We start from the raw sequence: 1,153,433 nt of genomic DNA, 5'->3' as shown, positions 1-1,153,433 counted from the left end.
TCTGGGCTTTCTATCCTGTTCCATTGATCTATATTTCTGGTTTGGGGCCAGTACCATACTGTCTTAATTACTGTAGATTTGTAGTATAGTCTGAAGTCAGGGAGCCTGATTCCTCCAGCTCCATTTTTTGTTCTCAAGATTGCTTTGGCTATTCGGGGTCTTTTGTGTTTCCAAACAAATTGTGAAATTTTTTGTGCTAGTTCTGTGAAAAATGCCAGTGGTAGTTTGATAGGGATTGCATTGAATCTGTAGATTGCTTTGGGTAGTAGAGTCATTTTCACAATGTTGATTCTTCCAATCCAAGAATATGGTATATCTCTCCATCTATTTATATCATCTTTAATTTCTTTCATCAGTGTCTTATAATTTTCTGCATACAGGTCTTTAGTCTCCTTAGGTAGGTTTATTCCTAGATATTTTATTCTTTTTGTTGCATTGGTAAATGGGAGTGTTTTCTTAATTTCACTTTCAGATTTTTCATCATTAGTGTATAAGAATGCCAGATATTTCTGGGCATTAATTTTGTATCCTGCTACTTTACCAAATTCATTGATTAGCTCTGGTAGTTTTCTGGTAGCATCTTTAGGATTCTCTATGTATAGTATCATGTCATCTTAAACAGTGACAGCTTTACTTCTTCTTTTCCGATTTGGATTCCTTTCATTTCTTTTTCTTCTCTGATTGCTGTGGCTAAAACTTCCAAAACTATGTTGAATAAGAGTGGTGAGAGTGGGCAACCTTGTCTTGTTCCTGATCTTAGTGGAAATGGTTTCAGTTTTTCACCATTGAGGACGATGTTGGCTGTGGATTTCTCATATATGGCCTTTTTTATGTCGAGGAAAGTTCCCTCTATGCCTACTTTCTGCAGGGTTTTTTATCATAAATGGTGTTGAATTTTGTCGAAAGCTTTCTCTGCATCTATTGAGATGATCATATGGTTCTTCTCCTCAATTTGTTAATATGGTGTATCAAGTTGAATGATATGCATATATTGAAGAATTCTTGCATTCCTGGAATAAACCCCACTTGATCATGGTGTACGATCCTTTTAATGTGCTGTTGGATTCTGTTTGCTAGTATTTTGTTGAGGATTTTTGCATCTATGTTCATCAGTGATATTGACCTGTAGTTTTCTTTCTTTGTGACATCTCTGTCTGGTTTTGGTTTCAGGGTGATGGTGGCCTCATAGAATGAGTTTGGGAGTGTTCCTCCCTCTGCTATATTTTGGAAGAGTTTGAGAAGGATAGGTGTTAGCTCTTCTCTAAATGTTTGATAGAATTCGCCTGTGAAGCCATCTGGTCCTGGGCTTTTGTTTCTTGGAAGATTTTAAATCACAGTTTCAATTTCTGTGCTTGTGATTGGTCTGTTCATATTCTCTATTTCTTCCTGGTTCAGTCTGGGCAGGTTGTGCATTTCTAAGAAATTGTCCATTTCTTCCAGGCTGTCCATTTTATTGGCATAGAGTTGCTTGTAGTAATCTCTCATGATCCTTTGTATTTGTGCAGTGTCAGTTGTTACTTCTCCTTTTTCATTTCTAATTATATTGATTTGTGTCTTCTCCCTTTTTTTCTTGATGAGTCTGGCTAATGGTTTATCAATTTTATTTATGTTCTCAAAGATCCAGCTTTTAGTTTTATTGATCTTTGCTATTGTTTCCTTCATTTCTTTTTCATTTATTTCTGATCTGATCTTTATGATTTCTTTCCTTTTTCTAACTTTCGGGGTTTTTTGTTCTTCTTTCTCTAATTGCTTTAGGTGCAAGGTTAGGTTGTTTATTTGAGGTGTTTTCTGTTTCTTAAGTTAGGATTGTATTGCTATAAACTTCCCTCTTAGATCTGCTTTTGCTGCATCCCATAGGTTTGGGGTCATCATGTCTCCATTGCCATTTGTTTCTAGGTATTTTTTGATTTCCTCTTTGATTTCTTCAGTGATCACTTCATTATTAAGTAGTGTATTGTTTAGCCTCCATGTGTTTGTATTTTGTACAGATCTTTTCCTGTAATTGATATCTAGTCTCATAGCGTTGTGGTCGGAAAAGATACTTGATACAATTTCAATTTTCTTAAATTTACCAAAGCTTGATTTGTGACCCAAGATATGACCTATCCTGGAGAATGTTCCATGAGCACTTGAGAAAAATGTGTATTCTGTTGTTTTTGGATGGAATGTCCTATAAATATCAATTAGGTCCATCTTGTTTAATGTATCATTTAAAGCTTGTGTTTCCTTATTTATTTTCATTTTGGATGATCTGTCCATTGGTGAAAGTGGGGTGTTAAAGTCACCTACTATCATTGTGTTACTGTCGATTTCCCCTTTAATGGCTGTTAGCATTTGCCTTATGTATTGAGGTGCTCCTATGTTGGGTGCATAAATATTTACAATTGTTATATCTTCTTCTTGGATAGATCCCTTGATCATTATGTAGTGTCCTTCTTTGTCTCTTGTAATAGTCTTTATTTTAAAGTCTATTTTCTCTGATATGAGAATTGCTACTCCAGCTTTCTTTTGGTTTCCATTTGCATGGAATATCTTTTTCCATCCGCTCACTTTCAGTCTGTATGTATCCCCAGGTCTGAAGTGGGTCTCTTGTAGACAGGATATATATGGGTCTTCTTTTTGTATCCATTCAGCCAGTCTGTGTCTTTTGGTGGGAGAATTTAATTCATTTACATTTCAGGTAATTATCGATATGTATCTTCCTATTCCCATTTACTTAATTGTTTTGGGTTAGGTATTGTAGGTCTTTTCCTTCTCTTGTGTTTCTTGTCTAGAGAAGTTCCAAGCATTTTTGTAAAGCTGGTTTGGTGGTGCTGAACTCTCTCAGCTTTTGCTTGTCTGTTAAGGTTTTAATTTCTCCATCAAATCTGAGTGACATCCTTGCTGGGTAGAGTAATCTTGGTTGTAGGTTTTTCTCCTTCATCACTTTAAATATGTCCTGCCACTCCCTTCTGACTTGCAGAGTTTCTGGTGAAATAACAGATGTTAACCTTATGGGGATTCCCTTGTGTGTTATTTGTTGTTTTTCCCTTGCTGCTTTTAATATGTTTTCTTTGTATTTAATTTTTGATAGTTTGATTAATATGTGTCTTGGTGTGTTTCTCCTTGGACTTATCCTGTATGGGACTCTCTGTGCTTCCAGGACTTGATTAACTATTTCCTTTCCCATATTAGGGAAGTTTTCAACTATAATCTCTTCAAATATTTTCTCAGTCCCTTTCTTTCTCTCTTCTTCTGGGACCCCTATAATTTGAATGTTGGTGCATTTAATGTTTTCCCAGAGGTCTCTGAGACTGTCCTCAATTCTTTTCATTCTTTTTTTTTTATTCTGCTCTGCAGTAGTTATTTCCATTATTTTATCTTCCAGGTCACTTATCCATTTCTCTGCCTCAGTTATTCTGCTATTGATCCCTTCTAGAGAACTTTTAGTTTCATTTATCGTGTTGTTCATCACTGTTTGTTTGCTCTTTAGTTCTTCTAGGTCCTTGTTAAACTTTTCTTGTATTTTCTCCATTGTATTTCCAGGATTTTGGATCATCTTTACTATCATTATTCTGAATTCTTTTTCAGGTAGACTGCCTATTTCCTCTTCATTTGTTAGGTCTGGTGGATTTTTCCTTACTCCTTCATCTGCTGTGTGTTTTCCTGTCTTCTCAATTTGCTTATCTTACTGTGTTTGGGGTCTCCTTTTTGCAGGCTGCAGGTTCACAGTTCCCATTGTTTCTGGTGTCTGTCCCCAGTGGCTAAGGTTGGTACAGTGGGTTGTGTAGGTTTCCTGGTGTAGGGGACTAGTGCCTGTGTTCTGGTGGATGAAGCTGGATCTTGTGTTTCTGGTGGGCAGGTCCACATCTGTTGGTGTGTTTTGGGGTGTCTGTGGCCTTATTATGATTTTAGGCAGCCTCTCTGCTAATGGGTGGGGTTTTGTTCCTGTCTTGCTAGTTGTTTGGCATAGGGTGTCCCGCAGTGTAGCTTGCTGGTCGTTGAGTGAAGCTGGGTCTTGGTGTTGAGATGGAGATCTCTGGGAGATTTTCGCCATTTGATATAATGTGTAGCTGGGAGGTCTCTTGCAGACCAGTGTCCTGAATTTGGCTCTCCCACCTCATAGGTACAGCACTGACTCCTGGCTGGAGCACCAAGAGCCTTTCATCCACACAGCTCCTCAATTTGGGATGATTCATTGTCTATTCATGTATTCCACAGTTGCAAGGTACATCAAGTTGATTGTACAGATTTAATCCGCTGTTCCTGAGGCTGCTGGGAGAGATTTCCCTTTCTCTTCTTTGTTCGCACAGCTCCTGGGATTCAGCTTTGGATTTGGCCCCGCCTCTGTGTATAGGTCACCTGAGGGCGTCTGTTCTTCGCTCAGACAGGACCGGGTTAAAGGAGCAGCTGATTCGGGGACTCTGCTTCACTCAGGCCGTGGGGAGGGAGGGGTACGGGGCGAGCCTGCGGCAGCAGAGGCAGGCATGACATTGCACCAGCCTGAGGCATGCCATGCGTTCTCCCAGGGAAGTTGTCCCTAGATCTCAGGACCCTGGCAGTGGCGCGCTGCACAGGCTCCCGGGAGGGGAGGTGTGGATAGTGACCTGTGCTCGCACACAGGCTTCTTGGTGGTGGCATCAATGGCCTTAGTGTCTCATGCCCGTCTCTGGGGTCCGCGCTGATAGCCACAGCTCGCGCCCGTCTCTGGAGCTCCTTTAAGCAGCGCTCTTAATCCCCTCTCCTCACGCACCAGGAAACAAAAGGGGAAGAAAAAGTGTCTTGCCTCTTCGATGGGTCCAGACTTTTTCCCGGACTCCCTCCCGGCTAGCCGTGGTGCACTAACCCTCTGCAGGCTGTGTTCACGCCGCCAGCCCCAGCCCTCTCCCTGCGCTCCGACGGAAGCCCGAGCCTCAGCTCCCAGCCCCGCCCGCCCCGGCGGGTGAGCAGACAAGCCTCTCAGGCTGGTGAGTGCCGGTCGGCACCGATCCTCTGTGCGGCAATCTCTTCACTTAGCCGTCCGCACCCCTGTTGCTGCGCTCTCCTCTGCGGCTCCAACGCTTCCCCCCTCCGCCACCCGCAGTCTCCCCCCATGAAGGGGATTTCTAGTGTGTGGAAACCTTTCCTCCTTCACAACTCCCTCCCACTGGTGCAGGTAGCGTCCCTATTCTTTTGTCTCTGTTTATTCATTTTTCTTTTGCCCTACCCAGGTACGTGGGGAGTTTCTTGCCTTTTGGGAGGTCTGAGGTCTTCTGCCAGCATTCAGTAGGTGTTCTGTAGGAGTTGTTCCACGTGTAGATGTATTTCTGATGTATCTGTGGGGAGGAAGGTGATCTCCGCGTCTTACTCTTCCGCCATCTTCCTCAACCCCACCATCTTTGGAATGTTTGTTTTCTTTGGAAATTGTCTATTCAGGTCCTCTGCTCATTTTTCCATTGGATTGTTTGTTTTTTGTATTGAGTTGTATGAATTCTTTACGTATTTTGAGTGTTAACCCCTGATCAGGTATAACATTTGCAAATATATTCTCCCACTCAGTAGGCTGCCTTTTCATTTTTTTGATGATTTCCTTTGCTATGCAGAAGCTTTTTACTTTCATGTAGTCTGACTTATTTTTGCTTTTGTTGCCTTTGCTTTTGGAGTCAGATCCAAAAGTCATCACCGAGACCAATGTCAAGGAACTTATTGCCTATGTTTTTTTGTTTTATAGTTCCAGGTCTTACATTCAGGTCTTTAACCCATTTGGAGTTAATTTTTGTGTACGGTGTAAGATAGTAGTCTAGTTTCATTCTTTGGCATGTCACTATCAGTCTTTTCCAAAACCACTTATTAAATTCATTTACTGGTTCTTTATAGTTACAGTGAGATAAAAATAGTACCTACCCTTAGGCTTGTTATGAGAATCAAATGAGACAATGCAGGGAAGCATTTCACGCAGTCCTAGTATATGGCAAGTGCTTGATAAACAGGAGCAATGGTTTTCCTTATTGTCTCATTCATACTCTATTATCCTTTCCCTTCCACTCAGACAGAGTCACCATTTCCTGAGTATACATGTTAGCAAATGAGAGCAGTCGGCAGGATAACATTTGGCCACCCAGGAGGGAGAAACCAGATGGCCTAGGTTACATTTACAGACCCACATCAGGAAAAGCTGGGCTACTGTGGGTGAAATAGTTTGAAAATGCACTAAATCAGGAACCAGAGAACAGGCTTACTACCTACTGCCAGTTGTTGGGTTAACTGAGGGGGCATAGTTGGAAATCAGATCCAAACTGGACTCAATCTTGATTCCTAAGGCTTCTTAAAACTAATCTAGAAATAAGAGAACAACCCCTTCCTTTCTGGCAGACCAATTCAAGTTCAGATCCACGACCCCAAAGTGCATCATCTGTAAATTCTCCTGGAAACATGTCTTTGAATAGAGCCTTCCCATCCTCTCCTGACCCATCCCCTACTTCTTTTTTTCATGGTTCAGAGTTCCACTGTGACCTGGGATGTAGAAACTAGAGACAATATCCCTGCTAACAACAACAAAAGCTGAATAAATTACAAAATCATAACTTTCCTTGTACTCTTCAGATTACTGAGGTTATAGGGCAAAAAAATATCATGAAATCCAAGGAAAGAGAGGCTTCTCCAAGGAAATGTTGGAGAAGAGCTTTGGCTCACTTACAGCAGAAGATGAAATGAAGAACCTTGGTATCACCCATGCAGGTATAAAGAATTCAGCTAAAATTCTAAACAAATTGCTAAAGACTGAGTAAGGGCAATCATGACAGCACAGGACCTATGGGATACTGAGACATTTGAGGAATTTCCCCTTGCTCACAAGGTTTTCTCCATGGCTACTCCACCAAGTGCTCATGAGAAAGCCTAGAGAAGGTGAACAGCTGCTGCTGGAGAAAAGAAAAGAACCCCGTCTGTATCCTTCTACCCTACAAAATGTAATCCTTAAGATGTTAGAGGAGAGGCAGCAAACCCTGTCAGCTCAATGGCACAGGTGAAAATTCATTGCATCTAGGGAAGAAAGAAAATAAGAAGAAAACCCTTCATCCCTGGGGAAGAGCCGGAAATCATTTGGGGTCCAAGATCCTACACAAATAATATTAAAGGTCTTCTATTGTTGAGAGGGGGGCACAAGATTGGCAAAGATACCAGCCAGTGTGACTGGCATGGGCAGGAGGTGCAGGATCTCTGACGATGCCCCCCATACAAGGCTCAGATACCCAGGATCACTGGGGCCGAGGCTAGAGCAGAAGAGTAGGGGCCACTCCTGCCCCCACCCAGAGCCAGCAGGCACTGAGGGACTGTCTCAGAGAGAGACCTCGCTATGGAGCAGGATGCCAGGGAAGGCTGAAAGCTGGGAGGGTGGGCAGGCACAAGGCATTAAGAAAAACCTTCCAATCTCTTCACCACCACCCCAAACATAAGACAATGCTAGAGCAATTTGAAGCCAGTGGTGTACAGAAGGTGACCATAGCAATGAAAAAACCCAGACTCAGCTCAAGTCTGATAGATTCAACTCCCACATTAATGGCCAAGAACCCAAAAATGGCCTATTTGCAGGAATAAATAACATTACTTCAGTCCCTTTTGTCCTACTCACAATGTCTGTAATTCAATAAAAAGTGATGAGATATACAAAAAATTAAGAAAAACCAAGAAACAAAGCAATTAGCAGAAACAAACCTAGACATGACCCAGTTGTTGGAACTATCAGGTTGGGAATTTAAAATAACTATCATATATATGTTAAAATTTCCAGTGAGAAAGAGGGACAGCATTCATAAATAGACAGGGAATTTCAGTAGAGGAATAGAGACTGTAAGGAAGAGTCAAAGGGAAATGCTAGAAATAAAATCATGAAAAGAGAGGTGAAGAATGCCTTTGATAGGCTCAGTAGCAGATATGATAGAGCCAAGAAAATAAACAGTGAACAAGAAAAGAGAGCAACAGAAATTACCAAAACTGAAACACAAAAGAGGAAAAAGAGTGAGGAAAAAAGAACAGTACATTTGAGAACTGTGAGACAAGGTCAAACATTCTAACATACAAGTAATTAGTATGAAGAAGAAGAGAGCTCAAGACAAAAAAAAAAAGTTGAAAAGATAGTAGACACATTTTTTTAAAAAATAATGAAAGTTATAAACCACAGATCCAAGGATATCAAAGAACCGCAAGCTGGATCACCACCCCCCACTCATACACACAGACTATAGTCTGTATGATTCCATTTATACAACATGAAAAGAGCAAAGACATTGAGATAGAAAATAAATCAGTGATTTCTTGAGGGCTGGGAATGTGGAGAGTGTTATTTGACTTAGTTACAGTTTGGAAGAACAATGAAAATATCCCTTATAAACATATGTGTACATTTTTTTTCTGTTTATGGGGGCTATGAGTTATAAGCCAAGAGTGCATTTTGCTTTATAAGAAAGTGCCTACATGTGGCATGAGGGAATTTTGGGGGTGATGGACATATGCTGTACATTGACAGTGATTGCAGTTACATGACTGTGTTTGTCAAAACTTCTAGGACTTCCCTGGTGGCACAGTGGTTAAGAATCCACCTGCAAATGCAGGGGACACGGGTTCGAGCTCTGGTTGGGGAAGACCCCACATGCTGCAGAGCAACTAAGCCCATGCGCCACAACTACTGAGCCTGCACTCTAGAACCTGCAAGCCACAACCGCTAAGCCCATACGCCACAACTACTGAAGCCCATGCGCCTAGAGCCTGTGCTCTGCAATAAGAGAAGCCACCACAATGAGAAGCCCACGCACCGCAGCAAAGAGAAAGCCCGCACACAGCAATGAAGAGAAAGCCCGCGCACAGCAACACAGCCAAACATAAATAAATAAAATAAATAAATAAATAAACTTCTAGAAATATACATTTAAAAGGATGAATTTTACTTTATATAAATAATACCTGACTTTAAAAAAAACTTAAACTTAGATGACCATGCTAGGTCAGTCCACCATCTCCAAAAAATTAATCTTCAGTTTGAACTCCATACTCCTATGTTACTCAGTGGGTTAGATATAAAAATTGGCCCAAGACAACACCAGATTTAATGATCTCACTTCCTTATGATGGAGATGGAGACAGACCACTCTTCATGATGGAATAACAATATAGTATCAACAAGCTCTGAATAGTGGGGATCGAATGAGATGTTGGGTCTTAAAATCTGGTCTTAGATGATGAGCCCCCACGAGACAAAAGTTGGACAAAACCAACTGCATCAAAATTTTGCCTGTGTTGGCCCTTTTGAGCACACTTTATAAAATCATAAAATGGGGCTTCCCTGGTGGCGCAGTGGTTGAGAGTCCGCCTGCTGGTGAAGGGGACACAGGTTCGTGCCCCAGTCCGGGAAGATCCCACATGCCACGGTGCGGCTAGGCCCGTGAGCCATGGCTGCTGAGCCTGCACATCCGTAGCCTGTGTTCCGCAATGGGAGAGGCCACAACAGTGAGAGGCCTGCGAATCTCCAAAAAAAAAAAAAAAAAAAACCATAAAATGCATTAATGGAAATGGCTGGTTTCATAGGGTATCCCCCAGCAATAAAACTTCAATTTATGTTATTGGAACATTTTTCTCATAGTTGGTTTCTTCACACCAGTCTAGGCAGGAAATCCCTTGCGGTAAGAGTTCTAAATTTACATTAGGTCAGAAAGTTTGGTGATTTATTTGCTGGAGAATTTCTGAACTGAGGCTTCCTTATTATGCAATAATATTTTATTTTGTCTCATTTCTATAAGTAAGCTTCTTTCAAAGTTCTATGTATCTTATATTTATTTTTCTTATTAGTCTTCAAAATGCCTGCTTCAAATTAGGGGGGGAAATGGATACATCACCATTTACCACATGTAAAAGTTAAACCAGTAAGAAGTGTTGGTTCTCAATTGTTTCTCAAACCCAATTAAAGAAAATGACTCCATTTAGAAGAAAAGATGATGGAGGCTTGAATTTTGTTGAAAACCCTCTAGTAAAGGTCAGCATCCAGATAGGAGTCAACAGAGCACAACCCTTTCCCACCAGAAGCCATTTGTCTGTGAACAGCTTCATTATTTTTATCTTCTGAAAAGAACTTGGCCATCACATTTATATCAAATACCAGGAGGCTGTCCTTTGGTTTTGAAAGGTGTCTGAGTCACTTAAGAATCACAGAATTTTGTGCTTGAGGAAGACTCTCTTTGGTGTTGAAAGATGTCTGAGTCACTTAGGATATGTAGAAGGATGGCTCCCTCCCAGCTCGTGGGTTATCTAACATCTGAGCAGCCCAAAGTTCATGTTGGCTGTTTGCATTAATCACCGTAATTTGACTAACAAGCTTGAAGTGACAGCTCAGCCTCAGGATGGCATTAAGGCCACAAACTGAACAAAGACAAGAAGAAAAAGGGAGAGTGGTAAGGCAGAAATCCCCTGTTGCCTTCCATGGTAGCTGTGAATTTCCAAAGTGTCAGTAAAGACATCAACAATTCAAGCCAAAGGGGATCATGAAGGGATGCCCAGATGGGAGGGCGGCCAGACCAGCTTCCTGCTCTCCTAGGCATGTTTTCTTCTTTCTACAGATCTTAGCCAGCTTCCCTCTGACTTTGGCTGTGGCTCTGTGTGTGGTACCACCATGCCTGGACTTCAGAGTATCTTGGCCTCCTTTGCTGTGTTGATCAAAAATTCAACCTGGGCACTTTTGACTTCAAATAGTCAGATTTTGTCATTTTCTGTTCAAAAAATGTAATCCTTCTACTTCCGAAGACTAGGTAAGGATAGACTTTTTTAGGATTTTGGCAAAATAAGAATGAACAATTACTTTACAAGGAAACTGAAGTAGAGCTGCCCCCTCACCACCAGCACCTCCTGTGCACATTCATCCAAAGGCATAAAAGACATGACCTCTCTGAGCACAGATGACTGATTTCTTAAGGACCTAAAGTCAAGCAATTGATGACCCTGCTTCCTAGGCAGAACTCTTAACTCGCCCATCGTTTTCAACTCAATCTTGTCTCTTGCATTCTGCTTGAAGTACACTATCTGGCCAAGTATTACAGCTATACTTTTAATAAAGCTCTCTACTTCTTTATAGTAAGCAACTCAACCTACTGGTTAAGTCACCACACACCTCTCTGCAATTAAGTACTTTTCCAAAACTTCTCTTCCATTTCCTGAACTGAGTTCTACATAATACTACTTTCTGAGAATCCTTTTTCAGTGAACTTAAACAACGAAGCAGGTCTCCTCCGAACCTCTAGTATGTTTGTGCATCTTGAGAATCTCCACAAGCAAATGTGCATGGTTTCCCAAACTTATTTGACAAAAGAGCCCTTTTAATGCTCTCACTCACAACACCTGTTGTTCCATATAACACAGTGTGGGAATTTCTGTCAACCTCATAAATTAATTTCCCTTCCCGGTAACAGTAGATGCTACTTCTTGTTTGAAAAACCTAACACCATATTTCACATTCTCTGGTCAGAATCTGACCTCCAGCTCTGAGATTATTTGCTGAAAAGGCAACACTGACACAGCCTGAGTCCAATTCCTCTTGCCTAAGTTTGCCATCACCTGAATTTCCCCAGGTGCTAAAAAAGATTCCTCTCTTTACAGAACAGTGGACTTTCAGAATTGGATTCATTACAGTTATACTTTATGATTACTTCACACATATAACACCAAGAAGAGGGCCCTCTCACATTCCTCCACATTCATTCATAGTCCAGGACGTACTATGTTATTTCCCCCACCCCAGCCCCCACCCAGAGTCAGCTTGCTTCCTTCCGCTTCACCTTAATCCACTATAATTTTTAAATCTGTGCCTTAGAGAGTAGCCATAACACACACTTCATGAATGATTCTGGACGTTTAATAAGAGAGAAATAGATATGACCATGTGTTTCTTTCAAGCCATGGTAGGTCTTCTTGTTCACAAATCAAAGCCTGATGCAAAAGAAAAACAGGTTCTCTTCACAATTATAAATCTGCCTAATTATATCCTAACATTTGATTTCTGAAAATAAGGAAATACAGTGACCATACTCCTCTTTCAATTGTTAATTGAACTTTATTTCAGGTTTTTTAAAGCACAAATGAAGCAGATTTGGAGAAATATTTGTTTTGATTAAGTCAGAAGATTTTATACATAGTTTGCCCCCCCTTTTTTTCTTAAAGTGTGGGTTCTTAGCATTTGGAAGAAAACAAAGATCGCTGAGGGTGGGAAGAGATGTCTCATGTTTTCATAGAGATTTCAAAGCTTGAGTCATCCTTGTCATTTTCAGACCCAACTGCCCAAAGCTGACTCAAAAGGGTGGGGTAAAGTGGGGGTTAAGCTGAGTTTTGAAATCAATCCAACAACCTGTGACATCACCATGGAGGCCACTTCATTCATTGCTACCTCATACATCTGGTGCCTTCCCATGGCTCCCCAGATAAAAATAAGTTAGACTCTGTTCATTTCCCAAGAATGTCCTCGCCTCTTAGAGATAATGTGGTGACTAGCAGAACAACTCCAAATATTTTAGACTTGTATAGGTTAAGCCTCAAATATTCTGAAGTTCCCAGCACAAACAATCCCTGACTTATGATGGCTTGACTTATGATTTTTCAACTTTACAAAGATGTGAGAGTGACACTCATTCAGTAGAAACTGTAGTTTGAATTTGAATTGTGATCTTTTCCCAAGCTAGAGATATGAGATAGGACACTCCTGTGATGCAGGGCAGCCACAGCCCCCAGGCAGCTATGTGATAATGGGGGCAAACAATCAACACACTTACAACCGTTTTGTACCCAGACAACCATTCTGTTTTTCACTTTCAGTATAGTAATCAATAAATTGCATGAGATATTCAACACTTTATTATAAAATGGGCTTTGTGATAGATGACTTTGCCCAACTGTAGGCTTATGCAAGTGTTCTGAGCACATTTAAGGTGGGCAAGGCTAAGCTACGATGGTTGGGTGTATTAAATGCATTTTTGACTCAGAATATTTTCAGCTTATAATGGGTTTAACAGGACATAACCCCATCATAAGTCAAGAAAGTTCTGTATAGAACAGTAGTCACCTTATTAAAAGATTGACCATTCTTTATTCTTAGACCTCTTAGAGTCATTGTGAGGAATAAGTGAGCTAGTATACTTACTAAGCACAGAGGAAGTGCTCCTACTCACCGAATGTAAGTAATAATGTCAGCTGTCACTACTATTTTTTTCCATGATTGTTCATAGCAGCTTTATTTGTAACATTCAAAAACTAGAAGAAATCCAAATATCCATCAATGGGAGAATGGACAAATTGTGGCATATCCATACAATGGAACACCAGTCAGCAACAGAAAGGAATGAAGTACTGACACACGCAACACATGGATGAATCGCAATATAATGATGTTGAATGAAAGAAGCCAGACAAAATAAAGAGGGCACACAGCATGATTCCATGTACATAAAATTCTAGAAAATGCAAACTAACCTATAGTGACAGGAGGCAGTTTGGTGGCCTGCAGTGGGGGAGGGAGTAGAGGGAGGGATGACAAGCGGGCAGGAGGGAACATTTTGTCGTGATGAGTGTACTCACTCCTGATTGTGCTGATGGCTTCATGTGTGTGTACAGATGTCAAAACCTTAATTTTGTGCTCACTACTACTACTATTACTACTTCTAGTACCTCTTCTACTACTGCTGCTATCAGTGTTTCATTCAGTCTCAGAGTATTTCCTTGAAAATTACACTTCAGGATAAGCAAAGTGTTTTAGATCCTTGTTTCTCAAAGTGTGGTCCATGTGGTCTGCAGACCAGCAGCAACAGCAGCAGGGAGCCTGTTAGAAATGCAGATTCTCAGGCCCCTCCCAGACCTACACAATTTCAGCAAGACTGACAGTTGATTCTGATGCACATTGATGTTTGAGAAGCACTCAACAAACAGAATATTTTGGTCCATGGGATTTGTCACATACGCCACATCTTTTCAAAGATTTCAACCTAGAATCTAACAAGAAAAACTTGCTCTTTTAAATTGTTAGGGACAAACCAGAGACAACAAAGTTCTGCTTCATGTTCTGTATTCTCAGGACACTAAGAAAGGAGAACTCAGAGAAGGAAGGCACAAGTGCCACCAGTGCCTTCTACCTATTGGACATTTCATCTTGTGTATTTCTTCTGCACCTCATATGTCATGTTCAAAGCCAAACTTAAGGGCTCTGTCTTAAATTGGATTCCCCAGACGCAGACACTGAGATAAGGATTCCTGTTGGAGTTATTTATTGAGAAGGGTTCTCAGAAAAGTCTAGTGGGGGAGAGGAGAATCTGGACCAGGAAGAGAGGGAAGCTAAGCAAGGAAGCAATGTCAAGAAAGAGAATGGGTAAATTTGTTTCAATCCCTCAGGGGACTCTGAAGACAGTGGTAACTCCTTGCAACGCAAGGTGTGGTCCACGGACCAGCAGAATCAGTCACTAGTACCGTGTTAGAAATGCAGAATCTCAGACCCCACACCAGCCCTACTGAATCAGAATCTGCATTTCACAAGGTCTCTCAAGTGATTCATAAGCAAACTAAAATTTAAGAAACACGGATGTAGGTCATACATCAAAGTTCTCCCAATTAGATACAAGGATGGAGAAATACCTGTTTCCCTGCTATAACAGCCTTTGGGTAAGGGCTGGTCTTGGGCTCCTTAATCCTCTTAGTAATTTCCCAGCTGTTTCCTCTTTCTGTAAATGCAGATGAAGGCGTTTCAGCAGGCTGAGGTTGGCTGCTGGCAAAGAGATACAGGTTCGGGCTGCTCCCAAGTGTTGGCTGAGAGTGAAAATCCACCAGGAGCTGGTAAAGAAGTCCCGGGGGTTGTGGGCAGAGAAGTAGCCACGCCACCTCAGCCTTCATTTACCTGCTCCCTCTGTCTGCCCTTTCTCTTGTCTTCTTAGTGCATTAATGGAGAACCATACGCAGAACTCTGAGGTCAATTTCCCTCACTTGTCAAGACTAAGTAGGTATCCCATGCTCTCAGGTCCACCTCTGCAAAGGTTCTCAGATCTGTTCTTCATTCTCCATCGCCTTGCCATAGTCCAAGTTCAGAGTCGTACCATTCCTTACTCCTGGCTCCCCACTCTCAGCTCACAATCCAAGCCCTGTCTGCACCTGTATGCATCATTCCAGGTACTACAGGAAAATCTCTGCTCCTCCACACCTCTTCTAATCCTTCCAGGCAGAAATGGCCATCTGCCTTCTGTTCCCACAGCAGCAGTTCTATTCAGTTTTTGAGGGAGACATTTGTCTGTTTATGGTAGCGTTAGTCATTTATGGACCCATCTATACAGATAGACTCTGAGCCACTTGAAGATAAAGATTCTTTGCACCTCCTGTGCTTAGCACATATTAGATACTCGACAAATATTTATTAAATAAGGAAATCATCGACTCTAAGGTACTTTTCAAGTACTTTAGCATATGCAGAGGTGTAATAAATTTACACGCAAGGATGAAAACACTAGACTAAATGAAAAAAGAGAAGGGTAAGAGAAATTATACACGAACCTTCCATGCTTTCCAATGATGAAAACTCATTCATTCACTACTTGGCAGATTCTCTTAGCTGCTTTGGAAGAATTTATTTGGAATCTTGAGCGCAAATAATCCCCTCAAGAATTAGTCACACACATTTGATAAAACACAAAACAGCTAAGGCCAATCACCATTTCTTATTTCAGCTATTAATCACCAATGTTCATATTCACTACAGACTTGAAACTGTATTTCTCAAATACAAGCATTGAGAAGAGATGCTATTTGCTTTTACTAGTATTGCAGAACAAGTGCAACATTTGTAACTTAAGTAATTAGCATCTGGTCTGTTCTTTCTAAAATGTATCTCCCTCTCTACAGCTAGTTCTCTCTGTCTCTCTCTTTGTTTCTCTCTCTGTCTTTCTCTCTCTTTCTCTGGTTTAATTAATGCTAATTCATACTGCCCTACAAGAATTTGCAAGCTGTACTGAGAAATAATGCAGTGTTAGTTTTGTAATTTAGTGCACAGAGCACATTTGTGCAAAAGCTCTGTAAACTGGGCCCATGGTCAAAGGAGCAATTAGCACTTTGTTAGTATGCAATGATGTACTAATCTGTGCAGTCCCCAAAAGCAGTTGTCTGTTCCATTTTGCCCTCATGTGCAAATTCTTTCCAGTGTATATAGCACTGCTCCAAAAATAATACACTGCATGCCTACTGCTATAAATTGGGTTCACGATGATGAAGAAATATCAATTGCAAAATATTTGTTGGGGAGAAATACACATGAGTACAATTTCCAGCAACACAGGGAAGAGGGTCCAACAGACTTTAAGGGGAGCTCGTGTTCTTATTCTTCCCTCAGATTTCCTAGCAGAGTTGTCTTCATCTTTGGAGAAAGACTAGGGGAAGGACACTTGATGGAAAAATAAAACCTCACACCAGAATAGTTAACCCAAAATCACACTGATACCAATTTCACTAACACTGTAGACTGATTTGCATTTAAACAGACACCATCCGTTCCTTTATTTAAATAGCACATAGGAACCATGTAACAATTTGTGCGTTCTTTGGACTTCTCAAATTCTTAGTGAAGAACATGACCGGGTCAGGTTCATGATAAAAGTAAAATTTTGTCTCACATTTTTACAGTGATTTGCAGATACATGGGCTCATTGAGTCTCACCACACATCTGTGTGTCAGTAGACACACAATTACCACTTTGCTGATGTGCAAATGTGTGTTCAGAGATGTTGGGTGATTTGTCTGAAGGCACACAGAAGGCACTACTTTGTAGTGATTCAAAACATGGGCTCTGAGGCCACATTGCCTGCAGGCAAATTTTCACTCTGCTTCTGTATGCCCATGTGGTCTTGGCTTTACCTTTCTGTGTTCCATTTTTCCCATTTAGAAAAGGGGAATGATAATTATGGTACCTGTCACAGGGGGTTATTGTGAGGATTATATGTAAAGCACTTAGAACCGTGCCTGATTACAAATAGTGCTATATAAGTGTTAGCTGCTGCTGCTGTTATTATTGTTTAGCATATGTGAGTGCCCAAGATAGGGTTTATTCTCAGATGTGGTGAACCTTCAAGGGATTCAAAGGTACCTAGTTAATCTCTCCTTCTCAAGGATCAATTTCTCAGGTTATATTTTGTACAATATATCAAACATTTTTGAAGATAAAAGAGAACTGAAGGGAAAATTAATGCTATTAACTTGAGGAAAAGCTATTGTATGGAGGATAGTGACTATTGCCATCAAAGAAGAATATAGCAAACTGGTAATAAGCTGAAGCATGATTTTGATTTGATATGGAGAACTAGTCTTGATAGAAGAGAGAAGGGGTTCTTAAGGCAGATCACAGAAATAACCACAATCCAGCACCTTTCCTGGTATCAGTGTCCCTTGTGAGGTAACTTTGCAACTCCTGTTATCAAGAGGTGGAGACTATTTCCCTTCTAGTGACTCTAGGGTGGCCTTGTGACTTTCTGTGGCAAATAAAAAGTACAGTCACACACACCCCCGCCCCCTTTATTTGCTGGGAATATGCTCCAAGACCCAAGTGGAAGCCTGAAACCACAGATAGTACTGAGCCCTACATACACTATGTTTTTTTCCCATACATACACACCTATGGCAAAGTTTAACTTACAAATTAGGCACAGTAAGAGACTAACAACAATAACTAGTAATAAAATAGAACAATTATAACAACATACTGTAAAAAGTCATGTGAATGTGGTCTCTCTCTTTCTCTCTCAAAATATCTTATTGTACCATACTCACCCTTCTTGTGATGATGTGAGATGATAAAATGCCCACATGATGAGATGGAGAAGGTAGATGACATAGGTGTTGTGACGTAGCTATAGGCTACTATTGACCTTCTGATGATACATCAGAAGGAGGACCATCTGCTTCCTGGATCATGGAGGCATGACCATGTTGATGGTTGGGGATCCCTGGAAGGATGGAGTGGGACGGTGTGAGCTTTAATCATGTTACTCAAAATGGTGTGTGATTTAAACTTATGAATTGTTTATTTCTGGAATTTTCCAGTAAATATTTTTGGACCACAGTGGGTAAATGAAAGTGAAACCATGGATAAGGGGGTCTACTGTGATGGCAGTGACGATGTGCCAGTTCTGAGACCAGGCCACGAGACACTTTACAACTTCTGCCCTTGCTCTTGGAAAGCTGCCCAGTTGGGCTAAGCTAGCCCATTGGAGGGTGGGAGAGGCCATCTCCCTTACCCAGGGGCATCCAGCACACTCAGGAGGCAGCCATCTCACTCACTGGCACCTGAGTCCAGAAGAATTACCCAGCTGAGCCCAGGCCAAACTGCTAACCCATAGAAATATTAACTAAATCAATATTATTATTTCAAGCTGCCAGGCTTGGGGTGGTCTGTTGCGCATGAAGCTGATTGACCCTGGGAGACCATGGCACCTCTGCCCTTAAAAATCCTGGAAGACAGTATAGGTACCTCCCATTGAGAACTATTTAGAAAAAAACTATATGGGATAAAAGGATGAAATAGGAGACTTTAGAGATTTTGTTCCAACACATGTCTTTCTGAGTTTGTTAAATGGGATTTAAGCTCCAACTAAAGGATTATTTTCTGCTCATAAGCAAACAGCATAATCTTTTAATCATTCAAGAAACCTTACTGAGCCCCTACTATGTGCTCAATGCTAAGAGAATGAAGTGATTTCTTCCCCAGCAAAAATAAAAAATTGTGACAAGTGTAATTTTGACTACATTTGGTTCATTAGATGATATTCAAAATCATGTTTTTAAAAATTAATAGATTACATTTCCATAGTAGTCAGGGCAGCTTAATGACAACATTACATAAAAAAACAAATGAGTTAAAAACATGTTTTAAGAGCACATACAAGTCATTTATGTATCGTAAGTGTAATAATACCTACTTGCAAACAGTTGAAAATCTAGAATCAGGCATTTAAGCAGAGGTCAGGCCATCATTTGATCTTCCCCAATACAATTTGGTAGAGCAGGTCTGTGCCCTCACACTCAACTTTTGCCAAAAAATGTATGTACCAATCAACATATTCTATCACACGAATCTGACACATGAAGTCTGGGCAACCTCATTCTCTTTCTTCTCTCTGACATTTCGTAACATATTGGTAATTTTATTACAATCCTCATTCTCAAGAAGTTCTTCCTCCTTTACGCTTGTCCTCCCTATACCTGTCAGCTGTGGTGGGGCTACTGCCCTCTTGCCTCTGCTCTCGAAAATGATACCCTTTCCAGCATGACCCCGCACTGGTTCAGGGACCAAGCTTCTCGCATTGGAGCAGAGGACAGCGTGAAGCCCTCGGGTTTCTCCCCATTGGTTCCCCGTGGGCAGCGTGGGGTCTTTCATGGTTGCAGGACACTTTCTGAGACTTTCTAATTTCCTGGAGCAGACCACATAATTTATCCTTCTCTTATTCATTCATTCATTCATTCCTTTGTTCATTCACTCAACAAATGACTTATCCAGGCAATACGCTAGGCATAGAAAATACAAATGTGAGCCAAATATTAACTTGACCCCTGTCCTCATGGAGCTCAGAGTCCAAGTGAGAGAGACAGGTCTTTGTCAGATAATCACAAAAACAAATGTAAGATTTCCCCCATGATTAGTGCCACCTGGTATATGAGTACTTTATAAAGCTGACGTCAGAAAGAGCTTTCGTGAGTAAAGTTCACTTGAGTGAAATGTGAAGCCTGTGTAGACATCAACCGGGAGGAATAAGAGGTAAAGTGGAACAGGCAGTGGAACCTGCAAGTGCAAAGGCCCCGTGGCAGGCAGAGGCACAGAGAGGACGTGGGAGGAAGGGAAATCAACATGAGGTCAGGTTGAAAATGTGGATGGGATGAAGGACCACACTGGGCAGGCCTTGGTGAGTTTACCTTGATCCCAAATGCAGAGGAAATCAACAAAGGACTTAGCAAGGTATTGACATGGGCAGTGTGGCATTTTTTTAAAATTTTGTTTTGTTTTTCTTTTTAATTTTATTGAAGTATAGTTGATTTGCAATATTGTGTTAATTTCTTCTGTACAGCAAAGTGACTCAGTTATACATATATTTTTTTCATATTTCTGCCATTATGATTTATCACAGGATATTGAATAGTTCTCTGTGCTATACAGTAGGACCTTGTTGTTTATCCATTCTGTATATAATAGTTTGCATGTGCTAACCCCAAACTCCCTATCCATACCTCCCCCACCCCTCCCCCTTGGCAACCACAGTCTGTTCTCTATGTCTGTGAGTCTGTTTTTGTTTCATAGATATGTTGATTTGCATAGTATTTTAGATTCCAGTGTGGCATATTGTAAAGATCACTTTAGCTGCAGTGGAGGTAAGACTGCACTGACCTTCTGTTCCATAAGCTATATCCCAAAAAAGACAACTCCAGGCCACAGCTGAGTCTTTAGACCAAGGAATGAGAAGGAGGGGCAGATGGAAGACGGGCTAAGGAGACAAAAGCCAGGGTTGGACTAGAAAAGAGAGTACTCAGTACTCTGCCTGCCAGAACCCCCATCAGTACATTCTGGCTGGTTTGTTGAAATGTAGATTTCAAGGCCCTCTTCCACAACTTCTGAGTTGGCATCTCATGAATCTGCCTCGCTCTTCTGAGCCATCCAAGACTAAAAATTATACTGTGAAAGGCAGAAAAGTAAGTTGGAAAATGAGGCTGAAACTAGTCAGAATCCCATCAACTCCTCAGCATGAGCCCTGAGCAAAGAGAAAGAGGAAAGAACGCATCTAATGAAAGAGCACAGAAGCGATTTCTCCTGCAGGCTGAGCCAGGGCGTGTCCCTGTGCCCGGAGCTCATCTGGACCACGCAGCCAGAGACCTTCCAGCAATGAATATTTAATTCCAAGCTGCACTTCTGTGTTGCTGTCTAGTCTCCAGACTCGTTTTGATAGCAGGCATTTTACCTTCATTTCTCTCTGATCGCTCATAATACTTTAAATCAAGTGTTGGTAAACCCTTGTGCCAAATCCAGCCATCCCTTGATTTCATATGGCCCAGAAGCTAAAAAATCATAAGATTATTGTGTAACATAATAATATCATATGGAATTCAAATTTAGTGTCCACAGATGAAGTGTTATTGGAACACAGAACCACGAGTATTCATTTATTTATTATCCATGGCTGATTTTGCTCCACATACACTCCAACCAAGGCAATGCTGAATAGCTGTGATAGAGACCATATGGCCCACAAAACCCTAAAATACTTACTTTTTTTTTTAAAGAAAACGTTTCTGACTCATGCCTTCAGTTAACCTCTTAGCCTATTTTGTCAAATTACTAATAAATTACCAAGCTCTTGTAGGCAAATAATTAACCTGTAATGCAAATAATTGCCCCATAATTTAAATCCATCATAAGCTTGACTTTTATATTGAATTTTCTTAAAGCTAGACATACCCTTACCCTATGTACCATGACTAATTTACTGCTATTAAGTTGATTCAGAAAATGTATGATTTCACAAAGGATCTAACAGTGTTATCTGTTCATTGTATTGCACGTGCTTCTCTAGAAGTAATTAGACAAAACCAGCATACAGTCTCTACTCCAATTCTAACTGATTTATCCAAAACAGAATTAATTACTTTTGGCTTAAAATGCACTCTGGGTTAATATGGTACATTTGAATAATAACATTTTATGAATATGCAAAATGCCTTTGAAAACAGTAAAAATCAGATAATTCACACCAATGACAAGGAGGCCCAGTACAGACAGATTAGCACATTTCTTGGGAGGGAGGATTAATTGAAAAAAAAATGATGTAAGCTTACTGAATCACCCTGTAAACTGTGCCCAGAGAGACACACACTGTTGACAAGACTCTTTCAGTAAAGATACCATAACATGTTCGGTAAACATGATGGGAGTTACACTTGTAGGAGACCTCATTACAGCTCTTGGCTATGAAATCTTGGTGGAAAATTGGGGTGAGACTGCTGGGTTTTCTGTGAGAAGTATTGAGTTTGCAGATTATTAAGGAGGTGAGAATCAGTAAACAAGTGGGGTTAGCCTGCACAGCACTTTTCAAATTTCATTCTGTCTTTGACACTTATACTGCTGGAGACATTCATTCCCAGATTAAAATAAGGCCAAGAAATGATCGTTTAAAATACAGTTATTATCTTGTTTGGTTTGGTTTGGTTTTGATTTTTCTGTACCAGGTGCCACTCCTACAGCAGTAAAATATTTTAAAAGAGAGGAATTAGACTTAGTAGAGAAAACACTGGCTGCTAGTAAACAGTCTTGGATGTCACCTTCCCAAGCTTTCCCAACACTTAATAGGCCCATGAGATAACAGAAAAATTTAAAACCCAGTGAGTAAGGAAATTAAAATTACTTCCTCTACCATGGGCCAGACCTGAACAACCTAATAAAGAAAGCAAAATGTTTTTTCCTACCTCCACTCCTCAACCTATACCTTCTTTTTCTAATCAATTATTGGTTTGCTCCTTGATCATTAATTCAACAAGTATTTACTGAACACCTGAGAGGCACCCATTTAAATTTCTGGAAGTTCTACACAAAGCTGTAAGTAGTGCCTACTGTATTACTCAGGGTGGGAGAGATGCTGTAACAAAGAATGCCAGTATCTCACTGAATTAACATAATAAAGATCAGCCCAGTTACTCACCTGGTGACACGTAACTGTAATAAGAAATGGGAGGAGAAGGCGGAAGATGGCGGAAGAGTAAGACGCGGAGATCACCTTCCTCCCCACAGATACACCAGAAATACATCTACACGTGGAACAACTCCTACAGAACACCTACTGAAGGCTGGCAGAAGACCTCAGACCTCCCAAAAGGCAAGAAACTCCCCACGTACCTGGGTAGGGCAAAAGAAAAAAAGAAAAAACAGAGACAAAAGAATAGGGACGGCACCTGCACCAGTGGGAGGGAGCTGTGAAGGAGGAAAGGTTTCTACACACTAGGAAGCCCCTTCGCGGGCGGAGACTGCGGGAGGCGGAGGGGGTAGCTTCGAAGCCGCGGAGGAGTGCACAGCAACGGGTGCGAAGGGCAAAGCGGGGAGATTCCCGCACAGAGAATCGGTGCCGACCGGCACTCACCAGCCCGAGAGGCTTGTCTGCTCACCCGCCGGGGCGGGCGGGGCTGCGAGCTGAGGCTCTGAGGCTCGGGTTTCGGTTTCGGACGGAGCGCAGGGAGAGGACTGGGGTTGGCGGCTTGAACATAGCCTGAAGGGGTTGGTGCACCACAGCTAGCCGGGAGGGAGTCCGGGGAAAAGTCTGCACCTGCCGAAGAGGCAAGGAGACTTTTTCTTCCCTCTTTGTTTCCTGGGGCGTGAGGAGAGGGGTTTAAGAACGCTGCTTAAAGGAACTCCAGAGACGGGCGCGAGCCGCGGCTGAAAGCGCGGACCCCAGAGACGGGCGCGAGCCGCGGCTGAAAGCGCGGAATCCAGAGACGGGCGCGAGCCGCGGCTGAAAGCGCGGAATCCAGAGACGGGCGCAAACCGCGGCTAAAAGTGCGGACCCCAGAGGCGGGCGGGAGACGTTAAGGCTGCTGCTGCCGCCACCAAGGGGCCTGTGTGCGAGCACAGGTCACTCTCCACACCCCTCTTCCGCGGAGCCTGTGCAGCCCGCCACTGCCAGGTTCCCGGGAGAACGCACAGCGCGCCTCAGGCTGGTGCAAAGTCACACCGGCCTTTGCCACCGCAGGCCCGCCCCGCACTCCGTGCCCCTCCCTCCCCGCCGGCCTGAGTGCGCCAGAGCCCCCGAATCAGCGGCTCTTTTAACCCCATCCTGTCTGAGCAAAAAACAGACGCCCTCCAGCGACCTACACACAGTAGCAGGGCCAAATCCAAAGCTGAGCCCTGGGAGCTGTGAGAACAAAGAAGAGAAAGGGAAATCTCTCCCAGCAGCCTCAGAAGCAGCGGATTAAAGCTCCACAATCAACTTGATATACCCTGCATCTGTGGAATACCTGAATAGACAACCAATCATCCCAAATTAAGGAGGTGGACTTTAGGAGCAAGATCTATGATTTTTTTCCCTTTTCCTCTTTTTGTGAATGTGTATGTGTATGCTTCTGTGTGAGATCTTGTCTGTATAGTCTTGCTTCCACCATTTGTCCCAGGGTTCTATCCGTCCATGTTTTCTTTTTTTAAATTTTTTTTCTTAATAATTAATTTTAATAACGTTATTATACTTTACCTTCTTTCTTTCTTTCTTTCTTTCCTTCCTTCCTTCCCTCCTTTAGACAACGAATCATCCCAAATTGAGGAGGTGGTCTCTGACAGCAAGATTTATGATTTTTCCCCATTTACCTCTTTTAGTGAGGGTGTATGTGTATGCTTCTGTGTAAGATTTTGTCTGTATAGCTTTGCTTCCAACATTTGTCCTAAGGTTCTATCCGTCCCCTTTTTTTTTTTCCTAAATAAGAATTTTTTAATTCAATAACTTTATTATACTTTATTTTATTTTTACTGTATCTTCTTTCTTTCTTTTTTCCTTCTTTCCCTCCTTCCTTCCTTCCTCCCTCCGTCCCTCCTTTCTTTCCTTCTTGCCTTCTTTCCTTCTTTGCTTCTTTCTTTCTTTCTTCCTTCCTTCCTACCCTCCTTTCCTTCTTTCTTTCCTCATACTTCTACTAATTCCCTCTACTTTTTCTCCCTTTTATCCTGAGCCGTGTGGATGAAAAGCTCTTGGTGCTCCAGCCAAGAGGCAGGGCTCTGCCTCTGAGGTAGGAGAGCCAACTTCAGGACACTGGTCAACAAGAGACCTCCCAGCTCCACATAATATCAAATGGCGAAAATCTCCCAGAGACCTCCATCTTAACACCAGCACCCAGCTTCACTCAACGACCAGCAAGCCACAGTGCTGGAAAACCTATGCCAAACAACTAGCAAAACAGGAACACAACCCCACCCATTAGCAGAGAGGCTGCCTAAAATCATAATAAGGCCACAGACACCCCAAAACACACCACCAGACGTGAACCTGCCCACTAGAGAGACAAGATCCAGCCTCATCCACCACAACACAGGCACTAGTCCCCTCCACCAGGAAGCCTACACAACCCACTGAACCAACCTTAGCCACTGGAGACAGACATCAAAAACAGGAGGAACTACGAACCTGCAGCCTGCAAAAAGGAGACCCCAAACACAGTGAGATAAGCAAAATGAGAAGACAGAAAAACACACAGCAGAGATGAAGGAGCAAGATAAAAATGCGCCAGACCTAACAAATGAAGAGGAAATAGGCAGTCTACCTGAAAAAGAATTCAGAATAATGATAGTAAGGTTGATCCGAAATCTTGGAGATAGAATGGACAATAGAATGGACAAAATGCAAGAATCAGTTAACAAGGACCTAGAAGAACTAAAGATGAAACAAGCAACGATGAACAACACAATAAATGAAATTAAAAGTACTCTAGATGGGATCAATAGCAGAATAACTGAGGCAGAAGAACGGATAAGTGACCTGGAAGATAAAATAGTGGAAATAACTACTGCAGAGCAGAATAAAGAAAAAAGAATGAAAAGAACTGAGGACAGTCTCAGAGACCTCTGGGACAACATTAAACGCACCAACATTCGAATTATAGGGGTTCCAGAAGAAGAAGAGAAAAAGAAAGGGACTGAGAAAATATTTGAAGAGATTATAGTTGAAAACTTCCCTAATATGGGAAAGGAAATAGTTAATCAAGTCCAGGAAGCACAGAGAGTCCCATACAGGATAAATACAAGGAGAAATACGCCAAGACACATATTAATCAAACTGTCAAAAATTAAATACAAAGAAAGCATATTAAAAGCAGCAAGGGAAAAACAACAAATAACACATAAGGGAATCCCCATAAGGTTAACAGCTGATCTCTCAGCAGAAACCCTACAAGCCAGAAGGGAGTGGCAGGACATACTGAGAGTGATGAAGGAGAAAAACCTGCAGCCAAGACTACTCAACCCAGCAAGGATCTCATTCAGATTTGATGGAGAAATTAAAACCTTTACAGACAAGCAAAAGCTGAGAGAGTTCAGCACCACCAAACCAGCTTTACAACAAATGCTAAAGGATCTTCTCTAGGCAAGAAACACAAGAGAAGGAAAAGACCTATAATAACGAATCCAAAACAATTTAGAAAATGGGAATAGGAACATACATATCGATAATTACCTTAAATGTAAATGGACTAAATGCTCCCACCAAAAGACACAGATTAGCTGAATGGATACAAAAACAAGACCCTTATATATGCTGTCTACAAGAGACCCACTTCAGACCTAGAGACACATACAGACTGAAAGTAAGGGGATGGAAAAACATATTCCATGCAAATGGAAACCAAAAGAAAGCTGGAGTAGCAATTCTCATATCAGACAAAATAGACTTTAAAATAAGGACTATTAAAAGAGACAAAGAAGGACACTATATAATGATCAAGGGATCGATCCAAGAAGAAGATATAACAATTGTAAATATTTATGCACCCAACATAGGAGCACCTCAATACATAAGGCAAATACTAACAGCCATAAAAGGGGAAATCGACAGTAACACATTCATAGTAGGGGGCTTAAACACCCCACTTTCACCCATGGACAGATCATCCAAAATGAAAATAAATAAGGAAACACAAGCTTTAAATGATACATTAAACAAGATGGACTTAATTGATATTTATAGGACACTCCATCCAAAAACAACAGAATACACATTTTTCTCAAGTGCTCATGGAACATTCTCCAGGACAGATCATATCTTAGGTCACAAATCAAGCCTTGGTAAATTTAAGAAAATTGAAATTGTATCAAGTATCTTTTCTGACCACAACGCCATGAGACTAGATATCAATTACAGGAAAAGATCTGTAAAAAATACAAACACATGGAGGCTAAACAATACACTACTTAATAATGAAGTGATCACTGAAGAAACCAAAGAGGAAATCAAAAAATACCTAGAAACAAATGACAATGGAGACACAACGACCCAAAACCTCTGGGATGCAGCAAAAGCAGTTCTAAGGGGGAAGTTTATAGCAATACAAGCCCACCTTAAGAAGCAGGAAACATCTCGAATAAACAACCTAACCTTGCACCTCAAGCAATTAGAGAAAGAAGAACAAAAAAACCCCAAAGCTAGCAGAAGGAAAGAAATCATAAAAATCAGATCAGAAATAAATGAAAAAGAAATGAAGGGGGCTTCCCTGGTGGCGCAGTGGTTGAGAGTCCGCCTGCTGATGCAGGGGACGCGGGTTCGTGCCCCGGTCTGGGAAGATCCCACATGCCGCGGAGCGGCTGGGCCCGTGAGCCATGGCCGCTGAGCCTGCGCGTCCGGAGCCTGTGCTCTGCAACGGGAGAGGCCACAACAGTGAGAGGCCCGCTTACCGCAAAAATTAAAAAAAAAAAAAAAAAAAGAAATGAAGGAAACAATAGCAAAGATCAATAAAACTAAAAGCTGGTTCTTTGAGAAGATAAACAAAACAGATAAACCACTAGCCAGACTCATCAAGAAAAAAAGGGAGAAGACTCAAATCAATAGAATTAGAAATGAAAAAGGAGAGGTAACAACTGACACTGCAGAAATACAAAAGATCATGAGAGATTACTACAAGCAACTCTATGCCAATAAAATAGACAATCTGCAAGAAATGGACAAATTCTTAGAAATGCACAACCTGCCAAGACTGAACCAGGAAGAAATAGAAAATATGAACAGACCAATCACAAGCACTGAAATTGAAACTGTGATTAAAAATCTTCCAACAAAGAAAAGCCCAGGACCAGATGGCTTCACAGGCGAATTCTATCAAACATTTAGAGAAGAGCTAACACCTAACCTTCTCAAACTCTTCCAAAATATAGCAGAGGGAGGAACACTCCCAAACTCCTTCTACGAGGCCACCATCACCTTGATACCAAAACCAGACAAGGATGTCACAAAGAAAGAAAACTACAGGCCAATATCACTGATGAACATAGATGCAAAAATCCTCAACAAAATACTAGCAAACAGAATCCAACAGCACATTCAAAGGATCATACACCATGATCAAGTGGGGTTTATTCCAGGAATGCAAGGATTCTTCAATATACGCAAATCTATCAATGTGATAAACCATATTAACAAATTGAAGGAGAAAAACCATATGATCATCTCAATAGATGCAGAGAAAGCTTTTGACAAAATTCAACACCCATTTATGATAGAAGCCCTGCAGAAAGTAGGCATAGAGGGAACTTTCCTCAACATAATAAAGGCCATATATGATAAGCCCACAGCAAACATCATCCTCAATGGTGAAAAACTGAAAGCATTTCCACTAAGATCAGGAACAAGACAAGGTTGCCCACTCTCACCACTCTTATTCAACATAGTTTTGGAAGTTTTAGCCACAGCAATCAGAGAAGAAAAGGAAATAAAAGGAATCCAAATCGGAAAAGAAGAAGTAAAGCTGTCACTGTTTGCAGATGACATGATCCTATACATAGAGAACCCTAAAGATGCTACCAGAAAACTACTAGAGCTAATCAATGAATTTGGTAAAGTGGCAGGATACAAAATTAATGCACAGAAATCTCTGGCATTCCTATATACTAATGATGAAAAATCTGAAAGTGAAATCAAGAAAACACTCCCATTTACCATTGCAACAAAAAGAATAAAATATCTAGGAATAAACCTACCTAAGGAGACAAAAGACCTGTATGCAGAAAATTATAAGACACTGATGAAAGAAATGAAAGATGATACAAATAGATGGAGAGATATACCATGTTCTTGGATTGGAAGAATCAACATTGTGAAAATGATTCTACTACCCAAAGCAATCTATAGATTCAGTGCAATCCCTATCAAACTACCACTGGCATTTTTCACAGAACTAGAACAAAAAATTTCACAATTTGTATGGAAACATAAAAGACCCCGAATACCCAAAGCAATCTTGAGAACGAAAGAAGGAACTGGAGGAATCAGGCTCCCTGACTTCAGACTATACTACAAAGCTACAGTTATCAAGACGGTATGGTACTGGCACAAAAACAGAAAGATAGATCAATGGAACAGGAGAGAAAGCCCAGAGATAAACCCATGCACATATGGACACCTTATCTTTGATAAAGGTGGCAGTAATGTACAGTGGGAAAGGACAGCCTCTTCAATAAGTGGTGCTGGGAAAACTGGACAGGTACATGTAAAAGTATGAGATTAGATCACTCCCTAACACCATACACAAAAATAAGCTCAAAATGGATTAAAGACCTAAATGTAAGGCCAGAAACTATCAAACTCTTAGAGGAAAACATAGGCAGAACACTCTATGACATAAATCACAGCAAGATCCTTTCTGACCCACCTCCTAGAGTAATGGAAATAAAAACAAAAATAAACAAATGGGACCTAATGAAACTTCAAAGCTTTTGCACAGCAAAGGAAACCAGAAACAAGACCAAAAGACAACCCTCAGAATGGGAGAAAATATTTGCAAATGAAGCAACCGACAAAGGATTAATCTCCAAAATTTACAAGCAGCTCATGCAGCTCAATAACAAGAAAACAAACAACCCAATCCAAAAATGGGCAGAAGACCTAAATAGATATTTCTCCAAAGAAGATATACAGACTGCCAACAAACACATGAAAGAATGCTCAACATCATTAATCATTAGAGAAATGCAAATCAAAACTACAATGAGATATCATCTCACACCAGTCAGAATGGCCATCATCAAAAAATCTAGAAACAATAAATGCTGGAGAGGGTGTGGAGAAAAGGGAACACTCTTGCACTGCTGGTGGGAATGTGAATTGGTTCAGCCACTATGGAGAACAGTATGGAGGTTCCTTAAAAAACTACAAATAGAACTACCATATGATCCAGCAATCCCACTACTGGGCATATACCCTGAGAAAACCAAAATTCAAAAAGAGTCATGTACCAAAATGTTCATTGCAGCTCTATTTACAATAGCCCGGAGATGGAAACAACTTAAGTGCCCATCATCGGATGAATGGATAAAGAAGATGTGGCACATATATACAATGGAATACTACTCAGCCATAAAAAGAAACGAAATTGAGCTATTTGTAATGAGGTGGATAGACCTAGAGTCTGTCATACAGAGTGAAGTAAGTCAGAAAGAGAAAGACAAATACCGTATGCTAACACATATATATGGAATTTAAGGGAAAAAATGTCATGAAGAACTTAGGTGTAAAGCAGGAATAAAGACGCAGACCTCCTAGAGAACGGACTTGAGGTTATGGGGAGGGGGAAGGGTGAGCTGTGACAGGGCGAGAGAGAGTCATGGGCATATACACACTAACAAACGTAGTAAGGTAGATAGCTAGTGGGAAGCAGCCGCATGGCACAGGGATATTGGCTCGGTGCTTTGTGACAGCCTGGAGGGGTGGGATAGGGAGGGTGGGAGGGAGGGAGACGCAAGAGGGAAGACATATGGGAACATATGTTTATGTATGACTGATTCACTTTGTTATAAAGCAGAAACTAACACACCATTGTAAAGCAATTGTACCCCAATAAAGATGTTAAAAAAAAAAAAAGAAATGGGAGAAGTGTGGTCTAACTCTCTTCCCAGGGGATGAATGAAGTGGGTTTGGGAAAGAGATAGCCAGGCTTGGCCACTTCTGCCTTCAGAAAGCTTATTTTCTCCCACATGTCAGCCCAAAGTGCCATCGTGGACTGACACCCCAGGGCCTGAAATCTTTCAACCTCTGGGCCACTGGAGGCAGGGATAGGAAATGTTAACTTGATTGAGATATAAGATTAATTGTGAAACCCCTCTCTGCTATCATCTTAATCTTATTAAAATAAGTTAGTAAAGTATTTAAATCTTGTTCAGTCTTCTCAACCACTTTGAAATGAGGTCTTATCATCAACACTTTTATAACGACAAACTGAGATTCATGGAGGTTAAAATCCTTCTAGAGTGACTGGGATTCAATCTCAGAGTCCCTGGACCCCCAGTCTGGTGCCCTTTTGCTGCACTGCTGGTCCCCAAACTTGAGCCTTTGGGGCCCCACCCTCACGCTTCTTACTGTACTAACATACTTACATTACTGTTTAAAAGATCCACTCATTAAAACTTAGTCTCCAATATCCTATGATAAACCATAATGGAAAAGAATATTAAAAAAAAAGAATATATATATGTATATATATATATATATATATATATATATAACTGAATCACTTTGCTGTACAGCAATAATTACACAACATTGTAAATCAACTGTACTTCAATTAAAGAAAAATAGTCTCAGCCAAAGCAATGCTCTCTGTGAGATGAGATGCGGGTACCATATTTTCTAGTACATATTTCATCAGTAGTCAACACCGTACACCTTGGCAATCACTTTATTTCCTTTATCCTCATTATTTGTCATTTAAGACAATAACCTGATAAATAATCCTGAGCAAAGACAAAAATAAGGGTTGGTGTTTCTATGAATCTTTCTCTCTGGTCTTTGCCTTTTTAAAAAGATATGCTGGGTTCAACCCAGAGGAAAGTGTCTCTAAAATGACATCCTTCAAATTATAACCACCATGATTTATCATTTTAGAGCCACTGGAATGACTGAAATTAAAAAGACAAATTTAAAATGCAACCATGGATTGAACCAATCATGGATCAAAAATATTTGAAAAAAAATTCCAGAAAGTTCCAAAAAGCAAAACTAGAATTAGCCACAGGCCAGCAACTATTTCAATAGCATTTACATTGTATTTACAACTATTTACATGGCATTTACTCTGTATTATGAATTATAAGTAATCTAGAGATGATTTAAAGTATACAAGAGGATATGCGTAGGTTATATGCAAATACTATGCATTTTCTATAAGGGACTTGAGCATCCATGGATTTTGGTGTCCATGGGGGTCTTGAATCCAACTGCCCTGGATGCTGAGGAATGACTATGTACCTCTGGTTTCACCCTGACTCAATCACTTAGAGACTTGCCTTCCACATCCCCCATAATTTGAAAAGCTACATTCACCCCAATGTTCATTGCAGCACTATTTACAATAGCCAAGACATGGAAGCAACCTAAGTGTCCATCAGCTGAGGAATGGATAAAAAATATGTGGTACATATATACAAAGGAATACTACTCAGCCAAAAAAAGAATGAAATAATGCCATTTGCAACAACATGGATGGACCTAATGATTATCATACTAAGTGAAGTCAGACAGCCAAAGACAAATATTATGATATCACTTATATGTGGAATCTAAAAACATGATACAAATGAACTTATTTACAAAACAGAAACAGATTCACAGACTTCAAAAATAAATTTATGGTTACCAAAGGGGAAAGGTGTGGAGAGGGATAAATTAGGAGTTCGGGATTAACATACACACACTACTTTACATAAAATAGATAACCAACAAGGATCTACTGTATAGCACAGAAGACTCTACTCAACCCTCTGTAATAACCAATATGAGAAAATAATCTGAAAAAGAATGGATATATGTATGTGCATAATTGAATCACTTTGCTGTATACCTGAAACTAACACAACATTATAAATCAGCTATACTGTAATATAAAATAAAAAGTAAATTAAAGTAAATAAATAAATAATGTGTGCAGGAAGGTATATCCTGCAGGACAGTTGATGTCACTAGATTACAGTTGGAGGCTGAAGACCAAAGTACAGAACACACTTGATCTGGTGTCCAAAAATGGTTCCCAGGGACCCCCACTTTCTAGCCTTCCTGCCCGTGTGTAGTCTACTTGGAGGCTGGACCTGGCCTGGGCCTGTGACTCCCTTCAACTGCTAGGACAGGGAAGGTGACACGGGACAGTTTCAAGGCCTGGCAGCTTGAGCCACAATGTAAGAGGTCCAGCTACTTTTCTGGAGAGACCAGGTGAAGACACCCCATGTAAAGGCCAATGTAAGGAGAGAAAGAGAAGGATCAACCTTCTACTCGGCCCCCAACAGCCGAGCCCAGGCTTGGGCATCCTTGCCGAGGTGCCCGTCAGACTTGTGAGTGAAGGATTCTGGATGCCCCAGCACCATCCTAACCTGAGCGCAGCTGCCGGGAGATCCCAGTGAGGCCCGCAGAAGAGCATCTAACGAGGCCTGTTTAACAGGAGAAACAGCATCAAGTGTCAGGTCAGTGCTGGGGAGGCTGAATCTGGCTCCAGTCATTTAAATGTCCACTCTTCAGAGTGCCAGCCCGCAGAATGCAAAAAATAAGGAGACGCCTGTCAGTTTAAGCCACTAAACACTGGAGTGGTTTCTATGTAACCAGAACACAGTGTAAGGCAGAAATTTGGGGGGAAGTTGAGGACTCTCACACCCACACAGTGACTTCTTTCCAGGGCTGAGTTTTCTGTTTTGTTCAATGGAGCAGAGCCTCTGCCGCTTCGTTACACTAAGATACTTAAATGATTTCATGGGAAGGATTTTAGGGCCCTCCTGACTCCCAGGGATTTAAGAGTGTTTGTTTTTGCTGTTGTTGTTGTTTTTCATTTAAACAGGAGCTTCCTTGAGGCCCACTAGAGCCTATAGCAAAGAATGCAGATAAAAGCAGTCTTCTGAGCTGAACTCCCCACACATCTGCCTCTGCCCCCAAAAGCATGGAAACTTGTGCATTTCTCAAAAACACGAGGCTCCCTGAATTAGGCCTTTAGTCCAGTGAAGTGTCTGGAAGAGGAAAATAACGTGGGCTCACACAGGCTCATGAAATCCTAATCATGATATCCCTAACCCTAACCCTGGACTCCTTTTCCTTCTCTTGTTTTTTCAGCTGTGAAGCAGCACCTGCCATGAGCTGTGGTGGTGCCTATTTTCATATTGTCTGACAGTAGCAGTTGGATCAGGCTTGAGCCAGTGTGACTGAGAGGCAGGCTCCCTGCTTCCACAAAGCTGAATTTAATAAGATGAGAACAGCATGCCAAGATGGGGACCTCCCTCCCAATCACTTATCCTGACACCAGCCCCTCAGCGGGGCCGTATTGCCGAGGTAATCTGGGTGAGGCCGACAGAGCATCCTGCTTACAAGTTCAATATAATGGAACAGCAGGGGCCGAAGGGCTGGCAGAAAAGCTTAGCAAACTTAAAGCCTATTACTCTATGCTTGAGGAAAAATGAGTCACAAAATATTACACCCAGAGCAAGACTTGAACCTGCCAAAGGCAGCAGCAACACACGCTCGGCCTGGTCCATAATGGTGCATTCAGGATTCTGTGGTCCAGGGTGATGTGGATTTCAATGTCCTGAACCCTAATGGAAATGTATATGCAAATTTCCCCTGAAGCCCATCCCTCCCTACCAAATCTAACAGGCAAGGTGACTGCACACTGCATATGTCAAAGAACATGATGCCTTTTTAATCTGCCTTTTGTGGCAAGAAGAAGGCAAGAAACTGGACAGAAATCTTTCAGCTGCCTATGTGGCCTTTGTTGTTTTTTTGTGCCTCTTGTGATGTTGAATTTAAAACTAATGGGTGAAATAACAAGCAAATGGTCTCTGAGTTAATTTGAATATCAACTCTTCAATATAAGTGAGTTCTGACACAAACTCTTCAACATTAGTGAATCAAATCAAACTCTTTGACTTGGAATGGACTTGCCTCATGCCTTCGGTCAATCACTGCTCTAGACCCAACCTAGTCTCCATCTAACTAAAAGACTAAGGTTTTTTGAAAGAATGACAATAGAACTAAGACTTGTGATGTTTTTCTGCTCCCCTTAGGCCACCTACTACAGGTTCTTATAACAGTGGCCAGTCCGATCAAGTGAGGTGTATGCATGTCATTCTATAATGTATAATGTCAAATCTCATAGAACGGCAATGCCAAGAGCAAACCCTCAGGTAAATTATGAACTTTGAATGATAATGATGTGTCAATATATGTTCATCAGTAATAGCGGAGGTACACTGTGGGGGGTGTTAATAGCAGAGGAGGCTGTGCTTGAGTGGGGACAGGGGATATAGGGGAAACCTCTGTATTTTCCCTTTAATTTTCCTATGAACCTAAAACTGTTCTAAAAAAATAAAATCTATTAAAAATTTTTCATAGAACCATACACACACAAAAAAGTCAAATTTACTATATGTAAGTTTTAAACATAAACAGGAAAGAAGGAAAGAAGGAAGGAAGGAAGGAACGAAGGAAGGAAGGAAGGAAGGAAGGGAGGAAGGGAGGGAGGAAGGAAGGAGGAAGTTAGCTTTGAGATTAAAAGATGAACAATAAGTTGTTTGATCCAGGCAGTACTTGCCCTCTTCTCTGACGGAATCAGCCTCCCAACAGAACCATGAAAATCAAAGATTACAAAACAGCATACGATTTAAAGGGGAGACAATCATTCTTTGATTTAATTGTTTTAAATCATTATCTCTGCAACATTTACAAGTCCTTCCAGGTAGACACTTATTGCCCTCATTGTATAGACAAAGAGCCCATGGAACAAAGGTTGCATGACTAAACTCTGTTGGTACGTGTTGAATCTGTGAATTGACTCCCAGTCTATGTGGTCCCAAAGTTTAGGTTCTGATCACAAAACACTAACACAAATGTTCAAGGCCAGCTATTGATAACTCAAGAAACTGAGCAATACTGTATCTGGAAAGAATCCTCCAAGGTGGAAAGTGGAGGAGGGGAAATGAAGGAGGAAAGGAGAAGGAGGTAGGAATCAAGGACAGCAATCAAATTACCAGCTTCACTGAATGAGTTGGGAGGTTTGTTTGCTATGTTTTTTTTTAACTTCTAGTAAAGGAGTGGTTAAGTTTATTCCAAAGACTGATGAGAGCACAGATATTAAATTTCTACTTCCACTGGTCCTGCCAAAATGCTGAATAATTAGGACATTTGTTCTGCATTCATTCCAAAGAAAAGCATTTGTTTTCCCAACCAAAGTATGATGGAACACCACTTATTTGCTGTTGCTTCAAGCAAAGCTTCTGGATCCTGGCTATGGACTATTTAATTCCAAATGACATTAATATTAAATGTCAGGTTAAATCCTGACATTTTGGAGACTTGTAATTTTCCTAAAAATTATTTTGTGGACTTTGTGAGCTTTCATCTTTTACCCCTTGATCTGAAAAACAAACAAACATACAAAAAAAAAAAAAAACGTTACAGTACTCTTTCTCGTTCAGTGAAAGCCATGCCTACAAATGGAGAATCATCTGGTTGGGTGTTAATATCACAGGAAATTCATTATTTTGGAAGAACAGGAATAGCTTTTAAACAAAAATTTAATTAATATGCTTGATCAAACTGAAGCAGTTGCAAGAGGAATTTAAAAGTGATTGGGGGACTTCCCTGGTGGCGCAGTGGTTAAGAATCTGCCTGCCAGTGCAGGGGACACAGGTTCGAGCCCTGGTTCTGGAAGATCCCACATGCCACGGAGCAACTAAGCCTGTGTGCCACAACTACTGAGCCCATGCACCTAGAGCCCGTGCTCTGCAACAAGAGAAGCCACCACAATGAGAAGCCCACGCACCTCAGTGAAGAGTAGCCCCCGCTCGCTGCAACTAGAGAAAGCCCGCGCACAGCAAAGACCCAACACAGCCAATAATAAATAAATAAATAAAAGTGATTGGATTTGTTATAAATCAAAGTAATATTCCAGCCACCTCAGGGGAACACTTTCTTTATCTCTGGGCTTTTGAATACACAGGCCTCTGTCTCTCTCTGGAACATTCTGCCAGCTCACCTCCCAGCATCCTATTCTTCAGAGTCATCCTTTAGGTATCACTTTACGTGTAACTTCTTCCAGGGATCCTTCTCCCATTCTGCTATCCCACCTTCCAATTCCCAAGAAGGTACTTTTGCTCACAGCACAAAGGACTTTACCTCCATAGAATGCAGCCATCTATGCAATAGAGGCCAGCTTCTTTTCTGAAGCCCACTCACTCATAAGCTCATGAAGACAAGGACCACTTCTGGACAGATGTAGCTGGACACCTAGCCTATATTACATGCTCACAATGGTTGCAGAATGAGTGAATGACACATCTGTTTATTCCCTGTGAAGCCTAGCCTAGATTAGGAGACAGCACATGGATCAGAAAGGCTGTAATGGAATCCTGATTTACCAGCTCTGTGACAGCTGGCAAATTGCCTAACCGCCATAATCTGTTTCCTCATTTGTGTTATGGGAACATTAATATTTACTTGTCAAGGATGTTATGCCAACAAGTGAGATTTTGTGAGTCGATTGCTTGGCATTTCACCTAGGAAAGAGTAAGCACTCAATAGCTGGTAAGTGGGTTCTGCTACTACTTCTAAACAGAGGCTGCTGGGAGCCATGTTAATATCCATCGTGTATTTACCCAGACCATCACGCCACTCTGAGATGCTGAATATATAAAGCAGTGGCTCTCACGTCTTAGTGTGCAAGCTCAGGTGGACAGCTCACCAGGGCACGGATTGCCGGGCCAGCTCTAATTTCTGATTCAGCCAGTCTAGGGCAGGGTCCAAAAACACATTTCTAACAATTTCCTGGGTGAGCTGATGCTTCTGGCCCTGGGACCACACTTTGAGAACTGACTCTCACGTTCCTCTCCTGCCTTCTCAGCCCAGGCAGCTGCACAATGGAATCACACAAGAAGCTTTCAAAACTCCTGATTCCTGGCTCCTCTACCATGGACTTCTGATTTACAAATAGGTTTAGGGTAAGATCTGACTATTGGGATTTTTTTTAAGCTTTCCAGATGATTCTGAGGAGAAAAGGCTGAAGACCAGGGACCCCAAGCCTTTGCCTCTGGAAGTGTGGTCCTGAGTGTCAGCATCCGCTGCTTGTTAGAAACGCACAGACTTAGGCCCCGCCCTGACCTAACCAAGAAGCATCTACGTTTTTTTTTTTGTTTTTTTTTGGGTTTTTTTTGCGGTACGCGGGCCTCTCACCGCTGCGGCCTCTCCCGCTGCGGAGCACAGGCTCCGGACGCGCAGGCTCAGTGGCCATGGCTCACAGGCCCAGCCGCTCCGCGGCATGTGGGATCCTCCCGGACCGGGGCACGAACCCGTGTCCCCTGCATCGGCAGGCGGACTCTCAACCACTGCGCCACCAGGGAAGCCCAGCATCTACGTTTGTAATGAAGTCCTCAGAGGATTCCTGTGCATATTAAAGTGTGAGAAGCCCTAAAACGCGATGTCTCCTGCCCAATTCACATCAGAGGAAGCACCTCCAGGTCTTACCTTGGCCCCACTTGAGCGAGGAATGTACCAACTCTGCCCTTTCCCCAAAGAGAGGGGTCCTTACCTCCTACTCTGCAGGCACGACCCCGAGGAGTCTGCTCTCTCTGGCCCATCCCTCTCCCCTCTCTGTCTCCACAGATTCAGTCTCATCTGCAGACACAGCCTTCGCTGCACCTACGATCAAGGCCAAGTCTTCCTACTAGGCTTTCAATGAAGACAGGAAGCAGGATTGATGTCTCAGAGGGATTCAGAAAAATAAAACTTTTCTTTAAAAAAAATAAGTTAACACCTGTCTTCTCCCCAAATTATCCTAACACACAAATGTGTTGAGATGGTATTAAAATAGAATCTTTATCCACTACAGGCTGGAAAGTGAAAAGTAACATGGAAGAGATGTCTAATGATTTAGAAAAAGAAAAAGATCCAACTGCATTAGTGAAGAAATTATGAGGCGTCTACATCCAGAGAGACCTGGAAGTGCTAATTGAATGCCCTCATGCCATTATCAGCAAAGCCCCTCCAGAGCGAGCAGCACAAGCACATCTGAGCAGAAACCTGAGCTAGCAGCAAAAAGAACCGTCCTGATGGGCTAAGGAGGGTTCTGTGTGCATGAGTCAGCCATCCAGGGTCCTTGCATAGGTGGGTTCATCAGGAATCCTCCATAGACAAGAGGAAGATCTCCTCTGGTTGAGTGTGCCATGCCAGGTTGAAACCCAGAGAGAAGACAAGTTTGGCTTTTAGACCTAATATAGCTGTTTTTACATAACAGCTATATTAAGAATATGCACATACACACATGCACTCAGATACGCGTACACACACACTCCAAACCACAACTCTTGCTACTGGAAATGTGTTCCATGGACCGGCAGCATCAGCATCGTCTGGCCCCAGCCCCACACCTACTATTTAAAAGTCTGCATTCCTTTTTATTATTTTTTAAATTGAAGTACAGTCGATTTACAATGTTGTGTTAATTTCTGCTGTACAGCAAAATGACCCAGTTGTACATGTATATACATTCTTTTTTATATTCTTTTCCATTATGGTTTATCATAGGATATTGAATATAGTTCCCTGTGGTATATTTTAACAAGAACTCCAGGTCATCTGTATGCACATTACAGTTTGAGAAGAATTGCTCTAAACCAGTGGCTCACAATTTTGGCTGCAAACTGGAGTCACTTGAAGATTTCAATGTGCAGGCAATTTTAGGAACCAGGGATCTAAAATAAAACATAAAAATATGCCCCTTCTTTTCCCCTCAGATTGAGCCCTTTGACTAGTTTAAAAACAGGACATTGACGTGTAAGACAAACACTTTAAGACAGCTATCGGAAGACCTGGCTTATAACTCTTTTAAAGACTAATCTTATTCTGTTCTGGTAATGAATTATCTCTCTAGCTATATGCTCCCTGAGACCAGGGGCCAAACTTATTCTGTATTACATTAGACTTCAGGCCAACGAACCAAAGGGCTTGGGCTGGGGTAAGTGGTGAACTAATGTGTGTAAATTAATGATAAATCAATGATAATAAATGAAAGATCAAATTCTGGCTTCTCTGTGGTATTCATTCTTTTCTTTGTACATTTCAATTGTTGAAAGCATTATTAGGATTATATCTCCCCATCAAGACTACAAGAAGGAACATGTTTAAAGTTTTCTACTCCTCTTTCCATCCAAATATGCAACATATTAATGAACACAGAGGATATATTCAGTACTGGTAAATTTCATTGAATAACCTCAAGTTTTTATGTAACTTAGAGATATAACTTTTCATGAGGAACAGTTGAATCTGTGTCATCATGAACTATGCTTTACTGGGAATTTACTGTATTTTACATGAGAAATCTAGATTAATGGGCCAAAATAATCTTCAGAAAAAAAGAACAAAGCTGGGGTTGTCAAGTTCTCTGACTTCAGACTATACTACAAAGCTATGGTAGTCAAAACAGTATGGTTCTGGCACAAAAACAGACACATAGATCAATGGAACAAGATAGAGAGTCCAGAAATAAACCCACCCACTCACATGTGGTCAATTAATCTTCAACAAAGGAGGCAAGAATACATGTGGAGAAAAGACAGTCTCTTCAATAAGTGGTGCTGGGAAACCTGGACAGCTACATGTAAAACAATGAGATTAGAACATTCTCTAATACCACATACAAAAATAAACTCAAAATGGATTAAAGACCTAAATGTAAGAACTGAAACCATAAAACTCATAGAAGAGAACATACACAGAAGACTCTTTGACATAAATCATAGCAATATATATATTGTTTGGATCTATCTCCTAAGGCAAAGAAAACAAGAGCAAAAATAAACAAATGGGACCTAACTAGATTTAAAAGCTTTTGCACAGGGCTTCCCTGGTGGTGCAGTGGTTGAGAGTCCACCTGCCAATGCAGGGGACACGGGTTCGTGCCCCGGTCCAGGAAGATCCCACATGCCACGGAGCGGCTGGGCCCGTGAGCCATGGCTGCTGGGCCTGCACGTCCGGAGCCTGTGCTCCGCAGTGGGAGAGGCCACAATAGTGAGAGGCCCATGTTCTGCAAAAAAAAAAAAAAAAAAAAAAAAAGCTTTTGCACAGCAAAGGAAACCATCAACAAGATGAGAAGACAAGCTACTGAATGGGAGAAAATATTTGCAAATGATATGACTATAAGGGGTTAATATCTAAGATATATAAACAGCTCATACAACTCAATATCAACAACAGAAAAAAAATTTTTTAAATGGGCAGAAGACCTGAATAGACTTTTTTCCAAAGAAGACATAAAGATGGCCAACAGGCACATGAAAAGATGCTCAACATTGCTAATAATCAGGAAAATGCATATCAAAACCACAATGAGATATTGCCTCACACCTATCAGAATGGCTATCATAAAAATGTCTACAAATAACAAATGTTGGAGAGGATATGGAGAAAGGGGAACAACTCTACACTGTTGGTGGGAAAGTAAATTGTTGCAGTCACTATGGAAAACAGTATGGAGGTTCTTCAAAAAACTAAAAATAGAACTACCACATGATCCAGCAACTCCACACCTGGGTATATATTCAAAGAAAACAAAAACACTAATTTGAAAAAATACATGCATCCTAATGTCCATAGCAGCACTATTTACAATAGCCAAGATATGGAAGCAACATAAGTGTCCATCTATAGATGAATGGAGAAAGAAGATGATATATATATACACACATAATGGAATATTACTCAGCCATAAAAAGGATGAAATTCTGCCATTTGCAACAACGTAGATGGACCTAGAGGTTATTATGCTCAGTGAAATGTCAGACAAAGACAAATATTCTATGTTATATGTGGAATCTAAAAAACAAAACAAACAAATGTATATAACAAAACAGAAACAGACTCACAGATAGAACAACCTAGTGGTTACCAGTTGGGAGAGGAAAGAGGGGAAAGGCAAGGTAAGAATAGGCAATTAAGAAGTACAAACTACTGTGTATAAAATAAATAAGCAACAAGGATATATTGTACAGCACAGGGAAATATAGCCATTATTTTGTAATAACTTTAAATGGAGTATAATCTATAAAAATATTGAATCACTGTGTTGTACACCTAAAAATAACATTGTAAATCAACTATACATCAATGAAAGAAAGAAAGAAAGAAAGAAAGAGAGAGAAAGAAAGAAATCTTGATTACTGTGAATTCAGCAAGCAAGGAAAAATAAAAGCTAATGTCAGGAATAAATTTCCTTAAACCTAAGTATCTCTAAGTTATGGTCTAGGTTTAGAATATATTCAACAGAATATGCCACACTTTACTTTCTATAAATCTGTCCAATGACTATCAGTGTTTAGAATGATTATACTAGACAAGGGGTCAGCAGATTTTTTCTGTAAAGGACCAGATGATAAATATTTTTGGCTTTACATGCCATGAAGTCTCTGTAGGAACCACTTAACTCTTAAGTTGTAGTGCAAGAAACAGTCACAGACCGTGAGTAAGCAAATGGTTGTACTTGTGATCTAATAAAACTCTATTTATAAAAATAGGTGAATTTGGCTCTGGGGCTGTAGTTTTCCACTCCTACAATACAAGACTGTAAGAAATTTACTATTTAAAAGTAAAATGGGATAAACTGTACTTACAAAGGCAAAATAAGTTCATTTTGGAAAAAATAGGATACAAATAACTGCACAAAAATGCATATGCACATACTTAGATAATATTTTCACATAGAAAGGTGACTGCTTGACCAAAATTTTTATAGGCAGTGTTGGTGAGGGGAGGCAGCAGGAAGATGCTCTGTTAACTTGTAAGTTAATAGAATATGTAATTAACCAGGGTGTGATATTCCTCAAATAGTCAAGTTATTCACAATTATCTTTTAAAGCTTGTAGCATCCAGGATAATTTTTTTTTCATGGGAAGAACTATGTGAAGTCTTGAGCAGGTGAACCAGGACCAGAACCCACTTTAGTTTTCCAGAGGAATTAGGAAAATGGGAAAGCCAGCCAGGGGACGATGGAAACATAGACAATCAAAATAATATCTATTCTACAATAAGGGCTCTTTGCCTTTTGATGTATGAAGTGGTGTAAGATCACTTCAAGGTTGAGTTGGTGTCCTAAGTGGACAGGCAAAGAGCATCACCTTCCTGGTCCTTTCAGGATTCTTTCCCTCAGATGAACGGAAGCCATAACAACTAGCTCAGGAGGAAACTCAGCCGAGCCTAGGATCCCTTGGCAAGTTCTAACTCACTGGTCTTCACCACCCATGCCCAAATAAGAATGTGCCCACATATGAATATGTTTCTCTAGCAAATCAAATACATTTAAATATTGGCTTTGTCTAAGGCAGATGGTCCTCTAAGTTTGATCTGGTTTGATAATTTTAGAAGATACAGATTTAAGCTTGGTGAGAATTGATAATTAGAGTGAACTCTGGGGTAAATATTCTGGATTTGAAAAAGAAATTTAGTTTTGCTCTGCATTCAGCAACCTAGTGTGATGTTTTGTTGTGGTGGTGGTGGTGGTGGTGGCGGCAGTGGCTTTCTTTGGGGTTTGGCTTAAGACTCGGTTATTAAGTTCTTTGCCAGCTCCTACCTTCTCCCCCATCCTAGAAGTATCCCTCCTCCAACGCAGTAGGTGTTTAATTGATGCTTGCTAATTAACTAGAAAGGAGCATCTCCCAATTCAATGTTGGGAAAACAGGATTGGCACATTTCAGCCTGAGAGTTGTACTTTGTTTTAGAAGAGATGAAATATCTCTAAGTCTCTTAGGTTTAAGCCTCTCTTAGGACCCTGGGCTTGTGTACAGTATGCTAAAGCTCCCCTTCCGTGGCACTGTATGGAAATTGGTCATCAGGGTACTTCTGTAGAGGGTCATTTACAAAACAGGGTGGTGTGAACACATGTTCTGATTTAACTGAGATAACTTCACTAAGTTTGTGCTGCCAGGGTAAGCCTGCTATCCCAACAAAATTATTATGTCCAGTGCCAGACTGCACAACCAATTATATGAATTATATAGTCACTCTAATGAGAGCTGACCCTAATTGACCACTGACGTCAGCTAGGCACTCTAAGAACTTCAATGCAAATTATTTCAGTAAATCCTCACAACATCCCTCAGAGATTCTACCATTATTATTTTCACTTTACAGATGAGAAAACTTGAGGATAAGAGAGCTGAAGTTACATAGATAGTACAGAGCAAAACCTAGATGTTCACCCATGAGAATGATTCTAAAAGTCAGAATGCTTGACCACAAACATCACAGTAGAGCAAGGTGCCAGGGAACTGTCCTTTTCTGGATGGGAAAAACTGTATTTGGAAAAAGATAAGAGACAAAGATAAAAAGAAAGGTGGAAGCTGCATGAAGATAATTTTAAAAGCAACATTAAAGTTTCTACATCTTTTTCTTCCTTAGCTGGCTTAGTCTACACTATGACATGAGGTTAAAATGTACATTTCTACAGGAGGTTGTGTGTGTGTGTGTGTGTGTGTATATATATATATATATATATATATATATATATATATATATATATATATATATACACACATACACACATCCAGAACTGTGGCTGGAGAAAAAGTCACAAAAAACTCTAACAAGAGACGAGGTGGCATTTGCCACAACGTCTATAATGAGGGTTAGAGTATGTTCCAATCTTCACCTGTTGTCGATTAAATACTGTCCTTTAACTATTTTAGTGCCTCTTTCCCCTTTCAATCTCAAAGATTCCCCAGCTTGGACAACAAATTGTATGGCAGTCTTATCTATAATAAAATATTCATATAAATTCATTTCTGTTTACGGACTTTCAATGTTTAACTGATCTCGTAATGTATATCTTTTCATATCTCTTGGGATATTTCATTTAGAGGGTGACAAATTTGGTGTTTTATTTAAACATTTACTGAAAGCACTAAACCAAGCCCTGGAAGGTGGGAGTGAACCCACGGAAGAAAACAGCAGCCTGTAAACTAGAGAAAATTATGAGACTGTTGTAATAAAGTCTTATAACGGGGGTAGGTAAAAGCTATTTCTGGAAAGGAGGCTTTTTCAATAAGGGAGATTTATTCTGGATATGAAATAAATACACAAATTTGGTGGTCTGTGTAGCAAAGGAATATTCCAGAAGTGTATAAGCCGTCTGCAAATTAAAGGCTAATGGAGGAAGAGTAAAGGGCCAGCTCCTTCTGCCTCCAAGCTCAGGTAACGAGGACAGAGAGGGAGAAACATGAGAATTCTTATCTCACCTTATCTGGTGAGATAAGTTCTCTTCTTTGGAATTTTGGGTACCTTACTAACCACCACTGCCATTGCCACCACCACAGGACTCCCTGGGAGCTGGGGCCAAATGGATGTAAAGAAAGAATAAAAAAAGGGATTTTCCTCCCTCTCAGACCCCAAGGGCTCTGTTTCTCCTTCTTCAGACCAAAATTCAAGGACTTTTCCTGGAGCTCTGACTGTAACACCTGGTGCATGGTTCCAGGTTTCCTGCTACCTTTGGGTCTAGAGCAGGAGATGACCGGTGGGAAAAACGGTACATTCAGCACGGGTTCAGTGGTACTTAGAGTTCTGGTTTCCTCCCCCATCTGCCTGCCACCATTTACTGTTCAGGCTCCTCAGAGAGTTTAAGATCCAGGATGTTTCTCTGCATTCACTGAAAGAGACAGGATGGAGTATACTTAGTCTCTCTGGAGTAGACCTGGGCCCAGAAAGAACATCTTAATCTCTGTAAAGAGACCAGCTTAATGACTAAAAGTGCGCAGAAAACTTCTTACCTTAAGTCTGAAAAAGTCATGAGACCTGTTAGATTTCACCCAAGGACTGAGGAAGAGAAGAATAAAGCTGTTTTATGAATGGTCTTTCAACCTTCTGGTTACATAGGGTTAAATCTTCATGAAGAATATTTACAGGTATTTCACCTTCAGTAATCCATTCTACAGAGCTGGCAGGAAGAAAAGGACAATCTGAAAGCACTTGAAATGCTTCATTATTTTTCAGAGTAGAGTACGAAAGAAAAACCTCCAGCTTCTAACACTGGCTGTCCGCTTCACTGAATCACCAAACTACAGGGAAGTCTTGAATCACGGCTTCAGATTGAGACAAGGTGGGAACTTCATCATGCCTATGTTATTGTGGGGGATGGATTCAAAAATAAAAGACCTAAGTTTCAGCTGGTCCCAAACTATGGAGAATTTTACTCACACAAAGCCCCCATTTGCCAATGCAACTCTGGTAATTGGACACTTAATTACCCTATTTGCACACATATATAAGGGGTGTGCCTGCAAGAAATCAGAGCCCACTCTTAACACTTTGCCCCCAAGCAATGAAACCACATGCTTTTGTCAACAACTAAATTGATTAGAATCCTGTTTATTTCTGCTCGTGTTAGTCCACACGTATTTTCACTGGAGCCTGATGTCTATTGAGTTAAAAGCTTAGTGAAAAAACCTATGTTATGCAGAAAACCTAGAGAGTAATTGCCAACTATGTGCCAAGAATCTTTTCATTTTATAGAGAATGCAAGGTCTGAATCAAAAGAAATACTCTTTGCAACCTCATATGCTCAGGCAGACTCAGCAGCCTTATAGTCATAATAAAGACAGAAGGGCCTTTTAAAAGAATATTTTAAGCAAAATTTCCAGCGTGGATTATTCTCTAGGGTAAATGGCTCGGGCATTGAATTTTCCCATTTCCCTGGGGCAGGTAAAGGAGTGAATTTTCTCTAAATATCTTCTAGCTGGACAGTGTCCTAACAATGTCCTTGGGGAAATGTTCTCTGATTTAGAAGCATGTATTGTGTGTTGGGCCATCTGGGCTGCCTCCCCATGAATAAAATCACCAAGATGTGGCTGTTTCTTGATCTCTGATTACATATAGACCTGGGTTCCAGCTGTGGCTCTAACTTACACTAGTCATATACTACTGGGGACAGATTCAGTTCCTTATAATTTTTGAATAATGGTGAAGAGAAATGAGAAAGCTTGCCATGGGAGTCCGTTTAAGGTGTCAAAAGTGAGGGGGCAATGAATGTTCACAGCAGCCTTACTTACAATAGCCAAGACATGGAAGCAACTCAAGTGCCCATCAACAGAAGAATGCATAAAAAAGGTGTGATGTATATATACAATGGAATATTACTCAGCCATAAAAAATGAAATACTGCCATTTGCAGCATTTGGGCCTAGAGAATATTATGCTTAGTGAGATAAGTCAGACAGAGAAAGACGAGTACTGTATGATATCACTTATATGGAGAATCTAAAAATAATACAAATGAATGTATATGCAAAACAGAAACAGACTCACATAGAGAAAACTAACTTGTGGTTACCAAAGGGAAAGGGAGGGGGAGGCGCAAATTAGGGATAGGAATTAACAGATACAAACCATTATACATAAAATAGGCAACAAGGATTTACTGTATAGCACGGGGAATTATAGCCATTACCTTATAATAACTCATGGTAGAATATAACTGGAAAAAATACTGAATTACTATGCTATACACCTGAAACTAATATAACATTGTAAATCCACTATACTTCAATTAAATAAAAGGCAAGGAGGGACAAGCAGGAAGGAATGATCAGTAGATTTGGTAGTTTGAACGTCGAGAGTATGCTATCTTTGTTTTGGTCACCAGACATTCAGTAAATACTTGTTAAGTGACTTAATTGTCAGCACCATTTATTGAGCCTACTTTGTACAGAGAGCACTACATGAGGAGTCAGAAGTAACCAGAAAAAGAAAACGGAAGCCTGCCTACAAGACTATTGATGAGTACTCCTTGAAGAGTAAAAACTCACCAAGGTGAAACAATATTGAACCAGACCAAGTTGAAAGACTCAAGGTGAGGATGAGGGGTCAAGATGACCTTTGAATTCTTATATAGCAATATGATGCCTACTGGTATTCCATAGAGGGATTCCCCTCCTGGCCTGGGCCCCGAAGGCACAAGCTGTGGAATGGCTGGAGCTGGCTGGCCACCACCACTGCTGTGATGTCCTTAGGTTCAGCAGATTCCAACCAATGCAGAGGAGCTTGTACCAGGGTCTGTCCCATCTTAGCGCAGTGAGAACAGAGGACCTGGAGTCAGGCCAGGTGGGATGTTTAACTTCATCACTTCTTTGGTCTCTGGATTGTGGGACATCTGGTCACTCTTGCTTGGGCTTGGATTTCTTCTGTTATCACTCATATAGAGTGATATATGAGTGATATATCACTCATATAGAGTGATATAGCTATCATCTCTTTCTCTATATGTATATATTTATATATCATATATAGCTACATCATATCTCTCTCCATCTCTATCATCTCTCTATATATCATATATATCTATATTTATATATATCATATCTCTAGCTATCTATCATCTGTCACCTATCTATCTTTCATCTATCTGTATCTCAGATATGAGAGGAAATATTTATATTCTCCTTTCATATCTAAAACAATACAAATACATCACTACTCAGAAAACTATGCTTCTTTTATCCAAGTCTAATTTTTTTAAAAAAACTGTTCTTCTAATAGGAAGAGTTATGCATGACAATTCGTAGATTGAGAGCAGAAGCAGAAGGACAGGCTCTGTCAGTCATGTTCACCACCCCTTGCTCAAGTGCCATAGACTCTTGCTTTCCTTTCTTAGTTGTAGTAGATTTTCTTGAGTAAATGTTTCCTCATTTGCTGAATGACCTAAGTACAATTTCCACAGTAAATTGTTGCTTCCTTTTTAAATATGTTTGTTATGTTTATTTCTCTGAGGAATGAGCCCACAGAGGTCCTCACACTGCAATTCCAGAAGTGGAATCCACAATGGGGATTTTAACCTATAGTTTGGTGGAAAGAAAGAGGACAGAGCTATATCTCACATAACACAACAAATTTTTCTTAAAAGCCTCTTGAAGATCTTTCTTGTTCTCAACAGTTTTCCATTCCTAGTGTTGTCTGCCAGGGTCCCCTTTCTTCTTCTTTCTCTGTGTCTTGTCTCACTGCAGCCTCCTTTGCCACCTCCCCTCATCTCTGTGGCCTCTCCCACTGCGTCCCCCACCCCCAGTCTGATCAGCATCTTTGTCTTATGTTAAGTGGATGCAGTCTTCTCTATGCTTTCCCTTTCTTGACACATCCAACATCCCAGGCAGTAAAACAAAGACTCTGTTTGGTACATAACCTCCTTCGTAGCCTTAAGAATGGGAAGAGGGGAAAGGCAATGTAACATTTTTTCCAATCATGCTACTTTATATTTAACTTGAGGTCTTTCAATTTCATAAATGCCATTTTCACTAGTTATGGTTGATAGGATATCATAACCAAGGAGACTGTTAATACCTGGAAGGAACTGGTAAATGAGGCTTACGTTTTCCCAGTCAGCATCCATTTAAACAAATAAACATTTATTGAGGGCTTTAAACCCAAGTGTCATCCTAGACGAGCAGCAGAAACAGTACCTGGAAACTTGTTAGAAATTCAAAATTGTGGGCCTCATCCCAGACCGAAGGAAGCCGAAAACTTCACTATTAAAATCTGAATTTTAACATGCCCTTCCAGTGATTCTAATGCTTGCTAAAGTTTGAGAGTCACTGCTTTACTCCATGAAGAGGGATCATGATAAAAGCTTAGGAATGCAGCCTTGAGCACGACTCAGCTCCTTTAGAAATACTCATGGTCTGTCAGGCAAGATAAGCATGTACACAGACAATTAAAATATGGTGTAATATATGCCATGTTAGAATTACATACAAGGCACAGAATTGCAGAGAGAAAAGAACGTTAACTTTGTCAGTGAGGGAATTGCTGAGAAGATTTTACCACTGACTAGGTTATACTTAGGACTTAGTTAGTCAGTTACCTCTCTCAGCCTTAATTTCCCCATCTGTAGGTTGGAAATAATAACACCTATTCTGATGAGTTATACCGATTAAATAAAATCATGGAAAGTGAAAGTGTCCAGCATAGACTCCTTGCTCAATTAGTGGTAGTTTACCCTTAGCCCTTCTTATCCAAACTTCCTCAGTACATAGAAGATTAAATGAATATGTAATAATATTTCAGAATGTGGAATCCCAAGCTTTACAGAAATAACCATTTTCTCCCCAAATCTATCTTACTGGCTGATAACGAATACCAATTATAATTTAACTCCTCATTTCTGCTTTCCAGATTCATTGGCTATCAGGAAAGTTCCAGGATAGATTTTGTTCAACATTTGCCCATATCAGATTGACAGTCAAATTTTCCTGGGAAAACAAAGCTTTACCATTAGCAGTCACTGCCGTGTTCCACCTCCAGCACTTATCAAAATTGTATCTGCCCACAAAACGAAAAAATACAATGCTAATCATTTACTGAACAATTACTGAGTACCTACTATGTTCCAGGGAAAGAAAGATGCTGGACATAAGGGAATAGAAAAGACAAACCTCGCTCTATCCTCATGAAGCTTATATTGCAACAGAGACTGGGGGTCAGGCTATTTTGGAATTACAAAACTGAACTGCTTACAAAACTGAAATTTTTCTCTAGAGATCAAACTTGTGTTTGTGTGGTGGTATCCTCCCAGTCCTAAACAACGCTTGTAAGATATATGGGGACTGGCCCACAGCATTTGAAAAGTAAAGTACTTTTACTTCAATTGAGGTCTCAAATTTTCTTAAGATTCACAGATGAGTAACACGTACTCTGTCTCTCCAGGAGATTTGTAGTCAGTGGGTAGACAGGCAAATAACACACAAAACATGCCTAGCAGCGCCTGGCACAAAGTAAAATGTTCAATAATGGAGACAAATGTTAGTATTACTGCTTACTTAGTACAGAAAGGTGCTTGAGGAATCCATTGTCAGGCCTGCTGGGTGCTCAGGCCACGTGGGATACCACCAAACATTGTCCCGGGCCCAAAGGAAACAAGATTCCTCTAGATATGGGTTCGGTGGGACCTTGGGGCAAAGATAAAACTACCTGCCTTCAAGGTGGTTGTGCTGATGGAAAGTAGTCAGGATAGAGGACTCAGACACAGACCAATTGGATTTTAGTTCCACTCTAGTCAGCAGTGAGTCTACTAGTCCTACCACCATTAAGACTTTAACTGCTCTGAGCCTCTGTATCCTTTTAACTGTAAAATTAGAGTAAAAATTCCTTCCACCCAGAGCTGTTGTGAGCATTAAGTGCAAAAATGGATTTTAAAGTAGTGAAAAAATATGGTATGCAAATGTGAGGGTTACTGTTGTCATCCTGCAGGAGAAATGCTGAGATCCTTTTATAGCCATTGGGCCATCTCCCAAGACCTGGACTCCGCCTGCTCACGGGATGGACAGGAGTTTCCTCATTGAATGTGCCTTCCCTTCTTCCTCAGTCCCCAACTGAAACAGGCTGGGACCTGGGACCCTTTGCTGCAGTGCTGCAATGTTTGCACCTGGACACACCTGTCCTCCAGCAACAAAATACAAAGAAACTATAAAGGACTAAAAATAATTGCGTGCATGCACAGTTGGGGCAAATTATGGACAAAAGATACAAAAAGACCAAAAAAAAACCCTCCAGCTGCCACTCCTGAAGAGCCAGGAGCAAAAGCAGGGTACTGAGCATGCCCCCCTGCACACACCACCACCAAGGGGGTGGGCAGACCACCTAAGCCACACCTTGGCCCAACCCCTGGACACACCCCTACCCTCACCCCATGTAAGGAACCTGCTCGCCACCCCCTCTCTCAGGGAGCGAGCAAGGGAACTTGTTGTTTGTTCTCACTCCCCCGTCCTCCAGCAGGGACCCCAATAAAGCCTTGCCTGAATTTCTTGTCTGGCCTCTGATCAATTTCTATTGCTTAAGGAGGCCAAGAGCCCTGGTAGGTATCACAACCAAGGTAATGCCAACATTGATTATGTGGCTGAATGGAGTCTAAATGCAGTGCATTTTCCCCATTTGGAAACTTGAGCCTGAGCGTGGCTAGCTCTGTACTCACCCCACACTCCCCAGTTCCCAGCCCCTCCACCCCCTCACCCATTTGGTTTATCCTTCATGTGTTAAAGTCACACCCCACCAAATTATCTGCTCCCTAAAGAGTCCCTTTCTGTTACTCTTACCTATTTATCTCCCAGGGTGCATAGCAGACTGACTTACATTGAATTCGTGCTCAATATTACTTTTAACAAAGAAAAAGAAAATTTTGTTTTAGCTGTTGATGTAAGGTTATTTCCAACATTCTTTGGTGCAAGTTTCCCATGCTTTCTGGGCTTTCCCAACTAGTATCCAACATTATCCAGAGAGATAATTCATTGGTTCTAATAATATTTGTTGAGTCCAGACTGCATAAATGTTGGAAACACAGGTTAAGCAAAGAGTTGTTTCTGTTGTCATAGAGCTTAAGGGCTGTTTGCTATTAATTGTAAATGAGGACACTGTAAATTACAAATGAAGACCAAAAAACGCTGAAGTTTTGGCATTCCATGGGCACACACAAGTACAGCTCTGCATATGGTCAGGATCCATTCCGGTCAGTGTTTAGGCCGTAATTTTTAGAAATGAATTTTTAATATCACTTCTGACCAAATATAGACTCTTTAATTCAAAATATCTACTGCAAAATAGATAAAAACAACACCACTCCTGAAGTCACCTGCAAAGAGAGTGTTTTTAGTATTTTGATTTCTATTATTAGATATAAGCTGAATGGGCCGTGTCAGCCATTTCTGACCACAAGCCGCAGTGCAGATGCAGACCCATGTCCACCGTAAATGCACCCACACAGAAAACATCCTTGGCAGGGACAAAGCCCCAGGCTCTGCTGCCTGGTCTAAGAGTCTCACTCTGTTTCCTGAGGTATGTACTTCGCAAACTAGCCTCAAGAAATACGTTTCAAAGAGAGCTCCCAGACCAAAACTGAAGAAAAGCTTCATACGTCAGAGAGCACAAAAAGTCCTGAGAAGTCCTGCAATTAAAAAAAAAAAAATCGATTCGGTGTGTAACCCAGGCCTCCCCACATTCATTTCACTATAGGGCCATTTTCCCAAAAGACATGTATAAGTATCCTGAAAAAATAATATTCCAGGGAAGATATTTTTGGAATGCTTTAGTTTAACTTATTCAGATCCTACTCTGATAGGTGGTTTTTTTGCTTTGCTTTTTTGATTGTCATCATAAGAACTTTTTAAATGTATAGAGTTGTCCTAAGTCCATTCTGAACAATTACATCATCTGCTGAGTGGACAACCAAAATTCTATTTTGTCATTTAATAGAGAAGGCAATGCAGATGAGAGGTAACAGTGGCTCTTTACCATCTGAAGAGCCACAGAATGACTACCTGGGCGTGTATGAGGCCTGCAAAGGACTCAGCCCGCAAGCTGACACACAATTCATTGTTCTACCTTCATTTCATATTTATTTTCCTGGTGTTTGTCTTTGCTTTGGCAACCTTAGTTAAATTTCTAATTTTCCAAGATTGCCTGCAGTGAAGTTCTATCCCCGGAGATTGGTTTTTATTAGTCTCTTAAGCAAGTTATACAATTCAAATCACCTCTCTTAGTCCACCCATCTGCTTGTTTTTGCTTTTCTTCCTCTCTGCTGGATTCGGTGTAGAAATCCTCCAGGCCTCCTCTCGCCCCTCCCTGTCCACTACCCTAAACTCTCCCCCACCGTTCTGTCTATCCTCTCTGTCAGGGACCAGGGGCCCCTTCTGTTCAGATGGCTCCGGGCCCACCTGTACCGGCCCCATCTGTCAGCAACGCAGCCCCAGCATCCCGCAAACCTGGTGGAGGAAATTCTCCTCCGAAGAATTGACGTCACTAGGTGTTCTCCTGAGAGTTGTGCCCTGAAAATTTAGCTACATTGAGGAAGAATAAAGGGCATTTCAGTGTGGAGTAGAGGCGTTCACCACGTTGGCATTGATAAAATGCTTCTCCCACACAGCATGCATTTCACCGTTAGCAACATCACCCAGAAAAAATAAAGGAAAGGAGGAATTGAAAAAGGTAAGATCTTTAGGCTAACTAGAAATGGTAAAATGTTTATATCTTAATGCATAAGAAGATCCAGTGGATAAAATCTATATTCTAAACCTAGCCTGAGCAAACATATTAGCAAGGTTATCCCCTCTTGTCTTCCAATTCAAGCAGTGCAGCAATCTTTTTTGGAAGACATCATTTCATTTTAGTTCCTTGGCCCTATTTGTAAAGATGTCAAGGACTCATAACCCAGAGGAAGCATTTCCTTGAAAGGAAAGTCTATTTCTAATATTTAAAATCTCCAGTCTCCTATAAAATATATATAGTGGAAAAAAAAAAAAAAGGTCTACAATTGAAGACTACAGTGAGGCTTGGCTACTTTTTCTTGCCTGAAATTTGATTCACATTCAACTCAGATATATGTGTTGATTTAGAGCCTGAAGTGCCAAGAGGAGAACAGAATGGGCGCAGCCAGCCACTGTGGAGTGCATTTTGTGCCAGGACTGAACAAGCTCTAAAATATGTTGATGGCCCCTGAAATTCATACGTTAGAGCTCCTGATGTCCACGCGGCCTCTAGTTCTGATGTTGCCTTGCCTGCTGCCTGAGCGCAAAGCACTGCAGCGACCCTGTTTATCTGGCCCCCGCACAACGTTGTCAAGACACATTTCCATTTTCCAAGTGACTGCTGCCACTGGGCCACAGTCTGTGCTCATTTCTCGAGTAGCTAAACCCTTTGACACTGTGGTTTTTAATTAAAATTACATTAAAGTTAATCAACCAGAAAGAGGCCGCTGTAGAAGGCAGGTTTGATTGCAACCTGCGAAGGGCACAGAGGCTGCCAACTTGCTAAAGATGTGCCTGCAGATGCCAATCTGCCGGCGTGAGCCCCACAGTTACAGAGCCGCTGCCGAGGGGTCAGGTCTGCTGGCGTTTTCCCTGGGACTGTCAAACAGCCCTGCGACAGCAGCAGCTCGGCAAAGAGTGAAAAAGCAGACAAGCCTCTGCAAAGTGCACCATCCCCACACCTCTGCTGCTGCCCCGACCACTGATGTGAAACTCACATCCCAATTGTTTCATCTCCAGACATAGCTGGGCTCCACAAGGAGCCATAGGTTTGTTGTCTGGGGAGGCTCCTCAACATTCCGTCTTCTACAGGCTGGGTTTCTGGCATATGGGGCTGTGTTTGGTTTGCTCTGTTTTGAAAGGGACAGAGGAGATACTTGAATGCTCCAGGATGCCTTGTTTCTCTCCAGGCTCTTTGCAAAAGGGCTTCATTGGAAAATGACAACCCAGCATTACCTTAATAAGCTGAACCAAGAGACTACGAAATAAAACTTCACATCTAGGATTTGTTATTTCACACCTACTGAATGTGGCAGTGGCGTTGAGCTGCAAATTTAAATTTTATTTTTGTTCCATTCTTCTAGGATTAATTTACATCATATACCCAGGCCTTACCAAAGTACCTGACACTTGGTAAGAGTTTGGTTAGTTTTCAATAAATGAATGAATGAGTGAAGAAAAGAGTGCATTGTTTATCACAATTACCTACGCTTTTTTCTAAAGCTATAAAACCGACATTAGTACAAAAAGCCAGGTATCATTTTATCTTGAGTGCCCACTCTGATCTCTTGGAAATTGCTGCCTAAGTCACTGTGTTGAGAAAGATTCTGAGGCAGTATCCTGGTAATCGAGTGGAGAGTGAGCTCAGTCAAAGCTCTGAACAAGATATCCTTGTTCTAAGGCATGGGGAGCAATATCAAGATTATGTCAGAATTCTGTGGTTGCTTCGAAGTAAACTGACAAAGCCTCTTGGGATGATTTACAAGGAAAGAATGAACTTCAAAGAGGAAAAGTAACTAACTTTACTGAGCCTCAAGCTCTCATCAAAAGCTGGCAAAAAAATTTATGTTATAGATCCCTGAGTGGACTCCTGAGTCCAGCAGCTGGTTCTGACCCAGACCTTGGTCCTGTAATCACCACCCATGTCCTGCACAGGGTCTGCCCGAGTGCTTTGCTCAGCAGCAAGTGTCTTGAGGCAGCTGAGCCCCAGGTGCCATATACATCCTAACTGTGAACATTAATGACTGACAAAGTTTCTCCCTATAAAAAGCTATTTATAAAAATAGCTGTTTTCTCTTCTCTAACAGAAGGAGAAATAACCCTGCAATGAGCTCTTTTTCTGCTTCTCTGACCAGCTTACTTAAGATTTCCTTTCTTTGTTTTGTTATTTTTTAACATCTTTATTGGAGTATAATTGCTTTACAATCTTGTGTTAATTTCTGCTCTATAACAAAGTGAATCAGCTATATGTATACATATATCCCCATATCCCCTCCCTCTTGTGTCTCCCTCCCTGCCTCCCTATCCTACCCCTCTAGGTGGTCACAAAGCACCAAGCTGATCTCCCGGCGCTATGCAGCTGCTTCCCACTAGCTATCTATTTTACATTTGGTAGTGTACATATATCAGTGCTACTCTTTCACTTTGTTCCAGCTTACCCTTCCCCCTCCCCGTGTCCTCAAGTCCATTCGCTACCTCTGCATCTTTATTCCTGTCCAGCCCCTAGGTTCATCAGAACCATTTTTTTTTTTTAGATTCCATATATATGTGTTAGAATACAGTGTTAGAATACAGTATTTGTTTTTCTCTTCCTGACTTATTTCACTCTCTATGACAGACTCTAAGTCCATCCACCTCACTACAAATAGTTCAATTTCGTTTTTTTTTAATATCTTTATTGGAGTATAATTGCTTTACAATGGTGTGTTAGTTTCTGCTTTATAACAAAGTGAATCAGTTATACATATACATATGTTCCCATATCTCTTGCCTCTTGCGTCTCGCTCCCTCCCACCCTTCCTATCCCACCCCTCTAGGTGGTCACAAACCACCTCGCTGATCTCCCTGTGCTATGCGGCTACTTCCCACTAGCTATCTATTTTATGTTTGGTAGTGTATATATGTCCATGCCACTCTCTCACTTTGTCACAGCTTACCCTTCCCCCTCCCCATATCCTCAAGTCCATGCTCTAGTAGGTCTGTATCTTTATTCCCGTCTTACCCCTAGGTTCTTCATGACATTTTTTTTTTCTTAGATTCCATATATATGTGTTAGCATATGGTATTTGTCTTTCTCTTTCTGACTTACTTCACTCTGTATGACAGACTCTGGGTCCATCCACCTCACTACAAATAACTCAATTTCATTTCTTCTTATGGCTGAGTAATATTCCATTGTATGTATGTGCCATATCTTCTTTATCCATTCATCTGTTGATGGACACTTAGGTTGTTACCACCTCCTGGCTATTGTAAATAGAGCTGCAATGAACATTTTTGTACATGACTCTTTTTGAATTATGGTTTTCTCAGGGTATATGCCCAGTAGTGAGATTGCTGAGTCGTATGGTAGTTCTATTTTTGGTTTTTTAAGGAACATCCATACTTCTCCATAGTGGCTGTATCAATTTACATTCCCACCAACAGTGCAAGAGAGTTCCCTTTTCTCCACACCCTCTCCAGCATTTATTGTTTGTAGACTTTTTTTTTTTGTGGTACATGGGCCTGTCACTGCTGTGGCCTCTCCCGCTGCGGAACACAGGCTCTGGACGTGCAGGCCCAGCGGCCCTGGCCCACAGGCCCAGCCACTCCGCGTCATGTGGGATCCTCCCAGACCGGCGCACGAACCCGTGTCCCCTGCATTGGCAGGCGGACTCTCAACCACTGTACCACCAGGGAAGCCCTATTGTTTGTAGACTTTTTGATGATGGCTATTCTGACTTGCGTGAGGTGATACCACATTGTAGTGTTAATTTGCATTTCTCTAATAATTAGTGATGTTGAGCATCCTTTCATGTGTTTGATGGCAATCTGTATATCTTCGTTGGAGAAATGTCTATTTAGACCTTCTGCCCGTTTTTGGATTGGAATGTTTGTTTTTTTTGATATTGAGCTGCTTGTATATTTTGGCGATTAATCTTTTGTCAGTTACATCGTTTGCAAATATTTTCTCCCATTCTGGGGGTTGTCTTTTTTGTCTTGTTTATGGTTTCCTTTGCTGTGCAAAAGCATTTAAGTTTCATTAGGTCCCATTTGTTTATTTTTGTTTTTATTTCCATTTCTCCAGGAGGTAGGTCAAAAAAGATCTTGCTGTGATTATGTCATAGAGTGTTCTGCCTATGTTTTCCTCTAAGAGTTTTATAGTGTCTGGCCTTACATTTAGGTCTTTAATTCATTTTGAGTTTATTTTTGTGTATGGTGTTAGGAAGTGTTCTAATTTCATTCTTTTACATGTAGCTGTCCAGTTTTCCTAGCACCACTTATTGAAGAGGCTGTCTTTTCTCCACTGTATACTCTTGCTTCCTTTATCAAAGATAAGGTGACCATATGTGCATGGGTTTATCTCTGGGCTTTCTATCCTGTTCCATTGAACTATATTTCTGCTTTTAGGCCAGTACCATACTGCCTTGATTACTGTAGCTTTGTAGTATAGTCTGAAGTCCAGAAGCCTGATCCCTCCAGCTCCGTTTTTCCTTCTCAAGATTGCTTTAGGCTCCAGGAGAAGATGGCAGAAGACTAAGACGTGGAGATCACATTCCTCCCCACAGATACATCAGTAATACATCTACACGTGGAACTGCTCCTATAGAACAGCCACTGATCTCTGGCAGAAGACCTCAGACGTCCCAAAAGGCAAGAAACTCCCCACGTACCTGGGAAGGGCAAAAGAAAAAACAGAAACGAAAGAATAGGGAGGGGACCTGCACCAGTGGGAGGGAGCTGTGAAGGAGGAAAGGTTTCCACACACTAGAAGCCCCTTCACAGTCACAGACTGTGGGTGGCAGAGGGGGAAGTTTCAGAGCCACGGAGGACAGTGCAGCAACAGGGGTGCAGAGGGCAAACTTGAGAGATTCCCGAACAGAGGATCAGTGCCGACCAGCACTCACCAGCCCGAGAGGCTTGTCTGCTCACCTGCCGGTATGGGCAGGGGCCGCGAGCTGAGTCTCGGACATCGGTCAGATGCCGGGAGAGGACGGGGGTTGGCGGCGTGAACACAGCCTGAAGGGGTTAGTGCACCACAGCTAGACGGGAGGGAGTCTGGGAGAAGTCTGGAGCTGCCGAAGAGACAAGAGACTTTTTCTTGCCTCTTTGTTTACAGGTGCGAGAGGAGAGGGGATTAAGAGCGCTGCTTAAAGGAGCTCCAGTGACGGGCGTGAGCCGCGGCTATCAATGCGGACCCCAGAGACGGGCATGAGACGCTAAGGCTGCTGCTGCAGCCACCAAGAAGCCCGTGTGCAAGCACAGGTCACTCTCCACGCCACCCTACCCGGGAGCCTGTGCAGCCCACCACTGCCAGGGTCCCGTAACCTAGGGACAACTTCCCCGGAAGAACGCTCGGCGTGCCTCAGTTGGTGCAACATCAGGTTGGCCTCTGCTGCCACAGGCTCTCCCAACATCCGCACCCTTCCCTCCCCACAGCCTGAGTGGCCCAGAGCCCCCAAATCAGCGGCTCCTTTAGGCCGTCCTGTCTGAGCAAAGAACAGACGTCCTCAGGTGACCTACAAGCAGAGGCGGGTCCAAATCCAAAGTTGAACCCCAGGAGCTGTGCAAAAAAAGAAGAGAAAGGGAAATCTCTCCCAGCAGCCTCAGGAGAAGAGGATTAACCTCCACAATCAACTTGATGTACCCTGCAACTGTGGAATATATGAATAGACAACAAATCATCCCAAATTGAGGAGGTGGACTTTGGGAGAAAGACAGATTACTTTTCCCCTTTCCACTTTTTGTGAATGTGTATGTGTATGCTTCTGTGTGAGATTTTGTCTGTATCACTTTGCTTTCACTATTTGTCCTAGGGTTCTGACCGTCCAGTTTCTTTTTCTTTTTTTTTTTTTTGTGGTACGTGGGCCTCTCACTGTTGTGGCCTCTCCCGTTGCGGAGCACAGGCTCCGGACGCACAGGCTCAGCAGCCATGGCTCACGGGCCCAGCCGTTCTGTGGCATGTGGGATCTTCCCTGATCAGGGCACAAACCCGTGTCCCCGGCACCGACAGGCGGACTCTCAACCACTGCGCCACCAGGGAAGCCCTTATTTTTTAATTCTTAAAATTTTTTTCTTAATAATTATTCTTTATTTTAATTATTTTATTTTATCTTATTTTATTTTATCCTCTTTCTTTCTTTCTATTTTTTCTCCCTTTTATTCTGAGCCATGTGGAGGACAGGCTGTTGGGCTCCAGCCAGGCTTCAGGGCTGTGCCACTGAGGTGGGAGACCCAAATTCAGGACATTGGTCCACAAGAGACCTCCCAGCTCCACGTAATATCAAATGGCAAAAATCTCTCAGAGATCTCCATCTCAACACCAAGACCCAGCTTCACTCACTGACCAGCAAGCTACAGTGCTGGACACCCTATGCCAAACAACTAGCAAGACAGGAACACAGCCCCATCCATTAGCAGAGAGGCTGCCTAAAATCATAATAAGGCCACAGACACCCCAAAACACACCACCAGATGTGGACCTGCCCACCAGAAACACAAGATCCAGCCTCATCCACCAGAACACAGGCACGAGTCCCCTACAGCAGGAAACCTACACAACCCACTGAACCAACTTTAGCCACTGGAGACAGACACCAAAAACAACAGGAACTATGAACCTGCAGCCTGCGAAAAGGAGACCCAAAACACAGTAAGATAAGCAAAATGAGAAGACAGAAAAACACACAGCAGATGAGGAGCAAGTTAAAAACCCACCAGACCTAACAAATGAAGAGGAAATAGGCAGTCTACCTGAAAAAAAAATCAGAATAATGATAGTAAACATGATCCAAAATCTTCGAAATAGAATGGAGAAAATCCAAGAAACGTTTAACAAGGACCTAGAAGAACTAAAGAGCAAACAAACAGTGATGAACAACACAATAAATGAAATTGAAAATTCTCTAGAAGGGATCAATAGCAGAATAACTGAGGCAGAAGAACAGATAAGAGACCTGGAAGATAAAATAGTGGAAATAGTTACTGCAGAGCAGAATAAAGAAAAAAGAATGAAAAGAACTGAGGACAGTCTCAGAGACCTCTGGGAAAACATTAAATGCACCAACATTCGAATTATAAGGGTTCCAGAAGAAGAAGAGAAACAGAAAGGGACTGAGAAAATATTTGAAGAGATTATAGTTGAAAACTTCCCTAATATGGGAAAGGAAATAGTTAATCAAGTCCTGGAAGCACAGAGAGTCCCATACAGGATAAATCCAAGGAGAAACACGCCAAGACACATATTAATCAAACTATCAAAAATTAAATACAAAGAAAACATATTAAAAGCAGCAAGGGAAAAACAACAAATAACACACAAAGGAATCCTCATTATGTTAACAGCTTATCTTTCAGTAGAAACTCTGCAAGCCAGAAGGGACTGGCAGGACATATTTAAAGTGATGAAGGAGAAAAACCTACAACCAAGACTACTCTACTCAGCAAGAATCTCATTCAGATTTGAAGGAGAAATTAAAACCTTTACAGACAAGCAAAAGCTGAGAGAGTTCAGCACCACCAAACCAGCTTTACAACAAATGCCAAAGTAACTTCTCTAGGCAAGAAACAAAAGAGAAAGAAAAGACTTACAATAACAAACCCAAAACAATAAAGTAAATGGGAATGGGAACATATTATCAATAATTCCCTTAAATGTAAATGGATTAAATTCTCTCACCAAAAGACACAGACTAGCTGAATGGATACAAAAACAAGACCCGTATATATCTGTCTACAAGAGACCCACTTCAGACCTAGGGACACATACAGACTGAAAGTGAGGGGATGGAAAAAGATATTCCATGCAAATGGAAATCAAAGGAAAGCTGGAGTAGCAATTCTCATATCAGAAAAGATAGACTTTAAAATAAAGACTATTACAACAGACAAAGAAGGACACTACATAATGATCAATCCAAGAAGATATAACAATTGTAAATATTTATGCACCCAACATAGGAGCACCTCAATACATAAGGCAAATACTAACAGCCATAAAAGGGGAAATGGACAGTAACACAATCATAGTAGGTGATTTTAACACACGATTTTCACCAACGGACAGATCATCCACAATGAAAATAAATAAGGAAACATAAGCTTTAAATAATACATTAAACAAGATGGACTTAATTGATATTTATAGGACATTCCATCCAAAAAACACAATACATATTTCTCAAAGGTGCTCATGGAACATTTTCCAGGAGAGATCATATATTGGGTCACAAATTTAGCCTTGGTAAATTTAAGAAAACTGAAATTGTATCAAGTATCTTTTCTGACTACAATGCTATGAGACTAAATATCAATTACAGGAAAAGATCTGTAAAAAATACAAACACATGGAGGTTAAACAATACACTACTTAATAACGAAGTGATCACTGAACAAATCAAAGAGGAAATCAAAAAATACTTAGAAACAAATGACAATGGAGACACGACGACCCAAAACCTATGGGATGCAGAAAAATCAGTTCTAAGAGGGAAGTTTATAGCAATACAATCCTAACTTAAGAAACACAAAACATCTCAAATAGACAACTTAACCTTGCAACTACAGCAATTAGAGAAAAAAGAACAAAAAAACCCCCAAAGTTAGCAGAAGGAAAGAACTCATAAAGATCAGATCAGAAATAAATGAAAAAGAAATGAAGGAAACGATCGCAGAGATCAATAAAACGAAAAGCTGGTTCTTTGAGAAGGTAAACACAATTGATAAACCATTAGCCAGACTCATCAAGAAAAAAAGGGAGAAGACTCAGTTCAATAGAATTAGAAATGAAAAAGGAGCAGTAACAACTGACACTGCAGAAATACAAAAGATCATGAGAGATACTACAAGCAACTCTATGTCAATAAAATGGAGAACCTGGAAGAAATATGACAAATTCTTAGAAATGTACAACCTGCCGATACAGAACCAGGAAGAAATAGAAAATATGAACAGACCAATCACAAGCACTGAAATGGAAACTGTGATTAAAAATCTTCCAACAAACAAAAGCCCAGGACCAGATGGCTTCACAGGCGAATTCTATCAAACATTTAGAGAAGAGCTAACACCTATCCTTCTCAAACTCTTCCAAAATATAGCAGAGGGAGGAACACTCCCAAACTCTTTCTATGAGGCCACCATCACCCTGATACCAAAACCAGACAAGGATGTCACAAAGAAAGAAAACTACAGGCCAATATCACTGATGAATACAGATGCAAAAATCCTCAACAAAATACTAGCAAACAGAATCCAACAGCACATTAAAAGGATCATACACCATGATCAAGTGGGGTTTATTCCAGGAATGCAAGGATTCTTTAATATATGCAAATCTATCAACGTGATACACCATATTAACAAATTGAAGGAGAAAAACCATATGATCATCTCAATAGATGCAGAGAAAGCTTTTGACAAAATTCAACACCCATTTATGATAACAACCCTGCAGAAAGTAGGCATAGAGGGAACTTTCCTCAACATAATAATGGCCATATATGACAAACCCACAGCCAACATCGTCCTCAATGGTGAAAAACTGAAACCATTTCCACTAAGATCAGGAAAAGACAGGTTGCCCACTCTCACCACTCTTATTCAACATAGTTTTGGAAGTTTTAGCCACAGCAATCAGAGAAGAAAAGGAAATAAAAGGAATCCAAATTGGAAAAGAAGAAGTAAAGCTGTCACTGTTTGCAGATGACATGATCCTATACATAGAGAATCCTAAAGATGGTACCAGAAAACTGCTAGAGCTAATCAATGAATTTGGTAAAGTAGCAGGATACAAAATTAATGCACAGAAATCTATGGAATTCTTATATACTAATGATGAAAAATCTGAACGTGAAACTAAAAAAACACTCCCATTTACCATTGCAACAAAAAGAATAAAATACCTAGGAACAAACCTACCAAAGGAAATTAAAAACCTGTATGCAGAAAATTATAAGACACTGATGAAAGTAGTTAAAGATGATACAAATAGATGGAGATATACACCAAGTTCTTGGATTGGAAGAATCAATATTGTGAAAATGACTCTACTACCCAAATCAATCTACAGATTCAATGCAATGCCTAAGAAATTAACACTGGCATTTTTCACAGAACTAGCACAAAAAATTTCACAATTTGTATGGAAACATAAAAGACCCCAAATAGCCAAAACAATCTTGAGAACAAAAAATGGAGCTGGAGGAATCAGGCTCCCTGACTTCAGACTATACTACAAAGCTACAGTAATCAAGACAGTATGGTACTGCCCTAAAAACAGAAATATAGATCAATGGAACAGGATAGAAAGCCCAGAGGTAAACCCATGCACATATGGTCAACCTTATCTTTGATAAAGGAGACAAGAATATACAGTGGAGAAAAGACAGCCTCTTCAATAAGTGTTGCTGGGAAAACTGGACAGGTACATATAAAAGTACGAAATTAGAACACTCCTTAACAAAATACAAAAAAATAAACTCAAAATGGAGTAAAGACCTAAATGTAAGGCCAGACACTATAAAACTCTTAGAGGAAAACATAGGCAGAACACTCTATGACATAAATCACAGCAATATCCTTTTTGACCCACCTCCTAGAGAAATGGAAATAAAAATAAACAAATAGGACCTAATGAAACTTAAAAGCTTTTGCACAGCAAAGAAAACTATAAACAAGACCAAAAGACAGCCCTCAGAATGGGAGAAAATATTTGCAAATGAAGCAACTGACAAAGGATTAATCTCCAATATTTACAAGCAGCTCATGCAGCTCAATAACAAAAAATCAAACACCCAATCCAAAAATGGGCAGAAGACTTAAATAGACAACTCTGCAAAGAAGATATACAGATTGCCAACAAACACATGAAAGAATGCTCAACCTCATTAATCATTAGAGAAATGTAAATCAAAACTACAATGAGATATCATCTCACACTGGTCAGAATGGCCATCATCTAAAAATCTAGAAACAATAAATGCTGGAGAGGGTGTGGAGAAAAGGGAACCATCTTGCACTGTTGGAGGGAATGTAAATTGATAAAGCCACTATAGAGAACAGTATGGAGGTTCCTTAAAAAACTCAAAATAGAACTACCATATGACCCAGCAATCCCACTACAGGGCATATACCCTAGAAAACCATAATTCAAAAAGAGTCATGTACCAAAATCTTCATTGCAGCTCTATTTACAATAGCCAGGACATGGAAGCAACCTAAATATCCATCAACAGATGAATGGATAAAGAAGATTTGGCACATATATACAATGGAATATTACTCAGCCATAAAAAGAAATGAAATTGAATTATTTACAGTGAGGTGGATAGACCTAGAGTCTGTCATACAGAGTGAAGTAAGTCAGAAGGAGAAAAACTAATACCGTATGCTAACACATATATATGGATTCTAAGAGAAAAAAAATGTCATGAAGAACCTGGGGTAAGACGGGGATAAAGGCATAGACCTACTAGAGCATGAACTTGAGGATATGGGGAGGGGGAAGGGTAAGCTGTGACAAAGTGAGAAAGTGCCACGGACATATATACACTACCAAATGTAAAACAGATAGCTAGTGGGAAGCAGCCGCATAGCACAGGGAGATCAGCTAGGTGGTTTGTGACCACCTAGAGGGATAGGATAGGGAGGGTGGCAGGGAGGGAGATGCAAGAGGGAAGAGATATGGGAACATATGTATATGTATAACTGATTCTCTTTGTTATAAAGCAGAAACTAACACACCGTTGTAAAGCAATTATACTCCAATAAAGATGTTTAACAAAAAAAAAGATTGCTTTGGCTATTCAGGGTTTATTGTGTTCCATACAAATTGTGAAATTTTTTGTTCTAGTTCTGCGAAAAATGCCATTGGTAGTTTGATAGGGATTGCATTGAATCTGTAGATTGCTTTGGATAGTACAGTCATTTTCACAATGTTGATTCTTTCAATCCAAAAACATGGTATCTGTTTGTATCATCTTTAATTTCTTTCATCAGCATCTTATAATTTTCTGCATACAGGTCTTTTACCTCCTTAGGTAGGTTTATTCCTAGGTATTTTATTCATTTTGTTGCAGTGGTAAATGGGAGTGTTTCCTTAATTTCTCTTTCAGATTTTTCGTTGTTAGTGTATAGGAATGCAAGAGACTTCTGTGCATTAATTTTGTATCCTGCTACTTTACCAAATTCATTGATTAGCTCTAGTAGTTTTCTAGTAGCATCTTTAGGGTTTTCTATGTATAGTATCATGTCATCTGCAAAGAATGACAGCTTTACTTCTTCTTTTCCAATTTGGATTCCTTTTATTTCTTTTTCTTCTCTGATTGCTGTGGCTAAAACTTCCAAAACTATGTTGAATAATAGTGGTGAGAGTGGGCAATCTTGTCTTACTCCTCATCTGAGAGGAAATGTTTTCAGTTTTTCACCATTGGGAACGTTGTTGGCTGTGGGTTTGTCATATATGGCCTTTATTATGTTAAGATAGGTTCCCTCTATGGCTACTTTCTGGAGAGTTTTTATCATAAATGGGTGTTGAATTTTGTCAAAAACCTTTTCTGCATCTATTGATATTATCATATAGTTTTATCATTTAGTTTGTTAATATGGTGTATCGTATTGACTGACCTGCATATATTGAAGAATCCTTGCATTCTTGGGATAAAACCCACTTGATCACGGTGTATGATCCATTTACTATGCTGCTGGATTCTGTTTACTAGTATTTTGTTGAGGATTTTTGCATCTATGTTCATCAGTGACATTGGCCTGTAATTTTCTTTTTTTGTGACATCTTTGTCTAGTTTTGGTATCAGGGTGATGGTGGCCTCATAGAATGAGTTTGGGAGTGCTCCTCCCTCTGCTGTACTTTGGAAGAGTTTGAGAAGGATAGGTGTTAGCTCTTCTCTAAATGTTTGATAGAATTCGCCTGTGAAGCCATCTGGTCCTGGGCTTTTGTTTGTTGGAAGATTTTTAATCACACTTTCAGTGCTTGTGATTGGTCTGTTTATATTTTCTATTTCTTCCCGGTTCAGTCTTGGAAGGTTGTGCTTTCCTAAGAATTTGTCCATTTCTTTCAGGTTGTCTATCTTATTGACATATAGTTGCTTGTAGTAATATTTTATTGGCATTTTATTGGCATATAGTTGCTTGTAGTAATCTCTCATGATCCTTTGTATTTCTGCAGTGTCAGTTGTAAATTCTCCTTTTTCATTTCTAATTCTATTGATTTGAGTCTTCTCCCTTTTTTTCTTGATGAGTCTGGCTAATGGTTTATCAATTTTGTTTATTCTCTCAAAGAACCAGCTTTTTGTTTTATTCATCTTTGCTACTGTTTCCTTCATTTCTTTTTCATTTATTTCTGATCTGATCTTTATGACTTCTTTCATTCTGCTAACATTGGGGGGGTTTTGTTCTTCTTTCTCTAACTGCTTTAGGTTAGGTTGTTTATTTGAGATTTTCCTTGTTTCTTGATGTAGGATTGTATTGCTATAAACTTCCCTCTTAGAACTACTTTTGCTGCATCCCACAGGTTTTGGGTCATTGTGTTTTCATTGTCATTTGTTTCTAGGTATTTTTTGATTTCCTCTTTGAGTTCTTCAGTTATCTCTTGATTATTTAGTAGCATATTGTTTAGCTTCCATGTGTTTGTATTTTTTACATTTTTTTCCTGTAATTGATATCTAGTCTCATAGCATTGTAGTCAGAACAGATACTTGATGAGATTTCAGTTTTCTTAAATTTATCAAGGCTTGATTTGTGATCCAAGATATGATCTGTCCTGGAGAATGTTCCCTGAGCACTTGAGAATAAAGTGTATTCTGTTTTTTTGGATGGAATGTCCTGTAAATATCAATTAAGTCCATCTTGTTTAATGTATCATTTAAATTTTAAATTTATTTATTTATTTTATTTTTGGCTGCACTGGGTCTTTGTTGCTGCATGTGGGCTTTTCTCTAGTTGAGGTGAACAGGGGCTACTCTTCGTTGCAGTGCACGGGCTTCTCATTTTGGTGGCTTCCTTTGTTGCAGATCATGGGCTCTATGCATGTGGGCTCAGTAGTTGTGGCTCGTGGCCTCCAGAGCGCAGGCTTGGTAGTTGAGTGCACGGGCTTAGTCGCTCTGTGGCATGTGCGATCTTCCCAGACTAGAGCTTGAACCCTGCATTGGCAGGCAGACTCTTAACCACTGCACCACCAGGGATGCCCTAATGTATCATTTAAAGCTTGTGTTTCCTTATTTATTTTCATTTGGATGATCTGTCCATTGGTGAAAGTGGGGTGTTAAAGTCCCCTACTATGGTTGTGTTATTGTCAATTTCCCTTTTTATGGCTGTTAGCATTTGCCTTATGTATTGAGGTGCTCCTATGTTGGGTGCATAAATATTTACAATTGTTATATCTTCTTGGATTGATCATTATGTAGTGTCCTTCTTTGTCTGTTGTAATAGTCTTTATTTTAAAGTCTATCTTTTCTGATATGAGAATTGCTACTCCAGCTTTCTTTTGATTTCCATTTGCATGGAATATCTTTTTCCATCCCCTCACTTTCAGTTTGTATGTGTCCCTAGGTCTGAAGTGGGTCTCTTGTAGACAGCATATATATGGGTCTTATTTTTGTATCGATTCAGCCAGTCTATGTCTTTTGGTTGGACCATTTAATCCATTTACATTTAAGGTAATTTTCGATATGTATGTTCCTATTACCATTTTCTTAATTGTTTGGGGTTTGTCATTGTAGGTCTTTTCCTTCTCTTGTGTTTCCTGCCTAGAGAAGTTCCTTTAGCATTTGTTGTAAAGCTGATTTGGTGGTGCTGAATTCTCTTAACTTTTGCTTGTCTGTAAAGGTTTTAATTTCTCTGTCAAATCTGAATGAGATCCTTGCTGGGTAGAGTAATATTGGTTGTAGGTGTTTCCCTTTCATCACTTTAAATATGTCCTGCCACTCCCTTTTGGCTTGCAGAGTTTCTGCTGAAAGATCAGCTGTTAACCTTATGGGGATTCCCTTGTATGTTATTTTTTGCTTTTCCCTTGCTGCTTTTAATATTTTTTCTTTGTATTTAATTTTTGATAGTTTGATTAATATGTGTCTTGGCATGTTTCTCCTTGGATTTATCCTGTATGGGACTCTTTGTGCTTCCTGGACTTGATTGACTATTTCCCTTCCCCTGTTAGGGAAGTTTTCAATTATAATCTCTTCAAATATTTTTTCATATCCTTTCTTTTTCTCTTCTTCTTCTGGCCCTATAATTCGAATGTTGGTACATTTAATGTTGTCCTAGAGGTCTATGAGACTGTCCTCAATTCTTTGTTTTTTTTTTTTTTTCTTTATTCTGCCCTGCAGTAGCTATTTCCACTATTTTATCTTCCAGGTCACCTATCCATTCTTCTGCCTCAGTTATTCTGCTATTGATTTCCTCTAGAGTATTTTTAATTTCATTTATTGTGTTTTTCATCATTGTTTGTTTGCTCTTTATTTCTTCTAGGTCCTTGTTAAATGTTTCTTGTATTTTCTCCATTCTATTTCCAAGATGTTGGATCATCTTTACTATCATTACTCTGAATTCTTTTTCAGGTAGACTGTCTATTTCCTCTTCATTTGTTTGGTCTGGTAGGTTTTTACCTTGCTTCCTCATGTGCTGTGTATTTCTCTGTCTTCTCATGTTGTTTAACTTACTTTGTTTGGGGTCTCCTTTTCACATGCTGCAGGTTTGTAGTTCCCATTGTTTTTGGTGTCTGCCCCCAGTGAGTGAGGTTGGTTCAGTGGGTTGTGTAGGCTTCCTGGTGGTGGGGACTCATGTCTATGTTCCGGTGGATGAGGCTGGATCTTGTCTTTCTGGTGGGCAAGGCCACATCCAGCAGTGTGTTTTCGTGTGTCTGTGAACTTATTGTGATTTTAGGCAGCCTCTCACCTAATGGGTGGGGTTGTGTTCCTGTCTTGCTAGTTGTTTGGTATGGCGCATCCAGCACTGGAGCTTGATGGCCATTGGGTGGAGCGGGGTCTTAGCGTTGAGACAGAGATCTATGGGAGATCTCTCGCCAACTGATATTACGTGGGACCAGGAGGTCTCTGGTGGTCCAGTGTCCTGATCTCAGCTCTTCCACCTCAGAGGCTCAGGCCTGACACCAGGCCAGAGCACCAAGACCCTGTCAGCCACATGGCCAGGTACATGGGGATTTTCTTGTCTTTTGGGAAGTCTGTGGTCTTCTGCCAGCGTTCAGTATGTGTTCTGTAGGAGTTGTTCCACACGTATATGTATTTTTGATGTATTTGTGGGGTGGAAGGTGATCTCTACGTCTTACTCCTCTGCCATCTTGAAGGTCCCCCTGCAGCAGGAGACTCCACTGAAGATGCCAAGCTCTACAAGAGCTAGAGGTGCAGAGGCATATTTTTCGGAGTGTTTGCAGCTTGCTTTTTTTATCCTTTTCCTTTGTGCTTTGTCTAGTTTTACTTGTTCACAGGGTGCTTCATGCAGTGGCATCGCACCCGGCACTTCAGATCAGAGTGTCTAGTGAGAAATTATGAGGTGAGAGCTTGAGATTCAGTGTAGAACCAGACAGATCTGTCCCTCATTTCATGGAGCACACTTTGTCTAAATCAGTCTGCTGGAATTTTCCTCAAACTTCATTTCCTTTGGAGGAAAATGTCCAGGTAATTCATGCAAAAAGTAGCTCTTCTTTTGTGCTTGGTTTGGTTTCACTTGCCTTTAGGGAGCCTGTGCAGAGGCCTTGCACCTTACACGTTGGATTAGGGTTCCCAGCACAGAGCCACTGCGCCTGATGCCTCGGCTTGGTGGGTCTGCATGGATACTGCAATTCAAGATGGCAGCCATGGGTTGTGTGCCTATTTCCTTTCTTTGAATGTAACCATGATGACTGGAGCTACAGTAGCTATCTTGTGACCATGAGGCACAAGCACCAAGACCAAACTAAAAAGAAATTCTGAGACTGAGATGCAGAAGGATGGAAAAGAATTTGGAGCTTTAAAGACATTTTTTAAACTGTTGCCCTAAAACTGGAATCTCTAGATTCCTTGCTATGTGAAATAACTAAATGTCATAGTGCTTAAGCCACTGTTAGTTGAGGAATCTTTTACTTGCAGCTAAAAGCTTTCTAATTGATATAGAGGCCTTGTATTCCACCACAGAGAATAAAACCTCCCAATTTCATTCCTTCCACTTTAACATTTTAATCATGTGACATCTTTGTGTTTGCAGTATATCAAAAATGTGTCTGTTCCTTGTAGAAGTCCTTAATAGGGAAACATATCAAAGGTTAGCTTTTCTTGCCTGGTCAGATTTTTGGAGTAATATCTCTCCTTTGGCCTCTGTGAGACCTCTACAAAAATTTCCCCAGTCAATATTTCGGTGTTTTCTCCTCTAGCTTTAAATCAAGCAGGAGTTCTCTTGTCCACTAGAATGCAGTTTTCCCATGAGAAAGTGAACACTTGTTTGGTGTTTGTCCATGGATGAACCAATCAGATCATTCCCTGATGTTTGGGAAAAGACAATAAAGAGGCTGAGGACATAGGCTGATTAGGTGGACAGGCTGAGGTCCATGATGAAAAAAGAAAGATGAGGCTGAGGCTGCCACCAGCAACCTCTGCCAGCCCCATTAGTGCTCCTGGAAAGATCTTGAGTCCCTACTACTCACATATGCCAGCCATAGAATTGTCTGCAAAGGTGGCCAATTCTGCCACTTACACTGACAGACTGCATATAAAAATACCCACCTACATGCTTTTCACAAGCGATATTTCTAGGGAATAAAGACACAGAAAAATTGAAAACGAAAGAATGTAAAGAGATAGATCACACAAATACTAAGCATAAGAAAGTGGAAGTCACTGTAGGAGACAGGATGTTAAATTATAAATTCAGCTGGGGTGCTCAGATATGGTAAGTCTGAGCACTCCAGCTGAATACTCTGTAAGTGTCCAGGAGGTGCCTGCACTTGCTCCAACGACTGGAGCAAAGGGCAGTGTGTGCTCTGGGACGACCCTTCCCCGGCCTTGGCCCTGGAGGAGGTTGACGCTCCATCAGCCAGTTGAGAAGGAAGCAGAGAAGCAGCCATTCTTTCCTCCCTAAAGATAGCTGGCCTGTCTGCTACTGTCCTAGCTGTCGGTTGAGAGGGTGAGGGAACAAGGAAAACTCTTGTTTTTGATGAAAATTGAGAGGAAGTTTAAAGTATTGATTAATACTATAAAATAAAATACAACACAATAACACAAAAATCCACCAGGTCACTATAAATAGACCCCCAAACATTCAATGGTGTCAAATATAAAGTTGCATCACCGGAATGTTAATAATATGGTGAGAGTGAGTCTGCACAGCTAAACTGTTGACAGTTCCGTGGGCTTGTGTCACTCCTGAATTTGTGCTACTGCGTGGTATTCGTTGGGTGTCACGGTTGGGATTCTTTAGAACAGCAGATGCTAAGGTGGAATGTGGGGTACAAGGTATTTATTAGAGTCATGATAAACACATACCAAAAGGAGGGGGAGGAAACAGGATTGGGCAGAGAGAGAGATGGCAAACTGGGAAGCAGGCCTGACAGAGCCTCACCAACCTCCTGGGTCTCTGGCTGTCAGCACTGTCCAGTGTTGGGCTGGGATGCTGAGGCCTGCACAGCCTTGCCTGGAGCAGTCCCTGGGTGCGGTTGGCCCCAGAGGGTGTGACCTCAGTCAGGGCAGCTCTCTGCAGCTGAAGCCTGCCCTAGGCAAATCTGTCAGTGTAAACTCTTCTTGACTGTGTTGTCTGGCCACACTTCTAGCACACTGAAAGCTATATGATAAACAAATGTTGAAGATTCCATCAACAATATATCCAAGAACCAGAATTCTAGAGAATCAATCTGTACATTTAAAACAGCAAATTTTAATTAATTAATTAGTTCATTCAAAGTTTCTGATAAGGAAAACTTCTGTTTAGAGGAGCAAACTAAAACATCTTTATTTTTACAGCAATAAAAGAACATCATGAAATTTTGTTTGGATTCTTGCACTTTTGTTGCAACTTTACCCCACTCCACATCTATATGAAATAAAAGTTACCAAATAAGAGTTATAAAAAGAGAAATGCTTATCTGACTCTTTTCTTGTTTCTGAAACAGTATTATTGACAGAATCAGCAACTTAATTAAAAAGTCTGTCAATGCTGGTGTTAATAAACCTGGCATATTTTCAGTTTAGATTGACACTATTCAAACCAATTCTTCTGGGTAATAAGATATGTCACAGAATCTGGGAACATTGGCTATCTAAATTAAGCATGTATTACTTGAAAATATTGGAAGCTATTATAGATGTTCTGTAATCAAATTATATTTTTTCATAAAAAATATCCTCCTTAGGAAGCCAAGATGAATCATGGGTTGTGTGCTATTTACCCTCTGGCTACAGAAAAATACATAATTATCCATGATATTAAAGTTTCAAATAAATAAACAAATTTCCTTTTTTAAGGATGGGTATGTGTAATGTTTGGATTTCAAATTTGAATGATTTGTTACTTTCACTCCATTAGCAAGTACTTATTGATTTCCTGTTATGTGCCAGGCACTTCCCTAGGAGCTGAGAAGTATGGAACAAGACAAAGATGCTCTTTTGTTTAGTTTACATCCTAGTGATTTTATTACCAGAATTTAATGTCTTATTAAACAGTAGTGACACAATGGCTTCTTGAAAACTATGATGACCTAAAATTAAAATTTTAATAAAGGTTCAAGTATGTCTAAAGTGCTACATCAGAGGAAACCATAGTGTCTCCTTGTCCCTCCAAAATGAAACCATAATGTCTTCAGCCCTCACCAGTCCCTTTTTTTCAGAAGTCCAAATTAGCATCTAAGTTGTCTAGCGTGGTGTAAGCAGATGATGGCTTATACTCTCAAAACCGGCACAACTTTCAGGCCCCTGGGTTCTGGAAGTTTCTTCTGTTCCACTCATTTCACTACACAGAACTTAGTCCTTTCTTATCTTCCATAACAATCATGCACATCATTTCCTAAAACTCTCCTTGTTTCTCACAGGTCTCAAAGCACACGAGGCTATTTTATATTAAACATGACGAGCTGACTTCTTCCTCAAAGACATTTACACCTGCTGTTCCCTCTGCCTGGAACACTGTCCTTCCAGACTTCATTCTCACTTCATTCAGGAATGAATGTCACCTCCTCCATGCCCCACCTAAAATAACACACTACCTCAATACCCCTGCTTTAATGTTTTTCATAATATTTGAGAGTTTGAGAGTTTGTTGACATGTTGTGCATTTATTAATCTGTTTATTGTCTGTCTACCCAAGTAGAATGTAAGCTCCAAGAGATCATGGACTCAGACATGTTCACTACTGTAACTTCAAAGCCCGGAATATACTGAGAACATAAAAGTTTCTCAATTAAAATTTGTTGAATGAATGGATGAATACATGAACACGTGAAAAACACGAATGAACATGAGTTTAACAGACTTCACTGAAGAGTTTTGGGTGAAGATAAAAGAGGGGCTCAAACTATAGCAATATAAATAATCTTAAGAGGAATCATAAGCATTCACCTCCTCAAGAATGTCCTGTAGCCACTCACATCCCTTTCCCTCTGAGATGAAAACAACGAACTCCTGCTCTTATTTCAGGTAGAGGAACGCCCTTCTTCAGGCATTCTGTATCAACTCACACTCACTCTTGGAGGACTCACATTCTGACCCAGTACTTCCCAATGTATTTTTCCAAAAGCAGTTCTTTCCTTTAGAGAAAATTACTTAGTATATACTTTTCAAAGGTAAAAATTTCTCCACTTCATTAGATCATTAATTAAAAGTGGTATAAAATCAAAATCTTGAATTAGAAAACTTAATTCTTAATTCTTCTATCCCGGATAGATAGAAGCTATTTATTTAGTAACAGATATAAGTCAAAGACTACCCTAACCTCAACAAGTAGGAGCTTCCTTTATTTTTACTGAAGTATAGTTAACTTACAATATTAGTTCCAGGTATACAATATTCGGTATTTTTAGGGATTACACTCCATACAAAGTTATTATAAAATATTGGCTACATTCCCTGTACTGTATTTTATACTTACTAGTTTGTATCTCTTAATTCCCTTCACTTACTTTTCCCCTCCCCTGACCTCTCTCCTTACTGGTAACCACTAGTTTTTTCTCTGTATCTGTGAGTCTGTTTCTGTTTTATTATATTTGTTTGTTTTATTTTTAGATTTCACATATAAGTGAAAACATATAGTATTTGTCTTTCTCTTTCTGACTTATTTCTTTAAGCCTAATACCCTCCAGCTCCATCCATGTTGTCACAAATGGCAGAATTTCACTCTTTTTTATGGCTGAGTAATATTCCATTGTATATATATGTACTACATCTTCTTTATCCATTCATCTGTTGATGGACACTTAGGTTGTTTCCTTATCTTGGCTATTGTGAACAGTGCTGCTATGAACATTGGGGTGCAATGTTCACCCCAGGGCTGGGGTGCCCAATGTGGGGCTTGAATACCTCACTCCCCAGGGAAGATTCCTGAGCTCATGATATCCCCCTTCCTCTTCTGGGTCACTTGTCAGGAGTGTGGGTCCCAACTAGATGGTTTCTCCCCCACTCCTACCAGACTCCATGTGGTTCTTTCTTAGTAAGAAGAAGAACCATTGGAAGAGCCATTCTGCTAGTCTTCAGGTCTTTCTCAGAAAGAAAAAGACCAATGTTTTACAGAGAGGTCTCAGCCCACCTTTCTGGGAGTATGATGACTATGACAACGTGGGCTCACAAACATCTTGTGATACTGTGCAATGAAATGGGATGCTTCATTTTTGTTAATTCTAAGTTAGGAAATTGTCACCTGTAAACTAGAAATGCATCAGGAATAAGAGAAAGAAAGAGATTGTGGTAGAAAAGAATTGAAAGAAAGGAGGAAAAAAATCAACCAGTGAATTCAAGTAAGTTCTATAGTTGAGTTCATAGTTGGTACCAATGTCAATTTCCTGGTTTAGACAAATACAGTGTTGATAAGATATTCTCTTTGGGTGAAGCAGGGTGAAGGATACATGGGAACTAATTGTACAAATTCTTGTGAGTCTTAAACAATTTCAAAAATATTTAAATATTCTTTTTAAAAAGGCATCAGAAAGCAGAAGAACCGAAAATACAGGGCAGATCCTCACACATACAGATTAATATGATGAAAAAAGCTTTATACACTGCCCTTAGCTGCACATAGGCAGTAGCTTTAAAGCAGATTTTATAGTAATAATAACAACTATTGTCATTTACTGAACTCCTATTATGTGCCAAACACTATGCTAAATGCTTTGTACATATCATCTTGTTTAATCTCCTCCAAGGGGCTGTTATTGTCATCTTTGTTTGACCAGTGAGGAATCCAAGAGTCAGACAAGTTAATTTTCCAAAACCATAAAGCCAATAAGTGATGGGGGTAGGAATTGGAGTCAGTCTCTTTGATTTTAAACTCAATGAGTTTCATGGCACAAATGACCATGCTTTCTTATACCTGTGCTGTAGCACAGATAAAGTACATTTGGTTTCCATGGGGGGTAGGTAGATTTACTCAGATAGGCACTAGCCAATCTTCATTTCCCCTGACAGGTCTGAGTGAGGGGGAAAGGAATGTCCCCTTTCAAGAAAGTGACACGAGTTGTTCTACTCTCATAGGTTTCTTTTCTTTGCGTTCTATGATCCACTGGCCATAACCTGAATTCATGCTATAACATGGAATACCATCTCTGCTATGAATTTATAGTTGGGTTGATTCTGATATACATCAAACTGGAATCCTAAGCTTGACATGGGGAGTCCAGCTGCCTTTGAGATGCACTGGACTCCACCCAATGGCATTGCTCAATATTAGATGCTGACTAAGTAACCCAACCAAACCTTCCTCTGAAAAATTTTGAAGACAAGATACACAAGGAGAAACAGATATAGTAGAGGAAATCAGCAGTAGAAAAAAGCTAAGTCCTGAGAATAGCAATAGCATAATCTTTAGGCAAGAGACTAGTGGTCACCAGCTGCTAAGGGGAAGTAAAGAGAGCTGGATTTCCAGAGATGCTTTTTTTTTTTTTTTTGAATCATTAATTGCAATGATTGATATTCCAGGCTCCCAAAGGCTTGATTGTGTCAGTATTTCTAGTGTCCTTTGTTTACTATACAGTCTCATCTATCTTGTTTTTGTAATTAGGGGTTTCTCTACAATTGGAGAATACATATACAGATAAGTTTCTTGCAGGTAAGAAGTATAAACCAAAAGGAGAACAGACTTCTAAGATAGTATTTAAAAAAGATTTTTCATATTCAAAAACAACAATAAATGTCCAAGATCATAGACTCATATTTTTTTATGCAGAGCAAGAGTTGAATTTTTTAAAATAATTTCAAACTTAAAAGAAAAATTGCAAGAGTAGTACAACGAGTTCTCATGAACCCTTTATCTAGATTCACCCACTGTTAACACTTTGCCACACTACTCTTACCATTCTTGCTGTAATTGAATATATATGTGTACTATTTTTTCTGAACCATGAGAGTAAGTTACCTACATCATCCCCTATTACTCCTTAGCACCAATTATATATTTATTAAACAATGATATTCTCCTCACATAACCACAGTGCATTACCATATTTGTGAAATTTAACACTGATACAATATGATTGTCTAATCCACAGTCAACACCCCAGTTTCAACAGTTGTCCCAATAATGCCCTTACGGTGAATTGTTCTGGTTCAGTATCCAATCCATTTAAATACCACATAGCATTTAAATGTTATGTCTCTTAGGGCTCCTTTGATCTGTAATAGTTCCTCGGCCTTTCTTTTTCCTCCATGACATGGACATTTTTAAGATTACATGCCATTTCTTTTGTAAAATATACTCAATTTTGGCTTGTCTTATTTCTTTCATGATCAGATTCAAGTTATACATTTTGGGTAGGAACACCACATATGTGATGTTTTGTCATTCCTAATGCATTACATAAAGGACACATGATGTGAGTTTGAAAATCATCACTTTTGGAGCTCATCGTAGTAATAACTGACCCAGGCAACAATTATCAACAGAGACTAAGTTAGTGAATAAAAGCTTGATGAGGAACAAAATATTTACATCGTCTTGAAGCATCTCCATATAAATACTGATTAATTTAAAAAGGATAAATAGCAGCTTTACAGTGGAGAAAGCTGGTGAATACCACCTTAATAAAGTGATCAGAATCATGTATTCTTAAAGATAATTGAGTACATAGGGGATTCCTTGAATGTGTTTCTTGTTTTACTTTCTAGAATCTACATAGAAAACTACATACAAAAATGAAAACTAACAAGAAGGGGTAGTGAGACAAAATACAGCAGCAAAGAAATAACACCTTCCTTTCACTTAAATTCTAAGTAAATGGATCTCATAAGGTGAGATATTTCTACACTGAGTTTCTGGACTAACTAAAAAATCAGTACCCAGAAGCCTGCCTAATAGATTTATCAACAAGAAATAGTATGAATATGACTCCTGAATTATTCACATATAATAATTCTAGCCACAGTGGGGGTGTGGGGGAGAGGGGAAGATAAGACGTGACAGTAAGAAACTATTAGGTTTCTGAGCAAAGGACTTAAGGAGAAAAAGAAAAATTGAATTATTATCTGATCCAGCAATTCCACTCCTAGGCATATATCCAGACAAAACCATAATTCAAAAAGATGCATACACCCCTATGTTCATAGCAGCACTATCACAATAGCCAAGACATGGAAACAAACTAAATGTCCATCAACAGATGAGGAAGATGTGGGGCATCTATATATAGAGTGGAATACCACTCAGCCATAAAAAGGAAGGAAATAATGCCATTTGCAGCAACATGGATGCAACTAGAGATTTTCATACAAATTTTTCAGACAAAGATTTCATACAAAGATTTTCAGACAAATACCATATAATATCACTTATATGCGGAATCTAAAATATGACATGAATGAACATATCTATGAAACAGAAACTGAATCACAGGCATAGAGAACAGACTGGTGGTTTCCAAGGGGGAGGGGGTTGGCAGAGGGATGGAGTGAGATGTTGGGGTTAGCAGATGTAAGCTTTTATATATCAGATGGATAAACAGCAAGGTCCTACTGTATAGCACAGGGAGCTATATTCAATATCCTATGATAAGCCATAACGGAAAAGAATTTTTTTTTTTTTTTTTTTTTTGCGCTACGTGGGCCTCTCACTAGTGTGGCCTCTCCCATTGTGGAGCACAGGCTCCAGACACGCAGGTTCAGCGGCCATGGCTCACGGGCCCAGGCGCTCCGCAGCATGTGAGATCTTCCCGGACCGGGGCACGAACCCGTATCCCCTGCATTGGCAGGCGGAGTCTCAACCACTGCGCCACCAGGGAAGCCCGGAAAAGAATATTTTTTAAAAGAATGTATATATATATATATATATATATATATATGCATATATATAACTGAATCACTTTGCTGTACAGCAGACATTAACACATTGTAAATCAACTATACTTCAATAAAAAAGTATTAAAACTGAAAACAAGTAGAACAAAAACCTCCAGAAGACCTGTAAGTAAAGGCTACAGCTACAAAACCTAATGACTTGAAAGGAACAGGAGGGCTTCCCTGGTGGCGCAGTGGTTGAGAGGCCGCCTGCCGATGCAGGGGACACGGGTTCGTGCCCCAGTCCGGGAAGATCCCACATGCCGCGGAGCGGCTGGGCCCGTGAGCCATGGCCGCTGAGCCTGCGCGTCCGGAGCCTGTGCTCCGCAACGGGAGAGGCCACAACAGTGAGAGGCCCGCGTACCGCAAAAAAAGAAAAGAACATGGAAAGATCTGCTGGTAGTATTCCATTTGTATCCATAAATGCAGAAACAGCATACCACTGTTCATCAAATATTTATTAAGTGCTTTTTATGTGACAGACAATGGGATGGCCTTAGGAATCCAAATATGGGTAAAACATAAACCTGCCTTTTGGATTTTACTCTGCAGTGAGGAGAGTGGACTGTAAGCACTTTTTTTTAAGATAATATTTTATTATAGGCTCTGTAATGAGAAAAAGTAGCGCCCAAGATAACAGAGTATCCAAGAAGTCCTCAGGGAGTTGATTATGGCTCATCTAGCCTATTGGATAAATTGATAGTTTGATGTGGCTAGTGAATTACTCTTCTCATGACTCCCCTTGAGCGACTATTTTGAGCCATTGTCTTGATCAATTAACATGTATTAACACCTATAATTCTCATAGCAACCTAGGTGGCAGATACTATTATTACCACTATTTTGCCAGTGAAAGTGCTAGAGGCAGAAGACAGGATAAAATGAGTATTGTGCATAAAGTTTTTATCAGAAGCCAAATTACAGGAAGATCCATGTTCCATGCTAAGAAGCTGACATTTATCCTGCAGTCTGTGAGGTACTGTAGATTTTTCAGAAGTGTCATGTTGAGAGTTGCATTTTAGAAGTTTATTCTGGCAGCTATGTGAGTGGCAGAGTGGAGTTGGATAAGACTGGGGAGAGAGGAGGCAATCGGGAGGGAAAGGGGCCAGTGAGGAGACAATACAGCAGGTCTAGCAGGGCAGGGAGAGGACATGGACCATGCAGGAGAGCGCTGGAGAGGGCAGTCTGGTCCAAGTGTGTCAACGGGATTGGTGATTGACTGGGTATGGGTTAGGGTTAGGGTTAGGTGGCAGGCACGATTGCTCCCAGTGTCTGGCTGAATCTAATAGATGGTTTCTAGCTCAGCTGATTGCAGTAGTTGGTTCAGTGCCCACATGTGGCCATTAGCTTGGATTCCTCTCTGACCACCAACCACATTACTAAACCAGACTTCAATTTCAAGGGGCAATAGGTGAGAATCTAAACCCTTCTAGACAAATCACTGTCTCTGATAGGAAGGAACACTCAAAACACATATTAAAAGAGGGTGTGCACCTAAAACTAACACAACACTGTAAGTCAACTATACTCCAATATAAAATTTCAAAATAAAATAAAAATAAATTAAAGAGTGGTGTGGATTTGTCAGATCAGTCAGATTATCTTATTATAGGGAGTACAGCATATATCAGAAACTTGAAGGAAAGATGAGGAGATGGTTCTCCTTGGGTCACATGTTTCTGCATGCCTTATAAGATTTTCTCCCAGAATATTCTTTCGAAGATGTTTCTATAGTGAAAATCCTTGAAAGATAGAGATAATGCCTCCCTCCAGAGCAAGAGTAGATGTGCTTACAGCCTTGAGGCTAATTTTCCTCAGAGGAAAGGCCTGATCTGTTTATCGGCCACTGTAAAAGATGTGAGTTTCCTAAGCTGAATTAAGTCTGATCTCCTGCAACGCAGTCTCCTGCACCACCCAGGTCCTCCTGTGTTGCCCTGTGGAACTTAGGGACAAGGATAACTGACACACATACATGTGCTCACTCCCTGCTGCTCACTGTGTCGTGTAACAAAGCCTCCATCTCTGACCCAGGAGTCTTCAGCTTTCCACCAGCACCCATGAAATCGTGACAGACTTCTTAGCATATAAGTGGGATAAAATCCCAGACGGTCCTTCACAGTTCTTGACAGAAAGTTATAGAGATTCCTAATTGTGGTGTGCTCAATACAAAAGAATAACCAAATTGAGCAGTTTTGCGTTAATTGTAATTTTTTGACCTCCTCTAAGAGTCTCAGCCCAGAATCTTGCCTAAGATTTTTTAAAAATTTTATTTATTTAATTAATTTATTTTTGGCTCTGTTAGGTCTTCGTTGCTGTGCGTGGGCCCTCCCCAGTTGTGGCAAGTGGGGGCCACTCTCTGCCGAGGTGCGCAGGCCTCCCGCTGCGGAGCACGGGCTCCAGGAACACAGGCTTCAGTAGTTGTGGTGCGCAGGCTTCAGTAGTTGTGGCGTGCAGGCTCAGTAGTTGTGGCACAAGGGCTCTAGAGTGCAGGCTCAGTAGATTCAGAGCACGGGCTTAGTTGCTCCACGGCACATGGGATCTTACCAGACCAGGGATCGAACCCGTGTCCCCTGCATTGGCAGGCAGATTCCCAACCACTGCACCATCAGGGAAACCCTTGCCTAAGATTTAAATAAACTCACTCTCTTAGTGATTGACTTGCATTTTCATAATTTTTGAAGAGAACTGTTAATGATGAGTGAGCTGGACTTGCTAGAAATCCTCACAGAAGAGAGGAAATGGTGGCAGCGCTCAGATGTCTATTTCAGTACTCACTGGGGGGGACTTTTTCCTTTTCTAAAGGAGTAAACCCCGGGAGGTCTGAGGATGACTTGAAAAGTGCAAAAATAGCTTACTTTGAGATTAAATGTACAGTGGCTGCCATCTGAGATGAAATTCCTCTGAATTTCAGCTAATATAAATAGTTACTGAGCTTAGAGACCCATTCTTGGATTTCTTAACCGTGTTACAGGTGCAACAAGGTGATGGTGACTGAGATGGGCCTTATGAATGTCTGAAACTTTAGTGAGCTGATTCTGTAAAAACTGTTGTTTAGAAGTTTTGTCTTTTATCAGCTAAGGGCTACAATTTATTTTTAAATCCAACTGACCTTTTGTTTGGGGTAAACCACACTGATAGGCTTTTAATTGTACACATGAGAGAAAGATTTCTGAAATCCAGACATTTGAGAAGGGTAGATCTAAGGACCTACACTTTTCTGAGAAATAATGTGAAACCTTACTTTTATAGTGGTCAGAGTATATCTCTGTAGTTTGAATTTTTAAATAATTAATACAATTTATTTTTTAGAGCAGTTTTACGTTCATATAAAAATTGAGGGGCTTCCCTGGTGGCGCAGTGGTTGAGAGTCCGCCTGCCGATGCAGGGGACGCGGGTTCGTGCCCCGGTCCGGGAGGATCCCACGTGCCGCGGGGCGGCTGGGCCCGTGGGCCATGGCCGCTGGGCCTGCGCATCCGGAGCCTGCGTGTCCGGAGCCTGTGCTCTGCAATGAGAGAGGCCGCAGCGGTGAGAGGCCCGCGTACCGCAAAAAAAAAAAAAAAAAAATTGAGAAGAAAGTACAGAGTTCTCATATAACCCCTCAACCCTCCACACACAGTTTCCCCTATTATTAATATCTCACATTAGTGTGGCACATGTGTTACAATTGATGAGCAAACATTGGTACATTATTAACTAAAGTCCACAGTTTACATTAGGTTCACTCTTCCTGTTGTACATTCTAGGGGTTTTGACAAATATGTAAACATGTTTCTACCATCACAGTGTCATAGAGAGTAGTTTAACTACCCTCAATATCCCCTGTGCCCTATTTGTCCCTCAGTCTTTTCCTTCAAACTCTTGGGAGTTTGATCTGATCTTTTTACCATCTCCATATTTTTGCCTTTTCCAGAATGTCATATAGTTGGTATCATACACTAAGTAGCTTTTTCAGATTAGCTTTTTTCACTCATCAATATGCATTTAAATTTCCTCTGTATCTTTAATTTTTTTCTTAATAACACTTTTTTTATCACTGAATACTACTCCATCGTCTGCATGTTCCATAGTTTGTTTACTCATGCACCTACTGAAGGATGTCTCAGTTACTTCCAAGTTTTGGCAGTTCTGAATAAGGTTACAAGTTTGTGTGTGGTCATAAGTTTTCAACTCATTTGGGTAAATATCAAGGAGCATGATTACTGAAGCATATGGTAAAAGTATGCTTAGTTTTGAAAGAAATTGCTACATTATCTTCCAAGGTGGCTGAACATTTTGCATTCCCACCATATAGATTTTTTTTTCAGGTATTGTCTTGAGTCTGTAGTTTATTGCTTTTCCTTAGTGTGTGTGTGTATGTGTATTCAAACAGTTGTTTCAGAGGATTAGGAGCAGAGACTCTAAGCCAGTTAAAGAGGTATTGTGGTAGGCAGAATAATGCCCCCCCAAAGTGTCTGTGCCAGAATCTGGGAATGGTAAGGAGGAACTAAGGTTGCTAATCAGCTGACTTTAAAATAAGAAGATTATCCTAAATTATCCAGGTGGGCCCAGCATAACCACAGGAGACCTCTAAATGAGGAAGGAGGCAGAAGAGACAGAGTCACCGTGACGTAGTGTGAGAAAGACTGCTGGCTTTGCAAACAGAAGAGGACCAAGAGCAAGGACTGCAGGCAGCTTGTAGAAGCCAGAAAAGGAAACTGCCAACACCTAGAGTTCAGCCCAAGGATCCAATTAGATGTCTGACCTGAGAACTTTAAGATGATAAATTTGTGTTGTTTTAAGCCCAAAGTCTGGTCATTTGTTACAGCAGTTACAGGAAACTACTACAGATGTGTAACTTCACCATCTCAGAGCAGAAGAAAGATTCTGAAAAAGGACAAGGCTGTCTGTGGTCCACATGTAATTCCAAGATTGAATGACCCAGAATTGAAAACATATGTCTATACAAAAACTTGTACATAGACATTCACAGCAGCATCATTCTTGATAGCTGAAGAGTAGAAACAACCTAAATGTCCATTATCTGTTTTGCTTAATGAATAAATAAACAAAATATGGTACATCTATACAATAGAATATTATTCATCCACAAAAAGGAAGTACTGATACCTGGTACAACATGGATGAACCCAAAGACATTATGTTAAAGAGGCCAGCTACAAAAGACCACATAGTGTGGAATCTCATTCATATGAAATGTCCAGAATAGGCAAGTCTGTAGAGACAACTAGAAAGTAGATTAGTTGTTACCAGATGCTGAGGGAAGAGGACAGAAATGGGGAATAACTGCTAATGGGAACAGGATTTCTTTGGAGGAGAGTAAAAATGTTCTAAAATTAGTGACAATAGTTGCACAACTCTGTGAATATACTAAAACCCACTAAATTATATATGTTAAAAGAGTGAATGTTATGGTATGTGAATTACATCCAATTCTATCTCAATAAAGCTGTCAATAAAAATATGGAATGACCCATATTTTGGGAAATGTACTGATAATCAGTTATTGAGTTTTGATGTGAGTTTTGTAGATATAGTTTTCCCTGGGAGAAATGAACAATGGAATTCCCTTCTTTCAATCATTTGGGAGGCAAGATTTAGACTTTTCCTGGTGAAAGGAAAACTGTCTTCTTTCACTGGACTTGAGGTTGGTGGGAACTTAGATTCTGGGTGTATCAGTCAAGATTGGTAAAGTTATGATGCTAGGTAAATTTAGGTTTAAAGACCCAAATATAAGACGTGATACTATAAAACCCCTAGAAGAGAACATACAGCAAAATATTTTCTGCTATTTTATTTTCTACAATAAATTGTAGCAATATTTTCTTAGGTCAGTCTCCCAAGGCAAAAGAAAAAAAGCAAAATTAAACAAATGCGACCCAATCAAACTTAAAAGCTTTTGCACAGCAAAGGAAACCATCAACGAAATGAAAAGACAACTTACAGAATGGGAGAAAATATTTGCAAATGCTGAAACCAACAAGGGGTTAATATCCAAAATACACAAACAGTTCATACAACTCAATATTAAAAAAACAAACAACTCAATCAAAACAATGGGCAGAAGACCTAAATAGACAATTCTCTAAAGAAGACATACAAATGGCCAACAGGTACATGAAAAGATACTTAACATTGTTAATTATTAGAGAAATGAAAATCAAAACCAAAATGAGGTATCACCTCACACAGGTCAGATGGCCATCATCAAAAAGTCTACAAAGAATAAATATTGGAGAGAGTGTGGAGAAAAGAGAACACTCCTACATTTACATTCCATGGTGGGAATGTAAATTGGTGCGGCCACTATGGAAAACAGTATGTAGGTTCCTCAAAAAAACTAAAAATAGAGTTACCATATGATCCTGTAATCCTGTTACCAAAAGTTGGGTCTGGCTGCTCACTGCTCAAAAGCCAACAAAAAGGCAAGGTTTGTGGAAAGGAAAGTTTCCTTTATTATGGAGGCCGGCAACCCAGGTTGAGGGGTGTTGAGGGAGTAGGGCAGACTCCTGTCCAAAGGCCTACTCCCCCGCACTTACAATCAGTGGGAAAGAGCTTTTATAGACGGAGGGAGTGGGCTACATGCAGAAACAGCACACTCAGCTCTGACAGTCATCTTGAAACTGGTCATGCGAGGTCTGATCAGCATCATCTTGATGGTTTTAAGTACAGTTAGTCTTTAGTTCCTGGGTCAGTTTGTTCCCATTTCTTTGAGACCAATTCTCAGAATTGTGGTAGCTTATGTCATGGCTACAGTCTGGTCATCATGTAGTTAACTTCTTCCACCTGGTGAGGGTTTCAGTATCTATAAGACAGCTCACAGGATATGGCTCAGAATATTATCTACAGCCCTTGAGGAGGAACTAAAGTTCCTTGACTATGCATAGTGACTAAACTATTATTATTTAGTCTTGTTGGATTGTTTTTCTTTGCTTCTGCATTTTCTCACTTCTTGATTAAACTTATTCTTTGGACAAAGTTTTTCCACAGACAAAAAGGCAGGCTGAGAACGTGGAGTGGGCGTGGGGGGGACCATAGGGTCCTGCTCCATTTCAATCTCCCCTTTTCTTTGATACTCTTCAATCTTGAGGAGAGACAGTTACAGAACAAAATAGGGAATAAAGTTTGGGATAGAGAGGTTAATCATAGACTTGGCAGAGGAATTTTTTTTTAGTTTACATTTCTGTTCCAATTTTCCCCAACTCTTTGAGGGATTCGGGCGACAACTGCTCTTGGCTACTTCCTGCTAAAGTGGGGTGTAGTCCTGCCTAGTTTGGGGAATGGACAGAGAATTGGAAGTAATCTCAAGTTCCAAGCTTAGCATCAATATTTTGTATTATGAAAACATTATAGCATCAATATTTTGTATTATGAAAACATTATCTCTCTTTTTGATTACTTTGTCATAGTACCTGGACAAACATTTGAAAATTAGTAGATGTATTACAATGAGGATAATAATCAAAATGCAACTTTGTATTATTCTCTAAATGTGTTCTTTTTTTCCTTAATGGGTAAAGTGGATGTACAGTGTATGCTTAAGAGGCCACAAACAGGCTGTTTTGGTTAGCTTAAAGATTAAATCATGTATAAGCCAGAATGACTTCCCCATACCTCAATATGTGAAAATTTCTTCCATCATTTTTCAGTTTTAATTGTAAATCTTTCCATAGAAAGCACTTAAAAATCAATATATTTTTCCAACATTGCCAGAGTGGCTCAGTTACCTGCTCTGGGTGCATTCATGTCCCTCAGTGCTAGGCCAACTTTTTGTTTATATATTTGTCTAGTCATCCACATTGGGGGACAACTAATTACACATAACAAACAACTACAGAAAGGTATGTTGATGGGGAAATATTTTATAGGCTATACATCACTTATACCCAATTGTCACACAAGCATTGTACATGTACTTTTAGTGTTAAACTTAAAGCCAGCAATGATACACATAATAAGTAGTTATACTCTGTGTTAACTTCACTAGACAATTTGTTCCATCCTGAACACTGGGGTCAAAAATATGGTTTGAAGCAAAACAATAGCTTTCCATTAGAATTCTTTAAATTTCTTACCCAGTTCAGCAGTATGATCTGAAAGTTATCAAATGTTTTCAATATAATTTAACATACCAAATAACCCTAGTTACTTTAATATTTCTTCTGAGATGCCTAGAGGCCCCTTTGGAATACTCAAAGTTAGCTAGAGAAAGAAACTTACCATCTGTTATCAAAAGCAGCTCAATATTCCATGAAAATTTTGTTCTCTTAACAGGGAGAAAGAAAACCAGATTCCAGCCTTGTACCAGCTTACTATTAATAACAAAATTCATTTATCTAATTAAATTCAATCTAATCTTAATCAATCCTGACAACATACAAAATTGTTTTCTCCAAGTTCCTTTTTCATAAACCTTTTATCACTTTCTGGATCCATATTGTGTCCCTATTTTCCCCATACATAAATAACCAGCTCTAGGACAAAATTATTTTCCTTTTATTCCTCAAGAAAAATATCTCCACTCTTTGTACCTTCTCTCACCGACAACGCATATCTTACTTGGCTTTACATACTGAAATGCTTCCCTTATCATTTTTACATATTAAAATTTTTAACCCTTAAAATTCTTAACAAAACCAAGAAACAAGTAATTGAACAGTTATACCAGCATTTACAGATTGACAAACTTAAGAACATATTCCATAACTTCTAAAAACTTACATTTTTCTCATAGTATAATTTCTCTTTAATGTAGTATAAGATGTGTGTTTAGTAAACCTATCTTTTGAAGTTCTACTAATTAACACAAGGCTGAAGTCTCAGGCAAAGTGGGCTGTTTTTGTATTTCAAGGACATGATAAGAGTTAATTTCAAGCTTTCTCCTAGGCGTATTTTTGTTCTCTCAGGGTCGGAATTCTGAAAACAGTATTTTATCAAGCTTTCTCTAACCGCATATGCAAAAAGAACCAGTTTGTGAGTTTCAAAAGAGTTTTATCTTAACCAGGTTTCTCTGGAGTCTGAAGAATGCTGTTGCCATACATTGTTAAAAAAAATTATCTTTCTCTTTAGTCATAATCTCATAGCTAAAATTTTTCTAATGAATTGAACCTGAATTTCCCATTTTACAAAAGACAACAAAGATACCAATCGCACAAGTGGAATGTACTTTCACACACAAGAAGACAGAACTGTCACAAATCCTCCAAGAAGGACGACCCGTATGGAGTGCCAAACAAACACTCCTCAACACAAACAGTCCTCAATATCAGACACACATCAGAACCAATTGGCAAAATGCCCAAATAGCATTTTGTACTCAAAAGAGAAGTTTGCTGGGTGCACACCGGTGGACTTACTTGGTCTTGGAGCTCATCAGCTCATCCAGAGGTATCTTTCTCTTCTACCAAGGAAAAGCATAATTTGGCAGCCAGTGAAGAGCAGAGGAGAAATAGGGAGGAACCCTGAAACAACTGGTTTCGGCAGCTGCTAGGAATGTCCTCCCAAATCCCCTCTCGGTGGCCAGCAAGCCACAAGCAGTGGACTCCTTGCAGCCAACCCGGCGTGGTGTCACGGAGGCTGCTCTGCTTGGGAAAATCCCGGGAGCCAGATATCGCGAGAGGGCAGCCTTATGTTGGGAGCCAAACACTTAACCTAAATTGGGTCCAGCTGCTTCCTGCTCAAAAACAAGTAAAGAAGCAAGGTTGGTTGAAAGGAAATTTTGCTTTATTTCAGAGACCAGAAACCTGGCGGGGTGGGGGTTGGGGGTGGACTCTTGTCCAAAGGCCGACTCCCCCCCGCCCAATCAGTGGGCAAGAGCTTTTATAGACGGAGGGAGGGGGCTACATGCAGAAACAGCACAGTCAGCTCTGGCAGTCATCTTGAAACTGGTCATGTGGGGGTCTGATCAGCATCTTCTTGATTGTTTTAAGTACAGTTAGTCTTCAGTTCCAGTGTCAGTTTGTTCTCATTTCTTTGAGGCCAATTCTCAGAATTGTGGCAGCTTATGTCATGGCTACAGTCTGGCTATCATGTAGTTAACTTCTTCCACCTGGTGGGGATTTCAGTATCTATAATATAGATAGTTCACAGGATATGGCTCAGAATATTATCTCTAGCACTTGAGGAGGGACTAAAGGTCCTTGACTTTGCTTAATGACTAAACTATTATTATTTGGTCTCGTTTGACTCTTTTCCTTTGTGTCTGCGTTTTCTCACTTCTCTGATTAAACTTATTGTTTGACTAAAGTTTTTTCACAGACAAAAGGCAGGCTGAGGACATGGGGGTCAAGGACCACAAGGTCCTGCTCCGTTTCACTTATATGTTAGTTAGGTAAAAACTCTTACGGAGTAGAGTTATTTATTGACCTAAAGGTAAATGCCTTTCAGACTGAGTGACCCACAGAAGAAGGATTGAAACTTTCTCTTCTTAACTCTGGAGATACTTTCAGTTACAATATAGGACATTTTACAGTGATACTGTGACACTACAAATTGTAATTGACTTTCAGAGAACAGACTTCAGCTTTTTAATGCCCCCCAGGTATGTGATCTTACACTAATACACACTTTGTTGACTCTGATTGCTTAATTAGGACCCAGAGGTCTATGATAGATGGAACTTTCTAGATTTTTTCCCTGGCAAAAACTTCATAATACAACATGAGCCAGATAATTTCATGATGAACGGTTCAGAACTGTGAATGTCATTAATGCATTTTTTATGGTTGCTGTTAACTATAATTAAATACCATGACAGATGCTCATCAAGTAAATTTCCAACAAAGATTGATTGATTGATTGATTGATGCAGCCTCTGAGATTATAGTAGCAAATTCGAGAAGAAAAACATTTGAGAAAACAATGGAATGATCTAATAAAAGTGGTAAAATAAAGTTACACTGAAAAAGAAAAAACCTCTGCATTAATTTTTGTTTTGTGTGTATCTATCTTTTACTGCTTTTGGTGTGAAAGCACCCTATGGGTTTCATTCAGAGAGTCTGATACAGCTTACTAAAATTTCCCAGTAAGCCCTTTTGTGGCGAAAAATGTGAACTTCTATTCCCCTCTTAGCAATTCCCCTCTTAGGATTTCAGAACTGGAATCCTGCTCAAATATTTACATGTAATTGTTAATGGTGTCTCACTTTTATAGGAAAGGGTGGCAGCATGGTCAGCTGGCAAAAGTTTATGCTCCCCTTTAACAACGTAGAATTGTTGCAAGGAAGGGGTTTCTAGCCATTGACAACCATTGCTTAGCATGTCCTGCATCTATGTGGGACCTCACGACTGAGTTATGGCCAAAGAAAGGTGCATGGAATTGAGGTGTATCTCTTCCAGACTTGACCCATCCTCCATGCTCTCTTAGCCCTCATCTGCTAACTCAGGACATTTTAGAAGCCGTGGACAGAAGACAGCAGAGCCTCCAGCATCCCAGTCCCTGAATCACTCTATGGAGCAGAGTGTCCTCTCCCTCTTTCTGCATAGTGGACCTTACAGAGGCCAGAAATACATATTTGTTGGCTTAACCCACTGAGATTTGGAGTTTATCATTATAGCAGCAAGTATTCCCTTAAGAAGTACTAAGGTTCACTACTGTGCTTTCAAGTCCGAGAACATCTAGCACAAGGGAGGCCCTGAATGAACAAATAAAAGCACACTCCCTCTAGAAGGGCAAAGAAAAATGCCATGTAAGCACAATTTCTTTGTCTTCTGGGCAAGTCATTGTCAAACACGCCAGATCAGAAATGGTCTTACATGAAGAGTAGGAAAGACTGTGGAGCAGGTAATGCTACCTGCTTGTCTAATCCCACAGGGCCAGGATTTTCTTATGTGACTTTGGGATCAGGGGAGAATCTGATAGTAATTCCAGGTCATCAAAGGTCCCCATATAAACATGTATATGTACTTTTACTGTCAGAAAAAGTACTATTATTTATGGAGAGCTTATTCTGCCAATATCCATGATGATGACAAAATCCTTGGTGGTAGATTGCAGTGTCCCATTCAGCCTAGCCAAGGATACATTTATTTGATTATGCCAGATAATTTTATACACATTTTCTTATTTAAGCATTTATACATGATTGCCCCCCATCTCATATGTGGGGTGATGGAGGCCCATGGTTTTTGGTGAACTCATTGCCAAGGGCACCCATGTGTCTGCTCCTTGTATCCTGTGTCCCTGGGTCTCATACTCTACTCCAACCGTGGCTCTGAGCACCAACCTTCATATCACCCAGAAGCCACTTGTTTAACACAAAAAACAAACTCTCAGATAATTAATTCAGGAGCACACACCCAGCTGTGATGTGGGTTTAGAACCATTTCCTTTGGATACTTGCTTCGCGAGTTCACACAAACCGCCAACAGAGCATTCCCGTTGGTACTGCTGTTTCTCTAGTAATAGACGATTTTCCTTCAGGCTTTTATCTTGACCTTGTGACACTACACCTTTTTATTGGGAGGTTCCCTGCACATTGCCAAAAGTCCATTGTGTAGCTCAAACTGTGTTACCTGGAGAAGTCTTTCCTCTCAATTAGCCAGAACTCAAATCCTTCCTACATCATCCCCTAAAAAAAACCAATCTTTTATACCAGGAGTCCTCAAACATTTTCTGTAAAGGGCAGATAGTAAATAGTTTAGGTGTGTGGGCCACACAGTCTCTGTCACAGCTATTCAACTCTGTCCTTGTAACACAAAAGGGTCATAAACAGTACGTGAATGAATGAGTGTGGCTGGGTTCCAATAAAACATCATTTTCAAAGACAGTCTGTAGGCTGGATTTGGCCCATGGCTGCAGTGCACCAAGACTGATTTTATACATTCATCGTTTTCTATGATTAGGCTGAACTTTTCCCCAAACATTTGTTTATTCTTCAATTTCCCTATTTTAGAGCCCTGATATGGGTATGTAAGGACAATGTAAGGAGTTTATGCATATGCTAAAAAAAATTGGTGTAAGGGAATTTTGGATTTAGGAAATGTTTTCTAAAAGGAAAGGAAAGAAAAAATGATTCTTGACATAGAGTGGAGGATGCACTAATATAAGGAGAAAACAAAGTTAATATTGGCTGATTAATAGGGAATAAAACAAAGAGACTTGCTGCATTCATTCATTCACTGAAAATATTTGTTTTCTCTCTTTGCTGCAGGCCTTGGGATTACAATGTGAAAAAGACAAATGTGGAGAAATACATCTGCACATGGAACAACTCCTACAGAACACTTACTGAACGCTGGCAGAAGACCTCAGACCTCCCAAAAGGCAAGAAACTCCCCACGTACCTGGGTAGGGCAAAAGAAAAAAGAATAAACAGAGACAAAAAATTAGGGACGGGACCTGCACTAGTGGGAGGGAGCTGTGAAGGAGGAAAAGTTTCCACGCACTAGGAAGCCCCTTCGCGGGCGGAGACTGTGGGTGGCGGAGGGGGAAGCTTCGGAACCGCGGAGGAGAGCACGGCGGAAGGGGTGCGAAGGGCAAAGCAGAGAGATTCCCACACAGAGGATCGGTGCCAACCGGCACTCACCAGCCCGAGAGGCTTGTCTGCTCACCGGCTGGGGCGGGTGGGGCTGGGAGCTGAGGCTTGGGTTTCGGTCAGTGCACAGGGAGAGGACTGGGGTTGGCGGCGTGAACACAGCCTACAGGGGGTTAGTGCACCACGGCTAGCCGGGAGTGAGTCCGGGAAAAGTCTGGACCTGCCGAAGAGGCAAGAGGCTTTTTCTTCCCTCTTTGTTTCCTGGTGCACGAGGAGAGGGGATTAAGAACGCTGCTTAAAGGAGCTCCAGAGACGGGCGTGAGCCGCGGATAACAACGTGGACCCCAGAGACGGGCTGCCGCCACCAAGAAGCCTGTGTGCGAGCACAGGTCACTATCCACACCTCCCTTCTGGGGAGCCTGTGCAGCCCGCCACTGCCAGGGTCCCAGGATCCAGGGACAACTTTCCCGGTAGAATGCACAGCACGCCTCAGGCTGGTGCAACGTCACACCGGCCTCTGCCACCGCAGGCTCGCCCCACATCCGCACCCCTCCCTCCCCCCGGCCTGAGTGGGCCAAGGTCCCCGAAACAGCTGCTGCTTTAACCCCCTCCTGTCTGAGCGAAGAACAGACGCCCTCCGGCGACCTACACGCAGAAGCAGGGCCAAATCCAAAGCTGAGCCCCTGTGAGCTGTGCAAACAAAGAAAAGAAAGGGAAATCTCTCCCAGCAGCCTCAGAAGCAGCGGATTAAAGCTCCACAATCAACTTCATGTACCCTGCATCTGTGGAATACAGGAATAGACAACGAATCATCCCAAATTAAGGAGGTGGACTTTGAGAACAAGATTTATTATTTTTTCCCCTTTTCCTCTTTTTGTGAGTGTGTATGCATATGCTTCTGTGTGAGATTTTGTCTGTATAGCTTTGCTGTCACCATTTGTCCTAGGGTTCTATCTGTCCGTTTTTTTTTTTCTTTTTTAAAAAATTTTTTTCTTCATAATTATTTTTTATTTTAATAACTTTATTTTATCTTACTTTATTTTATTTTATCCTCTTTCTTTCTTTTCTTCCTTCCTTCCTTCCTTTCTTTCTTTCTAATTTTTCTCCCTTTTATTCTGAGCCATGTGGATGAAAGGCTCTTGGTGCTGCAGCCAGGAGTCAGTGCTGTGCCTCAGGTGGGAGAGCCAACTTCAGGACACTGGTCCACAAGAGACCTCCCAGCTCCACGTAATATCAAATGGTGAAAATCTCCCAGAGATCTCCATCTCAACACCAAGACCCAGCTTAGCTCAACGACCAGCAAGCTACACTGCTGGACACCCTATGCCAAACAACTAGCAAGACAGGAACACAGCCCCATCCATTAGCAGAGAGGCTGCCTAAAATTATAATAAGGCTACAGACACCCCAAAACACACCACCAGATGTGGACCTGCCCATCAGAAAGACAAGATCCAGCCTCATCCACCAGAACACAGACACTAGTACCCTCCACCAGGAAACCTACACAACCCACTGAACTAACCTTAGCCACTGGGGACAGACACCAAAAACAACAGGAACTATGACCCGGCAGCCTGCGAAAAGGAGACCCCAAACACAGTAAGATAAGCAAAATGAAAAGACAGAAAAACACACAGCAGATGAAGGAGCAAGGTAAAAACCCACCAGACCTAAGAAATGAAGAGGAAACAGGCAGTCTACCTGAAAAAGAATTCAGAATAATGATAGTAAAGATGATCCAAAATCTTGGAAATAGAATATAGAATGTGCAAGAAACATTTAACAAGGACCTAGAAGAACTAAAGATGAAAGAAGCAACTATGAACAACACAATAAATGAAATTAAAAATACTCTAGATGGGATCAATAGCAGAATAACTGAGGCAGAAGAACAGATAAGTGACCTTGAAGATAAAAATAGTGGAAATAACTACTGCAGAGCAAAATAAAGAAAAAAGAATGAAAATAACTGAGGACAGTCTCAGAGACTTCTGGGAGAACATTAAATGCCCCAACATTCGAATTATAGGGTTTCCAGAAGAAGAAGAGAAAAAGAAAGAGACTGAGAAAATATTTGAAGAGACTATAGTTGAAAACTACACTAATATGGGAAAGGAAATAGTTAATCAAGTCCAGGAAGAACAGAGAGTCCCATACAGGATAAATCCAAGGAGAAACACGCCAAGACACATATTAATCAAACTGTCAAAAATTAAATACAGGGCTTCCCTGGTGGCGCAGTGGTTGAGAGTTCGCCTGCCGATGCGGGGGACAAGGGTTCATGCCCCGGTCCAGGAAGATCCCACGTGCTGCGGAGCGGTTGGGCCCGTGAGCCATGGCCGCTGAGCCTGCACGTCCGGAGGCTGTGCTCTGCAGCGGAAGAGGCCACAACAGTGAGAGGCCCGTGTACCGCAAAAAAAAATAATAATAATAATTACCAAGAAAACATATTAAAAGCAGCAAAGGAAAACAACAAATAACACACAAGGGAATCCCCATAAGGTTAAAAGCTGATCTTTCAGCAGAAACTCTGCAAGCCAGAAGGGACGGGCAGGACATATTTAAAGTGATGAAGGAGAAAAACCTACAACCAAGATTACTCTACCCAGCAAGGATCTCATTCAGATTTGATGGGGAAATTAAAAACCTTACAGACAAGCAAAAGTAGAGAGAGTTCAGCACCACCAAACCAGCTTTACAACAAATGCTAAAGGACCTTCTCTAGGCAAGAAACACAAGAGAAGGAAAAGACCTACAATAACAAACCCAAAACAATTAAGAAAATGGGAGTAGGAACATACATATCAATAATTACCTTAAATGTAAATGGATTAAATGCTCCCACCAAAAGACACAGACTGGCTGAATGGATACAGAAAAAAACCCCATATATATGCTGTCTACAAGAGACCCACTTCAGACCTAGAGACACATACAGACTGAAAGTGAGGAGATGGAAAAAGATATTCCATGCAAATGGAAACCAAAAGAAAGCTGGAGTAGCAATTCTCATATCAGACAAAATAGATTTTAAAATAAGGACTATTAGAAGAGACAAAGAAGGACACTACATAATGACCAAGGGATCAATCCAAGAAGAAGATATAACAATTGTAAATATTTTTGCACCCAACATAGAAGCACCTCAATACATAAGGCAAATACTAACAGCCATAAAAGGGGAAATTGACAGTAACACATTCATAGTAGGGGACTTTAACACCCCACTTTCACCAATGGACAGATCATCCAAAATGAAAATATACAAGGAAACACAAGCTTTAAAACATACATTAAACAAGATGGACTTAATTGATATTTATAGGACATTCCATCCAAAAACAACAGAATACACATTTTTCTCAAGTGCTCATGGAACGTTCTACAGGATAGATCATATCTTGGGCCATAAATCAAGACTTGATAAGCTTAAGACAATTGAAATTGTATCAAATATCTTTTCCGACCACAACGCTATGAGACTAGATATCAATTACAGGAAAAGATCAGTAAAAAATGCAAACACATGGAGGCTAAACAATACACTACTTAATAATGAAGTGATCACTGAAGAAATCAAAGAGGAAATCAAAAAATACCTAGAAACAAATGACAATGGAGACATGATGACCCAAAGCCTATGGGATGCAGCAAAAGCAGTTGTAAGAGGGAAGTTTATAGTAATACAATCCTACCTTAAGAAAAAGGAAACGTCTCGAATAAAAAACCTAAACTTGCACCTAGAGCAATTAGAGAAAGAGGAACCAAAATAAACCAAAGTTAGCAGAAGGAAAGAAATCATAAATATCAGATCAGAAATAAATGAAAAAGAAATGAAGGAAATGATAGCAAAGATCAATAAAACTAAAAACTGGTTCTTTGAGAAGATAAACAAAATTGATAAACCATTAGCCAGACTCATCAAGAAAAAAAGGGAGAACACCCAAATCAATAGAATTAGAAATGAAAAAGGAGAAGTAACAACTGACACTGCAGAAATACAAAAGATCATGAGAGATTACTACAAGCAACTCTATGCCAATAAAATGGACAACCTGGAAGAAATGGACAAATTCTTAGAAAAGCAGAACCTGCCAAGACTGAATCAGGAAGAAATAGAAAATATGAACAGACCAATCACAAGCACTGAAATGGAAACTGTGGTTAACAATCTTCCAACAAACAAAAGCCCAGGACCAGATGGCTTCACAGGCAAATTCTATCAAATAGTTAGAGAAGAGCTAACACCTATCTTTCTCAAACTCTTCCAAAATATAGCAGAGGGAGGAACACTTCCAAACTCATTCTACAGGCCATCATCACCCTGATAACAAAACCAGACAAGGATGTCACAAAGAAAGAAAACTACAGGCCAATATCACTGATGAACATAGATGCAAAAATCCTCAACAAATACTAGCAAACAGAATCCAACAGCACATTCAAAGGATCATACATCATGATCAAGTGGGGTTTATTCCAGGAATGCAAGGATTCTTTAATATACGCAAATCAATCAACGTGATACACCACATTAACAAATTAAAGGAGAAAAACGATATGATCATCTCAATAGATACAGAGAAAGCTTTCGACAAAATTCAACACCCATTTATGATAAAAACCCTGCAGAAAGTAGGCATAGAGGTAACTTTCCTCAACATAATAAAGGCCATATATGACAAACCCACAGCCAACATCGTCCTCAATGGTGAAAAACTGAAAGCATTTCCACTAAGATCAGGAACAAGACAAGGTTGCCCACTCTCACAACTCTTATTTAACATAGTTTTGGAAGTTTTAGCCACAGCAATCAGAGAAGAAAAGGAAATAAAAGGAATCCAAATCGGAAAAGAAGAAGTAAAACTGTCGTTGTTTGCAGATGACATGATACTATACATAGAGAATCCTAAAGATGGTACCAGAAAACTACTAGAGCTAATCAATGAATTTGGTAAAGTAGCAGGATACAAAATTAATGCACAGAAATCTCTGGTATTCCTATACACTTATGATGAAAAATCTGAAAATGAAATCAAGAAAACACTCCCATTTACCACTGCAACAAAAAGAATAAAATATCTAGGAATAAACCTACCTAAGGAGACAAAAGACCTGTATGCAGAAAATTATAAGACACTGATGAAAGAAATGAAAGATGATACAAATAGATGGAGAGATATACCATGTTCTTGGATTGGAAGAATCAACATTGTGAAAATGACTCTACTATCCAAAGCAATCTACAGATTCAATGTAATCCCTATCAAACTACCACTGGTATTTTTCACAGAACTAGAACAAAAAATTTCACAATTTGTATGGAAACACAAAAGACCCCGAATAGCCAAAGCAATCTTGAGAACAAAAAACGGAGTGGGAGGAATCAGGCTCCCTGACTTCAGACTATAATACAAAGCTACAGTAATCAAGACGGTATGGTACTTGCACAAAATCAGAAATATAGATCAGTGGAACAGGATAGAAAGCCCCTCTGGGCTTTCTGTCTGGGCTTAAACCCACGCACATATGGCCACCTTATCTTTGATAAAGGAGGCAAGAATATACAGTGGAGAAGGACAGCCTCTTCAATGAGTGTTGCTGGGAAAACTGGACAGGTACATGTAAAAGTATGAGATTAGATCACTCCCTAACACCATACACAAAACTAAGCTCAAAATGGATTAAAGAGCTAAATGTAAGGCCAGACACTATAAATCTCTTAGAGGAAAACATAGGCAGAACACTCTATGACATAAATCACAGCAAGATCCTTTTTGACCCACCTCCCAAAGAAATGGAAATAAAAACCAAAATAAACAAATGGGGCCTAATGAAACTTCAAAGCTTTTGCACAACAAAGGAAACCATAAACAAGACCAGAAGACAACCCTCAGAATGGGAGAAAATATTTGCAAATGAAGCAACTGACAAAGGATTAATCTCCAAAATTTACAAGCAGCTCATGCAGCTCAATACAAAAAAATCAAACAACCCAATCCAAAAATGGGCAGAAGACTAAATAGACATTTCTCCAAAGAAGATATACGGACTGCCAACAAACACATGAAAGAATGCTCAACATCATTAATCATTAGAGAAATGCAAATCAAAAGTACAATGAGATATCATCTCACACCAGTCAGAATGGCTATCATCAAAAAATCTAGAAACAATAATTGCTGGAGAGGGTGTGGAGAAAAGGGAACACTCTTGAACTGCTGGTGGGAATGTGAATTGGTACAACCACTATGGAGAACAGTATGGAGGTTCCTTCAGAAACTACAAATAGAACTACCATATGACCCAGCAATCCCACTACTGGGCATATACCCTGAGAAAACCATAATTCAAAGAGTCATGTACCAGAATGTTCATTGCAGCTCTATTTACAATAGCCAGGAGATGGAAACAACCTAAGTGTCCATCATCGGATGAATGGTTAAAGAAGATGTTGCACATATATCCAATGGAATATTACTCAGCCATAAAAAGAAACGAAATTGAGCTATTTGTAGTGAGGTGGATGTACCTAGAGTCTGTCATACAAAGTGAAGTAAGTCAGAAAGAGAAAGACAAATACTGTATGCTAACACATATATATGGAATTTAAGGGAAAAAAATGTCATGAAGAACCTAGGGGTAAGACAGGAATAAAGACACAGACCTACTAGAGAACGGACTTGAGGATATGGGGAGGGGGAAGGGTAAGCTGTGACAAAGTGAGAGAGAGGCATGGACATATATACACTACCAAATGTAAAATAGATAGCTAGTGGGAAGCAGCCGCATAGCACAGGGAGATCAGCTTGGTGCTTTGTGACCACCTAGAGGGGTGGGATAGGGAGGGTGGGAAGGAGGGAGATGTAAGAAGGAAGACATATGGGAACATATGTATATGTATAACTGATTCACTTTGTTATAAAGCAGAAACTAGCACACCATTGTAAAGCAATTATACTCCAATAAAGATGTAAAAAAAAAAAAAAGAAAGAAAAAGACAAATGTGGTTGCTGCCATACAAAATTCTTGGTTTAGTTGGGGAGATACACATTTAACAAGTAATTTTATCACAAAGGGTGAAGAATGTAGGGACCTGGTGGGTACAGGGTAAAAAACGTGAGCCTGACTAGGAAGAAGGAAAGTGGGGGAGTGAAAGGATGTAGGAAAGTGATGTAAGTGGGAGGAAACTGACAAATTGCTTTGGAATCTGGAGGAGACAGTTGAATGCATATGTATATGACTTTGAAAGTCCAATGGCGGACATTGAGGTAGGGAATGACAATCAAAGGATTGGGAGTTTTTTAAAATATTTTAAATGTTTTAATGACCTTTCAGGTTAACTGCACTGGTGTAGTGATGAGGTGGGGGGTGGGGGTGGAGGGCAGTAAAGGGTGGAAGTTGGCTGTAACTAGGTGGCAATTTTAAATGAGGAGTTTTGTTGTGTTAAGGAAACAATAAGGAATTACTTTGCCTGGGGCACAGAATGTTGGAGAGAGTGGCCAGAGCCAGGGCCAGAAACAAAGCTTGGAGCCAGATGGCGGCAGGCTTTGAATGCCAGGATCAGGGGCAAGATCAACTTAAGCAGACTGTGGGGTCCTGAGCAGCCAGAGCAGGATCTGAACCGACAAGTTTTAGGAAACTAAGGATTATAGAGGGAAAGCCTGGAGGCAAGGAAAACAGGTAAGAGACTCTAAGAAGATTCCAGGTAATAAAGGGCAGGAGATGAGATGAATGGGGTTACATTGTTTTGTGAAATTGCTTCCCTTCTCTATAAACTCCTTTGAGTTAAATGCAGCATCTGTTCAGCTGCCTGTGGCACAGTTTTTTACCAGATGAAAAACAGCACTGTATTCAGGAGCTGCTGACAATGTCTCTCCTTGTGCTCTGCTATGTTTTAATTATGTTTGACATTCATCGCACACTATTATCCAGTGGCAGCAAAATGAAGAAATGCTGCTTCATTGGAAGTCAAACAAAAGTAAGGACACATGTAATTATGTAGTATTAATAATAGATTATTCCTTAAAAGCCAGATTTTTAGGTTTAATATACCGGTGGCTTCCCACCTACCACCCACTCTGCATATCTTGTTTTGATTCAATTGTAAGAAGCCTCAGCCCACAATTTAATTACAGACATCCACCATAAAACAGTAACAGTGTGAAAAGAACAAAGAATCCAAAAACTACATTAGGAATCAGGAGAAGGTGGTACCTTTTTATTTTGGAAATTTTCAAGCATATACCAAAGTGGAGAGACTAGTGTAATCAACCCATGAATACATCACTCAGTTTCTACAATTATCAGCACATTGTGTAACTTGTTTCACTTATAGCCCCACCTACTTTAACCCTTCATCCCCAATCTGGATTATTTTAAAGCAAATCTTAAGCATCCTTTTATTTTACCTGTAGATACTTCAAAATGTATTTTTAAAAGAAATTTTTAAAAAATACAGACATATTACCATTATAATGCCTAAAATAGAAACAACAATTATTCTTCAATATAATCAAATATGTAATCATGGCTTAAATTTCTCCAGTTGTCTTATAATTTTTATTTGATATTCTTTCTTTGTTGTTCAAATGAAGATACAACAAGAGACACATGTGGCATAGGTCCATATATCTCTTAAGTCTCATTTAATTTATAGAATCTCCACTTTTTTTGTTTGCTATTTATTAAAGAAACCAGGTCATTTGTCATGTTCAATTTCCCACTTTCTGGATTTACTGATTAGTCATATGTATCATTAATCTAGTCCCTGGTTTTTCAATAAACTGATAATTAGACCCAGAGGCTTGATCAGATTTGGTTTTACTTTTTTTGTAAGAATATTTCATGGGTGATCCTGAATTCTTCCATATCAGATCAGAAGGCATTTAATGTATTGTCTCTTCATTTGGTGCTATTAAAAGAAATAAATGGGTTAATGTGTTTTCAACATGATCCAACTATTATAAAGTTCTTTACTAGTTACCCTGAAGCAAAAGTTTTTATGAAATAAAAATAGAAGAAATACTTGATGGTTTTTAAAAAATTGCCTATTATTAGGAACTCATGGATTTTTTAAAAAAGTTTGATGTGTTTTAATACATTAAAATCATATATTTTGAATGGAAAAATTATTTCACCTTTCCCAAAGTCAGACCCCTCAAGTTGTCTTCTCTTTCCTTTAGTTTCTTTGATAGCTTCCTTGATTTTTGGCAGAAGAGGCTCTTTTTGTACTTACCCGAGTCTGGATTCAGCCATTTCTCCAACAACTCTGTTTCCTTTTAGTGGGAAATGGTATTTAGAAACCACAGTCTGAGCATAAGGGTGCTTATTGCCACAGGGTTGGTCATTGTTTCCAGGCCTTTCAAAAGACAGAACTAGGAACTTTTTTTTTTAAGAAAAAATATTTCATGAGTATGAACTAATATTAGAATAACTTTACAATTTTTATTTAACTTATTTGCTTTTATAGTTGTATCTCCTTTCTCATATGCTGAGAATTTTGGTTTCTAATGATATTCAATTAATATAATTATGTCTTTGCTTGATCCTAACAATATACAATTTCAAAATAATTATTATGAACAATATTATTATTAAACATAGCTTGCTTTCCTTGTACTTCTTTTTGTCTTTGAGGTATATCCCACTAATTCTGCATAATTGTATATATATATATATATATATATAAAATAAAGTTATGTATCTGGTTAAGCCCACAATTATGTTTCATTTTGCTTTTATTTTTTAGGGATTTAAAAATTTGGATGTATTCATCAGGATTCTCCAGAGAAACAAAGCCATTAAGATATATATAGATACATATAAGAGGAGATTTATTATAGGAATTGGTTCACATGGTTAGGGAGGGTGAGAAGTTCCATGATTTGTCATCTGCAAGCTGGAGACCCTAGGGTGTAGTTCAGTCTGAGTCCAAAGGCCTGAAGGTAGAGAGACAGATGGTGAAAATCCCAATCTGAGTCTGAAGGTCTGTGAACCAGGATCACTGTTTGAGGGCAGAAGAAGATGAATGTCCAGCTCAGACTGAGAGAGCAAATTCACACTTCCTCCACATTTTTGTTCTCTCCAGGCCCTCAGTGCCCACCTGCATGGGGTGGGGCTGCAGGGGGGATCTGGTTTATTCAGGTCACCAATTCAAATGCTAATCTCTTCCACAAACACCCTCACAGACACACCCAGAAATAATGTTTTACTATCTATCTGGCCATCACTTAGCCCAGACAAATTGACACATAAAATTAGCTATCGTTTTTGGGTTAATTTTTTTTTAAATAAAACATTTACATGGAAACAAAGACAAAACTATGAAACTAATTACATTCAGAGAAGTGTGGCTTCCATTTCTTTCATCTCCACCTTGTGCCTTCCTTCCCTTTATAGATAGCCATTTATATTTATTTTTAGTTTATTGTTCCATTAAAAAAATCACATGGACTTTTATATACCTTCTCTTTTAAAAAGGTAGCATAGTATACACACTATTATAAAGAGGATTGCTTAGAAGGCTATAGAAGAAAGTTCTACAGGTCTTAAGTTACAACTCTTATGAAAATAATTTGTTATGTTTATCATCAAAATTCAGTATATTTGTTATAAAATCACTGTGTCAACATGGACCTAGAAAAAAGATAGCATCAAAATGGACAATTGCTAGGCTTGAACTCTGGTAATCTGAAGAGAAACACTTTGTTCAGTTAATGATTATATATTCAGCACTTGTTATGTGCCAAGCACTGTCTTATTTAATCCTCATGACAATGTTATGAGGTAAGTATTATTCTTAACCTCATTTTGGAAATAGAGAAACTAAGGCAAGAGAGGTTAAGAAACTTTCCTGAAATCTCCAGCTATTAACCAGCAGAACTGGGCTCTGAACTAACATTCTGGCCATCCCACAAGGCCAAACATTTACCTTGTGTCCTTCTGTTTCCTATTATAAGCAACTTTGCAGTGAACATCCTAAAGATTAATTTTAGTTCTCATCAATTAATATTTCCTTACAAGGATCATTTATCTAAATGAATTTGTGAGTTGAGAGGTAAGCATATTTTGAATTAAGTGTTTGGGAATTTTTGATTATCTTTAGCTCAAAAAATTGAGACAGAATCCTTTTGAGTAAACTAACAATGTGTCAACATGAGGTTTTTTTTTTTATTCAACTCTATTGAATTTGAATACAATAAAATGTATCCAATTTAATTGTATGGTTCAATGTTTTGAAAAATGTATACACCCATGTAACCACAACCACAAACCACAGTCAAGAAATAGAACATATCCAGCAACACCAAAAGTTTCCTTGTGCCCACTTGCACATCCCACAAGCTTTGAGAACTGATTCCTTTTACTTGTAGTGCTCTTCTTAGAGAGATAAATAAACTTTTCGGTTATAGGCCATCTCATTCCCAAATGAACTATCTCCAGGCAGAAATTAATTTTTGTACTTCTCTGTTTTCTTTTCTACTAGAATCCATGTCAGAAAGCGTGGACTTGAAGCTACCAATATTAAAACTTCTTTCACTATGTGAGCTGAAAGCAGGCATCCACTTGGCTCTTGACACCAAGCCTAAAATTCCCATGTCCCATGGACCACTCCCACCAGCCAGCCCTGACTTTTTGGATATTTGACTTTCATTTGGATAAAGAAACATTTAAATAGCTATAATGCCTACTTCCCTGAGGGAGTGTTATACATCTGTCCAAAAGATGGGAAATTTCAGTTGCTGAATGATCAGGAAATTTCACTTTTAATCCCAAGTATAAAAGTAAGTTCTATAGACATGACCAACTATACTAGCATGTAATAATGGAATGTTATAATTTTTAAATGGCCATCTATGTACAAGAAAACTAACTGCCAAAAGGGTGAAATGGTTGGTACAAGGTCACACCATTTAAGATACACTTGGGATACTCCTGGGCATATATCTGGGAAAAAAACATAATTCAAAAAGATACATGCACCCCAGTGTTCCCTGCAGCACTATTTACAATAGCCAAGAAGACATGGAAGCAACCTAAATGTCCATCAACAGAGGAATTGATAAAGAAGACGTATATACAATGGAATATTACTCAGCCATAAAAAAAGAATGAAATAATGCCATTTGCAGTAACATGGATGGACCTAGAGATTATCATACTAAGTGAAGAAAGTCAGACAAAGAAAGACAAATATCATATGATATCACTCATATGTGAAATCTAATTTTAAAATTATATAAATTAACTTATTTACAAAACAGAAACAGATTCACAGATTTCGAAAACAAACTTATGGTTACCAAAGGGGAAACATTGTGGGGGAGAGATAAATCAGGAGCTTGGGATTCACATACACACACTACTATATATGAGAGAGAGAACCAAAAATGACCTACCGTATAGCATACATATATACTCAATATTCTGTGATAACCTATATGAGAAAAGAATCTGAAAAAGAATGGATATATGTATATGTATAACTGAATCACTTTGCTGTACACTTGAAACTAACACAACATTGTAAATCAACTATACTCCAATAAAATTTTTTTAAAAAAAGATTCAGTTGGGATAAAAAAACTTTTCTAATGGGATAAACCACCTCTTCTTCCCAAATCTCAGCCTGCTAGCTCAATCTCATGTTCTTTTCACAGTATTATGCTGCCATTCCATATTGGTGTCCCTTAGGCATGACTGTTCCCAGACAGAAATAACAGATATTGTATTCACTGCACCATGAGAAAATTCTCATGGCCCTCATTTTGCAGTATCATTCAGATATCACTTGCAAATCAACCTTATTATACCCATCCTCATACTGAGTTGGTGTAACACAGACACAAGATTACCTGGTTACCATCTAGGATCTGCCAATTATCAGTCATGTGACCTTGAGTAAGTTAATATTCCTGTGCCTCAGTTTCCTCATCTCTAACATAGTGATAATTTTAGTGCTTGCTTCCTAGGGTTGTTGCTAGAAGGAAATGGATTAATATATGTATTTAGTAGAGAACTTGACACATTACCATCACAATATCATCATGACTATAAAATACTTTAACCAGTGTAGATTCACTGAATGTCCCTCTTGCTCACTGTCTCTCTCTCCAGTTCCAATCTGCTCTGCAGGGATAACTCACATTAGACACATAGCAAAGACCCTGAACATCCCAGTGATCTCTAAGGATAAATTTATGAGAGCTTTCTGGCTTCCACTAGAGTTAAGAGGATTAAGAGAAGGCAGCACTTTGGGCATTCTGAAGAAGCTTTCTGAATGGAGTGGACCTGGGGAGGGGCAGGAATTGTTGGGCCGGAGCTAAATGGTTTCCCTTATTGTGGAGAAAGTGACTGACTGTGAAACAGCCCTGCTTATTTTGCAAGTTTAGATCAGAAGAAGCAAATGGTCTAGGTGTTGCCCTGGCCAGTCTTGACCAGTGTGGTTGGGTACCACAGTCTTTACATGTTCCGACCATGGCCTGTAAAGTTTACACCTTTACCTGCATGATTAGGGACAGTTAGATCTGACTCCATGTGTCTTCCATTTCAGAGATTTTGTCCTCTGAAACCCACCCTCAAGTATCTTCCATCCTTGTTTCTCACGTCGTGTTGTATTATTTGTCATTCTCCCTGACCATAGGCTAGTTTCCTCCTCATGGCTGGAGACGTCACTACTGACAGCTCACAGCTTCTCAACTTGTGCTTCTCATCACCATTGGAGAAGGAAGACCTCTTTTTTCTTAGTTCAAATTCTAGGCAAAATGGGTCTGCACTGGGTCAGGTGCTAAGGTGAGGGAGGTTGGGATCCTATAAAAACATGACAGCCCTTGCTGGAAGCACATGCTGGGAACGGTGGGAGAGCATTTCCCCAGAGAGGGGGTTGGAGCGGGTGGGGCTGCTGCTCTCGCAGTGATGGTGGGGGTAACCACCTCCACCATGACCCTTTCTTAATTTCCTTCTGCTTTCTGCCTTGCGTCCCCTCACTTTCATTACTCAGCAGCATGCTGTGGGTGTGACTTTTGCTCTTGTGTGCCATTGGTGCCATCTGCTCCTGCCTTGTCTCCTTTGATGTCATGATACAGATGGCAAGGACACAATGGGAAGTGGCACTTAGTTCAATATGGTAGCTCTGGCTACATCCAGCCTGCCCTTGAATCAGTGCTGCTTATAAGTAATTCTAGCTCATATGAAAGTCTAATAACACAATCATTATTACATTATGGTTTAGCCTCTGAAATCCCATTATAAATTATTGAAACTAGATGCACCCTTTCCAAAATATGCATTTTTTACAATAGAGGAGCTAATATCTAGGATTGCTTTAAAGGTAATCTGATCGATTTTTAAAAAATGATGACAACTTGCCATTAACAAGCTACCAAAGTTCAGGAGTATTGTTGCTATTATACACAATGGAAAATATCTTCCAAATATGCTTGTTAATTTGACCATGTAGGTGTCAGAGCTAATCAGTCAACAGCTATAGCTAATGCAGGAAAGAAGAAAAATTAATATTCATTAGACTCTTGTTTACACTTCTGTTGTCAAGGTTAATCAGTTTGCTTTAAGCACAACATTTCACTCTTATTAAAGTCATTAGTACCCTTCAGTACACGGAGAACACTGGGGTTCACAAGTGTTGGATTTATACATCACACACATTGCACAGGGACCCATGCTTAAGCCATATTTTGCTGGAATTTAGACATAAACCTTTATTGAGACCAACCAATTAATCTTCTTCACAGTAGAATGATAGGTAAAAAATGTAACCCAAATTTAGGTGTTTAGTCATATTCTCAATTGCAGAAACTAACAAGTATTCAGCCTTTCAGCTTTAACACAAACATTACATAGACTCATACCAAAACAGTCCCTACTGGGCACTGGCAATGCAAAAAGGAATTTTGGCATTTTGTTTACCTTTGTGTCAAAATTATCATTATAAACAACTGAACTGTGATCGAAAATTTTCTACCGAAGAATAGTTAATGTATCTAGCTAGTCCATGACTGTAATCTTATCAGAGGATTCGCTTTTCCTATTACAAATAGGAAATGACTCTTTTAGTAATTTTTCACCCCCCTCCAAGTGTGGAGCTGGCAATTTGATGGAAATTCCAGCCTGACATTATTCTAGTTTACTCCTCAACAACAGTTTACACAGGGAAGTGAGCCTGGGAACGGTTCTCTCCCCATCACTCTTCATCTCACGAAGAAAGCTGATAGACATCATGTAACGTGGATCTCAGCTTTCACCTGAGTTTCCTTGGTGTTTAGTTCCAGAAACAGGAATTATGATGGGTTACTCAGCAAAGACTCATCCTGACACCCAGTTACTACAACATCTGAAGCCTGCTCCAGACACACCAGTACGAGTCTCAGACTCCACAGAAACAGTCTGTTTCTTCGAGCTGCAATGGAGCTGTGTTGTTTTTCCTTCTTTTCATCCTGTGACCCAATGACCAGGATGCTCTGGATAAATGCCCCTTGGCTATAACAAATAGAACAAACAATATTCCTTCTGTATGCAAGTTACATGTTTTTGTGACGGTGAATATGGAGGGGCCTCAGAGGACAAAGATTTTTTTCAATAACTGCCATAAGAGGACTGAATATTAATTATTTTCAAACTAAAATGTTATTTTTAGCAAATTTCTTCTAAAACTTAATTAACACATAGCTAATACATTCATACAGTAGGAGATTTCATTTGTACTTTGGTGGAGCTATTTGTAATTGATTCTGCTAATTGTTTTCCTGAAAGCTCTTAAAAATAATTGGACATTCCATTGGAGTACTCTTGACATTTACTGTAGATAGATGACATATAGAACTTTCAGCAAAAAATAATCTCCACAATACCATAAAAATATAGAATATAGTATTTGGGAATTGCATTAATTATTTATGAGTGAGAAAGGACTAAATCTACTGCCATATTGGAAATGGCCGTCTATCTGGCCTGGAGTCTTAGTTTGGCTCCTCAAGTTTTTTACCATGTAAAATTGCACTGTCCAATACAATAGCCACTAGCCACTTGGAGACATTAAAATTTAAATTAATTTAAACTAAACAAAATGAAAAATTCAGTTCCTCAGCCACATTTCAGTATTCAGTATCCACGTGAGCTGGTAATCGCCCTATTGAATGGTGCCAGAAGAGAATATTCCTGGTCATCTCAAAAACTTTTATTGGACAGTGTTAATATAAAATTTATGCAGTCCTCGCCAATCACAAAAATGATCTATTCTTCAATCACTTTCCAGGAGATTTTCATTTCAAGGTTAACCTAATAAAGATGTATTTTGACCTCTTGTCTCCAAAGATCATTCCCATACAATAACAGCAACAAGACACAAAAAACCAAATTCCACTGCCAATGAGACTGGAAGATGTTTAATTCAAATAAAATGTACATACAGAAAATGATGGACAAATCATAAATGATGTAGAAGGTAGAAGGAAGGTCCTATCTAAGCAACTGAGTGTGTGTGTGTGAAGAGTGGCCACAGAAGCAAGCAGATGTGTCTACAGAACCTGCAAAAGGCTCAGAAATGGGAGGTCAGTTCTAGAGATGGGGACTTCTACTTCTCACTTCTGTTCTGCACTGTCAGAGTGCTTCTTTTACTCTAGTAAGAAACTACATGTTTTATCCTCTATATTAACCACAGGTTCAGGACTAGGGATACCAGGTACAAGGACAGACAGTAGAAGGGGTGGCGCACTGAAAACAATGTCACCCAGTGAATACCGACACCCTGACTGCTGAGAAACCTTCTGTCTTCTTTCCCCATCCAGTTCCAGAGCACCCATCAGCTGGGTTTTTTATCTTCCTCTGTCATCACCTCACCTTCTAAACAGGAGATTGGAAACTCCTTCTGTGGAGAAAACAAACAACTCTAGAGGGAAGACACTAGTATTGATAAGAGGGGTCCCTTTAAAAAGCCAGAGGGCCTCTCTATTGCCTGCAATGCAGCCACCAGCCCACACCCCCTCCCCTTGCACAAACAGATGTCAGGCAATTTTTCAGTGCCTCACTCTTCAACATAAAAGAACAGCCAATGATAACCATGTATTTGAGGATTATCTCCAACAAGAAATAGAGAGGCTGAAATAAGCAAAGTGGAAAAGCAGAAACAGGAAAAAAAAGGGAAAATGCAAGAAGAGGAAAACGTTGCAGAAAACATTAGAGAGATAAGGGAATATTACACAAATAAAACAAGAACAGCATACCACTAAAGGAAATAGAAAGGCAATTTAAAATATGTGAGTAAATATATAAACTCTGTGGAAACTTTGGAAGACAAAGGTGAGGAACTCTACCAAAACTGAACAAGGAAAAAGACATGATGATAGAAGAAGAGAAAATTAAAGTTCCAATATTCTAAGTTCCAGGGGAAAAAGAAGAATAGAGAAAATGATGCAGAAGAAATACAAGAATATTTCCCCAAACTGAATAATATGAGTGCCAGCACAATGCATGAAAAAGAACCTACAGTCTGGCACAGGACTGCGAAATGTCCAAACAATAGGGACAAAACAGACCTTAAGAAAAATGGGTCATATCAAAAAGAATGAGAATTAAAATGACAATGATTTGGGCAACAGTGATTTTGTCTAGTTCTTAGCCAGAATCAAGAGAAAAAGGCTGTATACATTATATTAAAATTCTGATGTAAATGTCAGAGGAGACAACAAAAAAAGTTGAAAATGATTTACTCTGGGCCCCATTGTGAGGAACTGTGAAAGAGGAATCAAGAGACTGGTGGATTTTTGTTCTGCTGAACAAAAAAATCTTTGATAACTAAAATTATTTGTAGGTACTATGGGATAAAAATAAATTTAAAACAAAACAAAACCCTATCCAAGAAAATAATTGCAAATTATTTAACATCCAATTCTTACCAAAATCCTAGTTTAAAGAATAAACAAGCAAACATACAAACAATTAAACTTTTGCATTCAAATCTGGGAAATATCAGATTATAAACTGTATGAAGTGAATGAAGTAGTAAATAAGTATATGGGCCCCTTTTTATGTGAGGATTTGAAGACATAAAATACGTAGACATCATAGATACAACACAACAGCACCTTGTTAAAAAAAACTTCTAACCACACTTCTAATCTTACCCTCAATTCACAATAAGGATTCCTGAAATCATTAATAAGCACAGAAAATAACCTAACTGACTGACAAAGAATACTTTTTCATGTTCAGTTTGTCAAAAATACTAGTTATCCTAACATCTTGACCACGACATTTATTGTGTCAATGATTATATAAAAATCCTAAGAGCACTCTTTTTCAGGATGACTTTTCTGGAAACTGAAATTTGCTAAGAAGGACTACAAAATCCCAAATACATTATCATGAAACCCTGAAACTCCTGTTTCCCACCAGGTCATCCATCGGAGCATTGGTGATGCCTCCAGACTTTAACAGCACAGAAGACGTTATTAATGAGGGCAGATTTAAAAAGGAAGTCTGTGAATGTGATTTGATGTGTATTTTACAAACTCCTACATATCAGTGTAGTACAATGGATATCTGTCAATTGCCTGCTTAAGTATCTCTAGTGGCTACCTTCAGCCTAGTATGTAAAACTCCTTAATCTTTTATTCAATAACCTACATCAATTTTCTGTCCTTTCCTCATGCTTCTAAATACTTTCTCAGCTCAAGCCAGATGAATCTGCTTGCTTCTTCCAAGTCTGGGTTTTCTGTCCAGAAAACGTATTGTGCCTTCATGCATATTGTCTGTCTGCCTTGAATGTCCTCACTTCCCCTCTACCAAACCTTATTTTTGTCCATCTTAAAGCTTTGGTTCAAAGCTCTGCTCCAAGAGGCCCTTCCTGACTGATACTAACTGTGGTTGTTGCTGTTGTTTGGTTGGTTGCTTACTTGGTTTTTATGACTCTGGGCCCTCATAAGAATTACTAGTAACTTTATCAATATTTCAGTTTTCATCATGGACTTACAGCAAATTACTGACCAACTTGTCACTGTTGACAGTGGGCAAGCTTTCTTCTACTTACTGGGACTTCAACTCTACATATCCTATGTCAGATTTCTGTGGATTTCAGTCTCACTTTAAAGTATGGATCCATTGATCCATAAATCTGCCTCACACACGCAGTGTGTGTTTCTATAGTGACTGCACTCCTCAAGTGTCTATGCATTTCGGGCTATGAAGGCTGTTCCCCTGGGGGTTTGGCAACACGCTGGCATTGTGCGGGGTGTAGGTCACATCATGGCTAGTACCCTTTCTGGTGAATTTAGGCAGAGGGGAGGGAGGAGCCCCAGAGCACAGCCCTCCAGGCATCACCACTGACCCCAATGGGTCTGGGGCTGTAACCCACTGGTCTGCTGCTTTGGAGCAGGAGAAAATGGTGAGTCCACACTCTGGTTCTGAGTCCATCCACACTTCAGCAATTTTTTGATACCTTGGCATTAGGGCCAAGCCAGCCATCTGGGCTTCTTTTGTGGCTGCTAATCTCAAAATGGCCCTCAGGCTTGCAATGACTCTTCCGAGGCTGTGTGGTGAGAAGTAGGAGCAGTGATGACACGCCTCTCCCAAGGCTGAACTGCAGGTCACCCTCCACCTGGTCCCCATTCGCATGTCCTTTCAGTGCCCCGGTTTCCTCCAGGGTTTTTTGGGGGGTGGAGGAGGAAGGAAGGAGAGACCTATGTCAGTCACACATCTTTCAGGAAATGCCCATCACTCTAGACTTTCTTAATCTTTCTGTCCCCTCGAACTTTTGGAAATCTGGTCAAGCCTGTAGACTTCTCAGAATAACACTTCTAAAGGAATAAAATAAAGGCATAAAAAGAAAATATTTATATTAACATACAGTTAACCAAATGTTATTAAAATACAATTTATGGTAGTTATCTATGTTTATTAGCACACAAATAACAAGATCTAGTATCTAATTTAATAACAACTCTAATTTCTAATGCTGTTGAACTTCGCAATTTCCAGGTAGCTGAAACAACTGTGATATAATAAGAAATGGGATTTCCATTGATGATAAAAGTCACAGATACTGTGAATATAGCAATGCATCCATTTTAAAAATTAATTTTTAAAATTAGCAATACATAAACATGTTAAAAATCTAAACTCTTGTGTGGTAGGATGAAATTCTTCCTCCTTGCCCTGTTCCCCACCCTCTCAGTTTCCCTTTCTAGAAGCACTGTCATCTGTCTGTGTGTCACCTTCCAGAGAAATTCAATGTAAATATATACCAGGAAGGGGGAGAAAGTTATGTATTTTATTTGTTCACTTAAAACATCTTGAAGATTGTTTCATTGCAGCTCACACTTTTTAAGGATAGATAGCCTTCCACTGTGTGAATGTACCATAATTGAGTGAACCTCCACTGACATATTTATACTGCTTTCAATCTGTTCTTATGAATGTCATACACAATTTTGAAAACATGTGGATTATATATGTTGCACAGACTACTAAAAATGAAATTCTCAAAGGCAATTGTCCTCCAAAGAAGTTGCATCAATTTCCACTCCATTCAAGAATACATAAGAGTTGTATCTGGCAAATGTACAGGTTTTCCCTGGAACTTGGCACTATTTGGAAGAGGACTGGGAGTGAATTCACAGTACTGTTACCAATACTTTCCTCACCTTTTATTCTCTAATGCCTCGTGCTAAAATTTAGTAGAACTTGGTCATTCTTCCTACTCACTGGCAATTGTTTTCACTTTTGTGGCAATGCCTGATTTTGATTTTATATTCTTGGGGTGGCACAGAGTCCTGGCAGCCTAGATCAAGATGTTAGAGATTGTTTTAATAAATAATGTCCAGCAAATAGTTTCATCTGAGTGCCTATCGGAAGGAAGTGGGTGGTGGGTCTTGTGACAAGTCTCTTCAACTATGGCCCATTGGAAACTGAACACCAACTTCAAAGAATGTAACACTTGTCTTTTCTAAGAGGTTTAACTCATAAAATTTGTTAAGATAAATGATGCCAGTAATATTCTAACAATGATGGGCTATCATTTTGTTTCCATAGTTACCTGTGTTTCTATTAGCTTAAGGCTTCAGATGAGTAGCTTCAAACTCTGGTTTCTTCTTCAACTAGGTCAATAGTAACCATTTTTCCTTCTACTGGGGAGGCAAACTAAGTTGTAAATCTCATTAATGAAGAAGACATTTCTACAATGTCCAAATTCTACAGTGCTCAATTAGATTAAATTCAGAGCAATAAAACATTTCTGAATATGTTCTCAGAGAAACTCATATCATAGTTTTCCTTATTTGACATCATCTTTACCAGTTAAGAGAACACACTTCAGATAATAGTAACGCTCTTTACAAAGCATAATTTCCGAATCTCTTCCTGGTTTTAGCTATGACAAGTTCTTTTGGTAACGCTGAACTCTAGACATGCTTATCTCAGACTTGTTTAGAATTTTAGGCTAAAGGGCTTTTCTAATCTTGCAGTGAGTGAGCCAAAATCTAGAATAGGCTCTTCATGGGAGAAGAAGTAGGATAATTAAACACAAGTCATTAGAGTTGATTAAAGTGATGATAAAGAGCAAATGGATTCACACTTACAGGTTCTGAAATCCAATGTAAAGAATTGACCCCATAGCTAATCTCAGGGCAATTAGGTACTCATGAAGACCTAGTGAAATTCTTTAAGTTTAGATTTTAAAAAGTAATGTGTTATCAGGGGAAACAGAAAATCCAGACCTTAGAGACTAATTTTGATTCCTATGAAAATAGTAGGAATCAGGATAACATATTAAAGAGAACTCAGTATTGGGAAAAACCTAAAAGATGTGGCTAGAAATATATCCTTCTATGCTCTCCTCCTGTGAAAGGAGGAAAGACTGAGTGATCAAAGGAAATTGTAACTGCAACAGATCTTGGCTTTACTCCTTCCTTCCTTCTGCTTGGTCACTGGCTCCAACATAGCTCTCAATTCTAACCCGTGTGACATATTCATATGTCATATGTGTTCTGGGCATATCAGCAGTTAAGGGTCCAAAAATAACTGGTTAGACGGAGTGTCATGGTAAATAGTGCATTTTTGACTTACTATATTTTAAACTTATGATGGGTTTATTGGGACATAACCCGACTGTAAGTCAAGGGAGATCTGTATATATAATGGAATATTATTCAGACATAAAAGAGAAGGAAATCTTGCCTTTTGTGACAACATGGATAAACCTTGAGGGCACTGTGCTAAGTGAAAAAAGTCAGACAGAGAAAGACAGATACTAAATATTCTCATTTATATGTGGAAACTGAAAAACTTGGATCATGCAGGGAACTCTACTCAATATTCTGTAATAACCTATATGGGAAAAAAATCTGAAAAAGAGTGGAGATATATATATATATATATATATAACTGAATCACTTTGCTGTACACCTGAAAGTAACACAACATTGTAAATCAACTATACATTGATATAAAATAAAAATGAAATTTAAAAACTCTTTTAAAAAAGCTGAATCATAGAAAAAAAGAGCAGAATGTTGGTTGCCAGGGGTTGAGTGTGGGGGAAATGGGAGATGCTGGTCAAATGGTGTACACTTCCAGCTATAAGATGAATGAGTTTTGGGCACCTAATGTACTGCCTGACGGCTATAGTTCATACTGTATTATATACTTCAAATTTGCTTAGAGCATAATCTTAAATGCTCTCACTTCGAAAAAGAAACAGTAATTATGTGAGGTGATGGAGGTGTTAACAACCCTTATTGCTGTAATCATTTTGCATTATATATGTGTATGAAACCTATACAATGTTATATGTCAACTGTATCTCAATAAAGCTGGAAAAAAAAGAATTCTACATTAGCCCGTGTGTATGTATGAAGGCAAATGATGAAAGGAGATGCTTCTTACACGACTCCTTTTAATTCTCTAAAATTATTTCCATTATATAGATATTGGAAGGTCAGAGGGAAGTTGCAGAAATAATAAACCTTAACATGAATCAGTATGAGGGTGAGTAGAAGCTTGTGAAATTCCAGCCCATGTTTATGGGCATGTTCCAAATGTGATGGCTGGCGTCTACACTAGTCACATTATGGAGGGACTCTGCCTGCTCCAAGAATTTCAAAGGACAAATAAGGAATTTTTTTTCTTTTTTTGGCCGCGCTGCAGGGCATGTGGGATCTTAGCTCCCCGACCAGGGATTGAACCTGTGCCCCCTGCAGTGGAAGTACAGAGTCTTAACCACTGAACCGCCAGGAAATTCCCAAGAATCTCAAAGGAGAGATACAGTACTGAGAGAACAAATTATGACAGTATGAGGCTGCATAAAGCAGGACCTGAAAATTTTGATTCAGGGAACTGGAGGAGATGATGTTTTTGTTCTGAGTCTATGTGATTGAGTCAGGGTTCTGCACTCTGCCCTCGGGGCAGCCTCAGAATATTCATCTTCCTGTGTGTTTCAAGTCATTTGTGAAATGAGGATATTAACCCTGCCCACTGAATCAGTCAGGGTGAAAGTGGCTTCAGGTGACTGAAGAGCAAGCTAACCTTGGCTCAGTCCATAAAGGCATGAGCAGTTCTCGGGCTGCCCCAGCAGCTTCCTGATGGGAGGCTTGCAGGTCCTCTGTGCCTTCCTTGATTTTCCTACCCCTGTTGAAATGGCAGCAGTGCCTCAGACAGCTCATTCTCACACTTTCAAGTCCAAGTTTCAAGTTGGAAGCAGTGAGAGCGGGCAGGGGAATGAGGAAGAGAAACACCCCCCAAAATAACCCTCTCCCTTCAAGAAAGAGGAAATGTCTTCCCAGGATCCCCTTGGCAGATTTTCCTCTGTGTCTCCTTGACCAAAACAATTCTCTCGCTGCAAGAGAGGTTATGAGAAAGAGCATTTGATTTGCTATCGTCTGCGGCAGGAGGGCAGGCAAGAGAGATGAAGACAGATAGAGCTGGCCACAACCACCTCAGGCCAGAACTGTGAATGTTAAATGGGATAAAACATGTAAAACAATTTGCACAGGCACACATTGTAAATATTCAACAAGAAGGTAACACTTATTTGCTATTGTTATTTGCCTTGAAGAGAGAATATTTTAATGGAGAGACTTTGTCATGTGCTTTAAATATTTGAGTGTTGTGATACCTGTGATGAGAATAGAGTTGAAATCATAGTAATTTTCTGTGAGATCTGTTTCAAAATGATATTGGCTCTGATGGTAAGCACACCATCGACACAATTTTCAAGCAGGATTTGAAAGACCCCTGTTATTTAGGTGGACACTTTCATTAAGGGTAAATTTGGGATTCCTTCTAGTGGAAGCTTCTATGATTCTACACTATAATCATCAGAGGCTCAAGACACAAGATCCCTCCCTTAGCTTAAAATGGACTCAATTTGTGTTTGGGGCTAAATTGCGATGTTCTGGCTGGATCCAGAATTTCTAAAATGAGGACATAAAAGACTATTACAACTCTGCAATTGCAATGAGATATGCAACTCCTTCATGATTAACAGAGAAGAGAATTGTTGCTTAGATACTGACAAGTACAAAATAATAGTAATTTTTTTTCCTGTGTAGAGGTACAGAATTCATTTTAGTTTTAGATATTGAAATTCTAAATACTGATATCTCCTCAAATTAAAAATGAACATTGGGGTCAGTAACTTACCCACAACTTCCTTATTGGATCATCTATTCTTAAAATGACTGTATATTTCCCATGTTATGACCTTCCCTGTCACATGTGCATTCTCCATCCCTTTGTTAGGATTTTGTGAACATGCTATGAACATGTTAGAATGGTATAAATGATATTTGCTGTGTATGATTTGTTTCCCATCCCCAATCCTGCCAGGGGGAGGGAGGTGTTATATCTCAAGAGACTCTCTTACCAAGTCCAAGTTTTAAATCAATTAAACTTGTACAGACTCCAACATACCATCTTGATATGACCTTGAGCCCTGAAGTACATGGACGAGTGGAATGACCACAGCCAAGTTGGAAAACTGTCTCTGAAAAGAGTAGTTGGTTGACAAACATCAGTAGTGACTCAACCAAGGGAAGGGGTGACTTCCTCAAATTGAAAGGGGCCCTGAAAGTAAGACAAACGCTGAAACCATATTCCCCAAATTCATATTTTCATGCTGCTTTAAGCTATCCAAGGAACTCACAGCAGAGATGCAGAGCTACTTACTGAGAAGCTCAGGTACTCCCTTTTTATACCATCAGCACTTTCTTCTCCTCACACTTTCTCTTCAACCTCTTTCCAACTGTCTTCCACTCCACCAGTCACCAAAACTGTTCTGTTCAGGTCACCAAGGACCCACACTAGGTGATGCCCTACGGCTGTTTTTCATCCTCACCTTCCTTGTCTTCTGAGTATCATTCAACAGTGTGACGACGTCTTCTCCCTGTGTGGCTTTGGTGACATTACACTCTCCCTGTGCTCTTTCTTCCTGTCCAGCTGTTCCTCCTCAGGACTTTTTCCTGGTTCCTCTTGCTTTACTCCAACTCCTATTATTGGAGGATCACTGACCTTCAGTTGGGTTCCTCCTCTTTTCTGTCTACACTCTGACTAAGGCTTGAAGTTCCAACTTTAGCCAGTGCTGATCTGTCTCCAGTGAGGAGCTTCTCCTCCGAATCCCATTTCAGTGCATGGCTAATAGGTTTCAAACTGGACATGCACAGAAGGAGTCAGGCCTTCCCTTCTCCCACTCACCACCACATGACCTCATTCATCCCCTGCCTTCCCATACCATCGCCCACTCAGTTAATAATGCCTGAAACCTGGGAATCATCCTTGAATACTACTTCTCCAGTGCCTTCACCACCAGCCAACCAGCAATTCCTGTCAATTCATCCTCCAAACGTGTTTCACGCACATCCACCCACTTTCTCCACCTCCACCACCGCACCTGGTCTAACTACCAGCATCCCTCACCTCGTGTGCGGCAGTGGCCTCCTAGCAGTGTTCTCAGCTTCTTTCCTTGGCTCCCCTATGATTCATTCTTGCCCAGTGGTCAAAACTACAATCATACTACAACACCCCCTACTCAAAACTCTTAAAAGGGTTCTTACCACTGCTTAACTAACACCCAGACTCCTTACTGTGGTCTAGAGGTGTTTCACATTGCAACCCCTGGCAATGTTTTTAACATCACAGCCATTCTCGTTCTTTCTGACTGAGCCTCTGTCACACTGACCTAACACACCAGCCTCTTTCTTGCTGCAGGCCCTTTGCACTTGCTGTTTCTTCTCTTAGAATTTTCTTTGCCTGGCTCTTTGCATAGCTCACCCCTCCTGCTTCAGTCTCACCACCTGATCAGTGATGCTGTGCTCACTACATTACCTAAGGTTTTATTTGTTTGTTTGTTTACTTATTTATTTAGACTGGTAGGAAGACAGTTCTTTCCTCTGGGATTTCAGGCACATTTAGAATAAAACATGGACGGAATATGAGAAGGAGAAGCAACACCAGTATTTGGGAGACAAACTAGATTATGATGAGAAGGACCCCATTTGATCACCTCTCCTTGATCTTTTAATTTTCTATCAAGAATGATAAATTCTAAAGCCATTGGGGTCTTGCAGGTCACTGAAATGAATGTGATGGGCTATGAGTAGGGCAGTCAGGAGTGGTACAGCAGTCAGCACACGTCTATGTGAAGGTATTCAAGGGGCAAATTTTAAAATGCTGAACATGAGAAGCTAAGCCTGGCTGAGGGCTGAATTTGGCCTATGAGCCACCAGTTTAAGATCCATACCTAGATGTCTCTCATTTGTTGAGTAAGTCAGATCATTCCTAGTTCTATAAGCATCAACTTTATGTGCTTCTATATGTACATTACTAAAAAAAATAATATGTAGTCATAAATAAAACAGTCTAGAACCACATATTCTTTACTTGCCCTTTAGACATTTTCCTCTTTTTCTATCTATGCTTTTGAAGTACTACAAATTATAATATTATATAAGTATATTTACCTAACTTAGTTTCCAGTCAAAGCACGTGGAGGTGACCCTGAAGGGCACCATGGAAACATGTGAAGCATGGGGGAGGTCATTTTGTGTTTTAGATCAGCACATCTGTGTTTTGCAAAAATCACTCCAGAACAGTGTGGAGTAGGATAAGAAGTAGAGGAAGTAGGGACAGTGGTTAGTAACTATTGCGGTAATTTAGATGAGAACTGATAATGGCAAAGACAGTGAGTTTGGAGAGATGGAGAAGAAATAATCAAACTAGAAAATCCAGGTTAAGAAAAGCTACAGCAGACGTGTATTAAAGTTTTAAGTTTCCTAACGGTCATGGAAAAACAGGAAATGAAAGATGTTATTCCATAATAATCACATAGTAAAATACTGTATACCAGTCACGACCAAAATTTTCTTGAACTCCAAGAGGAACACATCAAGAATACAACCCTGCAAAGAATACTGTGCATGAATATGGCTGTATCTTATCTCAGCCTTTGATGAAAGACAAGGGTAAAATATTAATTCATAATTCAATTTTAGCATCTCTATAAGGAGTTAAAATAATATCACATAGACGTTATTTTCTTATGACCACTACCATGGAGAGAGAACTTTAAAAATCTAGGAGATAAATTGACAGCATGTCTCTCTTTTTTTTTAATATTTTAATTTTATTGGAGTATAGTTGATTTATAGTGTTGTGTTAGTAAAGGTGTACAGCAAAGTGATTCAGTTATATATATACATATATTCATTCTTTTTTAGATTCTTTTCTCATATAGGTCATCACAGAATATTGAGTAGAGTTCCCTGTGCTATATAGCAGGTCCTTGTTGGTTATCTATCTTATATATAGTAGTGTGTGTGTATGTGAATCCCAAGCTCCTGATTTATCCCTCCCCATAACGTTTCCCCTTTGGTAACCATAAGTTTGTTTTTGATATCTATAAGTCTGCTTCTGTTTGTAAATAAGTTCATTTGTATCTTTTTTTAAATTAGATTCCACATATGAGTGATATCATATATTTGTCTTTCTCTGTCTGCCTTACTTCACTTAAGTATGATAATTTCTAGGTCCATCCATGTTGCTGCAAATGGCATTATTTCATTCTTTTTTATGGCTGAGTAATATTCCGTTGTATATATGTACCACATCGTCATTATCCATTCAACTGTCTATGGACATTTAGGTTGCTTCCATGTCTTGGCTATTGTAAATAGTTAACAGGATGTCTCTTAAACCATGTTTTTCAAACTTCAGATTATGACCTACTAAGGACTGTGAAATCAGTACACTAGGTCAGAAACAGCACTTTTAAAAATGAAACAATAAATTTGAATACAAAATAGGATATTTTTACTTAGCAAGGGCAAGTGCTAGAACACAAAACTTGTGTGCGTGTGAGTTTGTGTGTACATGTGGCCCAATACATTCTGTACTGCAGGTCATGGTACAAACAGGTTGGAAAAGCTCTTCTTTACACAACCCTCCTGTATTGACTCATCTCAGTTGTGATTCTGAGATCACTGTAGGGTGGAGAAGGGAGGAAGATGTCTGGGCTGTTAGATAAAAGCAGAGTTGCAATCAGTCATCCTTTGGTATGTGATAGGAAACTGATGTCCTCCTGATTCTACCTGAAGTTAACCCAGGTAGTGCCAGCCTCTCTTCACAAAATGCTACCAAGGACATAAGGCTGCCAAACCCCCAATCTGTCTGAAGCTGAACCACGCCCTGGTGGAAGCTGCTGCGTTCTGTCCCTTAAAGACTCAATTTGTCTAAGTCACAAAGCTTGAGTTTGAGCAGGCATGCATCTTGGGCAACACACCAGAGGGTAGAGAGCTGTGTGCTGTCTGGTACGGTCAGGACACATCCTCTATTGTTTCTTTCACTATACTCTCAGAACACTCTAATTACAGAATACTTCACTCTGGTCAACAGATGTGTGGGGACCTGGTGAACTGGAGGGTGTGTGACTTTCTAAAGGGGGTTACCCAGACCCAGTTATCTGTGGGAATGGGATCCCAGTGTTTTCAGACCTCCCCAGTTGTCAAGAGATCCAGATTTTTGTGTAAAATGACTTGTCTTTAAATATTGGCAACATGGTTTTAAAAATTTAATGACGGGCCAAAAAACTCCATGGGCAAGATCTGCTCTCATGGCTCCTGGTTTGCCTCTTTCCACCTAGATCAGGCTTTTGTGTTTGTTTTTCATTCTTTTTTGTTTTTTGGTCAAGAAATGGGAAAAGAATTTGAAAAAGAATGGATACATATATGCGTATAACTGAATCACTTTGCTGTACACCTGAAACTAAGACAACATTGTAAATCAACTATACTCCAATATAAAATAAGAATTTAAAAAGAAATCCTTTTCTTTAATTGAATTTTATGTAGAAGTCCAATAAATAAAACCACCACCAATGAAAGTGCTGCTCTTTGAGGGGTGGGCTGGAGCTGTTTCCATTTGCCTCAGTCTTTCTAGCTCTGCTCTCATGAGCCCCCGGCTCTAGAAAACAGGGAAACCACAGATCTAAATGCTAAAATATTGTCTTTTTTGAGACAGAATTCTTTTTTCTTTTTACTTAAATTGGGAATTTGCCAGCAGGTGTCATTACTCTTGAGGCCATTCTTATATTGTAATACTAAGATTATATCATTAACATGTGGAAGGATGTTTGTCTTTTTTTAATTTTTATATACGTTGGGGCAGAAGGGAATACATAGATCATTTAAGTGAGCAGGATTAAATTATTTAGGTACAAGCTATAAATGAAGATTTCTAGACACAATCCTGTTTTAAGCCATTTTAAATCAGAGCTGACACTTTCAAAATCCATTCTGATATTGCTGTATAGATTCAGAAAAACATTTAAAATCTGAAAGCTATATCAAAGTCCTATAAGCTGGCCCATAGAGCAACTTGGGATTTCTGTTGGAATAAGGTGAGGTATAAATAAAAGTTCCAGAGATAGCACCTGACTATGCGATCAGAAGCTGTTAATAGAACACTTGATATTGAGAAAAGTAGAATTTTTCATAATTAAGTTCCCATTAAAGTGAAGGGAACAGGATGCTGTGCCCCATAGTTATAGGACACTCTGAAAATATTGTTACTTGGCTGTGAGGTAGGGCTGGAATCCAGCCTTTTCTATTCTGAGGCTGTGTTTTGGATTTTTCCCCTCCACTATGCAAATAACACAAGATTTAAAAGGTATTCATAAAAAACATTTTCTGGTGTCTGATTTAAGATAGCTTTGACAAAAGCAATATTTGCTACACATATTTTGCTACTAAACATTTTTTGTGTTAAACAGATTTTACATATAACTTTTGTATAAAATCAGTTGACAGCCTTTGATAGAGGCAGACCAGACTGCTGGATATAAGTGTAGTAAAGAAAGCATCCTGAAATGTGGGTTATTTATTTACTGAATTTCAAATGCTTAACCTCCTTACCATCCACTCAGTAGGGTGGCAGGAGTAGAAATCAACATACATAGAAATATTATTTGTGTTCATTCTCCTACTGTATATTACACCCTACTTATTGCAGAACTATCTTTTATCTACCTTCCTGAGCACAAACTCCCTCGAAAAGAAAGCAGCTTTTGAACCAAGGTAATCTATCCATATTTTCTCTTTGTTTTCTTGCCCTCTGCCTCCCATTCCTTTTTTTTCTTTTTGCTAACTTCTATTGAACTCCTGACCTTGGGTAAAGATGCAGCTTTGCATGAATATTTGAAAGCGACTTTTGGTGATTTAGCTGCTAAATGTGTATGATAGAAGTCCAGCTAAACTTGGAGGCTCTGGGGGGTTTTTAACTCACCGGTGCCAGAAAGCAGACCAGTCTGGGGAAATCCAGCTAATGTCTCCCAGCTGTGCAGGGAAAGTGTGAACAGCTCTGTCACAAGCGCTGCCTTTCTCTTCTTTTCCAGACAGTACCTTCTACTCAAACCATCACTTCTCATTTGCCATTTGGACATCGGTGATGGAACTTGCTGCTTTATTGCCCACGGAGAAGCCAAGTGAGGAGTGTGGGGCTGATCTGGAAGTTTCCCTGGTACAAAAGAAGTTTCAGGCTCAGGCCTGGTCCTGGAGCAGACACACAGAAGGCTGACAGATTTGGCCTAAAGGTGGCTGGTGGACCAATAGATAATACAAGGAGAAATGGCCTTTTCTAGAGTCGTTCTTTCCAGATGAGAAAGTGACATGCCATCTCTCGGCCCTGGGAGCAAGCTAGCATTTCTTGGCCAGTTTCCAAAGCAGGTTTGTCAGAAGGCTGGGGCTGTTGTACAATCAAGAAAGAAGTGACAGAAACACAGGCAGCAAAAGCCTCAGAAACAAATAGTAAATTTTAGCTGTGAGGCAAATATTCCCAACCTTAATATTTTATCAGAAAGCAGGCTGATACTCAGCACAATTTGCAGCAAACACTTGACTGCCCTCCAGCAGCCATTCCCTCCACCACTTAGAATTACTTAAGAAGATCTTGTCCACCTTTCCTACTTTAAAGACAGGGAAACTGAGACTCTGATGATTCCTGTGAGCCTCAGCTCCTTTGTTAGTATAATGAGGCATTGTGCTGCATGTTTTTCCAAGCTTTATAAGGACTATGATTTTAAAATTTCAGTTTGTTTTCGTGTCACACTTCCTTTAAATGCCAAATCACAGTAGTTTGAGTCTCACTCTGTTTGATCTCAGGAAATCCAGATACTGACTCTATTTCTTTCCCCCAGGAACCTGAGAAGTGCTCAGACCTTCCTAGATCTTCCCTGGTTGTCATTTGCCATTTCAGCCCCCAACTTGCTCTGGACCACAGACCAAGGACTATTCATTGCTGTGCTCTTCTTGCCAATTTTGAGCCAGCTTCTTGCAGGCATCTGTGCTCCCCGGGACCACGGTATTTTTAACAAAGTCAGCATTGTAACTTTTAATGAGAATTTTCTAAGGTCTTGAAGATAGTGCAGTGCAAACCCAGTGCAGAATGTCTTCGTGATTCTCTCAGTCCTGTGAGTCCCCAGGTCCAGTCTCTCCCTTGGTGCCTCTTTGTTTAGAAGATTAGCATCTTTGCTTGGCTTTCATGTAGTCATAGTCATGTGACTATGCAAAACGGACCAGTTTAGTTGTCCCAAAGTGAGAACCTGAAACACATTTACCATAATTAATATGTTAGTTTTACTTGTTTCCCACAGCTGCTGTAACAAATTACTACAAACTTCGTGGTGCAGGACAACAGGAATTTATTCCCTCACGTTCTGGAGGCCAGAAGTCCAAAATCAGTATCACTGGGCAGAAATCAAGGCATCAACGTGGCAGTGCTCCCTCTGGAGGCTCAAGGGGAGAATTGCTTCTGGCGGCTGCCTGCATCCTTGGCTTGTGGCCTCATCCCTCCACTCTCTGCCTCCAAGGTCACATTGACACCTCCTCTTCTGTGTGCGTCAAATCTCCCTCAGCCTCTAAGATTTCCACACCAATTCCAACATGTGTGTTTTTATTCCACACCACCAAGTACCTCTCTAATACCAGGGTGTCCTACAATTCAACTCACCTCTAACACAATCTACCTGGAGGGAGTGTCAGATCCCACAAGTCAAGGGCTCAGTCCTGCAGGACGGCCATCCTTACCCTTCCCCCAACATCAGACACTAAAAGCAAGTCCAGGCCCCGCCCATCCTTGGGTCTGATTAATTTTTTAGAGCAGCTCAGAAAACTCAGAGAAACATCTTACTAGGTCATCCGTTTATTGTGAAAAGATACAACTCAGGAACAGCCAGATGGAAGAGACACACAGGCAAAGTCTGTGGGAAGGAGCTCGGAGCTTCCCTGCCCTCTGCGAGTGCACCACCCTCCCCAGACCCCCACATGTTCACAAATAGGGAAGCTCTCTTGGTTTTTTATGGAGGCCTCAATACACAGGTACAACTGATTAAATTATTGGCCACAGGTAATGATTCACCCGTGATTAAATCACCTCCAGCTCCTCTCCCCTCCCCAGAGCTCGGGGGTGGGACTGAAAGCTCCAAACCTCTCATCACTGCGTTGGCTCCACCAGCAACCATCTCCCATCCTTAGGTGGGAGGGCTTTCCAAAAGTCACTCGTTAACATAGCAAAAGACACCTTTAAAGCTCTCATCACAGGAAATTCCAAGAATTTTATTTAGGAGCTCTGTGCCAGGGAGGGGACTAAAGTGAAATATATATTTCCTTTAATAAATTACAATATCACAACCTCTCTATCTTAAATGAACACCTGTTGTTAATTTTAAGAATTAAAAAATAAGGGCTTACCTGGTGGCGCAGTGGTTGAGAGTCCGCCTACCGATGCAGCGGACACGGGTTCGTGCCCCGGTACGGGAAGATCCCACATGCCGCGGAGCAGCTAGGCCCGTGAGCCATGGCCGCTGAGCCTGCGCGTCCGGAGCCTGTGCTCTGCAACGGGAGAAGCCACAACAGTGAGAGGCCCGCGTACCGCAAAAAAAAAAAAAAAAAGAGAAATGCAGAAACAAAGGAAAACAGTCCAATAAAACTAAATAATAATAGTTTAGTCATTAAGCAAAGTGAAGGACTTTAGTTCCTTTTCAAGGGCTATAGATAATATTCTGAGCTGTGAGCTCAGATAGAGACTGTGAGCTGTCTTATAGAGACTAAAACCAGGTGGAAGAAGTTAACTACATCATGACCATGACATAAGCTGCCACAATTCCAAAAGCTGGCCTCAAAGAAACGGGAACAAACCAACACTGGAACTAAAGACTAACTGTACTTAAAGCAATCAAGATGATGGTAGTCTGACCATTGGTGGATGACCAATTTCAAGATGAGCGTCAGAGCTGACTGCTGTTTCTGCATGTAGCCCCCTCCCTCCGCCTATAAAAGCTCTTGCCCACTGATTGTCAGTGGGGGGAGTCGGCCTTTGGACAGGAGTCTGCCCCCCCACCCTCATTTGCCGACCTCCAAAATAAAGCAAACTTTCCTTTCCACCAACCTTGCCTCTTTATTGGCTTTTGAGCAGGAGCAGCTGGATCCACTTTCACTAACAGCTTTTGGCGCCAAAAGTGAGGCTGGGATCTCGCGATATCTGGCTCCCAGGTTTTCCCAAGCAGAGCGGCCGCCATGATGATGTGGCAGGAAGGCGGTGAGGAGTCCTCGGCTCATGGCTCACTGGCCCTGCCCTGAGAGGGGTTAGGTGGGGACATTCCTAGCAGCTGCTGAAACCATTTGTTTCAGGGTTCCTCCCTGTTTCTCCCCTGCTCGGCACTGGCTGCCAACGTACGCTTTTCCTTGGTGGAACGGAAAGATGCCTCTGGACGAGCTGACGAGCTCCAAGACTGAGTAAGTGCACTGGTGTGCGTCTGGAAAACTTCTCTTTTGAGCATGAGGTGCTATTTGGGCATTTTGCCAATTGGTCTGACGTGTTTCTGATGTTGAGGACCCTTTGCGAGCACTGAGTGTCATTTGGGTGTATTCCTAATTGGTTCTGACTTGTGTCTGACGTCAAGGCCCATTTGTGTTGGGAAGTGTTTGTCTGGGACTCTGTATCAGTCATCCTCTGGAGGGTTTGTGACAGTTCTGTCTTCGGGTGTGTGAGTGTGTATTGCATTTGTGTGACTGGTATTCTTGTTGCCTTTTGTAAAATGGGAAATTCAGGTTCAATTCATTAAGAAAAATTTTAGCTATAAAACTATGACTAAAGGAAAAGATTTTTTTTTTTTTTTTTAACCAATGTATGGCAACAGTACTCTTTAGACTCTGGAGAAAATTGGTTAAGATGAAACTCTTTTGAAACTCCAAAACTGGTTCTTTTTGCATATGCAGTTAGAGAAAGCTAGCTTGATAAAATACTGTTTTCAGAATTCTGACCCTGAGAGAACAAAAATATGCCTAGGATAAAGCTTGAAGTTAACTTTTATCGTGTCTTTAAAATACAAACACAGCCCACTTTGCCTGAGACTTCAGCCTTGGGTAAATTAGTAAAACTTCAAGCCAAGAAAAAAGAAAAAAGAGAGAGGAAAGAGGGCTTAGGTTTATTAAACAAACATCTTGTACCATTAAAGAGAAATTGTGCTATGAAAAAAATATATGTTTTTAGAGGCTATGAAATATGTTCTTAAGTTTGCCAATCAAAAAATGCTGGTATAACAGTTCAATTACTTGTTTCTTGGTTTTGTTAAGGTTTTCAAGGTTAAAAACTGTAATATGTAAAAATGGTAAGGGAAGCATTTCAGTATATAAAGCAAGTACGATATGTGTTGTCAGCAAGAGAAGGTATAAAGGTGAGATATTTTTGTTGGGAAAAGAGAATAATTTTGTCGTAGGGCTGGTGGCTTCTGTATGGGAAAACAAGGGAAAAATTAATATGGATCCAGAAAGTGCTAAAAGGTTTGTGAAAAAGGAACTTTGAAAAAAGAATTTTGTACATTGTCAGGATTAAAATTAGATTGAGTTTAATTAGGTAAATGAATTTTGTTATTAACAGTAAACTGATGCAAGACTGAATTTGGTTTTCTCTCTGTGTTAAGAGAACAAAGTTCTCCTGGAATATTGAGCTGTTTTTGATAACAGATTGTAAGTTTCTTTCTCTAGCTAACTTTGAGTTGTCCAGAGCACCCCTGAGACATCTCAGATAGAAATATTAGTAAAAAGAAAATTTTTTTTTAATCTAATGGAAAGCTATTATTTTACTTCTAACCATACTTTTGACTCCAGTGTTCATGATGGAAGAGAATTGTCTAATGAAGTTGTCACAGAGTATAACTACTTATGAGGTGTATCACTGCTGGCTTGAAGTACATGTCAGAGCTGACTGTGCTGTTTCTGCATGTAGCCCCCTCCCTCCGTCTATAAACGCTCTACCCACTGATTGTCAGTCGAGGGAGTTGGCCTTTGGACAGGAGTCTGCCCTCCCCTCCCCCAGTTGCTGGCCTCTGAAATAAAGCAAACTTTCCTTTCCACTAACCCTGCCTCTTTATTGGCTTTTGAGTGGTGAGCAGCCGGACCCACTCTCGGTAACACAAGTGTGTAGTTATTTCTTGGATGTCCTGTCTTAGGTTGCATTACACTCAGTTATGTTACTTGTCAGCTATAATGATGAAAGCTAAAATGATGAAAAAATAACTTTGTTTTTCATATTAACACCAAGTATATTTAGCACAATTTTTAGATTCACCGACTTTTCCAGAAATCTAACTATCATGTAAATCCATGGAAGATTGTCCTTTGTTTTATTCAGAATGTTACAGAGAGATGTTTACTATTTTGAAATATCATGCTCCTAACTGCAGTGTTGGTTCTGGTATTTCAATACCAGACAGTCTGCTTCGTAGCTTTCCAACTGGTGGGGATTCTGATTTAGGTAAACATGTGACTCTTTCATTATACTACTTTCTTTTTCTCTCTCTTTTATTTATAGGTAGGGTTTTTTGGTTGCTTTTTGGGGGGTGGGGGTTGTAGCCTATGAATATCTGGAGGCTGATATTCATCTTTGTGGCACTGAGTCTGGAAGGGTTGTGAACCACACTGTTTAGCACAGTGCAGGTTCTCAGCATAGCAATGAGATCATAAGTATAATGATAGTTACCATTTACTGATTGTTTTCCATGCACCAAAGCAGTGCGATAATCACTTTACAAATATCTTCTCATTTGATTCTCACAATAAATCTTTCAGATAGGCATATTTTTTTATCTCCATCTTTACAAGTGAGACAAGTTTGGCCAATACAGTTAGTACGTGTAGTTGGCACTCCATACCCACGAATGCAGAATCCGGGGGTGCAGAATGCATGGATATGGAGAGCCGACTTCACTAAGCCATTTTATATAAGGGACTTGAGCAGCCCCAGATCTTGGTTTCCGCAGGGGTCCTGGAACCACTCCCCTGTGGACACAGAGGGAGGACTGTAATAGAGCATCATTTGAATCCAAATCTGCTTGACCTCAGAGCCAGGGTGTTTACCTGCCCAGTTAAACCACCAGTCTAGAAAAGATTGCTGCACCAGCTGAGGAAACAACCAAAAGCAGGCAGGTCGTAACTCTATGTCTGAACCATCATTGCTTCCAGTACAGCAATACCAGTCTCCTAGTTTCAGAACAGGAGGCAAGGCTCAAACGTATCAGGAAAGACAGAAAGAAGAGCTATATAGAGTTAACAAACTTCAAATATATCTGCTACTTCTTCCATTTGAAAAGTGAAAATGCCACAGTAGTCTCCAAGGTCAGAATCTCCTCTTTTCAGTTTTTCTTCATGAACAACTTCATATGTTCATGCAAAACCTTTGACCTCTAAGAAGCCGGCAGCATTGATAATTATCTCAAAAACAACCCTTTATGTGGTACCCACTCTATAATGGATTCAGAGACATGAATAAAACATCTTAATTTTCAAGTATTTCTTTTTAAATTAATATTTGAAAGAAAAATATCTTGTAAAGAAAGGAGATTTCTGTAAGGCGTGTAACTCTTGCATAGAGGGATAGAGTTTTCATGGCCTGTCTTGTTAAAACTGTTCTAGTACCCATCTGATGCACACTTATTTATGGATTTTAGACTAAAAGCTCTTTTTTGTCAGTTTTCTTCACAACCACTTATCTCGACATCCTCATTAGGTGATTTTTCTCTTTTCTTTTTGTTGAGGCCTAGCCATGCCCTTGGTACTCTCTTTTGTTCCTTGCTGCAAAAGGAATGGTTTTAAAGCCTCCCTTTCCACCAGTCCCACCTTTTTTTTTCTTTGTAATTAGCCTTATTTGAGGACCAGAGAAGCAAAAGATTGGAAGGAAATACAAAAACTGTTGAACAAAAGATGATGTTCTTTACCCCAACCATACGCTGTATAGCTCGTGTGCAACCTGGGTCAGATGACTCGCATATATGCCTTTAAAATGAAAAGAGAATGAAAAAAGAAAGAACAAGAAAAAGCACTGACTTTCACAGCAGCTGCATTGGTATAAACAGGCTGGGAGTAAATGTCACAGCAAAGGAGAATAATACATCTTGCCTTCATTGCAAAAGTAACTCACTTTAAAACCAAAGAACATGATGAAACTGCATACCTGGTCACAATGCTTTTAGATAGTCATTTGAAATACCTTAATATTAATTTTCTTTAATTGGAAGGAGAGAAACACTTTTCTTTTTTAAAACTCTAAGCGTGTTTTCTCATTTGAGCCTCACGAAAATGGAATTGTTCAGCTATTTCCTTTAAAATCAGTTCATTAAAACAGTTTCGATGCAGTGGTGATTAATGAAATGCTTTTTTCTGCCTCTTATTTCATTAGTTAAGAGGACCAATGGATTTATGCTTTCCTTGTCTCTAGAAATAAAACTTTAGCTTTCAAAATATTAAAATTCATGAATACTGACTGGCTGTTGGGCCTGGAATAATGTTGTTTCTTAAAAAAAAAAGTTTTTTGTACCAATACATTTCATGAGAATAACCATCAAAGGCAGTTTTTTGTTTTTTGTGGTTTTTTTTGCGGTACGCGGGCCTCTCACTGTTGTGGCCTCTCCCGTTGCGGAGCACAGGCTCCAGATGTGCAGGCTCAGTGGCCATGGCTCACGGGCCTAGCCACTCCGCGGCATGTGGGATCTTCCCGGACCGGGGCATGAACCCGTGTCCCCTGCATCGGCAGGCGGACCCTCAACCACTGTGCCACCAGGGAAGCCCCAAAGGCAGTTTTAATGGGGCAAATATTACAAAGTATGAAGACTCAGGTTTCCAAAGATAGAGCTGCCAAAAACCAACTTGTCTTTCTCCCCACTCTACCCCCTGAAATAAACATTTTAAGTTTATCAGAATATAGGCTTTGTTTGCTGTTTTCCATTTTGATTGGGCAAGTATCAATGACCCAACAGGAAATGCAGAGAACACTCCACCTGGCAATTTAAGGAGAGTTCAGTAAACAGACTACAGTTGACCCTCCAACACAGGGGTTGGGGCGCTGACCCACCACACAGTCAAAATCGGAGTATAACTCACGCTTCATGGTTCCTCGGTATCCGCGGTTCCAAATCCTCAGAGTCAACCCACTGCAGACCCCTAACACTGTAGTATTTACTATAGAAAACAATCTATGTTTAAGTGGGCCCATGCAGTTCAAACTATGTTATGTGTTATTCAAGGGTTAACAGTGTTTGTAAAGGTGTGAAAGGGGTTTAGGAAAAACATCAATATGCAGTGTTGGTAGCCCCTGTCATCCACAGGCCTGAAGTGGCAAAAGGAAGGAACCATTATCAAAATCTATGAAACAAACTCTGGTTTCTTGCAGCCAACCCGCAATGACTGGCAATGCAGAAGTTAGAGGAACACACACCCCACCCTGCTCACTTCCTGCCCTTGATTTTTTGTTAGCTAAGCCAGCTGGGAACCAAAGGGCAAAGGAAGCTGTTGGTGCCATCCTGGCACAGAGCAAGGGGACAAGGAAGCAGGAGGGGTACGGGGAATCAATCTGAAGTTTTAGAGACCCAGATAAATACCTCTTTCTCTCTCCACTTTTTGGTACAAGATACAGGCATCTCTTTCCCTTAAGCTTTCTTTTCCCTTTACATAAAATCAGTTTCATGGAACTCTTTTAAGGAAACAATTCTAAACAGCAAAACTTGGCCCTCTTAATTCTGTTAACAGACCTCAAAGAGCTCAAAATACCTGAAGAAAGGTTACTGCCCCCTCTTCACCTGCTACTGGGTGGAAAGTAATTAAAGGATGTGGTCATTTCACTCAGCAAATATTTGAGTACTGAGCAAGTGCACACCAAGGCACCATCTAAGAATCATGGAGGACCCAAGGGTGAGTCAGATGAGGACCTGGTCACCAGCATGTCTCTGGATTCCCAGCATCCATTTCTGATTTCTTCTCCTGCACGTACTCAGGCCTAAGACAGTGCTCACAACCCAGGCCGGTCACTCAACACATTCCTGTCTTCTACCTGGTGTGACAGGCTTACAGTTACCTAAGATAGACCAAAAAGAGTCTTGTTTGGGAGGCTTCCCTGGTGGCTCAGTGGTTAAGAATCCGCCTGCCAATGCAGGGGACTTGGGTTCGAGCCCTGATCCGAGAAGATCCCACATGCCGTGGAGCAACTAAGTCCATGTGCCACAATTACTGAGCCTGCGTTCTAGAGCCCGTGAGCCACAACTGCTGAGCCCACGTGCCACAACTACTGAAGCCCATGTGCCTAGATCCCATGCTCCGTCCGCAACAAGAGAAGCCACCGCAAGGAGAAGCATGCACACTGCAACCAAGAGTAGCCCCCACTCGCCGCAACTAGAGAAAGCCCCCGTGCAGCAACGAAGACCCAACGCAGCCAAAAATAAATAAATTAATTAATTAAAAAAAAAAAAGTCCTATTTGGAACTGTTTTGCCAGATTTATGAGCAAAGAGGTGCTCTTTCAAAAGGAATTGTTCAGTGAAAATGATGTGAAAAAAAGCCTGTGAGAAGGATGAGGCCAAGGTGAGAAAAGCAAAGTTCAGGAGGGAGCAAGATGGAGGCTCTGGACCAGCCACGCCTGAAGCCTGTTGGACTCAGTGTCCTGAGTTAATACATTATCTTGTTTTGCTTAAGCTGTGATTTTATCTCTTACAACAGGATGAATCTTGACTCATATATTATCCTCAAGAAGTTTGTGTGTAGCAGGGAAGATCAGTGTGTAAACAAAACACAAAATATAAAGTTAGAAATAGCATTTTTAAAAGATAGATATAAAGACTTCAGGGAGCCTAGGTTTACTTACAGAAGTAATTATCTGAACAATCAAGGAAATTAAGATGCCATTTGAACTGGGCCCTGAGTCACAGATAAAATGTGACGTGTTGATTTTTAGGGGTGAGCACACAGAGAGACAGAGACAGACAGAGAGATATAAAAGGATATATTCGAATATCCATGGTAATTTCTGGGAATTAGGATTGTAATGGAAAAGGGTTTTTTTTTAAATTGTTGTTTTGTTTAGGCTACAATTTTTATTCTGTTATATTCTTTAAATTTGTTACAACTAGTATGGGTTACTTCTGTAGTTTTCTTAAAAAGAAAAAGTATTCAGAAACCTCCTTTAGTTCAGACCTCCTTTTGTACAGACCTATAAGCAGTTGCAGTAAACCACGAGTTGATGATGATCTGCCAAAATAGTGTGTGGAGGAAGGGTGACAGGTAAGCAAAAATAGAACACGGACATGAATTATAGCAGGACAATTTATTGTAATGACTTTTTAAACAGCTTTAAAATGTGAAGAGGTACTTTCATCATTTCTTCCTCCACCGAATGTAATTTGTCCTAGGCCAAATACAGGTGTGATGTTGGTAGTAATTAAAATTTAATTTGTTTTGCCACAAAAAAGATCTACCAGATGGATGTTTCTCTGCTTTTGTTGACTGGGTAGAGACTAGAATGTAATGATGATGATGAAGAAGAGGAGTTGGATGATATAAGCCGTAGTACAGGGGAAGCACATCACATATACAGCAGCCCTATAAATTGTTTACTCCTATAATCTGCACTTTGCAATCGAGGAAACTGACACTTACCCTGGGCCACATAACAAGCATGTGGGGACTGAGATCTGACCTCATGAAGTCCTGGTCCAGGGCTCCTATTATACGGCGTCTCCACAGGAACGATGATGGATGGTCTCTGTGCATATACAAACATCCTTAAAGAATTAGAAGCCCTATCTTTAATACAAATAAGAAAGAGTGATGACAGAGTTTTCACTGTTTCACATGCATCCTCCACTATCATTTGGTGTACAGCTAGCTGAGGTTAAGGGTACATTAATGCCCATAATCTTGATTTCAGCATCTTACTAATTCAGAGGTAGTTGGGGCATCTAACTTGCTTCTGGAACCACATATCTGCTGCCCTGTGCCAAGCAGAATGTGATCTACCAGTATTCTAATGCTGAAATTAGACAGCTCAAACAACAGCTGATTGCACACCATGAGATCCACTAAAATCTGACAGCAGGTGTACTCACCAATTTTGACCATAATGATGGCAATAAGGAGACTTTCTGTTAAAGGGACAAGAGAGCAGATATTTGGCACCAGGCAATGGAAAAAAGCAAGACAGTTTTAAACAAGTACCACATGTGGTGACTCATTAGATGTTGAGAGCTAATAAGAGGCTGAAGATTTTTAGCTTAGCACTGATGCTGTGGGCAGCAGGATCTCCTAACATCTAGAAATTGAGGATGAATCAGGAGGTGGTGATAAATCTGGTGCTGATGCCTGGAGTGTGGAACTGTTATATTTTTAGGATAAAGGCAAAGATGTAAAAGTCTAAGAGAGTGCCAGAGTGAAGCAGATATGTTGAGAGATCTGCATGTTTTTGTATTCATTCATTCAGTAAGCAAGTACAATGCCATGGACAACACCCCAGATTTCAGAATACAGAAAATGACCCCTTCTGGGTGGAGCTGATAGTCTAACAGAGAAGAGACAATTAACCAGATAAAGATTATAAAGTGCAATGGCTGTTGGGATAATAGAAATGTAGGATACCATGAGGGCATGGTCTAGAGAAGTGAAGAAATTCCAGTGGAGGTGCAGGCCCAGGACAAGAAGAAGAAATAATGAAAGAGGGAGGAAAGTCCCTCCAGGCGGGATTGTAAGAAGGCCAGAGCTGGCAGGAGCTAGGTGGTTAGCGAGGATGGAGAGGTGGACAGGCCCAGATCCTTATGCTCTATACAAAAGCATCTCTACTCTTACAGACAGGAAAGATATCTTAATAGCTGCCATTCTTTTAAAGGCAGCCAGATAACCAACATGTGTATTTTGAGAAACTGCTACATTCTGTGCAGTGAACAAGATGAAGTCCCCGCCCTGGAGAAGCTTGTCTGTTGGTGGAGGGATTCAGACAATGAATCTGCAGAGGAATACACGTGCTGAGTGCTAGGAAGAAGATGAAAGAGGCTGCGATGGGAGAGAATGAGTGGGGGGCAGGGACATGGAACCCTGGTTGCGCACGGTGACCACTCTTGTGGAGGAAATATTTGAATTGAGGTCTCAACAGTGAGATAGGAGGAGGCCTGTGAGTGTCTGGGGAAAGCATTCCAAGCAGAAGGACAGCCAACTCCTTGAGACAGAAACAAGCAGTCTTGTGTTCACCACCCAGAAATTGGGCCCGTGCAGCCAAGACGGGGGATGCAGGGAGGTTTAAGGGCCACGAAGTGGGAGAGGTGAGGACAGAACAGGTAGAACTTGAGGGAAAATGACCAGACGTTCAGGTTGGCCCCAAGTAACCCCAGTTACCACTCTTTAGCCCAATTTAATTATTAATAACGCCCTCCCTCCTTCTCTAAGGCTCATGGAATAGGGCAAGGAGACTAGATTTTGCAGTTCAGGTGAAAGCCATGGGGGACTTTTAAGTAAGGGAACCACGTGATCCCCGGATTCATGCCTTAGAAAAGTTGCTCTGGCTGCAATTGGCAGGCGTTCTGTAAGGGGAAGGACTTCCATTCATTCTGTTTAAGGCCCTGATACCCAAAGAATTTCTTAGGTTTCTCACAGTACTGCAGAATCTTGGAATTTGGAAAGAATCTAGAGCTTACTTTGTTTATAGTCCTACACCATGTAAGAATGCCTCCTACCATAATTGGTGCTTACAACTGGCTTTAATGAAACTCAAATAAAAGACTATGATCAAATAAAGAGGCGGGAGACTTAGAATAAGAACAGAGTCTTTGGAGCAAGACAGAGCCAGATATGAGTCCTTGACCCTGTATGAGCTTTGTGATCTCAGGCAAATTACTTAACCTCTCTAAGCCTTTGATTTGCCACCTGCAAAACAGAAACAATAATAACCACCTGAGTGCCTTTAAAGTATTAAAAATAAGCTATGTAAAGCACTGGCTGGTGCAGAGTATTTCAATATTATAAAAATAAAATAAACAATAAAGATTCTTTAATGTAATTTCAAAAAGCCAATCCTACTTGACAAAGTGATTTTTCAAATTATTGTCGACATCACTTTTTATAGTTTGCTTTGAACCTCTGCTGAAAACAATGCATTCTCTATCCAGAGTAATGCACTTGATATGCACATGAAATTTTGCAAAAACATTTATTGAATGGCAGCTTGGAATAATGTTTGCAAAACTGTTGAAGGGCTCCTTTTAAAACAGAAACTGAGCTGAATCACAGAGTTGTAATTCCATCTACCGCACTCCCCATTCAGTATCCCAGTTTTCCCAACAAGGTGACTAAGTCTTTCCCCTCTGTCACTCACACCCCTTCTCTAACCCTAGTCTAACTGACCTCACTAAACAAACAGGTTATAAGTGACTATCAGACACACAAAGGAAAGGGTTATACGGCTTTACAATACAAAATTATTGAAGAAAATTATTGAAAGTCTCCAGCAATCACTACAGCAATTTTTTTTTTTTTTTTTTTTTTTGCGGTATGCGAGCCTCTCACTGTTGTGGCCTCTCCCGTTGCGGAGCACAGGCTCCAGACACGCAGGCTCAGCGGCCATGGCTCACAGGCCTAGCCGCTCCGCGGCATGTGGGATCTTCCCGGACTGGGGCACGAACCCGTGTCCCCTGCATCGGCAGGCGGACTCTCAACCACTGGCGCCACCAGGGAAGCCCACTACAGCAGTTTTTTCCTGTAGTGATTTTTGTCCTGAAAAATCTGGATAAGTCTGACTAATTCCTGAAATATACATTTACATGGTCTCCTTCATGCCTGCAACTAGGATGAGGTGACCCAAATCTTTGTGATTTACCACTGGTGCTAAGAGACCAGGACCACAAACATTCATTCACATCTAACAGAACAACCTTTCTCAGAAATCTTGAGTAGCAATTACACTCGCTCTTAAAGGAAATCATCGTAAACATTTCACAGTTATTGTATTACTTTTCTAGGCCTACCATAACAAAGCGCTCTAAATAACAGAAGTGTATTGTCTCACAGTTCTGGAGGCTAGAAGTTCAAGATCAAGGTATGGGCAGGTTGGTTCTTTCTGAAGGCTCTGAGGGAGAATTTGCTTCCTGCCTCTCTCCTGGCTCCTGGCAGTTTGCTGGCATTTCTTGGCTTATAGATGCAGGCTTAACTCCTGCATCGTTGTCTTCACGTTTACATGGCCTTCTCGCTGTGTGTGTCTGTCCCTTCACACATATATTCATTTTATAAGGACATTTATTCTTTTTATAAGGTCACCAGTCATACTGGAGTAGGAGCTCACCCATTCATTCCAGAATGACCTCATTTTACCCTACCAAATCACACCTGCAACAGCCCTATTTCCAAATGAGGGTACACTCTGAGGTACTAAGGTTAGGACACCAACATGAATTTGGGGTGGACACAATTCAGTCCATCACAATACTGAAATGAATCCTCTTTATTTCACATTTATTTATGCCTTCCCCACAGAGACATTCCATTTGAACTTTTCTAGTTTAAAAAAATGCAAAAGGATAGCTTCCTCAACTCGATAAAGAATATCTATAAACACTCTATAGCTAATACTTAATCCATAACTATATTTCATGGTGAAAAACTCTAAGTTTTCCCACTAAGATCTGGTACAAGGCAAGGATGTTTCCTCTCACCACTCCTTTTCAACATTATACTAGATGTTCTAACCAATGCAATAAGACAATAAAAGGAAATATATATATATATATATACACACACACATATAGAGAGAGAAGGAAAAAATAAAACTGTTTGCAGATGATATGATTGTCAGTGTAAAAAATCCAAAAGAATCAACAAAAACCTATTGGAACTAATAAGTGATAATAGCAAGGTTGAAGGATACAAGATTAATATACAAAAGCCAATCACTTTCCTATATACCAGCAATAAACAAGTGGAATTTGAAATTAAAAACACAACACCATTACACTAGCACCCCCCAAAATGAAATACTTTGGTATAAATCTAACAAAATATGTACATGAGCTATATGAGAAAAACTATAAAACTCTGATGAACAAAATCAAGGAAAAACTAAATAAATGGAGAGATATTCCATGTTTATGGGTAAGAAGATTCAATATTGTCAAGAAGTCACTTCTTTCCAACTTGATCTATACATTCAGTGCAATCCTGGTCAAAATCCCAGCATGTTTTTTTGTGGATATTGACAAATTGGTTCTAAAGTTTATATTGAGAGGCAAAAGATCCAGAATAACCAACATAATATTGAAAGAGGACAAAGTTGGAACATCAAACCCACCCAACTTCAAGTCTTACTTTAAAGCTACAGTGGTAAAAACAGTGTGGTATTGAGCAAAGAGTAGACAACTAGATCAATGGAACAGAGTAGAGAGCCCAGAAATACACCCACATAAATGTAGTCAACTGATGTTTGACAAAGGAGCAAAGGCAATACAATGGAGTAAAGATAGTCTTTCAACAAATGGTGGTGGAACAACAAGACATACAAAAAAAAAAAAAAGGATCTAAACACAGACCTTACACCCTTCACAAAAATTAATTCAAAACTGATTGTAGGCCTAAATGTAAAATGCAAAACTGTAAAACTCTAGAAGATAATAGAAGAGAAAACCTAGATGACCTTGGGTATGAAAATGACTTTTTAGATATAACAGCAAAGGTACAATCCAGAAAGAAAGAATTGATAAGTTAGACTTCATTAAAATTAAAAACTTTTGCTCTGTGAAAGATGTTGTCAAGAGAATAAGAAAACAAGCCACAGACTGGGAGAATACATCTGCAAAAGTCACATCTGATAAAGGACTGTTATCCAAAATATACAAACAACCCTTAAACATCAACAATAAGAAACAAACTGATTTTAAAAATGGACCCATAGACCTTAACAGTCCCCTCACCAAAGAAGATATATAGATGACAAATTAGCATATGAGAAGATGCTCCATATCATATGTTATCAGGGAAATGCTAGTTAAAACTATGAGCTACCACTATACAGCTATTAGAATAGCAAAATCCAGACTACTGACAACACCAAATGCTGGTGAAGACGTGGAGCAACAGGAACTCTCATTCACAGCTGGTGGCATGAAAAATGGAACAGCCACTTTAGAAGACACTTGGACAGTTTCTTACAAGAATAAGTATACTCTGAAAGAATTAAGCAATCATGCTTCTTGGTATTTACCCAAAGGAGCTGAAATAAAAACCTGTACGTGGATATTTATAGTAGCTTAATTCATAATTGTTAAAAATGGGAAGCAACCAAGATGTCCTTCAGGAGGTGAATGGATAAATAAACTGTGGTTCATCCATACAATGGAACATCATTCAGGAGTAAAAAGGAATGAGCTACCAAGCCATGAAAAGGCCATAGAGGAACCATAAATGCATATTACTAAGTGAAAGAAATTTGAGAAGGATATATATTATATGATTCCAACTGTATGGCATTGTGGAAAAGGCAAAGCTATGGAAATAGTCAAAAGATCAGTGGTTGCCAGGGGTTAGCTAGGGGTAAGGAGGTGAACAGAGCAGTAAAAATACTCTGTGTACCATAATGATGGATACATCATTGTCCAAACCCATAGAATGTATAACACCAAGAGTAAGTGGTAATGTGAACTATGGACTTGGGGTGACTATGATGTGTCAGTGTAAGTCATCAATTGTGACAAATGTACCACTCGGTGTGGGGGGCTTCTTAATGGGAGAGGCTATGTATGCGTGGGGTCAGAGGTATGTGGGAAATCTCTACCTTCCCCTAAATTTTGCTGTGAACCTTAAACTGCTCTAACAATATCGTCTTAATTTTTTAAAAGTGATTCTTTTAAAAAGTTCTTAGAGCTACTTGTCATTCCTGTTTAAAAAGATATTTCCTTTGAAAACGTTATGCCTTGTTAAAAAATATACAGCGTTATAAAAAAGAATTAAAAATGAAAAAGCATCTGATGCAGGCCTCCCCACAGGCCCACCCCTGCCACCACTTGTTCTCGAAGTTGACATCTGAGTCTCAAGGGTAATCAGGAACACAGAATTCATTCCAAAAATCTCTGCGGCTCAGTTGGAACAACTGTTCATGTTTATAAGGCACATGGTTTGATGAAGATTGCATTTATTTTAGATTAGTCTGGGGGCTGGCCCTGTTGTTCTAAAAGTCTAAGGATGAAATTACAAATTTAAACAGTTGGTGTCGGTGGCAAACCCTGCTGTTTGCTGGAGCAGATGCTGTCAGCGCTCCTACCACATCCTGTAGGCACTTTTTTTACTGGAAGCACCTACAGCTCCCTGCCAGAGGGCTTTCTTTAAGCCTCATGGGGCACAGACAGGAGGTGCCGGGTGTAAGTACCCCTGGAGGAAACCCCAGCACAACCTGGTGGGGTAACTCTGAGAAATAGCCACACTGACCCCAGCCTGATGAATTTCACTGACCATTCTTGTAACTTGATCTACAGTGTGCCCTCCCTTCTTTCTCTCACTTCCCTTCTTCCCTGGTGTTTCCTGGTTTCATCTCCTAAATAAACTAGTTACACATTGTTTTAGGATCTGCTTCTGGGGTAACCAAAACTAAGACGCTTCTCTCCCAATACTTATTCCTTTCTTCCTTGTTAACGTGACTTCAATTTTCTTGGAGTTCCCAGCTTCAAGTTCAGGTTCATGGGCTTCCCTCACCCCAGGAAAGAGGTGCTGATTGGTCTAGACCCAGCACAGGGTTCGGGTTCTTCTACATGAGCAGGTGGCTCCGTTATGACCAGTGAAGACACTGGGAGGAAAGAGCCAACATGGAGGAGGCAGAACCATGAGAACCGCAAGAGCAGAGGCAGAGCCCTAATCAGATCACACCCGGAGCTGCTCTGCCTCTGGAATTCTTGTTACATGAGATATTGGCCATTCCTGTTGTTTAAAGCAATTGAGCCAGGGTTTGTTGTTACTCCAGGCAAAAAGCATCTAATTAATGCATTTTTATGTCTAGAGAAAAAAACCCCACAATCCTTAGAGTGTCAAGAGACAGTATATGGCCACTAGAGCAGGAATCAAGAGCCAGAAGGGGACAAACAGACGTCAGGACAAGCAAGGGGAAGCGGACAGGGGATGGAATTATATTCACTGAATAATAATGGCAAAGGAATCCAGAATGTCCAAACCAGAGAAACAGGGCACCAAGAGTGGATAATCAGCTAGCCAACCTTTCTTCTTTCCTTCCTTCCTCTCTCCCTCCCTCTCTCCCTCCCTCCCTCCCTCCCTCCCTCCCTCTCTCCCTCTCTCCCTCCCTCCCTCCCTCCCTCCCTCCCTCCCTCCCTCTCTTCCTTCCTTCTGTCCTTCCTCTGTCATTCATGAGCACACTATTCCAGGCACTTCCAGGAACTGAGCATTCAGTGGTGAGCATGACTGACATGGCCATAGCCTTTGGGAAGCTTGCACCCAAGAGAATCACTAGCAAGTTGAAGCCCAGGAGTGCATTGTAGAGCAAGAAGCAGGAAGGTGGACCCATGTATGGGCCCAGATAAACCTGTGTCGCCGCAGCTGGGTGCTCTTTCTGCTGCTCTCTCCCCCGACAGGTGGACATCTTGACTCTGGGCCTCAGTGGAGCCAGGAATGACTCCTGACATCAGGCAGTGTCAGTAACTAAACTAACCCCAAATAAAGAAAACTTTTCCGAAGACCTCACTGGAACCCTGTGAACTGGGCAATGTTTGGTAAAATGGCCGTCTAGAAGAGAAAAGTCACTTTTATTAAAAAATATATATATATGGCAATGAGATGGAGGCTGCTATTTGGCAAATGAGATTTTTTCTGAAGTAAGAAATGACCTAAGTTGAAGATGTCAGGTAAGCTCAGCCAAAGAGCTACCTGGAAATCTGTATTGATAAGTCCATGCTCAGTAGGGGAAAAAGTACTGTGATGTCTTCCAAGGCACAGAAAGGATGTTAGCCACTCAGATACCCATTTGCTATAGCCAGGAAAACTTGAAAGAAGGGAAGTCTTGATGTCTCGCTATCCCTTTGGAAGAAATTATTTTATAACTAAAAAGAGAACAGAGACAAAATATAAAATTATACTTGTTTCTCTTGGAATTCATGCCATAAAAACTGAATCTTGAAGATGGCAGGTACCCATTTCTGAGTGCCAAGCTATAAATTGACCCAAACATCTCTTAAATATAACGTACAATATTACTTGTACAATTTAAATGTACCTTATGCTTTATTATTAACATGTTTTACTGAAAATGTTTATCATTTGTACATTTCGTCTGGTAACACTTTTTTTTGCACTGACCTGCAGATGTCTGTGTCACCTTCTATTCTGCTTTGTATATATTCTGCTTTGCATATTATTTTCAAACATATCAAAAATATCCACACATACATGTTTATGCTCTCTTTTCAAGCTAATATGGCTGATAATTATGTTATAAAAATGTATGAGTATTGCTAAAAATGTGTGGTTTTGTGCATGTTATGGAAGCTTAAAGGCTATTTTTGATTCATTTATTCATTCATTCAACAAATATTTGTGGAATGCCTGTGACAAGCTAGATGCTAGAATCTTGAGCTAGAAGCTAGATTTGTCGCTATAAGTCTCTGTAGAAACTACTTTTCTACTGTTGCCTTATAGTTAACCGTGAGTTATTAATACCAAGATCCAAATAATGAATCAATATGAGATGGCAAAAAAAAGTCAAAAAACAGAAGAACAGGAGCAAGGTCAGATTCAGATACAAAGATTCATAGAATGGAATATACAAGATAAAAATAATCAAGAGAGAGTGTGAAGACCATGAGAAAATCTGTGAGACTGATACCCACAGAAGTTTACAAATAACAAGGAAAGCACCATCTAGTCAGTGCTTGGTTGGTATCAGCAAGTTCTCATTGACAGAGAGCTGTGGTGAAAGGTTTGAGCCCCATTCTTTGGTCCTAGTTGATCCTCTAGGCCTACAAAGCACTATTTTCAACCATCTGAGTCTTCATCACTTCATCACAGAGAGCCAATCAGTCCCTCTACAATCTCTGCTTTATGTTTCTTTTCCACCAAGTTCCAGTTGCTCTCTAATTCTGAAAGCAGAAGTCCAACATTGTATCATAAGAGGCAAGATTTGGATTCATTCTGGCACATCACCTGTGGTGCACCATCTTTGGTTCATGACAGAGCAGTCACTTATGCCACCTGAATATCCTTCTCTTCTAAGATGCAGAGAACAGAACATCACGTCATCAAAGTCAACAAGTTAGAAAAAAGAGAGACTTAAGACAGCAAGGTACAAACTAAGATAAGCCACCATATGTGTGCAAACCTTCATGGGAGAGGGAGGAAGTTGGCAGGCCAATACTGAGAGCCCTGAGACCTAAAGGGAAAACTCTGATCAGTGGTGTAGATTCAGAAATTCTGCCTCATCATTTATCTCAGAACAAATCAGGCCCTGTACACTGACTTAAATCAACTATCTATGAGGAGACAGAAATATATATCAGTAGGTCAATTATTTATGTGTGGTCAAAATCCCTCTAACCTTTCCCAATCTCAAGGGACTTATAAAAGCTATCAGGAATTTTCTTGAAGACCATGGACTAAAAATAACTGAGAACTATACTCAGTATCCTATGATAAACCATAATGGAAAAGAATATTTAAAAAATATATATATATACACACACACATATATAACTGAATCACTTTGCTGTACAGCAGAAATTAATACAACATTGTAAATCAACCATACTTCCATTCAAAAAATGAAAAAAAATTAACCGAAGTGGAAGAGTCTTGAAAGGTTTTTAATACAGACAGGGGCAAAGCCTGGTCGTCTGACTTTATCCCATGTCATCCAAGTGTTCATGCTGGGCAGATGGAGCTGTGGGGTCTGAATAAGATATTTTTTTCCAGGACCTGCAGTTCTGACTCAGAACAAGCACTAGAGTGGATCAGAGCTGGCCCAGAGCCAAGCTGTATGAAGTGAGGAGGGAGATAAGGATGGGAGTTACTCAAGACCCAAAGAGTCAAAAGGAAGTCTGACTTTTGTGACTACATCCACCAAGCTGATGGCTTCTCTCCTGGCTTCCACTTTCGTTCATCCAATGGGAACCACCCTCAGGACAGCAGAAAGTGGAGGAAGGATGGGATTTTGGCAACGGGCCTCAAACATTTTGGTCTTAGGACTCACTGAAACTCTTAAAAGATAAAAATTATATCTATTGATATTAGAAATTAACACAAAAATTGTATCTATTGATTTTACCATATTAGATATAAAAACTGAAAAACTTGTATCTGTTGACATAGGTATATGATAAAATAGATTGATATAGAAAATGATATAGAGAAAAATTACATCTGTTGGAAATTTTTACATTAACTTATTAATGTAGTTGAAAAATAACAATAATTCCATAGTACATTAAAGTAATTAAAATGTTTTATGAAAAATATATTTTTCCAAACAAACAATAATTAGTGATAAAACTGACAGGTTTACATTTTTGCAAATCTCCTTAATATCTGGCTTAATAGAGGGCAGCTGGATTCTCATATCTGCTTCTGCATTCAGTCTGTTGCCATATCACATCATGTAGTCCCTGAAAAATTCTACTGTATACTCAAGAGAAAATTAGAGAAAACAACACAAATATCTCAGTATTTTTATAAAAATACTTTTGAAAATAGCTATGAAAGGGCTTGGGGACACCAAGGAATCCCCACACCACTCTTTGAAAATTGCTGGTTGGACTATATATGCCCCTGCCCTCTCCTTTCTAGGCTACAAGTTGGCAGTGGTTGTGCCCCCTGGTCAGAGCTGCACCCGCTGTTGGGCATCCAGCCCTCTCTGTCCATTGTATTCCCAGCCCCTAGCCCTCCCCTGAGCCTGGGAGTAATAAAGTCTACCTGGTATTGGTAGCCCTGGAGTGCTTCAGATCCCCTGTTGCCAACTCTTAATCTTGCCCATACCTTTCTTGGTAAATAGACCCTTCATTAAACTCTAATCAATCATCTTTTTTCATGTGTCCGTGCAGTGGGAAGACTCTAAGGTGGCCCCCCACAATCCCCCCTCCTGGTGTTCTTGCCTGTGTGCAATCTTCTCCTCTTGAGAATGTGGCAAAAGTGTTGGGATGTCACTCCTGTGGTTGCATTATGTTGTGTAAGACTCTTCTCGCTAAAACAGGTGCATTCTAGAGCCTCTCCTTGATGAAGGAAGTGGCCACGTAGGAGAAGTGACCATGTGACCAGAACTGCAAGCAGCCTGTAGGTGTGCACACAGCCTCCAGCTAACAACCAGCAAGAGCTAAACCCCAACCCCACAGCCATGGGGAAATGAACTCTGAGCTTCAAAGGAATTCTCACCAGTTGAGTCCCCAAATGAAAACACAGCCCAGTCCACACCTTGATTCCAGCCCTGTGAGACCCTAAGCAGAGGATCTAAGGTTTGGCAAAATTCCTGATCCATAGAAACTGAAATAATACAGGCATGTTATCTTAAGCTGCTAAGTGTTTGGTAACTTGTTACACAGTAATAGGTAACTAAAACAGTGCCATTTTCCTCCCCAAACCCTGACTTATAAACGATCTGCACACTAACTATAAAAAAAAATTTTTTTACCACTGCTGTCCCATTTTTAAATGCCTTCCCTGTATTCATTTCCAAGTCCCATGATAGCTACAAAGGAAGTAACAACTAATACGTGAAGAAGTGTTTCGTGATATTGGGTTTTTGTTGTTTAAAACTCACCAGTTGACTTTTCTCTGGGTTAGAAGGATGCAGTATTAACGTTACGGAAGATGTTACAGAAAAACCCGAACAAACGTTTTGGCTAACCCAATATATAAGGGTTATACATGCAAGACTCTTTTGCTTTTAATTCCATAGAAGTTGATACTAGTACAATGTACAAAAAATATTTGCATGTGGCACACTATACAATATGTGTATAGTTTAAAAAATTATAATATCATGAGGATCTGCCACCCAGCTCAAAAAACTGAATATTACAAAAACCTTTGATGTTAACTCCCTGGGTGTTCATCTAAAAGCCTATTTTCTTGCCTCCCCAACCAGGTAACCAGTATCCAGTATTTTGTGTTGTTCACTCTCTTACCTTTTGTTATCAGTTATCAACTATATCTGTTGATATATATATATATCGTTTAGTTTTTAAGTGCCTTTGCACTTTACTCACATATACTTCATGTATATATGTATGTGTGTATATATATAAATTCATCTGCAACTTGCTTTTGTTTGTCAGTATTATTTTGAGATTCATCAATGTTGCAGATATAGCTGGAATTCATTCATGTTCTATTGTACTTGAACTTGGTTATCCACTCTCCTATCTATGTATATTTAGCTTGTCTTCAGTTTTTGTTATGAGCAACTTGCTGTACACAAGAGCAGGAATTTCTCAACTCCAGGTGTATACCTAGGAGTGAAATTGTTGGACTGTAGGATGTGTTAATTTACACCTTCACCAGATAATGTCTAGTGATTTTCCAAAGTGGCTCTGCCATTCGATGCTCTTGGAAACTGTGTGCAAGTCTTCTGCTCCATGTTTTGCCAATGAGCCTAATGTACCTTTAATTAATTTGAAAGGATGTTGACTTTTACTCTAAGTGATACCAGAGGTTATTGGAAGATGTTGAGCAGAAATGTGACCTGACTCCACATGCATTTTAAGTAGACCACTGTCTTTCAGGTTGCAGATAGACTACAGGAGACCTGAGAAGGGGGTGTAATATTTGGAAATGCAGGCAATAGTTCAGGTAGTAGATGGGTCTGAACTTGGGTAATAGCATAAAGGTAAGGAGATTTCAAGACTGAGCCATAGAGCTTGCTGATGGGCTGGCTATGGGCTGGGAGAGTTGCCAAGGATGACTCCAACTTTTTCTGCTTGAGCAATTCTAAAGGTAGAGATGCCTTTAATTGAACTGGGGAAGGATGCATTGGTCAGAGCTGAGTCTTGGAGCTGTTAAGTTTGAGATGTTGGTTAGACATCCCATGGGCACCTTAAATGGCTGTCGTATGAATGAAAATGGAGCAGGTCCTCTCCATCAGCACTGTGGATCTCTGAGTCTGGATTACTCTTTGTTGTGGGGCGTCCTGTGCATTGTTAGATGTTTAGCAGCATCCCTGTCCTCTACCCACTGGGTGCAAGTAGCACCCATCCCCCCAGTGGTGACAACCAAAAACGTCTGCAGTCATTGCTAAATATCTTTCAAAGTGGGAGTGGGGGGCATAACCATCCTGAGGTAAGAACTACTTGAACGGAAACGAGTTATGAAGGCAATCCTGAGCTGATAAATTTGGGAGTCATTAGCATAAAGATGGTATTTGAAGTCATTAAACCAATAAATATCACCAAAGAGTAGATGGAAAAGAGAAGATGTCAAAGGGCTGAGATTAAGGGTGGGGATGCACCAGTATTTTGAAGTCAGAGAGATAAGGAGGAACCAGCAAAGTTTCAGCAAAAGAAACAAGTCAGGTGGGAGGAACCAAGAGAATGTGATGTCCAAGTGGAAAAAAATTTTATCAAAAAAGAGAGAATATAAAACTGTGTCAAACAAGCCTAGTAAAATAGGATTGAGAATTGATCGTTTGGTTTGCTGTCATGAAAGGTACTGATGACCTTGACTTATCTATCTATAAGTTGCTAAATACAGTATAAACTTAACAGCAAGAGACTGATTTTATGTGTATTACCAGCACCATTACTTTCTCTGTTAAAACAACCAAAACTAAACAAACCAAATACAATGTTACTTATTTTTTGTTGATTTTCACAGGTGATCTTTTGAAAATCTATTTTTGGGGCAAAAAAGTTTCTAATTGATTCCAGAAGTAAAGGAAAATAATTATAGACATAGAGTACAAAAATTTTTTTCAATGAGATTTCTGCAAATGGAAAGAGAGGAATCTGGCATCAACTAGAGGGAGAAGGGGATCATGATGGAAAAATGGCAGGGCATGTTTTTATAATTATGCAAAACCATATCCAGCTGAGAGGGAAATTTTGATGATGCAGAGGAGAGAGGAGAAAATTGTTAGAGTGATATCCATGGGTAGGCAAGAGAGGTCTGAGTCATGCTGGGTACATTTCAATATATTTCATAGATGCCAAGAATGTTAAGTTTGAGATCCACACAGCAGGGGCCGTATCCTCTTGGCACTTTCTGTCCGGTAGGTAGGTTCTTACAGCTTCTACCTCAAGCACAGCAGGAGGCCTTTCTCGGACTGGAAGAGAAGGTTTGGCCCCCAAATGTTGGCCTCCCCTCCCCCAAGCAGTCCTCAGCCAACAACAGATGGGAGTGTACGTACCCTGGGGAGAGAGCAGCCCTAAGGAGGTTTCTGTGCCATGCTGAGAGCTCCAGGGGGCTGGGTCCCAGTGCCCACAGCAGAAATCTGCTCTTTAGCTCCCCCACCCCCACCCCCATCCCCAACCCCATACTGGCTGGTTTCCCTTCCCTGCCTCACTTCAGTTCCTGGGATCTCCTCGCAAATAAGCTACTTACACTCAAATCCTTGTCCCAATGTCTGTTCTGGGGAAACCCAACCCAAGACAGTATAAAGTCAAACAACATTAAGCCCTACCTACTAGTCAGCAGTACAGTACTTCTTACAAGTTGTGTAGAAAATTTGTCATTCTGGACTAACTTAAAAACAATGTCTGTATGCCTTAGCAGATTTCAACCCAGAATATACTACAACACAGAGGAATATTTATCTTGACTAAAATGGCCCCGTGTCTGTGCTTGAGTGCCACTCTCTGTCACATCAGTGTGACAGCACTAAGTGTCTAGCTTGAATAAGTGGTCCCTGTCCTTTGATAATACACTGTGGGTCCAGCATTCTGCTCACTACAATTTTCAACTCCATCAGGGGAAGCCTAAGACGTCTCAGAATTCCCAGAGATTTTCAAACTGTGCTTCATTTGTTCTATTATGCACTCAGTCTGTCTTGTCCCTTTGAACTGGATTCACCAGGGACACAATTAGATAGCCACTTTATTTGGGTTTTTTGTTGTTGTTTCATACTCCCTAGCTTGCCATTTCTTTTTCAGTCTGAATTGTGTTGCTTCCTCATCCTCCACCCACCCCAACTCACTCATCTTTCATTTAAAAATCCCACAAAGACAGGTAACTATAATATAGATCCTTATAGATCCATAAGACTTCATTTTGCATAGTTAGGGAATAATTGCTAATATTAATATAGTGCTGCTTATGTGCCCGACACTGTTATAAATGCTTTACATGAGGTTCTTTTTCTGTCTTCACATCAACTCTGTGTTGCAGATACTAATATTATCTGCATTTTACAAGATTGAATTATTATGAATTTTAATTGGTACATTTTGGATTCCACAGCACTTCAGGGCTAGAAACAGTCTTGAAAGTGCATTTAGCTGATCTCTTCTTGGTAAACAGAGATATTTCCAAGTGTTCTAGGATAATCATAGACCCAAACCTTTGAAGTAGTTTACAGATGCTATGAAGGGAATTGGGTCCCTCCCAGAATTCATATGTTGAAGCCCTAACCCCTGGTGTGATGGTATTTAGAGGTGATTAGGTTTAGGTGAGCTCGTGAGGGTGGGACCCTCATGGTGGGATTAGTGTCACTATAGGAAGAGACCAGAGAGCTTGCTCTTGTTCTCTCTACCACATGAGGACACAGAAAGAAGATAGTCATCTGGGAAAGCCAGGAAGAGGCCTCACCATGAACCAAATAGGGCAGCACCTTGATCTTGACTCCCCACCTCCAGGACTGTGAGAAATAACTGTCTGTGGTTTAAGCCACCTAGTCCATGGCATTTTGTTACAGCAGCCTGAGCTGGCTAAGGTGCCAAGTTTCTGCAGGACCCAGCCTGGCATCTCTTTCCAGGCCAATCTCAGATCAGTGTCCCCCCCTCACTGTGACACTCTGGTCACAGTACTTCATTCTGTTTCTGCAATGAGACAAGCTCCCTATACTTCTGGGTTTTCATAAATGCTGTTCCCTCTGTCTCACACACTCTGGTAGACAAAATAATGGCCCCCAACGATGTCCATGTCATAATCCCCTAAACCTATTGATATGTTACTTGATAGGACAAAGGGGACTTTATAAGTGTAACTAAGTTCAGGATCCTGAGATGGGAAGATTATCTGGATTATCCAGATGGCCCAATGTGATCACAGGGTCATTATAAGAGGAAGGCAGGAGGTTCTGAGTCAACACCACAAAAGCAGAGCGGTAGAGGGCCAGGAGCCAAGGCACATGGTGGGCACTAGAACCTGGAAAAGGCAATCCTTCCCTTAAACAGGTTCTGCCCTGAAGCCTCCAGAAGGAATGAAGCCTTGCTGACCCCATTTTAGAGTTCTGAACCCCAGAACTGTAAGATAATAAATTATGTTCGTGTATGTCACTGTTTGGGGTAATTTGTTACAGCAGCCATAAGAAACTAATACTCTCTTCCCACTTACTTCTCTCTTTATTTTCATTCTTATTGATCCTTCATATTTCCATTCAAATATCACTTCCTCAGGGAAAGGAATGTTATTTGTCTTACCACTTCAACCACTAACTCATCAAAGAAATGCCCCTGTTACATTTTCACAGCATCCCATGCTTTTCCTTCAAAGCTCTTAAAACTGTTAGATTAAAAAAAAAAACAAAAAACAAAAAAACAAACAAAAAAAAAACTGTTAGATTATTTGATTAACTTCTGAGTAACCCCCCAGATTCCAGCTTCTGTGAGAGCAGAGTCTATGCTGTTTTTTTCTCACCATTATATTCCCAACATCTCATACCAGAATATCATAAACATTCAATAAATAGTTGTTTAATGAATAAATAAATGAATGAAGTAACTAATTCATATAGGATATGAAAATGATTTGATAGCTCTAAAAGAGACATATAAACATTATTGTTATAATTTAAATTGGTTAGGCCTCCAAATAAAAATTAATGCTATAGGGACTTCCCCGTTGGCACAGTGGTTAAGAATCCGCCTGCCAGTGCCTGGGACACGGGTTTGATCCCTGGTCCCGGAAGACCCCACGTGCCGTGGAGCAACTAAGCCCGTGTGCCACAACTGCTGAAACCTGCATGCCTAGTGCCTGTGCTCTGCAACAAGAGAAACCACTGCAATGAGAAGCCCCTGCTCGCTGCAACTAGAGAAAGCCCGTGTGCAGCAACGAAGGCCCAACACAGCCAAATATAAATAAAATAATTTACTAAAAAATAAATAAAAATTCTATTAAAAAATTAATGTTATATATAAAAGGCTTCCTAATAGTCTGTGAGCCTTATTCCCATATTAAAAAGCATCAGAAACAGTTGCTGGTTAATAGGAAACTGGAGGCTCATTTTTATCTCATTTTCATTCTTCTGTTTCTAAGTCATGTCGTCGTCTTGTTTCTACCAGTTCAAATACATGAAAAGTACCTTGGAAAGGAAGTTAGCTTTCAAGTTGATTTTATAACTTTATTAGTCAAGATAATCCTTGCTGTGGTGTCGTAACAAACCCCCAAATCTCAATGGCTTTAGACACATAAAATTTTTTCTTGTTCTTGCAAAGTCTGAAGAGGGTCAGCAGTGTTGTCTTCCATTTATTGATTCAAGAATTCAGGCTCCCTTCATTCTGTGATGCCGCCACTTCAGCCTCTGGCCTCCAGGCTTTGTGCAGGACAGAGAAGTCACAGCCCTTGACTACCTTGGTCCAGAGGTTACACACATCAATTCATAAGCCATTGGTCTAAACTTGTCACATGGGTCTGACCCAATGGCAAGGGAGTCTGGGAAACGTGAGGAGCATGGGGAATATTTGGTGAGTATTGTCCACAAGGGCTATCAATGTTTTTGGCAGTGATTCATTACTTATATGCTATAAGTAAATTGAAATATTGTTCCCCCAATAATATTTAAATGTACTTAAAAGTTCCAGCTCTTCAAAGAAGCAATACAGTGACTCATTTTTTAGAGTCTTTTGTGAGTAATCACTTCAGATGTGTCTCTTTCAAATTAAGACAGGCGTGTTTATGTTGACTTTTCCTGAAGTGGTGTCCTCCTTGGCGTGCTGGGCCAGCTCGCCCCTGTACGTCTCTACCCAACTCCCAAGTTCATGTCAGGTAACCTTGCAATGGTAGCTTGAATTTGGCCACAGTGGGATCACCTACACCATAGCATTTAGCAAATCCTACAAATTAGGACTTCTTTTGTCTTCAGAGAAGCAGGTGTTAAACATTTGCTAGCATACTACTGTATACACTGGTGGTTAAAATGATTGTTTGGTTCTAGAAATCAGCTTGTAACATAGTTTTTAAATTAATGAGTTATACAATTTTAAGACCAAATAATCTTTTTGCGCGCAGTGGGTCTGTACACACGTGGCCACACACGTGCTTGGGGCTGGCAATGCAGTACAGCAAAAAGCTCCAGAAGGGTCAGGAATCCAAAGTCTGTTCTAGGTTCTGCCACTAATCCCTATGAGTCCTTAGCCAGGTCACTCAGTCTCTCTCAGGCACAGTTTGTCAAGTGTAAAATAAGAAAATGGTGCCTGCTGATCCCCCATCCTCTCCTGTCCTGATACTTACAATGCAGATCCCACACTGAATCAAGCCACAGTGCTCATACTTTGCACTAGACTGACAGTACCAAAAACACCTAATTGTTTCAAGGGCAGACATTGGAATTTATTTCTAGATGATTCCGTTAGGGTTTGTGTTTGCTCTGTGAGAAGTCTGTGGTTATACGGATCAGGAGTTCAGGCACATGGGATCAAAAGGGATGCTGGGTGATGTTCAAGGTTGCTAAACATATCTGGAAGCTCCAAGATGGCTTTACTTATGTCCTAGTGCCTTGGCAAGAGCAGCGGGAGGGCTGGGCTCACCTTGGCTCCTCTCTTGCTAACCCAAGGTCGTCATGGCGACTGAGGGTGCCCAGAAACCAAAGCGGAAGCTGCCAGTAGTCCTCTGAAAAGGTTGGTCCAGACGTGGCCGGGTGTCACTAGTGGCAGTCTCTGCTTATGAAAGCAGTCACAGGCCAGTCCACATTCAATGGGAACAGTGTCAGATAATTTGTGGCCACTTGTAATCTTGCATAAAATCAAGAAATATCTTAAATACCACTAGACCCTCTGTAATCCTGCTCTTCCCCAAATACACCATTGCCACCACCAACAGCAGAGAGATCAAATCTCTCTCTTAAACTCCCATGACATTACACCTTGCCCCTGTATGTAAATCTTGCGACCTTTAGCACAGTCTTGGTATAGAATGGTTATACCGAAATATGTTAATTTTATCAGTAGGTTAAAAAAGTCTGTCTACAAAATATGTAATTTGTATATGTAAACCTCTTCATTTATTCTCCAAAGAATGAATCTCTTCCCTGATAAATCTTCCAATATTTATATATAAATTATATATATTATATATTATATTTATATATACTGTTGTTATATATATAACATATAAAATTATATATATTAAAATTTTGTTTTATATATTATAGTTTTTTTTTTGTGTGTGTGTGTGAGTATATATATATATATATATATATAAAGAGAGAGAGAGAGAGAGGTTAATTACAATATATTGGCTCATGCAATTATGGATGCTGAGAAGCCCCACTATCTGCTGTCTGCAAGCTGGAGGCCCAGGAAAGCTGGTGATGTAGCTCAAAGACTTGAGAGTCAGAGAGCTAATGGTGTAGACTCCAATCCGGGTCTGAAGACCTGGAAACAGGAGCACCAATGGCAAGAGAGATTGATGTTGCAGCCCAAGCAGTCAAGCCCAGTTAATTGAATCTTCTTCCACATTTTTGTGCTATTCAGGCTCATAGTGGATTGGATGATGCCCACCCATATTGGGAAGGGCTTTCTGCTTTACTCAGTTCACCAATTCAACTGCTAATCTCTTCCAAAAACACCCTCACAGACACACCCAGAGATAATGTTTAACCAGCTATCTGGGCATGTCATGGCACAGTCAAGTTCACAAATAAAATTACCCATCAAAGCTAGTAACCCTGATACTTTATTTAAGTGCTAGTAAAGAAAATTTAGAAGAATATGCCCACAACCTTGCCAATAAATTTGACAATATCAAAATTTAAATAAATCTCTTACAAAATACCATGAACAAAGTTCAAAGAGAAGTGACAAATTTGGAAAAAGATATTTGTATCATATGTAAATACAACATGGATCAATATCCAAATTATACAAAGTATTTCTACAAATCAATAAAGTTAAAACACATGAGAGCAAAATAGATAAGAGATATAAACAAGTCATTTACAGAAATAAAAACACAAATGACTAGGAAAAGATGCTAAACCTCACTAATAATCAGGGCATTGCAAATTACAGTCCATTCTTTACCTATCAGATTGATAAAAATTTTAAAACCTGACAATATCAAGTGTTAGTGATAGTGTGAAGGAAGGGGAACTGAAATTGGTACAGACAGTTCTGAGGCCAATTCAGTGGTATTTATTGAAACAAACAAAAATACATACCTCTGTGACCCAGTAATTCCACTTCACACTAACTTCCTTCGTTCCTGTGCAAAAGGAAGCATTTTGATATTGTCAAAATTATTGACAAAGTCACATATTTTACTGCATTTTTTATTATCAGTTAAATAAAATTTATTAGTTAAATAAAATTAAATATTATCAGTTAAATAAAATTATTATCAGTTAAATAAAATTTTACCAGTTAAATAAAATTCTAGTCATAAACTACAAATTTTGGTAGGTGGGTATTGCTTTTAATGCATTAATAAATGTATATGTTTTGTATAATTATGATATAAGGAACTACATTTAACTACATTTTACTCAGTTGCTGAGTAAAAAATAAAACAAGGTAGAACATTACATACAGTGGAAAACTATTTAAGTTAAACACATATACAAAACACTACTATAAATTGTTATGAATTTGTAAATAATGGTATGTAAATGCGAAGAATAAGGTCTGGAAGGACATTTACAAAGCTGCTCACAGTGGTGACCCAGAGAGTGTTGAGGGTGGGACAGAAATCAAAGAAGGGATTCAAAGGAACTTCAGCCCCATCTGTAATATTTTAATTTCTATCAAGACAATATATTATTTGTAAAAAGTAAGAATAATTTTAAAAATTAACCACAAAATTTTTTATTTCAAAATGTTTGAAGAGATAAATTGCTGTTAGTAAGAAGATGAGATATCCACATTATATTTTTAAGTGAACAAACTAAATTTTGAGTCATTCTGTCTAGTACAACTTCACTTAGGTAAAGAGAGAGAAAAAAACAGTTACATAGATACATGAGGTATTTAAGTGGAAATGCATGGAAAGGGAAAGATCTCTGCAGACTGGTGATGACGGTTACTTTGTGGGGAAGGGAGTGAAGGTGGGAGGCAGAGGGCAGGGGAGACTTTTACTTTTTTAGAAAATATGCTTCTGCACAGTTTCAATGGTCATAATAAGCCCGTACTAACCTTATGATTGAAAGCCTAATTTAAAAAGTTAATCCAAGGTTGGCCTACATGGTTAGTTATGAAACATCCTGAATTTCACACCTAAACCATGGCCTATTTCCAGTATCACTTTTGTTTAGAAGATGGAAGCCTATTATCTAAGAGATTGGCTTGAAGTTCATGCACTGAGTCAGCAGAGGACAGCCTCCATTCATGAGGAATGAAGGAAATAGGAACACACAATTACTCTTCTCTAAGGGTTAGGGAAAATGCCCCGAAAGGGACACATTACATTTTATTATCATTATTGGTTTGTAACTCTTCAGGCAAAGGGTGTTGAGCTAAATAATCTAGACCAAATCTTAGGCAAGAATTTGTTGATCCAGACCAAATTACATAGCGAGAACAGGAAGAGACTGTACTAATTGTACAATCACTTTTTTATTATTAACATAGGCACAAAGGGATAAGTGTATAAACTGATGCTATTACTGTCCCACTCCTTTGTGCCCAAACAAAAGAAAAAGATTTTACAAACAGTGTCTGTTTGATGGTATCAAACATGGTAGGAAGAGCCTCTTCCTTCAGTCATTTCCTGTTTGTCAGTTTTCTATCTAGGTGTCAGGTTTAAATTTGGAACATGCAAGAAGCAGTGAATTTATCTCAAGCAAAGGAATAAAAAAGGGAAGAACAAAACCAGATTACCCATCATAAAACAAAATATAAGTTCATATGCAAAGTAGTGTTCCTTCTCCTAGTTATAAAAACTATCGGGGAGGTGATTTGCACAATACCAATGAGAGTTATGAACAAATACTGCTCTAATGGCTTATGAATTGTTAGCCTGTGATTTGAAGACTGATTTAGGAACTACTGACATTGAAAGACATTAAATTAAAGTGATGATGAAAAGTAATGGATTCCAATATCGGTATAAGTCAAAAGTGAAATACCAAGGGCAAAATTAATGCAAGAACCTCCAAAGAGAATGATTCAAAATGAAAGAATATTCTAACAGAAAACAAGAAGTACAATAGCAGTGATTAAATCATAATTGGTATAAGAATTCACTGATACTAAAATTTAGTTCCTTCTCAGCTAATATTTGGAGAAAAGGAAGAAAGGGATGCCCTATTAAACCCTACTAATGACTGACCCAGAGAGCAGTGCAGTGCTAAGAAAATTCTCTCGGTGCATGTGTGTTTACTACATCTGGATCTCCCAGGACAATGCCAATTTACTTAGTTTTAATTGTGATATAATTGACACAGTAAAAATGCACAAACCTTAATTGTATAGCACAATTAATTTCACATATGTATCCAGCCATGTAGCCATCACCCAGACCAAGCTTTGCAATATTCCATCACCTTAGAAGATTTCCTTATGACATTTTCCAGTCAGTTCCTCTTCCCCGAGAGGTAGCCAGCCTCTCCTGCAACTCTTATCATCATAGCTTAATTCATATGTTCTTGAGCTTAATATAAACAGGATCATACAATATGTAGTCTTTTGTGTCTGGCTTCTTTCATTGTTGAATGATATTTGCATTGTTTCAATTTTGAGATCATAATGATTGAAGCTACTGTGAGCATTCTTTAGAAGGGTCCATATATTTTCATCTGTTCATATGTTTTATATGTCATCAAGTTCCTGTTGATCATAAGACCTGTGAATTAAACAGAAATGTTTCTCAACCCAAAATGGTGAGAGATTGGATTACCATAACAGACGGTCTCCTCCAAAAAGAGAAGGAACAGAAGGTACAGAGCAGTCATAGGTCTGTAGCAAATCTGAAATCCACCAGGCTTATGCCACCTCCCCTTGATTGAAGCCCAATTCTCACCCTGCAAGTGCGTTATTCTTGGCTCTTGGCTTTGACCTGTGGGCTCTTGGCTCCTACTTCTGAATCATGATTTCTCTTCCATAAAAAAAGTCTGTGTTTGCAGCAAGGTAGCTTTCTTAGCCTGCTTCCTGCATATAGAAATTAATTTTTTATACTATCTCTGTCCCTTTCATTCCAAGCTGTTTTGATTCCCTTACCAATTTTGTGGTTTTCTTGTATTAATTTATAATATCCTCAATAAACAAAGCCACACCCACATTTCTTTCAGAGACAAGTCCTTCCATATCTGGGCCACATGTATGGATGCTATGGGACAAAACCCTTAAAATTCTTAAAAGCCTCATTGTTACTGAGAGAGTTTATAAAAGTCTGCCCGTAAATCTTTCTGAGATCCTAACAAAGTATCTTACAACTGCATACTTGAGATATTTACCTTAAAGTCATGTTCCAGTGATAGTTCTGGATTTGGTCTTGCCATTTATTATTTTGAAAATCTTTTACTGGGAGACACTGGGGATGGAAAACAGTTTTATTTTCAAGCCCAATGAATCCTGAATATATTGTGATTCCTCTAAATTTGACTGAAAAAGTTAACAGTTCCTTCCTTATTTCATCCCTCTTTCTTCTTGTAAGTTATTATAATCAGTAGAAGAAGCCAGTTGGCACTTTCTGCATTCTGCCTGGAAATCTCCACAGTCAAGCCCATAAGTATTTCAAGTACCCATTCTATTTTCCAAGTCTCCATAGTCAACAAAATTGCCAAACTGTGTGCAGGTTCATGACAAGGATTCCTGCTTCCCCATCTTCAAATAACACTTCCTTCACTGTCATATGAGTCCTCATCAATGGCCTCTTGAGGTGTTTGAATTTACACCCACCCACTGCCCATCCCAAAGCCACTGTCACATGTTTAAGATTTGGGTTATGGAGCACCCTCTTTCCAGGTACCATATACACCAAAATGTAATGGCTTCAACAATAGCCATGTAATTATACTCATTATTTTGTGGGTTAGGTATCTGGCAGGGATCTCCAGAGTGATTCTTCTGCTCCCTGTGACACTGACTGAGGTCACTTAGTGGTATTCAGCTGTGGCATGTGGGTTGGTTTGGAGGGTCCAAGACAACCTCGCTGCATGTCTGAAGCACTCTGGTGGGATGGCTGGAAGTCTGGGCTTAACTGCAGTGCCCACACATTGCTTCTCTAGCATGATGGTCTTAGGATATCAAACTCTGAGAAAGCATATCAGCAGTCCCAGAGAGTGTGTTCCATGGGACCAAAGCAGAAGATACTAAGCTTCTTCTGACCTAATCTTGGAAGCCACACAATGTGCCACTTCTACCACATTCTAATAGCTCTGAGTAAGTCACAGGTCATGGGAGGGAGCCAAGAGGTGTGGTTCACTGCAGGATCATCTTTGGAGACTTGATAGCATATATGGAACAAAAGTAGGATGTCACTTGAAGACTAAGAAGAATCATTGTAATGTCACTGTTCCTTATCCAGCTAGCAAATAAGCATGCTCTACTTTTTAGCTATTACGAATCTTCTCTGTGTTTGTAGTCTTAAGTACATTATTTAACATTTCTGTATTTTATTTGCCTTATTTGTTATACTTTGTAAATTTGTTGTGATGATTTAATTGAGATCATAAAGTGCTTAGCTGAGGGTCTAGCACATAGTAAATATTAGGCATAATAATATAAATATTTAATATTTTTAGTTCCTATAATAATTCTATTGCAAAGGAATTATTTGTAACAACTAATAAAGAAAAAAACAAACACACAGAAAGTACTATGACCTGTTAATTGAAATGATTTTATTTTATTGTTGAACCTTAGATATCTATAAAACTTATTTCTAAATGCCAAGCAGAAAACTGGAAGGGCATTGACAGATGTCAATACTGACATACTCCTAAATCTCTTTGTGACTCTGGTATGTCTCAAGATGATTCTGGAGCATGTCCCCAAAGCCAGGAATGATGAGGAGTTTATTGTCATCCACAAGACCCTCTCTGGCTTAGACTACTCCAAAGAATGGGGAAGGTCACCTGCTTCACATCCCAGAGAATCATTCTGTTTCAGAACCAACTCTGAATTCAAGAGAAACTTCAGTTATTTTATTTTTTGCCCCAAATTAGAGGGCATATAGACAATAAGGCTGGCCAATGTATGGCTCTAATGAGCACATTTGGAGCTGGTCAAAACATTCAAAATCTTAAACCTTAAGATCTGAGGTTTCCCACATCCCAAACTCCCTTCTCTTTCAACCCACTGTGTCTTCTCTCTGTTAGGTCGGTCTGCAGATGGGCAAAAGCAGTAAGGTTGGAATACGCCCCTGAGGGCATAGCGCTCTCCTTCTTTGGAAGGCATGCCCAATGAAGATGAAGCTTACTATTCTGGAATCTCATTTACAAGAACAAGTCTCCGGCCTTGGTCACATGTCACTTTCTTCTTTTCTACCAGTTTTCTCCCAAATGTTACTGTTGGAAGGTTGCCAAATTGTCAGTGATGCTGCCAGGGCTAAGCTTTCTCAGGTGTTGCCTGGTTAACTTAGGCCTTCCAGAAGGTCAAAATAAGTCTGAGAACAAAAGTGTTCTAAATCTAAGTGGGGCCATGGTGATAAATGATGGCCATTCTGATTCACTCAGTGGAAAGTACATTAGTGTAGAGCTGGGACTTTATTAAGGAAGAGGAACTAAATATGAATTGACCACCCCACTTGCAGTGATGCAACATGGTATGATGCTATTCGACTGGTTAGAAATATTGGAATATTATGCTACTTTGTCCAAAACAAACCAATGTTATTTGGTTTTTAACTCATTTTCCTGCTACCCAAAACCCTAATGGTTTGGCATTTCCTTGCTTGCTGTTATAAACAAACCAAGAAAGAAGAAGCAATTTGGAACTGTGTATTTAAGCTGGAGGCACTTAAAGAACAAGGTTGCTGCTCTGAGGTCTGCAGTTTTGTCTGAATGTCCACACAGAACAGGCCTGGGAGCTGGTTTCACCCACACTTTGGAAGAAAGAAGACAGCATATGAGATGGAAGAGACATCTTCTGAATGAGGAAAGTAAATTCGTGTTCATTTTCAGTACTTGGGTTCCAGCCTAAAGAAGGCTATTAGGATATTAATGATCAATTGTACCACTTTAGTGTAGGGCCAAAGCTAATATTGCTTTAGTACTGAGGGAGTATGATCTCTCATAATGGGTTAAAATTTGAACATATATTTACTTCCAAAAAGAAGGGGGCTACAGATAAACTTCTGTCCCTTAGTCCCTCTTCTCAGTCATGATATCTACACATCAAAACTAATGAGTCACAGAGATAGAAAAATCAAGACCCTAAAGAGATGGGGAACCAGACTCTAAATTAACAGATCTCATCATTAGGGTCAGAGAGCAGCGGCAAAATCGACTATTATAATTATAATCATAGTTATTGTTATTGTTTTGAGTTACCAGAGGGCTCAGAAGGCTCAATTTCAGAGGACACGTTTAAACTTTCTAGTTTTGTCTTACTGAAGTTACAACCATTGTTAAATCTGATAAAGAGTTCTGTTCCCTTATCTAATTCCATGAAAGACTAATTCATGTATAAAAAGCCTCTACTTCATTCACTCCGTTGTAAAGGAAGAGATGCATCAATCCACTCAGGAAACAAATCTTGTTACACGTGGGAGATCAGTTGTTTTATGAAATAAAATTAAAAGTGTAAATGCGGTTAACATTTTAAAGATATGGCAATTGAAAGTACACCTTGAACTCATTTGAGTTCATATTTTTTTTCCATTTTTTGAAATCACACCTGTATTGACATGCACTCTCTTCCTCTATCTGGTAAGCACAAGGTGTGGGAACTTGTGCAATAGATAATTAATCTCTATTGCTATCTATAGTTTCATAGTTAACACTGTCTTAGCAGACGTGTGAAAACACATTCACACCTTTGAAAATGGATGATTAACTAATCAAATGACAATATGAATGTTAGACAGAATTACAGAAATGACTGCAAGGCAGAGCTATTTATGATTACAACATTCTATTTCATTTTAAAGGGTAGATTGTTCAGTATAATCTGTGCTCCTCAAACATCTAAGCAGATTCTCAACTTTTTAATTGCATGACTCCTCAAAAAAGAAGGAAGAAAATTTCAGATCCTTCCCTAATTAAGCATTTTTCCAGTTTTATGAATAATTGACATACATCACTTTAGACATACAGCAGAATGGTTTGATTTACATATATTGTGATTACCACAATAGGCTCATTTAACATCCATCCATATAGATACAATAAAAGAAAAGAAAGGAAAAAAAATTCTCCTTGTGATGTGAATTCTTAGGATTTACTCTCTAAACAGTTTTCCTATATGTCATACAGCAGTATAGCTATAGTCATCATGTTATACATTACATCCCTAGTACTTATTCATCTTATAACTGGAGGTTTGCTCCTTTTGACTACCTTCCTCCAATTCTCTTTCCTCTCACCCTCCACCTATGATAACCACAAGTCTGATTCCTTTTTCTATAATTTTGTTTTCTTGTTTTTTTTTAGATTCCTCATATAAGTGAGATCATACAGTACTTGTCTTTCTCTGAGTTATTTCACTTAGCATGATGCCTTCAAAGTCCATCCATGTTGTTGTGAATGGTAAGATTTCTTCATTTTTTATGGCTGAATAATATTCCATTGCAAACATATGCCACGACTTCTTTTTTTTTGAAGAAAAAAATGTTTATTAAGACCAACGTGCAGCGTGTGGCAAACACAAAGTTGATCCCTATCTACTGTCATTTTACAGCCTAGAGGGGCGGATAAGATACAAAATATGTCTCAGAGATGTTTAAACTTAAGACATATCATTATATAGTTATCAGTGGAGTTTGTATCTTTTTTTTAACATCTTTATTGGAGTATAATTGCTTTACAATGGTGTGTTAGTTTCTGCTTTATAACAAAGTGAATCAGTTATACATATACATATGTTCCCATATCTCTTCCTTCTTGCATCTCCCTCCCTCCCACCCTCCCTATCCCACCCCTCTAGGTGGTCACAAAGCACCAAGCTGATCTCCCTGTGCTATGTGGCTGCTTCCCACTAGCTATCTATTTTACGTTTGGTAGTGTGTATATGTCCATGCCACTCTCTCACTTTGTCACAGCTTACCCTTCCCCCTCCCCATATCCTCAAGTCCATTCTCTAGTAGGTCTGTGTCTTTATTCCCATCTTACCCCTAGGTTCTTCATGACCTTTTTTTTTTTCTTAGATTCCATATATATGTGTTAGGATATGGTATTTGTTTTTCTCTTTCTGATTTACTTCACTCTGTCTGACAGACTCTAGGTCCATCCACCTCACTACAAATATCTCAATTTCATTTCTTTTTATGGCTGAGTAATATTCCATTGTATGCCACAACTGCTTTATCTATTCATCCATCGATGAACACTTGGGTTGCTTCCATGTCTTGGCTATTGTAAATAATGCTGCTATGAACATGGGGATGCAGATATCTTTTTGAGTTAGTGCTTTCTTTTCTTTTGGTTATATTCCCAAAATGGAATTGCTGGATCATATGGTAGTTCTATTTTTAATTTTTAACAACTAATGGAACAAAGAAGAAATTAAAGGAGAAATTAAAAATTTCTGACATAAATGAAAATGGAAACACAACATACCAGAACTTGTAGGATGCAGCAAAAGCAGTTCTAAGAGGGAAGTTCACAGCAATAAACACTTACATTAAGAAGCAAGAAATATCCCTGACAAACAACCTAACACTATGCCTTAAGGAGCTAAAAAAAGAAGAGTCCAAAGTTACCAGAAGAAAGGAAATGATAAAGATTAGAGCAGAAATAAATGAAATAGAGAACAGAAAAACAATAGAAAAGGTTAACCAAACTAAGAGTTGGTTCTCTGAAAAGATGGATGAAATTGACAAATACTTAGCTAGACTAACCGAGGGAAAAAGAAAAAGAACCCAAATCAATCAAATTATAAAGGAAAAAGGAGACATTACAATGGATACCATAGAAATTCAAAGGATCATAAGAGGCTATTATGATCAACTGTATGCTAACAAACAAGACAACCTAAAAGAAATGAAAAATTCTTAGAAACATACAACTTAACCAAGACTGAATCTGGAAGAAATAGAAAATCTGAATAGACTAATTACTAGGAGTTGAACTGGTAATCAAAAATCTCCCAACAAAGAAAAGCCCAGGACCAGATGGCTTCACTGGTGAATTTTACCAAACATTTAAAGAAGAATTAATACCAATCCTTCTCAAGGACTGAAAAAATGAAAGAGGAGGAACACTCCGAAACTCATTTTACAAGACTAGCATTATTCTGATACCAAAACTAGAAACAAATACTACTAGAAAAGAAAGCTACAGGACAATGTTCCTGATAAGCAAAGATACAAAAAACTCAGTAAAATGCTAGCAAACAAAATTCAGCAGCACATTAAAAAGGTCATTTACCATAATCAAGTGGGATTTATCCTTGCAATGCATGGATTATTCAACATATACAAATCAAACACTGGGATACATCACATTAACAGAATGAGAGAAAAGAATCCTATAATCATCTCAATAGATGCAGGAAAAGCATTTGACAAAATTCAACATCCATTCAAGATAAAAATGTGTTAAGAAATTAGACATAGAAGGAACATATCTCAGCATCATAAAGGCCATATATGACAGGCCCACAGCTAATATCATACTCAATGGTGACACGTTGAAACCTCTTCCTTTAAAATCAGGAACAAGACAAGGATGCTCACTCTCACCACTCCTATTCAACGTAGTAGTAGAAGTCCTAGCTAGAGCAGTCAGGCAAGAAAGAGAAATAAAAGGTATCAGAATTGGAAAGGAAAAAGTGAAGTTGTCTTTATTTGCAGATGACATGATTTTATATATAGAAATTCTAACAACTCAGCCAAAAAACTGTTAGATCAATGAATTTAGTAAAGTTGCTGTAAACAAAAAAATTTAGTGAAGTTGCTGTATACAAAAAATGATTTTTAACATGCAAAAATCAGTAACATTTTTATACACTAACAACAAATTTTCTGAAAGCGAAATAATCAATCCCATTTACAACAGCATCAAAAACAATAAAAAACTTAGGAATAAACTCAACCAAGGAAGTGAAAGATCTCTACTCTGAAAACTACAAGACATTGATGAGAGAAATTGAAGACACAAATAAATGGAAAGGTATCCTGTGTTCATGGATTGGAAGAATTAATATTGTTAAAATGTCAACACTACCAAAAGCCATCTATAGATTCAGTCCAATCCCTATCAAGATTCCAAAGGCAATTTTTTAAAGAAGTAGAAAAAACACTCCTAAAATTTATATGGAACCACAAAAGACCCCAAATAGACAAATCCTGAGAAAGAAGAGCAGAGCAGGAGGCATCACACTTCCTGATTTCAAGCTATCCTATGAAGATAATAGTCTTTGAAACAGTATGGTACTGGCATAAAAACAGACAAATAGACCAATGGGACAGAATCGAGAGTTCAGAAATAAACCCAAGCATATACAGTCAACTAGTATTTGACAAGGGACCCAAGAATACTCAATGGAGAAAAGATAATCTTTTCAGTAAATGATACTGGGGATATTTGAAAAAGTCCATGTAAAAGAATAAAACTAGATCCATATCTTACACCACTCACAAAAATTAGCTTGAAATGGATTAAAGACTTGAATGTAAGACCTGAAACCATAAAATTCCTAGAAGAAAACATAAGAATAAAGCCCCTTGACTTAGGTCTTAGCTATGATTTTTGGATATGACACCTAAAGCACAATCAACAAAATCAAAAATAAAGAAGTGCGACTACATCAAAGTAAAAAGCTTCTGTACAGCGAAAGAAACTATCAACAAAGTGAAAAGACAACCTATGGAATGGGAAAAAATGTTTGCAAACCATATATCTGATAAAGGGTTAATATCCAAAATATTTAAAGATGCATACAACTCAATAGCAAAAAAAACAAATGACCCAGTTTAGAATATGGGCAAAGAACCTGAACAGCCATTTCTCCAAAGAAGATACACAGAAGGTCATCAGGTACATGAAAAGATGTTTAACATCACTAGTCATCAGAGAAAAGCAAATTAAAACCATAATGAGATATTACCTCATACCTATAAGAATGGCCATCATCAAAAAGAAAAGTGATAACAAATGCTGATGTGAATGTGGAGAAAACCTAGTGCACTGTTGGTGGGAATGTAAATTGGTACAGCCAATTTGGAAAACAGTATGGAGGAGCCTCAAAAAATTAAAAGTAGAGCTGCCATAAGCATTTTTAAATACATGAGGTTAAAAAGGGAAAGAGAGGTATAGTTCAGGACCATAAACTGGGAAGAACCAAGAAAAGAGAATCATATTTGAGTGAATAGTCAGTTATTTTTTTCCTCTGGACTTTGTCATTTCCATTTAAAATGCAGACTAATCTGAATAGGCAATTAAACATCTATCACAGCAAGTTCTTTTTTGATAGATGCATAAAAACCAAATTGAGAGATAAGCTTCATCTTCATTGTTTTGTTAATTTTCTAAGTGTATCTGTGTGTTCTCTTTAAGAAATAATAATTGGGAAAAGGCAGTGATACTTTAGGAGGAATGTAGATCTAATAATTGGAGGTTTAAGACCAGTATTCCATGTTCATTGTAGTAAAGTCTTTAGATAAAAATATTTATCTATATTTATATTTTAAAGCCAAAGTGCATATTTGTGGCACTATCACTTGTTGCCTCATAGTGTGGCATTTGAAAGACATATTAACCCTCCTGTTAATGCCTTGAAATCCAGCTACATAGCTAATTCATTACCCCATCCCAAATTAGCCCAGTGCTTTATACTAAGTATACATCCTTTTCTACAGAATCAGTGCTAAACAGTAAATGATGAGACAAGCAGGGCTGAATAAGGCAGCCCTCCTGTGCACATACAACCCAGTCCCCATAAGGCCTCACTACTTCTCGAGATCATTATGATCATTAAAAACTTACTTGTAGACATAAGCCTCTTGAGGGCCACAAGCACTGTTTTATTCACCACTGAATCAACACCTATGTCAATGCCCAGGATATTAATGAGAGATTCAACAGTGGACATAGCTATTCAACAGACCTGAGAGAATTTACACAGTCAAATAAATCCTGACCTTTAACAGTGGTTACTTTAGCCAACATAGGCTTATAATACTGTTGCTGAAAACAGGAATGCCTCAACATGAAACATTACACAAACCAGGTTTAATGATCCCAGGTATGCCTGTCAGGAAAGCTGGGTTCTAGACTGGACGTTTTTTCCATTGGGCAATCATTTAAGATCTACTGATCCCTCTCCTTGAAGTCCTGTAGCTTCTTCCCATTGCTTTGCTTCAATGAATACAGTGGCCAGACTGATCTGTGGACCATGAACAGAGACTGAGATGCCTCACTTTTACAATGAGGGACTTTAGTGGGCAACATAGTTCTCCATTTGTAAATAATTCAGTGATCTTATTTCTCTTTCCATTTTTTAAAATTTCAATTTGAGTCCTTGACTATGTTATCAAAATGGCAAGAAAAGTTGATACATCTTCATCAATTCTTTTGCTACTAGCTTGGGTAAAAAGTTTGGTGTTTAAGAGAAAGTGGATCGTAAAATGAAATTAAAGCTTTTAGATTACTGTGGATTTCATGAAAATTAGGCTTTGTTATTATTCTCTTTTAAAACAAGTAACTATCAATGTCATCTCTATAAGAAACTTGATTAAATTTGAGGTGAAAAATTGTATCTTGGAATTCTCTGATTTTCATCAGTATGTCACATTAGTATGTTTCTGTGTTTTTTTAAAAACACCCACATGTTCAATAAATGATTAAATTCATTTTTTAAAGCATGTAAATAAGACAATTAAGAATTAAAAGTACAAAAACCTGTTAAAAAAGAGGAGAATAACAGATGTATCAGGGACCTGGGATGAGTTAATTTATGAAACTTAGCAATTAAAATGCTGCAAGTTTCCTGGTAGCTAAGACATGATGGGAAACTCACTGGATAACTTAGTTCTGAGTCTAATAAAAGAATACCTACAGATTTGTTCTTTCCTAGACGGACTCTTTTTCCATTCCCATCAAGCCATAGACAACATTTAACACAAACATTACAGAAATTTCACTATATTTTGTATCTTCTGGGTCATTGCCACAGTATTAATTTATAGAGCTTCAGGTAAACTAGAAGTTTGGGTCACAGGACTCATTCTTGTGATCCCTGAGACACTGCCAAAGAAATCAATGCAAGTTTATTTGCTTCTTAATCAACAGATTAAAATTATAATATCCAATCATTAATAGCTGTCAATGAGCAAACATTCACTAGTAGAATGTACCAAAGTGAAAAACATTTTCTAAAGTGACCTGCAGTAAATATGTCGTTTGACCTTTCCCATCTAATAAATCTGGTGATGGTACAGGACTACCTATTATACTTTTTACTTAAAATATTTTATAATAAAAATAAACCTAAAGTGATGAAAATACAAACATTGAAGCCTCTATTTCTTTTTATGATCTTTGTATGAATGAAGAAAAAACTTGGGAAAATTACATGTTCTCAATGTTCGGATTATAAGGGGAGTGTCAAAAGGTGCTTATTGGGGTGACTTCTAGAACACTAGTGCTACTTTGAATTTGTGGAATCAAAGTGGATCTCTAAAGAATGGGTTTGTAATCATAAGGAGGTGTCCTGGACAGAATACAAAGTATCTCAGAAAGGTTTTAGGGCTCTGTTTCACCCTTTCTTTAAAGAGTAACTGCGTTTCTGAAACTTACTATAAATGGAATGAACTGGGGCTCCAGATTGATGGAGATAAGGGGGAAGGAGTGGGATTATAAACTCAAATCAGGCCAGAGGTAGGCCTGGTAATTTGGAAATTAGCCTGTGGAAAATCTGGGGTCATTAAAGGGCTTGCAGGAAACAATGACATGAGATAGAAGATGGTTTTACAAGGCATCATGTAGTTGTGCACAGAATGAATGGGAGAGAAGAAAACCTGCAGGTCTGAAGCAGTTGGGAGGCTACAGAAATAGTCTGGCTAGGAAAGGGGTATGGGTCTGCACAGATACACTGACTGTGAGGAAAGAAAGATGCATGGTTTTACAGGAAGTTACACAACATAGTTTGGATTTAGGGAGTGAAATACAGAACTTCCCATTCAAAGATGACTCAGATGTTAAGTACTAGCTGAGCTCTGACAATATTGATTGAAATAGGGATGACAGAAGGTAAGTCTTTCCTAATGTGCCGAGTTTGAGGTTATCAGTAAGACATCAGAACTATTCAGTGGAGAGCTGGGGATGCAAGCCTGTAACTTGAGAAATTAGAACTCAAGTAACATTTGGGAACCCTCCACATAGAATGCAACAGTTGCATCCCTGAGAATGGATCACTTTTCTAAGAGAAAGGCCACAGAGAAGGCCAGAGCTCTCAAAATTGAACGTAATGGGAAAGCCAGAAATTTTTAAATGAAAGAGGGTTAGTCAAAGAACAAAAAAAAGAGCTGAATTCGTGGGAGAAGTAGGTGAGTATAGTATCAATCTTATTGAGATAAAAGGTTTTCTAAAAGGACAGATGGGGGTAGGCAACAGTGTTGGATGTCTCAGAGGAGCTGAGAATGCTTCTGCACCCATTTATGGAAGCAGCACCTTTAATGATTTCCTACTTCTGTCATCCCTTGACAGTAAACGTCCTCTTAGAGAATGTGATTCTATTCTGCATAGTGGAAAATGTACCTCCCCCAAGGAGCAGAGCTACTCCTTCTCTCCTCCAATAGCCTTTCTAGAACACCAGGTGTCTAATTGGGTACTCATGTGTTTCAACAGTCTTCTCAGGACCACTACAAGAGCAACTCACTCTCTTGACCAGAAAATGTGATCGCTTATGGCCATTTGTATTTCCTAAGGGTAAGCTCATCGATATGCCTAAGGTATTTCTGGGATTCACAGATTGCATAAGTACTACTATAGGACATCTAACATTTATTGACTACCAATTGCATGTCATACATTGGCTAGCATTTCCAACATTGCTTCTTTATTTAATATTGACAGTATTGCACACTGGACATAATTGGGAATTATTGTTCCCCATTTTTTGGAGTGGCCTCTCAAGGTGGTTTTATTTGCCTTGTAGTGGAAGGGAATATCTCTATACTTTCGAAACTGAGAAAACGGGCCACTCTTGGACCAAGAGATCAAAGAATCAAAATCAGAAAAGCGTCAGCACTAGAGAATAATGCTTATCAGGCCATACATCGCCCATTGTTCTTGTTTGTTACCAATAATAATTTGAAATTACAAATTATAGGGAATTTCATCTAGTTGTGACAAAATTGAGCTTTTTATATAATACCATAATTTCTGTAAGGATTTTTTGCTGTCAATTTCTTTGTCCCAGTTAAAACTTTTCATTTTAAATTTGACATAGTGGCTTAGCTGTTATCTCTTGTATCTGGTTTAGAGAAGTTGACAGTTTCTTCTTTGTTTTTAACCTATTTAGTTTATGGGAGAAATATACTATCATTTATACTTAAACCCAACCTACAAAGCAAAACCAATCTACAAATTCAGGAAGGTGTTTTTTACCCTGAAAGTAAACAGGGCATGCAATTTTTCATGGTTAATACTTTTTATAATTGGGATACTATATACTTCCAGTATAATTAACTAAGAGTTGGGTTATTCATACCTTCTGAAAATGCAGCTTATGTTGCCCTCTTAATGGTAAATTGAAGAGGCTGTCATTAGCAGTATTTCACAGGTGGCCCCTTTTGCGTTACCTATCCAGAGCTTGAGTCAGTTGAAAAATGAAAAGACTGTGACAGTAACAGCAGTCACAGAAATAGGCAGAGAAATGGACAGGATGAATAGCCTAGAAATAGATCCTAGATAAGATAGAGCTGAAAAGGAAAAGAGAGGTTATTCAGTAACTACTTCTGGGAAAATAGTGTTAGGAAAGTGGGTTTGTTATTTGGAAAAAGTGGTCAAGTTAGATATTCAATTCCTACTGTAATAAGAAGAAATAAAGAGGAAGAAAAGAAATAGATGTAAAATAGAAATCTATTATTTAACCAACAGAAAACAGAAGAAACATAGAGGAGAGAATGAGTTATCTCTCGCTAAGAATTAAATAATGGGATAAACAACACAGAAAAATACTCCATATGTAAGTCTGTCAAATTAAGTAAAAGGAAAACAACAATTACAATAAATAAATGCCACAAACAGGACAGAAAAAGGCTTTATATAGAAAGATAATGTATAAATCAGTAAGGAAAATAGTGACAGCCTAATTTTAAATGGGAAATAATATGCACAATTCATAGGAGGACAATAAAAGCATGCAAAATATTTATCACTGCTAATGAGACTCAATAAGCTTTAACAACATGCCTGTTTGTATCAATTTAGCCAATATATTTAAATGACTTTACCTATTGTTGACAATTTATCCACAGTAATTGGCACAGTAATTCTACTTCTAGGAATTATCCTTCAGAGATAAACAGAGCTAGAGATGAAAGCTTTATTTTTAGAATATTTATCTCAGTGTTAATTTTAAACGAAAAATGAGAAACAACCTAAAACTTCAACACTAAACAGTGAAATAAAGTGTGGAATGTAGACTCAGGTCACAATAGGAAAAGAGCAGGCAAATAGTGGGCTGGGGACAGTAGTCTGTTCTTTTGTGCCTGGATTTTTATGTATTTCCAATGGCATTTTGCATAGTTAGAATTTGATGGTTGCGGAAAGGGTGACAGACATTCACACGGCAGCAGAGAAGTCAAGAATGTAAACTCGGGGGCTTCCCTGGTGGCGCAGTGGTTGGGAGTCCGCCTGCCGATGCAGGGAACACGGGTTCGTGCCCCGGTCTGGAAGGATCCCGCGTGCCGCGGAGCAGCTGGGCCCCTGAGCCGTGGCCGCTGGGCCTGCGCGTCTGGAGCCTGTGCTCCGCAACGGGAGAGGCCACAGCAGTGAGAGGCCCGCGACGCAAAAAAAAAAAAAAAGAATGTAAATTCTGGGTCGGATTTCCACGGATTCCCATTCTGTTCTGCTGCTTTATGATCTTATTCTGTGGGCAGTGAGGGAACCATTGCAGGTGTTTGTATTTATTAGGACAACCAATTTGAATTAGCTTAAACGAAAAGTGGTTTTGTAGCCTAGATCAAGTGCTTTTGTAGCCTAGATCATGTACAAGTGGATTGTCTTGGAGTACAATCCCAGGAGCAGGAGTGAGAGGGAAGAATGAATCAGGGGAGGAGGGAAGGATAATAACGTGGACCCATGTTACAGGTCACTGGGGCTGGATACCACGGGGCCTTCGAGGTGTCGTATAAAGTGTGCTTCAGAACTGTCTGCCCAGGGAATAGAAAGCAGGACATATTTATCCACTGGATCCCACCCACCTTGATCAAGGTGGGCCCCTGGGCACTAACTCCCTCTGCAAGTCGTTGTGTGTATGACAGCTGAGAGAGCCCGTGGATGCTCCACTCCAAGGTGTCAGAGGAGCGAGTGAGACACACGAGGTGCCGCCAGGTTGCACCTGACGATGGTTGAAACCTACAAAGCGCTGGTGGCCACAGCAAGAGCTGGGGCTGAGAGGGTGTACCAGACATGTCCCATACACAAGTCTTTGTGGCTCAAAGAAGAGTGAAGACGCAGAAAGGCAGGAATAGAGCTGAACCTCAGTGAAAATAACCAGAGGTTCCAGTTCATCTGGATTTTCTCAGTCTCAAATGTCTGTATCTCTTTGGCTGAAAAGAGGCATCACCTTTTCTTTACATGATAGAAAACTTGTCTCTTAATGGCTTCTACATTTTGCATCTTACAATTTCATCCTCAGGAAATAAACTGATGTAATTAGACCCGTATCTAATTTGTCCTGAGGCAAAGCTTCATTGACTTATTTAAGGTCAGGCACCTTAAAGAGAGGTGTCATGTCAGGACATGAGGACACTGGTATTCAAGTATAAGCATTTATATAAAGTCCTTGGTATTCAAATTAATTTCTCCCTCCTCCAGGCTACCACATCACCTTCTCTCATGTTGGGCTGTAATTATTTGTTGATGTGTTTGTCTCTCTCCCTCTAGACTCTGAGTTCCTTGAGGGTAGGGACTTCATCTTACTTCTCTTTGTTTCCCCAGGACTAGCATGGTGCATGGTACATAGTAGGTTCTCCAGTTTGGAGGAGAAATAGATAATGAATTCAGCAAGTTTGTCCTTGTCAGGTTAACAATGCAGAGCTAGTTGGTGTATGTCACTAAAGTTCTCACTGCTTATTCCCTCTAAATAAGCAAAAGAACCTTGAGATGTTTTCAGTGCAGCTAACTAGGATGTCACTGATATTTCAGACTCAGTGTACAACAAAAAGCACTACTGTTGTTTGTCAAGTTTGTCAGCTCCTGTAAAAAAGTTTCCAAAGATCATAGCATCTGCAGGAGACCACCGTAAGAGATATCCAGTGTAAGTCATGTTGTATATTATCATGATCTTTATTATTATAAGAGTCTCTGACCCCAGAGAAAATTGTGGTCTCTCTCATAGGAGGCCACCCCAAAAACGATACACAGTAAAAATAAAACATAAAACACAGAAAGCCTTCTGCAGAGGTGAGAGGTGATTTTTTCACACTTTTCTTTTCTCACCTGATAAGTGATAGGGCACACTGTTAAATCTCCTTTGAAGGGTGCTTCACATAATCTTGATTTAAACATGTTGTTACCTAGATTTCAGTCCTGAAGGCAAAGTAGCTCTGAACTACTCTGTTAAAAAAACAAGAACAAAAACAAAAAAACTGAATATAGTGCAATAATAGTTCAAAAGATCCATTTTCTAAAAGTAAAAGATACTCATCACAGTAACAATAGCTAGAATTCAGGAACAGCCTGCTTTGTGGCAGAAAGCATCAGTAAGATTTGATATAGGTCATCTAACGCTCACATCAGTCATGCAGGGATAGTCTTATTGAGAAAACTGAGGCTCAGGTGGAGAATGACTTATCAAATGGAAATTAGACGTACGAGAGGAGATGGGTAGGTCCATTCAACATGTGAATGAGTCTCTTAGCTTTCAAGTTGAACAAGAGCCAGATATGAAAGACTGCACACTGTATTATTACATTTATTAAAGTTCAAAAGCAGGCAAAACTAATAAATCCTCATAGAAGTCAAGAGAGTAGTTACTTTTGTGGGGTGGGGTTTGGATATGATGGGGTATCAGGGAACCTTCTAGATGATGAGAAATGTTTTATATCTTGACATGGATGGTGGTTCAAAAGTATGGACATATGTTAAAAACTCAGCTGCACAAATATTTGTGCCCTTTTCTGTATATAAGTTATATCTCAATAAAAAAAGTTAAAAAGAAGGGGAAATGGAATTAGAATTCAGCTCTGTTTAGTTCTAAAGGCCCTCTCCTTCCACTACATACTCTTTCTGCAATGTTTCAAATGTTTATGTTCAACACAGAATCTGACCCATTTTCCTGGGATAGTTCACAGAATAGTCTCACAGATACTTTAATAAACAATTGCAAATAAGTTTATATAGCAGAAATTGCAGAGTACAGGAATGATTATGAAAGAATGATATAGTAGCTGGGACTAGTTTATAAAGAGTTTTGTGAGCTCGTTAAAGGAAATGGTTTTATTTGCACAGGGAACCACTGAAGGATTTGATATGACAAGTTTTATGATCATATTTGACTTTGAGGGTGAAATGGATTAGAGAGGATGGATGGGTGGGTGGAGGAAAGGCCTGAGGACAGAAAGCGAGGTAGAAAGCTGTTGTCATCATCTCTGCAAATGTGATCTTGGACTAAGAGTGATGACAGTGTGGTTGTAGAAGAAATAAAGGTTGAGTGGAAGTTGTGATCAGTTGGATATGGGCAATGAGGGGCGGACAGGAGCTCTGAAGTGGCTCAGAGGGCTGATCCTGAGTGAAAGGGGTCCTATTTAACCACCAGCGAAACAGGGACAAAGTATATTCCTCTGGGGAGAGGCTAACACTAGGTCAGGTTGTCAGGGCTCCAGCCAAGTAATTTGGGATTCAGGGAAGAGCTGTTATGGGTTGAATTGTATCCCCACCAAATTAATATGTTGAATTCCTGAGTCCCAGTACCTCAGAATGTGACTTTATTTGGAGATATGGTCTTTCAAGAGGTAATTAAGTTAAAGGAAGTTCATTAGGGTGGGCCCTAATCCAATACGACTGGTCTCCTGATGAGAAAAGGAAATTTGGACACAGACATAGATTGAGGGAAGACCATGTGAAGACACAGGGAGAAGATAGCATCTACAGCCAGGAAGAGAGGCCTCAGCAGAAGCCAACCCTGCCAGCACCTTGATCTTGGGCTTCTAGCCTCCAACTGTAAGAATATAAATGTCTGTTGTTTAAGCCACCCAGCCTGTGGTACTTTGTAATGGCAGCCCTAGTGAATAGTACAAGTACCAACCTGGACTTCAGGCCATTCAAATCGGAGAGGGCACAGGCTGTGGTGTTCTGGGAGCTAAATCACAGCTCAGAAAGCAGACAGGGCCACCAGCGACCCTCAGATAGAGATCCTCTAACCAAGAACTAGTTCCAAAGTCTGTCTACTGGTAGGAACAGGGCTTCTAATATTCTTCCAAATTTAATTCTCAATGGCTCAAAGATCGGGCAGAGCAGAGCTATAGGTGGATTAAAAAGTATGGTCTTTCATGGAAACAACCTAAATGTCCATCAACAGATTAATGGATAAAGAAGATGTGGTACATATATACAATGGAATACCACTCAGCCATAAAAAAGGAAATAATGCCATTTGCAGCAACATAGATGAAACTAGAGATTGTCATACTAAGTGAAGTAAGTCAGAAAGAGAAAGACAAATACCGTATGATACCACTTATATGTAGGATCTAAAATATGACACAAATGAACCTACGTGCAAAACAGAAACAGAATCACAGACATAGAGAACAGACTGGTGGTTGCCAATGGGGAGTGTGTTGGGGGAGGGATGGAGTAGGAGTTTGGGGTTAGCAGATGTATGCTACTATATATGGAATGGATAAACAACAAGGTCCTACTGATAGCACAGAGAACTGTATTCAGTATCCTATGATAAACCATAATGGAGAAGAATATTAAAAGAGAATGTATAACTGAATCACTTTGCTGTATAGCAGAAATTAAAACAATGTTGTAAATCAACTGTACTTCAATTAAAAAAAATCACACACACAAAAAGGTATCGTCTTTGATTCAGAAGCTAGGCGGAGTTAGAAGCAAGCCAGGGCTGACTAACCATTTCAATTTCAAAACAATAACTGGATTTCAACTTAGAGCAAAAAGGAATGCTAGGGCTTCCCTGGTGGCGCAGTGGTTGAGAGTCCGCCTGCCGATGCAGGGGATGCGGGTTCGTGCCCAGGTCCGGGAAGACCCCACATGCCACGGAGCGGCTGGGCCCGTGAGCCATGGCCGCTGAGCCTGCGCGTCTGGAGCCTGTGGTCCACAACGGGAGAGGCCACAACAGTGAGAGGCCCGCGTACCGGGGGGGGGGAAAAAAAAAAAAAGGAATGCTAGATCCAGTCAGAATTGACTTGATAAACAAGATATTTGTTTGTACTTGCACATTCCTTGGCTATTAGACTAAAAAATAAATATATATGTATACATAAATATATGCACGTACACAGACGTTTAGTCTACACACCTCACATGCTCTGCCATGGTTCAGCTGCTGTCCTCGCTCCCTTGTGTCCTGCATCTTCTCCCTGACTTCCCCTTGGTCTCAGTATTGCTCCCCAGTAATGAGGGTCAAGGGCAGATTGACCCTCAGGAATAAATCACCATGACTTTCTCATTGGTCTGTACACATTTGTCAAGGAATGGAATCACCTGGAAATCCTTCTCGACTCCTTTTCTACTAAGTACAATTAGGAAGTATAGATTCTCCCTTTGCAATTACTCTCACACTCACCCTTTCTTTGTACATTTCACACACCTCAGTTCAGGTTATCATCTGATTCTGCCTCAACGACTGCAATAGGCTCCTTACTGTTCTGCTCAACTCCTATCTCTCTCCGCACCCCTGAAATCTGTCCTACAGAAAAATCTTTGAAAAACATCACTTTGACTACAATGCCATTTTTCTACTTGTTAGCGTTCAGCTGCTTATAACAACACATTCAAATCCTCTGCAACCTAATGTTTAAGGCTTTGGGAATCTGGGTTTTCTAATATTTTCAGTCTTATTTATAACCATCCTCGCTTCCCCATGTTCATCAATATGGTTTCGGGCGTCGCCCACCCCTGAGCCGCAGCGCAGCCTTGAGCTCCCCCTGCGCTCCTGCTCCTGTGTCCTTCTCTCTCTTCCCTCCCTCCTTTTCCACGCCCCTTCAAGAACAGCTCGAACCCCAGACACTTCTGCTCATTCTTCTAGCATGGCAAGCCTTCTTCTCTGCCTACCCTTGCCACCCATCTTTCAAGGCCAACCTTAATTTCTCCTTATCTTTGACGTCTTTTCTAACCGTCCTGGCACTCAATCTTCTGTGACAGCAACTGTGGGGCCATTAGGGTCTCAATGCCTGAATCCCAGGATTGTGGCTGGATAACAATTGCTGCTCATTCCCAGGACTACGGACCCTCCTCCCTCTTCTGCTCCTATGGCAGTAAGCACCCCCAAATTGTCTATTCATAGTGTGATCCCTTAGGAAATTTCTTCTGTTTTGAATTGCCAATTGCCTTTTTATGATTTAACTTAAAAGAAAATGACTTCTCTTTCCCATGCAGATTGTAAAGACTGCCCCCACACGACCTAGTTTCATATGAGGGAGGAGAGGAATGCGCTATTGTGTACCAGGCAGTGATGTGCTGTTTTTGCCAGTGCTCCTAGTGTGATGGTCTAGCAGTCTGTTGCAGGAAGAGCTTCAAGACCCAAGAAAGGAGTCTGCCTGGAGTCGGCAACAGAGACATCAATGGTTTAATGGATGAGAGAGCTTACGTGTCTGAAGCAAGGTACTGGACCAACATCCCACCGTGTATGGCAGACAGTGGGCAGGACCTGGGGCCTGGGGCAAGTACATAGGAAGGTCAGTCATATGAGTAGGGTGTAGGTGAGGCAGGCACTGGCTGGGCAGGGGATGTACAGAGAGCAAGAGAACAGCCATTCTGAGTGGCCTGACCATACACTGATTTATGGGGCACACACCACCCATGATTTTACAGATATTCTTGCTTAGGATAAGGCTAAAGTAGAGAGTATTCATTTAGGTTTTTTCTTTTTTTAAGTGAGTTGATTTAAATAAAAAAAAATAATAATGGTTCAAGTGATACTCAGTGATGGCAAAAACTGTGGAAGTGGTCCTTGAATGACTGAAAGAGTGTTAATGGTATTACATTTACTTCTCACAACAACCTTGCAAATTAGAAACTAAAGTCAAGAGAAGCGTTGGGACTTAGCCAACCTAGAAAGCTAACGGGTCATGAAGCAGGATTCAGGTGGAGGCATTTAGGTCTCTGATGCTTTCCAAGGATCCGCCTTTACCATGACACCCGTTTGTATAAGGAAGATTTTGTTTAACTACTTAAGTGTGTCTGACTTGTGTTTTTATACCTCACCTCATCTCCTCAAAAAGAGTTACTTTCTACATTAAATTCTTCACCTCCAGAATGAATTTGGTGTGCTTCTAAACACATTTATAAACATACCCAGTTTCCTGCCTGGCTGAGTGAAACATTAATTCTCCAGTTTGGCACCTCATTCTACAGCTGTAATAAGGGCCGTTATGCCCAAATAGGCCCTTAAACGGAAGACCTGCTGAGCAGAGACCCACTTTCCCAGCCCTGCTCCACCTCGTCAGCTTCTCTGCCAACTGACCAGGCGGAAGCAGCAGCAGGGGAGAAGGGCCTGCATGTAGGTGGGGAGGGGATCGTTTTGAAAGCTTTAAATCCCTCACAGGGAAGCAGCTGCTCCTTGTTTTTCTAACATCTGTCCCATCTGTCCCCATCCGCATCTGTCCCCATCCGCACCTCACCCTTCACCTCACCCTTCGGGGGCTGGAGCTAGCTACACCTAGATACGACAAGGGAGCCTTTCTGAAGGCTGGTTGGTGAGTGGGTATGAGCATCATTGCTACTCAGAGTTTCTTCTACTGAGAAGGGGACAGTTGGGGTTCTTGAGGACGATGGCTATCACCTTCCTTCATTTTTTTCTCACAAACATGCAGCTTTAATTGCCAGAGTGGGGATTTGTAGCATCACCCAAGTCGGTCTGTGCGCCCTGAGGGTATCATTTCACGAGACAGAGGTACCCCTAACGCCCACTTCCTAATTGTAACCTCCAGGGGTGGCACAGGCTTCCGATCGGGGGGGGGGGCGCGGAATCAGGGTGCTACACACAGTGCAAGGATGCTGCACCACCTTTAAGTGCCGCTCGCCGCATTTAGCAGCGTGCTGCCCATACCCGGGTTCCCCGCCAACACTGTGCGCCTCGGGACTTAAGGACCTTATTTTTATCCAGTTATTTCCCTCTAGTATTCAGAACCGTGGCTGAAACCTAGCAGGCATGAAATAGACACTTATGAATGAATGAACGTTAACGAAGAAAAAACAAAGGAGCAGTCTGTTTCCTTTGGTTCGAAGGCGGGAGTGCAGGGAGAGGCTTGGACTTGAACCGACTCGCCCCGGGACGCGCATCCCCCGGGCACGCTACTTACAGGATGGGCCAGCAGGCACTCCCTTTGGTCCCCAGCGCGCCTGCGCGGTCCAGGCGGCCCCCCGACCCCGGGCGCGCAGCGACGCGCCCTCCCCGGCCCTTCCCTCCAACAAGTCCTCTCTCACTCGGGTCGGGGTTGAGCGCGGGGTTAGGTGTGCGCAGGCGCAGTGGGCGGCGGAAGTCGCGACCAGGAAATCAGAGGAGTAGGGGCCGCCCAGTTTTGCGTAGGGCCCCGCGCTCCTCCTCCTGATCCCGCGTGCCGCCCACCGCATCTCACGTGGGGCCCAGCCCCGCCCCACCTGTGCGGGCGGCCACGCGGCTGCCACCTCCCGCGCGCGGACATGGCCCTCGACCCCACAGGTACGGGGCGGGAGGCGGGGGTTACGGATCCTCGGGGGCGTGCGGCGGGCGTGGGGCAGGGGGCGGGCTGGAGGTGGCGCGGCGCAGAGGCCGCCCCGCCCTCCCGCGTCCCCGGCGCCCGGCCCGCCGGCCGTCGGCGGGAGGTTTCGGGGATGGTGGTCCGACTGTGGCTTGCAGACGTTTCCCCTCTAGCGCCTGCTTCCTTGTCATCATGCTCTTTGCACAGTTTGGGGCACAGGCTCCTTTAAATATCTGTGGTCCGACTTGAACACACCGGTCAGGACGAGGGCCCGTTTCTCTGGAAAGTGTCCCCGGACTCCCGGTCCCGTCCCCTTGACTTCGGCGCGCCCTCCTGGTGCTGCGCGGCGTCAGTGCCCGCCTCCGACGCCGTCCTCAGGGGTCCCCTGCGGTATCCGGCGCGAAGGATGCTCGCAGAGTTGCGGGTCTGGGGAGAGTGCTGATTGGCTTTAGGACATTCCCTTCGTTTTATGGATGTGAAAACTCAAGGCGGTGGGAGGAGGAATGGCTTCCGACCTTTGGAGAGCAAGAAGTGAAACAGCCCCTTTGGTGACTCAGGGACAAGGAAATAGACGTGTAGCTGACAAGTCTTGTGGCTGGGGGAGCCGAGTCCGGGTGGGACTCAGAATCCCACGTCCAGCCCGGGCTGCAGGCCGTGCTGCCGGCCGTGCCGCCGTTTGAGTCCTTATGGAGTAAGCAGATACTTGTTGCCACCTCACTGTGTGTCGTGTCATGTTCTAGGCCTTAGGATACTAGTGTATAGGACAGAAAGTCCCTGCTCTGTCTAGATCTTGTGTTCTAGTGGTGGAAGAAAGAAGGCAGCAGCCCTCTCTCCCCGTTACACACTTTTACAGATTGTGGTAAACGTGAAGAAAATAAGCGGTGACAGAGGTAGATGGTAAAGCGAGGACCACTTTAGGTGGAAGGGTCAGTGAAGAGCACTAGGAGGAAGTGTCATGTGAATTGGCATCTGAAGGACCAGAGAAAGCAGTCCTGTAAAGAGGTAAGGAACCAGTATGCTAAGGCGCTCCAAGGTGCAAGTGCTTAAATGATTTGATTGCAGTGAGGGCCAGAGTGTGGAGGAGATCTGTCAGGAAAGATGCTGGGAAGGTAGGCAGAACCTGGATGCTGCAGGGCTTGAGCGGTGATAAGAAAGCATTTGGACTTTTCCTGATGTTATCAAAAACGTGTGGAAGGTTTTAAAGAGGGCAGTGACATAATATGATACTTTATGCCTTTACTACCCTGATAGCAGTGGTAGCATTGTAGAGGGGCCCTGAGAGGAAGGTTAAGATGTTAGCAGCAGTCCAGGCCAGATATGTTGGTATGTATGGGCCTGGGCTGGTATTAGGAAGACATGGAAAGAAAGACAAAGCTTCGGAAGATGTTTTGGAGGAGAAATTGACAGGACTTGCTGTTGAATAGAATAAGAGTGGTGAGCGAAAGGGAGGCATGAAGAGTAATTCCTAGGCTCTTGACTTCAGCTGGGTGGCTGGTGATGGTCCAGTCTAACAACATGATGCTCATTGGAAATTCAGATGAAAGCAGACATGGAAACAAAACTGGAATGGAAAGTAAGAAAGTGGACTCAGCAAGTAGGACGATTTTTTAAATATTTCTTTGTTTAAATATCAGGATACAAATGTATTGAAGTCAGCTTTTTTCTTTTTAAACTTAATTTTTGTTTAGTTCATAGGTTGAAACATAGGTTCATATTTTGATATTCCTCTTGCTTCTTACAGTACACAGTGGTATGTTTCTGAGATGAGTAGATGTGCCAAATGAAGCTTATATAGCAAAATCTGTTTTCTCATTGGTTTATGTTAGGTTTTAAAAAATCTTCATACAAGTTTGATTTTCATTTGGCAGCGGCTTTTAACTAACTGCCATTTTAACAAACTGTCCATTTTTCTCAAGAAATTCTGAACCCAACAATGAAATGCAGGTTGCATACTTATATGTAGTTTTATTTAAGCAATTTTCCTTTCTGTGAATGTAGAGGCAATACCAGCAGTCTTTGGAAGCTTATCAGCCATAATTACGTTCCCTATTTTCTCTTACTATTTGAGTGCAAAGAAGAAAAGCTGGAGGAGAGTCCAAAACACCCAGGGAAAGTGTGACAGAGAGAAATTTAAAAAAAATACTAGTTGCTGTTTGCACTTGCAGATGTTCAGAATTACTTTGCCCAAGCCTCTGGCGGTTTAAAATAGTCCATGGGCAGTTCTAACATGCAGAGGAGAAACACAGCTCTGAAATCTCCCAGGTTTATTGACTTGATCTTCAGCTTTGTTTTCTTATCAGCCTAATCTCCCTGCTCCTAGGGAAGTTCTCCCTACATCTGTAGCTGTAAACAGGACCTTTGATCACATAGTAATGATTCAAGAAATATACAGTATAGTTCATTCTCCTATAAAAGGACTTAAGCAGTTAGTCTTATTCCAAGTTATAACTTTACCAATTTATAACTCTTTCTGCAAGTATTGTATTTATTTTAAAACTCCAGTCAAGCTTAGGTGATTGAAATTTTAGAGGTTGTTTATTGATCACCTATAGAAAGGGTGTTACAAGTGGTACTTGTTGAAGCAGAATTTCCAGAAAGGTAGAATGATTACTTATGCTAATACAAAGTGAATATGTGTTGAAGATTTTCTTCAACTCAGTAATTAGTAAGGGAACCAGTAAAATGTAAAAAACACTCCAGAAAGCATTGAGAAGGTAGATGCTAGAATATGTCATAGATTGTTGGCTTAGATAAAAGCTGGTTAATTTAAATAGGACCATAAACTGTCATTTTGGGCATTATCTTTCCCACTGGTCAGATATTATTTCTATCTCTGTTGGATAAAGTTCTAGAATTTAACCTCTGCCCCTAACGAGTTGTAAAATAGCCCAGTCATGGGAAGTCCAGCCCAGTGCTGTCCTGAAAGGACACCCAGTTAAGCCTTTGCTGCTTCCAGAGTCCAGAGAAATCATCTGACATGATTATATTCCCAGATGACAACTCACAGGAACCTGGGCCTGAGAAGTTTGATTTCTTACTTTTTCTAACAACTGGAAGAGATTCCCTTCTCCTCTGTTTTTCTTCTACCTTTTCCTCTTTGAGCAGGGTAGGAAGTTTCCCTGCCCCGTCTATTAGGGTGGATTCACAGTGGGGGCAGCAGGAGAGAATTTCCCTTAAGTGTGTGCGTGTGTCTCCCTTCATGGGTGTTTTCTTCCAGAAGTCTAATAAGGGGAAGAACGTGGGGAAGAATAAGGGGAATCCGTGAGTAAGATGTGTGTATCTTGGGAGGATGGCATTATGGCGGCTCTTGGAATACTTAGGTTGCATGGGTTCTTTTAGTGGTTCCCAAGGAGATGGAGGTAGATGAGCTTTAGGTATACCAGCACACTCAGTCACTGGAAGATTCTGCTTTTCAAGTTAGACATCTAAACGGTTGGGAGAATCTTTTTTTTTTCTTTTTCTGAGCATTGTGTGATTAATATGGAAAAATACTATAATGTAGTTGATTAGAAAATTTTTTATTTTATTGCTTCTGTGTTTTCACAGTATCTGGTTACACACAAATTATATTCAAGTTGAGAGCTAAAAATCTGACTCCCACGTTTTATGTATTGCTAAGCTCAAATCATGTTTGCACTAGAAAATATATTGCTTTTGTCTCATTAGATTAACAACCTGAAACTGTTCTCTGAAATTTATTTATTTCGGCACGTGGGATCTTCGTTGCGGCATGCGGGATCTTTCATTGCGGCGAGCAGGCTCTAGAGCACATGGGCTCAGTAGTTGTGGCCCACGAGCTTAGTTGCCTGACCAGGGATCTAACCCAAGTCCCCTGCATTGGAAGGCGGATTCTTAACCACTGGACTGCCAGGGAAGTCCTCTGTTCTCCGAAATTTAAAAACGCTGGCATTAGCAGAGAGCACAGGAAAGAGAGAAGCATTGAAGTCAAAGAGGGATGTTTTTGGAGGCCCTGTGGGGTTTGGACTGTGATCATGCAATGTCTCCTAAACCCATTGGTGGAGTTTGAATTTTATCCAAGAATAACAGGAAGACACTGCAAGTGCAAGAGTGACAGGTAGAACTTTCCTTCATTGTGTGTTGATCTGACTTTTATTCAGAGCCCAAGCGAGATCTCAGCTGAACCATCTGCATTGGGGCATCACACCTGGAGGCATGGGAGGTCCGTCCCTCGTGGGTGGTTGTAATTTTGACCACCCGGCCAAGGTCTTGTCCCATTTCTTTGCTATGTTTTTTCCTCTCTTGTAATTAATAAGTAATTGAGCCTCCATTGATTTTTGCCTGATTCAGTCTTTCCTATGATGGTTACAGAATGATGGTTTTCTACCTCCAGTGCTCTCTCCACGTTTATTAGATGGTTGTTGACATTTTGCTGTAGACAAGAAACTTACAGATTTGTTACTGGTGTGGACTCATGAATTTCTATCTTCTCCATGGTTCATCATTTGTTACCATGTGTAATTATTTTGGTACTCACGTTTTCTCAGATTTGGCCAGTGAGGGTTCGTTCAAACCAGCTTCTGGGTCCTTGGGATGTGCTCCCATCATTTTTTGAGCATTTCCTTTTTTTTTTCTCACACAAGATATCTCTGGCTTCTGTAGGGCCTCCCCTGGCCCAGCCATAGAATTACTCATTTCTCAGACAAGCTGTGGTTCCTTTACTTGGGCACGGTATTGAGGAACGAGATTCGGGCACTTGGGCACCACTTGGGTGTTTTATGTGCAGATCATTTATTCATGGAGTGTTCTTAGGAAAAACCTGCCAGGGAGGGAGGGGAACAGGAGCAGGAGGGGAGGAGGCTGAGTAAGGGTGTGCTGCAGGGCTTGTCCTGCTTTGGAGGCAAGGGAACTGGGCTTTGTGATGCCTGTCAGCCCAGGCCTGCTGCAGGGGTAGGGGGAGGGGACCCCGAGAAGGAAAGTGCTCCCATGCCCCAGGGCGGTGCTGGGAAGGTTGCAGGTGTGATGCTTCAGGTTCTCTCCTTCAGGAGGCACCTGTGTTCCCCGCCACGGGAGGGACACCAGCTCCATCCTAAAAATAACTTATGTGAGTGTTAGGAACCTTAGTTTGGGTAGTGAGAGCTTGGATCAGGTAGGCAGGTCCGGTAGGAAGGGATACCCTTGCACACATACATAAATACACATAGATGTGTGTACTGCGTCCAGGTGTAAAGTGTCTCGGGGTTGTGGTAAAAAAGTTTAAATATACCTAACATGCCAAATTGTTTTTGTTTTTCGTCTAGGCCATTTGACATGCTGTTCCTTCTTTTTGGAATTTTTCCCTTTCTGCCCCACCCCCACACTTATCTAAGTCTTGTTCATTTTTTAAAAAAATTAATTTCAGAGGATGCTTTCCCTGATGGTCACCACCCTCCAGTGTTTTGCAAATTTTTTTTTAATATTTGGAATTTTAAAAACCACCAAAATATCAAATAACCTGGGTATGGAGTTTCTTTCATTCTAATCTAGAGTTTTTTCCTTGAGAAATGGAATGAAACCTATAGACGGGGTATGTCTATATGTATCACATAACTTGAGAGATGAAGAAAAATCTGATGTGAAAATGGGAATATTTCCTTGCGTGGTGACCAGTAAATGTCTTTCATATGGTTCCATACCTTTATATTAGCGAAAGGATGATTAGAAAGGATAGGCCAGTTAATTACACCTAGACTGCAAGACATTCTCCACCAGCCCCAGGAGGCACTGTACTGTTACGCATTTAGCACCGAATTGAATTTGGGAATGAGTAGGACTGACTTGTTTCAGACTTTGCCAGTAACCTCAGGTCCTTTAAGAATTCTGAATGGCATAATCTGAGATTTGAGGATGAGGGGCAGGGAGAGTAAGATGTATCAGAAGTTGAGGCTGCTTCAAGCCTTAAACTTGTATGTTTTTAAATACTTCCAGCTGGTCTCAAGGGGTTCTTGACTCAGCACGGAAAGTTCATGTTTCATTGACTTGATTAGTATGGTTATTTATCTCTAGGGGTGTTAATGCTATATTTTTAGGAAAGTCTAGGTGTATAGATGTCAAAAACGCAAGTACCTTAGACTTGATAGAAGTGGGCCACACAAAATGTGCCCAAATTTGATTCCCAAATTAACCTTCTCCCCCCACCAGCCCCCATTATACTTTTACATTCGTAAGTAAAGAGATTGAGGGAAAACATTTTTAAGAACGTGGTGTTTACTATCCTGCATTGTGATTTTGCTAAAGAACTGTTACTGGGAGGTTTTACCAGATTAAAGGATTTGTTAATTAACTAAATATGATTAATTGAAAGACAGAGTTTTAAATGTTTATGCTGCAGAATAAGGTACATCAGTGTATAAACAGTCCTTAGCATGTTGCTTGGTACATAGTAGGTGCCTGATAAGTGTTTAACAGAATGAATATCAAATGAATGAATATATTTTTTCAACTATTTGTTAGTATAATGATTATCAAATATAGAAAATTTAAATACATGTGTCATTTATTAAATAGTTTTATTGCATGTTTACTATATGCTAGGAGTTGGAGTTATGGAGGTTAATGAGACATGGTCTCTGACCTCATTATACTTAAGTTTCGTGCAGTGTTTTTTTTAAATTTTTTTAATGTCTTCCAGTCACTTAGGCTGGACAGCCAGGTGAGGGAAGGGGTCTTGGGCTATGCCCCTTAACCCTTGGGTGTCTGGCATGATACGCCTGTTTTCTTTCTTTTTAAAAATGTATTTATTTTATTTATTTTTAAAATTTTTGGCTGCGTTGGGTCTTCATTGCTGCGCGCGGGCCTTTGCTAGTTGTGGTGAGCGGGGGCTACTCTTTGTTGCGGTGCGGTGGCTTCTAGAGCACGGGCTCTAGGCGCACGGGCTCAGTAGTGGTGGCTCGCAGGCTCTAGAGTGCAGCCTCAGTAGTTGTGGTGCATGGGCTTAGTTGCTCCGTGGCATGTGGGATCTTCCCAGACCAGGGCTCGAACCCACGTCCCCTGAATTGGCAGGTGGATTCCCAACCACTGTGCTACCAGGGAAGTCCCGTGCAGTGGTTCTTAATCTAGCATCTGATATTGGAATTATTTGGGGAGCTTTTAAAAATACCAATGCCTGGGTGTTACCCCAGCATCTCTGTTTTAACTGGTCTAGGGTGGGACCCAGACATCACAATTTTTAAAAGCCCTCTCAGGTGTGGTTGTTAGATGCAGCCAGAATCAAAAACTTCTGGTACCAAACCCTGTCTTAGTCTGCTTGAGCTGCCATAATAACATTCCATAGACTTGGTGGCTTAAACAGTGAACATTTATTTTCTCGCAGTTTGGGAGGCTGGGAGTTCGAAGTCAAGGTGCAGACCGATTTGGCTACTGGTTCTTCCCCTTCTTTACAAGGCCACCTATCAGATTAGGGCTATACCCATATGAGCTCATTTAACTTTAATCGCCTCTCCAGCTACAGTCATTTTGGGTTTAGGGCTTCGACATGAAAATGGTGGTGGTGGGGACACAGTTCAGTCTGTAGCAACCATTGATCTAGCAGGAGAAGATTTCGTAGGTAGTGTGCTGTGCTGTGTTCTAAGTCCACGTGTGATTAGAGCCATAGCATTTGTGCATGAAACACTGTGGGGTTAGAGGGTGGAGAATTCGCTTTCAGGTGCTGGGGTCAGGGAGCACTTTGGGTAGAACAAGAGTTGAGTGTGATGTTAAATAAGTAAACTTTGATAAGGAAATAAGATGTAGGAGATGGAAAATAAAGACAGAAGATTGAGCTTGAGTTTGACTTGACTAGTGATTTGCTGGGTGATGATGCAAGATTGCTTTGAGCTTTGTAAGCCTCAGGTTCATAACGCCTGCTCCTGCCTGTGATGGCGTTTGTAAAATGATCCCTTCTGCCACCACTTTTTCCTTTCTTCTGAAAATATTTATTGTGCTTTTTCTGTGTACTATATAAATCTAAGCTGGCTTTTTTTTTTAAGCTAAGAAGGAGAATATAACCACTGGGGTGGCAGAATAAAGATTTAAACTATACATTTTTTTTTTTTTTTTTTTTGCCGTACGCGGGCCTTTCACTGTTGTGGCCTCTCCCGTTGCTGAGCACAGGATCCGAACGCGCAGGCTCAGCGGCCATGGCTCACGGGCCCAGCCGCTCTGTGGCATGTGGAATCTTCCCGGACTGGGGCACCAACCCGTGTCCCCTGCATCGGCAGGTGGACTCTCAACCACTGCGCCACCAGGGAAGCCCTAAACTATAGAAATTTTAAGTTGAAATTCTGATGCTGGTGGGACTTGGGAATTACTAACAGGTACTTGAAAATGTGGGCCGAGTAGATTTGGAGATGTAGCAAGCACTGAGAGCACAGCATAAAAAGTACCATTTTTAAGGTGGAGCCTTGTGGGATTGCTGCGGGAGGAGTAGGAGCAGAGCTTACCTAGGGAGTGTTTATACTTTTTTCAGTGTTACCATAGTTCAGAATATTTTTGAGACTCCTTTAGAGTTTGCTTTCAGCCTCTACAGTACACATATCTTAATTATTTATCTTAATATCCTCATTTTGATAAATTTTTGTTCTGAAGGTGAACTTGAATTTCAGCCAAGGTTAGCCAGAGGCAGTCTGGTGAAGGTGGTAGGAAGAAAGTTGTATTGTGGAACTGGTTTTAACTCAGAACTCAGACTGGCTCTGTAGGCTATCCTGAGAAAGATGTGAGTGATTTAAGCAAGGATTGAATCTTTGAAATAAGTAAATAAGGTCTCAATATAAAAATAATTCCCTTTGCTGTGTTATCAAAGTGGTCCATGTGTTTTGTTAAATTTTATGAACTATTACAAGGTGGAGGGGAAGAACTGGTAGAGCTAGTGTGGACAGAGGCATTGAGGAGCATTCGTAAGGATGCAAGTAGCCCACTGTGTTCCAGACGGACACCGGAGGGAAAATAAATCAGGGGTGTGTTGCTGGGAGGCCCAGGCATGCTGTCATTTATTCCTTCTGTTTCCTGTAATAACACGGCTGATTTTCTATTAGGTATCAATGGGAGATTGTGCTTGTAGCAAAAGACAGTCTTGAAGTTTTACCAAATAAAGTAAATGTGAAGCCTTTTCATTTAAGACATTACGGCCACAATGGAGATTGCAGTGCTTTTCTAAAATTGGCATGTCTTCTTGCATAAGTCGATTTCCTGCTTTGGTATACTTTTAGTCTTGTCCCTTTCTGGCCTCATCTTGGTTAAAGTAATGTGGGTGGAAGAGGAAGTTTTCACACCTAGCAATCTGCAGAATCTGAGGTCCAAGAAATAGGTGCTTTGGGGAAATGGGCACATGTGGTGTGAACGAGGTGGTTACTACCAGTGGAAGCTGATAGGACAGAGGAGTACAAATGTAGCACAATGATTGTGGGAAGTCCGTGGTGTGTGACCCAGAAGCAGAGCAGAAATAGGCACATCTGCTTCATTGATGTGCTTTCTGGGTTTTGTAAGTTTGAGCTTATAAAAAGATTCTGTTGTTACTGACTGACCTGATATTTGATGTTTATTCTCTGTGAAGGTACTTTTCAGCCAACTGACAAATCAGTCCTTTTGCTTTTTTTTTTTTTTTTAAAATAATTTTCTCTATGGTCAGAATCATTTAGCTTTACTTTCTGATCAAGAAATGTGAAGTTTTGAATTTTGCTTGTTCAAAACGATGCTTCTGAAACCAACAATCTTCTTGTCCAAGGGTTCTTTCAGGCTTCACCGTGACTTTGGAAGCTCACGGGACCTTGTTTGCTGAAGTCCTCTGAAATAGGCCACTGCCCCAGGTGAGGGGTCGGGTTGTAGAAGAAGATTTGGGGCCTGCCCTTTTATCAGAGGCCTGGGTTATATCCCCTCTGTGAGTCTCCATTTTATGTGCAAAACAGAATCCAGATACTTAACCTGAGGGGCCTTTAAGAAGACTAAAGGGTGTTCCTGGCCTTCATCTTGAGGTTTCATAGCCAGAGGCTGCTGGACTGTTAGGGGGAAAATCTTTCCTGCTATGGATTTTCTTTGTTTTGTCAATTCAAGTGTGGCTTGAAGGGAAGACGGTGGGAAAGGGACACTGATCTTCCCTGTTTTTGTTTTCCCAGTCTCCATACCCCTGCCCACCCACCCCTTTTTCATATTACACTGTCGCTGTAGAAGTGGGTATGACCGAGCTGGCAGACACAGGGAAGTCTGGTTGGGGCATCAGTGTCTTTGAGCACTGAGACCGGAGTCCTCCCGGGCTCCTGGTGTGAAGCACGCAGTGCAAAGCTACCAGTGGAGAGCTCTGGTCCTGCTGTATTGTACACAACGCTATCTGCCTGGGCCCTTCATTTGGAGACTCTTGGTAGCTGGTATAGAAGAGGGACTTAAAGTAGAAACCATTGCTAATAAGAACAGTTTTGCACATTTACTACAAACATTTTTCTTATTTTTCCTCCAGTAAACAGTAGCATGGAAATGTCTGCGGGAACAAGTAAGTGCAGCTAGGAGGTTCCAAAAAAGACAAAAAAAGTGGCATTATCTAAATAACAATTAAATTAATTGAATTAGAACATTTTCAGTGTTGAAAAGGCATTCCTTGCCCTTCCGGTGGTGTCACTTCTTCCCAGTGGAAGATTCTGTGATGCTCTGAGTTGCGTCACTGTTATTTTTGTGGATTCATGACAAGTGCTGCTGTCATTTGCCTTGTAATTGAGGATGGCATGTTGCAGGAACACGTGAGCCCCAGAGCAAAGTCTGAACTAACAATGTCAGCTAGTGAAAAAGGTGAAAATTGACTTTCAGATGATGATAGAATGTTGAGAAGTTAGAGCTTTGGAAATTTTCCCTGGTGGTATTATCCTGATTCTTCATCTCAGTATAAATTCATGTGACTATAGAGTAGCAAATTCTCAAAATTTGATTTTTTTGTAGGCTTTGGTGCAAATGTATAACATATGCATCATATTGACATTGAGGGAATCACCCTGTAATTTTGTGAATAAAAAGTGCCATATCTATAATATTTGTAGTGTTGAGGGAAACTTTGAAATATGTATAAAATCATAATTAATTAAAAATTGACATTTAATGATAAGTGTGCTACCAAGTGGTATCAGAATTAATTATATATTTTTAAGTCTGTTTTTTTTGGGGGGAGGGGGCGCTGCATGGCATGCAGGATCTTAGTTCTTTGATCAGGGATAGAACCTGTGCCCCCTGCAGTGGAAGCGCAGAGTCCTAACCACTGGACCTCCAGGGAACTCTCAAGTCTGTTATTTCTGATTTAACACCAAGAGTATAGAAAATCTAAAGCAATATTTATATGATTCTAGAATTTTCTTTGCCATATGTTTTAGAAGAATGATCAGAAGGAGTTCTTGCAAGCCATTTAAAAAATGTTTCTGGAGGAATATTATAACCTAGAATTTATAATATAGGTAAATTTAGGTAATCAGTATTATAATTTACTTATGGAAAAAATGGTTCAGTATCACAAAGCTATGTCTTTATTCAGGGAGCTAATTTAAAAAATTAGTGCTTTATCTAAGACCACTGCAAGATGTGTAGAGAAAGAGTGGGTTCATCAGGACACATTATAGGTGAGTTGTATAGATTAAAACTGTATGAGTGAAAGGAAGAGATCACATTCTGAAATTGATTATATACAGTAGATCAGCATATCACAGTATTTCTTCTAATCTGTTCAGTAATAATACTGTCAATTACTGATGCCTAAATATGGTTTTCACTGTAGACAAGGAGAAAAGAAGTGTGTGGAGACTGCCCCAGTTTTATTGTCTTCCCTCCAAATAGATACCAGCTTTCCACTCACAGGATGTGTCACAGGCTCTTCAAATTCAGCTTGTCTACCCTGAACCACCTGGGGTTTCTTTTGTCTCCCTGTCTCAGTGAGTGGTCACATTTCATTTGGAGCCAGAAAACTGGGAAGCTTGCCTTGACTCATTCTGGTTCCTTAGTCCCCTCAGGTCCCACCACTCCTCCAGAGCCTCCCTCTCGATCTGTCCTTTTCTCTCCACCCATACTTGCAGTTCCTTCTGTATGCTAGTGTTCTTTTTCTCATCTTATAGCAGCTCTGGCAAAGCTAAGGAAAAGGAGAAGGCATAAATCAATAATGTAGGCCAGAGTTCAGCAATCTATACCCTGGGCAGAATCTGGTAAGGCCTGTAGGCTGTGAATGGTTAGTAACATTTTCAAAGGGTTGTTAAAAATAAATAAATAAATAAAAGGAGTATACATGACTGAGGTGGTTTGTAGCCTACAAAGCTTGAAGTATTTACACTCTGGTCCTTAACAGAAAAAGTTTGTTGACCCCCTGGCATAGGCAGTGAAAATTGGGATACAGTTATAGGTGTAGTAAAGAGCAAGAAGTCATGTGAACGTCTTCATATCATTATTTTGAAATTTTAGATGAAATGGATAGTTTCCTTGAGAAATACAAACTTACTAAAAACTGCAACTGACTCAAGAATAAATAGAAAGCCCTTAGAAAATTGTATCAGTAGTTAAAACTCTCTTTGCGTCTATCTCCCACACACATACATACTCCCAAACCCTGACTAAACCAGGTACACACACACATGTACACATATACGTGGCAGGATATTGGCTTATGTGATTGACTGTTGGGCAGGTCTGAAATGTGTAGGGCAGGGTGTCAGGAAGGGCAGCTCTGGAACTCTTGGTCATGAGCCAAAGCTATGGTCTGCAGGTGGAATTCTTTAGGAGAATCTCAAGTGCGCTCTGAAGGCTTTTCAACTGATTGAATCAGGCCTACTCAGATTTTCTAGGATGATCTTCCTAAAGTCAACTGATTAAAGATGTTGATCACATCTGCAAAATACCCTCCCAGCAACAGTTTGTGTGAATACCTGGGGACTAGCACCTCACCAAATTGACCCATAAAGCTGACCATCACAGGTGGTTTCTACCAAACTTTCAAAGGACTGGTAATAATCTTGATTTTTATACAAAGGGGTCCAGAGAATACAAAAAGAAGTCCCTAATGTATTGTTTAAATAATGTGACTTTGATACCAAAACAACACAAAGATAGAGTAAAGTCACAGGCAGATCTCAACATGAGGATAACTTCAAAAATTCTAAGCAGAATTTGAGCACTCAAGACAGGTGCTGCTGGTTACTACTCACTGTTCTTCTAAAAGACATAGACAGAATTGAAAAAGAAAGGTACAGAGCTTTCCTGATGATTGTCTATATAGAAATTGGAGGACTTCCCTGGTGGCGCAGTGGTTAAGAATCCGCCTGCCAATGCAGGGGAAACAGGTTTGAGCCCTGGTCCGGGAAGATCCCACATGCTGCAGAGCAACTAAGCCCGTGCACCACAACTACTGAGCCTATGTGCCACAACTGCTGAAGCTTGTGTGCCTAGAAACCACGCACCACAACGAAGAGTAGCCCCTGCTTGCCGCAACTAGATAAAGCCCGTGCGCAGCAATGAAGACCCAACGCAGCCAAAAATAAATAAATACATTTATTTAAAAAAAAAGAAATTGGAAGAGAATCTATTGGCAGAGTATTACAATTAATGAGAATTAAGTAAGGTTGTATTGGTTACAAGGGCAATATAAAAAATTTTGTTGAACCTACCTACCAGCAATAAATAATTACATATTATTTATGAAAAGATACCTTTCCTGATAGAAATAAATCTAATAAAAGATGAATAGTCTCTCGAAGGAGAAAGTTATAAAACTTCTTGTCTACTTAATTATTTAATTTCTGATAGTTAACTTGTTAAAATCACCCACTGTGAGTATAGATTCGTATCATGTTTTAATGTTAACATATTGTCAGTTGAAGTTATATATATATATATATATATATATATACAGTGAAATTTACAGATTGTGAGTTTTTTTTTAAATTTATTTATGGCTGCTTTGGGTCTTCATTGCTGCATGAGGGCTTTCTCTAATTGCGGTGAGTGGGGCTACTCTTCATTGCGGTGCGCAGGCTTCTCGCTGTGGTGGAGCACGGGCTCTAGGCACGCGGGCTTCAGTAGTTGCGCACGTGGGCTTAGTTGCTGCGCGGCAGGTGGGATCTTCCCGGACCAGGGCTTGAACCCAAGTCCCCTGGGTTAGCAGGCAGATTCTTAACCACTGCGCCACCAGGGAAGCCCAGATTGTGAGTTTTGATAAATGCATATACCCCAAACAGGACATCCCTCAGAGAATATCCGTCTCAATGCCCATGGATAACTACTGTTCTGATTTTTATCATTGTAGATTAGTTTTGCATGTTCTTTTTTTTTTTTCCCAACTAACTTTTGGTGTGTTTTTTAAAATTTTTATTTATTTATTTATTTATTTTGCGGTACATGGGCCTCTCACTGTTGTGCCTCTCCCGTTGCGGAGCACAGGCTCCAGACGTGCAGGCTCAGCGGCCATGGCTCACGGGCCCAGCCGCTCCACGGCATGTGGGATCCTCCCGGACCAGGGCACGAACCCGTGTCCCCTGCATCGGCAGGCGGACTCCCAACCACTACGCCACCAGGGAAGCCCAGTTTTGCATGTTCTTGAATCCTATGGTATGTACTCTTGTGCCTGGCTTCTTTTTCTCAACATAATTTTTGAGATTCACCCAAGTTGAGTAAACCAGTAGTTCATCCTTTTGTAGTGCTAAATAGTATTCAGTGGACATTTAGGTTGTTTCCAGTTTGGGGCTATCATGAATAATGCTTCTATAAACTGATTTGTACAGGTTGTTTTCTGGACATATATTTTAGTTTATCTTGGGTAAATGAACACCTAGGGAGTGGAAAATAGGCTGGGTGTATATTTAACTTTATAACTTAACAAGCAGGTTTCCAAAGAAGTTTATCATCTCACACTCCCGCCTGCATGTATGAAAGTTCCAGTTGCTCCATGTTTCTTCCTTACATTTGGTGTCATTACTGTTTTTCATTTTAGTCATTCTGGTGGGTGTGAAATGACATCATATGTTTCATTTGCATTTTCTTAATGACTAATGATTTTGAGCACCTTTTCACGTATATATTTACAGTTTTGTGTATCTTCTTTTTGAAGTGTCCACTATAGCCTTTTGCCTCTTTTTTATTGGGTTGTTTCTATTTTTGTTATTGATAATTAGGAGTTTTTTAATATATTCTAGAGTCAAGTCCTTTGTTAGATACATATATTTTGCCCGTTTCTAATTGAATTGTTTTCTTATGGTCGAGGGTAAGCAAGTCTAAATATTCTGCAAATACATAAAGATCTTCTCCTGTGATTTCTTCTAGCAGTTTTTTTCCCTTAACTTTTTATTTTGAAATAATTACAGACTCACAGAAGTTATAAAAAATACTAATGTGTAGAGTCTCTTGTGCCCTTCACCTTGCTTCCTCCAACAGTGAAATCTTACGTAACTGTAGTACAAATATCAAAAGCAGGAAACTTGACGTTGGTACAATACTGTTAACTAGACAGTAGACCTTTTCGGTTTTCACCAGTTTTTATATACATGCATATGTTTGTGTGTATGGTTCTATGCAGTTTTACTCCATGTTCCTGTTCTTAAAGGGAAAGCATTCAGTCTTTTACCATTAAGTATAATGTTAGCTATAGATTATTTGCAGATTCTTTGTTAGATTGAAGAAGTTCCTTTCTAGTCCTAGTTTACTGAGTTTTGTTTGTTCATTTTTAATGAATAGCGTTGAATTTTATGTTTTTTTCTGCGTCAATTGATGTGATCTTATGGCTTTCCTTTTTTACACTGTTAATATGATAGATCACATTGGTTGTTTTTCAAATAGTGAACCAACCTTGCATCCTTGGAATAAAGCTCACTTGGTGTGGTGTATTTTTCTTTTTATACATTGCCAGATTTGATTTGCTAATATTTTGTTGAGGAGTTTTGCATCTGTATTCATGAAGGATATTAGGGCTTTTTTTAAAAAAAATATTGATTTGCTTTTGGTATCTGAGTAATGCTGTCCTAATAAAATGTGGTGGATTCAACCAACTGCCATTGTGTAATATTGTAGTACCCATGTATTGGAAAAAGTCTGCGTATAAGTGGACCCTCACAGTTCAAACCCGTATTGTTCAAGGGTCAACTGTATTGGTTTGAGACTTTAAATATGAGCATTTATTGCTATAAATTTCCCTGTAAGCACTGCTTCAGCTTTGTCTTACAAATTTTGATATGTTATGCTTTCATTTTTATTCAGGTCAGTGTATTCTTTTACTTTCTCTTTCGACTTATGAATTATTTAGAAGTGTGTCATTTAATTTCCAGGTGTCAGGAGGTTTTCCTGCTATCTTTCTGTTACTACTGTCTGGTTAACTCCATTCCACTTGATTTATCTGTATGGTTTCTGAATTTATTTCTTAGTTTTTTTAAGTGGTTGTTCTAAAGATTACATTATGCATACATAGCTTATCACAGTCTACTAGCATCAACATTTTATATTTCAAATAAAATGTAGATATCTTACTACCACCGAAGTTGCTTTATCCTCTTTCCTTTATCCGGAAGTCATCTTTAATATTATCTCTATATACATTGAGAATGCTATAATTTTTGCTTCTGTCAAAAATAATTTTTAAAATTCGAGAAAAGAATAGTTTATTACATTTATTCTTTGTGTTGTCCTATCTTCATTCCTGTTGTTCTGCGTTTCCTTTTGTTAATATTTCCTTCCTGTCTGAATAACTTCCTCTAGCCATTCTTTTACAACAGGTCTGCTGGCAAGAAATTACCTTAGCTTCCTTTCCTCTGAGTTATCTTTATTCTGTCTTCAATCCTGAAAAACATTTTTTCTGGTTATAGAATTTTTGATTGCCAGGTCTTTTCTTTTAGTACTCAAAAATACTGTGACACTTCCTTCTGGCCTCTGGTTTCTGAAGAGAAAGCCTTTGTCTTTTGAATTTTTGTTCTGCTATATTTCTCTCTGATGCCTTGAAGATTTTTTTTTTGAATTTTATTTTTTTATACAGCAGTTTCTTATTAGTCATCAATTTTATACACATCAGTGTATAAATGTCAGTCCCAATCGTCCAATTCAGCACACCACCATCCCCTCCCCACCGTGGCTTTCCTCCCTTGGTGTCCATACCTTTGTTCTCTACATCTGTGTCTCAACTTCTGCCCTGCACCTTGAAGATTTTTCTTTCTCATTTTCTGAAGTATGATTATGATTTGTCTGGGTGTGTATTTCTTTAGGTTTTTAACTGTTTTCTTGAATTAATAGGTTTTTGTCTTTTGACTAGTTCGTAGAAGTGTCAGTCATTTCTTCAAATATTTTTTCAGCCCTGCATTCTTTTTACCTCTTTTTCTGAGACTGTGGTAAAATCAATGTTAGATCTTTTCTTCTTGTCTTGCAGGTTCCTGAGCCCCAGTTCATTTTTTAAAAAGCCATTTTCTATTTTATAGATTGGAAGGTTATTATTGAATTATTTTCTAGTCCTCTGACTTTTTATTATGTCATTTCCATTTGATTTTTGTATATTAATCTTGTATCTGGAAGCCTTGCTGAACTCATATACTAGTTCTAGTAACTCTTTGTAGATTCTATTGGATTTTCTATATAGACAATTATATGATCTTTGAGTAACTATGGTTTTATTTTTTCCTTTTCAATCTGGAAGCCTTTTATTTTTCTTGCCTTATTGCACTGGCTAGAACATCCAGTATAATGCTGAATAGAAATGGTAAGAGCAGACTTCTTTATCTTTTGTTCCCTGTTTTAGGAGGAAAACATTCAGTGTTTCACCATTAAATATGATATCAGCAGTGGGTTTTTCTTTAGATGCCGTTTATCTTGTTGAGGAAGTTTCCTTCTGTTCCTACTTTACTGAGGGTTTTAATTAGGAATGGATATTAGGTTTTTGTCAAATGTATTTTCTGTGGCTTGTCATAACCACGTGTCTTACCTTCTTTAGTTTTTTAATATGATGAATTACATTTCTTGACTTTTGAATATTAAGTGAAGCTTGCAATCCTGGGATAGACCCCACCTAGTCATGAGATATTATCCTTTTTTGTATTGCTGAATTCAATTTGCTCATCTTTTGTAAAGAGTTTTACATCTGTATTCATGATGGGATATTGGACTGTAGTTTTCTTTTCTTGTAATGTCTTATCAGGTTTTGGTATCAGGGTAATGCTGGCTTCAGAGCAGTTTTCTGAAAGAGTTCGTATGGAATTGATATTATTTCTTTCTTAAATGTTTGGCCACATTCACCAGTGAGGCTCTCTGGGTCTGGAATTTTTTTGTGAGAAAGCTTTTAACTACAGATTCAATTTTCTTAATAGATACAGGGCTCTGCTGGTTATATGTCCTTTTGAGTTAGGTTTGGTTATTTGTGTTTTTCAAGGAATTTGTCCACTTCATCTTCGTTGTCAAATTTATTGACCTACATTTAAAGATCACTTAAATACATTATTATTATATAAAAATGTGTATCATTTCTGATCTTTGTGACCTCCCTTTTTTTACTGGCAAGGTGGTTTATCAGTTTTAATAATGTTTTCAAAGAACCAGTTTTGGTTTCATTGCTTTTCTTTATCATTTTGCTTGTTTATTTTGGTTTCTATTTCATTGATTTATGCTTAGGTTTTATTATTTCTTTCCTTTGCTTTGTGTTTCTTTATTCTTTTTCTAATTTCTCAAGGTGGAAGATTAAGTCATTGATTTAAGACTATCCGTTTTTTCCAATGTAAACTTTTAGTGCTATAAATTTTTCTATCAGTACTGTTTTAGCTGCCTCATACAAATTTTGATATATTTTCTTTCATTTCAAAATACTTTCTAATTTCCCTTTTCATTTCTTCCTAGACCCATGGGTTATTTTAAAGTGTGTTATTTAGTGTCCAAATGTTTGAAGATTATCAAGAGATCCTTTTGTTACTGATTTCTACTTTAAATACACCGGTGTCAGGGAACATACTTTGTATGATTTGAATTCTTTTACACTTATTAAGATTTGTTTCCTAGCCCAGACTATAGTTTATCTTGGTAAATATTCAGCTGTTATTGAGTGGAGTATTCTATAAACGTTAGGTCAAGTTAGTTGATGATGTTGTTCAAGTACTCTACAGTTTTAACATGTAAATTTAAATGTATGTTTTCTAATATGCCTTATATATTTACACTTGTACATCATGGATTCATTTTATTTGATCAGAATACATTCTCTATTACTTCTTGTGGCAGATTTTATTTTACAAAGAAGGTTACAACAGTATCTTCCCTCTCTCAGGCTCTGTGTGATGTGGCCCTCCCTCCACTGGAGTGTAGGCTGAGCCCAGTGACTTGAAATCAACATATAAGGTAGCAGGAACAAGGCTGCATGGCTTCCACAACAGGCTCAGAAAAGGCCACCTACCCACTGTACCCTGTGTAGGTGATTTGGCCTTTCCAGTCCACACATCAGATAAATATGTGAAGAAAGAAGTCTTCTTGGCAGTAAATCCTCCAGCCCCAGCTTTTGTGGCTATTGAAGTCAGGGCCTGTGGCTGGAGTCTTCCCAGATGAGCCCCAGACACAGAAGCAGAGAAGAGTCACTTCTGCTCTACCTGCCTGAACTCCTGCCCATGGGCGCCCTGTGCATACAGAAGGATTCTTGTTTTCCATCACCACATTGGATTAGTGGCTTGGTTTGTCACACTATGATAAAGATCATTTCTTTTTCGGTGGGGTTGAAAGAGAGAAACTTTTCAGTTCTTACATATCTGAAAATATCTTTAATTTCACTCTTAATTGGCTCTGGAATTCTTGGATATAAAGTAATTCTTTCTGAGAACTTTGATGTTATTTCATCATTATCTTCTTGCATCCACATCTTGCCTGTGAAACACGATGTAAATCTGGTCCTGTTCCTCTGTGTGGTGATTTTTTTTTTCCCTTTAGAAGCTTTTAGGATTTTTGAGCTTCAGATATTTCATCAAAGTGCATTTAGGTGACCTATGATTTGTTTCTTTCTGAGAACTCATGTCTTTTTATTTGCTTCAGTATATTATATTTATTTGAAAATCTTATTTTCTTTACTCTTTTCACCCTCTTAGGAGTTGTTTACTTCTTGATTAATTACAGTTGGGTTCTCCTTTTCACTGTGTTGTCCTTCAACAAATTTAGGTGATTCTTGGCTGTTTGGTTGTTGCTGATTTTGTTTGCTTTTTGAGATGCCCTCTTACCCTCTCTACAAATACTGTATCACTTCATAGCTGCATCCAGAGGATGTTGGGAACCAGGAAAAGTTTAGGGGTTCCTGGTCTTAAGTGTCACTAGATAGATACTGAGAGACTTTCTGATCTTATGGAGATAAGTGCCTGTATTTACTTATTTTACCTGTGGTCTGAAGGCAGCAGAAGAGTGACCTCCTTTGGCTCCTGCTGTGGTATTTCGACCACTAATGCTTTGGTTTCCTCTAGGGATGTCTCCTTCTCCCCGTTTCTGCTGCTTCAGAGCGTGGAGCATGCTTCCTACCTTTTTTTTTTTTATGCGTTACGCGGGCCTCTCACTGCTGTGGCCTCTCCTGTTGCGGAGCACAGGCTCCGGACGCGCAGGCTTAGCGGCCATGGCTTACGGGCCCAGCCACTCCGTGGCATGTGGGATCTTCCCGGACCGGGGCACGAACCCGTGTCCCCTGCATCGGCAGGCGGACTCTCAAGCATTGCGCCGTCAGGGAAGCCCGCTTCCTACTTTTGGTATCAGTTTTTTCCTGGGAAAAAACTCTGGGGATAAGATTGCCTCCTTTAATCTGATCTCATCTGCCTTTTGCCTTTCAGAATTCCTGATCATTTGGAGGATACTTACCCCTTTGGATTTCAGGGTTCTCTAGGAATTTGAGGAGCAGGTGGGAGTTTGGAGCAGGTGCTTCGGCTGCTGTGTTAGTCTAACTGAGGTAGTTCTATTTAAAGTGCACAGAAACCTCCTGTAGTTTGTTTTTCTATGCACACGAGTTCCACTTTTTCTTCTTCTGCCAGCTCTTTCTTAAGCTACCCTTGTTACTGGGTGGAGAAACTACTCACATGTCTCTTAATCTTGGATCTCTTCATCTATCCTTGGATCTCAGTACTGTATTGCTAAAAATCCTCTTTTTGTGGATTATATGAATTAAAAAATTATAACACTTTATGACTTTAATTTTGCCAAGACTACATGGAATGTGTTATCAAATAAGTGTTGCAACATAGTTTGCAGAATGTTTTAGAAAGATGTTGCCTACACCCTCACATTTTTTCTTTTATATATAAAACAATATTTAGAATGATTTTCAGCGACTAAAGAGTCACAATTTCATGAGGTCATAGAAGAGTCACTTTTTAATATATTTGCCTAGGCTTTTATTTTAAGTAGACCAGAGTGCTTATTTTTCCCCTAAACTGGTGATTTACCTGAGACTTTACTATATTAAAGGAAGATCTTTTTTTTTTTTTTTCAGAGCAGCATCTCAGACATGTTGAAAAAGATGTTTTGATCCCCAAAATAATGAGAGAAAAGGCCCGAGAGAGATGTTCTGAACAAGTTCAAGGTAAGATTCAAATATTCATATGAAGATCAAATACGTTTTTTATAACATGATCTGAATTTAATCCTTAGCCTTGGAATCAAGTAGTCTATGAATTAATATGTATGAATTGCTTCTTACCCTTTCACTCAGATACCAGTATTTCAGCTTTCAGAACTTCCAGGCAGTGTTCAATTCATTTACAATTTAAAAATATTCTCCCAGATTCCTAGTAAAAAGCATTTTTTCCCAGATGTACAGTTATATAGAGAGAAAAACTTGTATTCATATTTTGGAGAAACAAGTTATTCTGGTGATTCTGATAGGGAAAGAAGAAACATCAAATGTAATGTGTGCCTGTTTTTCCTCTATCAACATATTCATATAGGAATATAGTCTAAGATGATTTTCTTTGGCGTTGTTGTCTATTATTGAATTGTTAATGGAATCTCAGTAGTACTTACAAGTCTTTTAAAAAACCTTTCTATATTCTACATTTCTGAGCAGAAGATATTTATGTAAATGCATGCACTAGACACCCACATATGCATGTATTCTTTGAAAAATGTTTTAATATAAAATATGCCTGTATTCTATAAATCTAGAGATATGTTGATTAATATGTAATATTATAGTGAAAAATACAAAGGCGTAGAAGATGAAAAATGAGGCCATAAATGGTGGGTAATTAGAAAAGCAGATAGCAGTATTATTGTAGAAATGTTTTTTTAATAAAAATCTTCCTCTTGGGGGCTTCCCTGGTGGCGCAGTGGTTGAGAATCTGCCTGCTAATGCAGGGGACACGGGTTCGAGCCCTGGGCTGGGAAGATCCCACATGCCGCGGAGCAACTAGGCCCGTGAGCCACAACTACTGAGCCTGCGCATCTGGAGCCTGTGCTCCGCAACAAGAGAGGCCGCGATAGTGAGAGGCCCGCGCATCGCGATGAAGAGTGGCCCCCGCTTGCCACAACTAGAGAAAGCCCTCGCACAGAAATGAAGACTCAACACAGCCAAAAATAAATAAGTAAATAAATAAATTAAAAAAAAAATCTTCCTCTTGGAATGTCCATGGCAAAGAAACAGTGGTAAAATTGTGCTGACGTGGACTGTTTTCCCAGCATCCCTTGTAGCCTTCGTTGAGGGACCACAGTAATGTTTAGTGGGGCTGATGGGCTGCAGTGCCCGGCAAGTTTCTCTGCGGGAAGCCAGGCTGTGTCAGCTGTAGTTTGGGGACTGTGTCAATAACATTTGGGTGCTAGGCACATTTCTGTCCCTTAGATGCTATCTCCTTAGAGAATGACCTCTGGGACTGATGGACAAAGGCAATAAAAGAATAGTTCCTCAGAATTGACATTGTGTGATGGTCATTTCTTTTTCTTAAATGATTTATCATGAGCTATTCCCATTTTAAATCCACCTATAAATCAGGTTTGAATTAAATCCATCTGTAAATAAATTTATTAACAAGTTATCAGTAATTTATTAGTATCATTTGATGGTCTTGGTTTCATTATGAATTAGTTGTATAATCAGAGCACCTTCCTTTCCCCCACCCCCAGATGGCAGGAGAAGTTACTCCGTTGGCACCTGCGGGTAGGGTTCAGTGCACACCTGGCGTCAGCGGGTGTCATGCTGATGGTCTCAAGAGGTAACCCTCCACCTGCCTCATAGGACTTTAAAAAAATATCCGGATTCAGGTGAGGGAGGATAAAACTTAAAAATGGATAATAAAATTATAGGGTTTTGTAACATGTTATTCTGATATCTAGAATGAAAGAAAGCTAGATAACTCAATTACAGATTTCTTACATGATTCAGATGAAAATGTGAAATGGTCGAGTTTGGGTTTCAGAACTACCTTTGCTTTGCTCTTAGGCAATGAAACTTTGGTCTTTGAAATGAAAGAAATAGCGTATAACTTTAAAATATTTGTGTTACACACCTATTACTTTGTAATGGTACAGAAAAGAAAATGTTTAGTTTTTGCTTCTTTATCAAAACTTAAGTTGCTTAGGATGTTGATCTTTTTTTTTTTTTTAACCATATTTAAAATCTTCTGAAGACTGAAAGCATCTTAAAATTTGAGATCCATTTGAGTTATTTCAATGCATTTGTCCCTACTAGAACACGTTATAACAAATGATCTTTGAGTATTTGAATTTTTATAGATATCATATATCGATTTTTTGTCAGGCCATATGGTCCAAAACAGTGTTTTAGAATCTAAAATTGATTATTTTATAAAAGAATGATCTTCCTGTTTAACCATGTGAACTAGGAGAGAACATAAACTGGCATTGCTCAAGTGGGAGCAGAACAGCTACGTTTAAACTGAACAATAAGACGGAATTTAGAATCAGAACACTTCCATTGTGGTTTATTTACTGTTTATAGCCTTTGTTTTATTAAATAATTACAGGATTTTACATAAAAGCATTATGCATCCTAATTGTACAGTTCTTGAGTAAAGATATAGGAATTCTAATAAGTGATCTGATTTTCTGTTAAATTCCTGAAACATGATTATGTAGGAAAGCTTTTCTGTTTGATTTTATTTTATTTTTTCATGTCATTTCAACCTGGCTGATCATAAGAATTGGGTCAGGCTGCCAGCAACTTAGGTTTGTGAAGGGAATGGAACAGCTTTTCCAGTGACAAAGAGAAATGAAATCACTTTCAATGAAAAAAAGGATGCCTCATTATAGTCACCAACAGCAGTTATTGACAGCTACACTTCCTATTAACAAGGAGCATTTAACTAAGAGTTTGGCTGTTGGATCTTTGGACTTGATCTAATTTGCTAGCATTAATTAGTTTCTTTTGAGCACAGACACTTGGTGCTCACAGCTATAGATTTGGAGGGCTAATTAGGATAGAAAATTGAACAGAATGGGGTAAGGCATTAACCTTCAGCCATTACCAGCTGGGACACTGATAAAGACCACAGCATCCAAATGCTCCCTATTGATGTGAGAGTACCCTAATGAATATCAATTTCAGCCAGGTTGCTATATTCTTACTAGTTCTCTCTTCATTATAAGTTTTAACCAGCTTCCCTGATCCCTTCATTATCTATATGTACACTATTGGGTTTTTACTCTACACTGATTTAGTCTGCATTGCACATTTCACCTTATGTTTAAACACACTTAAAATTTGTCTTAAGTAGTGGATAATGTTTAGAATGTTTCATTGTTATAGCCCCTGATACTTCTAAAATTTAACTTTTATCTATAATTACAAGATTCTAATTCTACAGTTAATTTTTATGAAGTCATGGTAACCTTGCCATTTCCATATAATGAAAATTATAACCTGAAACAAGAAAGTCTCAGCTTTTGGGTGACAGTTAAGCAGTGTTTGTAGTAAACTGGTGTCAACTTGAGAATCTTTGTCTTTATAAAATAGATTTTTTTTGTTTCCTTTTGAAGAGAAAAAGAATGCTCATCACTTTTTCCTTTATAACTTAGTTTTGATTTGATGAATAAAGATGGCTTGACTTGGGGATTAGATACAGAATTGAGAATCTGGATCTCACTACTACATAAACTTTCACAAGATTATAAACTCTGTTGGTAAAGCATACATCAAAAGAAAGGCAGTTGAACAATGGATTTAAATAGAAAACTTCATAATGTTCTTCTTTTGCCAGTGGTATTAGTGGCAGTGAGTAGAGCCACTAAAATAAACGACCAAAGTAACACAATGAATGCTGAATACGCTGGGAATGGTACAGAAGAAAAATTCTAGAATGGCCACCACCTCCCAAAAGCCAAAACAGAAGTCCCCTTCCATCAAGTGTGATGGTGGAATCATTGCTTTTTCTTGAATCGGGGACTTACCAATGTGTAGTGTTTTAGGAGGATGGTTTGATGACCTCTGGAGGCTACTTCCTGCTCTGTGACTTTTCCCATGTGTTTGACTCTTCACTAATTTAATGATTTATATTTTCTATGTTAGTAATATTTTAAAAAATATTGTTTGTTCATACATAATGGTAAAGTATGCATTCTAGTGCTATAAATTTTTTTTTCTGGAAATAGAGACTTCATAAGAAAAAGAGTCACCGAATTGCTGTGTTTTGTAAAAATTCATTGTATTTCTTTGCTTTTTTGAAATGCATAATTGGCATTTGATATAACATCTCTATGCTGAGTAAAGAAGTTTGCCTTAAAAATAGTAAGAACCTTTTTTTCTTTTTGTTATGACAGATCAAGACCAGAAAAGTACTTTGACATCAGGGGTGGCCTGGAACTTTCTTTAACCTGGATATATTCTCCAACTCATTCCTTTCATCCCTTGGGCCTTCTTTTATCATATTTCAATGTTTCTTTTGTATCATTGTTTTCTGTGGCAGTCTTTTTGATCTACTGGCCAATAGGTAGGATTGGTTCTACAGGAATTGTATAAAGTATAAGGAAGCATGGATTGTTTATTTGACACATCACAGAACTGTCGTTAAATAACACAGAAGCTTGATAAAATGCCTGCCGTCTTTATCAGTCACACACAACTGAAATATGTTATATTTTGCTAAATTCCAAAGATGGATGAATTAACACAAAAAGAAATTCAAATTAAGAATGCTTAGGATATTCTTTTTTTTTTTTTTTTTTTTTTTTGCGGTTCGCAGGCCTCTCACTGTTGTGGCCTCTCCCGTTGCGGAGCACAGGCTCTGGATGCGCAGGCTCAGCGGCCATGGCTCACGGGCCTAGCCACTCCGCAGCATGTGGAATCTTCCTGGACCAGGGCACGAACCCGTGTCCCCTGCATCGGCAGGCGGACTCTCAACCACTGCGCCACCGGGGAAGCCCCAGGATCTTCTTTAGGATATTTGCAGGCAGAGAACTATCAAGACATCATTAAAACAAATTGGAGGACTGCAGACTGTAAATGGTCAAAGTAATCAATCTTCTATCCAACTCTGTTACCTGAACCTGCCCAGAGCTTTTCATTTGTTGTTTGAATTGTACGTGTATTATCACATGTATTTTTGCCATTTAACCGGTTCACCAATGTTAAGTTACACTGATGTAGAGATTCAACACATCTTTAGACTGGTTTGGATATGTTAGGAGGATAATATATAAAATCACAAAATATGAGTATCTTTTATGTATAAGAGTATGTTATATATTCTAAGAAATATAAAGAGATTTAAGGCACAAGTCCTCTTCTTTGGACCTACACTGGTCTGTGTCAGGGTCCGCAAGATCACCCCTGAGTTCGGTGATTTCCTACAAAGACTCAGTACTAAGCATATAGTCATACTGATGGCTAAGATTTATTAGAGCAAAACCAGCAAAGGGAAGAGGCACATGGGACGAAGTCCAGAGGAAACCAGGTACAAGCTTCCTAGAGTTCTCTCCTGGTAGAGCCACTCAGCGTGAGTTTAATTCCACCATGGTTGAATTGTGACAACGTGTGAAATGTCTCCGGGGGAACTTGTTAGAGACTCGGTCCTCAGACTTTTAACTGGGAGTCAGTCAATGTGGCAGCCTCTGCATAATATGTACCAAAATTCCAGACTCCCAGAAGGAAAGCATGTGTTGAACTCAAACCACGTGGTTTACCCAGACAGTTTAGGCGCAGTGAGCAGCTCTCATCAATTAGGGAATGGTGGGAATGCTTCCCAAATCCAGGTTCTGACACCAGCTAAGGGCCAGCCTTGTAAGCAGGCCTGTCTAAGGAGAGCGGTGTCAGGCCTGCCATGGTAACTCTTTTCTGCACATGGACACAGTAAAAGTTATTATGTATTTAATAACTTTATAATACTTAATTAAATAATTGTGTTCAGTCAAAGTTATTATGTATGTCTGTTGGGCTGATGTCATGCCAGTGGCATCACAAATAATAGACCTCTGTCAGTCACAAGTACAGCTGAATGATTTTTAAAACTGAACAAAGTATATGATATGGTCATTGCTCATTGACTTAGTAGTTCTCAGTTACATTTATTAATTCACACTTCTGTTGTAGGACTTAATGATTGTCTTGACTTATTGGTATTGTTTCTGAATAATGGCAATTTTGTAATAAAATTATCTGTAATTGGACATTAGTACTCCTCTTGAATAAAATGGCTAGTTCTTCTTTCACAAAGAAAGGTGCAGTATGTTTTAGTTTTAGAAGTTAAATTTTTTTTTGAATTTTATTTATTTTTTTTATACAGCAGGTTCTTATTTGTTATCCATTTTATACATATTAGTGTATATATGTCAATCCCAATTTCCCAGTTCATCACCCACCCACCCCACTTTCAGCTAAATCTTTAATTGACTAAATTAGCAGGGAATATTGTCAGAGCAGATGAATCTAGTGTTTTTAACAACTGATTTATGCAACTCATCTCTGAAGGTATAAGAGTGAAAAGTCTACATTTGAACACAAAACCAAAAAATTACATGGCTTGAAACTTAGAAGTATTTGTTAAAATGAGTAAATATTATTAATAAAAATGTGAGTTATAACTTCTATCAGTATTAACAAGTTTGTATTATTTTCCTAGTTTCCTAGCTATTCGACTTTCAATTATTTTGCTACTGTAATAGACTTAAATCCTTTCATCTTATGAGCAATTAATCCAAAACTAAGTGTCATCTTTAAACAGTACCATGCCCTTGTATGTAAAATCTGAGTACGAGATCACACTTCATTTAAGCTATCTGATGATCCTTGAGTTGTGATTGGGATTCTAATCAGAGTCTGTAACTGGTAAACTTCTTGAAAATACACACAAATAGTTATATTTTTACTAAATACATTCTTAGAGAAATCTTGTATGTCTGCGGAAAATAAAGGGGAAGTTTGGTTTGTACAGAACCCTGGAATGCACTAGATTGGTAGGTTTAGAACTATTTAAAAAATAATCAGTTCTTTTTGGGATGGGGCTAGAATTTGTTTCAAACTGTAATGTCTAAAACAGATAAAAGCAGTATTTTTGTGTGTATTATTACAAGTTACTGATTTTGTTACATTTACAGAGTCAGTACATGAAAACAATTATTTTCAGGAAGCAAATTTGAAATCAGATGTTATAACAGTTGTTGCCTAGTATGTATCTCCCAGTTAATTTTTGTGGTTCAGTTTTTTGAGGGATGCAAAATATAGAGTAAATCCTAAATCACATAAGGAAGTAGTTCTAAATAGTAATGATTTCTTATGATTTACTCAGATTTTCAGAGTATTGTTCAATTAAATAGATATAATAGAAAAATTTTGTTCTGAGGCCCATAAACAAGTTTTTCTGGCATCATATTTTACTATATTGGCTGTCTCCAAAGTGTTAGCATTTGATAATACTATTTGCATATGTTTTAGTGTTGGTCAATTATTACATGACTAAAAATATATTTTTACAAAGCCAAAACGGAATTTTCAGATTCTCTTAGGCACTTGAATGGACCCTTAGGGTTATATGGAATGTGGTCATTCAAAAACATCTACTGAGTATTTCCCACTTAGTAGTCACCATTATATGAACAGTAAATAAAACAGACAAAGACATTTGCCATGATAGCCCTTAGGTTTCAGGGAAGGAGGGAGATAAATATTGTAAGTAAATATAAGTGACCTGGAGAATAATAAAGTTGGGTAAGGCAGTGGGGAGGGTGCTGGTGTTAGAAGGGGCTGCAGTTTTTTGTTTGTTGTTTTCTGTGGTACGCGGGCCTCTCACTGTTGTGGCCTCTCCCGCTGCGGAGCACAGGCTCCGGACGCGTAGGCTCAGCGGCCGTGGCTCACGGGCCCAGCCTCTCCGCGGCATGTGGGATCTTCCCGCACCGGGGCACGAACCTGCATCCCCTGCATCGGCAGGCGGACTCTCAACCACTGCACCACCAGGGAATCCCCGGGGCTGCAGTTTTTAGTAGGTGGTCAGCATGGGTCTCACTAAGATGGTGACATTTGAACAGAATTCTTGTAGGAGGTGAAGGAGTGAGATGTGCAGTATCTCTGGGAGGAATGATGTGAACAGGAGTAGCACGTGAAAAGATGCTGAGGCACTGGATGCGGCTGGCATGTTTGAGGAGCACCAGAAAGGTCCCTGTGGTTAGGGTGGGATGAGTGAGGAGGAGAGCGGGAAGTGAGTGTTCAGGAGGGTGACAGTGGATAGAATCAGGGTCTTGTGGGCACTGAGGAGCCAAATGAAAGGTAGTAATGGCTTAGAGCAGTGGAAGGAGACAGGGTCTGATCTGCAATGTGCTAGCATCACTCGCCACTGCGTTAAGAGTAGATGGGATGGGGCAAGGGCAGACCAGGGACGCCAGTTTAGGGATGTTACTGTGATGGTCCACCTGATAGAGGATGGTGAAGTGGAGGGGTGGTAATGGTGGAGATGGTGAGACTGAGCACACCCAGGGTGTATTTTGAAGACAGAGTTAAGAGAGAAAAAGACGACTCCCTGTTTCTTGTCCTGAGCAAGTAATGGATGGAGTTGTGGTTAACAGAGATGGAGAAGGCTGTGTGTGGAGAAATTTTATTATTTTATTTTAGTTTTTGGCGATCGATAGATCAGGAGTCTAGTTCTGGACGTGAACTTTGAGGTGTCTGGTAGACGTCTAAGTTTGAAGCCACTGTATTGGACGGTAATAAAAATTTGTCATTGTTTTCAAGGGAAACAAAGGAAGCGAATGTTTATCCAATTGTGGTGGTTCTGGTATTTTTCTAATATTTTTGTGTAAGTGTCAATTCTCTTGGTGTGTGTTTGATGCACGTCGATTTGGACAGTGATAAAGACTGACATTTTTGTTCCTTGGTTTTAAGGTTCTACCTGGACCACTTTCATTCCAGAATTAATTCATGATTACATTGATTTGTTAATTCATCAAACTGTCCTTCAGTACTGCTGGCTGCAGTATCTGGTGCTGGGTACCTGGTCTCACACCACAGTGAAGAGGCTAAATTAGCCATTTGTGTCAAAATGATGTGTGGTCAAAGGCAGCAAATACCATTTCTCTGTGCCGACTCTGATGAGTTGGAAGTGGCTGCCCAGCACACCGGTGCTGTGTCAGACATGAGTGGTGGATTTGGTAGGTGATGATATGCTTTGTCTAGTACTTGTCCTTTTGGCCTACGTGCTAGTTTATTTGTAGTTAACTGCTTTTTAGTTACGGATCTTGTTTGCTGTGTATTATTTATCCCTGCCTTCACCTAGATTAAAGAGTTACTTTCTTCCAATAACTTAAGCAGTTTTTATTATTCACTTCGTTTTCTGGGAACACCTCTAATGCTGTTTTCTGTAACACTCTTTTTGGGGGCTGGAGCCCTAACATATATACACTGTAGACCGTTCACTCATTAAAAATGTGGTCATACTCACATAGCATAATAATTTGAGGTACATGTTGAACTTAAATGTTTATTTTTATAATTTACAAAACGACAATGAGGTATCACCTCACACCGGTCGGAATGGCCATTATCAAAAAATCTACAAACAATAAATGCTGGAGAGGGTGTGGAGAGAAGGGAACCCTCTTGCACTGTTGGTGGGAATGTAAATTGATACAGCCACTATGGAGAACAGTATGGAGGTTCCTAGAAAAACTAAAACTAGAATTACCATATAACCCAGCAGTCCCACTACTGGTTACATACCCAGAGAAAACCATAATTCAAAAAGACACATGCACCCCAACGTTCATTGCAGCATTATTTATGATAGCCAGGTCATGGAAGCAACCTAAATGCCCATCGACAGATGAATGGATAAAGATGTGGTACATATATACAATGGAATATTACTCAGCCGTAAAAAGGAATGAAATTGGGTCATGTGTAGAGATGTGGATGGACGTAGAGACTGTCATACAGAGTGAAGTAAGTCAGAGAGAGAAAAACAAATATCGTATATTAACACGTACATGTGGAATCTAGAAAAATGGTACAGATGAACCTGTTTGTGAGGCAGAAGTAGAGAACAAACATATGGACACCAAGTGGGTAAGGGGGGGCAGGATGAATTGGGAGATTGGGATTGACATATATACACTAATATGTATAAAATAGATAACTAATAAGAATCTGCTGTATAACACAGGGAGCTCTACTCAATGCTCTGTGGTAACCTAAATGGGAAGGAAATCTGAAAAAGAGGGGATATATGTATACATACAGCTGATTCACTTCGCTGTACAGTAGAAACTAACACAACATTGTGAAACAACTATACCCCAATTAAAAAAAAAACAGTACTTTTTGATGTTTAGTTTTTAGTGAAATTGAAAGTCTTCTTGATTTTTATTAACCTTGTTAATCATATGAAAAATACACTCAAAATATTATGTGGTAATTACTAGTTGATTTTATGAAGGATCATTAACAAATCTGAACACGTTCATAATGCTGAGTTTAAAAAAGCATGATATAAAATTGTATACCTAGTATTATACTAATTATAACAAAATGATAGATTCATATAGAAAAAAAATACATTCAAAATTTAATAATAAGGGGCTTCCCTGGTGGCGCAGTGGTTGAGAGTCCTCCTGCCGATGCAGAGGACACGGGATCGTGCCCTGATCCAGGGAGATCCCACATGCTGTGGAGCGGCTGGGCCCGTGAGCCATGGCCACTGAACCTGCGCGTCTGGAGCCTGTGCTCTGTGATGGGAGAAACCACAACAGTGAGAGGCCCGCGTACCGCAAAAAAAAAAAAAAAAAATTAATACTTGGAAATGTGGGAAGGAAAAAGGTGGATCATAGGTTATTTGTTTTCCTACGTGTAGTTTTTTTTCATATTCTCCAAAATGAAAACATTACTTTTTTTTTTTTAAAGGGATATGGGAGGAAGAGTGTGGATTATGGGTGATTTTTTTTATTTTTATAGATTGTTCTTCATAATGAACATATAAGAATCATGTTATATTTTATACAACAAAACTATAAATATAGAAAAAGTAAATTTTTCTGTATGTTATATTCTATAAACATAATAGAAAGAAAGATCACAAACTAGGAAAATATTTCTAACATGTGACAAAGATTTGATATCCTTAGTATATAAATATTTACTATCTGTAAGGAATCAGTGAATATCCAGTTTAAAAAATGAGCAAAGGACACAAAGTTTCTTCCTGATAAATTACATATTATTAAGTATATTATTAAACATGCTCTCACTTTCAGTGGGTTAATTGCAAACCACACCCAGTATTACTATATGTAACCTGTAAACTTGATATGATTTAAAAATTCATAATGGAGACTTTCTGCTTCTGACCTGGCCTACTAGCTCTTATCACACACATCCTTCTGTAGAAAAAAATATATTAAAGACAACTACCTGAAGGCATTGGAGGGTAAGCAAAAGCAGATGGAAATCAGAGGAGAGTCAAACATTGAAGGAAGGGAGTAGGACTGGGTGACTCTCTGCCCTGTAGGGTGGCTGAGACTCTGACCAAAACAAAAACAAAAACATGTTGGTCTTGATGGTTTGAAGAACCAAGCACAGGGTTTGGTGTAACTGCAGGCCCTGGCAAGTTTGTATTTATACATGGAGGGAAGGGGAAGAGCATAAATCCCAACAAGGATCAAGCCAGAGAAGAGGAGCATCAAATTCTGTGCATAAACCCTGGCTCAGTCCATGTATGTGGCACACGACAGGTAGCTTAGTTAAGGCTAAAAGAACTGAACCAAAATTTGAGCTGCTATCCACTATACATTGCCAGGGAGACAGGCTTCTGCATTTGAGTTCAGCAAAGAAAATTGACTGCCTAAGGGAAAAAGGAAAAAAAATTCTTGAGAAACAACAGAATCCAGACTTTTTACATGATATCATTCACAATATTCATGATCAATGCCAAATTATTCAGTGTACACAGAAACAGGAAAATATGACCCATTCTTAAAATAAAATTATCAGAGGCTAACTTCAAGATTACTAAGATGTTGGAATTAGCAGGCAAGGATTTTATCTCAGACATTGTAATTGTTTAAGAATGTAAAGGAAAATATGATTGCAATGAATACAAAGACAAGAAATCTTAAGAGAATCTGAAACAATAAAAAAGACCCAAATCAAACTTCTAGAACTGAAAATATACAATATCTGGTGTAAAAACTTTAGAATAAAAATGGCAGAAGGAGTCATGAATCTAGAGGTAGATCAATAGAAATAGTCAATCTAAAGAACAGAGAAAAAAAGATTGAAAATGAACAGAATTGCAGGGACCTGTAGGAAAATATCATAAAGATAGTAACCTTTACGTAATTGGAATTGCATACCTACCAGAATGGCTACCATGAAAACACTGATAGCATTCACTAAACATACACTTGCCTGCTGACCCGGCAACTCTACCCAGAAGAAATGAAACTGATGTTTCATTTCTGTACAATTAATACTTATAGTAGCTTATTCAAATAGCCAAAAATTAAAAATAACCTAGGTATCTTTCCAAAGGAGAAGGGATAGACTGTGGTATACTCATGCAGTGGATACTAGTCAGCAGTAAAATGGAATAAACTAGTGTTATAGTGTTAATAGCAGAGATGAATCTCAAAACTGTCTCTCTGGGTGGAATGTAAATATGAAAGAAATAGAGTACATACTTATAAAAAATATTATATTTTAGAACAGGCAACATTTACATGGTGCTCTAGAATAGGCTGCACTAATCCAAACGATGGTGGCACTGTTGGGGTGCTAGTGGGACAGGTAGTGATTGGAAAGGGACTTTAAAGGAACTTTCTGGAATGATTTTAATGTTCTGTATTTTGATTTGTGTTGCACAGGTGTATGCTTTTGTTGAGTGCTTATTTAAGATTTGTTTATTTCACTGTATATAAATGTCATCTAATAAGAAAAAGTAAATATAGAACTCTAATCATGTGCATAATAAAGTATTTGTGGGTAAGAAAACGTATATGATGTATAATGTTGATGAGGCTTTGGAGAAGCAGGTATTTACACTGCTGGCTTGGAATATAGATGAGCATGATGTCAGGAAAGGGGTTTGTGAGTATTTTAAATAATTAACAAAAATTCATAAATGTGGCTATTGCTTCACCTAGCAACTCTATTGGTAGGAATGTGTCGTAAGGAAATTATCAGAGATGTGACATAGCATTGTATATAATATAAAATATTGTCAAAAACTTAGATGTCAACAGAATCTGGTTTTAAAAATTATGGTACTAGAAATGATGATATACACAAATTTGTGATAATAATGATGCATTACTGATATGAGAGACTAGCATAATGTATCATTTTCACCCAGGGTTGTTGGTCTTCAGTGGTCAAATCCTTCCCTCTGCTTGTCTCTCTTTTATTGGAGCACAGCCATGGCCATTTACCTAGGTGTTGCCTGTGGCTGCTCTCATGCTGCTATAGTAGATGTGAGTAGTTGCAGCAGAGACAACATAGCTCACAAAGCCTAAAATATTCACCATATACCTCTTTACTGAAAAAATTTCCTGATCCCTAGTTTAATTAAATTAAGTTTTTAAAAAACACAGAAGAGCTTACCAAAATTAACTAATTCCATAAATTCTTATGGGCACTTACTGTGTACCTAGCACTGTTCTGTGTACATAAGCATGACTGAAACCAAGTCAGTCTGCATCCTTATGGAGTTTAAGTATGGTAGGGGGATAGTTACGAAATAAATGTTTAAACCAAAATTATGACTAATAGTATGGAGAGAGAGAGCTATGAAGAAATGTTAACAGAAGTTGTTTCTGAGTGCTGGGTATATTGGTGATTTAAAATATCAAATGTAACAAATATCCATACCTTTGGATATACTACTGTGAAAAATTTGAACTGTTTGTTTTTCTCTTATTTTGGCCTCAACAGACCATATTGTTGAATGTATTAAGGAACTCTCTGTTAGTACCCTGTGATTTTCAGAGTGGGCCTATTTGTCCAGTGCCTCAGTGATAAAGGCTTCATGCGAGTTCTTCTGTGTTATCTTTTCCTTCCATATCTTCCCTGGTCAGATCTATTTAGATGATGAAATTCAACTCATCACATTCTTACAGTGGAGCCTCTGCTCTGCCCTGCTGATTGAAGTGCATTTGATCTTCATCTGTCACATAGGCCAGATCAGTGGTCCTCAACCCCTGCTGTACATCAGAATTACCTGGGAATCTTTTTTAAAATACCAATGCACAGGTTTCTCTCTTCACAGAAAGGTGTTAGTATTTTTTTTTTTTTAAGCTCCCAAGGTGATTTCAATGTGCAGCCAAGGTTGAGAAACAGGGATTAGCCAAAGGCACAGACTTGTCCCTTAAAGCAGCGTATAGTAATTAGCCATATGGGTTTTACTCCATTCTCAGGTCATTTTGAATATACTAAAATTACCTACTTCACTGCCTGGGGTACTCTTTTTTGTATTAACTATATATGTTTTGGTTGTTCTGTTGTTGTAGCTATTCTTAGTTTTTGTGTGTATGTTTTCTATTTCCTGAATCTTTATTTCCCTTACTTCCATCATGGAGGTCGAGCCCCAAATTATGTAGGCCAGCATTCAAATTCTTTTCCAGAGTGCCAAAGATTCTTAGCAAACTCATCTTAGGAAGTGATAAACCCAAGTATACTTTTGCAGTCTTCAACCCCTATCCCCTTTTATCCTGTAAATTACATGGCTACCCCCTTTCCCTCTTTCCTGTTAAGAAAGTCGCTAACCTCATGGCACACAAACTTCACCCTACGTAATGGTCCCTCCTCTGTGTTTCATCAGCATAGTCTTTGGTTTGTCAAATTGCAAATCTAGATTCTAATCTACGTGAGCAGAGATTTGATTTGTGGTTGTCTCAGATCCCTGAATTCATAGGATATCATGTGAGTAATTAGTTTACACTTCAGTTAAGACACTTATTGTGACTTGGAGATGTGGTCCTTAACCAACCTGTGCCTGTCCTCTGCCCTCCCCACTGTGGTGGTCCTGGCCCTGAGCACAGCAGGTGAGGAGCCCCCAGTGATGCCCTGCTGGAAGGCAGGCCTTGTGTGACGACACATTTACACTCAAAAACGTCTACAGGAGGAGCTTCAAGATGGCGGAAGAGTAAGACGTGGAGATCACCTTCCTCCCCACAGTTACATCAGAAATACATCTACACGTGGAACACCTCCTACAGAACACCTGCTGAACGCTGGCAGAAGACCTCAGACCTCCCAAAAGGCAAGAAACTCCCCATGTACCTGGGTAGGGCAAAAGAAAAAAGAAAAAACAGACAAAAGAATAGGGACGGGACCTGCGCCAGTGGGAGGGAGCTGTGAAGGAGGAAAGTTTCTGCACACTACGAAGCCCCTTCACTGGTGGAGACAGGGTGGTGGTGGGGAAACTTGGGAGCCACGGAGGAGAGCTCAGCAACAGGGGGGGCAAAGGGCAAAGCAGAGAGATTCCTGCACAGAGGATCAGTGCCGACCAGCACTCAGCAGCCCGAGAGGCTTGTCTGCTCACCTGCTGGGACGGGTGGGGGCTGGGAGCTGAGGCTCTCGCTTTGGTCAGATCCCAGGGAGAGGACTGGGGTTGGCTGTGTGAACACAGCCTGAAGGGGGCTAGTGCGCCACAGGTAGCCGGAAGGGAGTCCGGGTAAAGGTCTGGGACTGCCAAAGAGGCGAGAGACGACTTCTTGCCTCTTTGTTTCCTGGTGCGCGAGGAGAGGAGATTAAGAGCACTGCTTAAAGGAGCTCCAGACACTGGAGTGAGCCGCGGCTATCAACGTGGACCCCAGGGACGGGCATGAGACGCTAAGGCTGCTGCTGCAGCCACCAAGAAGCCTGTGTGCGAGCACAGGTCACTATCCACACCTCCCCTCCCAGGAGCCTGTGCAGCTTGCCACAGCCAGGGTCCTGTGATCCAGGGACAACTTCCCTGGGAGAACACACGGCATGCCTCAGGCTGGTGCAATGTCATGGTGACCTCTGCTGCCGCAGGCTCGCCCCGCACTCTGTACCCTCCCTCCCCACAGCCTGAGTGAGCCAGAGCCCCCGAAGCAGCTGCTCCTTTCACCCCGTCCTGTGAGCAAAGAACAGACGCCCTCAGGTGACCTAAGTGCAGAGGTAGGGCCAAATCCAAAGCTGAATCCCAGGAGCTGTGCGAACAAAGAAGAGGAAGGGAAATTTCTCCCAGCAGCCTCAGGAGCAGCGGATTAAATCTCCACAGTCAACTTGATGTACCCAGCATCTGTGGAATACCTGAATAGACAACGAATCATCCCAAATTGAGGAGGTGGACTTTGGGAGCAATGATATATGTGTGTGTGTATATATATATATATTTTTTTTCCCCCCTTTTTCTGTTTTTGTGAATGTGTATGCGTATGCTTCTGTGTATGATTTTGTCTGTATAACTTTGCTTTCACCATTTGTTCTAGTGTTCTGTCTGTCCTTTTTTTTTTTTCAGTATACTTTTCAGCGCTTGTTACCATTGGTGGATTTGTTTTTTAGTTTGGTTGTTCTTTCTTACTTTGTTTTTTATTAATTACTTAAAAAATTTTTTTAAATAATTATTTTGTGTTTTATTTTAATAACTTATTTTATTTTACCTCTTTTCTTTCTTTCTTTTTCTTCCTTTCTTTGTTTCTTTTCTCTTTCTCTTTCCTTCCTTTCTTTCTCTTTCTTTTCTTTCTTTCTTTCTTCGTTTCTTTCTTCCTTCCTTCCTTTCTTCCTTCCTTTCTTTTCTTCCTTCCTTCCTTCCTCTCTTTTTCTTTCTTTCTTTGTTTCTTTGTTCGTTTCTTCCTTCCTTCCTTCCTTTCTTTCTTTCTCCCTCCTTTGTTTGTTTTGTTTGTTTGTTTCTTTCCCTTCCTGCCTCCCTCCCTTCCTTCCTTTCTCTCCTTTGCCGTGTGGATGAAAGGCTCTTGGTGCTCCAGCTAGGCGCCAGGGCTGTGCCTCTGAGGTGGGAGAGCCAAGTTCAGAACATTGGTCCCCCAGAGACCTACCAGCTCCACGTAATATCAAGTGGCGAAAATCTCCCAGAGATCTCCATCCCAACGCCAAAACTCAGCTCCACTCAATGACCAGCAAGCTATACTGCTGGACACCGTATGCCAAACAACTAGCAAGACAGGAACATAACCCCACCCATTAGCAGAGAGTCTGCCTAAAATCATAATAAGGTCACAGACACCCCAAAAATCACCACCAGACGTGGACCAGCCCACCAGAGAGACAAGATCCAGCCTCATCCACCAGAACACAGACACTAGTCCCCTACACCAGGAAGCCTACACAACCCACTGAACCAACTTTACCCACTGGGGGCAGACACAAAAAACAACGGGAACTACGAACCTGCAGCCTGTGAAAACGAGACCCCAAACACAGTAAGTTAAGCAAAATGAGAAGACAGAGAAACATACAGCAGATGAAGGAGCAAGGAAAAAACCCACCAGACCTAACAAATGAAGAGGAAATAGGCAGTCTACCTGAAAAAGAATTCAGAATAATGATAGTAAAGATGATCCAATATCTTGGAAATAGAATGGAAAAAATACAAGAAACGTTTTAATAAGGACCTAGAAGAACTAAAGAGAAAACAAACATTCATGAACAGCACAATAACTGAAATAAAAATTCTCTAGAAGGAATGCATAGCAGAATAGCTGAGGCAGAAGAACGGATAAGTGACCTGGAAGGTAAAATAGTGGAAATAACTACTGCAGAGCAGAATAAAGAAAAAAGAATGAAAAGAATTGAGGACAGTCTCAGAGACCTCTGGGACAATATTCAATGCACCAACATTCGAATTATAGGGGTCCCAGAAGAAGAAGAGAAAAAGAAAGGGACTGAGGAAATATTTGAAGAGATTATAGTTGAAAACTTCCCTAATATGGGAAAGGAAATTGTCAAGTCCAGGAAGTACAGAGAGTCCCAAATAGGATAAATCCAAGGAGAAACACGCCAAGACACGTATTAATCAAACTACCAAAAATTAAATACAATGAAAAAATATTAAAAGCAGCAAGGAAAAAACAACAAATAACATGCAAGGGAATCCCCATAAAGTTAACAGCTGATCTTTCAGCAGAAACTCTGCAAGCCAGGAGGGACGGGCAGGACATATTTAAAGTGATGAAGTAGAAAAACTTGCAACCAAGATAACTCTACCAAGCAAGGATCTCATTCAGATTTGATGGAGAAATTAAAACCTTTACAGACAAGCAAAAGCTGAGAAAATTCAGCACAACCAAACCAGCTTGTATTACAACAAATGCTAAAGGAGCTTCTCTAGGCAGGAAACAAAAGAGAAGGTAAAGACCTAATGTAACAAACCCAAAACAATTAAGAAAATGATAATAGGAACATACATATCAATAATTAGCTTAAATGTAAATGGATTACATGCTCCAACCAAAAGACATAGACTGGCTGAACGGATAGAAAGACAAGACCCATATGTATGGTGTCTTCAAGAGACCAATTTCAGACCCAGGAACATATACAGACTGAAAGTGAGAGGATGGAAAAAGATATTCTGTGCAAATGAAATCAAAAGAAAGCTGGAGTAGCAATTCTCATTTCAGACAAAATATACTTTAAAACAAAGACTATTACAAGAGACAAAGAAGGACACTACATAATGATCTAGGGATCAGTCCAAGAAGAAAATAAAACAGTTGTAAATATTTATGCACCCAGCATAGGAGCACCTCAGTACATAAGGCAGATTCTAATAGCAATAAAAGCACAATCGACAGTAACACAATAATAGTAGGGGACTTTAACACCCCACTTTCACCAATGGACAGATTATCCAAAATGAAGATAAATAAGGAAACACAAGCTTTACATGATACATTAAACAAGACGGACTTAATTGATATTTATAGGACACACCATCCAAAAACAACAGAATACACTTTATTCTCAAGTGCTCATGGAACATTCTCCAGGGTAGATCATATATTGGGTCACAGATTAAGCCTCGGTAAATTTAAGAAGATTGAAATCATATCAAGGATCTTTTCTGACCACAATGCTATGAGACTAGATAACAATTACAGGAAAAAATCTGTTAAAAATACAAACACATGGATGCTAAAAGTACACTACTTAATAACCAAGAGATCACTGAAAAAATAAAAGAGGAAATCAAAAAATACCTAAACACAAATGACAATGAATACACAATGACCCAAAACCTATGGGATGCAACAAAAGCAGTTCTAAGAGGGAAGTTTATAGCAATACAATCCTACCTTAACAAACAAGAAATGTCTCAAATAAACAACCTAACCTTACACCTAAAGCAATTAGAGAAAGAAGAAAAAAACCCCAAAGTTAGCAGAAGGAAAGAAATCATAAAGATCAGATCAGAAATAAATGAAAAAGAAATGAAGAAAACGACAGCAAGGATCAGTAAAACTAAAAACTGGTTGTTTGAGAAGATAAACAAAATTGATAAACCATTAGCCAGACTCATCAAGAAAAAAAGGGAGAAGACTCAAATCAATAGAATTAGAAATGAAAAATGAGAAGTAACAACTGACACTGCAGAAATACAAAGGATCATGAGAGATTACTACAAGCAACTCTGTGCCAATAAAATGGACAACCTGGAAGAAATGGACAAATTCTTAGAAAAGCACAAACTTCCAAGACTGAATCAGGAAGAAATAGAAAATATGAACAGACCAATCATGACAGATTACTACAAGCAACTCGATGCCAATAAAATGGACAACCTGGACGAAATGGACAAATTCTTAGAAAAGAACAACCTTCCAAGACTGAACCAGGAAGAAATAGAAAATATGAACAGACCAATCACAAGCACTGAAATGGAAACTGTGATTAAAAATCTTCCAACAAACAAAAGCCCAGGACCAGAGGGCTTCACAGGTGAATTCTATCAAACACTTAGAGAAGAGCTAACACCTATCCTTCTCAAACTCTTCCAAAATATCACAGAGGGAGGAATACTCCGAAACTCATTCTTCGAGGCCACCATCACCCTGATACCAAAACCAGACAAAGATGTCACAAAAAAAGAAAACTACATGCCAATATCACTGATGAACATAGATGCAAAAATCCTCAACAAAATACTAGCAAACAGAATCCAACAGCACATTAAAAGGATCATACAATATGATCAGGTGGGGTTTATCCCAGGAATGCAAGGATTCTTCAATATACACAAATCAATCTATGTGATACACCATACTAACAAATTGAAGGAGAAAAACCATATGATCATCTCAATAGATGCAGAGAAAGCTTTCGAAAAAATTCAGCACCCATTTATGATAAAAGCTCTCCAGAAAGTAGGCATAGAGGGGACTTACCTCAACCTAATGAAGGCCATATATGCCAAACCCACAGCCAACATCATCCTCAGTGGTGAAAAACTGAAACCATTTCCACTAAGATCAGGAACAAGACAAGGTTGCCCACTCTCACCACTCTTATTCAACACAGTTTTGGAAGTTTTAGCCACAGCAATCAGAGAAGAAAAAGAAATAAAAGGAATCCAAATCGGAAAAGAAGTAAAGCTGTCACTGTTTGCAGGTGATATGATAGTATACATAGAGAATCCTAAAGATGCTACCAGAAAACTACTAAAGCTAATCAATGAATTTGGTAAAGTAGCAAGATACAAAATTAACGCAGAGAAATCTCTGGCGTTCCTCTACACTAATGATGAAAAGTCTGAAAGTGAAATTAAGAAAACACTCCCATTTACCATTGCAACAAAAAGAATAAAATACCTAGGAATAAACCTACCTAAGGAGACAAAAGACCTGTATGCAGAAAATTATAAGACACTGATGAAAGAAATGAAAGATGATACAAATAGATGGAAAGATATACCATGTTCTTGGATTGGAAGAATCAACATTGTGAAAATGACTGTACTACCCAAAGCAATCTACAGATTCAATACAATCCCTGTCAAACTACCACTGGCATTTTTCACAGAACTAGAACAAAAAATTTCACAATTTGTATGGAAACACAAAAGACCCTGAAAGCCAAAGCCATCTTGCGAAAGAAAAGTGGAGCTGGAGGAATCAGGTTCCCTGCCTTCAGACTAGACTACAAAGCTACAGTAGTCAAGACTGTATGGTACCGGCACAAAAACAGAAATATAGATAAATAGAACAGGATAGAAAGCTCAGAGATAAACCCACGCACATATGGTCACCTTGTCTTTGATAAAGGAGGCAAGAATATACAATGGAGAAAAGACAGCCTCTTCAATAAGTGGTGCTGGGAAAACTGGACAGCTACATGTAAAAGAATGAAAATAGAACAGTCCCTAACACCATATACAAAAATAAACTCAAAATGGATTAAAGACCTAAATGTGAGGCCAGACACTATCAAACTCTTAGAGGAAAACATAGGCAGAACACTCTATTTTTGACCCAGCTCCTAGAGAAATGGAAATAAAAACAGAAATAAACAAATGGAACCTAATGAAACTTCAAAGCTTTTGCACAGCAAAGGCAACCGTAAACAAGACGAAAAGACAACCCTCAGAATGGGAGAAAATATTTGCAAATGAAGCAAGTGACAGAGGATTAATCTTCAAAATTTACAAGCAGCCCATGCAGCTCAATAGCAAAAAAACAAACAACGCAATACAAAAATGGGCAGAAGATTTAAATAGATATTTCTCCAAAGAATATATACAGATTACCAACAAACACATGAAACAATGCTGAACGTCATTAATCATTAGAGAAATGCAAATCAAAACTACAATGCAATATCACCTCACACCTGTTAGTATGGGCATCATCAAAAAATCTAGAAACAATAAATGCTGGAGAGGGTGTGGAAATAAGGGAACCCTTTTGCACTGTTGGTGGGAATGTAAATTGATACAGCCACTATGGAGAACAGTATGGAGGTTCCTTAAAAAACTAAAAGTAGAACTACCATATGACCCAGGAATCCCACTACTGGGCATATACCATGAGCAAAACATAATTCAAAAAGAGTCATGTACCACAGTGTTCATTGCAGCTCTATTTACAATAGCCAGGACATGGAAGCAACCTAAGTGTCCTGGCGACAGATGAATGGATACAGAAGATGTGGCACATATATACAATGGAATGTTACTTAGCCATAAAAAGAAATGAAACTGAGTTATTTGTAGTGAGGTGGATGGACCTAGAGTCTGTCATACAGAGTGAAGTAAGTCAGAAAGAGAAAAACACATACCATGTGCTAAACACATATATGGAATCTAAAAACAAAAGGTCATGAAGAACCCACGGGCAAGGCGGGAATAAAGATACAGACCTACTAGAGAGTGGACTTGAGGTTACGGGGAAGGGGAAGGGTAAGCTGGGACAAAGAGAGTGGGAGTGTATATATGGACATATATACAGTACCAAATGTAAAATAGATAGCTAGTGGGAAGCAGTCACATAGCACAGGGAGATCAGCTTGGTGCTTTGTGACCAGATAGAAAGGTGGGATAGGGAGGGTGGGAGGGAGACACAAGACGGAGAGGAGATATGGGGATATATGTATATGTATAACTGATTCACTTTGTTGTAAAACAGAAACTAACACACCATTGTGAAGCAATTATACTTCAATAAAAATATTTAAAAAAAACCCTGCAAATTGAGTTAAAATATTGTTCTAGTTAGTATGTATTATAGAGTATATATACAAGCATGAGAGTTGGTCCTTTAAAAATCTTATTTGTATTAAAAAACACACATATATGACTTATCAAGTTATTACGTTATTATTGTAATCCTGTATATTGTCCAGGGAAACTCTCAGCTCATTCTGTTAACTCTGGTCATATATGTATATTAGACTTGTATATGCCCAGTTTCTGAGTTTCACTAAAAAGAGGCTGAGTCCAATATACCGTTGTTGAGTTTTATAGGTTAGTTAGTGTCCATGGTAGGTAATATTCTTTTCACATTGATACAATGACTCTTTCTTTGGCTATGTCAGTATTTTGAGTGGGCCTATTTGAATATAAACACTTCTGCCTCACAATGCAGAGTCAGTTTAGATGGGCAGCCAGCAAACCTCTTCATGTTTTTGACCTTGAAGGAAGGTTGGTTTTCCTATACACAGTGGTTTATACTGGGTAATTTATAGGATTAATTGTTATTGAGATTGGATTCTTCACCTTTTTCCCTACACATTTTAACGTGCGATTTAATGAATGTAAAGTTATGCAAAGCATTCATGTTAAATAGACTTGTTAAGTATGTCTTTCCTATCTGCTATATGGTTCCTACTGAGAGTGTTAATATTCAAATATTCATTTATGATGGGGGTTATTCGGGAATATGCCTAATAAAAATATACCATATTCTTCATCTTCAAATTATCACTGTTAAAGAATACATTCCGTAATGATATTTTTCAGTAGTAGATGGAATATCTCAGTTTTCTTCTATTTCCCTTTCGTTTTAAAGGAAAAGTACCAAGGTCATGGCATCTATAAACTGGTTAGGAACTGACGTATACTATGGAGTAAAAATTGAAGCTGAGTTGCCCTCTAGGGGTTCAGTTTTAACACAACACATTTTGAAATAAGTAATGAGATCTTTGGGGGAGGGGTCCGTCTGCTGAATGGGGTGTCTGTTCATTTTCTGTGTCCTGTGACTAGTCAGAGTAAGCTGACTTCGCTAGTGAAAATGAGAATGTCCCCATTTTGTAACCTACAGGCAGTTTAATCAAACATCCTTTTTGGGATTTTTTGGTTTGCTTTTAAAGTCAGAGCATGTGTGCCAGACTAATCCAGCCATCAACGTACTTTCAAGAATTATTTGGTGATTGATCCACGAATTCTTTTCTGATACTCCTTTGCCTCCTCAGTGTCACCTCTTAAGCACTTTTAGGTCAGCTGCCTTCCCTCTTCTGCCCAGACCCAGTGCAGACCCTAGTGAAGTGGTTTAATTGTGAATCTTAATTCTCTCAGGATGTGATAATGAGATTTGAGTGGCATCTTTGTGGACTGGGTCTCCAGCCTAAATGGTGCCCAGCTTTATATTGCTTGAGGTCCAGTTCTCTTCGGACTCTGTCTCTGGCACAAAGTGCTCTACTGTGTAATTGTAGAGTTAGGCTCTTTACTGTTCAGAAAGAGGGAGCAGTTTTTTTTTCCGTTTTTGAAAGTGTTAACTGAACTTGGACTTGAGTAAATGGTAAATATGGAGTTTATTTTGTGTGTAGATATTTAAATGTTCTGTATATTTCAGCACATTTGTATATCAAATATAAAAATTCACATGGTTATTGATATATTTTTAAAACGTTAGTGTGTATTGTGTGTGTGTGTGCATGTATGTTTTAATAATGCTCTTTGATTCCCTTTGGGAAGGGTGCTATAAAACTTTACTTCTTTAAATATATATTTTTCACCTCGTAGTTATATTGAGATTTGCCATTCTTTTTCTCATGGTTATGGAAAAACCTTGATTACTAACTGTCAGAACCTATATTTTATCATTAATTTGTAATTATTTTTAAAGTTCGGGTTTTATCTGTTAATTTAATACCTGAAAACTCATTGGATTTTGATATATATTAAAATATTAAATTGGCTGTGGTGTAGATTTGTGCTGTCCAGTTTAGTAGTCACTAGTCACAGGAGCTACTTCATTTTTCTTAGTGACACTACCCACACTTCACATGCTCACTAGCCACATGTGGACTGTGGCTGCCATACTGTATAATCCAGACACTAATCATCACCACCACTGCAGAAAGTTTTATGGGACAACAGCGGTATAGATATATGAATCATCTTCTTCAGTGTATTTTTTAAAACATCTTAATATTGGTAGTTCTCTGTGTAAAATGAACTGAAACATATAAACATTATATGCCTTTATATTTTCTTCTCTTTAATCAAAAGAATATTTTGGAAATAACTAATTGAAACGGATCACACATGAAATACTTTTACCTTTCTATTTATCTTAAAGATCAGCCTTTATTACAAGCTAAGTGATATCAAATGCTGTAATAAAAATTATGTATTTTTGAAATATGTAAATATATCTACTTTATCTCCATCTTGTGGTAGAAATATATGGAAATCCTGTTCTTAAGAATATAGTTAAACTGTATACATCTTTACACTGACTTACCCTGCTCTTTCTCATTACTGTAAATGAATTAAGTGTTTATTAACAAAGTTTTAGGTCTTATTCAAGGAGCCAGTTAAAAATAATTTTAGATTTTATAATTACTATTAAGGGGGAAATCCAGAACTACAGCTGCTATTCGAATATGTTGGAATATTAAAACAAAGAATACAAACATTTTAGTCATGGTTGAGAGAAAAACAAATACGAGAGCTTTAGCTGCTTATGTGCAGATGTAGTTTTTTTGTTGTTAAAGAGGATTATGGTAAATATGTTTCTGTGATAAATCTATGAAGTTCCATGAATTGTTTCTTACTGCCACATAGTTTTTTTAAAAATACTTTTGATTTTTAAAGTTTCTAGTTTTTGAATGTACTCAGCGGTTTTGTGGATAATTATCATTGTAAAATTATTTTTGGAAGTAAATTTAAAAATGAGCATTAAAACAATTTGTAAACTATGGCATTCCATATAAATGCATAAAATTATCTTTTTAAATCCTAGTATGAAATATCAAAGGTTTAAGAACATACTTTTTTTTTTGCGGTACGCGGGCCTCTCACTGTTGTGGCCTCTCCCGTTGCGGAGCACAGGCTCCGGACGCGCAGGCTCAGTGGCCATGGCTCACGGGCCCAGCTGCTCCGCGGCATGTGGAATCTTCCCAGACCCGGCCACGAACCTGTGTCCCTGCATCGGCAGGCGGACTCTCAACCACTGTGCCACCAGGGAAGCCCTAGAACATACTTTTAAATCAAATTTATTTGAATCAGATTTATTTAAAATATTTTAAATTAAATAATTAAAAATATTTCTAAAAAAATTTTTTAACATTATATTTAACCTAATATTCTTAATTTTTATATTCTTTTAGCTTAAGTGTTTTTTTTTTAGTTAACTAATATAATTTACAAAGCAACATTAATTTAGAGTTAAGTTTTTATATGGGAAAGTATGAATGCTCTAGGAATTCTGAAAGAAAATTTTAGTTAAATTCCAAGAATTTAGGAAGAATCTTATGCAACAAATAGACTTTGAAGCTAGGTTAGATTTAGATAGTTTTTTTTTTTTCTTTCTAAACTCCGTTTGTTTATCTTATTAACTATTAGGGAAGAAATAGCCTATAAACGGGTAACATCTAAATAACCTATTTAGAAGGTATCCCGAATAGGAGTTAAAACATGAAAGCTGAATACAATGTAGCATTTTTGGGGACAGTGACCAGAGATTAGCCTAATTATAAGACTAGCTTAGGACTCTGTTTTGGTGCTCCTTGAAAGCCTAGCAAAAAAGTCTAGACCTAATATAATAGAAAACAGGGATTTCCATGTAGCAAAGCTTTTTATTTAGGGAAATTCTGTGATCTTAGAAACTTAGCATTAGATGGAGCTTTTGAGGTTAACTAGTCCCAGTTCAGGAATCTTTCCAACAATATATGAGACTTTCCGTTTTCAATAGCTCTGCCCCAATTCAGACTTCTATTATTTACCTCCTCCTGCATCTGATTGTTAGTTTTTTAGAAAACATCATTCTTTTAATAAAAATTATAAATTCTCAATTTATATAATGTAAGGAATATAGAAAGTATGAAACCCCCTCCACAAAATTACCCTAAATGTCAACATTCACAAATACAGGTATCTCTCTGTGAACATATATGGAAGGGATAACATAAAATACATGATTTTTAAAAGTTGAATTTAGCAAAACAAAACTAAACTGAAAGATTTGCTGAAGTTCAGGTAAAATTTTCTGGATTAAAAAATGTATTACTTCCAAATTTGCCTCAGATCTTAAGAAAAGATTATATAAAAACCATTCATAAACTTGAGTCATTGTGTTTTTTAAATTTCATATTCTAATTATGAACAGTATTGAAAATATTATTATACTCCCTCCACATCCTGACTTTTAGGGTCCTGGTTTTTGTAAGTTGTATTTTTACATGGTCTCAATTTATAATACTTCTTTTCTATAACTATGAATTCATTGTTCACCACATCTTCTCCTAGTTGTATTTCTTTGTTTTGATCCATTGCTTGATGGGCTGGATTTCATTGTCACATAGTTTATTTAAGTAGAATCTTTGGGTTCTAGAATCCTTACTATCATGTTTGGAAATGACTACTTGTTGCCTTATACGTGTGTGACATGTAGGGTGGGTGTAAAATTGTCGGGTCATGTTTTTCTCCACAGAACTTTGCACATGTTGCATTCATGTTTTATGACATTGGATGTTGCTCTGGGAAGTCAGAGGCCAGCCTGACTTTGGTCCCCGCCCCACCTTGCAACCATCTTGCCATGGATGATTTGACTTTTTGTGTTTGGATAGTAGAAAAATTCTTTCTTTACCCCTGAGTTTGGCATCTCGGGTGTTTATTGCTCTGTATCAGTTCTTTCTGGAATATACTGTGTCCTTCTGCTTTGTAGATTCAATTCTTCATGTCAGAGAACTTTTCTTAAATTGTTATTTAAAATATCTTTTTTTCTTTTCCTTTTTTGAATTTTCTACCTCTAAGATGCCAGTCATCCTTTGACATGAACTTTGACATGGGATTAACACTTGATGTTATTTGCTGCATCACAAATTACACCAAACTCAGTGGCCTCAAACAGCACACATTTATCATCTCTCAGTTTCTGTGGGTCAGGACTCAAACAGGGCGTGGGTGCCAGGAGTCTGGGGTCTTTCCAGGCCACCTTAGAAGCTGCCTACAGTAATTGCCTACCACACCTTGGTTTTCTCTACCTTTACATGACCTTTTTAAATTTTCCTCTGTATTTATGGTGATTATCCTAAGTCATTCTTGTAAAATCTCTCACTTGAATTTTAGCTGTGTCTACTCTATTCCCTATTATTTATTACCACTATTATGGGTTTGTTTTGGTCTTCAGTCTATATTTTTATCTCTTCTTTCATCTCACTCTGTTTTATCAGCCATTCCTTGAAGTCTAGCTTTCTTGAATTTATGTTTTATGAAGTTCCTATGTAGTGTGACATCTGAGATGAATCTTCTTTTCCTTAGGGTGTGTTTGCAGAGTTGCCCTGCTGTTTCTCTGAAAAGTTGTGGGCTAATTCTCTCTAACACTCCTGCCACCTTTTTCTGATGTTTCTCGTCCCTAGTGGGAGCCTGGAGGGAGGGGAGAAGGAGCTCGCAGGCCAGTGCAGTGTTTCTGTTAAATAGCCCTTGGGGCTGTGTCCTCTTTCCTATGGGGTTGCCTCTGGGTGCCCATCTCTGTTAACTGGGGAGCCTGGGGAATGGCAGCCCTGGGGGCTCTTCTTCCCCTGCTGGGTCCTCTGAGGGGCTGAAGGCTTTTATTCTAGAAGTTTTGTTTTGTTTTTTTCCTTTTCTCTAGGATTCCCGTTTATGCCCTTAGTCTGCTTCTCTCAAGGATGAGGGGTGCTAGTAGTGTGAATTCTCAGGACTTTCTTAGCTCATTTTCTCTTCCCAGTGTGTTCTGGGGGTAAAGTGGGGGTGGAAGCTGGGCTGAGCCTTGCCAGAATCTTTTCTTTCTTTCTCAACTATTCCTTTTTAAATTATGGTATAAGACCATAGCTATACCTTTTTACTTTATTGTGGAAGCTAGCCAGTGTTTCCTTTTTTAAAACAACTTTTGTTTACTTTTTTTGAGGAAGGGTTTATGAGCTTGAAATATCCTGCAATTTGTAGCCAAAACTATCCCCAGTATCTGTTGCATGAATTGTTTTCTTAGTGTATAGACTAGATTTCTCTATCTAGAAAATTTCCTTTCCTTCCCCAACTTTACCCTAACTAAGTATTGCTGCTGGGTAGAGCTTGCTGAAGTGTACTGTTTGGTCCATGTCATTCTCCACTGCCTGTAGGGTCCAGTCTAAACTCTTACATTTAAGGTCTTCCAGGATGTTACTTAAGCCTGCTCTACTAGTCACAGTCTTGCTTTTTTTCTTGAGCTTCGGCTCTGGCTAAATTTAAGTATTTCCAGTTTCCCACACCCTGGGTCGGTTTCCAAGACATGGCCAGTCCATAACGTGGCCTGTGTACCCCTGCGGTTTTTAGACCTCCCAGTCTTCTGATCCCTTTCTCTAGGAACATGCTCATTTGTCCAGATCCATCTCAATGTGTGGTCCCCAGAGAAGAGCACAGATAGGCTGTGAGCTGCCACTGCGATTGTGACACTGATTTTAATACGAGTGGTCCAGGTGTCCTGTTGTTTTTCATATCATGGGATCACATTGACTTTATCTGTCATTCTCTTCTAAAATTTGAATGTTGTTTTAAAATGTAAATGCAGGAATTTGTATTTCTCCCTGAGAAATTTCACCTTTTTCTTTTACAAGATTTCTGTAACTGTAGATTGATTATTTATTTATTTATTTATTTATTTATTTATGGCTGTGTTGGGTCTTCGTTTCTGTGCGAGGGCTTTCTCTAGTTGCGGTGAGTGGGGCTACTCTTCATTGCGGTGTGCGGGCCTCTCACTATGGCAGCCTCTCTTGTTGTGGAGCACAGGCTCCAGATGCGCAGGCTCAGTAGTTGTGGCTCTCGGGCCTAGTTGCTCCGCGGCTTGTGGGATCTTCCCAGACCAGGGCTCGAACCCGTGTCCCCTGCATTGGCAGGCAGATTCTCAACCACTGTGCCACCAGGGAAGCCCAGAAATTTCACCTTTAATCAGAGGAGACATTAGCAGGAATTGGTGATTGAAGAGACCCCTGAAGAGAGGTCTGATGACACTTAACGAAAGTTTGGTTTCAGATGATTCTCCAGAAGCAGTGAACCTGGACGCCTTAGGTCTGAGGTAGATGGTTGTGACATATCGAGCAAGATACCCAGCTTTTAGCAGAAATTTGCTTTAGTCTTAGATTTCTAATGTAAGGCATTACAATAAGGTTTTAAACCAAAACATACACCTTTTCAAAGTATTCTTTTTCTTAACTCAAAACCTTGTTTTGAGTCTTGTAAAATCTGTGTTCATTTTTTCCCTAAGACCTTTTATATTTTGTACGTATGATTAAATTTGAACTGTGTGGATTTCAAGTAAGGGAAGAGAATAATTTTTTTTTAAGAACTCATTTTGATTGGGTAAAATAATTCTACGTATTTATAAGCTGAAATAAAATATTGTCCACATCTTAAAAAAATTGGGTAAAATAAATGTAAAATTAGTAATTTTTTTTTTAAAAAAAGTCTTTACGGGCTTCCCTGGTGGCGCAGTGGTTGAGGGTCCGCCTGCTGATGCAGGGGACACGGGTTCATGCCCCGGTCCGGGAAGAGCCCACATGCCACAGAGCGGCTGGGCCTGTGAGCCATGGCCGCTGAGCCTGTGCGTCCAGAGCCTGTGCTCCGCAACGGGAGAGGCCACAACAGTGGGAGGCCCACATACCGCAAAAAAAAAAAAGGTCTTTACGATAGTAATGCCCAGTTATGTAGAAAGGGCTGCACCAGGATCTTCTGTTTACCATAGCACGATGTATGCCCATTAGTGATTATGCCAGTGCCGGCTGTGGGGCAATGACAATAAATGAATTCCATCAAAAAAATTATAGATAGAACGAGCATTACAGTTTTGAGAGCCTTACTCGAGTGTTATGATTGCAAAAAGAGACATGCTTGTTTCCCACTGATAATACAAAAATTTCTGTAATTGCTTTATTTTCTTACTGAACAGCTTTCTAGTGTTGCACATATGGAGTTATATAGCAAAATTGGGAGAAAGTATTTTCTTTCTTTTTCTTTTTTAGCATTAAAAAAAATATTTGTTTGTTTGGCCGTGCCAGGTTTTAGTTGTGGCATGCGGGATCTTATAGTTGCGGCATGCTGGATCTTTAGTTGTGGCATGCAGAATCTTTAGTTGTGGCACGCAAACTCTTAGGTGTGGCATGTGGGATCTAGTTCCCTGACCAGGGATCAGGCCCAGGCCCCCTGCATTGGGAGTGCAGAGTCTTAGCCACTGGACCACCAGGGAAGTCCCAGTATTTTCTTTTTCTTATATGAAATAAATTTCTTCCATCTACAATATATGACAAGTAAACTTTTATTAACCATTTCAGATGTCAGATGGATTTAGGAGAGTTTTTCATAGGCTTTTGCAAAGTAAGTAAGATAAAGAACTTGTATGGCTGCATGGACAGTAGTGAATAGCAGAAGTTAACTACTAAACTGCTTGTGTTTCATAAATAAAAAGAAAGAAAACTCTGTATTTACAAGTTAAAAACTCATTTTAACCTGACATCCTTTCATCTTATTTTTCCCATCATCTCTTCAGGAAATCTGTCTGTGTTCATTGACTTACACAAAATAGAGGACTTAAGTTCTTAGTGGATGCTAGTAGGGTAACGTCTAGATTTATCATTCCAAAACATCAGCCAGTACTCACATTCCCTGTTATTCAGGGCACTAGTTATATTAGAAATCAGGCTTGGGTTAATTAGCCAAACTTATTTCTTCGTTGTTTTGTTACCGTGGTAGAAGTTGCAGAGATGTTTACTGTATGTTACTGATTTTTTAGAAAAACAAAGATAAAGAATCTAACTCTGGAAGGCATAGAGAATGCCGTTTTCACACTTTGCTGCCCTAGAAATACTGTTACTGAATGTTTCTTCAATAGATGTGTTTTAATCTGAGCTCAGTTTGCTTTAAGATTTTAAATCAGTTTTTATGTATTTCTTTTGTCTTAAGTCTTTACTTTCATTTTCGTGGCATCTTAAAATTAAGCCCTGCCTGATTTCCACAAGAGCCATGTAGTTGGCATTAGCAGCTATGCCTTCTCTTTGGTGGTTGGTGGAGGGGGCACCTGCCTTGTGTTTAGGAATCCAGTTCTGGAAATTTAGTCTTATCTACAGTTATTCTTTCCTCATGTCCATTTTCCTTATAAATATTTTTTGAGCTCTCATATGTGGAATTAGAAACTACAGTATTTGTATTATGCTATCATTGGGTATACAAATGTTATTGATTGCTTTACTCGCTTTAAGTTTTCCCCCCGAAATTGTCAGAGGGTCCTACTTCAACGATCCTACATAAAATGGATCCTCTCTCTCCTTTTTTTCCCATAACTTTGTCTACATTCTAGCCTGCTGTACAATATTGTATTTCTTGCCTGTCTTGTTCTTTTGAGTAAGCTTCACAAGGACAGAGAGTCTGGTTTGTTTTACTCATTTATTCCAAGTACCTAGAATAGGTACATATAGAAATGGTAAATATTTAACAAAAGAATGAAGTCAGAATATGTTGTCTGAGTTCTTTTTCTACTGTTGTAGAAGATAAGAATTAGCGTGGACTAGGCCAGTGGCTTTCAAAATATTTTTTCACCCGGCTGATGGTAAGAAATACATTTTAAAGTACAACCCAGTGTATACAGACATATGCACTTTTGTGTTTATGTATGTGTTTATATAGATGAAATGCACGGTGTACATTATTTCCTCTTCTCTTTCATTTTTAAAAACAAATATTGTTTGCAATCTGCTAAATTTTCATGATCCACTAAAGGGGTACAGACTTCAGTTTGCGTTAGGCAATAGATAAACCTAAAAAATTTTCATGTAAGTAGAACCTGGTTTTCCCTTTGTCTTACGTGACTGTTTGGAAGTGTTTTTTTTTCATTTCAAATTGGTCCTTAAGAGTATTTTTCATGTTTCTGTATTACTGCTGTTTTGAGAAACTGATTCTTAAAAAACCATGGATAAATTATTTAGTAAAAATGAACTTAATTTGTAATATATGCAGTTTCTCTAAAGTGTGTTTGTTTTTTTACGTTTGGGTTCATTTCTTTTTGAAGGAGGAAGAGTTCCTTCCCCATAAACGGAGCCAGTAGTTCAGAGACAAATGAAACTGCAGTGGAGTGAAAAGCAACGATAGATTCATTTTGAGATCTGAACAGAATCCAGGACCAAGTGGGTTAGGAGCAGACTGTTAGAAATCTAAATTCCTATCTCCCCCAGCTGTCCCAAGACTCAACAGGCCAGGAATAATGCATATATTCAGTTAACTAGAATGTGACAGATATGCCCCATGAAAAATGTAATGGGGAGACTCCTTAAATGGTTGGTCGATTACCATTGTAACCGTGTAATATTTTACACTAAAACCAGAAGACCCAGGAAATAACTCTTTCTATTTGACATTAAAAAATATGATGATTCTCTAAAGTTTGTACATTTTGCGAAAGCTTTTTTTAGCTTAATGTCAGCAAAGCAGCTGCTGTTTGAATTTACTTTGCAAAACACTGAATTATTCATTTCCATAAACAAAACTTCCTTAGTAATTATTTAGCATTAATTTATTTCTCTTTATTTCAATCAACCCTGTTGACATTCTATTTTAAAATTATTCTTTGTGGAATTTAACGAATAAAACTCTGTGACAGCCACTTTTCTCTACTTTCTTCTGTTCTTATGACAGAAAATTACCAAATCCTTTATTTTTATACTTTGAATATTTTATGTTTTAATTTAATTTTTACTGTTTATTTTTATTATTTTAATGAAAGTTACTAATAAGATATAGACCAAAAGTAAAAGTCTTATTTAGCAGTATCTTATGTAAAGTAGCTTCTTAAGACCAAGCCCCATGTATTTGACCTGTTAGATTTCACCATAATGCATGAATATAATGAACAGCTATTATATTGGATTCTGACAATGTAAAATTATTAGAAATATTTAAAATAATTATTCATTTCATGATTTGTACTCACAGACTGTTTAATAGACTATTTAGTAGGAGAAGAAAGGTAAAGATTGTAGTTTTGCATTTCTTGGGACTCTTCCATCCATCTTTGCAAACATGGGGACAGCCCTTTAAATTTCCTGCTTCCTCTCTGCAGTCTGGTGAGGGCTCCCCCCACCGCCCTTCAGACTCTTACTATAGTCAGTGCACTTGCCCTCCTGGGCGATCACCACTGCCATGTGATGTTTGTTGTATTTTTCCATAATTGCTGTTTAGTTTTACATGTCATTGCTCTGCTGCTCCATTGGAAACTTCTGGAGGACAGCAAACAAACTACTTGTTAGCTTACTAAATGTCTGGTAATATAATAGAGGACGAAAAGAATCCCCATATTTATTTTATAAAGTAGTGTCCATCCAAATGAAGCACCCTCCTTAGCTCAGGTGCTTCTTGGAGCTCACAGTCAGAGAGGTTCAGCAACCCACACGGAATCCCTCCAGCCCAGGCTTGGAGGGAATGTAGACTTTCAGTGAAGGGCCCATTTCGATGCCCTGTTTTTGGTTCCCAAAAGGAATGTTCTCCATCCATCATGGCCTTGCGGGACCGTAGAAAGGCTGAGGTCTGTAGAATAGGAGGTGGGGGAGTTAGTTAATTCCTCTGTTTCTAGGGCTGCGATGCTATTTAGCATTATTAGGAGACTTCTGCTTTAGTGGTTGTTGAATGAGTGATGGTAGGATTTGAGGGGATTACCACGTGTGCGTATTTATTCTGGAGTTGAAGTGTTCATGAGAGTCTTTCAAGCTGGTGACACAGACCATCAGCCTTCACCAGGAGCCACTATGCAGACATACGTGTTTTGTATTTTGTGTTTCCTGTGCATGGTGTCTTAGAAAACAAAGTTAACCGAGCTACTTAAAATTGTGAGATTTTACATAAAACAAAAATTCTAGCTTTAAAAAAACATGAATCCTCAGATCTGGGATTCTGTTGCCGTTCCTGCAAGGCAGACAGTATCTGGAATAAAGCAACAGCTGCCCCTTTAAACATGGGGTATGTACACTGGTTTAGTAGTCTTTGTGCTTGCACTGTGATTTTATATACATATGAATTATTTTATATTATAAATATACTGTTTGATATTATACATATATAATACATTATACGTATATGTTTGTATTAGAAAAATATTTCTCTGAAAATACGCTTCAGTTGTAAGAAAATCCAACTGACATGTCTGTGTGGTTCAAGAAAAATAGGACAGAGTCTTTCATGAAAGTCAAGAATATTCTTTTGTGTCTGACATGCAGATGGTCCACCTCCCATGCTGCACAGGCAGCCCCAGCCTCAAATTCTACAAGTCTTTGGAGAGTGTCATATCTTAACAAATTTTGATTTTCATGCCCCTAGTTAGGGTCTATAAGTAACTTGTTTGGCTGTTTCTCATGGGATATGAGTTTTGGAAATATAAATTTCCAGGTTAATTTACATAGTTCTTTGGTTCCTCAAATTCTTTCCTATGACACGGTATCTAAGACACGAGAAAAGGTACACCTAAGGTAAGTAATACCTATGAATTATTTAGTACGTAGTAATGACCTACTTTGTGAGGTTTAAATATAATAGATAATATATACTTCATATATTTTATATAAAATCTTTCTAATATTTTACATATTATATATAACATAATATATATAATGAGCAATGTTTGACATGCCTTAAGTACTCTAAATCATATTGTTTTCAGTTCTAATAAATAGTACATTTAGCTGTGATTTTGCTTTGTTAAATGTATTGTTTAAAATTTGCAATTTTTCTGTCATTTTCATCTGAATTGTTGAGTTTGCTAACAAACAAAACAATACTTTCTGTTCAGTTAACCCAACAAATGGGCTTTCCTCTTCTCCCGTCTTGGATTTGAAGAGTGTTCAAGAGTGAAAGGGGAGGAGGATCTATCTCATGTTCTCTTTAGTTGTGTAAGTTACAGATGTGCCAGCCTTTTGTCATTTTAGGATTCACTCATTTTTACCCTGCTCAGTACATCCTGCTTTTTCTAGAAAAGTCATAAAAGTAATCTGGTTGTTTTTAGGTGTGTGCATGCTTTTTGGAGGTGGCTGTCATGGAAGGAGGATGACCTGAAAAGAACTGTTTCTTTTCTTTGCCCACCTTGTAAATATCTGTGCCCGAAACAAGACTCCCCTCCGAGAGCAATCTGTCTGTAATAAAAGCACATTCCTAACTATTTGAGATGATAAATAGTGAAGTTTGTTTTAAAGAAGTCAAGTTTACTTTATGTCAATTTTCTATTTGCCCTGTATAAGATATATTTAATTACTTTATTCCATCTCTGTGTTCAAATTAATCAGATTCTGACTACATATTGGTGCTCAAATTAGAATAATTCTTTAATCAACTGTGTCATCCATGCCATGGTAGACTAGAATAGAAAAGCTACTCTTGGCATATTGAAGACGTGCACATTTTATTTCTATTGTAATTTAAAAGTAAAATCAGAAATATTGATTTCTACTTGACTGGATTTAGTTTGAATATCAGTCTGATCTTAATCAGGTGAGAATTAATTGAGTTGGAGGTATTAGATATTCAGTGATGTTAAGCGAACCATGGTCAATCTAGAGAGAAGCTTTCTTTTGTACTGTGTTAGAATTATCAAATAGCTCATGCACCACCATGTTAAATCATCTTTCCATGTTCATCCTCTACTTGCTTGTCTCATTAAATGCACCACTAAATTCATTCTGTACCCAGTCTAATGTTTAAAGTAGCAAGCTAATAAATCACAATTTAATAGAAAATTAAAAGCATAATAATTTTGTCATAAGATGCTATTGTTGTCAGAATTTTCTAATGATATATTTTCTAGTACCTAATTTAAAAATCCAAGTGATAAAACCTCTGCTTTTCAAGTAATACCTGGGACTTAAAAAAAGAAATCTTAGCTTTACTCTTTTTTTTTTTAATATTCAACATTGCAAGAATCAAGTGAGCAATACAGAAAAACTTTAATGTTTATTTCCAGAAATAAAAATAGAGTATGTAACATTATATTGGTCTACGACATGGCATGGGCTTTTTATTTATTTTAAGAGTGTGATAGCAATATCATAAGTGTTGTGAAAATATAAATGGTGAGATAACACCTCCATAGGACTCTCCCTTAAGTAGTAAAATTGTAAAGTCTTTAAATAAACTGCAGCCAGAACGGAAAGGATGGATTTGCCTTGTTAAGTAGGGATACTACACTTATTAAATGCCTAATTAAATTTAGCATCACATGTCTTCTATTCTTTTTTTCCTCTTTAAAACTGAGAATTGGGACCGATTTATTAGCAAGGGAGCACGTGTTATCAGTGTCAGATTTCTTCCATTTTGGCGGTTGGTGTGACTGTGTTAAATTAAAATAAAACCAGGAGTGTGACTTTTGATGGTGTCATTTTACCTTGGACGACTGCTTCACTTGGCATTTGTGGGATGGAAATAGTTGGATCTCTGCAGCTCTATATTTTGCAAAAAGGAATGACCACATTTGTATTTGCGAACAGCTAGCATCTAATGAAATTAAGCCATCCAGGTAGAAGTATCCCTCGAGTGTGATGAACGGGGTGTTCTTGGTGAGAGAAAGAGGGGTCCCCACCCTGTTGTCGCTAAGCAGCAATTCCGGGAAAAGGGAAAAGGGTTGTTTAAGAAAAAAAATCAAGAGATGACCTTTCACTCTGCGCATCAAAGTCAAAGCTCCTTTCTCCCCTCTCCTCTACCCAAAGGTATTACTTTCTTCTCTTTCTTTTTTTTAAATTACATTTTGTAAGGTTGACACATGGACAAACTACCAAAATACAGTAGGAACGTGTTTCTGAAGTTCTCCCCACAGGCCCCAGGTTTCCTCCTAAGACCACCACCACCACCAGTCTCATATCCTCCCCCACAACCCACCCAGCCGTTCTGTGTTACACAAGCATCTGTCTGTATAGGTTCACATATGTACACATATGTGTGTGTGTGTGTGTCCTTGCTGTTTTCACTTTGAGTCTTGGAGATCATCCCCGATCAGTGCACTTTCTTTAGCAGCCAGATAGTGCTTTGTGGTTTAGTATTTCTACTCTGGCTGTTGGTGTGACTGTTAGATTAAAAGAAAGCTGATAAGTGGCTTTGAGTGGTGCCAAATGCTATTTTTTACTTATGTGAAGGTATTTTTTGCCTCAGCTAAGAGAACACAGGATGAGGAATGGCTAGTGATATGCCATTCTTTTAATGATTCTCTGCAAATGATTTTTGCTATGTATTTATTTATGTATTTATTTTCATTAAGAAAGACATAGCCTGGTGTGATGAATTGGGAGATTGGGACTGACATATATACACTTATATGTATAAAATGGATAACTAATAAGAATCTGCTGTATAAAAAAATAAAATTCAAAAATTCAAAAAAAAAGGCATAGCCATAGTAATTTTTATATTTTAGTTGTCTCCTGTGTTTGGACATGAAGAACTTACTGTCTTTTCAAATGCTGTGTCTTAAGGGAAATGCCAGGCTGTTTCAAATCCTTTTTTGGAGCAAAGCAAAGGTGTTAGATACATCAGTAAACTTGACAAACCAGCAGACTAGGAAGAGGGTGAGCAGGTTTTGTCAATAGTGTGGAAACTACATCCAACAAGGAGGGAGCAGTGTTCACATTGGTTCTGAGCCAGGAAAAGGAAGAGATAGGAATGCTATTGTCTGTAGTATTTGGTAGGAAGGCAGCAGCAGGAGACTTAACTCTAGTTTTCCAGGCTATAAATCCCCCTCTCCATGCACACACACACCCCAATGAAACTGGCTACCTTGTGCGATAAGGAGTTTTCTGTTCCCACAGTGTTTACACAGTGAGATGATTAGAAAGGACTTTCTGAATTGAGGAAGGGTTTATGGTTTCTAAGTCCTTCCTCCTCTGGCCATTTCCACCCCAGAACTCTAGAACAGGGTCCTTTCCTGGACCCTCCATGAGTGGTGGTGAATGGTCCCCATTGACCCATGCTTATCCCCAGAATAGTCTGTAAAGCCATCTCCTAGAATGGGAAGGTACAAAAGGCTGGTTTATTGCTTGCATTATTTGTGTTACTTATAGCATTGATACTGCTTCTGTGTAATCCTGCTTCTTATTAGGGGATGGCAAGGAAGCCCGGAAACCTCCATGTTCAGAAAGGGGCTGGCTTCCTTGTTGGTTGCTCTGATGGGTGTGTATTCATGAATAGGTCTTTTAACTTTGGAGGCTGGGGGCAGGCAAAGAGGGAACATGTAGCAAAAATGTGTGGTGTAAACCAGACTCATTCATTTAATTTCTCTTGCTTTGTCACTTTCTAAATCCTCCCCCTCTGTCATTGTCAGTAATATGCATGGATTTTCTTATCAGGGGAGACTGAAAGCCTTTCTCACATGCAGGTTTTTTTAGGAGATGGGGTGATTTGGTGCTTTCCTTGGGCACACTAGGCTGTGCTAACGTCTGCCTTTCCAATTCTGATAGCACTTAGAATCCCAAGCACAGAATTTAGCATTTCACTGTCTACTGTTTGGAGAAGCCACTTTCTAATGTGTAAAATCCTTATTTGAAATATTTAAATATGTTTTATTTTATATATTTAAAAGTTTTATTTTAAATATTTAAAAGTTTTATTTTAAGTAGTTACAAGTTTTATTTTAAATATTTAAATATCTTTTATAGGCATTCTGGAAAAGGAGGTGTGGAGCCAGAGGGTGAGGTATCTGGTGTTATTTTATTTTAGGTGATTGCTCAGGAGCAAGAAATCAGAGCCATAAGCTGTATCTTTTTTTTTTTTTTTTTTTTCGCGGTACGTGGGCCTCTCACTGTTGTAGCCTCTCCCGTTGCGGAGCACAGGCTCCGGACGTGCAGGCTCAGCGGCCGTGGCTCACGGGCCCAGCCGCTCCGTGGCATGAGGGATCCTCCCGGACCGGGGCACGAACCCGTGTCCCCTGCATCGGCAGGCGGACTCTCAACCACTGCGCCACCAGGGAAGCCCTGTAGCTTTTTTTTTTTCCCTGTGGTGGTGACTGGAGGGGCTGAGCCATCCCCACTCACTTCCCGGTCCCAGTTGTGACCTCATGTGAGGTGACTGGTGGGGCTTACAGCTCTCCTGTGACCCTGGGGATTTCTGCTGGGTGTGGAGGATTTTCCTGTGTTCTGATTGTGGAAAGGAGTAAGTGGGATTCTATAGTCGTTACAAGTATTTTTCAGGAATTAAAGAGGCCTAGCTCCAGGCCAGTCCTTGCCACACTGTGTGTCTTGGAAATGTGTGACGTCACCTACTCAAAGCTCAGGTTTCCTTGTCTGGTAAATGAAGATAATAATAGTGCTTATCTGTTATTTGTAAAAATTCACGTGAGCTAATAAACATAAAGTACTCGTGTCTGGTGTATAATAAATAGTATATTTCAGTGGCCATTATTATTTTGATTTTATTCCTATTACTATTAACATCTTTAAATACCTTGCAAGAAAAAATCATGAAATCACATAGGAAATGGAAAAACAAAAAAAGGCCACCTGAAATAAGACAGTTTATTCTAATGGAGATATAGACCCGGCTCAGCATTAATGTATTATTGCCCTTTGTTCTCCATAAACAGAGATCATCTCGTTCCAAGTGCTACATACTAAGGGCTCCTGGTCGGAATCACATTTTATTCCCATTGAACTTCCATTCCAGTAAATGGAGATAAAGAATCTGAGCAGCTCATCACCAGCTGCCTGTCTGCGACTCACCTGAAGTACAGGGAACTAAACATGTCCAGGGCTGCCTTGTTCAAAATGGCAGCCACTATGCACATGTCACTTTAACTAACTTAATCAGAAAGAAAAATTCAGTTCCTCAGTTGCATCAGCCACATTTCAAGTGCTCAGTAGTCCCATGTGGCTAGTGGCTACACTATTGGAAAGTGCAGAGAACATTTGCATCATTGCAAGAAGTTTTACTGGACCATAGAAATATAACGTGAACTATATTTATAATTTTAAACTTATAGTAGCCACATTTTTTAAATGTGACATTACTTTTAAAAGGTAAAAGTAATTTAAATATTTTATTTAATCTATATAGTAAATAAATATTATCTACTTAACATGCAATCGATATAAAAACTATGAACAAGGTAGTTTATGTTACTTTTTCCATCCTAAGCTCCCACAATCCAGTATGTCTTTTATACCAACAGAACGCCAAAATTAGGAGTAGGCACATTTCAAACCTTGTTTGGTAGCCACGTGTGCAGGGTTTAGAGGGTTACAAACCCAAGTTTACCCAGTGAAGACACAGCTGTTTGGTATTATTGAATTGCTTTGTGCATCTATCACTGTATTATAAACACATTGAAGTTAGGGACCCTATTTTGTAATGAATGAACACTTGATTAAAGAAATAACTGTCCTGGAAGTAAAAGTTGGAAATAAAAGCTATGTTTAATGCATCAGTGATAAGGAGCAATGATTTTTATTTGTTCTAATCCTCTCTCTGACCTTATGTGAATCAAAGATATTTCTGGACAGCAGAATTTCATAAGATGTTAACATAAAAACCAATAGGTGATTTTCACTCCTCATCTTAGCATTCAGCAATAATGACCATGCCTTCTTTTTTTTTTTTGCGGTATGCAGGCCTCTCACTGTTGTGGCCTCTCCCGTTGCGGAGCACAGGCTCCGGACGTGCAGGCTCAACAGCCATGGCTCACAGGCCCAGCCACTCCGCGGCATGTGGGATCTTCCCAGACCGGGGCATGAACCCGTGTCCCCTGCATCGGCAGGCGGACTCTCAACCACTGCGCCACCAGGGAAGCCTGACCATGCCTTCTTTAACCCAAACTGTCCCAGAAAAGATAGTCATTTGTGGATACCTTTTATTTATTTATTTTTATATTTAAAAATCATATTCAAAAAAATTTATAGAAGAACAAAGGGAGAGTGACCTTAGAAATTTTAATAATAATTAAACATAGCAAGTTCCAATTTTTATTCTGTTTCCCTGTTATGAAAGTTTAATACTTGAAATTCATATTCATAAAACTCGAAGTTTTATATACAATGTGTTTGAATGAAACTAATTCATTGTGGAGCTGGAACACACCTATCTTGTCAGTATTGCTCCAGATTCCAACACACCTCCAGTCAGTCCCCCTGCACCAGCAATCCTTGTTCTTATACTTGCATCCATAAAATACGTTTTTGAAAACTTTGATTTTTTGGCTACTAATTTTTTTTGACGAGAGGATAGTCATGCTTTTTGCTCCATAATTTCAAATTTTTTTAGTTTTTTGACTTATACATCCCATAAATACTATTTCCTTCTAGTCATCTTTGTTCATAAGCCAGCCTTAGGCATTTGGGTCACATATACTTCAGCATAAAAGATGAGGGAGAACACTGCCGTGTGTCCCTAGCACGTGGGATGTACAGGTTCTTGTTACAGGACGCCATGTGCATGAGATGTCCCTCTTGTCAAATGACTGATGGGGTGAGTATGCCATATTTCCTTTTTGTCCTTCAAAGTATGTTATTTACTCATCAGGTCCTGATTTTGAGAAAGTTCACCTGGGATACTGTCATCTGAAGGTACTAGTCTGTGGTTGTGTTTATAGATCCATTTCACCACCATCATCAGAGTCTGGAGTGCTGCTTTCAGTTCTTCACATTCATCTTCTGATTCATCTAATACGTGGGAATCATCTTTTTGTCAGTTTTCTTTCTTCTACTATAGGCAATGTATTAGTTTACTATCACTGCTGTAACAAATTAAAAACATTCAGTAACCTAAAACAGCACAGATTTGTCACATTACCGTCTGTAGTTCAGAAGTGTGACACAGGTCTTCCTGGGTTAACATCAAGATGTTGGCAGAGGGACTTCCCTGGTTGTCCAGTGGTGAAGAATCCGCCTTCCAATGCAGGGGACACAGGTTCAATCCCTAGTTGGGGAACTAAGATCCCACGTGCCGCGGTGCAACTAAGCCCGTGCCACACAACTACTGAGCTCGTGCGCCTCAACTAGAGAGCCCATGTGCTGCAAACTACAGAGCTCACGCACCCTGGAGCCTGCCTACCACAACTAGAGAAGAGAAAACCCGCATGCCACAACTAGAGAGAAGCCCGAGTGCCATGACGAAGAGCCCGCACGCTGCAGCTAAGACCCAGTGCAGCCAAAAACACAAAAAAAATAGAAAGTAAAAATAAATAAATAAATAAATAATTAAAAAAAAAAAAGATGTTGGCAGAGCTGCATTCCCTTCTGGAGGCTCTATGGGAACATCCATTTCTTTGCCTTTTTCAGTTTCTAGAGGCCTGTCTTAGCAGAGCTGCTCTAACAAAAATAACAAATGGAGGACTCATGAACAACAAAACTTCATTTCTCACAGCTTTAGAGGCTGGAAGTCCTAGAGTAGAGTGCCAGCACAGTTGGGTTCCTCTTCCGGGCTGCAGACCTTTGTGTCCTCACATGGTGGAGAGCAGAGAGCAAGCCAGCTCTCTCCCTTGACTCTTATCAGGACGTTAACCCCATTTATGAGGATACCACCCTCCAGACCGTATCTCATCCTAACTACCTCCCAAAGGCCCCACCTCCTAATATCATCATGTGGCAGGGTAGTGGGGGTGCAGTGGGGTTTCAACATATGGATTTTGTGGGGACACCAACATTCAGTCTGTTACAAGGCACCCAGTTTTTTGACTGGTGTTCCTCTTTTTCCATTGTTACAGCCAGCAGGATAACCTCCCTCTGACCCTGCCTCCATCATCACGTCTCTTCCTCTTCATCTGTGCCTCCCTCTTCAACTTTCCAGGACCCTTGTGATTACTTGGGCCCCACCTGGATAATCCAGGATAATCTCCTTATTTGAAGGTCAGCTGCTTAGTAACCTTAATTCCCCTTTGCCATGTAACCTAACATATTCACCAGTTCCAGGGATTAGGATTTGGACATTTTTAGGGGCTATTCTATCTAACATAATCAGAAAGTGAAAAAAAAAATCTCAAATCTCAACTGTGTTCAAGGAAAGCAAAACCCAAAAGACTACTTTTATGTATTCATGAGTGATGATGTAATACATCAAGCAGTACAATAAGAAAACTGATAAAATAATGAAGGTTTATTTCACTGTGGCATCATTTTTCTAGGTGATTCCATCATTTTGTTTTCATATTATTTTAGCCTTTTTTAGCATAGTTGGGAATAATTGCTGAGTCATGATGAAATAAGTTCTAGGATAATATAGTAAAATGTTTCATTAAGATCATTAAGAGTCTATATTGTGTCTTAGCCTTACACAAAGATGCAATGAACCTATATGATAATTGCAAGATAGAAATGAGTTTTATTGTATTGCAAAATATGTTTTCTGTGATTTTATGGAAGGCCTCTAAGAAAAAATGAAAATCATGAAATATCTTTACAATATTGGTTAGAGCTACTCATGAAAGAAACTCAGAAATTAAAATTGGGTCCAGTGGACCCTGATCTCTATACAGAGGGTCAGTGTCTTGGTTCCTTTGCCTTCTGTGATGCCCCGAGGTCCTTCTGCCTTCCAGTCTCCTCTCTTTCTCTGCTTGACCCTTAAATATGGGCAGCCCAGTGGTTACCCAGGGCCTCTTTACTTTTCATTATTTTTAATAAGTTACTACTGTCAAAACAGTCTCTTCCAACTTGCCTCAGCCCTGTAGAGCTGAGTGCTTTCTGGAGAGTCCACTTGGATATTTCAAAGGTCCCCCAGCTGTTTGTGTCTGAAACTCGTCCTCGTCTGTTCCCCATCTCCCTCCACGGGCTGCAGCCAAAACAGAACAATGTCATATGTGTTTCTTTTCTGGTGTTTTTGAGTCATCAGACTGAGCCGTCTGCTCCCAGTGAAAAGTGCAGGCCAGTGGTCCCCAACCTTTTTTGGCACGAGGGACCGGTTTCGTGGAAGACAATTTTTCCATGGACTGGGGGGCAGTGGGGGGGTGGGGGTGGGGATGTGATGGTTCAGGTGGTGATGCGAGCAATGGGGAGCAGCAGATGAAGCTTTGCTCGCCCGCCCGCTACTCGCCGGCTGCTCACCTCCCGCTGTGAGGCCGGGTTTCTAACAAGCACGGCCCGGGGGTTGGGGACTCCTGGTGTAGGCATTATCCCTGACTCCTTGTCTGTTACCCCCTGAACTGATGCTTCTACTCCTCTGCCTTTTACCCCCTTGCCATCTCTTGCTCAGATTATTGTACTCACATCTTAACCAGTTTCCCTGTTATTCCCACTCCTGCCTCCCTGCCAGCTCTTCTAGTTCTCTGCAGAAGAAAATCTGATGGTGCCATTTCACTGTGTAAAACCCTTCTAAGGATTTCCATTCCCCTCAGGACAAAGCCTAAACATTGAGCACTGCCTGCTGGTCATAGTGGTACATGCCTGTCCTCCTCTACCTCCCATCCACCAGCTGACTCAGTGTAGATCATAGCTTACAAGGATGGTAAGCCCCTCTTGGATGGGTTTGGAGTCCCAATTCTGTGCTTCCACAGCACCCTCCCTGCCTTCCCCTGTCTGAGTGGGTACCACACTCACCCGGTAGCACTTTTTAGTTGTCTATCTTCCTCAGGGACTGTTGGTTCCCTCTGTCTTGTTCAGCGTGGAAACCACAGAACCTAGCATAGTGCTGGGCGTGTAGTAAGTACTTGGAAAATGTTTGTTGAATGAATGAATGACTGATATTTTATGAGCCTATGGGATAAGTACTGAAAGAATATTTGAAAAAAATTAAAATTTTAATTTATTGAATCAGTTAATAACTGTGAAAGCCTGAATTAACTCATTGGATAGTGCCTGGGTTGTAATGAGTACGATGTTAGCTATTATTGTTGTTGTTACTATTATGAGGCAGGAATGTAAGTGACTTTTTTCTTTTTCATTCTACTCTGAAAATTTAAGAAAAAAATAAATGATTTGGGATTAACATATATACACTACTATATTTAAGGTAGGTAACCAACAAGGATCTGTATAGCTACTGTACAGCACAGGGAACTCTACTCAGTACTCTGTAATAACCTGTATGGGAAAAGAATCTGAAAAGGAATGAATACATGTATATGTATAACTGATTCACTTTGCTGTACACCTGAAACTAACACAACATTGTAAATCAACTATATTCCAATATAAAAGAAAAAAGAAAAAAAAGAAAAAAATAAATGAAATATTTGCAGTTGGATCTCTTCTTAAACATTAAGGTGATGGCATGATTTGGTGATTTCCCACCTGCAGTATTTTTTTTTTTTTTTGCGGTACGCGGGCCTCTCCCTGTTGTGGCCTCTCCTGTTGCGGAGCACAGGCTCCGGACGCGCAGGCTCAGCAGCCATGGCTCACAGGCCCAGCCGCTCCGCAGCATGTGGGATCTTCCTGGACCGGGGCACAAACCCATGTCCCCTGCATCAGCAGGCGGACTGTCAACCGCTGTGCCACCAGGGAAGCCCCAGTAGTTTTGATTTACCTTTGGAAACAAACATTTTGAGGTGTGAGTGCAGTGAAGAAACCAGTGTTTCAGTGAATGTGTCTCATAAAAGATGAGGTGGCTTCTGCGTGTTATGTTTTCCATTGAAGGGTTAGTTTTATGGATCTCTTGAAAAATTGTCTATGGAATTTTGTTGTTGTTACAGTGTTTGCTGGCAGATACTCACTAATACACTTCTTGCAACTAAATTGAGCTTGTCCTAAGTAGCTTCTCACCCATTCTAGAATTATTTATAATATTTGGCTTTTTTGTAGGTTGGATTGGATTGAATTCTTTCCAGAAGCCATACTACTGGTATCATGGACTCAAAGGTTGTGAAGAGCTCTTACAGTTTCATTACTAAATTTTATAAACAAATGTATTCATAAAGTCAGAGCTGTTTACAAACTATTTCCCATGAGCTTCATGAAATACGTTGATTATATAGATAATGTGCTATGTGGCCTGTGGCCATGGCTGCCCTCTCTGAGCAGCCATTAGGAGGGAGAGGACACATGCCTTGGTTCAGGTCTTCACCCCTGCACGAGACGCTGGTGAGCTCAGCACCCAGGGCCCTCTGCCTCCACAGCTTGAGGAGGCTCTGCACACAGGTCTTCACTTAGAAGATAGCTTCTCCTGGGAAAATTAGCTTTAGATTTCAATTTCTGTTATAAATCTAAAACTCACAGACACCTTTGTCTGAAGTGAAACCTTAAGAAAAGTTGACACCTACCTAGACTGTCCCCAAGTTGTATCATTTAAAAACCTCTTCTGATTCAGTAACTGGTCAACAGATCATTTATACATTGTATCAAGTACATCTCTGTTTTTATTATCTAGCTCACTATAAGGAAGCCGTTTTATGCGTAAGATTTCCAGTTGTAGAGTTGATTATATGTTTTGAATTTAGGGTGATTTAAAAATCTGCCTACTACATTTCTTTAATAAGCAAGACCTCCTAAATGTCTTTCCTTTAGATTAAATTGAAGTTCCAGATTTAAAAGTGAAACCATCAAGATGGTGGTGTAGTCATGGAAATATTACACAGAGCTTATATGTTAAAATTCTAAATTACGTTGGTACCCAAATAGAGCTCTGCTTTTTGTAATGCTGGAAACAAAATAGGTACTCTATAAGTACTTTACTGATTGAGGAAATAAAAGTACTAGAAAGTTAGAAGTAAGTGCTATGTCTAAAGATGGTTGTGTAAAAAATTCATAAGCTCAGGATTTTTTAGAAAATATAAGTTAGTGGAATCATAAAAGGAGTGGTTCTGGTCAGAGATATGAAACATTGGAATTACTTCTTTTAATATTGTATGTTTTTAAATTGTCATTTCTCATTGAATGCTTTAGTTCTACCTGTATGACTGCATTTGCAAAATAGTATGTTGCTTGAAACTGACTAAATGAAACGTGTGGAAGGTAAGCATTTCTGCTCCCACGCACAGCCTTGCCCTTCATCCTTGGCTTAATCAGGAAACCGTATTTTTGGCGGTTATTTAAATATTAAAATACATTCAGAAGTTCCATAAATTAAATGTGTGAAAAGCAATGAATTCCAAACCATTTCTTTCTCTTACTGCTTTTATATGGAGGTTCCCCAAGTTTTTTCTTATATAAACTGGAAATTATATGGACTTCTTGTATTTAATCACAGTATGATTATTTTGCCCATTATCCTAGACTAATAGGAGACTTTATGTCTTTCTGTTTTCCCTAGCTTCACTTGATCCAAATTTTATCATGCCCACAGAATATTTTTACCCATAGTTTATTTGTTAAGTGGTTTCTTTCAGAGAAATGAGTGTTTACAGAAGAAGGATAGAATTTCATGTTCTTGATATTTTGAAGAAAGAAGTCTTGAGTGCTATCTTTAAGCACATTTCTTTAAAGTTTGGAATAACTTTTAATCATCTCTCTCACTGTTTATTGATATTTATTTGCATTACCTTAAGATATACGTAAGTGAATGAAAGTTCATTTTCATAGTCTTTAATGGTGAATAATTTATTTATATACAGGTATACAAGCTCTTTAACACTTAATATTGAGAGACAGAAGAGATTTAATTTGGGCTTGTTTCAGAATACCATCCTAGGAATCTGGCAACATCACTGATATATGAATGTTTGCTAATGTGGTTTGAAAGAAGGATCCTCATTAAAATCTTGTTGCTAAACAAGTGACAGAAACCTTACAAACAGCTTGAGGCTTCAGGCCAGTCACAGTTACTCCTGAAGAGATCTGGACAAGTGTGAAAATACAGAGACTGTGCCTTTATTGTAATCAGAACACATAAATGCTATCTGGAGTCAGGTCCCTACTTGAGGACATTTTTAGTCATATTAGGGAAAACAAATCTTAGCATATTTCAATGCCTAAGCCTTCTGTTGTGAATTTGTCAAGTGTAAAAGTATTGGGTGTGTTAAATTCAGAAAGTGTACTTTTGGTAATAGCCCTTGTATTCATGTTTTCCTGCAAGGGATTGGGGTTTGGTCAACTAGCATATGTTCATGAGGTAAAGTTCATGATGCTCATGACCTTTCTGTAGATGATACTTGAGTGTGCTGGTTGATCCAGGTCTCTGAGTGATGGTGAGGCTGCAAAGAGTCAGCCCACGGTTTGTCACCACCATCTAACAGTCACTTCTGGATTAACTTTACGTTCACATTCCCTTTGAGGGTTGCTCCTGTCTTAATTCTTATTTAGGATCATAACCCTTGCCTCTAGAAAGGCAGGTCTTAACATCAGGCTGTACGAAGAGCAGTTCATATGTAGGGATGCTAATGGCTTTCCAGAGTGGAAGTTAGTGGACTTTTCAATAACCTTGTGGCCCCCCATTCAGGACCTTTGATGAGAACGAGCTGATTGTAAGTCTGCTCTGCCTTTTTGAGTCATAGGGGATCCTCATCAAAGGACACAGGAAGTCCCCTTGCTCTGATTTGGCCCACGTGCCCAGCTCATCAGTGAAGAGATGACAAGAACATGTGTAGTTGAGTGAAAAAGATGCCTGATTCGGTTCAGGACTCAGTAAACAGTGGCAGTTCTGAGACTGGTGAACAGCAAGCTGAAGGAGCCCATGCTCTGAGCTGGAGCATCCCTGCCCCGCTGTGTGTGACCAGACACGCACACCGTTTGAAGTCAGGTCCTCTCCCACATCAGCTGTCCTCACTCCCATCGCCCCTCATCCTGCAGACTGTGCAGTGGACTTGGACGTCCGTGCCATAGGCCTCTTGGTCTGGCATAGCCCCTCGAAGGAGTTTCTTGTGCATTTACAAATCTCAATCATTTTCAGTTTGCTTGTGGTTTAAAATTGCACTTTTGTTACATATTTTGTGTCTTCATGGAGACTCCTGAAATTACCTGCTTGCTTTAAGATGATTATAAATTTTATTTCTTAGTAGCTGAAAGGGTAATACAGAGCTCAAGAAAAGAGGGGAATCCTGATAATTTTGTACTAAAAGAGTTATAAAAGCTATTCTCCAGCTTCTCTGTGAGGATGATGTCATATTTTAAGGTCTGACATGGACATGGTTGGTTACAGACTGGAGGCGGCTGGGGCTGGGACTAGAGCCCCCAGTGGGTAGGAGAAGGACCAGAAGAGTTCAGGAGAGTTGCTGCCCAAGCAGGGGAACCCCATACACTGTCCTGAGGAGGGACCTGGTCTGACCCAAAGCAGACCCAGTAGAGAAGCAGAGGGCCCCACTGTGGCTGGCCTCTGGCACCTGGGTTTTCTGGGTTGGTGGTCCTGAGAAGGCAGGATGCCAAGGGGCCAGTACAATTTAAAAGGGAAACTACCAGAATGGAAATGTGATAGAAAGCCGTTTGGATTTTCTGGGGCATTTCAGAGTTGACTCAGGAATGGGATGGGAGCCCTATTATCAGAAGTGAAGGACCATGGCAGGTTGTGTGAAAGAAAGAGGGTAAATTGATGCCATCAGAAGACACACAGAAACTGGCCCCCAGAGGCCTGTGTCTGGGCACAACTCCCCTTTTACTCTTCCTATTCATTTCTTCTAGAATATACTCTTTTTTTTTTTAAATTGAAGTATAGTTGATTTACAATGTGTTAACTTCTGCTGTACAGCAAAGTGATTCAGTTATACATATATATACATTCTTTTTTTAATATTCTTTTCCATTATGGTTTATCACAGGATTTTGAATATAGTTCTCTGTGTTATACAGTAGAACCTTGTTGTTCATCCATAGAATATACTCTTTTTCTCTGTAGGGAGACCTTGGAGATGCTGCAGGTTTGGTTTCAGACCACTACAATACAGTAAATATCATAATAGAGCGAGTCACACGAATTCTTTGGTCTCCTGGTGCATTTAAAAGTTATGTTCACACTATATTAAAGTGTGCCTTATGTCCAAAAAAAGAATGTACATGCCTTAACTAAACAATAGTTTATTGCTAAAAAATGCTAACCATCATTTGAGCCTTCAGCGAGTCGTAATCTTTTTGCTGATGGAGGATCTGGCTTTGATGTTGGTGGCTGCTGACTGATCAGGGTGGGGTTGCTGAAGGTTGGGGTGAATTTCTTAAAATAAGACAACAATGAAGTTTGTTGCATCGAAGGACTCTTCCTTTCATGAATGATTGCTCTGCAGCCTGCAGTGCTGTGTGATAGCATTTTGCCCACAGTAGAACTGCTTTCAAAACTGGAGTTAGTCCCCTCAAACCCTGCTGCTGCCTTATCAACTAAGTTTATATAATATTCTAAGTCCTTTGTTGTCATTTCAACAAGTTTTATAGCATCTTCACCAGGAGTAGATTCCATCTCAAGACCACTGTCTTTGCTCATCCATAAGAAGCGACTTCCCCTCTCTTCAAGTCTTATCAGGAGATGCAGCAATTCAGTCCCATCTTCAGGCTCCACTTCCAATTCCAGTTCTCTCGCTATCTTCTCTGTGTTGGCAGTTACAATAGTAACATCAAAGATCACTGATCACAGGTCACCGTAACAATTATATTAATACTGAAAAAGTTTGAAATATTTCAAGAATTATCAAAATATGACACAGAGACATGAAGTGAGGAAATGCTGTTGGAAAAATGGTGCCGATAGACTTGCTCAAAGGAGTGTTGCCACAAACCTTCAATTTGTAAAAAAAAAAAATGCAGTGTCTGCACAGTAGTAAAATGCAGTACAATGAAGTATGTCTGAATTAGAAATCCTACTTACTCTCTACATTCTGCCTCTGTGAAGTCCCTTCACTCTTCACCTCAGAGGTCTCCTCTCCCCCTTTCAAATCTACAGAGTAAAGGACTTTTATTCTGCCTTTTATCCATGTACACGTCTTTCGTGGAGCATGTCCTGTGAGCCAAGTACAGTCTAGGTAATAGATGTTAAATGAGTGAATATTTTAGAGCTGTTAACAATTACAGTGATGTAATTACAGGTCATTTTTTTCTTCCAAATTTTTTATTTCAGATTTCACTAAATGTTGCAAGGACTCTGGAATCCTTATGGTAGTAAAATGCCGCAAAGAAAATTCTGCATTGAAAGAATGTCTAACTGCTTAGTAAGTAGTTACCTCAGCGTTTGTGCTCCTGTGTATATGTGTGTGTGTAGTCTGTGTAGTAGATAAGAGTATGTTATTTAACTCATTACATGTAATCTCTACTTCTCCCCACCAAATTTGTCATATAGTTGGCTGAGTCTAAAATTTTAATTTGTTAAAGATTCTTCTAAGAAAAACGATACAACATATTTATGAAGGGTCTTTTCAAGTTTTGTGTGTTTGTCAGCATTTTATCTGATTAAAATACAAGATTTTTCATATGATTTAATAAATTCCTTTTCATGAACAGAAAATAGAATATATTATGTTTATCTCTTCTAATGAAAAGGTACTTTTGCCAGCCTTGGGATCTTTTGGACTAATGTAATTTAACTTCTAGGAGAGTTGCAATAAATCAAATGAAGGCTACAAAGGTAAATTTAGATTTTTGAAGTTAAATTACTTTGAAAAATAATTCTTAAATATCATGTTCACTGATATTCTGTTGTAGTTCCTTGAATCTTAAAGTAAAAATATGCAGAGGCCTTTGAATGCAGCTGCTTTCTGCTCATCTCCCCACATGTTTTATCACCCACATTATTGACAGGCAGTGTTGTGGATACAGTGCTTTAGTGAGTAGGGAGTTGGTAGTTGTCCGTGAGATCTTAGTTTTGGCGAACCTTTACTTCCTTCTGTACTCTGCTCCCCTAGCCTGTGAAGCATCTGTGTCAGGATTGTTTGATACTTCTTAGGCAATTACATAAAATGTGGTGATTATCTGAATCTTAAATTATTTTCTTTTTTGATAACAAATAATGTACACATGAGTTTATAGACTCTTTTAGAATACTGAACCTCTACATTTATAGATGAGGAAACATACTCCAAGTCCGCATGTCTTTGCTCAAGTCAATAAACAATTCTAATAGCTGCTCTTTTTTATGAGCCCAGACCTGCACTAAGTGTTTAACTGTGGAGAAGTAAGAGTTCTGGTCCCTAGAGCTGCCAAGAGATGTTGAATGAATAGATGAACCTCTTTCACATTTGTGTGACTGAATTTGTTAAATTCCCTTTTGTACATTGATTGAAAGATTTTGACACCTTGGTTTCAGTCATCATATCATAGGGACTCATTATTCTTAGTTGGGACAGGGCAGCACTGGAGCCAGGAGCAGGGACCATGGGGAAGGCAGCGAGCTGGTGTCTCCTGGGTCCCCCGGGGCGTAGCTCCCCCTGCAACCCATGCAGGGTCCTCACTGTCAGGTGGGGTGATTCTTCCTCACGTGGAAACACGTCACCCCAGCGCTGGCACATAGGAGATACTATGTACTCAGTAATTGTTAGCTCTTTTTAAAAGTTTGTCTGTGTTATTTGTTAGCTTTTGTTATCTGGATATTAATCATTGGCATATCCTGCCATCTGTCGCGCCCCCTAGATGGAGAAGATAACAGGTCCCAGTCCATCCTGGGGTGCAGGGGGAGGCTGTAACTGCTTAGAAGAGAGGGGAGCAAACCAAGAGGAGTGACTGACATTTGTGGGAAAGAAATGAGAGCTATTAGGAAGAATTCTACTTGACCTCAAGTCTCAACATACTCTAAGAAATACTGCTTTTTTGTCTTTGCTTGAGTGGGGGCTCTGCTTTACTTACTGTCAACATTCCATGGGTGGAGCCACTACCCTCTCTCATCTCCGCCTGGTGACACCCTGAGTCAGTTTTGTGTTCTATTATTTCTCCCCGTCTCTTCTCACTCATCCTTCAGTAAACTGCAGTCTGGCTTCTGCCCTCACGACACTGGAACTGCTCTTCTGGGAGGTTCCATCTTTTCTCTGATACTTGACCCCTCTCTGGAAGCCCCTGGAAGTCCCTTCCATCTGGCTTCCCTCTTTAAGCTCTTTCCTGTCTCCTCGGCATCTCTACCTATTTCTTCTCCACCTTTTCTTCCTTAACCTCTTCCTTAAAGCTGGTTCCCCAGGTTCTCTTCTCCGTTTTAAATCTGAGAAAGCTCAGTTTGCACCTGTGGAATTCAGCTGCTTCCTATGGGTCATGGCATGTCTCCACTTCCCTCTGCTGGTCCGAAACCAAACTGAGCTCCTTTGACTCCTGCCTCGTGTCTTTGTGAATTATAGTTGTCTTGGATCTAGAATCTTCCTGATCTCCTGTTGATTTCATCTCCTCATTCTCCCCCAGATCCACTTCATCCTTTTCATCAGAACTGTGCTTCCTTTGGCTTAGGTCCTCCTCATTTCTTGTCTGGATTATTGTAATAGCTTATTTATTGGACACCCTTGCTGCCCACCTTTAGCCTATCTGCCACATGCTGTCAGATTCATCTAAGGCAGTGGTCCCAACCTTTTTGGCACGAGGGACCAGTTTCGTGGAAGAGTTTTTCCACGGTGGGGGCGGGGAGGGGATGGTTCAGGCGGTAATGCGAGCGATGGGGAGCAGCAGATGAAGCTTTGCTCCTTGCCCGTCGCTTACCTCCTGCTGTGCAGCCCAGTTCCTAACAGGCCGCAGACCAGTACCGGTCCGTGGCCCAGGGGTTGGGGGCCCCCAATCTAAGGCACAGAACTGATCTTACAGTTGCTTTGTGAACAGTGCCCGTTCAGGGTAGATTTGACTTCTCAGTGGGGCATGAATGGATCGCCATGATTTGGCCCTCCCCATTCCAGCATCTCATGCCCTTTCTCCTGCACATGATCTGCTATGGTGGTACTAATCTACTTGTCCTTCTTCATGCATCACAGTTTTTCCTCATCTGTGGGATTTTCCACATGTGCCTTCTATGTGGGTTTCTGTTGGTCCTTCAAAATGCAACTCAAACGTCTCCCCCTGACAGCTCCCCTTTTTCCACTCTGCCCCATGTTTCGGGCCACAACTGCCGTAGTACTTTGTGTACATAATTGTGATGCAGTCTTGTCTGCTCTCATGGATCCCTGAGGATGGGTGCCCTGACTTCCCATTGTCCTATCCTGGGACATTGGTATTCAAAAAAGAACCATTAGGTCTTTTTTTTCTTTAATTTGGTAGCCTAATGTTTACAATGAATTTATGACCATTACTAAAAACCTGCTTCTAAAGATTGTGCCTGATGAACCGGATGTCTGAATTTATTGTTAAAATAAGCTTATATGCTTACAAAGTGATTCCCTTTAAAAGATTTTCATTTTTTCATAGCTATAATGATCCAGCCTTTTATGAAGAATGCAAAATGGAATACCTGAAGGAAAGGGAAGAATTCAGAAAAACTGGAATTCCTACCAAAAAAAGGCTGCAGAAGCTTCCCACAAGCATGTAGGCAAATATTCAAATGATACTCAGTAACGCCAATGTTCATGGAAATCACAGTCACCTGAAATGATGGACTCAAAGAAGTGTCTGCTTTATCCTTAATTATGGAAATAATTTTATCTGAAATAAAGGTTTTTCTTAAACTTCAAAGTTGAGTTTATTGAATGGGATAGGAGTAAGTGGGGAATTGGCACATGGTTTACCTGGGCATAATGGGTTTATCCTTAATTATGGAAATAATTTTATCTAAAATATATTTTTTTAAACTTCAAAGTTGAGTTTATTGAATGGCATAGGAATAAGCAGGGAAATGGGACATGGTTTGCCTGGGTTGTAATGGGGTTTTTCATATAGAGAACAGCTATAGTTCTCTAACAGTGATACCAGTCTTTAGGTTTCCACATGAATCTTACTCATCAATCTATAGACTAATCATGGGACCAGAAGTAACTAAAGGAAAGCAGGAATGGAAGCCTTCAAAGGAGTTAATAACTTGGCAGTATAGCAGGATGGTCATGAACCTGGCTCCACCACTGAGGATTAACTGAGTAGGGAAATAGAGTATGTACTTGGACATACTTGGAGTCTTGGACATGGTAAATGCGCTTTAATGGTTATTAGTAGAAGTAAAGGCTTATTTGGAAACATAGATGAGGAGATAAGTGCTTGTACATGAATTAGTTTTACTTACATCTTTAATAGAAAATTTCCTAAAATGTAGTGGCATTCCTTGACCTGTTAATTCTGCTACTGAAAATATTTTAATCTTTTAAAGTCTTCTTGGGCTTCCCTGGTGGTGCAGTGGTTGGGAGTCCGCCTGCCGATGCAGGGGACGCGTGTTCATGCCCCGGTCCGGGAGGATCCCGCATGCCGCGGAGCGGCTGGGCCCGTGGGCCATGGCCGCTGAGCCTGCGCGTCCGGAGCCTGTGCTCCGCAACGGGAGAGGCCACAGCGGTGAGAGGCCCGCGTACCGCAAAAAAAAAAAGTCTTCTTTATAAGGATGAATGACCATTTTGTAACATAGTAGTGGTTTCAGGAACTAGTGTAAAAAATTTCTGTCCTGATGTAATAATTTGATCCCAGATTCAGCTTTTATATTAAAAGTTGCTTTTTTTCCTATGAGCTGTTAACTCTTCACCATAGCCATTGCAACTAGTTTCCAGGTAAGTAAAATTTTTATGTATTTACATAGTTTTTATTAAAATCACAAATAGAAATTCCTGCCTACTAGGACAAGATTTAACTGAGCCCATCGAGTTAAAAGTAAATAGGACCCTAAAGAACCATGCGATGTTCAAGTTCCACACTTTGCTCTTGAGTAGACCACTCAAAGGAACTACTTGACTCTTACTTGAAACCCAGAGAGACCACATTTTCCAGGTATACAGATCAAAAGGAGGGAGACAACAGGAGCAGACAAGCAAAGCAGATACAGCCACAGAGACCACATGGCATGGGGGTAAACAAGCCCATGCTCCTCTGGGGGCCTTTTGATTTCCTAGAGCACAGGAATTAGTTTGTTTTCAATGACTTAAGTGAGGAAAGGGCAAAATGGTTACTTTAAAAAGCTACTAAAAATATACAACTTGTGGTTATTTTATAATTATTTTAATTAGAATTAGAGGGGCCAGCTTCATTTTTATGTGGAAAATTCATCTATGTAGATGTTGCTTCCCCACAAGTGCTAGACAGACTAGGTTATAGAGTATAAAAATGTCCACTGCATGCATGGTACTCTGGGGAATCCGTCCCCGTCCACTCGGCTCTTCCTCTGGCTGGCACCCCTGCACCTCTGCTGACCCTCTCCTGTTCAGTTACAGGCCACAGATCTTCTACCCATACGATCTGCCTTCTCCAGACAGCGTTTCTGCATGAGACCATGACTGTTTTCACAGGATTCAGTCCTTTAGTGCTTGAAGCCTGAACTCTCCCCTCTACTTTGGTTCTTGTGTTCCACAGAGGTACATCCCTGCTCTAGTTATGAACTAGGTTCCACTTTAGCAGAACCTCAGTTTCCTTTTAGAGAAGATGTAACTTGTATTTTAGCTAATGGGGAGGATTGAGAGGCTTTTGTTGTTGTTATCCGTGTTCTTTTCACTCTGTTGAGTTATGGATGTGCTGAATTGGGTTATCCTTATGAAAATCTGGAGGTTAAAGAAATTTTCAAGGGAAGTCCTTTGGAGCAAGCTTCAACTAGTATGAAACAAGTCAACAAAATTTTCCATTTTAAATAAGCTACAGATGGGCCATTCTCTCACTTCTCTTTGAATCTTACCAATAACAGAAATGATCATAAAATACATTTAAAAATTTATGACTGGGAAAATTTCTTTTGGTTACCCTTTCCTAAATAGTTTTACATCATTTGTTTAGCACTCTAAACTGTCAAGAACATCTAGCATACCTGTTTGATAGCTACCCTATTGTTTAGATGCAAAAGCATTGTCTCCATTCAGAAGTTGGTTTAACAAGACAAATGTCTGTTACATGAATCAGATTAACAACCTATAATTAGTACATGACCCTGGAATATTTAGGCAAGGACAATATTTCCACTTCAATTTCAAACAAAAATAATTTATTTTAAGTAATGTCTTGGCATTGTTCAAAACATTAATCAAGCCATTATGTCATATGACTTATTTTCTTTACAAAGGAAAATGCTCCATCTTGGTTTTAAAAAAGGCAAACCAGTAAGTTACATTAGAGATTAGATATAATGTACAGCCTATGCAGCCACATGACAAATAGTTTCTGCTGCTTTGTTATTACACAGGTAGTTGCTTCCTTCAGCTAAAGCCTGGGGTCTTGTATTTGTTTTATGCATACTGGGTTTTGTTCTATTACTTGGCAGGAGATTGTACTCCCTCGAGTCAGCTGTGTTCATTGGTCAGAATAAATTCCAGCATCTGACACCAACTCCATTAATCACAGACAAGCCTGAATAAGTGAGTAAGATAATAGAAAGACAAGTATCTGGTGAATGGTGAACACTGTTTATATATGTATGCTATTCAGTTAATGTAGAAGAGATCTGAAATATTCTTTTGAGTCCAAGGTGTTTGCAACTGTCTATCAAAAAGGATAAAGGCCTTCTACATGAAACGCTTTATCTCAGGCAGAAGATGTAGGAACGGAGACATATATTACTAATATTCTTAATACCACCACCCTGAAAGAATACAGAGAAATTTCCATATGAAGCTATCCTTGTTACTTGTTATAAATGATAGGCTCTTAGAATCAAAGCGTTGGGGGACATTTCATGATTATACTATTATCATATATCAATACAGCACAGAATTTGGTTTCTAGGATTCTAATTAATTAAAAACCACTTTCTCAGTAAGTAAAATCATTACATTTCAAAACAAAGTTTAACCAGTTAATAAGCTGCTCTACGTAACAAGCAGGTGTAGACCCTTTGAAGAAAACGGCTTTATACAGTTACACACCCATTGGGATTTTCACTATAGCACTGAAGGACAGATTAGACTGAAGCCTTTGTGATACTATTCCTACTTCTAACTGGATAATGTATATGACTGTAATAGTTTATTCACACACCACATAGTTTTTCAACTGTTTCATCACTTTTTTTCAATTAAGACTTGAGGGACAGAGTTGGACAGGACAGAGTTGGCTTCAACGAGCAGATTTCAAGTCTTAAAATCCAAATTGTACTTTAAATTTTATCAACATCGTGATCATAAAATGACTTTAAATCTTATACTTTGAGACACAATACCACATATAGATGCAATAACCCAGATAATATTGTTCCACTGTAATTTCCTTATCCTTACGCATTATAAGGTCAGCAGAAATATAACCTAAGTCACATTGCCATTTCACTCCTTTATGCAACTTAAAGCAACTTAACATGCTTTTTCTCTGATACAATGGTCTCCTTTATTTTTATGAGTTAGGCATTTCACATGCTTTGTAAAACCGTGTCTGAAAACTTTCAGTTCCATTCTTCATGTGATGGGCAGAAATGTACAATTATCATCAAAGGTAGAGTTGTCATTGTGAAACACCTTAGGTTTATTAATTAGTAACACATATCTGATTCTTAGCCGGAGGGTGTTCTTTCACACTGAAAAATCAACTACATAATAGGGTACATTATGTGCAAATGTAAATACTGAAGAACTCTGCAAAAGTTTAATCAAAATCTGCTTTCAGTTTGTTAATGATTTCCCAAGAAAACCACTGAGGGAGATACAGCAACCTCGTGAGAACGTCATAAATCTCTTCATAATTAATTTTTATAATGGCAGTTTTGATTATGTTGATCCAAGTAATGCAGTGGTGGCAGGTTGGGTAAAGGCAAAGGTTTATTTTTAGTTTCCCCAAATGTTGTCTCACTTGATTTAGGAGGGCTTGGGAATACCCAAGAATTATCTTCCAGAGAATTTCTGCCATAAGAATTGTGTTCCTGAAAGTTTGTGCCATCGTGAGGAATGGATCGCTCATGATCTGTCCATGACTGGAGAGCTGCTTTCTCTGATAAAACCTTTGCATCTCCTGGTAAAGGGGAAGACGTGGCATGACAAAGAGTTTTGCTGTTTGGTGAGAGAGGGGCCTGTCTTTTGTATGTTGCAGTAAAATTCATCAAGTGCAGCTTTGTGCTGTCTTTCCCAAGGTCTTCCATGCATCCTGCTGGGGCACAAGCTGAAAAGAAAGCACAGGCTAAGCATCAGCTGTCCTGGTATTTATGATCATAAAACAGTAAACAAACACTTTGTTAATTTGGTTGATTCTAGAACTGGAAATGGACATTTCCAAGTTAGTGCGATCACTGTGGCAGTGTGACTTGAAGTTGACAGATGATCTCAGTTCTAATCCTGGATCCGCTATTTACTGACAGGGTGACACTTGACTGCTCCAGGTGTCACTTCTCTCGTCTGCAAAATGGACACAGGAATCTTGTCTCGCCCATATCATAGTGAACATGAGGAAATTCCTATTTTAAAAAGCTGGAAACCAATTCACTTAAAATACAAGTAAAGACCCTGTTCCTGGCTCTTAATATGGCTGGAGAAGGCTTGCAGAATGTTTGTGTGTCAGTGGAGACTAAGAAAGCTGTTCTTAAGTTTTAATAATTTTGTTAGATGTAATATTCCTTAGCTTAGTCAAATCTGTTTTCCATAGGTGGTCCAAAAGTAAATTTTTCCAGAAATAACTACATTGTGAATTGGTGAGACCCGACTGAAATTTGATATATATTAAAGGCTTTTATGGATAAAACAATTTAAATTAAAAGCTATAAAATCATCTCATTTCTTGTCAAATATATATAATGGTAAATGTAAGTTCTGCTATGGTCACAATATAGGTCAAAAAAAAGCAAAAAAAATGAATTTAGTAACATGTAATGGCTTAGAAAACAGACCGCTCTCCAGCTGCTGTTCAGCCACAGACAACACAAAGCAAGGGCGTGCCTCCCTCCCTCTGTACGGATACCAAGTGCCACCAAGGCCCGACTCTAGTTTTAAAGGAGAAAGAAACTGAACCACATTAAAAAATAAGCTCACTGCCCCTTTTCTTGGGAGGAGGTGACAGTGCTCAGCTTCTGGACAGGGTGACATGTGGGTCTAGAGAAAAGGTGACCTGGGCTTATCTCTGTCCACTCCGCAAAGCACTCAATTCTTTGTGGAGAGTGGTGGCCCCAGGCCTGGCACTGTCGTAGGAAACGTGCTAGAAACTTGCGGTTAAAATCCTTCACCAGCTCAGAAACGACACGACAATAAGCGTTTCCAAATGAGTAGAGAGCATTTCTCCTTAATTATTTTTTGGAAGTTCTATTTAGTATATAAGAGGCTCACTGAAAAATTACTCCATGAGTCTCATTTAAGAGAGGTCTTATTTCTACCATCAACTTAAAGTTGTCTCATATGTAACCCTGGCCACTGGAAAACCTGAGGACAAAATGAACCGTAAACTAAGTTGGGGCATGCCAAAGTACCTTATTGTTTTGCCTGGTTCGTAAGTAACTAACCCTAGAAACGGAAAGGCAATTCTGAATTTAGCTTTCTGTCCCAACATGCAACGTCCCCCCACCCCACAAGAAACATTTCTGAGGAGAACTATTTATAAAATCTCTCGTGCCCTCTTTAGGGACAATTTGAGGTGCAAATGACAGTTTTAAATTAATGATTTTTTAAAAAATAAAAAGTCACATCTCATTCCTTTAAAAATAAAGTTTACAGCATTCAAATTTACATTACACAACTTTACAGGAATACAATCATTACGTAATAAAAGGTACAAATGCACTGATTTTTCTCAGTATAGAAACAGCTTTGGCAAAGTAGCCACTACTAGTTAACACAAAACTCAGGAAAAGGTTTAATCAGCCAAGCAGTTAAATATGCAAAGCAATGAAAATTTTTGTTTGGTTGAAAGGGCTAAGTGAATATAGCATCTAGTCTCTATTCAAAACAATCTGTTCTTTAAGGAAAGAAAAATTAAGTTTACAAAAAATGAAAATAACCAAGTAACGAATCAGAGTTCTCTCTTTAAAAACAATTTAAAGAGCTACGTCTTTGGTATATTCTGTAGCACTGGAATGAAAGTAGCTTTTGGTGTCTTTTTTTTTTTTAATATATGAAGTAGTTGTGGTAAAAGGTCAACTAGAGCAAACTTAACACCTCAGCCTTGAACACATAAGCAACACTTGGCTGAGAAAAAAGCCACAAGGGGAAAAGAATACAGTACTGAAGAAACACACATCAGCAACACCTTTATGTGTGAAGTTGACCAGTATGAGGCTGAAGCCAGAGCAGAGAATGGGTGGCTGTGAATAGACTACATATACTTTGGCTTATCAAACTCATTTGATGAGATTTCGATAAGATACGATAACGAGTTGCTCTTTGAGCAGTTTGGCTGGAATCAGTGGTTTCCGGCAAACCCTGACTTGCCTTTCTTGATTGCAGTTGGGGTTTTCAGCTTTCTTAGCAGTTCAGCTTGTACTTGAGTCACCAGATGTAAATTAGACATTTCTCTCTTCAGTTCCCAGTATGCACTTTGCATATTATCACTGAAATACAGGGTTGTTTTTTTTTTAAAAAAAAAGTTAACGGTTATTATTCTCTGTGGAGAGAAGGGAATAACTTTAAAATAGAAATGAGCTTATCTTCATTTCTGCTCAAATTGTTGTGAAATAATACAAATTAAACAAAACATCCTCATTAAATAATTAAAATATTTAAATAGAGCATTATAACAAGTGAAAAAATCTTATTCACAATAACACTGACCTAATTTTTATCAATTAACTGAACTATATTAAACAGAAGGGTATTATAAAAAGTATTCTAACCAACGAGTTTAATAGTGCTCTCCTCAGGACTGAGATTTTATGATAGCCTATGATGTGCAGTGGCGTTAATATATTTAATAGTAAGGAATATGGTCTTCACTTGCAAATCTGATCAAGAATAGGGCTTCCCTGGTGGTGCAGTGGTTGAGAGTCCACCTGCCGATGCAGGGGACACGGGTTCGTGCCCCGGTCCAGGAAGATCCCACATGCCGCGGAGCGGCTGGGCCCGTGAGCCATGGCCGCTGAGCCTGCGTGTCCGGAGCCTGTGCTCCGCAGCGGGAGAGGCCACAGCAGTGAGGCCCGCGTACCGCAAATAAATAAATAAATAAATAAAGTGACATTCATTCATGGATGGATTTTGAATTTGTATTTATCTTTTGATTATTCTGTTCTGATGTTGTGAATTGAAATGCTGTTATCAATTCTGAATGTACACCGAAGCCCACATTAAAATTTAGGTTTCATGCATTCCAGTCTTTTATGTTTGACTGGGCTGTCTCATATTGTTGGTTCTAAACCAATGTGACATGACAGCACAAGACATGAAGAGCCAGCTGATTTCCTGGTAAGGGAAAAGGAGCTGGAGAGAGGATTATATGAAACAGAAATAAAAACTTCACAAATACCTCTCATTTTACCTCAATTATCTGAAAAGTTATAAATCAGTTATTTTGAACCTAATTTTATTGAGTTTCATCTTCCATTAAGCATTCTTATTTGCATATTCATGATTTTTTTTAGGTTCTTAGTTGCCAACTAAATAAATCAAAATCTTCAACACATACGTAAGAACAACTGATCTCATAGTGTTCAAACAACCCTACTGCCTCTTAAAGATATTATTCAAATTTACATTACACAACTTTACAGGAATACAACAACTGATCTCATAGTGTTCAAACAACCCCTATCTTAAAGATATTAGTATAATTTTAGTAATAATGAAATCAAATTAAACAAACATGTCACGTCATGCTTCAATTTCTGTCTAGCTATAAACAAAAACCTTTAAACAAACTACAAGGATAACACTCTTCATATCTAAATCTAATATCTTATTCTAATTATGGAAACAACAGATATATTCAAAAACAGTTATTTTGAATTATGGCATTCCTTTTTTGTCAAAATATTCCCATTCCACTCAGACTATAATTCTTTCAATAGGAGCAGGAGAATAAACTTTATACTGCTTTTGAGAAAAATCTACTTGTTTTAATCTGTTGTAACGTCATTTGTTAACCAGTTGTCTATTAAAAAACACAGGGATTTTTGCAGGTTTTTGATAGGTGTGAAATAATTACTTCACAAAAATTAGTTAACCACCTCTGCTTCGGCAGTCAACATCTGAGCTGTGTGCTACAATGAGTGTCTCACATAGGAACTGTCTGAAGTGTGAAGAGTCAGTGGTTCCTTGGTGCAATTCTGGGCATTCAGCATGCTTCCCAAAAAGAGTTACTCACATTACGTAGCAGCTAAGTGTAAACACTGTACATGTGCTAATTCATGCAGACAGTCATGATATGAATCATACAGATTAAAAACAGTGGCTTGAGATTGTAAATCAGTACCTGACTTGGAGAAAAGCAAGTACAGTACTCAAGACAGTGTTTGGATACTGGAATATCAAACATTGCATCATTCAAAATAGCTACCCATATAAAATAAGAGAAAATTATAATAGAGGTGTTAATGCAGCACTAATACACATTTTCCAATTCAATTTAATGAAGACTGCTTATAAATTAGGTGACACCAAAAACTAGGTCACCTAGTTTAACATATGTCTAATCTTTTTCTTTGGCCCTTAATGTCACCTGAATAGAAAACTACAGATATAAAAAACTAAAATTATTACTAAGTATAAGCTCTCCCTCTTGTGGATAACAAAGTAATGGCAGTTACTTTACACTTCATTTATATTAAAGTGCTATAGTCTTCAAAGTGTGTTAAAATTTTTTAAATTCTACTTGAACAAATCATTGCTTAAGTAAGACTGGACAATTGTCATCCACAGATCTTTAGCAGAGCTCCAGCTAACCTTTACTTATCCAGGTATTTTTGAGCCTATAAACTGTTCCCCTTCTACCTCCCACCAGCTGGGAATATAAATTAATTTTGCTTTAAATACCATACAAGCAAAATCCTAATGATATATATACTTGTGTACAAAGAACTCATAAAGCTACTTGAACACTGAGATGCAACACCAAAGCACCCCAAATGAAAACCCTAAGAAATAAGACAGATGAGACAAAAAGTTAACAGTGGTTGAGCATGTACTATGTGCTAGACAGGCACCTCACCCGGTTCTCACACAAACGCGGCAACCTGGGAGCTCACTTCACACACAAGGAAGCAGGTGCCGGAGAACTTCCTGACTAACAAGCTGCTGTTCAAAGCTGCCTTTCAGCTATCCAGTCCTGTGACTGACTGCTGCCCTTTGTGGGTAACATTTTTCAAATCATCATAACCTTCAGCTTCATCACATTTGCCAACTACTGACTTCCAACACAACCTTCTTCGTCCCAGTATAAAATTCCACACCTCTAAATTTTAAACGTAATGAAACCTGCTTATCCACATCTCAACAAGGGGGCATGTGTCCAGCTTACATAGTAAAAACTATGTAAAAGCTCAGTTTTCTTAATTGACACTGTACGTTCAACTCTTTAATACTGAATGTTCCTTGTATAAGAAAAATCTACTTGATTTTGTTTTTTTTACTTCAGCCCTATTTTTCTTTAGCTTTTGAAAATTTATTGAACTATTACATTCCCCAGAGGAATTAAAATGAAAGTATGGGATAGTCTTAGCCAAGAACTAGAGACTTTGAAATGTATATCTTGACAACTGTGATTTCTTCAAACAAGCATCTTTCAAATATTTTTAATTGTAAGGCACAGCAGGCAATCATTTTACACTACAACCCATATTCTGTTATGTTCTATTCTGTTTTCTTATTTTTAAAATGCTTGTCTTAACTCACAAAATTTCATGATCAACTAAGGCAACACAGCACAGTGTGAAAAACACTAACCTAATCCCTATTTTCTAAACCAAGAATTTGCATCTGAAGAAGTTACCCCATACCTAGATCTGGCTTAAGAACTGAAGGCAACAACATAAAGGTAACCCCAACTAGTACACTGGCAGGACATTGGCCAAGTTTCTGATGGGCAGGGCTGTTACTGTTAAATGATACTGTATACAATGAGGAACATATAAAAGGCCTCCAGTAATTAACATGTTCACTCAGGAAACAATATGGTACCACCTTGTTCCCCTGGCAATATGATGGAGGAAATGCAAAAAAGGAGGTGTTCCAAAAAGGGGAGTTTTCCAAATAACTGGAAAATAATCCTTAAAAATACCTGAACTTTTAGTTAATGGTTTTATGGAAACATTCCTACGTGCTTCTCTAATATAGTAAACTTAATTTATCATCTGAATTGTTCCATTTAGAAGTGGATGATGTAACTTAAAGACTAATAAAACATAGGACTATAAACCGTGAATAGGTATAAATGATAAGGTAAAGGAAAAACAAGATAAAATGCAGTCAGGAATGAGGCTAACATAAAAATGCATGATATAAAGTTTACCAAGGGTAAGCTACAGTTTGGTTATTAGTTTTCTAGTTGCTAACCAGAAGAGGGAGAGCTAATCAGTTCTGCAATCCACACTGCTATGGGTCTGCAAACACAGAAATGTACTTGAGCACTGGGGAGCCATTAGGACCCGCTTTAATTACACAGTTCTTTAACATACAGAAACTCTTAGACTGAACTTAATTCATTCTAAAAGCTTTTTCTCAGTTGATACCCTGAATTGATACTGAGCTTTAGAGAATTCAAAACTGTACTTCAAAGCCACAATTACATAGTTCTCAGCCTCAGAAACCAGACTCATCTCTTGGGGCCTTCCTCCTCCTCCAAATCCTGGCCTAGAGATCCTTCACTGTCTTTTTAGTTATATGATGCCTTCAAACACACATCTTTTTGGTGGGTGGCGGACAACTTTTCAAGTTATTCTCAAAAGAAGTGATCCAAATTATGTAACACTGCCCATGAATGGAAGCAGAAGCCCTGTTCTATACCATGTACTTCTAATAAACTATATAAGCCCTTTTATTTGACCTACTGATTCTAACATGCTTCTTTCCAAAAATGGTTTAAGAAGGCTTATAAAAATGACAAATACAACAAAATTAATAAGGGGAAACCTAGGTTGACAGGAAGAAAGAAGGTAACTGACATAGAAGACACCTTGGAAAAATAATTCACATGGACGCTATACTAGACACATGTTTTAAAAAAAGGAAAAACTTCCTTGCTGTATATTTAGATGAAAGTTGAAGGTATAAGTGAACTACTGTTTGAATGGCAGGGCTGAGAAGCTGCAATAGAGACTCTGGCCCATGACGCCTATAATACTTACTGCTGGCCCTTCACACAGGAAGAGGGGCTGCACCATGTTTCCTCATACTGTTTTCCCCAACTGAGCATTTCTCTCCATTAGATTTTTGATAGGAAGAATAGGTATGAGATAATTCAGTAAATTTTGGAAGCCAAACGAGCAAACCATGAAGTCAAATGAGTATGTTTCATTGGGTGGAAGCATCCAAGGAGAGAGGGGATGTTAACATAGCAGAACAAAAATTATCAGATAAAACAATGCACTTATGTTACTTAAATAAAAATGATATATATATTTGAGAAAAAAAAGGGCCGAAGTAGCATACATGAACTCTGATAGCTACTTTTATTCTTACCCCAAGAGGACAGTTCTCTTAAAATTCATGTCATTATCAAAGAGTAAGGCTGTCCAAGTTTGCCCTTAAGACAAAGTGATATTGCTGTGTATGAAAATGCATAATTCTTCATGTAAAAATCAGAATTACAGAATACTTTTGCACAACTAGCTCCCTAAAATCCTATCTAAAATATTACTGAATGTTCAAAAATTTTATCTAAGGCATCACAATGTGCACCTCTCTACTGCCCAAGTTCAAGCCTGTTGTTAAGGAACAGTTAAATATTTTTTATAAATACATTGTGATCAGAAATTACATGCAGTACCCAAATAGTGTCAACCTGTTTTTAAGGTTAAATCATAACAGAAATCTATGTACCTATACAAAGTGGCCTACAGAATAATAATTATTATTATATAATGTATTATTATTGAATGCTGAAGGATGTTCATACCTTGAAATGCTTAGTCTTTGGAGATCTCTGCTCTTCAGATTGTCTTCCTGAGATGGATACTGTCATTGTTTAAAAAACAGTTTAAAAGTTGTAATTGTTACCTTCTATTTATTCTCAATACTTTATTACCCTACACGTGCTTCAGCTTTTACAGAATACATCTGTAACTGTACAGCATAAAACTAGTATCTTATATTCAATTTTAATGAAATAACTCCAAATTTATACAGGTATTTCTAAATCATTTCCAATTATTTAAAGTCATTAATGCTTTAATTTTCTTTAAAAAATACACTTGCTCTCACATAAAAGACCTTGGAGTCTTACAAAATGTATTTCTGATGATACCAATCTGAAATCTATATTCAAAAAAGGGTAACAAATTGATCAAATTACTGTTTCTTCAGGTATAGCTGAGTGAATTCCACCAGAAAATGGAAGTTTATTGGTATTTCACTTTTTGATATTATTACAAAGAAGTACCAAAATTTAACAGGTTGTTTAAAAAGATTAACATAAATTTCTTCTTTCCACAAGAAAATGACAGGGAAAGGACTTCATAAAGTCCTTATATACTTCCAAGTTTTAGTAGTTTAGGTTATAGATGACAAAAAGAACCTATAAAAGATATTTAAAAGTGGACTTAATACATTTAAGATAACTCTGTAACACACTTGTTTGCAATGCATTCAATTCAGGGTCTATAACAAATAAAAATGACTACCACAGGCACTAATTCTATTAGCAGAAATGGCCAGTATAAACTAAGAAAACAAAATTTAACTTTACCATTTCTTATTTATATAATCTAAATGATATTTTTTAAAGTGGAACACTAAAAAGCCACAAAAGGACTTCATAAGTCCTCTGAGTTTGGGAGTGTAAAATATCAAAATGTACTACAGAGGGCTTCCCTGGTGGCGCAGTGGTTGGGAGTCCGCCTGCCGATGCAGGGTACGCGGGTTCGTGCCCCGGTCCGGGAGGATCCCACGTGCGCGCGGAGCGGCTGCGCCCGTGAGCCATGGCCGCTGAGCCTGCGCGCCCGGAGCCTGTGCTCCGCAGCGGGAGGGGCCGCAGCAGTGAGAGGCCGGCGAACCGCAAAAAAAAAAAAAAATGTACTACAGAAGTTAAAGTGTCTTTGGATCTGATTGTTCAGAAAATACCAACTAAATACTGTAAATGATTTAGTTGCATCTCAGGGAGCCCTGTGGAGAGGGAAAACAGAACTGGCCCACAAGTCAGAGGAAGTCTGACCACTAACAAAGCACATAACCTTGGACATTTTCCTTTCCTGTTCCTCATAGGAAATGAAGGAATCAGATCAAGTCACTTTTCGTTTCTCTGTATAATTAATTAAAAATACACATTTTAATTAGTGTATACTTATACATATACGCACAATGGAAACCTTCCTTGTTTTTTGTTTTTTTTTGGTGGTACGTGGGCCTCTCACTGTTGTGGCCCCTCCCGCTGCGGAGCACAGGCTCCGGACGCGCAGGCCCAGCGGCCATGGTTCACAGGTCCAGCCGCTCCGCAGCATGAGGGATCCTCCCGGACCGGGGCACGAACCTGCGTCCCCTGCATTGGCAGGCGGACTCTCAACCTCTGTGCCACCAGGGAAGCCCAATCTTACTTGTTTTTAAAGCCAATGATAGTAAACAAAACAAAACAAAAAACCTAACAGTTTTGCTTGGTGAAGTATTTCTCCAGCTACCACCTAACAATTCAGAAAATCTAACGTAAATTAGTAAAAAGCACAAAGGAATTGTCTCTAATACTCAAAGACCCTGTCCCTGGCCAGTCATCAGTTTGCCATGTTCTAAAGGCAGTAATGGATATGTTTCCCAACTTGTGCCATCTGATGTTGGAGTTTCACATAAATGGGCCCATAGCGACAAAATCCTCGGAAACACTGTTCAAGTTAAATAGGTTCCTGTACTTCAGGACTGCTCAGAACCTTTAGTACACACAGCACACTGTGCATCTCCAAAGAGGCTGTCATTGGCTACCTTAGGCATCTACACCAACTCCATTTACTGAGCCAGTGTTTCCTACGCTTCAGTCCTAGTGGTCTGTTTTTCTAAAAGGATCCACTGTTCTGAATATAAGTGACTGGAAAACTGGAGGATACAGAAAGTAAAGAAGGCCCATAGTGGAAATGACCCTGGAACCTTGACCTCATTTAATACCAAACAATCAACTGAGCTCACTAAGTACTTTAAAAAAAAAGCAAAGCCCCCAAAACACCACTATTCTGTCCATGTAGGATGCTATTTCACACTTCAGAAGGTATTATAAAATATGTTTCACAGAAAGTACCATCTTAAAAATATTTGTAAGTATGGCTACAGTAGATATAAGATTATTAATGTGAAAATAAATTTTCTCTCCATAGCTTGCTCTTTGACTCCCATATCCAAGAGGACTCTGACCAGTAACACCTTTGAAACAAGACTGAAATGTACACATCCCACAATACCAAGATTTAAACTTGGAACCCTTGATAAATTGATAAATTTCCACTCCATCTTTCCTTGGTTCATATCTCTATATTAGTTGTGAGCATTTTTGACTTTAAATCTCCCCTCCTCCAGCCAAATAAATTCCTATGAAGAAGGGACCGTGTCTTAAATCCCCTTTTCAAAAAACAAATTCCTCCCTTCCCTCACCTTCAACTCTTAAAGTTTCTTAGTCTCAGCAACAAAGACTCAGCAATAAAGCAACATCATCAGCAATAAAACAAGTGATTTCTAAAGTTTCTTCTACCTTCAAGTCTGTTTCTGTGATTTGTGAAAGATCAATTAAACTAAAAGCAAATTTATCCTCTAGCACCACCTAGTGGAAAACAAATAATAAGAACTGAACTGTATTAACACATATACACCCCTAAAGCGCTTTTCTGGATTACCCTAATTAAAATTTTTGAAACACATTCACTTATTGAATACCCTATGTACTAGGCACCACGCTGCTTAGATATTTAATGTCAAGTTTATAGAAAAAAGTTCAGTTAAATGAGTTTGCTAATGTCACAATAAGCAACACAATCATGAACCAAGTTTTTATGATTCCATGGTTCTGCTTCTTACTCTATAAGGAGATATCCATTATTTATAAACGCTATCAAATCATTTCAAGTAGAAAGTATATACTGACAATTGTAATTCAGAGCTTCAAGATGCAGATCTTTTCCTGCAAGCACATCTTTTTAAAAGAAGCCTCTCAAGGGCTACGGGCAACTGGGCTTGCAGGACAGGATGCTGGAAGCTGCTAAAGGAATTGCGCATGTGATCACGGGTGCAAAGCTAGGAAAATCAACTTCAGATGTCAAGTAGGAAAAACAATTTTTTTTTTCTCTAATGGGAGGTGATAGTAATTTTTATAGTGGGTGTTTCCCCTTTATCAGGCCTGGGGGCTCCAAATCAAGTTCTCACTGTCCAGTTCAGAGGAGTTCACTGGGTAAAGGCCAAGGTAGGATGCTATATTATTCTTAATGCCTGTCTCATTCTTAACCAGTGGTCACCTTCAGTAAAGACCACATTACAGACGAGAGACCTGTTGGCTCATCTAAGGACACTTGGGACTCAGGGCAGAGTGCTGGCTGGCAGTCAGGAAGCGTGGGCGGAGCTCCTCTTTCAGATGGTGGCTGCTCAGAAGAACCTAGGGTGGGGACATAGCTCCTTAGTAGTGCTGGATAATCTGATGGGCAAAATGTTGACCTGAGAAATAATTATCTACGTGGCTACCTTAGTTTGAAATACATAAGTGTATAGAATGTATATAATGGCTATTGAACTCCAGACTATTAAACTTTTCAATTTCTTGTAATAATTATTTTAAACTTTGTGTTTGGAGCATTGCTCCCACACTGCTCTGCTTCTCTATCATTCCTTCTTTTTATTCTCAGCATTGTCATGACATTGAAAACATTTATCCAAGCTCTTCTGAACCCAATGTAAAGTTGTCCCTCAGTATCCTATCCACGGGACACTGGTTCTAGGATCCGCAGTGGGTACCAAAATCTGCGTATGTTCAAGTCCCACAGTCGTCCCTCTGTATCCTTGGGTCAGCATCCGTGGATTCAACCAACAATGGATAGCATAGTCTACAACCTGTGGTGGCCTCGATCCACAGATGTGGAACCCATAGATACCAAAGACCGACTGTATACTTACTGAAAACAATCCTTGTATAAGCTTGTATAAGCAGACCTCCACAGGTCACAACCCCATTGTCCAGGGATCACTGTATTAGTAGACAGACTCTGGGTGAGGACCCGAGAGGCAACTTGTGTTTCAGTGGATGACTTCAGGCTAACCACACTTTAGCAGCTCAAGCAGGGTTTTTGTTTTGCTCCCCACCCCCACCCCCCCGCTCCACCAACCCCAATTCTTGCATTCTCAGCTATTAGCTGAAAATTAAAGTTGCTCCAAAAGTATTAGACTTCTGAGAATTAGTGGATGCTGTAAAGTTTTGTTTTAGTAATTCTAAAAGCAAGTCTCCTGTCATGTCTAAATTAATCAAATTATTACGTTAAATGAAGTGGGAAACTTAAAACCTGAGTTCTCTTTAAACTTTACAGAGAAAAAAATGACTTAAGGAAACTGAAGGAAAAGAAGTCTGAAAGAACAGCTTTAATAAATTAATAAACTAATAAGGTTTTTAAAAATTAGCTTTTAAACAACAAAATCATAATATAATTCTGGGATTATGCTAAAAGTATAGTTATCATATTTTAGCAAAAATGATTAAAGGGGAAGATAAAGGTGAATTTTCAGATAATGTGACTCTCTAAGTAGTTATAATTTATGTCAACTCTATGATTTAACACTTAGTAATAAATCCTACATATGATGCACACATATGCATGCTGAATTTCTCAATTTAATAATTCTGTAATACCGTTTGTTTGGCTTTTTGTAGCTCTATTTTGAGATCTCTACATTCCTTCCTCATCAGTTCCAGTTCTTGTTCCAAACCATGGATCTTCAGGTCACAGCTCAACTTTTCCACCTCCCAGTTGGATGAAGGTGGATTTAAATTTCTTATCACTACAAAAAGGATGGACATTAAAATTGTTATTTCTGACTTCTACATTGGTTGCAATTCGAAAAAGATTATGCCAATAAAATGCAGGTTAAAAGAAAAACCAATATAAATAATGAACAATTACTAAGTTTCTGAAAAACAGTAATTACTTTCATGTATCTATGCTAATAAGAAATCTAGCAATCTTATTTTAGAATGTATTAATTACCCCTATCCCTGATTTTTGGTTTAGGTTAAAGAGCAAATTTGTCAGCCTGAAACTTTAAAATATACAACACATATCAAGCATATGCTGAAATTATATATGGATGAATAATCTATATACGTCAAGGTTGAGAGTGATAAGAATTAAATGAAGTGAGTGAACTGATGCTCACTCAGCTCATCACTCCATCTAGTCCCTTTAGAAAGTATAAAGTTTGACCATCAGGCCTAGAACATAACTTCCGAACAATTTTATTCATAAACATTCCACTGTACAAACTCAATACCACTGGATATGGACTAACCCTTGACTTGGTTCCTTAGGCTCTGTATATAGAAAAAGACCCAATCAGCTGCCATGAGAGATCTCACCTCAACCTCCCATCAAAAGGTCTCTCAGAGGCCTACTCGTCAGCTTGTCTCATCAGAATGAATGTGCATGGGAGCAGGCTAATACCCATATCTCCCACTCTTAACTTTTCAACATAGCATCTCATCTGCACATTGGTAACAACCTTTAGAAATTGGGGCGGGGGGAAGCAACTGTAACTACTCAATGACAGGGCATCTAGCAGTGGGCAAGAGGCTTTGGAGAGGATGGGGTTCTACTCCTTTCTTCATCTACTTCACTGCAAACTAGCCCTGAATAAAAACCATCAAATTTTCTCTAGGAAAAGTACAATTTATATCCAAGGAAAAGTTAAAAGTTGATACTTTGTAAAAGCAGAGCAATTAATATAAGCCTAAAAATTAAAAAATAAGTCCTTAGAATACAGATATAGCAAACTGATCATGGATATAACACAGGAATGGAAAAATGTATTAATTGCGTTAGAATAATTATAACACGTTTAAGTGGCCTACCCTGCTGAGTTTCCACCTCTGTCCTCAGCTGGAGGAGTTCTACTTCTTTAGATTGTAGCTGTTCATTCAATACTTTCAAAGATTCAGAGTTGTCTTTATTCTAGTTAAGTAGAGAAAATGCCAAATTACATTCAATAAAATCTATAGGTTGGTATTATATATTAATTTTCAGGTAGATGTTGAAAAAACTGATTCTATCCTTTGAAAAGCAAGGTGGGAAATGAACTCAGTTTTTCACTAATCTTTTTCTAACTTAGGACATATTATTCACTGGCTTTTTAAAAAAAACACAGTGATAAACTCTACTAAGTCATGATTTTTCAAAAGAAGTTAGTGGTGTTAGATGTACTTCAGACCTAAACATCAAAAAAAAACAAACAAACAAAAGGACCTAAACATCATTACATATTGAGTACATATTTTGTATAGAAATAACTTACAAATATTCCTATCAACATTCTCTATTTTTGCCTTGACCATGCAAATTTTTTATCTAATAAGTGTAAATATCTCATTTCTAATTTTAACCTCTTGAAGGAGAAAACTCATTTACAACATACAGATACCATCCTTTTCAAACCAACTTACCATTTTATCCAATTTGCTCTTCAAATTATCTCTGTCAATGCAAACCTCTCGATATGCATGGTAGGCCTTATTTACTTGTTCTCGTCCCACAGAACTTGTTTCTTCATCCTTTCGAGCTCCTATAAGCTAATGGTATAAAATTAGAAGACAAGGCTTAAGAGGACGTTCTACATAAGAAAATAAGTCAGTCTTCTATGGCTGCACGACTTACCTTAATTACTCTAATGCAGGGAATAAAGCCTGGACCTTAATTACTCTAATGCAGGAATAAAGCCTGGACTACAATTAAGTGAACATTTCACTTCCACACAATTAAGCTTTACTGATTAAGAAAGTAAAAAGTACAGAACGGATACTTTTAAAACTCTTCTTTCAGGCTTTTACTTAATCAGTATCTTATACTTTGTAGTAACTATTTATAATATTAATTCGTCACACTAAACACAGTACAGCATTCTTTCATAGTGCTTATGTGTTTCCAAGCCAGCACACAGTATTTAATTTCCATCATCAGAAAAATATCAAGTTAGTGTGTACTTGACATTTTAAGGAATAGACGTGTTAGTTCAATTCCTATATTATTCCAGAAGAGAAATTATTAGGATTGTTGGTCACAAAGTACAGAAATATTTCCAATGTTACTTATACCAAATCACATTTTTCTATTGACTTTTAGAATAAACCTAACTACAAGCTCCAAAATGTTACCTTTTGTCACTCTATCCAGTATGTCACAATTTTATTTAATAGTCATTAAGAAAATTCATACGAATACAAAGAAATTGATTATTTTTACAACTGAGTCTTTTCTTACTTCCTCCAAATGAGTGAAACTCTACCAAGCCCTATCCTTAAGTTTTTATAACTAGATCATTTCCTTCCCCCTTTGTGCAAGCTGCTGTCTGTAATGTACCACTACACTGAAGATCTAAGGATCATAAACTATGATCTGAAGAAAAATGAACTAAGTTAAACTTTAAAAATAAATGGATGTGTGAGGAAGATTTCCCAATAAATGGATAAGTGAGGAAGATTTCCCAATAAGCTAAGTAGATCTGATGATTTATAACTGAATCAGCTACCTTGCTTATGTATTCTATAACAGTTTCTGCATTAAAAGGTGTAAACAGAAGACATTAATTCATCAGTTAAATGCATTCTTATTACGTGTGTTCAAGAACAAAGGAGAATGTTGAGGTAAAGATGTCAGTTGTGGTAAAATTTTAGTACTGACGAAAACGTTATTAAACGTATCAGAACAATGTTCCAGGAACTTCTTCCTTTGACACTTCATTTCCTTTGTTGGTATATAATTTTTTGCACATATTAAAAAATCCTGAATAAAATACATACAGCTATGAAGGTAAGGCAATCTGATAAAAAGAGGTAAGAAAAATATTTGAACTTTAATCCCTTCATGTTGTTAATCCTATTCTGCAAATATTCACCAAGCACTATGATAAGTGAAACACAGTAGGCTAAGTAAAATGCCCAGGGTTTTGAGATTAGCAGTGAGTTATCCTTAGAAATTTGGTACTCATGGAAGACAGAGCAGAAAAATATTTAAAATTTCAAATGCTTTGAATTATTAAGTCACAAACATAATGAAGGTAAACAGATAAATTACCTTTTCTTCCAAAACTCTTATTCTTTTTTTTAAGAAAGAGTTCTCTTTCTCTGAATCCTTAAGTCGTTTTTTGATGTCTTCATATGCAGTGACAAGGGCAAAATGTGAAGCAACAGATTCATCTCCTGAATATATTGAGACTGGAGTCACTGTATCTCTCCTATGGGCTTTTTCATGATTCAGAATGCAGATATCATCTTCTACCAGTGCATCCATGACAGCTATTTAAAAACATAAAATAGAATGTCTCATTGAATAAATGAGCAGAAAAAAGAGGGTATATTTGGAATAATGTGAATATTGGGGAAATGTTTTAAAACTCATTTCTTTTTCATTTTTTTATTGAGATACAGTTGATGTATAATACTATGTAAGTTTCAGGTGTACAACACAGTGATTCACAATTTTAAAGGTTATATTCCATTTATAATTATTATAAAGTATTAGCTATATTCCCTGTGCTATACAATATATCCTTGTAGATTATTTATTTTATACATAATAGTTTGTACCTCTTAACCTCCTACCCCTATCTTGCCCCTCCCCCATTCCCTCTCCTCACTGGTAACCACTAGTTTGTTCTCTATACCTGTCTCTTTGTTATATTCACTAGTTTAGTTTTTAGATTTCACATATAAGTGATACCATACAGTATTTGTCTTTCTCTGTCTGACCTGTTTCACTAAGCATAATACCCTCCAAATCCATCCATGTTGTTGCAAATGGCAAAATTTCATTCTTTTTTATGGCTGAGTAGTATTCATTCCATTGTACATATATACCACATCTTTTTTTCTCCATTCATCTGTCAATGGATACTTAGGTTGCTTCCACATCTTGACTATTGTAAATAGTGCTATGAACACTGGGGTGCATGTATCTTTCTGAATTAGTGTTTTTACTTTTTTTGGATATATACCCAGGAGTGAACTTGCTGGGTCATATGGTAACTCTATTTTTAGTTTTTTTGAGAAACCTTCATACTCTTTTCCATAGTAGCTGCACCAATGGCTTCTTGATGATAGCCATTCTGACAGATGTGAGATGATATCTCATTGTAGTCTGAATTTGCATTTCTCTGACGATTAATGATGCTGAGCATCTTTTCCTGTGTCTGTTGGCCATCTGTATTTGGAAAAATGTCTATTCAGGTCTTCTGTCCATTTTTTAATCAGGTTGTTTGTTTTTTTGATGTTGAGTTGTATGAGGTATTTACATATTTTGGATATTAACCCCTTATCGGTCATAACATTTGGAAATATTTTCTCCCATTCAGTAGGTTGTCTTTTCATTTTGTGGATTATTTCCTTTGCTGTGAAAAAGCTTTTAAGTTTATTTAGGTCCCATTTGTGAATTTCTGCTTTTGTTTCCTTTGCTTTAGGAGATAGATCCAAAAAAAAATACTGCTATGAATTATGTCAAAGAGCGTTCCGACTGTTCTCTTCTTTATGGTTTCAGGTCTTACATTTAAGTCTTTAATCCATTTTGAGTTTATTTTTGTATATCTTGTTAGAGAATGTTCTAATTTCATTCTTTTACATGAACCGTCCAGTTTTCCCAGCACCAGTTATTGAAGAGACTGTCTTTTCTCCATTGTATATTTTATTTTAAAAAATTTTGTTTTTTACTTAAGTATAGTTGATTTGCAATGTTCTGTTAGCTTCAGGTATACAGCACAGTGATTCAGTTTATGTATATATAATATGCGCGCGCACACACACACACACGCCTGTTACGTTTGTTTTGCTTTATTTCAGACAACATGAATACTAAGGGAAGGTTTTGTTTGTTGTTTTCAGGGTCTGGTCTTCCATCATTGTCTATTTGCTTTTCTGATTTTATAACTGAAAGCTTCCAATTGCTCTCAACTAAAGTCAGAGTTTGGCATGTCCAGTGATTTGTTTATATCTAGGATTATAGGAAAGTTAGGCAAAAATAAATGTGTTTACTACAAATCTGAGTAGTTGAAACCTATGATTCAGTCATTCTTCACCAACACCAATTTAACAATTTCTAACCATGTAGGACAACTCCTTAAGTTAGATTCTTTGCCAGTTTATCAAGAAAGTTGAAAAATACCCCAATATGCCCCCAAAATGGCAGATCCTCATAACCATAATTAACTCCTGCTGCTTCCAGTACAAAACTGCACTTTCTCCTAATGATGGATAAAGAGTAAAGTTTTCTTCCTCTGAACGGTTTACTTTTTCCTCTCTGGATTCAACTCTGTTCCAAAATAACAGTAAACATCATTCGAATCACATTGCTAGTAGCTGAAATCCTCATATTTCCTTTCCAAAAGGAAAGTATGGGTTATTCCCATACTGCAAACCTCAAGTAGGCATATGTGTCTCTATCTAACACTCTTTCACACACACATTATATCTTAAAAGAGGAACCAGCAGAATAAGAGCACATGGCTAGTTAAGTGATAGGATACAGTCTAGCTTAAGGAGAAGTAAAATTGTGCCTATCTTAGACATCTGACTTAAATCAAAATATCTTACTATCCAACCAAATGGACAGGATTTATTCAACTGGAATCATTCTTTTTTTCCCTAAAGACAGCTGAAAAACAAACTGCTCTACAGAGTTGAAACAGATGGTGTCCCACAGTTTGTGCACTTTGAGGATCCAAGCCTATATGCTTTTGCTTTACGCGAAGTTCTAACTAGGTCAGCAGTGTGACTTCCTACTCATTCATTTTTATCATGAAACAATCATTTACTCAGCAAGGAAAACCCAATGTGGGAGACGGCTGTGCAGTAAAATAATTGTTATGCCATAAAGGGAAGTAATATATTTGAGATAATACAGAATGCTAAAAGGATTGAGGAGTGGGGAGGAGGAGGAGTTTTTAAAGAAGGTACAGGGAAAGATCAAATGACTCTTAACCCTGCATTCTTAGGTGAAGAGCGTGGTTATTTTTATTGTACTTTCTGTACTTAAACGTTAACAGTTTGCTAAGTTTCAGCAGGGGTAACAAGTTCAAGGGCCTGAAAGAGTATGCGGAAAAAGAATGAGGAGGGGAATGACAAGAGATGAGATTGGAAAAACAGAATGGAGACCAATGGAGATCGTCCTTTACGATAAAGAGACTATAGGATTTGGTCCCTATTCTGTGGAATTTAAGAAAAACCTGGACATGATTCAAGAATGTGAGGAATACTTATACAGCAACTATAAAATATATTCATAATCAAATGTAGTATTGTGCTAAGTGTTTTACAAATGTTATCCCCATTAACTCTCATGATTACCCTATGAGGTAGGAAAATCTTATTACACCCATTTCACAGACAGAAAAACTGGGACCCATAAAGGTTATGAAGTTTAACCAAGATCAGCACAAAAACTTGGATTTCAGAGCCTGAACTATTAGTACTTTTCCCTCCCCAATGAATCTTTTTTTTTTTTTTTTTGCGGTACATGGGGCCTCTTGCTGTTGTGGACTCTCCCGTTGTGGAGCACAGGCTCCAGACGCGCAGGCTCAGTGGCCATGGCTCACGGGCCCAGCCGCTCCGCGGCATGTGGGATCTTCCCGGACTGGGGCATGAACCTGTGTCCCCTGCATCAGCAGGCAGACTCTCAAACACTGCACCACCAGAGAAGCCCACCCAATGAATCTTTTACACACTAAATTCATCAAGAACTACAAAAGTGGGAACCTTTTGGAAGGTTTTTAAGTACCTTATATGGAAGGGAGTATAATGATTTAACGATGTCACATTTTATAAAGTATGATAACTGGTCATTTTTAGGATAAAATGCATAGTCAGATTGCTTATTTTATATACTTATATCTGTTGCCTATTTTATTTATAAATCACCCAAATTTGCATATGGTCTCTCTCTAAATACAAGAAAACATTATTTGCCTAAAGAATCTTTTTTCAAGTTTTATATCATTATTCTATATATTTATTCTATATACTATAAACATGACTTGGAATGCACTGTCCTAAAAAATTGCTTATCTGTCTTAAAAAGTATATGAGAAATAGCCAAGCACACCAAAGAGAAAATCCACTTGCATCACAGATACGCATCAAATTTTGTTTTAATAGTTGTCATTTAAATTTGTTATGAAATGAAAATGAAAAATTTAATTTCTATCCTTGCAAAAATAAATATAAAATCACATAAGTATCAGAAATATTAATGCTTATCATATTACTCCATACACACCCAACTTCTGGAGATTAAAAGCTGCAGGGCCAGGGAAAATGAGATCTCAGAAAGGTACCAAATAATAGAAGGCAGATATCCCACTGTATTTATTACTATACTGAAAGGAAAACTGCTAGCAAAGTAACAAAGTAGGCTATGTGTAACCTTTGGCTTTACTGCTTATGCAAGCATCCTTCCTCAACCTTATTTCTACAGAGAAGTAAAGGGAGCTGCAGTAGCCTAACTCACAGTAAAGTAAGATTCAGTTTTATATACTTTGTGATGAAATGCCTCTTCATGGGTATCCAAAGTATCTGGCCCGGAAAATTTGATTTTCTGCATAAATGGTAAAAGCCTAATTGGCAATTATTAGACTTAAACTAGACAAAGCTAGCTTTAACATTCGTGAAAATTTATACTGTATCTAACCTTATTTACCATAACTTAAATTATCTTAAAATAACAAACCTGTGTTTACTTTAATCTTTAAAAAGTGAGTACAATGAGCAGATTATTATCAAAGATTAGAATGATCAAAAGATTAGATAGTATTTTAAATAGCCTAGCAGGAATTGATAATATTAATTTTTAAAACTTAACAAATGTCAAAAATATTATCCCAAGACAAGATTAAGTGGGCCTCTCTCTATCATGAAAGTCAATGATAAATGTATCCTACAGGAACATGAAACACAAAAAATGGTCTTTTACAAGAATATTCTAAGAAACTGGAGCTGACCTAGAGCAGTGTTTGCAAAGTGAGGAATGGACAACTGCCTTAGAATCATTTAGAGTTCTCTTCAAAACTACTGACTGCTAGGCTCCAGTGCAGATCTATGCAAATCAGAATGTTGGGGTGAAAATCATCAAACTGAACTGTCAGTAATCAGTCCATGTGACTTTAAGTCCCATTCCAATTTAAGGACCGCTACTGTAGTGGAAACAGAGCTAAGTGGATACTACGTGATTTACAGAATCCCGATGATAACTAGTACTCTTAAACATTTGTGGGCATGGTTAGTTCTATGTTATCAGTTGGTAAACATCACCTAACTTTTGTTTTTTTTGAACATCTTTATTGGAGTATAACTGCTTTACAATAGTGTCATCACCTAACTTTTGCATGGAGATTTTGTTCTTATTACAGAAAGTTACTTCATATTCATCATTTCATCTAACCACAATAATATAGGAGGATGAGATATATTTATCTATAGACAAATAAATTTATATGTAATTATGAAAACATTTTATATATTTGGCAATTAGATTTTGTTTCTTTTCAGAGGTTTACATAAGAGAAGTACAAATTAAGAGAATTAGAAAGGACTGAGGTGAAAGATGTTGACAATTGCTGAGAACAATGAAATTCCCAAGAACGATTAACAGTTGTTATGATCACCCAATTCCAGTGTCGGGGAGGAGGCATTTCCACACCATCAGCAAGCAATGATCTGGACACCAGCTGGGTGCCCTACAATTCAACTCAATTCTGACACTATCTACCTAGAGATGGCATGGGATTCCACACGTAAAGGGCTCAGTCCCACAAGACTTCCCTCTACTTCAGAAGCCAAAGGCAAGCCCAAGTTGCTACCTGTACTTCTGAGGGACCAGCTGCAAAATGGAGATTCCAATGATTCCCTCCAATTCAGGATGCCGATCAGCAAGTCCAGGTTGTTACCTGTACTTCTGATCAACTGGCTGTAAATCAGAGGTTCCCACAACCTTCTTGAATTTGATTAATTTGCTAGAGCAGCTTAGAGAACCAAAGAAACCCATTTACTTACTTGATTACTGTTTATTACGAAGGATATTAAAGGGTATGAATCAACAGCCACATGTAGAGATACACAGGGCCAGGTGCTAACAAAGGAGCTTCTGGCCTCCTGGAGTTTGGGGCCAGCATAGTGGCATGTGGAAATGTTCTGGTTCACCAACCTGGAAGCTCTCTAAACCCTCCCCTCTTTGGGTTTTTATGGAGGCCTCATTACATAGGCATGACTGATTAAATCACTGGCAACTGATTCAACATATCTCACCCCCCCACCCTCCATCCCCCTGGTCAATGGGACTGAAAGTTCTAATTCTCTAATCACCTGGTGAGTTCCCCTGGCAACCAGCCCTCATCCTGCGGTGCTTTCCAAAAGTCACCTCATTAACATAAATCCAGTCAAGGTGGAAAGTCTCTTGTTATAAGTAACAAGATATCCATTTATGTCACCTTGATGGCTCTGAAAAGGTTTCAGAAACTGAGGAAAAGAGACCAAATATTATGGCAAAAGATGCTCCCATGGCTCTCTTCCCTCAGGTAATTCCAAGGGTTTGGGGAGCTGTGAGCCAAGGAACCATGGATGAAGACCAAATGTATATGAGAAATATATTTTGGTCAGCTGAGTGACCACATATGTTTTTCTTACAAATCACAATATCACAATATTAATGGAGAAAGATGGGCACAATCTGCCAGATGAGGTGGGTAGAAAAGAGAACAGCAGTTGCTGAAGGCTAGGGAAGAGATGTAAAAAGAAGAAGAAAAAAATTCAAACATTATTAATCAGAATTCATCTTAGGAGACCTTAAATTTCACTCTTTTCTACAATCAACATTGAGAGGACTTCAGTTGAGGTATGCTATACATACTGGGGTGTGAGAGACTAGAAAACATAGAATTATTTTCTGACACCAGATTAGTCTTTTTTCTAGGAAAAAAATGATTATCCTGTCGTATTTAATCATCTTAATATTTCCTATTTATTGCTCACTAACCATATGACAGGTACTAGTGCTTCTGCATAGTAGGGGAGAATTCACCCCCCCCCAAAATATGTCTCTTTGGTTATGTTCTAAGAAACAAGAGAGGTGGGGAAAAACTGTGAAGACCAAGTAGGAGTTACCGTTTTGTAAGAAACATTCACATTTTTAAGGGAAATATCCATTTGTAAGGGTGTTTCCCTCTCTCTTCCAGAAAGCGAGGATGACCAAATGTCTAGAAACTCTTATAACAACCTTATCCTTGTTTACTGTGCTTATTCTAGGAACCTCCCATAACTGACTCTTCCTCACCCTTAACATCCCCTTTTGTCTTTAGCTGAGAATGGTAATATTTAAGGCGAGGGCTTTGACCATTTTGGCAAGTTACTCAGTTCTCCTGGGTCTCTCCCATGTATACTTATTAGTAAACTTTTGTTTCATTTTCTCCCGTTAACCTACCCTCATGTCAATTTAATTCTTAGACCAGCCAAAGGAACGTGGAAGGTGATAAGATAAACTTCGTATTTTATGGCAAGACAAGAAAAATTTAAACATAAAAGTTTTCTCTGCCCCTTTGGACCTCCTCCCTCCCCTTTAGTGTGTGTTGTGCATCAGCATTAACCAGACCTCCTTAGGAGATAACTTCCTTCTTAATCTTTAAGGGGCCACGATGACCCCATGACCCACTGCTCACTTTTTGTACTTGGCAGATCTGGATTGTATAAACTGTCAATAACACATCATTTAGAGTATAACCCTTTGTCTCAAAAACATGTAACTGTGCTTTGACCTCTAATGGGTGGAGCAGCCCTCAGAGCATTCTAAAAGACTGTCTCCCAGTACAATCACCAGGTTGGCTCAAATAATATTTCCCATTTCTTTCTTAGATAGACTATTGATTAATCTTTTTGTTGACATCCATGTCTTACCACCAGAAGACACCTGGCGTCTACTGTGAACCAGTGCTCAGTACCAGCATGGGCTCATTAAGCCCCACCAGCTCAGATGTTCTGATGAGTTCTGATATTCAGATCTCATTACTTTTAAGCGATGATCCTACAAATTTTATTCAGGCTGGAGTCTTAAGGGTAACCGGTGCATTTCCCAGGCAGGAGACCTAAGGGGATCTGGGCTGGGCAGAAGGCCCAGGGAAACATAGGTGGCTGGGTTTTTGTTATAGTTAAATTTTAAAAAACAAATCAATATATGGTCTGAACAAAACTTCTGCTAGTGAAATGAGAAACTGAATTAATTCAGGTCTGAAGAACAAGGGACATCTGCTCCTTCCAGCCACAAGGTATTCTCAAGTGACTGAGAACCTAGTGTAACTATCTGAGGATCAACTCTCGTAATGTTGCAGTCCTACAGGGGAAGGGGAACCCACTACAACCATTAAATACTGCTCTTCCAGAGGTGCACACTAGAAAGACTGATTGTCTTGTGCTCTTGATGCTGAAAACTCAGCTTCTTGCGCACCAGTGCCAAATCGAATCTCGGAGACAGTGTTCTGAGTGAAGTAGAAGAGAATAGCTTTATTGCTTTGCCAGGCAAAGGGGGACAAAGCAGGCTCCTGCCCCAAAAAACTGTGTGTCCCCACCTGGGAGGATGTGATGAGTTTATAGCAATGGTTCAAGGGTGAGGTTGCTGATAAGATTAGGGTGTGCCTCCTTTCATCTGGTCTCAGGTAATCTGCTTAATGAGCTTCTCTGGTTCCTTTAATGTAGTCTCAGGTGGTCTTTCTCTGGTATGAAGAATGCTGACATTTTAAAGAGCTTAAAGACATTGTTATGTGTATCCCTTGAGGGGGAACCAGGACCCTGCCCCAAGGCTGCACAATTGTTTCTTGGCTGCTCCTCCCTCCTCTCTGCATCCCCTCCCTTCCTGCATTAGTAACTGTTTGAATCTGCCCTCTGGAACTCAGGGAGAGTCAGGGAGGCCGGAGTTAAGAAACAGGGTACAGGAAGGCTTCTGTGCCCAGGAGCCCCACAGTGTCCTACTCAGTTTCACTCTGAGCACTCTCAGAGGCTTTACTGGGGGAGGGAGAAACCGAGACACGTAGAAGAGTAGAACTAATCCAAGAGTAACTCTTCAGGGAGCGAGAGAGAAGCAGCACACATCCCATCCACCTTTCTATCCTCAGAAAGTTGTTCAGAGCATATCTCATATCTTAATTAGACTACCAAATTCATAATGGGAAACTGTGCCTTAAAAGCCAAACAGCTCCTAGACAGACTGCCACCTATGGGGATGCCAGCTGGGTTTACGTATGCTTGCAAGTGCTTACTTAATTGAGAAGTAAAGGATATCCTGCCCTAAAACAGCCAAGATGGGGCTCTTTTTTGGCTTTCCAAAACTGATTTTTGCATGCACAGTTAAAGAAAGCCAGCAGAAGCTAAGTTCTTACCCTGTCAGTCAGTCTCCTGGAACACTGCCTACAGGGTCTACTGGAAACAAGAGTGGTAAGAGTTTTTCCCATTTCTAAAATTAGATTAGCATGAGAAAATATTTGTAGGGCTAGCTCCTCAGTTCCTTTGAATTAGAAAGACTTGTAAATTTGAAGTTTTAGAGAGCTCTCATCTTAAATTATTTTATCTATTTTAATTGGTATGCAGAAGCCCCAGAAGGCTTCAAAATGCCAAAACAGCTTCATTGAAAGATTTGTTGTAGAAAGCTAATGCAATATTAATGTTATAACAAGTACCTAAAATAAACAAAAAAAATCCTTTAAAGACTGATGATCCCTGGTCGGGAACTAAGATCCCGCATGCTGTGCAGCATGGCCAAAAAAAAAAAAAAGACTGACATAACTACTGCTCTCCTCTAACCTCCCTTCAAGTACTCATTCTAGTAATCCTCTGTCTGAATTGCCTTCCACTCTGAAGACACTATTAAGTGGTTACCATTAGAAATGGAATCACCCGAGGCTATAAGTAAGCCTGTTCAGATCAGAGGCCAACTGAGGGCCACAGTTAAAGAATTTCTTAAACCCAGGGAGGATCCTCAAAAGTTTCTGTAAATAGATTACCAAGATGCAAGGCCACTGGTTTGACTAAACTGACCAGAGCTGATATTCAGAGCCTGACAGGAATTTTTTTTTGGCATTCTCCTCTAAGCTCAGTGAGGGAAAGAACATTCCAACATAGGTGGATGGGTAAGTCTTGATATCATTGCTGTGGCAATCCAATTCTTTGAGTAATTAAAAACAGGTGTCTGGGCTTCCCTGGTGGCGCAGTGGTTGAGAGTCCACCTGCTGATGCAGGGGACACGGGTTCGTGCCCCGGTCCGGGAAGATCCCACATGCTGCGGAGCGGCTGGGCCCGTGAGCCGTGGCCGCTGAGCCTGCACGTCCGGAGCCTCCGCAATGGGAGAGGCCACAACAGTGAGAGGCTCGCGTAAAAAACAAAAAACAGGTGTCTTTTTTTTTTTAATTACAAATCCAGTCTTTACAGAACCAGAGGTGTGGCTCCACAAACAATTTAAAGCCCACCAGTCCTTTTACCACTCCCAAAACCTCCCTTTGGTTTTTGGCTAAAACACCACTGGTTTTTAATCTGTGCTTTCCGGATACAAGGAAACCTTTCCCCTCGAGCTAATTATGACTTACAGCAATTTGGTAAATTACACCTTTGTAAGTAGAATTGAAACATTTATCTTTTCTTGCTATCCAACCATTCCCTCCAGAAATTGGAAACTCTTAGGTTCCTAGCACCTTTATCAGGTAAATAAGGAAGGCCACCTCCTGATAGGTACAGGAATCTCAAGGTATTTTGGGGATCTCAAAAAGAGAGAACTTCACCCAAATCTACAGATATTGCAGGCAGAATCTGTGGCAAGCCTTTGGTGTAATTTATCTGGCCTTGAGAGGTCTTTTAAAGGTTTAATCTAAGATTCCTTATGAAAAGTTCCAACACAGCCAATTTATGAGTCTATGTGGTCAATTACAGACTTATTTCGCAAACAAATTAATATGGCTATATTTGGTAGAAATAAGGGTAATTTTAGAGAAAAAGATTATGCTTCAGTGGATATTAAATTCTAGTTTTGCTAAATGAGGCTTTTTTTTTATATTTACCACCTAAGACTCACTTCTTAGATGGCTCCTTGTTGTTATGCTTTATTACTGTAAAGTTTAATTGAATTATTAAAACAATACTCTAGTTTGTTTCTAAAGCTGATCACAATAATCTATTTTTGGATGAAGATCAGATTCACCATGACCTGCAACCAGGAGATTATGCACACTGGAAAAGACATAAGATAAAAGACCCTGTACAGCCATGTGGGACGGGGCCATATCAGGCTTCCTCTCCTGAATGAACTATAACTCTTGTCTCTGACACCCGACTTTGACTAACTAGGACCAGCACTACCAGACCAGAACAAGAAGACAATGACATCTGAAGTAGACAGCTGACACAAGATGACCCAGGCCTGCACACTATTACTTTGACAATCGCTCACACTTTTGCTTATGAATCCAATGTATTTCTTCCCTGGGCTCAATCATTTGCAAGTTTCAAAAAATTAATCCAAACAAACCATAGGTTTGTGGACCTAAGTCCAGTACTCCTAGGTTTCCTTGGAGGATTTCTCCTCTCCAAGGCTCTAACTGGATGGCCCTATTTTATTTTAGAAGAAACTCTAGTATTGTGCAAGCTACACATTACCTTCAACATCACTAAGTGGGACCCTCTTACCTGGCCAATTAATGACACCTGTTCTGAACGTGCCCATAAACACTCCTTTTCACGAGATGAAAAGATATTGGGTAGCTCCTAATGGGACCTAATGGACTCATGGAACAAGTTTATGGCCTTGGCTGTCTCCAGGATGGTTAGAAAAATGTGCAACTGGTTTCCCTTGGGCTAAAGGTCACCTATGGGTAGCCTTGGAAACAGCCATTGCCAATTTGCCTTTAATGCTAGTGTGCTGGGTTTCTATCACTTTTCCAATAGTATGACCATTTGGCCGAGATATTTGTTAACTCATAACACATATGAAGAGTCAAATTTCCACTCTGAATACTCCTCTCTCCAGTTTAGAAAAAATACTAGGAAAATGTTATGATTTAGGAGGATCTTGGCTTAAACGTTTACTACTGACACTGTTACTCCTATTGTCAATCCTATATAGCTCTCTATAAATTAATGAACACGCACAACGCACCTGTAAGGTAGAATTGGCATAAGTCCTACTGGACAACTGGAATTGACCATTAGTCCTTGACAGACATCTCACTAGTACCACTCCGTAAAACAACCTATTAAGACCCAACACCAAAGGACATGATGGACCCAGGGCACATAAGCAACCACCCTGGTGGCATAAGGCAACCAAATATTTGATCACCTAATGCTATCAAAAGATTAAAGATCAAAAGGGGGAACTGATGAGATAAAATTTATATTTTATAGAAAATAAGAAAAATTTAAACATAAAATTTTTCTCTACCCTTTTGGGCCTCCTCCCTCCCTTTGGTGTGTGTTGTACATCTGCATTAACCAGACCTCCTTAGGAGATAACCTCCTTCTTAATCTCGTAAGAGGCCACAATGACCCATGACTCATTACTCACTTTGTACATTTAGATCTGGATTGTGTAAACTGTCAAAAATATGTCACTTGACAAATAATCCTTTGTCTCAAAAACTTATATATAACTATGCTTTGACCTCTAAGGGGCAGAACAGTCCTTAGAGCTTTCTTAAAGACTGTCTCCTGATTATAATCCTCAGGTTGGCTCCAATAATATTAAGGTAGAGGAAAATTTCTTCTGGACAGCATGCATTTTCCTACTTCTCAGGTAGGTATTATTTTCCTAATTTATAAACAAACCTTAGAAAAATTAAAATACCTTACCTACACCTACATAAAGAATCAGCAGCAAAGGTGGGAATGTGAACCCAGATAAGCCATCTTCCAAATTTATGCTTTTAATACCACATTCTGAGAGGCAACACAAAATTGATTCTTATTTTCCCAATAAGAATCTGGACAAGGCAGAACTCAGTGGTAGAAAGAACAATGGCCTGAGATTCAGAAACCCAGACTCTAGTCTAAGATCTGCCACCTTTATTATTGATTAGTTTACCTCTCCAGATCTAAGTTTTCCCACTAATAAAATGCCAGGGTTGAACTACATCACTGAGATGCTGCCCTTCCTATATTGTGAAGGCAAACTTTTAATGCAAATACAGTATGGCAACCTAAACAGATAGAAGGGAATTCACTTTTACCAGGAACTGAGTAAAAGATATAGTACACATATTATGCCAACACCAAACTTGACTAGAAAGGTAGTGTCACCACAGGTGAGCAAACAGAGGCTCAAAGAAGTGAGGCAAATTTGTCTATACTCACACTGGCAGTATGTGACAGAGCTAGGGTCTGAATCAAGGCCTATTTAGTAGGCTCTTTCCTCGACTTTACACTGCCTCCTGAATTGAATCTTATCTAGAATTTTCATCATCTTTCTACCCCTCAAAAGCCAGACTATCCCTGTGCCCACTTCTATGGAATAAGGATTAAGTCTTACAGAGAGAAACCAACACCTTTCCCTTTTTTTAATGAAATAATTAAGGGCAGGAATGAGCTAACTGGTTTATAAAGAAGGGACTGTCAAGTGCCATTTTTCAAGATACTATGTACCTCAGCAGTCAAATGCCCTATAATTCAGTGAGTGCCCAAAAATGTACTCAGCACCAGATATAGAGTATGAAAAACCCCACTTTCATTTTTATAACCCTCACCGAGTTATCTCACTAACTGCCTACCCACTAACTGCCTCCATCTAAACAACGAAACATAATATTCCGACCCTTTAGCCAACTCTTATTCTGAGTACTAGTCGCAGATCTCCTAACTCTAACATGAATTGGAGGCCAACCCGTAGAACACCCATACATAATTGTAGGCCAATCAGCATCCATCTTATATTTTCTCTTAATCCCTAGTGTTAATACCAGTAACTAGTCTTATCGAAAATAAACTCCTAAAATGAAGAGTCTTTGTAGTATAACAAAATACCCCGGCCTTGTAAACCGGAAAAGGAGAAACTCACACCTCCCTAAGACTCAAGGAAGAAGCATTAAACCTCACCACCAGCACCCAAAGCTGAAATTCTACATAAACTATTCCTTGAAAAGGTTTATTGTAGAATAACCACCAGGCTACAGTACTATGTCAGTATTGAAAATAATTTATTTTATAATACTTTTGTTGTGTAAGTCATATACACATGCATGTCCACATATCAATAATAGTGTCTTCCTGTAAATGTATACATATACATGCTATGTATTACTGTGCATTCATTTATTTTCCCCACTAGCAGTTAAAGGTCATATTAAATTTTATTAATTTTACATATTACATAATATTATTGATCGTACATAGGACATGTCATTAACGGTGATCTTTATAAGACATCTGGTTCTTACTTCAGGACCATTTTAACTTAAAATCGCCCACTCGTTCCCCTTAAATAAGACATCTCGATGGGTTAATGACTAATCAGCCCATGCTCACACATAACTGAGATTCCATACATTTGGTATTTTTTATTTTTTTGGGGGGGCCTGCACAGACTCAGCTATGGCCTTAAAAGGTCTCGTCACAGTCAAGCAAATTGTAGCTGGACTTGTATGTATTTTTTATTTGACTAGCACAACCAACATGTGCAATTAAATTAATGGTTACAGGACACAGTACTCCATTATTCCCCCCAGGCTCAAAAAACTGTATCTCGTAGTGGATCAAACCCCCCTTACCCCCTACAAAACTAACCATCTGCTTAGATATTCACCACCCCCCTAGACAGCTTCGTCCCTAGATCTACGAACAATTTTTTTCATAAATCAATACTAAATCTGATACAAGCCCCATAATGAAATTATACGAACATCTTTTACACCCCATGGGTTAATGTAGCTTAAATTTTTTCATAAAGCAAGACACTGAAAATGTCTAGATGGGTGGGCTTCGCCAGCCCCATCAACATAAAGGTTTGGTCCCAGCCTTACTATTAATTCTTAACAGACTTACACATGCAAGCATCCACATCCCGGTGAGAATGCCCTCCAAATCACAAAGATCAAAAGGAGCGGGTATCAAGCACGCTACACTAGCAGCTCACAACACCTTGCTTAGCCACACCCCCACGGGACACAGCAGTGATAAAAAGTAAGCCATGAACTAAAGTTTGACTAAGTCATGTTAACTAGGGTTGGTAAACTTCGTGCCAGCCACCGTGGTCATACGACTGACCCAAATTAATAGAGACACGGCGTAAAGAGTGTTAAGGAATCATACAAAATAAAGTCAAATCCTAATTAAGCTGTAAAAAGCCATAATTAAAACTAAGCTAAACCACGAAAGTGACTTTAGTACAATCTGAGTACACGACAACTAAGACCCAAACTGGGATTAGATACCCCACTATGCTTAGTCGTAAACTAAATAGTCACGAAACAAGACTATTCGCCAGAGTACTACTGGCAACAGCCTAAAACTCAAAGGACTTGGCGGTGCTTCATATCCCTCTAGAGGAGCCTGTTCTGTAACCGATAAACCCCGATTAACCTCACCAACCCTTGCTACTTCAGTCTATATACCGCCATCTTCAGCAAACCCTAAAAGGGAGCGAAAGTAAGCATAACTACCATACATAAAAACGTTAGGTCAAGGTGTAACCTATGGGATGGGAAGAAATGGGCTACATTTTCTATATTAAGAACACCCCTTATATCCACACGAAAGTTTTTATGAAATCTAAAAACTAAAGGAGGATTTAGTAGTAAATTAAGAGCAGAGTGCTTAATTGAATAAGGCCATGAAGCACGCACACACCGCCCGTCACCCTCCTCAAGTATCACAGCAAAGCCCCAGCTCACTAACCCATGCTAAGCAACTATACGAGAGGAGACAAGTTGTAACAAGGTACGCATACTGGAAAGTGTGCTTGGACAAAACAAGATATAGCTTAAACAAAGCATCTAGTTTACACCTAGAAGATTCCACGATCCGTGTATATCTTGAACCATACCTAGCCCATAGCCCCTCCCACCGCTACTACCATAAACTAATCAAATAAAACATTCACCATACATCTAAAGTATAGTAGATAGAAATTTAATCACCAATGGCGCTATAGAGAAAGTACCGTAAGGGAAAGATGAAAGAAATATTAAAATTAAAAAAAAAGCAAAGCTTACCCTGGCTACGGAATCGTAAGACTCTTTCTGGGTTAGCACAGGTATGAAAGGCAGTCTACTTCTTTTCATTCCTTTCATAAATAATACATCTCAATGCAACTGAGCATCTTCACACACTAAATGTTACTAGTATTAGTGTTATTTATTCTCTAATAGTGATATGACAACTGTATTTTAATCCAAAATATAGGTGCCAAAAGAAAGAAAAAAATTAAATTACACTGGTATCATTACTTCAAGAATTATGAAGTACTTCCATCAAATCACCTTATTTAATAATCATGACAATGCTTTGTGCTGGCATGTCAGGCAGTGTGCTTTGACTTTTAGGGGAACTAGCTCATTTGTTCTCCATAACAATTCATTAAATCTACATAAGACCTACGAGGTGAGCACGAATTTCCTTATATCACAGATGGAGCAATTAAAACAGTGGAAGCGGGCTTCCCAGGTGGCGTAGTGGTTGAGAGTCCGCCTGCCGATTCAGGGGACAGGGGTTCGTGCCCCGGTCCGGGAAGATCCCACATGCCGCGGAGCGGCTGGGCCCGTGAGCCATGGCCGCTGAGCCTGCGCATCCAGAGCCTGTGCTCCGTAACGGGAAAGGCCACAACAGTGAGAGGCCCGCGTAAAGCAAAAAAAAAAAAAAAAAAGTGGCAGCCAGTAATGAAAAAATGGCTAGCTGACTCTAGAGCTGCAAACTCTTGGAAACTATGCTTTGATGCCTTGTAGAGAAAGATTATTCCCATTTTAGAGATAGGGAAAATGAATTTTGGTTTCTTAGGCAGCGTCAAGTGAGTGGTAAATTCAGCACTCAGATTCTGAGTTAATGTTCTGACTTAATCCAGTGCATTTCCCATTTCACTACAATGTCTCTTTAACATTAAAACCTTACATTTGTGTACAACTTTCCATCTTAGAAAAACATAGCATTAAAATTTAACAACCCTGTGAAGGATGTACCATTCGTAACTTACAGACGATGTAAGGAGTGATCACAACAGATTGGTAAATTAGACACGGTAAGTTTAGATAACTGTAATGTAAACCATGTCTTGAGATCTTATTCAGTCAAATTAAAAGCTCTAAAAGTAAGAAAGCAAGCGTCTTCTATGTTTAAGAGGCAAGGATCAATTTCAATCCTAGTAGGTTGTCTTTGATCATCTCAGCACATCTCCAATATATCCTGGAGCAGTTTGTTTTCATCTGTATTACAGTTTCTGTATTTTCTCTCACTTATAAGTATCTGAGTTCCTTGTTTGTAGAGACGAGGGACTCAGCCTACCTGGCATGTAGTAGCCACTCAACAAATGATGGAAAACCATCCTGAAAAAACCTAACATTACTGTTAGCCCTCGGTGATGTACAGGGGTCGATTTACATCACCCCAAGCAGGACCGTCCTAACCATACGCCCCTCTTTGGTATCCGATTTAAATGCAGCCCCAATGAATGAAATAAAACTGCAGGCGCCACGGTAAACCAGAGCACGGTAAGAAAACAAGCACTAGGGAGAACCGAGGACCAAGCGGGGCCCGACCCGGCTCGCGCGAGTAGACGCGGTCGAGGATGCCGGGCGGGCCGCTCCCTGGTCCAAGGTCTGGAGAAATGACGCGTCTCTCCGCACCGGCGACGGCAGCAGAGGGTGGTCCCGGCACCGCCCGCGCCCCCGGGCCGGCCAAAGCGGGTCACTCACCCCGAACACAGGCTCCGTGGGGCCGCCCCCAGGGCCGCCGAGTTTCGATTCCCCAGCGTTTGGAAACGGACCAAAAACAAACCGGGTCGCTAGGGGTCACCGCGGGCTTCCTGTTTCCTCAAAGACAGCGCCGCTTCCCCGGCAAAGGCAGCCGCTCCGGGAACGCCGCGGAGGGACTCCCATTTCTCCCGCCTCGGTGGCGCCAGGGCCGGCGCCGCCGGCCAGTCGGCTACAGCCCGGGAGGCTCTGGAAGGAGGGCCGAGCCAAGGCCGAAGGCCGAGCCACCGCCGGAGAAGGCCGGTTACCCGGCCCCGTCAGCGCCCGCCCTAGCCCCGCGCCGCACAGCGGGAGCGCAGCGCCGGCGCTGGCCAGGAGGGCGCCCTACTCACGACCGGAAACAGGGCCTCCAGTAATCCACGGCTCGGAGCCTGGGCCGCGCAAGCAAACCGGAAGTCAGGCCGGAGGAAGATGGGAGGGCGTTCGCCAAGCCAGTGCTGGGGCTGGGTGGGGGAAAAGTGCGCAGAAAAGGAGGGCGCAGCGTACTACGCGCCCCGTGAGTCTCCGCCGCCGGGTGGGCGGGGCCGGGGCGTGCTACGTGTCGTGAGCATACGCAGCAGGGTGGGCGGGGCCGCGGCGTACTACGTGTATAGTGAGCTCCCGCGACTGGACTGGCGCGGCCCCGGCGACGCGGGAGGCGGAGGCGGTGCGCCAGGGTGGTAAGACGTTATCCGTCTTGGCGGAGGTTGAGTCGCTGGCCTCCTACAGCGCCGTCTTTTTCCCTCAGCGTCTGCTTGGGGGTCCCCGAACGCTGTAGCGCGTGTTGGCTCCGCATAGTAGCGCTCTTGTGGGTTTCTAGTTCTCGCCTAGCCGTGGCCGGGAACTGGGGACCCGTGACGATTCGCGCCTGCGGGGGAGCTGTTAACAGCCCGACTAGTTTCGGGGCGTTGCTCCGGGCCCCCTAGTTATTCCGCACACAGCTCTTGTTAACATTGTGGAAGCTGTTGACTTCGGAGGGTGGTACCGGCTGCGCCAGGTAGAGGATGGACAGGCCTGAGCTGTGGCGTCACGAGTAGTTGAGTTGGGGGCCGTCCTTGGAGGTCGCAGGCAGACGGAACCCCTCCAGCTGTAGGCCTATTTTTGATTAAACGAATAAAGGAAAAAATGGTTAATTATAGGGCATTTATCCTTACTGACTGCCAGTTAGCAACAGTGATACTCCTCCCCAGCCCTTTCGACTAAGGACTTAAATATTGTTGGAGTCAGTGTTATGTTGGAAGATGTTTCTGCATCATTTTTTTTAAAAAATTAATTAATTTTATTTATTTATTTTTGGCTACGTTGGGTCTTCGTTGTTGCATCTGGGCTTTCTCTAGTTGCGGCGAGCGGGGGCAACTCTTCGTTGCGGTGCGCGGGCTTCTTTCTCATTTCGGTGGCTTCTCTTGTTGTGGAGCACGGGCTCTAGGTGCGTGGGCTTCAGTAGTTGTGGCACTCAGGCTCAGTAGCTGTGGCTCTTGGGCTCTAGAGTGCAGGCTCGGTAGTTGTGGTGCCCAGGCTTAGTTGCTCCGCGGCATATGGGATCTTCCCAGACCAGGGCTTGAGCCCGTGTCCCCTGCATTGGCAGGTGGATTCTTAACCACTGTGCCACCAGCGAAGCCCCGCATCGCAGTTCTAATTCATCAACCAACAGTCAGCTCATCAAGAATGGATTCGGCTCTAGGGTTTACTTTAAAATATTTTTCTGTTGTTGTTAAGCCTCTCATTTTGCTTTAGATTTAAGTGAAAATTCACAGCTGTTATGAGCAAAGAGCACAACTTAAAGTTGACATGACATTTAAAAAATACTTTAAAATCTGTATTAATGTAATCATTTAGAAAGATCCATTCACTTCAGTTTATCAGGCTGGGACGTAAGAGCAGTGTTTTTAATATTTTGGACAAGAATCTTTTTTCGATTGGCTTGGTAATGCGCTTTACAGAATAAAAGCAAACCACCAAGAGGTATATTTTGCCTAGTTTTTGAAGAATGCTAACAAAATCGGTTGAGGCACGCCAAAATCATCAAAAGTAAAACGATAATCTGGTTTCTGATTTGTAGATCTAGAAATGTTGAATCTTTACTCACAATTTAGAATAATTTGAGACTTGTTGAAAAAGAAGGAAAATTCATTTTTATCTTTTCTCTCTGAGTAAATAAGATGACTTAGCTCAGTATTTTACTATATGTGATCAGTCTGTTTTCGTTTTAATAATACACACTTCCCTATTATAATAATGAAAAAAAGTGGGTCTTATTAACAATACTATTTGCTTATTCAGAATGCATAAGCCTATCAATTTAGTCAAGTAAAACATCCTAATTTTTTTTTGCCAGGGAATGGGGGCGGGGAGAGTCATACCCACGGTAGGTTATGACAAAATGTAATACAGATATTTGTTAAATTGAGCTGAAATGGTCACTTTCTATCCACTTATGCATCCGCTTTAATTAAGTTTAGCAAATAAATTATTAAAGAAAACTTGCCACACTTATGCTTTGTTATAAGCAGAAGTTGAAGTTTTATTACAATCTTGCTGTAAGGAAAAAGACCTCCGATAAGTCAAATAAAAGATACAGTCTTGGTAGGGACATTTTATGGGAAAAGAAAATGGTTAGATAATTATCATTAAAGTAGATAACAGAAAGAAAGGAATTTGGGGGACATTAGACTCTTAACTAATAGTCAATTGCTTAGGTGAGTGGATGGTTTTCCAGAGCAAATCTTAATTCTATTAAAGTTTATTGGAAGGTTGCTTAGGCTTTTTTTTCAGGAATGTTCATTTCACCGCAAGAGAGGAGTTGTGAATTACAGTCATCCAAAAAAGCATCTGTACCGGCCAGGTTTGGGACAATTTTTTTTAAACCATTATTACATCTTCTATAACTACAAATGAAGTCTGAAATTTTCAAAACGATTCAGGTCTTTATAAACATATACTTGACACAAGGCACTTTTTAAAAGGTCCTGTTTTACAGGTTGTAGTAAACAAAACAATAGGTAACACAAGATATTCTCCCCCACCCTGTCCCGCCTTCTCCCATCCTCTCACCAAGGTCCTGATATTTTCCATCAGGAGCTGCTCCTGAAGGATAGAGTGAGGACTGGCTTCAGTGAGATTCCCTTTACCCTGGGGTAGGTTGGATTCCAAAACAATATCTGAACAAAGAATATAGGCCCTGGCACAACTCTTGACTGTGGCTCAGCCTCCTTCTGTTTTGAGGCAACTGTGCATCATTAGAGCTGCTTCAAACCTTATTTTTTGTTTAATTAGGCACTATGTTAAAACAATGAAAAAAAGTGCTGTTGTGTTTTGTTTTTTTAGTGGGAGCTATATATTTCTAAGCTGTGACGAATATTTACTGTTAGAGGAAAGAGAATACATCTTTTGAGGAAAATTTGTAAAGCGAATTTTGGGTTAGTGATTTAAATTTTATATTAGTTTAATTTGATTAAATCATACCATCCTAGAGATCATGTTTTCTGTGTCTCTACCCTGTGTTTTGTGAGTACTGTGTACGTGTGGCTCTGCAGTATCAGCAGGACAGAATTAAGATGTCAAAACCTTTAAGTTGAAATAGCAATGTCACTTTTCATATTAAAATCAGCTTCAATGTCATTTTGTCCATTAAGGTCTTAAAAGCATTCTTCCTCTCTTCTCCCCCACCTATCACATGTCCAGGTTAAAAGCCTTAGGGTAAGGGAATGGTTTCAGTGGCAGAGATACAAAACAGATTCAAAAATACTACCAATAATGAAAAATCTGGTATCTGAGCCTACATAGTCTGTTTTCCTTCTTTCCTCCCATACCTCGTTGCTCATACTGCTACCCCCCCAACCAAAACACATACACACACACACAGAATGTCGTGAATTGCAGAATCAAAGTTCATGATTTCTGTTACACTGTGTATCTGAATCTGTGAATATGCCTGAAGCAGCAGGCAAACTGGGTGTCATGGATCCCTAACCCTTAACCTTGGAAAGTACATGAAGGCTTTCCAGGGGGTTATGTAAATGATAGTTTAAGGGTATTAATTTTCACACTGTTTACTTGCATGTTTCTTTCCTAAAATTGATCTGCCTCAGAGTGTGCCTAAACCAGGGCAGCTTTCCCCTTTCCTCTTTTGTAATTGTCCCTCTCCCACTCTACAATTAAAGCAATACATTTAATCTGACCTAAGTCTTGTTAGAAAGTAAATGATTCTAATAACTGGGTAGCTAATTGTTTCACAAGAGTAGTAATTTCCAATGGCTTTTGAAAATGCTTCAGAAAAACTCAATTGAGTTGTCAGCTGATCATTAAAAATAATTTTATGACATACCCCATGTGATTTTTGATACATAATTTAGTAGTTCAGAAGAATGATTATTGATATAACCAGAAATCCTTCTGCTTCCAAATATTTGGAATGGAAGAACACAAAATGTAAGAATAGGATCAGCTTGAACCCTGTTTCTTCCTAACAACAAATAATATTCATTCTGACACATGACCTAAATGGGGGGAGAAGGTGCTATCCATTTCTGTATGAGATGCATTTCCAATAAAACTGACTTACAATATTTTATAATGATCATAATTTATATTGAGTTTCTCATTTGATCAGTAGTGCTCTAGTAAATTAATGATAACACAATACTGATGACAATTTTTAAAATTTATGTTCTCAGGAATTTTAAAATATACTCTTTTGTGTAGAGAAATATGATCAATTTAAAGTATTTTCAAGCACTAAAATATGTTGCGATAAGCTTGTGTGGGGGAAGTGAGATAATATGAATTCAAGGAGAAAAGGAATAATATCAGTTTCCTAACTGTGGAAGGAGATCTTGTTCATGTGCTTTTCAAATGCATGGGTTGATAGTAGATATCAAATTACTATGGCATTTACATTCCATTTATAAAAGGAATATATCTTACTGTCTCTAGCAGCTAGCCTTATCCTGGACAGGCAATCTGTGCTTCATAATAACTTTGTGACTTGAAATGTTTGCAGTCAGTAGGAATTAGCTTCTGACAGCTTTCATTTTTTAAAAAATAAACATGAATGTCATAACTGTATGCATAGAAACTAAATGCAGTGACTTTCTTTTGGAAACATATGTAGGTGAAGAAAAATTTAATAGTCTTAGAAAGCCTTTGATGTAAGGAGTAGGGAGAAGAAATATGAGAAGAGCTAACAGAAGACCAGCAGCAGAGACCCCAGGATGGTGTTGGAAGATTGTACAGAGAAGGAAAAAAGATCCAGTAAGGGGAATTCTACACTTCTTCCTAAATGAAATAAGAGCAACCCTTCTCTGAGGCTTGATACTTACACTCTTACTATCTGAGATATGAATTAATTAGTTTATTCAATACAACATTAATTGTATTAATGTTGAATATTCAATACAATATTCAATATTCAATACAACATTAATTGTATTAATGTTGAATATTCTGAATGAATATTAACAAATATTCATTCAGAACGTACCATGTGTCACTGTTTTAGGCACTGAGATGAAACGGGCAAAATAGCTTTTTAATGTATAAAGAAGTAAAATCTATCACAGAGAAGTCAGTCACATAGACAAGACCTATGTGAAATTTAACATGATGAGAAATTACTTCCCATTAATTTTTTTTCATGACAGTTTCTATATATGCCTATGAAGAAAATAAACTTTTTCCCCTGTTTAAAATGGGAAGAGAGGAAGAAATAATTTTATTTTGTGACTGTCACATATACACTATAAAAACCAAGAAGATAAAGTCAGCTTTTCAGAGGAAAGACATTTTTATAAAGCTACCAAATAAACAACAATGAAAGGATGACATTAAACTTCAGTAAAATGTATAGAAAGAAGTTAAATTAGATTTTTCAAGTAGACTATGTAGCAAAAGAGAGGGAAAATTTCCAAACCCATTTCACAGCTCACCTGATATAAAAGTGAAATCATTGACTTTGTAACAGTTGCAAAATTACAGACATAATTTCCAACTGTAGGTTTTTCAGTTGTCTGTGAATAGTTGATTCTTAAAATTCCAAAAACAAAAAGATGTGTGTTTTTCTTTAATTCACTTATATTTTGTTAATCATTTTCTCTTGACAGTCATTTTATGTCATTCCCTTTTGGCTTTAATAACCCCCTCCCTCTCATCCCATAGCCAGTCTGATCACCTGATTTTGTAGATTTTACCGTTTAGCTAATCTTTTTCATAGTCTCTACTATGCCACAGTTTCCTATCCAACTATTATAATAGTTTCCTTTAATTAGTTCTAACTTTTTGTTTTTTAGTTTCCAAGTCATTCTTTATATGGATAGCTAAATGGTCTTTTAAAAATGTAAATCTTACCATTACGTTTCTCCTCTTAAACTCCTGGAATGACTCCTTAGCTTGTTTTAAAAGTCTATTCTTAGTCTAGCCTAGCCTGTTTTACCACCAGCTTCTAGAAACACTGCCAGCTCAGACATTGAAATTGGATATCTTTACTCCTTTATAAGTTTTCATTCAGTTAACCCTGATTATGATTTTAGAATATTTACTTTCTTAGATTATCATTTGACATCTTTTCTAAATTTAAAAATTCTCAGAGAATTGGGGAACTCCAGAAAAAATTTCAATATTAGTGTGAGAATTATGGCTCTACTTCTTACTTGTCCTAAAATGATATCACATTTAAAAGAGGATCCTATATCTTCAGATAATGGATATCAGCTTCAGAACATATGAAGCAAAACTAGGCAGAACTAGGAGACATGCCCACAATACTGGAAGATTTTAACAGGTTTCCCTCACTAACTCATAGAATAAAAAAAATACATTAATGAAATAGATGATTGAATAAAATTATTAGCATCACACTCATTAGGATGGCTATTATCAGAAATAAAACCAAAATTGAAAATATTCATCTTAAAATTAATATGGAATCTCAAGGGAACTCAAATAGCCAAAACAATCTTGAGAAAGACGAACAAAGCTGGAGGCTTCCCATTTGCTGACCTCAAAACATATTACAAAGCTGCAGAATCAAAACATTGTACTGGTGTAAAGACATACATATAGACCAATGGAATAGAATGGAGAGCACAAAAAGATCCTCACATATATGATTTTCAACAGATGTACCAAGACCATCCCATGGGGAAATGTGGTTGGAAAAACTGAATATTGGTATGCAAAACAATGAAGTTTGACCCTTACCTCACACTGGAAAAATTAAATCAAAATGGATCAAAGACCTAAATGTAACAACTAAAACTATGACACACTTAGAAGAAAAATAGGGAGAGGGCTTCATGACATTAGATTTGACAATTTCTTGAATGTGACACCAAAAGCATAGGCAACAAAAGAAAAAATAGGTAACTAAAGGTCTCTAAATCAATCACTAATAAAATGTTAAAAAATCATTATCGGGGCTTCCCTGGTGGCGCAGTGGTTGGGAGTCCACCTGCCGATGCAGGGGACACGGGTTTGTGCCCCGGTCCGGGAAGATCCCACATGCCGCAGAGCGGCTGGGCCCATGAGCCATGGCCACTGGGCCTGTGCGTCTGGAGCCTGTGCTCCGCAACGGGAGAGGCCACAACAGTGAGAGGCCCGCGTACCGTATCTTCAGTATTAGTGGAAGAAATTTTACCTTTAAGCAAATCAGCTGTGTGATTTACATGACAGTATAGCTTAGATAAAGGTCAATTGAGAATGGGCACATGTAGGGAGAAATAACTAAGCTGCTCTGAAATTAATACTCTCCTTGTTCAACCTACTGATATAATTCTAATCTTTTTATAACAGTATTGCATTTGGTAGCCAGCCTGAAGAACTTAATTATTCTTGTTTGATCTGTTGTTTTATTCTCACAAGTCTTAATATACTGAATAATAGAAAATACTAGGATTCTTGCAGCCATCCAATATAGACATAAAGCATATAAACTGATTACTAAGGTTTAAAGTTGGCATTTAGCACAATTTATCAGATTTCTACTTATTTGTTAACTTTTTCCTGGAAACAATTTAAAGCTGCAAAAGATACCATCCTTTAAATATGCCAGTAAGCTGTTTCTTTCCATTCTATCAATACTTTGATTTCTTATTTTGGATGAAATCCATCAGTTATACTCATTATTAAAACAAAAAAAGAAAAGAAAATATTAAGCATCTTGGAGCATTTATTGAGCTAGAAGCTACCCAGCAGTGTCTGCATAAAGTAGTCCCTGAATGATAAAGATAAATTACAACTTTGCACTGATAATAGGCTCTTAAATTCCTGTTGAATTGTTAAATATAATCTAAGGTTGACATACAGGCACAGATTGGTTAATTAGGTATGAATGAACAGCAAATTTTAAATTTACATTATAGAGAAGATTAAGGATAAATGCATTTTAAGTTTAGAAGCAAACTACCTAATCATTTGTTAAGTTGAGCACTTGAGAAAAATCATGAAGGAAAGACTAAATAGAGTGCTCTCATTCTGCATTGGTTTCTGCATATTTTAATCTTCTTATCTAACTATAAATATAGCTCATTTAAAAGCAGTCTAGAAAGGAAGTCAAACACTTATTATATGTATTTAGTGTAGCAGCACTGAAATGGGTTTTTTCATATGCTTTTTCATTTCATCATTAAAACCATCCTATGAATTATAATATTATTACCATCAACAGGAACAGATGATAAAATGATAGATTATTTAACTGATTTGCCTTAATTTTAAAATCGCATAGGAAATGAAGCCAAAATTTAAATCCAGAGCTACGATTGATATTCAACTGATACACAAACAGCCATACTAGTTTTTAAATAATTTGAATATTGTTACTATCTAGGACAGCTTTAACGCTGAAGTTCATATTATTTTCATTATCTCATAATATAAATATTCACTCAGTGCTTCTCTTTGGCAAGTATTCTTTTAAGTGCTAGGGATACAGTGGTTAACAAGATAGACTGACTTGCCAGTGGATTTTCCTTGTCTTGTAGAGGACCTCATTAAATAAACTACAATACAGTGTGTTGAGTGGCATGGAGAGGGGGTAGAGATTGCTGGGGGCACACGGTAGGGGCATTGACTCTTACTCAGTAATTTTTCAGATTGGCTTAGACATCACCTCTTCTCAGTAGCCTGACACACCCCCTACCTGGAAGTCTCAGGTGTGCCCCATACACTTCCAAATCATTCTGCATTGGTCTCATAATAGCACTTAATGTTATTTGAGGAGAGGAATTTTGTCTTTCCTTTAGCATTATCTGGCTCATAGCAAACCCTCAAGAAGTATTTTAGAACAAAGAAAATAGAATTGAGGTCTGAAACAGAGCAAGCAAGTGAGAGAACAGTTTTACATAAGCTTTTAGGTATTGAGGTGGGAAATGACAGAGATAATCCTTGTAATGTAGGAGGAAAGTTTATCTTTTGAGACTGAGGAGAATGGTCTGAGATTTAAAAAGGTTTAGAATAATCACTGAAGAATTGCAAGAGGAAAAAGAGAATACATAAAAAGGATAGCCTTAAAGATGTGCTGAGGCCTCATCTGAGGTTGAAGTCTCTGAATTTGTAGTGGTACCAATAGGCGTGACTACATAATATCCTCCAAGAATTAGCAGCTCAGATTCAAGACCTCGACGACCAAGGGTGTATTCCTTTGTTTTTAAATTAAATTAAATTAATTTTTTATATAGCAGGTTCTTATTAGTTATCTGTTTTATACATATTAGCATATATATGTCAATCCCAATCTCCCAATTCACTCCCCCCCATCACCAACCCCCTGCTTTCCCACCTTGGTGTCCGTATGTTTGTTCCCTACACCTATGTCTCTATTTCTGCCTTGCATACCGGTTCATCTGTACCATTTTTCTAAATTCCACATATATGTGTTAATATACGATATTTGCTTTAATCTTTCTGACTTACTTCACTCTGTATGACAGTCTCTAGGTCCATCCATGTCTCTACAAATGTCCCAATTTGGTTCCTTTTTTTGGCTGAGTAATATTCCATTCTATATATGTACCACATCTTATTTATCCATTCGTCTGTCAGTGGGCATTTAGGTTGCTTCCATGACCTGGTTATTGTAAATAGTGATGCAATGAATTGGGGTGCATGTGTGTTTTTTTCTTTTTCTCTTTGTTATCTTTACTTTTTTAAAATATCTTTTTTGGAGTGTAATTGCTTTACAATGTTGTGTTAGTTTCTGCTGAATAACAAACTGAATCAGCTATACATATACATATATCCCCATATCCCCTCCCTCTTGTGTCTCCCTCCCACCTCCCTATCCCACCCCTCCAGGTGGTCACAGAGCACCAAGCTGATCTCCCTGTGCTATGCAGCTGCTTCCCACTAGCTATCTATTTTACATTTGGTAGTGTATATATGTCAGTGCTACTCTTTCACTTTGTCCCAGCTTACCTTTCCCCCTCCCCATGTCCTCAAGTCCATTCTCTATGCCTCCATCTTTATTCCTGCCATACCCCTAGGTTCATCAGAAAAAAGTTTCTTTTTTTTTCAGATTCCATATATATGTGTTAGCATACAGTATTTGTTTTTCTCTTTCTGACTTACTTCACTCAGTATGACAAACTCTAGGTCCATCCACCTCACTACAAATAACTCAGTTTTGTTTCTTTTTATGGCTGAGTAATATTCCATTGTATATATGTGCCAAATCTTCTTTTTCGTTCATCTGCCCATGGACACTTAGGTTGCTTCCATGTCCTGGCTATTATAAACAGTGTTGCAATGAACATTGTGGTACTTGACTACTTTTGAATTATGGTTTTCTCAGGGAATATGCCCAGTAGTGGGATTGCTGGGTTGTATGGTAGTTCTATTTTTAGTTTTTTAAGGAGCCTCCATACTGTTCTCCACAGTGGCTATATCAATTTACATTCCCACCAATAGTGCAGGAGGGTTCCCTTTTCTCCACATCCTCTCCAGCATTTATTGTTTGTAGATTTTTTGGTGATGGCCATTCTGACTGGTGTGAGGTAATACCTCATTGTGGTTTTGGTTTGCATTTCTCTGATGATTAGTGATGTTGAACATACTTTCATGTGTTTGTTGGCAATCTGTATATCTTCTTTGGAGAAATGTCTCTTTAGGTCTTCTGCCCATTTTTGGATTGGGTTGTTTGTTTTTTTGATATTGAGCTGCATGAGCTGCTTGAATATTTTGACGATTAATCCTTTGTCAGTTGCTTCATTTGCAAATATTTTCTCCCATTCTGAGGGTTGTCTTTTCGTCTTGTTTATGGTTTCCTTGCTGTGCAAAAGCTTTTAAGTTTCATTCGGTTCCATTTGTTTATTTTTGTTTTTATTTCCATTTCTCTAGGAGGTGGGTCAAAAAGGATATTTCTGTGATTTATGTCAAAGAGTGTTCTTCGTATGTTTTCCTCTAAGAGGTTGATAGTGTCTGGCCTTACATTTAGGTTTTCTATCCATTTAGAGTTTATTTTTATGCATGGTGTTAGGGAGTGTTCTAATTTCATTCTTTTACATGTAGCTGTCCAGTTTTCCCAGCACTACTTACTGAATAGGCTGTCTTTTCTCCATTGTATATTCTTGCCTCCTTTATCAAAGATAAGATGACCGTATATGTGTGGGTTTTTCTCTGGGCTTTCTATCCTGTTCCATTGATCTCTATTTCTGTTCTTGTGCCAGTACCATGCTGTCTTGATTATTGTAGCTTTGTAGTATAGTCTGAAGTCAGGAAGCATAATTCCTCCAACTCCGTTTTTCTTTCTCAATATTGCTTTGACTATTCGGGGTCTTTTGTGTTTCCATACAGATTGTGAAATTTTTTTGTTCTAGTTCTGTGAAAAATGCCATTGGTAGTTTACTAGGGATTGCATTGAACCTGTAGATTGCTTTGGGTAGTATAGTCATTTTCACAATGTTGATTCTTCCAATCTAAGAATATGGTATATCTCTCCATCTGTTTGTATCATCTTTAATTTCTTTCATCAGTGTCTTATAGTTTTCTGCATACAGGTCTTTTGTCTCCCTAGGTAGGTTTATTCCTAGGTAGTTTATTCTTTTTGTTGCAGTGGTAAATGGGAGTGTTTCCTTAATTTCTCTTCCAGATTTTTCACCATTAGTGTATAGGAATGTGATAGATTTCTGTGCATTAATTTTGTATCCTGCTACTTTACCAAATTCGTTGATTACCTCTAGTAGTTTTCTGGTAACATCTTTAGGATTTTCTATGTATAGTATCATGGCATCTGCAGACAGTGACAGTTTTACTTCTTCTTTTCCAATTTGGATGCCCTTTATTTCCTTTGCTTCTCTGATTGCTGTGGCTAAAACTTCCAAAACTAGGTTGAATAACAGTGGTGAGAGTGAGCATCCTTGTTTTGTTTCTGATTTTAGAGGAAATGGTTTCAGTTCTTCACCATTGAGAACAGTGTTGGCTGTGGGTTTGTCATATATGGCCCTTATTATGTTGAGGTAAGTTCCCTCTATGCCTACTTTCTGGGGAGTTTTTATCATAAAATAGCTGTTGAATTTTGTCAGAAGCTTTTTCTGCATCTGTTGAGATGATCATATGGTCTTTATCCTTCAGTTTGTTAATATGGTTTATCACATTTATTGATTTGCGAATACTGAAGAATCCTTGCATGTCTGGGGTAAGCCCCACTTGATCATGGTGAATTATCCTTTCAATGTGCTGTTGGATTCTGTTTGCTAGTATTTTGTTAAGTATTTTTGCATCTGTGTTCATCAGTGATATTGGCCTATAGTTTTCTTTTTTTGTGACATCTTTGTCTGCTTTTGGTATTAAGGTGTGGTGCCCTTGTAGAATAAAACTAAGAGTGTTCCTCCCTCTGCTATATTTTGGAAGACTTTGAGAAGTATACGTGTTAGCTCTTCTCTAATGTTTGATAGAATTCACCTGGGAAGCCTTTGGTCCTGGGCTTTTGTTTGTTGGAAGATTTTTAATCACAGTTTCAATTTCAGTGCTTGGAATTGGTCTCTTTATATTTTCTATTTCTTCATGATTCAGTCTTGGAAGATTGTGCTTTTCTAAGAATTTGTCCCTTTCTTCCAGGTTGTCCATTTTATTGGAATATAGTTTCTTGCAGTAATCCCTCATGAATCTCTGTGTTTCTGCAGTGTCAGTTTTTACTTCTTCTTTTTCATTTCTAATTCTGTTGATTTGAGTCTTCTCCCTTTTTTTCTTGATGAGTCTGGCTAGTGGTTTATCAATTTTGTTTATCTTCTCAAAGAACCAGCTTTTATTTTTAGTTTTATTGACTTTGCTATCGTTCCCTTCATTTCTGATCTGATCTTTATGATTTCTTTCCTTCTGCTAACTTTGGGGTTTTTTTGTTCCTCTCTCTAATTGCTTTAGGTGTAAGGTTAGGTTGTTTATTTGAGATTTCTTTTGTTTCCTGAGGTAGGATTTTATTACTATAAACTTCCCTCTTAGAACTGCTTTTGCTGCATCCCATAGGTTTTGGGTCATTGTGTTTTCACTGTCATTTGTTTCTCTGTATTTTTGATTTCCTCTTTGATTTCTTCAGTGATCTCTTGATTATTTAGTAGCATATTATTTAGCCTCCATGTGTTTGTATATTTTACATTTTTTCCCTGTAATTGATATCTAGTCATATAGCGCTAAGGTCAGAAAAGAAACTTGATACAATTTCAATTTTTTAAAATTTACCAAGGGTTGATTTGTGACTCAAGATACGATCTATCCTGAAGAATATTCCTTGAGCACTTGAGAAAAAAGATTATTCTGTTGTTTTTGGATGGAATGCACTATAAACATCAATTAAATACATCTTGTTTAATGTATCATTTAAACTTCTGTTTTCTTACTTATTTTCATTTTGGATGATCTGTCCATTGGTGAAAGTGGGGTGTTAAAGTTCCCTACTATTATTGTGTTATTGTCGATTTCCCTTTTTATGGCTATTAGCATTTGCCTTATGTATTGAGGTGCTCCTATGTTGGGTGCATAAATATTTACAATTGTTATATCTTCTTCTTGGATTGATCCCTTGATCATTATTTAGTGTCCTTCTTTGTCTCTTGTAATAGTCTTTATTTTAAAGTCTGTTTTTTCTGATATGAGATTTGCTACTCCAGCTTTCTTTTGATTTCCATTTGCATAGAATATCTTTTTCCATCCCCTCACTTTCAGTCTATATTTGTCCCTAGGTCTGAAGTGGGTCTCTTGTAGACAGCATATATATTGGTCTTGTTTTTATATCCATTTAGCCAGTATTTGTTGGAGCATTTAATCCATTTATGTTTAAGATAATTATCAATATGTCTGTTCCTATTACCATTTTCTTAATTATTTTGTGTTTGTTTTTGTAGGTCTTTTCCTTCTCTTGTGTTTCCTGCCTAGAGAAGTTCCTTTAGCATTTGTTGTAAAGCTGGTTTGGTGGTGCTGAATTCTCTCAGCTTTTGCTTGTCTGTAAAGGTTTTAATTTCTCCATCGAATCTGAATGAGATCCTTGCTGGGTAGAGTAATCTTGGTTGTAGGTTTTTCCCTTTCATCTCTTTAAATATATCCTTCCACTCCTTTCTGGCTTGCAGAGTTTCTGCTGAGAGATCAGCTGTCAACCTTATGGGGATTCCCTTATATGTTATTTGTTGTTTTTTCCTTGCTGCTTTTAATATTTTTTGTTTATATTTAATTTTTGATAGTTTGATTAATATGTGTCTTGGTGTGTTTCTCCTTGGATTTATCCTGTATGGGGCTCTCTGGACTTCCTGGACTTCCTTTTCCATGTTAGGGAAGTTTTCAACTATAATCTCCTCAAATATTTTCTTAGACCCTTTCTTTTTCTCTTCTTCTTCTGGGACTCTTAATTTGAATGTTGGTGTGTTTAATGTCCCAGAAGTCTCTGAGACTGTCTTCAATTCTTTTCATTTTTTTTTCTTTATTCTGCTCTGTGGCAGTTATTTCCACTATTTTATTTTCCAGGTCACTTACCCGTTCTTCTGCCTCAGTTATTCTGCTATTGTTTTCTTTTAGAGAATTTTTAATTTCGTTTATTGTGTTCATCATTGTTTGTTTGCTCTTTAGTTCTTTGAGGTCTTTGTTAAACGTTTCTTGTATTTTCTCTATTTGCAAGATTTTATATCATCTTTACTATCATTACTCTGAATTCTTTTTCCAGTAGACTGCCTATTTCCTCTTCATTTGTTTGGTCTGGTGGGTTTTTACCTTGCTCCTTCATCTGCTGCATATTTCTCTGTCTTTCCATTTTGCTTAACTTACTGTGTTTGGGGTCTACTTTTTGCAGCCTGCAGGTTCGTCGTTCCCTTTGTTTTTGGTGTCTGCCCACAGTGGGTACGGTTGGTTCAGTGGGTTGTGTAGGCTTCCTGGCGGAGGGGACTGGTGCCTGTGTTCTAGTAGGTGGGGCTGGATCCTGTCTTTCTGGTGGACAGGGCTGCGTCCAGTGGTGTGTTCCGGGATGTCTGTGAATTTAGTATGATTTTAGGTAGCCTCTCTGCTAATGGGTAGAGTTGTGTTCCTGTGTTGCTAGTTGTTTGGCATGGGGTGTACAGCACTGGAGCTTGCTGGTCCTTATGTGGAACTGGGTCTTAGCGTTGAGATGGAGATCTCTGGCAGAGCTCTCGTTGATTCATATTACATGGGGCTGGGAGGTCTCTGGTGGTCCAATATTCTGAACTAGGCTCTCCCACCTCAGAGGCTCAGGCGCGACAGCAGGCTAGAGAACCAGGACCCTGTCAGTCACACAGCTCAGAAGAAAAGGGAGAAAAAAAATTTTTAAATTAAAAAATATTAAAAAAAATATAGAGCAACCCAACTGATAAACAAATTCACCAGTGACAACAAGCAGTAAAAACTATACTAAGATAAACATAAAAATCAGAAACAAATCAGTCGCAGACAGCAAACCCCACGTCTACCATTGCTCCCCAAATCCACCACCTCAATTTTGGGTTGATTCGTTGTCTATTCTGGTATTCCACAGATGCAGGGTAATTCACGTTTATTGTGGGAATTTAATCTGCTGCTCCTGAGGCTGCACAGAGAAATTTCCCTTTCTCTTCTTTGTTCTCACAGCTCCTGGGGCACAGCTTTGGTTTTGGCTGTGCCTCTGCATATAGGTTGCCCTCAGGCTTCTTTTCCTGCCTGGACAGGATGGGGTTAAAGCAGTGGCTGATTAGGGGCTCTGGGTCACTCCTGCCAGGGCAAAGGGAGGGATACGGTAGTTACAATTGGAATGCCGGGCGAGTCTGTGGTGGCAGAGGCTGGCGTTGACGTTGCAACAGCCTGAGGCACCCCGTGTGTTCTCCCAGGGAAGTTGTCCCTGGATCACAGGATCCTGACTGTGGCGTGTTGTACAGGCTCCCAGGGTGGGGCCTGTGGATAGTGACCTGTGCTTGCACACAGGATTCTCTGTGGCTGCAGCAGCAGCATTAGTGTTTCATGCCTGTCTCTGGGGTCTGAGCTGATAGCTACAGCTCACTCCCATCTCTGGAGCTTGTTTAGGCAGTGCTCTGCCTTCTGTGGGCAGACAGGGAAGGAATCCCCTCTCCTCTTGCACCCTGAAACAGTGGTCTCTTGCCTTAGGCAGGTCCAAAGTTTTTCCTGGACTCTCTCTCAGCCAGCTGTGGCACACTAGCCCCCTTCAGGCTGTGTTCATGCAGCCCACCCCAGTCCTCTCCCCGGGATCTCACCTCCTCCGCCATCTTGAAGGTCCCCCACATGTGTCTTTTTGAATTATGGTTTTCTCTGGGTATATGCCCAGTAGTAGGATTGCTGGGTCATATGGTAATTCTATTTCTAGTGTTTTAAGGAACCTCCATACTGTTCTCCATAGCAGCTGTATCAATTTACATTCCCACCAACAGTGCAAGAGGGTTCCCTTTTCTCTACACCCTCTCCAGCATTTGTTGTTTTGTAGATTTTCTGATGATGCCCATTCTAACCGGTGTGAGGTGATACCTCACTGTAGTTTTGATTTGCATTTCTCTAATAATTATTGATATTGAGCAGCTTTTCATGTGCCTCTTGGTCATCTGTATGTCTTCTTTGGAGAAATGTCTATTTAGGTCTTCTGCCCATTTTTAGATTGGGTTTTTTGTTTTTTTAATATTGAGCTGCATGAGATGTTTATATATTTTGGAGATTAATCCTTAAGCCTGTATTCTCTAAGAATGCTTCTGGCCTCAACTAATTGGGAAGACAAATAGTGGTTTAAAAGGTAAAGGTTTATTTCCTCACATACCCAGAAGAGCAGGTATATAGAATGAGGGTAAGATTCCTAAAGTTAAAAACTGCAGCAACAACAACAAAAATAGCAGTTCCAGAATGTTTCTATGAGTTCTTTCCTGAATATCAACAATTGGAAATGGGTTTTCTGTTTGTCTGAAATCTTGTTTTGTACAATAAATGCTTTTTATATTAAAATTGATTGTTGAAATAAAAGTTCAGAAGGAAAATATCTCTCTGTTGTTTCCAAAACCTTTTTTTTGTTTTACGCTGAATGTTACTGACACAAATAATACTTGAACATCATTAAGGAACCCAGGACATCAAAAGAAATGATAGTATACTTTAAATGGGTGAATTCTGTAGTATGTGAATTATATCTCAAAGCTGTTAAAGCAAAAGAAACGAAGAGAAAAATGGAAACTCCCCCCCCCACCCCCAAACATAGCAAAACTTTAAGAATAGAAAAATTTGACCATTTGCTGTAAAGAAGATTCTTAGGAAGTAGCTTTCTGGTATTGGGGTAGAGGATAAGGTGAATTGTATTGGATCCTAATCTTCCACCAAAATTATTAGGTAAGTCAAGTTCATTTCTTTATACCAGGCTCCATCTCTCAACCACCTGCTTAATATACATGTCATAACTTGCTCTGATCCCCCAGTGCTTTCAAGCTTTCTCTTCTGTTTACATATCTCTCAGCCCCATTCACAGGAAAGCAAAAACAACTATTCAAAGAGTTACCTAAAATTTCTTCTTCACTTCCTTACTTAATAGTTACAGTTCGGCATGCTCCAATCAGGACTTCATTCCCAGCACTAACCTAACATTGCTCTCAGATCATCAATGACTTCCATGTTTAAATCCAGTGGCAACTTCTCTGTCCTCATGACTGAAATTCTAAACAACATCTAATGCGATCAACCATTCTGTCTTTCTGGAAACATAAATGTCACTAACTTTGATCTAGTTACTTAAGCTGAAAACTTAGTAGTCAATCTTGATCCCTGTCTTTCCCTTATTCACTATAGGCAATACAGCAATGAGTCTTACCTGTTCTATCTCTAAAACATGCATGGAATAAGTCCATTTGTCTTCAGAGCCGTATTTCTACCCAGGGCCAAAACATCATCTCCCTACTCAAATATATTCTTTATACTGTCATATATTTTAAAAATATATACTTTGTTGAACTATACCATATATACAAAAATTATAGATGAAAAGCTCAAAAATTATTACAAAGTAAATACACTCGTATAACCACATTCAGGTTAAGGATGAATCTCTTCCCCTCACATATTACCTGTCATAGTTGTCTGGACCCTAGAAGAGCATTGCCAGCCCCACAGAAGCTACCTCATGGCCCCTTGACCCAAAGCTAACTGCCATTCTAACTTTTAACACCACGAATTAGCTCCACTTGTTTTAAATATATATATGTATAGGTGTATATACACATACATGGTATCATGTAGTGTGTATTCTTATATCTGGCTTCTTTTATTCAGTATGTTTCTGAGATTCACTCAAGTTTTGTGTCTCAAGAGTTTGTTCATTCTTCTTGCTATGTAGTATTCCACTGTATGAGTATACCACATTTCATTTTTGTTCTACAGATTATAAATATTTGAATTGTTTACAGGTTTTGGGTATGAATGTTCTTGTACATATCTTGAGATAGATATAGATATTAGATATAGATATTTGGTATGTATGTACTTAGAAGTATGTTCAAATTTAGTAGATAATGAAAAGCAAATTTGCAAATGATCATACTAATTGGCAACTCAACCAACTGTGTATGAGAGTTCCAGTCTGTTTATATCTTTGCCAGCACTTGGCATTGTCAGTCTTTCTAACACTGGCATTGCTGGTGTGTTGTGGTATCTCATTGTAGGTTTAATTTGCATTTCCTTTACAATTCTTTTTTTTTTTTTTTTTTTTTTTTTTTTTTGCGGTACGCGGGCCTCTCACTGTTGTGGCCTCTCCCGTTGCGGAGCACAGGCTCCGGTCACGCAGGCTCAGTGGCCATGGCTCACGGGCCCAGCCGCTCCGCAGCATGTGGGATCTTCCCGGACGGGGGCACGAACCCACGTCCCCTGCATCGGCAGACGGACTCTCAACCACTACGCCACCAGGGAAGCCCTCCTTTACAATTCTTAAGTTTGAGGACCTTTTCATATTTGTTGGTCATTTAGATTGCCTCTTTTGTGAAGTACCTGTTCAAGTCTGTTGGCTGTTTTTCTATTTGGTTCTCTGATTTTTTCCTAATTGATAGTAGATCTGGACAGGAAATCTTCCCTGCACTTACTACCTGTTACACTGGCTGCATTTTTGCCCTTCAAGTAGGCCAGAAATTTCCTCTTTTCAAGGCTCTTTATGGGCTGTGTCTTCAATTTTCAAGTCTCGGCCCAAATGTCATACATCCATATAAACCTTCCTTGACCAAACCTCATGCAACACACACACCTTCCTATCGTATCACCCTATATTTCCCTTTAGTATTTATCAATATCTGACATTATTTATTGGTTTGCTTATATATACTGTCTGTTTCCCCTCTTACTGGAATTTTAACTCATGCCTGCTGTGTCTGTTTTTATTCACTGGTGTTTCCCTAGTACCTAGAACTTTTGTGCAACATGTGAGAGGTACACAGTAATTATCTGTTTAAAAAAATGAATGAGGGGCTTCCCTGGTGGCGCAGTAGTTGAGAGTCCGCCTGCCGATGCAGGGGATGCGGGTTCGTGACCCGGTCCAGGAGGATCCCACTTGCCGTGGAGCGGCTGGGCCCATGAGCCATGGCCGCTGAGCCTGCGCATCCAGAGCCTGTGCTCCACAACGGGAGAGGCCACCACAGTGAGAGGCCCGCATACCGCCAAAAAAAAAAATAAAAAAAAAAAGAATGAACAAAGGAACAAATTAATATCTAGTTTGAGGTATTGTCCATATTGTTATATTTAAAGAAAACCAGATTTTTATTCCAAAGGAATATATGTTTTTGTAGGTTAAGGTCAATTTTCTTGAACTAGGAATATTGCTTGACCCTTTTTATATACCTTATAATTACATTCCTAGAGACTAAGATTATTGAACCCTTAATTATCTTCATTTTCCAAGGTAACTGTAAAATTAGCCATTATTGGCATATTACCTGATGCAGCTTTACAATTCTAAAATTTACAAGTGTATAAAACATTTTTACAATTTAACTTTTGCAACAAGAAGTTACAATTTATCAGAAACTAAGACTTTGGGTACACAAGTGTTTACAGAGCCAATGGAGATTGAAACCATTTTTATTGAAAATTTATAGTTTGGTGGTTTATTTGGAAACCTGTTTTCATATTTTAAAAGTTCTCTAGAATTTTCAATAACTGATTTTAATTGAAAGTCTGATATATAAGCTGTAATTATGAACAAAATGTATAGAAAAATAATACTAAATCTGATAAATTAATTTTCTGCAGCAAATTTTTCTGCAGGTTGTCACCATTTTGATATATGTAGGTCTAATACTAAATACGTTTTTTCACAATGTTTATTTCGAAGATAGATAATGTTATGTTGCTAAAATATCTTTAGAAATAACTTTTAAATGTTAATTTTGTAATTTTACATTTATATTATTCCTGAATAGACCATGGAATGGACACTTGTTTACAGTATGAGAGCTGAAGCAAGAAGGCAGAGTGTTACCTTGCAAACATGCAGCAAATATTGATATTGGAGGTTACAAATAATTTATAGTGAGTAGGCAAAATTGCAAATATGGAATCTGCAAGTAATGAGGATTGATTGTATAATTATATGAAATAATACAATATTTAAATTTCCATTTAAAAACTTTGGAAGATAGAGGAGAAAACAATTCATAATTTTATCACCATAAGATTTTTATTTTCTATATTTTCTTCTACTTTTTGTCGCTGATATATATATATTTTCAAATATTGCATAGATACCTACTCTTTTTGTCTTCCACCCCAATTTACCTCTGGAAAATCTTCCTCCTCCACTGTATTTTGGGTGGGGTGGTCTCTACATCTTTCTCCAGAGATGGATATGTGACCTATGCCTAAAAATTAGCACATGATATTCACCAGCTATAGTCACTGACACTGGGATAGACATATGCCCACTTAGAACCAGTGTGATGCCCTGAGTTTTTTGTGGACTCCTGGAGAAGAGACACTCCTGGAGAAGAGACACTCCTTTCACACTGGACTTGAACTTGCTGCCATCTTCTTTCACATGGAACCTAAGACTGAACCTAATGCAGAAAGAGGCAAAGTAGAGAGACTAAGGGAAACCAAGTCCTGATGAAATCAATCCTGAATTAATCAGTTTATTTTTATAAGAATTGTCTATATTTAAGATGTATAACAAGATGTTTTGATGTACATATACATTATGAAATGGTTACTACAGTCAAGCTTATCAACATATCCATCACCTCTCATAGTTGCCTTTTGTGTGTGTGTGTGTGTGTGTGTGTCTGTGGTGAGAACACTTAAGATTTACTATATTAAAAGACAAATACTGTATGTTACCACTTATGTGGAATGTAAAGAGTAAAACAAATGAATTAATATAACAAAACAGAAAGAAACTCACAGATACAGAGAACAAATTAGTGGTTACCAGTGGGGAGAAGAATGGGGGAGGGGCAAGATGGGGTAGGTGATTAAGAGGAGCAAACTACTATGTATAAAATAAGTAAGCTATAAGGATATAATGGGACTTCCCTGGCGGTCCAGTGGTTAAGACTCCTCACTCTCAATGCAGGGGGCACGGGTTTGATCCCTGGTTGGGGAACTAAGAGCCCACATGCTGCACAGTGTGGCAAAAAAAAAAAAAAAAAATTAAGGATATATTGTAGAGCACTGGGAATATAGCCAATATTTTATAATAACATTAAAAGGAGTATAAGCTATAAAAATACTGAGTCACTATGTTATACATCTGAAACTAATGTAATATTGTAAATCAACTATAATAAAATAAAAATTAAATATAGAAGGATTAAATAGACAAAAATAAAAAGAATTGAATGTAAATTTAAAAAAAGAATATTTACCTTCTATCTAATATTTGGAGATTGCAAACAATGTTTCTATCGTTGTTTAAAAAACTTTACTCTCAGCAGATTTCAAGTATACAATACAGTATTACTAACTATAGTCAGAGTGTACATTAGGTCTCTAGAACTTAGTCATCCCACATAACTGAAACTTTGTGCCCTTTGACGAAAATATCCCCATTTTCCTCTCCCTACCCCACCTGTGATAACCACCATTCTCTGCTTCTATGATTCTGACTTTTTTCAAATTAAGCAAGATCATACAGTATTTTTCTTTCTGCACCTGACTTATTTCATTCAGCACAATGCCTTTCTAGGTTCATCCATGTTGTCACTAATGACAGGATTTCCTTGTTTAAAGCTGAATAATAATTCTTCTTTTTTTAAATAAATTCATTTCTTTTTTTATCTTATTTTGGCAGCATTGGGTCTTCATTGCTGTGCGCGGGCTTTCTCTAGGGGCAAGTGGGAGCTACTCTTTGTTGTGGTGCGCAGGCTTCTCATTGTGGTAGCTTCTCTTGTTGCAGAGTACGGGCTCTAGGCGCACGGGCTTCAGTAGTTGTGGCATGCGGGCTCAGTAGTTGTGTTTCACGGGCTCTAGAGTGCAGGGTCAGTAGTTGCGGTGTACGGGCTTAGTTGCTACGTGGCATGTGGGATCTCCCGGACCAGGGCTCGAACCCATGTCCCCTGCATTGGCAGGCAGATTCCTAACCACTGGGCCACCAAGGAAGTCCAGTAATTCTTTTATATATATGTCACTATTTCTTTATATATAAATATATATATCAGTATATATATACACATATATATTAGTAAATATATATATTAGTATTTCTTTATCCATTCATCCATCAGTGTTTGTTTCTGTTTCTTGGCTATTGTGATAATGCTGCAGTGGACATGGGAGTGCAGATACCTCTTTGAGATAAGGCTTTTATTTCCTTTGGATATATATCCAGAAGTGGGATTGTTGGATTATATGGTACTTCTATTTTTAATTTTTGGAGGAACCTTCATATTGTTTTCCATAATGGCTGGACCAATATACATTCCCACCAACAGTGTACAAGGATATCCTTTTCCTCCACATCCTGTCAACACTTGTCATCCTTTAACTTTTTGATAATAACCATCCTAACAGGTGTGAAATGATATCTCATTGTGGTTTTGATTTGCATTTCCCTGATGGTTGGTGACACTGAGCATTTTTTCATATACTTGCTGGCCATTTGTATGTCTTCTTTGGAAAAATGTCTGTTCTGGTCCTTTGCCCATTTCTTGATCAGGTTATTTGTTTGCCCATTTCTTGATCAGGTTATTTGTTTCTTTGCTATTGAGCTGTAGAAACTCCTTATATATCTTGGATATTAATCCCTTATCGGATGTATGGTTTGTATATATTTTCTCCCATTCCACAGGTTGCCTTTTCACTTTATTGTTTCCTTTGCTGTGCAAAGTTTTTTAGTTTGATACAGTCCTACTTGTCTATTTTTGCTTTTATTGCCTGTACTTTTGGTATCATATCTGTGAAATCATTGCCAAGACCAATGTCATAAGCTTTTCCCCTATTGTCTTCTAGAAGTTCTAGTTTCAGGTGTTATGTTTAAGGCTTTAATCCATTTTGAGTTAATTTTTGTGTATGGCGTAAGATAATGGCCCAATGCCATTCTTTTACATGTGCATATCAGTTTCCCAACCCCACTTATTGGAGGGACTGTCCTTTCCTCATTATCTATTCTTGATGCCCTTGTTGAAGATTAGTTGACCATCTATGTGTGGATTTATCTCTGTTCTGTTCAGTTGATCTGTATATCTTTCTTTGTTCAAGCAGCATAATGTTTTGATTACTGTAGCTTTGTAATGTATTTTTGAAATCAGGAAGTGTGAGGCCTTTAACTTGTTCTTCTTAAGATTGCTTTGGCTATTTGGGGTCTTTTGTAGTTCTCTATGAATTTTAGAATTTTTTTTTTCTATTTTTGTAAAAATGTTACAGGGGTTTAATAGTGATTGCATTGAATCTGTAGCTCACTTTGCATAATATGGACAGTTTAACAGTGTTCTTCCAGTCCATGAACACTGAATATCTTTCCATTTATTTGTGTCATCTTCCATTTCTTTCATCAGTGTTTTATAGTTTTCATTTTCCAGGTCTTTTACTTACTTGGTTAAATTTATTTCTAAGTATTTTATTATGTTTGATGCAATTGTAAATGAAATCGTTTCCTTGGTTTCCTTTTTGGATAGTTTGTTGTTGGTGTAAAGAAATGCTACTGATTTTTCTGTGTTGATTTAGTCCTGAATTTAGCTCTGCCTCATGTCAGCCATACTTCTCACTTTTGGTATATGAGCCAATAGTTTTTTTTCTTTCCTTTTTAATTTTTAATTTTTTGGCTTAAGCTGTCAGTTGCAACGAAATGAATCCTAGCTGATACAATGTAGTTTCAGTCATAGCATCATATGCATTTATAATCTTGCTTTCGCCCTCATAATATTTTATCTGGATATATAAATATAAGATTGATACTTTTTAATTAACATCTGTTAATAATTTGCAGTTTTTAAAAATATAAATATCAACTTTATACTCTCATTATTATAAATCTCTAGATCCTTTGGAGTCTTATTGCAATATAAATTGTTTTATAACTTTTCTATTTTGTTTTTGAGAGTTCATTTGCCTATCAGAATGTTCAATGTTTGAAAATGCAAGAAAACTGTCTCAAAAATTTTTTTCTTCAATAATGTATCTAGTCAAACTACAAGTAAATGCTTTTGTTGACATTTTTTGTGCTTTCTTTTCTGGAATTCAGCCACTTTTACTTTAGTCATGTCAAGTTAAAAGCTGCAAGCCTTTTTTGTGTGTCACATTTTCTTTTGACTTACCAGAAATAACTTATATTAAAAATATTAGTTCTCAATTGTTGCAGTTCATTATACAGTAGTAGATTATTGTTGCTGTAGACTTTGAAATAACACCTGTCTTGTTTTGTTTTAAGAAAAAGTTATAGTTTTGAACATAGAGACTATTCAATTCTTATAGAACAATATTTAGAATAGTTATAAACTTATATAACACTAATTATGGCCATTAGTAATTATAAGAATGCCAGTTAAATCATATCTAAAATTGTAAAGAGGTATTAAAAATTGCATATTGTATTATTATTTTATATATTAATCTTCCTATTTCTGTTAACTTGCCATATTATGAACATATTAACAGGATACATATTCTAATAATACATTACCTATGATGTTAAGTATTTAAAGTTAAGACTCACAAACATTAAATAGTCACAATACTAGTAAACTTTAGTCTAATTAATTTTTTTATTAATCAAACTATTTTAAAATTTGTATCTTTAATGCCGGGTTCAGATAATTGTATAATATACATGATAAATATATTTCAAGTATATTCTGCATGTAATAGCAGAAGACTCCCTGATAGCTTGGCATTGTGATGGCATTATACAGAATATTGGAAACTACAGCACAGGAAGTATAATAAAAGGAAGATGAACAGTTCTGTTTTCGCCACAAGAGGCTTAAATTTGTATATGTTAGCATTGACCTAGCCTGTGAGCTAAGCTCAGATCTTTGTGTTTGTGTGCTTATGATTGATCCTAGATGAAAACAGTAATTGAATGCATGGAAATATTTCCTATCTGGGGTCATTTGCTAAGGTGGGGAGACAGAAGAGTGTGTTTTCAAGACAGAAATTGTCTGGGTGAGTGGGAAAGTAAACGTAAAGGGAACTGTGGTAGGATTATGGAGAAGTGTTGAGTATCCTTTTGAGGTTTGTCATCATAGAATTTAAAATCAAATCGGTCTGCCTTGATACCAAAACCAGACATAAAAAGAAAAAATAATAGACCATTATCTTTTATAAATATAGACACAAAAACCCTCCACAAAATACTAGCAAACCGAATCCAGCAGCATATAAAAAACATTATACATCATGACTAAAGAAATTTGTCCTAGGAATTTAAAGTTAGTTTAACATCTGAAAATTAATTAATGTAGTATATCAATACAATAAAGAAAACCACATGATCATTTCAATAGATGCAGAAAAAGCATTTGACAAAATCCAACACATTTTCCTGATTTAAAAAGAAATTCAACAAACTAGGAATAGAAGGGAACTTCCTCAGTCTGAAAGGACACCTACACGAAACTCACAGATAATACCATACTTAATGATGAAAGAATGAGAGTGTTTCCCTTAAAATAAGAAACAAAACAAGAATGTCCACTCTTCCCAGTTGTATTCAACATTGTACTGAAGGTTCTAACATGGGCAGTTAGGCAAGAAAGTGAAATTGAAAGTATTTAGATTGGAAATGGAAAAGTAAAAATATCTCTTGTTTGCAGATGACATGATTTTGTAAATAGAAAATCCTAAGGAATCCAGTAAAAAACTATTAGATGAAGATGAAGCCATACGTTTAATCTTTATTTCCTTATCCTATACATCCCACCAAGTGTCCAGAATGCATTTAGATACTAAACATTCTTCAGCGCCTTGTAATGCCAGAATCCACAACCATGGATTCTGCCCCTTCCTCGCTTTTGAAGCTCTGCTGTGTGCTACTTCTTTGTTAGAAGCAAAACCAAAAACTCTCATGGAGAACCAGCTGCAGAAGACAGTCTCCCTAGATAAGGCAGTTGAGGAGGGAGGGCCTGGATGTGCGGTCGGGAATGTCATGGTGTACACGCCACACCTCAGGAATGTTAACTGAGGATGGAATGGCGGCTTTTGGAAGACTATTTCTAGAAGAAAAGATGTTGACTTTTACAAGCCAAAGATGTACTGAAGTATAGAAGGCTGCCGTATTTGCAGAGCTAGGTTCTTCGGTTCTCACTTTAATGACGGTAAATGCTGAAAGGACTTCTAGAGCTGCTTGCAGTTCCAGGAGACTCCTTCAGAGCACTTCTGCAATGGGTGAGTGCTACTTGTGAAAAGACAGGAAAAGCTGCCAGCAGGATAGAAAACAAACAAACTAGAGTCACGTGGTAGGTGAAAGGGCATTCCCCAGTCTAGACTCTATCTTGAAGCCAAAGAAAGTGGAAACTGTATTGGAAAGGGATAAAGAAGCCACCAGCTCAGTAAACTGCAGGAAGAACCTCAGTCTCTCGACTCCGATGCCCACAGCCCCACATCAAGCACTTCTCCAGCCCTTCCTTTTCGTGCGGTTACCACTCAAGATGACAGCTCTGATATGGATATGGCTTCTGGTTTTGACAAGACAGCTGTCTTTCCCATTCAATCTCACGTGTGGGAAAAGGCAGAAAATATGTTGTGGATTTATCTCTAAAGGCATTTGGGGGAAGTCCTCCTTAACGCCCATCTGTTTAAGCCTTACTGCAACAATAAGAAAGCAGCATCTGAGAAGCTGGAGGAGCAGGGCCAGAGCCTCCACCCATTTCCACTGAGAGGTGATGACTGAGGCTTATAGAGAAGGGGAACAAAAATCTATTTAAATTTTGGAAAGACAGAAGGGGCTGTATTCGTTTTCTAGAGCTGCCATAACAAAGTACTACAGACTAAGTGCCTTAAACAACAGAAACTTATTTTCTCACAGTTCTGGAAGCTAGAAGTCTGAAATCAAGGTGTTGGCAGGGTTGGTTCCTTCTTGAGATCCTGGAGGTCAGGTTCTGTTCCTTGGTTTCTAAGTGTTTGTCTTCTCCCTCTGTCTTCACATTGTCTTCCCTCTGTGCTTGTCTGTGTCCAAATTTCCTCTTGTGATAAGGACAGCATTCCGACTGGATGAAGACCCACCCTAATGACTTCATTTTAATTTAATTACCTCGTTAAAGACCCTGTCTCTAAATACAGTTTTATTCTGAGGTACTGGAGTTTAGGACTTCAACATGTAAATTGGGGGTCGGGGGAGACAATTTAGCCCCTAACAGTTCCAATCCTGTTTTTGATTTGGATATTTGCTATTCTGCCAAAAGACAATTTCTAGGATGGTCCTGAATTGGTTCTTCTTTTCTCCATTTCCACAAGCTCTAAAGCCAGTATCGAGTTTACTAAAAGAGAAAAAAGTATACATAATATTTAAGATAATGAGTATTTTATAGGAAGCTGAATGCTGCTATAAAGTGCTCTTAAAAGTCTTTAAATCCGCTTCTAATGAATGAAATTAGGGAAATTTCAGGGGACAGAGATAGGGTTAATTATGTCGTTTTATCTTTCTATATTGAGAAGCAGTGGTTGAGGCATCTTTCAAAGATGATTGTTTTCCCTCATAATAATAAACTTGTAATAATTTCTTAGGCTTGTCACTAGAAGTATTTGTTAACAATTTTGAATTCAGGTTTTGCCAAGGTTCTGATCACTCAGACTTTTACCACTGAAATATTAATCAAGCCACACTAAGCTTTCTAGTGTAAATACCTTGAATGAGAATGTAATAAATATACAGAGAGGAGACTTGCGTCCTGTGTCACCTCCCTCTGTGTTACTATTTGATAGGGTGTTTAATTTATATGAGACTTCTAAAGCAGGAAGAAGAAAGAGGAGAAGAGAAGAAAGCTCTAAAGAGGAGAAGAAAGCTCCTCTTTTGGGAAAACCCACATCTTTTAAGATAAGGGATCCTGTATGAATAGTACCAAAGCATTATCACCTAGTAGCTAAGGAATTCTATTGAAATGTTTCACTATATGAAAAAATAAAATGTGCATGTCTTCAAGATGGCACAAAATACAGGTTACTGCCTCTTGAGGTACATTTCTTAGAGGGCTTACTAAATATGTAATTAGTTGACTTTTGTTAGTATTGTATGACTGATGACTTCACTGAGAACCTGCACAATTCAGGCATAGCTCTGGATTCAGTTGACTTTGTGAAGTATTTACCCATGCAGAGTGGGCATTTGGCTTGTTTTAACCTATTAGGATTTTATTTTCATTTTATATTAAAGAAATTCTACTAGAAGAAAAGAGGTATGTATTAATCCTGAGTGGGCTGGTTTGGGGATGGCTTCTTTTAGTGAGGCTTTCTAAACATTGAGATTAGAAATTAGGTAATTAGTGAATCCTGAAAGTCTAGCTCTTCAATTCTAAAATCTTCATTTAAAGCCTCTCATTTCAGCTTTTCTAAAAGTACAAGGAAAAAAGGTCTCCAGACTTCTTCTGATGAGGGAAGAACATTTTGCCTACCTTATAAAAATGTGACTCAGTGCTTAAATTTAAAACTAGATTTAAAAATTAGTACAAATAACAAGCAGTGAGCCATTTTTATGGGTATACTATAATTTTATAATTATTAATCTAAAATTAAAATTCTATACTTCGTCCTTTTGAAAAAACCTACATACTACAGTACAAACTACATGGTGAAGTTGGGTGGGTGCTCCCGTAACCTTGAGATATAGTATAGGAATCTTAGCCATTATCTACTCTCTCTTGAGTAATATTTGAGTTTTATTTTGTATATTTTGGCTGGTCTTGGTATTGGTAGAATATACTCTAATGTGGATCATCTCTGTTTCTGTATTTGTTTGTTACTAGACCCAACCACGGTCTTCTTTTCCCCTTTCTACCTCTCTTGACTTGTGGAATGTACTATATATGGTCATACAATTTGTAATCATATATTAGAAATCACAAATCTGTTTTGTGCTTTTTATGTTGTTAGATACTGATACTCAGACTTTTACTAGGATATTAAATGCATTTAGTCTTATTATAAAATTTTAAAAACAATATAAACAGAAAAGCACCCTTGAGGCTTCCCAGTTTTCATGAAGCTCTTCTACCAGGTACATTCACTTCATACTGTATGTATTCTGAATATTAATCCCTATGTCTATGTATTGAAAATATTTCATCCTTGTCTTTTTCTTGCCTTTCAACTTATTTTATGGTTTTAACTTTTTTTTAGTTTTAGTTACACAGAACATTTAATTTCAACATGTTCAAGATTATCAATCTTTTATGACTTTTTTGTATTTTATATACAAATGCATTTTTACTTCAATGCTATATATGTTGTTTGATACTTTTTTACCTTAGTGTTTAGTCAGTCTGGAATTTATTTTTATAAATGGTGCTGGGTGGAGATTGAACTTTATTTTTTGTTGTAAAAATCATGAGTGACTGTTAAATTTCTCACATGCTTTTGGGATCATCTTAAATATTAAGATGATCATAATGGTTTTCCTTCTCTAATCTGTAATGTGACATGTCATTGCAAACAATGCAAGTGGCCAAGCAGCCCACATATCAGACTTGCTGGAGCAATGTTTACTAGAGAACGCTCACATGGATAGAGTCAGTAACTTAATGGTGAACCTCCATTGCCTCATTCCACTCTGAAGCAGAGCATAGCACAATCTATTCAGGCCATCGGGCAAATGCCATTAGAGGGCCCTTGACCATTCAACTATGGAGCTTTTAATGAATAATTAGAGAAGCACCATGATTTCCCCTGGCATGATCAGGGACCAGACTATAGTAGTAATAAGATGTGGCAGAACTTTGATTCTAGCACTGTCCTGACAGCATGGCATTCAAGGTTGAAGGGAAATCTAAGACTGTTGGTTACAGTTGTAAGATGCTGCAAGTTAGCCGTAGGATTGCCATGCCTAACTCACAGTGGGCCACACCAGTGTATACGACTGGGTTAGCACCATCCCCTTCCCTGGCATGAAGGGGGTTAGGGGTGGCACTGGGGTCCACGTACTGTGGTTTACCAGTATTGATTGCCTTAGGCTCTGGGCCATTGCCAGTTTCATGGAGCTTTGAAAGATGCCACATTTTGGGGACGCCAGCTTGGAGGGGACCAGTGTTAGACTAATTAACTCTGACTTCTCATTGTCTGTTTGGCCATGATCCATTTTTCTCTTAATATTCCAGCACATCTGATTTACTTTACAGATCTGATCTGCTTTAGCTAGGATTTTAAAAATCTACTTTCCTAAATGAGATTAAGATAGACTTTTCTTTTATTATACTCCCCCTATCTGACTTTAAAATTTCCTTTTATGTTAAATATGTACAAGGTATCCTCTAGGAACTTTTAAATTTTTCTATAGTTCTACAGTTGTGTTTCTAATATGATTTATTTCTGAATTTTCTCCTTTTAAAGACCCAGCTTTGGTTTTATTGATTGTTATGGAGTGAATGTTTGTGTGCCCCCCAAACTCATATGTTGAAGCCCCAGTCTCCAGTGTGGCTATATTTGGAGATGGGGTCTCTAAGGAAATAGTTAAGGTTAAATGAGGTCATAAAAGTAGGGACCTGATCTGATAGGATTAGTGACTTTATAGAAGAGCCACTAGAAAGCTCTTTCTCTTTCTCTCACTCTCTCTAGTTCTCTGCTCATGCACCAAGGAAAGGCTATGTGAGAGAGAACATAGTGAGAAGATAGCCGTCTACAATCCAGAAAGAGGGCTCTCACCAGGTCAGCCAGAACCTTGATCTTGGACTTCCAACCTCCAAAACCATGAGAAAATAAATTTTTGTTCTGCTCTTTAAGACTGTTGTTTAAGCCACCCAGTTTATCGGTTGTTTGTTTGTTTGTTTGTTTTAATGGCAGTCCACGATGATCAACTCGATTGCTTATTTATGTGTTAGATTTCCACTTGTTTCCTAGCTTATTTGTTTCTCTTACACATCATTTTTATTTGTTTATTTATTTATTTTATTTGTGGCTGTGTTGGGTCTTCATTGCTGCCCGCGGGCTTTCTCTAGTTGCGGCAAGCGGGGGCTACTCTTCGTTGCGGTGCGCGGGCTTCTCATTGTGGTGGCTTCTCTCATTGCGGAGCATGGGCTCTAGACGCGTGGGCTTCAGTAGTTGTGGGTCTAGAGCGCAGGCTGAGTAGTTGTGGCTTAGTTCTCCGCAGCATGTGGGATCTTCCCAGACCAGGGCTCAAGCCTGTGTCCCTTGCACTGGCATGCGGATTCTTAACTGCTGTGCCACCAGGGAAGTCCCTTACACATCATTTTTAAAGAATGGGCTGCATTCTTTGAAAAACCCTTGGCTCAATCTTATAGTTCATTTATTTTTATTTTGACCATTTTGATAGTGTATCAATTGATTTTTTAAAATTTCAGTGGTCAAAATTTAAATTTCCATGATATTCTGTTGATTCTTTTAAGAAATGAATATCCTTTCATATCTTTCTGAAGTTAGTGGATATTCTAAAATGCCATCCTATTTAATTTATTAAACTTGTGTTTTATAGGTAATGAATTTTTCCTTTTATTAGGTTTGTTTCCTCTCTCTCATTATTGGATTTTGTCTTTGATTATTGTGATTGAGTGCTCACCTGTGTACTTGAGATTGTTTATGAATTCTGTTTGCTTTAGCTTTTCTCCAAATATGGAAGGAAGAGTGGTTAAGACAAAGCTCCTGGATGGGGTGAGCCAGTGGCTTCTTCTGGGTAGTGAGAACTCTCTATTTTTCCTGGGTGTTGCTAGCCTCCTGAAGCTTCTGTTTTACCCCTTCACCCCAGGATTAGCTATCTCCGCTCTACCTGACGATAGACATGTCTGTTGCTTAAAGCCTGGCCCAAAGAGAGGTGACCCTGTATGCTTTACTTTAGTACTCCAGCCAGTCACTCTCTTAGTTTTCCGAGACCCCTCATGCATTCATTATCTTAGAACAGCCTTGGACCAGCTACCATCTTTGTGGGAGTTTTTTTTCTGTGGGTGTTTGGGGCTGTGGCTTCCTTCTCTTCATTCCCATATATTTTCTTTCATGAAAGGCTTCCTCATAGTTTCTGGAGGCCTGGGGGTACTGCTTGCTTTTTTTTTTTTAATTACATCTTTTAGGATATATACTCTTCTGTAATTTCCTGGCACCTGGGGTGGCACGAGAAGACTCTGGCATGTATTCAGTCTTCATCTTGAACCAGTCTCCAAGATAGCTACATTTTAAAAACCATTTTATTTTTATTTAATTTCAGACTCATAGAAAATTTTCAAGAATATAAGAAAGAATTTCCAGTTGTGTTACACCCAGATTTCCCAAATATTCTCAATGTTAACATTTGAAAATAATGATTTGGGAATATGTATTCAATATATATTTGGAAATATATATTGAATCATTTAAGAGTAAGTTGTGGTGATATTACTGAAAATGGCACTAAAGCAGTGATTAAACTGGAAAAAACTGTTAGAAATAACTTTTTTGGATCTCTGGAATCTAATTTTGGAGTCTGATAAAAACTTGACAACACCCAGAAGAGTGCTTACTAAAGAAAGCAGCTGCTAAATTTCAGTAAGTGAGTTATGTGATGTTTTTACTTTCCCACATGTTAGGGTAATTCTGGAGGAACAGAACCAACAGGATGTGTGTGTGTGTGTACAGAGAGAGAGAGAAAGGAGATTTATTTTAAGGAGCTGGCTCATATGATTGTTGTATCTTAATAAGTCCAAAATCTGATGGGGTAGGCCAGCAGGCTGGAGACTCAGGGGAGAGTTGCATTTCAAGTCCAAAGGCAGTTCTGCTGGCAAAATTCCTTCTTGCTTGGGGGAGGTCAGTTTTTTTCTATTAAGGTCTTTGATTAGATGAGACTCATCCACATTGTGAAGGATAATCTGCTTTACTCAAAGCCCATCAATTTAAATGTTAATCTCATTTAAAAAACACTCCTTAACAGCAACATCCAGAATAATATTTGACCAAATATCTAGGTACCCTGACCCAGCCAAGCTGACACATAAAGCTAACGATGGTTAGTTTTAACACCCAGCTACTATCCCCCGTTCCCAGATCACAGATGCCATAGGAATGGCAGCTTGCATGTGCAGTGTGTTGGTGCCAGAGGGGCTGACCACACACAGCAAAGAATACAATCTTTACAAAGAGTAAGTTGCAGACTCGATCTCTCTCTACCACTTCATACTTCAGTATACCAGTTGATACTTCAGTATGCTATTTGCAAAAACAAGGAATTATTTTTATTATTACATGACTATAATGTAGTTATCCAAATCAGCAATTTACTTTGATGAAATACTGTTACTATATGGATGCATTTTAAAGGCTCTCGTTACATATTTCAAAATTTCCTTCCCAAAGTTTCTACCAGTTTACACTTTTGTCAGTAGTATATGAGAATTTCAAATAATTCTTTACCATCTTAAAATTGTAGACTTAAATAGTTTTCAACTTTGCTAGATTGATATATAGTGTCTTCAGATTCATCCCAGTAGAACTCCTATCTTTTTTTGCTATTATAGATCTTAACTTCCTTCTCTGTATTTTGGGTTTTCTTCATGTAATCTTCCTAAGAATGAAAAAAAAAATTTACAACTCTGGAAGTATTGGGGGCACTTCCAAACTTGACTGTCCCTAGCACAGAAGCCCTTTTGTTACTATCACTGTTCTTTATTACATATGCTAATTTAAAAAATTTATCTTTGTAACCTCCCTATAAAATAATAATTTTACAGATAAAATTATAAGAGATTAAATGTCTTTCCCAAAGTTATACAAGTAGTAATTGGTAGATTCTGGACTCCTTTTAGACTGCCTGACTTCAGAGCTGATAACATTATATTGGGCTGCTTAGGTGGGAAGGACAGTGAAACACTCTATGCACATTTGCCAAAGGGAATTCATATCTGTCATATTTAATTGTCTTAAAGATAGTGACCAAAGCATCTTTCATGAAAGATGATGGAAGATATCAGACTGAAGACTCCAGATGGGAATTGAAAGTGATGAAGAGTGTTGGATGTTAATGATGGACAAGAAATACAGCTTTTAGACTAATATGATTGCTAAGTTAAGGGAGATTGTATGTGATCTGAAGACAGAATAAACACTGAAAACCAGCACATACTGCAAAGCTAATAAGGTTTAACCAATCTTCAGAGCTGACAAGACGTAACACAAATGTGATGAAAGTGTGGCTGGTGAAATTTGGACTCTGATACATGGCTAAAAAGAATATAGCAGAGGAGCTGATAATCCAGTAAAGAGGAGTAGAGGACTTCCGACGAAGAACAGTCAGAATGGAAAAATCAAGAAATATGAAAGCAGGACAAATTTTTGGAGATCATCTAGCCCTACTCTCTTTACCTTAAAGATAAGAACACTGAGGCCCTCTTGAAATTGTAGAGCTAGGAAGTTGCATAGTCAAGATTAGAAACTACATTTTTGACTCTTAAGTCCTGATCTTTTTCTACTGTCTCTTGAATATTATGAAATTTTAATCCATAATATTAAAATTATCTTATTTTCACTTCAAATTCTTTTTGGAAGTAGGCAGGTTCAGTGTTGTAGTCATTCAATTATTGGTTACAAGTGAGATATTTTCTAGAAATGGGAATGATGAAAATTGAAATTTTAATGGTGAAACACCCCAACTCTGAAGATAGTGATGCAGATACTATTACTTTTCACAAACCAAAAAGAGCTGCATCGTCTGGGTTAGTCTATGGTTAAAAATATATGCACTTCCTGTAACAACAATGTTGGAGAACAAAAGAAAAATGGCAAGTTTTTTTGTTTGAAGGAACAGTCATTATTTTTCTCATTCACATACAATAAAAACAATTTCTATTATAAGTAGCCATTTGTCTTCATTCCTATTCTGTATTTATTTATTCACACTGTCTTATTAAATTCTGAGATTATTCAGAACTCCTTGGATATGTTGTAATTTTACCATCTGGGATACATCAGTCATAAAGTACATATACATTGTAATAAGTGATGCTTCATAAGAATTCACATTGGCTATACTCCATCTTTAAGACCTTTGTTCTGTTGAACAATGGAACTGTGTAATATTTCAGTTCAAGAAGAATTTATCTTATTTTCTAAGTTTTTTCAGACTGCTATAACATTCTAAAATAACATTCATGAAATACAGAAATCTTTGGAGAATTTATGTAAAATCCATATTTTCTTTAGCTCATGAATTTCACTTTAATGCTACAAATATCTATAATAATTATACTATATTAAGTTATTTAGAACTGTTTAGTGGGATTCTACAGACCTTGGTGTTCTCTTTAATAAATTCCATTTAAGTAGTAATGCATTGTAATGTATTGTTATAGATAAAAAATGGCTCACTAACCCCTTTCCCATCCGTTAGTATATTTAACCAGTTCCAGATGCTCCACAGACACATAGAAGAAATTGAGGAAAATTAGGGAAGTGATATGAATGATTCCTGCATGTAAAGTACTATTTAGGCATTTGGGGATCAACAGAGAACCATGTTTCCATCATCAACTCATTTATTGCTGGAGATTCAAAAAAAGTATCTCTGTCCTCAGAGAGGTTACAGTCTAGTGGTGGGAATTAGGCAGTAAAATTCATTATATTATGTCACAATGTTGTAAATACCAGAAGTTGAGAGGACATGAACGTCAAGCAGGGAGAAATTGCAGCTGGTTGAGGATATCCAGGAAGACTTCTTGAAAGACATGGTATCTGAAGTGGGTCTTGAAAGTAGGTAATTTATAGGTTATGATAGAGTAAGGAGAATAACAGCAGCAAAGGTATAGAGACAGAATACATTGGATATGTTTGGGAAATATCAAATGACGTAAGTTGATGCTGTTTGGAAGATGAAGAGAAGAAAGTAATGCTAGCAACCATTTAATGAGCACCTACTACATGCTGTGCTTCTTGCCACATACCCTGCATGCATTATTTTATTGAGCCTTCAGAACACTCTGAGATGGTGCTAGTATTATTCCTACTTTCCAGATGAAAAGATATTAAATGATTTGCCCAAGATGATACAGCTATTAAGTTGATGTTCTTAGATCTTAATCTAGGTCTGACTGGTAATAAAATCTGTACTCTTAACTACTTCACTATAGAGTTACATTGTGGAGAATTCAAAAACAAAGTGGGGAATTTATTTCCAATTATGTTAGCAATGTCAAACTATTTTTTTAGCAAGAGGACCAATTATTGGGAGTTTATAAGGTTAATCTGTTATCAATGAGTTGAAAGAATATGGGGAGAGAGAAAGTAGACAGACTGGTTAGTAGGCTGTTTATAGCAGTCTAAATGAACTGATGAGGAACTGAGCTGGGTTGGTAGCAATAAGATTGGAAAGGTGGGAACACAACACAGAAACCTTTTTAGTTTTGTAACTTGTAACAAAATGACAACCATTTAAATGGAGGGGATGAGGAAGTAGGCAGTGTCAAAGTTGACCCTGGGTGAAATTTGAGTCTAGGTAACAGTATTGGGGAAGAGAAACTGTTTTGAAGGAAAAGAGAACCCAATTTGGCCCAAGTTCACTGTGCTTGAGTAAATCCAGGTGTCAAAATTATTTGAAATGTGAGACTTTGATTGTGAGACTTGAGATGGAGTTCAAGGATGAGAGATGGAGATTTGGCAGCTATTTGCATGGAAGAGGGTCGCAGCTATTTGAAGTCCCCAAGGAAGAGAATGTAAAAAGAGAAAGTTTGAAGACAGAACCTTGGAAAGGCCTACATTCAGGGACCAGGGAGAGAAAGAGCAACCAGTAAAGGAATCAGTAGTGGTTAGATGTTTAAGAATAAGCCTTTGGATTAGGTGATTAGAAAATCTTTGGTCTCCTTTAAGAGAAACATTTGGTAAAAAACAGATGGTCAGGCATTTAAGAATTGAATAGATGCCTAGGGTTTCTTGTACCCAGTTTATACTCTGACTTTCTATTTCTAAAACTCTAGAATTTTTGTCTAGAGGAATAGACCCATATTTCATATTGCCTATTTAGCAGACTCGCAAGTATTTTAAACTCAAGACCAAAAAGAACATATTATTTCTGTTCCCCAAACCCCAAGCTTGCTCTGTATTTATGTCCCCTACTTGGTTATTAACTCCACTGTTCTCTCATTTGCCCAGAATGGAAATCTGCCACCATCTCCCCTTACCACTAAGAACCTTCCCCTCTCTTTCAAAACCAACATGTGTTTGATTGATTATTGCTATAGACTGAATGTTTGTGTCCCCCTAAATATGATGGTATTAGGAGGTGGAGCCTTTGGGAGATGATTATGTAGTGAGGGCAGAGCTCTCATGAATGGAATTAATACACTTATAAGAGAGAGCCCAGAAAGTACCTTGCCCCTTCCTCCAAATGAGGTTACCACAAAAAGGCGGCCATCTGTGAACGAGCACGTGGGTTCTTACCAGACACCAAATATGTCAGTGTCTTGATCTTGGACTTCCCAGCCTCCAGACCTGTGAGAAATAAATTTCTGTTGTTTATAAGTCACCTTGTTTATATGTCACCTGGTCTGGTATTTTTGTTATAGCAGCCCAAACAGACAAAGATAGAAATTGGTACTGGGAAGTGAGGATTCTGCTGTAATAAATATCTAAAAATGTGGAAGTGGCTTTGGAACTGGGTGATGGGTAGAGGCTGGAAGAGTCTTGAGCTTCATGCTAGAAAAAGCCTACATTGCCACGAATGGATGGACCTTTAAGGGCAATTCTGATGAGAGGCTAGAAAGAAAAGGCGAGAACTGTAGAAAAGCTTCAGTTTTCTTGGAGAATAGCTAAGTAATCTTGAACAGAATTTTGGTAGAAATGTGGATGCAAAGGGGGCATTCTGATAAGGTCTCATATGGAAATGAGGAACATGTTATTGAACAATGGAGAAAAGGTGATCCTTGTTATAAAGTGACAAAAACTTGGCTGATTTGTGTTCATGTCTAATGTTTCATGGAAGGTAGAACTTGTAATGAAAGTGGATATTTGGCTGAGGAAATATCTAAGCAAAGTTTTGAAGGTACAGCTTAGCCTCTCTTGCCTAAGTAAAGTAAGTTTTCTTGACTTATCTCCATTGCCCAGTGGAGCTGTGGGTTGGAGCCGCCCTCATGACCCCAGGCCAGTAAAGCCCAGCTGAGCCACAGGCACCTGACTCTAACCTGTGAGAGCTACTGTGTGGGCTGCTCAAAGCCAAGGGGTAAGGCCACCTATAGCCTAGGAGACCCAACCCCTACCTGGCAAAACTGGGGGGGTGGAACCCAAGCCCCAGTGGGTCTGGAAGGGGTCCACAGCCCATTGTGCCTAGAGGGCAGAGCACAGAGCCAAAGAAGGTTATTATCCAGCATTAATGTTTAGACTTGCTCGGGACCTGTCACTCCTTTCTTTCTTATTTCTCGCTTTGGAGGGGGAATGAGTATCCTATGCCTGTCCCACCATTGTAGTTTGGAAGCACAGAACACATTTGATTTCAGAGGTTCACAGCTGGAGAGGAATTTGCCTCAGGATAAATCCTGCCTTCAGTCTCACTCATATCTGATTTAGGTGATATTTAGATGAGACTTTGGACTTCAGCTTTTTGAGTTGATATTGGAAGGAGTTAAGACATTTGGGAGTTGTTGGGAATGGAATAAATATATTTTTCATGTGAGAGGAACATGAATTGTGGGAGGCCAGAGATGGAATGCTGTAGACTGAATCTTTGTGTCCCCTCAAATTCTTACTGAAACCTAACACCCGGTGTGATGGCATTAAGAGGTAGAGCCGTTGGGTGGTGATTAAATCATAAAGTCAGAGCCTTTATGAATGGGATTAGTATCCTTATAAAAGAGGTTCTAGAGTGGTAGTACTCTTATTATCTCCAGAGAAGTGGTTAACTAATTTGTGAAGTAAAAAGTGGTAGTGCTGTCTGAAAATTGAGTGTCTATAACCATTCATAATTATTGCATTAAATGAATGAATAAATAAACTAATGTGTAACCTGAACTTTTGGCTGTATGATTTTGAACAAACATTCAATGTTTTCTATTTTCCAAATGTAATTTTTAAATTTTCTTCTGAATTCTCTAGTTTAATATGTTAGCTAAGTTATGAAATAAAAAATTAAAAACAGATGTTGAGTAAAGCAAGTTTACTTAGCACAGCTTTGCTTTTGTCAATATCTTTATAAACTGAAGTGTGGACTACTTAGGCATGATTTTATAGGGACCCCCCCTTAAAGATTCTAGCACTCTCCTGACCACATTCTCTTTCTCCTCTTCATTTGCACCTTTTGGATGTGGCAGTAATTTTGAAAACCAACCAAGTGTTGGAGAAAAGGTAAAAGAAATAATGAGAATCTGGTTTGAAAAGAATAAGTATTTTATAATCTGTATTATAAATTCTATTAGCCTGGATAAACTGTGTCAAATCTAAAATACCAAGAGGTTTAAGTTCGATACAATTGAAAATGAGTATCACTATTTAAGTAATAATGACATTTTCTTGGTGTTAATTTATCTTCTCAGTATTATCCACTGTGAGACCTAACTTCCTAAGAAAATCTGAAAACTTTATCTACCATTTAAAAGTAATCTTTTAATCCCCTTAACATTTTATAATAGACTATCATAATGGATTTTCCTAAGCTTTCCATTGATGCAGGTGCCAGTGAACTTAGAGTGCTTTCTCTGATGGTTCCAAGATGGACAGAATCCTAGGCAGTTGAGTAACAGATAGTAATGCTTTGCTTTCTTTTATATCTCTTCTACTTTATTTGTATTATTAGTATTCTCTTCAATATGATGTTTCTTCGTAGAAATATTTTAAAGTGACTTCATTTTGTGAGGAATAGTTAATCTATATAATATAATCCATAAACTTAACTAGTTAAATATAACTTCAATATGGTAAAAATAAACGGATAAATGAAGGGCACCTCTGTGAAACCCTCTGCATTGTGGTACCTCCCACCTTTTGCGCAGGAGGCCTCATGTCCCATTTAGGACATATGACCTACTTATATGTGGTCTGAGTGAGGATTCTTGTGTCATTTGATATTAAATACTAATAAGACCTATTTTTCTTATTAAATAATAAATATAAATAGAAGGTTCTTGAATAAACATGTAATGGATAATTTCACTATTTGTAGAACTGTACCCCAACTCCTTACCCTCAGCTTAGTTGTCCCCAATACCTGCCTTGGACTTTAAATCTCCCTCATCTCTCTTTATATTTGAGTTTTGGCCAGTGGCCAACATATCTCCTCCTACTACTACATTGTTTGCAGCTCACAGTGGGGGCTCATGGAGGATGGATGATGGTGTGATAGTGTTCTGGAACATAAAACTAGAGGAAAGCCTTTACAAAGATAACTTTAATTTCTTCCATTTTTGGTGACCAGATCTATGTTTCAGTTTTGTGAAAGTCAGAAGATAAAGATGTCTGCTATTAGTACTGTTGTTTTTCAGTTTTGTCAGAGTCACAAGGTAAAGATGTTTGCTATTAGTACTATTGTTTAATATTTTCCTGGAGCTAATTAAAAGTAAAGAAAACAAGATACAGAGGACATCAGCAAGATAGCAGAATATGAGGCTTCTGACTTTTCTGCCTCCCACAGATGCACTGAATGAACAGCTACACGCAAATCAATTCCTTTGGAGAGAAATACAGAAACTAATTGAGGGACTTCCCTGGTGGCACAGTGGTTAAGAATCTGCCTGCCAATGCAGGGGACACAGGTTTGAGCTCTGGTCCGGGAAGATCCCACAGGTTGCGGAGCAACTAAGCCCACACGCCACCACTACTGAGTCTGTGCTCTAGAGCCCATGAACCACAACTACCAAGCCCGCGTGCCACAACTACTGAAGCCTGCATGCCTAGAGCCTGTGCTCCACAACAAGAGAAGCCACCACAATGAGAAACCCGCACACTGCAGCGAAGAGTAGCCTCCACTTGACGCAACTAGAGAAAGCATGTGCGCAGCAACAAAGACCCAATGCAGCCAAAAATAAATAAATAAATAAAATAAATTTTTTAAAAAAAGAAACTAATTGAGTTACTCTACACATTGGGTGACAGAGAAAATACCTACATTGAAACGAGTAGGAAAGCTAAGATACATTCATGCTGTAAACCTTCTTGCAATCAGGAGGGAACCCTCAACTACCAGCTTCTCCCTGAGGAGTAGAGGGTTTGGACCACATGGCTAGCTCCTCAACTTTTGTGGCTGCTACCTAAGGAACTGGCTCCCAAATTACCTAGCTCTGAGAGTCAGTGGGGATCAGCATTTGTGAGTCCCCCAGGACCACATTAAACAAACAGATGGTTTTAAACAGAAGTGTAAGTACTCACCATGGCTATACCCCTGGGCTCAACAGAGGGAACAGGATAAAGCACAAGGTTATTAGTTTCTCCCTGATACTCTCAGTGTGAGTTTGACTGCATACTTTTCTAGTTGCTGCCCAAGGATTGAGAGTTTCTAATCAGCTTCTGTCTGGAAGCTGATTGTGCTCCTCCAGGAGCCTGAAAGTGCTGTGGGCACTTCCCTCCCCGTCTCTGCCCTCACTCACTCCAATGATAAAAGTGAGTGTCCAGCTTCTTCCTGGAAGGAGCTTGTCCATGCATCTAGCACCCCAACTTTTATGACTGCCACTCAAAGGACTGGCTTCCAAATCACCTAGCTTAGAGAGCCAAAAGGGCTTGGCACTCACAAGTCCCCATTCACTACAGAAAACTAGTAGGCAATTTCCAACAGATGTGTGAGCACTTCCTGCCATTGTCTCCCCAGGCTTATCACAGAGGGAGCAGGCAAAAACACAAGTCTCAGTTTTTACCTGGAAGGGATTTAAATATACACTTTTTTAGCTGCTGCCTAATGGTTCTGATTAGCCTGCATCTGGGAGCTGTTGGAGCACGTAATTAAAAGTTCTGTGGGACCCTGAATGGATGTGTGGAGACTTCCTGTGGTCTGAATTACCTGTCAGGTAATTCAAAATGCTTGTCATCAGGATGCTCACTGAGGTCAAGAGAGCAATGCATGAGCAAAGTGAGAATTTTAACTGAAAGAAGAAGTATAAAAATACTAAAAAGAAATTGTAGAGCTGAAGAATAAGTGAAGTGAAAAACTCAAAAGAGCGATTCAACAATAGACTCGATCAAACAGAAGAAAGGATCAATGAGCTTGAAGATAACTCACTGGAAGTCATCCAGTCAGAGGAGCAAAAAGCAAAAAGAACAAAAAAGAGTGAAAATATGGAGTGGGATGATATATTCAAAATTCTAAAAGAACTTATGAAAGAAAGAAAACTACCAACCAAGAATACTGTTTCTGGCAAAGTTGTCCTTCAGAATTGAAGGGGAAATAAAGATATTCTTAAACAAACAAAAGCTGAAGGAATTCATCCCCAGTAAACCTGCATTACAAGAAATGCTAAAGGAGTTCTTTAAGCTGAAGTGAAAGGATGCTGATTAGGAATATGAAAACATAAAAGTATAAAGCTCTCTGGTAAAGGTTAATATAAAGTTGTATTCAAAATACTCTAATAATGATGGTGGTGTGTAAATCACATGTAAATCTGGTGTAAAGTTTAAAAGAAAAAAGTATTAAAAATCTCTATAGCTCCAATACTTTTTTAATGGACACATAATAGAAAAAGATGGAATTGTGACATCAAAAACATAAAATGTGGGAACAGAGAGTAAATGTATGGAGATTTTGTATGTTATTGAAGTTATCAGCTTAAAATGGACTGTTATAACTATAGGATGTTTTAGGCAAGCCTCAAAGCAAAAATGTATAGTAGATATACAAAAGCTAATGAGAAAAGAAGCAAAGTGTACCACAGAAAATCATCAAATCATAAAAGATGAGAGAAAGAGAAGAAAATAGGAACAAAGGATCTACAAAACACCCAGAAAAGAATTAACAAAAGGGCAATAGTAAGTCTTTACTTGTCAAAAATTACTTTAGTTGGAAATGGACTAATTCTTTAGTTGTAGACTGAAAGTGAAGGGATGGGAAAAGATATTCCACACAAGTGGAAAGCAAAAGAGAGCAGCAATAGTTATTCTTGTATCAGACAAAATAGAATTTAAGTAAAAAAACTGTAAAAAGAGTCAAGGTTGTTATATAATGATAAAGAGGTCAGTTCATCAAGAGAATTTAACAGTTGAAAATATTTATGCACTCAATATTGGAGCGTCTAAATTTATAAAGCAAATATTAACAGATTTGAAGGAAGAAATAGACAACTATACAATAATAATAAGGGATCTCGGTAGTCCACTTTGAACAATGAATAGATCATCCAGACAGAAAATAAGGAAACACTGGACTTAAAGTATACTTTAGATGAAAAGAATCTCACAGACATATACAGAACATCCATCTAACAGCAGCAGAGTGCACAGTTCTTCTCAAATGTACATGGAACATCTTCCAGGATAGATCATATGTTAGACCACAAAACTAGTCTTAACAAATATAAGAAGATTGAAATCATATCAAGCATCTTTTCTGACAGTAATGGTATGAAACTGGAAATCAATTACAGGAGAAAAACTGGAAAATTCACAAATATGTGGAGATTAAACAACATGCTCCTGAGCAAATAGTTGGTCAAAGAAGAAATCAAAAGAGAATTCAAAAAATATCTTGAGAGAAATGAAAATGAAATGCAACATAATAAAATTATGGGATACAGCAAAAGTGATTCTAAGAGGGAAGTTTATAGTGATAAATGTCTACATTAAGAGGAAAGATCTCAAACAAACTAACTTTACCCCAGAAAAAACTAGAAAAAGGAGAACTACTAAGCCTAAATTTAGTAGAAGGAGGAAATAACACAGATCAGAGCAGAAATAAATGAGAGACTAGAAAGATAATAGAAAAGATCAATGAAACGAAGAGGTTTTTTTTTTGAAAAGGTAAACAAAATTGACAAACCTTTAACTAGACTAACAGAAAAAAAGAAAGAAGACTCAAAATCAGAAATGAAAGAGGAAATTTACACCTGATTACAACTGATGCCTCAGAAATACAAAGGATCATAAGAGACTACTGTGAACAATTATATGCCAAAAAATTGGATAACATAGAAGGTTGGAGAAATTGCTAGAAACATACAACCTTCCAAGACTGAATTGTGAAGAAATAGAAAATTTGAACAGACCAATAACAAGTAAGGTGATTGAATCAGTAATCAAAAATTCTCCCAACAAAGAAAAGTCTAGGACCAGATGGCTTTACTGATGAATTCTACCAAGCATTTAAAGAATAATTAGTGGTAATTCCTTCTCAAACTCTTTCAAAAAGCTGAAGAGGAGAGAACAATTCCAAACTCATTTTACAAGCCCAGGATTACCTGATACCAAGATCAGAAAAGAACATTACTAGAAAAGAAAACTACAGACCAATATCCCTGATGAACATATGTGCAAAAATCCTCAACAAAAATACTAGCAAACAGAATCAACAGCACATTAAAAAGGATCATATATCAGGATCAAGTGGAAGTTATTCACAAGATGCATGGATGGTTTAATATAAACCATCCATTGATTTGACATTTATAGTCAAAGCAGTAAACATGATACACCATAATGAAGGGGAAAATAATCATGTTATCATCTCAATAGATGCAAGAGAAAGAATTTGACAAAAGGCAGTACACTTTGATGACAAAAGCTCTTGACAAATTGGGTATGGAAGGAATGTGGGTCAACAAAATGATAGCCATATATAACAAGCTTACAGTTAACATGCTCACTAGTGAAAACTGAAAGCTTTTCATCTAGGATCAGGAATAAGAAAACAGTAGCTTCTGTCGCCACTTTTATTCAACATAGAACTGGAAGTTCTAGCCAGGGCAATTAGGCAAGGAATATAAATAAAAGCATCCATATCAGAAATGAAGAAGTAAAATTGTCTCTGCAGAATACATGATCTCATATATAGAAAACCCTGAGAATGCTATCAAAAAATTGTTAAAACTAATAAATGAACTCAGTAAAGTTGCAAGATACAAAATCAACAAACAGAAATGAGTTGCATTTCTATACATTGACTACAAACTCTCTGGAAAAGAAACTAAGAAAACAATCTAATTTACAGTTGTGTTAAAAGGAATAAAATCCTATGTAATAAATTTAACCTAGGAGGTGAAAGATCTGTAAACTTAAAACTATAAAACATTGATGGAAGGAACTGAAGAAGATGTAAGTAAGTGGAAAGATATTCTATGTTCATGGATTAGAATTAATATTGTTAAAATATCCATACAAACCAAAATAATATGTAGATTCAATGCAATCCCTATGAAAATTCCAATGGCATTTTTCACAGAAATAGAAAAAATAATCCTAAAATTTGTGAGAATCATGTGAAACTCCAAATAGCTAAGCAGTCTTGAGCAAAAAGAGCAAAGTTGGAGGCATTCTACTTCCTGATTTCAAACTATCTTACAAAACTTTAGTGATCAAAATGGTATGGTATTGACATAAAAACAGACACAGATCAATGGAACAGAATAAGGAGACCAGAAATGAACCTACATATATATGGGTCAACTAATCTTAAACAAAGGAATCAAGAATACACAATGTGGAAAGGATAGTATCTTCAGTAAATTGTCTTGGAGAACTAGATGTCCACATGCGAAAGAATGAAATTGGATCGTTAACTCACACCATACACAAAAATCAACTCAAAATGGGTTAAAGACTTAAATGTAAGACCTGAAACTGTAAAACTTCTGGAAGAAAGCATAGAGGAAAAGTTCCTTAAGACTGATCTTGTTAATGATTTTTTTTGGATCTGACACCAAAAGCAGAGGCAACAAAAGTAAAAATAAAGAAGTAGGGCTACATCAAACTAAATCGTTTCTGCATAGCAAGGGAGACAATCAATAAAATGAAAGGCAGCCTACAGAATGGGAGAAAATATTTTTAAACATAGATCCAATAAGGGGTTAATGTCCAAAATATTTAAGGAACTCTTACAAGTAACAGCCAAAGAAAAGGTTTAAGGTAAAAATGTGAAGTTTTTCTAAAGAAAATATGTGGCCATCAGATATATGAAAAGATCCTTCACCTCACTAATCATCAGGGAAATGTAAATCAAAACCACAGTTAACTATGTATCACTTCACACCTGTTAGGATGGCTCTTATCAAAAAGTCAAAAGATAATAGATGTTGGTGAGGATGTAGATACACTGGAAACTTGTGCACTGTAGGTGGGAATGCAAAATGATGCAGCTGCTATGGGAAACAGTATGGAGGTTCTTCAAAAAATAAAAATAGAACCACCATATGATTCAGCCATCCCACTTCTGGGTATTTATCCAAGAGAACTGAAATCAGGATCTCAAAGACACATTAGTACTCCCAGGTTTATAGCAGCACTATTCACAATACCCAAGATACGGAAACAACATGTGTCCATTGATGGATGAATAGATAAAGAAAATGTATAATGGAATACTATTCAGCCTTAAATAAGAAGGAAGTTCTGCAGTATGCAACAACATGGATGAACCTGGGGGACATTATGCTAAGTGAAAGAAGCCAGTCACAGAAAGACAAATACTATATGATTCCACTTACATGTGGTATCTACAGTAGTCAAATTCATAGCAACAAAGACTGGAATGGTTTCCAGGGGCAAGGGAAATGGTGAAGTGGGGAGTTATAAATTAGCAGGCATAAAGTTTTAATGAAGAAAGATAAGTAAATAATAGAGATCTGCTCTACAACATTGTACGTATAGTCAACAATACTCTATTATGCACTTCAAAAAATTGTCAAGAGGGTAGATCTCATGTTAAGTATTCTTACCACAATATAAAAAAATTAATAAAGTTTTTTCTAAAAAAAGAGTGAAAATGAACTTCCCTGGTGGTGCAATGGTTAAGAATCCACCTGCCAACACAGGAGACATGGGTTCAAGCCCTGGTTTGGGAAGATCCCACATGCTGTGGAGCAACTAAACCCATGCACCACAACTACTGAGCCTGTGCTCTAGGACCTGTGAGCCACAACTACTGAGCCCTTGTGCCACAACTACTGAAGCCCACACGCCTAGAGCCTGTGCTCCACAACAAGAGACGCCACCATTATGAGAAGCCCGTGCACTGCAACAAAGAGTAGCCCCCACTCTCTGCAACTAGAGAAAGCCTGCACACAGCAATGGAGACCCAACGCAGCCAAAAAAAAAAAAAAAAAAAAGAATGAAAATGAATTAACTAAGCATCAACTCAAGAAGAGAAAGATTAGCTCAACAAAGAATGCCCTAAGAAAGTAGAAGAAAGGAAAGATTAAAGTGCAGCTATCAATTATACAGAATTCAAAAGAATAAAAGAGAAGACTCGAGCTCTGGTTGTTTAAAAAGCCCTGACAAGATAAATGAGGGGGAAAAGGTATGAACAAATTAAGAGTGAAAGAAACATAATGAGAAATATAGTAGATGCACTAGAATTCTTTTTTTTTGTATTCTCTTTTATTATTTACAAATTTGAAATTTATTACAAGAAAAATTCTAAGTTTGTTTCATGATGAATTGTAGAAAATAAGCAACAAATTTGTATTTGTGCAAAACTTATATAGAATGCTTCTACATGATTCATAATTTTCTATCAATTTTACTACTCATTTATGTTTTTGTTAAATAATATTTTCAATTTTTTGTTTTTTAATTATGAGAAATTTAGAGAAAAAATGAAATACCTATATACTCATTGCCTGGACTTAGCGGACATTAACATTTTATTCTATTTGCTTCTGGTTGCTTAATTTTATTAACTATAGTTGATTTACAATATTTTATTAATTTTAGGTATACAACATAGTGATTCAGTATTTTTATAGATAACAGTCCTTTTAAATTACTATAAAATATTAGCTATATTCCATGTGCTGTATAATATATCCTTGTGGCTTATTTACTTTACACATAGTAGTTTGTGCCTCTTTAGAATTCTTAAATATTTGACAAAATTGGAAAATCCTCCCTTAAGCAAACTTTCCAAAAAAAGAGAACATTCTATATTTCGCTTTATGAGGCTGTTTTAATCTTAATGTCAAAAACAGACAAAGACAAACGTAGAAATGAAAGTTGTAGAGCAATCTCATCTGTAAACACATATATGAACCAATCTTAACTAATTATTAATAAACTGAATGCAACAACATATGTTAAAGAAAAGAATGTTATGATGTGAACCCAGAATGCAAATATGGTTTATCATTAATTAAATCCATTAATACAACCTATTCAATTCACATATTTAAAAAGAAAAACCTTATGTTCACCTCAGTATACAGAAAGGCCTTCGATAAAATTCAACACCACTTCAGGTTTAAAAACAACAAAAATTCTCTTCATTAACTGGTAACTAAAGGAAAACAATTTTTTGTTCCCTTTCAATGGTCTCTACCAAAAACATGCGTATATGTTTGACTTTATAGTCAAATAGTAGAATCATTCTCTTTAAAATTAGAAAAAAAATCAGGATAGTGGCTTCTATTCAATATTATACCTGTCCTAGCCAGTGTAATAAAAGAAGACATAAGGATTGGAAATAGAAAAAGAAAAAGAAAGCTATCATACACACACAAACATGAGGAAGTACACCAAATGTGAAGTGAAATGCAAAACAATGCCTTGCCCAAGGATATAGAGCTGGTGAGGAGCAGAGCCTCAGAGGAATTCACATTTCATTTGGTTCCAAAGTCTGGAGTCAACAACTTCTAATCTACTGTCTAGTGACCCACTTCAACTGTAATATAAAATGCAGTATTATTCCTCATAAATTTCCTTGCAAAAGTATTAGCCAAATTCATATATATGTGTGTGTGTGTGTGTATATATATATATATATATATCTCTCTCAGTAACATTTCATAATCTTCCTTTAGATTTTGTTCTTCCTGTTTTTAGATTTTTTCCACTCTTTCAATATGATAAGCAGTGCACAGTGAATATTGTTGGTCTTTGTATGTATAAGTTAGTCACTTTTAAAAAATTTTTTTAGTTTTTGTATTTTATAATTAATTTTTATTGGAGTACAGATGCTTTACAACGTTGTATTAGTTTCTACTGTATAGCAAAGTGAATCAGCTATACATATACATATATCCTCTCTTTTTTTGATTTCCTTCCCATTTAGGTCACCACAGAGCACTGAGTAGAGTTCCCTGAGCTATACAGTGTGTTCTCATCAGTTATCTATTTTATACATGGTATCAATAGTGTATATATGTCAATCCCAATCTCCCAATTCATTCCACCCCCACTTCCTCCCTTGGTGTCCATACGTTTGTTCTCTATGTCTGTGTCTCTATTTCTGTTCTGCAAATAAGATCATATATACCATTTTTCTAGATTCCATATATATGCGTTAATATACGATATTTGTTTTTCTCTTTCTGACTTAGTTCACTCTGTATGACACTCTCTAGGTCCATCCATATCTCTACAAATGACCCAATTTCATTCCTTTTTGTGGCTGAGTAATATTCCATTTTATATATGTACCACATTTTCTTTATCTATTCCTCTGTTGATGGACATTTAGGTTGCTTGCATGTCCTAGCTATTGTAAATAGTGCTGCAGTGAACCCTGTGGTACATGACTTTTTGAATTATGGTTTTCTCTGGGTATATACCAATTAGTGGGATTGCTGAGTCGTATGGTAGTTCTATTTTTAGTTTTTTAAGGAACCTCCATACTGTTCTCCATAGTGGCTGTATCAATTTACATTCCCACCAGCAGCATAGGAGGGTTCTCTTTTCTCCACACCCTCTCCAGCATTTATTGTTTGTAGACTTTTTAATGATGGCCATTCTGACTGCTGCGAGATGATACCTGGTTGTAGTTTTGATTTTCATTTCTCTAATAATTAGTAATGTTGAGCATTTTTTCATGTATTTGTTGGCCATCTGTATGTCTTCTTTGGAGAAATGTCTATTAAGGTCTTCTGCCCATTATTTGATTGAGCTGCTTGTATATTTTGGAGATAATTCTTTGTCAGTTGCTTCGTTTGCAAGTATTTTCTCCCATTCTGAGGGTAGTCTTTTTGTCTTGCTTATGGTTTCCTTTGCTGTGCAAAACTTAATTAGGTTACATTTGTTTATTTTTGGTTTTGTTTCATTATTCCAGGAGGTGAATCGAAGAAGATCTTGCTGCAATTTATGTCAAAGAGTGTTGTGCCTATGTTTTCCTCTAAGAGTTTTATAGTGTCCGGCCTTACATTTAGGTCTTTAATCCATTTTGAGTTTATTTTTGTGTATGGTGTTAGGGAGTGTTCTAATTTCATTCTTTAACGTGTAGCTGTCCAGTTTTCTGAGCACCACTTATTGAAGAGGCTGTTTTTTCTCCATTGTATATTCTTGCCTCCTTTGTCATAGCTTAGGTGACCACAGGTGCCTGGGTTTATCTCTGGGCTTTCTATCCTGTTCCATTGATCTATATTTCTGTTTTTGTGCCAGTACCATGCCGTCTTGATTACTGTAGCTTTGTAGTGTAGTCTGAAGTCAGGGAGCCTAATTCCTCCGGCTCTGTTTTTCTTTCTCAAGATTGCTTTGGCTATTCAGGGTCTTTTGCGTTTCCATAAATATCATAAAATTTTCTGTTCTAATTCTGTGGAAAATGCCGTTGGTAATTTGATAGGGATTGCATTGAATCTGTAGATTGCTTTGGGTAGTATGGTCATTTTCACAATATTGATTCTTCCAATCCAAGAACATGGTATATCTCTCCATCTGTTTCTGTCATCTTTGATTTCTTTCATCAGCATCTTATAATTTTCTGAGTACAGGTCTTTTGCCTCCTCAGTTAGGTTTATTCCTAGGTATTTTATTCTTTTTGTTGCAGTCGTAAATAGGATTGTTTTCTTAATTTCTCTTTCTGATCTTTCATTGTTAGTGTATAGGAATGCAATAGATTTTTGTGGATTAATTTTGTATCCTGCAACTTTACTAAATTTATTGATGAGCTCTCATAGTTTTCTGGTAGCATCTTTAGGGTTTTCTATGTATAGTATCATGTCATCTGCAAACAGTGACAGTTGTACTTCTTCTTTTCCAATTTGGGGTCCTTTTATTTCTTTTTCTTTTCTGATTGCCATGGCTAGCACTTCCAAGACTGTTGAATAATAGTCATGAAAGTGGACACCCTTGTCTTGTTCCTGATTTTAGAGGAAATGCTTTCAGTTTTTCACCATTGAGAATAACGTTTGCTGTGGGTTTTCCATATGTGTCCTTTATTATGTTGATCTAGGTTCCCTCTCTGCCTACTTTCTGGAGAGTTATCATATATCAATGTTGAATTTTGTCAAAAGATTTTTTTGCATCTATTGAGATGATCATGTGGTGTTTATTCTTCAGTTTGTTAATATGGTGTATCACATTGATTGATTTGCATATATTGAAGCATCCTTGCATCCCTGGGATAAATCCCACTTGATTGTGGTGTATAATCCTTTTAATGTGTTGTTGGATTCTGTTTGCTAGTATTTTGTTGAGGGTTTTTACGTCTATGTTTATCAGTGATATTGGCCTGCAGTTTTCCTTTTTGTGATATCTTTGTCTGGTTTTGGTAACAGGATGACGGTGGCCTCATAGAATGCGTTTGAGAGTGTTGCACCCTCTGCAATTGTTTGGAAGAGTTTGAACAGGATAGGCATTAGCTCTTCTCTAAATGATTGATAGAATTCGCCTGGAAAGCCATCTGGTCCTGGACTTTGTTTGTTGGAAGATTTTTAATTACAGTTTCAACTTCATTACTTCTGATTGGTCAGTTCATATTTTCTGTTTCTTCTTGATTCAGTGTTCAAGGTTATACTTTTCTGAGAATTTGTCCATTTCTTCCAGGTTGTCCATTTTACTGGCATATAGTTGCTTGTAGAAGTCTCTTATAATTCCTTGTGTTTCTGTGATTTCAGTTGTAACTTCTCCTTTTCCATTTCTATTTTTTTTGATTTGAGTCCTCTCCCTTCTTTTCTTGAGGAGTCTGGCTAGTGGTTTATCAATTTTTTTTATCTTCTCAAAGAACCAGCTTTTAGTTTTATTCATCTTTGCTATTGTTTTCCTCATTAGGTTAGTCTCTTTTAAGTTTATTTTCTTTGTATACATTCAAATGAGTGGGATTAATAGGTCAAAAATTGTGGCTATGGCTATTGAAATATATTGGCAAATTTTATTCTAAAGCGATTTGTAGTGATCATGGAAAGTGTGATTATAAGTGTGTTTCTAATTATACAATTAACTCATGGATTAAGAGCTTCTTTAAATGGTGCTTATATTGGATAGTGGTTGTTCTACTGATTTATTAATATGGTATATGTAAGTCTTTTTTTAAAAAATAGGTTTTGTATTACAAAATAAGTTGCTGAGGGCTTCCCTGGTGGCGCAGTGGTTGAGAGTCTGCCTGCCGATGCAGGGGACACGGGTTCGTGCCCCTGTCTGGGAAGATCCCACATGCCGCAGAGAGGCTGGGCCCGTGAGCCATGGCTGCTGAGCCTGCACTTCCGGAGCCTGTGCTCCGCAATGGGAGAGGCCACAACAGTGAGAGGCCCACATACCGCAAAAAAAAAAAAAGTTGCTGATAGTTTTTCTTGTATTTCAGCTATATTACTTATTTTTTAGTATACACGTAACTATTATTATTTTTGCTAGAAGTCAGGGGCTAACTCATATAATTCTAACGTTTTATATGTTTAAAATTTTCATAATAAAAAACCTCTGAGAAATTTTTTTCAAATCACTTGAATTAATAATGGATAAAAGGCAAAGCTATATAAGCAAAAGAATCCTTTAATTTTTTTAAAATAAATTTCAAATTTTCACATGGTGAAATATTTTGCTACCTTTGATTTTCCTCAGAATTAGAAAAGGGGATCAAGTCACACTATGTCCACCATATACCCAAGAGGCAGTACTGCCTAGTGGATAAGACCACACAATTAGGGAGAAAACTGCCTGCATTTAAATCCCAACTCTGTCACATAGTACCTCTGGGACTTTAAATAAATTACTATACTTTTCTAAGCTTTTCTTTTCTCTCTAAAAGTGCTCATACTGAGGTTGTTGGGAAGACTATAAGCTGTGTGCATAAGGCACTTAGAATAGTATTTGGCTCACAGTCAGCACTGAATAAGGCTTAGCTGTTATTATGGCAAAAGTACTGGATATGTACTAACTGGTAATAGAATAGATATTAGAGTAAACCTCTACTCCACTTCTGCTCCATCATACTTTTCTTATTTTTAATTTTGGAGCATTTTATGACCAGAGTGATTGATGCTTCTGTTTTGTTCCTTTGTTTCTGGGTAGGTGGAAACGTAACATGTTCAGCATGTACAGAGAGGAGGTGGGCAAAAAAGTTATAAAAGAGCCACTTCTCGGATTTTGGCTTTAACTTTCTCTCCTTATACCCTGAAATCTTATTCTTTTATTTTCCTGTTATTTATTTTCCAGATTAAATGCATTTATGGAAAAAGGAAAATTGAATAGTAAGATGATAGCAGAGTATTGTAATACGGCAATGGATTCCTCAGTGGAAAACAACATTTATGTAAACAAAGTGTGGGTTCAGTGTGAGAATGAAAGTTGTTTGAAATGGAGATTGTTGTCAAGTGAGGATGCAGCCAGAGTTGATCACAATGAATCATGGTACTGCTTCATGAACACTGACTTAAGGTACAATAAGTGCTCTGTTTCTGAAGAAGACTTTCCTGAAGAGTCTCAGCTTCATCAAAGTGGATTTAAGATCATCTATTCACAGCTCCCTCTTGGAAGCCTGGTTTTGGTAAAATTACAGAATTGGCCAAGGTAAGATTTTTGTTGCTGTTTTATAGTAAACTATTGAGGTATAGTCTTGCTAAGTTTATTGACTTTCAAAACTTTTCAAAGAATCAACTTCTTCCCTATTGTTGTCTAACTTCTTATTTATTGTATTTTGATCTCATTGTTATTCTTTCCCTGACTTCTTGGGGTTTAAGTCTTCTTTTTCTAGTTTCTTAAACTGGAAACTTAGATAACTGACTCATATCTGTTTCCCTCCTTATATGAGTGATTAAAGCTGTAAATTTCTCTTATTAAGTACTACTTCAGTTATATCTCACAAATTTTAATATGTTGTATTTTATTACTATTCAGTTTGTGATTTCTTCTTTGAAATGAGTTATTAGAAATGTGTTTTTAAATTATAAAATATGCAGGATTCTAAAAATGTCTTATTTGTTTTGATTCCTAATTTAACTGTTGTAGTCTGTTTCATTGAATCTTGATTTATGGCACAGCATGACCTATCCTGAAAAACATTTATATTCTGTAACTGTTGCCTAGATGCCTAAAAGATTTTTTTCTTTTTCTTTAGGTATTTGTATATTTACTGCTGTATGGCTTAGGTTTTCCTGTTCTGAGTTTATTTTCCAAGTATGCAATCTGCCTTTTCAGTGTATGGTTTCAAATCTTTTTATTTCAATAAGGTTTTTTTAAAATTTTAAGCAGTTTATTCAGTTGCATTGCTTTGATTTTATTTTGGGACTTCTGTAGTACTGATAGTGAATCTTCTGTGGTTAGATTTGGTATTACTTTTTTCTTCCAATGTTATCATCTTTTCATTTTTTTAATTTAAATATTTTTCCCTTTCTATCTTTTATTTTTCTGAAGGAGTTACAAATTGAACTTATTTTTTCTGTGTTCCTTCCAGTTTAGTCTTTATTGAAAAGTTTATAATTTCTTTCATGAGTTTTGCTGCCTCTCTTTTTATTTTTTTTAATTTTGCAATTTTTTAAAACATCTTTACTGGAGTATAATTGCTTTACAATGTTGTGTTAGTTTCTGCTATATAACAAAGTAAATCAGCTCTATGTATACATATATCCCCATATGCGCTCCCTCTCGCGTCTCCCTCGCACCCTCCATATCCCACCCCTCTAGCTGCTAACAAAGCACCAGGGTGATCTCCCTGTGCTGTGTGGCTGCTTCCCACTAGCTATCTATTTTATATTTGGTAGTGTATATATGTCAGTGCCACTCTCTCACTTCTTCTTAGCTTACCCTTTCCCCTCCCCATGTCCTCAAGTCCATTCTCTATGTCTGCATCTTTATTCCTGTCCTGCCCTTAGATTGTTCAGAACCATTTTTTTTTTAGATTCCGTATATATGTGTTAGCATGTGATATTTGTTTTTCTCTTTCTGACTTACTTCACTCTGTATGACAGGCTCTAGGTCCATCCACCTCACTACAGATAACTCAATTTTGTTTCTTTTTATGGCTGAGTAATATTCCATTGTATATATGTGCCACATCTTCTTTATCCATTCATCTGTCAGTAGACACTTAGGTTGCTTCCATGTCTTGCCTATTGTAAATAGTGCTTCAGTGAACATCATATATGACTCTTTTTGAATTATGGTTTCCTCGGTATATGCCCAGTACTGGGATTGCTGGGTCGTATGGTACTTCTATTTTTAGTTTTTGAAGGAACCTCCATAGTGGCTGGATCAATTTACATTCCTACCAACAGTGCAAGAGGGTTCCCTTTTCTCCACACCCTCTCCAGCTATTGTTGTTTGTAGATTTTCTGATGATGCCCATTTTAACTGCTGTGAGGTGATACATCATTGTAGTTTTGCTTTGCATTTCTCTAATAATTAGTGATGTTGAGCAGCTTTTCATGTGCTTCTTGGCCATCTGTATGTCTTCTTCAGAGAAATGTCTATTTAGGTCTTCTGCCCATTTTTGTATTGGGTTGTTTGTTTTTTTGATATTGAGCTGGATGAGCTGCTTGTAAATTTTGGAGATTAATCCTTTGTCAGTTGCTTCGTTTGCAAATATTTTCTCCCATTCTGAGGATTGTCTTTTCATCTTGTTTATGGTTTCCTTTGCAGTGCAAAAGCTTTTAAGTCTCATAAGGTCCCCTTTGTTTTTGTTTTTATTTCCATTTCTTTAGGAGGTGGGTCAAAACTGATGTTGCTGTGATTTATGTCAAAGTGTGTTCTTCCTATGTTTTCCTCTAAGAGTTTTATAGTGTTTAGCCTTACATTTATGTCTTTAATCCATTTAGAGTTTATTTTTGTATATGGTGTTAGGGACTGTTCTATTTTCATTCTTTTACATGTAGCTGTTCAGTTTTTCCAGCACCATTATTGAAAGCACTGTCTTTTCTCCATTGTGTATTCTTGCCTCCTTTCTCAAACACAAGGTGACCATATGTGCATGGGTTTATCTCTGGGCTTTCTATCCTGTTCCATGGATCTATATTTCTGTTTTTGTGCTAGTACCATACTGTCTTGATTACTGTAGCTTTGTAGTATAGTCTGAAGTTAGGAAGCCTGATTCCTCCAGCTCTGTTTTTCTTTCTCAATATTGCTTTGGCTATTTGGGGTTTTTTCTGTTTCCATATAAATTGTGAAATTTTCTGTTCTAGTTCTGTGAAAAATGCCATTGGTAGGTTGATAGGAATTGCATTGAATCTGTAGATTGCTTTGGGTAGTATAGTCATTTTCACAGTATGGATTCTTCCAATCCAAGAACATGGTATATCTCTGCATCTGTTTGTATCATCTTTAATTTCTTTCATCAGTGCCTTATAATTTTCTGTATACAGATCTTTTGTCTCCTTAGGTAGGTTTATTCCTAGGTATTTTATTCTTTCTGTTACAGTGGTAAAAAGTAGTGTTTCCTTAATTTTTCTTTCAGATTTTTCATCATTAGTGTACAGGAATGTAAGAGATCTCTGTGCATCAATTTGTATCCTGCTACTTTACCAGATTCATTGATTAGCTCTAGTAGTTTTCTGCTAGCATCTTTAGGATTATCTATGTATAGTATCATGTCATTTGCACACAGTGACAGCTTTACTTCTTCTTTTCTCTTTTGGATTCCTTTTATTTCTTTTTCTTCTCTGATTGCTGTGGCTAAAACTTCCAAAACTATGTTGAATAAGAGTGGTGAGAGTGGGCCACCTTGTACTGTTCCTTATCGTAGTGGATATGGTTTCTGTTTTTCACCATTGAGAACAATGTTGGCTGTGGGTTTGTCATATATGGCCTTTATTAGGTTGAGGTAAGTCCCCTATATTCCTACTTTCTGGAGGGTTTTTATCATAAATAGGTATAAGCTTTTGTTGAAGCTTTTTCAGCATCTATTGAGTGTTTCATATGGTTTTTGTTCTTCAGTTTGTTAACATGGTGTATCACATTGATTGGTTTGCGTATATTGAAGAATCCTTGCATTCCTATGATAAACCCCACTTGATCATGGTGTATGATCCTTTTAATGTGCTGTTGGAATCTGTTTGCTAGTATTGTGTTGAGAATTTTTGCATGTATGCTCATCAGTGATATTGGCCTGTGTTTTCTTTTTTAGTGACACCTTTGTCTGGTTTTGGTATCAGGGTGATGGTGGCCTCAGAGAATGAGTTTGGGAGTGTTCCTCCCTCTGCTATATTTTGGAAGAGTTTGAGAAGGATGGGTGTTAGCTCTTCTCTAAATGTTTGAAAGATTTCACCTGGGAAGCCATCTGGTCCTGGGCTTTTGTTTGTTGGATGATTTTTAATCACAGTCTCAATTTTAGTGCTTTTGATTGGTCTGTTTATATTTTCTGTTTCTTCCTGGTTCGGTCTCAGAAGGTTGTGCTTTTCTAAGAATTTGTCCCTTGCTTCCCGGTTGTCTATTTTTGGCATATTGTTGCTTGTAGTAATCTCTTACGATCCTTTGTATTTCTGCAGTGTCAGTTGTTACTTCTCCTTTTTCATTTCTAATTCTGTTGATTTCAGTCTTCTCCCTTTTTTTCTTGATGAGTCTGGCTAATGGTTTATCAATTTTGTTTATCTTCTTAAAGAACCAGCTTTTAGTTTTATTGATCTTTGCTATTGTTTCCTTCATTTCTTTTTCATTTATTTCTGATCTGATCTTTATGATTTTTCTCCTTCTGCTAACTTTGGGGGTTTTCTGTTCTTTTTCCTCTAACTGCTTTAGGTGTAAAGTTAAGTTGTTTATTTGAGATGTTTTTTGTTTCTTGAGGCAGGATTCTGTTGCTAAAACTTGCTTCTTAGAACTGCTTTTGCTGCATCCCATAGGTTTTAGGTCATCTTGTTTTCATTGTCATTTGTTTCTGGGTATTTTTTGCTTTCCTCTTTGATTTCTTCAGTGATCTCTTAGTTATTTAATAGCATATTGTTTAGCTTCCATGTGTTTGTATGTTTTACTTTTTTTTTTTTCCGTAATTGACTTCTAGTCTCATAGCATTTTGGTCAGAAGAGATACTTGATACAATTTCAATTTTCTTAAATTTACCAAGGCTTGATTTGTGGCCCAAGATATGATCTGTCCTGAAGAATGTTCCATGAGCACTTGAAAAGAAAGATTATTTTGTTGTTTTGGATTGACTGTCCAATTAAGTCCATCTTTTTTAATGTATCACTTAAAGCTTGTGTTTCCTTATTTATTTTCATTTTGGATGATCTGTCCATTGGTGAAAGTGAGGTGTTAAAGTCCCCTACTATCATTGTCTTACTGTCAATTTCCCCTTTTATGGCTATTAGGATTTGCCTTCGGTATTGAGGTGCTCCTATTTTCAGTTCATAAATATTTACACTTGTTACATCTTCTTCTTGGATTGATCCCTTGATCATTATTTAGTGTCCTTCTTTGTCTCTTGTAATAGTCTTTATTTTAAAGTCTGTTTTTTCTGATATGAGAGTTGCTCCTCCAGCTTTAATTTGATTTCCATTTGCGTGGAATATCTTTTTCCATCCTCTCACTTTCAGTCTGTATGTGTCCCTAGGTCTGAAGTGGATCTCTTGTAGACAGCTATATACGGGTCTTTTTTTTGTATCCATTCAGCCAGTCTGTTCCTTTTGGTTGGAACATTTCATCTATTTACATTTAAGGTAATTATCAATATGCGTGTTCCTATAACCATATTCTTAATTGTTTTGGGCTTGTTATTGTAGGTGTTTTCCTTCTCTTTTCTTTCCTGCCTAGAGAAGTTCCTTTAGCATTTGTTGTAAAGCTGGTTTGGTGGTGCTGAATTCTCTTAGCTTTTGCTTGTTTGTATAGTTTTTAATTTCTCCGTCGAATCTGAATGACATCCATGCTGAGTAGAGTAATCTTTGTTGTAGGTTTTTCCCTTTCATCACTTTAGCTATGTCATGCCACTCCCTTCTGGCTTGCAGAGTTTCTGCTGAAAGATCAGCTGTTAACCTTATGGCGATTCCCTTGTATGTTATTTGTTGCTTTTCCCTTGCTGCTTTTAATATTTTTTCTTTGTATTTAATTTTTGATGGTTTGATTAATATGTGTCTTGGCATGTTCCTCCTTGGATTTATCCTGTATGGGACTCTTGGCGCTTCCTGGACTTTATTGACTATATTCTTTCCCATACTAGGGAAATTTTCAACGGTAACCTCTTCAAATATTTTCTCAGTCCCTTTCTTTTTTCTTCTTCTTCCTGGAGCCCTATAATTTGAATGTTGATGTGTTTAATGTTGTCCCAGATGTCTCTGAGACTGTCCTCAATTCTTCTCATTCTTTTTTCTTTAGCCTGCTCTGCAAGTTATTTCCACTATTTTATCTTCCAGGTCACGTATCAGTTATGCTGCTATTGATTCATTGTAAAGAATTTTTAATTTCATTTATTGTGTTCTTCATCAGTGTTTATTTGCTTTTTAGTGCTTCTAGGTCTTTGTTAAACGTTTCATGTATTTTCTCCATTCTATTTCCAAGATTTTGGATCATCTTTACCATCATTACTCTGAATTCTTTTTTTTTTTTTTTTTTTGCGATACATGGGCCTCTCACTGTTGTGGCCTCTCCCGTTGCAGAGCACAGGCTCTGGATGCGCAGTCTCAGCGGCCATGGCTCACGGGCCTAGCCGCTCCGCGGCATGTGGGATCTGCCCAGACCGGGGCACTGCGCCACCAGGGAAGCCCTGAATTCTTTTTTATGTAGCTATTTCCTTTCCATTTCTTTGGTCTGATGGGATTTTACTTTGCTCCTTCATCTGCTGCGTATTTCTCTGTCTTCTCATTTTGCTTAACTTACTGTGTTTGGTGTCTCCTTTTCGCAGCCTGCAGGTTCATAGTTCCCATTGTTTTTGGTGTCTGCCCCCAGTGGGTAAAGTTGGTTCAGTGGGTCGTGTAGGCTTCCTGGTTGAGGGGACTGGTGCCTGTGTTCTGGTGGATGAGGCTGGATCTTTTCTTTCTGGAGGGCAGGTTCGCATCCGATTGTGTGTTTTGGGGTGTCTGTGGACTTAGTATGATTTTAGGCAGCCTCTCTGCTAATGAGTGGGGTTGTGTTCCTGTCTTGTTAGTTGTTGGCATGGGCCGTCCAGCACTGGATCTTGCTGGTCGTTGAGTGGAGCTGGGTCTTAGCATTGAGACTGAGATCTCTGGGAGAGCTCTCACCGATTGATATTACATGGAACCAGGAGGTCTCCAGTGGTCCAGTGTACTGAACTCAGCTTTCCCACCTCAGAGGCTCAGTACTGACACCCAGCTGGAGGACCAAGACCCTGTCAGCCACACGGCTCAGAAGAAAAGGGAGAAAAAAAAAAGAAAAAAGTAAAGTAAAATATAATAAATAAGTTATTAAAGTAAAAAATAAAAACAATATTATTAAAATAAAAACATAAAAATGTAATAAATAAAAAAGAGAAGGGCAACCAAAGCAATAAACAAATCCACCAATGATAACAAGTGCTAAAAACTATAGTAAGATATACATAAATTTCAGAAACTTATCAGTCACATACAGCAAACCCCAAGTCCACAGTTGCTCCCAAAGTCCACAGCCTCAATTTTGGGATGATTTGCTGTCTATTCAGGTATTCCACAGATGCAGGGTTCATCAAGTTGATTTTGGAAATTTAATCTGCTGCTCCTGTGACTGCATGGAGAAATTTCCCTTTCTCTTCTTTGTTCGCACAGCTCCTGGTATTCAACTTTGGATTTGGCCCCGCCTCTGTGTGTAGGTCGCCCTCTGGCATCTGTTCTTCGCCCAGACAGGATGGGGTTAGAGGAGTGGCTGTTTAAGGGGCACTGGCTCACTCAGGCCAGGGGGAGGGAGAGTATGGAATGCGGGGTGAGCCTGCACTGGCAGAGGCTGGGGTAACGTTGTAACAGCCTGAGGTGTGCCGTGTGTTCCCCTGGGGAAGCTGTCCCTGGATCACAGGACCCTGGCAGTGGCGGGCTGCACATGCTCCTGGGAGGGGAGGTGTGGATAGTGACCTGTGCTTGCACACATGCTTCTTGGTGGCTGCAGCAGCAGTGTTAGCGTTTCATTTCCGTCTCTGGTGTCTGCGCTGATAGCTGCGGCACGCGCCCTTCTCTGAAGCTCGTTTAGGCGGTGTTCTGTATCCCCTCTCCTCGCGCACCCCGAAACAGTAGTCTCTTGCCTCTTAGGAAGGCCCAGACTTTTTCCAGCACTACCTCCTGGCTAACTGTGGCACTCTAGCCCCCTTCAGGCTGTGTTCACGCCACCAACCCCAGTCTTCTCTCTGCAATCCCACCGAAACCCAAGCCTCAGCTCCCAGCCCCCACCCGCCTCGGGAGGTGAGCAGACAACCTCTCGGGCTGGTGAGTGCCGGTCCCCTGTGCGGGAATCTCTCCGCTTTGCCCTCTGCACCCCTGTTGCTGTGCTTTCCTGTTTGGCTCTGAAGCTTCCCCACCGCCCCCCCCCCCCAGCCCCTGTCTCCACCAGTGAAGGAGCTTCCTAGTGTGTAGAAACTTTTCCTTCTTCACAGCTCCCTCCCACTGGTGCAGGTCCCGTCCCATTTCTTTTGTCTTTGTTTTTTCTTTTGCCCTACCCAGGTACGTGGGGATTTTCTTGCCTTTTGGGAGGTCTGAGGTCTTCTGCCAGCGTCAGTAGGTGTTCTGTAGGAGTTCCACGTGTAGATGTATTTCTGATGTATTTGTGGGGAGGAAGTTGATCTCCACGTCTTACTTCTCTGCCATCTTGAAGGGCCTCTCCCTCCTCTTCCTTTTCTCCTGTCATCTTGTTTTCATTTATATTCAACTATTCTCCATGAAAAATATCAGACGTTTGCTTTCATTGGGAGACTGTGATGGGCTCATGTAACACACACACAGAACACACATGAGAGGCCTTCAAGTCAGTACCTAGATTCGTGCTCTTGCTGTGTCACTTACCGTTGCGGGCTGAATTGTGTTCCCCCAAAGGTCATAAGTTAAAACTCTAACCTCAGAATGTGACTGTATTTGGACTAAGGGCCTTTAAAGAGGTGATTAAGTTAAAAGAGGCCATTAGAGTGAGCCCTAATCCAATCTGACTGGTGTTCTTATAAGAAAAGAAAATTTGGATACACAGAGAGACACCAGAGGTGCATGTGCACAGAGTAAAGACCATGCGAAGACAGAGCACGAGGGCAGCAGTCTGCTGGCCAGGGAGAGACCTCAAGAGAAACCAGACCTGCTGACCTTGATCTTGGACTTCTAGCCTTTAAAACTGTGAGAAAATAAGTTCCTGTTGTTTAAGCCACCCAGTCTCTGGTATTTTCCTGTGGCAACCTTAGCAAACCAATACACTTAATATCTTTGCAGAGAGATTCAACCAATACACTTAATATCTACGTCAGAGAGATTTCCACATCTCAGAGAGATTTGGAATGTTACACATCAGCTCTGAGTAACCTTTTGTTACTGAGAGTTTTTCTAAGGATCAAATATGAAATGTTGTAAAAAGATATATATATTAATTGACTTCTGTGTAACTAGGATGGGCATGAAGAGGAACTAGATGGTTATGTATATGAACACTCATTTTTGAAGTTACTTATGAAGGTATTTGTAGTCTCATTGTCATTTTTCATATCTCTAACATTTTGAAAGCAGAGCATTTGTATTTTCTACTGGAAATTCTGAAGTTTCAATAACCCTCATTCAAGAAATGGTTTTGAGTCTTGTCACTATGTCTGAAATATTATGTTAGAAATTTGATTAGGAATTTCTTTTGCAGTTTTGTACTTGTAGCTGAGGGTTAGGATTTGAAATACGAATGAAGCATGTTTTACTCTAGTCCCTAAATTACCTCCAATCTATGATTAGGACCGTCAAAATGCTGCAGAATACAGCTGTAACTACCTTCTTGTTGTTTGGAAAGAGTAGATTGCATTTGGCATGTAGTCACATGTATTTCTTTTTATAAACTAAGTACACATGAGCACAGACTTAAAATTTAGGTTAAGAAACTCAAATCTGTTGCTGTGTTGCTTATTCAGTTCCACAAATACAATAGAAAGATGATAAGATAAATTGCAGTAGTAGAATATAAAGCTGAATTAGCCTACTAAAAGCAGCCAAACATCAGTTCTTAATTAAGAAATGTTATAGACCCTGAAATTTCAAGTGGGAAGATCAGTCAGCTGGCTACAGAGACGCTTAACAGTGTAGCATTATCTGGGTCAATGCTTATTAGCCCATGTCCTTATACGTAGCTTTTGAAGGCTCAGAAGTTCAATCTTATCAACATCTCAGAGTTATTCTTTCTCAGAAGAGTTCATACTTTCCAATAAAGCTGAAAAGCTAAAGAGAGACCGATACAGAGTCAAGAAATGCCTCCTTAATCTTTATATAATAAAAATAAATAATAGTTAAGAGACTATCATTTTCTTTGTCTATGGTCAAGCTCCATGGAAAATCAAATTAAAATAGTTATATTTATCACCACATTATAAGATAGCACACACCTACATACTTATAAAATACTTATGCAGCCTCTTGCCTTTGAGTAGTGCCTATGAGAGCTTGAGGGTGGGGCTGTCTGCATTACTAGGAAGAGAAAAACTATCTCTATAATGTTTAAGAAGTCTTGATTTTTAAAGATTGATCAAATACATTGTATTTAGCTAGAAAGAGCAAAGAAATTAAAAGTAAAAATTAGCAGTGCATCTCTCACTTAGTATAGGAAAATACAGTATCAAGCAGAAACTAGGCATATTTACCAGACATTTTACAATGATTTCTCATAAGTATGAAAATTAATTTATAGAAAATATATTTGCATTCTAAATACTGTAGTCTAAACAGTTTAGTAATCAAATATTCCTTTAAGTTAACGAACCAATCCAGTGATACTTTTTAGATATAGTATATACATTTATAAATTGTGGTTTCTACTAGATCCTTTCAGTATTATAAAATAGTATTTGATTATTTCTCATTTGCATACTTTTGCTTATGGATTTATATGTGTGTGGATGAGAAATTTCCTCTTCCCAACGGTCCCTGCAGTTAGGTATAACAAAGAGATTTCTTGGAAAGTATGACATTAAGTTAGTGATGATTCCAACTCATCCATTTTGTTTCCCACAGATTAAGAATGAGGCCCAAGTAAATCTGCTATCTTCTTAAACATCCAGACCGCAGTTTGAAAATAAAAGTTATATATTTCTTCTCATTCGGTATAAATACATGGCAGCTGTTATCATGCTTAAGCTTCAACTTATTGAAGGCAGTAGCCAACTCATTAAAGATCATTTCCGCTGGATAAGGAATGTGTAAGACATCAGTTTCTTTGTAATGTATTTTCACTTTCCTTTGAAGTTTCTTGTCCTGCCAAAATTTCCATTTCCTCCTGCAAGTGGATTTCAACACCTGATGTCTATTTGACCTTGTTGTGTTTGTACATTTTACCTTCCACCACCCACAGGTTCTGAGATTGACCATACACTTTCCTTGTAATTCTGACACCCTTCCATTGGGTGGCCTATTCTTACTGTCCCTCTCCACCTTTAAGCCCCCACACAACACTCAGAATTTCTCCTCAATATGAAAGTGAAAAATCAGGAAGTAGAAATGCACAATGCACTATCATTATTGACAGTTTGGGAACTCAAATTGAGGTCAGAGTGAGGGCAAAAAATGGACATCAACTTCTTTCTTCAATCACAGGAAGTCAGAGATGATGATGGATGGAGCAGCTGGAGAGAAGTAATCATGTTTTCTACATGATGTATTGCCTCTGCTCAGCTTTTCCTGTAGTTTGGTACATTCTGTTTTAGCTGATATGTATAGACTAGGAGTCAGACAATTCCTTTGCACCACCTGAAAGTACCCCAGTTATTTGGACATTTCATAATACTTTTCATAATTCATCTTTAAATCAGTATGCAATACTTTCTGTAATAAAATATGTTTTAAATAATGAACCGAAGCTTTTTTCTTTTTTTGGTATCTAATTCTTTTTAGGAGTCATCTCTTTTTGTTTATATTTTATTGAGTAATAATTTAAATTGAATACTCTGGGACCCAATAGGTTCCACTTAAAAAATAGTTGTATCAGAATTTGTGTCAGAAAAGTAGCAGCTCATCTTACACATAATAACTGCAGAATCTTTCTTTCATGTGTTAAATATCAGAAATCCATTTTGTGAGACTGTTTTACACTGAATGGAGTAGGTACTGCTCATAAATTGGTATTGGGTTGACAGTAATCCATATTAAAATTGCTGTGAAGTGCAAATCACCTAGTATTAAACATGAGCCCCTTACCTTTTATAAAGAGTTTAAACAAATATAATGTAACAATCATAGTTTGGTTGTTTTTAAAATAGCTATTGATCATATTGAAGAACCCACTTGTTCCTTGACTTCTGATAAGTTGAGGGTCTCCATTGCAGCTACCACTCATTCTTAGTCATTCGTTTGCCTGTTGAAGCCCCTTCTTTTGAGTGTGTTCCCTCAGCAATGTAGATTTCCATTGTAGATTTAAAAGATAAACTGCACTCAAGTTTAACTCTTAAGCACAGCCCAGTTAGAGTCACCAAATAGCAGTAAGATACCGTGGCGTGAGCCTGATAACAACCAGATGGTCCTCTTCATTTAGGTCCTGAACTTTCACTTGACTTTCCATTATCATTTCCAATTCTTCTTTGGCTTAAAGCTTGTCTGACTCAATTTTTAATTTCTCTAGCCCTTATTTTCCCACGGTTCTGGGGGCTAAAATTCTGAGGTCAGGGTGTCAGAGGGTTGATTTCTTCTCAGGCCTCTCCTTGGCTTGTAGGTGGGTCTCTCTTTTTGTGTCTTCTCATGGTCTTCCCTCTGTGTGTGTCTGGGTCCTAATCTTCTCTTTTTATAAGGAAACTAATCATGTTGGATTGGGGCTCACCTTTTAACTTAGTTACTTCCTTAAAGATCCCCTCTCCAAATACAGTCACATTCTGAGGTACTTGCGGTCAGGACTTCGACATATGAATGCGGCTTGGTGGGATCACATAATTCAGTCCATAATGATGGCGCTTTATACCATTTTAATTTGCCAGAAACCAAAAATGTGTAAAGCACATGTTTGTTTGAACTTTGAAACAGCGCAGTGAGGAACCAGAGTTATAGTGAGGCCTAGTTACCTGCTTGAGGCCTCCTGTCTGGTAGAAGGCAGAACTAGAGCCTGGATCTTCTCATTTGAACTTCTCTACCTTTTTCACTCTGTGGTACTGCAAACTGAACTCGTTAATTGTACAGATAATTGAACTTGATAATTGTACAGATAATTATAAATGATAGAACTTGATAATTGTACAGATTTTTGAATGCTTGGGTATATTAGATATGCATATTTTGGATCTTGATCTGTAAAATTCAGTCAGATTTCTGCTGTACATTCCCCTAAGATTTATTTTTAGTAAAGAATAAACCTTATTTGCAGTACTGAGGATTTTTAGCCATTTGGTCACTGCCAGTGGAACAGATGTGGTGGGGGAGGGATAACACAGAACTGCTGACTCTATTTCTACTTTTCTCACAGTTGTTACAAAGTTCAGTGTCAGAACAGCCCAAACCACTTTGGCAGTCCTGGCTCATGAATCGCTAGCTCTCTCCTACCCCATCAGAAGCCCTGTCAGTGGGTTAACATTTTAGTAGTTAATCATTCTGATTGGTGAGAGTTGATTCAAGCCTGCCATGAATCTGATGACTCTTTTTTCTCTTATCTTTCCTATTAGCAGTGCCTAAATGTCTCTTATAGACCCTGGAAATCATTCTTTTGTCTTATGATTCTTTCTCCTCATATCTTATGAATGTCTTGAGTATGTGACTGTTTGAAAGCTTTCTATATCTACAAAGATACAAATGATCACTTGCATCAATTGAATATCCTACTTTTAAAAGATACAAATATGACTATGTTTAAAATTTGTAAAGAAGTTATTAAAATTCAAAGGGCATAGTTTGACAGGTGATTGTGACAGATATATTAATGTCTACCTTTTTTAAAGCATCAAAATAATAAAAATATTTTCTTTTGAAAGTTGGCCAGGGATACTTTGCCCTGATCCTTTTAAAGGGAAATATGTGACCTATGACCTCGATGGAGATGTTGAACAGTATCACGTAGAATTCCTGGGTGATCCCCATTCAAGATCATGGATAGATGCAGCGTTTGTTGGACATTATAGTATCACATTAAAGGTAGGTACAGTAACATCAAAACTTTGTTCCTCTTGCACTTGTTTTTAATTATGGTCATTTTGTCTCAGATCCTAAAAGAGATATAATTTTTTACTTTTATATTTATATAAACAAAATAGTATGTACTATTTGTTTAAACTCAAATATTTGTATTTTTAAAGCAGCTTTTTCAAAGGAAGTATGGATATAAAAATAGCCACGAGGTAGTTTTAAATTTTATTTCTGTAATGGCAATATAGTGTAAATCAACTGAGGACTCTCCATAATTGCCTTTTGAAACAGATTTACGATTCCATCATTCGGTAATTTTTTAATTCTCTTGAGAAGATTCTAAGTTATAGCCCTATCTCACAGGGAAGATTAATTATGGAATGCAACCGGATTTTTCAAATTTCAAACAGTATTTCATTATACTAACTCCTTCAGTATTTTTTGATTCTTTTTAAACTTTAAATCACATACTACAATTAATGAATAGACTCAATTCTCAAGTTGATGAGAGTAAGTGAATTGGACCTGTTTTCATGGGTTTGGTTTAATTATTATAAATTAATTCAGTTATCCGTATCTGTATTCTAATATTGAAACTTTTCATCTGCAAACCATGCTTTCATTAGAAATCTGATTAAAAAGTAGATGTCAGAAATGTGAACGCCTTTGACTCAATTTGGATGGTTCCTATTTTAGAGTGAGAAGTATATATATATTCAAATATACATATACATGTATGTACATTTAAGGCATGCCATTTAATCCACAGTATAAGGAAATCTGTGGAAATCTGAGGTACTTGCAGATGGACTTCTACTTTTTCTCTGGCATAAACAGTACCTTTGTTCCATTCAGCTTGAAAGCAGCTGGAAGGGAAGGCTGTTTCAGTAGAAATATTTAAGTATGGAATAACATCACATACATTCATTTCATGGTAGTTGTGAGCCAGTCATTTTAGTATGAGGCACCTTCTCTGCTCGGACATTTCAGATATGTCCCTGGGCACTTCTGATGGCAACCACAGAAGATAGGAGGGAGTGTTCTTCCTTATGTGCCCCTCCCCTTTTCTAAAAGATAGGGAAACCTAGCTTCTCATGAGGCAGAAATTAGAATCTTAAATATTTGACAGTGTGATAAAGAGCAGGGCATTCTTAAGAAATTGTATTTAAACATACATAAAAAATCAAAGTGTATTTTTGTCTGAAGTAATGTTACTCTCAGGATTTGAGTTCTGTCAGGATAAATTTGAATAGTCTGATTCCACTGAGCATACCATTAATCCCTGGGACAAGGAAAAAATCTGATGCAAAACAAAACTAAACTCAAGAATCAGGAGCCATAAGGTTTTAACCTTCTGAAAGCATTGAAACAAGCAAAGACCATGAATTCAGGGCTGCTTAAATTAAATAGGCTCCTAAAGCAAGAATGAAAACAGAGAAAAATAAAGCATTTGTTCCACCTCTTCTGTCCCCTACTCCCCCAGCTGGCTGGGTGCTCTGGGTGGATAACTCACTGGGTGACCACAGGCTCTGGGACAGGCTCTCTCCTCTACTGTCATTCATGGTGTCTACCTACAGGCTCGTGTCTCTTACTCTCTTCTTGTTTGTATCTTTTTCTTCACTTCCTCTCTTGGAGCTAATATAATAGGGATGCCGCCTTCTGTGGGTCTCTTCATTCAAGGCTGAAATTTTAGTTCCCCTTTACCTCAGATTCAGCTGGCACATGCCCAGCTGCCCTGCTATGCTCCAATTCCCTACTCCTGGCTATCTAAGAATCTCCGCTTGCCAAGAAGGAAACTCACAGATGATTAAAGACTCATTGCCCCAATGAGAAGTCAAGAAACAGAAAGCAAAGAGGTCAACTGACAACCAAGATAAAAAAATGGTACCTATGAGAAATTGTTTGAAAATGAATAATATCAAACTATATCCCCTGGAGATGGAGATAGTATTGACTCCAACGTGCAGTTCAATTGCCTAGGCATCCCAGGAATTTAATCTGTTATGGTCCTCTCTGCACTGGAGCTCCTACTTCCTCAAATACTGTCTCTACACTGTGCCAGGTTGATCCAGATATTAAATTCACACCCCTGCCCCCATAAAAATATCACTTACACAAAAATAAATAATGTGTATTAGACAATGTAGACCTTCTTAAAGATTTTTGTAGAAGAGATGGAGAATGGTTGCACATTGCACCTGTTATCTGAGCTCCTTTTCTAAAAGTAGACACAGAATGATAGGCATATACAGCTCTCACTGTTTAAGCTGACTATATCTTACTTCATATATATTATTTCAACATTACTTTCTCCTAATTTGTGTAAGCTTAGTTTAACAAATGATTAAATAATATTTCAGAGTTTTCACTGACTGTGGACTATATTTTGCAGTGTGTGTTTTACTGTGAGAGAGAAATAAGCTCTTCTAGAAAGACATTATATGCATTTATGAAAAAATAAAATATTTTTTAGTTTTAGATTCTGAAAATGTTAAGTCTTCTCTTTTAGTTCATGTTTGTCTAGTTTGTCTTCTTTCTTTTATTTTTTTTAGTAGTCACTGAAAAATTGATATGTTTATGGGACCAGTGACTTATTAATTTTCTTGTTGACAGCACAACAGAGCTCTGTCACTGTGGATGAATATGTATATGAATATACAGATGATAAGCTTTTCCCCAGTAAATAAAATTACTCATCAATATATTGGGATATACTTCAGAAAAAAGTTGAAGGCAATATTTAGATTTTGTATTTGTAATTTATATTAGTTTACTCATACATTTTATTTTTTCATTTACTATAAAATCAGTAGTATAAAGATAGCTGAAATTCCCTTCCCCTTTTAAAGAAACCTTGATTCTCTTATGGTATATATTCAAAATACATGTCACTCTGGTAAACACTTAGAGAAAATAGACGTGAACATGTGCTAGATAGCTATTTAAGAGTTGATGCATGGACTACAGTTCTTTCCCCAGTTAGCACAAATGTTGTTTCTTTTATATTTAGTAGGTACATGTCTGCAGAATCCATTATTTGCAAGTTTATTTCTTTGCTTGATAGACTACATGACTTAGTTTAGTATTTCTTAAGCCTGGCTTTGCATTAGAAGGCTTTATAAAGCAATGACAGCAACCAAAACACAGCAATGCCTGGGCTGTACTCTACTGGATCAATTAAATCAGAAGCTCTTGGAGTAGGGCCAGGCCTCAGCATTTCTAAGTCCCTCAAATGAATCTGTATCCCAGAGAGAGAGAACCACTGACTAAGTTTTCTCAACTTGAGGCATCAGACTTTTGTTGGTTTATCTCTACTAGTGCAGTAATGTAACTGTGGTCATGGCTCACTGTTTCACGACACCTTTCTCCTATTTCCTTTGTTAATCTTTCACTCTGGTTTGCCTGGAGATGATGCTGACTGCCATAGGTTCACATGTCTAACCCAGAAGTAAGAGTTTCCCTGAACACAGCTTTAAAGTCAATCTTGTCATTGAACATTGTACATAATTTATAGATATTGCTGATAAAGCTGATGTATAATTTAAATGTAATATGTATAGCATGTTTTAGTTGATCATCTATAAGTTATATAGAGTCATTATAATTTTTATTGGACATAAATTATGTACTCCAACCAGTGATCGCTTGGCCTACAATTTTCTAGTTCTTTATACTGCCAAGAAAATGTAAGTAGTTCACCCCTGATGCTAGGAGGCTCCTGTGGTAAAATTTAGGTTTCTTTTGGTCCATGATGTGAGTGGATTTTTTTTTGTCTATGTATTTTAACAGTCTGCTCACTACTGTATGGAGGATATACCTGGAGATGTGTAAGTATTTCTTTGGGTACCAGATGTCATTTGGGTATTTACCCGTTGTATTATGGAGCTGCCTCTGTTTTCCAGGGATATGAAAAAGGAGCAATGCTGTATTGCTAAACTTGAGCTCTGCAATTCCTAGAATTCTGCTTCCTAATTGGGGTGGTCATTAATACTGTTCACCAAAATGTTGCAGGTTACTGCCTTCCTGTTATAAAGTAGAGATGCACATTTGATACTCTTGAGGTGGGGTGAGACCAATGAGTTGTGAGTGAGTGATGAATATCTGAGCATATGACTGTGTCCAGTGCAACATCATCCAGAGTTCTCTCTTTCTCTGTGGCTCTGTGACTGATAATTGAAATTATGGTTTGCTACTCTCTCAGCCCAGATCCCTTGATCACTCTTAGCAAAGGCCTCCACTGCCAACAAATAACAGATCTGCAACATGAAGAAGATATAGGCCTCACTTTAAGCCCCTAGGATTATCCTAACAGATACACTAATGATAGTATAGAGGATGTTACAGTTCTTTGTAACCTGTATCTTTAGCAGGACCATTCCTGAAGCTTCAGTACTCTTCAGAATACAGCCAAACGACTGAAATCACATTACTCTTAATTTTTCCAGTCTGTAAGTAGAACTAACACAACCTGTAGTAATTTATCAAATAAGTTGATTTCTTTTCTGTATTATGATAAACATATGATAGAAATTACCAGCATCGATGATACATTGAATCTAAATTTGGTCCAGTAAATATCCTCCAGCAAAGGGCTCTGATTGTCAGTATGCACTGCAGTGACTCCAGTAACTAAACAAGCCTATAAATAGCAATCATGTAATTGAACCCCCTGCTACAGGCCAAGGATTGGGTAGATCCTTTTATAATAACATAGCACAATAATATATAATATGTATATATAATATAATAAATATAATATTTAAAGTCTCATAGCAACCCCATGAAGATAGGCATCACCACTATTGACATATGGAAGAAACTGTGATTCAGGCTTCATGTCTAGCCCAAGGTCAATCAGCTGCTAAGGGATGGGGCAATGATTAGAATCAGGATGTCTAACCCCGAGGTCCAATTTTTCTCTCCTATACCTTGCCAATTTACGTATACATAAGCAATAGTCTAATTTATTGTTGAATGTTTTTCCACATTGAAATGAGGAACATTTTCACCTTTTAATTCTAATATACATGTTGAATGATGGCAGTTTCTGGTAGACTTGTTTTTTATTTACTGCTTGATGTTCCCCTTTGGAGGAGGACTAGTGACCAAGCAGAATTCTTGATGTTTTCAAATTACATTTGCAGTAGTCGTTTGACAAGTGTGTCTGGATTAACATCTATCTGAGCAAGTGTTTTTCTTCTAAGATTTATTAGGATCCAAATTCTAAGAATGTAGTCTATAATAAGGATTAGCAAATTAGCTTATAACTAGATTATCAGGCAACATTTCACTCTTAGAGTAATGAAGTGAAACTGGATACAAATCTATTGAGCCAGCTCTCAGTGGAAAATCACATTTGCCAAAAAAAAAAATGTACATATGTATATATGTGTGTTTTTGTACCATGTTCCTGCTGGCAAATAATCTGTATAGCTACCAACCTCTCAGCAAATTTTTATCATACCAATTCCATATTTGGTATAAAATTTGCTATAATTTTGGTATTATTGGATTAAGATTTTTTTGTTTGCTTGTTTTCTAAGCATCCTTTAGTTTTGGCCTGGAGAAAGTTTAAGGGAATTAGAACATGTTTTTATAACTGTGAACTATTTGTGGATAATCTGCCAAGAAAACTTGTAGTAATGTATTAGGAAAAGAGTGAAGTTGTCATAGTGATTTAAAAAGGTAGGCTTTAGAGCCAGGTTTTTTGGGTTTGAAGGTTGGCTGTACTACTTACTAGACATTTGACCTGAGGGAAGTCACTTACCTATTACAAATCCCACACACCTCATCTTAAAATGGAGGTTATGATAGTATATGCCTCATAGAGTTGTTACAGGTTTAACTGAGATTATACATGTAAAGCACTTAGCACAGTGCTTGTCATATAGTAGGCTCTTAATAATAATAGTAATAGTTCATACTGTCATTGGAAGTACAGGAGAAATATATAGTTACATTACTTATTTCCTCTTCCTAGAAACCCACATCTACAGGAGAGAGTACAAAAAAAAAAAATAACAATCAGGTGGATAATAATATATTTTCTTTTGACTAAGATTATATGTGAAAAATGACATGATTTTAGTGTTTTTTCAATCAGCCAATACATTGCTCCCAGAAATTGAGTGGCCATTGCTGCTGTGCTTTTCTAGTTTAGTGTAAGCAGAAGTTCTAAGACCTTTTGAAAGTAGGAGATAGGTTAGAGCCTTCTTAATCTGACTACTTGGTGAATGAATAGTCCCTAATATCAGCAATGCCTCAAGATACTTTAAATTTCTTTGATGGAATTTGGAAGAGACTAGGAAATATTATCTTTCAAGTTCTTTGCAACTGAATAAAACCAGTTTTTTTCCATATCTCTCCTCTGTCTTTTCGATTTACTTACGATTTCGATTTATATATGCTGACTTTGCTGCTCCAAATAAATTCTTGAATTTACCTCTGTCATCTCTCGACTTAATCTCTTATGAATTTACATATCTGAACTTGTATTGAAGTTAAAAGTCCAAATCCAAATAATATGACCAACTTTACTCAGTTGATAAAGGAAGGAACAGGTGGCTACCTTTCCCATCATCAAATGCATGAAAAATGTATTAAGTCAGCTAGATTTCTCATATTGACTCCTCAGTGGAACAACAATAATCTTTCCTAGAAACATTTAGCCTTATATAGCCTTCTCAACTTTCTAGAAGTGCTTATTTTCTGTTAAAGAAACCAGAGTCAGATCATTTAAGCCAAAATACAAGGCTCACTAAATTGCCTTCAGGGTCATATCCCTTATGAGTAAGGCTTCCTTATATAATGAGTCTTCTATGTTGAGGTTCTTAAATTAGTAAACAGTTGCAGAGTAACTTTTTGGTACATTCTTCCATTAGGGAACGATGAAGTCCAAAACTCAGAGCCATATAACTGAAAGTGTACAATTGATATATTAACTGTTCTTTTCTTTAATTTCTCCACTTTAAAAAAAAAATTTCTTCTAACCAATTACCAGGAACAGTCTGTGATTCAGGCAAAACCCTAAACAATGCAGATTGAACTGACTTTGAAAATAAATTCCAGAATTACCACTTCCTCACCATTTTGTTCAGCTCACAGGATATGAACTGATTACGTCATATATTTAACCATCCTCTTCTCCTGGCTCTCCCACCTGCTTGTATGATTCTATTTTTAAACAGAATCCGAGCATCTGTCTGTAATAAATACGACATTTGTTTTCCCGTAAACACATATTCCCTAATAAACAAGCAAATGTGGAGTAGAAAATAGCAGCCAAGTATGTTAACTCTCATTTAGGCTCAGGTCTTGATATCCATTCATACTGTTACTTAAAATCCTTTAAGCCAATCCTGACTTTTTTAAGGCTCAGAGCAAATGAGCACATGGCTGATTTAAACCCATCTCCCACTTCTATTTAACATCCGCAGGTGGAGCAGGCAGCCTGGCCAGAGCTGTGGGAGACAGCAGCCCTGGAGATAAGCACGGGCCTTAAAAATTATCTATTGACCCAGTGCTCACTTGCTTCCTGTGCTTTATTTCATCAATATATTACTAATACTTTTACAGAACAATGAAATAATTTCTTGTTGCAGACTTAATGATATATTGAGTTTTGCAAAATAAAAATTCTACAGCTTGAAATCAAAATATGTAAAATACTTTAAACTGTACACAATAAATAAAATGAAGGTTTTTTATTTTTTTAATTGTGCTAAAATATATGTAACATAAAATTTACCATTTTAACCGTATATCCAGTGGTGATTTAAGTTTTTAACGGCTAATTAATAATCCTAGAAAAAATTTTCCTAAGCAATGTAACTATGACCTGATACAGAAAATGCCAGATGGTAGTTTCCGATCATTTTCAACACAATTTATTTCTTATGATAATGACCTACAATCTCTTCATAACACCATCTTGGAGATTTTTGCAACAGAATGCCTTTTTGTGAAATATCATTTTATAGTCATTGAGCCTGTGAATTCTGGAGCCAGGTTGCCTGTGTATGAATCCCAGCTCTATCACTTACTGGCTGTATGAACTTGGGCAATGTCTAAACTCAGTGCCTCAGTTTCTTTATGTGTAAAATGAGGATAATAATAGTACCTACCTTGTAAGCTTGTTGGGAAGTAAAAAAAGTTGTAAAGTGTTTCAGACTGTGCCTGACACTTAGTACTATATAAGCATTGGATAAATTAGTAAATAAAAATAACAATGGACTCCTTAATAGTAGAATTCCTTTGGACATAAAGTACACAGTCAATTCCTCCCTATTATAGGTAGAGTTTCTGTCTCATTTTCTTGGACGGCAGAGACTAAATGATAAATGTTTATATTCTGATCATTTATGACATTGATAACCAACATTTGAAAATGCTTTACATTTTATAAGGTACCTCTTACATATGCTATCTCATGTGATCTTCATTTATTGTTAAGAAAGTTAGGGCTCAGGTTAAGTGACTTGCCTGAGGTCACATAGCAGCAGAACTGGGACTGAAGCCCAGCTCTTCTGAGTGCAAGCCCCAGGCTTTTACATTATATGTCAGCCTGCTTGAGGCTTACATTGGACCATCTGTTTCTAATCTTCATAAGCATACCAAATTCATAATAAGCTCTCATCTATAAACTGGAAAATCACAAAGCCCTTCTTGTTGGTCTCCTGTTGTTAATTCAGCCAGCTTGATTAATTAACTTAACCTTTAACCAGGGCTTTTCAAAGTTGGACAAAGATGTGAAAGCTCTCTTCACGTTTAGTGCATTGATTCCCAGCCATAGATTTTGGGCCTCTTCGTGGCTGTCATTAAAAGCTAGTATTTATTATTTCATTCCCTTGTAATTCTCTTAGAAATAATTGGTTATTATTAACGTTAGTATCCTGATGCCAGGGTTTGTTTTGTTTTACTCTGTTTTTGGTTCCCAAACTGGCTCATCATCACATTCTCCCATAGAGCTCTTTAAAAATATATATTCCTGAACCTGCATACTGGGGAGCGTGCTGAGAATCTCTACAGTTCCTCAGTGAAGCTCAAGAACCACTGTATAGCGGATTTTCTCACCATAATACCTATTTTCTGGTTTACTAGAATTAGCTAAAAAAGAGATATATGAAACATACATTATTTTATTATGTTTACTTTGTGAAATTTATTAACGTATTTATGAGTTTGTGGTGCTAAAGAAGCCACGCAAATCTTTAGCAAAATTGTGATGTTAGATTCCCCTGTCCCTTTAATTAGTGTCTCTCTTTGGTGGTGACTCATTGTCTCCCTGCTGTGATATCTGGAGCCCTCTTTCTTTCTCTCATTCTCTCAAAATCTGGTTTCAGGTCCACACACTAAATGACAAATGTATTGGTTGTATAAAAATTGTTTTCTAGGGGCTTCCCTGGTGGTGCAGTGGTTGAGTATCCGCCTGCCGATGCAGAGGACGCAGGTTCGTGCCCCGGTCCTGGAAGATCCCACATGCCACGGAGCGGCTAGGCCTGTGAGCCATGGCCGCTGGGCCTGTGCGTCCGGAGCCTGTGCTCCGCAACGGGAGAGGCTACAACAGTGAGAGGCCCGCGTACCGCAAAAAAAAAATTGTTTTCTAAATGATGTCAGTCGAGATAACAGACCAGCCTAAAATGTTAGACTGGGTCTTCTTTAAAATCAACATGCAGTGGTTGTTTATCCATCTTGGTAGGAAAAGAACTTAGATATTCAAAATACTTAGAAAACATATGTTAAGGTCTAGGTTAATAAGGAGCTTATCTAGTAGCCTGTGATTTTTCTGATTTGTCCATTGGGGCTGTTTTACCTAAAACTGCTTGGCTTCCTTCCACTTCCCCACATCAAGGTTCAGGGTATGCTCAGGCCCTGGCATTGGTAATTCCCAGTGTTTCAAGCCAAGTAATGGAATCACACTGTAAAGATTTGACTCTCACATTTTCTTATTCTTTCTTTTCTGCCTAATTTCTCTCCTAGTACTCATTGCATTGGTATTATCTTTCAAATTGATGTAAAGGATCAGACTAAACAGAGCTAGAACATTTTTGGGGGGTTGGAGGGTGTCAGCTTAACTGGTTCACACTTTCTAGTGGTATAGGAAGTGGGGGACCTAAGTTATTTTTATCTTAAAATCCTGCTGAGTTAGAGTAAGCAAATTCCTATTTATGATTTTGAAAGCATTATTGCTTCAAGTGTTCAATAATTTGAATGAGCTGTCTAAATAATCCAGAACCTATGTGAAAGACGGCAGGTGAGAAGGGAGACAGGTGTTAGGAAGCCCAGGCATGTGTGGTTCACAGGGATGGCTGTGACTATCTTCTAGTTGGCATCAAAGGAATGGGAATGTTCTTACTGTCGAGATTACTGGTTGCTGTTGGAGAAATCCAATTTAAGGAAGACAAGATAGCCTTGTGATTAACTTTCTGTTGGATTGCTTTAAGTGAAAACGATAGCTTTGGCCCGATAGTAAATATTTAGAAGGGCGCATCATAGAGCCAGCGAGGTGCACTGGAAGCTTGAATGTATAAATAGCAGCAGTCAACACGAATCCCCAGGCAGAGGACTTTATAATAGGTGGTGGTGATGATCCTCAAACATTTAGCAGAGATGTATTATGAAGGAAAATTATTTTGTATTTCTTTAGGTTATGAAATCTGTGACTAATCTCCCCATGTTTCTAAAGGCATATTATAACTTAAAGTAATGAAATAACTTAAAGTAATTGTCAGTATTTGAAGCCATTTCAATGAATTTATGAAGCCCAATAAAGCAATCTAGGTACTTATGATTCCAGTTTTCCAGATTTTTAATAGATGCTCAACATTATGTCTGAAGATAAATTTTCTAAATTGTAAATACTTTTATTTGCAGCTAACTTTTATGTCTATATAATCAAAATTTGAATTGATAATTTTGGATAGTAAATGCTATATTGTACCTACAGGATTTTAGTGAGGCTTTACTGTCCCCCCAAATAGGTTATATTAAGCATTTGATTGAATTTAATTTTAAAATTAAATACTATTTTTTACATAACATTCAAAGTACTTGAAATTAGGCCCACTTTTTTTTTCAAGAAAAAAATGCCACTAATATCATAGGATAAATCAGTGGCTCATGAAGTACTTTAAAGATCTGCATCCTTATAAAAAATGAAGTTTAATATCATCTTAGTAGTAATAGCACCATATTATAATGCTAGATAGTCATTATGCTTATACATTTTTCTTTTACCTTTCTAGGGATAATAACATAATTCAGGATTGTAGCCCAGCCTTTTAGTTTCATCCCCAATTTCCTGTCTGGGCTTTCCCCATGCCACCCTGAATAAAAAATGTCTATTTATAATACCCAAAATATTTACTGAGCTCCTATTATTTCTACCAATTCTAGGCTCTGAAGTGATCAAAACAGACAAAATTTAAATGCTGTCACGAGACTTAAATTAGTGGGATGAGACACATAGTCAACAAGTAAATTTTTTTTTAGTTGTTGACGAGTGCCATGGGGAGAAATGAAGGGAGAGACATAGGCAGGTAGAGTGAAGGAGCAGGGGTGGGGAAGAAAGATTCCACCTGCAGAGTCCGTGCGCTAGGAAATCCTTCCCCACAGCCAGCCAGATACCAGTGGTTGGTTGATAATAATTCTTGTTTTGATTATATTTTTCCCTTTCACTTATTCCAAAAAGTGGTCAGGCCCCTCATGTTCTCATGTCTCAGGGGCATTTTCTGTTGGGATCTAAAGCAGAGCTTACCTGTCTTGACCTGAGTTCCCTGAGGGTGGGCAGTAATGGGAACAGGGCAGGCAGGAGCAGCTAGGCAAGGAAGAGATTCCCTCAGACATGGAAGAGGACAGAGGTCTGCCGGTGCCCTGGGGAGTGGAACACTTTGGAGAAGAAGAGCACGAGGTGCACCAGGAGGTTGAAGCCACGCTGGCAAGGTTCCCAGCCTTGGAAAGGATCCTTTGGACCAGGCATGGCAAGGAAGCTGTTCGATTACCTGACTTCAAGGGACTTGAACAAAGATGTTACTCATGAAAGCCTTATGCGTTGAGGAGTAATGATCTGTCCTCGCTGTTCGGGCACCATGTATTCCCTTCCAATTTACAGGAACCTAGAGAAAGTAAGGGGTGGCCCAAAAATGAGCAAGATCAAAATTCTTATCCTTGTTGGACAACGGCTGTCACATTCAATTTTATTTAGCGAAAAGAAGGTAATGTGACATTGCTCACACATTTGAGTTTGAGAAGTGAAACTTATCCTGCTACAGCTCCAGATGATTATATCTTGATTAATTTTTATGTGGAGAAGCAATCTTAAAATAGAAAGCAACAGATGATATGAATTTCTGCCAGATTGCAGATTTCTTTTTACTGGCCTTACTGGGTGGACAAATACATAGGTATTCTTCTCTTTGAATGTGCCACTTCGTATTAGTATATGGTGATAACACACAACATGCTCAGTGAGTTGGAAGTTACTGAGAAGGGACATTCAGCCTCCTCCTCAGACCCTAAGAAATATGAAGATGGTACTGAGGCTCTCAGTCAGCCAGTGATGCTTGATTGGAACAAGATCACGTAGGAAAGTAGTTTACAAACTTAAATTTTGGATACAGCTAGGAATTTTCTCAGACATAGGGTACTATCTTTCCCTGCCTAACCATCTGTTTAGTCTCAAACCTCGTCCTTACTCCAAATATTTACATGCTTATTCATCTATCAAGAACACATCTATCAAGAATTATCTTATTTATGCTCATAAATTCACACAAATTTTTAGACTATATGTCTTCCTTCTCTTTCTATGATGATTATTTTCCCCCTCCACCCTAAATTTAATAAAACTGATTGAGAAAACTCCAGTTGCCAAAGCAATATAAACATAATGAAAGATATGATATTCCCTCTTTTTTAAAAAAAATTTGTTTATTTTATTATTTTTTTGGCTGTGTCAGGTCTTAGTTGCGGCATGCGGGATCTTTGCAGCACGCAGGCTCTTCATTGCAGAGCAGGGGCTCCTTTCTAGTTGTGGTGCGTGGGGTTCTCTGTAGTCGTGAACGCGGGCTCCAGAGTGCACGGGCTCATTACTTGGGGCACGCAGGCTCTCTAGTTGTGGCGCGCAGGGTCCAGAGCACGTGGGCTCTCTAGTTGTGGCATGCAGGCGCCAGAGCACGTGGGCTCTGTAGTTGCCGCATGCAGGCTTAGTTGCTCTGCAGCCTGTGGGATCTTAGTTCCCTGACCAGGGATAGAACGGCGTCACCTGCATTGCAAGATGGATTCTTAACCACTGGACCACCAGGGAAGTCCCTGATATTCTCTCTTGGGATCAAAGAATTTACTGGAATTTGAAGAATGCCCAGCCCTTCCTGTAGTCTCATCTGAAGTCATTGATCTGAATCCTTGACTTCATAAGCTTTTAGCTCCTTGGAAATCTGTTACAGAGCTGCCTTGAAGATTTCCTTCTTAAGACATTTAAAAGCTTGTCTCTGTTTTGTTTTGTTACTATTGTTTACCTGGAAAACCTGTAGAACTCAAATGGAAAAACTATTATAAATAAAACTATTATAAACAACAGAAGAACTGTTACAAACAATAGGGAGATTCAGTTATGTGGCAGTTGTAAAATTACTCTAAAGCAGTAACAAATGTGAAAATATGAAGGGATAAATAGCATTTATAATAGCAACAAAGCATATATAATGTACTGGAGTAAGTTTAAGGAGCACCACATACAAGATCTATATGAATAAAACTTTAAAATGCTACCAAAAGACAGAAAATAAAACTTAAGGAAATGGAAAAATAGAATCCTCTTCTTGGTTTGGAAGATTTAATATGGAAGGATGTCCATTCTCCCTAAATTAATTTTAATGCAATCTCAATTTTTATTTATTTTTATTTTTTTAATTTTATTTTATATTGGAGTATAGTTGATTAATGTTGTGTTGTTTCAGGTGTACAGCAGAGTGATTCAGTTATACATATACATGTATCTATTCTTTTTCAAATTCTTTTCCTATTTAAGTTATTACAGAGTATTGAGCAGAGTTCTCTGTGCTATACAGTAGGTCCTTGTTGGTTATTTTATATATAGCAGTGTACACATGTCAATCCCAAACTCCCAATCTGTCATCCCCCGCTTTCCCCAACCGGTAGCCATAAGTTTGTTCTCTGAGTCTGTGAGTCTGTTTCTGTTTTGTAAATAAATTCGTTTGTATCATTTTTTAAGTTTCCGCATATAAGCAATATCATATGATATTTGTCTTTCTCTGTCTGACTTACTTCACTTAATATGATAATCTCTAGGTGCATCCATGTTGCTGCGAACGGCATTATGTCATTCTTTTTAATGGCTGAGTAATATTCTATTGTATATATGTACCACATCCATTAAAAAGGACTTAAAAACCCCCCTACAGTTGACCCCATGAACAACCTGGGGGTTAGGGACTCCAACCCCCTTTGCAGTTGAAAATCCACCTGTAACTTTGCAGTAATTTAACAGTGGCCATCAAAGTTCACCTGTTCTGCACCCACAGATTTAACCAACCGTGGATTGTGTAGTACAGCAGTACCTATTTAGTGAAAAACTCCACATATAAAAGGAGCTGCAGAGTTCAAGCCTGTGTTGTTCAAGGGTCAAATTCTAACATTTGTAAGAAAATAAAACATAGAAGAGGGAGTTAGACCTATAAAATATAAAATTATAGTAATACTCTAGTAGTTAAAGCAGTTTGATATTAACAGTTATTTGATAGATTAATAGAACAATATACAGTCCAAAAGTACTTGAAAATAGTTAGTGATAAGGTTATATTCAAATAATTAAAGAAAAGTTGTATTGTTTAATAAATTATGTATGTACAACTGGCTAGCTACTTAGGAAAAAATGAAGCAGAAGCTATACCTCACATCCAAATTAGTTCTAGAAGGATGAAAAATTTAAATGAACAAAAAAGAAAATACAAACATACTAAAAGATAAACTTAACAGGAGAAGATGTTCTCAATACATATAGCAAAGGGCAATTTTTTAATATACAAAAATCTCTTACAAATCAATGAGAAAACAACCAATATAAATATTAACACAGGATTTGAACAGTCATTCCATAGAAAAGAAAATATAAATGACTTTTTAAAATATGAAAGATTGATGAATAAGTTCTAGGGAATCTAATATATAGCATGGTGACTATAGTTAACATTAATTACTGTGTTATATACGTGAAAGTTGCTAAGAGAGTAGATCTTAAATGTTCTCACTACACACACAAATAAAGGTTTTAATGTGAGCTAATGGATATGTTAACTAACCCCATATGGTAATCATTTCCCAATGTGTATGTGTATCAAGTCATTGTGTAGTACTCCTTAAGTTTACACAGTTATTTGTCAATTATATCTCAGTAAAGCTGGAAAAAATATGAAAAATTGCTCATATTACAGAATTCAAAAAATGAAAATGATAATAAAAAGGAAATACCAATCTTTTCCTTAAAACTATTGGCAGAGATCTAAGTTTGGTAATGGAAGTGTTCTCCAGAGTGTGAGGAAGCATTTGTTCATGGCGTGGTAAATTTTGACCACCTCACTCAAGAGTGATTTCACAAAAGCTTCCAAAATTTAAAATATGTATAAACCTGTCATTCAACATCTGAGGAATTTATGCTTCAATACACTTTCACATGGGTAAAGAGACATACAGACAAAAAAATTTTTATTGCAGCATTGTTTCATATTGCAAAATATTTGAAAAAACTTAAATCCATCACAAGGGTGTTTGTAAAATAAATAATGGTACATGCCATACTACGTATTTGGATATACATACATCTATATCCTCATTCCCTTGGTTTTCTCATCTAATTTCTTGCCTTTAAATATGGTGTGCGTGTGTGTGTGTGTGTGTGTGTGTGTCTATGTTTCCTACATTTTATCTGCAGTTCAGTTCTCTCTCCCGAATTCCCTTACCAAACTGCTACTTGGTACCTTCGCTTGGGTGTCATAATGCGTACTCAGCATGTCTGAACTCTTGATCTCCACCACCACCACCCATTTCACTTCCTTGACAGCCTTCCCCATCTCAGTGGATGGCAAATCACATCCTCCTCTCGCTCAGTCCCAAAGCCTGAGAGTCATCCTTTCTTTCTCTCTTAACCAATCTTCAGTTGGTCAAGAAATTATTTTTGCTCTACCTTCAGAATATATCCAGAATCCTACCACTTTTCACCACAGTGGCTGCTATGACCTGATCTATACCACCATTATTTCTTGCCTGGATGATTGCAGTAGCCAGTCATCCACATCTACACTTGCCTTTGTATAATCTGTTCTCATCAAAGCAAGCAGAGTGATTGTTGTAAAATGTTAAATCAAGTCAAATGTTATTCTTCTGCTCAGAACTCTGTAATGGCTCCTGTTTAACTCAGAGTAAAAGCCCAAATCCCTACAATGGCCTGCAAGGACCTCCATGACCTGGCCCCTGTTAATTTATTGGACATCATTCCCTATTACTCACTCGCTTCCTCATTCACCCACAACCACCTTCCCTTCTTTGATATCTCTTGAATAAACTTGTATTCTCCTATCTTAAAGCCTTTTTTCTCTGCCTGCAGTGCTCTTTCCTTGGACATCTACAGGGCTAACTCCTTGACCTCCTTTAGGTCTTCGCTCAGTTGTCACTTTTTCAGTGACAGTTACCCTGACCACTTTATTGCCTCATCTTTTCTTTATTACATAGTATTTATAACCTCTTAAACTGTAGCCTTAACTTATTTGTTATGCTTATTGTGGATTGTCTGTTTCACTGGTTAGAATGTAAGCTTTGTCTGTTTTCTTCAGTGATTGATCCCAAGGGTCTAGAATATGTTGAATAAATCCATAAATGAAGCAATCTGAAAGACAAATAGAAAAACTCAAAGTATATAGAAATTCATAGCAGTCTGTAAAAGCAGATATTTAAATGATGTAAATGCCTGTAGGTACATACGATGTCTCTGGAAGACTGTGAAAAAAACTGGTAATATTGGGTGTCTTTGGGAGAAACACTCAGTACTAGGGATGGATAGGGAGTCACATTCTACACTTTTAGAATCACTTCAATTAAAGAACAAACTAGTTGGAAAAAATACAATGCATAGCTGAGCCTTATTCTGGAATTCAGAATTCTTTATAAAGTAAGAGTCTTTAACTTTTTGAGTTCTTTAGAAGATGTTTAATTGTATTACTACCACTAGGTGGCACATACTTACTGATAAATTCTTAAAGATTCAGAGACACAGGTTTAAAAAATGCTTTTTAGTTCCCCAAACTTGCCAGTTTATATTAGCAATGTATCACATTGGTTTTCCTCAAGAAATTCCCTTAACTTCAGTTGTTTAGTGCTATAACAGCTTACAGGTGATTTTTCACTACCCATTAATTCTTAGCATCATTACAACATTTGAGTTGCAGAAATGTCTTAAATCTGTAAATGTTAACTTAGATATTCTTAAATTAGTTTAAATTTTCTAATGTTCATTGAATTGTATCCGCCTATGTTTTCTTTTTCCTAAGAAATAACTTAATGAATGAAATTTAAATATTCTGTATACAAAACTAGGTTTTTGTTTGATACGTTTTTTTCATTGCTTTTATACCAAATAAATTGGTGTCCAGGACCACCACATGCAGTGTAACACCTGTATTCTTTTTGATGGTGAAGTTTTCAAAAAGAAAATGGTGGCATGTATTTTATAAATCGTAACATTTATAAACATTATAAAAACCTTTTTGGGGCAAGCTCTAAAATAACATTGGCAAAATTACTGGGCCAGATAATTTTTATAGTCATTTTTAACCTAGAGATTCTTTGACTCTGTTTTTCTTTTCAAATTATATATTTTTAAAAAAATGATAAAAATGATCTTATTTACAAAACAGAAACAAATTCACAGACTTAGGGAACGAACTTATGGTTACCGGGGGGAAGGTTGGGGGGAGGGATAGTTAGGGAGTTTGGAATTGACATGTACACACTGCTATATTTAAAGTGGATAACCAACAGGGACCAACTGTATAGCACAGGGAACTCTGCTCAATATTCTGTAACAACCTAATTGGGAAAAGAATTTGAAAAAGAATAGATTCATGTATATGTATAACTGAATCACTTTGTTGTACAGCTGAAACTAACACAACATTGTTAATCAACTGTACTCCAATATAAAACAAAAAGTTTAAAAAATAAAAATAGAGAACTAAAAGAAAAAAACTAAATAAACATTTGGAAAAAGTACCGTATTCAAGTAGAATAACATTTATTGAGCGCTTACTATGCCTGAAAACAGTCATTTATTAGATGTGAATGGAATTAATTTTATTTACTACAATAAGAAACTAGGCTTTTCAGTTTTTATCACTTGATTATCATTGCTATGTTACTTAAAAGGGAATCAACATTATTCTGATAAAATAGATTAATATTCACTACTTTGTTACACTGGTGGTCTTAAGTTTTTGTAACTTTCTAAATATGAGATAAAAATTAGTGAATTAAGACTCTGACCCTTTTGGTTATTAACATGCAAAATTTCTACAACTTTGCTATATTCTAAAATACTAATAAAATAATAATTAGATAACAAAATCAAAGGAATATATTGTACAATGCTTAGATTTAGTTCCAGCTCAACAGCTAAATCAAGTCGATGTTAAAACAAAATTATATGCTTAAACATTTTATTATTATATTATTATTCTCTCTATATTATTTTTCTCTCTTTCTTTAGCCAGGAAAATGTACAAATAAAAAGAAGTGGTATAAAAGTGCACTACAAGAAGCATACCTCCTCTATGGATACTCTCACGAGCAAAGACTGGAAAGGTGCTGCCTATCGAAACAGGGTACATGTGATTTTTTATTCTTTACCACCTCAAAATAAGAATTTATTCAGGTTCATGCTTTCCAAAATATATTTGCACATTTAAAAATTTCGCTCTCCTTTTCATAGGAAAATAGTATATCTTTGTCCAATGAAAAATCATTCTTATATTGGTTAATAGTATGCATTTTTGCCCTCTGAAACTATTTTCCATGACTAAACATGCAGTCTATTTAAATGTAGGTGTTTTAATTAGCGCTTTGTCATCTTTGTTCTTAACGTTTCTACATAGGTCCTCTTGTGTATTTCAAAGCATGTATTTCAAAATTAGAAGCCATGGCTTTAAAATATATTCCTGGAGTGAAACTTTTACTTGGATGTGCTATATTATTTCAGAACAAAGTATTTTTCAAAATGTTTTATTTTTAAATAAATTCAAGGCAGAGATAGAAAAATAATCTTCAACGTTTTTAATTAGGTGAAAAAATATTATAATATTTCAAGTCATTTTCAAGGAAAGTTCTCTTGAATCATAAATATTATGGTTTATGGATAGCTTTTTTAATGAACTGATCATAAGGCATATAGCAGGTAGAACACATTTTTAACTCTAAAAAGAATGTAATAGTTGCATGGAAATGATTTTTCAATAAACAAATATATTAAAAAAATTTTCTGCTTAGTGATCATAAGAATTTTTTTTATCTTACAAGGCCCCTTCTCATTTTATCCACCTAAAGTTCTAAAACAGATTATTCTATGGGAGGATCTGGTCTTTGGTGCTAACTGAATTTTAAAGTAAGAGTGATATTTTTTATCCTGTGGAAAAGTTTAATATATATATTTTAAAAACTTACATGTAAAAACATTTTACTTGAAAAAAAGTTTAACTGTTAACCTAGCCACCTAAGTTTAGATTTTAAAGCATATAAATAGGTTTGAAAAGAGTGGGAAAAGAATGACAAGCAAACTACTCTGGTCAAAAGACATTTATTACCACAAATGTGATTTTATTCCTTGTGCTGAAAATATAATGTCTCTTTTTATTAGCCATAAAGGTTGAACTCACTTTACTGTCACAAATACAATTTTATACTTTGCATGGGCTGTACATTTCTCTTGTGTAACCAGAATAAACTTTGAAATATTTAGTTTTTTTAAACATTAATATTTTGAAGTAATATAATCTGTTACCTTTAAAAGTTACATTACAACCATTCTACACTAGCAATATCCTGCTTTCTCACTAAGTTATGGAACTATGCCGTTGCCGTTGTTGTGTGTGCCAGGGCGTTTATGTCTGGGTCCTTTGGCATTCTTACTTGTCCAGAGACTCTTGAGCCGGGTTATATCTGATCGGTTTTGCAGGAACAGACCATTTTCTAGCTGAAAGTCTGATGATTTTTGCATGCAGAATTTGTGTAATTCGGCCTGATTATAGAGAGCCATATGCCTAAGGACTGTCATTTTGTGCCTGAAGTAGCCCAAATTGACAGGCACGAACAGACTTCCAGGAGCTCAGTCTTTGCCATCATGGGCTCACTCATTGCATACTCACTCTTCACCGTCTCCAAAATAAGCAGTTTAGTCCCGTGCCTGCTTAGCTTCCAGGGTGGATTCTAGGACGTATTCAGCTTCTTACTGTATTCAAAGTAGTTTTGAGAGGTAATTAACCATTATTCAGATATTTTACAAAAGGTTAGTTGCTTAGAGGCAAACCACTTATTTCATTCCAGCAACTTTGAGGATTTCTTTACCCCCAAAATTCATTCTTTCAACCTAGAAATAATTACTACAAATTTTTTTGGCCTAAATTCTTCCTACCCTGCAGAAATTGACCCACTATTATGTTTGATGCAATTGTTTCATTGTTGAAATCTACAGGGTCAGTCAATGATACATAAATATAGACCCAGTCATAGTATAACAAAATTCCATGTCCTATACACATGATTTGGTTACCGTGTTTTTGTTGTATTAACTATTACTCCAAATCAGTGATTCTTCTGTTAGGTCTAGAAAACTTCTTCTTATATAGGAAATTCATTATTTTTTATTTTCAATTGTATTTTTTAAACGAATAGGGTGTTACTCATATAGTTTCTTTATAACTCAGCATGAGGATTTTGTATTATTTGTAGGATGAATATTTTTTATATATTCTACATTTTAGAGTAGATGTCCTTATCTCTACCCTTGTTTCTCAGAATTATTTATTTTTGAATATACTAATTTTTTAGAGCACTTTTAGGTTCATAATGAAATTAAGCAGAAAGTACAGAGTTCCCATATACCCCCTGCCCTACACACGCACAGCATCACTCACTGTCAACATCCTGCACCACAGTGGTTCATTTGTTACAACCTATGGACCAACACTGACACATCATTATAACCCAAAGTCCATAGTTTACATTAGGGTTCACTCTTGGTGTTGGACATTCTATGGGTTTTGACAAATATATACAGTGACATGTATCTACCACTTTAGTATCATACAGAATTGTTTCATTGTTCTAAAAATCCCCTGTGTTCCACCTATTCATTCCTCTCCTAGCCCAATCCCTACCCCTCTGATTGGCAACTACTGTCCTTTTTTTTTTTTTTCAAATTTATTTTTATTGGAGTATAGTTGCTTTACAATGTTGTGTTAGTTTTTACTATACAGCAAAATGAATCAGCTATGCGTATACATGTATCCCTTCTTTTTGGATTTCTTTCCCATTTAGGTCACCACAGAGCATAAAGTAGAGTTCCCTGTGCTATACATTACGTTCTCATTTGTTGTCTATTTTATACATGGTGTCAGTCGTGTATATGATCAATCGCAATCTACCCATTCCTCCCACACACACCACCCTTTCCCCCTCAGTATCCATACATTTGTTCTCTACTTCTGTATCTCTATTTCTGCTTTGCAAATAAGATCATCTATACCATTTTTCTAGATTCCACATATATGTGCTAATACACGATATTTGTTTTTCTCTTTCTGACTTCACTCTGTATGATACTCTCTAGATCTATCCACATCTCTACAAATGACCCAATTTCATTCCTTTTTATGGCTGAGTAATATTCTATTTTATACATGTACCACATCTTCTTTATCCATTCCTCTGTTGATGGGCATTTAGGTTGCTTCCATGTCCTGACTATGATAGATAGTGCTGCAGTGAACATTGGGGTGCATGTGCCTTTTGAATTATGGTTTTCTCTGGGTATATGCCCAGTGGTGGGATTGATGGATCGTATGGTAGTTCCATTTTTAGTTTTTTAAGGAACCTCCATAATGTTCACCATAGTGGCTGTATTACATTCCCACCAACAGCATAGGAGGATTCCACTTTCTCCACACCCTCTCCAGCATTTACTGTTTGTAGATTTTTTGATGCTGGCCATTCTGACCGGTGTGAGATGATACCTCATTGTAGTTTTGATTGCATTTCTCTTATAATTAGTGATGCTGTGCATCTTTTCATGTGCTTCTTGGCCATCTGTATGTCTTTGGAGAAATGTCTATTTAGGTCTTCTGCCCATTTTTGGATTGGGTTGTTTTTTTGATATTGAGCTCTGTGCTGCTTGTATACGTTAGACATTAATCCTTTGTCAGTTGCTTCATTTGCAAATACTTTCTCCCATTCTGAGGGTTGTCTTTTTGTCTTGTTCATGGTTTCCTTTGCTGCACAAAAGCTTTTAAGTTTCATTAGGTCCCATTTGTTTATTTTTGTTTTTATTTTCATTTTTTATTGTCATTAATCTAGGAGGTGTTTCAAAGAAGATCTTGCTGCAATTTATGTCAAAGAATGTTCTGTCTACATTTTCCTCTAAGAGTTTTATAGTGTCTGGCCTTACATTTAGGTCTTTAATCCATTTTGAGTTTATTTTTGTGTGTGGTGTTAGGGAGTGTTCTAATTTCATTCTTGTACATGTAGCTGTCCAGTTTTCCCATCATCACTTATTGAAGAGGCTGTCTTTTCTCTGTTCTTGCCTCCTTTGTCATACCTTAGGTGACCATAGGTGCATGGGTTTATCTCTGGGCTTTCTATCCTGTTCCATTGATCTTCTGTTTTTGTGCCAGTACCATACTGTCTTGATTACTGTAGCTTTGTAGTATAGTCTAAAGTCAGGGAGCCTGATTCCTCCAGCTCCGTTTTTCTTTCTCAAGATTGCTTTGACTATTTAGGGCCTTTTGTGTTTCCATACAAATCTTAAAATTTTCTGTTCTAGTTCTGTGAAAAATGCCATGGGTAATTTGGTAAGGATTGCATTGAATTTTGAGATTGCTTTGGGAAGTATAGTCATTTTCACAATATTGATTCTTCTAATTCAAGAACATGGTATAGCTCTCCATCTGTTTGTGTTGCCTTTGAATTCTTTCATCAGTTTCTTGTAGTTTTCTGCATACAGGTTTTTGCTTCCTTAGCTAAGTTTATTCCTAGGTATTTTATTCTTTTTGGTGCAGTGGTAAATAGGATTGTTTCCTTAATTTCTCTTTCTGATCTTTTGCTGTTAGTGTATAAGAATGTAAGAAATTTATGTGTATTAATTTTGTATCCTGCGACTTTACTAAATTCATTGATTAGCTCTAGTACTTTTCTGGTGGTATCTTTAGGATTTTCTGTGTATAGTATCATGTCATCTGCAAACAGTGACAGTTGTACTTCTTCTTTTCCAATTTGGATTCCTTTTATTTCTTTTTCTTTCCTGATTGCTGTGGCTAGGACTTCCAAAACTATGTTGAATAATAATGGCGCGAGTGGACACCCTTGTCTTGTTCCTGATCTTAGAGGAAATACTTTCAGTTTTTCACCATTGAGAATAATGTTTGCTGTGGGTTTGTCATATATGGCCTTTATTATGTTGAGCTAGGTTCCCTTTATGCACACTTTCTGGAGAGTTTTTATCATAAATGTGTGTTGGATTATCTATTGAGATGATCATATATTTTTATTCTTCCATTTGTTAATATGGAGTATCAGATTGATTGATATGCATATATTGAAGAATCCTTGCATCGCTGGGATAAATCCTACTTGATCATGGTGTATGATCCTTTTAATGTGTTGTTGGATTCTGTTTGCTAGTATTTTGTTGAGGATTTGTTCATCAGTGATACTGGCTTGTTGTTGTCTTTTTTTGTAGTGTCTTTGTCTGGTTTTGGTATCAGGGTGATGGTGGCCTCGTAGAATGAGTTTGGGAATGTTCCATCCTCTGTAAATTTTTGGAAGAGTTTGAGAAGGATAGGTGTTAGCTCTTCTCTAAATGTTTGATAGAATTCACCTGGGAAGCCATCTGGTCCTGGACTTTTATTCACTGGAAGATTTTAATCACAGTTTCAATTTCATTACTTCTGATTGGTCAGTTCGTATTTTCTATTTCTTCCTGTTTCAGCCTTGGAAGTTTGTACTTTTCTAAGAATTTGTCCATTTCTTACAGGTTGTCCATTTTATTGGCATATGATTGCTTGTAGTAGTCTCTTATGATCCTTTGTATTTCTGTGATGTCAGTTGTAACTTCTTTTTCATTTCTAATTTTATTGATTTGAGTCCTCTCTCTTTTTTCTTGTTGAGTCTGCTAAAGGTTTATCAATTTTGTTTATCTTCTCAGAGAACCAGCTTTTAGTTTTATTGATCTTTGCTATTATTTTCTTCATTTCTATTTCATTTATTTCTGCTCTGATCTCTATGATTTCTTTCCTTCTACTATCTTTGGGTTTTGTTTGATCTTCTTTGTTTAGTTGCTTTAGGTGTAAGGTTAGGTTGTTTATTTGAAATTTTTCTTATTTTTTGAGGTAGGAGTATATTGCTATACACTTCCTTCTTAGAACTGCTTTTGCTGCATCCCAAAGGTTTTGGGTCATTGTGTTTTCATTGTCATTTGTTTCTAGGTATTTTTTTATTTCCTCTTTGATTTCTTCAGTGATCTCTTGGTTATTTAGTAGCGTATTGTTTAGCCTCCATGTTTTTATATTTTTCACAGTTTTTTTCCTGTAATTTATTTCTAATCTCATGACGTTATGGTTGGAAAAGGTGCTTGATACAATTTCAATTTTCTAAAACTTACTGAGGCTTGATTTGTGACCCAAGATATCCATCTATCCTGGAGAATGTTCCATAAGCACTTGAGAAGAAAGTGTATTCTTCTGCTTTCTGGTGGAATGTCCTATAAATATCAATTAAGCCTATTTGTTCTATTGTGTCATTTACAGCTTGTGTTACCTTATTTATTTTCTGCCTGGATGACCTGTCCATTGGTGTAAGTGGGGTGTTAAAGTCCCCGACTCTTATTGTGTTACTGTTGATTTCCTCTTTTAAGGCTGTTTGCATTTGTCTTATGTATTCAAGTGCTCCTATGTTAAGGTGCATAAATATTTACAATTGTGATATCTTCTTCTTGGATTGATCTCTTGATTCTTATGATTGTAATAGTCATATGATCGTTGTCTCTTGTAATAGTCTTTATTTTAAAGTCTATTTTGTCTGATATGAGTATTGCTATTCCAGCTTTCTTTTGATTCCCATTTGCATGGAATATCTTTTTCCATCCCCTCACTTTCAGTCTGTATGTGTCCCTAGGTCTGAAGTGGGTCTCTTGTAGACAGCGTATATATATTGGTCTTGTTTTTGTATCCATTGAGCTAGTCTGTGTCTTTTGGTTGGAGCATTTAATCCATTTACATTTAAGGTTATTATCAATATGTATGTTCCTGTTATCATTTTCTTAGTTATTTTGGGTTTGTTCTTGTAGGTCTTTTTCTTCTCTTCTGTTTCCCAGCTAGAGAAGTTCCTTTAGCATTTTTTGTAAAGCTGGTTTGGTGGTGCTGAATTCTTTTAGTTTTTGCTTGTCTGTAAAGCTTTTGATTTCTCTGTCAAATCTGAATGAGATCCTTGCTGGGTAGTGTAACCTTGGTTGTAGGTTTTTCCCTTTCATCACTTTAAATATGTCCTCCTGCCACTCCTTTCTGGCCTGCAGAGTTTCTGCTGAAAAATCAAGCTGATAACCTTATGGGGATCCCCTTGTTGGTTATTTGTTGATTTTCCCTTGCTGCTTTTAGTAATTTTTTCTGTGTATTTAATTTTTGTTAGTTTGATTAATATATGTCTCGGCATGTTTCTACTTGGGTTTATCCTGTATAGGGCTGTCTGCACCTCCTGGGTTTGATTGACTGTTTCCTTTCCCATGTTAGGGAAGTTTTCAACTATAATCTCTTGAAATATTTTCCCAGGCCCTTTCCCTTTCTCTTCTTCTGGACCCCTATAATTTGAATGTTGGTGTGTTTAATGTTATCCCAGAGGTCTCTGAGACTGTCCTCGTTGCTTTTCATTCTTTTTTCTTTATTCTGCTCCTCGGCAGTTATTTCCACCATTCTATCTTCCAGCTCACTTAGCCATTCTTCTGCCTCAGTTATTCTGCTCTTGATTCCTTCTATTGTATTTTTCATTTCAGTTATTGTATTGTATATCACTGATTGTTTGTTCTTTAGTTCTTCTGAGTCCTTGTTAAACATTTCTTATATTTTCTGGTTCCATGCCTCCATTCTGTTTCCAAGATCTTGGATCATCTTTACTTTCATTACCCTGAATTCTTTTTCAGGTAGATTGCCTATTTCCTCTTCATTTATTTGATCTTGTGGGATTTCACTTTGCTCCTTCATCTGCAACATATTTCTCTGTCATCTCATTTTGTCTAACCTACTGTGTTTATGGTCCCCTTTCTGCAGGCTGCAAGGTTGTGGTTCCTTTTGCATCTGCTGTCTACCCCCTGATGAGTGAGGTTGGTCTGGGGGCTCGCGTAGGCTTCCTGGTGGAAGGGACTGGTGCCTGCACTCTGGTGGGTGAAGCTGAATCTTTTCCCTCTGATGGGCAGGGTATGTTTGGGGTGTTTGTGAGCTTACTACAACTTTAGGCAGCCTGTCTGCTGATGGGTGGGGCTGTGTTCCTGTTTTGCTGGTTGTTTGTTGTGAGGTGTCCAGCACTGGATCCTGCAGGCAGTTGTGTGGGGCCAGCTCTTGGTGTTGATATGGATACCTCCAGTAGTGCACATGCCGATTAATCTTCCCTGGGCCCGGGAATTCTCTGGTGGTCCAGCGTCCTGGACTTGTCACACCCCCCCACCAAAAGGCCCAGGCCCAACCCCTGGCCAGGAAACCAAGAGCCCGCAAGCTGCACATTGCAGCCTGAGAGAAAATAAAAGAAAAAGAAAGCAAACAGACAAACAAAACCCAAGACAAATACCAAAAACAGCAGCAAACAAACAGCGGCAACACACAGACACAGAATAAATAAATAAATAAAACAAAACAAAAGAATTCAAAAATGAGAACAGTCAATAAGGACTAAACTAACAAAAAATGAAAATGAAACAAAAACAGAAAGCATAAAAACAATCAAAAATAAAGAAAACCCACAAAACAGCAAAAAAGTGAAGTAAAAGTAGAAAAGTAAAAAATATATATATTAAAAAAAGAAAAATAAAAGCAACAATACCAACAACTGAACAAAACGAAACAAAGAAGAAAAGAATAACAGTAATAATAATATTTTCCTGGGGCCTCCTCTGTCAGTGTCCTTGCTCCCACCGTGAGCCAGAGCCATCCCCCACCTCCCCAGGAGGCCTTCCAGTACTTCTAGGTAGGTCTGGACCTGCTTTGGGCACTGTGGGGCCAGCTCAGACTCTGACCTGGCTCAACTCCCACGTGTACTTGCCCCCAAAGTCCACTGCTGCAAAGGCTAGATTGGTCTCAATTGTGGGAACACTCGTCTATTCAGGTATTCCAGAGACACAGGATTTACCAAGCCATTCTCAGGGATTTAATCCACAGCTTGTGTAGCTGCACAGAGAGATTTTCATTCCTCTTCCTTAGTCACACTACTCCTGGGGCTCAGCTTTGGTTTTGGCCCCACCTCTGCATGTGGGCCACCCTCAGGCATCTGTTCCTTGCCCAGGCAAGAGGGAGCAAAAGCAGCAGCTGCTTGGGGCACACTTACTCACTCAGGCTGGGGAGGGGTATGGCGGCTACAATTGGGTTGTGCGTGAGTTGTTTTCAGTGGCATGAACCAGCAGGCAGTTGCAACAGACTGTGGTGCACTCGTTCTGGTGGGAATCCCTCCCAGTGCCCACGGAGGCAGGTACTGATGTGTGGGCACGGTGGTGGCCCTGCCCCCCATGTGCCTCTCAACTATGGCGCCTCGCTTTCCAGGCAGGCCACACTTCTTCTAGGGGCATTCCTGGCCATGCATCCCCTCACTCCTGTCTTCTCTGCTGTATCTGCACAGCCAACAGTGCTCCTCTCCCCATATCCGTTCTACCAACCCCTCACTTTAGCACTCAGCGCCCGCCAGCATCGGCAGACTGTTGTCCCAGGCATGGGTGCCCAGGGCTGATTCCCAAGGAGACTTTGGGATGGGCAGCGCTCAGGCCCCCAGAACCTACACGGGCGAAGGAGACCCTGGCCTGAGGGGCAGGCAGGCCCACTTAGATGGGAGCCCCTCCCAGTGTCCCCGGAAGCTGAAGAAGCCAGTGGGTGGGGAAAGGGGTTGTAATGGTGGCTCTGCCCCTTGCGCACTACTCAACAATACGCCTTGCTTCTGTGGTGTCCCAGGCTTTTTCCACAGACTTTCCTGGTTGTGGATCTCCTTACTCCTGTCCCTTCTGGCTATCTTTTCACAGCTAACAGCTGTCCCTTCCCTGGGTCCACGCTCCAAATCCCACTTTCCAGCACCCAGCCCCCCTTTGCAACTGGCCACTCATGACTCAGACTGGAATGCGCAGAGCTGTGGTGTAGATCATGCATGCAGTTCTTACTTTGTCCTGTCTTCCACAAACCATCCACTGCATTCTCCTTTGATTCCCCCGAAGTTCCTTTTCTGTCCCAGCTGATTTCCCCACCATGAGGGAGTTTTTCTGAGTGTGGAAACCTCCCCTCACCTTCATCTTTCTGCCAGGGCTGCTGGTCCCTTTTTTGATTCCTCTTTTCTTTTTTTCTTCTTTCTTTCATCCTACCCAGTTGTTGAGGGGATTTTTCTTGTCCTTTTAGGTGTCTGAAGTTTTCCACTCATGTTCAGCAGGTGCTCTGTGAGAATTGTTCCATTTGTAGGTGTATTCTTGATGTACTTGTGAGGAGCAATGAATTCCATGTCCTCCTATTCTACCATCTTGACTCCTCCACTGTTCTTTTTACTGTCACCATAGTTTTGCCTTTTCTGGAATGTGATATAGCTGGAATCATATGGTATGTAGCTTTTCAAATTGGCTTCTTTCACTTAGTAATATGCATTTATGTTTCCCCATGTCTTTATAGCTCTTTTTTAAGCACTGAATTATATTCCATTGTTTGTATGTACCACAGTTCATTTATCCATGGATATCCTGGTTGCTTCCATGTTTTGGCGATTATTAATAAAGCTGCTGTAAACATCCGTGTGCAGGATTTTGTGTGGGCATAAGTTTTCAGCTCACTTGAGTAAATGAGCAAATACTAGGGAGTGCAGTTGCTGGATTACATAGTAAGAATATGTTTAGTGTTGTAAGAAACTGTCAAAGTATCTTCCAAAGTGGCTGTACCATTTTACATTCCCACCAGCAATAAATGAGAATTCCTGTTGCTACACATCCTTGGTGTGGGTCATTCTAATAGGTGTGTAGAGGTATCTTATTGTTTTAATTGCAGTTCTCTAATGACATATGATGATGAATATCCTTTCATATACTTATTTGCCATCTTTGAATCTTCTTTTGTAAGTTGTCTGTTTATTGCTCATTTTGTAATCCAGTTGTTCATTTTCTTATTGTTGAGTTTTAAGATTTTTTGTATATTTTGAATAGCAGTCCTTTATCAGATACGTATTTTGTAAATATTTTCTCTCACTCTGTGGATTGTCTTATTCTCTTGAGAGTGTTCTTTGTAGAATAGAAGTTTTTAATTTTAATGAAATCCAGCTTATCAGTTATTTCTTTCATGCATCTTGCCTTTGGTATTATATCTAAAAAGTTATCAGTCTGGGAATCTGGGTACTTCTGTTGAGGGTTTTTCCTGACTGTAAAGCAAAGGTGTGGGAAAGGAGAAATGGATAGAAAGTGTCTTCCTGTCTTCTTCTGTTCTTTGTGCCTCAGCTAAAGATGCAGAAGGTTTCTGTGGGCTGCTCTTCCTTTGCAGCAACTCCTCCTCTGAATGTAAATCATGATGAACTGAGTGTTTGGAAATCCTTCTCCTAAGCTGAGATTTGGGGCGTATCTGCACTTCTGGACTATCTGAATATCAAGGGCTGAGATTATTTGGAACTGTGAATACTTGTTGTTTTAGAAGCATGTGGTCTGGGAATGGTATTCAAAGTTCCTATAACATTTCCTTATAAGTGCCTTGAGTATATTTTTTTTCTGAGTTTTTGCTTTTTTGCTCCTCTTCTTAAATGTTTTTAATCACTACATTAATAAATAAAGTCTACCCCTCTCTGTACCATTTAAAAAAAAAGTTATCAGCATGTCCAAAATCATCTAGATTTTCTCCTATGTTACTCTCTGGGAGTTTTATAGTTTTGCATTTTACATTTAGATGTGTGGTCTATTTTGAGTTAATTTTTGTGAAAGGTGTAAGGTCTGTGTCTAGATTCTTTTGTGTGTGTATGTGTGTGTGTGCACGCCATGTGGATATTTAGTTGTTCCGACAGCATTTGTTGAAAACATTAGCTTTTCTCCATTATATTGTCTTTGCTCCTTTGTCAAAGATCAGTTGACTATATTTGTTGGGTCTGTTTCTGGGCTCTGTATTCTGTTCCATTGATCTGTTTTATTAGTTTCCCAATATTATACTGTTGATCATTGTAGCTTTTTAGTAAGTCTTGAAGTCAGGTAGGATCAGTTCTTCAACTTTGCCCTTCTTCAATATTGTGTTAGCTTTTCTGGGTCTTTGTTGCTCCATAAAAACTTTAGAATCAGCTTGATATCTGCAAAATAACTTGTTGAGATTTTGATTGAGATTGCATTGAATCTATAGATCAAGTTTGGAAGAACAGAGATCTTGACAGTATTGAGTTTTCCTATCCATGAACATGGAATATCTCTCCATTTATTTAGATCTTCTTTCATTTTTCATCAGAGTTTTATAGCTTCCCTAGTATAAATCTTGTCCATATTTTAGATTTATGGCTAAGTATTTCATTTTGGGGGGTGTCTATATAAATGGTAATGTGTTTTCAATTTCAAATTCCACTTGTTCATTGCTGGTAAATAGGAAAACAACTGATTCTTGTGTTAATATTAACTTTGTATCCTGCAACTTTGCTCTAATCACTTATTTCTTCCAGGAGTATTTTCCTTGATTCTTTTGGATTTTCTACTTAGATGACCATGTTATGTGCAAACAAAGATAGTTTTATTTCTTCTCAATTTGTATCTTTTATTTCTTTTATTGTCCTCTTGCATTAGTTAGGAGTTCCAGTACAATATTGAAAGGAGTGGTGAGGAGGGAATGTCTTTGACTTGCTCCTGATCTTAGTGGGAAAGCTTTGCATTTCTCACCATTAAGGATGATGTTAGCTGTAGATTTTTTGTAGATTCTCCTCAAATTGAGGAAATTTCCCTCTATTCCTAGTTTGCTGTGAGTTTTTATCATGAATGGGTGTTGGATTTTGTCAAGTGCTTTATCTGCTTCTATTGATATGATCATGTGACTTTTCTTCTTTAGCCTATTGATGTAATGGATTACATTAATTGATTTTGAATGTTGAACCAGCCTCAAATACCTGGAATAAATCTTACTTGATTGTGGTGTGTAATTCTTTTTTATACATTGGTGGATTTGGTTTGCTAATATTTTGTTGAGGATTTTTGCATCTGTGTTCATGAGAAATATTGATTGCTCTGTGGTTTTCATGTAATATCTTTATTTGGTTTGGGTATTTCAGGTAATACTGGCTTCATTGAATGAATTAGGAAGTATTCTGTTCGCTTCTATCTTCTGAAAGAGTTTATAGAGAATGAGTATAGTTTCTTCCTTAAATGTTTGGTAGAATTCACCAGAGAACTCACCTGGGCTTGATGCTTTCTGTTTTGGAAGTTTATTATATTGATTCAATTTTTAAACAGATACAGGCTCTTCAGATTGTCTGTTTCTCCTGTGTGACTTTTGGCAGATTGTGTTTTTCAAGGAATTTGTCCATTTCATCTAGGTTATCAAATTTGTGGGCATGGAGTTATTCATAACATTTATTTATTATCCTTTTAAAGTCCATGGGATCTGTAGTGATGCCCTCTCTTTCATTTTTCGACACTAGTATTTCTGTTTTCTCTTTTATTTTCTTAGCCTGGCTAGAGGCTTACTGATTTTATTGATTTTTCAAAGAAACAGCTTTTGGTTTTATTAATATTCTCTATTGATTTCCTGTTTCCAATTTCATTTGTTTCTCCTCTAATTTTTATTTCTTTTCTCATGTTTACTTTAGATTTAACTGGCTCTTCTTTTTCTAGCTTCCTAAGGTGGAAGCTTGGCATACTGGTTTTAGATCTCTGGTCTTTCATAATATATGCATTTAATGCTATAAATTCCCCTCTAAACACTGCTTTCACTGTATCTCACAAATTTTGATAAGCCATATTTATTTTTTCATCTCATTCAAAATATTTTAAAATTTCTTGTGAGATTTTTTTTGACCCATATGTTATTTAGAAATGTGTTGTTAAAGCTCCAAGTATTTGGGGATCTTCCAGTTATCCTTCTGTTTTTGATTTCTACTTTTATTCCGTTGTGATATGAGAGCAGATTATTGGATTGGATTGGTCAAAAAGTTTGTTCAGGTTTTTCCCAAACATCTTACGGAAAAACCCGAGTGAACTTTTTGGCCAACCCTATATGATATCTATTTCTTTAACTTTTTAAGGTATGTTTTACGGCCCAGAATGTAGTCTATCATGGTGAATGTTCCAAGCAAGCTTGAGAAGAATGTGTATCTGCTGTTGTTAAATGAAGTAGTTTATAGTCTGTTCTGCCTTTTGTAGTGTTAATTGAGCACTTCATATAATTCTGTTTTCTCTCCTTTCTTAGCATATCAATTATTCTTTCTTTCTAATTTTTCTAGTGGTTTTCCTGCAGTTTGCAATATTCATTTACAGTTATCCAAGTCCACTTTCAAGTAACACATTATAACTTCATGAGTAATGAATGTACCTTATATTAACAAAAATTTCCTGATTCCTCTTCTGTCCATTGTATCATTGTCGTCATTCATTTCATACACACACACACACACACACACACACACACACTATATATTATTGAATATATTGTTGCTATCATTTTGAACAAAGTATTTTCTGTTAGATACATTAAGAATGAGAAAAATAAAAGTTTTTACTTTTACTTAGTCATTCTCTGCTGCTTTTCCTTTATGTAGATCCAAATTTCTGGTTTATACCATTTTCTATCTCTTTTATAATTTTTAATAGATTTATTTTTTTTTATTTATTTATTTTTGGCTGTGTTGGGTCTTCATTTCTGCTCGTGGGCTTTCTCTAGTTGCGGTGAGCGGGAGCTACTCTTCGTTGCGGTGCATGGGCTTCTCATTGCAGTGACTTCTCTTGTTGCAGAGCACGGGCTCTAGGCACACAGGCTCTAGAGTGCAGGCTCAGTAGTTGTGGTGGACGGGCTTAGTTGCTCTGCAGCATGTGAGATCTTCCCAGATCAGGGCTCGAACCCATGTCCCCTGCATTGGCAGGCAGATTCTTAACCACTGCACCACCAGGGAAGTCCCTCTATCTCTCTTTTAACATTTCTTGTAAGGCAGGACTTCTAGCAATAAATTCCCCCAATTTTTCTTTGTCTCACAATTTGTATATTCCTTTACTTTTGAAGAATAACTTTACAGGGTACAGAGTTCTAATTTCGTGGGTTTTTTCTCTCAACACTTTAAATATTTCACTCCACTCTCCTCTCGCTTGCACGGTTTCTGAGAGGAACTGGATGAAATTCTTATATTCCCTCCTTTATAGGTAAGGAGCAAAGATAAGAATTTCCCCTCTCTGACTTCTTTCAAGAATTTTCTTTATTTTTGATTTTTCTGCAGTTTAAGTAGGACATGCCTAAGTGTAGTTTTTATTGGCATTTGTCCTGCTTGGTGTTCTCTGAGCTTCCTGGGGCTATGGTTTGGTGTCTGACATTAATTTGGGGAAATTGTCAGTCATTATTAATTAAAATATTTCTTCTGTCCCTTTCTCTCTCTCTTTTCCTTCTGGTATTCCCATTACACGTGTGTTACACTTTTGTAGTTGTCCCATATATCTTGGGTATTCTGTTCAGTTTTTTTTTCAGTCTTTTTTCTTTTTTCTTTTTTCTTTATAGGTTTTAGAAGTTTCTATTGATGTATCCTCAAGGTCAGAGAGTCTTTTCTCAGCTGTGTCCAGTCTACTGATGAGCCCATCAAAGGCATTCTTCATTTCTGTTACAGTGTTTTGATCTCTAGTATTTCTTTTTTATTATTTCTTAGAATTTCTCTATCTCTGCTTACATTGCACACCTGTTCTTGCAAGTTGTCTACTTTTAACGTTAGAGCCCTTGGTATATTAACTGTAGTTGCTTTAAATTCACAGTCTGATAATTCCAACATCTATGCCATATCTGTGTCTGCTTCCAGCGCTTGCTCTGTCACTTCAAACTGTGATTTCCCTTTTAGTATGCCTTGTAATTTTTTGTGGAAAGGTGAATATGATGTACCAGGTAAAAAGAACTGTGTTAAAGAGGCCTTTACTAGTGCAGTGGTAAGGTGTGTGGGGTAGGGGAGGCATTTTGGAGTCCTGTGATTAGGTCTCAGTCCTGGGCTTTGAGTTTAATGAGTGCTTCTCATTTTTTTTTTACCACTTAGGTGGTCCATGATAGCTAAAGGGGGCTGGAGTTGGAATTCCCTTCCCCCACATGGAAGGCTACAACAGGCTGGATTTGGGCATTTCCCTTCTTCCAGGCTGGTTAGGCTCTGAAAAAACCCCAGTAGGTTAGGTTCTGGTAAAATAGTTTCTCTTGAGGACAGGCCTTGTTAGAAGAATTGAAAGCTCTGGCATATTTCAGAACCCTTACTTTTTTCCTCCCACTGCCTGAAGCACAGGGAATTATTTTCCCAGTTGGCACTGTGAGAACATGATGGAGCTTCTGGAGGTAAATTCACCAAAGTACATCTCCCTCCCCCAGGACTGGATCCCTCTGGGGTTTTTCTCTCTCAGGCTTGTTCACACTGAGCCTCCAGCACTTCGTGGATTTCAGTTCCTATTTCCCTCCCAGGCATTGACTCTTGGCAAGGTTTCAACTCCAGTAAATTGTGGTTCTTTTAATTTGCCAGTAAGCAATTTGTCTCTCCAAATTTGGGGGCAGTGGTTTGCCCTGTGCACTCACTCCCTGAGGGATCTAAGAAGAGTTATTGATTTTCAGTCTGTTCATCCTTTTACTTGTTGTTAGGACGGAGTGGTGACTTCCAAGCTCTTTACTGACGGACAGAAAACTGGACTGTCCTTTTTGTATTTAAGAAAATGCTCTCAGCTGTCATGTTTAAAGAACATACTGACAGTTTTTCTGAGGCCATGAATGGACAAGCTTTAGAAAAATTATTTAAAGAAGAGAAGCCATTGATTTATATTAATATTTGTACCTCTCTCTAATATGGTTGTAAATAAAAATTTTAACATCTGTTATGGGTCATGAGGCATAACCATCACTACTCATTTGGAACATTTTCATTTTCTACCTGCAGCTTCTCTTTTATACTTTAAAAATATGATTTGGATGTAGCTCAGAAGAGGCCCTTTTAATTATCCAAATCTACATTTCCGGTTAACTGCTTTTCACTCTGTATGTGAGGGTCCTTACATGCAGAGATTTCTGAAGGGAGGAAATTAAACCTTTCTCACTAGGGAGAATGCAGCTCTTAGAAAGTAGTTAATGCTGCTGAAGTTGAACATGGACCTACTGTTACTATCAGAGAAACCGCTAGTGATTGTTTTGTTTTTAAGTATTACATTAGAATTTCCCTTTGGCATTTGAAATTAGAGTGGTTCTCTTGCATTGGAAGACGATTCCGCAACTTTTGAGCATAAAATGTTCCTTGAACAACAGTTTGGATATTTCTGTTCCCAATTCATCTCCCTACTGGAAATTTTACATAAGAATGACTTACGTTTTGAGGAGAAACATAAATTTCTATTCTGTTATCATTAACTCTCAGTATATGATCAGGGTCCTTTGGATCCAATTTCAGTTTCTGTGTTTCTTTTTGTGCAGTTTTAGCCATTTGTACAGATTAATATTTCATTGTGATTTTTATTGTTATCAGAGGTCTTCAAAAGAACGGAGGAAAAAAATTTTTAGATACAACAAAACTTATTCTATCTTGTAACTGCTATCAGGTTTCGCTGGGCCACGATCTTATTTTTTCCTCTCTTTTGAAACATTTTGCTATTTTATCATTACTCATCAATTATTTCCAACTATGTTTGAAAGACAAATAATTATTTAAATGGAATAATGATGGAATCACTTAAAAAGAGACAATAGTGAAATATATCATCAATGAACTATTTTTCCTAGTACTACAAGGAGGTCTCTCTCTTTCTCTAACACACATACCAATTAGCTAAAATGGAAGAGAACATTTCTGATTATCTAAAATCCACCAGACATTGTTTTAGGAGCTTTATTTATGTAGATTATATTATTTAAATCTCACAGTATACCAATATATTACTCTTGGATTATCAGTAAAGAAACTGAAGGTCTGAGAATATACAGTGTTTTATATTTTACACTGTCTAGTATAGTAACTTATGCCGTGTAAATATTCTGTGTATTTCAATTAATACATTATACTAATTTGTTCAGGTACAATGTATATTTCAGATCCATATAATATTTTGAATAAAATACATATATATTTAATTAACTATAAAAAAATTGAGCACCTGTACATATGAAAAATGGTCCCTGCCTTGAGGCACATCTTAGCCTTGCAGAGTGCTTACACATATATAGAAGTAACCATAATATCAGTACAAGTTAGAAAGTTCTATAGACTAAGGTGACTATGGATTTGCAAAAGAGGTGGGAATTTCTCCTAGTTGAAGGATGTGTTGGTAGATGGTCTTGTACGTTCATCAGTAGGGAAAAAGTGTACTCCAGAAGAAGGGATTATTTCAAGCACACAGCTGAGCACAGGAAAAAGGGCAGTTTACATGTGGCCAAACAGTTGTAGGTATAAATATAATAACCTGCTCCTCTAGATTTCTGTGTTTTATGCAAATAGCTTTTTAACTACAAAATTTGCTTTTAGATAGCAAGCATTTATTTTCTCTTATATTCATGGGTATTTATCCTTTTTGTTTGTTTTACATGTTCATTGTGAATTAAAATTCTATATTGATAAATTAAATTTCTATACATTTTTCTTTAATGTTAAATGTAACCCTAAAACTTTACAATTAATGTCCATAGCTCTTTGCATTTTTCATTACCACAATATTAAGGTTTCTAAAACATATCTATGAATAAATATTTACATATAATTATTCAATTATGGAATTCCAGATTGAACATTTTTTAAAAATCCAACAGTTGTGCCAATGATTTTTACTAATACACACACATGTATACTTTTGCTCATATCAAAATGATATCTTGACGTAATTTTCTATACAGTTGGCCCTTGAACAACGTGGGTTGGAACTGTGTGAGTCCACTTACATGCAGATTTCAACGAATTCACTTAATAAATATATGGAAAGTTTTGGGGAGATTTGTGACAACTTGAAAAAATTCACAGATGAACTGCATAGCCTAGAAATATTGAAAAAATTAAGAAAAAGGTATGTCATGAATGATTAAAATATATGTAGATACTAGTCTATTTTATCATTTACTGCCATGAAATATGCACAAATCTATTATAAAAAGTTAAAATTTATCAAAATGTATGCAAACACAGATTGTATGTGGAACCATTCATAGTCGAGAGAAATGTAAACAAGCATAAAGATGCAGTATTAAGCCATGATTGCATAAAGATAACTGTGATACATACTGTACTATGGTAATACTTTCCTAGCCATCTCCTGCTGCTGTAGCAGTGAGCCCAAATGTAGTGCACATCTGCTTAAAACGCTGTGACACCAGTCACCTCTACATGAGCACTTCGTCTTTCCACTAAGTTGCATATCACAGTAGAAAGTTCTTTCTCGTGGTTCTCATGTATTTGGTTGGCCAAAAAGTTCATTCGGTTTTAAGTAAAAATAAAAGATGCGTTTTTCATTTTTACCAAGAATTTTATTGAACAATGTATTCACTAACTGAATGAATTTTTTGGCCAGCCCAATATTTTCCATAATATTTACTGCAATACCATAAACCCTGAATAACACCATGGGACCCACAAAGTGCCACTCGTGATGTTGGAAGTGCTCCCAAGAAATAAGTCATGCTTGGTATGTACCATAGATTGAGGTCTGCAGCTGAAGTTGCCACCATTTCAAGATGGGTGAATCCAACCATTGTTTAAAAATAAAAAAGAGAAGGAAAGGAAATTTGTGAAGCCGTCACTGTGGTTACACCAGCATGTGAAAAACCTTGCACTTTTTGTGCAGTACCTTTTTATCTTGAAGATGTGGCCTTAATGTGGGTGCAGGTTTGCTATCAGAAGGACATACCTTAGACTCTAATATGATTCAAGAAAAAGTGAGGTCATTATTTGCCAACTTAAAGCAAATGGAAGGTGAAGGATCTAAAGTTGGAGAATTTAATGCCTGCAAAGGATGGTTGGATAATTTTAGAAAGAGGTTTGGCTTAAAAGGCAAGATAACAGGAGAAGCAGCTTCTGCTGACCAAGAGGCAAGAGACAAGTTCCCAGACACCATTAAATCACTGAGGAGAAAGGATGTCTGCCTGAACAGATTTTTAATGCAAACGAAAGTGCATTCTGGAAAAAAATGCCACAAAGGATATTTGTTAGTAAGCAAAAGAAGCGAGTATCAGGATTTAAAGCAGGAAAGAATAGGCTAACTGTATGATTTTGTGCAAAGGCAGTTGGGTTTATGATCAGGACTGCCCTTATCCATAAAGCTGCAAACCCATAAAACTTGAAGGGAAAAGATAAACAGCAGCTGCCAGTCTTTTGGTTGTACTACAAGAAGAAGGCCTGGATGACAAGAAGCCTTTTTCTGGATTGGTTTCATCTGTGCTTTGTCCCTGAAGTCAGGAAGTACTTTGCCAAGAAGGGACTGCCTTTTAAAGTTCTTCTGATATTAGACAATGCCCCTGGCCACCCAAAACCCCATGAGTTCAACACTGAAGGCGTCAAAGTGGCCTACTTGCCCCCCAAACACAACGTCTCTAATTCAGAGGGTCATAAGGACCTTGTAAGGCTCATTACTCACAGTGCTCTATGGAAAGGATTGTCAACGCTGTGGAAGAGAATCCTGATAGAACGTTGTGAAAGTCTGGAAGGATTATACCATTGAAGATGCCATTGTTGTTATAGAAAAAGTTGTGAAAGCCATCAAGCCTGAAACAATAAATCACTGCTGGAGAAGACTGTGACCAGATGTTGGGCATACTTCACGGGATTTACGATGGAGCCAATCAAGGAAATCATGAAAGAGATTGTGGATAAGGCAAAAAGGGTGGGGGGCAAAGAGTTTCAAGATATGGATCTTGGAGAAATTCAAGAGCTAAGAGACACCACACGAGAGGAATTAACAGATGAGTGCTTCTGAACCAGGGCTAGATGAGGAAGAGGATGTAGAAGAAGCAGTGCCAGAAAACAAATTGACATCAGACAAGCTGGCAGAAGGTTTCCGAATATTCAAGACGGGCTTTGACTTTTTACGACATGGACTCTTCTATGATATGGGCTAAAGCAAAACAACAGGAACCCTTCTACGATACAGGCACTGAAACTAAAGCAAACGGTGGAAGAAGGGTTGGTACCATATAGAAACATTTTTGGAGAAATGAAAAAGCAAAAAAGTCAGACAGAAATTAAGATGTACTTCTGTAAAGCTACACCAAATATGCCTGCCTCTCCTGTCTCCCCTTCCATCTCCTCCACTTTGTCTGCCTCTGCCACCCCTGAGACAGCAAGTCCAACCCCTCCTCCTCTTCCTTCTCTTCGGCCTAGTCAGCATGAAGTTGATGAGGATGAAGATCTTTATGATGATCCACTTCTACTCAATGAATAGTAAATAATCATCTTGCTATACAGTTAATAAACTTATCTGTTGTGTATTATGAGAGTATCTTCATGTGAAAATCGAATACCTGTGTGGCAAGTACTGTATGAGACTTTTTGTGTCCTCATCATCATCAACGCCCAAGTATTCATCATGTAGAACATTGTGTGCAAGGTGTGTTTTGAGGTGGATAGCCTAACCTTATATAGGCATAAGGTGAGTGATGTTTAACATAAAAGTAATAACATGTTAGTTTTCTTACTGTCTTATAACTTTGCTTTCAAAGAATTATATTACCATACAGTATGTCTCTCTTCCTCTCTCTCATAATTGGAGATACTGCATATCAACCTATCATCACAGGTAAGGGTTTTTAAACAAAATGTAACAGTGTTTCCCATCCTATCTTATGAGTATGACTGTACTACTCTATGCCATAAAAATGTGATAACCATTCATTCATTAGTGTATAGGAAAGGCTACTGTGAAACAATCATATCAATTACACTAGGCAACCATAAAGCAGTCATGTTGCTGTTTCTTTGTTAAACATGAATTTCATTTTCACATTATCTTTTAATTTTTGATGTCTAGTGTTAGTAATACATATGACATCTACAGTGTTTTGTATCATAGAAGACATTATTGCTGTAGGTACTGACAGGCAGATGATTCATCTTGTAAACAGATAACTTACAGCACTGATATATACAGTACAGTACTGTAAATGTTTTTTCTCTTACTATTTGCTTAATAACATTTTCTTTTCTCTGGCTTACTTTATTGTAAGAATATAGTGTATAATACATATAACATATAAAATATGTGTTACTCGACTGTTTATGTTATCACTAAGGCTTCCAGTCAACAGTAGGCTATTAGTTGTTAAGTTTTAGGGTAGTCAAAAATTATACGTGGATTTTTCACTGTGCAAGGGGTCTGCACTTTAAATCCACATGTTGTTCAAAGGTCATCTGTTCTCTATTTGATTAGACTCTTCATTATTGCTGAGTCTTTCTCTGATGCACTGTTGGCAGCTCAGGGACCCCAGATGGAGGCAGCAGGCATAAAACTTAGGGATTTGTAGTCAAATGGATCTGCCCCCACTGCATGACCTCATGCAGTGAAGTGCAGATGGAGTACGCCCCTTTTAAAACTATCATGAGGATTAAATAAGATATTGTCTCTATAAAGTCTTTATTACATGTCTGGCTGGTAGTATGGGGTTGGCCAAAAAGTTCGTTAGAGTTTTTCCAAACTTTTTGGCCAGCCCAATAGATGTACACGTAGAGGTAGCTGGGATTTAATTCCAGATCCTACATACTCTAGAGCACATAGGCTGACCATAAGCTGTCTAGAAATGAGATACACTAGATGCTAGCTGGTGGACATCCAACCAGCCATCAGATTTAAGGGAGGAGGTTTGTCAAATAAGTATACCAATCCCTGATGTTACTACTTTTGGATTACTTTGTTTTACTCAACTCTGGGAGCTGAGTTTGTTAGCATTTTGATCAAAAGAACCACTGAAAACACATATCATGGTATGAGAAAGTAGAAAATTCTAACTGTGTAATGTTGCATTTATTTGAATAGGAGTGTAGTTCACTTTTTTGAGGCAGCCATACCTTATTATCTTACAGACAAATCCAAAGCAGATGGCAAAGTTGCTGTGGTGGCCAAGAAAGGGGTAAGATCATGTTTTATTAAATCAAATATACAGACTTCAAATTCAATCTGATTAACACTATTTTTAAAAGAAAATTAAATTAATATTTTAAATCAAAATGACATATAATCAAATTTTTCTTCTAAATGTTAGTTGACACTAAAAATTTAATATTTATAGTTACTTTTATCAATGTTATAGAATTATCAAATATTAGAATAATAGAAAATTGTAAGTTAACAAGTAAACAATTGCTTTTATTTGTACATACTCTCATATACTAAAATATTTTTAATATGTCATGTTATTATAATGTATGGAAAATTCAAATAATTAAAATTCACAGCTTAATATGGACTTTACCTTAAAGTTAAGTAGAGAACAGTATCAGACATTTGTATGAATCTTTTTAATGAAAATTTATAAAGTTAATAGCATTTTAAAAGAATTTTTAAAATTTAACATGTCATTCTATACATTGTGTGTGGAGATATGTTTAACTCTAGTTACTGTCAAAACTGTGATTGGGATAGGTTGAGCCTTGACAGTCTCCTTAAGTGACAATATTCTCGAATAGTAGTTTCTCTCCTTGTGTCCACCACTATCAATGCTTTTCCCACTCCCTTGCCAGCTTTAGATATCACCAATTTTTACATATTTGCCAATATTTGAAAGGAGAAAAATATGCCATTTTTATTTCAATCTGCTGTTATTTATTCTTTTATTTTAGTGAGGTTGAGCATTTTTTATATATTTATTGGACATATTTCTTCTGAAAACTGCCTGTGCATATCCTTGTCCATTTCTTCCATGAGCTTTTTTTACTTTGATTGATTGATTTATAGGTTGAACTGCTTCTTTGGATCTTCATTTCCTTATGAAGGCTCCCCTGTCACATAAAACTTACCTTAGATAAATTTGTATGCTTTTCTCTTTTTAATCTATCTTTTGTTACAGGGGCCCCAACTGAGAGCTTAGAAGAATAGAGGAAAAAGACATTTTTCCTCCCCTACACTAAAACCAGTTATCCGAATACCATTTATTGACTAATAAATAATCTTTCCCTTCTTTACTTTACTGTTTTTCTTTTGTTATCTTCTTTATAGTATATAGTATACCTTCTTCATAATATAACATACGGCATTTAACATGTCAAAATATCTGTTTCTATATCACGTATCTAGTCTTAAAAGAATTCTAAATTGCTATAATTATTGTTTCTCTATGTTTTCTTTAATGTGTGGATTGGTGATCCTTCATTACCCTACTTTTTCAAAAATTGTTTTCATAGTTCTTGCCTGTTTAGTTTTTCAGATTGTATGTATATTATGATGAATTGACATTTTAAAAACCCTTTCTGTTTGGGGAGAGACTGTCCCTCCCAAGACTAGCACAGGGTACATCTTTCATATGGACCAACTAATTCCAAACCCACATCACCCAACTACCTTCTTATCAAATTCTCAAATACCAAGCCAGTATTGCCCCTGCCCTAAATTATCCCAGGCCCAGGTTCCAGCCAATGGAGACCACCCCTCTAGACCAAAGCCTTCCAGAATTATTCAAAGTAGCCAGTCCTAAACTGTTTACCCTACCCTACATTTCCTTTCCCATGGAAACCTCAATAAAGGCACAATTTAAATAGTTTTAACAACATACGGATGAACTTTAGAAATATTTAGTTAATTCTCCCAGGAAAAATTCTGTTGAGGTGATGATTGGTATTGTAGAAAATCTATGTATTCATTTGGAGAGAAATTACATGTTTATAAAGTGAATGCACACACGTAGAAATATGTCTCTTTATCATTTTTTCTTTAGTTTTTTTCAATGTAGAATTTTACATATTTCTAACTAAGGCCTTCCCACATTATTTGTTACTAATTGGAAAAGGATCTCTTTTTTCTAATGAAAAAGAAAATCATTTTTATTTATTTATTTTTGGTTGCATTGGGTCTTCGTTGCTGTATGTGGGCTTTCTCTAGTTGTGGCAAGTGGGGGCTACACTTTGTTGCGGTGTGTGGGCTTCTCATTACAGTGGCTTCTCGTTGCAGAGCTTGGGTTCCAGCCGTGCAGGCTTCAGTAGTTGCAGCACGCAGGCTGCTTCTACTTAGTAGTTGCGGCACGTGGGCCCTAGAGTGGAGGCTCAGTAGTTGTGGTGCACAGGCTTAGTTGCTCCATGGCATGTGGGATCTTCCCGGACCAGGGATCGAACCCTTGTCCCCTGCGTTGGCAGGTGGATTCTTAACCACTCTGCCACCAGGAAGCCCCCTCTAAACTTTTTTAGCTTATATATAGAAAGTATGTATGTATGCATATCTTTTTTTCTAACACTTTATTTTTAGTAATGCCAAGAGTTTAACTTATACCTCTTGAAAGGCAAAATTAATGACCACTTTTCTTGATTTATACATTTATGTATAAGGAATTCAAGCTATTATATTTTCGGATAAAAAAAATTTTCCCCCAAATTATTGCAAAAATTCTTCATAATAAGCAGGAAAATTTCATTAGCCCAATTGCAGAAATCGCTTACATTTTATGAGTAGATGTCTGGATATTTGTGCTAATTAATAAGCTTGCTTATTAACATAGAATTCATGTACTGCAGCTCACTTGATTCACTTAGCTTTATATGCATCTTTCCACAAAGATAAATATTATAATAGATCTCTACGGCTGGCTTCTAGCACCAGGCAGAGAGATACCTCAGGAAAGAATAGTAAGTAGAAGAACCCCTTGGGAAGAGTCACAGTCACGTTTCAAAACTCATTTAATTTCCTTTTGGATTTTACTTTTCTTCACCTTTCCATAGACCAGTGTTCCCAAAACTTGAATCATTCAGGTATTCCATCATCATTTTGCCATTTTCTGTGCTGTTAGTTACTGTAGTTTTCTTTCATTTGATTAACCTTTTTAGTAATTTAATTTTTTTATTGAGGTAAAATTTAAACACCGTGAAATGCACAGACCTTAAGGGTGGAGTTTGATGAGTTTTTCTTAAGTGTATATACCCATGTAACTACCATTCCAGATTAAAATAGAGAACATTTTCATTACCCCAAAAAGTGTCCTAACCAAAATTTTAAGATGTAAATGTACTCTTTTGATGTGAGTTGCATTTTCAAATATATAAATAAATATATATTAATATAGAAAATTGTCCATTTATCACTTTAAATCATCAGCGGAAACCTTCACATAGAAAGTTCTTTTTGTACTAATTTCAGTTTCTCTGTTCTCAAACTCTGTGCCACTCTATGGCAGTATTATGAAACAGCCTTCCAGGGGAGTGATTTTTAACAAGATATTCTTTAGTAACTTAAAAACTAAACCTGCCTGATTAGGTTGCAAGCTAATCTTGAATTAAAATCTATAGGAATTCTGTAGGATAACTATTAGTAGGAAAGTAGTAAAATTAGACAAAATGGATTAATTGTTGATATCCAGAAACTTTTATATACCATTTATGAGAACAAGCAAAGACCCCTTGATTTAGAGTAACTCTTTTCTGGTGTGGATGATTATATTTGTTTCTTAAATAGAAAAGTCTACTATGGGACTTATATATTGGCTTAACCCTGTTTTTGACTTGACTTTCAGTTTATGGATCTGACTTCAATCAAACTGACCTCCTTGTAGGCGCCTCTTGTTTTCAGGGGTTTCAGGTCTGAAGGGGAGTGTTTTGAGAGGTGGAAGTGGTGGGGGGTATCCTAATCCGATGACTTGTCCCAGTGCACTGATTTATCTGAGAAAATTCAAAGTTTAGTTATGCAGACCTGGTACTTGGTAAACAGAAATTCATCTTTATCAGTAATATCCTCTCTTAACTTTTAAGAATTGTTTTCATCCTAATTACTAAAAAACAAAATATCATTTTTAAAATGTCACCATGTATAATAATAGAAGATTGTATTAATTTTTGTTTCTCTGCACATTATGCCCATTTGAAAATTCACTCAAGGTATTAATTCACTTGGAATTCAAGTTTAGTAATACTTAAAATCTAGTGTCACAGATTCCAGAAATTCAAAACTTTTCAACCATAACTCTCCACGTTTTCTATTCTATATTTTAACTTTGAGCCAGAAGGCAATAAAAAGAATTCTACAAAATGTGATTGCTCTTTTGTTAAGATACAAAAACCTTTTCAACTTGAGTCCTACTAATCACATGAAGAGCAGGTGTTGTCCTTTGTTATTTGGGACTAAAGGTTGTATTATGCAGCTTTCTTCAGTTTTGTTGATTATATTCATTACAAGTATAGTCCTTTCTCTCATCCAGACACACAAATTATGACTCCAACATCAAGCTACACACACGATGAATCTGGGTTTCTTCCAAAGTTTGGGATATTTCTCATTCACCGTCACCTTCCTCATCCCATTCCATTAAAACCAAAACCAATCTTACTAATCCATAGAAAAGTGGATATAACATACAAAAGGAATTTGAATGTAGCTATTGCACTAGATATTAAAAATGATCTTTCTATGTCTAATAGAAATAGCTATTGTTTTCCTGTTTGCAGAGGGAAGTTGTTATCATTGGAAAAAGTATGCTAGTGAAAATTAGTAGAATTTACATATAACTTATTAGAATGAATCTATAATTTTAAATTTATAAACATTTGGCTTCTGCCCATAATAGCTTCTTCAAACTTTTTATTTATATTAGACAACACAAGCCTATTTCTTTTCTTTGAAGACACATAAATTATTACTTTAAATTCTTTAAAATTGTAATGACTTTGGGGTGATATTTTTTATGTACTAATACCTTTACTTTGCTTCAAAAATAATTTGCTCTGTTATGAAATATGTATATTAGGTACACATCTTAAATCTGTACTCCCCCACATACTGGGAACACAGTCACCCAGATCAAACAAAGGGAGGTGTATCTTGCATATCCTTCCATGAATCTAGGCTCAAGAATGTCTTTCATTTCAACCTCTGGGATCCTCAGCTGATGTAAAGACTTGGATCCAAATAAAATATTTTAAAGAATAGTCTTTTTTTTTAAAAAAAGTGTGCTGTTGTGCAGAGTCTGTCTATTCCTGTGTAGGGGAGATCATCTTCTTTTGCATGTTGCTGAGGATTAATGTTCAGAATTTGACAGTGATTGTGGGTTAAAGAATCAGGCCAATTATCCTTACTACTCAAGTTGATGGCGAGAAAAGTGGTAAAATAGATAATGAAGGTCTCAAAATTTGTTCTTTAGTCCAGAAAGAATAGTGTAATATGGGTACTATAATCATTGAATGTTCTCTGTACATCGGCTTTTTAGGATTTAATTGAAATACGTAGATTCTAGAAAGTCTTCCTGAGAAATCTTACCTTTTCCCAACATTCCTCTTGCTAAAATATCCAGTGACTTAGGAAAAACTATACACAAATAGGAATTGTTTTCAACAGACTTGGATTTTTAGACAGTGTCCAATTGCAAGTCAAATAATCTAACTTACCAGCTTCATTCAATCGGATAAACAACTGATATAAGTTCTGCTTTTTTCTGATTTCCATGGAACTCTTTCCTCTCTGGACACTCTGTTCCTATTAGTCCTTAGTATTCTGAAGCTCTATATAAATGTGAGTACAATCTGTGCTATTTAAAAAATAATAAACTTCCTGAATTTCTGTGTTCTATCACTGGTATAGCTAGATGGTCAAAGACTGTTTAAAAAAAAAATCAAGTGCAAGACTTCAAAATTTATCAGTGAAGTACATAGTCATATAGTTCCTTGAGGTGTCCTGTTACTTCTGTCCTCAGCCAAGATTGGGAGGTGTTAATAGAAGGCCTTTTCATGCCTTCTGTTTAAGGTGGTCTAGTGGTCAATTTCTATTTTAGGGGAAAATATTCTGTGTCTCAGCTCACTGCTTGACCACACACTCCAGTATTTTTTCTAGTAAGCTCCTCAAAGCAGAGAAATCCACAGTGCTTTAGTGTGAACTTACACATGGCTGAAGAGAGTGCAAGGGACAACTAGATGTTTATAAGTCATGTTGCCAGGGACTGGTCTCTGATATTGTCCAAATCTCACAGGAATACCCCTCTACTGAAGATTGACCAGAGTGAAACATTGGTCATTAGCAGATATCTATGTAAGAAACACTGGATTTGTAGATGATCTGTTGAAATCATGTTTAAATAGGGCTAGAAAATGATCATTTCAACCTTCCTTCGTTTTCAAAGAAGTGTTAAAAACAAATATTATCTGAACCCGAAGACTTAACTTTATTATTGGTACTCTCCAGATACTCAGATTAAGTAATAACCATCTTTTACAATGTTGCATGAAACCAGTTTTCTTCCTTTTCCAAGCATATATTTCCCAGCAGATTTACTAAAGGGGAATGAGAATATTGGCTTTTCCTTCTATATGATGACTTTTGACAAGGAGTTTATGTACATTATTCAAGATACAGATTCATTCTTTTGTCAAAGTAGGCAGCTCTTTACTGATTACTGACTGACAATTATTCTCAAAAGGTTACAAAACATATTTATGTCTTCTATGAGCATAAATTGCTAATCAAAATTTTACAGCCTCAGATTTAGCACAGCTAACAAACTTGTTCTTCTTGCTTAAAGAGATTTTTAATTTTGGGACTTCCCTGGAGGTCCAGTGGTTAACACTCCATGCCTCCACTGCAGGGGGCTTGGGTTCGATCCCTGGTTGGGGAACTAAGATCCTGCATGCCACACGGCCAAAAGAAAAAAAAAAAAGGTTTTCTTTGTTGTTGTTGTTGTTTTGTGTGTGTGTGTGTGTGTGTGTTTTGTTTTACATCTTTATTGGAGTATAATTGCTTTACAATGGTGTGTTAGTTTCTGCTTTATAACAAAGTGAATCAGTTATACATATACATATGTTCCCATATCTCTTCCCTCTTGCGTCTCCCTCCCTCCCACCCTCCCTATCCCACCCCTTTAGGTGGTCACAAAGCACCAAGCTGATCTCCCTGTGCTATGCAGCTGCTTCCCACTAGCTATCTATTTTACGTTTGGTAGTGTATATATGTCCATGCCACTCTCTCGCTTTGTCACAGCTTACCCTTCCCCCTCCCCATATCCTCAAGTCCATTCTCTAGTAGGTCTGTGTCTTTATTCCTGTCTTACCCCTAGGTTCTTCATGACATTTTTTTATTCTTAAATTCCATATATATGTGTTAGCATATGGTATTTGTCTTTCTCTTTCTGACTTACTTCACTCTGTGTGACAGACTCTAGGTCCATCCACCTCATTACAAATAGCTCAATTTCGTTTCTTTTTATGGCTGAGTAATATTCCATTGTAATATGTGCCACATCTTCTTTATCCATTCATCCGATGACGGGCACTTAGGTTGTTTCCATCTCCAGGCTATTGTAAATAGAGCTGCAATGAACATTTTGCTACATGACTCTTTTTGAATTATGGTTTCCTCAGGGTATGTGCCCAGTAGTGGGATTGCTGGGTCATATGGTAGTTCTATTTGTAGTTTTTTAAGGAACTTCCATACTGTTCTCCATAGTGGCTGTACCAATTCACATCCCCACCAGCAGTGCAAGAGTGTTCCCTTTTCTCCACACCCTCTCCAGCATTTATTGTTTCTAGATTTTTTGATGATGGCCATTCTGACTGGTGTGAGATGATATCTCATTGTACTTTGGATTTGCATTTCTCTAATGATTAATGATGTTGAGCATTCTTTCATGTGTTTGTTGGCAGTCTGTATATCTTCTTTGGAGAAATGTCTATTTAGGTCATCTGCCCATTTTTGGATTGGGGTGTTTGTTTTTTTGTTATTGAGCTGCATGAGCTGCTTGTAAATTTTGGAGATTAATCGTTTGTCAGTTGCTTCATTTGCAAATATTTTCTCCCATTCTGAGGGTTGTCTTTTGGTCTTGTTTCTGGTTTCCTTTGCTGTGCAAAAGCTTTGAAGTTTCATTAGGTCCCATTTGTTTATTTTTGTTTTTATTTCCATTTCTCTAGGAGGTGGGTCAAAAAGGATCTTGCTGTGATTTATGTCATAGAGTCTTCTGCCTATGTTTTCCTCTAGGAGTTTGACAGTTTCTGGCCTTACATTTAGGTCTTTAATCCATTTTGAGCTTATCTTTGTGTATGGTGTTAGGGAGTGATTAATCTCATATTTTTACATGTACCTGTCCAGTTTTTCCAGCACCACTTATTGAAGAGGCTCTCCTTTCTCCATGGTACATTCCTGCCTCCTTTATCAAAGATAAGGTGACCATATGTGCATGGGTTTACCTCTGGGCTTTCTATCCTGTTCCACTGATCTATTTCTGTTTTTGTGCCAGTACCAAACTGTCTAGATTACTGTAGCTTTGCAGTGTAGTCTGAAGTCAGGGAGCCTGATTCCTCCAGGTCCGTTTTTCACTCTCAAGATTGCTTTGGCTGTTCGGGGTCTTTTGTGTTTCCATACAAATTGTGAAATTTTTTGTTCTAGTTCTGTGAAAAATGCCAGTGGTAGTTTGATAGGGATTGCATTGAATCTGTAGATGGCTTTGGGCAGTAGAGTCATTTTCACAATGTTGATTCTTCCAATCCAAGAACATGGTATATCTCTCCTTCTATTTGTATCATCTTTCTTTTATCAGTGTCTTATAATTTTCTTCATAGAGGTCTTTTGTCTCCTTACATAGGTTTATTCCTAGATATTTTATTCTTCTTGTTGCAGTGGTAAATGGGAGTGTTTTCTTGATTTCACTTTCAGATTTTTCATCATTACTGTATAGGAATGCCAGAGATTTCTGTGCATTACTTTTGTATCCTGCTACCTTACCAAATTCATTGATTACTCTAGTAGTTTTCTGGTAGCATCTTTAGGATTCTCTATGTATAGTATCATGTCATCTGCAAACAACGACAGTTTTACTTCTTCTTTTCCGATTTGGATTCCTTTTATTTCCTTTTCTTCTCTGATTGCTGTGGCTAAAACTTCCAAAACTATGTTGAATAAGAGTTGTGAGAGTGGGCAACCTTGTCTTGTTCCTGATCTTAGTGGAAATGCTTTCAGTTTTTCACCACTGAGGACGATGTTGGCTGTGGGTTTGTCATATATGGCCTTTATTATGTTGAGGAAAGTTCCCTCTATGCCTACTTTCTGCAGGGTTTTTATCATAAATGGGTGTTGAATTTTGTCGAAAGCTTTTTCTGCATCTATTGAGATGATCATATGGTTTTTCTCCTTCAATTTGTTAATATGGTGTATCACGTTGATAGATTTGCGTATATTAAAGAATCCTTGCATTCCTGGAATAAACCCCACTTGATCATGGTGTATGATCCTTTTAATGTGCTGTTGGATTCTGTTTGCTAGGATTTTGTTGAGGATTTTTGCATCTATGTTCATCAGTGATATTGGCCTGTAGTTTTCTTTCTTTGTGACATCCTTGTCTGGTTTTGGTCAGAGGGATGGTGGCCTTGTAGAATGAGTTTGGGAGTGTTCCTCCCTCTGCTATATTTTGGAAGAGTTTGAGAAGGATAGGTGTTAGCTCTTCTTTAAATGTTTGATAGAATTCGCCTGTGAAGCCATCTGGTCCTGGGCTTTTGTTTGTTGGAAGATTTTTAATCACAGTTTCAATATCAGTGCTTGTGATTGGTCTGTTCATATTTTCTATTTCTTCTTGATTCAGTCTTGGCAGTTGTGCATTTCTAAGAATTTGTCCATTTCTTCCAGGTTGTCCATTTTATTGGCATAGAGTTGCTTGTAGTAATCTCTCATGATCTTTTGTATTTCTGCAGTGTCAGTTGTTACTTCTCCTTTTTCATTTCTAATTCTATTGATTTGAGTCTTCTCCCTTTTTTTCTTGATGAGTCTGGCTAATGGTTTATCAATTTACTTTATCTTCTCAAAGAACCAGCTTTTAGTTTTATTGATCTTTGCTGTTGATTCCTTCATTTCTTTTTCATTTATTTCTGATCTGATCTTTATGATTTCTTTCCTTCTGCTAACTTTGGGGTTCTTCTGTTCTTCTTTCTCTAATTGCTTTAGGTGCAAGATTAGGTTGTTTATTTGAGATGTTTCCTGTTTCTGAAGGTAGGATTGTATTGCTATAAACTTCCCTCTTAGAACTGCTTTTGCTGCATCCCATAGGTTTTGGGTCGTCGTGTCTCCATTGTCATTTGTTTCTAGGTATTTTTTGATTTCCTCTTTGATTTCTTCAGTGATCACTTCGTTATTAAGTAGTGTATTGTTTAGCCTCCATGTGTTTGTATTTTTTACAGATCTTTTCCTGTAATTGATATCTAGTCTCATAGCATTGTGGTCGGAAAAGATACTTGATACAATTTCAATTTTCTTAAATTTACCAAGGCTTGATCTGTAACCCAAGATATGATCTATCCTGTAGAATGTTCCATGAGCACTTGAGAAAAATGTGTATTCTATTGTTTTTGGATGGAATGTCCTATATATATCAATTAAGTTCATCTTGTTTAATGTATCATTTAAAGCTTGTGTTCCCTTATTTATTTTCATTTTGGTTGATCTGTCCATGGGTGAAAGTGGGGTGTTAAAGCCCCCTACCATGAACGTGTTACTGTCGATTTCCCCTTTTATGGCTGTTAGTATTTGCCTTATGTATTGAGTTGCTCCTGTGTTGGGTGCATAAATATTTACAATTGTTATATCTTCTTCTTGGATCAATCCCTTGATCATTATGTAGTGTCCTTCTTTGTCTCTTTTAATAGTCTTTATTTTAAAGTTTATTTTGTCTGATATGAGAATTGCTCCTCCAGCTTTCTTTTGGTTTCCGTTTGCATGGAATATCTTTTTCCATCCCCTTACTTTCAGTCTGTATGTGTCTCTAGGTCTGAAGTGGGTCTCTTGTAGACAGCATATATAGGGGTCTTGTTTTTGTATCCATTCAGCCAGTCTGTGTCTTTTGGTGGGAGCATTTAATCCATTTACATTTAAGGTAATTATTGATATGTATGGTCCTTTTCCCATTTTCTTAATTGTTTTGGGTTTGTTATTGTAGGTCTTTTCCTTCTCTTGTGTTTCTTGCCTAGAGAAGATCCTTTAGCATTTGTTGTAAAGGTGGTTTGGTGGTGCTGAACTCTCTCAGCTTTTGCTTGCCTATAAAGGTTTTAATTTCTCCATCAACTCTGAATGAGATCCTTGTTGGGTAGAGTAATCTTGGTTGTAGGTTTTTCTCCTTCATCACTTTAAATATGTCCTGCCAGTCCCTTCTGGATTGCAGAGTTTCTGCTGAAAGATCAGCTGTTAACCTTATGGGGATTCCTTTGTGTGTTATTTGTTGTTTTTCCCTTGGTGCTTTTTTTTTTTTTTTTTTTTAAGAGGTGTGCGGGCCTCCCACCGCTGTGGCCTCTCCTGCCATGGAGCACAGGCTCCAGACGCGCAGGCCCAGTGGCCATGGCCCACAGGCCCAGCCGCTCCATGGCATGTGGGATCCTCCTGGACTGGGGCACGAACCCATGTCCCCTGCATCGGCAGGCAGACTCCCAACCACTGTGCCACCGGGGAACCCCCCTTGCTGCTTTTAAAATGTTTTCTTTGTATTTAATTTTTGACAGTTTGATTAATATGTGTCTTGGCGTGTTTCTCCTTGGATTTATCCTGTATGGGACTCTCTGTGCTTCCTGGACTTGATTAACTCTTTCCTTTCCCATTAGGGAAGTTTTCAACTATAATCTCTTCAAGTATTTTCTCAGTCCCTTTCTTTTTCTCTTCTTCTTCTGGAACCCCTATAATTCGAATGTTGGTGCATTTAATGTTGTCCCAGAGGTCTCTGAGACTGTCCTCAGTTCTTTTCATTCTTTTTTCTTTATTCTGCTCTGCAGTAGTTATTTCCACTATTTTATCTTCCAGGTCACTTATCCGTTCTTCTGCCTCAGTTATTCTGCTATTGATCCCATCTAGAGTATTTTTAATTTCACTTATTGTGTTGTTCATCATTGCTTGTTTCGTCTTTAGTTCTTCTAGGTCCTTGTTAAATGTTTCTTGCATTTTGTCTATTCTATTTCCAAGATTTTGGATCATCTTTACTATCATTATTCTGAATTGTTTTTCAGGTAGGCTGCCTATTTCCTCTTCATTTGTTAGGTCTGGTGGGTTTTTATATTGCTCCTTCATCTGCTATGTGTTTTTCTGTCTTTTCATTTTGCTTATCTTACTGTGTTTGGGGTCTCCTTTTGCAGGCTGTTCATGGTTCCCGTTGTTTTGGGTGCCTGTCCCTGGTGGAGGGGACTAGTGCCTGTGTTCTGGTGGAAGAGGCTGGATCTTGTCTTTCTGGTGGGAAGGTCCACGTCTGGTGGTGTGTTTTGGGGTGTCTGTGGACTTATTTTGGTTTTAGACAGCATCTCTGCTACTAGGTGGGGTTGTGTTCCTGTCTTGCTAGTTTGGCATAGGGTGTCCAGCACTGTAGCTTGCTGGTCATTGAGTGAAGCTGGGTCTTGGTGTTGAGATGGAGATCTCTGGGAGATTTTTGCCGTTTGATATTATGTGTAGCTGGGAGGTCTCTTGTGGACCAGTGTCCTGAAGTTGGGTCTCCCACCTTAGAGGCACAGCACTGGCTCTTGGCTGCAGCACCAAGAGCCTTTCATCCAGATGGCTCAGAATAAAAGGGAGAAAAAGTAGAAAGAAAGAAAGAAGGAAAGAAAGAAGATAAGATAAAATAAAGTTATTAAAGTAAAAATAATTATTAAGAAAAAAAATTTTTTTAAAGAAAAGAAAACGGGTGCTTCCCTGGTGGCGCAGTGGTTGAGAGTCCGCCTGCCGATGCAGGGGACACGGGTTCATGCCCAGGTCCTGGAAGATCCCACATGCCGTGGAGTGGCTGGGCCGGTGAGCCATGGCCACTGAGCCTGCGCGTCCGGAGCCTGTGCTCCGCAAGGGGAGAGGCCACGACAGTGAGAGGCCCGCGTACAGCAAAACAAACAAACAAACAACAACAAAAAACGGACTGAAAGAACCATAGGACAAATGGTGAAAGCAAAGCTCTAGGGACAAAATCTCACAGAGAAGCATACACATACTCACAAAAAGAGGAAAAGGGGAAAAAATAATAAATCTTGCTCTCAAAGCCCACCTCCTCAATTTGGGATGATTCGTTGTCTATTCATGTATTCCACAGCTGCAGGGTACATCAAGTTGATTGTGGAGCTTCAATCCGCTGCTTCTGAGGCTGCTGGGAGAAATTTCCCTTTCTCTTCTTTGTTCGCACAGCTCCCGGGGCTCAGCTTTGGATTTGGCTACGCCTCTGTTTGTAGGTCGCCGGAGGGCGTCTGTTCTTCGCTCAGGCAGGACGTGGTTAAAGGAGCAGCTGCTTCGGGGACTCTGGCTCACTCAGGCCATGGGGTGGGAGGGGTGCGGATGCGGGGCGAGTCTGCGGCGGCAGAGGCCAGTGGGACGTTGCACCAGCCTGAGGCACGCCGTGCGTTCTCCCGGGGAAGTTGTCCCTGGATCCTGGGACCCTGGCAGTGGCAGGCTGCACAGGCTCCCCGGAAGGGAGGTGTGGATAGTGACCTGTGCTCGCACACAGGCTTCTTGGTGGCGCCAGCAGCAGCCTTGGCGTCTCATGCCCGTCTCTCGGGTCCGCGCTGTTAGCCGCGGCTCGCGCCCGTCTCTGCAGCTCCTTTAAGCAGCGCTCTTAATCCCCTCTCCTCGCGCACCAGGAAACAAAAGAGGGAATAAAAAGTCTTGCTTCTTCCTTCTTCGTCAGGTCCAGACTTTTTCCCCCGGACTCCCTCCCGGCTAGCCGTGGTGCACTAACCCCCTGCAGGCTGTGTTCACGCTGCCAACCCCAGTCCTCTCCCTGCACTCCGACCAAAGCCCCGTCCACCCCAGCGGGTAAGCAGACAAGCCTCTCAGGCTGGTGAGTGCCGGTCGGCACTGATCCTCTGTGCAGGAATCTCTCTGCTTTGCCCTCCGCACCCCTGTTGCTGTGCTCTTCTTCGCTGCTCCGATGCTTTTCCCCTCCGCCACCCGCAGTCTCCGCCCGCGAAGGGGCTTCCTAATGTGTGGAAACTTTTCCTCCTTCACAGCTCCCTCCCACTGGTGCAGGTCCTGTCCCTATTCTTTTGTCTCTGTTTATTCTTTTTTCTTTTGCCCTACCCAGGTACGTGGGGACTTTCTTGCCTTTTGGGAGGTCTGAGGTTTTCTCCAGCGTTCAGTAGGTGTTCTGTAGGAGTTGTTCCACGTGTAGATGTATTTCTGGTGTATCTGTGGGGAGGAAGGTGATGTTCGCGTCTTACTCTTACGCCATCTTCCCCCAAAGCTCTGGTTGGCACTTTAATCTTGGACTTCCTAGTCTCCGGAACTTGTCTTCGTGTGGTCACCATCAGTGACTGGTCTGGGTCCTCAACTGCTCCCCAACATCAGGGGTCTCTGCTAGTGTTGGAGGGTCTCCTGCAGAGGCGGGGGGTGGCTGTGGCTCACTGTGGGGACAAGGACACTGGCAGCAGAAGTTCTGGGAAGTACTCCTTGGTGTGAGCCAAAAAAAGGTTTTTAATTTAGATGAATAGTGGCTTAAGGAAATGGGCAATATCAAGTCAGTTTATGCAGATTATATTAATCTGATATAAACACAATTCTTACACATTTTCTGTCCTTTGCAGTAAAAGGCAGTTCTCTCATTTGCCATTCTAGTCCACAATGCTAATTATTTTTTTTCAGTAAATGGCATATGCTGTCTATACATACACCTCTTTGTTTTTATGTCCAAGGAAAGAATTAATACTTGCTTTGTTTTCTTTAAAATCAGTGACACTTGTATAGCAATATATTTGTGTGGATGGGTGTGGGCTAGATCAGTGCCTGGAAAACTGTAGAGTCACCTGAAGAGCTTATTTAAGTACAGATTCCAGGCCCCACCCACAGAGTTTCTGATTTGGTATGCATGGGATGGGCATGAGTATTTGCATTTCTAACAAGCTCTCAGATGTTGCTGATTGTGTCATGTTGTGGCTCTTGTTCTGAATAGCATTGGACTGGACAACATAGGAGAATCAGCTGTGCAACACAGGAAGAGAAGGGGAAGAGATAGATTAGATAAAGTAATCTTCAGTGTCTACTTGTACTGGGTTGGATAGTAGCCTCCGAAAGATACGTCCACCAGGAACCTCAGAATGTGACCTTATTTGAAATAAGGATCTTTGCAAATCCTTTGGATGAGGATTTTGAGATGAGCTCATCCTGGATAATATGGGCCATCAATCCAACGATAAGTGTTCTTATGAGACAGACATCTATCCTTCAGAACTGTAAGACAATAATTTTCTGATGCTTTACCAAATCTGTGGTAATTTGTTATGGCAGATTTGGGAAACTAATACACTACCAAAGTCCAGCCATATCAAAGTGCCAAGTTCCCTCTGTCGTATGGTCTAAGAAAAAAGGGTAGAGTTCTGACACTGACCTGGTGGACTAGTATAACAATGAAACAGTGACTGAACATCAACTAATTGCCAAACACTGTTGGATACTTCCTGGCATGTTGTGTAATTAATCTTCCCTCAAATGCCTTGAGGTAGTTATTTTTTTAGCATTATTTAACTAAAGAAGACCCTGAAATGCAGAATGGTCATTTAGTCAGAAAATATTTATTACGTGTCTACCTTACGCCAGGCTCTTGCTGGATGTTACAGTAGTCAGTGACTTACCAAAGGTGATCCCACTTGTAGGTGCCAGAGTCAGCATCCAGATCCAGACCCTCTCCTTCCAGATGCAGTGCCCTTCTCCATCCATCATACGTTGTCAAAGCCTGGAGCAGGAAAGCACAGGGCGTTTGGCAAATACTGACTAGTCCATTTTGGCTGCTATGCAGTATTTAACAAAGGAGAAAAGGAATTTATTATGACCAGCACAACTCACTGTAATTTATGGTAGTCGTCTAGCAGTATTTCTTTCTATTAGTACCTATAAAGCAGTTTTCACTTTGTTACCTGAATTTCATTTCCACTTGTGACCAGCCTTTCAATTCATACTCAAGTATGCATGTAATATAAGCTGATCCTTAATAACAAGATAGAAATAATAGCATTACATTGTCTTTGGAGATATAGTTCAATGATTTAGACAACAGTATTTCTATACGTATTTTTTACCATATAGATATATAACAGTCCTGGAAAAACTATTTGAATATTACCTTGAGGTTGAAGATCACAAAAAGAAGATCACTTACTCTTTAGCATCATAATAATATGAATTCCCTGAATGTTTCATACAAACTTCCCCTGAGTGATTATTAGGATATAATTTTTTATGAGAAGTAAATTAAAATATCCCCTTTTAACTGTAAATTCATCAGTTTCTACTTGTAATTCTGTTTCTCTGTATATTTTAAGGCTAAGATTTTGGTATATACAGGTTCAGGACTATTATATTTTGGGGGTAGATTGTTTCTTTTAGCATTAAGTAATAACCTTTTTATCTCTGATTATGCTTTTTGCCTTAATATCTGGTTTTTTCTACCAGTAATACTGTAGCAGTATTCCCTTTGTTAATAATCATTGATATATTGTATCTCCTTACTTTCAATTTTTCCATGTCACTGCATTAAAAAAATTTTTTACCTTCATTGAGATATAACTTAGTCAGTCCTTTAAATTGTAAAATCCAGTGTTTCTTAGTATATTCACAGTTGTCAACCAATACCACTATCTAATTTCAGAACACTTTTTCATACCACCAAAAGAGAACCTGATATTCATTAGGAATCGCTGCCCATTTCTACATCCCCTCAGTCCCTGGCAATCACTAATCTACTTCTGTCTCTATGGATTTGCCTTTTCTGGACATTTCAGATAAATGAAATCATACAACGTGGCGTTTTGTGTCTGACTTTTTTTCAACTTTTCACTTACCGTAATGATTTCAAGATTCATCCACGTTGTAGTATGTGTCAGTACTTCACTATTTTTAAAGGCTGAGTAATATTTCATTACATGGATATATCACATATCTATCCATTGATGGATATTTGGGTTGTTTCTACTTTTTTGGCTATTATGAATAATGCTGTTATGCACATTCATAGTTTCATAATTATGACCAAATATAATTTTTTACATGGACGTATGTTTTCATTTCTCTTGGACATATACCTAGAAGTGGAATTGCTGCATCATGGGGTAACTCTCCATTTAACATATTGAGGAACTGTCAAACAGTATTCCAAAATGGCTCCACCATTTCACATTCCCACCAGCAATGTATGAGTGTTCCAGTTCCTCCACATCCTTCATCTTGTCCTTGCTTAGACATTAAAACCCCAGTCCCAAGCCCTTTTGGCCCTTTTCTGGTATAAATTCTCTGTGGGTCTTCACCATGTCAGTTCCCACCTGTATAGCTTTGCATTCCACATGTTTCTGGCATCTGAATATTTCTTTTTCTTTCTTTAAAGATCATATATGAATGAAAATATAAAAGTAGTTTTACTTAGTATTTTTGTGTATTTGTGGAAGGTGAGGAAGGGAGAGTGGATATAGGGGGTAGGCATTTGTACTGAATGAGTCGACCATTCCTAGAAGTTGAGCAGGTCAGTGGAATTGCAGTGATGATGAAGTGGCTGACTTAGAATTACATATGTTGTTTAGGGCTGGGGACCAGAGTTTTTCTTCTGGGCTAACTTACTCAGACCATATAGGATCCATTATTATGCTGAACTCATCGTATCCCATATGAACTAACTGATCTTTTTGTGTTGTTACTTTACAGATGCAAGTTTCCAAAAATAATACTCAAAAGAAAAAGCCTAAATTTAGGAAAAGGTATGCTTTTTTAAATTAAAAACTATTATGATAAAATTGAAATATATATATATTGGGTTTAATTTTTATATGACATTTCCCCCTGGTTCTTAATTTTGTTTCTCTAGGGAAATACGTTTTAAATTTTCTAAAAGAATTAATAAAATGATAAGTAGTAGGCTTAGAATTATGGAGAAAGTTTTATGTTAGTACAAATGTGTTGAACTATAAGTTTCAAAGATTAATATCATGTGAGCAACCAGATAAGAAGCAGGTTTTTAGTTTAAAAATAGGTAATGCAAACCAGAAATAAGCCTTTATAATAAGTCACTGATGACAAGTTTTAGTGTTTATCACTGAACCAGCCATACAGGTTATTTATTTTTTTAATGAATAGTAATCAGTGTTATGTGAAAAGGAGTCCTACTCAAAGACAAAGACTGGCCTAATATGACAGTCCTTCTCTTCTTTGTCCTTTTTTAGAAGATGAATAATTAAATTTTTAAAAAGGACTTTCACTTCCTAATCTTGACACTTCACAGTAACCTCATCAAATAGATAGGGGTATATCATAATTATCTCCACCTAAAAGATGAAGAATTTGTGCCTTAAAGAATTTAAGTGACTTTCTCAAGATCTGGTTAGAGAAAATGCGTTTGAACAGATGTTTTCTGACTCTAAATCAGCAACATGGTGTAGTGGGAAAAGCATGGATTTTGCAGTCTGACAGAATTTAGTACTGTCACGTTCAACCATTTTCCTATGTTGTCAAATTTCTTAGTTCCTCTGAGTAACAATTGGTAGGTTTTTGGAGGGAGGATTACACGAAAAAGGCTGTGTAAGGTGCTGGGTAGATTACTAGTGGTTTTCACCTAGTGAGAGCTCAGATCAGTATTATTTTGTTTTTCACTGTCTTACTTACTGTGTACAACAACAAAGAAAAAGTACCCCAAGTTAGGAAATATATACTCATAATTTACAGTTACCAATGAATATGCATGAACAGTTATTTAAATATACATGCCTGATCTTTTGAAAATAAATCTGTCAAATTCTTTTTCTAGGAAAGCTATTTTAAAATCATCTTTTGAAAATGTTTGTTCAGATGATGCCTTATCAAAGGAAAACATGGGTATGTGAAGGCCTGTCCTGCTTTTAGTTCTTTTACCTGTATTTAATTTCACCACATATAATTGTATTCCTTTGAAGAAAAAAAAATGTACATGTATACATATATGAGAAACATTAGTGGGTTTTTGGTATTGATTTACATACTAGGGATTTTCAATTGTCTTCAGGTTTCTATTCCCTCGAATTAAATTTTCTCTGGCTTTGTCATATATTTAATTTTTTAAAATAAAGCATCAGCAGTTGTGGAAGGAAATACCAGCATCAATACGCTTCAATCCAGACTTATCTATTCCACATTTATTGGGGTCCTAGGGGTGCCAAAGGGGGAGAAGGAAGAAAAGCAGCAGCCTAGGGCTTCCAGCTGAATTAATTGCCATTGGAGTTAGACCACAGTAGGGAGAATGTCGCCTGCAGGGAGAAGGTATTCACTTTCAAAAGCACTTTACTTTTCCTACATTTTCGTTGGTCTTGAAAAGCAGGCACATGCTTGTTTGCTAGGTGGAACTTTGGCAGCCATACAAAGAGGTTTCAAAGCCAGTTAAACCCAGAGAAGTCATTGTGCCACACTCCCTCTCCTTGAAGCCACTCCAAGACCCTACGGGGCTCTCATTTCCATTGGCTAAATACGCCATTTGTTTTCAGTCTCAGTAAAAGAAAGGAAAGCAGGCAGAGGAAGGACGAGGTAGGTTTTTTTTTTTTTTTTGCGCGGTACGCGGGGCTCTCACTATTGTGGCCTCTCCTGTTGCGGAACACAGGCTCCGGACGCGCAGGCTCAGTGGCCATGGCTCACGGGCCTAGCTGCTCCGCGGCATGTGGGATCTTCCCGGACCGGGGCACAAACCCGTGTCCCCCACATCGGCAGGCGGACTCTCAACCACTGCACCACCGGGGAAGCCCAAGGTAGTTATTTTTTAAAAAGAAATTTCTTTGGCTCCTCTCCTAAACCACTACAAAATTCTGTTGTTTCTATCTCTTCTTAAACTTATTCTGCTACTGCTTTCCCGCTATTTAAGGTGCTTTTTTTCTTTTTTGGTTATTTTGTTCCTTTGCCTCACATGATCAGTTCAGATATTCCTGTAGAAATATCAAAAGTCATTTTAGACCTAGGCTGAGTTACCACCAGGTGACCCTGATAGTACAGCTGGATCCTTCTCCTCTCCAACTAGCACAGGATCCTACAGAAGAAATTCATGCCTGCCAGGAATCCACTGACTGGAAATGACTCTTCCATGTAAATGAGTGAACACATCTCAGTAGTCTTCCACTAAAGGGAAGCCCTGTCAGTAGTCTCATGTTCTGTATGGCTCTGAAAGTCTCAGTAGTTAATTGTTAAAATAGTTTACCTGATCAGTGTTCCACTCCTCAATCCCATTTGAACTAAAGAACAGAAACATCTAGTCTTCTGTGTTCTTTGTAAGAGCTGACTACTTCCTGAAAGAGTAGTTCTTTTTCAGTAGTTTGTACCCTCCTCAAATTTTTTACCCACTACCCATATTTCTGTGGATCCCTTGATGCAGGCCTCTGAGATCTCTCATTTCTTCTTAGCTTAAGGTAGGATCAGTCCTAGATCGAGCAACAGAGGAAAATTATACCGTCAGATTCTTGAGTCTCCACCCCACTTTTGGACCCTCTTTCCTTATGCTCCCAGGTGCTAATGTGTCTCCTGTTAGTCTACTGCCCCAGCTGTGATATTCCATTATGGGTTTTATGCTCTACAGTTGCTTCTCTCTTTCCCTTAGTTAGAGATCCCAGGGAGAGTCAATTAAGTGGATCTACTTTACCTTTCCAAGTATCAGTTTCTTCATCTGTAATAAAGAGATGCAGTAGAAGCCCTCTTATCCGACAAAGAGAGGACTATTTCTGGAAAATAATAGAAAAAATTGAGGAATCATTAAATAAATTAAACTGTATATTCATGGCTGTATAAAGATTTAATCTAATGCCGGGAGGGAGAGATAAATTAGGAATTTGGGATTAACATATACACACTACTATATATGTAAAATAGGTAACCAACAAGGGCCTGCTGTATAGCATAGGAAACTATATTTAATATCTTGTAACCTATAATGGAAAAGAATCTGGGAAAGAATATATATACACATATATATATATCATTTTGCTGTACACCTGAAACTAACACAACATTGTAAATTAACTATACTTCAATTTTAAAAAGTGGTTATAAAAAGAGATTTAATCTAAGAAATAGCTATTTGTGGAGCATGTCTGTATTTTTTTGGAGAATTGCCACCCGAAATATCTTGTATTATATTTTTTTTTCAGTGTTTAGGGACCAAAAAAAAAATAATCCATTGATGATGAAATAATAATACAATAATGATAACACCTGTAGCAGTTAGTATGTGTCCTCACTTTTCTAAACATTTCACATATGTCAATTTATTTAACCCTCACAAGATCTATATTAGATAGATAAGGTAGATATTATTTTAACGCCCATTCTGTCAGTGGAGAAACTGAGGTACTTAATAGGTTACGTGACTTTTCTAAGGTCACATAGTGTCTTAAAATTAATCAAAGTTTGCAACAATTTCCTTGGTTGCTTTGAGTACCAGAAGCTTAAAGCTAAATTTATGGTTTTTCTTTACAGCACTGGTAGTTGGTCTAAGCATTTTTTAAATGTAATGCCTTTCGTATCTTCCTTAATGAATTGATTTTGACTTCTTTTATTTTCAGTCTTTCAGTTTTTGTCATTTGTTTTATTGTATCAGTGTTTTCTGTTGGTAAATACCTCATTTCTTTTTGGGAAGTAGACAGTGTATTAAACTTATTATAGATAAAAGATTGACATAGTACCCTGGATTAACTAATAATCTACTAACATTAATTAATAAGTTAGCAAAGGATGTGTTCATTAGCTGTCTGAGATAGGTGAGCATGGCAGAGAATGGCTAATATAGGAAAGGTCTGGATGGTGGCTGAGCCCGAGTAGGAGATGAAAGCTTGAGGCCTGGGTCTGGGGTGTAAAAGGCTAACGGGGAGAAGGGTGCTGTCTCGCTATTCAAGGCAAACTTTGCCCACCTGCTCTTGGTTTGGAGTCACCTTTAACCTCTCGGCCTTTGTGCCTCCTGTTTCTGTTTGTGTCCCAGAAAGGTGTCCTCTTCTTCATTCCACTTCAGCCTGTATTTCACTCATCTCTACGTTTAAATCATGAACACGCAGAGGAGGGTTTGTGGTTACTTGAAAATAAAACAAAACCAAGTGCTTTTTCCTCCTCTTCACCCTCCTTTTCTGTAAGAATGACTTCAAAATTTCAACATTGAAATGGCCCTGAATGTTTATTTAAGATGCTATTTTTCAGTGCCAGGTTTGAAATAACCCAGCCAGTGGCCTCGTTATATAAGGGAGGAAATAGCTTCTTTAGACATTTAATAGAGAAATAGAGAGTAAAGAAAACTTCATAAATATACATTTGAAGGCTTTTAAAATAGTGACTGATTGGACTTCCCTGGTGGCGCAGTGGTTAAGAATCCGCCTGCCAACGCAGGGGACACCGGTTCGATCCCTGGTCTGGGAAGATCCCACATGCTGCGGAGCAAGTAACCCTGTGCACCACAACTACTGAACCTGTGCTCTAGAGGCCGCGAGCCACAACTGCTGAGCCCACGTGCCACAACTACTGAAGCCCGTGGCCCTAGAGCCTGTGCTCCGCAACAAGAGAAGCCACGACAATGAGAAGCATGCACACTGTGGGATAGGGAGGGTGGGAGGGAGACTCAAGAGGGAGATATGGGGATATATATATATATGTATAGCTGATTCACTTTGTTATAAAGCAGAAACTAACACACCATTGTAAAGCAATTATACTCCAATAGAGATGTTTAAAAAAAAAGAAGCATGCACACCACAACAAAGAGTAGCCCCCGCTCTCCGCAACTAGAGAAAGCCCACGTGTGGCAACGAAGACCCAACACAGTGAAAAATAAATAAAATATAAATAAATTTATTTTTAAAAATAGTGACTGATTTATTGAGGTAAACAGTAAGTTATTTCTTATCAGGAATGGAAAAAAACACTGATTTATTTTATAAAAAGTCATTTTTAAAAGCCAGATATGGACTTCAGTATGAGAGATACTTTTTTCTTTCCTTTTCTTTTCTTTTTTTTTTTTCCACTTTCTCTGCATGATAGAGCAGCTATCACTCAACAAATTGAAGCAAGTTAGGAAAACTACAGGATAATGAGGATTGATAGAAGTTGATTGGTCATGCAGTTAGCACAGGCGTGCATTCTCTCTCTATCTTTGGAGGAGATCATTGACCAATTTTGATAACCTAGTTTGTAGATTACAGTAACTGCAATTTCTGAGAATTATTTTTGCACTCTCTGCGTTTACAGTATAGGAATACCCATTTAGAAAAGCAAGCCTCCTGTTGCTCTGGAAGCAGAATTTGACATCAGTCAAGTTGGTGTTATGAACCCTGGTTGATTCATGAAGTCATCCATTACTTTGTCTTCCCTTTGATCGAAAGGCAGTGTACATACTTTTCCAGATCACTTGAAAACAGAGAGCCTGCAATGGCGCTTGGCAATGACATTCATTATCATAAATTGATTGTATTTTAGTCTAGCCTTAGAAATAAAAAGAAGTTTGTGTGCCATTTTTCCTTTACAGCAGAGCTCAAAATACACCTTCTCAGCAGTGCACTGAATGTCAGTTATCAATTTCCATAGACTCAGAATGTAAAGTAGGAAAACCCAACATCTGTGAGTGGGACTGGGGAATTGGTGTGAAGATAGCCACACAGTTGTTATTGACAGGTTACTAAGTAAGAAATCTGTCATAAAGAGAGGTTAATCTCATTAACAAAACTGATTCAGTGAAAATGTACTTTCCTACAGAAAATTCTGATTCAGTAGATATGGTGTTGCATTCATATTTTTTAATAAAGTCTCCAGGTGATCCTTGTGCCCCTAGATTTTGAATATCATTGTTCTAGAATGTAATAGCTTATCCTCTGTGTTCTTAGGCTTTGGCAGTTAACACAGATCTGTGTGCTTACAACTAACATGTCAGTTACGGTTTTTGTTTGTTTGTCTTTAAACATAGGAACTGGTTCTGAGGTATGGAATGGCTTATCAGAAAGCTTCTTTCAAACTGTTTGTGAGAGTTTTCCACAAAGAAAACCTAAGACTGGCTAGATGGAGATGATGACCAGGAAGGCTCGTTGGTCTGTGGCTCTTCTCTGGGGCCCCTGACCCTTAGTAGGCACACAATAAACATTTGTTGATTAAATAAAAGAAGATGGTAATAAAATATGAATTCTTTTGAGCTGGAACGTCTCACGTTAATAATCTCTGTTTTTACCTTATAGCATGCTTAGTTTACAAGGATACCTGTGTGTGTAAACACACACACACACAAATGGATGTGTATATCATGCACAATTAAATTAATATGATTGCTGGGAACACCTTGATATATTCATTGATAATATTTTAGCGCTGAAGGGTGTGTCCTGCTTGGGTTCCATGAACTTTCAGCTGCTCTACCTCGTGTGATTTTTGGTTACTTGCCAATGAGCAGTCCATAATAGGGGTGGTGTGTCAGATTTGTATAACCAGAGTGGAAGGTGATGGGGTGAGTGTTCGTGGCCTTTCTCTTTCAATCATGCTGCCCTTGGAAGACTTCTCAGGGGCCCCATCAGTCTGTTTTGCAGAAGCAGGCCATCCGGGTCTCCTTCCCCTTATCTTTACTTCAACAAGACTTGGTATCAAATGAAAATGTTTGTTTTATTTAAATCGGGAATTCAGTTGATATTGTTAATCAGTGATTGAGTCTGTAGAGTTATAATAGGTGTTTATTTCTTTGATGGGGATATTATTTTATCTCAGCAAGTTCAATCAGTTACCAGATTTTTTACATACTTACATATTTCTGTCACAGTAGCACCAAAAAACCACAATTTTTATAAGTGTGTGGGTTTTTTTTTTTAATCAGATTAGGCAGTTAAGATGCATTGATATTTTGATTAGGAATAGACTAGTCTGGACTTAGCCTTGCCACTTAATTACATGGCTTCCCCTTTTAAACAGTAGCTTTAATAGTTTATTGCAGGAATTGACAAGTTGTGGCCCACGGTCCACGAGTTGCTGCCTGTTATTGTAAATAAAGTTTTATTGGGACACAGCCACTCTCATTTGGTTTAAGTGTATGTGTATGGTTTGCATCCAACAGCAGTATTGAGTAGCTGTGACAGAGACCATCTGGCCCACAAAGGCTGAAATATTTACTCTCTGGTCCTTCACAGAAAAAAAGTTGCTGACCCTCGGTCTATAAATAACAATTTAGTTTGGTGCCCTTGGCTCCTTATTTTAAAAATGCAAACTTCTAGTGAGCTTTTGATGTTTCAGGGATACTTTATAGTCTACACATAGCAAGAATGTAACCTACATTTTTCAAGGAATAATTATTCAATATAAAAGATTCACCTGGAAATCCATAGTAATTTCACATCAAGCAGAGGCCGATCTGAAAATTATACAAAGTATTTATTTTTTAATCTCATAACTTTAGAAAATGTCCTCTTTGGGGGTGGTTAATAGTATGAATTAGATTGAATTAATTAAGATATAACATTTTTGACTATATTAACGTTGTTTCTTTAGTTGTCTCTGAGACAGAACTTTTACTAAAAGAGCTGGAGCAAATGCTAGAGCAAGCGCGGGAGCCCACAGCCGCCCCTGATGAGTCCGAAGGGGAGCGCAGAGAGGAGACAGATACAGGAGAAAAGGTAGGGTCCATAGTGACCATCAGGCCTAAACAGCAACTCCAGACTCCTTAAACAGCAGAAATTGTTCCTGGATCTTCATTTTCACTATATGGGAAATGCTTTTCACTTCTGAAACTTGAGCCCTTGATTATCATGAGGTGAATAATAAACTAGTAGCCTGTTGAGAAATCAAGATGCATCTATCAGTCTTTGAAAAAAGTATATTTGAGCCAAGGAGCTCTTTTATTTTAGATATTTAAGGCTGGAATGAAGAGAGATGGAGGGGCTCACCGTCATCGAGGGGGTGCCCATCTTTACAGTCAGGAGAAGGGCCAGGACAAGAGCCGCTCAGGAAACCTGCTCTACCTGGTTCATGCACAGCGTTGACCTCCATGGGGACAAACCTCATTAGTAACATCCTGGAGGTGGGGTTTTTCACTGGACTCTATTTCACCATTCTTAACTAAATTGTCTTTTTCTTTTGGTCAGCTGTATTGGGCTGAGAAAGGCCATGTGTGCTTACTGTATTCAATATTTATATATGAAAACAGAAATTTTGAGTTGGTTGACACACTGCTCAGCACATCAGCTCCATGTCTGTGCAAATAAAATGAGGTACAAGCCCAGCTCATTAACACAGAGCAGCAGTGTGGCAGGTGTGAGAAAAATAAGTCATGGGGCAGACGCTTCCACAAGGTGGTACAGCTGTTCCCTATGTAGTTAGGAAGAAAAACAGCAGTGGGGAGCCCTGGAACCTTAAGGTTTCATTCCTTCTCTCATTCCCTCATTTGGGTATATAGTCTGCCTGGAGTCAGGAGGGCAGTGGATAGGAGACAGGCTCAGGATACAGTGCCTACGTGCCCATCCTGGTCCTGCCAGTGAGGATTTGGGGGACTTGGCAAGGTTGCCTAGCCAAGGGTGAAACAAGGCAAACCAGGAAAAGTGCTTTGCAGAGTAATTGACACCTAAGGTTGGCTGTTATTACAGATGAGAATTGTCAGTGGCAGCCGCTGGAGAGAGTATGAGCTAAGAATTTGTCACTTTGTCTCTTTTCCCATATTCTCACTTTGCGGAACTACCCATCCCCAAGTCTGTCTATTCTGAGATGCAGAAAAGGTGGATTTGTAAGTGGACAAGGTTGTTTACCCACTTTGGCTGATTTCATTCAGAACTTCAAGAAGAATAAAGATGATTCTTAAATACCTTCTTGACTGAGTTAGAAATCAAGAAATATACAGAATTTACAGTTGAGATCAAAATGTCAAGGAAAATAAAATTAATGATAAAAACACTTGCTGAGCTGAAAAACATAAATGTTTTCTTGGTCAGCGATACCAACTTGTACTTGAATTTTCATGGGTTGTGAATGCCATTTTTCCAATTAGAGTTCCTTTTAAAAAAAAAAAAAAAAAAAAACAAAAAACTTGTCTCTATATAGATCCTACCCTTTGTAGAACAAGAGCTATAGATTGGTGATATATATGTTGTATACGTGTAGTTAATATACAAATTATTCTTTTCTAGCAAATGTGTGTTCTGTTTGAGCACCATATGGATTTTTGCAGTGGTTTTTCTTTTTTTTCAGTCTTATCAGTTTGTCTTTTCAAAAATACAGCCAGGGGCTTCCCTGGTGGCACAGTGGTTGAGAGTCTGCCTGCCGATGCAGGGGACACGGGTTCGTGACCCGGTCTGGGAAGATCCCACATGCCGCGGAGCGGCTGGGCCCGTGAGCCATGGTCGCTGAGCCTGCGCGTCTTGAGCCTGTGCTCTGCAACGGGAGAGGCCACAACAGTAAGAGCCCCGCGCACCGCAAAAAAAAAAAAAAAATACAGCCAGGTTGATTTTTATAGAAATGTCCTGGAGCTTTTACAGCCACAGAATTGGCTTCTATTTTGCCATTATAACTAGTAACTTCATAGAACAGAAAATTACTTCTGATTTTTATTTCTTAAGGTAAAATACATAGTTTTTATACATCACCAGCCAGGAGCTTGCTCTTTGTTTTAGATTCTTGTAATATTTTATGCTTTCAAAGTCATTTAGAAATTATAAAATTTAACCATTTTAACTTGCTGGTAGTAGGCAGGTGAGTGCCACCTGCTGACTGGTTCATAAGCTTCTCTCCACACTGAGCTTTACAAGTCTGGAATTCATGGCAGGTTCAGGGTACTTAGGGCCTTGTTCACTTTTAAATAAGGAGAATAGCAATGAGACCAACTGTCAAAGCTGGAGCAATTTACAGCTTAAAAATAAAAAAATGATCACCTAAGGGATTTCTTTTTTTTGTTAGTAGGAAAAATTAATATATCTTCCAAAGGTAATACCACTTAACACTGAAGATGTGTTTTGTTTTTAGGAGAAAATGGCCTTTACAAACTAACACATCAAAAGGAGCCATCTGATAATTTTAAAGTTCTGAGCATGTTTATTCTCTGGGCAGATAGTGTTTGAGCTATTTTCAAAGTTGTAAATTTGATGATGTTTTCATCATTCATTTCATGTATGAGGTTTCAGGTGGATTACTCTCAAGCATTTATACCAATGAATTGAGAGTAGCAACATGAACAAAAAGCATACACACATGGATAATCAAAATCCATTTCTATTTGTCGTTGAGATTATTTTCCTCAGTAGAGTCACCTTTCTAATTAATTATGTTCTTAGCTAATATTAACACTAGTTGACATGACCTGACGTGGAAAAAAATGGGAAGGAATTAATTTCAGATTATTATAAGAATCCACCTGAATAATTCACAAATTAGATAGTCCATATACAGATAAGACAGAGTTTACTGAATAATAATTATTTTAATAATTATTGTAATGAAAGGTACATTTTTGATACATGGAAGCACTTGTCTAAACTGCATGTATTCTTTTTTAATTTATTTATTTATTTATTTTTGGCTGTGTCAGGGCTTTGTTGCTGCACGTGGGCTTTCTCTGGTTGCAGCGAGCTCTTCGTTGCAGTGCAGAGGCTTCTCATTGCAGTGGCTTCTCTTGTTGCGGAGCACAGGCCCTAGGTGTACAGGCTTCAGTAGTTGCGGCACATGGGCTCAGTAGTTGTGGCTCATGGGCTCTAGAGTGCAGGCTGAGTAGTTGTGGCGCATGGGCTTAGTTGCCCTGCGGCATGTGGGATCTTCCCAGAGCAGGGCTCGAACCTGTGTCCCCTGCATTGGCAGACGGATTCTTAACCACTGCACCACCAGGGAAGTCCCATAAACTGCATGTATTTTTTTTCTTTCATTGTGTGGGAAGTTACCTCTGCCTTTAATGACCCTTGAAGTTGTAAGTCTCGTGTGTGTGTGTGTGTGTGTGTGTGTTTGCATTGTTTTTACCTGTGTTCTTTCCCACTAAGCTAGCACACACTCTCACTGTTCATAAGGAATGCAGATGCTTATGAGAAAATGAGAACAGAAAAGTGTGACTAAAACAGTTTTAACTTGTATTCCCCATAGTAATCATTTTTAAAATAAACAAATATAGAAAACTCTCAGAAGTTTAATTTTAATGACCACATTTTGCCAAAGCATAAAATTAAAACTAACTAAAAATGTGTGATGTTGGAGAGTAGAGACAGGACCAAATACTATGTTATTTTTACACTCACACACTTACTGTACGTTATACTTTATGTGGGGATCATTATTTGACCACCAGCAAATGGAACACCTTCTTAAGGAGTTACTGACAACTTTATGTTTTGTTCAAATAATTAAGCCTGGTCTTCAAGTAAATTTGATGACTTGTATGATTATTTTTACAGTTATCGAAATGTGGCCCTGAAGCTCCTGTTGGCAGCTCGCTTGAGAACCACTGTGACGAGGACTATCTTGTAATTGATGGGCTAAGATTAAAAGCTGGAGAATGTATTGAAAATATAACTAACAAGTTTAAAGAAATAGATGCGTTGATGTCTGCATTTTAGGGCATTACAGATATTTTCAAAAGTTAATTATAAAAACATTTACATCTTTACATTTTCCCAAAGTCAAAACTTAAAAATGTTTAGTGAAATAGGTATACATTATACTGAAGTTGTTATTTCTAATAACTTTCTACTTCGTGTTTTGAAAATATCCATTGTTTTGAGAGTCAATCAAATGGTAATTAAGTTAGTGTTATAAATTTAGAATCTGAGAAACCCTGATATTTGTATTTGTAGGGTTTTTTTCTTGTTTGCCTTAATTTTAAAATGGCTTATGAAATCTACTTCACAAATACATGCTTTGCAATGATTATTTAGGCCCTTTGTTCAAATGTGGCTAACTGTTAAAATGACTGCCAATGCTATTATAATTCTTACAGATATTTCAAATCTAATATACTTAGAGAATGTGAATTTGTAGTAGAAAGAAGCTACTGTAAAATAAAAGGAAATAATAAAAAATGGTTGTGTAATAGAGTTGGAGCTTTTCTTAAAAAACAAAAATGTCAATTGCCTTATTATACTGGAAACAATCTTTTCAGCTACAGTTCCCTAACTGAGTAACAGAGTCTATGAAGGGTCTTTGGAAGATTAGAATCCTGGACCCTTCCCCACTGAATCAGTATCTCTGGAGGTGAGGATGGGAAAACGTAATTTAAAATATATAGAGGTAAGTTAAACGTATTCACTCTAGAAAAATCTAAACAATATACAAAAGTAAAAGGTACATCCTGCAGTACCACTTCCTTAACATCCCCCCTGGAGCCCCATTCCTTAGAGGTCCCCATGAATGGTTTCGGTGGGTGTCCTTCTCACTCATGTTCTGTGCTCATCAACTTGTGTGTCTGCACATCCATCTCCAGTTCTAGCTCTGGCTCCCTCTCTATACCTCCCTCTCCCTGGGGGCAGGGGTAGGGGAAAGGGCATTCCACGCACATAAAAACAAAAACCAAAGCTTAAGCAGAGAAGAAAAGAGAGCATCTGGGCCCTGGTGTTGGTTGAAGTAGCTGGAGTGGAGTGTGATGGGGGGAAGTTGAGCCACAGCAGATGAGGAGGCTGTGTACCCAGGCTAAGCAACCTGGGGAAGAGGTTCAAACATTTGAGGAAACTCACAGCAGTGCAGTGTGGGTGAGTGAGCAGGAGAGACCGTGGAGTCAAGAGCGTCAGCGGGCAGGCTACTTGGTAATTTGGTTGTGAGAGCATGGGGGCCTGTATTATGGTGGTACCTTGATGGAGAGAGTCAGGTAGAGTCAGGCTCGATTAACATGAGTGGATGATCAGGACTTGGAGATTGGATATAGGCATGGGACCAGGTTTCTGGTGTTCACAGTGCTGTTCACTGAGGTAGGAACACATGCTTATTAGAAACGTAGGACACATGTCAACTTTGGGCCAAACTGTGTAAGTTCAGCTGAGAGTCTAGGCTGTTAATGCTTTAACAAAATCTATGTTTCAGCACCACACTACGAACCAGAGTGACTAGGAACAGTCTCTCCACACATCGTATTTCACTTCTAAGTGGTTTAAAACAGTGAAGGCTAAGGCTTCCTTTTTCTTCCAGCTGAATTTACTCCAGAGTATTTTAGAAAAACTCTTTCACTTTTCCTTAGCAGTATGATTTTATATTCACAGCCTACGAAATATCTCAAAAGTAATTGATCCCATTGTGTGTTACTCCTTAGAATCAACTATAAAAATGACTTCAACTGTATTTGCAAGACTTTATCCACAATTCAGGTGTTTAATCTAAACCCCAACTAGTAGGTCGGTTAGATCACTTATAGCTAATTCCTCTTGGTGGAGCAGCCGGTGCTTATCAAAGTGAGAGTCCGTACGTAAGATGCTGAAATTTCCAGACTGAATTCGACTCTGCAGTGGTCTAAGTGATAGAGTCTAGAATGTCCACTGGAGTCTTTGTGAGCTTGGGCAGCTCAAAATGATGCTGCGAACAAACATTTGAGTTGGCTCTTCGGCAGAGGAAACTGCAGTCTCCTTCCAAGAAGAGGCTGGGGGAGCCTCTGTTCATGTGAAGATACAGGCTTTCAAATTTCCAGATGCCATGTGCCCAGGAAGAGGATGAAGGTGCAGTCAACTAACATCTCTGTCCTCAGGGCTGAGAATCACACGTGGCTGAAGACCCTCCCCGCAGATAACATCCCATGTGGAAACAGAATGCCTGCCTTCAGATCCCGGTGCTGCCATCTACTAGCTGGGAGACCCGAGACAAGTTATTGAACTTCTTCGAGCCTAGGCTTCTTTCCATCTGTAGAGTGGAGGTTACTGTGAAAGGAAACATAATAAGCTACATAAAGTGTGTGTAACAATTGGAACACATGGAAAAGATGCAAGTTATGACTATGAATGTCATTGGCTCAGAGCCTTTCTCTTCTGACTGCCGCTGCCACGCTCCTCTGGGTCCTAATAGACTAACATCTTCCTTTCAGCACAGCCAGAGGTGACACCTACTTCTGCGGGTCTGGGACCAAGGATATGATTAGCTGCCTTCTAGGGCAGGCCTAGAGGTGAGCAGTACCCTACGTTTATAGCCAGAGCATCTAGTTGTGCCCCAAGGAAAACATTGTAAGGAAATTGCATCTGCCTTCCAAGGGAAGTTAAACTCTATGTACACTAGTTACACCAGGTTTGATATGTGAGGTGTAAGGCAATATGTCAGGGCCTTCTGCCCAAGCATTTGGATTCGAGTAAGAGCCCCTCTTTGTCCAGTTTGAGGAGGCTACCTGATCCTTTTTGGAATGATTTGGGCCAAGTCATCCCAGTCTACAGCCTCCATGAACTTAGGGAGGGTCAGCACCCATTGGAAGCTGAGTCCCCAGTTAGACCTGCAGACGCTGTAGAGTTGAGCACTGAAGCCAGCTCCGTTACCCTATATTCTAGGAAGACCTGGTCCATCTGCCCCATGCTAGAAGCCGAATTCATTCAGGGATTTCCATTGGTAAGAGGCTTAGCTCTATCTTTACTGGAGACAAACTGTGTACATTGAATGGATTAGTCTCTTTTTGCCTCCAGTGGGACAAAGTCTTGCAAGAGTCTGTAATGTCTATAGCCTTGACCTTACTGGCTCTGCAGTGGAGGCCAATGGGCCACAGTTAGTAACCCATCTACTATAGACCTAGGCGCTACAAAGTCATAAACTTTGCAGATCAGTCTAGAGTCTTTGTGGAAAAAAATGGTGGTTTGCTCGTATGGACACCAGGGGGGGAAGTGGCAGGGGGGGCGGGGTGGTGGTGGTGGGATGAACTGGGAGATTGGGATTGACATATATACACTAATATGTATAAAATGGATAACTAATAACCTGTTGTATAAAAAATATATATACCAAAAAAATGGTTGTTTGCTCTTTCTAGAAGAACCTTGCATTCATGAATCTGAGGTGACCTGTGTAGTGCTTTAGGTCAGGGGTCCCCAACCTCCGGGCCACGGACCAGTACCCATTAGGAACTGGGCCGCACAGCAGGAGGTGAGCAGCAGGCGATCTAGCGAAGCTTGTCTGTACTTATAGCTGCTCCCCATAGCTTGCATTACCGCCTGAGCTCCGCCTCCTGTCAGCATTATGGTGAGTTGCATAATTATTTCATTATATATTATAATGTAATAATAAGAGAAATAAAGTGCACAATAAATGTAATGTGCTTGAGTCATCCTGAAACCATCCCCCTCCCTGGGTCCGTGGAAAAACTATCTTCCACGAGACCGGTCCCTGGTGCCAAAAAGGTTGGGGACTGCTGCTTTAAGTAGAACCAGATCATTCTGCCATCTACTGCCTTTACCAAATAGCAGGTAATCTATGACTCCACTATATTGGGGCTGACAAATGGTAGCATTTTGTTCCAGATACTTCCAGACCAGTAGAATTTGCTGTGGCCCTTCCAAAGGATGAAGGTAAGATTTTGAAAATTTTTGAAATGATCAAGTCCTATTCTATCATTTTTCTCTCTGTTGGGTCCCAACAGGAGAAATAGTACAATTTAAAAATTCTAATATTTCTTTAGGGCTGAACCAGTTCTTGATACCTCTCAGTAGAGTTCTAGAAGAGTTGGTTAGTACAGATAAATTTGGTCTTAAGGTCCAAGTGCAACATTCTCTGTGAACAAATCTAAATATTAGGATTTTTCCATCCACTGATTTGTTGCATGGTAAAATCACTCAAAGAAGTGAGCAACATAACCAAAGGAAAGGGCAGACAGAGAAAATTTTTGAAAGAATGAGTTGTTTGCTTTTAAATGCATACAGTAAGTTACTACAAGGAAGAGATGCGCTCAAAACAGAAACCAAACAAAAGAAAAGAACAGTTTGCAAGCAGCCCAGAAGTTGCTACTTAGAAAATAAAACTGTTATCTTCAGCCAGTCTAGGCAGGAAAAGATTCTTAAATTAAGATACAGCCTGGGGACAAAGATTAAGTCCAGGGAATGGTTGTTGAATTATATAACAGGAAAGACAAAGACCAAATTCAGGTGACTTGCAAGAAAACATGGCTTCAGGGCAAAGACCCAATCAGGGGTGTGGCTGTAACACTGCAAAATATGACAAAATGACTTTTTGTAGCTCTTTCAGCTGGACAGAGGCATGGGTCCACAGCCACTGGATGTGCCCAAAGTGTGCTAGTAATTCAAATCTGGAGAGAAACGTGTCTTGAAAAACATTGTGATTTTAACACATGGAATGAACTGCAATCAAATCCATAGAAAGCCCACTAAGTTGTAGAGAGAGTGATATTACCAAAGTCCTACCAGCCTGAACTAAAGAGACTGAAACACTTTTTGAGTGTGTCCAATTTTCTTCAGGTGGGAAGCAGGCTGGGAAAACGTAGCCACCAATGAAAGGTATAATTTTCAGTGTCCTCTTCAGAAGCAATGAGGAACATGATGGCAAGGGTATCTTGGGACAGAGCTGGGAGCTGTAGAGAGCATGGACTGTGGGTCCCAACCCTTACCCCCTCCCCCATCCACTCCTCCCTTTCCCATGGGAACAGAACCAAGATCCAATCAAGAAACACTTCCTATAATGGCCTATATGGGAAAAGAATCTAAAAATTGGATATATGTATAACTGGTTCACTTTGTTGTATACCTGAAACTAATACAGCATTGTAAATCAACTGTACTCCAATAAAATTTTTAAAAAAAGAATTAAAAAATATATATATTAAATTTTTTTAAAAAGAGAGAAAGAAACACTTCCTACTCCCATGGCAGGGGAACTCTTCTAATTTGCCTAGAGGGACTTCAGATTTGCTGAAGATCAAGTTTCCTTGTTTTGAATAGGGGTGCCTATTGTGATTATCCTGTCTCTGTTACAGTGTTGCTTGTTGTGTGGGTGTGGGAGGGGGTGGGCCAGTAGCTTGTGCTTTTAGTTCCCGGGTCCATTTCACATCTGGACCATATGTAATCATGGAGTCCTAAATGTTTCCTGATGCCACAATTGGGTGAGACTTCTGGGTGCCCTTTGATGGAGGTGGGGATGTTTTTTGTACTGGAGGGATATAATGATGTGGCCGTGGAGGTGGGCAGAGTTAATTGGATTACTGGCTCGGGTTAGTTCTTTGAGTCTCCTGCATAATTACCACGGCCCTGTCATGGGCAGAGTGTCCTTCTCTGCCTTGTGACATTGGGCTTGGCCTTTTGCTTTGCTCCATGAAATAGGGCTGAAGTGATAGTGCCAATTTTTAGTCAAGGCCTTACAAGACTTGGCATGTTTCTTCTTTTTCTCTTGTGCCTTTGCCATCACCTTGAGAGGAATGTGCCCCCACAAGCCCTCTGGGAGAGGGAGAGACTGAGACCATGGCAAGAACTCAGACCTGTAGACCTGCAGAGTGAAGCAGAGCTGCCCCAGGTGACCTCTAGAGCCGTAGGATAAAGGAGTGTTGCTTTTAGCCACTCGATTTTGGGGTCATTTATTACACGGCATTATTGTGGCCCTAGTTAACCGACACACTTGGCTTCTTGGTCCCAGCAACAATCTCACAGATTAGCTGTGGTGTCAGCTTCCCAGCTGTACCTGCAACATTTTCTCCTTATGTTGGAACTACTGTCACAATAGTCCTGCCTCCTGGGTAGACCCAGAGTGCTAGCCTGAGGCCTTCTGCCTGGACCTTCCCAGCTTTGCCTGGTTCTGGCCCAGACTGGCCCCTCAGACTGGCTCAGCCCACCCCTGCACTGCCCACAGTGGTAAGTTTTATTGGAAACTTTATTGCTTTATCAAGGAGGCAGCATATGTATAGATATTACAAATAAGTAGTATACCAACACCACCAACATATCACTAAGGGCTTGTAAGAGTGAGTCACTTGTTCCTTGTAAGTAGTTTTAGACACTACAGTAATCACACAGAGTGGAGATATGCCCATGATGGTGGGACGTCTCATTTGACAGAGAAAAGTAGGCATGTTTTTCCCTCCCCCTTGTGTTGCCTGTGTCTTCCTTAGCACTTTGGTATTGTGTCATAGGATTATGAGTTGCAAAATGTAAGTTTGGGTCCAGATTTTAACTATTAACTTGTCTAAGTCATATGACCAGTAAATGGAAGGGCCAGAATTTGAGTACATTTCTGTCTGGCTCCGGATCCCATGCCCTTAATTACTGTCTATATTGTTTAATAACCTGGTTACTAGCTGGGTGGTAGAATGCTCATCTGGTTTCCTCTTATGTAAAATGGGGGTGGAACTTTCTAAAGCAAAGCATTGTGAGGAAAAAATGAGAAATGTTATGTGAAAGTGCTTTGTAAATCAACTTTATCTTCTATTCTTTTAGAAGGAAACCAAGTATGTGTTTAAGGACATTGCAGTTATAGTTATTGAGATTAAATGTAACTATGCATTTGACTTGATCACTTGTCTTAGTTTTGTATTACTCCATCTGCTAGTCATCAATATCAGATTTCCTTTTTTCTCTTTTTGAAATTAATCTTTGGAAATCGTCACTAGCAGCATCACCATTTTCTCTCTAATGGGTATGTGAACAGCAACGTCTGTCTTCTAAGGGACATCTCACTGTTGAACTTTAGCTGTGGGTTTAAATCACCTTGCCTTCCTCACAGACTTTCAGTTCAAGACAGTGGAGGGGGAGGGTCTTAATACTGATGGGCAGTGTCAGGATCTTTGTCTCTTTGGATGCATTCCAGTAAATATGTGAATGCCTTTCACAGGGAGCCCATGTGTGTTTAAGCACACCCTCAACCAGCAAGGTGGAATTTGGACCCTGGCTCCAAAGACCTTTTGAAAGCCAGGAAGCTGACCAAAATATTTGATCAGAATTAGTCTGTTTTAGCAGTGACACTTGCTTATTATGACAGGCAATTAAATTGCATACATTTAAATTTTATAAAATAACCCTCTTGCAAATTGCAGAGGGAAAGGAGCTGGCAGGAGAGAAATGTGTGTGGCTGTACCCCTTTCTTCTGGAATTTTCTATCTAGTGATGGAGCAACGGAAAAATATAAGGGGTCCTCCAAGCAGAAAGTACATTTGAAAACTGGATGTCTCAAAGCAGAGGGAGCTCTCTTTCCAGATAGCTACAAAATCCCTTCATACAATTCCTTCCCTCTTAGGTGTGCCCTGCCAGAGGTGAGATGCCATACCTCACAGACTCTGAGGTCAACAGACAGCTTTAGACCTGGGCTGTCAATAGCTATTCAACAGATGTTCATTCAGCTATTCATTTGGAGCGGGTTAAGCAAAAACTAGGACTCCCCCCTTAAATCCCTTTTTTGGTTCCTCTTGAATTGCAGAGAAGGCCAATGACAGCAACACCTGATGTTTAAACCCCACTAGGTCTTGGCCTGAGGGGACTCAATGCTTCCACTACACAATTGGCTCAGACTCTAGGTGCTCCCATGACCACCGTTTCCTCTCTCCACTTCCTGCTGAGCTGTCTGCCTGCAGCCCATTGCTCCTGTTCCTCCATAACCACCACAACCTCACCTACTGCTGTGGTTGAAGCTAAGATGTGGGAGGCATAGGAGGGGAGGCTGGCAGGGGACCTGCATCTTAGATGGTGGTTCTAAGTGAACCAGCAAGCTCTTGGAGCCCCTTCATCAGAGGGGGAAAGGCTGTGCTTCTTCATGGTGAGGGCTGCCCACAGCCCTTCTGCCCACTTCTCCTGTGGTCTCCTGGGCCTGTCTCAGGAGCAGCTGCCGTCCGGCAGTGCCAGAGCTGGAGGTCACCTGATCTATGCAAGCCTGACTTCTTTCCGGCAAAGGAGGTCTAGGGTATGAATGCACAGCAATGCATGACAGTGCAGATTATTTGGAAACTGGGCTCCAGTTTTATGAGGTAGAATGTGTTAAGGTGGAGATTTGAAAGCAAAGGAGAGTGCGATTAATTCTGCCTGCAGGAACAGCCTCAAGGAGAAGTTTCATTCGTTCCTTCATTCAGTGCGATGGGCACTGGTAATATTGTAGTGAACATGGACCTCCAGACCCACTGGTACTGGTGCTCTGGGCAAGTTGCTTCAGCCTCTTCATGCCTCACTTTCCTTATCTGAAAACTAGGATACATGGTGATGATAATAATAGTAATGATGCTAATCTCCTAGAGTTGTAGAACAGGATGAAATGAGCTAAGACAGGCAAAGCACCTAACAAAGTGCCTGGCTTGTTGCATATTATGTGATGATCGTTTTTATTATTTTTTTAAAATTTATTCATAATATTTTTTTTGGCTGTGTTGGGTCTTCATTGCTGCGCACAGGCTTTTTCTAGTTGCGGCGAGCAGGGGCTACTCTTCGTTGCGGTGAGCGGGCTTCTCGTTGTGGTGGCTTCTCATTGCAGAGCACAGGCTCTAGGCGCGTGGGCTTCAGTAGTTGTGGCACGCAAGCTCAGTTGTTGTGGCACACGGGCTTCAGTAGTTGTGGCTCGTGGGCTCTAGAGTGCAGACTCAGTAGTTGTGGCACACGGGCTTAGTTGCTCCATGGCATGTGGGATCTTCCTGGTCCAGGGCTCGAACCCATGTCCCCTGCATTGGCAGGTGGATTCTTAACCACTGCACCACCAGGGAAGTCCTTTAATGATCGTTTTTACAGTCTAGTTGGGAAGCGAGTCCTAGGAAGCAAAGCCCAAATTGGAAGATAGAAGAGGGGGAGGCTGGAGGGGATGAGAGTCACAGGCTGAACGAGCACAGAGCACAGAGGTGAGAAAAGCAGGAAGAGCAGATACTTAACCTGGGTAAGCGGAGTGCAGCGGGTGGAGGGAAAGGATCTTGGGAGTTAGGGCTGGCCAGGCAGGCTGGACTCTGCTCGAGGAAAGATTTGTCCTTCACACCAAAGGCAGCACTTCGTTCCACAGGGCAGCAGGGCTTGGCAACACCCCCAGCATCTCCAGGATGAACACATAAGGGTGCTGGGTGCTGGACAAGTTTGGGATGTCATACCATTCTGTAATCTTCAGGCACCGGGGGGAGGGAGGGACCAGTGGGCGGACATCCCTGTGCCAGTCTGTGCCCCATGTCTGAGCATCTCCATTCCCTGATGTTAGCTCAGATTGTCAGCTTCCAAAGTGAGCGCCTTGGGGCTGCCAGCAGGCGGCCTCGGACTGGAAGGTTTGGTGTCTGCGATGTCTTAATAAACTCTCAGCTGGCTGGGAATGATGCACCCCAGCCACAGAATTTTCGATGGCAGTGGGTCTCTGGCTGTCAGAAAGGTTACAGGTAGATACGTTTATTTGTCCTCCTTGAAAACGTAATATCATTTTCTTCTGTTCGAGTCAACTTAGAGACCTCGTTACTTTAAGTTCATCCAGTTGTTGGAGCAGGCTTTTTGATTTCATGATGCTCTCAGCATCAGGTTGGGGAAGAGCTGATGCATTTTTAACTACCTTCAAGTTTAAAGCTCTTGAGTGCGGTGGCACGTGCATCCAGTCATTGGTGACTGTCTGAGAGCCGGGTCTGTGCCAGGAGGGTCCCCGACTGCAGTGTGTGTTCCAGGAGGGGAGCAGGGTGTGTCCTTGCCCTTGGTGACCCACCCAGACCGTGGCACAGTGCCTTGCACATGTTAGAACATCAGTTCCATTTTTATATTGATTTTAAACTTTCTTCCAGTCTAGCCTGTTCAGAAATGTCTTCTGGCAAGTTCTATACTACAACTTTGGTTTGAACCTGAGCTGGTTGTTGATTTTTCTTCCAACTCCCATCGTGCTCTCCTGGTTGCCTGTGGCTACATGAATGCAGGGCAGCCAGCAAACACAAAATGCCAGCAGCAGAGAACAAAGCATGTGATTGAGTTAGGGACCCTGCAAGGCTGGGGGTGTGTGGCTACCTTCCTCTGGTCTCACGCTCTGGGCCAGTGGTTGGCAGGTCTGCCTGAGCAGGACTCTGCTGATCTTCTGGGCTCACTCAGTATCTGGGGACTGGCCGGCCCTTGGGGAGCTGGGGCAGTCTCAGGGGGAAAACGGGCAGCTCAGCTCTGCCTCACTCACCCACCACCTTTCATCTGCCCAATGGGCATGTCCTTGTGGAGACAGCAGAGGGGCAAGAGCAAGAGTAAGTCCATCGTGCCAGTGCTTTCCAAGCCTCTGCCTGCACCATGCCTGCTAACATCCTGCTGGCCAAACAAGTCACACAGCCTACCCCAGAGCCAAAGTCGTTGAGAGTAGGGATGAGCGTTTGATGTGATGCATCCACTAAGTGTGCTTGTGGAAAAAGAAGAGAAAATCTCAATAAGAAAATGCAAATCGGGATTTCTCTGGCTGTCCAGTGGTTAGGGCTCCGCACTTCCACTGCCGAGGGCTCCTGGGCGGGAAACTAAGATCCTGCAAGCTGAGGAGCATGGCCAAAAAAAAAAAGGAAAAAGAAAATGCATATCACCTACAATCCTACCAACTACAGATAAATCATTGCTGCATTGTAAAAATCCCTCCAACCTCATTTCCAAGTAAATATGTACTCTTAAAAGCACATATGTAATATCGATCACACGATTGTTTCCATTGCTTTTTTGTGTACTTAGATAATTATATCCACACAATGAAACACTCTCTTGATGAGCATTTAATTTGTTTCTGTTTTCACAAATATACATCACTCTGCCATGAACATCCTTATCATTCTATCTTTGGGTCCATTCACATTTTTGTCCTTCCTAGAAGAGGAATTAGTGAGTCAGTGTGTCTGTACAGTTGTCAGGCTCTTACGTCTGTCCTTGGTTCCACCACAGGTGTAGAGGGTCTATTTCTCTGCTATGCTGGGTTTTTTTTTTTTTTTCATGTTCTTAAATTTATTTTATTTTTTTGATCCTTCAATCCTATAACTGTTAGGGGTTTGGTTTCTGCTTGAATTTTATGTTACCTGTAACCGTGCATTGGGTTAATCTCTGTACTAAAGAACATTGACAAAATGACTGAGATGGTAGTTGTTCTCTAATTCCTTAGAGAGGGAGGAAAATTAGCATTAACATAGGCCATAAACTTGGGCCTGAAAGTGAGATAAGAATAATAAATCAGGCAATGGATAGGGAGAAGAGAAAATGTTAAAAGAATCAATGGTCACTTAATTTAGATGCTAAATGTCCTTTTGGTCAGTCACTGTTGTGACAAATACTAATGGAGAGTCGTTGGTCTTGAACATGATTTGGTGGCCTGATAAATTAAAAACCCATAAAAATTGGTTGCATTCCCATTTGGGCATGGGAGGGGAAGTAGAGGTGCTTTAGAGAATAAGATCAGTTTCTACTGATTCCTTTTGTTAAGGTGGTCATGTGGCTTCCCTTCACATGTGGCTTCCCTTCACATTTTGTAATCATGATTGGTGAATTTTTTGATGTTAGGTTACTCAGCTGATTATTTCCAAAATCCACCTTTCTGCTATTAAATTGAAATTGCTTATACTGAGAGTATGATAATTTTATTTTCCATTCACATAATGTGAATATGAAATGGAGCAGGACCATATGGTCCTTGCCCCCCATGTCCTCAGCCTGCCTTTTGTCTGTGGAAAAACTTTAGCCAAAGAATTAGTTTAATTAGAAAAGTGAGAAACTGCAGAAACAAAGGAAAACAGTCCAACAAGACTAAATAATAATAGTTTAATCATGAAGCAAAGAGGAACCTTTAGTTCTTCTTCATGGGCTAGAGATAATATTCTGAGCCATATCCTACGAGCTGTCTTATAGATACTGAAACCCCCACCAGGTGGAAGACATTAACTGCATGATGACCAGACTGTAGCCATGACATAAGCTGACACAATTCCAAGAACTGGCCTCAGAGAAATGGGAGCAAACCAGCCCTGGAACTGAAGATTAACTGTACTTAAAACAATCAAGATGATGATGGTCAGACCATTGGTGGATGACCAGTTTCAAGATGACTGTCAGAGCCGACTGTGCTGTTTCTGCATGTAGTCCCCTCCCTCCGCCTATAAAAGCTCTTGCCCACTGATTGTCAGTGTGGGGGGTGGCCTTTGGACATGAGTCTGCCCCCCCGACCCCCACCCTTGTTGCCAGCATCTGAAATAAAGCAAATTTTCCTTTCTACCAACTTTGGCTCTTTATTGGCTTTTGAGCAGTGAGCAGCCAGACCCCACTTTTGGTAACAGATATTTTGTGTATTTGTAATTTCTGTTTTTAGTGTCCAGAGAAAAACTGGCTTTGGATGATGGTCCTTGCCCCACTGCACAAAGTATTTAAATTCACTCAAAACCATTATGGCTCCAAAGTTTGGACCTTACACACCCTGGACTGTAAGTTCCCCCTTCCCAGGATCTGAGCTTTATTCTAAACCCTGGACCTAGCACAGCAAGCAGTGGCTTAATAAATATTATGTATAAATATTTATTTAATGAATAATTATTTCATAAATATTTACTGAATAAATGAATGGGGTTTATGTTGTGAAAATATCTGGAACCTTTGTGCAGATGAGGTTTAAATTTGCCGTCTAACTAAGCCTTTCCAACTATGTAAGTCCAAGTTCTAAAAACAGGTTGAATCTAGAATGTTTTCACAGTATAGCACTTAATTATACATGGACACATATGCTTCGTTATTTATTCCATGTGTGTGATAGCCAGTCTCCAAGGTGATTCTCACCTCCTGGTATTCACACTCTTTTGCAGATAGGGCTCACCTGTATGACCATAAGGGAGTTACAAACATGGCAGAGGGCGACCTCCAAGGCAGGTCAGAAGAGACATTGAGGCTTTCACTTGGCTCTCTTCTGGGTCACTCATCTGGAAGAATCCTGCTGCAGGTCATGAGGACACTCAAGCAGCCTTCTGGAGAGGTCCATGTGGTGAGCAACTGAAGTCTGCAACCAAACACCAGCTCTAACTTGACAGCATGTGGCTGAGCTTGCTTGGAAGTGGCCCTTCAGCCCCAGGCAACCTTCAGATGACCAGCTCCGGCCGATGTCTTGGCTGTGACCCCATGAGATACCCTGAGCCAGGACCACCCAGCCAAGCCACTCCTAGATTCTGATCCACAGAAACTGTGTGTTATAATAAACATTTATTGTTTTAAGCTACTGATGTTTGGGGTAATTTGTTACACAGTAATAGATAGCTAAAATAATATGTGACAGGCTTGTCTCACCAAATAGATTATAAGCATCTCGAAGAAAAGGACCATGTCTTTCATTTGTCACAGTGACTTGCATGGTATTGAGATGATATTAGTCAAGGTAAATGATGTTAATGCTTCACAGTTACCTTCTAGTCAATTCAACAATTATTTTTTTAATGCCCTTCAGACACCCTTCTAGGAGCTAAGAAAAGCAGTAAACAAAAAGGAATAAATTCTAGTGGATAAAATATATAGTAATAAAACTAAAGTTATGGACCAGGCCAATGAAGATAGGAAGCTAAGAACAAAATAAAACGAAGATGAAGGATGCTATTTTGTATATTTGACTTAGGGTGTCAGGAAAACTTTCTCCATAGACATTTGGGCCGAGAGCCATGCATGCATCTGGGAAGAGCCATGCATGCATCTGCCAGCCCAGGCAGAGGGAACCACAAGTTCAAAGGCCATCGAAGTAGAAAGTGGGGTGCAGCCAGTGTGGCTGAGGCTGCAGTTACTGTTGCAGATTTCACTAGTCAGTTGCCTGAGTGTCTCACGGGTCCAACTTCACATTTAAATCTCTCTCTTGGGAGCTTGGACCCCTTTCCTTGTTTCCTGAACTTGTACAGGGCACTGGATATTGGTCTACTTTACACAGACCTGCTTATGTAAATAAATCACTATGTAAACATATAAACATGGCTAATGAATCAAAATAGGTTAATAGTTTTAGCCAGAATGAAAAATTAGAAAATTCATAGATTGCAGTCTGCCTTACATTACGTCTGCTACTCGAAATTTTCTGACTTCATTAAAGCCATCAGTGCCCTCCAATAAATTATATAGGTAGTAACACAAATATGTCTGAATGTTTCTGAACCAGCAAGAAGTAATCTGTTCAATCAATATAAGTTTATCAAGACATAAGGTCACAAATCGACATGTAATTAGCTCTCCCAACAAAAGAACAAATAAAATTCTGTTTCTGAAATGTTCTGTCATTCTCTGCCGTGGATTTCACCCCTTCTCCCTGTCGCTGAAAGAAACACAGAGACTGGAAGGATCTCTGGACGGTGAGTCCTGTCTGGATCGCAGGGTGATGGTGATATCTGTGGTTCAAAGCCAGCTGAATCTGTCACTCTTGCATCTCACCTCGGAGAGACAGGCTTGTCCTTATTGAATAAACTAACGCCTCTCAGAGAGGCATAACGCAGAACTGCAACTCACATTTAACATGTTAAATGATCGAGCTCCTGTATTGTTCTGTGGCAGCAGCTGGTGTTCACTCTTTATAAAACTGATTGATTTGCTTGCTTTTATCACTTGCTATCATCATTTATTATTTGCTCCTTTTTATCAACATAATCTTGGCAAATTAATTATTTTATTTGTGCTTTAATTCTGAAGAGTAAGTTTCTTTGAGAGGTTTACATAGGGAAGTAGGGAAGCGAGAAAGAATCAAGAGAGGAAGCCAGAGAGAGACACACACAGAGACAGAAGAATCCCTGGCGGGGGTGTGATGTTTGTGGTATGTGTGTGTGGTATGTGTGTGTGGTGTGTGTTTATGTGTGTGGTTTGGTGTGTATGTGTATGTGTGGTGTGGTATGTGGTGTGTGTGTGATGCATGTGGTATGTATGTGGGGGGTGTGTGTGATGTATGTGGTATGTATGTGGGGGTGTATGTGTATGTGTGATGTATGTGGTATGTGTGGGGTGTGTAGGGGCAAGAGACAGGAGAGGTCACCATTGAGATGTAACCAGAAGGGAAAAAAGAACAACTAGACTAGGATTTGTTTGTGAAAAGGAAGAAGAGTACTTTTTAAAAATACATATATATATCTATAAATTGAAAAAGTAATTACTGTCTGTGTTTTTCTTCTTAAAAGTAATAGACCATTCAAACTATAAGAGGCAATATATTAGAAATACCTAAGAGAAAATGCTCTTAGTGAATAGGTTACCGAGAAACCCACTATTGTACATTTTTGTCAAAGCAAGTTAATTTAAAATATTTGAGGGCCAGGCATTTGTTGTATCATTTATAATTAATTTTTCTCAGGTCTAACTGCACCTACTCTATAGCACAGGTTATGAAAACAATGAGTTTTTAAAATCTCGTTTAATGTTTTTACATGTTAGCCTAGTCATGCATAGGCAAAAGTATTTTTTTTTAAATCTTTCTTTGGTGCATATTTAATTACGATGAAGTGTTTAAAACATGGAGACATTTGGATATGATAATAATTTACCAAAAAAAATTTTTTAGCTTTGATGGAAGTCAAGCAAATGAATTTGCAAAATGTAAAGGAATTTCAGTCTTTCTTACAAATTGTTTTTCATGAGCTGTAATGCTGATGACTTTATAAATTTGGCATAAACGTAAACATATGCTGAAGTCTATTCATGTTAGATTGCCCAGTCCTTAAAGATGTTTCATTTTAGGATATTAAAACAATTTTGGGGGGATTGACAGAACCTCTAGAAATTTGTTCTCTAAGTAACAAGAACTTTAAATATTTATTGCCCATAGAAATGATTGTCTCTTAACAGCAATTTTAAGAGAATTCAGGGGTATTTTTATTGAAGAGAAAAATTTCAACAGTCTTTCAAATGTTTAACAAAATGAAACAACCAGCAAACAAAACAAAGCAGTAAATCCTTATAACTATTTTCTTCCAAGGATTCCTTTCTTTTGAAAACTCTATTTCAAGGGAAACTTAATCTGTGTGTTCCTGATTCATTTATACACCTTAGACTCATTTCAAACACCAACACATATTATGAACCCTTTAATGAGCCTTTTCAAAGATATTTTTATTTGAAATATAAAGTCATGTTTTGTTGGCACTAAATGGAGCTTGGGGTGCGGGAGAGAAAGCTTGGAGCCCAAGGATGCAAGGTGTCTCTAAACAAGGTCAAAGTCACTCTTCCAGTCTCAAATGAGATCGAAGTAAAGAACAGAATGTTCACTGTGTGATAGCATTTGTGAGCCAAAGATTTTAAAAAGAAGTAAAGTTCTCCTGAAACCATTAAATATCTAAAGCCCCAAACAAATTCTACATAAAGTAGAATTATTACATGTACTTATTACATGAGTAATAATAACTAACATTTATTAAACTCTTAGTATGTGCCTGGCACTGTGCTAGGTGCCTAAGCTCATAATAGAACATGTAATCCTCAAGACCACTCTGTGGGGTGCATTTTTAAAGGTTGTGATAAGGCTTTCTGATGAATAAGTTGGAGTTTCTTGAATTTGATTGGTGTGTGTCTTAGTAGTTTTTAAATTTGGAGACAAATATGTTTAAAGCCCAATTTTTTTAGCTTGTGTATTTATGTTGCTGACTGTCTGAGTTGGGGTTTTCCCCAGAATCAGACAAGATTAGGGCTCAAGTGGTTTATTTGGACAGTGATTCCAGACAACACATTCTGGTGGTCATGGAAGGGTGCACTAACTGTGTGTTGTTGGCAGGTCTCCACCATGGGCACCTGGAGCTCAGTTTTGCTGGGAGCTCTGGGAGCTGCTGCCCCCCACCAGGGGTTAGGAGACTGAGGGATTTCTATACCAGTTGCCACTGGTCATTGGTTGAGGGCCACTCCTGGAGACGGTATCCCCAAGCCCCTGTCCCATCCTGCACACCAGAATGGACTGAGATGGTGGGGATCATGGAGATGTGGGCTGTGCAGATAACATCTGCTCCTCTGCCACACCTTCTGTTTATTTCAGAGTGAAAAGCATAGGAGGTTCATGGTGAGAAATTGAGAAAGCTTTATCTAAGCCATTTTTCAAGCAAAAGACAGTTTGTGATTGATGCAAGTAATTTGAGGGCCTTAATTACTCAGAGTTTAAAAAACCAAGCTCAATGTGTATTTGCTTAGACACTCCACTTTCCTTTACATGAGTAATAATAGCTAACATTTATTAAACTCTTAGTATGTGCCTGGCACTGTGCTAGGTGTCTAAGCTCATAATAGAACATGTAATCCTCAAGACCACTCTGTGGGGTGCATTTTTAAAGGTTGTGATAAGGCTTTCTGATGAACCTGTGAAGGGGTGCAGAGCCCCTGGGATGGGGCTCAAGTCCAGAGGGCACAGAGCAACTGCCTTTCCTGGTAGAAGGATCAGGTCCCAGCTTGTCCGCAGAAGCCACCTTTTATAAGAGGATGTAAGTGTCCAGTGATCACAGTTTGCCATGATAAATGGGTGATAAACATCTATGCAGAGGGGAAAAATTGGTTAATAGAAATTCCAGGAATGGGTCAGCAGGCAGCAGAGATGATGACAGATTTTGGTCTCATTGTCATTTACTTTTCTTGATGCCGACAGTGTATTTGGAACCAAGTGAGATGTTTACTAATAGGCAGTACAAGGAGGTATATGTTGAAGGAGGAATCACTCACAGTGTATGACCTGGGGGGGGGGGGGGCCTGGCACTGGCAGCCGCCTTTGGGGAGGCTTTCTGGCTCCTGAACACAGATCTATGTCTCCTGAGACTCTGCTACCTGCTCCACTGGCTAGGGCTGATTTGATCTGCCCAGAGGAATGGGGACTTTCTCTAATTTACACACAGGTTTCACATAAGTCAATAGTAGCCCTGACTTTTCTCCTCTGGCCATAATCCTAATGCTGCCTGATTTTCTTCAAAGTTGGGACAAACCGGAGATGCTTTTGTGGTTCAAATCATTCAAAGAAACAACTTTACTGTCTAGTATAACTTGTAGTCACCGGTTGATCTTAAACTGACCTATTTTTTTTCTGACTCTCCTTGTGTTTTGGTGCAACCCTATTTTCCCTTAGAATGTTACCTCTACTTAGTTCTCAAGTACTTGAGAAATACACTTGAACTTGAGTATACTAATATATGTTATCTTCAGTTTTACTGTCACTCTCTCGCTGTGACTGACTCTGGTTGCTTGTAGCAAAAGGACCTTAACTAATACATTAGCCTAAGAAGTTGTGCAAAGAAACACGAGGATTGCTTAATCAACATGGCAGCTCTAGCTGCAAAAGTATTTTAAAAAATGCCAAAGTAGTCTTGGCAGTATTAGCAGCATCAGGCAATTACGGAATCTACTGCAATAAATGGCCAAGGTTGTGGCACCCATAAAGTTTAATTTGCATTCTGAATATTACGATGTGTTCACCGAGAATGCAAAGCAGGCTCCACAGGACATGAGCAGCTAAATTACAGAGCATTTCAGGATGTCTTGATTCATGCAAAGTCAGGAGGGTGGCTTGCTGGTGTGTGGTCGGCCTCACCTTTGCCTCCTTCACGAGGACATAAGGAGCATTGGAGCAGATGGCCCTTCTGGGCTGCTCTTGGAGGAGACCCTGTCACCAGATGGTCTATTGTAAATTGGGACTGGGCTGCACTGCAGCTAATCGGATTATCCGGGTCATTTTGGGGATTTATGTAGATGGCCAGGAGATTGATCATGTTGCCGTGACTGGAACCTGCTGGTAAGAGGATGTAAATGATTTAGCCACTTGTGCCAAGTGTGTGTTATTCCAAGTCACCCCCTGAGAGACTGAGTGGGTGTCTTGCAGAGGCTCTGAAATTGGATGAGGGTCTCATTGGCATAGAAGTAAAACATATAGCATATTGTATTCCCAGATCAACAAGATGTACAGGAATCACACTCCTACAGGGGAGGCTGGTCTAAGCCCATCGCGATTCCATACGCCTCCCCACACGTACCTGGCACGTTTGCATCATTGGGGGTTGGGTGGGGGGGGCGGTGGGTGGAGGCCAGGGCCTGACTGATGCTGAGAAGCTTCTCTGCTTGACCACGTGGTGGGTCCCTGTTCTCTCCTCCCCACTCCTGGGCACCCTCCATATGTCAGGGTCCACAGACAGCATCTCCCAGTTTGTACAACGAGGGGCATTCTTCCAGGATGTCTGTCTGTTCCACGTCTCTGCTTTATCATAGCCACGAGCATAGTGGACGTCAGACTGAGAAAATCAGCCAGAATTATTTTCTGGTGAAACAAGGTGGAATCTGGGGACATCAGGAGAGAGCAAGTGTGAGAGAGAGTGGCCAGAAGTATCGCACCATCCTTTCCTCCCTGGAGATGTGACCCCGAGAGCAGGTGAGGGTCCTCAGTTGGTAAGGGTCCAGAGTGTGGTCCCCTCATCCTTACGTATGAGGGGGAGGGCAGGGGAGGATGGAGGGCAGGGCTTCCGACCCGAGTCTGTGGCTCTGAGCAGCATGGCTAACCATTCACTCCGGAGGGGACTGTCCTGGCCCCTTTTATTGATCGCATCACTGAAGGTGAGACCAGGGGACCAGCTGTGGTCTCCTAACAGTTCCTCTATCTCACTGAGATTAAAAATGTCCCCTTGACGCAAGAGGGAGGGCGTGTGGGGATATATGTGTACATATAACTGATTCACTTTGTTATACAGCAGAAACTAACACAACATTGTAAAGCAATTATACTCCAATAAAGATGTTAAAAAAATAAAATAAAAATGTCCCCTCACGTCTTTAATAAGTGCATTGGCATAATATTTTTTAAAAAGAGGATATTTTTTAACAAAAAAGAAGCAGACTCACAGATATAAAGAACAGACTAGTGGTTACCAATGGGGCAAGGGAATGGAGAAGGGGCAAATGGGCGTGGGGACTGGGAGGTACAAACTCTTAGGTATAGAACGGGCTGCAGGGATGTGTCCTGCAGCATGGGGAATAGAACCAATACTTTGCAATGGCTGTGGATGGAGTGTCACCTTTGGGAACTGTGGATTCCCGTGTTGTGTACCTGTAACTTGTATGGTATTGTGCGGCACCTATACATCAGTAATAAATAAATAAATAAATAAATAAATTTTTATAAAGAGGATTTTTTGGCAGGAATTTAAATTGTAGATATCTTCTATAATAAGGCAGAACACATGCACACACATCAGCAAACAAACAAAAAAGCCTATGTAAATGAGTGTATGAATCACACTAGACAATTTAAAATTATTACTATATAATCACTTGGAGAGAAATATAGAAAGAATAAAAATCACCCATAACCCCCCACTTGGGTTGTGGTATATTTCCGTCTAGCCATTTTTCTGCATGTGTATGAAAATAATTTTATAAAAGTTGCATCACTGGCGCACACACACACACACACACACACACACCCCTCTCACACAAGCTCTTCCGCTTAATTGTATGTGATAATCTTTCCCCCATATCATTAAATAGTTTTAAAAACAACATAATTTGATGGCTACACTATAACTCATGTAACCTTTTCCTGTTTTAATTGTTCATAATAGGGAACATGTTTTTCTGTTCATGAATAATATTGAATGAACATTTACTTATATCTATGTATGAATATCTGTCTTTTGGTTGAATTTTTAGCTGTTTGATGAAAGGGTTCTGACTGAATTTTTACTGCACGGTAAAAGCCATCAGGGAGGCAGCAGTGGTGAGAGAGACTCAGCAGTGCCCGTGGGCGCTGGCTGGCCCCATTTCCCCTTCTCCACATTCCCATTCTTGGACCTCAGGTCACTGACCATCAGGGGGTCCAGGCTCACCACCAAGTCCATGGTCCCCGCTGTGACCCCAGCCCAGCAGCAGGAGGTGCCTGCCAGTTCACAGGGTTTTGATTAGGAATGGCTAATGATTTACAGGTGCTGTAATGCCAGGCTTCCCTCGGGGTCCAGCCTCCATCTCTCCCACTCTCTTTTCACTTGGCACTGAATGTCACACCTGAGGACATCCCCGTCACATCAGCAGAAAGTGGTGGAACAGAAGCTCACACTTTTGTCATTATCCATTGAGCTGACTTTGAGATTCCTAGGAGAGCTTAAAGCAAGATCAGCTGTATCCAGTTAGAGCAGACATTCCAGGGGAAACATGCTCCTCTGAGATGGCTAAGACATCTACACCTGCCTCTGCTGCCCCGTCATTTTCTGTGTGTGTGTGTGCGTGTGTGTGTGCAGGCACACGTGTGCAGTGGAGGGTCCAAGTTCAGGGTTTTCAACAATGAGACTCCCGAGTTGTGGCCAGCATTTCTGCAGCGTGTATTTCCAACCCCTTGCTCTGGTTGCCATGCTCTTTATTTCACTTTCTTCACAGCCTGTCCAACACTCAATGCCCGTTACTTTCTCCTCTTTTTCCCTGAGCACTTCCAGGAATACTACTCTGATTTGTTCCTGCCCTGCAGTAAAAGGATGATAGAAACTTGCAGCTGGAAGGGATCTAAAGACCCCTCTAGCCTCAAACACTTCACAGCACTCAAGTCTGTGCCAACTAGTTGTTCAGCCTGTGCTTGAACAAACTATTGCATCACACACATTATCTTAGAGTTAATAAAATTGGTTCTAATTATCTTATAACTTAGTTTTCACTCCTCAGTGAAACAGTAGTCATGGGTTGTTCCTTGTTGATCTCTTTCAACTCATAACACAATGCTAGGTATTTGTATTGGTTAGGACTGCTTTGGGCTGCATGTAACAGAAAATGGAATGAAGTTGACGTAAATAGGGCTCTCCCTTCCCCTCTTGTGGGATAGGCCATTGCTCTTTCTGGTGGTGGGTGGGCAGGGGTGCTGGGGCAGCACATTCTTTTCCATGAAGCTCTTTGTTGCAGAAAATGTCAAATGGTACCACAGTTATCAATACTTTCGAGGCAGGAAGAGAGCGGTTGCATCTATAATGTTTTATCAGGAGAACAGGAGCTTCTCCAGAAGATTTCCACCCGCTTTATGCTTATATCTCACTGGCTAAGGTGGTCATACCCTTGCGGTTGCAAGATTTGTTGGAAAAGCTGAAAATGAAATTGTGATGTTTGGTGTATCCCAGTAACAGTCCATCTCCTGGGGCTAGGCTTACTGCCCCACCCCCAAATATTAGGGTTCTCATTTTCAGGAAGACAGAAAAAATGGCTGTTAGAAGGGCTACGTCATATGCTGTGTTCCTCCAGAAGGTGATCATGACACAAAGTCACAAACAAAAAGGGCTTATTTAGTAGGTTATCCCAGGAAGCGTTGGCAGGAGAGCAGGAAAATGAGAAAATGAAGGCAAGGAAGCCCATGTATATTAATGAGCAGGTTAGTGCTGCAGGCAACTGGTCTCAGGCCAACTCAACACATATGTGAGGCAGCATAGGACACACCTCAGAGCTGCCCCACCTGGGAGGCAAAGAAGCTGGGGCACTTCTGCCCCCGTCCCCATACATCATTGGTGGAGAGCTGCTGGCAGGGACAGTGACCGCCCAGCACTTCCAGCCTCCCCACGTGCAGACCAAGCGCCTCCCTTGAGCACAGTCTCAGATGCTTGTAATCCAAGCAAAAGCCATCCCTGTACTCAGGAATGGTGGGTGCCCAGGAGTACATACAGGGTCTGCTAAATGACCACCAGTGCCTGTCACAGTGCTTATGAGGTGCTCAGTAAATGCTTTAATTCAATGAACATTTACTGAGTACCTACTACTTACCAAGTACTCTGCAAGGTTTTTACTTTTTTTTTTTTTTTTTTGTGGCACGCGGGCCTCTCACTGCTGTGGCTTCTCCCACTGCGGAGCACAGGCTCCGGACGTGCAGGCTCAGCGGCCATGGCTCATGGGCCCAGCCGCTCCGCGGCATGTGGGATCCTCCCGGACCGGGGCACGAACCCACGTCCCCTGCATCAGCAGGCGGACTCTCAACCACTGCGCCACCAGGGAAGCCCTCTGCAAGGTTTTTAAATACTAATTGACTTATTCTTAGATGGACTTCCTTGATACAAACAAAAACAAAACAAATGGTATTTGTACTCAGATCTTTTTATTTTATACTGAAGTATAGATGATTAACAATGTTGTGTTAGTTTCAGGTGTACAGCAAAGTGATTCAGTTATCGCTTATACGTGGAATCTAAAACAAATGATACAAATGAACTTATTTATAAAAAAGAAACAGACTCATGGACTTGGAAAACCAACTTGTGGTTACGGAGGATGTGGGGGGAAGGGTTGGGGGGAGGACTGGATTGGGATTTGGGGATCGACATGTACACACTGCTATATATAAAATAGGCAATCAACAAGGACCTACTGTATAGCACAGGGAACGCTGCTCACTACTCTGTACTCAGATCCTGATATACTGTAAAATGCACTTTCCTGGTGGTGGTGACGCTGACCCTTCCCTATAGGACACTACCATGTACACTTCATGTTCCTATTGAAGGATCAGTCCTGGAACATCCTGTCAGTGCTCACAGTGCAGTTCTTAGGAAACAAGCTGTTTTATTTAATGAAATGTTTAGCATTTCAGAGTTCTACTTTGTCCGAAGAGCAGACAAAGTATTTTCTAAATAGTCCACTAGATGCTTGCAAGGATGAATGCCTCTTTTCTTATTCTAGAGCAATGATTTACTGCTGTGAGCTTTCTGGCATTATAGTTGTCATTGTTCTTTTCTGTTCCTTTTGTAATAATTAAAATCTGGAAGTGACTGTAGTGAATGTAGGTCTTAGCTGCAATCCTCCCTCAGGAGTTATTTTTAGGCACCTGTTACAGCTGGAAGGATGCAATCAACCTACCATTCCCGGCTGGCTTTGCTCTAGGACGAGGGCCTCTGGTGTTTAGTGGGTTGAGTCTGATGCTAGTGCCGTGGCTGCTGTGCCTTCAGGTTCTTTTGCTTCCCTCCTCCCTGGCTTCACCCTCCTGCTCTCAGTGACCACTGACTCCTCTCCAGCATCCATCCCATCCCTTTTCTGTTGTGGCAGGCGTGTGGTTGGGTGGGATGGACCCCCACCCCAGATCCAGGGCAGGATGTGATTGGCTTACATCGATCAGATTATCATACTTTGTTGGCCGTGGTGATTAGTTCCTGGGAGGGTGAGTCTAATAATTGTGGAGCCAGCATGAGGGCTAAGATGATACAACAGATAAAGATGCGTCCAAGAGAATGGTCGTGAAATAAAGCAGAGCCCAGTTCAATCTGTGCCAGAAACTATATTATTTCCAGACATTCTAGTTCCAAGGACCAATAAATTCCCTTCGTTGTTAAAACAGTTTGAGTTCGTTTTTTGTTACTTGCAGCCCAAAAACATCTCTACTGAAACTGATAGCTAATATTCCTTTCTGGTTTCAGCCCTGAATTGACTCCACCTTTCACTCCTGATCTCCTTTGTTGTTTCACTGGGTTCCAACTCTGGATCCTGGCCACCTGATACCTACGGCCCAACTTGCCAAATACCTTCTCAAAATGTGGCTAGTGCTTGACCATGGAAAGGGCCAGTCATCCACTCACTAAGACCTTCTTAGACCTGGCAAATTAAAACATATGATAATTGTGTCCTGTAGTAGTGTCTTTCAATCATATAATCCAAAACGGTTGCCTTATCCTAATTATATATACAAACTGTGAGGCCAGAGAATGCTGAAGATAAGCCTCTTGCTCTGGAATTGGTGTTCAGGGTCATTACTTCTCCCACTGCAAACCAAAATTCTTTTATTTGTGAAAAGTGAATGATTAGCTTTGGAACCTGGGGAGTGCAATATTTTAGCAAATTATATTTAGTGTAGCTCGCCTTGCTTTGGCCTCTGAGGGAAAAGTCATTTCCATTCATACAATCTGGTCCAATGCAAGTCTACACATTTGGTACGAGAGCTATTCTGCAGTGCGCTCCACGTAACGCGAGAGGGGAGACTCACCTGGTCACGGGAGGGAGTTACCACAGCTGTGAGCACAGTTTGCATCATGTGAAAGGTTTTAAGAACTGGTGTGGGTTATTCAGGGAGGTTAGGGAACATTCGCATTTGGTAATACTTAAGAATAGAACCAGTGGATTCTCATTGTTTGAACATGGTTAAGTGAAGAGTTGCTTAAGGACAGTGGAAAATAGAGTCTTTGGAGGTTTGAGATTTGACACAGAAAAGCATATACTTAGTTTCATGGCAAAGGACTCAAAGGAAACTTCAGAATGAGTAACACTATAAACATAGAAGCAAAAGTGTGCCACATGTTGAAGGCATGGATTTTTCCTTTTTTCTCCTCAACAATAAATTTGTTGACCTCTGATATTCCAATGCATAGCTGATGGTACAGTAGGTCAGCTTTTGTTGAAATCTGATAACCGCATGGCCCATAGATTTTGCTCTTACTTTAACCAGCTTTGGAAACCTTGCTTGGTGTCCTCACATGTGGCCCAAGGATATTTATAGTTTGCTCAGTGACCTTGGAACTCTTCATTTATTTTTTTTAATATTTATTTAGGCTGCCCCGGGTCTTAGTTGCAGCATGCGGGATCTTTTAGTTGCAGCATGCGTGCGGGATCTAGTTCCCTGACCAGGGATTGAACCTGGGGCCTCTGCATTAGGAGCTCAGAGCCTCACCCACTGGGCCACCAGGGAAGTCCTAGAACTCTTAACTTAGAAGCAACAAGTACATCTAATGACTCACCCAGTACTGTTGATCATACTTGCTAATTCTAATTTAGAATCCAATGCTTTCTCTTCCTTTCTGTGGCCACTTGACTTATTAAAAATCTTATTTCTTGCTTCCGTTACTGCTATGGTATCTTAGTTGGTTTCCCTGCCTCCTAGTCTTATCTTCTCCATAGAGTTGTCATAGAATTTCCTACCTCTTCTTAGTTGCAACTTAAAACACCACCACATCCCCCCTAGTCCCAGCATGTGTGGTGTAATGTCTGGACCCCTTACATGACATGGAAGTGCCTTCGTGGTCTGGATGCAGCCAACCTTTGCATCCCCCTCTCATTTCTCCTGTACATGCATGGGTGCCTGCAATGTGCCCTGTCACTCTCAACCTCCACGGCCTGTCCCGTTTTTCCCTCTACCTTGAAAATTACACTCCCTCCCTTTTATTCTTCCTTGTTAAGGCCTCTTCAGTCTTCCAGATTCAGCGCTGCCATCACCTCCTCCCTGACCCCTGGTTCCCCCAGCACCTTGGGCTGGATATCAGTCTCCCGAGCTCCTGGAAGGCTAGAGCTGTGTTTTGCATTTCTGTATCTCCAGTATCTTTATTTAGTTCCTGGACAGGCCTCAGAAAGGCTTGTGGAATGAATGGATGAACGCATGAGGTAGATATTTTGTTCTCTCTCTCAAAGAAGAAATGAATGGGTAAGTCTCACTATACACTCCTGAGAGTTTTGGACTGTGGTTGAGCAAAAGTTTTGCCCTTGTAAGAAGACCACGGTTGGCCCTGTTTTGGGTTTTAGTCAAAATCTAGACTTCTGACTACACAAAAAGTATAGCACCATGGAGTCCCACCATTCAAGCATATCGAGGGCAGATCAGGCCCCTGCAGCTGGCCCAACCCACACAGACAGGCGACCTAACTTGATATTACATGCACCCTGGAGTTTGGGAAAGGCAGGTGAGGGCTGCAAATTGGGGCAGAAGTATCCTTTATCAGTGTGTCCTAATATACCCACACTAGAATCCTCTCTATGGGATGAAAAGTTTCAAGGGATCTTTCAAGGCTGGATCCATTAAGATTTTAAATTTGCAATTAAAATGGAGTCTAATAATCCCTAATGTATATTTATAAATGTGATAAGTAAAAGCTTGAGGTAATTTTGTCATTTAATCCCCACGACAACCCAAAGGTATAGGAACTATTATTATACCCATATTACAGATGGGGAAATTGAGGCCCAGAGAAATTTAATAATTTAGGTAACTTTCCAAAGTCACACATTTACTGATGGTGGAGTTAGGATTTGAAATTATATTGTCAGACATCAGAAGCTTCTACTCTTAATTAATTACCTCTCTGAACTTTGCCACCAGGGAAAGAAATGTGCACATTTTCAGTTCTTTTTATTGATACTGTGTCAACAAAGGCATATGAAGTTTTAACTATATAAACAAGCTAGCAAGATATGAAGCATCAAATATTTAAAACTAAGAATATGGAATAAAAGTAAATATGCAGGAAAAATATAATTCTTCTAGCTGTGCAAGGCAGGGTTTATGATTCAAAGAGTAATGGTGACAAAACTGAGATCAGAGAGAGACCAGGCTGATTTGTCCAAGGTCACAGAGTGGCCGACGTGGGATAGGAAGAAGAGCCGTCTTATGCTGAAATCCCCCTGGGGCCTCAATTGCTGGACCCTGGCAAGTCTCTTACTTAAACTTGTAATGGAAACATAGAGGATCAGTAGGCTTAATGCCAGAAATCCTACTTATTACTCAGCATAGGATTAGAAGACAAGGTTGAGTCAATGATTTCTGCCACTGAAAGCCAACTGCTCTGGTATTAAAATGAGCTACATGCTACAACATGGATGAGTCTTGAGGACATTATGTTAAGTGAAATAAACCAGTCACAAAAGGACAAGTACTGTATGGTTCCCCTTACATGAGGTACCCAGAGTAGTCAGATTCATACAGAGAGTAGAGTGGTGGCTGCAGGGGCTGGGGGAGAGGAAATGAGGGGTCAGTGTTTAGTGCGGACAGAGTTTCAGTTTTACAAATGAGAAGAGTTCTGGAGATGGATGGGGTGAAAGTTGTACAACCACATGAATGTACTCAGTGTCACTGAACTATATACTTAAATATGATTAAGATGGTCACTTTTGTGTTATGTGCATTGTGCCACAATTAAAAATAAGTTTTTGAAACGAGCTAGCTCGGTTCATCGGTCAGGGTCCAGTCAGGAAAGCTGACACCACGCCAGTCTTTCAGATATAAGGGGTTGTGATAGAAGGTGTCAGCTATGGGGTGGCGGCCATGGGATGCTGACACTAGCCAGAGCAGGAGGCGGGTGCACCCCAGGGCTGCAGGTCCACAGGGGAGGGTGTGTTACCTAATCCCAGAATTGGGCTACATGGTGGGGGGCGGGGGTGGGTGCTGCCCCAGCCGATGGCTAGGGGTGGGGGCAAGAGGAAAGGGAGAAAGCCCCCAGCCCCCTCTTGCACCCTCTGCTTTCCACATCCTACCACAGACTTACATTAAGACAGTACGCAACGGTGTCCAGACGTGTCATCTCCTGTGACACATGCAAAGCAGGGCATGCAACAGACATGGTGAGGAATGGGTGTCAGAGGAAGCTGGCAAATCTCAAGCGTACAGGCCATGAGAGACGTCTTTCCCCGACACTGAAAAAAGCTCTTCAAATTTCTGGGAAAAATTTTTAAAAATCTCCCTTCACTGACTTTCCAACATGATGGTGCTCAGTGATGCTGGTTCATCTCAATTAAATTAACTTACCTTCTACAGGTTGGACACATTCAAATAGAGTCAGAGGTTCAGCTTTGGGTATCATTCAGTGTTTCAGAGACTGTCTCTCAGTGATCAACTCAAAGTCATCCTGAGCTGAACGGCATATATTTCGTTTTGTTTTGATTTCTGTTTGTAATGTGTGAGCTCAGATGGACCACAACTCCTACTATTCCTTCAAACTCGGCTCAGAACGCAATTCCTTCTCCTTTCCCTCACCCAAATCTAGGTTAGTGTGCCTTTTCTTTGCAACCTCAGCATCCGAGTTTACTTGGAATCTAATACCTATAACAATTGTGATTTGTCGACTTGTCTATTCGTTTTGCATAAGCCTCTAAATTACTTGACAGCAAAGGCAGTACGTATATTTATATATTTTTTTTCCCACACATATTTGTGTGTGTGTGCGTGTGTACTATTGAATCTCCATCACTAATTAACAATAACAAAGGCAGGGCCAATTACATAGTAGGTACTCAATACATGTTCTTGAATGAATGAATAAACTATTATATTTGATGAGTAGGAGGAATAGGTCTGAGCAGGCACCTGTCGGGACGTGGGAACCAAGGAGTCAAAGCTGCACGTGAGCTGGTCAGCACTGGATGAGGAAGAACAGAGCTGCTCAGGTAAATCTTGAAGAATAAGTAAGCCTTGGTTTTAACGAAGAGCTTTGTGAATCTGGGTTTTGAAAAATTCTAAGAGACAATCAGAACTGTGAAACTGGCTTCAACAGAGATGTCAGGGCTTGGAGATAAAAGTTTGAAAGTCATCTTCACAGGTGGGCTTTTGAGAGGACTCATGATGCGGCAGCTTGTTTCTTCCACCGATGGCTGCAACAGGGTTTCCTCCTGCTCTACAGGTTTTTCTATCTAGTACCTTGCTACTTTCTTCCTCATTGACAGGTGGTGTCTATGCAGCCTCCTTTTGAACCTGGGCGGGACTTTGTGTTTGCCTCGACCAACAGCACAGCAGGAATGACACTGTGATTAAGTCATAAAAATGCCCTGTGCTACTGCCTCCTTCCATTAGGCTCTTTGCTCTTGGAATCCGGCCTCCATGCTGTGAGGAAGCCCAATTAACCTCTGGTGAGGCCCCGGAGTCCCAGCCAGTGGCCAGTGCCCAGAGTGAGCCCAGCTGAGCCGCTTGGATGACAGTGCCAGGAGCACATCACAGCCACCCAGCTCTGTGTGCACCACAGGTGTGCGAGCAACACAAATGACTATTGTGCTGTAGAGCATTGAGTTCACTGATAATTGATATGCATAGGTGTATGATCGTGAAATGAGTCAGGCAGGCCTGAGTTCAGGCTCTGATTCTGCCACTACCAGGGTGGTGGCTTTAGGCTTGTTATCCAGACTGTCAGAACCCTGGTTTCCTTGTGTATAACATGGGGCTTGTAATGGCTCTGCAGAGAGGTGTCATGATCATTAAAAGAGATGCTACCTGTTGATACCTAATGCTCTGCTGGATCTCTCTGGTGATTGACAGGGATGCTGTTTCCCCGAGATGAGGATGTTTTGTGAGCTCTCTGAAGAAAGGACACATGGAGAACAGGTTGCTTGAAGATGGGGAGGAAAAGAAGAGTGAAAAATACGGTTGGTAAGGGGGCAGTCAGAGGATGAGGAGGGAATCAAGACCGAGGAGCTTCTTGGGATGTTTGGAGTGAAATACAGGGCAGCTCAGATCAGGAGCCAGAAAGGCGTTGATTTAGGCAGTAGAGTGGTGACCAGTGACATGTAACACAACCGTGCCCACAGAGCACAGGGCTGACAGCCTGTACACTGAGGGAGAAGTGAGAAGAAGTAATTTGTGTTCACTTAGGCCTTAATTTCCAAGCTTGTATGATATTCCTAAGAGACATGAGCACCATTATAAAGATATAAATCACCCAGTGAAATTTCCATTTCCTCACCACAAGTGGTCCTTCTCTTTTCTCTGGAGATACATCGAGGTGAATCTTGCTGGTCATCACCCACATGATACTGGTTTTCCTTACGTGCTCATTTGTTATGTTTATTGCTGTCTCTGTGGATTGTTTCCTGTGTGTTTTGTATTTACATTTAAATTCCTGGTTCCCCCAAATGTCTTACCTAATTATGACTGTAGTTTTACATGTTACTTATACTCTGGTTCCAAAGTGAAAAGCAAAGTTACAGATAAAGGACATGATGACCCAGACACCAATGGCCATGTCTAGAAATAGGGGAAGAGACTTGCTATTTGTTTAAACTTTTATTTTATATTGGAGTATAGTTGGTTTACAATGTTGTGTTAGTGTCAGGTGTACAGCAAAGTGATGTAGTTATATGAGATTTGATATTTAATACATGAAAATATATCATTCCAAACGAAAGAGGGTTTCCCCATCATTGGATTATTGGATGCTTTCATTGTTCAATTAACTGGTCAGAAAATATCTACTGTTGTTATCTCAGAGTCTTTGAGCTAAAAGGAATTATAGGTTCCTCAATTCATAAAAAAAGGAGATGGAGACTCAGACAAGGCCCTTGTGCAAAGTTACAGTTATTTACCCTCTTGCAATGGTTCAGTGACATTGATACAAACGTGATCACGGGAAGTCCATGGTAAAAGCCTAGTTTCCAAATTGCCTATTCTTGTTTTACTTTATTGAAGACTGAATTTTCCAAGATGAGATGCAGTCATTTCTAAGCCTTCACATACAAGGTTTTTAATATTCCTTCTCAAACATTATTTAGTGGCTACCTTGTGCAGGGCACTGCATTAGGTGGGTCTTCTAAAATGTACTATGCAAGAGAATGAAAGATAATTTCTGATTTAAAAAGCCAAATTATGAAAATGTAATATTTATTAGGCACCTGTAAGATAAAAGGCACTTGCTGGGGCTTCCCTGGTGGTGCAGTGGTTGAGAGTCCACCTGCCGATGCAGGGGACACGGGTTCGTGCCCCGGTCTGGGAAGATCCCACATGCCGCGGAGCGGCTGGGCCCGTGAGCCATGGTCGCTGAGCCTGCGCGTCTGGAGCCTGTGCTCCGCAACGGGAGAGGCCACAACAGTGAGAGGCCCGCGTACCGCAAAAAAAAAAAAAAAAAAAAAAAAGGCACTTGCTGGAGCATCACCTCTGCCAGTTTTACCCCTCCATGAAATTTCTGGTTTGCTCAGTTGATGTCTGTCTGATGCTAATGGGAGCCAGGGGAGGAATGTGATTCCTGAGAGCTTTGTGTGACGAAATGTTAATTCTGACCAATCACGTCTAAGACCCGGTAAGTTAGTTCTACAATTGAGGGGAGTGGGGCTGGCAGAGCTGATGATGGCCTGGGGACCCCTAGGACCAGTGAGGGATATAAGAGGCGGGAAGAGGAGCTGTCCAGGGTGGGCTCCCAGAATTCTCCCACCACTGGGGGCACCAAGCAGCAAGGGCGACTGGGACACAGGATGTGGGTCTGGGGCTGATAGTGAAGCAGAGGTCATTTGGGGGATTAACACTTCTCCACTTCTGAGGGTTCTTTCCAGGCATAGGGAGTTCAGGATGCACTCCTGGCGTCTCTCTACTCTCTTCCTCTCTCTGATCCAGGAGAGGTGTGTGACTGGGTGGATTTGTCTGTCTGATCCAGGTGTTCAGAAATAAGAAGCCCATTTGCTGACAGATAGCAGCTCCTTCCTTATCAGTAATAAAGGGGATATTTTGACACTGGTCACATCTAGAACCAACTCAGCGAAACTCTCATTCTGTACAAGAGTCAGGAAGACAAACAGACCCTCTTCCTAGGCAGACTTGGTCCCATGTTGCTGGGACCTCTGCTCTTAAAAGTGCAATCTCCTGGAATATTTTTAGGTGACCCAGAAGTTAAAGTTCAGAATCCCTGGAATTCTTTATGTTCATAAACTACACCTAAAAATTTAGCCAAGAAACGTGTGTGTTTGAACAAGTGAAGGGTAGAGGAATCCTCCAAACATTGCCTAGAGCAATGACTGGGGCTTGTGACCTGATCTTTATTAGCTGTGTCTTAGGCAGGGCATCCGTAAAGCTATGTAAACAGATAACTTCAGACCATTAATGAGGGGAGTGAATATTTTCTTCTTTCATGTCAATCTTCCTGCTCCCTTCTGAGCTGGATTGGTGTGAATCAATCAGTGTGAAGAAACTTGCCCTCAGTTTCTGAAGGAAAGGAGAGCCTGGGTGATGGGGATCTTAGGTGCCTGAATGTCAGGACAGTTCTGAATGGCTTCTGAGCTCAGGGCCAACCTCCTGAAAGCCTATTGTCTGAAGTCCCCTGGAGTTTCTTTATTTATTGGTTTCAGTTGCTAAGAAGTGACCATCCTCAGAAGTGAGGCTGTTGCCCTTGGCTACACATTTCTTTATGGGCATAATCTTGCATCACACGGTAACAAACTGGCAGCTGAGCAAAGCACAGACCTTGATGAACTGTTTTCCTCATGTTGGCCTCCTGGTATGAGGTAGGTTGTGCTAATTCACCTTTTCAATCAAAGGCAAGGGCTGACACTGTCCTCTTCCCTCTCAAGTAGGAATTTGCTTATTTTTGCTCTGAGATGTGTCAGTTAAAATCATGTCCCCTGGGGCTTCTCTGGTGGCTCAGTGGTTGAGAGTCCGCCTGCCGATGCAGGGGACACGGGTTCGTGCCCCGGTCCGGGAAGATCCCACATGCCGCGGAGCGGCTGGGCCCGTGAGCCATGGCCGCTGAGCCTGCGGGTCCGGAGCCTGTGCTCCGCAATGGGAGAGGCCGCAACAGTGAGAAGCCCGCGTACCGCAAAAAAAAAAAAAAACCATTTCCCCTGAATAATCTCTTTCCTGAACATATCCACCTCACGGGGTTCCTGGGAGCCTGCGTGGTGGAGGCAGTGTGTTGTGATTGTGGGCGGTGGTGCTGATTTTCTCACCTTGGAAAAGGGAAGGCACCAGGGGGCTGGTGCCTGTTTCAAATCACATGTATTTTTGTCCCCTCTCTGCCCTACCCCCCTCCCTGCCCATTGATTCCACAGATTAGATATTCACATTCAAGGTAACTGTTGAGTACATTTCTAGTTTGAATTTCACTTGCTATCTTCTGCCACCTTGACCTCTCCTTTGTTTGCATCTCATCTTCCATTTTGGGAGGAATGTTTCGAATTTTGATATTTATTTTCAACACAGATACCCTCTGAATTTATGGAACTTTCTCTGGTGCACCAATAAGATGGTGGAGGTGAGGTGTCTTTTTGTGTCTTCTACCCCAAATCCATTTGCAGTCTTTTGTCTCTTTTTCTTAAGGCAGTTCCAAATGCGCCCCATGTCTGCTGCTGTTTGAAAAGGCTGTAAAATTCAAGCTACGTGATTATGAATACTATGAAAAAGGTTTTGACAACTTTCGGTGGCATTTAATTCAAGTTAAATTCCTCTTATTCAAAATAATAAGCATAATGTTACTTATTATGTAGATGAGGTGGTGAGGCAGATGTTTGTCGTCTCTGCATTCACTGGGGATTAATAAATACACAGGCTGAGCAGGAGGCCTGGGTTCAACCTGGGAATTTGAAAAAGGGTTGAGGAACAGGAAGGATGATTACCCTGGAGCTGCTCTGTCCAGTACGGGGGCCAGCAACCACATGAGGCCGTTTACATTTAAAGTAATTACAATGAAATAGAATGAAAATGAAAAGTTTCTTGGTCACGTTGGCCATCATTCAGTCACTTACTGAAGAGCACAGACACAGCACATTTCTGTCATTGTAGGCAGTCCTAGTGGGCAGCGCTGCTAACCACGGGATTGTTAAAACAGCCAGGGATGCTCGTAGATTTCTCTCATCAATGGGAACTTTATCTGTAAGGGTTCTGAAAGCTTCTCAGAATGGGTATAGATCTGTAAAGAGCCAAGAGGTGAAGTAGTTACCATCAGGTTGCAGCTATTTGAGTGCCACCCCTGTGTCCCATGGGCTACGCTAGAGCCATGCTTCTCAAACTTGAAATGTGCAGACACAGCACTTGGAGAGCTTAGAGTGCAGATACTGACTCGGTGGGTCTGGGGTGTGGCCTGAAAGTCAGCGTTCATAAACCACTCCCCTAGAGATGCTGCTGCCTCGGTCTTGGAGACGACACTTGGAGAAGCACAGGTTGACAGCACTGATTACCAATCTTGGCTATACATCGTAATCAGCTGGAATCTAAACATCACTGACACCTAGATCTCAACCCCAGAGGTTCTAATGTAACTTGTCTGGGTAGTAATCTGGGCACTGAAGATTTTAAAAAGCTCCCCAACTGATTAATATTTGAGAACCATTGATGGAGTTAAAACAAGTCTATTAAGTCTGAGGACCAGAAACATGGCCTCATCTGGAAGTTTGTTAGAAATGCAGATTCTCAGACTTGAACCCCATCCTGCCAAGTACCAATCTGCCTTCCAGGGACATTCACCAGGGGATTTCATGTACTTTACAGGTGAGAACTACTGTTCCAAGTAGCCTTTATTTTTATTTTTTTGGCTGTGTTGGGTTTTCATTGCAGCGTGTGGGCTTTCTCTAGTTGCAGCGAGCAGGGGCTACTCTTAGTTGCGGTGCACGGGCTTCTCATTGCGGTGGCTTCTCGTTGTGGAGCACAGGCTCTAGGTGCGTGGGCTTCAGTAGTTGTGGCACATGGGCTCAGTAGTTGTGGCGCGCGAGCTCTAGAGCGCAGGCTTAGTAGTTCTGGCACACGGGCTTAGTTGCTCTGCAGCATGTGGGATCTTCCTGGACCAGGGCTCGAACCCATGTCCCCTGCATTAGCAGGTGCATTTCTAACCACTGTGCCACGAGGGAAGTCCCCAGGTAGGCTTTAAAAGTAACAACTTATTGATCTGTGTACATGTGCTTTAAAGAAATTCTTTAAAGCAACAACTTCTGTTAGTTCCTAAAAATATTGGAGCATATAATTTAGTCCATTCCTATGCCTAATTATTGAAGCTTTAATAGACTGTCATGGCACAGACGCTAATGTGATGGTTTCTGCTTGCATTGTAACAGAAAGTATCAATAATCCCAGCAGAGTGGGCACTGGACTTTCACATCTTAACTAGAAGGTCAAGAATAACCAAGATTTTTAGGAATTAGTTCCACATGTTTGTATAAAATTTATTATTCAAGATAAAATGTAATTCCCCTTTTAGGTTAATTCCTTTTGATTTTAGAAAATTGTATACTTCTAATTCATTAGAAGAGATATATATACAACATAGGTAGATTCTTAATTGATGTAGTTTTTCATCATGCAACACTCAGATCTCAGATCCTCAGGGGTTGGGGGAGAGTGAGAAGGGATTATAATGTCTTGACCAAAACAAAAAAGTGTCTAACATTGTGTTTTCCTGATAGGTCTTTCTGAGTGGTATTTTAGAGGTACAGTGCCAAAGAATTATAATGGAGAAAGGCCAACTATGCTATGAGTTAGAGCAGCACTTCTCAGACTTAAACGTGGTAGGAAACACTTGAAGATCTTATTAAAAGGTAGACTCTGATGCAGTCAGTCTGGGGCAGGGGCCTGCGACTCTGTATTTCACACAATACAGGTATTGGGACACTACCTGTCCATCGACTACCTTTTGAGTAGCAAGGGGTTAGATGACTCTTCCAGGATACCTTCTCGTAAACTCTCATTTCAGTGACTCAAAAAATCAAGTGGCCTGGTATAAACAATAATAAGGGTGATTTTGTTGAAAGTGCTGATTTGCTCATTTGAATCATCCAAAAGAGAGACATCAAGAGGTCAGAATTGTTCATAGACCCATCATTACTGGAAAGCTCATGGGGAAATGAAGTCATTTAAGGCAAAAGGAAAATAGTAACATAAATACCTCAGATGACTACCAGGGCAAAATTTTCAAAATGTTGCAAGCTGTCTGCATGCTTGAAGTAGCAATTTACATGCATAATTAGGTGCAATCAACAGTTTTGAAATGTAATATATTTTCTGAGCCCATATTTACTTATGACAGATGCAAAAAGAAACTGTGTCCCCCCCAAAAATAGAAGGGCAGAGAAAGGAAAAATACTTGCCTTTGACAATGGGAATCTTTACAAGCTCTTGCCTAAATTTAGAACAAATTTAGTTGAAGTATTGGATCTTTGTTTTGATTTACTCTTCACTGAAGTTCACAAACACATTTTGGAAGTAACAAGCATGTAAGAATAGTAACTTTCCAGTCAGCTCTTCCAGCTCCTGTTGGAACTGACATGTACTTTTTATTTCTACACTGTAAAAGGAAAATCTGTCAAATTCAAAACTTTATTGCACAGAACACCATTGACTTTCTTCCTGCCTTCAGAAGGGGTTTCATTTTTTGAAGATGCCAAATATCTTTAGAATAATTTATAGAAAGAGATTAATTAAACTAGCAATTTCTTCTCAGATGAGTGCTCATGGTGAATTTCTATCATCTTAACTATTTTCAGTAGAACAGGCACTGAGTGCTCCCTATGCCCTAAGGCACTCTCCTAAGCTCTTTACACAGATCATCGAATTTACCATTATAAAAATACTATAAGGATTGATTCATTACAATGTACCGGGGAGGAAAGGGAGAGCAAGTAACTGTTTTTAAACAAATATTATTTTTCTCTTTTTCTTATTTATTTATTTTTGGCTGCGTTGGGTCTTCTTTGCTGCGCGGGGGCTTTCTCTAGTTGCGGGGAGTGGGGGCTACTCTTTGTTGCGGTGCACGGGCTTCTCTTTGCGGTGGCTCCTCTTGTTGCGGAGCATGGGGTCTAGGCACGTGGGCTTCAGTAGTTGTGGCATGCGGGCTTAGTAGTTATGACACAGGGGTTAGTTGCTCCACAGCATGTGGGATCTTCCTGGACCAGGGATCAAACGGTGTCTCCTGTATTGGCAGGCAGATTCTTTTTTTTTTTTTTTTTTAACATCTATTGGAGTATAATTGCTTTACAATGGTGTGTTAGTTTCTGCTTTATAACAAAGTGAGTCAGTTATACATATACACATGTTCCCATATCTCTTCCCTCTTGCGTCTCCCTCCCTCCCACCCCCCCATCCTACCCCTCTAGGTGGTCACAAACCACCTAGCTGATCTCCCTGTGCTATGCGGCTACTTCCCACTAGCTATCTATTTTACGTTTGGTAGTGTATATATGTCCATGCCACTCTCTCACTTTGTCACAGCTTACCCTTCCCCCTGGCCATGTCCTCAAGTCCATTCTCTAGTAGGTCTGTGTCTTTATTCCCGTCTTACCCCTAGATACTTCATGACCTTTTTTTTTTTTCCTTAGATTCCATATATATGTGTTAGCATACGGTATTTGTTTTTCTCTTTCTGACTTACTTCACTCTGCAGATTCTTAACCACTGCACCACCAGGGAAGTCCGCAAGTAACTTCTTTAAAGGTACAAAGCTCTGTATTTTCTTGGCTGGCACATTACTACATGAAAGGTCATAATGTCACTTTAAAAGTATAGTGAATGTCAGACTAAAGCAAGCTCATGTTATTTTGAACAAGTCCCCAATTTAGAAAATGAGCTTGAAATCTAATTTTTCATAATTTTGAAGAAAAAAAATGAGTAATTCCATCCCCAAACTTTTCTTTCCAAAAGCATGTTCACATTGCATTATCTAGATTGACTGCACTGATGAAATTAAAGTGGCAATTAATTCCTATCACAGAGTCAGAGATTAAAGCTATTGTATTGAAGGATAGGACTCATGCTGTGTTCTTGTGTAACTGCATCTATTGGGACAGTGTGTTTTGAAATAGTCCAAGTTGTCTTTAAGTTAATGCAAAGCAGTCAGGAGATAAACAACTTAACTTTCTAGTTTCAGGAGGCAATTGTTGCTGGAGGAAGAAAGCTAAGTAAGCTCTGCTAAGAAATGCACGGAGAGTTCATTTATCTGCTGATCCATTTGGGGGCATTATGGAACTCAAAGCCCAGAACAATGGGCTCTATTTAACATTAAACAGCTTCTTAATAATCTGTTATTTCTTTCCATGGCTGCCGGAAAGTCCCTCGGGAGTGCAGAGTCGCTGTAGCAGTCCCCGTGAAGTTGTAAGCTACTCCCCAGGACCAAGTAGTGTTAAATATAGAAGTCACCCTAATCACCTGACTGTCGGAGAGCCCCGTGTAAGAATTCCCAAGTCTACCCTTGTCATCTCCATCTGTCTCTCTAGATTTACCAAACGCAGCTCACCGCACCGCCTGGGGTCCCCGCCGGCACCTCCCGGAGCTTTGCCCGGCGGAGTACGCCCTTCCAGCGCAGAGGGCTGGCGGGGAGCTGGCGCCAACCGGGGCACCTGGCGGCCGATGCCTGGCCGCGACCCCTCGCTCTCCCTCCGCCTCCCCCTCTGCCCCTCTGCTGCCGACCTTTACGAGGAACTCTGCTGCGCTGCGAGACTCGCGTCCTCGCCCTGGGCGCGGGGCCCCACCCCTTGCGGGTGCCGCCCGCGACCGGGACGGAGGCGAGGGTAGGTGAACTGCTGGCCCGGCCTTGGCTACCGCTTGCTCGGTCCTAGTCCTCAGGCGCTGGCTGGGCGGCGCGGGGCCGCGGGAGCGCGGGGATGCACTCGCGCGCGCGGAAGGGGTGACCCCGGGGACACGTGCGGCCGCGGGAGGGAGCGCGGGAGGGGCCTGGGGCCGGCGTGCGGGTGGGGGTCGCCCGGGGTTGGAGTGGGCGCCCCGGACGCCAGCCCTCTGCCGGCTCCCCTCCTTCTAGGGCTCCGCCGCCGCCTGGCACAAATCGGAAAGCCTTGCCTTCCTCTGATGGAGCGGGCAGGGTGAGGGGTCGGTGCCTGGTCAGCTGGCGGGGATGGTAGATTTCACTTACACCTGACCCGCCCCACTCCTGTCAGTTTCGCCGGCAGGTCCCAGCGATGCGATTGTTCTTCCAGTAACTTTGTTCAGAGGCGGAGGGGAGGGGAGACGCCGAGAGGACCCCGGAGAGGCTGGAAAGCGACGAGGATCGGGAGGCCCAGCTGAGGCGGGAGTCCTCGGGCGGCCCCGGGGCTGGGCGCGTGGCTGGGAGGCGTCGCTGCCGCCGCCTCCGGGATGCGCTCGGCTTAGCGGGACTGCCGGGGGCTCCTGAAGGCCATTGCTCCGAGGACGCGCGGCCACCCGCTGCTCGCGCTCCCCGGGCCGGCGCCGCCGGTGCCGGAGCCGAGCGGCGAGCGGAGCTGCGGGGCGCGCGGGCGAAGGCTAGCGGGAGGGAGGGCGCGCGGGAGGCGTCTCCTCCTCGGCGAGCCATGCGTGCCACCGGCAGCTGAGCCGCCGCCGGCGCCGCTGTCAAATCTGCGCTACGCTTTTGTCTTGTCCTCCAGTGAATGGGAAGATGGAGATGGATGTAGAGGGAGTTTCTCCGTGCCCAGAGCCCATCCCCCGCTCCCAGGGGGCTGGCGGAGCCTGCCAGGCGCCGCCACAGCCGCCGTCGCCGCCGCAGCATCCGGCTCCGGATGATCCGCCCGGCAAGAGTGCCGGCGCCGAGGACAGCGACGATCCCGAAGCGAGAGCCAGCGGCGAGAAGGACGAGAGCAAGGTAGGTCCGCCGCGTTGGCGCTGTGACACCTTTTGAACAAAACCACGGAGCTCTGGCAGCGGCTGTCACTTTAACCCCTGCGCTCCCCCACCCCCTTCCCTCGTCCGGGAGGTGATGAGGGTTGCAGATGTAGGGAAGGCGTAAGATGGAAGGGAATCGCTGGGCGACAGTGACTTTCTGAACGGGAAGGCGCGTGCAGAAGTCCCTCCTGGTTTCCGTATTCAGTGTTCGTGCAGAGAAAAGTCTTCTGGTCCAGGCAACGTGATGTTGGGTGGAGCGCAGCACCCCGGGAGAGCGAGATTGAAAGACTTTGCTCGCCCGCACCGTATAGCCACAGCTTATGTGGATGATCTAGGTCAAGGGGAAACATGTGTTCAGGAGCTGCCAAGTGGCTTCTGAGACTCCTTGAAGGGAGGTGGCATCAACCTAAAGATGACAACAGTGGGAGCAAAGTTTGGCTCTTTTGCAGAATGGAGAGCTCTGCCTAACCCAGCTCTAAGCTGGAACACCTTCTCCTGCCCTGGCATCCTCCTGCCCGGGAGGGCAGGGGCCAGGTGCCTGGCACCAGGTGAGCTCTGGAAACCTTTTGAAGCGCTGCTGTGTCATTGTAGCCCCGGGATAGCGGCTACTGACTGCGGAGAGAGGAGCTCCTCAGGTAATTGGGTTCCAGTAAGAAATAGCTCAAATGCCATTCTCTGGTGCTGATGTTTTTTCCTGTTGAGAAAATTGTAAAGTAGAGAAAGTGGCATAGAAAATAATGCCTTGGTGTGATATTCTTGGAGTGTATTTATTGCAGCTTGGTTTCTGAGCAGGGTTTTCTTTCTCCATATACACTTGGAGTTGAGTTTTGTGGATGCTGGTGCCGGCCAGTTGTATCTCTGTGAAGTGTATACATGTGTTTGTTAATGCATTTTGGAAGTGGCTGCAAGTGTTGGGGAAAAGCTGGTTCAACAAATCAGAACCAACCAAAGAGGAGTCAGCTGAGGTACTTTCTCACTGTGGCTCACTGGAGGAAGCGTGCAAGGAAACAGCCACCGTGCCTGGTTAGGAAAGCGAGTCATGACATGCTCCTCCTGGGAGGTTGCCTGGGTTTCTGCTGGACGTTCCTAGAGGGGCTAGTAGACTAAACAGTATCCCAAACATGTTGGGATCACACTGAGTGTTGCCTCTCTGTATGTACTTGCAGACAGGCTTACCTTAACAAGATGGTATTTGCAAATCCTCAAAATTGTTTTGCATTTGGATACTGAGCTAAGGATTTAGATTGTGGTTTATCTACCAAGATCAATATTATAACTTATATGGCATTCTACCAAGGAACTGTCATTTGAACACTCTCTAGACTGGGCTGGGGTGATGCATACAAGATTTACATTGCCAAACTATGAGGAATCTTAATATTCTAACATCCTCAGCTTTTCAGTCGCATTTGATTTCATGAATATTTAATTCTGTCATGACTGCATATTTACTACTTTAAATGACTGCGCCCAGTTTAATGAAATAACCGTAACTGAGCATCGTATTACCTAATTGAACTTTAAGTCTCATTTGCAAAATAGGTGTGGGCAATCATTAAAATATACAGCAAGTGCTGCCATTTCCACGTTGTTGGTTCATATGCTCTGAGCATGAGAAATTCCTGCCATCAGCAAAAAATCTGTGCTTATTTGTTTCCCTTTGATACACCACGCAGACTCTCTGATGTTCTGTGGGTTGTGAGGAGTGAGGAAGCCAGTGCATGACAAATACTAGAGCAGGTGAAGAAAGGATGGACGGAAGGTGGGTTGATTATATTTCGTTAATTAGCATGTGCAGATAATTGAGTATTCCACCGATGTGATTGGCTTTCTGTATGTCTGCAGTTTCTTGCGGTGGAAACAAAATACTACTTTTTTTGCCTCCAGGTGTTTGCCTTAAAAAATTATGTTGCATCCTTCTCTCCACCCAGAAATCAGCTGTGTTAACCCTTTGCTCATCTCTGCTACTCTCCTACCGGTTCTTCTAAGAGTCTGAGGATGGTGGCTGTGTCTCAGACTTTAATAACTCTTTTTGTCTTTGATGGATACTAAGGCAAGTTATACATTGATTTTTCTTAGCAAATCCTTGTTTCATTAGTGGGAAGGCCTTTGGGTATCTGATCAAATTATTCTACTAAGATATAAATGGAAGACAAACTGGGTTAAAGTGGAATGTGGTTTCACCAAGCTGTTTGGGGTGAAGTTAGGGAGATGATCACGATAGGATATAAACACAGTAATGTACAAATGTAATATTTTGGACTGTTATATTTGTTTCTTACTCACAAGTGTAATAAAAAATGAATTTTCAGTACTATATTATTTATCTTAAATCTCCTCTTCCCGCAAAAGTGTCAGGGCATTTTTTTCCAGATTCTGGTTTGGGGTCATGATTTTATTTTCTCTTGAGTTTACCCCAGTTATCTTCTTGGAAAAGAAATTGGAGCTTAGTGCCAGATCAGCTTGTCTCCTAAATTACAGGTTCATGTTCATATGTCCTCAGAAAGTCTCTGAAATAGGAAGGAAGGTTAGAAAACTGGATCAGTCAAGGGATTTTTTATGCCACAGTTTCATGACGTGACTGGTGCTTTCTGTTCCTAGAATTGCAATGCCTGATTCCTCTCTAGCAACTGCTCTTCAGAGAGATGCTATAGCAGCTACATGCTGTGTATGCTTTGATTCCATGAATTGGAGAAGACCCTAAATCAACCAGTCCCCTGGGCTTTAAGGCAGGCTTACCTTAAACCCTGTGAAAGGCAGTCTCCTCTCCTTGCAATGACAGGCAAAGACAATGTGATGACCCCCTGTGGGGACCTAGTGAGATGTTTCCTCACCCATGAGCTCAAGAACTTCTTCCTCATATCTGAAAAGAGGTTCTCCCACCTGGACAAACTCCTTTCTTCCAGTCTTGCAGATGAAGATTAAATAGTCACTCACCTTGAATAAGAGACCTCCAAATCCTTGAAAGTGTTCTCAACCATGGATTGGACCATCCTCAAAACTTTCTTGCAGAGTTTCCTTAGGCCATCACATTCCATCCTTTTAGTGATGTTTAAAACCATTCTGAAATGTTTTGCTTGTGCTCAGTAAATCTAAGATGGGTATTTCTGAAACTTTGTTTGGAAAAGTTTGTTTTAAAGTTCCTTGTGTTGAGGACTAACACCCCAGTTTCTTACTCCATCTGTTATCAAGTTGCTTTCACAAATGTGTGGGTTCTTCCCCGACCCCAGGTGAGTGATGTATAAATGATTCTTTCTTGTCTGCTTCAGCTTCATGTATTCGCCCTTTTCCTGCCTCCCTCCCCCCATTTTCTCTCTCTTTCTCTCTTTCACACACACACACACCACTTACTGTGATGTTTTTTATAGAAGTGTGTATTAATGGCACAGCTATGAGGTGTCATGACCAAACTCTCTTTTGTGTTCAGCTCTCATTAAAGCCTTGGTCTGCAAGATATGTTATTCTTGTGATTTGGACTAGAGAGAGCCTGTGCTGTTGTTCTCAGTGATATTTCACTGATGGACATGACCCAAGATGCTCACCTGCCTGCATCCCATCAGTGACACTGTCCTAAACCATCAGTCTCACAGAGGATGCTGTCGGGAGTCTCTCATCCAGTTCATTTTTGAAAGCCTTTTATTTTGAAATAATTTCAGATTTATAGAAAAGTTGCAAAGACAAGAGTTCCCATATACCCTTTACCCAACTTCCCCTAATATTCACATCCTACTTAATCATGGTCTGTATATTACAATGAAGAAATTAACATGGGTACAATACCATTAGCTAACCTCTGTCCAGTTTTTGTTGAGTGAATGTGTAACATATCAATGTTTTTCATTCTGTCCTCCCAGGACTTAAGACTTTGTTTTTTTTTACACCTGAAAGACTCTGTGAGAGGGTATTTAAGAGCCAAATTTAACTTCAGGTTAACTGTGCGCCCTGTTCCTGGCGGGTGGGCAGCTCCCGAAGTCAGAGGCTGAGGTCCTGGGGTCCTGTGCCACGCTGCCCTGAGCCCTGTGGGAGTTACACCTTTGGCAAAACTCTTGAGTGCTGTGGGAATGATAGTCTTCTTTTTAATTTTATCCTGAAAAACATTTCCCGCTCCAAGTAAGACAGGGTTTTTCAGTACACAGAGGACAGCAGAGTCTCAAGTGGCAAGTAGAGGAGAAAAGGCGATGGATAAAATCAAGACAGTTCACTTTGATGCCTAAACCCTTGGGTGTTTGTTCCTGGCATGAAAAGTAGCGGAAACCCTTTCCTTTCTGCATTGTACTCACCTGGGGAACTCTGATTTCGAGCACAGAAGCAGAAACTTGCCCATGTTAGGCAGGATGCCATTGTGATCAGTGTTGGCTTTTTGATGAAGAGTGAAATCATAAATCATTTGGTCTTGGCTCCGCCTTTCACTAGCTACTAACCTCAGAGAAGATCCTACCCTTTTTAAATCTCAGTCTCTTCATCTGTAAAATAGGATAATTATAGGGCCCACCACCTATTATTTTATGGCTTGAATGAGGTAAAATATATAAAGTTCTTGATTCAATGCTTCATAGCTATTGACCACTCAGTAATTGTTAGTAATAACTGTGATGATTATTATTGCTCTTGTGGTCCAGGGTTCTGAAGAGGAGAATGAGTTGGGGCCAAGTTCACCTAGAATTTTCAGTTTCCCAGAGAATTGTGGGGCTGGAAATGATGCAGACACACTGTTCTACAATCAAACCAGGTTGGTGCTCCTTGGTCTGACTTTGCCCTGTGGGCTTTGAGATGTTCCCAGTTCTTTTCCTGGTGGGCAGGACCTTAGGAAAGAATTATTCTTTATCTTGACTTGTCAATAGACTGTTCCTTTCTCATCAGGAAAACCAAGGAAGATCAGGATGGAAGGCTCCTGCCTCCTGGCCCAGGTCCCAGGGGTACACACAGGACATTAATAAAACAAGTGGATTGCCCTACTTTTACACATTACATTTGTGACTTCTTAGAAGAAGTAGGTAGCAAATTTTAAGAGTTAAAAAAATGATTGAGATAAGAAGTTGTATCCTTTAGGGCTCTTTGGTTGCAAGCAACAGAAACTGACGTTAATTTGAGCAAAAAGGTATTTTATTATAAGGTAATCATGGAATCAAAGGAAAAGTGATAAAAGTGGTTTTGGGGAAATACTGAAGCCAGGGAATCTCAGAAGATCTGAGTAGTAGAAAATGATGAATGGTCCCTTGAGGCCACTGACATAAGAAGAATAAATTCCAACCTTTTTTTTTTTTGCCTTTCTGTCACTCTGATGAGCAGAGTCCATGGAAGTTTATCTAACTGGTCTTGCTTGGGTCAGATGTCTGTTTCTTGGTCAGGGAAGAGTGGACATCCACATAGAAGGTTCTGGTAAATTGGTCCTTTGGAAGAGGTATAGTTCATGGGGGAGAAAATCAAGGTACTGTTACCAGACCAAGGAGAATGGATATTAGGGGCAAAATAGCCAGTATAACTTCTCTTCAGGGGAGGTTGGGGGGAGGGAGAGGGAGTGGGGAGAGAAGAAAAAAGGAGAGAAATAGAGGGAAAGAGAAAAGGAGAGAACCAAACAGACAGAGACAGACAATGAGCTTATCCAAGAAACTGGAATATTTTTTGGCACTAATTTCCTACCATTTGAAAAGAAAGAATCCAGAATAAATGATGACTTGCTCCTTATTCTGATTTGCCATGTGAGACCCCCAGAATTAGGAAACCATAATGGAATACATGGCCTACCGAGTCTGGACCCTGCCCCCCACATTTTTACATGGGAAAATTGAGGCACCATGACAAGTGATTTGCCCAAACACAGAGCTGGCACTTGAAGGCCCTTTAGCCTAAGACATGGAGTCTGCTTCTGAAATTCATTCTTAGTTTCCCCACTTATAAAGTGAAATGAATGATACAGTTCACATCTGCTGAGCAGATAATCTGAGGATGAATGTGATAGGGCGCTGATGTTTTAAAACATAGACCTTCTATGGGACTCTCATGTCATTAGAATGAATATATTAACATTTTTTTTTGTTTGCCCCTAAATTAAAGCAGGTTGGTTTCCTGCTCAAATCCCTACAGCTTTTTGTTTGACTTTGAATCTTCATGTCAAGGTATCTCTGTCCTCATATTTGGATCTTGGGTCCTACAGAAGGAGGCACCCCAGGCCGTGTGTTTCTCACTGTTGGGTGGCAGATATTCAACTCCTGGGCACACACACTGTTCCAGCACCAGGCCTGGCACACAGTGGGTACCCGGGGAATAGCAGGTCTACTGACCCCTGCCTGGCCGTGTCCATTCAGCACATCAAGCCCTTCCTTAGATGCTGGGATTACAACACTGAAAGAGGGAAGCCCACAGCTTCATGGAGGACACACACCTATACACAGACCCTGATGCTCTAAGGAGCTGAGGGCCACAGAGAAGTGAGAACAGGAGCTACTTGCATGGAGGCTGTGTGGAGTGGAGTCTTGGAGGAAAAGGAATGCTGGGAATGTAGGGAGGGCGTCCATGGTCATAAGGGCTGAGAAGTATTCAGAAGCTCGTTGTGGGGTCTACGGAGGTTTGACTGGAGGTGTATTTCTTGTGGAGGCCACATGACAGGGTGGCAGGAAGTTTGGACGCCCTCAGATAAAGAATAGGTTCAGAGTGGAGGTTTGAGACTGTTTCCACGGCCAAGAAAGGCTCCCTAATGGGGGAATTTCATGGATCCATACATGTCTCCTCTATTTCAAGGAGACAGAAATAGAATTAAATCCTATTTATTGCGTGACAAAGAGATGACATTACATCATTGCCTGAATAAAGGACATGTAAGCACAGAAAAAAGAAGAAATAAATAGAATTTATTTCAGAATAGAGTAACCTTTCTTGAGAAGGAGTAGGTAGAGCCTTCACCCAGCACGGCCCCCAGCCCTGAACCCCTGGTTCTCAGGTACATCCCATCCAGTCCTGCCTGCTGGCCTTACTCTCTGCATCCTCTGTGCACCTCTGTGCACGGATGTTCCGTGTCTGGGCGCTGCTTGGGTGCCCGGACGGCAGCCTGTGCTCAAGGGAGAGGTGTTTTTACTGAGATGCTCTTCCTTTCCTCATGGTGCAGCCTTGGTGGAAGTGAATGAAATCAGTGGTGAGAGGGTCCATTTTCTCAGAGTAGAATGTTGTCTTGTGCATTTTTTTAAAGTCTTCTTGAGCTCAGCCAGAAAGGTACCTGGGGGCACAGCAGGTACAGCCTTTCTGCCTCTCGTTCTTTACAAGTGGGGCCATTTCACACGTTTTTAAGGTAAAGTGTTGGCCTAACAGGCACTGGAAGTAGCCAAGTGGAATGAGACTGTGGGACACCTAGGGACACTGGCCAGTGAGTGACTTCCTTTTTCTTGGTTTGCTCCCCCAATAACTGAAGGCCCACATCACATCCCCTTCACAAAAACTAATGGCTGGTCAGCCCCTCCATCCTTCCCAGGCTCCCATCTCCACCCCTTTCGCAGGCTTGCATTCCCCTCCCCAGGTTAAACCCCCTGTATTTTATAATCTATTTTCTTTCTAAAGAAAGATTTATTGGCATATCATTTATAGATGGTAAAATTCACCCTTTTAAAGTGTACAGTTCAATGAGTTTTGACAAATGTATACATCTGTGTAGCCACCACCCCAAACAGGATATAGAAGGTTTTCATTACCCGCAAAAGGTTCCTCTGTGTCCCTCTGCAGATAATCCCCTCACCCCACCTTTTCCATAATTTCACATAAATGGAATCAAATAGCATGTAGCCTTTTGCATCTGACTTCTTTTGCTTAACAAAATGTATTTGATATTCACTTACCTTGGTGTGTATCAGTGGTTGCTTTTGCTTACTGGGTCTTATCTCGTTGTGTGGATGTGTATTGTTTATCCATTCACCTGTTGATGGATATTTGGGTTCTTTACAGATTTTTGGCCTTTGTGAATAAAGCTTCTATAATTTTTTTCTTTCTTTTTTTTTTTTTTTGTGGACTGTATATTTTCATTTCTCTTGGGTGAATTCCCAGGAATGGGACTGCTGGGTCGTATGATAAGGATGTTTAACTTAATAAGAAGCTGCCAATCTCCTTTCAAGAGCAGCCATTTAAAATGTGCTGAGACTGTGCATTTCCACCATCCATGCATGAGAATTCCAGTTGCTCCACGTCACTGTCAACACTTGCTATTGTCAGTATCTTTAATTTTTGTCATTCTAGTAGATGTGTAATAATGGCCCATTGTGGCTTTAGTTTGTTTTTCCCTGTTAACTAATGATGTTGAATATCTTCTGTGCCTATTTGTTATCTGTATGTTTCTTTGGGGAAAAGTCTGCTCCAATCTTTGGGCTATTTTAAAATAATTGGGTTGTTTGTATTCTTATTGTTTTGATACAATTTATTATTTTCACATAGGTTTAGGCTCCAGAAACCCTGGTAGAAGTTTGAACAGGTTACAAAGCAACGGACATTTTTTGAGTTTCTTTTCTTGAGGGTTGTTGGTGAACTAACACTTACTGGGCGTTTATCCTGTGCCAGTCATGGAGGAAGGTAGATTCAGATGGGGTCATCTCATTCCAGACTCCATAGCGATCCTGCAAAATAACTATTATTAGCCCCGAGGTCACACAGTTAGGATATGGCAGAGGAAGGCCTTACATTTAAGTCTGTCTTACTCTTACTTCTTCCACTTCACCAGGTGTGACTCAAGGCCTGTTCTCCACAATTTCCCCTTGGTTTCCCAGCCCAGTCTGCTTGCACTGCTCTGGGTGTTGTAAAAGCAGCCCTCAGGTGAAATAACACTGCTGCCACTGACGTGCAAATCAGGACATTGAGCTTAGGGCAAAAGAGTGCTCCCAGTTTTATTTCAGTCCTGAAAAAATCCTATCCACTTCATAAGGTGGAAAAGTGAGAATTCTCCAGAGACATGGAAGGTTTGAGGTATCATTTATCTGTCAGGACCCAAGGATGTCCATCTCTCTCAGGTAAATCTCGGTGCTGTGGGTACCCAGAGGGCCAGGGTGGGGCTAAGCCCTGGGAAACAGAGCTCAGTTCAAACCCCTGTTTTGTTTCTACGGGCTGGAGGAATATGGGCAAACCCTGTGAAGGCTCTGGTTTGGATTCTCTTATCAGTAAAGATGATGGAGAAGGCCCCCCTTACCACACCTGAGCGTTGTGAGGATTGAATTAACCAGTAGGGGGACCAACTTGCTCCATCTCAGGAAATCCTGGGTCCCAGGTAAACCAGGACAGTTGGTCATCCTGATTACAGGACACCTGTAAAGTGTCTGGACCCTTACAGGCTCTCAGAGCTGTCACTGTTGAACGGGCTTCGGGGCATTCTCTCCATGAGTATGAAAATGACTTAAGGTGTTTCAGAACTAATGAGGCCCTGTGAAGGATTCCAGGTTCTCCACATTGGCTTAAAAAATAGTTCAAAAGCACGGCTATGGATTTGCATTGGATGAATAGCATCACCTTTCCAAGTAAGTGGCTGTAGGACTTTTCAAGGCAGCTCCCCAAGGCCTCCAGCCAGGAAGTAAGTGTGCTTTAGAAAGTGAGCCCAAAAAGTCTCCCTGGCTGGAGGACCAAGGGCTCTTTCAAGGACGGCCTGCATTGGCAGGACAAGAATCACCCCAACAAATAACTTTTTAGAAATCGCATGTTGGTAGGGTTCGCGTCACAAAGAATCAGGCTCGGTGTTTCCCAGGAGGTTCTCAGTTAGGAAGAAACTGCTCTCGTTCGGAAGACAATGGGACTTGGGTGCTGTGACTGTGAATCTTGGCTCTGCCCCTTCTAATGGACCTCTCAAAGAGTCACATTTTCTTTGAGCCTCAGGGTCCTCAACTGTGAAATGGTTTCACTTTTCTAAGAACTGTCTGAACTAGAAACTCAAATTTGATAGTACTTGGGCAAAGCCTTTTGTAAACTCTTACACAAGTTTGAGTGTGAGTGTCTGTGTGTATGTATGTGTGTGTGTAAGTCTCTCTGGTTTTGTGGGATAAGTGAGTTTCCCCCATGATTTTCTGGGACCCTGTTTAAGAAATTGATCAAAAAAGTATCTCATTGGAGTTAAAGGTGCTGTGAGTTGGGGTCCATAGGAGCATGTGATCTTTCTGGGAAGGGTGCCCTCAGATGGCACTGGGTGGGGTCAGGTGTTTGGAAGGCCCACGGGGCTGGGTTTGGGCTGTGATGTTCCTCTGGGGACATCGCTGGCTGACCCAGACAGCTTGTCCTCCTGCCACTCTGTCTTGCTTCTTCTTTGGATGACAGTAATACCAGCCTGTGGCCAAGACATTTCCCTTGACCACCTGCCCCCTACCCCTTCGCTTAATTCCTACTAAGCCTTCAAAATTCAGTTCAAGGAAGTGCTCCCTTATTAGAACCTTCCCCTGTCTACCGCATAGGTCAGGTCCCTGCTGATAGGGTACTAAACATTCCTTTAAAATTAAAAAAAAAATTTTTAGTGAAGTATGGTTGATTTACAATGTTGTGTTAATTACTTCTGTACAGCAAAGTGACTCAGTTATACATACACACACATATATTCATTTTTATATTCTTTTCCATTATGGTTTATCACAGGGTATTGAATATAGTTCCCTGTGCTATACAGTAGGACCTTGTTGTTTATCCATTCTATATATAATAGTTTGCATCTGCTAATCCCAAACTCCCAGTACTTCCCTCTCCCACCCCCCTCCCCCTTGAAAACCACAAGTCTGTGCTGTATGTCTGTGAGTCTGCGTCTGTTTTGTAGATAAGTTCATTTGTGTTATATTTTAGATTCCACATATGAGTGATATCATATGGTATGTGTCTTCCTCTGTCTGATTTACTTCACTTAGTATGATAATCTCTAGGTCCATCCATATAGCTGCAAACGGCATTACTTTGTTCTTTTTTATGGCTGAGTAGTATTCCATTGTATATATATATATACCACATCTTTATTCATTCATCTGTTGATGGACATTTAGGTTGTTTCCATGTTTTGGCTGTTGTGAATAGAGTTGCTATGAACACAGAGGTGCATGTATCTTTTTGAATTATAGTTTTGTCTGTATATATGCCCAGGAGTGAGATTGCTGGATCATATGGCAACTCTATTTTTAGTTTTTTGAGGAACCTCCATACTATTTTCCATAGTGGCTGTACCAATTTACATTCCCACCAACAGTGTAAGAGGGTTTCCTTTTCTCCACACCCTTTCCAACATTTGTTAAGTGTAGACTTTTTGATGATAGCCATTCTGACCCGTGTGAGGTGGTACCTCATTGTAGTTTTGATTTGCATTTCTCTAATAATTAGCAATGTTCAGCATACATTTTTAATTGTATCGTTAGCTGTTTAATGTAAGCTATGAGGATAGGGACCAGGCCTGTGTTTTCCATGGCTATTTCTCCAACCCTAACATAGTACATTCCATGGAGTAGGCCTTCAACTATATTTTGACCAATAATTGGGTATGAATACTAATTTCATACAACCTTTTACCCAATACCTACTTTCTGGCCCAGAATGATCTATGTCCTCATGCAGCACACATTCTAGTGGGAGTGACAGATACTAAATTAGTAAACAACTGAATAAACAAGATAGATAATGAATAAACAACTAAATAAATCCTGACACCAGTGGCCCCCTGGCTGTCAGGTTTCAGCCATGTTTTTAGAAGCCCTGATGAACCCTATTTATACAAGAGCATCAGCTCAGGGCAGTGAAGAAATAACCATCATCCAGTTTGTTTCCTAGAGTTGCCTTCTATCTTACGGCCTCAAAACCTGGCCTTCTCCTCTGCTTCTCTCTACTTCCTCTGCAGAGTATAAGTTCTCCTTGTCACATTGGCATCGGGAAATCACAGCATATATGCCCCCAGCCCTTTCTTGTGGTCAGGTCATGCCTCTCTGGTTAAACTAAGTACACTTTCCTAATGAGTTCAGCCTTAGTCTTGGGAGCAGACATTCAGTTGTGGGTGGCTGGCAAAGTGAAGCTGGTGCTGTCCTTGCCCTGGGCTTACAGCTTTCCTCCAAAAACCTTCTCACCTGCACTCACCAGACACTCAATCCTCAACACCCTCCTCTTCAGTTTCTAGACCTGCATTATCCAATATGGCAGTCATTAGACACATGTGGCTATTTAAATGTAAATGTAATTAAAATTAAAAATTCAGTTCTCCATTTGTCTAGGCATACTTCAAATGGTCAAAATCTCTAAGTCTAATGGCTACCATGCTGGGCAGTGCACGTAGAGGACATTTCTGTCATTGCAGAAAGTTCTACTGGAGAGCAGTGTGGTAGAGGGTGACTTCATCTCTCCTGGCCTACCCTATTTGACTGAAATCCCTCTGAGATGCTCTGAAACCAATCCTTTGACAAGGGTGAAGACTTTACAACTTCCTGGGGTTTGCTTTAGGTTCTTGGTGAATTACTTGCAAATTGTTTTTGAACTACCTGTATTGTCGTGTATAGAGGCTGCTTAGAGCAAGATCTCATTCATAACCTTTGAGTCATGGTGTTACTATTTTTATCTAGGTGTTCCAGTGAATCTTGGTATTTGTCCCCTGCCATTATAGAAAAAGTCTCTGGTAAAGTGGTTCCAAGAGATGGCTTTTCTATTATCCAAGTTCAGAGCCTTTATTAGGGGGGAGTTGAACCACACTGACACTTCCTCTTTGCCATTTACTGATGACAGTCGTCACACTGTGGGGTTATTGTGATGGTACTTATCAGATACACAGGCAGAGAAGTCCAGTGTCATTACAGAACCCCTATGTTTGCAACAACCATTCAGGGAATAATTTCCAAATTATATAATGGATTAAGAGTACTAAATTCCAAAGTTACACCCTTAAGGTGTTCTATCCTTCTATCTCACTCAGTAAAATTCCAAGTACATTACAATTAATAGTGGTTTCAGGGATGGATAAATAAGGAAAAGAGGATATGAATTTTAAAAGTCTGATAATAAAAGCTACCTTTTCAGTGCTTCTTGTATTACATTTTTTTCATTCGTGAGTGAGAAAAGTGATCTTTCTTCAGGTTGGAGGAAGGACTGGGGAGTTAGTCCTTAAGGATTCAACTATGGGGCTTGCTGCGCCTTTGTCTAGCACATTTCAGGAGTGTCTGCAGGAGAAGAGCTGGGAAATGGCCCCAGGGAGGATTTGGTGCTTCTGCTCCCTTCGAGCAAGGATGAAAATTTGAACGACACCTGGAAGTGATTTAAAACTCTTTTATTTACACATGCAGTTAGCAGGGTGGCCCCTGGGCTCCACAGTCAGAACGTGGCAAAGCCTGGAAATGGGGTGAGGGTGTGAGTGCTCCCTCAGTCCAGCTGAGGCAGGTCATCTGGGCCTGCGCGTGAGAGCACAGCTAATAGAACAGTAGTCCAGAAAGAAAAAGGGACAGGCCTATGTCAGTAATAACAACACCTCTTTGGTATTTTTAGGTAGTATTTAAACAAATACTAAAATCACAGAGGTATGGAAAGAACATATTTGCCAAAAGTTAGAGTTGTAGGCAAGGTAACGACAATCTCCTGTTAGCTGTTACCTTCTTCTTTCCTTCTTTCTGCACTGAGGACAGGAGTCCAGCTCACTCCGGAGTCCCGAACATCAGGCAGGCTTACGTGTCGCCCCCGGGATGCTGAGGGCCCATGTCTCACCCTTGGGATGTGTCACCCTTGGGATGCTGAGGTTGCAAAGATGGGATCATGGTGGCTGTGATATCAACAGTTTCAAGCCCCTTGGAACCTAACAAGGTGCACATACAAGGGAAAATCGAGTCACAACTAGGTTTTTAGTCCCTGGGGCCTCCTTGCTGTAACCACGGAGGCTTCTCATGCTCACCATTCACAGGTGTGTAGTGAGCGACCTGTGCGTCGCTGTAACAAAGACACTCAGCTTGGAGTCATAGCCTAAGTGCTAGGCAGGCACCTGTCCATTTTTTCTTCTATTTCAGTTTTCAGACAATTTTGGGATTCCAAAAAACATCCTCATTCGCGGCACAGGCCCTGAATTCTACAGGGATTTTTTCTCTGTGTCACTGTAGACATGTCAGATGTTGCCTTCTTGGTGAGGATCCCTCTGGTGGGGGGAGTAGAGGAGAGAGAAAAGGAGCTTCTGGAGGGAAAAGCAATCCCAAGGACCTAGCATTCACAACTGCTGTGATGTTTGAAAATGTACGAGAAGTTCTTATTCTGATACATCAATTTAACTGTGGCCTGGAGCTGAGATTTGCATCTCTGAGGCCATCAAATGTAGACACAACAGTCCAGTAACCACACACTTGGCTCCGTTATTTAGTTTCATTTTTCCCTTTTCATTTTCTCTTCAATTGTGTAAGAGACACTGCAAGTTCTCAAAAGGGTTAATTCCACGCTGGGTTAAGTACTAAGGTTTAACCTTCTTCAGGGCCAGACTGAGAGTGTCTGTTTAGTGCCAAGTAGGTAAAACGGAGTCTTACAGAAGAAATGTTTCAGCTGAGGGTCACAGTTCTCTCTAAAAGACAGTCTGGTTTTCTGCTGATGATTCATCAGAAAAATGAGCCTGGTAATTGAATTGGGGATTTAAAGGGATCATAAGGAAAACAGCCACATCCAACTGTTGGCACTGTCATGAGAAATTCTGTTAATGTCAGCGTGCGAGCCAACACTCCATCGCGGGTGGACCCTTCAGTGGATGCAGCCTGCTTAGTTTCCGGTCCTGATCAGTTACAAGAGTCTGTCGTTCACTGCTGCGGAGTCAGGGCAGGCTGCGAAGACACCAAGTTGGAAAGGGGGTTCTCTCTGTGGATGCCTGTGATGCAGATTTCCTCTGGGAGGAAACCTGGGCACCGCAGCAGAAGATGGCAACCAGAGAAACTAACTCTGAGGAATTTTCTGAACAAAGTATTCTCCTTTTTAGTGGGGGAGTGATGAAAACTGGGACAAGACATGTAGCCACGTCCTCTCAGAAGGGAATAAATTTTGCTTCCACCTGTATGGATAAGTTGGTTTGTACAGTTTGAATGAAATAACCATCTTTTGACAAGGTAAAGGTCTGATCTTCTCTGGAGCAATGGTTCTCAAGCGGGGACAATTCTCTCCTCCCTTTGCCCCCCTGGAATATTTAGCAATACCTGCAGATATTTGGTTCTAGACCAGGGGTGGGGTCCTCCTGGCATCTTGTGGGTAGAAGCCATGGACACTGCTACATTTCCTGTGATGCACAAGACCCCACAGCAGTAAATCATCAGGTCCCAAACGTCAGCAGTGCCAAGGCTGGAAACCCTGATCTAGAGAATGTTCTAGATATTTGGATCGTGTCTTCATATATACTTCATGAGGATAGTATTGTGAGGGGAAGCTTTAAACAGAATGTCTAAGGCTTTTCCTTGTTACAGAGTTGTCAGGACTCCCAAATCTGTGAATTCATCCTTTTGTCAGATCTAATTCTAAGAGGCAAGTCTGAGGAGAAAGTTCTTTACACCAAGAATTCCAAGCATTGTCTTTGCTTTTAATAAAACTGATACCCATTGAGACTCTTTCTGTTGCCTTGAAGGTGGAAGATTTGAATCCTCCTCCCTAAAAATAATTTTCTTAGACTGTAACAAAGATTCTCTCTCTCAGTGCCAAAAAATACATGCTTCGTGTTTCCAAACCAGTGAATTCAAATCCTGTAGCTGTTATACTTGTATCAAATTTTGCTATAAGCATTTTCTATCTTGTACAATGTGGATTAATCCATGCTTATGACTTTTCAAATCAAGAAAAACATTGTATCCCAAATAGTTTACATGTTTTCATTTTAAAAACACACTGTAGGGCTTCCCTGGTGGCGCGGTGGTTGCGAGTCCGCCTGCCAATGCAGGGGCTACGGGTTCGTGCCTGGTCTGGGAAGATCCCACATGCCGCGGAGCGGCTAGGCCCCTGAGCCATGGCCGCTGAGCCTGTGCATCAGGAGCCTGTGCTCCGCAACGGGAGAGGCCACAACAGTGAGAGGCCCGCGTACCATAAAAAAAAAAAAAAAAAAAAAACACACTGTAAGGCTAAGTAAGAACAGTTAGCTCTGTAAAGTAGTGGTGTCCAACTAAATAAGTCATGTTGGAAAAAAGACAGCTGCTTAAACTTGCCCAATGGATCTAAAAACTGTTAAAAGTATATGAGCAGTCCAGATTCCATTTTTAATTTTGATAAGCACGAGTAAGGAAACTCTTGGTTAACAAGGAAAATTCTGCTGACTCCACCCTAAATCTTAAATGATCTAATGTATAAAGTTTATGTTAACTTTATTAAACCAAGAAATTAACTCTCAATCTGTGTGAGGCGCCAGGGAAGGGCTCCACAACAGATAACGCTTGCTGAGCCCAAGGTGAGAAGTGTGAGTGTATGCTTTATTTCAGAGGTTGGCAAACTTTTTCTGCAAAGGACCGGATAATAAGTATTTTTGGCTTTGTGAGCCATACAATTCTCCACCTCAGCTACCCAACTGTGCTGTTGTAGTATGAAGGCCATTACAGACAACCTACAAATAAATGGATGTGGTTGCACTTCAATAAAATTTTGTTCACAAAAACAGGTGCTGGGCCCCGTTTGGCCACCAGACCCTAGTGTGCCCACCCCTGCTTAACTCACCCCAGGCAGCTTTATCACGGGCAAGTACAGAGTTCCTGTTATGTTTTTTGCAATGATGAGGATTATTTATGGAACTGCAGGACCACCTTCAAAGACTCCAGGTGGGGAATCATTGCAGGATGTGCTTAAGTGCTGGTCTATAGACCATCAACAAGGTAAAAGGCAAAGGGTACCTTACACACACTTTTTATTAAAAAGTGATGCAGTGTTCATGGAAATGATCTCATAGGGTCTGTTAGGTTACTATAAAAATACCAAGTCATTTTTTAATATTTGCTAGATTTCAGATTTGGTGAAGATTTAGATTGGGAAAAAAAGAAATCAGCCACTTCAAATGAGGATCCCCTGACGACTGGAGCTGTGCAGTGGCCTGCTGGTCAGAGTGGTGGATCTCACACAACGGTCATCAGACATCCTGGCTTCTGAACCTGGTAGTAGTGTGGCACAGTCTTGTTCAGTAGGTTCTGGGCCTTCCTGACATAGTTTTCCATTGTGGGGCTCTGTTGCTAGGCCTGGTCAGTGTCAGCTGATATGAGGTCAGAACGAGTGAGGGTTCCTAAAAATGTAAAGAGAGAAATGATTAGTGATCATGCCAGCGTGACCAGACACTGTGACGCTTCCAACCAGCTGGCCAGTTGCCCTGTGAGGCAAGGAGAGATTTCCCCCACTTTACCTTAAGTGCACTCAGTCAAGAAAGATAAAACTGCAGGAGTTTTGTGTGAGGGTTCTCAATCATGGGGTGGGAGACGTCCCGCATACCTTGCGGAGCACAAGCATAAGAATGCCCTGAGTCTTCACTTCATGTGACACGTGAGGCTCTTAAGACAGAGTCTCTGATTCCCTGAATGAAGTTTCTACTATGAATAATTAGCCCTGTTTTCTTCAGTTCTCACAACCAACACACATGTACACACACATTTCACACACACACAAAGAAACCTTTACATTTGCCTTTCATATGAGCAAGTTTCATATGAACAAGTTCAAGAGTAAAACCTCTGCTGCCGTGGAACTGATTTCATCGTGTGACTCAGTTGAAGAAAACTCAATATGATACATGATGTCTGGCACAGCCTATTCCCATATTTCCAGGAAGCATTAAAAAGAATTAAAGATGAGCAAAGCTTTTCAGCCGTAGTAGGACCACCTCTCTGTCTGTTTATTTATCTATAAAAGAGGCTAGTGAATTAGTTACCTATCACTGCATAAAAGATTACCCCAAAACGTAGCAGCTTAACAAACAATAAAAACTTTTCAATGCACACAATGTCTGTAGGTCAGGAATTCAGGCAACTCACCTGGGTGGTTCTGGATCAGGGTCCCTCATGAAGTTGCAGCACACAGATGTCAACCAGAACTGAAGGGATCTCAAGGCTTGACTGGGGCTGGGTCGTTAGCTGCCAGTATGGCCCAGTCATGTGGCTGGAAAGGCAGTGCTGGTTGTTGGTGGGAGCCTAAGTTCCTTACCAGTTAAATCTTTCCATATGGCTACTTGAGTATCCTTCCAACATGGTGGCTGACTTCTCCCAGAACAAGCGATCCAAGAGAGAGGAAGTTGGAAGCGACAGTGTCTTTCTGACAGACTTGGTCACACTTGGTCTTGTGTGCAGTACCCTACTGGTTACACAGGTCAGCCCTATTCAGTGTGGCAGGGGACAACACAGGAGTGTGAGTACCAAGAGGTCGGGATCTTGGAGGTGGGCTCCTCTAGCGAGTTACTAGATTGAAAGATTCTTCAATTAACTATCTGTTTTTAGTTTTCATTTGCATGAAGATAGAAACTTCAGCAAAGGTCCTTTCTGAACCTATGGAAGCCATACTAACCTAGGCTTTTCATACAGAGACGTAAAACTTAACATATATCTGATGGGTACGGAATTTTTTTCTGTGCCATTGATAGCCCCTGTCAGATACGCTAGCTGGACATCCTAGTGGATGCTGACTGTTCAGTTAAAAAAAATTCTCCTAGAGTGTTGCAATTATGTACGTAGATTTTTTTTGTCTCTTGTGTAAGTATCCCAACTGGTCTTATTGACTCAAATCTTTCATGTAACTTTCCTCTCTGGAATCTTTATTAGTTAGGAGAGGCAGAATTGTTGTTAAAAAAGAAAGACCTAAAGATGTATAATGTCTCAAACACTATAAAACTTTCTCACTAACGTCACAGTCCAAGATGTGTGTTTCCCGATCAGTGGTGGCTTTTCTTCCTGCAGTGAGTCAGGACACCAGACTCCTTGCATCTTGTGGTCGCGCATTCTTGAAGGGCAAATTGTCACATGCATCCAGTCTGAGAAAGGGTGGGGAAGCCAAGGTCATTTACATTCTGCGGGAGAGCCCTTGCCAAGGCTCTGACTGGTCCACAAGGGCCAAGAAATGGAGCAGCTGAGTCCAAAGATGCACAGTATAGTGTCAGGAGACTGATAGATCCCCAGTAGTTATTGCTACATTAATTTGCTTATAAAAATATCAGTTAGGGATGCAGCAAGCAACAGACAATTTGAAAAATAGCTATAAAACCAGAGTTGACTTTTCTCACCTTATAAGTCTGCAGATTGGTGGCTGTAAGTATTGTTCAGGGGCTCCAAGATGTCAGGCTGTAACCTCTGTGATGCTCTGGGCTTTGCCCTCACGTGGGCAAGATATCTTCTGCAGTCCCGGTTGTCATATCCATGTGCCAGGTGAGAGCAAGAGGAAAGTGTCAGCTGTGCTTTTTTCTACTATCAGGGAAACAGAAAAATTATGCAGAGATTCCCCAGCAGTTTTGCACTGGTGTCTCCTCGGCCAGCTGTGTCACACAACTGTCCCTGGCTGCAAGAGAGGCTGGAGAAGGACTGTTTAGCTTTCCCAGTTGCAACAGAAGACCTGGGCAAGGACCCTCTCATAGTCTCATTTGCGGATGGGGGCAGCGTGGGAATGAAGGTATAAGAAGCATAAAACAGGATGGTGCTGATGTGAAAGCAGAGTGGGAAAAAATGACTGCACAGGAGTGGGGCTGAGACTAGTGATCAGAGAGGAGACAGTGTCTGAGAAAGATGCTAAAGAACGGATGATAGGAGAGGAAAGGGGGGGTGTTTAAGGCGGTAGAAATGGGATGCGGTGAGGTGGGCGTTGTATGCATTGCATGTTTGGGACTTGGTGGGTACTTTGTGTGTGTGTGTGTGTGTGTGTGTGTGTGTGTGTGTGTAAGTTGGGGCATGATGTTGGTGGTGGTGGTCGAGGAGTGTTAATACTGGAAAGGCAAGTTGGAACTAGATTTTAAAGGGCCTTGTGCATAGCAGAAAGCAATTTGGACTTGATTTTGCAGGCGAGTGGGTGCCAGATGGCTTTGCACAGGGAAGAGATAACGAACTTCTGTTTTGAACTGGAAGGTGGAAGTATCGGATGCAGGTTAGGGATGATGGGGGATTGGGCTAAGGCTGGGAGGAAATTAAGAGGAGACAGCAGACACCAGAGGCATTTAGGTAGTGGGCATGGCATCACATGTCCTGAATTGCTTGAAGAATAAGAGAGAAGTAAGGGTTCAAAGTAACCCTGAGATGTCAGCTTGGGTGCTGATGATGCCCCTGAGTAGAGAAGGAATCCTGGGAAAGGGGATGGTTGTTGGGGTGGGGGGTGATGTGCGTGGTTTTGCGTACACAGAGCTGCGTGCATCCAGAGGACTTCTGGGGGTTGGAGTCTATTTCTACAGGCCAGGAGAGAGCGTGGTGGAAGGTCCAGGTACAGAGCAATAGTTGAGATAAGCCCAGGGCCACGGGAAGAGGAGTGGATGCCAGAATGAAGGGGCAGTAGAGGGTGAGGACAGCCAGGAGGGTGGGGCATCCCCAGGAGCTTTAGAGACCCTGCAGGATGTGGGGAAACCGATGATTCTCACCTCATTTAACTTTTCATTTGCTGTTTCTCTGACATGTCCCCCATTTTGGAAGGTACCCTTGTCTACACCCTAATTTATTGATCTGACCCTAATAAATTTATCGAATTTATTTATCTGAACTGTTCCACTTTTCTACTTAGTTTTGTACAAAGTAGCAAGTCACCTTCCCTAAGAGAGGTTTTCAAACATGAGAGAACTACTAGAATTTTTTTTGACTACAAAAGCTATATATGTTCATTGTGAGAAAAATCAGAACATATTCATAGGTAAGAACAAGAAGAGCAAAACTCTCATAATCCTACCACCCAGCAGTCACCACTGCCTGTATCCTGGTGTGTATTTTTCTAGACCAGTATTTTTAGATACACACACAAACGCATACACAATGAAACATAAACAGAATGCTCCGTGTATGTAGTATTGCAGCCTACTTTCTTAAATAACACAATATAAAATATTTCTGTGTTAATATGCATCTAGCAGCATTGCTTTTCATGGATGAATAATATTCTACTCAATGTCCATATAAGTATAAGCAGTTATTTCCTTAATGATGGACTTTGGGTTGCTTCTAGTTTTCCCCTGTCGTAAACAGGGCTGCGGTGAACATTGCCTGTAGATAAATGTTAGTAGGTAAATGTTAGTGTTAGGAATTGTCTTCAGGATGAAGGTTAGAAAGGAATCACTGGTCTCCCCACATCCTTTGGAAAGTTGTCCTGAGCTCCCGCCACAGCCCCAGCATCTCAGAGGCCCCACCGTGGCCATCTCCCGGCTCCTTACAATTCATAGGAAGGACCTGTTTGCTCTTCTCTTCACGTGACTTATTTTCATGAGTCAGAGGGTTTCCTCAGGAGCCCCCAATGTGTCTGGAGTGTTGTGAAGGGAGAACCAGAAGCAGGGGTCAAACAGCACAGCAGCTCATCCCAAAGGACAAGCTGATGACCCGTTTCCAGTAAGGGACCAGCTCATCACCGGAGCACCATCAGCCTCTGAAATCAACAAGGGAAGAGACAGGTGAAGTCGCTGGGGTGGGAGATTTCAGTTAGTTCCCCACATGAGATCATTTCCTGTTAGTGGAGGCTTTTAAGCTTTGCATTGTGTTCCTGGCTGTGACTGGGCAATGGGCAGTGTTATCTGGAGACCTTCAGCATTTTTTAGAATCTCTTTGGCAGAAGTGGTTAAGTGAGCTCACGTTAGAATGAGACGTTCCTCCTGGTGACCTCTGGGCTGTTGGTAAGTGTACGAATTCAGTCTTCACCCCGGGAGAGGCGCCGCTACCCAGGTTTATTGTACTTTGTTCAGGTGATTACCATTTAAGCCTCTTTTCTGTGTATGTTCGTGTGAATCACTCCATAGAGTAGATTGAAATCTGAAGTTATTTTTCCACTTCAATTCCTTTGTCCATGAACAGCGCTTCTGTGAGAAAAGAGATCAGCGTTGTTGATTGTTGCTACTTTTGTTTTCTTAGAGTTGGGAGTCCTTTCTATCAATATGAATTCCACTTCTTTATGCAAGATCAGAGTGGGTCACATGTCATCTGTGCATTCAGGCTTACTCCAAATGACACCATGGTCCACCTCCTGCAGAAATTGCTTTGATTCTAATCTGGTTCTTCATTTCTTATATTTTGGGCTTTCTTTAGAAATATTTTCCTGTTTCCTCTTTCTTTAGGGCTAAATGCCTTAAGGAGAAAGTATAGGCGGGCAGCCGAATAATTTTTTCCTCTAAATAAAAGATCACAGAAGGTGCCTGAGGAAATTTAGACCCCGGGAAAACTAAAATGAGCATTTTAATTCAGTCAGCTGGGACTATTTTACTTTTTTGGAAGGCAGTTTGAGCCTCTTCTTTCTTTCCTTTAAGTATTTGGTCAGTGAGAACTAATTTAATTTTATAATGCTACCACGATGGCAGAATGTGATTAATAAATGAAGAAAGTGGGGGTTTTCAGGGAAATATGACTGTATCATGTTGGATTTTTCAGCATGAAGCTTTTATTTGGTTGTGGGAAAATATTTAAAAGGTAACCAAGTTCTGCCTTTTTGGATTTCATATGAAAAGCATAAAAGGATGGAACTGCCAAACACCCTCAAAAGTCCCTGTTTTTTTGTGCCCTTGACTCTGTCTTTTTCCAACACTGGTATGTGTGTTTGTGGTCCTTTCCCCTTGACAGCAGTAGGCGTCAGAGAGCTGCGTATCCTTCCTTAAAAAAAAGTATTGGTTTTACCAGAAAGGGAGCATTGTGAGCAACACCTAGTCATTTGGAATCAGTGAAGAGATGCACAACAAGGAGACAAAGCTCTTGGAACTGGGACTTTCGAGACCTGTGGTCTATACCTGACGGCCTGGAAGTAGCGCTGAGGCCTTAGGCAACGCTTGCCACCCTGGGCTTTACCCTGCGAGTAGAGGAGCTCGTCTGAGAGGCAGGGATCCTAACTTTTCACTTACAGCCTGATGCTAATTTACTAGATTTATTTGTATAAGCAAGATTTTCTCATGTGTACAATAATAGGAATACATGCTTTCAGATTAGACACATTCAAGTAAGCATTTAGTATCAAGGATTATAAAAGTTTCTTAAGTGCCCCTAAATGCTCTGAGTGTAATGAAGTGTCACTTGTTTTTTAAATTAAAGTATAGTTGATTTACAGTGTTGTGTTAATCTCTGCTATACAACAAAGTGACTCAGTAATACATATATATATATACATTCTTTTTAAAATATTCTTTTCCATTATGGTTTATCATAGGATACTGAATATAGTTCCCTGTGCTCTTCAGTGGGACCTTGTTGTTTGTCCATCCTACATATAAAAGTTTGCATCTGCTAACCCCAACCTCCCACTGCATCCCTCCCCCAGCCCCCTCTGCCTTGCAACCACAAGTCTGTTCTCTATGTGTGTTTCTGTGTCTGCTTTGTAGATAAGTTCATTTGTGTCATATTTTAGATTCCACATATAAGTGATATCATATGATATTTGTCTATTTCTGACTTACTTCACTTAGTATGATAATCTCTAGGTCCATCCATGTTGCTGCAAATGGCATTATTTCCTTCTTTTTTATGGCTGAGTAGTATTCCATTGTATATATATATACCACACCTTCTTTATCCATTCATCTGTTCATGGACATTTAGGTTGTTTCCATGTCTTGGCTATTGTGAATAGTGCTGATATGGACATAAGGGTGATTGTACTTTTATGAATTATAGTTTTGTCTGGATATATGCCCAGGAGTGGGATTGCAGGATCATATGGCAACTCTATTTTTAGTTTTCTGAGGAACCTCCATACTGTTTTCCATAATGTCACTTTTGAAATGACAAAACAAGTCAAAATTTGTGAAATGAATTAAGTGATTTATTAAAATTGACTCACTCAGTGGTGAACCAGCCCATGGGAGGCAAATGATTACGTGGCTGAGAACTCAACAGGTACACAAGGGGCGTCTGGGAAAAATTAAGAGGAAAAAGACAGACCTAGGCATAGGGTCCCTTTCTATTGTGAGTTGGCAGATCCGCAGCAGAAGAAGTTGGGTGAAATGTAGAGTCTTCTAGAGAGGGCTTGCATGGGTTTATTGTTCTTTCCCATGTAAGGCTTCTCTCTTATTCCTTGTTCATTTTTTACCTTTACCCCATGACACCCCCTGCCCTTTTCAGCTCTTCTCTTCCACATAGGCACCGACTTTAATGTGTTGTCCTTAAAGATACCCACAAAATCTGTTATCTTGTTTTGTGTTTTATACTGTCGTTCACCTTTGGTTTTTTTATTTTACCCCAAGACAATGTCTTAATATCTGCCTATGCTTTGTGTACAGCCGGTTTGCTTCTAACAGCTGCGTGATACTCCAAGTGTGCATCACCATATTTTGCTGGTTCATCTCCCTAGTGGGAGGCATCCGGAGTACCTTGCACTCCCAGCTACAGCAGGTAGTGCTCCGCTGTGTCAGCATGGCTGTGGGGCGTGTACTCGGGGTTGGGTTGACACATGAGGTAGATACTGCCACATTGCTTTCTGGAATGGTCATACCTCTTTATCTTCTATAAGTAGTGTAAGCAGGTTTATGAGACATATATATGAGAATCATTTGTAACATCACTTGAAATTTTCCCCCTTTCTAAATTGGCCACCCTACTGACATTTAGTTTCATTCCTCTTATTAATAGTAAATTTGAACACCTCCTGTGTTTCTTAGCCATTTGGTTTTCCCCTTCTGTGGGGGGTGTGTGTGTGTGTGTGTGTGTGTGTGTGTGTGTGTTTAATTTGGGATGATTTTGGAAGCTGCCCTAATTCTTAATAGCTTCCTTGTCTATCTGAAGGAGTGAACTGTTAATCTCATTAGTAACTTAGTCTTAGTAAAAGCAAATGATTAGTAGGATCTCTCTTCTACCCTACCCCCACCCTCATGAGCTAGAGTTAAAGTCTTTGTAACCACCAGTTTCTAACAGCCAGAAAGAGTTCCGGGCATCCCACTGGAGGTAAGTTTGACCCTATTCGTCTCATGTGACCTGCTGCTAATTTATTGAATAAGTTTAAGATTTCGTCCTTCATTTTGTCATTAAAAAAATAAATAATATGATTTGGAGTAGACACTGCCAAATCACAGAGACATTTCAAGTAAGCATCCAGTATTAAGGGTTGTAAAATTTTCCCTTTTCTTGGTCTGGTGAATAAGAGCTTGGAAGTCTTCTCCCCTGTCTGCCCAACAAGTAAAAACAGTAAACAAACGGAAAATCAACTCTTCTTAGATCCATCAGAGAACCAAGGTTGCAGGGCAAACTGCTGCCCCCAAATTGAAGAGACAAGTGAATACAGAGAATCACAACTTACCAGAGGAGAAACCCTGGAGCAAAAATATCTTCAGGAACCAACCCCAGAGTATGAATACCTGAAGCAGAACTGATGAATCTCTGGAGACCCAGTGTGGCCAAGTTTGAGAGTTAAGAACTCTAAGGGGGCCTGGTCTTTGGGGATCCCCACACTTGTGTTTTAGCTCCAGGAAACCAGGTTCTCACAGTGAAGATGGAAGAAAAATCCCTGTGTGCTTCCGACATGGAGAGGGGAAAGGTAACCATTTTGAAATATGCCAGAGCATTCTGTTCTTCTTAACAAGGCCTGCTTTCAAGATAAACTATTTCACTAGAGCACAATTGACTGGTGTTTTATCAAAACCCACCATGGGGAAGAGAAGCCCCCTCTTGCCTTCCTGTCTCACCTAAGAGGGGTGGGTTGGGGACTGAAAAGCATGTGTAAAGGTCACAGCCTGGGGCACAGGTTCACAGGAAGACTGAGACCTAATCACAGGACCATGGACCGCTTCCCCTCCCCCACATTCTCCACCACATTACTAAAGGCCTGTTTACTATAGTTCCTTTTACCCAGTACATCATGTCCACCTTTCAACAAAAAATGACAAGGCATACTATAAGGCAAAAACTACAGTTTGAAGAGACAGAGCAAGCATCAAAATTAGACTCAGATGTGGCAGGGATGTTGAAATGATCAGAGTGATTAATACGCTAAGGACTGTAATGGATAAAGTGGATGACATGCAAGAACAGGTGGGCAATGTAAACAGAGAGATGCAAATTCTAAGAAAGAATAAAAAAGAAACTCTAGGGCTTCCCTGTGGCGCAGTGATTGAGAGTCTGCCTGCCGATGCAGGGGACGCAGGTTCGTGCCCCGGTCTGGGAGGATCCCACATGCCGCGGAGTGGCTGGGCCCGTGGGCCATGGCTGCTGAGCCTGCGCTCCGCAACGGGAAAGGCCACAGCAGTGAGAGGCCCACGTACCACAAAAAAAAAAAGGAAAAAAAGAAACTCTTTTTTCTGAATCAAAACTGCTGTGACAGAAATGGAGAATGACTTTGATGGGCTTATTAGTAAAACTTGCTTAAGTGCCTCTAGATGCAATGAGTGTATTCAAATGTCACTTTGAAATTGTAAAACAAGTCTAAGCTTTATTGTTTTGGTGAAAAACTTTGCTTTTCACCTAATAAATTCCAATCCTGGCTCTGCTATTCTTACTCTGAAATGTCCAAGAAAAGGGTAAAGAGAGCTTGAGGAGGAAGTGAAGGGAAAGAGAACAGTACACAGTACCTTTGGCCACGTGCTGCACAACTAGAAACTGATTCTTGGTGAAATCAGCAAGTTGTCACATAGATATTTGGTGAAAATATTTTGCCTTAATGAAGATGAATTCAGATTTTGGCATGAAGGATACTGACATTAGCTATAGAATTGGCATACCTAAAATTTGGGAGGCGTGAATATGAAAATTTTAGGAAATAAAATGTTCTAGAATACTAAAATATTTTACTTATGATTTATAACACTTTTTTGGGGGTCTGTATATCATATCAGTACTTTCTGTTTTTCCAGATAAATCTTGCATTTCATGCATTGTTGTTGCTTGATTTTAATTGATAGCTACTAACTATGTCTGGTTTATACAGAGATTGCAAATTAAAAAAGAAAGAAGTAGGAAAGGCAAAAGAAATATCTTAGAAGCATTTTATAATATGTCAGGATGTGCAAGGCACATCATTAATACATACTGTTTTATCTTATTATTTTAAAATAACATCATCATAAACATACTCTTGTGCAACTTGCTTTTGTCAATCATATATCATGGGCATCTTTCAAAGCCATCACAAATAGATTTACCTCATTCTTTACCCATCTTAGGGATACACAATCTTGTTCAATCATTGCCCTCTGTGTGCCTCCACCTTTTGGGTAGAGTGCTTTGGTAAACATAATTATATAATATATCGTTAATAGTCATGCGAGTGTTTCTGTACAGTAGATTATAAATGTGTGATTATAAAATCAGGGATTGTGGACATTTAATTTATTGATGGTGACTGTCAAATTCCCTCCGAGAAGGATGTTCTAGACTCCTTTTCTCTACAGGCAAAGTGCTCATTTCTCACACATTTGCCATCTCCCAGTGTTACTAATCACTTAAGTTTTGTCAATCCAGTAGGATTTAATTGGTACCCAGAGGCTTCTGGCTCAAAATGGTAGTCTGATGATATGCATCTAACTCTTTTCCCTTCCATTAAAATTACAGAAAAAAGTTTTTTAAAGAATTAAGGTATAAGAAGAACAAGTGAAGGTACTTTCTGTGGCCAGAACTTTTGAAGAGTGTGTGGAAGGTAGCAAATGGATGGGGTTGGCCTGGTGGGGAAAGCTCAGGTAGAAACCAGTCCAGGGCAGCTTCCAGGCCAAGGTCAACATCAACATAGGGGCTAGACTGGGCCATGGAGCAACCACTAGAGCTGTTCACTGTATAGACGGTGCTTCTGACAGCCCAGCCGTTATGCATATGAACAGCTTGTTGGAATGGGCTTTTCCCTTGAGCTAAGGCAAAAGGACTTTCATAAAGAAAGTGATTTGTCTTGGGACACATCCCAGTGAGACTGTCGGAGTCTGTGAGTGAGGTGGTGGTATGTGTGCAGGAAACCCTGATCGCCGGGACAGACATGGTAAGGAAAACAGAAGACAAGGCAGCACCCAGGAAGGAAATGTAACAGACTAGTCTACCCCAACGGTGGTCGTGGCTGTTCCCTGTCCGTTGCAGGCCCCGTGCCCGGGCGTATCCAGGGTGTGTGCCCGCTGATACCCTTCCATGCTCCACTGTCCCACCTGGAACCTGCACTCAGCCTCTCTTCAAGGCCCAGATGCTGGTGTAACAAGCTTTAAAGAAAATCCATGCTGCCTCTCCTTAAACCATATGTGAATGAAAAATATTGCCTGTCATATCATTAAACAAAGGATATTGCAGCCATTAAGCCATCACATTACAGCTACTGGGACCGTGAGCATTGAGGGAACTCAGGCTGGAGGCAAATAGGCTGCCCACTGCCAAGCCTTCAGCCACTGCACCCCCCCCCCGCCAACCCCAACCAAACAGTGCACCCTGAGGGGACTCAAGATGGAGAAAAGCAGGATACTGGCCCCAGAGAGCTGAGGTGCATATCAAAGGAATGATTTCAACGAGCCCAGCTTCTTGTATCTTCCCATACGTAGAAAATCGTTAAATTCCTTAACTTGAGATGTCTGGTTTTCTTTAATTAATGGGAATCTTTTGATGTTCCAACTACCTGGTTGCAAAGACTCCTGTATATCCTGGCTCCTCCTTGTCTCTTTGGAGCTGTCCTCAGTTTTATCTGAGATGCTGTGTCCTGGGCTTAAGTCCTCAGAGTGTCTGCAAAATAAAACATAATTCTCAACTTTTAGGTTGTGCAGTTTGTTTGTTTTTTCAGTCGACACACATCCAAAAATAGGAATGGTCAAACAAGGTTTAGCAGATATCTGATGAAAACCATCAGGAAAAGCACAAGAGGACAAAGATGAACAGAATGACTCATCTAAATTAAATAAAAATAATTCAAATGATGGGAAAAGTTCAAATTAGTGTTCTCAGAGTAGTTTTCATCCAGAAAACAGGCAAGAGTTTCTGAAAATCAAAACACAGATTGCTGATATTAAAACAGTCTTGGCTTGGTAATAAGATGAATGGGGCTGAAGACCATGTTGGTGTTTTGAAGACAGAGCCCAGGAAACCTCCGACACTGACTAGTAAAGAGGCAGAGTCAGGAAATTGGGAAAGAGCACTGAGACAGGAAGCAGAGGTCTGGGCATCCAAGCTGATTCTAACAGGAGCTCCAGAAAGAGAATAAAAAGAAGAGAGGACCTAGCTAACAAATAATAGATGAAAATTTTCTTTAGCAAAAGAAATACAAGTATTTAGATTAAAAGGTTCTAGCAAGTGCCAAACAGAACGAAGGAAAAGAAAACTCACTGCCAATTTAGTGGACTTCTGTTGTCGGTTCAGCTTTTTTTTCCTTTTGGTAACTAAGAGCTCCTCTACCGTGTTCTAGAACTGCCCAATTAGTGCTTCTTAGGGGAGCCATGCAGAAGCTGCGAGAAACTGGTTCCTACTCTTCCCGAGGTTTCCAGCACTTACAGATCCAGTAACTATGAAACCAAAAGGGGTCATTGTTAAGGACCATGTCAGCCTGAGAAAATCTCCACACAGGAGACCAGCTCTGAGAGATGGGAAGAAAAAGACCCAAGCTGATAGCACTGTTTAAAGCATCCCTGTGGCTGTAGCTGATTTTACACTACCCCTTGGGCTTCCCACTAAGAACAGAAGAGTTTGACATGGGTTTCTGTCTCAAAAGTCATGATAATATAGTTACTATATCCTGAGGGAATTCTAATACTCTGAGGATACAGAGAAGATCCCAAAAGCTTCTAGAGAGGAGAGGAAACAAATTATTTACCCAGGTATCCGAATTAGAGTGATATACTGCCTTTGTCAGCAGAAGATAAGGAAGCAGTGTCTTCAGGATGCAGGGAGGGTGGGGGTATCACTGATGGAATGGTGATATCTCAGTTCTCGTCCTCCCAAAGGAAAGAATTCAGTCAAGAGACACAGAGCAGTTTCAAGCAGCAGGAGTTTTATTAAGCAAAGTGAAAGTATAGTCTCGAGAAAAGTAGGAGAGCGGGCTGTCTGGGAACCAGAAGTAACCCCGCAATGGGGGTAGGTTGGTATTTCAGAGTGACGGAAGGAAGGTCCCTTTCTGTGTCCTGCATCACTTACCACAAGTTGATTGACAACTTTAGGTTATACAACTTTTCTCCTTGTGCACAGGTGCTTACCCATAAGCACCCAAGCGAAATCCAATGTGGGGGTGGGGGGGGCAAAAAACCGCAATGCTAATTTATTATAAATATGGCATAATGAACCCCAGGTTACTCTGAGTCACCTCTTAGGTCTTGGTGCGCCTGTGCCAGTGCTGGTGGTTTGGAAAGCCTGTTGGGTTTTTGATATCTCGTTTGGCCCTGATAAGGCTGGAAACTTAGCGGTCTTTAACCACAAAAGGGAGGATCTCTGGGCATGTTCTGGTCACCAGTGTCCAGGTGGTGGAGGGAAACATGATGAGTGTCCAGGATGGGGTGGGACCTACTCATGTCTGACTAGCTACCTAACAAGGGAGGGTTTGTTTGTTTTGTTTTAATAATTTTCTGCTTTTATTGAGACAATCAAATGGTACTTCTTTTTTGGGGGCTGCACCACATGGCATACAGGATCTTAATTCCCTGACCAGGGATTGAACCCATGCCCCCTGAGGTGGAAGTGCAGAGTCTTAACCACTGGACCGCCAGGGAAGTCCCAAACAGGGGAGGTTTTGAAGCTAGAATTCTATTCTCAGTCACATTACCAATCAAGTAGGAAGGCAAAATAAGATATTTTTGGATGTGTAAAAATTTAGGCAGTTTATGAAAAGACTGTAATAGGAAGTATCTCAGCAGCATGAACAAGGGGTGAGTCAAGAGAACAGAAGTTGGACAGAAGGCAGAGGTCTGTTGGCATGGATGCCTGGAAACATCTCCAGCTGGAAGGGATTTATGTTACACACTCCTTATGTGTCACTCTTGATCTAAAGTGAGTGATACCTACACATTTATGAAAATGATAAATACTCTTTATTGGTTTTCTGTTCTTGGAATCAAGCTAACTTTTCAAAGCCCAGAAGACTGACCTTATAGTCTAAAGACAAAATGTATTTGTTTTATAATGCAGTCGTTGGAACTGGGGGCACAGCGATTGGCTTTAAATAATGATGAAATAGATATAACTCCTCTGAGTGAAACGTGGTGGAGTCGGCATCTGAATAGAACAACGACTATGTGTGCACATTACAAATAAGGTGAAGGTCTGTGTGGGAATGTAAATTGATGCAGCCACTTTGGAGGACAGTATGGAGGTTCTTCAGAAAACTAAAAATAGAGCTACCATATGATCTGGCAGTGCCACTCCTGGGCATATACCCAGACAAAATTCTTATTTGAAAAGATACATGCCACCCTATGTTCATTGCAGCACTATTCACAGTAGCCAACACATGGAAACAACCTAAATGTCCATCAACAGATGAATGGATAAAGAAGATGTGGTGCATATATACAATGGAATACTACTCAGCCATTAAAAAGAACAAAATAATGCCATTTACAGCAACATGGATGCAACTAGAGATTATCATACTAAGTGAAGTCAGAAAGAGAAAGACAAATACCATATGATATAACCTATATGTGGAATCTAAAATATGGCACAAATGAACCTATCTACGAAACAGAAACAGAATCACAGACACAGAGAATAGACTTATGGTTGCCAAGGGGTAGGAGGGTTAGGGGAGGGATGGATGGGGAGTTTGGGGTTAGCAGATGCAAACTATTATATATAGAGTGGATAAACAACAAGGTCCTACTAACTCTGTTCAATATCGTGTGATAAACCGTAATGGAAAAGAATGTGAAAAAGAATGTGTGTATACACACACACACACACACACACACACACACACACATATAAAACTGAGTCACCTTGCTGTACAGCAGAAATTAACACAACATTGTAAATCAACTCTACTTCAGTAAAAAAAAAAAAAAAAAAAAAAAGAAATAGGGGAAAGGGAAGATGGGGACAGGGCAGTTGGGAACTTGGTTGTGTAGGACCTGAGACAGCTCCCTCGGGAGAGAGGCTGAGCGGGGGCAAGTTGCCTGGCCGTGACCAATGTTTGCTCTTGAGGAAAACATTCAGACTGTTAGAGCATCCTCACTCCTGAGGACCCCCTGTTACCCAGAATTGATTATGTAGTCTTGTTGTTGAGGTGGTTTTGGCTAGAAGGTGCATGATATAGTCACTTTTCTGGGAAGGATTATATATTATAAAATGATGCATTTTTAAAGGACTGGTGCTTGTGTCTTAAATATTTAAAAAGAGAAAGGGAGGGAGAAAGCCGAAATGTTCCACTTTCGTTTTCCCCATTTAAAATCGGTGTGAGAGGGCTTAGCCTCATTTCAGAGAAATGAGTCTAACTCGCAAAGTGCATAAAAAACAGAAAAGAGAAACCAAAAGATGCTAATCGGTGATTAAAGGAGAGACGTTCAGTATTTTTTGGCTGTATGGCAAAAGCTTACATTCTCAATAATCAACATTTCTAATGAGGTCCAAAGACTACAGGGCAAAAAGGAAATGGAATAGTAAAGACTTTTTAATAATCCAAAATAGCTGGGGAGAAATAAAGATGGTTTTAAGGCTTGATGTATGCCATACTGACTCCACTGGTTGAAAAATGAAAAAATTCAGCCTAAATGTTAGGTTGTTCTTTCTGCACCAGAGCAAATAACTTTCTCTAAATGATGCCTTTCCCCTCAACATCCAGCACACAGCTGTAATTTGGTTTCTCTAACTTCAGATATTATCAGGTAGAGGAAATCTGCAGTCTCCAGGACATGAAATGGACTTCTTTGGAGGCCAGGGTTGGTCAGAGGAGGAGTGGGTCATGTTCATGTGTGGAACCAGAGATCCTGGAGCTGTGATGCTCAGAGCAGGTGCTTACTGCCCCCGAGCGCCATCGAGGGACCACCTGGTGCCACCTGCAGGTGTGACTGCAGCCTGGGGAGTTAGATTAGTACAGGAGGAGGCAGCACAGGGGATGTTCTAGAAATCAGTACATTAAAAAAGGAGAATGATCCAAGAACCTACTTCTAGAGGAGTTCATTAAAAAGAAAAAATACTTGCTGAGAGGATATGGGAAGGAAAATGGGAAAACAGAAAAGCCTGTGTGGCTCCTGTGTGTATATGTTATCACTGCTGGGGCTGCGATGGTGAACAGTTGTAGGAGAGAAAACATCCTGGAGGTGGATGAGCGATACCTCCTAGGAGTGTTGGCCCCCAAATGAACAGACATATCAACAGGAATATTTGATTTTACAGACTTGGAGTCTATGAGAGAAGGGGGCCATACTGAAAGAAACAGCTGATATTTAGAGAGTCCTTACTCTCTGTCAGGCACCTGCTAAGTGCTTTTGTTGTATCATCTCATGTAATTCTCACTACAGTCTTATGAAGTAGGGGACCTTATATAGATGAGGCTCCAAGAGATTAAGCAACTTGCTCACAATCTCACCAGTAAGAAGCAGACTTGGTGTTTTCATCAGCTCACGCTGCACCTGAGCAAACACTACAGACTGGGTGGCTTAAACAACAGGCGTTGTTTAATTCTGGAGCTGGGACGTCCAAGATCAAGGTGTTGGCAGGTGGTTTCCTAGTGAGGGCTCCCTTCCTGATTTGTAGACACCTGCCTTCTTGCTGTTTCCTCACACTGCCTTTCTCAGTGTGTGCACGAAGGGAGAGATCCCTCTCTTCCTCTTCTTTATGAGGACACTAATCTTATCACGAGGGCCCCACCCTCACAACCTCATCCAAACCTAATCACCTCCCAAAGGCCCACCACACTGGGGGTTAGGACTTCAACACACAGATTTGAGGAACACAAGCACTCAGTCCATGACACTGGATTTGGAATCCAGACCTTCTGAGCTTGGAGCCATGCCCTGAACTACTCTATGACTATTATGGCATTATTGCTTCTGCTATTATAGTAGTATAAGTAATATTTTCATTCCATAAACAGGCATTTACCCATGAAAGAATAAGGGTCTACATTTCTTTTTCACTTCAGCAAAATAAACTAATAATTAAAAATTAAAATAACACCTGTAAGTTCTGCATACTTAATGCATGCTGGATAACATGCTTTACATGTATCATCTCATTTAATTGTATTATCCACCCTGGGTGGTATTAAGTAAAATGATTAAGGAGACAAGTCAGCATCAGACAGCCTGGGTCCCAAGCCCAGCTCTGCTATTGACTAGCTGTGTGTCCTTGGCAAGTCTTTTAATTTCACTGAACCTCGAATCCCCCATCTGTAAAATGGCAACAATAAACCACCTTCATTATATAGTGGCCAGGCTGAAATTGCTAATCAGCATAATGTCTGGAACTAGTAATTGCTTAAATGTTAGTTTTAAAAATTATTCCAGTCCATATGTGAGAAAACTGAGATTCAGAGAAGTTAGATAATTTGCCAAGGGCAATAGTTCTTCTGTAGCAGAGCTGGGATTCTCATCTCTGTATGTTCCCAACTTCAGTCTTTGGTATTCATCCCTCTGCTGTAACACCATTCCTTGGGGTTCGGCCTCACAGCTCTGTTTTCTAAAGATCATTCAGGGTGCTTTTCCCCCTAAGTTCAACTCCAGCTTGACCTGCAGTCAGGCAGGTCAAGGTTAAGGCAATGAATAAATTAGAAAATCGACACAGTTGCAGTTGATCCATTTATAAAGATTGAATTCCAAAGCACTTCTTCAAAGGGAATTGGATTAAGTGGAACTGCCCTGTTTTGCTAAAACACGGACCATCTATTTGAAGAAGCATTTAGAATATTTTCTTTCTAATGGTAGCTTGTTCGTAATAGCGTCACTTTAAAGAAGGGAGCAAAGCTTTTAGTTTTAGTGACTTTGAAGTTAAAATAGAATTACTCTATGATCCAGCAATCCCACTACTGGGCATATACCCAGAGAAAACCATAATTCAAAAAGACACATGCACCCCAATGTTCATTGCAGCACTATTTACAATAGCCAGGTCATGGAAGCAACCTAACTGCCCATTGACAGATGAATGGATAAAGAAGTTGTGGTACATATATACAATGGAATACTACTCAGCCATAAAAAGTAACAAAATTGGGTCATTTGTTGAGACGTGGATGGATCTAGAGACTGTCATACAGAGTGAAGTAAGTCAGAAAGAGAAAAACAAATATCATATATTAGCGCGTGTATGTGGAACCTAGAAAAATGGTACAGATGAACCAGTTTGCAGGGCAGAAGTTGAAACACAGATGTAGAGAACAAACGTATGGACACCAAGGGGGAAAAGCTGCAGGGGGTGGGGATGGTGGTGTGCTGAATTGGGCGATTGGGATTGACATGTATACACTGATGTGTATAAAATTGATGACTAATAAGAACCTGCTGTATAAAAAAAATAAAATAAAATAAAATTCAAAAACAAAAAAACAAACAACTAATACTAAACTTTCTTTGGGTTATTTGTATGGAAATATGTTAATATAAATGTTTCAGACATTACATGAAATTGCTAAAAATCTTATGTGTTCTGGTATAATGTTATAAGTTATAATTCTAGTTATTATTTTAAAATATATATCTCAGAAATAACTAAATTTCCTTGTCAACTGCATTACTATGAACTTTCATCAAATCTTTAACTGTGGTCATTTTTAAGTCTTTTGTCATTTACAGACAGTTCTGGGTGTACTCTGATGCTTTTGTAAAAATGTTCCTATAAAAGGGTTTCATCTTCAAGGAATTCATGGAAAAGACTCTGACAATACAGGTTTCTGGTAACTGACTATACTGCTGAACTGAATGAATGAGCATTTTCGGAACTCTAATGGAAAACTGATGAATTCATAAAAGTGCTAACAAAAGATCAAGATGAAAAAAAATTAATTACATGGGACTGAGTGAACTGATGAGGATGATTATAATTTTCATGACTTTCTGTTTGAATAAAAAAAAAAAGCAGTGTAGAAGATTCTATAATCCATATCCAAAGTGTAGAATAGCATTAAGAGGTATAAATAAGGCATGTCCTGACTTGGTAGATTCAGGGGAATCTTTCTGTAAGGTAGGATTAAAAGGTGATGTAATGAGCTCTTTGTAGGTTAACTGTATGACCTTAGGCTTTTATTTTCTGCACTTAAAACATGTTTTGGAAAACCATGGGATATCAGAGACCCTGAGTTGTGTAATTGTGTGCAGTAAACTAAAAGAAGAGGGATCTAATTTGTCTAATGACAGTGTTCTGATTTCCTGCCCCAAACCTGCTGGGGATCTCATTGCAGGATGCCATTAGTTTTGAGAATTTGTCACCTTCTGGGCCCAGTCCCAGTGGCTCAGCACACCCATTTGTCTGTGCACTGCTAGTGGTTTCTTCTCTGGGCTATGGACTCATAAACTCACAAACTCAGATCCTAATATGTAAAACCAGAAAACCAACTGATGAACACACAGGGAACCCCACTTTCCAGAAGGGTTGATGTGTGTCACCCTCCAACTCACTAAGTCCTTGAAGGCATAGACAACAAACTGTAGTCAGCTGGTTGCCCAGTGAAGAGTAAGAGCCAAGATGACTGAGCTACGTGGTTTAAATATTCAGTGGCATGAGGCTGATCATTGATTACATCAGTTCCACGAAAGAGTGGGACCAGATCCCTTAAGTGGTGCTTGTGTGGGCACTGCCTACTGGGATTGCTCCCTATGACCTCGGGCAAGTTACTTGCCTCACTGTGCTCCAAGTTTCCTATAAATGGAAAAGGATGGGTAAATGGTTTAGCAAAGTACTTGGCCTGCGAGAAACATCATCATCGTATCATCCATGCTTCAATTGCCCAAGGAGCTCCCTTCTTCACATAGAAGTGATTCTGTACCTTTAAAGTGACTTTACACATCTCTGATTTTCAGTTTTACTCGCAGAGGAAACATTCTCCTTGATTTCTAAGTTCTCACAGATTCCAAGTATAGAAAGCAATGATAATGGGGCTTTTTTGGTTTGTTTTTAAGGATGTCCATGTAACCAAGTTAAAAATCATTTCAGCTCTTTTGATGTTGATAAAACACATACATAGCATTTTGCCAAATGTCTGTGGAAAGGGGCCCTGTGTATGTAAACTATCCATTTAACTTCCAAAACACTACAGTAGCCTCTGATGTTGTGGGTTTTTTCTTTTCCTTAAATATTTGTTTCGAGATAAAAGCCATCACCTTTTCCTGAGTTTTCCACAAACAGGTGTCACTTTCCTGTGGAACAGAGGGTGGGCACCAGCTGGCTGCTCCCCCAGCATAAAGAGCAGGGAACACAGGGTGGGGACAGCCGGCCTCGGTGATGCAGGGACATTGATGGATGAGAACCAACACTTGCCTGAGAAGGTCCCAGCACGGGCAGTATTTAATGTATTGTTAACTGCCTCTTGGCTTTAGCTTTTTATTAGAAAGCAACCTTTGCATCACTCTGTAAATCTTCTACCTCTTTTCCCTCTTGGCCTCCGCCTGGGTCCTTAGCATCTGTTATCGTGTCAGATGTTTGCTGGGAAAGCATATGATCCAGTCTCTTTCAGGAACAGGAAACCTATTACCTACCACGATGTGGAGTCAGACTCATAATTTAGGATTTTATTTTTTGAACGTTTGGTAGCCATTTACTTGCTTTCATTCAAATCGAGGCGTTAGTGTTTCAGAGGAAATCATTTTCCTGTTATGAGTCTAGATTTCCCAGTGTTTCCCCTGGACGTTTCTGGAAACGTGTTATCCTGGATTAGTACAAAATCAAGCACCAATGCCTCGGTATTAAATATCACACAGTTGTATTCACTTTTTATGAGCTGAAGCTGAGCTGCAATCATTATGTGTGGATTTGGAGAGGATTGTTTCTGATGGGTGGGTTCTGATGACTGGCTTTTTATCTATCCTACTAGAGTTGGGCTGATCGGATTAATGTATTTTAGGCCTATAAACCTGAATTATAAAGAAGAGAAATATGTTCTCATTGCCAGCAATTCTTTGTCGGTAATGGTGTAACTGTATGAGTTTCTTAAGCTATTGAAATATATTCCGGATGGTTGGAAGAGGCTTCTATTTCTTGAGTCCCTGGGATCTGATATGCATATCTCTAAAAGGAAATGGAATATAATGGCCTTGCCAGGGCTGTTTGTAGTTGATGGGACAGCCAGTGCCATCAGATCACGGGCTGCACTAAATGTGATTAGGAGTTGTCACAATACATTTAGCCCTCATCAGTTAGAGAGAGAATCCAGGCCAAAGGTCACTCTCTACAGCAAAGTGGGCATTTAGTGCTTTGATTTGCACTAATGGTAAATGATAGTTAATGAAAATCATTTATAAACCTTGTCCAAACCAGTGTTTCTCTACTGAAAACGGCGGCTGGCTGCCTCTTGGAAGGGCTGTAATTGCAATATGGTTGGTGCCATGTGGTAGTAATTGGGCTTACAGCTTAATGAACTCTCTGTCGGTAACTTATTTCCCCATAGTGGGAAAACAGGCCGAGATGACAGTTCCCCCCGATGGGAACACCCTCCTGCTTCCTCTGGTGCCCCTCCTCACCTTGCACTTAGAGGTGAAATATTACCACCTTGGAGATGCTGTGCCCAGTCTGAGCCCTTAGACTTTTGGATCGTGGTTGACACAGACCCTAATGATGAAGAATAACTTTTTCAAGCATACTAGTTGTTTTAAAGTTCATTTAATCTTTATGTAGCAGCTTAATTGAAATTTTATCCTTCTTATACACCCGGCATTCATTTCAAGGGGAAAATGTATAGTCACTGCGAGTTGATGAGATATAATTTATTTGGCATTTCTTCTCTTTCCTCAGATTTCCATTTGACTCTTAAAAGGAAAATTTCCATCTATATACATCTTTCTCAATTGTTATGGTACAGTTTCTTTTGGTGAAATCCAATGTTTGAAGTTTCTTGGGTTGATTCCATTTCATCAGTCAACTGTTGGGAAAGCATGCCTGGCCACTCACTCTTCCTTTCCTTTAAATCATGGTTGTCTGACTTAGAGAATTGTTACCTGCTCGAAGGACTGGTGTTAGAATCAAAATGTCTCTGTAGAAGACTCAAAATTTGGAATAATTTATATAGAACAGCCAATAGTAACTAACATTTATTGAGTACTTACTATGTACTAAACCAGGGGCTAGGCCTTGGACATTAACTTATTTACTCTTTGCTAGAGCCCTGTAAAGTCCAGGTTGCCCCATTTATTTGGATAATGGAAATGAGAATGAGAGTGAAGTAACTTAAAGTAGGGCAGCTAATAAGCAGGACTACGCCTAGCCCATGTAGCACTGTGTGCAAATTAGGAAAAGGCTTCCATTCTGGTGATGGCTTGGCTGCCAGAGCAGAGGATGGATTTCAGCCTCTGCTTAGGTCCCCTGCCAGGTACCCTTGTGTTTCACACAGTCCACACAGCCTGTGTGGCAGCCCAGCTGGTGAATGATACATCCCAAACCTTCTGCGGCAGTGGAGCAGTGCTTTCCAAAGGAAATAGAATGTAATTTTAACTTTCCTAGTAGCTATGTTGTAAAAAGTAAAAAGAAACAGGCAAAAATATTTTAAGAATGCATTTTATTTAACCTAATATATCCAAAGAATTATTTCAATGTTATCGAGCTATTTTACATTCTTTTGATTTTTTGTTACCTAATCCTCGAGATCCATCGAGCGTTTGACACTCCTGCTAGTTCTCACTTGGACTGGGTACAGTTCAGGTGCTCAGCGGCCACACATGGCTCGTGGTTTAAACAATGCAGTTCTAGTGTCTCAAGTCATAACTACCACCCCCTATATTGGTTCTGAAAGGATAAACTGAATTCACTCACCTCATTTTTGATTAAGAAAATCTCATTAGAAACAATCAGGTGGATCAGAAATTCCAAACATGGTTCCCTCTGGCTGCTCTCAGGGTAATTATGAAAGCTTTGTTTTTGCATACAAAGGGCATGTTAGCATTGTTACTAATATAGCAACATTTTGGTGATGCACAGTCTGAATGGCTATGTTAATAGATTGTCAGATTCTGTGGGTCATTTAGTCTTTTTACCATTCCTTCTGTCCTTTGCATTTCAGCCAAGGGTGGACAAAGAACTTGAGAGGCCATAAGACACAAACCAAAGAACGTTTAAACTTCTCAGCATTTCTGGGCAAGAGTCCTGCAGTCCAGAAGCTTAAAGACCTCCATGGGCGACTGGTTCAAGGACTTTGGATGATGTTTATGCTCTGCAGAGTTAGACACAAAAACACAGGCTGAGCCCAGCTCTCGTCTTCTTGCAGTGCCTGCTAGCATGATTTAATGAATTCAATTTAATTTATAGAATTTTTTTCTTAAATAATCCACTTCATTCTTTTTGATAATAAGGTATGAATCAGACTGAATGTCATCAGTCTATAAATGGTCGTATCTTTTTGGAGAATGTTCAAGATTCTTTTGAAACTCTCTGGGAAGTGATGACATCACTTGAAAGGGTTTTTTAGAGCTTTAATTACTAGTTGATTATGACTATTGCAGCCTGGGCAGCCGACCTTGTGATGCTACTTGGGTGGTGTGGCCTGGTTTCCTTGGAGCAAAGGCAGCTGTGAGTGGTATAGTGTTTTGGGAAGAAGAAGACAGGCCTTAGGTTAGCTTTGACCTGTCTTGATTTTCTTATCAGTGACGTGGGAGCATGGTCCCTGCTCCCTGTGATTGTCATGGGAGACTACTGAGAACGTATGTAACACATCCCACTTGGTGCCTGGCAGATGTAGATAATCTGTAAATTGCAGCCATCAGCATTACTAATACACCTGATAGGCATATCTTTTTGAGTTGGGTTTACTTTTTTTTCCCTCTGTCAAAATATAGCTATTAACATTTATGGTTTACTGTTAACAAAAACTGTCTTCTAGTACTGATGGTAATGATCCCACTATATAACTTGTGCTATTAGAAACACAGTAGTATCTTTACCAGAAAAATAATGAATTAAGTTACCAAGATAAATTAGGATAAAGGAGACACAAATTAGTAGAATTATATTGGATAAAAAGTAGAACTTTTTGATATCATAGGAGTGGAAAGATTGCTAAAAAATCAAGAACATGTATATATTTCCCCTGCAAAATAGTATGAAAAGATATTGTGATCCCTTCTCTTTCCTTCTTTCTTTCTTTCTTTCCTCCCTCCTCCCTCCCTCCCTGCCTTCCTTCCTTCCTTCCTTCCTTTCTCTCTCTCTTTCCATTCCTTCCTTCCTCCTTTGCCTTTTTTACTCTTTTATCCTTTCCTTCTTTCTCTTCCCTTCCTTCATTTCTCTTTCCTTCTTAGAAGGACATGGGTTAGGTTGGTTGGAGGTTTGGGCTTGAGGTTTTGTGGCTATAAAAGTAACCCACAGATCATGGTAATATGTGTGGATTATGGCTGTGGGGATACTTTTAGTCAAGAAACAAATTACTCTGAGCCACCAAGGTCTAGGTAATGGGTACAGATCCTGCAAATGCTCCTAATCTTAATTTGTATCTGTTATTGAGCTTTAAAAGAATGCCATGCATCTGAGAGTAAGAGTCAAAGAAATACAAACACTGAGGTGTGGTTGGATACTTCATCAGTTAAGAGCCTTTTCTGTAAGCAACAGATCCAATGCTGTCCAAGGTAAAAAATAAAAAGGGCATTTAGAGAAGGGATACTGAGTAGATGGCAGAATGGATAGTAGACTGAAGGATGATGCTTTGTGATAGTTGAGGAACAGGCAGCTCTGGGCATCCAGCAACAGGGGCTACCTAACTGTTTCATCATTTGTGACCTTGTGCCACTTTGCTGAAGATTGTAAGTTACACTAAAGTGTGCAATGGCTGAAGCTTGGATTACATGACTGGCTCTTGGGATGGGTTGGGGTGTGCCTGGCTTTGTTATTCTACCAAGACCAAAGAGTACGTTTGGACGCTCAGTAGCCAAGCGGTCAGTCAGTAAATGTCCACCACAGATGCAGTTTTCACTTAGGAAAAACAGTTGCTAACAACTGCTTCCATTTGTCCTAATTTCCCTTGAACTCTCAATAATCCTGATGTCCTAATTCACCTTGCTTCCTTTCATGGGGTCACAAGTTTCTCTGTGGCATAGCCAACTGCTGTGTCTCTGGTGCTTTGGTGTGTTTCAAAACTTTGACCTTCTTGTGGCAGGCCACAATCTCAGCAGCTGTTGAAAATTTCTCAATGGAATGGTGCTGTTTTTCCTTAGAGTTTTTCTGTTCTCTGTCTCTTGTATGCTCCCAAAGCAAGAAGAGAGACAAGAAAGAACAAATTACAGTCATTCCTTGGTTTCTGCAGGAGGTTGGTACTAGGACCCTGGGCAGATACTAAAATCTGAGGATGCTCAAGTGTCATATAAAATGGCGTATTATTTGCATATAACCTACGCACATCCTCCTATATATGTTAAATCATCTCTAGATTACTTATTTTTTTATTAACAATAATTTTTTTAGTTTCTTCAGTTCTTTATTTAAATATTTATTTGGCTGCATCGGGTCTTAGTTGCAGCACACAGGATCTTTTGTTGTGGCACACGGGCTCTTTGATGCGGCGTGTGGGCACTTTGTTGTGGCCTGCAGGCTCTTCGTTGTAGAGCTTGGGCTTAGTTGCCCCATGGCATGTGGGATCTTAATTCCCCGACCAAGGATTGAACCCACGTCCCCTGCATTGGAAGGTGGATTCTTAACCACTGGACCACCAGGGAAGTCCCTAGATTACTTATAATACCTAATAAAATGTAAATGCCACATAAATAGTTGCCAGTGCACAGCATATTGAAATTTTGCTTTTGGGGACTTTTTGAATTGTTCTTTACAAATATTTTCAATCTGCAGTTGGTTGAATTCACAGTTGTGGAACCTAAGGATATGGAGAGCTGTCTGGATTCTGCAGTTTAAGTCTAAATCTGTAAAAACACAATAAAACACTACTCATAATGGTCTTTATACACTGTTAGTATCTTAGTCTTATCCCTCTTTTCTTATTTTCTGCATTTGACAATTACCTTTAACACACACACACACACACACACACACATACACACACAGTGACACGATTATAAAACTGTCATCAAGGTGATTTTTTTTCTCTAGAAATGAAATCTGGTCGGTCTTCTTAAGTTGGTGCCCATGGCCAGTGTAACACAGAACTGTGCGGTTGGTGGACACAGTGGAAAGGCCGGCATGGAGTTTCCCACATGTCACTTTAGGGGCTGCAAAAATAACTTTGACATTTTAATACAGTGTCAATGCACATTCTGATTTAGAGGGCACTTTGCATGATGCTGGGCACATAATAGGAGGTCAGTAAATTCATGTTACTGGCTTCTGGGGCTGGCAGGTAGGGCTGCGAGAAGCCGTCCACCAGCAACACATACAGTGTGATGCTGGCCAACAGTGGCGGCTCACCATTGTCCTTGACCAGCACCACCAGCCTATGCTTGGCCACGTCATACTCGCTGAGCAGCCAGGCCATGCGCACCTCGCTGTTGAGCACCCACAAGCCTAACAGCCCGGGCTCCATGGCCTTGAACAGCTGCTACAACAGCCAGGCGTTCTGGCCTGAGTCACCCTCCACTTCCACCACCTTGATCACCAGAGTGCAGTTGGTCACCAGGGTGTAGTAACTCTCTACAGATGGCTTTAGTATGAAAAGGAGATCGTCTTGGGTGGAGCACACCATCTTTGCATTGTTCCCTGAATCCCTGTCTTGAATCCTAAAGCCAGCTATGACTGTCTCAGAGCCATGTGGCTGACAGGGTCTTGGTGCTCTGGCCGGGTGTCAGGCCTGTGCCTCTGAGGTGGGAGAGCCGAGTTCAGGACATCGGTCTACCAGATACCTCCCGGCTCCACGTAATATCAAACAGTGAAAACTCTACCAGAGATCTCCATCTCAGCGCTCCACTCAATGAACAGCAAGCTATGCCAAACAACTAGCAAGACAGGAACACAACCCCACCCATTAGCAGAGAGGTTGCATAAAATCATAATAAGGTCACAGACACCCCAAAACACACCACCGGACATGGTCCTGCCCACCAGAAAGACAAGATCTAGCCTCATCCACCAGAACACAGGGAGCCTACACAACTGACTGAACCAACCTTACCCACTGGGGGCAGACACTAAAAACAATGGGAACTACAAACCTGCAGCCTGTGAAATGGAGACCCCAAATACAGTAAGTTAAGCAAAATGAGAAGACAGAGAAACACACAGCAGATGAAGGAGCAAGGTAAAAACCCACCAGACCAAACAAATGAAGAGGAAACAGGAAGTCTACCTGAAAAAGAATTCAGAGTAATGATGATCCAAAGTCTTGGAAATAGAATGGAGAAAATACAAGAAACTTTTAACAAGGACCTAGAAGAACTAAAGAGCAAATAAACAATGATGAGCAACACAATAAATGAAATTAAAAATTCTCTAGAAGGGATCAATAGCAGAATAACTGAGGCAGAAGAACGGATAAGTGACCTGGAAGGTAAAATAGTGGAAATAACTACCACAGAGCAGAATAAAGGAAAAAGAATGAAGAGACTTGAGGATGGTCTCAGAGACCTCTGGGACAACATTAAACACACCAACATTCAAATTATAGGGGTCCCAGAAGAAGAAGAGAAAAAGAAAGGGACTGAGAAACTATTTGAAGAGATTATAGTTGAAAACTTCCCTAATATGGGAAAGGAAACAGTCAATCAAGTCCAGGAAGCACAGAGAGTCCCATACAGGATAAATCCAAGGAGAAACATGCCAAGACACATATTAATCAAACTATCAAAAATTAAATACAAAGAAAAAATATAAAAAGCAGCAAGGAAAAAGCAACAGATAACATACAAGGTTAACCGCTGATCTTTCAGCAGAAACTCTGCAAGCCAGAAGGGTGTGGCAGGACATATGTAAAGTGATGAAAGGGAAAAACCTACAACCAAGATTACTCACCAAGGATCTCATTCAAATTCAATGGAGAAATTAAAACCTTTACAGACAAGCAATAGCTAAGAGAATTCAGCACCACCAAACCAGCTTTAGCTTTACAACAAATGCTAAAGGAACTTCTCTAGGCAGGAAACAAAACAGAAGAAAAGACTTACAATAACAAACCCAAAACAATTAAGAAAATGGTAATAAGAACATACATATCAATAATTGCCTTAAATGTAAATGGATTAAATGCTCCAACCAAAAGACATAGACTGGCTGAATGGATGCAAAAACAAGACCCGTATATATGCTGCCGACAAGAGACCCACTTCAGACCTAGGGACACATACAGACTGAAAGTGAGGGGATGGAAAAAGATATTCCATGCAAATGGAAATCAAAAGAATGCTGGAGTAGCAATTCTCCTATCAGACAAAATAGACTTAAAGACTGTTATGAGACAAAGAAGGACACTACATAATGATCAAGGGATCCATCAAAGAAGAAGATATAACAAATGTAAATATTTATGCACCCAACATAGGAGCACCTCAATACATAAGGCAAATGCTAACAGCCATGAAAGGGGAAATTGACAGTAACACAATCATAGTAAGGGACTTTAACACCCCACTTTCACCAATGGACAGATCATCCAAAATGAAAATAAATAAGGAAACACAAGCTTTAAATGATACATTAAACAAGATGGACTTAATTGATATTTATAGGACATTCCATCCAAAAACAACAGAATACACTTTCTTCTCAAGTGCTCATGGAACATTCTCCAGGATAGATCATATTTTGGGTCACAAATCAAACCTTGGTAAATTTAAGCAAATTGAAATCATATCAAGTATCTTTTCTGACCACAATGCTATGAGACTAGATATCAATTACAAAAAAAAAATCTGTGTAATATACAAACCCATGGAGGCTAAACAATACACTACTTAATAACGAAGATATCACTGAAGAAATCACATAAGAAATCAATAAATACCTAGAAACAAATGACAATGAAAACGCAATGACCCAAAACCTATGGGATGCAGCAAAAGCAGTTCTAAGAGGGAAGTTTATAGCAATACAATCCTACCTCAAGAAACAAGAAACATCTCACATAAACAACCTAACCTTACAGCTAAAGCAATTAGAGGAAGAAGAACAAAAAACCCCAAAGTTAGCAGAAGGAAAGAAATCATAAAGATCAGATCAGAAATAAATGAAATAGAGAAGAAGAAAACAATACCAAAGATCAATAAAACTAAAGCTTGGTTCTTTGAGAAGATAAGCAAAATTGATAAACCACTAGCCAGACTCATCAAGAAAAAAAGGGAGAAGAGCCAAATCAATAGAATTAGAAATGAAAAAGGAGAAGTAACAACTGACACTGCAGAAATACAGAGGATCATGAGAGATTACTACAAGCAACTATATGCCAATAAAATGGACAACCTGGAAGAAATGGACAAATTCTTAGAAGAGCACAGCCTTCCGAGACTGAACCAGAAAGAAATAGAAAATGTAAACAGACCAATCACAAGCCCTGAAATTGAGATTCTGATTAAAAATCTTCCAACAAACAAAAGCCCAGGGCCAGATGGCTTCACAGGTGAATTCTATCAAACATTTAGAGAAGAGCTAACACCCATCCTTCTCAAACTCTTCCAAAATATAGCAGAGGGAGGAACACTCCCAAACTCATTCTACGAGGCCACCATCACCCTGATGCCAAAACCAGACAAAGATGTCACAAAGAACGAAAACTACAGGCCAATATCACTGATGAACATAGATGCAAAAATCCTCAACAAAATACTAGCAAACAGAATCCAACAGCACATTAAAAGGATCATACACCACAATCAGTTGGGGTTTATCCCAGGAATGCAAAGATTTTTCAATATACGCAAATCAATCAATATGATACACCATATTAGCAAATTGAAGGAGAAAAACCATATGATCATCTAAATAGATGCAGAAAAAGCTTTTGACAAAATTTAACACCCATTTATTATAAAACCCCCCCAGAAAGTAGGCATAGAGGGAACTTACCTCAACATAATAAAGGCCATTTACAACAAATCCACAGCCCACATCATTCTCAATGGTGAGAAACTGAAACCATTTCCTCTAAGATCAGGAACAAGACAAGGTTGGCCACTCTCACCACTATTATTCAACAAAGTTTTGGAAGTTTTAGCCACAGCAATCAGAGAAAAAAGGAAATAAAAGGAATCCAAATCAGAAAAGAAGAAGTAAAGCTGTCACTGTTTGCATATGACATGATACTATACATAGAGAATCCTAAAGATGCTACCAGAAAACTACTAGAGCTAATCAATGAATTTGGTAAAGTAGCAAGATACAAAATTAATGCACAGAAATCTCTTGCATTCCTATACACTAATGATGAAAAATCTGAAAGAGAAATTAAGGAAACACTCCCATTTACCATTGCAACAAACAGAATAAAATACCTAGGAATAAACCTACCTAAGGAGACAAACGACCTGTATGCACAAAATTATAAGACACTGATGAAAGAAATTAAAGATGATATTAACAGATGGAGAGATATACCATGTTCTTGGATTGGAAGAATCAACATTGTGAAAATGACTCTACTACCCAAAGCAATCTACAGATTCAGTGCAAACCCTATCAAACTACCAATGGCATTTGTCACAGAACCAGAACAAAAAATTTCACAATTTGTATGGAAACACAAAAGACCCTGAATAGCCAAAGCAATCTTGGGAAAGAAAAATGGAGCTGGAGGAATCAGGCTCCCAGACTTCAGACTATACTACAAAGCTGTAGTAATCAAGACAGTGCGGTACTGGCACAAAAACAGAAATATATATCAATGGAACAGGATAGAAAGCCCTGAGATAAACCCACACACATATGGTCACCTTATGTTTGATAAAGGAGGCAAGGATATACAATGGAGAAAAGACCGCCTCTTCAATAAGTGGTGTTGGGAAAACTGGAAAGCTATATGTAAAAGAATGAAAATAGAACACTCCCTAATACCATACACAAAAATAATGTCAGAATGGATTAAAGACCTAAATGTAAAGCCAGACACTATCAAACTCTTAGAGGAAAATATAGGCAGAACACTCTATGACATAAATCACAGCAAGATCCTTTTTGACTCTCCTGCTAGAGAAGTGGAAATAAAAACAAAAGTAAGCAAATGGGACCAAATGAAACTTCAAAGCTTTTGCACAGCAAAGGAAACCATAAACAGGATGAAAAGACAACCCTCAGACTGGAAGAAGATATTTACAAATGAAGTAACTGACATAAGATTAATCTCTAAAATTTACATGCAGGTCATGCATCTCAATATCAAAAAAACAAACAACCCAATCCAAAAATGGGCAGAAGACCTAAATAGACATTTCTCCAAAGAAGATATACAGATTGCCAATAAACACATGAAAGGATGCTCAACATCACTAATCATTAGAGAAATACAAATCAAAACTACAATGAGGTATCACTTCACAGCAGTCAGAATGGCCATCATCAAAAATCTACAAACAAAAATGCTGGAGAGGGTGTGGAGAAAAGGGAACCCTCTTCCACTGTTGGTGGGAATGTAAATTGATACAGCCACTATGGAGAACAGTATGGAGGTTCCTTAAAAAACTAAAAATATAACCAGCATATGACCCAACAATCCCACTACTGGGCTTATACACTGAGAAAACCATAATTCAAAAAGAGTCATGTACCACAATGTTCACTGCAGCTCTATTTACAATAGCCAGAACATGGAAGCAACCTAAATGTCCATTGACAGATGAATGGATAAAGAAGATATGGCACATATACACAATGGAATATTATTCAGCCATAAAAAGAAACGAAATTGAGTTATTTGTAGTGAGGTTGATGGACCTAGTGTCTGTCATACAGAGTGAAGTAAGTCAGAAAGCAAAAAACAAATACCATATGCTAACACATATATATTGAATCTAAAAAAAATAATTGGTTCTGATGAACCTAGGTGCAGGACAGGAATAAAGACGTAGACATAGAGAATGGACTTGAGGACATGGGGAGTGGGAAAGGTAAGCTTGGACGAAGTGAGAGAGTGGCATGGACATATATACACTACCAAATGTAAAATAGATAGCTAGTGGGAAGCAGCCACATAGCACAGGGAGATCAGCTCAGTGCTTTGTGACCACCTAGAGGGGTGGGATAGGGAGGGTGGGAGGGAGACGCAAGGGGGAGAAGATATGGGGATATATGTATATGTATAGCTGATTCACTTTGTTATACAGCAGGAACTAACACAACATTGTAAAGAAATTATACTCCAATAAAGATGTTAAAAAAATAAAATAAATTCATGTTACTGATTGATGGGTGTGGCACTTTAGTGCATAATTATTCATCCTTCAAGGCAGTGATTGGCATCTAGCTGGTAACAGAAGCTGTGAAATACCTTAGTGTGGTTAGAGCTGCTGTTCCTTTGTTTCTTTCCTCTGGAAGAGATTACCATTTTTGGACTCCTTTAGCCAGAGCTGCGTGTATAGGAGATTCTCAGAGTGAGAATATGAGGAAAACCGTAGAAGACACAGGTTCTGTTACAGTGACAGGTCCAAACAGTCCCATAATCCAAGGAAAACAGGCCAAATCCTTAACTGCCACAGAAATTCCTACATATGTCCCCAGACTTTGCTTAGTAACTTTTATAGCATGGCTGCAGTTTTATGGTCCATCATTTGTTTACCTTTCCTCATGGTTTTTCTTCAGGTAGCTCTTGTGCTAATTTTCAATTCTGTGTGAATCCACATCTCCAGAAATGTATCCCTCATAGGTTTAAGCTAAGAAAATGGAAACTACTGGTGAAAAAGAGGTGTTGATTATTGGAAATCTAACTTCATGGAAGTTAATTTCATTTTTTTAATTTATTTTTTTATTGAAGTATAGTTGATTTACAATGTTGTGTTAGTTTCAGGTGTATAGCGAAGTGATTAAGTTATATATGTAACTTAATCACATAAGGTAAAACTTAAGTTATATATTATATATATATATATATATATATATATATATATATTTAAGATTTTTTTCCCATAATAGGTTATTAAAAGTTACTGAGTATAGTCTCCTGTGTTATACAGAAGGTCCTGTTTTTTACCTGTTTTATATATAATAGTGTGTATATGTTATCCCAAATTCCTAATTTATCCCTCCCCCCCGCATTTTCCCCTTTGGTAACCATAAGTTTGTTTTGTATGTCTGTGAGTCTGTTTCTGTTTTGTAAATAAGTTCATTTGTATTGTTTTTTTAGATTCCACATATAAGTGATATCATATGGTATTTGTCTTTCTCTGACTTATTCCACTTAGTATGATAATCTGTAGGTCCATCTGTGTTGCTGCAAATGGCATTATTTAATTCTCTTTTATGGCTGAGTAATATTCCATTGTACATATGTACTACATCTTCTTTATCCATTCCTCTGTTGATGGAAATTTAGGTTGTTTCTATGTCTTGGCTATTGTAAATAGTGCTGCTATGAACATAGGGGTGCATGTATCTTTTTGAATTATGGTTTTCTGTAGATATATGCCCAGGAGTGGGATTACTGGTTCATATGGTAACTCTATTTTTAGTTTTTTAAGGAACCTCCATAGTGTTCTCCATAGTGGCTGCACCAATTTACATTCCCACCAACAGTGTAGGAGGCTTCTCTTTTCTTCTTCATGGAGGTTATTTTTATCCCCTGCTCACAGATGAATGTGGGAGCATTTTCAGTTGCTAATGATGGAAAACTCAACATGATCAATTCAAGAGAAATTAAGTATATTGGCTCACATAATTCAGCAGTTCTGGGGTAGGGCTGGCTTTAGGCTCCGTTGGCTTCAGGGCTTAAATTAGAATTGAGTTTCCTTATTTCTTGGCTCTGCTTTTAGTGCCTCTGCTCTGTGCTCACACAGCAGCTCCCTTTCTGGTCACAGATGGCTGCCAAGCATGGCCCCAAGCCAGTTAGGAGGAGTGAGGTTCTTTTTTTGGAAGTCCCAGCAGTCTAACTGGCTCCGAATGGGTCATGTATCCTTCCCCGCGTGGTTCACTGTGGCCACGGTGCATATCAAGTCTTAACTGTCTTGGATCTGGGTTATGCGCCTCATGCCTGGAGTCTGGGGGTGTATTCCCTCTCAAACAACCTCAAAGCACAATCCCATTGGCCCAGTGTTGCTTTAATTTAATTTATTTTTCATTGAAGTATAGTTGATTTACAATATTGTGTTAGTTCAGGTGTACAGCATAGTGATTCAGTATTTTTGCAGCTTATATTCCATTAAAGGTTATTAGAAAATTATTGGTATAATTCCCTGTGCTATACAGTATATCCTTGCTGCTTATCTTTTTAATATATGGTAGTTTGTATCTCTTAATCCCATACCCCTAAGTTGTCCCTCCCTTTTTGATATAAAATATTAAATAATTAGATAAATAAAAGGACATAAGGAAACATGAATGGTGGCTATCTCTTGGAGTGGCATTGTAGGTGATTTAAGCATTTATTTGTTTTGTTTTTACTTTTTGTGGCTTCTAAATTTTCAAATGTGAGAGTGTAAAAGTTTTATAAGTAGAAAAATTATCTTAATTGTAGTTATACCTGAGTAGTAAAAGAACTTTATTATTGCATTCTTTAAGAAAATAATTTAAGATTTTTTCCTCCTACCTTTTCCTTTGCATATTTTCTTAGAAAATCTTTCTCCCAAATAAGTTAAATATTTGCCTATGCTCTATCATTTATACATTACATCTTAAATTCATTTGGAATTTATTTGAGTGTGTGGTATAAGGTGAGACTCTAATTTGATTTTCTTTTACCAAATTAGCAAATTTTTAGGCAATATTGGTTAAAAATGTAATTTCTTCTTCATTGATTTGGAAGGTTTGCTTTCCTGTGCTTAAAAAAAAAGACATCCCTGCCAAATTTCTTCTAAGGAAATTCTCTATTGTTGATCTTCTGTCAGCTAACCCCACATGGGTAAAGGAGAGAGAAAGCAAATGCGAAGATTAAGAAAACAGGAAAGAAAGAATGAATGGTCTCAGATTGGAGAGCTGTATGGTTCTTGGAGTAGTACCACTTCTGAAAATGAAAGCTCTATAATCACATGACAGTCCCATTTTTTTTCCTTCCCCAAATCTCTCCTATTCTCACACCTGTGAATGTAGGAAAATTTGGCTGATCAAACACGGGAAGCTATTTGCAAGCACTCTGGAATAATTGGTAAACAGCCCAGCCAAATTCACATCTTGTCCCACGTGGCAAACTTTACAGATAGAGAACTCCGAGGAAAATACTCATTACTGTACAAAGTGGTCCATGTTTGAGCATAAACAAGACATTTATTGCAAATGTGTTTTAATTGTCCATATATTTACAGAGTACCTCTTTTAATTTTACCAATCAAGTTTTATATTTCAAAGCACAATCCTCACCACTTTGGAACAGTTTTTGATATAGTTTTAAAATGAAAGATTTTAGTATAATACAGATATGAAATCTTATGAATGATTAAAAACAAGCTTTCTTAGTATCTCCCATAATAATGATCCCTGAAAGAAAATTGCTGGTGTTCAGGGAAAATTTTTAAAGGCTTGACTGTCTTTCAGTGAGTTTGTTAAATTGTACCTGGAAGCAACCCTAAAGTTATTTCAAGTTTAGAAGTTCCATGGAGGTCAATATGAATCTTGCTTGGGAAAGATTGCATTTTTAAAGATAATATTGAATATTTTATACTCACATAAGTCAAGAATACTGTGATTTTTGCCAATAAAAGATTGTAGAATTTTGTTTATTTCAAAATCCTATTGCTGCACCCAATCCCAGGCCATGTTCTAACTCAACTTTCTTAAATCACTTCTCATACAAATATCAAATGTTATTCTTTTTAAAAGACCAATTGCATTCAATGGCATGTTCCCATCACTTTGTAGGAGATAAAATTTCCATGAATGGGCTCGAGTTTTCTCTCTTGAGATTTGTGGACTGAATGAGACCATCTGCATAGATATGTTTAGCATCGATTTAGATGTTTTTAGATTCTGTTTAATTGATAATCAAGACTCAGGCCTGTTGATTAACAAATTGGTTTCTCTTTTAGGGAATTGTGTTTCCCATGCTAAAAAGCAAAATTCCGTATGCCAAATCTCAGAACTCTTAGGAAATTGTATATTTAAAATCAGTTGTCATGTTAAGTTTGAGTCTCTGTGATAAAATCAGATGCTGATTCCCCATGGGAACTGGAAATGGAGAGGCCTTTTCACGTCTCAGACAGGATACTGGAGTGAATTCATGGTCATGGACCATGTGGGCTTCATGGTTATGAAACTGGAGATAAGTCCATGTATAGGGCTGTTGAAATTATTTTATAAATATTCCACTCTGCTTTGCTTTGGGGCTCAGTCATGCTGCCATGATTGTTGCCTCCATGTTGAATTTTCTTCTTGCTCTCCTGTTGTTTCAAGTGGGAACACTTAAAACACTTTGGATTCTGCTTACTCTTAAATTATTTTTTATTTGTTGTGAGGTGCTATATGCTTCTGAAAACAAGGTCACTGTGTTAATTGAAGATTGTTTGTTATAAATACTTAGTAAAAATACTAATGCCACAAAATGCATTGTTACTTGGGTCAAAAATTAATGCGTATATATTTCTGCTCCTCAATAAGGATATTCATTTGTTTGCTTTTTCCTTGTGAGCCAGAATTGTCATAATTTCTGTAACTCCAGTGCAGTACTCAGGAACTTTAAATCCTTGTTGCTGGATGCAGGAAGATGAATAGGAAAGCAGCTGAGAGTAGGGACAAAGCATGATGATGAAGGGGTCTATCTTTGGGTGGAGAAGAGAAGATGATGTGATCATTTGGGTGGGAAGATATCTCTCACTCTTAGGATATTTCATTGTTGACTTTGTGTTTAAAGCTGTCTAGTACATTTTAAAGGTTACATGGGGAGTCAGTCATCTGATTGAGTGCTTGATGGGAAAGAGTTGCCACAGACTTAGGGCTCTCAGGGGCCACTGTCATCAGAGACCCATGAGAGCTGGGGCAAAGGGACTGCTATTTCAGGAAATTCATTGAGGCAGAGCACCCACGGAAGAAAGCTTTTTCTAGAATTTAGGCCTGACCTCAGTGTCAGGAAGCTTTCCAAAATAATCACACAAGTGAATTTTGCAGAAGTGGTATAAATAACAAATTCCTATTAATATGGAACTTCAGCTAGTTTTTTTTGTAAAAGTCTGAGCCTTGTCATGTTAAAAAGAAATATGATATATTCCTAGTACAAAAATGACTATTTATGCCACATTTATTTATATATTAAGCTAAATGAAAATCTGCTATTTTGTTAAAATAATTATGTATCCTCAAATCGGATCAAGATGGTGGAGTAGGAGGACACAGAACTCACCTCCCTACATAAACACACCAAAAATACATCTACATGTGAAACAGTTCTCACTGAAAACTAACTGGAAACTTGCAGAGGGACTCTTGCACAACCAAGGCTGTAAGAAAGATACATATGTAATTAGGTAGGAAGAGAAGAAAAGCGATTGGGTCAGGACATGTGCCCCTGGGAGGGGACTCAGAGGAAACAGGAGATAATAGAGGTGGAGACCCTCCCTTGGGAATGAGCGGTTCAAGCCACATATTGGGCATCCCAGTCCTGGGGTCTGACACAGGGAAGATGAGCCCCCTTGGCTGGTGGGACTAACAGGAGGGCTGTGGGAAGCCTGGATTCTGCCATGAGGAGCACACAAATGTTTGCTTCCTTCTGAAGCAGGATGGAGAGGGTGGACTGAAACCAGGAGGGTAGCTGACTGGTTTCCCTCGACTGCCCCAGTGTACACCCCAGCCTGAGTCAGGTGAATGCTCCTAACCCTAAAGTCTTGTTTCATCTCGCAGCTCCACACAGGAGCGAGGGCCGCCATGACTGAGGAAAAAGCTCGGCCGTGAGATGCTGTGGTGGCTCAAACTCTAAGTGGTGTCTGAGCAGGGAGGGGACAGCCGTTACTGGTGATTGTACAGACAGTGCATCAGAGGATGATTGAATCTCTAACAGTGGCCACTTTGCCACACCCAGTGCCCTGGTCCTCACCAAATATCCATGCCAGCCCCTCTTACTTCAGCATGGCTCCCCTCTGGGGATGAGGGTGGGAGTGCTAGGATGGGGAAGAGCACACCCTTAAAAAGAACTGCACCAGCCTGGACCCTAACCCTCAGGGCTTCTGATCCAGCGGCTTAAGAACTGCCCCCGCCCCTAGTAGAGTGATGTTGGCCACTGAGCACAGGAGAAGCCCCAGCTCACACCCGGCTCTGGCTCTAGCCCATCCATCTCCAGCCCCATCTCCTACCAAGGTGAGAGCTGCCAGCCCACACTGGGGGAAGATGTGACTTGTGTTCACCAGCTCGCCCACCAAAGCAGCTGGCATACGCAGACTATATAGGGACGCTTCCACACAAGGACACCCCTTCACAACCAGAATAGGCCTGTTTCACCTAATTTTATAGAGATAGGGAAAGATAAGCAAAATGAGAAGACAGAAGAATTTGTGTCAATTGAAAGAACAAGAGAAAACCTCTGAGAAAAACAACTAATAAAACAAAAATAAACAGTTTACTAGATAAAGAATTCAAAGAATTAGTAATAAGAATGCTAACTAAATGAGGAAAAGACTAGATGAACACAGTGAGAATTTTAACAAGGAATTAGAAAATATTAAAAAAAATATAAAAAAGAACCAGTCAGAACTGAAGAATATAATAATTGAGATGAAAAACACCCTAGAAGGAGTGAACAGCAGATTAGGTGAAACAGAAGAATGCATAAGTGATCTGGAGGATAGAATAATGGAAATCACCCAATCAGAACAGCAAAAAGGAAAACAAATTTTAAAAAAATTTAAGGAAACTCTAGGACAACATCATGCATACCAAAATTCACATTATAGGGGCTCCAGAAGGAGGAGAGAGAGAGAAAAGGGGGTGGAAAATGTATTTAATGAAATTATGGCTGAAAAATTCCCAAACCCAAAGAAGGAAATAGATATCCAGGTACTGGAAGTACAGAGAATCCCAAACAAGATGAACCCAAACAGACCCACACCGAGACATATCATAATTAAAATGGTGAAAGATAAAGAGAGGATTCTAAAGGCAGCAGGAGAAAAACAAAGAGTCATGTACAAGGGAACCCTCATAAGGCTATCAGCTGACATTTTTGCAGAAACATTGCAGGCCAGATAGGAGTGGTATGGTATATTTAAAGTGCTGAAAGGGAAACACTTTCAACCTAGGATACATGCCCAGCAAGATTATCATTAGAATTGAAGGAGAGATAAAGAACTCAGGTTAGCAAAAACTGAAAGAGTTCATCAGTACTAAACTAACCCTAAAAGAAATGTTAAAGGGTCTTTTCCAAGTGGAAAAGAAAAGATTATAACAAGAAGTCAGTATCTATAGGAAAGGAAAAAAATCACACTTGTAAAGGAAAATATATAGTAAAGGCTGAGGATCAACCACTTAAATAAGCTAGTATAAAGATTAAGAGACAAAAAAATTGTAAAATCAAGTATAACTACAATAATCAGTAAAAGGATAAACGTGAAGGTGTATAACATCAAAAACACAAAGTGTGGGGGAAGGGAGTAAAAAAATGTGGATCTTTTAGAATGTGTTTGAACTTAAAGGATTAACTGTTTAAAACAAATACAGTTATAAGTCAACAAACAAACAAACAATAGAAAAGATCGATGAAACCAAGAGCTGTTTTTCGAAAAGAAAAAAATTGATAAGCCTTTAGCTAGGCTTATAAAGAAAAAAAGAGAGAGGACCCAAATAAACAAAATAAGAAATAAAAGAGGAGAAATTACAACCACTATCACAGAAATACAAACAATCATAAGAGAATACTGTCAACCATTATATGCCAACAAATTGTATAACCTCAAAGAAATGGAAAAATGTCTGGAAATAAACAACCTTCCAAGAGTGAATTAGGAAGAAATAGACAATCTGAAAAGACCAATCACTAGTAATGAACTTGTGTTAGGAATTAAAAAAAAAAAACAAAAACCCTAGCAAACAAAAGTCCAGGACCAGACAGCTTCACAGGGAAATTTTACCAAATATATAAAGAAGAGCTAATACCTATTCTTCTCAAACTATTCCAAAAAATTGAAGAGGATGGAACAAATTCATTCTAGGTGGTCACTGTTACCTGATACCAGAGCCAGACAAAGACACTACAAAAAAAGTAAATTACAGACCAATATCTCTGATAAATATAGATGTAAAAATCCTCAACAAAATATTAGCAAATCAAGTTCAACAATATATAGAAGGATCATGCACGATGATCAAGTGGGATTATTCCAGGGATGCAAGGATGGTTCAGTATTCTCAAATCAAACAATGTGAGACACCACATTAACAAATGGAAGGATAAATGTCACATGATCATCTCAAAAGATGCAGAAAAAGCATTTGACAAAATTAAGTACTCATTAATGACAAACCCACAGCTAGCATCATGCTCAGTGGTGAAAAGCTGAAAGCTTTTTCTCTAAAATCCGGAACAAGACAAGGACGCCACACAAGCAGCATGGCATTGCATCATTAACTTAGGGTCTACAGCCCAGATTTTCCATCTGTACAGGACAGTGGTGTAACTCTGGCCAGTGCCATCAGAGGAAAAATCAGGACCTTGAGGGCAGTTTAGAGGAGGCTGTTAGAGGCTTCCTGGTTAGAAGGGGCTCTGGCATGGACCCCCTGAAATAGCCAGACCCCCTGTGTGTCAAGTCCTCATGGGTTCCCAGCAGCCAATTTGGATGGCTTTCATTTCTTTTTCTTGTCCAGGGCTTGACAAAGACTTCCAATACTATGTTAAATAGAAATGGAGGGAGTGGGAGTACTTTTTTTGTCTGTATGGGCTGTGAGTAAGAATGATTTGTGTAGTTTTGAATGCATGAAAAAAATCCAACGAAGAATATTGCGTGACACATGAAAATAACATGAGACTTGAGTTTCAGTGTCAGTATGTACAAGTCTCATTTGTTCACTGTTGGCCATGGCTGCTTTCTTCCCTGAGACAGCAGAACTGAGAGAGACCCTTTGGCCCAAAAAACCTGAAATATCTACTATCTGACCCGTTACTGAAAAAAATTGCTGATCCCTGGCTTTCACTCAAAGATTCCTTGCCCTCTTGTTTTTGTTGAGCTTGGCCAATGGGGAGCAGGTGTTGGAGGTCAAGGGGCAGGGGAGGGTGGGCTTCAGGACGTTTACTCCCTGCCTGTCTCTCCTTGAGTCTGCAGGTTGGCTGAACCAGCTTCTGAAGGTCACAGCTCCTACCAGGTGGCCCTCGAAATGCAAAACCCTTTCCACCTCCATATACCAGATCTGCACCCACCCTTCCCCTCCAGGCCTCACATCCCTCCTGTCCCGTGGCCTGGGGACTGTGCTGTCCTGCAGTTTCCCACATTCTGCCTGTACCTCTGTAAGGAGCCCTTTCCGTTAAGTGACGCCTGATTTATTTGTGGCATCTATTTCCTGCTTGGATCCGAATGGATAAAACAATACTAAAGAAATCAACGAATCAGATCAAGATAATTTTAGATGGTGAGAATAAAATATTGAAAAGAAAATGGGGGCTTCCTTGGTGGTGCAGTGGTTAGGAATCCGCCTGCCAATGCAGGGGACACGGGTGGGAGCCCTGGTCCAGGAAGATCCCACATGCTGCAGAGCAACTAAACCCATGCGCCACAACTACTGAGCCTGCTCTCTAGAGCCTGCGAGCCACAACTACTGAGCCCACGTGCCACAACTACTGAAGCCCATGTGCCTAGAGCCTGTGCTCTGCAACATGGGAAGCCACTGCAAAGAGAAACCTGCGCACCGCAACAAAGAGTAGTCCCTGCTCGCTACAACTAGAGAAAGTCTATGCGCAGCAATGAAGACCCAACGCAGCCAAAAATAAAGAGATAAATAAATAAATATATAAAAATATTTTTTAAAATGGTAAGGTGATAACAGATTGGAGGGGAAGTTTGAATGCTAAGAAGAAAAGAACAAGGAAATGATCTAGGGAAATGCCATTTTGTGAAGCAGAAGAAGCAGCTGGTGCAAACTTCTTACGAGTGTTTGAATCACAGAAGGGCCACTGCAGGCTGCTTGGCAGGGAGTAAGACAAGATGAGTGGGTTTACCCGTGGCCTTGTAGACACATGGTGTTTCATTATAGATGCAACGGAAATATTTAAACAAGGATGGTGTAGTCTAATGTGTGATTAAAACAATCACTCTGACCATTGTTTGGACAGGGAATATTTTGGTGGAGTTTATTGCAGTCATGGGCAGGTCCTCAACCTGAAGGCTGCGGCTGGGTGTTGTTCTGGTATCTTCCAGTGGAACTTTGGGGAAGTTACTGGGCTCGGGTCTGGTTTGAAGCCATATTAGAGTTGGTAGGGGAGATGGTGATGATTGGAATTAGGTTTCATGAAATCTTTGGTCCATTCCATTGGATTTTACACCAAGAAGACATTGCATTTCTTTACTTCTTTGGGAGATAGTGTCTCACTTTCTACATTTTAACTCTTCTAAAGTTTTAAAAGCTATAATCTACCCTCTCTTTAGACAGTCAAGAGTAAAAGCTAGTTTCTGGGTATATTTTTCTATCTGGTTTCTGTGAAAGCAGAAAATCTGGCATGAGCTTGTGATTATGCTTTGATTGTGCTGACTGGTGTTGATTGCATTCTCTGTGCAGCTCTGGATTGTTCCTTTGGGTTTCTTGGTCTGGGCACTGTGGTTAACTTTTGTATTCTATTTGCAATATTTCAGCCACCTTCATTTACAGCCCACACCTTATAAAGGCTGGTATTCATTCTCCCTGCCCCCACTTCCCCACCCCTAAACACACACGCGCGCAAACACACGCGCGCGCACACACACACACACACACACACACACACACATGCACACACTCACTCTTAACCTGGTTGTAAAGTCAGATCCTTGTCGGCCTCTTGCGATTATTCCCAGCATCCTGGACGATGCTCTTGAGCTGGGACTGCATTGCAGGCTGTCAGAAAATTTTGACAAAACTCTTCAACCACCTGCCTTTGTGTATTTAGGATTTCCTTTTCTCCCAGCTTCTGTGTTTCACTTAGTTTTGCCTGTTTCCTGTGGTATATGTGGTAAGTTCTTTTGGTAGGGCTACACAGAGCTTAAGACAGAACCATAAGCATATGTATGTGTCATTCATTTATTTGGCAAATATTTACTGGCTGCCTTATATGTAGCAGGCCCTGTGCTAGTGAGTGGTGAGTCTTTGTCTTCAAGGAACACATGATGTCCTGGGGCACTTAAGCATCTAAGCCAATCATTATAATTCAGTATGATAAGTGAAATAGAAAGATGATGACTGTCATAGAAGCAGTGAAGTGCAGTGGTTGACAGCCCAGATGCTGGAGCCAGACAGCCTTGGTTGACATCTCAGTCTCACTGCTAACTATTGCTGTGTTTCTGGGCAAATTACTTAAACAGTCTGTATCTTATTTTCCTTATCAGGGAAAAGGAAATGCTGTAAAAGTGTTAAGATAGTTAATATAGCAAAACAGCCATAAGAATGCCTGGCATATAGAAAATGACTCAATAACCATTGTCTATTGTTATTAATATCCCTCAGAATATTCATGGGATTAAACTTTGAAAAGGAAGATAGAACTTAATATGGGTTGGTTACTACTTAGAATCTGGAGGATTTTTCAGAGCAGTTAATAAGAAGCCAGTTTCTGGTTCATGAGATTATTTTTAGTAACTAAAAATACAGTATTGAACCCTTAAAGATACTTTCAATATATCTCTCCCCTTGCATTCATGCTTTAGACTCAAACCTTCTGTACCTGGCTTGCTATGTTGCAAAAAGAAATGAATCTTTTCTGTTTATTAATAGAGCCAGTTTTACTATTGTAGGGAACATTTTTCATCATGTAATTTTGCACTCTGATGCCTACCACTTTTAAAATTAGCTGTCTTTCTCTGACTTTCTAAGGAAATGGGTAAAAACTGGATATGTTGGTTTTAATTCCCATTTTTCAGCATTGCACCTTCTAAGCAGAATATGCAGGTAGAGCCTTCAGAAATGCCTGTGAGTATGAAGGCTAGAAAGCACTAGCCTAACCATCAGCAGCCTTCCCACCCACCAGTAATCCCAACCTTCCAACGTTCTTCTGAAATCATTACACCTGCTAAGCTCTTATTGACACATCCTTCTCCTTGGCATCTTGAGGGACCATGTCTAAGACACCTTTGAATCCTCCTTAACTGACACATATTAGCTGCTCAATCACTGTTGAATAAACAGATGAGTAAATGACTTTAGTGTCTGGGTCTGTCATAAAATATGTTTAGCTCCTACTCACTTAAAGAACTTACTTCTCTCTCCGACATAAATGGTACCAGTGTTTTCTTAGGTCAGTCTCCCAAGCCAGTAGAAGCAAAATCAAAAATAAACAAATGGTACCTAATCAAACTTATAAGCTTTTGCACAGTAAAGGAAACCATAAACAAAATGAAAAGTCAACCTATGGACTGGGAGAAAATATTTGCAAATGATGTGACCAACAAGGACTTAATCTCCAAAATATACAAACAGCTCATACAACTCAGTAACAAAAAAACTAACAGTCCAATCAAAAAAATGGGCAGAAGACCTAAATAGACATTTCTCCGAAGAAGACATACAGATGGCTAATAGGCACATGAAAAAGTGCTTATCATCGCTAATTATTAGAGAAATGCAAATGAAAACTACAATGAGATATCACCTCGCACGGGTCAGAGTGGCCGTCTTTAAAAAATCTACAAACAATAAATGCTGGAGAGGGTGTGGAGAAAAGGGAACCTTCTTACACTGTTGGTGGGAATGTAAATTGGTGCGGCCACTATGGAGAACGGTATGGAGATTCCTCAAAAAACTAAAAATAGAGTTGCCATATGATCCAGCAATCCCACTCCTGGGCATATACCCAGACAAAACTATGATTCAAAAAGATACATGCATCCTTATGTTCTTGTAAATAGCAGCACTGTTTACAATAGCCAAGACATGGAAATGACCTAAATGTCCATTGACAGATGAATGGATAAAGAAGATGTGCTATATATATATATATATATATATATATATATATATATATACACACACACACATACACAATGGAATATTACTCAGCCATAAAGAAGAATGAAATAATCCCATTTTCAGCAACATGGATAGACCTAGAGATTATCATACTAAGCAAAGTAAGTCAGAAAGAGAGACAAATACCATGTGATATCACATATATGTGGAATCTAAAATAGGACACAAATGAACATATCTACGAAACAGAAACAGACTCACAAACATAGAGAACAGATTTATGGTTGCCAAGGGGGAGGGGTGTGGGGGAAGGATGGATTGGGAGTTTGGGATTAGCAGACACAAACTATTGTATATAGGATGGATAAACAAGAAGGTCCTACTGTGTAGCACAGGGAACTGTATTCAATATCTTGTGACAAACCATAATGGAAAAGAATATAAAAAAGAATGTATGTATATATATATAACTGTCACTTTGCTGTGCAGCAGAAATTAACACATTGTAAATCACTTCTATTTCAATAAAATTAATTTAAAAAAAAGAACCGACTTCTGTCTCTCCTTCCTTTTCCTGTATCTTGCTTGTAGACAAGAAAGTATAATATTTTATCCCCCAGGTAGGACTGCTGAGGACAGCGGTGCTGTTTTAGTTTTGCATAGATGTGTCCAGACAGGAAGACAGCTTGGCACTGAAATTCAGCCTACACTCTGCTCACCAGCCATGCGCCCTGGCAGGTAGCTCCATCTAATCAGAGGTGGAGCTGCCTTTTCTTCCCCTGGCACAACCGTCCTTTGGCCACTTCAAGTGTCCGTGGGGCTTTTCTCCCCCATGTATGACACCCCGCCCCCTCCCCGGTACCTTGTACTCACTATTCTGCTCGGGGTGGGGGGAGAGCTGTATCTAATTTGTGTACAGGCACCATATAGTCTGCTAGGGGCAATGGTAGTAAATTCAGGATTTCATCATCCTGTTCCATGATTACCAACAGCTGAAGGAGAATATGAAGAGTAGATAAATTCCCTGTTTCATTAGGCCTGTTGCCCCAAATAAAGATCTGTCATAGTATGAATACCAGCTTCCTCTTGTCACCCACCCCATGATCTAGTCTACACTTCAGAGCAGTCAGCTGTTATCTTCAAGTGGTTTCATAATCATATAGATAACTCGTGACAGTCCTTTCCTCTCTACCAGAATATTAACTTTAAAAGCATCTCCTACTAATGATGATTTTTTTTAGCACCAACTGTACGTAGGTGAGCTGGAAGGAATTTAAAAGTAAAGGTCTCATGTAATCCTTAATTGCCCTCTCAACCAAGATTTTCCAATTCCTGCACCCACTGATTCTATTTTGAGAACTGCTGATTAGAAAACATGAATAACTTGTATTTTTTCCCCTGTGCATCTCCTGTTTGCTCTAATGACCAATAAATGGGCTGGAGTGCAGGAGACTGCACATCAGCCAGGCCCTCAGGGAGTTCCTGCTGGGATGAGGGGCGGGTACAGAGATGCAGGGGAACTGGGCCCAGCCTTCCCGGGTGCCCGTCCAGCCCACGGCCAAAGGCTTCATGCAAATAACCTTACTTCTCTCTTGGCTGGTGGCAGGATTTCAAAGTCACTTTTAAATCCCCCCCCTCAATGATGGATTATAGGGTTCAAGTGGGCAACCTTAATAAAAGAAGGAGGCTGGTGTGATAAAGGATGTGGTGGAGATGCACATGGACAGGCGAGCGCTTTCTCCTAAAGGAAGCAGTAGCCAGCCCCACCCCCGTGGTGTTTCTAGGCATTGCAGTATTTTCAGAGGAAACTGGAAATGCTAGTTTTTGACGTGAACTGTAATGAATTTTTAAATGTTGGCCTGAATTATTTTGAAACAATGTGGGACAAATGAAACACTTCTGGATGGGATTCAGCCCTCCTGCTGAGAGTTCATGACTTCTGAATAGTGGGGGTATGTGCAGGGCAAAGTCCTGGATTGTCCTATTTTAGAATGATTCCCACCTGGGTGGGTGTAGTCATGGTGTTGGGAGGTTGGGAAGCGTGAGGCTAAGAATTGATGGGAGGGACACTCTCCCATGAGGACAGGTGTGATGAGAAAGGGTCGGGGGGGGGATGCTTATTCATGGAACAGAGTCCTGGCATCTAGAAGAGGTGGCCCGGTGCTGTGCCGTGTATCACCCCGAGCTGCACACCCAGCGAAGAGCTAACCATACCCACCCCCTGAGCAGAAGGGGGCCTAGTGTTTCAGCCAGGGTTTTGCACAGAGATAGGAACAAGAGGAGATATGTAGATATACATGTGCATGTGTATGTGTGTGTATAATGTATATTTATGTAACATTTATAAGTACTGATATTTATAAATATAGAAAAGATATACGTGTGTGTGTGTGTGTGTACACAGATGATTTATTTTAAGGACCTGGGTCATGCAGTTGTGGGCTGGCAAGTGTGGAATCTGTAGGGCAGGCTCTCAGCTTGCGAACTCAGGCAGTATTCCTATGTTACAGTTTTGAGGCAGAACTGATCTCTGGGGAGCCCCTGTTTTTGCTCTTAAGTCCTCAACTGATTGGGTGAGGCCCACCCACATTATCGGCGGTAATTTCCTTTAAGTTCACCACATCTACATAATACCTTCCCTGCAACACCAAGGTTAGAGTTTGATTCAATAATAGGGTACAGCAGCCCAGACAAGTTGATACATAAAACTGACCATCACACTCAGGGTTAGTGGTGTTGGGAGGTTGGGGAGCATGAGGGTGGGTGGGTGCTTCCAGAATTATGGTCAGTAAAGCACTGAGCATAGGCCCCACACACTCCGTAACATGGTCTTGAATGCAATAAATCACCTGTAATCCCAGCCAGAGGAGGAACTGTCTTGCAGTGAATAAAGTTAAAGCTTCAAGCCCACTCACGTGCAAGGGTCCTTCCAACGTGCTGTACCTCCTTTTGTGTTCATAACATTGAATTCTTTTTCTTGGTCATCGCTTATTGTATAAGCTCCAGATCCCTCAAAACCTGACCTGCTTCAGCTGGCTCTGCTACTAGTCCTGTGTGCCCTCCGGCCAGCCCTTCTGCGTTTCTGAGCCTCAGTTTCTTCATTTGTAAATTGAGGAAGAGAATTCTAACCATCCTTCTGGGGTACTTCTCAAGGATAAGAGACTGTGCAACTATGAACATTTAGGTTAAAAAACCTAAATGCTTTCTCCTAGTTTCTGATCCTCAGAAGTGTTCTAATATTAGTGTTTTATTAGCTAAGAACATAGCACCAACTTCTTGTACTCAATAAGAAAGGTAATTTAAAGTGTGAGAATGTATAATCCCCCATCTCCAAGGGGGTATAAAGAACTCTTTTCATTTTGAATAGCTGGCTTTCCAAATGCTTCGTATTGGAAATGCAGGTAACATCATATAGCTGGGTCTGTGGTACCTGGGGCCCCTCATTTTGTGTCGCTGGAGCCTGGGCTGTGCTGAGGGTCTTGCACACCTGCTTCTCAGCCTGCTCCTCACAGCAGCAGTGTGGCAGGTGTCAACCATCCCATTTTCCAGATGAGGAAACTGAGGCACAGACAGGTTAAGTTTAACTCACCCCCGGTCACATAAGCAGCAGAGCTGAATTCAAACCTGTGGGGTGCTGTCTGTTAGCTGAGGTCTAGAGGTAGAGAGGCAAATGAGAGCGGCCACCTGGAGCCTTGAGGAGAGGGTTTGCTGATGGCAGCAGCCACTTTACAAGCAGACTCAGGTCCTGCGCACCTGCTGGGAAAACGAAGTCCTCTGCTGCCTCTCAGGGAGCCAACCTCAGGGCCACTCTGGATGGTAGTGCAGGGCGCACACTGCCCAAGGCTCCTGATCCTTGGCTAGTGGCGGCTGATATCTGCAGTGGCCCAGAGAAGTGCCTTTTTCTCCCTCACACAGGTCATTCTGTACAGCTGGGGCCCTGGCCAGCCTGCACAGAATTCTTTCCATTCTTTGTACAAGTTCCTCCCTCATGCCATTTAACACACTCTCCCTAGTCCTTTGTACACATTTGAATCTTGTCGATTTCATGGGCCGACCCCTTTGTGCAAATCCTCCTTCACCTTTGTGGTCCGTTCTGCAGCTCCACTTCATTTATTCACTCATCAACACACATGTATTAATCATTTACTAGGTGTCCAGTACTGTTCTAGGAGTTGGAGTTAGGGTAAGGGTAAACTCAGAGGTGAGTGACATAGAGGCTTAGACATCAGGAAGTTCAAATTCATGGAAGGAAATGAATATCAGAAATTAGTCATGACAATAATAAAGTTGTGCTGCGTGTTCACTATGGGCTGGGAATGTTCTAAGTGCTTTTTTGCATTAATTCATTTGAACCTTCCAATGATCCCAGGAGTGTTGGTACGATGAGTATTCCCATTTTATATTAGATTGAACCGTGTGAGATTGCTGTTGTGATTGATGTAGGTCAGAACAGTCCTAGACCGGCGGTTTAATATGGTTCAGCCTAAGAGATGTGGACCCTCGTGCAGTTACATGCCCGGTGCGCCTCACACTGTAGGTGATGGAGCTGAGGCCTGGACCAGGAGCCCGCGTGCCCCGCCTGGTGCTGAGCTGCCTGGACTTTTATGCTCAGAGGAGCAGCCCTGCTTGGAGGTGGGGGATGACTCGGCAAAGGGGCACCTGTGCTCTTATTTCCTGCCCTTTGACTCTGTGGCTGAACCTGTGTTCTAGGGTTATCCAGGGCGGAACCTCCGTATCTACTCATCTCCTGCATCATAGCACCTGGTCCAGGGCTGGGCTCTTAGGAAACACTCTGTTGAGTGTTTTTGTTTGATTAGTACTTTTACTGTCAGTGTGTCTGAGTTTTCTGAGAGAGAAACATGTGGAGAAAGAAGAGAACAGGCTGAAGATAAGAATTCAGACTTCAGAAGGAGGGAGAGAAGAAAATTCGAGAAGGAACTTAAATAACTAAAAGTTTTCTGAGTCAATAGTAATTAATAATAAGTAATAAATATTATAATAATCTAAACTAAAAGGTCCTGGAGAGGTGAGGATTGGATGTTTAGAGTATGAAAAACAAGTGAATGTGATTTGTGAAGGAATACAATTTTTATGGCATCTTGAAAGATACCCCTGAATGATGCAAGTGTCATTCTCACAGAAAGAAGTCTCAGAAAGTGCTTGGTGTCTAAAGTGTATGTTAGAACTGAAAAAAGGATCTAAAGAAAAGAGATGGGTAGAGATTAGAGCAGAGTATCAAGATTTCAATATGTTTCCATAGATTTACTTTGCGGCAGAAACCCCTTTATTCACACTTAGTGACTGTTTTCACCAAATAGAACATTCTTGTGTGCATATAATGGAGAATCCATTGATGATATATACATACGCTCATTCTAACATAACCTATATCTGCTAATTATGCAGTAGTTTGTGTTGGTAACAGGATTTTGTACTTCTGCCTTCTAGCCTAGTCTTACTTTTCTTGCCAGCCATGGAAACATAAAGGAATGACTGAAACTTTCTGTAAAATTTATGAGATGGTCTTATTTTTATGATAAGAGATTCACCCTTCAACACACCCTCTGGTAAATTTTACATTTTCCTCAGATTAGGTTAAATCACAGCAGACAACTAAAAACCATGTTGTTATTCTCCTTAAATTCAATTTTAAGCAAGTGCACTGAGGTTTATAAAGTCCCCAATAACTGTCTATAATATCCAGACTTTGAAATATCCCAGTGTGTGGTCAAAATGCTGCTAGGTATGTGGTTCTCAAATGGGGGGAGGGGAATTTTGCCCCTCCTCTGGGACATTTCTGGTTGTCACAACTGCAAGAGTGGAGGTTGCTGGTGGAATCTAGTGGGTAGAGGGGCCAGGGACTTGTTTTTAAAATTGAAAAATATATCTTATTTGAAAGCATGTTAGACTTTTGACCTCATTTTTTTGATCTAAAGAGTTTCACCTCTGTTCTTGGAACTCTATTCTTAGAACTCATGAACAAGGCATGAACCAGAACTAGGAAGTTTTAAAGTATACATATATTTTTGCTGAGTCAATAAATGTGTATTATGCTTTAAAATCTTCATGAAATTCTGAGGAGCCTTTCTGAACAACCCAATCTATTTTCTGGACAAGAGACATTTGGGGGCAGTTTCCACCTTTTATTTAAACCTCTTTCTTTGGGTTTGTCTCAGACTGCACTGTCTTGCCTCCAAGCACCCGCTTTCCTATGCATCTCCTCCGTGGCTGGAGTGCCTTGTTTTCTGTGCACAGAGAGATGTGTCTACTGGAAGCATCTTCATCTTCTTCCAGTAGGTGATGCCTATAATCTGTGGGGTTCTGTCTCATGATGTGCAGACGGTGAACTTTATCATGGACTTCCTTGCTTTGCTTTTTGAATTGTGATCATTCAGACACGCTCCTCTTCAGAGCCCCTACCACTTGGTTTCTAGCTGTAGTTCTCCCAAGGCCTGCGGCCAGATGCACAGGTGCAAAAGACACCACCACTGCCCTGCATCTTGTACCCACCTCTGGTGATCTTTCCCTTCACCTTCTTGTGAAGTAGAATATGCTACAGCGTAGCCTGCCAGGCCATCCTTCACGCTGGTTTTTGGGCGTTGTTGAAACTGGGGTAACTATCACACCCTCTATTTTTAATTTAATTTTTTATTTTATATTGGCGTATAGTTGATTTACAGTGTTGTGTTACTTTCTGCTGTACAGCAAAGTGAATCAGTTATACATGTAGATTTATCCATTCTTTTTCAGATTCTTTCCCCATATAGGTTATTACAGAATATTGAGTAGAGTTTCATGTACTATACAGTAGGTCCTTGTTGATTATCTATTTTGTATATAGTAGTGTGTATATGTTAATCCCAAACTCCTAATTTATCGCTCCCCTGCCATGTTTCCCCTTTGGTAACCATAAGTTTGTTTTCTAAGTCTGTGAGTCTCTTTCTGTTTTGTAAATAAGTTCATTTGTATCACTATTTTTTTTTAGATTCCACATATAAGTGATATCATGTGGTGTTTGTCTTTCTTGGTCTGGCTTACTTCACTTTGTTTGATAATCTTTAGGTCCATCCATGTTGCTGCAAATGGCATTATTTCATTCTTTGTTATGGCTGAATAACATTCCGTTGTGTATATGTACCGCATCTTCTTTATCTATTCATCTGTTGATGGACGTTTAGGTTGCTTCACAGCCTCTTTTAAAAGGCATCTGACAAGGTCTTTCTTGGCTTTTAACATGATGATCTAGCCATTATCCTGTGTTTGTGTGTTTTCTAATTATTTCCTCCTGGGTTACCGAGAATTTCCAAGCATTCGGTACTCAGCATGGTCTTGTCTTTGCGTCTATTTCAGTCGTGTCACTTGGAGGAAGCCTTTTCTTTGGGACTTTACCAAACTCCAGCCTGCTGCCTGGCTTGGCACAGACCCTACTGTGATGCTTCAAAACCACTTCATATTTACTGCTCTTCCAGAATTTATGAGGAATATTTGTCTACTCTAGATAAAGGTTGGAAAATACTTAAATAGTACAAAGATTAGAAATTACTTATAATTTTGTACTGTTGACTGTTAAAAATTTAGGCACATTGTTCTATGTATGTCTGTGCATAGGTGGACATGGGCATCGTTTTTTGTTTGTTTGTTTTTTTACAGAATGAAGAGCATACTGTTATTCAGCTTATTTTACAATACTTAAAATATAGCAATCATTTACCCATATCCTTATGTAGTTTGGGTAACATTTTTAATGACTGCATAGTATTAACAGTTAGCTGGACCACACACACACACACACACACACACACACACGTTCCTTTGCAGTTGCTTTCATTCGGTGTTTTCATCTGGGTCACCTCCCATTGTGACAGGCCCTTAGGCATGTGTGCACACCCCTGGTGGCTTATCTCAGATGGTAAAGTCTTAGACGTGGAAGTGGTTAGTAAAAGGCCTTTTGATGCATGTTGCCAATAACCTCCAAAAAATGTTTGCCACTTACTTCATTTTCTTATTCTGAATTGGCTAAAACTTCCAGCCTTCATCCTTGATTTTTTGAAATCTTTCTTTCAATGAGGATTTTTTAAACTCTCACTATTAAGGATATTATGTTATAGAAGTGTCTGCTATTCCAATTTTTTAAAGTGTCTTAATTAGGAATGGATGCTGAATTTTATCAGCTGCCTTTTGGGCATCTGTCTATGTTATCATATCATTTCTATCACTTGATTTATCAACTTGAGGGAGTATGTTCATGTGTCATCCTTGCCTTCCTTGCCCTTTGGGCTTTCAAGGCTTCTCCTTGCTCAGGGGGCATGGGCATCCTGTGAGAAGGGAGGTACAGTGATGCTGTGGGCTCAGGGCCTGTTAGAGGGGAGGGGGCATGTACTCCATCCCTGCACAGCTGACTTTTCTCGAAGTTCTTTGTCCCCAATTTCAGTGATGGCGCCTGGAGTGTCTTTCCTGGTTAAGGACCTGTGGCCTGAGTGCTGTGGATAGAAGGAGGGATGACTTGATTCCAAGTAGGGTTTCCTATCTTTCTTGACACACTCTTACCCACTTTCTCACTGGAACCTCACACTTGAGAGGTGCTGGTGAGACATTTTAGCATTTCCTGGTTACACTGCACTGCTTTGTCGCGAAGGGGAGTTAATGCCAAATTTTGCTATATTCTTTTAGCTCAAAGGAGATAATTTATGGCACCTATATTGCTGGAAATGTGGGACCATTGCCTCATGTCATTGTTGATGATAATGATGATGTATTATTCATTGCTCATTTGATTTTGTTCATTTTATTTTTTTTGTTATTTTATTTTAGTTTTTTTATTGAAGTGTAGTTGATTTACAATATTGTGTTAACTGATTTTGTTCATTTTTATCACTGATTAGGAGAATCATTTTTAAGCCTACACATATAGTGTGGAATACCCCAGGACAGTTGGATAAAGCTTTCTAATAAGGAAAAAAATGATAATGAATTTAATGTACAGCCTTAAACATGTGTTGGATAATGAAAAAAGCCTTATAAAAACATGCTAATGCTGCCTACTGGCACTATCTGAAAAATTTTGATTTTAGCCACTCCAATTATTTCAATTACTATCTGTGCCTGGAAATAATTTCCTGAAAACTATATTAAATATTACATGATTTACCTTCTTAAAAGTATAAAAAGAATAACATTTGACGATACCATTTTAGAACTTTCTGTATACTAGACCTTGTACAGTAGTGAATTTTAAGCTAAGCTCATGGTAGAAATTTGGTGTCCACAGTTGACATATGCCCAGAGATTTCAGTAGTTCTAGGCATCTTTATAAATCTGTGAAAATGTACATGGGAAATCTTGTGAGTACAGGCAATGAACTTCTAGAAACGTGTTCCTTTGAAGTGAAAAAAGATAATTTGAAACCTATGGTGTGTCAAACACAAGAAGCCAAAGTCACTATGATGTAATGAAAAACAAATTTAAGTTGAGTGTTTTGAACAACTCCAGAATATCCAGGGCTGTGGAAGTTATCAAACAAGGTGTGATCTGAGGGCAATCTTTGTCGACGAGGGGAAAACGGCTGAATGTTGACAGTGAATGCAGGTTTCAACAGTCAGCTTTACTAAAGCCCTATATTTGCCACAGTCCTCAGTGGGGTTGATCACACTTCTAATAATGCTTGTGAATCTGTGTTTCAGAGCTACTGTAAAGGTGAGAAAATCATTCACAGAGTACTCATTTTAACTCATAAGCTTTAAGCGATATCGTAACGGATTGATCACCTCATTCAAAAAATTTTGAAAAGTGGGTATTTTGATTGAAATATAACCAGTGACTGTTTCAAGTTTTTTAAGGTAGTAATCTCACATAATCACATCATCTTCAGTGTGATAGTGTGGAAATTGCAGATTGAATACAGCCCTTCTTTTCTACATTCAATGAATATATTGCTGTAAAGCTATATGTAAGTCACATTTAAAAACCGATTGAATCATTTTTGATATATTAGAGGACCTCACTGTGTGAAAGAATACATTTGGGAAAGACTTTATGGACTGATGTGTCATCTCCTAGTTTATAGTATTTCAGTGTGGATTTTCTCAGGCTTGTTTAAAGTGTCCACTTGTGGTTAATCACTCTGACATCCTGATGTGACTTACCCACGTTGGATGTGAAAGCAAAACTGAACACGGAGTTAGCAACTAGGAGAGGGAACAGATTACTGCATATGTATTTTGTTTTGTCTGATTTTTATTTTTTCAAGGTTACATATAATTTTAAAATCACACAGTCCTGCAAAACTCACCATGAATGACAGTAGCCCTCTCAGCTCCTTTCCTAGTTTCCAGAGCCAACTGCTTCCAGCTTTTAGAGCTGTTTCTTCTGTTTAATCTCCATGTTTCCAAAAAACAAGCTTATACTCCTACTTCTTTTTCTTGTTATTGAAGTATAGTTGATTTACAATGTTGTGTTAACCTCTGCTGTACAGCAAAGTGATTCAGTTATACATATATATTCTTTTGTAAATATTCTTTTCCATTATGGTTTATCACAAGATATTGAATATAGTTTCCTGTGTTATACAGTAGCACCTTTTTTTTTTTTTTTTTTTTTTTTTTTGTGATACGCGAGCCTCTCACTGCCGTGGCCTCTCCCTTTGCAGAGCACAGGCTCCGGACGCGCAGGCTCAGCGGCCATGGCTCACGGGCCCAGCCGCTCCGCGGCATGTGGGATCTTCCCGGATCGGGGCACGAACCCGTGTCCCCTGCATCGGCAGGCGGACTCTCAACGACTGCGCCACCAGGGAAGCCCAGGACCTTGTTTTTTATCCATTTTATATATAATAGTTTGCACCTGCTAATCCCCAAACCCCAATCCTTCCCTTCTCCACCCTCCTCCCCCTTGGCAACCACAAGACTGTTCTCTATGTCTGTGAGGTTTTTTCTATTTTGTAGATATGTTTGTTTGTGTTGTATTTTAGATTCCACATATAAGTGATATTGTATGATACTTGTCTTTCTCTTCTGACTTACTTCACTTAGTATGGTAATCTCTAGGTCCATCCATGTTGCTGCAAATGACATTATTTCATTCGTTTTTATGGCTGATTAGTATTCCATTGCATATCTGTGTGTATGTGTATATATATATATATATTCCATTGCATATATATATGGAATATATATATTCCACATCTTCTTTATCCATTCATCTGTCGATGTATACTCCCATTTCTTGATGTATTTTTCAGTTTTAGGTATTATCTATTAATGTTCTCCTTTGGCAAATAAGGATTTAGCTCTTCCCCTCACGACAAGTCAGACACCTCCCCTATTATAGGTGTGTCATGATGTTTTTAAAAAACAGTATTTCGGTTTATAATATTTGATTATGTAAGTGTGATAGGATATTAAATTCTGTTTCATCCAAGGTGCTAGGTAGCAAAAGACAGAAAATTCCAAGTCAGCTGCAAGACTGAAATGTGTGTCTGAGGACAGGCTGTGCAGGGCAGTGAAGAATAAGTTGCTGTACAGGCCATGCTGCAGAGAGAAAGGAAAGATCCAGTTAAATGGGAGGATATAGCCTGAGTTTGGTGGGGCAAAGACTGCTCAGGTGTGTCCTGTGAACATTCGGGGCCCCAGGAAGGGGGCTGCCTGGAACCATTGTTACTCCTGCCAAGAAGATGCCCTTGGGTGTGTGATGTAGCTTGACAGCATAAGGGAGTTTGGTGGAGGGAGTCTAGGGGATCTGGTTGTTTTTTGACTTCCAACCATTCCCTTATTCTCTGCTTAACTTACATCTTTCATCCATATCCATTGCGCCCCATCCTGAGTCCTTTGGGGGCTGGCGGTACAGACCCTCTTGGAAAGGGGGTTCCTCATTGCTGAAACACTTCGTCTGGTCTGCTAATTTCAATTCCTCTCCAGCTTTCAAAATTCAATCATTGTTTTTCTCCTCTTCTTCGTGTGGTTTTCTTTTTTGGCCTTAAAATTTTTTTCTACTGTTATGATTTGTGGGATTTTGAGCCGGAGTGGTAATAAACATACGTGCTCAACAGACAATATTAGCTAAAATGTCAAAATTTATTAAAACATAAAGATGTATGAAGGCAGTATATGTCCATAGAGTGAGAAGGCAAATATGTAATTACTTAACTCTTTTGAGGAAACAGAAATATTTGAATATTTGTACTTTTCTCTTTTTTTCTCTCCCTGACCTTGAGTCAGCTGTTTCATCCTTCCTGAAGGTGGAAGGGAAGTTAAATGATTGTATCCGGAGTGGGTAGCCATGCTATTCAATGAAGACTGTGCTCTCCTGAGTAGTGGTCACCATGAAGTCACACTATATATTCTACTGGCACAAATTCAGCTACACCAATTCAACAAAAAAAGAGCTTACAAAAAGATGTCCCTTTGCCCCATGGGGCTCCATGTACTCCCTCCCTCAAAGATTTTTTAAAAACAAAAAAAGAGAAAAACTAAAAAAATAAATTCTTGGTGTTTGTGCTTTTAAGGACCCAAGTGCTAGAAATTTATAGATGAATTAAGAGATTTTGCAAGGGCCATTTTATCTGTACTTAATTTTTGCTTTAAAATATAATTTTAGACCCTATTAGTCTACTATAATTGTTCTACTTTACTACCCAGAACCAAAATATTGAATGTATTCTTATCCTGTAGCTGTATGGTTTTATGAGAAAAGTTGAGTCTTATAATTCATACAACCTTGGGTTCAAATTCTAGTTATGCCCTAGTGGACATACTATTTAAATTTCCTGAATCTTTGGTTTACTTGCCTCTAGAATGATTATACTTATAAGCTACTTAATAGGTTTATTTTAAGAATTAGTATCAGGCACTATTTTAAGCACCATGAAGTGCTACAAAAACAGTAGATTCTTAAAAGATTAATTTGTTGGACCCACGGCTGAAAGTTCATTTATTATCTTTCATGGATCACGTATCTCATTATTTTTAGGATTTTGAGGTAGGCCTAAGAATATTCACATTTATTGAGCCCTTATTACCTCACATTGTCCTAAGTTCTTTATATGTATTGATTTATTTAATTCTTAGAAACACTCTGAGTTAGTTACAGTTGTCATCCTTATTTTATAGATAAGTAAACTGAGGCCCAGAGAGGTTAAATAACTTACCCAAGGTCACTAAAGTGCTAAGGATAGAGCAAGAATTTGAACCCAGAATAATAATAGTATTTCCCAGCCTGATTTAGGAGAAAAGATTAACTCTACCTTCTTCTTATACTTTGACCTTGTGGAAAATTCATACTTGCATCTCATATTAGTTTAAGGGAAAACACATAAGAAAGTTCTTCTGGGAAGAATATGAAATATTATATATAGTTTACATTTTGGGGGTTATAAATTAAGGAAAGCTAACTCAAAACTAATTTAGGCCAAAAGGCAGATTTATGAGAATTCAAAGAATGGTTGACCCAGCAAACTATAGAAAGGGCACCAATGCAGCTGGGCTCGGGAGCAGCCAGCACCAGAGAACTGAGTCCCACCAGGACTTTCTTTCGCGTTTCCTTTATGTGCACATTGACACTTATGTTTCTCACTGTAGACAGGCATTCTATTCAGTGCAAAAACCATTGCTGTTGTGACCCAAGTTTAACATTTTATAAGACTCTAGCCATGTGAGAGGACTGAGTTTCCTTCCTAGATTCAGTTTAAAAAATCCCAGGAAGGAACTTGTGTCAGGGCCTCATGGTTGAACAGTTAACTGTAGTTTGAGAGTAAAGGCATGAAGCATATAGCTTCTCCTGAGGCATCCTCGTAGACTTGGCATTATGGAGGATGAGGGCAGGTAAATTTGTTAGGAATGTTTTTGGCTGCAGACAACAAAGTAGTGTAAACTAATGGTGGCTTAATACTTATTTACTATTACAACAAAAAATCTGGAGTTAAGGTTGAACCATTATTTCAATTACAGCATGAGTGACCTTCTACCTTTTCACTCTGTCTTCCCTGGATGGACTTTTCATGTTCTTGCTTGTTATCTCTTCATTGTAAGATGGCTGCCAGAGAGGTCCAAGGTTCATGTACATATTCAAGGCAAGAAGAGAAGTGCTTGCATGGTTTAGCACAATTGCTTCTTCCTCCTATCTTTTTCACCTACTTTTTTTGGAAGCCCACACTAGACTTTCCTTTATGACTTGTCAGCCAAAATGGAGCCATGTGAATGTCTCTACCTGTGAGGGAGTCTGGGAAAACAAGCAACTAGCTTACCAGCCTCTGTTGTAAGAGGCAGCACTCTAGTACAGGTTAGGAATGACTGTTACTTTAGCCAATCAACAATGTCTGCTCAACAGCACATTAAAGGATCATACACCATGATCGAGTGGGGTTTATCCCTGGGATGCAAGGTACACTTGGGTTCAACATATACGAATCAATAATTGTGATACAAAATTCATTAACAAAATGAAGGATAAAAATCGTATAATCATATCAATGGGTGCAGAATTTGGCAAAATTCAATATCATTTTGTGATAAAAACTCTAAATGAATGATATAAAAAGAGAATGTACTTCAACATAATAAAGGCCGTAAATGATAGGCCCACACCTAACATCATACTCAATAGTGGAAAGCTGGAAGCTTTTCCTTTAAGATCAGGACTTGATCTTAGGGTGCCTGCTCTTATCACTTCTATTCAGTATGGTAGAGGAAGTCCTAGACAGAACAATTGGGCAAGAAAAAGAAATAAAAGGCATCCATTTCAGAAAGGAAAAAGTAAAATTGTCTCTGTTTGCAGAATATATGATCTGATTTATAGAAAACCCTGAAGACTCCACCAAAAAATTGTTAAAACTAATAAACTCAGTAAAGTTGCAGGATGCAAAATCAACATACAGAAATCAGTTGTGTTTCTATATACTAACAACAAGCTATCTGAAAAAGATATTAAAAGACACTATCTGAAAAAGAAGTTAAGAAAAAAATCCCATTTATAGTAACATCAAAAAGAATAAAATATTTAGGAATAAATTTAACCAATGAGGTGAAAGATCTGTACACTGAAAAACGTAAAATGTTGATGGAAAGAAATGAAGAAGGCACAACTAAACAGAAAACTATCATATGCTCGTAGTTTGGAAGAATTAATATTGTTAAAATGTCCATACTACCCAAAGTGATTTGCAGATTCAATTCAACCTCTATCAAAATTCCAATTTCATTTTTTACAGAAATAGGAAAACATTTCTTAAAATTCATATAGAACCACAAAAGACCCCAAATAGCTAAAGCAATCTTGATTAAGAAGAACAAAGCTGGAAGCATCACATTTCCTGATTTTAAACTATATTAGAAAGCTATATTAATCAAAATAGTATGGTGCTGTCACAAAAACAGACATATAGATCAATGAAACAGAATCAAGAGCCCAGATATAAATCCATGCAGATGCAGTCAACTAATTTTCAACAAAGGTGTCAGGAATACACAATAGGAAAAGTAATAGTCTCTTCAATAAATAGTGTTGGAAAACTGAATGTCCACATGCAAAAGAATAAAATTGGACCTTTATCTCACACCATACACAAAAATCAACTCAAAATGGATTAAAGACTTAAATGTAGGATCTGAAACTGTAAAACTCTTGGAAGAAAACATAGGGTAAAAACTCCTTGACATTGGTCTTGGCAATGATCTTTTGGATTTGACACCCAAAACACAGGCAACAGAAACAAAAGTAGACAAGTGGGACTACATGAAATGAAAAAGTTTCTACATAGCAAAGGAATCAATCAAGATGGAAAGGCAACCTACGGAACAGGAGAAAATATTTGAAGCCATGTATCTGGTAAGATGTTAATATCCAAAATATGTAAGGAACGCTTACACCTAAATAGCAAAAACAAAAAAACAAAAACAAAACCCAATTAAAAAATAGGCAAAGTATCTGATTAGACTTTTTCCAAAGAAGACATACAAATGGCCAACAAGTACATGAAAAGATGCTCAACATCACTAATCATCAGGGAAATGCAAATCAAAACCAGAATGAAATATCACCTCACACCTGTTAGGATGGCATTTATCAAAAAGACTAGAAATAACAAGTGTTGGCAAAGGTAGAAAAAAGAATCCCTTGTGCACTGTTGGTGGGAATGTGAATTAGTACAACCATTATGGGAAACAGTATGGAGTTTCCTCAAAAAATTAAAAATAGAACTACCATATGACCCAGAAATCTCACTTCTGGGTCTATATCCAGAAGAAATACAATCACTACCTCAAAGAAATGTCTGCACTCCCATGTCCATTGCAGCATTATTCACAACAGGAAACAATCTAAGTGTCAGTCGATGGATGAATAGATAAAGAAAATGTGGTGAGATGTATACAAACACAATGGAATATTGTTCAGCATTATAAAAGAAGGAAATTGTGCCATTAATGACAGCATAGATGAACATGGAGGACATTATGCTAACTGAAATAAACCAGACACAGAAATACAAATACTGCATGATCTTACCAAAAAAAAAAAGAAAGCCAAACTCACAGTAACAGAGAGTAGGATGGTGATTACTGGAGGCTGGGGCACAGGAGAAAATAGGAGATTTTTTTTTTATATATAAAAGAAGAAAGAAAGTAGAATGGTAGTTGCCAGTGGCTGGGGGAAGCCGGGTGGGGAGTTATTGCTGAATGGGTACAGAGTTTCAGTTCTGCAAGATAAAAAAGAATCTGGAGATGGATGGTAGTGATGTTTGCACAACAATGTGAATGTACTACTGAAGCATACACTTAAAAATGGTTAAGATGCTCAATCATAAGGAGAAAAAAGAAAGAAAGAAACAACAGGTGAAGAGGTAGGTAAACTTGTCCATTGCCATGAGCATGAGAAGAAGGGTGTTAGGCAGATAGTCACATAGATGTGTAGCCCCTAATATATAAAATGTCCTGAACTAGACCTGAGCAGCTGTGAACTGGCCTCAAGGGAGTTGCCAAGCCAGCTGCACTCTGTCTGCTTCCTAAAGTGGATTCAAGGCGTTCTGCCTTCAGGCTCTGTTCCTGTGATCCTTCCCCAACTCTTTTGTTCTTTCTTCTCCTGCAAAAGTGCCAGAACTTTTAACCTTATGTCAAGGTCCATCTCAGTCTGCCAAGTTCATGGTGCCATCCTGTTCCTTTGAATTTATACCGCTTCTGATCACACAACCATAAGTTATGTCATGTACTACCTGGAGACAACTTACATTTTGCTGTTTTGCCCTATAATTTAGCTTCTGACACCAAGGTGTCTGATGACCCTAGTTAGAACCAAACAACATTTCCTCTATTACTTTGTAAAGATGTAGTAGAAAGCAGAGCACATAGTTGGTGCTCAATAAACTTATATTGGTTAATTCATCTTTATTTAATTAAAACCCAGATTTATCCATGAAGAATAATTTTAATCTCTGGCATGCCTCAACAATGCTTTAGAAGAGAGAGCAGCGGAAAAAATTCCTTTAATGTGCAGTTGTCTTGCCTAGCTCAAACTTGATTTAGGGCTTCTATTTAAATGACATCTTCCTCCTCCCAAACTCTCCTGGTTCATCACTGTGCAGGTAATAATCAATAAAGACTATTTCTTTTTCCATTCCACACTTTTGATAGGTTTATGTTATAGACCAAATGGTTGCTCTCCTTGTCCTCTGTGCTATTTTGGTCCTGCCTGTTTTTGAAGAATTTTCAGTAATGCCATGGGTTGTCAAATTTTCCTTTCTCTGGAGTCAAGTGACTATTATGCATGGGCAGAAAGGGAAAGAAAAGAATTTAATGTAAGCACTGCAGCTTTTCAAAAGAAGTCAAGTTCCGCTGCTCAGTGTGAAAGGTGAGATGCTGCTAACAGTGGGGCCAGCTATGGACTCTGTGTTTGCTTAGTATTTGATGAATGAAAATGCTATTTGTACTTGAGGATGATAGAATTTGAAATGGTCCTATTCTAGCTTCATAATTTTCTTGAGAGTGTGGCTGCATTTTTTGGTGTCATTTTTTCTTTTCATCTTTGATGTCCGGCTGGTATTTTGAGACAAGAGTGTGATTATGGAATTGGGTTTGAAGGGCAGCACTAAATCATTCTCACTTGGTACTTGACCTTCATCCTAAACAGAATAGATTTCATGGGAGAAATCAGGTTGGGAAGATATAATTTAATTCTTCCATGGGTCAAGCAGAAAGGTTAAGTCCTTTTAAGTTCTTCATTGTATGATACTGCTTGGTGAGCTTTTTGAGAATGCAATTTTTAATACAAGAATCATTTTGTCCCTGCCCCATGTTTTTTATTCAATTACTTTAATATACAAACACATTGAAACTAAGTTTTTCTTGCTAGTATTTCTTGCTGTATCTTTTAGGAAATGCTCAATTTTTCTGTTTTGTGAAGTAAATTGAAAAATGGTATTGATTCTGTGTTGTCACGCTAGGGGGCAACTACTTAGCACTTCAAAATGTAAGGCTGTGATGTCACTGTTCAAAAATGTTATTGGAGGGGATTCCCTGGTGGCGCAGTGCTTAAGAATCCACCTGCCAATGCAGGGGACACGGGTTCGAGCCCTGGTCCAGGAATATCCCACATGCCACGGAGCAACTAAGCCCGTGCACACCACAACTACTGAGCCTGCGCTCTAGAGCCCTCAAGCCACAACTCCTGAGCCCCTGTGCCACAACTACTGAAGCCTGCGCACCTAGAGCCCATGCTCCGCAACAAGAGAAGCCATCTTAATGAGAGGACTGCACACTGCAACGAAGAGTAGCCCACACTCACCGCAACTAGAGAAAACCTGCACGCAGCAATGAAGACCCAACACAAACAAATATAAATAAATTTATTTAAAAAAATGTTATTGGAAATTGGATTTATTTGTTTCTTTCTCCCTCTGCATCTCAGAACAAGATGACAGGAGAGGGCTGTTGAGGGGTTGCTTTTGTACCACTCCGCCTAGGGGTTTATGTAACCTCGTGTTGACTGTCCCAGCCAGGAGATCGCAGCTTCTCCTTTTTGCCAACGTCTTCCTTCAGGAGGAATGTCTGATCTCAGCACTCAGATTTGCCATGTCCACAATATGCTGCTGGTGTTTTTTTTCCCCTAGGAGGAGAAATCTTGTCTCTGGTGGGTGGACTTAGTAGCTGTTAGATGAAGGTACTAACCTCCCCGAGCTCTTGCTTTGGATTGTTTCTTTGCAGACATAGTCCTGACTATGTCTCATTTCTTTAATTAAGAAGTATTATTTTTAACCTCTTCTCTAGGTATCATAGCCAATTCTTATCCCTTTGCCTTCTTTTACCTCCCGTCTCTGGACATGTTCAAAATGGAGTGTGTAGCACTACACCTTCTAAGGAGATTGCCATGTAAAGATCCCCTGACCTCTGAGCAGTACCTTCCATGTAAATGTCAGTGTGGTGCTGACCCATTACGGCTCCTGTGACTGTTTCTGGATGCTGGCCTTTGACTTGGCAGTCACTCTACAAGTTCAGATTTAGCCTGTTACCAGTCATTTTCCACCCACCCAACTCTTGTTCAAAATGGTTCTTAGTTTACATTCTCCCATCTTTTTTGTGTATTGGTTTGAAAGGTTCTAGTAACCACTCCCTTCACATGACCTGATTTACTTGGTGGGTAGTCTTATTTTGGGGGTGATAGTGGTCACGGGGTGTTATGGCACCTTCCTATAAAACTGTAGATTCTCTTTTGGGCTCCTTGCCTTTGGGCGTAGTGAATATAATGATTCAGTCACATTTGGGAGTGCTTAACAACGTAATTGTATTAATTTTCTGGAAGGCCTGGGGTCACAAAAAGCCAGTAAGCCCTGCGCTGATTCTAGTACACAGCTTTCTTAAAACAAAATAATGATGAAATAGGCGTCTCTAGCATTCCCGGACATGCGAATATAGATAAAGATTTAAAAGGGACCAATGAAGGCAGATATGAAAGACAGTTCTCTTGGCCCGGGTTTCACCATAGGTCCCCTGACCCAGATACAACTCAGAGGCTCATACAAGCCAGCAATCTCAGCGTTCCACAGAATAACTCAGTTTTTGAGGGCAGGTACTTGATTCTCTGCTCTCTTCCCTATGGCACCTGGTACAATGCTTTGTACCTGGTAGGCACTCTCAAAAAATGCTTCAAATGAAGTGATGGGTTCAGAGATAGGGTGAGCAGTAAATGAACTACAGTATGTACCTTACTGAGCAAACGAGGCAACGTGGTCCATGGCATTGAGGTAGGAGATAGACCCCAGACTGAGCAGCTGTAGCTGACCTCCTGCTGTTGCTCTGAGATGGGATACCAGCGGGAGCATTGGGCCCTGATTGGGTGCACTCTTGTGGATTTCCCGGCCAGACACAGGCCCTCAGTCTAGGGCCTGTGCCAGCTGGAATCCATTTTGGCTGAGAGATGCATGCCCACACCAGGACCAAATGTGGAAATGATAGGCCAGGAAAAAAAAAAACACCTGGAAAACTGCCCCTATATAAACAATCTAAGCCACCCCTATGGCGTGTAACTCACTCTGAGTCTGCCCATGTGTTTTTTTCACACGTGCTCTGCTTCTAATAAATGCTTTTATCTCTTTCACAGTATTGGTCCCTTTGCTGAATTCTTTCCTCAGAGGAGATGAGAGCTGAGGTCCTTCTTCCAGCTTTTCACTGCCGGAATCAGCGTGGCTGGGACTGGAAGCCAGACCAAGTCCATTCTGACCCTCACTTCACTGTATCACAGCACCACTCTGGCCCCATCGCCACCTGTGGGACTTGAGCCCTCCCTACTATTTCTCCAGGGCAGATAGTCTGATTTGCAAACCTTAAGCATTAGGTACTAACTTAGAGCTGGCTGCTGTCCCATGGTCGTAGGCTGTGAAGTGTGTTAAATCCATCTTGAAGAAGCAAACCATTCCGAATGGTATAGCTATTCCTCCGTCCCATCTTCTCCATTCTCTTGCCTTGTGTCACCATGACAACACACATCCCTTACGAAGCAGTTGATTCCATTATCAGGAGAGGTGTAGTGGGGGCTTCATTGCTGCTCTTAGGGTTCATTTTCATCTTGTGGACTTCTCAGCTTCTTGTGTTCTGTCATTCCTCCATTAGCAGCTGGAAGACCTGGATGGGGCCAGTCACTCTTGACATCTCCCGGTCAAGGATGAAGTCTTTCATCCGACCCACAAGTAGTTGAGCATCTGCTCTGTGCCAGCTACCGTTCTGGGTGCTGAAGATAGAGCAGTAAAAAAAATGGACCGAATTTCTACCCTTACAAAGATTGTTTCCGAAAGGAAGGAGAGGCAGACACATAAATACCAGTTATATTAAGCCAGATGAGAAGAACTATGGAGAAGAGTAGAGCAGGGAAGGGGAATTGCTGGCAGAGGAGGTCAGGGAAGGTCTGCCTGAAAAGGGACATTTGAGCAAAGACCTGAAGCTGGCAAGGAAGAAGGAGACGTGGCAGCTGGAGTTCCCAGCTGGATGTTAGAATTCACTCTGCGCCTGCCCAGATAGAATATTCATAACACACTGGGCCAAGGGTGAACTTCAGGAATTCTATTATATAGCAAGTGCAGGGTATATTGCTGTGGGACAAAAGCCAAGACAAATGCCATCGGATAATGGAGGATGTTTCTAGATTGCACAGTGCCCTGTGCTGCGACCACCCAAGGCCCCTGACTCAGGATCCATCACTTATCTCCTGGGCCTCTGTAGTATTTGGATTCCTGACTTTGATTTACAATATCCATTATTTTGAAGAAATACCAAAATGTTTAGAAAGCTGTAGGGGGTGGGATCCAAGTAATGTTTCTAGCTTTCTGCTCCTTTATTGGAATTTAAACTACTTCCCCATCCCTTTTGCTTTCCCCTTACTCCTAAGCCTGATCTTGCACTAGGGCAGTTGGGCTGCCTGAGTTGAGTACATCTTGGTGTTCCAAGACATGAAATCAAATGACGCATTGAGCCAGATACAGTGGCTGGTGAAATCAAATGATGCATTGAGCCAGATACAGTGGCTGGTGTGTGTGTGTAAAATATGGGAAGCTATGAACATTAAAAGCGCAAGCCAGAAATTGGAGCCATGTTTATGATTCAGATAGGAAAATAATCTTTCTTATAATTGGTTTATCTCTGTGGTTATAACCTTTTCTATTAGGAAGATACTTTCTAGACTTAGGTAAAAGAGAGTGTTTCCTGCCTCCTGTGTATCCTGTTGAATTAGATAATATTATTTCTTTTCTTTTTTTTCTTCCAGTTTTATTAAGATATCATTGACATTCAGCACTGTATAAGTTTTAGATGTACAGCATAATAATTTGACTTACAAACATCATAAAATGATTACCACAAGTTTAGTGAACATCCATCATCTCATATAGATACAAAATAAGAGGAAAAGAAAAAAATGTTTTCCTTGTGATGAGAACTCTTAGGATTTACTCTCTTAACTTCTTTCATGTATAACATACATCAGTGTTAATTATATTAATCATGTTGTACATTACATCCCTAGTACTTATTTATCTTACCTTTATACCTTTTGACCACCTGCATCCGATTCCCCCTCCCCTACATCCTGCCTCTGGTAGCAACAAATCTGATCTCTTTTTCTATAAATTTCTTTGTTTGTTTGTTTTGGAAGTATAATTGACTGACAACACTCTGTTAGTTCTTGTTATATAATATAGTGATTCAATATTTTGATATATTACAAATGATCACCACAGTAAGTCTAGTCACCATCTGTTACTATACAAATATATTACATTATTATTGACTATATTCCCCATGCTATACATTTCATCCTTATGACTCATTTATTTTGTTACCGAAAGTTTGTACCTCTTAATTTCCGTCACCTATTTCACTCATCTCCCTATCCCTGTCCCCTGTGTTTATTTTCTGTATGTGTGACTCTATTTCTGTTGTTATGTTTGTTCATTTGTTTTGTTTTCTAGATTCCACATAAGTGAAATCGTATGGTATTTGTTTTTCTCTGAGTTATTTCACTTAGCATGATTCCCTCTAGGTCCATCCATGTTGTTGCAAGTAGCAAGCTTTCATTCTTATATATATATATATATATATATATATATATATATATACACACACACACATACACACACACACACACATATATATCACACATTCTTTTTTCATTCATCTTTTGATGGGCACTTAGGTTGCTTCCGTATCTTGGCTATTATAGATAATTCTTCAGTGAGCATAGGGGTGCATATTTCTTTTGAAATTAATGATTTTGAGGGGATTTTTTGGAACTATACACAGAATTGGAATTGCTGGATTGTATGGTAGTCCTATTTTTATTTTTATTTTTTTTGAGGAATCTCCATACTGTTTTCCACAGTGGCTGCAACAATTTACATTCCCACCAATGGTGCATGAGCGTTCCCTTTACTCCACATCCTTGACAGTATTTGTTATTTGTTGTCTTTTTAATAATGGCTGTTATGACAGGTGTGAGGTGATATCTCATGGTAGTTTTGATTTGGATTTCCTGATGATTAGTGATATTGAGCATGTGTCTGTTGGCCATCTGTATGTCTTCTTTGGAATCTGTCTATTCAAGTCCTTTGCCTATTTTTAAATCTTTTTTTTTTTGATGTTGAGTTGTATGAGTTATTTGTGTTTTTTGGATATTAACCCCTTATCAGATATATAGTTCGCAGATGTATTCCCCCGTTCAGTAGGCAGTCTTTTTGTTGTGTTGATATACAAAAGCTTTTCAGTCTGATGTAGTCCCTTTGGTTTATTTTTGCTTTTGTTTCCCTTGCCGGAGGAGACAGAGCCAAAAAATGTATGGCTAAGACAGATGTCAAAGAGCCTATTGGCTATGTTTTCTTCTAGGAGTTCTATGTTTTCAGGTCTTACATTTAAGTCCTTAATCCATTTAGAATTTATTTTTGTACGTGGTGTGGAAAAGTAGTCCAGTGTGATTCTTCTGCATGTAGCTGTCCAGTTTCCTAACACCATTTATTAAAGAAGCTCTTTTCCCCATAGTATACTGTTGTCTCCTTTGTTGTAGGTTAATTGACCATATAAGTGTGGGTTTGTTTCTCAGCTTTTACTGTTGAGTATGATGTTAGCTGAAGGCTTATCATATATGGCCTATATTATGTTGAGGTTTGATTCCTCTATACCCACTTTGTTGAGAGTTTTTATCATAAATGGATGTTGACTTTTGTCAAAAGCTTTTTCTTCATCTACTGAGATGATCACATGATTCTTATTCTTCACTTTGTTGATGTGGTGTATCACACTGACTGATTAGTGAACCATCCTTGCATCACTGGAATAAATCCCAGTGATGATCATGGATCATGGTGTATGACCCTTTTAATGTCTTGTTGGATTCGGTTTGCTAATAATTTGTTGAGGATTTTTGCATTAATGTTCATCAGTGCTATTGGGCTATAATTTTTATTTTTCTGTAGTGTCTTTGTCTCGTTTTGGTTATCAGGGTGATTCTGGCCTCACAGAATGAGCTTGGACCTTTCTTCCTCTATAGTTTTTTGGAACAGTTTGAGAAGGATAGGCATTAACTCTTCTTTAAATGTTTGGTAGAATTCACCTGTGAGACTCTCTGGTCCTGGACTTTCTTTGTTGGGAGTTTTTTAAATTAATGATTCAATTTCATTACTGGTAATTGGTCTATTCACGTTTTTCATTTGTTCCTGATTCAGTCATGAGGGATTGTGTGTTTCTAAGAATTTATCCATTTCTTCTAGGTTGTCCGTCTTTTTGGTGTATAATTGTACATAGTAGTTTCTTGTGATCCTTTGTATTTCTGCGGTGTTGCTTGTAACTTCTCTTTCATTTCTGATTTTATTAATTTGGGCCCTCTCTCTTTTTTTCTTGATGAGTCTGGCTAAAGGTTTATCAGTTTTGTTTATCTTTTTAAAGAATCATCTCTTAGTTTTATTGATCTTTTCTGGTTTTTTTTTAATTTTTTTTTTTTTTTGTTTTTTGCTGTACGCGGGCCTCTCACTGTTGTGGCCTCTCCCATTGCGGAGCACAGACTCCGGACACACAGGCTCAGCGGCCATGGCTCACGGGCCCAGCCGCTCCGCGGCATGTGGGATCCTCCCGGACCGGGGCACGAACCCGTGTCCCCTGCATCTGCAGGTGGACTCTCAACCACTGCGCCACCAGGGAAGCCCTCTGGTTTTTTTTTCTCTATTTCATTTATTTCTACTCTGATCTTTATTATTTCTTTCCTTCTATTGACTTTGGATTTAGTTTGTCCTTCTTTTTCTAGTTCCTTTAGGTGTAAAGATTTTTTTTTTCTTTTGAGATTTTTCTTGTTTCCTGAGGTACACTTGTATTGTTATAAACTTCCCTCTTAGAGCTGCTTTTTCTGTGACCCTAGATTTGGGATTATTTTGTTTCCATTTTCATTTGTCTCCAGGTATTCTTTGCTTTCCTCTTGATTTCTTCACTGATTCATTGGTTGTTTAGTAGCATATTGTTTAGCCTCCACTTGTTTGTGTTTTTTGCAGTTGTTTTCTTATACCATTGTCTCAACTAGTCTTATAGCATTGTGGTCAGAAAAGATGCTTGATATGATTTCCATCTTCTTAAATTTACTGAGACTTGTTTTGTGGCCTAGCATGTGATTGATTCTGAAAAATGTTCCATGTGTACTTGAAAAGAATGGGTATTTTGCTGCTTTTGAATGGAATATCATATATATACACACACATCTGATTTAATGTGTTGTTTAAGGCCAGGCAAATATTAAAAAACATAAAGGAAGAAATTGAGAGTAATGCAATCATAGTACAGGACTATAACACCCCATTTACATTATGCACCTATGTTAGGTGCATAAATATTTACAATTGTTATATCTTCTTGTTGGATTAATTCCTTTATCATATGTAATATCCTCTTTGTCTCTGGTTACAGCCTTTGTTTTAAAGTCTATTTTGTCTGGTATAAGTATTGCTACCCCAGCTTTTTTTTGTTTCCATTTCATTGAATACATTTTTCTATCCCCTCATTTTATGGGGTCTAGCAGCACACTCCGCTCTGGTCCTCAGAGTGACATGATATAGGGGTGCCATCTGTGTGAGCTGCATGGGCCCTTCTGTGATGGTGGAGTTGACTACTGTGGGCATGGTGGTAGGTGGGGCTGGTCCCTGGCCAGTTGGCTATCAGGTCCTGCCTCCTGTGGAGGCTGTTGGCTGCTGGCGAGCAGTGCTGGGTCCTGAGGCTACTTGACTGGGGACCTGGGGGAGCCTGCAACTGGTGCCATCCCCCTGGTGAGTGATGCTGGGACCCCATGCAGCTGGCTGCTTGGCCTGGGTGTCCTGGGACTGGTGCTGACTGGCTGGTAGGTGAGTAAGCCCAGGGCACTAAAAAGCTAGAGGGCAAAATGGCTCTTTCCAGCACCAGTCTCCTCGTGGTAGAACAAGCTGACAGAAATGGCTGCCACTAACATGTGTGTCCCTGGGGGAGTCCTGATGCCTCCTTCCTCTCAGGAGTCTCTCCAACATCAGCAAGGGCATCTGACCCAGGCTCCTTTCAAATTCCTGCCTCTGTGCTGGGTCTCTGAGTGTGTGAGATTTTGTGTGTGCTCATGGGGGAGCCTCTGTCCTATAGCTCTTGCAGTGTTCTGTACACAAGCCCTGCTGGTTTTCAAAGCCCAATGTTCTGGGGGCTCGTCTTCCTGGTGCAGGACCCCCAGGCTGGGGAGCCTGTGGGGCTTGCTCCTTGGAGAGAATCTGCAGTTGTAATTTTCCTCTTGTTTGTGGGTTGCCCTCCTGGGGTCTTGCGGTATAGCATCTCTGCCCTTCCTACCCATCTTGTTGTGGTTCCTGCTTTTGTTGTGGGAACTCTTTTCTGCTAGTCTCCAGGTCATTCTCATCAATAGCTGCTCTGTAGGTAACTGTGATTTTGGTACCCAAGGGAGGAGGTGAGCTCAGGGTCTTCCTACTGCACCATCTTGGCCACTCCTCCTGCATCATTGATACTGTGTTTTCCATTTCAGTCATTCTTCATGTTGGGTGAGATGGGAGAGGGCTGGTACAGACCCCACAAGTGAGGGTGCAGGGGAAGGACCCCAACGAGACTGAGGCCTACATGTGGCATTGCATTGGCGTGAACACATTTTTAAGAATTAACCCCATCGTAACATATATAGACTACTATATATAAAATAGATAATCAACAAGGACCTACTGTATAGCACAGGGAACTCTATTCAATAGTTTTAATAACCTCTATGGGAAAAGAATCTGAAAAAGAAAAGGTGTATGTATGTATATAACTGAATCACTTTGCTGTACACCTGAAACTAACACAACGTTGTAGATCAACTATAAGATAAAATAAAAATTAAATAAAAAATAAAGTAGTAATAAGGACCCCCCCCCAAAAAAAATGAATTAACCCCACCAAATGCTGAAGAGGTACAAGAAAGCTGCACACCAAACTAATCCAGTGAATTTAGTAGAAATTCCAAGAGAGAGGGCCCAGGACCTCTGAAATAAGCCCAGCCAAACGTGAAGGATGAAACCAGAGGGAAGAATGGCCAGGAAAGCACAGGGGAGAAGGGTGAGGGAGTACTTCATGCCTGCACAACACTGGTGGTGTCTGGGAAGAGGCTGCTTTGGTTCCTCTGTGTGGTGGAATCAGGACCATCTCCCTCACCGCTTTTGATGCATCTCACTTCTGTGCAAAATCCATATCCGACAGGAGACTCTGTTGAAAATCAGTCTCCAGGAAATTCATCTGGGAATTCTGAGGAGAAAGGCAAAGCTTCTAGGGAGATGTTTTGAAATCCTCTGAGCTGCATATAATCAGCACGAACTTTCTGTGTAGACTGACTGTACATTAAGAGCACTCTAAGCAGTAAGACCTCAAAGGCTCGAGTCCATTATAAGAACAAACATCAATTAAAAGCAATATTTTCCCGGAGAAAAGAATCAGGAGGCATAAAGATGCCAGAGTTGCAGCTTTTTTCCCACTGTTCATTTGTGAAAAAGTGTGCTTTTGATTGATACCTACCAAAGACTGTGTTTAGCATATGGCATGTTTTTGATGCTCATGAATGTTCAGAATAGTAATTGAAAACATTTGGGGTGGTGCCTCGGGGCCCTTTTCCCAGCACCCTTTTTATTCCTTCCAGTGTCTAGAATGTGAGGATGGAGAACGACCATTGTCCCCTTGCTCCCTTTCCTGTGAGCCTGAGTGCTCAGATTCTGCACACCAGCCTACACCCTTTCTTCTTGTGGATTCTTCATTTTCACTTTTAGTAACAGGGCTGGAACTTTTTCTCTGAAAAGGAGGAAGAATATGCCGTCCTGTAGAAGTCAGGACCTATGGTGTCATCAACGTACCTCTTTTTGCATCTTTTTCTTTGGTATTCTTCTACTAGAGGGCTGTGTTTATAGAAACGTGGGATTGCTTTAGCAAAAAAACTCAGTTTGTAATTCAGGTCAATGTACCGAAAGGAAAAGATTTCCCCCCACATTTGCACATGTTTGTCTTCTTCCTGTTTGTACTGGATTTTTGCAGTCACGCATTTTACATTGGAGGCATTTGGTAGCAAGGCACCACACAAAGGAGATGACACTGAGCGCTATCAGACCATGACAACTTAATAGCATCTTGGGAATGTGTCCAGCTTATAGCCACTCAGATTTGTATGCAGCATAAATTCATATGTAACTTAGGAAGTAAAAATAAAGAACAATACCACTATACAAGAGACCACCAATTTCAGGCTTTGTTTACACACAAGTAATGCTCTATTGTTAAATAAACATTAAAGGGCTTTCTATTATACTCGATTGTGGTTAAAAAAACATTGGTCATGTAAAAACCCAGGCAGTTAATATATTTGTGTTAAATTAGATAAAGACATTTAATAAAAAGAAATGTGTGATAAAAGAGTCAGAATACATCATCGCTTAGCACTGAATTGTATTACCTCTTTAAGATGTCACAATAGTATTTCGGATCATGTACAATTTTTCATGGACATAGTTCCTAAACAGCATGACATTTAAAACATGTTTGAATCCTTGAAGGCTGCATAGCCTTCTCTTTTACATTGGTTTCTGTTTTACTGTCAGGAAACATGAAGACTAGTGAGTATGAAAAATAATAAGCTGCCCATTTTGGAGATGTATGGGAGTATGCTGGGAATTTTGAGTATATTATCTCTGATTCTCTCTGTAATACCATTCCCGTTGTCCAGATTAGAAGACTGAGGCAGAGAATTTCAGTGACTTACCCAAGGGTATATACTTCATAGTGATCGAGAAGGAGCTCAAATACAGGTCCATCCGACTCTATATTTAAGGCCCTTTCCATGCAACCAATTACATCAGAATCTCCAGGAGTGGGGCCCAGGTATAATATTCTTTAAAAGATCCTCTTGGAGGTTCTAACATAGAGCTATGGTTGGAAAATGCTATACTTGCACCATTTTGTCTTTCATGAGAGTAAGTAAAGAAACCAACTTTGTGATTTGGTTTATCTGTGGAGATGCAGAGATGCAGACTGGGAAGAGAAAAGGTCATCATTTCCCATTATCTTCAGCTTTTTGTTTAAAGTTGCTTCATTCCTCGTAAGGAGAAGAAGAGTTGTATATGCAAATATGCGTGTATATATGTGTATGTGGGACAGTTGCCATGTCTATCTCTCTTCTGTCCTTAAGGATAGAAAGCTATTTAAAATGGCAAATATGTTGATGGAATATTTATATGAAAAAATATGTGTAAAATGCTTAGCATAGTTGTGTGTCCACTGATAAAATGGGCTAAGGAAAAAGAATTGAAGAATATGAATATAGGACATACTGTTGACTAGATTCACAAAGTATTTGTGTAATCCTCCAAATTCTTTCAGCTTTCTTTCATAGGTGGGTCTTTTCAATAATCCCAAGGGACCTTTTATAATTTTATTTTTGGTGTCAGAGGTATGGGCTCTTGGAAATAATTTTAACCATAATCCAATTGTGACTTTGACCCATGATGTCCTTGTATGCTTTTTGGCGGGGCAGGGTGGGGGGCGGATATAAAGGAGAAAGTTCTTCTCTAAACTATTTAGGAAGAAATAAAGATAAAGCAGGTAGGATTCTTATACAAAGAATTTCCAGCAGGGTATTTGCAAACATTATTTCTTCTTTCTTAAAGCAAGCATGAAGATACATCGAAGAAAAGGCACCATGGCTTTTGGCCTTCCTTGCTTAGAATAATGGCTATAACATTACTCCCTTGTGTTCCCATAGGAAAGAAAAAGTAATACAAGAATAATGCTAATGGGATTTCAGGCCCCACGGGCACCAGAGAGGACAGGGCCATTGGTAGATGAGCTTTTTACCTTGGAAGAGATGAAGGAAAAGGTAGTGTGATGGGAAGGGGGATGGATGGATCAGGACAGGTAGAAGCAGAAGCTGCAGCCAGAGTCTGAGAGACCCACTGGGCACCTTTTTATGCTTTGAGACTGTTTGCCCTCCTTTTCCAGTGTTTTACGTTCTCTCACAGGCATAGAATCCCAAGAAAGTTCATCAGAAACAGAACTTAAGAAGCCAGGTTTACCTTTGAGGTCCCTGTGTCTGCTTTCCACTGGCTTTCCCGTTTGCTTTCCACTTGGCCTACTTGACTCCCTTTATATTCTGGGCACGTAGAGACATGCGTACTTTTGTAGTGGGCCTGTTCTCTCTGTATTGGAGTTTTCAGGAGGGCATGCCATTTGCAAAAGTTTTCCTTAGTAATAGTGAAGGAAAAAAGATGACTTTGTGTTTGAAGTAGTAGCCTTATTTCAATGACATTTAAAAGATGGATTTTCACCGTCGTGCATCTTTCCAGGCTAAGAATTTGGCATATCTTGAGAAGATGAATGGATCGGAGAGGCTGGTCATACATTATCTTTGTTTTACTGCTGGTCAGCAAGGGAGGAATGTTATGATGGCCAATAGGCTGTCCTGTGCTTGTTTTTATGTTCATATAAAGTATCCAATATGCTGAACACTAAAAATTTCCTGTGGTCCTTCAGTTCCTGGAGGAAACTAAAAATAGAAGGCAGGGAGCACACAAAACAGCACAGCCCGACATTTTCTAGCCCCTTCCCCTCATTCTAAATCAGAAATCTCTTTTCTGGTGCCCTAAGACATAAAGATTCCTAATATCTTATTTCTTGCCTTTGGATGGGGTTCTCTAGGGGTGGAAACCATGCTTTCACTCAGAGGTTCTCTGAGGTAGGAGCTTAGAGACTAGAAGACAGATTAGCAAGAGGCAGTTCTCTCATGAGGACAAGACTTTGAATTATGATCATTCTTTTCTGATCAGATGAAAGGGGAGGGGACTTCAAGCTAGTCTGTCTTTTGCTTTCACAAGCTGTGGAAGAAATGAGTTGCTGACCAATTGTAACCACAGTGACAAGAAGGTGATCATTTGCCTATTGTGCTTGAAAAACAATGTAAAGTTTAGGAAAGTACTTTAAAAGTAGATAAAAGTGTTAGGATCGTTTTAAACATTCATCTCCTTGCCTAAAGAATGCTACAGATACAAATCAGGGAGAGAATATGTAACAGTTAGGGTGGAATCTTTGAAAGTAATAGTGAAACCAGCTCTGGCTCAGACAGCAGAGGGGACGTATCAGTGATGTAACTGTCCAAAGCCGAAAGTAGAGCAGTCTTCAAGTGACATTTGATCCAGAAGCCATGGTGTAACGGGGACCCTGACTTCACTGCTCGTGACTCTCCTGACTCCTGGCCTGCCTGCCCACCCTGGTGCTTCCCTGCCCTTCGGCCTGGCTTCCCTCAAACAGCTGCAGTGGTTCCAGGCCCCCTGTCTACACCTGGTCCTGTCCAGACAAGGTTCCTGTGCCCATGTTTCTTCATTTCTGAATCAGCCCGAGACTCCTGATCATCTTGCTTGACTGGTTTAGACCAGATTACAGTTCCCCTGGAGGGGGGGATGAAATCAGCTTGTCCCCATGTAAATGGGAGTGTCAGAAGGGGCTGAATGGATACTTTGGATGTGACTAGGTGTCCGTGGTGGTGCACTGCAGTGAAGGGCCTTGTCGGTTTCATAGGCTGAGGAAAGAGGGCTCCAAGTTCACTTCCTTCTCTCAGTTCCTGTTTGGACCTATTTCTGATGATTTAACAATCACATCATTATCTATTTAATTCTTGAAGATATACAGAGAAGCCAAATCCTCTACTTTAGAGGACAGCATGTTGTTTCATAGGCAATCATTCATTTTTTTTTCTTTCTTTCTTAACTTAAATAACTCTTGGTGCAGTTTCATTCTATTTTTTCTTATTTATTACTGGAAAGGAAGAACATCTGGCCCCGCCATACTGTGTGATATCCCTAAGTCTGTTTCCATTGTTTTACTGACACTAAAGTTAGTAGCTTTGCCTCCTGTTTTCACCGAAGGTAAATGCCCTTGATTTTTTCCCCTCCTGTGGTCTGTAGCTTACTGATTTGAGGCAAGCTTGACTGACTTATCTGAAGTCATACTCTAAATAGAAGAGAGGTGGTATTAATGGCCACAGCTCCAAAGTCGTAAGAGTTAGCAAACTGCAGTTCATGGGCCAAATCCAGCTCACAGCCTGTTTTTGTGAATAAAGTTTTATTGGAACACAGCCACATTCATTCACTTATGTATTGTCCAAGACTGCTTTCTCTACTGTGATTACAGAGCTGAGTCATGGTGGCAGACACCATCTCGCTGGAAAGAGCTAAAATATTTACTCTCTGGCCCTTCACAGAGAAAGTTTACTAACCTCTGGGTTGAGTAGCCACAATTCTTCACTTTAAAAGCTATGAAAGATTTTGCAGCTAGGTGGTACACCTAGCCTTTCCATGTCTTTCGGGGGCTTTAAAAGTGATCAAGGAATGTTGGAGGTAGAAACAATCTGAAAAGATTCATCTAGTTCCAGCTGTTCATTCCACAGAGAGACTGAGTCTCAGAGATGACACGTGACTCACGCAGGCTCCACAGCACTTTAAAGGTGGACCAGAGTACCCTTTACTTCTCACACCCAGGTTTGTGGGCTGGGAGAAAATGTAAGCACACTGCTTGCAACCAAAAAGGGGACAAGGTCTGAAATATTCTGAGGAGAGTGTTGGGAGGAGCAGTGAAGTTCTGCCACTTAGCAGTTTGGGCAATTTATTTAACCTAGCTGAGTCCAGTGAAAGTAACAATAGTACATGCTTCCTGGGGTGATGCTATGAGTGAGACATCCAATACAGAGCACAAAGGAATAGCTCAATAAATGGAGCTGCAGCTATCATCACCATCATCACCACCATTACTATCATCATCATCAAAATCGTCACCGTCATTATCATTACCATCACCACCATCATCACCACCATCATCACCATCATGTTCATTACCATCACCATTACACCATTATCAAAATCATCATCATTACCATCACTATCATCATCATCAAAATCATCATCACCGTCATCATTACCATCACCACCATTGTCACCACCACCATCATCACAATCACCACCACCATCATCATCATCACCACCACCATCATCACCATTACCACCATTATTAAAATCATCATCACCATCATCACCACATCGTCATCAGCATCATTACCACCATCACTACTATCATCATCAAAATCATCATCATCACCACCACCATCACACCATCATCATCATCTTACCACCATCATCACCACCACCACCATCATCATCATCACCATTATCAAAATCGGCAGCAGCAGGCCATATTAGTACTCATCCTTGCTTCTTTCTTGCCTGTCTTAGAGGAAGATGGGTTACCCTCCTCTCCAAGGCTAACGGCTTCAGTTGGGAACTGGATCATTTCCCTCACGCCCCCTCACAGACCTTACTCTGTTAGTTACACCATCTTTCCTGTATCTTCTATTGTTTTCTTTCCAAAGTGCTCATCTTAAATATTATAAAAAAGACACTGCCATTACCTACTGCATCTTGACACAGTGTCACATTTCTTCCCATACCTTCATTGCCCTAGTGGTTCATGTTTCACTGCCTTTACTCCTTTAAGTTGCATTCCCAGTTCAACTCTTCTAAAACAGTTCTAGCTGGGGTCACAGACAAGTCTATATATAGTTTTCATCTGTCCCAGTCTTATGTAGCATTAAAACTCTTGACACCATCCTTCCTGGGAGACTCTGTTTCCTTTGTTTCTGAACGATGATCCTATTTTGCTTCTCTTCCCACCTCCTAATAAGTCTCTTTTCCAAATTATTCCTTCTCTGTCTACCTTGTGTATAATATGTCTCCCAGGTTCTGTACTTAGAAGCTGACCTTAGCAATTGTATACTTTGCCATGATTTCAATAACTGTCTGTTGGCCTGATAACTGTCTCTCTCTGGATGTGGCAGAATTTATAACCCCCAACCTCCTCCCCCAACTGCTCTTATACTTAATTCTTCCTCCTCTTCTTCATCCACATGATGTTCTAATACCTAATATACAGAGAACACTTGTTACAAACCAGGTTCTGTGCTGAGAGCTTTAAAAGCAGGATATCATTATTTAAAAATTAATATAATTTCCTTAGCTTTTACCTTTTTTCTGTTCCAAGATTTCATCTAAGATACCATATTACATTTATTAGTCATGTCTACGTTGGCTCCTCTGGGCTGTGGGGTTTTTCAGCCCTTCCTTGGTTGGGATACCCTTGTGGAGTGCTGGTCAGATTTTGTAGAGTGCTCCTCAGCTGGGGTTTGTGTGACGTTTTCCTCATGATTAGGCTGGCATTATGGGTTTTGGAGAGGAAGATGACAGAGGTAAATACCACTTTCCTCACATCATATCAAAGGTGCATATTATCAGCATGACATTTCATTGTTGATGTTAACTTTGATCGCCTGACTGAGGGGGTGTTTTTCAGGATTCTCCACTGTAAAGTTACTTTTTTCCCCCCTTCCATACTGTGCTGTTTGGAAGGAAGTCGCTACATGCAGCCCACACTTCATGAGTGGGGCGTTATGCTCCACCCACTGGAGGGCAGCATATCTACATATGTTATTTGGAATTCTTTTACAAAGGAGATTTAGGTCTTGTCTCCCATTTATTAGTCAATCAGTTAGATATATCATTATGGACTCATGGTTACTTATTTTCTGCTTTGGTTATAATCCAGTGCTACTTTGTTTTGTGCTGACATTATTCCAGCTTTGGTCATTAGGAGCTTCCAGTTGGCTCCTGTTTCCCTCTGGCATACTCCCATTACCATGTATGTTTTTGAATATTCTTTTTGGAGCACCTTCTTACTTTCTAGCACTATAAAATGCTCCAAACTCATATATTTCCTACCTCAGTCCTAAAATCAGCTGTTTTGTGCAGGTTTTTGCACTTATGGACATAATTTGTCAAATCAGTTGGGTAAATACCTAGGAGCACAATTGGTGAATCACATAATAAGGTTATGTTTAACTTTGTAAGGAAATGACAAACTGTCTTCCAGTGTGACTGTACATTTTGCATCCCCACCAGCAATGAATAAGAGTTCCTGTTAGTCAGCATCCTCACCAGCTATTAATATCAACAGTTTTCTGGGTTTTAGTTATTCAAATAGGTATGCAGTGGTATCTCAATGTTGTTCTAGTTTGTAATTCCCTAATGACATATGATGTGGAACATCTTTTTATATGCTCATTTGCCAACTGTATATCTTCTTTGGTGAGGTGTCTGTTCAGATCTTTTGCCCACTTTTTAAATTGGGTTGTTTATTTTTAAATTGTTGAATTTTAAGAGTTCTTCACATATTTTAGATACAAGACCTTTCTCTGATATGTGTTTTACAAATATAATCTCCCAGCCTGTAGCTTGTCTTTTCAAACTCTTAGCATTGTCTTTTGCAGAGAAATTTTTGGTTTTAATAGAGTCCAACTTAGCAATTTTTTCTTTCATGGATCATGCTTTTAAGTTTTCTTCTAGAAGTTTTATAATTTTTCATTTTACATTCAGGTCTATAATCTATTTTGACTTTATGTTTGGAAAGGTGTAGGTATGTGTCTGTGTGCCTAGGCTTTTTTAAAATTTTATTTTATTCTTTTATACAGCAGGTTCTTATTAATTATCCATTTTATACATGTTAATGTATATATGTCAATCCCAATATCCCAATTCATCACACCACCCCCTCCCACCCCCCGCCGCTTTCCCCCCTTGGTGTCCATACGTTTGTTCTCTACATCGGTGTCTCTATTTCTGCCTTGTAAACTGGTTCATCTGTACCATTTTTCTAGGATCCACATATATGCATTAATATACAATATTTGTTTTTCTCTTTCTGACTTACTTCACTCTGTATGACAGTCTCTAGATCCATCCACGTCTCTACAAATGACCCAGTTTTGTTCCTTTTTATGGCTGAGTAATATTCCATTGTATATATGTACCACATCTTCTTTATCCATTCGTCTGTCGATGGGCATTTAGGTTGCTTCCATGACCATGCTATTGTAAATAGTCCTGCAATGAACATTGTGGTACATGACTCTTTTTGAATTATGGTGTTCTCCAGGTATATGCCCAGTAGTGGGATTGGTGGGTCATATGGTAATTCTATTTTTAGTTTTCTAAGGAACCTCCATACTGTTCTCCATAGTGGCTGTATCAATTTACATTCCCACCAACAGTGCAAGAGGGTTCCATTTTCTCCACACCCTCTCCAGCATTTGTTTGTAGATTTTCTGATGATGCCCATTCTAACCAGTGTGAGGTGATACCTCATTGTAGTGTTGATTTGCATTTCTCTAATAATTATTGATGTTGAGCAGCTTTTCATGTGCTTCTTGGCCATCTGTATGTCTTCTTTGGAGAAGTGTCTGTTTAGGTCTTCTGCCCATTTTTTGATTGGGTTGTTTGTTTTTTTAATATTGAGTTGCATGAGCTGTTTATATATTTTGGAGATTAATCCTTTGTCAGTTGCTTCTTTTGCAAATATTTTCTCCCATTCTGAGGGTTGTCTTTTCGTCTTGTTTGTAGTTACCTTTGCTTGGCAAAAGCTTTAAGTTTCATTAGGTCCCATTTGTTTATTTTTGTTTTTATTTCCATTACTCTAGGAGGTGGATCAAAAAAGATCTTGCTGTGATTTATGTCAAAGAGTGTTCTTCCTATGTTTTCCTCTAGGAGTTTTATAGTGTCCAGTCTTACATTTAGGTCTCTAATCCATTTAGAGTTTATTTTTGTGTATGGTGTTCGGGAGTGTTCTAATTTCATTCTTTTACATGTAGCTGTCCGGTTTTCCCAGCAACACTTATTGAAGAGACTGCCTTTTCTCCATTGTATACGCTTGCCTCCTTTGTCATAGATTAGTTGACCATAAGTGCGTGGGTTTATCTCTGGGCTTTCTATCCTGTTCCATTGATCTATATTTCTGTTTTTGTGCCAGTACCATACTGTCTTGATTACTGTAGCTTTTAGTGTAGTCTGAAGTCCAGGAGCCTGATTCCTCCAGCTCCATTTTTTTCCCTCAAAACTGCTTTGGGTATTCGGGGTCTTTTGTGTCTCCATACAAATTTTAAGATTATTTTTGTTTTAGTTCTGTAAAAAATGCCATTGGTAATTTGATAGGGATTGCATTGAATCTGTAGATCGCTTTGGGTAGTATACTAATTTTCACAATATTGATTCTTCCAATCCAGGAACATGGTATGTCTCTCCATCTGTTTGTATTGTCTTTAATTTATTTCATCAGTGTCTTACAGTTTTCTGCATACAAGTCTTTTATCTCCCTAGGTAGGTTTATTCCTGGGTATTTTATTCTTTTTGTTGCAGTGGTAAATGAGAGTGTTTCCTTAATTTCTCTTTCAGATTTTTCATCGTTAGTGTATAAGAATGCAAGACATTTCTGTGTATTAATTTTGTGTCCTGCAGCTTTACCAAATTCATTGATGAGCTCTAGTAGTTTTCTGGTGGCATCTTTAGGATTCTCTATGTACAGTATCATGTCGTCTGCAAACAGTGACAGCTTTACTTCTTCTATTTGGATTTGTATTCCTTTCATTTCTTTTTCTTCTCTGATTGCCGTGACTAGGACTTCCAAAACTATGTTGAGTAACAGTGGTGAGAGTGAACATTCTTGTCTTGTTCCTGATCTTAGAGAAAATGCTTTCCGTTTTTCACCATTGAGAATGATGTTTGCTGTGGGTTTGTCATATATGGCCTTTATTATGTTGAGGTAGGTTCCCTCTATGGCCCACCTTCTGGAGAGTTATTATCATAAATGGGTGTTAAATTTTGTCGAAAACTTTTTCTGCATCTATTGAGATGATCATATGGTTTTTATTCTTCAATTTGTTAATATGGTGTATCACATTGTTTGATTTGCATATATTGAAAAATCCTTGCATCTCTGGGATAAATCCCACTTGCTCATGGTGTATAATCCTTTTAATATGTTGTTGGATTCTGTTTGCTAGTATTTTGTTGAGGATTTTTGCCTCTATATTTATCAGTGATATTCATCTGTAATTTTCTTTGTTTGTAGTATCTTTGTCTGGTTTTCATATCAGGGTGATGGTGGCCTCATAGAATGAGTTTGGGAGTGTTCCTTCCACTGCAGTTTTTTGGAAGAGTTTGAGAAGGATGGGTGTTAGCTCTTCTCTAAATGTTTGATAGAATTCACCTGTGAAGCCATCTGGTCCTGGACTTTTGTTTGTTGGAAGAATTTTAATCACAGTTTCAATTTCATTACTTGTGATTGGTCAGTTCATATTTTCTATTTCTTCCGGGTTCAGTCTTCGAAGGATATACCTTTCTAAGCATTTGTCCGTTTCTTCCAGATCGTCCACTTTATTGGCATAGAGTTACTTTAGTAGTCTCTTAGGATGCTTTGTATTTCTGTGGTGTCTGTTGTAACTCCTCGTTTTTCATTTCTAATTTTATTGAGTTGCGTCCTCTCCAGCCTTTTCCTGATGAGTCTGGCTAATGGTTTATCAATTTTGTTTATCTTCTCAAAGAACCAGCTTTTAGTTTTATTGATCTTGGCTATTGTTTTCTTTGTTTCTATTTCATTTATTTCTGCTCTGATCTTTATGATTTCTTTCTTTCTGCTAACTTTGGGTTTTGTTTGCTCTTCTCTCTCTAGTTCCTTTAAGTGTAAGGTTAGATTGTTTATTTGAGATTTTTCTTGTTTCTTGAAGTAGGCTTGTATTGCTATAAACTTCCCTCTTAGAAATGCTTTTGCTGCATCCCATAGGTTTTGGATCGTCATGTTTTCGTTGAAATTTGTCCCTAGGTATTTTCTGATTTCCTTTGATTTCTTCAGTGATCTCTTGGTTATTTAGTAATGTATTGTTTAGCCTCCATGTGTTTGTGTTTTTTACATTTTTTCACCCTCTAATTGATTTCTAATCTCATAGCGTTTTGGTCAGAAAAGATGCTTGATATGATTTCAATTTTCTTGAATTTACTGAGGCTTAATTTGTGACCCAAGTTGTGATCTATCCTGGAGAATGTTCTGTGTGCACTTGGGAAGAAAGTGTAATCTGCTGTTTTCGGATGGAATGTCCTATAAATATCAATTAAATCTGTCTGGTCTATTGTGTCATTTAAACTTGAGTTTCCTTATTAATTTTCTGTCTCGATGATCTGTCCATTGGTGTAAGTGAGGTGTTAAAGTCCCCCACTATTATTGTGTTACTTTCAATTTCCTCTTTTATGGCTGTTAGCAGTTGCCTTATGTATTGAGGTGCTCCTTTGTTGGGTGCATATATATTTATAATTGTTATATCTTCTTTTTGGATTGATCCCTTGATCATTATGTAGTGTCCTTCCTTGTCTCTTGTAACATTCTTTAAAGTCTATTTTATCTGATATGACTATTGCTACTTCAGCTTTTTTTTTTTGATTTCCATTTTCATGGAATATCTTTTTCCATCCCCTCACTTTCAGTCTGTATGTGTCCCTAGGTCTGAAGTGGCTCTCTTGTAGACAGCATATATATGGGTCTTGTTTTTGTAACCATTCAGTGAGTCTGTGTCTTTTGGTTGGAGCACTTAATCCATTCACATTTAAGGTAATTATCGATATGTATGTTCCTATTACCATTTTCTTAATTGTTACTGTTTTGTTTTTGTAGGTCCTTTTCTTCTCTTGTGTTTCCCACTTAGAGAAGTTCCTTTAGCATTTGTTCTAGAGCTGGTTTGGTGGTGCTGAATTCTCTTAGCTTTGGCTTGTCTGTAAAGCTTTTGATTTCTCTGTTGAATCTGAATGAGATCCTTGCCAGGTAGAGTAATCTTGGTTGTAGGTTTTTCCCTTTCATCACTTTAAATATATCATGCCATTCCCTTTTGGCTTGTAGAGTTCTGCTGAGAAATCAACTGTTAACCTTATGGGAGTTCCCTTGTATGTTATTTGTCATTTTTCCCTTGTTGCTTTCAATAATTTTTATTTGTCTTTAATTTTTGTCAATTTGATTACTATGTGTCTTGGCGTGTTTCTCCTTGGATTTATCTTGTCTGGGACTCTCTGCGCATCATGGAGTTGGGTGCCTATTTTCTTTCCTATGTTAAGGAAGTTTTCGACTATAATCTCTTCAAATATTTTCTTGGGTCCTTTCTCTCTCTCTTCTCCTTCTGAGACCTGTAGAATGCTAATGTTGTTATGTTTAATGTTGTCCCAGAGGTCTCTTAGGCTGTCTTCACTTCTTTTCATTTTCTTTATTCTGTTCTGCGGCAGTGAACTCCACCATTCTGTCCTCTAGGTCACTTATCCGTTCTTCTGCCTCAGTTATTCTGCTATTGATTCCTTCTAGTGTGTTTTTCATTTCAGTTATTGTATTGTTCATATCTGTTCGTTTGTTCCTTAATTCTTCTAGGTGTTTGTTCTTTAATTCTTCTAGGTCTTTGTTAAACATTTCTTGCATCTTCTCGATCTTTGCCTCCATTCTTTTTCCGAGGTCCTGGATCATCTTCACTGTCATTATTCTGAATTCTTTTTCTGGAAGGTTGCCTATCTCCACTTCATTTAGTTGTTTTTCTGGGGGTTTATCTTGTTCCTTCATCTGGTACATAGCCCACTGCCTTTTCATCTTGTCTATCTTTCTGTGAATGTGGTTTTTGTTCCACAGGCTGCAGGATTGTACTTCTTGCTTCTGCTGTCTGCCCTTTCTCTTTTTTTTTCGTATGGACATGCAGTTATTCCAGAGCCATTTGTTGAAAAGACCACCCTTTTTCCATGGAATTGCCTTTGTCCTTTGCTAAAAATCAGATGACTGTACGTGTGTGGGTCTATTTCTCTATTCTGTTCCACGGGCCTATGTGTCTGTACTTTTGCTACCACACTGTCTCGATTATTGTAGCTTTGTACCAAGCCATGAAATTGTGTAGTGTGAGAGTTTTACAGGTAGAATATCACTTTAAAAAATGAATTTTAAGTGACATATAGCATAAATACTGAAAAATGCTCAAGTGATAATGTATAGCCATATAAATTTTTGTAAAGTAAATACATTCAGGTTAGCAGCTTCCAAATAAGGTCAGAGTATCACCAGCATCTTCATAGCTTTCTTAGTGTTCCTTCCAGTTACTAATCCAAGGTTAATCATTATTCTTTTAACAACATTTATTAGTTTAGCATATTTCTGTAGGTAATTTAAGTGGAGTCATATAATAGGTACTGTTTGGCATCTTTCCTCAATATTATGTTTGTGGGATTCATTCATCTCTTTGTATGTTGTTATTACTTGTGCTATACTGTATAGTTTATCATCAGATGAACACCACAATTTATCCATTTTTCTGTGGCTGGAAATTTGTATTATTTTCAATTTTTTATTATTACATGTAGGAACACTATGTAATTCTCCTGTGTATCATTCAGAGCCCATGTGTACACACTTCTGTTGAGTGAATTCCTAAGAGTGAAGCTGCTGCAGCATAGAACGTATGTACAACACTAACAGATATTGACAGTCAATTTTCAAAAATAGTGCTGTCAGCTTATATTCCTTGAGCAGTGTGTGGGAGTCCTTGTTCATGCTGTGCATGTTATAATCCACAAAACAGCTCTATGATGTTTTTACTATTTTATTTTTTCTTTTAGATTTGAATAAATCTGAGTCTTAGAGAAGACAAATGACCTGACCAAGGTCATGTACTATTGACTTACCCCCAAGACAGTCTGGTATTAGAGCTTATATCCTTTAAAATTTTTATTCCTTTTATTTTTTCTTTTATTGTGGTAAACATTGGTTTATAACATTATGTAAGTTTCATATGTACAACATTATATTTCTACTTCTGTATACACTGCAGAGTGCTTACCACCAAAAATTTAGTTTCCATCCATCATCACAGAGTTGACCCCCTTAACCCGTTTCACCCTCCCCCCAGCTCCTTCCCCTCGTAACCACTACTCTGTTCTTGATATCTACATGTTTGTTTTTGTTTGGCTTTGTTTGTACATTTATTTGATTTTGTTTTGTTGGTTTTTATTATAGATTCCATGTATGACTGAAGTCATACAGTGTTTGTCTTTTTCTATCTGGCACCTCGTTTAGCATAATGCCCTCCAGTTCTGTCCATGTTGTTGCAAATGGCAAAGTTTCATCTTTCTTTATGGCTGAGTAATATTCCATTGTATGTATATATATATATATATATATATATATATACACACACACACACACCATGTATCTATATGTGTGTGTGTGTGTCTATATATATATATATATATATGCCATGTATTTATCCATTCCATTGATGGGCACTTAGGTTGCTTCCACATCGTGGCTATTATGAATAATTCTGCTATGAACATAGGGGTACATATATCTTTTTGAATTAGTGTTTTAGTGTTCTTCAGATTAATACCCAGAAGTGGAATAGCTGGATCATATGGTGTTTCTAGTTATAATTTTTTGAGGAATCTCCACACTGTTTTCCACAATGGCTGCACTAATTTACATTCCCACCAACAGTGCACAAGGATTCCCTTTTCTCCACATCCTCTCTAACAATTGTTATTTCTTGCCTTTTTGATAATAGCCATTCCAACAGGTGAGGTGATATCTAATTTTGGTTTTGATTTTCATTTCCATGATTAGTGATGTTGAACATCCTTTCATGTGACTGTTGGCCATCATATGTATTCTTTGGAAAAATGTCTATTTAGTTCCTCTGCCCATTATTTTATTTAATTAATTATTTTTTTTAACAGCAGGTTCTTATTAGTTATCTGTTTTATACCTATTAGTGTATACATCCTCTGCCCATTTTTTAATTGTTTTTTTTTGTTTTTGTTAAGTGCTGTTGTATGAGTTCTTTATATATTTTGGATGTTAATCTTTTATCAGATATATGATTTGCAAATATCTTCTCTCACTTGGTAGGTTTTTGTTTTGCTGATGATTTCCTTTGCTTGCAGAAGGTTTTTAGTTTGATATAGTCCCATTTGTTTATTTCTGCTCTTGTTTCCCTTGCCTGAGCAGACTGATTCAGAAAGATATCACTAAGACCAATGTCAAAGAATGTACTGCCTAGTTTTCTTTTAGGAATTTTATGGTTTCAGGTCTTACATTCAATACTTTGATCCATTTTGAGTTGATTTTTGTGTATGGTGTGAGATAGTGGCCTGGTTTCATTCTTTTGCATGTGAGTAAGTGTCCAGTTTTCTGAACACCATTTATTGAAGACTGTCCTTTCTCCATCATATGTTCTTTGCTCTTTTGTTGTAAATTAATTGTCCATATATGTTTGGGTTTATTTCTGGGCTCTTAATTCTGTTCCACTGATCTATGTATCTGTCTTTCTACCAATTCCATACTGTGTTGATTACTATAGCTTTGTAATGTATTTTAAAATAAATGAGGGTAAAACCTCCAGCTTTGCTCTTCTTTCTCAGGATTGTTTTGGCTATTCAGGGTCTTTTATGGTTCCATATAAATTTTGGAATTTTTTGTTCTAGTTCTGTGAAAAATATCCTTGGTGTTTTGATAGGGATTGCATTGAATCTGTAGATTGCTTTACGTAACATCGCCTTTTTAACTATGTTAACTCTTCCTATCTGTGAGCACAGAGTATCTTTCCATTTATTTATGTCTTCTTCAATTGTTTTCAACAATGTCTTAATAGTTTTCTGTGTACAGGTCTTTCACCTCCTGGGTTAAATGTATTCCTAGGTATTTTATTCTTTTTGTTGTGATTATAAATGGGATTGTTTTCTTAATTTCTCTTTCTGTTAGCTCATTGTTAGCCTACAGAAATGCAACAGATTTTTGTATGTTGATTTTGTACCCTGTAACTTTACTGTATTCCTTTATTATTTTTAATAGTTTTTTTGGTGGAGTCTTTAGGGTTTTCTATTTATAAAATTATGTCATCTGCAACAGTGACAGGTTTACTTCTTCCTTTCCAATTTGGATGCCTTTTATTTCTTTTTATTGCCCATTTGCTGAGTTCATATACTTTTATTTAATTATTTTTTATTGAAATATAGTTGATTTACAATGTTGTATTAATTTCAGCTGTACAGCAAAGTGATTCAGTTTTACATATGTATACATTCTTTTTAATATTCTTTTCCATTATGTTTTATTGACTATAGTTCGCTGTGCTATACAGTAGGACCTTGTCATTTACCCACCCTTTATGTAAGAGTGTGCATCTGCTGAGCCCAAACTCCCAATCCTTCCCTCCCCCACCCCCTCCCCCTTGGCAACCGCAAGTCTGTTCTCTATGTCTGTGCAGAGCTCATATATTTTTAACCACTATCCTTTCCTCCTCTTCTAGGTTAAGGATGTCATCATATTCAGAATGGTCTTTCATTTTGAAACTTCCAAAGTTTATTTAGATAAAGTTTAATGCCAGCCCAATATATGCCAACTTCTACTGTGGCCAACAGGTTGCGCTAATAGTAGTTTAAAGCTTTGGACTTTTGAGCAAATGGACTCAGGTACAGCTTTTTAGAACTAGTCTCCTTATGTTAGTCTGAGCTGGTCTGGGAGCTAGAAATCTTGAAGCCATTTCTTTTTCTCTTCCACCTCATGTGGTTGGACCCCCAGTCCCATCCATCTTACTCAGAAATGATTCCTGAATATGCATCTCTTTCTGTTCTCTCCTTCCTCTGTGTTCCCATTACCTCTCTCCCTGTCTCTTTTATAGTACTCATCACAGGTGGAGATTTATGCTCTGGCCTTTCCCTGCTATGTTTTGAACTTCTCAGGGCAGAGACTGGGCCATCCTTATTCTGTGTTCTGGGATTTGACTCAGTGCCTGGCACAGAGAAGGTGCTCGTGTTTGAGAAGTGAATGAAGCTTTCCTGGCAGTTGAAAATGACCATGCTTTCCTGTGGTCACATCAGCTCAAAAGACCTTTGACTTGCTCCATCCTCCCTGAATGGTAGGGTATTGTGCTCTGACCTGTAGGAGAACAGGGCTCATTATTACAGATTGCTGGCTGAAAGGTGTGGATCATTGATACTTTCCAGCATTCTTTTTCTGAAAGATAGGAGATGATCCAAGCTACAGGATCACTTCCTTTTTCTAGGGTAGTTGCCATAGAAGTTCTGGTAGCAGATTGAAGGCATGACCAAACTGTCCATTTACCCTGGTTCGAGTTGAATTGTTGGTCATTAAAGATTGGGAATGAGGTAGGTCAGTGTGAGATCAGGCAGAGAACCACCATGGACAAGTCTATTCCTTTATAAAGGAGAAATAGATTGTTGTGGGCTAGGGGTTTGATTTTAATCACATAGTTTTATACACTTGAAAGAGGTAAAAACATTAAGCACGGTAACATTTTAAAAATACCTTCTTGCCCTGACCTTGCTTCCCACCCCGCTTCCCACAGTTATGACTTTTCAAGGTTAGTGTTGATATTCTCTGTCTCCTGGTGTGTCCCTGGGTTGGCTTAGGAGACAGACCACTGAGCTGCACCTCTCAGGATTTCCACTTCCTGTATCTGGGATTTGGGGTTAGACACTTAACTTCTTGGAGCCTCAGATTTCTCATCTGTAAAGTGGATGTAATAATAGTACCTTCCTCTGATGGTTGTAATGGGGTTCTTAAATGAGTTCATACATATAAAACCCTTAAAACAGTGTGAACCCATTAAGTGTGCTTGGTAAATATTGACTTTTTTTTTTATCACACCAGACACAGCTGTTTTGTAATGCTATTTAGAACATGGAAAACATTTCTACGGTAACCATGAAGAAATTCATTTCTTACTATGTTTCATGTTGTGGTAGCTTTTATCACTAGGTTGAAAAATGGCCAGATGTAAATGAACTTATATCTAAAATATTTTTTCACCAATTTTACTGGAAATTTTCTATGTTCTTTCTGTAATAGGCTCCTATACTCTCTACATGTCATAATAATTACTTATGTTTGTTTTGCATTTTAAAATTTACAAATTACTTTCACTTACAAAATCTTTGAATCAGAAATCCTTGCAAGATGGACAGGGACTGTTTAATATTCATTCCTACATTATTTAAGACATGAGAAAGCTATGTCTTAAGAGGATTTTGCAAGATCTTGAGGCTAGTAAATGACGGAGCTGGGACCACCATCTTTCTTGTTAAGTTCCTTGAGTTTGTGGACATTGATAAGCTGCAATCGAACACATATGTGTCCATTAATAAAACGTGTGTAGATGCAATAGCTTCTCCCTAACCACAGAGATTAGGTATTAAAACCCCTCATAGTAGGAGAATTCACATTCTAGGGCATCATATTTGAAATAAGGGAAGGCAGTGGAAGGTCCAAATGAGTCTATGAAAGCTTATTAATTTTTATGTCCACTAAAATAATGTAAAACAGCACCATACATAAGGGCAATATTAGTGAGAGTTTATACATTTTTAGTGGGTAGTCAGGTAATTCCTCTGTTCCCAACAGTTGTGGCAAGTAGCTTGTGTTTGTTTATTTATTTTTGCAGATATTGTTCATAACCCAAGGTTTTTTTTTCCCCCCCGAGTCTGCTTCACCATCCAAATGTTCAATGCCTTTCTGGTTTTATGACTCAGAATTATTGATTTCTACCTTCCTGGGGCCCACATCTGTCAGCCCCTCTTAGATGCCTTTCCAGTTTCTTCCTTGGCTCAGACACAGCCAGAATGCAGTAGAAGATTCCACTTATCTACTCCCTGCTTCCTATAAGACCCCCTTTCCTTTTCTGTTATTTCCTTTACCTCCTGTTTTCATCTCCAAACCCCAGGACATATTTATTAATTTACCTTTAAAAGACTGACTTAGCATATTTTAGAACTAAAACCTTCCCTATTTCAGAATAAAAGTCTGAGTGCCATAACTTTGTGTAAGATTTCATTCAATTTGGTTAAACAAATATACATCAAGTTTCTATCTATGCTCTTATAGGTCCTCAGGAAAATTCCCTTTGAGGGTCTGGATCTTCATGATTAATCTAGATTGATTCTGATTCTGTTCCCTTCTCTGGGGAAGCCTGTGGAAGGAATAATGCATAGCTACTGTTTCTTGTTCTTAATTGAGGTCCCCTAAAGTTTTCTGTGTTTCCTCAACCCCTCTTTACCCAAGCTACACATCTCTACTACCAAAAGTCTCTTGAGAGAACTGTATTTTCATATGAAAAGTGCTTTCTAGCTCTTTAGATTTATCCCTGGAAGAATGTTGGGAAGAAATCTGTCCCATCATCGTATTGTTAATCAGTTGAAGCCAAGTTGTAGTTGACGAGCATCCTGGACCCATGAGTTCTGGCCAATGGAAAGTGATGAACAATCAGAGCCTTTCTCTCCATCTTCCAAAATCCAGTGGTGGCTGCTGTGCTGTGCAGCCCAGGCCCCGTTCCCCAGCTGCAGTGAGTGAGGCCACAGACAGCTCCCAGGCATCATTCTCCCTCCTAATTGCTTGCTGCCCAAGGTCGTGATCCATCCCAGCATCCAGTGACTTTTCCTCTAGAGCACAAATGCCTGGCCCCCTTGCCTCAATTCAGGACAATCTCTAAGAGGCCCTTCAAATGCCCAAATTCCCCCAGGGACCCAGAGGGCCTTGTTGAGAGGACCTCACAGGTCAGCTCCTCCCTCTGCTTCATCCTGCTCCCTTCCTTTCCCTCCAGGAGTGATCCCAAGAGGACTCCCAGTAAACCTCCTGCACACAAATCTCAGACTCTGTTTCCCAGGGAACTCAAGCTCAGACAAATAGTCTGCTTATCTGTGCAGTGGGCTGGCTGAAAATTGAGGCAACATCCCTCAGCACCCACCCCCATTACCAGCAAACCACACTGGTCCAGGGCTGTGCTGCCTCTTAAAATCCCACATCTGGCGGTGAGCTAAAGCTGGGCCCATGACATCTGGGTGTTGCTTGATCTGGACCTTCATAAGGAATTCTGGGAGGATGCAATTCTTTTGTTGATGTCGCTTAGTGAAAATTCCTTTTTGTTATTCTCAAAGAAAATGAAGACTGGTTTAGCCCACAGAGACCCTAAATTTGCACTCTTTAAACACTGTCCTCAGTTTTGGGAGGTTGGGATATAGCAGTGAACATACAAAGTACAACCCAGTCCTGAAGGTGGAGAAAGAGTCCAGACTGCTGTGACTGGGACAGCCACACTGTCCTGTGGGGACACTTAGGAATCAGAGTTGAGGGGATTTAGAGAAGGCTGTTCTGTAAATGCTGAGAACCAGAGGTTGGACTGGCTAGTGAACCATGGGAAAAGGCAGTGTGAGGTCTTGTGGGGAGGGTGGAGGTCTTATGGAGAGGCCTGGAGAAGAGATGGGGCCTTGGTGGGTCTGGGTAACTGTCCATGGTTCTGAGCGGAGCACAGGATGCAAGGTGGGTGGTGAGGTGAAAGCAGGTTGGAGAAATTGGCCTGTGTCCTCAGAGCAGTGGAGAGCATCAGCAGATTTTAGGGAGAGAGTCATCTGACTGCATTTGCTTCCTTTGTGAGTTTAATATTTGTGAATTGAATTATGATTATTTATCATGTAGATTAGTGTAGTCATGTTGACTGAAAAAAAATGGAAGCCAGTGCCTCCAAAGTCATCAGAACCAGGGGTTATTCTCCACAGTGTGCTCTGGTTGTGAGAGGCCTGGCTTTAAGGACATGAGCAGATTTTTAGAATTCCAAGGACAGGAAATGGAGACCATGGCAGCTGAAGCAGCCACTCCTGGGTGTGTGTTCAATCTTTGTGTGTGTGTGTCTCTCTCTCGTTCCAACTGTGTGTCTGTTTCTTTAATTTCTCTCCCTCTGGGTTTCTCTGCCTCTCTGGGCAAAGCAGGCACTGAAAGCCTGTGTATTAAAGAGGTTCCCTTGAAGTCACATTCTGCTAGCCCCCTCAGAACCATAGCATAGCCCATCTGGGTCACCAGAAACACCTGGAATGACATAGTTGAGTGGCTGTGAGCTCCCCATCTTCATGGGAAGGAGTTTCCTGTCGTAGATTGTTTTAGGACTGAAGAGAAAGCATCATTCTTTTTTGTTATTTTATTCATGTCTAAGCTTCCTTAATTTAAAAGTAATTACATTTTCCCCTGAGTAAATATTTGATATTTAAACTCAGCTGAGGTGCTGACATCAATACTGAACAGTAAGGTTTTCCCAAATTGAAATCTGTGTGGATGCCCCAACCCAAACCCCCAAATGAGTCACAACTTTTCTGCAGAAACTCATTCTCTTCCACATTGCTAAATTGTGGGAGAGTGGGTGAAGGTAGCTATTGATCTGTTAAGAACAAATGAAGAAAACGACGAGAACAAATTATAGAAATCATTTGTCCCCATCAAAACTCCCACTCCATTCAGCTGTTCTTTATTTTGAGAAAATAATGTAAAAAAAGAACATTGACTGATATTAAGGTTTGGGGTTTGTTTTTGGATGAAGATATTATTGGAGCTGCCGCCTCTTTCTTGATGTTTGCCATGGATTTTTTTCCCCATCTCCATTCTATTTGGAGAGAGACGTTGCTTCACTGGGCAATTTGGAGCACCTAATCGGTGTTGCCAAGGAAGAGGCCTCTCCTGGTTGCTCGGTCCCTCTCCTGCACTTGGAAGTGTCTCTAATCCCTCTAATGAGTGTATTTGCAGCCTGCAAGCACATCTGCACCGAGAGGAGGATGGTGGCTAAGGACACGGAGTGGAGTCTTAGCTGGAACGTTCAGGAGCTATTTGAACAGGCTGCCTCTCACTTAGCTGGGATACTCCACTGTGTGCTATTTCATAGTCATTAAATGAAGTTTACTTAAACGTTTTTTATATAAATGAACACCAGCCAGCATCATGAGTCTTTGGAAGGGGTGTTGGGAGAGAAAAGATGTGGGAGAGGTGGACGGCCCTAGTGTCAGGTCTGCTGTGGTTGATGTGACCTCAGACACACCTTGGACCCCTGGACATCCTCGGTAAAGGTCACACTAGGTGGCCACTAGTGCCCTCTCCACATTCTAATATTCTGCATGCACACGTCTGAGGACCTCATCTCACAAAGTTGTTCTCTCTTAAGCAGTTCAGTTCCCCTTCTAAAACTAGCAGTTAAAGAAGAAACTATATCTGTGAAATCGGTGCTTCTTATTGAATGGGGGGCTAATTGGTGTGTTTTGCTGATTTCAGCTGCACAGGTGTTCTGTTTACTCATCTCTGCCGTATTGGTAAAGAACACCTCTTAATACCTAAGAATTGTTCGTGGATTAATGGTTTTCATCTCTACCATCACCAGCCTGTTATGTCACCATAGTTTCTTGCCAGGACTACGTGGTAACCTCCTAAACTAGTGGTTACAGGCTTTGATGGAGGGCTTGTTAAAACACTGGGCCCCGTCACAGGGATCCTGATTCGGTTAGTCTGAATCTGCTTTCTCTAAGTTCCCAGGGGATGCTGATGACACTAGTCCTCAGACCTCATGCTGGGAATCTGTGCCGTTAATAGTCTCTTCACCTCCTGTCTCAGCCCTCAGGCTCATTGTCAAGGCAGAAGCTGGAGCAGTCTCTTAAAAACTAAGTCAGATGGCATCACTCCTCTCGTAACATTTCCCGAAGTCCTTGCCTGGCCTGGGGGGCCCTGCGTATTCTGGCTCATGAGGCCACAAGGTCTGAGTGGCCTGGCTTTCTGACTAATCAGCACCTCACTCCACTGTTCTACTGTCTCACCTGCCTCCCTCAGGACCTGACCACACCCTCTGCTCTCTCCTGCCTCCAGTTCTTCACATAGTCTCTGCTCACCTGCCCTGGAAAGCCTTCCTCGCTCCTTTTTCGCACCGAATAGTATCTGCACATCCTTTCCTTCTCAGCAATGTTGTCATTCCTTTAGAGAAGCCATACCTAACCACACAAAGGCTGTGTTCTTGCTTATTCTCTTGCAGAGACATTTTTTCCTTTATAGTCTTTAGCACAATATTTTATGATATTCATTTGTTTTTCTTTTTGAATAACTGTTATTTCCTCTTGGAGTGTAAAGTCCATGAAGGAAAGGGCTATATCTGTTTTGGGCTACGCTGAGTCCCTGATACACAGCAGTGCCTGCCACAGGGTAGGCTCTCGGTAAACATTTGTTCAATGAGCGGATGGATGGATGGACAGATGGATGGATGAAGGAGATTTTGAAGTGCATGGGCGTTGTTGGAAAAGCTCAGGAGAGCAGGAAAAAGAGTACCTGCCGTGTAGCATTTGTCTACAACTATGAGAACTAGTTTATCTGTCAGTGAAAATATTCAAGATCTGTTTTTGAGATTTTTGCTAAGGACCCCAACTGCCTGGTGCAATCAGTACCCCCACCCACTTTGCTTGGTCAGATAAGTTCAAAACATGTGTCTCTCTTAAAACCCCTTTCTCAGGCATTCTGATTCTGGAGTTAACGAAACCATGTCTGTGACATGGAGAGCTGAGAACTTTGGATTGTAGGTCTTTATCCACAATAAAGCCAAGGTTTTGAGAAACATGTATTTGGCTCAAAATACCAGGATCCTCTCCGAGATAATTCTGTGGGGTTTCAGATGCCTTCCTTCGTCCCTTAGCATGGCGTGTGGGGAAGGTGAGAAGCGTGGGACCTGAGAACACTTTGGACCTCCTGAGGCTGAACCCAAGTTAGGAAGTTAGGATTTGGCACTAGAGGTTATGCCTCTAAATCTGTCACTCAAAGCTGTTCTGTGGCACTGCAAAGAAATGACAACCAAGTCAAGATTGGATGATCAATAGAGTGTTGCTGTTATTCTTCAGTGGGACAGTTCACTAGGGTGACATAGCGAACCCTGGGAGGTGAAAAGATGGGCAGGCACTTTCAGGACCAGCGTTGATTTTAAAGGGGAGAATCACTTTCTCCTTTCATGTCTTTTTGTTCTCTGTGTGTACAGATACACATGTCTATTCATGTGTATGCATGCGTTCACATGTAGGTGTGTGCAAGTGTGTGCATGCACATGTGTGAGAGCAGGTGAATGTGTGTATATGTGTGCCGTGTGCATGCAGGTGTATGCATGAATGCCTGTATATATACATGTATCTAGGCGGTTATCTTTCTGTTTTGGGGTGCAGCATCAATCATCGTTTCAATATTTCATCACCAATTTCCTTAATCGGTGGTGTTTTTATTGCGTTTTTTTGTTTTGTTTTGTTTTGTTTTACCTTTCCAGCAATAGTTTCAAATGGTGGCTGGAGAAGAGGCATAAAGAGGGAGTGAAGAAAGCTTATCTGACACAGTTGTAGGAGGGGGTGCTATGAGATGGAGAGAGAGAATCAGAGGCAAGAAACAAAAAGTGAGCAAAGAACTAATTTAAATACTAAGCCTTTATGAAATGAGCCTATTTGAGGATGGCTCCAATTTGTTCTCCAGAGTTTTTCTGACTTCTTGTCATACATACAGTGCTCACACCTTGCCAGGCCTGCTGCCCTCTGGTTCCTGTCTCCATGCTTATGTGCTCACTCAGCCTGGATGGCAGGCCCCCGCTCCTGGCCCTCCATGGCCAGATCCCAAGGGCCTGGATCCCAATCATCACCAAATCCACATAACCCCACCATCCTCCCTGTAGGTGCCGTGTCTTGCTTCTCTTTTGACCCCCAGGAAGAAAGCATGTTGACAGATGCCTCTCACTTTTGACGCACACGTGCACACTCTTCAAGTTAATCTCAAGATTAGTTTCTTGAGCTGCCCTGGGACGTGTCCCCAGGGGGAATGGAGATGCAGGAGGACTGCGCAGAAGTGGAGGCCCCCTTTTTTTTCTTTAGAGAAATTTTCACTTGAGAGTAAAATTTTAATTGGACGTCTACACTTCAAGATAAGCTTTTGTTCACCGTTTGTCATGAATTTACAAGGGGAAGGAAAAAAAATCAATATTGTGCAGTTCTTCTTTCATCCCAAGGAGGCTGAAAGATTTTAGCTGCAAAGTGAAGAGATCAGAAGAGAAACAGCTTTAGGAAAAAAACACCCGCATCTTAACAACGTCATTTGGAAGAACAGACCCCTTCTGCAGCGATTTCTGATCTCCCTTCCAAAGGCGATCACTTTTAATGGGCAACCACGAAGATGAGAAGCAAGAAGAAGGTACAAGGAAAACAGTGCAGACTGCAATTGTCTGTTCTCTGCAGTTTGGGGGAAAGAGATCCCAGCTGCAAATGAACAATTTGCAAATGGTACACCAGACTTTCCGTCGACTTTAAATGCCTTTTCCGATCAAGACCAGCAGCATCCGATCTCTGTTGTAATCCGAGCAGCTAAGAGGTAGCAAACAGGGCTGGCCTTCCCTGGACTGGCTGTAAGGGGACCCTTCTAGGAACACACCAGACTTCTCTGTAGTGCAGTGATGTAGTTTTGTCACCTTTTCACCAACTGTGACTTGAGGAATATGTTTAAGAATTTCCTGGTTTCCTGTTGTCTCATCCTGAAATGCTTTTATTTTGTTTAATATCTGCTACCAATTTGCTCTCTCAAAACCCACTTTCTTACTTCTAGTAAAACAATCCCACTTAAAGTTTTTACAAGTCTCAGTGTTATCCACTTAAAATGTCAATCTCCTATTTAATTTGTATTTCTTCACCTTATCCATCCTTCCTCCCTCTCAACATTCAGCACTCAGCAGGGCAGCTAAACACCCACTGTCCTGACTCCTAATACTGCTCGGGCCCCAGGGACACGCTTTCCCACGTCTCCAACAAAAGACGCCTGACCTGAATGCCATGAGGGTTTGTGGGCTGTGCCGTGTCAGCCAGGCACTGCTGAATTGTAACTATTTCTTAGCTTTATATATAACTTTAAAACATTAAGCCTAGGGTACTTAGGCTTTAGTTTGTATTCTTGCCCCTGTAAACATTAGGGTTAGGCCTAATGTAACTGTCGGGTCGTACTAGTTGCCTCTTAAAAGTTAGCTTCCTTCCTCTTCCCTGATCTGTTTGTCTTTCATGGTGAAAAGACAGCTGTATCTCTGAAACTTTGTCAACATTTTATGGATATGGGACTAGAAAATGATGGATAAGATGTTTCCGACTTTCTAAGCATTTGGTCTTTTTTCATGGAGTTTAAAACAAATTTTGCATTAAAAAAATAAGAATGTGATCCCTTAAATGTTCTGTTTTCACTAAGACTGTATGCCGGTGAGAATCAATAATAAAAAGGCCAGATTTTTAGCTTATTCCTATGTATTTAAATAGTCTTCTTTTCCTGGCATGAATGCAAGCTTACTTGGTCAGGCAAAATAAGCATTTTGTGTAATCATTTAAGGATCATTTCTGTGTTTAACAACAGCAGTGACACCAACACTATTAACTGACTATGGAGTAGCACTTTATAATGTTCAACATGCCTATATATAAAAATGTATATATATACACACACACACACATATACATATATACACATGTATATATGTATTTTTCACCTGTTAATAAGTCAGGGAAGAAAACTGTGGCTTCTGACATTTTGATAGATCTAGCTGCAAAGTTAAACAGCAATGTGAAGGGTTTGCACTTCTACTTACTTTTATGTTCTGTTAACAAACCAAGCCCAGACATTATTTTACATATGGGTTATGCATTTCAGAACACTTAAAAATTTGTTTTCTTATCATGGAAATGAAAATATAGCTGTTAGTCTTCAGAGTATATTTATGCCATGATGGTTTATTTTTCATTCTGGCAAATCAGTAGCTGACTCCCTGGGGAAGGCATACTTTGGCGATTAGAGTGTTTGACCTTTCATTTTTCAGAAGTCTTTGGCACATTGCGCTAGTTGCTCATGTTGGTGGGTTTGGGGTCTATATCCATCCACATAAAGAGAGACAGTGGGAATGAGAGCATCAGGCATGGAGTTGGGACACTAGATTCCAGCCCCACTGGAACGTTCCCGAGCCTCCTGTCATCTGCCTGCAGCAATCATGTGTGTGCTCCACCCAGGGACCAGGGCTGTTGCGAAGAACAGACTGCATGATGGATGTAAAAGGACTTTGAAAGCCACTCAGTAGGGCAAATGAAAGGCACCAAAAGTAAATGATATTATTATAGATCAGCGTAGGCGATTTACAGTCTGAGGGTGAATCAGGCCCTCCACTTGTTTTTGTAAACAAAGTTTTATCAGATGACAACCACATCCATTTACTTTTGGGTTGTCCATGGCTACTTTCATGAAATGGCAGAGTTGAATATTTGCAACAAAGACCATATGGCCTGTAAAGCCTAAAATATTTGCTGTTGGGCTCTTTGTAGAAACGTCTACCAATCCCTGCTTACGGACCATGCACCGTTTGGTTGGAATTCTCAAATAAAAGGAAGATATACACATCCAGTATGAATTTTTAGGAAGAATTGTAGTTTATCTGCAGTTGATGAAGGATGAATTCTTTCATGAAGAATGGCAGCTAATAAATAAATAAGTAATGACAGGGCTTCCCTTGTGACACAGTGGTTAAGAATCCGCCTGCCAATGCTGGGGACACGAGTTAGAACCCTGGTCTGGGAAGACCCCACATGCCTCGGAGCAACTAAGCCCGTGCGCCACAACTACTGAGCCTGTGCTCTAGAGCCTGTGAGCCACAACTACTGAGCCCACGTGCCTAGAGCCTGTGTTCCGCAACAAGAGAAGACACCGCAATGAGAAGCTCACGCACCACAACGAAGAGTAGCCCCCGCTTGCCGCAACTAGAGAAAGCCTGTGCACAGCAAGGAAGACCCAATGCAGCAAAAAATAAATAATAAAAAAAAAGTAATGACAGAATTAGAAAATCTCCATTTTGACAGTCCCTGTGAAATAACTGACCCAGACAAGTATTGTCAATGGATATTAAAACCTTTATGAAAAGTGTTGTTGGGAAAAAAGTATACTCACATGGTGTGAAAACATGATACAACAGATTACTTGCTAACTGAAAAAGGAAACATATAGTATTCATAAGGGAGAGATCTTGTGATCACTACTTATCTGTGTAATCAGATTTATCACTAAAAGTGAGACAGATGGATGCAATGTGCCTCCTAAAATGATGCAAGGCTTTGGAAAACCATCCTCTGTGGGGCCTTCTTGTCAGAAATGCACAAGGTGAAATTAATCAAGACATAGAGGTACCTTCCAGTTTATAGGAGATACTGAGAATACAGGAATCAGTTACATGGCACCACGAGTAAACAACCAGATGAATCTAAAACCAAAAACATGGCAAGATTCTTCTAGATTATTAGAGATATGATGACCACATGTAACATGGGAACCTTGGCCAGGTTCAGTGTGAAAAAGGAAAGTTATGAAAGATGTTATGAGCTGGCTGGGGAAATTTGAATCTGGACTGGACATTGGATATTATTAGAGAATTGTTGCTAGTTGTCAGTGTGATAATGGCATGTGGTCATGCGATCTATGCTGAAGTGTTTTGAGTTACTTTCAAATGCTTGGGGTAAACACACACAAACACATACACAAAACATGGCAAAGGGTTAATAATTAAAATCTAGGTGATAAGCCTATGGGGGTTCATTGTAGTATTCTTTTAACTTGTCTATGTTTGAGCATTTTCAAAACAAAAACGTGGGAAGCAAATCCAACAAGCCATTCTTGTTTGCTTCCTGGATGGAGTAAAGAGACCAGGGAATTGACATCTGGAGGGGGGAAGGCCTGGCTCGTGGACATTTAGTCGATGATGCTGTGCTGTGTTCTCTCTGGTGTCCCTACCCAGCCCTTCAGGAGAAAGAATTAGAGATAAAACATTCTCTTTTCATGATTTTTTTTTACTGCAGATGTTCATTCCTCCTGGTGATTCATCTAGCCAGGAAACCCACCCAAGCAATCTTTTTTCCTTATTAAATTTCATCTTACTAGTTGTCACTCATCGTTCCAGCCTGTCAAAATCTTTAGAGCTCTGATTCACTCATTCAGTCTGCTAGTTATCTTTCCCAGTCTTGTAACATCTGAATGGTTATGAACTCGCTTTCTGTGTCTTCATTCAAGTAGGTAATAAAGATGCGCATGAGACCCCCCTCCAGGCTTCCTGGTGCTTAGGCTTCTTCAGGCTGCAGTGGACCTGCGCCTCAGCCCTCTTTGGGCCCCGTGATTCAGCCAGTGACAAGTATGCCCTGCCAGCCCTTCCTCAGAACGCCTTGTGTGCATCAGGCCCTCTGGGCTTCAGCATTTCCTTCAGCTGCTGCTGCTGTGACCTGCCCAACGTGGACTCTCCTCGACTCCATCTAGGTGCCCCCTGACTGTGCCTGCCCTCTGGCCTGTCCTGAGACCTTCCTGTTGACACAGAGGCATGAGATGCCCTGAGGACCACAGTCTTGCCTGTGCACGTTCAGCCTGGGAATGTGAGCGTTTCCTGCCACGCAGGACAAATCTTTGAGCAGAGGGAGACCAAAGCCTGAAGATGTGTTCTTTGCTCTCTGTCCCCTGGGCACAGTCTGAGTGGCATAGATTGGTGGCACTTGGTGGCTGCTGTGTTGGCCCTCCACCCTTTCTACCACACTCCCCAGGTCACTCGCTCCCATTTCCCTTTAACCCAGGCTCTGTTTTCCAGAAACTCAGGCAAAAACAGGCATCTCTGTCATGAGTCTGCTCGTCTCCAGTGTGTCTCCAAGAATGTGGTAAAGGGAACGCCTGTCTCAAGTGCCCCTGGGTGGCGCTCTCCTGAGTCATCCACGCAGCAATCCTCCCTTGCACACTGTGCACATCAAGGACACGTGGTATATAATGGCATCAACTATTTTAACGTTTAAATTAATTTTGCCATTAATTATACGAGGTCAAAATTTTTTTATAACAATATTGTGGTGGTGATATCTTTTCCATGTTGAAGAGCAACAGAAAGTATTTCTTCTAAGTCATGATTCTTCTAGTTCATGATTGTATGTGTACAAAAGTGCTAGTTCAAGTTTCTGTCTGCTCCTGCCATTGATTTCTTCACTTTTAAAAATACATCCTTTTATTCTTTTTTTCTGTCTTTTTAAACATTTCCAGGAGTCAAGGGATGTAACTGAGGGACTTACGTATTGTTGGTTTTAAATTTTTTTAAAACATCATTATTTTTAATATATACGTGACTAATCCATTCATATTTAAAGTGTAGAATTACAACTCAGTAATGGCTCATTGGGAGGCAGCATGGGATAGTGGTTATGAGCACACATTTTAAGTAAAGATTTTTGGAGTTTACATCCTTTCTCTGCTAATTAACTAACTGTTTCACTCTGGCAATTTACTGTTTAACCTCTCTGTGCCTCAGTTTACTCATCTGTATAATTAGCAAGGTAATAGCAGTACTCACTTCATAAGATCACTGTGAAGACCGAGTGAATTAAAATATATAAAGCGATTAGGAAATTCTCTGGCAACTAGTAAGGGCTCAGTAAATATGATTTGATATGATTATTAAATTTATTATTACTATTACTACCACTAGGCTTCTTTTCTAGAAGTTGTTTTCCCTTTAGCATGCCCTGTAGAGCATACCTATAAATGTGATATAAGCAGGCATAGTGTCCTGAGCAGCTAGAACAGGTATAAAATTATAGGACCAAATACAAGCTCCTTACTTAGATCTTCATTCAAAGCATATATATCCTTACACTGCATCCAGTGCTAATAGGTTTTTGATCTATTCTTCTGGATCATAGGTAATTGGAAGTATCTTATTAGAAAGCTGGGGAGTGGAGTTGCTATTACTGTCCCTTGGTTTGAACAGCTGTGATGATGGTGGTACCCTTTCTGTGCTGAGGAAGACTGAGCAAGGGATGGACAGAGGGGGATGGAGAGGTTGTGCTTGGCTTGGAGGTGGGTGGTCAGCTGCAGAGGACAGTCAGGAAGGCCCCGGCCTTTGCAGTTCTGTGGAAGGAAAATGAAAGACAGACGTTTCACATATCTCAGGCCCCTCTGGGGGTGGATGCCCGGGAGAATGTAGGGACTGAATGAGGCTAACGCTTTTTGAGATGAGTATTGGTGAAAGTTGGTACTGGGGAGTAAATTTTGAAAACATCAACTACCTAATTAGGCAAAAGTTGATTTTAATATTTATAAAGGCCTGTTAAAGGTCTCCTTAATTGAGATGGACTTCTTTCATTAAGAAGATGGGGGAAAATCTAATTTTTATTTTTCTATGAACAGTCTGGTTCACTCTAGGCTCCCTTATATTTATTAAAATATTTTTTAAAACTTTCCAAGAAGGAATTCCCTGGTGGTCCAGTGGTTAGGACTCCACACTTCCACTGCAGGGGCCCCAGGTTCATTCCCTGGTCAGGGAACTAAGATCCCGCAAGCTGTGTGGTTTGGCCAAAAAAAAAAAAAATTTCCAAGAGCCCCCTAAGCAAGTCCTTTCCCATGCGTGCCTTCCTGTTTTCCTATCTGTAGAACAGAGGCAAATGAACTTGATCATCTCTGATGATAATTTTTCTTTTTTAGAAATCTGGGTCTAAGGGCCCCATTAAGTTAAAGCAACCACTCTTAAGAGGGGCTCAGAAGCTCTGAGTTTTATTATGTACACTTACCCTCTTGCGTAAGGCTGGCACGCCAAGGTCATTTAGCCCTGGCCCCGGGGGACTGAGTCCTGTGTGGGTTGGGAGGTGTGGGGATGCATCTCCCATCACAGCCAAGGCAGCAGAGGCCTCCTCAGCCAGCTTAACTAGCAAAGCTGCTCCAGAACCTTCTCTCAGTCTGTGAAATCTTTGATCCTGAAGAGAGTTTTGTCTTGTTCTTTTTTCTTTTTTTTAGTTTAAGTTTTACACGATACTAGCTTCTCCATGAGCAAACTTCTCCTGAAACTCCCCTGGGAGGAATGCCTGCTGATTTATTTTGCTGGTGAGAGCAGTGATTTTATTTCCTTTCACTCTGTGTGGGATGGTTTCATGGCAGTGATGTTGAAGCCACTTGGTGGGAGAGCCTGCCAAGTGTGTAAAGGTGTCATTATTTACTCTTTTAATATTCTCGAACAGTGGCAGTTGTGTTGCTTGCTTGAAATAAAGGCATTGAATTCAAGACCCAGTGAGCTTTCTGGAGGGCACATGCAGCAGGCAGCATTTGCTAATTTCATTCTCAATTTCGTCTTGACCATTTGAGTCGCATGTTAACCTTTTGCCAAATATTGACTGTTCCTATCAGATGGGACGTGTTGCCTTTTGCACTGATCATGGAAAACTCCTTGAACTGATCAGGTCAGAAATAAAGGGAAGAAAGCAATTTGCATGATTAAAATAAATTGAGAGATCTGTGTTCAAGCCCCTGAAGGCTGGAGAACAGATGATCTGAAGTCCGTTAGCCCAGCCAGGAGGTGACAAATATCCTTCTTCCACCAGACTGTTGATCTGGGAATGTGAGACCCGTTAAAAAAAATAGCAAAGACTGAGGGCAAACTTGATTTGGAGGAAACCCATAGGTTACCATTTCCCTGGAGATGGTCTCCAGGGAAGATGGAGTTGATAGGCCTCTTGCAGGTCACCTGGCAGGTCACATTGTCTGGATCCTGAATCCTATTCACTCATATTTTCTCCCCTGCCCATCACCCAAGGCTGCCCCCAATTTTTAAAAAATGAAATAAATGCTGAGTCTTCTACTTTTAGTGTCTGCACACTTGTGTGCATTTTAGATGGAGGGAGACAGTGTGCCTGGGTTTTTATACTGTCTTTAACACTTACAAGTGTGGACCTTTCTGTATTTCTGGTTCCTCACCTGCCAAATGGAGATGATGATTTCCACCCAAAGTCAGAATTAAATGTGAATAAGAGGTATTGCGCACTGAAAAGTGCAGGGGCTTTGAAGGTAAAGCAGACATGGTTTGCATCCTGGTTTTGTTTCTTTTCTGCGTGATTCAGGGCAAGTTATTTTACCTCGCTGGGCCTTAGCATCCCATCTGTATAACCGAGGCAATGGCTATGTTTTGTAGTGATTGTAAATGATATATGGAAGATAATGAACACAGGGCATGGTACATAAAACATGCTCAGTGGACAGTAGCTGCTATCATTGCAGCCTATTATATACATATCCTGATTCTCAAACTTATGACATTTCAAAATCCAGTATAAATCAGGCTGGCCTTGAGCTTGTCTAGACAAGGGTGAATTGTCAACACCACATCATACCTGGTTTCTTAATGAAATTTCATAGCATTGGCACTGAAGGCAACATTTCAGTGGCCCAGGCAGCAGCACCATTAAGATTACCTCTCAGGCAGAACCCAGCTAGCTGGGGTGTCTTGCTGGACTTTGGTGTTTTGTGGCTGTCAGTTCGTAGGGCAAGATCTTGATTCAATGGCGTCCCAGTATCAGGATCTCCAAGGCCAAAGTCCACTGAGTGTCAGCCTCGGGTATTATTTCAGTCCTTTCTCAGGTGAGGAGGTGGTTATGGATGGTCCACAGACTTTGAGGTCCTGGGCTGTCACATCATGGAGGCAAGAGATATGGTTGTACCAGGGGCCCCTGGACTGGGCATAGTTTTCCAGTAGAGTAGCATCTATCCAAGTGGGCTCTGAGAGCAGGATGTTGACTGTTATTGCACAAAATAAGGATTCAGTAGACAAAAAATTCAGGAAATGAGAGGAATGTATCTTGAATACAGAGGTAGACACGAGTGTTCACTCCACATGTCCTACCTACTGCCTTTCCTAGTGTAATCATAACATTAGAACATTTAATCAAGCTCCTAGAAGATGCCCAGCACTATGCTTGGCACTTTATATATATTATTTTTAATCCTCCTAAAATCCTGCAAGAGTCCTTTGTCGTCTTTAGCATTGCAGGTGGAAAAACTGACGCTCAGGAACATGGCTGCACGATGGCCACTAAACTAGGGGAAGATCTGGTCTTTGTTTAAACCCAGGCTACTCTGATGCCAAGTCCAGGCTTCCTGCGCTCTTGAGGTGCTGTGTATTGCTCAGGAAGAAAACCAAGACACTCCCTAGAATGATACTTTGAAAGCCATAGCTCCACTGGGCTGATCTGGGGATGGTGAGGTGGTGGTTTTGCCTGGGAAGAAGTAACTCTGTATGATCCTCTTACTCGTGAACCACAAGAAGAGGAAAAAGGATGGAGTGATGCTAATATTCACCAAGTGGTAAGGCATGGGGACCACTCAATCTAAAGATCCTGGCTGTAAGCCTGAAGCAGGGTCCTGGTGGCAGCTGAAGTGGCCGCTGTTATCATTTAGATGCTGAATCGTGGGGAGGTTCTAGAAAGTTCCCAAAGAGAGACCAAAGCTTAGAAGTTTTGTTTTGCTTTAAGTATTCTGGTGTCTAGTGCGCTGGGGCAGTTGCTGACAAGCTGAGCACCAGCCTCGTCAGAAGGGGTAAGGTGGGTCGGAGGCCCTCCTGACTTGCCAGGTGGTGAGCTGCACACCTGCCCTTATGACTGTACAGCCTTGCTTGGTTTTTAGTGGTAGGGGCAGGAAGACAAGTGGTTCTGTGGGGAGAATCTTTTGTCTGCCTCAGCCGTTTTCTTGTTTTAAAGCCAATATTGATAGAAAGAGTCCTTTGTTTTTTTAGCACTGTTTACTTTCCAGGATTTATATGGGGTTATCTATGCTGCCCTACCTTGGAGCACTGTTTTATAAAGGATAAGCAAGTTTAGTTTCTTCAGCTTCTCCTAAATTTTAAATATGAGAAGAATTCCATGTTTGTTTGTTTTTTTTCTGTGGTGGTTGAAATTAGAGCCAAAAGACATCTCAGCTCCCCTTATTCTCTTCCCCATGAATGATCGTTCTTACAGATTCATCCTTTCCTGGAAAATGTTCTGCAAAACACATTGATTTTTATTTCAATTCAACAAGGCCCCAGTGCCCTAGCTGATATTAACTTAAATGCTAGGTTGATTTAAGATGCAGGAGGTTCTGGACTTGTTTGATTTGCTTCCCAGATGCTGCTTTTGTCCTGATTCCTTTGGGGACCTGGTCGTCCATTCTGCTGTTTTCTCTCCTCCACAGTCTGGCTGGGGACCTGGGGGCTTTTCTGGATGTGGGGACTTACTGGGGAGAGAGGGGACTTAATGGGGGTCTGGGGGCTTTTCTGGACGTTTGGTGGGGAGTGTGTGTGAGTGGTGGGGGCCCTGGGAGTATAGAAGGAGAGGCGGTTAGGTTTAGGGTCAGGGTCTATTTTCTCTATCAATTCAATAACATTTACAACCAGAATGGTAAAGCACTCATTTTTTTTGGCATCCAGGACATTCTCTTTTGGCAGAAGGTACACTTCATGGCTCCTCTGCCCAAACTTTCAGAGTAAATCAGTGGCCAAACCAGGTCTTGGTCACTCACCTCAAAGACAATGAATTTTGTCGTATTATAATAAATTTCTCATTGAAGATTCCCCTGACCCTCAGCTTCCAGATTTTGTGGCTTCCCATCCCTTTTCCAATCCAATAGGAAGCTCATTATTTGGCAATTTCCTCTGCAACATCGTGGTTCTGAAAGGTGACCCGGGTTGATCCCCGCTAATCCCATCAGCAGGGACCTTGGGACCAGCCTGTCTCCCATCACAATCCAGTCTTCATCTGAACAGATCTGAGGAAGCTGGACTGGGTAAGTGGACCACCCAGCGAGCAGGCAGCTGGTACCCATTCAGTTTCAGGAAATGCCTGGATTTCCTGTGGCACGTAAGCCAGAGACAACCAGAGCCAGAGATGCCTCTAACCACTTGGTGACTTCATTTTCAAAACCAGACCTGAGAAAGTGGCTAGTCCATCGTGGGTGACTCAGTGGGACACTGAGTCTTGTGCTTAGAAGGCACAAGTGTCTTGTGCTTAGAAGGCACTGATGCTTGTTTGCCAACATTACTTGATAATGGTTTCATGCCGTGAATGTGCTAGTAGAGAGATCTTCCCGAATGCCACTGCTAAACTGGGTAAAGCTATTTGCTCTTAGAGATGCTATTGGCTTGAATAAAGATGAGAGTATATTTGCTGTCATCCTGCTCTGAAGGAGGAAGGAGACCTTGGTCTAGAGGATGATGGAATAGGAGCCAAGCCACTTGGGCCTTTGCGATGCTGGTGACCGCTCAGTGAGTCACTGCACTCCTTTGCGCCAAGGTCTCATGGCAAACATGACAGGGGTCGTTCTTGGGTTTGCAGAGCCATAGGAGGATTTGAGTGAAGCTGAGATGCCTGTCGTTTGTATGGGCAAAATGGATGGGTTAAGTTGGGGCCCATAAGTCTAGGGGAAGGACTAACGCTAAAGGGCCATAAAGTGAGGGTGGGAAGATAAATCCCAGTGCAGAGGTGGAGCTGAGGCCCCCAGTTCTTAGGGGAGACACCACCCAGGAGGAGGGCCAAAAGAGGAGGAGACAGCATTTTGCAATCCAGGAGAAATGAATATCTGAGAAGAAAGGAGAATGAACTTATACTGCTGAGCTGAGGGAGCATAAATGGCAAGGGCCTTCTAATAAGGATGCTACCTCCTTTCTTTCTGCTGAAGTGTCAGAGGCCAACAAAGGGCCATCCACGCAGAGTCTCTGTGGTGAAGAAAATGGTTCCCAGAGCAGCTCCAAGGGCTGCTTAGGGCAAGTTCAACTACAGCTCCGAATCAGGCCCAGGAGAAGTTGCTACCGCCCAGGAAGGGCACGGTGTTGTGTTAGCCTGGGTGAAGGTCCTGGGGGCTGAAACATTCTTCTGCGGTGACCAAGCTGCCAGAGGTGACATCAGGCTTGGGAGGGGAGCAATCCCAGACTTGTTTTGGAAGGAGGCATTTGAAGGAAAAAGTGCGAACTGCTGCTTGATATATATGGAAATGTCGTTAGGATGTTCCAGGCTGTTCTGTCCCTCAGGTAGGCAAGGCATCTTCTGTCAGCATCCTCCCTCCCCAGCCAGAGTGGGGTGTCTCCTTTCCTGCGTCTGCTCTGCTGTCCTGACATCCCCCCCCGCCAGCTTCTGTTCCTCTGGGTTTGGCTATTGATCACTCTTAGATGACACCCCCATCTCCTGGCCACCCCTAAATGGTCATCAGTTTAATCCAGCCCCGTATAAATCATATAAATGATCATATAAGATAGAAATTCTATAATATAGTAGAAACCCTTTGAAAATATTAAATACCATCTGAATATGAAGTGTAACAGAATATTTTTATCATCTACTCAAAATTACTTGGGTAAAGGTAGTAATTTCACCTTCACTCCACGATTCTTACCTGATTCCAGTTTCTTCATCCCGGTGGACGGCAGCATCTTGTATCTCCGAGATTTCAGGTTACAAATCTGAGAACAATTTTGATTCATTATTTGTTTGAAGGGACTGTCTGAAACCCCAGCTTCTTTACCCCAGCTTCTGATCAGTTACACAAGGAGTCAGATGCCTGGGTTTAAATTCTGCTCCACCTCTTACTAGCCGTGCAACTTTGGACAAGTATTTTTCTATCTCTCCATGTCTCTTTTTTGTCTTTTGTAAAATGATAATAATAATAATAATAGTACCTACCTCCTAGGGATATTTTAAAGATTTAAGAGGCAGAAAATATCTAGTTTTTGATAAGTGTTCAATATACGTTAGCTATTGTTAATATAAATATTAGATTCATAGAATTCCACTGGGACTAACTTTTTGTGGGGTAGGAGAAGCATGATGGGCTGGACACTGAGACAGATCTGGATTTTAATAATGATTTTTTTAAAAAATCCCTCCCCCACCCATTTCCCCTTGGTAACCATAACTTTGTTTTCTATGTCTATGACTCTTTTTCTGTTTTGTAAATAGGTTCATTTGTATCATTTTTTTAGATTCCACATATAAGGGATATCATATGATATTTGTCTTCCTCTGACTTTCTTCATCTCTAGGTCCATCCATGTTGCTTCAAATGACATTATTTCATTCTTTTTCATGGCTGAGTAATATTCCATCAGTACTGACTTTCACAGTTAGAGGTTACTCAGCTTTTCTGAGTTTCACTTGTGCTCATCTGCAAATAGTACCATGATACTTGCATGCAGTGATGTAATATATGTCTGTGCCTGGTATATGTGTATAGGTGGTGTATGTGACACAGGTAGTGTATGTCTGTGGGTGGTATATGTGTATGCGTGGTATATGTGTATGCAGGTATCATATGTGTATGGGTGGTCTGTGTGACACAGGTAGTATACATGTATATGAGTATTTTATATAAAACCAGTAGCACAGTGCCTGGCTGGAGGTTGCCTTCCCATAAACGGTAGCTACTATTATTATTATTGTTATTTGCTTTTTGTTTACAAATGTAGGCTTGGGATTACCCATGGGTAAGAAACATAATTGATATTCAAGGGGCAACCTTTCCTGTCTCAGAGTTAGTCTTGCTTTGAGTTTCTACTCATTCGCACTGTTGGTTCAAACTTCTCGTCCTTTCTTGACTTGGACTAGTGCCTCCTCTGACCTTTTCAACCTTCGTCTTTCCAGTGTCACCTGGTCCTCTGAATGTTTGGGCTTCTTGTTGTCACACTGCCAATCAGTCCTTGATGTCAACAGTGTAGCACCTGCCTGGGTTCACCTCCTGGCTATAGCACGTACCTTAAGCCTGTGTCTTAACTTGCCTGAGCCTCGGCCATCTTTCAAATGGTCATTGAAATAATAATCTCATTGAATGGTTGTGAGACCTAAAAAAAGTACCTAATGGTATCCACTGTTCAGATGGTGCTCTGTCTTAAATTGGTTTCCCTGGAAACAGACTCTGAGGTGGCGATTTACATGCAAAAGATTTTGGAGGGCAGTGGTCTTTGGAACAGCATCTTTAAGAAAGTGAGGGTGGCTGGATTGGGCAGAAGGAGGAATTGAATTGCAAGGCAATTGCAACTGAAGCCTCAACAAAACCCAAGGGGAGACTGGAGTCAGGATGATCCTTGGGAATCAGGGAAAAATCCCCAGGCTTTGTTCCTGTATCAACCAGTCATTGAGTGGGGGCTTCCCAGGGGAGGCGGTGTAGCCTTGAGTTACCAAGGGCTTCTGCTGGGGAGGGATGCAATTGGGTGCTACCAGCAGGGTCATTTCCAGTAGCCGAGGATTGGTCCCTGGGTGTGAAGGAGCCAGGTGCAGCCATGATGCCCACTGCCTGCCCAGTGATGGGGAGCAGGCTCTGCCCTGCCCTCTGGCATCCACTTCCTTTCTCCTCTCATGATGCTACGTTTCACACTGATTAGCAGTCGCTTTTTCCTCTGGGGACCTGTAATTCTTATGTTGCGCCTTTTGAGCTGATATCTAAGGACTATATAGGTTATTATTTATCATTGGTCAACCTTTTTTTGGGTCGTTGGGCAGAGATCAGGGCAACGAGTTATTCATCTCTCAATGTCCAATGAATAAAGACTTAAAGTAGAGGTGATATCTTTCCTTTTTAAATGTAAAGGCTGCTTCTGATCATTTATCAGTATAAAGCCTGCTTAGAGTGCTGAGATAAAAAGGATTTTAAGGCCGTGTCTACGCCTGGCCAGCAAGAAGGCTGTGGTCAATTGGAGGTGCCTGCCGTGTGAGGTTAGAGACAGGGTTGGGGGGGCACTCATGCACCATGTTTGCTATCCCATGTGCAGAGCCTGGTCTTTCTTTCCAGTGTTGGATGTTAGAATGCTTTCAACTTTCCTTAGTCTTCCTGGGTGAATTTCTGTGCCCATGCTTACAGATAATTATCCCCTTTCAGTGTAATTAAGACATATGCCTAGGGACTTCCCTGGTGACGCAGTGGTTGAGAATCTGCCTGTCAATGCAGGGGACACAGGTTCAAGCCCTGGTCCGGGAAGATCCCACATGCCTCAGAGCAACTAAGCCCGTGTGCCACAACTACAGAGCCTGCGCTCTAGAGCCTGCGAGCCACAACTACTGAGCCCATGCACCACAACTACTGAAGCCCACGCACCTAGAGCCCATGCTCCGCAACAAGAGAAGCCACTGCAGTGAGTCGCCCGCACACTGCAACGAAGAGTAGACCCCTCTCACCGCAGCTAGAGAAAGCCTGCACGCAGCAATGAAGACCCAACACAGCCATAAATAAATAAATAAATAAATAAATAAATAAATAAATAAATAAATAAATAAATAAATTAAAAATCATATGCCTAGAATTGTTTCTCAGGTCACCTTAATCACTCCATCTACACCTTCATCTCCAGGAAAACTGCCATTAAATAATTAGTTTGTTAGAAGGCTTGGGTCACTTTCATGAACATTTATTTGCTTCCCTTTAAATCTGGACTCACCTTTTGTGAATATATCACACTAAGGCTTATTTGTTTGTTTTATGGATTTGTTTAGCATATCACTTGAGTAGCACTGTTTCTCTGCCATCCTTGTCTGTCTTAGATTGTGTAAGCTCCCAGAAGGCAAATACCATGTCTTTTTAGGTTGCATTATACAGTGTTATGCACAAATGAGCAATTAATTCTCAAAACACTGACAGTGGGAGAAAACACAAGGGAACTGGTAATATCTTAAATGATTAAAGTGATGTCTTTAATATATTGGTTATTCCCAACTTTTTTTCTAATAAAAACTGTCAGAAAAAAATGAGATAACATTCAAAGAATACTGAGTTTCTCTGAACTAAATCATTGGTTAAATCAAAATTATTATAAAAAAATTAGTCTTAGGCATTCTGTCTACATTCATGAACTGTTATTGTTGGACACTTCTACCAGGCTCTTTAAATTGTCCTCATGAAGTTAACAGACTGAAGAATAACTATGGTGGCTGGCAATGGGGAGAGTGAAGGACCCCCATACTTGATCTGAGTAGAAGTTGGCAAACTTCTTCTGTAAAGGGCCATACGATAAAAGCATCTTCAGCCCTGTGGGCCATATGGTCTCTGTCACAACTATTCAACTCAACTCAGCTGTTGTAGCAAGGAAGTAGCCATAGATAACATATAAGCAAATAATCATGGTGGTATTTCAATAAAACTTTATTTACAAAAACAGGAGTGGGCTGGATTTGGCCTGTGGGCTGTGGTTTGCTAACACCGGATCTAAGAGATAAGATGAAATTCCATTGATGGACTACTCATGAACTGAGTCGGGAGTACATTACTAAATTGAACCAATGGCAAGAGAGACACAATTTCAAAGTCAAGAATGTGAAAATGGTTTTCGTGACTTATGCTCATACCACTTGTTTCCTAGTTTGGTTATTCCTGGGCATGGTGTGCAGGAATGCTCACTCAAGGGTGGGTTTCTAATTCCAAGGGTCCAAGGCACTTCGATTTTTGAGATCCTGGCCACCAAGTGGTCTCAGGATGGGCTCCTGACTTACTGACTCCCAGGTTGGAGAATTCACTGAATGGCTCTGCCCCTGTCTTCATATCTCTTTCCTTGATGGACTGAATTGTGATCTCTTTGTTACCAATTTACCTGGGTTGTTGTAATGGCCAAGCAAAACACTGCTCAGGAACATACACATTCCTGTTAAAAATTAAGGAATATTAAACTTGCTTGTCCCCCTATTTCTCTTAAACTGAGCATGGAAGTTGGTTGATTTTTTTTTTCTGGTCAGGTGTGTGTGTGTGTCTGTGTGTGTGTGTGTGTGTGTGAGAGAGAGAGAGAGAGAGAGAGAGAGCGATAGGATATCCAAATCCTGTTGGATAATTGAATGATTCTGAAGCTTTGCTTCATATCTCACTCACCTTAAGCACTCTTAAAAATCCTAATGCCTTGGCGACATCCCAGATTAACTGTATCTGAATCTCTGGGGATGGGACTCAGCCATTAATACTTTTTCAACTACCCAGGTGGATTGTTTTCTATTGCTGTATAACAAATTACTGCAAATTTTGTGGCTTAAAATAACACATATTTATTATCTTACAATGTTGCAGGTTAAAAGTCTGACATAGGTCTCACTGGGCTAAAATCATGAGGTTAGTGGGGCTGTATTCCTTTCTGGGGTCTCTGGTAGAGAAGGTGCCCCCTACCTTGTCCAGGCTCTGGAGGCTGCCCACACTCCCTGGTTTGTGGCCTCCTCCTTTCTTTTCTAAAGCCAGCATCAGTGAGTCCCGTCCTCCTTACACTGCATCACTGTGACCTTCTTCTGTGGCTCATCTTTCTCTGACCCAACTCTTCTGCCTCCTCTTCCCCTTTTAAGGACCCCTTCCATTACATTGGACCCATCCAGATAATTCAGGATTATCTTCCTGTTTTAAGGTCAGCTGATTAGCAAAGTTAATTCCATCCATAATTAATGGATTCTTCTGTGTGGTATAACCTAACATATCATAGGTTCTGGGGATTATGAGGTGGACAGCTTTGGGGAGCCATTATTCGGCCTGTCCTGGCAGCTAATTCCAGTTCTGAAAGGCAACAGGGTATAAACCCTAACTAACTAGAACAAATCATGCCCACATGATTCTATTGATGGCTAAGGAATAAGCATCCATTCCTTCATTAATTCACTCATTCATTCATTCTTTAAACATGGAGTGAGTTCCTATTGTGTTCTAGGCATTAATGCTTGAGATGCAGTGGTAAACAGGATATTCAAGGTCTAATGAGAGGAAAAAGATACATAAATTGAGAAAATTCAGGTGTCTTGAGTCCTCATAGGAAGGATCGTTTCCCAAATGTTGAGACCAGGTAAAGATTCATGGATGAAGCAACATAGGAATTAAGTAGGTATAGAATGCTGCCTTATAATAGCCTGAGTATCTTTTATAGATGACATGATGCTATACAAAGAAAATCCTAAAAGATGCTCCCAGAAGTCTACTAGAGCTCATCAATGAATTTGGTAAAGTTACAGGATACAAAATTAATACATAGAAATCTATTGCATTTCTATACACTAACAATGAAAGATCAGAAAGGGAAATTAAGGAAACAATCCCATTTACCATCACATCAAAAAGAAAAATACTTAGGAGTAAACCTACCTAAGAAGACAAAAGACCCGTACTCTGAAAACTATAAGATGCTGTTGAAAGAAATCGAAGATGACACAAACAGATAGAAAGATATACCATGTTCTTGGATTGGAAGAATCAATATTATCAAAATGACTACACTATCCAAGGCAATCTACAGATTCGACACTTAATGCATTACTTTTGATACTCACCACAAACTTGCATGGTGGGTACTATTACTGTCATTTGGCAGATGTGGAAATGGAGTCTCATAAAGTTTAAGTAACAGTAAAAGCCCTCTGTTATTCCATGAAATAATGAGATTGGTTCTATACTGAGGCATTAGAATGGCCATCCTTTCTTTAAGCACTGGGCTTATTTACTGCTCTCTTCCAAGTCCAATGATCTTTCTGAAGGAAAACAAAAGAGCAGAAGCCTGATCAAACCATTTGCGTGTAGCCATAGGGTTATAAGCTGCACATAGACCATTGTGTGCTTAGCTTAATCGTGTGTTTTCTGTCTGAACTGGGGGTGGGGGGCGGGGGGGGGAGAGGGTGGCAGGGGGGTCCTTGTGAAGGTGCCAGCAGTGCTAACTTTACTGGTTTAACAGGGCTCCCAGCATGCATTGCCAACACAGTCATTCATTGGTGATCTCAGGGCTTGCTGCCCTTCAGAGAGGTGAGCAAGAGGACCCAGGACAGTACTTAGACTCACTCAGCTCCTCCTGTCCACATGAGGCTGGAAGATTCACTTGGGGTACTTCCACTGTGAATCTGCTTTTAGCGGGTTACTTGACTGTCATAGGAAACCAGATTTACTTTCTGTGATGAGAATATAGACAATGGTTCCTGGATAACCAACAACTACAAGCCCTGAAGGAACCACCTACAGTGTGTGGTATACAGTAAGTCCCCGACATACGAACCTTCAAGTTGCGTACTTTCAAAGATGCGAACGTGCGTTCACATGTCCAATCACGTGCCTGGCGTACCTTGTCACATGCGTGTATCCTCTACAAATGGTTGTCCTTTTGTGTACTTTACTTTACTACTGTACAGAGTACAGTAGTACAGTATCTTTATTTCAAGCCCAGGATGTCTGGAAGCAAGCGTAAAAGCAGTGGTGATGTAGCTGGTACTGTACTGTACTTTTCAGGTACTGTATTGTAAAATTAAACATGTTTTCTTTATTTTTGTGTTTGTTTGTTTTTTATGTATTATTTGTGTGAAAAGTAATATAAACCTATTATAGTACAGTACTATCTAGCTGATTGTGTTAGTTGGGTACCTAGGCTAACTTTGTTGGACTTAATGAACAAATTGGATTTACAAATGGGATCTCGGAATAGAACTTGTTCGTATGTAAGGGCCTTACTGTATTGGGAATCTGCTGGAAGTTGGTAGAAGGGCCTTTCAATAGTTTCTTTGGGTTGCAGTGTTCTAGGCACTGATGCTTGGAATATAATGGTAAATTGGGAGCCCGAGGTCTAGTGAGGAAATACAGACAATTAGTAAAGGACCTCTTAGGAAGGGGCTTTAGGCTGAATTTTAAGACCAGGTAAGGATTCCTGGAGGAAGTGATGCTCAAAGGTGATGGAGGATTTAGGTTGGGAGAGAATCTTGGGTCATAATAGCCTGAGTGCCTCCTGCAGGTAGTTAATACATTATTTTTAATTCTCACCAAGACTTTACATGGTTTGATACTATTACCACCACTTGGCAGATGAGGCTCCTACAGATTAAGTAACTTTTAAGGTCCCACCAGGAGAATGGCAAAACTGGGTTTGGACTGGAAAAGAACTCGGAGGCTGCAGTGGCTAGCTAGTACAGTGCCCATTGATCACATATGGCTATTTGAGTTTCAATTAATTAAATTAAAAAATGCTAAGCTCCTCAGTCACACCAACCACATTTCAAATGCTCAGCATCTTAGAGGGTGATGTCTGTGAGATGGCAGAGTGGGAATTCCCAGCACTGGTCTCCTCACAGAGAAGAATTCAATTTGAACAATAACCATCCAGCTGGCTAGAGCAGAGAAATACGGAAACGTTCATTGAAGAGGATGGGAAGGTCAGCACGGCAGAGAGAGGCGACATCCTTGTGGGGAAGCGAGAGTGATGTAAAAGCAGCAGGGCCATCCCCCATGAGGCCCAGGGCTAGGGCTGCCATGCTGCCAAGTTCAGGTTAAAGAATGTTTCCTCCGTCACAGGAAGTTTATTGAACAGCCCTGCTTTAGGGCATCTGGAAAGTATTGGAAGGAGCTCTCGAAGGTCCGTCAGGTTGAGGCAGGAGATAGGTGGGCTCCAGGATATTTACGATCAGTCTCCCGTTTGCACTTCGAAATAGAAATAACAACAGAAACACGGTAAGTAGCCAGGCTTTGTCTCCTGAGGACACTCTAAGATAACAGTCATGGCAGGAACAGAGAGGCGCTAACCCCTGTTTGAGTAAAGATCAAGAGGTCACATGTTTCCCATCCTTGGGGCAAGGGAGACACTGCACATGCGCAGAAAGCCTCCTCGGGGGTCAAAAAGCAGGGGATGCCAGACTATACTAAGTCATGCCAAACCCCCTTTCAGAGGCCCTTGCGCTGAAATCCATCTTGGCTGAGGCGTGTGTGAGCACCTAGGGGAGGGTCCTAAGACAAATTAGCCATGGGGGCAAAGCAAGACTATTGGCCAGGGGGAAGACAAAGACCTGGAAAACTGCCCCCTTATAAACGATTTCAACTTCCCCAAAGCCGTGACTCTCTCAACTCTCTTACTGAGTTCGCCCGTGCGTCTTTCCCCATGTACTCTGCTTTTCCAATAAATGCTTTACTTTTCTCTTTACCTTCCACCTCCTCGTCAGAATTTTCTATTCAAGGCAGGCAAGAACTGGGGATTTAGGCTCTAGCCGCTGGCCTTTGTGGTCTAACGGTTAGGACTCCTGGTTTTCATCCAGGCAACGAGGGTTCGATTCCTGGTCAGGGAACTAAGGTCTCACTTATAGCTACTGTTCACTGCTGCCTGCATCCTAAATCAAGGTCAGCAGCAGGCTCGGTAGCACATGGGTACCTGGAATATCAGAACAGGAGGCAGACTCTGTATCTCTGCCTAGTTCTGTCCTTATTGGTCACGAGGTAGATGATGAAAGAGTCAGAGAGGCTTTCACTCACTGTGTTCTGCTACAGGCTCATGGAGAATGGGGGTAGAATTCTCGGAGTCATCCAGTTAGTGTTTTTGCAGGGGACTCCGTGCCCCTCTATTCAGGATCTATATCCACAGGGGATGCAGGAGGCCCTTGGCTAAGGCATGGCAGTGACCAGGGGCTATTTTACCACAGTGAAGTCCTGTTACTTCCCATGTGATCTGGGTCTAGGGATTAATACTTATAATCATATATAGAGAGAACACATAATAAATCCGTCAAATGTGTAAAATTAGAAATGATTACTTTGCTTGAAGATAATTTTCAAGTGATAGCTAAGCCTTCGTTTATAGATAAACTAGTAATATGCTAGTAAATTATCCTTATCTGTTCATTAATACATATCTTTAGAGGACTCCAAATTTATTTCTCTTGTCTTAGTGGAAGTTTACCTTTGTCTTCATGATCCCAACTTTGCAAAGCTACTTTATAAGTATTATATCCTAGCATCTTCCAAACCATCCTCTGAAGATGGGCAAGTATCGTGATCTGCAATGAACAGACGAGGGAAATAGGGTACTTAGGGCTTTATCTTTCCAACAAAAGCAGATGAGCTGGGGTTGATTCCATGTCTATTGGCTCCTAATTTTAGGGTATTTCTAACAGACCATAAAAGGAAGGCAACCTCACTTATTTAAGCAAAATGCGTCTATAATGACTACTTTCCTCCATTGTGCCCTCTACACTGTTCATATTAATGAGATTTTACTGCTCTCAGAAAAGATGTTGATTAATGAAGGAGCCATGAAGGAGGCTGTGGACTGTTTTATTGCATACACATCAATTGTTGTCTCAATACTGAGGTAATAGGAGACGATGATGTTAGTTGCTGTTTAATCACCTATTAGGGACTAAGTACTAAACAAGTGTAAGCACCTCAAATGGATCTTAATTTGTTGATTACCAGAAAATGTGCATTGTGTCTCTGTTTCAGTCTGTTAGAGTGAAATGGTATTGTTATTGATGGTCTACGTAGCAATTCCACTGTGATAGATGCCAACAAACACACATGGCGTAAACGGTCTTGCTCTGGTCTTCAAATAGAGATCAATGACTATTTTATTTGTTCAGCCCTCCCTCCAGCTCGTGGCTGGGCCCCCATCCTGAGGGAGCTGGGATGATTAATGATCTCTTGGAGGTATTAATGCCTCATGTTTTGGTACTCTAATTATAGAAGCAGATTGGAGCCAAGCTCTAGAGTAGGTTTCAGATTGAAGGATATTTACAAAGTAGGTGATTGGTACAACACTTCTGCTTCTTTCCATTTCACCATAAATCAGTCATGAATGATTTTTCTACTGTAATTTTTCATAGGTTTTGAACTTGGGTAATGAGCATCCCTGTCTCGGGTGAAGCTGTGATTTTCCTGGATATTGTCGGAAAGATGAAGATTTATGAAGGGGCTTAGAGGGAAATAGATTGCATTTCTTCTTCCCCTCTGCTTGTTTTTTCCCTCCTCTCCTATACCCCAGCCCTGATAAGTCTTAGCTTTCACATGTGGCATATACTACTGGGGAAACGGGAAAGCTCCAGCATGTCTTGACCTACTTTGCAGCGACTGTATGATCACAAATAAGCAGCTGATACTGTATAAAGTAGTGCTGGATTCCACACTGAGGAGAACATCTGGAGAAGCAAAGAGTGTATTTGCCTGGGTAGCATGATTCTTATTTGCTGAATATGTTGACTTCAGATTTTTTTAAAAATATGGGGCAGCCCAAGGTGTTGCTACCACCAAAGAAGCTACCCTCAGGGCTATGAGCAAATGTCTTAGGAACCTGGGTGAAGGGAGGGGCTTCCTGTGGAATCTTTTGACAAATTTCCTCTCCCCACCCACGACAGCAGCTACCCTACTGTGGGCAATGCCCTGCACCTTTGCCTGGTGGAAACCTGGCTTGCAAGTCGTGGAAAAGCACAGGGTGTTTTTTGTATAGGTGTAATTTTTGTTTTTTAAAGAATTTTCTTATCTGAGAAACAGAGTGGGTCAAATAGGTACTTTACAGAAACCCAAATGGAACAGATGCTCAACTTTACCTTTATACCATAGCACATGGAAAGATCCACTGTGACTTTTGAGATGCTCAGTTTTTCTATTGCTGCAAGGCTGTTTGAAGCCCTGGGTGTTAGAGCCATATATTACATTTATAATCCATTTAAAATAGGAGGGTCATTTATTAACAGATTTGTATTCCTGTTCTATAAATGTTCGAAAAGAATGTCTCTCTTCCTTTGATCCTTCCTTCCTTCCTTTCTGCCTGCCTACTTGTCTGCCCTTCCTCCTAAAATATCAAAGCACTAACCTGGTCCTGGGTGGGAGAGAGAGGTGATTTTGAAAATAGATTGGACTCAGTTCTTGTCCTCTAAGACCTTATGCTCTGTGGGGCATGTTGGGAGGGAGTATAAGTTTATGTTGTTGTTCAGACAACAGAGTCTACTCTAACCAAAAAAAAAAAACCTGTTTATTTGAGGGTGTTAAGTAGCTGACAAAATCTTTGGAAAGCCCTGGGGACTGCATTCGGATGCCATGCAGCCAAGTGTGAGAGCTGCCAGGGCGGTACCCAACCACAGCCTTGCTTGTGACATCAGGCAAGACCCTCTGCCATTGCTGCCACAGGAGGGATTCCCCTACACAAGGCTTGGAAGAGCCCATCTCCCCAGGAGCATCAGTGGTCTTGCATTGCCTTCTTCTTTATTCCAAACCTCTGCAGGTTACATCTCCTTGGCAAAACCTAGGTCACAGCAGAGATCTCGACTGCAGAGTCATCTGGGCAATGTAGTTTTAAGCTTTCCAGTCTCTGCCATGTAAGAAGTTAGACTAGAAAGGCTGGCATGTGTATGGAGAAAATGAATCCATGGTACCCACCACAGGGAGATGGACAGACTAGGATATAACCACAGTAAATTGTGTAAGTGTTGTGCTGGAACAGATAATAGTACTGTAGGAGCATCAGGCGAAAGCATCTGTCTCAGAGGGGGGAGGGGCTTAGGGTTTTACTTACTGAGGCTTGAAGTGTTTCACGATTGTGTTAGTCAGCATAGGAGAGGGATATGATGTAAAAACCAACAGCTTCAAAATCTCAGTGCTCTCTCTATCTCTCACTCACATACACACAAACACACACACACACCCCTCATGCAAAGTCTGCTCCATGGGTGGGACTGGGTATCAATTTGTGAGGCCTGGTGCAAAATGAAAATATTGAACCCTCTTTCCAACAATTATTCAGAATTTCAGAACATTAACAGCGGGACACTCTGTGCTTGGTTTAGCACAGAGTGCAGGGTCCTGTGTGATTCCATAGGCGTGCCCCTGAGGCTGGCCCTGTTGGTTGGGGAGGGGTGCGTGCGGGGGCCAGGAGACTCTCCAGGGAAGCTTCCTTCTACCAGGTAACTCAGTAATTCAAGCAGCTCTAGTCTGTGGCTCTGCCATCTCAACAGACCTGCTCCACATTTGCCAAGACTGGGCAACAAGACTGGAGGGCCGTGCTGGGGCTGTCACCACCTCAGCCCAGAGGTGACATGTCTTCTGCTCTTGTTTTGTCGGCCAGAACTGGTCACAGAGCCTTGACCGGCTACAGGGGGACTGGGAAGCAGAGTCTTCTGTGTGCCCAGGGAGTAGGGGAGATGCATCATAGTGAACCAACAATACATGCCTAGTGGCTCAAAGAGAAGGGAAAGACAAAAACAATAACTTTGCTCTTTGAAAATACTATCTGTATTTGAATTTTGATAAATCTAGTGTGGATTAAAAATTCAAGAAGTGTGTTTGCCTTTTGTCAATCAATTCACTCTGAACAGAACAATCTCAAAACAAATATTTTGCTAAATCCAAATGCAACTAGAATAATTAGTAGTGACTAATAAAAATTTGAGGGAGTTTGAGTCGAATGCTTTAGAGCAAGAAAAAATATTTCTGTTTTAGTACATACGTCTTGTCTGAAGACACAAATTACTTTATTGAAAACAAACGTATAGGACCACTGAATAAAAATATTCTCTTGAATTCATTATCTTTAATGAAATATATGTGCTCAGACAACACAATAGCATCACTAAAATTATTCTGAATATTTTTACCTGCTTCTGTGAACTGTTCTGAATTATCTTTACCTGTTGTGGGCTCAGGTATACTCATGCATGAAGTCTACTGCTGAACTTGGGAAATAGGTGCTTAAAAGAAGCTGACCTTTTTTGTCACTAATGTTCTATGTTTGTTACTCTGACACTTCTAATTATGAACTAAAACTCAAAATAGCCAAGTTAATGAGAGGTACAGCCAATAAAAGGAGCTCCAAAAAGAGATAAATGAATGTGGTTCACAGTAGACAGGTGAGAATTCCTACTGGCAGTCATGTTTCTTTCTTTCCAGTGAACACTATTATTGAGGTGCACAGTTAATTTGCACTCCTTTAATTTTACTCCTTTAAATTTAGTTTTGCCCCACCCTCTTTCTTTTGCCATTTCTTCTACTCTGGTACTGAACTACTATTACTATTAGAATGTTTTATTTTTTTATTTTATTATTTTTCTAGTTGATTTTAGAATGTTTTATTTTTATGTTATATAAAAAATAAACTGTGCTCAACTGGAAAGAAAATTAGACTTGAGAACAGATCATCAGGGTCCCGTCCCAAACACTATAAACAACTTTGTAAGTGTATCTTTTGGCCTTTCCTCATCTATAAAATGGGAATGATGATTATGAGGATCATAATGATGAATATGGTGTGATTAACTGACTGTTTTTCTGACCCAGTTTTACACCCCAGAATCTGAACTAGGGGTGGGCAAACTGTGGCCAACAGATCCAGTCTGGCCTTTCACCAGGTTCTGTAAAAAGTGTTTTACTGGCGCACAGACATGCCCATTCACTTGTGTCTTGCCCGGGGCTGCTTTCATGTTGCAGTAGCTGAATTGAGTAGTAGCAGCAGAGACTCCGTAGCCTGCAAAGCCTAGAGTGTCTACTATCTACATGGTCACCAAATATCTGTTTTGATTTGAGAAAATTTAGGAATATTGCCTGAGGGAGATAGGAGGCTGCCTTTAGAAAATTCTGAACTGTCTACTGTACCCAGAAAGTCCCCAAGGAGAGCCTAACCCAGCTTTCAGCTGCTGAGAGAGACGTGTAACACTGATCTTTCAGTATTCTTTTAAATACTACCTACAGGGTTACTGTTGGCAGAGGTCATTATGCAAACACAGATTCATCTCAGATTCATCTCTCCATGGTAGTACATGCAAGGCATTTGCACACATGTACATTGCATTAAGGCCTGAGCATAATGTATATACTTTAGTCACTTTATGAAATTGCTCAGTCATCTGGATGTCTTCCACTGTGTTTACCAGGAAATGTGAAATAGAGAATTGAGCAATTTTCTCATCAATTTGATCACTGGCAACCTGGATGCCTTTCATTAAAAAAAAACTGCTCCCCTCATTGCTGGAATTTATTTATTTCTTTTACTAAATTACCCAGTGAATTACTCCAATTTTCCAATCTATCTTACCATTGAAGGCTCAGTCTGTTTGAATTTTGCATGTGGTTGGTACACAATTGGGGTCTGTTCCCAAAGTGTAAGCATTTTCAGTCAGTGTAGCATTCATGTTTATTTATCCATCTACTTGCTTGGTTCTTTTGATCTACAGCCTAAATTGTTCCAATGTCACCTTTAAATCAATCAAGAACTACTGTAGAAACACACAAAGGAGGAGAGACATTGGAATGGAAGACCAAGAACTGAAGAATTTGGAGAAATAGTGCTCTATTGACCAAGGTGTTAGGAGAAAAGGCCTTGGAGGAGGCAAGCAGGTAATAGAAGGCTGTGGATGGAAGCTTTGGGAGTAGTTTTGTAGGATGTGAGAGAAGCAGAAACAGCCAGTGCTTCAGAAGGGACCCTTAGTGGAAGAGCTGTGATCTTTCAGTTCATAAAGATTGATGAGGGAGAGAGAATGTTTTAAGGAAGGTTAATGGCCAATACAGTTACATTCAAGAATAACCAATCTGGGAAAATAAAACTGGGTGTGAATTACAACATGGGCCTTGTTGAAAGAGAGGATCTTGAACTGGTTCCATCTGGTCCTACCTTGGTCAGATGTGGGAAATTCCTTATGCTCCCGCCACCTCCTTCTGGTGTTCAAGATCTCTCGAACCTCCAGGGGGTTAACGAGCATCCTTATCATTAAGGATGTCTGTGTGGAGTGGTCCAAGGGGATCAGGAGCAAAGTCACAGGACCAGACAGATGTCATCGTTGAGGGACATCAGTAGGCATCGTGTGCCCTGCAGTGTCCTCAGTGGCATCACTGAAGAGACATCTGGATGCTGGCCCCTCACAGCCCCAGCTTCTGGCCACGGATGCTGCACTTTAGGGAGGATATTGGTTCTGAGTCTCATGCCTTCCTGCTTACACAGCTCCTCTCCTTCCTCTTTTCCTGCTCATTTGTGCCAATGGTTTGTACATTTTGAAGCGTAACTTTTGAACTTACAATGAAGTAGTTTTGTAGTCCGTTTCCTGATTTCGCCCAGAGTGACTCATTCACATTCTAGAAAGAGCCCTGGGAGTTCTGAGGAAGGAGTTTCTCAGGAAGAATAATGCCTTAAAATACTGTAACCTGCCAAAAGCGGTTATTAGATTTGATGATTTAGAGTTTATTGGTGACCTCTGACACTGAACTGGAGGAAGCCATGTCTTAGGACCAAGATTCAGAGAGCATTCAGAAGGGTTTTCTTATTGGTTGGTTGGTTAGCTGTTTCTAGATATGAAGTTTTAAGTGAATACAAAAAGGCACTGGAACTTTCCATAGTGATGGGGAAACACCACAAGCTGGTCCAGGTCTTAGTCACTCAGAGCTCAGAAGACATCTGTCACAATTAAAGCCAAGAACCCAGGACTAACAGAGGAAGCAGTGGGTCAGGTCCAAAGGAATGAGATGGAGAGAGGTTATTGGCCAGCGGGTTGGAAAAGTTCCTGTAGAGAAGTTTTGCAGTGACTGACATCTTTTGAAAGCCCTTGCTTCCTGCAAGTGACCTTTCTCAGTTACAAGGGACTTTCCACAATTTGATGAGTGAATGCCCGAGGAAGTGGTAGTTAACTTGTGTCTGGAAGGAAATATAGGTTAGCTTGGTAACTTAGAGGGAATAAAGGTCATTCTAATTAAGAGGATTTATTGAATGAGGACAGAAGTGGTCTAAGTCTGGCATATCCTGAAGACTCTTAGCAAACTGGCATATTCAAATCAATGTTTTCCAGGAGTTGGCGTGTGTTCTGAGAGTCTCAGTGCAACTTTGATTTTGTGTCTTGTGCTTTTCTTTGAGTGTAAGTGTGTAAGCTATTTAAGTTAGGTTATAAACGTGAAGGCTCAGCCTACAACTTTTATTTCAAAGGGCAGACAACGCTGGTGGAATTATAGCCCTTTTGGTATAGTTTTAACAAAATGCTGTGATTCTTTGTTTTCCTTCCCTTACCTCACCAAAGAGCTTCTTGACCTAGATCTGTGCAGATTATGATGTACACACAAATCACTTGAGGATTGTCAAAAATGCAGATTCTACCACTTATATGTGGAACCTAAAAAATAGTACAAATGAACTTATTTACAAAACAGAAACAGAATCACAGACATAAAAATCAAACTTATGGTTACCAAAGGGGAAGGGGGGAGGGTTAAACTAGGAGTTTGGGATTAACAGGTGCACACTACCATATATAAAGTAGATAACCAACAAGGTCCTACCATATAGCAGAAGGAATTGTATTCAATATCTTGTAATAACCTATAGTGGAAAATAATTTTGAAAAGAATATAAAAATAGGATATAGATACATACATATATATGTATAACTGAATCACTTTGCTATACACCTAAAACTAACACAATATTGTAAATCAACTATAGTTCAATGAAAAACAAATTGCAGATTCTGTTTCCGTAGGTCTGGCGGGGGAGAGGCCTAAGAGTCACGCTGATGATGCTAGTCTGAGGACCTATTTTGAGTAGAAGTCACTCAGTGAAGGGGAATATGTTTTGTAGCAAAAAGGGGTTGAGCTTTATAACCAGGAAGGCCTGGGTGGTTTGAATTCTGGCTCTGAGATTTATGATGACTTGAAACTTGTGTGACTTAGACAGGTTGTTTAAGCCCTTTGAGCCTTGTTTCCTTATCTGGAAAGTGGGGATAATGACTCTGCCTTTACAAGGACCATTCTAACCTATACATTTCCTCCTACATGTCTTGTTCACCCTTTCATCTCCAGTGCTAAGCACAGTACCTGACGTATAACAAATAATCCATAAACGTGCAGTGAATGAATGATTGAGTGAATTAACGAATTACCAAAAAATAGGTTTGATTGTAAATTTTAGGATGTAAATGGAATATGAAGCAGTGTCTGGCCCTAAGAGACATTTTCATAAATGTTGGTTTCTTCCCTTCCCTTTCCCTCTGAAACCAAAGCTGAATTTGGGTGCGTCTCTCAAACTGTTGAAGCAACAACATATAAAATGGGTGCTCTCTTTAGGATCCTTCAGTGAAATAACAGTCACACTTCCAATGACAGACGCTTGATGGATTTTTGAGGGAGCAGTTCCATAATGTTGTTGTTCCACAGAAATGGACCAGGGTAAATTCAACAATCCCTTCTCACAAATTGATCATCGGAATCTATGTACATGTCTTACCTGCTGCTGGAGCCCTGGTAGGGAAGCAATTGTGAGAAAACACAAAGCTTTTTAGAATTCTGTGCATTTAGAAAAAACTGGAACCAGATATACAGCTGAATTTGGAAATACGAATTTCACAAGAGTTAACATGAATTCACGTATTAGTATGACTTAGTTTAATCAGATTGCTTTCCTCACTTTCAGTCAGTCAACAGTATTTACTAAGTACCTGCTGTGTACCAGGGACTGAAGGAGAGGCTGATCAATCTCATCACATCTTAGGCAGGAAACCTTGGGCAGTTCCTGAATTAATGATGATGAGTGAGCCCATGAGCTGGCTGGATAGTTAGATAGATGGGACAACCATTGATTCTAAAAGCAGCCAACCACACTAGTGGTGACCAGTGGGGAGAAGGAAGGAGGCAGGGGCAAATTAGGGCCATGGGATTAAGAGATACAAACTACTATGTATAAAGTAGATAAGCTACAAGGATATATTATACAGCACAAGGAATTATAGCCATAATCTTGTAATAACTTTTAATGGAGGATAATCTGTAAAAATACTGAATCACAATGAATTGAAGCTAATCTAATGTTGTAAATCAACTATACTTCAACAAAAATAAGCGAAAAATAAAAACACTCAACCGTATTGAGATTAGGAGTACTTAGAAATGTAAATGGCATCAGTTGAAGTACTGTCACTGTGTTTTTTATAGCTGTGAGAGAAATATTGAAAAGTGGTAGAGGGGAAGAGGGCTATAAGCGAAAAACACTATCAAAACAAGTCTTCTTATTGTTCTGGAGATATTGTCTCAAGAAATCAGTCTTTTCTTATTAGAAAAAGTGAAGGTGAGAAATAACTGCTCTTATTATTTAATAAGTAAAGTGAGTCAGAGCAGAAAGACCGCTCAGAGTTATATTTTTCTGGGAGGATAAGGGTGGAGACTGAAGGGGCCAAGTATACTGAAACTCGTTTCCAAATGGGAGAATGTGGTCTTGAGAGTAGGTGCAAAAAACAGACCAATAAGGGAACCATGTGTCAAGAAGGCAGTACACCGGGAGGAAATGAAACATGGCCCTAGGCAAATGGAATTCATCTTGAAGCAGAGGAAGAGGAGGGAGTAAAAGAAAAGGGGCGGGGCGGGGGGGAGACAGAGAGAGAGACAGAGAAAAGAGAGAGAAAACCAGGAGAGAAATCTACACCTTAAATTAGCCATGTGTCCATCCTTCCTGTTAAGCAAAGTGGATGGACTATACTAAGTGGTTTTCAGATTGTCCTTTGTACATTTTAGGGGCATGGGAGGGGTCTTCTCAGGGTGTAGGTGTTCAAAAGTGGCTAGAAACTAATGACCCAGGGATGATCTCTAGATCTAACAAATTAGGATTTTCTGACTTTTATCATCCCCCTAACAGGGAAGGATTGATGATGAAAAGCAAAATAACACTTCTATTTTATGCTTCCAATTAACTGAGAAACTTATTGTACTTGCTAAGTAATCTGTATGTAATGTGATTTGATGATTAGCAATTAACACTAGTATTTCCAAAATCTTGTTAGTTTCATGCATGCATCGTTTGGAAGAGGAATCCTGGATTCATTTTGACTCATTGAACCACCAAGTTCCACTAGTGGTGTCAGGATGGAATAGGAAATGGACTAAGGTCCTGGAAAGAATTGCTGTACAAGTGATGCCCCCGATAATCCACATGTTGTACACAAATGATCTTAATTCGGGCAGGTTATGAGCTTAGTGTTGGCATTAGATTTTATTTGATTGGGTAATGTGGAGACTTGCCCTCTCTTAGCTCCAGCGAAGTAAAGAGTAAAGCACCCATGAAGAGGTACCAATGTTTTATAGGCTTTTTTGATAAAATGAAATGACTCCTCCTAGTGGCAAATTAGGGGGTAGGGTGGACTCTAAGAGAAGGAGGGAAGAAAGCGCAGGGTGACGGTGAACAGCCAGTTAATTCCTTCTGAGCCAATCGTAGGGTGAGTTACTGACTATGCCGGGTTAGGAAAGGATGCACAGAGAGAGGATCTATAGGGCAGACAAAAAGAAGGTGTTGACCAGAATCTCTTTTCTGTAGTTCAGAATGCTGACCCCACAGTTCGGATCACAGGTTTTTTGGAAGGTGGATGGGTCTTCTAGGTAAAATGAAGGAAACAGCATAAGCTCCTCCCAACTCATTAATAATCAAGAGTGCCTTTTTAGAAAACCTTTCGGTGTGGTTAAGATTGACTAAAAGAATCTAATTCCTATAATTTTATCTTTGCCAATATTATTTTAATAGAAAACTGATTTTTAAAAATTCTTAGTTGTAGGAAACAGTTTATGTTTCATTGTTGGCAAGCAGTAGCTGGCTATGTTGGTAAACTGTCACACAGATGCTGTGGGACACCTTCTCCTTGAAAGAACTGACAGTATTAGAGAAGGAACACAAAAGCCGCTGGAGTGTGTATTGACTTTGTAAATCGTGTTCGGATAAGTAGCTGCCACCACCAGAAAGACCCACGGTCAAGGCTCGGTTCACTCCCCTAGCCCTTCAGCCCCTTGAATTTGCAGAAGCTGCATCTCATCTGCCTCTTAGTTTCAGGGTAGGTTTGTGCTGATAGTATTCTGACAAAGGTCAATAACTATCTCAAATAATGTTGTGTTACATCCAACACATTAAAAATAAAAAGCCGAAAGCAGTTACTGAATTGTTTTCATCTGGCAGTTAATGGAAATTGGTTTTTGACCTGTCCTTATGTCCATAAATAGTTAATCCCATTATTGTAAAGAAAATGAAGCTATTAGCCTTATTTATAGAAGAATATTTTAGAAGAGTGAACAACTGGGGCCGGAGAATACTTTCTCAGGCTTTTAAATGCAGTTAGGAGATTTTCAACTAAGAAACCTAGAATGGAAATTACTCTTCTAAATGTAATTTGAACACAGTATTTTGTGTATCATTATCTGTACAGAAACAACTATAAGAACCATATATTTTGAAGCCAAATGATTTTCCCGAATCATATGCCTTTTCTAATCCATACAGCTAAACATTCTGATACCCCCAAGTCTTATTCTGGAGCCATTTGTCAGAATTATATCAAAAGCTTAGTGCTTATGCTGCCATATTATCACCAGGGGCAATACCTTCAAGCCCTAAATGAAATAAACATGTATAGTTGTAATTTACCTGCTCACCTCTTTATTTTGTTTTTTTTCCCCACCGTTCTTTACTGTTGTCTGTAAACAAAGTCACACCTCTGTGACTTCCAGGACTTCAAACAGTTTACGAGAATGTTAGAATCACTTTTGACATTTCAGGGCTTGACACATATGACTAATGATGTCCTTGATAATGCAGGATGTGTTTTGCTTCTTGAAAGCTCTAATGTACTTAAAATTGATGGAAAGAACTAATTTCCTTGAGGTGACAAGTCAGTGTATAGTGAGTTAATTGCATGCACAAACTCTCTTTTCAAGACAAGCCAAGATTTTATTTTCCAGCACAGAATGGTGAGTGCATGATCAGATCCCCTAGGTAACTGAAGCCTTTCCTCCTGGCGTGCAAAGTATTTAGTGTCTGGGTGCATTTCACAGAGTAACCGTCTTCCGTTTAGCATCCTCACTCAGCGAGGATGAGGTCACCCATCATAACCGTGAATGGCCTGGCCGTGTGAATTAGAGATTTGTTGAAAGTCTGTGGCAACACTGATCCTTGGCTCTTTCCCCGCCCCCTGATACTGAATTTAATGTAAGGCTCCATACATGTTTTTTGGCCTTATCATTCAAGTCCTTTGTCACATTAACTGAGCCATAGCATCTGTCTCCTTGCTTTTCCTGTCCCACTTCAATCTCTAGAAAATTTGCAAATTTCTTTGCTGTGATTTTCCTGCTAACCCTGACCTCCTGGAATGCCTTCTCTCCTCCTGAATCCAATACACTTTTAAGTTCCACCCTTTCTCTGAAGGCTTCGCTGACCAGCTTAGGGACCACCTTGGCTGTGTTCTCAGTCCCCTGGACCGTCCGGTCCTGTAATTTCTCTGTGTGCATATCTCCCCACAATCCAGATTCTGGATTCTGAGCTTCTCAAAGGCAGGTTCACTACCATAATTGTGTATATCCCTTCCTTATCCAGTACATATGTGTATATGTAGTTGAAGCAGTTGGGCAAATTGAAAATTAATATCCTGAGTCCATCTCTTTGCCTTTATATTAGCCTGATCCCCTAAACTAGAAGATTATAAGCTTATTGAGGACAGGGACCGTGGTTGACATAACTTTCAATCCCCAGCACCCAGAGGCTACCATGTTATAGGTGCTCTGCATTTTGTTGAACTGAACTGAATTACCTCTTGAACTGAATTAACAGGATATACATGCCTGTTTCAAAGATGTTCAGAGAAAAAAGATATTTCATAGCATTCCTTGATAACTGGGCTTCTGAACATTATTTGTGTTTAACTCAAGTTGTCCTAGTTGAGATGGCTTCTGCTTTGGCTTTGGCAAAACCTTTGGCTACTGATGACAGCTTGACTTAATCACCACTTCTAATGAGAGTTGCATTATTCATGTACACAGCCTCGCAATAGTTTAAATACTTTAAAATAAAATGACAAATATCCCAAGATACTTTAAATTATATGAATGGGGCACATCCAGCTGGGAACTGTAAGCATGGCTCTTATTATTAAAGCTTTACATGGAGATGTATAGCTGCATTTCCAAATTTCTGAGTCTGAATCTCGGCTTTATTTAGAGAATGCTAGAATCATTGGCTAAAGTCAAGTCATTTGACTGATCAGCTGACAATATTTCTCTATATTGACTGGTGGATGTACAGCTTCCCACAGCACCCCCTGGTGACAGTCCCCGTATTTACCACCCAAAGCCTGTTCGGAACATGATACGGTTGGTGGCTGATGAACAATGTTGAGACATGGCATTAAAACTCACAAAATGTGATTTTCATTTGCCCTGCCATTGTCATGGGCATTCCAACCATCTTTGAGAAAAATCCACCAAGAACAGACCCACCCTCAAATTTCCAGGTGACAAGATGTTCATTTCCATTGTCCTTTAAATGTAAATATAGATATAAATACTGAGAAAGATGTACTGTTATTAAAATTCTGTCAAAAGGAGAGCAGGGCTGGGGAACACATAGCCTCTTCCTCCCCCCAGGCGTATCCTCACTGTTCTCTATCACCTAAAGAGACCCTTCCCTGAACCTCAGACCCGAGAAATTTGTTGGACATAGTAGGTTGACAAGATTTTACACTCAAGTAAACACACTCTGTGTGCTCCCCAAAAGGCCAATATTTATATATCAAGCTCACCAGGTTAAATTTACTTTCCCACATTAAGCCTGCATGATGAGTGGCTTTATGTTGCCTATTAAAGCCTGTTAAATCATAAATCCCCAGGAAGGAGAAAGAGAAAAAATGACTTCTATGAAGAAAACCACTGTGGGACAAACTATTACCATTTAAGATGGTTACACTGAACCACATTTGCTAACAATAATATGTAAAAGACCTTGGAAAACCCATTTACTCTTATTTTCCTTCCGTTTCAATTTCTTTTGCTAACAACAACCAAAAAGGAATGTTGATACAGGAATAGATATTCTAATGACTAACCCAGTATTTCTATTTCCCTATTTTATTACCTCCATAATACAGTATTCCTGGAACCAATTTTACTTATATTCTTATTTGTTAGATGAGTAAAGAAATGACTGAATAAACATGAGTGTGAAAGTGCTGCCATGTTCTAGTAGGGAGGCCCTCCTGCTGACCGAGGCCCCACCTGCTCCTCAGTGTTTAGGACACTTGCTGCTTCTCAGAGGCTCTGCCTCCTGTGGTTGGTGGGGCTCTTGTCCTCCTGCACCACACTTATATAGAGGTTTGTATTTTGTTTAGGTAACTATTTTAATCTGCTTTGTATTAAAGGCATTTAAGTAGTGCTGGTGGTCACCTAGAGAGCATGTTGTTTAATTTTAAATCTACCCAGATATGGAAACAACCTAAATGGCCATTGACAGATGAATGGATAAAGAAGATGTGGTACATATATACAATGGAATATTACTCAGCCATAAAAAGAATGAAATAATGCCATTTGCAGCAACATGGATGGACCTAGAGATTATCATACTAAGGAAAGTAAGTCAGACAAAGACAAATATGATATGATATCACTTATATGTGGAATCTAAAATGTGACACAAATGAACTTATCTACGAAACCGAAACAGGCTCACAGACATAGAGAACAGACATGTGGTTGCCATAGTGGAGGGGGGTGGGGGAGGGATAGATTGGGGGTTTGGGATTAGCAGATGCAAACTGTTACCTATAGAATGGATAAACAACAAGGTCCTACTATATAGCACATGGAACTAGATTCAATATCCTGTGACAAACCATAATGGAAAAGAATATATATATGTATATGTATAACTGAGTCACTTTGCTGTACAGCAGAAATTAACACAACATTGTAAATCAACTATACTTCAATAAAATTTAAAAAAACTACCCAGATAGTGTTTTTTATTCTTCTTTCTTTGTATTCCACAAAATGGAGCATAGGGTATTTAGAAGATAGGTTAGCATCAGGTAACTGTATAATTTATAGTCCAAAATGGACACTCTTAAGAGTGAAGGAGGTGGTAAACCAGGGCAAACCAGATGTGTGGGATCCCTAGGAAGCACGAATGATAATTCTGATTTAAATAAGATTGAACGTTAATGAGATTGTACAGAGGACACTATGTTTGTGTCTGTTTTCTGATACCTAAGAATAGACTTTAGGGAGTTATTGTGAATAAATTTGTTCTTCGTATTCCTACTGGGGTTACACATTGGAACACAAGAGAATAAACATGGGTGGCAAATTTTTGGATGCTTCAGGCTCCAATCCTGCAGGTGAGAACATAAATAAGGTATGTGGTTTCTATTGTACAGGTTCTGTATACTGGGTGCATTCAGGAAATAATTGTTTGTAGCTTAACATGATGGCTGTGTACATGTCTGTCTTTGTTACTACACTATAACCAACTTCATGGCAGAAAATGTTTGTTATTTATGTTTGTGTCTCTCACAGCCTCTTGAATGTGCAAGTCAAAACACTGTGTGCTGTGAAATTGTGTGGAATCTTGGAAGAGCTTTGCTAGCTCAGCCTATGCTTAGTGAAGTCTCTTCTATAAAATTATTTAAAAAGAATTTTTTCTCCCTCTTATTATATTTTATTTTATTTTTTTTGTATGGGTATAATTGCTTTACAATCTTGTGTTAGTTTCTGCTGTACAGTGAAGTGAATCAGCTATATGTATACATATATCCCCTCCCTCTTGCACCTCTCTCTCACCCCCCACCCCCATTGCACCCATCCAGGTCGTCACAGAGCACCGAGCTGAGCTTCCTGTGCTTTATAGCATGTTCCCGATAACTATCTATTTTACACATGGTAGTGTATATATGTCAATCCTAATCTCCCAATTCGTCCCACCCTCCCCTTCCCGCTCTATGTCCATAAGTCCAGTCTCTATGTCTACATCTCTATTTCTGCTCTGCAAATACGTTCACCTGTACAATTTTTCTAGATTCCACATATATGTGTTAATATACGATATTTGTTTTTCTCTTTCTGGCTTACTGCACTCTGTATGACAGACTCTAGGTCCATCCACATCTCGACAAATGTCCCAGTTTCGTTCCTTTTTATGGCTGAGTAATATTGCATTGTATATATGTACCACACCTTCTTTATCCATTCATCAGTCATTGGACATTTAGGTTGTTTCCATGTCCTGGCTATTATAAATAGTGCTGCAATGAACATTGGGGTACATGTATCTTTTTGAATTATGGTTTTCTCAGGGTATATGCCCAGTAGTGGGATTGCTGGGTCATATGGTAGTTCTATTTTTAGTTTTTTTAAGGAACCTCCATACTGTTCTCCACAGTGGCTGTATCAATTTACATTCCCACCAACAGTGCAAGAGGGTCCCCTTTTCTCCACACCCTCTCCAGCATTTATAGTTTGTATTATTTTTTTGATGATGGCCATTCTGACCAGTATGAGGTGATACCTCATTGTAGTTTTGATTTGCATTTCTCTAATAATTAGTGATGTTGAGCATATTTTCATGTGCCCATTGGCCATCTGTATGTCCTCCTTGGAGAGATGTCTATTTAGGTCTTCTGCCCATTTATTGATTTTTTTTTTTTTTTTTGCTGTACGTGGGCCTCTCACTGCTGTGGCCTCTCCTGTTGTGGAGCACAGGCTCCGGACGCGCAGGCTCAGTGGCCATGGCTCATGGGCCCAGCCGCTCCGCAGCATGTGGGATCTTCCTGGACCGGGGCACAAACCTGTGTCCCCTGCATCGGCAGGCGGACTCTCAACCACTGCGCCACCAGGGAAGTGCCTGTTTTGTTTTTGTTTTTGATTGTGTTTTTGTTTTTGATATTAAACTGCATGAGCTGTTTGTGTATTTTGGAGATTAATCCTTTGTCTGTTGCTACCTTGGCATATATTTTCACCCATTCTGAGGGTTGTGTTTTCATCTTGTTTATGGTTTCCTTTGCTGTGCAAAAGCTTTTAAGTTTCATTAGGCCCCATTTGTTTATTTTTGGTTTTATTTTCATTACTCTAGGAGGTGGGTCAAAAACAATCCTGCTGTGATTTATGTCAAAGAGTGTTTTTCCTATGTTTTCCTCTAAGAGTTTTATAGTGTCCGGTCTTACATTTAGATCTTTAATTCATTTTGCGTTTATTTTTATGCATGGTGTTAGGGAGTGTTCTAATTTCATTCTTTTACATGTTGCTGTCCAGTTTTCCCAGCACTACTTATTGAAGAGGATATCTTTTCTCCATTGTATGTACTTGCCTCCTTTGTCATAAATTAGGTGACCATAGGTGCGTGGGTTTATCTCTGGGCCTTCTATCCTATACCATTGATCTATATTTATTTTTTTGTGCCTGTACCATACTGTCTTGATTACTGTAGCTTTGTAGTATAGTTTGAAGTCGGGACACCTGATTGCTCCAGCTCTGTTTTTCTCTCTCAAGATTGCTTTGGCTATTTGGGGTCCTTTGTGTTTCCATAAAAATTGTAAAATTGTTTTGTTCTAATTCTGTGAAGAATGCCATTGGTTATTTGAAAGCGATTGCATTGAGTCTATAGATTGCTTTGGGTAGTATAGTCATTTTCAAAATATTGATTCTTCCAATCCAAGAACATGGTATATTTCTCCATCTGTTTGTGTTATCTTTGATTTCTTTCATCACTGTTTTATACTTTTCTGAGTACAGGTCTTTTGCCTCCGTAGGTAGGTTTATTCCTAGGTATTTTACTCTTTTTGATGTGATGGTAAATGGGATTGTTTCCTTAATTTCTTTTTCTGATCTTTCATTGTTAGTGTGTAGGAATGCAAGAGATTTCTATGCATTCATTTTGTATCCTGCAAACTTAACAAATTCATTGATTAGTTCTAGTAGTTTTCTGGTGGCATCTTTAGGATTTTCCTCTGTATGGTATCATGTCATCTGCAAACAGCAACAGTTTTACTTCTTCTTTTCCAATTTGTATTCCTTTTATTTCTTTTTCTTCTCTGATTGCCATGGCTAGGACTTCCAAAACTATGTTGAAAAAGAGTGGTGAGAGTGGACATCCTTGTCTTGTTCCTGATTTTAGTGGAAATGCTTTCAGTTTTTCAACATTGAGTATGATACTTGCCGTGGGTTTGTCATATATGACCTTTATTATGTTGAGGTAGGTTCCCTCTATGCCCACTTTCTGGAGAGTTTTTTTTATCATAAATGGTCTTGAATTTTGTCAAAAGCTTTTTTTGCATCTGTTGAGATGATCATATGGTATTTATTCCTTGATTTGTTAATATGGTGTATCACATTGATTGATTTGTGTATATTGAAGAATCCTTGCATTCCTGGGACAAATCCCACTTGGTCGTGGTGTATGATCCTTTTGGTGTGTTGCTGGATTCTGTTTGCTAGGATTTGGTTGAGGATTTTTGGGTCTATATTCATCAGTGATATTGGCCTGTAATTTTCTTTTTTTTTGTGATATCTTTTTCTGCTTTTGGTATCAGGGTGATGGTGGCCTTGTAGAATGAGTTTGGGAGTGTTTCTTCCTCTGCAATTTTTTGGAAGAGTTTGAGAAGGATGGATGTTAGCTCTTCTCTAAATGTTTGATAGAATTCGCCTGTGGAGCCATCTGGTCCTGGACTTTTGTTTGTTGGAAGATTTTTAATTACAGTTTCAATTTCATTATTTGTGATAGGTCTGTTTATATTTTCTAATTCTTCCTGGTTCAGTCTTGGAAAATTGTACCTTTCCAAGAATTTGTCCATTTCTTCGAGATTGTCCATTTTATTGGCATATAGTTGCTTGTAGTAGTCTCTTATAATCCTTTGTATTTCTGTGGTGTCAGTTGTAATTTCTCCTTTTTCATTTCTAATTTTATTGATTTGCATCCTCTCCCTTTTTTCCTTGTTGAGTCTGGCTAAAGGTTTATCAATTTTGTTTATCTTCTCAAAGAACCAACTTTTAGTTTTATTGATCTTTGCTATTGTTTTCTTCATTTCTATTTTATTTATTTCTGCTCTGATCTTTATGATTTGTTTCCTTCTACTGACTTTGGGTTTTCTTTGTTCTTCTTCTCTAGTTGCTTTAGGTATAAGTTTAGATGTTTATTTGAAATTTTTCTTGTTTCTTGAAGTAGGCTTGTATTGCTATAAACTTCCCTCTTAGAACTGCTTTTGCTGTGTCCCACAGGTTTTGAGTCATTGTGTTTTCGTTGTCTTTTGTTTCTCGGTATTTTTTATTTCCTCTTTGATTTCTTCAGTAATGTCTTGGTTATTTAGTAGCACACTGTTTAGCCTCCATGTATTTGTTTTTTTTATAGGTTTCTTCCTGTAATTGATTTCTAACCTCATAGTGCTGTGGTCAGAAAAAGTGCTTGATACGATTTCAATTTTCTTAAATTTTCCAAGGCTTGAATTGTGACCCAAGGTGTGATCTACCCTGGAGAATGTTCTGTGTGCACTTGAGAAGAAATTGTAATCTGCTGTTTCTGGATGGAATGTCCTATAAATATCAATTAAATCTGTCTGGTCTATTATTGTCATTTAAAGATTGTGTTTCCTTATTCATTTGCTGTCTGGATGTTCTGTCCATTGGTGTAAGTGGGGTTAAAGTCCTCTGCTATTTTTGTGTTACCCTCGATTTCCCCTTTTATGCTTGTTAGTGTTTGCCTTATGCATTGAGGTGCTCCTATGTTGGGTGCATATATATTTATAATTGTTATATCTTTTTCTTAGATTGATCCCTTGATCATTATGCAGTGTCCTTCCTTTTCTCTTGTAACAGTCTTTATTTTAAAGTCTATTTTACCTGATATGAGTATTGCTACTCCAGCTTTCTTTTGATTTCCATTTGCCTGGATTATCTTTTTCCATCCCCTCACTTTCAGTCTGTTGTGTCCCTAGGTCTGAAGTGGGTCTCTTGTAGACAGCATATATATTGGTCTTGTTTTTGTATCCATTCAGTGAGTCTGTGTCTTTTGGTTGGGGCATTTAATCCATTTACATTTAAGGTAATTATCTGTATGTATGTTCCTATTACAGTTTTCTTAATTGTTTTGGGTTTGTTTTTGGGGGACTTTTTCTTCTCTTGTGTTTTCTGCCTAGAGAAGTTCCCTTAGCATTTGTTGTAAAGCTGGTTTTGTGGTGCTGAATTCTCTTATCTTTTGCTTGTCTGTAAAGCTTTTGATTTTCTGTCAACTCTGAATGAGATCCTTGCTGGGTAGAGTAATCTTCATTGTAGATTTTCTCTTTCATTACTTTAAGTATATCCTGCCACTCCCTTCTGGCCTGCAGAGTTTCTGCTGAAAAATCAACTGATAACCTTATGGGGATTCCCTGGTATGTTATGTTTCGCTTTTCCCTTGCTGCCTTTTATATTTTTTCCTTGAATTTAACTTTTGTTACTTTGATTAATATGTGTCCTGGTGTGTTTCTCCTAGGGTTTATCCTGTGTGGGACTCTCTGTGCTTCCTTGCCTTGGATGTGCTTCCTTTCCCATGTTAGGGACCTTTTTGACTATAACCTCTTCAAGTATTTTCTCAGACCCTTTCTTTTTCTCTTCTTCTTTTGGGACTCCTATAATTCAAATGTTGGTGCATTTAGTGTTGTCCTAGAGGTTTCTGAGATTGTCCTCAATTCTTTTCATTCTTTTTTTTTTTTTTATTCTGCTCCTTGGCAGTTATTTCCACCTTTCTATCTTCCAGTTCACTTATTCGTGCTTCTACCTCAGTTATTCTGCTACTGATTCCTTCTAGTGTATTTTTCATTTCAGTTATTGTGTGTTTCATCACTTTTTGTTTGTCTTTTAGTTCTTCTAGGTCTTTGTTAAACATTTCTTGTATTTTCTCAATCTGTGTCTCCATTCTATTTCCGAAATTTTGGATCATCTTTACTATCATTACTCTGAATTCTTTTTCAGGTAGGTTGCCTATTTCCTCTTAATTTATTTGGTCTTGTAGGTTTTTACCTCGCTCCTTCATCTGTAACATATTTTTTTGTTGTCTCAATTTTTTTTTTTTTTGATGGGTGGGACTGTGTTCCTGTCTTACTGGTTGTTTGGCCTGAGGCTTCCAGCCCTGGAGTTTGTAGGCTGTTGTGCAGAGCCAAGTCTTGGTGCTGAGATGAAGACCTCCAGTAGACCTCACTCTGATTAATATTCCCTGGGATCTGAGGTTCTCTGTTAGTCCAATGATTTGGACTCAGAGCTCCCACCACAGGAGCTCAGACCCAACCTCTTCCCCATGAACCAAGATTTCACAAGCCACACAGGGAGGCAAAAAAAAAAAAAAAAAAAAAGACCAGAAAAAAAGAAGCAGAACAATAATGAAGAATAAAAAATAAAATAAAATTAGAACACTAACAGATATGATAGAAAAAATAAAAATATAGATGAAACAACTGGAAGGTAAAACAGAGCCACAATAGCAAAAGAGAAGGAAAAAAAAACCGGAAAAGGCCTTGGCTGTGGGGGGCAGGGCTTATGCAGGGCTTGAGTCTTAGGTAGGGGAGGGGTTTAGGTGGGGGGCGGGGCCTATGCTTAGGACCCATGCAACTGGAAAAGGCCCTGGGGGGTGGGGGCGGAGCTTAGGCTCAGCATGGCTGGAGGTGCCCTGAAGTACCTCTGGCATTTGAGTGTGGATCATCAGGCCCAGGACCTCAGCAGCCTCCCTGGGCCCTGAGTGGCTGGCAGAAACACTTGCTGTGCCTCCCCCCTGATCCTCCAATCCCAGAGGGTTCTTCCCCATTTGCCTCTATTCTTACCCTCCTCCCTCCCATGCCCCTAGGACGCAAGGTGCCAGAGGGTCCCTTGGAGGGTGGAGGAACAGGCCCGGGAGCCTAGCAGGCTCTCCGGGGCCCGAGTGGGCAGGGGAAATGGTAGCTGCATTTCCCCTGATCCTCTGAACCCCCTCCCCTCCCCCAGCCACCCCTTAGGGACACCGGTACCATCTGGCCTCCACTTCTCCCTCACTCCCCCCTACATCCTACCCCGTCACTTGGGAGTTCCTTCTGTCCCTTTGGGTGTCAAGGCCCCCCACCAGCATCTAGCAGGTGCCCTAGTTGTGGGGAGATGCATATATATATATATATTTAGATTTATGTATCTGAATCACTGTGCTGTACACCTGAAACTAACACAACATTGTAGATCAACTATACTTCAATTAAAAAAAGGAATACCCAGTTCAGAGCAAGATCTGCCAAGTGAGGTCTGAGCAGTGCAGTTGACAGCAGTTTATTACCAAGGCTGCTGTCCATTTGTGCAAGCTGCACACTGTGCAGTGGTGCCTGGCAAAGGTGGTGTAGGGAGGGCAAGTTCCAGCCTGCGCTCCTCCCACTAAACCCCCTGCCTGGGTAGTGTCTTCACAGAGGAGGGACCTCCATTTTCTTGTCATCACAAAGGCATGATACAGGCCTGCCCGTACCAAGTAAATTACTCTGACCTCTTCTCACCTTGCCCACCTTCTAGACTCTGTGCATTGTTAAAATACAGCCTAAGATTTCCTACCCTGTTTCAGCAAGTGTATTATTCATGCATCATTTTGACCTTGTGGCTACTGAAAGTCCCTGGGCCTTATTTATATGAGCTTCTGTTCAGCCAGATTTCTGCTATTGTATCTGACATTGATATATGTCATTGAAAAGGATAAAAACTTTCTGCAACTTATACAGATTTTCTTCTACATTGATTTGAAGTTATTAATCAACACTCTTTGGGAATATTTTTTTCAACCAGCTGTTAATCCATCTCACTCCTAGTCCTTTCTCCATGTTCTTTAAAAGGGTACTTAAAACAGTAAAATCTTTTGCTGAGCTTGTATTTTATGTCCCTGAATCAGCCAGATTTGGCAACTTTATCTAGGTAAGCAAATATTAATTCTTAGTAATCACATCTTCTTTTGAAGCAGCCACAATTTATTTAATATAAGCTTTAGAATTTTAAATTTTTTAAATGAAGTATCAATGATTTACAGTGTTGTATTAATTTCTACTGTACAGCAAAGTGACTCAGTTATACATATATATACATTCTTTTTCATATTCTTTCCCATTATGGTTTATCACAGGGTATTGAATCTAGTTCCCTGTGCTATACAGTAGGACCTTGTTGTTTATCCATCCTATATGTAATAGTTTGGGGTTAGTAGATACACATTAGAATTTAATTAAGGCATGATATCAAGCTCACTAATTTCTGGAGTCTATTTTCTTTCCTCATTGATCATCCCCACTCCCTTTGTAAATCAGGACGTTTATTTCTCTCTGGATATCTGGCAGCTCTCCTATTCTTCTTAAATCTCCAGGGGATATCTGTGAAGACAGCTACCCAGTCACTCATTTTGTCCATCTATTCCTCTTACCTCCTTTTCTGGAGCATTACAGAAACCAGAATAAGAAGGCTGGAGAACCCTTGAGCGTGAGCCTGTGACCCCACATTCCCCAGAGATTCCCAAGAGAACAGGAATTGAGCTTGCTTCTCAGAGTCATTGGACAAGAGTCAAGGGACAAGCAACAGAAGGTGGGTTACTTCACCATAAATATTGGGCTTGCTCAAGATGATGACTTCTGAGATTTGTGAGGAGCCCACCTCTCCCCACTGACTGCTTCTGCTCTTTGGAGGGTCCCCAAGTGCTGACTCCATTTAAACACAGTGTTTTACTCCATAGGGAAGCTGAATGTCTCCTAGTCTCGGTATGTAAAAGGAGAATATCATTTGTACTGTGAGAACTTGAGATTAGAAAGTATTCATTCTCATATCTGAGAAGAACCAACTCATTCATAGCTAGTCTATTAGTGTAAGAAATACCCGTTTCTGCTCACTCTCACCACGTGAGAAAGTCCAACATCTTTATCTGCACAAGTTACTTAATAGTGACTAGAAAAGCACAATTTTACCAGAGAGGAAGACTAAGTAGGCTGTACAGTAGGACACGTGAGACCGCTGCAATAACAAAAGACCCCCAAATTAAGTGGCTTAAAATAAGCTTAATTCTCACCCACCTGCTATGTTCACAGAAGGCTGATCAGAGGGCTTTTCTCTACAGCATCATTTTTCATACTCTGAGGCTTAAGGTGATAGAAAATCTTCTCTCTGAACAGTGGTGGTTGCTGGGACAGAGAGAAAGGAGTGTTATGAAGCATGACTATGCCTTAAAGCTCTGCTCTGAAGTTACACACAACACGTTCCTCAATTTAATGGCAGAAGCAAGTCACACTGAACTTCATGTGGGCAGGAAGTACAACCCACTATGTACTGAAAATGGAGAGGACTGAAATATGTGTGAACAGCCAAATTAACCAGTTGAAAAGGTTTTCCTATTGAGATAGAAGTAACAGAATTGACAGATGCAAACTTTACCAAAAAGGTAAGAAGATTTTTTTAAGTGATGCAATTAGAATCTCCAAATTCTAGAAGTAAGAAAAAATGCTTTGCAAATTAGAAAAAAAATCAGCACACAATTTGAAAGAATAGTCTCTTCTGAAGACCAACTATGATTCCTAGGAGATCAAGTGTAATGATTATCTCACAACACAGAGCAAAAATACAAAGAAATGAATATACTGAGTGAAAATATGTGATGTAGAAGGCAGTTCCAAGACATTTAATTTGCAAATTAAAATTTTCTGAGGACGGGGGAAGGAACAGATAAAGGAGCAATAATAATTTTTAAAAAAGAAGAAGAGAAGTTCCTTAAGATAAAGAAAGACTTAAAATTTGTTTGAAAAATATAATTCAGGTCCAGGCTGGTTTCATGAAAAAACAAAAATATGTGTATATATGTGTATATACACACATATGTGCAGACATGTATATATCCATAAATATTTATACACACATATAAATATATACACACATGTAAACACATCCGTGAATACATGTGGGTGTGTATGTTTTATATGTATAGCACTATGTATAAGTAAAATCCACACATACACACAGGGCTGTGTGTATATAGCAGAATGTATGGTATGTATGTATAATCTCTAACTCCTGGTGAAATTCTGGAAGCACATGGACACAGAAATTTTTCTAAGCTTCCAGAGAGAAAGAATATACTTCTTAGTTGGGAAGGAGAATCAGACCAGCACTAGCCTGCAATCACTGAAGCTAGAAAGCAGTGGGGTGTTGAGAGAGCATTGAGATTTCACTCATCAACCAGAGAAAAGACATGCAAAGCCTCAGGCTGCCATCTATTCTTATGCTCTGTCTGTGAAAGTATTGGATGAACTAACATAACCAAATGAAAATTGAACCAGAATAGACATTTCAAGACGGAGGATAGTGATGAATAGTGAATTTCACAATATATAGTTAAATACTTTCTTATCAAAATCACTCTATGAATGTGTTACTCTTTTTTTTTTGACCAATTTATAAATGGGAAAACAGAGGTTTAGAGCAGATTAGCATTCTCAGTAGCTGAGTTGGAATCGAGATGAAGCAGTTTGAGGATAGAGCCATGGTCTTAGTTACCTGACAATGTGACTTTCCTTGAAGCCTGGGTGTGTTAGTCTGTACTGGCTGCGATAACAAAATACCACAGACTGCACAGCTCACAGAGAGCAGAATGTATTTCTTCTTGTTCTGGAGGCTGGAAGTCTGAGATTGGGGGTCAGCAGGGTCCAGTGAGGACCCTCTCCAGCTGTGACTTCTCCTTGGTCTTTACATGGCAAAAGCCTCTTTTATAGACCTAGTCACCTCCCAAAGACTCCAGCTCCTCATGCCATCACACTGAGCATTAAGATTTCAACATATGAACTTGGGGAGGACACAAAACTTTCAGAAAATAACACCTGGGTGGGGGAGGGTACTGCTTAGGTGAAACAAGAAAACTAGGAGTTATAGAAGAAAGAGAGACACATTGGTCAACAAAAAGTGTTTGACAAAAGATACCAAAGACAGAATCTAAAGATCAAAAGTAGACTTGGAAAAAAGTATTTCTAACACAGGGCAGGACAAAAGTTAATGTAACTAATATGATTGCACCAAATGATATAAAACTAAAAAGTGGGCAAAGTATATGAAGAGGCCATTCACAGAAGAAAGAATGCAAACTGCCAATAACTTACAAAAATGTCACTCACCTCATTTGTAATCTGGGTGGCACAAATTAAAATAACATTGGAATAAAATTTTCCACTCTTTCGATTGGCTATGATTAAAATCAGGTGTACCATTCACCATATAACTGACGAGGACTCCGCTTTGTGTATCCTTTCATATGATTATGGTCGCAGCATAAATTTATCTATTAAGGAAAATAAAATCTGGTAGCATGTATGAAAATTAAAAAATACACACCCAGTAAGCCCACTGGGAAACATAGTTCTATAGAAGTCACAGCTTATTACATCAAGACGTCAGTGTACTGGTGAGTATTTAACCAATGGCTCTCAAGAAAAAAAGAGAGGAAGAAAGGAAAAGAAGAATGAAAATCTCTCATTTGTAGCACTTGCCAGTTTCTATGCTGTAAATACTCCCACCATGGCCAAGTTCAAACTAGGAACATGCAGACTTGGGGAAAGATGCACACAATACTACAGACACGCTCTAGCACACTGCTGCTTCTAGACGTGTGCACAAGGACCTTGACTGCAATGTTGCTATGATCCCATAACTTTGTCTTCTGGATTCTCTTTGTATTGTTAGACTTGTTTTAAAAAAAAACATTTAATACTTTTCTAGTTTTTGACATTCTTATAAAAATTGTTAAAGAATGAGATTTACTACTGTCACTGTTTGCATATGACATGATACTATACATAGAGAATCCTAAAGATGCTACCAGAAAACTACTAATGCTAATCAATGAATTTGGTAAAGTAGCAGGATATAAAATTAATGCACAGAAACCTCTTGCATTCCTATACACTAATGATGAAAAATCTGAGAGAGAAAATTGTGCCTATATAATGAAGCCTCCATAAAAACCTAAGAGGACAGGGTTTGGAGAGTTTCCACGTTGGTGAACACGTGGAGGTTTGGGGAGAGTGACTCACCTAGAGCGGGCTTGGAAGCTCTGAGCCCTTTCTCCATACTTCTCCCAGTCATCTCTTCTGTCTGGCTGTTTCTCAACTGTATCTTTTTATAAAAACCGAGTAATCTAGAGATGATGGATATTCACTAAACTTACTGTGGTCATCATTACATGATGTATAGGAGGCAGAAAGAGGAAAAAAGAACTCATGATGCACAGGAGCTTCTTGTGAAAGAGACTAGTAGATAAGGTCACCAAAGACCAGAAATACTGAGTTTTCCATTTAGAGTCAGGGAAGAGAGAAATGGGAGACTTAATTCTTATATCGCTTATGTGTGTATGTGTATGCTTCTTTGTGTGATTTTGTCTGTATAGGTTTGCTTTTACCATTTGTCCAAGCGTTCTGTCTGTCCATTTTTTTAGCATAGTTTTTAGTGCTTGTTATCATTGGTGGATAAGTTTATTGGTTGGGTTGTTCTCTTCTATTTTTTCTTTAAAATGTTTTAATTTTAATAATTTATTTTTTATTTTAATAACTTTATTTTATATTCTTTTCTTTCTTTCTTTTTTTGTTCTCTCCCTTTTCTTCTGAGCCGTGTGACTGACAGGGTCTTGGTGCTCTGGCCAAGTGTCAGGCCTGAGCCTCTGAGTTAGGAGAGCTAAATTCAGGACATTGGTCCACCAGAGACCTCCCATCCCCTCATAATATCAATTGGCAACAGCTCTCCCAGAGATCTCCATCTCAACATTAAGACCCCGCTCCACTCAATGACCAGCAAGCTCCAGTGCTGGACATCCCATGCCAAAAAACTAGCAAGACAGGAACACAACCCCACCCATTAGCAGAGAGGCTGCCTAAATTCATAAGTTCACAGACACTCCAAAACACACCACCAGACATGGTCCGGCCTGCCAGAAAGACAAGATCCAGCCTTATCCACCAGAACACAGGCACCAGTCCCCTCCACCAGGAAGCCTACACAACCCACTGAACCAACCTTATCCACTGGGGGCAGACACCAAAAACAACGGGAACTATGAACCTTCAGCCTGTGAAATGGAGACCCCAAACACAGTAAGTTAAGCAAAATGAGAAGACAGAGAAATACACAACAGATGAACAAGCAAGGTAAAAACCCACCAGACCAAACAAATGAAGAGGAAATAGGCAGTCTACCTGAAAAAGAATTCAGAGTAATGATAGTAAAGATGATCCAAAATCTTGGAAATAAAATGGAGAAAATACAAGAAACATTTAACAAGGACCTAGAAGAACTAAAGAGCAGACAAACAATGATGAACAACACAATAAAGGAAATTAAAAATTCTCTAGAAGGAATCAATAACAGAATAACAGAGGCAGAAGAAAGAATAAGTGAGCTGGAAGATAAAATAGTGGAAATAACTACCACAGGGCATCATTAAAAAAAAAGAATGAAAAGTCTTGAGGATGGTCTCAGAAACCTCTGGGGCAACATTAAACACACCAACATTCGAATTATAGGGGTACTAGAAGAAGAAGAGAAAAAGAAAGGGACTAGGAAAATATTTGAAGAGATTATAGTTGAAAACTTCCCTAATATGGGAAAAGAAAGAGTCAATCAAGTCCAGGAAGTGCAGAGAGTCCCATACAGGATAAATCGAATGAGAAACACGCCAAGACACATATTAATCAAACTTTCAAAAATTAAATACAAAGAAAAAATATTAAAAGCAGCAAGGGAAAAGCAGCAGATAACATACAAGGGAATCTCCACAAGGTTAAGAGCTGATCTTTCAGCAGAAACTCTGTGAGCCAGAAGGGAGTGGTAGGACATATTTAAAGTGATGAAAGGGAAAAAGCTACAACCAAGATTACTCTACCCGGCAAGAATCTCATTCAGATTCAACAGAGAAATTAAAAGCTTTACAGACAAGCAAAAGCTAAGAGAATTCAGCAACACCAAACCATCTTTAGCTTTACAACAAATGCTAAAGGAACTTCTCTAGGCAGGAAACAAAACAGAAGAAAAGACTTACAATAACAAACCCAAAACAATTAAGAAAATGGTAATAGGAACATACATATCGATAATTACCTTAAATGTAAATGGATTAAATGCTCCAACCAAAAGACATAGACTGGCTGAATGGATACAAAAACAAGACCTGTGTATATGCTGCCTACAGCAGACCCACTTCAGACCTAGGGACACATACAGACTGAAAATGAGGGGATGGGAAAAGATATTCCATGCAAATGGAAATCAGAAGAAAGCTGGAGTAGCAATACCCATATCAGATAAAATAGACTTAAAAATAAAATCTATTACAAGAGACAAAGAAGAACACTATGTAATGATCAAGGGATCAATCCAAGAAGAAGATATAACAATTGTAAATATTTATGCACCCAACATAGGAGCACCTCAATACATAAGGCAAATGCTAACAGCCATAAAAGGGGAAATTCACAGTAACACAATAATAGTAGGGGAAATTTAACACCCCACTTTCACCAATGGACAGATCATCCAAAATGAAAATATATGAGGAAACACAAGCTTTAAATGACATATTAAGCAAGATGGACTTAATTGATATTTATAGGACATTCCACCCAAAAACAAGAGAATACACTTTTTTTCTCAAGTGCTCATGGACCATTCTCCAGGAGAGATCATATCTTGGATCACAAATTAAGCCTTGGTAAATTTTAAAAAATTGAAATGTATCAAGTATCTTTTCCGACCACAATGCTATAACTCTACATATCAATAACAGGAAAAAAAATGTAAAAAATACAAATATATGGAGGCTAAACAATACATTACTAAATAACCAAGAGATCACTGAAGAAATCAAATAGGAAATCAAAAAATACCTAGAAACAAATGACAATGAAAACACAATGACCCAAACCTATGGGACGCAGCAAAACAGTTGTAAGAGGGAAGTTTATAGCAATAAAATCCTACCTCAAGAAACAAGAAAAATCTCCAATAAACAACCTAATCTTACACCTAAAGCAATTAGAGAAAGAAGAACAAAAAAAACCCCAAAGTTAGCAGAAGGAAAGAAATCATGAAGATCTGATCAGAAATAAATGAAAAAGAAATGAAGGAAACAATAGCAAAGATCAATAAAACTAAAAGCTTTTTCTTTAAGAAGATAAACAAAATTGTCAAACGATTAGACAGACTCATCAAGAAAAAAGAAAAGATTCAACTCAATAGAATTAGAAATGAAAAAGGAGAAATTACAACTGACACTGCAGAAATGCAAAGGATCATGAGAGATTACTACAAGCAACTATATGCCAATAAAATGGACAACCTCAAAGAAATGGACAAATTCTTGGAAAGGTTACAATTTTCCAAGACTGAGCCAGGAAGAATTAGAAAATATAAACAGACCTATCACAAATAATGAAATTGAAACTGTAATTAAAAATCTTCCAACAAACAAAAGTCCAGGACCAGATGGCTTCACAGGTGAATTCTATCAAACATTTAGAGAAGAGCTAACATCCATCCTTCTCAAACTCTTCCAAAAAATTGCAGAGGAAGGAACACTCCCAACCTCACTCTACAAGGCCACCATCAATCTGATACCAAAAGCAGACAATGATATCACAAAAAAAGAAAATTACAGGCCAATATCACTGATGAATATAGACCCAAAAATCCTCAACCAAATCCTAGCAAACAGAATCCAGCAACACATTAAAAGGATCATACACCATGATCAAGTGGGATTTGTCCAAATAATGCAAGGATTCTTCAATAAACACAAATCAGTCAATGTGATACACCATATTAACAAATTGAAGGATAAAAACCATATGATAAACTCAATAGATGCAGAAAAAGCTTTTGACAAAATTCAACACCGATTTATGATAAAACCCTCCAGAAAGTAGGCATAGAGGGAACTTACCTCAACATAATAAAGGCCATATATGACAAACCCACAGCCAACATCATTCTCAATGGTGAAAAACTGAAAGCATTTCCACTAAGATCAGGAATAAGACAAGGTTACACACTCTCACCACTGTTATTCAACATAGTTTTGGAAGTTTTAGCCACGGCAATCAGAGAAGAAAAGGAAAGAAAATGGTACAAATCGGAAAATAAGAAGTAAAACTGTCACTGTTAGCAGATGACATGATACTATACATAGAGAATCCTAAAGATGCTATCAGAAAACTACTAGAGCTAATCAATGAATTTGGTAAGGTCGCAGGACACAAAATTAACACACAGAAATCTCTTGCATTCTTATACACTAGTGATGAAAAATCTGAAAGAGAAATTAAGGAAACATTCCCATTTACCATTGCAACAAACAGAATAAAATACCTAGGAATAAACCTACCTAAGGAGACAAAAGACCCATATGCAGAAAACTATAAGACACTGATGAAAGAAATTAAAGATGATACAAACAGATGGAGATATATACCATATTCTTGGATTGGAAAAATCAGCATTGTGAAAATGACTAAACTACCCGAAGCAATCTATAATTTCAATGCAATCCCTATCAAACTACCAATGGCATTTTTCACAGAAGTAGAACAAAAAATTTCACAATTTGTATGAAAACACAAAAGACCCCGAATAGCCAAAACAATCTTGAGAAAGAAAAACAGAGCTGGAGGAATCAGGCCCCCTGCCTTCAGACTATACTACAAAGCTACAGTCATCAATACAGTATGGTACTGGTACAAAAACAGAAATATAGATCCACGGAACAGGGTAGAAAACCCAGAGATAACCCCACGCACATATGGTCACCTTATCTTTGAGAAACGAGGCAAGAATATACAGTGGAGAAAAGACAGCCTCTTCAATAAGTGGTGCTGGGAAAACTGGACAGCTACATGTAAAAGAATGAAGTTAGAACACTCCCTAACACCATACGCAAAAATAAATTCAAAATGGATTAAAGACCTAAATGTAAGGCCAGAAACTATCAAACTTTTAGAAGAAAACATAGGCAAAACACTCTATATCATCCTATTTGACTCACCTCCTAGAGAAAGGGAAATAAAAACAAAAATAAACAAATGGGACCTAATGAACTTAAAAGCTTTTGCACAGCAAAGGAAACCATAAGACGAAAAGAAAACCCTCAGAATGGGAGAAAATATTTGCAAATGAAGAAACTGACAAAGGATTAATCTTCAAAATTTACAAGCAGCTCATGCAGCTCAATATTAAAAAAACAAACAACCCAATCCAAAAATGGGCAGAAATAGTCATTTCTCCAAAGAAGATATACAGACTGCCAAAAAACACATGAAAGAATGCTCAACATCACTAATTATTAGAGAAATACAAATCAAAACTACAATGAGGTATCACCTCATACCGTTCAGAATGGCCATCATCAAAAATCTACAAACAGTAATGCTAGAGAGAGTGTGGAGAAAAGGGAACCCTCTTGCACTGTTGGTGGGTATGTAAACTGATACAGCCTCTATGGAGAACAGTATGGAGGTTCCTTAAAAAACTAAAAATAGAACTACCATATGACCCAGCAATTCCACTACTGGGCATATACCCTGAGAAAACCATAATTCAAAAAGAGTCATGTACCACAATGACTCTTTAGTTCATTGCAGCACTATTTACAATAGCCAAGACATGGAAGCAACCTTAGTGTCCATAGACAGCTGAATGGATAAATAAGATGTGGTACATATATACAATGGAATATTACTCAGCCATAAAAAGAAAGGAAATTGAGTTATTTGTAGTGAGGTGGATAGACCTAGAGTCTGTCATACAGAGTGAATTAAGCCAGAAAGAGAAAAACAAATACCGTATGCTAACACATATATATGGAATCTAAAAAAAAAATAAAAAAAGTTTCTGAAGAACCTAGGGACAGGACAGGAGTAAAGACATGGACTTTGACAATGGACTTGAGGAGAGGGGGAGGGGGAAGTGTAAGCTGGGACGAAGTGAGAGAGTGGCATGGACTTATATATACTACCAAATGTAAAACCCATAGCTAGTGGGAAGCAGCCGCATAGCACAGGGAGATCAGCTAGGTGCTTTGTGACCATCTCGAGGGGTGGGGTAGGGAGGGTGTGAGAGAGATGCAAGAGGGAGGGGATATGTATATGTAAAGCTGATTCACTTTGTTATATAGCAGAAACTAACACACCATTGTCAAGCAATTATACTCCAATAAAGATGTTAAAAAAAAACCCCAAAACTGAAAATAGAACTACCGTATGACCCAGCAGTCCCACTACTGGGCATATACCCTGAGGAAACCATAGTTCCAAAAGAGTCATGTACCACAATGTTCATTGCAGCACTATTTACTATAGCCAGGAAATGGAAGGAACCTAAGTGTCCATCTACAGCTGAATGAATAAAGAAGATGTGGCACATATATGCAATGGAATATTGCCATAAAATGAAATGAAATTGAGTTATTTGTAGTGAGGTTGATGGACCTAGAATCCGTCATACAGAGTGAAGTAAGTCAGAAAGAGAAAAACAAATACCATATGCTAACACATATATATGGAATCTAAAAAAAAAAAAAAACGGTTCTGAAGAACCTAGGGGCAGGACAGGAATAAAGACGCAGATGTAGAGAATGGATTTGCAGACCTGGAGAGGGGGAATGGTAAGCTGGGACGAAGTGAGAGAGTGACATGGACATATATACACTACCAAATGTAAAATAGTTAGCTAGTGGGAAGCAACTGTGTTGCACAGGGAGACCAGCTCGGTGCTTTGTGACCACCTAGAGGGTTGGGATAGGGAAAGTGGGAGGGAGTCTCAAGAGGGAGGGGATATGTATATGTATAGCTGATTCACTTTGTTATACAGTAGAAAGTAACAAAACAATGTAAAGCAATTATACTCCAATAAAGATGTTAAAAAAAACACAGAATGAGTTTTACTGAGTATTCTACAATTACCCCATAAAGCCTTCAGCATTTTAGGATCTGATTTATTGGGCTCTGGTGTGTCAGACTCAGTCAAGTGCTTCATGACTATTTCCTCATCCTCTCTTAGACATTGGAAAGAAATCTGACAGCTCCATTAACAAAGTGAATCTTCAGTATTCCAAGGTTGGCAAAGGAGTGATGGATAACTTCATTTCTAACCTTGGAGGTTCTGTGCGTGATTGCATCAAAGGATCTTCCGATTTTACTTCAGTGTTAATGCCACCAGAATGCAAGTTCCATGCAATCAATGACCATGTTGTCTTCCTCTCCAAAGTTTGCAGAAATTCAAAGGACTGTACAATTCCTGGCACTTGGGAGTGACTTAATAAATGACCAATCTGCTTGTACATAACTAAATAAATAGATTTTGTCTTTGCCACGCTTGACCCTTTTGTTTGAAAACCATCTTGATAGAGAAATGACAGCAAAAGAGCTTTTCTACTCCTTGTCTGCTGTGAACATTTGCTCTGCTACAGGTAGCTGTACTGCCCTACCTTTGTTTTCCTTTTCTCCTTGAACTTAAAAGTAGGACTCATGAAGAAAAAGGCTATTGTGTTTCTTTATATTTTTCTGAAAATTATTTGGTTCTTTCTCAGCCTTTCTGACACTGTGTGTCCTTCACGTTGCCCATGCTTACTGCCTTTGTTCTTACCCTTTGGAAAGATTAGCTCATTAGAGCTTTCTGGGCAGCCACTTATCATCTACACATCTACTCCTGTTTTCTTCATTTGGATCTTATGATAATATTAGCAGAATTTTTCCCTTTAATAATCTCTAACTTCTTTTGAGCCATCTCCCTTTTTCATTTCTCAAGCCATGTTGTCCTTGTTCTTTGTTTTGTTCGATAAGCTCAATATTTATGATTTTTCAACCTCCTTAGCCTACTGGAAATGAGTGTCACTAGATCTTGGAGTGTGTTCCTCAGTTTTACACCTATCTTTGCTTCTCAGCTTAGAAGCCCTGGGGCTGTGGTATAAGGCAGTGGTCCCCAAACTTTTTGGCACCAGGGACCGGGTTCGTGGAAGAGTTTTTCCATGGATGGAGGGGAGGATGGTTCAGGCGGTAATGCCAGCAATGGCGAGCGGCAGAGGAAGCTTCTCTCTCTCTCTCTCTCTCTCTCTCTCTCTCTCTCTCGCCCGCCCCTCACCTCCTGCTGTGCGGCCCAGTTCCTAACAGACTGCAGACCGGTAGCAGTCTGTGTCTTGGGGGTTGGGGACCCCTGGTGTATGGGACAGGCATTTCACTGTCCTTCACAGTCTGGTGATGAGGTAGTGTTTGCTGAGTGCCCACTATCTGTCTGTCTGAGTCAGTGTTGCCTATTTTAATATAAGCTCTTAGGAAAAAACAAATGTCAGAGGATATAATATAGTGTGTTCCTATGGGCACTTAAATACTGTGTGTGCTTGTGTGTAGTGTATGTGTATAAAGAAAATATTTTATTTACATGTTTTTAACAGAAAAGTTCTGAAATAGGTTGGTACTTCAGTATTTAAGTAATTCCAAGTACTTTGAAAATAGTGTAGTATCTGTGAGCAGCAGCTACGGAGGGTTGTGGAATAAACCTTAGAGTAACAGACAGAGTGACTCAATTTCATTGTAGAACTCTTTCTCAAGTTAGAAATAAACTATAAAAGGGTTCACAAAATTGGTCATATCTCTAGAGTGCCTGTTTTATCCTTTTTGCCAAAGCCATGCAAAGAAGAGAAACCAGGAAATCTGGAAGGGGAAAAAGGGAATATTCTGTGCTAAGTAGTCTGGCAGACAGGAGAGATGTATTCTGTTAATTTCAATGTTAGAGAAAGTGAAAACTTAAATATGAAGAAAGGCCACGTGGAGTTAGACACTCATAATGCTGGATAGATGATTTTTGAGCAAAGAGCCCCACCCAAAACACAGACACACATAGACACACACAGAGGTAAGAAACTTAGGTGGCAGGAGGTCTAATCAGGTTTATCTGTGATCACGCTTAGAGTGAGCAGTGACTGATAACAGTGTAAGGTTTGTAAATGGGGCACCTAATGGTACTAGGTGTTTGAATTTCTTTGCTATTACTCTGTTTGACTAAATATAAAGAAAGATACTTGTATTAATAAGCAAGTCTATTTTATGAAAAAAGACCTTACCTAAGTGGAATTATTGTGCTAGTTATATGTGTTTTAGCCTAGGAAACCGTTGTTAAGCCACTACTGAATATCTAAATCATATATGTATTTAGGAAGAAATAAATAGCCTCATTCTGTAAAGCCATGCCTAGAAAATGACAGTAAATGTCATTGTCATTAGCTCTTACACCCTGATTAGGGACAGATAAACCTGCCAAAGAATCTTTGTCTTGAAATCTGTGGCCTAAACATTCCATTGTCTGAACTCAGGAGACAGAGCTTAAATCTCTAAGGGATCTGGGATTATTCACTGAGTTACTCTTTGCTTCACCCACAAAAATGGACATACTCTTTGTCCGTTGCCAGATTCCCAAGGGGGTATAAAGAATGGAGTCTTTCCAGCTCTACAGAACATATATAAATAATCTCCTTGGGCAGATAGGCCCTGTGATATGACAGGTTCCTTCTCATCTCTATTACCTTTAATGGAAATGCCTACTCTCATCTGTCGGGCTCATATGTTAGTATCTTCACGGGGTCCTCATGGATCTGCCAACCTGGAAAGATGTGATTTCTCACCAGCTTCGCATTCTGCTTGTGTAACAAACTCAGAAGGCCAGGCAGATCCATTTGGCTTTTCACGTTGCCCAGCACAGTGATGAACTCACCCCACTTTCTCCAGTGAGAGCACCGAGAAGAATCTTTAAAGGTCGATGTGTTTTAAAATGATGACCAGACATGAATTTGGGCCTAATTCAACTCAACAAGTTACTACAAGGACACCTACTAAGTATAGGACATTCTAGCCAGTGTTTACTAGGTGGAATGTTTCCAAATGCCAATAGTACTTGGTCTCTTTTCTCAAGGAGCTTAAAATGCAACTTAGCAGGTAACAGAATACATATTTAATACTAGTGAAAAAAAATTGTGGTGACTGAGACCAAATTGCCAAGGAGAGATTAACTTTTTCTGATAGAATCAGGGCTAAGTAGACAGAGAAGGGGATTGGAAGTAAGCCTTCAGGACTTAAATGTATGACTGTTGTTATTTCTGCAGCTTTAAAGCTAAGGGCCTACTTAGATATAGGTGACAATGGCCGCCAAAGAGTGCCATTTGTTGGATGAATGGGCCTGAATGGGTAGGGTCAGTGTCTAATCCCGTGAGTGTTCACTAAGTCTTTAAACAAATGAGAAGCTTTAAACAAATGAGGAAGCAGAGGAGGGAACTTCCTGAGAGAAGAGTCTTCCCAGAGCCTGGTTAAATGGCGATGCTGTGCGTGCTTCCCACAGACTTTCTGAAGAGACTGATCTCCACGTGGTGGCCATGGAACCGGGGTGGGAACCTGAGAGAGGAGTGGGATTCTAGAGCATCAGGTCCTAACAGGAGACAAGATGTGAAGAACAGACAAGAACAAAGGAAAGGAAGTGCAGATGAATGAGAGAAAGTAGCCAATAAACATTTTAACAAATAGGGCCCCGTTTTTAGCCTTAGATTTGAAGGGAACTTTATGTTTGGGCAGCTACCGATTTTGCTGATACTTTACAATGCTGACTCTTACCTAGCATTCCAAATATTTTTATGCAGTTTTGCTTTCATAGAAGATAATGTTGGTTCCTGAGTGTTTTACCTTGACAGTGTTGATATCCATAAGCCCTGTTTAGACAAACAGTGGTTTGGGATCATTTTGTTTGTCTACCTAAGTATCATTCTTTCCCTGCAGACATCAGACAGTACTGTTGGTGGTCCTGAGGACTGTTGGTTTCAGAACTGTCAGACGAAAAGAGAACCGAATTCTAATTTTATATAATAAACCAGGATGCAGGGCACTTCATACAGTAGTTTTTAAAAAATGAAAATTAGTGGATCCTTTGGATTTTGTTGAAAAGTATAAATTATCTTTTGGATTTTATATAAGAGAGAAAGTCTGTTAGTGTTTTTTCCTCCTGCCTCTTCCCAGTTTATATAAATTAAAATAGGGTCATATCAATTTCATTAGTCATTAACAACAACAAAATAGCACCAGCCTACTGGTTAATATTGAATATATCAATGAAACCAATACAGAGAAAGCACTTTGTGATCCAAGAGTTTAGTAGGAACTAGAGCTTCATGGAAAAGTTTACTGGCCAGGAGTCAGGAAACCTAGCTCTCTATTTTGACTTTGCCACCCACCAGCAGGAACCAGACTACACTGCTTTTTTCTCTGTGTTCATGTTGGTAAAATTTAGTGTTTAAACACTTGTTTCTTGGTTATGAATATGTTTACATTGAAACCATTGCAATTTGACTCTTTCTACCTCTATAATTTTATCTATAGAGGAAACCTAGGAATTTGGTAACTTACAAGCCAAATCTGCCTGCTCGATGTGTCTTGTTTGCCAGCACGGGAATTACAAAAATTTATAGTTGCCAATATTTTAATATCAGGAAGCTTGCCATAAATAATCTAGATTTCTGACCTCTTTTGAAAAATGGAAAGATCTGGCATCCCCAGGCCTTAATCCCTCCATGACAAGTGACCACTGGAATGGAAATCATGTGATTATCAGGTTTCACATGCACCCACCCAGCCCTCTTCATTGTCTGTTACCTCTAGGGCCTTTGAGTTCATGTGAGTTTGTGGCTTCTGGATTAAATTAAAGATTTCTTCTCCAAAATCAAGGCATTTACAGGTTTGCTGCATAGCACAGCGTGTGGGCTATTCCCCTGGCCTCCTCCTCAGGGCATGCATGGGAATGCAAGGCATAGTGGTGTGGTACGTCTTTTATGGGGCTTTTATAGACAGAGGATTTCTCCAGAGTCAGTGACATTTCAGCTTCGGGAAGGTGAGAGGAGTTGTAATTGGCCCTGTCACCATTTGGGTTTGATGCCGCCGCCTCATGTGTTTGCCCTGGTTGAGTAATCTGTTTGCATCTGGGTAGACCACACGCAGACCAACGTGAACTCTGTTTGTATTCATATCCTGCCTGGGAACTTGATTTCTGTGGGTCAAGCTTTGGAAAGATTGATAGATTGGAAATTTACTGGTATATTCTTGGATGCAAAACTCACTTGAACCCATTTTGGGAGCTGACCTTAATAACCTTCCTCAGACTACAGCAAAAGAGCCTTTCTCATTGATGGCTCCAGTGGATTAGACCAACTGCGTGAGCATCATGTCTGAATACAAAATGTTTGATGTCATGAAGACGTTCGGTATTCCCATTTTGTAGGTGAGGCAGTCAAAACCGAGCATTGTCTAAGGTTACATTAGCTCAGTAAGTTCCCATTATGGATCACCAGCACCTCTCACTAATGGGCAGAATTCCCTCTTGTTTCCTGGGTGCCTCTCCCAGGCAAGTCAACGAGCTCCACTCCCAGAATTCCTGAGGAGATACATGCACCACCTGTCCTCTGTAAACCACAGTCTGCAAGGGCCAAGAGGGAAGTGATCAGGCTTAGGAGACCAAAAACTCCTGGGTCTTCTCTATGCCTTGTCCTGAGGCCAATCACAGACACTTCCTAGGGTCTCTTTCCCCTTTGTGATGATCTGGCAGATTCTTTGCAGTATTGACATCAGTGAGCGGCACATATAGCTTTCTGGCATTGACAATCTCCTTCCCAGCCTCTGTCTTTAATCAGTGGGTTACAGGTAGAAGTGGGAGAGGAGTAAATGAGAAACAGTGGAAGCTCTTCGGGAGGAGGTTGATTGGCACCATCCTTATCAGGGACACTTCTCTGGGACCTACCCTTGGAAGCCTGGGGGATGTCTAACCCCACCCAGTTTGGAAGCACTGCAAGATAGGTCCTAGTACAGAAGACGTGCAGATGGTCCAAAGCACACAAAAAGATGCTCAACTTTGCTAATTATTAGAGAAATGCAAATAAAAACTACGATGAGATATCACCTCATACCAGTCAGAATGGCCATCATTAAAAAGTCTACAAAATGCTGGAAAGGGTGTGGAGAAAAGGGAACCCTCCTACATTGTTGTTGAGAATGTAAATTGGTATAACCACTATGGAGAACAGTATGGAGGTTCCTTAGAAGACTAAAAATAGAGCTACCATATGACCCAGCAATCCCACTCCTGGGCATATACTCAGTGAAAACCATAATCTGAAAAGATGCATGCACCTCAATGTTCATTGCAGCACTATTTACAATAGCCAAGACATGGAAGCAACCTAAATGTCCATCAACAGAGGAATGGATAAAGAAGATGTGGTACATACATGCAATGGAATATCACTCAGTCATAAAAAAGAATGAAATAATGCCATTTGCAGCAACATGGATGGACCTAGAGATGACCATTCTAAGTGAAGTAAGTCAGAAAGAGAAAGACAAATATCATATGATATCCCTTATATGTGGAATTTAAAAAGACGATACAAATGAATTTATTTACAAAACAGAAACAGACTCACAGACTTAGAAAACAAACTTACAGTTACCAAAGGGGAAAGGGTGGGGGAGGGATAAATTATGAGGTTGGGATTAATATGTACACACTACTATATATAAAATAGATAATCAACAAGGACCTACTGTATAGCACAGGGGGAAAAAAAGCTATGTCCTATTACAGTGAGCATCAGATTTTTTATTAGGAAATATAGTCACCTTAACTCAACATCCAGCACTCTACTAGGCATCATGAGACTTACAAAAGGAACATGCCTAGGAAGGCTCAACCTTCAGGGAGTTTATACTCCAGGTGCTAAAGACAAGAATGTGTCTAAAATGTTCAAATAGGAGTTTGTAGTCTTGTTTGGGGCACTGACCATCAGCATAATAAAAACACTCCACACAATTAATAATCCCTTGCCCATTCCTGATTCATAATACCCAGAGACTGTCAAGGACAGATGCAATGTGGGGGTGAAGGAAAAGAATTGCTCTAGAGCTAAGGTGGGGAGATGTTAAACTGCCTTAGGATTGGAGACCAGGCAGAATTAGATTGACTTCAAATAAGCTTCGCTTTAATATGCAGCTACTTTCAACATTAACAGGGCTACCAAGGGGCCATGTTTAAATGATAACTTTCTACAGTTTAAATAGCCAATGATAAGTTCGGTGCAAACTTGAGCACAGTTTGGGATAGTAGGGAATATTTTTCACATGACTCATAAGGAAGTGCCCAAGTCTTCCTTCCTTGTGGGTAAAGTCATTGACAACACGTGACATTATCCTCAGGCAGTGATGGCCCCATAACATGCATGCAAAGAACCCGGAGAGTAAATAAGCTTGATGGAATGTGTTTCCTTTTTCCCTTTTGCCATGGTTCTCTTTAAGTTGACCTGCAGCTCTGAAGGTGACTGTAATGAAACATCCCACATGCATTGTGTTTCTCACGTGTGAAAAGTTTAGTAGAGAATTTCTCCCATAAAGAGTGCGCAAAATCCTTGTGAATTGGCAAGATCATTTAGAGCTTCACTCTGAGACCACATGCCCTGGCTGTTGTGTGTGTTTTTGATGTATCTCATGTGTATGATGGTTTGTTGGCTAAGTCAATTTATCTGGCTGTCAGAGGAAGCCTTTCTCTGCAGACAGCCTGCAGTTAGAGGAAGTTTGCTATGCGTCTTCACGTTCGGTGCGAAGAGGTCTCTGGTTGTCACATGCATCCCTCCACACCCTTCTTAATTCTGGCTTCTTTCCAGCCATTGTGACAGCTGTTTATTGTTCGTTCCCAGATGAATTACCCATTGCTCTGTCTGCTTGTCACTGTTGTAGCTTCTTCAAGTTCCCATGTGATGGGGGGAAGAAAGCAAACCAGTCTGGGATCTGTACAGGGCTGGACTTTCTATTCAAATTAGAATTATTTTTAGAAAGCTGCTATAGAATTTAAATTTTCTCAATTAGCAGGATTTATGTAAAACCATATGTTGGTGTGATTTCTCCAGATAAAGCCTTAGAAATGTTCTTTTAGGTTCCCAGAGCTGGGGCACGGTGCAACCTGTGGGTAGGATGCCCTGCGTGTCTGCAGGGTTGCAAGAGTCCCTGCAAGGGGCTGAGTGCAGGGATTTGAATGGCCATTCGCTTGTGAGGCACCAGATTCAACCAGGAAGGGCTGAAAGGCTGTGACAGTGACCTCTGCTAGCAGCCTAGCTGCAGATGTGAGTGATCTATTTAATCAATACCTTATCTGGATTGTCAGTTGTAAAAGGTTTAGAAAATAATGCAACAAAATACTCAGTTCTGAAACAGAGTGTCATTTCAACCTTTCTTTGATTTGGAAGCCCCTTTAGAATCCTTGCATCCTGGGGGAGCTGGTTAATAACGATTCCAGGTCTAGAATGGCTGATAAACCTTTATTTTATTTAGGAAGGGAAATAGTGGAGCCAGGAGAGGGTTGAGAGCCCCAGGCAAAGGGGGGTGTTTGTAGTCACGGGTGTTAGTGCTCAGTCCTACCTGTCTCTGATAATTGTCCCCCAATCTTCCCTTCTAGGGTATAAGATGGGTCAAGGTAGGGCCTCCTCTTTACCTGTTTTGGTCCCTCACCTATTAGCACTCAGTTCTGTGATGTACTCTGAGGTGCTTAATAAATCAGAGGGCTAATGATTTTCAGCAAAAATGCCAGGATTTTCAGGGAAGGTCTCCTGGGGAAGGACCTGACTTTGTCTAGGCCCTCAGGCTCAGTTGACCTGGACAGGACTCTCACTCAGAAACAGGCTGAGAGAGCACATCTGAGACTGCAGCATCTCCCGTTCTGCTGGCCTAGAGGGCGTAGAGGGCACCACCTGACTCTGCTGTCCTGACTTGTGCCCTGTCTCAGTGCCAGCATCCATTCTGGGCTTCCAGGCTCATCCTTCAAAGAGTTGAAAATAGCATCCCAGTTTCCTTCTCTTAGGAGCTTTCTCACCCTTGACAAGCCCATGGACCAAATAGACCTGACCTCTGTGGCCTCCTCTCTGTCGGCCCTGATTGAATATTCACTCTGCAGAGCATCATGCCAGGCATGGTGTAAAATTATAGAAAAAGGATGTGATGCACTCTTGGCCTTTGAACATCTTATCAACTTACAGGAGAGACAGAACCAGCACAATGTAAAATACATGAAAGCTCAAATATCAGCCAGATATATATCATTCATTATTTATAAATCCAATTAACATAGCCTGGGGACACATATTTATATATACACAGATCTGTATGTACACATGTTTATATATACACAGATCTATATGTACATATATTTATATATACATAGATCTATAGGTACATATATAGATCTGCCAGCTCTCTGGGGAGGGCGCATACAGACAACATGGTACCAGGTGAGCCTGTTCCACAGCAGATCCACTTCAGAGGCACTGACCACAGCCGCCCTGGCCCACTCCGCCAGCGCTGTCAGTCTCATCCTTTATAAATACAGAAGGACACCAGGCCGAATCCCCACTGCTCGCTGGTCACCCCACCTCCCCGACCCAGCTGAGGTGCTGAAGGACAGGCTGACCCATCGCATCCCCAGCCAGTCTTGCTCTCGTCCTTCTGTGATGGTTCCTGTGGATGAATCAGGACTTCATGCCACAGATCAAGTGATGGTCTTACATCCACATGGGGCCAATCTTATCTGCCAGCCCCGATGTGGCCTGCAGCCCGGGCACAGTGAGTGAGTCCACGGGCGTCCTAACTGAGCAACCACCACTGCCTGAACCCTCACTCCAAACTGCCTCCTGCCTCCTGTCTGCTGCAGCTGGGAGCCTGGACACCCCTCCCTTGGCCGCCGGGCCACAAGCCCTCGAGGAACCTGCAGGAGAAAGCCTGTGGTCCTGGCTTCAGTGTCACCCCGTCACTTCAGGTCTTCATAGATGGCAGTTTCCTCAGTCTTCCCTCCCGCCTCCCCCTTTCCAGGCCATGGCTCTCATCAGCACCATAAATGTGGCAGAGGCTGCCAGGGTCCCTCCCTCATCCCTCAGGCCTTTCAGAGGCCAACCTCCATCTGCCATTAGTTGCATCTCTTTGCAGGAGGGTTTTCTCCAAAAATCATCTGAGCACGGCAGTCCAGGAATCTCTGGGTGTCACCTCTTCCTGAGGGGCATCCTCAACCAGCAGCTGATGGAGGCTGGGGTAGTTTTTTGTGTGTGTGTGTGGTACGCGGGCCTTTCACTGTTGTGGCTTCTCCCGTTGCGGAGCACAGGCTCTGGATGTGCAGGCTCAGCTGCCATGGCTCACAGGCCTAGCCGCTCTGCGGCATGTGGGATCTTCCGGGACCGGGGCATGAACCTGTTTCCCCTGCATCGGCAGGCGGACTCTCAACCACTGCGCCACCAGGGAAGCCCGCCCAGGGTAGTTTTGAGGTACATGATTCTCAGCTGTTCTCCAGAGTCCCTGTGGGCTCGAGCCCCAGTGTCCACGTCACCCACAGCTGGCCCAGCAACACCCCTCTACTGGTCGCTGTCCTTTCCCTGTCCTCCCACTGGTGTTTCCAATACGGCCCCCATCAACTATTAGCTCTCAAATCCTTCTCCTAGGGTTACTCCTGGGGAACTAAAACTTAGTAGAAAACTACCATTTTCCAGCTCCAGTCACTTCAACCATTTCAGCAAATGCTTTAATTTTACATACGTATAGATCTATGTGTGTGTATATATATATATATACACATGTGTACATATAGATCTGTGTATATGTAAACATGTGTACATATAGATCTGTGTGTATATAAACGTGTACCTATAGATCTGTGTATATATAAATATATGTCCACGGACACAGGCCGCTGGGCCCCGGGCTTTGGCTCACACCCCTGCAAGGAGTCCCCAGTGCTGATCTTCATTCATGTAGATGGGCTTTGATTACTCTCTCTAATCTGTCAAATTATATGATTTCATGTGCTTGACTTCTTTTTCTGTCCTGCATTTAGATGCTGGGCAGAGAGAATCTAGCATAGAGATGTCAGAATATGTTGATAATGTATTGATGTCTTTTATCTGGGAAAAAGTAGACGTGCTTGTACATCCTTATGTGCAGGGTGACAGTTTATCCCTGGAATAGGGAGAGGAAAGGGTGTCTCAGGCTGGGTTGGATTAGGAGACAGAAGCTACACAAGTTACTTTAGCAGGAGGAATTAGTAGGAAGACTTGTGCAGGGAGAAAAACATTTTCCTCAGCCCTCTTAGGGTCCCTGGCTGGTTCTGAAAATTAAAGGGACAAGAACAGATTAACAAGAGAAAGGCATACACATTTATTTAATATATGTTTTACCTGACATGGATCCTTCATAAGGAAATGAAGACCCGAAGAAACAGACCTGCGTATTTCTGTGCTGTGTGTGGTGAAGGGTGGGCTGTGGTGGAGGAATATGACACGTTAGGAGTATGAGGTCAGCGCAGTGACCTGAGGGAACTTAGCAAGGCCTGTTTGCTGGGGTTCTTCTCTGCATCCCTTTGTCTTTGGAGATGAGGATGCTCCTTTTCTCTGGGTGTAGGGAGGGCACCTCTCTCAGGAATGTTGTATGATCTGTTTCAGGGAAGAAGTGAGAGGGGAGGAGGGCAGAGTGAGCTTACCGCTGCTGCTGCTGTTTTCTCAAACTCCTTCAGCTGCACATATTCAATATGCGAGGTGCCATACGCTGGCAGAACGTGTCCTGAACCCCGTCCCTTGTTAACCAGTAGTGGACAATCCAAGAGGTGAGGTGGGAGACTGAGACTCCAGAGGGGTGACTGCAGCTGTGCCTCTAGGGCTGGGGGAGAGAGGGGAGACGTTAGCATGATGCAAACTTAAATACCTAGCCGGTGGGCCCTGCAGAGGGAAACCCAGACCCCCGATGAGCGGGAGCTGGACAGCGGCTGTGCTGGGGTCTCTGAAGGAGGTGTGGAGAAAGTGAGGCTGGGAGGATAGAGAAACTGCAGGGTCCTCAATTGCTCTTCCTGGAGCCGGCTGCTGCTGCCATGCAGTTATACAAATCGCCATCATAGTAGCCTGGACACGAGAACTTGGTTCAGGGGGACTGGCATTAAGGACCCTTATTTACCTTGGGGAGGGGTGGTGATTAAGTTCTAAAGTCAGGGCATGAGGGGAAAACATATATAAACACTAGAATCTCTTCCTAAAGGTAGAATCTTACTTTTTTTATCTTTGTCCTCCCTTCCCCACTCTTCAAATGCTCTCAGATGCTGTATTACTTGATCGCACTAACCCTAGAAATGATATTACTGTGCCTCCTTAACCGAAAAGAGATCAGATGCACAGGATGGTGAACTAATGTGCTGTGGCACAACCAGTAAGTGATAGAACCTGCATTTCAAAGTCAAGTGTGTCTGCCCCACAGCCCAGGCTCTGTAAATAGCACAGCCCCGCTGCCCCTGATGAAGGTTCTGCCTTGACTTCATGTCTGGGGCAAATCATGTTGACGCCAACATCAAACAAGGGCCCCTGTGAGGTCTTTAGATATGATAGACCCACACTCGCCAATCTGGCAGCCACTGGGCATGTGTGACTAAAGTGAAATTAATTAAAATTAAGTATAAGTTAAAATTCAGTTCCTTGAATTAGCCACTTTTCAAGAGCTTGGCAGCCATGGTGGCCAGTGATTCCTGAACCAGAGGGCACAGAACGCTTCCATCCTCACAGGCTGTGCATCCACAGGCCGGTAACTTAACCCCTCTGTGCCTCAGTTGCTGCTTCTGTCAAATAGGGATAGTCAGGCAGCTCCTCATAGGGTTCAGAGGAGGGTTAGATAAGACACTCTTGGTAACATTCTTAGCGTGGTACCTGGCACGTTGTGTGTTCTTAGTATGCATTAGTTATCTAAAGGGGGAAACGGTACATTAGCGCTGACATTATGTGATTTTCTAAACACTCTACCATCTCCGTTTACCTCTGATATTTCTATTTGGGGAAGGTGGGAGGGTGTTTGAAGCAGAGGAAGGAAGGTCTTGATAATCCGTATTTGGAGTGCTTCATGGAGTCAAGGAGTTGTATGTGAACTCACAAGACTGTTTTATTTCACATACATTTCTGTCGTTCATATCATGTACCAGGTTCTGATCTAAGAGCCTAACAAGCATTCCCTCACTTAATCTCCAAACAGGCCTATGTGGTAGGTATTCTATACCCTCATTTTTTTTTTTTTTTAATTTATTTATCTTTTTTTTTATTTTGGCTGCATTGGGTCTTCGTTGCTGCTCATGGGCTTTCTCTAGTTGCGGCGAGCCAGGGCTACTCTTTTTTTTTTTTGCGGTATGTGGGCCTCTCACTGTTGTGGCCTGGCCTCTCCGGTTGCGGAGCACAGGCTCCGGACGCGCAGGCTCAGCGGCCATGGGTCACGGGCCTAGCCGCTCTGCAGCATGTGGGATCTTCCCGGACCAGGGCACGAACCTGTGTCCCCTGCATCGGCAGGCGGACTCTCAACCACTGCGCCACCAGGGAAGCCCCTATACCCTCATTTTTAATACTCTCCACATTTCTATACCTTCCACATGTTATGACATCTTGGGAAGTCCTTCAGGAGTGGCGAAGGGAGGACTAAAGAATAAGATTCTGTCTTTAAGGAGAGTAGAGAAACAAATAACTTTAGAGCGTCTATTATCTCAGGCTCGACATTTTGTGTGCATTTTCTAATTGAATGCCTAGCCCTGTGACAGAAGGGAGAGTCTCTCCAGTTTATAGACATGGAAACAAGCTACAGAGGTTTAATAGCCAGCCCACCATCACACAGCTAGTTCAGTGTGAGAGCTGCAGTTCTAACCCAGGCCTGATTCCAAATCCTATACACTTTCCACTGCATCTTCATGGCCATTAGTAGGCAAGATAACACTTTTGCATGTTTAACTCTAGTGTAAGGTAGAAATGAAAGATGTAGATAAGCTGCCCTCGGAGTTAAGATGGGGAAGGGATGACCCCCCAGCCAGGGGGCGTCGTGTAAGAGTTTTCCTTGAAGACATAGCATTTAAATGGATCTTGGAATTGGGTGGGATATGGCTGGTGGGATTGGGGGAAGCAGATTTCTGGTGGAGGAAGGGGCACAAGCAAAGACTCTGGCGAGATAAGACCAAGGAGTAGGGGGTTTGTCTGGGCGGCAAGGAGTATTTTGCCACCCATACTGCTTAGAGTTGCCAGTGAGTGCATGGTCGTAGTGAAAAGCACACTGGCTGTTAGTTTTATTATTACTTTTAAATTCTCTACAGACAATGTCCCCTCTTTATTACATGTGCCCAGGACAAACTACCCCCCCAGCGCCTACCCACTGGCAGCTAGGTTTGTTTGGATAAGTGTCTCTGGAATGCCTTCCTCTCTCCGCCTTCCTGGTAGCTCTCCAAGTTCTGGGGGTCCTCAGCCCCATTCTTTCTGGTGTGCTCCTTACCCCGTGTTCTGGGGACACAGGTCCTTTGAAGGACAGAGGAGTGGCCCTGGGCTCTGGGAGGGGAGGGGCAGATGTGGAGCCAGGTGCCTGTCTCACTCCAGGTCTGGAGCTCTGCTGCCCTAGGCAGGGAGCCTGACTGTGACAGAAGCTTCCTTCAGGAGCCAAAGGATGCTTTGGTTGAACCAAAGGGTGTGGACCACTGGCCCGGGGGACACTCTTAGAGATTTGTCACCTGGTGGCAAGTGGAGAGTTGGAAGCTGATTGAACTCACTAAAGAGAAGCCCAAGTGGTGGTTGACGCCCCTCCTTCCCTGCCTGTCCCCCTGCCCGCTGCCACCCCTGGCTAATATCCACTGCGTTTTGCTCTCTGTTATATAGTATCTCAGTGGCAGGACCCACTCAGGAGAGTTGGGGCGAGGCTGGCTGAGGTTCTCGAGGAGCTGAGTTTTGGGCTCAGGTGCCCGCCCGGCAGTGGAATGATGCTTCCTGACCTTTCAGACCTTTGAGACCTCTGCGCACTCTTAGAAAGCACTTCAAGCCTCCCGTCGGCACCCGGCTGCCCAGGGGAACCCCAGGGACAGGTGTCAGGTAGAGTATCCTTTCTGAGTTTATTGTCTCCTGTCCTCCCTCCCCTCCTTTCCGTGTGTCTGTGTTGCTCTGTTGTGTCTCCCTCTCCTCAAGGTTCCATAGGCCAGTGATGCAGGGGAATTGATTTATGTTCTTGTCAACAGAGAGATCGTGGCCCTAGAGGTGATGGATACCCGGATGCACTCACGACAGCATCTCAAAGATTCCACGCCACTAGCTGCTCCCAAGCATGAAGCCACCTTCCTGCAGAGGCGGCAGGAAACCAGCCTGGAGGAGGTGAGGAATGTCACTCTTCCCTCTGCCCTTGACTACATCGGCGTTTAGCTGTCAGTTGGTTTGGGCCCCAGCATGACAGGTCTTTTCCTGTGTGTCCTTCCACAGTTCTACTTTTTATCTGGAGGATGGACCATCTTCTCAGGTGTCCTGAATCTGCTGAAGGACCATGAGGAGGAGGAGGTTGCGGGTCCCCAAGACAGAGCACAGCAGGTGGAACGGAGAAGCACCCAGAGCGGGGCGCAAGCCCAGCACCCTTCAGACTGGAGCACCCTGAGCTGCGGTTCCTGATTGGACTGTCTTTGCTTTGTCATCACCCAATTGACACCAGTTCTGGATGCTTTTGAATGGTTGGCTTTTTTTCCCCCCTGTCTTTTCTTCTTTCTTCCTTGACCTTGGGGCTTGTAAGAGAAGAACTGCTTTGGAAAATATAATTCTGTGGCTGAAATTAGCCTTGTTTATGAACCAATTCTGTCCCTAGGGATATTTGAATTGTCATCCCAGATTACCTAGTAAATGGGGCTGCATGGTTTGATGTGTGTAGTACCGATATTTAGATTAAAAATACATTTTCTTTCTTCCTTTTTTTCACATCTGGATCCAGGTAATGGCCCGAGTCCCATTTGCTTTGCTACTGAAGCGACATCAGTGCGGCAACGCTTGGGGTTGAAATAAATCAAACATATATTATACCCGGGGCTCTTGCATGCTATTTGAGATGTATGATACTCCACAAAGAAACACAAACCTTGTAGGTGGAAATTTAATTCCTATCTGATCCTGCAGCTAGAATGGTGGAGAAATTATGGATATCAAAAGTGGCTTCAAATACTTTGAATGTAAACTAACCAGGAGTAGGTGGATGCTTCTCTAAGGTAGAGCAGGGACCAGAGATCACCTGCCCCGTCAACCGTGCCCCTTCTGGAGGAATCTGAGAACAAGGCCCACTTCTGTGTTTGCGTTTGCGTAGCCTGTGGCGTTTCTGACTTGTGTTCTGTAACTGTGCGTGCCTCGCAATAAAACACCTTCCACTGACTCAGCAACAAGGTCTCTGTCCATTTCCTGCAGTCCTGTGTCCTCACTGGCTTTGCAAGAAAGTCCAGGGTAGGCATGCGAGTGGCTGCCCTGCCAGAGATCTCAGCTGGATGCAACGCTATTGGTCCTTCAGGAATGTCTGCAAATGGGGTCAGCATGTGTGTCCACCTCTTCTGCTCTCGCTATTATAGTCACCTTCAGAACTTTCTAGTCAGGCATTGCCCTGTGAGGCCAGTGTACTGCCGTCTGCCAGCATGCTCTAATTCTGGAGCCCCATTTATTTCTGTGAGACTTGAGGACACACACTCTCTGAACCTCCTTTTCTTCATACACAAAATATGTGGAAATATGAGGATAATGGTGCTTCCCATAGTGATGGTGCTAAGCTCCCATAAAAGGACGTCACAGGGATGGTTCTCACACATTATACACACACTGGGCTGGGGCCGCACTCAATAAATGGTGGGGATTTTATTTCTTAATAAAGAATTGAAAGAACATTTGAATTCCTTAGAGTTGGCCTTTGGTTGAGAGCACCGAGTAACCTCTGAGTGTCATCTTAGGTCTCCTTGCTGAAAGCGTTTAGAAGGTAAGGTGGAGGTTCATGGGCAGAAGTCAGGGGAGGAGACTGCCAGCCCCTGCCTGGACCTTGTACCCAGACACCTTGGTCCCTCCTGCAGGACAGGGTAGGGCTGCACGCCCTCCTCAGGGACGACGCTGCTGCCTTTACACAAAGTGAAACTGACATGCACTCGGGTGTGTGAGATGCCACCTTTCTCACCTGTTTTTGCCACCAGGCCCAGGGCATCCAAGGGCAGTCGAGTCTCTCTAAATACTGGCACAGAGGTCTCATTCACCTCGGGGAAGAATTCCACCCAGGCCTCATCAGACTGGATCTGCCATTTAAGTAGAAAGCAGTTTCCAGAAAACCCCAAGCGAGCAGTTTCCAGAAAACCCCAAGCACTCTCCGCTTGCACACATGAGATTTCAAATGTGACACACAGACCAGAGCTAAGGTAACTCATTCCATGTTGGGTGGCAAGCAGAATTTGCTCTGATTGCCGTGGTACGTATTATAGTCCCACAGATACTATGCTGGACTTCAAGCCATGCACAGTAGAAAGAACATTTCCTACTTTCTACCTTGAAGTCATTAAAATGATAATGATAACACAAGAGCAAGTAACAATTATTAAGTCCTTACCACATACTGGGCACTGGGCACAGCACTGTACAAGCACTGGCTCATTTAATTGTCACAAAACCCACATGAGGTAGGTCCTGTCACCTCCCATTACTTGGATGAGAAACTGAGGTACAAATGGCTGGGTCACTGGGCCAGACCCCCCAGCTGGTGGGAGTCCCAGCTGGGATGCCCCAGGCCTGCCTGACCCCAAAGCTTGGGTTCTTTACCACTGTGCTCAGCTGTTCCCTCACCTGGGTCCCAGCCCCTGTCTGCTTTACTGCCTTCTGACTTTGAGCCTCACCTAGGGAACTTCATTGTCCTTCCTTGTAACTTGGGGCCATTGATTACCATCCTCTCCTGCCTGCTTCCTACAATTATTGTCTAAGCTTGGCAAATGTATGCCAACTAACAGCGAATCAATATGAAAATTAAAGGTTTTATTTTAAAAATTAGTATTTTTTAAATTAAAAAATATGCCTATTTCTGAGTGGGATCCAGGTTCAGCCCACTGTGTGCTGAATTCGACCTCTCTTTAGCATTCTGATGTTCCAGAGTGATGCACCCAGGGGAGGGCCTAGTGGACGGGAACGTTGAGCCCAGGAGCTACCTCAAGGGTAAATGAACGGACACCTACTATAGGCGACACGATGTTAGATTCTTCAGCAAAACTATACTGACTCTAACCTTAGTTCCTAAGGTCTGTATTAAGGGTATCATCAAGTGGGACGGAAATAACCTCTTCCTAATTCCCTCCAACGTCTTATCAAGGAGGAGGTGTTATGGCATGTCTTTCTGAAGGACCACCGGCGTTGAAAGCAGTTTACATATTTGCAGGCAGATTGTAGCGGACGCAGTTGGCTCCTTGTCCCTATTTCTGAGGGCTTTCTCGGGCTGGGGTAACTGTGTGCATCCCAGGTCAGAAGTTCTAGGGCGTTCTCCCCTCCCCAGTGAGTCTAGCCCTCAACCAGGACTGAGGAACGTTGGTATATAAATGCCCCACCTCCCTCACCCTTTGGAGAGATGGACTGAGGTGCATTCTAAGCTGGCTCTGAGGTCCCCAATGAGGTGACACTTCGGTGGCCCATGGTGGGAACTAGTTTGTGAACCCACTTTTGCTGGCTGCCTTTCCTTCCTTGTTTAACACCTCACTTCTCAACCAGTGTTTCCTGGGATCACCTCTCCAATAAGTAGCTAACTTGCACACAAATACAAATACCTCTGCAGTGTTAGGAACTGAAAAGGAGACCTTATCAATTAGAGACCCACTTGCCAGGGGATAATTTCCTTCCTGTGAAACAGGCACCATCACAGGCTATGAGACATTTTTTCCTTTAAGTGAAAGACTCAACTAGCATATGAGACCAAGCAGAGAGTCACCTAATGGCAAATCAAATTACAATTCACTGGCTAGAACAAGTAATTAAATATAAAGGGGTAATGGGAAAAGGAAAGAGTCACAATCCCCAAGCCACCCTGTCACCTCTCAAGGACTCCTATTTGTCTTTGAGTCACTTCTGCTTCAATTAACGTTGATGGAGCCTGCCCAAAGTGCCTGGCTTTTGTCAAATCCCATTACGAGAGGCTCCAAGACACTGTCCACAGCCTTTGTTGTGCCGCTACCTTTTTGTGGGAATATTGAATATTGTGTGGAGTAGCTAACACATTGATCAGGACTGTTATACAAGAGGTTTGCTTTTTCTGGCACTGCAGTTTTGTAAATGGGATTTCATCTCTGCCTTTATTGTGATCAACCCAAACCAGTTCTCTGAGTTCAAGTTATGATGCTCCAAAAAAGCATGTCAGACTCACCCACGACTACTTGTCAAGATAAACGTTGAAAATGTTGACCCTGTAAAGTAAGAAAATGTGCCAGAATCTCTGTTGAAAATGTCCCCGAATCTCTGTTAGAGGCATCGCACACCTCATTTGTTTTTTTGTTGTTGGGTGGAGGACACGTACAAAAACCCACATTTCCTCTATGGTGTTCCCAGTAAAGACTTGGTGTATCAGAGACGTAAACAGGATTATGGTTGTACCAGAGTCTGCCTTACCTCTTTTCACTCCTTGCTCAGGTCTTGGAGGGTAGGGCTATATTTTATGCTTCTTTGTTTTCAATGATGACTGAGATCAGGGCTTCCTTCATTATTGGTAACCACTCCACCTTTACTTAAAAATAACTGAAGTAGACAATGGAAAATAATTATTTTATAGATTTCCTACTGAATCTCAGTTTAAGCCAACAGGAGTGTGTACCCAGCCCTGCACTTCTGGGGGAAAGAAGGAGAAATCAGAGCCCCATCCTTGGGTGTATGATCTGATATTGAAAGGCAAAATTCCTACTAGGAAAAAATCAGAGAATAACATCTTCTAGGATCTCTAGTGACCAAGGATCTTTAATGATCAAGGATCTTTAGTGACCAGGTGTAGGGAAAACACTTGCTACTATTGGTAACTTTTTAATTGCTCACGTTTGTAATCTTATTCATTATTAAATTTTTTCCTCAACATTCAAACACTACTTTTGCCACTAATAAATCAAAACATACTTTAGGAATCAAATCATCTTAAATCTTTAATTGCTGATTACAAATTTAAGTAGACAGCTGCTCCTAAATATTTTGATAAAATCTCTATCAATTTCATTTAAAAGCTTCAGAAAATTCAAAAGCAGACAGCATGCATATACGTGCATATAAACACGCAAGTAATCACAATGGGATTCAAAATGTATTACACCTATACTTAAATGATCAAGAAATATTTATACTATGGGTTTGATTTATGTCTTCATTATTTATAAACTTGTTTTATACCTTCCCTGTATTTTATACTTCTCAGTGTTTCTACTTTCCTAGAGCTACAGTAATACAGAATGAGGTGTCAGACCAGCTGAGTTACAGATTCTGGGTTATCAGTCACTTATTTTTAGTTGGCATATGGGATCTTAGTGGATCTCTTCAAAATTGATTCCATCCTGAGCTGATGTTTTTTGGCCTGAGTTTTGTCTTAGAGTCAAGGTTCAGTTGCTATGGCAATGAGTCATCAGAAACCCTTATACTAGCAACATGGAGCCCCCCCGAGAGTGCCCCGTCCATCCAATATTAGTCCCAGGCAGTGAGCCTTTACTTCACGATGCCTTGGTTTCTCAGTAGTTTTGGAATAAAAACACCCAATGGTTTCCTCATTGAAGGAGTGAAAGGGGGAGTCTAGGCAGCAGACCCTCTTCTTTGGATGCTGCCTCATACATCAGCCTCTAATACACAGCTGGACTTCCTATTGACTGTTAAGTATGGCCATAGGAAGTGATCACTCCTCTGGTTAACCAAGAAAAATCTCTAACTTTCCCTGAGTTATTTGACTTAAAATTAACTCTATCTGTTCTTTTCTATTTACTTAGAAGAAAAATCAAAGAAACAGAACATCTATATCATGTCTATATTTCTATATCTATCTCTATATAAATTCTCTAACCTACTTATTAAAAATATTAAAAAAAATAAATATGCCCTTATTTTTGTTTTCCAGTGAACTTTTTGTGTACCTTACACTTTTTCATCGTTGAGTACTATTATGCATCAAGGCATTTCATAGTCATGTTGTCCCAGTGAACTATAATTATTCATGTTGCTCAAATGATTGCAATGTGTACACTCCATCAAGCTGCCTCTTTTGTCTTCCTGAGGCATTTTTGAAAGTCTGTTTCTTAAAGGTAATGAGATGTTTCATACCCATATTAATTTTTTTCTACTATTAGCTAAGCTTTTAGTCCCTGAGAAGCCCTGATTCCTATTAATAGAGAATAGCACTAGAGTTGCATCAGTTTTATCCCCATGAGTGTGGTGGTAGATAAAGTAATGCTACTTTTGGCCACTGTTATGGAAATGCTGAAACATATATATTTTAAGATCATAAGTTTTATTATCATTTTCTAATAGGAGAGTACTAATATTATTACCCATCCCACATTTTAAACTAATATTAATTTTAAAAATTTATTTTCTATACCAGGCCCTCTTGGATTATCAACTCAAACTGTAATCATGCTCCTTTCTCAGTTATTCGCCTTATATGTTTTATTGATCACCATTTTGGAGTTCTTTTCTTAACAAACATAAGAAAGGATGCAAGTGGACATAGCTATGAAATACAGTAGAAAGATCAATCTTCTCATTTGTAAAAGGAATGTGCTGATGAGGTTTAGAATGGAGATTTTGTCCTCTGGGCACTGGGCTAATCCTTGGAATTTTTATCATTGGTCTAAGGTAGAGACCACACTCTGAGGACCACTGGTTTAGGGAACATAAAGTAGGTTTGTTGGCCAGGTAGGGCTAGCCTTTGGGACCTTGAACTTTGAGGCTATTAATCAAGCTGAAGATTAAGTTAAAAAAATAGTAACTTCTAGAAAGACAAATCCTGGGGTTATAAAAATTGAAATTATCATTGTGAATCTTGCATATTCAACCAGGTCTGTCTTCTATTCCTTGGTACCAATTTCTTCAGACAACTCTGACTGCTTATCAGTTGTAGATCTCATATAAAGACTGAAGTGCAGAGAGGTATACAAACCTCAATGAAAAATTAACAGAATTTTCATAATTCACGTAGAAAATTATTTTCACTGTAAACAAACACCAATGAAATTTCTCTCCCCATATTCTTTGGATGGGGAAAGAATTCACACAAACAAAGGAATTTTGTATCTTTAAAACCCAGATCCTAAATCCTGATTTTATTTTAAGGTGGAAGTGTACACCTTGACTCCTTTTCCCTGACATCTGTTACAGCAGGAAATCTCTTCCTAAGTGTTTTAACAAGTGCCAGGTATGCTGTCACTTCGAGATGAATAATAAACAGCCATGATAAATGGATGTTGTGGGTGACATTAATAAGATATTTGCAATCCTGAAGGAAGAATCATGCTGGAAGATAAATAGATGCATTAATTGATACTACTGTTAGGAACTTGAACTTCTGACACACAGAGCACGTGTTCAGTCTATTTTGGAACTTCCTGATGAAACTTCTTTGCTTCCCTCTTCCTCCAGCTGCCCCCAAATGTAGATGTTCCTTGAGGTTCTTCTGCCTTTTCTCTTTGTTCCTTCACCTCTGTATTTTTCTATCAGTGAACTCTTCTGCACACTTTAAGTTGTTATCTCTAGAGGAGATGATTTCACAGTCCAACCAACCCCTCCCCCCACTGAATCTTCATTTCCAGTTGACTGTAGGGCATCTTTATCTAGATGTCATTCTGCGAACTCAAACCACTTGCCCATAGCAGGACTCAGTGCTTCCTCTTCCCAACCCAGTTTATCCTTATTTTTTCTTCTCTTTGAATATGAGCCACATTATTTGCTTCACTAAAACCTCTCTCTTTATTTATCATCTCAGACATCCACAAGATTCAGCCTCCAGGATGTCTCTCTGACATTGGTATCTTTATTTCATCTTCTACTGACAAAACTGGATCTTAGGCACCCAATGCTGCCATTCAACTGATTGTTAAGGCCTCTTAACTGATTTCCAGTCTCTCTCCACTACAATCCATCTTAAACATCATTGCAACACAAATTTGGGATTTTTCTGGTCGCCCAGTATATAATGAGATGTGGTCAAACTCTATCCTGCCATTCTGGATTCCCAGGACAGCCCTGACTGGCTTTCTCACTTTTCTCTCTCACTCTTTGCTTATGAACCCTCTCACTCCACTGGGGTAATATTTATCTCTAAACATGTCTTTCAATGTAATCTTTTGTTTGTATTATTCCTCTTCATATCATCTTCTCTCTTTTTTTTTTTATTTATTGGAATCCAATGCACGTTTTAAAGATAGATAAGAAATGCTACTTTTCTATAGAGTGTTGCTTAATTCACTTCAACCAATACCACCTTCTTTTCCCTTAAACTCCTACATTACTCTCTGGGGTTTTCACTTATGCCTGTACTGGGTGGTTGTGATGAGGCAGACCATTCTTTGTTAGCTCCTGAACTCTCAAATCCTGCCATGCATCTATATGGGAAGTGTTGTGGTGGACATTCCTGGCAATGCATGCTGTTACAATCACTCCCACATTTGAGAACCTTTTCTTGGCCAGGCACTGTGACAGGCATTGGAGCCACACTCAGTTCAGGCTTTCATAGAGCTTATATTCTAGAAGAGAGACAAAGACAAGAAATAAATTAACGTAGGTTGTGATTTGTACCAAAAAAAGAAAACAAAGTGATGTTCAAGAGAGTTGTGGGTACGAAATGTATGTAGTTAGGGCGAGTTCCTCTGAGTCAGTGAAATTTAATATGAGATCAGAAGAATGAGAAAAAGCTAGCCTGGCAGACGACTGGGGGAAAGAGTTCTAAACTGAGGACAAGCATGTGAAAGGCCATGAGCCAGGAATGAGCTTGGTATGTTTAAAGAAGAGATGAAAGGCCAGTGGGATGGAGTATTGTAAGTAAAAGTTGTATGAAATTAGATTGAAGTACAAGGTGGGAATCAGATCATACTGGGCCTTGTAGACTTTGGGAGAGCATTTGGATTTTATTCTAAGTATTGTGAGAAAACATTAAAGGAATTAAAAACAGGCTAATGCTCTGTGGGGATGGAGTTAGAGTGGCACAGAAGAAGAAACAAGCAGATGGTTTATTGTCCTAATATGTTAACTTCAAACTGTTATTTGGAAACTCTAGGTTGGGTGATCTGGCCTATGGTTGGGTCTCAAAAATTCCCTTTGCTTTGTGGTCTAGATCAAAAGCAAGTCAAGTTACCATCTTGGCCTCTTTCCCCATTGGCCACAAGCTTACCTTGGCCCTTGATATCTTGTGGATCCCAGGGCAGGAAAAGGAGGGAAAGAACAAACTCAAAGATAAATATCCCAAAGATGCTCAAGGACCCAGGGGCATGGGAAAACTTTCAGAAAAGGGAAATTCTAAAAATACAGGAAATCCAAAGAGTCTAGGCTATGCGGATCCTACAGTTTTTAACTTTTTGGCTTATAACACTGTAGATTCTATGATTACAACAAAGTTTCATGCTCTATCCACAAAGCCAAACAGTGATCTTGGCCTGTGTCCCATGTCAGTATTCCCTCTTAGGGATGGACAGAAAAGGGTCTTGAGCTCTTCATAAAGACTTTCAATTTTTTATTCCTTTTTAGGAATGGCATGTATATAATAGGCACAAAATATATAACTGCTAAACTAAGTTAAATATTTTATAAGCCACTGTCTTTAATCAGACACTCAGAGGTGGTCACACTCTAGAGTTTCTGCATTATTAGTTAAATTCTCTCCCTATTGTTTTTTGCTGAGTCCAGCATAGTCTGTACCTCTTTTTTTCCTACAAGTGACTAATTGTGGTGTTAGTTACTCCTTTTTAAAATTTTAAAGGATATAAACATTATTTAGGAACTTCTCTGATCTTTTTACTATTTACTTTTTCATGCCTTTTTAAACTTTACTTGTTTTGAGTCTCATGACTGCTGGATCATTCTTAGGTAAGATTATTAATTTATTGATGAACAATAATAACTTGATATAGCATTTTCCTCAGATTAAAAAATAAGTTGTTTCAGCCATCATAGCCTTAAAGTAAGGAATAGTTAATGAATCAAAGTATTATCTGATGTAACATATGTTTATTAGCTTCAGCCATGTTCTAGTTTGTGTGCTAGAATCAGAGGTGAGGAACAGTCTGTGACTCTAAAAGATCACAGTCTAAACTCCAGTAAAATCTCAGGGAAGGGATTGTAAGGATTATCATCCAAAGCTTAAATTCTTTCTGTAGAGTTGCTGCCAAATTGTGATCCAGCTTCCCTTGGAAATCCTCAGTGTCAGTGACCTTGTTATCATCCATGGCAATCAGTGCATCTCTGGGAAGCGCATGCTTATTATCAGGTGAAAATCTCTCTCTCTGTGAGCTTACCCAGGGATTATCCTTCTAACTCAAGAAATCCAAATCCAAATTCCTACAGAGACATGGCAGATGGTACACATGAGTTAAGCAATCCAGGTATTAAAATTAAGAAGTTCAAGTGACAGCTGGTATGTGGCCACAATGTAGTGAGGACAATAGAGAATGGTAGGGACTATGGTAAACTGAAGAGTAGGACACTTTTCAGCTCTCATTTATTGTCTTTTTAAGCCAAATGTGGGCCAAATATTCCTATGGGTTTTTTTTCAAATAAACCAGAATGTGGCCTTAACAATGTGTCTCTGTGGCATGGTCTGACTTTTAAATTGGCAACCAATTCAAAACCTTGAAAATATTCTGTGGGTCAGCACTCTGAGAGGGAAACCACACATCTACAGCTGGATTTGGCCTGTGGGCCATTCACTTCCAAACTTTGTTCTGAGCCCCACAGCTGTAAGGAAGGAATGCAAATTTTCTTTTACTTGACAGCCCAACATCCAGTCACCATCATTCATTACCACAATCTTCTCCATAATTTCTTCCTTCATTTAAGCATCACTTAAGCCAAACTCGCAGGAGATTCTTGATCTAATCCACACACTGCCAGTAAATAATTGTGATTAGGTGACATCCATACAAGGATTACGAAATAACTCAAGGGTTATAACTACTTGGAAAACCTTTGCCAAACCGTTTCTTACCTGTATAAAATGTTATTCTTCCAGAAGACTCAGGGCACAAAAATAAAGACAAATCTTATTGAATGCTGGACATTTCATGTTGATAGTGAAAATATTTGGGGAAAGGTTTTCTCAAATCATCCACCAATTCTACATATGGCTTTAATTAGATAAAATGCCTAGTCTGGTGTCTGCATAGTAGGCATTCAGTAAATGTTTATTCCTGTGCTAGTTATTCCCCATTTGCCTCCCACCTAGACCCACTCTTACACAGAAGGGTGGTTCCTCTGGACCACACAGCCAGGCTCTCTCGCCAGGTGGCTTCCATTAGGGTGTAGCCAATGGAGCCATCAGAGATCAGAGCAGAGTGAGGTCAGGCTGTTTCTTCCACATTCCCTCCCTGCTTTGCAGGCCCACCTCTGACAAGAACTGTGTCTCTGTGTGGTCCCACGTGTATCCAGAAAGCCCTGTGCCGGGGCTCGCATGATGCTGATTGTCTCTGCTGCTGCCTTGGCTTCTTAACGTTAATGCCAGATGCCTCAACATCCCTTGTTTGTCCCTTACTCTTGCCCCCAGTAGCTCTGTCTCTTGATTTTAAATATTTGGGGTGATTTTGTTTTTCTACCCTGAGAGTTACATACTCTTTCCCTTCCTCCTTAGCTCTTGCAATGCCATCTCTCCATCTCTGAATGAAGGAACTTGTCTCTAAAGAAAGGTTTCTAATTTGTAGTTAGGAGTGTTCCTCATATTCTCTTGTTTCTCTTTTGGTGGGTGTCAGGATCTTCTTGGACAAGTCAGTCTCCAGAGTCCTGTTTCTAATTACTAAGCACTATCCCATGGACCCATGGGGTGCAAGAATATCTTTTTAAAATTTTTTATTTTTTAAAAATATTATTGGAGTATAGTTGATTTACAATGTTGGGTTAGTTTCAGGTGTACAGCACAGTGATTCAGTTATCCATATACATATATTCATTCTTTTTTAGATTCTTTTCTCATATAGGTTATCACAGAATATTGAGTAGCGGGACCTTCTGTGCTATACAGAAGGTCCTTGTTGGTTATCTGTCTTAATGAGTATATAAGGCTGCCATCTCCAGTAGGCTCTGCACATCCAGAAGCCTTAGTTCTTCCTAGTTTCTGAACTGGGCCTGACCTCTTAGGATGTACCAGAAACTTTATTCTCAACAGCAGGATAGGAGTTTGTCTGCCTTTTCTGACCCCTATTTCTGGTGAGCTTGAAAAGATGCCCACCAAACCTATCCTTTACTATAATTTCTGCACTTTGCATCTGCTCCTATGGTATTCTCATTTCACACCTGGAGACCTTCTCTTAATTGTACAAACTTCCCAGAATCATAGGCCTGCCACCCCACCTGGTCTCAAGTATAGAGGGCTACATGGATTCTGGATTCAAGCCTCTTAGGCCCTGGAATTTTGTCCTCTGGCTTAGGCTGTACCCAATCTCTTCTTTTTTTCCTTTTCCTTATGCCCTTCAGTTAAGGTCCAGCAATGGCTTGGGGAAGAATTTGAACCAGTTATGACAGTGTAATATAATAGGTCACCTTCTGTCAACAAAAATTTTATGTCTGTTAAATGTCAGGGACCAATAAACATAGCACTACAGCCAGCCCTACATCTGTAAAATCCACTAACAAGTAATTAGGGAGAAATGAGTAGAGGTTTGTTTTAGAAACTCAGAATATCTCTTAGCAAAATCCATTTTTAAAACAATATAGGTTTTAAAAGCTACACTAATGATTTTAATATGGTCTTATCTTTAAAGCACTTTCTAAGTGCTAATTGTCCCAGCATGTTTCTGAAGCATGTATCATTACCAGAGGTGTGTGCCAGACTGGGTTATTTTTAAAACAAATTAGTATAGTGAATAAGCATTCTGCTTTTGCCTTAATAGTTAAATTGGATTTTGGGGGTATCAGTTAAAACTACACAATCAAGGCAATTAGTTTTACTCAATGGGTTCATAGACTAGGTTATATGTAGACATTTTATAATGTTATAGTCAATGCCCATTTCTTTTCTGTTGTATATTTCTACAGAGTGACCCCCTAGAGCAGAGATTCTCAACCAGCATAAATTTTGTCCCCCTTGGGATATTGGTGATGTCTGGGGACATTTTTTTAAAATTAATTTATTTATTTATAAGTATAGTTGCTCTATAATGTTATATAAGTTATAGGTGTACAATACAGTGATTAACAATTTTTAAAAGTTATACTCCATTTATGGTTATTATACAATATTGGTCATATTTCTCGTGTTGTACAATATATTCTGGTAGCTTATTTTGAACCTAATAATTTGTAACTCTTAGTCACCCATCCCAGTTTTGCCTCCCCCTGCCTCCTCTGGTAACCACTAGTTTGTTCTTTATATCTGTGAGTCTGCTTCTTTTTTGTTATATTCACTATATTTACTAGTTCGTTGTATTTTTTAGATTCCATGTACAAGTGCTATCATACAATATTTGTCTTTCTCTGTCTGACATATTTCACTTAGCATAATACTCATCTGGAGAAGTTTTTCCCCGATAGGGAAGAGAGGGGTCAGTATGCTACTGGTATCTAGTGGGGAGAGACCAAATACCCTAAATACCCTACAATGCACAAGAGAGACCCCTACAACAAAGAAGGATCTAGTCCAAGATGTCAATAATGCCAAGGTTGAGAAGCCCTGCCCTAGAGAGAAACCTTGTGATTTGCCATTTCTGCAGGCTGTCTACCCCGACCCCTCTCCAACCCCAGACTAGGGCGAACACCTTGCTAACTTCAGGTCATTTCAACTAAGGGGGATTTTTGCTTAGGATTTCTTCCATCTTGCTACGTAGTGGCTGTGCCTGTGATGATGCTGCCTCCATAGCTGAGTGGAGAACAGAGGTGCTCATCATGATCTGTCAATCAAAACACGCGTGGCCAGGAGAGGACATTGTTATTTGAAACCCAACTGACTGTAGCTGCCTTTCCTGCTAGGAGAAGGGGCCGGGGGGTGGGGGCGGGAATAGATGATGGCAGCACAATTCTTATCATGAAAAATAAATTCATATAAGGCTTCCTCCCTTCACAACGACATATTGAGGACAGAAGCAGGCGAGCCTGCAGTTGTAAATTCTGGGTTTCTGAAGATGAGGATCTGAACAAATGGCCCTTTAGTTTAACTGAGGATGTTGATGAGTTTTGGGATTTGCACAGGGAGGCCTGTGAGGGTAACTTGTTCAGTATAATAGGATGAGGGGTTTGGCTTTCTGGGCGAAGGAATCCAAGTCTGAGAGATCAGGAAAATAAGAAAGCCAGAAAAGGTGTAGAGTCTAGAGGAAGAGGAAGATTACCAAGCAAACAGTAGGAGACCAGAGATGGTTGAGATAAGTGACCTGTGGGAGATTCCACTCCTGCTGGAGACTCTACATGGTTTTACAGGGAAGGTATGTCTAACACTCAGTCAACTCAGGCTATATGTCTCTCTGTGCTGTAAACACACACACACACACACACACACACACACACACACACACCACACACACAGAGACACCCCTTGTGAGTAGTTTTTGGCAATGTCAAAGTAAAGGGGATAAATCCCATGGCTGAATCAGTGTAGTGTGCAGAGAAAGGCATCTACATGGGAGCATCAGACTTCACTTGACACAAAGTAAGGTCCCAGAGCTAAATACAGGTAGGAAACTGTAAATCCTGGCAAACTTGCAGACATCTTGGGAAAGGCAAATGAATTACTATAGAATAAAGGGAAGGGAACACAAATACATTTTATTTAAATCTCAAAGGATGAGGTTACTTCAGCTGGATCTGAGTAACATCATATATTAGAAGATGCCTGATTTCCAGTAACAGAAATCTACATCAAACTGGCTTAAGCAACAAGGGAATTTATTGGCCTCGATCGTTGGGAAAACCCAGAGGCAGCTGCTTCAGGTACAGTTGCATTGAGAGGTACCAACTGCCACAGGGGCTTTGACCATCTCCATCTTGGGACTTTACTGTCCGCTATGAAGACTTCACTTTAAGGGTCGTTCTTCTCATGAGGCAGCACATACGGCTCCTGTGTACTCCAGGCTTCTGGACACTTTGGTGTCTCCTTCCTATCTCAGAATGAAAAACGCTGTCTTATTTGGGTCATGTGCTCAACCCCAGGTCAATGCCTCCACCTAGAGGGCAGCATAGTCTGGCCCTCCTGGATCACGTGCTCATGCTCTTGCCTGGGGAGTCAGGATCCTGTGATGGGTAGGCCCACCAGGTTTAGGGGGGCATTTCTCCAAAGGAAAAATTACTAAGGAGACAAAAATGTAATGAATATGCACTGAACACAAATTAATCTCTGGTGGGGGGTGGGGTGCAGTGGGGAAGCACAGGGAGGTGGAGACATCACCCCTATCCCTCCCAGCCCAAGCTATGTCTTTCTTATCCTCTTATCCTCCACTTGAGCAGGAGTGGAGGCCCCTTCTCTGATCCTTCGTTCCTCGCCCACTTCTACATTGTGGCAGATAAAGGGGAAGAAAGCTCCTGGGGAGGAAAAGGGCCCTCCTTGCTGTGCCTGGGACCTGGCCTGACCCCAGGGGGCTCCACCCCCATGTCTCTTCCTCCCTCTCTCCTGTACCCATGTGCTTTCTCTCTTTCTCTCTTGAACTGTCTTTGTCTGCCTTCGGTATCAGGGAAATACTGGCCTCAGAAAATGAGTTGGGAAGTGTTTCCTCCTCTCTTTTCTGAAACAGATTATGTAAAATTGTTGTTAATTCTTCTTTAAATGTTTGGTAAAATTCTTAAGGGAAACCCTCTGGCCATGAAGATTTCTTATTTAGGAACTTTTAAACTACAAATTCCTTTTCTTTCATGGTTATAGACTGATTCAGATTGTCTACTGATTATTGGTTGAATTTTTGTCATTTGTTGTTTTTGAGCAATTGACTCATTTCTTCTAATTGTCAAATTTATGAGCATAAAGTCATTCATAATATTCCTTTATTATCTTTTTAATGCTGCAGGAGCTGTAGTTATATTCTCTAATTCATTCTTGATATTGGTGATTTGTGCCCTCTCTCTCTCTATTTAAAACAAACAAACAAACAAACAAAAACTTTGTTATTTTTAGTAAAGGTTTATCAGTTTTATTATCTTTTCTGAAGAACCAGCTTTTTCTGCTGTTGATTTTCTTTATTGTTTTTCTCTTTTGTTTCACTGAATTCTGTTCTTACCTTCATAATTCCCTTCCTTCTTCTTGCTTTGGACTTATTTCATATTACTTTTTTTAATTTTTTAAGGTAGAAACTTAATTTATTGATTTAAGATTTTTCTTTTTTTCTATTGTAAGCATTTAGTGCTATAAATGTCCCTCTAGCACTGCATTACTTGAACCCCATAAAATGTATGCTTTGTCTTGTTTTTATTCAGTTTCATGTATTTTTTTTTCAATTTTTGAGACTTTTTCTTTGACCTGTGGATTATTCAGCAGTGTATTGTTTATTTTCATGTTTTTAGAGATTTTTGTGTTGTCTTTCCATATTGACTTCTAGTTTGATTATATTATGTTCAGAGAACACACTCTACATAATTTCAACTCTTTAAAATTTTTTGAGGTTGTGTATGACCCCAATACAGTTTATCTTAGTGAATGTTCTATGTGCACTTGAAAAAGAATGTATATTCTGCTATTGTTGGATGGAGTGTTCTATTGATCCTACTGGTTGATTGTGTTGTTTAAATATTCTATATCCTTGACGAATTTCTGCCTAGAAATTCTATCTCTTACTAACAGGAGATACTGGACAATTTTTCCAGTAAAAAAAACAAACAAACAAAACATATATGAACATGCATACAGTTATTTGCACACAATTTCAAGGATTTTCTAAGTTTTTCTATTGCTCTTATAGGGACAATAGTCTCTATTTAAAATCTCTGGTCTTGATAGAGATTTTCACTCTTTTTCATACCATAAGTAACAGAGATTGTCCGATAAAGTCTTGAAGTAGGGCAATAACTGTGAAGGGAAGAGGACTTCATCACAGATGAGATGGTGTTGACAATTTGCATACTTCACAGTTTTGCCCAGGCTTGGGCATGGCTGCTTTACTATAAATAATAGTAGAGGGGTTCCATGTAATTAGGGATTGTGATCATCATAAACATCCCTCTAAATGTAGGGACACCATTTAGGCACCACAGGTGATGTTCCAAATGTCAATCACCTATCATAATGTAGCAGGTACAAAGTATATGTCCAGAGTCTTGGTGTGTGTCAACTCCACTGAGGTTAATATATGTCAGGCAGACCAATGATCACATGGTGAGGAGATGAAGATGAGGCCTATATCAGTTAGCTATGCCTGCATAACAAATGCTCCACAACTTAGGGGCATGAAACCATAAATATTTATTATTGCATACAGGTCTTTGGTTTAGTTGGATGGTTCTTCTTGTCTCAGCTGAACTAACTCATGTGAATGAGGTGAGTTCCATGTTGGGTCAGCAGCTCTGTGGACATTGGCTGGGCCCTGTCCCATATTCGAGGAGTTGGTTGGCGACTGACTGGTCATTGATACTGCCCTTGGCCAGGACAATGTGGATCCTCCCATGTGGTCTCACTGTGTGACAGCGGTGGAAGTCTGAGCTGGAGAGTCAAATACACAAAGGGCCTGAGGCCTAAGCCTAGGATGGACATATCTCTCTCCTGCCATATTCTACTGGACAGAGCAAATCCTCGGCCAGTCCAGATAAAAAGAGAGAGGAAATACACTCCCCTCTTGATGGGAGGAGCTGCCCAGTCACATTGCAGTGGGAGAAGACACAGCATGGCCATGAATTAGGTCATGACTGCAGTTAGTCTCCCTGATTCCTTAAACAAGAATACTGGGAAGTCATTTGGTTTTCAATTACTGAAGCTTGCTTTAAAAAGCTTTCTGCTCCTTAAAATTATAAAGAACTTTGTGAGATTTTTCTCTGTGTCTTAAGGTAATTGGATACTATTTTCTTGACTGTAGGTAAATTGTTGTCATCATATATTCCTAGAAATAAGACTACAAAACAAAAAGGGAGGGAGAGAGAAAAGAAATGGAGAGAGGGAAGGAATGAGGGACGGAGGGAGACAGAGAGAGAAAGAGAACAGCCTTGTGTTATGAAATCCAGACTTTATGGATTTCCAGGGCACTGATAACAGCTGTTAATTCTGTTAGGCCGAATAGACCCCTACTTGCTATTTCAAGATAATCCTGTCAAAGGCAATGGCTCTGTTGGAAGGCATTACAGTTATTATTCAGCATTGCTAGAATCCTTTATGCTTGCAAAGTGCTTTACAGTCTCCTTTATTTTTATTTTTCTATGAGTAGTTTAGTATTTTTAGTTTTGTTTTATAGCCGAGTAAGTGTGGTCACGCTCTTTTCCTACTGTTACCCCTTGAATATTATTATAGAGCCAGAGGGCCTTTGAGAGGTCATGAGATAAAGAAAGGATGGGGACTTTTCATTTGGTCTCGCCAGAAGAGAAGGTTCTGGAGACTCTGAAATGTTCTTTGGCATCCCCATTTCAACATTTTGACACTGTGACAGGTAAGTCCTCTTCATGTGCAACCCTAACACCTGCCACTTCTTCTTGTTCAGTCTTACAAGGGCATAGAATGCAACGGCCAGCATCTTCCAAAGACCACCATTAACAAAATGGATACAGTCATGGGGGGCTCTCCTTGGGGAAGGAAAAAATTTTCTGAAGTTGTTGGAGATTTCTAGTGATAGTTCCTTAATGCAAAATCAGTCTAAGAGGCAGAGCAAAACAATGTATCTAGGCCAGATAAATCAGGTTGAAAAACTAGTGTTCATTCATGTAGTTATTCAATCAATCAAATACCTTCCGGGTGTCATGTGCTGTTCTAGGCCTTGAGTTGATAAATGGGACACATTCCCTGCCCTCAAGAGCTCGCATTGGAGTCCAGGAAAAACAGACTTGTAAACAGATAAACTACTATCTTCTGTCACAGGTAAACAGGTGATTACTATACATTCTGTCGCCCATTTTTTTTAAAATTTAATTTTATTTATTATTTTTATACAGCAGATTCTTATTAGTTATCTACTTTATACATATTAGTGTATACATTTCAATCCCAATCTCCCAATTCATCACACCCCACCATCCCCCTGCTGCTTTCCCCCCTTGGTGTCCATACGTTTGTTCTCTACATCTGTTTCTCTATTTCTGCCTTGCAAACCAGTTCATCTATACCATTTTTCTAGATTCCACATATATGTGTTAATATACGATATTCGTTTTTCTCTTTTTGACTTACTTCACTCCATCCGTGCTGTTTTTAGAGAGACAGCCTGAGAATAGAGAGGGGTTTCAGATACCATGACCTATTCCTTCTTGCCATCTGCTGTGGTTAGATGCCTTGTATCTTCCTTGCAAGGAGCTGTCTGCTCTTTCAGCCAAAAAAATATCTGTTGCATTCTAATTCCTCCAGTTTAGGACTTAATACTAGACTTTGGAGGGTTTTCCACAGCAAAGTGTAAAACTATTCACAGTGTTTTTGTTTTTAACATTTTTAAAAATTTTATTTATTTAATTTATTTATTTTTGGCTCATTGGGTCTTTGTTGCTGTGTGCAGGCTTTCTCTAGTTGCAGTGAGCAGGGGCTACTCTTCCTTGCGGTGCGCAGGCTCTAGGCACCCAGGCTTCCAGAGTTGTGGCTCATGGGCTCTGGAGTGCAGGCCCAGTAGCTGTGGCGCACGGGCTTAGTTGCTCCGCGGCATGTGGGATTCTTAACCCACAGGCGGATTCTTAACCACTGCACCACAAGGGAAGCCCCTCACAGTGTTTTCTGAAAAAAAAAAAAAATCTCATACGATTTTAAGAGCAATGGAAGAGCTTGCTTTTGAGGAATGACTTGTCGAAAGTTTGAGAATTCAAAAATCAGGTTTCCGCTGCTAAAAGAAAATGGGCAACTTGGTAATAACTTGGTTTAGTTGGGCAGTTGGCAATGGAGTGGGGTGCTTTATTTGGATAATTGAGATTCAGATGGAGAAGTTTGGATGAATGACTCAGCTCTCCTGTGAAGGTTTTGTGATGGGCCCCAGAACCACAGAAAGCCTGCCATCAAGACAGTACTTGAAACATATAGTGATACATGAGCAAAGATGAGGTCAAATCATTCATCAAATTCCCTAATTATGCCTGAGAAAACCCTGCGTATAAAGTATCCCAAGAATATAAAATAGAGATGGTCTCTGACTGTTATCAGGTAGAGATACTTGGCATTAGAGTCTTTGTCAAACAAAGGGAAAATTTGTAGAGGAAAGTCTGTATTGTGGGATGAATTCAAGTGGGGAGCAGGAAACCACTCAAACATAGATTCTCTATCACTTAGCAGAGAAATGTACTTTTTGAGATGCGTAGTAACTGGGACTAAAGTTTGTGCCAGTGGAGGCACTGATTTGGGAGGGTCTCAGACCCTGATTAATATACAGCAAAGAGGCATGGGGGGTATAGAAAGGGCAGCATCTGGGATTTACATATTTGTGATTAAGAGTTAGATTACTTGAGGTCTTAGATATTCTCATCCTCCCAAGGCAATGTGGGCCTCACACTTGTAGGCTTGTTCCAGAGAGATGGTTCTGATTTCTGAATGTATTAGTCGGGATAGGCTAGGTTATGCTACTGTAACAATCATGTTCCAACCTCAAGGGTTTAGCACAAGAAAATATTATTTCTTTCCTCTTTGATCAGGCAGGAAAGCAGGTAGTGGCTTTAAGGCTTTACTGTGGGAATCTTTCTAATCCTCTAAAGATAGTTAACATGCAAAAATAAAATTTAGCAGAGCTGCAAAAATATGTTTTTCTTCTAGCTTCTACTTTGGCAGTCTCAGCACTGGATATAGGAGGGTGCTTCTGGTTTCCCTCCGAAAGAGAAGGCACATTCCTTTGGCAAGTTTTTCCATTCTTGTATTTTAGCTGAATGAGGCTGGGAAATAGAAAACTGTTTCATTTATCACATTTAGTGATAATTAAAGAGAACCTTGCAGCTTTTCTTGAAAAAAGTTAAAAATAAAATTATGAGAGATTGAAATTCATACAAGCAAAGCATGTTACTATAGGAAAATGCATTGCTTCCAGTAGCGCTCATTGGCTCAGATATTGCCAAGCATGAATCTTTTTTCATCACTTGGGAATATTGGAAACCTGGAATATTTTAGCTTGTTGTAGTGCCTCATTTGGCCTGGTAGCATTGACATAAGCCACACATTACCTTGATTTGTGTCCATTGAAACAACTGAAACATGTTTTTATATCAGATTGAAGATCTTGTTCTCACCCTCATCATCTTTGTGAACTTCGTTGGGATGTGGTGGAGTGGTGCAGAGTTCCCTGACCTCAGCGCTATTGACATTGACCCATCTTCTTTGCTGGGGAGCTGTCCTGAGCATGACAGTATATTCAGCACATCGTGGACATGACTCACTAGATGCTAGTGGCATGTCTTCTCTGGCCCAGTTTTGACAATCAAAATGTTTCCAGATCTTGCCAAATTTCCCCTGCTGCTATTTCCACTCCCAGGTTGAGAACTAGGGGTGGGTACCAACTGAGTTGAAGGTAGCCAATATATATATATTAGTTTTTTTTTAATTTTTATTTTATATTGGAGTATAGTTGATTTACAATGTTGTGTTAGTTTCCGGTGAACAGCAAAGTGATTCAGTTATACATATACATGTATCCATTCTTTTTCGAATTCTTTTCCCATTTAGGTTATTTCAGATTATTGAGTAGAGTTCCCTGTGCTATACAGTAGGTCCCTGTTGTTTATCTATTTTATATATAATAGTGTGTATCTGCTAATTCCAATCTCCCAATTTATCCCTCTTCCCCTTTCCCCTTTGGTAACCATAAGTTTGTTTTCTATGTCTGTGAGTCTGTTTCTGCCATGTAAATAAGTTCATCTGTATCATTTTTTTTTAGATTCCACATGTAAGTGATATCATATGGTATTTATCTTTCTCTGTCTGATTTATTCCACTTAGTATGATAATCTCTAGATCCATCCTTGTTGCTGCAAATGGCATTATTTCATTCTTTTTTTATGGCTGAGTAGTATTCCATTGTATATATGTACCACATCTGCTTTATCCATTCATCTGTCGATGGACATTTAGGTTGCTTCCATGTCCTGGCTATTGTAAATAGTGCTGCAATGAACATTGGGGTACATGTATCTTTTCAAATTAGACTTTTCTCTGGATATATGCTCAGGAGTGGGATTACCAGATCATATGGTGCCTCTATTTTTAGTTTTGTAAGGAGCCTCCATACTGTTCTCCATAGTGAAGCTAGCCAATATTTAACCAATTGAATTTTTTTTTTAAATGAGATTCTCATTGGCAGAGAACAATTAGAATGTTTAATTTGAGCTACACAGGCCAGTTCCTTTTTAAAGACTACATTCAATTTCCCAATTCTGCGTAGTGGTTGTCACAGAGGAGGTCATAGGTTTCATAAGATGTCACAGCTGGAAAGGACCTGAAAAATCATCTGTCATAACCCTCTGTGACAGATGAGGAAACTGAGGCTCAGGTTGGAGGTGGCCCACTGATGCCGGCAGCACAAGGTAAATAGTGCTGTGTTTCTAATGCTCTTTGGAAGAGTGTTTAGACCTAATGATTTTCTACGCTGTGTAATTTTATGCTGATACAGTTTCTACAGAAACAAGGCCACGGTGCATTGGGCTAATTTGACATCACACTTGAAGAAGCTCCAGAAGAAAAGAAATAGGGAAAACCAAGGTGGTTTTCATCAAAGTTCTCTTCTTAGAGCCACTTAATCTGGATCCCAGAGTTGTGGTCACAGGACTGCATCCCTCCTACTGGGATTTTGAATTTGTTTGCCCCATGCAGGTTTTTCTAAGGAAGCAGGGATGTGGTTTGTGTTATTAATGCCACTTTTTATGAATTGTTTAGCAGACACTATATTATTATGCATTTGCTGTGCATTGGGAGCTAGTGTATTGTGATGTTGACCTGAGGAAAAATGGAGCCCAATACCAAGCAGCAGGAAAAAACCAGAAAGATGACCCTTCAGGAGAAATAGAGCTAACATCTCAGAGGTAAATATATGCTTGATACCTTCACATTAAGGATAATAACAGAGAATCATAGAACTAAGAAATGGAATAGGGGAGGGCAAAGATGCAGCATTCAGATGGTCACTTCCCCTTCCCATGCGGTGACAGTTATTAACCAGTTATGACACCTGTGATGAACACAGGCTTATCATCCTTCTCAAGATAGTACTCCAGGGAGTCACTTCCAATGCACTGGCATCGACAAGGAAATAGATCTATGATTTAAACATGCTTTTCACCTTAAAGGTATTCTGGGCATCATTTTTTTAAAAAGGGCGTAATTTTTTTAAAAAGGTAATGACCCCAAATCATAAAACTAGTCATTTAAAATATTAGGAACCAGAGTGTGTATTTTTTGAATCACTGGCTATTTTTTCGTTCCCTCTACCAGGCTGGGAGATTGTGCTAGAAATTCTTCCAGGAGAAGACATATGATGAGGGGATGAACATGTGCCAAGTTTGGCCAGGTAGAAGCCTGGGACAGGTGATGACTGCTGATCAGACCGACCTTGTTGGCACCAGAGGATGGGGAATGGCCTTGTGTTAAGGAACCTGGTGGTCCAGGGTCACTCTGCAGCCACCGTGCTTTGCAAAGCAATGCTAGTGAAGAGAGTGCTTCCAAATCTAGGCGCTGGCCGTAGTTGGACACACGGTGGATTATTGAAGAATGCTCCCATCTCCTCTCTTGATCAATGGAGTTCTTTCTTTGAAAGGGACAGAGACTTACTCAAGGTTCCATGTCTAATAGGGGTGAGAGGATTGAGAGGGTATCCAGAAGCAGAGAACCCAGACTCAGAAAGAAGAGGAGGCAGAGAGTTTTCCCCTAGTGATGCTGGGGGCCCTGTCAGGAGGTTTTGGGGGAAAAAGAGAGAGCAGAGATGACATGGTATAAAACACGTTTACCAGGGCTGTCTCTTCCTTGGTGACCATGGATAGAGCAAGTGCAAAGGTTGACATTTCTGGTACATCTTCTATCTACTACAGCACAGAATTGGGGGCCAAATTTCGAAGACTTAATTTTAATCGTATCTCTGTTACTTGGAAGTTTACTGGCCACAGTCTCACTTTATTCATGGGTACAATATAGCAATACTCACACTTGGGAATCTGTAGGGATCAAATTTGATGATAACTAATATTTAAGTAGACTGTACAGTTTATAGCACACTTATTCATATGTTTCTCAATTGGTCCCTCAAGTAAACACGATAGAAAAGTATTTGTAAACTTCGATCTGCTATAAAACTGTAGTTCTTGTGGTTATTATATTCCCCAGGAAAGCTTGAGGAAGAGAGATGTTTCGTGTGGTCCAGCCTGGCCTGCACACGCAGTGACCATGCGCTTGTGTCACGACTCTCATACCACAGGATCTGATCTTGTAAAGATGACATCCTCAGGCCCTGGTTTCTAATGCTTGCATAGGACCGAATCAGGTAGTATATGCTCCCCACTCTTGGAACTTGCTTTTACAAAAAGTACATTAACCACATGCATTTTTCAGAGAACATCATAGACCTAAAAGTCTTAACTTTGGGAACTTAGCAAATGCTTATTTATGATACAATTTTAATGTCCACAAATGAGTATCTCCATACTCTCAGTTCCCATGGCAGCTATAGTTAACTATTTCTCATAAGTCAGCTGTGGTCAAAGTGTGGTCCTTGGACCAGGAGCTTTAGTGCTGTCTGGGAACTTGTTAGAAATGCAGAGTCTCAGGATCTACTCCAGCCCTCCTGAATCAAACCTTCTGGGTGGGGCCCAGCAATCTGTGTTTTGTTTTTTTTTTAATTTTGTTGAAGTATAGTTGATTTACAATGTTGTGTTAATTTCTGCTAGACAGCAAAGTGACTCAGTTTTATATACATATATAACTGAATATATATATGTATGTACACATTCTTTTTTTATATGTCCTAATGAGCCTTCCAGGTGGTTCTAACGCTCTAAAGTTTCTTAGCTCTTCTTAGTCCTGCTGAGTATTTTGGGGGAGCAGGGGTTGTGCCTTAGTTCTTCCTGTTATGGTCTTCATAGTGTCTTTCATGTAGGAAGTGCCTGATAACCATGGGCAAGTGAGGCGGTGGGGGTGGAGGGGGTGTGAGGACTGCCAGATCGGGAGCCAGCCGACCTCAATCCACGTCTTGGATTTGTTACTTAACAATTAACACAGAGCCAGTGTCCACAGGCAGATGTGACATCACTGTGGCAGAGGGAGGGGAGTCAAGATTTTTATTTCCAATGAGGCTCCTCATTTAGACGATTCTTAGTTATTGAATGAAAAGTCATCTTTCAATCCACTTGTACCCTGAAACCCAATCTTTTATCTTCTTTCCATCTCTCGAGCCTGTGTCCCGTTGTGAACAAATATCCCTACATTTTCACACTTGCCTGAGCGACCTCTCCACCTCCCTGAGCCTGATGGACCCGTTTTTCCAGGAGGCAACTTCTTGCCTTGCTGTGTTTTCCAGGGAAGCACCCATCTTTTCTGGCTCCTGGCTGCCACTTTCACAATACCCCACACTTAGGTAAACACTGAGGAGGCTGTCAACTCCCATCAGCATCTTCTCCCCAGCTCGCTCATCTGCTGAAAGCATCCCCCTTACGTGGGCACTGGTTACAATCCACGGCCTCACCTTGAATTTTGACACCTCCGAGGAACTTTCTGGTCCCCCACTTCCTTTTCTTAATTTTTTTTCTGTTTTGTGAATCGCAAACCCGGCATAGTCTTGATTACAGAGAAAGTGCTAATTTCTTGTTGATTTTGAAGGAAAGCATGTTACTAAGATAGCATAGGGTAATACACAAAAAGAGTTTAAGAGTTCTCAAATATGTCAGTGGTATCATCTAAGTTTTAAAACAGTGCCTTGGCCTGTTGATTTGGGGCTGAGTGAGTTGGGTCTTTTTCAGTACTCAGAGGGATTTTCTAGACAGATTCTGAAACATAAATATATATATATAATATATTTATATAAATATATAAGCATATATAAATATAAAATATATATAAATATGTATAAACATACATATAAACACACACACATATATATCTATAGTGTGTATATATATATATATAGTATAAAACTCAGACATGGACATGATTTAAAAGTTCAAAAGTATAAAATGTCCTGCATAATTGGAATGTCTCCATAATTTCAATTATGATGCTGGCTGTTGTTTTTCAATCTTACTGTTTATCCATTATGACAGTTGACAATTTATAAAGAGTCTTTTCTTTTTTAATCAGTTTTTGCTTTTTACCAGATGTCCTTTGGCATCCAAAAAGATGATTATGTAATTCCTCTCCCTTGGTCTAATGAGGTAATACATTTTGTTAATAGGTTCTCTAATATTAAACCTCTATTACACCCCTGGGACAAACTCTCGTTGGTCATAAAGGATAAAAAAAAAATTTATTTAAGTATTGACTCCATTTTACTATAGCTTTCTGCTCAGGGATCTGTGTCTTAATTTTAAAGAGACTCGTTTTGCAGCTATACTTCCTCACAGAGAAATATGTTTTCAACTTTTTAAATATTATTTTTTTTAAAAAAACTATGTTCATGATTTTAAAATGCAAATAGTACAGAAGGATATGAAATGAAAATTAAAAGTTCTCCCATCTCAAATATGCACTAACTTTACCCCACACTGTGAAAATAACTCTTTAAATGAATCTTTCTAGACATTTTTATGCACACAAAAGTGTATTATATGTGTAAATTCGTTGAATACAAATGAGATTATTCATGTTATATGTTACTATTTTTAAGAAATATATTTGAAGATCTTTCTATATTGCCAAAAATATACCAAAAGGTGCATAATATTTCATCATTTATTTTAATGCCTTGTTGATGACCACTTAGGTTGTCCATATTTTCAGTATTATAGATGGAGCTGTAACACATAACTTCACATGCACGTCCCTATGTATCTGTGTATCTTACAGGCAACATTATTAAATTGGAATTGCTAATTTGTTTTTTACATTCTTTTTAAAAAATATATTATTTTCCATTATGGTTTATCATAGGATATTGAATATAGTTCTCTGTGCTATACAGTAGGACCTTGTTGTTTATCCATTCTGTATATAAAAGCTTACATCTGCTAACCCCAACCTCCCAATCCATCCCTCCCCCAACCCCCTTCCCCTTGGCAATCACAAGTCTGCTCTTTTTTTAATTTTTATTTTATTTATTTATTTTTCTAGCTGTGTTGGGTCTTCACTGCTGTGTGCGGGCTTTCTCTAGTTACAACAAGTGGGGGCTACTCTTCGTTGTGGTGTGCAGGCTTCTCATTGCAGTGGCTTCTCTTGTTGCAGAGCATGGGCTCTAGGTGCACAGGCTTCAGTAGTTGCAGCATGAAGGCTCAGTATTTGCGGCTCACGGGCTTATTTGCTCTGTGGCATGTGGAATCTTCCCAGACCAGGGAACAAATCCATGTCCCCTGCACTGGCAGGCAGATTCTTAACTACTGTGCCACCAGGGAAGTCCCACAAGTCTGTCCTTTATGTCCGTGATTCTGTTTCTGTTTCACAGATATGTTCACTTGTGTCATATTTTAGATTCCCCTTATAAGTGATATCATATAGTATTTGTCTTTCTCTTTCTGACTTACTTCATTTAGTATGATAATCTCTAGTTGCATCCATGTCACTACAAATGGTATTATTTAGTTCTTTTTTATGGCTGAGTAGTTGGAATTGCTAATTCTTAATGTTATGATGGATATTCCCAAGTTACTCTTCAAAGAAGTGGCACCAGTGTGTGGTAAGAAGTAATTGGTTCTTGACCTGGGAGGCAAGTCCATGCATCATGTTCTTGGGTAGGGGTCTGATTTAAGGCTGGGACCCTCGGGTCCAGCCTCCACCAAGCTGGCACCTGGAAGGGCTGTCCTTAGAGTCTTCTTGGCTCCTTCCCCTGTGAGCTCTCTCTACCTTTTCTTTCCAGGGTCATCAAGGGAACATTAAAGAGACTTTATTTCTACCCATCTTCTGGGTAGAAATCTACTCTACCTGAGAGAGTTTTAATTTTAAAATTCTCTTCCACAGCCTCCAACCAACTTGAAGCTCTTTAGCTTTTAAAAGGCAAAGCATTTCCAGAAACCGTTAAGGGAGAATTAGTAACAAAAATTCCCTTTTGGGCCCCATGCAGTTGTGCTTTTAATAAGCTCTAAGAAAGGGCCGCCAAGTTGCCCTCCACCACAGCCTCTTTTCTCGCTCCCAGGAGGACAGTGCCACCTCATAGCCTTCACTCTGCTCACTTCTGCCTTTCTCTGTGAACAATTTGGCTGTTTCTGTTCTCTCTCTTTTCACCTCACTGGGCCCCCACTGCCCTGTTGACATGCTTTCTGTCCCATCCTTTAACCCAGCCCTTCCCGGTCTCCTGTTGGTCTTGCTTTGAATCTCAACTCTTTCTAATCTCACGAACTCCCCACATGCCCTAATTCCATAGGGGCCTCAGTGTCTGCATCACCACCATGGAAGTAATTAGAACGTGTCTACTTCATAGCGTCCTTGGATGCATCACCTGAAAAATGTATGTAAGCTAAGGAATGGTGCCTGGTCCATAGTTAGAACTCAGGAAGTTCTGAGAGGGCCTGCTTCTACTATTGTTATTGTTGTAATGTACAAGCAGCTTTTTGCCATCTTTTTAGAGCCTCACAAAGTGCATGGAGTTCAGAAAACTGAGATTATGGGAGGGTCCATGACTCCCTTTCCTACATACAGCAAACCTTTCACAACCAGCAGAATCAAAGGCTCACAAAGGTCACTCACAGAGACAGGATTTCATGACTTCCAATGGAATCCCAACTCCCCAGGTGTTCTGAGCAAATTCATAATGGTCAGTTATACATGTATACATTCTTTTTTATATTCTTTTCCCTTATGGTTTATCACAGGATATGAATTTTCCCAGAACACCTGGAGAGGTTGGGGCTCCACTGTTGGCTTTTGATTCTGCTGGTTGTGAAAGCCTTGCTGTATGTAGGAAAAGGAGTCATGGCTTCTCCTCTGCCAGTTGCTTCACTGACTCTTTATAGGGAAGAGACTAACCACAGGACCCATCTCTCCTTTGTAGCGTGACCCACAGAGCTGCAGGGATGGGAAGAGCGTGGCCATGAGAGCCTCATAAAGTTGGATTCCCATTATGTCATTTTCTACCATGTGACCCCAAAATATTTGCTCATGTGTTTTGAGCTTATTTCCCTCTTCAGCCAAATGAGGATAACATCTAGCCTAATTCCTATGAGGATGAGAGCTAACACACTACATGGCCATCATATTGGCAAATGTCAATTGGAGGTTAATATGGAAGATGAGATGCAATGGAAAACTGGGACAAACACAGAGGGGTGACTCCTTTAAAGGATACAGGCGGAGGTTCAGACACTCTGAAAGCAGGGAAGAGAGGTCAACACTTCCCAAGTCCAGACAAAGCTGTTTCTCACTTACTCCTAAACAGCCTCAGGATTGGGGATGCGGTTGAGGAGAGCATTGAGTGAGAAGAATCATGTCTCAGTGCCCCTCTCTGTGCCCTCCTAGACCTCTATACCCAGGATCATCAGGACTGGGGCCTAGCACCACGTCCTCTGACGCACCTTGTGACTCAGAGTCCTACAGAGAAGAGGGACTAGCACGTTGCCCTTGGGCAGGGTCATAGCTCTCATTGATGGGCCTCTGATTTCCAGGCCTCTGCCAAATACTTTCCTGAACCAGAGCTGCCAAAGGAGAATAAGGTGGTAACCCATCTTCCTGGGATGTCATTGTACAGGCCCTGGGCTCCCTTTAGGGCCCATCACAAGGGATGTGAGGGTCTGTCCCCGAGGAGCACACATTCAGAGCCCATGTCATCACCATCTCCTTGTTGTCACTTGTGTCTCTCCTCTCATTGCATGACTTAGTGCTCTCACTCATCAGACATTTGTGGAGCATTTACTGTAAGGTCAGGATCATGCCAGGCACTGGGATCCAGAGCTGAACAAGACAGGTACAGCACCTGCCCTCGTGAATGTAAAAACACCATGTGGCTCCATGTGACAATTGTCGTAATAAGGGAAGTGCAGGATGCTATGGGAGCACATAAAAGGCCATCTAACCCAGACTTAGAGGATTTGGAGGAAGTTCCCACAGAAAGAAAAGCCAAATTTGGAAACTGAAGATTTCTCTTCTTCATTTATTCCATTTTTCACCTTCACTCATTCAACAAATATTTATTGGACAGTCCTTTCCAATAGAAATATCACGGAACTTCAGACTATATTACAAAGCTACAGTAATCAAGACAGTATGCTACTGGAACAAAGACAGAAATATAAATCAATGAACAGGATAGAAAGCCCAGAGATAAACCCACACACATATGGTCACATTATCTTTGACAAAAGAGGCAAGACTATACAATGGAGAAAAGAGATCCTCTTCAGTAAGTGGAGCTAGGACAACTGAACAGCTACATGTAAAAGAATGAAATTAGAACACTTCCTAACACCATACACAAAAATAAAAAAATGGATTAAAGACCTAAATGTAAGGCCAGACACTATAAAATCTTAGAGGAAAACATAGGCAGAGCACCCTTTGACATAAATCACAGCAAGATCTTCTTTGACCCACCTCCTAAAGTAATGTAAATAAAATAAAAAGTAAACAAATGAGACCTAATGAAACTTAAGAGCTTTTGCACAGCAAAGGAAACCATAAGCAAGATGAAAAGACAACCCTCAGAATGGGAGAAAATATTTGCAAATGAAGCTAATGACAAAGGATTAATCTTCAGGATATACAAGCACCTCATGCAGCTCAATATCAAAAAAACAAACAGCCCAATCCAAAAATGGGCAGAAGACCTAAACAGACATTTCTCCAAAGAAGACATACAGATGGCCAACAAACACATGAAAAGCTCAACATCACTAATCATTAGAGAAATGCAAATCAAAACCACAATGAGGTATCACCTCACACTGGTCAGAATGGCCATAATCAAAAAATCTAGAAACAATAAATGCTGGAGAGGGTGTGGAGGAAATGGAACCCTCCTGCAGTGTTGGTGGGAATGTAAATTGATACAGCCACTATGGAGAACAGTATGGAGGTTCCTTAAAAACTAAAAATAGAACTACCATATGACCCAGCAGTCCCACTACTGGACATATACCCTGAGAAAACCATAATTCAAAAAGATACATGTACCACTGTGTTCATTGCAGCACTATTTACAATTGCCAGGACATGGAAGCAACCTAAATGTCCATTGACAGATGAATGGATAAAGAAGATGTGGCACATATATACATTGGAATATTAGCCATAAAAAGGAACGAAGTTGAGTTATTTGTAGTGAGGTGGATGGACCTAGAGTCTGTCATACAGAGTGAAGTAAGTCAGAAAGGGAAAAACAAATACCATATGCTAACGCACATATATGGAATCTTAAAGAAACGGTACTGATAAACCTAGTGGAAGGGCAGGAATAAAGATGCAGACATAGAGAATGGACTTGAGGACACAGTAGGGGAAGAGGAAGCTGGGACGAAGTGAGAGAGTAGCATTGGCATACATACACTACCAAATGTACAATGGATGGCTAATGGGAAGCTGCTACATAGCACAGGGAGATCAGCTTGATGCTTTGTGATGACAAAGAGGGGTGGGATAGGGAGGATAGGAGGGAGGCTCACGAGGGAGGGGTTATGGGGATGTGTGTATACTTATAGCTGATCCACTTTGTTGTACAATAGAAACTAGCACAACATTGTATAACAATTATACTGCAATAAAGATATAAAAAATATCATGGGAGCTGTATATGTCATTTAAAATTTTCTAATAAATTCTAATGTGAAATTGACTGCCGTTAAACGAAATTAAAAACACAAGTGAAATTAATTTTTTTTGTCTGAAGCAGGTAGTGTTTTATTTCACAGATGTCTAACACTACTATTTTACAGGCTACTTTGTTTTATTTTTTAACTTTTATTGGAGTATAGTTGACTTGCAATGTGTTAGTTTCAGGTGTGCAGCAAAGTGAGTCAGTTATACATATAGATATATTCATTCCTTTTCAGATTCTTTTCCATATAGGTTATTACAGAATATTGAGTAGAGTTCCCTATGCTATACAGTAGGTCCTTATTAGTTACCTATTTTATATATAGTAGTGTATATATGTTAATCCCAATCTCCTAATTTATCACTTCTCCCACGTTGCTCCTTTGGTAACCATAAGTTTGATTTCAAGATATGTGAGTCAGTTTCCGTTATGTAAGTAAGTTCATTTGTATCACTTTTTACTAGATTCCACGTATAAGTGATATCATATGATATTTGTCTTTCTTTGACTTACTTCACTTAGTATGACAATCTCTAGGTCCATCCATGTTGCTGCAAATGGCATTATTTCATTCTTTTATATGGCTGAGTAAAATTCCATTGTATATAGGTACCACATCTTCTTAATCCATAATTCTAAAAGATACATGCACCCCAATGTTCATTGCAGCACTATTTACAACAGCTAAGACTTGGAAGCAACCTAAATGTCCATTGACAGAAGAATGGATAGTGGAATTAATTTTAATAACATGTTTTAATTAATCTAATATACATAGCTAAGATATTTCAATTTGTAATAAATGTAAAAATATTAAGGCAGTTTATGCTTTATTGTGCTAAGTCTTTGAAAAGCAAGTATGTATTCCATACTCACAGCACATCTCAATTCAGACTCAGCGCATTTCAGTGCTCAGTAGTCACGAACAGCAAGTGGCTTGCATATGGGATGTCACAGGTGTGGTAGGTCCCAGGCCCTGGACTAGGTGCTCAGTGTACAGCAGTGTGTCCCTGCCCTAACTGAGCACATAGTCTGGTTGTGAGCAGTTGTTAGCTGGGCAGGGAAAGAAGGAATGTCCTGGTCAGAGAATCAACATACGTGAAAGTCCAGTGGGGAGAGACATGTGAGCTTTGGAATGGAATAATACAGTTTCAGGGAGGCCAAAGCAAACAGTGAAAGAAGAGGCTGCAGAGGTAACTGGAAGCCAGTAATGAAGGTCCTTGAGTCTGTGCCTAACCCTAACCCTAACTGAAAATTTAGACTTGATCTCAAAGCCAGTGGAAAGCACTGAAGGGCTTTAATCAGGTGAGAGACTTCATCAGATTTGCACTTAGGAACAGTGATGTGGAATGGATCAGAGTGGGTTGATCAGGGTCATGGGGATCGTTTGGGAGGCTACCACAGAAATGTGGTCAGGGATGACGTTGCCCTGGTCTGGGATGGAAGGGATGGAAGGGTGTGAGAGAGCCTTAGACTGTCTGGGAGCTGGTGATTGACAGACTGCAGTGGGTGAGATGGGGAGGAGTCACCCAGGATGTCCAGGGTCCTGGAAAGTCCTAGAGGATGGATGGTGGGTCATTCACTGTGGCAGGGGCTGTAGGAGAGTCAGGTGGGGTGCCAGGCATGGGGAGATGAGGGATGATGAATGCCTCATCATTCATCATTCAGATATAGTGAATCAGAGTACAGATGCACGCTCAGAAGGCATCATTGAAGAGCTTTTACTAGAGTCTCTTTACAAAGTTTTGATCAGGGTAAAGGGAAATCAACAGTGGCCAGGGAAGCGCTCTGACGTCAGTGGTAATGGAAAGCCACTGCCACCATCTATAAGTCTGAAGGTCAAAGAGAAGGCATGGTTTTCAGAATTTGCTTTACCAGTAGGAAAGAGTCACCCAACAAGCCTTATGGCCTTAGGTGGAGTATTGTGGTCTTGTCAAAGTTTAGCGTGGCAGGAAGGAAACTGGGGAAATAAAAATTGCAACCTCTCTCCTCCTCTGACCACCTGCCAGTGACTGATTAAATGCCCCTAGAGTTCAGAAGGTTGGGGAAGTAGTTGACGAGGTTCACAAAGACAGTCTTCTGGCACCCAGAGCAGAGTGAAGAAAGGTGGAGAGTGTGTTTGGAGCGACAAGTGAAAACTGACCAGTGCAACATGCCTCCAAGACATCCAGGGGGAAACATAGAGTGAGTTATTGCCTATGCTGGTCTGGAACACAGAGGGATCATTTGGGTTATAGCTAAGGATGTAGGAGTCAATGGTTAAAAGTGAAAATGCAATCCATCAAAGTGGTGACAGCTCCTAGGAAGAGTGTGTAACGTAAGACAGAGCCTTGAGGACCGGACCACCTGTATCCACTGTAGAAACTCTCCTGATTGGGCCTCCACTGTCCCCTTGGAGAGTAGCTAGGGAGCTGCTAGCACGTTGATCTGCTAATTTTTAAAAAGGACCTTTTATGTTATGAATCAAACTGCTTGCAAGTCATTGACTACATAAAAGCAGCCAGTCAGTGATTATTTTTAATGCTTTTGCTGTACAGTTTTCAGGCTTTCCATCCTTATGACTTCCTTAAATGCCTAATCACCACTCCTGGGACTGACTTGCTTCCTGCTAATGATGTGTACTTGCTGAGTCTGTCTTTTGTTTTTTCCCTAAGATCTCATCATCTAGTTTTCCACTTCAGACTGGCAGGTAAGCAGGCAGGGCATGGTCCTTTAGTTGCTGGAACTCCCTAAGAGAAAATGCAGATGGAAAACACAAATTCGGGGAACTAAAACATTACAGGAAATGAATATTTTATAGAAGAGATGGCGAAGACAGAGAAAGAATGAGAAGGAAGGAGAGATAAGAGCAATTTAAAAGTTTGTTGTCAACTGAGCAGGATGCTGGAGTCTCAGTGGGAATAAGCAGAGGCAGGAAATCCGTATAAGAAAAATGGCCTTTGGAGGTGAGGATGAAGGGGCTTGTTGTGCAAAAAACTGAGGCTTTGGGTGCATGTAGGGGAAGAGTCCTAGTGTTGCTGCAGTGTTTGAATTGTAGGTCAGGAAACTACATGGAAAGGGTCTAGTCATCTGCGAAGAGAAATGAAGAGTGTGGGCTCAAGCTAGGATTTTCAATGAGGCTTTAGTGATGGAAAGGAAATTGGGAATTAGAGACTGAGAGAAGGTTAGTTAGTTAAGATCATTGGAATTAAATGGTGGGGATTAGAGAATGAGGCTGCTGCCTTCTGCTCACCCCCTCACCTGGGTACCAGTCCATGCTGGGCACACTGGTGTGTTTCCATTCCATCTCTGCACAGTTGAAAGCACAGTCTGGCGGTATCCTAGAAGCCTTGTCGGGGAGGAAGGCATTACCCTCTGCCCTTCTAGGTTCTTCTGGCTGGCCTAAGAATTAAAGCGACATGGAACAGTTTAACAGGAGAAAGTAAAACAAAGTTTAATAACATGAACGCATGGGAAAGACCTAGGAAAACTCAGTAACTCCTCCCAATGGCTAAAGCTCTCACCTTAAATGCGATCTTCAGCTAAAGACAAAAGAGGATGTTGAGGGTAGGCGTTTGGGATTTCAAAGGGGAGGAAGGCAATTCACATGGAGATGGAAAAGCAAATGTTTGGAAAATAAATGTGTGCTGGACCTGCAGAGACAATGGGATACAGAGTGAACTCTGATCTCTAGGGCCTGCCAAGTTCCCTCCACCACACCCAGCCCATATTCTTTGCAGACATCTCTGCTGATAGCTCTATTCCAAGGACAGGGCTTCTGTCTAAATTCTTTTAGGCAGTTAGGAGGAGGTAACAAGAAAAACTTGAGTCTTCTGTTTCTTAAAAATAATCAGCCTACATTAATCTTCATGCCAAAGAGACACAATTTGGGGTGACGAATTTTGTTCCCTTACAGCTTCTTCACATTAGCAAGTGTAAGCACTCTGTTGCCTTCATACCATCAATTCCAAAACAGAGTCATTAGTGCTGAAATAAATGTAAGTGAATTGCTCTGGGATCATCAGATAGCTACCTCCTAAGCCTGGTGGAACCTTGAAAGATGAAGGATTTTGTTTGGTTAGGGTGGAAAGGTGACAGGTGGAAGGGGTAGTGTATGGAGAAGTAGAGTGGTGTGTGTGTGTGTTAATGAGGAAAATCAGTCTTCATAATAAACAGAATTTTGTGTCACTTATTCTAGAAGTTAAACTCTCAAAAACCTAATAAATCTTTAATGTAGTAATTAAATTTAATGTAATCTTCAATCATTTAGTAATCAAATACAGTTGACCCTCTGTACCCAGGGGAGGTTGATTCCAGGACACCCTCAAATACCAAAATCCACAGATGCTTAGGTCCATTATATAAAATGGTGTAGTATTTGCATATAACCTCCTATATACTTGAAATCATCTCTAGACAACTTATAATACTTAAAACAATGTAAATGCTATGTATAGTTACTGGTATGTGGCAAATTCAAGTTTTGCTTTTTGGAATTTTCTGGATTTTTTTTTTTTTTTTACTATTCTCTATCCACAGTTGGTTGAGTCTGTGGACGTGGAACCCAGGGTTGTGGAGGGCTGACTGTACCACAAACTTTTTCAAATATATGTTGTCAGCATCTCTCTCAGTCAGCTTTCTTGGATTTGCTAAGTCATGTCAATGCCATGAGGGCTACAATAATGGGAATTCTAGGGGGCTCAGAAAAGCTCACAGGAGGGACCATGTAATCCAGGCTTGAGGAGTCAATGGAGGTTTCCTATGAAAGGGATACCTAAGGTGCCTCCAATAGGTGAGTCAGAGAGGAGACTGAGAAGAGTTTCCCAACCAGAGTGAGGAAGATATTAAACATGGCTTCAGTTCTTTCCCTCTCTGGATGGATGAATCAGGCCTGTTGCCAATTTTGCAGTGTCCCCACTGTTGTTGCAGCCATTGACGTTTTGTGCTTGTTTGTTATGCAGCATTATTTTAGCAACAGATAACTGATAGGAGGCTTGTGGGGCAATGAATGAATAGGGCATTTAAATCACTAAAAGGAGTTCAAACAGTAACCATCCCCATTTGTTTTCTCAACATATTGTCTCTGGGCTGCTGTGAACAGTTTAGAGAGAGTTTCCATTGTATGATCAATACCAACAGAAGGGCGAATGAAGAGCCATGAGGTAAATTCTTTTTTTTTTTTGGCTGCACTGTGCAGCATGTGGGATCTTAGTTCCCCGAACAGGGATCGAACCTGTGCCCACTGCAGTGGAAACGCAGATTGTTAACCACTGGACTTCCAGGGGAGTCCCAGGCAAATTCTGATATGGGTCTGACTGACCTTAGTCAAGGAATTTTGAAGCCAGCTTAGCAGAGTCTATAGCTAAAGAGTTGGAGATGGTGATGGAGTAATACTTCAATGGGATGAGTTATGTAGTGTCTCTGAGTAAAGATTTACAATCAATAGTACTCTCTTTTCTTGTTTCTTGAAAATATCTGGGACTATCAGATATGCCATTTAAACATGGACTCTATCAAGTGACTAAAGCCCAGGAAAAGTAAGGCAATTAATAACCTGCTCCTGTGTTAGCACTTTTCTTTCTGACCTAAACATTAGAACTAATACTCTAGTCCAGTGGTTCTGACTCTGATATGCACCAGAAATACTTGAAGGGCTGGTTAGAATCATGTTGCTGGGCCCCACCACAAAAGCTTCTGATTTGAGAAGTTTGGGGAAGGCCCAAGAACTCATGATTCTGGCAGGTTCCCAGGAGATGTTGATTGTGCTGGCTGAGACCAAACGTTGAGGACCACTGCTTCATGACTGAGGGTTATTTTGATGTGTCAGCTTGGCTAGACCATGGTGCTCAACTGTTTGTTCGAGATGTTGCTGTGATTATCACCTAAATCAGTAAATTTTGAGTAAAGCAGCTTACCCTCTGTACTGTGGGTGGGTGTTATCCAATCAGTTGAAGGCCTTGAGAGAAAAGACTAGGTTTCCAGAAGAAGGAATTATGCCTCGGGAATGGAACATAGAAATCCTGACTGAGTTTCCAAACTGTTGGCCTGAAAAATGGATACAACATCAACTCTTAGGTGAATTTCTAGCCTGCCAGCCTAACCTACACATTTCAGACTTGCAAGCCCTCACAGTCATATGAGTCAATTCCTTAAAATAAAGGAATTCTTTATTCCTTTATTTCTCTCTTCTCTCTTTTTCTTTCTTTCTTTCTTTTTCTTTTTTTATTTCCTTCTTTCTTTCCTTCCTTCCTTCCTCTTTCTTTCTCTCTCTCTCCCTTTCTTTCTTTTTCTTTCTTCCTTCCTTCCTCCTTTCTTCCTTCCTCCTTTCTTCCTTCCTCCTTTCTTCCTTCCTCCTTCCTTCCTCCTTCCTTCCTTCCTTCCTTCCTTCCTTCCTTTCTTTCTTTCTTTCTTTCTTTCTTTCTTTCTTTCTTTCTTTCTTTCCTTCTTTCTTTCTTTCTTTCTTTCTTTCTTTCTTTCTTTCTTTCTTTCTTTCTTTCTTTCTTTCTTTCTTTCTTTCTTTTTCTTTCTTTCTTTCTTTCTTTCTTTCCCTATCGATTTTTTTCCTGGAGAACCATGACTAATACAGTGACACTACAAACAAGTTTCCTAAAAAAAAGAAAAAAACTAACTTTTTTTTTTTAAAGAGATCATATCTTGGGTCACAAATGAAGCCTTGGTAAATTTAAGAAAATTGAAATATTATCAAGTATCCTTTCTGACCACAATGCTATGAGACTACATATAAATTACAGGAAAAAAATCTGTAAAAAGTACAAACACATGGAGGCTAAACAATACACTACTTAATAACAAAGAGATCACTGAGGAAATCAAAAAATACCTAGAAACAAATGACAATGAAAACACAACAACCCAAAACCTATGGGATGCAGCAAAAGCAGTTCTAAGAGGGAAGATAAAGCAATACAATCCTACCTCAAGAAACAAGAAACATCTCAAATAAACAACCTAACATTACAGCTAAAGCTATTAGAGAAAGAAGAACAAAAAAACCACAAAGTTAGCAGAAGGAAAGAAATCATAAAGATCAGATCAGAAATAAATAAAAAAGAAATAAGGAAAACAATACCAAAGAACAATAAAACTAAAAGCTGGTTCTTTGAGAAGATAAACAAAATTGATAAACCATTAGCCAGACTCATCAAGAAAAAAAGGGAGAAGACTCACATCAATAGAATTAGAAATGAAAAAGGAGAAGTAGCAACTGACACTGCAGAAATACAAAGGATCATGAAAGATTACTACAAGCAACTCTATGCCAATAAAATAGACAACCTGGAAGAAATGGACAAATTCTTAGAAAAGCCAAACCTTCCAATACTGAACCAGGAAGAAAAAGAACATATAAACAACTAATCACAAGCACTGAAATTGAGACTGTGATTAAAAATCTTCCAGCAAACAAAAGCCCAGGACCAGATGGCTTCACAGGCGAATTCTATCAAACATTTAGAGAAGAGCTAACATCTATCCTTCTCAAACTCTTCCAAAATATAGCAGAGGGAGGAACACTCCCAAACTCATTCTATGAGGCCACCATCACCCTGATACCAAAACCAGACAAAGATGTCACAAAGAAAGAAAACTAGAGGCCAATATCACTGATAAACACAGATGCAAAAATCCTCAACAATATACTAGCAAACAGAATCCAACAGCACATTAAAAGGATCATACACCATGATCAAGTGGGGTTTATCACAGGAATGCAAGGATTCTTCAATATATGCAAATCAATCAATGTGATAAGCCATATTAACAAATTGAAGGAGAAAAAACATATGATCATCACAATAGATACAGAAAAAGCTTTCGACAAAATTCAACATCCATTCATGATAAAAACCCTCCAGGAAGTAGGCATAGAGAGAACTTACCTCAACATAATAAAGGCCATATATGACAAACCCACTGCCAACATTATTCTCAATGGTGAAAAAACATCGTTCTCATTTCGTCTAAGATCAGGAACAAGACAAGGTTGTCCAATCTCAGCACTATTATTCAACATAGTTTTGGAAGTTTTAGCCACAGAAATCAGAGAAGAAAAAGAACCCAAATCAGGAAAGAAGAAATAAAGCCGTCACTGTTTGCATATGACATGATACTATACATAGAATCCTAAAGATGCTACCAGAAATCTACTAGAGCTAATCAACGAATTTGGTAAAGTAGCAAGATACAAAATTAATGCACAGAAATCTCTTGCATTCCTATACACTAATGATGAAAAATCTGAAAGAGAAATTAGGAAACACTCCCATTAACCATTGCAAGAAAAAGAATAAAATATCTAGGAAAAAACCCACCTAAGGAGGCAAAAGACCTGTATGCCACAAACTATAAGCACTGATGAGAAAAATTAAAGATGATAAAAACAGATGGAGAGATAAACCATGTTCTTGGATTGGAAGAATCAACAATGTGAAAATGACTATACTACCCAAAGCAATCTACAGATTCAATGCAATCCCTGTCAAACTACCAATGGCATTTTTCACAGAACTAGAACAAAAAATTTCACAATTTGTATGGAAACACAAAAGACCCCAAATAGCCAAAGCAATCTTGAGAAAGGAAAGTGGAGCTGGAGGAATCAGGCTCCCAGACTTCAGACTATACTACAAAGCTACAGTAATCAAGACAGTGTGGTACTGGCACAAAAACAGAAATATAGATCCATGGAACAGGATAGAAAGCCCAGAGGTAAACCCACGCACATATGGTCACCTTATTTTTGAAAAAGGAGGCAAGGATATGCAAAGGCAGCCTCTTCAATACGTGGTGCTGGGGAAACTGGACAGCTACGTGTAAAATAATGAAATTAGAACACTCCCTAACACCATACACAAAAAATAAACTCAAAATGGATTAAAGACCTAAATGTAAGGCCAGACACTATCAAACTCTTAGAGGAAAACATAGGCAGAACACTCTATGACATAAATCACAGCAAGATCCTTTTTGCCCCACCTCCTAGAGAAATGGAAATAAAAACAAAAATAAACAAATGGGACCTAATGAAACTTCAAAGCTTTTGCACAGCAAAGGAAACCATAGACAATACGAGAAGACAGCCCTCAGAATGGGAGAAAATATTTTCAAATGAAGCAACTGACAAAGGATTAATCTCCAAAATTTACAAGCAGCTCGTGCAGCTCAATATCAAAAAAACAAACAACCTAATCCAAAAATTGGCAGAAGACCTAAATAGATACTTCTCTAAAGAAGATATACAGACTGTCAACAAACCCATGAAAGAATGCTCAACATCACTAATCATTAGAGAAATGCAAATCAAAACCGCAATGAGATATCACCTCACACCAGTCAGAATGACTATCATCAAAAAATCTAGAAACAATAAATGCTGGAAAGGGTGTGGAGAAAAGGGAACCCTTTTGCACTGTTGGTGGGAATGTAAATTGATACAGTATGGCGGTTCCTTAAAAAACTAAAAATAGAACTACCATGCGACCCAGCAATCCCATACTGGGCATATACCCTGCGAAAACCATAATTCAAAAAGAGTCATGTGCCACAATATTCATTGCAGATCTATTTACAATAGCCAGGACATGGAAGCAACCTAAGTGTCCATCAACAGATGAATTGATAACGAAGATGTGGTACCTATATACAATGGAATATTACTCAGCAATAAAAAGAAATGAAATTATTTGTATTGAGGTGGATGCACTTCGAGTCTGTCATACAGAGTGAGGTAAGTCAGAAAGAGAAAAGCAAATACTATGCTAACACATATATACTGAACATAAAAAGAAGTAAATAAAATGGTTCTGAAGAACTTAGGGGCAGGACAGGAATAAAGACACAGATGTAGAGAATGGACTTGAGGACATGGGGAGGGGGAAAGGTAAGCTGGGACGAAGTGAGAGAGTGGCATGGACTAATATATGCTACCAAATGTAAAATAGCTAGTGGGAAGCAGCTGCATAGCACAGGGAGATCAGCTAGGTGTTTTGTGACCACCTAGATGGGTGGGATAGAGAGGGTGGGAGGGAGATGCAAGAGGGAGGAGATATAGGGATATATGTGTATGTATAGCTGATTCACTTTGTTATAAAGCAGAAAATAACACACCATTGTAAGGCAATTATACTCCAATAAAGATGTTAAAAATATTTTTGTAAAAGGCTACAACTCTGCACATGTTGGGCTTTCACATCGAATGCCTTTCCCTACTTTTTCACCGTCTGGAAGCCTCCTGAGCCAGAGGAAGACCCATTTCAAATATTCCATGTTGGATGAAACTTTCCAGATTTCCTCTGGTGTCAGTTTCCTTGTTCTGTGGGCTGCTCTATCATTGCATTATAAACCATTCACCACAGATGATGTTCTAGAAGGTTAGGCATTATTCTAACCTTATATGCATTACAAAATTGTTCATGAGTCCTGGCTCATAGTCAGCATTTAGTAAATATTTGAATGAATAAATGGGTGAAATAATGGCTTCTGTTCTTATTGAAATTTATTAATGTATCAAAGGACTATAAAAATAAAAAACTACCAATTAGCCCTAAGAAATACAAACATATATTTTCACCTTACCAAGCTCACCAAAAACCTAGGAGGACAATAGCTCTCAGATAAATTAAAAAGCTGCTATAGTGACAACAGAACTGGTCTCCTGATTTGTGCATGAGCGTTGGTCACATAATTGTAGGCTTATTCATCCATTCACCAAGCATTTATTGAGTGCTGACTGTGTACCTGGCACTGTGTCAGGTGGTGTATATATTACTGATCATGCATGATGGCACTTTTCTTCAATGTTCTTAGGAAATTTTCACAAGCAGTATCAAGCCAGTGTATTTTCACACGTCTAGAAAATTAGTCATGTTTTTCTTACATTTTAGAGATTTAAAGAAAATTAAGTAAATGACACTAGAATTAGAAAGAATGAACAATTCATTAGGCAATAAGAATATTAAGTAGAAATTGGGAATCTCTTTCCTATTTTGATATGCACTTGAGCTTAATTGGCTAAGTTTTGAATACGGAGTGATGAGTTGAGTTGTTAATAAAAATCACACACCTTTTATATACTTAATAAAATCCAAGAGTCTGGGATGCATTTGTGTTGCAGACAATTTATCTGCAGGAGTCAGTGAGTTGAGTAATAGAAAGGGATAATAGGAAATCAGTGGCTGAGAAACACATAAAGTAAATTAATGTGTGCCTTACTTTATTAATTTATAACAATAATGTAATGGATAAATCAATGAGGAGTGCTTTGAGAGAAATGAATAGAGAGAAGAGTTCCTCCTTTTTGCAGTTTGTTGAAATCATTTCCTCTGCAGAGGAAATGTCAGTCAGAGGTAAAGAAATGTCTTGCTCTTGGCACAGAGGGGAAGCATGCAGTGTAGCAAAATCTGTGAGTGCTTTGCTCTATCCTTCGACCTTTTGACTTCAGAGAGCTCCCTTTGACATACAAATGCTAGTATCTGCATCTCTTTGCCTGAAGACCTTTTTCTAAAGCCTCCACTTTAGGAAGCTGGCAGCGAGTGGAAACTAACTTATTCCCTGCTCCTCAGCAGCCCTCAACCAATGAGGAATAGCAGTTGGTGTATCAATACCCCGCTCCTGCATTCCTTGGGTGGTGTAACTCCTAGGTATTATTTTACACAGTATCTCGGCATTTCTACAAAGGATCAAGCTCCATTTTCCTACAAGAAAAGCTGGCTTGATGGGCTGCCTTCTCTTCCTTGTGTCACTTCCCCACTTTCTTAGTAATGCTTCCTGCATCTCCCAAATAAATGCTTGCACTTGAATCTGTGCTTAGAGTTGGCTTCTGGGAAAACCCAAACTAAGATAGGCACAAAGAATGTGGTGTGGTCTCTGTGTACCTGTTATTCTTTGTTGAACCTGGCAGGGCCTGATATTTTAGCTCCTACTCAGAAGTACTAGTTATAGAATCCCATTAGGTGGCACGTCGGGTTTCAAAGTTTTGAGGAGGTGGTTTGGGTAGGACTTAACAGAGGAACATTCTGGACAGATGGGGGTCTTCCTTGTCATCTTCTCTTCCCATCAGTTGTGTCTGGCAGCCTTCTCAACAACACACGCTTGGGGAAGACAGATCAGTGCTAATCAGACTGAGCTCTGTTCATTTTCCATTGCCCATCTTCCCTGGAGACAGTAAACATCTGTCTCAGTGACGTTAAAAGCTAGCATTTTTCTGCTTTCACTCCTTGTGTTGCTGGCTTAATTAGCAGTTTGCTCAAGCTACATCACGCCTTTTGGAGCTGTTCTATCTTTGTTTCCTTAGGGGAGAGAATGTCCCCTTTCAAAAGTGTGTGTGTGTGTGTGTGTGTGTGTGTGTGTGTGTGTCTATGGAGTTGTGCAGTAAGAATTTTTCCCTCAGCTGTCAGCTTCCACCTGAGCTACTGTGAATAGTCCCTTCACTCATCCCCTGCTTCTCTTAAACTGCAAGAATCTGTTTTCCAACTAGCAGCCAGAGTGGTCAGTTAAGATAGAAATTCATTCATGATCTTTCTCAGTAATGTCCTCCAAGGATTTTCTCATGCATTTCCTGTACAATCCAAACTCTCCCCCGTATTACAAGGTCTCACCCCTCATGCCCATAGGTCTTTGCTCAAATGTCACCTTCTCAGAGAGAGCTCACCTGACCATCCCGTTTGAATTTGCAAGTTCACCCTCAGCACTCCCCATCTCCCTTCTCTGCTTTGTTACTTTTATAACACTTATCACTATGTGATTTACTGCATGCTTTGCTTATTTGTTTGTTGATTGTCTCACTTCACAGTGAGAACAGCGTTTCTTTCACTTAGCAAATGCGTTTGAGGTTCATCTGTGTTGTGTATCAGTGGCTCATTCCCTTTTATTGGTGAGCAGTGTTCCCCTGTGTGGAAATGCCTAAGTTTGCTTATCCATTCACCAGTTGAAAGACTTCTGGATTGTTTCCAATTTTGGGTGATAATGCATAAAGCTGCTATAAATATTTTTGTACAGGTTTTTAGGATAATATAAGTTTTCATTTCTCTTGGGCAAATACCTAGGGGTGGGATTCTTAGGTCATATGCTAAGTCTATGTTTCACTTTATAGGAAACTGTCAGACTGTTTATAGGAAACTGTCAATGTGGTGTACCATCTTACATTCTCACCAGCGATGTGTGAGGGTTCCATTTGTCCTAATCTTTGCCAGCGCCTGTGTTGTAGGTTTAAAAGCATGGCGGGGGGTGGGGAATTCCCTGGCGGTCCAGTGGTTAAGACTCCGCACTTCCACTGTAAGGAGTGCATGTTCGACCACTGGTTGGGGAACTAAGGTCCCACATGATGCACAGTGTGGCAAAAAAAAAAAAAAAAAGCATGGGGGGTACTTTAGAAGAGTATCTGAGACCCATCACTTATTTAATCAGATTTCCAGATGGTGCCAGAGTGCAGGTCTTATTTTTTAATAAGATCTATAATTTTAAAAGATCATTAATACCCATAGTTTAGTTTTTAGAACAGTTTTAGGTTAACAGAAGAATTGTGTTGAAGGTACAGGAAGTTCCCATACATTCTTTCTTCCTCATTAAGTTATAGTTGGTGAACCAATATTGACACATTATGATTATCTAAGGTCCATAGTTTACATTAGGTTTCCCACTTTGTGTTGTACATTCTATGGGTGTTGACAAATGCATACTATTATGTATCTACTATCACAGCGTTGTACAGAATAGTTTCACTTTCCTAAAAATCCCCTGCACCCCACCCATTCATCCTCCCTACCCCACTCTGAACCCCTGGCAACCGCTGATCTTGTTACCGTCTTTGTAGTTTTGCCTTTCCCAAGATGTCCTATAGTAGGAATTTTACAGTCTGTAGCCTTTCTAGATTTGCCCCTTTCACTTATTATTTGCACCTTTCACCACATTCACAGAGACCTGAATATTCCTCTCATGAACTCTAAGGTTGCTTTTACACCAATGACCAGTGACCCACTGAACTGATATTTTGGCTGGGCTGGAGTTTCCCACCCTCTGCTTGGCTGCACCCATGCTGGTTACCACCTCCCCCAATCCAGGCACAGCACACCACCCCTCCCTCCATAACGCATTCATCACCCTCATTTGGAAACCTTCTCTTTCACTCCGCCTCTCAAATCCTTCCAGAATCTCTACAGCTAACTCAGGATTGATCTCTTGCAAAAGACTTCCCCTGGTATCCCAAACCCTCCTCTAAACTTGTAAAATAATTATTCCTTCTAGATTCATTGGACCTTGTGAAGCACTATCTGTTCTTTCTATTCTCTTGCTCCCCTGAGCTCCTATTTCAACTTGATCATGTTATTTTCCTATATTTCAACCAGATTCCCCCAACAGCACTCTAAGTACCCTAGAGTGAGAGATTGTGTTATTATTCACTTTAGTCCCCACAGCACCTAGCATTGTACCAAGCTTGATGAATGTTTGCTTTTTTCTAGTTCAGAAAACGATGAATAATGAACCACAATAGTGTGGGTCTAGGGCACCCAGAGATGGGGTTCTAGTCAGTTAACCTCTCCAGGCTTAGGTTTCCTTATCTGCATAATTCATGTTTGTACTAAAGTCTCTAATTTCTCTATTTGTACCATTCTGTGTTTTGATTATCATAGCAACAATAAGGTAACTGGGCAAATGACATAATTGTCCTAAGTGGACATAGCTTCTGTTGGGATTAAGTATCAGTCTTTGAAAACAACAAACAGGGTTAAAGCTGTTAGATTGAGATCGGTTCTGATCTCCATGAAAATTTTTCATGGGTTATTTTCCTGTCCCCAGTACCCTGCCCCTCCCCTGGAATACCTCCTTTCTCTCCATGCTTTCCTAGCCTTCAAAGGTACACTCACGTTCCATCTCATAGAATTCTTCATGGTTTGTAACTTTTAAATTTGTTTTTCACTTGTTTTTGTATCTTTCCCCTGCTGTCCTCCAGCTTCATGAGGGAGGAACTGTGCAAGTTGTGTTTGCCATTGTATCAGTGCCATAAATGTCTGTTCAATGAATTAATGGTGTTAATAAATATGCTCTGAAAAAAAATATTTTCTCTGCAAATAAGTGCTGGAAACACTGTGTAGTTTACTTTTCCTACTTGGAGAGTCACTGTCCTACATACAAGACCTGTTGAATTTTGTCACTCCAGGATTTACCAAATTTATTTGATCATGGACCTCCCTAACCTTTTAAAATTTTCCTTGGATCATCTACTTACTCAATAATCACACCCACATTAATAAAACAGTAGCTAACCAGTGTTAGACAACTCCCATGCAACCAGGCTATTCCAAACACCTTATAACCTTCCTTTATAAAAATCCCCGTTTTACTATCTTTATTTGAGAATTATGGATGAGAAAACAGAGGCTCAGAGAGTTACAGTAACTTCCTAAGTCACAGGGTCCCTTAAGAAATCAGACTGCAGTCATCAGATTGCTCAGCATGAGAAATGCTGGTTTAATGGAATTCACAGGCTCTGGGCTAAGACAGACCTGCTTTGAGTCTAGAATGGAGTGGATCCTGGAACAGATCACTTTCTAAATGGGGGTCTGGGCCTCATTTACCTTTACCTATAGAAAGATGATGATCATACTCACTTGAAAGGGTGGTTGTAGAAATTAAATGAAATACCATATGTGAAGAAGTTAACATTGTTCAAGGCTGGTGATGAAGGCTTGAGACATTGTAGTTATTATCAGCAGAGAGTTTTGCCCAGAACGGTACTTGTTGAACATGTTACATTGTCTGCCACTCTGCCTTTTCATTGTTGAGGCTTTGGTGATTTGGTTTACCTGGAAACTTCTAAGAGCAATGAATTAGGTGAGGCTAAACGCTGTCACAGCCTTGAAATATTGTGAAAGCTTATGTCTCATTCACAAGAAGTCCACAGTGGATTTCCTTGATCTGGCAGCTGTGACTCAAGTCCTCCACAACATCCTCTGCCTTCAGCACAGAGACAAGGAAAGAGCAAGCAGACCATCTCAGGAGGGTTTATGAAATATCATAAATGCAACACTTTTTTAAATTGCCCAGTTCTTAAAACATTGAACTTGAGCTGGTGGCTGGTGGTCAGTTTAGTGGGAGAGGCTGGATATAGTCATTAAAGCTTCACTGTTTATCAATCTTCACTCATCATTCTGTAGACCTTTTTTTTTTTTTTTTTCCGCGGTGTGTGGGCCTCTCACTGTTGTGGCCTCTTCCGTTGTGGAGCACAGGCCTCGGACGTGCAGGCTCAGCAGCCATGGCTCATGGGCCCAGCCGCTCCACGGCAAGTGGGATCCTCCCGGACCGGGGCACAAACCCGTGTCCCCTGCATCGGCAGGCGGACTGTCAACCACTGCGCCACCAAGGAAGCCCATCTGCAGACCTTTTTTAAAAATAAAATTTTATCATGTCATGTATATAGATTGATGAATTTTCAGAAAATAAAACACTCAGGTAATACATAAAAACTCATGTAATACATAAAAAGATAAAATATAAAAACTCGTGTATTTGCAAATTCGTCAGTTTCCATTCATTGTGAAATGTCTTATTTCACCTTCACTGCTTTTCTCTCAAGATTTAAAAAATTTCACTCCACTCTTCTTGTTTGAGGCAAAGTTGGATGCAGTTCTGATCTTTGTTCCTCTGTAGGTAATATGTTTTCCCTCTGGCTTCTTTCAGGATTTTTTCCGTATCATTATTTTCTGTAGTTGAGAATGGTATTCCTAGGTGTAGATTTTTGACATCTTTTCTCCTTGGTGTTCTCTGAGCTTCCCGGAGCTGTAGTTTGGTGTCTGGCATTAATTTGGGGGAAATTCTCAGTCTTTATTGTTGCAAATATTTCTTCTGTTCCTTTCTCCCTTTCTTCTCCTTCTGGTATTCCCATTACACATCTGTTACACCTTTTGTAGTTGTCCACAGTCCCTGGAATTCTGTTCTGTCTTTTCAGTCTGTGTCCCCTTTGTTTTTCAGTTTTTGAGATTTCTATTGAAATATCCTCTATCTCGATGAGTCTTTCCTCAGCTGTGTCCGGTCTACTGATGAGCATGTCAAAGCCATTCTTTATTTCTCTTACAGAGGTTTGTTGTTGTTTTTGTTTAATCTATAAAATTTCTTTTTGGTTCTTTCTTAGGATTTCCGTCTCTCTGCTAGCATTGCCCATCTGTTCTTGCCTGCTATCTACTTTATCCATTAGATACTTTAGCATAGTAATCATAGTTGTTTAAAATTCCCTGTCTGATGATTCCAACATCCCTGCTATGTCTGGTTCTCTGATGCTTGCTCTGTCTCTTCAAATTGCATTTTTTTGCCTTTTTGTATGTCTTATGATTCTTTCTTTATAGCTGGCCATGATGTACTGGGTAAGAGGAACTGCTGTGAGTAGATCTTTAGTGATGTGGGGGTGAGGTGTGGGGGGAGGGGAAGCATTCTAGATCTCAGGCTCCCAGTGAGCCTGTGCCTCTGGACTGTGAACGCACAAGTGTTTCTCAGTTTTCTCACCACTTAGGTGGGAGAGGATGGCTTGAGTGGCTGGAGTTAGGGATTTCCCTTTCCCCAGGTCGGTTAGGCTCTGATAATGCCCTCAGCAGGTTAGGCTCTGCTAAAATACAGCTGACCCTCGAACCACGTGGGTTTGATCTGCAGGGTCCACTTATACGTGGGTTTTTCCACTACAGTTCTACATGATCTGTGGTTGGTTGAATATGCAGATGCAGAACCATAGATACTGGAGGGCCAACAGTAAAGTTATATGAGGGTTTTTTACTGCAAGTGGGGTAGGTGCTCTTAAACCCCGTATTGTTCAAGGGTCGACTGTAGCTTTCCCTGAGGGCAGCCCTTGTTAAGAAGAACAGAGAGCTCTTTTATATTTCAAAATGGTTGTTCATGATTCCCTCTCCCTGGAAGAAGCCTGAGGGACTTTTTCTCAGGTATTTACATGAGAATCTGGTGGAGTCCCTGGAGATAAATCTCACAGTGTTGTGGGGTCCCCCTGTGACTGGGTCCGCTGGAGGATTTAACTCTGGGAGTTCTCCACAGTGAGCCTCCAGCAATTCATCAATGACAGGTCAGGTCTTCCTACCCTGGTACTCGTCCTGCAGCAATTTCCTCTTTCTCTGCTCTGAAAAACGATGATGATCTGTATGTCCTGTCTCTCCAAACTTGGGGGTAGCAGTTTGCCCTTTGTCCTCCCCTCTCTTATGGATCCAAGAAGAGTTGCTGATTTTTTAGTGTGTTTAGTTTTTACTTGTTCTTGGGAAAGAGTGACAACTTCCAAACTCTTTACACCCTCCTCACCTTCACTTTTGAGGTATTCACTTTGTATGGAATTCTAAGCTGTATTCTTAACTTCAGTAATTGTATTTTTTTTAATTCTAGAATTTCCTTAATTTGTCATAGATTCAAGTTCTCTGGTGAAATTATCATCTTGACTATTTTCTTAAACATAAAAGTCAGTTATTTTAAGTCCGTGTCTGGTAGCTCATGTATCTGCATCACCCTAATGTCTGTTTCTTTTCATTGCCTTTTCTCTTCTGTCTCTTTATATGCCTGGTAATTCTGAACTGAATGCTGGAAGTTGTATTTAATAAATGTTAGAGTCTATGGATGCTGTTTTCTTTCTCCAGAAAGGATTTTGTTTAGTTTCTGGCTAACAGATTAGAGCTGATTTGAGGTTGCATTTCAATTCTTGTAAGATCTGCTTTATTGTAACCATGGAGTGTAATTCTGTAGAGATTTGTACCAGATGAGCCCTAAACTTCTGATTTGGTTCCCCCCTAGCATGACACAAGGTCAGTAGGTCTGCTTAGCTGGCAGCTGCTTTCTGCTGTTTTTCTCCAAATATGCCAATTTGTTATGTACACTGATAGATGATTAGATTGACAGAGGTGGTGTAGAAAGCTATTCTCACCTCAGTGATTTCTTGTTTCTGGTCAGTAGCATCATGGTCATTCAGTTCCATCTGTCCTGATAACTCTGCAATGCCTTCAAACATCTTTGGTTGCTTTTTTTGTTTTTTTAACATTTCTATGGGAGTATACTTGCTTTACAATAGTGTGTTAGTTTCTGCTTTATAACAAAGTGAATCAGGTATACATATACATATGTCCCCATATCTCTTCCCTCTTGCATCTCCCTCCCTCCCACCCTCCCTATCCCACCCCTCTAGGTGGTCACAAAGCACTGAGCTGATCTCCCTGTGCTATGCGGCTGCTTCCAACTAGCTATCTATTTTATGTTTGGTAGTGTATATATGTCCATGCCACCCTCTCACTTTGTCAGCTAACACTTCCCCCTCCCCGTATCCTCAAGTCCATTTTCTAGTAGGTCTGCATCTTTATTCCCATCTTGCCCCTAGGTTCTTCATGACCTTTTTTTTTCTTAGATGCCATATATATGTGTTAGCATATGGTATTTGTTTTTCTCTTTCTGACTTACTTCACTCTGTATGGCAGGCTCTAGGTCCATCCACCTCACTACAAAAAACTCAGTTTGGTTTCCTTTTATGGCTGAGTAATATTCCATTGTATATATGTGCCACATCTTCTTTATCCATTCATCTGTTGATGGACACTTAGGTTGCTTCCATGTCCTGGCTTTTGTAAATAGAGCTGCAATGAACATTTTGGTACATGACTCTCTTTGAATTATGGTTTTCTCAGGGTATATGCCCAGTAGTGGGATTCCTGGGTCGTATTGTAGTTCTATTTGTAGTTTTTTAAGGAACCTCCATACTGTTCTCCATAGAGGCTGTATCAATTTACATTCCCACCAACAGTGCAAGAGGGTTCCCTTTTCTCCACACCCTTTCCAGCATTTATTGTTTCTAGATTTTTTGATTATGGCCATTCTGACTGGTGTGAGATGATATCTCATTGTAGTTTTGATTTGCATTTCCCTAATGATTAATGATGTTGAGCATTCTTTCATGGGTTTGTTGGCAATCTGTATGTCTTCTTTGGAGAAATGTCTATTCAGGTCTTCTGCCCATTTTTGGATTGGGTTGTTTGTTTTTTGATATTGAGCTGCTTGTAAATTTTGGAGATTAATCCTTTGTCAGTTGCTTCATTTGCAAGTATTTCCTCCCATTCTGAGGGTTGTCTTTTGGTCTTGTCTATGGTTTCCCTTGATGTGCAAAAGCTTTGAAGTTTCATTAGGTCCCATTTGTTTATTTTTGTTTTTATTTCCATTTCTTGAGGAGGTGGGTCAAAAAGGACCTTGCTGTAATTTATGTCATAGAGTGCTCTGCCTGTCTTTTCCTCTAATGGTTTGATAGTTTCTGGCCTTCCATTTAGGTCTTTAATCCATTTTGAGTTTATTTTTGTGTCTGGTGTTAGGGAGTGTTCTAACTTCATTCTTTTACATGTAGCTGTCCAGTTTTCCCAGCACCACTTATTGAAGAGGCTGTCTTTTCTCCACTGTATATTCTTGCCTCCTTTCTCAAAAATAAGATGACCATATGTGCATGGGTTTATCTCTGGGCTTTCTATCCTGTTCTATGGATTTATATATCTGTTTTTGTGCCAATACCATACTGTCTTGATTACTGTAGTTTTGTAGTATAGTCTGAAGTCCAGGAGCCTGATTTCTCCAGCTCTGTTTTTCTTTCTCAAGATTGCTGTGGCTATTGAGGGTCTTTTGTGTTTGCATACAAATTTTTTGTTCTAGTTCTGTGAAAAAATGCCAGTGGTAGTTTGATAGGGATTGCATTGAATCTGTGGATTGCTTTGGGTAGTAGAGTCATTTTCATAATGTTGATTCTTCTAATCCAAGAACATGGTATATCTCTCTACCTATTTGTATCATCTTTAATTTCTTTCATCAATGTTTTATAGTTTTCTGCATACAGGCCTTTTGTCTCCTTAGGTAGCTTTATTCCTAGATATTTTATTCTTTTAGTTGCAGTGGTAATGGGAGTGTTTTCTCAATTTCACTTTCAGATTTTTCATCATTAGTGTATAGGAATGCAAGAGATATCTGTGCATTAATTTTGTATGCTGCTACTTTACCAAATTCATTGATTAGCTCTAGTAGTTTTCTGGTAGCATCTTTAGGTTTCTCTATGTATAGTATCATGTCATCTGCAAACAGTGACAGCTTTACTTCTTTTCCAATTTGGATTCCGTTTATTTCTTTTTCTTCTCTGGTTACTGTGGCTAAAACTTCCAAAACTGTGTTGAATAATAGTGGTGAGAGTGAGCAATCTTGTCTTGTTCCTGATCTTAGTGAAAATGGTTTCAGTTTTTCACCATTGAGGATGATGTTGACTGTGGGTTTGTCATATATGGCCTTTATTATGTTGAGGTAAGTTCCCTCTATGCCTACTTTCTGGAGAGTTTTTTCATAAATGGGTGTTGAATTTTGTCAAAAGCTTTCTCTTCATCTATTGAGATGATCATATGGTTTTTCTCCTTCAGTTTGTTAATATGGCTTATCACATTGATCGATTTGCATATATTGAAGAATCCTTGCATTCCTGCGATAAACCCCACTTGATCATGGTGTATGATCCTTTTAACGTACTGTTGGATTCTGTTTGCTAGTATTTTGTTGAGGATTTTTGCATCTATGTTCATCAGTGATATTGGCATGTAGTTTTCTTTCTTTGTGACATCTTTGTCTGGTTTTGGTATCAGGGTGATGGTGACCTCGTAGAATGAGTTTGGGAGTGTTCCTCTCTCTGCTATATTTTGGAAGAGTTTGAGAAGGATAGGTGTTAGCTCTTCTCTAAATGTTTGATAGAATTCACCTGTGAAGCCATCTGTTCCTGGGCTTCTGTTTTTTGGAAGATTTTTAATCACAGTTTCAATTTCAGTGCTTGTGATTGGTGTGTTCCTATTTTCTATTTATTCCTGGTTCAGTCTCCGAAGGTTGTGCTTTTCTAAGTATTTTTCCATTTCTTCAAGGTTGTCCACTTTATTGGTATATAGTTGCTTGTAGTAATCTTGCATGATCCTTTGTATTTCTGCAGTGTCATTTGCTACTTCTCTTCTCCTTTTTCATTTCTAATTCTATTGATGTGAGTCTTCTCCCTTTTTTTCTTGATGAGTCTGGCTAATGGTTTATCAATTTTGTTTATCTTCTCAAAGAACCAGCTTTTAGTTTTATTGATCATTGCTATCATTTAATTTCTTTTTCATTTATTTCTGATCAGATCTTCATTTCTTTCATTCTGCTAACTTTGTGGTTTTTTTGTTCTTCTTTCTCTAATTGCTCTAGGTGTAAGGTTAGGTTGTTTATTTGAGATGTTTCTTGTTTCTTAAGGTAGGATTGTATTGCTCTAAGCTTCCCTCTTAGAACTGCTTTTGCTGCATCCCATAGGTTTTGGGCCGTCATGTTTTCTTGTCATTTTTTTCTTGGTATTTTTGGTTTTCCCCTTTGATTTCTTCAGTGATCTCTTGGTTATTAAGTAGTTTATTGTTTAGCCTCCCTGTGTTTGTATTTTTTACAGATTTTTTCCTGTAGTTGATATCTAGCCCCATAGCGTTGTGGTCAGAAAAGATACTTGATGTGATTTCAATTTTCTTAAATTTACGAAGGCTTGATTTGTGGCCCATGATATGATCTATCCTGGAGAATGTCCCATGGACCCTTGAGAAGAATGTGTATTCTGTTGTTTTTGGATGGAATGTCCTATAAATATCAATTAAGTCCATCTCATTTAATGTATCATTTAAAGCCTGTGTTTCTTTATTTATTTTCATTTTGGATCATATGTCCATTGGTGAAAGTGGGGTGTTAAAGTCCCCTACTATGATTGTGTTACTGTCGATTTCCCCTTTTATGACTGTTAGTATTTGCATTATGTATTGAGGTGATCCTATGTTGGGTGCATAAATATTTACAATTGTTATATCTTCTTCTTGGATTGATTGTTGATCATTATGTAGTGTCTTTCTCTGTATCTTGTAATAGTCTTTGCTTTAAAGTCTATTTTGTCTGATATGAGACTTGCTACTCCAGCTTTCTTTTGATTTCCTTTTGCATGGAATATCTTTTTCCATCCCCTCACTTTTAGTCTGTATGTGTCCCTAGGTCTGAAGTGGGTCTCTTGTAGACAGCATATATACGGGTCTTGTTGTTGTATCCATTCAGCCAGTCTATGTATTTTGGTTGGAGCATTTAATCCATTTACATTTAAGATAATTATCGATATGTATGTTCCTATTATCATTTTCTTCATTGTTTTGGGTTTGTTCTTGTAAGTCTTTTCCTTCTCTTGTATTTCCTGCCTAGAGAAGTTCCTTTAGCATTTGTTGTAAAGCTGGTTTGGTGATGCTGAATTTGCTTAGGTTTTGCTTGTCTGTAAAGATTTTAATTTGTCTGTCAAATCTAAATGAGATCCTTGCTGGGTAGAGTAATCTTGGCTGTAGGTTTTTGTCCTTCATCACGTTAAATAAGTCCTGCCACTCCCTTCTGGCTTGCAGAGTTTTTGCTGAAAGATCAGCTGTTAACCTTATGAAGATTCCCTTGTATATTATTTGTTGTTTTTCCTTTGGTGCTTTTGCTATTTTTTCTCTGTGTTTAATTTTTGATAGTTTGATTAATATGTGTCTTGGCATGTTTCTCCTTGGATTTATCCTGTATGGTACTCTCTGTGCTTCCTGGAGTTGATTAACTATTTCCTTTTCCATATTAGGGAAGTTTTCAACTATATTGTCTTCAAATATTTTCTCAGTCCCTTTCTTTTTCTCTTCTTCTGGGACCCCTACAATTCGAATGTTGATGTGTTTAATGTTTTCCCAGAGTTCTCTGAGACTGTCCTCAATTCTTTTCATTCATTTTTCTTTATTCTGCTCTGCAGTAGTTATTTCCACTATTTTATCTTCCAGGTCACTTATCCGTTCTTCTGCCTCAGTTATTCTGCTATTGATCACTTTTAGAGAATTTTTAATTTCATTTATTGTGTTGTTCATCACTGTTTGTTTGCTCTTTAGTTCTTCTAGGTCCTTGTTAAACCTTTCTTGTATTTTCTCCATTCTATTTCCAGGATATTGGATCATCTTTACTATCATTATTCTGAATTCTTTTTCAGGTAGACTGCCTATTTCCTCTTCATTTGTTAGGTCTGGTGGGTTTCTACTTTGCTCCTTCATCTGCTATGTGTTTTTCTGTCTTCTCATTTTGCTTCACTTACTGTGTTTGGGGTCTCCTTTTTGCAACCTGCAGGTTTGTAACTCCTGTAGTTTTTGGTGTCTGTCCCCACTGACTAAAGTTGGTTCAGTGGGTTGTGTAGGCTTCCTGGTGGAGGGGACTAGTGCCTGTGTTCTGGTGGATAAGGCTGGATCTTGTCTTTTTGGTGGGCAGGTCCATGTCTGGTGGTGTTTTGGGATGTCTGTGACCTTATTAGGATTTTAGGCAGCCTCTCTGCTAATGGGTGGGTTTTTCTTCCTGTCTTGCTAGTTGTTTGGTATAGGGTGTCCAGCACTGTAGCTTGCTGGTCATTGAGTGGAGCTGGGTCTTGGCGTTGAGATGGAGATCTCTGCGAGATTGTCCCCATTTGATATTATGTGGAGCTGGGAGGCCTCTTGTGGACCAGTGTCCTGAACTTGGCTCTCCCACCTCAGAGGCACAGCCCTGACGCCTGTCTGGAGAACCAAGAGCCTGTCATCCACATGGCTCAGAATAAAAGGGAGAAAAAAAAGAAGTCAAAATAAAGTAAAATAAAGTAATTAAAATAAAAAATAATTATTAAGAAAAATTTAAAAACAAACAAATAAAAACACCAGACAGACAGAACCCTAGGACAAATGGTAAAAGCAAAGCTATACAGACAAAATCACACATAGAAACATACACATACACACTTACAAAAAGAGAAAAATGGAAAAATGTATCTATATCGTTGCTCCCAAAGTCTACCTCCTCAATTTGGTATGATTCGTTGTCTATTCAGGTATTCCACAGATGCAGGATACATCAAGTTGATTGTGGACATTTAATCCTCTGCTCCTGAGGCTGCTTGGAGAGATTTCCATTTCTCTTCTTTGTTTGCACAGCTCCCGGGGTTCAGCTTTGGATTTGGCCCCACCTCTGTGGGTAGGTCGCTGGAGGGCATCTGTTCTTCGCTCAGACAGGACGGGGTTAAGGGTGTAGCTGATTCGGGGGCTCTGGCTCACTCAGGCCGGGGGGAGGAAGGGGTATGGATGTGGGGCAAGCCTGCGGTGGCAGAGGCCAGCGTGATGTTGCATCAGCCTGAGGCGTGCCGTGCGTTCTCTCGGGGAAATTGTCCCTGGATCACGGGACCCTGATCAGGGCTGCACAGGCTCCCGGGATGGAGGTGTGGATAGTGACCTGTGCTCACACACAGGCTTCTTGGTGACGGCAGCAGCGGCCTTAGCATCTCATGCCCATTTCTGGCATCCGCTCTGATAGCCGAGGCTCGCGTCCGTCTCTGGAGCTCCTTTAAACAGCGCTCTTAATCTCCTCTCCTCGTGCTCCAGGCAACAAAGAGGCAAGAAAACGTCTCTTGCCTCTTCGGCAACTCCAGACTTTTTTCCAGACTCCCTCCCAGCTAGCTGTGGCGCACTAGCCCCTTCAGGCTGTGTTCACGCAGCCAACCTCAGTCCTCTCCCTGCACTCCTACCGAAGCCCGAGCCTCAGCTCCCAGCCCCACCCGCCCCGGCGGGTGAGCAGACAAGCCTCTCGGGCTGGTGAGTGCCCGTCAACACCGATCCTCTGTGAGGGAATCTCTCTGCCTTGCCCTCCACACCGCTGTTGCTGCACTCTCCTCCTTGGCTCCGAAGCTTCCCCGCTCCGCCACCCGCAGTCTCTGCCTGCGAAGGGGCTTCCTAGTGTGTGGAAACCTTTCCTCCTTCACAGCTCCTTCCCACTGGTGCAAGTCCAGTCCCTATTCTTTTGTCTCTGTTTTTTCTTTTTTCTTTTGCCCTACCCGTGTACTTGGGGAGTTTCTTTCTTTTGGGGAGGTCTGAGGTCTTCTGCCAGCGTTCAAAAGGTGTTCTGTAGGAGTTGTTCCACATGTAGATGTATTTCTGATGTATTTGTGGGGAGGAAGGTGATCTCCGCATCTTACTCCTCCGCCATCTTGAAGCTCCTCCTCTCTGATTGCTTTGAAGAGAAGTTTTTAGTTTTGTTTTTCTTTGTTTCCCATTCCATCTACTTTTTCCAGTTGCCCTCAGTAGGAGGATTTGTCTGACAGAGCTGATACATTAGATGCAGAAGTGCAGGTTTTAGAGGCCAGATCTAGATGTGGTATATGTCACATTCTTTCAGATCCATTAACTAGGAAAGAGCTCATGGCTCCTCTCAGATACCAGTTGGGCCGTGAAATGTAGTTTTCCTGTGTGCCCAGGAGGAAAATATGACAGTTTCATGAAAATATAGCTTTTCTTTTTGCTATAGGAAATGACTTATGGATTTATTATATACTTTGGAGGTTTCACTATTATCTTTACACATTTTCAGCACAATTTTAAGCTAATGCTTTAAAGGTAAAGAAGAGTCCATAGAATAGTCTGTGTATAATTATTTTAAACTCAATGTTTATTAAAATCCTTTTTTTTTTTTTTTTTTTGTTCTGGTACATTCACACCCATCCTAGTCCTTTTTTAAAAAATTTTATTTATTTATTTATTTTTATTTTTTGCAGTACACGGGCCTCTCACTGTTGCGGCCTCTCCCATTGCGGAGCACAGGCTCTGGACGCGCAGGCTCAGCGGCCATGGCTCACGGGCCCAGCCACTCCATGGCATGTGGGATCTTCCAGGACTGGGGCACGAACCCGTGTCCCTTGCATCGGCAGGCGGACTCTCAACCACTTTGCCACTAGGGAAGCCCTAAATTTTTATTTTATATTGGAGTATAGTTGATTTACAAGCCATTCTAGTCTTGAATCCTCACATGAATCCTGCAAAATAAGTATTCTTATTTTCCACATTTTTTTCAAATGGTGAGTATGAGACTGAGGTTGTTATTGAATTTGTGCTGTGTGCTGTGGACTAAAGACTGATTAATTAATTCCGTAAAATGATTGTTAACAGTTGTTCTAAGTTACTCTTATAGCATCTCGTTGCAAGATAATATAGTAACTGAAACCCAGAGCTCTGGACCAGGCTGCTGGATTTCAATCCTGTCTCTACCACTTCCCATTTATCAACCAGTGGGCAATTTACTTCATTTCTCTGTGCCTGTTTCCTCCTCTGTAAAATAGAGTGATAGTAGTTTGTTGTATTGAATAAATTAACTTGAAAAAAGCCTATAAATGGGAAAGAATTTGCAAAAGAATCGATATATGTGTATGTGTAACTGAATCATTTGGCTGTACACCTGAAACTAACACATTTAACAGTGTAAATCAACTATACTCCAATATAAAATAAAAAAAGAAAAGAAAAGAGCCTAGAAAAGTGCCTATTACATAATAAGCACTCAATGCTAATTAACTGTTAATATTATGCAGAAGATGATGATGGCATTGCTCTTTCTATTACAGATTTACATAATGCTTTGTTTTGTAGTTTTGTAAGAGCAGCACCAGAATGTAAGTTCCCTCAGTTCAGGGACTGTTTCCCTCAGTGGGAAGGACAGCATTTGGTACCAAGTAACGGTGTAAGCTATCAAACTTCAAATCATAAAAGAAGAAAAATTTGGCTCCCCTTTTTCACTTATCTCCTTCAGTTCCAGGCAATAGTGTCTACTGTATATTTTTTCCCTCTTTTGTTTGCCCATTTTAAATTTTTTTTTTGGAAAAGAAACTCTTTTCTCCACTGTTAAAATCCTAAATAGTTCTGAATATATTGGTTACTAATGTATCTGTCTTGAATTGGAGATCACTGTGGAGCATGATTAAAATGTTGGAGGAGCTCGTGTAACTTGGACAAGGTGGTAGATATTTATTTTCTAACTTGGTGAAAAATTTATACTTTTACACTGTCACAAAAGAGCTTGTGCTGTGACTTAATGTTTCCCCATTTAGATCCTTGATATCATGTACCTTTGATAGTTCTTTCCTATTGCTGATAGATTTTTTCCCCCTTTAGAGGTAAGGGAGGCACACATTTCTGTATTTGCACTTTTGTTCTGCTTGCGGTAGTATCTCTCTTATCACACAAAATATAGTTACCTGTCAATCAATGCTTATGAAGTACTTACTGCATCTTTATTGCATGTCACTAAAGTCTGATGATCGGAAAATGTGTGCAAGGAAAAGGAAAAGATCACATATTGAATCGTTGGAACTGAGTTAACATGTGCAAAAGCACTAAAAATAAGTGAGGTCTTGCTTTCTTGTTATTGTTATTATCTGGTGTATTAGTTGCCTATGGCTGCTGTAACAAATTACCACAAACTGGAAGCCTTCAAACAACAGAAATATATCCCCTCTTAGTTCCAGAGGCCAGAAGTCCAAAATCAAGGTGTCAATGGGGCTGGCTCTCCTGGAAGCTCTGGGGGAGAATCTGTCCCCGGCTTCTCTCCCCTGGCCTCTGGGGGCAGCTGACAATCCTTGGCTTGTTCATTACTCCATCCTCTGCCTCTGTCTTCATATCGCCTTCTCCTGTATTTCTCCTCTTCTCTTAGAATCTTCTCCACTGGTAAGGACACTTGCCATTGAATTTAGGCCCCCCTCAGATCAGCCAGGATGATCTCATGTAAAGATCCCTAACTTGATTACATCTGCAAAGACCCTTTCTTTTTCCAAATAAGAGCACGTTCTGAGTGGACATATCTTGTGTGGAGCCGTCATTCAACTTACTACATCTGGTACATGTTATTTTTCTTTGAAAAAAAATTTTCTTTTTTCAAGTTTCCTAAAAAAACTCCCTCAAGGAAAAGAAACATATTTTATATGTCTTTTGTTCCCTAGAGCCCAGTTGAAGGCTTTACCCAATAAAGCCCTTTTAATGTATAAAGATGTATATGTATCTTAATGTATCTTAAGAGGTATGAAAGGAATGGATGGCAGAGGAACAGAAGCATGTGATGATATCTTTGGAGTCTAGCGATGAGATTGACAAACAGGAAAACAGCGTGGTGCGAGAGTAATGAGTGCTATGACATGGTTAAGTATATACAGAAAGTCATCTGATTCTAGTCTGGGGGAGTTAGAAAGGCTTTCTGGGGAAGGAGACGTAGCAAGTGAAATCCAAAGACCTGTGTGGACAAGAAGGAAGGGTATTCCAGGCACACAGAACAACACACGGGAAGATTTCCAGGGTGAGGTCTCTGGGGCCAGCAGGAAGTATTTGGTGCATCTGGAAGATACGGTGCCCGGGGTGGATGTATGACTAAGGGTTGGTGAGCAGACGGCAAACAGTAAGGAATAAGACTTTGGGGTTTCATGAGGGCTGGACCATGAAGGGGCTTGCATGCTCTACCCAGGAGTTTGTATATACTCATAAAAAACCCAAATCATTTGATGTGGTGGCTAAGAGAGCATCAGATGGACATTTCATAAAACTCCCACTGGCCGTAGTGGTGAAAGGCATTGGCTGTTAGTGAGACTGGAGGCAAGATGGTCAGTTCGGGTTGTTGGAGGAGAGTAATGGTGGTGTCACAATTGATCTAAACAGAGGGTGGAGGCATTGCATTTCATCATTATTAAAGCGATGGACGGCTGTTGGTCATGGTGGCTGATTGGAGTGAGACCATACAGAAAAGAGAGAACTCAAGGGTGATTTTTATTTTTATCTTTATATTTTAAAAATTTTATTGGAGTGTAGTTGATTTACAATGTTGGGTTAGTTTCTGCTGTACAGCAAAGTGAGTCAGTTATACGTACACATATATCCACTCTCTTCTAGACCCCATTCCCATATAGGTCATTACAGGGTACTGAGCAGAGTTCCCTGTGCTCTATAGTAGGTCCTTATTAATTATCTATTTTATATATAAAATACAATTTTTAAATGTTTGGTGTGTTTGACTCTAGTGGACAAGTAATGATGTTGTTCATGGCCACTGAGGACAGAGAAAGAGGGACACTGAAACTTTCTACCCCATTTCCCTCCTCTGTACAAAGGATGAAGTGATCCCTGCCCTTCCCATCTCACAGCATTACTAGGACCAAAAAAAGTATTTAAAATGCTTTTAAAATTATACAGTAATTTCCCAAATAACTCTTTATGATTGGTTTACATTTAACCAAAATTTATAATTAAAACAAAAATTATAAAGCATATAACTATATGAAGGCAATAAAGACATATTTTTTAAATAGAAGGAACTAATCTTTTGGCAAGAAATGTGTATTACAATCTAGGTTCTCCTTTCCCTCTCTCTGCTTTTCTATCCTGCATCCTGATTTAATCACACCGTGGACCGAAGAAAAAAATCCAAAGTTATTCTCTAACGCCTGTTGTTCCTCAGTGCCTTGCAAATTCACCACGCGATTGATTGTCCCACCTCCACCCAGGCACACATGTACTGTCCCCCCTCCACATGAACACACACAGGGAATGAATTCAGTAACCCCCGGTTAAGATCTTGGGCAGCATGTCAGTCTTCTCATCTGTAAAATGGGTGTAATTTTATCTATCTCACAGACTGAGGACCAAATGAAATTAGCTACACATGACATATGTGTGAATTGATACTTACTATACCTGGCAAAAAGTAAGAACTCAATAAATAGGACTTTATTATTATTATTATTACATAAGACAAACTCTGCAAACTGATCTACCTTGCCCTTGGAAATCTTTATTTCTTGCTTGGCCACATTACAAATTACTGGCGACCCCCATGGACTTTGATCTCTACATTCACAATTACCTGTGTTGACAGATGACCTGGTTTCCCCTGCCCCACCCCACCCACATCTTTCTGAATTTCTATAACATTTAGGGTCTGTCTCACAACATTTCATACTGAACGATTGAACTGTCTGCTCTATGTTCATGTTGTCTTTATAAATAGACGCTAAATTCCATAAGTGGATATATCTAGCAGGACGCCCAGAAAAATACAACAAATGGGATGAGTTGATAATAAAAGGGTCCTTTCTCAGCATCTCTCTCCTCTTTGGGAGTCTTGTTGAAGTTCTGACTTTCCTGTCCTCTCTCTGTCTATCAAAATTAATCTGCAAGTTCTAAAGGAAGAAAGAAAGTGAAAAAATGAGGAATATGTAACTTTTTAAAACCTTGGTCTCAAAACGGGGAGAATGTTGGTTTTAGAACATTTTGCTCTTCTTGGACGTATTTTCTTTCGTTCGCTGACAATTCCAAAATTGCAATAGTAATTGCATTGTTCCCCCAAATGCCCTAGTTAGAACCAAAGCCAAGATTATTTTATCCGGCTATTAGGAGAGAGCTGTGGGAGGAGCCCATAAAACGTGCTTTCTTGATAAGAATGCAGATCATCTCACAGAGGAAGGAAAATCAGCCTCAGGCAGCAGAAGTCTTTGCTAGACAGCACTAGAAGCTTCTGCAAAGTGCCTGGAGCAACACAGAGCAGTTGCACTAAGAGGCTGCTTCAGATAGAAGTGTGTTTATGTGGCGACTCTTTAATTTCATTTTCTAATTCTATTCATGGAATCTAAAGGTTGTATAACTTGGGCAAAAGACTCAGGCATCCTTCTGAGTACACACTCTGGTACTTTTAATGAAGGCAAATGTACTTCACCTCTTCAAGCTCAGTTTTCTTCTTTGTGAAATGCGAATGAAAATATTTCCACCCAAAGAGAACATGTAATATCTTTCCCTGTAGGTATTTGGAGAGCAATAATAAGACAACAATCTGTCTCTTGACGCTTTGAGCCATTGGAAGCTACATATAAACGTGTTGGCAACTCTTCCAACTTTATACACAAGTATAATTAAAATTAAAACATGACGATCATATCAAAGATTTATTTAATTCATTAATGAGGGAACCAGCAGGATGTTAAAGCTGATTCAAAGAGAATTTGAAAATCTCATTTTATATAGGCCCTGAAAGAATTACTCCTGGAATAAGATTGTTAAATTTAGATACAAAATTTGTCTACTTCCTTCAGGGCAATAAAGCTGGTAAAATGGTGAACATATAAGTGATAAAAATGGTCATCTTGGCATTACCATTTCTAGCGTTCAGGTATCATTTGCGTTTGTATCAGAGAAAATCTAAAGTTAACATTTAACTTCAAAGATTACAATTCCTAATCAAGGGAAATAGCTAATCAAACAAAGGTAACTTCTCCCAGAAAATTAAATAATCCTGGGGACGTCTGGCTAGACAATAATCCTCTGACATTGAAAGGAGGTGCGGTCATGATTTTATCTTATTCCCAAGCTTTGAATATATATTTTCATATTACCTGTTTGTTTTCCATATTTCCTATCATTCCCATTCCGGGTTGGTACCTTCAATTATTTTTCTTTTTTTACTTCTCTTTGTCCCTATAAGTCCCCCTGTCTCTAACTCTCTTTTCCCATCAGTCATTTATTGACCGATTACATACATCGGTCTTTTCCAATTCTGCTTTCTCTTTGAGTCATTATTTGAGTCTGCCTTAGTCCTTATGCTAAAAGCTGACTTAAACCTAATTGGCTATGCACAACTAGCTTCCTTTTAGTATTAGAGATGTTAAGATTCGCTATTTCCCTCCCTGTATCTCTATGAGCTATAAGGAAAACAAGTCTCAAACAGCATTCTTCCATACATCTAAAATCTAAAACAAGCAAGCCCAAAGTTCTATAAACTTAATGAAATCCTGGTTCTCTGTCCTTTTGTCCACTCCCAAATCACCTGGTATGAAAATTTCACTTAAGGCAAATGTGAAATATTCTGTGGCATACATTTTTTCACCATTTTTCTTTTTAGAATCAAATGATCAAGAATCTTCTAAACCAGCATCCCAGGACGAAGTAGGAATTAAACGTAGGGAGCTATTACTAAGGGTAGGTGGTGTGCTAGAGTTTTTAAAATTCTCTGTTCATGTAAGAGTAGGAATATATCTGCCATATTCTAACCCATCCTTGTATCTTGAAGACTGTCATTTTCACAAAGGAAAGCCCATATCTGATACCCATTATGCTTATTAACAAACTATTGATTTCACCGATGACAATCCATTTATAACATTCATGACGCTAATTAGCACACTTCTGGGTTGATCAGAGATCAAGCTAGCTGAAGCCTTGTGGATGCCGTCTCTGGTGTGTGGTCTTCTGAATAAATGTCAACTAACTACCGCTGGAGTGTCCTCACATTGAGGAATTATCTTCCCCAAGGGTGTCACGTTCATTTAGATTACACAAGCTTTGCTGGAAGTAGTTTGAAATGTAAATATATGTCATCACAATCTGGGTGACCTGTTTCTAAATGGAGATATCACAGCCTGCCACTCTCTGTGGAAAGCAGGGGTGACATGATACTCACCACCATGAAAGTTTCCTGTCTCTAGGCTCTGGATGTTGGGGTAGTGGCAACACTTCTTTGGGGATCCAGGTCCCATTTACCCTGGCCATCAGGAATTGAGCAAAGGAGGCACATGAGTCTGAATGTCTTCCTGGAGAGCTGGGGTACCCCCAGGATGAGCCCCCATTGCCCAAGAATTGCCAAGGCTACTGGCTACTGGGAAAAGATGAGGAAGTGAAGCGAAGTGTCCTGACCTATTGTAAAGAAAGAATGTCTTTTTATATTGCTCATTTCTTATGGGCACTAGTGTCTGTCAGAGCTTCCGGGAAAAATAAAGACCAAAACACCTCTGGTTTAAATTCAATTGTAATTGTGTCAGGTTTTATATTATGATAAAATCTTGGCCTCTTTACAAGGAGGTTAAATCCCTAGTTGACTCAAAGTGAATTTCATTTCTCCAAAGATGAGCAGAATGAGACAAAAACATGACCCATATTTTTTCTCCTCAGAGTCCAAATTCTTGCTCTATTTTATTTTCCCCTCCCGTCTATCTTAGGAGGTTTTCTCACAGCCAACAGGGTGGAGGTGTGCTCTTGCTGCTTGGGGAGCAGAAAAATTCATGGCTTCCTTTAGCAGAAAAGATCCTGGATTATTTTAGGCAAAGAGAGCAGCCTGGAGTGATTCACTGGGCTTGCTGTGCCCCATCCAGAGCTTTTACCTGTTTATGACAATATAATTTCATTTGCTTTTAGAGATGCACTTTATGCCTCTTCTGTCAGACTAACTCAGAAATATGTCCACCAGGCAAGCTACTTCACCCCTCTTGCCATCTACATTGCAAGAGGTGGAGTCAGAGGCTGATTTCTGCTCCTCCCTGGGTAAGCAGAGGGGTTGCAATAGTTGCTGACACCCCCAAAATGGGGGGTTCTAAAGTTTTGACTCTATGCAGTGCCATGGTTTACATGCCAGAACTCACCTTCCTACAATTGAGAACACAGTTTATGTGATTATTTCAATAAATGTCCTAGAGTTAGAATCCTTTTTTGCCATGTGGGTGGTAGTATACAGTGTGGGTTTTGTTTGTTAACCTCAGCCCAGGTTTCGTCTTACTTTATTCCACATTTTTTCTCTTTATATTTATTTCCTAAGTCTTAACATTTTTAGTGTAATTTTTAGAGACTTTACACATATGCAAATGACTTTAGTGCAAACATAACAAGCCCCCATGGATGCCCCTTCCACTCATAGATCGTCATTGTTTTCCTCAGATTTGCTGATTCCATTCCTTTGCCTTCCTTTCCAGAAAGAACCATTCTCATGAATGTGATGTTTTTTATTCTCATGCACGTTTTCATATTTTTAATACACATATCTATAAATGGTACATAGTTTTGGCAGGCATGTTTTAAAATTTTATAAATACTCTATAGTTTTCTTTTGTCTGATTTTGCCATAATTTATTTATCTATTTTCTTAGGATGTTTCCAGGTTTTCACTATCACAAACAATGCTGCAAAGAACATCCTTATCCATTTTTCCACATATAAGTGTTCTTCAGAGGCTCAGACTACAATGGAATTTCTATGTTTTTGGATATGAATATCTTCAACGTTACCAGATATTGTGGAATTGTTCTCCAAGGAGAAATGTTGGCGTTCTTTATATACTCTGGATACTAAAACATTGTTGGTGATACGCACAGTAAATGCATTTTCCAGTCTGTGGCTTGTCTTTTCCTTTTGTTCATGTGGGTTTTAGAAGTAATTTTAATTTCAATGTATTCAAAGGTATCAAGTTTTCTTTTATGTTTTTTGCATTTTGTACCTTGTTCTAAAAATCCTTTCCTTTCACATGGCTGTAAGGATGTCACTGTCTCCCTCACTCTCTGGTTCCTTTGTCTATGAGATCAGGCTTCATAGGTGGCCCCAAGCACTGGCTTAATCCATGTGAATCTAGATGCAAGATTTCGCACTTCTTGATATTCTCAAAATGCATTAGTGAGCTAGGTAGATTTTACAGTCGGGACCAAGAAGGAGTTCACGTCTACTCCACAATAGATAAAGCAATCCCTCCTGTTAGCTATTTCTGTTCTCTCCCTTTGTTAAATTGACCTTACTAGCACTTTCTCTGCCAGAATTAGTCCTGAATTTTTCTCCCTTTGGGGAGTAAAAATAACTCTTTGCTTCATGAAAAACTCCACCTGTTTCACTATAAAGCTTGGGTGACAGTTGACTTATAAATTGACAAGAAACAGCATATAAAAGTATCATCCTAATTACAGTGGCTCTCTCATGTAAAGAAATTCTCTTAATCATTTATTCATTTATTTAAATCATATTTATTAAGCACTGACTAAGTGTCAAGCATTATACAAGACACTGAGTGAACAAAACAATGTCCCAGGTGGAAAAGATCAAGGAGGGCAATCTGGGAAGGCTTCTCTGAGGAGGTAACATGTAAAGTGAGATGGGAAGAATAGGGAACTAGCCATTTCAAGGGGGGGAAACATCTAACAGGAGGTAAATGGCACGTGCAAGAGCCAAATGCAAGGAAAAGGGCTTGGCATGTAGGGGCAACTAAAAGGATGACAATCATCACTAAAAGGAAATGTTGAAGGAGGAAAATGATATGGAATGTGGATGGATGTGGATGGAGAGCAACACGGGTGAAATTATTTAGTGCCTTTTAGGCTTTCATAAGGAGAGGCTAATTTGATTTGACGTGTGTTTTTAAAATATAGCATTGGCTGTATTTTGTAGATAGACTGGCAGTAAATGCTATAGAAGAAGGAAACTGATTAGGAAGCTACTGCTGGGGTTTAGGTGAGACGCGGTGATGACCAAGATTATTTTGTGAAAGAAGAGATGTAGAGAAATATACCTCAGAGGAAGTGATGACAGGATTTTCTGAAGAGATAAATAAAGGTAAGGAATCAAAAATGGTTCCCTGTATTGCAATGTGATTAAGTGTGGGACATTAAGATGGTGAGGCCACCCCCTACCCCAGGTGGGTTTAGAATAGGACAGGGATGGTGGCAGTCAAGAGTTTTGTCTTATGCACTTCACTTCTGGTGCCTATGGGGCATCCCCTGGAGACATGGAGTATTTAGTTGGAGCTAGAGCTCAGAGAAGAGGTGAAGTTGGGAATATCAGCTGGTAGGAAATGACATTTTCTACTTCATGAAGGAGTGAGAGATATATAGGTAGGAAAAGGGAATGAAGAAAGATCTTGCTTTATATTCAGCCTAAATTTTAGATTCCAGTGACTACCAGCCATGGCCTTGAACTTCGTGCATGGATGGGGATTTTGGACAGACTAATTCAGGAAGCCCAGGTAAAGGCAAAAGATGGCAATCACCCATTTGGTCCCATTTACACATCTCATTATTCTTCTAGGGGTCTGTTGGTTTTTAGAATTTTCAGTTAAGTGCTAGAAAGTACCAATGTACTTCAAAAGTAATGAGGTTGCACCCTTTAAAGGAAAATTTGGATTAAAACATTGAAGGTTTATTGAGAGACTTGTATCTTACAATGTGTGTGTCAATAGGCAGCAAAGCTGACATGCCTGTGTTTGAACATTAACAGTTCCAAAACTTTTACTGGGTTTCTGTTGATATTCCCAAAGTAGATTTGTTGATTATTTCTACATAATTGACAAGGAATCTGGCACTTCAGTAGATTGTGCTTACTTTTTCTTATTGCAGTTAAAATGATGAATTGTTGAGCTTCTTTGGCAGAATCATCTGTATGGCCATTGAAAGATTCATTTGCAGCTTATACTTGTGTTTTCTCTCAGTGATGAGTCCACTTATATTTACCTTCAGCTGCAACTTGCAGACAAAATTCTGGACTCAGTCATCCTGTCTTACAGATGACAAGTATACCTATTAGTCAAAAAATATTCGGTGCCTACTATGAACCAGCTGCTGTGGTACCCACGAGAGTCACCATAAAACTAGGTCATTATTCTTGAATCCATGAAACTTACAGTCTGGAAAAGAAACAGTCTTGTAATTACCTACATATACTGCAAGATAGAATGGGAAAATGGTTATAATAGATTTTTTAAAATATGCTGAATCACTTTCAGGTAACAATATCTGCTTGACATGGGTTTACAAAATATCTTTAATGAAATGAATAAAAGCTAGTAAAAAGTAGCACTAAACAAAAAATAGATCACCAGTAGAATAAAATAAGGAAAGGGAAAATAATTGAATGCCCCAGATTTCCCCAAGTGGCAGCAAGAAAAGAATTAAAATACTATAGTGAGACGTGGCATATATCTGAACCACATCTCCAAGATTTAAGAAGCAATACTGGTGAGTATACTATTCAGGGTAGGGTAATTGTTGAAACATGCAATGATACAACCTCAGTGTTTAACATGTTACATGCTGCTTTCTTGCTCATTACACACCAACATGGTTACTCCATTGAGGTAGCTTCCAGGCTCTCCAGGATCCTTCTTCCTCTAAGGTCTCAGGGTCCTCTCCATTAAGGAGAAGAAAGTTCGAAAGTCACAAACGATAAGTTGTTATGGAATAATCTTGGAAGTGGCTGACCTCATCTGGTCAGAAGACCTCTGAGACACGGCCCCCCTTAACTGCAAGAAAGGCTAGAAAATGTAGTCTGTGCATGCCCAGGAGGAAAGGAAAAGTTTTGGCAGATATAGCATCTTAATCACAGAGTCTACAAAAGCCCTAAAATTCCCATTCATCATCCTCAAACTGGAGAGAAGTGAAACAAAGGACTTCTTCCATTTTCTCTTTTCACTGGGGAAGTAGAAGAGTTAAGTGAGAAGTGAAAAACCGAGGATGACCCTCCCTGAGGGAGGACAGGCTCCAGGACTCCCCCAGGGATGGGGAGCACTCAGACTATCTGCCAGGGTGATAGGACACGCCACAGCTACACAGGTGTCACAAACGCTGGTTTAAAACAGTCATCTATCAAAATCTGGAGACATTAAAGATCCCCATTTAAGAAGGGCTGATCTCAGCCTCAAGTAAGTCCCCTCTTTCCTTCTCTTTCAGCCACTCCACTTGAGCTCTCCAGCTCCATCAAAACAAAAGCAAAAACAAAATTAAAAAAAAAACAACCTGCTTGGACCTGCAATGCCTGTTTGTCGTTTAGAGGGATACAAATAGGTCTCAGTGGAAAGGAACTTAAGGGGAACTCACTCACACTGTAGCAGATCAAATAGAAATTCTGGACAAGTCTCATGATAACCATGATATGACAAAGAAAACCCCATAGCAACTATAAATACACTGCAAAGGAGGAGAAAACATAAGAAGAAAAGACAAAGAACCTAGTCTAGAAGAACACTGTAACTCAGGGAATAAAGGAAAATCCCATGCATATCCTTTATGCTATAGAAGACTGTGATAGAATTGCGAATTTAATTAAAAAAAAAACTCAAAGATGAAATCACAAGGTAACAGGGTGTGGTCACAAGGGCAATTGACCCTGGATGACCACAATCTCATTGTTGGTCCTCAAGGCACAGAGCAAGGCAGAAGAAGGCAAAAACTGGACCAGACAGACAATAACCACCATGCTAATCTACTCAGTAGAAGGAATTTAGTGTTTCCTAAAACCCAAGGATGGAAATAAAGCCAAGCTTCCAGTAGAGAGCAGAACCGAGACTTGGGAAGCCCCCAGGACTCTCACCATTTTTGCCTGTGCTGTTGTGCTGTAAAATTTCTTATTCTCTAAAGAGTCTTCACAGATTCTGAGTCCACGTGAAAGAATATGTTTTATGTTATGCTTCCAGCAACAGACAGACTCTCTACATGACCCTCAATCACAATTCCAAACTCCCAGGAGAATAGTCTGATAGATCCAGCTTCTGTTATGTGCATCACCTTGGTCCAGTGGGCTTCAGAGAGGCATAAAGTCATAAGGCAACACTAATTCACAGTTCCTGTGTGGGAACCGGATGCCAGCACTGGACCAAGTGCTCACCATGGGGCATCTCACACCACCTTTGCACAGGAGAGAGAGCACTAATGTCATTATTTTAAATGGGTGATAACACCACGGCTCAGAGAATTTAAGTTGCTTGCCCAGTGTGACAGACGTATCATGTTTCAGAGCCAGTTTCAAACCCAGGTGACCAGCTCCAAAATTTGCTCTCAACCTTTATGCTAAATCCCCAGTACACACAGGAGCCAGTTACCAAACAACAGAGGATGGTGGTCTATGGATTGGACAGATTCCCTAAAAAGTGAACATTATTTTCCTAACATTTCTTTGGGATAAAGTCTTAAATGTAGTCTTACTGGGTCATTGGATATATTACTCAGTGACTCTCCTGAAAAGTTGCTCCCATTTATATCCCATGAGAAGTGTATGGAAATGCTTCTCTCATCACGTTATTGCTAACAGTGAGTACTAATATTTTATTTCATCTTTGCCAGTTGAGTAGGGAGATGGAGTAGGAAGACTTTATTCTGACTGAGGGGTTGGGGGAATCTTCAGAGAAGAGGTCAATGTGGGCACATGAGAGCAAAGCAGACAGGCCAAGAAGTCCATGGTGATGTGGAAAAGGCAGGGAGGATGCCCTCTGGATGGCTTGAAAACAGAGTGTAGAGGGCTGTACTGAGCAATGATTCCAGGGAACCATGAAAGCCAAGGTGAAGTATTGTGACCTTATCATAAGCGTTTTAGAGAGGAGAGGTGTTGTTATTCAACAGAAATAAAGTAGTCTCTAAATAATCTTTGTGTGAGATATTTGCCTAAGACAGTTACCTTATGCACACACATTTACATTCACTATATACATTCTTTCCTTCACCACCACCCCTCCCCACCGTACAATCATTTTCAGACAACTGTTTTGTTTTAAGAATGCTGACGGGATTCATATAGGCTTGCCTATATTAGGGTAAAAGCATTTTACTAATTGGATGACAGGTGTGAGGGCTTTTCAGCTTCGAAATACATCTGACTAGGAACATTTGCATTCTATGAGAAATCTATGCTAATATTCACACTCCAAGGAGAAGTTTAAATTGCAAATTTTGAAAAGCTTAAAGTCAGTAAATAATATTTTGGGGGGAGGGGTGGCCGTGCCACAGTGATATCAGTGAGGAAGTTTAAATGGAAGGAATGCATTTGCCAGGTGTGAACTCTCCTGAAGCTGAAATCACCTGTGATGCCTGGGACTGGAAATGAATTCTGCTTCTTGCTCACAAGTTTTAGAGTGCGTTAGAATCACCTGGAGGGCTTGTAAAAACAAAGTGCTGAGCCCACCCCCAGAGCTTCTGACTCAAGAGGATTGGAGGTTGGCTGAGAATATGCGTTTCAAAAAAATTCCCTGGTGATGCCTGTCCCAGTAATTACACTTTGAGAGCCATTTCTCTAGAAAAATCCTAATAGTGTACTTGCTTGTCAAAATGGGTGGAAGTGGGGACTGTGGACAAGATGGTGGAGTAGGAAGACCCTGAGCTCACCTCCTCCTATGGGTACACCAAAATTACAACTATTTACAGAACAACTATTGATGAGAATGACCTGAAGACAAGGAGAAAAATCGTACACAACTAAAGATGTAAAGAAGGAACCACAACAAGATAGGTAGGAGGGGTGGAGTTGTGGTATAGGCATACCCCTCAGTGGACAACCCACAAATAGGAGGATAACCACAATTGCAGAGTTTTCCCCAAGGAATGAGGGGTCTGAGTCCCACAGTGGGCACCCCATCCCAGGGGTCCTACAATGAGAACACAAGCCCCCAGAACATTTGGCTTTGAAGACCAGCAGAGCTTGCTTTCAGGAGAGCCAGAAGGTTGTTAGAAACAGAGACTCCACTCCTAAAGGGTGCACACAACAACTCACACATTCTGGGACCCACGTTAGAAGCAGTAATTTGGAAGTAGCCTGTGTCAGACCCACTTGCTGATTTTGGAGAGCCTCAGGGAGAGGCAGGAGGCAACTGGGATTCATATGGGAGACATAGATGCTGGCAGTCATTTTTGGAAGTTCATTCTACCATGAGGACGATGGTGCTGGCAAGCAACATTTTGGAATCCTCCCTCTGGCTTATTAGTGCAAGGGTCCAGCCCCATCCACCAGTGGGTCAGCACCAGAAATGGGACTCCCCAGTTCTTGCAACCAGCCATGCCATGATCTGGTCCCATCCACAATCAGCCAGCTGCCTCTGCACTAGGTAGGACCTGGCATCCAACTGGTTTGGGGGCCAGTCATGCCTACCAGCATGCCCACAGTGGTCGGCCCTGCCCCAACACAAGGACCCACACAGCCCACAGAAAGGGTACCCCTAGAGCCTATAGCTCTGGTGAACAGAGGGACATGTGCTGCTGGACCCCATAAGACACCTTCTACATAAGACCATTTCTCCAAGATTGGAATATATAACTGACCTCCTAATACACAGAAATAAAAACAGAGAATCAGGCAAAATGAGGCAACAGAGAAATATTTTTGAAATGAAGGACCAAGATAAAAACCAAAAAGAAGAGCTAAGTGAAGTGGAGATAAGCATTCTTCCCAAAAAAGAATTCAAGGTAATAAAGATGCTCAACAAACTCAGGAGAAAAATGGATGATCACAGTGAGTAGTTTAAGAAAGAGTTAGAAAATATAAAGAAGAACCAAACAGAGCTGAAGAATACAATAACTGAAATAAAAAATACACTAGAAAGAATCAACAATAGATTAGAAACTACAGAGGACTGGGTTAGTGAACTGGAAGACAGAGTAGTGGAAAACACTCAAGCAGAATAGAAAGAAAATAATTTTTAAAAGTAAGGACAGTTTAGGAGACTTCTGGAACAGGAGCAAGTGTACTAACATTTGCATTATAGGGGTCCCAGGAGGAGAAGAGAGAGAGAAAGGGAAAGAGAACATATTTGAAGACATGATAGCTAGCAACTTCCCTAAGCCGGGAAAGGAAACTGACAACTAGGCCCAGGAAGCAGAGAGAGTCCCAAACAAGATCAACCAAAAGAGGTCCACACCAAGACACAGTGTAATTAAAATGGCAAAATTAAAGATAAAGAGAGAATATTAAAAACAGCAAGTAAGAAGCCACAAGAACTACAATAAAGCTAGCAACTGATTTTTCAGCAGAAACTCTAGAGGCCAGAAGGTAGTAGCATGATATATGTAAAGTGATGAAAGGGAAAAACCAACAACCAAGAATACCCTACTCAGCAATGCTCTCATTCAGATTTGAAGGAGACATAAAGGGTTTCACAGATAAACAAAAGCTAAAAGTTCAGCACCACAAAGCTGGCTCTACAAGAAATGTTAAAGGGACTTCTCTAAGCAGAAAAGAAAAGACATACCTAGAAATGTGGACATTATGAAAGGAAAAATCTCATCGGTAAAGGCAAATACACAGCAAAGGTAGTAGATCAACCACTTATAAAACTGGTAAGCTTAAATGACAAGTAAGAAGGTTAAATGACAAAAGTGGTAAGATCATCTGTGCCCACACTAACAAGTTAAGGACTACACAAAACAAAGAGATGTAAATAAATATGATGCAAAAAATTAAACATGTGGGAGGGAGTAAAAATGCGGGGTAGGGCTTCCCTGGTGGCGCAGTGGTTGAGAGTCTGTCTGCCGATGCAGGGGACACGGGTTCGTGCCCTGGTCTGGGAAGATCCCACACGCCGTGGAGCGACTGGGCCCGTGAACCATGGCCGTTGAGCCTGTGTATCTGGAGCCTGTGCTCCGCAACGGGAGAGGCCACAACAGTGAGAGGCCCATATACTGCAAAAAAAAAAAAAAAAAAAAAAAAAAATGCGGGGTTGTTAGAATGCCTTTGAACTTAAGAGATCATCAGTTTAAAATAATCATATATATGTGTATATATAATCATATATATATTGCTATATATAAACCTCACAGTAACCACAAACCAAAAATCTATAATAGATACACACATACACACACACACACGAGATAGGTATCCAAACATAACACTAAAGATAGTCATCATATCAAAAGGGAAGAGAGCAAAAGAATAAAAAAGGAACAGAGGAATAAAAAAAGAATTATAAAAACAACCATAAAACAATTTCACAGAAGGGCAGTAATTACATACCTATTAATAATTACAGTAAATATAGATAGATTAAATGTTCAAATCAAAAGACACAGAGTGGCTGAATAGATTCAAATGCAAGACCCACATGTACGCTGTCTACAGGAGACTTACTTCTAATCTAAAGACATACACAGACTGAAAGTGAGGGGATGGAAAAAGTTATTCCATGCAAATGGAAATGAAAAGAAACCCTAGGTAGGAATACTTAGAAAAAATAGACTTTAAACAAAGACTCTAACCAGAGACAAAGAAGGATGTTACATAATGATCAAAGGATCAATCCAAGAAGAAGATATGACTGTTGTAAATACATTTGTACCCAACATGAGAGCCCTTAAATACACAGAACAAATATTAACAAACATAAAGAGAGAAACTGACAGCAACACAATCATAGTTATGGACTTTACCCACTTATGTCAATGGACAGATCATCCAGACAGAATATCAATAAGGAAACACTGGCCTTAGTGACACACTAGGTCAGATGGCTATATATATAACATTCCATCCCAAAGCAGCAGAATACACAATCTTTTCAAGTGAACATGGAACATTCTCCAGGATAGATCACATGCTTTGCCACAAAACAAGTCTTAGTAAGTTTAAGAAGACTGAAATCATATCCAGCATCTTTTCTGACTGCAATGCTATGAGACTGGAAATCAATTACCAGAAAAGAGCCTGCAAAAACACAAACACATGGAGACTAAATAATGTGCTAATAAACAGCCAATGGGTCACTGAAAAAATCAAAGAAGAAATAAAAAAATACCTGGAGACAAACGAATACAAAACAAAATAAATATGAAAATGTAATGATCCAAAATCTATGGGGCTCAGCAAAAGCAGTTCTAAGAGGGAAGTTTATAGTGATACAAGCTTACCTCAGGAAAAAAAAAACAAACAAAAAACCCCCAAATCTAACCTTACACTTAAAGAAACTGGAAAAAGAACAAACAAAATGCAAAGTTAGTAGAAGGAAAGAAATTATAAAGATCAGGGAGAAATAAATGAAATAGAGACTTAAATAACAATAGAAAAGATCAATGAAGCTAAGAGCTCATTCTTTGAAAAGATAAACAAAATTGATAAACCATTAGCCAGATTCATGAAGAAAAAGAAAGAGGACCTAAATAAATGAAATCAGAAATTAAAAAGGAAAATCAACACCAATCAATACCACAGAAATGCAAAGGATCATAAGAGATTGCTATGAACATACATAGGCCAATAAAGTGGAAAACCTAAAAGAAATGGACAAGTTCTTAGAAATGTACTGAACCAGGAAGAAATAGAAAATTTCAATAGACCAATTACCAATAATGAAATTGAATCAGAAGTAAAAGAAAACAAAAACAAAACAAAACCTTCCAGCTAACAAAAGTCCAGGACAAGACAGCTTCACAGGTGAATTATATGAAACATTTAGAGAATAGTTAACACTTATCCTTTTTAAAATATTCCAAAAATTGCAGAGGAATGAATGCCTCCTAATTCATTCCATGATACCCAGACCAGACAAATATATTACAAAAAAAGAAAATTATAGGTCAATATTGCTGATGAACATAGATGCAAAAATCCTCAGCAAAATATTAGCAAACCAAATTCAACAATGCATTAAAAGGATCATATACCATGATCAAGTGAGATTTATCCCAGGGTTGCAAGGATTGTTCAATATTTACAAATCAATAAATGTGATACACCATATTGACAAATAGAAGAATAAAAGTCATAAGATGATCTCAATAGATGCAGAAAAGGCTTTTGGCAAAGTGGGTATAAAGGGAACATACCTCTACTACATAATAAAGACCATATACGGCAAGCTCTCAGTTAACATCATACTCAATGATGAAAAGCTGAAATAATTTCCTCTAAGATCAGGAACAGGATAAAAATGCCCACTATCTCTACTTTTATTCAACACAGTATTGGAAATCCTAGCCATAGCACTCAGACAAGAAAACAAAATAAAAGAACTCCAAACTGGAAAGGAATAATTAAAATTGTCACTGCAGATGACATGATACTATATATAGAAGATTCTAAAGATACCACCAAAAAATTATTAGAAGTCATCAATGAATTTTATAAGGTTGCAGGGTACAAAATTAATATATAGAAATTTTTTGCATTTCTATACACTAACAATGAACTATCAGAAAGAGATATTAAGAAAACAATCCCATTGACAATCACATCAAAAGGATTAAAATACCTAGGAATAAGTCTAACTAAGGAGGTAAAAGACTTATATTTGGAAATGTAGGTCTATGTTCAATTAATCTATGACAAAGGAGGCAAGAATATATTGGGTTGGCCCAAAATTTCATAACATTGTAAGGAAAAACCCAAACAAAGTTTTTGGCCAGCCCAATACAATGAGGAAAAGAGAGTCTCTTCAATAAATGGTGTTGGGAAAACTGGACATCTCATACAAAAGAATCAAACTGGACTACTTTCTCACACCATATACAAAAATAAATTCAAAATGGATGAAAGACTTAAATGTAAGACCTGAAACCATAAAAATTCCAGAAGAAAACCTAGGCAGTACACTGTTTCACATAGGTGTTAGCAATATTTTTTTTGGATATGCCTCCTCAGGCAAGGGAAACAAAAGTAAAATAAACAAATGGGACTACATCAAACTAAAAAGCTTTTGCACAGTGAAAGAAACTATCAACCAAACAAAAAGGCCACCTGAATGGGAGATGATATTTGCAAATGATATATCCAATAAGCGGTTAATATCCAAAATATGCAACGGACTCATACAACTCAACAACAAAAAACAAAAACAAATTAAAAAATGGGCATAGGTCCTGAATAGACATTTTTCCAATGCAAACATACAGATGGCCACTAGGCACGTGAAAAGATGCTCAGCATCACTAATCATCAGTGAAATGCAAATCAAAATCACAATTAGATATCACCTCACACCTATCAGAAGGATGATTATCAAATTAGATATGGTGACTGACGATGATTAGGTGGTGATCCTTTTGAAGTGTATAGAAATACCAAATCACTATGTTGCATACCAGGAACTAACATAGTGTTGTAGGTTGATTATACTTCAGTAACAAACAAACAAACTCATAGAAAAAGAGATTAGATTTGTGGTTATCAGAGTTGGGGGTGGGAACAATTGGATGAAAGTAGCCAAAACGTTCAAACCTCCAGTTATAAGAAAAATGAGTACTAGGAATGTAATATACAACATGATAACTAACACTGCTGTATGTTATATATGAAAGGTGTTAAAAGACTTAAATATCACAAGGAAAAATATTTTTTCTTTAATTTTGTATCTATGTGAGGTGATGGGTATTCACTGAGCTTATTGTGATAATCGTTTCATGAAATACATGTCAAATCATTATGCTGTACATCTTAAACTTGTACTGTATGTCAATTATGTGCTGTATATCAATTATATCTCAATATTACTGGAAGAAAAAAACCAGAAAAATGAGTGGAAGAGAAAAAATAAATAATAACTAAAGATTCTGCCTGATTAAGTCTGGCTAATGCCTCCCTATAGCTTTGAAAGATTCTTTTATTTCTTGGAAGGACCTTTTGGAAAGTAGAAGCAAGGGCAAGAGGTAAACACAGACACTCCCAGGGAACAGCCCTGGCCCCTAATTTCCTTCCTTTTTTCTCTGAGCTGCCAGTTTGAAGGAGAGAAATCCGCTGTCTCCCAGGCAGCCGCAGCCACTGCTGAGAGCAGCATCTTATGCCAGTTTCCCTGGCGGCTTCCAAGCCAGCCAGCCAGCCGCTTACCCTGGGTGATGATGTCAGTGCTCTTCGCTCCATCACACCTGGCTCAAGGAATCAGATAAGCTTCCAGGGAAGAAGCCGAGGAAGGGCACAGTCTTGACAGGTGAACCAAAGACCCTTTTGTTTTCTGGGCTGGAGCTGGCTGCCAGGTTTGTGGATTTCTGTCAATCAGCGGGCTGCTACCCTTCTCTGCTTCTCTGTTTTCCCAAAAAGAAACCATCATTGATTTGCAAAGATGCTCCAGAGCACATAAGGCTTTAATGTGAGACCGAAATTAAGCTAGGATTGGGTAGCCATCTCCGTACCTTGGCAGGAGGCCACCTACAGGAGTGGGGCTGATTAATTACGCAGCCCAGGGAGCTGTTCAGGGAGACAGGTGCTCACTCAGTGGTGACTGAGTCCTGCCTGGTGTCTTTGGCTGGAATTCCTGAGCAGCACTCTTCCAGATGCAGTGGGGGTCCAGGCAGCATCTCTACGTCCTGGTCTCTCTGGGCAGGTAGCTCACCTGGATCATTGTCCTGTCTGATGCCTTCTCACTTGGGATGCCAGAGATTTTAATCCCACCGTGGATCCTACTCTGTGCTTCTGAGGAAACTCACAGTGATATCTTTGAGAGTTCGAACCTTTAAGGAAAATGTTCTTTGTGCCCAGAAAATTTTGAGCCAATCCTACTCATTTTGGATCAGCCAAGGTGGCAGTGGCTAAACCCCTGTCTGGCTTTCCCTCGTACCTTGCAGTTTGTTATGTGTGTGGAGATGGGGAGCAGGGCGAGGGACACTGGGGGCTTCCTCTTTGGATAGGACTTATTCGTTTATAGAGGGCTTTGTATTTTTATGTTAATGCAATTGTTTGCAGGTCTAGAGAATGTTCTTAAGAATATTCCTTTTAGAAGGAAGGGATAGAGGGCAAGCCGATGCCTCCTTTCTGTGGTGCAAGAGTGAAAAATAACCCCAGGGCTTTGCTCTGTGTTGCCTGGATGAGCAGCTAGACCAGAATCTGTCCTATCCCAGCCGGGGGCCACCCCAGCTCAGCTTCCAGTAGGAATCTGGCCCCCCTCTCCTCTCCATGGGCCTCAGGCTTCCAGTGCCGGCCAGATGGTCTCCCCAGATACCTCCTGTAAGTAGCTGAGCCCCACATCTAGCCTGATACCCAAATGGTCTGATTGCTCCCCAGGGACAGAGTTGCTCTCATGCTTCCTTTATGACAAGATTTCTCAACTTCAACGTTGATATTTTGGCCCAGATAATTCTTTGTTGTAGGAAGCTGTCCTGTACATTGCAGGAGGTTTTGCAGCCTCCCTGACCTCCACCCACTAGATGCCAGTAGTTATGTTCATCCCCCATCGTGACAAACAACACTGTATCCGGATATTACCAAATGTCTGGGGGCCTGAAAATTGGCCCTAGTGGGGCACCACTGGTCTATAACAAGGGAGACTCAGCGTGGGTGGGAATCAGACTCCATGACCCCATGACAGGTGGCTGCCCAGGACCCTGCAGACATGCCCCAGAGAGACTGGACACATGAGCACACATGCCTGCTCTTCCCTCACAGATTCCGGGCCTCCATTCTGGTTTATCCAAAAGCAGAGCCCAAGATGTGGGTTCAGACACCAAGGAAACACAAGGGAAAAAGTGAGGAAAGTGAGACTGGAAACAGGGAAAAGTTAATAAAATGTATAGTGAGTAGATTTCTGCTGTAGACGAATGAGGCTCATGACAGGTAGGACACACAAAGGGACCTGACTTGCAGGACAGTCTCTGACCACCATCCTTCTACAAGCGGAAGGAGGGGAGAGTGCTTTCTGCAAATGCCAAGGGGGCTGAAGACTTGTCCTCTGGGGGCTCTGAAAGTGTGACAAGGAAATGTGTATCCTTTCCATGTTCTCTGTTTTCACAAGGAGTGTGTGATTTATTAGGGACGTGTGTGTGAAAGGAGTAGGCGGGGTGTCCCTGGGACTTAGTATGCAGACAGCATGCTTACTAGATGCTCTGTATTCCAGCAGGTCTGATGAAAGGTGGGAGTGAGAGTTAATGCTGTCTTCTGTGAATAAGGAAATTGAGACACAGTGTGGAGGGTCTGTAGGGATTTCAGAGACCTTGGCTGGTATTATGAGAGGCCACAAAAGCCCAGGGTTATCGCTTTTGCTTATGGTCAGACAAGTTTGAATGCCGAGCTCAGGGCTTTGATTAGATAGGAAAAGCCACGGGAAGCTTCAGAGGCTTACCTCGTGAGGAAGTGACAGATGAAAATGGTGATGGGGGACTTCATTCTTACAGCTGTTGGAGGACAGTTATTCTAGTGGCCACCCAGCTACAGAAATCATTGAAGGAAGGAGAGACTGGAGTGGCAGAGACTAGCCGAGAAGCTGTTACAATAATTCAGGGATAAGGTAGTGGAGACTGCAAAGTCAAATCTGAATCCAGATATGAATTTCAATCTTCTAGCAGCCCTTTCTAGATCCAAAATTATTGAGGTGATATCAGCCTATGCTGTTGTTAGTATAGGAAGTGTCCTCTGAGAAGTCCCCCTATAAGCCATGGAATCAGCTAGAGCTGCAGCTGGAAAGATCCAGGGTCATCTCCTCCTGTAGTGGCTGGTGCGGATGTCTGCAGAGCCCAGATGGGTCAAGTAGTGTGTGAAGCAGGTCTGATTTTAACTCAGGCAACCACCTCGCGTGGGCTAGAGTGTCAGGCACTGTCTAGGGTATCCTGGAAACGTGGTCGCACGTGTTTGTACCAGCTCATGAAAGCCTATTGCTTGATTACAGGAAATGTGTAAGTTGGCCGACGTGGCAGTGGTCACTTGAAATCGACATGGCAGGGTATTTATACCACTGAAATTGGCAAATAACACAAATCAGGGCCCCTTTTCCTCCAGCAGCCCCCCACTGGCCCTGCGACAGATCAGAGCACTCACTCATGCCAAGGTAAAGTGCAACTGCTGCTCAACGCCAACCTTGGTGGCCTCAGGGGCCTGGGGGCTCATTATTTCCGGTTGTTCTAATTTTTTCAAGAGTCAAAACCTTCATTTTATAGGTGATGTAATGCAGGCCTCGGTGGCTGTGGCACATTTGAGGAAAAGTAAGAAGGCCAGAGTAGAAGGGCTGAGGGGACAGACACCTCAGTCAAACACCATATTATTAGAGCCTATTAATGCTCTAAGAGACATGACCAAATGGCCTCCACAAGCAGGGAGAGCCCCAACCATGGCCTTCTTCTTCAGCCTGGGCAAGTGACATTTCTTTCATGTTGTTGGGTTAGATGTGCACAGCCAAAGAACTGATGAGAAGTGGTCAGCGGCTCAAGTGACTCAGGGGGTTATTTCCTACTTCAGATGTTCACTCACTTTCACTGCAGAGCAATTATAAGTGCAAATGTAAGCAAAATTAGACATTCTGAGATTTGACTTTTGGGTAGATCATCAAAATTCTTGAATTCCTCCTGTATCTGTAGAAACAAATGGGCAGTTTCTGTGATCCCTCTTAATTAATTAATTTTTGAAATTTTACTGAAATATAGTTGATTTACAGTGTGTTACTTTCTGCTGTACAGCAAAGTGACTCAGTTATACATACATACATATGTATATATATTCTCATGTTTTTTCCATTATGGTTTGTCACAGAATATTGCATATAGTTTCCTGTGCTATACAGTAGGAACTTGTTTATCCATCCTATATAGTTTTTCTCTGCTAATCCCAAACTCCCATTCCTTCGCTAACCTACTCCGCCTCCCCTTGGCAACCACAAGTCTGGTCTCCATATCTGTGAGTCTGTTTTTATTTCATAGGTATGTTGATTTGTATATTTTAGATTCCACATATAAGTGATATATTGCATTTGCCTTTCTCGTTCTGACTTACTTCTCTTAGCATGATAATCTCTAGGTCCATCCATGTTGCTGCAAGTAGCATTATTTCATTCTTTTTGATGGCTGAGTAATATTCCATTGTATATATACACCACATCTTCTTTATCCATTCATCCACCGATGGACATTTAGGTTGTTTCCCTGTCTTGGCTATTGTAGATAGTGCTGCTATGGACATAGGGGTGCATGTATCTTTTCAAATTATAGTTTGGTCTGGGTATATGCTCAGGAAAGGGATTGCTGGATCATATGGCAACTCTATTTTTAGTTTTCTGAGGAACCTCCATAGTGGCTGCACCAATTTACATTCCCATCAACAGTGTAGGAGGGTTCCCTTTTCTCCACACCCTCTCCAGCATTTGTCATTTGTAGACTTTTTAATGATGGCCATTCTGACCAATGTGAGGTGGTACCCCATTGTATTTTTGATTTGCATTCCTCTAATAATTAGTGATGTTGAACATCTTTTCATGTGCCTACTGGCCATCTGTATGTCTTCTTTGGAGAAATGTCTATTTAGGTCTTCTGCCCATTTTTCGATTGAGGTGATCCTTCTTAATTTAAACCTTGGGAACACTTTTGCATGGCTGACCCTTACATGGCCTCAATTCTGTGTCCATAGATCATGATCTCTTACATCCCTCTTTTCTGCGTAATATATAGAATTTCTTGTCTTTCTAGGCAACTCACAGGCAAGTGGGGAAGGATCCTAAATTTAGCTAATTTCAAGAGGAAGGCTCTAAAGTACACTGCAGCAGCTACACACATGATGAATAGCAAAAGAAGACTTTCCTAATCGCCTGTTGTGTGAGAGTACCTTTAAAAAGATGACTTATTTTAAGTTAATTTTTTGCAAAGACTTTTTGTGATACAGAAGTTTGAAAGACTTTCTTTACACAGAGAGTAATATAAGCAAGTAGTTAAATTCTTTCTCTTTACATGGGAACTTTAATTAAGGCTTTGTGTTCCATAACCCTGTCAGATCACTGTCCTGGCTTGGTCTTAAAATAAGTTTTATGGCTTCTTGACCTTTATTGACCTTAGAAGTAGAAGCAAGCCAACTTTCTCTTCCTCAAAGTGAAAGTAGAAAAGCTCTGAACATTTTAAAATGCTGCAGAACTTCCTTGGCTGGTGACTTGGGATTGAGTTAGTGTTCTCTTGGAAGGGCTTGCTAGCTCATTAACCACTGCTCATGGCCCCTTTAATTGCTCTTTATCTTTACACCACTGAAAGTTCTGTTCTTTCCAAACCCAGTTTAACATGGGAGGCCATCAGAAAGGGAGTTACGTTATTGACTGTGAACAGCAAGCAGAGCCGTACTGTTCATCATTAGATGAAGTCAAACCTTAACGGAAGGCCACATGTTCCTCCACTGGTCTCTCTTCTGAGCTCATGGGAGATAGCACTTCTCAGACCCTGTGAGCAGTTGTAACAACAAGTCCCGATCAGGAGTGGCATGTGCTGCTTCCAGGCTGACCCATTTATTTGCTGGTGCTACAGCCTCTGCAACACTCTGCCTCTGGTGTGGCAGTTAGTGATTAGCAACGTTCAGATGGCCTATCCGCCAGGGGGCCTCTGAATGTCTTTGAGAGCACAGTGCCTCCATCCCCCTGCCTTTGCTGATCCACAGTGGATGTGTAGTATAAGCAAGAAATAACTAGTCTTTCTTTTAAGCCACTGAGATTTGGGGGCTATTTGTTACTGCAGGATAACCTGTCCTGTACTGAGTGATATATATACTCAGGAGGCCTGTGATTCTGGGAAAAGTGATGCAAAGTGGAAGGAAGTGCCTCCTCCCCGACATGCTCTGTTGTTTTCCTTGTCAAGTGATGATGGGGGTGTAAGAGCTCAGAGCGGCCATGGATCGTGCAGAGAATGTATAGCCAGTTTTGATGACCAGCACTGCCCTTTTCTCTTTCAGTTTTTTTTTGAAGATTTATTTATTATTTATTTATTGTATTTATTTTTGGCTGTGTCGGGTCTTAGTTGTGGCATGTGGGATCTTCATTGAGCCATGTGGGATCTTTTGTTGCAAAGCTCGGGCTTCTTTCTAGTTGTGGCATGTGGGTTTCCTCTTCTCTAGTTGTGGCGCGCAGGCTCCAGGGCGCGTGGGCTCTGTAGTTGTGGCGCACAGGTTCTAGAGTGCATGGGCTCTGTAGTTTGTGGCACGTGAGCTCAGTAGTTGTGGCATGCAGGCTTAGCTGCCCCTCAGCATGTGAGATCTTAGTTCCCCTACCAGGGATTGAACCCGCATCCCCTGCATTGCAAGGCGGATTCTTTACTACTGACCACCAGGGAAGTCCCTCAGTTTTTTCATATTGACATTTGAACTAAGATCTGAGGGGTGGGAAGAAGCCAATATGTTTGTGTTTGGGTTGGGGTAAGATTCTCAAGTTAGAAGAGCAAGTGCAAAGCCCCAGAGGTGAGAAAGAGCTTGGTGTGTCAGCCTCTGGGAGAGGGTGAGAAGTTTCCTATAATGGGCGCAGAGGGTGCTCTCCCAGGTCCCATTGCCAGCACAGGGCACGTAGTGAGCCAGCTGCTGATGCCTCCCAAGAGCCCCTGCTCTGGACCATTGCTCTCTACCACTGGGAGGCACCAAGGGCAAAAGGTCATAGCCCCTGCTCTCCCCCCACCAAGAAGCAGTGGCAGCCCACAGCCAGTGACCCGCTGACTTGAGGAGCCCTGGGCAAGATCACTCTGTTCTGTAGTTTATGTTCCAGAGCTTGTTCTTGGCCCCAGTCGGGCCAAAGATGGACTCTACCTGAAATCCCATCCTTGAGTCCCTTTCTCCTTTCTAGCCTGCTTCTCTCATTCCACTACACATTTGTTTCTTCAACAAATCATCCCCACCATCCCTGTCTCAGGCTCTGCTTCCAGGGAGCTCAACAGAACACATGTAGTTTGATGAGAAAGGGTCCGATGGGCAAACTGTGTGGTAAAACACTACATGCCATTAACTCCTCTTGGAAGTTCCTTATAACTACCAGAGTCTTACATCTTCTTAAGTCCTACAGCAGGGACAATTGTTTAACCTCAAATAATCTATGCAACATTGAGAAGTTAAGAAAACTGGATATCCAAGAGTCAGGAATTCAGCTACAGACACCTCTTTGCAGTTACTCTTTGTGAAGTCTTGGGAAATACCTATGCTGGGCCTCCCTTTCCTCCTACTAAAATGGGATTTTATTCATTGCTGGGGCAAAGGTAAATATGAAGAATGGGACAGCCGCTTTGGAAAATAGATTGGCAGTTTCTTACAACGTTAAACAGAGACTTATCTTAGGAATCACCAGTTCACCTAGGTTTTTACCTAGGAGATAACTGACGACATACATCCATGCAAAGACATATACACAAGTGGTCATAGAAGCTTTATTCATTACAGTACAAAATTGGTGACAAACCAGATGTTTATCAATTGTGTATAACCATATAATGGAATATTATTAAGCAATAAAAAGGAAAAAAAACTTCTGTATATGCTACAACATGGACCTCAAAAACACTATGCTATGTGAAAGAAGACAGGCATGGAAGACCACATAGTGTATGATCCCCTTTCTATGAAATTCCCAGATTAGAGGTGGCTTGGGCCTTGAGGTAGCAGTTGGGATTGACTGCAGACCAGGTGGGCACAAGGAAACTTTTGGGGGCGATGGAAATGTTCTAATATTGGATTGTGGAGATGATGATATAACCATAAATTTACAACATGCCATTTGAATTGTGTACTGATGATGGCTGAATTTTATGGTATGTGTGTTATACCTCATTAGAGCTGCAAAGAAACCCTTTGAGAATGTGTGTGTGTGTTGTGTATTATCTTACTCTGATGACCCCTCAAAATAATTTTTTTGTAGATATGAGAATCTATTCCTAATAAATGAGAAACAAGTTCCATACGACAGTAAAAGGTGAAGGGTCTGTAATAGTTACCTCCAGGGGTTGCTGTGAGGATGACAGAGATAAAGATATAGTGTTCAAAGACTTGTGGTTGCCAAGGGGGAGGGGAGGTGGGGGATAAAAGGACTGGGAGTTTGGTATTAGCAGAGGCAAACTATATAGGATGGATAAACAACAAGGTCCTACTGTGTAGCACAGGGAACTATATGCAATATCCTGTCATAAACCATAATGGAAAAGAATATTTTAAAAAGAATGTCTGTATGTGTATAACTGAGTCACTTTGCTGTACAGCAGAGATTGGCACAGCATTATAAATCAACTCTACTTCAATAAAATAAATAAAATTTTAAAAATAAAAAAGGCATGGTATTCAATACATGTTAGCTATTATTAACTGTTTTCAGTGTAATTAAGTCGGCATTTTCTCACTTTTTTAAAGAGCAAATCTTTTTCTCAGACTACCTGATGAGATATTTTGAAATCTGTTATGTGAGACATCTTGTCCATTGGCTGTTTTGCTTTTTAACACTCTAGTTAATTTTTTTTTTCTTGTAACTGGAGGAAGGCATATTTAATTTGAAAAAAGATTTTTTATACCGTGTGTACAGTTAGGTGACTAAAACTTGTGTCTTACTATTTCAGATGTAATGAAATGTTAAGTTGTGTGTTCTAGCAAGGGCACAGAGTTCGACAACAGGCGAACTGATAAATTTCATATTGTTTTTGAGAAATACACTATGTTGGGCCAAATGTCTCTGAAAAACCAATACATATATTCCCTTTGTATCTTTCTGACATTAGACACACAGAAAATCCCACCTAGATGACCTTGTGTTTTTGAAAGGCAAATACATCTGCTTGAGTGCTGTTTTTGCCCTTGCTGAAATGATTGTTAATTTTGCCCCCCAAAAGGTTAGATTACCAAAATACATTAACGTTTTGGGCATGTGCATTATAGGCTAATTTGGCCCAATTTAAGTCGTCAGAGCAAGATTGCACCCAAACAGGAGTGCTTGTAGAAATGAATTGACGACTCCAGTAGTTTTAAATCAATGCATGCTGGGCAATCAGACTCCCTTATCGCTCTCCAAAATGACCTGTTTAAAGAAAATTGAAGCACTGTTATGGTTGAGATAGCTGTGCAATCCACATGTTCAAAGTGGTGATCACCTTCAAATTTAAGCACTTAATTTAAGAGCTCCAATAATTTTAAATTGCTATGTGCCGCAAAGAGTGACAGATGGTTACCAGAGTGCACCGGTATTTTTAAAACACTTCGGTGTTCAGCGTAATATATTTCTGTGCAAAGGTTCACAGCAAGTTGAAGCCAATTTCCAAATTAACACTGAAAATCGAAGAGCGACATTGCAACAAACTTCAGGTTGGTTTTCTTTTTTCTTTTCCTTCCCCTGCCCCAATCCCTGAAACCAAAAGAAGCCTAGTCACTCATCTTTCCTTTGTACTGAAAAACCTAGGGGATTTTTCAAGAGCTAAAAATAAGTCCGTCTTTTGGAGTATGGAACTCCCTGGTGCAGAGACACTTGGCGGTAGAATATCTCTGCGGAGGGAACCAGGGAGAATGGCCCCCACGGAGCCAAAGGAAGAGGGACAGCTTGCATGTTCAGCTCCCTGAAACCTCTGCTAGAGTTTTGCAGCACTAAGGGAAGCAGCTGGAACTTGGCCTGGGGTGGTGAAATTTACAGCATGTGACCTGCATGGCTTGGAGAACCAGAGGCTGCATCTGAAAATGCCTCTGTGTGCAGATACTGTACTTCTCACCTGTCCTGAACCTTCTCGCCTTGTCCCCGGCTCACCCCATTCCCCCAGGTTCTGGTCCTGGGGCCAGTGCCTCACCCTCTTTCCTCCTCTTGCCTCCTTCTCCTTTCTCCTTCCCTAGATGTGCCATTCCTCTGCACTCTCCCCATGTATCTAAGTTGCTAATTATGGCTCAGCACTGATGCCACCTACCCACCCCCTGCCGTTTATCTGTAACCTTCTCATCCCCACAATGTTCTTCTACTGCCTAATAGGGTCTATTGTTTTTCCCTGCAATTGGATTCAGAGTCAACAGCCTCCTTTAAACTCTCAATTAAAAACTGAAGCCTTAAAAAAAACATCAATTCTGTTTTGCTATATGTACAATAAACTATACCTATTTTAGGTATCCAGTTTGGTTTTTTGATAAATGTGTGCAGCCATGTAACCACCGCTGCTATCAAGATGGAATATTTGTCGCCCTAAGATGTTCCTTCATGTCCCTTTGTGGTCAGTTCCTCTGATCCTGGCCCTAGGAAACCACCAATCTGTTTTCTGTCACTGCAGATTAATTGTACCTGATTCTTCACCAATGAAATGGCAATAATAATATCCACTCTACCTGTTGTCCTGCAGTTAAGTGGGGACTCAGTGTTTCCCAACCACTCTAAGGGCAAAGCAGAGAGACTGCTTACTCTCTGCTCCCAACCCAAGACCCTGAAATACCAGCCTCCTATACGCCTGAATTTCTCTTGAAGTTATATATTTTAAGTTAAAAATCTTATGCTTTTTCCCTACCTTTTACTTTATTTATATCCCTCTTTGTTGTAATTTTAAAATTTAAATTACTAACCATCCAGGAAGAAGTAGTAAATTTACTCTGTGATTTCCAGCACGTTCTAATAAACCAAGACTTTCCCTTGAGTGGGGAGCTCTCTTGGCTTGGTGAGCTATCTAAGACGTGTCTCCTAGTCCGTCCAGCACAGAGCTCTGACACAGGGTCCTCAAGCTCAAGTTCAGTTGTGAACGAAGCCTGGTCTAGCAGTGGGGGGCTCCCCCAAACTGTCCTGGGGGAGGAACATAGTCTGAGAAAACTTTCCTTTGGCAATATGTTGGAATGCAGGATGGACCTCATCTGTAAGCCTTACACAGTTAAGGGCTACCTCTGCATGTGGCATTCCCGACTGTGCATTTATAGGGTTTATTCAAATATTATTGTTATTTCTATGATTATGATTAGGCCACATTTATTGAGCTTCTTGTATGCACCAGGCACTATTGGAGGTGCACAATTGCTTTCTGAATTTAATTTACAAGACAATTTTGCAAAGTAGAAACTAATATCTTCATTTTGGCGATGAAGAAATCTAGCCCCTCAGAGTTATTCAATCAAGTTATTTAAATGTGTACAAGGTCCCACAGAAAGTAAGTGGTTAAGCTTAGGAATCATAACCATGTCCATCAGCAGCATTTCTGGATTAAAAAACTTCTGGCACTCAAAGAGTGAAAGTCCAATGAGCTCATCTCAGATTTAGTTTGTCTTTACATTGTTGCAGGAGGTGTTTTTTCCTGGAGTCCCCAGTGATGCCCTGTGTGTGCGTGCATGCGTGCATGTGTGTGTGTATGTGGGTGTAACACCCCCTTCCCCTCCAGCATCTCCCTCCCCACTTCATCTCCCTCTCCTTCCCTTGTTCAGAACTGGAAATGATGGTTTTCTCTGGAAAGTCAGATCTCTGTGGAGGACACATGGCTTTGATTGTCCTCAAGAAGAGGATCCCAGAAGGGAAATCGGGTGAATGATAAACTGAGGGGATGGGCTGCCTGGACTGATGTGGGCTGAATGGGGTTATGGCTTCTGGTTAGAGCAGGGAGTGGGAGGCAGTGCTCCTAGTTTGGAGAAGCACTTGCTCTGTTACAGGCAAGTAGCATAGAAATAGACAAGGCCTGGCTTTTGTGGGATGAAGGCATCAGGGCACACGTGTCCTTGGTGGTGGGCAGTGGTCTGGTTCCAAATGGAAACTGAACATCTCTGTGCCTCCTGTCTCCCTGCAACTCCCTCCCATCCCCACAGAGGGAGGGATAATTTTCCTTGGAACGATGCTAACAGAGTCACGAGGGTCAGTGTCTCTGAGATAAAATCTGCCACTCCCTTCTGCAGGCTCATTATTTCTACCTTCAGGCTGCAAGGCGACAGCAGAACACTAGAGGATGGGGCTGTTTCCTCTCAGGGCTGACTCTCAAATATATAGATGTGTGTGTGTGTGTGTGTGTGTGTGTGTGTGTGTGTGTGTGTGCGCGCGTGCATGCATGACTGTGGTCTTAAAGGTCTGATGAATTACCAGCAAACCTTTTGTCTTCAGCAAAGAGGGTGTCAGTGTTTAAATTCCTTGCAGAGATTTGATTGCCCTGAAACTCTGCCCCAGTCTACTTCTGGATGTGTTTTCCTGTTGCCGTTTAATAACAACAAATATGGCTGCATACAGGGCTAGACTCACACCCCACGAAGTCCTAATTGTCCAATAATTTAAACCGAAGAGTGGCATTGTGTTGACTCGGCAATTTGAAATCATGCTAAAGCAGGGTTTTGCCAGCTGGGCCCTCAGCCTCCTTCAGAAACATCCTTGCCCTTGTGCAGCAGGGACCACTAATCCATGAGGGGAGAGAAAATGGGATTTTTTTTTTCTTTAACAAAGGCAGAGTTTTCCAGAAGTCAGCAACAATCACCAACCAAAGGCCACCTTCCTGTGACAGCAAAGTCAGGGGCATGTATTCTGGGGTTTCTTTTCCAGTGCTTGAACAAATGCATCCTTTTCCTAGTGACTTGGCTCAACTCTGCTCCCTTGTCTCATATCCCATGAAAATCTTGACAAGTGAACTGCTCTGGTTCAGGGATCTCCAGTTTTTTGCAGCCATCCAAACCCATATGGTGCAGGCTTGCCTGGCCGCAGGCTGATGGGGGGCAGTGGGCACTGAAGACCCAGGTCCAGTGTCTGTCACGTGAGTCCACAGGCTGGGCATGTGGCTACACGGATGACCCTTGGACCCCACGTTCCCCGCCTCACAACCAGAGCTGATTCTTATAAAATGTGAACCTGGGCTCTGTGTTGTCAGAATTTCACAATGTTCATCCTGGATTATAGTGCACATTTTCCCACTATTTAAACACATACAGCTGAGTAAGCAGCCAACAAACCTGACACTGTGCAGGCCAGAGGAGATGCCTCCATAGGCCAGGTGGGCTAGTGGACCACTAGTTTTGACGCCTGGTCTCGAGGGTCTTGGGTCCCCATTCTTTGTTGTGGGGCGTACTCCCATTTCTTCTTTTAGAGGAAGGGTGTGTCTTGCCTCCTCTGGGGGGTGGGGGCTGTTGTAGGTGGTGGGAGCACATTACTTGGCATTAGCTCAGGCTCTGGCACCTTTCAGCTGAGTGATTGGAAGCAAGTGGTTTCTCTGCTCAGACCTCACGTGCCTGCCCTGTCAGTGACATGTGACCAGATGCTGGCCTGGCCCATTTCTTGGTGTTTTTGTCAGGATTTCATGCAGAATGGACTTTGTGAACTCTGGAGCCTGCCCCACCCCAGAGCGACCTGGGGGTTGCATCCTATTGACTATATAATTAACCAGCTGTGGGAATTCTTCTGGGTTTCTGGATTCTCACCTGTAAAGACCAGGCTTTCCTCCAGGAGGCAAGAGTGAACAAGAGCAGGCAAGCCTGAAGTCAAGTCAGGCTGGGGCTGTGACTCACCATGTGATCTGGGGCAGCCACATGATCCGTGTTGTTGGGAGTGGTCCAGCAACAGCAGCTGCTCCTGGAGCTGTAGGAGATGCAGAGTCTCGGGCATCACCTCAGCCCTGCGGAGTCAGGTGGTTTGCTCCACAACCTCCACAAGTGGTTTGTAGGCACATTAGAGTTTGAGAAGACTGACTCAGTCTAGTGCTTCATGAAGCATGGCCCTGGACCAGCCACATCATCCTCCAGACGCTTGTTAGGAAAGTGACTCCCAGGGGCCCCTCAGACCCACTGAATCAGGAGTCAGGGCCTGGGGACCAGGAATCGCCGTTTAACAAGGCCTCGGCTTATCCCAATGCACCACTGATTTAACCTACTTGAGCCCAGTTACTGCCTCATCCTCAGTGTAATTGCAATAATAATATGTATATCGTAAGGGCATTTTAAGGATGAGAAAAATATGACCGTGTAATATAGTAGAATATAATATACCATTATATATTATCATACATAGAGAGAAAATGATATATTTATGATGGGCAGAACTTGATAACTAACATGCAGTGAAGAACAGAAAAGAAATTGAAAGCAGGGTCATTGGTAAGGGTCTGTATCAGTTATGGTTTTTGGTTTTAAGCCAATAGGAACTAATCCTGCTAATTTAAGCAAAATAGAATTTATTGGAAGAATAGGGTATAGGTCATAGAATTAAATTTAAAAGAAAAAACTGAGCCTCCAGTGCTTGGAAATGTAACAAGGAGGGAAGCTCCAGTGATCTAGGATAGTTATAGAAACTAATAAAGGGTCTCTCCAGGGCACCCCTAGTTGCCCTTAGGCCATTTCACTCAAGATCCAAATTTTGGGTAAAGAAACTTCCTGCCAGACTTGGGTCACCTGGAGGACCAGGCGCCTGAGCTGCCTCCTGTAGTGGGGGTGGAGGAACTTCTCAAAGGAATAGACTGTTGTTATATACAAAAAATATTGCGAGAATGGGACCTAGGCCAGCACATCAACAGACGCCCATTACAGAGATTTCCAGCCCCGACGTTCTGACTCCAACCGGGACCTTGGACCTGGCCAGTGATACAGAGCCTGGAGCTGGAGGCTGGGAACAGGTGCCAGCCCCCTCCACGGCCACCGCAGCTGCAGGGCTCTTCTTTAGGTCTGGACCTGAGCAGTTTGCTGGGCGATCCCGGGAGCAGCACGTGTCCGGAACTGCGTGTCCCTTCCGGACCCCCTGTAGCTCCCAGACCTGAAGCTGCGAAGTTTCCATCAAGAGAGGGCAGCTTGTCCCCGGCACTAACGAGCCCGTGCAGGGGCCGCAGAGCGCGGGACAATGACACCCTGGCTCCTTTTCCTTCTTCCCCCAGTTTTATGAGTGATTATTTATAAAAACATGCTCAGGTCTGGAATGTACTAGGTTGGCTCCACGCTCTGTTTACTTATATGCATATTGTGTTGACAGGCACAAATGGCCGAACGTGGCTTGAGCTCGGGCTCTATTCTTTTTGTCTCCTTTAGATTCTACCAGTTAATCACAGGAACGACCCCTCTGTGCGTGGCTCTTCGCTGGCTTATGTCCGCGCCACGGTAACGGGAGCTGGTGATGTTGCGTCTGAGGGGAGATTGACATGAATGCTGGTGTGTTTCATGTGCACGCCGGGGAGGAAGGGTTTCCAGAGCCTTTTAAAATGATTGTGCTGATCGGTCGAGCATCACATTTGCTAATCAAAGCACGGAGACCTAAAAGGCTGGGCGGTCCTGTGGTTACAGTACTTGCCCATTGAGAGGTCTTATCCCAACATTGGCCATTAACTCACCTCTTCACAAATCCTGGGCAACTTGGTGTTTCTTTCATCACGTTGGAGATGCCAACATCGTTCTTAAAAGCTGTATTTAAAGTAGTTGTACTTAAAAGAGCCAGTAGACGAAAGCCAGGCTAGCCAACACCAATTCAAAAAACGAATTGGTTTTAGATCTGAAATTGTATGAAGTTCCTGAGCTTTATATTACTCTAAATATTAAAGATGTGTTTGCATCTGCAGGAGGAAGAAGGCTATTGAAGTGCTCTGTTGAAAACAGGTATAGTGGTGTCTCCTCTGTGAAGGGATTTCCTTGTGAAATCCTTGTGGAAGTTAGAACTTGCATACGATTAAGATTACCTTTGAAAATCTGTTTAACTTCAAAATAAGTTCAGTATCTACAGCTTTGTGTACACATCTATGCAGCAATATAATATATAGTGTATAAAATATGTAATATCCCTATATAACATTTATATAATATGTGCATATAATGTACAATATATACTCTATATTTAATATTAGTATATTATATATAATTTACATCTAATATGTAATATTATGTATAATATGTATTGCATAGTGTAATACATTGTAAATAATATGTAGTATATTGTATATATTTATGTATTGAACATACGAGGAGATATTCATATATTTATGATAGATAAGTAAAACAATCAAGGGCTTTCCTGGTAGCGCAGTGGTTGAGAGTCCGCCTGCCGATGCAGGGCACATGGGTTCGTGCCCCGGTCCGGGAGGATCCCTCATGCTGCGGAGCGGCTGGGCCCGTGAGCCATGGCCGCTGAGCCTGCGCGTCCGGAGCCTGTGCTCCGCAACGGGAGAGGCCACAGCAGTGAGAGGCCCACGTACCGCAAAAAACAAAAAACAAAACAAACAAACAAAAAACAATCAATAAATATAAATAATGCACATAACACATTTATAATATACAATACAAACATATTATCCAGAATACGTAATGTATATATTGTGTACACATATGAACTGTGCAAGTTTATAAATTTATATACTTGTATATGTAGCATCTATAGTTGTATACACATTCAAAATGTAATTTTACAGAATTTTAATTACATAAGTAAATATATCTATATTTGAAATCCCAGACATTATGGAACATGTGATCAGCTTTTCTTCACTTCAAGGCTTTGCTCTAGAGTAAAAAGCTCCTTCTAATGGCTCCATTTGGAATTTATTCATTTTATCCCTGTATACAGGCATAATCTGAGTTCAGAATTTGGAATTATGCTGGCTTTTCTGCCCAAACGCTATGAATTTAAGCTATGCATAAATATGAGGCCTGGGTGGTATTTGCAGTCTGGTTGTCTACCAATCTCAGTTTTGGACCCAAGTAATTTGGGAGCCAAGAAGCCAGAGAAATTGCTGGTCTGCTAGAAGTGCCCTCAGGAATGGCAATTGTTGAGTGTTCATTCAAAGAAAAACTGAGTATTCCTGGCTAATGGATGATATTTTAAATCCTCATAATTTATTTACTCTTATTTTACCCTTCATAAAAATGGTAATCTATCAATTATACATGAAACTGAATACTCAAACTAGAGGAGAAACATGCTGGCACACATTTCCTTTCAGCAAGTTGCCTCCAATCATAAACAAGTTAGTTCCGTGTTTATGTCCCACTGCAAAAACGCAGGTGTATATTACAGATGTCAGATATCATGTAAATCACTAGTTATCACCGCCGTACACACCATTTTCCTACAGACTCTAATTCGATTTTCATAAACTACTGTTTCTTGAACATGTTTAGAATTTCCCTCTGCAATGACCTCTGTTTAATTGAGTATATAATGTGCCTTCTCTTTTCACCACAGTTAGGAAGCAAAAGAGGCCACTTTGCAAACTAGATTTCTTCCTGTCCCTCTTGTGGAAGGTGATACAATGGGGGTATTTTCTCATTTGTTGGTCATTTTTTTTGCTCTAATTTGTTCTGGACTGACTATAAGGAATTGAAATTTTTGTTTGTTTGTTTTTTGCGGTACGCGGGCCTCTCACTGCCGTGGCCTCTCCCGCCGCGGAGCACAGGCCCTGGACGCGCAGGCCCCGCGGCCACGGCCCACGGGCCCAGCCGCTCCGCGGCACGTGGGATCCTCCCGAACCGGGGCACAAACCCGCGTCCCCTGCATCGGCAGGCGGACTCCCAACCACTGCGCCACCAGGGAAGCCCTGAAATTGGTTTTTGAGTGTGGTTCTTGGACTCCTCATTATATGAGACTCATATTTTGCATCTGCTCATTGAAAAAGTAAATATTGGGGGTAGGGGAAAGGCCCAGATCAGGAAATGTAGAAAAGAAAGTTGAGTTTCAAATGAAATTTCCCACTTGGTTCTCCCTAAGACCTGCCTATAGAGTTTCTAAGGAAACTCTGCCGACAGCCAGATGAGGGCCTGCCCAAGGACCCAGATCTGCACAATACCTTTCGTTATGACAGGACTCTCTAACTGTCATTTCAGCTTGCTCCAAATGACAGGAATAAAACAGAAAACAAGAGTTTGGTGTGGAATGAGTAGAGTTCATCATGGCTATTAAAAATTCTAATGACATGAAAGCCAATTATTGTGACTTCAGGTGTTTATTCTGAATACACTGAGTTATGTGACAGCCAAGGTAAACATTTCAGCCCTGACAGTTGCATTAATTAATTACCACTCAGGATTCTAAAGCTTGCTTATTAGATGCTTCAAGAGCCAAGTGGAATACTTATAAGATACATATTCTAGGCAAGTCCAGACAGGCAGACTAGGCACTTAAGAACATTTTTTCCATGTACTTCTTTGACATTTATTTCTTAGAATAAACCTCTGATTTATAACTATTTTACTCCATACTCCATTTTCCCCTAGAGAGACTTATATAGAAAAAAAATCTGTAGCAACTTAAAAAGAAAAAGTAGTGTGTCTGAAGAGGGCAGTCTTTCCACAATTTCTTAGAATTGATTGCACTTAAATACACATTGCAGGGGGTAGTTAATTTCTTTTGTTATTTAATGCTTGTGAATGCTTTTATATGTGCTGGCCTTAAACCCCACTCTCTTAAAATTAGGCTCAATTTTCTACCTCACCTCCCTCCTCCTGTATATATATTTTTTAAGTTTCGAATAATGTAGATGGCAACAAAATTCTTCTAAATAGATGGCTGTATTTGGAAGAATTAACTTAATCCCCAGTTTATGAGTATTTTCATAGGATACAGTTGCTTATTTCGACATAAAGTTTTAAACTTTATAGTTTATTCCTTATTTTAAGAATTGTGAAATCTTTAGTTTCCTGGAGAGAGAAAAACTAAAGTGTATTTTTCTACTTTTAGGCCCAAAAGAAGGATCAGCCACATGATAATTTTCAGGAAGAGTCATAAAAGTGTTCTCTCTGACATATTCCATTCAGTCACAGAGCAAAGACTTCAAACGTTTTCCACTTGTAAACACACTCATCCTGGAAAGAGTACAGGCCAAGGGTGCTTGGTACATGGACATTAGCACCAAGGATAAACCTGATTCGCTGTGACAGCTGTGGCCATTCTCTCCCCACAACCCACAGCCACACACATGGTCAGATGAGAGCCTTGTCACAAGTGTCCGTGTCTGGGAGGCCCATTGCAGCTGTGGCATCTGGTGCTATTTTTACAGAGAACGTGGTCCTCCTACTCTGTTTCATAATGAAAATAAAGGGACGGGAGGCAATCCCTGGATAAAGATGGACATGTTCTTACGGGGGGAAACTTCTGAGAGCTACATGTCTCTGTGTGATGAAGGAAAGGAGATAGAAGCGGGTTCTCCAATTTGATGGGGTGGGGGGCAGTGATTAAACCACTCCTAAAATTCAGAAACTGCCAAGTCTCTTCTCAGGCTTTGAAAAGTTCAAGCTTTGAAAGGCCTTGTGGATTATAGGGCCTTGGTGGTATCTAAGCTCAGGATAGTCTGACTTTCCTGAAGATTCTCATGGCTTTGAGGAAGAAACGATTAGGTTGGAATCTCAGAGGCAGCCGCATTCTGGGAAACTGGCTTCTAGCCAGCCTGTGGCCAGACCCTTCTCACTCAACCTTGTCCACCGTGTGGTATCATTAATATGAAAGTGCACTGAAAATATACTAAGTAATGTATAAATATTTGTAGATTTATATTGTTACCAAAAGTTTGATTTTAGTTCAAACCCCCAATTTATAGATTAGCAGAAATGACTTGGCTAATGCCACAGAATTAGTATCAGATTCAGGAGATAAAATACCTGCTTCCCATTTTTTTTTTCCACAGACCTTATGTGACAGGCAGCTTCCAAGAGACCTCCTCCAGTGATTCACTCTCCTGGACTTCACACACTGTCCCCTCCCACATTGTACCAGGATTGGCCTGTTTGGTCAACAGTCACCAATAATCATAGGCCAATACTGAGGAATTTAAAGGTTTCTTCTGTTTAAAAGAACTCTGACCATGCTTGACACTACTATGTGTGTCTTATAAGTTTCTAACAGGCTTTGCCAGAAAATCTTCAGTTTGTGAATTTGGCCAATGAAATCAACTTTGAGTTTTAAGTTCTAGATCTGTTAGTTCCTTGACATTGTCTAGGGGTAATGATCAAATCCAAAACTTCCTAATATGATGGTTTTCATACTACAAGTTCCAGAAGTAGCAATCACTCCTCGGGTGGGGGTGGGGGAAGGTGGAGGACAGAAGAATGTGGCAAGGCATCAATCGAACAATTTTCACAAAACAAACACAAAAACAAAACACTTAAAAGAAATTGAGGTATAGTTGATTTACAATATTATATTAGTTTCAATTAGTTTCAGGTGTACAACATAGTGATTCAACATTTTTATAGCTTATACTCGATTTATAGTTATTATAAAATATTGGCTATATTCCCTGTGCTGTACATAATATCATGGTATCTTAATTATTTTATACGTAGTAGTTTGTACTGCTTAATTCTCTATCCCTATCATGCCCCTTTCCCCTTCCCTTTCCCAACTGGTAACTACTAGTTTTGATATCTGTGAGTCTATTTCTGTTTTATTATATTTGTTCATTTGTTTTATTTTTTAGATTCCACAGATAACATACAGTATTTGTCTTTCTCTGTCTAACTTATTTCACTGAGCATAATACCCTTTAGGTCTATCAGTGTTGTTGCAAATGACAAAAGTTCATTCTTTTTTATGGCTGAGTAGTATTCCATTGTATCTATCTATCTACCTATCTATCTATCACCTATCTATCATCTATCTATCTATCTATCTATCATATATCTATCTATCTAACATCTTCTCTATCCATTCATCTGTTGATAGACACTTAGGTTGCTTCCATATCTTGGCTATTGTAAATGATGCTGCTGTGAACATTGGGGTGCATGTATCTCTTAGAATTAGTGTTTTCATTTTCTTTGGATATATACCCAGGAGTGGAGTTCCTGGATCATATGGTAGCTCTATTTTAGTCCTTAAAGGAAACTCCATCCTGTTCTCCACAGTGGCTGCACCAATTTACATTTGCACCAGCAGAGTACAAAGGACCCTTTTTCTCCACATCCTCACCAACATTTGTTATTTGTGTTCTTTTTGATGATAGCCATTCTGACAGGTGTGAGGTGATATCTCATTGTGGTTTTAATTTGGATTTCTCTGATGATTATTTATGTTGAGCATCTTTTCATGTGTCTGTTGGCCATCTGTATGTCTTCTTTGGAGAAATGTCTATTTGGGTCTTCTATTGGGACATTTGTTTTTTCTATGTTGAGTTGTATGAGCTGTTTATATATTTTGCATATTAACTCTTTACCAGTCGTATCATTTGCAAATATTTTCTCCCATTCAGTAGATTGGCTTTTCATTTTGTCAATGGTTTCCTTTGCTATGCAAAAGCTTTTAAGTTTAATCATGTCTCATTTGCTTATTTTTGCTTTTATTTCCTTTGCTTTAGGAGATGGATCCAAGAAAATATTGCTACATTTTATGTCAAAGAGTGTTCTGCCTATGTTTTCCTCTAGGAGTTTTATAGTATCTGGTCTTACATTTAGGTCTTTAATCCATTTTGAGTTTATTTTTGTGTATGGTGTTAGGAAGTGTTCTAATTTCATTCTTTTACATGTAGCTGTCCAGTTTTCCCAGCACCACTATTGAAGAGACTGTCTTTTCTCCATTGTATATTCTTTCCTCCTTTGTCATAAATTAATTGACGTTAAGTGTGTGGGTTTATTTCTGGGCTCTCTATTCCGTTCCATCGATCTATGTGTCTGTTTTTGTGCCAGCACTGTATTGTTCTGATTACTGTAGCTTTGTAGTATAGTCTGAAGTCAGGGAGGGTGTCTGGTAGGTTGGTTACATTTCTCAACCTTGGAGATATGGCCTTTTGTAGGTGATGTCCTATGCTTCCCAGAAGTGCACTCACCTCTGGACACTAGAGCTATATGCCCAGCCCCACTATGTGGGCTGCATGGGTCCTTTTGTTGTGGTGGGCTGACTACTCTGGGACGTCTGATAAGGATTGCTGGCCCCAAGGTCAGTTGGTGGCCAGGTCCTGCCTTGTCCAGAGCATTCTGGTCACTGGATGGCTGGGCCGGGTCATGAGACAGCTGGCTGCAGATCTCCAGGTGGCCCTGGGGCTAGTGCTGGCTCACTGGTGAGCATAGTCAGAGTCTAGGGGATCCTGGGGCTGGTGTCTGCAGCCAGGTTCTGGGGCTAGTGCTGGCCCAGTGGCAGGCAGAGCGGGGTCCTGTGGTCTGGCTGCGGGGCCAGGGGTCCCAGAGCTGGTGTGGACTCACTGGTGGGCATGGCTTGTTCCTGATGTAGCTGGCTGTAGGGTTCACGGACTCTTGAAGCTTGTGTTGGCCTGCTGGTGGGGGGGCTAGATCCTGCCATGACAGGCTGCAGGGCTGCAGTTGTCCTTGTGTCATCCTGTTGGTGGTTGAGGCTTTGTCTCAAGCAGACTTGTTGGTGGGTGGAGCTAGCCCTGGGGTCTCTGGCAGCAGGTCTCTGGGGGGTCCCAGGTCTAGTGCTTGTTCACTGTTGTGTGGGGCTGGGTCCTGAGTCTTCTGGTGGGCTGGGCCATGTTCAGGGGTGGCTGTAGGCTCCCGGGGGTCTTATGGCAATCTGTCTGCTGGTGGGCGTGGCTGTGTCCCCCATCGCCAAGTTAGTTGCTTGACCTGAGGTGTCCCAGACTTGGTGCTTGTGGGCTGGTGGGTGGGAGTGGAGCCGGGTGGGAGGATTCCACGATGGTGCTTGCCAGCACAATTAGAATGAGACTCCAAACATGGCTGACACCAGTGTCTGTGTCCCCAGGGGAGCTCCAATTGCCTCCTGCCTCTCTGGAAAACTCTCCAAGATCAGCAGGCAGGTCTGACCCTGGCTCTTTTCAAATTACTGCTTCTGCCCTCGCTCCCAGCGTGTGTGAGATTTTGTGTGAATCCTTTAAGAGTAGAGTCTTTATTTCACCAAGTCCTGTGAGAATCCTCAAAATGAGTCTCACTGGCCTTCATAGCCAAACGTTCTGGGGGCTCATCTACCCAGCGAGCACCCCTAGGCTGGAGAGCCCTATGTGAGACTCAGACCCCTTTTTCCTTGGAGAGAACCTCTGCAACTGTAATTATCCTCCCATTTGTGGGTCTTGGCTGTAGTTTATGTCTTTAGTTGTCCAAGATTTTTTCTGGTAGATTCCAATCTTTTTCATTGACAGTTGTTCTATAAATAGTTGTAATTTTGATGTGCCCATGAGATGAGGTGAGCTCAGGATCTTTCTATGCTACTATCTTGAGAACCAAAACCAAACACTTCTAAAATTTTCTATCTTTGAGGCTATCCTATGTATAAAAGTCAAGGTATCGCTTGAAGCATTCATTGACGCTCCACTTTCCAAGTCAGTTCTCTGCGGAGGTACAATTAAATTGTTCACTCAGGCTGATACACACTGCAAATTAGGTAACTCATTATTTCCTCAGGTATGTTCTATGGAAGACTAGATGTCTGAATTATTAATAGTTATTCAATAAGAAGACAAGTTGAGAGATGTAAGCTGTTATATATAGAATGGATAAACAATAAGGTCCTACTGTATAGCATAGAGAACTACATTCAATATCCTATGATAAACCATAATAATGGGAAAGAATATTTAAAAAAGAATATATATGTATAGTTGAATCACTTTGCTATACGGCAGAAATTAACACAACATTGTCAATTAACTATACTTCAATTAAAAAAATAAGACAAGTTGACAGAGAGAGAAGAGAGGTGAAGAGGGGAAGGCAGGGGAGTGCAGGAGAGAAATCATTAAGTAAGTAAATACGTTCTTCGGACAAATAATTTTTGGTAAATTGAGTTGAACAAATGGATCCATGAATAAGTCTTTGGAGCAGAAATTCTTAATGCCTTTTATATGTCAGAATGTGCAGTGATTCTTTAAGAGAGAGTTTGGAGCAATGGCCTCTGTGTTTATTTTCCTGCTTTCCCAGTACTTCAGCATTCCAGTGAGGGGCAGGAAAAATATACAAACCCCAGCCTATGGACCAAGTCTGACCCAAGCCATTTTTTGCAAATAAAGTTTTATTGGAGCCCAGTTACACCCATTTGTACTGTCCATGGCTGCTGTCATGGTCCACAGAAGTGAGTGGTTTTGAAAGAGACTATATGGCCCACAAAGCCTATAATATTTACTGTATGACCCATTATAGAAAAATTGTGCTGACCCCTGGGTTGGATCAATTGGGAAATATAGTATTTCCCCAAACTGACCAAAGAACCATTTTTTAAAGATCACTTTGCAGGTCCAGTTTCTGCGTAGCACACATTCCGGGGTACACAAAGTCTGTGCATGCCGTTCCTCCCCTTAGTACCTTGAAAGCAGAACTCCATACACTGCCCCATCAGGCAGCTGCTAGGGGAGGGTTTCTGTGTCTCTGAGATGTGGGGTGGCAGACGAGCCCAGCAGCTCAAGTGAATCCATTCTTTTTGGTAAGATACAGCAAGATCAATTTGAGTTACAGAGAAAGCTGCTTGATAAAAGGAAGCTTATCATTTATTTACTGAGCATCCTGTTTGCTGTTTTTAGTCTTGCACAGGAAGGAAGCTGGAGATTCCCTTGTGTTTGTGTCTTCAGGGACTTAACAGTTCTCTCTCCTTGAAGAAAGTGACTGCAAGACATGTTAAATCATGATGTGAAAATTCAGGGACTTATCTTTTTAAAAAGACCTAAAGGGGGAAAAAAGTCCTGAAACTTCTTTTTGCCACCAGTCACAAGAATAGTGTTTTCATCCCCCTTAGGTATGATTCATAGGGTATTAAATCCTTTCTACAGACTTTTACTTATAAGAGGTGAATAGTTTTTCTGCTAATAAGGTGAATTAGTTATCTATTGCTGTGTAACAAATTACCCCCAAATTCAGCAGTTGAATAACAAACATGGATTACCTTGCGCAGTTTCTGAGGGTAGGGGGTATGTGATCTGACTGGCTGGGTGGCTCTGTGTCATAGTCTCTCTTAAAGTTACAGTCAAGCCTTTAGCCAGGGCTGCAGCCTCTGAAGACTTGACTGGGGCTGCAGGGTCAACCTTCAAGTTCACTCACATGGCTGTTTGCAGGCGGTTTCAACTTCTCACCGGGTGGGATTCTCCGTAGGGTGTTTCATGATACAGCCCCTCCCATAGGAAGTGATCCCAGAGTGAGGGAGCAGCCCAAGTTAGAACCTAACCTAGTGAGTGAGTATCCTCATCTCTACCACTTTTTGTGGGTAAAGCATACCAGCCCTGATACAGTGTGGAGGGGGCTATAAAATGGTGTGAATACCAGGACCCAGGGAGTCATTTGAGGCCATCTTGGAGCCTGAAGACCACAGTCTGGTCATTTAAAGCAGCACCTGTTGGTGAGAAAACCTCTTCTGTCCTCACTTCTTATCTGGGACACTCAAAACCCAAGGCCAGGGAATCGCCCTTGCGAGACCATTGTAGCCTGCAGAGTGCCTTTTTGTTACTGAGAATTAGGTACCCTGCCTAAGATATTTTACTTCCACTTGTTGGGATACTGTTGTAAATTTGTTACAGTAAAGCACTTTATCATTTCTGCTGGAAAAGTGTCGTAATAGACCAGTGTATGATTTTTTTATGTTGAGAATGGCTCTCCCATGCAGGGCACAGACGCACGAGGGAAGGAGCAACACTCCTTCCTGTAGTAGAGTTATGGATTTGTTAATCTCCTTCACTCTTTGAGGGTAAGAACTGAGTCTCGTCATTCATTCATAATTTCAGCTCATATTGACTGAGACACTGCTGTATGCATGATAGTAAAAGTAATGATTAATAAAGGAAAGTGGGGAAAAGACAAGAACCCTGCTTTCTTGGTACTAACATTCTAGTGAGGGACACGAACAATGTAGAACCAAACAAGTACATGAACAGGTAATTTCAGATAGTGATCAGAGCTATAAAGAAATTGCAGTAGGGTAATGGGATGAAGAGTGACAGCAGATGGGCTTGCACCTCATTCTTTGGGGCAGGACTGGAGGAGGAAGAGGAAAAACATCATTGGGGAGAATCTCATCCATCTTTGTAAGCCCTGTTGCTAATAGAGTGCTTTGTACATACTAGGTATGCAAAAAAGTGCTTGTCAAGTTAAAGTGCATTGGTGGGGGTTGGGGGTGGGGAGGACTAATAAACAAAGTCCCTGGGAACATCATTTTGATTTCAGTAAATCCACATGGTATTTTAACTCTTAGAGGAAGATGGAGTCTGTGTTATTTTACATCTAAGTTCTCCTTAACCCAGACTCAGCTATTTCTCTTCCATTACTGAAAAGTAAATAAAACCAAGAGGCAAAGCCTATTGAATATAGTTACTAAATCCATCTTTAGTACTTGACTGTATCGAGATTTTCTCTCTTTCATTGTTTGCACTGAGGCTAGCTTAGATTTATTTTATTTTGCATTTTGTCATGGAATGAGGACCTAAAGAGTAACTCATCTAATTTCAGATTTCACAGCTTCAGAGGGAGGAGTTTGGAGGTTTTAAGGGTGGCTAAGGAGGGCAGTGACATGACTGAAAGCCTGGAAACTAGGGCACACAGGGAAATGTTAAAGAAAATGGATTGATTTAATGGAGAAAAGAATTCCAAAGGTTGGTTAGCACTGAGAAGAAATGGAGAATATGGGAGCTGCTTGTCATATACCTTAATGATCTGAGCTTTTATTGAAACTGGAGAGATTTAGGTCAGCTTTTAGGTAGCATCCCTTACCCAACTCTTAGGATTCTCTGTAGCATTAGGAATGTGCTAGTCCTCCTTGACTGAGCTAGTTAGGTCCAGAGTTCTGGCATTCCATAATTGGCTCAATAATTCCTTATTAAAATGAGGGTAATAAGTTTGTGATTGCATTTATAAAGGACAGAGAGTTTAGAGACTGTTTCTTATCTATCTCACAGACACTAACTGTATAGGAGTTTAGTAAATGCCAAATCAGTGTAGCAACACATATTAGAGTGTATGTTCTAGAACACCACCACTACAACGAGGAAACCGTGTGGCCCTTTCAATAGCAAAATTGCTAAAGAGACTCCAGAACTTCATGCTCTTTTCTTTTGTTAATCAATTTTCTTTTCTTAGTTTGTCTGGTCTGCGTCCTTTCTTGTGATTTTTTTGGTAGCTACTTATTAAGGTGTGTGTGGGTAGAGTCTTTGCCACTTGTACTTTACAAAGTTTCTTGCTCCGGAAGAAAGGTTTTTGAGTCAGCTCTCTACACCTTGCTTATTAAAAATGTTGCTGCTGTCTAGGTTATTTACGTTCTTGGTCTTGTTCCTTGCATGAATCATCTCATTAGAGTTGGAAACATGATTTTTCCATCTGAAATGAAAATCCCAGAAGTCATGTCTATCATCCAGAGTTCAGTCTGTCTGAGTAACCCACGTGGATTCCTGGACCCTATCTGTCAATGACTTTTTGTGCTAAGATGTTAAATTCATATGTCCAATTGGCATCTTCCAACACCATTTATTGGTTTTTCATTTTTCGTGCTTTAATTAGGCTCAAGGCTTAATGCAGGAAAAACTCCAGCTATTGAAAAATGTCCATGTTCCCCAAGCTCCTTGTCTTATGGTGATGGGCAATTAGATTTGGAGGACAGTTGTAGGATGGAGAACAGCAGCTGCCTGGCTGGCTGGCCGTCTTGCTGCAACATCTGGCAGCTTTCCTCAACTGTGAGCTGCCCTTGAATTTGGTCTGTCTTCCAGGTTTCTGCATAGCACTCCTTTTCCTTGGTTTGACAAAACAGTCTGTTAAAAAGGAAGCCTCTTAGTGACATTGTCTGCATGCTTTTGTCACTAAAATATTCTACATTCTTCTCCTCCTGAACTCCTTTCTCCATGATATGAGTAAACTACATTCCCACAAGCCTCACCAGCCTGGAGAAGGGAGAGACAGAAGATGCAAAGTAGGGTAAATGTTTGAGTCTCAATACCTCTTTGACGTCTAGCCTCTGCCTGCTTTGATGGGTCATCTAGTTTTTTTAAGTGTGCCCCATAGTACTCATTCTGGAGACTTTTTTGTGGATTAACATGCACTCAAGACTCTCAAGTTCAAAGTGGTGTCTGCCATTTTCCTTATTTCTTGCCCTCATTACTTGAGCAGTATTTTCTTTGAAGCCATATTTAAGACAACTCCCTATCCTAATATCTTGAAGTCTGGGCCAATGGCGCTACACTTTTAAGAAGTTCAAGTAGCACTGAGGCTCTCAAATCCTGCCAATTTTTATGGATACTTTCCCTCAGAAATGTCACTTCCTTCACCAGTGTCTCCATACTTGCCAAAGTTGGATCGGGTTAAGTTTAATGAACCTTTTAATTAATTGACGTGATGTTTACTGAGCACTTATCGTATTCCAGGCACAGGCATGCCTGATTACATGAGTAAATAACATCCAATCCCAACTTGCTACCCCCCATCCCTATAACCTTGTGAGACGTACAGTCTACAAGAGAAAGCTGCATTTAGAAGGCAATTACAAGATAGAGTGAGGAGAGTTTTGATAAGGGGTAGGTGCAGATGTGTTGGAAACACATCAGAAGGGCAGAGCCTATTCTTGGTATTTAGGGAAGGTTTCCAAGGGTAGGGGGTGTGGGGTGTGGGTGGATATCCAAACTGAAACCCTTACCCACCCATTTAATTAAAAGTTTGGTGGTTCAAAGTTTAATACATATCTGTAGATTAAAAATGAGATTCTTTCTCCCCAAGCGTCTTCCCACAGTTTCCAGAAATATTTCTCTAGAGTCTGAGAGTTCATTTTATCTGTTTAGAGAAAACTGCTCAATAATATCCTCGGGTCTTCTTGCCTCTGCTCTTCATAGCTCTTGTCTTTCAGTGGGCACCTGTAGCAGGAGAAGGTTGTGCTAGGATTATTCTGGCCTTTTTCTTTGCTTTTAAGATCTAATGTGAATCAATTGAAGAGCCACTTAAAAATGCAAATTGCTGGATCCCACTCTCAGAGATTTGTGAATTCCTGGGGTCAGAGAATTCATGCAAGCCTCTTTATTCTGATGTGGGTACTTCCCTTTGATTAACTACTGGTTGCCCAGGGCTCTAGCAGGAGGAGAATGAGGGTATGAACAATTAGTTATCTGGTTTGTTGTGTAAGTTTATTTTTGTTTAAGCTGAAATCCAAACCACACATTATGGCTAGTTTATTAAAAACACATGAAGGAAACCCAACCAGATTTCATGTTTTATGCTATGAGACTAGTTTTCAAATACAGCCGCATCCGTCAGAAGCTATGGTATGATTATGAATGTTGTTATGCCTTTAAAATTTGTACTTAATGTTGCCCAGTTGCTTTGTTGTCTCTCTTGCCTTTTACATTTATCCTGAGCACTGGGAAGGACATAAAGCATGTGAATCACAAGAATGTAATTGCCATTATAAAGTGAATCATATTTGTGTCAGTGCTGATGTGCAGTGTGACCTTTAGGAAAAAGTGAAGCGTGGGCATGGAAGTATGGTGATACTCATCCAGAGGAGATAGAGGTCCATTTCATAGGGAGTTATTATTGCATTCAAATCCACAAGTGCCCATCTTCTGCCCTTCCCACTTCAAGGTTCCTTAAGAATTTGAGTCACATGCTGCATGTCACACATCTAACTTTTCTTTAAAATGTGTTTTGAATGTCAGTGCTCATATCTTGACTTTGATTACCAGAATTTAAATTTTATTTATAAAAACCAAAGCTTTCAAGAAGATAAGAGACAGGTGTTGGCAAGGGTGTGGAGAAAAGTGAACCCTCCTACACTGTTGGTGGGAAGGTAAATTGGTACAGTCACTATGGAGAACAGTATGTAGGTTCCTTAAAGGATTAAAAGTAGAGCTACAATGTGATCCAGCAATCCCACTGCTGTATATCCAAAGAAAGTGAAACAGGATTTTGAATCGATATCTGCACTCTCATGCTTATGGCATGTTTATTCACAAGAGCTAAGATATGGAAACAACCTAAGTGTTCATCAACACTTAAGATATAGAAGATGTGGTGCATATATATATACAATGGAATATTATTCAGCCACAAGAAAGAAGGAAATCCTGCCATTTGTGACAACATGGTTGGACTTGGAGGGCATTGTGCTAAATGAGATAAGTCAGACAGAGAAAGACAAATACTGTCTGATACCACTTATACATGGAATCTAAAAAAGCCATGACTGTAAAAACAGAGAGTAGAATGGTGGTTACCAAGAGCTGGGAGGGGAAGGCGTTGTTTAAGGGTACAAACTTGCAACTAGCAGATAAATAAGTCCTAGAGATCTAATGCACAGCATAGAGATTATAGTCAACAACACTCAAAGTTGCTGATAGACTAGGTCTTGATTGTTCTCACCACAAAAAAGAAATGATAATTATGTGACCTGACAGAAGTGTTACACTACAGTGGGCATCATATTGTAGTATATAAATGTATCAATCAACATGTTGTACACCTTAAACTTACACAATGTTATGTGTCAATTATATCTCAATTTAAAAAAGCCCAAATCTTAATTTTTCTGATAATAAATATAAAATTTATTGTTACAATTTCAGAAACCCATACTGTGACTTTAAATAATGATGAATTATGTTCTCAAGACATAATGCCTCCAAAATTAGTCTGATGGTGAATTCTAAAATCTTATGATTTAAAGAGACTTAAAGAGACTGCTGAAGCCCAAATTGTTGGGCTGGAAAACCAGCCAACAGCCTCTTCCTAAAAGTGTAGGGAAGATGGACTCTGTTAAAACATCCGGGCAAAGAGCTATTCTAGATTATGAACCTTATCTAGTTAGCTGAGATTTAAGAAGAAGGTTCTTTTTCATATTTTAAACACATAACATTGAAAGGAATCTAATCCTTCCATGGAAAGTCAGTCTTGCCACTATAATTGGTAATCATTTATATACTCTAAAAGCGAATATGTTAGAATCATTGAATTGAATGGATTTGGGGCTAGATGGGAAGGGAGCATGGGGATATTACTTCACAACAAGGAAAGTGAGCATTGGAGAATGCGCATGGTCCTTCAGTGATAAGATCATCCCTTTTGTTTCTCCCTGAGGAAAAATGATGAAGATTTTGGTTTAACTTCTAGCTTCTCCTTGAGGTTCTCCCTCCATCCAAGTTGAAAACGAGATGCTTCTCTCACACTTGCTCTTGGGTTCATTCCCATTAACCTCAGTGAGGCAGGAGAGAGTGGGAGGGCCTGAGAGCTTGTCCCAGCCCTGCCCCCTGGGAGGGGCAGATGCAGAGGGAAGCTGATCAGAGCAGGCAAGACACAACAGCAGCAGCCAGCACACAAGGCTTTCTGTTGCAGAGATGCAGGGAAGCCGTTGGAATCAGCAAAGGCCAGCTGGGAATCACACAAGAGTCCTGAAGAGCAAATAGAGTGCAGTGATGGGGGATGCAGGAGTTGGCCATACTGTATTGACCTATTGATCATTTTCGAAGCATACCAATCGCTTTCACATCTTCATGCTTCTGTCTGTATGTTCTCTCTGCCTGAAGCATCCACAAGCTTCTGAAGAACTGAAATCTTGTAATTTGACTCAATTTGAATGAACAGCAGAGCATGGCATTACACCCTGCTAGTAGTCGAAAAACGTGATTAATGTCAATGACACAAGAAGGGTTTAGGCAAAAGTAGCAGCCAGAAGTCATGGTTCAGCTGCTTAACAAGATCACGGATAGCATCTCAGCCTTTTCCTCATGGTCACAAAATGGTTGCTTCAGCTCCCGTGTAGCATATGTGCATGTAGAGAGAAAGAAGAGTAATCGGGAAAGTATAAGCCTTATCTTTTCCCTTTTGTCAGGAAAGCAAAGTGTTTCCCAGAACTCCTGACCACCGCCCACCCACAGCAGAATTATGGTCACATCTTATGAGCCAGCACTGGTGGGAAGAAATACTCAGAAAGTGAGCATGTAGCTTTTCTAGCCTCCATGGTAGAAGTAGAAAAAGGAAATGGTGATGAGAATGGCTTGGGATGAGCTCATGTATGGTGAGCTTGTGGCATTTTACAAGCCCAGGTTGCTGGTAGCAATGGTGTGGTCGTCTTGTAAGGTGAAGGATCTTTTTATAACAAGAATAACTGGCACTCACATGACCTCATTTATTAACTTAGGTGTTTGTAAACCAGTTTTGTTTCAAACAGAAATGTAAAATAACGTGTCTTATTTTCTGCTTGTTGAATGGACGCCTTATATGTGCATAGTTCTTTACTGTACAAAGTGCTTCACAGCTATTGTCATATGTGACCCTCACAGGAATCCCATGACATAAAAATGATTATTCCAGGTTCCGTAGAAGAGAAAGTTGAGACAGAGAGCATGTGGGTGACTCGTACCAGGTTAAACAACTAGTACAAACTGAGACGTGGATCCAGATGTCTTGACTTTAATGTCCATATGATTATACTTGTTGAGGAGACTATGTTTTGAAAGAAATGAATCAGAAAGACTCAGTTCAGATAGAATCTAAGATGTGTTAAGTTTTGGAACTGTAGACACTGAATAAATCATTCATTTAGAGAAATGAAAAGTGTGTTCAGTCTGTGTGACAGCGTGACATCTCTTTTCTCTTTCCTTTTTTAGAGAACCTCAGCCAGCAAGCCGTCCGGTGTTCCCACCTATAGCAGATGGTCCAGTTCGCAGCCGCATCAGGTAAGATGCTCTTTTTAAGAGCTTGACATATTGCTTTCCCATGAGGTATGCTCGAACTTACAATTGTGTTGTCTCTGAGAAAATGTGGACAGTGTCAGGCTGTGTCTGGTGTCACCTGACAGTGGCCCCCTCGACAAAGGGCTGTGTGGTTCCTCATTGGTAACTTTTCTGGACTTCAAGTTTTGGGTCAGGACTCTCTGAGGGGAACAGTGACAGGAAAATGCTGAAAAGTCCTCCTCAGTAGATAGCTGATGAAATCAATCTTGTGACTATTGGAAGTGCCTTTTTTCTTCAACCCAAGATTATCCTTTCTGTCCCTTTTATTGCAGGAAATGGGGGTATGCTCCCCATGTGTGTACATGTGCCTGGACACAGGGCTCTGAGTGTGTACCCTGATATATCAGAAAATGCACTGATACTACAAAGAATCACTTTGCTGTTGTTGTATTTTTTGCCTAGTTCCTCAGGGTTATTACCAACCACTCCTCAGGTCAAGCAATACTGAGCATTATTTAACCTCTTTTGGGACAGTGAAGCCAGCAGATGCTGTCATGTCCCTGTGTATAAACAAAGCAGCACCTTTTCTGTTGGTGACAGCCTGTGACCACATGGACTTCTATTGGAAGCAGCTCATTGTAAGAGCACTAGCCTTGGACTCGAAAAGCTGAGCAGGACTTGCGTTCAAATTACCTGCTAGTTATGAGACCAAGGAGAAATAACCTCCCATTTGTCTTTTGCTTTATTGACCGGACTTCTGTCTTAGACTTTTCAGGTCACTTGGGCTGGCTGCAGTGATTATGCAAGGAGCCTGTTGTCAATGGCTTATAGTCCCAATGCCCCCATTTCATCGACTTTCTGTAGAAATTTAGCATTGGTGACCATTTACTCCAACATCTGAAAAATGGGAGGGCTCTTTTTGTGTTTTTCTTTTTATCTTTTGTTTTCCTTGCAATTACAGATTGACGTTTGTCAATAAAACAATGTTAAAATTAATAAGAGAAAACTAAATTCTTCCATTATTGCCATATTTTATCACCATGCTTATTTTTATATTGAATTGGTTGGTAGAAAAAAAGTTGAGGTGATGGCTCCACCCTCATGGGCATCATGTGTGGCTGCAATAGTTTTTGGTCAATTGGGAGGATACGTTGATTCATGAATGTGAGCTGAGAAAAAAGGTGGCACAGAAAGAGGGGCTGAGGCGCCAGCCAAGGGAGCTGATTTGAGTGCCCAGGTGTCCGTGACTTTCTACGTTACGTGCTGGGCACGACCTGAGCATGTGCACTTTGGGAATCGGTACTTGTGATTTTTGTTCTCACACTTCCCCGAGACTGAGCTGAGCAAGTCCACACTCACATCTCTGCTCGCCCTGAAGATGCAGAGATGTTCTAAATGTAATCTTCACAGTCTAAGGAAAGTGGGACCCAGAGATTACATTGTCCAAACTTACACAAATTTAGTTGGTCCAGGATTCTATGCTTTCTTCTCCAGAGCTCATTCAGTTTTACAAGTCAATACAATCCTTTTGGGAACCTCCCATTGAGATAACCTTACCTTGTCCTTCTGTGATTCTGTGCTGGTTTTGCAAACTTTTCACCGGCTGCAACGAAATGAGAAAAGTAAAGACAGGGCAGTTGGGACAGTACTTAATTCTGGAAATATATCCTTTTAGTGTTCTGCTATCACAATGACCTTATTTCATAAAATCAGGGAATTGTTAGATGGTATTTGTGTAAGTTTTCATGTTAGGGAAATTAAAGTGATGACCATCCTACATGCATTTCCCCATGTTTTTTCTTTGAATTCTTCCAGGTCTATGAAATCCGAGAGCAGATGAACAACTAAAAATGGGTTTCCTTTTACCCTGTTACATGTGGAAAGAAATCTGATTGTGTGGGGAGACTTTCAATATTAGCAGCACCTTTTTGATGGGGGAACATAACCCAGTGGCATTTCTAAATGGTACTCCAATTAAAACAAATATTGATGTCATCCCTTTTGTGTTGAGGGTTCCTTTTAACTCTAAGTGGAAGGAGTGGTACCTTTTTCTCTATTTCATAGGTTTCCTTGGTGATTGATTGCCTATTGTGCTGGTTATCTGCTCATTTGCTTTCAGATCTGCTCCATGCCCTTCCCTTGACACCTACTTTCCCAGACTCCCTTGCTAACTGGCTCCTGTGTAGGTTGTCCCTGTGGGAGGCATTGTTGGCAGACTGGAAAGATATAGGATCTAGTTCTCCCTCTGTGTTTGCTTTGGGCAGTATATCTCCATGTCTGAGACCTTGTGTGTATCTAACTTCCATAAAGCAGCCTTACTTCTGGCTTTTAGGTACATACTCTCATCTCCCCCCAGCCCTAGGGGAGGCAGCAGCTTCCTCATCTTTCCCTGTTTGTTTTTTTAGTTCTACCAACACCCTTATAACTAATGCCCTGTATCAAATACCTTCTACTGAACAACCTGGTATTGGCCCCATTTTTCCAACAGTTTTTCCGACTGTTTTCCGACTGACACACCTACTGTGGCATGACCCATTTAATTCTTTTGTTTCTGTAACAGCGACATTTAATTTTAGAAATATTATGTGAATATTTACAGGATCACCTACCTTGCAGCTGCTGAAAGCTCTGAGATTTATTCTCTTGAGCTGGCCTGGTGGGTGGTAATCCTTTTACACCCCTATCCCACTCAGAATAATTATTTCTCTTCTTTGTTACTCACGCTCTAATCCTTCCCTTTTCAATTTGTGTTTATTACAAAAACCATCTTTTGCGTTTGCAATGTAATAGGCTTATTGGCTTCTGTCTTTGAAAGTCCCCACACAAATTCTCAGCCTGAGGTAGAGAATACAATAGCAACTCATTCCTGGATTCCAGCCTTGTGTGTTTCTCTGATTTTTGGCATCAGCAGAACATTTAGGAAAAAAATTGAGTCATGGATTTATATTTACTAAGAGTCCAAGTGGATCATTTCCTATTTGTTTTCAAAACACTATTTGCAAACCTGAGATAGACACAAACATAGATACAGTAACGAGTAAATCAGTATACAAGGAAGATACCTACTCATTTGAAAATTAATATCATCACCTTTCCTTCATAATTGTTATCAGCATATCTAACATTTATTGAGCACTTACTATGTGGTGTCTGCTAATTCCTTTACATGCACTATCCTCTCAATGCATTAATCCTCTCAATATCTCTATGATAATGATGTGATATTTTCTAAGTGGGGGGACTGACAACCAGAACGTTTAATTAACTTATCCAATAACACAAGGTTAATTTCATCAGATTCCAGCATCCTAGTCTTTTAACCAGTCGGCAGTATTATTTCTAACGTTTTTAGATTAATTTAAGGCAACTGAAAAGCATTTTAACAAATAGTTCTGTTTTGCCCTAACCAGAACACAACTTTTTGGGCTCTAGGTACTATTTCTACTCTGAAATGTTTTTGCACAGTTACGTTTTTGTTGAAATAGGGTCTTATATCCACTGTTTGCAAATAGGCAACTTCTAAAGCATGGACTTTAATGTATTTATTAAATTTTAGTTAAAAATGCACCATTTCGTGTTTCATTTGGAGTAATTTGAAAACATATTTGTAAGAAAGAAGTAGCTTCTCCCATTGCTTTGCAGTTTGTAAAGAAGACACATAAAGTTTTATATGCTTTGCAAATATCTACCAAAGAAAAGTCATTATGAATTGCACTTTGAATAAAGGAAACAGACAAATGAGGATGGTGACTGTCTTCAAATCTGAAATACCAAGAGATAAACTGAAATTGTGATCACTTTTGTTAATGTATGTTTTGTACTTCTCTTTAGAAAAATTTCAACCCTCCCATTAAATTTTCCTCTCATGTTCAGAAAATTTCTTGTAAATATGAAATAGCTCTTCTGTCATTTAGAAATGGAAAGATTTTCCTTTGGATAATTGTCACAAATCCAAGCACCCTCAGTGTAAAGTTTTGGTCAATAATTATCAATTGATTGATTGCTGACCCTTCAGTAAACTTGGTCTTTAGAGTCATTCTTGGTAGGTGAGAACCTTACAATTAATCTCCTTAATTGAGAACACTGGTGAATTTTTTTAAAAAGAGATATGTTAAGGAGTAACAATTGAGAATTCAACCAGATATTCTAGTGTCATCATTTTCTAGTGGCAGATAGAACGGACAGCACCTAAGGGTGAGAGCAGAAGTCTGGGTGGATCAGTGTTACACAAGGGAAGAAAGAGGCATTTCATTGTGTTACTGTGTTGTGTCCTAAGAGAAAGAAGGGGAGTGCGATAAATAGCTAGTGATAAATGGCCACAGTTACTGTTTTTCCTGGATTACATATTTTTTTCAGACCTGCCTGTGAAACTCCATTGTACTCAGCATGTAGCAGGACTCAGTACTCAGCTCCTGAAGTATTTGCTGCATGAAAGAATGAATACACTGCATGAAATACTGGCGGGAATGTCCCAATCATTAGTTTCCACCTTCTCCTTCGCCAAGGCTCACATTAGAGCTGATAATTACGGATTGATTGGGGTAAAATGCATTTCACCTCATCACTGGTGTTAGTTCTTATCACTGTGGTGGGAGGAGAGGCGGCCAGATGCCAGGAGAACCCACACTCCCATCCTCGGTCACTCTGATGTCATGCGCTGATGTTATCCTCGTGATGAACGAAAGGGACGCACAGCGTGGAGAAGGAGGGGCCCCAAATAAGAGAGAGTTGCTGTTGAGAGTGGCTCACATTGAGCTTTGGCCTTGGGTTGGGTGGTGTTGATGAGAGGTGAGGAGGTGGGTTTGTTCTGGATTGAGTACTGCCCAGAGGTGGGGGTAACTCTATGACGGGGTATGCGAATAACTTTATCCAGAAGGTGGGGAAATGGAGCCAGGCTAAAGATGTAAATGATAAAGAAGCAGTGGTCACTCCTGTTACCTGGGTGACTGGAATGTTTCGTCCCTTTTGTGATGTGGACAGTGGTCTCATTTTTCTCTCTGCTTAGATATAATTATTGAGTGATCTTGTTTTTGTCCTGTTCAGTAATCTGAGTTGGGTGAATTGTTTTGCTAAATAGGGAACTCCTTGACTTCAGGGCTAATGCCAAGCCTTGGACTTTAGACGACTGTGTTATGTGTACCTACAGACACACCCACACCCACAAACACACATACACCACACACACACATTCACACACACACCCACACACACAACTACACACACCACACACACACTCAAGCACACACATACACCCCCCCCACCTACACATCCACACACACCCGCAACCACTCCCCCACAACACACACACAATTTATATGATTGTGTATGTGAAGTGGAAGGCTTGCACTACCCTCCCCAATCCTTCCATTCATCCTGATACTTGCACCCAGATATTTGACAATCTGACCAGAATAGCAAAGCGGTGATGTCCTTAACTAGAGTTGACATCCAGTTGCTATCCTAGCATTTTAAATCCAGAGATCAGGGAATCTGATACCAATTCTTATGCGTTTGCACACTATGTCCATTTACAGTTTTTTTTAAAGGATAAGGGCAAAACTGTGGAACGGCAAAATTAGCATAATATAAACTCTTACAAATTTGCACTTGCATTTGAAAATGAACTATTTAGAGTGTAGGAAATTAGGGTCTGATTAAATAAAAGGTCTGGTTAGTGACAGCTTTCTCCCAAGATGGCGCCCATGCCACTCAGTCCTCATACCTTTGCCTTGCTTCCTCTCTCGAGCTCAGTTGGCCCTCTGACTCACCTTTGACCAGTGGGGTGCACTGAGGTGACACTGTGGGGCTTGCAAGCCGAGGTGCTAAGAAACCTTGCAGTTTGGGCCTTGTGCTTTTGGAATGCTTACTCTAGAAGAAGCTGTCTGCCATGCAGAAGGCCAGTTATCCTGAGATGCCAGGCTGTGTGGAGCCCAGACTAGTCTTGTGAAGAGGCTGCATGGAAAGAGAGAGATGGCCAGGCAGTGCCCAACTGGTTCCCAGCATCCCAGCAGACATATTAGACCTATGAGAAAAGATGCCTTCAGATGATTCTACCCCTAGCCACCATCTGACTGCAGGGAAAGACCCCAAGTGAAACCACCCTACTGAGCCCACCTGGTAGTTTGCTGTGCAGGAAAAGGTAACTAAAGCCATCACTGATCTTAAAATAAACATTACTGTTATCCGTGGCAATGGCCAGGAAATTGTTGGCAGTTAACAGATCAGCTTCGCTGGTTTGAATGAATTGTCAATATTCATTTGCATTAATCATGCCTCTTATATGAAAATAAATACTATTTACTGCTTGAAAAAGTTAGAAATTTCACCCTGCAATCTTCTTTTCATTATTCATTTGCTGAACAAATATTTTCTGACCGATCGATGCCATTTTAATTCCCATTCAGCACTCAGCTCAGACTCTAGGACTTAAGACCCCAGAAATCATGAACTGTACTTTTTTGCAGTATTATCCATAGGACATGGTTGGGACATAGTGGAGACAGTAATATTAAACAAATATTCCGTTCGCTTCTCTGGATTGCTCTTACCCTCTGCCATCAGATGGTACCACATGACAGATTTCAGCCAATGAAATGTTGGTGGAAATGGCTTGTAACTTATGTTCTGAGGCTGTATGACTCTCCAGTCTTCATCACCAGACATGGGGACAGAGAGAACCACGTGTTTCAGATGGAGCAGTTACAAGATGGTAGGGCCTCTGAGGGCCTGGATCCCTCAGTGAGTGAGGAGGGGCAGAGCACCTTGTTAATCCTCAACAGACAGAAGCACAAGCCAGAAACAAGCCTGGATTTTTCTTAAGCCACTGAGATTTGGGGTTAATTTGTATCTGTAGTACAGTCTAATCTCCTATGACTAAAACAGGAGGCTTTAATGTCCCATAAGCCTCATCACAGCAATCCCAAGCCATTCAAAATCAACTTGAAATCTAAATAAAAATAATGTGATTTCTATGTAAACAGAGCTTCAGGACAGACTTTCTGATTCTTCCTCCAATTATATTTATATCCCTAAGTCCCTCAATATAGAAATTCTGGCAACAGTACTGTTTATTCACTTGGGTAATTGGAGAACACTTGATACTCAAATCATTCTCAAATCAAGTTGTTTTCCTTTTTATTTTTCAGAGTAATTTTACGGGAAGCTGTTAATAAAATAATCTATTAGAAGATTTAAAATATTTATTCAATCAATGTAATATCAACAAAAACATCTACGTTATTTTTTTTTGCTTTTAAAAATGGTTATTATGAAACTTCCAAACACATGAAAGTAGAGAGAACAGTGTAATGCACTCCATGTACCTGCAACAATTATCAACATATGGGCAGTTTTTCAAATAGAAGTTTTGGCTACACGAAATTTTATTCTGATTGATTATCCTTTCAAATATCAGATAATAACTACTCTTTTCCCTCCACCTCTAAAAATAGATCTGAATTTTCTATGAACACATGTGCTTTGTAGTCACGATGCTATCTTCCTCATTAATTTCCAACTTTGCCCTTTAGGAATAACTTCAAAATACTTTGCTGGAATGGCTTATTTATAGGGTGACCTTTTCTCCCACTTTGACCAAGAGAGTCACAGTTTGAGCCTCTTGTCTTGGGGTAATTATTAATAGCACCCACTTACATTCTCATTCACAATTGCTGGATATCAGTTTATATAGTCACCCTCCTTATCAAACAGGTGTGCCCGGGCTTCCCTGGTGGCGCAGTGGTTGAGAGTCCGTCTGCCAATGCAGGGAACACGGGTTCGTGCCCCGGTCCGGGAAGATCCCATATGCCACAGAGCGGCTGGGCCTGTGAGCCATGGCCGCTGAACCTGCACGTCTGGAGCCTGTGCTCCGCAATGGGAGAGGCCACAACAGTGAGAGGCCCGTGTACCAAAAACACAACAAAAAAACAGGTGTGCCCATTCCTCTGTCTAGTCTGTCCTGTTTTTGCTGTTTTCCATCTCCCAAAGCTGGATTCTGCCTTGCAAAGCCCAGACAAGTCTAAACCAGTCGTAATCAGTGGAGCCTTATCCCAACATCTGTGGGTACTTGCAACATCTTCAGTGTTTGAAATGTCTTTGGTATCCATAATGGCCTACCCAGGACCAGCTATATAATTGCTGGGGTCCAGTGCAAAATGTTAAAAAATTATTGAGAATTTCAAGATGGTGACAGTAAAGCATTAAACCAAGTGTGGAACTCTTCCAAGTATAGGGCCCTGTGTAGCAGCAAAGGTGGCGCACCTGTGAAGCCAGCCCTGGGCCCACCACCCCCTCCCCACTCCCCACCTTACCTAGGTCCCCATGTTGACCAATTCCAGGATTGTATTCCTGCACTAAACCCTGTGCTATATGTATGGTCAACTTATCTTCAATCCTTCTTGACAATTCTGAATGCAGGCTATTGTTACCATCGAATGAGCACTTGCTATTACTAATGAGCGGCAGAGCCAGAATCCAACACAAATGTGCTTGATTTCAGAGCGAGTGATTATAACTTCTGCTGTTCTAACTCTTAGCCCTCATGGCTTAGCTGACTTTTAGTGGGGTTCCCACTCTGGTCCAGGATTCCAAGGAGTGGAAGTTGGTCATTTATGAACAGATGTCCAGGGACCGTGGTGTACTTTTGCTGTTCTCTGTGTTCTCATCAGTCACCCAGAACTTCTCTCTGACATGCCACTGGCTGAAATGTACCTTCTCCCTGCCCACACCCCCTCCCTCTACCTACCAAGACAAACCTGAGCTTGAACTCTGAGGATCTTCTGGGCTAACGTCTGGATCTAGCTTAGTTTCATCCACTCTAAAACTTGCTTCCCTGTCTCACTGGTAGCGTGTGTCTTGAGCCTGAGCTGATTTCCCCCATGAACATTTGGAATTAATTGAAACATACAGACTTTCAGAGGGAAAATGCTTAGTCATACCTGTCATGTTTTCTCCAGCATCAATTATTTTTATTCTATAGAATTAATTTACATCTTTCTGATGACTGCTAGTGTTACTGAAATTTTTATAGAACCAACTTTAATCTACTCTAAGAGATGGAACTAAGAAAAGGGAATCCTTGTGCACCATTGGTGGGAGTGTACATTGGTGTAGCCATTATGGAAAAGAGTATGAAATTTCTTCAAAAAATTAAAAGTAGAACTGCTATATGATCCAGCAACTCCACTTCTGAGTGTTTATCCAAAGGGAACAAAATCACTAATTTGAAAAGATATCTGCACCCCTGTGTTCATTGCAGAATTATTTACAATAACCAAGACATGGAAACAATCTAAGTGTCCACTGATAGATGAATGGGATAAATAAAATGTGGTATATTTATAGCATAATATTATTAAGCCATAAAAAGAAGGAAATCCTGCCATTTGCATCAACATGGATGAGGCTTGAGGGCATTATGCTCTTAAAAAAAAAACAGATGTAGAGCTGAGTTTGTTGTATCATGGCCGTTTTCTTAAAGAAATCTCAAGATTTGTTTCAACTCTGAGATGAACAATCCTTGTAAATGCTATCAAAAAGGAAAAAAGGCTGGGTAAATAAAGAGGATGGGGGAAGAAAATAATTTAAGTACCCTCAGTGGTTCCACTTGACTTTCTCTTCAATAAATGCAAACCCTGGAAAGATTAGTCGATATATCTCCTGTGACCCCAAATATCTCAGTTACCATAGGCCCCTCAGGAAGTGACCATCTTGTTGTCCTATGTATGATTTTACTGTTCAAATATGCACAATTTTTGTGTAATGTGACTCATAAATGTAAATGATGGCTCACTGAATGCCCAAAGTAACAGAGATCTGTTTCATCTTTGGAGAAAAAGAGGTGTTGAATGTATTGAGAAATATGTATTGATATCCAATGTGATCCCTTCCTAAGGGACTTTCAACTGCAGTTTTAATGACATTCAATTTTGCCTTCTACTGCCTGTGGAACTTAACCTCTGTTAGGATAGATCAGATTTCTTCTTGATCATTTTGTGTTAAATGGTTAGATTTCTGTACAAGTTTTAAGATGCATCTTTCATACAGAAATGAAAAATGAGGCTTGAAAATATTGAGGCTCTCATACCCTTTCTATATTATTTTCATTCATTTCATCACAAATGCAGATTCTAAAGCCTCTGTCACTAGATCAGCAGTTAATGGGGCTATTATTGGAGCCTTACCCCTAATATGGGTATTAGGGGCCACATTAAATACTTTATGAATAAATGTTTTGCTGTAGGAAGAAGCCATGAGTGGAACAAGAGATTGTTTTGTCCATCTGATGTTGACATATCCATATTGGCTGTGATGAACTCTCACCTGGAGCAGTGACTTCTTCACTTCCGCCTTAAGGGAAGCATGGCTACATCAGTGGTCAGCAGTGCACTTGAGACTTGGGGGGATTCTCAGTGTAATAAATGGAGGGACATCTTGATGTTTTGGGGACTGTGGAATATGGAGTAAGTCGGGGATCTTACTTCACTATGGGTCCACTCATCAGTATAAATGACCATTAGCAAATTAGATATGAATGCCTGGAGTACAGAAGCCTCCCCTGCTAACATCAGGCAGGGGAAAAGCTGGAAAATAAGACAATAAACTCAGGTAGTTGTTCTTAGCAACTTGTGGTTCAGTGGAGATGAACATGGTGTCTTTATTTTCTGGTTACTGATTGCTGTGTGGAAAACCAACAGTGGCTTCACTGGCTTTGCTGTACTGTACTGCAGTCTCTCCTCTGTCTCTGCTGTTGCTTTCTTAGTGGAGCTCGGTGCCACTATTGATCTCTTGAAGGGCTGCAGAATCTCTGAGTGTGTCTCTTTGGAAATTGGGAAATAAGATACAGGACTTGACCTCAAATTAGTAAAAAAAAAAAAAAAAAGAACCTTTAGTTCCATAGTGGAATACAATTTTATATGATGAAAATATCTTTATGTTTTATAAGGTATGTGTGTGTGTTTGTGTGTATACAACATCTTTCACACTGGGGGGAAAAGAGAAAATGATGAGATTGATGGGCTTGTTATTTTGGGTGGAGCTAGGAATTCTCACCATAATAATGGTTAAGAACTCAGACTCTGAGACATGCAAAGCTGGATTCCTACCCCAGCTCTGTCACTAGCTTGATCTTGGGATGCCTCTGAATCTCTCAACATTTGTTTTTGTATCCGTAAAATGAGGGAAATGATTGTGGTTAACTCATAGAGTATTGTGAATATTAAATAATAAAACAGTCAGCAAAACACCTAGAATTTTAGTTTTGTACGTGAAATATGCCATGATAATAGCTAAATCATTTCTGCAACTTGGCAATGGACTCATACTTCTGTGCTTAAATGTTGTGGTAATGAACCATTACTTATGCCCACAGAACTAGTGCTTCTGTGTAGACGGTCTGAGACTTAGAACCGCATTCATTTGCCACCATTCAGTGTTCGGTTGCAATCAATTTATTAATCCAAGTGAAGATGAATTCTTTCAAGCCACAAGTCAGCTTAACTGGACATTTCGTATGAAAGTCACTTTCCAGAGTGTGTCTTCAGCCTAGTGAATGTTTGGTGATGTTCATCTCTGTAACTGAGACTGGAACCAGAAAAATCTAGGGTGTTAAGGAAATTTAGTTGATGCTGAGGATACCTAGAGAAGAATTCTCCACGTCAATATTTATTATCCTTCTTAGAGCTTACATTGACAGAGCTGATACTTCTCTCTGTGGCCAACCTGAACATTTTGACTCTTACAAGGTCTCATTTATATAAAACATGTTAAATTGCATTTCCATCTCATACTAACCATACTATTTTTCTATAAACATTTGGGAGAATTTTCATTACTTTGCTTTGAAATCATTTCACTACAAGAACAATTTATGAGGGGCTATCATTTCTCAACATGTATTGTGCATACATGAGCATTCTTACAAAGTGAGAAAAACTGAATCTAAATTGTTTTCAAATGCAATGATATTTTATGAATACTAAATTTAAACACTGATGAAGTAGCTGGTTTTAAGTTTTATAGATATTTGTGGTCTACATTTTGTAGATTTGGTGTTATTGAAGGTTAAGCAGTTTGGACCATGACAAAAAGAAACATAGGCATTTAGTTATATTTTATATATTATGACCTTTTTTTAATGTAAGCCCAATGGTGTGTTAGTTTCTGCTTTATAACAAAGTGAATCAGCTATACATATACATATATCCCCATATCTCCTCCCTCTTGCATCTCCCTCCCTCCCACCCTCCCTATCCCACCCCTCTAGGTGGTCACAAAGCTCCGAGCTGATCTCCCTGTGCTATGCGGCTGCTTCCCACTAGCTATTGGTTTTACATTTGGTAGTGTATATATGTCCATGCCACTCTCTCACTTTGTCCCAGCTTACCCTTCCCCCTCCCCATGTCCTCAAGTCCATTCTACAGTAGGTCTGCATCTTTATTCCCATCCTGCCCCTAGGCTCTTCATGACCTTTTTTTTTTTTAGATTCCATATATATGTGTTAGCATATGGTATTTGTTTTTCTCTTTCTGACTTACTTCACTCTGTATGATAGACTCTAGGTCCATCCACCTCACTACAAATAACTCAATTTTGTTTCTTTTACGGCTGAATAATATATATGTCCCACATCTTCTTTATCCATTCATCTGTCGATGGACACTTAGGTTGCTTCCATGTCCTGGCTATTGTGTTCTTTTTCATGAGAGCCATTCTGACAGGTGTGAGATGATATCTCATTGTGGTTTTGAGTTGATTTTCATTTCCTTGATGATTATCAATGTTGAGCATCTTTTCATGGGTCTGTTGGCCATCTGCATTTCCTCTGGAAAAATGTCTATTCGGTTCCTCTGCCCACTTTTTAATTGGGTTTTTTGTTTTTCTGTTGTTGATTTGTATGAGTTGTTTATATATGTTGGATATTAATCCCTTATGACCAGATATATTGACACTTTAAAATTCAAACTTTCTTTGACTTTTAGAAAGTTAAAATAGCATATATTCCATATACTTTATAACAGTCCTAAAAGGTTTTGAGCAATGTCCTTAATCAATCCCATTAGCAAGAGGCTAAATAAATAAAAATCTCTAGATTATCTCAGATCAGGTTTCATCACTAAATCTGTTCACGTCAGATGAAGTTTTGCTGCCAAATGACCTATGAAAAAATGAAGTTTTCCCAGCATTTTGAATTTTGGAATACTGTTGAGGAATTATAGACCTATAACCTATAGCCTATTATTAGCATTAGATAATTTTATTTGATTTACAGATTAAAAAATATCATCCTCATTTTATGGCTGGCAAAACTGAGATACAGAGTAAATTAATAACTTTTTCTAGGTGACAGAGCAAGAATGTTATCAAAATAGAGATGAGGGCTTCCCTGGTGGTGCAGTGGTTGAGAGTCCGCCTGCCGATGCAGGGGACACGGGTTCGTGCCCCGGTCCGAGAGGATCCCTCATGCCGCAGAACGGCTGGGCCGCTGAGCCATGGCCGCTGAGCCTGCGCGTCCGGAGCCTGTGCTCCGCAACGGAAGAGGCCGCAGCGGTGAGAGGCCAGTGTACCGCCAAAAAAAAAAAAATAGAGATGATGTCAGAGTGCCCTGACATACCCCAAACCCCCAGGGATCCTCTTAACATTTTAATAGAATCCTTAGTTATTCAAATGACTGTTTCATTATGGCTTGCTTGGGCCATGATTACAGCCATTTCTCTAGGCAGGTCAGGACCTCAGCACTTCTCAACACCATGGTGCTGCATCCAGTTTCACTGGCTTTTGATGCACTGGGGTACTGGTTGTGTAATTGCTCTAAAAAGCTCTAGGGCTTATATACCAAAATATGCATGTGTGACATTGTTGGGATGGGCTGAATTAAGTGTATCTGCTCCTCGCAAGGTCCATTTTGCTAGCATTTTCCTTTCTTCCCTTTGAGGAAGTCAAGAGGACTGAAGCTAGCTTCCTGCTCTGTCTCCTCCCAGCTCTTAAAATTTCCTGCTCTGTTTCGCTGGCACCACCCATGCCAGGACCCAGGGCATGTTTCACTGCTGCAGCTGTTTCACTAGCCTATTTTTGTCAACACAGCGGTTAGTCTCAGAAGTGATGGCTTAAAATAATTCACCTGATGTCCTCTTGGACATCTGAAACCTGAATGACTTCGCAACACCTGAGGATGCTGAGAAACCTGTGTGGTCACTCATGGTGTCTTTAGCAGAAAGCTGACATTAGCATTCAGGTTTTTTCTTTGCATGTAGGCATTCATTCATTCCTTTATTTGTCTGTTTATCCAGGGAGCATTTATGGAAAACCTAGGAGTGAGCTACCTGCTAGGAAGGTCACACGAAGATCACTAGACAGCTGTCTCTCTGGAAATACAGCGGGGAAATAATGTTTTTCCTCCCTGGCACAGATACATCATAAGTTAGCCGAAGCATTCACAGCTTTCCAATGGTATGAGCAAAGGCATCATTCGTTTTTTACAGCCACACATAAGAAGCCAGGCAGGGTAGTTTAATGTCATGGGTTAGCAGCACTGGGCTTTGGTGACATATGGCTTGGGTTCAGAATCTGGCCAACCATTTACTAGGCTGGCTGATTTGGAGAAGTAACCTATACATGGAGCACATTTGTGGGTCCATTTGAGAATCCCCTGACTTTTGGTTCTGCTGTCTGTGAAATGTGGGTGATGCTGTTTTGCTGAGGAGCTTAATGAAGCTATTTGTGTGTATGAATTCAGCCTGATGGTGACACGAAAAATAGATAGTTTTCTTTCCTTCCATTGCTGTACTCTGACCTATTCTTTGATATCTCCCTCTCTGTCTTTTCATGAGACATTCACCTTTTATTGCCTTTAACAATAAGGACAGTATTATTTTCAGCCATTAAAATGTTTAGTCTAGTTTAGATTAAAAATTTACATAAAAAATCAAAAGAGTGAGATGAGCTACTTCAATATATATAATTACATATTAATTTATATATAACTCTATAATATAATTTATATAATATATTAATATATATTTATAATATATTAATATGTATTATGTATTTCAAATACATATATTATATATATTATACATCTTGTATACAATATATATGACAAATGATTCACCCAGAATATATAAATGTATATTATATTTATATAATATATATATTTTTTAAATTTATTTATTTCATTATTTATTTTATTTTTGGCTGCATTGGGTCTTCATTGCTGTGCACGGGCTTTTCTCTAGTTGTGGAGAGGGGGGCTACTCTTCGTTGTGGTGCGTGGGCTTCTCATTGTGATGGCTTCTCTTGTTGTGGAGCATGGGCTCTAGGTGCGCGCGGGATTCAGTAGTTGTAGCACTTGGGTTCAGTAGTTGTGGCTTACAGGCTCAGTAGTTGTGGCACATGGGCTTAATTTCTCTGCAGCTTGTGGGATCTTCCCGGACCAGGGGTCAAACCCATGTCCCCTGGGTTGGCAGGCAGATTCTTAAGCACTGCACCACCAGGGAAGCCCCATATAATATACTGATATATATTCATATAATATAGTTTTATAATGTATTAGTATATTATATATTTCAAATATGTATATTATATATTTCCTACATGTATATTATAGGAACATATATTATACATATTATGTATCATACATATTATGTATAATTATGTATTATACATATTATAATAATATTATAATATTGTACATATCATGTATAACTATACATAATAATAAATATTATGCATAATTATACATATTATGCATATCAAAGATATATTAATATATTATACATTAAATTTAATATATTATATATTAATATATTATTTTGGCATATTATTATAATACATATATATTTAATATATATTAAATATACATTATATATTATATAAATATATTATATATTTTAATATATTATACATTATCAATATATTATTATAACACATATATATTTAATATATTATTATGACACATTATTATTATTATATTATATTATAATTTTAATATATTATTATAACATACAATATATTATTTATTATAATAATATCTCAAAATATTATATATTATATATTAAACATATTACATATTAAACAGATATAAATTGTATATAACATATTAATATAATTATATATTTGTATATAATATACAGTATATGAATATATTATTCTTATAATATAGTTATATATTGTATTAATATATTTTATATTTCAAACATATATAATATATAATAGAAATATTTTTATATTTAATATATTTATATGTAATAAATTTATATTAATATATTTATATTATTAAATTTATACTTATAAACACATAAAATATGTTAATATAATTTGTATTATATATTTCAATATATATTCTATATATCGTATATATTTGAAATATATAATATATTATCTATATTAATATATTATATTTTGAAATATATATTATATAATATATATGACAAATTACTCACCCAGCATATATAAAGCAGTTCTACAAATCAGTGAGAAAGAAAGCAACCCAATAGAAAAATGAGCAAATGACTTGAACAGACACTTCATAAAAAAGGATATCCCACTGGCTGATAAATTTATGAAAAGCTTCTTAAATTCAGTACTCACCAGAAAAATGCAAATTAAAACTACAATGAGATACTACTATATAGGTACCAGAATAGTACCTATTCATTTTATAAAAAGGCAAAAGTGATCGTGTATTGAGAATATAGAACAACAGGAAATTTCAATCAGCTGCTGATGGGAACATAAATTGATTTTCCCAACATGGGAAAACTCTTTGGCAATATCTATTAAAATTAGACATAAGCATATGCCATGACCCAGCAAACCCCCTCCTAGGCGTAGACCCCACAGAAATGCATACACCTGTGTTCACAAAAGACATTCTCTGCAACATTTATAGCCCCACAGTGGCCCCAAACTGGAATCTATCCAAATTCTCACACAATCAAATATTATATGACAATGCAAATCAATGATTTACAACCCAGCAAAAACATGGATAAATCTCATAAATGTAATATTGAGTGAAAGAAGCCAGTCCCCCAAAGACTACATATTCTATGATTCAATTTGTTTGAAGTACAGAAACAGAAAAAACTAATCTATAACATTGGAGGTCATTTTTGGGGAGAGTAATAACTGAATTGAAAGAGGGCAAGAAGGAGATTCTTCTGTTTCTTGACTGGGATGCTAGCTATACAGTGTGTTCAGTTTGTGAAAATTTATCAAACTATGCACTCATGTATGTGTATTTTTCTGTATGTCCCTCTTCAGTAAAATTCTCTTCTTTTCCCCATGACTCTGGAATATTTTTCATTTATCCTTACCTTGCTTTTCTGTACCTTCCCGTATCACCTACCCATTCTTTTTACACTCCTATTATCCTTGAGCTCTGGGATGCTACAGTCCAGAGCCCAAGGAGACCTGGGCTGGGGTAGACTCTTCCCCGTTCTCCCCACCTCCCAGACACGCTCTGTACATCCAGGCAGAGCTCTCTCTGCAGCTCTAGTCCTTGGTCCTATGACCCATCTTGGGGATTCCTGAACACATTACACACCAGGATCTTCTTGTGCTCTGCAGCCCTCCCACCTACCTGATATGGGGAAAATCATGACATGGCCTGCACAAAACTTTTGAGAAACATTCAAAATTTAATGCAGAATCTGATCAGCCATAACCAGAATGTGAGTGATTCTTTACATCCAAAGGCCTGAGTTCTTCAACAGATCAAATATAAAGAAAGACATGGTTTGGGTGCTATGGAGTAAAATAGACCTTCAAGGAATATTGAATTAAAACGAATAGGCAAGAATAAACTACTATGTCTAGGGATGCACTAAAAGTATTTTTAAAAAATACACACAAAAATGATTACTATATCATCAGGGTAATGGTTACTTGCTGGGTGTGGGGTGGGGGGAAAGAGTCGTGATTGGGATGGGCACGTGGATGGAGCTTCTGGGGTTCATTGGTGTGCTGGTTAGTTTTATGTGTCAACTTGGCTAGACCACAATGCCAAGTTATTTGGTTGAATATTATCTAGATGTTTCTGTGAAGGTATTTTTCTGATGAGCCTAACATTTAAATCAGTAGGCTGCAAGTAAAGCCAATTACCCTCTATAACATGAGTCCACCTCATCCAATCAGTTGAAGGCCTTAATAGAAGAAGATTGCCCTCTCCCAAACCAAAAACTCTATATGGTTACCAAAGGGGAAAGCGGGGAGAAGGGATAAATTCAGAGTTTGGGATTAGCAGATACACATTACTATACATAAAAAGGGTAAACAACATGGTCCTACTGTATAGCACAGGGAATTATAATCAACATCTTGTAATAACCTAGGATGGAAAGGAATCTGAAAAAAACCATATATATATATATATATATATGTATTCTTTGCTATACACCAGAAACTAACACAACATTGCAAACCAACTATACTTCAATTTTTTAAAAAAATTAATGTTAAAAAATAATGAAGAGAGAATTCTTCTAGGAGACACCTTCAGACTCAAACTGAAGCATCAACTCCTTCCTAGGTCTGCAGGCACTGCCCTACTTTGCAGACTTTGGACTTGCCAGATTCCACAATCACATGAGCTAAATTGATTGCCAATATAGGCTACTAGCTAGGCAATGGACTAAGTGCTGAATATACAAAACTAAAAAAGCCATAAACTTGAGTTTAAGTACCTTCCCTTTGAGGATGGATGGGGACACAAAGCTGATTCTCTGCTCACTTCCTTTCTTTATCACCATTACCTGAAGGCAAAAGGTCTTCTTTTGGGAACACATGCTAAAAATAAATTGACTCCTGTTAGTCCCTTTTGGGCAATTGGTTGCCTACGGAACACATCCAAAAGTCAATGTCTTTGTGTTAAAAGTGTATAAAATTGCTGTCAGGAGGAATAAACATAGGATATTAAAAGTTAATGTAAACAGGACTTCCCTGATGGCACAGTGGTTGGGAGTCCACCTGCCAATGCAGGGGATGTGAGTTCAAGTCCTGGTCCAGGAGGATCCTACATGCCTCAGAACAGCTAGGCCTATAGGCCACGACTGCTGAGCCTGTGCTCTGGAGCCCACGAGCCACAACTACTGAGCCCGCTTGCCTAGAGCCTGTGCTCTGCAACGGGAGAAGCCACCGCAACGAGAGACCCACACACTGCAGCGAAGAGTGGCCCCTGCTCGGCGCAACTGGAGAAAGGCCGCATGCAGCAATGAGGACCCAATGCAGCCAAAAAATAAATAAATAAATTTATATTAAAAAAACGTTAACGTAAACAAAGATCACAGGTTTAACTCAATGTTAACTGGAGTCTCCTGTTTCCTTAAAATCTAGACAGGACTGATTCCAACAGCTAGGTCATGGTTTTAAGAAGTCCAAAGCTCTTCTTTTATTTCATATTTATTTCATTTTAATTAATTAATTAATTATTATTATATTTAAAATTATATAAATACAATATCATTATATATTAATATTATATAATAATATAATTATTATATATTAATATAATATATAATAATCTTATAATAATTATAATAATATATAATTATTATATTTTAAAAATATTTAAAATTATATTATTATAATATATAAAATTATTATTATTAATTTATTTAATTTTGAAGGAAAATTTTGCTGGATATAGGATTCTTTGTTGATAATCTTTTTATTTCAGGAATTTAAATATGTCATCCCACTAAAGCTCTTCTTAAATGTTCTCTCTTACTCTGTTTCTATTATGTGGGAATGGGACTTTTTCATCTCCCATGTGGCACATCTCCTGATCCTCCCTCCAAAGGAACTACAAATCAAGAGTTTTATTGCATGTTTTAGGGATTACTGGGAAGGGTTCCATTAGATACTATAGAGCAAATAACTGGAAAAATTCTATTAAAACATTTTTTTCACCACCATCATCATCATGTAGCACTTGTAGCAGAATTCTCAGCATCTTCCCAGTTCCTCAGTGGACTGAGTTAAAATCCTCTCCTTGTCTCCTGGTGAGGATTTTATCAATCACCTTTTGTGGTCTCCATTTCTGCCATCCCACATGCACACAGCCATCTTCTAAACCAGTGGAGCTATTTTCCCAAGACCTGCACCCACTCCGGGTGAGAGATTGTTCACAGTCCTCACCTAGGAGAATAGCCAAATCCAGGCTTGGAGACAGTTTTCTTCACCCCAGTTCACCTCCACTCTCCAAAACATCCTCACAAGAAAACGGAGAAGTTGAGTTTGAGTAAATAAGGCCTGACCACAGTTTCCCAATGATTATTAGAACCAGAAGAGTCAGGGATAAAATGTCAAAAAATTGTTGAGACGAGAGAGATAGAGCGACCTTCTTCTTCTGTGCTCTGAGGAGGGACCTTACATCTTTGCATTTCCAGTTGCTTCTTCTTGAAATGTATTCCCAGACTCCCTTCTGCCTAGCAACATGTTTCTTCTTCTTCTCCTTCTTCTTCTCCTTCTCTTTCTTCTTCTTTTTTCAGTGTTTCTTCTATTATAAACAACTTGAGAAATCTTTCAAAGTTAGCTCCAGAAATTTCATCATTGTGTACCATGATTTCTTCTAGCCCTTCTTTCTCTCTCCAATAAGGTAGTTATTTTAAGACAGTATGATTTGAGTGTGACTACCTTTCCTACTAAACTGTGAATTATTTGTGATTTGGGACCATGCCTGGTCATAGGATTTTTTCTGAAGCAGTGTGTGTTTCTTAAGGTTGTAAATAATGGAAAGATGGCATTTAAGAGGAAGTTGTGTTGATTCATATATGAGTTGTCTCAGAAGGTTCATGTTTTTTTTGTTTTTTAAAAATTTTATTTATTTTTGGCTGCACTGGGTCTTCGTTGCTGCACGTGGGTTTTCTCTAGTTGCGGCAAGTGGGGGCTACTCTTCATTGCGGTGCGCGGGCTTCTCATTGCAGCAGCTTCTCCTGTTGCGAAACACAGGTTCTAGGCATGTGGGCTTCAGTAGTTGTGGCTCGTGGTCTCTAGAGTGCAGGCTCAGCAGTTGTGGCGCACAGACTTAGTTGCTCCACAACATGTGGGACCTTCCCAGACCAGGGCTTGAACCTGTGTCCCCTGCATTGGCAGGCAGATTCTTAACCACTGTGCCACCAGGGAAGTCCCCAGCAGGTTCATGTTTTGCAATGATCCAATGTAAGCTTTCTTACAATTAAAGAAGAAAATTTAGCCTTATAAAGGAAAACACCTAAAACTCTGGCCAGTGTACCTTTCTTTACGCAAGAAACAGATGATTTAGTGGCTTTAGGAACTGCTAACTTTCTACTATTTTAAGTTATTAGGAGAGACTGCAAGTGTGGATAAAGATGTTGCAAAGATATTTTCCCATGTTTTTAAAAAATCTTGGGTGTGGAATCCTAGGTACTATTGGATTTGTAGGGAAGATAAGACTTTTCTTCTGTCTTCTTAGGTTGTGTAATAAGGCTTGTAAATTAAACTGACAAAAGACAGATTAACAGGAGGAAAAACATACAAATTTTACTTGATGTTAATATTTTATGTGGCATGAAAGCCTTCATAGAAAAGAAAGAGATATTGTAAGGATGGGATAGACCTGGAAACTTACATGCCATGTTAGCAAAGAACAGTTCGCTGTGGAGACCAGACATGACAAAGGGAAAAGGGGCTGGGCTGGGGCTGCCAAATTGTGGGAAAGTTAGGAAATATGTGGGGGAAACTAATGGGAGATAAAGGTTATTTTAGTAGGTTTGTTTGCACAGATTCATCGTGGTGTCAACTTTTCACGTCTGGAGATAAGAATGTTCTCTTCTTCCTGGTGCAGGGAGAGCACTTTTCTCATATGAAATTGTATGTCCTGCTTTTAGGTAGAAAGAGGGAGGTCAGAGACCCTTTCTTGCCCCTGCTATTCCTCAAGTGTATGCAGCTCAAAATAATCCATATAGCAGGATGGCATATTTGGGGGTGGCATGTTCTGATCCCCTTCAGAGTGTAGGGTTTTTTTCCTGCAAATCACCACCAATACATTTATTTGAGGGAGAAAAGGTCAAATCTTATTAGGAACTTTTAAACTGGGTAGGACTAGAGACCCTGATCTGCCTAACTTCTGGGTGTTCACAGCTGCACGGGTGACCAGGTCCTGCACATGAGGCGACACCATGAAACTGATGAAGAGGGGGACACGTTCTGAGCAGTCACACGATGTCCCATTCAGAAGGTGCTGCCTTCTTCTTATCAGAAAAGTAGTGCTGAGAAAAATGAAAGCAGAACCTAGCCAGGACTTACTAGCACGTGCCCAGACATGATGGTGGCCTTCTGAAAGGGGATCACACCCTATTTACAAAGTAGGAGAGCGATGCTCCCAGCTGAGCTGAAGGATAAGAGCTGGGGCCAACTCGAGGGGTGTGAATGGGGGGTGGTACCTGACCCCCTGAGTCTTTGCCCTTCTGACCTGGGCCTCCACAAGCCATTCTCTGGTCCCAGCACAAGGCAAACTCGGCAAATCTGCAATGGAAGGGGATTCTGCCCCAATTCCTCAATGCCACTCCGCTTCCTCAGGTCTAACAGTGACCAAGCCACTGGGTGTAGGCTCACTTCCACCCATCCCCTGCTTCTGTGCAGACACATGGCAAATATGGAACCCAGAGCCCACCTGGGCTGGAGCACGTCTAGGTGTTGCTGGGTTGGTCATGTAACAGGTGCCTGGAGATGATCAGGCCTCACTCACGGTGGCCAGGCTGAGATAGTGTGGGTTTGTGTGTGTGTGTGTTTCTTTTCTTAAAAATTGAAGTACAGTTAATTTACAATGTTGTGTTAGTTTCAAGTGTACAGCAAAATGATTCAGTTATATATATTTATGTATTCTTTTTCAGATTCTTTTCCATTAAAAGTTAATTCAAGATATTGAGTATATTTCCCTGTGCTATACTTTGTTCTTTGGTCTTTGTTGTTTAAGACACAGTGTTTTTTGAGGTGGTTCGGGGTACTCCAGGGCAAAGCATGATGACACCTGGTGGTGGAAAGGCAGGCTGGAGCCACGGAAAGGCTTGCCCTGCCCACTCACGTCCTTCCAGCAGTGGATCCGGATTTGAACTCTGGGGAGTGAGTGGGGAGCCCGGCCTGCAGCCATGAGATCGCCCACCAGCAGGAAGGGGTAGGTCGGCATGCCACTGCCACCCCTGTGGGGTAGCTCGGAATGGATGGCCAGGGCCTGGCTGAAGCTGTCATCCACCAGGTAGGCACTGAGGAAGTGGCCAGCAGGTTACAGCCCTGCAAGAAAACCGCATCTTCCAGGATGTGAGGGATTTAGCTGACAAAGAGTCCCAGCAGCCCCTCATCTTTGAAAATCTTCCCAATGGAGCTCAACTCTCCAGTGTACTTGGTCTCCAGTCCCACAAAATGGACCGTGCAGCTATTGAGATGACACGTAAGGGGTGAGCCAATATGTGGGACATTCCCTGCGTCATCATCAGGTAGGAGGTCTCCTTCCCCACAGTCTTCAGAGAAATCTTCGTGTCATCCTTGCTGGAAACCTGCTCGATATCATCCGGAGAGAAAATCTTCTTCATGCTGCCCGGGGTCATGGTGGAGAGGGCAGTGGACGTCAGCCAGCAGCTCAGGCCTCGGAACAGCCTATCTTCCCATCCACTTGCACAATATCCTTGGCATAGGTGAAGAAGGTCGGAGGGTGGAGGACCTTCCTCCCCAGCCCATTGGTCTCAATGGTGTGGGTATTGGCTCATGATCCGTCTGATGGGCAGCTCCATGTAGAGCAGCTGGTGACTGAGCTCTGTCACCCCTGCGCCCAGCACCATGAAAAGAGCTTGGTGGTGGGGTCTTGGTCTCCAGAGCCCAGGACCCCCAACGCGCTGTCCATCCTGCCGGCTGAGGGTGGCGGATGTGCGAGGATATGCGAGGAAGCACGAGGTTGCACTGGGATGCTCGGGGAGGCGCGGGGATGCACGGGGGGATGCGTGGGTGGTGGGTACAGAGCCTGGCCTCGACCCTGCCTCTGTTCCAGCTCCTGCTCCTACCATCCCAGCACTGCTGCGAGCCCACCTTATGGTTTTAATTTTGATGAAACTGGCTTCTATTAAAATCAAATGTCTTCAGGCCCTACACCTCTGAGGAGGACGTGTGGGAGGAGAGCAAACTCCAAGGTATAGGGCTTGCGAAAGAGGGTAGGTTCAAGTGATGCTAAAGATTTACTTGTGCTAATAATTTTTATTAAGATTATTAGTGTATGCGTGTTAAAGTTCTATTCGAAAGTTTCTTAAGTTTTTATTGAACTGCCTCCAATCCTATTTTTTCCCATAATACAGGATGCAAAATTTTTCAGTAAAATGTATTTAATGTTAGAGCAGAAATGCATGTATCTGCAATTCCTAGCAAAAAGAAAGTTCTCAAAAATATTTGCTAATTGGACAGGCATTAAAACTCTGAGAGTATATTCCCAGAACATTTTACCTAAGTGTCTCTTATTTATAGCTGAGCTTACCTTATCTCAGATTCCTAAAGAATTATCTACCTCGACAGTCACAATTTCTTTGTGAAATAAACCATTCCTGTTTCTCATTATGCCCTATTTATTCTCCTCCCAACATGACCTCTTAATTACGTGTGTATTTGTGTTTCCCATTAGACTGTGAGTTCTGCCAGACCGGTTATCTGGTAGGCACTCCACAAACACAAATCGTTGAACGAATGAATCAGTGTTAGGTGAATATTTGTATCACTTGCCAACCTAGAATCTTAATTTCTCTTGGGAGAGATAGAAAAATGACAAGGTATATCCATCAACAGCAGGGAAGCTATTTCTAATGTCTTTCATTTACTAAGTAATACATATGGACAAATGTTTTAATATAATCCTCATAACTATATCATATCTAAGAGTACTTTTATTGCCCCCATTTCATAGATGAGGAAACTAAAACTGAGAGGGATTACACCATCCTTCCCAACATCAAACCGCCAATAAGTGTCAGAGCTGGGGCTGATACCCAGGTGGTCTGATTTCATGCCAGCTCTTAACTGGCATGCTATATTATCTCCAAATTTCAACAACATTATTTCAATGTAAGTGTTGTACAAATGTGTATGTGTGAATGCTGTGTTTCATCGTAACCAAAGATGTTAAAGGACCTATAACTGAGTGACTCCAGAATATTTCCCTCATTGGATGTAACTGTCTTCAGAGTCTTCTCTTTTTTCTAGAAGGAACAGAGGACTTATTTTAACCAACCACATTCAGACTTATGAACTCATTCTGTCTAACCTGGAGTTGTAGTTTGCCATCCTCAGTAAGTCTAACCACCTGAACCACACCACCTTTTCGTGCTTAAGAAACCCAGATTCCTTGGGCTCCCTCCTCCTCAGCCATTCTATGATGCCTTCTCTGCTGTGTTTTCTCTTGCCAAGGAAATAAACTCAACAGAAACTTTCCCTTCCTCTTTCCGCCTACTCCTTCTTCTTCTTCTTCTTTTTCTTATTTTTTAACATCTTTATTGGGGTATAATTGCTTTACAATGGTGTGTTAGTTTCTGCTTTATAACAAAGTGAATCAGCTATACATATACATGTATCCCCACATCTGCTCCCTCTTGCATCTCCCTCGCACCCTCCCTATCCCACCCCTCTAGGTGGTCATAAAGCATGGAGCTGATCTCCCTGTGCTATGTGGCTGCTTCCCACTAGCTATCTGTTTTATATTTGGTAGTGTATATATGTCCATGCCACTCTTTCATTTTGTCACAGCTCACCCTTCCCCCTCCCCATATCCTCAAGTCCATTCTCCAGTAGGTCTGTGTCTTTATTCCTGTGTCTTACCCCTAGGTTCTTCGTGACATTTTTTTTGTTTCTTAAATTCCATATATATGTCTTAGCATACGGTATTTGTCTTTCTCTTTCTGACTTACTTCACTCTGTATGATAGACTCTAGGTCTATCCACCTCATCAAAAATAGCTCAATTTCGTTTCTTTTTATGGCTGAGTAATATTCCATTGTATATATGTGCCACATCTTCTTTATCTGATAGTCTTTGATTTATTCTTTGATAGTGTGCAGTGCTGTGCGAGAATAATCCAGAAGGATATTCACCACCATTAGATCCCAAATGCCAGGTTTAGAAAGTTTACTCTTTTTCAATCTCAGTCAAATAATTAGACAAATCTACTTTGCTTCTGAAATACCATAAACTCATATAGATTGAGACATAGAGAAAATTATGTCAGTGAGTGACAAAATGACGTAAGAAAATGCAGCGTCCAAGTTCTGTAGAGGAGTGTACAGTCATCAGAAGCAGGTCAGCAAGATATTGCCTCATGGAAGCCCTTTGGGAAACTGTTCTAAAGGAAGGACTCAGAATTAACCAGTTAACCAATGGTTTATAAATGGTTTCTACTTGAGGCTGTAGTGGTACTAAAAAAAATTTGAAAAAATTTAAAAACAGGGTATTCTCTTAAGTAAGCTAAAATAGGTCCCCACCCCAAATAATCCCCTGAATCATAACCCCAAAATTATCTGGGTTATTCTGGTATTTTCAGAGCCAAGTTTTTATCCATAAACTTCCATTTAATTCTTTCACAAATAATTGAAAATTCAACATTTGGGAGCCTGTGTTCTTAAGGTTTATTCTATCTGTTATGTAGAAAGTAGAATTTGTGTGTATGTGTTTTTGAGAGAGGGCAGGCATGTAGGAACACATGTGTATGTACACTTACATGTATGTCATGTAGATCACTGTATTCTGTACAAAAGTATTCTAATATTATTAAAAAGAAGAAAACTGGAGAAACACACTTATGTAACTCCCCTATGCATATTTTAAAGGGATTTTTTTGGTTTGTTTGCATATTTGTTTTCTCTGTATATCTGAATTTTGATAGCTATTCAAAGTTTTTTTGAACCGTTTGCCTGAATAAATGAGGAGAGAAGAGTGAGAATAAAGACGAGTGGGTATAATCTGTGATTTTGTGGGAAACCAGAAGGCAACTTTAAAGATTTTTCTCAATTTGGGATGTATAAGGAAATGGTGCCCTTTACAATATGCTATGCTTTGAAGCTGGTATTTCAGAGAATTTTTCCTCCTTTAAATTGGATAATTTATAAATGAATGCTCCCAAAGGAACTCGTAAAATCAAAGAAAAACATAGGCTGCTGGAAAATTGATTTGTCACCAGTACTTTTTAGCCTAAATAGTTTTCAATTTGATAATGACTTGATTTTAAAATTTCATATGCTGAACGTCAGGAATATGCAAATAATGTAGATGGAAGAGATGGATGTGGTGAAGGTGTCTCCTGGGGAAATGTTTCAGCCACATCTCTCATATCATCTCATGGAAATAGATCATTACTTGCAGTTGTACTTACATACCTCTGTTTTAATATTTGGTTCAAGCTGGGAAAGGAGGAAAACAAAATTCATGCTGGATTTGTGATCATCAGGTACTGTGTCATGTTTTCTGGATGTCTGGGTAGATCTGATTTAATTCTCAAGGCAATCCTGAGAGCAAAGTGGTGCCCTGATTCTACAGATGGGGAAGAGGAGGCAGAGAGAGATTGGAGAGATTAGTCACAGTGAACTTGTTTTTAATTACCATTTTTTAAATTGAAGTATGGTTAATTTACAATACTGTGTTAGTTTCAGGTATACAGCAAAGTGATTCAGTTATATATATTCTGTTATATGTATATATTCAGTTATTATATATATAGTCTTTTTCAGATTCTTTTCCATTATAGGTTATTACAAGATATTGAATATAGTTCCCTGTGCTATGCAGTAGGTCCTTGTTGCTTATCTATTTTATATATAGTAGTGTGTATCTGCTAATCCCAAACTCCTAACTGATCTAACCCCCTCCTCTGCTATCCCCTTTGGTAACCATAATTTTGTTTGTTTTCTATGTCTATGAGTCTATTTCTGTTTTGTAAATAAGTTCATTTATATCATTTTTAAAGATTCCACATATAGGTGATATCATATGATATTTGTCTTTGTCTGTTTGACTTATTTCACTTAAGTGGATAGTCTCTATGTCCATCCATGTTGCTGCAAATTGCATGATTTCATTCTTTTTCATGGCTGAGTGATGAAGTAATGAAGTTTTAAAAGGAGTTTATGGCTCTTTCCAACTCTTTCCACTGTAGAAGCAGTTCTCAAACTTGAAGGAGCATGAAAGTCCCCTGGAGCACTTATTAAATACAGGTCACTGGGCTCCACCCTCAGACCTGCTGATTCAGTGGTTCTGTGGTGCAGCTGAGAATCTGCATTTCTAACAAGTCCCCAGGTGGTGTTGTAGCTGATCCTGGGGCCACACTTTGAGAACCAGTGCCCTATAACAGAAGATGGGATCTCTAAACCCATATCAATCATGCCCTGTTAATGAAAAGTGAGTATCCAGTGCCTGATTGGAATCTTGAAAATCTGCAGCCTGGTGTGTTTTTTTGCTCCTCAGATACAGTGTGTGTGCCCCTGGGGAGTGCGGTGGCTTGCCTGGGGGCCCTCAAAGCTGCAGGGTAAACACAATGCATCTTTAAGGAGTAACGGTTTTCTTTGATGGTAAAAAGTTTAACATGCTATTTTTATATTAAAACAAACACACAGCTGGGCTATAGAGGAGAATACAAATTCATATGCATTCCTGAGATAAAGCTCTAGATTTCAAAGGAAGTCTGCCCTTGTGGTAGACAGCTTTAGGCTATGCTTCCACTCTCAGAGGGTACAAGTTGGCTGTCCTCTGGCAATGAGAGAGTTTAGCTGAAGAAAAAAAGAGGTTACTTTATGTTGCTATTAAATACTTTCTTGACCTGAGAGTTCCTGTTTCTGGATTCAGATTCTAGTCTCTCCCTGACCTGATATTCCCCAGGGTCTAGCCTTCAGGAACAGGTACACAGGCCTTTTTCTGAGGACATATAGAAAGTTGAAATTACTATTTTAGCACTGGATGCTATAAACTTCAAATTAAAAACAATATAGTAGCACAGGGAACTATATTCAATATTCTGTGACAAACCATAATGGAAAAGAATATGAAAAAGAATATATATATATATATGTGTGTGTGTGTGTGTGTGCGCGTGTGTATAACTGAGTCACTTTGCTGTACAGCAGAAATTAACACAACATTGTAAATCAACTATACTTCAATAAAATCTAAAAAGAAATAAGGAAATTAAGTATATTTAAGCCTCTTTTCTTCATGGAGGAAAATAATTCAAAGTCAGCTTGGGGTGATGTCTTCCTTCACTGTGGATCCTAGAAAAATCTGGGATTCATTGCATAGGTATTTGCATGACACCTCCCCCCCTACCCAGCAAACACATAATTTCCTAAGTCAGGGTCCCTTTCCCAGGCTGCATTGTCCATCTGGAGCGAGTGCCCTGCTTTACACCAAGCACAAGCGCAGGGCCTTTTCTTTGGTCCCCAGTTTACAGCTTTGCTAAGGGCAGTGGCACTTACTTACCCCCTCCTAGAAGTTCTCTCACTACTGGTTTTGTTTGGCCCACAAGCTGACAATGGTTTTGCAGTTTTAAATGGTTGAAAAAGATCAAAACAGGAATAATGTTTCATGACACATGAAAATGATAAGAAATTAAAATTTCTATGATAAGAAAGGCAGTTTCCATAAATAAAGTTTTATTGGAACACAGCCACACTCATTCCATTTTATTGTCTACAGCAGCTTTTGGCTGCCTTCCCACTACAAGAACAGACATGAATAGTTGTGGCTGAGACTTTGTAGCCCACAAAGCCAAAAAATAGATACTGTTTGCTAGAAAAAGTTTACAGATTCCTGCTCTAGACTGTGCAGGAGGCAGGCACATTCTGTACATCTTAGATCCAGAATCAGACCAGGTCCCTGCTTATCCTCCCTAGAATAGGTTCTCTCATCTCCCTGTCCTTCCCCCAAGGAAAGCTTTGGCAGCTGGCGGTTGTCTGAATGCCTGACAGCTCTGCAACAAAAACAGTGATGTGTCCTGAAAGTAGGGTGTCCAGGCTCAGAACTCAAGGCTTTTAGAGATGAGGGAGGGAAAATTATCTCCTATTTATTTCTATGCCAGTATTTAAAAAACCCCTAAATTAATGTCAGTACATTTTCTTAACCAAATTCTTTTTTTTTTTGTGGTATGCGGGCCTCTCACTGTTGTGGCCTCTCCTGTTGCGGAGCACAGGCTCTGGACACGCAGGCTCAGCGGCCATGGCTCATGGGCCCAGCTGCTCCGCTTCATGTGGGATCCTCCCAGACCAGGGGCATGAACCCGTGTCCCCTGCATCGGCAGGCGGACTCTCAACCACTGCGCCACCAGGGAAGCCCTCTTTTTTTAAATTTTTAATCTTATTGAAGTATAGTTGATTTGCAATGTTGTGTTAATTTCTGGTGTACAGCAAAGTGATTCATTTATACATATATATATTCTTTTTCATATTATTTTCCATTATAGTTTATCCCAAGATATTAAATATAGTTTCCTGTGCTATGCAGTAGGACCTTATCGTTTATCCATCCTGTATATACTAGTTTGCATCTGCTAATCCCAAACTCCCAGTCCTTCCCTCCCCCCACCCCCCTCCCCTTTGGCAACCACAAGTCTGTTCTCTATGTCTGTGAGTCTGTTTTGGTTTCGTAGATAAGTTAAATTGTGTCATTAAAAAAAAATTTTATTTATTTATGGCTGCGTTGGGTGTTTGTTGCTGCACGCAGGCTTTCTGTTGCGGTGAAACAGAAAGTTGCGGCGAGCGGGGGCTACTCTTCGTTACCCTGAGGGTGTGTCTCATTGCGGTGGTTTCTCTTGTTGCGGGGCATGGGCTCCAGGGGCTTCGGTAGTTGTGGCTTGCCGGCTCTAGAGTGCAGGCTTAGTAGCTGTGGCACACAGGCTTAGTTGATCCACGGCATGTGGGATCTTCCTGGACCAGGGATTGAACCCATGTCCCCTGCATTGGCAGGTGGATTCTTAATCACTGAGCCACTAGGGAAGTCCCCAACTTTGTCATATTTTAGATTACACATATAAGTGATACCATTTTACCCTGATTCATAAAGTCTTTGTGAGGAAAGGCTCTGAGAAAATAGGGATGGATTTGGGGTTTGCCCTTTATTCCATCAATGCAAGAAAGCACAACAGGTAAAGAACCTTGTACAACTACCCCGGTGATGATGTTGGTAGTGGTACCACCTTTTCACTTTTTCTCCAAGGAGAAAAGTACTCACTCACTCACCAGCACCTATCTCCATCCTGTCTTCTCTCCAGAAAGCAGAGCCTGAATCAGGGCTTGCGTGCAGCTAGTTCATTACGAAGCGTGATCCTGGGAATAGGCTTGAGAGACGAAAACAGGATTAGAGGAAAAGCCAAGGGAAGGGTGCATTCTTTAGTTTCTTCATCCTTTAAAAAAAAAGCTTTCTTGAGATATAATTCACATAACAAAAAATTCTCTCATTTAAAAGGTACAATTCAATAGTTTTAAGTATATTCAAAGTTGTGCAGTCACCACAGTCAAGTTTTAGAACATTTTCATTATCTCAGAAAGAAGCCTTATTCCCATTAGAAGTCACTTCCCATTTCCCCCCAACCCTCTCCCAGATCTTGGTAACCACCAATTTACTTTCTGTTTCTATGGATTTGCTTATTCTGAAAATTTCACGTAAATGGAATCACATGAGACAGGCTTCTTTCACTTAGCATGTTTTCAAGGTTCAGCCATATTGCAGAGTGTGTCAGAACTATGTTTCTTTTTATTGTAAGAAACATTTTCTTGTATGAACAAACCACATTTTATTTATCCATTCACCAGTTAGTTGGTGGACATTAGGGTTTTCTCTATTTTTTGGCTATTATAATGATGCTAGGAACATTGGTATATTTTACAAGTTTTTGGTGGACATATTTTCAATTTTCTTGGGTGTATTCCTATGAGTGATATTGCTAGGTCATATGGTAACTCTATGTTTAACCTTTTGAGGGACTGCTGACCTGTTTTCCAAAGTGATTGTACCATTTTACATTCCAACTAGCAATGTATGAGTGTTTCAATTTCCCTACATTCTTGGCAACACTTGATTTTGACCATCGTAGGTGTGAATTGATATCACATTGAGGCTTTGATTTGCTTTCCCTGATGGCTAACAATGGTGAACATCTTTTGCGTGCTTACTGACCATTAGTATATATTTGGAGAAAATGTCTATTCAGATCCTTTGCCCATTTTTCAATTGAGTTATTTGTCTTTTTATTATTGAATTTTAAGAGTACTTTATATATTCTAGATACAAGTATTTTTATCAGATACATGACTTGAAAGTATCTTCTCCCATTCTGTACATTGTTTTTCCACTTTCTTGATGGTATCCCTTTTTATTTATTTTTATTTTTAACATCTTTATTGGAGTATAATTGCTTTACAATGGCGTGTTAGTTTCTGCTGTATAACAAAGTGAATCAGCTATACATATACATACATCCCCATATCTCCTTCCTCTTGCGTCTCCCTCCCACCCTCCCCATACCACCCCTCTAGGTGGACAGAAAGCACCGAGCTGATCTCCCTGTACTATGCGGCTACTTCCCACTAGCTATCTATTTTACATTTGGTAGTGTATATATGTCCATGCCACTCTCTCACTTTGTCCCAGCTTACCCTTCCCCCTCCCCATGTCTTCAAGTCCATTCTCTATGTCTGCATCTTTATTCCTGTCCTGCCCCTAGGTTCTTCAGAACTATTTTCTTTTTTTTTTTTTTTTTAGATCCCATATATATATGTGTTAGCATACAGTATTTGTTTTTCTCTTTCTGACTTACTTCACTCTGTATGACAGACTCTAGGTCCATCCACCTCACTACAAGTAACTCAATTTTGTTTCTTTGTATGGCTGAGTAATATTCCACTGTATATATGTGCCACATCTTCTTTATCCATTCAGCTGTTGATGGACACTTAGGTTGCTTCCATGTCCTGGCTATTGTAAATAGAGCTGCAATGAACATTGTGGTGTATGACTCTTTTTGAATTATGGTTTTCTCAGGGTATATGCCCAGTAGTGGGATTGCTGAGTCATATGGTAGTTCTATTTTAAGTTTTTTGAGGAACCTCCATACTGTTCTTCATAGTGGCTGTATCAATCTACATTCCCACCAACAGTGCAAGAGGGTTCCCTTTTCTCCACACCCTCTCCAGCATTTATTGTTTCTAGATTTTTTTTTTTTGGTGGTACGCAGGCCTCTCACTGTTGTGGCCTCTCCCGTTGCAGAGCACAGGCTCCGGATGCACAGGCTCAGCGGCCATGGCTCACGGGCCTAGCCACTCTGCAGCATGTGGGATCTTCCCGGACCGGGGCACGAACCCGTGTCCCCTGCATCCGCAGGCAGACTCTCAACCACTGTGCCACCAGGGAAGCCCCTGTTTCTAGATTTTTTGATGATGGGCTTGATGGTATCCTTTGAGCACAAAAGTTTTAAATTTTGATGTAGCCCAATTTATCTATCTTTTCTTCTGTCACTTGTGCTTCTGTTGTTAACTATAGGAAGGCTTTGCCTTTCCCAAAGTCATAAAGATGTACTTCTATATTTTCTTCTAAGAGTTTCAGTTTTAACTCTTACACTTAGATAGGTGTGTGATCCATTTTGAGTTAATTTTTGTGTATGGTGTGTGAAGAAGGGGTTACAACTTGATTCTTTTGCATTTTCATGTCTTGTCCCAAAACCATTTGTTGACAGACTTTTCTTTCCCTCATTGAATTGTTCCAGTACCCTTGTCAAGAATCAGTTGACCATATATGTGAGGGTGTATTTCTGTATTCTCAATTCTATTCCATTGGGGTACATATCTATCCTTATGCCAGTTGCCACACTGTTTTGATTACTGTGCCTTGGTAGTAAGTTTTGAAATTGGGAATATGTGCTATTGACTGAATACTTTTGTCCTCCTAAACTTATGTTAAATCCTAATGTATTTGGAGGTGAGGCCTTTGGGTGTTGCTTGGATCATGATTTGTGGAATTCTCATAAATCTGATTAATGTCCTTATAAAAGAGATTCCAGAGAGCTCACTCATCCCTTTTTCACCATGTGAGGACATGGAGAAAAAAAGGCCATTTATGAACCAGGAATTGGGCTCTCACCAGACACCAAATGTGCAGGCATCTTGGACTTCACAGCCCCCAGAAATTGAAAATTTTGTTTTATTTTATTAAATTAATTTATTTATTTTTGGCTGTGTTGGGTCTTTATTGCTGCATGTGGGCTTTCTCTAGTTGCGGTGAGTGGGGGTTACTCTTTGTTGTGGTGTGCAGTCTTCTCATCACGGTGACTTCTCTTGTTGCGGAGCACAGGCTCTAGGTGCACGGGCTTCAGTAGTTGTGGCACACAGGCTCAGTAGTTGTGGCTCACTGGTTTAGTTGCTCTGCAGCACGTGGGATCTTCCTGGACCAGGGCTTGAACCTGTGTCCCCTGCATTTGCAGGCAGATTCTTAACCACTCTGCCACTAGGGAAGTCCCAATTTATGTTTTTTAATAAGCAACCAGTTTATGGTATTATGTTAAAGCAGCCTAAATGGACTAAGACAGTGAGTCTTCCAATGTTATTCATCTTCTTCAAGATTGTTTTGGCTATTCTGAGACCTTTGAATTTCCATATGAGTTTGAGGATCAGCCTATCAATTTCTTCTGCAAATAAGCCAACTGGGATTTTGATAGGGATTGTGTTGACTCTGCAGATTGCTTTAGTGAATATTGCCATCTTACTAATATTAAGTCTTTTGATCCATGAACATGGATGTCTTTCTATTTGTTTAGCTTTTCTTTAATTTCTTTGAACAATGTTTTCTAATTTTCGAAGTGTAAATTTTATACATCATTTGTTCAAATACTTTATGACTAAGTATTTTATTCTTTTTGATGCTATTGTAAGTGAAATTGTTTTCTTGATTTCATTTTCAGATTGTTCATTGCTAGTATATAGAAATACAGTTGTATTTTGTATATTTCTCTTGTAGTTGTGCAACCTCACCGAACTAGTCTATTAATTCAAATAGTTTTTAATGAGTTTCTTAGGATATTCTATATACAAGGTCATGTCATCTGAATATGCTAGAGATAACTTTACTTTTTCCTTTCCAATCCAGATGTTATTTATTTCATTTTCTTGCCTGATTGCCCTGCCTAGCACCTCTAGTACAATTGGAATAGAAGTGAGGAAAGTGAACATCCTTGTCTTGTTCCTGATCTTAAGGGAAAAGCTCTCATTTTTTCACCATTAAGTTTGATGTTAGCTGTTGGTTTTTTATAAATGCTCTTTATCAGATTGAGAAACTTTCCTTCTATTCCTAATTTGTTAAATCTTTTAATCATGAAGGAATATTACATTTTGTCAAATGTTTTTTTTCTTCATCTTTTGGGATGATTATGTGGCTTTTGCCCATTTTTTTTCTGTTTTTATGGAATATTGCATTGATTGATTTTCAGATGTTAAACCAACCTTAGATTCCTGAGATAAATCTTATTTGGTCATGGTTTGCATTCCTTTTTATATGTTGCTGGGTTTAGTTTGATAGTGCTTTGTTGAAGATTTTTGCATCTACATTCATAATAGACATTAGTCTAAAGTTTTCTTTTCTTGTGATGTCATTATCTGGCTTTGGCCTTATAGAATGAATTGGGAAATGTTCTTTCCTCTTCTATTTTTCAGAAGAATTGGTAAAGAATTTGTACTATTTCTTCTTTAAATGTTTGGTAGAATTTACCAGTGAAACCATCTGACTGGATACTATAAAACTCCTAGAGGAAAACATAGGCAGAATACTCTTTGACATAAATCGCAGCAGTATTTTTTTTGAATCCATCTCCTAAAACAAAGGAAATAAAAGCAAAAATAAACAAAGGGGACCTAATTAAATGTAAAAGCTTTTGCACAACAAAGGAAACCATCAACAAAACAAAAAGACAACCTACTGAATGGAGGAAAATATTTGTAAATGATATGACCAATAAGGGATTAATAGCCAACACAGAGAAACAGCTCATACAACTCAACATCAAAAAAGCAAAAAACCTGATTAAAAATTGGAATTGTGCATCCTTGAGCCTATCAGCAATGGAGGCCCCTGCAGCTGGATTCTGCCATATCCCTCTGAAAGATCAGGTGTTTCAGAATTGTCCACCAAAGGAACAGAAGAGAGGAGAATTTTTCTACCCACAGCTCCCATCCCCTATCACTAAATGTTTCCTTGTAAAGTGTTAACTCCCTTGCACTTTCAGGATTTCCATGTGTGAGTGCCAAGTGAGTTCTTGTAGATGTTCCACATAGCAGATCCAGGGAAGCAGCAAGGCAGCTGAAGTGTCGTGCTGTTATATGTAACTGCAGGTAAAGCGTCCAGGTAGAAGCTTGTTGTGCCAGTGGCTGGAGTAAGTGGTTTGATGGAAGACGTCAATTAGGGTACAAAGCTACTCAATATAGTGCATCCATACCTTTTGCTTTCCACTATATTTAATCATTCACAAAGACTTCAAAGCTGTGCTCACCCCTCCAAGTCTACGAAAGGCTTAAACATGAGGGTTCATGGAACAAGCTTCAGCTACTACTTCTGCAACTCATTCTAAGTCCACAATATTCATTTCCTTTCTCTATTTCTCACTGTATATTTCCCTCATCTTTATTTAGCACTTCAGTGCAGACAAGTTGCTTGCCTGGAAGAGTAACTCAGAACTTCATCTCTGGGGTATATGAGTCCTCAATTGTTTTACCTTTGTTGAACTGTGGTTTCTGCAGTTTCCCATTTACAGTTATTACTGAACATGAAAGCACTAAATGATGCCCCAGGGAAGCCCTGTGGTACCATATTGGGCTCCTTCCTGTCCATCACCGCATAACAGCATCCCTCCCTCTGCATGATAATGGGATCAATTAGAACTGCCAATATAACAGCAACTTTTCTTGCTGGATGTTCTACTGTCACAAGGAGCCCCAGAATGGCAAGGTGGTAGTTGTAGGTTAAGGTTACATGGAATCCAACCCAGCAGAGCCTAACATTTTAGGGACAAGAAGAACAAATTCCGAAAACTATAAACTGGGTATGATAAGTGTTGTCTATCTCACTTGTATCCCTTGGTTTTCTGACCAATTGATTCTGGCCTTTAGGGACACAGCACCATGTTTATCAGCCATTGCTTCAGTACCATAATCCCAGAGCACAGTGTCCCAGACTCGCAGGATGTTGTCCCTGAGGTGGATCTCATAGGAGACTTCAATGAGCCATTCCATCATGCCATTAGGCTGCCTGTTTCTGAGCGATGCGATATACGGTAGGGTTAGTGGATCAAGTGATCAAATGCCCACCGCCATAAAAAGGGTCTTTTAGTTCTGTAAGTCTGTGCATGGTTCCAACAGAGGGACTATAGGCCAGGAAGGCAAACCCGTATCTGGAATAGGTATCAATTCCAATACGTAAAATTTGAGATGAGAGTTGTCTGATAAATCAATCTGCCAGTAAGTGGCTGGCAGGTCTCCTTGGGAGATAGTGCATCAGACTCTGCTCTTGGCAGGCTGAGCGTTCAGCAGTGACCTTGGTAAGAGGAGTCCCTTGCTGTGTGACCCATACATCACCTTCATTCCTGTCACCATCACCATAGCAACTCTGTTCCAAGGGCCTTTTGTGCAAGCTCTGGGGCAATGGTTACGTTAAAGTGAGCTCTAACATGAAACATGAACATGAGCATGTTTTGTGTCCTTTCCAACAAGTTCACCCCTGTACCTGTTCCCCAAATTCCTTTGTCTCTGTTCTTCTGATCTCATTCCTTCCCTGCAGCTGACCAATAAGAAGAGCCATTCAGCAATGCCCAGAATTAGATATTATTATACATTTCAGGTCGGGTCATTACTTCCTCTGTTACAAAGCAAGGACCACATGTCCTATTCTTATCTTTGCCCATTGGGAGTGTTCCCCTCAAGGCCACCTCTGACCAGGCTTCTACATGGCAGCATCATCAGCCAGCACCAATACCCAGAACTGATCAGTCAGAGAATTGGACCCATGTACCTTCTCGTAGGATCTGTGTCCCCTTGAGGATGTAAGACATGAGTTGAGAGATGGGCTACCTCTTCCTGTAAGTTCTGTGTGCCTTCAATACCTGTCTGTGCCTGATCCTGGAGGTACCATTTCCATCATAGGAAGGATGCTGCTGCAGCCACCCTACATTATGGTTTGATGGATCTGATAATATCAGTTCATAATGGGCAACCCAGACACATACTTCCTTGGTGTCCTGTGGTCAGGCTCTTAAGATTCTACTAGGGCTTCTTAGAATTCCAAGAACTGTTTTTCAAATGGCAAGTAGTTTTCTTCTGCTAAAGACGTGGCCTTATTGTAGAATTCAAGGTATGCACACTGGACTCTTCTATTGAGGCTTGTCAGGGAAAATACACTGCATTCTTATTCAACATGAGTGTTCCTAACACCATGATATCTGTTGGTCGTATGGCCTTAGTGGCAGGACAGCTTATGCTACATCCTGGAATGGCTGCCAACACCCTTGCTCTGAACACCCCTGAAATCAGGCACTTTTCTGTGCCACCTGATAAATGGCTCAAAGCAATATTCCCAAGTGTGGTATGATCTGCCTCTAAAATTCAGAGAGATCCACGAAAAGCTATACATTATTTTTAGAGCTATGGAGCATAAGGGCCACAACTTCTTTTCTGCTTAGGAGAGGGTTTCCTGACATGCCAGACCCTGCTCCTGGGATACTGTGGTCTGTATGCTGTAGTCACAGATCTTTGCGGATCAAGACTCCCTGGTTTCCAGTTTGGCTTTGCTTTTCCTCAGGGTAATTTCATTCATCTTGCCTCTGTCTGTCAAGTAACGCCACACAGCCTCTGCTGTCCTTATTGAAGCTATAAATCCCAGCCGTTGTCGGCATCTCCTACTGTGAACGCTGTCTTGAAGGACACAGCACCAGGGAGCTTCAAAAAGATGCTGCTGTTCCCCTCGTCAGTGTAATGTCTGGGCCACCAGCTGACTCTCTCCTGGGCTTATTTTTATGTCCAATCTTGGGGTGTTACTGCTTTTTGAATCTTCTACTTAAATCTTCTAACAAAATCCCTGTAAACCCCTGGGAACCACCTCCCCAATATGCCATAATGTGGCTTCCTTGTGTCGTGACAATATATGGGACCTTGGGAAACTCTTATTTTCAGAAACTTAAGAGTAGACTCATAGTCACCATCTATTCTCAAAATTACCCACAATTTCAAGACTCATTTTGTACACTTCCTGTCCCTTGGGTCTCAATCCAACAGGGATGGAAGTGACACTAATTCCTTACTGGTTCCTGCTCTCTCTTATTTTCCTGAAATCCTGTCTGTTTTCTCCCCAGATCAGAGCTGGTTTGGCCCTCATTTGGGAGGTGTGTGGGGAGGTGTGGGAGCCACTGCCAGTGCTCATTGATACCTACTCTTCTTTTCCTTCTGGGCGTGTGAGAAATAGAACTTCTTGCCTCCATGCTGTCAACAGAGCCGTCTCACTAGTTCCCACTAGTAGTCTGGGGTCAGATATGTTGTATGTCACCCTGGAGCTGAGGCAGTCATGTTATTAGTCAGCTCAGGCCGCCATAACAAAATACCATGGACTGGGTGGCTTAAACAGTAGGCCTCTGTTTCCTCACAGTTGTGGTAATAGGTGCTGGCAACTTTGGTTTCTGGTGAGAGCTGTCCTCCTCGTTACAGACTGCTCCCTGATTGCTGTGACCTCACACTGCTGTCCCACAGGTGAGCAGGGAAGGAGATCCAGCACAAGTTCCTGTGCCTCTTCCACTTCTTATCAGGGTACTGTCCCCATCAGATTGGGACCCATCCGTAGGACCTCATTTCATATTAATCAAAATAAAGGTCCTGTCTCCAAATACAGTCACATTGAGGGCTAGGGCTTCAACATATGAATTTTGGGGCGAAACAATTTGGTCCATAACAGGAGGGAATGTTTCCTGTAACATCCTCCAACTTGCCTGGGCAACCCTGAAAGCCGTGTGTTCAGATGGCACAGATGTTCCAGATGGAAGGGAGCTGAGTGATGAGCCATGGCTTGGAAGGTGCTACCTTGGAGAGCCAATGGGACCACAGAGAACTTGGGTTAAGGAACAATATGTATGCAGTCATGGAGCTATGGGGGCTGCTTTGTTACTGCAGCACAACCCATCCTATCCTGACTAATACAGGGGACTGTAGCCCCTGGTATGTATATGCTCCCCAGTTTTTGCCTCACGACTATCCCAAGGTCCTTTAAATCTAGGAAATTTTATGTAATTTTTCTGTATAAGAGTGGTCATAATTTCAAGAATAGGTAATATTTTGTGTATTGCTTCCCCCCCATGTCATGATATAGTTCCATAAAGATCATTTTACTGACTCCACAATACTTCAGGCCAAAGGCTGAGATACTCTAATTCTGAAGACATTCTTCTCATATAAGTTATTATTTTATATATAATTTTGTTTGCTAATGAAAAGCTTCCATTTACATTGAAGAAAACAGTGTCTCTCCTGGAATGAATCATCACAATTTAAAAATATACCTTTATTTTTAATTTAAAATGAATGTGATGGGGGACTTCTCTGGTGGTCCAGTGGTAAAGAATCCACCCTGCAATGCAGGGGATGCAGGTTTGATCCCTGGTCAGGGAACTAAGATCCCACATGCCATGGGGCAACTAAGCCTGCGTGCTGCAAACTACAGAACCCATGCCCTCTGGAACCTGCACACCACAACTACAGAGCCCACACACCCTAGAGCCTGCGCACCACAACTAGAGTAGAGAAAACCCACACACCACAACTAGAGAGAAGCCCATGCACCACAACAAAGAGCCCGCGTGCCACAACAAAAGATCCCACATGCCTCAAAAAAGATCCCACGTGCCACCACTAAGACCCGACACAGCCAAAAAAATAAAATAATATAAAATAAATAAATCTTTAAAAAAGTAAAATGAATGTGATGTTCAGATTCATGAAGCCATGGTATCTTTCATTTCTCAAAACATGACATTTTCTATACTCTCCCTTGCTCTGGCTCTCAAGTAGCTTTATTTATGTGCTACTCTCAAGGTACACAGAGCTTTCTCGTGGAATGAATTGTGTTGAACAAATAACAGAAAATTCCTCCCCTAAGGATATTGGAATCTGCAGGCAAGTCACCTAATCCAGAATGCGGAATAAAGAACAAGCATTGTGTGTGGGGTAGGGTTGTTTCTGGAAAGATCAGCAGCAAGGTGTTTTTTTAGCCTCACACACAATTGATGCTATGGTTCAATGATTTATCAGGTAAAATGAGACATTTAACAATGAAACAGGCCATTAGGAAGCCACCAGTGGGTCATTTCAGTAGGCATTTCCATTTTAAGGATGGCCTCAGCCTTGTAGCAGAGAATGACAGAGAAATGCTTACCCTTGCGGAGATCTCGGCATGGCTAAGCTATTTTTTACTGCCTTTACGTGGTACCTGAAGGGAACATAAGAGGACAGAGGAGCAAATACAGTCGGCCTTCCATCGCACCCGTGACAATACCATCTCCAATTATAGCCCTCCAAGAGATCTCTGAAACTGTGTTTCTGAAGTGGTCATTTATTAAAGGCTTAGGGCTCTTCTGATAAATAAACTGGGAGGTTCTGTCATTCTCTCAGGGCTGAAGGAGACAGCTCTGGGGCTCAGTGTGTGATCAGGGACTGTGTGGGCTGAGGCAGGGGGGCAAGGTGCAGCTCAGGGCTGTGATTCAGCCCCTGAGTAATGAAGTGACAGGCTGGAGGCGACTTCATTACGTGTGATGCGGTGGCCCCATCCATCCACGAGAAGTGAGAGCACAGTGAGAGGGCAGGAGGCGTGTGATGGGAAAGGAAGCAGGATGTGCTGTCAGAGCAGGTGGTCTTGGGAGTGAGAGAGGTGTACGAGTGAATCCTGGATGAACAGGGAGATTTAGGACAGGTTACCCAGCTTCTCTGAGCCTCGATTTCCCCATCAGTAAAATGGGGATAAGAACAGTGCCTTACATAAGATCTGTGGTATGTATTTGATAAAATGATGTGTAACTGAATCACTTGGCCGCACAGTAGAAATGAACACAACATTGTAAATCAACTATATTTCAATGAAATATAAAAAAATTAACAAATAAACAAATACTTTGGATTAAAGTACTGAACCTAGTACCTGACAACAACCACAATAGTAATAACAACATTCACTTCTGTGACCAGCTGCTAGGTGCTTATATATATAAAATCATATAAAATCTTCCACTTAAAGTCTAACTGTTAGCTCAAGAGGGATATGGAAGTGAAAAAATATCTTCCTTATAATCCCTATGGAACAACTTTAGTGTCTTGGCTGCTTGACAGTCTAGGAGGATGGTTTAGGGGGGAAATTATAGTGGGTGTTTCAATGTGTGAGTTGGGATGGTAGAAATATTTACCATCTTCCTCAAATATGTGGAGAAGATCAGTTGAGACAGTACCTATTCATGTTATAAAATACTAGACATTATTATTGATAATTATGTGGTATAGATGCTATGCATTTGATAGTTTCAACTGGTTTTTCTAAAATCAGATATTCAAAGATTCCTTAGTCCCCTGGGGCCTGTTTGGGTACATCAGGGAACTGGAATAAGTGGGTTTTTTGGTCTCTTTGTTTGTTTTTTTAATTAATTAATTTTATTTTATTTTTGGCAGTATTGGGTCTTCGTTGCTGCTTGCAGGCTTTCTCTAGTTGTGGTGAGCGGGGGCTACTCTTCATTTTGGTGCGTGGGCTTCTGATTGCGGTGGCTTCTCTTGTTGCAGAGCATGGGCTCTAGGCGCACAGGCTTCAGTAGTTGTGGCACACAGGCTTAGTTCCTCCATGGCATGTGGGATCTTCCCGGACCAGGACTCAAACACGTGTCCCCTACATTGGCAGGCAGGTTCTTAACCACTGTGCCACCAGGGAAGCCCTGGAATAAGTGTTTTATATGAGGATTGTTTTTCATGTGCCAATAGGCTAAGGGGGTGTTATAAACATAACTTAGAAAACCAAAGTTATGCCTGCTCTCAAGGACTTCACATGAGAGAATGAGGTATGCAAAAAGGTGAATCACCATAGTGAGGGGTGGACGCAATAATACCCCAGATATTAGTATCAGGGAGGAGAGTCATTGGTAAGACCATTTTGTTTGTGGGGTTATTGGTGGCAAGCAACAGAAATTATTTGTGGGTATTTTAAACAGAAGAGGAACTTTTCAAGACTACATTAGGTAGGCCACTGAATTGCTTGGAAGAATAGAAAACTAGGTTGGCAAAATAGGCAGAAGAAAAGGGAAGCCAGAAACTACAAACCAAATCCTGCCAGTGGGTCAGTCTGCTGAGGATGGCGTGGCTGTCCCCACTGAGTATCAGTGCACTGTCCTCAACTGGCACCACCACTGGCCCAGGGTGCTGCCCGTGATCCACTCTGGACTCAATGCCTTTGGCATGTGCACCTGTTTGATAGAATGTAGGTCTCATCCTTTCTCTCTTGCTGCAGGGGACCTGGGGAGTGAGTCTTTGGCAGCTTCTATAGTTGGAGCAGGTTCTTTTTCCCTTATAAATATTATTTATAAAGTGAGGTAAATTCTCCAAAGGTAGGAAGGGAGTTCAGACACTGGCCAGCCAGAAACACATGTTGCAGATATTGGAGGTCACGTTTTCATCTTTGCTGGTTTTCTTGTGCCTATCAATAAACAGCAAGTTGATTGATTATCATTTCATATTTATGGATGAATATATGTTAAGCTACCATTACATGCTATAGTAATTGATCAAAAGAAGATCCCCTATACCTCCATAAGCTGTTTGTTCCTTGTTTCTTTCCAAACCAGGCATGAGATGTGCACTTACACAAGCTCCCCAACTCAAATCATGGCTCCGTACCAAAGAACTAATAAGCAAGCCCAAGTTTCTTTTGCTTTTCGTGTTTTTTTGAATAATTACTTTACCTATTTCTTTCTTACCAATTCAGGCAACATACTTTTTCTCAAGGAAATTACATTTGCTTATGAATGTAAGTGAATAAGCAGAATGACAAGAGTTTGCTTCAGCTAGAATTAGATGGATATTGCAATTATTGGAGGAAAGAACATTTTCCTAAATTCAGCTATGAATCCTCTACAGATCAAAACAAGGACCGCTTGTAAGATGGTTCTCTTGCTTTAATACATATTATATTTTGTGAGCATATAAAAACCTCTTGTTATGTGGTAAAATACTCTTTTTGGCATTGAGGGAAACACATATATTCTGAATTTCATCATGATAGGGAGAACAGATAAGCTGAGTTTTTTGGGTCAAAAAAGGGGGAGATTATGAGCTTTTCAAGTGTGTGTGATAAATACTGAAAAGGTACTGTCATGGATGTTTTTGCAGCTTAAAAGTATATTAGACCTGGAGTCTCCACTTAGGATTATAACTAGAGTTTCCTGGCCATGTTCTGCCAGGCCCTGTTATTGAAATGGAGCAGGACCCTATGGTCCTTGGCCCCCCACATCCTCAGCCTGCCTTTTGTCTGTGGAAAAACTTTAGTCGAAGAATAAGTCAAATCAGAGAAATGAGAAAATGCAGAAACAAAGGAAAACAGTCCAACAAGACTAAATAATAAAAGTTCAGTCATTAAGCAAAGTCAAGGACCTTTTGTTCCTTTTCAAGGGCTAGAGATAATATTCTGAGCCATATCCTGTGAGCTGTCTTATATACTGAAACCCCCACCAGGTGGAAGAAGTTAATACATGATGACCAGACTGTAGCCATGACATAAGCTGCCACAATTCTGAGAACTGGCCTCAAAGAAATGGGAACAAACCGACCCTGGAACTGAAGACTAGCTGTACTTAAAACAATCAAGATGATGGTGGCCAGACCACCGATGACCAGTGTGAAGAGGACTGTCAGAGCTGACTGTGCTGTTTCTGCATGTAGCCCCCTCTCTCTGTCTATAAAAGCTCTTGCCCACTGATTGTCAGGAGTCCAACCACCAGTTGCCAGCCTCCAAAATAAAGCAAGCTTTCCTTTCCACCAGCCTTGTCTCTTTATTGGCTTTTGAGCAGCGGCAGCTGGACCTACTTTTGCTAACAGATTTTGGTTCCCAGTGTGAGGCTGGGCTCTCGCGATATCTGGCTCCCGGGTTTTCCGGAGCAGGGCCGCCGGCATGAAGAAGCTTTGGGACGGCTGCGAGGACCCCTCTGCTCGTGACTCACTGGCCCTGACCTGAGAGGGGTCTGGCAGGGACATTCCTAGCAGCTGCTCAAACCATTTATTTGGGGGCCCCTCGCTGTTTCTCCCCTGCTTGGCACTGGCTGCCAATGTATGCTTTCCCTTGCTGGAACGGAAAGATGCCTCTGGAAGAGCTGACAAGCTCCAAGACCAAGTAAGTCCACCGGTGTGCACCCGGCAAACTTCTCTTTTGAGCACGAAGTGTGATTTGGGTGTTTTGCCAGTTGGTTCTGACGTCAAGGCCCGTTTGTGAGCACAAAGTGCTATTTGGGCGTTTTTGCTAATTGGTTCTGACGTGTGTCTGACGTTGAAGACCGTTTGTGTTGTTAAGTGTTTGTTTGGGACTCCATATGGGTCATCCTCTCCATGATTTGTGACTGTTCTGTCTTTTGGTGTGTGAGGGTATATTCCATTTGTGTGATTGGTATTCTTGTTCCCTTTTGTAGAATGGGAACAATATATGGCAACAGTATTCTTTAGACTCTGGAGAAAATTGGTTAAGATGAAACTCTTCTGAAACTCCAAAACTGATTCTTTTTGCATATGCAGTTGGAGGAAACTAGCTTGATAAAATACTTTTTTCAGAATCTTGACCCTGAGAGAACAGTGTTACCACTTTCGGTAACATAGGTGCCCCTTTTTATGTTTCTGTTAACATCCCATGATCCACTCTTCTCCAGCATCTATCTCAATTTTTAGGTTACTTGTTTGTTTCCCTAATAGTTGATAACCTTTTTGAGGGCAGAAACTGTGTTCTTTCTCTCTAGAATTGCTAGCTTTTACCGTGGCTCTATCAGTATCTAATGACTTGAACATAGAGAGCTGAATAGTGTCATGGAATTAAAGTATTTATGTTTTATGCAGAGTAATATTCCAGTCAAACAGTAGGTTTTGAGTATGTACCATGAGCCTGGTGGTGTGTTAGGTAATGCTGCTAGATGTGACATGTAACAGACATGATTTGTCTTTCTTGGATCTTGGAATCCAGAAGAATGTTCTTCAAGGAACAAGTAATGTAAAATTATATATGGCTCAAGGGATAGAGAAGAAGTTCCAAAATGCATTTCTGGCCAGATGATTGTGAATTATGTAAATGAGCAAAGATATTAATGTGTTATGTAGAAATACTGCTGATAAACATAGATTTTAAAATCATTCTACAGTTTTTATTTAAAATCTCGTCTAGTTAGCAAACAGTGATGACAGCATCTCACTGCTTCCCTCAACAATATATAATCTATACATGAAAAATGGACATATATTAAATTAAGGCTATAGAAGGAAATCACATCCTCCAATATACTAGAACAAAGAGGGATGGATAAAACAGAAAGGTGAAATGTCATAAATGGATAACATAAATATTATTAGTTTTCCTAAGGTATTTGTCCCTGAGGAATAATCAAGGACTTTTTGATGATGGCCATTCTGGCCAGTGTGAGGAGGTACCTCATTGTACTTTTGATTTGCATTTCTCTAATAATTAGCGATGATGAACATCTTTTCATGTGTCTATTGGCCATCTGTATGTCTTCTTTGGAGAAATGTCTATTTAGGTCTTCTGAACATTTTTTATTGGGTTGTTTGTTTTTTTGTTATTGAGTTGTATGAGTGAGCTGCTTGTATACAAAAATTAATCCCTTGTCAGTTGCATTGTTTGCAAATATTTTCTCCCATTATGTAGGTTGTCTTTTTGTTTTGTTTATAGTTTCCTTTGCTGTGTAAAAGCTTATAAGTTTGATTAAGTCCCATTTGTTTATTTTTTATTTTATTTCTATTGCCTTGGGAGACTGACATAAGAAAACATTGGTACGATTTATGTCAGAGAATGTTTTGTGTTTGTTCTCTTCTAGAAGTTTTATGCTGTCATGTTTTATATTTAGGTCTTTAGGCCAGGCATAAGAATTACTCTTGATTTCTTTTTTGATAGATTACTAGACTTCCAGATCAGATGATTGAAAAAAAATCAAGGTCTTCATTAATTTCAGCAAGTCATTTGACAGTTTTTACTGATTTCCTGTTGACAAATTGGAACTCCGTCAATAAAGAATGTGGTTGTGAGGTTTTACTCTGAGAGTGGCCTAGGATGCCCTGTCCTACCCTTGTCCCTCCCCTTTCACAAAGCCAAATGTAGGCTCAAAAGGTGTGCAAATGCCTGAAAACTGAGGATCACATATTAATATGGAATTCAAGATGATTTAATCTGGTTGGAACAAACAGCCCAAACCAAGACAACTCCATTTATCATGATTAAATTCAGATACAATTGTTTAGGTTAGGAAACAAAGAAGAACAGAGATGGGGAGACCTATCTGGGCTGCTCTCAACATATACATGAACAGATTTTTATACAAATCAAGTCTTCTGCTAGGGAACAGAATGATGTAGCTGTTAAGCATTCTAATTTTTCTATGGATGGCATTAATAGCAGGTTAATGTGAAATCTGAGGGACCTGAAGTTTCTGTCCTAAGCTGGGCTTCTCAGTTCATACCAGAGAATGGTATGTAGTAGCTGATTCAGTGATAAGCCAAGAGGAGAGTGATCAGAGAACTTCCCTGAAATTAAAACAAAACCCAAAACTTCTCTGATGGTACTGTGGGTATTTGGCTTAAGGGAGAAAGATTTTAGGGCCACACTGATAACAATTTTTATTTATAAAGGGCTTTTATGTAGAAGAAAGAATAGATTAATTTTGCATTATTCTAGCAGATGGTAGAAATTGTAATAAGGATGTGGAATGTATTTCATGACAAAGAACTTTTTAGCTATTAGAACTGTGTGAAATTGGGGTAGAAAGTCTTAGGAGGCACTGAGCTCCCATGATTGTTAGTGTTCAGACGTGTAACTGACAGCTCTCCAGGTGGGGATTTTTACATGGAGGGAAAGTTGAATTGAATGGTAGTCTAAAGACTTCTAACTCTGGGGTGGTCTGAGCTTGTAGATTCTGTTTGTCTTTACTTTTTAACTCCAGAGGCTAACTTTTAATACCTTAAAATCACCCTTATGTTACAAGATGTCTTGCTAAAGATAGTAAACAGAATCCATTAGTAGGAGACAAAATGCATTTGGCTTGCTGTTCTTTGATAGGTCTTAGCTGAGATTGACATTAACTGTGGCATATGTATGTGTCAGGTTCTATCTTTATTCATGATTGTTGCTTTTTGCTGTATATGATGCTGTCATTCTTCATATCCAATCTTTCTTTTAACTCCCCTCAGAGTTAGCTTTAACAATGAATAAAAACTTTAAATCATTACATTTTACTATGCTTTTAAATAACTGGAACAGAGTTTTGTATTTGAATTGAATTGTAATTCTAGGTGGCACACTGATTGTTAATGTAAACTTTCATAGCCTAGGCATGTAGGCAACATTTGGCACACTTATACTCTGCATTAATACTATAATTATGACCATGTTTATTGTATATTTTGTCATTTGTGGGACATACTTATGATCACTTTATGTGCTTTATCTTGTTTAATCCTTACAAAAATTCTAATAACACTCCCATTTTATGGATGGGGAGACTACTGTTTAGAGAGTGTAAGCTGTTTTTTATGGTGATTCAGAGCAAAGGCTTTTCTTTTACCTTGTTATCACCATAGGGCAGCAAGATTTATTTTGCATACACAAGAATCTGCAGTTCCATTCCACCATCCCCCTCCAACCTCTCAGGAGCAGACATTTCTGGAATTTTCTTTAAACTACCTTCCCCCACCTTTAAAAATTTTTTTTGGTACACATGAAAAAAATAATCAGGCTTTTTATTTTTGTCTAATTATTTCGTCTTTCCAGCCTATTTTACAAGTTTCAGTTCTAAACATTTAGGCCTCCTTCCAAAGTTAAGTTTTTAAGATTTTTGCACTTAGGTAATTCTAACTATGCCACGTTCCCAGCTATCATCCTCCCTAAAATGTCTCCAAGACTGAACGATAGTCAATCAACTGGGACCATTCGATGGAGTCCACAATGGGTAGAGTTCTGACCTAGTTGCCGTGGAGAGTAACCCAAGAAAGAGAAGATTGTCTACCTACTGAAACACAAAGTCATGTAGGAACGCTTTCAGAGGGATGTACATAGAGCAGGGATAAATTAATCAAATGGTAGGGGTCAACTAGCTAATCTGTTGTATTTCTATAGAACGTTGACAACCATGGCTGAGCTTATTATTAAAGGTTTTTCAATGCAAATATTATGAGGCATTCTGCAGTCAGAGCAGATTCCCTACCTTTTTATTTGTTCCAGCCGTGCAAGATTAGTCATTGATTTCAGCAACAAGGAGCACATACAATATTGTCACCTGCCGTTGATTGCCTTTCTCTTGTTCACCGAGCATGCGACAGGAGACAGCAAGGTTACTTAGTGGGATATATTAATTCAGCCAAGTGTCTAAATACACAGCCAAGCCTATTGAGATAAGGCTGTGAAATATCTATAGCAGTTCCCCCCCCCTTCTTGTTTATGTGACTGAATTTGCTTTCCTTGTGGATAAATCCTTTGAGAGCCACTCTCATTGGGTACCCTATTGCAGAGGGGCCAGAGATGTATCTAAGTCATTAGTTCTTTATTAGTTTGGGGACCATAGAAAAAATGCTTTAGTGAAAACCTCTCTCTCGCTCACTGGCTCGCTGTCTTTCCCTGTCTCCCTCCCTCCCTTCCTCCCTTCCTGGCTCCCATAAGTATATGTTCACTCTTATGCCCATTTCTCAGTTAAAATAGAGTTTGGTGTAATTAATTGGCTCCTAAAATCACAGAATGGGGCAAGTCCTCTCTATGCTATTATTCTGTAGGGAGACGGATTGTAAAAAAAAAGATTTTGATGAATGGGTGCTCCAAATTTCCATTGGAAAGTCTCTAGCCAAAAGTCTCATGCTATTCAGAGACATGATTATCTGATTGGATGCAGGGCTTGGCAGAAATCACTTTTTAACTCAGACGTGGGATGGCGACAGAGTCTCATTACGTTAATTTTATTTACAGGGCAGCCTGGTTTCCTGTGCTGCGAGCTGGGTGCTTATTCAGCTGCCTTGGCTTAGGTGGGTTTTCTGCACAGCATATTTTTGTTTCCAAACCATTTTGGCCCTGGAAAGATGTCTGGCCTCGTTTCACTTTCGTAAACTCTGATGAAAGCCACAGAAGTTTCCAGGGAGCCAGAGCAAGCCACTTGTGGGGCCCTTCCTTGCACTGTGTGAATGGCTACTGGAGGGTGGGTTCTAATCAGAAGACACTCCTGTTTCCTGAGGCTTTTGCCTTCACATAAGAAGGGAATGTTGTCACTGAATGTGGCATGAACCTCTCTGTGCCACCTCCCAGGAAGGACTGAGAGCCACTAGATCTGCGACTTTTCTTTATGGGTGGATGTGGGGTCTTACCACACACCCTTGGCCTCCCCCAGGATGCTCTGTGTTCATACTTATTACAAAGGATGTGGAAAACTGAAAAAAGAGTCTGGATCTGGCTTTGAAGCTGCTACTACTGTTTTTGTTCCATTTGCTTCTCTAAGTACTAATGTTCGTACACATTATAGGGTACCTACACATATACCTTCTCATGGAAGCATCGTAACACATGGATGAAGGACGTGGAAACAGTGATGTTATTTCATAGAATAGCCTCAAAGGGGCCATTTTCTACAGATCACCCTGCTCAAAAGTGCTGGAGGTGGAATTTAAAGTCTCTGACAAGTAGTCAATGATTTCTTTTTTCTCACTCAAGAATGGTCCCAATCAAAATTAATATGTTAATTAATATGTTAATCTGAATAAATTATTAAATTTATCAGGATAGACATTGTATCACATTTGGAAAACTGATAGATTAGACTACTCAGATCACAAGAAGATACTGATGACTGCTGAGAAATCAAATCAGAGCTAAATTTACATTTATGTTCAGCAATAAAAATTCAATTCAATTATTTCAAAATATACAAAATTGTATTTTGTGTTGGGTGTGGCTGCATTGAATAGGCTATAAATGAAAGGGACTGAGGTTTCCTGATGTAGGAGTGCTGACAAAGGGCTTCAACAGCCCTGTTTTTAATGATACAGGCTTAGTTCATTCTGAAACTGAGGTATTTGCACTTCAGGGCTGTGAAAATGCACTTATTTATGAATATATAGGCATGAACTGTTAGTAGAGTTCATCCCAAACCAACTGGGACCAAAAGCTCCTTTTTACCAAGCACATGCTGTCTCTGGGTCCTATGCTGAGTACTTTGCTGATGTTATTTTGTGATTTACTAGTCACTACCAGGTAGCAGGTTAGGGACCACTAGCCTGATGACGACATGGGGTCCCAGAGAGTAAAGGACTTTGCCCGTACCTGCAACTCCTGCAGCCACTGCCCCAGGCACCCAGCAAGGTCTCCTGCTCTTGTCTCGATGGGTCTTCTTAACCCAAAGCTGCTTCAGTTACCAGGACGCAAGGGAGATGAGCTCCTCCTCTCCTTACCTGCCCCCCTCCCCACAAGAATGCAAAACTCAGGTTGAATAGGAATTAAAATGTCAGACATTTATATTTGTTTTAGGGCAGGCTTGGAGAAATAGGGACTTTCAACAATTTATCTTTCATGCTGGAAAAAAGGAAAAAGAAAGTAAGAAAAAAAAAGAAAGAAAACAAGCATTTGCTTCAGTGACTAGATGTATAAAGGCTAAGATGTTTCTCTTATACTGAAAGATCTGGGTAATTGCCTCAATTTTCCACTTCTCTTTTTGTGTGCAGACATGGCCTAATTTTTTTTTTTTTCGGTACGTGGGCCTCTTACCGTTGTGAGAGCACTGTGCAGAGCACAGGCTCCGGACGCGCAGGCTCCTGACGCGCAGGCTCAGCGGCCATGGCTCACGGGCCTAGCCGCTCCGCAGCATGTGGGATCTTCCCGGACCGGGGCATGAACCTGTGTCCCCTGCATCGGCAGGCGGACTCTCAACCACTGTGCCACCAGGGAAGCCCAGACATGGCCTCATTTTTTTAGAGCTTTTTCAACCAATAAGTTTCCAATATATTTGAAGTTTTCAATTGTCTCAAGTAGAACGTAATAAGATCCTTTTCTTTGGGGCATCTTGTAAACATATTTTTAAAGAATTATTAAAATATGCGTACTTAGCACTGTTAGCAAATATTCACAACCCTTCAATAGCAGCTGCTTTGAGGGATGATAGAAACTGTGCAGCAAGTTAGGACAACAATAAACCATTAACACTACACATCAAGTATAAATGTCATTTTCTGCCTGCTTCCCACCTCTTACAAAAAGTAAGCTCGATTTTGTACTAAACACGTCTCAATTGTTATTTTAAAAACATAATTATCTTGATTCTTCTTAGAGACTCAAAATTGTTTCCATTTTTCCAGATTTTTAAGGTTGACAAATTAAAACAGGATAGTTTAGAACTGATTTCTTCAGCAGCTGAGATTGTTTTCTGTAACATTTTGTTCAGAAACAATTTCCATAGTAGAATCATCAACCAGAAAATCAGGACTGATACAGAGAAAGCTGTAGCCAGATGGGGACCACAGTTGGGTGGCAAAGTGTTTGGAATATAAAGAAGAAATGTCTGTAAATTGCATAATGGGGAAATTGAATGAGCAGTTCAAATTTATGATCTCAACCCTGTGATTGAGCCAAAGGCAACTCTTGGCACTTGAGTCCTAGTACATCTTCCTTGTTCTGCTAGATTTCCTGACTTCAGGGAACCCAGCTGGTGGATGGGAAAAGTGATGGTAATAATCATGGTTCAAATCTGCAACTAATGTCACCTAACTTCTGATTTTACTCTCATTTTATTATCTCAAATGACTATCTTAATTTACCTCAGCAGGTTGAATTTTTAGAAATTTGCTTTCATATGATTATTACCTTAACATTCAGAAAATAATGCAAGACTATATTATTACATATTCTTATATGCATAACATATTGAAAGATTTCATCTACACTCAGTGCCCACAGATTTTAGCTGATATAGCTGCAACATACAGCCAAGAAAATAAGCCTTATTTCAGGGTCCAGAAGTAGTTGATAGACCTTCAAACAATTAGCAAGAAGAGCTCCTGCATCTTTTTCTCCATATTGTTCAAAATGTTCTAAGCAAGATTGGGACATGTAGTGCAGAGGAACAGGAGTTTGGGTCCTGCCTTCAAAGGTAATAACTGGTTTTCAGTAAGGAATGAGGCTCAGTGAGAGGTGGCTATGAAATAACGACTCCTCATTCCCAAATGAAACACTGAATCCTGGACCCAGGAGAGCAGGTGAAAAAATGGTGGATCTGTCTTGTCCTTTCATTTCTTTGGCATTGGTTGTTCATTCATGCATGCATGCATGCATGCATGCATTCAGTCATTTGACAGTTGAATGCCCATTTTCCACCACCCATTGTGCTAATTGCTGGGGACAAAACAGTGAACAAAAGTGAAATAGTTCTGTTCTCCATGGAGTTCAATGGAGGATATAGATAAATCAATGGGCAGTTACCATAAAGTTTGCCAAGCCCATGGTAAAATTGTGTAGGGTGATGAGGGTGCATGTAGCAAAAGCATCTAACCCAGACTGTGGGGTGGTGGTAGGGGGTCAGGAGGCTTTCCTGAGCAAGTGATATTTGTCCTGAAATCTGAAGAGTTGGTTAGGCCAAGGAATATGGGCTTAGCAAGGTGGGATGTTGTCTCTCCTTAAACGTTTATCTAAAATATGGGATTCAGGGAACAGAAGAATGCTCCAGAAGAATCCTCTTCTGTGAAGGTCACCTTACATCTACCAGGAGATAAACTGCCACCTCAGGACATTTGTTTTTATGTAGATTATGGACGTTGAGACAGATCAGTTAAATACACAAAGTCTTACTGCTAAAGAGTGATTTTTAACTGGAGCTGTTTATACTTGGGAATGTCCAACTAATCCATCTTTGTTTGGATTGACTCGTTAAGAAAAGAACTGGGCTTCCCTGGTGGTGCAGTGGTTGAGAGTCCACCTGCCGATGCAGGGGACACGGGTTTGTGCCCCGGTCCGGGAGGATCCCACATGCCGCGGAGCGGCTGGTCACGTGAGCCATGGCCACTGAGCCTGCGCATCTGGAGCCTGTGCTTCACAACGGGAGAGGCCACAACAGTGAGGCCCGCATACCGCAAAAAAAAAAACCTAAAAAACTAAAAAAAAAAAAAAGAACTGACAGTTCTGTACAAATTTATTCATTCTAGTCTCCATGGTCATCCCAAAATCACTGAAAAAAATCAGGGCATCTAAAAGTTTAATGGAATCCCTAGAGAAAAATTTCAAAGTTTCCTTGGACTTGACATTGGTTAACACTTACCAAATATAATATACAGTGTTTGGGCTCAGGTGGGTAGGGAAATTTAGATGCAGACATAAATTATGAAAATGTCTACTATTTTCTGTCCTTCGTCTACATGAAAAAAAAACCTTGATAGCAGTAAAGAAATCAGCCTGAGAAGCAGATTATCCCGTGTTTTTGAACTTGTAATTCTGTATCACCCACAAAATTGTGTGAATTCCTATTTAACATTTGTATTTACTTGTTCAGGTTGACACTAGGTAAGTTCCAGTCTTCTGCCCAAACAAGCTGAATGACTAACAGCACTTTTTCTGTTGAATATCACATCAGCTATAAGCCACACAAAAGGATAAATACATACTTACTGGAATTATTGAATGTGAAAAAAAATCACTTAATAGTCCCTTAACAAAATCCTGAAATATTGTTGAATATGTTGTCAATAGTGGCAGTTTTTAAAACTTGGGCTAAACTTTAACCTGCTCTTTAAAAGAATTCATTAAAATGCTACTAAATGGTTGCATGGAAAACGTGTTTGCTTTGGTCCGATTTAATAAACATGTGTTAAGCTCCTTGTATGCACAGTTCAGTGTAACCTTCCCACCCCTCTGGGTCAGGGAGAGCTTTAAACACTCAGGTAGAGCACCTCTTCATTCAGCTGTGGCAATGGCATTCCTCTATCAGAATTTTGTGTTTTCTTGTAACATTTCCCTCAGTTTTATTACATTCCATCAAAAGAGTACAAAGTGATCACAGAAAATTAAAAAAACAAATTATCTGTATTCCCATTATCTAGTTAGAATCATTTTACTGTTTTGTTCTCTTTTAATTCATATTTTTTGCTGTATCTAAATTAGGATTCTGATATATTTATTACATCTATTATTTACTAATGTGCTTTTACCAGGTTAGTAAATAATCTCCATGTCATGAGCATTTCCTTATTTTTACATTTTTTCAGAACTGTGACTTTCAGTAGCTGAATTCACTGTATGAATGAAGTCATGTAAACAATCCTGTATTGTTGGGCATTGAATTAACTAGGGGAGAGGCTCCGCAGATGTCACAGAGAGACCTGAGCTTTGTTCATTCAGATATGACAGAAGCTGACGACACAGAGAGAGGCAGGTGGCCTCGCTGTGATAGGGGGCTTTGCTCTGTGAGGTCCCCTAGAAATCCAGATTTCTTCTGTAATGTTTCTCTACCATCTCCAAGGGTGTTGCCTTCTTTTGTGTGCTTGGAATTATTTCATGAGCTCCATGCCCTTGCCCTTTATAGGAAAGGCAAGTTACTTTCTTATAAAAATGTCATCTGATAAGACCTGGGGAGGAGAGTGGTGGTGTTTTTACAAAGTGAAGGAGAAAATGGAGAGTGGGGAGGAATTAATAATATCTGCTGTAGGCATATAGATTTTTTCTTAGTTTTTTTCTATTGTAAATATCATATAGAACTTTCTTGTATATTAGTATTAATGTGCATATTTGATAACTGATTTGAGATAAATATGGAATATTAGGTAAACATATGTTTTTACATCTTTTCATCTATATTCTTTGAATGTCTTTCAGAATGCTTCCATCTTGGTTATTAACTTTTATTTTAATCATTGAGATTCTTTAGTTTAAAATGGCATTTCATCACAGTATTCATTTGCATTCATTTCATTACTAGTAAGCTTGAGTATTTTTCAGGATTATTGATCACTTATTTGTATTTTGTGATTTAACTATGGCTATTCCTGGCCAGTTTTTCTTAGAATTACTTTTTCTTCTGATTTGTCAAATTCTGATTACCTCTTGTGATACATATGACATATATTTTCCCATGTTATCATTTTTCTTTTAGTTGTATTTATTCTTTCATTAGAGTTTTTTATTTTTATGTTTGTGAATCTATCCATATTTTCCATGATATCTTGTTGCTTCTTTTTGTTTGTTTTTTTGTGTTGCTTAGTAAGACTTACACAAAACTGAATTGAGATAAATAATTGCCATTTAAAAGAATTATTTTGCTGTTTTTCCTTATAGTAACATCTTAAATCTCTGTGGTTGAAAACCAACAAACATTTTTTTGATCACATTTTTTTTCACTGAATTACTCAACAAAATTTTTATTAGTTGTTGAGTATATGCCAGGCATTCTGCTAAGTAGATGCCATATACCTCAGAGCTTGTGCATTGAGCATGATATTGATATTAACGAATTCCATCTTTCTCCAAGAGTTTGAAATGCCGTTTTTTCCATACATAAATTCTTATATATTTTGGATCTGCTTTTGGCTTTCTTTTCCATTAGAGTTTGTTACTTTTTACTCTGGTATCAGCCTTAGATGGGGTTGGGGGGAAATATGTCCTAATTAATACAAAAATCAAATAAAACTCAAGATTCAATGAAACAAATCTCATCTAAATTCCTGGTATGAGGGTGATAATGTTAATATTATTTTGTTACATAGTTTTGAGGGAGCTATTAAAAAACAAAATAAAATAAGAAAGTATATTTTTGTGTTATATACATTTTAATACTCAATTATTAGGATAACCAGTTTTTAATTGAAAGGATCAGGTGTGGCAATGCAATCCTTCAACTGTCATTAAAATATGATAGGATCCCAGATAACTGGGTATAATAAAAAGTATAATAATAGTTTATAAGCAGAAATTTCAGTAATTGGCACAACTGCCATCGCCCACATATATTTTTCTGCTTTCATCTTTATTTTATATTGTGTAAAATTGCTACATGAGTAAATTCTGATGCATTATGCATATTGTGATTAAATATTTGCCCTCATTAATTATTTTATTCTAGTGTCTTACGTGGTTACCTTTTTCAATGTTTTTAGACTTGAATATATAATAGATATATATATATATAACATAGACTCTTTACAAATATGTACTTACCCTTTAAAAATTACTTTAATACATAATTTTATCATCATAATTATACCTGTTGCCAAGGTAGTTGAGTGTTTCTCTGTTATTTGTCCAAGTATTTCAACTTGTTGTCAGATTTCATCTACTATCATCAGTGACTATATTCTGTTATTATGCTACATTGCAATCATCTTCTTTTCAATCAAAGACTATTTTCAAAATCTAGTCTCATAAAAATGAACTACCGTCAATTACATTTTGAGCTACATAATCTCAGCTGGATAGATACTGTGTGAGACTCTTTCCAGCCATCTTAGTTATCTGTATCTTAGTGATAGATTTTCTGATGGTTAATTCTCTAACTTTCAAAATATTGGTCATTTAAAGGCAAGCATTTTTTCATGACCTAACCTGTATTGGTTATGAGCTGAACTCCAAACTTAGCCATGGAACTCATTTCTCCATTTGGTGGTACATGAGTAATGCAACTGAATCATACTTATCTCTCACTTTGTGCCACAATTCTATCGTTTATTTGGCATTTCGGATGATAAGTTAGGAAATGTTTTCTATTCCCTCATTAAATTTAAAGGTTTTTTTAAAAAAATTATGATTTGCCATTAGCAATTACAGATGACTGTGCCAAAAGCAGATTTGAGATCACTAAATTAATGCAGTTCTCTTTACACGATCTTACACAAAGTGCCCAAATTCTATCATTTCATTACAGGAATCCTGTGAAGTGAGACGCGTAACAATGTTTTGTAGTCTGTGGGCGCTGGGAGGTTCCGAAATGTGACGTGACAGCCAAAATCACACAGTTGGAAAATGTCAGACACATTCTTGAATTCCAGCCTCTGACTTTAAGTCCAGGACTCATCATTATATACTAAACAAACAAACAAACAACCACCCCCCTTCCCCCCCCGCCAAAAAAAAAAACCTGTGTAGTATGATATTGACTGATGTTACCTTTTGGGGTGTTATTGTTTATCAAAGTTACTCACTTGAGTTGAGAATTGAATAATTATATAGTAAAGGCTTTACTTAGTAAATGAAATTGGTTACAATAAATAGAGAAAATGTGTTCATTTTGTATTGAACATTGACTTGCCTTTAGGTTCTGTTTTCTCTGCTTTTGAATTTATAATTCTAACCTATTACAAGTAAAACAAATTTGTCTCTTCATTTGTTGTTGATTATATTTAGCTTTTAAATTTAAAATATTACTTTGTGTTTATTAATTTTAGATGGGCTGAATATTGGAAATTTTGAACAGATTTTAAAAAATGAGTTATAGGTAATTTCAGCATCTCGAGATTACAAATATTAGAGATATTTTTGTCAATCTGTATGTATATGTATGTACATACATATATACACATACATATATATACACATACATAAACACACGTATACACAAACATACTTAAAAATACATACAAACATTTTCTTCTTTTTCAAACAAAATTGGGAGTCTGCTGTTTATTTAGGGTATTGTAAATTTCCCATACTCTTTGATAACATGATTTTAACATTTGTATTATATCAATTTAAACAAACCATGTCCATTTCTCCTTTTACCTGTATTTTCATTGAATTGCTCAAACTATGTTTTTATTACTACTAATAAATTTTACTGTAATATAGTAATAAAATTTAGTAATTTTATTACTGAATTACTACTATGACAGGATATAAAAAGTGACAACTTTTAACAAAAGAAAATTTTAGTTAATAATATTATAGACTTTGTCTCACTAAGCAAGATAAAGCAGTGATGCCAGTAATAATAGACCTTTTAAGCCCATACAGATCAATAAAAAATAAGATGGAGATCTTTACAAGACATGGACTGCTGATAAACACAACTTCAGGATCCTCTATAAAGTTGAGCCTGGGCATGCAATGGAACATCTGTAATGTTCCGAGGATGTTTTCAGAACTTAACCATATGGCTTTTTTTAGGAATAAGCATCTTTAGATAGTCAAAAGGTCCAAAAGGGTCACTAATGCTACATTCATCACCCACTCATCCTCTTGGTGAATGTACGTCTGTAAGAACTTTTGGCCCTGGGACTAGAGGTAGCAGATTAGGGGGTGCCACTTCTTTCTTTTGTTTTGGCCACACACAGTAAATAAGACTGTGCTCTTTTCCAAGGACTGAGCCTTGAATGTTCAATTCAATTGCCTTTCATGTGTAGGTTAAGAAAGATTGTGAGAACATTTTTCTTTTGGCTCTTAATTCCTCTAACTACTTCCAAGTCTGGCCATCCAGAAAACTCTAATGATTATCTTTAAGTTAAAAAAAAAAAGAATTTAAATCAAGACTGAACAAAGATATTGATGCCTCTCTTGTAAGTTGGTAAATTGAGAAAACTTTTCTATCTTCTCTTCCTGGAGGGGAATATGGGAGAGGACAAACTCCAGGTTTTATTTGGAATTATCTGTGACTTTCACTCTAGGTCATTACTATTTATTTACATAATTTCATCAAGTATTTTGATATTTGCATACTGTGTCTTTGCCATATTGCAAATATTTTTTTTCACCTGGGCTGGGAGTCCGTTTCATTAATTTCTCAGTTGTGAATTTATTGTCCTCTTTCTTTGCTTGATCTAGTCTCATTTATACTAGATCTTGCTATAATTACTTAAAATGTCTGGCTTTTGGATAACATCTTTGCTTGATTTCCAAGGCTAGCATAATGTTTCCTGATTTTTAATTGCAGCTCTTCATTTCAATAGGAATTGGGGGTAGAGGAGACTTAAAAATATGGATTCAACTTACTGTATTGAATTAGGCCTTGGAAACATGACTTTGCAGCATTTTCTCATGTGGGAAAAGATCTTAATTTCTTTAAATATTTTTATTTTTGATGTTTAGTTTGTTTTTAAATTTTGCTTTAATCAATAATGCTGTGACAAACTTCTTTGTATCTCTAACTTTATCCATGTATCTCAAAAATTTTCTGTCTTAGCTCTAGGAAACTCAATAATACACCCTTTTGAGACAGTTTTTAAAATGACACAGACCACAGAAGATAAAGAGAATAATGTTGGTCAGTTATAGATCAGAAAATCTGTCTGTTAAAGTGAGCTTCTCTCCTTTCTCTTGACTCTGAGCTCCATGGAGCAGAAGGTGTACATTTAAAGGGGATGTTTGTGTTCCGGCATGTCTGTAGTCTCTATCCTTTCAGACATTTATGACAATCACATTTTTAGCTTAAAGAGGAGATTTAGAGTGAGTTAAGTTCAACTATTATTTATCAAATATTTTTTATGCGCTAAACAATGAACTAGATGGTAGGAAGGCAGGAAATAAAATATCTATGAGACAAGATTCTTGCCTTCAAGTGCTTACTGGTTTCACTGGGGAGCAAAGACGTGCAGTTTTCAAACTTTAGAATGAGTCAAAGTGTGTTCTATACATGATAAAGTCTGTGGACTCGGAGGGTAAGGAGAAGTATTGGTGGCTGATTTGAATGGACACTGGTCAGTTGTTCAGATGAGGAGTTGTAGTCACTACTGTGCCAAGGGAATGGATTCTACGGTGGCTTTGTAAAGTTAATATAGTCTTAATATAGTTACCTTTCATTACATAAGTAACAACTGCATATATTTTCACAAATTCAAACAATACAGGAGTATTTAGAATAAACCAAGTTCCTCGTCGCTCACTATATATATATATATATATATATATAGTTCTATTTTGTGTTTTTGAGTTTTGTAATTCTGGAAATTGGACCATATATATATTGTTCAGAAACTAGCTTTTCTTAAATTAATGTTTTACTTAATAAACCTAAAAAGTCTTTTGTGTTAGTAACTATTGATCCAAGTCAATATTTTGACTGCAAATTATGATTTCATTAGCTAAAAAAGAGTGTTGTAGGGGAAATTGGTTGTTCAACAATATAGAAACAGGCCATCCAACAAGAATTGGCATTTTGCATGGCTTTAGCCTCAATTATTCATCTTCAGATTTGAAGTCTTACACACACACACACACACACACACACACACACACACGTGTGCACACACACATACATATCACATGTGTTTTCTGCTTATTTAATAGCATCTTTTAAATAACCAGATCATCTACTATTAAATAGACAAGCAGAGGTCAGAGTTGTGAGAAGGAATAAATTGTTCCTCTTCTACGTGACTCATTTTCCCTGACAGACTGAAAAAAAGTGTCTGATAAAAGTGAGACTGGGGGGGACTTCTCTGATGGTGCAGTGGTTAAGAATCCACCTGCCAATGCAGGGGACACGGTTTCTATCCCTGGTCCAGGAAGATTGCACATGCTGCAGAGCAACTAAGCCCATGAGCCACGACTACTGAGTCCACGTGCCACAACTACTGAAACCCATGTGCCTACAGCCCATGCTCTGGACAAGAGAAGCCACTGCAATGAGAAGCCTACGCACCACAAGGAAGAGTAGACCCCACTCACAGCACCTAGAGAAAGCCCACGTGCAGCAACAAAGACCCAACGCAGCCAAAAATAAATAAATTTATTTTAAAAAAAGTGAGATTGGGGACCCTGAGCCATGATCTGGGTCTTATCCCAGGGCATAATATCATCCCTGTCACAAGTCATGTATTTGTAAGATCCTGCTCATTCCTGAGAGGTAGGGAAGGGGGCAGTACAGTGCACACAGCTGGGGTGGTCACGGAATGTTAGGAGACCTGTCGGTAGCAATCCTGACCTCCTTTCCTTTGTCTACTGTGTAAAAGCAAATCTTTTTTCAACTTCATCCTTCCTCTCACAAGCTTTCTCACTTAAACCCCGAAAGAATTCACTGTGGTCCCTATCCTGGTCCCACTCCAGATGGAACAGATGAGCCTGGCTGATAAGTGTGTTTTCCATGTGTCTGCAGCATCACTGCATAACCTTTGGGGTATGTTTGCAACAAAATTTCAGTCATATTTATGAGCTGAAACCTGCTTTCCTAAAAAGAGGCTCATCAAGGACCAGACATGCTCTGTTATTAGATAATAGTGGAAGGCAGTGCACTGATTCAGAAAAAGAAAAGGAGATTTAGTACCAAGCTTCTAGTACCCAGAGGTCCCTTTTAAAGTTAAAGCTATGCCCCATGGAGAAGCAATAAAGTCATCCTTCAAGGACACATTTCCACCCCACCCCTCCCTTAGGGTATAATAATCAAAAGGGGAGACCCTACCTTCCTGGGAGCAGAATAATGCACATCCTCCTTTCACAGAAATCACTGAGCACTTACCTGATGAGTTTATAAGCAAGCAGTCCTGTAGCTGGATACATTTTTAAGTTAATGAATATTCAGCTGATTTATTCAAGGTTTCCAAGAACAGTGAAAGAAAAAAAAAACCTGAGGACTTATTCATATCACAAAGGAGACTTCCAGGTACTGGATGGGGGACTGGGGAAAGAGAGGCAGTGACAGCCAGATTCTATGGAAGGAATTTGGGGGCTCTATGTTCCTTTAACCACAGTGAGGATAGGTGCTCCATCTGCTGCAATGGCAACCTCTCCCCTTCCCATTCAATCCCTCCCATTCCTTCGCTCATGGCTGCCCTCACCTCCATCATAATTCCAGGTCATATGTTTCTTGGGGGAGTTTTATTTTGTTCTTTGTAGGATGGGGCATGAGCCCTGGGAGCTAAACTACTCTTGGCATCTGAAGCCAACCCTGGAATGGGCAGCACTGACTTTGGAGGGCTGTTCTCTGCTCCTGATCACCTCCCACTGAGACCTACCTGACTGCTGCTGCTTTGCTCAGTTGTCCAGCCCTCTGTACCACCTCCACAGTTGATCCTGGGGGCACACAGTAGATTCACTACACAGACGCTCTGTGAACCAAGAATAGGGGTGGCTGCCCGGCATGGGTGGGGAAGTCTGTGGGCATCCAATGGGTGGTAGTTACTTTCAGTTAATCACGATGGGAACCAATGATTGTACCAAGCATTAGAAATTCACTAACAAGAAGTTAAAGTACTCAGAAATTTACTAGCAGGAAGTTGATCTTTCCCTACATCTACATAGTGGATGACTAAGAAATAGAAAATGTGGTGGAAGGAAAAACTGGCCAGAGAAGAAAATTTCAGAGAAGAGTAACCTTTTCTATTACTTTGGGAAAATTCATAAATACAGCAAGTTCCCCTTTGGAATAGAAATAGTTTTTGTTAACTGTTCTAGAAGCTCTGCGTTTGTGATTTTAAGTATGTCTGAGATTCTGTGATGATATCTTATTATTTTTGAAGGAAACAGAAGACAGATTCCTTAATACATTAATTCTGAAGAAAACCAAACAGTTCTTAAAACAAATTTGGATTCTTGTAATTGAAGAATTAAGTGCAGTGAAATCTCTTTATTAGCCCCAGCCTCTCTCCCCATCTCTTCATGGATTTACTTCCAGTTGTAGGTTTATTTCTCTTCTCTAGTTTCTGAGTCAGTCCTCTTTGAGGGATGCAGCTCTGCTCTCTGCCCCTTCACCCTGGTGGGAGAGGAGCATTAAGCCTCTCTTCTGAGTACACTGCCCTGAGAATGGGAGTCCCAGGGCTCACCAGGCATCCTTGCATCCTGTGTGTTTCTCACTGCCCTGCAATGGCGCAGTTCTGGTGTGGGATTCCATAGCACACGAGTGCCCTGAGTAGAACTGGCCTTCTTTCCTATCCCTATGCTGAGTTCCTCTGTAAAGACTGTGGTCTGTGGAGTCTCTTTATAACTTCACTCTGACTCCACTCTTTACAGAGTCCGTCTTTGATGAATGCTTTCCACATCTAGAGACCTCCCAGAACTCACCTCCCTGGCTGGACCTCTGGGGTTAGTCATTTCCTCTGTCCCCAGGTGTTGAGCTTGTTCTACATTCTGAGACTCTTTGCAACATTATCGTAGGTCAGAGGTTGCAAACTCATATGACTTCTGAATGAGAGAGCTGGGTAAAGATTGAGATGGATTGAAAGTACATGCCCCATTTAAAGGGGGTGGGCACAAGTCATATTCTGCTGATTATTGCAATTTCAGGAGAAGAAAAAAAATCTGAATTTAGGTGTGAAATTTCCTGACTTGAAAATGTTAGCAACTAATTTATTTAAAAAAAAAAATGACATGTGAGCCAAGTACATTCCATCTGCTTCCTGACCTGTGACACAGCTATGCCTGTGTGACTTCTGTCTTAGACCATGTTCTTGAACTATGCAAACCCTGGTGTCTGTACCTTTGTAGGTGGGTAAGCCTGTGTTGTCACATCTAAGGCTGAGACATCTCACTACTGTCTTAGCCAAGCAAACAGTTGACCTCCAGGACCACCTTGCTTCCTGTGCATTTCCCATCTTGCTACATGCTGGATGTCAACATATTCCTAAGGGGCAACTCCTTGAAAATATGATTTTCTAACCCAGGAAATTGTTATTAAGCAACTCTAGTATGCTAAGCATGTTTGTTAAGAATATAAACAGCAAATATTTGTAGGACATAGACTTTGTTCTCCAACAGCATGGAAGACATACCTAAAGTGAACCTCCAATGAGTAATGTCTTTGTATAATCCCCTCCCCTTGGGGACAGGCAGAACCTGTGACTTGTTGCTAACCAATAGTATATAGCAAAGGTGATGGAATGTCAGGTCCATAATTAGTTATGTTATATGGCAGAGGAGATGGGGTGCTGTGCCCATGATTACATTTTGTTTTATAACACTTCCTCGTAGCAGTCTGAGCAAGAAAATCAGACTGCTCAGACCATGCTCTGAACTGCCTATAGGAAGTGTCATGTGGCAGGGAACCATGGGAGGCCTCTAGGGCAGCCTCCAGATAACTGCTGGTAACAAGCTGGGGCCCCTAGCTACACTGCTGCGAAGAAATGAATTTTTCCAACATCCTGAGTAAAGTTGGAAGTGGATTCTTCCCTAGTGAGCCTTCAGATGAGACTGCAGCCCTGGACAACATTTTGATTACAGCCTGTGAGATCCTGAGAAGAGGACCCAGCTAAGTTCTCCTTGGACTCTTGTCCTAGGAAAACTGTAAGAAAATACAAATATGTTGTTTTACGCCACTAAGTGCATGGTAATTTGTTATACAGGAGTAGAAAATGAATACAGCAGTTTATAGCTTACTGTGGAAAATGCCATAGCCAATGCACCACATAAATCAAGTTAGAGAGACATTTACTTGCTTGGATCCCTTTTAGGAAGAGGACTGTACATGTTTGGAAGAAAGACTTGATTGGCTGAGTCCCAGGGCTACTGTGAAATGTACAAGAAGATGTTGTTTGCTTCATTGAGAGAAAGGTGTGTGCCTGTAGATGTTCTAGAGCTCATCAAGATTGTGAATTCCTGTCTCCTGGGCACATGCTCCCTTGAAGTAGGTACCTCTTCCCTGCTCTGCTCTGCATCCCACAGGGAGGCTGGCTCCTGGAATCTGCTTCCTGCTAGATCCTACCAGTGGGAAGTGGTGGCAGGAATTTGGAGAGAGAGAGTGATGGTGGGGATGAGCAATATCAGGGACTGCCTCCTGGTCCTTTTCTAGCTCTGGTAGCATCTTAGGTGGTATCTGCATGTCCTTCAAGGCTCCAGCTCCCAATGGAATGGCCTACTTTGGTTTCAGCTTCTAGAGCATCACTGTACAACATGATAGCTGCTATCATATATAACTATATGCAGCTATATAGATTTAAATTCATTGAATTTAAATAAACTTTTAAAATTCAGTTTTTTCAGTTGCAGTAGCCACATTTGGAGGGCTAAGTAGCCACATGTCTCTGGTGGCTACCATATTGGATGGTGCAATAATAGATCATTTCCCTTATCTCAAAAGGTCCTATTGGGCAGCACTGCGCTGTAGAGTGATCTGGCCCATGGCTCTGGCAACACCACCTCCTCTCTTTGCCATTCTGTTCAAGGGGTGGTAGAGACTGCTTGATGCTGTTAACCTCTGGGTTGTCTCACTGTTTTCTTTGAGTTCTCAGCATATCTATCAACTATATAACCAACTCCCTGCATTAAGTCCCTTTGTTCCAAATAACCAAGTGACTTCTTTCTTGATCAGACTTTGATTGAGATACCAGAAGAGGAAAGGATAGTCAACATTTCTATATTAGTTGCCCATTATTATGTAACAAGTTGCCCTGAAACTTAGCAGCTTCAAACAACAAATATTTATTACTTGACAGTTTCTGTGAGTCAGGTATCTGGGTAGCTAGGTGGTTCTGGCTTAATCTTTCATAGGATCGCAGTCAAAATGTTGGCAGGAGCTGAGGTCTCATCTGAAGGCTCAGCTAGGGGAGGATCTGCTCTCAGCCTCACCTGTGTGGTTGTTGGCAGGCTCTTGGCTGGGACTCCTCACCATGGGCTTCTCCACAGGCTGCCTATGCATTGATGGCACTAAGTTCTCCCAGAGCAGGTGTTCAGAGGAGTGAGAGAGAGAGAGAGAGAGAGAGAGAGAGAAGAGAGACTGACTGACCGAGAGGGAGAGAGTATCCAAGATGGGGGATGTCATAATTTACAGATGAAGTCTGGAAGTGACACCATCATTTTGACTGTATCCCACTGACCATGCAGACCAACCTGGCACCGTGCAGGAGAGGGTACACAACATGGGAAAGCCAGGAGGCAGGCATCACTGACGCTACCTTGGAAGCTGCCTACACAAGGGCTCCAGGGAGGTGGATTGGCTTTTGTTTTTTTAACATCTTTATTGGAGTATAATTGCTTTACAATGGTGTGTTAGTTTCTGCTGTATAACAAAGTGAATCAGCTATACATATACATATATCCCCATATCTCCTCCCTCTTGCGTCTCCCTCCCACCCTCCCTGTCCCACCCCTCTAGGTAGTCACAAAGCACCAAGCTGATCTCCCTGTGCTATGTGGCTGCTTCCCACTAGCTATCTGTATTACATTTGGTAGTGTATATATGTCCATGCCACTCTCTTACTTCATCCCAGCTTACCCTTCCCCCTCCCTGTGTCCTCAAGTCCATTCTCTATGTCTGCATCTTTATTCCTGTCCTGCCCCTAGGTTCTTCAGAACATTTTTTTTTTTTAGATTCCCTATATATGTGTTAGCATATGGTATTTGTTTTTCTCTTTCTGACTTACTTCACTCTGTATGACAGTCTCTAGGTCCATCCAACTCACTACAAATAACTCAATTTCGTTTCTATTTATGGCTAATATTCCATTGTATATATGTGCCACATCTTCTTTATCCATTCAGCTGTTGATGGACACTTAGGTTGCTTCCATGTCCTGACTATTGTACATAGAGCTGCAATGAACATTGTGGTATGTGAGTGGAGTGGGTTTTTTATGTGGGAGGTTGCTCCTCCTCCCTGTGACTTACATCAGAAAGGGCAGAAGTCACACAGCAAAGGTAAAAAGAATGTGGTTCAGAGACCTCTGATGGGAAAAGGCAAACACCTCTGTGATGCCGTGTCCACTTTGAATCATGTGTGGCGTTCAGATGTCAGAGGACAATGCTCACTGTTTTATCAAATCCAAGAAAGGATGGAAAATTATAAAGTTGTTATAGTACTTGCTGTGGAAAACAATTTGAAAGCAGACTATTAAAATCAAGATTTTGGGCAAATGTCGTAATATTTTGTGCAGGAGGACAAAAAATGCCTGGCTGGAGTGAAATTTCAGACCTGCTGGTTCTTGTCTAACATTTTTGAGTGAACGTTTAGCAGCAGAAGCTCAGTGGGCTTGGTCATGGAGGGGTTTCTAGAAGGGAACGCTTAGGAAGCACAGCTGACAGAGGACTGAGTCAGGGGCTACATGCTGGGCTTGGGTGGAGGAGATGGGGCAGCTGGTACATGTCAGCCTGTTCTTCCCCAAACGCAGTGAGCCTGAGGGGTCAGAGGTGCTGAGACCCCCGTGGTCAGCGGTGACATGTGCAGCCACTGCCACTTCCTTGTGGAAGAGATCTCGTCTTAATCTCCAATCAGTTGCATTTACTTTTAGTAGAACACAATCTGTCAGGGAAATGGCAGAGTTCAAGAAAATTGCCATTTCAGAGAGAAATCAGAATAGAGAAGGGGTTTCTAAGGAGCATTTTTGTTTTCCTGAGAAGAGAAAGAGACAAAGAATGAGAATGAGAAAGAAAGAGACTTAAGGTGGGCATATGCCCAGGAGGTAAAGCACATTATTTTCCCAGTGAAATAGTGAATAGTTTTTTTTTTTCTATTTAAATTGAAAGGCATTTCCATGTTTGAAAGTTCTAAGCTGTTAAAATAAACCCTGGAAGTAGATTGCCTGGGGTAAGATTTAATTAAACATTGTACAGTAAATTAGCATAATTTGTTGAGGATTGGTTTTAGTTCCAAGAAACTGCAACAGGCAGAATTTTTAATTTTGTAATATCTCTTAAAATTCCACTGTCTCATCTCTAAAGTATAGTTTTAGAAAATAAAAACTCAACAAGGTATTACCAAGCAGAAGGTGATTTCTTAGAGATGTTGTATTGGCAGTGGGGAATGAGGAGGGTCTTAATGCAGATACTAAACATTTGTAAGAGAAATTGTCCTTTGTAAAAGGACTTGAATTCCTCAGCTTGAAGCAGGGAGGTTATCTAATGCTATCATATGAATACTTGTTGGGCTGTGACTTAACTAGCATTTCAAGCAGAGGCTGGGCCTCCCTCCCTCCCTCCCTTTCTTCCTTCCTTCCTTCCCTCCTCATTTCTTTTTCTCTTGATCTCTTTCTAAATAGAAAGGCTACTGAAGATCATAAATAAGAGAGAAAGAGAGAGGGATGGGGAGATAGAAGGAGGGAGAAGGAGGAAGGGAGGGAGGGAGGGAGGAAGGAAGGAAGGAAGGAAGGAAGGAGGGAAGGAAAGAAGGAAAGAGAGCAACAGAGAGAGAGGGGGAGAGAGAGAGGCAACCAAACATATATAAGAAAACCCTTCCTGGATGCAGCTATGTCTTTGTTGATGTTTTGCACCTGCCTGTAATTCACCAGGCACGTTCCTCAGACTTACTCATGTCCACTGTTTGTTTGATGGCTAGGGAACCATCTGCACCCTAGAGGTGCAACAGGCTAGAGTTTGCTCACTGCTGGAAAAAAAGGGAAAGATTTCCGGACAACTAGGCTCCAAAAACCCTCTTCTACAGGAGTTTGTAATGGTGAAATGAAAGAACTTTTTAAAAGTATGAATCATTCTAAAGAGGGAGCAATATGACAGGATTGGTTGCTGGTCTGTGAATTCTGGGGAGTTGTAGGCAGGTCCTTGTCGAGGGTTCCTGCTCAGCTCCGTGTGAGCAGCTCAATGTGAATAAAGGTTAATGGGTACTCAGGGGTTATTACTCACCCACAAGAACAAGTTTTAGAAATAGAGACTTGTCTTTCCAACTCCAAAGCTTAGAGTCCTAAAAACACCATAGTGGGAAAAGTAATGGTTGAGAAACTTTAATTGAAAGACAATGAGGGCTTCCCTGGTGGCGCAGTGGTTGAGAGTCCACCTGCTGATGCAGGGGACACGGGTTCGTGCCCCGGTCCGGGAAGATCCCACATGCCACAGAGTGGCTGGGCCCGTGAGCCATGGCCGCTGAGCCTGCGCGTCCGGAGCCTGTGCTCCGCAATGAGAGAGGCCGCAACAGTGAGAGGCCCGCGTACTGCAAAAAAAAAAAAAAAAAAAAGACTATGAGAATTTTCTTAAAAAAAATTTTTATTTATTGTGAATGAGTCGTAATGGCCACTACATTCTTCCTTTCCATCCTGCAGCTCCTATCTGTTAATACAATTTCATGATCTCCCACCATGTGGTTTCAATGTCATATTTACGGATTGGTGTGCCATCAGTGGGGGACACTGACCAGAGTGGACACTGGTCTGAGCCTGTCCAGGTGTTAATCCTTTAGTTGCTGGGTCCTGGGAATCCTGTGGTTCCTGGGGAGGGTTTGAGGAGCAGAGGGTTTGAGAACATCAGCTATCTCACAACCAGTAAGACATATTTCAATGGGTTAATAATGAGTATGATGCAACTGCCCTGTTCCAGGTGAATATTGGTTATGTTTACAGAGTTGCTTTACTTTATTGCCAATAATGAGCACACTTCAAGATGTTTTCTCCCCTCTGTGTCTAGGATTTCTCATAAATATTCAATGCCATAGGGATTTTATTGGAATTTTTAGCACAAAAATAGTGCCTCCATCTTCCTATGTCCCACCTCTAGCACCCTCCTTGGCCTCCAAAATGCAGAATAAGCATTCAGATTTGTTTTTATCCATTTATGTGAAATATAGACATCAACAACTACTACACAAATAACAGTTGCCCTCTTCCCAATAGGCACAAGGATTTAGTTTTTAAGACCTAGGCTTCACTTTACCTCACGCTGCTTTGTCAGCAAGTATATTAAGGGGCTGGCCAACCAAAGGTTCCAAAGATAGGAGTCCAGCTGCTATGGACTTCTCCAGAATTTTGCAATTAAAAAAAAAAAACTAGGAGAAACTAGTTTAATTTTGACATAAGTTATACTGATTGTATAGGGTATAAAATTTTTGTTTTTAATTACATATAGGGTGAGGAGCAATTTTTTCACTAAACATCAGTCCCTAAAAGTCTTACTCTGGCCCTGATTTAAACTTGTTTTCCCTCTCTTCTCTCTTTCTGGGTTTTATTGCCAAAATTTCTACCCTGATTCTGCCTTCCGAGTTACCTCCTTCTTCCTCTGTAAACCCTGGTTTCTATTTTTTATAATTATGCCCAACTGGAGTAATTGGCAAATCTCTTACACTGGAACCCAAATTCTTGTGGGTTTGCTGAAAAAGGTTATACAGAAGTAAAACCACAGATACTTACATTTTTCAAATGGGGAACTCAAGGCCAGGGAAAGGTTGTGGTTTTGTAGGAAGATCACTCTCACCCTCAAAAAGCCAAGGGCATCTTTTCTTTAAAGGCATCCCCACTTTGTTTACGTGGGAAGCCATCCAGGGCACCGTGAGTGTCTGGCAGGACGTTGCTGGCCTTTTGCTTTCTCACTGGCTCCAGTAAGCAAAAACAACCCTCCTGAAGCTCCATGTTGAGGTGATGTACAGCTGCCATTCGTAGGTAAGAGGAGAGAAAAAGCTGTCCTAACTCCTTTCCTGCTCAACTTTTTATGATGTCCAGTTTGGGTTCTTACAGCCAGGAGTCATGAACCCAAACAAAGTGCAGGATATCCAGCAGCTCTGGAATATCCAGATGTTCCTTAAATCAGCCTATAAAACAGAAGGAATCTGGATTTTGACTTCCTGTGGTCTGAGCTCTACTGAAGGGGAGGTGATGGGGCCCCTTCCTCTCAATGGTGTCCCCAACACCCTACAAAGCAGCAACTGGCCTACATTTATTTTCAGGCCACAGTTCTTCACACTTTCTTTAGATTTCGGAGCCAAAGATAGACTAGCTGCTTAAAGATACATTTTTGTGTCCTGAAGGTAAGAAACTTTACAACAAATGGATTGATTTTAAGAATCTCGTGGTTGTAAAATATATTAGGACGTGAATTAGCGTAGAATAAAAGTGAAGAGCCCAGGCTCTGTAGCCTGACTGCCTGGGATTCTTGTTTCAACTCATACTGGCTGTGTGACCTTGGGCAAGTATTTTTAGCCCCTCCAACACTCTTCTTCTACCAAATGGGGATACTAATTACACCTACCTCACGAGTTTTTGTGAGGTTGAAGAGATGATTGTTGAAAAACCTTTAGAAGAGGGCCTGGCAATAATAAACACTCAGTAAATGTAAGTTTCTATTGTGTTGGCAGTTGTTGACAATGTCACTATCATCATCATCAGAATTTTTTATTGGGGTCAGCCTAGGTCAGGCTCTCTAGTAGGAGAAAATGAGCAAGGGATTCTGGTGCAAGTATTTCTAGAGGGACTACTCTCAGGTGAAACCTGTAAGGGAGTGAGAGAATTCTAATAGGACAAGGAATAATTGAAGCAACAATGTGGTTTCAACTGAGGTCTGACCTCAGCCTGATCCCATGGGGAGATCTGGAGGATGAACCACCAAAAGCTGTCCCACTCCAAGACAAGAGAATGAACTTTTGTACCCATGAAACAGTCATTGGCTTTGGGCTTCCCCCAGTGGAGAAAACATAATTTCCAGGAATTTCAAGATGAGGTGGCCCTGGCAAAAGGATCTGGTGAATTACCCAGAAATTGTAATTAATGGTACCAGCAGCAAGATTCTATGGGTACATCTCATTTAGAGAAATATTACCATTGAAATTGTTGTATGCACTCAAGACTAAAGCGTCAAAAATGCCCAGGAGAAGTATCCAGGAAGAAACTTTCACAGATTTACTTAGGGCTTCTTGGATGGAGATCAAGAGCATTCAGTTTGTTTTTTCATGAGTATTTAGAATTTGCAGCTTCTCAAGGCTCCTGAACAGCCTCACTGTTTTTCCTATGTTTTCCTCTAAGAGTTTTATAGTGTTCAGTCTTACATTTAGGTCTGTAATCCATTTTGAGACTGTCTCTTCTCCACTGAGTTGGGATTGGTAATAACTTCTAGAAGGTGACGCTGGAGTGATCCATTTGCCTGTATCCCTTCACTACTTGTTGCTCTGAAATCATGCACAGTGGGTTGCCGCAAGGTGTTGGATGCCTCATGATTCTCAGCATTTGAAACCTGCTATTTTAAGGCCTGAGGCTGTTTTCTTTTGCTTTGTTTGCTGTCTGTAATAATGAGAAAAATTGGATAGTGAGGAGATCAGAACCTGCCACAATTCTTACAGTGATTGGAATATAAAGTATAATTTTCAAGTCCCCTCCCTACCTACTGCTGTGGCATCTCCTTCCCCCTCCAACTTCCTGGGCCATTCATTGAAAGAGACTCACTTTGCACCATGCTGGGTTCAGTTCTTCCATTATATTCATTCACTGTGCTGCTTAGAATTGAAGTAGAAAATAAAAGCTTCCCATGCCTTCTGATTTTTTGACCATGTTGAGGGAAGCCCTCTAATTAGTGCTTGAATTTGAAGATAATGTACTCTATTTAAAAGACCAGTGTAACCTTGGACTCTTGAGTCTAGAATTAATGAAAGCTTTGAGCATATTGGCTAACCCCTCCTTATCCATATATGATTGTCCACTTTTTTTTTTAATTTCCTACATATTTCTTTTTCTTTATTTTTCAGATTTTATTTTATTTTATTTTGATTACCAAAGTAAAGACATTGATAAAGCAAATACAATCTGCAATAATAAATACATCTGCAGTAGATGCTAAATATCATTAAACTATATAATTTACACAGTAAATATGGTCTATTTCTGCTTCTTTCCAATAGAATACATTTGATCACATTTTTTTTTTATACAGCAGGTTCTAATTAGTCATCAATTTTATACACATCAGTGTACACAGGTCAATCCCAATCGCCCAATTCATGACTCCCTCCGCATGGCTTTCTCCCCTTGGTGTCCATACATTTGTTCTCTACATCTGTGTGTCAATTTCTGCCCTGCAAACCGGTTCATCTGTACCATTTTTCTAGGTTCCACATATATGTGTTAATATACAATATTTGTTTTTCTATTTCTGACTTACTTTACTCTGTATGACAGTCTCTAGATCCATCCATGTCTCAACAAATGACCCAATTTCTTTCCTTTTTATGGCTGAGTAATATTCCATTATATATATGTACCATATCTTCTTTATCCATTCATATGTCGATGGGCATTTAGGTTGCATCCATGACCTGGCTATTGTAAATAGTGCTGCAGTGAACATTGGGATGCATGTGTCTTTTTGAATTATGGTTTTCTCTGGGTATATGCTCAGTAGTGGGATTGCTGGATCATATGGTAATTCTACTTTTAGTTTTTTAAGGAACCTCCATACTGTTCTCCATAGTGGCTGTATCAATTTACATTCCCACCAACAGTGAAAGAGGGTTCCCTTTTCTCCACACCCTCTCCAGCATTTGTTGTTTGTAGATTTTCTGATGATGCCCATTCTAACTGATGTGAGGTGATACCTCACTGTAGTTTTGATTTGCATTTCTCTAATAATTAGTGATGTTGAGCAGCTTTTCATGTGCTTCTTGCCCATCTGTATGTCTTCTTTGGAGAAATGTCTATTTAGGTCTTCTGCCATTCTTGGATCGGGTTTTTTGTTTTTTTAATATCGAGCTGCATGTGCTGTTTTTATATTTTGGAGATTAATCCTTTGTCCGTTGATTCATTTGAAAATATTTTCTCCCATTCTGAGGGTTGTCTTTTCGTCTTGTTTATGATTTCCTTTGCTGTGCAAAAGCTTTTAAGTTTCATTAGGTCCTATTTGTTTATTTTTGTTTTTATTTCCATTCCCTAGGACGTGGATCAAAAAAGATCTTGCTGTGATTTATGTCAAAGAGTGTTCTTCCTATGTTTTCCTCTAAGAGTTTTATAGTGTTCAGTCTTACATTTAGGTCTCTAATCCATTTTGAGTTTATTTTTGTGTATGGTGTTAGGAATTGTTCTAATTTCATTCTTTTACATGAAGCTGTCCACTTTTCCCAGCACCATTTATTGAAGAGACTGTCTCTTCTCCATTGTATATCCTTGCCTCCTTTGTCATAGATTAGTTGACCATAGGTGTGTGGGTTTACCTCTGGGCTTTCTACCTTGTTCCATTGATCTGTATTTCTGTTTTGTGCCAGTACCATATTGTCTTGTTTACTGTAGCTTTGTAGTATAGTCTGAAGTGAGGGAGGCTGATTCCTCCAGCTCCATTTCTTTCCCTCAAGACTGCTTTGGCTATTCAGGGTCTTTTCTGTCTCCATACAAATTTTAAGATTTCTTGTTCTAGTTCTGTAAAAAATGCCATTGATAATTTGATAGGGATTGCATTGAATCTGTAGATTACTTTGGGTAGTATAGACATTCTCATAATATTGATTCTTCCAATCCAAGAACATGGTATACCTCTCTGTTGGTATCATCTTTATTTTCTTTCATCCTTGTCTTATAGTTTTCTGCATACAGGTCTTTTGTCTCCTTAGGTAGGTTTATTCGTAGGCATTTTATTCTTTTTGTTGCAATGGTAAATGGAAGTGTTTCCATGATTTCTCTTTCAGACCTTTCATCATTAGTGTATAGGAATGCAAGAGATTTCTGTGCATTAATTTTGTATCCTGCAACTTTACCAAATTCATTGATTACCTGTTGTAGTTTTCTGGTAGCATCTTTAGTATTCTCTATGTATAGTATGTCATCTGCAAACAGTGACAGTTTTACTTCTGCATTTCCAATTTGTATTCCTTTTATTTCTTTTTCTTCTCTGATTGCTGTGGCTAGGACTTCCAAGACTATGTTAAATAATAGCGGTGAGAGTGGACATCCTTTTCTTTTTCCTGATCTTAGAGGAAATGCTTTCAGTTTTTCACCATTGAGAATGACGTTTGCTGTGGGTTTGTTGTATATGGCCTTTATTATGTTGAGGCAGGTTCCCTCTATGCCCACTTTCTGGAGAGTTTTTATCGGAAATGGGTGTTGAATTTTGTCAAAAGTTTTTCTGAATCTATTGAGATATCATATGGTTTTTATTCTTCAATTTGTTAATATGGTGTATCGCATTCATTGATTTGCATATATTGAAGAATCCTTGCATCTCTGGGATAAATCCCACTTGATCTTGGTGTATGATCATTTTAATGTGTTGTTGCGTTCTGTTTGCTAGTATTTTGTTGAGGATTTTTTCATCTACATTTATCAGTGATATTGGTCTGTAATTTTCTTTTTTGTAGTATCTTTGTCTGCTTTTGGTATCAGGGTGATGGTGACCTCATAGAAAGAGTTTGGGAGTTTTCCTTCCTCTGCAATTTTTTGGAAGAGTTTGAGAAGGATGGGTGTTAGCTCTTCTCTAAATGTTTGATAGAATTCACCTGTGAAGCCATCTGTTCCTGGACTTTTGTTTGTTGGAAGATTTTTAATCACAGTTTCAATTTCATTACTTGTGATTGGTCTGTTTATATCTATATATCTATATATCTATATCTATATCTATATATATATAGTTTTTTTTTTTTTTTTTTTTTTGCGGTACGCAGGCCTCTCACTGTTGTGGCCTCTCCCGTTGTGGAGCACAGGCTCCGGATGCGCAGGCCCAGCGGCCATGGCTCACAGGCCCAGCTGCTCTGCGGGATGTGGGATCTTCCTGGACTGGGGCACGAACCCATGTCCCCTGCATCGGCAGGCGGACTCTCAACCACTGCGCCACCAGGGAAGACCTTGTTTATATTTTATATTTTTCCTGGTTCAGTCTTGGAAGGTTACACCTTTCTAGGAATTTGTCCATTTCTTCCAGGTTGTGCATTTTATTGGCATACAGTTGCTTGTAGTGGTCTCTTAGAATGCTTTGTTTTTTTGCCACGTCTGTTGTAACTTCTTTTTCATTTCTAATTTTATTGATTTGAGTCCTCTCCCTCTTTTTCTTGATGAGTCTGGCTAATGGTTTATCAATTTTCTTTATCTTCTCAAAAAACCAGCTTTTAGTGTTATTGATCTTTGCTCTTGTTTTCTTTGTTTCTATGTCATTTATTTTTGCACTGATCTTTATGATTTCTTTCCTTCTCCTAACTTTGGGTTTTGTTTGTTCTTCTTTCTCTAGTTCCTTTAGGTGTAAGGTTAGATTATTTATTTGAGATTTTGCTTGTTTATTGAGGTAGGTTGTATAGCTATAAACCTCCCTCTTAGAACTGCTTTTGCTGTATCCCATAGGTTTTGGATTGTCGTGTTTTCACTGTCATTTGTCTCTAGGTAGTTTTCGATTTCCTCTTTGATTTCTTCAGTGATCTCTTGATTATTTAGTAACTTAGTGTTTACCCTCCATGTGTTTGTGTTTTTTACATTTTTTCCCCTGTAATTAATTTCAAATATCATAGCGTTGTGGTCAGAAAAGATGCTTGATATGATTTCAGTTTCCTTAAATTTACTGAGGCTTGATTTGTGACCCAAGATGTGATCTATCCTGGAGAATGTTCCATGCACACTTGAGAGGAAAGTGTAATCTGCTGTTTTTGGATGGAACTTCCTATAAATATCAATTAAATCTATCTGGTCTATTGTGTCATTTAAAGCTTCTGTTTCCTTATTTATTTTCATTTTGGATGATCTGTCCATTGGTGTAAGTGAGGTGTTAAAGTCCCCCACTATCGTGTTACTGTCGATTTCCGCTTTTACAGTTGTTAGCAGTTGCCTTATGTATTGAGGTGCTTCTATGTTGGATGCATATATATTTATAGTTGTTATATCATTTTCTTGGATTGATCCCTTAATCATTATGTAGTATCCTTCCTTGTCTCTTGTAACGTTCTTTATTTTAAAGTCATTTTATCTGATATGAGTATTGTTACTGCAGCTTTCTTTTGATTTCCATTTGCATGGAATACCTTTTTCCATATCCTCACTTTCAGTCTGTATGTGTCCCTAGGTCTGAAGTGGGTCTCTTGTAGACAGCATATATATGGGTCTTGTTTTTGTATCCATTCAGCAAGCCTGTGTGTTTTGGTTGCAGCATTTAATCCATTCACATCTAAGGTAATTATCGATATGTATGTTCCTATTACCATTTTATTATTGTTTTGGGTCTGTTTTTGTAGGTCCTTTTCTTCTTTTGTGTTTCCCACTTAGAGAAGTTCCTTTAGCATTTGTTCCTTTAGCTGGTTTGGTGGTGCTGAATTCTCTTAGCTTTTGCTTGTCTGTAAAGCTTTTGATTTCTCCATCGAATCTGAATGAGATCCTTGCCTAGTAGAGTAATCTTGGCTGTAGGTTCTTCCCTTTCATCAGTTTAAGTATATCATGTCACTCCCTTCTGGCTTGCAGAGTTTCTGCTGAGAAATCAGCTGTTAACCTTATGGGAATTCCCTTGTATGCTATTTGTGGTTTTTCCCTTGCTGCTTTCAAAATTTTTTCTTTGTCTTTAATTTTTGCCAGTTTGATCACTATGTGTCTCAGCATGTTTCTCCTTGGGTTTATCCTGTATGGGACTCACTGCACTTCCTGGACTTGGGTGGCTACTTCCTTTCCAATGTTAGGGAAGTTTTAGAGTATAATCTCTTCAGATATTTTCTCTGGTCCTTTTTCTCTCTCTTCTCCTTCTGGGACCCCTTTAATGTGAATGTTGTTGCGTTTAATGTTGTCCCAGAGGTCTCTTAGGCTGTCTTCATTTCTTTTCATTCTTTTTTCTTTATTCTGTTCCGCAGCCGTGAATTCCACCATTCTGTCTCCAGGTCACTTATCCGTTCTTCTGCCTCAGTTATTCTGCTATTGATTCCTTCTAGTGTATTTTTCATTTTAGTTATTGTATTGTTCATCTCTGTTCCTTCTTTAATTCTTCTAAATCTTTGTTAAACATTTCTTGAATCTTCTCGATCTTTGCCTCCATTCTTTTTCCGAGGTCCTGGATCATCTTCACTATCGTTATTCTGAATTCTTTTTCTGGAAGGTTGCCTATCTCCATTTCATTTAGTTGTTTTTCTGGGGTTTTATCTTGTTCCCTCATCTGGTACATAGCCCTCTGCCTTTTCATCTTGTCTATCTTTCTCTGAATGTGGTTTTTGTTCCACAAGCTGCAGGACTGTAGTTCTTCTTGCTTCTGCTGTCTGCCCTCTGGTGGATGAGGCTACCTAAGAGGCTTGTGCACGTTTCCTGATAGGAGGGACTGGTGGTGTGTAGAGCTGACTGTTGCTCTGGTGGGCAGCGCTCAGTAAAACTTTAATCTGCTTGACTGCTAATGGGTGGGGCCGGGTTCCCTCCCTGTTTGTTGCTTGGCCCGATGCAACCCAACACTGGAGCCTACCTGGGCTCTTTGGTTGGGCTAATGGCAGACTCTGGGAGGGCTCACGCCAAGGAATACTTCCCAAAACTCCTGCTGCCAGTGTTCTGTCCCCATGGTGAGCCACAGCCACCCCCTGTCTCTGCAGGAGACCCTCCAACACTAGCAGGTAGGTCTGGTTCAGTCTCCCCTGGGTTCACTGCTCCTATCCCTGGGTCCCGATGTGCACGCTACTTTGTGTGTGCCCTCCAAGAGTGGAGTCTCTCTTTCCCCCAGTCCTGTCGAAGTCCTGCAATCAAATCCCACTAGCTTTCAAAGTATGATTCTCTATGAATTTCTTCTCCTGTTGCCAGACCCCCAGTTTTGGAAGCCTGACTTGGGGCTCAGACCCTTCACTCCAGTGGGTGGACTTCTGTGGTAAAGTGTTCTCCAGTCTGTGGGTCACCTTCCCAGCAGTTATGGGATTTGATTTTGCTGTGATTGTGCCCCACCTACCGTCTCATTGTGGCTTCTTCTTTGTCTTTGGATGTGGGGTATCTTTTTTGGTGAGTTCCAGTGTCTTTGTGTTGATGATTGTCCAGCAGCTAGTTGTGATTCTGGTGTTCTCACAAGAGGGAGTGAGAGCACGTCCTTCTACTCTGCCATCTTTGTTCAGGCCCAGACCTGGTTGTCCACTTTGCAAGGCTATCCTGTGTAAATATTTAAATCTCGGACTCTGCTGCCCATTGTGTCAAACCACTGCTTCCCACTGCCAACGGGTGACTCTACAGTGTGCTGAGTAAGTTCAGCATAAGCCCAAGCAAAATCTAATAAAAAAGGGAAATCAGGTAGGAGAGGAAAGACATTGCCTCAGTTTCTTTGTAAGCAAATATAAAGGTAATTTTAAATATTTTATGTCTTGGAATATCCATGACATTGTTTCTTCCTTTCACTTGGTACATTTTTAATGATATTCAGGTACAGGAAGCACAGAAGTTCCCAAACAAGATAAACTCAAATAGAGACAAACCATGACATATCATAATTAAAATGGCAAAGTTAAAGAGAGTATTCTAAAGGCAACAAGAGAAAAACAAAGAGTCATATGAAAGGGAACTCCCATGAGGATATCAACTGATTTATCGGCAGAAGCTTTATAGGCCAGAATAGAGTGGCATTATATATTCAAATTGCTGAAAGGGAAAAACATGCAACCTAGGATACTCTACCTAGCAAGATTATTATTTAGAATAGAAGGAGAGCTAAAGAACTTCTTAGACAAGCAGAAACTAGGATTCATCAATACTAAACATACCATGAAACAAATGTTGAAGGGTTTTCTCTAAATGGAAGAGAAGAAAGAATCCATAGTAAAAGGAAATCCCAGTAGGAAAAGCAGATATTTAGTAAAGATCAAAGATTACTTAAATAAGCCAGTATGTAGATTAAAAGACAAGATAGTTTAAAAAGCAACAATAAGTATAATAAACAGCTAAAGAATAAGCATGAAATTGTAAAATATGATATCACAAACACAAAATATGGGGGAGGGGAGTAAAAAACATAGATCTTTTAGAATGTGTTTGAACTTAAATGACTATCACTTTAAAACAAGTAAATATAATTATGGATCAACATATATGAACCCCGTGGTAACCACAAATCAAAACCCCACAATAGATACACAAAAACAAAAATAAAGCAACCCAAGCAAACTACTAAAGAAAATTGTCAAACCACGATGGGAGAAACAAAAAGAAATGAATAGAGAACTACAAAAACAACTGGAAAAGAAGTAATAAAGTGGCAAAAGTACCTACCTATCACTAATTATTTTAAATGTTAATGGAGTGAATGCTCCAATCAAAAGATCAGTGGCTAATTGGATAAAAGAACAAGACCCTTCAATATGCTGCCTCCAAGAGGCTCTCTTCAGGGCTAAAGAGACACACAGATTGAAAATGAAGGGATGGAAAAAGAATATTCAAGCAAATGGAAATGGCAAGAAAGCAGGGGTAGCAATACTCACATCAGACAAAATAGACTTTAAAACAAAGGCTATAACAAAAGACTAAGAAGCACATTATATAATGATAAAGGCATCAATACAAGAAGAGGATATTACACTTGTTAACATATATGCACTCAATACAGGATCATATATATATATATATATATACACATACATATATCTCAAATACTAATAGATACAAAAGGATAAATTGACAATAATACAATAATAGTAGTGAACTTTAATACCCCACTGACATCAGTGGGCAAATCAATAAGGCAACAGAGATCCTAAATGACACAGTAGACCAGTTGGACTTAATTGAGATCTACAGGACACTATATACAAAAAAACCAGAATACACATTATTTTCAAGTGTGCATGGGATGTTCTTCAGGATAGATGACATACTAGGCCATAGAAGAAACCTTGACAAATTTAATGGGATAGAAATTATATCAAGCATTTTTTTCAACCACAATGGTATGAAACTAGAAATCAACTACAAAAAGAAGAATGGGAAAAGAACAACCACATTAAGACTAAACAACATGCTACTAAAAAATGAATGGGTCAGTGATGAAACCAAAGAGGATATCAGAAAATACCTCAAGACAAATGAAAATGGAAACACGGCTTTCCAAAATCTATGTGATGCATCAAAAGCAGTTCTAAGAGGGAGGTTTATAGCGATACAGGCCTTCCTTAAGAAACAAGAAAAATAGCAAATAAACAACCTAACATATCACCTAAAAGAATTGGAAAAGGAAGAAGAAACAAATCCCAAAATCAGAAGAAGAAGGAAATAATAAATAATAATAATAATAATAAAGGAAATAATAAAGATCAGAGGAAAAAATAAAATAGAGATCAAAAAATAGAAAAGATCAGTGAAACGAAAAGCTATTTTTTTAAATTGATTAAATTGCTAAACCTTTAGCTAGGTTCACCAAGTAGAAAAGAGAGAGGACCCAAATGAACAAAATAAGAAATGAAAAAGGAGAAATAACAACTGATACCACAGAGATACATAAAATCATAAAAGAATATTATGAACAGTTACATGCCGACAAACTGAACAACCTAGAAGAAATGAAAAATTTTCTAGAAATATACAGCCTGCCAAGACTAAGCCAAGAAGAAAGAGACAATTTGAACAGACTGATCACTAGAAGTGAGATTGAGTTTGTAATAAAAAATAACTCCCAGAAAAGAAAAGTCTAAGACTGGATGACTTCACAGGGGAATTCTACCAAACAAATAAAGAAGAACCAATACATATACTACTTATTCCCCAAATCATTCTATGAGGCCATTACCCTGATAGCAAAAACATACAAAGACACTATAAAACAAAATTACAGGCCAGTATCTTTGATGAATACAGATGCAAAAATCCTCAACAAAATATTAGCAAACCAAATCCAACAGTATATAATAAAAAGACTATATGCCATAATCAAGTTGGATTTATTCCAGGGTTATGAGGGTGGTTCAGCATTTTCAAATCAACCAATGTGATATGCCACCTTAACAAAAGGAAGGATAAAAATCACATGATCATCTCAATAGATGCAGAAAAACTTTTGACAAAATTCAACATCCATTCATGATAAAAACTTTCCTCAAAGTGGGTACAGAGGGAACATATATCAACATAATAAAGGACATTTGTGACAAAGCCACAGTCAACATCATACTCAATGGTAAAAACCTGAGAGCTTTCCTGCTAAATTTGAGAAGACAAAGATGTCCACTGTCCCCACTTTAATGTAGTATTGGAAGGTCTAGCAACAGTAATCAGACAAGAAAAAGAAGTCAGTGTATTCAAATTGGAAGGGAAGAGGTAAAACTGTCACTACTTGTAAATGACTTGAATGACTTTACATAGAAAACCCTAAAGTTTCCATCCCAAAACTATTAAAACTAATAAATGAATTCATCGAGGTTGCAAGATACAAGATTAGTGTACAGAAATCTGTTGCATTTATGTACACTAATAATAAAATATCAGAAAGAGAAGGTTAAAAAAATCCCATTTAAAATTGAATCAAAAAGAATAAAATATCTAGGAATAAAGTTGTCCAAGGAGATGAAAGACCTATATTCTGAAAGCTGTAAAACATTGATGAAGGAAATTGAAGATTATACAAAGAAATGGAAAGATATTTCATGCTCTTAGATTGGAAGACTTAATATTGTTAAGATGGCCATACTACCCAAAGCAATCTACAGATTTAATGCAAACCCTATCAAAATACCCATGACATTTTTCACAGAACTAGAACAAATCCTATAATTCATATGGAACCACAAAAGACCTCAAATTGACAAAACAATCTTCAGAAAAAAGAACAAAGCTGGATGTATTGCCCTCCCAGACTTCTGACTATACTACAGATCTACAATAATCAGTACAGTATGGTACTGGCACAAAAACAGACAAATAGATCAATAGAACAGACTAGAGAACCCAGAAGTAAACCTATGCACCTATGATCAATTAATCTACGACAGAGGAGGTAAGAATACACAGCGGATAACAGACAGTCTCTTCCGTAAGTAGTACTGGGAAAACTGGACAGCTACATGTAAAACAATGAGATTAGAACATTCCCTCACACCATATACAAAAATAAAGTCAAAATGGTTTAAAGGCCTAAATGTAAGAATGGAAACTGTAAACTCTTAGAATAGTACATAGGCATATGTACATAGGAACTATTTGACATAAGTTGTAGCAATATTTTTTTGGATCAGTCTCCTAAAGGAAAAGAAATAAAAGCAAAAATAAAGAAATGAAAATTAATTGAACTTAAAAGGTTTTGCACAGCAACAGAAACAATTGACAAAATGAAAAGACAACCTACAGAATGACAAAATATTTTCAAAGATGTAACCAACAAGGGGTTAATATCCAAAATAAATAAACAGTTTACACAACTCAATATCAAAGAAACAAACAAATAACCCAATCAATAAATGGGCAGAAAACCTGAATAGACATTTTTCCAAAGAAGGCATACAGGTGGTTAACAGGCACATGAAAAGATGCTTAATGTTGATAATTATTAGAGAAATGCAAATCAAAACAACAATGAGATGTTACCTCAGAATGGCCATCATCAAAAAGTCTACAAATAACAAATGTTGGAGAAGATGTGGAGAAAAGGAACCCTTGTATGCTGTTAGTGGAAATGTAAATTGGGGCAGCCACTATGGAAAACATTATGGGTTTCTTAAAAAATACTAAAAATAGAACCACCATATGATCCAGTAATTTCACTCCTGGGTATATATCCAGAAAAATTGAAAATACTAATTCGAAAAGATACCTTGGATGTGTACCCCAGTGTTCATAAGGGCACTACTTACAATTACCAAGACATGGAAGCAACCCAAGTGTTCATCAACAGGTGATTGGATTAATGAGAGGTGGCACATATATACAATGGAATATTACTCAGCCATAAAAAAGAATGAAATTATGCCACTTGCAGCAACATGTATGGGCCTAGAGAATATTATGCTTAGTGAAATAAATCATAGAGAAAGATAGTACTATATGATATAATTTATATGTGGAATCTAAAAAATAGTACAAATAAATGTATATGCAAGAAACAGACTCATGGACATAGAGAACAGACTCTATGGGGAGTTTGTTCTCTATGTCCATAGGGGAGAGGGAAGGGCAGAGGGACAAATTTGGGGTATGGGACTAACAGATACAAACTATTATATATAAAATAGATAAGCAACAAGGATATACTGTATTGCATAGGGAATTATACCCAATATCTGCAAAAATACTGAATCACTATACTGTACACCTGAAACTACTATAATATTGTAAATCAACTACAATGTTAAAAAATAAAAAAGAATACATATTATCAACATGACTCTTTACTGATGGTGTTAAGCTTGATCACCTGGTTGAAATAGGTTTCTCACTGTAAAGTTACTCCTCCCCTCCCTTTCCATACTGTACTCTTCAGAAGGAAGTTACTATGTGTAGCCCACACTTGGGATGGGGTGGGGGTGTTATGCTCTACCTCCTTGAATGAGAGGAACTATATAAATTATTTGGAATTCTTCTGCATAGGAGATTTGCCTGTTCTCCCTTATTTATTTAGTTAATCATTTATTTATATCAGTGTGGACTCATGTATATTTACTTTATATATTAGGCTATAACCCAATAGTATGTTATTTATTTTGTGGCTCAAATTATTGAGCCAACTTTAAAGCTTGAGCAACTGAAAGTGCTCAAGCTTTGGTCATTGAGCACTTTCAGTTGGCTCTTATGTCCCTTTGGCATATGCCTATAATTTTGTTTTTTGAGCATTTCCTTACTTTCTGGCACTATGGGGTACTCCATGATCACCTGTATATTATCTGCCTTAGCCCCAGAATCAGTCACTTCTCCAAGGAGTCCTAGTTCCTTGTATTGGAGAATGATGTTAGAAACCAAGATCTGGGCACTAGATGTGTTCATTGCTACTGGGATGTCATTGCTTAAAGCAAACAGAATTTGGAAATATATATACACACAGACATATATATGTTTACTAACCTGTGTATATATACACATCAATAACCATTTCTATATTTATCTGTACCTGTATTAGGCTAAACATTAGTTCATACTGATGTCTCCAACTCTAATCCTGTATCACATAATTCATTCTAAACTCCTCCCTTGCTTATCTTTAATAATGAGAAACCTAGTTCCTACTGCCCACCATCCATTTACCTATATGTTTAGTCTCACTATACATATACAGTGGTTTCAAAATTGGTTGCTTCTATTCCCATGAGAAACACCTTTATCAACTACAGTATTGTGCCTATGTGCAGTTCCTTTTATCTTTAACCTGAGAGTCTCCACTCATTTCCAAAGTTCCTTAGGTCTATACTTATTTCCTCAAACCCATTTCAGCACAGTTGTCATTCGTTTGTTATATCGTGAGATTCTTTTTTCCTGGTCTGAATTCTGTCTTGTAAACTCTGATTTTTGCTTTTACCTTCCTGCGAATGATCTCAAATAACTGTGAGAGTTACCTGATATTATCACCATAAAATTGAATACAGAAATGGTGCAAGGGAATGAGAGAGACATAAAGTGAGAATCAATCATTAGAGAGAGAACAGTTGATTAATAGTGAAAAAACGGTTTCCACTTCAACCTTGTCTGCCCCTAAGTAGCTGTGTCACTTGGAAACTCACCAAAGTCCTATTGGGCCTGGGTTTCTTGTCTATATAATTGGGTCCAGTTTCTCTGGATTGTCATGAGAATTGAATAGGAAAAAGAACATGGGAGTGTAAATGTGATAATAAACTTTCAAGTACAATTATTACATGAAAAAAGGTAAATTAAAAACTCTAGCAAAGAGGGCTCAGGTCAAGGATGTGAAGTTTTTACTTTCATAAAACTGGCTTATTTATGTTTGTTCTGCAAACTATAAATGAAAGGATGGTTTCATGCAATTGATTGTAGTAACCAGAGTATTTTCTTTTCATCAGTGGCTATGCATGCATATGCACACAGATGTGATTCTGTTGTGTGTGTATAAAAATATTAATATTTCTTTTTCTGAGAGAACCTAAGGGATGTCTTGAGGGTCTTGGTCTTGATAGATTGCTTGTCAGTCTCTCTAACAAACATATGGGAAGGAATCATGAGTTAGGGTTTTAAGAATTTAAATGTTCTACAAAGCCATTTGGACTTTTTTGCTTACTTGGTTTCTGCTCTTACACACCTATAACTAAATTACTTTTCCCCACTTGATGAAAACCTAGATGTTCTTGGAGTATTAATTCTCTTGGCCACATGTAACTAAAAACCATAATGGGACTTAAAATCAGAGAGGCTATGTATACACTCAGGGTGTGCCACTATTGGTTGGAAGGATATATGAACTTGAAGAATTGATTTGCTGTTTAGGTGTAGTCAGGTCTAGCAACCTGGCAGCAGAGCAAGTGAAGTGGAGGGTGTGGGCAGGGTCTCTCTTTAGGGCCACACATGTGCACTGCATATTTCCAGGAGTACCATTTCTATATATTTCAATGTGAATGGAACCCCCAGAACATGACAACATGGTTTTGTTTTGTTTTGTTTTTAACATCTTTATTGGGGTATAATTGCTTTACAATGGTGTGTTAGTTTCTGCTTTATAACAAAGTGAATCAGTCATACATAAACATATGTTCCCATATGTCTTCCCTCTTGCGTCTCCCTCCCTCCCACCCTCCCTATCCCACCCCTCCAGGCTGTCACAAAGCACCGAGCCAATATCCCTGTGCCATGCGGCTGCTTCCCACTAGCTATCTACCTTACTACGTTTGTTAGTGTGTATATGCCCATGACTCTCTCTCGCCCTGTAACAGTTCACCCTTCCCCCTCCCCATAACCTCAAGTCCATTCTTAGGAGGTCTGCATCTTTATTCCTGCTTTACCCCTAGGTTCTTCATGACATTTTTTTTCTTAAATTCCATATATATGTGTTAGCATACGGTATTTGTCTTTTTCTTTCTGACTTACTTCACTCTGTATGACAGACTCTAGGTCTATCCACCTCGTTACAAATAGCTCAATTTCGTTTCTTTTTATGGCTGAGTAATATTCCATTGTATATATGTGCCACATCTTCTCTATCCATTCATCCGATGATGGGCACTTAGGTTGTTTCCATCTCCGGGCTATTGTAAATAGAGCTGCAATGAACATTTTGGTACATGACTCTTTTTGAATTTTGGTTTTCTCAGGGTATATGCCCAGTAGTGGGATTGCTGGGTCATATGGTAGTTCTATTTGTAGTTTTTTAAGGAACCTCCATACTGTTCTCCATAGTGGCTGAACCAATTCACATTCCCACCAGCAGTGCAAGAGTGTTCCCTTTTCTCCACACCCTCTCCAGCATTTATTGTTTCTAGATTTTTTGATGATGGCCATTCTGACTGGTGTGAGATGATATCTCATTGTAGTTTGGATTTGCATTTCTCTAATGATTAATGATGTTGAGCATTCTTTCATGTGTTTGTTGGCAGTCTGTATATCTTCTTTGGAGAAATGTCTATTTAGGTCTTCTGCCCATTTTTGGATTGGGTTGTTTGTTTTCTTGTTATTGAGCTGCATGAGCTGCTTGTAAATTTTGGAGATTAATCCTTTGTCGGTTGCTTCATTTGCAAATAGTTTCTCCCATTCTGAGGGTTGTCTTTTGGTCTTGTTTATGGTTTCCTTTGCTGTGCAAAAGCTTTGAAGTTTCATTAGGTCCCATTTGTTTATTTTTATTTCCATTACTCCAGGCGGTGGGTCAGAAAGGATCTTGCTGTGATTTATGTCATACAGTGTTCTGCCTATGTTTTCCTCTAAGAGTTTGATAGTTTCTGGCCTTACATTTAGGTCTTTAATCCATTTTGAGTTTATTTTTGTGTATGGTGTTAGGGAGTGATCTAATCTCATACTTTTACATGTACCTGTCCAGTTTTCCCAGCACCACTTATTGAAGAGGCTCTCCTTTCTCCACTGTACATTACTGCCACCTTTATCAAAGATAAGGTGTCCATATGCGCATGGGTTTATCTCTGGGCTTTCTATCCTGTTCCATTGATCTATCTTTCTGTTTTTGTGCCAGTACCATACCGTCTTGATAACTGTAGCTTTGTAGTATAGTCTGAAGTCAGGGAGCCTGATTCCTCCAGTTCCTTCTTTCGTTCTCAAGATTGCTTTGGCTATTCGGGGTCTTTTGTGTTTCCATACAAATTGCAAAATTTTTTGTTCTAGTTCTGTGAAAAATGCCAGTGGTAGTTTGATAGGGATTGCATTGAATCTATAGATTGCTTTGGGTAGTAGAGTCATCTTCACAATGTTGATTCTTCCAATCCAAGAACATGGTATATCTCTCCATCTATTTGTATCATCTTTAATTTCTTTCATCAGTGTCTTATAATTTTCTGCATACAGGTCTTTTGTCTCCTTAGGTAGGTTTATTCCTAGATATTTTATTCTTTTTGTTGCAATGGTAAATGGGAGTGTTTTCTTGATTTCACTTTCAGATTTTTCATCATTAGTATATAGGAATGCCAGAGATTTCTGTGCATTAATTTTGTATCCTGCCACTTTACCGAATTCATTGATTAGCTCTAGTAGTTTTCTGGTAGCATCTTTAGGGTTCTCTGTGTATAGGATCATGTCATCTGCAAACAGTGACAGCTTTACTTCTTCTTTTCCGATTTGGATTCCTTTTATTTCCTTTTCTTCTCCGATTGCTGTGGCTAAAACTTCCAAAACTATGTTGAATAAGAGTGGTGAGAGTGGGCAACCTTGTCTTGTTCCTGATCTTAGTGGAAATGCTTTCAGTTTTTCACCATTGAGGATGATGTTTGCTGTGGGCTTGTCATATATGGCCTTTATTATGTTGAGGAAAGTTCCCTCTATGCCTACTTTCTGCAGGGTTTTTATCATAAATGGGTGTTGAATTTTGTCAAAAGCTTTCTCTGCATCTATTGAGATGATCATATGGTTTTTTGCCTTCAATTTGTAAATATATCACATTGATAGATTTGCGTATATTGAAGAATCCTTGCATTCCTGAAATAAACCCCACTTGATCATGGTGTATGATCCTTTTAATGCGCTGTTGGATTCTGTTTGCTAGTATTTTGTTGAGGATTTTTGCATCTATGTTCATCACTGATATTGGCCTGTAGTTTTCTTTCTTTGTGACATCCTTGTCTGGTTTTGGTATCAAGGTGATGGTGGCCTCGTAGAAGGAGTTTGGGAGTGTTCTTCCCTCTGCTATATTTTGGAAGAGTTTGAGAAGGATAGGTTTTAGCTCTTCTCTAAATGTTTGATAGAATTCGCCTGTGAAACCGTCTGGTCCTGGGCTTTTCTTTGTTGGAAGATTTTTAATCACAGTTTCAATTTCAGTGCTTGTGATTGGTCTGTTCATATTTTCTATTTCTTCCTGATTCAGTCTTGGCAGGTTGTGCATTTCTAAGAATTTGTCCATTTCTTCCAGATTGTTCATTTTATTGGCATAGAGTTGCTTGTAGTAATCTCTCATGATCTCTTTTATTTCTGCAGTGTCAGTTGTTACCTCTCCTTTTTCATTTCTAATTCTATTGATTTGAGTCTTCTCCCTTTTTTTCTTGATGAGTCTGGCTAGTGGTTTATCTATTTTGTTTATCTTCTCAAAGAACCAGCTTTTAGTTTTATTCATCTTTGCTATTGTTTCCTTCATTTCTTTTTCATTTATTTCTGATCTGAGTTTTATGATTTCTTTCCTTCTGCTAGCTTTGGGGGTTTTTTGTTCTTCTTTCTCTAATTGCTTGAGGTGCAAGGTTAGGTTGTTTATTCGAGATGTTTCCTGCTTCTTAAGGTGGGCTTGTATTGCTATAAACTTCCCCCTTAGAACTGCTTTTGCTGCATCCCACAGGTTTTGGGTCGTTGTGTCTCCATTGTCATTTGTTTCTAGGTATTTTTTGATTTCCTCTTTGGTTTCTTCAGTGATCACTTCATTATTAAGTAGTGTATTGTTTAGCCTCCATGTGTTTGTATTTTTTACAGATCTTTTCCTGTAATTGATATCTAGTCTCATGGCGTTGTGGTCAGAAAAGATACTTGATACAATTTCAATTTTCTTAAATTTACCAAGGCTTGATTTGTGACCTAAGATATGATCTGTCCTGGAGAATGTTCCATGAGCACTTGAGAAAAATGTGTATTCTGTTGTTTTTGGATGGAGTGTCCTATAAATATCAATTAAGTCCATCTTGTTTAATGTATCATTTAAAGCTTGTGTTTCCTTATTTATTTTCATTTTGGATGATCTGTCCATGGGTGAAAGTGGGGTGTTTAAGTCCCCTACTATGAATGTGTTACTGTCGATTTCCCCTTTTATGGCTGTTAGTATTTGCCTTATGTATTGAGGTGCTCCTATGTTGGGTGCATAAATATTTACAATTGTTATATCTTCTTCTTGGATCGATCCCTTGATCATTATATAGTGTCCTTCTTTGTCTCTTTTAATAGTCCTTATTTTAAAGTCTATTTTGTCTGATATGAGAATTGCTACTCCAGCTTTCTTTTGGTTTCCATTTGCATGGAATATGTTTTTCCATCCCCTTACTTTCAGTCTGTATGTGTCTCTAGGTCTGAAGTGGGTCTCTTGTAGACAGCATATATAAGGGTCTTGTTTTTGTATCCATTCAGCTAATCTGTGTCTTTTGGTGGGAGCATTTAGTCCATTTACATTTAAGGTAATTATCGATATGTATGTTCCTATTCCCATTTTCTAAATTGTTTTGGATTCGTTATTATAGGTCTTTTCCTTCTCTTGTGTTTCTTGCCTAGAGAAGATCCTTTAGCATTTGTTGTAAAGCTGGTTTGGTGGTGCTGAACTCTCTCAGCTTTTGCTTGTCTGTAAAGGTTTTAATTTCTCCATCAAATCTGCATGAGATCCTTGCTGGGTTGAGTAGTCTTGGCTGCAGGTTTTTCTCCTTCATCACTTTCAGTATGTCCTGCCACTCCCTTCTGGCTTGTAGGGTTTCTGCTGAGAGATCAGCTGTTAACCTTATGGGGATTCCCTTATGTGTTATTTGTTGTTTTTCCCTTGCTGCTTTTAATATGCTTTCTTTGTATTTAATTTTTGACAGTTTGATTAATATGTGTCTTGGCGTATTTCTCCTTGTATTTATCCTGTATGGGACTCTCTGTGCTTCCTGGACTTGATTAACTATTTCCTTTCCCATATTAGGGAAATTTTCAACTATAATCTCTTCAAATATTTTCTCAGTCCCTTTCTTTTTCTCTTCTTCTTCTGGAACCCCTATAATTCGAATGTTGGTGCGTTTAATGTTGTCCCAGAGGTCTCTGAGACTGTCCTCAGTTCTTTTCATTCTTTTTTCTTTATTCTGCTCTGCAGTAGTTATTTCCACTATTTTATCTTCCAGGTCACTTATCCGTTCTTCTGCCTCAGTTATTCTGCTATTGATCCCATCTAGAGTACTTTTAATTTCATTTATTGTGTTGTTCATCGTTGCTTGTTTCATCTTTAGTTCTTCTAGGTCCTTGTTAACTGATTCTTGCATTTTGTCCATTCTATTGTCCATTCTATCTCCAAGATTTCGGATCAACCTTACTATCATTATTCTGAATTCTTTTTCAGGTAGACTGCCTATTTCCTCTTCATTTGTTAGGTCTGGTGCATTTTTATCTTGCTGCTTTATCTGCTGTGTGTTTTTCTGTCTTCTCATTTTGCTTATCTTACTGTGTTTGGGGTCTCCTTTTTGCAGGCTGCAGGTTTGTAGTTCCTCCTGTTTTTGATGTCTGTCTCCAGTGGCTAAGGTTGGTTCAGTGGGTTGTGTAGGCTTCCTGGTGGAGGGGACTAGTGCCTGTGTTGTGGTGGATGAGGCTGGATCTTGTCTCTCTAGTGGGCAGGTTCACGTCTGGTGGTGTGTTTTGGGGTGTCTGTGGCCTTATTATGATTTTAGGCAGCCTCTCTGCTAATGGGTGGGGTTGTGTTCCTGTTTTGCTAGTTGTTTGGCATAGGTTTTCCAGCACTGTGGCTTGCTGGTCGTTGAGTGAAGCTGGGTGCTGGTGTTAAGATGGAGGTCTCTGGGAGATTTTCGCCGTTTGATATTATGTGGAGCTGGGAGGTCTCTTGTTGACCAGTGTCCTGAAGTTGGCTCTCCTACCTCAGAGGCAGAGCCCTGCCTCTTGGCTGGAGCACCAAGAGCTTTTCATCCACACGGCTCAGGATAAAAGGGAGAAAAAGTAGAGGGAATTAGTAGAAGTATGAGGAAAGAAAGAAGGAAAGGAGGGTAGGAAGGAAGGAAGAAAGAAAGAAAGAAGCAAAGAAGGAAAGAAGGCAAGAAGGAAAGAAAGGAGGGAGGGAGGGAGGAAGGAAGGAAGGAGGGAAAGAAGGAAAAAAGACAGAAAGAAAGAAGATACAGTAAAAATAAAATAAAGTATAATAAAGTTATTGAATTAAAAAATTCTTATTTAGAAAAAAAAAAAGGGACGGATAGAACCTTAGGACAAATGTTGGAAGCAAAGTTATACAGACAAAATCTTACACAGAAGCATACACATACACCCTCACTAAAAGAGGTAAATGGGGAAAAATCATAAATCTTGCTGTCAGAGACCACCTCCTCAATTTGGGATGATTCGTTGTCTAAAGGAGGGAAGGAAGGAAGGAAAGAAAGAAAGAAAGACAGAACGAAGGTAAAGTATAATAACGTTATTAAAATTAATTATTAAGAAAAAAAATTTTTTTTAAAAAACATGGACGGATAGAACCCTAGGACAAATGGTGGAAGCAAGACTATACAGACAAGGTCTCACACAGAAGCATACACATACACATTCACAAAAAGAGGAAAAGGGAAAAAATCATAGATCTTGCTCCTAAAGTCCACTTCCTTAATTTGGGATGATTGGTTGTCTATTCAGGTATTCCACAGATGAAGGGTATATCAAGTTGATTGTGGAGCTTTAATCCGCTGCTTCTGAGGCTGCTGGGAGAGATTTCCCTTTCTCTTCTTTGTTCTCACAGCTCCCAGGGCTCAGCTTTGGATTTGGCCCTGCCACTGCGTGTAGGTCGCTGGAGGGCGTCTGTTTTTTGCTCAGACAGGATGGGGTTAAACGAGCCGCTGATTCGGGGGCTCTGGCGCACTCAGGCCGGCGGGGAGGGAGGGGCACGGAGTGCGGGGCGGGCCTGCGGTGGCAAAGGCCGGCGTGACTTTGCACCAGCCTGAGGCGCGCTGTGCGTTCTCCCGGGGAAGTTGTCTCTGGATCCCGGGAACCTGGCAGTGGCGGGCTGCACAGGTTCCGCGGAAGAGGGGTGTGGAGAGTGACCTGTGCTCGCACACAGGCCCCTTGGTGGCGGCAGCAGCAGCCTTAACGTCTCCCGCCCGCCTCTGGGGTCCGCACTTTTAGCCGCGGTTTGCGCCCGTCTCTGGATTCCGGCTTTCAGTCGCGGCTCGCGCCCGTCTCTGGATTCCGCGCTTTTAGCCGCGGCTCGCGTCCGTCTCTGGAGTTCCTTTAAGCAGCGTTCTTAAACCCCTCTCCTCACGCCCCAGGAAACAAAGAGGGAAGGAAAAGTCTCCTGCCTCTTCGGCAGGTGCAGACTTTTCCCCGGACTCCCTCCCGGCTAGCTGTGGTGCACTAACCCCTTCAGGCTATGTTCAAGCCGCCAACCCCAGTCCTCTCCCTGCGCTCCGTCCGAAACCAAAACCCGAGCCTCAGAGCCTCAGCTCGCAGCCCCGCCCGCCCCGGCGGGTGAGCAGACAAGCCTCTCGGGCTGGTGAGTGCCGGTCGGCACCGATTCTCTGTGCGGGAATCTCCCCGCTTTGCCCTCCGCACCCGTTGCTGTGCACTCCTCCACGGCTTCGAAGCTCCCCCCTCCGCCTCCCGCAGTCTCCGCCCGCGAAGGGGCTTCCTAGTGTGTGGAAACTTTTCCTCCTTCACAGCTCCCTCCCTCTGGTGCAGGTGCCGTCCCTATTCTTTTGTCTCTGTTTTTTCTTTTTTTCTTTTGCCCTACCCAGGTACATGGGGAGTTTCTTGCCTTTTGGGAGGTCTGAGGTCTTCTGCCAGCCTTCAGTAGGTGTTCTGTAGGAGTTGTTCCACGTGTAGATGTATTTCTGGTGTATCTGTGGGGAGGAAGGTGATCTCCGCGTCTTACTCTTCCGCCATCTTCCTGTGACTCCCCAACATGGTTTTTATAGAGATGGAGCTTGTTTTGTTGTTAGTAGAGGGGAGAAAACAGATTTAAAACACACAGACACACTCACCAAAAACCCTCTGATTACTGTGCTTCCTAAGGTATGATTATTGATGATTCTGTAGTGTATCTCACTACACTTCATCTAATATTTTTTTCTCTCTCATTTAAAAAAAATATTATCTTAACAATGGACATGTGAACATTTTTGAAAAGGTGCTACTTTTGGAGATCCTGCTACTGCCCACCCGCAAGGTGGGTGGGGACTTTTATCCAAGCCTGAGTCTGTTCTCTGCAAAATGAACCAGATAGGGTTAAACAAGATAAGCATTTTGTGAAGAATGACTCCTTCTGCATTGGTAGCTTATGCTGAACTGACCCTGCTTTCCATTCAGTGATATCCTCAAGCTTCACAAGTAAAATAGTAAGGCCACAAATTCATCTTAACTGCATCTCTCTTAGGTCCTTTCCTGTGTTCACCTTCTCTCTGTGCAGTGTTTCATTGTAAATACATGTTGTATTTGATAACTACATTAAAATGAAAGTGATGTTTGTAGCAATTTATTTATACAGCTGTTTACTTTCTTTCATCTCAGCTGAATCCATAAATAAAAATCTTTTCCTTCAAGCAGTTGACATTAAAAACACTCATATTTAAGAAAACCTGCAAAAGAATATGCTATCTTTATGATTTATTAAAAGCAGATAAATGAGAAGTAAAAAAAATACCTTTCAGCCTACTATCATGAACTAAAGAGGGAAAACATGGCAACTGGTATATATGTCAAGAAATGCTAGAGAATTAGTTTTTATGACTTGAGATCTATTTCAGACAAATGGGTGGAGACAAATAGTCCTTGTACTTTAACTGTGATTTATTTTACTAGTAAAGCCCTATCTATGTAGCACAGCCTAAAGTCTGGATTTGAAATGGATTGTCAGCTGCAGCCAAACCGTGTAATTCAAACTGTGAAGTGAAACTTTGAGTTGAGATCTGCAGCTTGTGTTAAGATAGAAGGCTTCTTTATTTAGAAATTCCTATTAAAAATAAAGGTAAGGGGAACTAACTGCCGAACAATCAACGACAGGAAGACACTGGAACTCACCAAAAATAATACCCTACATGGGCTTCCCTGGTGGTGCAGTGGTTGAGAATCTGCCTGCTAATGCAGGGGACATGGGTTCGAGCCCTGGTCTGGGAGGATCCCACATGCCGTGGAGCAACTAGGCCCGTGAGCCACAACTGCTGAGCCTGCGCATCTGGAGCCTGTGCTCTGCAACAAGAGAGGCCACGATAGTGAGAGGCCCGTGCACTGCGATGAAGAGTCTCCCCCACTTGCCACAACTAGAGAAAGCCCTCGCAGAGAAACGAAGACCCAACACAGCAAAAATAAATTAATTAATTAATAAACTCCTAGCTCCAGCATAAAAAAAAAAAAATACCGTACATGCAAAGACAAAGGAGAAACCACAATAAGATGGTAAAAGGGGTGCTATTACAATAAAATGAAATCCCATAACTGCTGGTTGGGTGACTCACAAACTGGAGAACACTTATACCACAGAAGTCCACCCACTGGAGTGGAAGGTTCTGAGCCACATATCAGGCTTCCCAACCTGGGGGTCTGGCAATGGGGGGAGGCATTCCTAGAGAATACGACTTTGAAGCCTAGCGGGATTTGATTGCAGGACTTTGGCAGGACTGGGGGAAAGAGAGACTTCACTCTTGGAGGGCACACACAAAGTAGCGTGCACATCAGGACCCAGGGGAAGTAGCAGTGACCCCATAGGAGAACCAGACCTACCTGCTAGTGTTGGAGGGTCTCCTGCAGAGGTGGGGGGCAGCTGTGGCAGACCAAGGGCCAAGGAAACTGGCAGCAGAAGTTCTGGGAAGTACTCCTTGGCGTGAGCCCTCCCAGAGTCCACCATTAGCACCACCAAAGAGCCAGGGTAAGCTCCAGTGTTGGGTCACCTAAGGCCAAACAAGCAATAGGGAGGGAATCCAGCCCCACCCATCAGCAGAGAAGTGGTTTAAAGTTTTACTGAGCTTTGCCCATCAGAGCAACAGCCAGCTGTACCAACCACCAGTCCCTCCCATTAGGAAACTTGCACAAGCCTCTTAGTTAGCCTCATCCACCAGAGGGCAGACAGCAGAAGCAAGAACTACAGTCCTGCAGCTTGTGGAACAAAAACCACATTCAGAGAAAGATAGACAAGATGAAAAGGCAGAGGGCTATGTACCAGATGATGGAACAAGATAAAACCCCAGAAAAACAACTAAATGAAATGGAGATAGGCAACCTTCTAGAAAAAGAATTCAGAATAATGATAGTGAAGATGATCCAGGACCTCGGAAAAAGAATGGAGGCAAAGATCGAGAAGATTCAAGAAATGTTTAACAAAGACCTAGAAGAATTAAAGAAGAAAGAAACAGAGATGAACAATACAATAACTGAAATGAAAAATACACTAGAAGGTATTAATAGCAGAATATCTGACGCAGAAGAACAGATAAATGACCTGGAAGACAGAATGGTGGAATTCATGGCTATGGAACAGAATAAAGAAAAAAGAATGAAAAGAAATGAAGACAGCCTAAGAGACCTCTGGGACAACATTAAACGCAACAAAATTCTCATTATAGGGGTCACAGAAGGAGGAGAGAGAGAAAAAGGACCAGAGAAAATATTTGAAGACATTATACTTGAAAACTTCCCTAACATGGGAAAGGAAATAGCCACCCAAGTCCAGGAAGCGAGTGAGTCCCATACAGCATAAACCCAAAGAGAACCACGCTGAGACACATAGTAATCACACTGGCAAAAATTAAAGACAAAGAAAAATTTTGAAAGCAGCAAGGGAAAAACCACAAATAGCATACAAGGGAACTCCCATAAGGTTAACAGCTGATTTCTCAGCAGAAACTCTGCAAACCAGAAGGGAGAGGCATGATAAACTTAAAGTGATGAAAGGGAAGAACCTGCAACCAAGATTACTCTACCCAAAAGGATCTCATTCAGATTCGATGGAGAAATCAAAAGCTTTACAGACAAGCAAAAGCTAAGAGAATTCAGCACCACCAAACCAGCTAAAGGAACAAATGCTAAAGGAACTTCTCTAAGTGGGAAACACAAGACAAGAAAAGGACGTACAAAAACAAACCCAAAACAATTAAGAAAAAGTTCATAGGAAAAAGTTCATACATATCGATAATTACCTTAGATGTGAATGGATTAAATGCTGCAACCAAAAGACACAGGTTTGCTGAATGGATAAAAAAACAAGACCCCTAGATATGCTTTCTACAAGAGACCCACTTCAGACCTAGGGACACATACAGGCTGAAAGTGAGAGGATGGAAAAAGATATTCCATGCAAATGGAAAGCAAAAGAAAGCTGCAGTAGCAATACTTATATCAGATAAAATAGACTTTAAAATAAAGAATGTTACAAGAGACAAGGAAGGACACTACGTAATGATCAAGGGATCAATCTAAGAAGAAGATATAACAATTATAAATATATATGCACCCAACATAGAAGCACCTTAATACATAAGGCAACTGCTAACAGCTCTAACAGAGGAAATCCACAGTAACACAGTAAAAGTGGGGGACTTTAACACCTCACTTAAACCAATGGACAGATCATCCAAAATGAAATTAAATAAGGAAATAGAAGCTTTAAATGACACAATAGACCAGTTAGATTTAATTGACATTTATGGGACATTCCATCAAAAAACAGCAGATTAGGGCTTCCCTGGTGGCGCAGTGGTTGAGAGTCGGCCTGCTGATGCAGGGGACATGGGTTCGTGCCCTGGTCTGGGAAGATCCCACATGCCGCAGAGCGGCTGGGCCCGTGAGCCATGGCCGCTGAGCCTGTGGGTGCGGAGCCTGTGCTTCGCAGTGGGAGAGGCCACAGTGGTTAGAGGACCGCGTACCACAAAAAACAAACAAACAAAAAACCCCAGCAGATTACACTTTTTTCCCAAGTGCGCACAGAACATTATCCAGGATAGATCATATCTTGGGTCACAAATCAAGCCTCAGTAAATTTAAGAAAATTGAAATCATATCAAGCATCTTTTCTGACCACAATGCTGTGAGATTAGGAATCAATTACAGGGAAAAAAACGTAAAAAACACAAACACATGGAGGCTAAACAATATGTTACTAAACCACCAAGAGATCACTGAAAAAATCAAAGAGGAAATAAGAAAATACCTAGAGACAAATGACAATGAAAACATGACGATCCAAAACCTATGGGATGCAGCAAAAGCACTTCTAAGAGGGAAGTTTATAGCTACCTATGCAAGCCTACCTCAAGAAACAAGAAAAGTCACAAATAAATAATCTAACGTTACACCTAAAGGAACTAGAGAAAGAAGAACAAACAAAACCCAAAGTTAACAGAAAGAAATCATAAAGATCAGAGCAGAAATAAATGAAATAGAAACAAAGAAAACAATAGCAAAGATCATTAAAACTAACAGCTGGTTCTTTGAAAAGATAAACAAAATTGATAAACCATTAGCCAGACTCATCAAGAAAAAGAGGGAGAGGACTCAAATCAATAAAATTAGAAATGAAAAAGGAGAAGTTACAAAAGACACCGCAGAAATACAAAGCATCCTAAGAGACTACTACAAGCAACTCTACTACTACAAGCAACTCTATTCCAATAAATTGGACAACCTGGAAGAAACGGACACATTTTTAGAAAGGTATAACTTTCCAAGACTGAACCAGGAAAAAATAGAAAATATGAACAGACCAATCACAAGTAATGAAATTGAAACTGTGATTAAAAATCCTCCAACAAACAAAAGTCCAGGACCAGATGGCTTCACAGGTGAATTCTATCAAACATTTAGAGAAGAGCTAACACCCATCCTTCTCAAACTCTTCCAGAAAATTGCAGAGGAAGGAAAACTCCCAAACTCTTTCTATGAGGCCACCATCACCATGATACCAAAACCAGACAAAGATACTACAAAAAAAGAAAATTACAGACCAATATCACTGATGAATATAGATACAAAATTCCTCAGCAAAATACTAGCAAACAGAATCCAGCAAAACATTAAAAGGATCATACACCACGATCAAGTGGGATTTATCCCAGGGATGCAAGGATTCTTCAACATATGCAAATCAATCAATGTGATACACCATATTAACAAATAGAAGAATAAAAACCATATGATAATCTCAGTAGATGCAGAAAAAGCTTTTGACAAAATACAACACACATTTATGATAAAAACTCTCCAGAAAGTGGGCATATAGGGAACCTACCTCAACATAACAAAGGCCATATACAACAAACCCACAGCAAACATCATTCTCAATGGTAAAAAATTGAAAGCATTTCCTCTAAAATCAGGAACGAGACAAGGATGTCCACTCTCACCACTATTATTCAACATAGTTTTGGAAGTCCTAGCTATGGCAATCCGAGAAGAAGAATAAATAAAAGGAATACAGGTCAGAAAAGAAGAAGTAAAACTGTCACTGTTTGCAGATGACATGATACTATACATAGAGAATCCTAAACATGTCACTAGAAAACTACTAGAGCTAATCAATGAATTTGGTAAAGTTGCAGGATACAAAATTAATGCACAGAAATCTCTTGCATTCCTATACACTAATGATGAAAAATCTGAAAGAGAAATCTTGGAAACACTCCCATTTACCATTGCAAGAAAAAGAATAAAATACCTAGGAATAAACCTACATATGGAAACAGAAGACCTGTATGCAGAAAAGTATAAGACCCTGAAGAAAGAAATTAAAGATGATAGCACCAGATGGAGAGATATACGATATTCTTGGATTGGAAGAGTCAATATTGTGAAAATGACTATACTACCCAAAGCAATCTGCAGATTCAATGCAATCCCTATCAAATTACCAATGGCATTTTTTACAGAACTAGAAGAAAAAATCTTAAAGTTTGTATGGAGAAAAGACCCCAAATAACCAAAGCAGTCTTGAGGGAAAAAAACAGAGCTAGAGGAATCAGACTCCCTGACTTCAGACTATACTACAGACCTAAAGTAATCAAGACAATATGGTACAGAAATATAGATCAATGGAACAAGATAGAAAGCCCAGAGATAAACCCATCCACCTATGGTCAACTAATCTATGACAGAGGAGGCAAGGATATACAGTGGAGAAAAGACAGTCTCTTCAATAAGTGGTGCTGGGAAAAGTGGACAGCTACATGTAAAACATTGAAATTAGAACTCCATAACACCATACACAAAAATAAACTCAAAATGGATTAGAGACCTGAATATAAGACTGGACACTATAAAACTCTTAGAGGAATACATAGGAAGATCACTCTTTGACATAAATCACAGCAAGATCTTTTTTGATCCACCTCCTAGAGTAATGGAAATAAAACCAAAAATAAACAAATGGGACCTAATGAAACTTAAAAGGTTTTGCACAGCAAAGGAAACCATAAACAAGACACAAACACAACCCTCAGATTGGGAGAAAATATTTGGAAACGAATCATCGGACAAAGGAGTAACGTCCAAAATATATAAACAGCTTATGAGCTCAATATTAAAAAATCAAACAACCCAATCCAAAAATGGGAAGAAGACCTAAATAGACATTTCTCCAAAGAAGACATACAGATGGGCAAGAAGCACATGAAAAGCTGCTCAACATCACTAATTATTAGAGAAATACAAATCAAAACTACAATGAGGTATCACCTCACATCAGTTAGAATGGGCATCCTGAGAACTCTACAAAGAACAAATGCTGGAGAGGGTGTGGATAAAAGGGAACCCTCTTGCACTGTTGGTGGGAATGTAAATTGATACAGCCACTATGGAGAACAGTATGGAGGTTCCTTAAAAAACTAAAAATAGAATTACCATATGACCTAGCAATCTCACTACTGGGCATATACCCAGAGAAAACCGTAATTCAAAAAGACACATGCACCCCAATGTTTATTGCAGCACTACTTACAATAGCCAGGTCATGGAAGCAGCCTAAATTCCAATCAACAGATGAATGGATAAAGAAACTGTGATACATATATACAATGGAATATTACTCAGCCATAAAAAGGGACAAAATTGGGTCATTTATAGAGACGTGGATGCATCTAGAGACTGTCATACAGAGTGAAGTAAGTCAGTAAGAGAAAAACAAATTCATATATTAATGCATATATGTGGAACCTAGAAAATGGTATAGATGAACTGGTTTGCAGAGCAGAAATAGAGACACAGAAGTAGGGAAAAAAACATATGAACACCAAGGGGGGAAAGCAGTTGGGGCTGTGTTTGGTGGTGTGATGAATTGAGAGATTGGGATTGACATGTATACACTGATGTGTATAAAATGGATGACTAATAAGAAAAAATAAATAAATAAAAAATAAAAAAATAAGGGTAAGGGGTGGAGTCAAGGTGGCCATGTGAGAAGGTGCCGAGTTAGTGTCTACCCACAACTAGGGCACCTACTGGTCACTGGTGGGGGACTCTGACGCCCAAGGAGATGGGAGGAACCCCCAAGCAAACTGGTGGGACATGGTGGTACTGAGGGTGGAGAAGTGGTGGCTGTACAGGATTGGTACCCCTGAGGCCAGGGAGATTAGGAGAGGCATGTGGGAGGGGCCCTCTGGGAGGAGCAGGAGAGCAGTAGAGGGTGATTACCCCACCCACTTGCACCCAGGGAGCCTGCTGTGCTCCCAGGCCATTATGCTCCTCTCCAAAGCCTCTTCTAGGCCACATGGGTCCTGGGCGCATAAGAAGGAAGCTGGGGAGATCAGGAGTGGCAAGTGGGAGGGGCACTCCAGGAGGAGTGGGAGAGGAGCAGAGGGCATTTGCCCCCCCCCACTGGGGCTTGGGGAGCCTGCTGAGCTCCCCAGTTGGTCTGCCCTCCAAGGTCGTCCTCCCCTACCTTCCCACTCCCCCACCCCCACTAGCTGCCACATTGGTCCTGGGGACATAGGAAGAAGGCTGAGGGGAGAACAGGAGAGGCAGGTGGGAGGGGCCCTCCAGGACTGTAGGAGCAGGAGAGGAGAGCCCCATCCTCTTGAGCCCAGGGAGCATGCTGGGCTCCCAGGTGATGTCCCCCACCCTCTGAGACCAGGGGTGGGTGGCACACCTGGGCCCCTTCTGTTCAGTTGTGCCTAAGCCTCACCCACCACAGCCCCCAGGGCCTTTTCCAGGCCATGGGTCCTAAGCATAGACCCCGCCCACCACATAAGCCTCACCCTTGCTTATGCCCCACCCTCCACAGCCAAGGCCTTCCCCTCCCCCCCCTTTTTTTTTTCCTTTTCCCTCCTCTTTTTTACTATTGTGGTACTGTTATACCTTCTGGTTTTTGTTTCACCTATATTTTAATTTATATATTCTTTCTAACATATCTGTTAGTTTCCTAGTCTAATTTTATTTTTTACTTTGTTATTGTTCTCTCTTTTTTTGGCACTCCACACAGCTTGTGGCATCTTGGTTCACGATCCAGGGTTAGGGCTGGAACTCCTGCAGTGAGAGCTCCAAGTCTGAACCACTGGACTAACAGAGAACCTCAGACCCCAGGGAATATTCATTGGAGTGAGGTCTCACGGAGTTCCTCATCTCAGAACCAAGACCCAGCTCTACCCAATAGCCTACAAACTCCAGTGTTGGAAACCTCAGGCCAAACAACTAGTAAGACAGAAACATAATCCCACTTATTAAAAAAAATAAAAATGAGGTGTCAAAAAAATATTTCACAGATGAAGGAGCAAGGTAAAAACCTACAAGACCAAATAAATGAGGAGGAAATAGGCAATCTATCTGAAAAAGAATTCAGAGTAATGATAGTAAAGATGATCCAGAATCTTGGAAATAGAATGGAGGCACGGGCTGAGAAAATACAAGAATTGTTTAGCAAAATTCTAGAAGAACTAAAGAACAAACAAACAGAGATGAACAACACAATAACTGAAATGAAAAATACACTACAAGGAATCAGTAACAGAATAACTGAGGCAGAAGAACGAATAACTGAGCTGGAAGTCAAAATGGTGGAAATAACTGCCAAGGAGCAGAATAAAGAAAAAGAATGAAAAGAATTATAGACAATCTCAGAGACCTCTGGGGCAACACTAAACACACCAATATTCAAATTATAGGAGTCCCAGAAGAAAAAGAGAAAAAGAAAGGGTCTGAGAAAATATTTGAAGGGATTCTAGGCAAAAACTTCCCTAACATGGGAAAGGAAATAGTCACCCAAGTCCAGGAAGTGCAGAAGAGTCCCATAAAGGATAAAGCCTAGGAAAAACACACCAAGACATATATTAATCAAATTAATAAAAATTAAATTCAAAGAAAAAATGTTAAAAGCAGCAAAGGTAAAACAAAAAATAACATACAAAGGAATCCCCATAATGTTATCACCTATTATTTCAGCAAAACTCTGCAGGCCAGAATGGAGTGGCAGAATATACTTCAAGCAATGAAAGAGAAGAACCTACAACTAAGGTTACTCTACCCAGCAAGGATCTCATTCAGATTCAATGGAGAAATCAAAACCTTTTCAGACAAGCAAAATCTAAGAGAATTCAGTACCACCAAAACAGCTTTACAACAAATGCTAAAGAAACTTCTCTAGGCGGGAAACACAAGAGAAGAAAAAGACCCACAAAAACAAACCCAAAACAATTATGAAAATGGATAGGGACATACATATTGATAATAACCTTGAATGTAAATGGATTAAATGCCCCAACCAAAAGCCACAAACTGGCTGAATGGATACAAAAATAAGACCCATATGTATGCTATCTACAAGAGACCCACTTCAGACCTAGGGACACATACAGACTGAAAGTGAAGGGATGGAAAAAGATATTCCATGCAAATAGAAAGCAAAAGAAAGCTGGAGTAGCAATACTCATATCAGATAAAATAGACTTTAAAATAAAGACTGGTAAAAGAGATAAGGAGGGACACTACATAATGATATAGGGATCAATCCAAGAAGAAGATATAACAATTATAAATGTTTATGCACCCAATATAGGAGCACCTCAATACATAAGGCAAACGCTAACAACCATGAAAGGAGAAATCAACAGTTACACAATAATAGTAGATGACTTTTAACACCCCACTTACACCAATGGACAGATCATCCAAACAGAAAATAAATAAGGAAGCTCAAGCTTTAAATGACACAATAGACCAGATAGATTTAATTGATATTTATAGAACATTCCACCTGAAGGTGGCAGAATACACTTTATTCTCAAGTTTACATGGGACTTTCTCTAGGATAGAACACATCTTGGGTCACAAATGAAGCCTTGGAAAATATAAGAAAATGGAAATCACATCAAGCATCTTTTCTGACCACAAGGCTATGATATTGGAAATCAATTACAGAAAAAAACTGTAAAAATCACAAATACATGGAGGCCAAACAGTGCGCTACTAAATAACCAAGAGATCACTGAAGAAATCAAAGTAGAAATTAAAAAATACATAGAAACAAATGACAACAAAAACATGACAAGCCAAAACCTATGGGATGCAGCAAAAACACTTCTAAGAGGGAAATTTGTAGCAATTCCACCTCACCTCAAGAAACAACTCACATAAACAATCTAACCCTACACTTAAAACAGCTAGAGAAAGAAGAACAAAGAAAACCCAAAGTCAGTAGAAGGAAAGAAACATAAGTATTAGAGCAGAAATAAATGAAATAGAAATGAAGGAAACAGTAGCAAAGATTAATAAAACTAAAAGCTGGTTCTTTGAGAAGATAAACAAAACTGATAAACCCTTAGCCAGACTCATCAAGAAAAAAATGGAGAGGACGCAAATCAATAAAATTAGAAATGAAAAAGGAGAAATCAAAATTGACACCTCAGAAATACAAAGGATTATAAGAGACTACTACAAACAACTATATGCCAATAAAATGGACAACCGTGAAGAAATGGACACACTCTTGGAAAGATACAATTTTCCAAGACTGAACCAGGAAGACATAGAAAATATAAACAGACCTATCACAAGTAATGAAATTGAAACCATAATTAAAAATCTTCCAACAAACAAAAGTCCAGGACCAGATGGCTTCCCAGGCAAATTCTATCAAACATTTAGAGAAGAGCTCACACCTATTTTTCTCAAACTCTTCCAAAAAAATTGCAGAGGGAGAAACACTCCCAAATTCATTCTATGAAGCCACCATCACCCTGATACCAAAACCAGAAAAATATATCACAAAAAAGAAAATTATAGACCAATATCACTGATGAACATAGATGCAAAAATCCTGAACAAAATACTAGCAAACAGAATCCAACAACACATTAAAAGGATCATACACTATGATCAAGTTGGATTATTCTCAGGAATGCTAGGATTCTTCAATATATGCAAATCAATGAACCACATTAACAAATTAAGGAATAAAAAGCATATGGTCATCTCAATAGATGCAGGAAAAGCTTTTGACAGTATTTAACACATATTTGTGATAAAAACTCTCCAGAAAATGGGCATAGAGGGAACCAATCTCAACATAATAAATGACGTATATGACAAACTCACAGCTAACATCATACTCAATGGTGAAAAACTGAAAGCATTTCCACTAAGATCAGGAAGAAGACAAGGATGTCCACTCTCACCACTCTTATTCAACATAATTTTGGAAGCCCTAGCCACGGACATCAGAGAAGAAAAAGAAATAAAAGGAATACAAATTGGAAAAGAAGAAGTAAAAGTGTCACAGTTGCCGATGACATAATATTGTACGTAGAAAATCCTAAAGATGCCACCAGAAAACTACTAGAACTAATCAATGAATTTGGTCAAATTGCAGGGTACAAAATTAACGCACAGAAGTCTCTGGTATTCCTATATGCCAACCACGAAAGATAAGAAAGAGAAATTAAGGAAAGAATCCCATTTACCATTGTAACAAAAAGAATAAAATACCTAGGAATAAACCTGCCTAAGGAGGCAAAAGACTTCGACTCGAAAACTATAAAACACTGATGAAAGAAATCAAAGATGACATAAACAGATGGAGAAATATACCATGTTCTTGGATTGGAAGAATCAATATTGTGAAAATGACTATACTACCCAAAACAATCTACAGATTCATTGCAATCCCTATCAAACCACCAATGGCATTCTTCACAGAATTAGAAGCAAAAATTTTACAATTTGTATGGAAACACAAAAGAACCCAAGTAGCCAAAGCAATCTTGAGAAAGAAAAACAGAGCTGGAAGAGTCAGGCTCCCTGACTTCAAACTATACCACAAAGCTACAGTAATGAAGACAGTATAGTACTGGCAGAAAAACAGAAATATAGATCAATTGTACAGTATAGAATGCCCAGAGATAAACCCATGCACATATTGTCACCTAATTTATGACAAAGGAGGCAAGAATATACAATGGAGAAAAGACAGTCTCTTCAGTAAGTGGTGCTGGGAAAACTGGACAGCTACATGTGAAAGAATGAAATTAGAACACTCCCTAACACCACACACAAAAATAAACTCAAAATGGATTAAAGAACTAAATGTAAGACCGGACAATATAAAACTCTTAGAGGAAAACATAGGGAAAACACTCTTTGACATAAACCACAGGAAGTTCTTTTTTGACCCACCTCCTAGAGTAATGGAAATAAAAACAAAGATAAACAAATGGGACTTAATTAAACTTAAAAGCTTTTGCACAGCAAAGGGAACCATAAACAAGATAAAAAGACAGCCCTCAGAACGGGAGAAAATATTTGCAAATGAAACAACAGACAAAGGATAAATGTCCAAAATATACAAACAGCTCATGCAGGTCAATATCAAAAAAACAACAATCCAATTAAAAAATGGGTGGAGGACCTAAATAGACATTTCACCAAGGAAGATATACAGAGGACCAAGAGGCTCATGAAAAGATGCTCAATATCACTAATTATTAGAGAAATGCAAATGAAAACTACAATGAGGTATCACCTCTTGCTGGTCAGAATGGCCATTATCAAAAAATCTGGAAATAATAAATGCTGGAAAGGGTGTGGTGAAAAGGGAACCCTCCTGCACTGTTGGTGGGAATGTAAATTGATATAATAACCACTATGGAAAACAGTATGGAGATTCCTTAAAAAACTAAAGATAGTTTTAGTTTAGTTTTTATTTCCCAGCAATCCCACTACTAAGCATATACCCTGAGAAAAACATAATTCAAAAAGAGACATGTACCACAGTGTTCATTTCAGCAGTATTTACAATAGCCAGGACATGGAAGCAACCTAAGTGTCCATCAACAGCTGAATGGATAAAGATGATGTGGCACATATATACAATGGAATATTACTCAGCCATAAAAGAAACAAAATTGAGTTATTTGTTGTGAGGTGGATGGACCTAGTGTTTGTCATACAGAGTGAAGTAAGTCAGAAAGAGAAAAACAAATACTATATGCTAATGCATATATATGGAATCTATAAAACAAATTGTACTGATGATCCTAGTTGCAGGGCAGAAATAAAGACATAGACATAGAGAATGGACTTGAGGACACGAGGTGGAAGGGGGAAGCTGGGGCGAAGTGAGAGTAGCATTGACATATAACACGCTATCGAATGTAAAATAGCTAGTGGGAAGCAGCAGCATAGCACAGGGAGATCTGCTCAGTGATTTGTGATGACCTAAAGGGGTGGGATAGGGAGGATGGGAGGGAGGCTGGAGAGGGGTCGGATATGAGGGCATATGTATGCATATGGCTGATACACTTTGGTGTACAACAGAAACTAACACAGTATTGTGAAGCAATTATATTCCAGTAAAGGTCTATTAAGAAAAAATAAAGGTAACACTTTGCTTCAGCTGTTTTGCATCCCAGGTTTCCAGGAATAGACCTCAATCAATCAATAGATCTCAATTTCAAATATTCTCTCCCATTCTCTGTGTATGTATATTCTTCTTGATTAGAACATATGCCCCTGTTTTTTCAGTGAATGTAACTACCATATATGCTGTATAATCTAAATATTTCTACATCTTAGTTCTCTCTTAGAGCCCACACTTTTAGCAGGATTTGTCATTTCATTAGTTTCGATGAGAAATAGCATGGAATAGTGCAGGGTTTCCTGAAGTGAGCTTACCAAGACACTGTTTCCCAAAATATTAATGAGAGTGTTATGCAGAATGCATTATGTGACCATTTAAGAAACATTGGGCTGAATAAAATTAAATCCATTTTTCCTTGCATAAATTCCCAGAACTGTTGATATGACATTGTGAATCTCCAAAAAGAAGAGATTATTTCAGTGTTTCTCAAATGTTTATGTGGAACTTCCTTTTTATAATCCCACAAAAATTCTGTTCCTCCAGTTATCTATTGCTTTACAATGCACAAAACCCTAATGTAGATCAATTTATGACTATCTCTCACAGTGTGTGCCTGACTGGATTGGGTTCTTGCTTGGGGTCTCTTGTGCAGTTGCAATCAGAAGAGTCTGGGCTTCTGACTACCTCAGGATTACCTGAAGATTCAACTAGCCTGGGCATTTATATGATTGGCAGTTGTTAGTGGCTGCTGGCTGGGAGCTCAGCCGTGATTGTCAACAAGAGTGCTTACCCACATCCTGGCTGCATGCCTATGGGTTCTCATTGGGATTTAGGGAGGGAGTGTTCTCACAGGGGGCATCTGATGAGTGACCATCCCCAAGAGACCAGGGAGGAAGCTCCAAAACTTCTAATATTCTAGGCTTAGAAGTCTCAGAACATCACTTCTGCCACAGTTTCTTGGTTCAGCAAGGTTCAAGACCAACCCAGATCCAAAGGAGAAGGGGGTTAGGCTCTACCTCTTTTCTTAAAATTTTTTAAAAATTGAAGTATAGTTGATCTACAATGTTGTGTTAGTTTCAGGTATACAGCAAAGTGATTCAGTGATATATATATATATATATTATATATATATATAAATTCTTTTTCAGATTCTTTTCACTCATAGGTTATTACAAAATATTGAATTTAGTTCCCTGTGCTATACAGTAGGTCCTTGTTGTTTACCTATTTTATATATAGTAGTGTGTATCTGTTAACCCCAAATTTCTAATTTATCCCTCCCCCCTTTTGCCTTTGGTAACTGTAAGTTTGTTTTCTCTGTCTGTGGGTCTATTTCTGTTTTGTACATAAGTTCATTTGTATCATTTTTCTTAGATTCCACATATAAGCGATATCATACGATATTTGTCTTTGTCTGGCTTACTTCACTTAGTATGGTAATCTTTAGATCCATCTATGCTGCTGCAAAAAACATTATTTCATTCTTTTTTATGACTGAGTAATATTCCATTGTATAAATATACCACATCTTTTTTAAAAAATAAATTTATTTATTTTATTTATTTTTATTTTTGGCTTTGTTGGGTCTTCGTTGCTGTGCACAGGCTTTCTCTAGTTGTGGCGAGTGGGGGCTACTCTTTGTTGTGATGTGCAGGCTTCTCATTGTGGTGGCTTCTCTTGTTGAGGAGCATGGGGTCTAGGCATGCAGGCTTCAGTAGTTGTGGCTCTCAGGCTCAGTAGTTGTGGCACACGGGCTTAGTTGCTCCGCAGCATGTGGGATCTTCCCGGACCAGGGCTTGAACCCGTGTCCCCTGCATTGGCAGGGGGATTCTTAACCACTGTGCCACCAGGGACATCCACCACACCTTCTTTATCCATTCGTCTGTTGATGGACATTTAGGTTGCTTCCATGTCTTGGCTATTGTAAATGGACATTGGTGTGTGTGTGTCTTTTTGAATTATAGTTTTCTCTGGATATATGCCCAGGAGTGGGATTGCTGTATCATATGGTACTTCTATTTATAGTTTTTTTGAGGAAACCCATAATATTTTCCATAGTGGCTGTCCCAATTTACATTCCCATCAACAGTGTAGGAGGGTTCCCTTTTCTCCACACCTTCTCCAGCATTTGTTATTTGTAGACTTTTTGATGATGGCCATTCTGAGGTGACATCTCACTGTTGTTTTGATTTGCATTTCTCTAATAATTAGCGATGCTGAGCATCTTTGCATGTGCCTTTTGGCCATCGGTATATCTTTGGAGAAATTAGACTCTACCTCTTGATGGAGACACCTGAGCATGGAGGAAGGGAAGGGATGAATGGTGGGCATCTTCCAGATGTTTCAGCATCTCATGGACACTGACATTCTAGAAAACAGTTTGGGTGGTGATGAATCTAAGTGTGTGGGGGCAGGGTGGTAGAGGGAAGCCCACCCACCAGAGAGTATTCTGTCACTGACAGTGTTTCGAACTGCTGGTGTATGGTGATAATAAAAAGCATACCAAGTTTTAGGGAGTTTTACTATTGTTTTAAAATTCTCTACAAATAGGGTTGCCAGGTGAAATACAGGATGCCCAATTAAATTTGAATTTCAGATAAACATCAAAAAAATTTTTAGCATAGGTAGGTCCCAAATATTGCATGTGGGCATGCTTATACAAAAAAAATGGTTATTTATCTTAAATTCAAATTTAATTGGGTGTCCTATAATATTTTTGCTAAAGCTGGCAGCACTTATCTACAGATAATGTCCTCCTTTAGTGCCAGTATTATCACTGGACTCCTCCTTCTGCCCTCCCACTTGCTCCCTGCTTCCCATATTGCTACACCATTGAGCCATTGAGTTTGGAAAAAAAATTGATGTAACGAAGTTTTAGGTTTTAGAGCCAGAGAGATCTGATTTCAGATCCTGACTCTGCCATGTACCAGCCTTGTAACTGTAAGTCATTTATTCTCAGTGAGCCTCAGTCTCATCACCTGTTGGGACTGGTCATAACTGGCGGGATTGCTAGGCGCTTAGGTGAGATGATGTGTGTATGTAACTCAGTGATTGGGGCATAACAGGTATGGAACCAAATGTAGTCCTGCCTCCTGTTCTCCCAGATAAAGCAGAGCAAGAGGAAAATGCCCTGTGCTTTGCAGATGCTGTTTATTTGCTGACGAATGTCAACAGGCAGGAATCTAGGTGAGGTTTTTGTTTCTTTGTTTTAATTCTTGCAAAAGAATGAGGTAGTAAATGAGGTATCATCTTGGGAGTTGCAAGATTGGTTTAGTCCATGCTGGGGAAGAGAAATTTTAAATGATGATGACTGTGCTGTCAACACTGTAACTGGCCCGTATAATAGACCTCTATTATATAATCCTTCTGAATTGCCACTAATGATCTTTTAATTTTGAGTTTATTTGCTTTCATATTCACAGTTTTATGAGGATTGTTACCTAAAAGCTGTCAATTATAGCATAATTGACTGTAGGAGTCAATTTCATAATTGTTATTCTGATTAACCCACCAAGACAAATTTGAGGACATGTTAAATCTGAATTAATGCCATGAAAACAGTTTTCTTGGGTGAACCTTGATCATTCAGGGAAATATTTTGTGAACATATACTCTGCCAAATACTGTGGAATTCTTTCTGAAGGAGACGTGGTAAGCTCCATTTTTACATGTAGGGAAATTTGAGGCTCAAATTGGCCTCAAGACTTGTTGACAGTCGCTAAGCTAAGAGGTAGATGTGGCCCTGCGTGCTCACCCATTGTCACTAGGCTCACCTTGTGGTGGAGTGCGATGGTTCTTTCTCAGTGCTGGTACCAGCTGACCTGCTAGCAGTGGTCTGCAGTGTCAACCACAGGCCACCTGCTTGAGAGACCCTGTTCTGTCTTCAACAGTGTTAATGGCCTTTCCTTTATTTGTCTTAGAGGCTTGTCTTCCTTAATTAGATAATTCTGGTTTGCAATTCCGAAAGACCACACCTGGAAACGTCTCTCCTACCCCCACCCACCCCTTTATTTTCATCACATGCACAACTCAACTCCTATCATAGTTCTCCTGGTGTCGCACATCTTTCCTCTGCCCACCTCACAACTGTACCTTTATTTTTATTAGTGTACTTATTTTTTCATAGCTTCGTGTTTGTTTTTACTCACCAGGAGATCCTTAGTGCTTTGTACCTGGTAAGCATATAATGTAGAGTTGAGGACTGAAAGAATAAGTGACTGAATGAACCCAGATAGTGTTACCTAAAACCTATTTTTTTCACTTCCTATTCTCCCAAAAGACTTCATTTTGCACATGAGGGGACTGAAATTCAGAGAGGTTAGAGTTTCTCCAAAGTCACACAGCACTCAGAAGCTGGGTCTAGGACTTTGCTCTCTCAAAGGCTGGGACTCCCCCTCTTTCTGTAGATTTGATCCCAGCTCACCTGTATGGCAGAACATGGTCACAGGAATGCTGGTTTTTCTTTGCTGGTAATGAATGGAAAGAAGGTCTTGAAGAATTGAATCAGCCTATGTTGGTTCTACAATCATCTCTGCCCTTTGGATTTAGTCAGAATCCAAGGTGTGATTACACTCTCCATGGATCAAGGAGCAGAGAGGGAAGAGGGTGATTTGCCTGTTTGCTACTATGGAGGAGACTCACTTCCCTTTTTCTTAATCCAGGCCTGTTTGCCCATCACTATGTAGGAATTTCCCAGATAGCTCCTTTGTCGTCCCTCAGGAGTTTCCTTTTTGCTGATTTCTAAGATCCAGTCTGCTCCAATGGCTCTCAGACCTGGCATCGTTTCCTGGTCCGTTACTCAAGAACTGATTTATCCAAGGCAGGTTATTTAGTCTTTTTGAGGATTGGCTTTCTCTCTTCTGTGAAGTGGGTATATAAACAGCTATATTTCAAGATCCTCATTCAGACTCTAAGGTAGGAGAAAGACAGCCCCTAATAGTTCTGGCCTTGCCTTTTGTCATTTTTCTGTTGGCTCTGGATGGGATGAGGCTGAACTGGTATGGCAGTGAGCGGAACAGTCATTTAGCTATTAGTCATTTTTTTCTTATAATATCTTTATCTTGTTTCAGTTTTAGGGTAATTTTGGCCTCATAGAATTAATTAGGATGTATTTCTTCTGTTTCTGTTTTTTGGAAGAGAATGCAGAGAATTAGTGTAATTTCTTTTTTAAGTGTTTGGTAGAATTTACCAGTGAAACTATTTAAGCCTGATGCTTTCTTTTTTATGGAAGGCTATTGAATATTGATTCAATTTTTAAAAAATTACATACAGGGCTATTCAGCTTTTTTTTTCTCCTTATGTGAGTTTAGTCATTTGTGTCTTTTAAGAGTTCATCTGATTTATCTAAATTGTCAAATTTGTGGACATAGAGTTGCTTGTAGTAAGGATTCCTCTGTTACCATTTTAATATCTATGAGATCCATAGTGATGATATTTCTTTCATTTGACATTTCTTTCACTTTGACAAAGAAAGTGATATTTCTTTCACTTTGACATTGGCAATTTGTGTCCTCTCTTTCATTCTTGGTTAGCCTGGCTAGAGGTGACTTTGGGTGGTGTTTCTATGCAGACTTTTGGTGCCATCTTAACCAGAAGACTTTGTTACACACTTTTTTTCATTCAGTCTTTACAACAGTTTTAATGGTCAGATATTCTTATTAGTATTTTACAGGTGAAGAAAACAGGGAGCCAAACCTTTTTCATTAAGAAGGGAGAACAATATTATAGGTATTATAGGGACCCTTCTGTGCCTTAAAGTAGTCCTTGATTGTCTTCCAACCTAATCTCTTCTCGTAGGAATGGAGACCTATGCTGCACTGGCTCCATAATCCTAGAGAAGGAGATTGTTTGATGGAAATGAAACAGAATGGCTTAATGTTGGCAGAGCATTGCCTTTCAATTCCATTGAAATTAAAATGGCAGGATGACCCTAGTTTTATTACTCTTAAGTAATTTTTAATTAAGGGTTGATTCCATGCACAGCTGGTTGCATCATACAGACATGCTCTATGTTCTCTTTTGGTCCTGCTTCCTAGGGAGAGCAAGGGGAGATTTCCTTGTTCTGCAGTGTGACCACAGTGAGGTAAAAGACATTTTGGTTCTTGGTTTTGATTCCTTGGGTAAATTACATGTATAGCACCCTACTGGGAGAACATTTTCCTGTCACTTGCTGAAGAGAAAAGCCCAGATAAGTATGTGAACCTTGTTTGACATTTATAAGCAAGCTGGACAATTTCAAGAAATGAACTAGATAATAAAGACAGTTCCATAAAAGGTGGCTGACTGATAGTTTAGCCAAAATATGATGCCTGGTGGTTTATGGCAATTTTCTCTAACAGGAGTAGATAGATATTGAATTTATTTAAAAAGTGGCTCGAGAGTCCTCCTTATGCTTCTAAGGCATTGACACTTTTTGGAAAGCACATACTAGGAGAAAAAATAATTCAGGCCATAAAATGAGGATATTGTATGTGTGTGTGTGCATGCTAAAGGGAGGGGCCTTAGTTCAGTGTGCTATTGACTTCATACAGACAGGTTGATAGACTGCATTTTATGACTGTGTAGACTGCAGACTCATTGCCAATGCAGACTTTGTTAATGGAAAGAAAAAGACAGTGATTTAAGGAAATTTATTTGATTTCAATAAGCGGCTCATGCACAATTCCCTCTATGATATTTTAAGCAAATATGCCGTTAAAGATTTGCATCCCATTCTCAGCACAACTTCTTTCATTCCTCTTTTTAAATTAAGTTATAGAATAGCAAAATCTCATCACCAACTTTAAAATTCTCTCAGGCATTTTAACTACAAAGTCAGAACAAGTTTGCCTGCTACTTCAATGGGCTGCTAGCACAATGAGAGGGAAGAGGATGTGCTCATTCCAATAAACATAGGAAAGAATGAGGATATGTTTTCATACTGTTTCTGCCACAAATTAACTGTGCAGCCTCTGCAAATAATGTGTATTCTTGAACTCTAAGTCTTTATTTTTTAAGTGGAGATTAAAATACCTGTTAAATTTATATCAGAGAGTTGAAATGGACATAAAGTGAGATAGTGTATGTGGAAAATAGTCCCTTATGATTCTGCAAGTCTCTCTGGCCCAGTTTGCATGGATGTAGCATATTTTGCGAGTATAAATTTTGTTTCTAAAACTTTCTGGAAATCCTATGTGGGTAGATGTAGGCAAATTGTTGACACAGCATTAAGTTCTATGAATACAATTACTTTGTCTTTATCTGTTGAGTTTCCTACATTTGAGCACATAGAACTGAGACATAAAAATATGCTAGTGTATGTGTTTGTGTGTGCGTGTGTGTGTGTACACAGAGGTGAGGTATGATTCAATGTCTTCTTCAAAACACTCAATGCCCCAAATAAAAGCACTCTAGTAAAGATAGCTTAACTTTAGAAGACAGTAAAAAACAGATGATACCTTAGAATATTGTCGTATCTCACTGTGTTTCTGTTTGCATGTAGCCAGATCACTGTTTTTGTCTTTTTTTTTAAAAAAATCATTCCACCAAGCTGCACCTTTTAATTGGAGTGTTTATTCCATTTACATTTAATGAAATTACTATAAGAGGTAAGACTTACATTTTCCATTTTGCTATTTATTTTCTATATGCCTTGTCTTTTTTGTTGTTCTGCCTTTCCTCTTTTACTACCTTCTTTTGTGTTAGATTTTTCTAGTGTATGACTTTAATTTGCTTGTCATTTATTTTATTATATATATTTATTATTTTCCTACTGATTAACCTAGAAATTATGATTAACATACTAATTTACACAATCTAGGCAGATTAATACAAATTTAACCTCAAAACCTTTTAAAATTTTTGAAAATTAAAAAAAATTTAAAAACTTTTTGTCAGACCTGGCTCTTTGGTGAGGCTAATGGAGGACTCTGGGAGGGCTCACGTCAAGGAGTACTTCGCAGAACTTCTGCTGCCAGTGTCCTTGTCCCCACGGTCAGCCGCAGCCACCCCCCACCTCTGCAGGAGACCCTCCAACACTAGCAGTGGTGTGGCTGACAGGGTCTTGGAGCTCCAGCGGGGTGTCAGGGCTTTGCCTCTGAGGGGGGAGAGCCGAGTTCAGGACTTTGATCAACCAGAGACCTCCTGGCTCCATGTAAGAACAAATGGTGAAAGCTCTCCCAGAGATCTCCATCTCAATGCTTAGACCCAGCTCCACTCAATGACTAGCAAGCTACAGTGCTGGACACCCTATGCCAAACAACTAGCAAGACAGGAACACAACCCCACCCATTAGCAGAGAGGCTGCCTAAAATCATAATAAGGCCACAGACATCCCAAATCACACCACCAGATGTGGTCCTGCCCACGAGAAAGACAAGAGCCAGCCCCATACACCGGAACACAGGCACCAGTCCCCTTCACCAGGAAGCCTACACAACCCACTGAACCAACTTTAGCCACTGGGGTCAGACACCAAAAACAACGGGAACTGTGAACCTACAGCCTGTGAAAAGGAGACCCCAAACAGAGTAAGATAAGCAAAATGAGAAGAAAGAGAAACACACAACAGATGAAGGAGCAAGGTAAAAACCCATCAGACCAAACGAATGAAGAGGAAATAGTCAGTCTACCTGAAAAAGAATTCAGAGTAATGATAGTAAAGATGATGCAAAATCTTGGAAATAGAATGGAAAAAATACAAGAAAGGTTTAACAAGGACCTAGAAGAACTAAAGAGCAAACAAACAATGATGAACAACACAATAAATGAAATTAAAAATTGTCTAGAAGGAATCAATAGCAGAATAACTGAGGCAGAAGAACGGATAAGTGACCTGGAAGATAAAATAGTGGAAATAACTACCGCAGAACAGAATAAAGAAAAAGGAATGAAAAGAATTGAAGACAGTCTCAGAGACCGCTGGGACAACATTAAACACACCAACATTCGAATTATAGGGGTCCCAGAAGAAGAAGAGAAAAGGAAAAGGACTGAGAAAATATTTGAAGAGATTATAGTTGAAAATGTCCCTAATATGAGAAAGGAAATAGTCAATCAAGTCCAGGAAGAGCAGAAAGTCCCATACAGGATAAATCCAAGGAGAAACACGCCAAGAGACATATTACTCAAACTATCAAAAATTAAATACAAAGAAAAATTATTAAAAGCAGCAAGAGAAAAACAAATAACATACAAGGGAATCTCCATAATGTCAACAGCTGATCTTTCACCGGAAACTCTGCAAGCCAGAAGGGAGTGACAGGACATATTTAAAGTGATGAAAGGGAAAAACCTTCAACCAAGATCACTCTACCCAGCAAGGATCTCATTCAGATTTGACGGAGAAATTAAAACCTTTACAGAAAAACAAAAGCAAAGAGAATTTAGCACCACCCAAACAGCTTTACAACAATTGCTAATTTCCTCTAGACAGGAAACACAATAGAAGGAAAAGACTACAAGAACAAACCCCAAACAATTAAGAAAATGGTAATAGGAACATACATTTTGATAACTACCTTAAATGTAAATGGAGTCAATGCTCCAATCAAAAGACATAGACTGGCTGAATGGATACAAAATGAAGACCCGTATATATGCTGTCTACAAGAGACCCACTTCAGGGACACATACAGACTGAAAGTGAGGGGATGGAAAAAGATGTTCTATGGAATTGGAAATCAAAAGAAAGCTGGAATAGCAATTCTCATAATAGACAAAATAGACTTAAAATAAAGACTATTACAAGAGACCAAGAAGGACACTATATAACGATCAAGGGATCAATCCAAGAAGAAGATATAACAATTGTAAATATTTATGCACCCAACATAGGAGCACCTCAGTACATAGGGCAGATGCTAACAGCCTTAAAAGGGGAAATCGACAGTAACACAATCATAGTAGCGGACTTTAACACCCCACTTTCACCGATGGACAGATAATCCAAAATGAAAATAAATAAGGAAATACAAGCTTTAAGTGATACATTAAACAAGATGGATTTAATTGATATTTATAGGACATTCCATCCAAAAACAACAGAATACACTTTCTTCTCAAGTGCTCAGGGAACATTCTCCTGGATAGACCATATCTTGGGTCACAAATCAAGCCTTTGTGTAAATTTGTGTAATTGTGTAATTTGTGTAAATTTAAGAAAATTGAAATTGTATCAAGTATCTTTTCTGACCACAACACTATGAGAGTAGATATCAATTACAAGAAAAAATCTGTAAAAAATACAAACACATGGAGGTTAAACAATACACTACTTAATAACCAAGAGATCAGTGAATAAATCAAAGAGGAAATCAAGAAATACCTAGAAACAAATGACAACACATGATGACCCAAAACCTATGGGATGCAGCAAAAGCTGTTCTAAGAGGGACGTTTATAACAGCACAATTCTACCTCAGGAAACAAGAAACATCTCAAATAAACAACCTAACCTTACAGCTAAAGCAATTAGAGGAAGAAGAACAAAAAAACACCAAAGTTAGCAGAAGGAAAGAAATCATAAAACTCAGATCAGAAATAAATGAAAAAGAAATGAAGAAAACAATGGCAAAGATCAATAAAACTAAAAGCTGGTTCTTTGAGAAGATAAATAAAATTGATGAACCATTAGCCAGACTCATCAGGAAAAAAAGGGAGAAGACTCAAATCAATAGAATTTGAAATGAAAAAGGAGAAATAACAACTACAAGCAAATGTATGCCAATAAAATGGACAACCTGGAAGAAATGGACACATTCTTAGAAAAGCACAACCTTTCAAGACTGAACCAGGATGAAATCGAAAATATAAACAGACCAATCACCAGCACTGAAATTGAGACTGTGAGTAAAACTCTTCCAACAAACAAAAGCCCAGGACCAAATGGCTTCCCAGGCGATATCTATCAAATATTTAGAGAAGAGCTCACACCTATACTTCTCAAACTCTTCCAAAATATAGCAGAGGGAGGAACACTCCCAAACTCATTCTACGAGGCCACCATCATCCTGATACCAAAACCAGACAAAGATGTCACAAAGAAAGAAAACTACAGGCCAATATCACTGATGAACATAGATGCAAAAATCCTCAACAAAATACTAGCAAACAGAATCCAACAGCACATTAAAAGGATCATACACCATGATCAAGTGGGGTTTATCCCAGGAATGCAAGGATTCTTCAATATGCCCAAATCAATCAATGTGATACATCATATTAACAAATTGAAGAACAAAAAACATATGATCATAATAGATGGAGAAAAACCTTTCGACTAAATTCAATGCCCATTTATGATAAAAATCCTCCAGAAAGTAGGCATAGACGGAACTTACCTCAACATAATAAAGACCATATATGACAGACCCACAGCCAACATTGTTCTCAATGGTGAAAAACTGAAATCATTTCCTCTAAGATCAGGAACAAGGCAAGGTTGTCGACTCTCACCACTGTTATTCAACATAGTTTTGGAAGTTTTAGCCACAGCAATCGGAGAAGAAAAAGAAATAAAAGGAATCCAAATCAGAAAAGAAGAAGTAAAGCTGTCACTGTTTGCAGATGACATGATACTATACATAGAGAATCCTAAAGATGCTACCAGAAAACTACTAGAGCTAACTAATGAATTTGGTAAAGTAGCAGGATACAAAATTAGCACAGAAATCTCTTGCATTCCTATACACTAATGATGAAAAATCTGAAAGTGAAATTAAGAAAACACTCCCATTTACCATTGCAACAACAACAAAAATACCTAGGAATAAACCTACCTAAGGAGACAAAAAACCATATGCAGAAAACTATGACACTGATGAAGGAAATTAAAGATGATACAAACAGATGGAGAGATATACCATGTTCTTGGATTGGAAGAATCAACATTGTGAAAATGACTATACTACCCAAAGCAATCTACAGATTCAATGCAATCCCTATCAAACTACCACTGGCATTTTTCACAGAACTAGAACAAAAAATTTCACAATTTGTATGGAAACACAAAAGACCCCAGTAGCCAAAGCAATCTTGAGAACGAAAAATGGAGCTGGAGGAATCAGGCTCCCTGACTTCAGAATATACTATGAAGCTACAGTAATGAAGACAGTATGGTACTGGCATAAAAACAGAAATTTAGATCAATGTAATAGGATAGAAAGCCCAGAGATAAACCCAAGCACATATGCTCACCTTATTTTTGATAAAGGGGGCAAGAATATACAGTGGAGAAAAGACAGCCTCTTTATAAGTGGTGCTGGGAAAACTGGACAGCTACATGTAAAAGAATGAAATTAGAACACTCCCTAACACCATACACAAAAATAAACTCAAAATGGATTAAAGACCTAACTGTAAGGCCAGGCATTATAAAACTCTTAGAGGAAAACATAGGCAGAACACTGTATGACATAAATCACAGCAAGATCCTTTTTGTCCCACCTCCTAGAGAAATGGAAATAAAAACAAAAATAAACAAATGGGACCTAATGAAACTTCAAAGCTTTTGCACAGCAAAGGAAACCATAGACGATACGAAAAGACAGCCCTCAGAATGGGAGAAAATATTTGCAACCGAAGCAACTGACAAAGGATTAATCTCCAAAATTTACAAGCAGCTCATGAGCTCAATATCAAAAAACCAAACAACTCAATCCAAAAATGGGCAGAAGACCTAAACAGACATTTCTCCAAAGAAGACATATAGATTGCCAACAAACACACGAAAGAATGCTCAACATCATTAATGATTAGAGAAATGCAAATCAGAACTACAATGAGGTTATCACCTCACCCCATTCAGAATGGCCATCATCAAAAATTCTACAAACAATATATGCTGGAGGGGGTGTGGAGAAAAGGGAACCCTCTTGCACTGTTGGTGGGAATGTAAATTGATACAGCCACTATGGAGAACAATATGGAGTTTCCTTAAAAAACTAAAAATAGAACTACCATACAACCCAAGAATCCCACTACTGGGCATATACCCTGAGAAAACCATAATTCAAAAAGAGTCATGTACCACATTGTTCATTGCAGCTCTATTTACAATAGCAACCTAAGTGTCCATCAACAGATGAATGGATAAAGCAGATGTGACACATACATAGAATAGAATATTACTCAGCCATAAAAAGACATGAAATTGAGTTATTTGTAGTGAGGTGGATGGACCTAGATTCTGTCATATAGAGTGAAGTAAGTCAGATAGAGAAAAACAAATACTATATGCTAACAAGTATATATGAAATCATAAAAAAAAAGTGGTTCTGAAGTATATAGGGGTACAACAGGAATAAAGACACAGACGTAGAGAATGGACTTGACATGAGGAGGGGGAATGGTAAGCTGAGACGAAGTGAGAGAGTGGCGGGGACATATATACACTACCAAATGTAAAATAGATAGCTAGCGGGAAGCAGCCCCATAGCACAGAGAGATCAGCTAGGTGCTTTGTGACCACCTAGAGGGGTGGGATAGGGAGGATGGGAGGGAGATGCAAGAGGGAGGAGATATGGGGATATGTATTTATGTATAACTGATTCACTTTGTTATCACTGTCATGCAAATTACATCTTCCTTTTTATACCTATCTACAGAGATTTATAATTATTGCTTTATGTGGTTATCTTTTCATCAGCTAGGAGGAAAAAGTACTACAAACAATACATACATTATAACATTTTTTCTATTTATTTATATAGTTATCTTTACTGGTGCAATTTATTTATTTATGTGGATTTAAGTTACTATCTAGTGTTTTTTCATTTCTTCCTGAAGGAATCCCTTTAGTATTTATTGTAGAGCAAATATTTTTATGACCACTTCTCTCAATTTTTGTTTATCTAGGAATGCCTTAATTTCTCCTTAATTTTCAAAGGATTATTTTACTGGATGAAAATTCTTGGTTCTCTAGAATTGCTGGTTCAATTATTAGTTGACAGTGTTTTTATTTCAGCACTTTGAATATATCATCTCACTGCCTATGGCTTTCATGATTTCTGATGAGAAATCAGTATTAATCTTATTGAGGATCCCTTGCATGTGATAAGTACTTCTTTCTTGCTGCTTTCAAGAATCTCTTGTTGTCTTCAGATTTGATAGTTTGATTATGATGTATTGAGAAATTGTTTGCACTGGACGAGCTTTGCATTAGGTCAAAGGAAAGCAAACTCTGTGAGAGTACCTTTCCAGGGAGCGGACAGGCAGGTCAAATAATGTCAGTTCTCTGGGATTTGGGCATTGGAATAGCTCTAACCCTGTTCTGTCACTTTCGTTGTTTGCCAGAATGCTGGTTTTCACTGTGATTGTGAGGCTGTTGGTTTTCAAGTCTACTGCAGAATTGGAAAAGGGGATGGAAAGAGACCAAGTTAAAATGCTGCAAACTCTCTGTTCTTACTGAGATTCAGCCATTTTTCTTAAGTATGTGTTCTCCAGAGTGTTGCAAGCCTTTGGTTAATTTCCAGAGCTCTGAAAAAGGTGATTTTTGACAATTTTTCCCAGTGTTCTCAGTGCTTTTATGGAGGAGAGCGATTTCTGAAGTCCTTACTTCTCCATCCCATTGACAGCACTTCCTGATGCTTTAAAGGAGATGTGCATATCCTCTTGAAGGTTTTTCTGTTGGAAGACCATCTGAGCAAAGGAAGCTGTATTATTCAGGATTATCTAATGGTTCAGCTTTCCAAGAACCTGAGATGAGAATCCCTGTACAAGTAAGTTATTAAGGAAGGGCTCCCAGGAGAAACCACTGAAAGATTGAGCAAAGCAAGCCAAACAAGGGCAAGAAGCCCAGGAAAGAGTGTGATTTCAGACCATGTCCCAGCCTCAGCCTTATCCTGCAGAGGCTCTCTGGAGCATATCAGCCCTCATTGTTTATAGCTCTTTGAGACAAGGGAGGTCATTTTTATAGGCTGAATTTTGTCCCCCTAAAAATCCAGATGTCGAAGCCCTAAATTCTCAGTACCTCAGAATGTGACTATATTTGGAGTTAATGTCTTTAAAGAGGTAATTAAGTTAAAATGAGGTCACACAGGTGGGCCCCAATCCAATATGACTGGTCCTCCTAAGAAGAGATGAGGACACAGATACACACAAAAGGAAGACCATGTGAAGACACAGGGAGGAGACAAACCTAGGAGATCAGCCTCAGAAGAACCATCCTAATGACATCTTGATTTTGGGCTTCTAGCCTCCAGAATTGTGAGAAAATAAATTTCTGTTGTTGACGGCGTCCAGGCTGTGGTACTTTGTGATGGCAGCCCTAGCCAGCTAATACAGTAGTTTTCATATTCCTACACCTGTCAATCATTTGCCAAATACTGCTTAAGGGGATGTCAGTTTCTAAGCACTTGCAGCTCTTTTGGGCATGTGTACAAAACAGCTTTATAGTCAGAGGGCAGTACTTCCAAAGAAAGTTGCAAGAGTTGCCTTTACACGCAAGAGTGCACAGAATCTGGGAGAGAGAATCCCAGCACTGAGAAGTAGAATCAGAGGATCTGAGCAGAGCATGGACAGTGTCCACTGCAGGGTTATGGTTGCAAACAAGAGAAATCAATCCTTAGTGGTTTAAGCAGAAAATAAGTATGTTAAATTATATTGACTAGGTCACAATTTCTAGAAGTTAGAGAAATAGGTGCCAGGATCACAGAGTGATGACCTGTGCCCTGTATCACCAATCAGAACTGGTCAAGTGGAGATACCATGGCAGACACTTGTAATACTGGACACTAAGCATCAGCATAGAACCCTGTTCACTGCTAAACCTAGAAACTGGGGGGATTTTAAGCCAGAAGGAATTTGGGGGAAGACCTCCTTCTTTGTGCTACCAGCTTCTAATTCAGTATTTGGCTTTGCTTTGTTCGATAGGCAGGTTCTTGGTTTATATAAATCTTTGAGGGAGGCTCTGAATGTGAGACATTTATACAGAAAAGTGACCTCTATTTTACACCAGAATTGACAAAGTAAGGACTTTTCCAAACCAGCAGGGATATTCAAAGCTTCTGGGCATCCAAGAGGTATGATCAATATCCACTAGAGAAGATTTTTGACAAAAAAATTGTTCTTATTTCATCAGAATTCAAAGGAAAGATTCAAGAGATGGTATAGGTGATTGTTGACTTATGACGATGGCTTATAATTTTGGCCAAGAACCAGTAAGTTGTGAGTGAAGGGGGTCATGTGCTGTGCTCTTTGCTATTGCTCTTCTGAGCCACTGCAGGTTCCTCAAGTGACTGTGCTCCTTGTCACTCATGGGTTGGGCATTGTTTGGACATACATTTTCCTGACAATTCCTTCAGCTTTGCCTTCTCCTCCCATCTTTCTCTGGATAAAGGCTTCTAGCCCTTCAGACAATTCTTTGCATATCTTCAAAGATAATCTCTTTTCTATATCTGTCATAGGAGAGCAGATGTCCTTTCCACATGCTTCTCTTTGGTGTTGGGTTGTTTCTTGGTGCCTTGTTGCTACAAATATTCCCACCCCTTTTTCTCGCATAGTGACTATGTCTCTTTAGAAAAGGAAAATATGGAGACTATATTTGTCTGTCTCCAGATGTTTGGAGGTTTTATTGACTTGGTGATTCCTGCTGGTTTCAGAGGAGCAGGCTATTTTCAAATCCATCTATTCTCAATTCATCATTTCAGAATCTCCTCCAAGATCAGCCCCTTTCCTTCCCCATCACTGTTAACAACTATGTCTCACAGCATGTCAGAATACAAGGAGAAATTCTTCCAACACTCAACTGCAGTTTAAGGGAATCCTCTTCTTAAAAGCCTCATGAGATCTTGACACTTCCAATAACAGGGGAAAGATTTAGGTGGATCTGTTGTTCTTGACATTTTGTTGTTAATGAAATCTCCCATGTCTATCAACAAGATAAAATGAATATCAATCACATTTATATAAAACTACCTATCAAACGAAAAGGTGAAAGTAAAAAAAAATAATTATCTGGTCGTCCTATTTAATCAACAAATGTGAAGGGTGTTCATTGGCTATAATGGTGACTAAATCTGGAGAAGAAATTCAAAGATATACCAACTAAAGGATATTTGATTCCGCATCCTCATCATGTATGCAGGGATTCCAGCCACAGTCTGTGTTTTTAACACACCCTGATAAGTTAGAGATACTAACCTGAGTAGATGTCAACATGAATTGAGTCAGTTATGTAAAAATGAGCCCAGTGAATAAAAGGAATCAGGTGTCAAACATGTGGAGCCTGAAATTGGTAGAGCGTTGAAATGGAGAAGGCTGACCCAGTACTGTAGAGCTGGCAAACCTAGTGTTCACATTTCCGAGATACAAACTGATCGCCAGGGTAGGTGGGCAATAAGAAACAGAAATAAGAGACCCGGAGAAAGAGAAAGTAGAGCCAGTTATTTAACTTTCCTTTAGATTTTTGATTTGCTGTTAACACTGTCATGATATGGAATGCCATGTGTGAGTGTGTTCAGCATGCTCCGAGTTCTGAATAAGCACAGTCTTAGAAGTGGTCACATACAGAGAGCTCTTTGCTGTGTTACTCAGGAGAGGTTAGGTGATGCTGTGGTAACAGGCACATCCCAAGATCTCTGTGGTGTAAGAGAGTGAAGGTTATTTGTCACCCACATGGTAGTACAGTGGAGGTCAGGCAGCTCTCCTTGGTGTCTTTCTTTCAAGTGATGACCCAGAGACCTAGGATGTTTCCATGCTGAGGCCATGTCATGTAGAACAAGACTCCCAGTGCCACCATGGAAGGAGAAGAGAGGCTGACGGGATGTGAAGCATGTTTTAAAATAATTTACCTCTCCTAGCTACATATCAAGGACCAGAACTCAGTGAGGTCAACCCCCAACTATCATAGTGGCTCGTACTCTGCCCACGTGCTCTGGAAGAAGGATGGCGTCATTACCTGAAAACTGAAACTCTGCTTCAGTTTTCAAGATTATGAGGAAAAAATGCTGTATTGGCATGTGGCCCATGTGTGAAAGGGTTCATTGCCAAAATGAAGATGAACCTTACTGGTGTTGGGAGACAGAATACACTGACAGTTCAGCTTTAGAAAATATATTAGCACTGGATGTTCTTAACAGAGTTACAAACTGCTTGAACTAATAAATGTCTCAGAACTCACATCGAGAAGAATACATAGAAAAGAAAGAATAATTTGGGCATACGCTATTAGAATTCCCATATTAACAATGAATGCATTTTAGCTCTAGGATTTCTATCTACAATTGTTACCAACTTTAAACTCTGGGCTGATGTTTCAGGCTCTGTATGAGGGTTAAGCATGGTCTCTAAGGCCATTTCCACTTCTGTCATTCAACAATGTCATAGTTTTCCTTTTTTTTTGTTTTTTTTGGACACTTGGTGGTAGATTTGATTTAAACTCTGTAGCTGACATAATTTTTATTTGGGGAAAGAATTGTTGAAGCTAGAAACAAAAGGCTGTTTCCCAATCTCATGTGTCTGATTCACCAGTATTGGATTTTTAAGGATTCCACTTGTCATCTGTCACTTCCTTTACTACAATGATCATATATATATATATATGCATTTTTTCATCTTACTGAAATACTAATTTGTTTTCTGGAGTGACTTATTCAGCAGATGAAATTCACATTCTGAGGGATCTGTAAACCCTGCTCTCTATAGTTTTTATTTTCTTTTCTTGGAGTACTAGTACTCTCTTGGACTCAGACTTTGTTTGTAAAAATGAAGGGAGGATTTTGCATAAGTATGAATCAAAGGCTATTATTCCATGAAATTTGGAGGTGACTTTTTACCCAAAGTTTAACCTGGTTAATGGATATGCTGTTTAGAAAAGGAGTGTCTTCTGTTTCTGTTGTCAGTTCTGAGAACCGACATACATGGTTTTGGAATCTGACTTCGGTCTTTATTACTTTTGTGACCTCTTAAGTAAGTTACTTGCCTCTCTGTACATTGGTTTACTCATCTTTAAAGTGGGTTCACAGTATTACCTACCCAATAAGGTGGTTGTAAAGATCAAAGAAGGAAGCGCTTGACAAGTTTGAGCATAGTGATACTGGTAAGTAAAGTTTAGGTCTTGCTATTGTTAGAATTGCTAATACTATCATTTTATTCAATTATCAATTAATTGAACAATGAAGCTTAGTTAATATTATTTATTAAGCCCAACAAAACCATCTCCATTTTGATGGAGAATATGCCAAGGTCTTCCATGACAGTATCAAACTTAGCCCAAGCTTTCAAAGTTGGGGGTGGGAACTCCTCCTTTTCCTGGCTCTACCCAGAGTATTTAGGAAACTGTTGTCATTCTTTTGCCAGGTCTACTTATAATGACATCTCAGTTTAATTGTGTGTTTCATGAATGATCCTCTATCTCATACTGTACCAGGCACATAATAAGTACTTCATAAATATATGCTGAATAATCTAGGACATTTATGCAATGAAATTACAAGCCCCCACTTAGAAAGAAGGAACCTGCTTCTGAAATTATTTTTCCAGGGTACACAATCATATTACTTGAACACTCATTATGTAAATTTAGAAATTCAGCATTTTTGTAACTGTAGCTCATCCTTCTAGGAAGCAGACCCCATCAGCTTCCATGTCATATCCTCCAAGAGAAGCCTCATTAAGAAAACAATAGTTGAAATGATTGATTTCAGGTAAGCAGAAGAAGCCTAGCTTCTGAAGATCTCAGGTATTCCCTGGCTTGGGGATGGCTGTCCTTTTGCTCTCTCCTCACATCATCTTCCTCTGTGCCTATCTGTGTCTAACTTTTGTCTTTTTAATAAGGATACTGTCATATTGGAGTGGGGTCTACTCTAATGACCTCATTTTAACCTGACTGCTGCTGTAAAGACCCTTTTTCCAAGTAAGTCACATTCTGAGGTACTGGAGGTTAGGATTTCAACATATCTTTTTGGGGGAACGTTCACAGTTCAAGCAATGTGTAAATTTTATGGATGTTTATTGAGTTAGAAGTGGTTCAATCCATATGGAAAGTGTTTGAAAGTGTAAAAGCTTTTAACACATGCAGCATGTTATCATTATTGTTATTAGAAGGGGTAGTCATTTATTTACAAGTGAACTCAGACATTGAATAGATCATATGCTACTTTAAACAAAATGCACTCAGTAAATGAATTTTTGTCTTTAGACTATTTTGCCTCGGTTTTTCTGCTGAGGAAAACTTTTTAAATTCTGTTTTTAGTAAAGAATAATCAGTCCTGGAGACCTTGGAGGGCCTCACAGCATAGAGTTCCTGATTCTCATGCTGTGACATGGTGAACACAGGTATTAGATCTGCAAGCATGTGTTTTCTCTAATCAAATCAGAGTGGGGGAGGGGAGAAGTCTGCATATGGGAATGAAATCCCCAGGGTGGTTATAGCTGTTTTGCAGCAGTGGGTAACCTACAACTTTAGAAGAACACTCTTCAAGCAAAAAATAGGAGACACTGGAGCCTATGTTTGGCGGTCCTAGTGCTGGCTGTATCCCAACTGCATAGTGGTCACTTGGGATGAGAGATTAATAGGTGGTAATAAGCATTCAGATCTCAGAAAATCCAAGTCAAAAGCCTCTTAGATGCCTAGCTTGAGCTAACCCACAGGACCAAGGCCTTAGTTCAGACAGCTCCTGAATGGCAACCTTGCAGTTCACAGTCCTCCCACATCATATCAGCAGAGCAATATTGGAGCTCTACGGAACAGAGGCAGTAGTTTTTAAGTAGGTCCATGTTGGCCTTCATTTCCAGTCATGTGATGCTACAGCTATTGACCCAATGGCCGATGTGTAGAATCAGAGAACAGTGATGCTGGGGTAGCTTACATAACAATACCATCAACAGTATATTGAAGCAATCTTTTCACCCGGCAACTCTGTAATTCAGTGTCACTCCTACTCCCTTCCCCAGGAGTGAGTGTAACTTGGCTCATAGATAGGAAAAAAGCAACAATGCATTTCTCCTCCCAACACTCTAGTCAGAACCAGAAGTATGAGGTTACAGTACTAATGTGGTGGTATTGGTTTTTAAAGTCAACTCTTTTGAACTGTATTGTGGAAAGTATGGGGAAAGTAATATGTGGGTGGTCCTTGAGCCTCTGTGCATGACTTTTCTGTGCATCCTTTCTACAAGAGCACAGAGATTTTAATAGATAATAGGGAATTAACTAGAAACATCATCTAACAGGCAGGATGTGTGCTGTCACTGTTAATTCAAACATAATGAACAATGACTGAATAATGCTGGTTGCTTACAGAGGTCTGCCATACGCTCATTCTGGATGGTTGTTGCAGGAGGCTTCCTTGAGTGTGGATGCCAAAAACTGGCCAACAGAACTCCAAATAACCAGACTTTCTACTGCTCTCAGACCTTAAAAGGGATTTTAGCTTTTTCAGTTAGTTGAATCATAAAAATGAAACTAAATCCTTAAGGGCTTTATGGATATGTGTGCAGTGGCAGAGAAGAAAGGAGGGGGGAGATGAAGAGAGAAGAAGGAAAGACAAAAGTAGGAGGAAAATGAAGCCCTAATTCTGTTTTTCTCTGGACCGTGACTAGCATCTTCTGAATTAGCAAGTGTGTTTACCACCCGTCCTTCCCTCATCTGAAAATAAACTAACTTCTGCTTTATATAAAGCTGGCGTGCTAATGGCACACAGTGTATGTAAGTGGACATTTCTTTCTGTGTAACATTCTAATGTCTAATTAAAGTCAAAATTACAGCGCATTCTGCTATGTGAATAAAGCCAAATTGATCCTTCTATTGTAGTCTGTAAAATTAGTTGATGTATTTCACTCTTTCATTGGTCAGATAATATATAATCTGAATGAACTGATGGACTGCAGAATTTGTTCTGATTTGCTCCAAAGGACTGGATGTTTCACCTGGCAGAGGTGCAGGGGAAAGCCCTCTTTTGAAGTAGAAAGAAAATTAGATTTGTGTCAGATTGTACGGGTTGGAGTGTCAGCTTTATTATTGGTACTTATGGACTTGACAAGACCCTGAAGTTCTCAGCAACTTACTTTATCTTAGGCGCTGATCAGGTGGGGGGTAGGGTGAGAATTATAGGAGATTATGTAAGTTAAAGCACTTTGTGAAGAATAAGATATGAGGCCCTGCTACCAAAAGACTGATGTGGGAACTCACAGCACCGGCCTCACCTTGTGAGAAATGCAGAGTCTCAGGCCCAGCTCCAGAGCTACTGAGTTTGAGTCTGCATTTCAACAAGACCCCAGGTGATTCACATGCACATGAGAATTTGAGAATTACTTTGCTAGGTATATATTAAGTTTGAGTGCATGTACTGTAAAAAATATTATTTAAAAATAATAAAACTTTGAAATGCCTAAATTATTTGTTGAACATAATCTTGTAATCTTTTGAGAGAAGAGATTAATGACAAATAATTCCCCTGCAAAAGAAAAAAAAGTCTGAACCAAAAACAAATAATTAAAAAAAAATCCAGAAATAGTACCCATATATATCTCCAAGGTATGTTCTAGAATACATGAACAGTAAGTTCAAACAATCCATCTTTCATTTTAACCTTTCTATAGTTTGAACATCATCGATTACTATGAGGCCCATGAAAGTTCACAATGATCTAAAGATTTATTATGCTACTATTATAATTGTAAAGAAGGAAATTCATTTATAGATTTTTAAAAGATTTTCATTCACAAGTGTTTAAATATACTGTTTCATTATACTCAATAATTAGAAGATTTAAACCTTAATCCTTGCAAATTCTGGTAATTCATATCTTTTATTACACTTTCTTTTTGTTGCAAAAGCAGCAGCAGCAGCAATGGCCCTGTCTTATACTGGTAGGGTGTGATTGAAGTGTCATGGAAAATTTCAATTCCATACAGAAATAGATGCTGAAATTTCCATTTTTTTCCCCAAACAAGACTTTGTTGATTGAGAGGAAAGGAAAGAAAATGGGAGGAAATACTCTTGGATTAAATTTTTTAATCATGAGACGTCTGGGGAAAATATAACCTGTTTACTTCTTACATCACTTTGATATCTGTTCCCCTATGGACTGAAATTCTATATTTTAGCAGGTTTGGGGAGGTACAGTGAATGTGTAGCAACAACACACAATCTGAAAGAAATAAGGTTTAAAAGTAACCTGGTTAACAAAAACGTAGCAAAGCTTGTCATTTTTAAAAATTTATTTTATTCAAGTATAGTTTATTTACTGTGTTGTGTTAATTTCTGCTGTACAAAGCTTGTCATTTTTAATCACTGACTTAAACAGTTTTGTGATATAAAACTAAAATTCAAGTGTGATTCATATTCTATATCTGTAAAGAAAAAGCGAATTATAGACTTACCAACAATCAGGTTTATTTCTTTATGGGAGAAAACACATACACAAAACCCTTTGAGATGGAAATAACTGAATTAATCAAATCTACAATATGACTAAAAATTTAAGTCCTTCAGAGTTTTGAGTCCCCTACGTATGAACTTTCTACATGCGAAATACTTCCCTCTTGTCTCTTTTCTCCTCACTCTGCTGACCCCAAGGACCATTAGAAATGCTCTCAGATGAAAGTAATAGAACAGTGACTTAGCCACAGGGACATGTAATTATCTCACAAAACACAAGAAGTTCAAAAGTGGGCAGTGTGGTTGGTGCAGCAGCTCAGTGATGGCATTAAGGACTCTTTTTAATTCCACTTAGCTGTTCTTAGTATCTATGTCGGTGATGCCTGCTCTCATTAGCCATGAAACAGCTAACCCAGTCCTGAGCATTGTAACTTTACAATAGGAATCTTAGCACAAAGGAAGTTAGCAGGTGACAAAAAGATCTCACCTCACCATCTCTGCTTTTCTCAAACAGGAAAATCTTTACCAGAAGCTGCCCAGTAACATTTCATCATATCTCATTCTCTGCCTGGGTGGTCATTGCTACTCTTAGCTGCAAGGGAGGCAGGAGAGTAGCTGGCTGTTTTAGTTTTATTATTAGAAGCAGGCAAGAGAGAAGGGCTTTGGGGATGGTTGATGGGGAGGTCACTGACAGTGTGCGATGCCATCTGGGGAGAAATCAAATTGGCCTCCTTCAGAGGTTTCCTCTGTGCTTCCCTCTTGTCAAACTTTAATGTGCATATAATCACTGAGGTATCTTGCTGAAACACAGATTGTGAAACAGTAGCTTCAAATTCTCAAATGATGCCAAAGCTGCTGGTACATAGACCGCACTTTGAGTAGCAAAGTTCTATGTTCTATCACATCTTTTTTTCAGTCTCAATGTAATTATATGTATCCATAATCTCGTGTTTAATTTCTTTCTTCTGTCATTTTATTTCTTTTTTTTAAATTGAAGTATAGGTGATTTACAGTGTGGTGTTAGTTTCTGGTACACTCTTCTGTCATTTTCTGTGTACAGTTCAGTTTGTTCTTTATCTCTTTATTTTCTCACCTGTCCCCACAGGCACTTTAATGAGATAATGTATATAAAGTGTTTAGCACAAATACTAGCTTCAAACCTCTTCAACTTTCCTTTATTTTCTACTCTTGCTTATTTAATTGATGAAAGATTGTTTCCTTACCCCATCCCTTTTTCTTTCTCTTTTAAAATTCCATTTATGAAGGCAAAAAATAAATACCTAAACTGATCACTGAAGTTTACTGGCAGTGATACCCTCATGACAAGGAAAATAAAAAGCTCTATGTTGTGATTTTTCAATCAAATTGTAACATAGAATGATTTGTTAGCCACCTCTATTGTTGATGAAAAAGCCAAGAATATGTTTACTGAATTGTCACAGAATTCCCTGCTCAGATGGACACCTCCTTCTCTAATTAAGCTTGTTATTCCTTAACTACAGCATTCCCAGGAAATAAAGCACTATTTCTCAGCGATGCAGTTGTTTTCCTGTTTTAATTACAAGTGTATAATAGAATTATTTATAACTATGTTGCATTGTCAATGTGCAGGATTCCAGTTACATTGAAGACTAAATAGACTTTATTTTTAGTGTTTACATTGGTCAATCCTTCAGTGAGTACTTTTTTAGGGTTTTTTTATTGTAGTGAAATATATATAACACAAAATATGCTGTTTTAACCCCTTTTTTTTTTTTTTTTTGCGGTACGCGGGCCTCTTACTGTTGTGGCCTCTCCCGTTGTGGAGCACAGGCTCCGGACGTGCAGGCTCAGCGGCCGTGGCTCACGGGCCCAGCTGCTCCGCGGCATGTGGGATCTTCCCGGACCGGGGCACGAACCCGTGTCCCCTGCATCGGCAGGCGGACTCTCAACCACTGCGCCACCAGGGAAGCCCTGTTTTAACCATTTTTAAGTGTACAATTTAGTGGCACAAACTATTCACAATATTGTGCAACCACTACTACTGTTTTCAAAACTTGGTACCCATGAAGCAGTAACTACCTTTATGTCTCCCTCCAGCCCTGATAAACACTGATATATATATATATATATATATATATATATATATATATCTATCTCCAGAGTGGTACCACCAGCCATATATGGCTACTGAGCACTTGAAGCATGGTTAGATTAGCTGAAGAACTGATTTTTAAATTTTACTTAATGTTAATTAATTTGCATTTAGATTTAACTAGCCATTTGTGACTAGGGGCTACCATATTGGACAGACACCTCCAGAAACACTGAAATATTGTTGGTTTCATTGATTTGTTCTCATGATTGTTAATGATTGGTTCTGGAGGTTACCACCTCCTTCTTCTATACAAGTGTGGTCTAAGAGTCCACTCAACTTTTTAGAAATGGAATTGTGCAATATAAGCAGGGCTAAGTTGGCTAATATTGCATGTATAGTGAATATTTAGGGTAAAGGAGGACACAATATTTGGGGTAAAATTTTCTGACAGGAAAGAGCAAAGGAATAGGAGATTGTAATAATTATTTGAATAGTAAATCTCCGTTTTGGATTAAAGACCTCATTGGACTTTATAGTTTTATGTCCATCTGAGTGAAAATTATTTCCATTTTACTAATATGGTCATCATCTAATTATTCATGTCTGTCTCGTGGACTATCAACATGACGTTTTATTACTGTCATTAACTCAGTCCTTTATTATTCATGCTATGCCAACTTCCAAAAGGAATTGGAGATGATTCATTCAAGTCATCACTTTGCTTAATCAGGTATTTGTCTGGATATTTATAAAGCTTGAATATGGTTTCTTACACAGTCAAAATGCTCAGCTTGTAAAAAACCTCAGGGTATTTATATGTTAATATCACACCTGTCCTCCTCTTATTTTTCTTACCCTTAGTTTCCATTTGATCACATTTTTTTACTTACATTTTTTATCTTGTATATAGCTTAAAAAGCTACCTGAAACTCTTTTGTAATAAGGTGGGATTTAACCCACAATTAAAACCAAATAAATATACTAAGATATATACATATTAGAGTTTATTTGAGGGCTAGAAATGTGTATATTTATAATCTTCTGGAATGAGTTTCGGAAATATATGTTCAAAATAATTTAAAATGTATATATTTTTGATCTATCAATTCTACTTCTAGATATTTTCCCAAGGGAAATAACCAAACGATGTAGAAAGATCTAGTTGAAAGCATTGCATTATATATTTTTAAAAAATTTTATTTTGTATTGGAGTATAATTAACAATGTTGTGTTAGTTTCAGGTATACACCAAAGTGATTCAGTTATATATATACATGTATCTATTCTTTTTCAAGTTCTTTTCCCATTTAGGTTATTGCAGAATATTGAGCAGAGTTCCCTGTGCTATATAGTAGGTCCTTGTTGGTTACCTATTTTAAATATGGTAGTGTGTACATGTCAATCCCAAACTCCCAATTTATCCCTCCCCCCACCTTTCCCCTTTGGTAACCATAAGTTTGTTTTCTAAGTCTGTGAGTCTGTTTCTGTTTTGTAAATAAGTTCGTTCATATCATCTTTTTAAAGATCCCGTATACAAGCGATATCATATGATATTTGTCTTTCTCTGCCTGACTTACTTTACTTAGTAAAATAACCTCCAGGTCCATCCATGTTGCTGCAAATGGCATTATTTCATTCTCTTTTTAAAAAGTTTTTATTAGAGTATAGTTGATTTAAAATGTTGTGTTAGTTTCTGCTGTACAGCAAAGTGAATCTGTTATACATATACCCACTCTTTTTTAGACTCTTTTTCCATATAGGTCATTACAGAGTATTGAGAAGAGTTCCTATGCTATACAGTAGGTCCTTATTAGTTATCTATTTTATATATAGTAGTGTGTATAGTCAATCCCAATCTCCCAATTTATCCCTCCTGCTCCTTTCCCCCTGAAAACCATGTTTGTTTTTTTACATCTGTGACTCTATTTCTGTTTTGTAAATAAGTTCATTTGTACGATTTTTTTAGATTCCACATATAAGCAATATCATATGATATTTGTCTTTCTCTGTCTGACTTACTTTACTCAGTATGACAATCTCTAGGTCCATCCATGTTGCTACAAATGACATTATTTTGTTCTTTTTTATGGCCAAGTAATATTCCATTGTCTATATGTACCACATCTTCTTTATTGATTCATGTGTTGATGGACATTTAAGTTGTTTCCATGTCTTGGCTATTGTAAATAGTGCTGCAGTGAACATTGGTTGCATGTATCTTTCCAAATAATGGTTTTCTCCAGATAAATGCTCAGAAATGGGATTGCAGGATCATATGGTGGCTCTATTTTTACTTTTTTAAGGAACCTCCATACTGTTCTCCATAGTGACTATACCAATTTACATTCCCACCAACAGTGTAGGAGGGTTACTTTTTTTACACACCCACCCCAGGACTTATTATTTGTAGACTTTTTGATGATGGCCATTCTGACTGGTGTGATGTGATACCTCATTGTAGTTTTGATTTGCATTTCTCTAATAATTAGCAATGTTGAGCATCTTTTTATGTACCTTTGGCCATCTATATGTCTTCTTTGGAGAAATGTCTATTTAGGTCTTCTGACCATTTTTTGATTGGGTTGTTTTTTTGATATTGTGCTGCATGAGCTGTTCGTAGATTTTGGAAATCATTTGCAAATATTTTTCTCCCATTTTGTGGGTCTTCTCTTTTTGTTTTGTTTATGGTTCCCTTTGCTGTGCAAAAGCTTTTGAGTTTACTTAGGTCCCACCTGTTTATTTTTGTTTTTATTTCCATTACTCTATATTTTTATTCATAATAATAATATATGTAAAAATTTTAAACTAACATACCTGTTCACAGTCACATGTTAGATAGATAATTATGCTTGTAAAAATTGAATATTCTCTATCATTGAAATAACAAAATAGATCTATACTTATTGACACTGAGAGATACTGATATTCTATTAATGAAAAAGCAGGTTACAAAATAATAGTATGTGAAGAATATTCTTGTTTGGTTCAAAATAGTGTGTATATTATATTTTTATATTAAATATGTGACAGCATTTTAATGGTGGCTATCCCTGTGTGGTGGGGTTAAGGATGATTTCAAATTTCTTTTTGTTTTTTCCTTAAGCATTAACAATGTTTATATACAAGGCTGATCTTCAGCTGGTATGTTTTCTTAAAGTCATATTAGTGGTTAAAATATGGAAATACTTCCATATTATTTGAAAAGTATCCTGAGCCCTCTCAGTAAGTGTGACCCTGTCTCTGGTGCTCTGGCCACCTGGCCCCTCCTCACCACCCTCCTCTATCCCCCATCATTTAGCAACTAAAGTAATGCCATGCAATGGTGGCCTTCCAGAGCCTGCTTTGGTTTTAAACAATGTCTGCTGTCTGCTTGGTCCCCATGACACTGTGGTTGATAAATCTTTGAAAATCATCCTTATCTATGTATACCTTTCACAGCACAAAAATAAACCTATTTTTACTGTGAAACAGAAGCAAAGAACACAGTTTATCAGTTGCAGTGGGAGGATGTATTGCACTCTAAAGCAATAATTTTCCTACTGCTGTCAACCTACCTAGCTCACTTTGTTCCTGGACAGTTGGGAAAAGAGAACATTAAAATGAAATCCTAGCTTTACTTTAGTCCCTTTCCACCAAAAGATGAGACAGTGGAGATACATCAAAGATTGGAGAGCAGTCAGAATAAGAATGGCCAGAGTTTCCCTACCATCTCCAGAGTTGGCCTTTGCAGAGTAGAGATTTTATGTTATTTTTAGAATGAGTTTAAAATTCCAAAATATCTTTAACACCTTTATTTAAATCTAGATACAATTGCACCTCATTTCTCTAGACCACACCCTTTCAATTTAATCTCTGGGAAAGAAGTAAAAACTGGGAAGAAGCACAAAATCTTGTGGACAGTCTGAAGTGGGGTTTCAAAATCAGGATGCTATATCAAGGAGACCAGTCAACTGCTCCCTGAGAGCCTCTCTCTTGAGAGAGTTCTAATAATCCTGGTGACCTGGTTTTGTCATTAGCAGCAGATTTGATGTAGTCAGGGTTTACAGGCAGCCAGGAAGTAATCTTGGGTGGCTGTGGGGTGACCGCGGCACTGCCCTGGCTCTTGTCTGCTTTGAAGAAAGAATTCGGCAAAGAAATGAAAAGTAGTGAGGCAAGTAAAGTGTTTATTAGGAGAGAAGATATGTATGGAGAAAGCATGGGCGAGCTGAGAGAGAGATAGAGAGAGAAAGAGACACACTTTTGGGGTGGATTTTTTTGTTTTTCTTTTATTTGGTTGTGCTGGGTCTTAGTTGAGGCAGGCATGCTCCTTAATTTCGGCTATCGGGCTCCTTAGTTGTGGCTTGCCTGCTCCTTCATTGTGGCATGCGAACTCTTGGTTGCAGCACGCATGTGGGATCTAGTTCCCTGAGCATGGATTGAACCTTGTCCCTCTGCGTTGGGAGCACGAGTCTTAACCACTGTGCCACCAGGGAAGTTCCTGAGGTGGATTTAATCACTTATATGCGGCAGTTCTTCTGGGTCTTTGTTTTCCTCTGGCCAACTACCTTGATTCATTTCCCGCATCTGACTGAACTCAGGGCCCTTCCAGATATTGGCGCACATCTTTTAGCCAAGATGGATTCCAGCCCAAGGGTCCCTGGGAGATTGACACACCTATTATTGGATAGTGCCCCCTCCCTTTTTGACCCCTGAGGAGGCTTTCTGCTCATGTGCAATCAGCAGGTCTCCCTGTCCCCAAAGATGAGAAATATGTGACCTCCTTATCTTTACCCAACCAGGATGTAGCCCCTCTCTGCCCTGCCATTAATGTTATCTTAAGAGTGTCCACAGGAGACAAAGTCCAGCTATTCAGCCTGTTCCTGTTGTTATTTCTATCTTGAAGTATAAACAAGAGGCTGGTTGTAAATGTCTAACCTGGAGCCCATCTATCTTCTGTTCTTCTAACCTGAAGAACATGCATGGCCATGCCAGTTATTTAGAGTTGGCACCCATTCTGATAGGCCAGGGCCTGTGTCCTACCAGCTCTTTATTTTCAATATGACAGTCTCACACTTGGAAGTTTCCAAACAGAAGTTGGGGAAAGAAAGTACACAATCCCTTGACTTTCATATAATATTTTTTTTTGCTTTAAATTATGTGTGTCTGTGCATGTGTGTGTCTGTGTACATCTTATTAGAGCATGAAGAAATGACTTCTAATAAAAAAAACTACTTATAAAAAACTATTAAAAGGAAAAAAAAACTAGGGGAAAAACCCAGACACAGCTGCCTATGACCACAGTGTGCTTCAGGAGAGCCACTCATTTATGTGATCTTAGTCAAGTCGTTTTGTCCTGCCCTCTTTTCTTCATTTAGAAAAGAAGGACTTGACTAGATCAGTGGTTCTAAACTGTGTTCTGCATTAGAGTTACCTCATTTGTTCAAACCCGGATTGGTGGGCTCTCAAGCCAGAATTTCTGATTCAGTAGGTCTGGGGTTGGCTGAAAGAATATGCGTTTCTAACAAGTTTCCAGGTGATGCTGATATTTCTGGTCTGGGGACCACACTCTGAAAACCACTGGATTGGTGCCTTCTGTCTACAGTGTCTCCTAGCTTTAAAATTTAGTGCTTATTTACTCATAAGTTACATATATATATATATATTTGTAAGATTACATATGTGTGTGATATGATAGTTACAGTTATCATTCCCATTTCACACATGAGGAAACTGAGGCACAAAAAGTTAAGAAACCTGCCCAAGATTGCACAGCTGGTAATTGGCACAAGGGGAATTCAACCTCAGGGAATACTGCTTGAGCCTTGCCTCTTAACCACTGTACCATTGTAATCAGAATTTTGTTTTCTCAGTGACACTGTTTTATGGCATTAGATTATTGTAAAGCACCTTATTACCATTGTTTTCTCTTTCTTGTATGTCATACTAGGCCTTGGGGCAAATGTCATACTGCCCTCTGGAGTAGGCCACCTTGTACAGAATCCAGGTCTTTTATGGCCCCATGTTAACAATGAATTAGAATTTTCATTAATTGATAACCTTTAAAGGACAGTATCTCTTTGAGCTAAACAGGAAATTAATTTCAAATTGTTGCAGCCCTGTGTCATGGAGGCTGTAGAGTCCTAACAAAGGTTAGAAAATGCAAAAGGCAACTCTCAGCATGACTTTTCTTGCACAGCAAACATGTAAAAATGTACAGACCCAGTCAAGCATATGCTGTTTATTTCTGCTTGAATATATATTCTCCTATGAAAAAGCCACGCTCCTGGGAACATCTGCCTTATTTTACTGTTGTAAGTTTTTTACTTGACACTTCAATATTGCCTTTGGTATTCTTGTTTAATACACTTCATTATCTTAAAATGTATTATTTCCTGAATTTGACAGCATATTTGGTACCGTACAGTATGTAAGAGCAGAAAGCGCCATTCTGCATGCCTGGGTTGTCATCCGTCAGCTCCATTTGGGTGTGCGAGAGTAAGCTCCGCTGAGCAGGAGGGTGCATGCCTACTTATGCCATATCTCACTCAGTAGCATCTTTACCAGTGTTTGCTTTGAACATCACAGAAGTCTTGGGAAAAAGATATCCTTCTTCCTTTCTCCTTATCTTGATTAGTTCTACAGTATAGAGGCTATCATCAAAAGAGTAGATTCCATATGCAGAAGGCTTATGTGCAAACCACAACTTCTGCAAACATTTATTTCTGTTCCTTTCCTATGAAGGTGTGTGTGCTGGAGCTGGCTGGCACCAGCATCTAAGGGCTGATTTTGCGTATCTCTTCCAAGTTTATATTCCGTGACGTCCTGTTGCTAGTTTGAAATTGGCCGTTGTTTGAATATGTAGTTCACAGTGGAAATGGGCAGATTCTACAGACCAGGAATCCTTCCCTTCCCTCCCTGGAATGCCAGCTTACCAGCACAGTACAGGATTTTAGTACACATTGCACTAAATGGCACAGGGCACAATGAAATATACAACTTGATGATTTTTACTTATGTATACACCACTACCTGGGTAAAGATATTGAGTATTACTCCAAAAATGTCCTTCATGCCCCTTCCTGTCAAAGCCATTCCCACAGGAGGTAATCACTATTTTGACTTCTATGATCATCAGTTAGTTTTGCCTTTTCTTGAAATTTGTGTAAGGAATCATCAACATAATCTCTTTTTAATCTGATTTCTTTTGTTCAGCAATGTATGTCTACAAGAGTCATGCATGTTTCTATATGTACCTGTGCCTTTCTCTCTTTCTTTTATCTATCTATCTATCTACTATCCATCGAGAGAGAGAGAATTATACTGTCCAATATGTTATATGGTAGTCTAAAGCCATGTGTGGTTATTTAGTGCTTGATATACGGCTGATACAACTGAGAAACTGCATTTTTAATTGAATTGAGATGTGCTGTAAATGTAAAATACACATCAGACTCTGAAGGCTTGTACAGAAGGATGTCTCCTAGCTGGTGGTGATTGTTGGGAATCCTTGGCGTTCCTTGACTGGTAGATGCCTTACTATTTTATTTTCCATGTTTAGAATTTCTGTTTCTTTCTTTTTCACAGATTCCCATTCTCTAGTGAAATTTTTGACCCAAATGTTGATTTTCTTGACATTTTCATAAGTTAATTTGGCATCATATCTGTTTCCTGACATTCATATCCGTCTGATGTCTTTTTGTTTTTCTCCTGCTCCTATTGTTTTAATCTTTAGCAGTGGTTTCTTGATATTTAACACATGTTTGCGACAGAGTGGGGACTCAGGATGATGTTATCCTTTTCCTGAGGTGATGCTTGAATGTGGGCAGAGGGACATCACCTCAGCCAGGGACTGAGCTGACTCAAAGCTGGGTTGCAGATTTTTTCAGTTCAACCTACCTTTGCTTCAGACCCTCCCATCTTTTAGCTCTTCGAGTATTCCACCTGAGCACCTAGGATATTTAGGAGGGCTTTTCCCTGCTGCAATTTTAAAAGTCAGTTTTTATCTTCCTTGTACCATGTGAATATTAATAACGCCTTGTGCTTTTCAATTCTTTTCTTCCTTTCTAAGCAGCTTCTTGGTATTTTGTCCAGTGTAACTTAAGAATCGGTACATACCTCAAGGGCAAAACTTGTGCCGAGAGTTGGGATCACTTCCCTTTAGATACTTGGACCTTCAGTGCCTTCTCATTTGGCAGCTCCTCATACCATTTTTGTCTCAGCAGCATCATGAGTGGCAAAGCCCTGCTGGCTCCTCTGCCAGGTCATGGCAGGCATCTGCCAGGCTTCTTAGCTTCTCCTTCTGTACCAGGAACGCGAATGACTCGGGGAAGCAGTGCACAGAGAGCTGTGCTCGGCTCAAGGATCTTTCTTTCTATTACCTTGGCCTCTGCAGTCCTGCCTCTCCTTGGCAGGTCCTGCTAACTTCATCCAGATGTTTTGTTTAGTTATCTGCCTTTGCTAGTTCTCCCTGGGAATTTTCTGCTTCACTGGACTTCATCAGAAGCAGGAGTTTCAAGTTAACATTTTAAGCAGAACTGAGAGACATGGAGTTTTATTACAATTTAATTTCAGTCACAAGCATCACATCCTGTTCTTTTCCTCACTGAAACCCCTAAATTATACACTTTGAAATATAAATAGGAAACTCCCCTCTCTCCCTGGGCCATCAGCCCAATAATAACTATGAAAAGAGCACAGTGTAATATATAATGGAAACACTTTTCTAATGCCAGCTTTACTGGAAACTAAAGCTGGCATCCAGGGTAAGTCACGTCACTTTGCTTGACCCCCAGATGCCTTCTTTTATATACAGAATGTACTTTGTACCTGAGTTCACCAGCACAAGCCTGTCTCCCTCTAATTCCTCTGAACTCCTTGTCCCTAGTCTCTACTCTCCCCTCATCGTCTCCACTTTTGCCAGGCTAACTGGCCAGGTTAGGATATATAGCTTTAACTTATCACTGGATTCCCCCCATATTACTCTGCTACCTGTCCTCGTCTACATTCAAGTTCTGACTTTAACCAGAACTATCTTATTCTGCCACAGCCCAGTTTGTACCAGTAGCAAATCTTTTGAGAGCTGCATTTCATACTCTGGAGCAGGTGGCACACAAGTTTCAAGCTGTATGCCAACTCAAATCCATTGGAAGTGGCTGCCATGGTTGTTGGAAAAGTGCTATAGCTAGTGGGTCATAGGTGTCTCAAACATGGAAGGGACTGTATTTACACTGATGTGAAATTTTGGTTAAGAAATTTTCCCTTTAGATCCCCTTTAAGCAAAAAAGAAGAAAAGCATTATGTTGAATATTTATTATATGCTACGTTTTTATATATATTTTACCCTTATTTTCAGGTAATGAACTATCCAAGGGTGTTTGATATCTTAGCAGCAGCAGAATCTAATTAGCAAATATTCTTCTTGGCTTGGACCAAAACACAGTTTAATTAGCAAACAAGTATTTATATTAGTACGGTCAATTTACATAAATGCCTACTGATTTTCATAGTCATGTATAAAGGCTTTTCATAACCAAATGTTAAGTTTATGGAGGTATATAGTGTATGCACAGATATTGAGTATGCAGACTGATCAATTTTTGACAAATGAATACACTCATGTTACCCATTCTCTCTCTAGTAGAGAATATTTACATCCCAGGATATTTCTTGGGGCCCCTTCAGTCAAGTGCCCCCCACCCAGAAACTAACACTAGTCTTACTGCTGTCATAACACATTAGTTTGGTCTATTCTACAGCTTTATGTAAACATCATTATATAGTATATACTATTTGTTTCTGGAGTCTTTCTCTCAGGATAATGTTGTTGAGATTCTTTCATGTTGCTGTATATATCAGTAGTTTATTCCATGTTAGTACTAAGTAGTATTCCAGGAAATGAATATACTATTAATTGTCTATTTTCCCTGTTAATACTTTCACTTTTCCATATTTGGTTTATTATGAATAAGTCTTTGAAACATATTTGTATATGAGCCTTTTTTATGAACATAGGTTCTCATTTATCCTGAATATATACCTAGGAATGGGATCCCTAAGCCCCGTTCCATACAACTATAGATGTGTACATATTTACCTTTTCAAGAAATATCTGTATGGATATTATTCTACTTATTGAAGTCTATTTTATCTACTATTCATATAAGCTATTATTTGTTTGGTCATTGTGTAGTATATCTTTTTCCTTCCTTTCATTTTGAAAATCGTCTGTATCTTTATGCAGTTCTTCCATTTCTGTTTTAGTGGTAGATGGCTGTGGCACTCAGGTGTGAGCCCAACTTACCTGGGGCATTTCCCCCACTTCTTCTGGGCTGCCCTGGGGCATCCCTGGCACTCCCAGTTGGTCCTCCTGCCCAGGCTTTGTAACCAATACTCAGGAGAGCCTGTAAGCAAAGAGACGCCTCTGTAATGTGGGGTTCCCAGGCCAGTCATGCCAGCCCACACACAGCCTTTGCTGAAAGTTTAGCAGTTTTTGTCTACCTATATCTAAGGTGGCTTTTTCTTCTACCTCTCGGCTGGAGAAGAAAAGCAGCCATGATTCCCTTCTCTTCTAGGACAGGCTTATCACACTTTGGGCTTTAGTTCAAGGGTGTTATTATTTCTTCAGTTTTCTCATAGACTTTGAAAAAAAATTTGGTTTTGTATATTTTTTGGCTTCTCATTTTGTTAAAACTGGGAGCAAATTTATCTCGTGACTTCCTTTCCTCAACAGAAGTAGAAGTAACACTTTTTTTTTTAGTTGCATATTTTCTTCATTACTTCTCTGACCAATTTGAGCTTTTATCTTGTTTATTCTTTTTTTAAAATTTATGTTTTTGAAGTATAGTTGATTTACGACCTTGTGTTATTTTCTGCTGCACAACAAAGTGATTCAGTTGTATATATATTCTTTTTCATATTCGTTTCCATTATGGTTTATCACAGTAATGTGATAAATATCTATTTATGTCATAATGTCAAATGTCATAAATGTTAGATATTTATGTCAAATGTCTATTGAATGTCTATTTCCCAGAAGGTGAGAGTATCACACCCAAGAAGTGAACTCAGGTCAGATTATCATCTTTGTTGACCATGAAGTGAAATCAGTTTCAAAGGGTAGGACTAGACCAGAACCCAGGTTCTTTACAACCTTCTCTTCTCCACCACGTGTGTGCCATGCAGCTTGACTGTAGAACACAGCTCATCTGAACCCAGTCACTCTGCAGCCCTGGGGTGGGAGTGTGGGCCCTGCTGTACAGATTAAATCTGAACTGTGTGAGGTGGAGGAGAAGTAGGAGCAGAGCTCTCTGATAGAAAAACCTGCCTCACTCTTGAGGAGGTGAGATCAAGAATACATTCACAGGACTGGTTCTGGGGATAATTTCGGCTTCTGTTTGTGCAGGCCCCTTCCAAACACTGTCTTCCTCACCCCTGTGGCATTTAGCTGGAACGAGTTTAAAAAGTGCAATGGATGAGTTAGAGCCTCATTGGGAATTGAGCATGTAGTTCTCAGATTGCCAAAGCTGGCTGTTGGGATCATTAAAATTCAGTTTTTAATAAAGACATCAATTTGGTGGCCATGAAAGGAACTTTGTGTTTTCATTGATAATTGATTCCAGTAAATTGTTTACACAAAATAATACAGCTCCTTGACATCAGAATACAAATGCTGATATGAATACAATATAATTGCATTTTTGCAGCTAAATTTAAAATCACACTAAAATAGCAAATGCCTTGAAATACTCTTAGACTGAACTTCCTGTTGTTTGTTGGACTAGTGACATATTTATTTAATCAATTATACATATATTATTTTATACAATTACCTTTGCCTTTAGGCTTGACTTAAAAAAAGGCCTGTGTTGCATTGATTGAGGAATTTAGCTAGGTACAACAATAGCTCTTGTTTAGTTGAAACCACAAATGATTAGAATTCAGATGGCTGATAATATAGCTTTTGATATACTCAACAGAGTTTTATAAGCCAACCAGATGTTTTCCAGGGAAGTCCCATCGCTATGTTCAGGCCACTGGAGGAAGATCTGAGGGTCCTTTTTATAAGATGTGGCCTGAGTTACTTTTCAAAACATCAAATTGGGAATAATCCTTAAGGGACTAAAAATGGGTTATGTGCAAGAGAGGTTCTTGAGGGTGACATGGACAGTAGAGGTCATAGTTTTCTTCCTTCACTCACAAACCCAGGAAATGGTTAGAAATGCAAATCAACATAAATAAGCCATGCATATACAGTGTATAAAACCTGATACATTTGGGTATACATATGCCCCCCATACATCATCATCGCAATCAAAATAATGAACATGCCAGTTACTCCCAAAGTTTTCCCTCCACCCCACTGCTCTTCCTCTTCTTCCTCAGCGCCAGCAACCACTGATCCACTTCTGTCATATAGATTACTTTTCATGTTCTAGAATTTTATATGAATGGAATCATACAAAGTGTATTTTAAAATAGATTTTATTTTTTTACTTAATAGATTTTTTGAGCAGTTTTAGGTTTATAGAAAAATTGAGCAGAAAGTACAGAGAGTTCCCAGACACCCACTCACCCCCACCTGGCCTCACCCAGTTTCCCCTATCTTTGTCAGCTAGCACTATTGTGGTCCATTTGTTACAGTGAGTGAGCCAATAGTGAGACATGATTATTAATTAAATTCCATAGTTTACATTAGGGCTTGCTCTCTGTGTAGTGCATTATATGGATTTTGACATATATATAGTGACGTGTGTCCACCATTACAGTATCATCATCACAGTTTTACTGCCCTTAAAAAACCCCTGTGCTCCACCTCCTTCCCTTCCTGCCTTCTCCCTGACAAGCACTGATCTCTTTACTGTCTCCATGGTTTTGCCTTTTCCAGAATGTCCTATAGTTAGAATTATATAGTCTGTAGGCTTTTCAGGTTGGCTTCTGTCACTTAGCAATATGTATTTAAGGTTCCTCCATGTCTTTTCATGGCTTTAGAACTCATTTCTTTTTATTACCATGTATAGATGTACCACAGTTTGATTATTCATTCACCTACTGAAGATCATGTTGATTGCTTCCAAGTTTCATCAGTTATCAATAAAGCTGCTATAAACACCATGTGTAGATGTTTATGTAGACATAAGCTTTCATCTCCTTTGGGTAGATACCAAGGGGCATGATTATTGGGTCATATGGTAAGAGTATGTGTAGTTTTGTAAGAAACTGCTAAACTGTCTTCCAAACTGACTGTGTAGCATTTAGCATTCCCACCAACAATTTATGAGAGTTTGTGTTGCTGCACATCTTCTCCAGTATATGGTGCTGTCAGTGTTTTGGATTTTGGCCATTCTGATAAATATATAGTGGTTATCTCATTGTTTTAATTTTGATTCCTTAATAATATATGAAGTTGAGCATATTTTCATATGCTTATTTTCCGTATGTATATCTTTTGTAAGGTATCTGTTCATATCTTTTGCCTACTTTTTAATGGAGTTGTATTTTTTACTTATTGAATTTTAAGAACTTTTTTGTATATTTTGGATACAAATCCTTTATCTAAAAATGTGTTTTGCAAAGATTTTCTTGAGTTCTGTGAGTTGATTTTTCATTCCCTTAATATTGGTACTGTTTTGGACTGGCTTCTTTCACTAAGCAAATCTGAGACTCAATTGAGTTGTTGCATATGTCAATAGTTCATTAATTTTTATTGAGTAGCATGCCATTGTATGGATGTACCATAATTTGCTTATCACCTTGCCTATTGATGGGTATTTGGTTGTTTCCAGTTTTTGACTGTTACAGCTGAAGGTGCCCTAGTGGTGATGTACAAGTTTCTGTGTGGACGTTTGCTTTCATTTTTCTTGTGTAAAGGTGTAAGAGCAGAATAGTGATATCACATGGTAGGCGTGTGTTTAATTTTTTAAGGAAACTGCCAACTGTTTTCCTGTTGATTGTGTTACATTGTTACCAGCAATATGAGTATTCCAGTTCCTCCACATCTTCACCAACAGTTGTTATGATCGTCCTCTTCATTTTAGTCTTCTAATAGGTCTAAACACTACATGGTCTGAAGCACCAGTGCACTATAATTCATGAAGTCAAATATTGTAAGTTCAACTTTGTTCTTCTTTTTTTTAACATTTAGAGGAAGAGTAGAAATTTATAAGAAAAAGATAAAAATAAGTCTAATTTTTTGCTTGCTATTTATTTAGCGCAGTAGTTTTTAATTAACTATCCAGGTGCCCCTGGAAGTCCCCTGGTCCACAAGGTCAACACTCTTTTCATGATAACCCCCAGACAATTTTGGTTTCTTCATTATCTCACAAGTGTGCAGTGGAGCTTTCTGAGGCTATATAACGTGTTATGTCATTGCTCTAGTGACTAGAAAAATGTGTGCTTATGCATACTTGTGCTTTAAAAAAATTCTCAGTTTTAATTTTGAATATAGTAAATGCTGATACACATAACCCATGTCGACATTAGCTCTTTGAGATCCTCAGTGATTTTGAAAAATGTAAAGTCTTTCTGAGGCCTGAGCCCTAAATATAAATAAAGAAAAATTGTATAATAAAATGTGCAAAAAGTATAGAAAGTGAGACAAAGGAAGGGAATATTTTAAAGTGTAAGAAACAGCATACCTTCAAAGTTTCCTATATATTTTCCTTTAAACTGGGAAGGGAAGGGAATATAAACACATCTCTACATGGTGTTATTGGCCCTAGAGACCTGGCCTTTCTTCTGATGTTGGTGGAAGTCTGGTTTCTGTAATGCTGGGTTTGCTGTCTCATTGCTTTATCCCAGCGTCATACTTAACCTGCAGCTTCTTTTCACTGTGCCTGGACAAAGGGAACATTTTTCAGAATTTATGAGAAGCTGCCACTGTTTAACTTGCTTCCAGTATGAAAATAGCGCTGCAGGGATGGAGAGAAGCTGGGGTTTGGTACTGAAGGCTTCTCTGCGTCTCTGAGGGCTCCAGGGGCTGCTGGGACCCTGCCGCCCCCCGGAGAACATAGGTGCTGATGGAAGACAGTGCAGGGATGATTGTCAGATATGATGCAAGGGCCTTTGTTTCTCCATGTCTACTAGTGATATTCATTCTTTGTTTATATGTAGATGGTTTAAGATAAATGAAGAGGGTTTCTAGAATAAATAATACAATTTCTCCTCTAGTTTAGTATCGTGAATTGTCATGTGGTTAGTGGATGGTGCCCCTCATCCTCCATCAGTGCTGTTTGGCTCAAGCTCACCCCCTGTAAGTTTGTCACGCAAGACTGAGGTTTACAAAGCTATGGGGGAGCACATGGTTTTAAAATTCTGCTACCACAAATCATGATAATGAATTCTTTGTTAAAGAATGCTACTTTAATGCTTTTTGTGAGTACCACCCCACTTTCTTCTGCTTTTCATAAAATTACTGTTTTTATGTTAAATATCTCCCCAGAGCACAAATCTAAAATAGAAAACATTTAGGTAAATGAAATGACATCACATTGTTTGAGACCACAATGAATGGTTTCTTTTTTATTTTAATTAATTAATTAATTTATTTATTTATTTTGGCTGTGTAGGGTCTTAGTTGTGGCACACGGGATCTTTGTTGAGGCGTGCAGGATCATTCGTTGCGGTGCGGGCTCTTCGTTGTGGTGCGCGGGCTTCTCTCTAGTTGTGGTGTGAGGGTTTTCTCTCTCTAGTTGTGGTGCACGGGCTCCAGGGTGCATGGGCTCTGTAGTTTGAGACACGCAAGCTTAGTAGTTGTGGCGTGAGGGCTTAGTTGCCCTGCGGCATGTGGGATCTTAGTTCCCCGACCAGGGATCAATCCCTCATCCCCTCCATTGGAAGGCAGATTCTTTACCACTGGACCACCAGGGAAGTCCCAAGACCACAATGAATGGTTTCTTATACTTTCTGTAGACCTCTAACTTGCTGTTACTCTAAGAGTTACAATGTTCATTCTTCTTCATATTTATATATATTCTTTTCTCCTGAGATTAACTTTAGGCATTCAAATTAAAATAAGTGAATGAGTTTTTTTTTTTAATTCTTCAAAATAAATTAGACATATGTAAAAACATAATTTACAGCTGGGTGTATTTTTGTGGATGTCTCTTTTGGGTTTTGTCCAATAATTATGATATTAAACCTCTTATTTTAAAGGGAAAATGTATCTTTTAGTTCTAAGGATAATTTTAAGCACTGAAATTTAAGTGCCTATCTGGACCTTAGCCCAAGTGTTCTTCAGGATATATTAACCAAATATTTACAAATCTACACATTATTTAAATTGTGTCATAATTAAAGATTCAGCAGTAAATATGCCAAGGATGAGAAAATGACAGCATTAGAGAATATTTAAGATTCTGAGAGGTAAGATTCAAGGTGGAAGTGTTGTACGTACTTTTTATCCCTAATTTCCACTAAGGTAGATTTAAATTACTAATACGGAAGAGTGTACAAATAGAATAGCATGCTGGACCACGCCATTAACCTGTGCTGATTGTTTATTAGTCACTACTAGCAAATGGTGATTTTCCGATTATAAATGCTCTGGTCACTTTGTTTATTCAGCACACGTTTTGAGCTATCTCTATGTGCATGATTATGTTATTAAAATAATTTTTTCATATTCTGTGTATAGATCACAAGTACAATTGTATAATTGTCGTTTTACAGGACTTTTGAATCTGTAAGAATGTCTTGAAGTTTATACCCTGAAACAAATTACTTTTGAATATTAATGGGTGTTTAGAGAATGTCTTTTTCCTATATTAGAGTATATAATTGGTATATGGGAGTTGAAAGTATGTTTTACTCAGATAACACACAAATTTGCTAGTTGCGTGTTTTTATTTTTACAAAATAAACAAAATTGCTGAATTTTAAAGATTCTAACATCAACGTTTTCTTTTTCTTTTTCATAAACTAACAGAAACTCTAAGCAGAAGACAATATCAGTATGCAGTAAAGCATGAGTGCGATTGTGGTTGCTGTTTCTGTAGTTGCCATTGCTGTGTAGAATAGACATTCTCAGAAAGGAAACTGAGGAGGATAAAGCAAAGTGAAAACTGACTTTAGGCTACGCTGCTCAAATACATGGAACCTTTGATTTGAGGGTGGTGCCAACAGCCCTGCATAGGTTTCCCTGTCTTGTATCCAATTGCATCTTCTCCTGTAGCCAGTGGCTGTTCACATCTATGTCTTGTGCACTTGAATTCCAGAGGTTACTTGATGTGAGAATGTGTTACTTTTAGAAAGCATTTGTGGGAGGCAAGTGTAGTAATAAAGTTCAGGCACCCTGAGTGAGCCCCATTGTCAGGGTCTGCCCTTCCAGACCACATCTGCCTGCCACTAGCCACCCTAAAAAGTCATCACAGAGCCCAGGGCTGGCTTCTCTTTGATTAGCTCCATCATTGTAAAGGAGGGATTCCTAAAGAAACTAAGATTGAACATCTGCTTCAGGAACTTTATCCCCTGGATGGTTCCCAGGCTTGAGGGAGGGGCCTGAGGTGAGGAAACTCTTTCCCTCGTGTAGAATGGAGAGCAGGACAATCATGGTGCAGAGCTGAGAGCCCTGGCTTCCTCCCTGTGCATCCCTGCATGAGTGAAACTCACCAGCCAAACACACCTGAGCCTTCAGCATCCCACCTGTTTTTCAGCCTCATTTTTCCTCCCTTTAAAGAAATCATTACCATGCTAGCAATAGAAGGTTACTGAATATTTGTAGAATGGATTTGGAATAGAACTCTGAATTACTTTAATATATAAAGAAAAGGAAGTCATTTGCAAACTTGTACGATTTATCATTAGTTTAAAAATTATGAGCCGTAACACTTTAGATTCTGATCATAGTCAGTAGTTCAGAGCCACTGGTATAGAATTGAGGACATTGGAAGGATGCCAGTGTCAGGATGGGGATCAAGACAGAGGATCCCAGGACAAGCTAGGCAGGGCCGGAAGAACAGGTGTTAGAACCAAGGAAAGGAATTAAAAGTATTAAACAAAAGCTATTTTATGCTTGGTTGCTTTGATTTTCCTCCTGTTGTATTGAAGCGGTTTTTCAACTGGGTTCCAAAGCCTTGAGGTTCTAGGGAGAGCTAAGGGGCCAATTCTGTGTGTCTGTGTAGCAGAAAACCAGAGCTGCCTCCTACTGGCTAGTGAGAGCCAATTGTGCACATTTCTTCCCAAATCTGGGTTCCATGACCTCATATTAGTGGCTTTAAGTTGGCCATAACTGGACTGTTCACACCAGAAATCACCGAATGTTTTAAATCAGAGCCATCCCCTCTCCTGGACAGCCAGTTGTTAACCATATACCAGGATACCACTGGACAGAGTTTCAGGCACCCTCTCAATAAAAGCTTATGTTTAACAACAAAAAGTGGCCGAAGAACCTTTGCACATGAGTTACCTATTTTCTACTTTATTATTACAATTTTGCAAGAATTTAATGTCAAATATGTCTGTAGTCAAGTGTGTTCACATTTAGTTAGCAACCCTAAGAGACAGTAGAGCAGGAGAGCTTCTAGGAGCTTATAAACTCAGGATGAGTGTTTGTCAAAGAACTAAAATACTCATGTTACGTACGCCAAAGTAAAAAATGTATGTATTTTTTTCTTCACTGATTTCATGTGGGTTTTGTTTAGTTAGAGCTTTTCACACTTTAATGTGCATACAGATTATCTAGGGATCTTGTTAAGTTCAGATTCTGATTCTGTAGCTATGGGGAAGGCCTAAGAGTCTGCATTTCTACAAGCTCCCAGGTGAGGCTGATGGCCTATGGACTATATTTTGACTAGCAAAGTTTTAGCAGTTGTGGCAGTTGGTTAAAAATAAAAGCAGAAAGGCAAACAAATATATTTTTTAAAAACCTAGTTTCTGAGGAAGTAAACTTTGCATGGGAGGAAAGTTATGTTTTTTTATTTTTGCATTGGGGATCTTTGATTTTGAGCTGTTGAGCTTTTTTTTTTTTTTTTTTGACAGATGTTTGTTGAGTTCACACAATACAGTAAAAGACTAAATGAGCTGGAAACATGAGAGATCCCAATTATACAACTCATTGACTACCCATAAGCCTGAACAATGAAAAGCATTTTGTGTGCTTTACTCATTTAACTTCCTTTAAACCCTTCTTGGCATCTGAGTTGCATTAATGTGATAACTCTTGTGTTGCAATTAACAAACCATGGCGACTGTGAGCATTTCTGGAGTTTTGTCATATTGAATGGGAGCAGGGTCCAGGCATCTAATTCTCAGTTCATTCTCTAGGGTTGATCTGCCTTTATAGATGATTCATAATTTTTTTTCATTTTTCTTTGCCACAGGAATAAAAAGTTGAACAAGTGAGGTCTGGATGTATCTTTCCACCAAACATTTAGTTTTGGAAGTCATTTCTCGTGGCTGACTTTCAAGGAGGTTCTTTTTTGCTCTCTTTGTTAGGAAACTCACTGAATTCTCAAGAAGCTAATAAACACATTGTACCCACACTAATGCACATCCAACACTTCCACAAAGGTCACAAAAGCTGAGTGTTCTCCACTGCCCTGAACCTAGTAAGATCGAGCATATTGAAAGGCAAATGCTGAGTTGTGTTCTGTGTAATACAGTATTCTATGCTAATAATACTGGATATTGTGTCTGTTCCAGAGCCTCAGAGTTAATTGTTTGGCTGGAAGAAGGCTTCAGGAAGAGAAAAAAGCTTCTTTTCCGAAGTTAGAGGGCAGGGAGTATATTACCCAGAGGAGCAACAGATGGTTTTCCGGCACTGAAATGCAGCTTTGTTTTCCTAACAACCCAACTGGTGTTTGGAAGTCTGACTTAAAGCAACTAGCTTACCACCTTCAGGCATTGGAAAATGCCCATAGATTTTTTATTTCCTATCTTTAGGAAAGCAGAGATGGAAAGCAGGGCTTTTTTCCTTCATTCAAGTATACATGATAGTGCTCTGCACAGATGAAGGCTATCCTGTGACAGAGAACCAAGGGTAAGAACATTCTAATTTGCTGACTAAATGTGTAAAAGGGCCTTAGAATATGGATGCAAGAATGATTAATCCTTATAAAGTAAATGTTAACATTGCAAATGGGTTGGTTCTGGTGAATTCTCAAATCATGTGTCTTTTTATTATAGCACAATAAAAATCTCTGTCCTGAGCCCTGTGATCTGTTTAATCATTCATGGCTGAGATTTTCCTGTTTACCCTCTTATCATTTTCATCATAATATATTAAAACCTTTTAGTGTATTGTTATTTTTTAACATTACTTTTGGAAGGATAAATTAGTAGCCTATATGTAGTATAATTAGAGGAATTCTGAGCAAAATGCATTTTCTAAAGCATGCCTAGGGAAGCCACAAAAACATTCCTTAAGGAAATGTAGAAAGAAAGAGAGACAGAGAGAGAGAGAGAGAGAGACGAAGTGGGGGGGGGGGAGAAGGGGAGGAGGGAAGGAAGGAAAGAAGGAAGGAAGGGAAGGACAAAAAGAAGGAAGAAAGGGAACATGGAAAGAAAGAAAATATATATTGCGTTACATACAACATGAAATAAGTTTTCAAAGCTTTGAAGAAATGTCTGGACCCTCAGACCCTATTGTTATGTTTAACATTGTCACTTCATTGATGCATCCCAGAGATGAAGTTCAGCTTTACAATTTAGTAAGTGACCAGCCCCATGTATCAGGCACCCCAGTAAGCTGTATATTAATTATGTCCAAGTATTACATCCTTACACTTCAGGTTCAGCCTGGTTAAGAAAAATAAAAAAAAGATGGTTTGTAAAGTTTGTAGAAACACATGGGAAGTCAGTTGATTCCCCAGAAAGCTCTAAGGATTGTCCAGCTGTGAACCAACTTCTTCACAGAGCAGGACATCACTGTCCATTGGATCACTCCAGTAGTTCTCATGGTAAATTTCAGCTCAGCAACCTCTGTTGTCATCCTTTGTGCATCAAGAGCCACTGTTGCTACATTAGTGAGAAAAAATAAAATTACTGCTCTTAATGTAAACACAGGTGAAAATAAACATATAGTACTTTGTCTTGGCATTCAAGAGTGTTCCAAAGGGAACTTACTGGTTGGTTGATAAATCAGAGCAATAGATAGGGGTTGATGGCTAAGCACACTGTGAACATTGGCCATTGGGACCTGTCTAGGCTGTGGCTTATGTCTTAAGGGACTCTTCCTGCATTGTGGGCTCCTGAATATTCTAGCAAGAAGAATATTCACTAGTGTAGATGGCTGGTTGTGGCACAGTTTATGAACTTGAACTTATGGATAGGCCTGATTTGTACCTTGATTGACTGTAAATATTGGGTCCTTGTAGCCAGTTTTCAATGCTTGTCTTGACCTAACACTTGTCACCTAGCTACCAGGAGAAGTTATTTTTTTTCTTTATCAGTAATTTTCATTTTATTTTTTTTCCTGTGAGTGAGGCCATTATAATGGAATTCCTTTATCATTAAGTTTAACAAAAAGAAAAGACCTTTCTTGCCAGGTCTTTTCATTAAACCAGACATTTTAGTTTCCTCAATTTCCTGGTGATTTTTTTGGGTGTGTGCTGGTGTCATCTCTATTACAAGTATGTATTCAAGTTACATTTAACCATTTAAGATTCAGAATTTCTCATATACGTTTATTCTGCCTTAGTGGTAAAAAAAAATTCAGTTTTTATCTTTCATTATCCATATCTTCAAAAGAACACAAACTAGGGTAACTGGCCTTTGTTTCCTTAACAAAAAAAAGTGTCAACCTTGAGTTCTCAATTCTAATTGAGAAAAAGCTTTACATTAGCTTGAGTCCTTCTGTTGGCTCTGACCAAAGGGACAGGCAGCTGCTAAATTCCAAAATCATGCAGGTTCATTGTTATAGCCAAAGGCAAATTTTTTTAAAATAAAATTTTAATTTTAGAATAGTTTTATCTTATTATTATTATTTTTAAACAAGGATTTATTGCTACAAAACTACTTTTTTATTTTTTATTTTTGCTGTGCCGCACGGCTTGTGGGATCTAAGTTCCCCCACCAGGGATTGAACCCTGTCCCTTGGCAGTGAAACTGGAGTCCTAACCACTGGCCTGCCAGGGAATTCCCTATTTTTTTTTTTTAATAATTCACTTGTATACTTTAATTGAAATTCTCTAAATATAATTGATTTAAGCATCTTGTCACATGTTTAAAGTTATATGTATTTATCTTTGAATTGACTATTAATTTTTTTACCCATTATCTTTGATTTCTAGTCATTTCCATACTGATTTTTATGAGCAATTATATACTAAGAAAATAATCTTTTAAAAATTATTTTTAAAAATTATTATTTACTTAATTTTCTGGTCTGTGATTTGATTTTGACTTTCTTATGCTATACAGAACTTTTTTTTTGCCATGTAAATCTTTTTGTTATTTACCTACTCAGGTTTATAAATATTTTATTTGGTTTTTGTATTATCCTTAAAATATTTTGCTCATTTCCCCTTAACCATAATATTTTCCATGTTTTTTTAGAAGTTAATATTTTTAGCACTTTTGTGGTTTTATATTTTATATGAAATTTTGATCCATCAAGTATTTATTTTGATATATAAGGAGTTAAATAGGGATTGTGTTAGTTTTAGATACACAGCTTTTTTAATGCTTTTCTATGGTTCTAAGATTGAATATCTAATCTTCTTACAAAGTAGACATGATACTGGCAATATATTATATAAATTTAGTAGAGGTTTTCCTTTTAATTACTTTTTACGATAAACGAGTATACACACAGTGGAAATCACTGGAGTACTGGGTTGCTATGGGTCTAGTTGGCTCCTAACAATTACCACATGAAAGGCACTGTTAACAGAACAATGCTGTTGGACCAGAGCCTAAAGGTGGCATTTCTATGAGTATGTCAGCAAGGACACTAACCTTCCCCTATTGAAAAGTTTTCATAGATTTCACCTAGAAAATTATAGCAATACCTATTTTGAAACAATGTGTTAGTAGGAAATATTTTATAAATTTTAGCCTTTATCATATCTTTATGAAATAGTTGCCACTTAAAAAATAAAATTCACAAAACACTTCCCTTGATAAAAAACAATTTGTAGATTAACTTTGACAGTGTAAAACCCAAACCTGCATGGCTCCTGATCCTCTTCATGAAGTTAACTGTAAACTCTGGAAGTAATGCAAGAGGCAACCAAAGGAGAAGTCTGAAAAGTGGAAAGAAGGCAAACTGATCAGGGACTCTATGGTTAGGGGAATAACAGAGCACATAGGACATGTTATCACGCTCCACCCAACAGCACAAAGCCCAGGCCTTGCATCTCCCCATCCCTAGTCGAACAACAGAAGGTGGTCCAGTTGTCTAACTCCCCCCTACCCCTGTCCCGGATTACAAGGGAGCCCCAGTGACAGCACAGGCAAGCTCAGGGTCTATTGGGAGTCCCTCTGACAATAAGCAGCCAGAGGGAGTCCTTTCTTTCACCACTGGGCCTTTCCCCACCTAGAGACACAGGGCAGCCTGGTGCCATACATGTGGGGAACCTGCCAGCCAGCACCTGGCCTGGGCATCATTCTCAGTCCTTTCTGGGCGGGAGAATCCCTCCCCATGCCTGGAGACATGGGATAGCTAGCTGATGGGGATCCCACCACAATACCCAGCCTGGGATGTGCTCTGTACTCCTATTTACCACCTACAGGCACCAGGATTGCTGGCCTGAGGAAGCACCTTCTGGCCTCTCAGGATGTAACAGAAGGAATCATCGAGAGCCCCAGAAGTACCCAGTCGGACCAAGAGAGCATCACAAAGGCTCAGAAAATGAAATTGTCATTGGATTCACAGCCCACAAAAATAGGCCAAAGCCTAAACAAAGTAACTGCCTGCTAAAATAAAAGATTTAAGTAGGACTCTGAGTCTCTCTACCTAATAGCCAAAATATACAGGGTATAATAGAAAATAGCCTGACATATAGTGATTTCAACATGAGTGAGAAAAGACACTCAAATGATGGCAGTACCAAGATGAATTATATGGTGGAATTATCCAACAAGGATTTTAAAGCAGCATCACAAAAATGCTTCAACCAAGAATTCAAATGTTCTTAAAACAAATGATAGAAAAATACTAAAAACAAAACATAGAACAATCACAGCAAGAAACAGAAGTTATAAAGAAAAACCAAATTGAAATTAAAGAATTGAAAAAGCTAATAACAGAGATTAAGATCTTAAAATATGGTCTCACTAGGAGAGTGGAGATGACAAAGGAGTAACTGAACTTGAGGACAAATCAACAAAATATACTCAATCTGAACAACAGAGAGAAACGGACTAAAAAGCAATAAACAGAGCCTCAAGGACCTGTGGGATAATAAAAGTGGATCCAACCTGCAGAATGATGCCCCAGAAGGAGAGGAGAGAGAAAGTGGGGCTGAAAGAGTAGATGAAATAACAGCTGAAAGCTTTCCAGACACAAAAGACATCAGCCTACGGATTCAAGAAGTTGAGAGCAAATCCAGTAAGATAAACCCGGAGAAATTCATGCCAATCACATGATCACTAAATTTCTAAAAACTAAGGGAAAAAAGCCTTGAAAGCAATGAGAGAGAAGCAGCATGTACCCTACGGGAAACACCAGTTCAAATGACAGCGAGTTTCTCTTGAGGCCGTGGAGAACAGAGGACACAACACAACATGTCCAAGTGCTGGAAGTGAGGAGCTGTCCACTGCAAATTCTGTATCTGGTGAAACTGTCCTTCAGTAAGGAAGGGGAGACAGAGACACCAAAATGAAGGAAAAGTAAGAGCAGTCTCCACTAGCAGACCTACCCTTAAAGAATGACTCAAGGAAGTTTTTCAAAAAGAAAGGAAAAGGTAAAAGAAGAACTCTTGGAGCGTTAGGAAGGAAGAAGGAATAATGAAAAGAGCAGAAATATGGGTAAAAACAATCATTTTTTCCTCATGAATTTTCTAAATCATATTGGATTATTGAAGCAAAAATGATGGTACCACCTGCTACTGAAGACAGTATGATATTTAAAAGTGGGGCAGGTAAGGGAATCTACATGGAAGGTTTCCAGTAGTAAAATGTTGATACCAGTAGGTTGTGATTATGTATATATATCCCAGAGAAACCATTAAGAGACTACACCAAATAACACATTCAACAACACAATAAACAAACAAATAAGGGCTTAGAAAATGTCCAAGAAACCCATAGGAAAGCAAGTTGAGTGAAAAAAAAAAAATCCAATCCCAGATGTTACATACTATATGATTCCATTTATATGACATTCTTGAAATGATGAAAATATAGCAACAGAGAACAGCTGAGTAGTTCCAGGGCTTAGAGACTGGAGTATGAGTGTGGAGAGAGGAGGGTGTGGTTATAAAAGGGCGATGCAAGGGATCCTTATGGTGATAGAACAAGATCTATCTATATTATTTGTTATAAGTGAACTTATGGTTATCTCAAAGTTAAAAGTTGAATTAAAAAAAAATGTGTAACACACCCAACCCTTGAGAAAATACCCAGAATCTAATTCATAAAATAATGTTTAATAGTTTTCAAGAATTTTAAAATTATTAGTAAAAGCAAGATTTAATGCACACTAAAGCAAGTTTTAATGCACATTAAGATGCCACTTATGTCTAAAGAAATTAATGTCATATATTGTGGATAGAGGTGTAAGTAGTGAAAGTATAGAGATGTATATATTTATATGATAACACACCAGTTTGGGTATAATGCCCACTTTTAAGGAAAGAATAGAAATAGAAGGATATAATGAAGGCTTAGTTGTATTTATATTTTTTTCTTGTACAAAAAGTAACGTTGAAACAAAATATAGCAAAATATTGTTTGTTCTCATGCATGTCCTATGTTATATTTGTTTTCCTCAGGAACATTTAAAAATTAAAAATGCTTTCAAGGGACACAAATGAATAAATTTGATAAATTATAGTGTTATTGTTACTTTGGTTAGACCGTCTACATAATTGAACCATTCTGTTTTTTAAAAAGTGACTTTAGTTTAAAAACAAATTTCACTGCATTGAAAAAGCATGGCAATGAGAGCTATGGGAAACCTCTTGGGGGTATGACATTTTTTTTCTATATTATAATGGGATTAGAATAGTTAGAAGAAAACTGATTTTTGATTTAAAGAAATGGGAAGTTAAGGTACTTGAATCAAACTTGAATCAACTCATTTAGCGTGCGCATTCAGCTTTCTAGCAGGATTTGAGGCAAATTATAAATGGAACAAAAAAGAACAATTCAGAATAAAAAGCAAATAAATGTGTAAGGGAAACAAAGAGATTAAGTACAAGAAGCACCACAAATCTGAAAAAAGTAGTTACTTTTATTGAATACTGTATTTGGATCTAAGTCTCTGGATGGAGATTGCACAGCTTTTATTTGTTGCCAAATGAGATTAGATTACTGCATTGTTGGTACAAGTTATGCTTGAAACTTAACTCATTTAGGGTTCAAACTCTACGAAGTTATAGTTCTAGCCCAGAATATTCCCTCTCTTTTTCCTTCCCTAAATCATACTTACTCTGCTCCACGGTGCCCCCTGCCAATCTGATAGGAAAGTCAGCCTCAGCCATTTGGGGGCTTCCCTCCCAAGCTCTTCAAGATTTTGTCTTCTGATTGTGGTCGCCAAGGGGGAGTGGGGAGAGGGAGGGATGGATTGGGAGTTGGGATTAACAGATGCAAACTATTATATTTAGAATGGATAAAGAACAAGGTCCTACTGTATAGCACAGGGAACTGTATCCAATCTCCTGGGGTAAACCATAATGAAAAAGAATAAAAAAGAATGTGTGTATGTATAAATTTGCTGTTATAGAGATTGGCATAACATTGCAAATCAGCTATACTTCAATTAAGAAAAAAAAGATTCTGGTCTCCTGGGTGCTGGAAAAGTTGGGGAGGGACTAGGTCTTTAGTCAGATTTGTCCCAGAAGTCTTGTGCTTTGGAGTTTGACAGCTCCTATCACCTGTCTCCTTACTCCTGCAGCTCCAGGGACCCCAGAGACCCCTCTCACTCTCCAAGTCTGCAGTTTGGAGTCCAGTTCCACACCCTCCATCTCTGTCCTTAGTGCGAGGAGACACGTGGCCCGCTCCCCCCACCACCCAAAGCCCTGATGCCCTATGGAGCTGCTCCTACCTCCCCCTCCCCCCTCTTCTGCCAGCACAATCTCACCCAGTGGGCCTTGTCGTGTCTCTCTCTTTTGGAGTCAAAGTGAAGAGAGGAAATTCCAGAAACTTTTTTTTTCTTAATACAATTACAAAAATAATTTTCCAAACCAAAGTTTAAGAGAGTGAAGGAAGTATACTGCCACGGTAGCTGTCTGAAACCCTCCACAGCACTAGTAGAACTGGTTACAGTTATTTTTTTTTTCCTTTTCAATTAAAAAAAATTTTTTTAATTGAGGTTATGTAGTCTTCCACACATTTGTGTTGTATGAAAGATTCTTTTATTGTTTGTGCAAAAATGTTTATTTTTTATTTTATTTTTTAATTGTAGTATAGGTGATTTAGAATGTCATGTTAGTTTCAAGTGTACAACAAAGTGATTCAGTATTATATATGTACATATATATATTCTTTTTCAGGTTCTTTTTCATTACAGGTTGTTATAAGATATTGAGTATAGTTCTCTGTGCTTTGCAGCAGGTCCTTGTTAATTATCTATTTTATATATAGTAGTGTGTATCTGTTAATCCAAAACTGCTAATTTATCTCTCCCCCCAACTGGTTACAGTTCTATTAAAAAGAAAACAACCAGTTTTGCAGTGATCCATGGGCGAACAAATCACAAACTTAAACATGAAGCCTGAAATGAAAGATTATTTGAGGGCATTTGACTGGATTGATTGTTAACCTTATGGTTTTAAGAAAGGTAAAAACAAATCTTTTTCTCTGAATGTGTAGGAGGAAAGACAGACTAGAAGAAAGCCATCCTCATTAATAAAGGAGTGAGAGATTAAGTTAATTTTAATTCTGAAGTGGATAGATGAGAGCACTTTATAAGAAAAATGAGGATGTTTGGTATTGACACGTGGAAAGTGATAAAGAGGAAGCTGAAAGAACAGAGAGAAGAGGAAGATGTAGGCCTGAGATCACTACTCTGATTTTCAACTTGACCTGGGGTGAAATAAATCCATCGTCATAAGACTTTCTTGAATATTGATACTCCTGTTTGCAATGAGAGTACAGACATGACTGTCAAAGGCGAGCATGTTTATAAGAAGGATTCTTTAGAGTGGAATTGCAGGCCTTTAATAAAGTTGTACTTTTGCCTTGGTAGAAACTTACTCCATTTTCCAGAAGGCAGCTAAGACAAGCTGCAGCCAACAGAGGCGTCGCTTCACAGCGATCAGTTTCATCAGAACTAATCTTTTGCAGGTGTATGTATGGTCAAGCAAAAACAAATATTTAAACAAAATCATTTGGTGATTGGACTTGTCTACAAAGACAAAAAAAAGAAAAAAGAAAATCAGTTCAGTGCATCTGCCATTGTCTATAGCAGAGGTTGGCAAACTTTTTCTGCAAATGGCCAGATAGTATATATTTTGGGCTTTGCAGACCGCAAGGTCTATGTCACAACTACTAACTCTGCTGTTGTAGCATAAAGGCTAGAAAATCCATAAAGGGATAGGTGTGGCTGCTTTCCAGTCTAAGTTTATTGACAAAAAGGAACAGCTGCCAGATTTGGCCCACAGATCATAGTTTGCTGACATCTGGCCTAGAATATCTTGGAGCCTGGGATGTTGGCCCAAGATTATTGTTCTAGAAACAATTTAGCAGGGATGCTATGAAAAAGATTCAGAAGCTGGGGAAGTATAAGCTGTTAGTTGAATTAATGTGTATAAAAAAGAATATTAACTGATCTATCTACTAGCATGCTTCTATACAAATACAGTTCTGCAAATGCTTTATCCAGCCCTGTACTTTTGAAAACTAATGTATTGAATGGTATACAAATTTCTCACTATGCACAGATATGTATTTTTGAGAAATAGTGCATTAAAAATAACACCTCCCTTACTTATGTCTTGTCCTTTTCTGCTTTCAAATTCTAAAATGTATTTTATTAATTTTTCCTCTTCATAAAAAATAAACAGTGAAAATTGAATTGGGAAAGAAAGGAAATAAATTGTCTCAAAAGTAGAACTAATTAAGTGATTCAATGAAGAAGAGTTAGAATGTGGGAGTGTCAAAATTTTAAATGATAGAAAACTTACTCATGCACATATACATTCATTTAAATGATTTATTAAAGCCCTATTGTGTGCTAGGCTTCGAGATAAGCACTGTAAAGGGCATACAAAGAATAAAAATACGTCAGGATTCTCTCCTTTGACAGGGAACACAGACAAAATTGCATCCCTTATAGATGAAACTGATAGATGTAACACAATATTTGGAAGAGTTAGTTTCTATTTATATAAATATTGGTCATTTGGCTGTTGGCCTAGGGGAGTTTAGCCTAAAATAATTTGACCAAGCTTCATTTTTCAGGAAGTAGCTCAGAGGTGAGCTACTTTTTTAATCCTAGTGAAACCTGGTGGTGACTATTGTACCAAGACCCTCAGTCTTCTTAATTCTTTATTTTTCCATTTTTCCCCAATGGAACAACAGCAGTGGAAATCAAGACCAAAAGAAATTTGTTGATCTTCTATAGCATTTTATATGTCTTTGATGGGGGAAGGTGGAGTAGTCTATTGATACTATTCAACTTACATAGAAAATTGGCAACCTTAACTATATGAGGACTCCAAATCTACCTATTTTTCACTTTATAATAATTGTCAGGAGACAGAAAATGGTATCATGTGCAAACTGGTATATATAGGATGGATAAACAAGGTCCTGTTGTATAGCACAGGGAACTATATTCAATATCCTGTGATGAACCAGAATGGGAAAGAATATGAAAAATGATATATATATGTACAGCAACTGAGTCACTTTGCAGTAGAGCAGGAATTAACACAACATTGTACATCAACTATAGTTTAATAAAATTAAAAATAAAATAGGTAAGCAACAAAGACCTACTGTATAGCACAGAGAGCTATACTCAAAATTTTGTAATAACCTATAAGGGAAAAAAAATCTGAAAAAGAATAGGTGTATACCTTGCTGTACACCTGAAACTAATAGAACATTGTAAATTGACTATACTTCAATTTTAAAAAATAAAGAAAAGAAAATGGTATCATGGAAGGATTATAGTCCTTTGTCTTGATGCCATCACACAGGACTTTAAAAAAAATTTAAAAACTTCAGATATAAAATTTCAGCTTTTTTTTGTTATCACAGAGCATGCTGAATTGATGTCTTCACCCCACCTCTGGTGTGGAGACCAGCAATGAGGTGGTAGTGGTGTGGGGGTGACAATGAGGCCTGGTACGTGTTATGGGTTGAGTTTTGTACCCTAAAAATGACACGTTGAAGTCCTAACTCCCAGGACCTCAGAATACAGCCTTATCTGGGAAAGGGCCTTTACTGAAGTAATCAAGTTAAAATGAGGACATCAGGGTGGGCTCTAATCCAATATGACTGGTGGCCTTCCTTATAAAAAGGGGAAATATGGACCCAGAGACAGAAAGACAGACATACACACAGGGTGAAAGCCATATGATGATGAAGGCAGAGGTCAGATCAGGATGATGAATCTACAGGCCAGGGAATTGCCAGCAAAGCAACAGAAGCTAGGTGACCCCCTCACAGCCCTCAGAAAGAATACCAACATCTGACCCCATCTGGATTGTGAGCTTCTATCCTACAGACCTGGGTGACAATACATGTCTGCTTTTTAAGCCACTCCGTTTGTGGTTCTTTGTCACAGCAGCCATAGGAAACTAATACAGCCCAGGAGTGTGGGACAAGAGAGGTCAAAGATAATGTATAGGAGCCAAGGATGTATGTTGACATGCACAGTTCTCCACAATTTTAAAATATCATCATTTTACATTTTGACAAAACCACTGAGTTTCCCATTTTCAAGGGATGTCTTAGTATGTTGGAGACATGGAGGAAGGAGTGAATCTTATTTTAGGTTAACATCTGTCCATTTTGGCCATGGCTGAAGTGAACATGATTTCCTCTGGTTCTTGGTCATCAATCCCTACAGACCACTGCATTATTGTTTCTTATTCTATCAAGGTCTCTGCAAGTCCAGATCTCTGCCAGCAACTTTCTTCACTCTCTGGGTTGCCGGGACTAAATCATATTTTTTTCAGTTCACTTCAGGTTACAGGCAACTGATTAGGGCTGTCCAAAGTCTTTTACCACCTCTTTAGAATATGAGGATATATGGACCTCATCTAACTGCCAAGGTCACAAAACTTGGTCACTTGGGAACTCCAGGAGGCTGTTTCAGGCTATTGCCTACACTCATTACCAGCACATTTCTACTTTGCCTCTTTGTCAGTGCATTTTGCCTTTGTGTTTAAGGTGGGACTCACTGCTTTCTTGGGCTATACTTGGTTGTAAACCAATATGAGGTTTCTGGATTCTTTATACCACCTTCTTGTTCTTGGAATTTGGGTATTTGATTAAAGTCAGTGGGGAGATTTTCCGCGTTCCAAGTGCAGAGTAATCATTCTTTTTAAGCACACATGGGACTTTTATGAAAATTGACCATAAATTGATCCAAGCACAGGTCTCATCAGATATCAAATGACTACAGTCATTCAGAGTATTTTCTCTGATGTCAATGACATTTTGCTAGAAATCAAGAAGTAGAAAAATTACAGGGAAATCCACGTGTTTGAAAATTTTTAAAAGTCACCTCATATTTGTGTTATAACTTTCGTATCTTTTTCTTTTCCTTTCTTTTTTCCAGAATTTCTAATTGCCTTTGGTTTTTGTTGGTATTAATGAAAAAGAATGATGTGTCTTTTGCATACTCGCAAGTTAACCTGGAACTTCAATAATATTTTTATTGTTTTCCTTTTTTAGTTTAGATTAGTTTCTAGATTGTACATCCATTGTTTTCACATACTGGCCATTTGAAATAGCCTAGCAACTTTTACTGTAAATTAAGAGAAAAGGAAAGGGTATAAAGCTTATACTTTTATATCTGCCTTTACCTTCTGGAGGACATGGAGGTTTCATCAAGTAACTTACTGTTTTTAAGATAAATCATGTCTTAAATGTCTCCCCAAAGACATTGCTTCTAAAACATTTTAGCCCCTGCTTCATTCAGGATGAAGCATTCTCTAAGCCTCTTCCTTGACTTTCCCCCTGGGTTAGACCTTTATTTCCTGAAACTTTATTTTTTTCTCTTTCTTATATTCTTACCTATTTTGCTAGCAATATCTTCACGTAATTCCCCCAAAAGCATGACATAAATTTTCTGAGTTTCTATACGTTTAGATGAGACTTTGTTCCACCGTCACATTTGATTGATGTTTTGGTAAATCATAGAATTCTAGGATTAAAATAAAATTTTTTGTAACTTTGACAGCACTGATCCATTTTCTTCTAGCATGAAGAAAGATAGGTAAAAAAATTCTTCTGTGTCTGATTCTTTTATAGGTAACCTGTTTATTTACCTGGAATGTTTCTTTCTTTATAGACATTTTAAGGATTTCCTTGTTATCCTTGAAGTTTCAAGTTAATGAGAATTTTTCCAAGTCTAGGACATTTTTTATCATCCTTTTAGCAGTTCTTAGGCCCTTTAAACCCCAAAACACATTTTCTTCTACAGTTCAAGGACATTTTCTTTATTTCTGTGATAATTTCCTCTTCTTCAAAATTTTGTTTTTCTGTTCTTATTGCATAAGTTCCTGGTGGTTTAATATTGGGCTCTGGATTATTTCTCCACATCTCATATATTTTCTCTACTGTGTTTCACCTTTGAGTATAGTAGTTAAGAGCAAGGGTTGGGGAGCCAGACTCACTCAGTTTGACTCTGAGTTAAGCCTGGTCCTATCAGTTTTGGTTTAAAGCAGGTCCCTGGTTTACTGCTTCATCTATTTTACAACTTTCTGAAATTTGTTAACATTCTTATTTGATGATTCCCATTCTCTTTATATTATGTGTGCTTTTTCTTACATATTTATACTTTTATCTCAGTGTATGTCATGAGGGGTATGAAGTATATGTAGGTTTTCAGTCAGCCATCTTGAACTAGAAGCCTGTTTTCTTTCATTTTAAGTTCACTGAGTTCACATTGAGTATATCATTTTTAATCATTTCTGCCTTCTAATTCTATAAACTTGACTTACATCATATCTTGTTTATGCTCCAGAGTTTTTGTTCTTATTTTTTCTCTCTCTATGCTTTTACTAATACCTCATTTTTGATTTTTTTGTTTTTGTTTTTGTTTTTCCTCATTCTCTCCTGTAGAGCCATGACTTAAAGATTAGTTTCTAGATTGTACATCCATTGTTTTCACATACTGGCCATTTGAAATAGTCTAGCAACTTTTACTGTAAATTAAGAGAAAAGGAAAGGGTATAAAGCTTATACTTTTATATCTGCCTTTACCTTCTGGAGGACATGGAGGTTTCATCAAGTAACTTACTGTTTTTAAGATAAATCATGTAATCCTACTAAGCGATCATAGCTAGCTGTTTAGGAAGTAACTTACTATTGGAATAATGTCAAATTAGTAAAGTTTCTTTTTCTAACCAACTAGTTTTGTATGTGTGAGATTCCTACATCAGCCAACTTTGTTCTCTGTTATCTGTTATGAATAAAAATCTCTCATGGTGCAGTTATTGAATGCATTGACCTAATAAGGTTTCGGGATCATTGGTAGATTTCAATGTTCCCTCTTTGTCTCTCAATACTAGCGCTGGGGTAATTAGGAGCCTTTGTACTCACTACCTTCACATCATAGGGATGGGGTAAAGATGAACGAGACAGGAGTTCAGGATGTCAAAAGGATGTCCTTTGTTAATGCAGATGTGTCTTAAGAGGCATTCTAACTTTGTTTCCTGCTTCATTCAACTTGCTTATATAAATGGGAGTAGGGATCCTTTTCTCATGGCCATTCTTCAGGTCTGCTTGGAACTTAAAACAAGCCCACATTTTGTGGCAACTCAAAACCCCTGAATTCACTGACACTTGTACTTGTGAGAGTAGAGCTGTTGCAACTCAGGTGACAAGCTGTGAAGAATCCCTGGTTGACTTGGGCTGCAAAAATAAAAGAAAAAAGAAAAAACGTTGACATTGTGACAGTAATAACCAAACTTAATCTAAAATTTATATAAATTGATCAGTTCTTATAAAAAAAAACCCATACATACATCAGGGGCCATTCCTTAGGGAATGAAATGAGAATGAATGAGAAGTGGGAACCCTGGCTTACCAGCTCCATCCTTATTATAATTTAGGGTTGAAGCTCTTGCAGTAATTGAAATCCTACCCCATCCCACTGCACCTCTTGTGAGATGTACTCAGTGATGATTCTTTCAATCTTAATTTGCAGAACTATAACTCTCTTTTCACTTGGAAAGATTTCTGTGTGAGTCTGTTCACATACTGTATATGTGGGCAGATATAATTAACTTGAATGCTGAGAAAACTAGAGGCACAAAAAAGTTTTAATCATTTGGTCACCATGTAGATATTCCATAATTTAATCACACAGACTAATTAAATGTCAGGCCATTTGTAATACAGAAATCAAGCTATGACCATAGGTCATCAGTTGTAGTAATTAGATATGCATGTATAATCGCGTTAGAAGCATATTAAGAAAAAAGCAACATCAAGACAGGCCATTTCTTTGTCCCTAATTACTTTTTTATAGTTTTGAGCTGATTTATTGGCACCATTAGGAGCTGCACAAATGTGTGAGTGTATGTGTATGAATCTGTGTGTGTATGTGTGTTTTAATTGGGTTTATTATATGTCAAGTCACAGTTTTCAAATGGATCTTCTTGATGTTTGTGGGAGAGTTAGTTAAGAAATTAATGAGAAGGATAAACAAATAGCATATTTTAACCCTGTGCTGCGCATACTGCTTTTTTTTATATTGAAGTATAGTTGATTTACAATGTTGTATATTTTCTGGTGTAAATATATATATATATGTGTGTGTGTGTGTGTGTATATATATATATATATATATATATGCATACTGCTTTTTGATTCTGCTATAGCTCAAGAGAGCTAGGAAACTTTATTTTCGTATATTGCCCAGATTTGAACAAAAAATAAGAAGAAAGCTTCTCAGCAAATAATACAAAACTTTTCCTTTGTTTCATTAATTTTACTTTTTAAAGTAACCTTAAGTAAAAATACATTTGCATCAAATCCTGTTTTGGGTCAAGAATAGAGATAAAAGTAATTAATATTAATAGCTAAGCAAAAATGTTTGTTTTGTAAGATCAGGCAAAAACATCACAATACCTTATTAATATTAATCATTTTTTTCCTAAGCAAATGTAAGATATAACTAGTGGCAATTTAGTTCTTATATCCCATAAAAATAAATATATGCAGTCCTTTTTATTTGTAAAACATAACACTTCTTTTAGATTTATGTAAAGGTTTGCTTTTGTTGAATTCAGAGAATTTTGTGTTTGCTTGTTGTTTAATAACATGTGTGAAGGAAAACAGCCAAAGGTAATGAAACTCTCAAGGAGACAGCTTACTTTACTCCAAAGCTGGTGGTGTTCTGTGACAGTAGGAGAACGTTATTAAACTGCCTTTGAGGGGCAAGGATGACACCTTTGTTTTAAGCTTTCTGCATTCCAGAAGGGAGAGCCTCTCTTCATCATGGGAGATGGATTCAATGAGCAGGTACTTTATAACCAAACCTACATTATAGTAACATGTATCATAAAGCTTTTCTAAGCAATTTAGCCAGATGATTTTTTTTTAAGCCTGAAAGAAAAGTCAGAGATGAGTAATAGGTTTTGAAAGCAAGTATATTTTTTAAATTAATGATTAAAAAACAGAGAAATATGTATCTGTAAATTTAGTTCTATGAAAATTAAGCATACATCACGTATCAGAACTTCAAATAAAATGGAAGCATAAAAGAATAATCAAGAAAATTTATGAAAAAATTATGAAAAGTAGCATAGTGAGTGAAGAACCCTAACAAATGTTCAGACATATTTTAAAACTACAGTATTTAAAATAATTTATACCCAGGCATGGATAGATGATCCAATGTAAATGGATGGAATAAAACAGATTTTCTAGGAATAGATCCAAATATTTATGAAAATTTAGTATATATTAAGGTTGCATTTTAGCTCAATGGGAAACAAATTTTTAAATAAACTATTTTGGTAAAATCTACCGGACGTCTAGAGAAGGAATAAAGCTGAACACGGACTTAAAACTCTATGCTAAAATCATTTTGAGATCACCATGTTATGTATAAATTAAATTAAAATTTTAGAATCAAAAAATTAGGTTACTGGACTTCCCTGGTGGCGCAGTGGTTAAAAATCCATCTGCCAATGCAGGGGACGTGGGTTCCAGCCCTGGTCCGGGAAGATCCCACATGCCACAGAGCAACTAAGCCCATGCACCACAACTACTGAGCCTGTGCTCTAGAGCCCACGAGACACAACTACTGAGTCTGCGTGCCGCAACTACTGAAGCCCACGTGCCTAGAGCCCGTCCGCCGTGACAAGAGAAGCCACCACAATGAGAAACCCGTGCACTGCAGGGAAGAGTAGCCCCAGTTTGCCGCAACTAGAGAAAGCCCAAGTGCAGCAATGAAGACCAAACACAGCCAATAATAAAATATAAATTAATTAACTTAAAAAAAAATGAAATTCAAAAAAAAAGTTAGGTTACTATAGTGTAGGTGAAGTCTTTCTAAGAAAGATACAAAGTCAAGAAGCTATAAAATGAAAGAATAAATTCACTAGAATTATTTAAATATACACATATATTAATTTATATTTACATGTGAAATTTATATTAACAACTTATAAATGATCTGTTAGGTTCTTTGTCCCTATATCCCTGTCACCTTTGAAATAGGGACCATGAAATGCCATCTGTCTGCTTCAGTCCTGCCATCAGCTCTGGGACTACTCCTGACTCATTTGAGGGCATTTAATAGAATTGTAGAGGTACAACTCTACACCTTATGTCCAAGCAAGATTTGCTGTTGGCTCATGACCAACGAGACTTGCTGGTTCCAGGAGGAGTTGGGCTCTGGATTTTGTTATCAACATCTGTTCTTTCATAAGTACTTTTTATTTTTTCTGAAACAGCTGTGCCTTGGGGTCGCCCTTAATGTTCAGAGGTGAAGGACAGCCCTATGTTTCTTCTACAACAAAATTAGAGGGGTGTGTGTGTGTGTGTGTGTGTGTGTGTGTGTGTGTGTGTGTGTATGTATGTGTGTTTATCAAAGTAGTTCTTTAAATATTGTAAAGACTAGATACTGGGTAGAGAATGAAGAGAACCGCTAGCCATAGCCAGAATAGGAAATGCAGAGTTGGAAAGAAATATCCACAAAAGTTGGAAAGATCCCAACTTTGTCTGGGAATAGATCTTGAGAAAATTCTTGCTCTGCATTTCTGAATCCCTATTCATAGGCAGGTTGTGGGGACTGGAGCTTATACTATTTGAGGGGCCCTTTTACAGAAAAAAATATTTTAAAATTACATATACAAAATTAGTTAAAGGAGTGAATATTTATTTAGAGGGTCCTGTACAAGTGAGGGGCCCTGAAGTCTAAGCTTTTTTTTTTAATGGTACGTTAACCTCTGCTTCTGTGGTAATTATTATCTGACTCACTGTATGCAATTCATCTGACACTTAATAATACACTGCCTAATTTTGTTATTTTACTCTCCATGCTTAGAATTTTAATTCCTGGAGAGTATTTTTTAAAATTCACTCTCTTCTACTATACCTTCCCCTTTTCTGTCTTCCACCCATCGGGGCTCATCCTGAACCAAATATCTGGTGTGCAGAGTGGGTACTTAATAGGTGTTTATGGAATAACTTTTTGAATAAGCAGTGTATGAGTAACTACTCAAATGAATATTTCTCCTTTCAAATAGGTAAATAAAAAATGACTAGGCTAAATGTTTCTTTAGAAGGTGTTTTAAACCCAGTCAATAAATTGGGAATTATTAAATTATTAGAACTGGTTGACATCAATACGAAAGTTTATTAATGTAAGGAATCATTATTGTTTTCAAAGTGGTTACTTCTTAATACAGTCACCTAATGCTAAAGATCTGTTTGAGGACAATTGAATTAATTCTACGGGTAACCTTCCACAAAAAACCCTGTCTTACTCCCCAGTCCAAGTAAATGCCAAGTTTATATCATCATCTTTGTCTGCCTTTGGCTTGATAACCATAGTGGTTGTGTCATTACTGACACATTTTCACACCATCCTTACATCTCAGATGTAAGTGAAGATGTGGATACACACTTTGGCTTTCTTCATTCATCCTGCCTCTTGCTTATTAAAAAATTACCCATGTGGAAAATTAAAAAGAAAGCAGAACTAACTATAGAATCGCAACTTGCGAGCACTCCAATGAATCGTAATTTTCATAACTATTAACAATGTGCTCCCTGTGGACTGTAGCATAGATGGGATAGAATGTTGGTTATGTAGGAGGTCCAACTTAATCCTTCCTTCCCACTCCAGAAGGCATAATAACAACATGTAAGGGAAAATGACATTGGGACAACCATGAATTAATCCTAATTTGTTATTTTTTTCAAGAAAATGGTTACTAAATGCTGGTCTTATTTTTTTCTTCTGGTAGTGAAACAAATTACTCCCAACACCAGGACATATTCTTTATCAGATCAGGAAAATAGAAACCTGGAATTGTTACTTCTTTGCTATAAACATGTTGGCAATTAGTGTCTTTTTATTATCATTGCCTAACTAAATTCCGTTAGCATTTAAGACACCACAAATGAAGGGAACCATAATGAGTATGAAGATACTGCAAAGAGAGGCAGTGACCTTATGTTAATATGCATTCAGTTGTATAGTTGGAACACAAGAAACATTATTAGAAACTTTCAAGGGATACAATTCAGGGCCCAACTACTGCTGCCAACTTAGAGATAGTGGCCAAGTTGTGCCATATTTCTAATTAGAGATAGAGTGACTAAATGTTAATTAATGACCAAGTGAGGAATAAAAATTAGCTGATATATTCCATATCACTTTATGTTTTGTGATTATAATGGTTATACATGGCTTGAGATCAAAAAAATAAGCGAAGGAAAATTAGTTATTAGAGGCAGATCTAAAATGGAGCCATAATGAGGTTCAGACACAGATGAGACCATGGACTGTGGAGCCTGATGGCCTGAGTGTGAATCCTGGCTCCACCAATCACTTGTTTGGTTTCCTTTCTCTTTAAATTTTATCTATTGCAGGTTTTTTGATTTGTGGTTACAGTGTCAACCTAAACTCTATCTACTTGTTTTAAAGTGATAGTAGGTTAAGTTCAGACACATTCTGAACGATCTACATTTTTTACTCCCCCTACCAGATTTTGTGTTTTTGATGTCATATTTTACATCTTCATGTTCATGCCTATCTCTTGTTTATTGTAGTTATAGTTGATTTTTACAATTTTTGTCTTTTAATCTTTGTACTACCTTATTTAACTGGTTGATCCATTGCCTTTACTATATATTTTCCTTAACTAATGAGATTTTCCCATCCTATATTTTCTTATTTCTTGTTATAGCCTTTTCTTTTTCACATTAAGAAGACCTTTTGGGAATTCCCTGGCAGTCCAGTGGTTAGGACTCCATACTTCTAGTGCAGGGGGCATGGGTTTGATCCCTGATTGGGGAACTAAGGTCCCACAAGCTGTGCAGTGTGGCTGAAAAACAAACAAACAAACTCTTTAACCTTTCTTGTAAGGTGGATTTAGTGGTGGTGAACTCTTTTTGTTTTTGCTTGTCTGGGAAACACTTTATCTTTCCTTCAATTCTGAATGATAGCCTTGCTGGATAGAATATCCTAGGTTGTAGGGGACTTTTTTTTTCCTTTCAGCACTTTAAATATTTCATGCCACTCTCGTCCGGCCTGCAAAATTTCTGCTGAAAAATCATCTGATAGCCTTATGGGGGTTCCTTTGTATGTGACTCTTTGTTTTTCTCTTGTTACCTTTAAAATTCTCTCTTTATCTAACTTTTGCCATTTAGTTATGATATGGCCTGGTGTGGGTCTGTTTGGGTTCATGTTGTTTGGGATTCTCTGTGCTTCCTGTACCTGGATATCTTTCTTTCTTCAGCCTTGGGAAGTTTTCAGACATATTTCATTAAGTTCAATTTTAAACCCCCTTTTCTCTCTCTCTTCTCCTTCTGGGACCCATATAATGTGAATGTTGGTATGCATGATGTCCTAGAGGTCCCTTAAACTAGTCTCATTTTTTTTTTCTTTTTGCTGTCTGATTGGCTGATTTCCACTGTTCTGTGTTCTAGTTTGCTTATGTCTTCTTCTGTATCACCTTATCTGCTGTTAATTCCTTCTAGTGTATTATTCATTTCAGTTATTATATTCCTCACTCTGGTTCATTTTTAATATTTCCTAATTGTTTGTGAAGTTCTTGCGGAGTTCATCTATTCTTTCCCCTGAGTTCAGTTAACATTGTTGTTACTATTGCTTTGAAATCTTTATCAGGTGAATTATTTATCTTTGTTTCATTATGGTTTTCTTTTCTGGGGTTTTATCCTGTTCTTTGAAACATATTCCTCTGTCTTTTCATTTTGTTCAACTTTCTTCATTTATGAAATTAAGTAAAACAGTTGCCTTATCCAGTCTTGAAGGGGTATCTTGGGTGGGAGTCTCCCTTTACGGTCTGCATGTGGTGGGAGAGCTGGATCTGAAGTGAGCATGAACCATGTCTTCCCCGAGTGTGGGCTGGCAGCCACTGCGTTGGTGAGAGGTAGGGCTGAAGTTAGAGGGGCTAGAGCCAGAGCAGGTGCAAGCCAGGGCTTCTCTTAAGTTCACAGGTGGTCAGCACCCCACTGGGACTGCACCAGGGCCCAAAGGTCTGGAGCAGGAACACTGAGAGAGCTGGGCTTCTAGGAGTGATGAGAGTCTCTGTCTTGGTTGGGGGTGAGGCCAGAGCTCAAGGGCTTGGGGCTGCACTTCTGAACTGGCTCTGCTACTTACCTGGCAGTGGTCTCTGCCCTGGGTAGAGGCTGGGCTGGGGCCCCAGGTGCTTCTATGCTGGGGTACATGTGTGCACCTTGTCAAAGGCAGTCTCTGCCTTAGTAGGGAGCAGTGCTGGAGCAGGAGGGTTGGAGCAGGAGATCAGTGTGGCCAGAGCCCCTGGCAGTTTTCAATGTGTTGCCTCCATACTTTGGGAACAAGCCAGTCTGTGTGCTCTTCAAGAGCAGAGGCCCAGTTTCTTACAGCCCTTTGGTAAGCCCCACTGGGTTTCAAACCAGCTAAGGGGCTTGTCTTCCTGTTGTCGGATCCCAGGGCTGAGTTGTCCAATGTGGCACTGGAATCCCTCACTCCACAGGGAGGATCCCTAAGCCTGTGATGTCCCCTCCTCTCCTGTGTCCCTGCTAGGGGTTTGGGACCCAACTAGATTGCTTCTCTTCCCCTCCTACCTGACTCCTTGTGGTTCTTTCTTTACAGCCTTGGTTGCAGAAGAGCTGTTTTGCTTGTCCTTCAGTCATTCTCAGTGAGAGTTGCTCTATATGTTGTGACAGTTTGTTTTTTCTTTTCATTTCCAACACATGAAATAGGATTATTTCGCAAAACAAGAGCCTTATAAGCCATTGTGAGGCTACTGAGAAAGGGTAGTCTGCATCCCTTTGTCTCCCGTTTTAGGAGATCAAAGTCTAGACTGGACTAACTGGACCATAGAGTAAAGTTTCCTGGAGGAAGAGGGAGGGAGATGCCCACCTCTCACATTGTGGGAAGGAGAAGAAAGGGAAAGTGCAAATTGCGAGATGTGTTCTGACTTTGCCTCTGTAGTGGCAGTTTTGATGTGTTCATTGGGGAGGTGAGCTCAGGGTCTTGCTGCTCTGACCGATAACTGCCTCTGCCATTTTTTTTCTGCTTGTTCGCACTGTTTTTTCTTTCTCAGTTTTACTTTTCCTGTGTGTCTGAGTTTCTGACTTCTTCAGTCCTAATTCTGGGATATGTAAGCAGAAAGTAAACTTAGAGAGCTCACTGCTGTGTCATTCCTTAGGTCCCAAGGTCCCTGGTTGGTTTGCAATCTTATGATGTATGTTTTTTATATGATGTTAAGGTTTTTGGTTATACCTAGTGGGAAGAATAGGGAAACATGTTGACTGTATCCTCCCAGAAAGGGAAAAATGTCTCTATTTTTATCAGCATTTAAAAGTTCTCTCATGAGGGAACTGAACAGATTTGTTTTCTACTAGGTTCACTGTCATTCCTTTTTTCCTCTTTCCACTGACACTAAAGATGGTTCTGATTTTGTCAAATTTTTTATCATGTCGGATTCTGTTTGTTGTAATAAAACATTAAAAGAGGCTGTTCAATATGTTTCCAAGTGGATTGTCTCCTGTAATTTAAATTAAGAAACACTTTACAGTATTGACAAGTTTCAATTAGTATACTGAGCTATAAGTTGTTAACTAAATACAGAAAAGATATAGACAAGAAATACTGAGACCATTTAGAAAATAAATGTACAAACACAGCTTGAGTCCTAAGTATTGGTGTAGGTTCATCTGGTTCTATCACCATGCTTAATGAACAAGCTTATGCTTTTGGTCTAAATCTATAATATTCATATCAATGCTTTGGAATGTTGCCTTGAAATTAAGTTCACGTTAAACATTTTGAAAATGAGAGATCATTTTTTCATATTATAATTTTACCTCCTTTTAGCCAGCAATTGAAATATTATAACATAGGGTGATGCCACTCAAAGTGTGACCCATAAGCCACAGCATCAGCATCACCAGGGAACTTGTTAGACATGCAAATTCTTGGGCCCCTACCCTTAACTTAATGAATCAAAATTTCTGGAGGCGGGGCTCAGGAGTCTGTGTTTTGAACAATTCCTGGGATACACAGATGGTTATTATGTGCCTTTGGCAAAGGGGGTGAGAATTCTTTGTTCTCTAGAGCATCATTGCCCATTCTAGCTCTACCACTTCCTAGCTGTGTCACTTTTATTCACTGGTTGCCTCAATTTCCTTACCTATAAAATAGGATAATAGGATAAATGTCTGAAGATCATTTTGAAAATTAAATAAGTGAATAGATAAAAGTACCTTTTATCTATTCATAAAAGATGACTAACACCTACATAACACTTGATAAATGTTAGCTATTTTTATTTAAAATGTGTAGTATGATCATAATACCTAAAATAAGAGAACTTTTGTTTTTGTTTCTGTTTTTTGCGGTACGCGGGCCTCTCACTGTTGTGGCCTCTCCCGTTGCGGAGCACAGGCTCCGGACGCGCAGGCTCAATGGCCATGGCTCACGGCCCCAGCCGCTCCGCGGCATGTGGGATCTTCCCGGACCGGGGCACGAACCCGTGTCCCCTGCATCGGCAGGCGGACTCTCAACCACTGCGCCACCAGGGAAGCCCAATAAGAGAACTTTTACTGATTTTTTTTCCTCTTTGATATTTTCACTTTCATGCGAATTCATGTGGTATGGAAATATGACTTGTGTACGTGAAGTCAGTTGCCAGGATAATATCTCTTTCCAGCCATGCAGATATAGGCTACTGTGTATTAACTCTATATTCTTTGGTGGAAGGGATTTTAGTGTACAGCACAAGCATATGTGGGGACATGAGTGTGTGCACACACACATATACTCACACACACACATCAGTTGGCTTAGATCATATTTGCAGGGGACAAGGCATGGAACCCAAGCAAGTTGGAGCACTCGGGTTGTTTCATAATTGTTCCCCTGCCCTGGGACCTGTCTATCCTCTGTACAGCCCTGCCCAGTTAAAGTTTCTAGCACACCACACTGAATCCTATTTTCTTCCTTCTTTCTGTCCTCCTGAGCCTCTGAACTTAAAATCTGCTCCCTTATAACTTCCTGAAACCCACTTTCTACTGTTGCACTGTAATAATGTTTCCTTTCATCCATCCAGTCTACAAGCCTCAGAACTTGCCAAGTGTATTCCCACCTCACCCTCATCTTACCTTCTGCAACATGGATTTGTTAGAGGGACAGATTTGACCTGTGGTCTGTACTTGGGTCTTGATATTTACTTTACTATATCTGGTCTCATCATCAGTTTAAACATTATTTTTAGGGCAGGGACAAGGCTATATCTTTTATCTCTTTATATGTCCAGCCTTTGGTTATTTCACATCTCCCATAAAATCTAAAAAAAACCTAAAACTGTGATAATGCTTTTATTTTATGAATTATTTTATGAGCTCTCTACTACTAATAATACCATTGATTGAGCTTTTCCTCGACATGAGGTGCTGTGCTTTGTATAATCCGACTCATTTAATGTTTGTAACTCCATAAGGTTGGACTGTTATCATCCCTATTTTCCGGAGGATGAAATGAACACCAGTAATTTCTCAAGGTCACATTGATAGTACATGGTGGTAAAGGGCTTGTAACTCAGGCAATCTGAGTTCAAGAGCTCTCTTTCTCAGCCACCTTGTTCCATGACCTCTTATCTAATATTATCAAAGAGGGTACAACAATTCACAGAGGCTAAGTAAACTTGGCCTGGGGAAAATACATAGGTTCTCTGGCTTCAAATTCTGTGTCTTTTCTATCATACCACAGGACCACTGTGCAAGTAAGTGCTAATGAAAATAAGACTTGGGAGGATATCTGTGGATTATGTTTTTTCTATCAATACCTCTAATTTCTAGAGTGATGCAAGTTGCTTGTTCAGTATATCAGAGGAAGAGACAGAAAGAAAGAGAGAAAGGAAGGGAGGGAGAAAGAGATAGATGTATGGAGGCAGGAAGAAGTCATGTTTCATTAAGAGATTGGCTGTTCGTGATTTCCTGTGTCATTGATATATTGTTTCTATTTTACTAATTGACATATAAATGTCCTTATGTTTGTCAACATTCAATCATAAATGAACATCTACCTGAAAAAGCTTTATAACAGTTTTCCCCCCTCCCTGTTTATACAGAGAAATAAGAAGAAAACAAACACCAATAAAAACAAAAAACCACACCTGTGGTCTTGTCAATTACCAACCACTAAATCTAGTTTCAAATTCTATTAAAGTAATGGGACCAAAATAGGGAGAAAAAAGCTGTACATATCCAATGGAGTAACAGAACATTAGCAATAATGAACTTGGTTTTATAAAGTACAAATTGGGCTAGACAAGCTTGGTCACACTTTTCCAATTGAATCAGTGAGTTAGTAAGTGAAGAGAAAGAAGTAGATATAACATATATGGCCCATGAGCTGGAAACACACAGCTATGTCTTTCTGTACTTATAGTTCAACCCAAGGAGAACAAGTAGTGGAAAATCAGTGAAATCAACTATGGAAATTATTGATTCATTACTTGAACAGTGAGTGAAACCAGAAAGCAAGGAATCAAAACTGTGTGTCATTGGAATGTTGCAAGGCAAGGAATTGTTACTCTGTAGGTGAATCTTATAATCTACTACCACCTTTGACACACCATGCAGTCTTATGGTCTAGCTGTCCTCACCAAAGTCAGGTGCCTGTGAAGCTGCACCTGGACTGCTGGATCCTGGTGGCTATCATCATGGTCACTTTCATTTGTGTCCCTCTAGATTCCAGGGCCACTTTCTCACATGCAGGGACCTTGTTTGCCAGGCACGAGATTTTGAACCCTGGATTACCTCACCTTTCTTCTAATTTCAGAGGAGCTAAGAATTGTTCCATTGTCTTTTATTATTCCATAGAAGTACTGTCTCTCAGAGTGTTGAACTGTGGGGCTATATGGGAGCGTACTGGCAGTTTCATGGTTTTGTTTTATTCCTTTTCAGTCTTTCTGGGTAGAGGAGACTTGGCAACCCACTGGTTCCCCTGATATGCCGGGTGTCCTCTCACTCTCCTTCCAAGGAGCTGACTTTCCATTCGTTCCATTTCTAGTTAGCCACCTTCCTGCAAGTCAGACCACTATATATCAACATTTTGTTTCTATCAAAAACTTTTGCTTTATGTTAAAACAAAGAATTGTGAACAGAACAATGGTGATCTCCCACCATGTTTTAGAGCAGCCTGTTTCAAAATAAAATCCATCTTGGAAGCTATAAATTCTTTTGTCTGATCAATGATATGCTTTTCCAAAATGAGTTTAGCGTTATAAACTTTTCTTTTTAATTTTTTTCTTTTCAAAATGAACCATTGATCTGTTATCCATGTCAGCAAACAGATCTTCTCCCTGGTTATAGCTAAGAAAATTGTGATAGGGAAAAAACTAATTATTGCCTGTTCTTCATTGCTGTAACCTGTCATTCTGAATCCAGTCCTACCTTCCCAACACTAAGGTACGTTTTTTCTAGTTTTATTGAGAAATAATTGATACATAACATTGTATAATTTTAACATATACAACATGTTGATTTGATACATTTATAAATTGCAAAGTGATTTCCACCATAGTGTTACCTACCACTTCCATCTGTTACCGACCAGGGTTTTTGGCCTCTGTAATCAATAGAAATTGATAAGAGAAATTCAGACAAGACAAGAAATTCAGGCAAGACTTTATTGTGGCCCCTGCTGCAGTGGGGGATGGGGGAGAGTGAAAATAAGCAACAGGTTCCCTTGCTCACTCCCTGAGGCCGGGGGTGGGGGGGGCAGGGGTGGTGAGATAGTTCCTTATATGGGGTGAGGGTAGGGGCAGGTCCAGGGGTCACTTAGGTGTTTTTCCTACCCCCCCCCCCGCTTTGGTGGTATTGAGTGCAAGGGGCATGCGCAGTACCTGCTTTTGCTCCCAGCTCTTCAGAAACGCAGTTGGGCTTTTAGGCTTTTTGTATCTTATTGTCTATAATTTGCCCCAGTTGCTCATGCACACAGTTATTTTTATTCCCTTATAGTTTCTTTGTATTTTGTTCCTCCAGGAGATGTTTGTCCAGGTGCAAGCACTGCAGCAAAGGGTCCCAGGTCCCAGGACTCAGCCTGTCTAACATCCTGTCCCATAGCTACCATTTTTATTGTGTGGTGAGAACACTTAAGATCTACTCTCTTAGCAACATTCAAGTATATGACTATATTATTAGCTATAATCACTATGCTGTACATTAGATCCCCAAATTTGTTAATTCTATAACTGGAAGTTGGTACTGTTTGACCAATACCTGAGATACAATTCCTTATTTTCACATCTGTCTTTGGACATTGTGTTTGGAAGTTTGGCCATTTCTCTTTATAGTCAAGTTAATTTAAGAAATGAGGCCAACTACATTGTACAACTGTAACTTATATAATATTGCACATCATCTATACTCCAATAAAAAAATGAAAGAAAGAAAAAAAAGAAATGAGGCCAAGCCCACACCATGTTTCTTCCTCTCTTGTAGTAACTGAGGTCTCCTTGTTCATAGACATGGATGTGAAAAATAATTTTGTTTGATGTTAATAAACAAAGAAAATTAGATTTTTATTCTTTCTATTCTCAGATGGTGTCTCATGTGAGCTAACTGAATAAGGGAGGAAAGTCACAGAGGGACCTGTATTTGTCATTTATCAACTATGTACCAAGAATTGCTCTAGGTACTTTACCAGACATTTTTCCTCTTTCATTTTCTCTTTCTAAATAAAGCTACAAGATATTTCCAAGTTACAGGATGAGATAATCAGGTATTAGAGAGTCCAGGAACACAGATAGTGAGAAATAGGGGAAAGTTGAGCACACAAGGCTACCCATTTTCTGGTGGGAAGTGTGCCCTTGGCCAAATTTCCAGAACTGGTGCAGACAGCACTTCTGGTTGCCTATTCAGGCCCCTTCTTTTATAGGAATCTCCCTGCTACTGTCTCTCATTTTTACTGTCCACTCTCCTCCATCTGCTTATGACATTTATTGATAGCTTTTTTGCAAAAATTTTTTATTTAGTGAAGGATAACTTAAATACAGGAAAGTGCACGAATGACAATTGTATTGCTGATACATTTTCACAAAATAGACATACCCATATCAGGTCACACCCAAGATCAAGAACTAGGACATCATTAGCACCTGAAGCCTTCCTCAGGCCCATTTCCAGTAAGTAACCCCAAAGGAAATCCCTGTCTTGACTTCTAACAACATAGTTTTGCTAATGTTTGCTTTTTAGATAAGTAGAATCATAAGGGATGTACTCCTTTGTGCCTGGCTTTTGTTCTACATTTTGTTCGTGAAAGTCACACAGGTTTTTCCCTTAAGCATCAATCCAGTCATTTTCATTACTGTATAATATTTCATTGTATACTATATATATATTTTACTTTTGATGGACATTCGTTCTTTTTCCAGTTTTTGGCTATTACAAATAATGCTGCTCTTTGCATTTTTGAACAGGTTTCTTGATACACATACGAATGCAGTTCAGTTGGTTATAAATCTAGGAGTGGATTGTTGGGTTTATTGGGATGCATACATTCAGCTATGATGAGTGTTGCCAAGCACTGTTTACAATTGGTTTTCAGTGGCAGTGTATGAGAGTTCCATTTCTTCAAGATCCTTGACAGCACTTGGTATTGTCTGTCTTTTTAATTTTAGCAACTTAGTTGATGTGTTTAGGTATATTATTGTGATTTGAATTTGCCTTTCCCCGATGACTCAGGAGATTAATCCCTTTTTCAAATGTTCATGAAATTGACTGTCTTTTGATTTCACGTCTCACATCTCTAGGAGCTCTGGATGGTCCTGCAGAATACTAGCTTTGCTATTAGCCTTGTGGCTCAAAGCAGCTCAGATGTGTGAAGGAAGTGCCTGCATTCAGGGCTTCCTCTTGACTGTTGGTCCTGTGCGGCCCCCGCCCTAGCAGAGGCAACGTCCTGGGCACTGTGGCAATTACTTTCTGACCACCTGCCTGTTCCCCGTTCCCTTATCCCATAATGTCATTCCTTCTGCTCTGGTTACTCTCTATTTTGTAAATAAAGCTGTTGAATGTACAGTTTTCCTTGAGTTGAAATAAGTCAAGCTTACTCTGCTCTGGCCCCAAGCAAAGGCCCCAGTGCCTTTCTCCTGCTCTCATACTTGCTTTGATTTCTGGCTCTTGTGACTATGATTCTCTTGTTTGCTCCAGGTTGTTCTGCCTTTGGGCTACCTCTGAATACACAATGCATTCCAGACCTATCCACATTGAAGTGAAGGATAATTAGCATCAGGGTCTGCTTCTAGAATCCATGTGTTTTGAGAGTGGTCTACAGTAGTTTTTAAAATGATCCCTATTCAATAGAAACTTCACTATAATCTCCACTTCTTTGCAGCTATGAACTTTTAACCCCTCCCATCTTGCCCAAAGAAAAAAGCAAAAAGGAAGCTTTCCTGCCCAAATATATTAATTCAGGGGGAAAAAAGTCTTGGTTTATGCTCAGTAATTTAATGTCAAACAAAATCATTACTTTCATAATCTAAATTATAGCCTTGCTACCTTGGAAAACTGATTTAAAAAATTCAACCCTTCTGCATAAAAATACTTCTATAGTATATGATAACAGATCTGACGTGGAGGTCATTGTGTTTTACTCTGATGAATAAAAAAATATAGTGTGGTATTAAGGATGTCAAACAAAATCAGAGTTTCCGTCTAATTCTTTGAATCTTTGCTACTAACCAGTGAGAAACACTTTTCCCTCCATACTGTTCACTGAGCTGTCTTGCCTTAAAATGTTTTTAGATTTCACTACAAAAACTAAACCAACCAGTTAACTAAGCGAACATACATAGAAGACCCTCAGAAATGTATGTACAGTAACTAGGAGCCTGTGGCTTTGCTCTGTCTGGCAAAGCACACGGCGGTTCTCTTCACTCTGATGCAATGAGACTCTGCCAGTGTCTGGAAACTGACAGACAAGAAGCTTACACTAGGTTGTGTTAACAGAATGTAATTTTGAACATTAAAATTCTTAATTGATTATTTTTTAAATGATTGGTTACTTACCTTTAAAAATAAACACAACTTCAAAAATTTCTTTAAACTGAAACCCATGCATTTAGTTGACATATCCTTATTGTTACCAAAAATGCCAAGAAAAATTAAGTTAATAATAAATGCTATTTTAGTCCCAAATAATGATATTTATTTGATTAACCAATTCATTACTAACCGCTCTGTGTTATCAACAAATATAGACCTAAATCCAGGAGCTCAGGGAAGGGCCAATTCTAGAAAACACGCATGCCAAAGTGATGACTTCGGGGATGTAACACTCTTGATCTTTGTACCTTTAATTTCCTATTCATGTAAACATAGGTTTCCTGATTACTTTCTTATCTGAGCTCCCATCCTTTGATGACAGGTCGTCACTGGTGGCAAACACTGTGTGTTGACCATGTAATCACAGCTCCAAGAAGCTACATTGCAAAGAGGGGACACACGCCTTTGTCTCAGAATTCATAACACCTGATGCTCCGTTGACTGTTTCCAATTACGTATTTCACTTTGGGACCAGAAAACTAGTGGGATATGTATTTTCTGGAATGCCCGTTTTTTGTTTTTTGTTTTTTTTTTATGTGATTCCCTGATTTCACTCACCATTTCCACTGTAAGAAATATCCTGTATAGCAGAATGATTAAAAGAACTTTAAAATCCCTGGTCCACCATTTACTTTCTTTGTAAATTTGAGCTCCTCTTACACATAGAGAAGTAGAGAAAATAAACAAATAATAAACCCTGGAGGCATTCATGTCCTTGATTTTGATGGTTCTCAAAGTCATTTATATGCGGTTTGGTTATTGTGCCCTCCTTGGAGTCCATGAGCCGATAATTCTCCTGTCCTTTCTGTAGTACAGGTTGGGTTTTGCTGCTTACAATGACTCATATGAGTTATGCTTATGGATGAAAGTATACATTCATATTTGACCATGTCCCCAATTTCCCTTTTGCCTTTTAATTATTATTTTTCTTTGTATTTCAGGACTGTGTATGGTTTGTCACATAAGAGGAAAGATTGACAAGCTGAATTTCTAAGTTCCTTTAGCATTTTTACATAACACGGTTTACAGAAATCTTTAAACATGAGATCATTCTCATGCAGCCTCATTACTCTCCATCCAAAAATAGTACTAAAATATTATAATAATCCTAGAGTTTATAAGGATAAGTACCGGAAACTGATCATAAGGGTGCAAGAGCTACACCACTCTTATCTGGGGAGATATTTTAAAAGGATATATTTTCTCATTATACATGAAATAAAGGTTATGAAAATACCTTGTACTACAAATGTGACTCATCATATCATCATTGTCATCACGAATAAGGGTCCTATGTTAAACCTGTGATCATCCCTCAGTTTCTATGAGGATTAAATTTTTTAGTTTGATTATTCTCAGATTGTTATTAGAAAGAAGCTCATAGATCTTTGCTTCATGTTTTTTTTTCCTTTTTGAAAGAAGTTCACATCACATAAAAGTTATCCAAAAAGAATTAGAAATGAGTAGCAGAAAATAGAGGAATTAATAAATGGGAATTGCTAATCCACCCAGAGCATAAGTCACTGGACTGCAACATATCCACATTAGGACTTTCATGGCCCCTTCCTCTATAAAAACATATTTAAAATTATACTTTAGGAATCTGTTGGTGAAAAGACAAATATACTAATATTATATAATAAAACATTTTTGTGACTTCAAAGTTCATACTTTTTTTCTTCTAATTGAAAAAAAAAGCATTTTCACAGATCTCTGAAAGTACTGTGGGCCCTGGGCACTGTATCTACTGTGCCTGGTGAGGATATGGGCCCCAGCAGCAAGTCACCCATCACTAAATGCATCAATTAGGATGCATTTAGATCAGGTTGTCACACAAGGAGACACCCAACTAATGGAGGAATGGAACGCAGGACAGGCAAGTTTTCATAGACAAAGAAAGATTGTAAGATACTGCCTGATGAGAGAAGACTTCCATCTGGTTTCAAGAGATGGGATGGAAATGGCAGAAGGAGGGAGGTCCCAAGAATCTGGAGAAATGTTTGAAAATGGTGCAGGTGGGAGGGTGAGTAGAATGAATAAACACAAAACCAGAATCCTGATCTCAGTCACCTCCAAGGTTATCAACAGAATCATACGTGTTGGAAATGACTCCAGGCTTAATAGCGCTTAGGGAAGAAATTGCTTTTATTTATATAAACAAAATAATTTGTGGTAAAGTATCTACCTGTTTGCTTTTTGCCTTCTCTCAATGGAGGAAAGTTATCCTCTATGCAATTGCAACTCTGAAAGAAAATCACTATTTTTACCTTTTTTATTTTCCCCAGCATACCTTTCTACTGTACAGCAAAGTGAATCAGCTATACGTATACATATATCTCCTCTTTTTTGGATTTCTTTCCCATTTAGGTCACCACAGAGCACTGAGTAGAGTTCCCTGTGCTGTATTTGCAAATACTTTCAAATCTTTTAATTGAAGGAATGTGGAAGCCTGATGTGTCAGTGGAAACTGGAAAGCACACTGCTCCTTTCATTGTGAAAACTTAAAAGTCATAGCTCTTGAAACTTCCCTGGTGGTCCAGTGGCTAAGATTCCACGGTTCCAGTGCAGGGAACCTGGGTTCGATCCCTGGTCAGGGAACTAGATCCCACATGCCACAACTAAAGATCCCACAAGGCAATGAAGATCCTGCGTGCTGCAACTAAGACCCGGCACAGCTAAGTAAATAAATAAATATTTTTAAAAAGTCATAGCTCTCAACGAACATTCTTATCTTCATTTCTGCTGAAAATAATACCAAAGCGTTGCAGGAGTGTGTATAGGGGGTGGGAGAGGGTGGGGGAGGTTTTGATTCAACTTTTAAACAAGTTTACCAAGATGTGTTTGAAATTTCTTTGTAAAAATTACACTAAGATTGATGTACCGTAAATATGTTATAATTGAATACTATCAGAATTGCATCACAGAATGAGGACTCACCTTTTTATTCTCTAATAAAAAACCAACTCTCCCTTATTGCAAAGCATGCCCTTTGCCTTAAAATAAAAATGGTTTTAAGTGATTTTCTTTCAGTCGTTTGGGTCGCCATTAATGTGATGGTGAAATTTCATGTTAATTACTGTCAGTTTCCATGGTCAGGGGAATTGCAGGTATCTCTTTCTGTGGGTTACAGAAGGAGACGGTTTGGATAAATGACGTCTGTCTAGTCAGACTTCTGACTTTTGCTATGTTGCTCACTGGGCAAGGAGAGCAGGGAATCGAGTGGAGATGAGGGATTCTGATGTTGCTGACCTGTGGACCACAAGCTGATTTAAATAGTATCAGCCTGGTGGCAGCGTGGTGCCCATCCAACTCTAATAATTGTATAGTTCCTTTGCAATTTCAGCAGGTCTTGTTTATCTAGTGACAAAAGGACCATGTAAAATCCAGACATACTTGATCATCGGGAGGACTACAAAACACTAAGTTTTGATACCTATGCAGTGATTCTGGAGTGAGACTGTGCAGTGTTCCCCAAACTTGGAAAACAAAGCTTCAACTTAAACCTTAGGTGAAGTGCCTTTGGGTCAGCTTATTGGGGCCACACAGAAGCCCACATAGGAATATGTCCAAGAGAATATGTCCTTAGGGGATAGAGGAAAAGACTTCACAGTTGTTGCTTTCTGATTGAGTTAGTTGGTCATGCATAGAAGTCACCAGTCTTTGGAGAGTCCACACCACTTTCATAAGAAGCAGAAAGGAAAGTTTCATCTTGCGGAATTTTTCTCTCATTTTTCTTTATATGATTTTTAAAATTTATCTATTTTTATTTATTATTTTTATTTTTGGTTGCATTGGGCCTTTGTTGCTGTGTGCGGGCTTTCTCTAGTTGTGGCGAGCAGGGGCTATTCTTCGTTGTGGTGTGCTGGCTTTTTATTGCGATGGCTTCTCTTGTTGTGGAGCAGGGGCTCTAGGTACGTGGGCTTCAGTAGTTGTGGCACGTAGGCTCAGTAATTGTGGCTCACGGACTTAGTTGCTCTGCGGCATGTGGGATCTTCCCGGACCAGGGCTCGAACCCATGTCCCCTGAATTGGCAGGCAGATTCTTAACCACTGAACCACCAGAGAAGCCGTCTCATCTTCTTTTCTTCCTGTTTGACGGCTTGTTCGCACTGTCCTCACCCCAATAATCTGAATTACAGACATGCTTTCCTGCATATTGTTTATATGCATATCCCAATGCTGGGAATAAAAGCATATAGAAACTTTGATTTTATTGTGTGCATGCTGCATAAAGAGATTTACTTTCCAAAAAAACACTAAGTGATTTACGCATCCACAGTATACAAGTTTCTAATGCTGTTTTAGAGTATTCTGAAGGATTTATGACTTTCCTGCGTGTACTACTCACCAACTCAGATGTCCTTCAGGATTTTCTCATCACTTCTGACAAAATACTTTGAAATCGAAGGTTGTAGTGCAAAGTGCTCCAGACACCAAATACTGGATAAAATCTGAGGCCATGCAGAATGCTAATGATAATCCCCATTCAGCTGTGCTTCCAAAATTAAAAACTAAATCTGCAAAGCCTTATGTTCTTTTTACTTTTTGTGTGTGCAAATAAACTAAAATGTTGGACTGTTTTTCATAATATTTAATTTGACCAAATCATTTGTTTTCACCAAACGAAGAATACAGTCTTCATTTACTATATCATTTCACTTTCCTTTCTTATGACTGTTTTTCCCAAGCAAACAGATTTTGCCATCAGATGCCCACTAGCTGGGTGTTCACGAGCTGTGATGGATTACTTTTAATAGGTGCTGTTTTCCTACTTCATTAACTGCTCTTTAGCTGGTGGTGTTTCTTTGGGCAAGTTAGAAAAGAAACAATGGTTTAACCACTTACCCAAATACACGATGACTCTTAAGTGTATTCTTTTTAAGTTGATTATGTACACACAAGGTTGTATTTTGAGAGCATGAGTGTGTGTGAGTGTGTGTACTTCTTTCAACCTAAAACTCTCTCTCTCTCTGCGCCTGGCTGACCGCCATCTCCTTGCCAGTCTCCATGGCAACTTTCTTAAGGATAAAGTAACAGAATTGTGAGGGGGTCACCTGCCCACAAACAAAGCTGCCAGGGTCCTGCCAAAGGCCTGACTAGACAGCAACCTCTGCATCCCTTGAGGGCAATGCAGGTTACTCCAGCTGGCTCCTCCAGTCCTGGGAGGAAAGTGCACGAATGTCTTCTGACCGGTCTTCACATATACTGGAATGAGATGCAGAACACACATCTTGACGTTACTTTTTCATTCCCATCCACTTGAAATAATTGAAGTATTTTATGTCTAACATTTACTCTGAGATGATATTTGGACCTTTGGCTTTATAGAGACCAGCGCCTGATACAGTGTGTTGAAAATGCAATCAGGACACTATTTAAGTACCTTTAAATCACTTGCATAAAAAGTTGACCAAGTGATGCTTTTAATATTTTGTCCCATACTGCTTTTTTGAAAAGCAATACATTTGTTTGCTTTTTAATGAGTTTCGAAGGATTCATGCGAGTTTTCCCAAGAAATTAAGAAAAATATTTGTTGAAAGATATTGCTATGAACTGAATGTTTGTGCCCAACCCCCATCCCCAATTTGTGTATTCAGATCCTAACCCCCAAAGGTGATGGTTTTAGGAGGTGGTCCTTTGAGAGGTGATTAGCTCATGAGGGTGGAGTCCTGAGTGGGATTAGTGCCCTTATAAAGGATGCTGCAGAGCAATTCCCTCTGCCCCGCCCCCACGTGAGGACACAGTGAGAAGGTCCTAGCCATGAACCAGGGCCCTCACGGAAAATGTGACCTTGCTGGCACCTTGATCTTGGATTTCTGGCCTCCAGAACTATGACAAATAAATTTCTGTTGTTTATAAGCTCTTCCATCTGTGATATTTTCTTATAGCAGCCTGAATGGCCTAGGATAGATATATATTGTACACAGTACATATCACTAGTTCTCAACCAGGGACAGTTTTCCCCCATGAGGCACTTGGCAATATCTGAAGATATTTTTGATTGTCATGACTGGGGCCGTGTTACTAGCATGCAGTGGGGTAGAGTCCAGAAATGCTTCTAGACATCCTATAGTGCACAGAACAGCTCCCACAGCAAGGATTACTGGTGCAAATCATTAGGTAATGAAATACCAAGGTTGAGAAACCATGTTGTATATACAGAGATGTAATATGTGTGTGCTGTGTGTTGTATATGTGTATACATACACACCAATTTTTAACAAAAATCCTAATGCATAGCATTCTCAGATAGGAATAAACTATGTGAAGGCACCTTTTCATCTAAGTTGGTTTTGCTCCATCTGCTCAGACTGGGAACTAGAATTCTCATAATAGTTGTCAATCTTGGGTCAGATTTATCTATACAAGTTGTTTAAGCACTCCTATAAACAACAGACTGCGATTGTTTTTTTTTTTTAAACTACAAAAGATTACCTGAGAACACCAGACCTACCCTAAGGAGTGGAAACTATGTATAGTTTACTCTGTCTCTAAGAATGATTTCTGTGCGATGAACTATAAATTATATACAAAATGTTTTGATATTAACAATTCTTTTCTGTTAGGAATTGGTAAAATGCTTAGTTAAGTATGGCTACAGGAATATTTCTGATCTGCAGAATCCAGATTGCTCATTTCATCAACAGAGTTCCACTAATGCTCTCCACACTGTCCATCTTGTTTCTATCCAGTACTCTTCAGCCCAATTTCCTTATGTTGAGTTTTTTAAACCAATTATGGAAAATTATGAGTTTCTGGTTGTGCAAATGCAAAGCTCACTTTAAAGACAAATCAAGGAAACTGTTATGTTAAGCAGTGCTACGCATAGTGGTTACCTGAACTGCTGAAGGACCACAGACATTTGATTACTGGTCTGGGGGCTTCCCTGGTGGCACAGTGGTTGAGAGTCTGCCTGCCGATGCAGGGGATATGGGTTCGTGCCCCGGTCCGGGAAGATCCCACATGCCGCAAAGCGGCTGGGCCTGCGTGTCTGGAGCCTGTGCTCCGCAACGGGAGAGGCCACAACAGTGAGAGGCCCGCATACAGCAAAAAAAAAAAAAAAAGTCTTCCTTTTGATTACTGGTCTGCAATGACTTAGAGAAATTGAAAGTAAGCTTTTAGAAACTTTTAGAGCAATTTAATAATGCACATCTCAACAAACAATTTGCGAATTCACTTGGCAAGTCAAAGGGGGTTTACTAGCTATAAAATAGTTAGTGGATCACATGAACTCACATGGTGAGATCATATGTTGGTCTGTGACAAATTAGAGATTTAAAAAAATAATAACTGAAACTTCACCATTGATAATATGGGAAACAACATCATGTTTACTTTTTTATTATTACCTGGAAATGCCTTCTTATTTCATTCATATGTAGGTCAGTTCTGCTCATATCTGCCATATCTGGTTGAGCCGCCTTGTGTTTTGTTGTGATGTTAAGGTTAGTTGGTTACTCTTCCCAGGTGGATTAGTGTATGGATTTGGTGCAACCCACAAAGCATCTTCTCTTGGGGAGGGAAGAACCTCGTGTATCAGTGAGGATGTGCTAGATTATACTGCTGTAACCAACAAACCCCACATGTCAGAGGCTTAGATCAGCAAAGACTGACTCCTGGCTCCCAGGGCCTGCCTGTCACGGGCAACGGGGCTCTCTCACTGCTCTTCTGGAGTCCTTGGGACCCCAGGCTGATGGGGTGCCCAGACATTCAACATTACTGACCGTGGTCTGGAGACAAAGGAAGTCTTGGTTGTTCTTTGCTTTTAACATCCCAGGTTTACTTTTCAGCCTGTCACTTTCACTTTTACATAGGAGGCAGAAAGGGAAGCAAAGACATTACTTCCTTTGATTTCAGATAGAATCCCAACCCTATAACTTGGTTGTGGTATAACCATACATAAATTCTTTAATCACTTTGGAATGGGACAATAGTGCCCACCTCATGGGTTTTAATGAAGATTAAATTAGATAACTTCTATGAAAATGCTTTACATATACGACATGCTTGTCCAATGCAGGTAAATGAAAATGTTTATTATTAGGCTAAAATAGCTTAGATTCAGCTTCCAAAAAAACCTTTTTTTTCAACTAGACAATTCTAAAATATATTGGAATCAATTTAGGTAGAACTCAGCTATCAAACTATGATAGACCTAAGCATCTTTACAATATTGTCTATTTCTGTTGATCTAGCCAACACATCTTGAATTATTCTTTATAAATCCTGGTGGGAGTGGGTGGATATGAATTATCAAATTTTTCCTTTGGGTAAAAATATTTCTAGTCTTTCATACATTTCCCTGTTAAGCATTTTGTAGTACCACTTGGGTGTTTATTGTTCTAGGTTACTGGGCAATATTGTTTCTAGGGAATTAAAAGTGTGATGTGATGGGCCTTATTTAAAATCTGTGTCCAATTTCAGCTGACTTTCAGGCTAATTGCATATTTTTTTCTGTTTAAGAGTTGATTATGTAGGTTATTTTTTTAAAAGAAAGATTCTTTAATAGATTCAAAGTAAACCTAAGAATGATAATCAATATGTTAGAAAGATGTTTTCTGCAAATCTCAGGTCTATTGATCAGGACAATTCTGTATTTGTGACATCACAGGAAAAGCCATCCCAGCAGTAAACAATGTATAATTGGTTCATTCCCCCTGGAGCGGGGATCGCCAAACTTTGTAGTCTCTTTTCTGGCTCTGCTATCAAAGAATATACCATTGAATCAATCTTTGGTTCTTTTCTCTTTCTGCCTCCTTCCCTCCCTGTCCAGGCTCTGGGCCATGCTGTTAGTTGAATGATTTCAAAAACAGATATTTTGCAGGTCCATCTAGGTTCCTGGGCCTAAACTTCCATTTGGAGCGTCATTATCAGTGTTTCTATCATAAACATAGTGGTGCACTGATGCACAAATATTGCCATTTTTTCACCCACCCCTGTAACCTGTATCAGTGGGGCTTTGCAGCGCCTCCATTTAAGAGGTAGAGTCAGTCAATTTCTTCACCCTTTACTCTGGGCTGGCTGTGAGGCTTGCTTTGGGCAGCAGAAAGTGTTGGTATGTTGGTTCAGAGCCATGGCCTCAAGAGGCCTTGCATGCTTCTGTGTTCTCTTTTGGAGCCCTGCCGCTGCTGTGAGAACAAGCCAGGCCAGCCTGCTGGAGGGGGAGACATGGTGGGGAGATGAGCCACGTCATCCCAGCTGAGGCCATGCGAGACCAGCCAGAACCCAGCAGACTTCCTAAGCTGACTGCAGACCAGGAGTGAGCCCGCCAGTGATCCTTAGACTCATGACAGATAACACATTGCAGTGTGTAGGTCACCAAGTTTTGGGGTGGTTAGTTGATGCTGCAGTCGTTATGGGCCCCACAGAAGTGAGGGAAATGGGGCAACAGTGAGCGTCAGTGTCAAGGAGAGTCACCAGCTGAGTTCCACGTCTCAGAAGCTCTCCCCGCAAATGAACATGTTCTTTATTTACCCTGGGCTTCTCATTTTGGCTACCGTATTAGTTTCTTTTTGCTGATGTAACAAAATGCTGCAGATTTAGTGGCTTAACACAATGTATATTTATTATCTTACAGTTCTAGAGTTGAGAATCTTAAAATCACAGGTTTTAAAAAATCTGGATTGGCTGAGGATTTCTAAAATAATCAGGTGCTGGATTTTTGTTTTGTTCTGTTGCTTAAGACTTCTTTCCTCAAATTTTCTCTTTCCTATTACATTTTATTACAGACAGCAAAAGGAAACCAGGATGTACTTTCAACACTTTGCTTGGAAATCTCCACAGCTCAGTACCCTAAGTTATGGCCCGGAAGGGCCGCTTTCCACAAATTTGTGGGACACGTGTTAGCCAAGCTTTATGCCATTATATACAAAACAAGAGACCCCTTTCCTCCAGTTTCCACATATTCCTCGTGTCCTGAGCCCTTGCTAACAATGCCTTTAAAGTCCACTTTTCCACCAGCATAAAACTTATTTATAAATAAATAAAATAAAACTTATTTATTTCTTAAATAAGAAAATGTAAGTTTTCTCCACTGTGCTCCTCATTTTTATCTAAGTCCTCCCTACCAGAGTCATCAATATCCACATTTTTACCTACAGTCTTTTTAAGGCAATGTAGGCTCTTCCTGTCCTGGTCATCAGCAGTTTTCCAGCTTCTGCCCATGCCCAATTCCAAAGCCACTTCCACATTTTTCAGTTGTTTTTAATAGCAGCAGCCCACTTCCGTTGCCCAAGTCTGTGTGTGTTTCCTATTGCCACTGTAACAACTTACTTACCACAAATTTAGGGGTTTAAAACAACAAATTATCTTACATTTCTGGAGGACAGAAAATCAACAATGTTGGCAGTATTCCTCCTGGAGCCCCTAGGGGAGAATTCATTCCCTTGCCTTTGCCTAGAGAGGCTATGTACCTTCCCAGACACATGGCCCCTTCCTCTATTTTCAAAGCCAGGAACTCAGCATCGCCAAATCTCATCCTCTCTCTCCCTCTTGCCTCTGCTTCTATCACATCGCCTTCTCTGACTCTGACATTCCTGCCTCCCTCTTATAAGGACCCCTGTGGTTACACAGGCTCACCTAGATCATCTAGGATAATCTTCCCATCTCAATGCCCTTAATCCTACCTGCAAAGTCCCCTTTGCTATTTGAGATAATAATATACTCACAAATTTTGAGAATTAGGACATGGGCACCTTTTGGGAGGATGGGGCATGATTCTATCCACCTTTCTAGATGTTTTCTTGTAATATTAAAACCCAAATATGCAGCAAATAGTACTCTTTCATGGGTACTAAAAATAGGATGTGTATATCAAAATTATGTTTCTAAAAGAGGAAAGGTAAATTTTATCTGATCATATACAGTGAAAAGTAGATAAATGATAGACAGATAGATAGATAGATAGACAGTGAAAAGCCCCATATATTTCCTTAAAGAAGTTCCTTTGAGTTCTAAGTTACTCCTGAAAAATTCATGTTTTAAATGGTGTTAGCTAGTATTAAATTTTTACTAGTAAGAAAGACCACTGTTTGTAGAAGTCTGTCAACAATAAGCAAAGAACATCCTTGGATCAGTAGGAAGGTGGGAATGTCCCTGCTCTGTCATTTCTCAGATGCTGAAGGTGATGCTCTCTGCCTCCAAAGCTGTTCCTAAAGGCAGGGAAAGCAGAGCTTGGCCTCTGATGCCCACAGCCCAGTCAGGTTTTGGGTTCAAGGTTGGTGCAAGGCTAATCCAAACCTTTAGTACCTCTAAGGTTATTTGTTCATATCTGGGCCTGGGGTTTGATCACACCTCTTTCAGCTGCCCCATTGTCATTATTACTGTGGATCTTAAAATTTCCAGCTTCTTTTAACTCCACCCACAGCATTTGACACTCTGAGCTTCAGCGACCTTGAATGCCACAGCTAGTTATGTCCTGTGCAGAAGAAAGATCTCCTTTCATATATTTTGTTTACTTGCCATCACCTCCCTGTGACCCTAGTTCTTGCTTTGTAAAATTGCATAAGGAAGCAGAAGACAATCGCACAGAAAACAGACCTTCCTCTCCCCAACTCATCGTAGTATTAAAACAGTACTTCTCAGGGTCTTCCATCAGCAAAAATGAAAATATTAATTATATTTGTTACTTCATAAAATCTAAATGTGTGGCTGCATCTCTCATTGCACTGCTTTGAAGGCCCTTGGGTTCTGGTCCAAATACTACTCTTTATATTTGAATGAGATGATCTCTTTGCTGTCTGGGGCAGTCTTATCTCCGGTTCTAAGGCCCAGGCAGTGTGTCAGGGACTCTCCCTTTAACATTCTGCCAAGCATCGTGTTTGCTTTCTGAAAATTTGTTTTTCACGGTGAAGAACATCATCAAAGTAACTCCAAAATAACTCCAAACTATCTTCACTGTAGAATCTTTGGTCACTTTAGAGCCCAGCTATTGACCGATGCAAGTTACACGGGAAAAGTTATCATCCTGTGATACTTACTCTCTTGCATTTACAAGCTATGCTCCTGTGACAGGGAAATCTGTGAGCTGACTTTTTATACTAAGGTTAAAAGAAATCCAGGATGTGGCACTGAAAGTTTATCTGATGTGTATTATTTCTCCCTTTCTGGAGTTAATTTTCACCTGCCATCAATCTGCCTCCTCATCCCAAATATTGGAGTCCACCTGGCATTCCTTTACATCATCTGTGAATGGGTTTCCCCCTCCCATCATACTAAGTCAAGTTAGCATCATGAGAAACCTTCCCAGCTTCTGCCACCTGACTTCAGATTTTGTGATGCCTGCAGAATTCACAAGTCCTGAAACTAGTCATGGTTGCCTTTTATGCTGGAATTGGTAGTATTATCATTATGTATTGATTTATTTTCTAGCATTTTATTTGCCTACGTGTGCCTGTGTATGTGTGGGTGTGTACTTTAATGGACACTATGGTTGACCTTAAAAAGGATATTAATTGCAAACTGGGAAATATTATGGAATGCAGCATGACTTAGTGGTTAAATGTAGGATTTGGGTGTCATAACATATTCATGTAAATTATGACTTTCCCATTTACTAATTTTGCCTCCTTAGGCAAGTTACTTTTCTCTCCAAGGCCCACTTTCTCCTTCTTTAAAATAGTGATCATGATAGAACCTTTTCTATAGGGTTTTTGAGAGGATTTAATGAGATTCCACAAATAAATGCCTTAGCATAGTGCTTGGCAGGTATTAAATGCTCAGTAGATTTCACCTTTTATTCTTTATTTTGATAAAGATGTTAAACAAGTGTTCAGGGAAGTTTCACCTTAAATAGAAATATGGTTATATTGTTTAAAACAGAATTGACACTTACTTGGTATACGTTTATTAAACATGTCTGGTACTTTGGATATAAATGAAAGGTCCCTGCCTTTAAGGAACCCAGAATATAGAGAGAAACAGTAAAACAAAGGATGATAACACAACTGTGATGGGTATTGTGATAGTGGTATGGCCAAGATGCTATGAGAAAAAAGTGATACCTGTCCTGAGTGGTGGGAAGAGGATGGCAAGGAAAAGCCTTCCTGGAAGAAGTAAGGTCTAGGCTGAGTCCTGAATGGTGGACAAGTAGAAGTTCACCAAGTGAAAGAACAGTTATTCTAGGCGCAGAGGTAAGAAGAAGAATGATACCATCTTAAAAAAAAAAATTAAACCACAACATTAGATTATGACAAAGGAACTGGACTTAATTTCTGCATGAATTTGTATGGATCAAAATCTGGTTAAAGACATAGATGCTCATTGGGCAGGTCTCAGGCAGCTCTCGGGCAGCTCTATAAAGACCCGCTTAACTTCTGCCCTTGCACAACAGTTCATAAAATGAGAGTGACTACTAGTTACTTAATACCTACTCTAGGCCAAATGCTGAAGTTGGTTGCTTTATAACCAATGTCCTCTCAAAACATATGATATTTTATTGGTTTTAAATCTCATTACGGTGAGCCATGCCACCACTGCAGAAACCATCCTGCAGAAAATGTAAGGAATGACAGAGTTCAAACACCAAATTCCCTTTACTCTGTCCAGGTGATCTTTATTATGAGGATTGGAGTTGTACCTGAAGAATTCCCTCCCTGCTCTTATCAAATACTTAGTTTTTTGATTTGGTAATAGTCAATAGTTTTAGGATTCAAAATAAAATTATTACGTGTCTGTGATTTTCCTGAATGTTAATAACCAAATTTGCAACTTGTTAAGAGCTGATGATTTTAAAGTATGGTGTTATCAAGCTACAAAATTTGAAATTTTATGTACCTTCCCCCTCAGCTGTCATTCATTCCCTCCCAGGGAACAGAGTAGGGTTAGGAAACAGCATAGGGTTAGGGTTAGTGTAAACAGCTAAACTTCTTTAAGAGTTTCTGGACATGGGTGGCCTCCAGAGGAAGCCATAAAGGGTTGGCGCCCTTCTACATGGTGGACCCTATGGAGCATTAGAGGAAAGAGACAAGGCAGCTAAGGGGCCCTTTCCTTCCTTTCTGTGGGACACAATCATCCAGATAGTGAAAGGCTGCCATCTTGAAATTGTGCTTTTTAATGAGAGTGTAGGTTCCTTAGGAAATGTAAATAGTCCTGCTAACCATGCCTGACCCCTCATCAGACTTGCTCCTTTTGGATGTTAAAAGGCCTGTCAGGCTCAGAGATTGTTCCTGTATTCATCATCTGTGGAAAAAGGAAGTGTAGCTTGTTCCCAAGTATTCACCCTCTAACGTGTACTTGCTTCCCGTGCTCACAATGAATTTGCCAGTGCTAAGTACTTGTGCCCTGTCCAAAAGGTTTACTTGTGATGAATTGAGCTAATAAACATGTAACTGAATGATGCAGCTGCAGATTGACTGTCTCAGCAGGATGTACCTGCTTTTCCATATCCCTCTACTTTCTACCCTTGTACACTCAACATACCCACAGACCCAACACCTGTCGGTTTGGTAGCTGCTGGTTTGTCTTCTGAGGTCTGTATTGCCATGCCTCTTAAAGCAAAGAACGCTTAGAGAGAGATCTAAAATGAAGAGCAAATATGTAGCTCCCTGCCCCTTCCCAGAGAGGCCATCTGGGAAGTTGATTATAATACTCTTTTTGGCTGAACTTAGATTTGGCCTCAGAATCCTTCTCAACTCCTTGCTCCAGACAGACACTAGCAATGGACGAGAGTTGGCAGGCAAGATGAAACCTGTTGGTCTTTTGTGCCAACCACGTATTTTGCATTCTTACAATAGGGGAATCAAGTGAAATTGGGCAAAAAGAAGGCTTACATTCTTCCAAGGTTCTAAGAAGAAAAAATTCTCTTTTATGTTTGTATGTGTACATATATTTGTTCATGTGTGTATTTATCTATTAATATGCATTTGAGGGAGAGAGAAATATTTGTTGGTTATAGACAGGCAAACAAAAATAACTGGGTATAGAATTTTCATAACCTATAATACATTCAACGAGTAAATTGTAGGAAATAATGACTGTGGATTATTTTCTCCATTATCCACATTTATCATTTGTAGCTATGAAGTGCTCTTTAAAATGGTCTTTCTTGCAAAGGTAAAGGAACATTTTCTGTCTCCATGAAAAAAATGACCCTGCCAGTACCTGCCCAGGTTTATGGTCAGGAGCTATATAACCTTTTTTTATGGGATTTAAACACAGGGAATGTTTCACAGGGATTTCACTGTCACACGAAACCTAGGCAACATTTTGCTCTTTTCATCACTCTATGAGAAATTCAAAGATGGGTTAAGAGGAAAGTCCTTATATTCCCAGAGCCTGAAACTGCATGGAAGTGGATGGTTCTTCCTCCTTTGCTTTTGTGTTTCCTTCAAAGAGTAGGAGTAGAAAGCTGTCCCTCTCTTCAGGTCATTTCAGTTTGCTGAGCATTTACAGAATGTATTTCTGTTAAGTCCTAGGTGAACTGAGCATCTTATTTCAGGCACAGCATCTCTGTATTCTTCATTAGATTTATTTACCAACCACTCAGTTTTCAGGCAGGAGCATTTAAACTCTCAGTCTGAAGTTTTGAGTTAATTCAACCAAGGTCTATCAGGTAAAATAAAAATACTATTTTCTCTTTCCTCGTTGGAGGATCATTTTCTTGCCTTGAGAACAGCCATATTACATTATTTTAATATTTTTCTAAAAAAAAATGCAGTAGTTCCAGCCATTTCCACTTTCCCCCTAAAATACTTTGTAAAATGAATTGAGAATGGTGAAGTAGGTCATCCCTGTGATAGAGATTTTTTGAGACTTTTGCTTTATCTCTTATTGTTCAAACTATATCATGTTTACAAATAATATTAAACAAAAGATGGTTTTTCCATAATGTTTAGTAAGCATCTGTCTGAATTTCAATAGCTTTTTGGTATACTATTCTGGAAGAACAGATTGTTTTGAAAAAATAATATTTGCCAATATCTTGTATTGGGAAGTGATTTTTCATCTGATCCCATTGTCACACCCTATTGATGAAAATTACAGCCATTTTGAAAAACATTTTCTGTTGTTTGGCTTCTTAGATATTTTTGGTTGAGTTTATTATGATTCCATACAAATTCCTACACATCAAAATTATTAGCTTGGAAGTTTAAGGCTGAGAGGCAACCATTAGTATCTCTTGTCAAATTATGAAAGGACGTTCTTTAGAAAGTCAATCTGAAAGCTGCCACACATTCAGACATGTCCTTTCAGCCAATTTAAATAGTCTCAGAACAAATTTAATGTCCCTCCTTGCCCTACAATGTCTGGAAAGCTGACAGTGACATTGATTTCAGAGAGAAAAAGAAGGAACGAGCATTTGGGAAACCTTTTATTCTTGCTCCTTGGCTACATCAGAGAATTCAGAAGATGCAAAGCTAGCGACTGGGAGGAAGATGAACTGGATGGAAGACGTGAAACTATAAGAATCTTGCTCTGTCTCTGATTGTGGAAACTTATAGAGCCAATCACAGACCTGCCTCAGGGACTAAAAATTAGCATTTGTGTCAGACAAATACTGGATGATACTTTTTTATATGATGAAAGATTTGCATGTAGTCCTTCCCTGCATGTTCAGTGTTTTAGTCTAACTCTGAGAAGAAACTTAGCAGCAACATACTTTCTCTATGTTCATCTTTACATCTCCATTTCTACTCCTCCCCCCAAATAAAATATTTTGGTTTGCACAGTGAAATTAGTGGAAGCAGTAGCACTAACAATATCTGGGCTGCTAGCCCCTCCCTTCAGAGCATATCAGGTGGAATATTTAGGAAAAATAAAGTTTTTATTCTGACTGAAGTCAAGTGGAGTTTTAGTACACTTGGTGGTAACTACCTTTCAGAGCTTGTTTTCATGTTGGAATTACATCCTAATCCTAAAGTTAGTGAATAAGCCAAAAAAAAAAAATCGCATATCAACAAATTTACTTTTTGAAAAACCCTCTAAATTCCAAGACTTTGCTGTTCTGATTGGCATTTGCACCCTCACATGAGCTGAGCCACCTCCAGACAAGTAGGTAAGATCACTTCATATCACCTATACCCAGTCGATCTGCCAGGTGAGGACAGCCACGTGAACCAAGGCAAGACCAGCAGAACGATCACCAGCTGTGCCCAGCCCAAACTGCTGGTCCTGCATCAATAGATGGTACCTCTCTGAAACCACTAGTTTGGGGGATGATTTGTTGCACAAAAATAGATTACTGATATAGTGAATTCTCATGGATTTTTAAGAAGCTAACTCCCCCCATCCCTTCCTTCTTCCTTCCTTCCTTTCTTTTTTTCTTTCCTGTTTTACATCTCGTATGACAGTATATTTGGGGGCAGACAGTCAAGGGCTGGACTGATGATGTCATCAAGCATATTTGTATCTTTAGCATCTTGACTTCTTTCCATGGCAAGAGGGCCACCCTACCCTCAAGCCTCACATCTGTGCTCAGGGCAGGAAAAAGAGAAAATGGCTTCACCAATTGCTCCAGTTCTACTCCTTAGAAAAGCAGAACTTCTCCAACACCCCTACCAGACTTCTGCTACAGGAATGGGACATGCGGCTACTGAGAGCTGCCAGGGAAGCTGGGAAGTGAGTACTTGGCTCTTCAGCTCCTTCGGTGGATGCAGAGAAATGGGCTTGGAAATGGCTGCTGTATTAGCTAGCAAACAGTGTCAGATATATTTCCTTTCTCCTCACACTGTTTTAACTTCTCAGTATTGCGTGAAACCCTAGAAAAGGAACCAGATAAAGCTGGATTCATATCTATTCACCAGTTAGGTAATACTAACCAAGCCTCAGTTTCCTTATCTGTAAAATGTGAAACATTACTTCATACCTCAAAAATGTATTTTGAATATTGAACTATAATATGAGTAATTGTGTAGAGAAGTGCTATTCTTTATAATGTCTGAGATTTAGGTAAATTTTCTACTTGCCAATATTTTGATACATAAGAAAATATGGCTTTGGATGATCAAACAGGTACAGACTGGCTTTCATTTCATCGTGTCTTTCTAGTTAGAGTCAAAATATCCCTGATAAACAAATTTGACGTTAGATACTGAACTTATTTTAACTTTCTGTAAAAATAGTTTAGAGATGGAAATAGTGAAAAATGGTTGTTTTACCCCATTTGGTATGTAAATTTAGCAGTCTGACATGCAGCGTGAAGAGACAAGGGTTATGTTATGGACAATTTGGAATGCTAAATTATGAGATAAAGTTATGGGACATGATAGAATCAGAAACCCCTCAGATAAGCAACCATTTCTCCTGACAAACTTTCTTTCAACCCTGCCCAGACGTTGGCGAGTTGATATTACTGGACTTCTTTGACATTAGAGATGGCAGATCACTAGTGTTGACTGAAAAAAATATGCACAATGTGAGAGTTGGGAGTTAAGTTTTATTGGGAGCAAAATGAGGAATATAGGCCGGGAGACAGCATTTCACATAGCTCTCAGAAACTGCTCCAAAGAGGCAGGGGGAAAGGTCAGTATATATGTGATTTTGGTGAAGGGGGAGCACATGCAGTGAAGCACACATTTGTGCACAGGGTTACTGCTAGTCTCATGAAGGTTACTGCTAGTCACAAGGAGTAGTTGTCACCATGAAAGTTTTTAGTGCTTTTCTAAATATGAGGAGATGCAAGAATTGGGCTCATAAAATCTCCTCCTGAAAATATATAACTATCTGAATTCCTGTTCTGCCAGTTTTTTTCCAGAGCACAGAGTGCCTCATTCCTGATCTCCACACTGAACTCCTTTCAGGGGGTGTTGAAGGTCAGTGGTTGCAGCAGCTTGTGATTTAATTCTTGTAGAGCTAGATGGCAAGTGCCAACCTTCAGTTGGCACCAGTGATCCTAGAGGATTCATGAACCAAAGAGCCTCTGTCTTAATTTACAATGACTCAGAATCTTAGGAATCATGATTAAGAAGGGGGAAGGTGTATTATTCAGGCTTTTCTGTGGTAACAGACATAAATCTCAGCAACTTAACATAATGCATGTTTTTTCTTGCTCATACAAATTTCTATGCAGTTCCATTGATTTCCCCAAAGATGCTGTCTTCCAGTCAGTGACTCAGGGCTCCAGGCAGCTTCCATCTTGTGGCAGAACTATCTGAGCACGTGGCCCTCATGGGCACAGGTAAATAAGTGATCAGAGATGGAAGAGGCACACCAGCTTTAATTGTTTTGGTCTGGAAGGGACACTTGTTACTTCTTATCTCCATCTATTATTTAAAATTTTCACACAGCCCAACACACCTCCAAGGGGGGCTGGAAAATGTAGGAAAATGTGGATATTTGTTGAGCAGCACATTTTCTTTGCCACAGAGGAAACTGGTTTCTTGGTAATTGTAACTTTGAGGTTTAAATTAAGGGAGGTAATATTTGTAAAATACCTAGTAGAATACCTGGCTCCATGAAGGCTGAGACCATATCTATTCTGTTCACTTCTAGATGCCAAACACTGGGCACAGTGTTTGGCAAATAATAGGGACTATGGAATGAATGAATGAACAAATAAACAGACAAGTACTGACTTGCTTTCTTTCAACCATATTTTATCATCTTTGAGTGTAGATAAGAAAACTTGTCTTCTTTGATTAGTACAATGTCCAGCACATAGTATATACTCAATATATATTTGTTGATGATGAGGTTGATGACAGACAGACAAGGCTCACAGTTCATGATCTAACTATGATGGCACTGAGTGATTTTTCTTTTCCTTTCAGCAAGGGTTAACATTTTCAATAGGATGGATTGTATCTCCCTCTGGCAGTACATTTTAGAAGTATAATCTTGAAAAAAACCTCTGTTCAACTTCAAAATACCAGGACAAATGTTCCTCATGTAATGCATGGAGCTGAAGGCATTTAATGTAACTGTACCGTCCAGAGCACATTGCTTTTCTTTCTTAAACAACGTAAATTTGCTGAGCTAGTCCTTTGAGAACTATGATTTGTTGACATGAATTCAACATGATCCCAACCTGCATTGTAAGAATGTTTTGATTCCTTTGCCAACTTTTATTCCTCTGCCAAGTTTTGTGGAACATGCTTTTGGTCTTGGCACTCTCCTGTGTATTAGCTATTCTATTTCTTATCATTTCTAGAGAGAGACATTAATTATTTTCCTCTGCACTTCTGGGAGTCATACACATGATATTATTACTGGACAACATCAGTAGATTGCCTCCCTGAGACATGTTAAGTTGGGGTAGTACCAAGTGCTTCTGCAAGCTGGAGATTGGGTCTAAGTGGACCACTGTCAGCTGGAGTTTTTTAAAAGTTTGTCATTTCACCCAATAGCAGCAAACAAGTAGAGTGAAGTGCTTATTTGTCCATGAAGACGTAAGAATGTCTTTCCATTTTTATTCACAAGAAGTGCTTTCTTGATGAAAATTCTAGGTGGATGAGAAATTTGCATCTTTCCCCAGAGGGAGAAACAGACTTGAAATACCGAGAAACATGAATTGGAGAACATCTTAGTATATAAGCATTTGGTACTAATGCTATGATCTGCTATGATGTGCTGTTCATTTGGCAAATGAAGAAATGATGTGGGTTTTATAAACAGAGAACTCTCAATCTGGCCACAAAATTGTGTTGTAAAGTTTGAGACTTTGTTGGCTTTTTAAAAACGGTATTCATTTATTCAGTAGTTATTTATTGAGTCCATACTACATGCCAGGCATTGTTCTAGGGGCTGTGGATACAGCAGTGACCAAAACATTAAAACAAAACAAAATAAAGCAAACAAAAACCATCCGACCCTTGGGAAGAGTTTAGGAAAATTGCCTGAAGTCACACAGCTCTTAAGTAAGAGAATTGGGACTCAAACTACCAGTCTGACTTGTAGCCCATGCTTTTCACTACCAAGCTGTGGTCCTTCCTAGTTTTTTCTTAACCAATAAACCTATTTTTAGAGCAGTTTTAAGTTTCAGGAAAAATTGAGCAGAAAGTACAGAGAGCTACAATATAATATACAACTGTCCCACACGTTTGTTGATCTTTGTTGCAGAAAATAGAAAATGGATCAAATATGAGTATACCTAATGCATGCCCCCTCTTTCTCTGCAGTCATGTTACAATAGCGTTAACTGAAAATTGTCCTAGTCCTAGGTTATTCATTCATTTATCCAACAATTAATTATAGAGCCTCTTTCATGTGTTAGGATGCTCAAATGGCAATGAATAGACAGACATGGTCCCTGTCCTTACGGAGGTTATGGTAGAATGTAAGCCCTGACGCAAATAATATCAAAAATGAGTATAAAATTACAAAAGACAGAGACTTTAAAAGACAATGTAGCATATAGCACATGGAACACTACTCAATAATCTGTAATAACATATATGGGAAAAGAATTTGAAAAAGAATATATATATATAGATGCTTGTATAACTGAATCACTTTGCTGTACACCTGAAACTAATACAACATTGTAAAACAACTCTACTCTAATAAAAAATAAATTAAAAAAGACAATGTGGCACACAATTTTAGATTGGGGATTTATACAAGTCCTATCTGAGATAATAATATTTAAATGGCACCTGAAGGATGAGTAAGAGTTTGCCTTGTGAAGAGGAGAGGAGAGGAGAGGGTATTTCAGGGAAGGGGATCAACAAAACAAAGTTACTGACAAGGCTAAGAATGTGGATCTTTCTAATATAGAGGAGCTGAATTGGTAATGGAAAGGGAACATGACTGGCCTGAGAGATAGGAGGAAAGCCAGGAGACTTTGTTGTCCTAAAGTCAAAAGAAAGCATGATCACATAAGGTCGAGTAAGTTTAAGATTAAAAAAAGTCCACTGATTGGAGGCTGTTGGTGACCTTTCATTTTTTGATATCAGCATTAGCACAAGGGTTGTTTTAAATGTTTTTTTTTTTTTTTTAAATTTCAAGTGCATGTTTTCTTATCAAGAGCAATGTCCTCAGGTTTAGGGTAAAGAAGTGTCTAATTTATGAAGGTGAGAAAGTGGTCAGAGTGCAAAGATAACACTCATGAGCAGCTTGCAAAGAGAGGACAGTAGCCAGAGAGGAGATGGCATGGAGGGACTCTTTTTTTTTTTTTTTTAAGTTGACACCAATTGGAGCAAGTTAAAATGCTGATTTTAGAGAACTGAGAATGAGAGAGAGCACAGGAGGGCAAGAGGGCTAAAAATGCAAGTTGGGGGATAACTGAGGCAGCAGGAAGGTAAGACTCTGGGCACCCATAGAGGGACGGGCTTTTGCTAGTGAGAGCCTCCCTTCCTCCAAGGTTACTGGAGGAAAAAGGGAAAAATAAAGATTTAACTTAGTTAATAGATTTTATAGCAATGTTAATTATATTCTTTAAGAATTATGAAGCAAGAAATTGGTGTGGAGCTGAGAGAGATAGGGTGGGAAGTGGGGAGGAGAAAGTCCAAGTATCTGAAGGTAGTGAGGGTGGTGGACAGAGATCTCATTAGAGAAATACTGTGAAGAATGCCAAGCAGTGCCGAGTGGCTGTTTGAACAGGTAACCAAGAAATTATAGTGATGTCAGCAAATTTGAATCAGATTTCAGTGGACCTAGACACAAAATGTTAGTAGCCTACATAAAGTTTCTCTCTCAGATTACTTGTTATTATGTCCAGTCTGGTACAGAGGGGCCTGGACCCCTCTGTTTGGTGCTCTGTTTTTCTCCATCATGTGACTTCCATTTCATGGTCCAAAAGTGTGTTCCATTCCAAGCAGGAAGGGGAAAGGAACAGAAAGAGTGTATCCATTCCCCATTTAAGTTTGTTGTCAGAGAGTGGATGATTGAACAGATGCCTTTAGAGACAGCAGTTTCCAGTGCTGAAAACCTAGAATCTGACTCTGGAAGCAGGGTAGCTGAAGTGACATGCGGAAAAGTCACTGGAGACAAGGGAACCAAGGATCAAGGAAACCACATGAGATGGGTCATTCACATGAACTATGAGGTTTCCATCAATGGCAGATTTCGAGGAATAAAGAAAGAAAGAGAACTCAGAACCCAGATCTTTGACGAATGAAGGGGAGAAACCATGCAGATGGTAGAAAGGCAGAGGAGGACCAGGAGTATTTACAAGACAGTGAATATAAAAATGATGAATGTACTCTAAGCTTAGTAAGGAGGTAAAACACAGTGACGAGTGGCCTGATAGTTAAGAAGAAGGAAGTGGTACCAGTGGATCAAGGATATTGATGAGGTAGAGTTGCTAGAGCAGATGGTCTAGAAAATAGGAAGCTACCATCTTTTTTAAAAGAAACTTAGCTCTTATTGTGAAGGAAATGGACGTAGTTGTTATCCAAATAAACACTCCAGTGCATGTTAGTACAGCTTGAGCCTGGAGGATAAAACATTATTTTGAAATTTGTTATCATATACATTAATAAGTATTTGTCTATGGCCCAAACATAAGAAAAATAAAATTTTTTTGATTTGTAATATACATTCTAATCATATTATTTTGGATAATTCTTAAAATTTGAAGCATCTAAGCCTTGTTCTGGTTATCCTCATAAATTTGGCCTTTATCTTACTTCAATGCTTTATTTAAATTATAAAATAAAGTATGCATATAGTATAAAAAAGTTCCAACAAAGCAGAAGGATAAAAATAAAAGCCAAAAAGTCTTCCTGTCCTGACTTTTCCACTTTTAATGCCACTCCTTAGAGACAACTGTCTTTAAATCTTTCCAGGGACTCCTTGGTGGTTAAGTCAATCATTTAAAATAATGTACTAATTTGTAATTTTTAAAAAACGTTTCTTTCTGTAGTGTTATGGACTGAATGTTTGTTTCCTCCCAAAATTTATATGTTGAGGCTCTAACCTGTAATGTGATGGTATTTGGAGGTGGGGCCTTTGGAAGGTAATCAGGTTTAGATGAGGTCATGAGGATGGAGTCCCCATGATGGGATTAGTGCCCTTATAAGAAGAGAAAGAGACACAGCTTCTTCCCTCTCTCTGTCAAGTGAGGGTACAGTGAGAAGGTGGCCATCTGAAAGTCAGAAATAAGGCACTCACCAAGAACTGAGTCTGCTGCTACCTTGGTATTTAACTCAGCCTCTATAACTGTGAGAAAGAATTATGTGGTATTTAAACCACCCAGTATATGATATTTTGTTATAGCCACTTGAGCTAAACTATAAAGTTTCTGCTGATTTCCTGATATGAAATATTTGAAACTTTACAGTTACAATTCTGATATATTCTCTCTGCTTCTTGAGTTTGATTTTGTTAATGATATTATTGTTTTAACAATTTAAATTAACATACTTAGCTTTCTATTTCTTGATCCTAAACTTTGGACAGTCCTGCTAGGTAATATAAGGATGTTGTTTTATAAACTTATAGCCCTGTATTATGCCTCCCTGACATTGTTTCTCTCCTCTTCTTCCTTCTCCTACCTCCAGGCTTAACATTTCAAGACTTGTGTATTTTACCTTTCGTTCTATGATTATAATTAAATTCTTCAATGCTTTGCCCATAAGTTGATATTATACTTTGAAATTTTATCAATATAGTTTATAACATTTTGATTAATATTATTTACTTCAGAATCAAAGTGGAAAATAGAATGTCTGATTCTAAGAGAATGTGTCAAATGTGTATTCTTTATTCTTACATTCCATCAGTTACTCAAAATAAAACTTAATCTTTGTTTAAAATTTGACTTGTCTTTCAAGCTTTTTGTCTAGTTTCTAATAGTCATGGAATTGTAGTTGATAGAGAACATATGCCTTCATCTTATTACCACGTACATGGAATGGAGTCTGTGTTCTTCTCGAAGGCATTCTTTGCACATACTGACTACTATTCTTTGATTATTTACTGTTGTTTTTTATTTCACTCCCGAAGTCATCTATTGTTTCTGAGCTACCATGATTTTTTTTTCTTGGATTCTTCTCTCAGTTTGCTGGAATAGATTTTCAAGCTTTTTAGTTTTGTTTTTTGCTTTGTTTTGTTTAAAGAAGAGGTGGAAAGTAATTTCCAGAATTCTTCCATGTCATCCTTAATCGATACTTTTTAATCCTCCACTTGAAATGTTGATGATGAGAAAGGATTTTGATGCCATTTTGATCCTTATTCCTTTGTAGATGACATGCTGTTCTTTTGGGGAAGATTTAGGGTATACTCCCAGGGGAATGTGGAAATCTCATCAAAATGTGTATACTTGAAACTTTTTTCATTGGTTCCAAAGACTGGAGATAAATTTTCTTCAATTTTTTTAAAAAAAATTCTCCCTCCATTGTCTTTATTCTCTTATCTTTGTACAATTTTTAGATTCGGTTTGGACATTGTTGAATCTATCTTCCATATCACTTAATGTTCTTTTAATATTTCCCATCTCTATCTTTTTGGACTATGTTCTTGGGGTTTTCTTTGAATTTATTTTATATATTATTAACATGTCCTGTATGTGTGTCCATTCTGTTATTTAGTCTCTCTAGTCAACATTCTATTTTGTAATCATTTTATTGATTTCCAAGATCCCTTTCTTGCTATTTAATTGATCCTTTTTTTTTTATAGTTGCTTGTCTTGTTATGGATGACTTTTTCCTCAAATTTCTCAGAGGACAATAAACAACGTTTTTTTAAAGATTAGAAGGTACATTATTTCTGTGTCCTCTGGGTCAGTGTTTTTATTCTCTATTTTGATCTTTCTCTTTGAAGTTGTGAATTTTCTTCAAACACCAAGTGAACTTTGATTAGCTATTCATCTTTACCAATGAAGAACTGCATTGATTTGTGTAGATAGGTGGCCTGCATTTCTTTTACAGTTGTGGAGCTGTTGTCCAAAAGTCTTATGCTTTGAAAGGGAAGGCTGATTCTACACAAGGATAAAGGCCCTGTCCTTGTACACATTTCCCTTTAGGATATGTGAACAGGACGTATATAGGCAGGCCTAGGGCTACCACTGTTACTAAGCTAAAGAACATTTTATTTTGAGATTTTATTGGTTAGAATTCTTAGGTACAGAACAAAGAATCTACTCCAGTTAGTTTAATCAAGGAGGGATTTATTGAAACGTTAAATAATTCATTCAGTTGTTGAGAGAGTTGGAGAATCAGTTTCTAGAAGAAACTGCTGTTGGAAAAAAAATAAATGAACAAAAAAACGTTTTCCAGAAACTCATTGAAGAACTGGCCTAATTAGGGAGCTACTGGGCCATAGAGCACTGTCCCTGTGCTGCCACTTCAGCAGCTGGACAGATGCCCTGTCTGCTGGCTACTTCATGTAGCCAAATCAAACTCTTGTATAGATACCGCTGACTGGGGGAGCTAGTCACATGTCTACATTCTGGTTGCAACAGAGGGTAGGAAATAAGGGCTTTAAACAGTATACCTCAGGAAACAGTATTCACAATGTGGTGGATCATCAAAAGCAGAGTGAGTACTCAGAAAGCAGTCTTAAATGTCCTAGATCCTCCATGTAGGGAAACACACTTGAGTTTATTTCTATCTCCTGGTCCAATAGCCTTTCCTTTTTCACCCCACTGATCCCATGGCATTGTACTTGTTTAATATCTTTCTCTTGTCCTAAAATACACACTAACAGACTCTTTACAAATAAATCTTTCTTATTAGAGATCCCTACCTGAGGCTCAAGATGGGATTTATTGCTGTAGCTAACTGAACAGAATATGAAATTGAAGGGGCTGCCCAGCCCCACCTGTGCACAGCATGCCCTTTAACTAATTATCCTAATTCCCACCCCCAGTTTACTTGTACTCCTGTACCTGCTGGGCCTTTGGGGGACTCCACAGGAAGCACTACGCCCACCTCCATTGCAACCTCTTCTATTTCCTCTGATCTGACCTATGCATCAATAAGACCCATTTAACTATTATCTTACAGAGATTTGTCAAAATTTCTTGTTTGCTGATTTCATTCTTCCGTTTTTATGTTATTGTGGATACATTTTACATATCTTTATTATTTTATTGGAACTTTGGAAGGAATTGGAGTTAAATGGAAGTATTGAGTTATCTATTTTGTTACAAAGTTTAGTCCATGTTTTAGAAAAAGGAAAAACAAACAAAACCTCATAACTAGTTACCCTCTCTGCCCTCTACCCCATGTTTCCCTCTACATTGCCTATCAGGGATTGGTAAACACTCTCTATAAAGGGTCAAAAGCAAGTGTTTCAGGCTCTGTTGGCACTATGGGCTCTGTTGCAACTGCTCAAATCTGCTGTTATAGGGCAAAAGCCACCACAGCAATACATGAAGAAATAGGCATGGCTATATTCCAATGAAACTTGACTTACAAGGATAAATGACAGGCTGGGTTTGGCCAGCAGACCATAGTTTGTTCACCCTGGTTCACATGGAGGATCCTGAGGGTTGCATTTGTCTTTCATAATCATTCATGTGATTAACTCAATGCTTGAACTTTCAGTTTCTCATCATCCATAGATGGTAAAGATACGTTAATTGGGAAAATGTAGGTTTGACAACACATCATGCTATCCATTAACAACTTTGTTTTACTATTTCCTTGCACCAATGAATGAATTTCCAGCAGGCCTTTTTGTGACTTTGCTCTTCATAACATGAAAGCAGAATTTAAAGAGGGATTTTCTGGTTTATATCACCCTGATAACAGAAATAATTTTCAGAATTAGCAAGTTTACATGTAAAGGAGAAGAAAGGTAAAATCTCCAAAATTAACTTAGAGAACCAGAGTAGTGATGTTGCATCCATACCTGGTAAGTCAGTGGATGAGGAGAGCACAACATTTTCATCTGAGTTTTCACTTAAATGGAAACCATGTTAAAATTTGGAGGCAGGAAAAAGGCATAAATGTGGAGAGCAGGTATAATCCAAAGTATTTTGAAGTTTAAATGGATCAGAAAATTGCTGAAAACGTATTTCCCCACACATTTACTAAGGTGGATTTGTGATGGAAGCAGATTCTATTTCCCTCTTTCATTTAATCCATGCAATGCTTCAACACCAATCAAAATCTCTTTAACTCAGATGTCCAGCTTGACATTTGTCTATGCAAACTAGGGAGAGAAAATTGAGCTCTGACGTTGTCTTGGAGAGAGCAGTGAACCAGACGGGGAGAGTGTTAATCCTCCAAGTGCAGGAAATGTCCACCTTCCGTGGGTCTGATTCTGCATGCTTCCCCTGTCGCTTCTACTGCAATTGACATCTGCTCTCTTTGGTGCTGCTTTTGAATGAGGGGATCTGTTCTCATCCCTTCCACTGGGGCACCACCCCAGCTTTGCAGCCAGCACCCCTCTTTCAAACATCCCTAATAACTTCCCAACTGGTAGCTCCAGTGGTCTGGATTCATCTTTTTTTGATGGCCATGTGGCATGTGATTTTCCTTTACAAACTCAAATCTTTGATTCCTAAAGGCTTCTGTTTCTTGTTTTCTTCCTAAATCTTTCTTTCCTCACTTTGTAATTCAGAAGACTTTCCCTACTGTTCCCATTCTTTTAATAAAAGAGTTTTTGCCACAGTGCAATGCCATTGAGAGACTATTGTCTCTCAGTAGGGTTAGGGTTAGGGTTGCCTAGTGATTCCAAGCATAGGTACTTGAGCTGGATGGCATGGATTCAAATCCCAGCTCAGCCACTTACTAGCTGTATGACCTTGGGCAGGTCCCTTAACCCCTATATGCCTCAGTTTCTTCATCTTTCAAATGGGGCTAATAATAGTATTGACCTCATTGGATACATGAAGATTTACTGAGTACAAGTGTGTAAAATAGAGTTGCTCAAACTATAACCTGCATACAGCTCAAAGAAGAATCTTGATAAAAGGAAGATTCTGATTCAGTAGTTCAGGGGTGGGGCCTGAGAGTCTGTATTTCTGACACGTTCCCAGGTGACATGGGTGCAGCTGGTCTTACTACATATGTGAGGAATAAGGAGGAAAAGGGCTTAAAACCAAGTCGGGCACATGGAAATGCTGGCACCCTTGCCATCAAAATCACATTCCTCTTTTACTTGACACGTTCTCTTCTTGATCTCATGCATTTCATTAGCAACCTCCTGGAAGAATGAAAGCTTGACAAGTGCCGAGATCTTATTTGTCTTATTCTGTCTAGGTGTTCAATAAATATTTGTTGGAAAAAAAGGAAGAGAAGGAGGGAGGAAGGGAAGGAAGTAGGGTAGAGTAATATCCTACCTGAATAACTCTCAGTTTTTGTCACCAGATCTGACTTCTCTTCACAGTTCTATTGACTCTGCTGAATGTCTCTCTCTGGAAGTCCTCTGGGCAACCCATATTCAACCCCTACAAAACAGACCCCACGTCTGCTCCAGTCTTCCCTCTCCTTCCCTCTTTTCTCCATATCTGTGACTCTCTTCTATTTTGTTTCTCTCCCCTCCCACATTTTTTCTGTTTTTGTTTTGTGATTGCCATTTTCTCTAAAAGGAAAGGCCTAAACCCATCTCCACCTGTCATGATGGCATATACCCTTCATCTCACATGCCACCTCCCCTATGGAGCCATGTAGTAGGCACCAGCAACACTGCAGATGGCTCCTCTCTTATAGCCCGAGTCTAACTGATTGTTTTGTAGGCTATTCGTGCTTCCCCATTTCAGTCCTGCAGGTTCTGCATTTATGAGTCTTGACATATCCTGGTACCATCTCTATGATTATCACTTTTGTCAAAAATATATATGCACATAAGTTTAAAGAGAAAAAAGGGCTAAAAGTCTGTAGATAATCCCTAAAATTGAAAACGAGAAGTGGCAGTAGGAACAGAAGAATCCTTTCTTGAACAGACATGCATACTTCCTATTCCTCGGAGGCAACAACTCTCAACTCCTTCAGTGGGTTCTTTGTTTTTACCTCAACTTCACTCAGTGACACACTTATATTGCTGTTCCTTTTTTTAATTTTTAGCGTTCTGTATAAACTCTTCAGTTTGGAAAGTGAAGATTAATTCTCTTACCCATCCTACCTCTGTCAGACAGGGCCACTTCCCATCTCTCCAGCGTAGACAGCTCATGATTTGGATTAGATGTCAATTTAGTATTTGTATTGTTTGACAGCTGAGCCTATACTTCCTTCCTTTTGTGTACAATCATTTACTTTTCCCAGAGTTAATAATTGTGTTTTTTTCCTCCTACTTGCTTAATAATTTATGTACCACTAACTCAGCTCCCCAAAGCCACCCAGTTAGGAGCTACCTTCTCAGTGTATTGGGCTGTATATTAATTTCATCTTGATTAAGACATCTCTCCCAGAGTCTTTCTACTGCTTCATTCTATATGGCTTGCTTTTTACTGAAAGCTGTTATCATGGGCTCCCCATTACCATCATTTTGAGAATTTCCTTTATGTTTCTCTAGTGATGAATCTCCTGTTTCTAGGATCCTGGGTCTTTCCCATTTTTAATTTACTTCCTTGTTTTTAAGAAATACAACTTTCATCATCTTTGAGTCAAAGAGCACATGTGAGGTAAATTTTTTGCAGTAATGCATATCTGAAATTATTTTTTTTCTATATCATACTTGATTGATAATTTGGTTGAATATAAAATTCTAGGTTGCAAATAATGTATCTTGGAATTTTGAAGGCATTACTCCATTGTATTCTGGCTTCAGTGCTTCAATTTAAAAATCTGATGCTGTTTTGATTCTTGATCACTTACATGCTAACTTTTTTTCCTTGATTTTAGGATTTTGATTTTTTTCACATTGTCACAGGTGTGCTCTGAAAAATTGGTGCCCCTTTAAATCTGGAATTCTAAGTTACTCATTTCTGAAAATATTTTTTGTATTTTTTGGTTGATATTTTCTTCCCATTCTGCTTAAATTCAGTTTTTCTTTTTGGAACTACTGTTATTCAGATGTTCAATCTTCTGGATTCATTCTCTAAACGTTTTATATTTTTCTTTCATATTTTCCTTTTTCCATCTTCTATATTCTGGGAGATATCCTTATCTTTTTCTTCCACCTTTTCTTTGAGGTTTTAATTTCTGTTAGCAAATCTTTTAGTTTTTAAAAGTTCATTTTTGTACTTTGTTCTTTTTATATCATTCAGTTCTTGATTCATGAAAAACTATTCACTATTCACTATCCAAAAAAATATTAACAATATTTGTGAAATTTTCTTCTCATGCATCATTTCTGCTTCCCCCAAATTCCTTGTTTTCCTGTGTATTTTAGTTTCTGTTTTGCACATTAGTGTTGTTTTTTCTCCCCCCTCCCCCCCAAATATCTGGCTGTCCTTCCTTATCTGCTCAAACTAAGGAGTGTGGTACCAGGGATGGTTGAAAATTCCTATGTGCAAATTATAATTTTCAAACGTGGGTTGGCCGGGCTATTTTATTAGGGCATCCCCAAGATCATTACCAGTTTGGTTAGAATCACTAAAGAAGAATCTTGCAGTCTTTTGTAATCTCAGCATTCATATGTAAACTTTTATTTGTTTCCAGAGTATCTCTGCTGTTAGCTCTGCCACACTGCTCATAGACATATTTATTTACTTTTTTGCGACCCAGATACTCCAGTCTTTTGCAGGGTGCCTGGCTATGCAAAGTGTAAGAGAGAATCTGGGCATCAAAGTTCTTCTTGAGCAAAATTACAGTACATTCTTCAGTTTGTTTTCCTACTGTCACTCCCTCTTATAGAAGTTTCCATACAGCCCACTCCTAACTTGTGGGAGTTCTGTAGTGAAAAGGGGTGTGTTTCCTAGCTTCCCTCAGCTTTCCCAGGACCAGGTAAGCAAGCTTCCCCTACCTAGTTCTTCTGATTTCAAACTATCAAATTACATTGCTGTTGTCCCCTCTTCACTTCCTTTTGTCCTTGTTGGTTTGTTCTTTTAAAACATTTATTTGCCATCATTTTATTGGAGTTTTGGGAAAGAGTGCATCTAAATGAACTTGTCTAATCCTTCCCCAAGGCATTTTTTAAAAAATTTACATATCCGCTTTCATTTTATCTTAAGCAATATTTGTGAAATAATGTTTTTTTCTGTGTATCTATGTTTTCCTTATGCACAGAAAATAAGCACACAACATATTTTTAATTGTGCATATAAAGCCCAAGATTATTTTGTGAATTTCTAATTTTAAGCATAACATATTTTGAGAAGTACTATGCAGTATTGCACAGCATGGAGTTGACATTCCTTAGACATTTGTTTATTTGAAGAATTAATGGTCCCTGAGCATACTTTAGAATAACTGTTTTTAATAGCATATTTTACGCAATATGTTCTAATGTGAGTTGTATGTGTGTGTGTGTGTTTAGCAGCTGATCATTCAGCCACTTAATGGAAGCAGCTCTACAGACTGTGTACCCCCAGGAACAATTCCCCACTGCTGAGTTACCATATCACTCAGCAGGGTCGAGTCCCTGGCAGTGGCATAAGTATCATCATTATTTTCCAGAATATTACCATCTGCTCATTTGATCCATTAACCTCCTATTGTACCTCATAAAAGAAATGTCCAGTTATAGAGACAGAAACACTGTGGAGCTAAGCAGAGGAAAATATGTTCGATACACACTTTGATTTGGGAACAGGGGTTAATGCTTCTCTTATTTTCTTTCACTTTCCTAAATAGTCCGTTAACTTTCCTGAAGGGAGATTGTAGCTTATCCAGATAAATGAAATGGTCCTGGTCCTGTTTATGTATTTATTGCTGGTAACAGGTTAAGATAAATCAATTATCATTCAAATTAGTTACTTCTTTGTGTCCACCAAGAGTAGAAAAAATAGACAAGCTCACAGCTGGTTAAATTCATGTAATTTCTCTTCCCACACAGGTAAGTTGGCTCTTTAGCCCATCGTTGTAACACCTTGAAATGATGTAATTTTTTAAATTGGTCATATTGACATTTACATGAGGTTGTAGAGTCTGAAAAATTATGTGACTTGGTGGTTTGCCTGAATTATTTATGCAGGTACTTTTCTGTATTTCTCATCACTTTATGATAATAGTAATACTCAGAGTATATGCTATTTTGCAGACTTTGTCTTGAGAACTATGTGTGTCAACTCATTTAATATTCACAATGACCTTTTGAAATTGATATTATTCCACTTAACTAATACTAGATGAATCACTCAGAGAATTAAATAACTTTCCTAGAGTTGCACAACTAGTAAGTGGTAGGTTGAGGTCTGAAACCACACCCACTGGCTTTAGAGTCAGCATCACAGTGCAGACCTCCTTAATTTCAAGATAACATAGGTCTATCTTGACTGTAGTAGGTGAACATCCTTGATTGAAGAGTGAACAAAAATATTTTCTTTTCCTGACTTGAGGTTATGCTTATGATACAGGTTGGACAGGGGTCAAGGGTCCACAAAAGATAGTTGATATAAGCCCATTGCTTTCCCTAGATTAAATAATGACTTCTCTTAGATTATTTGATTTTAATCTTGTTTAAGGCTGCCCTAAAATTAAAATAATGTGAGTTCAGTAGACTTCTAAACTAAGGAAATCATATTAAGTTAACAAATAAAAATTCAAATGATGTGAATTCTGGTCTCTTAAATTTTTGAAATCTTTTAGATACCAAACAAAATAAAAACAAAACCTGTTACATGTAAAGTAGTCATTATTTTAGTTTTAAGAAGGTTAAAAATGGAGCTCTGAAATTGATAAAGAGTAGTTACAAAAAACCTACTGCTGACATCATACTTAATAGTGAGAAACTAGAAGCTTTCCCACTAAGATCAGTTACAAGGCAAGGATGTTTCCTGTCACCACTCCTTTTCAATATTGTCCTGGAAGTCCTGGCTAATTAAATAAGACAAGTAAAGGAAATAAAAGGTATATACATTGGAAAGGAAAAAAATAAAAATAAAAAAATAAATAAAATAATAAAACTGCCTTTGTTCATAGATGACATTATCATCTATGTAGAAAATCTGGAAGAATCAACAATAACAATAAAAACTCCTGGAACCAATAAGCAGTGATAGCAAGGTTGCAGGGTACAAGGTTAATGTACAAAAGTCAATCACTTTCCTGTATACCACCAATGAACAAATGCAACTTGAAATTAAAAACACATTACCATTTACATTAGCACCCCTCAAATGAGTATAAATCTAACAAAATATGTACAAGACCTACATAAAGAAAATTACAAAACTCTAATGAAAGAAATCAAAGAACTAAATAAATGGAGAGATATTCCAACTTCATGGATGGAAATACTCACTATTGGGGCTTCCCTGGTGGCGTAGTGGTTAAGAATCTGCCTGCCAATGCATGGGACATGGGTTCGAGCCCTGGTCTGGGAGGATCCCACCTGCTGCAGAGCAACTAAGCCTGTGCACCACAACTACTGAGCCTGCGCTCTGGAGCCCGTGAGCCATAACTACTGAGCCTATGTGCAACAACTAGTGAAGCCCGAGCACCTAGAGCCCATGCTCCGCAACAGGAGAAGCCACCATAATGAGAAGCCTGTGTACCACAACGAAGAGTAGCCCCCACTCGCCACAACTAGAGAAAGCCCGTGCGCATCAGCAAACACCCAATGCAGCCAAAAATAAATAAATAAAAAATTTATTAAAAAATTTATTAAAAAATTTATTAAAAAAAATACTATTGTCAAGATGTCAGTTCTTCCGAACTTGTCTGTAGAGTCAATGCAATCCCAGCAAAAATTACAGCAAGTTCATTTGTGGATATCAACAAACTGATTATAAAGTTTATATGGTGACAAAAGGCCCAGAGCAGCCAACCCAATATTGAATGCGAACAAAGTTGGAGGGCTGATGCTATCCGACTTCAAGACTTACTATAAGGCTACAGTAACCCAGACAGTGTGGTTTTGGTGAAAGAATAGACAAGTAGATCAGTGGAAAAAAATAGAGAGCCCAGAAATAAGCCTGCATAAATATAGTCAACTGATCTTTAGCAAAGGTAATATAGTGGAAGAAAGGTAGACTTTTCAACAAATGGTCCTGGAAAAACTGGACATCCTGATTCAAAACAATGGATTTAGACATGGACCTTATACCCTTCACAAAAACTAACTCAAAAGTGGATCATTGACCTAAATATAAAATGCGAAACCATAAAACTCCTAGAAGATAATAGAGGAGAAAACCTGGATGACCTTGCTTATGGCAATGACTTTTGAGATACAACACCAAAGGCAAAAATCTATGAAAGAAAGAATTGATAACCTGGATTTTATTAAAATTAAAAACTTCTGCTCTGTGAAAGACACTGTCAAGAGAATGAGAAGACAGGCCAGGGGATGGGAGAAAATGTTTGCAAAAGACACATCTGATAAAGGACTATTATCGAAAATATACACAGAACTCTTAAAACTCTCAACAATAAGGAAACAACCAAAGCAATTAGACCAAAGACCTTAATAGACACCTCACCAAAGAAGATACACAACTGACAATACGCATATGAAAAGATGTTCCACATCATATGTCATCAGGCAAATGAAAATTAAAATAACAGTGAGATATCGCTGTGTACCACTAGATGGGCAAAATCCAGAACACTGGATCGAAATGCTGGTGTGAACTCTCATTCTTTGTTGGTGGAATGCAAGATAGTACAGGCACTTGAAAGACAGTTTGGAAGTTCCTTACAAAACAAAACATATTCTTACCGTAAGATCTAGCAATTGTAGTCCGTGGTGTTTACCCAAATGAGTTGAAAAATTATATACACATGAAAACCTGCACATCGACATTTATAGCAGCTTTGTTCAAATTGTCAAAACTTGGAAGCAACCATGATGCCCTTCAGTAAGTGAATGGATAAATAAACTTTGGTACATACAAACAATGGAATATTGTTCAGTGATAAAAAGCAATGAGCTATCAAGGCGTGAAAAGAAAAGGAAGAACCTTAAATGCATATTACTATGTGAAAAGTCAATCTGAAAAGGCAGCTTACTATATGATTATAACTACTCGACATTCTGGAAAAGGCAAAACTATGGAGACAATAAAAAGTTTGATGGTTGCTGGAGGTTGGGGGTAGGAGTGGGATGAATAAGTAGAGCACAGAAGATTTTTAGGACAGTGAAAATACTCTTTCTGATACCATAATGATGGATACATGTCATTATACATTTGTCCAAACCCATAGAATGTACAACACCAAGAGTGAGCCATAGTGTAAAATATGGATTTGGAGTTATTATGATTTGTTGATGTGGGTTCATCAATTGTAACAAATATACCACTCTGGTGGGGGTGTGGATAATGAGGGAGGCTATATATGTGTGGAGGTGGGGGGTGTAGGGGAAATCTCTCTACTTTCCCCTCAGTTTTGATGTGAACCTAATACTGGTCTAAAAAAATTGTCTTATAAATAAATGAAGCTTTATGTTCAATTCTCATAATTTAATTTCACATTGTTAAATTTATTGTCTAAGTGGTTTAAACCCATGGCTGTTTCCAAATGTATCAGCCTAGTTGAAAATATTACTGCATAAATAAAAATTGAGAAAGTCATTGACCCTCCCTGACCCTGACCTCCCTTTGAGAGGTAAAGTCTTCAGCAGAAAATAAAAAGCAATTAAAAAATAAAATTGATGCATTCCTTTCCATCCACCTCCACTTCTGTGAGAATTTTTTTAAAAACATTTTATTTTCTACACTTTTGTAAGTTCATTACCACCTTGTTCCGAAAACTGTCCCTGTTGTCTGGGTTAAATTAGTTCTATTATTTGATAGTTAGTTGATGAGGTAGTCTTCTTTTTATTCTTGACAAAGGACTTTTTCCACATCTTTATTTGGCCTCAGAGATGAAACGATTCTCATAGAAAATTAAAAATTTGGGGTTTGAGTAGGAAGCTCAAATGGCTTGATGTGAATATTTGGATGATTCAACATAGAAATGCTGAAATCATCTAGTCTTCCAATTTTCTAGAAAAATGCATGAGTTTTAGGTTCATTCAATAGAGAATGAAAGAAGGAAAAATCATATGAGCTTTTCCCTTAGAGTTAAATATTACCTTTATAAGGAGAGTTCATACAAAAATTTATATGAAAGTAACAAAATATTTAAAGAATATGGTAAATATTTACACACATACAAATAACATGTATAAATGTATGCATATGAAATATAGACATACAGATATGTGTATACATATATTTAAAGGTATAAATAATATTTAGGTCCACATTATAGTAGACTTGACTTTACTAAATATAGACTATATCTAATGAATCTGATTCTCAAAAATAGTAAGTCACTGCTCTTCAAGTTTTTCTCTTCATCTAAACCTATCTGTTTGATACAGGAAGACCAGATTAATGTTGAACATGAGGGACATTATGCTTAACACTAAAATAACTTACTCTTACACTATTTCAGACCAAAGTGACCATGAAAGATGCTTACTAAAGTACACTAGAGGTTTTCAAAGGTATAAGGAAGCTCTATCAGTGAGCATCCACAGGACCTCTGCAGGTGTTTTCAAACAAAAGAAAATTAATACAGGTAATGGTTACAAAACAGGGAGAAGGGCAAAAGAGCAAAGAGCTGAAGGAGTTCATTACTATATCAACTGCGAATCACCCTTATTTGTGGAAGAGAAAAAGGAAAATGTTGTCCCCCAGAATCCATGTACTGCTGAGGCTGCTGTTGCTAACACAAAAGCCATTGCTCCTAACATTTTGCAAGAAGGCTGCACTCCCACTGCATTGCCAGTGTTTGCATATATTGATTCAAATTTTGTTTCCTAATTGTTTATTGCTGGTTTAGAGAAATGCAAGAAGAGTTGCTGATTTTTCAGTCTGTTCAGTTTTTTACTTGTTAGAATGGAGAGGTGACTTCTAAATTCCTTACGTGTGGAACTGGAAACTGGACATCTAAGATGCTCATTTTCCTTTAAATTTTTATTGTGGATTTTGTATTTCAAGATGAAAATGTGTTTTTCCAGAAAGGAATTTTGTTTGTTTCTGTCATTTGCCTGGGAGCACTGAAAGTGTCTGGCCAATTAATTTTTATGAATAAGGGTATGCCCATTAGGTTCCTAAGTTTACTATCTCCAATTAGACCTCTCGCCTAGAGAAAGCCCTAGATTTTGTCTTCTGAAGATGCTCAAATTTTTTCTTAAGATACAAGCAGGCTGTCTTAGCTCAGGCTGCTATAACAAAAATACCATAAACCAGGTGACTTAAAAAAAGAGAAATTTGGGCTTCCCTGGTGGTGCACCCTGGTGGTGCAGTGGTTGAGAGTCCACCTGCCGATGCAGGGGACATGGGTTCATGCCCCAGTGCAGGAAGATCCCACATGCCACGGAGCGGCTGGGCCCATGAGCCATGGCCGCTGAGCCTGCGCGTCTGGAGCCTGTGCTCCGCAACGGGAGAGGCCACAACAGTGAGAGGCCCGCATACCGCAAAAAAAAAAAAAAAAAAAAAAAGCTAAAAAAAAAAAGATAAATTTATTCCTCACAGTTCTGGAGGCTGGGAAGACAAGATCAAGGTCCTGACTGATTAAGTTCCCAATCAGAGCCCTCTTTATGGTCTGCAGATGGACACCTTCTCACCACCTCCTCACAGGACAGAGAGATCATCTGTCTCCTGTCACTGCTTACAAGGGCACAAATCCCATTCATGAGGACTCCACTCTTATGACCTAATTACCTCCCAGAGGCTGACCTCCATTAAGGATTAGGGGTTAGGGTTTCAGTATATGAATTCGGGGGGGGGTGGCACAAATATTCAGTCCATGGTGCCAGGTTAAGCTCTGCTTCTGGCCTCAGTAATATTACTTACTTTATTAGCAGAAGATTAATGCCTTCAAGGGCATTAACAACATGTGATCAAATATCTTTAATTGCTTTCACTGGAATATTCTTTGTACCCTAATGTTGGGAGATGGAGTGCAATAGCAATAAAGTAAAATAATTGTTCATAACAATTAAAGTTAGGAAGTAAGCTACACTTCAATCAGGAGACAAATAGACAAACGGGGACATCCACATTAATGGGGCACAGGGCACTCAACACCTTTCAAACAGATCTATCTGTGTGTACTGAAGTGTAAATTCTTTTATATTTTTTGAGACAAAAGCAGTTTACAGAGTAACATGAGAGAGAGAATACATACAGATATATACACAATGTAAGTACTTTAAATACTTCCGCAAGGCTACGTTCAAACTGTCACCAGCAGTTATTCGGGCAGAAGACAGTGTGGTCAGTAGAGGTACAGGGAGGTGAAAAGGAAGTTTTACTCTTTAACCTGTAGCTTTTTGAAATGTTTACATTTTTAGGGAGCATATTACATTTTTTTAATGAAATTTTCAAGAATCTTGAGAGAAGACAATCGAATCACTAGTATATTCTTTGTATGTACAAACTTAGTCCTCTAAATGTAATAGAGTTTATTTTGTGATACTTATTGATATCTTTATTACTTAATAAAATATTTTGCTGAAGCAAAAAGATATCATAAAAATAAATTTTATAATTTGAAATCTAAACAAAAGGAAACTATTAAATCAAAATAATACTTTTTTGATATAATTTTCTTTTGAGATCTAGTCTGCTCTTCACCTTGATTTGGCATTGTTTGAATCATCAGTACATTTTGTAATTTCCATCTTTTCAGCTGCTGGAGTTTATGTTCTATTAGAGCTAATTGTAGTAAATATTATATCCTAGATTTGTTCTTTAAAATAAGTTGAAATTAATTTTAATTTAGAGCCAGAACTTTCTTCCGTAGACACATGGGTAAGATTTGTTAAAAATAAATAACACATTTCAGAAAAAAAGATTATTCTTGTCATACTAGTTTATGATAACTACTTTACAAATCTCAAAGATAGTTTTTTCAATTAAATGTTTTAGTGATTTTACTTAAAGCAGTAATTGCTTCAATGATGATAGTGAGGAGAGTAAAATTTTTCTTTAATACCTTTTTTATTTTTCATTATATATTTTTCACCATTTGAATTACTGGCCTGGAAAGTAAATATGAGGAGCTGTTTACAGGTTTTTGCTTAATCTATTGTCATGAAGATCCCAAACTAAATTAAAATATGTATATCAGAATGATGAAACTGTAGCCCCAGTATTTGGAAAATACATAGACAAAATTTTATTCGTGATTGGTTTTGTTTTCAAATGCAGTCACCTCTTTAATGTCTGCACCAAATACAATTGAAAACTTTTGCTTGCATTATAGCCCTCTCATCACAATGTCTCCAATTTAAAGCATTGCCTACTGGAACTTTCTTTCACCAGTCAGTGATGTTTGAAGCACGGTAAGGGGCTTGGCAGCTGTCAAGAAGGCACTCCAAGTAGAGAAAGGAGCATAAGTAAAGGCTTCAAGTTCTGAAACAGCAGCACATTTGTGGAAGGCAAGTAGCTCCAAACGCTACAAGTGAGGCTACTGTGTGTCTGGAGCCTAGGGTACAAGAAGCCATAAAGAGTCATCACCTGAAGTGGACAGGAGTGTGGTCACATCATGTAGAAACTTTAACACCACTGTGTGATTTACCAGGTGGGTTGACAGAGACAGGCAGATGAGTAGATGGATATGGGGATACACAGTAACCCTTGAACAACATGGGGTTCAATTCGCAGGTCCACTTATATGTAGATTTTTCTCAATAAATATACATCGGAACTGCGGATACAGAGGGCTGACTATGGAGTTTAGCATCCATGGATTTTGGTATCCTTGGCAGGTCCTGGAACCAATCCCCTGCAGATACTGAGGGACGACTGTAGATTGAAAGACATGACTATATGTTCTATATTACACAAATAAGATTATATATAATACTACACATATCAGCTTAAGAAAATATAATATACTTCAATATATGATGTCTGCATTTCTACATTTAGCCACATTTATCAACTCCCTTTGCTTGTTAACTGTCTTACATCTCCACATTTGAAAATCTGAAATACTACAGCACTGTTTGCTGGAACAAAGTGAAAGTCCCACAAAATGCCTATCAGTTCAGAAAACACTTGAATGAATTACTTATGAGGGTTTGGGTTATTCATTAGACACGTTCACTAACATTTATTAAGGAGAGCTGATAACACAGCTCCCAATTTAAATTCATCTTTCTGACCTCATCCTTCATTTACGCTTGCACATCCCCATTATGGTCCTGCAAAATTAATATGATGGACTGTATCATTAAGTGTTAATTATGTGTCACATATTATCAGTGATGTCAGAATTTAAAAGTGGTAAAGCTATTGCCCTTGAGATAGTTTAGAGGTTCTATACATATGAAAACCTCTGTGTTCTATGATCTACTTAGTACATATGTCAGAAGAGTATTGCTAATGGGCAAAGAAATGTATTAGAATCCTCTTTGGCCACATACTCTACTATGTGCTTTGGAATCTAAACACAGGATGGGTTCCTAATGTAAGTTCATGATGAACAACTCACCAAAATGTGTCTTTTAAATTGCCCTGTTGTTCCAAATGGATGTTTTTCCTTCCATAAATTCTGTAAGATGTTGCTCAGGGATGGGTGTTTCTTTGTAGAAAGTTAAAAAGGAAGGAAATATCTCTTTCATAGCAACTTGGCAAAAAATGCAGCAAAACCTCCCCACCCTAAAACCCTTGCTTAATTCATTTTCATTGACTTTCCAATTCCAGGTTTTTCAACATTTTTATAGGTCAAGGATGGGGGGAGAGAGTCTTTTCTTCCTTTCTTGCTTCTATTTTATATGCCTTTCATAATGTATACTTATATTTTATTCAAGTCAATTATTCTTTATATTATTAATAATTACTGTTTTGATCACTTAGAAAAGCCACACTTGTTAAGACACCTAATTAAACTTAGAAGCTTTTGCACAGCAAAGGAAACCATAAACAAAACGAAAAGACAACCTACAGGATGGGAGAAATATTTGCAAATGATGCAACCGACAAGGGATTAATCTCTAAAATATAGCTCATACAGCTCAATATCAAAACAAACAAACAAACCAACAATCCAATGAAAAAATGGGCAGAAGATCTAAATAGATATTTCTCCAAAGAAGACATACAGATGGCCAACCAGCACATTAGAAGATGCTCAACATCGCTAATTATTAGAGAATGCAAATCAAGACTACAGTGAAGTATCACCTCACACAGGTCAGAATGGCCATCATCAAAATGTATGCAAACAATAAATGTTGGAGAGGGTGTGGAGAGAAGGGAACACTCCTACACTGTTGGTGGGAATGTAAGTTGGTACAGCCACTATGGAGAACAGTATGGAGGTTCCTTAAAAATCCTGCAGTCCCACTCCTGGGCATATATCCAGAGAAAACCATACTTTGAAAGGATACATGTACCCCAATGGTCATAGCAGCACTGTTTACAATAGCCAAGACATGGAAGCATCGACAGAGGAATGGATAAAGAAGATGTGTGTGTAGATAGATAGATAGATAGATAGATAGATAGATAGATACAATGGAATAGTTCTCAGCCATAAAAAAGAATGAAATAATGCCATTTGCAGGAATATAGATAGACCTAGAAATTATCATACTAAGTGAAGTAAGTCAGAGAAAGACAAATATATATGATATCACATATGTAGAATCTAAAAAAATGATACAAATGAACTTATTTACAAAACAGAAACAGACCCACACACATAGACAACAAACTTATGGTTACTAAAGGGGAAGGGGGGGGAGGGATAAATTAGGAGTATGGGATTAACAGATACAATCCTATATATAAAATAGATAAACAATGAGGTCCTACTGTATAGCACAGGGAACTCTACTCAATATTGTGTAATAACCTATAAGGGAAAAGAATCTGAAAAATATATATATGTATAACTGAATCACTGCACACCTCAAACTAAATAATGTAAATCAACTATATTTCAGTTAAAAAAAGAAGACACCATTGTAACTCTTTTTGTGTAGAGTAACAAAGCCTAGAAATCAAGGATTTGCTAACATTATATAAAGTATCTGGCAATACAGTATTGTGTTATGATCTTTAATTTCATACATATATATTAATGTATAGTGTATATTATACTACATATTAATATATAAGTAATGAGAATGTCAGAGAAGTGTGCTATCCTGAGTCGTTTAATGTGGGGATTGCTGTGTTTTGTAGATTTTAGGGTGCATATTTTTACATCCTAACATCTCTGAACCTGCACTGTGCCTCACAGCCCATGACATCCCTACAGCCTCTCTGGTCAGGCAGCCGTCTGGGCACCATGGTCACAGCCTGCTCCTGAGAAGATTTCGTTTGGTCCGTGGTGGCACATCTGGACACCTTCAGCTCTCAAATTTCATGCTACACACCCTTCATGGATTTCTAGAGGAGACTGTTGAGGACATGAAGCCTGCTCGTTCCCTAAAACCTTCTAATAACACTGCCTGTTGAGATTTAGAGAGAGTCCACATCAAGAGTGGCAGAATTGGGGTCTGAAGCTTGGAAGAAAATCTCAGAGACCTAGAAGGACATCCTGTTAAGAAAAGCTGCATCACTAACCCTCTTGTTGGCCTGGAGAATATTTGTACAGGAAACATGGGTTGTGACATCTCTGAGTCAAAAAGTGATACAGAAAATTCAGACTCGGAATGTGATAGAATATTATGAGTCCTTTTATTTCACTTATATTTTCCTTTTTATGATCTCACAAAAGTGACAGAGTTAAAATTCTATGTCCAAGTAAACCTAACAGCTCTTTCAATAAGTAGAATAAAGATGTGATAATCAAACTAGTGCCATTTTAAAATTGGCAGCTTTTAAATTATTTCATATAGTGTATAAAATAATGGCATGTCATGCAATTAATGGCACTTAGAACTGATGGAAAACTGTAATTGGCTTTTTTTCATGCTAAGTACAGGCGATACTATTAAAATTTGTTTTTTTTTTTTATTGGGAGTTTTGTGGGATCTTCCCTTAAATTTAAATGTCAATTCTGGCTGTGCATACTGCCTGTTCAGGTATAAAGATTAGAGAACATGGGACTGAAGGTAAAGTAACATGAAGTCCAGAATTGTTTCTTTTTACCTCCCTCAGACCGACATTTAATTTTTGGGCCCTGACATTTAATTGCAGGAGAAAACTCAACCAATGCAAAACCCATCATTTATGTGACTTTTATTTTAATCAGAATTTCATTATTTTGTTTTTGCTCAATACTTATGTTTCATAAACTAAGGGACTTACCATAGACCATACTTGACTTAATAATCTTGTGAGCCTCTAACAATTTACACGAAATCCGTGGTCCTGTGAATGACCCTTTAATGTAGACTAATAGGTGATATCCAATATCTAAGTCTTATTACCTTACCATTTTATTTCCATAAACCTAATTTGTTATTTAAACCAGCACAAACACGTGTAATGGGAAATAACCCTTTTTGATGACAGCCTTGGTCTGATCACTTATTATATGCATTTTAAAATGCATTCCATCAGAACAGGGAAGAGAAAATGTAGATATCATGCCCTAATATAATGGTGTCTAATGCTTTCTTTGTTTAAAATGATTGATTCTGGTTTACTAGATTATCTGTTTCACTAGCTCATAAATGCAACAGCTGTCTGGGACCTAACAAATGCAATTTTTCTTTAAGATATTAAAAATCTGGGAGAGATCATTGCACTGTTTCCATTATCTAGATGATGATGAAGCACTTTGTACAAGCAGCTCTGAGCATTTATCTCACCATGGAGTTATTGACATACAAGTCTGTTGACTGAACCTAACCATGCACCTTTTGGCAGCAGGAATCTCTTGTTCCATCTTTAAATCCATAGTACCTAGTGTCCTGTCTAGCTCATGACCAATGGTAAGTGCTCAATAAAGCAGAGTGAGTGGGATGTCAGCTACGTGAGATTAAGGACCCAGTTTGCCCTGCTCTTTCTTGCCCCATAGAAATGTAGTAAATATCTATTATTGAACTTTCTCCAAATTATGGGGACTTTTGAAGCAAACGACAACATAGAAGAGGCAAAATTTTAGCTACATTAGTGCACCTGACTTCTGAGGAGCTGCCAAGTCACCCTTCCCACGGCAGACCTCCTTTCTGAGCCCCCTGTCTTTCTCAGCTGCAGACAGAGCAGGCAAACAGGAAGGAGACGTGTCACCCAGACCCTGCTCCCATCGACTCCAGGCCAGCTGCAGTCCTGGGACAATCAGGTTTCCAACTGCTCTGCCAAGGAGGTTCGTGTGACTTAAATGAATGTTTATACACATGTCATTAAAAAGTCTCTCATTCAGTCTTTAATAATATTTTCTCTCTGACTGACTCCACTGTGAAGTTAGGATTCCAGAATATCATCTATAAATGAAAAGCACTTTTTTGTTGGTTATTCACATCCTTGAGGCTGACTGCACATTTTCATGTCCTACAGTTGCTGTTTAGAACCGTGTTTCTGGCTCCAGATTAATATGTCTGAAATTCTACCTAGAATGATGAGTCCAAGAGCTGAATATAAATTGTGTGTCCGTGATATCAGAGACTCAGAGTTGAACACAGAGACATGACTCTCTTCACTTGGAACAGGATATTATTTTATAGAGGGTAAAGTTTATTTTTAAAACTTCAGCCCTTGACTCTGCACTCTTGTTCTTTTACAATTTGGCCTTGTTTATATCGGGTTCCTTGACCTATCCACCACCTTTTGCACATGTTTTCTTCTCTCTTCAAGCCCTAAGATCTTTCTTTCATCCCTACAGCTCAACACTGTTAATTTTAAAATGATTCATAGTCCAAAGGTTTGGAGAGCTGATTATTTTAAGGAAGAAGGAGCTTGGAAATTTTAGTCTTTTCTATGGAGCACAGCTATGTAAGATTTAAAAAGTTTAGATTTTTTAAGAAAATGCCTTTTTTTGGTAATCTCTGAGTGGCAATCTCCTGTCAATAGCATGACTAGAGTCAGTTATCCTAACACGTTTTTGGAGGTTATTGTTGGTGAAAAAGCATTCCCTCTTCTCAATGGATACCTCAGAGAATAACATGCATTCTAAGAGCAGAATAAACAGGATTTATCTTAAGCAATAATAAAAGAGACAAGATTGAAACAAAAGGAAAAAATGAGAAAAATTCATTGACAGCTAAATTGCTCATTCTTTATTTCCCTTTCCCTCCCTTTTCCTCTTTAAAGAGTCAGAGAACTGTAGAAAAACACTCAAAGGTGAAATTTAGAAAGTCAAATCTAAAGAAACAGGAGGAGGTTTCCTGAGGCAAGGTAAAAGGCAAATGAAGAAAAAAGATGGTGGCTGAAGAATGATGGAGCCATTAAAATTAAACACTCAGGCCAAGGAAGCAAGGAAAAGTCATTTAAGTTTTAAATACCTGTTGTACTAGTCAATGAAGTTGATATTTTACCTAGGTTTACTTCGCATGACGACTTTATGACTGGACATTATTATGTCTATTTTCAAAGATGAGGAAACTTGCGCTCGGATAGTTAAGTAGCTCATCCAAGTTCTTACAGCTTGTAAGTAGCATTAATGAGCTGAGAACTCAAGTGTGTTACTCCAAACACAAGAAGTTAAAGAGAGTTGGAGAATTCATAAAGAATTTGAGAGGTTGAACTACAAACAAGAAACATGAAGATAATGATGGCAATGATGATAGCAACTTCCACAATTAAGAGCTTGGAACATAGAACAGAGGATGAAGGGACATGAGCTAGGGATTTGATTCTAAAAAAGACAAGCCAAATAAATGTGTCCTTTTATATACTTTACATTTCAATATTTCCTACCATTGTTCTATAGTGGGAAAATTACACATTAAACTGAAGATGTGTCTACTTTCCAATATACTGACTTTGCAATCCCATCTGAGTGACGTATTGATTGGAAGGAAGAATTCTAGGACCCATGAGAGGGAGTAGTGAGGTGGGAAGCTCCACTCATAGGTGTTTGGGTGTTTGGGTGTTTGGGTGTTTGGGTGTCTGGATACAGAGCTTAACTCTGTATCACTTCAGCTCTTGGGGACTAAGATTCCTCATCTATAGTAGAGGCAGTGGGACAAAAATGACTTTAAAATTTTCTTTCTCCATTACTACTGTGATTCTGTGATCTTTTATCAATGGTATACCATCAAAAGCCTGGGATGATTACATCTGTCAGTGTGACTTGTTACTCTTTCCATTGTTCTTCCCTAATTTACTAAGATGTGAGACTTTTGTTGTTGGTTTTCACTTCCTTATAGACTCTTCTTTCGGTCTTTAAACAATAGCTTGCATACAAGCTGTAGATTATTAATATGTGGCCTTAAATACTATTTAATCTCCATGTGCCTTTGTTTATTCATCTTCAAATGGAATAATACAGTGATATTATTTACCTCTTAGATTTAATAGATAATTGAGATAATTTAATAAGGTTCTCAATATACTACTTGGCACATGGTAAATTCTCAGTAAATGATAGGTCCTCTTTACTTTTCCAAACTAAATATTGATTACTTGCTTTTTAGAGCCTGGAGGCTGTCTCCCCAGAATTTAAATGTAGCATCACCTATTTCATTTTCTGGAAAAGTCATACTCCTTTCCATGGCTTCAAAAATTTTGGCTCCAGAAATTGTGTTTCAAAATACCTCATTCCCTTTATACTAACTTGACCAAAAATTTTTATTTTATTTGTGTTCTGATTCAGCTAGTTTAAACAAAGATTAATGATTCATTACTGACCAACCATAGGTAGTATTTTGTAATCATTTAGCCAAAAGTATACTACTGTAATAAAGTTAAATTGACAGAAGCACTAAAGTCACCCTATTAATATCCTTAACTGCTTCACTTTTGCTGATAACCATGAATCTGCTCCTTTAGTATTTTGTAAACTAAAAAAAAAAATTTATATATTTCCTGTACAAATCGTGTCTAACGACAAAAGAATATACTGAAAGTAATGTTCATAAGACTCACTCATGGAGCTTGGTAACAGTTTTGATTTCTCGGTCCTACCCCATAAATTCTGATCCATGGGTGTGTAGTGTAGTTAATGAGCACCCTGGGGCACCAAGTCATACATTGGTTGCTATAACTTAGAGACCAATTTAGAACATTAATTTGGATTTCACACATAGCATCTACTCAGTAAATTCTCGAATGAATGAACAAAACAATCCGCAAACAGTGAATGTCTTTATCATCTTATGTGTGTACATACTCTGTTGTCAGATTGTGACTTACAAATGTCCCTTTATACTGCTTGCAGATATGGAAAAAGAGATCTATTTGTTTTTAAGGGACCATGATGGATTCATGGCCCCTGTAGATCACACTAACTGTTACAGACCTGGATTCCTGATGTATAGCACTTTCTCTTTCTGGTGCAACATTAAATCCATGACACTTAACTATTATCTCTACATTCAACAAAGCAGATATGAAATAATTCTTTTATCATAATATCAATTTCCCCTCCTCCCATTATTTCCTCTTTCCAGTATTTTTGTGAGCAATTTTTGAGAATACTTGCTGCACCCTGGTCACCATTCCACACAATTTAATCATCACACTGCATTTTACTAGAGGGAATTTGTAACAAGAAAGGGATGAGTGAAACTTACATTTATTTGCATTATGTATCCCAAGCTCATAGAATTGGCTTTGAATGATATAATTATATTGTATTAATTTTCCTGTATCTTGGTGTCAATAGCTAATAATGAGTGGATATGTGTCAGTAATGAATTATTAGTACTATATATTAAAATGTGGGCTTCCCTGGTGGCGCAGCGGTTGAGAGTCCGCCTGCCGATGCAGGGGACACGGGTTCATTACCCGGTCCGGGAAGATCCCACATGCCGCGGAGCGGCTGGGCCCGTGAGCCATGGCCTCTGAGCCTGCGTGTCTGGAGCCTGTGCTCCGCAACGGGAGAGGCCGCAACAGAGAGGCCCGCGTACCGCAAAAAAAAAAAAAAAAAAGTAACATGTTGAAAGGACAACCTCAAATTATGAAAGGTAGAAATTGGTTGAAAATAAAAAGAAGACCCAATCATTCCTATTACATATAAGCAAAAGCTCTCCTTTGAGTTCTCTTTTAGAAACGAATTCTTTTTCTTCTGATTCTAAGTAATAAATTTTTGTTGGAAAATTTGGGAGAAATTTTAAAATGCATAACAAAGTAACAGTACAATATCCACAATCTCATTGCTTAACTATAAGAACAATGAATTTTTTGGTGTATAATATCTGTTATTCTCAGAAACTTAAATGTATTTGAAGCAAACACTTCGTATCTCTTTTTTTCACTTACTATTCTATCTTTAACAATTTTTTCATTAAGAATAATTAGCAGCCTGATGGCTTTGAAAATAAACCCCAGGCTGGGTGTAATCACACCTCCTCACCACACAAGATTAGCTAATATGGGTGAAGCACTTGGAGTGCTTCTGAAGAAAGCAAAATACTGTCATTGTTAGTATGATTCTGTTAGAACCTCCCTCTTGAGATTCTCAACAGACTTGCTCTGTGCCCTTTTGCCTGCTTCTTGCATCGCTGCTTCTAGAACCAGGAACAAATTTCTCCGGATCAGATGGGCTTCCCTGCTGCTTCTTTGGAAGACATGTTAAAGTGAAGGTCCTGGAGCCCCAGGAGCAGGAAGAGACCAAGAGGAGGACGAGTCAATAAAAGGGGAGAAAGAGAAAAGAAAGAACGGTAACAGCATCTCAATTCACTCTTCCGATTAAGGCCTTTGCCAAAGCATAGCATTTGTTTAGAAGAGCAAATGAGGTGTAATTTGTTACTGAAAGCAGAGCTTGAAGTTCTCACTATAAATAGCATATAATAAGCAAAATGCTTGCTAGCTCAGAGAAAAAAAGGGACCCTAAAAAGAAAAAGAACACTGATGCGCAGAGCAGACAGTTATTATATAAATGGGAGGGGAAGAGACCTTCAGGATGGCGGAGGAGAAAGATGTGGAGATCACCTTCCTCTCCACAAAGGCATCAGAAATACATCTACATGTGGAATAACTCTTACAGAACACCTACTGAATGCTGGCAGAAGACCTCAGACCTCCCAAAAGGAAAGAAACTCCCCACGTACCTGGTAGGGCAAAAGAAAAAAGAAAAAACAGACAAAAGAATAGGGATGGGACCAGCACCTCTGGGAGAGAACCATGAAGGAGGAAAAGTTTCCACACACTAGGAAGCCCCTTCGTGGGTGGAGACTCCGGGTGGCAGAGGGGTGAAGCTTCGGAGCCACGGAGGAGAGCACAGCAACAGGGGTGCAGAGGGCAAAGCGGAGAGATTCCCGCACAGAGGCTCGGTGCCCACCAGCACTCACCAGCCTGAGAGGCTTGTCTGCTAACCTGCTGGGACGGGTTGGGGCTGGGAGTTGAGGCTCCGGCTTCGGAGGTCAGAACCCAGGGAGAGGACTGGGGTTGGCTGCGTGAACACAGCCTGAAGGGGGCTAGTGCACGACAGCTAGCCAGCAGGGAGTCCAGGAAAAACTCTGGAACTGCCTAAGAGGCAAGAGACCATTGTTTCGGGCCACAAGGAGAGGGGGTTCAGAGACGGGCTAAACGAGCTAAACGAGCTCCAGAGACGGGTGCGAGCCGCAGCTATCAGCATGGACACGAGAGATGGGCATGAAACGCTAAGGCTGCTGCTGCAGCCACCAAGAAGCCTGTGCAAGCACAGGTCACTATCCACACCTCCCCTCCTGGGAGACTGTGCAAACCTCCACTGTCAGGGTCCCGTGATCCAGGGACAATTTCCCCCAGGAGAACACACAGTGCGCCTCAGGCTGTTGTAACGTCACGCTGGCCTCTGCCAGCACAGGCTTGCCCCGCACTCCGTGCCCCTCCCTCCCCCCGGCCTGAGTGAAGCAGAGCCCCCTAATCAGCTGCTACTTTAACCCCGTCCTGTCTGAGAAAAGAACAGAGGCCGGAGGGTGACCTACATGCAGAGGTGGGACCAAATCCAAAGCTGAACCCCAGCAGCTGTGCGAACAAAGAAGAGAAAAGGAAACATCTCCCAGCAGCCTCAGGAGCAGCAGATTAAATCTCCACAATCAGCTTGATGTACCCTGCATCTGTGGAATGCTTGAATAGACAAAAAATCATCCCAAAATTGAGGCGGTGGACTTTGGGAGCAATGATATATATTTTTACTTTTTCGCTTTTTGTCAGTGTGTATGTGTATACTTCTTTGTGTGATTTTCTCTGTATAGCTTTGCTTTTACCATTTGTCCTAGGGTCCTGTCTGTCCGTTTTCTTTTCTTCTTTTTTTATTACTTTTTTCTTTTCTTATTAATTTTTATTTTATTTTATTCTTTTGTATATTTATTTCTTTTTTCCTCCCTTTTCTTCTGAGCTGTGTGGCTGACAGGGTCTTGGTGCTCCAGCTGGGTATCAGGCCTGTGCCTCTGAGGTGGGAGAGCCGAGTTCAGGACATTGGTCCACCAGAGACTTCCCGGCTCCACGTAATATCAAATGGCGAAAGCTCTCCCAGAGATCTGCATCTCAACACTAAGACCCAGCTCCACTCAATGACCAGCAAGCTACAGTGCTGGACCCCCTACGCCAAACAACTAGCAAGACAGGAACACAACCCCACCCATTAGCAGAGAGGCTGCCTAAAAGCATAATAAGGTCACAGACACCCCAAAACACACCACCAGATGCAGTCCTGCCCACCAGAAAGACAAGATCCAGCCTTATCCACCAGAACACAGGCACCAGTCCCCTCCACCAGGAAGCCTACACAACCCACTGAACCAACCTGAGCCAATGGGGGCAGACACCAAAAACAATGGGAACTACAAATGTGCAGCCTGTGAAAAAGAGACCCCAAAGAGAGTAAGTTAAGCAAAATGAGAAGACAGAGAAACACATAGCAGATGAAGGAGGAAGCTAAAAACCCACCAGACCAAACAAAGAAGAGGAAATAGTGAGTCTACCTGAAAAAGAATTCAGATCAAAGATGGTAAAGATGATCCAAAATCTTGGAAGTAGAATGGAGAAAATACACGAAATGTTTAACTGGGACATAGAAGAACTCAAGAGCAAATAAACACGGATGAACGTAAAAATAAATGAAATTTTAAAATTCTTTGGAAGGAATCAATAGCAAAATAACTGAGGCAGAAGAACGGATAAGTGACCTGGAAGATAAATATTGGAAATAACTACTGAAGAGCAGAATAAAGAAAAAAGAAGGAGAAGAATTGAGGACAGTCTCAGAGAGCTATGGGACTACTTTAAATGCACCAACATTAGAATTAAAGGGGTCCCAGAAGAAGAAGAGACAAAGAAAGGGACTGAGAAAATATTTGAAGAGATTATAGTTGAAAACTTCCCTAATATGGGAAAGGAAATAGTCAGTCAAGTCCAGGAAACACAGAGAGTCCCATACAGAATAAATCCAAGGAGAAACATGACAAGACAACTATTAATCAAACTATCAAAAATTAAATACAAAAAAAAATATTGAAAGCAACAAGAGAAAAACAACAAATAACATACTAGGGAATCCCCATAAGGTTAACAGCTGATCTTTCAGCAGAAACTCTGCAAGCCAGAAGGCAGTGGCAGGATATATTTAAAGTGATGAAACGGAAAATCCTACAACCAAGATTACTCTACCCAGCAAGGATCTCACTCAGATTTTACGGAGGTATTAAAACCTTTACAGACAAGCAAAAGCTAAGAGAATTCAGCATAACCAAACCAGCATTACAACAAATGCTAAAGGAACTTCTGTAGGCAGGAAACACAAGACAAGGAAAGAGCTACAATAACAAACCCAAAACAATTAAGAAAATGGTAATAGGAACATACATTCCCGTGAATGTAAATGGATTAAATTCTCCGACCAAAAGACATAGACTAGTTGAATGGATACAAAAACAAGACCAGTATATATGCTGTCTACAAGAGACCCACTTCAGACCTAGGGACACGTAGAGACTGAAAGTGAGGGGATGGAAAAAGATATTCCGTGCAAATGGAAATCAAAAGAAAGCTGGAGTAGCAATTCTCATATCAGACAAAATAGACTTTAAAATAAAGACTATTACAACAGACAAAGAAGGACACTACATAATGATCAAGAGATCAATTCAAGAAGAGGATATAACAATTGTAAATGTTTATGCACCCAATATAGGAGCACCACAATACATAAGACAAATGCGAAGAGCCATTAAAGGGGAAATCGACAATAACACATTCATAGTAGGGGACTTTAACACCCCACTTTCACCAACTGGTACATCATCCAAAATGAAAATAAATAAGGAAACACATGCTTTAAATCATACATTAAACAAGATGGACTTAATCGATATTTATAGGACACTCCATCCAAAAACAACACAATACAATTTCTTCTCAAGTGCTCATGGAACTTTCTCCAGGATAGATCAGATCTTGGTTCACAAATCAAGCCTTGGTAAATTTAAGAAAATTGAAATCATATCAAGTATCTTTTCTGACCACAACACTATGAGACTAGATGTCAATTACAAGAAAAAATCTGTAAAAGATACAGACACATGGAGGTTAAACACTACACTACTTAATAACTAAGAGATCACTGAAGAAATCAGAGAGGAAATCAAAATATACCTAGAAACAAGTGAAAATGAAAACAGGATGACCCAAAACCTATGGATGCAGCAAAAGCACTTCTAAGAGGGAAGTTTATAGCAATAGAATCCTACCTCAGGAAACAAACATATCAAACAACCTAGCCTTACACCTACAACAGTTAGAGAAACAAGAACAAAAAACCCCCAAAGTTAGCAGAGGAAAGAAATCATAAAGATCAGATCAGAAATAAATGGAAAAGAAATGAAGGAAACAATAGCAAATATCAATAGAACTAAAAACTGGTTCATTGAGAAGATAAACAAAATTGATAAACCATTACCCAGACTCATCAAGAAAAAAAGGGAGAGGACTCAAATCAATAGAATTAGAAATGAAAAAGGAGAAGTAACAACTGACTCTGCATAAACACAAAGGATCATGAGAGATTACTACAAGCAACTATATGCAAATAAAATGGACAACCTGGAAGAAATGGACAAATTCTTAGAAAAGGACAACCTTCTGAGACTGAACCAGGAAGAAACAAAATATAAACAGACCAATCACCAGAACTGAAATTGAGACTGTGATTAAAAATCTTCCAACAAACAAAAGCCCAGGACCAGATGGCTTCACAGGCAAATCCTATCAAGCAGTTAGAGAAGAGTTAGAACCTATCCTTCTGAAACTCTTCCAAAACATAGCAGAGGGAGGAACACTCCCAAACTCATTCTACAAGGCAACCATCATCCTGATACCAAAACCAGACATAGATGTCACAGAGAAAGAAAACTACAGGCCAATATCACTGATGTTCATAGATGCAAATATCCTCAACAAAATACTAGCAAACAGAAACCAACAGCACATTAAAAGGATCATACACCATGATCGAGTGGGGTTTATCCCAGGAACGCAAGGATTCTTCAGTATACGCAAATCAATCAAGGTGATACACCATATTAACAAATTGAAGGATAAAGACCATATGATCATCTCAATAGATGCAGAAAAAGCTTTTGATAAAATTCACCGCCCATTTATGATGAAAACCCTCCAGAAAGTAGGCATCGAGGAAACTTATCTCAACGTAATGAAGGCCATATATGACAAACCCACAGCCAACATCATTCTCAATGGTGAAAAACTGAAACCATTTCAAATAGGATCAGGAACAAGACAAGGTTGCCCACTCTCACCACTATTATTCAACATAGTTTTGGAAGTTTTAGCCACAGCAGTCACAGAAGAAAAAGAAATAAGAGGAATCCAAATCAGAAAAGAAGTAAAGCTGTCACTGTTTGCAGATGACATGATACTATACACAGAGAATCCTAAACATGCTACCAGAAAACCACTAGATCTAATGAATGAATTTGGTAAAGTAGCAGGATACAAAATTAATGCACAGAAATCTCTGGCATTCCTATACACTAATGATGAAAAATATGAAAGAGAAATTAAGGAAACTCCCATTTACCATTGCAACAAAAAGAATAAAATACCTAGGGATAAACCTACCTAAGGAGACAAAACACCTATATACAGAAAGCTATAAGACACTGATGAAAGAAATTAATGATGATAACAAACAGATGGAAAAATGTACCATGTTCTTGGATTGGAAGAATCAACATTGTGAAAATGACTCTACAGCCTAAAGCAATCTACAGATTTAATGCCATCCCTGTTAAACTACCAATGGCATTTTTCACAGAACTAGGACAAAAAATTTCACAATTTGTATGGAAGCACAAAAGGCCCGGAATAACCAAAGCAATCTTGAGAAGGAAAAAAAAACGGAGCTGGAGTAATAAGGCCCCCTGACGTCAGACTATACTACAAAGCTACAGTAATCAAGACTATGGTACTGGCACAAAAACAGAAATATAGATCCATGGAACAGGATAGAAAGCCCAGAGATAAACCCACACACATATGGTCACCTTATTTTTGTTAAAGGAGGGAAGAATATACAATGGAGAAAAGACAGCCTCTTCAAAAAGTGGTGCTGGGAAAACTGGACAGCTACATGTAAATGCATGAAATTAGAACACTCCCTAACTCCATACACAAAAATAAACTCAACATGGATTAAAGACCTAAATGTAAGGCCAGACACTACAAAACTCTTAGAGGAAAATATAGGCAGAACACTGTATGACATAAATAATAGCAAGATCCTTTTTGACCCACCTCCTAGAAAAATGGAAATAAAAACAAAAATAATCAAATGGGACCTAATGAAACTTAAAATCATTTGCACAGCAAAGGCAAAAATAAACAAGATGAAAAGACAACCATCAGAATGGGAGAAAGTATTTGCAAATGAAGCAACTGAAAGAGGATTAATCTACAAAATTTGCAAGCAGCTCATGCAGCTCAATGTCAAAAAAAACCCAACCCAATCCAAAAATGGGCAGAAGACCTAAATAGACATTTCTCCAAAGAAGATATACAGATTGCCAACAAACACATGAAAGAATGCTCAACATCACTAATCATTAGAGAAATGCAAATCAAAACTACAATGAGGTATCACCTACACCAGGCAGAATGGCCATCATCAAAAAGTCTACAAACAATAAACGCTGGAGAGAGTGTGGAGAAAAGGGAACCCTCTTGCACTGTTGGTGGGAACGTAAATTGATACACCCACTATGGAGAACAGTATGGATCTTCCTTAAGAAACTAAAAATAGAAATACCATATGACCCAGCAATCCCACTACTGAGCATATACCCTGAGAAAACCATAATTCAAAGAGAGTCACATACCAAAATGTTCATTTCAGCTCTATTTACAATAGCCAGGACATGGAAGCAACCTAAGTGTCCATCAACAGATGAATGGATAAAAGCGATGTGACACATATATACAATGGAATATTACTTAGCCATAAAAAGACACGAAATTGAGTTATTTGTAGTGAGGTGGATGGAGCTAGAGTCTGTCATACAAAGTGAAGTAAGTCAGAAAGAGAAAAATAAATACTGTATGCTAACACATATATATGGAATTAAAAAAAAAAAGGTTAAGAACCTAGGAGCTGGATGGGAATAAAGACGCAGACGTACAGAATGGACTTGAGGACACAGGAGTGGGAAACATAAGCTGGGATGAAGTGAGAGAATGGTATGGACATATATACACTACCAAATGTAAAATAGATAGCTAGTGGGAAGCAGCCACATAGCACAGTGAGATCAACTTGGTGCTTTGTGACCACCTAGTGCAGTGGGATAGGGAGGGTGGGAGGGAGATCCAAGAGGGAGGCGATATGGCGATATATGTATATGTATAGCTGATTCACTTTGTTATAAAGCAGAAGCTAACACACCATTGTAAAGCAATTATACTTCAGTAATGATGTTAAAAAAAGAATTATTTGAAAACTTTCCAGTTACTGTCATACAAATGTACCGAATTTTAATTGGTTGTCCTCCATTATTACATATTTAGGCTATTTTTACCTTTTTTTTCCCTAATACAAAGACAGATATTCTCATACGTAAACCATTGAGTGCATCTCTGAGTGTTTAATTAAAACAAGTTCTATGAAGTGGAATTCCTGGGTCATATTGTCTAACTGTTCTTTAGAAAACTTTTACCAATTTGTACCCTTGCCAGTATTGTTTGAAAGCACTCATTTTCTCATAACAACATCGACTTAGACATTTTCTCATAACACCAAAATACAAAATAGTATTTTGTTGATTTGTTTTCTTTCTTTTTGATTAGTATGAAGGTTGGAATAAATGCATGCTTTTTTAAAATTTTTAATTTTATTTATTTTTTTAAACAGCAGGTTCTTATTAGTCATCCATTTTCTACACATCAGTGTATACATGTCAATCCCAATCTCCCACTTCATCTTCATCACACCCACACCCCATCCCCCCACTGCTTTCCCCTCTTGGTTTCCATACGTTTGTTCTCTACATCTGTGTCTCAATTCCTGCCCTGCAAACCATTTCATCTGTACCATTTTCTAGGTTCCACAGATATGTGTTAATATACGATTTTTTTTCTCTTTCTGACTTACTGCACTCTGTATGACAGTCTCTACATCCATCCACGTCTCTACAAATGACCCAATTTCATTCCATTTTATGGCTGAGTAATATTCCATTGTATATATGTACCACATCTTCTTTATCCATTTGTCTGTCGATGGGCATTTAGGTTGCTTCCATGACCTGGTTATTGTGAATAGTGCTGCAGTGAACATTGGGGTGCATGTGTCTTTTTGAATTATGGTTTTCTCAGGGTATATGCCCAGTAGTTGGATTGCTGTGTCATATGGTAATTCTATTTTTAGTTTTTAAAGGAACCTCCATACTGTTCTTCATAGTGGCTGTATCAATTTACATTTCCACCAATAGTGCAAGAGAGTTCCCTTTTCTCCACACCTTCTCCAGCACTTGTTGTTTGTATATTTTCTGATGATGCCCATTCTAACTGGTGTGAGGTGATACCTCAATGTAGTTTTGATTTGCATTTCTCTGTAATTAGTGATGTTGAACAGCTTTTCATGTGCTTCTTGGCCATATGTATGCCTTCTTTGGAGAAATGTCTATTTAGGTTTTCTTCCTATTTTTGGATTGGGTTGTTTGATTTTTTAATATTGAGCTCGGGAACTGTTTATATATTTTGGAGGTTACTCCTTTGTCCGATGATTCGTTTGCAAATATTTTCTCCCATTCTGAGGGTTGTCTTTGTGTCTTGTTTATGGTTTCCTTTGCTGTGCAAAATCTTTGAAGTTTCATTAGGTCCCATTTGTTTATTTTTGTTTTTATTTCCATTATCCTAGGAGGTGGATCAAAAAAGATCTTGCTGTGATTTATGTCGAAGAGTGTTCTTCCTATGTTTTCCTCTAATAGTTTTATAGTGTCCAGTCTTACATTTAGATCTCTAATCCATTTTGAGTTTATTTTTTTGTGTGGTGTTAGGGAGTGTTCTAATTTCATTCTTTTGCATGTAGCTGTCTAGTTTTCTCAGCACCACTTATTGAAGAGACTGTCTTTTCTCCACTCTATATCCTTGCCTCTTTTGTCATAGATTAGTTGACCATAGGTGCATGTGTTTACCTCTGGGTTTTCTATCATGTTCCATTGATCTATATTTCTGTTTTTGTGCCAGTACCATACTGTCTTGATTACTGTAGTTTTGTAGTATAGTCTGAAGTCAAGGAGGCTGATTCCTCCAGCTCCGTTTTCTCCCTCAAGTCTGTTTTGGCTATTCAGGGTCTTTTGTGTCTCCATACAAATTTTAATATTTTTTGTTTTAGTTCTGTGAAAAAGTGCCATTGGAAATTTGATAGGGATTGCATTGAATCTGTAGATTGCTTTGGGTTGTATAGTCATGTTCACAATATTGATTCTTCCATTCCAAGAACATGGTATATCTCTCCATCTGTTGGTATCATCTTTAATTTCTTTCATCAGTATCTTATAGTTTTCTGCATACAGGTGTTTTGTCTCCCTAGGTATTTTATTCCTTTTGTTGCAATGGGAAATGGGAGAGTTTCATTAATTTCTCTTTCAGATTTTTCATCATTCATGTATAGGAATGCAAAAGATTTCTGTGCATTAATTTTGTAACCTGCAACTGTACCAAATTCTATGATTAGCTCTAATCGTTTTCTGGTGGCATCTTTAGGATTCTCTGTGTATAGTGACATGTCGTCTGCAAACAGTGACAATTTTACTTCTTCTTTTTGAATTTGTGTTCCTTTTATTTCTTTTTCTTCTCTGATTGCTGTGGCTAGGACTTTCAGAACTATGTTAAATAACAGTGGTGAGAATGGACATCCTTGTCTTCTTCCTGATCTTAGAGGAAATGCTTTCAGTTTTTCACCATTGAGAATCATGTTTGCTGTGGGTTTGTCTTATATGGCCTTTATTATGTTGAAGTAGGTTCCCTCTGTGCCCACTTTCTGGAGATTTTTTATCATAAATAGGTGTTGAATTTTATCAGAAGCTTTTTCTGCATCTATTGAGATAATCATATGGTCTTTATTCTTCAATTTATTATTATGGTGTATCACACTCATTGATTTGCATGTATTGAAGAATCCTTGCATCTCTGGGATAAATCCCACTTGATCATGGTGTGTGATCCTTTTAATGTGTTGTTGGATTCTGTTTGCTAGTATTTTGTTGAGGATTTTTACATCTATATTAACCAGTGATATTGGGCTTTAATTTTCTTTTTTGTAGTATCTTTGTCTAGTTTTGGTATCAGGGTGATGGTGGCCTCATAGAATGAGTTTGGGAGTTTTCCTTCCTCTGCAAATTTTTGGAAGAGTTTGAAAAGGATGGGTGTTAGCACTTCTCTAAAAGTTTGATAGAATTCACCTGTGAAGCCATCTGTTCCTGGACTTTTGTTTGTTGGAAGATTTTTAATCCCAGTTTCAATTTCATTACTTGTGATTGGTCTGTTCATATTTTCTATTTCTTCCTGGTTCAGTCTTCTAAGAATTTGTTCATTTCTTCCAGGTTGTCCATTTTACGGGCATCGGGTTGCTTATAGTTTTCTCTTAGGATGCTTTGTATTTCTGCTGTGTCTGTTGTAACTTCTTCTGTTTCATTTGTAATTTTATGGATTGAGTCCTCTCCCTCTTTTTCTTGATGAGTCTGGCTAATGGTTTATCAATTTTGTTTATCTCCTCAAAGAACCAGCTTTTAGTTTTATTGATCTTTACTATTGTTTTCTTTGAGTCTATTTCATTTATTTCTGCTCTGATCTTTATGATTTCTTTTCTTCTAGTAACTTTGGGTTTTGTTTGTTCTTCTCTCTCTAGTTCCTTTAGGTGTAATGTTAGATTGTTTATTTGAGATTGTTCTTGTTTCTTGAGGTAGGATTGTATAGCTATAAACTTCCCTCTTAGAACTGCTTTTGCTGCATCCCATAGGTTTTCAATCCTCATGTTTTCATTTTCATTTGTCTCTAGGTATATTTTGATTTCCTCTTTGATTTCTTCAGTGATCTCTTGGTTATTTAGTAACGTACAGTTTATCCTCCATGTGTTTGTGTTTTTTATATTTTTTCCCCTGTAATTGATTTGTTATCTCATAGTGTTGTGGTCAGAAAAGATGCTTGATATGATTTCAATTTCCTTAAATTTACTGTGGCTTGATTTGTGACCGAAGATGTGATCTATCCTGGAGAATGTTCCATGTGCATTCGAGAAGAAAGTGTAATCTGCTGTTTTGGGATGGAACGTCCTATAAATATCAAGTAAATCTATCTGGTCTATTGTGTCATTTAAAGCTTGTGTCTCCTTATTAATTTTCTGTTTGGATGATCTGTCCATTGGTGTAAGTGAGACATTAAAATCCCCCACTATTATTGTGTTAGTGTCGATTTCCTCTTTTAGAGCTGTTAGCAGTTGCCTTATGTATTGAGGTGCTCCTATGTTGGGTGCATATATATTTATAATTGTTATATCTTCTTCTTGGATTGATCCCTTGATCATTATGTAGTGTCCTTCCTTGTCTCTTGTAACATTCTTTATTTTAAAGTCTATTTGTTTCTGATACAAGTATTACTACTCCTGCTTTATTTTGATTTCCATTTGCATGGAATATCTTTTTCCATCCCCTCACTTTCAGTCTGTATGTGTCCCTAGGTCTGAAGTTGGTCTCTTGTAGACAGCATATATATGCGTCTTTTTTTGTGTCCATTCTGTGAGGCTGCGTCTTTTGGATGCAGCATTTATTCCATTCATGTTTAAGGTAATTATCGTTATGTATGTTCCTATTACCATTTTCTTAATTGTTTGTTATTGTAGGTCCTTTTCTTCTCCTGTGTTTCTGACTTAGAGACGTTCCTTTAGCATTTGTTGTAGAGCTGGTTTGGTGGTGCTAAATTCCCTTAGCTTTTGCCTGTCTGTAAAGCTTTTGATTTCTCCAGCAAATCTGGATGAGATCCTTGCTGGGTAGAGTAATCTCGGTTGTAGGTTCTTCTGTTTCGTCACTTTAAGTATGTCATGCCACTCCCTTCTGGCTTGTCGAGTTTCTGCTGAGAAATCTGCTGTTAACCTTATGTGAGTTCCCTTGTATGTTGTCATTTTTCCCTTGCTTCTTTCAGTAATTTTTCTTTGTCTTTAATTTTTGCTGATTTGATTACTATGTGTCTTGGCGTGTTTCTCCTTAGATTTATCCTGTATGGGTCTCTCTGCGCTTCCTGTACTTGGGTGGCTATTTCCTTTCCTATGTTAGCAAAGTTTTTGACTATAATCTCTTCAAATATTTTCTCAGGTCCTTTCTCTCTCTCTTCCTCTTCTGGGACCCCTATAATGTAAATGCACACTTTCATTTCCCCTTTAATATATTTTTTATGAGTTGGAAGCGCTGGGGGGAAAAAAACTTTAATGGAAAAGCCTAACCTAAGTAAGCTTTCCTTGGAGCATAAAAGTGACTAGATAAACAACGGGGTTAAGGAAAAACTTTAATTTTTCAAATACGATGAATCACCTGATCCTCAGGATATTGAACAGAGAAGGTGAGAAAAACAAACAAGAAATTTTGGTACAAGAATAGGTCTATCCAGTGAATATGTTTTTTTAAATCATAATTTTTTTGAAGTATAGTTGATTTTCAATTTTGTGTTAGTTTCTGCAGTGCAGCAAAGTGAATCTGTTATACATATACATATATCCACTTTTTTAGATTCTTTTCCCATACAGGCAGTGAATATCTTAAAAGTTCCATCTGTTTGAGATCACTAGAATACAGACCATAATGGTTAAGACCATGGATGTTAGAATCCCACAGCTTTGAGTTAAAATCCCAGTTCTGCCATTTATTTAGTTGGGTAGTTTTAACCACATTATATTTTGTCACTATAAATTGAGAATAACAAGGTGATTCCATAGAATTGTTGTAAACATGAAATAACAATTTTAAAATTCATATCCTAACTCTGAAGAGAAAAGGCACTTAATAAATGACAGTGTGAATAGTAACAGTAAACATTGTTACTGATGTGTTATGAGTGCTCTTATTCTTTTTTGTTTTTAACATCTTAATTGGAGTATAATTGCTTTACAGTGGTGTGTTATTTTCTGTTTTATAACGAAGTGAATCAGCTATACATATACATATATCCCCATATCTCCTCCCTCTTGCGTCTTCCTCCCACCCTCCCTATCCCTTCCCTCTAGGTGGCCACAAAGCACTGAGCTGATCTCCCTGTGCTATGTGGCTGCTTCCCACTAGCTATCTATTTTACATTTGGTAGTGCTCTTATTCTTATGCAGGACTGGCTGACACAGAGGCAAGGTCAGCAGTGACCTTCCTGAGTCTGTGTCCTAGGGCTGGGAAAGCTCCATGAAGGTTTCCCCTAAAAACACCCCCATCTTACCCCCAACAACACACTACCTACCACTATTGTTGAAATCCTATGTCAAGAGATTTTTCCACTTAAACATTTTATATTTTAGAATAGAAACATCTAGAAAGACTGTATCCATTCTTTTTTTAACTAACCACTTACCTTTCAAGGTGAATTAGTTAATCAGATTCTGAGAGCAGATTTTAAAAACAAGAGACGTGAAGAGTTTTGCATCTTGCGGGGGGCAGTGAAGAATTATATAGCTCGGTGTATTCCTGATGCTGGTAGCAATGTATAAGAATAGTTAGGGAAACACGTATTGTACTAGAATAGAGTATCCATTAGTTAAGAGCTGAGTACAGTGAATGTATTTAGTAAAATGATTTATCGAGAAAAATGTATGCATTGTGCTGTGTATTCAGTTGGTAGGAATAAACGGTTTCTTTAAATTACTGAATTTGAGAGAACAAATATTTTGTGAAAACAGATGAGATGACTGGGCTGAGGCAGGAGCACCACTGCACCTCCAGACAGTAAATCAGAAGCACTGGTTGCATCTGGACATGCTCAGTTCTTGCCATTCATCCTGGGGCTTCTTCCTCTCGATAATGTTATTTTAATAATAAAAGCCACGTGGAAGCACGCATTAGGCAGCTGAACAACAGGTGGTCTGGGAAGCATCGAAAGGCAATTGTATTACAGACAAAGGGTGAGACCAGGAGTGTATGAATTCAGATTGTAATAAAATAAAATTGTATGAGACAGTAAGATCCAGAACTTCCTAGGGATGTTGTAGACAAGTCGTCCCTCCTTTTCCATTATGGAAGTCAGTGGAAATAAATTACAGGCTTACCGTGTCTTCACTTTGTTTCACCTGCTCTACTAAAGGTATTGCTCAGAACCCCTGAATCGGGAGACACAGAGCTCCTTCTCCTAGAGGCTTATGTGGATTGGCTTATGATCCCAGGGTTGTGCTATCTTGTGTCAATCTGTTGAAAGTAGCTACACACCCAATAGGGATAAGATATTCAGAAGTGGGGACCATGGCAAGGGCATCTCCAGAAGGTGGTGGAAACTTTCATTTTAGCCAGCCTCCCCTGCAGGCTCTGAGGGTAGCATTTTACTGTCTCAGGGTACATCGTTCATTGCTAAAGCTGAACTTAGAAAATTGCATTTGGTGACTATTCAAACACCTTATTAGATTCACTGCTTCTATTTATATTAGGAGGTTGGGAAAAACAGAAATAGCAAGTAAAAAATGATGCTTTGGGAATCAGGTCACAATCTGATCTTCTGCAAGGCTGATTCCAGTCTAGCTGCTTTCTTTTCCACAGTGAATAATGATGACCCCCATTAATCCAAATACCATTATTCAAATTTCTTCCTCTGGTGATAAATTTTAGAAGTCTGAAACTAAAATCTCAAGGTTTATCATTAGTGAGAAAGCTCAGTCCTAAAACTTAGTCACCTCTCCATAATCCACGAACTCATTATTGCTCTTCATAGCAGCTTTTTCCAACCCTGTTTCTCTCCCGTCCTTCTGCCAGCTTGCTGTGAGGTATTTCATTCCTGATTCGCACTTTCACTAGAACATGGATGTGTTGAGAAATTGAATTCAAATAATTCATTTTTATTGCTTATAGAGGAGAGTTGATAGGAAGGAAGTTGAAATGACATAAATGAGATTTTAAATCTCTTCTATAGATATCATTTATTCCATCCATGTTTACTGATTGTCTACTGTGTAATAGGTACAGTAGGGGATAGAGAGAGCATAAAGCATGGTCCCTGCCCTCCAAGAGATTTTAATCTCCAAAAAGGAAAGTGCTGTGTACAAATTGTGCTATCTTAAATAGCCCACTGAGTAAGGTTGGTGTAAATAAAATACATACACTCACTTCAACATCGGGAAGTTGTAAGTGTCACATAGATGGCACAGAAAATAAATGGTGGAAAAATTCAGTTTAGAGAGTGGTAAGTTTAGAGGGTGTATGATCAGGGAAGGACTTACTGAAGAGCTAACATTGGTCATAAGTTAGAGTTGTAAAAACATAATACCTGTGGTTATTTCATATTCTGAAAGTATTATATATTGATTGTATAAAATTGGAAAGTACAGAAGAGCAATAAGGAGAAAAAAATCAGAATTGCTCATAATCCCACCACCTAGTGAGATACACGTTGTTGGGTTTTGAGGTATATTGTTGTAAGGTTTTTTCCGCCATTTATGATTGAGTGTGTTTGTGTTTGTATTTGTATTGTGTTAGTCGAGGTTTTAGCAGAAAACAGATAGCAGAGTTAAATTCTATGAGTGGGTAAAACATAAGGGAAGCATGGGGGTGGTGCAGGAAATCAAGACTAGTAATAGTAAAGGAGCTGTTACCAAACTTAGGCTGTTAGTGAAGGAATCAGGGGAGGGTGTGGTTACTAAAACTTGGAAGGAGAGCCAGTAGAGAAAATGACCTTGAGAGAAGCAGTGTCCTTCATGCAATAGACTCAGCCAGCCCAAGCAACTTCGCAGGGAGAGAGTGGAGAGAACACACCCTGTTCTCCTCTTCTTGTGTCTCAGATCTTGTGCTGGGGCTTCCAATTGGCTGAACCTGGCTGGAAAACAGAGATCAAGAGCTCCCAATGGGTAGAGCTTACAATCAGAGAGTAAGATAGAGGAGGATCATGAGTAAACCCAGAACGGCCAATCAGTGTATCTTCCATAACTGGGTCAATCTGTACATACAGTTTTGGAACCTGTATATTGTGACTGTTATATGGGTTATTAGCTATTCTCCTATGATGCTATTTTGGTACGCGGGCCTCTCACTGTTGTGGCCTCTCCTGTTGCAGAGCACAGGCTCTGGACGCGCAGGCTCAGCGGCCATGGCTCACGGGCCTAGCCGCTCCGCGGCATGTGGGATCTTCCCAAACCAGGGCATGAACCCATGTCCCCTGCATCGGCAGGCGGACTCTCAACCACTGCGCCACCAGGGAAGCCCTATGATGCTATTTTTAATCATTGTATATTACACTATAAAATGGATAACTATAAATTATTGTGAATGCCCCACCATATAATAATTAGGATGTTTCCATCTTTTGCTCTTAAAATTAACATGACAGTATATGTGTGTGTTTGTTTATTTAGCTCCATGCAGCCGTCTTTATTTTCTCAAGGTTAATTCTGAGAAGTGGGATTGTTGGGTCAAAGGGTATGCTCATGTTTAAGACTTTTGATGTATGTTGCAAAGTTATCTTCCAGAAGACTATACCAATTAGTTAAAGTAGACCTTTATTTTAATGGGTAAGATTTTGATACATGGAAACAGATGGACTAGTGATAGATGGCATTTGGAGGGACTTCCGAGTGAGCACTGTGAAGAAGGGAATGGAAATGAAAAGGCACATTTTATACTAGGCGATGGAAAATTCATCTAATTTGAATTGAGAGAGTTAGTAATGGGTCTAGTAGTCTATTCATACTCACAGTGTTGGAAAGCCCCAGTGCTAAAGTGACAGACCTGTTACACAAGGCAGCACAGCACAGCACAGCACAGCTTCAGGAAAAATGCACTATACACCTGCAAGTAGGTTCAAGATTGAAACTGGGAAAGTGGGAACATGTTTAAACTCCAAGTACAAAAGAAGATGTACCTAGAAAAAGCCTAGAGGGCCATTTGACAAATTTTGGTCCAAATCATGCCTCCACCATTTACCAACTGTGTGACTTCACACAAGTGACATAAAGTCTCTTGGTTTGAGGGTTAAAGACTTTGTGTTGAGAGTACGTAGCACAGCATCTGGTGCATGGTAGGGACTCGACAACTGGTCCCCACCGAAGAATGAGTCCAGGACAGTAATGGTGACTGCATCTCACATTCTGTGTCATTGGACTTTGCCCTCTGGCGGGAGAGGGGCAGCACCTGGACAGCCAGCCCTGCAAGCCCTGAGCACCCTCCTTCTTGCTGTCTAGCAAAGCGGATAGAGGGTGTAAGCCAGGAACACAAAGAAATAATATTTCTCTAACAAAAATCTACAGAAAAATAGAATTTTATCAATTTCAAACTTTATCTCCTAGTTTTTGTTTTAATGCTTTTGAGCCTGTTACCACCTATTTGCCTGCGAGTACAACTAGAGGAATTATACTCCCATGTTAGCAGCAAATCCCTGAAATATTCTACCATGCATTAGTGTTGTACCTGCCCAGATTCCATATACCTTTCTTTGGGTAAAATCAGCACAATTTCTCTCTGGAAAAACTCAAGTTTTCAGTTCATGAGGTTTGTGTGGTAACTCAAAGAAGGTAACTTGTAATTCATGCCTGCCTGTTCAGAGCCTGGTTCGTCCCTAACCTCAGTGATTAGTTCAGGGGTGATGTGACCCAGGTCAATTTAATCAGAGCAAAACCTGGGATTTTACAGGGCTTTTGCTAGGAGCTCACTCTGTTTTCCCTCCATTGGACTTAGGCTTGTAAGGGTGGAAGACGGAAGCTACTACTGTTTGCCATCATGAGGTTGCTTGATAGAGTAGCCAATATGATGGGCCGCAGTGAGCTTAGTTAAGAGATGGAGAGATAAACCAGCTCTTGTCACTCCCTTAATGCCCTGGATCAGACTATACCTGAAGCCAGTCTCCTCTTGGACTTTATATTTACAAGAGGCAATGATTCCTCTCTTGCAGTTTCAGTTAGTTGGATTTGGAATTTTCTGTCATTTTTAGCTAAAATAGAGCTGGCTCACACATACACTTGGTTCAGTAGTTTATTTTTCATGGGATGTGAGGTCATGATGAGGATCGTAATTCTTACCAATTCCCATGATGGGAGTAAAAATTAAATTTCATGCTACTCAACAGTGTTTAAGAACTAATAAGCTAGAACATGGGGAAGGTCAACCTAATACTTCTCTGGACTTGAGAAATAATTTTATGTCTTTCATGCAGTAGACACTTCAGCCAAAAGTCCCCTCATCACTGAAATACTGCACTTTTAAAATAAATATATAGAGAGAGCAAACATGTGAGGAATCTGGTGGAATATCTCCATTTCATCAAAATAGAATCTTCTGAGAGAAACGTGCACTTATTGGGCTTTTTTTCCCCCGAAGTCAGGATTGTATGGCTCAGCGTACAATAAATCCTTTGTATCTTTCTCTGTCATCTTCTCATTCAGGATGAAAGCGACACAGAACTGCCAGCCCCAGTCCCCTCCCTACAGACTGATTTCCTCAGGGCTTTCATCTCCGCAGTTGCTAATGTCACCAACAGGCGGGCTTTGAAGTCAGAGGGAGGGGACCCTTTAACTGGGCAGCAGCCAGGACCCTTCTTGGGAGCCACAATTTCAGCATCCAATCCAGGTCATCAGCTCTGGCTTGAGGCGTAGGGGTAACTAATCCCTGACAGGTGACATGGGAGACTATTATCTTCCTCTTCTTCTTAGTCCCAGGTGTGAGGAGAAACCTTGTCCCTGTGTATTCTTGGACTGAAGCTGCTCCCTTTGCAGAGAGCCAGGCCTTGTCAGCACCTTCCTCTGGTGCGGCTCTGGGGTATGAGGAATGCGAAAGCCAAACAGCACTTGGGACAGAGAAGAAAGCAGGAAGGCTCGGTTCTTGCTTTCTCCCCTGATGTACCTGCTTTTCCATCCATGTCCTGCCTTCGACGTTGGGGCATAGACACATGAATGATTTGTAGGTTGCTTTTGAACTCTGGGTGAAAGTGTGTACCCGCGTCTCTTGCATTTTTGCCTATTTCCCGGGCCCTGGGGAGCTGGGAGTAAACCCTAAACCCGGTGGAGTGGGGGATGGGAGAGGGAAACAGAGACCTTCACCCCTCCTCTCTCCCTCCCATCCTTCCTCCATGCTTTGTAAGACTTTCTGTGTCGAAGAAGGAGGAGGTCTTCTTCCTTCCTGAGACTCTGTGGCATGAAATCTCATTCCGTAGTTCATAATTTTCCTCCTTTGCTTTCCTGTCTCTTAGGTGTCTGTTTACATTTTCCATCTCCCTCTCTTGCTTCTCTCTGTTTCTCTTATTCTCTTTCTTGTATTCAAATAGTCCATTCAAGTTTGCCTCCAAACAACTTTCTGCAATCACTTTGCCTTCCTTCTCTCTCTTACCGTATATTTACTTCTGTTTTCCCTCTTTAGAGACCTTCCTTTTCCAAATTTCTTCTGAGTCCTGAAGCTCTGGGCCAGGCCTGCCCAGGATGCCTATAAAGCTTCTTAGGGGAAAGGCCTTGGAAACTTTAATGGGACAGTAACATTCCAAGCTCGGCATGAATGGCTGACAGTCCACAATTCTCCCTGGCAAGAGGTTTTTCCAGAGGCCCGTCCATAATGCTTTCATGCCAGAACTTGGGATTTCCAGATGTGGTATTAGGGCTATGGGCAGTCAGTTTTTCTACAAAAGCAACTCTGAACCTAGTTTCTCATAATTACTGGAAAAACAAATAGCCATTTCCATGGCTTTCTCCTCCTTTTTTTTTTTTTCACTTTTATTCTTATGCATGGCTTAGAGTTGCTTACATTTAGACCAAAAATTTCAAGGCACTGATGGTATAACTCACAATAGTTAAGATGCTGGTTTCCACAGACTGTTATCCAGCATCCATTCTGTCTCAGACAGAGGATCACATTTCCTCTTAATGCCTGCTTTAAATATGCAGATTCCATTTAAAGTTTATTTGCATATTCATGAGAAAAGCTATTTCCCTTCCTATCTTTTAATTCCCATCATGGTTAGGTGTGATTTAACAATTTCTCACAGTCCTGGTGAAGGGTCTGGTCAATTTTTTAAAGGTAAGAAGTATTCAGGGAAAGCAATTCTTAGGAACAGAAACCCGGATATAGAGGATATTGCCAGGGGGCTTCTGGAATGAGATGCTGTGTATCATGGCCTGAAGCTGGTGGTAGTGGGATATGGATTCGAGGTAGGGGAGGGTGGGACTCCTGTTCCAGCCCTGCCAGCTCCCAGCCCTGTGATCCTTAGGTAGGATCTGAACCTCAATTTCTCATCTATGAAATGTCATCTGGGACTAATACTACACTGCAGACTTGCTGATAGTATTTGATAAAACAATGTTTGTTAAGTACCCAGTGCAATTGTATGTAAACTTAAATGAAACTTACTACCTGCTAGACGGGTTCTAAGTGCTCTGAAAATACTCCTCCACCCCTTCCTGACAGCCCTATGAGGTGGCCCCGTTTTTATTATCAACCCCATTTTCCAGAGGAGAAAAATGAGCTACAGAGAGGTTGACTAACTTGGTTATGGTCACACAGCTAGTGACGGAACTGCGATTCCAACCCCGGCCTCTGGTCATCAAAGCCGTGCAGGAGCCCAGGGTGCCCTCCATGTAATAGTCACTCCGTGGATGTGCACACTCATCCCTGCTTGCTGCCTCTTCTGTTTTCATGATGCCCTGTTCTATCTTCTAGCTTTGTGACATGGCATTGCTATTTTACCTGTAATGTGACTGCCTTCACCTAATCTGCTGTTAACTCTTCCCTTGCCCGCTGCTCCCTCCACTTGTCGGCACTTACATTCCCCAATCCTCCAATAACTGTTCACCCCATCGGGCCAACACACATTTTATAATGCTGTATGGTTCATCTTTCAAGTTCCTTTTCCTGAATTTAGGGATCTTAAGTCAAACTCAACAAAATTGCTGAGCACAAATTAGAGGGAGCATCAAATATAGGCAGATGTGTTTTAAATTTCATGTTTTCTGTAGCTACACTTTCAGCTGATAAATAAATGACCCAATTTACTGTAAAATTTCCCTTGGCTTGACCTTCCAACAGATAACTCCTGTCCACCAGACCTCTTGCTGAATACTGGTCTTCCTAACTCCTTCACTTACCCCGGGCCCATTTTGCAACACAACGAGGTTGGTCAATTCAGCGGCCAGGATGTGATGGCAGATATCTCTTTCTCTAGGGCTGACCAGCCCCCTCCCACCCCGCTCCCTTGTGTCTTATTCTCTGCCACCAGGTTCCCATCTTAGGTTACCAGACTGATCCTACAGTCATCTGAGTTTGTGATGAGTGCTTGAGCATTGGATTTCTGGATATCCAGAGGTAATCAAGTTTCGATCATGTATGGGGCCCCTTCCCTTGTTTCTAATTTAGCGTTTTCCTTGCCTTCTGCCTTGTTGTGACTTTAGCATTAATCCCAGTCTCAGGTCCAAACTGGCCCTGGTTTTCCCCACTTCTCATATGATCCCTGTCTGTCTTGGTTGTTCTCTTACTCAGTGGCTGTCAGACTGTCACATGGGCCCTGTATTTCTTCTATCCACTGGTTGCTTCAGGGCTAGACCTACATACAGGCACATGGCTGCTGCTTCTTTAGGCCACCCGCTGACTGACGGCCTTCAAAGCACTCAACTTCTATACTCCTGTTACCCGAGGGACTGTGTCTCCTTTACAACTCTTCAGCTTTTTGTGACACTTGAGTCATTCTTCAGAAACTACTCAAGCAAAACCATCGCAAGTTCCCTGCTAAATGTCACTCTCTATTTGTACTTTGGAATAAGTTATATGCTCACTCCCTTTTACCAAGTATTAATTGAATTTCTGTTATTTCTGGAACACTATTTAGGATGTTGTAGTAGAAGCATCATTATTTCCTCCTTTTGGCTCAGCTGTAACACATGCAACTGATACAAAAGAAGCTGTTAGTCTAGGACCAGACTCACATTCCCAAATTTCCCAGGGAATAGTTGTAAAATCCAAAGAGAAACTAGAGTTTGTACACTAATGCTATACTTTTGACTATTAATCCTGACAAAGAGTGGCCTCTAAGTCTCGTTAACTCTCTGGTATCTACCCTGACATGTGCTGCACAATTTCAAAACTTCAATCCCTGATAAATACAGGATGTTCTCAGTTGACTGTGCACTGTGGTTAGAAAGATGTTTTACACCAGTGCCCAGATGACAGGTCTTTTGTGTCTGCCTCTTCTGTTTCACGCTGCCGACAGCAGGGGTAGATAGAAGTACACATCTGAGAGGCAGCAAAGGTTCTCCTCCCACACCAGAGGCTTCACTCCTGCAACAGGGCTAGATCGGGCTGTCTGGATTCTTTGTGAGCATGCTGCAAACTAACATTATCAAGGAAGAAACCTTGCCTGATGTTAGATCACTGATATTTGCCTGGTGGTGTTTCCTTGCAGAAAATTGCAAGAAAGTGATTGAAATGAGTTTGTTGAGACAACTACAGAAAAATCCACCTTTTTCAAGGGCAAAGTTCAGAAAATATCCTTGCAGACTGGGGAAACTGGCTATTTGCTTGTCACTGTATTTTCGTAAAATGAATGATGCATCCGAAAGATAAACAGTGACCATGTCAGGAACCAATGGTATTTTGTTGAAGGTTGGAGCATGCTTACAGTTTCAAATTTTTTTAAGTTATGAGGATAGCGATTTATTTATAAATGTTTGGCCCAAAGCTCATAAAATGTCTGAGTTCTGTTGGTACAACACACAAATCTTTTGCGGTGGTTTTGAGAAAACCCCAGACTTTTCAAGTCTGGGAACAGATGGAGCTCTAAACTAACTGCATTTCACAACAGGGACATGTTACTATCTGCCAGTCTGTTTTCACTGTATGTGAGATGTTCTCCATGCTAGTCAGCAGATTTATTAAACTTCCATGAGTATGCAAGCTTTTGAAGCATGTGTGCCATATACAGTTATAAAAATTAGGGAAACTCAGACCTAGCTCTGCCCTTTAAGAGTTCTTGGTAATTCTTAGTTACCTTCAGAAAGCATAACCATTTAAATATATTTTATAAGCTAGGCTCTTAAGCATTTTGGTCACAAAGTATTCACATGGATAAGTCTACAAGAACTTGAAGTCAGATGCTTTGAAAACATCAAGATAAAATAATTCATTTAAATCCTAACATTTTCCCTTCACATGTAGCTGGCTGAAATCCACTGAATGAGAACAAGTTGGTTGTACCTGTATGGCACTGCAGATACTGTGCATGTTTCAGAACCTTAGCTGGGATTCGCCAGCTTCTCAGCCTTTGATTATGTAGTTACATATGCTGACCCTTCACAGAGCAATCTCAAAGCATGGAGCTTAAAATCACCTCCCTTTAAAAGAGAAAAAATACATTCTCTCTCTCTCCCCCCACCCTTCTCCTCATCCCCTTTCTTTCTTCTCCTTTCTCCCTTTTTCATTCTTTTTTTCACTCAAGTTATACAAACAATAAGGGGCCAAATTTCATGAAAGTAAGTGTTGCCTTTACCAAAGAGCATAAAATTGTCATGTCACAGTTTCTCACATGCCAAGTTTACTACATCAAACCTAAAACTTACCAATGCTAACTAAAGAGTTAAATTATTTAACTTGAAATTATGTAACTTGATCAAATGATTCATTATATGTTTACTTTGATTAGCTAATACCCTTACTAAATGTAAAATGATTCAACTTACGCATGTACAATTAACTCAAAATGTCTTAGAATGTGTCTTTTTTATAAGGGTATGCTTCTTAGCCAGTCATTGAATATTGACTGGGTAAAGGAATCAGTCTTAGAGATGGTCCTTTGTACAGGTTTAAAAACAACATTGTAAATCATTATTAGCATAAGATAAACTTAAGGATATTTGTCATTGGATATATATGAACCCTGGGGAAAATAGCATGTGAAAGTCACATGTTGGCATATATGCTTTGGTTCAAGGTCTTAATGAGTTTCTTGCATTTCACTTTCCTGAGATAGTCCCTGAATCAAGCTTCCCAGTTGTTTATATCATTACATCTCTGCTTTCCTTTGCATTGCCTGTGGAAGGCTCTAAATGCCAGCTGCAATCTGAAAAAGCTTTTTTATTTTATCTTATTCTACTTTTATTAAATTTGTGGCACTAGGGGTTGGGGGACCTAGGTAGAATCTTAGCTTTTAGCCCTCAGCCAAATAAATATTCTTTTTTTGTTGTTATTGGCAGGTTTTTGGTTTTTGTTTTTTTTGGAGTATAGTTGATTAACAAGGTTGTGTTAGTTTCAGGTGTACAGCAAAGTGAATCACTTATACATATACATATATCCACTCTTTTTAAAATTTTTTCTCATATAGGCCATTACAGAGTATTGAGTAGAGTTCCCTGTGCTATATAATAGGTCCTTGTTAGTTATCTCTTTTATATATAGTCGTGTGTATATGTCAATCCCAATCTCCCAATTTATCCCTGCCCCCCTCCCCAAATAAATATTCTTTTTTCCTGTAATTTTGTTTCTCAGGACCTGGACAAATTGGCTGCTTTGTATGTTTTTTGAATAGAATGAGCCATGACCAAACATGATTGTACAGTCAGTAACTAATTAGATGTAAGTCTTATAGAGGTGCCAGTTGAGCATGATGTAAAAGTGTTTGTGTTTGGGTGGAAGGCTAGGAGTTAGGGAGAGAGCTGGATCTTTGGTGTCTTCCCTCTAAGTGGTGTTAAATGAAGCACAGATGGCTTTAGACCCATGCTTCCCATATTGTGGTCCTCAGACCAGAAGCAGAAACATCATGTGGGAACTTGGTAGAAATGCAGATCTTAACAGTAGGGGGTCAGGAGCTTGAAGGAGATGTCTTCATGCAGGGGCCTTTCAGGAACCAATGCGTTGTAGAGACAGGCAGCCACCTGTTTCAGCTTTGTTGTCTGGGACTTGTTCCACAGCTTGTCCAGGACTGGCAGAAATCCGTAGAAATCAAGCTGTAGCTCTGTCTCTTGCCTGGTATGGAAGGACTATGCTCCCATACAGCCTTCCTAGTTGAAAATAATCCTATTTTACTTTATTTTATTTAAAATTTATTTTTATTGAAGTATAGTTGATTTACAATGTTGTGTTAATTTCTGCTGTACAGCAAAGTGATTCAGTTATACATATATATACATTATTTTTTAAATATTCTTTTCCATTATGGTTTATCACAGGTTATTAAATATAATTCCCTGTGCTATACAGTAGGACCTTGTTGTTTATCCATTCTGTATGTAATAGCTTGCATCTGCTAACTCCAAACTCCCAGTCCTTCCTTCCCCCACTCCCCTCCCCCTTGGCAACCACAAGTCTGTTCTCTATGTCTGTGGTTTTGTTTCTGTTTTGCAGATAGGTTCATTTGTGTCATAGAAAATAATCCTACTTTTGAAAAGTCTACAGCTTTTAAAATAATTTATTCAAAAGTTAGTCCTCTTCATCTGTAAATGTATCCTGTGGCTACTTTAAGGCAAAACATTCTCTTATCCTGTTTTCAGAACATAAAAAATGGAAAATAACAGCTTAATATCCTCTCCCTTTCCTTTGGACATTTGAAAAAAATGTTTAAAGAGGCTATTTGCCTTTTACACTTCATGTTTCTTCATGTAATCCTTTTTATTTCTAAGTTTATCTTTTCAGGACCTATTTCCCAGCACATGTAACTCTATGGTAATTAACCTAGTTCTCCAATTGGAAACGTGTTGAAGCAAAGTCCCCCTTTTGCATGAGGATAGAAAATGACAGTCCTTTGGGTACAAAATTAGTTCCTCTTAATCCTCCCCCAAGGTGTACCATTTTGTGCTCTAACTTGTATGGCCTGTAAACCTTTAGGAATTTTATTGTCTTTGAACATTATCCAGCAAATCTCCTCTAATTAATTTAATCCCTAAAGACATATGCTTGTTGATCAGTATAAATCAAGGCCAAAAATATCAGTACTGCTTGGAAAGCTCTGCTTTTGGCAAGAAGAATCTTGACCTGAGTTGTTTCGAGTTCACACAACAAAGATATGTAGGGAGGTTTTTACTCTACCCACCCCCATTTTATAGGGACAACTGGCAGACACAGTAATCTTCATGTATGTGCTTATCCCTCTGACAGCCTTCTCCCAACTGCTGTGGGACATTATTAACATTTTTAGATTTGCAGAAGTAGTCTCAGAATAATCAGAAGGCCAAGCATCCTGAGAGGTCACTCAATGCCGCCCATGTATGTAAATCAATTTTTCTCTAAAGGATAGCATGAATGAATGTCTCTTTTGTTTTTTTCAGGGCTTCGAGGCTGGAAGAACCAATTGTCTTTCTAGATAACACAGTTTCATGATTAACAACACACTTTATCAGAAGCCTCCCTCATAAGAAAGCTCAGTGCCTTCAACTATAGCTCAAGATCATTGCCTCTGCCTTGCCTTCTTCATGCCTGAAAGTCCAGTAGTAAATCACCCCTTGGCTTTCTCCTCTCCCCACTAAATTATTCTGATTTCTTTCATCTTTTTAAATCTATTTTAGTTTCTAGCTTTCTATCTTTCCCTTATTTCTCTCTTAATTCTTTCTAAACTCTTCATTTAAACCAGACAGTATTTTAGTAGGATCAAGGGAGTGCTGACTTGAGTGGGTAGATGGATCATCTAATAATTCTTGTGTATATTTTCATTCTTACATCCCAGAGTCACTACAAAATCATAGACTACTGTGATTCCTTTATCCCTTCTTCACATACTTGCATGTGGATTTAGATATAACATCTTTTTTTTCCAGCCTATTTTATAGGTTAATAGATAAATAGGAAACTCTTTTATTGATTGTTTTTAACATAACAGAATTTGAAGTTACAGTGTCAACACATAATGCTTTTCTCAGACCAACGATATCTGAAGTTCATAAACCTTTTCTTTAAACGGCCAGAGAGTAAATATGTTAGGCTTTATGGGCTATAAGGGCTCCATTACAACGACTCAGTTCAGCTGTTATAACACCAGAGTAGCCATAGACGTTCTATCAATGAATGGGTGTGGCCGTGTTCCAATGAAACTTTATTTGTGAACACTGCGAAATTTGAATCCATATAATTTTCATATCACAAAACATTATTATTGTTTTGATTTCTTCCCCAACCATATGAAAAATGTAAAAAGAACATTCTTTGTGGGCAGTACAAAATCAGACAGTCAGCTGAATTTGGTCCTTGAGCTACAGTTTGCTGACCCCTGACTTATACGAAAAGGGAAGTTTTAATGAGGTACTGAAAACATTTATTAAGCTGAAGCATATCTTTTGTCCAAGAGTGTTTTTTTAGGCTCCTCTCTTTTATATTTACTGCTGCAATCTCTTATGAATCAGACCTACTTCCACTGTTTTCTAGTGTCTTTTCTGGCACTAATTTAATGCCACTATACTACACTGCTTCTAGTAGAATGCCTGGCAAGGGTTCAAACAATGTTGAGTGAGTGAATGAATGAATGAGTGAAAAGGGGGTTGGGGAGAAAGAAAGAAAGAAAGAGACAGACTACTTAAAATGAAGACAGTTTTATAATTAATAAAGAGGACAAATAAATACAGTTGGCTCTTTGAAAGAATCATCTATTTGCCCCCATCTCAGTACTTTTATATTTTGAACAAAGAAAAAAAAGTCGAATACAATTCTGTTGCTCCTCTACTTTTCCTTTGGCATTGCCTCAGATTTGTGGACAAATTTTAATTTTTAAATGTGTACCCATATTAGGGTACAAGCACCTATACTTTTTTTAAAAAGATGCCATCCAGTATAATGAAGTTATATCCATATATGTGACTGATTCACTCAGTCAATAAGGATCTTGTGCCAAATAAAATGAGGTTCAAATTTACCATGGACTGAGACTGCTTTGACAGTAATAGATCTAACATTGAAATGTGAACAGCAGCCCAGCAAATATTTATTCTTTTTTAAAATTTAATTTATTTATTTATCTTTGGCTGCGTTGGGTCTTTGTTGCTGCGCACAGGCCCCCTCTAGCTGCGTTGAGCGGGGGCTACTCTTCGTTGCGGTGCACGGGCTTCTCATTGCAGTGGCTTCTCTTGTTGTGGAGCACGGTCTCTAAGCGCACGGGCTTCAGTAGTTGTGGCTCACAGGCTCTAGAGCACAGGCTCAATAGTTGTGGTGCATGGGCTTAGTTGCTCTGTGGCATGTGGGATCTTACCAGTCCAGGGCTCAAACCCATGTCCCCAGCATTGGCAGGTGGATTCTTAACCACTGTGCCACCAGGGAAGCCCCAAATGCTTATTCTTGATAAGAAGATCCAGCAAAGAGAATATTGACAAATCAAAATTAATCCTTCTCTGTAACTGAAAATGTACCTTATAGCGTATATCCTTTGGACGTGGATAAATGGTATTGTAGAGTAAGTAAAGGACAACACACTTAGAAAAAATGTTCATGATTTATTCACTCTGATACGGTATACAAAACTCATCCTAGTCAATGAAAACCCCTTTTTGAACACTGCAAATCTACATCATTATTGCATCTATATTTATGCTTTTCTATGTATGTAGGTATGTACATAGACTACCCTGGTCGAAAGACTTAGAGAAACAATGCTATTTTGAAAGCCATGATAACATGTATCCCTGTTTTTCTGTGGCTTCATTGCTTTAAATATATATTGAGCAATACATTGGCATTGTTTCTTTAAATAAGGAAGAAAACAGAAAATCCACCAGTTCAGAGATGCCTAGGGTGCTTTGTATTCTGTAGAATGTGACCAGTTGCTCTGGAAGGGTTTAGGCTCTTAAAGAGAGGGCAATCCAATCCATATCCATTAGAACAGCCTAATGAACTGCATTTCCAAGGCTTGCCTTGGTCCAATTAAATGAGAGACAAGCTAGCTAATAGAACCATCAGATAAGCTGGCTAAGACCACTGATTTTATTCCACATGCAGAGAAATTCATTGGGATGGAGCCAGGTTTACCATTCCAGCACTTTCCAAATAAGCTCTGTGGAATGCCAGTTCCATAAAATGCAACCAAATAAAGGGTTCTATTTAAAAGGTAGTAAGAGTGGTTTAGGAGACCCTGTGAGATACCGTTCTAGCAGATTCACAGGGCAACTCACATACCCGGGCTCCGGACAGTCCTGCAGGGGTCCTGACATTAGAATACATTCTTGGTCCTTTGCTCTCTTCTCTGCTTTATGAGGCTAAAATTAAGTAGCACTTTGTAAACCTAATAAATTGTTTCAACCCCAGAATTTCTGATGTGGAAAATTCCCCAAGAAGATAAGATCAAAATTTAAAGAATCTTTTACCTTTACAAAATGCTCTTTCCCTACTTAGAGATGAAAAACTCTATTTTTTCTGATTTTAAGTGATTAGGAGCTTGTATATTCTTTTTTTTTTTTTTAAGGCTTTTGAGGAATTGGCAATGGAATGAGAAATAAAATACCATCCCTCCCCATTCTTTGAGAGGTGCCAAAATGCCCTGAATTTAACTGGGTCAGCTCTGAGCTAGGATCATGAGTCCAGTCTCAGTTATGCAACACCAGTTGGGACCTCTGGTCGTGTTAAGGGGTGTTACAGAAACAGTAACAAGAAAATTAATTTTGTTTATTTTCATTTATAGGATTAATATTTTTCACACAGGAAGAAGCGTCTTTTGAAATGATAGGGTGTGGCAGGTCCTAAAAGACTGTGGACCACAGAGGAGCCACAGGGGTGCTCAGCCTGGGCTCTGTTCACCTGTTAGGGCAGACAAGTTCTGGGTCATGGGGCTGCCCTGTGTACAGCAGGACGCCCAGCAGCACCCCTGTCCTCTGTCTCTGACTGCCAGCAGCAGCCCCTTCCAGCAGTGCCAATCACAAATGCCTCAGACACTGCCGGATGTCCCCTGGGAGGCAAGGACCCCTGGGGCTGTGGGGCCTCTTTGTTACTTGCTACCTGGTGCCTTTTGCATTCCTAGACTTTATGTGCCCAACTCATTTATCTGGAAATGAACTCCAAAATATGGCTTTTCAGTTATCACCAACCTGCTCGTATTACTACATTCTTTTAAAATAAATTAATATTTCCTAGAGAACTATTTCATTGTTATAAAATCCAAATTGTGTATAAGGCTTCAGTTTCTACTGTTCCTTGGGCAGAGCTTGAAATCAGAACAATTTAAGTGCTATAAATTCTAATACAGTAATTGAATTATAGGATACTGTCTTTTAGAATTTTCGATATATAAGACCAATGGGATGAAATATGAAAAATGTTTTTGAGAGGTGTCTGAATAATTGGTTTAAACATGTGATTTTTATGAGTGAATCTTTATTTGGGTGAGAAAAATATAATTCACTTTTTTCAAAAAGCTAATTCTTGGTCAGATTAAAGAAAGTCAGTCTCTAAGAACACTAAGATCAGTGACAAATAAGATATTTTCGACACTGAACTTTTCACCCCGGAATCTTGATTCTACATCTTCATTTCTACTGAAAGCGATTCAGATGATTAAAAAAATTTTTTAAATGTTCACTTGCAACAACAAGTTATAAAATTAATTCCGTGAATCCATGAACTTGGAGAAATCATGTATGTGACCTGAACTGCTTGCAAAGCTTTCCTTTAGTATATTTTTAAAGGTTTATCAAATTCCTGTTATATTAGTAACAAACCTGCATAATGTTTAAATTAGTTTTGTTTATATTTATACATTTCATTCTTTTACTCTCCTTGTTCCTTCTACCTTTCCATTTTATCTCTTATTATTCAGATAACAACACTAAGAGAATGGTACTATTCAATGTAACTTCATGTGGTGAGCATTGATTTTTTTTTTAAACAAACGTGCATGTGCATGCACAACAAGATAAAGAAAAGAGAGAACAGAAGGGAAGGGAGAGAAAAAAGCTGCTAAAAATATTAACAGGTGGAAGTGTGCCTTATAGTACAATCCTTTGTACCTCTTTTATTAAAGCAAAACAATAAAAGAAAAAAGAACTCTGAGCTTTTTTTTATGGTTACATTTATTTTTCATTGAAGTATAATTAACTTACAAGATTATGTTAGCTTCAGATGTACAACATAGTGATCCAATATTTGTATACTTTACAAAATGGTCACCACAATAAATCTAGTTACCATCTGTCACCACACAAACTTATTACAGATGACTGGATAAAGAAGATGTGGTATATATATGCAATGGAATATTACTCAGCCATAAAAAAGAATGAAATCTTGCCATTTGTGACAGCATGGGTTGGCCTAGAGGGTATTATGCTCAGTGAAATAAGTCAGAGAGAGAAAGACAAATACTGTATGATTTCACTTATATGTGGAATCTAAACAAAGCAAATGAACGAAGATAACAAAACAGAAATGGAGTCAGAGATTCAGAGAACAAATGGGTAATTGCCAGAGGGGAGGGAATTAGGGGAGGAGAGAAACAGTTGAGGAAAAATGAGAGGTATAAACTTCTAGTTATAAAATAAATTATTTGTGGGTATGAAATGTACAGTGTGAGGAATATAGTCAATAATTATGTAATACCTTTGCATGGTGACAGATGGTAACTAGACTTATCCTGGTGATCATTTTCAAATGTATAGAAATATCAAATCATTGTTGTGTCCTAGGAACTAACACAGTGTTGTAGGTCAATTGTACTTCAATAATAAAAAAAACTCATAGGCAAAGAGATCAGATCTGTGGTTACTAAGGCAGGAAGTAGGCGAGGAGACTTAGATGAAGGCTTTCAAAAATTACAAACTTCCAGTTACAAGATAAATAAGTCCTAGGGATGTAATATATAACATGATAAATATAATTAACCCCGCTGTATATTACATATGAAAGTTGTGGTAGTAAATCCTAAGAGTTCTCATCACAAGAAAATTTTTTTTTCTAACTCCTTAGTGTTGTATCTATTTGAGATGACAGATGTTCATAAACTTATGTGGTCATCATTTCATGATGCATGTAAGTCCAATCATGCCATACACCTTAAACTTATACAGTGCTATATGTGAATCATATCTCAATAAAATTGGTAAAAAAGGGAGGGAGGGAGGGAGGGAGGAAGGGAAGGGAAGGGAAGGGAGAAAAAAAAGAGAGAGGGAGGGAGGGAGGAAGGAAGGAAGGAAGGAAAGAAAAAGAAAGAAAGAAAGGAAAGAAAGAAAGAAAGAAAGGAAGAAAGGAAGGAAGGAAGGAAGGAAGGAAGGAAGGAAGGAAGGAAGGAAGGAAGGAAGGAAGGAAGGAAGGAAGAGAAAGAAAGACAGAAAAAGAAGAAAGAAAGGAATAAGGAAGTAAGTAAATAAAAAGACCAAAGGTAAATTTTTAAAAAACCTGTTGCAGTGGACAGTACCAGGTACTGGAATGATCTGTGGTGAGAAGCTCTTGGTTCTCTGCAGACTTGGTGATGGCAACGCGCAGACCATTTCTTTATTTTATAGGAGAAGCTGAGTGAAACCAAGTGTAGCTGCTCTAGGGGTAGAAGCTGTCAGATGTATGGGCACTTGGCACCCAGGCTGTGCAGTTTGAGTTCTGTTCTGAATCATCAGGATTGACCCTGAGTGTGATATAGCTTAAAGTCACAGTCTTGAGAAGCAGACCCACATTTTGTCATTTGTTCACTCCGGGACCATGGGCATCTCCTTGTGTTCACCTGACAGTGTGCAAGATGCTGTGGGAAGTACTAGGATTCCCAGCACAGAGTCCCTGTCCTTTAGGAGCTTTGAATCCACCAAGCCGTCTAGGATACAAAGTCAAGAGGCAACCGTCTTTTCTTGAAAGCTGCATTCAGGAAGCACTAGTGAATATTTACTCCTCTTTGCATTTAGAGCTTTTGGTCTTGCCAATGTTCAGGCTGAGAACAAAGAATGAGTAAAAGCATTATTTTAATGCATATCTTGAATTCATTTATTTTGTGTATCTGCCTGCTAGTTAGGGAGCAACATCATTAGAGACAGGATTGTAATTTTTTTTTTTTTTTTTTCAGTACGCGGGCCTCTCACTGCCGCAACCTCTCCCGCTGCAGAGCACAGGCTCTGGACGCGCAGGCCCAGCAGCCATGGCCCACGGGCCCGGCCGCTCTGTGGCATGCGGGATCCTCCCGGACCAGGGCATGAACCCGTGTCCCCTGCATCGGCAGGCAGACTCCCAACCACTGCACCACCAGGGAAGCCCAGGATTGTAATTTTTAAACCTGTTCTTAGGTCTTAAATTATTTTGAAATGATCTGAGAAATGTATGTTCAGTATATCGAATGATCTGTTGAACATATATGCAATATATTGGAATATCTCTCTCTTCCACTAAACTACTAACATATCAAGGGTAGGGTATATGTCTTATTCATCTTTGGAATCACAGTATCCTATTGTATAGTAAGAACTCAATAAATGCCAGACTGAGCCAGATTTAGAAATGTGATATGTGATCTTAAGATCAATGGAAAGCATGATATCCGTTTGTGATTAAAGAAAAGTAGGCTCAGGTTAAATAAGTTAACTGTTTATAAAGTCACATTTCCACTGCCCAACAGGTGATCGAGGTGGCTCTTATCAGATATTGTAAGGAGGTAGCTCTCCAGAGATACAAAAGAACAAACATCATTTTGTTTCCCTGAACACTTTTTCCTTGCCTGGAGGGAGTGCTGTTGGCTTGCCCATTTGTTCTTTCATCTGCCATGGAAGAGAAGACCCATATATACACTGAACCTCAGTGTTCCTATGTATTTATTTCCACCTCATCTTTTTTCCCCAAGGATTTGAGTTGAACAATACCCAGTATTATGTACCTAGTCACCACACTGGCCTGAGTCTTCTGGTCTCCTTGCCTGGTGTTTTCCTAAGAATCTGGGCTCTGAACTAGTTTCCAACTCTAGTTGCCAACAACATGTCGGGTAAATAATAAATAAGCAACATATGTATTTCTTATGTGCCATAGAAGACTTAACTTTGAATAAATAATAAAACATCCAGAGGACAGCAAGGGATTATGAAGGATTGCTTCCATCAAGCTTTCCAGCTCATCTGGTATATAACAAACGCATTTCACCCAAGCAAGTTCTTTTGTCTCCGTGAATTGTTCTTCCCCACCCACTCTGGGTGTGAGGACCCATGAGGGAAAAATGTGGTTTCTACCAGTAATGCTGGTAGAAAATGCTGACAAATGGCAGGACATTGATGGTTGCGTTGTAATGCTCAAACACTTTCTGCTGTTTGTGCCTTTTCATATAGCAGACTGTAAGAAATTTAACTTCCCTGAATTCTGAATTCTCTTAAATCTTGAATTTCAATTTCACCTTCCTAATACTAGTGTGTGTGTGTGTGTGTGTGTGTGTGTGTGTGTATGCATGCGTGTTTAATTAATACAGTTAAGTACAGTAAAGCCCCATGTGGCTTAGTTCAAGTACAATTTGAACTTTGTTTATAACATTGATATCTTTCTAAAGCAGGAGTTGACAATTTTTTTCTGTAAACAATCAAATAGTAAATATTTTTGTCTGGGTGGGCCGTACCATCTCTGTTGTAACTACTCAGTAATACACTCAGCAATGCGAAAACAAATAGACGTGGTTGTGTACTAATAAACCTTTTCTTACAAAAACAGGTGACAGGGTGAATGTGGCCCACAGGCCTGTAGTTTACTAATTCTTTGTCTAACAAAATGCAAAATGGATAAATATGGGAAAGAAGCCACCTGTCTACACCATAGCCACCCCTCTCTTTGTAAACACATTTACAAGCAAGTCCAACTTAAAGAAATATTTAAATTCCTTGAGTACTAGATCTTTTTCCCCCAGGCCACAGATGAATCAGTTGCCATTACCAAATAAGAAAATGTCTTCGTCACCGTGAAACATTGCCCTCCATCTTCATGTTATCCCCCTTAGCACACCCCTCTCTTTTACTGCTCAGTGATAAACCTCACTGGGGAGAAGGGCCAGAGTGGTGCCACCAGGATGACTTAGCATCCTCAAGCCCCAGCCTGCAACTCTTGAAAAAGCTCCAGGCTCAGCTGGCCTCCTGGGCTGGCACTCTGTTACTGTGGGTTAGCGCGGGTATCACATTTCTAATGGATTAGCTGACTACTGGGAATGCAGAAGGGTTTTTAAAGTCTCTTAGCTTCTAAATGCAGCACATAAATGGAGTTCTATGAATATTTAATTTGAGTGCAAGACCCGAAGTTCTTTGCAATTAGTTTAACTGTTGCTTTCAGGAGAGAGAGAGAAAGAACGAGAGAGAATTTTCTTTGTGTGTGTTCAGATTCACCATGGACTCTCTTTTTCTCATTTTGGAACTTTCCATGAGCTGGGCCATGACCACTTTTAGAAAATGGTCAGAATCCATTTCTTTTGGGGTACATATAACATATGTCTTCTCTCAATCATTAGGAAAGAGATGGAGTTTTCAGGTACAATATCTCTTATGTCTTTTGTTAGCAACCTTCCTGGTGCATCTCGGCAGAGCCCAGGGACTCAGGTTTGCCTAAAGGACTGGCAGCCTCTGGTGCAAAATCCACCTGCGTACCATTCCAATCAAATGAGCAACTTATTAGAAGCACAATCTGACTTGAAATCCCACATGATTATTTTTTTGTCTTTTGATATAAGAATATGAGAATAATGCCCTGGTACATAGTAGGCTCTCGAAAAATGCTGTCTGAATAAATTCCAAGGTTCGAATCCTCATTCTTTCTCTAACAATGTAATCTTCAGTAGGACTCAATATTTCTGAGTGAGAGTTTCTTCATTTATAGGAAGAGAGATTTTATAAGGTGATTTTAGGTCCCTTATGTCTCTTAACTTTGATGCTTCTCTGGGCTCAAGTTTGCTAGGTACTGAAATGCAAATTATTAGAACTCCCCAAAGTCTAGGAAGCCTACCATTAATTAGGAAGGCAACAAGCACACATAAATAGCTAGGAAAACAAAAATTCATCATATAATCAAGGACACCTAGTACTGTTTTCAGTAGAGACAGGTTATTGTGAATGTGGGAAGAGCTGATAGAAAAGGAGAATTTGAAGTGGATACTAATAAAGAAAGTAGGCTACTCAAAAGAAGAAAGGGGACATTTCCCGGACAGTCATTAAGGAAAAGAGCTATTAAAACAACATATGGAAACCGGGAAAGAAAATGGTATGTACTGAGAAAAACTGGGGATTTGTCATTTGCAACACTTAACCCTTTGTTGACATAGAACGCCTGTGCTGCATACAGGCTCTTTTCCCCTTTTTAGACTCTTTACTTCCTCCTTCTCTCTCTTCTTTTCTCTTTTCTTTATTTCAATATGTACAGGGTGGAAACATCCTTCAGATTATTTTTTTAAATGGGAACTTTATTTTTTTAAATATCTATTTATCTATATTCTTTATTTTGGCTTTGCCAGGTCTTAGTTGTAGCACGCGGGATCTTCATTGTGGCATGCAGGATCTTTAGTTGCAGGATTCAGGCTCTTATTTGTGGCATGTGGACTCCTTAGTTGTGGCATGCGGACTTCTTAGTTGCAGCATGTGAACTCTTAGTTGCGGCATGCATGCAGGATCTAGTTCCCGGACCCGGGATCAAACCTGGGCCCCCTGTATTGGGAGCATGGAGTCTTACCCACTGGACCACCAGGGAAGTCCCCAGATTATTTTTATTCAGCCCATATTTTTGAGCACTTAATGGATGCATGAACACAAACCCTAATCTTTTCTTGCCTTGATTGTTGAAACAGCTTCTTAACTGGTCCCCCCGTCCATCTGCAGTTTGCCCCTCCAGTCCCTCTATCCCAGCCATGCCAGAGTAAGGTGCATGTCTAAAATTTCCAAAATACAAGTCTTGCCACATCATTGCAGTTGCATCCCAACATCTGAGGACGTGGGGCAGGCACTTTTCATTAGCATGAGTAGCCCTGCAAGCTTGGCTCAGCCGCTTACAGCCCCTGGCCCCATCATGGCCCCTCCCATGTGTGCATCAGTAAAGCCAGACTTCAGTCAGTTCCCAAAACTTGTCTGATTGCTCGCCACGCTACCCGACCAAGTCCTATGTCATCACTGATTCCTCATTTCCTCCTTTCCCCAACAGAGCTAACTATTCCCTATCCTGGCCACTTTCTCTACATTGCTTGATTAGTAATATTCTATATATCACACTCCAACGTTATTTGGTTGCAACAACTAGATGGTAATTCCATAAGAGGAAAGTGTGTGCCTTTCATGTTTTAATTTCAAGCATCCAACACAATCTTTACGCAAAACAGGCATACAACGAATGTTGAATAAATATCCGGTCCTCCATACTGATGTGCAGAGTTTGAGAAAGGGCTCACATTCTTTCCCCTATAAACTGAAGTTTCCTATGTTTTAACAGTGATTGCCTGGTCTTGCTGATTTATCATTCTAGTTGGCTTTCTATCTCATTTGAGTCTTATTTTGAACATATCTTTTTCTCTTGTCTATTGGCTAATGTCTAACTCCATTATTAATCTTGAAAATAAATGTTCTGATGTATTCAACATATGACGTCTTAACAGTCTTCTGTAATTGGTGCCATCACCATCTGCTATCTTGTGGTGGTGGATTCCGGAAAATATTGTGGGTTGCCGTTTATGGGAGAGTCTTTACAGATTAAAGTGACTCCCTACTTCTGTTTCAGAATGCACTTGCCACAACAACAGGACAGCATAAGGCCTTCCATGGCAACATCTGTTGAGAAATGCATCCTTTTGTGTGTGGAGCCTTGTGTTTCCCATACCTCTCTAAAAGGTTAGAACATGTCTTTCCCAGTATCTTTGTTTGTTTAGCAAAATAAATCTATTTTCCATAGGATAGTTGAAGATATATGAATAGATCATTTATATACAACACCCTCCACAGCCTTTAAGTATGAACAGATAATAAAAACACCTTGCATCCATGATTCATTCTAAGTTTATGACCATTTGATACGCTTCAGTAGGACTTTGACATCAATAAAATGCATATGTCACCTCTTTATTACTTTTTATTTTAAATTATTTTATTTCACTGAACTTTTTATTCATTTACTTTTAGTTGTACAAGAAATCACACAGTGGATAGATCCCCACTTGTACCTTCATCCCCAACTTGGCACACATCCCCAGACACCATTGTAATTAGTCGTCACTTTGGTGTATAAGCTTTCAGACCTTCCCCTAAGCATTTATATAGATATATAGGTATCAATACATACACACGCAGAAGTGTTTTCATTATATATATATATATATATTTATGTGTGTACGTATATAAACATATTTGTGTATATATAGTATGTGTATATGTGTATATATTTTTGTGTATATATATATTTTATAGCTTGCTTTTAACAATTAACAACATATCTGTAAATACAGATTTATATGATTTCCTTTAAAACTACCACCTAATATTCCACAGTATGTATAATGGAGACATCTGGCTGAGAGTAACCAAAACTCCTCTAACTTGGGTTCAACAACATAGACACATGCTATTTCACTTACAAGAAAACTGAAGGTTGGTATTTTCAGGGCTGGTTTAAGGGCTCAGCAGCATCACCCAGGGACCCAGGTTCTCTTCATCTTTTTACTCATCCTCACACGTCGGCTTTTTCCCTCATGCTTTTTGACTACTTTGGTCTTGGCATCTGCTCACCCTGAATTTAAAAGCAAGAGCCAAGGGCCAGGACAAAGTAGCTCTTCTTCTATAAGGAAGCCAGGACCCTTCAGCATACTTCCCATTACATCTTATTCACCAGAACAGGGTCAGTTCTACACCAGCTGCAAAGGACAGTGGGAACGGGAATGTCCAGCAAAGGGGAACCATATGGTTATCACTGGTTTAGACCTACAGTGATCTATCATTGAGTCTTCACATTATCACTGCAAATACAACTATTCTGGTTGTAAGAAAGAAGAAAGGGATGGCTGATGGGTGGGCAACTCAGTCTGTCGTAGAATGTGGTTATCTAATTTTCCATGTTCGTTAACAGTTAGATGATATCTAATATTTGCTATTAAAAACAGTTCTAGAGTAAAAATGATTGTACCTGCTTCCTTGTTCATTTATAGGTTTGTTTCTCTTATGGAAATACAATGAAGACGAATGGATGCCATAGGATATAAAATATTTTAATTTAATTTAAACTGCCACACTGCTCTCTGAAATGGTTGTAAGAGTTCATATTCCTTCCAGCAGTATATAGCAATATCTGTTTCACATACTGAGGAATCGTCCAAGCCTCCTCCTTTGCTCACAGTGGCTCCCAGTTGTGGAGGGTGTGCCAAGACCCAGTTCAATGTGGGTATTTTCTCATTCATCTGATGTGTAGGACTTGCTCCCTAATTTCTGAATTTCTTTCAGAGGTGATTACTCTCTGTGTAATGGTAGATTTGATGTGTCCATAGGAGGAGGTGAATTCAAGCCTCCTATGTCACCTTTGACCAGAGCTCAACAAGGATTTTCAGGGTCATGGAGGCTGAGCGCTATCATGTCATACTTGGAGTTTCTTCCCACCTTGGAAGGAAAGAGGCCACTTCTTCAATTGTTTGTTGTAGCTGTTGTTTGGTTGGTTGTTTGTATGTATGTGTTTACACACAAAATTTAGTTCTTTAGTTCACCAGGGTTTTTTTTTTTAGTGGTGAAATATAGCGATGCTACTTTTTTCACAAAAAAGTAGGCAATTGTTTCTTTACTAGTTATTCAATACTAAATTATTTTCATTAGAGTTTGAAATGACATCTTTATCATAATCTCAACGTTTATATACACATGGGCTTCTTCAAACTCACCTCTGATCCTATAGCCTAGTTGTCTACATTTGTGCCTATCTCATAGTTTTTAAAATTAGTCACCCTTTAAACTATCATGTTATATTTGGTAGAAATGATTTCCACTTGTTGTTACCTCTTTTAAATATTGCTCAAATATTCTTCTATATTTTCCTTCTATCTGACTATTACAGTTTGTCAAGATCTATTAAAAGTAAAGCATTTTAGTTTTCTCTTATAAAAGTATTACATATTTCCTGATGGATTTATTCCCTGGGATTTTTAATTTCTTATTGTTATTATAGAAAGATTCTTTTTCTTATTAAGTTTTCTTATTGAATACGGTGAGTATATATGAAAGCTATTAATTTATGTAACTTGATTCTGAATCCATCCACCTTGCTGAAATCTCTTCATTTTTCTATAATTTTAAAGTTAATCCTATGTAGATGGATATGTTATCCTGACATAGAGTTTGACCTTTTTTACTTTTTTTATTCTTATCTTATTGGATTGCCTAGTATATCCAATTCAGTGATGAACAAGGTAGCAGAATTCTTATCTAGTTCTGGAATAAAATGGAATCATTTGTATTATTTAACCATGATGTATAACATTTCTTAATTTTCTAATAGATGTCATTAAGTAAAGTATGCTTCCTACTTACCAATTTGCTGAGAATGTCTCACCAGTAAAGATATTACATATTCTTCTTGTTCAACTATTGATGTATTGCCATAATACACAACAGCCATAAACAGAGACTAACATGTATTGAGTTCTTTATGCTAGGAACTGTTCTAGGTACTTTACATGTAATCTGTCATTTATTTCTCAGTCATTTCACCCATGGAGAAACTGGGGCACAAAATTGTCACATGACTTGCCCACAGTTACATAGTTGGTTAATAACAATAGATAGATTATGTTAGGTGGATTTCAGTCATTCTGAAACCCCTAATTTATCTTGAAGTGTTCTTTTTTGGAATACAGTTATTAAATTTTTAATATTTAATTTAGTAGTTTTGAATTTATGTTCATAAATCAGTTGGATTTCAGTTGCCTACCCAACCAACCTATCTAATGTACAAGGTAGTTTTCTTTCTTCTTCTCTCTTTTATAGGATTATGGATATATGGATATAATGATATGTATGTGAAATAGATATTATGTTCATTAAAGGTTTGATGAAACCCATACCTAAATCTATTTGGTTCTCAGGACTTTTAAAGGTAGAGCTTTACTTCCTTTTATTTTCCTTTGTGAGCCAATCATAGTATATATAGTATATAATACATATTTCTTAGATAATATTGTTGTTTAATATATTGGCTTCAAATTAAACATAATTTTTCTTTTCTGCCTTTCTTTACTTTTAAAAAGTTTTTATTCAAATAATCCTCTGTAAGTTGTTTGCCTCTTTTTTTCCCCCTTTAAAGTTGGCTTCTTTGTGTCTTTTTTCTTTTTTCCTCAAGTTGATGTCTTTCATCCTTATTTCTTCTTCAGGAAACCATAATTTCAAAAGTTTTTTCTCTTCTTTTTTAGTGAACGTTAAGAAAACTGACTTTCAAATTTAATAAATTCTACTTTTTATTGGGTGTGTGTTTCATCATTTTTCTTTCATTAATTCCTTCCTTCTATTTTATTTAGTTTATTTCCTTGACTTTAAGGGGACAGGGGAGAGGTCTTTATGCATTAATTTCCATTTTCTTTCCAGAGTGGCTTTTGAGAATAACTTCTAGGGCCTCTTCTTTTTAGTGATCTAAAACAAAGTCCATTTTAGTCAATGAATTATATGTCTTATGAAAAAATGTATATTCTATTGGTATTTTTGGAGCACAAAGTATTATAGATGTGTGTATATATGTATTTGTTAGTCTAACCTCTTAATTATTGTATTTAGTCTATAGCACTGCCTTTTTTTTGGTTTACTTTATCTGTCAATTTCTTAGACAGGCAAGTTAAAATTTTCTGTTCTAGCTGTGCATTTTCCCACTTTCCCTTTCATCCTACTTCTTTTTGCTCTTAAAATATATTTCAGTTATATGCTTAAAGTTTTTAAAGTTCCATCTTTTGGGTAGATTATTTCCCTATCTGTAGCAAATATCTAATTTTCCCCATTTTATTGATTTTAGCCTTGAATTCCCTACCACCAGCATTAGTTCCCTGGGTATGTGTTCTTTTTTTTTTTTTTTTTTTTGAATTTCAAGATTATCATTGTAACTGCTGGCTTTAAATATATATATATATACACACACATATACATACATACATATATATATATAGTGATTTGTAGGCGTCATTTTTTTCAAATTTTTTATTGTTGTAAAGCACATATAACATAAAACTTACCACCTTAATCATCTTTAAATGGTATTAAGTGCATTCATATTTTTGTGATTAGTTTATTTCTTTTAGTATAATGTCTTCAAGGTTCATGCATGTTGTAGCATATGTCAGAATTTCCATCTTTTTAAAGCTGAATAATATTCTATTATATGTTTAAATAGCATTTTACTCCTTGATTCATCTGTCTATAGACACTTGGGCTGTTTCCATGTTTTACTATTGTGAATAATGCTGCTATAAACATGAGTGTGCAAATATTTCTTTGACACACTGCTTTCAACTATTTTGAGTATGTACCCAAAAGTGAAATTGCTGGATCATATGGAAATTCCATTTTTAATTTTTTGAGGAACACCCCCCCACACACACACTCTTTTCCATAGCAGCTGTACCATTTTAGACTTCTACCAACAGTACACAACAATTCCAATTTCTTCACCTCCTCACCAACACTTGTTATTTTCTGTTTTGTTGTGTTTTGTTTTGCTTTTGATAGTAACCATCCTAGTGGGTGTGAAGTAGTATCTTCTTACAGTTTTGATTTACATTTCAGTTGGGGGTTCATTTTTGTTCTTGAAATTTCCTGTGAGTCCTTCAGTGAATGCTACACTTGCTTCCTAGTACCTGCTCTAGAGACTTATAAGAGAGTCTCATTGCTGAGAAGGGTGTGCTTCAGCTTATTTCTAGGGGAAAGGAGAGGGAGAAGCTGAAAGATGTAGTTGGACAATCGCCAGTCTCCTTGGAAGGGATCCTTCCTCTTTTTCTTTGTGCCATCAGGTACTAGATTCTGCCTTGCCTTTTTTGAAGCATTCACACTCTTCAACTGCAAAATTTCCCTCATTCATTCAATAAATATTCAATAAAAGCCCATTATGTTGGACACTGTTTAGGAGGTGGGGATACCATAGTGAACAAAGCGGATAAAGTCCGTGTCTTGATGGAGCTCACATTCTAGTGAGGGGAGACAGATAACAAAGAAAAAAGTAAATAGATAATATGCCAGGTGGAGATAAGTGCTTTGGAGAAAACTGGAAAAAGTTGTATTTGTTCACTCTTGCTGTATAAAAAATGATCACTAACCTAGCACCTTGAAATAAGAAAAATTTATTATCTTTCCTTTGGTCAGGAGTCTAGCATGGCACATCTGGTCTCTGCTCAGGATCTCACATGGCTGAAATCAAGGTGTCTTCCAGGGTTGCTATCGAACCTGAGGGATGGGGTCCTCTTCCAAGCTCATTCAAGTTGTTGGCTGAATTCAGTTCATTTCATTTATAGGACTAAGACCTGTGTTTCTTTGCTGTATATCTACCAAGGGACTCTCCTCAGCTCCTAGAAGCCACTCATCATTTCTTGCCATGTGGCCCTGTTCACAACATGGCAGTTGCTTCTTTAAGATCAGCAGGAGAAACTCTCTGCTTCTGTAAACCTCTCCCTTTGTCTGTCTTTGACCTGTAAATCCAGATTTAAAGGACTCATGTGGTGAGGTCAGGTCCACCCAGATAATATTCCTTTGGTAAAATCAAATGTGTATAGAAGATAACCTAATCAAGGAAGTAAAATCCATCATTTTCACAGTCCTGGGATTATGGAAGGTGCATACACCAAGAGGTGGGGGATCTTGAAGACCATCTTAGAATCGTGCCTACCACACAGAGTAAGGGATGTATCATGCAGGAGTGGATGAGCATTGTGCCATTTTATACAGGCTGGCAAGTGACATTTACACACAGCTGTGAGATTTCTGGAGGAAGAGTTTTTTTCCAGGATGAAGGAAAAGCAAGTGCCAAGTCTCTGAAGCAAGAGCATGCTGAGGGTACTTTAGAGACAGCAGGGAGGCCAGTATGGCTGGAGCCAAGTGATTAAGGGGGAGAGTAGGGGAGGGTGGAGGAGGTCAGCCTGGGAGGTCAAGATCAAGGAGGGCCTTGAAAGCCATCAAAAGAACTGCGGCTGTTACTCCAAACTGTTGTTTGTTTCCTTATGTAATATCACAACTTAAAATTATGATTTTGAAAAAAATTTTTTATAAAGTTGAGATGAGTTTAGAAAACATCTGTGAACCCCAAGCCTGAGTACTGGTGGATAGCTTGGAAGGACAGAGGTTCACAGTCGGTGGTGGAAGCAGTTACAGGATGGGGTGCAGAGCGAGGAAGTTTTCAAGCTCAGTGTTTTACAAAAATTAACAGAAATTGTACATTTTCCTGTAGTGAAGCTTCTAGAGGGAAAAATAATGTCAGGACATTAATATAATGTCAGGACATTAATATAATGTCAGGGCATTATATTATACATATAATAGTCACAGTACTTGATGTTTTCAATTAGACTAAATACATGCCATTTTTAAATTAGAAGACTTTTAATTTCAACTTACGCAAACAAAATTGCATGCATTGCTTAATTTTAACCATGATTTACTGAACATATTTTGAATTTTTTTTTAAGTTATGGATTTGATCCTACAAAGTTGGGACTTACAGTATGACAGGAAATATGAGATTAGCTTCTTTAATATAGCCACATGTTTCCTTTTATAATGGCAAAACCCAATCTTCTGTATCTGCTTAGCCATCCCAAAGAAGAATAAGAAATTAAAATCTTCAAAATCAACTTAGCAAATCAAGGCTTCTGCCTGAAAGGGTTACTGATGTGTAACCTGCAAACCATTTTGCAATACCGGCAGTTCTCTGACTATGGAGATACAGATAATTCCCATTTATCTTTCCTACTCACACAGCAACTTCAAGAGTGATGTGCTGAATTTCCAGACATTTCTCAAACACTTACCTGGATGTTTCAGTGCTGCTCCAAGATCCAACAATTTCTCTTTCTCTTAGAGTTTCTTTTCTGCCAAATCCCCTTCTTGCTGACAGTGCCACCATCTGCTACAGGTGCAGCAACTGAGGCGTCACTGGAACTCCTCTGTCAGTTTTATTCCAACATCCCAACCATTGCTAGTTTACTTTTGAAGCAGTTTCCCACTCTAAAGCTCCCCCTGTAAGCTCCAGCCTTCCCTTATGTTAATATCTGCCAACAATGACCTACTGTATAGCACAGGGAGCTATGCTCAATATCTTGTAATAACCTATAAAGAAAGAGAAAGTTAAAAAAAAAATATATATATATATATATAGTTAAGTCCACTACATACAAATGAGCTCTGTTCTGAGAGTGTGTTCATAAGTCCAATTTGTTCGTTAGTCCAACAAAGTTAGCCTAGGTACCCAACTAACACAATCAGCTACATAGTACTGTGCTGTAATAAGTTTATAATACTTTACACAGAAATAATACATAGAAAACAAACATAAAAAATGAAGAAAACATTTTTAATCTTACAGTATAGTACCTTGAAAAGTACAGTAGTACAGTACAACAGCTGGCATACAGGGGCTGGCATCGAGTGAACAGGCAAGAAGAGTTACTGACTGGAGGAGGGAGAGGAGGTGGGAGATGGTAAAGCTGAAGGATCGTCAGCAATAGGAGGAGGGCAAGCTGCAATTTCACTCATGCCTGACGTTGATGGCACAGGTTCTGGTTCCTTGCTGGATTCAATTCTGTCTACTCTCTTGAAAAAATGATCCAGTGATGTCTGGGTAGTACTGTAGTACCAGCTACATCACCGCTGCTTTTATGCCTGCTTCTGGACGTCCTGGGCTTGAAATAAAGACACTGTACTACTATACTCTATACAGTTCTGTACAGTAAAGTACACAAAAGTGCAACCACTTGTAGAGGATGCACGCACGTGACAATGTACGCCAGACACGTGAACTAACTTACATGATTGAACATGTGAACGCACGTTTGAATCTTTGAAAGTTCGCAACTTGAAAATTTGTATGTAGGGGTCTTGCACACATATATATATATAAAAATATATATATATATAACTGAATATATATATGTATATATATATAATTGAATTACTTTGCTATATACCCAAAACTAACACAACGTTGTAAATCAACTGTGTTTCAATAAAAATTTAAAACAAATATATCTGCAACCTCAAGGCAGACGTTCTGGAAGCAGACTTTCACTACTTGCCTTCCATCGGCGATTAATGTGCCTGCATAGGGTGAATGACCATCTTGTAGGATGCCTTCCTCGTTTTGTCAGTATAAACTATGGAGACTGGGGGAGGGGATGGATTGGTGAAAGGTCAGAGAGTTAGAAAACTACGGCTGCTCAACCAGTGAGCACAGAGCATCCCCAAGAAGCCACTACCACAGGATCGGTAGGATTGATAGGTGCTATCCAATCACAGGCAGCAGCTCATTCCCATACAGAAAATCCTCAGATGGAAACTTGGCTCATGAGGGCTCTCTCCCATCAATTTTTCTTTTCTCTCTCTCTCACTTTCTCTCATTTGTTCAACATTTTTTAAAATATAAATTTATTTATTTATTTTATTTTTGGCTGCGTTGGGTCTTCATTTGTGTGCATGGGCTTTCTCTAGTTGTGGCGAGCGGGGGCTTCTCTTTGCTGCGGTGCGCAGGCTTCTCATTGCGGTGGCTTCTCTTTGTTGTGGAGCATGGGCTCTAGGCATGCAGGCTTCAGTAGTTGTGGCTCGCTGGCTCTAGAGTGCAGGCTCAGTAGTTGTGGTGCGCGGGCTTAGTTGCTCCCAGGCATGTAGGATCTTCCCGGACCAGGGCTCGAACCCATGTTCCCTGCACTGGCAGGCAGATTCTTAACCACTGCACCACCAGGGAAGCCCTATTCAACATTTTTTGGACCCTTCTAGTTACTTCTGGTTTTGAGATTTATCCACTAAGTCAAGGGCAACATAGCAAAGAGGATGAAGAGGGTGTGTTCTGGGGTTGGAGATATACACACACTACTATATATAAAATAGATAACCAACAAGGGCCTACTGTATAGCACAGGAAACTCTACTTAATATTGTGTAATAACTATATGGGTAAAGAATCTGAAAATGAATGATTATATATATATATATGTTTAAATGAATCACTTTGCTGCACACCTGAAACTAACATAATATTATAAATCAACTATAATCTAATAAAAAAATTTTTTTTGATTTGGAAAAAAATAAAAACCTAGTCTCACTACTTGGTAGCGCCAGCCTCAGAGTCCTCAGCAATGACCTCAAACACGGTTGTTGTGGAGATGAATTAAATAATGTACACAAAGTGCTAGGCAATGACAAGCATGTTCACTCTCTCCATCTCTCTCTCTTCATTCTGTGTGTATGTTTATAAGTGTGTCTAGGTATGTAATATGCATATATGTATAAATACACCTATAAAGTGAATGGTGCTTCTTTGCAAGTTTATTTGATTCTTTTCCTTATATTCTTCTCTTCTAAGAGCCTACTCACTTCCTCTTATTCCCTGGAAACTACATGGATTCCTAAGTAAACTCTCACTATATTATACCTAAAGAAAGAGAAGAGATGAAGAAAAATGTTCTTATGCACAGGTCTGGGTGAATCAGACCTAATTTACAGTGACAAAAAATATAACTGCCTATTTACCCATATATAGTATAATACATATTTACACATGCATATGAATTTATGTGCACACACCTAAACCTTTAAACCCCATTTCTCATATTTGCAAACACTGTCTCAGAAAGTCCTTTTTGTTTAGGATTGTAGAATGAGATATGGTTGTGAAACACTTATAAAAATGATAATTATACTTAAATAATGAGATTCCCTTAAAGGTGAATTTACTAGTTAGTATTATCTAACCAACTTTCTCCTTCATTCCTGTATTAGTCTGCTCAGGCTACCATAACAAAATATCTTGTACTGGGTGGGTTAAACAACAGGAATTTATTTCTCACACTCCTGGAGCCTGAGAAGTCCAAGATCAAGGTGCAAGCAAATTCCATTCCCCAGTGAGAGCCCTCTTCCTGGCTTGCAGATAGCTGCCTTTTTGCTGTGTCTCACATGGTAGAGATAAAAAGAGAGAGGAAGTAAGCTCTCTGGCAACTCTTCTTATAAGGACACTAATCTCATCATGGGGACCCCACCCTCATGACCTCATCTAAACCTAATTATCTCCAAAAGACCCATCTCTAAATACTATTGCAGTGGGAGTGGGGCTTCAACATATGAATTTTGGGTGGAAACAATTCAATCCATAGCAGTCCCATACTTGAAAACTGACTTTTCCCTATAAATAACCCCAGATTCTCAGCCTTCTGATTTTTTTTTAATTTTTATTATATTTATTTATTTGTTGACTTGGTTCCTCAGGAATGTGATCTTGTAAAATGATTTCAAATGTTTTGCTTTTAGTGCATTGTCACAAATATGCTCCTCTAACCTACAGTTTTCTAACTTTATGCTTAGACCTATTCATCTTTGCTTCAGTAGGATATTTCCAATTGGTTGTTCTATAGATGTATGGAGCAAAATACTGATAGATATATTAATTTTTCCACCAAAACACTGTTTTCTTTGCCCTGTCAAGCTCATTAATATCACTCTTTTACAGACCTACCATCTTGGTGATCTTATCCTTCTTCTGAATTTCAAAATCAATTGCTTTGTGTAATTGCATGAAGAAATATATTAATTGATTCAAAGTCTTTTCTTTCAGTGACATCTATTTTAATACTGTTATGCTAGTTGTTAGGGAAAGTACAGAGATTAATTAAAAAGTTGACTGTCTAAAACAGAATTCAGCAAACTATAGCAAGCCAAATCCAGCCCACTGTCTGTTTTTGCAAATAAAGTTTGCAAAACTTTGGCACTTAGCACTTAGTCACACCCATTCTCTTCCAGATTGCCTATGGTTACTTTTACCGTACAATGGCAGAGTTGAATAATTGCTACCAAGACTGTGGCCCAGAGACTATATATTTACTATCTGGCCCTTAACAGAAAAAATTTTGCCCACTCCTGATCTAAAAGATGGAGAGTGTGTGTGTGTGTGTGTCTGTAATAGGGTAAGATATAAATGTGTGCATAAACACATCTTCTAATATTTTGAACTTAAAAAAAAAGATATAAGTTCCAAAATGATGTTATGATAAAGATGAAAGAGCAATTAATATTTGCTGCAGGGCTACAAATTGATTAAGACTTCACAGAACAGCTTGCATTTTGATAGAACCTTTTAAAATTAGTATAATTTTAATAACAAGAGGTTAGCAGAGGCAGGTTTTTTTCAATAAATATTTACTAAGTATCTACTGATATATTCAAATAGATGGGAAGTTTACCTAGTGTGAGAATCTGTTACTTCCTTGTGCCTTCTGCAGGACCTAGCACAGTGCCTTGCACGTAGTAAATTAACAATAAATACCTGTTATTTAATTAGCTGCTGAAATAGTGTGTAACAAATGCATGATAACATTCTACAGCATAAACTAGTAAAATATTGAGGAGGCATAACTTCTGACAGGATTTCTTGGAGGGGATGCGTTGGAGGGTCATTGCCATTGAATCATCTTGGGTGATGATTACCATTTTTTACTAAGATTTATTTGTTACTGCAGCCTTAATTTTCTGACACCCAAGTCCAGCTTTTCAATCTGTGATGACTTTCATGGCTGGTAGAGAGTACATTGTTTTCTTTAGAATGAAAACTAGCCATCATCTGTGTCCTTTGAAGTAGGAACTCAATGAGTAATATTAATATTAGAACGAGCTTGATGCCAAGGGCAAATAACTCTTGGTACTTTGCCATACTTTGCAGCATGGAAACAATAATTTTATAGAATGTTACACTAATAAGCTACTCCTCATGTCTTTGGCTGATGGGGATTCTTTCTTTTTTATTTTTGGATACTAGGCCTAATTGAATTAGCTCATCACCTTAAGCTTATCGTAATAACTTTAGTGATAGCTTTAAGCTTTATGCTTTTTCAAAGCAGTCCATTTGCATGGTGTTAGTTACTCATGACTTCTGAGTCTCCAGCCCAGAATTTTCTACTGAATGCCAAACCCACAGTTCTCCATATGGTAGACACATAGACATCTCAGCTTCAATTTGCTCAAAGTTATATTTTTTTCATTTTTTCATTGACATATAGTTGATTTAAAATGTTATATTAGTTGCAGGCGTACAGCATAGTGATTCAGTATTTTTACAGAGTATACTCTATTAAAAGTTATTATAAGAAAATGGCTATATTTCCCTGTGCTGTACAGTATATACGTGTTATATATTTTATACATGGTCATTTGTGTCTCTTAATCCCATACCCCAAATTTGCTCCTCCCCCCTTTTCTTTCCCCTTTGGTAACCACAAGTTTTTTTATATCTGTGAGTCTTTTTCTGTATTGCATGTACATTTATTTGTATTATTTTTAAGATTCCACAAATAAGTGATATCATATAGTATATGTATTTCTCTGACTTATTTCACTAAGCATAATATTCTCTAGTTCCATCTATTTTGCTGCAAATGCCAGAATTTTATTCTTTTTTATGGCTGAGTAACATTCCACTGTATATATGTACCACATCTTCTTTATCCATTCATCTGTTGATGGACACTTAGTTTGCTTCCATATATTGGCAATTATAAATAATGCTGCTATGAACATTGGGGTGCATGTATCTTTTTGGATTAGTGTTTTTGTTTTTTTCAGGTACACACCCAGGAGTAGAATTGCTGGGTCATATGGTATTTCTTTTTTTAGTTTTTTGAGGAAACTCCATACTGTTTCCCCACAGTGGCTACATCAGTTTACATTCCCACCAACAGTGTACAAGGGTTCCCTTTTCTCCACATCTTCACCAACATTTGTTGTTTGTGTTCTTTTTAATGATAGCCATTCTGACAGGTGTAAGGTGATATCTCATTGTGGTTTTAATTTGCATTTCTCTGATGATTAACAATGTTGAGCATCTTTTCATGTGCCCATTGGATATCTGCATTTCCTCTTTGGAAAAATGTCTATTCAGGTCGTTTGTGCATTCTTTAATCTGTTTTTTTTTTTAATATTGAGTTGTATGAGCTGTTTATATATTTTGGATATATTAACCTCTTATCTGTCATATCATTTGTAAATATTTTCTTCCATTCAGTTGGTTGTCTTTTCATTTTGTCAATGGTTTCCTTTGCTGTGCAAAAGCTTTTTAAGTTTAATTAGGTCCCATTTGTTTATTTTTGCTTTTATTTCCTTTGCTTTAGGAGACAGATCAAAATATATATATTGCTACAATTTATGTCAAAGAGTGTTCTGCCTATGTTCTACACTAGGAGGTTTATGGTTTCTGGTCTTACATTTAGGTCTTTAGTACATTTTACTTTATTTCTGTATATGGTGTCACACTGAACTTCACACATGAACTGCCCTCTTGCACATAATCAGGGCCATTCTTTCAGTGGCTCCATCCTCTCATCTCGGACACTCCTCTCTGTCTTCGAGATTCTATTATAACATCAATTCTTCCAGTTTAAACCCAGCACCTTCTTCTGCAGTAGGGCCCCTGTTGTCTATTCTCATTTTACTGTGTCTTTCCGCATTAAAACAATCAGTATTTATGTGTTTATTCAAATGCCTGTCTCCCTTGCTAATTATTAATCTCTATTAGTTTCTCTCTCATTGTTGTAGTCCCAGCCTCTACATAATGCCTGGCTCATTATAGGCCCTCATTAAATAAGTGTTTAATGAATGGATGGATGGATGATTCATGTGGGGCATTTACTCTGAGCTAGATGTGGTTCCAGTTGCAGAGATAAGAAGAGGATTAAGTCCTGCCCCAGCATCACTCAGGGTCTGGCATGGAAATTCTTCTTCAAACAGATAAACTAGCTTACCTCTTGACATTAAGCTATTAGAAGAGTTGTAAGTATCGTTTCCATTTATCTTGTTGTCACTTTTACAGGCTAATTTCATTTTGGGAAATCAGCCCATTCCAGGCTCAGTCATTCTGGGGCTGTGGACTGTCCTCCAGGGATGTTCTATGTGACTTCACCTTCCAACCCACTCATGCAGGAGTAGTAGCGGCCGTGGGTTCATTGGATATGTGCTGAGCCAGGAATGAGCTGGAAAGTGACTTTTAGTGTGGAAAAGAAAGATAACTGTGAGACTCAATTACTCAGATATAAAGAAATTAGCCTCTGCTAGTTTGATTTTTTTCTTTTTTCATTTAGGAGAAAAGAGAGGAAAGATGAAAGGAAGGAGGGAGGGAGGGAAGGAGGGGAAAAGGGACGGAAAAAGGGAAGGAAAGAGGGAAAGAAAGAAGGCTTTCAAAAATTTCAGTTCCCAAAGTTACATGTTTGTATTGTTTTAAAATTTTTTTAAAAGTAGGATTTTAATTCAATAACAATTGCTAATAACATCTAATGAGTATGACACTCTATTAGACGTTTTATTAACTTATTTAATCCCGATGACAGTCTTATGAGGTGGGTTCTATTATGAGTTCAACTTGACCTCAGAGGAAACTGAGGCACAGGGAGGGTGAATAGGAAAACACACTTCCCCTGTGGGTCTTCCCTTGACTACTCACACAGAACACTTTACCCTGGGCACTTCTGGTCACCAAATGTGTGGCGGTTTTTCCCACACCAAGCAATTCTGTGACACCAGCTGGGTGTCCTGTATTTAACTCCATTCTACTGTGTACCTGGAAATAGTGTCAGATCCCACAGCTTAAAGGCTCAGTCATACACACCAGTCCCCCACCCCCTGCCACATACTTCAGATGCCAATCACAAGTCCAGATTGTCACCTGTGCTTCTCACCAACTGCTCTAGATCAGAGGTTCTCGTGATCCCTTCCTCAAGTTCAATTAATTTGCTAGAGATGTTCACAGAACTCAGGAAAACATTTTACTTACTAGATCACCAGTTCATTATAAAAGGATAAGATAAAAAAAAATACAGATGAACATCCAAATGGAAACTACATGCAGAGCAAGGTCTGTGGGAAGAGGCGTAAAGCTTCCATGCCCTCTCCTGGCACCTGCATGTATTCACCCACCTAGAAGCTTCCCTAACTGGCCTTTTGGGATTTTTATGGAGGCTTCATCACGCAGGGTGATTGATCACTAAGTCAATTTCTAGCCCCTTTCCCCTCCCCAGAGGACAAGAGGTGAGGCTGAAAGTTCCAAGCCTCTCATCATGCCTTGGTCTTTTTGGTGACCCAACCCCATCCAGGAGCCCACCCAGAGTCACCTCATTAGAACAAAAGACACTGCAGTCACCCAGGAAATTCCAAGGGATTTGGAGCTCTGTGTCAGGAACTGGGGGCAGAAACCAATATATATATATTTTTTTTTCTATTATTTCACAACTCACCCCCTGGTCTCTGGCCATGGACCCCTCACAGCAAAATGTTATACAACTCACAAGGTCCTGGAATGTTGTAGATCCCATTCAGTCATTAATAATTAGTGCAATCCATCATCGTATTGCATGAAAACTGTCTCCCTAGGCGAGGCCACTTGAATTAGCAGGCTTCCGTTTAATCTTGTCAGGTTCCAAAAACACGAGTGGTCTCAGCAAACTTCATACTTTCAGACATCTGGTGTCATTGAACTAAGAGAGTGTCATCTCTTGCTCTGAGCCTCTCTTGCGGGATTAATGTAATATTGGATTTCCCTCATTACATACCCACTTATTCATTCTTTTACCCTCAGCTACTGTTCCTTCTACTCTTTATTTATACCAAAGCTTTTCCACTTTTGGAAGGGACATTGGGTTTAGCCACTGTGCTGGCAACCAATCCAGAACAGTCCACTCCTGTTCAGGCACGGTGAGTTTACAGAGGTGCAGAGCTGGTGGGCAATTTTCACCACCAGGCCATACTGCTGCAGTCACTGTTAACCCCAAATGTGCCAGATGAAGGGAGGGCACATCCCACCCCATCAGACCCTTAAGGATTCTGACATAAAGGTTAAAAGACATAGTTACAGTTTCTTGCTTAGAAATCATCCCTGTTTCCAGCAGTTGTAGTTGCAGCCCTGGTCCTGTGACCACTCCATCAGGTAGGAGGAATCTAAAAGCTGAGGTGATGTGGGCAAGAAGGAAAAGAAAGTATAGTCTTTGTACCAGCAGTCTCTCCTCTTGGCAAGAACTGTACTGTCATAGGAGCATCCTAAGGGTATGGGACATTCCCAAGGTGAAAAAGCTGTGAGAGAACAGAACCCAGCTCTGACTTACCTGATCCTTTCCCAGAGAAGTATGTGAAAGCAACTGAGAGAATGTGAAATTTCCTCTCCATTCACACACATGGCCAAAAACCCTCTTTCCAATCTTCAAGGTACTGAGTCATTGTAATTAGTACTTTGTCATGGATAGGGCATCTTCTTACTCTACCCTAACAGAGGCCCTCTCATCATGAAGTGGCAGTTCCCAGTGTCTAGGAGAGAGCATCTGATCAGGGTGGGTCCAGGGATACGAGGGAGCTGGGAGTCACTGGTACACCCTTGGTGGTCTTGCCACCAAATGCAAGTTTGTGTGCCTGATGCACAGTGAGGCCAAACAAATCAAAATGTCAGAGTCTGGAGCAGAGAAGGAAAGGTTTATTGCAGGGCCAAGCAAGAACGGGTAGCTCATGTTCAAAAATCCTGAACTCCCCGAAGGGCTTCAGCGAAGGTTTTTTGGGGTTTTTTTGCGGTACGCGGGCCTCTCACTGCTGTGGCCTCTCCCGTCGCAGAGCACAGGCTCTGGATGCGCAGGCTCAGCGGCCATGGCTCACGGGCCCAGCCGCTCCACCGCACGTGGGATCCTCCCGAACCGGGGCACGAACCCGTGTTCCCTGCATCGGCAGGCAGAGTCTCAACCACTGCGCCACCAGGGAAGCCCCAGCGAAGCATTTTTAAAGGCCAGGTGAGGGGGACGTCGCAGGGTATGTGATCATCTAGTGCACAATTCTCTGATTGGTTGATATTGAGGTAACAAGCAGTGTCACAGGGGTTAACATTATCAACCCTTAGGCTCCAGTAGGCCTGGGGCTACATGCTCATGGTCATCAAGTAGTTAATTTCTTCCATTTGGTGGTGTTTTTTAGCGCTGAAAAACTCAGGAAGTATGCATGAGATGCTATTATCTAGGTACTTCAGAGAGGGGCTACAGCAGAGGATATGGGGGGAAGGGTCTGTCCCAGGAAGGCCCCCTAGGGTCCTGCTGGGTTATAATCTAGGAACAGCCCTCAGTTGGAGCTGGGAAAGCACCAGAGTGGCTGGCAAGGTCCCTAAAGGGTGCCTGCAGAGCACAGAGAAGGTTCTGTCAGATGCCACCCTTTGAAGGTTTGAAGCTCGACATTAACAGTAGAATAAAGTGCCAGAAAGCACCATATTTTATGATTATTTTATTAAAAGGGCCTCTGATAAATAAAGCTCACTCAGATACTGGATACTGACAAGTCATGAAAAGAGAAGTTTTGGAAAAATAAAGACAGTCCCCACGTCAAGGGAGCAGCAGTAACAATAACACAACCAAAAAAGCCCGATTTTCCTCAGAGAAGCATATTGGTGGAGTCTGAACAAGAGACTCATCTTGGAGGACTGTTACAAAAGCCAAATAAATTCATTTGTATCATCTTTTTAGATTCCACATACAAAACACAAACAGACTCACAGACTTTGAAAACAAATTTATGGTAACCAAAGGGGAAAGGTGGGGGGAGGGATAAATTAGGAGTTTGGGATTGACATGTATACACTAATATATATAGAATAGATAAACAACAGGGACTTACTGGATAGCACAGGGAACTCTACTCAATATTCTGTAATTCTATATGGGAAAAGAATCTGAAAAAGAATGGATATATGTATATGTATAACGGAACCACTTTGCTGTACACCTGAAACTAACACAACATTGTAAATCAACTATACTATAATATAAAATAAAAATTAAATTAAAAAAATAAATACTTGTACATCTCCATGTCAAAAAACAAACAAACAAAAAACACCGGCACAACACCAACAACAATAAAGCCAAGACATCAGAGAAGAGAAGACGTTTTCTGTTCCTCTGGGGCATTGGAGTGTGGGAAGGACTTAAAAGTTTCTCCCCATTTCCTCATGCGGCCTTCTTCCTTTTGAGTGTCATAATTTAGATCGGCTTAAAAGGATTGATTTGAAAGAAGCTTCTTATACCACAAGGCAGTTTGTCTCTCTCTCTCAGCCTTTGTAAGTGAACAAAGTCACCACTTGTCCCACACAGGGAGCAGAGAGGGGCTTGGGGTGGGTTTACTGTCCATTCAGGCCCTGTTTTCAGCAGCTTGTAAGTGGGATCTTTAGAACCACACAGCGGGAATCCTTTGCTTGGGGCACGGGTTGGGGAGAGGGCTTTAAAAAACCTATTGAAACTCTGAGAGCTGTTGGGTAGAAACTGTTCCTTTTAGACTTCCTCACAGGCTGTACGGGAAATAAACATGCACAGGAAGTCATTTAGCCTCTCTGTGAACTCAATGTTGACATATGCTCACCAAAAAGTTCATTGTGGTACTTAAGAAATGTATGTATGTGGGTGCATATACATGTGTGTGTATGTGTGTGTATGCACAGATATGTCTATGTACATAAACATTTTCTAATCCTCCCAGACCACAATGTTTATGATGTGATGCTAAAAAAATTAACAATGGGAAAAAAAAAGAATAACACAAAAAATAGAGGTGTGGATACCTTTGACAGCACTGTGTTTTGGGAGTAGAAACTAAATATAGGTGACATATTTCTAAACGACTCTTTAACAGTCTTCTGGGTGGTCTTTCTTACATGTACTTTGTAGGGTTTTACACTAACTGCTTGACCCAGGATGTCATTATTATGTGTACTGTTCAGTTCATGCTTTTTATTTTTATTTATATGATTCTTGCTTTAGAGCTGGAACAACTTTAGAATCTTCAGTGAAGGGTCACTGAATCCCAAATGTCAACTGGAAATACTGGCTTAAAAAGCCAAAGTAGAAGAACAATAAATGCATTTTACAGGAGAAGATTAAGGTACATGGGTGAAGGGAAAGAATACCCACATCCCCTATGTGGTCGTTAGGAAGAGAAATCCGTCCAGATGAGTGAAGGCAAAGGGGGTGTCACTGGAACGGTTCACGGGATTCCTATGAAACATGTTACAGGCCTTCTGGAACCAGAGAGCCCTTGGTTTCTCTCTCCATCTGGGCCATGTGGTCACTCAACTCTGCTTCTTTCCGCACATCTGCTCCTTTCACTTTGTGCAGTCAGTGGCCATTTAATTGCAATTTCTTCTCAAGATCACCTAAGCAGGAAAGAAGGATTTAATATCTGGACCCAGGAATACAGGATCAGGAGTGCAGCCAGGTGTTCTGAGAGAAAGGAGCCAAAAACTATAAAAGTCACCCAAGAGGGAGGGGATATGAGGATGTACTTGTGCATATAGCTGATTCATTTTGTTATACAGCAGAATCTATCACAACACTGTGGAGCAATTATACTCCAAAAAAGATGCTAAAAAAAAAAAGGTCACCCAGAACTGAAACGTTCCTTCCACCTCTCTGTAGCTAGAGTGTTGCTTGTCTCGTCTCCGTCACTGTTTAAATTTTCTTTCCCCCCAACCCTCCCCTTATTTTCACTGTTGCATCCCCCACGCTTCCCAGATGGGCTTTGTTTTTATATGTATACAACCAAACTCCTGTTCTTCCTTTGCATCATTTCTTAGTTCAAGTGCCCAGTAGAGATTTACGAGTCATTATTGGATGACAATTTCACATTTCAAGGAGAAGTCATCTGATTGGCCCAGATTGGGTCAGGTGACTACCTGGTTCCATCAGACTCGGGTTGGGAGGTCACCTGTAATAACCATGTCTACACAGGTATGCTCTGTGTTTGGCAGGACTTGTGGGAAGACCAGATGGGCTGCTTAGCTGGTGAAAGATATCTACTCCAAGCATTATTATAGGCCTCTCTGAGCCGTTTAGTCCAAGCAGTGTATTTATTCCAAGTAATATTTTAATAGTATTCGTTATAAAGGACATACATTCTCCTTAAGACTAACTTGAGCTGTATTTTTAATTATTTATTATTATTTTTTAACATCTTTATTGGAGTATAATTGCTTTACAATGGCATGTTAGTTTCTGCTTTATAACAAAGTGAATCAGTTATACATATACATATGTTCCCATATCTCTTCCCTCTTGCATCTCCCTCCCTCCCACCCTCCCTACCCCACCCCTCTAGGTGGTCACAAACCACCTAGCTGAACTCCCTATGCTATGCGGCTGCTTCCAACTACCTATCTATTTTACATTTGGTAGTGTATATATGTCCATGCCACTCTCTCACTTTGTCACAGCTTACCCTTCCCACTCCCTATATCCTCAAGTCCATGCTCTAGTAGGTCTGTGACTTTATTCCCATCTTACGCCTAGATTCTTCATGACCCTTTCTTTCTTTTTTTTCTTATATTCCAAATATATGTGTTAGCATAAGTCTCTTTCTGACTTACTTCACTCTGTATGACAGACTCTAGGTCCATCCACTTCACTACAAATAACTCAATTTCGTTTCTTTTTATGGCTGAGTAATATTCCATTGTATATATGTGCCACATCTTCTTTATCCATTCATCTGTTGTGGACACCTAGGTTGCTTCCATGTCCTGGCTACTGTAAATAGTGCTGCAATGAACATTTTGCTACATGACTCTTTTTGAATTATGGTTTTCTCAGGGTATATGCCCAGTAGTGGGATTGCTGGGTTGTATGGTAATTCTGTTTGTAGTTTTCAAGGAACCTCCATACTGTTCTCTGTAGTGGGTGTATCAATTTACATTCCCACCAACAGTGCAAGAGGGTTGCCTTTTCTCCACACCCTCTCCAGCATTTATTGTTTCTAGATTTTTTGATGATGGCCATTCTGACTGGTGTGAGATGATATCTCATTGTAGTTCTGATTTGCATTTCTCTAATGATTAGTGATGTTCATCATTCTTTCATGTGTTTGTTGGCAGTCTGTATATCTTCTTTGGAGAAATGTCTGTTTAGGTCTTCTGCCCATTTTTGGATTGGCTTTTATTTTGTTGTTGTTATTGACCTGCATGAGCTGCTTGTAAATTTTGGAGATTAATCCTTTGTCAGTTGCTTCATTTGCAAATATTTTCTCCCATTCTGAGGGTTGTCTTTTGGTCTTGTTTATGGTTTCCTTTGCTGTGCAAAAGCTTTGAAGCTTCATTAGGTCCCATTTGTTTATTTTTGTTTTTATTTCCATTTCTCTAGGAGGTGGGGCAAAAAGGATCTTGCTGTGATTTATGTCATAGAGTGTTCTGCCTATGTTTTCCGCTAAGATTTTGATAGTGTCTGGCCTTACATTTAGGTCTTTAATCCATTTTGAGTTTATTTTTGTGTATGGTGTTAGGGAGTGTTCTAATTTCATACTTTTACATGTAGCTGTCCGGTTTTCCCAGCACCACTTATTGAAGAGGCTGTCTTTTCTCCACTGTATATTCTTGCCTCCTTTATTAAAGACAAGGTGACCATATGTGCTTGGGTTTATCTCTGGGCTTTCTATCCTGTTCCATTGATCTATATTTGTGTTTTTGTGGCAGTACCATACTGTCTTGATTACTGTACCTTTGTAGTATAGTCCGAAGTCAGGGAGCCTGATTCCTCCATCTCCATTTTTCGTTCTCAAGATTGCTGTGGCTATTCAGGGTCTTTTGTGTTTCCATACAAATTGTGAAATTTTTTGTGCTAGTTCTGTGAAAATTGCCAGTGGTAGTTTGATTGGGATTGCATTAAATCTGTAGATTGCTTTGGGTAGTAGAGTCATTTTCACAATGTTGATTCTTCCAATCCAAGAACATGGTATATCTCTCCATCTATTTGTATCATCTTTAATTTCTTTCATCATTGTCTTATAATTTTCTGCATACAGGTCTTTTGTGTCCTTAGGTAGATTTATTCCTAGATATTTTATTCTTTTTGTTGCAATGGTAAACGGGAGTGTTTTCTTAATTTCACTTTCAGATTTTTCATCATTAGTGTATAAGAATGCCAGAGATTTCTGTGCATTAATTTTGTATCCTGCTACATTACCGAATTCATTGATTAGCTCTAGTAGTTTTCTGGTAGCATCTTTAGGATTCTCTATGTACAGTATCATGTCATCTACAAACAGTGAGAGCTTTACTTCTTTTCCGATTTGAATTCCTTTTATTTCTTTTCCTTCTCTGATTGCTGTGGCTAAAACTTCCAAAACTGTGTTGAATAAGAGTGGTGAGAGTGGGCAACCTTGTCTTGTTCCTGATCTTAGTGGAAATGCTTTCAGTTTTTCACCATTGGGGACGATGTTGGTTGTGGGTTTGTCATTTATGCCCTTTTTTATGTTGAGGAAAGTTCCCTCTATGCCTACTTTCTGCAGGGTTTTTATCATAAATGGGTGTTGAATTTTGTCAAAAGCTTTCTCTGCATCAATTGAGATGATCATATGGTTTTTCTCCTTCAGTGTGATAATATGGTGTATCACGTTGATTGATTTGCGTATATTGAAGAATCCTTGCATTCCTGGAATAAACCCCACTTGATCATGGTGTATGATCCTTTTAATGTGCTGTTGGATTCTGTTTGCTAGTATTTTGTTGAGGATTTTTGCATCTATGTTCATCAGTGATATTGGCCTGTAGTTTTCTTTCTTTGTGACATCTTTGTCTGGTTTTGGTATCAGGTTGATGGTGGCCTCGTAGAATGAGTTTGGGAGTGTTCCTCCCTCTGCTATATTTTGGAAGAGTTTGAGAAGGATAGGTGTTAGCTCTTCTCTAAATGTTTGATAGAATTCGCCTATGAAGCCATATGGTCCTGAGCTTTTGTTTCTTGGAAGATTTTTAATCACAGTTTCAATTTCAGTGCTTGTGATTGGTCTGTTCATATTTTCTATTTCTTCCTGGTTCAGTCTCGGCAGGTTGTGCATTCTAAGAATTTGTCCATTTCTTCCAGGTTGTCCATTATATTGGCATAGAGTTGCTTGTAGTAATCTCTCATGATCCTTTGTATTTTTGCAGTGTCAGTTGTTACTTATCCTTTTTCATTTCTAATTCTGTTGATTTGAGTCTTCTCCCTGTTTTTCCTGATGAGTCTGGCTAATGGTTTCTCAAGCTTCTCAAAGAACCAGCTTTTAGTTTTATTGATCTTTGCTATCATTTCCTTCATTTATTTGTGATCTGATCTTTATGATTTCTTTCCTTCTGCTAACGGGGGTTTTTTGTTCTTCTTTCTCTAATTGCTTTAGCTTCAAGGTTAGGTTGTTTATTTGAGATGTTTCCTGTTTCTTAAGGTAGGAATGTATTGCTATAAACTTCCCTCTTAGAACTGCTTTTGCTGCATCGCATAGGTTTTGGGTCGTCGTGTCTCCATTGTCATTTGTTTCTAGGTATTTTTTGATTTCCTCTTTGATTTATTCAGTGATCCCTGCATTATTAAGTAGTGTATTGTTTAGCCTCCATGCTTTTAGTATTTTTTACAGATCTTTTCCTGTAATTGATACCTAGTCTCATAGTGTTGTGGTCAGAAAAGATACTTGATATGATTTCAATTTTCTTAAATTTACCAGGACTTGTTTTGTGACCCAAGATATGATCTATCCTGGAGAATGTTCCATGAGCACTTGAGAAAAATGTGTATTCTGTTGTTTTTGGATGGAATGTCCTATAAATATCAGTTAAGTCCATCTTGTTTAATGTATCATTTAAAGCTTGTGTTTCCTTATTTATTTTCATTTTGGATGATATGTCCATTGGTGAAAGTGAGGTGTTAAAGTTCCCTACTACAAATGTGTTACTGTCAATTTCCCCTTTTATGGCTATTAGTATTTGCCTTATGTATTGAGGTGCTCCTATGTTGGGTGCATAAATATTTACAATTGTTATATCTTCTTCTTGGATTGATCCCTTGATCATTATGTAGTGTCCTTCTTTGTCTCTTGTAATACTCTTTATGTTATAGTCGATTTTGTCTGATATGAGAATTGCTACTCCAGCTTTCTTTTGATTTCCATTTGCATGGAATATCTTTTTCCATCCCCTCACTTTCAGTCTGTATGTGTCCCTAGGGTGAAGTGGGTCTCTTGTAGACAGCATATATATGTGTCTTGTTTTTGTATCAATTCAGCCAGTCTGTGACTTTTGGTGGGAGCATTTAATCCATTTACTCTAAGGTAATTATCAATATGTATGTTCCTATTCCCAATTTTGTAATTGTTTGGGGTTTGTTATTGTAGGTCTTTTCCTTCTCTTGTGTTTCTCGCCTAAAGAAGTTCCTTTATCATTTGTTGTAAAGCTGGTGTGGTGGTGCTGAACTCTCTCAGCTTTTGCTTGTCTGTAAAGGTTTTAATTTCTTCATCAAATCTGAATGAGATCCTTGCTGGGTAGAGTAATCTTGGTTGTAGGTTCTTCTCCTTCATCACTTTAAATAGGTCCTGCCACTCCCTTCTGGCTTGCAGAGTTTCTGCTGAAAGATCAGCTGTTAATCTTATCGGCATTCCCTTGTGTGTTATTTGTTGTTTTTCCCTTGCTGCTTTTAATATGTTTTCTTTGTATTTAATTTTTGATAGTTTGATTAGTATGTGTCTTGGCAGGTTTCTCCTTGGATTTATCCTGAATGGGACTTTCTGTGCTTCCTGGACTTGATTAACTATTTCCTTTCCCATATTAGGGAAGTTTTCAGCTATAATCTCTTCAAATATTTTCTCAGTCCCTTTCTTTTTCTCTTCGTCTTCTGGGACCCTTATAATTCGAATGTTGGTGCATTTAATGTTGTCCCAGAGGTCTCTGAGACTGTCCTCAGTTCTTTTCATTCTTTTTTCTTTATTCTGCTCTGCAGTAGTTATTTCCACTAGTTCATCTTCCAGTCACTTATCCGTTCTTCTGCCTCCATTATTCTGCTATTGATCCCTTCTAGAGTATTTTTAATTTCATTTATTGTGTTGTTCATCGTTGCTTGTTTCCTCTTTAGTTCTTCTAGGTCCTTGTTAACTGTTTCTTGTATTTTCTCTCTTCTATTTCTAAGATTTTGGATCATCATTATTATCATTATTATCATTTTTTATTCTGAATTGTTTTTCAGGTTGACTGCCTATTTCATCTTCATTTGTTAGGTCTGGTGGGTTTTAACCTTGCTCCTTCATCTGCTGTGTGTTTTTCTGTTTTCTCATTTTGCTTATCTTACTGTGTTTGGGGTCTCCTTTTTGCAGGCTGCAGGTTCGTAGTTTCCGTTGTTTTTGGTGTCTGTCCCCAGTGGCTAATGTTGGTTCAGTGGGTTGTGTAGACTTCCTGGTGGAGGGGACTAGTGCCTGTGTTCTGGTGGATGAAGCTGGATCTTGTCTTTCTGGGGAGCAGGTCCACATCTGGTGGTGTGTTTTGGGGTGTCTGTGGCCTTATTATGATTTTAGGCAGCCTCTCTGCTAATGGGTGGGCTTGTGTTCCTGTCTTGCTAGTTGTTTGGCATAGGGTGTCCAGCACTGTAGCTTGCTGGTCGTTGAGTGAAGCTGGGTCTTGGTGTTGAGATGGAGATCTCTGGGAGATTTTCGCCATTTGATATTATGTGGAGCTGGGAGGTCTCTTGTGGACCAGTGTCCTGAAGTTGGCTCCCCCACCTCAGAGGCACAGCACTGACTCCTGGCTGGAGCACCAAGAGCCTTTCATCTGCACGGCTCTCGTGTTTAATGAAGTCATATCCCTAATGGCATCCCATCATCACCAAAACTGGCACAAGGTGGCCGTCCCTGGTTTCACATCAACATGATCTCAGGCACAGACCTCCTTATTTTTCCATTTTGTCTTTAAGTTACTTGTTGAAACAACCGGCCCACGGTCCCCAGGAATGTCTTGGCTTTGGCTGCTGCTGCCCCTCCAGAGCCGGCAGCCTCAGTGAGGCCGCCCTCCCCTCAGACTCTGGGGCAGTTCCGTGACGGCAGAGGGAAGAGTCCCTGAGCCGGGAGTTCCAGCTCTGCTGATGTATTTTTAGATTACATTGGAATATACTGAAAATAATTTCAGGGTTCATTTATTGATTATATTTCTAGAATTATCTTGCAATCTCTTCCTGCTGAGAAGCACATTCACTGATGGAGACTGAGCAACTTTCAAATGTGGACAGTTTGAGTTGGCTATGGTATCATCATGGTAATTGAACTTGAGTTAACGGTGGTATATTATCATGTGATAATGATGTCACCAACAGGGAAAGATGGTGTTATTCCATACAGTGAGTGGTGCTCATGCCTACATCTTACAACAATTTTGTGCTTTTTTGGATTGTTGATTGTCTATATATATTTATATTAATACATACCTATAATGGTTTCTCTCAATCTCTCTTTCAGATGGAGTATGTGGTTCATTCCTAAGCCTTATTCTTTGGAGATGACAAGTTGCTAATCACATAACCAACCCTAATTCTGCATTCTTTGAACTTTTCATCTGTAGCTCTGTATCCTTTCTAGCAATGTGTCCTTAGGGACATTGTCTAACCACCGTACATCCCAGTTTCTTCCTCAGTAAAATGGGGATAATGACACCTCTGTCGTTGGTTTGTTCTGAGGATTCAGAGAGACAGTGCGTGAAAGACACAGCAGCAGGTGTCAATAAACGTTGCTATTGTGATCATTCCCCTTCTACTTACTAGCCTCAGAGATGTGTTTATAGTAGCTTCCTCTGGTAATCAGTCAAATCCCCACAAGCCCATCCCTGGTTCATCTCTGATTTCAGCTGCAACTGTGAAGGACAGTTTTACTCACTGAGCACTGACAGCATCTTAACTGAGTCTACCTGTGTGTCTCTCCACCTTCGCCCCAGGCCCTTCTCTGATGCCAAGAGAGCTCAATCTCCCATGCCCAAATGCAGCTTGAAGGTGCTGGGGGTGATCATTACCTTGAGGGCAACTCTGAACCAGTGAGGGGACAGAGGCCAGTCCACAAACACTCCAGCATCTTTCCGTGGATAATTCTCGGGGACATTTTGAACCCTTTTCAGTGGTTTCAGGAGAATCCAGTGCTTTTTACTTTATAGCATACATCTCAATAATGCACATTCATGTAGATTTTTTATTCTCATTTTCTGAAGAAGACTCACATTTTCTTCCCTCTTGATTTTTGTAACCCTCCAAACAGACAAACAATCCTTACCTTAGAATCTGTTTTAGAGAAAATCCAAACTAAGACAGTGTAATGGTAGAGTAGTTGAGAGCGTGGGTTATGGAGTCATTTGTCTGGATTTGAATCTCAACTCAACAGCTTACTAGTTATATTACCTTGTGTTTTTAAGTTACCTTATTTCTTTCTGCCTCAGTTTCCTCGCCTATAAAATACAGATCATTATAGGAACTACCTCCTAACATGAGTAATACATGAGTTATGGCAGTGTAAATATGAAACACTTAGAATGTGTCTGATGGATGGGATGTTGCATGTAAGCATTAAGTCTTACTGTCTCCTCGTAAAACTCATTCAGTTGTGTCTATAAATCTTAGTATTACTTATTCCGTTCTTTCTCATTAACTTAGTGCAGCCTCCTTCTGCCCCTTTCCTTCTCTTCCTTTTGTTTGCTAGTGCTGACTGAGTAGGTAGAACAGCAAAAGTACAGCTTTGTACTTTCTGGAAGCATGTCAGAGGGCCCTTCCTTTGGGGGGCCCTGCCCCCAATCTGCTGGCAGACACCAGATGATGCTGCCAGCTCTCGGTTATTCAGAGTCTCTTTATCCAGACTCTTTGCTCTTCTCTCTGGCTGCCTGCCTTTTGGCTGTCACATGTTCCCTGGCATTGCTCTCAGAGGGAGTGCCAAGGAGGGAAAAGATAGCAGAACTCAGATTAGCCAAGTATGGGGTCTAGAAAATTAGGATTTGGGGGTCAGTGGGCTTCAGTTTTCTGGGCCATCTCTACCCTCCATTACGATGGAAAATTCAGAATCAGCCTTCTGCAATGGCAGTGTATTTTTTGTTGATTGAGATCTAATTGAGACATAATAAAATGCACAGATCTCAAATGTTCCATTTGATGAGTTTTGGCAAATGTATGCATTAATGTAATGACCCTCCAGAATAAGATGGAAAGCCTTTCTATCACCCTAGAAAAGTACCTTATTCCCCTTTTTAGTCAATTCCCCTCCATTCCCCAAGGAGCCACTTTCTTATTTCTTTTTTTATTGAAGTATTGTTGTTTTACAATGTTGTGTTAATTTCTGCTGTACAGCAAAGTGACTCAGTTATACACGTATATACATTCTTTTTTTTAATATTCTTTTCCATTATGGTTTATCACCAGATATTGAATATAGTTCCCTGTGCTATACAGTAGGACCTTGTTTATCCATTTTGTATATATACTAGTTTGTATCTGCTAGTCCCAAACTCCCAATCCATCCCTCCCCCACCCCCCTCCCCCTTGACCACCACAAGTCTGTTCTCTATGTCTGTGAGTCTGTTTCTGTTTCATAGATAAGTTCATTTACTCCATATTTTAGATTCCACATATAAGTGATATTATATGGTATTTGTTTTTCTCTTTCTGACTTAGTTTGATAGTCTCTAGTTGCATCCACATTGCTGCAAATGGCATTATTTTGTTCTTTTTTATGGCTGAGTAGTATTCCATTATACATATGTACCATTGATCCGTTGATGGACATTTAGGTTGTTTCCATGTCTTGGCTATTGTGCATAGTGCTGCTATAAATATAGGGGTGCAGGTACCTTTTTGAAGTATATTAATAGCTTTGTCTGGGTATATGCCCAGGCGTGGGATTGCTGGATCATATGGCAATTCTGTTAGTTTTCTGTGGAACCTCCGTGCTGTTTTCCATAGTGGCTGCACCAACTTACATTCCCACCAACAGTGTAGGAGGGTTCCCTTTTCTCCACACCTTCTTAAACATTTGTTATTTGTAGACTTTGTTGATGGCTACTCTGACTGGTGTGAGGTGGTATTGAGCCAATTTCTTATTTCTATTATTACATATATTTTCCTTATCTTGAACTTCACATACATAAAATCACAAATAACTTTTGTTCCATTCTTAGTCTTCTTTTATTTGGTACAATCTTGAGATCATCCATGTAGTTGTGTGTATTGGATGTTTATTTCTTTTTTATCACTGGGTAGTATTCTTCTACATGAATATAACTTTTTTTTTAAATCCATTTACCTGTTAATAGACATTTGAGTAAATTCTGTTTGGGGGCTATTTTGAATACAGCTGCCATGGTCACTCTTTTTTTTTTTTGGCCATGCTACGCAGCATGCAGGATCTTAGTTCCCTGACCAGGGATTGAATCTGTGCCCCCTGCAGTGGAAGCATGGAGTCTTAACCGCTGGACCCCCAGGGCAGTCCCCATGGTCACTCTTATAAAAGCATTTTTGTGTAAAAATATTTTATTTGGAGTAAATAACTGGGTTTGGAATTGCTGGGCCCTAAAGTAGAAGTGTGTTTAATTTTATAAGAAACTACCAGTCAGTAGCTATACCATTTTACCCTTCCACTGACAACATGTGAAAGTTCTAGGTCATCAATAACTTCACCAACATTTAGAGTTGTCAGTCTTATTAGTTTCAGCCATTCTAGTGGGTATGAACTGGTATCTTATTGCAGCTTTATTTTTATATTTTCCTGATGATTAATGATTTTGAGCACCTTTCACCATGCTTACCCGCTATCCCAACATGTTTGCGCATTGTCCTTTCAAGTCCTTAATGGTAGTTTAGTCAAGCCAATTTGACCAATATTTTTGAGGTCCTGCTCTTAGCTGTTCGAAAGGAAAATGTGAGTATCTTGGGTTCTCTGGCAGATACAGAGAAGTTCAGGGAGTCCTCCACTCAGCAGCAGATGCTGTCGATGGTCTGCCCCTGCTTTCTTAGCACTTACTTTCCCTGAGCATGTATACAATGTCCTGGAACTCTATACATGAGAACTTTCTTTTGGCCTATGTGTAGGGCAGGCCTGAAATGCCAGGGGGTTAATGTTTCAGGACCAACCCTCAGTCAATGATGAATGGGAATTGGAGGTTAAATACACCATCTTCCTTGCACTTTGGGTAAAATAACTCTGAAGTGTGGTTTACACTGTCTCCCAGGGTCCCTCAATGGAATTGAACCTTAGTTCTCTACAGTAATCACTTATTCAATGATGTAAACTTATCAGCTCATCCTCTCTCTGTCACATTTCCCATTCTCTGACTGATTTTCTCTAGGATCGCTTCCAAAGTGAACTACTTGTACTCAAGTTCTTGCATTGCGATCCTCTTCTGGAGAAATACAGATGAGACACATTTCCAGAAAGATGCATGTTGGGACATAAGAATTGTATGTAAGACTAAGAGATTTGATGATATGCTCATGAAGTTATGACATTGATTTCCTGGGTACCCACGCAAATGAAAGGACCAGATGAATACGATCGAAAATTAGTGATATCGGTGCCTGGTAGAAGAAACGTCCCTATGGGCTAGTGACTGAGCGTTGAAATAGGTTTTCCAGAAAAGGTGGAGTCTGGTAGGATCATTGAAATGTGAGCTGAGAGGAGGGGAAGACATTACAGGAAGGAAGATGGGTTGTAACAATGGCATGGTTGTACAAATCACATTTGGATTTACAATCTACGTGGAGCTTGAGAGTACATGAAAAGGGACAAAAAAATAAGACTTGCAGTGCTGTTTAGGATCAAATTAGAATCTCAAATGAAAGACTAGCAAGTTTGGACTTTGTCTAATAGATAGTGGGGAGTCATTGAACATTTTTTCAGCAGGAAGTAATACAATAAAGTAGGTTTCTAGAAAAAACTAATCTAGTGTCATTGTAGACAGTTAATCAAGGCTCAAGGTAGAAGGTTCTTGATGTAGTTTTAGTGACTCAGATATAAACTGTTAAAACCCTAAAAATGCATAGCGCTAATGAGAATGGAAAGGGCAACATCAATTCAATAACTACTGAAAAGATTCAATAGAATTTGGTGACACTGATGATGGAACTTGGAGGACAGATAAATGAGTCAAAGATTTTCTAAGGTTTCAAGGCTGTTGGTTTCAAACTATTGCCAGAATATTAACAGAATCTTAAAAATTATAAAAGATAAAATTTTAGAGTAAAACAATGAATTCATTTAATTTTATACACTGTAATTTCAACTTGGGAGTCCCTTTGTGGTGATTTTTAAGGGTTATACCTCTATATCCAACAAATATTTTAAGATCTGGAACTGGAATTTAGGAGAGAGTTGGTACTGTTAAATGATATCTGAGAATCATCTTTTTAAAGCTTTGATAATGTATGAGATCACAAAGGAAGGAAGTTAAAAGAGTGAAGAACACAGACTGAGGATTAAGCCCTGGCAAAAGACCACATTTAGGGCAAACAAAGAGAATGAGAAGCAAGGGGGTGAGAGAAGAAGGTATAGCCAGAAGGGTTGTGGAGTCCAAGAGAAAGATGATTGCAATGGTGAGGGGATAAACATGGTTAGAGGCTTCACAGGTCAAATGGTTAGAGGCTCCCAGAAGGATAAACACTCCTTGGAGCTGTAGAAAAGGCAACACATGAACTTGACCTCATTAGGCTCTCAGCCTGGTTGGTGAGCGGAAATTTACATAGTAAGGAAACAATACAAAACAACATAATCACATGCTACAGTGTTTGAGCAGCACTGTGAGAGCTTTGTGAGAGCAGGAAGGCAAGAGGCCACTAAAGCCACAGGCATCATGGGGGAATGGGAGCAAATACAGGTGTAACTTGAGCATGAGCTTTGCAAAACGAGAGAAAGGAATGTGCAGGAGGAAGACTCCATGAATAAAATCACTGAGTAGAGACTGATGTTATTTGGGAACATAATTAAACTAATAGATGAGGATATTTCCAAACTTACTTATGCATATACTGCCTGCTTCTCCATGAATTTAAAAATCCCTGAGCCAATCTAAATGTGAAAAGAGATAAAGTACCTAAACATGTCTAGTCTGAAGAAGCTACCTATAGAATCAACTGACCTAGTGAGAGTGATTAGGTTTAGTGTCCATAGATGCAGAAACAAAGACATTTTCAGTGCCAAAGGCAGTTTTCTGGGTGGGCTCATTTAGTCTTTGAAGTGACTGTATATGTGTAAAAAAAAAAATAATACGGGCTTTTTATGTGAATATGGAGCTTCTGTACCTAGAACCGAGCACAAATATCCTAATTTTATAGAAGTCCACTATTGCTGCTCCAGCACAGGTTTGTTCTAAGGAGGTGTGCAATAGTCTGTGCTTTTGTGCTGCTGTACCTGCCCATCTCATTGAGCTATTTGTTACCAAATGCAAGTTTGTGTGTCCAATGCACAGTGAGGCCAAACAAACTGAAACACCAGAGTTTGGAGCAGAGAAAGTTTTATTGCAGGGCCATGCAAGGAGAACAGGTGGCTCATGCCCAAAAAACCCCTTACTCCTCAAAGGGTTTCAGCAAAGCACTTTTAAAAGCAAGGTGAAGGAGGGGCGTGGTTAGTCATTGCAGACTTCTTGGTGTAGGAATCCTTTGTTCTTGCAGCTGTCCACATAGGTCAGGTCATGATGTTCCTGTAAACCTCCAACAAGACAAATGTTATTCTCTGTTCTATAACTTTTTATCTCTGTATGAATTGACTCAAAGATCAGAGCCCTGAGAATAGGCTATCCTATATATTTCAGGTAATAGGCAACATTCTTTTACAAAAGGTGCAGAGCCAGCATGACTAAGCACAGGCAACAGAACAGATCTAATATGGAGTCAGATTTGTTCTTCTCTATTACATATTGAACACTTGTATAGCACACATGGTTAGGGTGATGATGGGGATGAGACTGGATACAGACAGTCAAGTAAGTCTGTCTACCTTACCAAGGCTAATTGGTTCTCCAATTTTTGCCTTAAATATTTTAAATTGTCTGTGAGTAAATCACTGATTTAAATTTACTTTTCCCTTGCCAACTATTTTGAAGCTATTGTGAGAGAAATAGATCTGACTACTACGTTTGAATTGCTGAGGTCCTTAATTTTTTTTTTTTTTTGGTTATTTTAAGATGCCCAAATCTGTCTTCAGAAAAGTTGTTCCTCTATCTAATGGCATAAGAATCTAGCCCAGGGCTTCCCTGGTGGTGCAGTGGTTAAGAATCTGCCTGCCAATGCAGGGGACATGGGTTCAAGCCCTGGTCCAGGAAGATCCCACATGCCGCGGAGCAACTAAGCCTGTGCGTTACAATTACTGAGCCTGTGCTCTAGAGCCCACGAGCCACAACTACTGAGCCCGTGTGCCACAACTACTGAAGCCCATGCACCTAAAGCCCATGCTCCACAACAAGAGAAGCCACCACAATGAGAAGCCTGCACACCGCAACGAAGAGTAGCCCCCGCTCGCCACTAGAGAAAGCCCATGTGCAGCAACAAAGACCCAATGCAGCCAAAAATGAATAAATTAATTAATTAAAAAAAAAGATTCTAGCCCAATGGGAAACACAATCTCAGATAAAAGTTTCTTCCCCATTAGGTTTTCTGAATATAATGGCAATGAGATTAGCACATTTCCCAGTGATTGAGTTGGCATGTGCCCATAGATTTATAAATAGAATTTATTGTGAAAGTTACTGTGCTACTTGGGTAAGTAGCTATTGCAATTTGATGATAGAAAGTGTTCTCTGAAAAGAAACTATTATATGCTTTATATCCCATGGCCATCTGAGGACAAAGAAGGACAGAAGACACAAGTGAATTTTGTTTTCAGTCCATTCTACCCCATATACAATTATGAACAACTAGATGTATTTAACATTTGACAAATTGATTTTTTCCGGTTCCTCTATTTTTAATTACATTGGGCCAGCTGGGGGTAAATGATGATTTCAAATCCTTCATCATTTTTCTGTCATTAGGTAGTGGAATGGTGACATGTTGAAATGTGTACAGATTTCTGCTGATGTGCCCCACAGGAGAGTCATAGCCTCATGGAATTTGAAGACCATTTGGAGTCAGGAACCAACCTGTGCCTCGATCCAGCCCTTGTAAATGAAGATATTTGTTTACTGAATTCAGATAAAACTAATGGTGAATTTCTAAGGTGAACCTTGTAATGAAAGGATATTTATGTAATTGAAAATATCACCGTTGCTGTCACCAGTAAAGTGTATCTCATTCCTGGAGGATGGAGTTACATGTTGCAACTAAGAAAAACTATTTTCAATAAGATTAATTTCAATGAGCCTTTGTGCTTTGTGATCATCAAAATTCTAATAGTGAGAAAACACTTTTATACTAACCAGAACAGCATTTTATGCCTCCTCTTAGGAAATCACACATTTCCTTTAACCAGCCAAGTCCTGTGCCTTGATCATACATGGGAATGCACACTGCTATACACAGCTGACTTGGGTTCTATACAGAGCTGTCTTTACATTGCATTTCTTTTTTCTTGATAGTCTAGCTCCACAGTGAGAAGCTACCAAACCAGTAAGTCTCGAGTGACCATGAGTCCTGGCTTCAGCTCCCAGTGGAACAGCAACCAACCAGCCTGGAATACATACTCCTTTCCAAGAGCAAGCTTGCACTATCAATCGCATGCCAGCTATACCTACTGTACTGGACATCCTGCTGTAAGTACTCCATTTTTCTGTATTTAGTAAATTGGATGCTTTATGCAGGTACATTTTGAATCCAGAGTTGGTATCTCTCTATTAAGTGAGCAGTATTTCCAATGTTATAACTCTTCTAAAGCAAGAGTATGCTACTCTTGAGTAAAAAAGATGAGCAATGGAGAATATCTTAGGCATTTAAATGGCATGCTTGGATGATTTTTTGCTGAAAATTGATGTCTTATTTAAAGTCATTTCTAGGTGAAATAGGTTGGCAGAATTTTCAGAATGGTGTTAGTGTGAAGGCTGAATGTATGTAGATCTCTGGTTTTATTTTCTCCTGGCTGTTGCTTACGAATTTAGTTGGTTGTTTTTACACTGGGAGAGGGTGTCTTTCAAAGTGGCACAGAACAGTCAGTGGAGGCTGTAGGCTCCCACTTTCATCAGTGGCCTTGTTGATATAGTTAAACAGATATTAACATACAGATATAAATTACTTAGTAGGGTATTTTCCAGTTACTACTACACAGAACTCTGAGGTTCTTGGCACAGATGACTCAAAGGGCAAGAGAAAGAAACATTTAGTGGAGAGAAACTCATGGAATTTGAGAATCTTTTTGAACAGGATACCTGTTTTTGCCATTGTTTTCTGAGTCTCAATCCAATTCTCATACACTAAGATTTTTGTTGTTGTAAACTACACCTACACACTTGGAAAAATTATGATGAATGTTGATTAGGAAGACACCTGTTTTCTGCTAAAAATATAAACATAAGACTCCTGGGTAATGAGAGGCTTTTAAAAGCAAGCCATATCCACTTAAAACAAGCAGATATAGTTATAGGTTGATATATATGAACTTTATGGTAACCACAAATCAAAAACCTACAATAGATACACACACAAAATAAATAAAGAGAAAGGAACCCAAACATAACACTAAAGAAAATCATCACATCACAAGGTAAGAGACTAAAAGAAAAAAGAACAGAGAAGAACTACAAAAACAACCAGAAAACAAGTACAAAATGGCAACAAATACATACCTATCAATAAGCACTTTAAATGTCAATGGACTAAATGATCCAAAAAAGACATAGGGTGGCTGATTGGATAAAAAAAAACAAACAAAAAACAAACAAACAAAAAAATAAGCCCCATCAATATGCTGCCTACCAAAAAAAAAAAAAAACTCCAGAGCTAAAGACACATACAGACTGAAAGTGAAGGTATGGAAAAAGATATTCCATTAAAATGGAAAAGAAAATAGAGCTAGGATAGCAACATTCATATCAGATCAAGTATACTTTAAAGCAAAGTCTGTAATAAAAGACAAAAATAGGCATTATATAATGAAAAGAGGGTCAATCCAAGAAGAGGCTATAGTGATCACATGTATGCACCTAATACAGGAGTAACTAAATATATAAAGCAAATATTACCAGACATAAGGGAGAAATTAACTGTAATACAATAATAGTAGGGAACTTTAATACCCCACTTACATCAATGGATAGGTCATCCAAACAGAAGATCAATAAGGAAACAGTGGCCTTAAGTAACACATCAGACCAGGTGGACTTAGTAAATATCTACTGTATATTCCACCCCAAAACAACAGAATACACATTCTTTTCAAGTGTATGTGGAATGTTCTCCAGGATAGATTACATACTAAGCCATAAAAAAAGTCATAATAAATTTAAGATTGAAATTATATCAAGCATTGTTTCCAACCATAAGGGTGGGAAACTAGAAATCAAATACAGGAAGAAAAGTGGGGAAAAATCACAAACATGGGGAGGCTAAACAACTTGCTAATAAAAAACCAATGGATCAATAAAGAAGTCAAAGAGGAAATCAAAACATACCTTGAGATGAATGAAAATAACCACATAACTTCCTAAAATCTATGGGATGCAAAAAAGCAGTTTTAAGACAGAAGTTTATAAAACAGGTCTATTTCTATTCCCAAGAAACAAGAAAAATTGCAAGTAAACAACTTAACTTTCCATCTAAAGGAATTAGCAAAAGAAGAAAAATCAAAGCCCAAATTCAGAAGAAATAAGAAAATAATAAAGATCAGAGAGGAGATAAAATAGCAACAAAAATAATTAAAAAATCAATGAAACTAATAGCTGTTTTTTGAAAATATAAACAAAATTGATGAGCCAGGCTCATTAAGAAAAAGCTTAGGGCTCAGATAAACAAAATTAGAAATGAAAAAGGAGAAGTTAAACCAATATCACAGAAATACAAACAATCATAAGAGAATACTATAAACAATTATATGCCAACAAATTGGACAACCTAGAAGAAATGGATAAATTCCTAGAAAAATACAATTTTCTAAGACTGAGTCAGGAAGAAATAGAAAAACTGAACAGACTGATGACTAGTTTTGATGTTGAATCAGTAATCAAAAAACTTCCAACAAACAAAAGTCTAGGACTGAACAGCTTCACAGGGGAATTTTACCAGACAATTGAAAAGAGTTAATACCTATGCTTTTCAAACTATTCCAAAAAATTGAAGAAGATGGAACCTTTCCAAACTCATTGTACAAGGCCAGCACTACCCTGATACAAAAACTAGACAAAGACACTAAAAAAAAAAAAAGAAAATTAAAAGCCAATATCCCTGATGCACATAGATGTAAAAATACTCAGCAAAATATTAGCAAACCAAATTCAACAATCCATAAAAAGGATCATACATCATGATCAAGTGGGATGTATTCCAGAGATGTAAGGATAGTTCAATATCTGCAAATCAATCAGTGTGATATGCCATATTAACAAAGTGAAGGATAAAAATCGCATGACATTCTCTATAGATACAGAAAAAGAGTTTGATAAAATTCAACATCCATTCATGATAAAAATTCTCAATGAAGTTAGGTAGCGGGAACATACCTCACCAGAAGGCCATTTATGACAAACTCACAGTTAACATCATACTCAATGGTGAAAAGTTGAAAGCTTTTCCTCTAAGATCAGGAATAAGACAAAGATGCCCACTCTCACCATTTCTATTTAACATAGTATTGGAAATCCTAACCATGTCAGTCAGAAAAGAAAAAGAAATAAAAGTCATCCAAATTGGAAAGGAAGAAGGAAAACTTTCACTGTTTGCAGATGACAAATATGTAAAAAACCCTAAAGACTCCACCAAAATCTATTAGAACTATTAATGAATTCAGTAAAGTTGCAGGATACACAATTAATATACAGAAATCTCTTGCATTTGTATACACTAATAATGAACTATCAGAAAGAGAATTCAAGAAAACAATCCCATTTACAAATGCATCAGAATAATGAAATACCTAGGAATGAATTTAACCAAGGAGGTAAAAGACCTGTACTGTGAAAACTATAAAACATTGATGAAGAAAGTTGAAACAATGCGAATAAATGGAAAGGTATCCTGTGTTCATGGACTGGAAGAATTAATACTGTTATGTCCATACTACCCAAAGCAATCTACAGATTTAATGTAATCCCTAACAAAATACCCATGACATTTTTCACAGAACTAGAACTAATAATCTTAAAATTTCTATGGAATCATAAAAGACCCTGAATAGCCAAAGTAATCTTGAGAAAAAAGAACAAAGCTAGAGCTATCCCATTCTGTAACAGACTATACTACAAAGCTACAGTCATCAAAATAGTATGGTATTGGCACAAAAACAGACACATGGATCAATGGAACAGAATAGAGAACCCAGATATAAACCCACACACATATGGTCAGTTACTCCATGACAAAGGAAGCAAGAACATACAGTGGGGAAAAGACAGTCTCTTCAACAAGTGGTGCTGGGAAAACTGGACAGCTACAGGCAAAAGAATCAAATTGCACTTCTTTCTCACACCATATACAAAAATAAATTCAAAGTGGATGAAAGACATAAATGTAAGACCTGAAACCATAAAAATCCTAGAAGAAAAACCTAGGTAGTACACTCTTTGACATGGGTCTTAGCAATATTTTTTGTATATGTCTACTTAGTCAAAGGAAACAGAAGCAAAACTAAATAAATGAGACTACATGAAGCTAAAAAGGTTTTGCACAGTGAAGAAACTATCAACAAAATGAAAAGAAAAACCTACTGAATGGGAGAAGATGTTTGCAAACTATATGTCTGATATGGGTTAATAGCCAAAATATGTAAAGAACTCAATATTTCAAAAAAATAACCTGATTTAAAAATGGGCAGAAGATCTGAATAGGCATTTTTCTAAAGAACACATACAGATGGAATTCCCTGGTGGTCCAGTGCTTAGGGTTCTGTGCTTCCATTGCAGGGGGCACAGGTTGAATCCCTGGTTGGGGAACTAAGATCCCACAAGTCACATGCCATGGCCAAAAAAAAAAGAACACATACAGATGGACAATAGGCACATGAAAAGGTGCTCAACATCACTAATAATCAGAGAAATGCAACTCAAAACCACAATGAGATATCAGCTCACACCTATCAGAGTGGTTATCATCAAAGATAACAAATAACAAGTGTTGACAAAGATGTGGAGAAAAGTAAACCCTCATACACTGTTGGTGAGAATGTAAATTGGTGCAACCACTATGGAAAACAGTATGGAGGTTCCTCAAAAAAGTAAAAATAAAACTGCCATATGATTCAGCAATACCATACCTGGGTATTTATCTGAAGAAAAGGAAAATGCTAATTTGAAAAGATGTATGCACCCTAATGTTCATATCAGCCTTATTTAGCCAAGATATGGAAACAACCCAAGTGTCCACCAACAGATGTGAGATATATATATATATATACACACACACACACGCACACACACACACATACACACAAACAATGGATTATTATTCATCCATAAAAAATGAAATTTTGTCTTTGTGACAACATAGCTGGACCTGGAGGGTATCATGCTTAGTGAAATAAATCAGACAGAGAAAGACAAATACTATATGTTTTCACTTATATGTGAAATCTAAAAAATAAAACAAAACAGAAACAGACTCACAGATACAGAGAACAAACTAGTGGCTACCAGAGGGGAGAGGGATTAGTGCAGGGGCAAGATAGTTTAAGGGGATTAAGAGGTACAAACTGCTAGGTATACAAGAAATAAGTTACAAGGATGTAATATACAGCACAGAGGATATAGACAAAATTTTATAATAACTTTATTTGGAGTATAATCTATTGAATCAGTATGTTGTACACCTGAAACATATAATATTGTAAGTTAATTATACTTCAATTAAAAAAAATTTTTTAAGAGTAGGTGTGCATGCTTCTCACTTTAATTCCTCTAATCATCAGTAAATGTGTATTCTTCAGTGTTCAGAAGAGCCATTGTGACTTCTGCACTTTGGCTCTCCTTTTTGCATTGCAAGGTTATGAAATCATAGTGTCCCAAGCTTTATCCCAAATTGAGATAATTTGTCTCCAATATTGTGACATAAAGTCACTTAAGAGAAGACTCAAGGTATCCACTCATCATATAAATTGGTATAACTTTGTTCAAAGGCGATTTGGAAAAACTATGAAAATTTAAATTGCACATAGCTTTGACTCAATAATTAAACTTTTGGCAATTAACTGACATGTACAAGATGTATGCCTAACTATGATGCTAGCAACATTTTTACAAGTACTTGGGAAAAGAACCTAAACAAACCTCATTCATTTTCCTTCATCCATTCTTTCAAAAATATCTGAAGCATGATTAGGCATTTATTGAATTCCAGAGTTCTTCCAGGTGAAAGAAGCACAGGAATGAAAAAGATCAAGTCTTGCTCTCAGGGAGCTTCTGTTCTAGGGAATAGGGAAGCTGGCAACTACACAAATAAACATATGAATAAATAAAAAGAAGCAAACAAACCAGAAAAATATACAGCAGTGTTCAATGTTATGCAGAGACTCAAAATAGCTTGAGATGTTGGAGAAGGACCAGGTGGCTATGTGGATTGTATTGTCAGCAAGTCCTCAGCTGGAGCCAGGTTTCCTCTGAGATCTGAATAAAACAAGAGATAGAACTATGCAGAGATCATGAGGAAGAGCATACCAAGCAGAGGAAACAGAGTGAAGGACTTGAGGCCAGACTGAGCCCGAATGTTCTGCATCCAGGGGGAGCCAGTGTGCCCCGAGCTTGGTCTGGGAAGGATGGAAGATGGTAAGGTCAAAAGGAGAGGCAGCGGCCAGAGCGCACAACTCTTTGTAATGCAGAGGGAGTTCGTATTTTGTTTAAGTCTGATGGGAAACCATTGGAGTGTTTGAAACAAGGAAATTAAATGACATAATATAGTATATTTTAGGGCTCACTCTGGCTGCTGGGTAAAGAATTTCTGGTAGCGGAAAAAGAAGGAAATCAGGGAGTCAAACTGGGATAATATTACATATACACACACAAATGCATATGTGCATGTCTGTGTACGTGTGTGGGGTTACTTCTGTAGAATGGAATTGAAGTTCTGCAGTAAGAGGAGGACTTTTTCTTATATATCCTTTGATCTTTTTGGTGTTCAAAATATATGCAACTTGTTTTCATAGTAATAAAAAACAAGTTGTATATATATTACATAAAATTTTTTTTAGTAACCAGTTGCATATCTAAAATGTCTCCTTAGCTTTTTCCCTTCAGTCATTATTTGTCAAACAATATTATGACAAATTATAATTTAATGTGCTATTTCAATTCATATTCTTATTGGTCTCAAGGCCATCTATAAGTAGTTGACATTTATTGAGCATTTAATATTTTTCAAGCTCTGTACTGAGCACATTTATGTGTATTATATATGTATATATATTCAAAATAGCCCTAGGAGGTAGGTACTATTATTATCATCGTTTTAAAGATTAGTGAAATAAAGCTTAGAAAAATTAACATCTCACCCAGAGTTATACAGCTAGTAGTGGGGCTTGAGATTCAAACATGGCAGTCTAGTCTGTAACCTGCATTCTTAAACGTTGGATTATATGTATTATACTCCTTACCTTTAGTCTTTATTTACATATTGAGAACAATCCCATAGTTGTACCTCAGATAAAACTCTTTTTAATCATTTAATTTAAATGTGCATACACCTCTCTACTCCTCAGAGAGGTACTTATATTTATAAGATATTCAATTTTAGGTCTGGGGCTTGGAATAAAGAATAGGTGTTATTCTGTCTTGGAAACTACTGGGATAATTACAGGATGTCTAGCCATTTTTTTATGCTTCAAAATCCAGAAACTGATACTTTCTTTTGTTACACCACTGAGAGTAAAGTGAGTCAAGTATGGAAAGTAGAAGCAAAAGATTAGAAAATATTTTAAAAAAATAGTCATGGGTGTTGTACTTCTGATTTCAGGGATACTCTAAGTATCAATTTTAAAGCCTACTGGACATTCTTCCATTATTTCAGCATTTAAACTTTCCTTTTGTGTCTTCCTCCCCTGCCTAATCAGATGGCATTAACCTCTTGACTCCAAGATCAGTGCCCATTTAGCTCTGCTACCGCCTTATAAAAGGAATGATATCATCTGATAATAAACCAGATGCCCAGTATAGGAAAACTTGGAGAGCTGACTTATGATAACATACAAAAATGTTGACCACCTCATAACTTTTACTTGGGTCCCTGTTGCAAGTCAAAATACTGGAGAAATAATTTAGCTTCCAAAATGTGACAGTAGATCCCACAGTTGCCATGTAGTGTAAGATCCACAGAGGTTTTGTGGTTGAAACCACAGAAATGGAATTCTGATCTGAAGAGATTGCCAGTGACTTTCTTGAGTCATATAACTTAGTAGCCTTTAATGAAGATGTAAATGTTCTGTCTCCCTTGTGAGATTCTGGCTCTTTTTCTTAAGTTACTGGCTTAATTGAAGACTTCCAGCTCTTTAGTTTCCTGGGGTTACTAGGGTTACAAGGGTGTCAGCCAGTGAGATGTTTTTGCAGTCAGTAGATGTTTTGTTCTCCTGCTACAGAGGAATTCTGATACCCCATGAGTGCCTGGTTAGTTAACTTCGTATCAGTAGCCTATAGAAATCTCAGAATATAGTTAGGCCTCTCCCTGACCAAGAAAGTTCTGTTGTACATCACTGCATTTGTTTCCTATGGCTGCTGTAACAAATTACCATAAACCTGGGAGCTTTAAACAATGCACATTTATTCTTTCACAGTTCTGGAGGTTAAGTGTCTGAAATGGGTTTCCCTGAGCTGAAATCAGCTGTTGGCAAGGCTGCACTCCCTCAGGATCTTCTAGGGGAGACTCTATTCCTTGCCTTTTTCAGCTTCTAGAACTACATTCCTTGTACACCTTGGCTCGTGGGCCATTCTTTCATCACGAAGGCCAGCATCACAGCATCTTCAAACCTATTTCTACTTCATCTTCACTCTGCCTTCTCTGTAGTCCGATCTCTCTCTGCTTCTCTCTTATAAGGATGCTTATGATTACACTTAAGAGCCCACCCACATAATCCAGTAATCTCCCCACCCAAAGATCCTTAACTTAATGACATCTGCAAAGTTCTTTTGCCATATAAAGTAACACTCACTAGAGGGCAGAGAGCAGAAGCAAGAACTACAATTCTGAAGCCTGTAGAACAAAAACCACATTCACAGCAAGATAGACAAGATGAAAAGGCAGAGGGCTATGTACCACATAAAGGAACAAGATAAAACCCCAGAAAACAACTAAATGAAGTGGAGATAGGCAACCATCCAGAAAAAGAATTCAGAATAATGATAGTGAAGATGACCCAGGACCTCAGAAAAAGAATGGAGGCAAAGATCGAGAAGATGCAAGAAATGTTTAACAAAGAACTAGAAGAATTAAAGAACAAACAAACAGAGATGAACAATACAATAACCAAAATGAAAACTACACTAGAAGAAATCAGGAGCAGAATAACTGAGGCAGAAGCATGGATAAGTGACCTGGAAGACAGAATGGTGGAATTCACTGCTGCAGAACAGAATAAAGAAAAAAGAATGAAAAGAAATGAAGACAGCCTAAGAGACCTCTGGGACAACATTGAACACAACAACATTCGCATTACAGGGGTCGCAGAAGGAGAAGAGAGAGAGAAAGGACCCTAGACAATATTTGAAGAGATTATAGTCGAAAACTTCCCTAACATTGGAAAGGAAATAGCCACCCAGGTCCAGGAAGTACAGCGAGTCCCATACAGGATAGACCCAAGGAGAAACACATGGAGACACATAGTAATCAAATTGGCAAAAATTAAAGAAAAATTATTGAAAGCAGCAAGGGAAAAATGACAAATAATATACAAGGGAACTCCCATAAGGTTAACAGATGATTTCTCAGCAGAACTCTGCAAGCCAGAAGGGAGTGACATGATATACTTAAAGTGATGAAAAGGAAGAACCTACAACCAAGATTACTCTACCTGGCAAGGATCTCACTCAGATTAGATGGAGAAATCAAAAGCTTTACAGACAAGCAAAAGCTGAGAGAATTCAGCACCACCAAACCAGCCCTACAACAAATGCTAAAGGAACTTCTTTAAGTAGGAAACACAAGAGAAGAAAACGACCTACAAAAACAAACCCAAAACAATTAAGAAAATGGTCATAGGAACATACATATCAATAATTACCTTAAACATGAATAGATTAAATACTCCAACCAAAAAACACAGGCTTGCTGAATGGATACAAAAACAAGACCCATATGTATGCTGTCTACAAGAGACCCACTTCAGACCTAGAGACACATACAGACTGAAAGTGAGGGGATGGAAAAAGATATTCCATGGGCTTTCCTGGTGGCGCAGTGGTTGAGAGTCCGCCTGCTGATGCAGGGACATGGATTCATGCCCCGGTCCGGGAAGATCCCACATGCCACAGAGCGGCTGGGCCTGTGAGCCATGGCCACTGGGCCTGCATATCTGGAGCTTGTGCTCCACAATGGAAGAGGCCACAACAGTGAGAGGCCTGCGTACCGCCAAAAAAAAAAAAAAAGATATTCCATGCAAATGGAAATCAAAAGAAAGCTGCAGTAGCAATACTCATATCAGATAAAATAGACTTTAAAATAAAGAATGTTACAAGAGACAAGGAAGGACACTACATAATGATCAAGGAATCAATTCAAGAAGAAGATATAACAATTATAAGTATATATGCTCCGAACATAGGAGCACCCCAATACATAAGGCAACTGCTATAAAAGAGGAAATTGACAGTAACACAGTAATAGTGGGGGACTTTCACACCTCACTTACATAATGGACAGATCATCCAAAATGAAAATAAATAAGGAAACAGAAGTTTTAAATGACACAATAGACCAGATAGATTTAACTGATATTTACAGGACATTCCATCCCAAACCAGCAGATTACACTTTCTTCTCAAGTACGCATGGAACATTCTCCAGGGTAGATCACATCTTGGGTCACAAATCAAGCCTCAGTAAATCTAAGAAAATTGAAATCATATCAAGCAGCTTTTCTGACCACAACACTGTGAGATTAGAAATGAATTACAGGGAAAAAAACACAAACACATGGAGGTTAAACAATACATTACTAAATAACCAAGAGATTACTGAAGAAATCAAAGAGGTAATCAAATATTACCTAGAGACAAATGACAATGAAAACACAGCAATCCAAAACCTATGGGAAGCTGCAAAAGCACTTCTAAGAAGGAAGTTTATAGCTATACAAGCCTACCTGTAGAAACAAGAAAAATCTCAAATAAACAATCTAACGTTACACCTAAAGGAACTAGAGAAAGAAGAACAAACAAAACCCAAAGTTAGCAGAAGGAAAGAAATCATAAAGATCTGAGCAGAAATAAATGAAATAGAAACAAAGAAAACAATAGCAAAGATCAATAAAACTAAAAGCTGGTTCTTTGAGAAGATAAACAAAATTGATAAACTATTGGCCAACTAATCATGAAAAAGAGGGAGAGGACTCAAATCAATAAAATTACAAATGAAAAAGGAGAAGTTACAACAGACACCGCAGAAATACAAAGCATCCTAAGAGACTGCTACAAGCAACTTTATGCCAATAAAATGGACAACAGGGAAGAAATGGACAAATTCTTAGAAAGGTATAACCTTCCAAGACTGAACCAGGAAGAAATAGAAAATATGAACAGACCAATCACAAGTAATGAAATTGAAACTGGGATTAAAAATCTTCCAACAAACAGAAGTCCAGGACCCGATAGCTTCACAGGTGAATTCTATCAAACATTTAGAGAAGAGGTAACACCCATCCTTCCCAAACTCTTCCAAAAATTTGCAGAGGAAGGAAAACTCCCAAACTCATTCTATGAGGCCACCATCACCCTGATACCCAAACCAGACAAAGATACTCTAAAAAAAGAAAATTACAGTCCAATATCACTGATGAATATAGATGCAAAAATCCTCAACAAAATACTAGCAAACAGAATCCAAAAACACATTAAAAAGATCATACACCATGATCAAGTGGGATTTACCCCAGAGATGCAAGGGTTCTTCAATATACGCAAATTAATCAATGTGATACACCATATTAAAAATTGAAGAATAAAAACCATATCACCATCTCAATACATGCAGAAAAAGCTTTTGACAAAATTCATCATCCATTTATGATAAAAACTCTCCAGAAAGTGGGCATAGAGGGAACCTACCTCAACATAATAAAGCCCATATACAACAAACCCACTGCAAACATCATTCTCAATGGTGAAAAACTGAAAACATTTCCTCTAAGATCAGGAACAAGACAAGGATGTCAACTCTCGCCGCTATTATTCAACTAGTTTTGGAAGTCCTAGCCACGGCAATCAGAGAAGAAAAAGAAAAAAAGGAATACAAAGTGGAAAAGAAGAAGTCAAACTGTCACTTTGCAGATGACATGATACTATACATATGGAATCCTGAAGATGCCACCAGAAAACTACTAGAGCTAATCAATAAATTTGGTAAGGTTGCAGGATACAAAATTAATGCACAGAAATCTCTTCTATTCCTATACACTAATGATGAAAAATCTGAAAGAGAAATGTAGGAAACACTCCAATTTACCATTGCAGCAAAAAGAATAAAATACCTAGGAATTAACCTACCTAGGGAGACAAAAGACCTGTATGCAGAAAATTATAAGACACTGATGAAAGAAATTAAAGATGATAGAAATAAATGGAGAGATATACCATGTTCTTGGATTGGAAGAATCAATATTGTGAAAATGACTATACTACCCAAAGCAATCTACAGATTCAATCAATACCTATCAAATTACCAATGGCATTTTTTACGGAACTAGTACCAAAATATTAAAATTTGTATGGAGACACAAAAGACCCCGAATAGCCAAAGCAGTCTTGAGGGAAAGAAGCAGAGCTAGAGAAATCTGTCTCCCTGACTTCAGACTATACTACAAAGCTACAGTAATCAAGACAATATGGTACTGGCACAAAAACAGAAACATAGATCAATGGAACAAGATAGAAAGCCCAAAGATAAACCCACACACCTATGGTCAACTAATCTATGACATAGGAGGCAAGGATACACAATGGAGAAAAGACAGTCTCTTCAATAAGTGGTGCTGGGAAAACTGGACAGCTACATGTAAAAGAATGAAATTAGAACACTCCCTAACACCACACACAAAAATAAACTCAAAATGGATTAGAGACCTAAATGTAAGACTGGACACTATAAAACTATTAGAGGAAAACATAGGAAGAACACTGACATAAATCACAGAAAGATCTTTTTTGATCCACCTCCTAGAGAATGGAAATAAAAACAAAAATAAACAAATGGGACCTAATGAAACTTAAAAGCTTTTGCACAACAAAGGAAACCATAAACAAGACGAAAAGACAGCTCTTAGAATGGGAGAAAATATTTGCAAACGAATCAACGGACAAAGGATTAATCTCCAAAATATATAAACAGCTCATGGAGCTCAATATTTAAAAAGCAAACAACCCAATCCAAAAATGGGAATGCAATTCAAAACTACAGTGAGGTATCACCTCACACCAGTTAGAATGGGCATCATCAGAAAATCTACAAACAACAAATGCTGGAGAGGGTGTGGAGAAAAGGGAACCCTCTTGCACTGTTGGTGTGGATGTAAATTGATACAGCCACTATGGAGAACAGTATGGAGGTTCCTTAAAAACCTAAAAATAGAATTACCATACGATCCAGCAACCCCACTACTGGGCATATACCCAGAGAAAACTATAATTCAAAAAGAAACATGCACCCCAATGTTCATTGCAGCACTATTTACAATAGCCAGGTCATGGAAGCAACCTAAATGCCCATCGACAGATGAATGGTACATATATACAATAGAATATTACTCAGCCATAAAAAGGAATGAAATTGAGTCATTTGTTGAGACGTGGATGGATCTAGAGACTGTCATACAGAGTGAAGTAAGTCAGAGAGAGAAAAACAAAGATCATATATTAACACATATATTTGGAACCTAGTAAAATGGTACAGAGGAACCGGTTTGCAGGGCAGAAATTGAGACACAGATGTAGAGAAGAACCGTATGGACACCAAAGGGGGAAAGTGGCAGGGGTGGTGGTGGTGGTGTGATGAATTGGGCAATTGGGATTGACATGTATACACTGATGTGTATAAAATTGATGACTAATAAGAACCTGCTATATAAAAATATAAATAAATTTAAAAATTATAAAAAAAAAATAACACTCACAGTTTCCAGGGATTTGGTTGTGAACGTGGACTATTTTTCAGCTACCACAATACTACCCAGTGATTCAGTGGCTAATTCTGAGCCATTAGGTAATTATTCAGAGCTTCCTGAAATTGATGAGACTTTTCACTGAGGGACATGATGTGAGAGGGGTTTTTTGAGGAGTAGAGGACTGAAATGGATATTCTATGGAAATTCAAAATTATTGAAACTCACTGGCATACATTTGATTGTTCTGAACCCACTGTTTTTCCACTTATAAAATAAGATGATAGCCACTCCATTATAGATCTTAAAAGAAAATGTGAAGGCAAGGTGATTAAAACTCTACTAACATTTAATCCATTGCACTAGTAAAAGAAAAAGAAAACCACGCAAATGAAGAAAACATATCCAGACATCTAGGGTAGCCTCTTCAACTTGGGATATAAAGTGGCAAAAACTAATATTCAAAATATTCGAGTAGTATAATAATATAATTGATAAGTCAACTATTAAATATAACATACTATCTTTATTGACTAAGGAAGTTAAAATGATATATCATGTATATTTCTTACCTAGTCTTATTATTTCTAATACATTTCATTTGTAAAATTATTCCAGTAATTTCCAAATAGTAGACTAGGGTGCTGGTTTTGACCTTTCATTTAATTCTTTGGTCAGCAGCTGAATGGTAACCCTGTTGGCTTTATGACTTGACATGGGGAATTACATCAAATTTCCAGCAACTTCCTATGAACCGATAGCCATTAAGTGACTGGGGATCATGCTAATCATAAAAGAAGGGGATTTGCTGGGCTGCCCTTCATGCGAGCTGAGCTCTCCATGACCCCTGCCTCTGCTCCTAACTTGCACCTTTCTCTTCCCATACCTGAAATGATGTCATCGTTTGGGTGATCCTGGGGAGATGGAGAGATGCAGACGGGAAGTGGGAAGAGATAAAAAGTAGGTGGGGAGTATTTGATCCTCATTGCTGAGGCCAGGATCCTGTGTGTTATTTTCTCTTTGTGCCAATCATGAGGCAGTGACCAGGTGCAACTCAGCTAGTAATGGAGACAAAGCAGAAACAGCTAAAGAAAAAAAGAGGTAAAGTGAATTAAAAAGTAGTGGGCGTGTGCCTGGGGGCTGATGCTGCCAGGAAGCTGTGAAGGCCGCTGCTGAGGCCCTGTCTCTCTCAAGAGAGGAGCAGACGGGTAGGAGAGGAAGAGTGGGCGCTGGGTTTCGCTTTCTAGAAAAAATCCTGCCAGGAAAAGGGGAGGTACCACAGCACTGTCTTGCTAGGGGACTCTCTCTTTTAGTTCTTGAATAAGTTTCCAGGAGATTCCCTCTCTAGAAACTTATTTGCAAAGCCCAGGGACAACGGCCTTCCATCAGGAGTTAAGCTGTCAAATAAAACAAGGGTTTCTCAAACCTGTCAGAAAGAACATTATCCCACAATGAATGTATTTATTCACTATCTATGTCCATGGCACCCAGTTGCCTTATTAGCTGCTCCCTGAACCCAGACCTGCCATGGGCAAGGACAGCATTTCTTTGGGAGGATTATAGAAGGCATTAGAAAAGATGGCAAGTTTCCTTTCTCCTATATAAGGACTTCTATATTTCAACACAACCCACCAACTTTGGAAATAAATGGAAAACATTTCAAAGAGTACTGAAAATGGACAGTTTTCAGTGAAATAATGACCAGCTCTTCAGTTTCCATGAATTTTCTTTTGTAAACTGGCTTGCCCTATAACTTACTAGTATTCCAATAACTAGGGTCACTATCCTGATTTTCCTGGTTTATGCTTTTTCCTTAGAGTCGTTATTAACAGTGTTCCCTTTTACTCTCAAAAATATTCAACTTGAGAAGATATATGGTCTCCCTACCACAGCCCTTTACAAAGGAAAGCATGTTCTTTGCACATAAACCTTACTTTGGTCTATTCCCTCAGGGTGTGAAAATATCCCAGAGGGGCGCCAACGAAGGAGACACCTCATGTGATGAGTAATCAGGCTCCCTAAACCAATGGGGCTTCTAGTCTTCCCCAGCTGTCTGTGTATCTCTGTGCAATTATTAAGCTCATAGTGAAAGCTCATTTAAGCTTTTAGATAACTTAAAAATGGGAAAGAAGGTATGGAAGTTTTCAGAATTCTTCTAGGGACACGTTAACAGAGTTTGAAGACCACTACTCAACAGTAATTTTTTCTAAACTTTTTTTCATGTCATGGAGCCTGTTCACAGTGAGTGAAGCCTCTCACAGCTCAGGGCTCAGTCTCCAACCTGGCCCAGCTGTTCCAAAGGCCAAGAGATTGCATATCTCTACACATCTGTATCTCTCACATTTCATCACTTCTAAGGCTATGGGTCTCCCCACACTCATAAAATCTCCTACAAGACTGAATATACAAAACAAATAGTAACACGGTTACCTTCATTGAAGTTGGGGTAAGGAATTTTATCAGTTAGGGTACTTCTGCTGAAGATAACAGTATCCAGCTGGCAGTGACTTCAAAGAGAGAGATACATATTGACTGTCTTAATACAAAGTCTGGAAGTAGGGTGCACGTTTCTATATGCCAAGATGGCTGCAATAATACCATCCATCCCACGTGTTTTTATGCTATGTGACACTGCCATTCTCTCACCAAGAAGTGGCATCTAAGTGCCCTCTTCCTGAATCTGGCCTTTGTGACTCACTTCTACCAGACAGAATGTGACAGAAGTGATGCTGCATGACTTCCAGATCAAGGTGCATCCTTCTGGATATGCTATTCTTCTCCTTTAGCCCAGGGATATATACATACAGCTGAGAAAGAAAAGGCCATGTACTTTTATCTAGCTCTTAAAAAGCTGGGTTTCTGAATGCCCTCTCTCAGGACACCCCCTTTCTGAACCCAGTCACTGTGCTGTGAGGAAGCCCAAGCTGCATGGAGAGGCTGTATGGACGAGCTCTGGTCTCAGCTGAGCCTGGTTTCCAGTCTTCTCAGCCCACACTCCCCATGTGTGAGTGAAGAAGCCCTCAGGTGACTCCATTCTCTTGCTGTTTGAGCCACACCCAGGTATTTGTGGGAGGTTTCCCCATCTAAAGCCTCAGACGTGAGAGAGCAGAGACAAACCATTCTCAGTGTGTCCAAATTCCTGACCCTCAGAACTGTGAACATTACAAAATGGCCATGGTTTTATGTCACAGCCTTGGATGGTTTGTTGCCCAGAAATAGCAGCTGGAACAATAGATGTTTCCAAGTTGGTGCAGTAGTGGGTCAGCCTCATCAAGGACTCAGGCTCTTTCTGTTTTTCTTCTCTGCTACCCTCAGTGTTGTGGTGTCACCTTCCCTAGGCATAAGACGACACCCACAACTCCAGACATTTCATTTAATACAGCAGCACCTCAGGAAGGAGGGAAGCAAGCAGGAGCTTTCATCTTGCACCAGTTTTGTCAAGGAAGAGAATCTTCCCCAGAATTCCTTTGGTAGACTTGCCCTTACATCTCATTGACCAGAACTGGTTTTTCTGCTCAACTTTAGACTAACATGAAGCAAAGGAAAACAGACTTCCCAACATGGATCTAAACCAGGCACATTTAAGTTGCCTGGAGGACTTCCCTGGTGGCTCAGTGGTTAAGAATCTGGCTGCCAATGCAGGGGACACGGGTTCAAGCCCTGGTCCGGGAAGATCCCACATGCCGCGGAGCAACTAAGCCCATGAGCCAAAACTACTGAGCCTGTGCTCTAGAGCCCATGAGCCACAACTACTGAGCCCACATGCCACAACTACTGAAGCCCACATGCCTAGAGCCTGTGCTCTGCAACAAGAGAAGCCACTGCAATGAGAAGCCCAAGCACTGTAATGAAGAGTAGCCCCCCGCTTGCCCACACTCAGCAACAAAGACCCAACGCAGCCAAAAATTAATTAATTAATCAATAAATTTAAAAATAAAAAGGGCCCTGGGGGCTGGAATGTCTATAAAAAAAATAAATTGCCTGGAGATCTTTTTTTGTTTGTTTTTCTTTTTAAGAAAAACAAAACAAAACTAATCCCAAGCTTAACTCCTAACCAATGAAAGCAGAACCTACCCAGGTGACTGCAATCATAGTTGAGAATCATTGGTTTGGAACCTCGCTACTTAAAATGTCATCTGGGGACCAATGGTAACAGCATCACCTGTGGACTTTAGTCTCCACCTACGAAATAAGAATCTGTATTTTATCTGGATCCCCAGTTTATTTGTTTGTACATGAAAGTTTGAAAAGCACTGGTTTAAACAAACTATACTTTCTCCCCGGGGGCTAGGTGTATTATCCCCTGGGGCTAAACAAGGTCAAGGTTCTATTGTACAGAAAAAGGAAAATGAAGATTGCAAAAGCAATTAACAGTATCTGCTCTAGGGGCCCAGACTTCTGTTATTTTGCCTCACCCAGCATGCCCTGAGGCAACTCCCTAGAAAGATTAAGTCTCCTTGGAACACAGCTCTAAAAATCATACACTGAAAGCCAATTCCTGCCTTTATCACAATATATAAAACCAAGCTTAAATTGATTGTGCTGCTTCTACTTCACTATGAAGCTGGTTTGTGGCTGCCCATTTGTACGTGTCTCAAGGAGTATATTCTTGGTCTTACTGCCCTAAACTTTCCTCCTTCTTGTGAATAATCCTTCAGGGGCTAAAGTTTGTTTCATTGAAGTGCTCTTGCTTCCTGACTATACAGTTTTGGTTGTCTAGTGTTTGTACATACTACCTGGAGCAGCTGAGTACCAGCCTTGACCCCTCAATGCTCTTAAACTTTGAATGAGGCCATGTATTCATTCAGCAAACATTAATTGAGCACATGCTGTAAGCTGGACATTGTGCTGGGTGGGGACAGTGGTAGGAGGAAGGGTAGAAGAGGAAGGGAATGGAGAAGAATACAGTGTCCATATTTTCAAGATGCTTAAAAGCTAGTGGGGAAGAGATTTGAGGAAACAGACTGAAATTAGATAATTGTAACAAAGTTCTAAACCAGTGGTTCTCAAATACTAAATGTGGATCCTTGTAACACGGTAGGTTGAGGAATTAGCTAAGCATTTGGACTCAGGAATCAGACTAGCTTGGGTTCATATCCCACCTCTATCACTTAGTAGCTGATGACCTTGGGCAAGGTTATTGAGCCTCTAAGTCAACTTCCGTCTCTATAGAATAGGAAACTTATAACCTACTTCTTGAGGTCATTGTGAGAATTTAATGAGATAATACATTCATAGCCATTTAACACAGGCTTATCCCTTATAAATCACTTAATAGATAGAAGTTATACTAAAATAGGAAAGAAATCAATGTTAATTTGGGGCATCAGAGAAGGCTTCCAGGCTCCCAGTTTGCACTATTTGGATGGCATCTTCTTTAAGACCTTGGGGCTCAGGATTTGAATTATCAAGAGACTCTCAGGTACATGTGTCTGCCTGGAAATCTCAACCTCTCTCTTTCTTGGCTGTTGAATATCCTGTTTAATAGATCAAGACCAGGAAAGCATTATAACTTTGCCCAGAGTCTATCATTTCTAGTGACCCTAAGATCTAAATGCCATCTGTTTCATGCGGTATTCTCCCCAGAGGTTATATTTTCCAGATAAAGTTAAGAATCCTGGCCTTCCTGCTTCTCCCTCCTGACCTTTATTTTTTCCCATGATGTTTCCCAGAGCTGAGGTTTCATCTGGTGTACTTTATGCCCTTTGTTCAATTCCCAGCCATGATGGTCTCCTTTCCCATGGCCAAGTCTCTCTAACAGTCCCTTACCCACCTCCATAATGCATGGCTTGACACCACTTAATTCTGAGTATCCAGCACAGACATTCTGGGGAATCGATACAGCCATCCATCTAGGCTTGGTCCATACCTCCTGTGGCAGAGCTTGGATTTCCTAAGGCATTGTGGGAACTCAGGGCAGGATCTTAGGCTGCCCAAACCTACCTCCAAGCAGCTCTCGGGTTTGTGAGTTTGATTATTTTTAAATATCTCCTGCTTTGATAATTTTTAAAAAATTAACATTAAAATTGATTAAATGCAATACAGCATCACGTGAAATAGTAAATTTAAAAATCATCAGTGAGGGACTTCCCTGGTGGTTCAGTGGGTAAGACTTCGCGCTCCCTATGCAGGGGGCCCAGGTTCAATCCCTGGTTAGGTAACTAAATCCCGCATGCCATAACTAAAGATCATGCGTGCTGCAACTAAAAGATCCCGCATGCCACAACTAAGAGTCTGCATGCTGCAACTAAAGATCCCGCATGCCACAATGAAGATCCCATGTGCTGCAACTAAGACCTGGCATAGCCAAAAATAAATAAATAAATAAATATTAAAAAGTAAAATAGGGACTTCCCTGGTGGTGCGGTGGTTAAGAATCCACCTGCCAATGCAGGGGACACAGGTTCAATCCCTGGTCTGGGAAGATACCACATGCCACAGAGCAATTAAGCCCATGTGCCACAACTACTGAGCCATGTGCCACAACTACTGAAGCCCGTGCACTCCAGGGCCTGTGTGCCACAACTACTGAGCCTGTGTGCTGCAACTACTGAAGCCCGCGTGCCTAGAGCCCACACTCCACAAAAAGAGACGCCATCTCAAAGAGAAGCCCGCACACCACAACAAAGAGTAGCCCCCGCTCGATGCAGCTAGAGAAAGCCTACGCACAGCAACGAAGACCCAACACAGCCAAAATTAATAAATAAATATAAAAAAATAAAATCATCAATGATGAATCAATTTACTATAGAAATAAACCATTTTCAAAGACTTTAGTTGACAGCCTGGCCTCTTTCAAATTTGGTTACGGGCACTGGAGTGAGATTAAACTCTCTTTATAACAAGGAACCTGACACATGAGAAGAATTTCAAGATGATAAGGAAGAAAAGTGGCACCACTGTTACAAAAAGGCACATGAGATGGAAAGGTTTTGGTTTGTGATCAGCAGTGTTCTAAATGCTGGGGCTGCAAATTACCAGAGTTGTCTGTAATTTGTTACCCATGTGAGTGAAGGATGCCTCACAAACGTGTTCAACTGAGTCTTTGAAAGAAACAAAGGCAAAATATGCTTCCGTTGTAATGAATCCCTCTCCAAAAGAAAAGAAAATAATTTTAAGATTAAAAACAAAATGCTCTGATTAGCTCCTTTCACCCTTCTAGGAAATGCAGATTTTATCAATAACTTTTATGGAGGGACTTTCCATGCTGCCTCTTAAGGCCTAGCTTTGCCATGATCACAGGCAGTGAACTTGGATGTCATCGGCATTATCAGCTCATCAGCTCGGCTTATTGGAGCAGCTCCCTACTCCTTCATGTATGAAGGCCCATTAAGGTTGGGTCTTTTCTTTTCAATGACAAGATTAGCACAGGTTCTTTTGGGATAAATATTTAAACTTTTGGAATGAACGTTAAAGTGAAAATTCCAACTTCCTTCTTTCCTAGCCATAGAGGATGGTTTATCCTTTCAGAGACTTTTTGGTTGTGAATGTTCTTTCTCCTTCAATTGCTCTTCAAACTTAGATGTGCATTTAAATATTAATGGAGAAATAATCACAAAAATTATAACAAAATATGCACCTCTAAATTCAACAGCTAGCTTCAGAAACAGAACATTACTGATATATATATATATATATATATATATATATATATATATATAGTGTGTGTGTGTGTGTGTGTGTGTGTGTGTGTGGTACGCGGGCCTCTCACTGTTGTGGCCTCTCCCGTTGCGGAGCACAGGCTCCGGATGCGCAGGCTCAGCCGCCATGGCTTACGGGCCCAGCCGCTCCGCGGCATGTGGGATCTTCCCGGACCGGGGCACGAACCCGTGTCCCCTTAATTGGCAGGCGGATTCTCAACCACTGAGCCACCAGGGGAGCCACATTATTGATATTTTTAAAGTTCCTTTAATGCATCTTCTTCATAGCCCCCAGAGGTAACCATAATCCAGGATTTTGTTTTAAGTATTTCCTTGCCTTTTTTCATAGCTTTGCCCCATATAGGTACTTAAACATATCATTGCCTAGTCTTGAACTTTATAAAAATGTGAAATGTACAATACTACATGTATTTTGCATTTTTTTTTGTTTTTGTGCAGCATTATGTTTTTGAGATCCATCCATTTAATGTAATTAGCTAGAGTTCATTCAGTTTCACTGTTGTATTATGAAACTGAATATGCCACAATTCCATTATCCATTTTCCTGTATGAGTATGTGGGCTGTTTCTTGTTTTTACTACAATGAACAATGCTGCTGATTTCCTGTCTCCTGGCACACTTGTTGCCTATGCCAGGGCATGGAGTTGCTGGGTTGTAGGGTGTGCTATATTTAAGCTGTGTAGGCAATGCCACATGGCAGCTGTGCCCCAACTTATGGTTGAACATGAGTCTCTCTTATTTCCTCTTGTGTGAAAGACTTGCACTATCTTTTCTTCATTTTCTATTGAGATATTTATCTTTTTCCTTATTACATGTAGAGTTTCTTTATATAGCTGGATAATAATCTTTTACAGTGTGTATATAGCAAATGTCTTCTCTCAGTTGGACGCTACTATTTCATTTGTTATGGTATCTTTTGCTGAACAATGTTCTTAATTTGAATGTATCAAAATCAAACTTAAAAAAATGGGTAGCCCTTCTATTGTGTTGCTTGAGAAATTCTTTTTTTACTACAAGGCAGATGATGGCTGTCTCTTCTCTCCCCCATCCCTCTTCTAGGATAATCAGAACAAAGAAGCCAGATTTTATTTTATTTATTTTTTTTATTTTAGGATTTTTGCGTTGGGCATTTGAGGGAAGGTTGAGAGGGGTCACGCATTCAGTGCAGTGGGTGGCTGTGTACCCCACTCTAGTAACTTCTTTTCTCATTCTCTTTCTCTTCATGATCAGTGGAACCACCAAGAAGTTCTCTGGGAAAGAAAAATGCTGCATTTACTCAGGTCCCCTTGGGACCTCAGATTCTATCCCAGACAAGTCCATAAAGGAATTTCTTTGGGACACATACAGTGTTATCCCTGCAGGAATTCTCTTGAGGTCAAAACAGGACTTAACAGAGATGGAAGCCCGTTATGCTTGCTGTTCTTAACCTCCTTTCCTTCACTTAACAATGTATCATGAAGATCCTTTCCTTGCTAGAAATATAAAATCCATCTTCCTTTTAATTGTTGCATAAAATATAATAACATGACTTTATATGAAGTATCTAAATCTTGCCTATTTAGGGGCCATTTAGGTGGTCCCCATTTTTCTTTATTATCATAATGATAGAGTGAATATATTCATGTGTAGACACATGCAATGTGTACATAGGTGTGTGCGTGTATATCCCTATACATTTCTAAGATTGCTTCCTTAGTATTGTTTTGGAGAAACACAATTGCTGTGACTAATGATATTTTCATTTAAAATTTTTACTGTAGCTGCAAGGTCGCCTTCCCACCAATGTTGACAAGCGTAAGCTTCACCACACTGTAGTCAATATTGGGTACTATCTGGCAATTAGACTTTTTTTAATCTGGGTGAAAATAGTATGATATATATATATATATATATATATATTTTTTGCATTTCTTTCATCACTGGAGAGGCCAAACATCTTCTGAAGTGTTTATCAACCATTTATAATTTTATAATGAAGTTAGCTCCTTCCCTAAATAAAAGTAGAATGATAATATAAACCAGTGTAACTGAAGAGATATTTGCCATTTTACTGCACTGTATTTGCATCATAAAAGCAATAGAATTATATTTATATCACCTGCAAATTGGTATTTTTGTCGCTATTTGTACCTAACCTAAAACATCACAGACCTAACCATGCTAAAAACTAATGGATTTTTCTGGGTTTGTTGCCTGAAATATTTTAGTTTTGATGCTTTAAAATAAGAAGAGATTCTCAAGATTCTCACCAGTGTTATCTTATCTGATCTGTTACATGTTAAATACTTTTAAATCAGCAGACATAAATGAAACAAAACAAAACACAACAGAATATTTATTAATTTAGTACGGTAAAACTTTTTCAAGACATTTTATATATTCAGGATTCTAATCCTTATTCCATAAATCAAGCTTTTAGTGAAAACATTTTTAAATGTGAATGACAGAATCATAGAAAAGCATAAATAATACCCAGAAAAATTACAAAATTCAGAATATGAGGGAACATTTGGGAAGGTACATGGGTACCTCAACTCTCCTGTTAATATTCTGTTTCTGAAGCTGGGTGATGTGGACACAGGTATTTGCATATGTGGTTTATACTTTCTCATATTATAAAATATTTTTTAATATTTAAAATTAAAACCTCAGTACTTGCCTTTTTCCTGTTCTACAGTGGCATATAAAAAAGGATTACCACTCTAAAGCTTAATGATCACATCTGAGGGGTTTCACATGCCAGGATATCTGGCAGCCATTCTGTGCAGGGATCATGGAGCCAAGTCACCAATTCTGAGTGGCCTGGATACCAGTACTCAGTGTGGCAGAGGCGAGCACTCCAATGCAGCAATCACTAGAATTCTTTTAGTTCTCATGGCACAAGTCGTAAAAGTTCTTAAAGGCATCTTCAGAAAAGAATGAAAAATGGAAATGGTACATGACTCAACAAATCTACCCCAAACCACACTGGTAAAAACATTTTTTAAAAATTTAACTAACTGCTTTTTCTCCTCCATTGATAGTTTGCATCTATTAGAATATAGATCTGAAGCTCACACCTTTTACTTCTTAAACTGAGATGATGAGTTTCTTAAATCTCCCAAAATGTTTTTGTTATCAAGTCCTAAGGATAAGCGTGATGGGCTTCATGTGATCATAAATTCAAAACTCTGGCTCATTTTGGAAGATAATGGCTTGAAGGCTAATAATTGTCACTTTGGGATTTAATAATGAAAATGCACAGGAATATTTTGTCAAGCAGCCTTTTCAGGGTGGGGAGCTCTATCTTGTTTCAACAAATATAACTTGAATTAGCCAAGTGTTTCACTGGCCACAGGAAGGAGAGTGTAGCCTCTGGTGGGGGTAGGGCCGTGTCTAATGTCCACATTTGGCCATGACTCTGGCTTTGAGGCTCTCAGCAGAGACGCCCCGGTGGCAGCCCCACACTGGAGCGGCCTCCACACTGCTGTCAGGGCAGTTAACATTTACAGCACAATTCATTTAGGTTTTTATGGGGCCTTCATATTCCCTTTATGACACCAAACAGGAAATGTCCATGCAGGGGATGAGCAACACTGCACACCAGAATCTCCTTTAGTTTCTTTTTTATGTTAATATTCACTAAACCTCTAAGCCCAGGAGGTGTAGTTTCCTCAGTCTCTAACATCGTGTACCCCTCAGAGAGCTTCAAGCATCATCATCTGAATGGAACTTTTTACGGCAGAGTGACGTTTTCTTCAGCCCACTTTGAGACGATATAGTCAGGCACAGAGACCTGATATGGTTGGGCACAAAATGCCACTAATTTAATTATTTTGCTTGTTTAATCAATATTTGTTACATACTTATTGTGTACCTACTGTCTTAGTCGGCTTGGGCTGCTATAACAAAATATCGTACCCTGGGTGGTTTGAACAACAGACATCTATTTCTCACAGCTCAGGAGGCTGGAAGTCTGAGATCAGGGAGCCAGATGATCAGATTCTGGTGAGAGCTCTCTTCCTGGCTTGCAGACAGCCAGCTTCTCTGTGTGGTCACATGGCTTTTCCTTAGCTACTGCTGAGAAACAGAGAAAGAAATAGAAAAAGAGAGAGAGACAGAGAAAGAGAAAGGTCTTTTTCTCTTCTTATAAGAGTGTCAATCCCATCACGAGGGCACTACCCTCATAAACTAATTACCTAGTTACTTTTATAAGTCCCTCATCTCCATATACCATCACATTGGGGGGCTAGGGATTCAACACATGAATTTTGGAGAGGACACAGACATTCAGCCCATATCACCTACTATGGCAGGCAGTTTTCTGGGTCTTGTAGTATATTTGGTCAGGTTTTCCTATGTCTGTTTGCCATATGAAACCCTCAAATCTCAGAGGTTAAACAAAAGAGGAACTTATTTCTTATTTGTGTGAAGGTTTTGGCACAGTGATTAAGGTGCTCATTTCCTAACACCTCCCAGCTTTGCCATCCCCTAGAGCCTGGGGGTCATCCCCAGGACCCTCTGCATCCAACTCGCCAAGAAGGGAGGAGAGAACAGAGAATGGCTGTTGGGAGGTCTTTGTGGATCTAGCCTTGAAGAGCAAAGGCCACTGCCACCACATTCCATTTGCTGGACACTCAGCCATGTGGTCATGCTGGTTTCAAGGAAAGCTGGGAAATGTGGCCATGTTTCCTGGAAAAAAGAAAATACGTTATTGAGTACGAAGCCAGTCTGTGCCAAAAGTGCTACAATATTAGACAAGACAGACAAGGTTCTCACTTGTCTGGAGCATCCCTTCTGACTCAGCACAGCAGACGACAGACATGTACGTGGACGTGTAAGTAAGACCTACAGATAGTGATGAATGCAGTGTAGAAAACACCAAATGAGTTTCAGGACCAACAGCCGGGGGAAGGGAGCTCTTCTAAGCAGCATGATGAGAGAAAGAATTTCTCTTGAGGTAAAATTCTGAATGAAGGGAAAGAGTCAGCTATGCAAAAATCCAAAGAAAAGCTGTCCAGACAGAAAGCAAAGGGCCAGAGTCAGAACAAGCCTAGTGTGTTTGAAGCTCAGAAAGAAAGGGAGTCTGACTGAAGCTCATGGACGGAGGTTGGGAGTGGGATGTTTGGAGAGAGGGGAAGCAGGGGCCCACCTTAAGCAGAGCCTGCAGGTCTTCCCTGATTCTGTGTACAGAGGTCTTTGCTAAGCATTCTGGATGCACTATCTCATTTAATCATTTCAGCAAATCTGGGAGGTGAATTTTATTGTCCCCCTGAAAATAATGGGGAAATATGGAATTCAAATAACTTTTTCAGGGTCCCACAGCCATTGAAGAAGAGTCAGATTTATACCGGAGTCAGACTCCAAAACCACACTGCCAGCCACAATGTAACCACGCTTTCAACCAAGTTCTTAGTCAATACTGCGGAATTTTTTCTAGTTCATGCATGAAATGATGCAAGACAATGTGTTCTGCCATCTTAAAAGTTCGGACAACAGAAACCACTGAGATGGTTCCCAAGCCAATGCATATTTAACAAAGGACATTTTTAATATTTTTTAATTTAAAATTTTCTATAATAAATATGCTTTGCTCTTACAGTAAGAAGTTTAGTCATATTTAATCATTGTCGACAGTGAAATTACTGTGACATAAGAAAACTTGTGGAACTTAATACAAAGTATTTTATACAGAAATATTGCTTGCAAATACTCCCCTCTTTTAAAATGTATGGCAACCCTATTCCAAATTTAACTCGTAGGATTATCCAATAAACCATGCTTTTTTTTCCTCTACCATCTAGCCTGCTATTTTTAGAGTTTATATGTGTTCAAAGGTTCAAAGTGCCGCTACTTTCATTCTATTTTCTTGATATCTAACTTTCCTTAAGTTTAGCTATGTGTTCTGAAGGCTAGATTATTAGGTTAAATCACTGTAAGTCTATGTTTCCCTCAAAACCTAGACCACTGGAAATCCTCAACCAATTAAGGATAAAAGATAGCACAGAGTCCTGTTCTAACCCTGTCATTCAATTTTTCTTTCAATGCCTTCCTGTTTCTTTCATTTTATTTTATACTCATGGCATCTTTTGTCCGTCTAAGGAGGGCAGATGCAAGCTCACTCTTGCATCCTGGGAAATGAAAGGAATTCAACACGAGATGTGTAGGTGGAGGAGTTGGCCACTGATTTATCTTTCTTAAATGATGTGAGATGACCAAGAGCAAGGGCCCTGCAGTGCGATGCTCTGTGTGGAAAACCTCTACTTGGGAAACCGAGTTGGTAGAACTTTGAAATTGTCACATGATATGTGCATCTCAGGGTAGAAAGTCTCCCTTTTGTTCTTCCTTATTCAACTAATGCATGAATAATTTAAAATATTAAAAATAGAAACAATTTTTTTCCTTTTAAGGATAGGGAGAATTCTGTAATTATTTTCAGGGGAGATTAAACAGATATAAACACTCTATACAGCTGAAAGAAGAAGTCGAGTGATATTTTTTAGAAGAAAACTTAAGGCATTTAGACCAGGTAATCTCTACTGACGTATTGCTATCTCCTCTTTATCATCCAGCTTTTCTATTATGTCTCGTAAGGTCGATGCTGTACCAAGAGCAGAGAATATAATGACCTAAGTTTGTGTCTAGACTGCCATTTACTTGTTTCCTTACTCTGGGCAAATTATTTGTAAATTTTGACTTGGTATTCTCTGCAAACTATGATAACATAGGTGGAAAAGTGTGGTAAATATTTAATGTTATATTAATGGGAAAATGTTAGCATCATTAAAATCAAATATTTCTGATTCAATCCAGCATCCTGACAATTAAGTTCCTCTCATTCTCTTTGTAAAATCCCTGTCTGTTCTGAACTTTCCATCATGCCTGGACCATCCTGACTTTTAAGCTCTCTTTTTTTTCTATTTTGCTTCATTCAGAGCTTTTCCTTCTTCTAGGACCAAGGAAGCAGTTTTGAGTGTAGGTGGAATCATAGATGCATTCATTCCTTCGCGCATCCCCGCGTCACTCGGCAGCTCTCATCTTTCCCTCCATCGCTATCCCCTCTACTCTGTTCTTCCTGGTCCCACTGGGGGACTGTTCCCTTCTTCCAGGCTCATTGTACTCCTATTATTTCCTTGGACTTGATGAAATTGAAGACTCTTTGAATCAAATGATGTTTCTCTTCTGGGGGCAAAGGGAGTGATTTACGATTCCCTTCATTTTAAACTCAGTGGAGGTATTACTTCCTCCAGGAAGTCTTTCCTGACTTCATCCTCTTCTGTATTGAAACATTGCTACAGGCTGTGGTTAAACAATATACTACTGCATAATGTTATATAAATTTGTTTTGCAGGGAAATGCATTTTGAATTACAAAGTTCTTACAATATTCTTTCAAAACACATGCTATTTCAAATTGAAAAGGGCTTATATATTCATCCATTCATTTATTTATTCTTTTGACAAATATTTATTGAGACCTGCAATGTGCCACATGTTGGTCTAGATGCTTGGAGTACAGAAATAAGTAAGATGTAATCACTTAAGGAGTTCATAGTTTAAGGGGATAGGAGACACATACAGATCATTAGAATCACAAGAGAAGGGTAAAGGTTTGGAAAGTGCCATGGCAGCTCCAAGTCTGATTTACTGCCTTTGCTTTCTACTAGGGATGACGTTACAGAAGAAAGGGTCCTTTAGTGGAATCTTGAAAAGTTAGTTAGCTGTGTGCAGGGGAGGTCATGAAAAACAAACAGAACAGCAAGGCAAAGGCCTATTTTTTTTTTTTTAATGCATCATCGTTCTCTCGAGGCCCAACTTTATCTATAACATGAGGGTTTTGGATTAGAGGAGATTTTATGTCTCTTTCCAAGTTCCATGCTCCTAGGATTTCTGAGGATTTCTATTTCTATGATGTTTTGAGCATCTTCTCCGGGTAAAGCCAATTGCTGGCCTCTGTGGCGAAAATGTCAGCTCTGTTCTCAGGGAACTTACCCTTCTGTGAGACATGGTAAGGAGGGTTCATTTCTTCAGCTAGCCAACTGACAGCAGTGCTTGAAGTGCTGTGTTGAGAAAGTTGTAAAATCCCATCTAGATTCGTTACAAGAGCTGTTCTGAGGAGGAGAAAGCCATGCAGAAGGGAATGTGCATCATTTCCTTTATGTTCTAGAGGTTACATTTAGTAAGTTACCCAAAACCTTATTAAAATAAAAAGTTGAAGAAACAAATTTTAAAAAGAAAGCACTCTGAAAACCAGAGTGTCATTTTATGGGTATTCATATCATTAAAGACAAAATCCTTAACTGTAATGGTGTGTCTTTTTAACAACTAGACTGATGTCTGTAGACAATAAAAGTGATTTTGTGTTTTGGGGATGCAAAGGGGAAACTCATTTTAACTTCCTTGTACAAATTAGATTTCACACGCGCTCTCCTAACAGCCTATTATCCATCACAAACTCCCATTGTGGTATATATTCTTGGAGTCAGAATGTTGAGTGCTGTATCCCAGCAGCTATATCCTAGGAGCTAACACAGGAGGTATTCAATACATAACTGCTGCCTGAGCATTGAGTGAAAAGTGAAAAGTTCCCCGGAATAGTTTGTGTAACTTTTCAGCTGTCAAGGTAGATAGAGAAAGTTCGCATCTGAAGATCATAAATAAGATGAGAGAGGATGCCAGATATTTGACTAGAGGCAACAGTGCATGAGGAAGGGAAGTTTAGAAGTGATGTTATTTCAGAAATCAAACTTTATGAATCTTGCATATAACCAAATGACAAGCTGGCTTTTCATTTACACAATGGACATGAATATTAAAGTATTCATAAAGACCAGTAGAGAAATAGAAAGTTATTCAGATGGAGTGAAATTTTAAATACAAAAAAAGAATATATTTTATAGACTTATCTCAGCATGTAACAGATTTTGATGAATACAATGTAGACCGTGGGTATGGAATTCATTTATGCAGATTCTTATGGCACAACCCATGAGAATTCTTAAAATACATTTAGCCCATGTTTAATAAAAACTCTAAAATTTACCATTTTCTTTTGTGCCTATGTCTTTCCATTTTTCTCTTAGCCTATTTATACAAAACAGGCTATTTCTATTGTTAGGAGTAACTTTGAGAGAATTTTCATTATTCATTAAATTGTTTAGAGAAATGTTTCAATTCTAGGAACTGCTCCCTTCTAGCTAAACTCCATAATCTTTTCACGTTAGAGACCTATTTTTGCCCTCACAAGGCAATAAAACTTCTATTTAAGCTATCGCTATAGATATTGATTATAAAAATTTCGATAAGTCTGAAAACTTCAAGTGCTTATGAATTATAAAGTCAGCCTCTTCATCATCAAGCTATAGCAAATTATTTTGGAGTCTATTGCAGTTGCTTTTCAGGAAGTCTTTTCATATTTTCTGTTTCTATTCCAAGTTTAATATTTCACAGAGATCTAATGTGGACCTCCTGCTATGAGATAGAGTTATAATGAGGGTCCTTTATCACTTCCAGGCATAAATTCCTTTGGATGGGTTCAAGACAAGCCTCATTCTGAACTCAAATATAGAAACATTTTGTTATTTGAGTATTGCTCGGATACCCAAATCTATAATACATTATATTAGTAACCTGATTAAAAAACAGTAACAATTACCCCTCCAGAATTACCACCTGCTTACTTTAATGTTTTGTGTCTTTTCCTTGGCTAATCTGATGTTAGACCTTTGAGAGGCCACAGGCAGAATCAGTTAATGTGAAAAAAAGTACTGTGAGAGATTGCTAGAGAGAAAGAATTAACATGAAAAGATGTGAATAACTGAATAACTCGTTTTCTAATACTCCCTTCCAGAATTTAAATCCTGGACATTTTTGGATAGAGATAAGGAAGTTTCTAAGCTTGGATCTATTTGAGGAGTTTAATTGACAGTGGATTGAGTATATTTCTTTAAGATGAAATTTTTAAGTATTTTCTTTAAGCATAAAATGGTTTAGGAGTCTACTTGTCCATGAAATTCACATGATTAAACATAACGAGGAATTTTTCCTCCACAGAGTAAATAACCTCCTTCCCATGTGTATATTGATATAAACTTTCAGTGCATTTGTTTTATGATTTAGCACAGATGGTTTCTCCCTTCTTTGAGGCTGAAAAATGGATTTCCTTTTGGTTCCCCTGGAGTTCTTTTTCTCTGCTGGTTAGAGAGTAGGTGTTAGCTTTTCCTGAAAATCACACTTAAAGAAAACTGGGGCTACACCTTTAAAACCTTTTTATTTGTGCATATTTCAAAAAAGAGATGCACAATAGTAGTATCTATTGTTAGTACACATTAGAATTTATGCTCTCATGATAAGAACAATTCCCAAAGAGCCAAAGAAAGCCAGATGATTTTATGAAAAATCACATGAAAACCTATTACATTAGAACAGGTGCTTGGCATTTATTGCACCCTTTATTTCACACATTTTGTTAGTGTCAGTGTAAGATTCAAAAGCATATTGTTTTATCTGTTTATCACGTTTAGATAGAGATAATAAAATAAATCAAAATAGGTAGGCTGTAATCTGAAAATCTTTAGCAGTATGGGGAAGAAGATTTAAGTAATTCTATTTTATCTAAGCTATTCATAATTGCTAAATATGTTTCTTGGTCAATATCATTTAGTCTGGCATAAATATTAGTACTTTTTAACCCATTTAAAGTCATTACTTCATAATTATCAAAACAATACTATGAAGTACACAGTGTTATCTTCTCTAATGTAATAGATACAAAGAAACAAGAAGATTAAGTGGCTAACCTTAGATGACCCAGGATTTGGGGAAAAGGAACTAAGTAAATAGTAGTTCATAGTTTTTTGTTTTGTTTTGTTTTTTAAATTTTATTTATTTATTTTTTTCTGAGAAAAATTCTGTCTTCTGGTGCATGGCATTTGAACAGATCTTCTCCTTCTTACACTGTATATTTCCAAATGGGAACGTTGTCTCCTTGGACACATTGTGTCTGAGATGAACCTAATGATAATAGTAGGAGCAACAGCTAACATTTATTGAGTGCTAATTACATTTGGCAATGAACAAAACTCTTTCAACATGACTTCATTTAATTCTATTAATCGACTGTGAGATACAGGCTATTGTTATCAGCATTTTATAGACGAGGGAAACGTAGGTTCAAAGACTAGGAACTGACTCAGTGTCAGGAAACTGGTATATATTAGAGGTAATATCAGATGGTATGCTTTTCACCAATAAACTGTGTCACGAGAAGGATTTGGCTGAAGTGGAAAAACAGAACAAACCCCTTGTTAATCAGCATATTATAAATGCCCTGTTCTAATTCCTTGAATTACTGTTGGACAAATATAATTAAGATTAAAAGTAACTCATCAGATTAAGATTCTACATTATAATTTAATCCTTTTGGGTTTTAGTATTGCTTTAAGCACAGAGCTGTTAAAAAAAAATTGCGGGGCTTCACAAATCAAATGAATTAGTAGTTATAATTTGGTATTGGTATATCTACCAAATAGCGCTAAGCGAGCAAATAATCTGATCTCGTATGTGGGTTTTAGCAAAGCTCGTTTCTTCCTGGTGCCACTGCATTTGCAGAAGCCCTCTTCCCATGGCAGGGGCTGCTTCCTCCATGCTTCCCTACTTTGCCCTTCTAACCCTTCTTCTCTAATCCCTTGTGCCCTACTTGCCTCCACTTCAGCTTCTGATCATGCTTTCTTCCATATCACTGTCCTTGAAATGTTTGCAAATCTTTAATGATTCCAAATGCCACTGATAGGTGATGCGGGTGGGGGTCTATGGAGTCAGTAAGAATTTTAAAGCCAACTTTAGAAGTGCTGTAATTCAGTGGCAATTGTGAGTGGGGTGTTAGACATGAAAAGCTATGCTGCAGATTAAAACTAGATCAATACATGCTAAATGAATGGGTGTCTGTATTCCTCATGAATCTCTGTCTACCTCCTTTGTCTAGATCTACCTCAATCTCCCATCCATTTGCTGTGCTTCTTTTATGTCTCTTTCTCTGCCACCTTAAAATTTTGGATTTGAGGTACTTCTGCTCATTTTATTAAGGAGCAAAACAGTTTTGCCAGGAAATGCCATCCATCAGTAGAAAGTAATGAGATTCTTTTGTGCATAATACACTGGGGCTTTCTGTTTCCACCATAAGTTGCTCAAGCCACACATAGTGTCCTTTCTAAGTTGGGCTGAATTTTATTTGCATTCACTCTGCCACAGATGAACTCTATCAGATTTTAAAATCAAAAGCCCCAGATGGACTCCCTGTGTAAAGAATATTAAAATTCAAAAATAAAATGCAATACTTCAGAATGAGAATAATGAAAAAAATCATGTTTAATGCATCTGATAATTATTGAATTAACAGATTCTATTGATTACACTTGGAGTTGGCAGGGGCAGGGGCCCAGCAAGCCAAAGATATCCAGCTTCATTCATAGAAGAGCTCAAAGCCTTGGAATTTTGTTTTATATTTCCTATTGTTTTCTTTTTTTGCACATTCCCATCACCCACATGTAAACTAACGGATTAATACGCACACATGCATAATGGTGATAAAATTGGAAACACAAAACGTTAACCAAACTCTAACCTCTCCAAAATTCCTAATTCCTTGAACTAAGGGTAACAGTGTCAATATTGCTGAAAGATAGTTCTTCTTATTACCTGTACATACTTTAAATATTTCCCAAAGTGTCTCCCACCACCTTTCTCATTCCCAGATGACTAACATATGTTCCTGTATTTTTTTTCAAAGCAAGATTCCTTTGATTTTAAAAAACTGAATAAAAAAAGAGAACCTGGAAGTTTTTGGAAGTAGAAAAGTCATGATTTATGTAGGGGATGATATAGCATAAAACTAAAGATTTCCCCCATTTGGGGCTCTAAGATACTTACCCTGCTTCTATTGATCAGTGCAATGAAAGATGCTACTATAATACATAAATAGTGGATATTTTGTGTAAATTCTGTGCCCTTCTCTCTGAAATAAGCCTGTCTTTTAAAAAGTGGTTGGCCACTGGCAATTTTATTTGACAGAATATAATATGTAGATAAGCTACTATGATTATCACAATAGCACATGATGAAATAGTTGTAGTTTTTCTTCTTTCAGTACCTTTACTCATCATAGGTGGCTGAACCCACTACCCTCTTCTCTTTCCCCATGAGTATGAATAGAAAAGTGGATATCAAGGTGTTATTTTATCTCATTCATTCAATAAGTACTTGCATTTTTTGCAAGCTAAAGGTATAGACATAAAAAAACACAACACCCACCACTAGGAATTCATATTCTAGAAGGAGAGAAAGGTGTATTAAGAAACAAATAGCAACACTCAGTACAGCATAATAGCTGATAGAAAAGAAGTGTGTACATGGTTCAGTGGAAACTCCAGGGAGAATGTGGTCGACTTCCCTGGGATAGAGATGGGCAGAGGGGATGCACCTCCTCAGTGGAGAGCCACCTGAACATGACTCAATCTTCCAGGTCCCAGCATTAAGAAGGCCTAAGGATTTATCCTAGAGTATCTTTTAACAAATTTCTAAGATTTTTACGTAGAAATTACTTACAAGTAACTTACATATTCAACTCTGCTCCTGCTTGCCCAGGTTCTGTTTCCTTCCTTCCTTCTTTCCTTCCTTCCTTCCTTCCTTCCTTCCAAGTTATTTAATTAATTATTTATTTATTTTGGCTGCACCGGGTCTTCTTTTTTTTATAACCTCAATTTATTGTGAAATTTAGCAAAAATACATTTGTGAAAGACTATAAAATATATACTTCAACAGTTTATTATAAAATTAATAGCTTATAATCACCATGTAGCTCTATAGACAGATTATTGCCAGCACACCAGAGCCATCTACGTGCCCCTACTTTTTTTTTTTTTTAATTGGGGTATCGTTGTTTTACGATGTTGTGTTAGTTTCCACTGTACAGCAAGGTGGAGTTCCCTGTGTTACACAGCGGGTTCTCATTAGTTATCTATTTTATACATATTAGTGTATATATGTCAATCCCAATCTCCCAGTTCGTCCCACCACCGCCTTCCCCCCCTTGGTGTCCATAAATTTTTTCTTGACGTCTATGTCTCTATTTCTGCCTTATAAACTGGTTCATCTGTATCATGTTTCTAGATTCCACATATATGCATTAATATATGATATTTGTCTTCCTCTTTCTTATTTCACTCTGTATGAAAGTCTAGGTCTATCCACATCTCTGTAACTGACCCAATTTCATTCCTTTTTATGGCTGAGTAATATTCCATTGAATATATGTACCACATCTTTATCCATTCATCTGTCGATGGACATTTAGGTTGTTTCCATGACCTGGCTATTATAAAGAGTGCTGCAATGAACATTGGGGTGCATGTGTTTTTTTGAATTATGGTTTTCTCTGGGTATATGCCCATTATGGGATTGCTGGGTCATATGGTAATTCTATTTTTAGTTTTTTAAGGAACCTCCATACTGTTCTCCATAGTGGCTGTATCAATTTACATTCACACAAACAGTGCAGGAGGGTTCCCTTTTCTCCACACCCTCTCCAGCATTTATTGTTTGTAGATTTTCTGATGATACCCATTCTAACCGGTGTGAGGTGATACCTCATTGTAGTTTTGATTTGTGTTGCTCTAATAATTAGTGATGTTGAGCATCTTTTCATGTGCCTCTTGGCCATCTGTATGTCTTTTTTGGAGAAATGTCTATTTTAGGTCTTCTGCCCATTTTTTGGTTGGATTGTTTGGGTTTTTTTTGATATTGAGCTGCATGAGCTGTTTGTGTATTTAGGAGATTGATCATTTGTCCGTTGATTCATTTGCAAATATTTTCTACCATTCTGAGAGTTGTCTTCTCATTTGTTTATTGTTTCCTTTGCTATGCAAAAAATTTTAAGTTTCGTTAGGTCCCATTTGTTTATTTTCGTTTTTATTTCCATTACTCAAGGAGGTGGGTCAAAAAAGATCTTGCTGTGATTTATGTCAAAGAGTGTTCTTCCTGTGTTTTCCTCTAAGAGTTTTGTAGTGTCTTGTCTTACATTTAGGTCTTTAATCCATTTTGAGTTTATTTTTGTGTATGGTGTTAGGGAGTGTTCTAATTTCATTCTTTTACATGTAGCTGTCCAGTTTTCTCAGCATCACTTAATTGAAGAGACTGGCCTTTCTCCATTGTATATCCTCGCCTCCTTTGTCATAGATTAGTTGACCATAGGTGTGTGAGTTTATCTCTGGCCTTTCTATCTGGTTCCTTTGATCTATATTTCTGTTTTTGTGCCAATACCATACTGTCTTGATTACTGTAGCTTTGTAGTATAGTCTGAAGTCAGGGAAACTGACTCCTGCAGCCCCGTGTTTTTTCTCAACATTACTTTGGCTACTCAGCATCTTTTGTGTCTCCATACAAATTTAAGATTTTTTGTTCTACTTCTGTGAAAAATGCCATTCGTAATTTGATAGGGATTGCATTGAATCTGTAGATTGCTTTGGGTAATACAGTCATTTTCACAATATTGATTCTTCCAATCCAAGAACATGGTATATCTCTTCAACTGTTTGTGTCATCTTTGATTTCTTTCATCAGTATCTTATAGTTTTCTGAATACAGGTCTTTTACCTCCTTAGGTAGGTTTATTCCTAGGTATTTCATTCTTTCTGTTGCAGTGGTGAATGGAATTGTTTCCTTAATTTCACTTTCTGATCTTTTGTTGTTAATGTATAGGAATGCAAGAGATTTCTGTGCATTAATTTTGTATCCTGCAACTTTACCAAATTCATTGATTAGCTCTAGTAGTTTTCTGGTGATGTCTTTAGGATTTTCTGTGTATAGTATCCTGTCATCTGCAAACAGTGACAGCTTTCCTTCTTTTCCAATTTGTGTTCCTCTTATTTCTTTTTCTTCTCTGATTGCCGTGGCTAAGACTTCCAAATCTATGTTGAATAATAGTGGCGAGAGTGGGCATCCTTGTCTTGTTCCTGATCTTAGAGGAAATGCTTTCAGTTTTTCACCATTGAGAATCATGTTTGCTGTGGGTTTGTCATATATGGCCTTTATTATGTTGAAGTAGGTTCCCTCTGTGCCCACTTTCTGGAGAGTTTTTATCATAAATGGGTGTTGAATTTTATCAGAAGCTTTTTCTGCATCTATTGAGATGATCATATGGTCTTTATTCTTCAATTTGTTATTATGGTGTATCACATTCATTGATTTGCATGTATTGAAGAATCATTGCATCTCTGGGATAAATCCCACTTGATCATGGTGTATGATCCTTTCAATGTGTTGTTGGATTCTGTTTGCTAGTATTTTGTTGAGGATTTTTGCATCTATATCAATGAGTGATATTGGGCTTTAATTTTCTTTTTTGTAGTATCTTTGTCTGGTTTTGGTATCAGGGTAATGGTGTGCTCCGGGTCTTAGTTGTGGCATTTGGGATCTTAGTTGAGGCATGTGAGATCTAGTTCCCTGACTAGGGATCAAACCTGGGCCCCCTGCATTGGGAGCCCCACGAAAGTCCCTGTTTTATTTCATTTTAACTGGAATGGGAAACTCAGCTCCATCATCAGTTTCCTAAAAATGTTGAATCACACTGTTTCTCTGACCGTAAGTTCACTGAGTATTTCATGACCCTAGCGAGTGGGTAACAACTGTTGCACAGCCTTCTATCATCTTCTTAGTTTGCACCCTCTTTTTTTCTTCCTCCCTCCCTTCCTCCTTCCCTCCCTTCCTTCCTTAGTTCCTTCCTTCCTACCTTTCTTTCTTTCTTCACCCCTGGCATCATAAAACTGTCCCTCTTGCTCTCTTCAGAATAATCAAGTCTCTTTTTAAAAAAATTTCGGCAGCAGCCTCCACTCACTTCCCCCCCCATGGAACTCACCTAGCTCAACTGAGCTTATTGAGACATTTTCTCAGTTCTCCCTCAAGCAGGAATTGCCATACCAGCTCCGAAGAGAATGAAACTTACATACCAAAAAGAAAGCTTCACTGATTTGATAAAAACTTGGATGAATGTTTGAATGGCCTTGGGGCATTCCTAAATAAATAGATTAGTTAATGCCTATTGACTGCCAGGTTATGCTCTGAGCCTGTTAGGCATAGTAGTTCATGGCATTTAGCAAATCTGAATGGTAGCACTAGAGCTGTCCCAATTTTACTGAAAGCAGGAAGAGATGAATCACAAAGAGGTAAAATCACTTGACCAAAGTCCCACAACTAATAAATGGTGAACTAGGATTCAAACCCAGAGACTGACTTGAGCCTATGCTCCTAAAGATTATACTATATTATAGAAGAAGTGAGAACTCAGTGCTGTGTTGTCTGTTAACACTCTTGACATATTGGATATCAGTTTGAATGTTGTAAGAGACACCCCAAATAACAGCAGTTGAAGTAATTTATGAATATAACTCATGACATATAAAAGTCTAAGAGTAACTGAGAGGTTGACACATTACATCTTACATCCATTGCCTAGAACTTGGTCACATGGCAACACTTTCTTACAGAGAGGCTAAAAAATCAAGTTTTATCTTGATGATCATGTACCAACAAAGTACAAATACTAGGTAAAAAGAGAACAGCTATTGGGAGCAGCAACCTGCACTGAAGTGGATTAACTCTTCATATTTTCTCCAAATTCTTTCAAGGTCAATTTCTTCTCTAAATAGTTTTATATTAAACTTGAGTTACAGAATAACTTCGATAGTCATCAGATATAACAGGTGCATCCTTGTTTTGTCTCTGCAGAACATAGACGTGGAATTATTAGGGTGAAATCTTTAAGGGTGTATGGGCATCTTTTGTGTTGAAAACAGCATCACAAGGGAACAGATGTATCCATAATGCCTGCAGGTACCATCTTGTTCCCTGGCAAGGACTAGCCCGTGATTTTGCTTAAGTCAGGAACAGAAGTGCAGGACAGCATATGTTTTCTAGGAGAGGTAAAAACATAGACCAGAGGCTTGACAACCTGATAATATTGAGGAAGTCTTTGGCCTTTCAGTACTGATGGAACACTAGTTGTTCATTCCTTTCCATTGGGTTCTGATCTAAGAGTTAGTCAGTAAATAAATCCTTTAAAAAAGGCAAACAAATTGTCAAGGGCTAAATTTGGCACTGTGGGAGAGGCATTGCCTTTATAAAGTTGTGTGTCACTAATTAAGTGATGAATCCAGAGCTGTAATTAATACTGTGTTCATTTACCAAGGTCACATATTTGGAGGAGCTGAACATATGACAGCAGTGAATCCTTTGATTGCTTCAAAAGTAAATATAGGATAGGTGGGTAGTTCCAGATAAAAAAGTATCCTGGGCTTCCCTGGTGGCGCAGTGGTTGAGAGTCCGCCTGCCGATGCAGGGAACACGGGTTCGTGCCCCGGTCCGGGAAGATCCCACATGCCGCGGAGCGGCTGGGCCCGTGAGCCATGGCCGCCGAGCCTGTGCGTCCGGAGCTTGTGCTTCACAACGGGAGAGGCCACAACAGTGAGAGGCCCGCGTACCGCAAAAAAAAAAAAAAAAAAAAAACTATCCTGATTGTGGTACTATATACCAGAAATTATATTAGGCAGTGGAGGGAGATATAGGCGTGAACAAAAATAATAACTTTGACATTGTAGATCTTACATTCTGGAGGGGGAGAAAAACAGTAAATAAATAAATAAATATCATTATTAAATATTATTACAGCAGTACCTTTAATAAGTGAATAATATTAAATAATATTTTAAATAAAATGAAATATTTTAAAATAATATTAATGTTAGATAGTTAAGTAGGTAATAAAGATTTGATCTGTCATGTGATTGTGGTATATGATCAGAAGAAAAACAGAGTAAGGAAGGGATTACAGAGAAATGACGTGGGGTATTTAGAGTGAGTGGTCAGGAAAGGCCCTCTTCTCAGGCACATTTAAATCGAGACAACTTTGAAATGGAAGAGTAGGTCAAGCAGAGGTCACAGCACGTGCAGTGACCCTGAGTAGTGATGGTGCTGGGTGTCCTGGGAGCATCGAGAGCAGCTGACTGCAGCAGAGTGAGCCTGAGGCGAGTGGTAAGACACGGGGTCTGAGATGTTTCTGGGGCACAGAGCTTATAGAGACTGTGAAACCAAGGTGAAGACTTCACATTTCATTTGGAGCAAGGCTGTCGTTGATCATTATAACTCTCCTTCTGTTACTCATTGCATATTTCTTATTTCATCAGCCAGTCCTTCTTCTCAACAGTGTTTCAGCTGGTGGATTAAGTTAGGCCTTCATCTCTGAAAGGTTTGAATGATCAATGTCTGTGTCTTTGTGTTTTCCTGTAGTTTTCCAATTAAGTTATACTATTGGATATGAAATGATTAAGAAGCATCTCAGAAAACCTCCTAGGTTCCACATGTATTCCTTCCTGCCCCCACTGTATAACATCAACTCGATTTCCTCTGGGTAAATGACATTAGTCACCCAAACAATAATTTAATCACCTTTGCCTATTAATGCTTTAGTGGCACCAATGGGCCCAAATGGCCAGGTGATGGTGTCAGTTTCCAATCCAGTGGACTTCTTGTTGCATCACCTTGACCATTTCTTCCCTTGGGATTTGAAATGACTAAATGAGCGGAGTCAAATTTAGAGGAACAGAAAGCCAATACTTTGAGTGGAATATTAGTTGTAATAGCGAGAAGACCCACACTTCCTTTCACCATAGTATTCTGACTATGACAGAAACAGCACAGCCCCTGGTTCCAAAGCTGTACTTCATCCTACAGGTAAGTGCTCTGAGCTTTCTGAGTGTCGCTTCCAACACAGGCCACATCTGAGCTTTCAATAGGCCATCCTACTGATCTATTGGGTCATCTTCTTCTAGATAATGGTATATGTGGTAAATCCCAGTGTAGTCCACAGGGTCCAAAGCCGTAGCTGGGCTTTTGCTGTAAAATGAGTTCTTTAGTCAGAAGTGATGTTTTGTGAGATGGTCATGTTGTCAGAAGCACTGCAGAGAGCAAATGCAAATCAGTATGACAAGTGTTTACACCTATGAAGACACACGGCTGCTCCCATTGGGATGGAAGGATCTGGTATAATCAACCTGCTGCCACGTGGCTGTTTGGTCTCCCTGGGATTGGTGTCCTGTAGGACGCTCTGTGTTGGTGTCTAATGTTTGCAAGTTAGTTGCTCAGTAATGGTAAGAGCCTAGACAGCCTAGAAGAGGAAAGTGTGTGCTTTTCATCATATGCGTACCTTCGATCTCTGCTGCCTTGGTTACTTTTTTAACAGACACATCAGCAAGCACTAGAACAGCTAGAGAAAGAGGCTGACTGGCATCCATGAATGTATTTCCATTGCCATCTGATCACTGAGAGCTTCCTCTGTCGTGAATGATATTTGGTTATAATTTGTAGAGGACAAAAATATCTTTGCATGTGCCTTTCTCAGAGAGCTATCCACATACCTTCTCCCCAGATTTCCTTGTCACCAATCTATTCTTTCCAAGTTCCTGACCATTCAGCTAAACTCTTAGCCACTGCCCATGAATCAGTGTAGACCTTTTCCTCTAGCTATCTCTGAATCTAGAGAAAGGGACAACAGAATATTCTGCTTAAATTTTCTTTAGCAGGATGTTTTCCGTTCACTTCCATCTTTAAGAAATACTCTAGATTGGGGCAATGATGCTGAAGCAATCTATTTCCAGTTGCTTTCAGTACATCACGCTATAAACCAGGCCCCAATGGTCATAAGGATGCCCTGTGATGCCTGAAGCATAGATTGAGGTAGAGACAATGCAGCAGGAGCAGGTGATGTATGAATCACTTGATGACATCACTTGTGTCTGCCTTCACGATATGCTCCAGGTTCATCTCTTATAGCCCATTTCCACCTAGTGGGTTGCTGGTGCATATGCCCAATTTTCTGGTTTGATCGGTCAAATACCATGGTGGGCAGTTCAGAATGCATGGTCAAGTGATGTCTTTCAGTCAAGTGTACAGCACTGGGAGAACCCAGTGGCCATTTAAGAGCTATTTCTCATAAAGAGAATAGTTATCATAGAATGGGATAAGACTTTGCTCTGAAAGCTTTAAGGTCAGCACCGTGATTGTCCTATTGAAGGCTACTAGCAGGATTATGAGACATGCATATTTGCCACAAACACTTCAGTCCCCCCGGGTCTGCCGGGTTATAAGGCCTCAAGGGCAGAGTAGCTTTCATTGCATCCTGGATCTGTAGCAGAATCTTCTCTTTCTCTGGGCCCCACTCTAAATCAGAAGCCTTAAAGTTACCCTTTAAATAGTTTGGAGCAGCACACTGAAATATGATATATATTTGCCTCGAAAATCCAAAAGATACCAAACTAGCCTTATGCCTCTTTCTTAATTCCAGGTAGTCCAAGTTGACGCAATTTGTCTTTCACTTTGGAGGAAGTGCCTCAACTTGCTCCAGACCATTGGAGTCCCAGAAACTTCTCAGAGGTCGAGGGCCTCTGAATTTCTGTTCTTGCCTATCCTCTGGCATTCATGTGTCTTAGTAAGGCATTTAAACCTCATGCTACTTCCTGTTTTCCAGGTCCAATCAGTATGATGCCATCCATATGCTGGACCAGTGTGTTGATCTATAGATTGTCCAGACAATCTCGATTTCTACAGACTAGGTTATGACAGAGGGAAGGGGAGCTGGCACAGTCTTCATGCAAGACAGCAAAGGAATACTGTTGGTCCATTCCAGTTGAAAACTAAGTTAGTGCAGGAGCTAATCAGGATAACAATAGTATTTAAAATCATGACCTCACACCGGTCAGAATGGCCATCATCAAAATATCTACAAACAATAAATGCCGGAGAGGGTGTGGAGAAAAGGGAACCCTCCTACACTGTTGGTGGGAATGTAAATTGGTACAACCACTATGGAGAACAGTATGGAGATTCCTTAAAAAACTAAAAATAGAGCTACCATATGATCCAGAAATCCCACGCCTGGGCATTTATTCAGAGAAAACCATAATTCATAAAGATACATGCACCCCAATGTTCATTGCAGCACTATTTACAATAGCTGAATTTTGAAATCTTGCTGAAAGGTAGAATAGAATAAGCATTGAGAACTGAATGTCAAATTTGGCAGTGACTCTTAGTGACTTGAAAAGAGCAGTTTCAGTGGAGTGGGTAGCAGGGGCCAAATAGCCTGATTGGAATGGATTCAAGGGAGAATGGAAGAGAGTCATTGGAGAGGGCAAATATAAAAAGGTCTTTCAGTGAGGGTTCTTGTAAAGATAATGAAAGAAATTAGTGTCAACTGGAGGCAGTCAAAACAGCATGCCTGTGTGCTGATGGAAATGATGGAAGAGAAATGGAAAAAATATGTTTCAGGAAAAAGGGGTGATAAGTACATGAATGAAGACAGTGCATATGTAAGAGTCAGGAGAGTGTTCTACAGTCAAGGTTCAAAGATGATATGCAGTCAGGGCTTATAAAAGGGAGGAAGGAGGTAAAAGTTTGAACTCAGCATACTTGGTCATTCTTCAAGAGGTAGGCTCAGAATGGTTCTCCCTTTCCTCAACATGCCCCCTGCCACACACACACACACCCTTCCATGCAGGCACAAAAACATTAGCAACAAAGCATGGGAAACTGGAAGGCCAGGTGGAGATGCTCATAAATATTCATTAAAACATCGTGTTGGTGTTTCCTGGCATTCTGTCCTCAAATATCACTGTTATGTTTCAGAACCAAGTATTTTTACTGTTAGATTATATATTATCTCCAGACCTAGGGAAGACTCTGAGCAGTTTGAAAATAACAATGTACATTTCATGATTTAGCAGAACAAACACAAAATCATTTAAAAACACAGATGCCATGGATGGCTTGTAGGGACAGCTATTGTAACATTATCAAGTCAGGAAAAAGAACGTCTTGTTTCTGTATATTATAGGGTTGGAACTTTTTTGACCTGGAGTCATAGATACAGTTTGCTCATGTTATCAACATAAGGGATGAGCAAACTTTTTTTTAAAGGAGCAGGCAGTAAATATTTTAGGCTTGTGGATGATATGACAACTGCCTCAACCACTCTGTCCTGCTATATACTAGCTGTGTGACGTTGGCAAAATTATATGCCAGTCTGTGTCTCAGTGTTCTCATCTGTACAGTAAGGTTACTATTACCACCTGCTTTGTAGGTACAAACTAAATATGTTAATATATTTAATGCTTAGAACTGGATCTGGCAGAAAAGACTCTCTCAGCCAGTGAGGGCTCTTATTATAGTATACTATGCTGAGTTACACTCCTATTCCTTTCTCCTATTGCCCAGTTCCCAACAGCCATCAACATAAGGTGATCATTTCTGTTATTTGTGTGTGCTTATGTCCTTTATGTAAAAATAAGCAAATAAGAATATTTTCATTTTTTCTCATGCAAACTACACACAAAATGTCACCTTACTTTAAAAAATTAGTGTGTCTTTAAAGTCTTTATACACCAACAATTAGAGAGCATCTTCAGTCTTTTGTACAGCTGCATAATGTTCCATTTTACCCACATAATCTATTTCTCCAATCCTCTGTTTATGGACAACATATTTATTTCTAAATATTTGCTATGAATAAGGAATAACCTAGTACATATGCCAGTTTGAGTTGTGTAAATATACCTATAAGGTAAATATCCAAGACTGAAATTTTAGGCCAGAATGTTAATGATTTTGTAATTTGGGTAGATATACGTTAATTTTTTTTAATGTTGTCTAATTTATTAAGGTCCTGGGTTCTAGAATCAAACTGAGTTCAAATCCCAGCTTCACTACTGCTACCTCTATAAAATGAGCAGTTCCATCTACATCACAGTACCCCCAGCTAGAGCTGTTTCCATTCAGCTGTGGTTAGAATCCAGTGTCAAGTGGATTGAGAGTATGGATATTGAATATGGAGTCAATTGTTTCAAAAAGTTTGTCTATGAAATGAAAGAGAGAGTGTAAAGAGTTTGGGATGATGGATGAAGGGACTCTTAAGGTGGGAGAGATGTGAGCATATTTAAATTTTGATGGGCGTGATTTGGTTGAGAAGAACTGATTATACAGTACAGGAATATGCAGGAAAGCATAACAGTTACTGAGAAGGAAGAAGATAATAGGAAAGGAAGAAGATAATAGGAAAGGAACAAGAAGGAAATGGGCTTATTGGGCTTAAATGATGGGAAGAGCTTCCCACTGCAGTAACATGAGGGATCAAAGACAAAGGAAGCTGTAGCACTTACAGTTTTAGTAGAAGGTAGTGAGGGCTTTTCCATCTGGTCGCTTCAACTTTTTTCACCAAAGTAAAAGGCAGAATCATCTTCTGAGATTAAGGGAGAAAGGGGCAGTTGAAGGGTTAGTAGTTGGCTCTTTGAGAGGAATAGAAAAGGTTGAAGTTTGTTGCAGACGATGACAAGTTAAGTTGATCAAAGAGATGGACGACGATTGCCAGTCAATGCCGTGCTCCCATTTGAGTTTGGTGATCTTACATCCTCAGTGGAACCCAGCTGTCTCTCTGTGGAACTTCAGCCGAGCTTAGCCATTCAGGTGTAGCACATGTATTAATTACTTGATTTTCCAGGTAAGTAGCAAGTGGGGGGTATACCTCGCCAAGTGCATTTTTTTTTTTTTTTTTTTTTGGTACGCGGGCCTCTCACTGCCGTGGCCTCTCCCGCTGCGGAGCGCAGGCTCCGGACGCGCAGGCTCAGCGGCCATGGCTCACGGGCCCAGCCGCTCCGCGGCACGTGGGATCCTCCCGGACCGGGGCATGAACCCGTGTCCCCTGCATCAGCAGGCGGACTCTCAACCACTGCGCCACTAGGGAAGCCCCTTGCCAAGTGCATTTTTAAAATAAGTGAAGAGAGCAATAGATTGGGGAAAAGTGGAGGATTCAGGAGGGTGAGAACAATTTAATAAGCAAATAGGAAGGAGAAGTCGTAATAAGGTAATGTGCACAAATCATGTAGCATCACCCCTAGTACATAGTTAGTACATAGTGCTCAGTAAATGTTTACTGCTGTCATCATCATGAACAGAATTGTATCCTACATTTATCCAACCTAATGCTTCTCTTTGAGTCCCAAGAGTACAAGAATCTTTCAACAGAGAAAGTAGGAGAAGCTTCAAGCCAGCTGGTTGTTTCAAAAGTATAAAATCAGTCCACTTGTTTTTAATCTGGCATGCCAATGGGACAGTTCATTTTTGTTTTCCTTATTTCTATGGCAAACACGTTGCACTCACTTTGAGAGTGATCAAAGTACAAGACAAATACAATTTGACCTGGTCAAGTCGAGCATTTCTGTGATAGCTTTAAGGAGCTGCCACAAATTTGATGTCTGATTTAAAGCAGTCATTGTTGCCTTCCCCTCACCTCCCATCTTTGAAGGTTGGCTTGTGGAATTGCACCTAGGAGGGGAGGAAGAGGGTGAACACATCAGGTCATTTGATGTTGTCAGAACCAGGATGTATATTGATCAGCTCGGTTATTTAATCCTCTTGTAATTCTGCTGTTCCAATACAGTGAGGCTCTGAAGCTCTGTGAGCAGGCTCTTTTGCTAGGGGTTCTCTTGTTTACCGAAGAAGAGTTAGAGCGGGTGGGAGGATGAATACACACAACAACGAAAAGAACACAATGGAAATCATCTAATTTATTATCTATATGAATGTGAAAGCATGGAAGAGAGCAGAATTTTTAGCAGTTCCACATGAAAGATTAAAATAATTCAGAGTGATTTGTGTAAACTATGCGACAAGTCAGCACATTTGAATCTCATTTGAATTCCACAATGATCATAAAAACGTGTAAGCAGAATAGCTTTGGTTAGCTCTGCGTGTCTTTTACTGGCAGCGTGAAAAATAAAACTCTTTAGCTGTACATAGGTGTAGAACTTCAACTGGGCTGCGGTTAGATGCTCTGAGCTTTCAGTAGTCGTATTTGTCTTCCCTGTTGATCCGTTTTTATTTTGTTTGTTTTATGTTCTTTATTGTCTGTCTCCCCTATTAGAGGGCATGGCCTATGATTGTTTCTCTCCAGTTCCTAGAATAGTGCCTGGAATATATTATTAGGTCCTCAGTAAATATTAATTGAATAGATTAATGAGTGAATGATGAATGTCTAAATTGTGCTTTCACCATGTAAGTAAATTCTTTTTTTTCAAGAAGTTATTTGATTGAACCTATGTATGAAAATTTACTATTTTTGAATCACCTTCACATAGCATCAGTTGAAGGAGATTTAGTGGGTAGCTGCAAGGTGTGTGGGGCAGAGGATTTGAACTGCTTTTGGTGATGTAAAAAGCCCACCGTCTGCGCCTGTGCCAGCGAATACCATGGCATATCATGGAGGGGGTTATGCTTGCTTGATCAGAGTTGGGGCTGACACTTGGCTGGAAATGTCTTCAAGTAAAAGAATTAGGTAGAAAAATTTTCCAATAGCTATAAAGAAAATTTTTCCATTAATTAAATGTGAGCTAGGAGACCACCAGAGTTTTTTCTTTAAATATAGAACTGATGGCAAATTGTGGTTTCAGTCATCATGATTACGCAAATACAAACCTCTTTAAGAGCATTATAAATAGTGTGGCTTAGAAAGAAGAGCCTCTTGACTTTTTTCCTCACAGCTCTTTTTCTTTCTCCAATGAGTTCTTGACCGTGTAAAATATTACATCCTGATTTCCTAACATGAGAGGCAAGCATATTTCTGGATCTTGTTTCTTGCTTATTATGAGTAGTATTTATATTACACCCAGAGGATAGTTTTTTGTGTGTTATTCTTATAAATGACTTGAAAGATCCAATAAAAATGGGAAAGGATTTCAGGATAATGGTTCCTTTTCAAATGGAGATGAAGCTTTTTGATTACACAGGGTTGCCTTTCTCTGTTTACAAACACTTTGTCCTTTATCCTTGTCCCTGACCTTCTGTTTGCAGTGATCCTGTATGTAATGAGGCCTGGCATGCGTGGTGTCAGGGAAAGGTCCAGATAAGGGAGAGAGCACCATCAGATAGTCCTTGTCTAACATACAGTATTTCCCTCCATTATCCTTATCTTCATACTTACTTCTGTTACTACACCTTCTCCTGTTTTCAGAATGAGCATGAAACCATGGAGCTCTTATTCTGCAATGACATATTTTAATGGCAAGATCTGTTTATGTATATTCCGTGAATTAAAGAGTGGAACAGTTTTCATTGAATTATCTAAATACATTTCCAAGATTTAGAGTCAACTGATTTGTAGGGACACTTGCCTTCCTTATCTTCTTTGAGGTGACTTTCAAAGTCTAGCTCTAACTATTATATAGAGACCAGGTAACTATATTCAATATCTTGTGATAAACCATAATGGAAAAGAATATATATAAAACTGAATCACTTTGCTGCACAGCAGAAATTAAACACAGCTTTGTAAATCAACTATGCTTCAATAAAATTAAACAACAACAACAAAGACTAGCTCTTACTACACTTTGTATTTATATCCCTTTTTTACCTTTCCAAACTCCCTAGCATACACTTCCTACATTTTACTCCTAGATTTGCTCAGTGTTATTTTTTTAATTTATTTTTTTTAACATCTTTATTGGAGTATAATTGCTTTTCAGAGTGTTATTTTAATAACACTGCTTCTGTTTTTAGGAGAATAATTTCCCTGGCAGATTTATTATATTCATATGTTTGAACAAGTTCATAGAAAGGCGAAGTCTTAAAACATGAATAGTCATTTATTTTTATTTTTATTAAGGCATAATCTACATTCAGTAAATATCACCCTTTTTAATGTCCAGTTCTGTGAGTTTTGACAGATATACACAGTGACATAACCATGGTCACCTCCCAATTTTCCACACCCCTCTGTAGATAATGCTGCAGTGAACGTGGGGGTACATGTATCTTTCTGTGCAGGTGTTTTTGTTTTCTTCAGATAAATACCCAGATGTAGAATTGTTGGATCATATGGTAGTTCTATTTTTAATTTTCTGAGGAAGCTCCACTATTGTGCTTGTACCATTTTATATTCCCACCAACAGTTCACAAGGGATCCCTTGCCTCCACACCCTCATCAACATTTGTGATTTCTTGTCTTTTTGATGCTGGCCATTCTAACAGCTGTGAGGTGATATCTCATTGTGGTTTTGCTTTGCATTTCCCTGATGATTAGCGATGTGGAGAGTCTTTCCATGTACCTGTTGGCCATCTGTATGTTTTCTTTGTAAAAACGTCTATTAAAATCTTCTGCCCATTTTTTAATTGATTTTTTCTTCTTTTTGTTTGCTGTTGCTTTACATATTTTGGATATCAGTCTCTTATCAGACATATGATTTGAAAATATTTCCTCCCATTCCTTCCATAAAAAGTAGGTTGCTTTTTACTTTGTTGCTGGTTTCCTTTGTTGTGCAGAAGCTTTTTAATTTCATATAGTCCTACTTGTTTATTTTTGCCTTCATTGCCTTTGCTTGTGGTGTCAAATCTGAAAAAATGCCAAGATTGATGTCAAGGAGTTTATGGCCTATGTTTTCTACTAGGAGTCTTATGGTTTCAGGCCTTACGTTCAAGTTTTTCACCCATTGCTAGTTAAGTTTTGTTTTTGGTGGAAGACAGTGGCCCAGTCTCACTCTTTGTTGTCCAGTTTTCCCAGCACCACTTATTGAAGAGACTGTCTTTTCCCCATTGTGTATTCTTGCTTCCTTTGTCAAAAATTTTATGGTATTAATAATTTCTCTTCTGTCTACCAACATTTTACTAAGCCCTTTTTATACAATATTTCACCTAATTCTCAGAGAATGCTATGACATTTTTCTGAATATCCCATTTTCCTGAGGAGGCAACTGAACACCTCTGAGGTTAACAGGATTTCATGGGGTAACATAGCTAGGTAGAGACAGGAGATTGGCCCACTTTCAGGGCTATCCTACCTCAAAGCCCTTGTCCATTTTTCTAGGCTTATAACCACTTCTCCAACCTGGCATTTTAAGTCAGGAACCCAGAGATAATTGCATTCAGTCAAGTTGACATATTTAATTACTGTTTTTTGAGGATTTTTAAGTTGCTTGCAGACATGTTATGAAGCATCTGTAGACAGCATTATTCCATCAGATGAACTTTCCCAGCTGGAAGGATTTTGCTGATATTTTCATGGATCTATTGTAAAACAATCTCTATTTTCATAAGAGTCCCTGAGACTTTTTCTTCCGTGTTCATTTCTGTTAGGAAGTGGTACAAAGAGCTGCTAGGAGGATCTGAGGCTGCAGATTTAAGTTTGGGGGTCTTTCATCATTGAGGAAGGCTTTCTTTGTTGAGCAATGTTTGGCTTTGATTTGCATCCACAAACAAACACACACGCATGCATCCACACACACATCCGTACATACATGCCTGGATATACCCATATTACCACCACCCATGTCCAGATATTAAACATTTCGACCTCCCCCAGGAGGCTCCCTCATCCCTTCTCTAGTCTAAAGGGACCCCTTCCACCCTCAGCCCCCATGTATACATATATATACACACACGTAGAGGTAACCCAATCTTTTCACTTCTATCCTCATATATTAGTTTTCCATGTTGTACTGGGTGAAAGTGGCATTATGTGGAGTGCATTTTTGGGAGTCTGACTTCTTTCACTAAACATAGTTTTGAGATTTACCCATGATCTTTTTCAGTTATTATCTGTTTGCTTTTCATTTTCATAGCTTTGTAGTAGTTCATTGTCTGAATCTCTTCCAATCTGTTTATCCATCTTTCTGTGAATGGATACTTGGATTAAAGCTGCTAAGAACATTCTTGCCATGATCTTCGTGTGGACATAGGCACTCATTTTTCTTGAGTATATACCTAGGAATGGTGCTTTGGTGTCATAGGGTCAGGCTTGTATTTTCAAAAAGTGATTTGGAATGCTGTTCAGAGTGAAGGAGCACAGCAAATGATTAAAATGAAGTGAAATAGTACTTATGATTGGAGAAAGAGGAATTAGGGTTACTCAATCTAGAAGATATGGCTGAGAGATGATTTCCTAATTCTCTTGAAGTATATAAAGGCTAAATTTAGGGAAGAAAGGAACACAATATCAATTTATACAAAGTACAGGAAGAGAGAAAATGGGATTAAATTTTAGCAAAATAGTGCTTAGGCAGAGTATTATCATAATTAACATAGAAATAGGTTGCCCTCCCCAGGGTGCCTTCAGATAGAATGCTCTCTCCTATGGTAAAAGGTAAATAGAAACAAACCCTTCCTGCTATCTCATGAGTCCTTATTCTTTTTTTTTGTTTTACAATGGTGTGCCAGTTTCTGCTTCACAACAAAGTGACTCAGTTATACATATACATATGTTCCCATATCTCTTCCCTCTTGCATCACCCTCCCCCCCAACCCCCCAATCACACCCCTCTAGGTAATCACAAAGCACCAAGCTGATCTCCCTGTGCTATGCGGCTGCTTCCCACTAGCTATCTATTCCACGCCTGGTAGTGTATATATGTCCATGCCACCCTCCCGCCCTATCACAGCTTACCCCTCCCCCTCCCCATATCCCCAAGTTCATTCCCCAGCAGGTCCACGTCTCCATTCCTGTCCTACCCCCAGGTTCTGCATGTCATTTTTTTCTTTTTTTTTTTTCTTAAATTCCATATATATGTGTTAGCATACGGTATGTGTCTTTCTCTTTCTGACTTACTTCAGTCTGTATGACAGACTCTAGGTCCATCCACCTCATTACAAATAGCTCAATTTCGTTTCTTTTTATGGCTGAGTAATATTCCATTGTATATATGTGCCACATCTTCTTTATCCATTCATCCAGTGATGGACACTTAGGTTGTTTCCATCTCTGGGCTATTGTAAATAGAGCTGCAATGAACATTTTGGTACATGACTCTTTTTGAATTATAGTTTTCTCACGATATATGCCCAGTAGTGGGATTGCTGGCTCATATGGTAGTTCTATTTATAGTTTTTTAAGGAACCTCCATACTGTTCTCCATAGTGGCTGTACCAATTCACATTCGCAACTGCAGTGCAAGAGTGTTCCCTTTTCTCCACACCCTCTCCAGCATTTATTGTTTCTAGATTGTTTGATGATGGCCATTCTGACTGGTGTGAGATGATATCTCATTGTAGTTTTGATTTGCATTTCTGTAATGATTAATGGTGCTGAGCATTCTTTCATGTGTTTGTTGGCAGTCTGTATATCTTCTTTGGAGAAATGTCTATTTAGGTCTTCTGCCCATTTTTGGATTGGGTTGTTTGTTTTTTTGTTATTGAGCTGCATAAGCTGCTTATAAATTTTGGGGATTAATCCTTTGTCAGTTGCTTCACTTGCAAATATTTTCTCCCATACAAGGGTTGTCTTTTGGTCTTGTTTATGGTTTCCTTTGCTGTGCAAAAGCTTTGAAGTTTCATTAGGTCCCATTTGTTTATTTTTGTTTTTATTTCTCTAGGAGGTGAGTCAAAACGTATCTTGCTATGATTTATGTCATAGAGTTTTCTGCCTATGATTTCCTCTAAGAGTTTGGTAGTTTCTGGCCTTATATTTAGGTCTTTAATCCATTTTGAGCTTATTTTTGCGTATGGTGTTAGGGAGGGATCTAATCTCATACTTTTACATGTACCTGTCCAGTTTTCCCAGCACCACTTATTGAAGAGGCTCTCCTTTCTCCACTATATATTCCTGCCTCCTTTATCAAAGATAAGGTGACCATATGTGCGTGGGTTTATCTCTGGGCTTTTTATCCTGTTCCATTGATCTATCTTTCTGTTTCTGTGCCAGTACCATACTGTCTTGATTACTGTAGCTTTGTAGTATAGTCCGAAGTCAGGGAGCCTGATTCCTCCAGCTCCGATTTTTCGTTCTCAAGATTGCTTTGGCTATTCGGGGTCTTTTGTGTTTCCATGCAAATTGTGAAATTTTTTGTTCTAGTTCTGCCAGTGGTAGTTTGATAGGGATTGCATTGAATCTGTAGATTGCTTTGGGTAGTAGAGTCATTTTCACAATGTTGATTCTTCCAATCCAAGAACATGGTATATCTCTCCATCTATTTGTATCATCTTTAATTTCTTTCATCAGTGTCTTATCATTTTCTGCATACAGATCTTTTGTCTCCTTAGGTAGGTTTATTCCTAGATATTTTATTCCTTTAGTTGCAATTGTAAATGGGAGTGTTTTCTTGATTTCACTTTCAGATTTTTCATCATTACTGTATAAGAATGCCAGAGATTTCTGTGTATTAATTTTGTATCCTGCTACTTTAACAGATTCATTGCTTAGCTCTAGTAGTTTTCTGGTAGCATCTTTAGGATTTTCTATGTGTAGTATCATGTCATCTGCAAACATTGACAGCTTTACTTCTTCTTTTCCAATTTGGATTCCTTTTATTTCCTTTTCTTCTCTGATTGCTGTGGCTAAAACTTCCAAAACTATGTTGAATAAGAGTGGTGAGAGTGGGCAACCTTCTCTTGTTCCTGATCTTAGTGGAAATGCTTTCAGTTTTTCACCATTGAGGATGATGTTGGCTGTGGGTTTGTCATATATGACCTTTAATATGTTGAGGAAAGTTCCCTCTATGCCTACTTTCTGCAGGATTTTTATCATAAATGGGTATTGAATTTTGTCAAAAGCTTTCTCTGCATCAATTGAGATAATCATATGTTTTTTCTCCTTCAATTTGTTAATATGGTGTATCACATTGATTGATTTGCGTATATTGAAGAATCCTTGCATTCCTGGAATAAACCCCACTTGATCATGGTGTATGATCCTTTTAATGTGCTGTTGGATTCTTTTTGCTAGTATTTAGTTCAGGAGTTTTGTATCTTTGTTCATCAGTGATATTGGCCTGTACATTTCTTTCTTTGTGACATCCTTTTCTGGTTTTGGTGTCAAGGTGATGGTGCCTTGTAGAATGAGTTTGGGATTGTTCTTCCCTCTGCTATATTTTGGAAGAGTTTGAGAAGGATAGGTTTTAGCTCTTCTCTAAATGTTTGATAGAATTCACCTGTGAAGCCATCTGGTCCTAGACTTTTGTTTGTTGAAGAATTTTTAATCACAGTTTCAATTTCAGTGCTTGTGATTGGTCTGTTCATATTTTCTATTTCTTCCTGATTCAGTCTTGGCAGGTTGTGCATTTCTAAAAATTTGTCCATTTCTTCCAGGTTGTCCATTTTATTGGCATAGAGTTGCTTGTAGTAATCTCTCATGATCTTTTGTATTAATGCAGTGTCAGTTGTTACTTCTCCTTTTTCATTTCTAATTCTATTGATTTGGATGTTCTCCCTTTTTATTTTGATGAGTCTGGTTAATGGTTTATCAATTTTGTTTATCTTCTCGAAGAACCAGCTTTCAGTTTTATTGATCTTTGCTATAATTTCCTTCATTTCTTTTTCATTTATTTCTGATCTGATTTTTATGATTTCTTTCCTTCTGCTAACTTTGGGGGTTTTTTGTTCTTCTTTCTCTAATTGCTTTAGGTGCAAGGTTAGGTTGTTTATTTGAGATGTTTCCTGTTTCTTAAGGTAGGAAGGTATTGCTACAAACTTCCCTCTTAGAACTGCTTTTGCTGCATCCCATAGGTTTTGGGTCGTTGTGTCTCCATTGTGATTTGTTTCTAGGTATTTTTTGATTTCCTCTTTGATTTCTTCAGTGATCACTTCGTTATTAAGTACTGTATTGTTTAGCCTCCCTGTGTTCGTATTTTTTACAGATCTTTTTCTGTTATTGATATCTAGTCTCATAGCATTGTGGTCAGAAAAGATAGTTGATACAATTTAAATTTTCTTAAATTTACCAAGGCTTGATTTGTGACCCAAGATGTGATCTATCCTGGAGAATGTCCCATGAGCACTTGAGAAAAATATGTATTCTGTTGTTTTTGGATGGAATGTCCTATAAATATCAATTAAGTCCATCTTGTTTAATGTATCATTTAAAGCTTGTTTTTCCTTATTTATTTTCATTTTGGATGATCTGTCCATTGGTGAAAGTGGGGTGTTAAAGTCCCCTACTATGAATGTGTTACTGTCGATTTCCCCTTTTATGGCTGTTAGTATTTGCCTTATGTATTGAGGTTCTCCTATGTTGGGTGCATAAATATTTACAATTGTTATATCTTCTTCTTGGATCGATCCCTTGATCATTATGTAGTGTCCTTCTTTGTCTCTTGTAATACTCTTTATTTTAAAGTCTATTTTGTCTGATATGAGAATTGCTACTCCAGCTTTCTTTTGGTTCCCTTTTGCATGGAATATCTTTTTTCATCCCCTTACTTCCAGTCTGTATGTGTCTCTAGGTCTGAAGTGGGTCTCTTGTAGACAACATATATATGTGTCTTGTTTTTGTATCCATTCAACCAATCTGTGTCTTTTGGTGGGAGCATTTAGTCCATTTACATTTAAGATAATTATTGATATGTATGTTCCTATTCCCATTTTCTTAATAGTTTTGGGTTCGTTATTGTAGGTCTTTTCCTTCTCTTGTGTTTCTTGCCTAGAGAAGTTCCTTTAGCATTTGTTGTAAAGCTGGTTTGGTGGTGCTGAACTCTCTCAGCTTTTGCTTGTCTGTAAAGCTTTTAACTTCTCCATCAAATCTGAGTGACATCCTTGCTGGGTAGAGTAATCTTGGTTTTAGGTTTTTCTCCTTCATCACTTTAAATATGTCCTGCTAGTCCCTTCAGGCTTGCAGAGTTTCTGCTGAAAGATCAGCTGTTAACCTTATCGGGATTCCCTTGTGTGTTATTTGTTGTTTTTCCCTTGCTGCTTTTAATATGTTTTCTTTGTATTTAATTTTTGATAGTTTGATTAGTATGTGTCTTGGCATGTTTCTCCTTGGATTTATCCTGTATGGGACTCTCTGTGCTTCCTGGACTTGATTAACTATTTCCTTTCCCATATTAGGGAAGTTTTCAACTATAATCTCTTCAAATATTTTCTCAGTCCCTTTCTTTTTCTCTTCTTCTTCTGGAACCCCTATAATTCGAATGTTGGTGCATTTAATATTGTTCCAGAAGTCTCTGAAACTGTCCTCAGTTCTTTTCATTCTTTTTTCTTTATTCTGCTCTGCAGTAGCTGTTTCCACTATTTTATCTTCCAGATCACTTATCCATTCTTCTGCCTCAGTTATTCTGCTATTGATCCCTTCTAGACTATTTTTAATTTCATTTATTGTGTTGTTCATTGTTGCTTGCTTCCTCTTTAGTTCTTCTAGGTCCTTGTTAAATGCTTCTTGCATTTTGTCTGTTCTATTTCCAAGATTTTGGATCATCTTTACTGTCATTATTCTGAATTGTTTTTCAGGTAGACTGCCTATTTCCTCTTAATTTGTTAGGTCTGGTGGGTTTTTACCTTGTTCCTTCATCTGCTGTGTGTTTTTATGTCTTCTCATTTTGCTTACCTTACTGTGTTTGGCGCCTCCTTTTTGCAGGCTGCAGGTTCGTAGTTCCCGTTGTTTTTGGTGTCTGTCCCCACTGGCTAATGTTGGTTCAGTGGGTTGTGTAGGCTTCCTGGTGTAGAGGACTAGTGCCTGTGTTCTGGTGGATGAGGCTGGATCTTGTCTTTCTGGTGGGCAGGTCCACGTCTGGTCGTGTGTTTTCGGTTGTCTGTGGACTTATGATGATTTTAGGCAGCCTCTCTGCTAATGGGTGGGTTTGTGTTCATGTCATGCTAGTTGTTTGGCATAGGGTGTCCAGCACTGTAGCTTGCTGGTCGTTGAGTGAAGCTGGGTCTTGGTGTTGAGATCGAGATCTCTGGGAGATTTTCATCATTTCATATTACGTGGAGCTGGGAGTTCTCTTGTGGACCAGTGTCCTGAAGTTGGGTCTCCCGCCTCAGAGGCACAGCACTGAGTCCTGGCTCGAGCACCAAGAGCCTTTCATCCACACGGCTCAGAATAAAAGGGAGAAAAAGAAGGAAGGAAGGAGGGAAGGAAGCAAGGAAGGAAGGAAGGAAGGAAGAAAGAAAGAAAGGGAGAGAGAGAGGGAGGGAGGGAGGGAGGAAGGAAGGAAGGGGGGAGGGAGGGAGGGTTGGAGGGAGGAAGGAAGGATGGAAGGAAAGAAGAAAGAAAGAAAGAAGGAAAGAAAGAAAACACAAAATAAAATAAAGTAAGGTAAAATAAAATAAAGATATTAAAATAAAAAATAATAAGAAAAAAAATTTTTTTAATTAAAAAAAAAAAAGGATGGATAGAACCCTAGGACAAATGGTGGAAGTAAAGCTATACAGACAAAATCTCACACAGAAGCATACACATACACACTCACAAAAAGAGGAAAAGGGGAAAAAAATCATAAATCTTGCTCTCAAAGTCCACCTCCTCAGTTCGGGATGATTCGTTGTCTATTCATGTATTCCACAGATGCAGGGTACATCATGTTGATTGTGGATCTTTAATCCGCTGCTTTTGAGGCTGCTGGGAGGGATTTCCCTTTCTCTTCTTTGTTCGCACAGCTCCTAGGGCTCAGCTTTGGATTTGGCCCTGCCTCTGTGTGTAGGTCGACGGAGGGCGTCTGTTCTTCGCTCAGACAGGACGGGGTTAAAGAAGCCGCTGATTCGGGGGCTCTGGCTCACTCAGGCTGGGGCAGGGAGGGGTACGGATGCGGGGTGAGCCTGCGGCGGCCGAGTTCAGCATGACGTTGCACCAGCCTGAGGCGCGCCATGCATTCTCCCGGGGAAGTTGTCCCTGGATCCCGGGACCCTGGCAGTGGCGGGCTGCACAGGCTCCCCGAAGTGGGGTGTGGATAGTGACCTGTGCTCGCACACAGGCTTCTTGGTGGAGCAGCAACAGCCTTAGCATCTCATGCCCGTCTCTGGGGTCTGCGCTTTTAGCTGTAGCTTGCACTTGTCTCTGGAGCTCCTTTAAGCACTGCTGTTAATCCCCTCTCCTCATGCACCAGGAAACAAAGAGGGAAGAAAATGTCTCTTGCCTCTTCGGCAGGTCCAGACTTTTCCCTGGACTCCCTCCCGGCTAGCCGTGGTGCACTAACCCGCTGCAGGCTGTGTTCACGCCGCCAACCCCAGTCTTCTCCCTGTGCTCAGACCGAAGGCCGAGCCTCAGCTGCCAGCCCCGCCCACCCCGGCGGGTGAGCAGACAAGCCTCTTGGGCTGGTGAGTGCCGGTCGGCACCGATCCTCTGTGCGGGAATCTCTTCGCTTTGCCCTCCGCACCCCTGTTGCTGTGCTCTCCTCCGCGGCTCCGAAGCTTTCTCCCTCCGCCACCCGCAGTCTCAGCCCGTGAAGGGGCTTCCTAGTGTGTGGAAACCTTTCCTCCTTCACAGCTCCCTCTCACTGGTGCAGGTCCCGTCCCTATCCTTTTGTCTCTGTTTATTCTTTTTTCTTTTGCCCTACCCAGGTTCGTGGGGATTTTCTTGCCTTTTGGGAGGTCTGAGGTCTTCTGCCAGCGTTCAGTAGGTGTTCTGTAGGAGTTGTTCCACGTGTAGATGTATTTCTGGTGTATCTGTGGGGAGGAAGGTGATGTCCGTGTCTTACTCTTCCGCCATCTTCCGCTCGTCTCTGAGTCCTTATTCTTGATTTGTCTTCTGGAAGAAACAGTTTTCTTGCTACTGTGTCTTATGGGTAGGGTGACCATATTTTTTTCAATTCTTGAAGCCCAAAAGCTCAGTACGGTAAGATGTTAGATTGGATGATATGCCCTCGGAGTGACACATGGACACATTTGACAAAAGTGAAGCTAGGGATGATTTCTGCTTCCAATATGATAGAGCAACTCATATTAGACCAACCTTTCTATGGATAACACTGAACTCTCGGCAAAATATAAAGAACAGCTATCAGAAAACACTGAACAGAGACCCAAAGCAGGGAAATTCTGGAGGGGAGTCCACACTTAGAATAAGGGAATGGTTCTGCGTGGATTTTCCATTTTCATGCCTTCTAGCTTGAGAAAGACTGTACCATGCACCGTGGAGGATGCCTTAAACTCCTGAAATTATATTTGGGTTCTACCTGGGACAGAGACTTAAGACCTCCATAGGGTTTTTTGAGAGCGGGACACTGAGACCACTTTCTTTTCCCCACAAACCCAAGTTCAGTGTCCTTTTTTACTTTTCTATATCCGGCTACAATAACATAAAAAGCAAACACATATTTCCTCTATGAGGCTGAACCAGAGCCACTGTTAGCATATGTGATCATTGCAATAATTAGAAAACACTAAACTTCTGGGGGAAGGCAGCCTGCCTAGAGAATTCTAGGCAAGCACACAACAAAACTATGTCTAGGGCCACTGCATAGCGCATCTTCAGGTGATGCTGTTCTTACAGTAGACTTTGTGAAGTTGTACCTTACATAATCAGTTCAGCCTTAGGATGTTGCCATCAGGAGGCCCCTTCCTCTGGGAGGGTCACTGCCTCAGGCCAGAGCACATGGCTTGGTGAGCAGGTGTGACCTGCATTTTAGCTACAACTTGCCCATTGTGATCTACACAGATGTAAATGGCAGCCTGGTGCCAACTTGTTCTTTCATGGCTAAAGAAATTTCATATTTAATTCATAGTCTTGTGCTTCCTTACATCCTTTTTTTAAATTGAAATATAGTTGATTTACAATGTTGTGTTAGTTTCAAGTGTACAGCAGAGTGATTCAGTTTTATATATATATATATATATATATATAAAAATTCAAATTCTTTTCCATTATAGGTTATTACAAGGTATTGAATATAGTACCCTGTGCTATACAGTAGGTCCTTGTTGTTTATCTATTTTATATATATTAGTGTGTATCTGTTAATCCCAAACTCCTAATTTATCTCTACCACTTTGGTAACCATAAGTTTGTTTTCTATGTGAGTCTGTTTCTGTTTTGTAAATAAGTTTAATTGTATCATTTTTTTAGATTCCACATATAAGTGATAGCATATGATATTAGTCTTTGTCTGACTTACAAAATGTCATTCTTGGGCCATTGTTTTGTGGTTCTTTTCTGCTAATCTCTGGACTGAGAGGAAAACTGTAACTCAGAATCTCCTTGGTGTCAAAGTTAGCCTTCAAGGACATAAAAATTTGAGAACACATTTCAAAGGTTACTTATGTATAGATTTTTTATAGTACAGCTTGATGTCCTAGGACACTAATGATTCAATAAGCCATCATCATTTTGGAAAATGGTTTACCTAAATTCCGTTTTGGAAGAACACTTTTGTTTTATCTGGAAATGTAGCTAATTTTCTATCTGTGTATGTCCTTTGCAAGAAATGTTGAGATAGTACTGTCAGAATTTTAAGGATGATAGTTTTCTTTTTGGTCACGGGAACCCAAGGCAAAGGTTCACTTTGGCCAGTCTTCCAAGGATATGGCGAGTTCTGTATTGGTTTTCTACTGCTGCCATAACAATTGCCACAAACTCAGTGGCTTAAAGCAACACAAATTTTGTAGGTCATAAGTCTGATAAGCATCTCAACAGGCTGAAATCAAGGAATTGGCAGGGCTACATTCCTTCCTGGAGGCTCCATTTCCTGCTCATTTGAGCTGCTGGCAGAATTCAGTTCCCTGCAGTTAGCTGTAGGACCCGTTTTCTTGTTGACTCAGCTGAGGGCTGTTCCCAGCTTCTAGAAACCTCCACATTCCTTGGCTCTTGTTCCCATTCCTCCATCTTCAAAGCCAGCAATGACAAATTGAGTCCTTCTCAAGTACTTTCTCTCTCCCTCTTTTTCCCTCCTCTTCCACTTTTATAGGCTCATGTAATTAGAATGGGCTCCCCTGGATAATCTGGTATAATTTCCCCCTCTCCTAATCTTTAGTCACATCTGCAAATGTTTCACCTTTATTATGTAATGTAACATATTCACTGGTTCCTGGAATTAGGATCTGGTCATATTTGATGGGGGTGGGGTGGAAGATTATTTTGCCTACCACAGCCTTCAGACATTCTGCCCTAATTGCATTCTTAGCTTAATTTATTTAGTAAACATTTAATGAACACTTAGTTTGCAACAAAGGATATACAGATCAATGAATTAAGACTCTGCTTCCTACAGAAACCAGAGTGATACGTACAGATACACACTAAATTCATTAGAAATGTCAATTTCACTGGCCAGCTCCTTAAAAATAGAGACAATGGCTTTCATCACAGATTCTCAATGCCAGGCTCTCTATGTCACACATAATAAGCACTCAGCAAGTTTGCTGAATTTATTAATTCTAAAAATATCGGTTAAGCATCTACCTAATGCCAAATATGTGTCGACTGAAAAAAAATGCACAACCTAAAAGTTGAGAGTTATGTTTTATTTGGTGGAAGACTTAAGCCTTGGACAGAGCATCTCAGATAACTCCAAGGGACTGCTCCGAAGAGGCAAGGGGAGAGCCAGGATATACAGGAGTTTTTGCAACAAAAATCAGGTAGAATATCAAAGATTACTGTTAATTAAAGAAAACCAGACATCTCAAGTTAAGGAATTTAGCACTTTTCTATGTATAGCAAGATGCAAGAGGCTGGGCTCACTGAAATCATTGCTTTGAAATGCACCTCAGCTATCTGGGGCCAATATCCTGTGCTTTCTCATCCTGAGTTTCCTTAGGTGCACCGTGGGGTGGGGGGTGGCTGCAGTATCTGATGATTTGATGGTAGGCATTACATTTCTATCCTGAGTTCCCTCAGGGCTCACCGTAAGGGTGGCTGTAATGTGATGGCTTGATGGTTGCAATATGCTTTGTCTACTGATATGACAGGCAATATTTTTCATTCACATAGGGTTCTAGATGTTTAGTAGACATTAGTGAAAGAAATAATCCGAATCCACACCCTTGTGGAGCTTACATTCTTCTGGGCAATAAATATTTTAGCAGGGGCACTTTCATCCTATTGCTGACTGATGAACACACAAATGGATGAGGCTGAGTAAATAAATTAACAACAGATAATCAGAGATTTCGAATGCCTTGTCAGGGTGTTTGAATCTTTTTTCATAGTGAAGAAAGGGAATTTTCTTAAGCAGAGGTGAATTGACAAGATCTATTTTTTAGAAACATATGATGGTAGAGTAGAGGATAGATCTGAAGATGGAAGGTGTAGAATGGTTTGCCAAAGGTTTAAACTAAACCAATGACATTTGGAATAGAGCAGAGGACATGGGCTCAAGAGATATTTACAAGACGTAAATCTGGAGAAGGGAAAAAGTTAGGGAAACTAACCTGGTATACGGTAGACTGGTAACAACAAAGGACATACTTTTACAGTCTATTTGAGTATAGGTGATAGTCACTCTCCTTAAATTAGTTTAATGAACAACAGTTTTTCCTGTTAACATATTATATTGTACATACACAGAGACACCTCCATGTAAAATATTTTAGTATTTTTTATCATACTACTAACATGACCAATAATGTATTGAGCATCTGTGGAACATATAGCATCCTTCAACATTCAAACAGGGAACTTAAACAATTATTCTTTTGGAAAGCAATAGAATTTATGTGCAGAGCCATCAGAACTGAAAGCTTGACATGGGAAATTTAGCAGTTGAAATGCAACCAAGAACACATCAGAGGTGACCTACATAAAGAAACTTAGTACGAATGATTCCTCCTTTGGGGAATCTACTTTTGTTCTTTCTTGTTCAACTGGTGAGAGAAAAAATTTTCTGTCTGTAAAAATGCTGAGGAAGAAACTAGGATGGAGAATTGTTTGAGAGAGCCCATTTGCATTGTGTCTGTGAGAATTTCCAATAGTTAGGTGTTAGAAATTATCGACACCATCTGAATATATTTCTTTCTTTAATGGCTTTGCAACGATGGCTCTCTTGGGACTGTCTGGCCAGCGTCCTGCAAGTGTGAAACCATTGATCAGGAAATATTCCTGCAGCAGAAAGGATCTGGAGGCATCCAGAAAGTCCAGTGGAATCTTTGAAATAAGAACCTGTCTCTTGACCCCTCTACTGACAATTCAGAAACTTTTCACGCTAAAAGAAAGAAAGCAACCACTTTTGACTTTATATTTGCTTAGGTAAATACATACATACACTCAGATATATTAGTAAAATCCCAACATAGTGTAAGTGTAAGTGGTGACCAAAAATTCAAATGCACAAAATGTTTGTTCATATTATTGAGAGCTTAATGAGATGTTTGGGATGACCTGGCTTAGCCGGCTGACTGGTATTTTTAGGGTCCAAGAATCAATTACCAAAGTCTTATGTCCAAATTAAATTTATTGCAGGATAAGAGATGGTTAAGTTTTTAATATTTTTGATATAAAGCTACACACATACACATACTGCTTAAGAAATAAGCACATAGAAAAGGAATTTAGCTATTATTTTAAAAATTATAAAGCTGTGTCAGGTAATCTCAGATTCTTCCTAGGCCATAGAGATACTCTATACCCAGTAGCAATGGGCTACTGAAAAGTTCTCTAAACTTCCAGTCATGGAGTTGTGAAATCTTCGAGCTGAATGGAGTTAGTCCAATCCCCTCATTTACAGAGGAACAACAATTACCAGAGAATTTTCCAAATTCTCAGAAGCTGAATGATTTCTGAGCTGGAATAGAACTCAAAAATCTTCTCCTTTCTTGAAACATGTCCATTCAGTTTTCTTGTATTTATTCATTTTTCAAATGGTGTTAATGTTTATAAGGGGGTAGGAAGAGGGGCATTTCGGGAATTTAAAGTACAGAATGAAATTCAGTAATCCACTTGTCTTTCTCTGGTCTTTATCTCTTGCCCTTATTCTCTCCCGCTGTCATGCTGACTATTCTGTCATTCTGGGAAATTTTATTCAAATAGTCTGCGTATCTAAGTTTTATCCCTCCCAAATATCAAAACCCGTGGTCTTTTGCGTATCAAATAAAGACATTACGATAACTGGAGAGTCAATTTTTTTAAGAATTGGAGATCCTTCAGGGAAAATTCCTGTATTTTTAAATTAAATATTTTATGAACACTTTATCTACTTGCTGATCTTAATGCTTTAAGGAAGACAGTCAAAATAAGCAAAATCAAAACACTGCAAAGCACCAATTTTCTAAAATTGAAAGGTGAGGAAACTTGAAGTATGAGGGTTATTTTTTTTTCGTTATCAAAAGTGCTTATTGTTGTTGCATTACTCATGAAGCTGTAATATTCCAGACATGTTAGAAAGTGATATAAAACAAACAAACTGATTTCACTAAGAAAATATTTATTCATCTTGTTTTTATATTTCAAGTCTTCCATGTTCCCCACTTGCTTAAAATTTGTCTTAAGAGGCACAGTTCCTGAGAAAGTTGAGGATGATTGAAAAAATGACATGATATGACAAATGGAGGGGATTTTGTCCCAACATAATGTGTTGAAAGAAACATAGTTGAAATAGTTCTTGCTATTATTCCTGGAACAAGAAGTTAAGGGCTAAATAGATTATGAGCCACTTAAGGATAGGAGCTGTATCTTACTCAATTCTACTTAGTCTTAGGATTTTCAGAGAGAATGTTCAACAGTTATTGTTATTCTCAACTGTAATTGGCCTGTAGTTCAGTTGTAGTAATTGGAAAGAATGAATATAGGACGAGGGGAAGATGGCGGAATAGTAAGACGCGGAGATCACCTTCCTCCTCACAGATACACCAGAAATACTTCTACACATGGAACAACTCCTACAGAACACCTACTGAACGCTGGCAGAAGTCCTCAGACCTCCCAAAAGGCAAGAAAGTCCCCATGTACCTGGGTAGGGCAAAAGAAAAAACAGAGACGAAAGAATAGGGACAGGACCTGCACCAGTGGAAGGGAGCTGTGAAGGAGGAAAGGTTCCCACACACTAAGAAGCCCCTTCGCGTGCGGAGATTGCGGGTGGCGGAGGGGGGAAGCTTCGGAGCCGTGGAGGAAAGCGCAACCACAAGGGTGCGGAGGGCAAAGCGGAGAGATTCCCGCACAGAGAATCGGTGCCGACCGGCACTCACCAGCCCAAGAGGCTTGTCTGCTCACCCGCCGGGGTGGGCGGGGCTGGCAGCTGAGGCTCAGGCTTCGGTCGGAGCACAGGGAGAGGACTGGGGTTGGCGGCATGAACACAGCCTGCAGGGGGTTAATGCACCACGGCTAGCCGGGAGGGAGTCCAGGGAAAAGTCTGGACCTGCCGAAGAGGCAAGAGACATTTTCTTCCCTCTTTGTTTCCTGGTGCGCGAAGAGAGGGGATTAAGAGCGCTGCTTAAAGGAGCTCCAGAGACAAGTGCAAGCTACAGTTAAAGCGCAGACCCCAGAGACAGGCATGAGACGCTAAGGCTGCTGCTGCTGCCACCAAGAAGCCTGTGTGCGAGCACAGGTCACTATCCACAACCCCGTTCCGGGGAGCCTGTGCAGCCCGCCACTGCCAGGGTCCCGGGATCCAGGGACAACTTCCCCGGGAGAACGCATGGCGCGCCTCAGGCTGGTGCAACGTCATGCCGAACTCGGCCGCCGCAGGCTTGCCCCGCATCCGTACCCCTCCCTGCCCCCGGCCTGAGTGAGCCAGAGCCCCCGAATCAGCGGCTTCTTTAACCCCGTCCTGTTTGAGCAAAGAACAGACGCCCTCCAGTGACCTACACGCAGAGGCGGGGCCAAATCCAAAGCTGAGCCCTAGGAGCTGTGCGAACAAAGAAGAGAAAGGGAAATCTCTCCCAGAAGCCTCAGAAGCAGCGGACTGAAGCTCCACAATCAACTTGATGTACCCTGCATCTGTGGAATACATGAATAGACAACGAGTCATCCCAAATTGAGGAGGTGGACTTTGAGAGCAACATTTATGATTTTTTCCCCTTTTCCTCTTTTTGTGAGTGTGTATGTGTATGCTTCTGTGTGAGATTTTGTCTGTATAGCTTTACTTCCACCATTTGTCCTAGGGTTCTATCCGTCTGTTTTTTTTTGTTTGTTTTGGGGGGGCTTTTTTGGTGTTTTTTTAAAATTTTTTTTCTTAATATTTTTATTTTAATAACTTTATTTTATTTTATTTTATCTTCTTTCTTTCATTCCTTCCTTCCCTCCTTCTTTCCTCCCTCCCTCCCTCCTTCCTTCCTTTCTTTCTTCCTTCCTTCCTTCCTTTCTTTCTTTCTTTCTTTCCTTTTTTCTTTCTTTCTTTCTTTCTTATTTCCATTCTTCCTTTCTTCCTTCCTTTCTTCCTTTCTTCCTTCCTTTCTTTCTTCCTTCCTTCCTTCCTTTCTTCCTTCCTTCCTTCCTTCCTTTCTTTCTTTCTTTCATTCTTTCTTTCTCTCTTTCTGCTATTTCTCCATTTTATTCTGATCCGTATGCATGAAAGGCTCTTGGTGCTGCAGCCAGGAGTCAGTTCTGTGCCTCTGAGGGGCGAGAGCCAACTTCAGGACACTGGTCCACAAGAGACCTCCCAGCTCCACATAATATCAAATGGCGAAAATCTCCCAGAGATCTCCATCTCAACACCAGCACCCAGCTTCACTCAACGACCAGCAAGCTACAGTGCTGGACACCCTATGCCAAACAACTAGCAAGACAGGAACACAACCCCACCCATTAGCAGAGAGGCTGCCTAAAATCATAATAAGTCCACAGACAACCCAAAACACACCACCGGACGTGGACCTGCCCACCAGAAAGACAAGATCCAGCCTCATCCACCATAACACAGGCACTAGTCCTCTACACCAGGAAGCCTACACAACCCACTGAACCAACATTAGCCAGTGGGGACAGACACCAAAAACAACGGGAACTACGAACCTGCAGCCTGCAAAAAGGAGGCCCCAAACACAGTAAGGTAAGCAAAATGAGAAGACATAAAAACACACAGCAGATGAAGGAACAAGGTAAAAACCCACCAGACCTAACAAATTAAGAGGAAATAGGCAGTCTACCTGAAAAACAATTCAGAATAATGATAGTAAAGATGATCCAAAATCTTGGAAATAGAACAGACAAAATGCAAGAAGCATTTAACAAGGACCTAGAAGAACTAAAGAGGAAGCAAGCAACAATGAACAACACAATAAATGAAATTAAAAATACTCTAGATGGGATCAATAGCAGAATAACTGAGGCAGAAGAATGGATAAGTGATCTGGAAGATAAAATAGTGGAAACAGCTACTGCAGAGTAGAATAAAGAAAAAAGAATGAAAAGAACTGAGGATAGTCTCAGAGACCTCTGGGCCAACATTAAACGCACCAACATTCGAATTATAGGGGTTCCAGAAGAAGAAGAGAAAAAGAAAGGGACTGAGAAAATATTTGAAGAGATTACAGTTGAAAACTTCCCTAATATGGGAAAGGAAATGTTAATCAAGTCCAGGAAGCACAGAGAGTCCCATACAGAATAAATCCAAGGAGAAATACGCCAAGACACATACTAATTAAACTGTCAAAAATTAAATACACACAAAACATTAAAAGCAGCAAGGGAAAAACAACAAATAACACACAAGGGTATCCCGATAAGGTTAACAGCTGATCTTTCAGCAGAAACTCTGTAAACCAGAAGGGACTGGCAGGACATATTTAAAGTGATGAAGGAGAAAAACCTGCAACCAAGATTACTCTACCCAGCAAGGATCTCATTCAGATTTGATGGAGAAATTAAAAGCTTTACAGACAAGCAAAAGCTGAGAGAGTTCAGCACCACCACACCAGCTTTACAACAAATGATAAAAGAACTTCTCTAGGCGAGAAACACAAGAGAAGGAAAAGACCTACAACAACGAACCCAAAACAATTAAGAAAATGGGAATAGGAACATACATATTGATAATTACCTTAAATGTAAATGGACTAAATGCTCCCACCAAAAGACACAGATTGGCTGAATGGATACAGAAACAAGACCCATATATATGCTGTCTACAAGAGACCCACTTCAGACCTAGAGACACATGCAGACTGAAAGTAAGGGGATGGAAAAAGATATTCCATGCAAATGGGAACCAAAAGAAAGCTGGAGTAGCAATTCTCATATCAGACAAAATAGACTTTAAAATGAAGAGTATTACAAGAGACAAAGAAGGACACTACATAATGATCAAGGAATCAATCCACGAAGAAGATATAACAATTGTAAATATTTATGTACCCAACATAGGAGCACCTCAATACATAAGGCAAATACTAACAGCCATAAAAGGGGAAATCGACAGTAACACATTCATAGTAGGGGACTTTAACACCCCACTTTCACCAATGGACAGATCATCCAAAATGAAAATAAATAAGGAAAAACAAGCTTTAAATGATACATTAAACAAGATGGACTTAATTGATATTTATAGGACATTCCATCCAAAAACAACAGAATACATATTTTTCTCAAGTGCTCATGGGACATTCTCCAGGATAGATCACATCTTGGGTCACAAATCAAGCCTTGGTAAATTTAAGAAAATTTAAATTGTATCAACTATCTTTTCTGACCACAATGCTATGAGACTAGATATCAATAACAGAAAAAGATCTGTAAAAAATACGAACACAGGGAGGCTAAACAATACAGTACTTAATAACGAAGTGATCACTGAAGAAATCAAAGAGGAAATCAAAAAGTACCTAGAAACAAATGACAATGGAGACACGATGACCCAAAACCTATGGGATGCAGCAAAAGCAGTTCTAAGAGGGAAGTTTGTAGCAATACAATCCTACCTGAAGAAACAGGAAACATCGCGAATAAACAACCTAACCTTGCACCTAAAGCAATTAGAGAAAGAAGAGCAAGAAAACCACAAAGTTAGCAGAAGGAAAGAAATCATAAAAATCAGATCAGAAATAAATGAAAAAGAAATGAAGGAAATGATAGTAAAGATTAATAAAACTAAAAGCTGATTCTTCGAGAAGATAAACAAAATTGATAAACCATTAGCCAGACTCATTAAGAAAAAAAGGGGGAAGACTCAAATCAATAAAATTAGAAATGAAAAAGGAGAAGTAACAACTGACACTGCATTAATACAAAAGATCATGAGAGATTACTACAAGCAACTCTATGCCAATAAAATGGACAACCTGGAAGAAATGGACAATTTCTTAGAAATGCACAACCTGCCAAGACTGAATCAGGAAGAAATAGAAAATATGAACAGACCAATCACAAGCACTGAAATTGAAACTGTGATTAAAAATCTTCCAACAGTGCTTCCCTGGTGGCGCAGTGGTTGAGAGTCTGCCTGCTCATGCAGGGGACACGGGTTCGTGCCCCAGTTTGGGAAGATCCCACATGCCGTGGAGTGGCTAGGCCCGTGAGCCATGGCCACTAAGCCTGCGTGTCCGGAGCCTGTGCTCCACAACGGGAGAGGCCACAACAGTGAGAGGCCCGTGTACCGCGAAAAAAAAAAAAAATCTTCCAAAAAACCAAAGCCCAGGACCAGATGACTTCACAGGCGAATTCTATCAAACATTTAGAGAAGAGCTAAAACCTATCCTTCTCAAACTCTTCCAAAATATAGCAGAGGGAGGAACACTCCCAAACTCATTCTACGAGGCCACCATCACCTTGATACCAAAACCAGAAAAGGATGTCACAAAGAAAGAAAACTACAGGCCAATATCACTGATGAACATAGATGCAAAAATCCTCAACAAAATACTAGCAAACAGAATCCAACAGCACATTAAAAGGATCATACACCATGATCAAGTGGGGTTTATTCCAGGAATGCAAGGATTCTTCAATATATGCATATCAATCAACGTTATACACCATATTAACAAATTGAAGGAGAAAAAACATATGATCATCTCAATTGATGCAGAGAAACCTTTTGACAAAATTCAACACCCATTTATGATAAAAACCCTGCAGAAAGTAGGCATAGAGGGAACTTTCCTCAACATAATAAAGGCCATATATTACAAACCCACAGCCAACATCATCCTCAATGGTGAAAAACTGAAAGCATTTCCACTAAGATCAGGAACAAGACATGGTTGCCCACTCTCACCACTCTTATTCAACATAGTTTTGGAAGTTTTAGCCACAACAATCTGAGAAGAGAAGGAAATAAAAGGAATCCAAATTGGAAAAGAAGAAGTAAAGCTGTCACTGTTTGCAGATGACATGATACTATATGTAGAGAATCCTAAAGATGCTACCAGAAAACTACTAGAGCTAATCAATGAATTTGGTAAAGTAGCAGGATAAAAAATTAATGCACAGACATCTCTGGCATTCCTATACACTAATATCTAGGCATAAACCTACCTAAGGAGACAAAAGTCCTCTGTGCAGAAAATTATAAGACACTAATGAAAGAAATTAAAGATGATACAAATAGATGGAGAGATATACCATTTTCTTGGATTGGAAGAATCAACATTGTGAAAATGACTCTACTACCCAAAGCAATCTACAGATTCAATGCAATCCCTATCAAACTACCACTGGCATTTTTCACAGAACTAGAACAAAAAATTTCACAATTTGTATGGAAACACAAAAGACCCCGAATAGCCAAAGCAATCTTGAGAACGAAAAACAGAGCTGGGGGAATCAGGCTCCCTGACTTCAGACTATACTACAAAGCTACAGTAATCAAGACAGTATGGTACTGGCACAGAAACAGAAAGATAGATCAATGGAACAGGATAGAAAGCCCAGAGATAAACCCACGCACATATGGTCACCTTATCTTTGATAAAGGAGGTCGGAGTGTACAGTGGAGAAAGGACAGCCTCTTCAAAAAGTGGTGCTGGGAAAACTGGACAGGTACATGTAAAAGTATGAGATTAGATCCCTCCCTAACACCATACACAAAAATAAGCTCAAAATGGATTAAAGACCTAAATGTAAGGCCAGAAACTATCAAACTCTTAGAGGAAAACATATGCAGAATACTCTATGATGTAAATGATAGCAAGATCCTTTTTGCCCCACCTCCTAGAGAAACGGAAATAAAAACAGAAATAAACAAATGGGACCTAATGAAACTTCAAAGCTTTTGCACAGCAAAGGAAACCATAAACAAGACCAAAAGACAACCCTCAGAATGGGAGAAAATATTTGCAAGTGAAGCAACTGACAAAGGATTAATCTCCAAAATTTATAAGCAGCTCATGCAGCTCAATAACAGAAAAACAAACAACCCAATCCAAAAATGGGCAGAAGACCTAAATAGACATTTCTCCAAAGAAGATATACAGACTGCCAACAAACACATGAAAGAATGCTCAACATCATTAATCATTAGAGAAATGCAAATCAAAACTACAATGAGATATCTCACACCAGTCAGAATGGCCATCATCAAACAATCTAGAAACAATAAATGCTGGAGAGGGTGTGGAGAAAAGGGAACACTCTTGCACTGCTGGTGGGCATGTGAATTGGTACAGCCACTTTGGAGAACAGTATGGAGGTTCCTAAAAAACTACAAATAGAACTACCATATGACTCAGCAATCCCACTACTGGGCATATACCCTGAGAAAACCATAATTCAAAAAGAGTCATGTACCAAAGTGTTCATTGCAGCTCTATTTACAGTAGCCCGGAGATGGAAACAACCTAAGTGTCCATCATCAGTTGAACAGATAAAGAAGATGTGGCACATATACACAACGGAATATTACTCAGGCATAAAAGGAAAAGAAATTGAGCTATTTGTAATGAGGTGGATGGACCTAGAGTCTGTCATACAGAGTCAAGTAAGTCAGAAAGAGACAAATACCGTATGCTAACACACACACACACACACACACACACACATATATATATATATATTTTAGGGGAAAAAAATGTCATGAAGAACGTAGGGGTAAGACAGGAATAAAGACACAGACCTCCTAGAGAATGGAATTGAGGATATGGGGAGGGGGAAGGGTAAGCTGTGACAAAGTGAGAGAGTGGCATGGACATATATACACTACCAAATGTAAAATAGATATCTCATGGGAAGCAGCCGCATAGCACAGGGAGATCAGCTTGGTGCTTTGTGACCACCTAGAGGGGTGGGATAGGGAGGGTGGGAGGGAGGGAGATGCAAGAGGGAAGAGATATGAGAATATATGTATATGTATAACTGATTCACTTTGTTATAAAGCAGAAACTAACACACCATTGTCAAGCAATTGTACTCCAATAAAGACGTAAAAAAAAAAAAGACTGAATATATACTATTCCTGTCAATTTTTACTTTACCTTCAATTGTGTGGACCAGTTTTCCATAGACCAGTCATTGACTTTGGATTTAAGTACTAAACCTTTAAATGGGCTTAACACTACCAACCAGCCATCAAGTATTGCTTCTATGAATTAAAAATTATAGGAAAGAATTTTACAGAGAAAACTATGAATAAAAATTTATGTAACACTTGCATTCATTATATAACTAATTTTAACTTACATTCTGATTTTAACCACAGTGTTATACTTCCAGTTCTCACTGACTATTTGTAATTTTCCAGAAGGTATTATATTTGAAAGGAAAAAAAGAAAACAGTATTTTCTTTTCTTCCCACCTTTCTTTAAAGGATGAGATAAAACTGAGGTGTTTTTGTATTCTAATTAATTTCTTAATTTATTTCCATCCCCTTTCATGATTATAATCAAGGAAAAGTGTGATGACTCTTAACATTGTTGTTAAAGGATATGCTCTGTGAAGCTGCAAGGCTTGGCTGGAAAGTGTCTGCATTTTAGACATAGATTCAAATGATAAATTGGCACATGTTAACCTTGAGTATTTGAGAATTGATACTGAGAATTACATTTGAGAATTTGAGCTCCTGAAACTTAAAGGATCTTCCTGAGTCTCCATCCCTCCTTACAAAATAATGAGGTTTTCCTGAGGGTTAATTGAGAAAAGAAATACAAGAATATCCAGCATTTTGTCTGGCATAAATATTTGCTCATTACATGTAAGTTTCCTTTCCCAGAATTAGCCGGGAACACTTATTTCCAGCAAATGATTGACACTATGCATGGAAGAATCCACTTTCTTTGATCACTGAAATAGAGGTCTGTGTATCATTTTCTACTCACACTATGTTCTAACTCTTCTCCAAAGAGTCATTGCTGATGGAAACTGGCCCCAGTTGCTTGTTTAAGATGAGTGACACACACAGTGTCTTCTTTCACTGTCACTGTTACTGATGTCCCTATGTTTCCAGAGAGCCATCCACCTTGAATGTTCCTAAAGGGAGTAGACATTTTTTATGCACATTCTGTAGAGTGGCTACTCCCACATTTTAAACAGCAATAAGAGATTAATGTAGAGAAGAATTAAGGATGGAAGAAGCTGGCAAAGTCTGTTAAGAATTGTGTTGGTTAAAACCAAAAGCCATTTTCTTAACTAAGTGATCAAACTTAGCATCACCCATAATCAGATCCAAGTGCCTCTTGACTGATACCCTAAGAAGGGCATGGTATCACCTACGTAGTAATCCTGCCAAAGTTTGCCTTCAATCCAATCATGAGGAAACAATCAGACAAATCCCCATTGAGGAGCTTTTAACAACAGGTTTGCACTATTCAAAAAAAGTCAAGATTGGGACTTCCCTGGTGGTCCAGTGGGTAAGACTCCACACTCCCAATGCAGGGGGCCCGGGTTCAATACCTGGTCAGGGAACTAGATCCCACGTGCATGTTGCAACTAAGGGTTCGCATGCTGCAACTAAGAAGCCCACATGCCACAATGAAGATCCCGTGTGCCACAACTAAGACTTGGCGCAGCCTAAATAAATGTTTTATTTTTGATTAAAGGAGACTACAGGTACATGAGAAACAAATAATCCTTCACTACTGGGTACTGGGTTTCCTTTTTTTTTTTTTCTTTTAGTGCCCTAAGGGCTATGAGAAACAATTTTTTTTTTTTTTGGAGGAATATCAGGGAAATTTGAATAGGAGCTGTTTATGTTAGCTAATAGTGTCACATGAAAGTCAAAATTCATGGGAATTTTGCACAGTTCTACAGGAGAAGGTCCTTGTTCTTAGATGATTTATGCTGAATAATCAAGAGGGGAAGTGTCATTGGCTGCTTCTTGTAAATGTTTCAGTAAAAATCTGTGTATGTACGTGTGTGGGGTTACAGAGAGAGAATGTAAGACAAAACAGGTATAGCAAAAATGGGTGAATCTAGGCAAAGTAAAATGTGGATGTTTATAGCACTGTCCTTATAACATTCCCAGAGGTTTGAAAGTTTTCAGACTAACACATTGGGGAATGAAACAAATATTTATTTATATTTTATATTGGTTAATATCCATGTATGAATACTTCTCAAGAAAAGAAAGTTAACTCAAGTAAGGCAACAGAAATATGATGAGGAGTGGTTTTTGGTTTCAGTATTCATCTAGCTGCTCAAACATCACCGTCATTTTGAGCTTTTATATACAAACAAGTTCCTACTGTATAGCACAGAAAACTATATTCAATATCCTATGATAAACCATAATGGAAAAGAATATGAAAAAAAGAATATCTATACATAACTGAACTACTTTGCTGTACAGCAGTAATTAACACAAAGTTGTAAATCAACTATACTTCAATTAAAAAATGTAGAATAAAAAAAAGAATCAGAAAAAAAAATGGATTGAAACAAACAAACAAAATAACAAAAAACCACATCACGGTCACTTCGTTCTTCTCTTTTTCTTACCATCAGCATCCTGTCTGCTGCCCCTTCTGATGGTGGTTAGACAGCCACCCTCTCCAGCCTCATCCAACCATCACCACCACAGTCACCTGGCAACAGAGGTGATTCCTCTCTCCGCAGTCACACTGCCCTCTCTGAACGCACTCCCCAAAACGCAGTCACAGTGATTTTCTAAAACTGTCAAGTACTCATGACCCCTACTGCTGCTAAAACTCTCCAATGTTTTCCAAACCCACTTAGAAAAATAAAATTCACACTCTTACCTCCATGATCAGCCTTCTCCCTCCACCCTGACCTCTGCCTGATCTTCCAAGCTTTCCCTTCCCTGCTTCTCTCTCGCTCCACTATTCTAAGCTCCTTCTGCTTGAGTTTCTTTGTCTTTACTTGGAATATTTTTTCC

The 1,153,433-nt window shown here is 39.4% G+C and overlaps 4 protein-coding genes, 2 long non-coding RNA genes, 1 other non-coding gene and 2 pseudogenes across 21 annotated transcripts; 5 read left to right on the top strand and 4 right to left on the bottom strand.

The window, feature by feature from the left end:
- Positions 1-109,032: 109,032 nt before the first annotated feature.
- LOC132598180 (uncharacterized) lies at positions 109,033-179,769 on the bottom strand. Of its 4 annotated transcripts, none has more exons than XR_009566048.1 (9): positions 179,599-179,769; positions 173,546-173,662; positions 170,589-170,799; positions 157,235-157,617; positions 155,000-155,043; positions 126,588-126,774; positions 125,891-126,031; positions 123,429-124,743; positions 109,033-112,456 (listed from the first exon to the last, which is right to left on the bottom strand). It is a non-coding gene; the product is annotated as an uncharacterized lncRNA (long non-coding RNA). The 4 variants fall into 4 exon arrangements; XR_009566051.1 differs by having other exon boundaries at positions 157,319-157,617; XR_009566050.1 differs by lacking the exon at positions 126,588-126,774.
- Positions 179,761-256,555, top strand: CMC1 (C-X9-C motif containing 1). Of its 5 annotated transcripts, none has more exons than XM_060308981.2 (5): positions 179,761-179,957; positions 201,373-201,457; positions 216,417-216,557; positions 253,053-253,143; positions 256,298-256,555. In XM_060308981.2, the coding sequence occupies exons 2-5, from the start codon at positions 201,415-201,417 to the stop codon at positions 256,416-256,418; spliced, it is 396 nt and encodes a 131-aa protein (XP_060164964.1). In that variant the 5' UTR covers positions 179,761-179,957; positions 201,373-201,414; the 3' UTR covers positions 256,419-256,555. The 5 variants fall into 5 exon arrangements, with proteins under 5 accessions (XP_060164964.1, XP_060164963.1, XP_060164966.1 ...); XM_060308980.2 differs by having other exon boundaries at positions 179,762-179,957; positions 201,368-201,457; XM_060308983.2 differs by lacking the exon at positions 216,417-216,557 and adding an exon at positions 247,886-247,942 and having other exon boundaries at positions 179,769-179,957; positions 201,368-201,457.
- A 2,412-nt stretch (positions 256,556-258,967) lies between these two features.
- On the bottom strand, positions 258,968-295,625 carry AZI2 (5-azacytidine induced 2). Of its 2 annotated transcripts, XM_030830017.3 has the most exons (8): positions 295,111-295,621; positions 277,284-277,504; positions 275,657-275,782; positions 275,069-275,168; positions 273,854-274,002; positions 268,952-269,010; positions 263,341-263,459; positions 258,968-261,088 (listed from the first exon to the last, which is right to left on the bottom strand). In XM_030830017.3, the coding sequence occupies exons 2-8, from the start codon at positions 277,497-277,499 to the stop codon at positions 260,676-260,678; spliced, it is 1,182 nt and encodes a 393-aa protein (XP_030685877.1). In that variant the 5' UTR covers positions 277,500-277,504; positions 295,111-295,621; the 3' UTR covers positions 258,968-260,675. The 2 variants fall into 2 exon arrangements, with proteins under 2 accessions (XP_030685877.1, XP_060163364.1); XM_060307381.2 differs by lacking the exon at positions 263,341-263,459 and having other exon boundaries at positions 260,752-261,088; positions 295,111-295,625.
- ZCWPW2 (zinc finger CW-type and PWWP domain containing 2) lies at positions 295,265-435,255 on the top strand. Of its 7 annotated transcripts, none has more exons than XM_060307383.2 (9): positions 295,265-295,663; positions 349,585-349,938; positions 363,383-363,542; positions 382,306-382,420; positions 405,234-405,280; positions 422,947-422,999; positions 424,043-424,110; positions 430,747-430,871; positions 434,619-435,255. In XM_060307383.2, exons 2-9 carry the CDS (start codon positions 349,598-349,600, stop codon positions 434,778-434,780), a joined length of 1,071 nt encoding a protein of 356 aa, XP_060163366.1. In that variant the 5' UTR covers positions 295,265-295,663; positions 349,585-349,597; the 3' UTR covers positions 434,781-435,255. The 7 variants fall into 7 exon arrangements, with proteins under 7 accessions (XP_060163366.1, XP_030685878.1, XP_060163367.1 ...); XM_030830018.2 differs by lacking the exon at positions 295,265-295,663 and adding an exon at positions 295,728-295,826; XM_060307384.2 differs by lacking the exon at positions 295,265-295,663 and adding an exon at positions 295,954-296,143.
- On the top strand, positions 322,188-322,888 carry LOC115838821 (SIN3-HDAC complex-associated factor pseudogene; annotated as a pseudogene).
- Positions 435,256-460,559: 25,304 nt separating the features above from the next.
- TRNAR-CCU (transfer RNA arginine (anticodon CCU)) lies at positions 460,560-460,632 on the bottom strand. The gene has a single exon. It is a non-coding gene; the product is annotated as a tRNA-Arg (tRNA).
- Positions 460,633-473,419: 12,787 nt separating this feature from the next.
- LOC132598118 (synapsin-2-like) lies at positions 473,420-1,153,173 on the top strand. The gene is made up of 5 exons (XM_060308007.1): positions 473,420-473,885; positions 474,735-474,949; positions 771,999-772,067; positions 1,078,027-1,078,200; positions 1,153,043-1,153,173. Exons 2-5 carry the CDS (start codon positions 474,746-474,748, stop codon positions 1,153,064-1,153,066), a joined length of 471 nt encoding a protein of 156 aa, XP_060163990.1. The 5' UTR covers positions 473,420-473,885; positions 474,735-474,745; the 3' UTR covers positions 1,153,067-1,153,173.
- On the top strand, positions 475,488-661,914 carry LOC138842289 (uncharacterized). Its single transcript, XR_009565839.1, has 4 exons — positions 475,488-475,604; positions 660,402-660,611; positions 660,755-660,887; positions 660,993-661,914. It is a non-coding gene; the product is annotated as an uncharacterized lncRNA (long non-coding RNA).
- Positions 794,965-885,561, bottom strand: LOC115838823 (uncharacterized; annotated as a pseudogene).
- Positions 1,153,174-1,153,433: the final 260 nt, after the last annotated feature.

The sequence above is a fragment of the Globicephala melas genome, chromosome 11 (assembly GCF_963455315.2).
Source record: "Globicephala melas chromosome 11, mGloMel1.2, whole genome shotgun sequence".
Classification (NCBI taxonomy): domain Eukaryota; kingdom Metazoa; phylum Chordata; class Mammalia; order Artiodactyla; family Delphinidae; genus Globicephala; species Globicephala melas.
This window is presented reverse-complemented; position numbering and strand designations above follow the sequence as displayed.

Bases quoted from the DNA above. Each gene is read 5' to 3' on its own strand.
- CMC1 (XM_060308980.2), top strand. The intron at 201,458-216,416 runs GTAAGATTCAAA...AAACGTCTACAG, and splicing joins ATGTTCTGAACAAGTTCAAG to GAGGAGCTTCAAGATGGCGG. The intron at 253,144-256,297 runs GTAAGTAGTTAC...ATTTTTTCATAG, and splicing joins AAAGAATGTCTAACTGCTTA to CTATAATGATCCAGCCTTTT.
- AZI2 (XM_030830017.3), bottom strand. From the start codon at position 277,499: ATGGATGCACTGGTAGAAGATGATATCTGCATTCTGAATCATGAAAAA. The intron at 275,783-277,283 runs GTAATTTATCTG...TTATACCATTAG, and splicing joins TAAGAGTTTTGGAAGAAAAG to CTTATAGGAGCTCGAAAGGA. The intron at 263,460-268,951 runs GTATGAACATCC...CCTGTATTTCAG, and splicing joins CAAAGACTAAGCATTTCAAG to TGATAATATGCAAAGTGCAT.
- ZCWPW2 (XM_060307383.2), top strand. From the start codon at position 349,598: ATGGAAAAAGGAAAATTGAATAGTAAGATGATAGCAGAGTATTGTAAT. The intron at 363,543-382,305 runs GTAGGTACAGTA...CTCTTTCTTTAG, and splicing joins ATTATAGTATCACATTAAAG to CCAGGAAAATGTACAAATAA. The intron at 382,421-405,233 runs GTACATGTGATT...ATTATCTTACAG, and splicing joins GTGCTGCCTATCGAAACAGG to ACAAATCCAAAGCAGATGGC.
- LOC132598118 (XM_060308007.1), top strand. From the start codon at position 474,746: ATGGAGATGGATGTAGAGGGAGTTTCTCCGTGCCCAGAGCCCATCCCC. The intron at 772,068-1,078,026 runs GTAAGATGCTCT...TTTTCTTGATAG, and splicing joins CCAGTTCGCAGCCGCATCAG to TCTAGCTCCACAGTGAGAAG. The intron at 1,078,201-1,153,042 runs GTAAGTACTCCA...TCTTACCATCAG, and splicing joins ACTGTACTGGACATCCTGCT to CATCCTGTCTGCTGCCCCTT.